Here is a 1,153,433-nt window from a genome sequence, read left to right as displayed (position 1 = left end):
CCAAAACTGCTAGAACTTGTACAGGAATTCAGTAAAGTGTCAGGATATAAAATCAATGCACAGAAATCAGTTGCATTTCTCTACACCAACAGCAAGACAGAAGAAAGAGAAATTAAGGAGTCAATCCCATTTACAATTGCACCCAAAACCATAAGATACCTAGGAATAAACCTAACCAAAGAGACACAGAATCTATACTCAGAAAACTATAAAGTACTCATGAAAGAAATTGAGGAAGACACAAAGAAATGGAAAAATGTTCCATGCTCCTGGATTGGAAGAATAAATATTGTGAAAATGTCTATGCTACCTAAAGCAATCTACACATTTAATGCAATTCCTATCAAAGTACCATCCATCTTTTTCAAAGAAATGGAACAAATAATGCTAAAATTTATATGGAACCAGAAAAGACCTCGAATAGCCAAAGGGATATTGAAAAAGAAAGCCAACGTTGGTGGCATCACAATTCCGGACTTCAAGCTCTATTACAAAGCTGTCGTCATCAAGACAGCATGGTACTGGCACAAAAACAGACACATAGATCAATGGAACAGAATAGAGAGCCCAGAAATAGACCCTCAACTCTATGGTCAACTAATCTTCGACAAAGCAGGAAAGAATGTCCAATGGCAAAAAGACAGCCTCTTCAATAAATGGTGCTGGGAAAATTGGACAGCCACATGCAGAAAAATGAAATTGGACCATTTCCTTACACCACACACAAAAATAGACTCAAAATGGATAAAGGACCTCAATGTGCGAAAGGAATCCATCAAAATCCTTGAGGAGAACACAGGCAGCAACCTCTTTGACCTCAACCGCAGCAACATCTTCCTAGGAACAACGCAAAAGGCAAGGGAAGCAAGAGCAAAAATGAACTATTGGGATTTCATCAAGATCAAAAGCTTTTGCACAGCAAAGGAAACAGTTAACAAAATCAAAAGACAACTGACAGAATGGGAGAAGATATTTGCAAATGACATATCAGATAAAGGACTAGTGTCCAGAATCTATAAAGAACTTAGCAAACTCAACACCCAAAGAACAAATAATCCAATCAAGAAATGGGCAGAGGACCTAAACAGACATTTCTGCAAAGAAGACATCCAGATGGCCAAAAGACACATGAAAAAGTGCTCCATATCACTCGGCATCAGGGAAATACAAATCAAAACCACAATGAGATATCACCTCACACCAGTCAGAATGGCTAAAATCAACAAGTCAGGAAATGACAGATGCTGGCGAGGATGCGGAGAAAGGGGAACCCTCCTACACTGTTGGTGGGAATGCAAGCTGGTGCAGCCACTCTGGAAAACAGCATGGAGGTTCCTCAAAATGTTGAAAATAGAACTGCCCTATGACCCAGCAATTGCACTATTGGGTATTTACCCTAAGGATACAAACGTAGTGATCCAAAGGGGCACATGCACCCGAATGTTTATAGCAGCAATGTCCACAATAGCCAAACTATGGAAAGAACCTAGATGTCCATCAACAGATGAATGGATCAAGAAGATGTGGTATATATACACAATGGAATACTATGCAGCTATCAAAAGAAATGAAATCTTGCCATTTGCGACAACATGGATGGAACTAGAGCGTATCATGCTTAGCGAAATAAGTCAAGCAGAGAAAGACAACTATCATATGATCTCCTTGATATGAGGAAGTGGTGATGCAACATGGGGGCTTAAGTGGGTAGGAGAAGAATAAATGAAGCAAGATGGGATTGGGAGGGAGACAAACCATAAGTGACTTTTAATCTCACAAAACAAACTGAGGGTTGCTGGGGGGAGGGGGTTTGGGAGAAGAGGGTGGGATTATGGACATTGGGGAGGGTATGTGCTTTGGTGAGTGCTGTGAAGTGTGTAAACCTGGTGATTCACAGACCTGTACCCCTGGGGATAGAGTATTATGCCTCCATCAGAAAGGATGAATACCCAACTTTTGTAGCAACATGGACGGGACTGGAAGAGATTATGCTGAGTGAAATAAGTCAAGCAGAGAGAGTCAATTATCATATGGTTTCACTTATTTGTGGAGCATAACAAATAGCATGGAGGACATGGGGACTTAGAGTGGAGAAGGGAGTTGGGGGAAATTGGAAGGGGAGGTGAACCATGAGAGACTATGGACTCTGAAAAACATTCTGAGGGTTTTGAAGGGACGGGGGGTGGGAGGTTGGGGTACCAGGTGGTGGGTATTATAGAGGGCACGGATTGCATGGAGCACGGGGTGTGGTGCAAAAATAATGAATACTGTTATGCTGGAAATAAAAAAAAAATAAAATAAAATAAAATAAAATAAAATAGATGCAACAATTCTAAACTAAATCTAATGAAGGAAAATCCAAGAATAATATATCAAACAGATATAAACAAACATGAGCAAGTGGGATTTACCCCAGGACTGCAAGATAAGCGCTACATTTAAAAAAAAAATTCAATCAATATAAGTCAAAATACTAACAAATTAATAAAAAGATAATGAATATTCTCAATAGAAGAAAAAAAAAGAATATTTGACAAAACCCAACATCCACTGATGATAAAAGTCTTAGCATACCAGGAATAAGGGATATTCCTCAACCTTAGATGTGGGACAGAGAGAACTAGAGAATAAGAACTAACAGCATACTTAATGGTGAAAGATCAAATGCTTGCCCACTTCTATCGTAAATGAGACAAGGATATATTGACTCATTTTACAGAAACAATATTATATTGGTGACTCTAACCTATACAATGAAGCAAGGAAAAAAATGCATCAAGATGGAAAGGGATTAAAAGTGTCTGTGTTCACAGATGACATGATTGTCAATGGAAAAATCTCATTGAATCTACCAAAATCCTATTAGAATTAATAACTTCAGCAAAGTTGCAGGATATAATATCACTATGAAAATCAGTTTTATTTATGTATCTTAGCAACAAGCAATTAAGCATTTACAATAAAGGGAACAGAGGAGATGGGAGTTGGGGGAAATTGGAGGGGGAGATGAGCCATGAGCGACTGTGGACTCTGAGAAATAATGAGGGTTTTGGAGAGGAGGGAGGTGGGAGTTTGGGTGAGCTGGGTGGTGGGTATTATGGAGGGCCCATAATGCATGGAGCACTGGGTATGGTGCATAAACAATGAATTCTGGAACACTGAAAAGAAATTAAAAAAATAAATAAAAATTAAAAATATATATATATATCCTTAAAAATAAATAAAATAAAACAAAGGGAACAATAGCTTTGGAATAGCATGACATAATTAGGGATATAAAATAGGGATAAAACTGATAAAAGATATATAGGACTTATATTAAAGCTGTCAAACAGTGATGAGATAATTAAAATTATATAAATAGGAAGAAAGAAATTTTGTGATTAGAAAATTAAATAATGTTAAGATTTCAATTCTTTCCAAATTAATTTATAGATTCAATCCAATACTAATAAAAATCCCAGCAGACTTTTTGTAAAATTCAACGAGCATATTCTATCAGTAGTATGGAAATGAAAATAACCCCAAATAAAATAAAGTATTCTGAAAAAAAGTAAAGTTAGAGGACTAACACCACCTAGCTCAAGGCTTAATTTAAAAATTAAAAATTTATGACATTGAAAAAAGTTATGACATTGGTATCATGATAAAAAATACAGCAACGGAACAGAATAAAGAGCATTTCATACATCCCTATGTCTATGGCTAACATGTGTATCTAAGAAAAGTTAAACAACTCAGTGGAGAAAGAGAAATTTTCCAAAAAACAAAACAAAACATCACATACACACAGACACACACACTCCACACCTATATATGTCACTGAAGCAACTGCTTATCCATATACAAAAAACACAACAAACAAAATTAATAACTAAAACTTTGATCCATATACCTAAATATAAAGTAAAAAAAAAGACTTTTTAGAAATTAAAACATAGGAGAAAATAGTTTTGACCTAGAATTAGGCAAAGATTCCTTAAATATGACAATAATGGCACATCCAAAAAAAAAAAAAATGAGAGAGAGAGAAGAGAAGAGAAAAAAATCATAAACTAGGTTCCTCAAAATTTTAAATTTCTACTTTTTGAAAGATATTTTTGTGATAATGAAGAGACAAGCCAGACTTTCATTTCCAGTCCCATATTTAAGAAGCTTGAAAATCACCATTTTATCATGACGAAAGGCAACAAGCTGAACAGTAAAAAATCAACAACTTTCCTTGGATCCATGAGAGAGGAAGACACAGGGGAAACCACTACCCCAAAGGATTGGATAGACAGACAGGAGAATAGAGGGAGTTGCCACTTCCCAGAACAGATACTCACTAGTGAAACTATCACAGGAACAAGTGCCAGGTTAAGAGACTTTCCTAGCGGACCTGGGGACTGGGGAGCTAGCCCACACAATATGTGAACTTTACTTTCAGGAGTAAATTTTACCAGATTTCCAGAGTAATGATCAGTCTGAGAAAAATATTCTCAGACTTCTGGCAGGGTCAAGGAAAAGAAAAAAAAAAAAAAAAGAAACCAATCTGAAAGACTCCAGAATACTCTGTTATTCCATAGAAAACCTGCCTTGATGTAAATAGTAAGACTCTTAACTATAGGAAATAAACTGATAGTTGCTGGAGGGGATGTCACTGGGGGTGAGGGGTAATCATATGGTGTGATGAGTAAGGATGTTATATACAACTGATAAATCATTGAACACTACGTCTGAAAATAATGATGTACTATATGTTGCCTAATTGAATTAAAAAAAGGTGGGGGGGGCTGCCCTCAGAGGAAACAGGTTAATCAGAGCCTAACCTACAAGGATATTATCAGAAACTAAGTGGCCTGGGGAAAGGAAATACCTAACTTCAGCCCAGTCTAGCCATCCTGTCCTACATAACTGAGGATAAAAATACCAAGAAGCGCTTGAAATGTTCACAGTCCAGAAACATAAGCATACTAAATGACTGACAACTAATCATAAGACTACACATTTTCTCTTTACCCACACCTCACCACTACACTACTGTAAGCCCACTTACATTACTTTCTTATACTTAGTATGTCCTGTCTGGCTATCAAGAAAAACTCACAAGTCATACCAAAAGGTGAAAACACAATTTGAAGAGACAAAGCAAGCATCAGCACCAGACATGGCTAGGATGTTGAAATTAACAGATAGGGAATTTAAACACTATGATTAATATACTAAGGGGTTTAATAGGCAAGATAGCATGCAAGAGCAGATGGATAATATAAGAAGAGCTATGAAAATCTTAGGAAAAAACTAAAAAGAAATGTTAAAGACTAAAAAACTATAATAGAATTAAAGAATTCTTTGATGGGCTTATTAGTAGACTGGATATGGTTGAGGAAAGAATATTTGAGCTAAAAGTTATATCAATAGAATCCTTGTAAAGTGAAAAGCAAAACAAAAACAAGAACAAAAAACACAACAAAACAACAGAAACCCCAAACCCCCCAAAAAACTAAAAAAACAAGGCAAAAACAAAAACAGAATACCCAAGCACTATAGGACAACTACAAAGGTGTAATATTTGCATGAGAAAACCTGAAAGGGAAGAAAGAGAAAGAAATAAGAAATACTCAAAACACATAATGACTGAGAATTGCCCCCAAATTAATGTCAGACACCAAGCCATAAACCCAGAAACATAAAATGCAAAACTTTAAAACTCCTACAAAGGTAACATAAGAGAAATTTCAGATGATCTTGGGCATGGTGATGCCTTTTTAGATATAATACCAAAGATATGATACATGAAACAAATAATCAATAAACTGGAGTTCATTAAAATTAAAAATGTATGCTTTGCACAGAATCAAGAAAATTAGACAATAAGCCACAGACTGGCAGAAAATATTTGCAAAAGACACAGGTGATAAAAGACTGTTATCCAAAATATTAAAGAGAAAAAAACAAAACAAACTCTTGGAACTCAACAATAGGAAAACAACCTGATTAAAAATGGAATAAAGACCTTAGCAGATACCTTACCAAAAAAGTTATAAAGATAGCAAATAAGGATATAAAAGAATGTTCAACATCATAAGACATCAAAGAAGTGCAAATTAAAATAACAGTAGGATACCACTATACACCAGTTAGAATGGCCAAAGCATAGAGCACTAATAACCCCAAATACTGGTGAGGATGTAGAAGAACGGGAAACCTCATACATTGCTGGAGGTAATGTAAAATGGTACAGCCAATTTGAATGACTATTTGGTGGTTTTGTTTAAAACTAAATCTACTCTTACTGTATGATCCAGAAATAGTACTCCTTGGTATTTACTACATAAATTGAAAAGATATCCACACAAAGACCTGCACATGGATGCTTATAGCAACGTTATTCATAATTGCCAGAACATGGATGTACTCAAGATGTCCTGTAGGTAAATGGATTAATAAAATGTGGTACATCCAAATAATAGAATATTATTCAATGATCAAAAGAAACAAGCTATCAAACTATGAGCAGGTATAAAGAAAACATAAATACATATTACTAAGTAAAAAAAAAAAAGCCAATCTGAAAAGGTTACAGTGTATCATCCCAGTTATATGAATTTCTGGATAAGGCAAAAGTATGGAGACAATAAAGAGATGGTGGTTTCCAGGGTTGTGGGGGAGGTGGAGTGAGTAATCAGACAACAGAGGATTTGTTGGGCAGTGAAAATAATCTTTATTATAATGATGGATACATGTTGTTACACATTTGTCCAAACCCATAGAATCAATGATGTTAAGACTGAACTTACAGTAAACTATGGACTTTAGATAATTATGATATGTCTTTAATATGAGTTATGTTGACAATGGAGGAGGCTATGGATGTTTGAAGGGAGGGTGTATATGGGAAATCTCTGTACCTTCTCCTCAATCTACTGTGAACCTGTGAAACTTTTTTGGATTTTTTGATCCAAAAAAATGAAGTCTTTATGAATGGCACAGACTAGTAAAATATATTTGCTAAACACATAAAGGACACAAATTCAGAATACATAAAGAGTTCTTAGACTCAATTAATAAACACAATAATAAAATGTGCAAAAATGTAACAAATGCTTCATTAAAAATAATATTGTGATGGTGAGTAGGCACATGAGAAGATGCTCATAATAGCATTTATTAATAATGGAAATGCAAGTTAAACTCCAATGCAATGCCACAGCACATCTATTAGAATAGAGAAAATGACAAAAGACTGGCCTTATCAATTGTTGGCAACTTATCAGGAACATCTGTAACTTTGAAAAAAAATGTAACAGCTTCTTAAAATGTTAACTAACAGTCTTCGCATTCTCAGACATTAATCCAAGAAAATGAAAACACATGTTCATTCAAAGGCTTGTATGCCAGTGTTTCTAGTGGCTTTGTATGTATTATCAAAAAAACTCCATCTCTGCCACTTTCCAAGGTCAGTCACTGGGTTGCTTCTGCGAGCTTGCAAGGCCTGAGAGCAGTTTAACCTCTGGTTCCTGGTGTTTCATAGCTGCCCAGTAGCCTCCATGCCCTTGGCTATGAATGAGCATGTGTCTGTGCATATCTGCCACCGTAGCCGGCCTGCAGAAGAGAGCCACTAGCAGACTCCTTTCACCAAGACATCACTGATGCTGCTGGGAAATAGTATTTCATCTGGGTCTTCCATGGAACATTGCCAGTCAGTCAGTGTCTGGCCTTGCATTATCTTCATTCCCATGTATCTTTTTTCCCAGAATCTATTCCTTCCTCTCCTGTCTGCTGGGACCACTCACAATTTCCACTTTACTACACTTCCAGGCTTTTAGGACACTCCAGCAGCAGGTTTATCAGTCTTCTGGGATCCTTGCCAGGTTACTAAAGCCCGTATCCCAAGGAAGTGTCCAAGTCAATGAATCCTTGCTTTTTCAGTCTTACATGCCAGCCTGCTTGGCCAAGAACCCTCAAAACACAATCCCAGGAGTTGTCCCTGGTTTCTACCAGTAAATGGTCTTCCTGTATCAGGACCTGCCTATCTCTAGAGAGATTATGCTGGAATTTATCTCATCATAGGCTTTCCTGCTTGCAGGAAATCTTAAGAATTGCACAAAATCTTAAGAATTGCAAAAAAAAAAAAAAAAAAAAAAAGATCAAGGCAAAGAATATTTAAATACAAATATTTAAAAGTAAAATTGTATGCAAAAAGCTGTATTTAACAAATTATCAAAATTTTAAATCTTTTTTTTTTTTTTTTTTTTTTTTTTTAATTTTATTTATTTCATTTGACAGAGAGAGAGACCACAAGTAGGCAGAGAGGCAGGCAGAGACAGAGGGGGAAGCAGGCTCCCTGCTGAGCAGAGAGCCCGATGCGGGGCTCGATCCCAGGACCCCGAGACCATGACCCGAGCCGAAGGCAGCAGCTCAATCCACTGAGCCACCCAGGCGCCCCAACAAATTATCAAAATTTTAAAGGAAGGAAAGAACAGTTATTGCCTTAGTCCTCGTGTCCCTGATTATTGCACTGTTAACCTACTTCACTGTCTGTCTCTCCTCAATAGCTATCCTAGTGAGGACTGACAGGTTAAGTGTGAATACTCCTCACCAAAGCTGTTCAGTGTCATGCACCACCATCTAGCTGGCCTCTTACCGCAATCAGCTGACCTAGTGAAGGGCTAGAAATTGAACTTCCAATCTTCCATTTTGCTACAGCACATAAGCACAAATTTTGTTTTGTTTTGTTTTAAATGCTACCAGTAGAATTTTCTTCCTGAAGAAAACTCATAAATTGTAACTCTGACAGGTTAAAACAGAGTAAAGGAATTTCATGTTAGCTAGAATTTCTCTCAGTCAAAATTGTTAAAACACTGACATGGTTTACACAGGAACTTTCATCATTGAAGATTATATATATATATTAAAAAGAAATAAATTTAATGTAAAGGATTAGCCACAATATAGGCTTTCCAAATATTTAACTTTCTGATCCTCAAATAAACATTTATTATTTATGATATTTTTCCTAAGAGGAATTTAATTCTCAGTATACATTTTTTGATAGAACATTTTTTAAAGACTATTAGTTGTTTTTTAAATAATGAAAGTGAGACTATTATGAAACTTGATTTTTAAAAAGTGATCATCCATTATATGGAGAGCAAATACAGATCTTAACATGGGTGCACCAAAGTAATTCTTTTTCTAAATTTCTCTTGGTCATTCCTTGAGGGCTAATAACACCCTTTGTTCATACTTCCTCACAGTTCTGTGTGTAAGTAATACAACTGAGATAATGTAGATGCTGTTTTTATTATTTATAATTTGCAGTGAATAAAGTGAGCAAAAATATAGGAGAGTATAATAAAGGTAATATCATTATATATAGTTTATTTGGCTGTAGCAACTTGTCCCTATATATAGTTTATTTGGCTGTAGCACTTGTCCCTATTTCTAGAACACAGGAGTCTCTTTTTATTCTTTTTAATTCTATTTCATCAAAAAAAAAGTCTTGGGGGAAATAATCTAACTTAGTTTTTAGCCTTTATATAAGACTACACCCATATTCAAATCTCACATGCAAATGAAATTCTTTTTTTAATAGTAAAGTTAATTTGGAAGAAAGTCCCATAGCCATATGCAAATGTTTCCTACTATTTAATCAGTTTCAAATTTAAATTTTTGTGTTCAATTTGGTTTAAATTTCACATAAATAAATCTTCATTCAGATAATTTTTATTTAGTCTTTAACCTAGTTATGATAGTCCTAGTCTGAGCCTTGGTGTTTGACTAGAGACAAAATATCAGTCAGCCTTGCTTTTCCAATATGCCTTTTCTTAAAAGGATGTGAATAGGCCTTGATCCTTTATTAAGGCATTTCAGTCCTCTTACCCAGTGAATCATATTTCCTAGAAATCTGATGAAGACAAAGCTGATTAATGTGATAGAGACATTGATGCAATAAGAATCACTTGCCCACAAATTGATAAGCGAACTGATGAACAATCAATAAGCTTGTGTTGAGTCTCTAATGAAATTTTAAAAAAGGTCCTCTTTAAAAAATATTTGTTGTCGTAGAGTATAGGCAACATGAGAATTTAGGTATAAGTTATCCACAATTGAATGTTTAAAAAGTGAAGCTTAAATATTTGAAAATACTTACTTATGATGAACTAATAAATCAGCTAATGTAGAATTTCAGTTTGGGCTTTCTTACTTCAAGTATGTAATTCTACTGTAAGTCAGTTATTTTTTATCTAGCAAAATAGTTTTGGGAAATTATGAAGTCTTTTGCCTAATGTTACATTGCATAAATTGAACATTAGAAAAACTGATTTGACTAAATATTCAAAGCAAGTTTATTCATCAAGGTGAAGAAGAAAGCCCACATTTCCCGATTTTTATATTCATTTCTTTATTCCAAACAGCCTTTTAGGTGACCTACATATAGACAATCATTCAACACAACACCTGGAGTGTTTGCAAATAGCATTTCAAAGCAGGATTTCAATCCTTTTGCAAATGCTATTTCACTGTCCACCCTATTTCAATTTTTGTCATTTTCCTTGTGTTTTGTTTATGTAGTAATTGCTCAGATTTCGTCGACAACCTGATAATCTTGTGTTTGTTAGTGATCTAAATATAACCAGCAGGAAATGTTTCACATTTGAATTTAATACCTTTTGAAAAGAAAATAAGACGTTTGTTTCTGTGTTCGTGTGGTGAGATTCACACCTACTTTTCTATAATTCCAGATCAAGAGGCATATACAATGTAATTTATCAAAATATCCTCTCTCAATCTCAAGTTATGAAAAATCCTGGATATTTTACAGTATTTGCCAACAACTGTCTGTTTTTGCAACTCTTGGTTTTTGACCATGGTTGTATTTTCAGTACAATTCAGCTTATAAAAACTCTTCACAGACAAGACTGGAAATGGTCAACTGGAATTTTCACATGAGAACCAATTTCCCAAACTAAATTACACTACAGTGGTACATGGATATTAGAAATTGTGATTTCAAATTGTCACATAGAGTAAAACAAAGTATCAATTTAAAAAATCCCAGGAATACATGTTCTGTACTCGTCAGAAGCAGCTTTTGAAGTCATATTTGGTTGAAGAAATATAATCATGGATCCAGATATTACAAATTTTAATCAGCCACATTCATTACTCAGTAAAATTAATCCCTGTTTAGTGCTTTCATCTCATTTTGAATATAAATTTTATATCTATCACCATGCTGGCTTAAATATCTATTTTTCATCCATTAGATAAAACATTCCAGAGGTTAGAGAATACTTTCATCATAACTTTATCTCCAAGACAATAAATATTTGTGGAATAAATGAATTGAAATATTTATTTAGTGTCAATAGGAAACTGATTATCAGAAGCAAATGTTCTCCATTAAATTTCTTTACTACATCATTAGAAAATTGGCAACAAAGACCGGTGGTGAGATGCTTAGGAAATTATAGCCTGTATTTCACACAGCACCAGATGTCAAAGTAAAGAAGGGAACAGGAGCTCAGAAGATGCTGGCACGACTCTGAGCTGACCAGTTGACCAAATGGTTAGAGGTCCTTGTCCCCATGTTTCTGTGTCATTTTCTATAAAATAAGGACAGTACTTATTGGTCCTACATTTCAGAGTTGCTAATGGAACTTAATGCAATTCTACATTTATTTCAACACTGTCTTGCCCTAAGTAGTTGTCTGTTGATCATGATAACATGTGTTTGAAAGTCCTTCAAAATAGTTAATGCCTTATACACCTAAAGAAAATGAATTGGAAAATTTTATCATCGAGTTTCTTCAATAGTACTTCATTAAGAACTTCATTAGAACCAAGTTGAGCATGCTGTCGTGTTTGAACAAAGCAAAGCCATGTTAGAGATTTTGGGGGCACATAAGTGAGAAAAAAGCCAAATAAGAATGTTCAGAAAGTGGTTGGATGAACGGAAATGTGCTGAATCCTTCTCCTCAGCACTTCTCACAGAGGTGTCGACAGGGTGCGGACTCTGAGACAGACAGTGGGTAAATATCTTATGAAGGGATGTTGATTATGCAATTCAGAAAGAGTCTTTAGGACAAGAGGAGACAATGTAAGAATCTAGGTTTTTATCTGATTAAATCACACTCAGCTTTATGTGTGACTGTACGTCTTTCTTCACTGTTTTCTTATTATTAGTGATTCCATTTATCTTTTATATATTTGTTTAGGATTCAGTCAGTTTGTGGGTTACTCTGCTGCATGGCAAATATGGTTTTTTAACATTTTGTTCATGTTTTATTTATGATGAGTAAAATAAACTTAATAAAGTCTCAATCTGTTTACTATGCAAACAGATTGTAATAATATAAGGTAACTTAGAGTGCTGGTTACAAGTTCAGGCTTTCAACTCAGATATACTTGGTGATGAATTCCAGTTTAGCATGAACTAGCTATGTGACCTTAGGTTAAAATTTTAGTTATCTATAACTGTATAACAACTCTTCTAAAATTTAGTGGATTAAAATAAGAAGAATTCATTTTTTTATGATTTTGTAAGTTAAGTCTTTGAACAGGGCTCTGGTGGGCAATTCTTGCGTCCCTGAGTCATTAAATGTGGTCATTTATGTGGCTACATCTAGCTAGTGATTGTGCTAGCTTGGAAAATCCAAACTGTTTTCACTTAACACTAACTTAGGTGCCGTTCTCTCTCACACACACATACGCAGTGTCTCACCCTTCAGTATGCCAGCCTGAACTAATTTAGAGCATGATGGAAGGCTTCCCTATAAAGCACAATGTAGAAGAGTTCAGAATCCTTAAGGTCTAAGACTAGAGCTGACACAGCATCACCTCTGCCAAGGTCTGTTGATCAAAGTTAGTCTAAAAGCCAATTTATAAACACCGATCCTAGAGTCACTTCTTGATATACCTATAAAGAAAGTGGAGGAAAGAATTAGTGGTTGCTATCTTTGGAGACACTCTAACATAATTACACTCAATGTTTCAAAGCATGAGCTTCTTACCTACAAATGGAGACAATGACCTCATAGAATTAGGATTAAGTGAGATGAAATTTGTAAATTATATAGTAAAGGATTTGTCAATAGGTAAAAATTCAGCATGTCAGTTGTTTCTATGTACGTAATAAATAGTAATTCCACAGTATTGTTACTCTAATTATTTCACTTAAATTCAGATAAAATTCTGAATGGTAACTACCAAAACCTCATTTTAAAATTATAGGAAAAGAGTGAAAGGTTTTAATTACATATCCCCGGAATGAAACTGAGGGATGAAGGAGAACTCCGAGAACAACATTCTGGTAGATGGAAATCAAATCCAAAAACATGCGTTCTACTGAGGCAGTGAGGAGGGAAGGCACAAACAGCAGTAGGGTGGCCGAATTCCCTGGGCAGAAGTCCAGACAGCCATTATATTTGGAATTTGGAGACCATACGTACAATAAAGGGCAGGGACAAGAAATGGGATAGAAAAGAATTTATTAAAACTTTGTACTTGGAATTCCCAGTTATACAACACACTCTCCAAAAACATATTCAAATGTGCAACAATCCAGAGCACACTATTTGGGCAAAAAAAAGAGGGAATTTCTCTGAAAACTATTGGTTGAGTTTTCTGGCAAGAACTAGGAAAGCTAACCAGGAATTTGTCTGCCTGAAAAGAAAAAAAAAATAGGATACTTTAAGGCCTTCAGCATAAGTGGCAACTTTTTATTCTATTACTCAAAAGTAAAGTGCATTATAATAAACTCTCCCGTATTTGCACATAAATATTTCTACCATGTTATCTTCTACATAAGTTGATATGAAAGGATCAGCAGGAATTCGAAGAAATTGGGAACATCAGAGAGCAAAACTCAGATAAGTATAGAAATATATAAAGGAAGAAAAAAGGAAAACAAAAGTAGTTGGTATCCAACAAACACTTTTAAGCTGATATTGTATTTAAAAATCCTACAATTACACCAAAAAAACAAAATAGCTATAAATAAATAATCAATATATTGAAAACTATATGATGTTGATGAAAGAAATCAAAGACATAAATAAATGGAAAGGTATTACATGTTCATGGATTGGAAGAATTAATAATTTTAAAATGTCTGTATCACCCAAAGCAATATACAGAGTCAATGTAATTTCTATCAAAAGTCCAATGGAGTTTTTTTATGGAAGTAGAAAAAACAATCCTAAAATTTTCATGAAACTATAGAAGATCCCAAACAAATAAAGTAATTATGGGATATGCAAATCAAAACCATAATGAGCTATCATCTCCTGCCTGTTGGAATGGCTATTATCAAAAAGATAGGAGATAGCAAGTGTTGATGAGTGTGTGAGAAAACAAACAAACAAAAACAAAATCTAGTGCACCACTGGTGGGAGTGTAAATTGGTGCAGCCACTGTGGAAAACAGTATGGAGTTTTCTCAAAAAATTAATAGTAGAACTACCATATAATCCAGCAATCCCACTTCTTGGCATATATTCAAAGGAAATGGAAACAGGATCTCAAGGAGATATCTGCACTCCTATGCTTACTACAGCATTACTCACAATAACCATGATATAGTAACATCCTGTGTTCACCAATGAATGAGTGGGTAAAAAAGATGTGATACACACACAGACACACAGACACACACAGGAATATTAGTCAGCCATAAGAAAGAAGGAAATCCTGCCATTTACAAAAACATGGATGGGCCCTGAGGACATTATAAAAATAAGTCAGACAGGGCAAGAAAAATGCATTATAGTATTATTTATATATGGAATCTTAAAAAAAAAAAGGTAAAACTCAAAACTCATAGGAACAGAGAGTAGAAAATTTGTTGTCAGGGGCTAAGAGATAGAGGAAATATGGAAAAGTTGGTAGAAGAGTTCAAATTTTCAGCTACAAGATGAATAAAGTCTGGAGATGTAAAGTAAAACATGGTGACAATAGTTGATAATATTGTATTTTATAATCAAAATATGCTGAGATTAAAACTTATATATGTTCTCACCAAAATAAATAAATAAATAAATAAATAAAGTGATTGATGTGATATTAACTAGATGGGGAGGCATTCTTTCACAGTGTGTACATACATATATAATCACTATGAAATAACTTACAATTTTTTTTTTAAGTAGACATTTTTTTTTTTTAGATTTATTTATTTATTTATTTGACAGAGAGAGATCACAAGTAGGCAGAGAGGCAGGCAGAGAGAGAGAGAGAGGGAAGCAGGCTCCCTGCTGAGCAGAGAGCCCGATGCGGGACTCGATCCCAGGACCCTGAGATCATGACCTGAGCCGAAGGCAGCGGCTTAACCCACTGAGCCACCCAGGTGCCCGAAATAACTTACAATTTTATATGTGTATTATACCTCAATAACGATAAAATATTAAAAAACCTCCTTAAAGATTAAAAAAACACTGATACCCTATAGTTGTCTAAAAAAGAAATAATCATACAATAATAAATTGTAATAATAATAAAGATAAATTATAATAAATAATAAATTTTAAGGGCTCTTTAATAAGAGCCCTTAAAAATAAAGCATAGGGTCCCTGGGTGATTCAGTAAGTTAACTATCTGTCTTCAGATCAGGTCATGACCCTGGGTCAAGTCCTACATGGGGCTCCCTGATGAGTGGGGAGTCTGCTTCTACCCTCTGCCCCTCATCCCACTTGTGCTCTCTCTCTCGTACTCTCACTCAAATTAAAAAGAAAAAAAAAAAATATATATATATATGAAATCTAAAAAAAATGTAAAAATAGTTAAGTTAATATACATCAGATGGGAGCTGGGGTGGGGATGGGCAAAATAGGTAATGGAGACTAAGTAGTGCACTTGTCATAATGAACACTGGATGACGTATGAAATTGTTTAATCACTATATTGTACCCCTGAAACTAATATTATACTGTATGTTAACTAACTGGAATTTAAATAAAAACTTTAAAAAATCAACTATAATAAAAATATATATTCATATATAACATTAATATATACAGTCAAGGGAAAAGTTAGGGGAAAAGCTGAAAATTCTAAAATAAAACAAAAGAAGAAAAGTTAAATATGTTAGATAATACAAAGGCCATAGAGTATCAAACAAGAAGTGTGACTTATGATTAGCAAATTCCCAGAAAGAGAAATCTGAGAAAAAGTTTTCCTAAATCCCTTGCTGGGATGTGGGTTATGTTAATTGGTTTACATTTGAGTCATAAGAAGTGAGCTGACACAAACAGCATAGGTTGAAAATAATGACAGGACATTTATCCAAAGGAAATGAAAAGGAAATTAGAAACAGAAGGGGGACCACTGCTCAGCTGGGCGCACTCCTGCCGGTGCCTGAAAGAACTAGGTGTGGGTGCCAGCTGGGGCTCTCTAGGACCACAGCGTTTTGAGTTCTGCATGCCCTGCATGACCCCGGGGTCTGAGCACACTCCTACCAGTGCCTGAGAGAGTTTGGTGTGGGCCCCAGCCTGCGCTCTTTAGGACCACAGACTTCTGCCACCAGTTGAGGTCTGAACCCTCCCAACCTGTGCCTAAGAGAACCTGCCTGAGAGAAGTTGGCACAATCTCTGGTCAGGATCCCAATCTCTGGTCGGGATCCTTCCTCGACCTGTGGGACCACAGGGTCTGAGTACACCCTGCATGGGTGTACTGGACCCCAGACAGCAGTCCCAGCAAAGGCCACCACCAGAAGCAGGCTCCCTTGACCAATATTACTCTCAGTTTTATTGACGCTGGGGTGCAGAAATAAAAGGGTGCCTCTGGAAACCACTAAGATAGTGACTGGGGGTCACTATTTTAATTTCATTTAATTACTTTTAATATTATTTAATTTAATCAATAAGAGAAGAGAGAAGAACCACATGGTACTGTCAATTGATGCAGAAAAAGCATTTGACAAGATACAGCAACTGTTCCTGATTAAAACAACTCAAAGTATAGGGATAGAGGGAACATTCCTCAAGTTAATAAAATCTATCTATGAAAAACCCACAGCAAATACCATCCTCAATGAGGAAAAGCTGACAGCCTTTCCTTTGAGATTAAGAACATGACAAGGATGTCCACTCTCACCACTGTTGTTCAACATAGTACTAGAGGTCCTAGCAACAGCAATCAGACAACAGAAAGAAATAAAAGGTATTCAAACTGGTAAAGAAGAAGTCAAACTCTCTCTTCACAGATGACATGATACTTTCTGTGGAAAACCCAAAAGACTCTGCCCCCAATCTACTGGAACTTATACAACAATTCAGTAAAGTGTCAGGATACAAAATCAATGTACAGAAATCAGTTGCTTTCTTATACACTAACAATGAAAATATAAAAAGGGAAATTACAGAATCAGTTCCATTCACTATAGCACCAAGCACCATAAGATACCTGGGAATAAATGTAAACAAAGAGATAAAAGTTCAGTACTTGAAGAATGGCAGAACACTCATGAAAGAAATTAAAGAAGACACAAAAAGATAGAGCATTCCATGCTCATTGGATTGAAGAATAAACACTGTTAAAATGTCTATACTGTCTGGGACGCCTGGGTGGCTCAGTGGGTTAAGCCGCTGCCTTCGGCTCAGGTCATGATCCCAGGGTCCTGGGATCGAGCCCCGCATCGGGCTCTCTGCTCAGCCGCGAGCCTGCTTCCTCCTCTCTCTCTGCCTGCTTGTGATCTCTCTCTGTCGAATAAATAAATAAAATCTTTAAAAAAAAATGTCTATACTGTCTAGAGCAGTCTGTACTTTCAATGCTATCCCAATCAAAATTCCACTAGCATTTTTCAAAGTGATAGAACAATCAGTCCTAAAATTTGTATGGAACCAGAAGAGATCCCAGATTGCTAAAAAAAGGTTGAAAAAGAAAAACAAAACTGGGGGCATTATATTGCCTGATTTCAAGCTTTTCTACAAAGCTGTGTCACCAAGACAGCATGGTACTGGCACAAAAACAGGCACATAGACCAGTGGAACAGAGTAGAGAGCCCAGATATGGACCCTCAACACTATCTTCAAATAATCTTCAACAAAGCAGGAAAAATGTCCTATGGGGGAAAACAAACAAACAAACAAACAAAAAAACAGTTTCTTCAGTAAATGGTCCTGGGAAAATTGGACAGCTATGTATAGAAAAATGAAACTCGACCATTCTCTTACAACATACACAAAGATAAACTTGAAATGGATAAAAGACCTCAATGTGAGGCAGGAATCTATCAAAGTCCTAGAGGAGAATATAGGTAGTAACCTCTTTGACATCAGCCACAGCAACTTCTTTCAAAACATGTCCCCAAAGGCAAAGGAAACAATAGTAAAAATGAACCTTTGGGACTTCATCAAGGTCAAAAGCTTCTGCACAGCAAAAGAAACAGTCAACAAAACAAAGAGGCAACCCACGGAATGGGAGAAGATATTCTCCCAATGACACTACAAAGAGCTGATATCCAAGATCTATAAAGAACTCCTCACACTCAACACACACAAAACAGATAGTCATGTCCAAAAATGGGCAGAAGACATGAGCAGACACTTCTCCGAAGAAGACATACAAATGGCTAATAGACACATGAAAAAATATTCATCATCATTAGCCACCAGGGGGATTCAAATCAAAACTACATTGAGATACTACGTTACAGCAGTCAGAATGGCCAAATTCAACAAGATAGTAAACAAGTGCTGGAGAGGATGTGGAGAAAGGGGAATCCTCTTACACTGTTGGTGGGAATGCAAGTTGGTGCAGCCACATTGGAAAACAGTGTGGAGATTCCTTAATAAATTAAAAATAGAGCTACCCTATGACCCTGCAATTGCAGTACTGGGAATTTACCCCAAAGATACAGATGTAGTGAAAAGAAGGGCCATCTGTACACCAATGTTCATTATGACCACAGTCACCAAACTGTGGAAAGAACCAAGATGCCCTCCAGACGAATGGATAAAGAAGATGTGGTCCATATATACAATGGAATATTATGCCTCCATCAGAAAAGATGAATACGCAACTTTTATATCAATATGGACGGGATTGGAAGAGATTATGCTGAGTGAAATAAGTCAAGCAGAGAAAGCCAATTATCATGTGGTTTCACTAACTTGTGGAGTCTAAGACATAACATGGAGGACATTGGGAGAAGGAGAGAAGTGAGTTGGGGGAAATTAGAGGGGGAGACAAACCATGAGACACGGTGGACTCCAAGAAACAAACTGAAGGTTTTGGAAGAGAGGGCGTGGCAGATTGGGTGAGCCTGGTCGTGGGTATTGTGGAGGGCATGTATTGCATGGAGCACTGGGTGTGGTGCATAAACAATAAATCTTGGAACACTGAAAAAATAAAATACAATTTAATAAAAAGAGGATAAGAATTTAAAATAAGCTTCATAAAAGCTTCAGAGAAGGAAGGGAGAATTTGGGAACACAATGCACAGATAAGCATTTATGAGTTAGATTGAGTTGAAGAACAGAACAATATAGCTGGAAAGTTACTTCATGAACGGGAAGACCAGATCAAGGAAGGGACCATGAACTGGAAAACAAGAGATTAAACTTAAGATATATGGAATGTAGAAATACAAATATTTTTCTAATGGAAATCCCACAATAATAATAAAAAGGACTAATGAAATATGGAGGAATTATTGTTGAGAAATTTCCAGAAATCCCAGAATGAATAAAATACATAAGATGAAATGCAAATGTGGAATTCAAGGTCACATATTTCTGTAAAATTATTTCTTCCCTGCCTACTTGTTTCATGGAATGATCTATAATTCCATGGTATATAATGGTATAAATGGTATATATAATGGTCTATAATTCCATGGTATATTATGGTATAAAATCCTCTGATAATATACCACCTCACATATAGTATACGGTTCTTGAAATGGGATATTCCTAATTCCTCCCTTCCATTGTTTGCGCCATTGTTGTCATACGTTTTATTTTTTCATATGCTATAAACATACAAGACTTTGCATTGTTTTTGCTTTAACAGTTATCTTTTAGAGCAATTAAAATAAGAAAATAAATTTTATCTGCATTTAAAAAGAAGCAGAAGGGGGAGATGTCTGGTTTCCAGTAAGACATGGAAGTAGCTTGGCAGTTGTGACTCTTTTCCTCACAATATGTTATGAAAAAAGTTGGAAAATTAATAGCATTAACTCAACTTACATGTCAGAGAATTGAGGTCACAGAGCAAACCACTGACCCCAATATTGGAGAGACAAGCAGGTGGATATAGAGATGCCCAAAGCAGAAATCTCTGGGGGAACAAGTAACAGGTATGAAAACCTAAACTCTAATTGCCAGAGTCTCAACATGGACAAATCTGATAGAGAAGAACTCTGTGGGACATGGGGCCAGGGTGCAAACTTTAGTGAGTTTTATCTCTTGTAGCTCTACCAGTTTCCTGTGGAGGGAGGAGAAAAGGAACCCTCTGCCCATGGCATTGTTTTTTTCCTACAAGACATGCCTTCAGGAGAAAAGATCTTACCAGAGTCTAACCTGCTGGAGTTTTACCACAGCTTAACCTACCTAGGAGAAAAGAAATACCCAATTCTAGCTCCCTCAGGCTTCCACAGATGTAAAAAATAAAATACCAAACTCCATCTTCATCCTGACTTTCAATTTCACCTAACCAGAAAAATCTAAGAATCATTTGCAAGGTTTGCAACAACATGGATGGATCTAGCAGGTAAGTTAGAGATAAGTGAAATAAGTCAGTCACAGAAAGAAAAACATCATGTGATTTTGCTTATGTGTGGAATTTAAGAATCAAAACAAATGAAAAAAATAAAGAAAAAAAGAGAGACAAACAGAAGAAATAGACTCTAAAATACAGAGAACAAACTGGTGGTTGCCAGAGTGGAGGTAGGTGGAGGAGAGGTGTAATAGGTAAAGGGGATTAAGAGTACAATTACCATCATGAGCACTGAGAAATGTATAGAATTGCTGAATTGTTATATTGTACATCTGAAACTAGTATAACACCAGGTTAATTATACTTCCATTAAAAAAAAAATAAAATGCGTTCAGAACACTAAGATTAGCCTATACATCACCTAACATCACCTAGCACAGATCTATTTTATAATAAAGTGTTGAAAATCTAATATTAAAAAATGCTTTTATTACTTCTACACTAGGTTTAAGCTCAATTTTAAGTGACAACTTAAATGGCTTTTAATTTAGACCAGATTGTGCTGAAGGCATTTATCTAGGCAATGAAGGAGTTCAGAACATATCACCCCAAAGTATGTCACTTTGTCATATCAATTATTTTTAAATAAAGACCTTTGAAAAATAGCAAATGGAGGAAGCATTCTCTGACCTCCCTATTTTTACACCAAAGCACATCATAAAATTTTTCAGGAGATAGGTGCCATTCCTATACCTGGAAGAGGAAAATATTCATAACACCAGAAACTGAGAGATGATGCTGAAATGGATAAATATGAGCAAATTTATTATAGTAATCCTCACATTCCTTTAGTTTCCCCCATCTATTTCCCAGTTACTGTCCCTCAATTTATGGACCCCTAGGTCAAATCACTTTGATACATCATATCCTCCAAATTTTTCCTTCTTTGTTTAAAAAGGCAATAAGCATTTGGCACTAACATTATTTTTAGGCCTCCATTTTCCTTTTGAAAACTGTGTGCTCATAAAAACCATAAATAAATTTGTATTTTTTTCCATTGATTTGTCTCATTTCAGTTTATTTCTTAGGCCAGCCACAGAAGCTCATAGTGTAGAAGGAACTTTTTTTTCATCTACAACAAAATACCCTGTTTTAACCTGTGGAAAGTATATCTGACATGTGAACTCTTTTCTCCCAGGCACTGTTTGAGAAAATGGTTCTGTTCAAATTAATTGTTTTATGGAAGGAATTTTTTGACCCCCCAGTCTTATTCTTCTCCTACAGAAAAGTAGAACCTTAAATCTTAGAAGTGCGGAGAGACAGAATTGTTTAATCACTACATTGTACACCTGCAACTAATATAACATTGTATGTTAATTAACTGGAATTAAAATATAAACAAAGGATAGTCCAAGATGGTAACGTAAAAAAATCCTAAGCAACCTCTTCCCATGAATACAACAAATATACAACCACATATAAAATTATTTTGAAAAAGACAAGAAAACTAGCTCCATAGCTTCTTAAAATCAAATGAGATAAGGGCCACATTAAGGTGAGTAAGAAAGGCTGAGATGGAATCTCACCAATAACCCTACACCAAGACTGGTGAACTATGATTAAGAGGAATTTCATTAATCTAACGCTTCTCCCTGAACAGCAATTTATTCATGCCATATATGAACAATTCATAAGACTTACACCTGAAAATTGAGAATGATTCATAAGATTTACACCTGAAAAATGAGCCCCTGAAACATCTGGTTTTGAAAAAAAATGTGTCTTGTACCCATAAGACTCAAATCACAGTAGCAACAAATAAAACAAAAAACAAAACAAACAAACAAAAAAAAAACCCTGCTCTTTTATTTAAATTAAATTTATTTCTTTTCAGCATAACAGTATTCATTATTTTTTCACCACACCCAGTGCTCCATGCAATCCGTGCCCTCCATAATACCCACCACCTGGTACCCCAACCTCCCACCCAACACTTCAAACCCCTCAGATTGTTTTTCAGAGTCCATAGTCTCCCATGATTCACCTCCTCTTCCAATTTCCCCCAACTCCTTTCTCCTCTCTAACTCCCCATGTCCTCCATGCTATTTGTTATGCTCCACAAATAAGCAAAACCATATGATAATTGACTCTCTCTGCTTGACTTATTTCACTCAGCATAATCTCTTCCAGTCGCATCCATGTTGCTACAAAAGTTGGGTATTCATCCTTTCTGATGGAGGCGTAATACTGCATAGTGTATATGGACCACATTTTCCTTATCCATTCGTCTGTTGAAGGGTATCTTGGTTCTTTCCATAATTTGGTGACCGTGGCCATTGCTGCTATAAACATTGGGGTATAGAGGGCCCTTCTTTTCACTATATCTGTATATTTGGGGTAAATACCCAGGAGTGCAATTGCAGGGTCATAGGGAAGCTCTATTTTTAATTTCTTGAGGAATCTCCACACTGTTCTCCAAAGAGGCTGCACCAACCTGCATTCCCATCAACAGTGGAAGAGGGTTCCCCTTTCTCCACATCCCCTCCAACACATGCTGTTTCCTGTCTTGTTAATTTTGGCCATTCTAACTGATGTAAGGTGATATCTCAATGTGGTTTTAACTTGAATCTCCCTGAGGGCTAGTGATGATGAAGCATTTGACAAAATCCAGCATCCGTTTCTGATTAGAATGCTTCAAAGTATAGGGATAGAGGGAACATTCCCGAATTCATCAAATCTATCTATGAAAGACCCACAGCAAATATCATCCTCAATGGGAAAAAGCTTGCAGCCTTCCCGTTGAGATCAGGAACAAGACAAGGATGCCCACTTTCACCACTCTTGTTCAACATAGTATTAGAAGTCCTAGAAACAGCAATCAGACAACAAAGAGAAATAAAAGGTATCCAAATTGGCAATGAAGAAGTCAAACTCTCTCTCTCTTCACAGATGACATGATTCTTTATATGGAAAACCCAAATGACTCCATCCCCAAACTACTAGAACTCATACAGCAATTCAGCAACATGGGAGGATACAAAGTCAATGTGCAGAAATCAGTGGCTTTCTTATAGACTAACAGTGAAAATACAGAAAGGGAAATTAGAGAATTGATTCCATTTACTATAGCACCAAGAACCATAAGATACTTGGGAATAAACCTAACCAAAGAGGTAAAGGATCTGTACTTGAGGAACTAGAGAACACTCATGAAGGAAATTGAAGACACAAAAAGATGGAAGACCATTCCATGCTCTTGGATTGGAAGAATAAACATTGTTACAATGTCTATACTGCCTAGAGCAATCTATACTTTTAATGCCATTCCAATCAAAATTCCACCAGTATTCTTCAAAGAGCTGGAGCAGATAATCCAGAAATTTGTATGGAATCAGAAGAGACCCTGAATCGCTAAGGAAATGTTGAAAAACAAAAATAAAACTGGGGGCATCACATTACCTGATTTCAAGCTTTATTACAAACTGTGGTCACTAAGACAGCATAGTACTGGCATAAAAACAGACACACAGACCAGTGGAACAGAGTAGAGAGCCTAGATATGGATCCTCAACTCTATGGTTAATTAATCTTCAACAAAACAGGAAAAAATATACAGTGGAAAAAAGTCTCTTCAATAAATGGTGCTGGGAAAACTGGACAGCTCTATGTAGAAGAATGAAACTCGACCATACTCTTACACCATACACAAAGATAAACTCAAAATGGATGAAAGACCTCAACGTGAGGCAGGAATCCATCAGAATCCTAGAGGAGAACATAGGCAGTAATCTCTTCGATATCAGCCACAGCAACTTTTTTCAAGATATGTCTCCAAAGACAAAGGAAACAAAAGCCAAAATAAACTTTTGGGACTTCATCAAAATCAAAAGCTTCTGCACAGCCAAGGAAACAGTCAAAAAAACAAAGAGGCAACCCACGGAATGGGAGAAGATATTTGCAAATGACAGTACAGACAAAAGGTTGATATCCAGGATCTATAATGAACTCCTCAAACTCAACACACACAAAACAGGCAATCATATAAAAAAATGGGCAGAAGATATGAACAGAGACTTCTCCAATTAAACAAATAGCTATCAGACACATGAAAAACCCCTGCTCTTAAAGAGCTCATGTGCAGATTCACTCATCCCTAATTCTAGGGTAGAAGCAGCAGTTTGAAAATTACCCTGATTATAATGTGAAGGAGGTTAATTTGTTAATCATAAAATATTTGCATAGAAGGTGGGCCTGTTAAGATACTTTACAGGAAAGGAGGCACTAATAGGTGCCTTTTTTGTGTTCTAACTATACCTTATTAAAACTAGGCAGGTGCCATCCCTGAACTCTCTTTCTACCTTGCTAGAACCAATAGAAGCATGCCATCCTTGAGCTCTCCCTCTGCTTCACAAAAGTTGGCAAGAACCTTCCCTGTGCATTTCTTCTGCCTTGCTGAACCTGTACATTGGGCACTGACATTATGTAATCTCTCTATCATACCCCACAGTGTCATCATCTGTCAAAGGGAAGCTTTTACATATTTTTACATATTTACATATTGCGTGTTTGGTGTCCTGATTATTTATTTATTTATTTAATGACTGGCATCCCCATTTTTACAACAGCAGCCCAGGGGATAACCTGGAGTGTCTGGCTCTGGAAACCAGGTGAATCTAGTGTTACTAGATCCCATGAGATATAACGATGGCAAGGATAGTCCTTGGTAGCTTTCTACCCCCAGGACTTTGCACAGACAAGACTGAAACACACCCCCATCTTTCTGCAAAGGAAGCCTACTTATTTCTCCTGAAGCTTCAGCTGAGGGGCAGAATTCAGATGTACCACATACTTAGAAGTTAGAGATGCTGTTAGGGAACAGAAGCTGGGAGACACCATCTTTGTTCTCTCACTCTGCCTTCCTAGACCTTACTGGTACCTCCCCAAAAGGAGTTTATGCACTCATATGGAGCTCCAATTTTTGCAACTGTTACACAGAAGACACCTCCAGATCTCTTGGTCTGCAGAACAGCAGCGTTTATAATTGTGATCACATGGAACTGTATATATTTGATACTTCAAAAGCTGCTGCCTGAGTGTCAGGTTTCCAAAGAGGCTGAAACTAGGCAATGACTGAGATTCCTCCCTTTGAAACACTGGCAGGTCCTGGCACCTCATCAAACATGGGAAACTATTAAAAATAAATCAGGCTGTTTGGATAATCACAAAGGTTCAAGAGACAACCGAGAACTAGGGCAAAGTTGTACAATTAGGTTTATGTCCTATACAAAATCACTCCTTTAAGTCTGAAAGAAATATTGATCCCATGCAACACATAGAAACAAATGCACAAAGTCAAGCAAAATGAAGAAACAGAGGAGTATGTCCCAAATGAAAGAGAAAAATGAAACTTCAGAAAAACAAAGATAATGAAACAAAAATAAGTAAATTATCTGATAAAAAGTTTACAGTATGGGATGCCTGGGTGGCTCAGTCAGTTAAATGTCTGCCTTTAGCTCAGGTCATGATCCCAGGGGCCAGGGATCAAGTCCTGTATTGGACTCCTTGCTCAGCAGGAAGCCTGCTTCTCTTCCTGCCTCTGATCTCTCTATTTCTGACAAATAAGTAAATAAAAATTTTTAAGAAAAGTTTACAGTAATAATTATAAAGATACTCAACGAGCTTGAAAGAAGAATGGATGAAAATAGAAAAAAAAAAAAGAATACCCAAAAGAAGTCACAGAGCTGAAAAATACAATAGCTGACATGAAAATATACACTAAAAAAGTTCAACAGCAAACTCAATAAAGCAAAAGAAAATATCATTAACTCAAAGACAAGACATTAAATCTTGCACAATCACAGTAGCAAAACAAAACAAAACAAAAAAATTGTAAAAAGGGAAGATAGCTAAAAAGACATATGGGACAACATCAAGCCAAGTAACATATGCATTACAAAGGCATAGAAGGATGAGAGAAGCAGAAGACTTAATTTGGAAAAAAAAGAAAAAAAAGAGAGAGAGAGAGAGACTGAAAATTTCCCTAAACTAAAAGACACAAACAACCTGATCTGAGAAGCTCAAAGAGTTCCACATATGCTGAACCTAAAGAGACACACACCAAGACATATTATAATTAAAATGTCAAAACTTAAAGAGAGAATCTTAAAAGCAATGAGAAAAAAACCAACTTGTTACATATAAGAGAAATCCCATAATGCAAGCATATATTTTAGCAGAAACTTTGCAGTCCAGGAGAGAATGGCATGATATATTTAAAGTGCTTAAAGCAAAAACAAAAAAACAAAAACCAAACAAACAAAAAACAAAACAAAACAAAAACCCCTTAAAACTAAGGATGCTCTACCTGGCCAAGACTTAGAATTGAAGGAGAGATAACGGGTTTTCCAGACAAGCAAAAGCTAAAGGAGTTCACCATTAAAGCAGCCTTGTAAGAAATGTTAAAAGAAACTCTTTAAGCTTAAAAGAAACAGCACCAATTAGTAACAAGAAAACATATGAAAGTATAAATCTCAAAAACAAGTATAAATCTCATGGTTACAAGTAAGTATATGGAAAAATAGTGGATGAAGAATTACAAAAAAAGACAGTATGGGACGCCTGGGTGGCTCAGTTGGTTGAGCAGCTGCCTTCAGCTCAGGTCATGATCCCAGTGTCCTGGGATCGAGTCCCACATCGGGCTCCTTGCTCGGCAGGGAGTCTGCTTCTCCCTCTGCGTCTGCCTGTGTTCACTCTCTCTCCCTCTCTCTCTCTGACAAATAAATAAAATCTTTAAAAAAAAAAAAAAAAGACAGTATGAAGATTAAAAAACTCACCTTCACGAGGTGGGGACTCTGGTGACCAGAGCTGAAATGATGGAAGAACTGCTGACTGATGATGGGCAGATGTCTTTATTTCTTACAATCATTTATTTTATACCTTCCACAGGATCTGATTATAAACAGGATATAGATTTATGTGCAGGGCTTGGGCTATGTGTGAGATGTGATTTATGTGCAGGCAATCAAGTGGGACAAGTGAACAGCAACGATTATCTCTTAGCATTAAATGACAATATCTCTTAGCTTTAAATGACAAGAGCAAGTTAAGGATTCTCCACACTTATCAGATATATCTAAAGAAGAACCTGAAAACACTACAGGGATCCTCCCATGTTTAATCTGGGCATCCGCTGAGGAAGCCTCTTGTCCTCCATCTCCTGGAGTTTTCTCACAGGATTTTATAGGACCCCAGTCACATTGCAAGGATCCAGGTTGAGTTCCAACAAAAAACAAAAGTAGTAAAAATAATTATAAACACAATAATTAATTAAGAGATACACAAAATTAAGTATGTAAAATGTAACATCAAAAACATAAAACATGGGGTGCTTGTCTGGCTGTCATTAAGCATCTGCCTTCAGCTCAGGTCATGATCTCAGGGTTCTGGGATTGAGTCCCACATTGGGCTACCTGCTTGGCAGGAAGCCTGCTTCTTCCTCCCCGACTCCCCCTGCCTGTGTTCCCTCTCTTACTATGTCAAATAAACACTTACTCTGTCAAATAAATAAATAAAATCTAAAAAAAAAAAAAAAAAACCATGGTGGGGAGGGGAAATGTACAATTTTAGAATGTGTCCAAACTTAAATTGTTATTAACATAAAACAGATTGTTATAAATATAGACTATTATATATAAGCCTCATGTTAACCACAAAGCAAAATTCTCTAGTAGATATACAAAAAAATTGTAAGAAATCTAAGCATAACATGAAGAAAGTCATCAAACCACAAAGAAAGAGAGCAAGAGAAGAAAGGAACAGGGGAACTACAAAACATCCAGACAATTAACAAAACCACAGTGAGCATATACCTGTCAATAATTACTTTAAATATAAATAGGCTAAATTATCCAATCAAAAAACACAGAATGCTGCATGAATTTTTTTTTTTAAGTTACATCTATATGCTGCCTATGAGACTCACTTCAGCTGTAATGACATACACAGACTGAGAGAAATAGGATGGAAAAAGATGTTCCACAGAAATAGAAACCAAAAGAAATATGGAATATCTACATTTATATCAGACAAAATAGACCTTAAAACAAAGATTGTACTAATAGACAAAGAAAGACATTGCATAATGATAAGGGGGTCAATCCAACAAAAGAAAACATTTGCAAATATTTATCATACATAGGAAGACCTAAATATATAAGGCAAATATTAATGATCTAAATAGGGAGATAGACAGCAATATAGTGATACTAGGGGAATTTAGTACCCTCACATACATCAATGAATAGATTATTCAAACAGGAAACCAATAGGGAAACTTTGGCTTTACATGTCACGTTAGACCAGATAGACTTAGTAGATATATACAGAACATCTATCCAAAATCATCAGTACAAACATTCTTCTCCATTGTCTATAGAATCTTTTCCAGGATAGAGCATATGTTAGGACACAAAACAAGTCTTAATATACTAAAGAAGGCTGAAATCATATCAATCATCGTTTCAGACCACAGTGGTATGAAACTAATAATTGATTACAAGAAAACCAGGGGCACCTGGGTGGCTCAGTCATTAAGTGTCTGCCTTCAGCTCAGGTCATGATCCCAGGGTCCTGGGATCAAGCCCCACTTTGGGCTCCCTGCTCAGTGTGGAGCCTGCTTCTTCCTCCCCCTCTTCCCCTGCTTGTGTTCCTATTCTTGCTGTCTCTCTCTCTGTCAAATACATAAATAAAATCTTTAAAAAATAAGAAGACCAAAAAAATCACAATTATGTGGAGATTAAACAACATGCTACTGAACAACCAAGAAGCCAAAGGAGAAATAAATACCTTGAGACAAATGAAAAATGAAACAACATACCAACATTCATGGGATGCAGCAAAAGTAGTTCTGAGGGAATTTCATAGTGATATAGTCCTATCTCAAGAAACAAGAAAAATCCCAAATAAACAATCTAACTTTTCACCTCAAAAAAAAAAAAATAGAAAAGGAAAAAATGAATCCCAAAGTTATCAGAAGGTTGAAATAACAAAGATAAGAATGGAAATAAGTAAAAAAATACAATTAAAAAGACAATAGAAAAGATGCATATAACTATGAACTAGTGTTTTGAAAAAGTAAATAAAACTGACAAATCTCTAGATAGTCTCACCAAGAAAAAAAAGAGTGAACTCAAATAAATAAAATTAAAAAAAAAAAAAGGAAGAGATATACTCTGGATGCCACAGAAATACAAAGCATCTTAAGGGACTATTATAAATATTTATATGCCAACAAATTTGACAACCTAAAAGAAATGGATAAATTCCTGGAAATAAGTCAAGCAGAGAGAGTCAATTATCATATGGTTTCACTTATTTGTGAAACATACAACTTTTTAAGACTGAATCATGAATAGAAATTCTGAATAGATAGATTACCGGTTAAAAAAAAAAAAAAAGAAAAAGCAGTAATCAGTAACTTCCAACAAACAAAATTCCAGGACCAGACATCTTCTCTGGTGAATTCTGCATGAAAATATAAAGAAGATGTGGCAGGCACACACACACACACACACACACACACACACACACACTGAAATACTACTCAGCCATAAAATAATGGAATTTTACCATTTGTAACAATATGGATGGGCCTTGTGGACATTATGTTAAGTGAAATAAGCCAAAGAAGACAAATGCTGTATGATTTTACTTATATGTGGAATCAAAAAAAGAAAACAACACAAACAAACAAAACCATAAAGAATGGCTTGCCAGAAGGGAGGAGTGTTAAGAGATGAGTAAAATAGGTTGAAGTCAAAACGTACAAACTCCCAGCTATAAAAAAAATCCTGGGATATAATATACAGTATAGTGACTGTAGTTAATAATACTGCATGTCATATTTGAAAGTTGTTAAGAGAGTAAATCTTAAAAGATTTTATCACAAGAATTTTTTTTTCACTATTTGTACTGGGAGATAGTAACTAGACTCATTGTGATCAATTAGTAGTTGACAAATATAGAATTATTATGTTGTATACCTGAAAATAATATACCTCAATTAAAAAAAAAAAACAGTACACAAGAGATGATGAAATCAAAGTCTTTATCTCATAGATGAAAAACTTTAGCTGCTAATGAGTAAATAGTCAAATAATAGCCCAGAAAGTTGCTGATCCCTGAGTATTGCCTCTATGGGGTTACCATTTCACGCTTGAGATCCCTATATAATGCTTTTGCAGATCCTCAGGCTAGTGACTCTTAATTCCTTCGCTTACCCACAGTCAATTTATAAGTCTCTCCCTCCCACTCCTAAGAAAGATGGCTCACCATAATCATAGGAGTAACTAATTTGAGATAGCAAACAATGGTTGTTTTTCAGGTTGGTGTCCAGAAACCCTTATCCCAAGTGCCTTCAGTTTGAGAACAATTAACTTCAAGGAGACACTTTAATGTCAATTATTAAAGGGTCAGATAAGGAAATCAATAATTACAGGTTACTTCCTTTAGACACTAAGGTGTATGCAGTGGAAACACTGAGGACAACACTGAATTTTAAGACTTTTTCTCTATCTTGTGTTATACTATCTATACTGTATTTGTTGGTAAGATTCCACGGCTGCCGAGAAGTTATGAGGGACAGAGTCATTGTGCTAATTTCTATGTGCTCATTTCCTTGAACCAACTTTTTGGAACACACATTTTTCAATAAAAGTTTGTTTACACACTCTTAAAAACTGTTTTTTAAATGTGTACATATAGGTGTATGCGTGTGTTTGTAATCTTAATTCCATGTGTAAATAAATAAAAGAAATGAATCACAAAATCTGTTTAGACTATTCCAAAGTTCATTAAAGTTGTATAAGTCCTACTGCTTTTTAAGTGTTCTGTATTTAAAAGTTTTCCAGCTTCCCAAGGTATAATTAATGATATTAATTAATTCGCAACTGTTATTATAACACTCATTTTATTGTACTATTTTATCTTGGACTTGAAATTAATCATACTTTCTAAGGGCTATTTTTCTTTAGTATAATTATGTAGAGTCAGAAATGATCTTTACCAATGTGTATTAAGTAACAGTTGTAGCAATTAGTGAGATGACAACCACAATTATTTTTAATATTTTTAGAGTAAACCTCCATAGATTTAGCTTATTGTTAGGGAAATACAAAGTTATAATGTTATTCCGTTATTGCACTCTCTATTTAGTATCACATACCCATATGCTTACACTCCTCCATCTTAAAAATGCTTTTTATAGAAAATGTATGAGTGAGATGTTTTGTTTGGCATTGTTTTCATATATTATTCTTCTTTATATAATTTTTGGTTCTATCAAATATAATATTTATTTTCCACAAGGTCTTCAGAAAAATAGGAAGTTTGTACAGAAAAAGAAAAAGCAAAAAACAGGAATACTGTTTTTTTACTAGGCTGGTCCTGGTTGAAGAAACTCAAACATGGATGAATTTTATTACTTGCAAAATGTAATTGTATAAATTACAACCTCCTAATAAATTTTGTTTTATCTATAACAGAAATTATATCCAGCCAGTATATTTGAGCTGAAATAGTTAAATTCATCTAGATTGTTTTTTCAGCATATCTTAAAAACTTGCATTAACATAACATCATCTAAATATTAATATGATCTAGTAATTGACTTTTTGAAATTTTGCACAGATTTAACATTTATCATGAGAATTAGTATTAGATTACTTACTTAAAAGTTCAACACACATATTTACACAGATATTCTATAATAATCTACATAATGATAAGCCAAGTAGTAGCAAATTGATAATGCAAAACCTGTTATAAATATTACATGTATCCTATGAGGTTTTATAAATTTAAGATCCTCTACTTATTTATTCTAATCTGAGATACTATTCCGTGTTCTTTTATGACATTTTTTATTTCTTTTTTTTAAAAGATTTTATTTATTTATTAGACAGAGAGAGAGAGACAGTGAGAGAGGGAACACAAGCAGGGGGAGTGGGAGAGGGAGAAGCGGGCTCCCTGCAAAGCAGGAGCCCTACACAGGTCCATTCCGGGACCCTGGGATCATGACCATTGATGAAGGAAGACACTTAATGATTGAACCAGGCACCCCACATTTTTTGTTTCTTGTATGACAGTATATAAATACATACAGTCTATAAATACATACAATAATTTTTTTTTTTAGAAAAAATAAGGAGATAGTAAGTTTAAAAACCTTATTTCTGTTGGGACTTGAGCTTAGAGAGGTAAAAAATAAGGATTATTACATAAAGTTAAAACATTTGCCATGCCCTGAAATATTAGATTAAAAATCCTTGCTTTAAATGACATATCAGATAAAGAGCTAGTATCCAAAACCTATAAAGAACTTATCAAACTCAACACTGAAAGAACAAATAATCCAATCAAGAAATGGGAAGAATACATAAACAAAAATTTCTGGAAAGAAGACATCCAAATGATCAATGGACTCTTAAAAAATGTTCAACAACACTAGGCATCAGGGAAATACAAATCAAAACCACAGTGAGATATCACCTCACACCAGTCAGAATGGCTAAAATTAATAAGTCAGCAAACAACAGGTATTGGTGGGGATGCAGAAAAAGGAGAACCCTCTTACACTGTTGGAGGGAGTGGAAGCTGGTGCAGCCACTCCGGAAAACAATATGGAGTTTCCTCAAAAAGTTGAAAATAGAGCTACCCTGCGACCCAGCAATTGCACTACTGGTTATTCACCCCAGATATACAAATGTAGTAATCCAAAGGGGTACCTGTACCCCAATGTTGATAGCAGCAATGTCCACAATAGCCAAACAATAGAAAGAACCCAGATGTCCATCAACAAATAAATGCCTAAAGAAGCCATCAAAAATGCAATCTTTTCATGCTATTTGTTATGCTCCACAAATAAGTGAAACCATATGATAGTTGACTCTCTCTGCTTGACTTATTTCACTCAGCATAATCTCTTCCAGTCCCGTCCATGTTGCTACAAAAGTTGGGTATTCATCCTTTCTGATGGAGGCATAATACTCTATCCCCAGGGGTACAGGTCTGTGAATCACCAGGTTTACACACTTCAGGGAGTTGGGGGAAATTGGAAGGGGAGGTGAACCATGAGAGACTATGGACTCTGAAAAACAATCTGAGGGTTTTGAAGGGACGGGGGGTGGGAGGTTGGGGTACCAGGTGGTGGGTATTATAGAGGGCACGGATTGCATGGAGCACGGGGTGTGGTGCAAAAATAATGAATACTGTTATGCTGGAAATAAAAATAAATAAATAAATTTAAAAAAAAATGAAATCTTTTCATTTACAACAACATGAATGGAACTAGAGGGTATTATGCTAAGTGAAATAAGACAATTATCATATGATCTACTACTATGTGGAATTTGACAAGGTAGAGGATCATAGAGGAAGAGAGTTAAAAATGAAACAAGATGAAACTGGAGAGGGAGACAAATCATAAAAGAATTTTAATCTCAGGAAACAAACTGAGGGTTGCTGGAGTGGATGGAGTGGCTGGGTGATGGACATCAGGGAGGGTATGTGTTATGGTGCGCACTGTGTATTGTGTAAGACTGATGAATCACAGACCTGTACTCCTGAAACAAATAATGTTTGTTATGAAACAAATAATGAAACAAATATGTAAATAATAATTTTTAAAAATCCTTGCTTTAGATTCCTTTTTATTGAATTCCTTTTGTTTATATTAGGCTCAGGAAATCAAGACGTTTTCCATTATAATGCCACAAAGAAAAAGCACTGCTGATTTAACTTTTTTTAAGATACAGGAAAAGTCTCATTCTTTGACAAAAAAGAATATACCTAAATACTCAGTTTTATTTGACTATTATCCCACCACTATGTTCTGAGAAATTATACATACAACACATGAAAACAGCATCCTTCTGTGTTCTGACTCACATTCCAGTTGGTAAGTTTCCTAATAGTGTTTAAATTGGTGAAGTTTTAAAGTCACAGCAAAGGTGCAGAATTGGATGATGGTCCAAATCTCTGGTCGGAAAGCAGTATTTCTCACACCACTGCCAATACCAACTCTAGGGGAGAAGTGACAGAGCAAGATAGGAAGAATAACAGAAGACAGCTTCAGAAATTTTGGATAATTTTGAGGAGTTAAAAAATATATAAATTCAGGGCACCTGGGTGGCTCAGTGGGTTAAGCCGCTGCCTTCAGCTCAGGTCATGATCTCAGGGTCCTGGGATCGAGTCCCGCATTGGGCTCTCTGCTCAGCAGGGAGCCTGCTTCCCTCTCTCTCTGCCTGCCTCTCCATCTACTTGTGATTTCTCTCTGTCAAATAAATAAATAAAATCTTTAAAATATATATATATATATATAAATTGTTTAATCCTTCTTTAGGATTATAAATGTTTTCTTCTTACATTTGTTACTTTAAATTACAAAGAATACTGGTTTTAATACCACTAATCAAATATATAATAAATTATTTTATTATATATTTGAAATATTTTACATTTGAAATATTTTATATGGTGCTTATCAAATAGATAAAAATTGAAAAAAAGTAAGCAAAAGCTGTAAGAGGAGAAATATAAATGTTGAAAGAAATCAAAAGGAAATTAAATAAATGGAGAGATACTCTCTATATGTGTAGAAAGATTCAATATTTTCAAGATGTCAGTTTTTCCAATTTTATTTATAGATTCAATGCAATCTAAGTTATTGTGTGGATATCAACAAAATGACTTTGAAGTTTATATAGAAAGGCCAAAAAAACAGAATAGGCAACACCATATTGAAGGAAAATAATCCGGGGGACTTATACTAGCCAACTTCAAGATTTAGTACACCTAGTAAATGTACATCTGGTACTACATCTTACTGTTTAGTAATCCAGACAGTATGGTATTGGCAAAAGCATACAGAAAGAAATGAATGGAACAGAACAAAGAGCCCAGATCCACATCAATAGATTCACATCAATATAATCATGTGATCTTGAATAAAAGAACAAAGGCCAAGACAATGGAAAAATTAGTTAGTGATTTGAGAACTTTCTGCTTTTTTAATATACGTAATAGCCATGTTTTTTTTCCTGTGAATATTCTTTAAGCCATATCTTATAAATCTGGATCTTTTAAAAAATTCATCTCAAAGTCTTTGTTATTTCATCATGTGATTTTTCTTTAATTCATTGGTTATTACAATTTTTTATTAATAAATATTTGTTAATTTCCCACTGTTTAAAAAATTTAATCCCATTCTATCAGAGGACACATGTATGATTTCAGCATTAAGATTTCTTTAATGAAGTAGAATATGGTTTAACTGGAGAATATTTTATGTGCACTCGAAATGAGTGTGTATTTTGTGGTTGTTTGTTGGGACCATCTATCGATGTGCATTAGTCAAGAGAGAAAAAGTGTTACTAAACTTTTTTTTTTTTAATTTTCCATAAACATGCTAAATTGTTTTACTTATTATTAAAGGGTGTATTAGATCTCCCCTCAGTTCTATCAGTTTTGCATCATGTATTTCAGGGTTCTATTCTTGATACATGTTTTTAACTGTTATATTTCTCATTGACTTTTATCATTATAAAACTATCTCTTATTTCTATTGTTTTGTTTCTATTTTTGCTGATACCATAAATCTATTTCAGCTTTGTGATATTTATTGTTTGCATGGTATATTATTTTCCATTCTTTCACTTTAAACCTATTTATAAATCTTTATATAAAGTTTGTCTCCTATGGATGATACATTTTTCTTTTTTTTATAATGTTGAGTTTTATTAAGAATTAATTATTCATTTTGGCCTTGCAATGGAAACTCTAATATATTGATAAGATAATGGTGTGAGCAGCATTTAACTGGTTGACACAATGTTAAGTTTTATGGATATAAAGTTAAATATCCATTTTGATTCTTCAGTTCCTTTTATTTTTTTAATTCAATCTAGTTTTGTTTTTGTTTTTGTTTTCTTCTTCCAAATTTGTATTTATTTAGCCCATCCTCCACTGACATCCCTCTATCAACTTTCAGTTTGTTCTTTATTGTTATGAGTCTCTTATGGTTTGCTTCTTTTTTTCTCACTTTTTTTCCCTTTCCCGTTTGTTCATCTCTTTTGTTTATTAAATTCCATCATGAGTGAAATAATAAGGTATTTGTCTTTCTCTGACTTATTTTGTTAAGCATAATATACTCTAGCTACATCCACATCATTGCAAATGGCAAGATTTCTATTATTTTTGATGGTTGAGTAATATTCTAGTGTGTGTGTGTGTGTGTGTGTGTGTGTGTGTGTGTGTGTATCACTTCTTTATCCATTCAGCATTAGCACTCTTTCCATAGTTTGACTGTTGTTGGTAATACTGCTGCTGTAAACGTTGGGGTGCATGTGTCCCTTCAAATCAGTATTTTTGTATTTTGGGGTAAATATCTAGTAGTGCAATTTCTGGCTCTTACGGTAGTTTGATTTTTAACTTTTTGAGGATCCTCCATGCTGTTTTCTGGAATGGTTTCACCAGTTTGCATTCCCACTGACAGTTTAAGAGAGTTACCTTTCTCTGCCTCCTCATCAACATCTGTTGTTCCTTGTGTTGTTAATTTTAGTCATTCTGACAGGTACGAGTTGAGGTGGTATCACATAGTGGTTTTGACTTTTATTTCCCTGAGGATGAGTAATGCTGAGCCTTTTTTCATGTGTTTGTTAACCATCTGGATGTCTTCTTTAGAAAAATCTATATTCATTTCTTCTCCCCATTTCTTAACTGGATTATTTATTTCTTGGGTATTGAATTTGATAAATTATTTGTAGATTTTGGATACTAACCCTTTATTAGATATTTCATTTGCAAATATCTTCTCCCATTCTGTAGTCTGCCTTTTAGTTTTGTTGATTTTTTTCCTTTGTTGTGCAGAAAGCTTTTTATCATGATGAGGTCTTGATAGTTCATTTTTACTTTTATTTCCCTTGCATCAGGAGACTTTTCTAGTAAGAAGTTGCTATGGCCGAGGTCAACAAGGTTGCTGTCCCTATGGTTTTGATGGTTTCCTGTCTAACATTTAGGTCTTTATTCCAATTTGAATTTATTTTTGTGTATGGTGTAAGGAAGTGGTCCAACTTCATTCTTATGCATATTGCTGTCCAGTTTCCTCAACAACATTTGTTGAAGACATTGTCTTTTTTTCCATTAGATATTCTCTCCTGTTTTATCAAAGATTAGTTGACCAGATTGTTCTTGGTCCATTTTGGGGTTTTCTGCTCTATTCAATTGATCTATGCATCTGTTTCTGTGCCAGTACTGTACTGTCTGATGATTATAGCTTTGAAATAGAGCTTGAATCCCATAACTGTGATGCCTCCAGTTTGCTTTTCTTTTTCAGGTTTGTGCTGGCTATTTGAGGTCTTTTGTGGTTTCATAAAAAATTTAGGATTATTTGTTATAGCTCTGTGAAAAATGCTGGTGGTATTTTGATAGAGACTGCATTAAATCTGTAGACTGTGTTGGGTGGTATAGACATTTTAAAAATACTTGTTCTTCCAGTCCATGAGCATGGGATTTTTTCCCATTTCTTTATGTCACAATTTCTTTCATAAGTATTCTATAGTTTTCATAATACAGATATTTTGCCTCTTTGGTGGGGTTTATCCCTAGGCATCTTGTAGTTTTTTCATGGAATTGTAAACGGGATCTATTCTTTGATTTCTCTTTCTGCTTCCTCATTATGGGTGTATAGAAATGCAACAGATTTCTGTATATTGATTTTATATACTGCAACTTTGCTGAATTCCTGTATTAATTCCAGTGATTTTTTGGGGGGAGGGGGCTGAGTCTTTCAGATTTTCTACGTAGAATATTATGTCATCTACAAATAGTAAAGGTTTGACTTCTGCCTTGCTGGTTTGGATGTCTTTTATTTCTTTTTGTTGTGTGATGGCTGAGGCTAAATCTTCCAGTACTATGTTAAATAATAATAGTGAAAATGGAGATCCCGGTATTTCTCCTGACCTTAGAGGAAAAGCTCTGTTTTCCCCATTGAGGATGACATTAGTTGTGGGTCTTTTGTATATGGCTTTTAAGATGTTGAGTTATGTTCCATCTATACCTTTTTGGTTGTGAGTTTTTATCAAGAATGTGTGCTCTATTTTGTAAAATGCTTTTTTTGTATCTATGGAAAAGATCATATGGTTCCTATCTTTTCTTTTGTTAATGTGGTATATCATGTTGATTGATATGTGAATATTGAACCAGACTTACAGCCCGGGAATAAATACCACTGGATCGTGGTGAATAATTCTTTTTATATACCATTGGATTTGATTCGCTAGTATCATATCAAGAAATTTTGCATCATATTCCTCAGGATATTAGCCAAAAATCTCCTTTGTATTGGGTTTTGGATTCAAGGTAATGCTGGTCATGTAGAATGAGTTTGAAAGTTTTCCTTCTATTTCTATTTTTTAGAAAAGTTTGAGAAGTATGGGTATTAAGTCTTCCTTAAATATATGGTATAATTCCCCTAGATAGCTATCTGACTCTGGAGTTTTGTTTGTTGGGAGATTTTTAATTACTGACTGAACTTCTTTGCTGGTTAGGGGGTCTGTTCAAATTTACTATTGCTTCCTGTTTCGATTTTGGTAGTTTGTTTTTTTCTAGGAATTTGTCCATTTCTCCAGATTTCCCAGTGTGTTGGCATATAATTTTGCATAATATTCTCTTCCAATTGTATTTCTTTAGTGTTGGCTGTGATGTCTCCTCTTTCATTCATACTTTATTTATTTGGGTCCTTTCTCTTTCCTTTTTGATAAGTCTGGCTAGGAGTTTGTCAATTAATTCTTTGAAAGAACCAGCTCTCAGTTTCATTGAATTCTACTGTTTTGTTTGTTTGTAAATTTTTAAAGACTTTCTGGTCTATCTTTATTATTTCTCTTCTTTTACAACTTTATTTCTGTTCCTTTTCTAGCTCCTTTAGGTGAAAGCTTAGATTGTGTATTTGAGACTTTTCTTGTTCTTAAGTTGGGCTTATAATGCTATATACTTCCCTTTTAGGACAACCTTTGCTGTATCACAAAGGTTTGAACTGATTATTTTTCATTTTCATTTGCTCCTATGTATTTTTTTAATTTCTTTTTTAATTCCTGGTTTTAACACATTCATTCTTAAATAGGATGTACTTTAACCTCCATGTATTTATGGTTTTTCCAATTTTTTTCCTTGTGGTCGACTTCAAGTTTCATAACATTGTGGTCTGAATATATGCATGGTATGATCTCAATCTTTTTATTGAGGGCTAATTTGTGAGCTCTTCTGGAGAATGTTCCAAGTGCACTTGAAAAGAATGTATATTCTGCTGTTTTAGAATGAAATGTTCTGAATGTATCTTTAAAATCCATCTGGCCCATTCAAACCTTATTGATTTTCTGCCTGAATGATCTGTCCATTGCCATGGTGGGGTGTTTAGGACCCCCACTATTATTGTATTGTTATCAATGAGTTTCTTTATGTTTGTTATTGGTTGATTTATATATTTGGGTGCTCCAAAGTTGGAAGCATAAATATTTACAGTTGTCAGATGTTCTTGATGAATATACCCTTTAATTATGATAAAATGCCCCTTTTCAACTCTCATTACAGTCTGGTTTAAAATCTAGTTTGTCTGATATAAATATGGATACTCTGGTTTTCTTTTAGCATATATTAACATGATAGATGGTTCTCCATCCCCTCTCTTTCCATCTGAAAATGTCTTTGGGTCTAAAATGTGTGAGTGTTTTGTAGGCAGCAGAGAGATAGGTGATGCCCTATATCTTTTGATTGGAGCATTTAGTCCATTTACATTTAGAGTGATTATTGATAGATATGAATTTAATCCTCTTGTGTTACCTGTAAACTTGGTGTTTCTGATAATGTTCTCTGTTCCTTTCTAAATTTTGTTGCATTTGGTCATTCTTTCCCTACTCAAAGATTCCCTTTTAATATTTCATACTGGACTAGTATAGTGTTTATGAATTCCTTTAGTTTTTGCTTGTCTAGGAAACTCTTTGTCTCTCCTATTCTGAATGACAACCTTGCTGGATAAATATCCTTAGTTTGATATTTGTCCCATTCATCCCATTGAATATATCATGCCACTTTTTTCTTACCTGCTAAGTGTCTGTGGACAGATCTGCTGCAAACTTGATCTGTCTTCTCTTGTAGGTTAAGGACTGTTTATCCCTTGCTGCTTTCAGGATTCTTTCCTTGTCTTTGTATTTTGTGAGTTCAACTATCATATGTCTTGGTGACGGCTGGTTTTTGTTAAATTTAACGGGAGTTCTCTGTGCTTTTGGATTTTAATATCTATATCCTTACCCCAATTAGGGACATTTTCAGCTATGATTTACTCAAATAAACCTTCCACTCCTTTTTCTTTCTCATCTTCTGGGATTCCCTTGGTACAAATGTCATTAAACTTTAAGAGAGTTGCTGAGTTCCCTAAGTCTACATTTGGGAGCTAATATTTTTTTTCCTTCTTTTTTCAGGTTCATTATTTTCTGTATTTTTAATCTTCTGTATTATTGATCCATTTCTCCATTTTGTCCATCCTCATTGTCATTGCATCCAGTCAGTTTTGCATCTCTGTGATAGCATTTTTTATTTTAGCCTAACTAGTTTTCAATTCTTTAATCTCTGCAGTAAAGGATTCTCTATGTGTCTATGCTTTCTTCAAGCCCAGACATTTTACTTGTATCTGTAATGATTAAATCCCTGGTCATGACTTTTTCTTTTTCTTTCTTTTGGGGTGAATTCCTCCATCTTGTCATTTTGTCTGGGACTCTCTTTAATTTTTTATTTATTTATGTTTTTGTGCATTTATGTATGTATGTATTTATTTATTTAATTTAGGAAAACCTGTGTTAGGGCATTGTGTTGGTCTTCTGGGGCTGGGGCCTGCTGTACTGATTCTCAGGTGTACTTGCCAGGTGAAGATTCACCTGCAGGGCAGGGGTAGAATGAGGGGGGTTATTGTAAGCTGCTCCAGGCTCTACTGTGTTGCTCACTGAGGTTGGACAGTGTTGATGAGATGGGGTGGTGTGCAGGTGCCTGGGAATTGCGATGCCCCACTCTCCCATTCCAAGGTTGGGAAGTTTGTAGCTATCACTTTTCAAGAAGGCTTCACAGAATAGCAATCACCCCTCTTGTGTCCCCAGCTTCCACCAGATCCCTGCCTTCACCCTGTGGGCATCAGCTATCCTCCTGCCAGGCAGCACAATACTCCTGTGTTTTATCTCAGGCAGATGGTTGGATTTCAAAACTCTAAATTTTAGAGATCCACACGGTGTGGACCCATGCTCATCCTCTGGAGGAGGATCTGGCAGCATTTTTGCAATTTGCTGGTTTGTCTCAGCAATTGGTTGTGTGACTGAACAGTGGTCAGAGTTTATGGTAAAGTGCAGCCAAAACCCTGCATCAAGGTTTGCTTCCCTCAGCTGATGTCGTTGTTCCTATGCTAGTGAACAGGGCTGTCGCCCTCGGCCCGCAAGGACGACAATGAGCCTGGTATGGTGTTAATGCTTCATTTCCGTTTATTTAATCAACTTCCTTAGCTTATATACAGCAGGGTGACCAATAAGGGGTCAAGCAATGGGGAGAGCCAATGAGAGTCCTGTTACTATGCTGATTAAATTTGATACGACAATAACTATGTCCTCCTTTAGGCGGGCTTCACCAGAAAGTTCATTGTATACTTGCAGCGTACTTTGCTAGCAGTGAGCCAAGCACCTTCTTGTAATGGCGGGGACTTTCCCGGCTGGAGGCAGTCCCCGACATCTCCCCCTTTTTTGTTTTATGGCAGAGATCGTGCCTGTCTTAGGTCGTCAGTAGCAGAAAACATCCTTACCCGTCATCAGACACAAGATATCGATGATCTCTGTCCTGTCTTAGGTTGGTATGTTTCTCTACTGATCTTACCCGTCTTTGACTACCGATCTAGCATGCTTAGCCATATCTGGGGAGATGTCCCAGCCTCTATTGACATAGGGGCTTGTGCTATAGCTCGCCTCTGCTCTCGCTGCTGTGTTCTCCATTGGTGAACGTTTCTGAATAGAAGCAGAATGCCAATAAGGAGGAGGACAAGATGACCAATTGTACCAGCCCATTGTTTGGTGAACTGGAACATATTGCTGAATGTTGGAAATAGCTCTGGAAGGGAAGCTGGTTGCACACGTATACTATTTACTCAAGTTATCTCAGCCAGAAGGATTCATGTGAAATTTTGAAAATCATCAGACCAAGTACCCTGCAAAAACTAAGAGAACTGTTGGGAGGAATTGCTGGCCTTATTAAATTGAGAGAATTTTACAGGGGTAACACAAAGCGCAGAAAAAGGAACAATAGAACCAACACTCAGTACATCAGCTAGTGAAGAATGGGGGGAAGATAAAGGAAGAATTAGTTAAAGGTAAAGGATAGGACCAAGCCTTCAGAATAGCCCATAATTCACGTGTCGCCGTCGGGGGAATTAGGAATATCAGAGTCCCCCACGACAGTAGGAGGATCACGGCTTCCTCTGTCCTCATCCTCGTTCTCAGGGGCCTTCCGGACCAATCTCTCTGGAATCCAAATCGGCACTTCTTTGTCCTGTGGGAAAACACAAACGGAGCCTCTGCTCCAGATTAATACAGGATCCGGGCCTTTCCATTGTCCTGTAAGGATATCCTCCAAAGAACTAAGGGCTTGGGGGAAGAATCCATATGGGCTGAATGTCTTTCAGCTGCTGCTTGACCGTTTTTACCGAGCGTCAAAAAATTTAAAATAAATAGAATTGTATTTAGTTTGTCTTTAGGGGACCGGAACGTGTCCCCTATTCCCCCTTTTTGTTTTAAAAGAGTTTGTTTGATGGTTAAGTGGGCACGTTCCACGATGGCCTGTCCTTGAGGATTGTAGACATGCGAGGGGCGGGCCAGTGGAGCCAAAACCCCTCTGTCCACGGGATTTTTCTGTGTTGGGGAATGGTTTATGACAGCTTGGTAACACTATAATTTGTGCTATTTTATCACCTGGACTGATAACTGTAATGCCACGAGGGGAAGACACTAATATTTTGACTATTCCTGTATAATCAGCATCAATTACTCCGGGGTGTACTATTAATCCAGCAAGGGCTGTGGAGCTACGCCCTAATAATAGGCCTACAGTATTCACAGGCAGTGGGCCCTTAAAATCCGATTCCACCACCTGGGTTCCCATCTCGGGGGTTAGTACAAGTCTGGTGGTGGCGCGGATGTCCAATCCGGCGCTTCCTTTTGTAGCCCGCCTTGGCTCGTTGGCGGGTAATGCGTGCGGGCTACCTGTTGAAGCACCCCATACATTTGAGGGCCCTGGGGTGATGGGCCCCATTTCCCGTTTTTTGAATTCCTTGGGGGTAGTGGATTACCTTGAATATCTTTTAATGAGCGACATTCATTCGCCCAGTGTTTACCCTTGCCACACCTAGGACATATGCCAGGTTGCTTTACTGTTGGGGGACCCTTGCTGTCAGGACATTCTCGCTTAAAGTGCCCCGGAGCTCCACATTTGTAGCATTCCCCAGAATTTCCTTTAGCGCCCTTACCTTGGGATAGCTGAAAGCCCTGAAGGCCTTGAGTAATGGCTGAAGCAAGTACTTGTCCTTGAATAACACTGTCATTAATATCCCTGCATACCTTAATGTATGTGCTTAAATCTTTAGCCTTCCATGGCCTAAGGGCCTCTTTACACCATTTATTGGCTTGCTCATAGGCCAGTTGTTTAATTAGAGGCATGGCTGTGTCAACATCCCCAAATACTCTCCCAGCTGTTTGCATCAATCTTGCAACAAAATCAGCATATGCTTCATTTGGTCCTTGTATCACCTTAGATAGTTGACCCTGCAAGTCCCCACTGCCCTGGAGGATTTTCCATGCTTTGGTAGCGGAAGCCGCAATCTGCATGTATACAGCAGGGTTGTATTGCAGTTGGTCATATTTACCAGTGTATGGCCCCATGCCCATAAGCATATCCAGATTCCATTGTAATGGAATGCCGCGGCATTACGCCGTGCAACATCCTGGGAATGCTCTTGCCATGCTGTCTTCCAGACCAAATATTGCCCTCCAGAGAGGGCTGCCCTTGCTAAATTCCCCCAATCTTCGGGGATTAAATTCATGCCTGCTATGGATTCCACTAGAGAAATAGTAAATGCTGCCTGAGGGCCATACTGCATGACCGCTTCCTTTAATTCTTTAACTAATTTAAATTCCAATGGCTGGTGATACCGTTGATGATTTTGGTCCTCTAGAACTGGGAAAATCGAGCTGCTATTGGCCCCCCTCCATGCGGTCTTCCAATCCTCATTAGTAGAGGGATGACATTTACATGTTATCTCCCCCGCCAGGGGATTGTAAGGAGGCGGAGCACTAGGGGTCACTGCTGAACAGGGAGGGTCTGGTTTTAATTTGAACTTCCACTCTAGCTCCTCCCCCGACATTTCTTCTTCCCCTTCGCTAGAACTACTCCTTTCCGAAGCATGAGATGAGCATTCTTCTTTAACTTCCTCGAGTGCCTCAGCGCCCTCCTGAATAACTGAATCACATTTCGGCTTATATCCTCCCAGGCACCCTCTGACTAGAGTCCATATAACTAACGTTCCCGGCAGCAATGGTTTGTTTTTAATCCCTCTTCTTAAAATCCTCACCTAACTGGTCCCATTGGGGGATATTTAGCAAGCCCTCGTCCAGAAACCAAGGCACCACTGTGTCAACTGTTTTCGTTTTTAATGGCGTGCCATTGGCCTTTAGAAGGTCCTTTAGGGAACCCTCTAACCTCGACTTTGACAGTCCAGAACCCATAATTAGAATCCCAACCTAATGGCTGTTCCGTGTATACTTGCTGCTTAATCCCGGCTCTAAGGCCGCCCCGCTTCTTATTGCGGACTTGTTAAATCCCGGCTCTAAGGCCGCCCCGCTTCTTATTGCAGACTCACTAAATCCCGGCTCTAAGGCCGCCCCGCTTCTTATTGCGGACTTGTTAAATCCCGGCTCTAAGGCCGCCCCGCTTCTTATTGCGGTCTTGTACAAGATTCCCACCACTTTGATCGTGGTCCCTTCCCCGCTTACCTGCGGACTTCTCCCTTGCAAGGTTTTTCTATTTTTCTTAATATTTCCTGGGTTTCGGCACCATTTGTCGCCCTCGGCCCGCAAGGACGACAATGAGCCTGGTATGGTGTTAATGCTTCATTTCCGTTTATTTAATCAACTTCCTTAGCTTATATACAGCAGGGTGACCAATAAGGGGTCAAGCAATGGGGAGAGCCAATGAGAGTCCTGTTACTATGCTGATTAAATTTGATACGACAATAACTATGTCCTCCTTTAGGCGGGCTTCACCAGAAAGTTCATTGTATACTTGCAGCGTACTTTGCTAGCAGTGAGCCAAGCACCTTCTTGTAATGGCGCGGACTTTCCCGGCCGGAGGCAGTCCCCGACACAGGGCAGCTCAATGGTGCCTGCCAGGTCTTCTGTCCCTAGAGGCCATGCCATCAGTCAGAATTGCACTTGGAGGTGAACTGTTTCTCCCATTGTGACCCAGGGAATCCTCAGACCACATTACCTGCTCCCAGGTCTCTATCTCTCTTCGCCACTGGAGCACTACCAAGCCGCCCAGGCAGGACCCTAACAATAGTGCAGACCTCCAAAGTTTCAGACTTCTCACTCCACTGTTTATAAAAACTTTCAGTACTCATCCCCTATCTTTTTCCCAGTCAGTGATTTTGTGGAAGAGTTTTTCTTCTGCAACCCCTGCATGTATTTTCACTCTTTATCTCTTTCTTTCTCACTTTTCTCTAATCAGGGCTCCCTCCTTTTCACAGAACCTGCAGTTCTTTTCTCCCCAAGTCAACTCTCTGTTGCTTCGACCTTCCATGGTGTGGTTCTTTTACCACTTCAAGCTATGAAGTTTTACTTTCTCAGTCTTCAGATCAATTTCTTGGTGGTTCAAAATGATTTAATATTTGTCTGTATTCAAGGAATGATGCAAGCTGAGGGTCCCCCTATTCCTCCACCACCTTAACTCCTTTTTCTTTAGCCAGTCTGTCAATCTCTGCTTTTTTGTTTGGGTTAGCTATTCATGTTTAATGATATTATTGATATAGTTGGATACACATGTGCTATCTGTTTTCCATTTATTTTCTATATGTAACTTTTTTCTCTCTTCCACTTTTCCTTTTTTAAATTCAGTCATTATTTCTGAATGTAATATTTTTATTCATATACTGATCTTTAATTATATTTTAAATTATTGGTTATTCTTAGAGGTTAAAATATGTATCTTAACCTATCAAAATTCACTTCAAATTTATATTAACCTAATTTGAATGACAGAGACTTTATTTCTATATAACTTAATTGCTTGCCCTTGTTTTTCTTCCTTTTATATTTATAGTAACCTGTATATACATAATTCATATTATGTATATACAGGTTACTATAAAATACATTGCTATAATTATTGCTTTATTTAAGCATGATATATATTTGTATTGTTGAAAAGCTGAGAGAAGAAAGAACAAATATGTATTTGCTACATAATTTTGTCAGCTATGTTTTTGTTATGTTACCGTTTACCATATTTTTTTGTTTCTATGCTTCAAATTACTCTTTATAATCATTGCTTTACTTAAATACAGCTTTGTTCCATCCCAATTATTTTGTGCTGCTTTGTCAAATATATTTATTTTCTATATATTATAAACCAACAATACAATTTTATATACATTGCATCATGCAATTGCTTTTTAATCAGTTACTAAAATAAAGGGAAAATATAATTATATTGTATTTTATAATAATATCCTACATGCTAAATTTCTGGTGATCTTTATTTTTTGTGCATATTCAAAATACTGTCTGGTGTTAAGATATATATTTTTACTTCTAAAAATAACAAATAATTTAAAATATAATTAAAGATCTGGTAATCTCTCTTTCTTGTGCATATTCAAAATACTTTTTCAACTCAAAGAATTTCCTTTGACCTGCCTTTTAAGGTGGATCTACAATAACAAATTCTGTTTTTGTTTTTTTCAATATATACACTTCACCTTTTTTTAAATTTTATTGACAGATAATTAAGGCACAGAGTTATATTAGTTTTAGGCATACAATAAAATAATTTGGTAACTCATTTTTGTAAGATTTTACTTATTTATTTGACAGAGAGAGAGAGTACAAGCAGGGGTAGCAGCAGGGAAAGGGAGAAACAGGCTCCTTCTGAGCTGAGACCCCAATGTGGGGCTTGATTCCCAATGCTGAGATCATGACCTGAACTGAAGGCAGATGCTTAATGGACTGAGCCACCTAAGCAACCCTGAGTCAATAATTCTATACATTATTCAGGGCTTGCCACAATAGGTATGATCACCATCTGTCATCAAACAACATCATTACAATATTATTGACTATATTCCCTCCACTCTACTTTCATCTTTGTGACTCTTATTTTATAGCTGAAAGTTTTTACCTCTTAATCCCCTTTCTTTCACCCATCCCCTCACCTACCTCCCCTCTGGTAACTACCAATTTGTTCTCTGTATTTAGGATCCTGTTTTGGTTTTTGTTTTGGAGTCCACATACAAAAGAAATCATATAGCATTTTTCTTTCTCTATTTCACTTATTCATTCAGCATATTTACTCAGCATAATACCTTCTAGCTCCATCCGTGTTGCTGCTAATGATGAGAGTTCTTTCTTTTTTTAATGACCAAATGATATTCCACCATATACACACACACACGTGTGTGTGATATATATATATAAATAAAATACATATACATATGTGTGTATATGTGTGTGTGTGTATATATATATAATGTGTGTGTATATATATATAATGTGTGTTGTGTGTGTATATATATATATATATATATATATGTGTGTGTGTTTATATATGTGTTTGTACACACACACACCACAAAGTCCTAGAAAAAACATAGGCAGTAATCTTTCTGACATCAGCTGTAGCCACATTTTCCAAGATATGTCTCCCTGGGCAAGGGAAACAAAAGCAAAAATAAATGGGAGTATACAAAATAAAAGGTTTTTAGACAGTGAAGGAAACAATCAACTAATGATAAGATGACCTATTGAAGGAGAGAAGATATTTGCAAGTGATATATCTGATAAGGAGTTAATATCAAAAATATACAGGGAAATTAATGCAACACCAAAAAAGCAAATAATTAACTTTAAAAAGGGGCAGAAGATTTGAATACATATTTTTTAAAAAGAATCTAAACAGATGGCCAACAGACACATAAAAAGGTTCTCAACATTATCAACATTATCAATCATCAGGGAAATGCAAATAAAAGCCATAAGGACATATCATCTTCTACCTATCATAATAGCTAGAATCAAAAAGACAAAATATAACAAATGTTGGGGAGGATGTGGAAGAAATGTAACCCTTATGTTCTGTTGGTGGCAATGCAAATTGATGCAGCCACCTTAATTTTTGAAATACAGCTTTAATACGATAGTATAGTATAATAGTACAATATAGTATAATCTTGGTTAGATTTTTCCTTCAGCACTTTAAATATATCTTTTTTGCTCCACTGTTTTTGCTGAGAAGTAAAAGTTAAATCTTACTCAGTTTCCTTTGTATGATAAATCATTTTGCTTTCGTTTCTTTCTTTTTTGTGTGTGTATTTGTTTTCTTTCTGGTCTTTGCCTTTCAACATTTTGATTATAATATATCTAAGTGTGGAAATCTGTGTTTATTTCATTTGTTATTCATTGAGTTTTGTGTGTATAATTTAAAGTTTTCGTTTTAAATTTGGAAATATTTCCAGACATTTTATCTTCGAGTATTTTTCTTCTTTCTCTTCTCTCCATTTGCTATTCCCATGTGTATTTGATGATGTAATTAATTATATCCACAATTCTGAATCTTTATTTTTTGCATTTTGTCTTTGCCATCAAATTGAGTAATATTAATTAATCCTTCACAGACAGTGCCAGTTCCAGTTCCAGTTAATTCAAATCTACAGTTGAGCTCTTGTGAATCTTTCATTTTGGTTTTTTTTTTTACTTCTTAACTCCAGATTTTCCATTTAGTACTTTTAAAAAAAGAATTTATATATCCTTATTGATAGTCTTTATTTGATGAGAAATTATCCTCCCTTCCAGGAATTCTTTAAATAAAATGCTCTTTATTATTTGAACATTTTATAATGACTGCTTTGCAATATTTGCCTCCAGTTTCTGTTGCATGTTTTTCCTTTGCCAAATGCCCCACTCCCAGTGTATGGGTCATGTCTCATTGTTCTTTCCTTTTTTTTTTTTTTTTTTTTGGCATGTTTTACAATTTTTGGTGTTGAAAATTAGACATTTTAGAAAATACAGCAAATATGAATACTGTAAATCTCCCTCATTCAACATAATCTAGGGTCTGTTGTTGCTCTTGTTTACTAATTTATTTTTTATATTTTGGCTATACTATTTCAGTATAACCTATTTTACCCAATTGTACTCCCTCTTATGACACTTTATAAAAATTTCAGCCATATTTGTTACTTTTCTTAGTTGTATTTTTTTTTTTTTACTTTCACTTTTTTGGGGGGATATGTTTTTCATTATTTTCTTGACTTCTCTGGTTTTAAATTAACAGTTTATATAATTCCATTTTTTTCTCTTTCCCTTAGTATATCAATTATATTCCTCTTTTTAATTATTTAGTGATGGCTCTTGACTATTCCAAATCTACTTTCAAATATCACTACACCACTTCACAAGTAGTCCAAATATCCCATAATAAAGTATCCCTAATCTCTCCATTGTATCCCTTACAACATGTGGTTAGTAACTTCACTTATTCACTTATTCACTTATATTTATATGACTATAATCACTATGTATTTTTTCTATTGTTATTTTGAAGAAACTTTCATCTGTGCAATGAATGAAGAATAAGAAAAAATAAAAGACTTTATTATATATTTACATATTCTTTCTCTACTGTTCTTTTTTTTTAATGCAGATCTAATTTTCTGATATATACCTTTTTTTTTTTTTTGTTTTCTGAAGAACTTTTTTTAACATTTGGGGCAAAGCAGGTATACTAGTGACAAATTCCCTCAAGGTTTGTTTGAGGAAGTTTTTATTTATTCTTCCTTTGAAGAATAATTTTACTGAATACAACATTGCAGGTCACTGGATTTTTTTTTAGTTCAACACATTTGATATTTAATTCGATTCTCTTTTTGTTTGCATGGTTTCTGAAGACTGATGAACTTCTTATACTTGTCTTCTATAAATAAAGTGTTTTGTCTGGCTTCCTTCAAGATATTTACTCTTTGTTTAAAAGTGTTAGGTTTTCTGTAGTTTAAATTTATTATGTCTAGGTGAGGAATTTTCTTATCTGTATCTTGAGTGGTGTTCTCTCAGATTCTAGACCCATGGTTTTGTTTCAATTATTAAATTTGTAAAATTCTGTTATGGCTCAAACATTTCTTCTGCAGATTTTTCTCATCTTTTTGTATTCTAATTATGCATGAGACACATTTATTAATTATCTTACATTTCTCAAATATTCTTTATTTTTATTTATTTATTTATTTATTTATTTGTTTGTTTGTTTGTTTTTACATTTCAGTCTTGGGAGTTTCTATTAATATTTGTTCATTCTTACCAATTTATTTAGTTGTGGCCAGTGTATTGATGGGCCTAAGGCATTCCTCATTTCAGATACAGTTTTTGATTTCTAGGATTTTTCATTGGTTCTTAAAATTGCCACTTACCCATCTGTCCTTGCATTTTGTCCACTTTTTCACTGGAGCTCTTAGCAAAGCAGCCATATTTATTTGAAATTCCAAGTCTGATCATCCTAACTTCCCTGTCATTTGTAAGTCTGGATTTGAGTATTGCTCCGTCACTTCAATTCGTGGGTGGGTTTTTATTTTCTTCTTTAGTGTGACTTAATAACTTTCTGTTAAAAGCCACACATGATGCTCTGAGTAAAAAGTAACTGAGATAAGTAGGAATTTAGTGTAGATTTTTATGTTTATCTAAAAATCAAGCTGTGTTTAATGTTTGCTGCAATTGTAGGTATTAAAAACTAAAATTTACTCTTGTTTTTCTTCCCTTATTTTCTTTGGGTTTCCCTGAAGTATTCTTAAATAATGTCTGAAATGTACCATACTTTCAGTGGTATTTCTCTGTTATTATTTGGAGCCCTACATGTGGTGGTAAAATATGGAGGCTGGTATTGGGGTAGCTTTCTGTAGTCTTATAATTATGTCTCAGACTTTTAATGATCCTGTGCTGTTTCCCTCCCCTCACTTAGAGGGCTAAAGTGGGATGCTGTTGGGTAGGTCATTTAGGGTCCAGTAAAATAGTTTTTCTCAGAGAAAGCCTTGCTAAGGAGAACAAAAATCCATGGGCTGATTTCACAATGGTTACTTTTCCCTTTTCTCTACCAGAAAAAGAGGATTTCCTCTGAGATTCACTGTGAGAACCTGGCAGGGCTCTTTGAGCTAAACTCATAATTTCCATAATTTTTACTTGAAGTTCAGTATATGGTCCTTTTAAAGTTAATTTTTGTATATAACATATGATCCTTTTAAAGTTAATCTTTGAATATAGTGGGAGGTAAATATCACAAATCTTTTTTTTTTTCAAATAAACATTTAGTTGTTGCAGCATGATCTATTAAAAACAAATTTTATGCCCTTTGGAATTACCCTGTTACCTTTGAAAAATATTATTTAATCATATATGTGAGTATTAATTTAGGTTTTTCTGTTCTTTTCCATTGAACAGGGGATTTACCCTTGTATCCAAGCTGTTTTTTTTTTTAAATATATTTTTATTTATTTATTCAACAGAGAGAGACACAGTGAGAGAGGGAACACAGCAGGTGGAGTGGGTGAATGAGAAGCAGGCTTCCTGTGGAGCAGAGAGCCTGATGCTGGGCTCAATCCCAGAATCCTGGGATCATGACCTGAGCCAAAGGCAGACACTTAACCACTGAGCCACCCAGGTGTCCCATATCCAAACTGCTTTGATTGCTTTACCTTTATAGTAAGTCTTGAAATCATATAGTGTTTAGTCCTCCAACAAATTTTACTCTTTCAAAAATTTTTTGGTATTCTACATCCTGCATATTCATGTAAGTTTTACACGCAGTTTGCTCATTTCTACAAAAAGCACTTTTAGTATTTTTATTTTATTGGATTTACATAGAATCTATAGGCCAATTTTCAGAGAATTTTTATCTTACCAATAGTGAATTATTAAATTATGACCATGTCATATTTTAATTTTATATATAAATTTGGATTTCTCTGTACTGTTCTGTAGTTTTTAGCTTAACATTTTTCAGTCATTTTATTAAATTCAAATATTTCATGTTTCAGACTTATATTATAAACGGTGTTTGTCAAATTGGAATTCCTGAATTTTTATAGCTCTTATTTAGAAATACAACTGATTTCTGCATAGTAATCTTATATTCTAGGATTTTGCTAAACTCATTCATTTTCTCTAGAAACATTGCTATAAAATTTCTGGGATATTCTAGGTACAGAATAACATTATCTGCAGATAACACACATTTGTTTTTTTTTTTTTCCTTCAATCTGTATAAATTTCTTTCCTTTACTGACCCTTTATAATGGCTATAGCCTCCAAAACCATTGTTAAGCAGAATTACTGTTTCATTCTTTGTCTTACCCCCTATCTTAGTGGGACAATATTCACTTTTCATCAGTAAGTATCACATTTGTTGTGCTTTATTAGATTAAGAAACTTCCATTCTATTTTTTTATTTTCCTGCAGATTGTACCATGAACAGGTGTCGAATTTTGTTATTGATTACTATATCCCATTGACACAATTTGCCTTTTTTTTCTTTTATTCTGTTAACATGGCAAAATACATTCATGATTCTTGACTTGTTAAACCGGACTTGCATTTGTAAAATAAACCTCCTTTTGTTATGGTATGTTATCTTTTTAATACATAACTAGATTTAAGTTGCCAAATTTTGGTTACAAATTTTTACACCTATATTCGTAAGAAATATTTTGAATTTAAGAAATATCTGAAATGTGTCCTTATTGCTTAAGATTTATGTGCTTTGGTGAGTGCTGTGAAGTGTGTAAACCTGGTGATTCACAGACCTGTACCCCTGGGGATAAAAACATATGTTTATAAAAATAAAAAATTTAAAAAAAAGATTATAATGTTCTTTTATTAAATAATCTAATCTATGGACATCTTTATATCTTTTCCTCAATTCCTGATATTGGTAATTTGTACAATCTAGCTACAAATTTTGCTTCTTATAGAAAAAAAATAGATATAATTGTGTTTTTTAAATTTTTTGTTTATTTTCATTTTTAATAAATTCTGGTCTTATTTTTATTATTTTCTCTAATCACTTTAGTTTGTTCTTTTAGTAGCTTTTGTTAAATAACAAAAACTCAACCAAATAAATTTTAAAGGTCTGCTTGTCTTTATTAGTCAATTCATGAATTGGGCAGCATTCTGTCCAGTAAGTAGAGGGGAGTTCCAAAGGGTTACACAAAAAGACAGTTTTTAAAAGGTAGAAAGAGAATGAAAAAAAAAGGAAATTATTAGTAAAGAATCCATTGTTTTGGTAAGGTTGTCTTCCCAAGGGGAATAGCAGGAAGTCTATTAATACATTTCCTAGTGAGACCAGGAAATTCCTATGTTTGCTAGTTAAAAGTTACATTATAGGCAGCTTGTAACTGAAGTTAGGTTAGGTACAAGCCTTGGTTTGCTGACTTGGGGCCTGGACCACCATAATGCCATTTGGGCCTGTGGTTTTCTTTTTAACAACTCTGAAGTGGAAACTAAGACCATTGATTTTGTAATTTAAGCACTTACTTTAGTTTTCCCTACAGTCACTATTTTTTGCTGTGTCCCACAAAATGTGAATGTTTTAAGTTTCATTTACATTCATTCAATATATTTTCAGATTTTGTGATTTCTTTTTTGACTCATGCATTCTATAGAAACATTTTATTAAATTCCCAGATATTTAGTGGTTTCCAAGATATCTTTTGGTTGATGCTTTATAATTTAAAACCTTTGTTTTAAGATAATGTATTTAGTATAATTTCAGTTATTTGTACTTATTTAAAATATTATTTATATTGACTTGCTTCTATTGTTATCTCTTCATTCACTGTTCTTACATTTTATGTATCTATTATATTGTCAAGGCCTACCTAATTTACTTCAACTTAGATATTGTATGTTTAATTTCTAGAAATATCCTTTTGTTTATTATTATATCATCCATTTCTCTCTTTTTTTATTTTCTTGTTTTTCTCTGAATCTTTAAGCAATGAGCACATTCATAACAGATGTTGGAAAGTCTGTCTGCTAAATCAACCTTTTTTGTAATTTCTTATTTGTTTCTATTTCCTTTTGTAATTTCTTATTTGTTCCTATTTGTTAGATTTATCTCCTTCCCAGTGTTTAGTATTTGATGGAATGTTACACATTGTCCTTTTTAAATTATTGTGAGTTTGTATTTTGTTTCCATTCTTAAAGACTTTGGCATTTTAGGGCCAGGAAGTCTGGTATGAAGTAGTCTATATTATGTGATAGTTTATTCCTACGATTGAAGTGTGACATTTTTGGGGTTTCTACTGAATGCCTTGAGTGATCAATCAATACTCCCTGCTCTGGCCTTTCATAGTTTGAACATCTAAGATATCACCTTGTGAAAGCTCTGGGAATTTTTCAATTTATGTCTCCTGGATCCTTATCAGTCTCATGGACTTTTGTTGTACACATTGCTAAGGAATCTCAAAAATAATATCTAAATAGATTTCATCACCTTCTTCACTAGTGATATAGCTCTAGTCACCAATATTCATTGTTTAGATTACTGCAAAAGCCTCCAGTCTAGCTTTTCTCTACTCAGCAGCCAGGATATCCTTTTTAAGACACAGCTCATAGCATATCACTTTCATATTAGTCTGCTTGGGCTGCTATGGCAATATGGTACAGACTATGTGACTAAAAAGCAGACCTTTATTTATCACAGATCTGAAGAGTCCAACATCAAGGTGCAAGCCTATGTAGTAACTGGTGAGAGCCCTGTTTCTCTGGCTTGCAGTCACCTTCTTTCTGTGCCCTCACATAGCAAAGAGTATAATTTTTCTCTCTTCTTATAAATCCATTAATTCTGCCATGAGGGCTTCACTCTCATATAAATTTGAGGAGTAGGAGTCACGAAAGTGGGATATAATTCAGTCCACAGCAGCTTCTCTGAACATAAACTCTCCAAAGACTTCCCAAAGACTTATTACTTTTTGGTAATAAACAATATTAATTAGAGCTCATCCTTTCTCCATTGTTCTCTCTGCTATAAACATTGTGGTTTACTGCTATTCTTTGAATAAGTCAAACTTATCCTCACTTCGGGACCTTACATTGATGTTATGCCCAAGTTTTCGTGTCTGAGAGACCACCAAGGAGCCAACACCGATGCAATTGCAATCACACGAGGGTTTATTTGATAAGCTTAAGCTTGGGCCCAAGTATACCCAACACAGCAGAGTAGGGACTTGGACCCTGAACCAGATTACAGTCAGTTTTTAAAGGCAGAGTGGGGGTGGACTTGGCAGTAAATGATTGGGCCACGATTGCTGGGTCAGCAGTAGGTGAGGACAAAGTGGATGTTCAGAAGGGCTATCAGGGTAAAAAAGACTGTCAGGATATTGGAGGCCTGGTTATTATCAAGTCAAGGCTGTTTCTCCCTCTGATGAGGCACTAACATGATGACAATTGGGAGTTTCCTGGTGGAATGTTACATTTCTCCTATCAAGCATTCTTATTAGTGAGATTTAGGTTTAACTTTGTTTCCATTTTCTTCCGCCTCAGCCTCAGCCTCCTTCAGTTTTATGGAGGGGAGGGCATGAGTACAGCCTTGTTTTTGTTGGCCTCCACATTGACTGTTACCTTTGTCTATAATCCTGTTCACATGGATCATATCATCAGTTTTCTCACTTCTCTGTGACCTTATCACAACCATAATTACCCTTCTGCTTTGTAATTAGCAATGCTCCACTTACCCAGTGGACACTCTATTTGCTTAACCTATTTATTTTTCTCCAAATGCATATCACCCTATGCTGACATCTTAATTTGTGTACTCTTTTTTAGAGGAACTAAAATATAAATTTCTTAAGGATGAGGCTTTTTTTTCCCCCTCTTTTAATCATGACTACATGTAAAACTTTTGGAAGACTATCTGGAATGAAGAACTCATTATAATAAACATTTGTTTAACTCATATACGAATAAACAGTTGTATAAAGAACATTCTTTGTACAGGGATCCTAATATCAAAGATACTAAATCAGAAATAAGCTTGACAAAGACTTTAAGTCAGAAATAAGTTCCTTAAAAGTTGAATTACTCCTTTTTAAAATAATTTAAATTTTATTTATATGAGAGAGAAGAGAGAGAGAGAGAGAGCATGCAAGTGGGGGCAAGGGCAGAAGGAGTGGGGCAGAGGGGGAGGAGGAGGGACAAGCAGATTCCACACTGAGTGCTGCCAGATATGGGGCTCAATCCCATGACCCTAAGATCATGATCTGAGCCAAAACCAAGAGTCAGACACTCAACTGACTGAGCCACCCAGGTGACTCATATTACTCAACAGTGTATTAGCAAAGGGTAGAGAAGCATGAAATATACTCATAAGTAGATCATTAAGGAACTTGGAGACCAGGATAAGAAGCCTGGATTACAGAAAATGTTGTAGACAGGAGATGAATATATATGTCACTGGTTTAGTGACTTAAACCCTATCTCCAATATGTTCATATGGATATGAATTTTGGGAGGACATAATTCAGTTCATACAGTTGTACAAAATCTCTACATATCAAATTGCAAAATGTTACTGACATAAAGAAATCTATGTAAATAAAGTGATTTTCCATGTTCATGGATTGGAAGTTTCAATATTCCAAACTTTTAATATTCCACAAATTTGTTCTAAGATAACTTCAATCCCCATCAAATCATAGGACATTCTTTTGGAGAAAATATGATTTTAAAATTTATAAAGAAAAAAAAATAGTTCAGACAGTTTTGAAGAAAAAACATAAAATTGAAGAACTCTACTGCATACAAAAATCTTATTATGTAGTTATACTTTAAGTATCATATAGCAAGAATAGTTTTGACTAAGGAAAACATAGTAATAAGATAGATATATCATATCCAATATCATATGAATATCACATCCAGTATCTATCTATCTTTCTATCTACCTACCTATCATCTATATTTGGAAACTACCCTGCACAGCACTTAGGGCAGAGCGATTTTTTCCCCTTGGAATAAAAATTATCACTATAAATTACCCTCATGTGCAAAAATCAGTTCAAGGTTGATTGTTAATATAAATGTGAAAGGGAAAACAATAAAGTTTCTAGAAGATTAAAAGAAGAAAAGATCATGATATTACGGAAGGCAAGGATTTATTAGACAAGGAAGAAATAAATGACCTTCTTTGACCTTGAGGGCAGTTTCACTTGAGTCTGTTGGTCTCTGGGTTGTGGGACATGACAGTGACATAGTTTCCCAAGCCTTGGGGCAATTTGCCCCAGTCAACAAGCTTCTCCTCCAGACAGCACACGATAGTGCCCCAGGGCATAATGCCCACCAGGAGCACATTGCCTATGTTGAGCTGGGCCTTTTGTTGCAGTACATGAAGTGGTCAGTGTGGATTCTCTCCATAATGATGAACACCACCATCTGCTTCTTAAACTGGTACGGATCCTGGAAGACAACCTTGGCGAGGGGTGCACCTGGGCTGGGTCACAGAGGACGTCCTTCACGGTGCCCTTGATTAGTCCCGCCACTTGGCAAAGTGTTGGGGCAGACATGCGCCGTCCACAACACCGAGCAAACGTCATTTCTCTTCCCACGGATGACATGACCCATGGCGGTCTACTGCGGAGTGCGGCTAGAGAAGGATTTTTTTTTTTTTTAATTTAAAAAAAAATTTTTTTTAAATAGGAAAACAAATATACAATTTAATTGGATAAAAAGCAAATAACAATAAAAGAAAATGTTTCTGGTACAAGACAGCAGTACAAAAAAATAGTGTAGGAGTACTTGAATAATACAATATTAACAATAGTGCAATAGTGCAACAACAGTTGCAACAGTTGCCATAGTGCAACTTTGAAGTATGTATTGTTGACTGTCCACAGTCCACATGGAGGACTTGATGAGGGAGGTGTTTCCAAATAAATTTTACAGTGGGTTGTGGAGGAAATCTTCAATCCAGATATGGGTACGTTCACATATGATGAATCTACAAAATTGTTTTGGTTTTAATCCATCCTCTTTTGAAACTGAAGGTCAGTTCACTCTGATTGGCATAATGCTGGGTCTGGCTATTTATAATAACCATACTGGATATACATTTTCCCTTCGTTGTGTATAGGAAGCTAATGGGGGAAAAAGGAATTTTTCTCACCCTGTCCTATATCAGAGTTTAAACGATTTATTGGAATATGAAGGGAATGTGGAAGATGACACGATGATCATTTTCCAGACATCTCAAAGAGAGACTTTGGCAATCCCATGATGTAGGATCTAAAGGAAAATGGTGATAAAATTCCAATTATGAATAAAAACAGGAAGGAATTTGTCAATCTCTATTCTGACTACATTCTCAATGAATCAGTAGAAAAACAGTTCACAGCCAAAGGTTTTCATATGGTGACCAATGAGTCTCCCTTAAAGTATTTATTCAGAGCAGAGGAAGTTTAATTGCCTATATGTGTATTTATTTAGGGCCTAGGATGTATGGAATTCAGCTGTGTGTTAGATATTGAAAATTCATAAAATAGAGGCAAAACTTTTATTTTTAATTGATTAAGATTTTATTTTATTTTATTTTTAAGGATTTTATTTTTGTGCACAAGTAAGAGAGAGAGCAAGCATGGGGGGGTGTGTTAGGGGGAGAGGGAGAAGCAGACTCCCTGCTGAGCACGGTCCCAGGATTCTGGAATCATGACCTGAGTCAAAGGCAGATGCATAACCAACTGAGCCACCCAGGCGCCCTACAGTTTTATTTTTAAGTAATATCAACACCTAACATGGGGCTCAAACTTCCTCATATCAAGAGTTGCATGACCAAACAGAAAAAAGAAAAAAGAGAGAGAAAGAGAGATTTGCATGCTCTACTGACTGAGCCAGCCAGGCATTCCACAGAAAGACAAAATTTTTAGAAGTAAGCTTAATATTTGCCTCGTATTTATAGCAATTGACATGGAAGGGATTATAAATGCCAAAACTATCTATGACACTAATGAGAAAAGCAGTGTGCCATCATGAAAACAGTAGGAATGAAAACCAATTTTACTTTGTTCCAATTCTTGTCCTCTCCACTGTCCTCTCCACTCTTCTTTTATATTTCAGTTTAAAATAACAATATTTTTAAAAAGGATTTAAAAAAAGGAAAACATCTTAACTGATTTAAATCCCCAGGTAAAACATGAAAAAAAAAATGTTTCTTGACTAGGCATTGAAGTATATGTATGTAAAATAGTGGTAACTGAAAAGAACAGGGAAAGACAACCCAGGAGAATGAACAGCAGCATCAGCTTATTCCTTTCTTGGTTGCCTCTTAAGTTCCAGCTTGCAAACTTCAGTAACATAAACTCACCTTGAAAAGCACTTGAAATCTAGTATATTTTATGGAAATTTTTAATCAGAAGAATTAAAAAGGACTGTCATATAATTCATCATCAATACATAAGAGATAACAATTGTTGATATTTGTGACTAATTATATAAAGATACTGAGATAGGTAAAAAGAGTGATGAAATTAAAAAAAACCTACATGTATCAAAAATTATAGTTTGAAAATTAATAATCATAATTTTGAGAATTAAGCCTTATATTTTTGATAAATGCCATACTGTGGGTTAAACATCCATCCTATTTAATGTAAATAGGAGTCAATTCCAGTTGCTAATATTATCTTCACTGAAATAACAATGTACTTAGTACCATGTTAGGATAATTTGGGACTGTTATTTAGAAATAAATGTAATTAGATGTTGCCCAGTGCCTTTTGACATGAAACATGCATTAAAAACAATATATGCGTGAAGATTATGCTGCACGCTGCCACGAGCTTTGAAATTTTATTATGGAAAATTTATAAAAGGCACTAAGCGAAGATGTTACAAACATAAGCCCCATATTTTATTTAGTTTGGCAAATGGTTTAAATTTATAACTGAGTGATTTATTAGCACTTTTAAATTGTAGAAACAAATCTCATGTTTGCTCTAGTTTATGCTTGCCTTCAACAAGTTTGTATTGTGTACGTACTATGCTCCAGGCCCTGTTCTAGGTGTCATGGTTACAGTCAAATCTTCTTTTTAAAAGATAAAAAATAATGATAGTCATTTGTATGGCTATGCTCCAAAGTTGTAAAGGTCGGTGTTGTGATTCACCCCTAAAGTCTATAAAAGATTCCTTGCGGGGTCTGGTCTGCCCATAGATACTTCAAAAGCCCCAGGTTACAAAGCAGCATGAACAGCCGTCAGGACGTTTACAGAGTCTTTTCCCGAGCCACATGCAAACCTACAGCCTTCTGGATTAAATTGATTGGAATAACATTCTCAAATGAGATACAAGTTGATTCTAAAATCCAAAGAGGCCCACTAAGGCTTGCAACTTTTTTTAATGAGAAGAGGGAGCAGATGCACCAACTAGACCCTCTTCTTGCAAAATATATCTTGATACATCTCGGAACACTGTGCTTTAACATTTTGCAGAGATAGAATGTCCTTCAATTTTAGTGGGATTTTTCTCCTAGCCACTAGACATATATCTCACCAAAATGTATAAGATAGTTGTTATTTTTATCACCATGATAGCACCTGTGTAATAGAATAGGGTGATGTCAGTGGAACAGAGTGGAAATCATAGTTCCAGAAGACTAGATGATGACAGAGGGTTGGAAAGGCAGTGATACCTGAGACAGCAGGTGATACCAAGACAACAATGATGTGCTACTTTCTCTGCTGCATGGGCCAAACTTGGTGCAGTGTTCGGTACTAAGAGATATGGGGAAAATTCATCAGTTCAGTAGGGCATGCAGGTGCCATTGCCTATGTTGGTTTGCTTGAGCTGCAAAACCATGTCTTGAAATAGCAGTTATATGTAGAAACCACTTGTTTAAGTTTATTTGAATCCATTTTCACTATCTGAGACCAATTATGTAAGTTGAATAGTGATGTGACATAAATCACCACACTTGTATCTTTCTGGGTATTAGTGGATAACACTTCTCTGAAATTGAATTGAATTCTCCGTATTACTTCTGGTTTATGTTTTAGTTTGAAACCCGTTCAGGGACTTGGCACTTAGCACAAGTGTAGCTTTTGCTCCACTTGTCAGGTAACCAGGGTGAGGTTCTGCTAATTACTAAATGTCACTATTTCATCTTTGCATTTCAGAATTAGGGACAACACTATTGGTTGGCTCCAAAGATATATATCTATTCTAAGATTGAACAGGTACAAAATTTCATTAATCATCTGTCCTCTAAAAGTCACTAACTATTGGATCACAACATTGCTTTGGATCTCAAGGAATTAGTGACAGTTCAATGTCAGTAATTATTGAAAGTGACAGGAATTAGTGACAGTTCAATGTCCTGTAATAATTGAAAGTGCAGTTATTTCCTTTTCCTCAGTGCAGAGTCACCATGGTAAATAACTTCAGGTCCTTTGGATGAAGGTGAGTAGCATGCTTTACAGAAAGATTGGCAAACAATGGCTCACAAGCCAAATCTGGCCCAGTGAGGTTTTTTGGTAAATAAAGTTTTGTTTCAACACAGCCATGTTCCTTCACATACATAGTCTATAGCTGCTTACATGCTCCACAATTGCTGTCTTGAGTATTTGCTATAAACCTCAAATACTCACCACCTTGGCCTGAAGAGAACAAGATCCCTGACATATGATTTACAGTATACAATTTTGGCAACATGCAGGGTTCTTGCTTCAAGTTCTGACCTCTCTTTCTTGAGGAAGTCTCAGTTTGTGAATAGGCTTGAGCCTGAGAATTGCTTGAGTGATCACGAATCACTTACGATGATTCAAATGAGACTTCCACTCTCCAGACCACAGTTCTGCTTCTCAAATCGACCTAGGCTTTCATAGACTACCCATTTATTTCAGTTCTGGAAACACCATGATAAATTAACAAATGCCAAAGAATTTCGTGGTGTAGTCTGTTTTATCACCACTTCAAAAAACAGCCACATCTCTTTTGTCTCTGATAGTTAACAGCTGACACATGACAATTGCCATCCTATCTAATGAATTCAGAGGGCCCTACAAAATAGCAAAATGTCCCACTCTCACTCTTGACCTGTGGCCATCACAGAGCTCTTTAAAAATTGAGGTAAAGCTCTACCAGTTCCATCAAGATGGATTTGCTGTATTCAAGACCTCCCACTTAAAATTAAAATGTTTTAGATAGAATACCAAAAAAAAATAGAAAAACTGAAAACTGGAATAAAGATAGCTGGCTGACTTATGACCTTGGGACTTAAGGACACAGAAATGAGTTCCTTAGATTTTCTTATTGCGTCCCATAAATCTTAGAAAAAGAGCTCCAGAAACCTTCAACCCACAACTCTAAAAGAAACCAAAAAGCTGCAAGTAAATTCCGATACCTTGGCTAAAGATAACAACTGGATGTATTTTTTTATAATATTCATACTACTTCACTTAAACACACACACACACACACACACACACACACACACACACACAGAAAAACTGCACCCCCGCAAGAATTTCAGCATAGTAGAATGGGAAGTTGATTTTCTACCAGCACCTCAGTGCACTATAGAAGCAGGGAAGGCACCCAGCTATACTGCAGGGCCAGGCAGGAGCTATCCTGAGAGAAGCAAAGCCTTCTAATTTCTGCACAAGATTGTGCTGGGGAGCCAAGTAGGGAGCTGAGCCTACAAGCCCTTGCCCAGAGAAGCAGGTAGGGGTTAATTTCAGGGGAGACTCCATCCCCACAAAACAGTGATTAGATGTAAAGGGCTATACCAGACAGGCCCTAGGATACTACCCTTAGCCCCACCTACTGCTTCCCACCTTCCTTGCTCACATCAGCAGGGCCCCTTGGAGAAGTGAGCCTCTGACCTCACCCAACATCAATGAGATAGAATAAAGCAGTGGTTCCATTTACCCCAACTCTGCCCTCTTTTAAATTAATTGGGAATATTTTATGATTATGTGTTAACTGTATCATTTTCTTAATATCTTCAAATCATTAAGGTTTATAGTGCACATTGTTAACTTATCACAATCTACCTGCAGGTAAAGGAGCACTTCACTTTATATACCATTTCCCATTATAATAGTTTACTTCCATTTCTCCTTTCTTGGCTTTGGTGCCATGGGTGTCATATATTTCACATATGTGATAAAATTCCACATAAGCAATAAACCCCTAGATATAGGGTTACTATTTTTGCTATGGATAGACAACTACCTTTTAAGGGAATTTACTAATAATAAAAGAAAAAAACTTTATTTACCCATGTAGTGACCATTTCTGATGTTCTTCATTCCTTTGTCTAGATCATTTCCATCTGGAGTTGTTTTCATTCTACCTGAAGGATGTCCTTTCTTATTTCTTATAATGCAATTCTGCTGCTGATAAATTCTGTTAGCTTTTATGTGTCAGAATGTCTTTCTTCTTTGTCTTGGAAAGATAGTTATCTCTGGGAATAGAATTCCAGGTTGTCAGTTTTAGTCTTTCAGTACATTAAAGATGTTGGTAAACTGTTTTCTGGATTCTACTGTTTCAGAGAAGAAATGGTCTCTTATATCATTGTTCTTTGTACATAATGTTTATTTTTCACTCTGGATGCTTTTAAGATAATCTTTTTGCTGCAGAATCAAAGCACATTGACTATGATGTGACTTTCTATAATTTTCTGAATGTATCCTTCCACCCTTTATTTCCTCTTCTTTGAATACTCCAATTACACATACATGAGGCTGCTTGAAGTTGTCTCACTTCTCAACAATATCCTGTTCAGATTTTAAAAATCATTTTCTGCCTTTAGGCTTCACTTTAGATAGTTCTGTTGTGATGTCTTTAAGCTAAGTAATCTTTTCTTCCAAAATGTTTAATTTTCGGTTAATTTTGTCCAGTGTAATTTCTAGATAAGAAATGATAGCTTTCATTAATATGTTTAATTTTAAAAAAATATTTTAGTTTTTTAAATATTTAACTTTACATGTTCAATTATTTCTCTTAGCATGTAGACTACATTAATAATAACTATTTTAATATTCTTATATATTAATCATGACACTTCTCATTTCTAGTACAGTTTTTTTAGACTGATTTTTTTCTTTCATTTATATTTTTCTCCTGGTTTCTTTCCTGGAAATTTTTTTTTCTTTTACTAAAATTGTGATTTAGGTTTTTTGGATGCTAAATGGTTTTGTATTTCTGTAAATATTCTTGAGCTTTGTTTATGTCACTTGGAGTAATTCCGATCATTTTGGGGCTTGCTTTTCACTTTTGTTAGACTACTCCAAAGCATCATGTGGTTTAGGGTTACTTTGGCCTTGCTGATGGATTTTATCCTTCTGAGTATTCTATTTGATGCTCCATGTATTCTAAGATTTTCTTCTCTGGCATGTGGGAACAGGATTTTTTTTTTAATTCAGTTAATTAACATGTAGTGTATTATTAGTTTCAGAGGTAGAGGTCAGTGATTCATCAATCTTATAACCAGTGCTCATTATATCACATGCTCTCCTTAATGTCCATCATACAGTTACCCCATCCCCACCACCATCCCCTCTAGCAACTCCCAGTTTGTTTCCTATGTTTAAGAGTCTCTTACAGTTTGTCTCCCTCTCTGGTTTCATCTTGTTTTATTTTTCCCTCCTTTCCCCTATGTTCCTCTGTTTCTTAATTCCGCCTATGAGTGAGATAATATGATAATTGTCTTTCTCTGATTAACTTATTTTGCTTAGCATAATACCCTCTAGTTCCATCCACATTGTGGCAAAAAAGCAAGATTTCATTTTTTTTGATGGCTGAGTTGTATTGCTTTGTGTGTGTGTGTGTGTGTGTGTGTGTGTGTGTGTAGCACATCTTCTTTATCCATTCATCTGTCAATAGACATCTGGCTTCTTTCCATAGTTTGACAGTTGTGGACATTGGACATTGCTGCTATAAACACTGGGATGCCAGTACCCTTTCGAATCACTACATTTGTATCTCCGGAGTGAGTACCCACCCTACTAGTGCAATTGCTAAGTCATTGGGTAACTATTTTTAGCATTTTGAAGAAACTCCATCTCTTTTCCAGAGTGGCTGCACCCTGTATTCCCACAAACAGTGTAGGAGGGTTCCCCTTTCTCCCATTGTTTCCTGATTTGTTAATTTTAGCCATATGACTGGTTTGAGGTGGTATCTCATTATGGTTTTTATTTGTATTTTCCTGATGTTGAGGATTTTTTTTTTTCCATAAGTCTGTTGGCCATTTGGATGTCTTCTTTGGGAAGTGTCTGTTCATTTCTTCTACCTGTATTTTCTGGATCCATACAAATTTTAGGATTATTTGTTCCAGCTCTGTGAATAAGTTGACAGAATTTTGATCAAGATTGCATTGAATGTATAGATCGCTTTAAGTAGCCTAGACATTTTAACAATATTCATTCTTCCAATCCATGAACATAGACTTTTTTCATTTCTTTGGGTCTTCCTCAATTTCTTTCATGAGTGTTCTCTAGTTTTCTGAGTATAGAGACTTTGCCTCTTTGATTAGGTTTATTCCTAGGTAACTTATTGTTTTTGAAGCAGTTGTAAATGGGATTGACTCCTTAATTTCTCTTCCTTTTGTCTTATTGTTAGTATATAGAAATGCAATGGACTTCTATGCATTTATTTTATTTTTTCAAAAGATTTTACTTATTTATTTGTCAGAAATAGAGAGAGAGAGAGAGAGAGAACGAACCAGGCTCTCCACTGAGCAGAAACCCCGACACAGGACTCAAACCCAGGTCACTGGGATTATGACTTGAGCTAAAGGCAGATGCCCAACAGAATGAGCCACACAAGTGTCCAGTGTGCATTGATTTTATATCCTGCCACTTTGCTGAATTCCTATATGAGTTCTACAATTTGAGGGTGGAGTCTTTTGGGTTTTCTATCATGTCATCTGTGAAGAGTGAGTTTGACTTCTTTTTTGCTGATCTGAATGTCTTCTATTTCTTTTTTTTGTCTGATATTACCATGTTGAACAACAATGATGAGAGTGGACTATCCTGTTGTGTTCCTGACCTTAGGAGAAAAGCTCTCAGTTTTTCCCCATTGAGAATTAAATTCTATGTGGGCTTTTCATACATGGCTTTTATGATATTGATGTATGTTCCTTCTATCCCTACACAGTGAAGAGTATTAATCAAGAGAGGATGTTGTACTTTGTCAAATGCTTTTTTCTGTATTTATTGAGAAGATCATATGGTTCTTGTCATTTTTTAAAAAATTAATGCAGAGTATCATATTGATCAATTGTGTATGTTGAACTACCCTTTCAAGCCCAGGAATAAATCCCACTTAGTTGTACTGAATAATCCTTTCAGTGTACTGTTGGATCCATAGGCTAATATCTTTATTTTTTTAATATTTTATTTATTGAGAGAGACACAGAAAGAGCACAGCTGGGGTGAGGGAGAGGCAGTGGGAAAAGCAGACTCCCCACTGGGCAGGGAGTCCCAAATGGGGCTCCATTCCAGGACCCTGGGATCATGACCTGAGCTGAAGTCAGACATTTACCTGACAGAGCCACCAGCAGTCCCTACAGGTTAATATCTTGGTGAGAATTTTTGTATCCATGTTCATCAGAGATATTGCTCTATAATTCTCCTTTTTGGTGGGGTCTTTTTTTGATTTTGGGATCAAGGTAATGCTGACCTCACAGAATGAGTTTGGAAGTTTTCCTTCCATTTCTATTTTTTGAAACAGCTTCAGAAAAACAGGTATTACTTTTTCTTTAAATTTTTAGAATTCCCCTGGGAAGCCATCAAGCCCTGGCCTCTTATTTGTTGGGAGATGTTTGATTACTGCTTCAATTTCCTTGCTAGTTATGGGTCTGTTCAGGTTTTCTATTTCCTCCTGTTTCAATTTGGTAGTTTACACATCTCTAGGAATGTATCCATTTCCTCCAGAATGTCTAATTTGTTGGCCTATAGTTGATCATAGTAACTTTTTTTTAATTTTATTTTTTCGGTGTTGGTTGTGGTCTCTCCTTTTCCATTCATGATTTTTATTTGGGTCCCCTCTTTTCTTGTTGATAAGTCTGGCCAGGGGGTTATCAATTTTATTAATTCTTTCAAAGAACCAGCTCCTAGTTTCATTGATTTGTTCTACTGTTCTTCTGGATTGCATTTCATTGATTTCTGCTCTAGTCTTTATTAATTCTCTTGTCCAGCTAGGTTTAGGCTGTCCTGCTATTCTTTCTCCAGCTCTGTTAAGTGGAATGTTAGGTTGTGTATTTGAGATCTTTCTAGTTTCTTGAGAAAGGCTTTTATTGCTATAAACATCCCTCTTAGGACCACCTTTGTTGTATCCCAAAGATTTTACAACAATTTTACAATCATGGAAACATTTGTTTCCATGATTTTTCAAATTCTTTAATTTCCTGGTTGATCCATTCATTCTTGAATAGGATGCTCTTTAAACTCCCTGTATTTGAGCTCCTTCCCACTTTTGTGTTGTGACTGGGTTCAGGTTTCAAAGCAATGTGGTCTGATAATATTCAGGGAATGATCCTAATCTTTTTGTACTGGTTGAAACCTGATTTGTGATACAGTATGTTATCTATTCTGGAGAATGTTCCATGTTCAGTCAAGAAGAATGTGTATTCTGTTGCTTTAGGATGGAATGGTCTGAATATATCTGTGAAGTCTATCAGTTCCAGTGTGTCATTCAAAGCCCTTGTTTCCTTGTTGATCTTCTGCTTAGATGATCTGCCCATTACAGTGAATGGAGTGTTAAAGTTCCTGTTGTATTATTATCAATGTATTTCTTTAATTTTGCTATTAATTGGCTTATATAATTGCTCCCATGTTAGGGACATAAATATTTGTAATTGTTAGATCTCCTTGTTGGTTGAACAGATGGAACTGGAATTATTCTAAGTCTAATCTTGTCTCTGGATTTTGAGGCTTATTTGGGGGGATTCATTTAGTAGCCTTATGTAGTTTTGTCATGTGTACTCAGCTGTACATGAACTGTACTCAGCTAAATACTCAAAGGTGTACTGAGTGACAACTGTAAAACTCTGGTGCTCTGCCTTTGGAGCTCTCTTGTCTCCATTAATTTTCCCAACATATTTGAACTGTGTTGACCTGTCCAGCTCTCTCTATTAAATTCTGGCACCCTGAGGCTCCACCTGGATCTTCTTTTTATATCACAACCTACAAAATCTCTCCAGGTAGTAGACCAAAATAACCAAAGGACTGTCTTTGTCTGATATTGATGTTTTGCACACCATTCTTTCATATATTTTGTCTAGTTCTTAGTTCAAGTGAGAAGGTAAATTCAGTCACTGTTACTCTCACCACTAAAGTAAGCAGAAATATTCTGACATACTACATTTTTTGCTTATATATTTCACTATTTCTACCTTTTGTTCACTTTTAATTCTTACTCTCTAAAACTGTTTATAACAATAAATATTTGTTGAATAAGAAATGAATGAAGTATAGTCTTACAGCATTCTTTTGAAAACAAAGATAATTTCTAACAAAATTTTCATTCTTTTGAAGTCTTCTTTCTTCTATCCCTGCTGATTTTATTACTTAAAAAATAATTACCATTTTACTAAAATTTCTTATTTGTATATTTTATTGAGCATTTCAAGTCTATATAGTAATACTTATCGTCAGATTGGAAAAGTTTTTCCATTATTTCTTCAAATTATCCCTAGTGTCAATCTCTTCCCATTTTCTCCTGGAACTTCAACTAAATATTCACCAGACATTTTCATGCTTTCTTCCAAGTCTCTTATCCTCTATCATATTGTCTCAGTTTTTCTATTTATAAGATGATTTATGAACTATTCTCTATGATTCTTTCTAGAAAATCTTCTAATTTTTTAAAATTTAGTTGTTATTCATAGCTAATCTTGCAATAAATGGTTCATTAAATTCATTTTTAATTTAATTTAATTTAATTTTTATTCAGTGTTCCAAAATGCATTGTTTATGCACCACATATAGTACTCCATGCAATACATGCCTTCCTTAATATCCATCACTAGGCTCACCCAACTCCTCCACCTCCCTCCCCTCCAAAAACTTCAGTTTGTTTCTCAGAGTCCCCAGTCTCTTATGGTTTGTTTTCCCTTCTGATTTCCCCCAACACACTTCTCCCCGTCTTCCAATGTCCTCCATGTTATTCCTTATGTTCCACAAGTAAGTGAAACCATATGATAATTGACTCTCTCTGCTTGACTTATTTCACTCAGCATAATCTCCTCCAGACCTGTTCACGTTGACTAAAAAAAAAAAAAAAAGTGGGGGGTATTCATCCTATCTGATGGAGGCATAATACTCCATTGTATAGGTGGGCCATATCTTCTTTATCCATTCATCTGTTGAAGGGCATCTTGGTACTTTCCACAGTTTGGGCACTGTGGCCATGGTTGCTATGAACATTGGGGTACAGATGGCCCTTCTTTCACTACATCTGTATCTTTGGGGTAAATTCCCAGCAGTGCAATTGCAGGATCATAAGGTAGCTCTATTTTTAATATCTTAAGGAATCTCCACACTGTTTTCCAACATGGCTGCACCAACTTGCATTCCCACCAACAGTGTAAGAGGTTCTCCTTTCCGCACCTCCTCTCCAGCACTTGTTTATGGTCTTGTTGATTTTGGCCATTTTAACTGGTGTAAGGTGATATCTCAATATGGTTTTGATTTGAATCTCCCTGATAGCTAATGATGATGAACATTTTTTCATGTGTCTGTTAGCCATTTGTATGTCTTCTTTGGAGAAGTCTTTGTTCATGTCTTATGTCTATTTTTTTGACATGATTATCTGTTTTGTGCATATTGAATTTGAGTTCTTCATAGATCTTGGATATTAGTCCTTTGTCTGTAGTGTCATTAGCAAATATCTTCTTCCATTCTATGGGCTGCCTCTTTGTTTTGTTGATTGTTTCTCTGCTGTGCAGAAGATCTTGATGAAGTCTCAAAACTTCATTTTCACTTTTGTTTCCTTTGCCTTTGGGGACATATCTTGAAAGAAGTAGCTGTAGCTGATATCGAAGAGGTTACTGCCTATGTTCTCCTCTAGGTTTTCGATAGATTCCTGCTTCACATTGAGGTCTTATCCATTTTGAGTTTATCTTTTTGTATGATATAAGAGAATGGTCAAGTTTCATTCTTCTATGCATAGCAGTCGAATTTTCCCAGCACCATTTATTGAAGAGGCTCTCTTTTATCCTTTGGATAATTTTTCCCTGCTTTATTAAAGATTATTTGAAGATAGTGTTGAGGGTCCATATATGGGCTCTCTACTCCATTCCACTGGTCTATGTGTCTGTTTTTGTGACATTACTGTGCTGTCTTGGTGATCACAGCTTTGTAGTAAAGCTTGAAATCAGGCAATATGATGCCCCCAGTTTGTTTTTCTTTTTTGACATCCCTTAGCAATTTGGGGTCTCTTCTGGTTCCATACAAATTTTAGCATTGTTTGTTCCATCACTTTGGAAAAATGCCAGGGGAATTTTGATCAGGATGGCATCAAAAGTATAGATTGCTTGAGGCAGTATAGATGTTTTTAATGTTTTTTTCTTCTGAGCCATGAGCATGGAATGCTTTTTCCATTTTTTATGTCTTCTGAAATGTCTTTCATGAGTGTTCTGTCATTCCTCTTGTACAGATCCTTTACCTCTTTGGTTAGGTTTATTCCCAGGTATCTTATGGTTCTTGGTGCTATAGTAAATGGAATTGATTCTCTAATTTCCCTTTCTATATTTTCATTGTTAGTGTATAAGAAAGCAACTCATTTCTATACATTGATTTTGCATACTGCCACATTACTGAATTGCTGTATGAGTTCTAGTAGTTTGAGGGTGGAATCTTTTGGGTTTTCATATAAAATATTATGTCATCTGTGAAGAGAGAGAGTTTTACTTCCTCTTTGCCAATTTGAATACCTTTTATTTCTTTCTGTTGGCTGATTGTTGTTGCTAGGACTTCTAGTACTATGTTGAACAACAGTGATGGGAGTGGACATGCTTGTCATGTTCCTGATCTCAGAGGGAAGACTGTCAGCTTTTCCCCATTGAGGATGATATTTGTTGTGGGTTTTTCACAGATAGATTTTATGAAATTGAGGTATGTTCCCTCTGTCCCTATACTTTGAATTTTTTAATAAGGAAAGGATGCTGTATCTTGTCAATTGTTTTTTTCTGCATCAATTGAGAGGACCATGTGGTTCTTCTCTATTCTCTTATTGATTCGTTCTGTCACATTGATTGATTTGCAAATGTCAAACCACCATTGCTTCCAATGGATGAATCCCACGTGATCATGGTGGATTATCTTTTTAATGTACTGTTGGATCCTATTAGCTAGGATCTTGTTGAGATCTTGGCATCTGTATTCATCAGCAATATTGGTCTGAAATTCTCCTTTTTGGTGGTGTCTTTGCCTGGTTTGGAGATCAGGGTAATGCTGGTTTCATAAAAAAAAAAGTCTGAAAGTTTTCTTTTTGTTTCTTTTTTTTTTTTTTTTTTTAAAAAGCTTCAGGAGAATCGGTGTTATTTCTTCTTTGAGTATTTGGTAGAATTTTATAGGAAATCTGTCAGGTACTGGGATCCTGTTTTTTGGGAGATTTTTCATCACTGCTTTATTTTGTTACTAGATATTTGTCTATTCAGGTTGTCAATTTCTTCTTGATTCCATTTTGGAAGTTTATATGTTTCCAGGAATGCATCCATTTCATCTAGGTTGCTTAACTTATTGGCATGTAACTGTTGATAGTAATTTCTGATGATTGTTTTATTTCCTTGGTGTTAGTCATGATCTCTCCCTTTTCGTTCATAATTTTATTTATTTATTTATTAAAGATTATTTATTTATTTATTTGACAGAGAGAGATCACAAGTAGGTAGAGAGGCTGGCAGAGAGAGAGAGAGAGAAGCAGGCTCCCCGCCGAGCAGAGAGCCCGATGTGGGACTCGATCCCAGGACCCTGAGATCATGACCTGAGCCGAAGGCAGCGGCTTAACCCACTGAGCCACCCAGGTGCCCCGTTCATAATTTTATTAACTTGGGTCCTCTTTCTTTTCTTTGGGGTTAGTTTGGCCAGTGGTTTTTCAATCTAATTGATTGAAAGAACCAGCTTCTTGTATCATTTATGTGTTCTACTGTATCTCTAGTTTCTATCTCATTAATCTCTGCTCTAATCTTGATTATTTCCCTTCTTGTATGTGGGGTTGGCTTAATTTGTTGTTGATTTTCCAGTTCTTTAAGGTGTAAAGAGAGCTGGTGTATTCTGGATTTTTCAGTTTTTTTGAGGAAGGCTTGGATGGCTATGTATTTTGCCCTTAGGACCACCTTAACCATTTCCCACGAGTTTTGGACCACCGTGTCTTCATTCTCATTGGGTTCCATGAATTAAGTTATTCTTTGATTTTCTGGTTGATGCAGACGTTCTTAAGCAGGGAGGTCGTTAGCTCCCAAGTGTCTGAATTCCTTCAAAAGTTTTTCTCATGTTTGAGTTCCAGTTTCAAAGCATTATGGTCTGAGAATATGCAGGGAATAATCTCAGTCTTCTGGTATCTGTTGAGCCCTGATTTGTGACCCAGAATGTGGTCTATTCTGGAAAAAGTTCCATGTGCACTTGAGAAGAATGAGTATTCTGTTGTTTTAGGGTGGAATTTTCTGTATATATCTATGAGGCCTATGTGGTCCAAAGTGTCATTCAAAGCCTTTTTTTTTTTTTTAATTTTCATCATGGATGATCCATCTGTTACTGAGAGTGGTGTGTTAAGATCTCCTACTATTAATGTATTCATATCAATATGACTCTTTATCTTGATTAACAGTTGTCCTATGTAGTTGGCTTCTCCCATATTGGGGGCATAAATATTTATGATTGTTAGATCTTCTTGGTGGATAGACTCTTTAAGAATGATGTAATGCCTTTCTTTATCTCTGATTATAGTCTTTAGTTTGAAGTCTAATCTGATATGAGAATCTCTACCCCAGGTTTCTTTTGAGGCCCATTGGCATGAAAGATGCTTCTCCATCTCTTCACTTTGTCTGGATGTATCCCTAGGTTCCAAATGGATCTCTTGTAGACAACATATTGGTGGGCCCTGTCGTTTTATCCAATCTGCAACCCTGTGCCATTTTATAGGAGCATTTAGGCCATCCAGATTGAGAGTGATTATTGAAAGATACGTTTTTATTGACATCATGTTGCCTGTGAATATTTATTGACATCATGTTGCCTGTGAACTGTGTGTGCAGGTTTTGTACACTTTTATGCATGCAATACTCAGAACCATGAGGGACTGGCTGATTCAGACATGTAGGGAAGAGTGTGAGGGCAAAAGAACTGAGGCTGCAGAATGAAGGATGGGTAAGCAAGAACAAGCCTGCAGGCATGAAGACTGTTCAAAATGTATGTAAGCCTGACCTAGGAAGCAGCATGAGTATAGAAGAAAGAGAATGAATGGAAAAGATAGTTGAAATTTAAAATAACATTGTCTTCGATCTGAGTAGACATATGGTTTTATTGGATTATGGCTATATTGACATAATCTAGATTATCACTACCATCTTCACACCATCATTTGAGGAGAGATTTCTGCATTTCAGCATTGGCATTTTGCACGTATTGTGTTGTTAATCTTCATAAGCATCTGAAGTGTTAAATATTATTGTCCACAGTATTTGACAGATGAAAACTGAGGCTTAAGTCACACAGTTAGTGGTTAAACCAGGATACAAAGGCAAGTCTGATGAACACTCCAGTCAACTATTTACCTGTTCCCTATCATTGGACTCAAGTAGCAGAGTAGCTTGTGTCATGTGCTGAAGATTGCATTACTGGGTACCACGTTTCACTCAATTTTCAAAGTGAAGCAAGCAACTTCTTCCTCTGAGATCTTCTATCCTTCAGTCACTCTATCCTTCTACCTATTTCTAGTGGATAAATGACTCTAAAAAGTCAGCCTCTGAGCTTTCCCATAAGTCATGGGCCCAAAAACACAGTGTGAGGGCCAAATCGTGTTGAACTCTCTGATTCTGTGATATTGTTTTAGGAGTCTCACTAGGAAGGGAATGGAGTGAGGAACTGGTACCTCTATGAAATGAGAACAAAATCTTTCCTATAGACAATCTATATAGGATGAGTGGATCAAGAAACATTTTCACGGGGCACCTGGGTGGCTCAGTCGTTAAGCGTCTGGCTTTGGCTCAGGTCATGATCTCAGGGTCCTGGGATCAAGCCCCACATTAGGCTCCCTGTTCAGCAGGAGGCTTGCTTCTCCCTCTCCCACTCCCCTTGCTTATGTTCCTTCTCTCACTGTCTCTCTCTCTCTCTCAAATAAGTGAATAAAATCTTTACAAAAAAAAAAAAAAGAAAGAAACATTTTCACTTCCCCCCAAAAAGCCTTAAGAGATAAATTCTAGTAAAAGACAAAAAATCAAAAGCAGGTATGTAAGAAGGAGAAGGGGAATTGCTGGAAGAAAAGGTGAAGGATTATGAACACAAATTCATAACTTATCCTTTGCAGTTTCTCAGAGCCTACTTTAAGAGTAGGCTGGCATTCTTGGTAAAGTTTTCTTGGTCTTTATTCTTGACCATATATTACCAAAAAATAATGTCAGACTAGCTTTCTGTTTATTGTTAGTAAGAAAGTGTTTTTACCCATACACAGAAGCTCCTTTTTCTTCAAATTACCCTGTATAGAGATTGTCTCTGTATATTTCTCTGTCTCTGTTCTATGTCACTCCTGGGTTCTTTCTTCTTTTATAGAACCGCCCCCCCCCCCCCCTTAGTATTTCTTATAGTGTCAGCTTGGTGGTCACATACTCTTAAACCTTTCTGGTCTTAGAACTCTTTATCTCTCCATCCATTTTGAATATCAACCTTGCTGGATAAAGTCTTCTTGGCTGCATGTTCTTGTCATTTAGTGCCCTAAATATGTCTTGCCAGCCCTTTCTGGCTTTCTAGGTTTCTGTGGACAGGTGAGACTATTCTGATGGACCTTACTCTGTACCTAAGGAATCTGTTTCTCTAGCTGCCCTCAGAAGCTCTTGTCTAAAATTATGATTCATCAGTCTCACAATTAAGTGTCTGGAGGCTTTTCTAGGTTCATTGATCTTGGTGGGTGTTCTCTTTACTTCTAGGACATAAACACTGGTTCCATTCCATAGATTGGGAAATTTTTCATCCAGAATTTGTTCAACTATATCTTCTAGTGTTCTCTCTTTCTCCACCCCCTCTAGGATCCCAATAATTCTGATGTTGGAATGTTTCATGGCATCATTTATTTCCCTAATTCTGTTTTCATGGCTTCTAAGCTGTTTGTTCCAGGCCTCCTCCTGACACTTTTTCTCTTTCAGTTTGTCCTCTAGATCACTAATTCTATCTTCTTCCTTGGTTATCCTAGCTGTAGGAGTACTATGTTAGATTAAATCTTATTGATATCATTTTTAACTACGCCCCAGGTGGTTTTCACATCTGCCCTTAGAGATTCTATGTTGTCACTAATGTTTTTCTCCAACCTAACCATTGCCTGGGTGATTGTTAACCTGAATTCCCTTTCTGACATACTGTTTATGTCCATATCCAATAGTTGTGATGGAGAAGGCAGTCTCTGAATTTTTCTTCTGTTGGGTGTTCCTACTCATCATTTTGGTGAAAGGAGGTTGAGGGGATGTGTAACTGAATATATCAACTGTAATCCAGGCAAGGTGCACCCTGGATTACTTCTGAGGAATTGGAAGTCACCACCATAAAAAAAAATAAAAAAAGAAAAAAAAAAGGAAAAAAAAAAAAAGAAAAAAAAAAGAAAGAAAGAAAAAGAAAAAGAAAAGGAGAGAGAGAGAAAGGGAGAAGACCCAGCCGGAATGGGCCCCAGAGGTTAGATTTATAAGATATTCAAACAAAAATGGACAAACAAAAAGATGAACAAAAGTAAATGACAAGAAAAAAAAAAAAAAAGAACCCAGCCAAAATGAACCAGAAGTATAGATTTATATAATACCAGAACAATAACAAATATGCTGAAACACTGACAAAAGTAAAAGATGGGAGGGTGGTTATAAATCCTTGATGTAAGTGAGGAAGGTTATTTTGGTTCTTCCTGGGTGTATCTTGATATCTTTGTTAAAGGACTCAACTTTCCAGAGATAAAGGGAGATTAAAACTGGTTTACATATAGGAGCGGTATTGATTAGAGAAAGAGGATTATCTCTCAGCTTATATCTATATGTATAGTAAAAAAATAATAAAGAAAAAGAAAAACACAGGTATATATATGAAAAAAGTTCAGGTTAAAGGGTTATTATGGAATATGTTGCAGTAAACCTTTAGTTGTAATGGTAAGTGGGTTAAAAAGATAAAAAGAACAAGATAGAATAAATTAAAAATAAAAGTTGTATCTATGAAATATAGCAGTTTTAGGATAATACAGGAGCTTAATATATTGTTTTCCCCTGATGTTCTGTTTTACAGTTTTATGGGGACCCTGAATGTTTGTCCTTCCCTTCTTTTGGCTGGCTCTCTGGGGGAGGGGCTTGCCATGTGGTTTTTCAGGCAGTCTTGCTTGGGTTGAGTCCTCCTGCCCCCAATCAAGGGGCTGGGCTCTATGGAAACTGGTTTTTCAGACTTTTGTTCTTTGAAGGGATTTTTCCTTTGGCTGCTTTTTGCGACCTTTTGGAGGTTTAGTGGAAAACAAACTGCACCCAGATCTCCATCTCAGAGAGAAGCCTCAGTCTTCTCCCCTCTGGGTGGTCCAGAACACAGAAACTACCCCTCTGCAAACTCTGCTCAGCCATGCAAACTCCCACAGGCAGTGGGAGTCATTGCCCAGCCACTTTCTCAGGGGTTGCCCAAAGCAGCTGCTTCTCTCTGCACTCCCATACCACTAAAACCGTGAATGATATTGGTCTAGGGAGATGCTTCCAGTGGCTACCTTTGCCGATGCTGCTATCTGGGGTCCAGACCTCAGGGTTGTTCAGATTGCCACTGTGGGATCCCGACCAGAGATTGCTCTAAGTTCCTTCAGGTCTGGGTTGGGAGATTCCAGACACTTGGCTTGTCCTAGAGACCACTGGCGCTCCACATGGAGCTTTCTTGGTCATGAGTGGGGAGTGGATCAGACTCCAGTTGCACAGTGCTCAGAGAGCATAAAAGTTCTAGAGAGCATGGGCTGGCGCCCTCACTAGACTCCCTCATGCAGTGGCAAGAGTGCACCCAGCCAACTGGTGGTGCAAGCCTTGCAACCCCAGAGGCTCCAGGACCACACTCTTTCCTCCATGGGTTGTGGCCAGAAGTGGGCATCCTGGTTTCATGGGATCCTGGTTTCATGGGCTTAGGCCAGTGCCCATGACCGCCTGATGCCACCAGTTGCCCCTTAAGATCTTTTGCTCCTTTTGAGTGCTTTTAACCAGACTCCAAGTTAATGCTGGTCCCCAATCACAGGGCACTTTGGTATTGGGGTATTACTTTACAATGTGTTGCTTCTGGGGGCTCCCTCCCCCTTCTGTTTATCCTCCAATATCAGTCCCAGCATTCCCACTCCACTTTACCTCTCCACTGATGTCTTCTGTTCCCACAGAGATCTAGAAGTATATAATCCTACATTTCAGGCTGATTTCATGGGTGTTCAGAGTGTTCTGATAGATAATTTGTTCACTTTAGGGCACCAGTTGAAACAAGGTCTTCTACTTTTCTGCCATCTTGCCCCCTCCTCCCTATAAGGACCTCATTAAATTCTTACTTTCAATTTGTATTTTTTTTTCTTTTTTAAAAGATTTTATTTATTTGACAGAGAGAGAGGAAGAGGGAGTGAGCAAGAGCCAAGAGGAGAGACAGAGGGAGCAGCAGAATCCCTTCTGGACAGTAAGCCTGAGGGGAACTTGATCCAGGAACCCTATGACCATGACCTGAGCAAAAGACAGATGCTTAACTGACTAAGCCAACCACGTTCCCTCAATTTGTATATTTTTCATTTCCAGAAGCTTAATTTATTTCTTCTTGAATCCACTTTTTCTTCTTTATATTCTGTTAGTAATTATGCAGGGAGGCCATTAGGCTGAGTTCCTTTGGTAGCCTACCAAGCCAGAGTCAGTTGCACTCACATCTGAAGAAATGAAATGTAAGGAGAAGCACTCACAAAGAGCACACAAGGCTTTTTCTAATAAGGCAACCACTTACGCCTAGCCACTTGGCCAATCATATAATTTTTTTGCTTTATTTATGCATCTTCTCTTTAGAAACCTCTCTCTTAGTTTCTGTCTGTGGAGCAGCTCCTAATCACTTTCAGTTTGGTGCTGCCTGATTCAAATTGATGCTTGCTCAAACAAATTTGGAATTTTTAACATGCCTTAGTTTATCTCTTAACGGTTCTCTTGCTCTATTTTGTTCCTTTATTTCACATCTTTTAAGTTGTCGAATATTTATACTTTATAATCTGTCTTAACTTACATGTAAAATATTTGTAGAACATTTTTTATTACTGTTTTTACTACTGGCTTCTGGTAGTGTTGTTGTGTCCTTGTATGTTTAATGCTTTTTGTCCATGAACTCACATTTCTTGAAATAATATGGAAATATTTTTTTAACCTGATATAAAATTGAGTTTGTTCAGACAAAGGAGGTTCATAATTACTTGTTTTATCTACTTGAAGGACCTTCCTTTTTGATTCTACTGTAAAGTAAAAATTATATTTAAAATATATGGAGAAAAAAACCATGAATTTGGATTTAAATCTATGTGAGTCATCATACTTATGAATTCATGGTTGGAGTTTCTGTGGGTAGAATTCAAAATGTGAAGTTATTTGTTCTCCGCATTTTTACACTTTTTCATTCTTTTTAGATTTCCATTGTGATTACAGGAACTCTGGTCTTACAGTTTGTTTTTTTGCAGGTAATCTGTTCTCTTTTTCTTTGCATGGCACAAAAGCTTTTATCATTATCATTGATATTTTGTTATTTTTCTCTAAGATATCTTGAAGTATAGAGGTTTTATTTTTTATTTATTCCTTTCAGAACTTTTGCTTACGTTTTAAAGCATGAGCTATCATACCTTTAATTCTGAAAATTTTTCTAGCTTTATCCCTTTATAGACTTTCATCTGGCGTTTCTTATATCTCTAGCAAACTTCTTTTAGTGATAACATGAAGGCTGTTAATTTATCTTTCTTTATCCTGTAACTAACATCTCATGTATTTCTGTCTTTGTGTATTTCTGGACCTATATTCTTGGTGAATTCCACAATAGTTTCCATTTCAACTCTTTCATGTGTAGAGTTGATGCCAGCTATTGAGAGTTTCTGTTTTAATTTAGTGACTGTTCAGTGATCATTCTTTTCTCTAAATGTCTTGAGTTTACTTATTCTTCAGTATAATTTGAAGATCATCCTTCCATTTTTATTTTGTATGTTATAAATATGCTTTCTATTTGGTGATTTTCTTTTCGGATTTTGGGGGGTCATTTGTTTGTTTTGGTGAGAATATTTGAGTTCTATACCCTCAGTAGATCCCAATTATTCAATAACAGTGTTATTAACTACAGTTACAATGTGTTAATTAGATCCTTAAACTCTATAGGTCTTTTCTACTCTATTTCTATGATTTTGACTTTTTTTTTCCCTAGATTCCACATATAAGTAATAACTATGCAACATTTCACTTTCTCTGTCTGGCTTATCTCACTTAGTATAATGCCTTCAGATTCCATTCATATTGTCACAAACAGCAAGACTTCCTTCTTTATCACAGGTGAATAATATTCCTGTGTGTGTGTGTGTGTGTGTGTGTGTGTGTGTTTGTAATCTGCACTCATCCATTAACAGACACAGGTTGTTTCTGTATCTTAACTATTGTGAATAATACTGCATATCAGCTATTTTTATTAAATGTAGCTTTCAGTATGTGTTTTAGAAATTTAGTATTCCAGTTTTATCTTGAATTAGCATTATTTTATGGCTATCTCTCTCTTCTCCCTGGCCTCTCTCTGTTCAGCAATTTTGGGATAAGATTCACCTGACTTCTTAGAATAACCAATATAGAACCAGGTGGTACTTTTGCAATTTCAAGTTCCTATATGGTTGAGTAAGTAGAAATGACATTCATAACATCTAAATATGTTGCATTTTATAACCTACTGCTCTGCAACATTCTCAGGTTTTTCACCTTGTTCCCATTCTTCACCTTATATTGGGGAACTTCTCATATTTTCTTCCTACAGATGCTGGAAATGCCTGCTGCTCCTGCTCCCTTGCAGATTTGAAAGCTATCAGGTGGTGAATTAGTCTTACTTTCAATGTTTTATTCCTGTACTATATCTGGTTATGTTTTGTTTTTAAGCTACTTAAAAATATTAATTATTGCAATGGGATTTTAAAAGCATATGAGATCATTTAAAATAAAAACTTGAATTCTTAAAACCAATCCTTTATCTCTATATTGTTAAAGTCAAACTTTGAAGGTGATCAGTGACTTCCCAATTTTTATCATTAAAGACTTGTTTGTCATTTTACTTAATTGACTTGTGGCTTTTGATAAATTCCCAGTCCTCTTTAAAATTCTGACTTCTCCAGGCATGTTTTCCACCCTGATTCCAAATCTCCTGTTTGCAAAAGTAGGGATTCATTAAAGTTGAGTTTTCAGGATACCCCTTCTATGCTCTCTTACCAGGAGATTGTGTCCCATCGCTGAACCTTATTCATTGGCTCTGAGCATATGGTACTCTATTGTTTTCACAACCCCAAAATTCTTTGCTTTTTTCTATTTTTCTCTTGGGCATTTTCACCTCTGGTAATCTAATCTTGGTATCTAAAATTGAAATTATTATGTCCTTATCCCCATGAAAGCCCCATTTCTCTTGAGATTACTGCCATTTTGTCTTCTACATTACTGGAAAATTTGCAATGTTTTAAAAAATTCTCTGTGCTGCTTTCTAAATTTTTGTTATGCCGATTATTTTATGCTAATATTTTTCTCTATCATGTTACCTACACCCACTTATTCTCCCTCCCACCATCTGTTTTAAATCTAAAGCTTAATTACAGAATATTATAAGGATTTACAGATTCCTATATTTATTTCTCAATTTTAAATCCTTATTATTCCCATTATCGAATCAATCTTCTAAATGCCACTTATACATTGCCATTCATGGATTTAATGTTTTTAAAACATGTTTGTTGGGACATTATTCCCAAACTTTAAAAAATGTATATTTTTTGTAATGTTGAATAAACATTAAATATACAAAATTAAAATATTATTTATTTTACCCAGTTTCAAAAAGGAGAAATGAGACTTGAAGAGGTTGTGTAACTTATCCACGTTTACTTACAATGTCAAATGATGGATCTGGAAATCATACCTAGATGACTTCTATCCAAAGAATATGATCTTTATCAATACCCACATTTGTGGTCCAGAACCACTTACTTTACTTAAATGGCACTTTATATATTTTAGAGCCATAAACTAATACTTTTTTACTTGATAGGCAAAGCAAATTTATAATCACCATTTATAGGACATAGAAATAATGTACAGAAATGGAATTATTTGCTAAAGGCATAGAGATAATGAGTATACCAGATATTAGAAATAAGACATGTTTATGAACTTAATGCTGAAACATCTTTTGAGTAACTTCTATTACATGGCTTTTTAAAGTAGCACACCACAGTACATGATTACATGCATCTCATAAACAGTACAAAGTCAAGAGTTAGAAAACAATTTGTGCCACTGAACTAAACATTTGATACTGTTCTTTCATGTTAAGTGGAAATAGAACCCTTAGTATTTTTGAGTATTTTAGATAAAATTCTAATAGAATATAATGTATTTGTTCACTGTATTGGGTTAATAGTAATGAGTTATAAATTATTTGATGTTTCCTCTCATATTTACTTTCTCAACATTTTATCACATTGGTTTTTTCTTTTTTGCTTTTTTTTGTTTTTACGTATTATTCTTATAGTCTGCTATCTGTGAATACTTATTCTTTGACAACTATGAAGAATTAACTATTTATACATAAATTCACCGTTAAAATTTTATTTGGGGGACGTTTGGGTGGTTCAGTTAGTTAAGCATCTGAATCTTGGTTGGGGCTCAGGTAGTGATCTCATAGGTCCTGAGATTGAGCCCTGCATGTGGCTCCACATTCAGCAAGGAGTCTGCCCCTCCCGCCACTTGCACTCATGCTATCTCTCTCTCTCTCAAATAAATAAATAAATTTTCAAAACATGTTTTTATCTGATAGAGATTAAAGTGGAAATCCTCTCTTTGGACTAAAATAGAAAAAAATAATAATGACATATTACTAGCAATAAAATCATATCTAAATTTAATGAAATGCATTTACAAATATTTCATTAAAATGGTTAAGTTAAAAAAAAATCATTTTTACCACACCCTCTCAGGGCCTAGAGCCCAGATAAATTTCTGGTATCTTGATTGCATTTATAAGTGAATGTGACAACAGGAGAAGCAGTCATAAGGCCAGAAGGTATGTCAGCAAATATTCTTTAAAACCTAGTTTCTAGTGTGTGAAAATGAAAGCAATTGAACAAATAAAACACAATTCATTTCAAGTTACATTATCTTTTAAGAGACTAAGGAGTCATTGGCCTTAGATCATTGAACCTTGCTTTTATAAAATGGAATTAGTTGATAAACTTACTGCTTTCAGCAAAAATATTGATTATGTCAAACTAAAAATACTTTGTTTTAATGAGTGCAGATTAAAAGCAGTCCATTGTACATGTATAATGCCTGGAAAAGAAAAGCATACATAAAAACATTTTATATGTCTTTCACCATTATTTGCACTTATAAATATTACTTAATGTTCATTCTCTTGGCATACAGGAAATACCCATGTACATAAATACAAAAAAAAAAAGCTGTACTTGCAGTTATTCTCATTAGAGCAAATTGTTTACATCTAGATGGTTTGCAATATAGTTCTTCTAAATTATAGTACTGGTAACTTTTTTAAAATGTGACTCTCCTAACTAAAAACTAAATTATAATCGTATTACCACCACATTTACTATATCAAGAAGATTAAACTCATATTTAGTACTTATTAAAAAATTCTACCTGAACTACACTTTAATTTTTTAAAGGTTTCTTCAAATTGCTGTAGTTTAGGACTTTGCAAAATCAGCTAATTTGGGGGGTATTTTTCTGATTTTTGACCAAGAGTCTGTTACACATTTTTTTCTCATATAAAATGCATAATTTCTGAGCTTCAAACATATATTCATTCATTGGATTTTGGCAACATAATATTATGGACATTAATAAGCATAATAGACAAATATCTTATTCAGGAACTCTAATTTAACCAAAGTTTTTGGGGATTTACATTATGAATATAATTATTTTCCTGGAAGCAGCCTATATGGAGATACATCTACATCTTTCTGTTTTTTTTTGTTTTGTTTTGTTTTGTTTTGCTATTTTCTTTCTTGTTTACCTATCATCTCTAGCACCTATCTGAACATGTTACAATTTATCTTTATTAGTTTCATTGATTTCATTTTTCCTGATTTTAGAGTTATATTTATGAGATGTCAGCAATGGCAATCTTATCAATGACAGAATGCAGGTTTAACGTCCCATTGAAAAGTACAGGGGTACTGTCCAGTATATTGCATTGTCTGAACATCACTGTCTCTTTCATCCATGATATCCCTTTTACCAAATCCAAAGAATACTTTTACTTTGCCTTTATCTCCTTTGGCTTACTGGTTAGTTAAAAAGGACTGAAAGGAAAGTATGGATTAACTGGTTATTCTGTGTCATCATTTCTTAGCATAAGTGTATGGTTAATACCTGTAATAATAATAAGAAAGCATATGATAGGGTTCCATAGAACATTCCTTGTTTTTGTGTTTTAAATGGAACAGAAAGCACAACCTCTTGGGTCATCCTAGTCATAGATGAGATATGCTTTTTCTCTGCTCACTTTATCACTGAACTCCATACAACATAAGCCAACCAGAGTTCTATGCACATTGGGCATCAAAACACCATATGTGAATGACACAGCAAGAACAGCAGACACGCATATTGTGAGTATCTCCTCTACTCACATGCTTGATATATTATTCCATTGGATTTCAATTACATAAATCAAAGTCAAAGACAAAAGAATAAAGATTTTTGAGATGACACTAGCATAGGATTAAGAGTGGGGCTTTGTGGGTGTGGGGCCAATGTAATTGCACAGGTCACAGACCAGGAAGCTGTTGCTGTTCCCATGTCGAGCAGCTTTGGGTGCTGGATATTGATCTCTGCCTCCCCTCCTGGCTGCAGCCTGACATTATAGCCAGTCAAAGAACAAGGGATTGTATGATATTCTTTGTAAACTTCCCTTCCTTTGCAGAACCCAACTCTCCAGTGTCTATTTACCTAATACCTGAAATAGGTCACGTCATTTTTTTTTTTTTTGCAGCTTTATAGTTTTTAAAGAAATACTGTGAGTCTGATATCAGGTAGTCTTATTGATGAAAGCAGAAGGTGAACTAAATTTTAATATAATTTTGTCTGTAAATTCTTCTTAGCCGTGTTTTCTCTAGAATAGATAGTAATGATTATTAAAAAATCAAAGTCAGTTGAGAATTCTAATTAAATCATAGTGAGTTATTATATTTAACGAAGAATGGCATCCTTATCCTAATCACATTTTATGCATCTCTTTCCAAGCACAGATTTTACTGAAACGTATTTTCTTAAATTACATGTAAGAATCTGTACTTGTAACCTCATGTAAGAGCAAGTGAATTGTGTATCCCATATACTATTTACACATTCATGCTGATCATAAATGTTCTATATAAGATAAACAAAAGGTGATAGAAACATAGTGTACTATGGAATAAACCATTAGACTTGAAAGCTTTATTCAGTGTAGGATATTTTAACTTATTGAACAACTGCTTTATCATCTACATAGCTTACATTTCTGGTCTATGAACTAAGGATATTTTGTGAAGTGGTTTTAATGTTTCTATTCAATTCTTATATTCTCTATGTGTGAAATATAAAAGACTATATTTTTAAAAATATGTTCTAACACAACATATTCTCACATTTTAATTAGTCTTTATCCCTCAATATTTAACTTATTCTTAATAAATCTAAATGACTCCTACCATAGTTATGCTTGTTCAAGACTGTAATAAGTTAAGAAGGTGAGTGATATCTAAGTACTTGAATTGTATGTAACTCCAATTAGGGTAATTTAAGTAGTCAGTTGGATTAAAATAACTAAGTTATATCCTGTTGCCACAATTATTAGTAACAATGTAAATTACTAATAATTGAAAATTTTTGAATGAGAAAAGGTAAGAATGAGATGTAATTAAAACAACTCTATTCCCTATAGTCTCATAACTCACATTTTATATTAAAATAAATTTAATCTGTTTTAACATTTCTTCAAAAGATCATTATATGACACATAATTTCCTCTGCCCTATATCTGTCATTACTAGAGGGTTACACAGTGAAAAAAGAAGTATTTTCTCCTCTAAATACCATTCTCTATTTTATTGTTGCTAGGCTACAACAGATTTCTCTCTCTTCAAAGTTGTTTTATGTAAAATGTATTTGTCTCAGTAGAAGACATAGGTGACAGCCTCTCAAATGGTTGCCATACCCTCGTCTTAGGAGTAGACACTTTTTACTTTAATATGCATAATGATTAATATAATTCTGTTCCTGGAAGAGAGGAAGATTGAGAATTTTGACTATAAGTGTTTCTTTTATGACTTTTTAAATTTTAACATTTTCATAAAATTACAAAAGCACATTTGTTTAATATGCTTCTTCAGAGGAAAAATATCTAAATGATTCTTTTCTATTTAGGTTCAAAGATTTACTGCCTGACTATGCTTAATAATTTAATACATTGCATAACTAAAATTACTTTATCTACTATAATATTTTTCTCAATTGAATATTCAAACTCATTTATTGTCATTCTTAGATATAAATTTCTATAAACTAATAGACTACTTTCTCATAATATTCAAATAAGTTACTAATTATTGTTCATAAATCCTTTAATTTTCGAGTGTTTTTCTTCAGGATATTTCTTTAGGATGTTTATTAAAAAGAAATATTTTCTTGGCATATAAAATTGGGTATGCTTTGTTGAAATTGTGTGTTCTCTTGGAAGATAAGTCATTTGGTTAAAAATAGATGATAGATAAAGATATAGATATATTTTCTTTTTAATGCGAAAGTGTTTACCATACATACCATACTCATGACTATAATACCTATAGCGAATATGTTAACATTATTTTTGTGTTCCATATAAGAATTATTAAACAGAAGATGTTTCTGTTGTGTGTGTGTATATGTTCTTTTATTTTTTTTTATACTCTTTTAAAAATTTTTATTCTTTTATTTTTAAAACAACAACAGTACATAGCATAAAGTAAGTATAAAATTAAGGTATTGAAGAGATACAGAATTATAAAATAAGCAACAACAAACCTATTATGTCCAATAGCTCGTTGAAATTAGGAAAAAGTAAATTACTTTTTAAAAGTAATTGTTTCTGAGCTCCTGGGTGACTGTGGGTTAAGCGTCTGCCTTTGACTCAGGTCCTGAACCCAGGGTCCTGGGATCAAGCCCTTCATTTGGCTTCCTGCTCAGTGGGGAGCCTGCTTCTCCCTCCCTCCCCACCGCTCCTGTATTCTCTCTCTCTTGCTTGCTTGCTTTCTTTCACCCTATCTCAGATAAATAAAATCTTTTTATTTAGGGGCGCCTGGGTGGCTCAGTGGGTTAAGCCTCTGCCTTCGGCTCAGGTCGTGATCTCGGAGTCCTGGGATCGAGCCCCACATCGAGCTCTCTGCTCACCCCGCTGAGCAGACAGCCTGCTTCCCTCTCTCTCTCTGCCTGCCTCCTCTGCCTACTTGTGATCTCTGTCAAATAAATAAATAACATTCTTTAAAAAAAAATTAAGAAAATAATACTTTCTAATCTTTCTCTCATTTTTACCATAGTAAATAAAGTTTTTTTTTTCTTTTCTTTTCTTTTTTTTTCATAAACAGCCAGTTGGGGGAGCTTACTTTCAGTTTTAAAATATTGTGAGATGGGAAATGGGAGAGACATGATCTGTCTGTTTTAACTGCAGTGTCTGACAGTGATGAGCTCTGGGATTCCCATCTGTAAGCAGGTTTACTGGAAATATACACTAATATTCCTTAATGTTTTTAGTGTGTTTATTTGTCTTGATAATATTTCCATGTGGATTCAGTTCACAACAGAATTTCCTTATTATTTAATGACAATTTCAAGCAGTATGTTAGTTTCTCCAACAATTAAGCAAGAAAATACAGTATTTGGAAGCTCCTTAATAACAAATGTATGTTTACATCTCCTAATGTTAGTACTCAAAATAACAGAAAAGACACAAATGTTTACATATGTCTGAGAGACAGATACCTATAATAACCAAGAGTTCCATTATATATAAATATAATATAGATAAATTATATTGCCAAAATGTTTGGCAGTCTTTCCAATGCTTCCTACTGTCAATTTCATTGCAGCCATTGTGCAGAAGGATGTTGCTATGGTAATTATTTATTACTCCCAGATACAGCTTCCTTTCTAACATCCCATGCAGATTTGTGGTAATCAAGTTAGAACCACTTATATACAATGAGTGTGTATAGATGAGAAACAGGTATTTAGAAGCCCTTAAAGATGTTTTTGGAATCCAAATGTATTCAAAGTACTGGGAAGTCCAGCTTGATTTTAGTCACTCTACTTGCAGACATAAAGCACCTTTTCACACAGGCTAAGATGAGCCAGACCATATGCTCCTTTTAAAATGAAATAGTTGTCAAGCATGCTGCTGCACAGCTGTCACCTGGCAATGACTTGTTATGAACACTGTTAGAAACAAGATATAGGATCCTGAGTAATTAGAATCTCAGTCAGTTTCAGTCTGTTAAATGGTCTTAGCATTACTTATTTTTTTTCCTTCCTTTCTTAATCAAGTAGAGGGGAGAAGAATATACAAATAAGTACAACACGAGGCAGAATATGATATGCACACCAGGAGAGGTGAGCTGTGCAGAGCCCTGAGAGACCTCTTATGTTTGGGAGGGTTTGGGAGGGTCTCCTGGAGATCATGGCCTTAGAATTAAGTCACAGTGTATGGATAGGTCTTTGCCAGAGACAGAAGGGCAGAGACAGATGGAAGGACATTTTAAGGAGAGGAAATAGAGGGAACTAGAAGTGGAAAAGAACACTGTGAGGTAGTATTTGCAGCAAAATAAATTTTCATTTGGTTAGAATAAGACACACATAGAAAAGGACTGGGAGAAAGGTCTGAAAATGTAAGGTAGTCCCTGATCTTAAAGGAACTTGACCAGATGGTTTAATAAATCTGGAAATTTTTGATGGAATAATAAAATGGAAAGTGGAAAAGACAGGACCTCCCAGGAGCAGAACCAAGAGTGGGGATACAGTGAATCAGAAGTCACCATAAGTCACTGTAAGTGCCTACACAGAGGAGTGGCAGGATCAACCTTGCTTCTAGAAGATTCATTTGGAAGTGTGTGTAGATCTCCTATTGATGTTGGGATAAAGTCTCATGTTCTTCACATGACCTATAATCCCTGTGTGATCTAGCCCCTACTGCTGCTCCAGTCTCCTCTCTTCAGAGAGTTCCTTGCTCTCCAGGGCCTCTTGGATTCTGTGGCCGGGATGAGAGGCTGGGAGGGGGATGTGGTGGTGGTGATGGTTGCGAAGTTGGTTTCCACATCTCCCATCCCCTCCATAGCCAGTTAATACCTATTTCTTCTTTTACAGTGTGGCTAAACCTTGATCAGCTCCCAATCTGCTAAATGGTCATTGATGTTGTCTTATTTTTCCTTGCTTGCTAAACATAAAATTTGAGAAAACATTTAAAACTGAACTTCAGAATATTAATTCTCAAAAACAAAAGTTATATTTCTTTTTCTTTTTTTAAAGATTTTACTTATTCATTTGACAGGTGGAGATCACAAGTAGGTAGAGAAGCAGGATGAGAGAGAGAGGGAAGGAAGCAGACTCCCTGCTGAGCAGAAAGCCTGATGCAGGGCTGGATCCCAGGGTCCTGGGATCATGACCTGAGCCAAAGGCAGAGGCTTTAACCCACTGAGCCACCCAGGCATCCCCAAATTTTTATTTCTAAAATGTAAAAATTTTATCTCTTGATAGCAGATGCTCTGCATTAGGAAAAAGGAGATTGATACTTTGCAAAATTTGCCATGGATTAGAAGAACACTCCCATGGTTTGCAAGAGATCAGCATAATATTTTATATCAAAACATGACAAAGGCATTGCAAAAAAGGCAAAGTACAACACAGTCTCATTCCTAAGCAGAGAAGCCACAATTTTAAATAAAGTATCAAACTGAAAACCGCCAATATATAAACATTATTGTATATCAGAATCAAAGTGTGATGATGCAAGAATGTACATTTATGTTAATATTTTAAATTTAGTCAATATAATTCTTATATTAAAAGGTTAAGGATACAATTTATATTTGATCTCGAGATACAATAAAATGCATGATAATATTCAATATATATTCATTATAAAATTAGACCCCTTAACAAATTAGTAATAAAATATATAATGTCTTTATTATGAAAAGGACACATAATAAAAGATCAGCAAAAAAATTGTATCTAATTTTCATTTACACATATGTTTTATTATATATGTTTTATTATATGTTTATATATATGTATATTTATAGATGTATTATATATGTTTAAAAATAAATTTATGAATAAATTATTTAAAATGAATTTAACGAGCTTACTGAATGAAGATCAATGCTCAAAAGTTATTTTTATGTGGAGGACACACATATCTCAATTTCAAAATTTACTATGATGCTACAGTAATTAAACATGCACATACACACATATCCTGGACTAAGAGAGATGATGGTATTGTTTTTTGTGTGTGAGTGTGTGTGTGTGTGTGTGTGTGTGTGTGCATGCGCACGTGTGTTTGTGTGTGCACGTGTGTGTGTGTATATATACATATATGTGTGTGTGTGTGTGTGTGTGTGTGTGTATATATATATATATCAGCTTTGATCCCAACTTTCTAAAGGTCCACAAGTTAGCTGAGAAAGTTTCTCACTGTAACATGTGATATTTTCTCCATTACCCTTTTTAGATGTAGACAAGAAGAAAATGGAAAAGACAGGACCTCCCAGGGACAGACCCAAGATTGGGGATACAGTGAATCAGAAGTCACTATGCCCCACAAATAAAATCAATATTTCAATATTCGTATTTTGTATGTGTGGGGGAGTGTTTTAAAGTCAGTAATTGATCAAAATATATTCTCTACCTACAAAGTATCAGGACTTCATAACATTTTCCAAATGATATTACAAAATTGCTATATATAAGGGACAGCTTTGTGCCTTCTACTCAGTCCCATTTAGAACTGGAATGTTGATCATTTTTCTCCTCTCCCATTACACTGGCTTGTGGGAGACATAATATATTCTGGTTATTGTATCAGTAGAAGTCAGATTTGGACATAATGTAGGTCAAGAATTTTTGGGCTTTGTGTCTGCTGCCCAAAGTACCTTAAACTACTGTGGAGGATAGATTGAGTATATTTTGTGTCTCTGAAGGAACTATATACTCATGACAAACTAGATGGAGATATTGTTTCTAATAATTCTAATGTATCTGTATGATAGAATTCTATATCTCTGCCTTTGCTGTGCCTCTAAGTAACCAGTGTATACATCTCTACCTGAAGGCTTTGAGACTTTTTTCATGGAGCTTAGTGTAGGTAAAAGTTCCTAAAAGTGTTCCTCTAAAATGCAGTAGGTGTTTCTACCCATTTCTCTTGCATTTGTTATAAGAAGATTATATCCCAGAAAGCTTTTAGTCTTTTATTTTGTGTCTTGGAATGAAAAAGAAGAGAAATAATATAAGACACTGATATCCTGGGATTCCTTCTTGTTACAGCAAGCATGATTAAGACTCCAACATTTATTTTTGCAAATGACATGATTCAATCACTAATAACTATTTTGTGGTTTGACACATTAACTGTTTTGGATGAAAATTATGATTTATTTCAGCAATAATTATAAATACCCTTTGTGTTATAGATCCACAGAATGCACAAGCAGATTTAGAATTGTATTTCAGGGCCTTAATGGAACTCCCTGATGAGCACTCAGGTCAAGAGCTACTTTAACTTTAAAAATATTCCTTGCCAGAATATGTAGATTCAGTATCAATGTGTTATGTGAATATACTTTTTACTGAAATGGAATTGAAATTCTGAGGTGTTTTCTCACCTTACATCTTTAAAATTCTGTAGATGTATTTATAGAATTTTCTGAGTTGTGATACATATATTCATGATTCTTCTTTGGCCTCTGATTATTCCAGAAATGACTAAATTTACATTATTCTAAAGTTCATGCTAAGTAATGTCCTTTATGAAAAATGGGGAGTGGCATGGTGATTCGTGTTACAATATATGCTTATATTTAAATCACTCTGTTTCAAACATAAGGAGAAAAGTCAGAAAAATAATGAGATTTTCTTCTGGAAAAACTGTCTTTGTCCTTGGTTAGTAACCTTAAATAATTTCTTCGATCAGTCTGCTTTGCATCTTTCTTCCAATCAAGAATATTTAATAATATCTGTTGTCTTGTGCATTATTTTGTGTTGAGGCCACAGTAAAGTTAGGTAGCATCTGGCTCACTCCTTTAAGAGACAAATATGCTTTCTGGACTGTTTTATGCAACTACCTTGTTTCTCTCCAAGTCCACCCCCACTGTTTTGAAAACCACATCTTGGAGGAATTTATTCATTCACAGTAATCTGCTGCCAGTTCTCTAATAGGGCTGTGAAACCAAGTGAGAGAGGTCAGTTTTATTCTACAAAGGATGTGAATTTTGAGAAGAGAATGATTAGGACAAAGGCGATTGGCAACATCTTCTCTGACAGTTGAACACTAGATGTTGCTCACCATTATAGAGCTCTGTATGTGTTTGTCATTGCTAAAGGGTGGTTTTGAAACTGTTTATTTGATTCTATGAGATACTCAAATGTCCATCCATTCAACCGTTCTTGCATTAATCAGAGTCCATTTCATTACTTGCAGCTCAAACAAAATAAAACAAAACAAAACAAAAATCTTAACATAAAATGTTGTGACAGGGGCACCTGGGTGGCTCAGTGGGTTAAAGCCTCTGCCTTCAGATCAGGTCATGATCCCAGGGTTCTGGGATTGAGCCCCACATTGGGCTCTCTGCTCAGCAAGGAGTCTGCTTCCTCCTCTCTTTTCTCTGCCTGTCTCTCTGCCTACTTGTGATCTCTGTCAAATAAATAAATAAAAATCTTTTAAAAAATTTAAAAATATTAAAATGTTGTGACAGCAGTGCCCAGCACTTTTGGCAGACTCTTCTATGGTAACAGTTGTGTGGTTATATGGGATAGTGGAAAGCACATTGAGACCAGAAATCAAAGTAGTTTCTTCATAATGACTTTAATTTCATTTCAACAACAACCTTATAAATTCAGGCCCTTATTACTAGTTATTGCAATAGTCTCCTGAAATATCCTTTTCAGCCTACCCAGCACATTATTTTCAGAGTAACATTTTAAAATCAAGACTGATAATGTAACTCTCTTTATCAAAAACTTCTAAGACCTCTCCATGATTTATTAAATAAAATTTATTATATCTTTGTACTCAAATCAGCAGTCAGTGCCCTACATAATATCATTTGAGCTTTACTTTTTAATTGCAAATTCTAAGGTCACCTGCCTTGTGTACACCGAAGTTCTAGAAAACTGAATAGTCGTTAATTCACAATTGTGCTCCCATACATTATAATCTTCATGCTATTTTCTGTACCTAGAACTTACATCTTTTCTCATTCAACTATATCTGACAAAATTCTGCCCAGATGTTAAAACTATACACAAATTAGGGGTGCCTGGGTGGCTCAGTGGTTAAAGCCTCTGCCTTCGGCTCAGGTCATGATCCCAGGGTCCTGGGATGGAGCCCCACATCAGTCTCTTTGCTCGGCGGGGAGCCTGCTTCTCCCCTCGCTACCTCCCTGCCTGCCTCTCTGCTTACTTGTGATCTCTGTCAAATAAATAAATAAAATCTTTTTAAAAAATCATACACAAATTCTGCTTCATAAAAAACTCCTGACCCCTAAGACAGCTCTTTTAGCATATATTTTTTTTTATTTAGTAATTAGTTTATACTTTTATTTACACACTAAAGTAAAATCTTAATAGAAATAATGGTATCTTGTGATTCCCTCTGTCTCCTAGACAGTGCTTTATGCCATAGGTTCTCAGCAAATATTTTCAGATTGAAGAGACTCTTGAGTTATTCATATCTATTTTGTTCCTAGTTGTGCCAGTCAATTTATTAGATAGTTCATGTTAAGCTACATGTAATAGAAAATCAAAAATGACTTAAAACATAAAAAAGATATATTAGTTTATGAAACTGATAAAGTCTAAAGGTAAGACTGTGGAGAGGCAAGGATTTATAGTGCCCTTGATCCATTTCTCAAGCAATTGTCCATTCTCTGCCTGCTCCCAGTACACTTTAGTCTCAGACTCTGACAGGCCCAGGATTGATAAATATATCTGGATATATGTAGAGCAATAAGATTTTTTTATTTTGTTAAATTATTTCTCAAAGCATAGGGGATTCCTTCCTTAGAAGATTTACAGAAGTTCCTTGAAATGTATTGACTAAAACTGGGTAAAATTCCAATGCTGATTCTGACCCCTATTGCAAATGAGTTGCTGTGTGATATGTGGTTTTGCCTGAGTCACCAAACCTGTTATAGACAAGGGGATAAATACCCTTAGATCACCAGCCACACCCTAAGGATTTATGAAAGTGGTCAACTTCCTGAGACACAGTGGATCTGCAGGAAAAACAGAAAAATGGTTTCTGAGAGAGACACACACCCTAGGTGTGTCCCAATCACGTCAGATTTCACCCTCTTCCTTGACTATACTCTAGGGGCTGGAAGGCCCTGGAAGTTACCACACTTTGTATGCATCCTCCCAAGCGTAGTTCTTTGATGAGCTATAAATGCCAATCTTTAGTGTCACCCTCCTGTTTTCCTCATTAATCCTACTTATAGAATATGTACAATAGCTTGCTCACAGCAGCCATCTTGTGACCAAGACAGAAGAGTCAAAAACATCACAGAGATATTCATCTGTTAACACTGAGGCCTTGAAACAATTCCAATGGCTGACTACCTTTGGATTCTTTATAATGTAAGAAAAATAAAATGTTTTAAGTCCATGTAATTGAGTTTTCTATTACTCTCAGGTGAAAGTATAACTAAATGATAAAGTGGAAAAACAACAATTTTCACTTCAGTAAACATCAAAAGAAGTGTGAAATCCAAAAATTGAAGTGAGTATTAGACCTGGTTTTGCTTTTGACAAGCTACAAGATGTTCAAGTGAGAATTTCACTGAACTTTAATGTTAGAATTTATAAAATAAGTTGTGTTGAAACACAGGGTATCTGATTATCTTAAACCACTTCTTGCTTGAAAATTCTAAGAATTTATAATTCTTTAGGAACATCCTATAATATAGAAGTTGAATGACTTGATTTTCAAAATCTTTAAAGGCTTTTTTTTTAATTTTTAAATATTGTTATTATCTTTAAGAAGGAAGAGTTACCATGCAATAACTGAGTAATATTTTATCCTCTCTTAAGATGTTGGTATGATTGTTACAGAGACAGCAGTGCCATTTGATCTGGGGACATGTGAAGTATCAGATCCCCGCAAGAATGTACAGCTAAGACTGAGGTTCCCTTCCACACCACCCTGTGCTGGCCCTTGAAAGCCTTGTTTATAAGTCTCTCCTCTATATGTGTTTGCAAGGAGACTACTTCCCTTCTCTTCTTGAGCTTATTGTCTTCTGTATTTCAAAATTCTCTTTGCACATGCCTCTAAAGCAATGGCTATCCAGGGAGGGATTCATAGTCCTGCAGGGTCCCTGACACCCTATCAGAAGGTCTTTAAGTGAAAAACCCATTTTCATAATAATAATAGACTATTATTTACCTTTTGCCCTGGATTAACATACACACTGATGTGGCTAAAACTGCTTGCTCCTTAGTATGAATTAAAGTATTGGCACCAAATTTTACTAGCAGGCATGATACCCTTTACAACCACATGTGTATAGAAAAGAAGTAAACAAAGGCAGTTTCACTTTTGAAAAAAAATCCTTCCCAATTGAGAAAACCTTTAGTTTCAGTAAATCTCCCCCTTTGCATACATATGTTTAGTATACAGCATGATAGGGGAAGTGCACATAAAGCCCTTGATATTTATCTTGAGGAAAAACAGTCTAGTTGTGCTAGTTATAAGATGTATCAATTGCTTTCTTCATGGAACACTGTATTTCACTGGAAAGAATGACAAACTAGCTTTTAGGCAGATTTAGATACATGGCAAACATTTTCACAAAAATGGAAAAGTCACTGACAAAATGTGTGTGTGTGTTGGCCAAATTTCAAACATTTAATTAAGTATTAACATTTTAGAAAACTTGTATCTACCAACACCTAGTCAGCTTTCTGATTTGCAAAGACATTTTGATAAGATTGGTAATAACATTATGAAAGTGATTTTTAATGTAAAAAAGTGAAGTGTGTCATTATTTGAAATATGCACATAATTCAGCAAACCAGCAGTTTCTAAATGATCAATGCATGATTGTTATATAATCATACATGATTCAATAATCTATTCAAATAGCATTAGAATGATGCATTTTTGTGTAGTAGAAAACAAAGCATTCATTAGTATGGCTTTAAAATCCTTATTGACACTAAAAAACTGCTACTTGTTGAATTTTAAGGTTGTATTAAAGAATATCGACAGCTGAAATGTCTGAAAATGCTACCAAAATACAGCATTCTCTTTCATTCTTATATCTATGTAAGTCTCATATACTTTAGCCAAAACATAGCATAAAAGTTTGAAAGCAGAATCCAACAGAATGCTCTTTATGCTATACAGTAAGAATTTATAAACTTGTGGGGCTTTAAATATTGGGCTACTAAATATTGAAACTTGGTGGCTCAGTCAGTTAAGTGTCTGACTTGGGCCCAGGTCATCATCTCAGGGTCCTGGAACTGAGTTCCACATAAGGGCTCCCTTTTCAGCAAGGGGTCTGCTTGTCTCTCTCCCTCTCTTTCTGCCCCTTTCTCTACCTTTGTTCTTTCTCTTTCTCTCTCTCTCAAATAAATAAATAATATCTTTTAAAAAGTTTGAAAAAGAATTTATAAAATTGTAAAAAATACCACCTCTCATCTTGCTTTTTTTGAAAATAGTTACAGTTCTCTAGAGATATTTCACTTACATGTTTTGTTTGTATAATATTTATATTAAATTGGAAAATTATATTATTTTAAATATTTAAATTATTTACATTATGTAGTAGGTTCAATATTGCTATTTTTTCTCTCAAGTTTTTGTTTACGTTCTAGTTAGTTAACATGTAGTGTTATATTGGTTTCAAGAGTAGAATTTAGTGATTGATCACTTACATATAACACCCAATGCTCATCATAACAGGTACCCTCCTTAATACCCAATACCCATTCAACCCATCTCCCACACACCTCCCTCCAACAACCCTTAGCTTGTTCTCTACAATATTGCTATTTTAAATAAACATATAACTATTTTTCTTTTTCTTTTTAAATTTCTACAAAAAGTAGCAATATATATAGCAAACAAAAACACTTCATCCCTTGATAATTTTTAAGAGATAATAGAATCTTGGGGTACCTGGCTCAGATGGTTAAGCTTATGCCTTAGGCTCAGGTCCTGGGATTGAGCCCCAAGTTGAACTTCCTGTTCAGTGGGGAGTTTGCTTCTCTCTTTCCCTCTGTCTCATGTTCTCTCTCTCTGTTTCTCTCTGTATCTCTCTGTCTCAAATGAATAAATAAAATCTTTATAAAAAGAGAGAGAGATAATAGAATCTCTAAGAAACAATCTTGCACAGAACATCTTTTGTTCTTTTCCTGAGTAATTTGTCCAAAACAGAGTAATAATTACATTTGGTCATAGGACAAAATATTCCCTTTAGGGTATATTAATTAACATTTGTAAAATGATTATCCCAACTAAAAGCTCATAAAAGTGAAGTTATTTAACTTAAGGCACGTGACTATTATGCTACACATATATATGTACAAATATATACATATCATTTATATATAAACATTAATTCATGTATAGGTATTTCTGTGTATTTATGTATAAATATAAATCTGTAAATGTCTATAAAGGCCAACAGATATGCATGAAACAAAAAGATATTAAGTTGCTGTAAACATGCTTAGGTTTAGTCACATTTATTCAAAAATTATCATTTGATTCACATCCAGAACTATGCAAGGTATTAACAATACAATAAACAAACAAGACACTTCTTACACAAAAGCAAGTGGCACACAGCCTAATTATTGTCAGAACTTGAAACAATACAGATACTGCTAGATGAAGCAGTAAGATTATATAATTGTACTCTTGCTTGTTAAAAAAAACATAAATTAAAAAATCTAGGGGATATATATATATATATATATATATATATAATTTCTTTTTTATTTACTACAACTAACTAAATGAACCTATGATTGTTATATAGCTTGATGAGTGTAATCCTCTACTTCTACTTCTGCCTTTACTGCTTTGTGACATGTATCCCTCTGAAACATCTGAAAAAAAAATTTAACACTAGGTTAATGAACTGTATGGCAGAGAGATACTGAGTGAGGCATAATGTTTGATGTCCAAGATTCTTCTAACCTTCAGTCTCTCATTTCTAGTTTTTATTACCATCCTAATCCAGTTTTACTGGCTACATTTTTACACCTTTTAAAAATAGAATTGGAAGAAATGTTCTAAAAGAGAACAATAAAAGTGATTTAGGAATTAGGGAAATGAGATATGAGTATATGACTTTTGTAAAACACAAGAGAGAGCTAAAATAATTAGGATTACTCAGTGAGCCTAAGAAAGTTGTCCTATGAACTATTTCTAGGTAGAAAGCATTAACATAGAGGAGACAGTGTTCATCATTCATCTATACTAAGGACAAAACAAGGGCAAATATACTATTTATATAATTAGGGATATTCAGTTTATTAGATACATGGAAATTTTCATTATGAATATATTTTTTGTCCTATAAGAATTCACAGAATGATTTAGTACAATAGAATGTGTACCCGGTTCTGCAGTATATGAAGTGAAAATTCATCCATTCATTCAGCTTTAAAATTAAATAGCAGGCATGAAAGGAAAACAAAAACAAAAATAAAAACAAAAACAAAAAAACACTAGGCTAATAGTGGCATGGGGGAGCATGATGTTCCTCAACTTCCTTTTCTGGAACATGATCCCACATTTTCTTACTCCAGTGAAAAGTCTTACTTCCTAATCCCAACTCTGGAAGTAGCTTTCCGAAACACACAGGTAAAATTAACTGATGTCAGCTCTATATGTTCCATGACATATGTTATTGTCTCTTGTTCTTTTTACATAAAATTCTGTTATCTTCTGAGGGTGAGAACTTTCATATAGTGGGTATCATGATATCTTGGAATATAAAATTGGGAGTGTAAGTGGAGTTAGGAAGAGCTGTCCTGCCTAGTGAAAGGGTGCCAGCTGGTCTTGGGGTAGAAGTATGAATTCAGTAAGGAAGAAGAATTGAGTGTTTGTTTTGTTCTATTGTTGTGTTCTGTCTCTAAATAGCAAAAGAAGGAGTTAAAAAGTTTGAGTTTGACAGCCCTTCCCCAGGCCTGCAGAAAGCAATATAAATAACAGATTAAAAAAAAAAAATCCTAGGAAATCTGCAATGGTAATAATTACTCCTCCCTTTCTTGTGGAGGATAACAAGTTTTCATCCTAAAGGAACTAAAAATGAGCCAGTTGAAATGAGTAAGGGAAGAACTACATATGAGGCATAAATGTAAAACTAACATATCTACTCTTGCTCAAGCATAATGCTGTATGAAGCTCAAAGAATAGAAGAGATCCAAAACTTGTGGATAAACAAAAAGAATTATAGAGTCATTATTCATAGAAATATGTTACTTTCCATTCATATATTAAATTAAAAAAGAAGAATCTTACATTTAACTATATCTATAGTTGAAAATTAAACCATTATGTGATAGCTAATTAAACATTTTAAGCAAGATTCTACTTTGTCTCTGGAACTGTGGGTGTAAAAATAAAAAGTCTTTTAACTTCAAACTATAATTGAATAAGATAAATGTTATACTTTTTTTCTCAAAGATTTAATGTATTAATTAATTGCAACCAGTCAAAGCAAAATATGCAGAGAATATGCAGAGAGATCAATTAGGACATTAGTAAAAGCAAGAGAGAAAATATTATTATGTCCATGAAACTTAGTATGCCTGAGAATAGTCTTTATACATATTCCAGGCAAGTCAAAAATAGAGCTAAAATAATTTTTAAAAAATGAAAATACATTCTGAATAAGATTAAAGGATGAAAATTCTGGTAAAGGCTGAGAGATCTGATCATAGCCCTAAAAAGATTAATGCCAGAAAAGAGGCGAACTTATTTCTCTTGTAAAAAGCTTGAAACTTTTATGATTTTTAACTAAAAGAATGATTGACATCAAAGATGGCTATTACCCTGAGGATAGGGGATTGGGGTTGGATTCATATAGGCAGGGTAAAAAGCCTAGTAGATCGCTAGTCAAAGCCAAGTTCAATTTTTTTGGAACAAAATCAACCTGTCACCTTTGGACATCATGGAAAAAATGAAGGAGGTAAAACACAAGTTTTTTATGCTTTACAGCCCTGTGACACATCAGAGAATGGAAAAGAAGTACCTAGTCTGGGGTATCACCCCAAGTACCCCCAAAAGGAGTACAAATTTCCTACTGTAGATAGTACTGTAGCTACTGTTAAGATTACTGATGTAGTTATATGTTTAACTAAGAACATATTGTAATGGACTGGGCTTTTGGGAAAACTGTTCATAATTTAAGCATTACAATTTGGTAGAAACAGCCTAATTAATAAAGAATATATGAACAGTTTAAATGATCTGGTCACTCTCAAACAAATGTTTTGGGTTGCCAAATATAGGTTTTTCTAAGACAGATATTATTGTTTTAGAATTACAGTAGATTATAAATGTAGACCCATAATAAACTACCCATCTTTATCTTTTAAAAAAGCACCACTCAAAAAACTGGAAGTGTTATTTCAGTAATGTACCACTGTAAAACTAATATTGAGTGAATGAAATATATATATACACAGTACAGAAGAACATCAAGAGTGGTTCCAAGTAGTTACTAGCAATGTAAATGGAGTAAAAATAATTTAAGAACTCAAATAACCAGCCTCTGATTTCTATGTGTCTATTTTCATTGTTCTTATATTATAAATGGAGATTTACTGTGAATGTGACATTCCAAATTTAAATATAAATACTACTTATATCATCATCTTTTGAATTTACATATGTCAGCTTCTCTCCTGCCACTCATTAACATATAAAATTTAGAGTGGATTGCATATATAACAGGAATGAAAAATAATGTTTGTACTAGCAAAATATAATTAACAGTTTCTTCTGGCTTTCTCTTTGGAATCAGGATTGATAATTTGTTTGAAGTCAGACTACTTACTAACTTTCCAGCTATTACTTATCAAGATCATATGCACTTTTGAGAAATTTCTGCAACTCTATTGATCTTGTGCTGTATCTTAAGTGAGAATGCAGAACTCAGAACAATAGCATTAATTTTTGTAAATAAATTTATTCATTTTAACATATTTTCATGACTCATTACTTATAATTTAGTTAATTACTGTATTTTTTTGGAAATTTAAACAAAAAGATTTTAGAGGTAATCTTTCCCTTTAAAATGCTTAAAGCAATCTGGAAATATTAAGCATTAACACAAACTATATTTTAATTGAGGGTTTCAAAACAGGTATAATTTAATAGGAAAGAACATGTAGAATTTAGTTACGGGATAATGAGCTGATTTTTTTTTAATTTCCCTGACTACTATACAATATGATCAGGGAGGATAAGATAAAGCATTGCCTTGGATTACTGTTAATATACTTTCATAACTTTGCTATTTATTCTGAAAAATGATAGGCAGTAAGAAGTTGGTTGTTCTAGTCATATTCACCTGCTAAAGAAAATGGTGAGGGTAAAACCAACCTGGCCAAATCACAAAAGATCAGATGGGATTTCCAGAAATCAAAAATGAGTGTCCACAACCCACATGTCCAGCTGATTCTCTAAGAAAGACAAGAAATAAGACATTTTGTGGTGCATTTTGTTGTTCAGACAGGGAAACCTAATCACCAAAATATATCAGACTTCTCCTCAGCTTCATCCACCAGTAGCTATAATCATGATTTTAGACTTTAAATAACTACTCTTAATAGCATCACAAGAAGAATGAGAATTTCATGATTAAAACAATTGATTTTCCTTTGTTATTGTGAATAGTAATAGTTGTTACCTTGAGCTAGCAAAATAGACATCAGGTTAATTTTCAAAAGTTTTCTTAGACTTACCAATATTATTTTATGTTCATTGCTCTTGACATAATATTTAAATTGTTAATTCTTTAATTATAAGACAAAAATGTTTGATAAATTAGTTTCAGTTATATTGAGGCAACTTTTCTCTTGATGTTTGATTTAAACTTATATGTTCACATGCAACATGTCAGTCTTAACAACCATCTCCCATTGAGCAAAAATGTCATGTAATTCCCCATTATAGCTTCCTTACATTATTACTTTCTTTACCTGTTACAAAATTCATTCTTTTTACCAAGTTCCACCCAAATTTGTTATTATACTTCAATCCTCCCCTCTGTACCATGAAACCTGCCTGTCTGTCTTTAAGCAAAATTTACAAAGCATGCTAAAAGGCAAGAGGAGAAGACAGAGTAGACAAAGGAAGAATCAGAACTAGATTCAAATATGATATGGGTTTTGAAACAGTTACACAGTGAATTAAAAAAGTATATATGAAGGGGTACCCTCTTACATTGTTGGTGTAAATGCAAGCTGGTGCTGCCATTCTAGAAAACAGTATGGAGGTTCCTCAGAAAGTTGGCCCAGTAATTACACTATCTGATATTTATGCAAAGGTACAAATGTATTAATCCAAAGGGGCACCTGCACCCCAATATTTATAGCAGTAATGTCACAATAACCAAACTATGGAAAAAGCCCTCATATCTATCAACAGATGAATGGATAAATATGATGTGGTATATGTATTCAACAGAATACTACTCAGCTATCAAAAAAGTGAAATCTTGCCATTTGCAACAAAGGGCTGGCACTAGAGGGTATTATGCTAGGCAAAATAAGTCAATCAGAGAAAGACAATTATCATATGATCTCACTCATACATGGAATTTAAGAAACAAAACAGGATCAGAGGAGAAGAGAGGAAAAAATGAAACAAGATAAAATCGGAGAGGGAGAAAAAGTACAGGAGACTCTTAATCTTAGGAAATAAACAGGGTTGCTGAAGGGGATAATGGTGGAAGGATGGTGTAACAGTGATGGACATTAAGGAGGGCACATGATGCAATAAACATGCCTATTATATAAGACTGATGAATCACTCACTTCTATTTCTGAAATGAATAATACATTATATGTTAATTAGTTGGATTTAAATTTTTAAAAAGCAAATATATATATATATATATATATATGATTAATACCCTAAGAGCTCTAATGAGGAAAAAGACAGACAATATGCAAGAACGGAGAAGTAGTGAAAGCAAAGAGATAGAAACTTTCAGAATGAATGAAAAGAAAATGTTAAAAATAAAAAGCACTCTACAGAAATTAAAATGCTTTTGATGGAATCATCGACAGAATAGAAGAATCCAAGGAAAGATTCAGTGAACTTAGAAGATATCTTAGTAGGCTTCCTTAACTGAAATGTAAACAGATAAAATAGGAATTCAGAGCTGAACATTTTTTTAAAATTTTATTCTATTTTTTCGGTGTTCCAAGTTTCCTTTTTAAAATTTTTATTCATTTTTTTAAAATTTCTTTTCAGTGTTCCAGAATTCATTGTTTATGCACCATACCCAGTGCTCCATGCAATATGTGCCCTCCATAATACCCACCACCATGCTCACCCAAGCTTCACCCCCTGCCCCTCCAAAACCCTCAGATTGTTTTTCAGTGTTCCAAGTTTCATTGTTTATGCAGCACACCCAGTTCTCCATGCAATACATGCCCTCCTTCATACCCACCACCAGGCTCACCTGTCCCCCCAACCTCCTCCCTTCCAAAACCCCGCAGAATGTTTCTCAGAGTCCACAATCTCTCATGTTTTATCTTCCTCTCCAATTTCCCTGAATTCACTTTTCCTTTCCTTCTCCTAACGTCCTCCATGTTATTCCTTATCCTCCACAAGTAAGTGAAACCATACGACAATTGACTTTCTCTGCTTGACTTATTTCACTCAGCATAATCTCCTCCAGTCCTGTCCATGTTGATATAAAAGTTAGATATTCATCCTTTCTGATGGAGGCATAATATTCCATTGTATATATGAAGCATATCTTCTTTATCCATTCATCTGCTGAAGGGCATCTTGGCTCTTTCCACAGTTTGGCAACTGTGGCCATTGCTGCTATGAAGATTGGGGTACAGATGACCCTTCTTTTAACTACATCTGTATCTTTGGGGTAAATACCCAGGAGTGCAATTGCAGGGTCATAGGGTAGTTCTAGTTTTAATTTCTTAAGGAATCTCCACACTGTTTTCCAAAGTGGCTGCACCAATTTGCATTCCCAGCAACAGTGTAAGAGGGTTCTCCTTTCTCCGCATCCTCTCCAGCACTTGTTGTTTACTGTCATGTTAATTTTGGCCGTTTTAACTGTGTAAGGTAGTATCTCAGTGTGGTTTTTTGTTTTTGTTTTTGTTTTTGTTTTCAACGTAGTTTTGATTTGAATCTCCCTGATGGCTAATGATGATGAACATTTTTTCATGTGTCTATTAGCCATTTGTATGTTTTCTTTGGAGAGTGTCTGTTGATGGCTTCTGCCCATTTTTTGACATGATTACCTCTTTTTTGGGTGTTGAGTTTGAGGAGTTCTTTATAGATCTTGGATATCAGCCCTTCATCTATAGTGACATTTGCAAATATCTTCTCCCATTCTGTGGGTTTCCTCTTTGTTTTGTTGACTATTCCTTTTCCTGTGCAGAAGCTTTTGATCTTAAATTCCCAAAACTTCATTTTCACTTTTGTTTCCTTTGCCTTTGGGGACATGTCTTGAAAAAAGTTGCTGTGCCAGATGTCAAAGAGGTTACTGCCTATGTCCTCCTCTAGGATTTTGATAGATTCCTGCCTCATGTTGAGGTCTTTTATCCATTTCGAGTTTATCTTTGTATATGGTATAAGAGAATGGTTGAGTTTCATTGTTCTATATATATGGCTGTCCAATTTTCTCAGCACCATTTATTTTCCCACTCTGGGGAATGGAACAAGTATTTGTGTGCTAGAGGCAAACCCCCAAAGGTTAACAAATCTAGAAAGACCTCCAGACACTTAACTGTGAAATTCATGAATCATAATTTTAGACAAGAGGTCCTAAGGGCAGCCAGGGGGAAGAGATTCCTTACATACAGAGGAAGGTCCATCAGAGTAATTTCAGACCTGTTCTCAGAAACCTGGAAAGCCAGAAAGGGCTGGTAAGACATGCTTAGGGCACTAAATGAGAAGAACATGCATCCAAGAATACTTTATCCAGCAAGGCTGACATTTAAAATGGATGGAGAGATAAAGAGCTTCCAAGACCAGCAAGGTTTAAGAGTATGTGGCCACCAAGCTGGCACTACAAGAAATATTAAGGAGGGAGGGTTTCTATAAAAGAAAAAAGAACCCCAGAGTGACATAGAACAGTAATTTACAAAGAGAATCTGTAGAAACAAGGACTTCTCAGGCAACATGTCAATAAAAACTTAATTTTCGATGTTAACAGCCTAAGCGCTCTCATAAAATGGCACAGGGCTGCAGACTGGATAACCTGACAGGACTCATCCATATGCTGTCTACAGGAGACCCATTGGAACCTACAGATACATCCACACTGAAAGTGAAGGGATGGAGAACCATCTTTCATGCCAATTAGCCTCAAAAGAAAGCTGGGTTAATTATTGTCTTCAAACATTTTTGAACTCAATTTAAAAAGGTATAAAATACATACAACTGGAAAGAGGAAAGTGGAATAAAGAGAGAAAGAGAAAAAAAAATTGAAATAATAAGGGTAAGAATTTGGAGTGTGGACTTAGCTTATCAAGTCATCAGATTGAAATGTAGGAAAAAAAATCAACCCAGAAGTTAATATTCAGAAAATTATCCTTCAAATGGGAAGGAGAAATGAAGGCCTAAAAAATACAATCTGAAGGCCTCCCTTGCCAGTTGACAAAAATAAACTTGAAAAGAGTTTGTATTTATGATGGAGTATTATTAATACTTTACTCAAACATCTTATAAACACAAAAAAGAAAATATTTTAGATAATCCATCTTGCTTCCTTCTGTTGGACACTTGGTTTTACTGAAAATCCTATTTTCCATATAGGCATGCATCATGATCATGTCTCAGTTATCACTGTAACAATTTTATTAAAAAATAAGAAATCTGAATTGGAATATTTCAGTGTGTTCTCAAGGTACAAAAGTCATGTTCATTTGATTCATTTGAAATCTCCAACAGTTAACACAGTTGGTGACATGTGGTAGATAAGTAGTAAATAATTGAATAAATGGATGCTTACCTGAATGTATAAATATGTATGCTTAGCTTAATGATACCTCAATTATATCTTTCATTTTAGAGATAATATCCTCTTTTATTCTTGTAATGGATTTGATACTACTACTTTTAAATCATTTCATTTGAGTTAAGTAATCTGATTTCTGAATTAGTAGAGAGGTAAAAAACTCTTCCTGAATAAATGAGGTGCATATTTTAAGAGACATTTAGAGCTATAAGGAATTTTGTATGTAATTGAGTTCAAGCTTCTCATTTTACAGCTATACAGATAATACTTTTTATAGATATCCAGAAAATACTGCCTAACTCAAAGAAGCTCAAACTGTGTAAAATACACAGCTAATATATCTCAGGTGATATTTATCTGATTAGTTTTCAAAATAGATATAATCCTTTGAAGAGTCAGTTTTGAATTCTCTGTTGAACCCATTTCTATTATCTGATTGCAGCAATATTATTTGGGAGCTTTAGATTGACTTTATATTGAGTCAATACCCTATGGATCTGACAGGAGCCACTAAATGTTTTTCTATCTTTCTGAACACATTCAATGTCATGGGGAGGGCTAAAGGTCAATGTCACAGCATGAATAGACTCTCTTACACCTCTTCAGAAGTACTTAAGGTCTACTTTTGTTTATAACTAATCAAGCCACAGAATCCATAAGGAATACCTTGACTCTTGTATGTGTGCTCATAATTGAACAAAAAATTCCTTTGAACTTTCTATTACAGGAAAACCTTTTTCCATACTTCAGAAATACTGGTTTGTTTGTTTGTTTGTTTGTTTAAATCAAACTTGGGTTCACAAAAGAAAATAATTTATAAATCTCTGAAATAAAATGAAACTACACAGAAACTTCCAAGACAGAAGATGGATAGAATGTGAATTAATGATGTAAGGCAGACAGTTTCTAGAGAGATGGGTAGGTAATAGAGCTAATAATAAATCCTTTTTAAAGAAACACATTGAAAGAGGAACCTGGGCGGCTCATTCAGTGAAGTGTCCAACTTTTGATTTTGGCTCAGGTCATGATCTCAGTGTCATGATACTGAGTTCCACATCAGGCTACATGGAATCTGCTTAAGATTCCCTCTCTTTGGGGCACCTGGGTGGCTCAGTGGGTTAAAGCCTCTGCCTCTGGTCAGGTCATGATCTCAGGGTCCTGTGATCAAGCCCAGCTTTGGGCTCTCTGCTCAACAGGGAGCCTGCTTCCCCACCCCCTCTGCTCAGCAGGGAGTCTGCTTCCCTTCTTTCTCTTTGCCTGCCTCTCTGCCTACTTGTGATTTTTGTCTGTCAAATGAATAAATAAAATCTTAAAAAAAAAAAAAGATTCTTTCTCTTCTTCCCCCTCTGCTCTTCTTCCCCCGACCTGCTAAAAGAAAAGAAAAAAAAAATTGAAAATATAAACCTTACACAAATCACACTTGAAGTGTACATTTTTATGGTGATGGCTAATGACATTTATTTTATATTTTTGAAAGCTCAGTGAACTATCTTTTACTCTGGCACACACATACCACTGAATTACGACAATTACAAAACTGGTGGGTTAAGCAGGTTAAAAAATTCTTACTCAAGGAGAATATTGACTGTTCCAGGTAGCCAGAGAATTTCTTTGTGTCTCATTTTGCTACTGGAATAACTTTGTCATTGACCACAGTCTCCAAAATCCCTCTCAAATTGCCGTACAAATCTAGTGCAATCACTGCTGCCTGTATTCTCTCTACCTGGCAATCAGGATAGTAAACTTTAAAGTTCTTAAAAGGAGAAAGAGAAGAAAAAAAAAATAAGTCTTTAAATGATTAAAAGAGATGTTTTGTTTTGTTTCAATCATAAACCTGGAGGTGGAAAAAAAAAAAGAATTTTAAAAGAGGGGTATCTGGGTGGCTAATTCAGTTAAGCAACTGACTCCTGATTTCTGCCCAGGTCTTGATCTCAAGGCCATGAGATCCATCAGAATCCATACTCAGTATAGAATCTGTTTTGGATTCTCACTCCCTCTTCCAATGCCCCTCCCACCTCTTCTCAAATAAATAGATAAAATCTTAAAAAAAAAAAAAAAAGAACTTTAAAAGAAAAATAGTGATTTCTGTTTAAAATGTTTAAAAATAATGAAAGGGAAAATACAATCAGATTAGAGAGAGAATTTCTTCTAGAACAGAACCCTACTTAACATAGGAAGATTTGGCTGCTGCGTGCCTGGGTGGCTCTGGTGCTTAATCAACTGCCTTTCGATCAGAGCCTTCTTCTCCCTCTGGCCTTTCCCTTCTCATGCTCTCTCTCGCTCTCTCTCAAATAAATAAGTAAAAATAAAATATTTCAGAAATGAAAAAAAAGAAGGAGGAGGGGGGAGAAGGAGGAGGAGGGGGTAGGGGGGAAGAGAAAGGGGAGGGGAGGAGGGGGAGGGGAGGAGGGGAGGGGGAGATGACGATGATGATTTGGCTGCAGTTACGTGATTAAAGACTTCTCAAAGTGTTGAATCCTGAAAATTATACTTCATCACAGGGGAAATGAGAACAGTAACTGGAAAGTGCAGACGATAGGAGGCAAAAACAACATCAAATGTTTTCTTTTTATTTCCCGATTCTATTCTGATTTATTATCAGTGGCAATGTAATGTTAAATGCTTTCCATTAACTGTTTCCCACTTATACTTTAAACCATTCAGATTTTTCCTTTTCCATGAGCATTTTTTCCCTCTAAATTTCCAAGCACCCACCTATGATTTAGAACCATCTAAAAAAATGTTTTCTTTTTTAAATAAGGAGTTAAAATCTTTACTGCTTCTCTGAGTAATTATAATCAAAGGCCAAATTTGTGAAGAAAAAGAGAGAAAGATGGATCCCAATATGTGGACTCTGAGGCTGTAATTACTAAAATAAGAAAAAAGCTGACTGGGTCTCTGGGGTTTGTTGTGAAGAAAAAGCAGCAAAGCAGATTTGGGCTTGAAAATTGGTCCTATGTCTTAATTACAGCACAGAGATACAAGAATCCTTGACAGTCATCTTGAGACATTTTTATGTCAGTAAAGCTTATATGTGTGCAATTTCTTTCTTTTAAAAATTTTGTATGAAAAGTAAAATCACAGAAGACAAAGCAAAAAAGAGAGAGAGAGTGAAAAAAATACAATTCTATTTTCTGTTTTGCTATATGAAGTAAGAAGTAAAATATTTCTCCACTTCTGAGCTTCCTTGTCCAACCCACTGGCAACTATATTTAAATGTTCACTTTTTATAAACAAAAAATGGAAATTAAGAAAACAACTCATGTATTATCATATTAAAAAGAACACAATCATTCAAGAATAAATTTATGCAAGACAGTATGAAACTTGCACACTGCAAACTACAAAATACTGCTGAAAGAGATTAAAGAAGATAATGGAACAATATTTTATGTTCATGGATTAGATTTAATATTATTAAGATGGTAATATTCCTCAAAGCCATTTCTGGTTTAATGTAATTCCTATGAAAATTTCAAAAGTCTTTTTTACAGAAATGGAAAATTTGATACTAAAATTTATATGGAATATCAAGCACTCTGGATAGTGAAAAGAATCTCAAAAAGAAGAAAAATGCTGGAGGACACATATTTCTATTTCATACTTTTTTACAAAAATGACAGTACTCAAGACAATGTGGTATTGATATAAGGATAGGCCTGGAGATCACTGGAATAGAATTGAGAATCCAGAAATAAACCCATGCATTTAAGGTCAATCGAATTTTGACAAAGGTGTTGAGATCATTCAATGGGAAAGAAATAATCTCATCAGGAAATGATATTGGAACAACTAGATAGTCACATGCAAAAGAATGAAGTTGAATATTTACCTCACACTTTAAAGAAAAGTTAACACAAAATTAAAGACATAAGCATAAAAACTAAAGCTTTAAAAGTCTTGTGGAAAACATGGATTAAATCTTTATTGCCTTGGATCTGAAAGTGTTTTTTCAGATATAACACTAAAAGAAAAAGTCATAATTTTGGAAAAGATAAATTAGACTTCATCAAAATTAAAAACTATTGCACATCAAAGAGAATGAAAAGACAATCTGCAAAATAAGGGAAATGTTTGCGAATTACATATCTGGTAAAGGTCTATTAGTCAGAATATATTAGGAACCCTTACAGCTTAAAAATAAAAAGGCAAACAAACAGGTAATGAGCAAAATACTTGATCAGACATTTCTCCAAAGAAGATAAGCAAATAACCAACAATGAAAATATGTTCAATGTTATTAGTCATTAATAAACCATAAATCAGAGCACAGTGAGATTCCAACTGACACCCTATGAGGTGGCTGTGTTTTTGTTTTGTTTGTTTTTTAATGGAAAATAACAAGCATTGGCAAGGCTGTGTGGAAATTGGAAACATTATATGTTGCTAATTGGAAGGTAAAGTTGTGCAGCATAGTGGAAAATACTTCTGCAATTCCTAAATAAGTTAAACATAGAGTTAACATATCAGCAATTCCACACCTAATTATATATACAAAAATAATTCAAGGCACGTCTTCAAACAAAAATTGTACAAGAATGTTGGTAAAGAAATTAATCACAGTGGCAGAGGAAAAAACAATCTAAATTGTCCATCAACTGATAGATAAATGTAATGTAGAACAACTGTACAATGAAATATTACTCAGCTATAAAAAAGGTTCTGATAAATACAAGTGGATAAACCTTGTGAACATTATGCTTAGTAAAAGGAAGCAAACACAAAAAACACATATTATATGATTATATTTATATGAAGTATCCATAATAAGCAAATTCATTTTGACAGAAATCAGATTAGTGGTTGCCAGGGACTTTGGGGAGAAAAGAAGAGAGGGAAGGAATAAGTGCATGACCACTAGAGTATGGAATTCTGGGGGCAATGTTAAAATGTTTTGGAAATGGATAATGATGATCATCATGCAACACTATGAATGTATTAAGTGCCACCAAATTATACACTGTAAAATAGTTAAAATAGTGAAGTGTATGATTTACCACAATAAAAACATGAACAGCATTTTGCTTTTTATGTGGCTGTAATTTCATCAAGATTTCTAAAGACATATCTAGTTCTATCTTTATCAATCTATATAAATGTACACATTGTTCTTTCAATTTATCTTTAGTTCCTAGAAATATCTCTAGAACATCTTTCCTGGACAGTCCATATAGGTGGATCAAGTTTATTCACTAATACTATTATTCATAGAAAATAACATTCTATTTTATGAATGCACCATATACCTTGTACCATAAGGTTTTAAGTCTCATGTTGAAGACATTGTGATAGAAAGACAGGAGGAGTTTGGTCCTTTAATGATCACCATACTGCCCTATCAGATTTGGACAACTTCTGGATTTATTTTACATGATAAAGAAATACACCATTTTGTATAAGTTCTCCTTACTTTGGTGTTCTGCCAGTTACAGTTAAATCTAATGTTTCTTTTTGTTTCATTCCTAAGCTGCAATTAGAATTTTTACAAAAACCTTTATCCATTTGTGTCATGATTTCTATAGAAAAGAATGGTAGCAGTTAGTTGGACGTCAAAATTAGATTCAACAAGTTTACACTGATTTACACTCCAGGTAATTGTACATGCACCCATTTCCCACATATTTGCTGGCACTAGATATTTTGCAATTTTAAATAATGTCTTTCAGAATAAATCAATAAAAATCTTTAAAAAAAGAAAAAAATAAATAATGTCTCTCAGTCTAATGAAAAAAGAATTATTTCTCCTTTGTAATACTTTTATATTTGGATTTCCTTAATTACTGGTGGAGCTGTATAACACCTTGGGTTTACTGTTTATTTTCATTTGGTCATACCCAATAAGAATTAGTTTTGTATAAAACAATGGTCACTCATAAGGGTGTTGTCCTCTGGAGGCTTGCCAGGGGTTGTTTGGTCTATTATGGCCTTATAGTACATGTCCAGAGGTTGGCATGATGTCAGCGAGGGGATGGCAATGGCTCTGCCCCACACCTTTCACTTGCCTAGATGAGTCTGGGATACGTTACAAATTGCTTTTGTTCCAAAAGTAGAAAAGCTAATCAGAGTAGTTGAAGAGCTGCTCTAATGCCTTCTGGAACCTGCATCATGTGACCTGTAGTCAAAGCAAGTCACAAAGCCAGACAAGATGCAAAAGTAGGGAAATAGCCTCTAGGTAATGGTAGAGAGTGTGTAAAATACTATGGCCATGTGTTCATGTCATTTATCTAGATATCAGTTGGATTGCTAATATTCTTCCTAATCTAGTCTTTGCATATTAAGAACACTAAACTCCGCATCTATTTATGACTTGCAAATATTTTCTCTTTTTCTCTTGTTTCTATTTTAAACTTTAGCTAATGCAACTTTCACTTTATAAGCACCTATAGTTATTAGTATCTGTATTTGTCTTAGTTTTACTTTATGGTTACATATATATATTTTTCCAGACAAGACTACTCATGTCCCAATATGGCAACAAAAAATATTTTCTGGTTTTTTTTTCTAATAATTTTATTGATTTTTAGAAGTTACTTTGGTCTATACATTATCATTTATAATCTCAGAAAAAGAAATTTCTGGATGAATAAAGATCATTTATAAACTGACCACCCAGATGTTTTTCATTCTGTCTTCTAGTAAACCCAAGTAGAGAGGAAAATGACTTCTGAAAGGCATTCTTCAGCTGCTGGACTCCTGGGATAGATATGCAAATATACTTGCCATAAAGTGAATATAACTGTTCCCCTGTGAGAGTGCTTGAGGGCAGCCTGGCAGACACAATAGTTCTACAGCAGCAGGCAGCTTACTGGCTCCGTTAGGGATGCATAGCCCACAAAACAGCTGTGCTCTATCAACTAGAGACATTATGTCCATATCTGTGGGATGAGGACGGAGATGATGTCAGTGACACTCATGCCCTATAACAGGTGAACAGCTGCTTCCGTGAAGTAATTAAAGTTGGGCCTGGTTTCCTCATTCTGCTCTGATACTTTAATGCATCAATCACAATCTCAGATTCACCAAAATTTGCTGCATTATTCCCTTGAATAAATCAGAGGCATATGCATTTTGCATGGCAGGAAACCAAAATTAGCAGCATTTCATCATAGCTTCATATGCTGAGCTCCCTAGATATTGATTAGCCTCTCAGAGATATGTAGTGTCTGTCTTTAAATTTTTATGGAATTCAAGAATGCTTTTAAAAACAATTATAAGGACTCAGATAATCCCATGTAATATGTTATTTTATTAAAACATGTAAGTGTATAAAAACTTTGTTCTAAATAAACATAATGTAAGGCTTCTTTATTAGCAGTTGAATTAATTTTTTAGAATTTAATTATCAGCATATTGGAAAAAATCTACATGTCCTAGGAGAAAAGTCTCCCTAGGAAAAAAAAAATGCACTTTTCATTATTAAGTTTTTATTCTTTCATATTTTGGTCTTTAATTCAGTAATGCCAAACTTTGCAAAGGTGATCTACTCTTAAGTATTGAAAATTTATAACACTAAAACTTAAAAATTGCAAAATTAGTAGATATGTGCTGATAGCAAACAAATGTCAGTAAAGTGTGCATTTAGAATAGACGACATGTTAAACTAGCAGTGTCCTCTTTCAGTTCTAGTGTTCTCTTTCAGTTGCAGAAGAGATCATTTAATAATTGGATCCATGGTAATATAGGTTCAATAAATATCTGCTCAATTGAAATTAAACATTTTATTTGCCAGAAGTATTTACTTTCTGAAATCAAATTCTTCATTTTCAGAGTCATTATGTGTTCTTAGTTCTACAAAGAAACTAAATGCTTGCAGAATGCAAATAGGTAAGGTCACTCATTATTTCCACCATTACAGTAGTTTCTCTAATTCCCTTCCCTGAGCATTACCTGTTATTCCTGGGATTGGCAAATCCAGAAGGGAAAATAGCTCAGCATAAATGGGGCAGTTCATAACTATTAAAGACATTTAAAACCAAGGGCAGATATAAAGTGGCCACTTAGCTCATTCTATACCATATAATTTTAATTCCAGCGGCTGACACCAGGCAATTAGAAATACATTTGTTTTTGTCAGCATGGATTACAGTAACGACAAGGGCACTTTGGATTGGTAAAACTAAGAAAAATAAGGTAAATCTCATGGTGACTTTCAAGAAACTTTGCAAAATTTGTGTAAAGAGATACTTTAAAGTAGTCTGTAGGAGAAGAAATTAATATGACAATTTTATAGTCTGCAAGAATATTATTAGAGGAGCTGAACATATATACTGAAAAAGGGGGCAAAGCCTATAGTGGAATATAGAAGCTATGATGGATGGGCATAGTGACTGGGTAGTAGTGGAGGTTGCCTTTCACTTCACATAATTTGATTGACAAGATATCTTCACATGGGATTCAAGTAACAGATATTCCTTTAAAGGGTTAAAATCACAAAGATAAACACAAAGTTCATCAGTAAACAGAAATAATGAAAAGAGAGTTGATATTTCTACTAAGCATATATGTTTGTACTCACAATTTAAAATTAAATACCTCTTGACAAGCACTTTGCATTAAGTGCTCATTTCCATTTTTTCTTAAATATCAACAAAATCAGGTTGTTCTTTATATAATTTTAATGCATATGCTGAAATTTAATTAACAACTAGACTAGCATATGTTAGCAGTATTAAGCATTTGTAAACACAAATTAAATATATTTTAATTTCATTGTCTCTACAACCTTAATTTGATTGAGTTAACTTCTTTTCCATTCTTAGTCTTAGAAAATAAATCACAAAGTCTTGAATAAAAATGCTATATGCTCTTGGTTTAAATCTTCATGCCAAACATTTATTATCAGAGATGACGGTTAGGAAAAAAAAAAAAAAGAAAAAAGTACATTAAAGAAGAAAAAAAGTAGCTTCAGTGGATTTCTATTTCTTTTAACCTTTTCTGAGGAAAAAATGGACAAGCACATTTTATAGACTATATTGACAAATCCTTCCAGTTTTGTTTTGTTTTATTCATCATGCTTTCAAAGTTTTTCCCATATAAATTATCTTATATAATAAATAAAATTACCTATGTGCACCAGTTTTTTTAATACTGAAATGTAAACGGAAGAATTTTTATAGCTTCTAATTTATGTCCAATTTAAATACAAGTCAGTTAGTCTGAAAATTTTCTTTTTTTCCACCTGGATGTGAATCTAGCCCATCTTGGATCCCAACAAGGCAAATATCCCAAAAAAAATCATAAAGGAAAAGATGAAAAGAATTTCATGTATTAGAGCTGCCTATCTGCTCTGGGCCATGTAACTACCTCTGAACTCTAATTACAGAAAGAAATGAACATTAGTTAAACTTTTTAAAGACACTCGGGATTTCTTTGTTTTGGCAAAATAAACTGTAACTCTGTCAGTAATCTTCCTGTCAATAAGAATAGTATTTCTATTTTTTTTTACACCTTCTTTAACAGATTAAATTTTACTTATCCTCAGGCTTCAGGGTATCTATAACTTCCTCAAGAATTCATTCCTGACTCCCCAGATTTGGGTGTTATAGGCGAACTCCAATATATGCATTTGTCAGAGACAGAAAAACAGTGCACAAGCCAGGGGAGTGGCACCAAAGGGAGAAGCAGGCTCCCCGCTGAGCTGATCCTGGAATTCCAGGATCCTGAGATCATGACCTGAGCTGAAAGCAGATGCTTAACTGGCTGAGACACTCAGGTATCGGGGTGGGGGGGGGGGATTAGTACAGTAGTAGTAGACAGATTTTCTTGTTATTCTTTTCCAGTTTTAATAGGTTATCTTTTTTAAACAAATGGAGCTTATTTATTGAATATTACCAACTATTGTTAAATACATAATCTTTAATTTATGCTCAAGTTAAAAAGTCAGAACAAAACACCAATATTTCCAATTCTTTTAACTCTTACTTGAACAATCAATCAATCAATAAATAAATGAAATGGAACAACTGTTCTAAGGGCAATGTTATAACATTTAGGCCTTTATAAGGCAAAGACTCTCAACAGAAAACTAAAAACCAGCAAAAGCAGGCATGATGATCCATACATCAGCATCAGTGAAGATAGCTGTGGCTAAGAAATCAAAAAATATCATGTCTGTTATACACTGGGGCACAAGGATAGGTCTGCTTTTGAGTAAGCAGAAAAGGCAAGACAAGATCATAGAGGTACTTCTTACTGTTATAAAGGGAATACTGGCACATACACAGGTTAACTGAAAAATATTTCTGACAAAGTTGTCAGAAATATAATTTGTGGAGCAAATTATTTTTCATTTGCTTTGATTTCAAGTTGTCAGAAATATAATTTGCTGAGCAAATTATTTTTCATTTGCTTTGATTTCAAGTGCTGAGTATAAAATCATCTATTTACTCTTTCTGTATATGCTTGGCTTTCACAATTTGGGGAGGTATTGCCCGGGTATAAAGTCAATAGTGTATAACATCACTTTAGCCCTTTATTGAAGGATCTGAGGAATGTCAGAGTTTGGAGTATGAGGTCCTTGTATGAAGTTCTGATTTCTCTTTTCTTATCTATTTAAATTTAAAAATCAGTCAACATCATAACAAATCCATAATGTATGAAGCTAAATTTTAGTTACTTTTTAGGGACAGGTCTACAGGGTATCATTGCTTACGTTGCTATGATGACTTTGGGGAAAGAAACATTTCTCAGTTCTTTTTAATGATTAGTACATATTCCTTAGTGTAACTCTAGGGTATATCTGTAAAAATGCAGAATACAATGAATGTGATGAGACAAAATAGCAACAGCACAAACCAGGTGTCTAAAGTTTCTTATTTAGTAAGACAAACATACTTAAAGGGGGAAAACATTTTCTTTCTGACACCTAAAAATTAGGTGTTTACCTTCTGAGAGATTACATAGGCTTTTTTATTTAAGGAAAGATATAAGTAATAGTTCTCAGTAGTTTTAGTGTCAGATTCCATTTTATTTAAACATAGGCGAGTTAATGTAAAGCTACTCTCCAGGAGTTATTTATCTGATAGTTCAACTGTCTTAAATATTGTTAAGAACTGAAAAACAAGTAAAAATTTTGTCACAACTCAAAGCAGAAGTCACAAAAGTAATGCCTTCTTGGGAAGCATATTTGTAGAAAATACCATCAGTTCTCTAATACAATTTGTCATGATTCTATTTACAACTCATAACATATCACCTATTTGTTTTAATCTGTTTCTTTTATTTGTTTAAGTATATTCGTTGTAGAGTAAATTAGAAAATAGGGTACCTATTAGAAATGACAGAAAGTAGTGAAAAAGGTTTTCAACACAAACATGTGGATCCAGTGTTTTTGTTTTGTTTTCTTTTTTTTTTTTTAAGATTTTATTTATTCATTTACTTGAGAGAGAGAGAGAGCGAGCAGGGGGAGGAGCAAAGGGAGAGGGACAGGGGTTCCTGGGTGGCTCAGTGAGTTAAAGCCTCTGCTTTCAGCTCAGGTCATGCCCCCAGGGTCCTGAGATAGAGCCCTGCATCAGGTTCTCTGCTCATCAGGGAGTCTGCTTCCCCCTTTCTCTGCCTGCCTTTCTGCCTACTTGTGATCTCTGTCTGCCAAATAAATAAATAAAATTTTAAAAAAAGAAAAGAAAACAAAAAGGAGAGGGACAAGCAGACTTCACCCTGAGCATGGACGTGTTGCAGGGCTTGATCCCAGAACCCTGAGATCATTACTTGAGTTGAAATCAAGAGTTGGAAACTTAATCAAATGAGACACACTGGTGCCCCTCCAGTAGTATTTTAATAAAGGGTTCCAAATACCTCAGTAGCTTCTGGGGGGTTCACCTAAGGTCACAACATAATAAAATAGATGATCTCAGAAATAAGTAAGTAAACATAGCCATGCATTTTCTTTAAGAAGGAAGAAAAAATTTTGGCTAACTCTTAAGAAAATTCTAACCATACTTTTAAAGATAACATCAAAAATAAATAATAGCTACAGCATCAGCAGAAGTATCGGAAGCTATGAAGGACAATAATCAATACAACAGAAACTTCATTTACTATGAAGGGAGGGCATTAAATAGAAACATTTTTCTGGCTACAATATAGTTTATCTGAGAAAAGAGTGTGACCTCTTGGAAGTGAGGATACAACACTCTGGGACCACATGAATGTTTCCTTGTGATGGAGGAAGAGCTACAGGCGACGTCAGGCATTGAAACATTGCTAAAAGCCCCACAGTGCTGAAGGTCAGAAGAATTTAAAAGAAGCTGTGTCTGAGGAGCTCTGGTCTTACAGGCAACATAACAGAGCAAGAGACAAGTTTTATTCTAAGGGCAAGGCAAGAATGTTGTAAAGATGGATAAGGAAGCACTTGTCAGGGATGCGCACAATCTGGCTCTGTCATATAACTTTCTTCTCTGTTATCACCATCTCTTATGATTTATTCCTATTCTTTTCAAAGTAAACTAACTTCTAGATCTTCTACTTGAGTTCGGAGAAATGATTCTAATAACATCCAAAGGGATATCTAAAGAAAATATACTCAAATACAAGGAGAGCTAACATACTAATCAGTGACTAGTCAAATAACAGGAGCCAAGAAAACAATCCACAGATGGAGTGTATGAAGATGTAACATCTGTAGTATGAAAAGGAAATGGTTATAGTCTTAATTGACAAAAGTTAAATTTTACACAAGATTTACTGTAGGACACAAAGATAAAATGTAAGCAGTATCTTTGGGTGCCTGGGTGGCTCAATTGGTTAAGTAACTGTGTTTGGCTTAGGTCATGATCCCAGAGTCACAGGATTGAGTCTCACATCGGTCTCCCAGCTCCACAGGGAGTCTGCTTCTCCCTCAGATTTTCTCCCCTCTCATGTTCTCTCTCACTGTGTCTCTCTCAAATAAGTAAGTAAATAAATAAATCTTAAAGAGTATCTTCTTTGTACTCTCAACATATCCAAGAATGTGGACACCAAGTAGTAACATGAAGAGATGAAGAGGAAGGGATTAGACAACAACTTCGGGGGAAAAAAACCAACAACAACCTACAATAACACCCTAGATTTATACCTCAAGGTAGTATAAAAGAACAGTCTAGTTCTAACTTACTAGAAGGAAGGAAAAACAACAACAAAAAAGAAATAAATGAAATAGAGAATGAAAGACAAAAGGAAAGATTAAAGTAATTAAGAGCTTTAAAAAAAGATAAACAAGAGACAAACTTTAGCCAGTCTAAGTAAGCAAAAAAAGAGAGAAGAAGGAAATAAAATCAGAAATGAAGGAAGTATCACTACAGATGGTATCTGTAGTGATATCTTCACTGTTTTATTTTACCAAGAATTAAAGAAGAACTATTACTGATACTTCTCAGATTCTTAAAAAAACAAAAACAAAAACAAACAAACAAACAAACAAACAGAAAACAAATAGAAGACAGAACACTTCAGAGAGGTGAGATCGGAGGAATAGCAGACTGAAATAACATCATGTCCCAGAAGTTCAGCTAGATAGTTATCAAACCTTTCCTAACATGTACAAACTCAACAGGAGATAAAAGAGGTGAAGAGCAGCAATTCTAGGAAAAGAAAATCAAACACTTTCTGAAAGGTAGGACCTGCAGAGAAATGAATTTAAAGCAATTGGAAGATAGACTGTGGGGGGCAGGCACTGGCTCCTGGCAAGGGGTCAAACAGTGGAGCACAAATCAGAAATTTTAGAAGTCTGCTCCACTGTGGGACATCACACCAGAGGCTAAGTGGGGTTGGAACTCTTGCGGTGATGGTGTGGTCTCAGGTCCCATTGGGTCACAGAAAGATCAGGGGTGTCTGAGTGTGACAGAGCTCCCAGATATCAGAGCAGGGAAGCTGACTACAGAGACAGAGCTAAGGAGTGAACTTTCAGATGGCGTCACCATAAACAGTGATCCAAGGCACAGTTGGGCCACTGCTTTTCGAGCAGGGACCCCACAAATAGCAGATCTGGGGAGACTCACCTTCCTCCTTTTGGAAGAACAGTGTGGCGGGAATCTGCTGGGTTTGGAGATTCCAAACAGGGCTGTGCACCAGAGATAGAAATTCTTAGTCACAGGCCAGATGAGCACAGAGCAGGGCCATACACCAGGGAGACAGGAGTGATTGATTTCTTATCATTGAGAGGGCACTAAGGAGTGGGGCCCTGAGCTCTTGGCCCCTCCAGGCCAGAGATTGGGAGGCTCCCATTTTCATTCCTGTCCTCCAGAAATCAATGGAAAGCATTCAGGGAACAAAAGATTCTGAGGGAAAACTCAAGCAGATTACTTAGCATGGCCCCTGGCAAGGGCAGTGCAATTCCTCCTCAGGCAGACATTTGAGACTCACTGCAACAGGCCCTTCCCACAGAAGATCACCAAGAACATCCAGCCAAGACCAAGCTCACGGATGAAGGAGAACAGTGGAACTTCAGAGCTAGGGGAAAGCAACGCATAGAACTCATGGCTTTTTCCCCATGATCCTTTAGTATTGCAAAGTTGTTTTTAAAATTTTTTTTCTTATTCTATTTTCTTAACTTTTCCTCCTTCCTCTACTAATGTTTTTAACTAGTTTATCTTAATATGTTTCTAAAAAAATTTTTTTTTAAAATTCATTGTATTAGTCATATTTTATCCCCTCATTTTATTTAACCTTATTTTTTGTATACATATAAGTTTTTTGTTCCCCTAAAATAATTTTGGAATACAATTTCTTTTAATAGATAAAAATATACTTAAATCTACCACATGGTTTTGATCCATTCTCCAGCCTAAGCACATTCTCTCTTTTCTTTTTGATTTTACCAACCAACCTATGAATTCCTTTTTTAGATTTTTTAAAAATTTTGATCTTTACAGTCATATTCCATCTTTTCATCATGTATACCCTTATTTTTGTGTATGTATATCTATACATATATATGTATATATACACATATATATGTATTTTATTCTCTTAGAAGTAACTGCCTAGCAAAGATATATATATTTCTTTCTTTCTTTCTTTAAAATTTTGCTAGGTAATTACTTCTAAAAGACCAAAATACACCCAAAATCAAGTGGGTGGCCTTGTTTTATATGACTTCTGTTTTCTCCCTTTCTTTTCCCCCAGTTTTGGGTCTCTTCTGATTTGTTTAGCATACATTTTTCTGGGGTCTTTGAAACCCTTTTAGTATTTTATTCTCTTGTTCATATATCCTTATCTGGATAAAGTGACAAGGAGGAAAAACTCACCACAAAAAGAAATAAGAGGCACTACTAATGGCTAGGGACCTAATCAATATGGACATTGGTAATATGTCAGAACTAGAGTACAGAATGACTGTTCTCCTCAAGACGCTAGCTGGGCTCGAAAAGGGCATGGAAGATATTAAAGAAACCCTGTCTGGAGAAATAAAAGCCTTTTCTGGAAGAATAAAAGAACTAAAATCTAACCAAGTTGAAATAAAAAAAGCTATTAATGAAGTTCAATAAAAAATGGAGACTCTTACTGCTAAGATAAATGAGGCTGAAAGGAGAATTAGTGATATAGAAAAGCAAATGATGGAGAATCAAGAAGCTGAAGAAAAGAAAAATAAACAACTACTGGACCATGAGGGGAGAATTTGAGAAATAAGTGACACCATAAGATGAAATGGTATTAGAATAATTGGGAATCCAGTAATAGAAAAAGAGAGAGGGGCAGAAGTATATTTGAGTGAACTATAGTAGAAAATTTCCCTAATATGGCAAAGGGAACAAATACCAAAATCCAGGAGGCACAGAGAACTACCCTCAAAGTCATTAAATATAGACCCACACCCCGTCATCTAATAGTAAAACTTACGAGTTTCAATGACAAAGAGAAAATCCTAAAAGTAGCTCAGGACTAGACAATACAATGGTAGAAATATTAGATTGGCAGCAGACTTATCCACAGAGACCTGGCAGGCCAGAAAGAACTGGCATGATACACTCAGAGCACTAAATGAAAAAAAAAAAAAGCAGCAAAGAATACTATATCCAGCTAGGCTATCATTGAAAGTAGAAGGAGAGATAAAAGCTTCCAGGACAAAGAAAAACTAAAAGAATTTACAAACACAGGAAATATTGAAAGGGGTCCTCTAACCTAAGAAAGAGCCTAAAAGTAGTAGACCAGAAAGGAAAAGAGACAATATACAGTAAAATTTACTCTACAGGCAATACAATGATATTAAATTCTTATTTTTCAATAGTTACCCTGAATGTAAATGGGCTAAATGCTCCAATCAGGGGCACCTGGGTGGCTCAGTGGGTTAAGCCTCTGCCTTCGGCTCTGGTCGTGATCTCAGAGTCCTGGGATTGAGCCCCAAATATGGCTCTCAGCTCCAAGGGGAGCTTGCTTTCTCCTCTCTCTCTGCTTGCCTTTCTGCCTGTTTGTGATCTCTGTCTGTCAAATAAATAAAATAAATAAATAAATAAATAAAATCTTTTTTAAAAATGCCCCAATCAAAAGACACGGGGTATATGAACGGATAAAAAGCAAAACCTATCTATATGCTGTCTACAAGAAACTCATCTTAGACCCAAAGACACCTCAAGATTTAAAGTGAGGGAGTGGAAAACAAATTACCATTCTAATGTACATCGAAAGAAAGCTGGGGTGGCAATCTTTATATCAGATAAATTAGATTTTAGGCCAAAGAGTATAATAAGAGGTGAGGAAGGACACTGTATCATACTTAAGGGTCTGTCCAACAAGAAGCTCTGAAAATTTTAAATATCTATGCCCCTAACATGGGAGCAGTCAACTAGATAAACCAGTTAATAACAAAATCAAAGAACATATATTATACATTATTACACATATTATACATTGACAATAGTGTAAAAATAGTAGGGAACTTTAACACACACACACCCCCCGAAACTGACAGACTATCCAAGCAAAAGATCAAAAAGGAAATAAAGGCTTTAGGTGACACACTGGATCAGATGGACATCAAAGATATATTCAGAGCATTCCATCCTAAAGAAAACAGAATACACATTCTTTTCTAGTGTACATGGAACATTTTCCAGAATAGATCACATCCTGGGTAACGAATCAGGTCTCATCCAGTACCAAAAGATTGGGATCATTCTCTGAATATTTTCAGACCACATTGCTCTGAAGCTAGAACTTAATCACAAGAGGAAAGTTGGAAAAAACTCAAGTGGAGTTTTTTGGAGGCCAAAGAACATCCCATTAAAGAATGAATGGGTCAAAGAGGAAATTAAAGAAGAATTGAAAAATTCATGGAAACAAATGAAAATTAAAGCAAAACTGTTCAAAATCTGGGGACACAGCAAAGACAGTCCTGAGAGGAAAGTATATAGTGATACAAGCCTTTCTCAAGAAAGAAGAAAAATCTCAAATACACAAACCCTAACCCTACACCTAAAAGAGCTGGAGAAAGAACAGCAAAGAAAAGCCTAAACCCAGCAGAAGAATATAAATAATAAAGATCAGAACAGAAATCAATAAAATAGAAACCAAAAGAACAGTAGAACAAATTAACAAAACTAGGAGCTGGTTCTTTGAAAGAATTAATAAGATTGATAAACCCCTGGCTGGACTTACCAAAAAGAAAAGGAAAAAGACCTAAGTAAGTAAAATCATGAATGAAAGAGGAGAGAGCACAGCCAACACTAAAGAAATACAAACAACTATAAGAACATATTATGAGCAACTATATGCCAATAAATTTGACAATTTGGAAGAAATGGATGAACTCCTAGAGTCATATAAACTACCACAACTGAACAAGGAAGAAATAGAAAACCTGAACAGATCCATAACCAGTAAGGAGATTGAAGTAGTTATCAAAAATCTCCCAACAAACAAGAGCCCAGGGTCAGATGGCTTCCCAGGGGAATTCTACCAAACATTTAAGAATTAATTACTATTCTCCTGAAACTGTTCCAAAAAATAGAAATGAAAGGAAAACTTCCAAACTCATTTTATGAGCTCAGCATCACCTTGATCCCAAAACCAAAGACCCCACCTAAAAGGAGAATTACAGACCAATATTCTTGATGAACACTGATGTGAAAATTCTCACCAAAATACTAGCCAGTAGGATCCAACAGTACATTAAAAGGATTATTCACGACCAAGTGGGATTTATTCCAGGGCTGAAAGGTTGGTTCAACATCTGCAAAGCAATCAATGTGATACAATACATTAATAAAAGAAAGAACAAGAACTATACGATACTCCCAATAGATGCTGAAAAAACATTTGACAATGTATAGTGTCCTTTCTTGATCAAAACCCTTCAAAGTGTAGGGATAGAGAGTACATACCTCAATATCATCAAAGCCATTTATGAAAAGTCCACAGCAAATATCATTCTCAATGGGGAAAAACTGAGAGCTTTCCCCTGAGGTCAGGAAAATGGCAGGATGTCCACTATCACCACTACTATTCAACATAGTCCTAGAAGCCCTAGCCTCAGCAATCAGACAACAAAAATAAATAAAAGGCACCTGAATCAGCAAAGAAGTAGTCAAACTCTCACTCTTTGCAGATGATACGGCACTTTATGTGGAAAACCCAAAAGACTCCACTCCAAAACTGCTAGGTCTCATAAGGCATTCAGTAAAGTGTCAGGATATAAAATCAATGCTCATAAATCAGTTGAATTCCTATACACCAAGAGCAAGACAGAAGAAACAGAAATTAAAGTGTTAATCCCATTTACAATTGCACCCCAAACTGTAAGGTACCTATGAATAAACCTAACCAAAAAGGCAAAGAATCTGTACTTAGAAAACTATAAAGTAGTCATGAAAAAAAATTGAGGAAGCAACAAAGAAATGGAAAGATGTTCCATGCTCATGGATTGGAAAAACAGATATTGTGAAAATGTCTATGTTACCTAAAACAATCCACACATTTAATGCAAACCCTATCAAAAGACCATCATTTTGGGGGGTGCTTGGGTGGCTCAGTGGGTTAAAAGCCTCTGCCTCTGGCTCAGGTCATGATCCCAGGGCCCTGGGATCTAGCCCCACATCTGGCTCTCTTCTCAGTGGGGAGCCTGCTTCCTCCTCTCTCTCTGCCTGCCTCTTTCTGCCTACTTGTGATCGCTGTCTGTCAAATGAATAAATAAAATCTTTAAAAAAAAAAAAGACCATCATCTCTTTTCAAAGAAATAGAACAAATAATCCTAAAATTTATATGGAAACAGAAAAGCCCCTAAATAGCCAGAGGAATGTTGAAAAAGAAAACTAAAGTTGGTGACATCACAATTCCAGACTTCAAGCTCTATTACAAAGCTGCCATCATCAAGACAGTATGGTACTGGCACAAAAACAGACACATAGATCAATGGAACAGAATGGAGAGCCCAGAAATAGACCCTCAACTCTATGGTCAACTAATTTTTTTACAAAGCAGGAAAAAATGTCCAGTGGAAAAAAAGATAGTCTCTTCAACAAATGGTGTTGGTAAAATTGACAGCCACAGGCAGAAAAATGAAACTGGACCATTTCCTTACACCACACACAAAAATGAACTCTAAATGAATGGATGACCTCAATGTGAGAAAGGAATCCATCAAAATCCTTGAGAACACAGGCAGCAACCTCTTTGACTTCAGCCTCAGCAACTTCTTCCTAGAAACATTGTCAAAGGCAAGGGAAGCAAGGGCAAAAATGAACTATTGGGACTTTATCAGGATCCTTTACACATCAAAGGAAACAGTCAACAAAACCAAAAGACAACTGACAGAATAGGAGAAGGTATTCGCAAATGAGATAAAGTGTTAGTATTCAAAATCTACAAAGAACTTATCAAACTCAACACCCAAAGAACAAAGAATCCAATCAAGAAATGGGCATAGGACTTGAACAGACATTTCTGCAAAGAAGACATCCAGATACCCAACAGACACATGAAAAAGTGTTCAACATCACTTGGCATCAGGGAAATACAAATTAAAACCATGATGAGATACCACCTCACACCAGACAGAATGGTTAAAATTAACAAGTCGGGAAATGACAGGAATTTGAGAGGGTGCAGAGAAAGGGGAACGCTCCCACACTGTTGGTGCAAATTATGGCTGGTGCAGCCACTCTGGAAAACAGCATGGAGGTTCCTCAGAAAGTTGAAAACAGAATTACCCTATGACCCAGCAATCACACTACTGGGTATTTACCCCCAAGATACAAATATAGGGACCTGAAGGGGTACGTACATGCACCTGAATGTTTTTATTTTTATTTATTTTTATTTTTTAAAGATTTTTATTTATTTGACAGAGAGATCACAAGTAGGCAGAGAGGCAGGCAGAGAGAGAGGGAAGCAGGCTTCCTGCTGAGCAGAGAACCTGATGTGGGGCTCGATCCCAGGACCCTGGGATCATGACCTGAGCTGAAGGCAGAGGCTTTAACCCAGTGAGCCACACAGGCGCCCCACACCTGAATGTTTTTAGCAGTGATGTCCACAATAGCCAAACTATGGAAAGAACCTAGATGTCCATCAACAGATGAATAGATAAAGAAGATGTCTCATGTGTATATATATATATATATACACACACACAATAGAATACCATACAGCTATCAAAAGAAATAAAATCTTGCCATTCTCAGCAACGTGGATGGAACTAGAGTATTTCATACTGAGCAAAATAAGTCAATCAGAGAAAGACAATTATCATATATCTCTGATATGAGGAATTTGAGAGCCAGAATGGGGGATTTGGCAGGTAAGGAAGGAAAAAATGAAACAAGATGAAATCAGGAGGAAGACAAACCATAATAGACTCTTACTCTCACATACAAACTTAGGTTTGCTGAGGGGTGGGGTGCTGTGGAGAGGGTGGTTGGATTATGGACATTGGAGAGGGTATGTGATATGGTGAGTGCTGTGAAGTGTGTAAGCCTGACAGTTCACAGACCTGTACCCTTGGGGAAAATAATACATTAGATGTTAATAAAAATAATTTTAAAAATATTAGTAAACTCAAATTCAACGGTATTTTAAAAGAATCATTCACCATTATCAAGTGGGATTCATTCTAGGGACCCAAGTATAGTTCAAAATTCACAAATAAATCAACATGATACCCACATTAAAAAACATGATAAAAATCTTGTGATCATTTCCTTATATCCAGAAAAATCATTTGACACAATGTAAATTTTGGTTTTAATAAACACAAATTTTTATAGAAGGAACATACTTAAACATAATAAAGGTCATGTATGACAAGTCCAAGCTAACATCATACTCAATTATGAAAAGCTAAGAGTTTTTCCTTTATGATCAGGATCAAGGGATGTCCACTCTTAACTCTTTTACTCAATATAATACTAGAAGTGCTAGCCATAGCAATCAGACAAGGGAAATAAATAAACTATCCAAATTTATAAGGAAGAAGTGAAACTATCACTTCATTACTGTCCATTAACAGATGAATGGATAAAGAAAATGTGATATATAATATATAGTAAAATATTATTCAGCTTTAAAAGAGGTAAATCCTGGGGTGCCTGGGTGGGTCAGCCAGTTAGGCATCTACTTTCACTCAGGTCCTGGGATACAGCCCCACATCAGGTTCCCTGCTCAGCAGGGACTCTGCTTCTCCTTCTCCCTCTTCCCCTCTCTATATAATCCTCTCCCTCTCCATCCCCTGCTAGTGAACTCTCAATCTCAAATAAATAAAAAATAACTTAAAAAAAAAAGTAAATCCTGTCAGTGTTGTACAGCATGGATGAACCTGGAAGGCATGATGCTAAATGAAATAAACCAGACAGAGAAAGATAAATATTAAATGGTAATATTTATATGTAGAATCTTTTAAGAAGTGGAACTCATAGAAATAACCAGAATGGTGGTTGTCAGGGCCTGAGGATGTGGGGAAAATTGGCAGAGACTGATAAAGGGTGCAAACTTTTACATTAAAAAAGATAAAAAGACAGAGTATCTATTGTACAGCATGGTGAACATAGTTGAGAGTACTGTATTGTATAATTAAAATTTGCTTAGCAGAACTCACCAACAAAGGAGCACCTGCATGGCTCAGTCAGTTAAGCTTCTGCCTTTGGCTCAAGTCATTATCACAGGGTGATGAATGGTGCCCCACATCAGGCTCTCTGTTCAGCAGGGAGTCTGCTTCTCCTTCTCCCTCTGACTCTCCCTCCCACTCTTGCCCTCTCTCTTTTTCTCTCAAATAAATATATAAAATCTTTTTTAAAAAATATTTTATTTATTTATTTCACAGACAGAGATCACAAGTAGGCAGAGAGGCAGGCAGAGAGGGAGAGAGGAGGAAGCAGGCTCACTGCTGCACAGAGAGCCCAATCCCAGGACCCTGAGATCATGACCCAAGCCAAAGATGAGGCTTTAACCAATTGAGCCACTCAGATGCCTCTTAATATATAAATTCTTTTTTAAAAAAGTAAATAAAGTGAGGTGATGGATGTGTTAACTTGATGTTAGAAATTCTTTCACAATATACACATATAGAAGATCATCACATTGTATACTTTAATTATATTACAATTTTATTTATCAGTTATAACTCGATAAAACTGAAAAAATAGATATTTATAAATAGTTTTTAAAGTATTCATATAATACTTAGGTCACAAGACAATTTCAATAAATGTAAAAAGTAGAAATTTAACTGGTCTTTTTCTGATGCAGCTTGATAAACTGGAGATAAGCTGTAACATCAAAATTTTAAAATAACCATAACTAATTTTGTAATAATTAAAATATGTCCTAAATATTGATTATTCAAACAGCATGATTGAAAATACTATTTATTAGACTATCAGGTATCAAACTTTAAGGGAGAAAGCCACAATGTTGCCTGTAGGAATAACCATAGGATTAAATGTTTTGATTATTTAATGTATAAAAAAAATTAAAATCAATGTAAGAAATAAAATGAAAAATAATATAAAATTAATAAGGAGGGGCACCTGGGTGGCTCAGTGGGTTAAGCCGCTGCCTTTGGCTCAGGTCATGATCTCAGGGTCTTGGGATCGAGTCCCGCATCAGGCTCTCTGCTCAGCAGGGAGCCTGCTTCCCTCTCTCTCTCTCTTCTTGCCTCTCAGTCTACTTGTGATCTCTCTCTGTCAAATAAATAAATAAAATCTTAAAAAAATTAGGAGAGAGTACTATGTAAAGTGAAAAATAAACTAAGAAAAATGAAAATGGATTTAATACCTCCAATTAAATAAACAGAGTACATAAAAAGAAGGAAGATATAAAACATACTATGTAAAAAAGGAAATTAATACACATATACACATACAGATAAATAGTTATACAGTTACTACAGTTTTCTAATACATCAAAACAATTACAAGGTAATATATTTTTAAATTACCCTAAACAAATATATATGGATGAATATAATCATAGAATAAACTTGATTTTTTTTATTTTTTTAAGATTTTATTTATTTTTTTGAAAGAGAGAGAAACATCAAGAGAGGGAACACAAGCAGGGGGGTGGGAGAAGGAGAAACAGGGCTTCCCGCTGAGCAGGGAGCCTGATGTGAGGCTTGATCCCAGGACACTGGGATCATGACCTGAGCCAAAGGCAGATGCTTAACAATTGAGTCACCCAGGCATGCCAACTTTAAAGTTTTTAAAATGTTACTGAAAATATAACTGTGCTAGGGCACAATTACGGTCAAATTCTTACAAATCTAGAATTAGATAAATTCCACACTGTACAATTTGTGCTTCAGTCAAATGAAATCAAAACATCTCCAAATACTTTTGAATATAGTAGAAAAGTCTTCATTGGGAAGAAAATTGATTTTCTTCTAAGTCAAATTAAATCCAACTCAGCCCATGACATGAAGACTGCAAAAATGTCCAGTTATACTCAATATTCGAGATCACTTATATATTTCTGAAGATAATAAAAGAAGCTTGGGATTTACACAATCTAGCAACTGTCATCTGTGGTTACCAGAAAATAGTTTTGTGCCCTTGGTTTTGGGAAAGAATTCTTAAATAGGACATAGATATTACTGAACGCTAAGGAAAATAATTGGGCAATGTTTAAATTAAGAACTTATGTTCATCAAAGCCACCTTGAAAATGGATAAAAGTAAGTCAATGACTGGGAGAGGGTTTGCAGAATACATTTATTTGGTAAAGAACTTTTATCTAATATATATAAATATATATATATATATACACATATATATATTCCTAAGTGTGATGTGCCTGATGAAGAAAATGTATGTGTTAAATAAGCTTCATTATGTTATGAGTTATAGCTCTGTTTTGTGTAAGTTCAGTATTGAAGAATAAACAATATATAGCACATTAAATAATATATTTCAAAACAGAATCATACCCAAAAGAGTTATGTACTGATCAGTTGACAAAAATGTTGTGACCAGAGTCTTGCAGGAACTTAATCTCATATTTTCCATAAGAGCACTGCTTCAGTGTTTGCTAATTCATGCTTGCAGTGACTTTATAGAACAAAACTGCCACAAATAATTAGATTCAAATGTGTGTATGTGTATATTTGAATTCTAAAAATCAATTATACAAAGGCAGATAGTTTTTTTTTTTTTAAGTGAATAAAATGTCTAAATAGAACAGGTACTTCACAAAAGACAATTAACACAGAGCAGACTGACAAGTGTTTTCAGAAAGCCAGAAATAAGTCAAGACAGTCTCTCCCATTGGCAGACCCTAACAGGAAGCTAATGGAAGTTACAGGCTGCCTCTCCTTATCCATTTTCAAGGTGACTTTGATTTTCTGTTCTCTTGTATGGAAATTTAAATTTATTTAGAACATTAACTTTACATATTGTTTAAAAATAAATAAAGCAGAATCTACTTGCAAAGATTCTAAGATATAGATTGAGTAGGCACAAAGTATGGTTTTGTCATCTTTGTATTTTAATTTTAAAAAAAGCATTATCCTTTCTAGTGTACAGTGACATTATCAACCAATAAATTAACCCTTCAAGTAAGTTGAAATTTAGCCTTTAAGGTTAACAACACTTACGTAGTGTGTAATTTGTGCCAGATACAGTTTCAAGTACTTTACATAAATCAGCATATTCAATCCTCATAAAAATTCTATGAAGAAGTGTTGTCTACTTTGTAAACATTACACTGAAGGCAAGAGAGATTACATAAGAGAGATTATAAAGAGATTATAATTCATGCTCTAGTTCATGAAGCTACTGAGTAGCATAAGGTATGAACCCAGGTGGTCTGGCTTCACAGTTGTACCTTTTAACAATTTTATTATCTCAAATATGCAATCTGGAAATGCCCAAATTATTTAAATGTTAAGTAAAAAATAACTGAATGGAATAGAAAATAAGAAAAATATTTAAGGTATTATATATAGGATTGTCAAGAGTTGTCAAAGTTCTGAGATAAAGCAAACATGTTGCAACATAAGAATTTCATGGATGTCAGTAGAAGACATGAGACTCTTAGGTAAGTGTTAAAGGTAAATTGTTAGTCACACTGCTTGCAGCAGCCAGAAGTTCATTATTTTTGCACTAGTTTCCTGACCCTCAGTTCCCAAATAGCAGTTCCCAAATAGCAGATGATATATGGTCTGGGTTGTATTACAATGGAGAAAACCAGAGTTTTATAATGAACAGTAAGTATGCCAAACAGCCCTTCAGAGGAAGCTATTATCTTTATTATATTGAGCAATAAGCATGTCTGCCCTTTGCTCCAGGGGGAGGCATTATCTCTATTTTCCAAGGCGGTAAGCAAATGTGCTATATGCTATGGAGAGAGACACTAGTTCTATCTTCTGAAGCACTTAGCTATAAAAACATCCTTGCTAATATAGTCCAGAAGAAGTGCAGTTAGAGCCTCATTTGCAAGATGTGCTTTCTCTCTCTCAAATAAATACATAAAATCTTAAAAAAGAAAAGAAGTCATCAAGAAAAAAACATTGGTATGTGTCATTAGGTAATAATTTGATACATCTGCACGTAAAATAATAGGCAAGTAGCATGTCAAATAACAGGCAAATGTTAAATTGGAAAACAACATTTATATTATAAAATAAATTGTTACTGTCATGTGTAAGTGTATAGAAAATATGCAACATAATAAACAATGAGTCAATGGACAAATTGCAAAAAAAATACTATAAGTAAAAATTAAGGGTTTAAAAAAGATCAGCAAGTATTTGAAAAGAAGCTGCAACCCTATCAGTAATTAAGTAAATAAGTCAATACCACACACATAAGTTCTTGCCCTGTGGAAACTCATAGTTGAATATATTGCTAAAAGTCATGTAAATTGATAGAGTATTTCTGTGAGAAATTCATTAAATAAATATCAAAAACTTCAAATTATTTATACCTTTAGCCTTATAATTCTGCTTTCAGGAATCTGTCCAGCTATGTTATAAGAAATCCATGTATAAGTGTATACAAAACAACATTATTTAAAGAGGTCGGTATTTAAATTGATATCCATACAGATATGAAATAATATAATTAAGTTTTGTTTTGTTTTGTTCTTTTTTTTATAATTAAGCTTTAAACTAATAGGCAAATACACTTAAAAGAAAACCACTGTCATCAAAACATATTAATAAAGGAAATAGTGAATAAGAAGGAAAAAAAAATCCTCAGTATATTTTCACATGATAAAAGTAAGTTAGAAAACACAGAGCAGGGGTGCCCGGGTAGCTCAGTAGGTTAAAGCCTCTGCCTTCTGCTCAGGTCATGATCCCAGGGTCCTGGGATAGAGCCTGCTTCCTCCTCTCTCTCTCTCCGCCTGCCTCTCTGCCTTCTGCCTACTTGTGATCTCTGTTTGACAAATAAATAAATAAAATCTTAAAAAAAAAAAAAAGAAAACACAGAGCAGTCAGCAATTTCTTTTAAAACAGAAAACTTTTGCATACATATACATGTGCATATGAAGATAATTATAAAGTTAAATACAGGTTTATGGGGAGAAAATACATGGTTTTTATCTCTGAATTTTTTTTTTCCCAAAATTTTAGGCACAACTTCACAGGAAGTTACTAAAATAGTGCAAAGAGGTCCTTTGTACTCTTATCTAGTTTCCCCCATTAATAACATTTCACACAATCACCGTGCAATGTCAAAGCCAATACTTTTATTTGTGTATCACATGTCTAGATGTGTGTACCACTACTGCAGTGAAGATGTAGAACTATTCTGTCAAAACAAATATCTGACTCATGACACAACTTTATAGTCATACTCACCCTTCTGCTCTCCATCATCCCAAACCACTGCTGAAATGACTACTTTGTGAGAGCTATATAAAGGAAATCAGTGTATGACCTTTTGAGATTGGCTTCTTTCATTTGGTATAGTGTCTTTGACCTTCATTTAAGTTCTTCCAGGTGCCAATAATTTGTTCCTTTTCATTTCTGGTAATAGGGTATGGTTGGATGTGTGCAGGTTGCTTAACATTCTCACATTAAGTAACATTTTTGTTGTTTCTAGTTTGGGATTACTATAAGTAAAGCCACTGGAAACAATACTGCATAGGTTTTTCTGTGAACATAGGCTTTAAATGATCTGGGATAAATGCCCAAAAGGACAATTGCTAGGTCAAATGGTAAGTGTATGCTTATTTTATTGTTTTATGAAACTACCAGACTATTTTCTCATGTGCCTTCAAAATTTTCCATTCCCATAAGTAATGTAAGGGAGACCCAATTTCTCCACATTCTTCTCAGAATATGGTCACTACTTTTTTGAGCTGTTATAATAAACTTGTAGTGATAGGTCATTGTTGTCTTATTTCACATTTCTTATTGGCTAATGATGTAGAATGCATTTTCATGCATTACATGCCATCTGTATATTTTCTATGCTGAAATATCTATTTATTGGTGCCCATTTTCTAATTATTTTTTTTAATGTTGAGTTTTTTATTTTTTTTTTAAAGATTATTTATTTATTTATTTGACAGAGATCACAAGTAGGCAGAGAGGCAGGCAGAGAGAGAGGAGGAAGCAGGCTCCCTGCTGAGTGGAGAGCCTGATGTGGGGTTCTATCCAAGGACCCTGGGATCATGACTTGAGCCAAAGGCAGAGGCTTTAACCCACTGAGCCACCCAGGTCCCCTGAGTTTTTTATTCTGCATATATTCTCAGTATGAGTGCTTTGTCACATATGCGGTCTACAAAAGTTTCCTCCCTTGTCTAGCTTGCATTCACCCTTCTTCTTTTTTTTTTCCCCCTAAATTTTTTATTTATCTACTTGAGACAGAGAGACAGAGCACAAGCAGGGGAGAGGGGCAGAGGAAGAAGCACGCGCTCTACTGAGCAGGGAGACCAAGGAAATCCAGGGGCTCAATTCCAGGACTCTGGGGTCATGACCTGAGCTGAAGACAGATGCTTAACTGACTGAGCCACCCAGGCTCACCCTTGCCCTTCTAATGGTATCTTTCAAGGCACCCTCTAACAGTATCTTTCAAGGCACAAAAAATGTTGTGTTGTGCTAGTGAAGACTAATTTCTTTTTATTTTCTTTCATAGATCCAGGTTTGGGGGAAGTCTTTGAATATGAAATCCTATAGAATATCTCTTTTATCTTCTATGTTTTGTAAATTTCCATTTTACATTGATGAACTTTGCATTAAATTTTGCATAAGCAGTGGTTCTTTTATTTAGCTATTGTTATTCAGTTTGTCCTGAAATATTTGTTGAAATAATCATTTCCTCATTGTATGCTGATGTTGTACTATGTGATATTGCTGAACTAACTTATTAGCATTAGATGTATTTTTGGTTTTGCTTGTTTGTTTTGAGTGATTCTTCATAATTTTCCATGTAGAGAGTTATGTATTCTTAAGACAGAGAAAATTATATTTCTTCCATCTGGATCTATTTGACTTTTATTTCTTTTGCTGCCTTTTTGCTGGCTACAACTTCCAGTACTATTATAAGTAGAAAGGGAGAGTTGACATCTTAGCCTTTATTCTGATCTTAAGGGAAAATCATTCAGTCCTGCACTAGAAGTATGATGTTTTGTGTAAAAGTTCTTTGTCAAATAGAGGATGTTCTTTTCTAGTCTTAGCTTTCTGAGCATTTTAATAATTTATGTCAAATGACTTTTCAACATTAATTCTTATAATCATAGAATTTTTCTTTTTTTAACCCATTAATCAGGTGAGTTACATTATTTGATTTTTCAATATTAAACCAGCTTTGCATTGCTAAAATGAACCCCAACTAATGATGTTATATAAACCTTTTTATATATTGGTAAATTCTACCTGTTGATATGTTGTTCAGATTTTTAAAATTTACATTATGGAGAGATGCTATGTTGTGTAGAATTGGTGTTAATTTTTTTGTTCATTTGTTTTAAATATTTAGTAGAATGCATCAGTAAAATCACCTTGGTCCAAAGATTTCTTTTTCAGAAGTTTTTTGTTTGTTTGTTTTTGGGTTTTTGTTTTTGTTTTGTTTTGTCTTTTGTTTTTAAGTTTCCATTTCCTCACAGTTTTAGGACTATTCAGATTTTTTAATTTCATATTGGGGAAATTCTCTTTGTACTTTACAAGATAATTGATCCATTTTATCTAAATGTTTAACTTTATGTATTTAAAGTTGTTTGTAGCATATCTTTATTTATAGATGTAAACAGGATCTGTTGTGATATCCCTTATTTCAACCTTGATAATTTATTCCCCTCCTTATAATGGCTTTGTGATGATTTGGCTCCTCTTTTCCCAAGTCCCTGAAGTAGAAGTTTGAATTACAGATGTGAAACTTTTCCTTGTTTCTAATATAAGCATTTAATTTACTTATTGCTTTAATTTGCCCTTCTATGTCCCATAAATTTGATATGCTGTATTTGTATTCTCATTCATTTTATTTATTCCCCTTGAGAGTTTCTCTTTGACCCATTAGGTATATATTTGGAAGTATACAGTTTAATTTTCAAATGTTTGAAGATATTTCTGTTTTCATTCTGTTATTGATTTCTAGTTTGGTTTCATTGTACTCAGAGAATATATGATTTCAACTATTAAAGCTTGTTGAACATTCTTTTATGTATGTGTATTCTATCTTTTATATAGTCTAATTTGGTACATATTCTATGGGTGCTTGAAAACAAATGTGTATTCTGTTTGGGTACAGTGCTTTGTAAATGTCAATGAACTCATATTATTTAAGGGTGCTCAGTTCTTTTATGCCCTTGCTGAATTTCTGTCTACTTGCAATAACTGTAAAGAGAGCAGTGTTGAAGGCACAACTTAAATTGTGCCTTTCTCTAATTTTCCTTTAAGTTCTATCTGTAGGACTCTGAGATGCTCTTTTTTCAGCACACAAAAAATGTTTTTTCAGTAGCTTACCGTTTCCACAGTCTCTGATGAAAAATTCACTATGATTGAAATTGTTTTTTCCCTACAGCCAATGTATTATTTCTTTCTGTCAGCTTTCAAAAGGTTTTCCTTGTCTTTAGTTTTCAAATGTGTGATAATGATGTACCTTGGAATGGATTTTTGAGGTTTTATCTCTTCTGGAATCTCCCCAGCCTCTTGTGTCACAAGGGTGATATATTTTGCCATTATGAGGAGTTTTTATCCGTTATTTCTTTGAATACATTTTCAGCTACATTTTTTTCTCTCTTTCTGGGGCTCCAAAGTTTGGTCTTTCGTTATTTCCCTCACATCCTTGAGTTTTCAGTTTTTCAAGTTAATGTTCTCACTGTTATCCAGAATACATAATTAAATCATTCTCTTTTTTGAAATTGTTCTATTTTTAACTTCACTGATGATTTCAGGTTCTCTTCTCCTTTCAGCCAATGTATTAAAGGATTTTCTATTGTATTTTTTATTAATTTTTAATTTTTTTATAAACATATAATGTATTTTTATCCCCAGGGGTATAAGTCTGTGAATCACCAGGTTTACTTACACATTTCACAGCAGTCACCATAGCACATACACTCCCCAATGTCTGTAACCCCACCACCCTCTCCCGACCCCCATCCCCCAGCATCCCTCAGTCTTTTTTTTTGAGATTGGTTCTTTTATGGTTTGTCTCTCTCCTGATCCCATCTTCTTTCATTTATTCTTTTCCTACCCCCAAGCCCCCCATGTTGCATCTCCACTTTCTCATATCAGGGAGATAATATGATAGTTGTCTTTCTCCGAATGACTTAATTCGCTAAGCATGATATCCTCTAGTTCCATCCACATCGTCACAAATGGCAAGATTTCATTTCTTTGATGGCTGCATAGTATTCCATTGTGTATATATACCACATCTTCTTGATCCATTCATCTGTTGATGGACATCTAGGTTCTTTCCATAGTTTGGCTATTGTGGACATTACTGCTAAAAATATTCGGGTGCACATGCCCCTTTGGAGCACCATGTTTGTATCTTTAGGGTATATACCCAGTAATGCAATCGCTGGGTCATAGGGAAGTTCTATTTTCAGTTTTTTTGAGGAATCTCCACACTGTTTTCCAGAGTGGTTGCACCACCTTGCATTCCTACCAACAGTGTAGGAGGGTTCCCCTTTTTCCACATCCTTGCCAGCATCTGTCATTTCCTGACTTGTTAATTTTAGCAATTCTGACTGGTGTGAGGTGATATCTCATTGTGGTTTTGATTTATATTTCCCTGATGCCGAGTGATGTGGAGCATTTTTTCATTTGTCTTTGGCCATCTGGATGTCTTTTCAGAAATGTCTGTTCATGTCTTCTGCCCATTTCTTGACTGGATTATTTGTTCTTTGGGTGTTGAGTTTGATAAGTTCTTTATAGATTTTGGACACTAGCCCTTTATCTGATATGTCGTTTGCAAATATCTTCTCCCATTCTGTCAGTTGTCTTTTGATTTTGTTAACCCTTTCCTTTGCTGTGCAAAAGCTTTTCATCTTGATGAAATCCCAATAGTTCACTTTTGCCCTTGCTTCCCTTGCCTTGGGCGATGTTCCTACGAAGACGTTGCTGTAGCTGAGATCGAAGAGGTTGCTGCTTGTGTTCTCCTCAAGGATTTTGATAGATTTCTGTCTCACATTGAGGTCCTTCATCCATTTTGAGTCTATTTTTGTGTGTGGTGTAAGGAAATGGTCCAATTTCATTTTTCTGCATGTGACTGTCCAATTTTCCCAACACCATTTATTGAAGAGACTGTCCTTTTTCCATTGGACATTCTTTCCTGCTTTGTCAAAGACTAGTTGACCATAGAGTTGAGGGTCTATTTCTGGGCTCTCTATTCTGTTCCATTGATCTATGTATCTGTTTTTGTGCAAGTACCATGCTGTCTTGATGATGACAGCTTTGTAATAGTGCTTGAAGTCTGGAATTGTGATGCCACCAACTTTGGCTTTCTTTTTCAATATTCCTTTGGCTATTCGAGGTCTTTTCTGATTCCATAGAAATTTCAGGATTATTTGTTCCATTTCTTAGAAAAAACTGGATGGGATTTTGATAAGGATTGCTTTATATGTATAGATTCCTTTAGGCAGCATAGACATTTTCACAATATTTGTTCTTCCAATCCGTGAGCATGGAACATTTTTCCATTTCTTTGAGTCTTCCTCAATTTCTTTCATGAATAATTTATAGTTTTCTGAGTATAGATTCTTTGCCTCTTTGGTTAGGTTTATTCCTAGGCATCTTATGCTTTGGGGTGCAATTGTAAATGGGATTGACTCCTTAATTTCCCTTTCTTCTGTCTTGTTGTTGGTGTAGAGAAATGCAACTGATTTCTGTGCATTGATTTTATATCCTGACACTTTACTGAATTCCTGTACAAGTTCTAGCAGTTTTGGAGTGGAGTCTTTTGGGTTTTCCACATATAGTATCATATCATCTGCGAAAAGTGATAGTTTGACTTCCTCTTTGCCAATTTGGATGCATTTAGTTTCTTTTTGTAGTCTGATTGATGAGGCTAGGACTTCTAGTACTATGTTGAATAGCAATGGTGGTAATGGACATCCCTGCTGTGTTCCTGACCTAAGCAGAAAAGCTTTCTGTTTTTCTCCATTGAGAATGGTATTTGCGGTGGGTTTTTCATAGATGGCTTTGATAATATTGTGGTATGTGCCCTTTATCCCTACACTTTGAAGTTTTAATCAGGAAGCGATGCTGCACTTTGTCAAATGCTTTTTCAGCATCTATTGAGAGTATCATATGGCTCTTGTTCTTTCTTTTATTAATGTATTGTATCACATTGATTGATTTTCGGATGTTGAACCAACCTTGCAGCCCTGGAATGAATCCCACTTGGTCATGGTGAATAATCCTTTTAATGTACTGTTGAATCCTATTGGCTAGTATTTTGGTGAGAATTTTCGCATCTGTGTTCTTCAAGGATATTGGTCTGTAGTTCTCTTTTTGATGGGATCCTTGTCTGGTTTGGGGATCAAGGTGATGCTGGCCTCATAAAATGAGTTTGGAAGTTTTCCTTCCATTTCTATTTTTTGGAACAGTTTCAGGAGAATAGGAATTAATGCTTCTTTAAGTGTTTGGTAGAATTCCCCTGGGAAGCCATCTGGCCCTGGGATTTTGTTTGTTTGGAGGTTTTTGATGACTGTTTCAATCCCCTTACTGGTTATGGGTCTTTTCAGGTTTTCTATTTCTTCCTGGTTCAGTTGTGGTAGTTTATATTTCTCTAGAAATGTACCCATTTCTTCCAGATTGTCGTATTTGTTGGCATAGAGTTGCTCATAGTATGTTCTTATAATTGTTTGTATTTCTTTGGTGTTGGTTGTGATCTTTAATTTCATGATTTTATTTATTTGGGTCCTTTCTCTTTTCTTTTTAATAAGTCTGGCCAGGGGTTTATCAATCTTATTAATTCTTTCAAAGAACCAGTTCCTAGTTTTGTTGATTTGTTCTATTGTTTTTTAGTTTCTATTTCATTGATTTCTGCTCTTATCTTTATGATTTCTACTTTCCTGCTGAGTTTAGGCTTTCTTTGTTGTTCTTTCTCCCTCTCCCTTAGGAGTAGGATTAGGTTGTGTATATGAGACCTTTCTTGTTTCTTGAGAAAGGATTGTATTGCTATATATTTTCCTCTCAGGACTGCCTTTGCTGTGTCCCACAGATTTTGAACCATTGTGTTTTCATTTCATTTGTTTCCATGAATTTTTTCAATGCTTCTTTAATTTCCTGGTTGACCCATTTAGAAGGATGTTGTTTAGTCTCCATGTCTTTGTGTTCTTCTCAAATTTCCTCTTGTGATTGAGTTCTATCTTCAGAGCATTGTGGTCTGAAAATATGCAGGGAATGATCCCAATCTTTTGATACTGGTTGAGACCTGATTTATGACCCAGGATGTGGTCTATTCTGGAGAGTGTTCCATGAGCACTAGAGAAGATATGTGTTCTGTTATTTTGGGATGGAATGTTCTGAATATATCTGTGATGTCCATTTGGTCTAGTATGTTGTTTAAGGCCTTTATTTCCTTGTTGATCTTTTGCTTGGATGATCTGTCCATTTCAGTAAAGGGAGTGTTAGAGTCCCCTACTATTATTGTATTATTGTTGATGTGTTTCTTTGATTTTGTTATTAATTGGTTTATGAAGTTTGCTGCTCCCATATTAGGGGCTTCGATATTTAAAATTGTTAGATCTTCTTGTTGGACAAACCCTTTGAGGATGATAAAGTGTCCTTCCTCATCTCTTATTATAGTCTTTGGCTTAAAATCTAATTGATATGATATAAGGATTGCCACCCCAGCTTTCTTCTGATGTCCATTAGCATGGTAAATTGTTTTCCACCCTTTCACTTTAAATCTGAAGGTGTCTTCGGGTCTAAGATGAGTTTCTGTAGGCAGCATATTGATGAGTTTTGTTTTTTTTAATCCATTCTGATACCCTGTGTCTTTTGATTGGGGGCATTTAGCCCATTTAAATTCAGGGTAACTATTGAGAGATAGTGCCATTGTATTGCCTGCAAGGTGACTGTTACTGTATATCGTCTCTGTTCCTTTCTGATCTACTACCTTTAGGCTCTCTCATTGCTTAGAGGACCCCTTTCAATATTTCCTGTAGAGCTGGTTTAGTGTTTGCAAATTCTTTCCGTTTTTGTTTGTCCTGGAAGCTTTTTATCTCTCCTTCTATTTTCAAAGAAAGCCTAGCTGGATATAATATTCTTGGCTGCATGTTTTCTTATTTAGTGCTCTGAATATATCAAGCCAGAATATATCAGGCCAGTCCTTTCTGGCCTGCCAGATCTCTGTGGATAAGTCTGCTGCCAATCTAATATTTTTACCCTTCTATTGTTACAGACTTCTTGTCCCGGACTGCTTTCAGGATTTTCTCTTTTTTGCTAAGACTTGTAAACTTTACTATCAGGTGACAGGGTGTGGATCTATTTTTATTGATTTTGAGGGGCATTCTTTGCATCTCCTGGATTTTGATATTTGTTCCCTTTGCCATATTAGGGAAATTCTCTACAATAATTCTCTTCAATATACTTTCCACTCCCCTTTCTCTTTTTTCTTCTTCTGGAATCCCAATTATTCTAATGTTGTGTCATCTTATGGTGTCACTTATCTCACGAATTCTCTCCTCGTGGTCCATTATTTGTTTGTCTCTCTTTTGCTCAGCTTCTTTATTCTCTGTCATTTGGTCTTCTATGTCACTTATTCTTTCTTCTGCCTCCTTTATCCTAGCAGTAAGAGCTTCCATTTTTTATTGAATCTCATTAATAGCTTTTTTAAAATTTCAACTTGGCTAGATTTTAGTTTTTATTTCTCCATAAAGGGCTTTTATCTCTTCAGAGAGCGTTTCTCTAATATTTTCCATGCCTTTTTTGAGCCCAGCTAGAACCTTGAGAATCGTCATTCTGAACTCTAGATCTGTCATATTACCAATGTCTATATTGATTAGGTCCCTAGCCTTCGGTATTGCCTCTTGTTTTTTTTGTGTGTGTGTGTGGTGAGCTTTTCTGCCTTGTCATTTTGTCCATATAGGAATGTATGAAGGAGCAAATAAAATGTTAAAAGGGTGGCAACGATCCTAGGAAAATGTGCTTTAACCAATTCAGAAGAGACCCCAAATCGTTGGAGGGAGAAAGGGGATTAAAAAAAATTTAGAAAAGAAAACAAGTAAAGAAAAAATATTTAAAAAAAAGAAAATATATATATATTAGACTGGCAACTAGAACAAGGTCACTCACTTAATTTTGGGAGTATTTTGGTCTCTTAGTAGGAACTACCTCCCAAAATTTTAAAGGATGAAAAACATATATAAGGGGAGGCACAATGAAGAGATGGAATAAGCCTATAAAGATGAGAAAAAAACTTTTTTTTTTTTAAATTTCTAAAGAATGAGTTGATAAAGCAAGTTGGTTGGGAGAATAAAGAAAAAGAAAGTGGAGAGAATTTGCTCGGACTGGAGACTAGAACAAGCCTGGAGCTAGATTTAGATTTGATTTGATCTATTAGGAGAAGTTGTACCGCAAATTTTTAAGAATAAAAAACCCTACGTGTATACAAAAAATATAGTTAGATACAATAGATGATAAAATATGACTATAATAATGAAGGCTAAAGAAAAGATTATTATTATTATTTGTAAGGTATTGTTAAGATATACTAGTTAAAAAATGTTAATAGAGGAAAGGGTAAGAGTTAAAAAAAATTAGCAGAAGAAAAAAGAAAAAAAAAATAACTGCAAGACTAAAGAATCATGGGGAGAAAGCCATGAATTTCTTGCTTTGCTTTCTCCTCCTCTGGAATTCCGCTGTTCTCCTTGGTAAGTGAAGTTGGTCTTGACTGGGTTTCTTGTTGATCTTCTGGGGGAGGGGCCTGATGTAGTGATTCTTAAGTGTCTTTGCCCGAGGCAGAATTGCTGAGCCTTTATCAGAGGCCAGGCTAAGTAATCCGCTCCGGTTTGCTTTCTGGAGCTTTTGTTCCCTGAAGGCTTTCCTTAGAGTTCTGGAGGATGGGAATTACAATGGCAGCCTCCCAGTCTCCAGCCTGGGGGAGCCAAGAGCCCGGGGCTCTGCTCCTCAGTGTGCCCCAGAGAAGAGCGCTCAATCGCTCCCATCTCTCTGGCCTCTGGCTGCACCTGGAGATAAGTGCTCATTCACTGGCACTTCGCACTTCGAGGAAAGCACTCAGTTGGTGTCGTCTCCCCAGCCTCCAGCCGCGTGCTTGGGGAAAAGTGTTTGGTTGCTCTGTCTCCCTGGCCTCCAGCCATGCTCTTGAAGAAAAGTTCTCAGTCACTCTGTCTCCCTGGTCTCCGGCTGCGCTCCGTGCTCACCCAGCCTGTGACCAGTTCAAGGTAACCGTGAGTTGAGAGCTCACTTCTTGGCTCTGTCTGTGTAGCTGGCTTCCCCACTCTAAATCTACTGGCTCTGCAATACTCAGACACCCCTGGTCCTTCTGTGACCCCATGGGACCTGGGGCTACACTGACCCCATGTGGGCTTCACCTCAGTTTAGCCTCTGGAGCAATGTCCCTCAGTGGAGCAGACTTTTAAAAGTCCTGATTTTGGATCCCGGGGTCCTGGGATCGAGCCCCACACTGGACACTCTGCTCAGCAGGAAGCCTGCTTCCCTCTCTCTCTCTGCCTGCTTCTCTGCCTGCTTGTGATTTCTGTCTGTCAAATAAATAAATAATCTTAAAAAAAAAAAAAGTCCTGATTTTGTGCTCCATTGCTCTGCTGCTCGCTGGGAGCCAGCCCCTCCCCCCCTTTGTCTATCTTCCCATTGCTTTGGATTCTCTTTTCCGTCAGTCCAATTTTTCAGAAAGTGATCAATTTTCTGTTTCTAGAATTGTTGTTCTTCTCTTTGATTTCCTGTTGGATTTGTAGGTGTTCTCAATGGTTAGATAAGCTATTTAGCTGATCTCCTGCTACCTGACGTGGTCTCAGCCTGCTACTTCTCTGCCATCTTGACTCCTCCCCCCTGTTATTGTATTTTTTAGAACTAAAATTTCTATTTGGATCTTTATATCTTGTCTTTCTTTTTTTTTTTTTTTTAAAGATTTTATTTATTCATTTGACACAGAGAGATCACAAGTAGGCAGAGAGGCAGGCAGAGAGAGAGAGAGGAGGAAGCAGGCTCCCCCCGGAGCAGAGAACCCGATGCGGGACTCGATCCCACGACCCTGAGATCATGACCTGAGCCGAAGGCAGCGGCTTAACCCACTGAGCCACCCAGGCGCCCTATATCTTGTCTTTCTTCCAGAATTTCCCATGCTTTGCTGGGACTTTCTATTATTATTATCACCATCATCATTATCATCATATTTATTTCTAATTTTCTATTATTTTCTCTTACTGTTATTTTGGTATTTCCTTATTGCACAATGAAACATTTTTATGAGGACTGCTTTAAAATACTTGTCAGAGGACACCTGGGTGGCTCAGTCAGTTAAGCATCTGCCTTTAGCTCAGGTTATTATCCCAGATTCCTGGGATCAAGTACCACATCTGGGTCCTTGCTCAGCAGGGAGTCTGCTTCTCCCTCTGACCCTGCCCCCTCTTATGGTCTCTCTCTCTCTCTCACACTCGCTTTTTCACAAATAAATAAATAATATCTTTAAAAATAAATACTTGTCAGGTAATTCTGATATATATTCCATCATGGTGTTAGCATATGTTGATTTTGTTTTTATTCAGTTTTATATTTTCGTGATTTTTGTTATGGCAGATGATTTTCTATTAAAACCTGCATATTTTGGATGTTATGTTACAGGATTCTGGATTTTATTTAAATCTTATATTTTAACAGGGGTCATCTAATATTTCTTCAATTGGTGAGGAAGAATGTTGCCCCCTTACTCATGGGGGTGAAAGTCTAAAATGTTCACTTGTCTCCATTGATATTCTAGAGGAGAGGAGGCTTCTTACTACTGGATGGAGATGGTAGTTCAAGCTCCTCCTTAGACCTCCATTGATAGCAAATTGCTGGAAGGAAGAAAAGAGTCTTGCTCCCCACATATCCTCCACTGACACTAGGAAGAGCTGAATTCATTACTAATGGGTTTTGGTGAGATTTCTGACTCTCCACTTGACTTACTTGATCACAATCTGAGTAAGCAGTGGGGACATGCCTTGTTACCCGTGGTTCTCCACTGAAACAGCAGGGGAGAAGTTTTATTACTACCCAGTGATGATCAAAATCCCAGCTCCACACTAAGCCTTGTCTGTTATACCAACTAGGAAGTATGTAAGATAAGGGAGGGTGTTGAGGTACCTTGTTACAAGAACACTGCTGAGGTAATACACAAACGAATATAAGTAATATTATATATGCATTTTTGTTTGTAACTTTTTTCTTTTACTAACTGACTTAATGATACCTGCATAAAAATAATTGTAAAACTATGCTGAACTTTTAACCTATCAAGATGTAACAACTGATAATAGTAGAACAAAAGAGAGGAGAAGGAAACGGTCAATACCAGACCAAAATTCTGTATACTATTGAAATTAATTTAATATTAATTGAAGCTGGATTTGTATAAGTTAAGATATTAATTTAATCCCCCTATAACTAGTAAGAACATGACATACATGTAATAAGAGAAACAAAAGAGATTAAACAAAATTTCAAAAGGAATTAAATAAAGAAAATATGATTTCTGAACCCATAGAATGAAATTAGAAATCAATACTGTAAGAAAATTGGGTAAACATATCATTATTTGGAAATTAAGCATACTTAACAAAACAATGTAAACTTAAATAATGGGTCTAGGGAGAAAAGAAATAAAGATTAGGGCAGAAAGTAATAAAATAGAAAAAAGAAAAACTGCAAAAAATCAATGAAACCAAAACTTCGTTCTTTGGAACAGTCAACATAGCTAGACTGGCCAAAAAATAAGAAAGAAAAAGAAAATTACTAACTAGAAGGCAAGGTTGGTTTCACATAAGAAAACTAATCAATTAAATATACCAGGTCAGTAGAATAAAGAACCAATAAAATGAAAATAGTATCAATTAAATACAGAAAAAGTACTTGACTAAATCAAAATATCCTTTCAAAATAAAACTAAACAAACTAAAAGTAGAAGGGAGCTCTCTGCACTGGGTAATATATATCTAAATGTACCTACAGCTAACAGCATACTTAATTCTAAAAAAAAATTTCATCTAAAATTAGGAAAAAGACAGGGATGTTTGTTCTTTCCACTTTGTTCAACATTTTAGTGAGTGATTCTGCCAGAGCAAATGGATAAGGAAAAAACAAAAATCATACAGTTGGAAAGGAAAAAGTAAAGATACCCTTAGAGATGCCATGATCTATTTATAAAAATTCCTAAGAACCCACCCCACCAAAAAAATCCTCAAACTGTTAGAACTAATAAACAACTTCAAATAAACCCAACCAAACAAAAACAGCTCAGAAAAGTTATAGTATATAAGTCCAATATAAAAATTGCTTTTATTTTTATGGAATAGTAATTAAAATATCTAAAATGAAATCAAGAAAACAATTCTAGTTACAACATCAGAATAATAAATATTTAGGAATAAACAAAAGAGTTGTAAGATTTTTATAAAGCAAACTACAAAACATTGCTTCAAGGAATTAAAGAAGACCAAAAAGTAAAAACAATTCAAATGTCAATCAAATGATAAATATATAAGCAAAATATTATACAATAGATTATTTGACAATAAAAAGGAATGAAGCACTGATGAATGCCACAACATGTATGAACCTTGGCAACATTATTCTTATTCAAAAAAGGCATTTGATTTTATTTGTCAGATTACTTTTATATAAAATGTTTAAAATAGACAAATCAACAGATATAGAAAATTGGTTACCAGTTGTCACAGACTGGGGAAATGATGAATTAGTAGTAACTATTATTGGGCCTAGAGTTTCTTTCTGTGAGGATGGAAATATTCTGAAATTTGACAGTTCTGATAGCTATAAAACTTCATGAGTGTATTAAATATCATGGTATTGTGCATTTTAGCAGGGTGAATTTTATAGTTTTTAAATTCTACCCCAATAAATCTGTTGTTAAAAAACCTTCATAGTATTTAAAAATGTTCAAGTATGTGGAATAAGCTAAGAGTTGCTTAACTAATATAAATTTACATAATTCTTAAAATACCACTTGTTTTATTGGTAATATTTATTGTTTGCCCCTAGAAAATCTGTATGTCAGTATTTATGTGCTAGAAAGTTAGGCGTTAGATTTCTGTGTATATAGATATTATATGTATATGTGTATACATATATATATTCAAAGTAATGAAATGATAAATGTATAGAATATACATATGAAATAATATATGTGTATTGACATATACATAATATACATAATATACATAATATATGACATATATAATAGAAACAATAAAAATTCATGAAAATATTCTATTTAGTTTATAGCAAAATAAAAATAAGTAATATGACTGGATATAGCTGTTAAGTTTATTGCAAACCTCATAAAATTAATTCAATACACTCATTTCTATCATTGGTTGGCATGTTTATGCTGGATTCAGTCACCTTCATACATGAATTAAATTTTCTTCAAAGCCTCAGTCTTTGGTAACAGAACGGAATACTTAAAAAATTTGATATATGTTTGAAGTATGTAATACTGACAGTTTATGTCAAAACCTTTTCTAGATCTTATGTTAGAATTATCCATGATACCTCCAAACAGATCTTTTTGTTACAGAGATGATTTTGAAAGAATTCATTTATTTTTAAACTCAAATTTAAATAACATATTTCATTTACATTGCAAAGTTAAATTGTATGGGAAACTTTAAAATTGTACTTTATATAACTTTATAAATGACTATAGAAACAGCAGTGAACGTAAAATGTAAATGTAGAATATAAAAATTTTAAGTACATGTTCATAATTTTGCTTTGTGTGAGGGAAAAATAGTCCACAACAGTAACTTCTAGCTTTTTATTGCACTTCTCTGTCACATTCAATATAATTTATTTTATTCAGGATCACCTGCATTCAGGATGTAGGCATAAAAATTGGTGCAGCTAAAATTCAACATGCAGTGTAAACTCTGTGAGTGCAGAGTTTATGTCTGCTTTTACCCTCAGTACTAGTATATCATGCATGCTCAATAAATATTTATTGACTAAATAACACAATAATATCTGAATGATGTTCACATATGTTACCGTTTTTGTTTGTTTATTTGTTTGTTTTGGCTTTTTTGTTGCAGAAGTTTTACTGTTTCCATTTGACCCATGGCTTGGAAGAGGGGTCTGCAGGCTGGTTAAAAAGCTGCCTAGTTTAGAAAAAAAAAAAAGGCAGCCTAGTGGCTATAGGGAGAGGTTCAGGCACAAGCCCTTGCACCCAGGGGATGCCAGAGGGGTCCCTCAAAGGCCACTGGCCTTTATTGGCTCCTAGCCATGCTTGAGGTTGAGCCTTTTGAAGAGATACTCACCAGGCCCTATCTAGGGGCCAGTCAGCTTAAGGAGGTTAGTTAGGTGGTTCCCATCTTCTTGAGAAATTTCACCTCCTCAACCAGGAAGTAAATCTTCAGAAAGTCTCAGTGCTTTTGGTCCCTGGGGCAGAATCTAGGGCATGCAGATCCAAAAGGAGCAGGCTCAGATTCTTCTCTAGAAGAGAAGCTTCCACAGATGCCAGATATTTGCCCAAATACAGCTTCTGCATGTCCTGGGAAAGGGCCCATGCAGGTTTTGCATATTCTAGAGACATTAAGCAAACTAGTGCTTCTCCTCTACCAACTCATGGAAGAAATGGCCCATGCCCTCCAGAGCCACATCATCACATGGTGGAAATAGAAGCCCAGAGAGACATAGGTATAAGAGGCCAGCAGATACATGTTGACCAGGCAGTTGACTGTGGCCTTCACCTCAGTAGTATAATTCTGATGAATCTGGGAGTTCATGGGTGATCTGTAATACAGACCTAAACTCAAAATAGATTGCTGGCTGGTCCTGAAGCAGAGGGTGGCTGAGAAGATGGCTCTAAAGATTGCAACTAAAAAAAAAGGCTAAAAGGTGGTTGGAGACTGATAGAAAGTGCTTCCCTGGGTTTCTTCTATCCAAACAGTGTTGAAGCATGAGACAGATTCATTGGACCACTGGGTATATGGACTGATATCTGTTATTTTTTAAAATAAATAAATAAATAAATAAATAAAAACACCCTTAAGAAAGGATTCTGTGATAATGGTAGGTAGGAAGTACCAGATATTGATCTCCCCACCTACATAACAGGTGCACTGGCAGAATGTATTTTGGACCTTTGGAATCTCTAGAAGGCCTGCACCTTCTTGGGAAAATTTGGATGACAAATTTTTTCAGTAATTTCAGTCAATTTCAGGTCTTAGCATAATAAGAGCTACCCATAACCCACCCTCCCACAGGGCACCTTGCATGCATTGCAAAAGCAACTTACACGAAGCTTGTGGGAGCCAAGGTGGTCAAAATTGTTGGTCACTGTTCTCCACATATTAGAAATCTGTCCTTTGCTGTTTTCTTGTTGCTTCTAATCTCAGAAATGTAGACAAAGAGCTGAGGGCCAATATTTCTGCACTTTTCCCACTATAGCAAACCCTTTCCCCTACAGCTGAAATGAACTCCAGAAAATTTAAAGGGCAGTGTCTTTTTTTTTTTTTTTTCCCCTCCATTCTTTTTCTCTTAACCACTCTTGGAAGCCAGAAATGAAAGACATTCAAAAGCTACTATGTAAGTGAGGAAAATTCTATCTTATTTTATTTTATTAATTATTTATTTATTTTAATGATTTTGTTTATTTACTTGTCAGACAGAGATCATAAGCAGGCAGAGAGGCAGGCAGAGAAGGAGGGGGAAGCATGCTCCCCGCCCAGCAGAGAGCCTGATGCAGGGCTCGATCCCAGGACCCTGAGATCATGACCTGAGCTGAAGGCAGAGGCTTAACCCACTGAGCCACCCAGGCACCCTGTGTGAAAAATTTTAAAGTCATGATACATGCTTAGATAAAGATAACAGGTTCCAAAAAGAACTGAAAAGAATTGAAGTTTATATCACAAGCTGATCCTTTGCACAGAGACAGCCTATAACAATAAAAAACAAACAAACTAAAAACCTCAAAAATAAATAGCAGAAGAAAACTGTGGGGAAGAGGGAAAACCTGGTTTTCAGAGTTATCACATTATTAGATACAAATGCCCAGTTTTCTACAAAAATTTATAGGGCATACAAAGATACAGGAAAGTATGAGCTGTTCAGAGGGAAATAAATAAATAAATAAATCAACAAAACTGTCCCTGAAAAGGCTTGTTGCCAGATTTTCTAGACAGAGTCTTCAAAACAATTGTCTCAAAGATGGTCAATAAACAAAAGGAGGACATGGAGAAAGTTAAGAAGACAATGTATGAGCAAAATGAATATATCAAAAAAGAGATAGAAGACCTAAAAAGAAACTAAAAAGTAATTCTGAGTTGATATATAAAAGAACTAAAATGAAAAATTAACTAGAGGGTCTCAAAGGAAGATTTTAGCAACAGAAGAATCAGTAAACTTAAAGATAGAACAGGGGAGGTTATCAAACCTGAAGAGCAAAAAGAAAAAAAAAAAAAGATTGACAAAAAACAAAGAGCCTAAGAGACACATTTGACCATAAACAGAACATAGGCACTGTGGGAGTCCCAGAAGAAGAAGAGGGCAGAGACTAAAGGGCAGAGAGAATATTTAAAGAAATAATTTCTGAAAACTTCCCAAATTTTATCAAAGACATGATTATAAACATCTAAGCATCTCAATGAATCTAAAGTAAGATGAACTTAAAGAGATGCACACTGAAACACACTATAATTATATTTTCAAAAGCCAAAGATAAAAAGAGAATCTTGAGGGGTGACTGAGTGGCTCAGTTAAGCTGCTGCCTTCTCCTCAGTTTGTAATACCAGGTTTCTGGGATCCAGCCCTACATCAGGCTCCCTGCTCAGTGGAGGGTCTGCTTCTCCTTTTCCCTCTGCCTGCTGCTCTGCCTACTTGTGCTCTCTCTCTCTGTGTCAAATAAAATCTTCAAAAAAAAAAAAAAAATAGAGAGAGAGAGAGAATCTTGAAAGCAGTATGGAAGAAACAACTCATTACATGCACGTTATCTGAATATTTCATCAGAAACTGAAGCCCAAAAAGCAGTGAGCTAATATATTTAAGTTCTCAAAAACAAACAAAGCAACAAAACAAAACAAAACCACGAAACTGGTGACCAAGAATCCTAACAAATGACTAGCAAAACTGCTTTTTAAGAGCAAGGGGAAAATTACAGCATTTTTACATACACAAAAGCTGAGGCAGTTGATTTTCTCTGGTCCTGTTCAGCAAGAAATGCTCAAGAGACTCAGGCAGAGTGAAATGTTAGGAACCTGGGCAGTAACTTGAAGCTTATAAAGAAATAAAAATCTCAATAAAGGTAAATACATAAGCATCTATAAGAGCAAGTACTATTACATTAGTGGTTTGTAACTCCACTTTTGTTTTTACTCTAAAATCTAGTTTTATTTTAACTTTGCTTTATAACTCCACATTTGTTTTATATATAATTTAACTTATATATATAATTTAACTTGTTTTATATATAATTTAACTTTATACATAACTCAAATTTGTATAAATTCAATTAAAATAGTTATAGGTTTCTGTTTGGGGCACATAATGTATGAAGATACTATCTCATGATATCAATAACTGAAAACATGAGGATGGGGCTATGAAGGAGCAGAGTTTTGTATATTATTGAGGTTGAACCTATAAATTCAAATTAGAACACTATAATTTTAGGATGCTAATTGTAATCCTCAGCCTAACCACAAAGAAAATAGTAATAGAACATACATACAAAAAAAGGACAAAAGAATTTAAATGTTTGCCAAAAATTAAACACAAAAGAAGACAGTAATAAAGAAAATGAGAGGGGAAAAAGCATATGTAAGATATGTAGGAAATAAGTAACAGAATGAAAAAATCCCCTTCTTTGATCAAGAATTACTTCAATGCAAATGAATTAAACTTTCCAATCAAATAACAAAGATTGGCAGAATTGATTCAAAAAGAAATATGATTCAACTATATTCAGTTTACAAAATCCACACCCTAGATCCAAAGACACAAATAGGTTGAAAATGAAAGGATGGAAAATAACATTCTATATAAATAATAACTATCAGAAAGTATGGTAGGCTATACTAATACATAAACAATAGATTTTTTTTCATTTTATTTTATTTCTTTTCAGTGTTCCAGAATTCGTTTATGCACCACACCCAGTGCTCCATGCAATACGTGCCCTCCTTAATACCCTCCACCAAGCTCCCCCCTCCAAAAACCCTCAGTTTGTTTCTCAGAGTCCACAGTCTCTCATAGTTTGTCTCTTCCTCTAATTTCTCCCAACTCACTTCTCCTTTCCATCTCCCAATGTCCTCCATGTTATTCCTTATGTTCCACAAGTAAGTGAGACCATATAATAATTGACTCTCTTTGCTTGATTTATTTCACTCAGCATACTCTTCCAGTCCCATCCATATTGATACAAAAGCTGGGTATTCATCCTTTCTGATGGAGGCATAATGCTCCATTGTCTATATGGACCATATCTTCTTGATCCATTCATCCATTGAAAGGCATCTTTGTTCTTTCCACAGTTGGGTGACTGTGGTCATTCTTCTAGGTACAGGTGGCCCTTTTTTTCACTACATCTGTATCTTTGGGGTAAATACCCAGTAGTGTAATTGCAGGGTCATGGGGAAAGTCTGTTTTTAATTTTTTGAGGAATCTCCACACTGTTTTCCAAAGTGGCTGCACCAACTTGCATTCTCACCAACAATATAAGATGGTTCCCTCTTCTCCACACCCTCCCCAAAATTTGTTGTTTACATTATTGTTGATTTAGCCATTCTAACTGGTGTAAGGTGGTATCTCAATGTGGTTTTTATTTGAATCTCTTTGAGGGGTAATGATGATGAACATTTTTCATGTGTCTGTTAGCCATTTGTATGTCTTCTTTGGAGAAGTGATGTTCATGTCTTCTGTCCATTTTTAGACATGATTATCTGTTTTGTATGTGTTGAGTTTGAGGAGTTCTTTATAGATCTTGGATATCAGCCCTTTGTCTGTAGTGCCATTTGTAAATATCTTCTCGAATTCTGTGGGTTGCCTCTTTGTTTTGTTGACTGTTCCCTTTGCTGTGCAAAAGGTTTTGATCTTGAGGACGTTCCAAAATAATACAAGTCAGTCTCCTTGCTCAACTGGGATCCTGCCTCTCTCTCTCTCTCTCTGCCTGCCACTCCCCTTGCTTGAGCATGCACACACACTCTCTCTCTCTCTCTAATAAATAAATAAAATCTCTAAAAAAATCAAATACAAAAGCAATCATTAGTAAATGTCATATTAACAGAATAAAGTAAAAACCACAAATGATTCTCTCAGTGGATGCAGAAAAAGCATTTTACTGACTTTAACTCTATTTCATAGCATAAACACTCAACAAACTAAGAATAGAAGGAAAAACCCCTTGATATAATAAAAGCCATACATGAAAAACTCACAGGAAACATACTTGTGAAAAACAGAAAGATTTTGCTCTAAGATTTTGAGTAATGCAAGAATGCTCACTTTGATCCCTTTATTCAGTATAATACTAAAAGTTATATCCATAACAATTATCCAAGAAAAGAAATAAAAAGAACCCAAATTAGAAAGTAAAATTATCTCTGTTTGCTGATGATGTCATTGTATATGCAGAAAATCCTAAAGATCCACAGAAAAATTTAGAACTAATAAATAAACTAATAAGGTAGCAGGACACAAAATAAACATACAAAAATGAGTTGCATTTCTATACACTAACAATAAACAATCCTAGGAGGAAATTAAGAAAGCAACTCAGTTCATGATAGTATCAAAAAGACTAAGGTTCTTGGGAATTAACTTCACTAGTACATTCCTTATCACAACCCAATTACATTTTTTTTGAAGAAATAGAAAATCCCATCCTAAAATTCATATGGAATCTCAAAGGAACCCAGACAACTAAAACAAATTTGAAAAAGAAAAACAAAGCTGGATGAACCACACTTCCTAATTTTTAAACCTATTATGAAGCTATGGTAATCAAAACAGTGTAGTACTGACGTAAAAACATATAAACCAATGTAATAGACAGATAGCACAGAAATAAATCCATACATATATGTTCAAATGATTTCTGATTAGAGTGACAAATTCATTCAATGGGAATAGACAGTCTCTTTTCTTTCTTTCTTTTTTTCTTTCTTTCTTTTTTTTTTAAGCTGCTGGGAAAACTGGATATCTGCATTTAAAAGAATGAAATGGGCCCTTAACCAAAAATCAAAACAAAAATTAACTCAAAATAGATCAAAGACCTAAATGTAGGACCTAAAAATATAAAACTCTTGTAAGTAAACATAGGACAAAATCTTTGTGACATTGAATTTGGCAGTGATTTATTGAATATGACACCAAAAGCACAGTCAACAAAAGAAAAATGGACAGGTTCTTAAAAGTTAAAAAATTTTTGCATCAAAAAACTCTATCAGGAGAATAAAAAAGAAAGCCACAGAATGGGAGAAAATATTTACAAAACATCTATCTGATAAGGGATTAATATCCAGAATAGATAGTGAATTACCAAATATTCAATAATGAAAGAATAACCTCCTTTTAATATTCACAAAGGACTTGAATAGACATTTCTCCAAAGCAGATATACAAAAGGCCTACTAGCACAAGAAAATATGTTCATCACTAATCATTAGGGGAATGTAAATCAAAGCTACATGATATCACGTTACACTCAGTAGTCTGGCTACTAGTAAAAAAAGAAGGAAAAGAAACAGAGATAATAAGTACCACAAAATGTGGAGTAATTGGAACTCCTGTACACTGTTGGTAGGAATATATAATGAGAGAGTTGCTGTGGAAAACTGTATGGTTATTCTTCAGAAAATTAAAAATAAAATTATCATAAAATCCAGCAATTACCCTTCTGGCTATGTATCCCAAAATTTGAAAGCAGGATCTTGAAGTGGTATTTGTACATCTATATTCAAAACAACAGTATTTATGATAGCTAAAATGTGGAACTCAAGTAACTATCAGCAGATAAATGGATAAGCAAATGTGTTATGTACATACAATGGAATATTATTCACTATTAAAAAATGCTGACATAGGCTAACAATATGCATAAATGTTGGTGACATTATGCTAAGTGAAATAGAGTTACAAAAGACAAATACCATATGATTCTACTTAAATGAGGTACTTAGAATAGTCAAAATCATAGAGATAAAAAGTGAAATGGCGGTTGCTAGAAGCTCAGAGTAATGACAGAATGGGGATTTATTGTTTAATGAGTATTATATGGGAGGAAAAAAATTTCCCTCTATCTTTCTGAGTCGTTAGCCAAGACCCCTGCAATAAAAAATAGATTAACAGAAGAAAAACAGAAGTTTATTAACATGTATAGCCTACAGATACATGGGAAATATCCCGGAAAAAGTGAGTAATTCTAAGGTGGCTTAGAATTCAGGATTAAATATCCTTTTACTAGGGAAAAGGAGGCGGCAGTAGTCCTCTGAAGGAAGAGTAAATGGGGAGAGGGGAAGGGAAGATGAATGAGCGCTTAAAAACACAGATGGGAGTTACTTTGTGATAAGTTTTGTCCGGGTGTGGTGTGGGTTTTCAGTCTCTTCTCCTGGGGTGACACTCATTCTGCCTGGTTGAGGACTCCTGGGAAGGGACTTCTACAACTGAGAGCCTTTCAGATTCAGATAAAGGGAGATAAAGGGAGTTCAGAGAAAGACCCTCCCTGCATTTGCTGTTTTTCAAGTACCTACAGCTAAAAGTAATCAATATGTTAGAATGGCATGTTTAAGATGTCAGGTTCTGCTACTCTTCTGTACAGAGTTGTGGCTTTAGAAGATGAAAAGAGCTCTTGAGATGGATGATGGTGATGGCCACATGTCATGAATGTATTTAATGCCACTGAGCTGTACACTTACAAATGGTTAACATGGTAAACTTTGTATTTGTGTATTTTACCATAATAAAGAATGGAAAAAAAATGTTTATAGGTATATATAACTCCTTTAGCAAAAGGAGAAAACTAGTTAGTAAATCATTTATGAAAAACCAATTAATCAATAAAGTGACCAAAAACCCCCCAATATTATTGTGCTTACTGTGTTTTAGGCATTGTCCTTTATCATTACAGTTAAATTTTAGCATTCTAATTTTACAGGTGAGAAAATTGAGGCCAAAGACATTTAACTTGTTCTATGCCCAATATGTGACAGAGCCATGGTTGTACACAAATTTATGTTGTCTTGTAGTCCTTGTCCTTAAGAGTTACAAAATCAGTTGCCTAAAGTCAAAACAGCCGTCAATTAGTGGCATTAGTACTCATGTTTACTGTATTTTAAACCTTAAATTCAAATTGACTCCACAGAAAAACTCAAAGATAATAAATATATGTTTTCTTCCCCTCCATAGAGAAGCTTTTCTTTCACTCTGGGTTAAGAAAGACAATGTGTCTCTCTGGAGGAGAGGTTTGGCAGGCTCATCAGCCTCCTATATAAAAGACTGACATCTCTTAATCTCAGGATTTCCCTCCTTGTAACTACCCCCAGGATAAGTGCAGGCAACCCCTGACCTTTATCACCTCACCTTGTGGAGACTGAAGCTTAGGGAGCCAATGCAATTTGATAACTGTGGTGATTACTATCACTGTGAATAATAAGCTAATCCTAAAAAGTCCACATATGAAGGAAAAGGCTATGTAGACAGTCATAAAGAATACAAACATGCAGCCATCAAAAGAAAAAAAAATGAAATCTTGCCATTTGCAGCGATGTGGATGGAACTAGAGGGTATTATGCTAAGTCAATCAGAGAAAGACAATTATCATATGATCTCACTAATATGCAGAATTTGAGAAACAAGACAGAGGATCAAGGAAAAGAAAGAAAAAAATGCAACAAGATGAAACCAGAGAGGGAGACAATCAAAAGAGACTCTTAATCTCAGGAAACAGACTGAGGGTTGCTGGAGGGGAAGAGGGTGGGAGGGGTAGGGTGGCTGGGTGATGGACATTGGGGAGAGTATGTGCTACGGTGAGCAGTGAGAATTGTGTAAGTCTGATGAATCACAGACCTGTACCCCTAAAACAATATATTATATATTAATTTTTAAAAGGAAAATAAATATATAATGTAGGTAATAATAAGCAAATAAAATGCAAACAACATGGGCAACTTGATCCACCAGATAGCAAGACCTATTGTAGTCATATTAATTAGACCCTTCAAATTGGTAGTGCTCTGGATTAATAAAACAATAGAGCCACACAGAAATCTACATATGGAAACTAATATGTGGCAGAGCTAGCACAAATTATCCATAAAAAATGATAGCCTGCTCAAAATTAATGGAAAGGGAACTGGCTATATTTTCATATAAAGACAAATTATTTTAATATCATGCAGGTCATAAAAATCAGTTCCATCTTCTTAAAAAATATATAACATTTTAGAAGAAAATATTTGAGATTATCTTCTTAACTATACTACAAAGAACAATTTCTTAAAATCAAAAAACATAAACCATAAAAGTAGTTACTGATAAATTTTACTACATAAAAGCACTGAACAAACAAAAATAAAGTTATAAATAAGCCACAGAGAAGGAAACCTTTGTTTCACATATATAAAACAAGCAGCAGTTGTTCAAAATCTTAAAACATTCCAATTAAATTAAAGGTTGATTACTGGAAGAAAAAAATTACAAAACACATGAAAACTGTGAAAAGATGTTTTTAAGAAGAGGAAAGTGGATGGTCAGTAGCATTAAACAAAGTGAATTAGGAAATACCAACGAAACCAAAATGAGTTCCCACAGCCATCTATCACTTTAGGGCAAGTTCACAGCCACCTGCATAGTCCATTCATACACAAGGATGTCTGCACAGGAATGTCCCTGCAGCATTTTTTAAAATAGCAAATACTTAAAGAAATCACAAATGTTCATCAATAGGAGATTAAAGGATTAAATAACTACTTTGTGGAAAATTGATAAAGTAGATTAATATAAACTTTCTGTGCCAATTTTTTTCACTTGTAAATTAGATATAATACAGATTTTATTATTTTGCTTATCTTAGAAGTTGTGATGATTAAATGAGTTAATACATCCGAAGTGTTCCAAGTTAAATCCAGCATGTGTTAATTACTCATTTATGTGTGTGTATGTTTTCACTTATTAGTATGTGAGTATAAATAAATAAGACCTGCATGAATCAGCATTGGGTAAATCTCAAATGTTTCATTTTAAACATTGGTACAATTACAAACTAAAATTGCAGTATGGCACCATTTACACAATGATTTAAAGCATGCAAAGCTATAAAATATCTTGAATAAGGATGAATGATATGTAAAAATAAATAAAGGAATTATAATAATAAGCCCAACCTCAGAAGAGTAGGTGTCCTAGATAAGTGGAATGCATATTATTGGACTGGGTATATGGAGGCTTTACCATTATATTGGTAATAATTTATATGTTGCAGCATAATGACTGTATGGGTACCTTATATAACTGTTTATTTTTATACCTTTTAATCTGAAATAATTTATAATAATTTTAGGTAAATAATTTAGGTTTAGATTCATAGATGTTACCTATTTATTCATTTGTTTGAATATTAAAGATTGTTCAAAATTATTTCTTGAGGACAGTCTTGTTTTATTCATGGCTTTTCTGTTACACATTGCAGGAAGGATGTGGTGTCCCTGTATCATGCCTAGGACTTTGTTGGCTATACAGTCTTTACATTTTTTTTAAATAAGAAGTCGTCAGCCCTTGCACAACTAAGAAACTGTTAATGTTGTACACTTAATAAGAACCATGAACATCTTCAATCCAGTGACTAGAGACAAAAAAATCTTAAAGGTATTCCCAGTTCTGGTTTGTCAAAAGCTTTGTATATCTAAATACTACATAGTGAGTATAATGATAATCTAAAGCCTACCAAGGGGTTAGTTAGACTTTAGAAATCTGTAGAGATCTATCATATTTCATTTCTGTTTCTATCCCACACCACCGATTTTTTTTTAAAGAATAAGCCATTCTGAATGAACTCATCTCTGTATCTAATAAAAAGAGTCATTTCTAGCAGTATTTTTGTTTGCTTGTTTGTTAATCACTGACTTTTCTAAGAAGAATATAATGGGAAATTTTATTCTGATCCAGTTACTGAAAACTTTCTCAGCAATTAAAAGATTTTTCTTGTAGATAGTCAGTATTAGTTCTTTCAATTAGTGCTACAAAGTTCATAACAAATCTGTGGAATAGGAGTATGAAAGTATGCACTTACACAAAATAAAGCAAAAAAAAAAACCAACAACCAAACAACAACAACAACAAAAACAAAACAAAACAAAACAAAAATAAATAACTCCTGGAAGGGTCATTTGATAGCATAACATAATTGATTAAGTGTATGATTGCAAATACAGAATATAGCAATAAAAAAGAGTAAAATAAGGGGATACATTTTTTAGAAAAAATATTAAAACGTCATTGTTGGGGAAAAAAGAAGCATAAAGAACTAAGTTTTTTCTTCACATATGGTATATATATATTTTTTTTCTTATAATAACACCAAAAAGATCAACTTAATTCTTCATGTCATCAAATTTGAAAATGGGTTTCTTCTTTGCATTAGTCATAAATTTAAGAATGAAAATAGGCTTGGCTATGTCAGGTGGAAAAAGTGAGTATTAAAGTTTAGAATCTTGGGGCCCCTGGGTGGCTCAGTGGGTTAAAGCCTCTGCCTTCAGCTCAGGTCATGATCTCAAGGTCCTGGGATCGAGCCCCACATTGGGCTCTCTGCTCAGCAGGGAGCCTGCTTCCCTCTCTGCCTGCCTCTCTGCCTACTTGTGATCTCTCTCTCTGTCAAATAAATAAATAAAATCTTAAAAAAATTAGAAATCCTAACATATTAATATTTCAGATTGGTAGAAAATTAGAAGATACTAATTATTAAACCATCTTTATCAGAAAAGACATGAACTGAATCTAAATTATGGAAACTTAGCTAAAAGAAGCAAAAATCTTTTACATACATTAAACAACTCACATCCACAGAATTAAAAGGTCATTCTCAGAATCTTTTACTTAACTGTTGCCATAATTATTTTAGGAATTCTAAAAATTTAGATTTGAACACACCATCTGCTAAAACCATTAGTATCTGAACAAGTACAGCTGTGTGCACAATTAACTAAATAATCATTAAAATGAGTCATATGTATAAAAAATGTACCCTTTTAAAAATGAAAGCTAAAGTGCTTCATTCATACACATGTTCTCTGTGGTGGATACCCCCTTCCTTAGAAAAGAGATGACTAAAAAATTGCCTGAATCCACACATAAAGATTACAGATATCACCCAAGAATTGCTTCTCCGGTTATTTTCTCAAGAATCCTTATATCCACAACATTCTGCCTAGAGCTGCATCAAGATATACTCCATCTGAATATTGATCTCCATGGAAACAAGTGAACATCTGTAAAATAAATAAGCCAGAACAAACTTCTTGCTTATATAGACTTTTAAGATGCTCTATTTTCTTATAAACCTTTAGATCTTGTAAATACCCTAGTAAACATGAAACATTTAGCATAGCTTATTAATGTCAGTTACCTTCAGCTGCTTCCTAGAGATTGGGTTGATGAGTTTGAGTACGTGAGTTTGAAATTTATTTGCATGCTTCATTCAATCAAAGCAATCTCAAAGAATGTTCACATTTGCTTGAGGTGCTACTATTTCATTAAATATTTGTTTTCCCTGATAAGAGTTAATGAATTGCCTGCAGTAGGCATTTATCAAGCTTGACATATTTTGTAAAATGTTGCTGAGCCTTTCTTATTTGTAGTTTTCATATTTAGAATTGAATTACACTTGGATAATATTTTGATAACATATCTATTCTCAATGAAATCAAGAAATTATTTTTTATTGCTCACATTTATGCAAGTTTTACAACACAAAAGATCTACAAATGGAAGCTCACCATAAGCAACTTTTATAAAATTTATGTAGGGTAGAAATTATTCATTTGAAAAGACTTACATTAGACAAAGTGATATGAAAGCTCCCACATCTTTATTTCAGCGTTTCATTTTCAATATTTAATTAGCATATAGTACTATTCTCACACAGGGGATACAATTGAGGCATATGAAAGGACCCCAGAATTTATGTAGTATTGCTCTTCTTGTGGATACTGATAAATGAACAATTTAAAATATATTCTATAATCTTCCGTGTTGCATTACACAGGTTATTATGGAAAAACAAAAGCAAGACACATTAAAGAGCTTTCAGCAGGAGCTATAGGATGGACAGAGGTCAGAAGGTCTTCCTCAATATATGCAACAGCTGAGTAAACTCTGAAGGATACAGAAGAATAATACAGGTACAGGGAAAGGCGTTCCAGGTAAAGAAGATACATGTGAAGGCCCAGTGTAAAATAGAATCTGACATATCAAGTCATAACCAATAGTTTAATATGATTAAAATATATGCTGTAAAGGGGAAGAGGTGAAAATGTCAGGAGGATCCAGGTCATACAATCTTCTCTGTGTCATATTAAATAATAGACTTTAAAATAAAAGTGGTGGAAAATTTCTGAAAAGTATCAAATAGGAGGCAATAAAATCAGATCTTTGAAAGCTTGCTATGGTTGCAGCATTGTGGGTTTTTAGAACAGGTCAAAACATTTGGCAAGAAGAATAGGGAGGAAATAAATATTCTGGGCAAGAGGTGGTAGTAGGCTGAAAATGTTAACATATAAGAATTATGAAAGTTGATGCTTCTTCCAGATCTCTTCACAATACTGTGAACATTTCCATAAGCCCATCTCTTGTTTTTTATGAACTTTAGTTTGTAGGGCTCACTCTTAAATTCTAAGGCTCACATGTACAATGGTTCTGTTCCAATGCAACAGCATGGACAGAGAACCTGGGTTTGGAACCAATGACTCACTAGTTTGGAAGTATGAATGAAGGCCCACCTCTCTTGTCTCCAGGACAAACCAGAGCTCCCCTATGGATTCACACTAAAGATGATATTTGATTATAATCACACCTTTGTTTGTCTGTTTCCCTTGGCCTGTTCTGCTTTCCTGATTGCCTTTCTGATTTCTCTAAAGAGCACTGTCTTTTTAATAATTTGCACAAGAACCTTGGTCTCAAAGTCAAATTTATAAGAATGTGTCCTAAGTATTAATATATCACTGATGCAAATTGAGTAGAAGTAAAGGAATTGATTAATTGGATTTGAGTAATAAAGTAATCATTGAAGTCAAAGAATAGACTGATTTATGGCTTGGCTGAGCTGATGATACTCTTCATTGATAGAAAATAGTAGTAGAAATGTAATCATGTAGCTCCTGCACATATTAAAAAAAATATTCTTCCTTTCTCCATGTATATCCACCTACATCCGTGCATGCAGCTTGGAAATTGAAGCACAGGCTGGATTTTTGCTAGACACCCTTGTACATGGCATTACTGACTTTCATGAAAGTTAGCATTACAAAGTGTGCCACTGCTTGTTTGAAGATACATTGTATCTAGATAGCAAACATTCCAAAAAATACCCCTAAGGTTCTTGATGAATAATGGTTGTACTCAATAAAAATATAACTTGTGTAATTATTTTTTTAAAGATATTAATCATTTATTTGACAGAGAGAGATAATGAGTAGGCAGAGAGACAGGTAGAGAGAGAGGGGAAAGCAGGCTTCCTGCTTAGCAGAGAGTCCCACGTGGGGCTCAGTCCTAGGACACTAGGATCACCACCTCCCCTGAAGGCAGAGGCTTAACCCACTGAGCCACCCAGGCACCCCTTACTTGTGTAATTACTAACTGGGATACATACTCTGAAAAAAACAGACATGAAAACACCCTTATAAAAATTCAGAGATCTATGTATTAGTTCCATTTAATTTGTTAATAATTCTTTTCAATATTTATTATATTTAATGATCATGCTTCTATTGGAGGTCAAAGTTTCTCAGACTTTTCTTGTTTTTCTCATGATGAAACTGAGTTAATTGGTTTAGGGGAGGAAGAGCACAAAAGTATAATGTCACTTTCACTTAATCATATTAAGTGTATATACTACAACATGACTTTTCAGTCATGCTTTTGATCACATGGTTGAAGTTTCTCCACTGCAAAGTTTCTTCTTTACCCCTCCTTTCCATATTATACTTTATGTTCTACCAAAGGAAGTCGCTATGCACAGCCCATACTAGTCAAGGTACTCCAGAAAACCAAAGCACTTATATAGTGGAGATTTATTATGAGAAATTAATTCACTTTATTTTGGAGGGTGGAACATTTCAAGATCTATTGTCTATAAGCTAAAGACCCAGGAAAACCAGTTGTGTACTTCAGTACCTATCCTAAAGCCTGAGACCAGAAGAATCAATGGTGTAAAATCCAGTCCAAGAGCCAGAGAAAATGAGCTAAGATGTCTCAGCTCAGCGATGCAGGGAAAAGGGTGAATCCCTCTGTCTTTAGCCTTTTGTTCTATTTGGTTCCTCATCGGATTGGATAATGCCCACCTACATTGTGAAGGAAAACCTACTTTACTGAATCCAATTCAAAAGTTAATCTCATCTAGAAACACCCTCACAGATGCCATCAGAAATAAAATTTAATTACACACCCCATGGCCAGTTAAGTTGAGATACAAAATTAGTCATTTATATATGTGAGTATGAATAGATATTTATTTATTTGTTTATTTTATACATTGAGTTATAATCTGATCCTATTTATTTTGTTGTTCAAAGATTCCAACTTTGGTCCATGAAAGATTACTCATTTGGTTTCCTTTGATATGTCCCCATTATTTGGGGTTTTATGGGTTTCTTTGTTGTTTTATTAGCACACTTACATTCTGGCACTGCAAGTACTCCAATTTCATCTTATATTTTTCCTCTCCCCTTCTCCTCTCCCATTCCTAATATCAGGCATTTCTCCAAGGATCCTGTTTTTTTTTTTAATTTTTAATTGAGGATAAAATTAAAAATTAAGATCTGTGGGGTATGTGTGCTCATTACTAGTAGAGTATTGTTTCATTCTGGCACTTTCTTACTGGCATAGAAAAGAAATAGAAGTGTGTATACTACCCAAATATGTACTATTAACTGATCTGTATGTGTAATCATCTGCATCATTACTGCATCCTACTGACGTCTTCAACTCTAACCCACCACTATATGGGTTAGTCTTATCTCTTTCCTTCCCCCTCTAACAGTAAGAAAACTGGCTCCTACTATTTGCCATCCACTTACTTGTTTCATTCTAGCATACACATATAACAGCATCTGAGTGTCAACCATTTCTCCTATGGGAAACAACTTTATCAACAAATACCCTGCTTATGTCCAGCACCTCTTTCCTTTATTCTTATAGGACCTACTCATTTCAAGTTACTTAGGTCATTGCCTTCTCTCACTTTTTCCTTTAGTGAGGATATTTAATACAGTTATCATATACTTAGATGATCTTGTCACAGTTTGCATTGTTTCCTGGGATCCTTCACCTCTGAAATGGCCTTTTTAAATTGCATGCATTAAGGTTCATTCTTTGCATTGTAAAGTTCTATGGGTTTTGAAAAATACTTAAGGTCAGGTACCAACCACTGCAGTATCATAAAAAATAGATTCCCTGCCTGCTATAGACTGAATATTCATGTCTCCTCAAAATTAATTTATTGAAATACTAACCCCCAACATGAACATATTAGGAAATGGGTCCTTTGGTTCACAATTAGGTCATGATAGCAGAGGCTTTGTCAATGGGGTTAGCACCCTTGAAAGAGTTCCCTGAGAATTCCCATGCCCCCTATGCCATGTGAGAATACAGTAAAAAGATGGCTGTTTATGGATGTATGTAAGGAAGCAGGTTTTCTTCAAACACCAAATCTGCTGATGCCTTGAGATTGGACTTCTCAGCCTCCAGAACTGTGAGGAATAATCTCTTTTCCATAGCCAGTCTGTGGTATTCTGTTTAGCAGCCTCAACAGACTAAGACAGAAACTCCTCTGTGTTTCACTTATTCAACTCTTATACCTCCTCCCTAAACCCCAGGCAACCCCTGATCTTTTTACTGTCCTTATATATATGTATTTTTCTTTTCCAGAACACCATGTAATTAGAAACCTATAGTATGTAGTCTTTTCACCCTAGCTTTCTTCACTTAGCAATATACATTTAAAGTCCTTCTACATCATCATGTGGCTTGAGAGCTCATTTCTTTTTATTGCTGATTGATGTGTAAATATATGGATGAACCACTGATTTGTTTTTTTAAATCCATTCTCCTGTTAAAGTCCATCTTGGAAGCTTCCATTTTTTGGCAGTTATAAATAAAACAGCAATAAACATGTTTATGCGGGTTTTCATATGGCATAATTTTTCAAGTCAATCAGGTAAATATCTAGACGCATAACTGCTGGATTGTACAATAAGCTTATCTTTAGATTTTAAGAAACAAACAAAGTGTCCTCCAGAGTGGCTGTACCATTTTCATTCTCACCAGTACCAAAGGAAAGATCACATTGCTTCACATCTTAGAATTTGGTACTGTGTTTTGAATTTTAGCAATTCTAGTAGATGTGTATTAAAATCTATTTTTAAAATTTTTAGTTTTCTAAAACATAATGTTAAATATATTTTCATATCCATGTCATCTTTAGATCTTCTTTTATGAGGTATCTGTTCAGACATTTCGCCCTTTTTGGATTGCCCTGTATTCTTATTGTTGAGTTTGTTTTTTTTTTTTAAGATTTTATTTATTTATTTGACACAGAGAGAGAGATCACAAGTAGGCAGAGAGGCAGGCAGAGAGAGAGGAGGAAGCAGGCTCCCCACTGAGCAGAGACCCTGATGCAGGGCTCGATCTCAGGACCCTGAGATCATGACCTGAGCTGAAGGCAGAGGCTTTAACCCACTGAGCCATCCAGGTGCCCCTTATTGTTGAGTTTTAAGAGGATTTTTTTTATAACATTCCTTTATCACATGTGTGTTTGGGAAGAATTTTTCTTAGTCTGTCTTTTCTTTTTCTTAATAATATCATTCACAAAGCACGAGTTTTTGATAAAGGTTTAATAAAGTCTAATTTATCAATTTTTTCTTTAATGGATCATGCTTTCTGTGTTGTATCTAAAAGCTCATCAACAAACAGAAAGCCACCTATATTTTCTTTTATATTTCCTCCTGGAATTTTTATAGTTTTGTATTTTATATTTAGGTCAGTGATCCATTTAAAGTTAACTTTTAAAACAATGTAAGCTTTGTTTCTAGATTGTGTGTGTATCCAAGTGATCCTACACCATTTCCTGAAAAGTCTAACCTTTCTCCAAATAATTATATTTGTTATTTAGTCAAAGATCCATTGACTATATTTATGTAGATCTATTCCTGGGTATTGCATTCTATTCCATTAATCACTGTGTCTATTATTTTTTTAAGATTTTATTTATTTATTTGACAGAGATGACAAGTAGGCAGAGAGGCAGTCGGGGAGGGGGGGAAGCAGACTCCCTGCTGAACAGAGAGCCCAATGCGGGGCTCAATCCCAGGACCTGAGATCATGACCTGAGCTGAAACAGAGGCTTGACCCACTGAGCCACCCAAGCATCCCCACTGTGTCTATTATTTTACCAATATCATGCTGCGTTGATTATTGTAACTTTAATATTTGAACTTGGATATTATGAAACATCCAACTTTGTCTTTCTCTTTCAGTAATTTGTTGGCTATTTTTTGATTCTTAATCTGTAAAAATTTGTTTGTGGATATCCATAAAAAAGCTAGTTGGAATTTTAACTGGGGACTACTTTAAATCTATAGCTTATTAGTTAAATTGACAACAATTTGAATCTTCCAAACCCTGAATGCAGAATATTATTCAAATTATTATTCATTTTTATTTATGCATTTAATGCTATTTTAAAATTATCTGTGACTTCTTAAACCCATGTATTACTGTTTATTGTTTAATATCCAAGTATTTTAGGAATTTATAGCTATTTTTCTGCAATTTGTTTCTGATTTGATGCCATTGTTTCCTGAGAACATATTTTACATATTTTCTATTTATTTTTAATTTGGTAAATTGGTTTTTATGGCCTAGAATGTGGTCTATCTTGGTGAATTTTCCATATGTGCTTGACTATAATGTGTATTCTGCTATTGGAGGGTGGATTAATCTATAAATGTCAATTAGATTTCATTAATGTTGCTATTCAGTTAAACCACTTTTCATTTTTCTGCCTGCAAAATCTATCAGTTATTGAAAGAAAGGTATTGACCTCTCCAATGTCACCAATTAACCTATTTCTTCTTGTAGCTCTACCCCGGGGCTTTCCTCCCCAACTCCTAAATTTTGATACTCTCTTTTAGGCACATCCACATTAAGGATTGTTGTGTCTTCCTGAGGAAATGACCCTTTTATCATTATATAATGCCTTTCTTTATCCCTGTCTCCTCATTCTGTTATCTGCCTTATCTCAAACTGCAATAGCTACTTCTGTTTTCTTTTTATTGGTGTGAGCATAGAATACCTTTCTCCATTCTCCTTATGTCTCTAATATTAAAATGAGTTTCTTGAAGATAACATATAGTTGGCCTTTTTTTTATACACTCTGAAAATCTTTGCATTTCATTACTATATTTATACTGCTGACATTGATGTCATTATTTATATAGCTGATTTAATATCTACCATGTATATAAGGATAGTTTTTAAAATTTATGCAGTTACTCTTTTTTTCCTTTTTATCTTGATCTCTTTTTCTGTCTAATTTGAGAAGCTTATAGAATTCTATTTTTTAATTTTTTCTTAACATATTGATTACTTTTCTTTCTTTTTTTAAAATTTTTATTTATTTATTTGACAGAGAGATCACAAGTAGACAGAGAGGCAGGCTTAGAGAAGGGAGTAGCAGGCCCCCTGCCGAGCAGAGTGGAGCCCAATGTGGGGCTTGATCCCAAGACCCTGAGATCATGACCTGAGCTGAAGGCAGAGGCTTTAACCCACTGAGCCACCCAGGCGCCCCTGATTACTTTTCTTTTTAACTTTTTTTGGATAGTTGCCCTACAGTTTGCAATATATATTTACAGCAACTTGAATTTTAGTCTTAAATAATAGTATGCTGCTTCTCAGGTATAAAAAAATACAACTGACCCTTGAACAATGCAGAGGTGCAGGGCACCAATTCCTGTGAAGTTGAAAATTTACCTAAGTCTTTTGACTCTCCACCAATTTAATTACTAATAGCCTAGTGTTGACTAGAATCCTTGCCAATAACACACAGTAGGTAACATATTTTGTATGTTTTATTTATTATATATATTATACACTATATTCTTATAATAAAGTCCACTAGCGAAAGAAAAGTTTACTAAAAAATATAAGGAAGAGAAAATACATTTACAACACTACTATATTTATTGATACCATAAGTTTATGTCATGTGTTTGCAAGATTAGTCATATGTTAGTTCCTACTTTAATATTGACTTACATGATATAAAACACTATAGATGTTTACATGTTACCAACACTAGACATCAAAAAAGAAAATATAATGTGAAAAAGAAATTCATATTTATTTACAAGTGTAATGATTCATGCAGTAATAATAAAGAGGCAGCAATATATTTGCTTTATGGTAGCCTGGTGTAATCAATTTGATTTCTTATAGTCTCCTATCCTAAATACTAGTGAATGAATTATTATAATTTTTATATAATATTATATTACAGTCTTAGTCATGATATAGCATTGGAAACATATTTAGTGTTATTAGTTTTGTTTCAACCATCATTTATAATTTAGAAAGCTCCAAATGAGAAGCTAAACTTGTTTTTAATCATGTTTGCTTTTTTCTATTCTTTCTTTTTACTTCCTAATATGCCAAGATCATGCTTTTAGTAATTTCCTTTATGCTTACAAAAGATATTTTAGCCATTCTTTTGGAGTAAGTCTATGGCTCATAATTTTCTTGGTTTTACTTAACCTGTGAATGTCTTGATTTCCCTTTAATCACTCTCTCTTTTTCTTTCTTTAGTTTTCTTTCTTAATTGGCATTCATCATTCAATATGTTTAAAACACTAATGATGGTTAGATTTACATATATTGTGAAATGATTATTGAGATAGGTTCATGTACTGTCCATCATCTCATATAGATACAATAAAAAGAGAAAGAAGAAAAGAAGCAAATTTTCTCATTTTGAGGTGAACTCATATATCATATAGTAGTGTTAAGTATAGTCATCATGTTGTAAATTGCTTCCTTAGTATTTATCTGCCTTATAACTGGAAATCTGTACCTTTTGATCACATTCTCTCCCAAACCTTTGCATTTGGTAACAACATGCAACATGTCTGATCTCTTTTTGTATGAGTTTTTTAAATCCCACATATAAGTGAGATTGTATAGTATTCATCTTTCTCTGTTGCTGGGTTTGGCCAGCAAACCCTGACTGAGGTGGTGAGTGAAAAGATTACTCCAGACACCTATATAAGAGAAAGGAGAAGGCAAGGGGCCCAGTTGCTCTAGTGGCTAAAAGCCCCGAGCCAGATTTAGTCTCCACTTTTATTGCAAGTCTTAATGATACATCAAGTAAGAGCAGAAAAATAGAAAGGAATGTTAGGCTTTAATAATCAATACATAGACATATGGAGCAATGCATGATTGAAGCAAAGGGTGTTTTTGTAACATGCGTGTCGGCTAAGGGTATGATGAATACATGGCTAAAAGGTGGAAGTGTTTCTCATCTAAGTTAAACATTTAGTCCCTAGGTAAGAGGGCTCAGCCCATTAGGATCTGGCTGTTTTCAGCTCAGAAACTTCATTTTTTTTTTTAAGATTTTATTTATTTATTTGACAGAGAGACAGAGAGAGAGCACAAGTAGGCAGAACAGCAGGCAGAGGGAGAGGGGGAAGCAGGCTTTCCGCTAAGTAGAGAGCCCAATGTGGGGCTCGATCCAGGGCTCTGGGATCATGACCTGAGTGGAAGGCAGCTGCTTAACCCAACTGAGCCACCCAGGCACCCCAAAAGCTCAGAAAATTTAAAGGAGACCCAGCATTCCGAGCACCCTCTTTTGCTTTGCACTTGGTCTCACCTTGGAAGACGTATTTCACCTAAATCTTATCTATCCAGTCACTATGAATTCCCACGCTCTGTCAAACTTATTTCAATTTGCTTAATACCTTCAGGATCTACTCATGTTGTCACAAATGGTAGGATTTCCTCATTTTTTATGACTGAATACTATTTCATTGTATAAATATGCCACAACTTTCTCCATTCATCTATCAGCGGATAATTAGGTTGATTCCATGTCTTAAGCATGGTAAATAATGCTGCTATAAATATAAAGGTACAGGTATTTTTGAGTTAATGTTTTCATCATATTTGGATATATTTAAAGAAATGGAATTGCTGGATCAATGATAGTTCCATTTGTAACTTTTTGAGGATCTTTTATCCTATTTTCTATAGTGTTTGTACTAATTTGAAATCTCAGCAACAGTGCAAAGGAATCCTTTTCCTCCATATCCATGCCAGCACTTGTTATTCTTGTCTTTTGGTGATGGCCATTCTAACAGAGATCAAACTTGAGATTAGAGAGTGTGATGCCTCCTGTTTTATTCTTCTTTCTCAGGATTTTGTTGGGTATTTGAGGTCTTTTGTTCCACATAAATTTTAGAATTTGTTTTCTATTTCTGTAATAAATGCCATTAGAGTATTAATAAGGATTGCCTTGAATGTATAAATGGTTTTGGTAATATTGACATTTTAACATTCTAACTTTTTCAATTCGTAAACATAGAATGCCTTTCTATTTATTTGTGCCTTCTTTGGTTTCTTTCATTTGTGTTGTAGTGTTCAGATGTATCTTTCCCTTCCTTGGTTAAATTAATTTCTAAGTATTATATTGGTTTTGACAATATCATAAATGGTATTAATATCTTTGTTTTTCAGAAAATTCATTGTTAGTGTATAGAAATGCTACCAATTTTTTAATCTCAATTTTTTATCCTGCAACTTAACTGAATTCATTGATTAGATCTAACAGGTTTTGGTTGGATTTTTAGGATTTTCTCTATATAAAATCATACCATGTGCAAATAAAGATAATTTTACTTCATACTTTCCAGTTGTTGTAACTTTTATTTCTTTTTCTTGCCTGATTATTCTACTTAAGTCTTCTGGTATGGTCTTGAATAGAAGTGATTAGAGGGAGCACCCTCATCTTGTTCCTGGTCTTAAAGGAAATGCTTCCAACCTTTCACTGTTGAGTACATAAGATGTTAGCTATGGGCTGATCATATATGGCCTTTATCATGCTGAGACATGTTCTTTCTATGCCTAAATTGTTAAAGGTTTTTTTTTTTTTTAAGATTTTATTTATTTATTTGACAGCGAGAGATCACAAGTAGTAATGTGAATTGGTGTTGAATTTTATCAAAATATTTTTCTGCACCTATTGAGAGGATTGTATGATGCTTTGCTTTTCTTCTATGAAGGTAATATATGACATTGATTGATTTGTGTATGTGGAACCACCCCTTTGCACCCCAGGGATAAATCCCACTTGATCATGGTGAATGATCCTTTTAATGTGCAGCTAAAGTCAATGTGCTAATATTTTATTGAAAAATTTTACATCTATATTCATTATGGATATCAGCCTGTGTTTTTATTTTCTATTAGTGTCTTTATCTGCTTTTGGTATGAGGACAGATATATTTGTAATAACACATTTTGGTTGTTATGGTTATTTTTCTTTTTCTCTTTTTTTCCCCCCACTTTTAATCTAGACTTGTAGGTGAATTATGGACCACTATAACAAAATTACAGAATCTAATTTTGACCATGTGTTTACCATTATCAGCAAGTTTAATGCTACCTTTTTAAAATAATTTTATGACTTGTATCAGTGTCTTCTTATTTCCACTTAAAGAACTCCCTTTAACATTTCTTATAAGGCACATCTCGTGTTAATGAACTCCTTCAGTTTTTGTTTCATTTGTTCGTTTTGGAACAGTCTTTGTAATTCATTTCCGAAGGAAAACTTTACTAGATATAGAATTCTTGGTTGACAGTTTTTTTCTTTCAATAATTTGAATATATCATTCATTTCTGTTAAAAATTTGCCAACAAGCATATGAATTATGGTGGTTCTCTTCTTATGTAACCTCTCTTTTCTCCTACTGCTTCAATTTTTTTCTTTGTCTTTGACTTTTGATAATTTAATTATAATGTGTCTTGGTGTAACCCTGCTGTTATAACACCTTCCACTATATTTACAACTTTTGTGTAATATAGTCTCAATTTATAAAGAGAATCCACCCCTAAAGGGATGACCTGTTACTTACTCTCATTGAAAGATTCCACTGTGAAGACACTGGTAATCTCATGAATTTGAGACATCAGGCATTGCTAACAAAGCACATTCTAAACAAAGCACATTCTAAAGTAGAACATCACCACAGAGCAATCCATAAGATCAAACACCCAATCACTGAATCTTGTTTCTCTCATGTCTGATTATAAATAAAAAACAAACAAGTAAAAAGCTTACCTACCCTTCTAATATCCCCAACTTTTAGTTAATTACTGGGACTGATATTTCACTTATGTACTTTCAAACACACACACACACACACACACACACACACACACTGAAGCATTTCTCATTTTTCCTGCTTTTGTAACTTGCTAGAGGATTTAGGGAAATCTGTTTAAACTCCATGTTCTTACCCATAAAATAGGAATAATATTAGTACTTACTTTTAAGGTTGCCATGAGGATTAAATGAGTTAGTGTATATAAACAGCTTAGAAGCAGGCTGGACACATAGTAAATTCTGTAAAAGTGTTATCTATTGTCACTAACATCCATCAGTTTGAATTCATTTTGATTTTATTCTCCATATTTCTCTTAGCTTAATTTAATTGAATTTAAGGAATATGAATTTTGATAAAATACAGATAAGAATATTTGTATTTTGGAGCATGTTAGGCAACAGTGAGCCAGGAAAGTTTAAGGAGGAGCATTAGAAAACTACATAAATTATTCACATTATGCAGAAAATACGCAACAGGGTGCAGGAGAAAACCCACTTTCAAAGACAAATTGTGCTCGTGTGAATATTTTATAGAGACAATTCTGAATCCAATAATGGACACAGATCCTACTTTGTTTCCGTTAACACCATCAGTATTGACTTTTCTGAGAGGGGGTTGGAGTGCAAATGAGCAGAATTATTCCTTTCCTTTTCTATGTTATCAGAGTAGTTGGAATTCAGCCATAAAAAGGAATGAAGAATTGTTTCACACAACATAGATGAGCCCAGAAGACATTCTGCTGAGTCAGGCATAAATGTCACATGTTGTATAATTCCATTTCTATAAAATATCCAGAGCAGATAAACCCATGAAGACAAAAAGTATATATACATTTGTGAGAGTCTGAGGGAAAATAAGAATGGGATAAAATTGCCTACTGGAATGATGGAAAAGTTCTGAAGCTAGATAGAGGTAGTGATAGCACAAGACTGTGAATATACTAAATGTCACTGACTGTTTACTTTAAAATACTTAATTTTGTGTTATATAAATTTCACAGCAATAAATTATTTTTTCAATAAATTATTTTAAGACAGTAGCTGATCATCATTCTCAACATTTTCTTTGGAAAAGAATAAAGTAAGTTATACCTAATTACAAAGCACTAGAATTTTAGAACATAACAATCATGAAACTAAAACTGTTTGGTATAAAAGAGATAAGATAGAGTGTTCCTGACAGAAGTGACCACAGCAACACAATCATTTTTTTAAAATGACATAATTTTGTTTCATATAATCATTTTTGGAAACTGTCATAAACCAGATCTGCAAATCCCATTATGCACATTCAAAGTCATGTAGAAATGTCAACATAACATATTCATGGTTATTTGACTTTGACTCTTTGGTTTCACTTACTTCTTGAACAAAATCAGTAACTCAAGAAAAAGAAAAGCTGAAGTAGTTCCTTTTCCTTTCATCCTGACTATTCTTAAGAATGCTAATTTGTTACTGCTAGGTAGCAGGGATCCTTATCGTCTCTGGATGCATATTGATTACTTTTATCTTTGTGAGAGGATTTCACAGAATTGGTAAATTGAGTTCCACTGCATAATACTATACCTATATATGTTATTTAATTTTTACTTTACAATGCCTTAATTTTGAAATTTTTATTTTATATTTGCTTTTAAAAAAACTCTCTCTAAATAATGTAACTCTTCTGTAAAGATAGGTACTACTCAGTTTAAAATTTGACAATTTTTAAAATGTATTTATGTATTACCGATATAGGTCACTCTTATAAATTACTAAAATGTAATCATGTATGTGCACATACACGTGCGCACACACACACACACACACACACCCCTATATCTATATCTATCTATATATATATATAACTACATGATGTTTTTAATAATGATAATGCAAGACAAGAAACATCAGACCTAGATAATTTAAAACATACAAAGGAATATCAACTCTTGTTTTCTTATTTTGTCAGCCATTATTTGTATGATTAACAGTTCCTTATAAGAACAAACTCTCCAACTATTTTCGTAGAAAAACAAGCAATTATGTCAATATAATCACTAAAACAGCATAATGTAGTCACTTTTATAACGCCACCCACTTTAATTCTGGACAAAAACCTCAGTTTTGGAGGTGCCTGGGTGACTCAGTGGGTTGAGCCTCTGCCTTTGGCTCAGGTCATGATCTCAGAGTCCTGATCGAGTCCCACATCAGGGTCTTTGCTCAGCAGGGAGCCCACTTCCCTACCTCCCCCCGCCTGCCTCTATGCCTACTTCTGATCTCTCTCTGTCAAATAAATAAAATTTAAAAACCTCAGTTTGGGTTGTTTTTATTAACACCCACAACAATAACACCTTTCATTAAGTACCTCTGTTTTTCAAACTTGGTGCTAGGTGGTAAATATACAAAGGTAAGTAAAATGGACATAATCTCTGCCTTCATAAAAATTAAAAGTTTAATAGGGAAAATAGTAAATTAAATCACCACGTGTTATAATTACATGGCAGAAAGAATTCAGCTTTTCGGATGAAGAAAAGGAAAAACGCTTCTCATTGTAAGGGACATTTAAGCTGTCATCTAAAGAACTGTTACATGTTGAAATGTGTTTTCCTCAAAATTAGTAGGTTAAAATCCTAACCCTCAGACATTAGAATGTGACTTTATTTGGAAATGGAGTCATTACAGATTTAGTGAGTTAAGATGAGGTCATACTAGAGTATGGCAGACCCCTAATCCAATTTGACTGATGTCCTTATTAAAAAGGACATACACCCACACAAGAGAATACTATGTGAAGGTTGCAATTATGCTGTCAAGGAACTATCAGACCCTAGGAGAGAACCCCAGAACAGATCTTTCCTTAGTGCCTTCACAGGGTGCATGGTCCCACTGACACCTGGAACTCAGATTTCTAGCCTCTAGGCCTGAAGGCTAATAGACTTCTGTTGTTTATGCCACTCAGTTTGTGATACTTTGTTGCAGCAGCTCTAACAAACAAATACAAAGATGATGAGGAATTTCAAGTTGAATCAGTTGGAAGAATAGGAGTTACTGGGCAATGAGAACTAAGACTCTTATTCTGCTTATGGTTAAATAAGGCTACCACTATTAGAATGGCCAAAATGCTGGGGAAGATATGAAGCAAAAGGTATTCACATTTATTACTGGTGAGAAAGCAAACTTGTACTTTCACTTTGGAAGAAATTTTAATGATTTCTTACAAAATTAAACATACTCTTGCCATATGACATGGAAGTTAACCTTATATTTACTCAAATAATTTAAAAACTTGTGTTCACATAAAAGTAAACTCAGGCTTGGGCAACTGGGTGGCTCGGTTGGTCAAGCATCAGACTCTTGGTTTTGGCTCAGATCATGATCTCAGTGTTGTGGAACTGAGTCCTGCATCAGGCTCAGAGCCTAGCATGAGTCTTGTTCCAGGTTCTCTCTCTCTGCCCCTTCCGCTCATGCTTGCTCTCTCTCTCTCTCTCAAATAAATAAACAAATCTTTAAAAAGAAAAGTAAATGCATGGAAACTCTTAAATTAAATATATGTTTATATAATTAAACATATATTATTTATTAAAATTTTCAATTTATAATTAAATTAAATTAATAAATTGCCATTATATTATATTTACATATTTAATATTCATATATTTAAAATATATTTCTTTTAAATATATATATATATTTTTTATATATACAACTCTTTCTATAAATATATATATATATATATATAGAGAGAGAGAGAGAGAGAGAGAGTTGTATTTTCCTTAAATGGAATTCAAATTATAAGAGTATGTTTCCTCCCTTCTCTCCCTACGTGCTCACATAAGAGGTAGTACCTGTTTCATGCCTAGAAGACTACAAAGCTGGTTACAGGTGCCTCTGACAGAAGATAGGAGTGATCCAATGGTAAAGACAATGATGGTTACAGAACCTTTGTGGACATGATGAATAGAATCAAGATTGGTATCCTGCTGAAGGAGAACATACACAAAAAGACTTTTTGTAGAGAAGTGATCGCCCAAAAGAGAGGGAGTAATCTCAAAAGATGACATACTGTGCATTTCAATTTTGAAAAGGGAAAGCTATGGGAACAGATTTTTAGAAGAACAATTAGAAGGTTAAGTTAGAAGGTTAGAAGAGGGGGTTGTCTACAAAGTGGCACTGGGGCATTTATTGGTGAGACTGAACTATGCAATATTTTTATCTTGGTAGCAGTGTGCAATCATATCCACTTATCAAAACATACAGGATTATATTCTGGAAAGTTGATAGTTTTGCATTTCAACTGCAATTAATCTTAAAAATTAAAAAAAGAATATTCTTGAGTTCATGATCCTTTTAAAATATATGCATAATTCTACTTATTGTTAATAGCTAGTTAATTTTTAAAAATCCACATTTTGCTATTATTCTTCATACATTTACCCAAAACAAAACCAAAAAACATAACCAAAACAGTTATCTGTTTTATATTGTACTTCTTGAAAGAATATATTTATAGAAGCATTTTAATCCATGCCCTTGTACATCAGTTTCTCAACTAATTATATTTCTTTTGGGCTTTATATAAAATAAAAAATATAGATAGATAGATAGATAGATATAGATACATATACATATGTATATACATATACATATGTATATGTATCTATATCTATCTATCTATAATTCTAAAATGAATTGTTTATTTTTGTGGTTGTAAGTTTTAATATAGTATCTACTTTTTAATATTTTTTAGTGGCTTAAATTACTAACGATGGGCCTATACTATTTTTTCAGCAGAGTTTTTTTTTTTTTCCAAAACAAAAATATATAAAAAATGAGAGATGTTCATTAACAACTGGAAAAATAATACAGATATCAACTGGAATAACAACTGAAATAATTGTTTTAAACTGATTCCTGTAATCACTATCTTTTATGGCACTGTAATTACCTGAAAGACAACTGTGGCCTTCTCAGTTAAAAATGGGCAGATGTCAATACCCAGTTAGACCAGTCCTCTCAATGTAGATTTGCCTCACAATGAACCACTGTGAAAATATCAAAGTTGTCATGTTTTCAAAAGTTGCAAGTCTGATTGTTTAAGTAATTTGGAAAATACATCTTTTTTTCAATCTTTAGGGTCTTTAGGGGTCAGATGTCTAATCTTCATGAATATTGATGAACCAGAACAGATCATGCCCCCAGAGACCAGCACCCCAGGCTGACAGGTCTTATCTGCCCCTGTTCATTACAGTTAAGTTCGTCAGAATCATGCTCTAAACACATGTGAAACTTATAAATCAAACCCATGAAGTAAAAATACAAATGTAGTAAAAAGTATTTGTTTTTATTTTCCAGTATGCGTCATTAAAAAAGGTACAGTTTTATTAGTGATACATTAATGAACTTAAAGAACAAAGTGACAATTTTTTTGTCACAGATATTAATTTATATTTTACAAACATCCACCAAAACAATTAAAAATGAAATAAATATATTTACATTTCATATTTCTGGTATTTTCATTGCATTTTTAATATGTATAAAATATATAACATTTATAATACTTTGTTTATCTTCAAAAGCAACTTCAAATGTGCAAATAAGTGAATTATGATTTTAAAGTGTTAAGGAATAAGAATAAATCATAAACAAGAGTTTTAGAGGTATGAATAAAGCAATTCCTTAAGAAGAGCTCATGAGTACAGCACAATTAAGAGTAGCAAAATGTTTGTTATTAATTCGGAACATGTACACTTACCTTAAAAAGTTAAGCACAAGATCATCCTTGTGCTTTTAAAGCTTCTCCACCTGCTGATTTCTAGCAGTAATTCAAATAATTGTTAGGATTATTACTTTTCCACAATAATAAATCAACCTTCTCGCAAACCCAGCATTCCATGTAAACAGAGTTTATGAACAAGTTTTGTCCTTGTAAATGAAGAAAATGTCCATCTATAAACCAATTTACCCAAAGGAAAGTTTCTCTGCTAACAGGGTTAATATGAACTTGATATTTATTTTCAAGTAATTACTTTTCTTCCTGTTTAACACCAGTTTTGTAAGCAAAGACTTTAAAACTCTAATTTGGTACCTGCCTGAAAAAAGGGCAAAAATGATTAGCTAGCTATTCTCCCTTTAAAATAGTGTTGGATGATAAATGTTGGGGTATATGTTACACTTACATTATCTTAAAGTATTTCTTAAATAAATATTTGTTGCAGTATAACAAATTAAAAATGCCCCTGCTTCAATATACTTCAGCTTTAATTAATTATTATTCTTTATCAGGCAAAATACATTATTATAGTAGTTAACAAAGACTTCAAATGATATTTGAACTTCCTTTTCTGACTTAAGTACCTATAATATAATATTCCCTTTGAGCTTGCACTATGTACACTAGAATGACTCCTTTAATGTGCATATATATGTATGTGCATATATACATATGTATATATATGTATGTATATACATACATATATATGTATAATGTGTACACACACACACACACACACACACACATACACTCATATCCCAAGGCACTGGAGGGGTTAACACATAAATAAGCATTCAGCTATTAAAATGTGCTCTAGTACAAATTAGGATTTCATGAATAAATCTCATGCACCTAAACATAAATTACATGAGAAACGGAGATTTGTCTGATTATTTTGTTCATTTTTAAGCTTTCTCATTTAAATAGTCCAAGTTATAACAAATGACAGTGGTTAATCATTCCACTGTAAAGGAAAATGTTAAATATTACTTGGTAACTGATGAACATCAGAATAATATTTTTCTAATAAGTAGGTGCTCCACTAATGTTAAATAGCAATTTAGGCCTGTTAGCTTTTTATCAATGGTATCAAAAATAAACACAGTATTGTATTATCATAAATTTTAACTCAAGTTACAATTTACAGTATAAATTTAAAGCATATTAAATATATTACTTGAAATATATTCTAATAATTCTAATATATTTTGAGGGTAGCATTTTATTATATACATATACACACATGTATATGTGTGTGTGTGTGTGTGTGTGTGTGTTGTACAAGGAGATATATACTCATACATATCTCATTGTGCACCTTTTCCTTCATCATACACATAAGCACAGACTAGAAGATTTTTATGATATAATGAAAAAGGGTATTTGATTAAATTGTTTTTTGTATATTTAAAATGGAGCTTTTACAAAAATCTGATATTTTATTTATTAAAAATGATTATATAACAGGTATTTAAGTTTAAAAACTATTTTTTTTCTTTTTGGCTAACTAGCCCACTTCATATTACTTAATAGACCAGATTATCATACTGTGGACACATAAATGTTACCCCAATGTGGGGCACACCAAGATACAACTCTAGCTCATAGCAGAGATTCTATAATGAAGTGGCTACTACTGCTTCTGACCCTAAGGTAGATGCCTCCCTCTGCTCTTCTTCCATATGCTCATCAGAGGCTTACTGAAGTCGGCTTTTGGTGGACTTCTGACTTTAGAATGACTGTTCTGTTTGGTGAATACTTAGTAAGCAATAACTCCACGGTGTCATCCCAATTATGAATATAATTAATTAATTTTATGGTCAAGATAAAATATATTTAAACTATGTAGTGTCCAACTAGCCATAGTTCTTTTAGTAAGGTGTCCTAGATCCAGCTTAACTCTTGTCAGGTACAATGATGAACCTTCGATTTTTCTTTTTAATTTAACATGCTTAAGAATTAACCAGATGCATAGTGAATAAATAATTTATGATGATTATGGAAATGGTTTAATAAATTTTAAAGCATAATGGTCATGTGTTCTTTTGCAAATAATTGTGTTTCCTTCTTGAGTACTTTTTTTTTTCTATTTAAAAAAAAAATTAAACTACCTTATTGGATAGTTCATCATCTTCACAAGGAACTATGTATGTTTGATTTAGTTGGGAACATGTGTGTTAATTAAAAATAAGTATTTTTTTCTTTTTTTTTTAATAGGTAGCTAGTTGTTTAAAAGCAGATCTCAGTACAGCTGTAGTAAAGGACAGTGTTTTCCACATTAAACCAATAATTATATAATACCAGGGTCTGAGTCAGGTGCCCATACCTCCGATACTTTCAAATTTCCAGCTTCTTCCCATTTACTAAGACAAGATAACTAAAATAACCAACATAGTCTTGCATTATATAATCACTTTTATGACATGGTAAGCTAGAAATTAAAAATTTTATTTTCATATCTCACCTTACTTTCTCGTAAAATATTTCTAAAATGGGAAAATATCATTTTCCTGAAATAAGTAAAACTGAGACTACACTCTAAGGTCATTTCAGTCCATGATTAACTAGTAGATTAGCATACAAAGAATTGTATGAGTTTCTCACACGACATTTTTTGTATTATTTTCTCTACAAAAGTTTTTGGAGTCACTGAAAATTTATGAAACTTTAATTTGATAACAAATCCCATTAGGTAAGTATAAACCTTCTTAAATGAAGGAAAGAACAAGAGGTTCATGAATGTTTTCTTGGTTCATAATTAAATTAACACATGTCAGCATATTTGGTTGACACTAGCAGCAATAAAACATTGATATCAGTGATTTAAGGAAAAATAGTACATTTTACATTGTGACTATCATAGAATTGATGTATTTATTCTTTTGAAAATCTTAGGAATAGTTGACAACAAGATAAAATTGGAATGCCAGTGTCATATTGCAGAATGAGAATGCAAGGAAAATCTACATTAGCAAATTAAAGTGCTCTCTTCTTTGACGAAATTTTTTACATGCTATTTTCTTCGCTGCCATGTGGTTTATTTGCCTCCTTTATATCACTCAAAATTCAATGATAGGGCATTAGTTCATGATCTGGCCCAACATACAAAACAATCTAAAATACAGAAATAACCATTTAAGTGGTATTTTTATTTATAGGTAGCTTACAATTTGTATATTATTTACATACTTTGAATCATTCATTCTTTCGTCTTCACTTTCGATGGTACAAATAAACTGAGAACAAGCTGTTATGGTTCATTTAAGATTATTCACAATGTCTTCCAAAATAGAAGTGCTTTTGAGATCCCTTATGACCTTGCTTTCTGTTCAAATTTCAAATTGAATTCACTGTTTACTTGGTGATATGATTGTTTCTCCAGGGTCTAAAATGATGATTATGTTTATTTTCTTTACATAGTCATAGTAAGTGACAATGCAAACCTCGGTATGTCAAGTTGTGTACTTTGTTTTGCTTGTAGTAGCAGAGCTGGCAGCAGCAGAAGCGGTAGCCTGATTGCCTAAAAAGAGAGGGTCCAAACAAGCTACTTTGGCAGCAAAAAATGAATGAATGCAGTGAAGAACAGCAAATAGATTTGAAAATTCCAGCTCCTGAAAGGGAAAAAGAAATGCTTTAAATAGGGCGCCTGGGTGGCTCAGTGGGTTAAAGAAACGTTTTAGATAAAATAAAAATCAATTTCTTTAGAAAAGTTGATAATAACTAGACAACTAGACAATGAGTTTTTTCCCAAGCTCAATAAACATGATTTGAATCAATATACATTGAATCTATCTATCTATATATATATATCTCAAATGTATAGAAACTGTAGAAATTTTTATTCAATATATAAATATCAGATGTATTACAGATTTACTTCAAAACATGACAGTCTAAGAGCTAGAAATACTAACCATTTTTATTATCTATGAAAGTCATTTCAGTATTGATGAATGCTAGATAGAAATATATTTGATCAGAATAAAATTTTATTCTTGATAAAGTACAAAACATGGGAGTAGCTTAAAATATATTTTTAATCTCTCTCCACACATTTCACATGATATATTTGGATTGAAATAATTTAAAAAATATTCTCTATTATTCCCTAGAATAAGTTGCAATTTATCATAAGTCACTGAATAAGAAACGCTGAAAGTGAAAGATTATGAATGTTTATGGCACTAGGAGCCAAATCGTTCAATTCCAAAATATCCTGTATGCATTAATCTTAAATGTAATTAATTTTAATTGTTGTATTTGGTTGTTTAAATTTGTTGTATTTGGTTGTTAAAAAAAAAAAATCAGCCAAGGCCCACTAATCATTTGGATTTTTTAAAATATGTTTTCCATTTGGATCCTTAAGGAAATTTGTGGACCACATTGGAAAAAAAAAAAAAAAAAAACAGAAAAGAGTTTTGTTTTGTTTTGATTATTTTCAAGCCAGGAATGATGTCAGACTAGCTGTAAAATCATGAGGTGATGCTCAGGATAGATTTTAAAAGCTGACATCAGCTTTGGTGATCAGGTATGGAAAACCATCAGTAGTCCCATAAAATGTTTTAATTCCAAGAGGGTTGAGAAAGGTAAATTCATTCATATGTTTAATGGAGTCTATATGATAAACATTACAAAAAGGATAACTAGAGAGTAGTAAACCATATGAAATTGCCTATAAAGTTGTTGCTATATAATTCATATTTAAAATAAAAGATGTAGAATTACAATTTATATGCACATTAGTAATAGTGTTTGCAATTTGTAGTGTGTGATGATGGAAAACAATACAAAGTATCTATTCAATAGGGAGATATCATATGTGTTATGCACCAGGAAATTATTTAAGCAAAATAATTCACCTTCAGAATAGTTTATCAGATCATGCAGTAGAAGCACAATAGAGCACAACACAAATTCACTCATATTTCTGTAAAATATATAGAAAATACCTATGCTTTCTCAGTAATTCCCTTCAAAACATCAGTATTTCATAGTTTCCTTCGGCAAATGTTGACTTACTCTAGAAAGCAGCAAAGATTTAACTATTCTAATTTCCTAAAATACTTCAATCTAAAAATTATTTTAGTTATTCCATCATAATTATTTCAGAAGCTTTATTCTTAAGAATCCACTACAGTGGCACTATGATATGTTACTTGTCAACTAGCAGCTTTTCTATTGCCTTAACTCAACTTCGAAGTCCTTCTGTTCTTTATGCAGCCAGATTATGAAGATTCTGAATTACTTTTAATATTGATCCATATTAAGGGCATCAGATATGAAAAGGGTGGTAAAATCTTAGAAAAATATGAAATGTGCCTATGTACTATTAAAAAAGAAAACAACAAAAATATGCAATTTGCTCTTGATAAAGGGGAAAATATTTTGAATATTGCAAGTAGGCAAAAATATAACAACTTTTTTCAAAAATAATTCTGCCACATCTTTATTAATTTGGAGATTATAAAAATAGATATTTAACTATATAGAAATGTTTAGAAAGGTTAATATTCTCAATTATTCATGCCTTATAAATTGTAACTTAATTATTTGATGTAGATTACCACTGTAAAATTTTTATACCTTTTTTCAGGGGAGTTAGTGGTAGAGAGGAAATAATTGGTAAAAAGAGAAAGCAGGAGGCAGAGATGCATTCAAGTTTGGTTCTTGATACCAATGTCAACTCATCTTTCCTCTGTCTCAATACTCACTTTGGGCCACTATATCCCTTCTTGGGTCTTCAATTATCTCTTCTTTCTATATATATTCTTACTCATTTCTAATATAACTCCTAGACCTACATATCCGTCTATCGGCTGAGCATCCACAATGGCATCCATCAAATTATTTATCTCCTTGTAATAAAGTTCTTCTGAACCCCATAAATCTCACTAAACTTAAGTTCTCTTCAAAATTTTTAGCGTTCATTCATCCAATGAATATTTATTGTGTGCTTAATATGCTTTTAGTCTTTTTCTGGGTGGAAATATATAAATACTGAGCAAAAGAGACCAAAAAAAGTCTTGATGGGTCTTACAATCTAGTGGCAAAAGACAATAAATAAGGGCATAAATAAATTAAATATAATATTACTGAATATGTTTATAAGTACAGTCAAGATAACAAAGCAGAAAAGAGAGAAAAAAGTGTAGGAGTTGCTGAAAGACAGCAAAACCTTCATTGGCATGTGTGCAAAATCTGAAGGGGACAAAGGAATAAACCATTTGAATGTCTGTAAAACAAACAATTCCAGACAGATGTGTAATTTCAAAAGCCCTGAGAGACATTCTAGAAGACTTTGAATTAAAGCAAGGGGCTATTGTGGGAACTGAATGAATTAAGGAGTACTTAATAGGAAATGAAGTCAAAGGAATAACACAGGTCAGAATCTGGAGTGCCATATGGACTCTTCACGAGTTTGACTCTGAGTGACATGGAAAACCATGGGAGATTTTTGAGCAGAGAGTGATAAGAATTGACATAAGTCTTAAAATTATAATTCTGAAAAAAATCATAATTCTGAGTTCTATGGAAATAAGATAGAAAAAAGGAGAAATATTACAACATTTTTAATAAGGAAAAGGTATGGGATTTCTAAGTAAAGTTGAGTCAAGGATGATTAAAAAATATTTGATTGAGCAAATGAAAGGAGAGGGTTGTCATTTACTAAAATGGAAGAATTACAAAAAAAAAAAAAACAGGTTTGGCATGAAAGACAAAGATTTTGGCTTTGGACCTGTTATATCTGAGAGCATATTAGAATGACAAGGATAATTATATATATATTAGTGTAGACTTAAGGGAAAACTCAAGGTTGACATAAAATTTAGGATGTGTTGGCATATAGATGAGATTAAGAATAAACTTGCGATCTGAGTGAGAAGTTCAAGGTGTGGAGGATATGTAGAAAAAAGGATCAAGCGTTAATCCCGGGGATCCTACAATATAAAATTAAGAAAGACAGGGAAGAACCAGCAAAGAAAAGAGAGCAGTAGTTGCCACAGGAAGAGAGATTGATAAAACTGAGAGTCTAGTAAAATGAAAACTGGAAATTAACTATTGGATTTAACATTTTTAACCTTGACAAAGTAGTTTAATGGAGAAGTGGATGCAAAAGATCCATAAGAATCAGTTCACAAATGATTAAGTGAAAAAAAAAAATAGAGCAAGTTTAGATAATAATCTTTTAGAGAAGTCTGTTTTTCTTAAATGAGCAGAGAAATGAATCAGTAAGTGAAATAAATAATATTTTTCCAATATTTAAGAAATTAGGAAACACCTAAATATATACAGCAGATATTAAAAAATCTAAAGGGATGGGGCACCTCAGCTGGTTAAGCAACTGCCTTCTGCTCAGGTTAAGATCTGCTCAGGTTAAGATCCTGGAGTTCCAGAGTCAAGTCCTGAATTCTGCTCAGCAGGGAGTCTGCCTCTCCCTCTGATCCTCCCCCATCATGCTCTCTCTCTTTCTCTCTCCATCTACCATTCTCTCTTTCTCAACTAAATAAATAAAATCTTAAAAAAATAAAAGCTCTAAAGAAAGAAATAGCAATACAATGAAAGTAGGGGGCTTTAGGGGTGCCTGGGTGGCTCAGTGGATTAAGCCGCTGCCTTCGGCTCGGGTCATGATCTCGGGGTCCTGGGATCGAGTCCCGCATCGGGCTCTCTGCTCGGCAGGGAGCCTGCTTCCCTCTATCTCCCTCTCTGCCTGCCTCTCCGTCTGTGATCTCTCTCTGTCAAATAAATAAATAAAATCTTTAAAAAAAAAAAAAAAGTAGGGGGCTTTACTACCTCACTTACATCAATGGATGGATCATCCAGACAGAAAATCAATAAAGAAACATCATCCTTAAACACCATGTTAGACCAGACATTAGTGATAACAGGATATTATATAAGAAAATTCTAGAGACTCTACCAAAAATAGATTAGAACTAATAGGCAAATTCAGTAAAATTGCAGAGCACAAAATCAATATACAGAAATATGCTACATTTCTATACATGGTAGTTCATTATTGAAAGAACTGTCAGAAAGAGAAATTAAGAAAACCGTCTCTTTTAAAACTGACTCAAAAACAATAAAATACCTAGGAATGAATATAACCATTGAGGTATATGACCTGTACATTAGACACCAAAAAACAGAAAGAAAGAAATTGAAGACATGAATAAATGGAAAGACATTCTGTGCTCATGGATTAGAAGAATTAATACGTTAAAATGTCCATGGGGCACCTGAGTGGCTCAGTCAGTTAAGTAACTGCCTTAGGCTCAGGTCTTGATCTTGGGGTCCTGAGATCAAGCCTGGCTTGTGTTCCCTGCTTGGTAGAGAGTCTGCTTCTCCCTTTCCCACTGTCCCTCCCCCTCAACTTGTGCTCTCTCTCTCTCTCTCTCAAAATAAATACAAAAAAATCTTAAAAAAAAAAAAAAAGTCCATGCTATCCAAAGCAATCTATAGACCCAATGTAATCCCCGTCAAAATTCCAATGGTATTTTTTTTTAATTTTTTATTTTTTATAAACATATATTTTTATCCCCAGGGGTACAGGTCTGTGAATCACCAGGTTTACACACTTCACAGCACTCACCATCCAATGGTATTTTTGATAAAGATAAGACAAATGAGCTTAAATTTTTATGGAACCACAAAAGACCTGAATAGCCAAAGCAATCTCTAAATCTCTAGAAAAAACAAAGCTGAAGGCATCACACTCTCTGAATTCAAACTTTTTACAAAGAAATAGTTGTCAAAATGATGTGGTATGGGCATGAAAACAGACACACACATCAATACAATAGAATTGAGAATCCAAAAATAAACTCATGCATATATATATTTAATTAATTTAAAACAAAGGAGCCAGGAATATACAATGAGGGAAGGACAATTTCTTCAATAAATGGTGTTGGGGAAACCAGATGGTATTAGAGCCAATTTAATGTTAAAACCTGTTTAACTATTAGGGCCTGCTTAACTAGAGCGACTCCATATTACCTGGGTAGCCATATTGTTGTTTACATCTACGAACTCTGTTCCGGGAGTAAACGCCCCAGCAGTTCTAAATGCCCCAGCAGTTTCTGGTATTGGTTCTGGGTATCGATTCCCAGAGTAAATGCCCTAACAATAGAAGCCACATACCCTGTGGTCTGCGGTTACACTCTATAAAACCAGCCTGTGAGATCGGGATGGGGTTGCTCTCTTTGGAGGTGTCCCTGGCCAGTGAGTCTAACTTCTAATGCTTGGCATAGAATAAAGCTTTGCATAACTTTCACTTTGTTTCAGTCTCGTTCCTTTGATAACAGACCCCAACAACAGTCATATGCAAAAGAATGAAACTAGACCACTACCTTATACTGCACATAAGATTTAACTCAAAATGTAGTTTTAAAACCTGAAAAAAAAAATGGTGTAAGTTAAAATTAATTTATTAATTAATAAAGCTTAATTACAAATCTAAAGCATTTTTCTTGAGGTCATCACCTCAAGAATTTTTTTTTAATTCATTTTTCTAATCTGCTTTTTGTGTGGAATGCTTAATATATTTACTTTAATGTAGTTATACATAAAATATAATTTATGTTTATCATTTGTTATTTGTTTACAATATATTTTATCCTTTTATTCCTCTATGCCTGCCTTTTTTTTATGTGTGTATGCATATATAATTTTAATTCACTTGTTATTTTACTGTATATTTAGTTATCTTATTTATTCTGGAGAATACAATTAACAACTTAGAACAATCTGGTACAGATCAATACCAATTTAATTCAATAGTATTTAAAAATTTGTTCCAATATACCTCTGGTGCCTCCCCTTTCCTTTATGCTATTGTCTTACATATTGTATCTTTGTAAATTGTAAACCTAGTGACAGTTTTATAATTTTTATTTTATGCAGTGATCTTTTAAATCAGTAAGAAGAACAGAAGAATTACAAACAAAATGTATTTATACTGTCAATTATATTTAATTATGGAATTAGCTTTAAAAGTATGCTTGATTTCTTCATGTTGATTCAAGTTATATTCTCTTATTTTATTCTGAAGAACATTTCCTATAGTGTAGATCTGCTAGTGACAAACTCTGTTGTTGTTGCTTAATCTAGTAAAGATTTAATTAATTTCCTCTTCATTTTTGAAGGCAAATTTGGCTATATAAAGGACTCTTGTTTGCTAATCCTTGTTTCAGGACTTAAATATGTCATTCTAGTGCCATGAGGTCTCTATCGCTTACTTTTAGAAATCAGCTGTTACCCTTATTAGTAATCCTAAGTACTGTTGGAATCATTCTTTTGCTGCTTTCAAAATTCTTTACTTGGGCTTTTCAAAGTTCAATCACGATGTTTGTTTCTTTGTGGGTTTATCACAGATTCACTGAATTGGTATTCACTGAATTTCTTGGATTTGGAGGTTAATGCTTTTCATCATATTTGAGAAGCTTTCAGCTATTTTACTTCTTTAAATAGTCATTCTTCCCCGCTTTCCTTAGATTCCCATTATGTATGTGATTGATGCTGTCACATATTTAAGTTTCTGAGGATCTGTTCATTTTTACTCATTTTCTCATTTCCTGTTCCCTAGATTGGATACTCTCAATTGATTTAGTGAGATTGACATATAATGAACTCTTCAAGTTCTCTCATTCTCTGTTCAAGTTCAAATCTTTTGTTTAATACCTCTAGGGAATTCTTTATTTGTTATTGCACTTTTATATGATAAAATTTGATTTGATTCTTTTTATTATTTCTATGTCTTTTCTGACATTTTCCATTTCATGAGACATGTCACACTTTCTTTTAATTCTTTGAGCATGGTTTCCATTAGCCCTTTGAACATGTATGCAATAGATAATTCTAAGTTTTTGTCTATTAAGTCTAATAGCTGGATTTCCTCAGGGAAAGTTCTTACTGATAGTTAACTTTCTTATATAAGTGCCACAATTTCTTGATTCTTTAAATATATCATAATTCTTGTTTAAAACTGGACATTTCAATAACGTACTTTGGAAAAAAGATTATCATCCTTCCCTGGTATCTGAGGCAGTTTGATAGTTTGTTATTGTTCATCCTTCCTTCCTTTTCATTTTTTTTGTCTGTTTTTTAGTGACCTTCCTGACATAATTCATAATTCTCTAAAGACTGTGTTTCCCATCACTGTTGCCAGTAAAGTCTTAGTGGTCCAGTGTTATAACAGTCTGACTCAGCAGGGCTGACATTAGGTCATACACACAGCTTTGCCTAACCATACGTCATTATAGTTCTCAGGAAGATAATTAGAGTTTTTCAATGCCCCTTATTCCTCAGATCTTAGTTTTAAGGTTTCCTTAGCTTTTTGTTTGCCACTACTAAAATCACCAACTCAGGTAATTATAATGGGCTTCTGATTGTTTTCAATGAATACCAATAAATTCCTTGGTGTTGGGTTTTCCCAATGAACAGGGTTTGAGTCATGTCAAGTAATGAAAAGTATTACAAATGTGCTTTTCCATCAAGCTTCCAGATAGATCAAATAAGATCAAATAATTACAACTTTCCTGGGATAGGCTTTTTGAGAAACTCCAAGCCCAGTCTGTACTCGCAGTGGCTTCGGGGGTACTGCTTTTCATAGCTGTCAAGTTTTCTAAGCTGTTTGTTTTATGTTTGCTTTGTCTGTAATGAATACTTTACAGTTATTGCAAACATATGGTTACCTTAAAGTTCTGAAAAATTTAACCCTGATAATTTTGACTGATTTTTCATTCTTTTTCCAGAGAAGTGCTTTTTTAGAAGATTTTATTTTCCCATTCTAGAAATCCAACCCACATTTATATTTGATTTTATAAGATGCCTTAAAGTACAGTGATTTGCAATTTTTAGGTGGTTTGGATTATTGATTTATTATTTATCTTGGTTTCTTGACTTTTAATTACAAGGCTTGGTGAATAAAAATAAAACCTCATTTAATTGTCAATCTATATTAATCTGCTTACTTTCAAAAACTTAAGTATTTCTAGGATCTTGATGTAGTAGAATCTTATTTAGTAATATCTTGTGTCATTCCTTAAGTTAATTAAAAGAATAAGATACTGATATATGTTATTACTATATTTATACCATTTCTCTAATATGAAGTTATTTAGTGAATAACAGTATACCAGATGATGTATTGATATTCACTGGGACCATAAATTTGAAGAAGACATGACTTATGCACTTAAGAAGCTCATATGGGACCTTTAAACAGTTGATCATAATGAAAATCTAAAAGACTGTAAATATGTACATATTATGAACAATTCTATAGCACCTGTTTTCATAATCAAATAATTTTTCAGATCAAAATTCAATTTTTCCCATTTTCAAAAGATTTCATGATTATTGTAATTTTTAATCTATTTCCTTACTAAGAGAAGACAATATGGTACCTGGTTACTATACTATATTTTAAGTTATTTTACCACCTAGGAAAATGTTTTCATGTGTATTTTTTTTTCTTTAAGATTTTATTTATTTGACAGACAGAAGGAGATCACAAGTAGGCAGAGAGAGAGGGGGAAGCAGGCTCCCAGCCGAGCAGAGAGCCTGACGTGGGACTCGATCCCAGGACCCTGAGATCATGACCTGAGTGGAAGGCAGAGGCTTAACCCACTGAGCCACCCAGACACCCCATGTGTAACTTTATTATTAAAATTTTGATTTTCAAAATGTTTTACTTACATCAATAAAATAAAAATGTAATAACTTTCCTTCTATAAGTGAATGGTGACTTTTGGCAAAAAGGAAAACAAATATATCACACCATGAACATTTCCCCTTGACAGTTTCTTATTTTAGAGGCAGTTAATGTATTTGTTTTACATTAAAGATGTCAATTTAAATTTATAGGTTAACAAGTTAAGAAGTGTTTTTGACTCCTAGCACACATGACCAAGTTCAATTTGCCTAAACAGAAAATAGAAGACTTGAAAAACAAATTATGTACAAAGAAAAAGGACTATTAATAGGAAATAAAAATGGTTTGGAATCCTCAGTGATTCCCAGGAGTTTAGAAGTTCTTTTAAAAGTAGAAGCATAATCCCAGGTATCTCCTTTGCCACATATTTCTTTTCATAATCCAATCAGTAGTTTGAAAAAACATTTCAGATAAAACAAGGGTATATAAATTGTGTACACACACACAAAGGACTTCAATTTTCCCCTGATCAATCTACTGATGCTTCAGTTTCTTTTACAGTATGAAGCACTACAAAACATGGATGGATGCAGGACCAGCACTACTAAGTAGGTATCCCTGCCCTAGCCTCATTTGTTTTCGTCCATAGTCTGAACAGCTGGTGTTGTCTATAATTTGCAGTGAAAGGAAGAGAATCATGGAATTTTATAAAATCTTTCATTCCAGATGCCAAAAAAAAGTCAGAAATTGTGAAAAGCAGGATAGGAAGATGTCCCTTAATTTCTAATGCAGAGGGAATTCCTTCATCTCAAATACCTACCCAAGTGTGCAAATATTAAACTTCCTCATCTATGAGACCTCAGTGCTAAATATAAATATGAATTCACTTAAATTGCCAGTCATTCTACAAAAAGAAAACCAGCACACCATGAATTCTTAAGTAGCATCTTTGGCAGACACTGAGCATACAAAATATTCCATCTACTGTGTTATATATAAAATCCTTAACATCAAACCACAAAATATGTTGTCCCTACAGAACTCATTTAAGACAGGAATTTTATACACAATTTATAATGAGAAAATGAAGATATATACAGATTAGCTAAAAGTGGCATTGCTGGAAGTCAATTCCTGATTTTTTGATTTAAGTTTTACTGAACCTGACACTCATGAAAAGTTCTCTTCCAGCAGCATAGAGTCTCTGAGATGGTGGAAACTGAGGGCCGGAAATGGTTTGGGGGAGAAGACTCCAATGACCAAATCAATGGAAATGAGTTTCTATACTCTGCACTGTTCCACTAAATAGAAAAGCAATTGCTTTTTTCGTTATTTTATTATACTGTGCAAAAAAAGCACCACCATGGCTTCCAGATCTCAAGTTTAGCAATTTAGGATTAATATGCTGTACAGACTAATTTATGCAATATTTTAAGTGTTTCTTTTGAGGGAAATTGTTATTAAGTTCAATGAATAAAGCCTCATTGATGTTTTTCAAAGACAACCTGTTTGGAAGTCAGAGGATTGTCTGGCCATATTATATCAAATTATAATTTTAAAAATACATCTACATAAATACAAAAACAAGATATTAGAAGTAGTAAAGGAAAATATATATGGTTAGAAAATTTAGTAGGAATGACTATAAGAATATGTCAGTAATCCTTCATATACTAGCGTCATATTTACAACAGATATAAGCCCCTTTTTAAAAGTTCCCAATAGCGATAAAATGAGATTTTTGGTAAACTGTTAAATAGCTACAATTTGCTCATGACTTCAACTGGGAACCATTTCACTGTTCTACTAGGAAAGTTCTGAGAAATTTAATGAGGCTCTGGAAAACAGATGGCAAATTTATTAAGCTTTCTGAGTAATGAAGTGAGAATTTATGAGAATTTATTTCTGTTTTCAGAGAAAAAAGTATAATGGAGTTTTGTAATATGACATTGTTCTCATATACCCAAAAAAAAAATAACAAAAGCAAAAATGTAAAAACAAAATAAATTCCCCAACTCCCAGGTAAATCTACATGACTTTTTTCCGTATTTCTGAGACCTTTTCACAACCAAAAAGTTAAATACTATGTAGAACTTTTAATTTTGTAATACTTGTGGCAACTCAATCACGTTCCCCAAACAAACCATATTACTTGTTAAATAAGCTCTGGCTATAATGTATTTGTCTTGTAACTAGGAATGTACATAGTATTATTAAGTTAAAGCATGTTTTATTAACAATTACTTATTATTTTATATGACAAGATATGCATCTACTGTCTAAACCATTTTTATCACTTTTAAACCATTTTCAAGAGAAAAGAAACACTGTAACAGCTTCCATATTTAATTATTTTTTTGACCCATAGTTTAAATGCTGGGGTAACCTTCTTTTTTATTTCTAGTAGTTTTATGATATCTTTGGCATATAAAATTATATGTATTTAAGATATGACTTGATGTTTTGATACATGTATACATTGTGAAAAGAGTGCCAAAATCAAGGTAATTAGCATATCATCACTTCTACATAACTACCATTGTGTTTGGGGGTGGGGAGAAATTTTATTTTAATTATTCAAAACAGTGTTGTCAACTATCAACAATCACATTATATAATAGATCATTATTCATCTTATATGACTGAAATTTTATACGTTTTGACTAACATCATCTCGTTTTCCTTCCCCTAAACCTTTGGCAATCAAATTCTACTTTCTGCTTCAGGATTTGACTATTGTAGATGCCACATGTGAGTTAGATCAGGCAGTATTTTTTTTTTTTTCTGTGTCTTATTTTACTTAGCATGATATCCTCCAGTTCCAGCCATATAACAAATGACAGGATGCTCTTTTTTATTAGCGTAAATAACATTTCATTATGTGTGTGTATAACATTTTCTTTATCCATTCATCTGTCAAAGGACAGTAAGGTTTATTCTGTATCTTGACTATTGTGAATAATGCTGCAATGAACATGAGAGTGCAGACATATTTTCGAGGTAATGATTTCATTTCATTTGGAAATATACCTGGGATTGGGATTGCTGGATAATATGATAATTCTATTTAATTTTTTGAGAAATGTCCATATTGTTACCCATATTTTCTGTCCCAAATTACATTGCCCCCAGCAGGGCACAAAGGTTCCCTTTTCTCCACCTTTTTGCCAACATTATTGTCTTTTTTATAATAGCAATTCTAATAGGTGTGAGGTGATATCTCACTAAGATTTTGGTTTAGGGGCGCCTGGGTGTCTCAGTGGGTTAAAGTCTCTGCCTTCAGCCCAGGTCATGTTCCCAGGGTCTTGGGATCAAGCCCTGCATTAGGCTTTCTGCTCAGCAGGGAGCCTGCTTCCTCCTCTCTCTCTGCCTGCCTCTCTGCCTACTTGTGATCTCCGTCTGCCATATAAATAAATAAAATCTTTAAAAAAAAAAAAGATTTTGGTTTATATGTCCCTAATGATTAGTGATGTTGAGCACCTTTTCATATAGTTATTGGTCATTTAAATTTCTTCTTTTGTGTCTATTAAGACTTTTGCCCATTTTTAAATATAGTTATTTGTATTTTGGGTATTGAGTTGTATTAGTTACTTCTATATTTTGGATATGAATCCACTGTTAGATACATCATTTGCAAATAATTTCCTTTTTCTGTAGATTGCATTTCATTTTCTTGATTATTTTCTTTGTTGTACAGAAACTTTCTATTTGATGTGGTCCCCTTGTCTCTTCTGGCTTTTGTTACCTATGTTTTGGATGTCCTAGCCAAAAAATTTTTGCCAAGATTAATTTCAAGAAGGTCTTTACTTATGTTTCCTTTAAGGAGTTTTATGTTTCAGGTCTTACATTTAAGTCTTTATTCCATTTTGTGTTGATTTTTACGTATGTTGTCTGTTAGTGATCCAACTTTATTGTTTTGCATACAGATACATGGTTTTCCCATCATTACTTGTTGAAGAAACTATACTTACCTTGCTGTTAAGGGAACACTTGTCAATAAGCAGTTGACTAAATATGTGGGTTTATTTCTGGAATATGTATCCAATTCATTGGTCTATATGTTTACATATGTGTGTGTGTGTGTGTGTGTATACACATGTACATATATATATTTGTGTGGTTTGGTTCCTATAGCTTTGTTTTGGTTCCTATAGGTTTGTAACATAATTTAAAGTTGGAAAATGGGATCCTACAGCTTTCTTTTTACTTAAGATTGCTTTGGCTATTTGGAGTCTTATGATTTCATATGAATTTAAGATTTTTTATCTTTCTGTAAAAAACATCACTGTGATTTGTATAAGTATCTCATTGAATCTACAGATCATTTTGGGTAATATGACTTTTTAAACAATATTAATTATTCCTTTTCATAAACATGGAAACACAGGATATCTTTCCTTTTGTGTCCTTTAGAATTTCTTTCATCAGTGTTTTAGAAATTTCAATGTATAAGTCTTTCATCTCTTTAAGTTAATTCCTAAGTAATGTATTATTTTTGTTGCTGTTGCGAATAGGATTGTTTTCCTAATTCCTCTTTCAGATAACTTCTTATTAGTATATATTTATGCCCCTGATTTTTATGTCAATTCTGTATTCAACAAATTCATTGAATTTATTAGTTTTAATGGCTTTGTGTGGAGTTTTCAGTTTTTCCCTATTCAGTAAGATGTTAGCGGTAGGTTTTACACATCTGGCCTTATTACATTGATATTGGTTCCTTTCATACCATTTTTTGGGCCAGTTTTTATAATGAAAAGAGTCTGAAGATTGTCAAAAGCTTTTCTGCATCTACTGAGATGATCATGTGATTTTTATATTTTATTCTGCTAATGCGGTATATCATAATGATTTTTATATGTTAAATCATTCATGCATCACAGTAATAAATCCAACTTATGACCGTTTTAATGTGCTGTTGATTCTGATTTCCTAGTATTTCACTGAGGATTGTTGCATCAATGTTCATTAAGGATAATTGGCCTGTAGTTTACTTTTTTTTTTTTTTTAATCTTTGTCTGGCATTGAAATCAGGGTAATTCTACCTTAATACAATCATTCTGAGAGTGTTTCCTCTTCTATCTTTTAAAAGAGTTTTAAAAATATCAGTATTAATTCTTCTTTTAATGTTTATTAATAATCCACCTATGTATCCTTTTGATTCTGGGTTTTTCATTATTGGGAAGTTTTTGATCACTAATTCAATCTCCTTGCTAGTTATCACCATAATAAGAGCCATATCTATAATTAAATTTTCATTGTCAAATTTTTGTTATATGTCTGTCATTATCTCATTGGAGTTATGAAAGGTTATTAACTAAGAAGCTGACTCATTATGACAATTATATTTCTTTAGATGTGGTATTAATAGTACTTTAAAAATATACTTCTACTTTTAGAATGATTTCCTTATTTCTCCTAAGTATAATAAAAACTCTGGAAATGACATGTAAAACAAACAAAAGGACATTTTGAAAGGAGAGGAGAAGGCAGATAAACTAGGGATCCAGTGACCTCAGGACCTGATGAATAATATGGTAAAAACTCAGTTTTTCTTTTTAAATCATATATTCCAAACAAGAAAGTAGAGACCTTGGGCCCAGAAACACCAATGATTACAGACAAAACAAATGGAAAAAACAAAAATGGTAAAAACAAAACAAAACAATAGACAACTCTATCTAGCCATATGATCTGGAAAGGGGCAGTCTACTCATTAATTACTCTACTCTGGACTAATGCTACAGAAAAACTGGCCTTACTCCCACTCCCACCAGCAAAGATCTAGATTCCCACTCTTGCCAAGTTGTAATAAGGTTGTATCTTGTGTGATAAAGAATATGTCAACTAATTAAAAAAAAAGTGAAATCATACAGAGTATGTTCTTGAGCAAGTAGATCAGACAAGAAATCAATTCTAGAAAGATAATGGGAAAATCCTAAAATACTTAGAAACTGAACATTACACTTCTAAAGAATTCCATTGATCAAGAAGAAAAACTTCAAGAAAATTAAAAATACATTGAATTTCATTAAAATAGAAATGAAATTTATCAAAATTTGTGGAATGTAGTAAATGAGGTGATAAGAAGGAAATTTTGGAATTAAATATTTGTGTTATAAATAAGGAACTGTCAAATCAGTGATCTTAAAATACGATCTTATGAAATTAGAAAAAGAAGGGCAACATAAAACTAAAGCAACCAGAAAGAAGCAAATTAATAAAGTTAAGACCAGAATTCATGTAATTGATTCTAAAATTCTAAGAGAATCATGAGAAAATAATTTCGGTTTTTTGAAATGTCTCTACCAAGACTAACAAAAAAATAGAGAAGCATGAATTACTTACAGGAATGAGAGATATCATTATAAAATTTGCAGAACTTCAAAGTGAAATACTAAAATTAGGTGAAATAAAGAAGTGAAATTCAAAGTGAAATAAAGAAATAAGGACTATGGGGCGCCTGGGTGGCTCAGTGGGTTAAAGCCTCTGCCTTCCGCTCAGGTCATAATCCCAGCGTCCTGGAATCTAGCCCCCCACTTGGCTCTCTGCTCCGCAGGAAGCCTGCTTCCTCCCCTCTCTTTGCCTGACTCTCTGCCTACTTGTGATCTCTCTCTGTCAAATAAATAAAATCTTTAAAAAAAAAAAATTCTACATGGTATCTTCCAGAAAATAGAAGAGAAGGAAACATTCCAAACTCATTTTATAAGACAAGTTTTATCCTGATACAAAAACCTGGCAAAGGTAGCATCAAAAACAAACAGACAAACAAAACCACCAAAAAACCTTATAAACCAGTATCTCTCATGAACATAAAAGCAAAAATTCTTAAAATTTTACAAACATTGTTCATCACTATATGTAAAAAATTACACATTATTATCAGGTAAGGTTTATTCTAAGAATGTAAGATTGGTTCAACATTTCAAAACCAATTACTACATCTCATCTTATTAATAAGCTAAAAAATTTACATGGTCATATTAATTAACACCCATTCATAATGAAAACTTTCAGGAAAACAGAAAAAGAGGAGAACTCAACCTGAGAAAACGTCTGTTAAAGCCCTAAGCTCACAACACAATTAATAGTGAAAGACTAAATGCTTTCCCCTAAAATAAAGAAGGAAGAGAATGTCCACAGTCACTATTGATAATGATATAGTATTTAAATATGTAGCCAAAACAATAGGTAAGAAAATGAAAGCAATGTGATACAGATCAGAAAAAAATAAATATATCTTCCCATAATTCTCATGTGTTGATGATCTATGTAGATTTCAAGGAATCTTAAAAACAGAAACAAAAAACACCTAGAAATAATAGGTGTATTTATACTGGTTTTGGATAAAATGTAAATATAAAAACATTAATTATATTTCCATTTGTAACAATATTTGAAAAACAAAATTTTAAAAAGCAATACCAATTACATTTTCTTGCAGAATGATTTTCCTAATTGTAAATCTAACAAAACATGCATGGGGTTTGTTTGGTGAAAAGTACACAATGCAGAATAATTCAATCAAAAAGATTTAAAAAAAGAGAAAAGTATCCAGTTTCCATTGCTTTAAGAAATCAACATAGCATAAGATGCAAATCCTTTTCAGATTGATTGTTTTATGACATCCTTATCAAAATACCAATGAGATTATTCATAGATACAAATAAAGTAATTATAAAATGTCTATGGAAAGACAAAGGGGCTAGAATAGCTAAAGCAATTCTGAAAAATAAGAATAAAATAGAAGAAATCACTTTTCTTCATTTAAAGTATTATTATATAATGTATTCAGAATTATATGATATTGACAAAGAGGTAAATAAAACAAGAAATAACACCACGCAAGTATGACTAACTGGTTTTTGACAAAACCGTAAAAACAGTCCAATAGTCTTTAGTCTTTACAACAAATGTTGCTGAAATAATTGGCATCTTTGGACAAAATATCTGTTTTCTTAAATCTCACAGCTTACAGGAAAAAATAAACTCAGATGTGTTATATATTTAAAGGCAAGTCTACAGAACTTTTTAAAATTTATTTTTGAGAGAGAGAGAAAGAGAATGTGTGTGCATGGGTGAGACGACAGAAACTTTAGCAGGCTTCCTGCTCAGTGTGAAGCACAGGTGGGTCTCAGCCTCATGACCCTGAGATCACCACCTGAGCCAAAACCAAGAGCCAGACCTTAACTGGATGTCCACCCAGGTTCCCCTAGCCTACACACCTTTTTGAAGATAGTGTAGGAGAAAAATCTTTGGCACCTGGGGCTTGATGAAGAATTCCCGACATGACATCAAAAGCATAATCTATAAAAGATGTAATTGATAAGTGGGGTTTGTGAAAATTTTAAAACTTTCTCTGCATGATACCTGTTAAGAAGATGAAAGATACGCTTTGGAAGAATTAGAAGAAAATATATGCAAACAACGTATCTAACAAAACCTCACGTAGAGAATATATAAAGAACTCATAGGGGCACCTGTGTGGCACCTGTGTGGCGTAGTGTGTTACGTGTCTGTCTTCAGCTCAAGTCATGATCTTAGGGTCCTGGAATCAAGCACCATGTCGGATCCTGCTCAGTGCAGAGTGTGCTTCTTTTCCCCTTTCACCTCCCTGTTCTTGCATGTGCTCTCTCTCTCCCTCAAATAAATAAATAAAATCTTTAAAAAAAAAATTCAAAAACTCAGAAACTCAAATAAAACAAACAAACAAACAAACAAACAAATAAATAAATAAATAAATAAATAGTAAATAAAATATATAATTGAAAAGTGGATAAAAATAGACATTTCACTAAAGGGAATATATAGATAGAAAACAGGCACATGAAAAGTTGTTCACCATTGCTAGCCATTAGGAAAATGAAAATTAACACTATGATAAGAACCACTAAAATAAAAAGTAGTAACTATTTGAAATGCTGATGAGGAAACTGGATTCCTCATATATTACTATTGAAAATGTAACACACTGGGGCGTCTGGGTGGCTCAGTGGGTTAAAGCCTCTGCCTTCGGCTCAGGTCATGATCCCAGGATCCTGGGATCGAGCCCCACATCAGGCTTCTCTGCTCAGCAGGGAGCCGGCTTCCTCCTCTCTCTCTGCCTGCCTCTCTGCCTACTTGTGATTTCTCTCTCTCTGTCAAATAAATAAAATCTTAAAAAAAAAAAAGAAAATGTAAAACATTAATAATCACTCTAAAAAATAATTTGGCATTTTCTTCACAACTGAACATTTTCCATACCACAGAACAACTGTGCTTCTGGGCATTTATCCCAGAGAAATGGAATCTCATATCCATGCACAGTATTGTTCATAACAGCTTTATTTGCAATAACTAAACACTGGAAACTAGCAAACGTCCCTGAACAGGTAAATGGGTCAACATATATCAAAATCATGGACTATTACTCTGCAACAAAAAAGAACAATTGATTGATATATAGAGCAATTTAGACAAATCTCAAGGCCATTATGCTGAGTGAAAAAAGTAAAGCTCAGAATGTCACACACTGCATAATTTATTTTACATAATAATCTCAAAATGACAAAATTATGGAAATGAAAAAGTAGATTAATTGTTGCTACGATTTAGAAATGGTAGAAGTGAGAGATGGGTCAACATGATGAGGAAGTCCTGTTTCTTGATCATGGAAATGGTTCCACAATGCACACATGTTAGCATTGAAATGGGACTATACACATATTGCACTGATGTCATATTCCTATTTTTTATATCATACTACAGCTACATAAGATATAACCATTGGGTGAAACAGGATGAAGAGTATACAGAATATCTCTGTATTATCTTTATAACTACTTATGAATTTATATTCCACAATAAAGGATTTTGATAATGACTACATTACTATTTATATGTGTTGTTACAGTTTTACAATAATCAGTAATAAATCTGACAGAAGAAGTCAATGCTTTATTACCTTCAGTCTAAGTATAAAGAGATGTCCGTCTAAAATGTATCACAGTGTCTGCTTACACACCCTATCACTCATCATTGTGCAAAATCAGGAAGATTCAGATAAACAGAAATGTTAATTATGAAATATATATGGCTGTGGTCTTGTTAAAAATCAATACAATTGGATTTTTGTTAAAATCACTCTATTATGAGCATTTCAAGTGCAATTTTCCATAAGCATGTTGCTTTCAATGCAAAATGTCAATATTTTTTTCCAGTTTGTGTTCTTACTTTAGAAGACACAAAACCTAAATTTGAGTAACAAAGAATCAAGAAACAATATTTTTTCCCATTTTGTGAATTGTTTATGGCTTTTTAGGGTCTCTTGATGCAAAATTTTAAGGTATTAATTAAATAGAAAAAATATATATATATATGCACACACACACATATGGATACACACATACACACAGATCATTTTTACTTCATTGCATTGCCTTGGCAGACTTTCCAAAATCGATTGATTATAAGAGAAAAGGTTGTTTTGGACTGCTGATTCTTATTGCAGTATGTCTATCCCCATGCCAGAGTTGTCAGTATACTGTCTTGTTTACCATAGCTCTGTAATAAGTTTTGAAATTAAAAAGTGTGTTTTGTTCAATTTCATTCTTTCTCAACTGTTTCGGTTGTTCTGGATACCTTGCATTGTCATAAAATTTTAAGATTAGTTGTCAATTTCCATGATAAAAAAATGTTGGCTTTTTTGAAAGGGTTTTTGTTGAATCTGTTGTTCAATTTAGGAATAACTTGTTTTTTCACAATATTGCCTTTCAAATAGTGAGTATAGGACATCTTTCCGTCTACGCAAATCTTTTAAATTTCTTATAACAATGTTATTTACTTCCAGTATACAATTTTGCACTTCTTTTGATGGTATTTTCTTATTTCATTCATTTAAATGTTATTGTAAATAGAATTATTTTCTTAATTTCTTTTGGAAATTGCTCATAGCTTATATATACAAATATAATTGATATTTGTATGTTGATTTTGTATACTGCAACATTGCTGAAATTATTTATTAGTGAAAATGGTATTCAGAGGATTCCTTATTATTCTCAATATGCAACATCAGCATGTGTGAATTGAGATAGTTTTATTTCTTTTAATTGCCTGATTGTCCTTTCTAGACCATCTGGTACGATGTTGAGTAAGAGTGATAAGGCAGACTTCCTTGTCTTGTTCTGATCTTAGCAGAAAAACATTTATTCTTATTATTAAGTATGAGGTTCACTGTGGGTTGCACACAGCTGTTCTTTATTAGATTGAAGAATCTCCCTTCTCTTCTTACACTGAGTGTTTTTATTATGAAAGGGTGATGGGGTTATGAAATTTCTGTATTCTGTATTTACTGAGACAATACATGTATTTGAAATTCTGTTAATACGGTGTACCACATTGATTATTCTGGGGTTGATAAACCAATCATGAATTCTTGTTGTAAATCTCACTTGGTCATGGTTCATAATTCTTTTAAAAGATTGATGGATTAGGGCGCCTGCGTGGCTCAGTGGGTTAAGCCGCTGCCTTCGGCTCAGGTCATGATCTCAGGGTCGTGGGATCGAGTCCTGCATCGGGCTCTCTGCTCAGCAGGAAGCCTGCTGCCATCTCTCTCTCTCTCTCTCTCTCTCTGCCTGCCTCTCCATCTACTTGTGATCTCTATCAAATAAATAAATAAAATCTTTAAAAAAAGATTGATCGATTAAATTTGTATAAGTATTAATAATATTAATACTATTAAATAATACAGTATTTTGCATAATAATATGGTTAGTATTTTTTCATTGGTGAAATCATTTTGTATTAATGACGTTCTCAAACGATTAATTCAATCTCTACTTTCAGTAGGTCTAATCAATGTACTATTTCTCCTAGAGTCATATTCGGGAGTATGTGTTTTTCTATAAATCTCATCCTTTCATCTAAGTTACCTAGTTGGGGTTGGCATAAAGTTGTTCCTTTATTTCCTTTTTATCTTTTAAAAATTTATTTCATTAGGAATTACATCCTCTCTTTCATTCATGATTTTAGCAATCTGCATCTTCTCTTTGCTTGATGAGACTTCCTAAAGGGATTTCAATTTAGTTTTCAATTTAGTTGAACTTTCAAAGAATCAACTTTTGATTTTATTCATATTATCTATTGTTTTTATCTTCTATTTTGTATTTTTCTGCTCTAATCTTTATTGCTCCCTTTGTTCTGCTTCCTTTGATTTTAATTTAGTATTCTTTATCTAGTTTCCTTATATGAAAATCTAGGATGCTGATGTGAATCTTTCTTAATATACATATTTATAGATATGAATTTACTTCAATCACTTATCAGCATTTAATAAATTTTAATAGATTGCTTTTGTTTTCATTTATCTCAAAATATTTACTAATAACTCTTGTGCTTTAACCTTAGACTCACTGATAGTTTCAACGTTTTCCTTTTCCCAGCATATACAGTCAATTCTCTTTATTTGTGGATTCTGTATTTGCAAATTTACCTACTTGCTAACATATACTTTTACTTCCAAATCACTATCCATGGTGTTCTCATGGTCATTTGTGGATATATGCAAAGCAGTGAAAATTTTAGTGACACAGCATGCACTTTGATAGTAGAGGTCAAACAAGGTAACACTTGGACTCCTTGTTTCAGTTCAGACGTGAAATGTATACAAGAAAATGTCTTTTTTGCAGTCTGTTTAGTGTCAAGATTTTCACATTTTTGTATCTGTGACTTTGCTCTTTAAAATGACCACAAAGATGGGGTACCTGGGTGGCTCAGTACTTAAGTGTCTTCCTTTGGCTCCTTATGATCCCAGGGATGGAGCCGCATATCGGGCTACCTGCTCAGCGGGAAGCCTGCTCTCCCTCTCCAACTCCCCCTGCTTGTGTTACCTCCCTCCTTGTCTCTCTCTCTGTCAAATAAATAAATAAAATTTAAAAAAAAACTTAAAAAATAAAATAAAATAAAATGACTGCAAAACATAGTGCTAAAATGTTGTTTGGTGCTCACGTGCAAGAGCTTTAGGGCGCCTGTGTGGCTCAGATGGTTAAGTCTCTGACTTTGGCTCAGGTCATGATCCCCCATGAATCCAGCCCTGCCTTGGTCTTCTGCTCAGCGAGGAGCCTGCTTCCCTTTCTCCCTCTGCCCCTCACCCCCAACTCGTGCTCTCTCTCTTGCTCACTCTGCTCTCTCTCTCTTTGAAATAAATAAATTTTTAAAATCTTTATAAAAAAAAGAACACTATAATATACTTACAGAGGAAATACAAGTGTTGGATAAGCTTTGTCTGGGTATGAGTTACAGTGCTGGTGACTATGAGTTCAATGTTAAAGACTCAACAGTAATATTAAATAAGTTGCCTTTAAACAAAAACACACATAAAACAAAAGTTATTTTTAATCAGTTGATGAAAAATGCTGTGGCCAGAGGCTTGCAGGAACTCAACTCTGTATCGCCTAGAAGCAATGTTTCAGTTTTCGCTGAATGACTGCTCATGATGACTTTATAGAACATAAATATCATGAATAAAAAGAATCAACTGCATTTATGAAGTTCCCCAATTCTTTTTTGTTTATTCTAGTTTAATCTCATACTTGATGGAAAATATATTTTATATGATTTCAATACTTTTGATGTATTGAAGCATGACATTTGTATGTCATAGCATTGGGCCTATCCTGAAAAACATTCTATAAGTACTTGAGAAAAAAATATGTATTCTGCTGTTTTTGGGTGGAATGTCCTATAGATGTCTGTTTCCTTCTGTTTTTTTCAAGTCTTCTCTTTATTCATTTACCTTCTTCCTAGTTGTTCCATCCATAATTATAAATGAGACATTGTAGTCTAATTATTATTGTTTAGTTTTCTACATCTCCCTTCAATTCTGCTTTTGCTTCATGCATTTGAACTAATATTATTAGGTGCATGTATATCTATAATTCCTATGTTTTTCTGACAAATTCACTTTTTCATCACTATAAAATGTCCTTTTTTTCTTAATTACCAATTATTGTTTGAAATCTATTTTATCTGATATTAATGTAGCCACTTTAGTTCTGTTTTATTATGCTTCTATGGTATATTATATATGTGAGATATAGATAGATTTTTTACCTTCAATCTGTTTCTAAATCTAAATTCTATCTCTTATAAACAGCATTTAATTGAACAATGATTTTAGTCATTTTCTTCAATCTCTACCTTTAACTGAGGTATTTAAGCTTTTTTTTTTTAAGATTTTATTTATTTATTTGAAAGACAGAGATCACAAGTAGGCAGAGAGGCAGGCAGAGAGAGAGAGGAGGAAGAAGGCTCCCTGCAGAGCAGACAGCCCTATGTGGGGCTCGAACCCAGGACCCTGGGATCATGACCTGAGCCGAAGGCAGAGGCTTCAACCCACTGAGCCACCCAGGTGCCCCGTTATTTAAGCTTTTTACATCTAATGCAATCACTGTAAATGGAGGATTTTCATCTGCCATTTTACTCATTTTTTTATGTTTCTTAGGTTTTTGTTCCTCTATTCTTTGATTCCTGCTTTTTTGTGTGTTGAATAGAAATTCTTTGATCATCAAATTGACTATGATAAGTCTAGATACAGTTCTTTTTTATTTTATTCTACATGGAGTGTGTATTTTGTTTTGTTTTGTTTTAATATAGCTGATTGTTGACACACAATGTGACATTAGTTTCTGGTGTACCACATAGTGATTCAACAAGTCTGCATGTGATGCATGCTCATCACAAGTGTAGCTACCATCCATTACCATACACTGTTATCATAATATCATTGACTGTATCCCCGAGACCAAACCTTTTATTCCCATGACTTATTCATTCCCTAACTGAAAGCTTGTATCTCTTACTTCCCTTCACATATTTTGTCCATTGAATTATTGAATATGTAGGTTATTTTTTATCCATTTTGAGTTTTCAACTATTATTTCTTCTAATACGTTTTCTGTCTCTTTCTATTTTTCTTCTTGGACTCTCATTATACATATACAGGTGTGTCTGATAGCATGACATGGGTTTTTGAGATGCTGGTCATTTTTCACTATTCTTTGTTATTTTTCTGTCTCTCTGATTAGATCTCTATTGTCCTATATTCAAGATTATTGATTGTTTCTTCTGCCAGCTCAACTCTTTTTGAGTCCCATTAGTTAATGTTTTATTTCAGTTAATGAATATTTCAACTACAGATACTCTATTTTTTAATGTAATGTCTCTGTTTGGTAAGACATCATTGTCATATTTTTCTTTAGTTCTTTAGACCTTGTTTTCTTTAGTAATTTAAACATATTAATTATACCTGACTTAAAGTCTTTGTCTACTGAATCCAAAGTCTGAACCCCATTTAAGACATAATCTGTTGGTTGGTATTTATCTTGCTTATGTATATACTTTTTTGCTTTTTACACATGTGATAGTTTTTTGGTGGAAATTATATATTTTAGATAATATCTTTTAACAGCTTTAGGGTCAGATTCTTCTAATTTCCCAAGGTTTAATCCCAATATTTCCCAAGGAAAATCTGCTGATTTTCTTATTGCTGTTTGTTTGACACTTTCTTGCATTAATTCTATAGAATTTGCATTCCCTGTAGTGTGTTCATACTAAGATCTCTGTTAGTTTGTGTTAGGGTTTTTTGTTTTGTTTTATATTTTATTGTTTTTGTTTTACATTTTTAAGTCTAGCTGCCCATTGGTCATATCTGGGTCAGCCAACTATCGGTCAGATAATTTCATTTCATGCATTGCCTTTAAGTCTGTTATTCTTTATCAAGGAAATCTGCATATAAAGGCACATTTCAGGACACTTACAAGACAAAGTTAACTCTAATCTTCTGCCTATATGTGGTCCCTAGTTCAGTCAAAGTGATTGGTGTCTTTTCCTTTCCAGGTCTTTCCTGGGCATGCACATTATCAACATAAATCTCCAAGAATACATCAGAGTTTTCCTAAACTCACAATCATTGTCTATTATTCTATGACTTTCTTTTCAATTCCAGACCAGAATTTTGTTTGTTCCAGTTGAAATCTCAGGCTTAGATAGTCAAAATGTTGCCAGCAGTTTGCTGTTGCTCTCTATGTCCTAGGGTAGATCCACTCTTTTCTTTTCTCCCCTCCCCTTGCTGAGCTAAGCTCTGAGTCACATAACCACCACACTAAGAATAGAGACTTCTCAGGAAGCTGCAAATTAAACCAAATTACTGACTCTGCTCTGGATGAGGTCAGACCTCTCAAATTTCTGCAATGCCACTGGCTTTTGGCTATAAAGCCACTGTCTGGGTGTTACTGACTGAGGCCAAGCAGTTTCTCTTGCAGAGACAATTTTCCATTCATTCTGTGATTTTGGTTATTTTCCATTTTCGTCAATTTGGCTAATTTCTAGAAAACTTGAAAACGGATGCTTGATTTCAGTAGCTTTGTAGGCATTTCCACTGTTTTTGAGGGAGGGCAAGTTTACTGAGGCCCTCTAGCCACTGATTCCAAAAGTCACCCCTCCTCTACATGATTTGAATTTCTGTTTTATTGTTGGATTTTGAAAGTTTTGGGGTGTGACTTATTCATTTATTTATTTATTCACTAATCAGAACTCAGTTTTTCCTTTCACTCTGAAAGTGGAAGTACACATCAATTTTTTTTAATGTAAATTTTCTATTTTTCTCTCTTTCATTTACCCTTTTCTATTCATCTTGAATGCTATTTGTTCCAGCAGTGGATTCACAGAATCGTCTTTCATCTTATGTTTTCCATATTTTATACTGCTACATTTTTAGAGAATCCCTCAGCTATATTTTCCAGCTTTTGCTGTTTCTATTCTGTTACAGAGTTTTTAATTCAAATGTGATCTTCATGTTTCATAAAATCACTAATTACTCTATTTCATAAGAGCTACTTTTTAAAAATTAGCTCCAAGTCTTTCTAAGCACTCTGAGAAGGTTACTATATATATTCTACTTTAGGGAGATTGTCTTGGGTAATTGCTGAGGATGAGATATTGTGGTTGAAGATAAGCTGGAAGTCTGATTTATGGAGTAGAGTCTTCCATCATTTCTGGAAGGCATTTCTGGGGCACTTAGAGCTTGATCCACACTCACAGCTTCAGCATGAGATAAACCCCTTATTGTCTCTACTGCAACAAAAACTCATGGGAAAGGAGGGATTGACTAGCCTATAAACTCAAAGAGAGTTTCCAAAAATTATCCTGACAACTGAACCACTACTCATTCTCACTCCTCACTCATTCATATGGAGAACTGCCCGAGTGAGAATCACTGAATTGATTCATTTTTTTAAAAATATTTTATTTATTTATTTGACAGAGAGAGAGAGAGCACATGAGTGCATAAGTAGGCAGACCAACAGGCAGAGGGAGAGGGAGAAACAGGCTTCCCCACTGAGCAGGGAGCCCAATGCCTGACTCAATACCAGGACCCCACCACTATGACTTGAGCCAAAGACAGATGCTTAACTGACTGAGCCACCCAATTCAAGTCAAATCAATTGAATCTTTTTAATGGCCTTTTATCTTTTGGGGGTTATGGGCTCTTCTGTGCATCTTTTTACTTTTATGCTGATGACAAAAACTCCTTTTCTTCTTTTTCTTTACCTATAACTTTCTGCAAATTCTAGGATATTTTTGAACACGTAACTGAAGTATGTTGGTATTCTCAAGTCTTCTGAGAAGAACACATGTGCCCTTATCCTCACAAAAAACCATGGACTATAATACTCTCCATCTTACCCTGGAGGATGCTTAGTCTGAGCTTAGATAACTCATCCTACATAACAGGCATCGTAGTTATATATGGAAAGCAGAGTTCTTTAACTACTTTTCTTGAAATTTTATTTATTTATTTGAGATAACAGATGGAATTTGAAATGATGGAACCCAGAGGGAGAGTGAGAGGAAGAAGTAGGATCCCTGCTCAGAGTCTGATACAGGGCTGATCCCAGGACTCTGGGATCATGACCTGAGCCAAAAGCAGACGCTTAACCAATTGAGCCCCCAGGTCTCCAGAGCTCTTTAACTATTAAGCTCATATTCTTACTATTACAGGGTAATGACTTGTATAAAAATTAGATAAACAATAAATGGCACATAAAGATAAATTGCATCATAAGATTTAATAAATTTTAATAACTGGTATTTGTTTAGTTTTGCTTTATCTAGTTAAGGCTAGGACAAGTGAAGTAATAAATGATTTTCTTCACATCATTATTTACCAATGTGTCCTTTATTTTTAACTTAAAAATAAAGTTTTAATAGACCCTTAATGATTATAAAAAATATTCACAAGTTGTTGTCCAAAATCACAAAAGTTTTACAATGTACTTATGGAAGTACATGGAGACTTCATGACACATAGTTTCAAAGTATTTATCAAAATACTGTGAGTAGAAATTGTCACTCTGATCTCTTTTATGTTAATCTAAGTCATAAGAAAGCTGATCTTTCTAGGTAAGATAAAATTTTCTTCAAGTAATGTGGAATTTTATGTCATTGATTATTTTTGAAAGTGTTTCTCATTTCTTCTGTCAAAAATTGTATATGTACAACTTACTTTTGTAAATGAAATTTTTAAAAAAATCTATGGACTAAAATATAATGGTTTTTAAAAATATTTTTTTATTTATTTGACACAGTAAGAGAGGAAACACAAACAGGGGAAGTGGGAGAAGGAGAAGCAGGCTTCCCACAGAGCAGGGAGTCCAATGTGGGGCTCAATGTGGGGCTCGATGTGGGGCTCGGTCCCAGGACCCTCGGATCATGACTCAAGCCAAAGGCAGCCGCTTAACAACTGAGCCACTCAGGCACCCCTAAAATATAATGCTTTATCTTGCTGGGTATTTTTGTTGTTTACTAAAATTATTTTCTGGTAGAGTTTTATTTATTCATTTATTTATTTTTGTTATTTAGATTATGTGATTTAAAGATTACAGTTGTTAACTATCAAAGACAACTATAAATTGAGGAATTGTCCAATAAAATAATGGGTGAGGAATTTTAAATTAGAGGGACAAAGACAATATTCCACAAATACATTTTGAAAACTGCTTAATATAATGCTGATGTCTGTGATTTCCTTCAAAATGTGTCAAGATTTGATGGATTAATGGACAGATAAAGGGATGGGTACATATGATGAAGGAGTCAGTGAAATGCTAATCATAGAATTTAGTGTGCAGAGGGCCTTTACTGTAAATTATTTAAAGTATGCTGTATGCTTGAAATTTTTCATAATAAAATGTTGAGAAAAGTGCTTACCATCCTCAACTGTAAAATAATGATCTAGTGTAATTCAAGAAATTATTATTTCTTGCTCCCAGGCAAGCATCAGGGCAGGCCTTAGGGATATGATGTTACAAGATATATTCTTTGTGTTTAAAAGTTCTTGATCCAGTGGAGGAAGCATGCTAGTGAACAATTTCCATCCAGGATGGTTACCAATGTTATGATATACATAAATTTAGAAGAGTTATACAATATACAGAGATGTTTCTGTCCCTGTTTCGGAGACAGGGACTCAGGGCAAATTTTCTACACTGAAATTTTAAAAATTAATAAGGTTAACAAGATACAGAAAATACCCCAGGCATTTAATAAATGATGCAAACTTGGGTTATGGTTATAAACTTGAATATTTTAAATGTGGGAAGGACACTGAGCTTATATACGTTAATCACCTTTACTAACTTCTCTCTTAATAATAAAAGCTGTTATTTTTTGATATTTCCTTAGTCATTATGCTAGGTCCTTGAATGATAAAATCATTCATCAGTGTTTTTGTTTTTGTTTTTTTTGTTTTTGTTTTTTGTTTTTGTTTTTTTTACTGTCTTCTATGTGCCAGGCCCTGAGGATATTTATTTCTATACTTTCCTTGAAGAGGAGCAATTTGTAATTTGGTGATAGATTGCTCTAGGTAGTACAGATAGAAAATGGTAAAAAGGAGATTTTTAACTCAAGGCTACTTGATTCTAATTTTCTTTCCACTGTATCATGTTGCCTATTCCCTTAATTAAAAAAAATATATTCTAACAGAGGAAATGTTGAATCCTCAAATGACATCAATTTCAATCATAAGTCACCTTATGATACATAAGTCCAATAAGTCCAATAATGTGACACATGCCAGCATTCTCCTTGATGTTCTCCTGTGATGGTACTTTTTATTATTATTAACAAGTTACAATTATAAATAACAATTGTGGTAGTTTTAATTTTTTTTTTAATTTTTTAAATTATTTATTTATTTATTTATTTGACAGAGATCACAAGTAGGCAGAGAGGCAGGCAGAGAAAGAGGAGGAAGCAGGCTCCCTGCTGAGCAGAGAGCCCGATATGGGGCTCGATTCCAGGACCCTGGGATCATGACCTGAGCTGAGGGCAGAGGCTTTAACCCACTGAGCAACCCAGGTGCCCCTAGTTTTAAATCTTAAACAATTTTTATGCAGGAGAGGTGATACATACCAGTAAGGCCAAACAATCCTATAGAGCCATTTAGTTGGTCTCATCTGTGTTAGTCTCCATATTTAACTTGGTATTTTCAATGTTACCCTTAGAGGTATTATTATCCTTCTTTCTATAGAAGGAGGTGGTGTCTTTAAAGAAGTTATAGTTATATAATTTATATATTTTATATGTATATATACATACACACACATATATACACACACACGTTATTATACACATACACACACACACACATACACACACACATACCCATTAGGGTTATATAATTCACCAATGGTCATATTTTGTTATTTTTGTCTGTCTTTTTCCTATCCAATAATTATGATCTAAAATTTTAAGAAAGCCATTCAATGAATTTTCTGAAACTAGCTCTTAATGAATGAATTTATTAAATATTGCCTAAACACTATAAGAAGAATGAGTAATATTTAGAAGCTGTGGGGTAATAAACTTAAGTAAGTATAATTAGCTGTATAAACAACATATGCTACATAGAACTAAAGTACAAACATTATAGTTAGTCATTGCTTTGAGTTTCTCTTTTTGTTTCAACTGATTTTGTTGTCAACTATGATTTATTAGCACTTAAGAAAACGAGAAGAGAAGTGATATATCAAATGTTATACTGCTATCAATAGCTAGTGGCTGAGTTTCCATATTAGCCAGAATATAGAACTGAAAATATTAACATCATTCACCATTATTAGAATATGGTGATGCATTTTTTATGGTAATACTAAGAATTGATTTAAAGAGCAGTGTGAGCGTCTGGTACAAAGGAAGTGATTGACCAATCCTAGTTGGAGGGGAAAAGAGGAGGAGCTGTAGCAAGAAATGGGAAGAAAGCAGCTCCATAGATACATCTATATTTAGGGAAGAGGCAATGATGGAAACGTAGAATTGAAAATTATGCAGTAATTTTAAATAAAGGGAGTGGTAAAATTTTGATGGTATTTGCCTAAACTGACAGGAGACAAATATAAGGCAAGTCCATGTGTAACACCAATGCTTTAGAGAAATGTAGCAGGAAAAGAGCCAGCAGAAAGGGGCTGTATCCACAGTTTCTGCTTTAAATAACCTACAGACTAGGCAGAGTGGTTAGACAACACCAAAGATAAATAAATATAAGACAGAGTTAGAGTATCCACAGAGAAATTCAAACAAAAAACCATGGAGAAAAGTTAAGGGACAAGAATGAGCAGATATATAAGGTAAGAAAGAAGTTATTGTTAAAATAAGAATGAGAGGACCTGATGTGGATATAGAGCAGTGTTACAGGAGATGTGCACTAAGATGTCAGAGAGGGTCTTTCTTTGGAGGTTTTGACTGTCAGACTGACCTCACCTGAATTTAATAGGTGCAGGAATGTAACAAAATTATGCTAATTTTAATCTATAGTTGAAAAATTATATATGGGTTTTCATTTCCATAGCATTAGTTTTTCACTTTAGTGTTTGTTATTTATTCTTTCCTCTACATTGGAATAATATATTTATAATTTGTTCTACCCCAAACATTATTATTGTGAATTTTCTGGTAGAGCAATTGAAATAATTTAAATTCTGAATATATACAAATATACGTATTAATAAAAATAAATGTAGTGAATCTTTCTGATGAGTTTAAAACATAGTTAATATATTTAAAAATACTGAAAATTTGCATCACAAAGCAAGAAATCATTCACTTATTCATTTTATTAACACATAATAACATGAGGAAAATGTGAATTAATTTTAAAAACTACTTTTCTTCAGGTATTTGTATTCATATTCAAAGAGGGAATAGATAATAGATAATCAGAATTTTTTATTTAAATTATTTAAAATGTGAAACTACAAAGAAAGTGACTATTTTGGTTCCTAGAATTACTTTAGTGTGACACAAATGCAGTTTGTAAGAAATTAAGAAAATGCAGTTAGCTCTAACTTACTTTGAGTTATGCCTTTCAGTGAAATTTTACCACTAAAATCTCAAAGTGATTTGATTCTTTTGGCCATGAGGGATGTCCCAAAATAAATAGATAATGTGGGTTTTTGCTCTTTTGGTTCTCCTAAATATTCTCCCTTGGCATCCTAATGGCATTAATATAGTCAGCTTATATGATGATGGTTTATATGATGAATCTGTATTTACCTTTGCTTCAATCTGCTTAGTATCTGGATTCTGAAACAAAAATTTGATTTTGCTCTTGCCATCATCGGAAGAACCTTTAAGCTGAGAAAATTTATATCTCCAAAGTATAGCCTAAAGGAGGAAAAAAAGAGAAACATATACAAGTCAGCACAATTAATATCTACATTCAAACCAAGAAATAGTTCTCTTTTAAGTGGTAAAGTTAATCATATTAAATTAATGCTGTATCATAGGATTAAAAAGTAAATTAAAATATATTTATCAAAGGCCATAACTTACTATTCAACATATCTTTTAGTTTCCATAAATAACTTTAGTACCCATGAAATAATTATTTCAAAAAATATGTGCAAATAAATCAATTTGAGTATCCTGCTTTATCATGAAATAAAAACAAGCTCAATTAAAAGATATGTCTATGCTACTGAAAGAGCAATAATATTTGTTATTTGTTTCTTTTTTCTACTAATAGAAGTGGTAAGGTGATTTTTGAATTGATAATTCTATAGATATTCTGTAGTACTTTCTCTTAAAGCTTAAACTAATAATCTGTAGCTTTGTCAAGATTAAAGATCAGCCTTAGCAAATAATTACAACAAAAATTTATATGACTCACAAGACTACTAAAATAAGCATTTTAGAGAACTAACCCATCAATCTATAATATTCCAGTCAATAGAATTATTTGACTAAAAGCCATCTTCCAATATCACAGAAACAAATTTAGATAGTATGAAATCTATGTAAGAACCAAACATTAGTTACCATATGACCATGAACTTACTGTTTGAGTATATAGTGACATGGAATCCCAAAGACAAGCCCAAAGATTTTTTGCAAGTGAGAAGTGTGCATTTTTTTTGTTGGAGAGAAAAAATAGGACCTGGTATAGAGAATTCTTATCACACAATTTTTTCTATTTTACTATCTCACATAATATGGTACATTGTCACAATTAATGAAACAATATTGGCACATTATTATTAACTAGTGTCCATCATTTATGCAGTTTTTCTTAGTTTCAACTTAATGACTTTTATCTAAGACTCCACCTAGGACACCACATTACATTTACTCATTTTGTTTTCAGCTCTACTTGTCTGTGACAGTTTCTCAGATCCTTGTCAGACTGTCCTTGACAATTTGAGGAGTACTGCTTCTGGCTCAAGATTTTGTAGAATGCCCTCTACTGGAATTTATCTGATATATTTCTTATAACTAGGTGGGCCAAAGATTTTTAGAAATGAGATAAGACCCTGTTATTTTTGACAATAATCTCAGTGTGTATTTCTGAGAGGTTTCCACTTAAAATATGTTATTAGAGTGGAGTGTGTTGTATGTGTTTATTAAATTTCATCAGGTGACCTTAACATGATTCAACAATTCATTGAAATATAAAGCTATTTTGGAAAAATGGCTTTATATATGAATTATATTTCTTATTATTCTATTATTAAAGTATTTAATAATATTTCTGCATGTTTTCAACCTTTTAAAATTTGTTACTACTTATTTTACATTCTCATATGTGGTCTATTCTGGAGCGTGTTCCATGTGCACTTGAAAAAAATCTATATTCTGTTCCAGTTGAGTGGAGTATTCTGTGTATGTCTGTGAGATATAGTTAGTTACATTTTTGTTCAGGTTCTGTATTTCTTTATTGGTCTTCTGTCTGGTTATTCATTCCATTATTGAAGGTGGAGTATCAAAACTTCCAACTATTATTATAGAGTTGTCTATGTCTCCTTGCATGTCCAGAGTTTAGCAAAGCCGCTGTTTTGCTGCCTCAGCATCCATTCAGTTTGACCAAGTGGCCTGTAGGACCTTAAACCCACATTAGCCCCCCCCCCCAAGTGCACACCCTAGACAGGAGTCACAGAGTCACAAACATATAAGTTCCTGATATGACTCCCCAACAGCCCTTCTGATCAATAGAATCCCTTGTCTCCCAGGGTCTGTATGCTTTATGTACAACTTAGATAAGCCCCCCATGCAGCCTACTAAAATCTTGCTCTTTGGGTATGAATTGACCAGTCCAGCTTAGCTCAATATCCCTAAGCATTCTACCCATAGACCCTTAAAAAGGCATGCACCCCAGGTCCTGTCTCACTGCCTGTACTGCTCACTGCTTTAACCACCCATGTGGCTCCTCAAGGCATGCCATGCCCTTCCTCCAGGACCCGCTAGTAATAAACTCCTCTATTTCAGTTTTGTCTTATGGTCTGTTGCAGAACTGTGGCTCACCATCTGGCACCCTGTGCTTTACTTAGCAAATTTTAATTTAACAAAGTCATAGTACTCTAATTCTCTCAATGTTTAAAATATTTTGGGGCCCTGATGTTTGCTGCCTATGTTTATATTGTTAAATTTTTTTTAATTAATCCTTTTATCAATATATAATACTCTTCTTTGTCTCCTATAACAATAACATAAAATCTTTTTTTAAAGACTTATTTGTTTGAGAGAGACAGAGACAAAGAGACAGAGTGAGTAGGGGGAGATGCGGAGGGAGAGAAGCAGACCTCCGTGAGATTGTAGCCTGATGTTGGGCTCCGTCTCAGGACCCTAACTAAGATCATGACCCCGACATCATGACCTGAGCCAAAATCAAGAGTCAGACTCAACTGACTGAGACACCCAGGTGCCCTGACAAAATCTATTCTTAAACTGGTTTCGCCACTGGCTATCTTCTAGTTACTATTTGTATGGATTACTTTCTTACATTGTTTTTATTTAACCCACTTGAGTCTTTAGATCTAAAGTTAGCCTCTTGCAGACAGCATGTTGTTACATCATGTTTTTTAAATCTATTCTGTAATGAAGAGAAAATGACAGTTACTGCTGAATGATAACAGAGTTTCTGCCTGGGATGATGACAAGTTTCAGAAACAGTGTGAATCAATTAATGCCACCAAATTGTACACTTAAAAATGGCTAAAATGAGAAAATTTATATTATTTTTAACACAATAGAAATAAAACTTAAAAAAAATCATTCTGGAAAAAATATATCTCCAAAATCTACTCAAAGCAAATGCTAATTAAAAAGCTCACACATTAGAAGGTATAATGAAATTGCAAAATCACAAATTCCTTAAAAATAAGGATGAGAAACTTATCAATAATAAGGATACATAATGCATTTATACAGAATCTTGCTGAGTCTTTATCTACTTATTCACCAAACATTTTTGAATGAGTACTATAGTAATCACTTTGATAGATTTAGATAAAAAAGACATTGTCACCATCCTAAAGACATTAATATCTGAACAAGTAAATGCTCTTGTCTTAATTTTTACTATAAGAGTATACAACTTATAAAGAAGCAATATCCGATATTATAAATTGTCTTAAATGTTTCTTTAGTTCTACTACTGTACAGAATCCTCTAAAAATAAAATCACATGGGACAATTAACTTTCTGGGGAAAAAAATGTAAGTTAAACATTTAACTCACAACTGCCTCTAAATAAAATTCCTTATGTTTTAAAAAGTGAAATAATTTTAAATGAGCCAAATTGTAAGAAAACTACATAATGTAAATGAATATTGAATAACTTTGAAAAGAGGGAGTTCTAGATACAGGAGTAACAAAAAATAATATACTCATATGTACAGTAATGTATATTTACCAAAAATGAAATGCAATAAACTTAGTGGCATATAGGATATATGGTATAGTGTAAAGAAAATTCTAAACATATAATAAAAAGGCACATAATAATATGGAAAAGCCATTAAAAATGGCAAAACATTACTTGTTTTTAATAAATATAAGAGCATGTTCAATTTCACTAGAGTGTAATATATTAAAATGACTTAGCTTTGCCAAACATTTAGTAAAGAGCACTGAAAATTTAGTAACTAAAGATAGCAAGGTTATGTTGTAACAAATATTTGCATAAAATTGCTAGCAAAAATGTGAACTCTTTAGGATAATAATTTCAATATATTTTAAGCCTTAAAACATTCATATTATTTGATCCAGAACTCCCATTTCTAAAAATTAACTAAGGAATAGGATATATGAAAAATAAAAGAAAATGTTAAATATATTATTAGTAAATATCAAAAATGGAAATTGTGAACATTTTGCTTAAAATACTATTCACCAGAATTATATATTTACATAGAAAAATACAAACATTATAATGGTGAGGAAGAACACGAAGACATGAAATTAGATGAGATTAACCATGTTAAAACTAAGGGGCTTGTAAAAGGCTGGAGAGAAAATGTCTGCTAAATATAGCAATTTATGTAGCTCAGGTACTGACATTAACTTATATATGGTTTTGAATAAGAAATTTTATTTTTATCTTGCTAAGCTAAAAAATTAAGGTTTTTACATTCTCAAATTATAATTAAAATTTTAAAATATTTCATATGTAATTATTACAATGTAAAACATAAATTTACTATTTCAACTAGATGGGTTTTCAAGGGGTAAAACAGACTTTAAAAGCTCATTATTTTAAATAAAGAACAACAAACTTACTCTGGCTAAAGAAGGCATATTATAGACATATGAAGGACATTTGGAAACTTTTGGGAATATGCAGAGTGACTACTTGGCTGTAATTGGGAAATTCCAAAGAAAAATAACATAGTTGATGAGTCTAATAATGATTGACTGAAAGATTTGTCAGTTAAGAAGCAATGACACAAAATTAATATCATAATAACTTTGGTGACAGAGGACAGCTAGATTTATCATGGTAATCACTCACTAATGTATATGAATGTTGAATCACTATGTTGTACACCTAAAAGTAATATAATATTGTATGCCAACTCCACCTCAACAACAACAAAAAAGGTAAATCAGTAGCAAAACAAAGCATGCACTTAACACACTTATCATGGTACCTGGAAAATAGTATTCAATATATGTTTGCAAGTATTAAAACAAACAAAAGTTGGGGAGGAGTCAAGATGGCGGAGAAGTAGCAGGCTGAGACTACTTCAGCTAGCAAGAGATCAGCTAGATAGCTTATCTAAAGATTGCAAACACCTGAAAATCCATCGGCAGATCGAAGAGAAGAAGAACAGCAATTCTGGAAACAGAAAAACAACCACTTTCTGAAAGGTAGGACCGGCGGAGAAGTGAATCCAAAGCGACAGGAAGATAGACCCCGGGGGGAGGGGCCGGCTCCCGGCAAGTGGCAGAACAACCGCGCACAAAATCAGGACTTTTAAAAGTCTGTTCCGCTGAGGGACATCGCTCCAGAGGCTAAACCGGGGCGAAGCCCACGCAGGGTCACCGTGGCCTCAGGTCCCGCAGGGTCACAGAAGGATCGGGGGTGTCTGAGTGTCGCAGACCTTGCGGGTATTGGAACGGGAAAGCCGGCTACAGAGACAGAGCCGACAGTAAGCTCGCAGCTCCGTGTTACCTTGAACCGGTCGCAGGCTCCGTGAACTCGGAGCGCTGCCAGAGGTCAGGCAGACGGGAGTGACTGGCACTGTTCTCTGAGGGCACACTGAGGAGTGCGGCCCTGGGCTCTCGGCTCCTCCGGACCGGAGACCAGGAGGCCGCCATTTGTATTCCCGTCCTCCGGAACTCTACGGAAAGCGCTCAGGGAACAAAAGCTCCTGAAAGCAAACCCGAGCAGATTACTCACCCTGGCCCCGGGTAAGGGCGGTGTCATTCCGCCTGGGGCAAAGACACTTGAGAATCACTACAACAGGCCCCTCCCCCAGAAGATCAACAAGAAATCCAGCCGAGACCAAGTTCACCTACCAAGGAGTGCGGTTTCAATACCAAGGAGAGCAGCAGAATTCCAGAGGAGGAGAAAGCCAAGCACGGAACTCATGGCTTTTTCCCTGTGATTTTTTTTTAGTCTTGCAGTTAATTTAATTTTTTTTTCTTTTTCAGTTTTTTTTTTTTTTTTCTCGCCTTCGGGTAAAATTTTTTTTTTAACTGTTACCTTTTTCTTTTTTTAACGATTTTTTACTAGTTTATCTAATATATATATTTTTTCTTTTTTACATTTTTCTTAGGTGTTTTCTTTTTTTTTAATTCTTTTCTTTTCTTTTTTTTTTTCTTTTTTCTTTTTTTTTTCTTTCTTCCTTTTTGAACCTCTTTTTATCCCCTTTCTCCCCCCTCACGATTTTGGATCTCTTCTAATTTGGTTAAAGCATTTTTTCCTGGGGTTGTTGCCACCCTTTTAGTATCTTACTAGCCCCTTCATATACTCTTATCTGGACAAAATGACAAGACGGAAAAATTCAACACAAAAAAAAGAACAAGAGGCAGTACCGAAGGCTAGGGACCTAATCAATACAGACATTGGTAATATGTCAGATCTAGAGTTCAGAATGACAATTCTCAAGGTTATAGCCGGGCTCGAAAAAGGCATGGAAGATATGAGAGAAACCCTCTCGAGAGATATAAAAGCCCTTTCTGGAGAAATAAAAGAACTAAAATCTAACCAAGTTGAAATAAAAAAAGCTATTAATGAAGTGCAATTAAAAATGGAGGCTCTCACTGCTAGGATAAATGAGGCAGAAGAAAGAATTAGTGATATAGAAGACCAAATGACAGAGAATAAAGAAGCTGAGCAAAAGAGGGACAAACAGCTACTGGACCACGAGGGGAGAATTCGAGAGATAAGTGACAACATAAGACAAAACAACATTAGAATAATTGGGATTCCAGAAGAAGAAAGAGAGAGGGGAGCAGAAGGTATACTGGAGAGAATTATTGGGGAGAATTTCCCCAATATGGCAAAGGGAACGAGCATCAAAATTCAGGAGGTTCAGAGAAAGCCCCTCAAAATCAATAAGAATAGGCCCACACCCCGTCACCTAATAGTAAAATTTACAAGTCTCAGTGACAAAGAGAAAATCCTGAAAGCAGCCCGGGAAAAGAAGTCTGTAACATACAATGGTAAAAATATTAGATTGGCAGCTGACTTATCCACAGAGACCTGGCAGGCCAGAAAGAGCTGGCATGATATTTTCAGAGCAATAACGAGAAAAACATGCAGCCAATAATACTATATCCAGCTAGGCTATCATTGAAAATAGAAGGAGAGATTAAAAGCTTCCAGGACAAACAAAAACTGAAAGAATTTGCAAATACCAAACCAGCTCTACAGGAAATATTGAAAGGGGTCCTCTAAGCAAAGAGAGAGCCTACAAGTGGTAGATCAGAAAGGAACAGAGACCATATACAGTAACAGTCACCTTACAGGCAATACAATGGCACTAAATTCATATCTCTCAATACTTACCCTGAATGTTAATGGGCTAAATGCCCCTGTCAAAAGACACAGGCTATCAGAATGGATAAAAAAACAAAACCCATCTATATGTTGCGTCCAAGAAACTCATTTTAAGCCCGAAGACACCTCCAGATTTAAAGTGAGGGGGTGGAAAAGAATTTACCATGCTAATGGACATCAGAAGAAAGCAGGAGTGGCAATCCTTATATCAGATCAATTAGATTTTAAGCCAAAGACTATAATAAGAGATGAGGAAGGACACTATATCATACTCAAAGGGTCTGTCCAACAAGAAGATCTAACAATTTTAAATATCTATGCCCCCAACGTGGGAGCAGCCAACTATATAAACCAATTAATAACACAATCAAAGAAACACATCAACAATAATACAATAATAGTAGGGGACTTTAACACTCCCCTCACTGAAATGGACAGATCATCCAAGCAAAAGATCAGCAAGGAAATAAAGGCCTTAAACGACACACTGGACCAGATGGACATCACAGATATATTCAGAATATTTCATCCCAAAGCAACAGAATACACATTCTTCTCTAGTGCACATGGAACATTCTCCAGAATAGATCACATCCTCGGTCCTAAATCAGGACTCAACCGGTATCAAAAGATTGGGATCATTCCCTGCATATTTTCAGACCACAATGCTCTAAAGCTAGAACTCAACCACAAAATGAAGTTTGGAAAGAACCCAAATACATGGAGACTAAACAGCATCCTTCTAAAGAATGAATGGGTCAACCGGGAAATTAAAGAAGAATTGAAAAAAATCATGGAAACAAATGATAATGAAAACACAACGGTTCAAAATCTGTGGGACACAACAAAGGCAGTCCTGAGAGGAAAATATATAGGGGTACAAGCCTTTCTCAAGAAACAAGAAAGGTCTCAGGTACACAACCTAACCCTACACCTAAAGGAGCTGGAGAAAGAACAAGAAAGAAACCCTAAGCCCAGCAGGAGAAGAGAAATCATAAAGATCAGAGCAGAAATCAATGAAATAGAAACCAAAAAAACAATAGAACAAATCAACGAAACTAGGAGCTGGTTCTTTGAAAGAATTAATAAAATTGATAAACCCCTGGCCCGACTTATCAAAAAGAAAAGAGAAAGGACCCAAATAAATAAAATCATGAATGAAAGAGGAGAGATCACAACTAACACCAAAGAAATACAAACTATTATAAGAACATACTATGAGCAACTCTACGCCAATAAATTTGACAATCTGGAAGAAATGGATGCATTCCTAGAAACATATAAACTACCACAACTGAACCAGGAAGAAATAGAAAGCCTGAACAGACCCATAACCAGTAAGGAGATTGAAACAGTCATTAAAAATCTCCAAACAAACAAAAGCCCAGGGCCAGACGGCTTCCGGGGGAATTCTACCAAACATTTAAAGAAGAACTAATTCCTATTCTCCTGAAACTGTTCCAAAAAATAGAAATGGAAGGAAAACTTCCAAACTCATTTTATGAGGCCAGCATCTTGATCCCCAAACCAGACAAGGATCCCACCAAAAAAGAGAGCTATAGACCGATATCCTTGATGAACACAGATGCAAAAATACTCAACAAAATACTAGCCAATAGGATTCAACAGTACATTAAAAAGATTATTCACCACGACCAAGTGGGATTTATTCCAGGGCTGCAAGGTTGGTTCAACATCCGCAAATCAGTCAATGTGATACAACACATCAATAAAAGAAAGAACAAGAACCATATGATACTCTCAATAGATACTGAAAAAGCATTTGACAAAGTACAGCATCCCTTCCTGATCAAAACTCTTCAAAGTGTAGGGATAGAGGGCACATACCTCAATATCATCAAAGCCATCTATGAAAAACCCACCACAAATATCATTCTCAATGGAGAAAACCTGAAAGCTTTTCCGCTAAGGTCAGGAACACGGCAGGGATGTCCATTATCACCACTGCTATTCAACATAGTACTTGAGGTCCTAGCCTCAGCAATCAGACAACAAAAGGAAATTAAAGGCATCCAAATCGTCAAAGAAGAAGTCAAATTATCACTCTTCGCAGATGATATGATACTATATGTGGAAAACCCAAAAGATTCCACTCCAAAACTGCTAGAACTTATACAGGAATTCAGTAAAGTGTCAGGATATAAAATCAATGCACAGAAATCAGTTGCATTTCTCTACACCAACAGCAAGACAGAAGAAATAGAAATTAAGGAGTCAATCCCATTTACAATTGCACCCAAAACCATAAGATACCTAGGAATAAACCTAACCAAAGAGACACAGAATCTATACTCAGAAAACTATAAAGTACTCATGAAAGAAATTGAGGAAGACACAAAGAAATGGAAAAATGTTCCATGCTCCTGGATTGGAAGAATAAATATTGTGAAAATGTCTATGCTACCTAAAGCAATCTACACATTTAATGCAATTCCTATCAAAGTACCATCCATCTTTTTCAAAGAAATGGAACAAATAATGCTAAAATTTATATGGAACCAGAAAAGACCTCGAATAGCCAAAGGGATATTGAAAAAGAAAGCCAACGTTGGTGGCATCACAATTCCGGACTTCAAGCTCTATTACAAAGCTGTCGTCATCAAGACACCATGGTACTGGCACAAAAACAGACACATAGATCAATGGAACAGAATAGAGAGCCCAGAAATAGACCCTCAACTCTATGGTCAACTAATCTTCGACAAAGCAGGAAAGAATGTCCAATGGCAAAAAGACAGCCTCTTCAATAAATGGTGCTGGGAAAATTGGACAGCCACATGCAGAAAAATGAAATTGGACCATTTCCTTACACCACACACAAAAAGAGACTCAAAATGGATGAAGGACCTCAATGTGCGAAAGGAATCCATCAAAATCCTTGAGGAGAACACAGGCAGCAACCTCTTTGACCTCTGCCGCAGCAACATCTTCCTAGGAACAACGCAAAAGGCAAGGGAAGCAAGGGCAAAAATGAACTATTGGGATTTCATCAAGATCAAAAGCTTTTGCACAGCAAAGGAAACAGTTAACAAAATCAAAAGACAACTGACAGAATGGGAGAAGATATTTGCAAACGACATATCAGATAAAGGACTAGTGTCCAGAATCTATAAAGAACTTAGCAAACTCAACACCCAAAGAACAAATAATCCAATAAAGAAATGGGCAGAGGACATGAACAGACATTTCTGCAAAGAAGACATCCAGATGGCCAACAGACACATGAAAAAGTGCTCCATATCACTCGGCATCAGGGAAATACAAATCAAAACCACAATGAGATATCACCTCACACCAGTCAGAATGGCTAAAATCAACAAGTCAGGAAATGACAGATGCTGGCGAGGATGCGGAGAAAGGGGAACCCTCCTACACTGTTGGTGGGAATGCAAGCTGGTGCAGCCACTCTGGAAAACAGCATGGAGGTTCCTCAAAATGTTGAAAATAGAACTGCCCTATGACCCAGCAATTGCACTATTGGGTATTTACCCTAAAGATACAAACGTAGTGATCCAAAGGGGCACACGCACCCGAATGTTTATAGCAGCAATGTCCACAATAGCCAAACTATGGAAAGAACCTAGATGTCCATCAACAGATGAATGGATCAAGAAGAAGTGGTATATATACACAATGGAATACTATGCAGCCATCAAAAGAAATGAAATCTTGCCATTTGCGACAACATGGATGGAACTAGAGCGTATCATGCTTAGCGAAATAAGTCAAACAGAGAAAGACAACTATCATATGATCTCCCTAATATGAGGAAGTGGTGATGCAACATGGGGGCTTAAGTGGGTAGGAGAAGAATAAATGAAACAAGATGGGATTGGGAGGGAGACAAACCATAAGTGACTCTTAATCTCACAAAACAAACTGAGGGTTGCTGGGGGGAGGGGGTTTGGGAGAAGGGGGTGGGACTATGGACATTGGGGAGGGTATGTGCTTTGGTGAGTGCTGTGAAGTGTGTAAACCTGGTGATTCACAGACCTGTACCCCTGGGGATAAAAATATATGTTTATAAAAAATAAAAAATTAATCAAAAAAAAAATACAAAAGTTAACACAATATACTAGGAAGAGTTAGAACAGGCTTGATAAGCTATGTGAATTGGTAATTCTCACAGAAATTCATTAAGGCCAATTTGGAGGATTCTGAATCTGAACATGTTACCAGTAAAAATTTCACAGGTCTAAAAAAGAACTTAGTTTAAGAACTCTTCAGCAATCCTATTTCTTATGACAATATTTTGTTTTTAAGACTCTGATAAACATGGCAACTATGTTAAGAATATTAATGATGAAAAAGATGAGTAGACACCACTATATTTTATAACATGCGGTTTATATATTGCTTTGATGAATACAATGGTAGGTTCCTAGTAGCCAGCTCTGAAGTAGACTGAGATGGGATGGTGTTGGTGAGATGTGTATGGAGAGCGGGATTGTCTGTGGTTATTTTACAGATTTCGATGTTCTTAGGAATAAGGTGCTAGTGAAGAGTGACAGAAGCAGGTGTTCTTTGCCTCAAGAGCTTTCCAATCAGGATAGAAAGTATGCCAAGATATAGTAATAAGTTCTCTATAAAATGCATGCAGAATTCTATTGGAAAAGTGAGCTTGCGTGATGCCACACTAAAACTTAAAAAATATATGAAATTTTTGCTTCCATTTTTTTTATTCTGTTATACACACACACATATATGTCACATATATATGCACACACACACACACACATATATGCATGCATACTACACACAATGGTATAATCAATAGTTGCCAACATGGAATGAGATGAGGAGGATCTTATGGATCAGAAACTCCTCTCCCTGATCACCTCTTTTTGGTGCCCTCTTCCCCATATACTGATCTAATTTCCATTACCAGTAAGAGAGCAAGATCTTTTTCCCAATTATAATGCATTTATCTCAGGAAAGGTAGTGCATTTTTGGGGGCAATGTACTGAAATAAAAATAAATCCTGATCTTAGAGCCATAAGTATTGAAATGTAACCCAAACTTAAGCCACATGATCTTGGGTAAGATTCTTAATTAATTAGAGACTAGTACATTCTTTGTAAATTAAAACTAGTAATACTTGACTATCCTAATTTAAAGTATTACTGTGAAAATGATACTAATGAAAATTGCTTATAAATAGTAAGGGTTTTTTCCCTATTAGTTAAATTTTATAGAGTTTTTTCCAGTAGAACAGTAGAATATGGCAAATTCTGAGATAAGAAGGCCCCTGAACACAAATGGCAATAATAGAGATGATTTGGGGAGAATATGGAAGTAGAGGTGACAACTTTCCAAAGACAAAGACTGCCTTCTGGATCTGTCTGTAGTCTTCTATGGGGGGTGGGGAGGGGAACAAACAAAAACAAAAACAACCTTTATATTTAGTTTTAAAATTAAAAATTTACTTGATCTTACACATAAGTCATAAAATACATCACATTTGAGAAAACATGTCCCAGTAAATGTCATAACAATTTCTCATTGCTATGAGGGCTATATTGCACAGACTCCTGGTTCTAGGTTATACCATGTCTGGAAAACCTCCTCCCTCTCCATCTGCTCCTATGACTTCTTTTCTATGACTCACTTTTAAATGACTTCTTTGTGTTTCTTCCCCCCCTTTTTTTTTTCCTGCAAGAGTTTTAGCATGTTTTGCTCCTATATTCGGAGCAAAAGGGTAGTAAGTAGTAGAAGAATAGCATAGAATTAGGAGGGGCAGGGAGAATTTTTGACTGAGTGCTTAAACCCTTTCAGAGACAAAATTATTCATTAATTTATTCATTTATATAAAACCTTTTAAATGGAAGTATTTTTTTCATGCTGCCTAATTCTTCCATCCAACCCTGACCCTCAGTATGTGATACAGCCCTCTCCACAGATCCACACTCAACAACAACAACAACAACAAAAACAAGCTTATCTTTTACACCACCCTCCACCCCAGAGTCCTGTTATATTGAAATACTGGCTGATATGGGAATGTCACACCAGAATATTTTCCTGGTCAGCACAAAGGGAACATGGAGGGTCCTTGCTGATAAAGTTAAGTGCAATTGGACAAGAAGTGCTAAAGTCAGCTGTTTCTTCAGGTGTTATGAGGTAAGGAGAGACATATTCATTATTTCCATATCCATGAGCCAGTTGGTGTACCAGAATGCATGCTACAACTTGTCTCCTGGTTTCAAAGAAGAATAGCAAATTTGTCAGAGAGGTCAGTGGGAAACAGGAAATTCTAGATTTCCTATACATAAAAGATGCACAGGAAAAATAGGATAAGTGGGAATTCTGTGGGGTTTCTAGATAGCAATCTGAATTATATTGTATGATAGAAATTGTATTGTATGATAGAAATTCTTCCCTCAACTCATTTCATAGTTGGTCCCTTTTTATTATCTATTTCTCACTAGAAATATCAATGCCTCAAAGAGCCCTTTCCCTTCAAACTATTAAAAGGCCTTTTTGAGGCAATCTGTTTGTCAATACCTTGTTCATTTCCTTCCCAGACAAAACTTCAGTCTGTGATCATCCTGTTTTCTCTTCACTGTAAAGAAAACTTCAAATCTACAAGCAGTTGGTCTGATTAGCTCATCAGTGCATCCCTTACCCTTAATAGAGTAGCTGGCATATAACTGACACAATGAACCTAACTTTTTTTAAATACATGCATCAAGAGAGAACACATATTAAAGAAGAAAAATCTTCCTTCTCCTTCCTTTTATTTTGTGGTTGTCATGTTATTAGAAAGGTGGGGAAAATAATGCTAAAATGAGAACTTCATTAAAAAAAATCTGTGAAATACTCATGGATTGGAAGAACAAATATTGTGAAAATGTCTATGCTACCTAAAGCAATCTATACATTTAATGCAATCCCTATCAAAATACCATCAATTTTTTTTGAAGGAATGGAACAAAAAATCCTAAAATTTATATGGAACCAGAGAAGATCCCAAAGAGCCAGAGGAATGTTGAAAAAGAAAGCCAAAGTTGGTGGCTTCACAATTCCAGACTTCAAGCTCTATTATAAAGCTGCCATCATCAAAGCATGGTACTGGCACAAAAACAGACACATAGATCAATGGAACAGAATAGAGAGCCCAGAAATAGACCCCAACTCTATGGTCAACTAATTTTTCACAAAGCAGGAAAGAATGTCCAATGGAAAAAAGAGAGTCTCTTCAATAAATGGTGTTGGGAAAATTGGGACAGCCACATGCTAAAGAATGAAACTGGACCATCTTCTTACACCACACACAAAAATAGACTCAAAAGGGATGAAAGACCTCAGTGTGAGACAGAAATCCATCAAAATCCTTGAGGAGAACACAGGCAGCAACCTCTTCAACCTTAGCTGCAGCAACTTCTTCCTGGAAACATTGCCAAAGGCAAGGGAAGCAAGGGCAAAATTGAACTATTGGGACTTCATTAAGATCAAAAACTTTTGCACAGCAAAGGAAACAGTCAACAAAACCAAAAGACAACTGACAGAATGGGAGAAGATATTCACAAATGACATATCAGATAAAGGGCTAGTATCCAAAATCTATAAAGAGCTTAACAAACTCAACACCCAAAGAACAAAGAATCCAGTCAAGAAATGGGCAGAGGACATGAATAGATGTTTCTGCAAAAAAGACATCCAGATGGCCAACAGACACATGAAAATGTGCTCAACATAACTTGGCATCAGGGAAATACAATTCAAAACTACAATGAGATACCACTTCACACCAGTCAGAATGGTTAAAATGAACAAGTCAGGAAACAACAGATGTTGGAGAGGATGTGAAGAAAGGAGAACCCTCCCACAGTGTTGGTGGGAATACAAGCTGGTGCAGCCACTCTAGAAACAGTATGGAGTTTCCTCAAAAACTCGAAAATAGAGCTACATTATGACCCAGCAATTGCACTACTGGGTATTTACCCTAAAGATAAAAATGTAGGGATCCAAAGAGGTATGTGCACCTGAATGTTTATAGCAGCAATGTCCACAATAGCCAAACTATGGAAAGAACCTAGATGTCCATCAACAGATGAATGGATAAAGAAGAAGTAGTATATGTATACAATGGAATACTATGCAACCATCAAAAGAAATGAAATCTTGCCACTTGCAAGGACATGGAAACTAGAGGGTATTATGCTGAGCAAAATAAGTCAATCAGAGAAAGACAATTATATGATCTCTCTGATATGAGGAATTTGAGAGGCAGGGAAGAAGGTTAGGAGGGTAGGGAAGGAAAAAATGAAACAAGATGGGATCAGCAGGGAGACAAACCATAAGAGACTCCTAATCTCACAAAACAAACTGAGGGTTGCTGGGGGGAGAGGGTAGGGAGAGGGTGGTTGGGTTATGGACATTGGGGAGGGTATGTGCTATGGTGAGTGCTGTGAAATGTGTAAGTCTGATGATTCATAGACCTGTACTCCTGGGGCAAATAATACATTATATGTTAATAAAAATAATTAATAATAAAAAAAACCTGTGAAATATCCAACTTTTGAGCAGGCAACACTCTAACAATCAACAGACAACAATATCTTTGGGTGTGGCAAATCCATAATCTCTGTATTCTCTAGATAAATTTGATGAAATGGCCATGTTTGGGGCTAGAAGTATTGGAAAATTCTTGCCACCAGTAGTAAGCTTAATTTGCTGAACTTGATGGAGATCAAATACAAAATGACTAAGAAAAAAACAAAACATCAACAACAACAACAAAAAACAAAACTACCAGTAATATGTAAAGACATTTCTGAACATTTTTAAAATGTGAAATTTGATCCCAAAGACTTCATTATAAATAATCAAAGGCTAGATTTTTCACTTGCCCAAGTCTTTCCATGGAGGACTGCTTCTACTTGTTCCTGGAGAAAAAGGAGGTTGAACATGGTCAAATACAGTTGGTGTGTGAGGTTCATTAGCACAATAATGTCTGAGGATATTTTCAGAAATGAAACTCATTTAACTTAGTTTAACCAGGTAATTTTTTCCATGGAATACATTTCAAAAAACAATAAAAATTGCACTATAAAATAAAATATTTAATGCAACAAGCTATCTTAAATACCTTGTTGATTTATTAAAACATTTGCTTGTTTTTGACAATCATAAACAGCTTTTTGATTATAAGGAATGACAAATATAAAATGTATGTGGCATTTTGAAGATGCCTTTAAATATTTTTAACTGCCTAAAGCTGCAAGTAAAGTCCTCTGTATCTAGGAGGAAAGAACAACACAATGAATCACAGCATTTTCAATACTATAGTGATAACAGTCATTAAAAATGACAAAGACTAACAGTAAGAAAATATATAGTTGAAGCTTATTAACCAGTGTTCTCTCAATTAAAGATTATGACAAAAAGTGTGCCAAAGAATCTTTTGCCTCTGACCTACTCTTTATAATTAATACATTTTATTCAAAACAACACAGGCAAACATAAATGTTCAAAACCTCTGTTTCAATGTCATTTGGGACTTAAAACTTAAGGTCTTCATTTTTAAACCAGAGTGTAATCCTTATAAATTGTGCCTACAAATGATGATTGAAGATGAAATGTTGAACTATTAACAAACAGAATATCTCATGCAAATAATGAGGCACATAGCATTGAGTCATTTGTTGGGTGAACACATGTACGGATTATATGTAATTTAAAAATACTTTGTTGGGGTGCTTGGGTGGCTCAGTGGGTTAAAGCCTCTGTCTTCTGCTCAGGTCATGATCCCAGGGTCCTGGGATCGAGTCCCGCATCAGGCTTTCTGCTCAGCGGGAAGCCTGCTTCCTCCTGTCTGCCTGCCTCTCTGCCTACTTGTCATCTCTGTCTGTCAAATAAATAAATAAAATCTTTAAAAAAAGAAAAAAAGAAAAAGAAAAAAGAAAAAAACTTTGTTAGTGCCTTGGAAGCATTCTGTGTGTCTGTTGTAGTCTTTCAATTGACATGTTTTTACCATGAACACATTGTTCTATGTAGGCCCTTTCATGCCTGCAAGAGTGATGCAGGAGACCAGAGTATTTCCATTTTCCAGATAATACAATTTAAGAAAGAGTATACACATTCATAAGATCTCACAGCTAATAAGTGGAAATCAAACCTAAGTATATCATTCTCCATGATTCATATTTCTGCTTTTATCTCAAGCTGGATCTTTGACTTGCTATAATTCTTTACCTAACTAAAAAAAAAATCACAGACACATTTACTGAGCATGATCAGTTGTAAATGCCATTTCATTTCAAATGCCTGACTCCTTTCTTAAAAGAGAGGAAAGACCCAGAGTCCCATTTAGTGTAAGACACTAAACCCAGGAAAGTAATTTACTGATTTTCCCAAACACAGTGTGTTCTGAGTCATTGTTTCTTTATAATACTTTTATATTTTAAGCTTTTCTCCCTCTCCCTCTACAAGTCAAAAGCTTTCCATAAACTATTTATTTATTTAAGACCCACTGCTAGAATTGGCTTAAAGCTTGGGAATATTAGTCATCTGGAGAACATTTTACATTTGTATAATCCCTCAAAAAATAGGATTCAAAACTGGATATAACCAAGTGACCCAGGTCAGTGAATGAATTCATGTTTGTACAGCATCCAGAATGTCTTAGATGCAGACTATTCAAAAGTGTAATTCATTAATTTCATATAAATAAAAAAATGTGTAAATGATAATGAAAAACTGGCATGCTGAACAAAAAGAGAAAGAACAATCTCAAAAGCAAACTTTTGCAGTTTTCTTCTTTCACTCTTTGCAAGGCTCAATTTTAATGCCCCACAGAAAAATTCTTCTTGAAAAAAAATGGAAATAACCTCTGCATAAGAAGGTAATGTAAACACCATGTTATCTAACTTATGAGAAATAGATATAGGATATTTTACAACACAGGGGGCAAAAACACTAGGAAGAACAATCTATATGTATTACAACTTATTGCCTAGATCGTGTTAATAATTACAACAAAAAATGCTTTGAAGCCAGGATCCATTTTCACACTTCCTGTAACACCACCAACACCTGGTACTTCACATTTAATTCTTGTTTGCCCAGCAATAACCACAAATGCATTCTTCTTTTACTTGCAAATTGCTGTGATGGATCTTCTAGTTAAGCAGTAAATCAAACTTTCGACGCAGCCTTATTTCCATTTTGCATCACCCTTCACTTTGGCAAGAAGCGCAAGCACACACATCACCTCTTGCCTTCCTTCCATATACCCTCCCACACCCTGAAATTAATTTCCCACACATTTTAGTGTTCTAGAAGTGGCTATTTTTCCTTCTCTCTTTTTTTGTAGGTGGGCTAAGGGTCATATTTGGTGGAAAGGCAGATGAAACTTTCTCTTTAAAACCACTTCTCTTTATACATCTTTATATTTCTCATTTGTTCTTCATTCCTGTAAAAGTTATCCTTATTAATGATATCTTTGGGCCTAATTTGCATTTTTACTTCATCTCTATACTAATTTTAAAATTTCGTTTGAACGGTGATGGTAGAGGGATAAAAAGAGCAATATCAAAAGATCACAGAATTAGATGAAAGCATATGGCTTTCACTTATTTCCTTAGGTGGTATCATATTCATCAATATATTCATTACTAGTCGCTGAGTTAATTTTGTGTCTTTGAACTGTGCTTGAGTCTGGATCAGAGATTAGAGTTAATATCTCCACCAGACTTAATTGTAGTACATTATGATAAGTGCTATGCTGGGGTATGCCTACAATTCTCTGCTCTCAGGGAAGGGACATCTAAATTAGATGGGTATTCAGGAGGGCACGTATTACATGGAGCACTGGGTGCGGTGCATAAACAACCAATCTTGGAACACTGAAAAAAATAAAATTAAATTAAAACCAACCAACTAGGGGCGCCTGGGTGACTCAGTGGGTTGAGGCCTCTGCCTTCGGCTCAGGTCATGATCCCAGTGTCCTGGGATCGAGCCCCGCATCGGGCTCTCTGCTCAGCAGGGAGCCTGCTTCCTCCTCTCTCTCTGCCTGCCTCTCTGCCCACTTGTAATCTCTGTCTGTCAAATAAATAAATAAAATCTTAAAAAAAAAAAAAAACAACCAACTAACTGACTAACTAACTAACTAAATAAATTAGATGGGTGAAAGAAGGCTTTACGGATGAAGATTTGCACTCAAGGCTAAAAGTAAATTGTAGGAATGTTATGCCTAAAAGTGTGGAACTTCCCTGAATCACCAAATGTCCCAGGAGATGATGCTAAACTGCAGGCAGAAATAAGAACATTAAGAGGCTTCTCTATATGATAACAAATATTGTCTTAAAGGCAGTAGGAAGCCACTCAAGTAATTTAACAAGAGAAACTGAAGACATAGTTGAATTTACATTTTAGAAGTATCATTAATCTAGTGTGAAAGATGGGCCAGAGAGGAATACAACTCTATGCCTTTATAATGCTTTGGTTTCTTGCCACAGTACCTAAGCATACCCAGTTCCAGATCTGTCTTTTTCATTAAACTGTAGACTTCTTGAAAGGAGGGATTGTGGGGCACCTGGGTGGCTCAGTAGGTTAAGCCTCTGCCTTTGGCTCAGGTCATGATCTCAGGGTCCTGGGATCAAGCCCCACATCGCATAGGGCTCTCTGCTCAGCAGGGAGCCTGCTTCCCTTCCTCTCTCTCTGCCTGCCTCTCTGCCTACTTGTGATCTCTCTCTGTCAAATAAATACATAAAATCTTAAAAAAAAAAAAAAGAAAGGAGGGATTGTATTCATTTTTGTATTCCTTGTATATTAGTGGTCATGACATAGTTAATGCATGAAAGAGTGTGTTTAATAAATAAATCAAAAAGGACTATTTGTATGGTATTGCAAAAACCCAAATGAGAACAGATTACCCAAATTAATGTGCAAACACCTTGAAGATTTATTTAGGAGGAGTTGTTGAGGAAGAGACAAGAGTATAGAGACAATTCAAAGTTCTTTTGATGACTAAGATATGCAAAGAAGTCAGACCAAAATGGACAACAAACTCAGTGTAGGACACACTGTGTTGAGATGTTTTTAACATGTAGTCTTAGAGATCAAGATGCATATCTGAGCTTTAGTTAACAGAACAGAAATTTATTATCATCAGGCCAGATGCCTAAATTAAAGACAGGCTGGAACAGCCCAATCAAGCTCAGAGTTATCTATCAGACATATTTCTTTTAAATTAATTCCCTTCAAATGGACTCTACATATAGGGATCTATGTATAAATATTTCCATTTCATATGTAGAATATTGGAAGAAGATTATACAGAATTTCACTTTAAAAATTTATTTGGAATAATAGAACAACAACAAAGAATTTTAAAAACCAGAAAAAGTGTTTTAAAACTCGGACTTTGTGAGTTATTTTGTAATAGCTTGAAGTCATCAATCTAGTAAGTTGACAGATGCAGAGTACTTATTTTAATCATATCTACATAATTTTTTTCAAAATAATAATCAAAATATATATGAGAAAGGATGTACTAACATGTTTCCAAATACTATTGGACATATTATGCTATTTGTTATTATTAACATACAGATTTCATTTTGAGAACCTTATATGTCATGTGCATAATAAGAATGGGCAAGAAAATATGGTTTAGTTGGTATAAGTTTCTCAGATTCTTAGAATTTTGCTTTTGTTTTGTTTATCATTGTCGTTGTTCTTGTTTTCTGGCAACATGACAGAATTCAGTCATACTTTTAGTTCTTATTACCAATCCACCCTACAAATGAACTCTTTTTCAGTTATTTCTTTTTAACATATGCACACATAGTTATTTGCCTGCTCAATGGATAGTAATAGTTCTAGAGAAAAAAAGAAAGGGGGTTCCTGAGATGCTATATCCAAGACAGTGTGTCTGTGCAATGTAATAAGCCTTTACTGTTTCATCTCCTGGTTGTCTGCAGGCTGTTCCACTGACAGAGATGAAGCATGCTATTAAAGAACTGCTAAATTAATGCATAAGTATCTGCATATCTTTATTTTTGAGGCAGCACCATTATTTGCATTAACTAATTTGATTTCTAAAATTTAATTATGAACGTTATTGGTATGAATCAATCATTTATTCTTTTTCTCCCTGAACATAATAAAAAAAAAATCCCAAAATTCAAAGACATTTTCATTTCTAGAAATGGATAGTTTACCTTTTTTTTTAGTAGTATTAAGTTTTTTATCTTAATTACTATAGTTTACTTTTAACTGAGTTGTAAAAGATGTCACTTGAGAAACTATTTCATTCATTAAATTAGCAACATAATGAATTACCTTAAGATGCATAATCTTTCTCTTTGCATTGAAACATTTCGATTTAGTTAAAATGGCCATACAATACTGCAAGCAGTTGAAGAGAGTCTGAATTACTCAAGGTTCGTGAGGGCATATGTAAATCTAATGCTTAAATTGATCTACATAGAATGTTATACATAGGGAATCCCAGGTAGAGCTTAAATTTTATTTACCCAAAGAATTTGTGGTAATTTCGTATCTTAGTGGATTGGTGAATGAAGACTGCCTGCCAGAAATTGGTCTGTGTTAGAGTCCAAGAAGTATCTCAAGATAGAAGTCATTCTGACATAAGTAAAAACAGTTACACAGTACTGCATGGTATACAGAAAAGCAATCAGAACTACACCTTGGCATTTTAAGTTCCCAATGTAAGTTGTCTGTTTATAGTGAGTAAGGGATAGACAGGGCTAGGTAGGGAAAGATAGGTAGGAGGGCACAGGATCAGGCTCATGAAAATCCCCAAAATGTAGAGGCGTAAGGAAACCAGAGATAAAGGAACAAACCAGAACATTCTGTCCTAGGTGTCCAGGGGGTTCTTGTTATAACAGTTACTTCTGATCAAAAAATTATCTACCCTAAAAAGAAATAAAAGCCATTAAAGGTGTTATCACTGGTCCTTACTCAACCGGTGCAATCAATAGAGATGTTAAAAGGATTTAAGCTCCCTGGCTAGCCTTCTTTGAAAGACCATCTTTAAAAGCCCCCCTGTCAGGATCCCGATCCTGTCAGGATACAGAAATTCTTTTCTGTACCCTTGCCTATTAAAAACTCTATTCACTTTACTCACTCTCCTTTGTCCATGGGATTCAGTCTTCAGCTCTGTGAGACGAAAACCTAGCTCTCCTGTTTCAATAGTATCTGAATTCCATGGTATATCACACTTCACCGGAGTGTGTTTTCCTAAGAAACTTAGAAAAGTCATTGAACTTAGAAAAGTCTGTATCATGTAAGATACAGAGCACCAAAAAAGTAACATCCTTCTCATTTTTACGCTGAACATAGTAACTACTCAGTGACTTCTCCACAGTTACTTGCATGAAAATAATTCAACAGATGTCCTCCAAATCCACTCCTTTTCCAGTGTATTTCAGTTTCCCCTCATACAGTTGCTCAGGTCAGAAACTTTGGTGTTATACTTAGCTCTACTCTCTCTCTAAGCACTCCTGACTATTATGACTTATTATGACTCAGTTCCCTGCTGCTCTTCATTCTCAAAGCCTCCTACTCTAATCTTACTCTAATAACCCTCTTCCCTTCCAACATCCACTCATCTTCCCCTCCAAAGCATTCTCCATAAAGGTGCTGCAGTCATCATGGTTTGCATCATGTTACTAAGATAAAATCTCTTAGGGGCTTTCCATGGCCCTTGGCACTAATGGCATTATGGCATTTCAGCCTAAATCCTCCCTGTACCCAAGCATATTTCAGTGTAACTCTGAGGTGCTCTCCCAGGGGACCTGTCCTTTTATTCGGTTGCAGCCTCATGCTTTGGCTGGTGGGATTTTGCAGTTGTTCCAGCAATAGATGCTAAAGAAGAATTGCTTGTTTTTGCTTGCTTTCTTCTGCATTTGCCATCTACAAAAAAAAGGACATGCCAGGACTTACCTCCTGGTTACAAGAAGAATGGGGAACAACTAGAGTAAGGTCAAATCATGACGCTTGAGGGAACCATCCAAACTGCAGACTTACAACGGAGCCCTATACAGATCAATAGTCTGATCCCATACAGTTGTGAGGAAAACAACGAAAAGACAAACATTTACTGCTGTAAGCCAGTGAACGTTGCCATTGGGTGTTCAATAGCAATTTTGTGGCCACAGCTAACTGGTGTGAGTGCCCAGTCTTTATGAAGTCTATGGGTCCTTATTTTTCGGTGCCTGACTACTTTCGGTAGGTGCAGCCCTCTCACTCTCCTGCTCCAGCCACACTGAAACTGTCAGTCATCTCATATACCAGAGTGTTCACACACGTTGCTGCATCTGCCTCCATTGTGCTCCTTGTTAGCCACTCATGACCTGTCAACTTTCAAGTGAAACGTGGTTTACTCTAAGTACCACCTATGGGCCCTTAACCTACCTTACATGCTTCCATGCTACCCTGAACTCCCTTTGCTGAGAACCATTAAACACGATTACTTGCTTAATGTCTATCTTCTCCACTGGGTGCCTTGAAGACAAAGACCTTCATGAAAGCACAGATTCACAAGAACTGGAATGTAGCAGACACATGTGTTGATTGATTGATCAAAATTCTAGAAAACACAGTGCTATTGTGACGTTTTGAGGATGGCCACATAGTAGCAAGGTATTGTTGGTTCTGGTGCCCTGTAGTGGGCAGAACTACCCAGCCATGTGGGAGAAATTTAAGTATCCACCTTTGAGGAAGGCTCATCTCGTGCCACTCACTGTAAAACACTCTCAATATACATTTTATTTAAATTTTACAATAATCCCATGAAAAAAAGTGTCATTTGCATGTCTGTTTCAGAGGTGAGGAAGGAAGGCTCAGCAGCTATGTGATTTGCAAAGGTTCTACAGGGGATAAAGGTGAAAGGCTGCTAATCAATGAATTCTGGGGAATTTGAAATAAACAGGGGAAAACATGATGAATTCCTGGGATTGGATGAAAAGATAGGATCTGTGGTTGAGACAAAACCCTCTGAAAAATAGCTTGGTCAGAAATAATGCTTAAGGACTTCAGAATCTGTATTTGACAATTTACGATGTTTTTATTTCTATCTTATTTAATTTTAGAATAATGCTGCAAGATATACACACAGCTGTTATTCTACTTGCTATGTGATATTAGCAAAAAATTTCATAAAAAACAAAACTGATGATTAAAGGAGAAAATCTAAGATACACTGAAAGAAGTTTTAAGTTTTTAATAATATCTGACTTAAATTTTTTTTTAATAATTTTTATTATTAAATTAAAAATAACATACTAGCCAAAGAATTTTTGACTCTTGCCTGCTTTTGTTCTTTATATACTTCGAATTATAAATATAGGATTCTATTATTATGTTGCATCTAGCTAATGTACTGGCATGAAAACTTGGGTTAATACCTCTCTTTTGAACTTTACTTTAGGGCTATCTTTGAAATGTTTGAGGGTTAAAAAAATTACCTGATGGATTGTTTCCCTAAATGTCTGAGTTTGTTTTGCAATAAATGCAATGTTCTTCATTCTCCTAAAAGCAAAGAAAATATAATTTATCTGAAGAAGAAAGTAAAAATTCCATGTAATAGAACTTGATGTTTTTGTCCATATTTAGGGACTGTAAGTTATACAACTGAGGAAGCAAAATGATTGAAAGATATTGTATAAAGGAAAAATGTTAAGTTTTATATGAATATTGTTGTCACTATATAATAGCATATCTACATTTAAGATTTCTACTTATGTAAAAGAAATTTCAAGAAAATATTCATTTTTAATCATTTCAACCTTTCCTTTTGGGCTTTTAGGATCTACCTTTGATATGAAATAGTTGAAATATTATAGAAAAAAATAGCATAAATGGTTTAATTCCATTTTGAGAGTTTAATTCCATTTTGAGAGTTCTGGTTTAATTCCATTTTGAGAGTTCTGACCTATGGAATTCTTGTTATAGTTATGTTATAATTACATAAGTGCTTTTCAGAAAAAGTCAAACATATAATGAAATGTGTATGTGTACCTGAAAACAATATCATATATCTTTAGGAGAAACAGTAGCTCAAAGCTCCTCAAAATTAGTGACCTTCAACTTCTCCAACATATGTCAAAGACTCTTGAAAATGAAAAGTATAAATAGAGGTCATTTCAACTTCCTTCCAAATTTTACCTTGAAACACTGTAGAAATCAGTATCTATTTAAAGATATAAATGTATTGTAGGGGTTAAGATACTTCAGGGATTAATATGTTAACAATGAATTTAATTCTGCAGCACAATTCTTTGGGAAAAGAAAGCCCTCTAATTTTATACAGAACATCTCAAAACCATGAAAGAAATTATTTCGGTTAGGGTGACATTGTCTTTTATGGCATAGAATATAAGTTCCCAAAATGCAGGTCATCATGCACAGACATGAATTTTATAACTTCCCTCCAGATAATATTTCCAAACTATAATCAATTAAAGTTAGTAATGAGTACAAGAAGGAAACATAAAATCATTATGGTAGCTTCTAAAATAGGACAGAGCTAATTCTTAAGCATGTTACTTTTTTCACTTAATAATTTATTATCTGCATAGATCTGTTAACCAATCATGATTTCAAAAATATTTTTGACATTCTCTGTGTTAGTACTGGTTCGTAGATATACTGAAGTAGAGAAGCCTTTTAAGTAATTTATCCTAAAATTTCTCAAAGTCAACTATTAAAACATTAATAAAACAAAAACCTATCAGACTAACAGTTTTAGGAAACCAATGGTTTCAGAGACTCTGTCGGGAAACTGTAATATGAATAATATTTATACTTTTCATGAAGTGTTCGGGTTAGGATTTATGGTACTCCACGCATTGCATTTGCTATTTACACAGGATAAACAGGTTTTGGGCTCCAATTATAGCAACAGAGTTGACTTTTCCCGTGGCCTGCAGCATTGGGAGTGAGGGGGAGGTCTAAGGTGTGGGATCTGATGGCTTCATCCTTATTTTAACCGTTAGAACTCAGGTGTTATTTGTTTGATACAAATAAAAGAAATTTCCCTCATTTTTAAAATTTTTACAAAATTTCATGTTTAAAAAGAAAAGTTTGAAAGTTATTCTTAATTATCAAGGGAAGACATAACTTATTTCTATTTGTGGCTCTTCATTCAGTCTTGCCTCCATCCAATCAATGCAATCTGTATACCTCCATTAGACTGACCTTTACACAGTATAAATCAGATTTAGGTCAAACATGCACTGGACCACAATCCAGGAGCCCAGTTTTTCACTCCAAGCATTTTCTACATTTCCTTCCTTATAACTTAGCTTCCATGATATCGAACATCTCTTACTTCTGTTCATACATTATTTTCACCCTCAACCTCAACTTGTAACAGTGTGTTTATTTAACCTTGTTAACCATGCATGTTTTTTTTTTTTTTTTCCTAGAACATTTCCAAGTGGTAGATGTCCAGAGGAGGGCCAAACCAGGCTTTCCCCAGGTTTTCTCCATCTTAGTCATCTACTATTCTACTGGGTTTATGCTGCCAAACACATTTCTGGTCATTTCATTCCTGAGTCTCAAACCCTTCAAAGGTTCTTCTGTTCTTAGGATCAGGTGCAATCCTTTATTAGGATCCCTTTCATAATCTGGCTCTTGGCTACCCACAAACTTGACCTTGCATCATGTCTGACCTCAAATTCAGTGTTCTCCTTACTTACAGATATTTGTCTGGATAATCTTATCCTTGGTGTCTCAATTTCCAGGAAGCCTTATATATCCCTTTTCTATCTTTCAATAGGAAACAACTATTCATTAACTATTTATTTACAAATGTAACCAAAGTCTCTGTTTGTATAAGAAATCTATTAATAGCTATAAGTAATACATATGTGAATTTTTGAAGGAATATAATGGCAACAAATCAATACTTTTAGCTATGGGAATTATATTAGTACTGCAACATCATACTTTGACATATTAATGAGAAAACCTTTTCTAACACTCAGGCAACATTTTAATAAAGATAAAGATTACAAAGAACAAGCTGAACTGTTATATGGCAATAAAATTCTATGAGGGAATCTCCCCAGCAACACTAACTGAAACAAAAGAATGGATAACCTTCTGCTACATTGCTAATGTAAACTGAAGTATGGGAAATGCAGAGTTATTTAGTGTGTCTTGTACTGTCTAGAAAGTCCAGGGAAAGAGTTTTCCCTGAGGACTCTCATGCACAAGGGACAAGTAACAAAACTAGCTTGACATTCCCGGACCTCACTGCTTCCAAACCTATAGCAGTCTAGTGTAAACTAAGGACACAATACTTTATTCCCTACCACAAGTATCTAATTTGGTCTTCTAATTTATTTTTTCATTATTGTCTATTTTATTTAAAAAATATTTTTTAAAAATGATAAATATGGAGATATATATATATGGACATATATATGGACATGCATATATCCATATATATATCTCCATATTTATCTGGAATCTATACTATATCATACGACCTTTGGTTTGCTTCCATAATCACTTCAAAGCTGGAGGGCCTGAGCAAGATGCAGAGCAGACTGACAAAATAAGAACAGTTAAAAGGTATCAATAGTATTGCTGCTTTAGCCTTCCTGAACCCAAACATTTAAAAAATCTGCTGGGCATATATTTTTAAAGATTCTTTCCACTGGCATATCAAGTAGAGAAAATAACAATATTATTTCACTGTTTTAATAAAATATTGGAACAAAACAAGCTTTAATTTATATATTATAATTAATTTTTTTCTTTTTTATATTTAAAAATAACTTTTGGGCTTTACTTACTTACTTACTTTACTTACTTACTTTGGGCTTTACTTACTTTACTCCATTCCATGGAGTAAGGCCATCATCTTGCAGTACAGGCAGGTCAGTGTTTGCCCTGACATAATTATTAACAGTTCCCTATTACTGTGCAAGTGTCAGTTTAGTGATGAATACCTTGCTCATCACAAGGAGATAGGCTCTCTCCCTCCCTCACAATTCTCAGGTGGCTTTGAAGTTAGAAACTTCCAATAAGGGAAAATGGGAAGATGGTGATTACCACTGCCAAGGCCACTGGCTTTTTCTGTGTCAAGCTTGTACTGACTAAAATCTCATTTTTGCTAAATGATATGCCCTAGATGGCATCATAACAATCTGCTTAGAGTCTCTTGGGTGCTCATTCCTTCCCTGCACACCCAGGCAGGAATACCTCAACATGTCATATAGAACATCCACATCTGGATTTTCTCCCTTACCACACAAAGGGATAAAACAGGACCTTGACATGGTTTTCGATTATACTATCCTTAAAAATAAAAACAAAAAAACAGAAACAAAACAACAACAACAAAAACTTAAGTTCAGGCATTCAGAAATGAGTTCAGATGAATTTTATTTTATTACTTTCCCTCTCATATATGAGTGATTCTTCCATCTTCATGTGGTAGAATTTGATGACAATTATAGCTATAATATTCTCTTTAAAAAATCACACTTCAATTTTTTTCTAACCATTTTAATTATTTTGAAATTAATTTATTACATTGATTTAATAATTATGAAATTGAGTAGTAAAATTAGTAAATATGTTATATTAATTTAGTACTTGTGAGGCTATCCTGAATTGAATGGATATTTTATTCCAAAGAAAGTCTTTGGTCATAGGAAAAAAAAGAGACTCTCAGTCTCATCTGAGAGTCATCAAAAGAGCCACAGCATCTGAAATTCCATATTTAGATAAATTTCTTTTGGCATTATGCAAAGGCAATGCACTGGATGGTCAAATCAATCTGACCAGCAAATGTATGCTATTTAATTCCACTAAGTGAAAAATAAATTGCCCATCTTTAAATAATTTGAGCTTTTGTGTGACAGTCTCAGTTGCTGGGTCATGAAAACTCCTAAGATCTCTAGACACCAGTTCACATCATACTTGACTGTGAGCTGCAGGACTGCACAATGGATTCCCATCTTTCCCAAGATCCAAAACCTCTTATTCTCAGGACACTGCCTTTCTCACACATTTATATCAAGCTTGTTTTACTTGTATTTGTTTTTGAAAATTCTGTACAATGCCTGATTTTTAGGTAGGATAAAAGTTTCCCAGTAAAGGGTTACTCAGTAATCTTTAAAATTAGTGGGAAGGAATATATGGGTTTATTTCTTAGGCCATAATTTGATAAAGGAAAAAGTGGAGAGGATCTGAGGAATAGATTGTGTCATGGGAGGGAAAAGAATGTCCTCCATGGGGACCTGAACCTTAAGTCAGAAAATGCAGCAGTGACTCTGGTACTGGGAGATTATCAATGGGTGAAGGATCAGTTGTGTTTAAAGATTTTTTAGACATGACTAACTTAGAGGATTCCTTTCATCCTTCAATATACACTCATCTTAGAGGAAGATCTTTTGTGGAAAAGGTATCCAATCAGATTGGACAGGACCTTTCCAAGCTACGTAAGAGTTAATAAGGATTATATTTCTTGGCTAGAATTTCTAAACCCCAAATTCCTCCATACTATGATTCTAACATATTACCTATAAAACTAAACTCTAAAAAAAAAAAAATGTTTTCCCTCTTTGGATATTGGGGATACTGATGCAGAAAAAATAAAAATAAATAAAGAAACCCTTTTTAAAAAAACTTGTATTTGCCAGTTTGGGTCTCTTTGTGTTGTGTCTCCTTCAAATGTATGACAAGTCAATCTGACGAATGAATCTCCTTGTTAGACATGTCAGGATTTCAACATCAATTTTACTGTTTAACTGATTGATGTTCTGTGAGGACATGTCAAATAAAGGAGGGAAAGGAAAAAAAAAAAAACTTGTGTTTGGAGAAAAAGAAATTTCCCTTAGCAAGATGCTAAACCTTTAGTAAAAGAGAATATATATATATATATATATATATATATATATATTCTATTTTGCATACATTATTATAATGCATACATTATAATATATTATAAATTATAATGTATATATATTATACATATATATTCATTTTATACACTTAAAATGTTTTTTGGAAACATGTTTCATTAAAAATTCAAGCTTTTGTGTTTCTATAAATAGAATAAAGCATGATTTTTCTTCTATTAAAAAATGAGGATCTTAAGTTTGATACATGATAACTAATTAAAATGTTGACAGGAATTAGAAGTTATTTCAGTCATTCTTAAATTACAGTGTCTGCAGCACATTCCTCAGAGCTGATCTGAACACATTACCTTTGTTGCAGCATCAAAGCAGATAAATCCAGTGCTAAAGTCAATTGTGAGTCCCATTAGATGACTTTCTAGCACACATGCATATGTCTTGCACTAGATAGAACAGAAAATACTGTTACTCTTCTTGTGATTGACCCAATATCAGTATTAACAGACAATATTTATCAAAAGACTGTGTGATAGGTCCTAATAAGTTGTTTATACAATAGCTAACTTAATATCAGCAATAATTGTATAAGAAACATAGTATTATTGACATCTTAATATTAATAAAGCTAGATGAATAGGTTTTCACCTGCCAAGAGGTATTCAGGACCATATATTCAATTCTGCTCCTTGTGAACTTGTCTTTATCTTGTGCTATACTGACACCCTTTGCAATGTTGCCAATAAAACTGGTATAAAAATGTTTAAGTTTAGGCAACATTATGTTCTGTTATTATATTTTATAACTAAATAACACTGCATTTAGATTAAAACAAAAGTGAACTGTTAAAGGTTAAGATATTGTTCCAATTCTTGGCATATCAATTTCATGGATATTATTAAAAGAGCACTTTAAGGCACACAAACACAGATTCAGCAACCAAGGGAAAAAATATAAGAACATCTTTACCTTGAGAGTCTCTCATATAATGCTCATCCATGTGGTACAAGCTATTTCCTAAAGACATTTATCACTTGCTTCTTATTTGTATAAACCTACTGATTCTTCAAAAATCATCAACGACTTTTCACACTGAGATAAGATTAAATTATAATTTTACTCACATAAATATTTTGGAAAGACTACTAAAATAGAAATACTAAAATTTAACAATAACAAATATGAAATAAAAACTCAGGACTTATATGCTACATGATGCATCTTTTTGTCCACAGGCCAATTTTGTTTTCAGTTAATTGCAAACTCTACTGGTATATTCAAATGAAGAAAAATGTTCATAATTCACAAGGAGGAAGAAAGAGAAGAAGAGAATGAGATAAACTGATCTCAAGCAAATTTTTAATACTAATCCTTACAGTATATTTATAATACCGTATTTAAAAGTACATTAAATGAATCACACTCTGACTATAATGATGGCTAAATGCATCAAGTTGCCTTCACCAAAAACCTATACTCGTGGCTTTAATCCCAATTTGCATAGTAAAGTTATAACCATGCCAAATTACCCCTTTGAAGACAAGTTTTCAAAAACCAGCTCAAAAAACAAACTTAATGGGCCTTTTAACTTCAGTTTTGGGTCTAATTTTACTTGTTTAATGCATGGGTATCTTCCATGCTTGTATCCACCCATTACTACCTTACTAAAACTACTGTCAATATTAAGAAATCTTCAAGGCTATCTCATGCCCACTAATTTAGACATACTTGTTTGCTATTCTTAATTACTATAATTTAAAAGAATATATCAGATGAAAACATCTTCAGTACAGAACATTAAAATTTATCTCATTAAGTTCAGAATTACAAATGGAACGAATTCATTTGTAATGAATTAGTTGTATGATGAATAATCACACATTTAGATCCTGGCTCTACAAATCCATTTACATATGGCAAGTGCATCACAACTGCTCAATTTTGCCATCAGTCTCTATCAGACAGACATCAGCCACAGAAGCAACATTTGGGAACTTTATCTATTCCATGGTCCCATGAATTGGAGAGGCTTAAGGTTCTATGAAGTTTGACCTACATTTAACTTTACATTTAAGAAATAAAGCTTAATAAATATGCAGGGCAAATGCACTGTACTTTTCAGCTGGTAAATGAATAAAACAATCCCAAGCAAGCTATAACTTAGTGTGGGGAATGACAAGCACATATTACTCCAATACAAGACAGTGTTATTTGACCTATGAAAACAGACCAAAGAAGTGCTATTGATGCTCACAAGTGGGATGAGTTTGAACAGGATAGTTGTGGCAATAGTGGTAATAATAGGCAGGAAAGACTGAAAATTGGGAAAATCTTGGTGATGATATGACCTCTGAAAAAAGTCTCAAATTACATGTATGATTTTGAAGGGTAAAGTTGAAGGGAATTATTTCTAGAAAAACCACAGTGAAAGAATGAAGCCATTCACATTAAAAGTTGGGTGGTCGTGACTGGAGAACAGGAAATTACTTTGTAAATTAATTAAAGTCATAGCATTTTCTATTTAAGATTTAAATTCTAGGGAGAAGTCATGCATTTTTAGGAGTCACAGTTCCTAAAATTTCACAGACTCTCACCTGTATCCGTTCCACCTCCAGAAAGGTTGCTGTTTGGAAGGCTCTTTCCCATTGGGCGAGGTCAGACTCTAATTCCACGGAGAAGTAGAGATCCTCCCCAGACTCAGATTGCACTGTGAAGCAGTGTTTCCGCCGGTCCAACAGGTCACTGTCCTGATGAAAACCTGGAGTTACACAGGCTCGCATACATCAATCCATATTGCTAACATGGCCATACCTTGAATCAATGTTGACTAAATTCATGGTGGAGATGCCATACTCATAAGGACTATGATACAACTAAGTCTTCATTAAAAATGGTCAGAGCAGCCTAAATTCCACATCCCAAATCCCATAACGAATGCATTTCTTTTCTGTATCAATGCTGAAGCATCCTCATGAAACAGAAGTGAAGATTTGGGCTTCTATGCTTACTAGCAATGTAGCTACCAAAAAGTACTTTACACATGAGATTCAGTTTTTACTGTGTGAATCTCCCTTTTCCCTTACAGAGCTGTCAAGATGAAGTTAAATAATACTTACTAATATGTTTTCAAATTTTGAAAAGTTTAATAAGCATGATATTTCCTATTGAGTTGATTTCTTTAAACCTTAAAGCACCATGACAGTATTCATTTATAAGAGAAATGAAAAAAAAATGAGTCTAGGTTATCTAAAAAAGTTGTTTTTAAAAGATACATATTTACCTTACTTATGTGACTGTATTTTATTGAGTCAAAAAAAAATTTCACATGGCAATTTCTTGGTCTTACTACAAGTTTTCAACTATGTTCACACATCTATGTGTATTTCAATTTCAGAGATGTTCAAAGAAAATACAGTTAAGAATTGATGAAATTTGGTAATCCCAGGCAATAATTCAGATATAGCCTTTGAATTACATGTGGATTGTACTGAAAATGACCAAAGAATAATTAGTAACTTGTGTCTCCATTTCTTATATGGAGTTACATAAAGGTATCATCATTAAGCACCCAAAATGTCAGAATTATCTATTTTGGCAAGTGTTTTCAAAATAATAACTATTTTATTAGTAAATTCAATTTTCTTTTTTTTTAAATTTGGATTCTTAAAATACTATAGGAAGATTGAATATATGGTAATAGTTCTTCTGATTGTAGAATTTAGCTTTGATAACTGCTGCTAGGAGATACTCACAAGCTTAAAGAAAGCTAGATTTTCTTTATATTTATGATTTTCCTATACTATTTCAAGGGGAAAAAATGAAAACATATTATCTTAAAAAGTATAGTACAATGGTAAACAATTATAAAATAATTTTTAATCATTTAGAGCATATAATGTGTAGAGGAGTAGCAACGACAGACATTAAATAAATTAGTACTAAGTAAATACATCAAGAACATCAGTATAAGTGCCATTATAGAGAGTAAGAACAGAAGTTTACATCAAATTATATGGACAAGTTAGGGAAATGTTCTCTAGGATGTAAATTTCGAAAATGGCTGAAAGATGAGTGGAGGATTAAAGGTTGAATGGCCAGGAAGAGAACTTTGGCGGACAGAGAGGCTGGTATTGGTAAAGGCCTGAAGCAAAAGCCTCAGGTACGTTCCAGAAATCCAGAGAACAGAGAAAAGAAGAGAGAGGTTGTGGAGAGCCAACGCTGGGAAAGGAGATGAGTCACTGGACAGATCATGAATTTTGGACTTTAACATAAGCGTAATGACAGGCCGCTATATATATACAAAAAATAGCAAATCCTCTATTTATGTTGTAAATATTTCGACTTCTCTATTACTTATTTGAATTGATAACCTTGGCACAGAAAGTGTAACTAAATACTACAGAATTTCTGGAAACCCCTCCAGTTTTATGGTTTATTCAATGGGCCTTAACTTTCCTTGTAATATAAAGTTGTAACAAAATAATCAATGTCATTAATAGCCACAAACTTTTGGTATTTTTCCTTCTCCTAAGTTACATGTTGCCATTAAATCTTAAAATAATCTTCATTTAAGATTTTCTGTTTTCTTGGCAGTAAACTCTTTGAAAACTTGAATTAGCATCTTCAATTACATTACCTAAGCACTGAAGCCCTCAGAGATAGAACCCTCTATTTAACTCTGAAAATAGAAGTTGGACATCTATGAACACATGTGGTTATTGTCTATTGCTGCTTATAGAACACTCCTCAGGCACTGACTCGAACGATAACTGCTATGGGCATCCAGGCTCTCCGTCGTTACAGTTTACTGGGGGAGACAAGTATGTAAAAATAATAAAAAGCATCATGACAGTTATATACAGCTAAAGTGCTAAGGAAACAGAATAAGGAGCAATAAATCATTCTTGAAAGTGGAAAGGAGAAAATTTTGTTCTAGGAAGAGATCGCCTTATCATCAAGGACTTAGGAACTTCTGCAAGAGCAATCGACTGCCAGACTCATGAGCTCAGGTGCTCCTGCTAAGAAATGCACATTACTGCCTGTGCCATGAAAACCCCTTGAAGCGTGTGAGGCAAGAAAGAGGCAGAGTACACTGCTTTACAGAAGGAAGATGGGAAGAGTAACATGTTGGAATCCTTTTTTGAAGTATAGTGAAGAGCAATTATAGCTCAAGCATTTGAAAGAGCTGCTTTAAAAGTAATCATCCAAAATATCCATACTCCTCTGTCTCTCCCTCATGCTGTCTACTAAAGTGCACCTGCTATAGTGATAAGAACACAGGCTGTAGCCTCAGATGCTGTCTGGATTCAAATCTCAACTTTTGCATTTATTAGGATGTGCCAAGATAATGCATATACATTTTAGCATAGTTTCTGACATCAATATCATGTTGATATTTAATAAAATAAATATATATGGCATTCCCTAATCTCTACTTCCTTAACTTGCTCTCCATACACTTTGTTTATCTTTAGTCAGAGTGTGAGTTTGGGTCCAGTAGGAACAGTAGCCTCTGTAATCTCTGCTCATTGGAAAGTACCGCTTAATTAATAGTAATAAAATAACAGCTATACACATCTTGAGCACTATTTTTGTGCATTGATCTCATTTTCCATTTCTGCTTCAGAAGTAACCTCTAGTTTTTTAGATTTATCTCAGGTCTTCTGGACACTTTCTACAGATTAATATCCAGATCTTAGGATTTGTCTCAGATTCACAAAGCAATATTACACAGAAACAACATACTACAGCTATGTTTGCTATTAATATATATGCTTTTCCAAGGTATTCAGAGGACAATAGTAAACCAAAGCATTTTTTAACTTAAATAAATAAATAAATAAATAAATAAATAAACTATGTGTTTAGAATAATTATTGAGAGCATAGACATAGCAAGCCATAAAATTTTTATTGTACTTTAAACATGTAAGATTAAATGCAGAAAATGCTGCCAAAAATCAGCAAGTTATCCCTAAGGCAAAGCTTCCACATATATTTATATGGTTTCTTCTCTCCTTGACACTGCAACTGTTTCATCCAGTATTTGCTAATCTGGCAAGTCACTTGTTTCACACTTTTCCAACCACACTTATTATTGTTCTAATAATAGATATTTTTTTCTTCAAGTTATTGACACTTGTGGGTTTGAAAAAGCAAATAAAAAAGAATGGGGAGATGAAGGATAAATATTTTTGCATTGTTATATTAAATATAAGCTACTTTATAAATTACATGACTTAACTAATGTGTTTTTGACTGTTATGTTTGCTATTGCTTCTTTTACTTGTACTTACAGTGAATAAGGAAATCATTCAATCATTAGGCATGATTGTGTAAAACAAATAAAAATTAAAAAAAAACAAACAAAAATGTATTTTTAATAAAACAAGAAGAAGAGACCCAGTAAGGGTTCTTTAGCTACAAATAATAATTTCTATTTTTTGCAAATATTTTAGTGACTAAAAATGAGAGGGAAAAACATACCATCAAAATTAAATTTTACCAATTAATTTTGAATTAGACTTTCAAGAATGAGTGAGTCTCTAAAGGGACTTATTAAATCTACATCAAGTCCTGTACAAAAAATGATATTTTTAATGGCACTATAATACTATTTTAGATGTTAGATGTTGAAAAATAAAATCAAACCAAGTGAGTGTTTTATGCAGTATGTTAATTCTCTTTTTTTGGATTTTAGTTGCCTTATCTGGGAAAAGGAATAAATCTTTAAATCTCTTTGTTCTTCTTAGGCAATTGGAATTCCTGATATAAATGGACATAATAAAAAATTTCAGAAAAAAACAGAAAGCATATCTTTCAAATATAATCTCTAAATTAATCTGTATAATAATCCATCAGAACAAGCTATCATCCTCATTTCCCTGATGAGGGAACTAGGTCTAGGACATAGTGGTCAACCCCCCCATACACACACTTTTAAAACCTCTTTGGCCCTAGGGATTAAGATTCCATCAGTTTGGAAGCCATTCAGCTTAAATATGAACATCAATTTTACCACTTCTTTTCACATCTCTTAGAATCAGCTTAGGCATTTTTAAAAAGGGGATGATAGTACCTTTCTCAAGGTTCTTAAAGATTAAATGAATTGATATGTGTATATCACTTAGGAAAGTAATAAGCACATACTAATGCTCTGTACTATCATCAACATCACATAATATCACTAATAGTCACAATATTAGCCATCACTAATACTGACTATTACTAAAAATCTGGAGTAGATCAGACTCCAAATCTTATGTACATTTTAGCACACACACACACACACACACACACCTTTCTCTGTAATATAGTGTAATAGTGGTATGGTAGAAGGTAGGCTATATAAGGGCAGTCAGGAAGGCTTCATTTTCTAACAAAATTTACAATCAGTATTCACATTGAAAGGGAAACATGTTTACTGTAACTGTTTATTATATGGGCAAACTTCACTCTTTTGCCATTCTCTAGATATTTGTGTGTGCTGTATGCATATGTGCCTATTTGGGTGTGTAAATTTGGACCCAGTTTAAAACAACTTCCTAAATGTTAATTAATCTTGAATCCTTATAGATATTCAAGTACTGTTCCTGTTAAAAAATATCTTCCCTTGACAAATATTGTATATATTATAAAATCCTTTTAGGCATCCCATTATCCACTTTATATTTGGGAACATTAAGGTTTGGAAAGGTCCAATAACCTAAACATGTATACATACCGAAAATTCAGAGGGTCTAAAACTCTATCCCACAGGGTTAATGAAGTTGAAACTACCAGAAAGTTTAAAGCTTGTTTTTCAGAGACTTGTTTCCCACTGTTCAGCTGTTGTGTGTTTTCAGATCCCACTAACAAACCCACTGGCTGTCTCTGCAGAAGCCTGGACTCTAGGTCAACTGATGTGGTTCCAGTCCATGAACAAGCAAAGCCCTGCATTCTTTAGCAGAGAATTCCTTAGTAGCCCAAGACCCCATCTGACTTATACTGTCTATGGGAGCAAACGCAGGGCCCTCTCTTTGTCCTAGACAACCTCCTGATGTTAGGGGCTGAATTTTGCCTTGCTGTTGAGTGGGAAACAAAGGCAGAAGAATGTAGATTAAATGAAATATCCTTGTAAGCAGCCCATTGACAAATACTTGAGGCAGACAGAGTATAATGTTCCTTCAGGAAGCTTCCAACTATCTTATTGTTAATGTCTTTCTAGAGGGAAAAATAAACTTGACTTGACAATAGCAACACCTCTGGTATCTTGTGAGTCTTCTTTGGCAAAGGAAACCCTTTTGAAACTTTCCTTACCTTTACTTTTCCTAACCCTAAAGTATATAAGCATGTGCTCCTCACAATCCTGGGACGGCAGTTCTTTCTGCCCATAGTCCTGTCCCCATGTTTTCATGAAACCACTTTTCTGCACCAAAGATGTTTCAGTAATTCTTTCTTGGCCGTCGGCTCCTGACCCCAACAACACTAGTCCAAAAACACATTACTCTGATGTTAAGTTTCCACCTCAAAGTGAATGGGGTATATGTTACATAAAGGTTTGTTCAATGTGCATGTTCCATCTTTCCTCGCGGATAGCCATAAGTCTCCCCACCCTTTTCACCAATATGCATGTAATCTTTTACCCTGAATTTCTCCTTAAACACCTCATTCCCACCAAGCCAGTCTTTCAAATACTGGTTTTCAAGCAGCAAGCAGCCTGATGGGACAGGTAATAATTCTAGGGAGTATAGGTTAAATATGTTTTAAAAAATATACTCAGTTTTCACAAATTTTTTCTGATTAGATTAGATATTCTAAGATTAGAATTCTTAGGTGCAAAACATATGTGAATGGGAGGGTAGCTTAAATAAAATACATGTGGGACATATTACCCCAGACCACCATGAACCTAACAGACAGGTAGTCTAAAAGGACAAGCATCCATCTTGTCACTGGAATTTACATGACTCAGATGCAAATACATTGACTGTTATCTTGGAGCAAAACCCAGGTTGTTTTTCCTGGCTCTTTTAGGTGGGAATACATTGACCCCAGCAACTTCCTGTGCTTCCAATATGACCCATAGTTTACAGTATTTGTAAGAATTCTCTTGTTTAAATCTGTACACACTGCAGAACTTAAATCTCTTTCTTTGGTTAAATATGTGTTAGATTTAGCTTCCTATAGGAAATTTAGGGAAGCAAAGCCCTATATGAAGGGAAAAAAAAAAAAAGGAGTTTCAGGAAATACAGCTAGGTCATGTGGGAAAATGCTATGCACCTTCAAAGGGAAAATACTTTTTTTATATGAAAATAATTTTACAAAGTAGATGGTACATAAAGGGCACATAATTATCAAAGGAAACTTAATCCTCATGTTTGATCTGCATTCTTGATTTCTTATTAAATATACTTGAATCACTTTTCATTATTATTTTGATTGGTATCAGCATTTTCTCTAAGACACTGTTATTGAAATTAGTAGAAATTTTACCACCATAAATTACAATTACTAGAAACAGAAAAATGAACAATAGACACAGAGAACAATGTAGTTAATTTTTTATAATATTATTAAAAGAGACTTCTTTCAAAATTACCTATTGAAATTAATGATTTCAATTAATAGTTATAAATTAATCTTCCAGATTTCAATTCAAAAATTTTGTTTCTTGGGATGATTATATCCTACTAAAAAGATCCTCAGATCTGTGCTTAGAAATCCATGCTTCCACTGGAAGAGGATATGGTTTTCTGGATAAAAAGCTTTCTGGAGGAAAGGATTATGGAAGGGGTGGAAATTATAGCTTGTTACCATAAATGTGGATATCCTAGGGTCATAAAAACTAGGAATTGTGACTGGTCATTTGTTCCTGCTTTCAAGTTACAATCGAAACAATCCCACCTTTAAATATATCCAAAGAATAAAATCCTAATTCTTGGCCTTTAATAGTTGGTATGTAAAGAACATCTTTTCAACTTCTAGTATTCCTTTTTTTTAAAGATTTTATTTATTTATTTGACAGACAGAGATCACAAGTAGGCAGAGAGGCAGGCAGAGAGAGGGGGAAGCAGGCTCCTGTGGGGCTCAATCCCAGGACCCTGGGATCATGACCTAAGCTGAAGACACAGACTTTAACCCACTGAGCCACCCAGGCACCCCTTGGTATTTCTTTTTTGAGAAATGGAATCCCTCATACTGCAGTTTGTAATACTTTTTTTCTTAATCTTTCTTCAAATGTGATTAAAAACAGGTAGTCATCACTTTTTAAAAAGTAACTTTGTATATCCTTGAGGACAATTATCAAGTCACCTCTCAGCTTTTCCTTTATAAAACCAAATGATGTAAATTCTTTTACTTTTTCTCATAACACCTAAAACATAGGTCCTATGTTTTAGGATTTAATTATCATAGTGTCTCTCAACTGCAACCTCTCTAACTTTTTCTAATCCTGCAAGTAGTAAAAGCCAACAAGTAGCCAGAATGAACTAGTGGATCTAACCAAAATGAGATATAAAGGGAACTACTTGCATCTCCTAAAATTACATTTCTGTTTATATCCCTTATTATACTGTATTAGTGCTCTGTCTGGGGACATGTAAAAAGTGCATCTTTGTGGAAAGTGCTATTTGGACTAGCAAATCTCTCATAAAATGTGTTCAATTAAACCTGCACATTCTGTCAGATGAAGGGGAAGTTTGATGCCAAACTTCTCAATTAATACTCATGAGTATAGATAATATAATCTTACTCCTGGCTTCTGAGTTGTCTTCTAAAGATCAGCTCAAAATAAAACAGACTGCTATTTACAGCCTAATACCATGAGATGTTGTCTTTTCTTAAAAGTCTATTGTCATTTCTTTTAAACAACACAAATAACTTTCAACCTTTCGAGAAGAGTTCAATATTGCATATATACACTGCTATCTCAGAACATATTTTACCCTTGTCCTATACCAATGTCCATAGATAGTCAGCTGACATTCAATCAAAAAAGGATTCCACGCCTGTTACATGCCGGGCACTGTTCTGATGTAGAGACATATCTCCGTGCAAAACAGATGACATCTCTGCCTCATGGAGATTTGTTTTGAGTAAGAAGGAAACTGACCATATAGCAAACAAAAAGATGCTTAACCATAATGTGTCAGATGCTGATAAAGCCCATTAAAAGCATGTGGCAATGTTACTTCAGGGGGCATTGCCATTTATATAAAATGATAAAAAAAAAAGGAGGGGCTCTCTAAGGACATGACATTGGAGGAGAGGCATAAAGTAAAAGAATACACTATTTAAAATATTTGGGGAGGATAGAAACAAGTTCTAAAATATCATCATAGCCCTGGAGGGTTAGGAGAAGGTAGCAAGCCACTAAAGTAGACAGTTGGATAGCTGAGCAAAGTGTGCAGGAGATCTTACAGTGTTCTGTTTTTGTCATGAAAGCCTTGGATTTTACTTTGACTCAGTTGAAAGCTAATAGGAGACAGGAAAACTGACAAAACCTGCTGAGATTAACACAGGTGAGACACGAAGGTGAGACACTGTTACAACAACAGTTTAGGGTATATTTTGCTCACCAGATAAGGGTATGGGAGAAAAAGACTTCAGGATGATACCGAGTTCTTGGAAGTAAGCAACTAGAATGCCAAAGTTAGAATGGCCATTAGCTGAGGTGGGCATATGGAGAGTGGGAGGACTTAAGTTTGAGATGCCTATTAGACATCCATCTGGAGGGATCTAAAAGGCCATAAATGGAGGAGAGAGCTCTCCATGAATTCATGCTTATTGGTATATAAATGGCATTTATAGCAATGAAACTAGCAATTGGTTGGGAACAGCTAAGAAATAGACTTTTTGGGGGTGCCTGGGTGGCTCAGTCTTGGTTAAGTGACCAACTTGGTTAAGTGATTGACTCCCAGTTTTGACTCGGGTCATAATCTCACGGGTTGTGAGATTGAGCTCTGCATCTGGCTCCACACTCAGCAGGGAGTCTTCTTGAAGATTCTCTCACTCTACCCCTCCCCCTACTTGTGTGTCTGCTCTTACTTGCTCTTAATCACTCTTTAAAAGAAATAAATACATTTTTTAAAAAGAGAGTCTTTGAAGAACCATAAGCATTGCTGGATCATTCTGAGTAGCTTTCGGTCCTCTTTCATTATTCTACATAATAGTGCAAACATCAAAACATATTTTAAGAATACATTTCCTTTTGCACATACAAAAATAACGTTATTGTCATTTTTACATATTTCTGTTGAATATAAAATAGGTTATACATAATATATGTAAGTATATATAACTGCATATTTTAAACTATAAAGTACTGCATATATATACATATATACATACATATATGTCCTAATTAAATGTTTTAATATACATAATATTGTTGAAAACATGTTATGAAAATAATTGAATGTGGTATAACTCAGCGCCATCATTTACATGTGGAATAAAACATCTCTTTCTCCCTACCATTGTAAATAATTTTTTTCTATTTCTGGCATTTAAAGGCCATATGACCTATAATGTTCATGTTATCAGTTTATGTTTCTGCATCAAAAAACTACAACAAGGGGAGGAGTCAAGATGGTGGAGAAGTAGCAGGCTGAGACTACTTCAGCTAGCAAGAGATCAGCTAGATAGCTTATCTAAATTGCAAACACCTACAAATCCATTGGCAGATCGAAGAGAAGAAGAACAGCAATTTTAGAAACAGAAAAACAACCACTTTCTGAAAGGTAGGACCTGCGGAGAAGTGAATCCAAAGCGACGGAAGATAGACCCCAGGGGGAGGGGCCGGCTCCCGGCAAGCGGCGGAGCAAAGGAGCACAAAATCAGGACTTTTAAAAGTCTGTTCCGCTGAGGGACATCGCTCCAGAGGCTAAACCGGGGTGAAGCCCACGTGGGGTCAGCGTGGCCTCAGGTCACGCAGGGTCACAGAAGGATCGGGGGTGTCTGAGTGTCGCAGAGCTTGCGGGTATTGGAACGGGAAAGCCAGCTACAGAGACAGAGCCGACAGTAAGCTCACAGCTCGGTGTTACCTTGAACTGGTCGCAGGCTCGGTGAGCTCGGAGCGCGGCCAGAGGTCAGGCAGATGGGAGTAACTGGGCGCTGTTCTCTGAAGGCGCACTGAGGAGTGGGGCCTCGGGCTCTCGGCTCCTCCGGGCTGGAGACCAGGAGGCCTCCATTTGTATTCCCATCCTCCAGAACTCTACGCAAAGCGCTCAGGGAACAAAAGCTCCTGAAAGCGAACCGGAACCCCAGCGGGTTACTCAGCTGGGCCCCTGATAAGGGAGGTGCAATTCCGCCTGGGGCAAAGACAAATGAGAATCACTACAACAGGCCCCTCCCCCAGAAGATCAACAAGAAATCCAGCCAAGACCAAATTCACCTACCAAGGAGTGCGGTTTCAATACCAAGGAGAGCAGCAGAATTCCAGAGGAGGAGAAAGCAAAGCACAGAACTCATGGCTTTCTCCCTATGATTCTTTAGTCTTGCAGTTAATTTAATTTTTTTCTTTTTCACTTTTTTCTCTTCTTCTGCTAAAATTTTTTTTACCTTTTACCCTTTTCTTTTATTAAAGTTTTTTAACTAGTTTATCTAATATATATATTTTTTCTTTATTATACTTTTGTTTTCTTTTTTTAATTCATTTCTTTCTTTTTCTCTCTCTCTCTCTCTCTTTTTTTTTTTTTTTTTTTGTTTTCCTTTCTTTCTTTCTGTACCTCTTTTTAACCCCTTTCTTCCCCCTCACAATTTGGGATCTCTTCTGATTTGGTTAAAGCATATTTTCCTGGGGTTGTTGCCACCCTTTTAGGATTTTACTTGCTCCTTCATATACTCTTATCTGGACAAAATGACAAGGCAGAAAAATTCACAACAAAAAAAAGAAAAAGAGGCAGTACCGAAGGCTAGGGACCTAATCAAAACAGACAGATGTCAGATCTAGAGTTCAGAATGACAATTCTCAAGGTTCTAGCCAGGCTTGAAAAAGGCATGGAAGATATTAGAGAAACCCTCTCGGGAGATATAAAAGCCCTTTCGGGAGAAATTTAGTTCTTGGTTAGAACTAAAATCTAACCAAGTTGAAATAAAAAAAGCTATTAATGAGGTGCAATAAAAAATGGAGGCTCATACTGCTAGGATAAATGAGACAGAAGAAAGAATTAGCAATATAGAAGACCAAATGACAGAGAATAAAGAAGCTGAGCAAAAGAGGGACAAACAGCTACTGGACCATGAGGGGAGAATTCGAGAGATAAGTGACACCATAAGACGAAACAACATTAGAATAATTGGGATTCCAGAAGAAGAAGAAAGAGAGAGGGGAGCAGAAGGTATACTAGAGAGAATTATTGAGGAGATTTCCGAAATATGGCAAAGGGAACAAGCATCAAAATTCAGGAGGTTCAGAGAATGCACCTCAAAATCAATAAGAATAGGCCCACACCCCATCACTAAATAGTAAAATTTACAAGTCTTAGAGACAAAGAAAATCCTGAAAGCAGCCCGGGGAAAAGAAGTCTGTAACAAACAATGGTAAAAATATTAGATTGGCAGCTGACTTATCCACAGAGACCTGGCAGGCCAGAAAGAGCTGGCATGATATAGTCAGAGCACTAAATGAGAAAAACATGCAGCCAAGAATACTATATCCAGCTAGGCTATCATTGAAAATAGAAGGAGAGATTAAAAGCTTCCAGGACAAACAAAAACTGGAAGAATTTGCAAACACCAAACCAGCTCTACAGGAAATATTGAAAGGGGTTCTCTAAGCAAAGAGAGAGCCTACAAGTGGTAGATCAGAAAGGAACAGAGACCATATACAGTAACAGTCACCTTACAGGCAATACAATGGCACTAAATTCATATCTCTCAATAGTTACCCTGAATTTAAATGGGCTAAATGCCACAATCAAAAGTCACAGGGTATCAGAATGGATAAAAAAACAAAACCCATCTATATGTTGCCTACAAGAAACACATTTTAAGCCCAAAGTCACCTCCAGATTTAAAGTGAGGGGGTGGAAAAGAATTTACCATGCTAATGGACATCAGAAGAAAGCAGGAGAGGCCATCCTTATATCAGATCAATTAGAATTTAAGGAAAAGAGTATAATAAGAGATGAGGAAGGACACTATATCATACTCAAAGGGTCTGTCCAACAAGAAGATATAACAATTTTAAATGTCTATGCCCCCAATGTGGGAGCAGCCAACTATATAAACCAATTAATAACAAAATCAAAGAAACACATCAACAATAATACAATAATAGTAGGGGGCTTTAACACTCCCCTCACTGAAATGGACAGATCATCCAAGCAAGAGATCAACAAGGAAATAAAGGCCTTAAACGACACACTGGACCAGATGGACATCACAGATATATTCAGAACATTTCATCCCAAAGCAACAGAATACCCAATCTTCTCTAGTGCACATGGAACATTATCCAGAATAGATCACATCCTCGGTCCTAAATCAGGACTCAATCGGTATCAAAAGATTAGGATCATTCCCTGCATATTTTCAGACCACAATGCTCTGAAGCTAGAACTCAATCACAAGAGGAAATTTGGAAAGAACCCAAATACATGGAGACTAGACAGCAACCTTCTAAAGAATGAATGGGTCAACCAGGAAATTAAAGAAGAATTGAAAAAAATCATGGAAACAAATGATAATGAAAACACAATGGTTCAAAATCTGTGGGACACAACAAAGGCAGTCCTGACAGGAAAATATATACTGGTACAAGACTTTCTCAAGAAACAAGAAAGGTCTCAGGTACACAACCTAACCCTACACCTAAAGGAGTTGGAGAAAGAATAAGAAAGAAACCCTAAACCCAGCAGGAGAAGAGAAATCATAAAGATCAGAGCAGAAATCAATGAAATAGAAACAAAAAAAAAAAACAATAGAACAAATCAACGAAACTAGGAGCTGGTTCTTTGAAAGAATTAATAAAATTGATAAACCCCTGGCCAGACTTATCAAAAAGAAAAGAGAAAGGACCCAAATAAATAAAATCATGAATGAAAGAGGAGAGATCACAACTAACACTAAAGAAATACAAACTATTATAAGAACATACTATGAGCAACTCTACGCCAACAAATTTGACAATCTGGAAGAAATGGATGCATTCCTAAAACATATAAACTACCACAACTGAACCAGGAAGAAATAGAAAGCCTGAACAGACCCATAACCAGTAAGGAGATTGAAACAGTCATTAAAAATCTCCAAACAAACAAAAGCCCAGGGCCAGATGGCTTCTTGGGGGAATTCTACCAAACATTTAAAGAAGAACTAATTCCTATTCTCCTGAAACTGTTCCAAAAAATAGAAATGGAAGAAAAACTTCCAAACTCATTTTATGAGGCCAGCATCACTTTGATCCCAAAACCAGAAGAGGATCCAATCAAAAAAAGAGAGCTATAGACCAATATCCTTGATGAACACAGATGCGAAAATTCTCACCAAAATACTAGCCAATAGGATTCAACAGTACATTAAAAGGATTATTCACCACGACCAAGTGGGATATATTCCAGGGCTGCAAGGTTGGTTCAACATCCGCAAATCAATCAATGTGATACAACACATCAATAGAAGAAAGAACAAGAACCATATGATACTCTCAATAGATGCTGAAAAAGCATTTGACAAAGTACAGCATCCCTTCCTGATCAAAACTCTTCAAAGTGTAGGGATAGAGGGCACATACCTCAATATTATCAAAGCCATTTATGAAAAACACACCGCAAATATCATTCTCAATGGAGAAAAACTGAAAGCTTTTCTGCTAAGGTCAGGAACACCGTAGGGATGTCCATTATCACCACTGCTATTCAACATAGTACTAGAAGTCCTAGACTCAGCAATAAGACATCAAAAGGAAATTAAAGGCATCCAAATCAGCAAAGAAGAAGTCAAACTATCACTCTTCGCAGATGATATGATACTATATGTGGAAAACCCAAAAGACTCCACTCCAAAACTGCTAGAACTTGTACAGGAATTCAGTAAAGTGTCAGGATATAAAATCAATGCACAGAAATCAGTTGCATTTCTCTACACCAACAACAAGACAGAAGAAAGAGAAATTAAGGAGTCAATCCCATTTACAATTGCACCCCAAACCATAAGATACGTAGGAATAAACCTAACCAAAGAGACACAGAATCTATACTCAGAAAACTATAAAGTATTTATGAAAGAAATTGAGGAAGACACAAAGAAGTGGAAAAATGTTCCATGCTCCTGGATTGGAAGAATAAATATTGTGAAAATGTCTATGCTACCTAAAGCAATCTACACATTTAATGCAATTCTTATCAAAGTACCATCCATCTTTTTCAAAGAAATGGAACAAATAATTCTAAAATTTATATGGAACCAGAAAAGACCTCGAATAGTCAAAGTAATATTGAAAAAGAAAGCCAAAGTTGGTGGCATCATAATTCTGTACTTCACGCTCTATTACAAAGCTGTCATCATCAAGACAGCATGGTACTGGCACAAAAACAGACACATAGATCAATGGGACAGAATAGGAAGTCCAGACATAGACCCTAAACTCTATGGTCAACTCATCTTCGACAAAGCAGGAAAGAATGTCCAATGGAACAAAGACAGCCTCTTCAATAAATGGTGCTGGGAAAATTGGACAGCCGCATGCAGAAAAATCAAATTGGACCATTTCCTTACACCACACACGAAAATAAACTCAAAATGGATGAAGGACCTCAATGTGCAAAAGGAATCCATCAAAATCCTTGAGGAGAACACAGGCAGCAACCTCTTCGACCTCAACTGCAGCAACATCTTCCTAGGAACATTGCCAAAGGCAAGGGAAGCAAGGGCAAAAATGAACTATTGGGATTTCATCAAGATCAAAAGCTTTTGCACAGCAAAGGAAACAGTTAACAAAACCAAAAGACAACTGACAGATTGGGAGAAGATATTTGGAAATGACACAACAGATAAAGGGCTAGTGTCCAAAATCTATAAAGAACTTAGCAAACTCAACACCCAAAGAACAAATAATCCAATCAAGAAATGGGTAGAGGTCATGAACAGACATTTCTGCAAAGAAGACATCCAGATGGCCAACAGACACATGAAAAAGTGCTCTGTATCACTCTGCATCAGGGAAATACAAATCAAAACCACAATGAGATATCGCCTCACACCAGTCAGAATGGCTAAAATTAACAAGTCAGGAAATGACAGATGCTGGCGAGGATGCAGAGAAAGGGGAACACTCCTACACTGTTGGTGGGAATGCAAGCTGGTGCAGCCACTCTGGAAAACAGCATGGAGGTTCCTCAAAATGTTGAAAATAGAACTGCCCTATGACCCAGCAATTGCACTACTGGGTATTTACCCTAAAGATACAAACGTAGTGATCCAAAGGGGCATGTGCACCCGAATGTTTATAGCAGCAATGTCCACAATAGCCAAACTGTGGAAAGAACCTAGATGTCCATCAACAGATGAATGTATCAAGAAGATGTGGTATATGTACACAATGGAATACTATGCAGCCATCAAAAGAAATGAAATCTTGCCATTTGCGCAACGTGGATGGAAATAGAGCGTATCATGCTTAGCGAAATAAGTCAAGCAGAGAAAGACAACTATCATATGATCTCCCTGATATGAGGAAGTGGTGATGCAACATGGGGGCTTAAGTGGGTAGGAGAAGAATCAATGAAACAAGATGGGATTGGGAGGGAGACAAACCACAAGTCACTCTTAATCTCACAAAACAAACTGAGGGTTGCTGGGGGGAGGGGTGTTGGGAGAAGGGAGGTGGGATTATGGACATTGGGGAGGGTATGTGCTTTGGTGAGTGCTGTGAAGTGTGCAAACTTGGCGATTCACAGACCTGTACCCCTGGGGATAAAAATATATGTTTATAAAAAATAAAAAATTTAAAAATTTAAAAAATTAAAATAAAACTACAATATAACTTTCATAACTCTAATTTTACATAAATACAAAGCATGCAAATATTTTTTGGTCCAAAATAATTTTTATTTCTGCAATTCAATTGGGAAATCTTAGTCAATGTCTACAAATGATCTATTCTGTGGCATTTATTGTATTATGTTTTAAATTATAAGAGCAATTAATAAATATATCTGGTGTTAATTTATCTTTAGATTCGGGGCACCTGGTTGGCTCAGTGTGTTAAGCCTCTGTCTTTGGCTCAGGTCATGATCTCAGGGTCCTGGGATCGAGCCCCACATTGGGCTCTCTGCTCAGAGGGGAGCCTGCTTCCCCCTCTCTCTGCCTGCCTCTGCCTACTTGTGATCTCTGTTTGTCAAATAAATTAAAAAAAAAATCTTTAGATTAGATGGTTTTGTTTATTTGCAAGCAGCTCCCCAAGAACAAGAGGAATAGGCAATTAGACAAAGCAAACAAAATTAATTCTGAATTTTTAAAAAAATTGTATTTATTTATTTGAGAGAGTGAGCACACAGAAACAGGGGAAAGGGAGAGGAAGAGATAAAGGGAGAAGTAGACTCTCCACTGAGCATGGAGCCCCATGCGGGGCCTGATCCCAGGCTCCTGGGGTTATGACCTGAGCTGAAGGCAGTCGCTTAACCAACTGAACCACCCAGACACCTCAAATTCCTAATATTTGTTAAATTCTATTTGTTATGTTTGTCCACACTATCTTCTGGTCATTCTGATGGAATGTCACTGCAGAGAGGAAGACTATCCCCTGCAGGCCACTTACTGTCCTGAGACTAAACTGAGCTGAGTGTGAGCACATACCTGCTCCATTCTCACACACAGTCTCATTTCTATGTTGCAGTCCAATGCTTCCATGTCACCAGGGACCTAGCATGCTCCAAAGTATGGTTGGAGACAGTTTTGGCTGAAATGGTGGACAGAGCGACTGCCATCTGTCTGATAACTGTACCCTCACACATTTCAATGTGTGCAAGCTTAGGCTGTCTCTAAGCAGAAAGGGAAAACAATACCTAATAAGGGCAATACTTCCTTGTCCAGTGAGAAAAACTAAATTTATTTTTAGTGCTTTAAGGATATTCACAAAAATTTCACACTCTTTGTTTTAACCAACTACTGTTTCATCAGGCTTATGTCCCTAAGTCAAGAAGTAGAAGTCCATAAAGTGGTATACCCTGGAGACATTGCAGGTTCAATTCTTGACTCTTGGGACAGAGTGAATGTCACAAGAGTCAAATGGACTTTTTTTCGTTTTCCAGGACATATAAAAGTTACATTTATACTATACCATAGTCTATCAAGTGTGAAATAGCATTAAGTCTAAAAAGATGGACAAACCTTAATTAAAAAAAAATACTGTATTGCTAAAACATGCTAACCATAATCTGAGGTTTCAGTGATTCATAATGTTTTTGCTTGTAGAGAGTCCTATCTCAATGTTGATGGTTGCTAACTGATCAGAGTCATGGTTGCTCAAGGTTGGGGTGGCTGTGGCACATTCTTAAAATAAGAGAGCAATAAAGTTTGCTGTATTGATTGACTTTTTTCTTCATGAACAATTTCTCTGTAGAATGTGATACTGTTTAATAACATTTTACCCATAATAGAACTTCTTTCAAAATGGGAACCAATCCTCTCAAATTCTGCTGCTACTTTAACTAAGTTTATATAGTATTCTAAGTCTTTTGTTGTCATCTCAACAATCTTCACAGCATCATCACCAGGAGTAGTTTCCATCTCAAGAAACCACTTTCTTTGCTCATCCATAAGAAGTAACTCCTTATCCATTAAAGTTTTATCATGAGATTGGACTAATTCAGTCACATCTTCAGACTCCATTTCTAGTTCTAATTGTCTATATTTTCACCACATTTATAGTTATTGGCTGCATTGAAGTTCTGAACCCCTCAAAGTCATCCACGATGATTGGAGTCAACTTCTTCCAAACTCCTATTAATGTTGATATTTTGGCTTCTTCCCATTAATCACAAATGTTCTTAATGGCATCCAGGATGGTGAATCCTTTCCAGGAGGTTTTCCATTTACTTTGCCCAGATCCATCAGAGGAATCACTATCTATGGCAGAGATTGCTTTACAAAATGTATTTCTTAAAAAGTAGGACTTGAAAGTTGAAATTGCTCCTTGGTCAATGGGCTGCATAATAAATGTTATGTTAGCAAGCATGAAGACAACATTGCAATATTAACATCAGAGATCATTGATCAAAGACCACTATACCAAATATAATAATGATGAAACAATTTGAAATATTGTGGGATGCCTGGGTGGCTCAGTCATTGTCTGCCTTCGGCTTGGGTCATGATCCCAGGGTCCTGGATTTGAGCCCCACATTGGGCTCCTTGCTCAGCTGGAAGCCTGCTTCTCCCTCTCCCACTCCCCCTATTTGTGTTCCATCTCTTGCTGTCTCTCTCTCTGGTAAATAAATGAATAAAATCTCTTTAAAAATAATAATAATGAACCTGGCAATTCACAGACTTGTACCCCTGGGGCTAACAATATATTCTATGTTAATAAAAAAATTTTAAAAATTAAAAAATAATAATGAAAAAATTTAAAATATTGCGAGAATTACCAAAATGTAGCACAGAGACCGGCAGTGAGAAAATGTTGGAAAAATGGCACCAAGAGACTTGCTCAATACAAGGTTGGCACACACTTTTGATTTCTAAAAGACAAAGAATTTACAAAGCTCAATATAAAGTAAAGCACAATAAAAGGAGATTTGCCATATTATACAAATATTCTTATATGAATTGCAAATGTTATATGAGAACACCAAGAGGAGGACACTATTTGATGTATACTGTTTGAATTATTATGTTAAGCAAGTCTTTAAAATAAAATTGGCTATTACATATAAAACCCTTTTTGGAGAATCTGTGTGCACTTCATGTTTGTTCTCCTCCTACTACTGGTATACAAGAAGATGGATCAATATGTTGTTGGAATCACAAATGATGGAATCATTTACCACCCTCAAAAGAATTCTTATAACTAAGGGTAGTGGAGAAAGAACATTGCCTTGGTGTTCAATTTATCAAGGTTGTATTTCCATATTTGTTAACAGGCTGTTCAAAAATTGGCACAGGGAATGGATGTCACCAAAGTACCCTATTGCACATAAAGATGTCTGTTGATGACTTCCATACAGGATACGTTGCTGATAAATTTTTTTTTCCATTGGATAAGAGCCTTATGTGTGGTCTCTAGGACATTCCTTATTTCTCTTTCTATAATGTGTATGGTTGCAATAGAACCTGGTATAACACCAGAGAAAAGTAACTGTCAAGAGTTATAAAATTAGTCTAATTCTAGTTGATCATCATGGCATACTTTTCAAGAGCAATTTAGAGACAGAAATCACTCATACATGGAACATAAGGAATAGCGTGGAGGACCACAGGGGAAGGGAGGGAACACTGAATGGGAAGAAATCAGAGAGGGAGACAAACCATGAGAGACTCTGAACTACAGGGAAAAACTGAAGGTTACAGAGGGGAAGGAGGGGAGGGATAGGGTAACCAGGTGATCGGTATTAAGGAGGGCATGTGTTATGATGAGCATTGGGTGTTATATGCACATAATGAATCATTAAACAGTACATCAAAAACTAAAGATGTACTATATGCTGCTAACTAAACATAATACAAAAATACTGAAAAAAAGAAATCACTAATATTTTTTCCAATGCTGATTAAGTGCCCTTTCTTAGCATACTTATTCATACCAATAACTTTTTAAAGTAGCTATAATTATAATTCCTGACTTAAGGGTGATGATTCTAGAATAAAGAAAATGAAGTGATTTATCAATGATATACTGCTGGGAATTATTAGGTCCAGAAGTCAAGCTTCAGTAATCTGATGCTGATTCTACTAACGAATCTGATAATCATGTTAATATGGCATATAGAAACTAGACAATAATAGTACATAATGAATGGCTGAAGGATGAATACACCTTAGAAAAGCAAAACTAAAAGTAGTGAAGTTATTTGTTGAAATAAAAGCAACCCTAACTCTCTTCCTAAGAATTAAGTTAGTTCCTATTAAGATCATTGGCTGTTTTTCAGAGAAAACATGACATAGTAAAAAAATGAATAATTGTATAGTGATGCTAAAGCAAAATGGAAATTTTTTTCATGTTTTGATAAAACAAAAATATATCAAATAGTTATTATTTCCAAAACATCATAACCAATATCTCTGGAGCACAAAATGACAAAACAACATCCCGATAAATAGTTTTTAAAAAAGTTAGAAACAAGGGTCATTTTGATAAGATCCAACTGTTGATAGATGTAAACTCTCTAATACTGTTGGTGGGAATGCAAACTAGTGCAGCGACTCTGGAAAACAGTATGGGGGTTCCTCAAAAGGCTAAAAATAAAACTACCCAGGGATGCCTGGGTGGCTCAGTTGGCTAAATGTCTGTTTCAGGTCATGATTCTTCAGTTCAGGTCATAATTCCAGGGTCCTGGAATAGAGTCATGCATTAGACTCCTTATTTAGTAGGGAGTCTGCTTCTCCCTCTGCCTGCTACTCCCCCTGATTGTGCTCTCTATCTCTGACAAATAAATAAATACAGTATTTATTTATACAATATTAAAAAAAATAGAACTGCCCTATGATCCAGAAATTTCATTACCAGTTATTTACCTAAAGGATAAAAAGTATGCTTTTGAAAAGATATATGCACCCTGATGTATAAACATTATCAACAATAGGATATTGTTATGATAATGATAGCATTATCAACAATAGGCAAACTGTGAAAAGAGTTTGTCCATCAACTGATGAATGGATAAAGATGCAGCATAGATATACAATGGAACATTGCTCACCCATCAAAAAGAATGAAACCTTATCATTTGCAATGACATGGATGGAGCTAGAGTGTGTTATGCTAGAAAAATAAATTAGAGAAAAAACACCACCATATGATTTCACTCCTATGTGGAATTTAAGAAACGTAACAGATGAACATAGGGAGGCAAAGAAAGAAAGAGGCAAACCAACTATAGGAAAGAAACTGAAGGTTGTTGGAGAGGAGATGGGTAGGAAATGGTTAAATGTGTGATCAGTATTAAGGAGAGCATTTCTTGTGATGAGCACTGGGTATTGTATGTAAGTGATGACTCACTAAAGTCTATACCTTGAAACTAATATTAGACTGTATGTTAACTAACTGGTATTAAAATAAAAACCTGAGCAACAGCAAAAAAAAAAAAAAAAAAAAAAAAAGATGTAATCTTGGGGCACCTGGTTGGCTCAGTGGGTTAAGCCTCTGCCTTCGGCTCAGGTCATGATCTCAGGGTCCTGGGATCAAGGCCCTCATCGGGCTCTCTGCTCGGTAGGAAGTCTGCTTCCCCTCACCCTCTGCCCCTTCTCCCTGCTTGTGCTCTCTCTCTCTCTCTCAAATAAATAAATACTATCTTTAAAAAAAAGAAAAGAAAAGAAAACTACATGTTAATTGAAAATACTTCAGGCATTTCAGAGCTTGGCCAAAGACTCTTTTTTCCTAATAAATGTAATATAATTTTATAGCTACTAAGCTAAAAGGGGAAGCAAACAATGAAATCTAATCACATAAGTTAAATTTAATAAATCTGGTTCATATATATCTTTAAAAAAACAAAAAACCTGACCTACTGCAAAGCCCATTTCTAACAGTATATGTCCTGACACATTTAATGTAAACATCACAGGCCAGTAGAACCATACTTTAAAGGTTTATGATCTAGTGAGGACAGAGAGCAGAATGGGTCCAGAGAGTTGGTCCTCATGTGTTCCTTCTACAGCAGTGATTGAGTAGCCATAACCTAGAGTGCCTCTAATATTCATTGTTTCTACTTTATAAAGTGGGAAGTGAGCAATGGGTACAACTTATTCAACTCTTTAAAATATGCAAAGGATAATTATGCAAAGGATAACTAACAAGATATAGATAATGTTGAGTGTGTGTTGCTGAATTTCTATGGAAAAATATTAATCATAGAAGTTGATATCATTCTAAACAATAGAAAAATAAAAATAACATTATTTTTAATAAATATATAATAGAACAAATATAATTATTGATAATAAAATGATATGATTAAAAATTGGAACTGAAAATTATCTATGACACTATATCTTAAAAAAAGAAGGACATTCTAAAACAACTTGAAGGAGATTTCAACGTTTTCCTGCAATGTTCCTTCATGAATGAAGGCCTCAGAAGGGGCTTATACCTGGTTTCTTCCAGTACTAAAACTTTATGTGCACCAGTGTAAATAGTAATATAAGGTTTTGGAAGGTCAAACAGATTTAAGATTTCATACAGTAGTAAATATTCAAGGTAGAAAATGTCTATAAACAAAAATCCAAATGTATTAAGTCTAAAGAGATTACCACAAAACCTAAAATAGACCTGAAAGAGTTTATACTGAATTGAGGAATACAAATTATTTTCTTCTTACAGGATGAATCCTTGAGATTGGCACCAAATGGATTTGGGCAATAAAGCCAATTTTCTTTCTCCTTAAAAAAGGTATGTTCTCACTAACTGCCCACCAAAATTTTCATAACCAGAAAATTAATATCGAAGATTTTTCAATTATTTTAAATACTTTTTAAAAATGCTAAACCTATTCATATTTTATGAGTATTATATAAATTTCACTTGAAATGTGTCTCATTTGGAAGATTTTCCTAACATAGCTATATTCTCATGTTTTATTAAAATTATTGGAATAAGTTATAATATTAAGATTTAGAATAGCAATGCTCCGAGTACTTGTTTACAGAATTAGCCAGGCTATGTTTCTAGTCAGACTGAAGGAAAATAGATTTCTGTAACATGAAGTTGTGATAATTCATAAACAAATTGTTCTTAAACCCACTTAAATGAGGAAGGAATGGGCCATAAATAATTAGATATTAAAAAAGACAGGGATGGGGGCGCCTGGGTGGCTCAGTGGGTTAAAGCCTGCCTTCGGCTCAGGTCATGATCCCAGAGTCCTGGGATCGAGCCCCACATCGGGCTCTCTGCTCAGCAGGGAGCCTGCTTCCTCCTCCTCTCTCTCTCTGCCTGCTTCTCTGCCTACTTGTTTGTGATCTTTGTCTGTCAAGTAAAATAAAAGAAAGAAAGAAAGAAAGAAAGAAAGACAGGGATGGGTTTTGGTTATTTGGAAAACAAGATTAGGTATCTTTTGTGTATAACATTCTCGAGGAGGGGAAAAAACTGAATCTTTTTATTCCCACATTCCATTGCTAAGAGATACTTGTCTGCTTTAAATAAGGACATTGAGTTTTTTTAGAAGCTTTATAAAAGTATTTTAAGTCTGTAAATATTATAACAAAAAAGATAAAATTTGAGGAATCATCAGATAGGTTTCATGCTAAAATATTAATAAATCCAAGACAATTCTAAAATAACGAAATAAAAAAGTCAAACGTTTATGAATGATGATCATTGTGTTTCATTAAGAAAGGAGGCTGGATTTGAATTGTGGACAGCAGTCACCCTGTCTTTGCTGTCCCGAGGCATTTCCACAGAGAGATATCAGGGTAAGAGAAACCATAGCTCTTATCCAAAGCAGTAACTAAGTAAGTATCCCTTAGTATACAGTTTGTAAAGCCTCTGTGGGTACGGGGGTGGCTCAGCCAGTTGGGTGACTGCCTTCGGCTCAGGTCATGATACTGGACTTCCAGGATCAAGTCCCACATCCATCTCTCTGCTCAGTGGGGAGTCTGCTGCTCCCTCTGACCCTCCGCTCTCTTATCCTCTCTCTCTCATTCTCTCTGTCTCTCTCAAATAAATAAAATCTTTAAAAAGAAATCACCAGTGAAATGTAGAGGGGAAAAAAGTAAAACATAGTTTAAGCCTGGATTCAGGAAGTGATTGCACATTTTAGAACAATTTAATTTTCTGGGGAAACGCTAAGAAATGAAGAACCCTAGCCATTTTTAAATGACTTAATAAAATGCAAAATGATTGACATGCTTTGAAGAATAGTTATTAATAGTTATTATCTAAAAAATGAAAACTGAAACAAATTTATCCAGAAAATGCAGACATATCTTTTTTTACTGAGATGGTTTCCCTAAGAAATAATTTTCAAAAGTGGTAACTTCAGAGTCAAATAATATCCTTCCCATTAATAATGCCATTGGCATAAAATTCTACTCAAAAGTAATTCTTTATCTAAATTACATTCTTTGAAATAATTCTTGTTTCTAACAAACCATTAGTTCTTGCCTAATAATGATATCAATATACTCTGATGCCACGTTATCTTCTACATTTTGTTTCTTGTAATATCTTCATTTATGAATATATTATATATTTGAATGTTATTGTTAATTTTTTTTATTTTTGCTTTTACTTAAATTGGATCATTAAAAAAATTTGGAGCAGCTCTTTTCTGTTTAAAACACTAGTAGTAAGGATAAAAGAAATGATAATACTAGATTTAGCTTTTTAGTTACCAATATAATAACTATGAAATACAGGAATATATTTGATATCAAAATATGAAACTCATGAAAAACATTCACTTAGTTAAATACTTCTTTCTTTAATATGGGATTAATTTAATTTTTATTATTGTTTAAATTTGATAAAATTATTTTTTCCTTTTATCTTTTTCTTTATTCTACTCATTTTAACAATGATTTTTAGTTGCTTGATTTAAGCAAAATTTTAATCAGTATTGTCTTAAAATGTTCTTTACCAGCAAGACTGCCTTTAGAGGGGCGCCTGGATGGCTCAGTGGATTAAGCCTCTGCCTTCGGCTGAGGTCATGGTCTCAGGATCCTGGGATCGAGCCCCGCATCAGGCTCTCTGCTCAGTGTGAAGCCTGTTTCTCTGCCTGCCTCTCTGTCTACTTGTGATCTCTCTCTCTGTCAAACAAATAAATAAAATCTTTTAAAAAAGGTGACTTTAGAATGATTTGCTGTATCTATTCTACATGAGACAGGGTTATTTTTCTTATATGTTTGTTTTACAATTCTATTTAGCAAATCTTTAAATGTGATATTTTTATTACAATCACATAAAGAAAATTTGCATGTGAATTACAAAGACTTATTTCTGGACCATTTGATAATTGCCAATGTGATACCTCATCACCCATCACCCCCATAATTTCCTATGTAGTTTTAACAAATAAGACCCTAGGATATTCACCCAAATCACTATAATACAACCATGAGAACAGGGAATTTGACATTGTCTATTGTTGCTCTATAGTCCTTACACTTCATTCATGATTCACCTGTTCAGAATCATCTTGGTATGGAGTTGTCATGGCTCTTAAATTGCCTTAAATGGGAAGAGTACCTGGCCTTACCCTGACTCTAATAACTTTGACACTAATACTTTGTTTTTTGTTGTTGTTGTTGTTGTTTTTGTTTATTTATTTATTTATTTATTTTTGAGAGAGAGAGAGAGAGTGAGCAGGAGGGGGGCAGAGAGAAAGGGAGACAGAATCTTAAGCAGGCTCCAGGCCCAGCACAGAGCTCCATTCGGGGCTCAATCTCAGGTCCCTGAGATCATGGCCTGAAACAAAATCAAAAGTCAGATGCTTAATTGATTCAGCCACCCACATGCCCCTAATAGTTTGACCACTATTGAAGTTTTGACACTACCAAAGACTGCAGGCCAGTTGTTTTGTGGACTGTGCCTCCAATGGGTTTTTCTGACATTTCCTTATGATTAGAATAGATTAGATCACATCACACTAGATTAAATTAAATTATGCTGGGTTTTGTCATTATTACATTAAATTAGACCAGATGTTTCTCATGGTTAGATTAGGTTTATTATACAGTTCTAGGAGGAATAAAAGAGACCTGATAATCTTTTTTTTTTTTTAAATAAGTTGCTGTTTCTATGGATAGTTTGTTGTTGTTGTTGTTTTAAATTTTATTTATTCATTTAACAGATAGAGATCACAAGTAGGCAGAGAGGCAGGCAGAGGGAGAGGAGGAGGCAGGCTCCCCCCACCAAGCAGAGAGCCCGATGCGGGGCTTGATCCCAGGACCCTAGGATCATGATCTGAGCCGAAGGCAGAGGCTTTAACCCACTGAGCCACCCAAGCGCCCCAAGACCTGATATTCTTCTACTAACTGTTATATTCTACTATCATACCATCAGGCATAATGCTTTTTATTTGTTCCATTAATAAAACGTTAATTTTGATCAACTTGTGAAGACTGTGAAGTCCCCGTGAAGTTACTCTTTTCTCTTTTGAAATGGTAGTAAGTACTGTGTAGGGAGGTACTTTGAAACTATTAAGTGTTCTGTTTCTTATTGAAGTTTCCACTTATTTACTTATTTTTGTGAAGATAGTTCATGGCTTCCTATTTTGAATATCAGTTTGTCCCAGATTTGTCAGCAGGTACCCTTAAAGCAGCTCTGTGTCTTTTGACATATCTCCATCATTCTTTAAGCACTTTCTGATTTTCTGGGACAATATAATGATTTGAACTTATCTTTTACTTTCTATGCTGCAGTCAACCCAGCAACAATTTTTCTGTAGGGTTCTGGCTCCTCGTAGTGGAGGGTGGTATTAAGAAAGTGAAAACTGGTTGCTGGATGTGCTCTTGCTGTTGGGGACTCTCTGAACCAGGTACTCTCAGGAAGCAGGGTAAGGTCTGTGCAAACGCACACACACACACACACACACACACACACACACACACACACCCCAATTGTATAGCAGTATTTCTTTCTTTTTTTTTTAATTATTTTTGTTAACATAGAATGTATTACTGACCCCAGGGGTACAGGTATATGAATCATCAGGCTTACACACTTCACAACACTCTCCATATCACATACCCTCCCCAATGTCCATAATCCAACCCCCCTTTCCTACGTATAGCAGTATTTCTAATTCTAATCCAGCCCCACGGAGTTTATTTCAGGCTGGCCTGCCACACTCGCAACTCTTATGTCTGACAGTGAGAAATCAGGCTCCCATTCCTCATCCCCATATCTACTTGGTTGAATCTCTTTCTCTCTCCATCTCCCACCAACACACATAGAAAAGCTCTCCTCACGCAGCACAGTCAGCCATAATATTGTGGCACTTTTTCCTGAAAATGATTTTGTAAGAGTATCACTGTGATTATACTAAACACTATGTATATTTTATCAAAAATTTAAACTTAAAACATATAATGTTAGTATGGAATGCAGTATTCTAAAAATTAAAAAAAAGAGAGATGGCCTTTCAAAAAGGCTTGCTCCTCCTCAGTCTAATGCTGGCTCTGAAAGGGGCAAGCTTTAATTATGTACAAACCAAGTAGACCTCCTCCTTTGTAAGGTTTGCTAGCTATGTGATATTAGGAGATTCATACAATTCAACTACATTGAACTAGGTCAGATACTCCATTCACACTTCTTGTGTTTCCTCCTGTCTGATTGGCTGACAGGATAATTACTGTGCCTTGGCTTTCACATCATGCTGATAGGCATCTGATCACTGAAATTGAATTACTAAATCCAGTTGTAGAATGAGATTCAGGTTACATGAGGAATTGTATTTAAGGATGGCACTTTGGGTATTTTCCAGCTGGGAGGTAGCACAGGTGCCCAGTTAGGTACAGACAAAACACAGGGAGTAACTTCTCTTTCCTGTGGAAGCTAGTATTTTTTCTTTTTATTATTATTTTTTAATTTTTTATTTTTTATAAACATATATTTTCATCCCCAGGGGTACAGGTCTGTGAATCACCAGGTTTACACACTTCACAGCACTCACCAAAGCACATACCCTCCCCAATGTCCATAATCTCACCCCCTTCTCCCAAACCCCCTCCGACCAGCAACCCTCAGTTTGTTTTGTGAGATTAAGAGTCACTTGTGGTTTGTCTCCCTCCCAATCCCATCTTGTTTCATTGATTCTTCTCCTACCCCCTTAAGCCCCCATGTTGCATCACCACTTCCCCATATTAGGGAGATCATATGATAGTTGTCTTTCTCTGCTTGACTTATTTTGCTAAGCATGATACGCTCTATTTCCATCCACGTTGTCGCAAATGGCAAGATTTCATTTCTTTTGATGGCTGCATAGTATTCCATTGTGTATATATACCACATCTTCTTGATCCATTCATCTGTTGATGGACATCTAGGTTTCTTCCATAGTTTGGCTATTGCGGACATTGCTGCTATAAACATTCGGGTGCACGTGCCCCTTTGGATTACTACGTTTGTATCTTTAGGGTAAATACCCAGTAGTGCAATTGCTGGGTCATAGGGTAGTTCTATTTTCAACATTTTAGGGAACCTCCATGTTGTTTTCCAGAGAGGTTTCACCAGCTTGAATTCCCACCAACAGTGTAGGAGTGTTCCCCTTTCTCTGCATCCTCACCAGCATCTGTCATTTCCTGACTTGTTAATTTTAGCCATTCTGACTGGTGTGAGGTGATATCTCATTGTGGTTTTGATTTGTATTTCCCTGATGCCGAGTGATACAGAGCACTTTTTCATGTGTCTGTTGGCCTTCTGGATGTCTTCTTTGCAGAAATGTCTGTTCATGACCTCTACCCATTTCTTGATTGGATTATTTGTTCTTTGGGTGTTGAGTTTGCTAAGTTCTTTATAGATTTTGGACACTAGCCCTTTATCTGTTGTGTCATTTCCAAATATCTTCTCCCAATCTGTCAGTTGTCTTTTGGTTTTGTTAACTGTTTCCTTTGCTGTGCAAAAGCTTTTGATCTTGATGAAATCCCAATAGTTCATTTTTGCCCTTGCTTCCCTTGCCTTTGGCGTTGTTCCTAGGAAGATGTTGCTGCGGCTGAGGTCGAAGGGGTTGCTGCCTGTGTTCTCCTCAAGGATTTTGATGGATTCCTTTCGCACATTGAGGTCCTTCATCCATTTTGAGTCTATTTTTGTGTGTGGTGTAAGGAAATGGTCCAATTCCATTTTTCTGCATGTGGCTGTCCAATTTTCCCAGCACCATTTATTGAAGAGGCTGTCTTTTTTCCACTGGACATTTTTTCCTACTTGTCGAAGATTAGTTGACTGTAGAGTTGAGGGTCTATTTCTGGGCTCTCTATTCTGTTCCATTGATCTATGTGTCTGCTTTTGTGCCAGTACCATGCTGTTTTGATGATGACAGCTTTGTAATAGAGCTTGAAGTCCGGAATTGTGATGCCACCAACGTTGGCTTTCTTTTTCAATATCCCTTTGGCTATTCGAGGTCTTTTCTGGTTCCATATAAATTTTAGCATTATTTGTTCCATTTCTTTGAAAAAGATGGATGGTACTTTGATAGGAATTGCATTAAATGTGTAGATTGCTTTAGGTAGCATAGACATTTTCACAATATTTATTCTACCAATCCAGGAGCATGGAACATTTTTCCATTTCTTTGTGTCTTCCTCAATTTCTTTCATGAGTACTTTATAGTTTTCTGAGTATAGATTCTGTGCCTCTTTGGTTAGGTTTATTCCTAGGTATCTTATGGTTTTGGGTGCAATTGTAAATGGGATCGACTCCTTAATTTCTCTTTCTTCTGTCTTGCTGTTGGTGTAGAGAAATGCAACTGATTTCTGTGCATTGATTTTATATCCTGACACTTTACTGAATTCCTGTACAAGTTCTAGAAGTTTTGGAGTGGAGTCTTTTGGGTTTTCCACATATAGTATCATATCATCTGCGAAGAGTGATAATTTGACTTCTTCTTTGCCGATTTGGATGCCTTTAATTTCCTTTTGTTGTCTGATTGCTGAGGCTAGGACCTCTAGTACTATGTTGAATAGCAGTGGTGATAATGGACATCCCTGCCATGTTCCTGACCTTAGCGGAAAAGCTTTCAGTTTTTCTCCATTGAGAATGATATTTGCGGTGGGTTTTTCATAGATGGCTTTGATGATATTGAGGTATGTGCCCTCTATCCCTACACTTTGAAGAGTTTTGATCAGGAAGGGATGCTGTACTTTGTCAAATACTTTTTCAGCATCTATTGAGAGTATCATATGGTTCTTGATCTTTCTTTTATTGATGTGTTGTATCACATTGACTGATTTGCGGATGTTGAACCAACCTTGCAGCCCTGGAATAAATCCCATTTGGTCGTGGTGAATAATCCTTTTAATGTACTGTTGAATCCTATTGGCTAGTATTTTGTTGAGTATTTTTGCATCTGTGTTCATCAAGGATATTGGTCTATAGCTCTCTTTTTTGATGGGATCCTTGTCTGGTTTTGGGATCAAGGTGATGCTGGCCTCATAAAATGAGTTTGGAAGTTTTCCTTCCATTTCTATTGTTTGGAACAGTTTCAGGAGAATAGGAATTAGTTCTTTAAATGTTTGGTAGAATTCCCCCGGGAAGCCGTCTGACCCTGGGCTTTTGTTTGTTTGGAGATTTTTAATGACTGTTTCAATCTCCTTACTGGTTATGGGTCTGTTCAGGCTTTCTACTTCTTCCTGGTTCAGTTGTGGTAGTTTATATGTTTCTAGGAATGCATCCATTTCTTCCAGATTGTCAAATTTGTTGGCGTAGAGTTGCTCATAGTATGCTCTTATAATAGTTTGTATTTCTTTGGTGTTAGTTGTGATCTCTCCTCTTTCATTCATGATTTTATTTATTTGGGTCCTTTCTCTTTTCTTTTTGATAAGTCGGGCCAGGGGTTTATCAATTTTATTAATTCTTTCAAGGAACCAGCTCCTAGTTTCGTTGATTTGCTCTATTGTCTTTTTGGTTTCTATTTCATTGATTTCTGCTCTGATCTTTATGATTTCTCTTCTCCTGCTTGGCTTAGGGTTTCTTTCTTGTTCTTTCTCCAGCTCCTTTAGGTGTAGGGTTAGGTTGTGTACCTGAGACCTTTCTTGTTTCTTGAGAAAGGCTTGTACCCCTATATATTTTCCTGTCAGGACTGCCTTTGTTGTGTCCCACAGATTTTGAACCGTTGATTTTCATTATCATTTGTTTCCATGTTTTTTTTCAATTCTTTAATTTCCCGGTTGACCCATTCATTCTTTAGAAGGATGCTGTTTAGTCTACATGTATTTGGGTTCTTTTCAAACTTCCTTTTGTGGTTGAGTTCTAGCATTAGAGCTTTGTGGTCTGAAACTATGCAGGGAATGATCCCAGTCTTTTGATACCGGTTGAGTCCTGATTTAGGACCGAGGATGTGATCTATTCTGGAGAATGTTCCATGTGCACTAGAGAAGAATGTGTATTCTGTTGCTTTGGGATGAAATGTACTGAATATATCTGTGATGTCCATCTGGTCCAGTGTGTCGTTTAAGGCCTTTATTTCCTTGCTGATCTTTTGCTTGGATGATCTGTCCATTTCAGTGAGGGGAGTGTTAAAGTCCCCTACTATTATTGTATTATTGTTGATGTGTTTCTGTGATTTTGTTATTAATTGGTTTATATAGGTGGCTGCTCCCACGTTGGAGGCATAGATATTTAAAATTTTTAAATCTTCTTGATGGACAGACCCTTTGAGTATTATATAGTGTCCTTCCTCATCTCTTATTATAATCTTTGACTTAAAATCTAATTGATCTGATATAAGGATTGCCACTCCTGCTTTCTTCTGATGTCCATTAGCATGGTAAATTCTTTTCCACCCCCTCACTTTAAATCTGGACGTGTCTTCGGGCTTAAAATGAGTTTCTTGGATGCAACATATAGATGGGTTTTGTTTTTTTATCCATTCTGATACCCTGTGTCTTTTGACAGGGGCATTTAGCCCATTAACATTCAGGGTAACTATTGAGAGATATGAATTTAGTGCCATTGTATTGCCTGTAAGGTGACTGTTACTGTATATGGTCTCTGTTCCTTTCTGATCTACCACTTGTAGGCTCTCTCTTTGCTTAGAGGACCCCTTTCAATATTTCCTGTAGAGCTGGTTTGGTGTTTGCAAATTCTTCCAGTTTTTGTTTGTCCTGGAAGCTTTTAATCTCTCCTTCTATTTTCAATGATAGCCTAGCTGGATATAGTATTCTTGGCTGCATGTTTTTCTCATTTAGTGCTCTGAAAATATCATGCCAGCTCTTTCTGGCCTGCCAGGTCTCTGTGGATAAGTCAGCTGCCAATCTAATATTTTTACCATTGTATGTTACAGACTTCTTTTCCTGGGCTCCTTTCAGGATTTTCTCTTTGTACTGAGACTTGTAAATTTCACTATGACGGGGTGTGGGCCTATTCTTATTGATTTTGAGGGGCTTTCTCTGAACCTCCTGAATTTTGATGCTTGTTCCCTTTGCCATATTGGGGAAATTCTCCCCAATAATTCTCTCCAGTATACCTTCTGCTCCCCTCTCTCTTTCTTCTTCTTCTGGAATCCCAATTATTCTAATGTTGTTTCGTCTTATGGTGTCACTTATCTCTCGAATTCTCCCCTCGTGGTCCAGTAGCTGTTTGTCCCTCTTTTGCTCAGCTTCTTTATTCTCTGTCATTTGGTCTTCTATATCACTAATTCTTTCTTCTGCCTCATTTATCCTAGCAGTGAGAGCCTCCATTTTTGATTGCACCTCATTAATAGCTTTTTTGATTTCAACTTGGTTAGATTTTAGTTCTTTTATTTCTCCAGAAAGGGCTTTTATATCTCTCGAGAGGGTTTCTCTCATATCTTCCATGCCTTTTTCGAGCCCGGCTATAACCTTGAGAATTGTCATTCTGAACTCTAGATCTGACATATTACCAATGTCTGTATTGATTAGGTCCCTAGCCTTCGGTACTGCCTCTTGTTCTTTTTTTTGTGTTGGATTTTTCCGTCTTGTCATTTTGTCCAGATAAGAGTATATGAAGGAGCAAGTAAAATCCTAAAAGGGTGGCAACAACCCCAGGACAATATGCTTTAACCAAATTAGAAGAGATCCCTAATCGTGAGGGGGTAGAAAGGGGATAAAAAGAGGTTCAAAAAGGAAGAAAGAAAAAAAAAAGAAAAAAAGAAAAAAAAAGAAAAGAAAAGAATTAAAAAAAAAGAAAACAAATAAGAAAAGTATCAAAAAGAAAAAGTATATATATTGGATAAACTAGTTAAAAAATGTTAAAAAAGAAAAAGGTAAAAGTTAAAAAAAAAATTTACCAGAAGGTGAGAAAAAAAAACAAAAAATGAAAAAGAAAAAAAATCAAATTAACTGCAAGACTAAAAAAAATCACAGGGAAAAAGCCATGAGTTCCGTGCTTTGCTTTCTCCCCCTCTGGAATTCTGCTGCTCTCCTTGGTATTGAAACCGCACTCCTTGGTAGGTGAACTTGGTCTCGGCTGGATTTCTTGTTGATCTTCTGGGGGAGGGGCCTGTTGTAGTGATTCTCAAGTGTCTTTGCCCCAGGCGGAATTGCACCGCCCTTATCAGGGGCCGGCGCGAGTAATCCGCTCGGGGTTGCTTTCAGGATCTTTTGTTCCCTGAGCGCTTTCCGTAGAGTTCTGGAGGACGGGGATGCAAATGGCGGCCTCCTGGTCTCCGGCCCGGCGGAGCCGAGAGCCCAGGGCCCCACTCCTCAGTGCGCTCTCAGAGAACAGCGCCCAGTTACTCCCGTCTGCCTGACCTCCGGCCGCGCTCCGAGCTCACCGAGCCTCGACCGGTTCAAGGTAACACCGAGCTGCGAGCTTACTGTCGGCTCTGTCTCTGTAGCCGGTTTTCCCGGTCCAATACCCGCAAGCTCTGCGACACTCAGACATCCCCGATCCTTCTGTGACCCTGCGGGACCTGAGGCCACGCTGACCCCGCGTGGGCTTCGCCCCGGTTTAGCCTCTGGAGCGATGTCCCTCAGCGGAACAGACTTTTAAAAGTCCTGATTTTGTGCACCGTTGCTCCGCAGCTTCCTGGGAGCCGGCCCCTCCCCCCGGGGTCTATCTTCCCGTTGCTTTGGATTTACTTCTACGCCGGTCCTACCTTTCAGAAAGTGGTTGTATTTCTGTTTCCAGAATTGCTGTTCTTCTTCTCTTCGATCTGCCGATGGATTTTCAGGTGTTTGCAATCTTTAGATAAGCTATCTAGTTGATCTCCGGCTAGCTGAAGTAGTCTCAGCCTGCTACTTCTCTGCCATCTTGACTCCGCCCCGGAAGCTAGTATTTTAAAGTTCTTTTTGTTGAAGAAACAATCAAAGAATATACAGCACTCCAAAGTCATAGAGGAAAAAGTACTAAAGAATTGCATTGGATAGCTGGTAAAAACTATAATTCGTTTTTACAAATTTTCTAATGTTTCTGGTGTTTCTTTTAAAAATTATTCTGTTTTGATTTTTTTCCTCATTCTAATATTCACTTTCATGCCCAATTTTATTCCTAGTTTTACTTTTTTTTTTTTTTTTTTTTTTTAATGAGGCCCCCAAATTGAATAAACGAGACGTCCCAGGACATCTGAACATACTCCTCTTGATCAACACATGAGGTACTCTAATGTCAGTGTACCCAGTGCTAAGAATCAGTAGGCTATCAGTCAATTATCTAGAGTACTGGTTTTTCCACTTTATATAAAGTATCTATTGGTCATTCCTTCTTCTCCTAGTTTCAGAAAATAAAACAGAATTCGAGTTTCTGTTTTTCCTTTTTTCTCTAATCTCCATGGTATTTCAAGTTCCTCACCAATTAACTGCCCTTCCTAAATTTGAGACATATAACATCTGAGATTTCCATAAGGCACCAGCAGTCAGGTACAATGGGGTCTGGGCAGGACATGTGCACTGGAGGTTATCAGGGCAGAAATGCCAGTTTCCCAGTAAGACCTCTTATACTGGAGGAGCTGGCCTGGCCTTAGACATGAGTGAGGACAGCAATCTCTAGAACTGGGCTGCTGGGGGATTTACAAAGCTGACAGCCTCTATAAGTAGGAAAGAGGACTATCAATTAAGATTAAGAAGGAGAAATATTTATTAACTTTGGAGGAAAGGGAGAAGGTTTAACCTAGGTTTTGGCAGATTAGACAAGAGGACAGAATTCTGTGAGACAGAATTAATGGCTTTCTTGAGGTGCAAGCTCAGAACTCAACACATGGTGAGTTTTTTCCAGCTGCATTCAGCTACACTGTGGTCTTAGAGTGAGAACTCAGGCACTCCTTTTGCCCCAAGAGTCAGATAAACCAGAGCAGTTAAGAGAGGACAGGCCTTACAGGCCTGTGTCTGTCATGAGGGTAATTACCACTGCAGGCCTCCGTGCAGTCTTCTCCTCTGCCCCTCTTCTGACCCTGCACCTTTCCAGCCCACTGCCCATGTCTTGTTGGAATGGGTCGTCTCTATCCCAGAATCTTGGTGGCAGCTTGGGAGCATCCGTCCACCCGATCCCTCCCATCCTGTTTCATGGTACAGTTAGAAGACTATTTTGAAGATGGCAAACTCAGTCACTTCTCAGGCTTGAAATTCTTAGGGGGCTCCTTTGTTCTTCAGATAAGTTTTATATTCCTTTTTATTGACTTTTAACAGCTTCCCCTCCCCACGCAAGCAGCAGCATTAGCTTCCATACCCAAATTACAGACATACGGAATGTTTCTTAGTTGTTTAAATGACACATCTTTCTTTGTACACCTGGAAAAGTTTACCCATTACTTCCTATATGCACAATGCCCACTTCTCCCACTCACCAAACTCCAACCCTAACTAAAAGACATCATCTGAACCCTTTAATAATCATTTATCTTTCAAGTTTATTTAAGGCCTCCTCCAAAATGGCCCTTCTAAATTCCTTGGTCATCTAGGCTTTTTGGGAGCTCAGCTCTCCTCTCCAGATGCAAGGGATCCCTGATACCTAGTTAGGTGCTTGGGACATAGAGAGTACTTCATGAATATTTGTAGTATGAATTAATTCATAAAAATACATTCACATATCGATTAATGAATTGCCAACCATTACAGCACCCCATGCTTTGTTAGCTCCACTGAACAGAAGAAATTGAAGGTCAAAGTGCCTACTATATTTGCAAAGGGTAATGTATTTAGTAACAGAGTTGTCATTTTTTGTCAAGAGTCTTGTTCTGAAAATTCTGTTCTCTCATCACCTGGCTGGCTTTCTCATTTTCATTTCTTTCTAATTTATCAATGCTTTTCCTGAAAGAGAAAGAGGTAATATAGTATATTTAAGAGCACAGATTTCTAAGACAGACTGAAAGATTCAGATCCTTCCTTCTGGCATTTACTAGCTATTGTGACCTTGAGCTATTTACTTAAACTCTCTTTGCCTTCATTTCCATTTATGTGAAATGGGAAAAATAATTGCTTCATAGTGGTGTTGTAAAGTTTAAGTAAATTATTATTTCAAGAAACTGAGAACAATACCTGGCACTTATGTATTAGCTATATATAAGGGGTAACTATTATTACTTCATTTTTCTAAGTACTGGTATAGCTTCTTATCAGAAGAGAGGGAGAGAGATTTCTCTATTAATGGTACCAGGGCAGATGTTCTGTTGTCCAGATCATTAAACTTGCCTTTAAATTTGCCTTATCCAAGAGATACCTTTCTGGAGACTGAAGTCTACAATCCATACATCTGCACAGGACTGTTCCCTCATGGCAGTAGATGGCTGGGTTACAGAAGACCCCCTTCAGAATTGCTTCCCAGACCCAAATCTCTGAGTCTGGATGCGCTAAACCAATCATCCTCCAGGCACTGATCCGAATGCAGGAAAAGTATCCATTTAACACTGAGTCTTATGTTCACTCCTCTATTCTTGTGCTATATCACATTTCCATTTGGGAAAAAGAATCCTCAGCAGACAATTTAGTGTGCCAAATGTAAATTCATGAAGCACAGAAAATTAGTGTTGTATTGATTAATGGTAGGAGAGCTTTCTTATTTACATACCACAAGTAAGAGTAAAGTTATTTCTATTGAGCATCTAAAAATATTTATCTCCAGGCCTCACTAACATACGTAACAAATTTTCCCAAAGCAACTAATGAGCTAATAGGAAATTATATAGGAAAAGATAAATGAGAAGTGCTCTTTGATTTTAATTTGGGCAGAGAGCAAATGCACGGGCACTTGTAGATATTTGAAATGGCGGTATAAATTGGTATGACTTTTCTAGGAAGGAATTTAGATACCTAAACCTAACATCTTGAATATGTTGAAATATTTTCCACCCAGGATTTGCTAAACTCAGAATTTAGATTAAAAGAAATAACTAGAAAGTTACATAAAAGTCTGTAGGGAAACATCAATTCTTTGCTATCGACTTTTTGTGTGTGTGCCTTCATGTTAACTTAATGTTATGTCTGCCACCCTACTGATATGTAAGCTCAGTGAAAGAAGGGAGTTTTTCTGCTTTTTGTTCCCCCAGCCATATAATAAGCACTTAGCAGATTACCTGGTGTATGTCAAATATTCAACCACTAACTATTATATAAATTAGTCATTGTTGTGATGTCTGATGGAACAAATGAGAAAGCACCTAAATGGGTAAATAAATACGGCCAAAGGATGGGATACATTACATCTACCAAAAGGTCAAGGTTTTTTTTTTTTTTTTTTAAGTATATTGACATAAAAAAAACTCCACATTTTTATAAAAGAAAAGATCACAAACCATATAATCCTAACATTGTAAAAAAAAAATAGAGAAATGAAGTAGTGAGTGGTTACATGGAGCCACACATAATTCTTATTCTCTCCTTTAAAACTGTCCTTATTTCAAGTAATACTATAAACTGAATTATTTTTAAATGCTCAATCTGCCTTTTTTTTTTTTTAATTTAAGAGAGGCTTGTAAAGACCATATAGCTACTTGGAAAATGATTAGGAAATAATTTAAATCTAAATAAGAATATAGAAATGCATCCTGGATTCTACTATGAAAAGGTTACATTAGTGTAAGACTAGGAATTGATAAAACTGACTTGTTAGAGTACTGAGTTTTGGGTTTTTTTTCCTTGATCTTTTCTTTCTCCCTTTCTTTCCTCTCTCCTCCCTCTCCCCCTCCCCCACTTCCTTTCTTCTTCCCTCTCTCTCTTTAATTCTTTCTTCTGAATTCCACCAGTTTTTTGGCTAAAAATTTAAATTAGAATCTCATTCAATTAGATTAAATTATAATTCCATTAGCTGTTTTGGTATTTATTTAAAAAACTGGAGTTGGGCCTGCTCTCCTTTTCTTCAGACACTCCTACATATTTAGGAGTTGCCGGGGCCTTCTTTACTAAAAATTGACTCAAGTATGTCAGAGTTGTCCTCCTCCATCTACCCCCAAATAGAACCAGAGCCATACACAGTAATCAGCAAACGATAACCTTTATTTTTATTTAGCTCTTGTGCTACTATGAATGTTAGCTTTAATCTAGGATTATTTTGTAGGGAAGAAAAATTATGAACATTTCTGAGGTAATAATATTTTTTTGTTTCTCAGTCTTCAGATACTTTTGATACATTTCATTTATGTTGTAAATATTCCAGCATTTTCTACTGAATCTTTAACTAGAAGAAAATAATCAACATAAAATGCAGGGAACTTAGTTCTTCTTGGCTACACAAACAAGGTCAACCTTAACAAGGATTTAATTATCATCTTCCAAGCCTATAGACCTCAGAGTAAAAACCAAATGCAGATTATTATTTAGGTTTTGTAAATTATTCCCAGTTTGCATCTTAAAAATGGCTACAGAAGCCATTTAGAATTTTACAGAATTCTCAATGACTTCCCATTCCAATTATCTCGTGTATTGCTGGAACTTTAATTGATTTATGACAATTATATATTCTTTGGTGTACTCAGAAGTACCTAACTCTGACACTTAAAAAAAAAGGGGTAACCTAACTCTGAGATTTAAAAAAAAAATGATCTTTCTTTGCACATGCCTTCATATTTTCTGCATTTTCTAATTCAAGTCTTCCCTAAGACTTTTTTCCTGTTTTACTTAAAAAAAAAGAAAAACAAACAAAACAAAACAAATATGGTAATAATTGAAGTTTAAATTAATACTATTTTCAGTTGAATTTCTCCTTCAATGAACTAAGCTTTCTGTTCCTCTAGCTAGACAGAGAGACTACAGAATCTTCTTAGTAATTACTTAAACTGATATGAGGGTGCTTATATACTTCTCTGCATTCTATTTGTTATATATATTTTTCTTTTATCTTTATCTTTTATGTCCTTGCATCATTTGTTTTCATGAACTACTTATGAGCACAGAACCATTGCTAAGGAAAAGCCATGAAAATTTTCACTACCTATTTATTGTTCATACCTTGAGAATCTTGCACATAATCTCATAAACTGAAAATGTTTTCTCTGCTCGGGTCCAGTCCCATGTTGTCACCTTTAAAAGATGAGAAACTTTTATGTCATTTGTTTTAGAAAGGTAACCCTGATTTCCCTCTTTATTTTACTTATATATTATGGTACCCAAAGAAACTTTCCCATATGTACTATATATATCAGTTGTGGAGCTATTTTTATAGAGGTCCATGTGTGGTATTTTGGTTTCCTCTCTTCTAAGTTTATCACCATTTCTCTTCCTTTGTCAGCAAGTGTTTTATGTTCTATGTAACAATCTTCATTTGCTCAATGTACTTACATATTTTAAATAATGTGTATATTATCTACATATAAATACTAAGTTTTTATATTCCACACACATAGTAATTTTGCCACCAGTTACATACAAAGTAGAATACTAGTTGTCAATGCTGGCTTTAATTTTTTAAAAAGACATCATTTATATCGGGAAGTTATTTCAGGTTGTGAAGGTCTTATAACATTGTGAAGACACCAAACACCACAGTGAAGTCATTTCACTTTTTTATGTTTAAAACATGTATTTGTCTAGTCATAAGAAATTTTTCATAGTAGGAATATAGTAAAATATATAAATATTAATGGCTTTTTTCCAGCCTTCTGGGTCCTTTGAACTTTGTGTAGACATAGTCCTACAAAATAGCAACAGGTCAGACTTGATATTTCCAAAACCCTATGTAATTTCAAACTAGTAAGTGAGTGGTCTGGCATTTGATATTTATATTCAATAAATATTTATGGAGAATCTACTACTGTGTAAGGTACATGTCTCCAGAAGAAAGACCTTAGGTCCATAGGTACCCATACATATTTAATACAAAGACCAATGACTAGAAAATAGGATATCAAAATGCTATTTTTTTTTAATTTAGATAGACCTGTATCACATAGACAAACATGTTTTGAAGGTCATAAATTCCTGGGCAGAAATGCCTTTCAGGGTTATAAAGTAAGTATTTAATGCTAGAACATATATTTTTAGGAAGATATTTTCAGAACATTTGGACTGTTTTCCATTTTTTTCTGTATTTTATTTTTAAAATATGTCAGTAATATGGTATTTACTATTATTAACTTGATGTCATTCTGTAATGATAATATGGATAAAAAAACACTGGATGAAGACACTTACTGGAGGTGCCAAAAACTTGTAAAGACATGATCCCCTCAGGGCTAGAAATGTTGGTGAGTACACACGGTCTTGCAAAGGGTCTTGCTCCCGTGCTTCACACCAGCCCATGTAGACTATCTACAAGAAAATTGAACATGATTAACAGTAAGTAAAAGAAAAGTCTCATTACAGATATATACTTTTCATACCTTGAATATTTTAATTCTCTCATAAAATTATCAAAGTAATAGATGAAAAAGTACATTAGACAGATATAAGTATAAGTGAATGTAAACCACTCCTAAGAGTTTGTTTCCATCAGCATTTATCAAGTGTTTGCTTGTCTTGTGATCCAATTTGGCATAAATTATATTTCCCACTCTCCACCAATTCTACTATAAAAATGTTTCTTTGTAATAAAATTTATTGACTTATCCTATCAGTTTCCCAATTAGTGGCATTTTACTATGAGGATGTGCTCCCAGGATAAAATATTTAAGTGGGTAAAGGAGATGAGTCAAAGACAAGTACCTTGTGTCACTACCACTGTTGTGGCATACTACACCTCCCCTCTAACTGACAGGATGAGATGATAACTTTTCTTGTTTTAATCACAAATCTAATATGAATATAGTTTATTCAAATATTATTCATATATTAAATGTCAATGACAGTAGCACTTTTGTCTCTAGACCTTAAATATTGGTGGGTCAATTTCCAAAATGAAATTATCTGAGATAAGACACTCCTCTTTCAATCATTTGATTGTCGTGAAGCTCAAATATATACATAAGCATTAATTCGATGAGTTTTATATTCCTGACAATATATTCATATGTCATTTATCTCTTACTATAACTCTATGTGATAGAAATATCTGGGAGGATTTATTTTCTACCTCAAGTAACCTACTTTGATTTTGTGGTTGCTCTTAGACTTTTGTTCTTAGACTTTTGTTCTTATTGTTGTTTGGAGATCTGTTATGACTAATGGGGTATTAATGCACATGACACAAGTAGAGCTGGGCTTAGTATCTTGTGCTTCTGCCATTACTATGAGAAAAGCATACCCAAGGTATGTGGGATCAACCAGAGCTGAACTACCTCCTGGACAAAGTTTAGTCAAGTCTAGGCTAGTGGCTAATTCAAAACAACCAGTTCACTTGCAGAGAGAAATAAAACACAGATAAATAGACTTCCCATGTTCCCGGGTTAGAAGAATTACTTTTAAAAATAATAATATCCAAATTGACCTAGGGATGCAATACCATTCCTATCAAAATCCCAATGGCATGCCTTATAGAAATAGAAAAATTATCTTAAAATTCATATGGTACCACAAAAGACCCTGAGTAGCCAAAGCAATATTGAGCAAGAAGAACAAATCTAGAAGCATTGCACTTTCTGATTTCAAAAAATATTACAAAGTAATAGTAACCAAAACATAAGATATGGGCCTTAAAGGAGATATGTAGAATGAAACAGAAGTGAGAGCCCAGAAATAAATCTGTGCATTCAAGGTTAACTGATCTTTGACAAAGATGCAAGAATGAGCAATGAGGAATGGATATTCACTTGAATAAATGGATTGGGAAAACTGGATAATCACATTCAGATAAATGAAATTGGATCCTTATCTCACCATATACAGAAATGAATTAACTCAACTCAACTCAAAATGAATTAAAAACTTAAATGTGGGCCCTAAAACCATAAACCACAAGAAATGCAATTTTAAAACATTATGCATTTCGTGTGTATATCTCCCAAACTGGTTACAATTTAAAAGACAGGAAGTGACAAACTTTCATGAGGACATGTAACAATGCAAAAGCTCATATAAAACTGGTAAGAGTTTGATTCTTCACTTCCAATATCAACTCAACACAAATGTGTATACATATGCACTGAAGCACATGTATAAGAATATTCATGTAGCAGGGTGCCTGGGTGGCTCAGTCAGTTAAGCATCTGCGTTTGGCTCAGGTGTTGATCCCAGGGTCCTAGGATCAAGCCCCATGCTGGGCTCCCTGCTCAGTGGAGTCTGCTTCTCCCTCTGTCCTTCCCTCTGCTGGTACTCGCTCTCTCTCTGTCAAATAATAAACAAAATCCTGAAAAAAAAAAAAAAAGACTACTCATATAGCATTATTCTTCCTAGTTCCTACTATGTACCAGATAGTTCAAGGTATTAAAATGAGTACCCTAAAAATATTTTATACATTAAAAATAGCAGTAAATTGTGGCATAATAAAGCAATAGTATACAGCAAGGAAAATTAGTAAATTATAGTTAAATGGAAAAACATAAATGAATCTCACAGAACATAATGCTAATTGAAAGAAGTAGATATGGAATAATAAATACACACAAACATATATAATTTGATTCAAATAAACTTGTTTTGGAATGCATATCTGGTTGGGGAAAAAACTGTTGTCATAAAGCAAGACAATTACTACCACTATTGTCAGAATAATGGTTACTTTAGAAGACAGCAAACCAGTTGTGATTGGGGAGAAGCAGCATGGGGAAAAAGTGTGAGTTACTAGCAAACTACTTTTCTTGACCTGGATTATAGCTGTGTAGGGGTGTGGCTTTTGAATAATCAAGAAGCACTTCTGTGTTTTATGAATTTTCTTTACATGCATTATGTTTTGTAAAACCCTGTTTATAATAGCATGCAATGTGTGTTTTTAATAATATTTTAATAACAATCTCATATAATAGAGCTTTGTTAGTTTTATGGGAATAAAAGTATTTTGACAAATATGGTTAAATTGCAGTCATTCTTGGGCCACTGGAAAGAAATGAAATTTTAGTTATTACAAATGATTTAGTCATTGTATCACTTCACAATTAGGTCAGAATCTTTCATTTTAACTCAATTTGATAAAACTTGTAGTTTATGTTTAAGACTCCCTTGTATTGGCAAGAGAAAAAAGAATTGAGTGGTATACATAATTATAAGAAGGAAATATTTAAGTTTCTTTAACATTGTGAAATTTCAGTTCATTGCCTCCTCCTCTATAATTTCCTGGAAGCTGAAATATTAAGAACAAAATACTATATTTTTCAAGTAATATCATTGAATACAATTTTATTATTTTGAACTGAGTGAGTAGCTTTGGGGATGCATTGATGATATAACTAATAAAAATGGGATTATCAGATCTGTTTGGGATATTTCTTCATGTTTGTTCTCCAGGCCAACGATTGCTCTTATCTTCTTTTGGTCTAAAACAAGGAAAAGAGGTTCTTCTCAATTGTGCAGAGATGTCAAAAGACACACTTTGGTATTCATCATTATCAGGACTCTTGTGAAATAATTATATGTTTGAGGAGATCAAGCCATTTTTAGTAAATTCTTCCCACGCATGTCACAGCAAATGATAATTCTTTTAAAAAAACTATCATTTAATCTTAAAAAAGTATTAAAAACCAAATGGGCCATATAGACATAAGAGTATTTCAAGTGGTATATTTTAGAAATAAGGATAATTAAAAGGAAATGGTTTCTCTTGCATATGAAATGACAAGAGGACTTCCAAAATGTATAATTTTAAGATAAATATTTCAGAAGCTTAACTATTTTTCAGCTTTATTGAAGTATAAATGGACAAATGAAATTATAAGATATTTAAAATTGTACATTTTGATGATTTAATAAACACATATATTATGAAAGGATTATATCTAGCTAACACATCCATCAACCATACCTACATATGTATGTATTTTATTTATATAGATTAAAAACATTTAAGTTCTACTCTTAGCAAATTTCAGTTATGTTATTATACCATATCCTCAGACTTTATTCATCTTATAGGTGAAAGTTTATACATTTATACGAACCTCTCATTTTCTCCAGCCCCTGGCAACCACTTTTCTACTCTCTACTTCTGAGTTTAATTTTTTTTTTTTCTATTCCACATATTGGTAACGTTACGGAATATTTGTCTTTCTCTGTTTGGCTTATTTCAATTGACATGATGCCTTCAAGATACATCCCTGTTGTCACAAACAACAGGATTTCCTCCTTTCTCAAGGATTAATATGAAAGATATCTCACTTCCCTTTTCCCTGTCTGGCTTATTTCAATTAACAGATAATTCCTTTATCCATTCATTTGTTGATGTATATCTGTTTCCATATCTTGGCTATTGTCAATAATACTACAATGAAAATGGAAGAGAAAATATATCTTTGAGGCCCAGTTTCCCTTTCCTTTGGGTATATAGTCAAGAGAGGGATTGCTAGATCATATGGTAGACCTATTACTAATTTTTTTCAGGAAGCTCCATACTGTTTTCCACAGTTGGCAGCACAAGTTAACATTCCCACTAAAAGTGGAAAATTTTTGCCTTTTCTCCACATCTCCACTCTTTTTATCTCTTATCTTTTTGATGATAGCCATTCTAACAGGTGTTAAGGTAATATCTCTCTGTGGTTTTGATTTGTATAAACTTGCTTATTTTAAATGACATGTGTAATTATCTGAAAACACAACTGATATTTAAAGCCTGCACTGCATAGCAGCATTTTATTTGTTACTTTAAATTTTATTTTAGTCTATGTTATTATTTTGCCTCTTTTAAATAAACTTCAATTTTTTAGAGCAGTTTAATGTAATTGAGTGGAAGGTAGAGATTTCCCCATAGACTTCTTGCCCCATACATATACTGCCTGTGTGTCTCTCCCACTATCAACATCCCCCTCCGCAGAGTGATACATTGTTGTAATTGATGAACTCACATTGATACATCATTATCACCCAGAGTCCATAATTTACATTATGGTTCACTCTTGGTGTTGCATATTCTATAGGTTTAACAAATGTATAATTACATGTATCCATCATTACAGTAACATACAGAATCATTTCACTGCCTTTAAAATCCTCTGTGCTCTGCTGATTCATCCCTCCCCTCCAAGCCTTAGAAACCATTGATTTTTTTTTTAACTGTCTATATAATTTTAGCTTTTCTAGAATGTTATATCTTAGGATCATAGACTATGTAGCCTTTTTGACTGATTTTCTTCATTTTTTTAATATACATTTATGGTTTTTCTATGTCCTTTCATGGTTTCATAGATTGTTTCTTTTTAGTGCTGAGTGCTACTCCATTCTTGGATATACTAATTTATTATCCATTCACTTATAGATAGCCATAATGGTTGCTTTCAAGTTTTGGCAATTATGAACAAAGTGCTAAAAATATCAGTGTGCAAGTTTTTGTCTGGGCATGCTTTAAACTCATTTAGGTATATACCAATAAGTGTGATTGTTGAAACATATGACAAAAGTATACTTAGTTTTGTAAGAAACCACAAAACTATCTTCCAAAGTGGTTATACAATTTTTCATTCTCACCAGCAAAGCATGAGAGTTTTTTCCCATGGGGCGCCTGGGTGGCTCAGTGGGTTAAGCCTCTGCCTTTGGCCCAGACCATGATCTCAGGGTCCTGAGATTGAGCCCCACATCGGGCTCTCTGGTTGGTGGGGAGCCTATTTTCCCCTCTCTCTCTGCCTGCCTCTCTGCCTACTTGTGATCTCTCTCTCTCTCAAATAAATAAGTAAAATCTTAAAAAAAAAAAAAAAGATGGTCTCTTCCTCTCCCCCTACCCCTCTCCCCACCCCCCATGCACGCACACACTCTCCTCTCATTTTCTCTTTAAAATAAATAAATCAATAAATCTTGAAAAAAAGAAAGAAAGAAAGAAAGAAAGAAACTAGCCAGAGATTATCCTCAAATTTTTTGTAAGAGGATTACCTCCTGAGATTAGATGAAAGGAATATAAGATGGGAGACCACCAATCTGACTAACTCTGGGACCATAGCTCATATTCAGAGCCTGATAGGAATTCTTTTTAGGCTTTCTCCCTTAAACAACTTGAAGATGATGTAGTTGGGTGGGCGGATTAATTTATATTGCTAATTAAGTTGCAACCTAGTTCTTTGAGGATTTGAAATCAACGGTCCTTATCTTTAAAATGTTTGGAAAACTAGAAATATAACTCTAGAAGCAGTTCGAAGTTCACCAGTTCCTTCATTTCAATCTCCAAACTTTCCCTGTTTACCTTAAAAGATTTATAACTTGCATTCTTCTCTGTGCCTGAGATATTCATGTTAAAGTACAAACTTCAGAAAGGTCATTCTTATCAGTAAAGAAACAAAAGAAAAAAAGATCACTTAAACTTATTTTAGATGTTTATAGCAGCATTGCAGCAATAGCCAAATTATGGAAATAGCCCAAACATCCATTGCTTAATAAGTGGATAAGGAAGATGTGATATGTATACACACACACACACACACACACACACACACACACACACACACACAGGGAGATATTACTCAGTCACCAAAAAGAATTAAATCTTACCATTTGTGGTGGATGGAACTAGAGTGTATTGTGCTGAGTGAAATATGTCAGACAAGAAAAGACAAATACCATATGATTTCACTCATATGAAGAATTTAAGAAACAAAACAGATGAACATGGGGTGAGGGGAAAAAAGAGAGGGAAGCACACCATAAGAGACTTTTAAAGATAGAGAATACACTGAGGGTTGATTGAGGGGAAATGAGTGGGAGATGTGCTGAGGGATGGATATTAAGGAGGACTCTTGTAATGATCATTGGGTGTTATATGTAAGTGATGAATCATTAAATTTATACTTGAAACCAATTTTAACATATATGTTAACTAACTAGAATTTAAATAAAAACCTGAAAAAAAACCCACTTAGTTTTAGCCATTGAAACAGGCAGCTTCATTTACCAGAAAAACAACCTAGAAACAACTTGTATTATAACTAGTAAAATGGAAGCTGTAAGGTCTCTGCTCATATCTGTGTGCATGTTTAATGTGTCAGTGCAGATGTGTGTTATTTTCTACCTCTGGTTCATATTATTAAAATTAATTTGTAAAAGATCTCTATTAAATTGATTTAAACAAATAAGCACTTACATGAATTAATTATTCATAAAAGTCTCAAACTTAGTAGAAACTAACCCAAATGTTTTTCAGGTTCACATGATTTGAGACAATCTTTGGCAATAGAAGCTAATTTAAATTTGTTTTAGTTAACATAAGTATGTCTTCAGAGTACCAACATTAATTAAATACACTGCAGACATGCAGTTCCACCTAGGCTTACTAATCAAATAAGGTTATGTTATTTTTTAAAAATCATTTTTATTAATATATAATGTATTAGCCCCAGGGGTACAGGTCTGTGAGTCATCAGGCTTACACATTTCACAGCACTCACCATAGCACATACCCTCGCCAATGTCCATAACCCAACCACCCTTGCCCTAGACCCCCACCTCACAGCAACCCTCAGTTTATTTTGTGAGATAAAGAGTCTCTTATGGTTTGTCTCCCTCCCAATCCCATTTTGTTTCATTTTTTTCTTTCATATTCCCCAACCCCCCTGCCCTGCCTCTCGAATTCCGCATATCAGAGAAATCATATTATAATCATCATTCTCTGACTGACTTAATTGGCTCAGTATAATACTCTCTACTTCCATTCGCATCATTGCAAATGGCAAGACTTTATTTCTTTTGATGACTGCATAGTATTTCATTATTATATTCTATATACTATATATAGTATCTTTATATAGATATAGATATAGATGTATACAGTGAAATTCAATTTTTCTTCTTTATCCATTTATCCAATTCTTCTTTATCCATTCATCTGTTGTGGACATCTAGGTTCTTTCCACAGTTTGGCTACTGTGGACATTGCTGTTGTAAACAGTCATGTGCACCTGAATGGATCCCCTTTGGATCCCTACATTTGTATCTTTAGGGTAAATACCCAGTAATGCAATTGCTGGGTCATATAGTAGCTCTATTTTCTACATTTTGAGGAACCTTCATGCTGTTTTCCTGTGTGGCTGCACCATCTTGCATTCTCACCAACCATGTAGGAGGGCTTCCATTTTTCCTCCTCCTCACCAACATCTGTCGTTTCCTGACTTTTTACTTTTAGTCATTCTGACTGGTGTGAGGTGGTATCTTACTGTGGTTTTGATTTGTATTTCCCTGATGCCAAGTGACCTGGAGCACTTTTTCATATGTCTGTTGGCCATCTGGATGTCCTCTTTGCAGAAATGTCTGTTCATATCCTCTGCCCATTTCTTAATCAGATTCTTTGTTCTTTGTGTGTTTTTACTAAATTCTTTAAAGATTTTAGATACTAGTCCTTTATCTGATATGTCATTTGAGAATATCTTCTCCTATTCTGTCAGCTATCTTTTGGTTTTGTTGACTGTTTCCTTTGCTGTGCAAAAGCTTTTGATCTTGGTAAAGTCCCAATAGTTCATTTTTGCCCTTGCTTCCCTTGCCTTTGGCAATGTTTCTAGGAAGAAGTTGCTGTGGCTGAAGTCAAAGAGATGGCTGCCTGTGTTCTGCTCAAGGATTTTGATGGATTCCTTTCTCACATTGAGGTCCTTCATCCCTTTTGAGTATATTTTTGTGTGTGGTGTAAGGAAATGGTCCAGTTTCATTCTTTGGCATGTGGCTGTTCAATTTTCCCAACACCATTTGTTGAAGAGACTGTCTTTTTTCCATTGGACGTTCTTTCCTGCTTTGTCAAAAATTAGTTGACCATAGAATTGAGGGTCGCTTTCTGGGCTCTTTATTCTGTTCCATTGATCTATGTGTCTGTTTTTGTGCCAGTACCATACTGTCTGGATGATTACAGCTTTGTACTAGAGCTTGAAGTCTGGAATTGCAATGCCACCAACTTTGGCTTTCTTTTTCAACATTCCTCTGGCTATTTGGGATCTTTTCTGGTTCCATATAAATTTTAGGATTGTTTGTTCCATTTCTTTGAAAAAAAAAAAGAATGGTATTTTGATACCATATCAAAATAGGGATTGCAAATAATGTGTAGATTTTTTTAGGTAGCGTAGACATTTTCACAATATTTGTTCTTCTAATCCATGAGCATGGAACATTTTTCCATTTCTTTGTGTCTTCCTCAATTTCTTTCATAAGTACTTTATAGTTCTCTGAGTACAGATTCTTTGCCTCTTTGGTTAGGTTTATTCCAAGTATCTTTTGGTTTTGGGAGCAATTACAAATGGGATCAACCCCTAAATTTCTCTTTCTTCTGTCTTGCTGTTGGTGTATAGAAATGCAAGTGATTTCTGTGCATTGATTTTATATCCTGACACTTTACTGAATTCCTGTATGAGTTCTAGGAGATTTGGAGTAGAGTCTCTTGGGCTGTACACATAAAGTATCATATCATCTGCAAAAAGTGAGAGTTTTACTTCTTTTTTGCCAATTCAGATGTATTTTATTTCTTTTTGTTGTCTGATTGCCAAGGCTAGGACTTGCAGTAGTATATTGAACAGCAGTGGTGATAGTGGACATCCCTGTCATGTTCCTGACCTTAGGGGGAAAGCTCTTAGTTTTTTTTTTCCCATTGAGAATCATATTTGCTGTAGGTTTTTCATAGATGGCTTTGATGATATTGAGGTATGTACCCTGTATCTCTACACTTTGAAGAGTTTTGATCAAGAAAGATTGCTATACTTTGTCAAATGCTTTTTCAACATCTATTGAGAGTATCATCTGGTTCTTGTTCTTTCTTTTATTATTGGGTTGTATCACATTGATTTGTGGATGTTGAACCAACCTTGTAGCCCAGGAATAATACCACTTGGTCATGGTGAATAATCCTTTTAATGTACTGTTGGATTCTGTTATTTCTGTCAAAATATTTGTCAACAATAAAAATACCTTGAAATAAAGGCTGACTTTTTCTAATTTCTCATAAAATTTTTGTGGGTAATCTAAACATAATTGCTAATGAAAGTAAATTAAATAGATATAAGTAGGATAAAATATTTTTAGGTGAACTTTTTAAGTAGTTACTCTTTGGGGTAACCTGAAACCTTAAAGTTTTGCTAAGTAAAGTAATAAGTTAAATTCATTGACTACTCAGATAATTTCAAATAGGATAAAATAGTGAAACATAAATTACCAAGCACAGGCCTATCCACTTTTGGTTTCCTTTTATAGAGGAACTAAGGATATTTGAGTCTATCAATAAACATGTTTTATGCTATGCTGAGAAATTTTCTATTAAAAAAGGTATATGTTTCCAGAAATCATAGAAAGCATTTATACTTTCACAGAATGCTAATGTAAAAAATAGCTCACAATTGTTTATTTCTTAGTGAAGTTTCCTAAGAGTTGAGAATTCTGATTAATTTATGTGATTAAAGCTACCATAAATAACAAGGAAAGCATCTTTACAACAAGAAAACTAGGATGTGTGCTTTTGGTAAAAGAAAGTATGAGGGATGGAAATACTTTCTTGCTGAAAGAAAAGAAAGAAATTTTGTGCTAAATTGAGGTTGGTTATTTAAAGAGGGGGAAAGTATGATAAAATATGAATGTAAAAAAAAGAAAGTTGTAGAGTGTTTGTGGAAAAGGAATCTTTGAAGAATCTTAATATGTGGTCCAACTCGCTAAAACTAAAATAAACTTATTTTAAAATGAGTTTTAGTATCAAAAGTAACCTGGTGCCAATTAACCCCAAGATGGTGGCAGAGTAAGAGGACCCTAGGCTTGTCTCATCCCATGAACACAACTAGGTAACAATTAAATCCTCTTAAATACCCTAGAAATCAGCTTGAAGGCTGACAGAATAAATTCCACAACTAAAGAGAAAGAGGAGGCCACATCAAAGAAGGTAGGAGGTGCAAAGATGAGGTTTAGGGAAAAAACCGATTGTGACTGCTACAAAGGGAAGGAAGCACAATCTCAGAAAGTGGCAAAAGAGAGAGGAACACACAGAGGAATGCACAAGGAGAATGTTTCCCAAAATCATTGGCTTAGAAAACAAAAGGGACTGAATTTCATGAGTTCTTGCATCCAGTGTGGTTTAAAGTCTATAATTTTAAAGGTCAGTGGGTTCGGCTGATACCTGAGGGCATTCCCTACTCCTGGAGAGAAGACTGACAAACAACCCAGGAAACAGACAGCATGGAAACAGTGATCTGAAGAATACCTGGGTCACACAGCAGGGTGATTATTTACTTTTCTTAGAGATAGTCCAAAGGAGGAAACATTCTCATATACACCTCTCTGGAAAAAGGGGAGCTGGCCAGGGGCATTTCCCTACCTTGCCACTCAGCATAAACACAGAGCCACCAGCAGGAGGCAGCACAGTTACAACAAGTCTGCCTAACTTGCCTACAAAAACCCCACCCCCTATGCTCTGGCTAGACTGCTCTTCTAAGTCAAGCTTGACTCTGTCCCAGCATGGTGGACCCCTCCCACAGAAGATCAGCACAAGTCTCTGCCCCCATCACATCTCTCAACCAGAGACTTCTGCAGGGCATTAATTCTCATGGTTAGGTTGTCAGGTCTCATTTCACAAGCAGACCAGAGCATGCCTAGTTAACTCACCACATTTAGTCCAGGAACCAAATACTGAGCACAGCAGGCAAGGAGAGCCTCTGCAGACAACTGGCCTGAAGGATAGAGCAGCCAAAACACAACAACAGAGCTCCACACACTGGAGACACTCACTGAAGCAATAGGTCCTGAGTACTATATGAACTCTTTTTTCATAAGGCCATTGCTTTCAGGACATAACTGGCTTTTCTAACACAGAGAAGAAGGCACAGACTTAGATAAAATGACAAGATGGAGGAATCTATCCCAAATGAAACAATAAGATAAGGCCATAGTCAGAGATCTAACTGGAATAAATATAAGTAACATGCTGGATGGAGGATTGAAAGCAACAATCATAAGGATACTCACTGGGTTTGAGAAAAGAATAGAGGACTTCAGGGAGACCCCACTATAGAGATAAATGAGTTAAAAAAGAATCAATCAGAGATGAAGAATGCAATAAATGAGATAGAAATCGGGCTTGATGGAACAAACAACAGGCTGGAAAAAGGAGAAGAATGAATTAGTGGCATCGTAGACAAAGTAATGGAAAATAATAAAGCCGGACAAAAGAGACAAAGAACAATTGTGCAACACAGGAATAGACTGAGGGAAGTCAGTGACTCCATCAAATATAACAGAATTCATATTATGGGAGTTTCAGAAAAAGGGAGAGAAAAGGGGGTAAAAACTTTATTTAAAAAAATAATAGCAGAAAATGTCCCTAATCTTGGGAAGGAAATAGAAATACATAGATCCAAGAGACACACAGAACTCTCATGGGGGGAACAAAAAAGCAGGCCAACATCATAAGACATATTGTAATTAAATTGGCAAAATAAATGGCCAATTTTTTTCTTTTAAGAAAAAAATCTTAAAAGCTGCAAGACAAAAGAAGCACTTAACTTACAAGGGAAAATCCATAGGCTAGATGGGGATTTCTCAACACAATCCTGACAAGCCAGGAGGGAGTGGAAAAAATATATTCAAGGTGAAGAATGGGAAAATTTGCCACCAACAATACTCTATCCAGCAAAGCTACCATTCTGAATAGGAGAGATAAAGAGTTTCCCAGATAAAGACTAAAGGAATTTATGACCATTAAACCAGCCCCATAAGAAATAGTAAAGGGGTATCTTTGAGTGGAAAAGAGAGACCAAAAGTGACAAAGAAGACGCAAAAAGAACAAAGAAAACTCGAGAAACAATGATGAAACCAGTAATAAAGTGGCACTAAATACATATCTATCAATAATTACTTTGAATGTAAATGGACTAAATGCTCCAATCAAAAGACATAGGGTGTCAGAATGGATTAAGAAAACAAGACCATCTATATGCTGCTTATAAGAAACTCATTTTCAACCTAAAAGATCCCTTGAGATTGAAAGTGAGGAAGTGGGGAAACATTAACTTGTGCGTTTTTAGGAATTATTTGTTTTTTTCCCCTAAGTTATCTTATCTCATTGGTTAATATATAGTTCTCCATAGTAATCTGTTATCATACTATGTGTTTCTTCTATTATCTGTCATATTGTTTTCTCTTCCACTTTTCTTTTTTTTTTTTTTTTTAAGATTTTTATTTTATTTACTTGACAGAGAGAGATCACAAGTAGAGAGGCAGAGAGAGAGAGAGGAGGAAGCAGGCTCCCTGTGAAGGAGCAGGAGGCTGGCAGAGGACAAAGCAAAAGCTGGGGCCTTGCACCGCCCCCTTTACCCGCTCCCCTCCATATGTGTGGCATTCCTCAGGCACCCCTGACTGCCATAAAATGATAAATGGTTAACTTGCTGAGATCACAATCCTGCAAGACAGGAGTCTCCCTTGGTTTGCAAATGTCCTTGAGATTTACAACAAAGAAGTTACCTTATCAATAGCCCAATTTCCAGGGACACAGAACTCAGTTCCTCAAGCACTAATGTCACCCTCCCCTCCATAAAAAACCGAAGGAGGCGGAGGTAGAAGGAAAAGTAAATAGAGTTAAATTTCTTCTAAACCTAAATCTCATTAACAAGGATGCTTGATAGCAGGAATGTAACATTCCACCAGGAGCCTCCAATTGTCTTTACTTGATAGTAACCAGGCCTTCAATATCCTGATAGTGCTTTTTTCCGCATGCCTGGGCTAACCGGCCAGTTCTGCTTCTGTAAGATTGCTTTGTCTGCTTTCGCGCGGGGGTCCCCTACCCAATTCACTGACGCCAAGTATGCCTGTTCAAACAGCTCAGCCCCACCCGAAACTTGTTTGTACCTGTCTATAAAAACCCTGCACCAACCCAGCTCTGGACCTCTCGGCGTTATCGGCAACGAGCGGCGCAGAGGTCCAGGTTCGAACCTGCAATAAACGACCCTTGCTGATTGGCTTTGACTCATGTCTCTGGTGGTCTTTTAAGGTGGGAGTAATACTCTATTGGCATTTCACCTGCTGAGCAGAGAGCCCGATGCAGGACTCGATCCCAGGACCCTGAGATCATGACCTGAGCCGAAGGCAGCGGCTTAACCCACTGAGCCACCCAGGCGCCCTCTCTTCCACTTTTCAATTTGGTTGAGTCCTCTTTCTCTCTCTCTCTCATTTTTTTTTCTTAATGTAGTTGAAACATTGCCAGTTTTGTTTTTGTTTTATTTTGAAAAACTGGTCATTAATTTCAATATTATATTATTATTTATTATGGCCTTTTTTATTTATTTCTGATTTTTCTTTGTTATTTTCTTCCTCTACTAAGTTTCAGCTAAACTTTTTCTTTTTCTAGTTCCTTGGGGTGTCATGTTAAGTTCTTTATTTGAAATATTTTTCTTAATACAAGCATTTATAACATAAACTTCACTAATGTCTGCTTCTGCTGCATCCCCTAGGTTTTGGAATATTGTGTTTTTCTTTTGTTTCAAGACATATTTTGATTCGCCATTTGATTTATTTGGTCCATTGCTTGTGCACTATGTGTTGTTTAATATTTACATATTAAATATTTAACATTTACAGTGTATATTTTCTAGCTTTGTTTAATATTGTTGATCTTTAGTTTTACACCACTGTAGTTGGAAAATGTACTTGTATGATTTCAGTCTTCTTAAATTTGTAACATTTGTTATATCTCTTTTTATGTGATTTAACCAGGGGATTCTTCTATGTGTACTTGGAGAAAATGTGTATTCTCTTTTTCTTGTATGGAATATTTATATACATATATATATATAAATTTATATAAAAATAATATTTTTATTTTACACACACACACACACACATATATCTTTTAGAACCATGTATTCTGGAGCAATACTTATTTCATGTAAAGAAATCTTATTAAAAAATAACTTTAGGGGCGCCTGGGTGGCTCAGTGGTTAAAGCCTCTGCCTTCGGCTCAGGTCATGATCTCAGGGTCCTGGGATCGAGTCCCGCATCGGGCTCTCTGCTCAGCAGGGAGCCTGCCTCCTCCTCCTGTCTCTCTCTGCCTGCCTCTCTGCCTACCTGTGATCTCTCTGTCAAATAAATAATAATAATAAAAAAAAATCTTACAAAAAAAAAGAAAAAAACTTCTTAAAAAAAAAAACTTTAACTGAGAGTACTTGTTTAAAATTAAGCATATCAGAGGGGAGGTAGGGGAATGGGTGAAATAGGTGAGCACTGAAGATGATCTATAGTATTGTTAAATCAGTATATTGTAAACCTGAGACTCATATAACATTGTATGTTAACTATACTGGAATTAAAATTTAAAAAAAAATTAATAAAAGTACACTGGCTAACCAAATTAGAATTTGGTTTTTCTCCATTTATTCTTTAAAGAATAAAGTTTTCTTAGATTATTGGTCTGCTCTCAATAAAATATTGTAAAAAATGTTTTTCTTAATCTTTAATGCAATTTCCCTAGAAAAACAAGGTCAGGTCTTTGATTATCAGTTCTTTGATTACATGCAGGGAAAAAAAAAAAAAAAAACCTGAGTCTTTTCAATACTAAAAAAGCTAAGGCTTTTTACAACTATTTAACTTTCTTTATTTGCTTGTGAAGTGTTTAATTGTCACTTTGGCTAAACAGATAACTAAGTATTGTTTCACAGTGACCTACTCCTATTGGACCAAGTATGCAAACCTTTTGCTATTTTTGACAAACTTCACCCAAATCAAATTCTCAAGTCTTTCACACCTTCAAGTAACCACCACCTCCCCCCCCCACCACCACCACCCAGAGGGTCCCTGGGCCATCTCAAAGGATTTGTTCTCTTGCCTTATAAAAAGGGAGATGCGAAACTAATTAGGCTTATTTGGTATAGTAACTTAACATGTTAAGCAAATAGGTGATTCTAAGCCTTTTTTGACTACATTTGTGTGAATATATGTTATTAATACAAGTGTCCCAGTAATTAAAAGAAATTCCTGAAGTTTGCTATGTCCTAATGTAATAAGAACTCTTGTCATTGTAGCTACTATCTTAAAATGTATTTCACAAAGATAACCAAATTTCCTTGTCAGTTGTATTGCAGTGAATTCTCATTAGATCTTTAACCACGCCACTCTCAAGTCTTTTGTCATTTATAGACAGTTACTGTTTTATTCTGATGCTTTCACAAAAAGTACTCCTGTGAAAGTATTTCATCTTTAAGAAGATTCAAGGAAATGGCTTTTGACAAATAGTATTTTCAGGTAATTTTAAAATCATAAAACTTAACTAGGTAAAAATTTCCACATCTAGTGAAAAACTGGATTTAAGTAGAAAAAGAATCAATAAGGCTGGGCTGAATTAACTGAAGAAGATGATTATAATTTTTATGACCTCATGTTTAAAGCATATTTGGTTCTTTAATTAGTTTTTTCCCAGATTTTAGGAAACTTTTTTAAAATTTTCTCTTACACTACAATTTTATTTGACATCTCTTTATGAACAAAGGTAAAACACTTCTTTTTCTCCACCTGTTCCTTCCAGAATCAGAAACTTACAGTGAGTATTCTTATTTATTAAATAGTTATTTATAAAAGTTCAATAAGAATATATTATTCTTGTAAGAGAACACAATTGAAACATTAGTCACATTGCCAAAGCTTTGGAATATCATATTTGAGAGAGATGTGGCTGTATTCAGATATGACCAGACAGTTTTAAAGATCTAAGATTGACTTTTCAGAGCAAATAAAGCCCCTTGGAGAAAAGTGACCTGGTAATTTCTTTACATGGTTCCAGAAAAGTGGTCTTAAAAAGAGCATTATTTAACATATAAAAAATCTTTTAGAAATTTCCTTTATTTCTAAGCCCCCCAAATACGTGTTGGCAACCATCCCCAAGCATATGGCTCACGTGCCTACCTCTACAAGGTCTCAGGACTAAGGTTTTATTAGATGGTAATAAATTACTTTTTCCCAATAGCTAGCCCCCTGGAGGTCCTGAAACCTTGCTTCCCAAATTTCTTAGAGACTTAGACTATCTCTGCACATGACCCCTATAACCATTCCTCAGAACACTGTACTGCTTAAAATAAAACTTATGAGGGCACCTGGGTGGCTCAGTGGGTTAAGCCGCTGCCTTCGGCTCGGGTCGTGATCTCAGGGTCCTGGGATCGAGTCCTGCATCGGGCTCTCTGCTCAGCAGGGAACCTGCTTCCTCCTCTCTCTCTCTCTGCCTGCCTCTCTGTCTACTTGTGATCTCTCTCTGTCAAATAAATAAATAAAATCTTAAAAAAAAATACAACTTATGAGAAATTATACTAGTTACCAAGCATGCTTAGATATAGCCTTAAGAAAAATATGTACTGGGGCACCTGGTGGCTCAGTGGATTAAGCCGCTGCCTTCGGCTCAGGTCATGATCTCAGTGTCCTGGGATGGAGCCAGAGGTCCTGGGATCAAGCCCCACATTGGGCTCTCTGCTCAGCAGGGAGCCTGCTTCCCCCTCTGTCTCTGCCTGCCTCTCTGCCTACTTGTGATCTCTCTCTCTGTCAAATAAAATAAATAAAATCTTTAAAAAAAAGAAAAAAGAAAAATATGTACTGACAACAAGCCTCTGGGGTAGAGGACGATGCATGTCCTTGAAGCTGAGCAGCTGGGGATGCTTGACTCGCTCAGGGCGGAGCCGCCTGCTTCATTTTTCCATTCTCTCCCCTTCCCCAGAGAGCACTAGCAGTTAGTCAGACAACCCTTTGATTTAAGCTTGCTCACTCTAGGTCATGAACCACATGACCAGACACGTTTTGCCACCTTCTTATGAATCAGTGAGACTCATGGTCAATGTGTAATCTACTCCAGCTTTTTTGTTGGTTGTTACTCATTTTCTAATAAATATGAGATGAAGGAGTTACTCGGCATGACAGTCTTTTCTACTGTTGGGCCCTATTCCCATTCTCTTATGACTGACTTGCTTGTGCCTCATTCTTCTCCCATGAGCTGTCAGGAGGCAGCAGACCCCACTGCAGCTCTTTCTGCCTATGGGTCCTGTCTCTGTGCTTTAATAAAACTATCTTTTTGCATAAAAGATGTCTCACAAATCCTTTTTTTGGTCATTGGCTTCAAACTAATGTCTTTCCTACTTTATTTAGCATTGTCCTTGGAACTATAAATGCCTAGATAGCTGGTGCATAGCCAGGCAATGTCTCTTAGTTATCTATAACCCTAACTTTCCACCAACAAAGACACTTCACTGGTTGACTTCCCTGGATTGAGATCACTAAGTTAGAAAGGAATTACCAAGAGGCTTTTGTGATTTAGGATTCACTTCCTTTGTGACTGCACTTCCTTGATTAAGAGTAAATGTAAATGAGAATATGATCAGAAATCTCTCCTTAATTCTTAAAGATATTACAGAATCTTCTAAGACAATAGCTGCCTCACAAAGATCCTTAGGCTTTCTGTCCAGAGTTTTTTAGATTATTAGATTATCTTTGATTATCTTTCAGCCAAACAATAAGGTTTCTATGTTGTGGCCAACATCACTTGCTGCACCTGAATTAACATTTCTGGAGTGGTTAAAACTCTATCTAGTTACATAAAATCTCTAAGCAAGCCACTTGGCTTCAAAAGGAATGTGACCTTTAACCAGCCAACCTGGAATTTCCAAGTCAGTGCTAGAAGGTTTGGTCATAGATGTGGGACCAAGAGAGACTGTCAACTGCTTTGGGGATAATGAGAAATACAGTCACGGTACCCATGAACCACTTTTTGAGTTAACTGTCTTTCTTACCAATTCTGAGGGCTGTGAAAATGATGACTAAAACAAAATAATATTAGCACAGGGCTTTGAGATGATCTCCAATGCATATAACCTCGACAAGATATGAATTTAAGAGGGGGAAATGCCTGAGATCCTGTCCTTCTATCTCTCCTGTTACTCAAATGTGGCTCTATGATTTCTGGTCACTACTTATATTCCCTTTTTCTGACATGGGGCATGACTCCTGGGAAAGGTTCTTCCCAGCACTGAGGACAAATATAGACAGAAATATATCAACCAAAATGGACTACTTGATGCTTTGATGTCTTCAGAAAAAAAAAAATATATATATATATCAGAAGAAAAAAAAAATATCAGAATCAAAAGGAGGAAATAAAAAAAACAATAAAAGAAACCTCATTTAAAATGGAGTTAGGAAACCATGAAAGGAGAGCTCTCATGCACATACCACTCATCTCAATCCGTATGACCAGTAAGAAGAGAGGATTTCCATGTTTCAGTAACAACCACAACCTCAAACTCTCACTCTCCTCCAAGTAACCTTATTTAACACATACCTCCCCAGTTTCCTCTGGCTCCTAATAAAAGCTATCCTTCTTTTTGTGTTAAGGGACTTGCTTATGATTTGCCATCCTTTGCTTGTCCCAAATTGTAATTTCCCTGATATTCTTGAATAAACTCAACTTTGTTTAATTAAATTGCCATTTGTACTATTTAATGTTAAAACATGTATCCCCGGGGCGCCTGGGTGGCTCAGCGGGTTAAAGCCTCTGCCTTCAGCTCAGGTCATGATCCCAGAGTCCTGAGATTGAGCCCCGCATCAGGCTCTCTGCTCTGTGGGGAGCCTAAATCCTCCTCTCCCTCTGCCTGCCTCTCTGCCTACTTGTGATCTCTCTCTGTCAAATTAAAAAAAAAAAAAATGCATCCCCAACTTTTTAGGGGGGTAAATGGAAAGGAAGGTATTTAAGAAGATATAATATAGTAGATAACAACATAGTCATTATGAATAATAACGAGGCAAATGGTATATTTTTGTAGCAAAATAATTATAGCACACTAAATCTTTTATATTCATTAACATAGGTTCCCAGATTTGCCTCCAACTTCTCAACCAAAGTGAAGATGGATTATATGCTCATCTGATCTCCCTGTGTTAGAGTGGCCCTTATTCCATCATCACCAGTATCATCTGGGAACTTGTTAGAAATGCAAATTCTCATGTCATCCCAGATCTCCTGAATCAGAAATCTTAGGGTTGGGGCCCAGCATTCTATGTGTTAACAAACTCTTTATCTGATGTGAAAGCCATCTCAACTCTGGACATATTTATCTCTGAGTCAGGGAGTAGACCCAACAGCTGGTAATTCTTTATTGAGAACAGGGCTTATTACTTATAGTAGAAGAAACCATGATGAAAGTATTCTAGTACTTGAAAGAGAGGAAAAAAAATATGGATTCTTGATTAACAGGTATTTCCAAATAGAAAGCTTGTTTAAAATCAATTCTACTTCCTGGAACCACTGGAATAAAATAAGCAAAATTTTTAAAAGGAGGATAAAAGCATTTTAGAAAATATTGCCATGTTACCATAGCACAAAGACCTAAGCAGCCCATCTTTTAGTGAAAAGGAAAACTCAGGGATGTGAGTCACCTTCAGTTGCCATTTCCCCCCGGCCTTTGTCTATTGTGAACCAACTGCTGAGGGGCCAACATACTAAGTTTCCCCAGAGTCAAAGGTTAAAGCAGCACATCTTGGATTTTGGCCTTCCAAGAAAAGAAGTCAGCAGAATACAGCAACATAAGAGTAAAAACAAATGACCATAAAGACTAGAGCCTAGTTCATAAACACTCAGTCCTGATTGAGATAAGATAAATTACATCTTTTTAATTTTATTTTGCCAGAAATAAAAGTAAATCCTCTCTAGAGGAAGATAACTTTAGGTAGAACTTCAAATGTCTATAGTGTTTACATACAATATCTGCTTTTAAACCAATATTTAGGAGCTGTAAAAGGAGACAAAAATAAATACAGTTTAGAAAACTAGGAGGTAAAATAAGCAATAGGGGAAATGCACATTAGAGATTCAGAATTTGATGGTATCAGACCCAGAACTTAAAATTGCTATGCTCAGTGTATTTGAAATTAAATCATTAGTTCAACAATTATGAGAGGTAACTGGAAATTACAAAATAATAAAATTGGTATCTGCAAATGAAAATAGAATAAATGCAATTCAATATATGGATTTGCTAGAAGTTTATATACAGCTGTATAGAGGAACACAGAATTCAGTGAATTTAACAGTCACTGATGCAAAATCAACATAACAATCAGTTGCGTTTCTACACCAAAAAGACTGTTTTTCTAACCTTGATGTGTGTGTGTCTGTGCACGTGTGTATACACATGCACACAGCTTATTAGTGGAAGTTTACATGTTACAACTAAAAGCACCTGTGAGTAACAGATGTTTTCAGAACCACAGCAATCAAAAAATGCCTACAGAAGACAAGAAAATAAGAATTTAAAAATATTTACCTAGGAATCCCGATTCGGTGGTACCCCCATCTCAGAGCATTTCTGTAGAACTTTAGAATTAATCTCATGTTCCTGAATTAGGGCAGAAGAGATTATATCTCCCAAATAGAATCATCTTTATATTCCACCCAGCCTCCTCTGCTCTCAGATAGCAATATCAACAGCACCTACTAAATCCATATGTCTGCTTTTAATTATGTTTCCAGAAGATTAAAACAAAAACAAAAACCCCACACCCACACCATGCACTACTGCAACCACTGTGCACCTCAAAGTATCCACTCCTGTTACTTCTAGGAGAAAAAACTTTCTGTGGAGCCCTGGGGTTGCACCACTATGGACTGGCTCACCCACCTACTCATATGAATGCACCCTTTATATGCTTCACATTCAGTGAGCACCACTTCTAGGAATTCAAGCATTTCAGCTCAAGTGACAAACTAGACTGTCTCATCACAGCCTTTGAAGTATTTGGCATTAAGTTCACCCTCCCTCTCATACCAGAAGGCAACTTGCTTCCAGTTCCCCAGGGTAGCAATCAAAGCTACTCCTGTTCCTTTTAGGAAATCATTCCTGGGTCCAACCCCTTTGTAAAGTCAATTATTTACTGTTGGCTAAATAGTTCACCAGGTGGCTTTATTTCTGTGGGGGCTCTTACAAGACTTTTGCTGTGTTAATGTTTATCCAAGAGAAATCTTAATAAACTGAATCTCAAAGAGAGCTTTAAACAAAAAAGAAGTCACGAAATGAACTAAATGTACCCGGAGTGCTCTGGTATAAGCAGAAAGAAGTAATCTTCACTTTTGGTAGAAGGGCACATGGTTGATCGTGAGTTTACAAATGAACCTGTTGTTATTTTTGTATTAGCTGTAAAAAACCATCTCCTTTCCCTCTTGCCAGCTGCTTCCCTGAAAACCACTGCTGAGCCAGCAATTACTGTAGCAGCACAAAGCCCCTCAAATGGGGGACTATGGCAATTACCCTGATTTGTCACTGCAAAGGGTTGGCTACAAAGGATCCTTTCAAGACACTGAAATTAAGCAGCTTGGGACTGTGCCAGGGTATTTTGGAGAGGAGCAATCAGGAAAGAAAAAAGAGACACCCGTGTCAGCACAAGAAAGCAGGTAGACCTGGCAGCAGACCCTGAATATGTTAATAGGAAACAGGATGGCCATTTTCTGACAGCAAGTCAGTGTTATCTGAAATACATTGTTCATCTTAGGCTGACTTTTCTATGACAATTAAAAAAAATTCTAGGCCCTCTTGATTTACAATTAAAAACTAAAACTCAAGATTTGTTTTGTTCTGTTTTGTGTTTTGGCTAGGATATATAATACCATCCAAGATTTCTACACATAAAGGTAATGTTTTCATATGGCTGGTAACTTGAACATTTTCCCCAACACACTAACACAATAGAGTAATTCAGCCAAGTCTGTTACAAGTCTTGGAGCTACAGCAGTGAACTAAATACACACTGCAATAATGCAACTTAAATTCCCTTTTGGAAGACTGAAAATTAAAAGATTAAAAAAATACATATGCAGTGCCTGGGTGGCTCAGTGGATTAAGCCTTGCTTTCAGCTCAGGTCATGGTCCCAGAGTCCTGGGGTCAAGCCTGGCATCAGGCTCTCTGCTCAGCAGGGAGCCTGCTTCCCCCACTCTCTCTGCCTGCTGCTCTGCCTGCTTCACTGCCTACTTGTGATCTCTGTCAAATTAAAAAGACAAACAAACAAAAAAAAACATAAAACAAAAAACATGTTATGTCAAGAAGTAAGAGGTCCTAAAGGAAACAAAGTTTAAAAAAAAAAAACACACACACACACACAAGGGAAGGAAAAATGGGAAGAAGTAGAAAGGGGCTCAGATTTTGGGTGAGATTGCCATAAAGTCTCCCAGGGGGTATCTGAGTATAGGCTTAAGTGAACTGAGAGAACTCCTCGTATGGACATCTGGGGGAATAGCATTAGGACAGAGAAACTGACAGAGGCTGGAATACAGGATTTGCCTTGGGGGTTTGTGAGGCCTTGACAGCCTGAGAGGCCTTGACAGCCTGAGAGACCAAATGGAAGATGACCCTTGGGACAACTGTGAGGACTCTGGCTTTGAGTGAAATGGTGAGTCACTGAAGGGTCCGAGGAGAGGAAAGGCAGAATCTGAATGTGTCCGAACAGTACCACTTGACAGAAAGGGAAGGGTTATAAAAGGCACGGAGGCAGGAAGGATGCTATTGCAGTGATCCTGGGAGAGAGGAAAGAAGCTGTAAAAGATTGACAACAAGGTTTTAGGAGGTTTTGGATTCTAGATGTATTTTGAAAGTCGAATTTCATCATATGGTGTGAAAGAAAAAATGAAGTTAAGGACGATATAGCTTTTTGACCTTTATGAACAGAAGATGGTGATGAACATGGTGAGATGGGAAAGCTTTTGAAAAAAAATCAGCTTTGGTGGGAAAAATCAGGAGCTCAGTTTTAGACATTTTAAGACTATGATAATTTTAGACATAAAGTGGGCATTTCGAGAGATAAATTGTAGAACCACTGTGGAGTTCAAAGGAGCGGTCAAGTCTTGAAATCTTGAATGCAAGTTTAGACTGTTATTTAATGGTTTGAAGGTGGATGGATGTGGACAGAAGAGGGAAGAGACCCAAAATAGGGTTCTGAAAGTGTCAGAGAAGAGGAGAAAACAACAAAGATGTAGGGAAAAAAAAAGCTCACGCAATTTTGATGTAATGAGAGACAAGTGAAAAGATGGTGAGCAGCCGCATCAAATCCTTCTGACAACTCAAATGCCATGAGAACTGAATTGATTATTGATCTAGCAAAACAGCCCTCTTTTGTGATGTTGGGACAGATTGCAGCTGTGTTAGACCCAAGAGAAAATGGGCAAGACTAACTAGGGACAGTGAGTATAGCAATCGCTTTCAAGGAGGTTTGCTTTCAATGACAGCAAAGAACATAGTGGTCCTAAGAAACCCTGGGTGGAGAGGGAAAGGTGAATGACAACTGCTCATGGAGAGAGAGGCTATGCAGCCATGCAGGGGACATGAGGAGCATGGGGAGAGCTCAGAGCTCAGGGTTCCCTTAGAGCGACTGCAGAGCACAGATGCAGAGAGTGGGCAGATGTGCGCAGTTCTCCACTGATTGCTTCAATTTTCTCAGTGAAGCAGGAACCAAAATTGTCTTTTGATTCTGAGGATAAGGGCAGTGGTTTGCAGTTTAAAGAGACAGCGGAGATTCATTTAAAAAAGGGATCTACAAGACTAAAAAAGGTAGAATAACTGTCATGCTGCCTTAGGAGCCTACTTGGGGTCAGTGATCAGGAATTTAATGTCAGCATGGCTGTTTGATTTTCTTTAGCTATATTTAGCTATGAGAACAGTCATAGAGTAAAAGGAGAGTTGGATTTAATCTGAATGATTTTCCCCCAGGAGAGAATAAGAAAGCAAGTGAGCTCAAGATATATGTGAAGGAATGACAATATTAAATGGCTGTGGAATTTCCCTTGTGGAAAGGGCATAAAATACAAGGATGGGATCAAGACTCCATTAGGGTTAAGTATTGTGGAATTTGGAGTGCCTGAAGGGCTGGAGTGGAAAGTATCACTTTAGAGCAGAATGTTTGGAATTTATCATCACACTGTAAGTACTCATGACAAGGTGTGGGGAACAACCAAGGTTACACAGTTTTGAGAAAGTGTGAACATCAAGGCAACTGCATAAGAGCAGGTCAAGTAACTGAAAGGTCAGGACACTCTCCTATAGCTTTCTTCCTATGGCGAAAAGCACTGAGGGACCAACAGTGGAGATGTAATGATCCAAGGACTAAAATTATCACCGGCTGGGCAGATATCTGGGGTAGTAGATAGTGATAGTGCATGGTGGAAAGAGCATGTTTATATGAGGGAGAGAGAGAGCGACAGACGGAGACAGAGATGGAGAAAAGATCAGAGGACAGTGCAGTGGGAGAGAGCAAATTGCCTTGCCTCTCCAAGTTTAGCAAAATGAAGAGGTAGGGAGAGAAGCCAGATTCCATTGGAGAACTACAGGATCGAACAATTCTCTGCAGGAGAGCCAGGTTTCAATTAGCACAGGAAGGTGAGAAAGTATAGATTAAAGAACGAAGGGAAAAGAGGAATTACAGAGGAGTGCCCTTAAATTATTTCTATAAACCCCTTCACCTCTGTTCAGAGTAAGAGAGCATAAAGAGAAGAAAACCCTGGAATATAAATAGTACGAAGCAAGAAAAGCCATTCCTCTTGACAGGTAAAGACAGGATGTGTTTTACCATGAAATCAAACGCCTTCATTCCTCCACCCCTACATGTATTTATTCACAGTTAAGGTTTCAATAAGGCAATTTGATTAATGCATATTATGCTTTCAGTATTTGCTTTTTTATTTCTAAATCAAACTTTTCAGGCAATTTGCTCAATTCATTTTGATGGTGAGCTTAAAGTGTTCCCAAACTGCAACGATAGTAATCCCAAAATTCATGATCACAGAAGACCTAGCAACCACTGAAACATGAGGATTTAACATGAATGGTCGTGAAAATATAAAATCTAGGGGTGCATGGGTGTCTGAGTAGCTTCCTCCAATTCTTGGTTTCATCTCAGGTCCTGACTTCATGGGTGGTGGGATTGAGCACCATCTTGGGCTCCCTACACAGTGGGAGTCTGCTTGAAGATTCTCTCCCTCTGCCTCTTCCCCTTCTCACTCTCTCTAAAATAAATAAATAAATCTTTTTTTTTTTTAAAGAAAAGAAAAAGCAAAATTGAGTATGTCACATAATTTAATAAACAACGGTTTCAGATGAGAGAGCTTCTGTTGATAAATGTCACGGAGAAAGGATGCTTCCATTTGAATGGTTTGTTGGAAAGATAAAAGTCTTCTATCACTATACACAAACAGATAAGATTTGTTAATAGTTACAGGTTTGAGTTTATAAATATTCAGGCCTGGCCTGGGGGTTTAATTGATATATTACTTGAATATATCTTTAAATATACATTACCACAACGGAAGTGTAACTGAATCTGAATTTTTTGCTGTCAATAATATGTATCACCCTGCAAATAGGACGCTGTAAGCATGGTTATAGAGGATTCTGCTGGGATCAGCAATATATGTCTTAGTACTGTAAGAAAATACATACTACTTGAAATCAATATAGAAGATCAATAAAATCAAATCACATATTTTACAATTTAATTTCATTGCTATGCTGACATTACAATTTTTTCTCCTACCTAATTTCAAAGAAGAAAAAGGCAATAAGTTCCACATATAAAACAAGTGTATGAAGGAACTAAAAATTTAGAGAGCTCAGTGAGGCATTGGACATAATTTCCTATTCTGATAAAGGCTACAGACTAAAGGGATGCTGTGAAAATAAATACACCATTGAAATAAGGTGATAGTTTTATTTTTGAAAAGCATTTCTGTCACTAACAGATTATTTTGTATCAGAGAATAATTAGCTTCTCTTTTCATAGAACTTTAAAGTTGCATTTCCACTTAGTGTATTTTTAGTTTCTATTTTTGCATAAATAATACATTCTTCTTAATATGTAGGTCATAGTTAAGTTCTTACACAATTGAAACAGTATTATATAGACTCCAACAATTAAATAGTTAAAAAAGAAGAAAAGCATTGAATATTTTTCAGCTTTTTGAGCGTAACAATGGTCTTTTTTTTTTTTGCTAATTTCAGTTAATTAAATCAATCATGAATCTCAATCTAGACAGAGGGATTCTCACTACAGTAAACATTTATGTTTACTATAGTGGGTAAACATTTATGACTTTGTAGACATCTGATTATATTTTTGGTACAGAAACACTGTAACTCTTATAGCATATTCTATTCTAAATTCCAATTTTAATCATCAAACGAATTCTGTATTAAGTGAAATAGTGTCTAAAGTAGAAAAACTTGACAGGGTTTTCCTCTGTTAGAAAGTATGCCTACTGCACTATGGTTATTTCCTCTTCTGGAGCAGAGAGGGCTATTCATAAAACCTCAAGATTACCAAGAATAACTGCTTTTCTTCCTCATCTGAATATCTCAGTGCTCTGTAAGGCATTTTCTACACAGACCCCTAAGGAAAGATGCTATCCTGCTCCACCTACTTTCATTGGACTACCAATGTTCTGTAAAAAAAATTCTTGAAAACATGAGGACACTTGCTTTTTCACTCAAGAAGCATAGCAGAAGGCAGATGAGGAAAATCATTATTGTCATATGAATTTTTGAATCTACACTAACTTCTGGACAATTACGGATTTGGTTCTTTATAGTGGCACCTCATTTTTAGATACCAAATCTACATTCATTTCCTGTCACAATTATTAAAATTAATACACTTAGTGGCTTAAAATAGCACAAATTCATTATATTACAGTTATGTTGGTAAAAAGTCTGAAACATGTCTTATTGGGCTCAAATCCAGTTGTTAGTAGATGTACTCTTTTCTGGGTGTCTTAGAGAAAAATCTATATCCTTGCCTTTTCCAGTTTATAGAGGCTACTTATACTCTGTATCACATGACCTCCTTTCTCCATCTTCAAAGCCAGCAACTAAGTATCTTTGCCTTTATTACATGGTCACATTATTACTTTAATATCTCTCTTTCTCTCTCATTCCCTTATCTGAGACTGAAAAGGTTCTCAACTTTTAAGGACTCATGATTTGATTGGACATATCTAGATAATTATAGGATAATGTCTCTATCTCAATGTCCTCAAGCAAAATCATACTTGAAAAATCTTATTTTCCATATAAAGTAATATATTCAGAGGTTCCAGAGATTAGGACATGGACACCTCTCTGGTGGCCATTACTCTGCCTATCATATTATTGTTAACCTATTTTTGGAAAATAACCTAGAATCAATGTATTGAGAAAATGTGCTCAAGTAATTTATCTTTAATGTCTTAGGGCAGATTAAAGGAAATATGTGCTCAAGTAATTTATCCTTAATATCTTAGTGGAGATTAAAGGAAATATTTCACAAAAATTGCACTCTTTGATTTTTAATTAACTCTTGCACCTTAAATATTTTAGACAATAGAATAATATCTAGATAGATAAATGTGAATAAATTATTTGAAAAACTAAACCAAATCAATGTTGATACGACTCATTTAAATAAATTAACAAACAATTCAAATTAATTTTGGGATTTTTTGTTACCTATCTTCCCTATGTCAAAAACATAAAGTATCCAATTTTGCATCTTGCTTAGATCAAAAATAAAATAAAAGCCAGTTAGCAACAAAGACTATACTAAATACTGTAGTGAAAACATTTAAGAAACCTGTATCCTAAGTCTAATTCTAAAATTTACTTGCTCTATAACCTTGGGGAAGTCATTTAAACAGGCTATATCTTAAGCTTCTTGAGATAAGATAACTTATTCATAATGGAGCAACAGAACTTTAAAAAAAAAAAAAGGTTATGTTATAGGGCTAACAGAAAAAACATGCTGAATTGTATTAATCTTTGGGGGCTTTCTTTCTTTAAAATGAGAAAAACAAACAAGATTTCCTAAAACTAAATCTAAATTGAAGATTTCACAATTTTAATAAACATGATTGTTTAACAAGAAACATCTTATTCACCTAAGACACTTGCACCCAAATAAGCAAGGATCAAATGCTAAGGTTTAGAGATCATTTTAGTAAATTAAATTGAAAAATACAGTGAAATATCCAGAACGGTGCATTCTCTAGGCTTCTTTTCAGGAGGGTATGACCATGTGACTAGAACTCATCAATGTGATATGAGCTGAGATGGTGAATGCCACCTGCAGGGAGCTTCTCTATACTATTCACTGATTGGAAGAGAAGAGAATAGAGAAATGCAACTGGATGCATTTTGATACCAAGACCCTAACAGATGGTGGAGCTACAAGATGATTTTCAAAATCATAGTGTGGAGGGAATTTGTCTGCCTGTTTCAACACCTGTGTTAAACTGTTAGGTGAGTAAAAACTTAAACTCACATGTTACGAGACCCTCACATGTTATGAACTACTTTGTTTTGGCAGCTCATTTACCCAATTAATATATCAATCAGAGAATTAGTATGCTTATTATTAGTTTCTTCCCCCCCCCAAAAAATGGAAACATTATTATAATTCTTTAAAAACGGTTTCATGATACAATGACATGCTGGTCTATCTCAGGAACCAAGAAGTCATATCTCTTTAAAGGTTAACATCTCACTTATACAACTGGAAGGTGATGGATTTACAGTAATTCTTCCTTTTTTAGTTGTCATCAAATCTTTATTGGCTGCCGAAACTTATCAGGCACTATACAGGATATGAGAAATGAAGAGATTAATTCAAGCAAGAAGTACTAATGGAGTCTCTACCATGAGACATTATTCTGTATGATCATGAGAAAGTTTTAAGAGAATACCTAATAATTCTTTAGAAATTCTGGAGGTCTAATAAGTCCCTTAGGGAGAATAAAAAGCATAAGTAAACAAATAAATAAATAATAGGAATGCTACCATTATGCCCAACGGCCCTTGCATGATCCCCTTTCCTTGAGTGTGCATAGGAACCTATGGATATATATGGTAGATGTCACTCCATTGGTTATATAATGTTATATGGTAAAGGTGAATAGGTATTGCATATGTAATTAAAGTCTCTAATAACTTGACTTTAATTTTTTTTGCATTTTTTTTTGCATTTTTACTATTTTTATTCTTTTTTCAAGGTTTTTTTTTTTTTTTGCAATTTAAATTTTTTATTCTTTATAAACATATATTTTTATCCCCAGGGGTACAGGTCTGTGAATCACCAGGTTTACACACTTCACAGCACTCACCAAAGCACATACCCTCCCCAATGTCCATAATCCCACCCCCTTCTCCCAACCCCCCTCCCCCCAGCAACCCTCAGTTTGTTTTGTGAGATTAAGAGTCACTTATGGTTTGTCTCCCTCCCAATCCCATCTTGTTTCATTGATTCTTCTCCTACCCACTTAAGCCCCCATGTTGCATCACCACTTCCTCATATCAGGGAGATCATATGATAGTTGTCTTTCTCTGCTTGACTTATTTCACTATATGATACGCTCTAGTTCCATCCATGTTGTCGCAAATGGCAAGACTTCATTTCTTTTTTTTTTTTTTTTTTATTTCCAGCATAACAGTATTCATTATTTTTGCACCACACCCCGTGCTCCATGCAATCCGTGCCCTCTATAATACCCACCACCTGGTACCCCAACCTCCCACCCCCCGTCCCTTCAAAACCCTCAGATTGTTTTCAGAGTCCATAGTCTCTCATGGTTCACCTCCCCTTCCAATTTCCCCCAATCCCTTCTCCACTCTAAGTCCCCATGTCCTCCATGCTATTTGTTATGCTTCACAAATAAGTGAAACCATATGATAATTGACTCTCTCTGCTTGACTTATTTCACTCAGCATACTCTCTTCCAGACCCGTCCATGTTGCTACAAAAGTTGGGTATTCATCCTTTCTGATGGAGGCATAATACTCTATCCCCAGGGGTACAGGTCTGTGAATCACCAGGTTTACACACTTCACAGCACTCACCAAAGCACATACCCTCCCCAATGTCCATAATCCCACCCCCTTCTCCCAAACCCCCTCCCCCCAGCAACCCTCAGTTTGTTTTGTGAGATTAAAAGTCACTTATGGTTTGTCTCCCTCCCAATCCCATCTTGTTTCATTGATTCTTCACCTACCCACTTAAGCCCCCATGTTGCATCACCACTTCCTCATATCAGGGAGATCATATGATAGTTGTCTTTCTCTGCTTGACTTATTTCGCTAAGCATGATACGCTCTAGTTCCATCCATGTTGTCGCAAATGGCAAGATTTCATTTCTTTTGATGGCTGCATAGTATTCCATTGTGTATATATACCACTTCTTCTTGATCCATTCATCTGTTGATGGACATCTAGGTTCTTTCCATAGTTTGGCTATTGTGGACATTGCTGCTATAAACATTCGGGTGCATGTGCCCCTTTGGATCACTACGTTTGTATCCTTAGGGTAAATACCCAATAGTGCAATTGCTGGGTCATAGGGCAGTTCTATTTTCAACATTTTGAGGAACCTCCATGCTGTTTTCCAGAGTGGCTGCACCAGCTTGCATTCCCACCAACAGTGTAGGAGGGTTCCCCTTTCTCCGCATCCTCGCCAGCATCTGTCATTTCCTGACTTGTTGATTTTAGCCATTCTGACGGGTGTGAGGTGATATCTCATTGTGGTTTTGATTTGTATTTCCCTGATGCCGAGTGATATGGAGCATTTTTTCATGTGTTTGTTGGCCATCTGGATGTCTTCTTTGCAGAAATGTCTGTTCATGTCCTCTGCCCATTTCTTGATTGGATTATTTGTTCTTTGGGTGTTGAGTTTGCTAAGTTCTTTATAGATTCTGGACACTAGTCCTTTATCTGATATGTCATTTGCAAATATCTTCTACCATTCTGTCAGTTGTCTTTTGATTTTGTTAACTGTTTCCTTTGCTGTGCAAAAGCTTTTGATCTTGATGAAATCCCAATAGTTCATTTTTGCCCTTGCTTCCCTTGCCTTTTGCGTTGTTCCTAGGAAGATGTTGCTGTGGCTGAGGTCAAAGAGGTTGCTGCCTGTGTTCTCCTCAAGGATTTTGATGGATTCCTTTCGCACATTGAGGTCCTTCATCCATTTTGAGTCTATTTTTGTGTGTGGTGTAAGGAAATGGTCCAATTTCATTTTTCTGCATGTGGCTGTCCAATTTTCCCAGCACCATTTATTGAAGAGGCTGTCTTTTTTCCATTGGGCATTCTTTCCTGCTTTGTCGAAGATTAGTTGACCATAGAGTTGAGGGTCTATTTCTGGGCTCTCTATTCTGTTCCATTGATCTATGTGTCTGTTTTTGTGCCAGTACCATGCTGTCTTGATGACGACAGCTTTGTAATAGAGCTTGAAGTCCGGAATTGTGATGCCACCAACGTTGGCTTTCTTTTTCAATATCCCTTTGGCTATTCGAGTTCTTTTCTGGTTCCATATAAATTTTAGCATTATTTGTTCCATTTCTTTGAAAAAGATGGATGGTACTTTGATAGGAATTGCATTAAATATGTAGATTGCTTTAGGTAGCATAGACATTTTCACAATATTTATTCTTCCAATCCAGGAGCATGGAACATTTTTCCATTTCTTTGTGTCTTCCTCAGTTTCTTTCATGAGTACTTCATAGTTTTCTGAGTATAGATTCTGTGCCTCTTTGGTTAGGTTTATTCCTAGGTATCTTATGGTTTTGGGTGCAATTGTAAATGGGACTGACTCCTTAATTTCTCTTTCTTCTGTCTTGCTGTTGGTGTAGAGAAATGCAACTGATTTCTGTGCATTGATTTTATATCCTGACACTTTACTGAATTCCTGTATAAGTTCTAGCAGTTTTGGAGTGGAGTCTTTTGGGTTTTCCACATATAGTATCATATCATCTGTGAAGAGTGATAATTTGACTTCTTCTTTGCCGATTTGGATGCCTTTAATTTCCTTTTGTTGTCTGATTGCTGAGGCTAGGACCTCAAGTACTATGTTGAATAGCAGTGGTGATAATGGACATCCCTGCCGTGTTCCTGACCTTAGCGGAAAAGCTTTCAGTTTTTCTCCATTGAGAATGATATTTGCGGTGGGTTTTTCATAGATGGCTTTGATGATATTGAAGTATGTGCCCTCTATCCCTACACTTTGAAGAGTTTTGATCAGGAAGGGATGCTGTACTTTGTCAAATGCTTTTTCAGCATCTATTGAGAGTATCATATGGTTCTTGTTCTTTCTTTTATTGATGTGTTGTATCACATTGACTGATTTGCGGATGTTGAACCAACCTTGCAGCCCTGGAATAAATCCCACTTGGTCGTGGTGAATAATCTTTTTAATGTACTGTTGAATCCTATTGGCTAGTATTTTGTTGAGTATTTTCGCATCTGTGTTCATCAAGGATATCGGTCTATAGCTCTCTTTTTTGGTGGGATCCTTGTCTGGTTTTGGGATCAAGGTGATGCTGGCCTCATAGAATGAGTTTGGAAGTTTTCCTTCCATTTCTATTTTTTGGAACAGTTTCAGGAGAATAGGAATTAGTTCTTCTTTAAAAGTTTGGTAGAATTCCCCCGGGAAGCCGTCTGGCCCTGGGCTTTTGTTTGTTTGGAGATTTTTAATGACTGTTTCAATCTCCTTACTGGTTATGGGTCTGTTCAGGCTTTCTATTTCTTCCTGGTTCAGTTGTGGTAGTTTATATGTTTCTAGGAATGCATCCATTTCTTCCAGATTGTCAAATTTATTGGCGTAGAGTTGCTCATAGTATGTTCTTATAATAGTTTGTATTTCTTTGGTGTTAGTTGTGATCTCTCCTCTTTCATTCATGATTTTATTTATTTGGGTCCTTTCTCTTTTCTTTTTGATAAGTCTGGCCAGGGGTTTATCAATTTTATTAATTCTTTCAAAGAACCAGCTCCTAGTTTCGTTGATTTGTTCTATTGTTTTTTTGGTTTCTATTTCATTGATTTCTGCTCTGATCTTTATGATTTCTCTCCTCCTGCTGGGCTTAGGGTTTCTCTCTTGTTCTTTCTCCAGCTCCTTTAGGTGTAGGGTTAGGTTGTGTACCTGAGACCTTTCTTGTTTCTTGAGAAAGGCTTGTACCGCTATATATTTTCCTCTCAGGACTGCCTTTGTTGTGTCCCACAGATTTTGAACCGTTGTATTTTCATTATCATTTGTTTCCATGATTTTTTTCAATTCTTCTTTAATTTCCCGGTTGACCCATTCATTCTTTAGAAGGATGCTGTTTAGTCTACATGTATTTGGGTTCTTTCCAAACTTCCTTTTGTGGTTGAGTTCTAGCTTTAGAGCATTGTGGTCTGAAAGTATGCAGGGAATGATCCCAATCTTTTGATACCGGTTGAGTCCTGATTTAGGACCGAGGATGTGATCTATTCTGGAGAATGTTCCACGTGCACTAGAGAAGAATGTGTATTCTGTTGCTTTGGGATGAAATATTCTGAATATATCTGTGATGTCCATCTGGTCCAGTGTGTCGTTTAAGGCCTTTATTTCCTTGCTGATCTTTTGCTTGGATGATCTGTCCATTTCAGTGAGGGGAGTGTTAAAGTCCCCTACTATTATTGTATTATTGTTGATGTGTTTCTTTGATTGTGTTATTAATTGGTTTATATAGTTGGCTGCTCCCACGTTGGGGGCATAGATATTTAAAATTGTTAGATCTTCTTGTTGGACAGACCCTTTGAGTATGATATAGTGTCCTTCCTCATCTCTTATTATAGTCTTTGGCTTAAAATCTAATTGATCTGATATAAGGATTGCCACTCCTGCTTTCTTCTGATGTCCATTAGCATGGTAAATTCTTTTCCACCCCCTCACTTTAAATCTGGAGGTGTCTTCGGGCTTAAAATGAGTTTCTTGGACGCAACATATAGATGGGTTTTGTTTTTTTATCCATTCTGATAGCCTGTGTCTTTTGACAGGGGCATTTAGCCCATTAACATTCAGGGTAAGTATTGAGAGATATGAATTTAGTGCCATTATATTGCCTGTAAGGTGACTGTTACTGTATATGGTCTCTGTTCCTTTCTGATCTACCACTTGTAGGCTCTCTCTTTGCTTAGAGGACCCCTTTCAATATTTCCTGTAGAGCTGGTTTGGTATTTGCAAATTCTTTCAGTTTTTGTTTGTCCTGGAAGCTTTTAATCTCTCCTTCTATTTTCAATGATAGCCTAGCTGGATATAGTATTATTGGCTGCATGTTTTTCTCGTTATTGCTCTGAAAATATCATGCCAGCTCTTTCTGGCCTGCCAGGTCTCTGTGGATAAGTCAGCTGCCAATCTAATATTTTTACCATTGTATGTTACAGACTTCTTTTCCCGGGCTGCTTTCAGGATTTTCTCTTTGTCACTGAGACTTGTAAATTTTACTATTAGGTGACGGGGTGTGGGCCTATTCTTATTGATTTTGAGGGTTGTTCTCTGAACCTCCTGAATTTTGATGCTCGTTCCCTTTGCCATATTGGGGAAATTCTCCCCAATAATTCTCTCCAGTATACCTTCTGCTCCCCTCTCTCTTTCTTCTTCTTCTGGAATCCCAATTATTCTAATGTTGTTTCGTCTTCTGGTGTCACTTATCTCTCGAATTCTCCCCTCGTGGTCCAGTAGCTGTTTGTCCCTCTTTTGCTCAGCTTCTTTATTCTCTGTCATTTGGTCTTCTATATCACTAATTCTTTCTTCTGCCTCATTTATCCTAGCAGTGAGAGCCTCCATTTTTGATTGCACCTCATTAATAGCTTTTTTGATTTCAACTTGGTTAGATTTTAGTTCTTTTATTTCTCCAGAAAGGGCTTTTATATCTCTCGAGAGGGTTTCTCTAATATCTTCCATGCCTTTTTCGAGCCCGGCTAGAACCTTGAGAATTGTCATTCTGAACTCTAGATCTGACATATTACCAATGTCTGTATTGATTAGGTCCCTAGCCTTCGGTACTGCCTCTTGTTCTTTTTTTTGTGTTGAATTTTTCCATCTTGTCATTTTGTCCAGATAAGAGTATATGAAGGGGCAAGTAAAATACTAAAAGGGTGGCAACAACCCCAGGAAAAAATGCTTTAACCAAATTAGAAGAGATCCAAAATCGTGAGGGGGGAGAAAGGGGATAAAAAGAGGTTCAAAAAGGAAGAAAGAAAAAAAAAAAAAAAAGAAAAGAAAAGAATTAAAAAAAAAAGGAGAACACCTAAGAAAAATGTAAAAAAGAAAAAATATATATATTAGATAAACTAGTAAAAAATCGTTAAAAAAGAAAAAGGTAAGAGTTAAAAAAAAAAAAATTTTACCCGAAGGCGAGGAAAAAAAACCAAAAAATGAAAAAGAAAAAAATTAAATTAACTGCAAGACTAAAAAAAAAAAAATCACAGGGAAAAAGCCATGAGTTCCGTGCTTGGCTTTCTCCTCCTCTGGAATTCTGCTGCTCTCCTTGTTATTGAAACCGCACTCCTTGGTAGGTGAACTTGGTTTCGGCTGGATTTCTTGTTGATCTTCTGGGGGAGGGGCCTGTTGTAGTGATTCTCAAGTGTCTTTGCCCCAGGCGGAATTACACCGCCCTTACCCGGGGCCGGGGTGAGTAATCCGCTCGGGTTTCCTTTCAGGAGCTTTTGTTCCCTGAGCGCTTTCGGTAGAGTTCCGGAGGACGGGAATACAAATGGCGGCCTCCTGCTCCCCGGCCCGGAGGAGCCGAGAGCCCAGGGCCGCACTCCTCAGTGCGCCCTCAGAGAACAGCGCCCAGTTACTCCCATCTGCCTGATCTCCGGCCGCGCTCCGAGCTCACCGAGCCTGCGACTGGTCAAGGTAACACCGAGCTGTGAGCTTACTGTCGGCTCTGTCTCTGTAGCCGGCTTTCCCGTTCCAATACCCGCAAGGTCTGCGACACTCAGACACCCCTGATCCTTCTGTGACCCTGCGGGACCTGAGGCCACACTGAACCCACGTGGGCTTCGCCCCGGTTTAGCCTCTGGAGCAATGTCCCTCAGCGGAACAGACTTTTAAAAGTCCTGATTTTGTGACCGTTGCTCCGCCGCTTGCTGGGAGCCGGCCCCTCCCCCCGGGGTCTATCTTCCCGTCGCTTTGGATTCACTTCTCCGCCGGTCCTACCTTTCAGAAAGTGGTTGTTTTTCTGTTTCCAGAATTGCTGTTCTTCTTCTCTTCGATCTGCCGATGGATTTTCAGGTGTTTGCAATCTTTAGATAAGCTATCTAGCTGATCTCCAGCTAGCTGAAGCAGTCTCAGCGTGCTGCTTCTCCGCCATCTTGACTCCTCCCCCTCGATTTCATTTCTTTTGATGGCTGCATAGTATTCCATTGTGTATATATACCACATCTTCTTGATCCATTCATCTGTTGATGGACATCTAGGTTCTTTCCTTAGTTTGGCTATTGTGGACATTGCTGCTATAAACATTTGGGTGCACGTGCCCCTTTGGATCACTACGTTTGTATCTTTAGGGTAAATACCCAATAGTGCAATTGCTGGGTCATAGGGCAGTTCTATTTTCAACATTTTGAGGAACCTCCATGCTGTTTTCCAGAGTGGCTGCACCAGCTTGCATTCCCACCAACAGTGTAGGAGGGTTCCCCTTTCTCCGCATCCTCGCCAGCATCTGTCATTTCCTGACTTGTTGATTTTAGCCATTCTGACTGGTGTGAGGTGATATCTCATTGTGGTTTTGATTTGTATTTCCCTGATGCCGAGTGATATGGAGCACTTTTTCATGTGTCTGTTGGCCATCTGGATGTCTTCTTTGCAGAAATGTCTGTTCATGTCCTCTGCCCATTTCTTGATTGGATTATTTGTTCTTTGGGTGTTGAGTTTGCTAAGTTCTTTATAGATTCTGGACACTAGTCCTTTATCTGATATGTCGTTTGCAAATATCTTCTCCCATTCTGTCAGTTGTCTTTTGATTTTGTTAACTGTTTCCTTTGCTGTGCAAAAGCTTTTGATCTTGATGAAATCCCAATAGTTCATTTTTGCCCTTGCTTCCCTTGCCTTTGGCATTGTTCCTAGGAAGATGTTGCTGTGGCTGAGGTCGAAGAGGTTGCTGCCTGTGTTCTCCTCAAGGATTTTGATGGATTCCTTTCACACATTGAGGTCCTTCATCCATTTTGAGTCTATTTTTGTGTGTGGTGTAAGGAAAGAATGTCCAATGGAAAAAAGACAGCCTCTTCAATAAATGGTGCTGGGAAAATTGGACAGCCACATGCAGAAAAATGAAATTGGACCATTTCCTTACACCACAGACAAAAACTTGACTTTAATTTAATCAAAAATAAAATTATCTTGGTGGAGCTTATTCAAGTAAACCACTAAAAGGAGACTGGAAACAGCAGGGACACATGACTGCTCTTGAAGAAGAAAACTGCTGTGTTGTGGAGAAGACCATGCATTAGGAAATGGCAGGCAGCCCCTCGTAGCTGGGAATCTTAGTCTCACAATCTGAATTGAACCCTTGATGAGACTTCCAAACCTTTTGTAAAATAATACCCAAGGCTAAAACCTTGACTGCAGCCCTGTAAGATCCTGAGTAGAGCACCCACCTAAACCAAACCTGGGCACTTGACCGAGAAAAACTGTGAAAGAGTAAGTGTGTTGTTTAAAGTCACTACATTTGTGGTCATTTGTTATGCCACAGCAGAAAATTAATACAGACCTCCAGGACAGAAATAGAGTACTGCTTTAATAAAACCCTAAAAGGTGGGAGCAGCTTTGGAATTGGGAAGGGAGACACAGAGGCTGGAAAAGCTCTGGGCTGGATGATAGAGCACATCACATTGCAAAAAGACTGATTATCTTGAACTATTGGAAGGAATGTGGACTTTAGGAATGCTACCTACTAGTGAGGGTTCAGAAGGGAATAAGGCCATGTTACTGCAAGCTGGAAGAAAGGAGATCTTGCTAGGTAATTTCACCAAGCTTGGCAAAATTGTCTCCTACTGTTACTGGGAATGCAAAACTTGTAAAGAATGAAACTAGTTATATTCTTTAGGATATTTTCAAGCAAAATATTGAAGGTGCTGACTGGTTTCTTCTTGTTGCAAATAGTCAAAATGTGAGAAGAGAGAAGGAAGGGGAAAAGTAGGTAAAGGACTATTTAATACAAATGAAATGGGGCTTGATGATTTTGAATGTTCTGTTTCTCAAGATGGCAATATATGTCAAGAGTTGGGTGGGTCCTGAAATGTTAGCAGAGGGGAAAGCCTAAGTATGTGGTTATACAACCTTGCCCCTAAATCCCAGAAAGATCAAGATTTCACACAGAGGATCCTTCTAAGTTAAGGATGTAATTCAGAGATCTCAATTAAACTCAAGGGTGTTATTCCCAGGTATCTCAGCAGGAGGGCAAGCTATAGGGGAGATTATCTCAGAAGATCTGTGAAGATAACTTTTATCTAATGGAGTGAATACATTTGAAACCTGTGGGTACTTCCAAATGTGAAAATCATTTCAGCAGCAATACTGCTAGCTTGAACTGCAAAACGAACCGAGAGAACGCAAAATTAAAGGAGGCTCTTGGATTCTCTAAATTCTATAGGAAGGAAACAGTTGCTAGTATGGATATTGGCCTAAGATGTAATATTCTTGGTTCAGAGACAAAACTTTATTAATCACGATACAGCAAACACCATGTGTATTAATGTATTTTTGTCAGATGCACCTGTACGTACCTTGTGTTACATTCCATGAGAGGGTTTCTGAGTTTAGGGAACTTAACGAAATCATTTATGATGGACAGTATGCATGCCTCCCCTTTGCTTTGGAGGGAGATACTATCTCTATTCTTTAAGACTGTAAACAACTCTTCCCTTTGCTTGAAGATAAACATTATTTTCTAAGACTGTTTGCTATATAAACATCCTTGAAAAAAAAAGTCTGGAAATTAGTGTTTCTTCTCGAATACATGCAGAAGTGCCTTAAAGAATTGTTTCTCAATACTAGGGCACCTTTTTGGTGATGCTCTTACTCTTCGCTTTTCCTGATCAAACAGGATCTGGAAGATCTATTTCTGTTATTCTTCAAAGGAAAAATGATATGGGCTTTATTCCATATGCTGAATATGCATTTCCTTCCTGTGTCACTCCGTCCTACTGATGCCTGACACAATGATAACTTTTCATTTGAAAATCAAACCTTTGCCTTATTAGTATAAAAGCTTTTTCCTTCACTCACTGATTTGTCCTGTCATGTACGCCCTTTACCTTGGAAGCAATCCTTCCTTATCTTCTGTAGATACAGAACTCAAATTGTACATGTACCATAGACAACTGGACTTCATAGCTTTCCTCTTTGACATCTCATTCCCCCACCAATTTACTCAACTGACATCTTGCTTCTCATACTTCAATGTTCAATTTTTACTTCACTTTTCACATTTAAGTGTTAGCAGTATTTGTCATAAATAACTAGTCCCTTCCCTAGGTATGGTATCTCAGGTAAATGCCTATCTAGTTTCAATGAGTTTGGAGTACTCCCACCTAGGGATTTTACTTGTTACAGTTGCCAGCAATCTCATTTTGGGCCTGCAAGTGCAAACAAACAGCTTCAAACTTCGTTTGCTATATAACCACAATTTATTTATTGGATATCAAAGTCTTCTCCATAGTTTTGGTTTTGCAAATATCCTACAGGTTTTATAATATCTGGCTCTCAGATATACATGACTGAGCCCTTTTCCTTGTTTATTATTTCATCATAATAGTCCACAAATATATATATAGAAATATATATTTTTTTATTTTTTCATTATATTCAGTTACCACTGCATAGTACATCATTAGTTTTCGATGTAGTGTTCAAAGATTCATGGGGTGCCTGGGTGGCTCAGTGGGTTAAAGCCTCTGCCTTTGGCTCAGGTCATGATCCCGGGGTCCTGGGATCGAGCCCCGCATAGGGCTCTCTGCTCAGCAGGAAGCCTGCTTCCTTTCCTCTCTCTCTGCCTGCCTCGCTGCCTCGCTGCCTACTTGTGATCTCTGTCTGTCAAATAAATAAATAAAACCTTAAAAAAAAAGAAAACAAAGATTCACTAGTTTCCTATAAAATATATTTTAAGCTAATAAAAGATAATAAAATGTCTATGACATAACATTTATCATTTTATAATATTATTTCTCCAACTCTCAAACTTATATCTGTCTTTTACTGGTACAAGATACTATAAATATAAACACAATTTAATAAACAGTTCTGAATTTTGAGCTATTTTTTTCCTTCAGTTAATGGCATATATCCTCCTCTGAAAAATAACCACTGTTAAAAAATGTGTTTTTTAAACTGTGCAATATTTCTGTTTCACATGAGCTTGTTTTAAAAGTATTTCTTAATGACAAATCACTTAACAGATTAGTCACGTTGTCTGAATTATACTTCAGTGCTTCAAATAGCACTAAAGACTAGTCTAGTAAAATACAGCAGACTTGAGCATTGGTTTAGTGCCTACATCATCAAAACTGGTAGAAAGGAAATGCTGGCAATAAAGAAGGTTTCTGCAGTGTATGCACTATGCAGCATAGAGTCAATCCATTAAATCCCAAATGGGATGACTTGGTCTCTTAAGCTAAACATTCTTCCTATGCTTTTCTGTGACACTAATCACTTCTATCTTCCTTCATGTGTCAAGGGAAATGGATTACATGGTTTGGCCAATTAAATCACACTTGAGGAAGTGATAAAACAGAATATAGCAGTTGTCCTACCCATGCATTATTTAAAAATATAACCCTTTCGCCTAGGGGTTGTCTTAACCTATCCTTTGTTAATTTACATACTTAGCATGTAATCATCCCCTTGAATAAACCTTTTGGTTATTGGTTCAGACCTATTCATTGTTAATTTGATGAAGTCCATGAAACATTAAAAACTATTTCAAACTATTTCAACTATTTAACTATTTCAATTAAAAACTATTTTCAGGGTGCCTGGGTGGCTCAGTGGGTTAAGCCGCTGCCTTCGGCTCAGGTCATGATCTCAGGGTCCTGGGATCGAGTTCTGCATTGGGCTCTCTGCTCAGCAGGGAGTCTGCTTCCTTCTCTCTCTGCCTGCCTCTCTGTCTACTTGTGATCTCTGTCTGTCAAATAAATAAATAAAATCTTTAAAAAAAAAAAACTATTTTCAAAAGAATGCTATGTAGGCAAGCATACAAAATATGTTCTGGTTACACTAGACTCATCATAGCCTAGTATTATAATAAAATCAAAATCATGATTGATGATTATTGAAAAACAAGGTTAAAGAAAATGTAGTGTTAAAGAAAATGGTATATTAACTTTCAAAATATCTGTGCCCACTTACCTTACTCTGAAGAAATGAAACTGGATTTCTCAGTGCTCTTACTAAAAACCCTAGCCTCCTGATGCAAAGAAATGTACAAAACAAACAAACAAGCAAAAAACAAAACAAAGCAAAACAAAACAAAACAAAAATGTTTGCCTTTACTTCTACTAGAAACATTTTTCTTTTCATATACCAGGAGGATTAAATCTGTAGCTATTTTTCTAGTTAATTGTCCTGATCTGAATTGAAAGGGTAATCAAACTTTCTTTAATCTCCTTAAGAGCGCCAAATGGTTACACTCCTAAAGTTCCCAGGCTAAGCCCCAAGGTGCAAGAAAAGTGAACTGCTCCTTCCTTAGGTGTACATTTCAAAAAGCAGAAAGTCCCTGGTCTGGCTCAGTTGGTAGAGCGTGGAACTCTTGATCTCTGGGTTGTATCTGAGTCCCATATTAGGTGTAGCAGTAATGTAAAAATAAAACCTTAATGAAAAAAGGCCCAAGCCCAGAGTTTGGAGGTATCTGTAAATACCTGGGGTGTACCTGGCCACTGGAGAGACATTTACATTCCAAGTTAGGCAGAGAGCCCAGGATCTTTTCATTCTCTTTCAAAAAAATAAGTTGTCTATCTGTCCTTTCAGGAGTGGAGGGGACAGTTGTCTGTTGCCTGTGCATCATCAAAGAAATATTGTTCTCCCTCACGTCTCTTCTAGGGGTGTGACCTGACACTCAGGTAGAATGTAATTATCAGTTCTCATTGCATTTCTGCAGGTCTAAGTGTGGTGACTGACACTGACTGACACTGACGGTGCTTTGGCTGTAGGTCTGGTTATGAGAATCAGTAAAGTACCTGTTTTCATGACCCAGTGCCTCATGTTTTGGCAGTATTAATACATATAAAGTACATAATCTTGTAATTGGGATAACATCTGAGATGTTTTGCAGTTCTTGACAAAGCTGGTGTATTCGCTATGTGACAGACATAATGTGCTATTCTATTAAATCAAATCCTAATTTTTTTAAAAGATTTTATTTATTTTTTTGACAGAGAAAGACACAACAAGAAAGGGAACACAGGGGGAGTAGGAGAAGGAGAAGCAGGCTTCCTACCCAGCAGGACGCCTGATGAGGGTCTTGATGCCAGGACCCTGGGATCATGACCCGAGCCAAAGGCAGACACTTAATGACTGAGCCACTCAGGCACCCTAAATCCTACTTTAGAACAACACATTTATAGTTAAGGCAACTAGAAGTCAGAGTTTAGGACAACTACAGAACATTCATTCAGCCAGGAAGAAGTGTAGAAACAAGTTTGGTTTACAGATCTCCAAACTTGCTTACTTACTATGATCCTTTAATCACACATGGTATTGAGAAGGATTTAGAAGCTAAAGGCAGATAATTTTATTATTATTATTATTATTGTTGTTGTTGTTGTTATTTAAAGATTTTATTTATTTATTTGACAAAGAGAGAGAGAGCATAAGCAGAGGGAACAGGAGAGGGAGAAGCAGGCTTCCCGCTGAGCAGAGAGCTGATGCAGGGCTGGATCATGACCTGAGCTGAAGACAGACACTTACTGACTGAGTCACCCAGGCACCCCAGAGCAGATAATTTCTATTTTTTGTTATCCTCTTAAAATCTAAAACTAAATCTAATTCTGTTTCTCACTTTATAGGAGATTTAAAGTAGGATGCTCTTTTATTACTCAATTATAGTAAGATACAGATACAGAAATAAATTAAGATTTCAAGCCTCATTTTGTAGTTCATTGTCTTACATATATACATATGTATATGTATAAAATTATGTAATTTAAGCCTTTCATAAATCCCTTCTTAGCTTTTGTCATCTCTGATTTCTCACCAACATGACTAATGGAAATTGAATCTTAAAAATAATTACAGGGTGCCTGGGTGGCTCAGTGGGTTAAGCCACTGCCTTCAGCTCAGATCATGATCCCAGGGTCCTGGGATTGAGTCCCGCATTGGGCTCTCTGCTCAGCAGGGAGCCTGCTTCCCTCTCTCTCTCTGCCTGCTTCTCTGTCTACTTGTGATCTCTTTCTGTCAAATAAATAAATAAAATCTTAAAAAAATTACAAAATTATTCAGAAATCAGAGAAAAATCAACTGATTTATGAAGTGAAAGAAAACAAATACTTTCCATGCATAGTCCCTGGACTAAGTGATGAGGTCATACATATTAATAATATTGGGAGAGCACTGTTACACATTTCCTTTGTCACAGTAGCTAAGTCCATCAGAAAAATACCTTCACTCAAATTTTTTATTATGATATGTGCCAGTTACAATAGCAAATTAAAAAATAGAGAAAATAAGGACTATAGTTTACACGAACATGAGATGACCCAATCAGCATGACTGTGAAATCACAAAATAAAGTGTTCTGTGTAAATCTTATAGAAGTGTAAACAATAGATGACTGCTGAAATAAATCTTCTATGAATCTTCATGTCCAAGTTTAAGGATTCGATTATTCTGTTTATAACAATGGTTCATATCAATGATGACACATTTGAATAATTTCCAGCCATGAGAAGCATGCAGGGTTAGCAGATATTATATATCTCAGGGAAAAATATTTTCAAATATTTTTATTTCATAACCAGAATTTGTATTAGTTATCTGAATATGATTAGTAAAGATTTGTTAGGTTACATCTATTATAGGAAAGTTTCTGCATGTCTGAATAGAGAGGGCTTCTCTGCTACGATTTGACCAGGAAAAATATACTTCATTGGAGAAACATGCAGAGTTGCTCTTTAAACTTAATATAACACAAGAGAAATAATGAACAGAAAATTCATTTCAAAATAAACAATATTTAAAAAGAAATATTGCAATAAATTTAAATTATGATAAAAATTTGTATAAAATTTTGAAAAAAAATTTCCTTGTATGATAAGAAAACAAAGCCATTATAAAGACTACAAGAAAGATACTAAAGCAAAAAAAGAGAAGAAACAGAGCTGGTTCATCTCAGAAGAGAAATGGAGACAAAAATTTTAAAATTCACAGAAATGAAGGTGAAATTGAAAGATACTATTAGAAAGGAGACTACTGAGAACTCAATTAATAATAGAGGAGTGAGAAAATGAGAGAAACAAAACCGAAATAGATGAAGAACATATAAAGATTCATAGACCATATCCATGGAAAAGAAGTAAAAGACACCCAATACAGACATAAAACTGATGTCTTTACTATGTGCAAGATGTAATACTGTGCTAATCATTAAAAGAAAAAATATATGAAGATACATTTAAAGAAAAAATTTACAAAATATAAGATTATTTGAACCTACATAGACACATTGTGTTCCAGGAACAATTGAACCGGAAGAGTGAATCATGAGGCCTAAACCAAGTTATTAAACTTCAAAGAAAAGGAACGGAGGTTTTGGTCAGTTAGGCCAGGTCAATACAGATATCTCCTAAGAGGGAAGAAAACCAATTTTGTTTTAGTCATTTGACTACAAAATTTAACAAAATAGTAAAATAATGTTCTGAAAGAAAGAAAATGTGAGTACTGTCTTAATATGAACATGCTATTCAAGAGTAAAGAACACAGTTTAAACACTCTGAACATGTAAAAACAAATGGAAACACCATTCTAATGGAAAAAATAAGAGGGCAAATTTTTGCCAATCAGAGAAATGAGATGAGTTGAAAATAGATAAACCAAGTTGGTACTGGACAGTAGAAACTACACTATCAGTAAAAAAGCAAGACCAAACTTGAATTCATACTTATTGTTACAAAGGAAGATTAAAATGTTGTAAATTATTGCACTGGAGAAATTAAAATAAATTAAAGTAGTTGGGGGAAGTTGCAGAAAAGAAACCAGCAGTAGCATGATTATGCTATCATCCACTGTAGCCAGTTATCAAAATATATCATTCAATGCTAAAAAAATCAAGTAATAATGAAGTAAGTATATTAAAGATATAGAAGTAATTTATTGAAGCAATGGGATATTAGAAAAGGAAAAGAAAGAATAAATGCATACATTCTCTTATTTTTCAAATTAGGGATTCTATAGCTCGAATCTAAGGAAGTGGAGAATGATTGTAAATTAGAAGATTATAAAAGGCAAACCTTATCAACTAAAAGTAAACACAAACAGGAAGTATTAAATAATACAATTTTTATTAAAACTGATTAAAATACGATTATAGAATTCAACCACACATAGCTAATATTTAACTATCATAAATGAAGTAAATTTGTATTAAAAGAAGGCTGTCATATTACTTCATGGAGAAAAACACAACTACGTAGTATTTACAGAAATCATACAAAACAAAGTGACTCAGGAAAGTTGGAAATAAAAAGATGAGCAAAGGCAGACATGCAGGCAAATGAAATAAAATGGAAGGGATAATGTTTATACCAGAAAAAATAGAACTCAGGGAAAAAGCATTAAGTGAGGCTAAGAAAGACACTTTATAATAACAAAATAGGCAATCTATAGTATCACTACACAAATAAAAAAACATTAAAATCAATAATGGAAAGTAAATGGGAATTATAATGAGAAATAAACTGACACTTTAATTTACATTTATTTTTTCATGACAGACCAAATAGATAACACGTAAGTCATGACATAGAAGATAATGTTCTTTCTAATCTAGGAATGTGTTTTACTTAATTTCTTGAACTGAATTACATAATCTAACTGCTGCCTTTGTCATTTATTTCAATGTGTAGCCAGCTAGTAATAACCTACAATTAATACTCTCAGCATACTTTTGAAATATTTTAACAGACTTTAACAAAAATACATAGTAAAGACAGGTTTTGAGCAAAGGAAACAACACACAATTTCTCATAAGTGTGGTAATGTCCCAAAATATATCTAGGAAACTTCTGAATCTAGAAGAATAATCTGAAAAAACGTATGTTCTCAGGCAAAGCTGATATCAGAAGGGACTTTGAACACCTTATGTAACAAGTCTGAAAATGTATACACAGCTGAAGGAAATGTATGTAATCCCTCTACACAGTATGTCTGGAAAGAAGAGCAGATATGAAGTGTCTGTCCTCTAAAAGAAGATCTAAAAAATAGTTCAATAAATATGTATTCCTGTCCCTGTTCTAGGTGCATGAATCATATCCAAACCTATCAGGAAACCCTGGTCATTTTTAACAATTTTATGACTAATCTGGACAAAAACAAAAGTACTTTTTTAAAAAAAATATTTTATTTATTTATTTCACAGAAATGGAGAGAGAGAGAGACAGAGAGCACAAGCTGGGGTGGGAATGGTGGGGAGGGGAATGGCAGAGGCTGAAGCAGGTTCCCTGCTGAGCAGGGAGTTGGAAGTGGGGCTCCATTCCAGGACACTGGGATCATGACTTGAGCAAAGGCAGAAGCTTAACTGACTGAGCCACCCAGGCACCCATGCAGAAAGTATTCCTGTCAGAACTGCAGTGGCACAAAGGTGGGAATATTAGCTAATCCATTGGAATGGAAGAGCAGATTCAAATACATTTCATCAGACTAAAACAAACCGACGAAATTTAAGAGGTTTAAACGTAAAAGAATTCATTTACTTTCAGAACATTAACTATGTGAGTATGAGTAAGGTAATCTAAGATGGAAATATTAAAAAAAAAAAGAAAGTAGTGGTCTGAAAGATCAATATAAGTAAATGATTTGATATAACTGCCAGATGGTGTCCTCCACAATATTCATTCAATATACTGCTTACAAAGGAAGTAATAACCCTTTGTGATCTACATGGACTGCCATATCTGGAGTAGATGCATGTAAAAGAAGTTGGGTAAGGTTGCATTTTTGGGGGCCCAGCACCTAATGTGTCAGTAACTATGTAATCTGCTCAAGCTCCTTTAACTCCATGAACAACAGAGTCCTCATCTGGAATGTGGGGGTAATAGAATTAAGTACATATATATGATGTGGGACTCAGTGGGATAATACAAGTAAAGAATTTAGAAGAGGACCATTATTATTATCATTATTCTGGGACCAAATTTTAAAAGGGCAATTGACCAATTAAAATATGTTCAAAGAAGTTCAATAAAAATGTTGAAGGTTCTGGAAGACGAGACTCAAAGAAACCAGGTAAAGAAACTGAGTATGTTTAGATCATATAAGAGAAGACAGAGAGGAATAAGAGAGTCTATGAATATCTTACATGGTAGAGAGAATAAACTTTCTTGGCTTCCTCCAAAAAACACAAGGATATTGTTGAATCAGTATTGCCAGGAACATCACTTCCTGTCATTGTAAGAAAACCTTTAAATAATAATCTCTTCATGAATAGAAAGGACTACCTTATAAATAAAAGCAATGGCTTTTGTGAAAGTGTATCCCAGAAATAAGTACTGACGGAATGATGGTGATGTTAAGAAATGGAGGGTCAAGTTAGAGAATGTATAAGATCTTCCTTGAGATTGGAATCCCATAGTTCAGCACAGGGGTATCAATACTGCTTTAAAATACTTAAGCTCAAAACTATTATGTTTTTTAAAAGCGCTGCTAACATGGTAACTTGGTCTTGACCTCATTCTCTCAGAGAATGTAGAGTATTACATTCCCTTTGTGTGTCCTCTGACTTAAAATGACTCCCTGGGCCACTTTGCTCTTCTTAGCAAAGATGACTAGAGTTGATATGTGGCCAGAGTGACCCAAACAACAAACAGAAATTCCTGATATGAGAACAGAGAAAATATTCCATTAGAGCTGCCAAATAAAGTTATCAAAACTACACGCTATTACTCATCAATTGTTTTCTGCCACAGATGAAAAAATAAATCATCATGCTAAAGGAAAGTAAATATATGAATTCTAGTGTGAGATCCTAAAATTGAAATGACACTAGAGGCCGCTCTAATGTGGCTGTACAGGGACATTTATTATAAACATTTTTGAGGGTGATTTTGTGACATGAATCTATATATATACATATTAAAACTATAGCCATGAAAATCATCTCTGACTCAGTAACTGTTAGGAGTTCTCTAAGAAAATGATCAGATATACATAGAAACAAGCATACACATGCTATTTATTGAATCAATAGTTGTGTGCCAATAGAAAAAATAAATTTATGTTAATAGATTATATCTATACACCTTGATACAACTATTGAAATTTAGATTTTAAAGGAATACAGGGGAAAGCTCACAATAAAACAAGTGAGTATAACTTTTAAGTTATAATGACAAGAAAAATAGTATCTCTAGTAAAAATTACATAATGTATGATATATTCGCAAAAATGTACTGAATTAACAACTAACCTTAAGAAAAGGAGATAAAAGTTACATATCAGTTATAATATGTTATATTATTCACATAGAAGTTGTCATAAAATTTAATTTCTTACTCTATTTTCTGTTTACTTTTATAAAAGCAAAAATTTTGAAGCATTTAATTTAATAATTTCAAGGATATTTGAATTGTAAACCTTGGGTTATAAATCTTTGTTAGAGGAAACTGTATTTGTAAAGATTTTTTAAATTTATTGTCGAAAACTGTTCACTTAAAGTTGTATTTGAGGCTTGCCATTTACTAAGTGCCTTATTAAAATTAACACATTGACTGTAACCTCACTGTCATATTTTGGAACTCAGGGGCATAAATTACATTAAAATTGCTTTTAAAACTATGAACATAGTTAAAGGAATTCCTTATGAAAATGGATCCTCTAATAAATATTAAAACTTACACTTTTCTTCAATTCCACTGCAAACAAAAATTTGTATCTTAAAAAACAAGTTAAACCTCAAATAATAAAAAGAAATGAAATGATAAAGATAAAAGCAGAAACAAGCAAACGGGAAAATGCAGAAGTAAATAGACTAAATAAAACCAAGAGTTGGTTCTTCAAGAAGATTAAAAAAATAGTAACAATTTTTGGTTAGACTGACTAAGAAAAAGGAAAAAAGACCCAAGTAAATAAAATTAAAAATAAAAAAAGAGGCCATTGCTACTAATTTTATATACATAAGAAAGATTACAAAAGAGTACCATAAATGATTGTATGCCAAGACATTGAATACCCTAGATTTAACAACAACAACAACAACAAATTTAGAAATACACAATCTACCAACACTGAATCCCAAAGAAAGAGAAAATCTGAAGATACCTATAACTAGTAAGGAGGTTGAATTAGTTATCAAAACATCCCAGCAGAGAAGATTTCAGGACTAGATGGCTTCACTGGTGAATTCCATCAAACATTTAAATTATTAAAAAAAAAAAAAAGGTTAAAAAAAAAAAACCTGAAGAAGGGAAAAACTTCCAAACTTATTCTGTGAGGGCATTATTTTAATATCAAATTTAGATAAAAATTCTACCAGAAAAGAGAACTAAAGACCAATATCCATGATGAATATAGATTCAAAAATCCTCAACCAAATGCTAGGAAATAGAACTCAATACACATTAAAAAGATTTTATACTCTCAGGATTCCTGGATGGCTCAGTTGGTTAACATGATGTCAGGTTTCTGGAACGGAGTCCTTTGTTGGACTCCCTGTTCAGGGAGGAGTCTGCTTCTCTCTCTCTTCTTCTCCTGCTCACTGCTCACTTATGTACTCTCTCAAATAAATAAATAAAATATTTTTTTAAAAAAATAGATTATATACTCTGACCACATAGTACTTATTCCTGGAATTCAAGGATGGTTCTACATATGAAAAGCAATCAATCAATCAATCAATGTAATAAACCACATTAACAGAATTAGGTAAAAGTTACATGATCATTTCAATTGATGTCCAAAAAAAGAAAGAAAGAAAAAAAGATTCAACAAATCCAATACATCTTCATGATAAAAACTCTCAACAAACTAGAAATAGAAGGAAATTTCCTCAGCAAACAAAGCCTATGGAGAGAATATAGAGAGAAGCCCACAGCTAACCTTACACTCAGTGATAAAAGACTGAAAACTTTCCCAGTAAGATCAGCAACAGGACAGGGTTGACTGTTTTTACTACTTCTATCCAAATTCTAGCTAGAGCAACTGGTCAAGAAAAAATGTTCTTCTAAATTGGAAAGAAGGAAGTAAAATAATCTGTTCACAGACAACATGATATTATGTGTAGAATACCCTAAAGATTCTACTACCAAAAAAATAAAAAAAGGTTTAGAATTAATAAGCATATTTAGCGGAATTGCAGGACATAAATTCGATCCATAAAGGCCAATTTCATTTTGGTAGTATAACAATAAGCAATTCAGAATGAAAAAAGACTTAAAGATAGAGTTTCAATAAACATGTTCATTCAAAACATTCCCCAACTAGTTTAGAAATATTTAATTTGAAGAGATATAAAATTGAAGTTCTCTGAACCCTTAATTATTCAAAATTCTTAATTTAGTATGTCCTCAGAAACTTAATTTTAGTCTACTAAAGTCTTTGAAATAACCAATGGCACAATTTTTCAATATGATTTATTTATGATAAACTTATTAACTATTTTTGTAATTGTATGTATTTTGCTCTTCAGATATATTTTTCCTTTTGCCAAAATCACAATTTTAACAGGAATATGGAAACATCATTGTCAACATGTAATTTTTAAATGTAAGTTGATCTTATGCTTAATTCATAAAGAATGAGATATCCTCATTAAATGATTAATTGAGAAAATAAAGTGTGATGGTTAGTTCTCAAGGACAATAAGGACAAATACCAGTCTCACATACACATACCCTCTTTTTTTATTCTAAGTTATCTGTAACAATTAAATCTGAGGGAAAAAAATACAGATTAATCACAAAATATGTCTTTCTAACAGGATTAACTCTACACAAGCTGAGGTGTTTGGAAGTAATGAAAATACAATTAGCAGTATATGTAATATTATGCAGTCTGTAATTCAGCAAATATTTATTGAGCTCTATTTTGGCTTTTTAACAAAGCTAATAAATGCTAACAAAGCTAATAAATGTTTCTTTACTATGTTTTTTCATATTCTAGAGGAAAAAAAAAATAGACCAGCCCATGGGATAAGGTGGTTGCAAGTAGGTTAATTAGATAAGCCAGTCAGGCTAAGGGAGAAAGGCACTAATGAGCATATTCTTGAGGCAGATAAAGAGTTGGTGTAGGGGTACTGGATGAAAGAACACGGCTGGCAGATGGCTATCAGCACAAACACCTGACAATGAGAACCTCCAATGTGTTTGTGAGATGGCCAGTATACCAGAGTGGCTGCAGCAGAAGGAAGCAAGATGGAAAGCAACTAGACATAAAATCTGAGAGCTGTAATTCATCATTTTTCTCTCATCATCCCTTTTTTACATAATTGAAATAAAATAAAATATTTGTAGATTATCACATTAAAATTTGTTTCCAAATTAACTTCTACATCAATCAGTATTGGAGATGTACACTTAATTACCTACCAATAAGTCATCAATATATACTTGTTAGGATAATTGATCAAATTAGGCTTTGCTCTTATCCTTTTCCTTTCTTAGATTGTGAAATTACAAATCAACAACTTCTTTTCAATCAACTTTCAAGTTTATATTAAGACTTGTTTATTATACTCTTTATTTTATCTGTCCTCTACTTTAAAGAGTTAGAAAACCATCCATAATATATCTTTGCTTTTTATCATTGCTGACTAATACTGGCTATAATACCTCAGTAAAATCCCTGCTTAAATTTTCTTGGCCCAAATGTTTAAAAAGAAATAAGGGACAAAAACCTCCTTCGCCCACCCTTACATCTTTTACATTTTGGAGAACCTGTGATATTACTATATGAATCCATTGCTTTGTACCTGTAACTCAGGATGGAGATAACCTGAGTTCTGTAGTGAGAATGCTATATCTTACCTCTGAATGTATGAACTGTTACCCCAAAAGGGATGTAATGTGACATAATATGATTTCTATCTCAAAGAATGCTATATTTACTTGAAAAATCTGGGAAAAATTGGAACAGCATAAACTTATGACTATCACAATGAAAGTAAAGAGCATAGAAAGTTAAATTCTCATTAAATAACCACATCTCAAAGAATGGTCTCTCTTTATACTCACAGTTCCACTTAGCCCTCTGTTTTTCCATTTCAGTTAATGAATTTCAATCCCCTTGCCCTGGATTGCAAAGCACTGACTGCCTTAATAACTGTCTGCCTTTCCAGGCTCACCTGGGACCACTTTCTTTGTCATCCATTATGGTCTAGCCAAAATTGATTCTAGGAGAAACCCAAGATCAGTTACCCCTGAACAGACTTGACTTAGAAATTTGCTTCATCCCTCTAAAGCTTTCTCAGGCATGTCTCATTTCTGGATGAGACCTTTATTCAATACACAGACTAAACTGACCCCTAATCTCCTCTATAGGGGACAACCTGATACTTTCCCTATAAATATGTATTTGTTCACTGTTTGCTTCTCTTAACCAGAATAACTATTTCCATTCTACAGATATGGAAACAGACGTCCAAAAAGGGTAAAAAACTTGCATAAGTCCCACAGTAAATAAGAGCTGTGTCCAGCTTGAAAAGCTATGTATGCTGTCTTCTCTTTCATCTCCATCAGGGTGGAAATAATTATTATCTTCCAAATATATCCATGTGAATATGCTCCTTCATGCCAAAGAGGGACTCTACAAACGTTATTAAATTTAAGGACTTTGGGATGCAGACATTATCCTGAATTAACCCCATAAATTCAATCTAATCTGATGAGTTTTTAACAGAGCAAGATGGTGGCATCACAGAAATGTGATAGAAGAGCAGAGATTAAAAGCATGAGAGGAACACAAGCACTACGCCTATTTTGAATATGGTGGAAGAAAGCCAAGTAATACAGCAATCTCTAGAATCATGTGTTGTCTCTTAGTTGACAGCTGGCAAGGAACTGGAGACTTCAGACCTATAACCACAGAAGCTCTACTCTGCCAAGAACCTTGGGAAAGTTTGAGAAAGGAAATAATTTTTTCCTTAGATCCTCCAGAAAGAATACAATGCTGCCAGCATCTTAGTTTCAGGCTGATGAAACCATGTACCTCTTCTGGCTTACAGAAATATAAGATAATAAATATGTGTTGTTTAAGTTGTTAAATTTGTGTTAATTTGTTATGGTGGCAATAGAAAACTGATACAACCATGCTGTTTTTCCCCAGACAAGTCCAGGAGGGAAGCTGAAGAGTATGAACCACTACATTCCAAGTAGAAAGCCATTAAATCAGGGGCCTATGAAAAGAAAAAGATAATGAGCATTTAGAAGAATAGGCAAGAGGCCCAAACTCACATGACTTTCTTTGAGCAATGGGTCTGGTGCTGGCTCAGAGATGAAAGCAAAGAAATCTCTCAGGTACACTGTACAGGTACTGTAAACTGGTATATCCTTTTTGCTATATCCCATTTTACTATTACTATCAAAAGAATTTCAAATATTCATCATATTTGAAACAAAAATCCATTTTTTGAATGCATCTCAAATTCATATCTGAATTTTCAAACACTTGCATGTGCCATGATATTTATCATAGTGCTATTAATGGGAGCATGACTCCTGTAATGCTCCATAGTAGAGAATCTCCGTAACAGAGAATGGAAACATGCACATAACTTAAATGTGAAGTTGTGCAAGAGAAAACATTGTTATACATGCAATATGCTAGTATAATAAAAAGTTAACAAGCACGTGAATAAGACAAACACGGGGAAAAACTGTATCTTCATATAGGTTGCCGTGGGGAAGTGAAGTAATTATTTGTTTCTTTTTATATTCACTGATTTCTAGATTTTCTGTAACAATTAGACTGTAAAAAAATGGAAGTGTGTTTATTTCAGGAGAAATCTAGATGATGTTAATGAAAATGCAAGTCCACTAAGACCTGGAAATTGTAGGATCAATAAAGGGGTGGATAAGCATGAGGACATACAGAGCTTAGTGGTTTCTTTTATATTGTTGGATGTTACCCTTGAGAGTGGCTAAAAATTGAGTTGTCATTTAAATAGGTGAATCATGAGAGACTATGGACTCTGAAAAACAATCTGAGGGGTTTGAAGTGGCGGGGGGTGGGAGGTTGGGGTACCAGGTGGTGGCTATTATAGAGGGCACGGACTGCATGTAGCACAGGGTGTGGTGAAAAAATAATGAATACTGTTATGCTGAAAATAAAGTAATTAAAAAAAAATAAATAGATAAATAGGCACACAAGGGGTGCCTGGGTGGCTCAGTGAGTTGAAAATCTGCCTTCAGCTCAGGTCATAGTCCCAGGGTCCTGGAATCATGTCCTGCATCGGGCCCCCTGACTGCAGGGAGCCTGTTTCTCCCTCTCCTCCCAGATCAATGCTCTCTCTCTCAGTCTCTCTTCTCTCTCTCTATCTCTCTCTCTCTGATAAATAAAAAAAATTAAAAAAAAAATAAGCACACCAGTTTTGAATACTTGTTATGTGTCCCCCCAAATATCCATGATCTAATTCTTGGTACTTGTGGATGTTACTTTATATGGTAACAGGGAATTTGCAAGTGTGATTAAGTTAAGCACTGTGCAATGAGTAATTTACCTGGCATTGTCTGGGTAGGCCCAAATGTATTTACAGTCATCCTTATGAGAGAGACTTAGAGAGAGAGTTGAAGGTAGAGAGAAAGGTGATGTGAAATGAAAGCAGGGAAAGATGAGGTGATGGTAGTGGGGCCATGAGGAGGACAGCCTCTAAAAGCAGGAAAAGATAAATAAATTGATTTTTCCCTAGAGCTTCTGTAAAAAGTGCACCCTGTTGACACCTTTATTTCAGCCCAGTGAAATCCATTTCTGACTTCTGGCCTCAAGAACTATAAGAGAATGTATGTTATTTTAGTCACCAAGCTTGAAGTAATTTGTCACACAGCCATAGGAATTTAATTCATCTGCCAATGAGAAAAGAACTATGAAACAGTGAAATTACGTAAGAAGTAAATAGCAAACTAAGTTTGGGTTATTTTTTGGGTGTCTGTGACTTTTTCATTTATTTTGTGGGGTTTTGTGGTGAACATATACACAAATGACTGCAAATGAATCACACAGTCATATATTTGTAAAATTTCCTACCCTGAGGGACCTGTGACTTGCTTCTACCCAACAGACTATTTGGCTAGCAAAAGTTCATCTTGCTGGCACACTCTAGTGAGAATTACCTGCCGGCCTTGAAGAGGCAAACAGCCATGTTGTGAACATGTGAACAGCCTGTGAAGGGGGCCACTTGGTAGGGGACTGCACGTAGGTTTTAGTATTTGAGATCTCCAGCTGACAAGCAGTAAGAAGCCGGGCTCTCAGTCATTGAGCTGCAAGAAACTGAATTCTGCCAATAACCTAATGAGTTTGGAAGTGGACTGTATCTTTATCAAGCTTCCAGAGGAGAACACATCCTAGCCAACAACCTGAGTGCAGCCTTAGGAGGAACTGAGCAGAGAAACAAGCTAAGTTATGGAGAACTCCTGACCTGGAGCTGATGTAATGTTAATCATTTTAAGTTGTTTACCTCTGGGCAATGTCCTATAACAGCGATGGAAAATTAAAATAAGTTTTGAGTTCATTTTTGGCAGAAATATCTTATCAGACAGAAAAATCCACTAAATGATGGGAAAATAGTATGAATATTACATGGATTTTAAAATAGCAACCATGAATATAACAGGGGAAAATGCTTAAGATATAAAATATGAAACGAACACACAAGAAGTAAAATTCTTTGGTTAACTAAAAGGAAGTGCACAGAAAATAATTCACGACAAATTGCCAGTACAGTATCACTTGATTAGTGTTGTATGCAGTGATAAGTGATAGGCAGAAAAATAAAACAACAATCTGAGGCGTTTTAAGTGGTGGGGGGGTGGGAGGTTGGGGGAACCAGGTGGTGGGTATTAGAGAGCGCACGGATTGCATGGAGCACTGGGTGTGGTACAAAAACAATGAATACTGTTATGCTGAAAATAAATTAAAAATAAATTTAAAAAAAAGAAAAAGAAAAAGAATATCTGTAATACTGATAATTCTTGTTAAATGTTATTAAAGTAAATTAAAACTGGCAAAATAAAATAAAATAAAATAAAACAAGGTGAGTGGCAAAAAGAACCACAGAGTGATTGAGTGGCTATATCAGTTAACAATATTCTAATACCTGCCACAAACTTATCTCAGGGGCATGTCAACTCCGGCTCTTTTCTGTTTTTAGTCCACAGAGAGCTTTGCTCATCTTGACATTCTCACAGTATAACATAGGTCTACTACCCTGATGGAATTTTGCTGATCGATTCTAGCAGGGGATGTAGGCTCAAGAAAGAAGTGGCAAGGCTGAAGAAGGGACTTCGGCTTTTTTGTTTGTTTGTTTTTTGTTTGTTTTGTTTTGTTCTCTACTACTTATTTACTGCTGGTGAACTGCCTGCCTGCTCATGTTTTCTGAGCTTCAGCCCAGAAATGCTTCTTCACCTGGACAGCCCCAATTACCTCCTGTAATGGCAACTGTATCCATTTTACAGTTTTTCCAACATTTTCATGACCAGATTCATTGAGCCATTCCACCCGGTCCCTTTTCTAGCTCAGGGACACTAGTGCTAGCCAAGTCATGCTCTCTTCTCCTCATACATCGGAATTTCACTTCCTCAAAACACCATCTAAGTGTTTATGTTTTAATTACTCTTACCTGTGAAGCTATTTTGTAATATGATTAACATTTACAATAAGTTAACTTTAAGTAAATCTAGTTACCCTACACAATGTGGGTCTCTCCCAATTGTTGATGCACTTCAGAGCAAAACCTGAATTCCTGAAGAAGGAATTCTGTCTCAAGACTGTAATATATGTATTTCAATAAAATATATATATAACATTGTTTCTGTTTTTCTGTTTTCTGTTTTTCACACCACAAAATATACCCTGACTGTACTGCTTTTCTTTTTTTTTTCTTTCCGCTTTAGGTGTGTGGGCTGCTTTCTGCTACCTCTGTGATAACCCCCATGTAATCTCTTTATACCTTTTCAGTTACTTATTTAGTACTTTATATCTAGTTCTTTACATTAAATGTTCTCTGTTCAGACAATTGGTGTGGTTTCTGTCTCTTGATGGGACTCTGAATGATGCTTTCTTGTAAAGACTTTGGGTCTTATTCAGTGATTGGAAGTTAGTGGAGACATATTATGAAATGATAATTTCTCCTCCCTGTACCTCTAAAAAGTAAAATAACACCCATCAAAACTGTGATGTTGGGGCGCCTGGGTGGCTCAGTGGGCTAAGCCGCTGCCTTCTGCTCAGGTCATGATCTCAGGGTCCTGGGATCGAGTCCTGCATGGGGCTCTCTGCTCAGCACGGAGCCTGCTTCCTCCTCTCTCTCTCTCTCTGCCTGCCTCTCTGCCTACTTGTGATCTCTGTCTGTCAAATAAATAAATAAAATCTTAAAAAAAATTAAAAAAAAAACAAACTGTGATGTCTACTGTCCATGCCCTTAGCATGTCCATACCTTCTCTTCAAGACTCTTTTCAAGTCCACTATGAAGATGTACCCAAAAAGCTTCTCCACACAGAAGCCCCAAGATGCTTTAATTGAACAGAATGTCAAAATAAGCTGATAGGTGTTTATCTTCGGCTTTCTTCCTCCAGCCATAATTCTATTCTGCTTCTAGATCTCCTTCCTTCTAATGTATTATCACAGACTATTTACTATTTATTGACTTCTAAATATACTATATCATTTTGTCTAGAGAAAATTCCTGTTCTTCAATGCTTCTGATTATCTTAAGATATTACATTATTATTCATTTTTAAGCTTTTTATTGTGTAATAATTAATATTTATTATATGTTAATATGCTCTGATATACATGCTGCATTTATTGTTTTGTTCATGGGACAAAAGAAACCATTATGCAGAGTATAAGAAATCCAATCAAATTTCATTATAAAAAAATTTACAGTTTCAGTCATTAAAACAAGTATTGAACATATCCACTTTAGTCATTCTCCTAAATCTGTCTGTTGTTCGAACTGTATAAAATAACTCATGCCTCGGTGGGTAAGATTATGTAATTAAAATGAAAATTTCAGTATAGGTCATTGGTTACTGAGTAACTATAAATGCTATCATAACTTTCTGTTGTATGTCAGTTTGTCAGAAGATATTTTGAGGCTTCACAAATTAATTCTTCCACGAGATTTCTAATTTCATTTTTTAAGATGAAAATAAAAATTAACAAATCAGGAAAGTTTTCATATTTGGTGAAAGAAAATTATCTCTCAATTCCTTGTTATTGTAAATGGCACGACCCTACTGCCATGATGATTATAGGTATTCTAATCTAGAAAGCATTAATCTCCTTCAAGTTTAATATTAAGTGCTCTTCTTCTGTATTTCAGAAATATGTTAGTATTTTTTCAAAATATAAATAAAGGTTAAAACTTACTTTGAAATTTAAGAATTGTTATTGTTATTATGTATAGTATCACAATTCTCTTGTCTTAATTTTTCTACTACATGTAATTTTTTCCCATTCACAATATTCTTAGAAATGATTATTATTGAACCAAATGATATGTGTGATTTACATTTTGATACACAATAAAAGCCACCTTCTAAAAACTATAACAGTTCACACTTTCACCAATAGTATGAGAATATCTGAATATTTAAATGCATTAAATCTAAAAAACAAAACCCATAGATCAGTTAACTGATGGTATCTGTGCTTCAAAAAGTCTGTATTCACCAGCTCATTAAGGTGGAGATAATATAGTTAAAATGTATTTTCTTCTATTTTCTGTCTCTGTGTATTTCACTTGACCACAATGAAATAATAAATCACTGAATTCATACTTTTTCATTTGGATTTTTGAATACATAATTGCAATTTATCACTGCCCTCTTATAAGATATAAAATCTTGGTGATAAATCCACAGGCTCAAGGAAGATATCCTTTTGTTGCAAAAGGGACTCCTTTCATTTGTTTCATATTTCAAAATCAAGATAAACTTGAACTCAGCGAAATTTTGAGCTATTGATACCACTCTACCCTTCTCATCACAACAAGCTTAACTTCACCCAACTCTTTCATATACTTCTACATTCATAAATTGTAGATTTGAAGTTAGTAGATTAACACTTTTAGACTCACCTGAAACTGCAATTTTTCCATCATTTTCATCAAACACCTACTCATGGATTCTAATTTTGCACTCAGATTTTGATTAAAAAAAACAAGATCCAACTTTATCCTTTCTAAAATAAACATTCTTTAACTTCACCAATGAAGAATAGATGGGATGTAAAAGATTAGAACAGGATTCATTAAGAAAATAAGAATAAAAGAATTAAAATAGAGCTTCCCTACCATCAGTAATTGCACTATTGGGTATTTACTCAAATAATACAAAAACATTAGGTATTCTAATTAACATATAACATATAGGTATTCTAATCTAGAAAGCATTAATCTCCTTCAAGTTTAATATTAAGTGCTCTTCTTCTGTATCTAAAATGTGCACACACACACATATGTGTGTGTGTGTGTGTGTGTGTGTGTGTATTTTAACAGTGTATGTTAACTATACTGGAATTAAAATAAAAACCTTCAAAAAATAAGAATCATCAGAGAGATGGAGCAGCAATATTAATGTCAGAAAAAATAGACTTTAGGTCAAGAAATATAGAAAAGACATCTCCATGACAAAAATGCCAATATCTTATTAATACATGCAACTATAAATGTAGAAACCTAGCATATAATGAGCAAATGACAAAACTAATTTTTAAAATAATGATAGTTGGAGAAATAGACATTATTATCATTATACTTGAAAAACAACTCATCAAAAAGTCAGTAAAAATATATAAGCCTTGAATAACACTATCAACCATTTTAACATACCTGACATTTGAAAAAAACATTTTTTACCCAGAACATCAGAGTACATGCATACATGTATAATGTATGCATATAAATACATACATATTATGTTCCAGGATAAACTGTAGCATAAACACCAACAAAATTTAAAGATTTGGAGTCAATTGAAATATGTTACCTGACTAAATCTATATTAAATTAGAAATTAAAAACAGAAAGAAATAGGGAAGATTCAAAAACACTTGGAAATTAAACACTTATCTAAACCACCATGGATAAAAGAATAAATTACAAATAAAGTGACAAAATATTGTGAGTGTATTGTAAATTAAAATACAACATATCAAACTTGAGGAGAGTCTGTTAAACACTACTCAACAGGAATTTATAACTCTTAAAATATACATTAGAAAAGAATAATAAATTTATGTTCACAGGTTAGATTAAAATAAAATGCATACATTTCTAAAAAGACCTAAATTACCAAAAGCAAGTGGTCTGAATAGTCCTATATCTCCAAAAGAATTTAAATTTTAGTTGAAAACTTACACATGAAAGAAATTCCAGGTCGAGGTAACTTAACTGGGAGAATTTTGCCAAATACTTCAAGAAAAAGTAATCCCAGTGCTACACAAACTTCTTCAGAAAATTCAAGAAAAGTGAGGATTTCCCAACTAAATCTCTACAGCTACCATTACTCTGATACTAGGGCATATAAACCCCTAAATATTTGGAAATTAAACAACACTTTTTTGCATAGTTATGGGCAAAATAAGAACTCAATATTTAGTTATAAACTACCTTCAATGAAATATGTGAAAATATAACACATCACATTTTATTTCACATAAAGGCATTAAGAGAAGAGAAAGTTACAAACCAATATCCCAGAAATATATCTGCAAAAATTCTTGACATTTTTGAAGATTGAATCCAATAACATATAAAAAATTTAAACCATTTTGATCAAGTGGGGTATATCCAAAAAATGAAAGATTGGCTTAACTCTGAAAATAAATTAATATAATACAATACAAGGTCGACTCTGAGAAACAAACTGAGGGTTTTGGAGGGGAGGGAGTAGGAGGTTGGGTGAGCTTGGTGGTGGGTATTATGGAGGGCATGTATTGCATGGAGCACTGGGTGTGGTGCATAAACAATGAATTCTGGAACACTGAAAAGAAATTTTAAAATAAATAAATAAAAAATAAAATAAAACAAGGCATTTGACAAAATCTAGCATTCATTCATGATAAAATGCTTTTCAACAAAGTCATAATAGAGAGGGATTTCTTCAACATGATGAAGGACATCTATGAAAACACACCACTAATATCATACTTAATGTTGGAATATTTAATGCTCTCTCCCGAAGACCAGAAACCAATTATGAATGTCCACTCTCACCAAATGTAGTGTGCATTATGCTGGAGAATCTTACAGTGCCATAAATCAATAAAAAATAAAGTAAAATGTACCCATGTTGGAAAGGAATAATTAAAAATATATTTATTCACAGACAAACATGATCATCTATAGTTCATAGAAATTAGTATGATTTTTCCAAGGTTAAAGAACACAAAATCAATATAAAAATCATTTGTGTCTCTATTACATTAGCAAAGAAAAACTAGAAATTGAATTTAAATGATGCTACCATTTTTATACCATCTAAAAATTATGAACTACTTATGAATAAATCTGATAAAATATATGCAACATCTATGCACTGAGCACTAAAAAACAATTTCAGAGAGAAATTAAAGAAAGCTTAAAAAATGGAGAGATATGCCAGGTGCAAGGATCTCAAAACTCAAAATTGGTAAATCTTTACTTTCCTCAAATTTAGTTACAGGTTCAAAATAACCCCTATAAAAATCCAAATACCCCTACAAATACAGTGACAATTTAATGTTTTTAATATAGAAACAGCAAGAGCCTTAAGTACCTAAAATAATTTCAGGTAAGAATTACATAGCTAAGGGACCTAAACTCTTTTTCTTTTATTGAAGGTTTTATATATTTATTTGACAGACAGAGATCACAAGTAGGCAGAGAGGCAGGCAGAGAGAGACGGGGAGAAGGAGGCTCCCCGCTGAGCAGAGAGCCCGATATGGGGCTCTGGGGCTTGATCCCAGGACTCTGGGACCATAACCTAAGCCTAAGGCAGAGGCTTTAACTCACTGAGCCACCCAGGCACCTGGAACCTAAGCTCTTGATTTCAAGACATTAAAAAGCTACAGCAACTGAGATGGTATGATATTAGTGTCAAAATATATAAAAAAGGCCAGCTCAACAGAATTGAATGTCCAGAAATTAATCTGCACATATATGATCAATTTATTTTTTGTTAAGAGCATGAAACCATTCAACTGATAAAGAATAATATTTTGAACAAACATTGGAGCAACTAGATATTATTTTAAAAATAGTGTTCATCTCTACCTCACTCTTAAAACAAGCATTAACACCAAATGGATCAAAGACATGAGAGAATATTATAAAACAAAAAAACTTAAGAATAAACATAGATGAAAATTTCTGTTTTGGATTAGTCTAAGATTTCTTTCTTTCTTTTTTTTTAGTTGTATCTATTCATTTGATAGAGAGAGCCAGAGACCATAAGCGGTTGGCATGGCAGAAGGAGAAGGAGAAGCAGGCTCTCCACTTGGATGTGGGACTGCATCCCGGGACCCTGGGATCATGACCTGAGCCGAAAGCAGACGCTTAACTAACAGAGCCATGCAAACACCCCTAGTCAAAGATTTCTTAAATTCAGTGCCAAATCATGATCCATTAAAATATGATGAATTGGACTTCATCATAACTAAACTTCTAATTTGGGGCAGCATATCTGAATAGACATTTCACAAAAGAAGATATATGGATGGTAAGTAAGCACACGAAAAAATGCTCAATATTATTAGTCATTCAAGAAATGCAAATTAAAGCCACAATGACAGATCACAATTGGTCTATTAGAATGCCTCAATCTAAAAACTGACCACATCAGGGACTCTCTTTACACAGATAGTATGACAATTTGTCAAATGGGAAAACAGTATTGCAGTTTGTTAAAAAGTTCTACATACACCTCAATAATATGCAGCTATTTCATGACTAGTATTTTATCAAAAAGAAATGAGCATATGTCAACACAAAGACTTGTCCATAAATATTTATAGAAGCTTTATCTGTAGTACACCAAAATTTACAACAGAACAAATGTACCTTACCAGGTGAATGGATGGTTATAAAAATAGTATAGCCAGCAATGGAATATTACTCAGTGATGAATGGAATGGAGAACTGATTCATAAGGTAACAAGGGCAAAACTAAAGATAATTATGTATGTGAAAGAAGCCAAACAACAAAAAAATCATACAAATGGTATGATTTCATTTATATAAAATTCTGGAAAATGTAAACTGACCTGTAGTAACAGAAAGCAGGCTGGGGATGAGGTAAGGGTGGGATTGAGGGAGGGTAAGATTCCGCACCTCTACTGGCTATGCACAAGCTATCTCGTCTCAAGCCGGATTTGTATTTCCCAAATTGGAATGTGCAAGGATCTAAATATCATTTTAAGTCCAGAAAAGTAATAGAAAGTAAATCCTGAGGAGATTTCTTTGTGAGCATTTCTTTGTGAGGCAACTCCTACCGAAGAAACATGGCTGCAAAGAAAATTTGTGGAAATTTAAGCTTTTACATTTTCATCCTTGGATATAACTACACAGATGACCCCATCCCTATCTCAGTATTCCACTGTTTCTGCATCAGTGCTTTCCCCTTAATATGAAATTCTGTGTGCACTATACCTTACCCTATCATCTTTCTATCTTTTCCCACCCACAACTCTCTTCCAAGATTTCTAAAATGTAGCTAATTTTATTATAATAATTTCATTATAACTCTATTGTAATAGCTAATTTTGTGCATAATTTGGTGTGTGCTCAACTGTAAAATACTTTTTAGTCCTCTTTTTCCTTTGAAACCTCTGCCACTATCTCTTCACACTGATTTATAAGCTAGTTGCTTTTATAAGAATTCATTTATAGGGAAATACTCATTTTGAGGAGGATTCTCCTTTAAATCATAGAATGTCATGAAATTTTATCACCGAGTATTACAAAATGGACTGAAACAGTAACAGGTTCACTATCACCAGATTATCTGACTGTTTCATTGTCAACAACTATAAGTTTTCTTTCCTATTGAAAAGAATCTGGGTTTTGAAATCCAAAATAAAACAAATTGCCAATGTCTAGTAGAATATTTTGCTTAAAAATGACACACAGGAGTTGCACAGGTGGCTCAGTCAGTTTACACATGTGTCTTCAGGTCAGGTCATGATCCTGGGGTACTGGGGTCAAGCCTTGCTTCAGGCTTCTTTCTCAGGGGGGAGTCTGCTTCTTCCTCTCTGTCTACCCCTCCTCCCACTTGTGCTCTTTCTCTCTCAAATAAATAAATAAAACCTTTAAAAAAAAGGATTAAAAATGACATTCAGGTGCACACATTTCAGTAAAGCTAAATAAGTGAAAGGAATACACAAATCTTACTTAGGCTAGCTGGTTTTAAATGATGCCTGGAGCAAGACCAGACAATGAGTAGGGCTGAGCAGACAGGGTGCGCTGGGAATGTGAGCTGCCACTTTCAGGGTCCCTGTGTTGCTGGAGAAGAGGCACACTGGGACTAGACCAAGTTTAAGTGCCACAAAACTGACTTACCAATATTCAGCTGTTTTCCTTGAATACAGGCACACCTCTTTTTATTTTGCTTTGCTTTATCATGTTTTGTTTTGCCACATTTTTTTTTTTTTAAACAAATCGAAGGTTTATAGCAACCCTATCTTGAGCAAGTCTATCAGCGCCAATTGCTCACCTGGTCTGTCAAATTTTGGTAGTGCTTGCAATATTTTAAACGTTTTCATTATTTATTATATTTGCTATGGTGATCTGTGATCAATGACATTTGATGTTCCTATGGTAATTATTTGGAGCCTCCATAGACTGTCCCCAAACAAGATGGAGAACTCAATCAATAAATCTCATTTGTGGGGATGCTGCGGTGACTCATTCAGTTAAGCATCAGCCTTTGGCTCAGGTCATGATCTTAGGGTTCAGGGATTGAGCCCCACATTGGACTCCCTGCTCAGTGAGGAGCCTGCTTCTCCCTCTCCCTCTGCTGCTCCCTCCTGCTTGTGCTCTTTCACTCTCACTTTCTCTCAAATAAATAATAAATAAATAAAACCTTTAAAAAATATATATTATTTGTGTTCTGACTACTCCAATGACCAGGGCTATTCCCCCATCTTTCTCCCTCTTCTCCAGTGTTTCTATACCCTGAAACACAGCAACATTGAAATTAGACCAATTAATAAATCTACAATGCCTCTAAGAGTTCAGGTGAAAGGAAAAATCACACAGCTCTCACTTTAAATCGAATGTCAGAAATGAGTAACCTTAGTGAGGAAGGCTTTTCAAAAGCTGATATAGGCCTCTTGTGCCAAATAGCCAACTTGTAAATGCAAAGGAACAGTTCTTGGAGGAAATTGAAAGTGCCACTCTAGTAAACACAGGAATGATAAGAAAGTGAAACAGCCTTATTGCTGTTATAGAGAAAGTTGTAATTATCTGAACAGATGATCAAACCAGCCACAACACTCCATTAAGCCAAACCTTTATCCAGAGTAAGGCCCTAATTTTCTGCAGTTCTATGGAGTGAGAAAGGTAAGAATACTGTCTGAAGCTAGCAGAGGATCCATGAAGCTTAAGAGGCCATCTCCATCATATAAAAATTCCAAGGTGAAGCAGCAAGTGCTGATGTAGAAGCTGCAACAAGTTATCTAGAACTAGCTAAGATAATTAATGAAGGTGCCTACACAAAGCAACAGATTTTCAGTGTAGGTGACACAATATTCTACTGGAAGAATTATCCATCTAGTACTTTCATAGCTAGACAGAAGTCAATGCCTTGCTTCAAAGCTTCAAAGGACAGTCTGACTCTCCTGTTAGGGGCTAATGCAGCTGGTGACTTTAAGCTGAAGCCAAAGCTTATTTACCATTTTGAAAATCCTAGGGCCCTTCATAATTACACTAACTCTGTAACGGTACCTCAGTACAATGTACTGACCAAAGAGCTTAAACATGTGCTAGCAACAGACTTTGGGGGAGAGGATGATATATGTCCTTGAAGTTGAACAGCTGGGAACCCCAGGCCAGCTCAGGGGGGAACCTGCTTCTTTTTTCTGTTATCTCTCCTTCCTCAAAGATCACATGTAGTTAATTAAATGATGCCTTTAAATGTGTTTACTCAACCACAAATCCTATACTGCTTGATCAGACATATCCTGCTTATCTACAATCTCCATCGCCTCCTTTGTTGACTGTTATCTTGTATCTAATAAATACAGGACTGAGGAGTTGTTTGGAATAACAGTCTTCTCAACTGCCTACCCCTGTCTCTTTCTCTTGTAGCTGGCTGGTTTGTGCAATTGGGAAGCAGCATAACTCTTATTTTTCAACCTGTGCTCTATTAGTGAAACAACAAAAGCTGGATGACAGCACTTCTGTTTATAACATGGTTTACTGAACAATTTACACCCACTGTTGAGAACTACTGCTCAGGAAAAAAATATTCCTTTCAAAGTATTACTGTTCATTGACAATGCATCTGGTCACTGAAGAGCTCTGAGGGAGAAGTACAATGAGATTAATGTCGTTAGTATGCCTGCTAACACAACAACCATTCTGTAGCCCTTGGGTCAATGAGTAATTTTAACTTTTCAAGTCTTATTATTTAAGAACACAATTCAAAAGGCTATAGCTGCTACAGACAGTGATTCCTTTGATGGATCTGGGCACAGTAATTGAAAACCTTCTTTAAAAAATTGACCATTCCAGATGCCATTAAAAACATTTGTGATTCATGGAAAGAGGTAAGCTATCAACATTAAGCAGAGTTTAGAAGAAGTTGATTCCAACTGTCATGGATGACTTTGAGGGGTTCCAGACTTCATGGAGGTAGTAACTACAGATGGAGTGGAAATAGCAAAAAAAATTAGAATGAGAAGTGGAGTCTGCAGGTGTGACTGAATTGCTGCAATCTTTAGACCAAACTAGAATGGATGAAGAATTGCTTCTTATGGTTGAGTAAAGAAAGTGGTTTTTTGAAATGGAATCTACTTTTGATGAGGATGCTGTGAAATTTGTTGAAAAATAAGAAAGGATTTAGAGTATTACATAAACTTAGTTGATAAAGTAGTGTGGTGGGGTGTTGTGAGGATTGACTCCAATTTTGAACAAAGTTCAACTGTGGGTGAAATCCTGTTCAGTAGCATTTCATACACATGAACATCACATAGAACAATAAATAAATTAATAAATAAATAAATAAAATCATGCATGAAAGGAAGAACCAATTGATGCATCAAACTTCACTGTTGTCTTATTTTGAGAACCTACTACAGTCACCCCAACATTTAGCAAACATCCCCTCCTGATAAGTCAGCAACCATCAAAATTGAGGCAAGACCCTCCACCAGCAAAAAGATTCTGAGTTACTGAAAACTCAGATGATAGTTCACATTTTTAGCAATATATATTTTTTTAATAGACAGGATGCTGCATGCTTAATAGATTGCAGTGGCACTTTCATATGAGCTGGGAAACAAAAAATTCATTTGACTCACTATATTGTGATATTCACTTTATACTGGTGGTCTGGAACTGGACCTGCAATATTTTCGAAGGATGCCTGTAAATACTCCCTGGATTCAGCAAGCCTTTGGTGAATTTTCAAAGTTGTGAAAAATTTATTGGGACCATTTCTGCAGTTTTTTTGGTTGCTTTTATAGAAAAGCAAAGTTTTGGAGATCATTACTCCTCTATCTTCTTTCACGCTATGCCAAAAATGGATTTTTGAAGAGTTTTTTAAATTTCTTTCCTCTCCCAACACAATTAGAGACAATTGGTCACTTTTCTCTCTGTTGTCACCAGCATTCTATAAATTCTATAGCTCTTTCTATAATAATATATCCCAATTATTATAGCTAGAAAAAATGAATCCCTCTATAAAATAAACTACCTAAGGTAATATTTTATTTTGAAACAATATAATATTTATTTATTCAAACTATTATAATTTAATGATACTATTTTGCATAGTGCCTGGTATAAAGGGAGTTCATTATATTTTTATGATGAATTAATCCTCCATAACCTGTCTCCTTAGTAATCACAGAAGACATTCATTGTAAAATGTTATTTTTATGAGAATAATGAGGTATGTTTCACAATGGAGGAGTTTTAGTTAATGATGATTAAAAATGGTAAAATACAGTAAATCATTAGATAGAGGATTTAGGTATATACGGCAGTGTGATACAGGTCTGCTCATCTAAACAATCTCTAATTTATTGGGAAAATCATTGTAACATAATTTTACACCTCGCTGAATATCACTGGCTTAACAGATACTTAACACCAAGACCTCTATCACCCTTTTCCAGGCTTTTCATTAAATATATCAATTGAAGAGGAATTTCATTGCATTTTTTAATAAATAAATCTGATCAAAATCATGATAGAGAACATAAATGGTTATGTTCTAGATGTACAGAGGAAATGAGAAAGATACTCCTAACAAAAAATGAACTGGGAGGTACATAATTTTAATTTCAAGTCTAGACAACAATTAAGATTAAACCAAATCCCAATAACCTTGGTTTAATATAATTTTTAACTTATTTGATTCCCAGACATTTTAACATTAAGAATGGTTTAGAGTTTATTGAGGTATAATGACATAAATAAATGGCACATATTTAATGGATAAAGTTTAATAAGTTTCCCCATACTTATGCACCTATAAAAACATCACTACAACCAACATAATGAACATATCCATCACCACAAAGTTCTCTCATGCTCCTTTATAATCTCTTTCTGTCACCACCCACCCCTCCCATTCCCCAGGCAACTGTTGATTTTCTTTCTGATTTCGGTACCTTAATTTGTAATCCTTAGAATATTATCACAATAGAAGCATGCAACCTATACTCTATTTTTGGAGGAAAGAGTGTCTGGTTACTTTCAGTCAGTACAATTATTTTGAGATTCATCTGTGTTGTAGCATGTTCCTTTTTGCTGGTAAGTAATATTCCATTGTATAGACATGACACTGAATGTCCATTCACTTGTTGGAATTTGAGCTGTGTCCAGTTTGGGGCTATAAACATATAAAGCTCCTATGAACATTTATCAACAAACAGGAGTGGACTAGCTGGATCACATGGTAGGCATAGATTTAACTTTTTAGTAACCACCAGACTCTTCAAAGTGTTTGTGCCATTTATTTTAAGGATTTTATTTATATATTTGACAGAGAGAGATCACAAGTAGGCAGAGAGGCAGGCAGGGGGGCAGGCGGTGCAGGCTCCCTGCTGAGCAGAGACCCTGAGACCATGACCTGAGCCGAAGGCAGAGGTTTAAACCCACTGAGCCACCCAGGCGGTCCTGTTTGTGCCATTTTATATTCCCACCAGCTGTATATAACAATTCCAATTTCTCCTTGCCAATACTTAGCAAGAACAGTTATAATTAACCATTCCAGTGTATATGTAGTGGTATTTCATTGTGTTTTTAATTTGCATTTTCTTTATGGCTTATGAGGTTGAGTATTTTTTCATGTGCTTATTTGATATTTGGGTACATCTTTGGTGAACTGTCTATTCAAATCTTGGCACATTTTATTTTTTTGAGTTGTTTCTTTTCTAACTATTCACTTCTCAGTTGTTAAAAATATATTCTGGATGTAAATCCTTTATTAGATATAAAATTCACAGATATTTTCTTCTAGTCTATACCTTGTATTTTTCTTTAAGAGTCTTTTTTGAAAAAAGGAAGCTTTAAATTTTGAGGAAGACTCAGATTTAATCTCCTTTGTTATTTAAAGACATTCCCAAAGATCTTTACCTTGAGGTCTCTACCAGAAGGATGATTGATATGTACAGCACTGTTTCAGGAGCTAAGAGTAGAACAAGAAATAATACCTTTATCTTCTGGAGTTTACAGTTGAGTTTGGGGTGGGAGGAGGAGGATGGGTTAATAGAGAATACCACAAAATGTGATAAATGCAATAAGAAAGAAATGCTTAGGGTCTTATAAAAACTTGTTGTTTAACTGTCAAAGTAAAAACTTAAATTTTCTAGACATAAACAGTGGATCGTTTTTTACTTTTTTTAACCTTTAAATTAAAAAAAAAATCTTTCTAAGTACAATAGAAATCCTATGAGCCACAAAAGTGCTTTTTGCTGGGGCACCTGGATGGCTTTGTTGGTTAAGTGTCCAACTCTTGATTTTGGCTCAGGGTATGATCTCAGGGTTGTGAGATCAAATCCCTTGTCAGGCTCTACACTTGGTGTGGAGCCTGGTTAAGATTCACTCTCTCCCTCTCTCTCTGCCCCTACATACTTTTTTTTTTTTTTTTTTTTTTTTGCTAATTTAGGCCACACAGAAATACAAGGGGTAAATGTCCTTCATGTATTGAGAGTGCAGTACTAACAAAAAAATAGGAAGAATTGAAACATATTCAAAATTTGAAGGCGGACAGTTAAAAATATAAACTGGTGTCACATAAAGATGCTCAACCTGACACATCTTAGAAATACATCTTAAATGGCAAGCACATAAATTTTCCAATTATTCCAATAGTAAAGACCAAAGCCAAAAGAAGTCAAATAAATAAGGTAGTCTGAGCTGATCTCTATATGCAGAATTAGAAAATAGAATTTGTATCAGGAACAATGGAGCTCAAGACAAAACTAAACAAAATGCAATTCCTTGTTGCAGGAACTGAATAGGGAACTTAAATCAACAAAATGAGTGGAAATTGATAAGAGAGGGTTCTCCAGGGAAAGGCATAAGACTTAAGCACAGGAACTTGGGAATGGAACCCTCTCAACGGGAAGGAGACTGGGCTGTAATACTTCACAGATTCAACACCTTTACCTGATTCTTACGTAACTCCTCAAGATTTTTTTTTTTTAATTCTGTAATAATAACATGTGTATGTATCTTTCCAACTCCTTTATTAAAACACAGTGGCTTATTCTGTTCCCTATTCATCTCTTCACTATTACCACTTAATAAACTTTCTTGGATGGCCTTCTATACTAGTACCAACAGAACTAGTTTATCTTTTTAATGGTTGCAAATTATTCCACTGATGGATATTGAGTTTGTTTCAGATCCTTTGTTGGTGTGATTTCATTTCTATTTAATCCATGTTCAGGAGTTAGTTTAGTTCTTTAATCTGAAGACTCACAGAAACTCAGCCATGTCTCTCTTAATACATTGACCTTCATACATTTTCTCCAGTCTTTCTGAAGTTTCTTTTTTTTTTCAGTTTCTCATTCTAAAATTCATATCTTACATTAACTTTTATTTTTTTTTACCCTTTTCTGTGTGTGTTGTATTCTGATTACATTCCCTTTCAGTTCATCTTCATCTATTCTATTATTCAATTGGTTAATTGATTTTAATTTTAATGCTCACTTCAGCAGCACACATACTGATTTTAATTTTAAATATGCTCTTTTGAACTACAGAACACTCATGAAAGAAATTGAAGAAGACACAAAAAGATGGAAGACCATTCCATGCTCTTGGATCGGAAGAATAAACATTGTTAAAATGTCTATACTGCCTAGAGCAATATATACTTTTAATGCTATTCTGATCAAAATTCCACCAGTATTCTTCAAATAGCTGGAGCAAATAATATTAAAATTTGTATGGAATCAGAAGAGACCCTGAATCGTTAAGGAAATGTTGGAAAACAAAAATAAAAGGGGGGGCATCACGTTACCTGATTTCAAGCTTTACTACAAAGCTGTGATCACCAAGACAGCATGGTACTGGCATATAAACAGACACATAGACCAGTGGAACAGAGTAGAGAGCCCAGATATGGACCCTCAACTCTATGGGCAAATAATCTTCGACAAAACAGCAAAAAATATACAGTGGAAAAAAGACAGTCTCTTCAATAAATGGTGCTGGGAAAACTGGGCACCTATATGTAGAAGAATGAAACTCGACCATTCTCTTACACCGTACACAAAGATAAACTCAAAATGGATAAAAGTCCTCAATGTGAGACAGGAATCCATCAGATCCTAGAGGAGAACATAGGCAGTAATCTCTTCGATATCAGCCACAGCAACTTCTTTCAAGATATGTCTCCAAAGGCAAAGGAAACAAAAGCGAAGATGAACTTTTGGGACTTCATCAAAATCAAAAGCTTCTGCACAGCCAAGGAAACAGTCAACAAAACAAAGAGGCAACCCATGGAATGGGAGAAGATATTTGCAAACGACAGTACAGACAAAAGGTTGATATCCAGGATCTATAATGAACTTCTCAAACTCAACACACACAAAACAGACAATCGTATCAAAAAATGAGCAGAAGGTATGAACAGACACTTCTCCAATAAAGACATACAAATGGCTATCACACACATGAAAAAATGTTCATCATCACTAGCCATCAGGGAGATTCAAATTAAAACTACATTGAGATACCACCTCACACCAGTTAGAATGGCCAAAATTAGCAAGACAGGAAACAACATGTGTTGGAGGGGATGTGGAGAAAGGGGAACCCTCTTGGGCTGCTGGTGGGAATGCCAGTTGGTGCAGCCTCTTTGGAGAACAGTGTGGAGATTCCTCAAGAAATTAAAAATAGAACTTCCCTATGACCCTGCAATTGCACTTCTGGGTATTTACCCCAAAGATACAGATGTCGTGAAAAGAAGGGCCATCTGTACCCCAATGTTTATAGCAGCAATGGCCATGGTCGTCAAACTGTGGAAAGAACCAAGATGCCCTTCAACGGACGAATGGATAAGGAAGATGTGGTCCATATACACTATGGAGTATGATGCCTCCATTAGAAAGGACGAATACCCAACTTTTGTAGCAACATGGACGGGACTGGAAGAGATTATGTTGAGTGAAATAAGTCAAGCAGAGAGAGTCAATTATCATATGGTTTCACTTATTTGTGGAGCATAACAAATAGCATGGAGGACATGGGGAGTTAGAGAGGAGAAGGGAGTTGGGGGAAATTGGAAGGGGAGGTGAACCATGAGAGACTATGGACTCTGAAAAACAATCTGAGGGTTTTGAAGGGGCGGGGGTGGGAGGTTGGGGTACCAGGTGGTGGGTATTATAGAGGGCACGGATTGCATGGAGCACTGGGTGTGGTACAAAAATAATGAATACTGTTATGCTGAAAATTAAAATTAAATAAAATAAATAAATAAATAAATAAATATGCTCTTTTAAAAAATTTTAACTCCTATTTGATTCTTCTGAAAATCCATATATTTTAACACCATATCCTGTTCTTGACTTATAATTTTTAATCCTTTACTTAAAGAGCACATGATAATTTAAAATAGTTTTGGATTTTTGGGGGGAAGCCTGGGTGGCTCAGTCACCTAAATGTCCAACTTTTGATTTTGGCATCGATCATGATTCAGAGTCATGAGATTAAGCCCCACATCAGTTCTGTGCTGAGCATGGAACATGTTTAAAATTTTCTCTCCCTCTGCTCTATCCCTCCATGCCTCAAAAAATAATTCTGAATTTTTTAATCTCTAAATTATGGTTTCCCCTATAGTGATCTATTTAATCAATAATTTAACATTTTGGATTTAAATCTTTCATGAGAGTAATTTACTGAAAGTCTCATGCATCCTGGTTTGTGGGAGTGTCCCTACAGAGCTAAATTCTAACACTGGCCATTTAGACAATAGTAATATCCTTCAGTCCCCTTTATGTTTTATTTTATTCTAATTTTTTCTGGTTGGGGGTAGCTGTGCCACATGATAGCACAAATTCAAAACTGAATCCCATAGGAAGCAGAAGACTTTTGTTCAAGTGGGTGGCATCTTTTATTTTATTTATTTATTTTTTTTCAGACATAGAGCATCGGGGATATGAAGGGGCTTGATTTTCATTAATAACAATTGACTATTTTGACATATTCCTAAATTATTCAGTCAAAAACATATGTATAAACATGTATATTTATAATCAAAGCTTCAGAAAACTTTACATGAAAATTAAGTTAGAAAAAATTTGATATTACAGTAACACAATGTTGTTTAGTCCAAGAGTCCTGTTTGAATGCTAAATCTGGAGAAGAAATGAGATTATATGTGTTTTCAGATGTTTATTCATTAAAGTAACTCACATTTTATTAAATAGGGAATGTACCTTGGTCTCCGAATGCATTGCTATCAAATTATGCAGGCAAGTTTTCCAATGGTGTGGAAATATGAATATTGAACTATAAACAAATCCTATATCCTGGATGTCTTCATTTCCATGATGGAAAATAGTAAGGTAAAAATCTATTAACTCTTGCTTTCAGTTGTTAAAATGCCAAAAAGAATTCATTATGATTTTTAAAAATGTGAGATGCTAAGAGATTTCAAATAAAATTTTGGTATAATAATATTAAAAAGCTAGAAAATAAAAAGCTATGGATGCTAATACTTACCTACATTTATTATATGTGTGTGGGTTGGAATAGTAAACAGTTCTTATTATTTACTCTATATTTAAGTTTTTTCAGATTCTTATTTACTTTACTATTATTCAAAACCTAGATAAATGAAGAGGTGGCAAAGAATCCTGCAGGTTATTGAAGGGAAAATGTAGGAAGTGTCAAACATAGCTGTCATCATAAATAAAGAATACTGTGGGGTTATTACAATTATCAAATATTTATAGCAACATAAATTACATTAATTATTAATACTTCTTCACATGTCGAGGTTAGAAAGGGCAAGGAAGGTTGATAACATAGATATTGGAGTCATTCTTAAAGAAAGATTCATCATTCATATTTTTGGCAAGAATTCCATAAATGAGCAGATCTACATTTTTATGTATCCGACAATAAAATGACTATGTTTACTGAAGGGCATTACAACGTTCCTCAAAGGCTGATGTTCTTTTCTATTTTAATAATTTCTCATTAATGAATTTTCCATCCACTATAGCTCTATACAATTGTTAAACTGTATTTCCTATGTAACATCCTACTAGGATCAAAAGCATCTGGAATGGAATGGGAGTCACAATGGGAGTTTCCGAAGGATCATCACAGAACTAGTGTATCAGTAGCTCTGGGATAGAGCCCTGATCTCTGCACCACAAACAAAGGCATGAGACATAACCACAGTGGAATGTGATGAGACACACAGCACATACATCTCTCTAACTTCTACATCCACCTAAGATATCAGCATGACTCAGGTGTGAGGACCTGAGGCTAGGAAATGGGGTATGCCTATGGCTGGAAAGACACAGTTCACAGCTTTGTAGACATACTGAGCTATCCGGATTTATTTTCACTAGTATTTCAGTCACCCATAACTTTGTGGGCTAGTATGGCCTAGTGGCACCATTAATAATATAATTTATGCAATAATATAAATTATGTATTCTAAAAAGAAAATTTAAAATTTTAACACATTAATGGTAATAATGGCATATATATCAAGAATTTCACATTTGTTATTTAATCTTCAAAAATAAACATGTAAGGTAGTTGCACTTTAAAAATGAAGGGACGGGGGGTGGGAGGTTGGGGTACCAGGTGGTGGGTATTATAGAGGGCACGGATTGCATGGAGCACGGGGTGTGGTGCAAAAATAATGAATACTGTTATGCTGGAAATAAATAAAAAAAAAATATTACCAATGAAGGAACTGAGGTTTAGATGATAAAAGTAACTTAGTTTTCATATGAGAGTTATTTAAAATTTTTATCATTGAAATTAATTTGTAACTGATCTACCATTTATAAATAGATAGTTTAGATGTTTAGATCTTGATCAATTTTTACACATTGAGGCTGATGTCAAGGGTAAGAAATGCATGGCTGGCCTTTGCTTCTCTATCATCACACAAACCTCACACACTGCTGACTTGAGTGAGTCCAAAACTGAGCCTATACTTACTTTCCTCATTCAAACAAATGTTTTTATAATGTTTATGAGGCAAAGTAAAAGTTAAGCTCAGCTTAATAAAATTATAAGTAGAATTATTATTTTCTATAATCAATTATTTTATTCTATAATCAATAGTCTAATAAATCAACTAGATTCTTGGCTAGATTAATCAGACATCACTTTCATTCTACACATGCATTTAGATTCATGTAAAATACCTTCATCTAATTTTGAAAATTCCTTCTTACTTTTAGATCAATTAAACATAGATCTCCTATACAAAAATAGTGATTTGAAGGAGTACATGGCCACCAATGCTCATAGCAGCAGTGTCTAAAATAGCCAAACTATGTAAAGAGCCCTAATGTCCATTAATGGGTGAATGGATAAAGAAGATATTTGCGGGGGGGTGGTTGTGTACTATGAAATATTACTCAACCATCAAAAGGAATGAAATTTTGCCATTTGCAACAATGTGGATGGAACTAGAGTGTATTATGCTAAATGAAATAAGTCAGTCAGAGAAAGATGAATACCATATGATTTCACTCAAATGTGGAATTTAAGAAACAAAACAGATGAAGATAGGAGAAGGGAAGAAAAAATAAAATGAGATAAAAATGGAGAGAGACAAACTCTTGACTATAGGGAACAAACTAAGGTTTGCTAGGTCAGGAGATGGGGTGACTGGGTGAAAGGCATTAAGGAGGACACTTGATTTAATGAGCACTGGGGGTTTTAAGCAACTGATGAATTACTAGATTCTATCCCTGAAATAAATAATACATTATATGTTAATTAACTTGAATTAAAATTAAAAAATAGGTTTCCCACCTGTTAAGATACAGTCAAACTATCTTATGGAAATAGCTCTCTTAGGTCTTTAATATTATATTTAAATAAATATATGTTTTTTGTTGAAAATAGTTTTGACTTAGTTTACTTAGATAAAATATTTTTTAAAACTGCTTTTAATATGATTAGAGAAACAGATATATCACATAATATGAAAGAAATCTAATAAAGTATGTATTTTCCTGGAGAGCAAATGATAGTGCCAATTATTACCATGTAAATATTAAGTGCAATCAAGATTATTTTCTATAATAGATACAATGAAAAAAAATGCATGATATGTCTCTCCAAGTACTTTTCCATCTTACCTGCTGGTTTACAGGAAAATTTCTGTTGATTTTTTTAATCTGCAACAATAAATAAATAATAAATGTGAGAACAATAAACATAAAGTTACACGAGAGCTACCAAATTTTAGAAGAATCTATTTTAAGTGAGTTAATATATACTGATATTCTAAATTGACATATTAAAATCACTACATGTCAAACACTAATTACAATTTTTTTGAAATTTTGATTATCAAAAGTATTCCAAATTTGACATGTAAACATTTTGAAAGATTTTCATCTAACAATTTTCTCATTTATGAGAAATGAAAAGCCTCTGCTTCCATATAATGTTAAATGACAATCTATGGAAAATATAGAGTAACTTTTTGTAGTTTATTTTTTCAGTTTGAAATATTATATTAAATGTATTTTAACACTGAAGAGAATAGAAGAAATATAATACTCCAACACTAAAAGATAAAGTATGTGTGTCAAAATATTTTCACTCAGGACCCTAAATAAAGTATAACATTTACTTTAAGATAATTTAATGATTAACATTTCAAAACAACTTAAAATAAATCTTCAGAGAAAGGATTTCCTCTTTCATATAAACAAATTTCAAAATCCAACTGAAAAATGAATATCATATTTAGACAAATGACCTTATAACACACAAAGTCTTTGTTCAACAGAATCTTTACTCATTAAATCAATTTTTATTTTTCATTGATTTTCTGGAGAACTTAAAGACTGCTAACTCTGTGCAGTATAACTATACACTACCCTAATCACAGACTGTTTCCACTTAGAAATTGTTTTATTGAATTATTTTATTTTTCCTTCTTTGTTAGTTTTGTTTCCTTTTGTCTTACTGACAAATGTGTAAATAACAGGAAATTTAATTGATATGATGCATAAAATTAGAGAATCATTAAATTGTGTGCAAGAAAATACTTTCTGGCAAACTGTGTGTCATTTAAAATATATAAAAAAAACTTTAGAAGATTTATATGATTCAGCAGGTACATGTACAAAAAACGTATATCTTTCTTATACTGCTATAGTAATTGCAAAATAGTTTTTGCTTTGATGAGGAATCAACTAAAGAAACCTCTAAAACTATTGGCATCTTAAACTAAAATCAGTATAGTCTAGAGACATGGACAGAAAAAACAGCTTCCTAAACACCTTTTCTTACTCAATAAAAAAAATTCATATTGAATACTTTGTGGAACTATGCTTCTTGCTAGTTCTTATGGATTATTATAAAAAATTGTAAAATTCTAGCAATATTTTGTATGGACCCTTGTCTTCCAGCATGAACTATCTAGCTTTGTAACTTTTATTTTTTTAATCTGAAAAAAAAAAAAGACTGAATAATTTGAGTAATCATAACAATGCTCAAGCCACAGTAATGTATGTAAATGTGCATATGCACATACATGTATAGATTTGATAAATGCAAAGAGAAATGTTGAGACTGTCATTCATTCATTTCTAAAATCCTTTTAATGATCTTCTACTGATGTGAGTCATGGTGCTCGAAGTGCTGAAACATGAAAACAAAAGTCATTCCAAGCTGAGACAATAGCATAATGAGGCTAGTTTACAGAATCTGAAGAGTCCAAGTGGCTTCAGTGTGGAATGAACTTAAGTGCAACACAGGAGCCACAATGTAGATGCATAATAACATTGTAAAGTTTTGCAGTCATAGAGACCTGCGTTTGAAATCCAGCTGTAACTGTTGTTAAATATCATTAGACAGTTATTAATTATTCTGTGTCTAATCTCCATCCTTTGTAAAATGTCCTTAACAATATTAACCACATGTATTTGTTGGAAAAACTAATGAAAAAATAAATGTCATGAAGTTAGAGCTTAATAAGTGATGACTATTATTAATATAATAAATAATAATATATAAAACTAATATAAAAGAATTTAGGATTTCCTTTGAAGACAATGATAATGTACATATGTATGTATGTATATATGTATGTATGTATTTGAGACAGAGAGAGAGGGAGGGAAAAAGAGCAAAAGCAGAGGGAGTATCAGGCAGAGGGAGATGGAGAAGCAGGCTCCATGCTGAGCAGGGAGCTCCATGTGATGTAGGACTCAATCCCAGGACCCTGAGATCATGGCCAGAGCTGAAGGCAGAAGCTTAACTGACTGAGCACCCAGGCATTCCAACAATGAGAATGCTTTAAAGAAGCTAAGCAAAGATGTCTTTTGCAAATGCCTTTCAGTTTTCTTGGCAACTTTAGGGTTTATATACGCAAGTACCAAGTGAGTGACAACCATATGTGAACCAGGCTGGGTTCCAGAATATAGGTTGCCCACCATTTACCTCCAGAGAATCACTTGCAGGCATGCCACAGTCAGAGGAATAAGGAATTAGTTGAAGTCTCCTCAGATGTGAAAGTCTTTATCAGTTGGAAACAGTATGCCTATTTAACATTTACAAGCATATTCTAGGAAACCTAAATTATAAATAAACACTCAACATAGAAAATGCTAAATGCTAGAAGTACTTTGTTTTAAATTACTCATTTAGTAGTTAAAAGAAATCATATCAATAAAATAGCTTGATAAGATAAAAGTATTGGAAACATTAATGACAATTTAACCTTATTTTTAAAAATAAAGCTATATGTTGTATGGTTGAAATAATGTTTAATTTATTAAAAGTAATAAAATATCAAACTATAATATATTCTTAAATGTACTCATAGAGCAAAGTTTTAAAAACTGTCTTCTTTTGGCAACAATATTAATTCCAAATAATGGAAATCCTAAATTCTCTGCATAATTTTAGACTGCTCTTCAAATAAGGAAAGTTAAAATTTGTTCAAAAGATGCTTTTGTTAGAAACCAATGTTAATAATGTGTTATCAGAACCAGTAATTTGTATTATGCAAAGCTGAAAAATTAATATAATATTGAACAAAAAGAGTCAGTGTCTGAACATGAAGGCTTGAAGAGACAAAAGTACATAATTACAGATACATCAAACTAGCTCTTTATGGAGTGGGATTACTTAAACTATTAATCCCAAAGCTGTAAAGGAAGCAGAGTATGATTTTGATTATGATTGCCTAACATGTCATTCTATAAGAACCTTAAGTGACATTGACAACTATCAAGTAAAGTGCATTCAAATGAAGGAAATCCATGTTAAAGATTTTATTCCAAAAGAGAAAGACAAATCTGTAAACACTGGATGTTTTAACATCATGTTGATTTAAGCTAAGAATTTGGAATATAATTAATGTCTATGTGGAAGTATAAGAGGATACAATTTGCATTGTGTATTTTTTTTTCATGACCCCCTCACATCTTGATAAAAATAGGAAGAATTCTTGAGTCAGTACTCACAAAGTAATGATAAGGAGAAAGATGGAAGGATGGAGGGAGAGAGGAAAGGAAGAAGGAAAGGAGAGAAGAATAAACAAATCTCTCCAGCAGATGACTTTTATTTATGTAGATATTCTACCTTGAAGATGAATACAGAATTAGAATTTATGTTGAAACCTTAAGGAAAGATACTTACCTCAAAGACAACAAAGTTTTTCTATAAATAATTTTTAATCACATACCTCTTTGTAAATCTGATAAAAATTATGTGGCCTCTTCTAGAAGATTCATAGATACTTTAAAACTTCATAGAGAGTTCCAGAAAAGAAGGAAAATTAATTTAATGGCTAAAGAAACAAAGTTGATTTGGCCTTCCATCAGGTAGTAAAACGTGATGGTCCTGTAGAGAAGATAACTACAACAAAATGAGCTGAGACTGAGAGTGCTATGGAAAGTGGAACAATATTGATGCCAATATTGTTGCCTCCACCTCCAAAGGTGGAGGATTTGCATGTCCAAGAAGTTTTATGCCACAGTTATTCACAAACATGTGAATTGATTTAATGACTTCTACATATTTGAAAGACGATGCCTAGATTCAGGATGGTGTGACCTACTCGAAGGAAACAAAATCTAGGTGATGATAATTTCTTATTTTATTTGAGAACATAAGTTTTATAAAAGTATGGTATGAAATTCAAATATTTAAAAATCAAATATCAACTTATTTTTGTTTTATTGTGCAATTGTATGATAAGGCCCAACTCAGTGGGTCATTTCTGGAATTAGCTTTGATTCCTAAGTTGCTGAAGTCACTTTGAGAATGGAAATTCTACCTTCTCCTATCTTCAATTCCCACAATTTGTGATTTTAGTTTTGCGAATGACATAAAATTCATGGCTGAGGTTAAACAAATGGCATTTCTTTGTGTAGTACCTACTAACAATGACATTCAATAAAAATTGTTATTCAAAATCAAACCTATGCTATCATATATACTTAAATAAGCTCTTTCAGATTTGTTCAAGAAAACAAAATATAGTACTTTAATTTCTATTTTTTCTAGAATCACACTGGAACATTTCCTTCTAAATAAAAAAAAGGCAGTACTTCAAAATAAATGGGAGAGACAGATATTTTCAGGTTTACAGCACAAACACATGCATCATTTATAGGATACAATGTTTTTACAATGCAGACAATCCATGGAGAGCTGCAAAGATTTCCTAGTTAATCTGTGTTCATATGGCCTAACTAGGGAATGTATTGAGTAATTTTAAATTGAGATAAACAAATAGGTACCTGAACAAATTTTTGCATTAAAATAGGTGAAAGGACCAAAAGAAAACAAATGAATCCTTTTAAAGTTACCATGCTATGAAAAAGAAAGTTGATATTTCTTCATAAACCTCTAGGCTTAGAAATAGCAGAATAAAGATCTAAAATAGTGCCCCATTATAAATGGCCTTCTTTAAATTTCTTTCTTTCCATATCACTTAGCATTGTGAAATACTGTTTATTTTATGTTTTGTATTATGATCTGCTTGCTCCCCCCCTTTAGAGAAATTTCAGACTTTTGTTTTATTCCATATATTACTTCTTACATGTAAAAGATTGTCTAGGTCTTAGTGGGTATTCAATCAATGTTTGCTGAACAGATGAAAAGACAGGATATCTCAAAACAAAGAATCAAATTCTCTGAGGTTAACTTAGTATTGAAAGCAAATTACTTCTAAAGAAAATAAATTTCTAGATTATTAACTTTGAATGTCTATAGGAATTCTAATGGTTTCAAAACATGGAGTTAATACTATACATGAGAGTTGGAAGGAATGCTTGATGATTAATAGCAAGTTCTCATCTCCCAGGAAGAATAATTTCCAGATTGAGACAAAAGCATGGAGAGAGAGATAAAGAGAGGAGGGGATAGGTTGGGGCATGGGAGGCCAAGTTTTGAGGAAGTAGACATAGAAAGCACAAATTAGTTTGTGACATCCCAGTGGAGAGCTTTGGACTCTCTTCTTCAATTCCATAGAATCCTGTTATTAAGCATGGCTTCAAAATGATAGAATAGCTATAGCTGGAGGAAGTGTTTTAATCTGAAGAACAGAATCCAAGATTTCTCATGAGTGCTAGGTTGATGAGAAAATAATAGCAGTGCTGGAAGACAAAAGGGAGCTTCATGACATGTGAGCTGAAGATACTGGTAGGATCACACACAACGGGAAGTGCGTCAGGGACAAAGCATGACATTCAGAGTGCATGGTACGGACTGCACAAAAGAGTTTCCAGAGACTAATGCTGAAGTGATACATTATTCCTGAAGGGAAAAGGGGAGGAAAGGGAGAAGAGGAGAGCCGGAATTTTAGTATTTACCCAAAAAAGACTGAATTATAATTTTGAAGTGGCTAAGATACTAAGAATCACCAACATTGAGTTTACTGCATCAGTAGAAATGGCATATTGAGTACCGTGAGATTTAAATAGACTTCTGTTAAAAAAGTATTTTATGACACCTGAGCACAGTGCTTAGCCAGTAAATTATTGTCGTACCTCTCAGTAGGATTTCCTATCATCTGCTTTTCTTGACTTTTAAAAGTGACCTGCATACATTTATTTATAGAGGGGATTTGGGAATTTCTTTCTCCAATTTCTCATTGTAAAAAAGGACATCACAGATGAAGGTTCACATTTCTATAATTTTATATGTTCTTGATAAAAGGGAGATTAATAAAAACAATAACCTAAAATGCTTATACCACACTTCTAAGACGCTATTTTAAAAATTCAAATCTCAAATTGGTAGAATGAAATACCATGCAAGTCCCTCCGTGATCTTGCCTCTCTTGGGGATCACCTGTATACTAGGACTCTGTCTATATGGAACTCCTGGATACAAACCTGGTGCCTTCTCTCACATACCCTCTCCCTGTCACATCACCTGCTAGCTTGTGCATGCACATTTTCTCTCCTGTCCCTTTCCCTCTATGACCCATCCTCACTCCCTCTCTTTTCTTTTCTTTTTCACCTAGCAGGATTCTAGTCGTCTGTGTGCGTGTGTGTGTGTGTGTGTGTGTGTGTGTTTACCTATGGGGCACAAAAATTAAACAACTTTTAAGTTCATCCTGAATATGGTATAGTCTAGTTCTGTCTGACACCAAAGGCTGTGGTGTTGTATTACATAATCAAGAACCATAAGCACCATAAAAATTTTTCTGAAAAATCTACTGGAATTGGCCAGTAGCTTTCTCTTTAGTATTCCCTGTGGCTCTAATTCATACATTGTTCTCATTCATTGTGCTTACTGACTTCTACATCACCATAACCCTTAATTGCACTGCCTTTATCTTCCCTTAGCTTAGCAGTGTGTCCAACTACCTAACAAGTATTACCAATCACCGTTAACTATCTTGTGGGGAATATCGCATGCTTCTGCTACCTTCTCAAGCTCATTGACAATCCTAGATCTGAATCAAAATAATGCCAGTGTTCCTTCTGTTGGTGGTACTCTGAAGCTTATCGCCAGGGCTTGCCGTGAGGCTTTCATTTGTGATGTGAAAATATGTAACTTCTTGAACTAGGTTCTGATTGAATCTTCTTTCTTAGTATAATCTTATAACTACACTTATGACAGAGACTTGTAACCTATTGAAGGAACCCCATTTTTCAACTTTGCCAATGATTTCTACATGAGTAAAATTAACAGAAAGGCTAAAAATAATGGAAATCACTATATTAATATGTATTTTGGACTAATGATAGAAGTTGGTATTAGGAACTGACTCTTGCTCTGCCAAAATATAACATTTTTTTTAACTTTATCAGAAATTCTGGAAATTTAATTTTTATGACAAATTTCAACATGTAAATTTCAATATTTACTTTAAATTTCAAAGACAGTGAGGACTACATACAAAAACCTATTTGTAAGCCAGGTATGATTTATGGAAACACATCTAAGGAATGATTATTAAAGAAGGAAAATAATTTATTCTCATAAATAGATATGCAAAATTGTTTTTTAAAATGCAATTCCAATCTTTATAAAAGAATGGTAAAGGAAATAGAATAAGTAAAATAAGAAAATAATAATCTTTTTACATTATATAGAATCATTTATTTCAAATTAACAAATATCATGATAAGAATTAAACATATGAAATTGATTTAACAAAAAATAATCCTTATCATTATTATTTAACAGTGGCATTAAAAATTATAGCCCAGATAATATGGGGAAAAACAGAATGGACAATGTGACTATTAAAAAGAGCAGAATGTGTATGTCATTATTGCATAAAAAAATTCAAGATAATTAGACAAAAATGACTTAGATTTTAAGGTGTATGAATACCATGTATGTATATCCAAATCAGTAGTCTTCTTCAGCTTGGAAAAAAATAGATACAGAAATGGAACAAAATGCTTTTGATGAACCTAAGAAGAATAAAATTCATAACAATTAACTTGATATGAAATATGTAGATTATGTAAATCCATTCCTGAGTGTCAAATCTCTTCCAAATTAAAATTTCTGGTGATATTATTTAAATACAACTGTATTTAGACTTCTATGGGTCTATCAGGAATAAATGGTCAAATATACTGGAGGGTATTTAAGGTTAATCTCCAAGGCTATTCAAATGCATTTAGAATTTTAAGAGCATGTAGAATTACAGTAATTAAAACAGGGTTTTGCCACTGCAAAATTAAATGAGCCAATGACTTTTAGCGGATAATTAATTGAATAAATAATGCTGAATAATAAATGTACTAATAAAATATAATATGTAAATAAAATATAATAATAAAAATAATTGAATCTAAAATGTGTATACTGAGTTAATGATAAAGTTGCATTTTAAGTTTTAACAGAGAGCAATAGTGGAGCAAGTGGTTAATTACTTCAAGAACAATGGATCACCCACTAGCCTATGCAGTCCATATTTAATGAGACATATTTAAGAAAGAAAGCAAAACTATTAGGCTCCTAAATAGAATGAGAAAGCATGAAGCACAACTTCCTCCCTGTTGATAACAACTAGAATGGAGCTGTGAACTGACTAAAAGCATTTGTTTGAAGGCATGTGAGAACACCTGCTGTCACAAGGGTGTGCATAGGTAAGGTCTAAGACAGATGAGCACACAGTGGTGAGCTGGCCTTCTGAAAACACTGGACTGGCACTGGAAGAGTGTGAAAAGCATAATTTTCCCAGACAGAGAAATAAGCAGAGAATGTATTTTTCTCATAGGATAATATAGGCAGCATTTTTGATGTGTAGGGCTTTGAACACAAAATTGGTTTTCACCTCAAGGTATTTGCTGAGTTCTGAATTGAGGCAGGATGAAAGGTTAAAAATATTAATCTGAAAATTATGCAAAAGAAGACAACAGTTTTAGAAATTTGCTATGCTGAGAGTTAAGCAAAGAGAATTCAGAGTCAGCTAAGGAGAGCTCCCAGGAATAGACTGTACTCTCAGCTCAAAGGCCTTATGGGCTATAGCACTGAGAAAGGGGAAAAAAAAAAAGAAAGAAGTAAACAAAGTAAACAGAATCCTACAAAATTTCAACCCAGCCTTGATCCAACTGATATGATTAAGACATATTCTTGGTTTGCAAGACTAAAAAAAGTTCATTATTATTTTATTATTTTTGTAGATACTTATATTAAGGTATAACCAGCAGTGTCTTAACTGATTAATATGTATGCCCCAAAAATCCATAGTGCACTATTATTTAATGATATATTTTAAATTATTTATATGTTAAGTAATAACATCCATTTGTTAATTATCATACATGCAAAATTAAGACCCCATTAGTCCATTAGAAGTAAGTAATCTCAAAATATAATTAGTATCATGGGAAAATGTTCATGATTAAATCTTAATTGAACAAAGAATAATATCATCTACACAAGAGAATGGTAATTTTATTTTATATATGTGAACAGAAATACACATATTTTAATGCATATATAGTAATAAGCTAATAAAAACACTAGCAATATATATGCTATTACTACAATAAATGTTCATGTTATTTTCTTCTGCACTTTAATAAAAATCTAAAATTAAAAACAAATGAGAGGACATTTTAAAATACATTTTTCTACCAACACTAATACTTCAAATGGCAAATGAGGTTTTGTATTTGATTTTCTAGAAAACAATTGGCCCAAGAAATATAAAAGTCAAGAAATATAGATACACTCTTGCAGAAAGAGGATTTTGAATAGACTTTTTTAAGGGGAAGAATAATTAAATAGCCAACATGAGAAGAATCTTCATGTTACAGATGAAATGAAACAGAAAAGAAAGTTATTTTCTAGATCTTATAATTTCTAAAAATTTTACTTGCTGCATACCATCTACATAATTTTATAGATATTAAATAATGTCAGAAAAACGATGCATTCTATTTTATCAAACGTCTTCAACATTTATTCTCTCTTCTTCTTTTATTCTATTACATTAGGGGTCGTTTTTTCCTTGTAGGAATCTTTGGTAATGATGAAGTCTTAAATTTTTAGAGAAATAAATATTTTGAAGCTCTATTACATGCAAGAATATATTCCTATAGTATTCAAAGTTTAAGTTCAGTAGTACTGAATTTAAAGATTTTCATTTCATTAAAGACTTTTCATTTTAAAAACATTTAAATTTAACTGTAAATTAAAATTAAAATGTAAATTAAAATTAAAATTGAAAATACTTTTAAATACAGTTAAATTCATAAGAACTTTGAATTTTAAGTTTGAGATTGTTTCAAAAAGCTAGGAGGACAAGTATAAGTCATCAAATGCTTACATTACAAATTTTTTCAGATGAATTTCTTATACTAAAGAAATGAAAATAATCATGGTAAATCAACTACTTTAATTTACCCAACATCAAAAATGAACATTGCTAAAATAAATATTATGAACTGTACTTTAAAGAATAATATTCACTTTGACTAAATGCTGGGGAAGATGATAAATATGTGTCTTCCTTTTTCTTTGACAACATTTCACAAATGTTAATGATGGGAACTCTCTAAAGGAAGCTTAATTATTGCAGCAGATTTGTTCAATTGAGTTAAGAGTAATAATACACAACTGGCTCTAATAAAGATAAGTTTGGAACTAATTGATTAAAAATAAACCTTGTTGTAATAGGGCTGTCCACCTTTTATCACTCTTTTTAAACATTTTATTTTATTTCATTTTTTTTTCAGTGTTCCGAAATTCATTGTTTATGCACCGCACTCAGGGTTTCATGCAATACGTGCCTTCCTTAATAGCACCAGGTTCACCCCACCCCCCACCCTACCAAAACACTCAGTTTGTTTCTCAGAATCCACAGTCTCTCATGGTTTTGCCTATTCCTCCGATTTCCCCCAACTCACTTCTCTTCTCCTTCTCCCAATGGCTTCCATATTATTTCTTATGCTCCACAAATATGTGAAATCATATGATAATTGACTCTTTCTGCTTGACTCTTTTCTCCTCAGCATAATCACTTCCAGTCCCATCCATGTGGATACAAAAATTGGGTATTCATCCTTTCTGATAGAGGCATAATACTCCATTTTATATATGGACCATATCTTCTTTATCTGTTCATCCATTGAAGGACATCTTGGTTATTTCCACAGTTTGGTGACTGTGGCCATTGTTACTATTAACACTGGTGTACAGGAGGCCCTTCTTTTCATGACATCTGTATCCTGGGGGTAAATACCTAGTAGTGCAATTGCAGGGTCATAGGGTAGCTCTATTTTTAACTTCTTAAGGAATCTCCACAGTGTTTTCCAAAGTGGCTGCACCAACTTGCATTCCTACCAACAGTGTAGGAGGGTTACCCTTTCTCCACATCCTCTCCAACACACGTTATTTCCTGTCTTGTTAATTTTGGCCATTCTAACTGGTGTAGGGTGGTATCTCAATGTGGTTTTGATTTGAATCTCCCTGATGGCTAATGATGAGAACATTTTTTCATGTGTCTGTTAGCCATTTGTATGTCTTCTTTGGAGAAGTGTCTGTTCATGTCTTCTGTCCATTTTTTGACATGATTATCTGTTTTGTGAGTGTTGAGTTTGAGGAGTTTTTTATAGATCTTGGATATCAGCCCTTTGTCTGTAGTGACATTTGCAAATATCTTCTCCCATTCTGTGGGTTGTGTCTTTGTTTTATTGACTGTTTCCTTTGCTGTGCAGAAGCTTTTGATCTTGATGAAGTCCCAAAAGTTCATTTTTGCTTTTGTTTCCTTTGCCTTTGGAGACATATCTTGAAAGAAGTTGCTGCGGCCAATGTCAAAGAGGTTAATTCCTATGTTCTCCTCTGGAATTCTCATAGATTCCTGCCTCATGTTGAGGTCTTTTCTCCATTTCGATTTTATCTTTGTGTATGGTGTAGGAGAATGGTTGAGTTTCATTCTTCTGCACATAGCTGTCCAATTTTCCCAGCACCCCATTTACTGAAGAGACTGTCTTCTTTCCACTGTATATTTTTTTCCTGCTTTGTTGAAGATTATTTGACCATAAAGTTGAAGGTTCATATTTGGGCTTTCCACTCTGTTCCACTGGTCTATGTGTCTGTTTTTGTGCCAGTACCATGCTATCTCGGTGATCACAGCTTTGTAGTAAAGCTTGAAATCAGTCAAAGTGATGCCCCCAGTTTTGTTTTTCTTTTTCAACATTTCCTTAGCAATCTGGGGTCTCTTCTAGTTCCATACAAATTTTAGCATTGTTTGTTCTAGCTCTTTGAAAAATGCCAGTAGGATTTTGATGGGCATCACACTTATTTTTTTAGTCCCTTAATTTTGTATATGAACTTTTAGCATAATCAATTTGTATCTAGAAACTAAAGTAGTAATATCCCCTTGTGACTATCTTTTGAGGCCTAAAAAGAAATACAATAGAATATTCAAATATCCCTTTTAAAATTTTCTTCCCTCCTACCTTTAATGTCTTTGGTGATAGTTTTCCCTACTCAAATGTTTGAAGATCAGTGAATATCTTATATTAAAAAACTTTATCCAAGTATTATTAATTTTTTTTTTATTTTTATACCTCAAAAACAAGTCAATTTTGGTGGCTGGAGTTGTGTGTTCTCAGAATGGATCCTCCAGGACCCTGCTAACAAAGTATATTTTCCCAGGAAAATCAATTTTGAAGATTTACCCAAGCAAATCATTCTTATGGAAGCAAGAAACAGTCCTCCAATTTCCTTAAAGATTTGTGGCCAATATTATTTAACAGATGTGTGAGGACAAAGAGAGATCTTCATTCTATAGCTATAAATCCACCTGATGACTAATGATATTAGTTTGTGGGCACATAAGGCAATATATCCATTCTGAACGTGCTGATAAAACTCTACCTTTACCATGTAGAGGGAAGAATCAAAAAATGCTTTTTGCCTCAGGAGCCCACATTTCAGCTCATATTTTTCATCCTCCCCCCCGTCCAGGATATGGATTCTATGCCATTGCTACCTTGGTTACTTCCCATCCCCGCAGATATAATTTTAAAAGTGTACCATGTTACTTTTAAAAACATATCTACTAACAGTAAATCAATGTTTCTGGATGATTCTATATTATACACAAAGGAGTATTCTTAAACTTTATTTTTCCTAGTACAAGAATTTTTTAATTCTACCTGTCATCATCTTCAAGATTAGCATATATATGATAAATACTATATACATACTTCACATGATTATCTATATCTCTGTGTGTGTGTGTGTGTGTGTGTGTGTGTGTGTATATATATATATTCTATCTAATCTTACTGTGAATTAAAAGCCTAGTAGCTGATAGTAGGTTGCAGCCATTTATACTTGCATATGTTTATTCATTCAGAGCTGACTTATTCTTTCTTCCATGAGTTCACTAAACGTCAGAAAGGACTGTATGTCAGACATCAAATGAATGCCAAGGATATAGGATTCCTACTCTCAGAAATCATCTGTTATAGCTGGCAAAACAAACATGGAACAAATAATTCTGAGTTTTGGAATGAGTGTTAGAATAGGTAGTGTAAGACACTATTAAAGTAAAAAAGAGGGAAAAACTGACTGCAGGGTAGTGTGCCTCCACCGTGTAGGAACTATGGGTTTCAGGAAGTAATGAAACCTATTTTTTAATATGTCAGTATTAATCATAGGTGAAGAAATTAGTTTTTTACCATCGCTAAGTTATTAAGCAGGACTCTTAATGAAGAAAATGCAATGTTTATACATAATAATTCAGACTCAATCCTCAGGAAATGTTTGTAGCCACCTCTGCACTCTAGTCAGCTGTCTTCAGCTTTTAAGCTCCATTGTAGAATAAGGGGTCTTTTAAGATATATTCAATTGAGCAACTGCAAACTCAAAATTATTTCTTGCATAATTTCCTAACGGCCCTTCATCTACCTACGCAGCACACTTCATTTACACTTTTCTTCCATATTGCACTGCTACTAGGCAAGAACGTATTCCCCATGGAACACTTAGTACCATATAAAGAACGTTTAGAGGGAAAATGTATTTCTTTAGTCTTGCTTCCCTAGAAATATAGACTGAGGAAGTTATATGTGTTAAACCTTCATTGAGGGAGAATGTTCAATCCCAAGGAAGCAAGAGCGAAAGGTAAAAGGAAGCAAGGCAGAACAGCAGAAGGCAAATACATGGTGGTAAGTTGCCTGAGTCACTGAGCTGGCAATAGCTTCTCCATGAACCATTGTTGGTGTTCAGTCAAGTGTGTACACCTATAGAGCTTTATGCAACTACTGCATTTCCAAATAATTCACCTATTGGAGAAAGGCAAATAATTTGTTAGCTAGTTCCTTTTGGCCCTTTGTCTCTTGTTGGATAATATATGTCCATGGGGATCAGTTTGCCTGTTCTTTCTGAATTGTCATTAGTGTGGGGGCAGCAGGTGGGCCCAGTAGGATTGGCTCCTGCCACTATGGCATGATGAAGGCCATCTTGAAGTCTAGTCCTAGGCACTGCAGGTGGCTAGAATGGTGGGTGTGTTAAGCTGAGGTCCCCTGGGAAGTTCCTGTGGCTCTAAAACTGGAGAACATTAAGATTTGGAAATGCTCTGCCCAGAAAGAAAGGCAAAAGAATGAGTCCTACTGGGTGAGGGGAAAGAAGTGAAGCTGGCAGAGCTGGCTGGATCAAGGGTGGCACATAAATTCTGTCCAGTAACACTGCCCCATTTTATAATGATTACATTATTCAGCTAACATCAAAATAGACGTTTTGGGTTGTACAAATGAAAATCAGCTAATATTGTTCAACATAAAAAATTTAGGAACTTTAAGTTTTAGCAGTTTTCCAAGAAACAAAGTAGGTTATTTTACTGAGATCTCTCCTGACCTAACATGCCAAAATAAACTCTAATTGTGTAAAAAGCAAAAATATGATGGCTAAAAATATGCATACAGTATAAGGTCCAAACTTGCCCTTGGTTTTATTCTGATTTAAATTACTGACTCTGCAGTTTGATTTCACTCTCTATAACCCATTTTTAGTTGACACCTGCATGTCTGATGTTCATATTTTTGTGCATGAGGAAAAACAATGTAGAAAACAACAACACACTAGGACTAAAAAGTACATCTAAGGACTTAGAAATGTCAGCAGCTATAAAAAGGAAGAAAAAGTCTACTTAAGTGACACCCATGCTTGTCAGAACCACACTCTGCAAACTCTGATCACAGCGCTTAGTTCATTGTCAGTAAATCTTCTTTGTGCTCGGCTTTATTTTGTCATGACTTTCAATTCACCTACAAGCTTTGTCAAGCCTTTTCAATGTGGCAGACATAATAGTTTTTCCTTTAGCTTTTCACAACCAACATCTTGAAGGAAAAAATATATTCTATTTTTTCAACCTGCAAGTGTTTGCCATCTAATATTGCAGATCTCTATGAATTAAACATATGACTCCAGAATAAATTTGTTTTCACTTCAGAAGGTAAATGTGTAAAAGACAGAAGATGAGTGAAATACCTGCTGAGTCAACTCAGAGGACTGATTTAAAGGTGTGTCTGTGTGTGAGAGAAAAAAAATCCTGAAAGACTATGATTATCTCACAAAAATCAGAGGGCATTTGTTATACACACATGTATTTTAAGATTAGTATGGTTTTAATATTAAATAATGTGGTAGATACTGTTAGTTATTTGTCTCAAAAGCTGTTCACAATCTACTTTTCTCAGTCATTTCCCACTGTAAATGCAAAAAATGGTAAAGACTAGCTACCTTCACCTCACTGCCACCACCCCCTTTAACAAACTTTTCTCTTAGCCTGATTAAAGGGGCTATCTGTACATGGTGCTACTTACCCTTCTTTCTTTTTTTCCTGTTCCAAAGATGAAAGTGATGTTTGGAACTGTTGAAGCCCTTATATGACCATGAGGTGCCAACAAGGTAAAAGTCAACACTCTAATGGTAGTGGAGGATGATAATGTGTATAGATAGCAGATGGGTTCTTGGTGGCTTCCCTGAACCACTGAAACAAAGCCAGTAAGTGCTACCATCCAGAATTCTTGTCAGTTGGGCAGAAAACCCATCTATTTACTCCATCAGTACTTAGGGTTTCTCTTACTTGTCATTGAAAGCATTCTTAATTGATGCAAACATCTGTGGAAGAGAACCTATTCTCTTTCACATAATAAAATGTGAATACGTGTGATTCTCACATGCGCAATCACATATTCTTAAACTCATATTAATTTTCAATAAAACATTGATAATAGAAACACAGAATGTCTATCATCTACCTATATATCTTCTATATATCATCTAACACATGCACATACACACAAGTAATACTTTTCCAGTTATACATTTCATTTCGATAAAAGAAATGCATGCTGAGAAAATACATATACACACATTTATATACATATACATATGAAGGAATTTTAAAAAGAGGAGGAGATATCCAAAGAATACAAAAATAAAGCTTTAAAGAGGCACATGAACCCCAATATTTATAGCAGCACTATCAACAATAGCGAAATTATGGAAAAATGTTCATCAACTGATGATTAGATAAAGAAGATATGATGTATATATACTACGGAATATTACTCAGTCATCAAAGAATGAAATATTGCCATTTACAAGGACATGGATGGAACTAAAGCATATTATGCAAAGTAAAGTAAGCCAGAGAAGAAAAATACCATATGATTTCACTCATATGTGCAATTTAAGAAACAAAACAGAGGAACATTGGGTAAGGGAAGACAAACAGAGAGGGAGGCAAACGGTTAGAGACTCTTAACTGTAGGGAACAAACTGAGGGTTGAAGAAGGGGAGGATGGTGGGAGATGGACTAAATGGGTGATGGGCATTAAGGAGGGCACTTTTTGTGATGAGCACTGAGTATTATATGCAAGTAATAAATCACTAATGCTATTCCTGAAACCAATACTACACTACATGCTAACTTGAATTTAAGTAAAATTGTGAAAGAAAAAAAAAAGATAGGGTATTCCTTTATGTTAGCAATTAACCTTGGAAATGTCAAATGAAACTCTGTTTATCAGTCAGGATTAGTTTAGTGGTATAGTAGTAGAGAGTGATTGGGAAGATTGGATTTATGAGACACTGGCTGAAAGAAAGTTACATATTTTATCTGCCTCCTCTGTTTCTTTTAAACATGAGAGAGCTTTGGTGTAGACCTTTGGCTTGCCTAAAATTGAAGCTACTTAACGGTGTAGTCACTACTAGATATTCATTTTAACTCATATCCAGTTTCATCAACATTCTGTTACCTAAACAACCATCTTTCAGAATCTCAAATGACTGTTCTACAAAACAAAGAGGTGCAACTTCACATACAATAAGCAAATTGATCCTGTCATTTATTGATGGTTTATGGATTAAATCATTTCATTTAGAATGCAGCTGGAGAGAGGGAAAACTACTAATGTCTCAGCATCACTTAAGGGCCACAATGTTTAAAGTACTCTCTTCAGTTAACCCTCACATTGATTGAAATTTAACTTAGTGCCTCTTTATGAGGAAGAATATGAAGCCCAAGCCCCAGAACTCAAAGGTAGAGAAGCTAGGACTTTATGTCAAAGCTGAGGATGCCAAACCCCACGTGTCTGTTTGGATTGTCTTTGACTGATCAAACCAGAGTGTTTTGAAGTCATACTTCTTTCTGTTTTCTGGTCTATCTATACAAATACTAATAGTTGATTGGTAAGTTCCTGACTCCCATCATTCAGTTAACAGTCTTTTCTATTACTTTAATCTTCTGTATTTGTTTTTATTACCATATCATATGTGTGCATGTGTAAATATTTTTGTAATTTAGTCAATTATTATCAAAAATGTTCTGGAGTTACATGAGATAAGCTTTAGAGAAATTTGTTTCTGTTTTTGCTTTTTTAAAAAATATTTTATTTATTTTACAAGTAGGCAGAGAGGCAGGCAGAGAGAGAGAGAGAGGAGGAAGCAGACTACCTGCTGAGCAGAAAGCCTGATGCGGGACTCGATGTTAGGACCCTGAGATCATGACCTGAGCTGAAGGCAGAGGCTTTAACCCGCTGAGCTACACAGGTACCCTAGAGAAATTTGAAGAGTGGTCTTGGGGACTTTGCAAAATCCAATCTCTTCTTAATGATTTCCATCCATCCCTGGTATTCAGTGAGCTATGGTTAATGATTTTGCAGTTTTCAGTTATTCTAGGGATGTATCTAGACCTTCATTATTTGGCAAGGCTCTATTCAAGTATGGAAATGTATTTCCTGACAAATTAAAACATTAAATAGTCTGGTGCAATGCCATAGGGTACACATTCTCTTATTTTATTAAATACACAAATCGGGGTGCCTGGGTGGCTCAGTGGGTTAAAGCCTCTGCTTTCGGCTCAGGTCATGATCTCAGGGTCCTGGGATACAGCCTCTCATTGGACTCTCTGCTCAGCAGGGAGCTTGCTTGCCCTCTCTTTCTGCCTGCCTCTCTGCCTACTTGTGATCTTTGTCAAATAAAATCTTTTAAAAAAGTCAATATCTGGTGTTAATGGACTTACAAATAATGTAAATAAATATACATATATTTGCATTATAAATACACACTGTATGTATAGTTTAAAATAAACACTTCATTTTAAAACTGTTTTAGATTTATTGTCCAACATATGTGGAATTTAAGGAAGAAAACAGAAATGAAGAAGAAAAACAGACTCATAAATTCAGAGAACAAACTGGTGCATTGCCAGAGAGGAGGTAGGTGAAGGAATGGGGAAACAGAGGGGATTAAAAGGACATTTATCTTGATGAGAATTGAGTAATATATGGTATTGTTGAATTATTATATCATATACCTAAAACTAATATAACATTGTATGTTACTTATATTAAGACAGTTTTAGATTTATGAAAAAGTTCCAAAGATAGTAATTCCCATATACCAAGCCCAGTTTTCCATATTATTAACTCTGTATTTTCCATTGCTATGAAACATTTATTATAATTAATGAACCAATACCTATACATTATCATTAACTAAAGTCCATGCTTTTTTAAGATTTCCTTAGTTTTTATATAATATCCTTTTTCTATTCCAGAATCTCATCCAGGATACCATATTATATTTAGTCATAATTACCTTAAGGACTTAGGCTACTCTTGGCTGTGACAATTTCTCAGACTTTTCCTTGTCTTTTATGACATCAGTTTTGAGGAGTAATGGTCAACTATTTTATAGGTTCTTCATCACCTGGCATTTTTTGGTGCCTTTCTCATGGTACAACAGAAGTTACAGATTTGTGGGAGGAAGACCACAGAGGTAAAGTGCCATTTTTACTACATCATATCAAGGGTTTATATTATCAATATGACTATAACTGTTAAAGTCCACTTTGATCCACTTGCTGTGCTTATAGTTTTTAATGTGTCTGCTTTATAAAGTTATACATCTTTCCCCTTTCCATTCTGTACACTGAAAGGAAGTCACTGTACATATTAAGAAACAACATTAAAAAGAAGACATATCTTTAGTACTCTTGTATTTTTATCAATTTGTAATATCTAAAACATTTTCTTGAATCTCCATTGCACAACATTCTTCTAAAAATATGGGGTAAATATTAGGCTTATATTAATATAAATATAATACTGCTCTTTAAAATTACATAGTATAGGCTATGGTACTTAGCTGAAGAAATATCTTATTTGAATCTCACTGCAACCTAGTAAGGAGAACAAGTACAATGATAGCTCATTCTTTGTTTTTTTCCTAAATGCCTTAATATAGTTGCTTGCATAACTTGGAATATTTTGTAATTGGTGCAACCAAATCAACAACCAGGTTTTCTTACTCATAAGTGTACTTAAATATAAAGCACATACTTAAACTTTGAACTTTTTTCACTACTGCTAATGTAGTATATAATATTATTTAATGAGAAAACATAAATCTTTATTAATCATCATAATGAAATGTAATGTCATTGAATGTTAATATATAATCATATGTAAATGCATACTGCAAATTCAGTAAATGCATGTCAAGATAATAATGAAACTTAATGAGAGACTGTGGACTCTGAGGAACAAACAGTGGGTTTTGGAGGGAAGGTGTGGGGAGGTGGGTGAGCCTGGTGGTGGGTATCCAGGAGGGCATATATTGCATGGAGCACTGGGTGAGGTGCATAAACAATGAATTTTGGAACACACAAAAAAAATTAAATTAAATTAAATTTTAAAAATAGTGAAACTTTAAGATATTTGAGTTCATGGTAATATCAGTAACAAAAACTTAAATAGATAATTCATAGTGTACTTATTCAGAAGAGCTTCTATGTTCAGGGACAGGGACCAGAATAGGAAAACCCGAGGAAGACACCAGTGATATTTTAATTGGGAAAACAAAACAAAACAGAAACAGAAATAGCCTGTGGCATACAATACTTGCCCTTTTATATCAGAAGAGTTGCCAAGTAAAAGAGAAAATTTAAATTATTGTTTGTCTTTCCCCAAGGCAAATGGATGAAAGCAACAGGAGAGGTTTATTCAGTATAAGGAAGCATTTCCTGATACTGAGTTGTCAAAAATTCAGTTGCTGCATTGTGAAACAGTGGCTTTAAAACATGCTCGTCTATCAGACACCTATTGGGGGGGGTAGAGATTTATGAGGGACAGGGAAATATGTCCAGAAATAAGCGGTCTAGAGGAATTATCTATGGTGGATCGCGCTGATAGGGCCTCTTCTCCACAGCTATTTTTTTTTTAATTTTTTATTTTTTATAAACATATATTTTTATCCCCAGGGGTACAGGTCTGTGAGTCACCATGTTTCCACAGCTATTTTAAATCAGATGATGCCTCCGAAGCTGTAAGAATTTACTGAGTAGTATCTAATGAGTTATAAGAATTTAATGAGACATCCTCACTGCAGTGCTTACTGTAGCTTGATTAATTTCCCCTTTCCCTCTTTTTTGCCCACTTATGCAGTAATCTTTACTTCAAACAACTACTGATTGAGTGGCTGACTCATTCATTCACTTCATATTTGTTCAACATGGACTGTGGTAAGGACCAAAATGCAAGGACATAGGACAGAGATGCTACCCTGTTTGAGCAGGGTAAGGTTGGACACACCATCTCTTTGCTCCTGGCCACTGCTGCTGTTGTTCCCCAAGTCAGGCAGAACTCTCCACATGACAATGACTCCCTTTGGCTTTAGTTCTAATCTCCGTCCGAAGGACCCGTCCAGTCCTGCATGCTCTTTGCAGTTCTCATAGGCTTCAGATGGTTTCTCCTGACTCATTTTCTGTAGTATTTGAAGGCTTTTAGCCATGCCCAGCAATGTACTGGGAAAAACAGACCCTCTTTCCAGCTCTAAAGACAACTTGGTTAGTGTGTTTTAACTCAACAATTATAATTATTTTTGTTGCAATATTACAAGTGAGCTGTTTTTAAAGGATACAGGGACTCTGGGGTGCCTGAGTGGCTCAGTCATTAAGTGTCTGCCTTTGGCTTGGGTCATGACCCCAGGGTCCTAGGATCGAGCCCCACATTGGGCACCCTGCTTGGTGGGAAGCCTGCTTCTCCCTCTCCCACTTCCCCTGCCCGTGTTCCCTCTCTCGCTGTCTTTCTCTGTCAAATAAATAAATAAAATCTTAAAAAAGAAAAAAAAAAGGATGTAGGGACTCAAATAACATCATATTCTGCTTTGCATTTGGATTAATTAGTAATATGCATATTAAGCTGTTTTTCTGATATATGCAAGTGCATTTTGTGGCTACTAGAAGGATGCTTTTCAGATTGAACCATGAGAGTTAGATTAGGTGAAAAAAAAATGCAGTGGCTTTATCTAGATGTTGAATTAGTTTTGTCTTGTTGCAATCACAAATTACCACAAATTTAGTGGCTTGAAAACAAAGCACTAACCTATTATCCTACAGTTCTACAGGTCAGAGGTCCTAGATGTGTCACACTGGCATAAAATCAACATTCTGACAAGGATGTATTCCTTTCTAGAGGCTCTGGAGGAGCAACATCCCCTTATCTTTAGCAGCTTCTACTGACCTCCTAGCTTTCTTTAAGTTCTGGTCCCTTCCTGCATCTTCAGGGCAAGCAAAGTCAGATATTGTTATTTCCATTGTTCTTTCATTTTACTTTCTTCCACTTTTTTTTAAGGTAGTCTCCATGCTCAGTGTGGAGCCCAATAGGGGGCTTGAACTCATGACCCTGAGATCAAGACCTGAACTGAGATCAAGAGTCAGATGCTCAACTGACTAAGCCACCTAGGTACACCGTACTTTCTTTCACTTTTAAAAACACTGGTGATTCCACTGGGTAATCCTGGATAATCCAACCTAATCAATTTATTTCAGGGTCAGCCAATTAACAAAATTAATTCCAACAACAATTAATTCACTCTCTTTGCTTTGTGAGATAACAAACTCACATGTTCTAGAAATTAAGATATAAATTTTTTGAGGAGGCCATTACTTTGCCCTTATTTTCTTAAAAAAAAAAAAAAAATCCCTCCAGTATTTCTTGGATTCAATGTTCTTTCTTATGAATTTTCTATACCTTTCTAATTAACTGAAAATGACTTAATTTTTCCAAGGATATTTCCAAGATATCTCAAGATAGGATAGCAATTCTTTTCTTTTAGTAACTGCCTTTTTGCTTACATTTATTTTTATTAAAACTACCGCTTCCAGTTTTAGACAAAAAGAAATAAGCCCCCTGCAGTCCATTTCTCCCTCTGACCATAACTAAATACAGTGGGCAAAATGCAAAAGGCAACTACAAGAAAAATCTTTAAAGAAAATTATAAGTAGGACACTGGGGAGAGAAGTAAAAAATTAAATAACAACTAATACGATTTCAGTGGGTTTCCCGTTTTTGTTGTGCTTTGTTTTTGCTTCCTTTATTTCCCAAAGCTTTCGTGAGATAAAGACAAATTAGATCATGAACAGCAAAACTGAGAAAAGCTCATATTTTTGACCAGAGCCCTGAGAAAGGGGTCCCTGTGAGTCATGGGTTCTGGAAAGGACAGTCATGACATTTTCTTTTTTGGCTCACAACTCTGCTCCAAGGCCAGGCTATCAAACAGCTGCTGTTACGAATGCAGTGGCACTGTGAGCATCTAGAAATCCCAAGAGAAAACCCACCTTTTAGAATAAGAAACTAGGAAGGGGGTCCCATTATTGGCGGGGGTGGGGATCCTTACTACTTTCTTTTTTCTCTTTTTCTTCACGTTGTTTTGCCTTGAAAGAGGTTTTAATCATGAGGAAATGTACACCAGTGCAGGAGGCAATAGTTTGAGAGAAGCTCTGACTTTCTGGACAGATCAAAGACAGCTATTCCCTGGGAGCCAAACAGTGTAGGGGAGATCCTAGAGACAAGCAACTGGGAGAAGGAAATACCCTAATTCCATGGATGAACTGAAAGAAATTCTAGGTCCATTCTCATGAAGTGCATAATAAAGATTTGAAAACTCTGCTGTTATTAGACACACTACCTTGGAAAATAAATCAGAACATAAAGTCTGAATCTAAGTTGTTGTTTGTTTGCCCTATTAGTTTTTGCAGTACACCAATGACTGCCCTCCCACCACTAAAAAAAAAAAAAAAAAAAGATATCCACATTAAATTTCTGGAACTTGCAAATGTTTCCTTATGGTGGGGGGGGGGGAAGAGATCTTTATAAATGCAATTAAGTTAAAGGATCTTGGGGCGAGATTATCTTGGATTATCTGAGTGGGCCCTAAATCCAAAGATGAGTGCCTTTATAAGAGACACATAAAGACACATAAAGAAGAACAGGAACACAGAGTGATGTGACCATGGAGGCAGAGATTACAGTGTTGTGGCCCTGAGCTATGGAAGCTAGAAACACTAACAGCTACCAGAAGCTGGAAGAGGAAAGGAGAGATTCTCCTCTGGAGCCTCCAGATCCAGCCCTGATGACACTTGATTTGGCACTTCTGCCTTCCAGAACAGTGAGAAAATAGTTATGTCATTTTATGCTACCAAGTTTGCAGTTATTTGTTATAGCAGCTCTAGGAAACAAATGCAGTTCCCTTTTGCTGTGTAACTAACTACAACATTTAGTGACTTACTGAAACATTTTACTATCCTATATTTTCTGTAGTCAGGAATCCAGAGGGGCTAGCTGGGTCCTCTCTCTGGGTTTCTCACCAGGTTGTGTTCAGGTCAATTGAAACCACAGTGTCTTCTGAAATTCTGACAGGGAAGCATTTGCTTCTCAATTCACTATCCAGCCTGCTCATGAAGGGGAAGGATTGCACAAACGGTGTATACTGGAAGTAGAGAAACTTGAGTCATCTTAGAAACTCACCTATTAAAGTTTGCCAGCTGACCCCTAATTACTCATATTCCTTCTACACGCAAAATACAAAATACCCTCCACAATATTTCCCAAGAGTTTCATCCCATTACAGCGTCACTATATTTTAAGATCTTCAGTTTTTTATATGATTGATCATGGAAATAAAAATTAATAACTTTCTCTAGTTATTTAATCATGGATTTGATAAAATAATAAAGAGCAAAAGAGGGAATTTAAAAGTATTAACTGTTTTTTTTTTTTTTTTTTTTTTTACAATTCATGAGTTTTACCTTTACTAATCTATTCAAGTCTACTTTACCCAAAGTAATAGCAAATGCCCACAGTGCCCTGGTTTAGCCCTGCTGGAACCCAGCCCAGGAAACTGTAGCCTCTGCCGTTCCTTCCTTTCCAATGTGTGAGTATGAGGTTTAAGTAGAATGAATGGGCTTCTGCGCAAGCATGACTTTAAGGCAAGTCCCTGAAGTATCCTCTTCTACTACATACCATTACTAAACGCTCTGTGAATATTTTGAGGTCAACTTGAATACTGCCGAACTGAAATAGTGTTTGTCAAAATATTTTTAACTATTATATTCAATGACCTTCTGGAAAAAGAATGTTTTTAAGATAACAAATACAATGGAAACTCCACATAAAATAGGTATGAAAATCTCCCTATTTAACAGAATTATTACTGTTAGAAATCAGTGATCAAAGAATTAGCAAATGGTTAACATATTACTCAAGTAATTCTAGTATAGAGTTTTTGTTTGTTTTGTTTTGTTTGCTTTCTTTTAACTTTCTATGTATATTTTCCAATTAGTCCAATTACTAAAAAACCATTCATTATTAAATAGTTTCTATAATAAAATTTTAATATCTCTTTTTTCCTTCTAATCATTAGGAGTGCATACATTTTATGTCATTTCAATAATATGATGTTTGTTTTTACTTGTTAATATAATATTTTATATGCATTTCCTAGTTGATCTCATTTTCAAATGTATGTTGATGCATGCTAATCTCAAGTGAAATTTTCTAAGTTATCCATCTCAATGTTTTCATTTTTGCACCTATTAATAGTAGTTAAACTGTTCAGAATTACACTCCCATAAGCTTATGTACCCTCAAAGTATTCGCAGATATAGAGGGGAAAAAAAAAAACTCCTATAAGCTTCTGCAAAGTATTATTTCTATCTTTTTTAGAATAAAAAAATTAAGAGAACTAGAATAATCTGCCTCTGTAAAAAAAAAAAAAAAACCATCCAGCTATTCTCAAACTGTATCATTTCTTTCACCATATGAACCAACCATATCAATTGTATCATCAGGGCAACCACTGTTCCTCAGGGAAGTCAATCTAACTTTCACATATGATTATTATGCCCAGTGACCTTTCAACGTTTATGTAGTGCTATAGGTACATGGGAATTGGTTGCAATAATAGTCCTTTTGAGTGAGAACTGATTACAAGATGAAAAGGACATGCAGTTAGAATGTAATCTCAAAGGTGTGTAAGAACAACTAGATAACTTTAATACAACAATATTATCATACTAGACCTATGGATTTCTCAGCTTTGGATAAAGAATGCTTTCCTCTCTTGTGGCAAGTACTTATCACAAGGATGAAAAACAAGCAGTAAAATCTGACTTGTTCTTCTCTATGCCTATAAAGAACAGACACATTTGCATCTTCACTTTCTTCCCATATGCTTGTCCTCTGGGTCACAGCATTCTAACTAAACACATTCCAAAGAAACAGTTTTCATGAGAACGTTCCTAGGATATGGGGTCATTGTAAATTTGGATCTGGTAAGAGAAAAATATTGGATTTAAAATCTAACACTCTTTTTTCGATTTAAATAATGTTTTATTTAACTCAAATATTTTAATATGTAATCAGTATAAAAATCATGAACAGGATATTTTACATTCTTTCTTCACAAGATTAAAAAATAATCTTTTGAATCTGGTGTATTGTTTACATAGCATATCCACCTCACACTGGTCAGAATGGCTAAAATTCACAGGTCTGAAAATGACAGATGTTGGCAAGGATGCAGAGAAAGGGGAACTCTCTAACAGTTTTGGTAGGAATGCGATCTGGAGCAGCCACTCTGGAAAACAGCATGGAGGTTCCTCAAAAAGCTGAAACTAGAGCTACCTTAAGACCCAGGAATTGCACTACTGAATATTTACCCCAAAAGATACAAATGTGGTAATCTGAAGGGGCACCTGCACCCCATTGTTTGTAGGAGCAATGTCCACAATAGCCAAACTGTGGAAAGAGCCCAGATGTCCATTAACAGATGAGTGGATAAAGATGTGGTATAAACACACACACACACACACACACACACACACACACACACACGATGGAATACTATTCAGCTATCAAAAAAATCTTGCTATTTGCAACAAAATGGATACAACTAGAGGGTGTTATGCAAAGCAAAATAAGTCAATCAAAGAATAACATTCTGTTCTTTTAAAAATACTTTTTTTCCTCATAAATATAGTTATCTTGGCTCATTGTTTAAGCACTCTAATTACTACATATAATGAAATAGAAAGTCAGTACTTTTATAGTACTTTATCCCTAGAAAATCCCTTATAAATATGTCAGGAATGAGGAAAGTCATGATCCTCAGAGAACACTGTGATTTTGGGGGGTGGGAACAGTCCTAAATTTCTTAATATCTTCATCTTCTGTAACTCCCATATGATGAAACCAAAAGATGGCAAAGACTGGATGCTGTGGGGGTCACTCCTGTGCAAGACAGATATTCTCAGGCCAGGCCTCCTTGTCGGTGATGTCCCTGGGCAAGGCTTGGTGTATTTTTACCCATTTAGACACCATAAAATAAATTTACTTCCCCTTCATTAGCACCAAAATGAGAAATAATTTCACACATACCAAATAACCAAAATTTAAAAACACACAATGTTGCTAAGCATTGAAGTTATCTATAGAAAGAGACCTGCAGCCATGGAGTGAAAAACATTTGGCATTCCGAGAAATGCTGAATACTAATGTGTCCCATCCCTGTCAGTAGCACTCCCAGGCAATCCCTTCAACATGGACTCAGAAGACACGTTCATGGCCTTGCTCTTTCCTAGATTTCAAAGCAGAATCTGTGCAAAGATTCTTGAATCTGAAGGGTCATTCACATGAAGAGAGTTTTGTATGTTCAGGAGCTTGAGAGTTACATATTTCTGCCTGACCATTTACATAATAGACCTGTGAAATTTCCTTGGGACTGAAATGTGCCAACATGGCATAAAAAGTGTTGTGTCTGAAGGGGCATATTAAGACAAAGGTATGGATGGTATCTAGTATTGTCTTTGAAATAGAATAATCTTTCATTAAGATCAAATAATTTTTAATGATTCATGTCAGCACTCAGTGAAGTGATGTTTTTTGTTTTGCATATTTTGGTGGACTATACTTCTAGAAGTAAGGAGAAAGGATTGATTATGTTATGAAAGAATAGTGATAATGAAAAGACAGAGATAATGATGAGATCAGTCAAATGGGGAAAGAAAGGTTGAAGTAGAAAAAGAGAGAAAAAGTAGAGAAGCCATTCCTGATAATACAGACATGACTCTAAGAGGCAGTGCATCTACAATGCATCTTCTGACCATCCAGTGCCAGCATTATCCCAGGTGAGGCTGTCTGTCTCCATGCTGACTCTCACCTTCCCCTTTCACTCCCCTCAAACAGTTCCAGTTGCAATTCTAAAATCACTAAAGGAAAGTCATTGAATCTTGAAATTCAGTACTGCTTGAATTGAGAATAATTTTATACTTATATGTGTGTATATCTACATATATACATATTTACTTTCACTTATTTAATTTATGCTGATGGTCTATCATGTTTGTGAATGCAAATTTAAATGTGTCAGTATTCTTAAACTGATACTCTAGGCTAAAACTCTCAAGATAAAGTGATTTTCTTTAGGTAAGTATTAGAGAATAGCTTTCATGATGGATATAAATTTACTTTTAGGTAAGCACCAACTAGTTATTATAAAGCTACATATATACTGAAGAAATTTGCCACAGCTGAGAAACTCTATGGCCAGGTATTCCTTGAGTCAGTACTTACATTGTGCTTTGTGAGGTTTGAAATATTAGTTGCTATTGCTTGTAGCCAGTCAACACAGTCTTCAGCAGAGAGGCACTGAATAATCCCACTGCAGACCCCATCCACAGCAATGACTTGAAAAGCATTCTGCCTGCAGACATGTCAGAACAAATCAGATTAAACATCATCTCATTTATCTATTTGCAAGTTGAAATAGTTATCTGTTGAAAGCTTTCACACAATACAAATACAGCTTCAAATTCACATTTGCTTATTTATTTTTATAGATACACCAAGGATGAACCCAGAAAACATGTAATTTTGAATTCCTAGAAAATATCTTAAGATTCAGATAAATTTGAAGATTTGAGTTGTAAAATATATGTTACATATATGGAAGTATGTCGAAGACATGTTAGAAGGCTTATTTTCCCCGTTTACCATAAAAATATACATAAAAGTGTATTATTACTTTCATTGACATCATTTCTTCTTTACATTTCTCTTTTCTTTTTTTTTTAAAGATTTTATTTATTTATCTGAGAGAGACAGAGAGCAACAGAGATAGGGAGAGAGAGAGAGAGAGAGCCTGAGTGGGGAGGAGAGGGCGGAGAAGGGAACCCTATGGGGGACTCAATCTGAAAACATTGAGATCATGACCTGAACCAAAGGCATCTGCTTAACCAACTGAGCCTCCCAGGGGCCCCTTTACATTTTTCAAAGCATTTTTTTAATTTACAATGGAAAGACCACAAAAAAGACACACAAACATTAAACATCATATATAAAATTACCTGATGTCATACGCTAGAGCATTTTGTTAATTGTAAACTATCTTCAACCTCAGTTTATCCCTCTTCTTAAAGATGGTTTGAACAAGAATTTCATAGCTCCTCCTCAGCTTTAAATTTTCTCTGAATTTATGTGAATGTTGTGCATTTCAATAACCAAATTTTTCTTTAAAATTGATGACGGCCAGGGGTGCCTGGATGGCTCAGTGGGTTAAAACCTCTGCCTTTGGCTCAGGTCATGATCTCAGGGTCCTGGGATGGAGCCCACAACAAGCTCTCTGCTCAGCAGGGAGCCTGCTTCCCTTCTTTTCTCTCTGCCTGTCTCTCTGCCTACTTGTAATCTCTGTCTGTCAAATAAATAAATAAAATGTTAAAAAATAAAATAAAATAAAATAAAATCCATGGCCAGTATAAATATCCTTATGGTCTTCTGTTGATTTTTTGTCATTGTTGTAGAGAAAATTAAATGATGTCATCCTAAGCTGCTTACCAAGTGTTATAGAATTCGAACTGGCTCCCTACAGCTTTAACGACTTTTTTTTTTTTTTTTTTTGGTATGGAGTTCTTGCATATTTAGATGTGAACTTAATGGACAGCATTGATAAAATTTTCAAAATGAAAGGAAGCCAGCCAAATGGTTTGAGCTTGAGAATTACTCTGTTGTATAACATGACACACTTTGGAAATACACAAACTGTATTTAAATCTCAGCCATTTATGAAGAAACTGAAACTTCTGAAGTTCAGCATTTAAAGGCTTTGTAAATTATATAAACTTATATATTTTTCTTTAATACTTTTTCTGTCTTCTGTATTTTGTAACTAGGTATATGTGGGTAGTAGGCATGATTTCACTTCCTCAAACAAAGAAAGGACATCCCACAGAGCATAGGCCTCGCTCAACTCCAGCACCTGTGTCACCTTGCCTTCCCATGACATAAATCCATATCTTATAAGTGGACACATGCTAAAGCTCTCACTTCAAAGGCACTCTGCTTCTAACTTATTGATATTTTTAGAAAACTCTGCTCTTACACCCTTCACTAACCCCTTTCAACAGATAACTGGGAAGTGTTCAAATATACTTTTTTGTTTTCTCTTAAAAATACATGAAAAGACTTTAGAAAGTACAACTATTGTCTGTCTCTTTGAAGTAGCGTTCTTTTGAATTTGTGACAAGAAAAAAATATGCATAGCATGAAAAGAATATTATAACTTCACATGCCTTTCTTAGCTTTAATTTTGATATTCAGCAGTGAGGAAGACATTTAAAACATCCAGAGAACTCAACCATCCATGGAAAATGAGAACTAATTTGAGTTTAGTAATACACATTTCTTTCTGCTCTCTGATGATCATAACCGTTTCTTCATGCCCCATAAATTAAGGCATGTCCTGAATGTATTTGTCCTCTCTGTTTTAAATAAATCATGGCAGCTTCTGATATTTTTAGCTGATTAAAGTTAATAGACTAAGATCAAATCTGCACCCTATGTAATCATGTATGTTACATGGTCTCTAGAAAGAATAATTCTGTGGGACTAATCTTTTATAAATCCAGGCTTACATGTTAACATATATCACTTTTTACATTCCTTTCAACTTTTCAGGTTGATTTAATAGAAACTCTTTCATGAATATAAGTGAAATACTTAAACAGTTCCTTTGCTTACATATGACATCTGATCATAAGGATTATAGTCTTGAATAAATGAGAGTATTGGCAAATTGTGACAGGAATTTCCTATATAGGAAAAAGAGAATAATCTACTTTACAGATTTAACAAGTATTTATGGAGTAATTTGTGAGATCTAGATAACTTTCACATATCACTGAAGCTCCATGAATAATTTTCCTGTGAATAATCTATTAATATGTAGTCTTAACTGCAATATTTGGGAATGTTTAGTGGACTTATTGCTTCATCAGGCACTTAGGAAGAACTATAGTGCTTTTGCTTTTATTTTTAGCTTTTAGAAAATGTATTTCTCTGACTAGAGATAATCAGGAAAAAAAAAACTTTTTCATTTCATCTTATTTGATGGTACACATTTTTAAATCAATAGACTACATTAACTATTTATTTGGTATTGGGAGACATTAAACTTTAACAATATTTTAGTAGTCTAGAGGATACCCAGATAGAATTATGATTTTTAATATACACACATGTGTGCATACACACACACTGAAAAAACAGTTACAATATTAGAATCAAATAACCTGAAGTTATAATTGCTCAATATTTTTATATTTTCCTGAGGATTCTTGGTCATTGCTCTGGCAATGAAAATTATTCTCAAAAGTTGCTGAATTTTAATGCAGGTTATTTTTTAAATAATTTTAATTTTTTTAATTTTTTTAAATAAAAATTTAATCTTTCTTTGTGTGAGAAATGTTCTGCTAACTATAAAAGTTCATACACAATTTCCAATATAATTTATGCATATATATAAATTTATATATATGTCTTATTAACACCATTTATAATTCATATTTTGATTCATTGCTGATTCTATACCTCATGAAGGCATATGTAGGAAGATGTTAAATTTGTGAGGAGTGAACAGGAGAAAGCAGAGAGAGACAGCACTTCAAATATGAGGAAAAAGAAGTGCAGACACTAAAATATACCAATTTGGAGGGGCTGGATTGCCACATCCATGAGGAAGAGGGTGGAATATGAGCATGGAAAAGCAGGTAGGCTTGGAGCAGAAGGGCTTTGTATGTCACTAGAGGGGCTCAAAGTCCACAGAGAGAAACCGTGGGCTTTTATATAAAAAACTACCAATGTAACTGGTAAACTATGAGATGATATGGAACTGAAATAAATACATGTTAGTCAGAGTGAAAATGAACCAATTAGCTCAAGGTCTTTATAAAGTCATTAGAAAGGGTGTGATTTAATAACAGCATTTTTAAAATGGAATTTGAGGAAGAGAATAGTGTCAAATTACTTCAAAGTTTGGGTTCTTACTGGCTAAGAGCTTAGATGACGATAAGGAAAAGCATTTGGACAGGAGATAGTTAATCAAAACCAAATTATCATGAGCATGTTGGGAGAAATGGGGGCTTTTCGAATTGGACAATGTGCATGTAGGGAGGTGGCAAGTCATGAAGTTGGTGATAAAGTAAAGCCTAATCATTAAGAGTTTTGCAAAGCATGAAAGCACGTTAGAACACTTCTACCCAATCCTTAAAGTCAGGGGGAGCCAATGGAAACATTCAAGAATTGGAATGAAAGGCTCATATTTGTATTTTAGAGAGGTTCTCTGTGGTGGTGAAGAAAATGGGAAAAAATGATAATAAAATGAAGAAGGATATAGGAGGGTATTGCAATAGTCAAGACCGACGAGATCAGAGTTTGTTTAGAGAGAGTGGATTTTTGTGTACTAGTAGAAAACATTGATTCAAGTGGTATTGAAAAAAAGCCATTTCCTTGATTTGGTTATTAGTTATTTGGGAAAGTGATAAATGAAAGGGAAAAAAAAGTAAAAGGAACTTAGTGATTTCAGCAGTTTACTCTATTTCTTGTTGAGTTCAAATCACATTCACCAAGTCAGAATCTTTTCTGCACTGGGCATCCTATCTTGGTTGAATGCTTCATTATAGCTTTTATTAGTCAGGCTCAAAACCTAAAATTTGGTGAGGTACATGGGGAGCTCTTCTGAACTATTTTGTTACCTATTTTCCAAGGTTTAAATTGCCTGTTTGTTTTGTGATTTGAAACACAGTAACTCATCATTCTCTAAATAAGTCCTGTAATTTTATGCAGTTATTTCTGCCCCTCCGTAGTATTCCTTTTGTCTGAAAAGCTCTTCTATCCCACTTCATTTATTATCTGCAAAATTATTGCAAATAATTTTATGTAACTTTCTAACTTTGAATTTTTTTGTGTGTAAAATAAAAAAAGCAACATTTGCCCCCTCACACCTTGCATTTTTAAGACTTTTTAAAAGAGCAGTTTTAGGGTCACAGCAAAATTGAGGGGAAAGTAAAGAGATTTACAATATACTCCTTGCCTCCACACATGTAGAGCTTCTCCATTATGAACATTCCCTAACTAGAGTGGTACATGTGTTACAATTGATGAATCTACATCGACACATCATTAGCACCTAAAGTCCACAGTTTACATTAGGATTCACTCTTAGTGTTCTGTATTCTGTGGGTTTTGACAAATATAGGATATCATGTATCCATCGTTATATCATTCAGAGTATTTTCATTGCCCTAAATATCCTCTCTGCCCAACTTCTTAATTTCTTCCTCTACCTTCCCTTGTATATTCCTACACCTGTAGCCACTGATCTTTTTATTGCCTCTGTTGTTTTGTCTTTTCTAGAATGTCGTATGGTTGGAATCATGCAGCAGGTAGCTATTTCAGATTGACTTTTTTTTCATTTGGTAATATGCATTTACAGTTCTCCCATGTCTATTTATGACTTGATAGCTCATTTCTGTTTAGTTCTGGATAATATTCCATTATCTGGAATATACAGTTTATTTATCCATTCAACTACTTTATTTTATTTTATTATTTTTATTAACATATAATGTATTATTGTTTTAGGGGTACAGGTCTGTGATTTATCAATCTTACATAATTCACAGCACTCACCATAGCAAATACCCTCCCCAATGTCCATCATCCAATCACCATATCTTTCCCACTCCTGTCTCCTCCAGCAACCCTCATTCTGTTTCCTGGGATTAAAAGTCTCATGGTTTGTCTCCCTCTCTGGTTTTATCTTGTTTCATTTTCCCCTCCCTTCCCCTATGATCCTGTCTTACTTCTCAAATTCCCCACATCAGTGAGATCATATGATAATTATCTTTCTCTGATTGACTTATTTCACTTAGATCCATCCACGTCATTCCAAATGACAAGATTTGGGGGTTTTGATGGCTGCATAATATTCCATTGTGTATATATACCAGATCTTCTTTATCCATTCATCTGTTGATGGACATCCAGGTTCTTTTCATGGTTTGGCTATTGTGGACATTGCTGCTATAAACATTGGGGTGTGTGTGGCCCTTCAGATCACTATATCTGTATCTTTGGGTAAAAACCCAGTAGTGCAATTGCTGGGTTTTAGGGTAGCTCTATTTTCAACTTTTTGAGGAACCTGCATGCTGTTTTCCAGAGTGGATGCAACAACTGGCATTCCCACCAACAGTGTAGGAAGGTTCCCTTTTCTCCGCATCCTCCCCAACACCTGTCCTTTCCTGATTTGTTAATTTTAGCCATTCTGACTAGTGTGAGGTGGTATCTCACTGTGGTTTCAATTTGTATTTTCCTGATGCTGAGTGATGTGGAGCACTTTTTCATGTGTCTGTTGGCCATCTGGATGTCTTCTTTGCAGAAATATCTGTTCATGTCTTCTGCCCATTTCTTAATTGGATTCTTTCTTCTTAGGGTGTTGCATTTGATAAGTGCATTATCGATTTTGGATATTAGACTTTATCTGATACGTCATTTGCAAATATCTTCTCTCATTCTATCAGTTGTCTTTTGGTTTTGTTGACTGTTTCCTTTGCTGTGTAAAAGCGTTTTGTTTTTTTGTTTTTTGTTGTTGTTGTGGTTTTAATCTTAATAAAGTCCAAGTAGTTCATTTTCATGCTTGCTTCCCTTGCCATTGGTGATGTGTCTAAAAAGAAGTTGCTATAGCCTGAGTCACAGAGATTGCTACCTGTGTTCTGCTCAAGGATTTTGATGGAGTCGTGTCTCGCATCGAGGTCATTCATCCATGCCAAGTCCATTTTGTGTGTGGTGTAAGGAAATGGTCCACTTTTATTTTTCTGCATGTGGCTGTCCAATTTTCCCAACACCACTTGTTGAAGAGACTGTATTTTTTCCATTGGACATTCTTTCCTGCTCTGTTGAAGATTAGTTGACCATAGAGTTGAGGGTCTATTTCTGGGCTTTCTTTTCTGTTCCATTGATCTATGTGTCTGTTTTTGTGCCAGTATCATACTGTCTTAATGATCACAGATTTGTAATGGAGCTTGAAGTCTAGAATTGTGATGTCACCAGCTTTGGTTTTCTTTTTTCACCATTCCTCTGGCTATTTGGGGTCTTTTCTGGTTGCACACAAATTTTAGGATTATTTGTTCCATTTCTTTGAAAAACAGTTGATGGTATTTTGATAGGGATCACATTAAATATTTAGATTGCTCTAGATAACACAGACATTTTCTCAATATTTGTTCTTCCAACCCATAAGCATGGATTTCCATTTCTTTATGTCTTTCTCAATTTCTTTGATGACTATTCCAGAGTTTTGTGGGTACAGGTTCATTTTCTCTTTAGTTGGATTTATTCCTAGGTATCTTATGGTTTTGTGTACAGTTATAAATAGGATTGACTCCTTAATTTCTCTTTTTTCTGTCATGTTGGTGTATAGAAATGCAACTGATTTCTGTGTATTGATTTTGTATCCTGACACTTTACTGAATTCCTGTATGAGTTCTAGCCATTTTGGAGTGGAGTCTTTTGGATTTTCCACATAAAGTATCATCTCATCTGCAAACACTGACAATCTGACTCCTTCTTTGTCTACTTGGATGCCTTTTATTTCTTTTTGTTGTCTGATTGCTGAGGCTAGGACTTATAGTACTGTGTTGAATAGCAGTGGTGATAGTGGACATCGCTGCCATGTTCCTGACCTTAGGGGAAAAGCTCTGTTTTTCCTCATTAAGGATGATATTTGCTGTGGATACTCATAGATGGCTTTTATGATATTGAAGTATATACCTTCTATCCCTATACTGTGAAGAGTTTTGATCAAGAAAGGATGTTTTACTTTATCAAATGCTTTTTCTCCGTATATTGAGAGTATTTTATGGTCCTTGAACTTTATTTTATTAATGTATTGTATCACACTGATTGATTTGTGGATGCTGAACGAAACTTCTAGTGCAGGAATATAACCCACTTGGTTGTGGTGAATAACCCCTTTAATGTACTGTTGAATCCTACTGGATAGTATTTTGGTGAAAATTTTTGCATCCATGTTTATCAGGGATATTGGTTTGTAATTCTCCTTTTTGATAAGGTTTTGCTGATTTGGGGATCAAGATAATGCTGGCCTCATAGAATGAGTTTAGAAGTTTTCCTTCTGTTTCTATTTTTTGGAACAGTTTCAGGAGAATTGGTATTAATTCTTCTTTAAATGTTTGGTAGAATTCCCCTGGAAAGACATCTGACCCTGGATTCATGTTTGTTGGGGGATTTTTGATGACTGTTTCACTTTTCTTACTGGTTATAGGTCTGTTCAGGTTTTCTCTTTCTTCTTGGTTCAGTTTTGGTAGTTAATACATCTCTAGGAATACATCCATTTCTTCCAGATTGTCTAATTTGCTGGCATATAGTTGTCATTCATAATATGTTCTTATAATTGTTTGTATTTCTTTGGTGTCTTCTCTTTCATTCATGATTTTATTACTTGGGTCTTTCTCCTTTTCTATAAGTCTGACCAGGGGTTTATAAATCTAATTAATTCCTTCAAAGAACAAGCTCCTAGTTTCATTGTTCTGTTGTACTGTTCTTTTGGTTTCTATTTCATTAATTTCTGCTCTGGTCTTTATTATTTCTCTTTTCCTGGGTTTAGGCTTTATTTGCTGTTCTTTCTCAAGTTGCTTTAGGTATAAGGTTAGAATGTGTATTTAAAACCTTTCTTGTTTCTTGAGAAAGGTTTGTATTTCTATATACTTTCCTTCTAGGACTGCCTTTGCTGCATCTCAAAGATTTTGAACAGTTGTGTTCTCATTTTCACTAGTTTTTTTTTTTTCATTTTCAGTAGTTTTAATGATTTTTTTTTTAATTTATTTATTTAACAAACAGAGATCACAAGTAGGCAGAGAGGTAGGCAGAGAGAGAGGAAGGGAAGCAGGCTCCCTGCTGAGCAGAGAGCCCAACTCGGGGCTCGATCCCAGAATCCTGGGATCATGACCTGAGCTGAAGGCAGAGGCTTCAACCCACTGAGCCACCCAGGCGCCCCTTTTCATGATTTTTTTTATACTCTCCTTAATTCCTGGCTGACCCATTCATTCTTTAGGAGGATGCTGTTTAGCTTCCATGTATTTGAGTTCTTTCCAACTTTCCTCTTGTGGCTGAGTTCTAGTTTCAAAGCATTTTGCTCTGAAAATATGCAGGGAATGAACCCAATCTTTTGGTACCAGTTGAGACCTGATTTGTGCCCTAGGAGGTGATCTATTCTGGAGAATGTTCCATGTGCACAAGAGAGGAATGTGTATTCTGTTGCTCTGAGATAGAATGTTCTAAATATAACCGTGATGTCCATCTGGTCCAGTGTGTCACTTAAAGCCTTTATTTCCTTGTTGATCTTTTGCTTAGATGATCTGTCCATTTCAGTGAGGTGGGTGTTAATGTCCCCTAAAATTATTATTATGGCATTATTGTTGATGCTTGTCTTTGATTTTGTTATTAGTTGGTTTCGGCACAGGGCTGCAGAGATAAGTTGAAGCTTCAAGCAAACCCTAGCCAGTGGCTGGGGATGTGCTCTGCCTGTGGGGGGGTGCAGAGTTTGGAGAGGGGGCGTCTGTGTGTTCTGGACCACACAGCAGGGAGTGGACTGAGGCTTCCCTCTGAGAGAGAAGTCTGGATGCAGTTTGCTTTCTGCTAAACCTTGAAAAGCCACAAAAAGCTGCCAAAGAAAAAAACAAACAAACAAACCACCACAGGGTCTCCATACTGTAAAACCCCAATGTCAGGGGAAAACAAGATATTCGCCTCCTGGTATTGCCCTAAAACCTGTATATTTCATAGATACAACTTTTATTTTTAAGTAATTCTCACTATTCTTTTTCTGTTTAATTTTTTAACCTATTTACTATTGCAATTAGAAGTTTAATACAACGTATTCCATAATAACCTTTTAACTTGAACTTTTTTTCATACAGATATCTGTTTTTCTTTTTCTTTTCTATTTTAGTATGCATATAGATAAAAGCTTCAAGGTAATCCTCTTCCCCTAGTCAAGACTACCCCTGTATATAAAACAGTTTTAATCTCTCTTTATCTCTGGAAAGTTGAGACCTTTAACAAAGTTATCAAGATGCACCAGGAAGAATTAAAATAACCTTCCTGCCCACACTGAGGATTTATAACCACTCTCCCATATTTTTCTTGTCAGTGTCTCTGTGTGTTTGTTTTTATTCTGGTATTATATAAATCTTACACATGGGGTTCATTTTGGCTGGTTTCTTTCTTTTTCTCGTCTTTTACTTTTGTCGGTCTTTTTGTTTGTCTGTTTTTGTTTGTATACCTTATAAATCTTACTTTGGGGGCCCATTCTGGCTAGGTTCTCTCTCTCTCTCTCCTGTCTCTCTCTTTTTCTCTCCCTTTTTTCTTTCTTTTTGGTGGTGTCTTCCAATTGCTCAGAAGTGTTCCAGGGTGCACATTGCCTGAATCACAGTTGATATATTCACTTATACATCCCCTCAACCACCTCTCACCAAAATTACTAGGAGGAGGAATGCTCCACGGACAAAAAAATTCAGAGATTGTGCCCTCTCCATCAGAGCTATTGTATATGGACAAAAACAGCATGTTGCAAAGGGAATTCAGGGAAACAATTATCTAGGCAATGGCTAGGTTAGAGAAAACCATTAATGACAACATGGAATCAATTAGGGCAGAAATGAAAGCCACCCAGGAAGAAGTTAAAAATGCTTTCAATGAGATCCAATCTAATCTAAATTCTCTAACAGCTAAGGTAACCAAGGCAGAAGATAGAATAGAGATCTACAGGACAAAATGATGGAGAACGAGGATCAGGAGGAGGCCTGGAACAAATAGCTTAGAAGCCATAAAAACAGAATTATGGAAATAAATGATGCCATGAAATGTTCCAGTGTCAGAATTCTTGGGATCCCTGAGGGAGAGGAGAAGGAAAGAAGACTGGAAGACATAGTTGAACAAATTCTCCATGAAAAATTTCCCAATCTGGGGAATGGAAGCAGTGTTCGTGTACTAGAGGCAGAAAGGCTTCCCCCCAAGATCATAGAATCTAGAAAGACCTCGAGACACCTGATTGTGAAACTCATAAGTCATAATTTCAGACAGGAGTTCTTGAGAGCAGCTAGGGGGAAGAGATTTCTTATGTACAGAGGAAGGTCCATCAGAATAACTTCAGACCTGTCCACAGAAACCTGGCAAGCCAGAAGGGGCTGGCAAGACATATTTAGGGCACTAAATGAGAAGAACATGAAGCCAAGAATACTTTATCCAGCAAGGCTGACATTCAAAATGGATGGAGAGATAAAGAGCTTCCAGTACCAGCAAGGTTTAAAAGAGTATGTGACCACTAAGCTGGCACTACAAGAAATATTAAGGGGGTGGGGGTGTCTATAAAAGAAGAAAGAATCCAAAAGTGACATAGAACAGAAATTTACAGAGAAAATCTATAAAAACTAGGACTTCACAGAAAACATGATGTCAATAGAAATGTATATTTCAATAAACACTCTCAACATGTTTATTTTTATGTTCCCATAAAACAGCACAGGGTAGCAGATTGGATAAAATGACAGGACCTGTCCATATGTTGTCTACAAGAGACCCATTTGGAAACTAAGGATACATCCATACTGAAAATGAAGTGTTGGAGAAGCATCTTTCATGCCAATGGGCCTCAAAAGAAAGCTGGGATAGTGATTCTCATATCAGATAAATTAGATTTTAAACTAAAGACTGTAGTCAGAGATATAGAAGGACACTTATCATTCTTAAAGAGTTTATCCACCAAGAAGATCTAACAATTGTAAATAGTTATGCCTCCAATATGGGAGCAGCCAACTACATAAGCCAACTGTTAATCAAGATAAAGAGTCATATTGATATGAATACATTAATATTAGGGGATCTTAACACACCACTCTCAGTAATAGACAGATCATCCAAGCAGAAAATTATAATAAAGAAACAAGAGAACTGAATGACACATTTGGCCAGATAGACCTTATTAACTGGTTTATAAAGTTGGCTGTTCTCATGTTAGGGGCATAGATATTTAAAATTGTTAGATCTTCTTATTGGACAGAGCCTTTAAGTATGACATAGTGTCCTTCCTCATCTCTTATTATAGTCCTTGGCTTAAAATCTAATTTGTCTGATATAAGGATTACCACCCCAGCTTTCTTTTGATGTCCATTAGCATGGTAAAATGTTTTCCACTCCCTCACTTTAAATCTGGAGGTGTCATTGGGTCTAAAATGAGTCATTTGCAAACGGCATATCATTGGGTCTTTTTTTTTTTTAATCCATTCTGATACCTATATCTTTTAATTGGGGCATTTAGCCCATTTACATTCAAGGTAACTAATGAAAGATATGAACTTAGTGCCATTGTATTGTCTGTAAGTTAACTGTTGCTGTATATTGTCTCCATTCCTTTCTGGTCTATGTTACTTTTAAGCTCTCTCTTTGTTTTTTGTTTTTGTTTTTGTTTTTTTGTTTTGTTTTTTAATTTATTTGACAGAGAGGGATCACAACTAAGCAGAGAGGCAGGCAGAGAGAAAGGGGGAAGCAGGATCCCTGCTGAGGAGAGAGCTCAATGTGGGGCTCGATCCCAGGACCCTGAGATCATGACCTGAGCTGAAGGCAGAGGCTTAACCCACTAAGCCACCCAGTCATCCCTCTCTCTTTGTTTAGAGTCCCCTTTCAATATTTCTTGTAGGGCAGGTTTGGTGTTTGCAAATTCTTTTAGTTTTTGTTGTCCTGGAAGCTTTTTATTTCTCCTATTTTCAAGGACAATCTAGTTGGATATAGTATTCTTGGCTGCATATTTTTCTCATTTAGTGCTCTGAGTATATCATGCTTGTCCTCCTGGCCTGCCAGATCTCTGTGGATAGGTCTGCTGCCAGTCTAATATTTCTACCATTGTAGATTATAGACCTCTTGTCCTGAAATGCTTTCAAGATTTTCTCTTTGTCTCTGTGACTTGTAAGATTTGCTATTAGATGATGGGATGTTGACCTATTTTTATTGATTTTGGGGGTGGGGGTTCTCTGTGCATCCTAGATTTTGATGTTTATTTACTTCCCCAAGTTGGGGAAACTCTTTGCTATAATTTGCTCCAATATACTTTCACGCCCTTCTCTCTCCTTCTTCTGGGATTCCAATTATTCTAACATTGTTTCATCTTATGGTATCACTTATCTCTCAAATTCTCTCCTTGTGATCCCAGTAGTTGTTCATCTCTCTTTTTCTCAGAGTCTTTATTCTCCATCATTTGGTCTTCTATATCGCTAATTTTTCTCTTCTGTTTCTTTTATCCTAGCAGTAAGAGTCTCCATTTTTTATTGTACCACATTAATAGCTTTTTTAAATCTTAACTTCGACTTGGTTAGATTTTAGCTCTTTTATTTCTCCAGAAAGGGATTCTATAGTAGCTTGTATGCTTTTTTCAAGCCCAGCTAGAATCTTTATGATCATGATTCTGAACTCTATTTCTGATATCTTACAAAAGTCCATATTGATTAGGTCCCTAGCAGTAAATACTGCCTCTTGTACTTTTTTTTTTTTTTTTTTTTTGAGGTGAGTTTTCTGGTTCATCATATTGTTCGAAAAAGAATAGATGAATGAGAGAACAAAATTCTAAAAGGGTAACAACAACCCCAGAAAAATATACATGAAACAAATCAGAAGATACCAGAAAAGAAAAGAAAGGAAAAAAAGAATGATCATGCTGGTGAATAGAACAGAGCCACACATGTGATTTTGGGTGTATTTTGGTCTAAGAAGAAACAGCTTCCTAAAATTTTAAATAAAGGAAAACTGATATATATACAAAAAATAGAGATAAATATGATGAAGTGATGGAATATGAGTGTAAGAGTGGAAATTAAAGAAGATTTTAAAAAAGGAATTGATAAGAAGTTGGTTGAAAAAAGTAAGAAAAAAGAGGAGAGAATGTCATCAAGGGGAGACTAGAACAAAACCATACACTAGATTTAGGGTATATTTTGGGATATTAGAAAAAACTATATTTCAAAATTTTAAAGAAATAAAAACATACACACACACACACACACACACACACACACACACATAGGGCTAAATAAAATGAAGGAATAGAATATGACTATAAAAATGAAAATTAAAGAATTTTGGGGGGCACCTAGTTGGCTCAGTTGGTTAAGTGGCTGCCTTTGGCTCAGGTCATGATTCCAGGGTCCTGGGATCAAGTCCTGCATTGGGCTCCCTGCTCAGCAAAGATCCTGCTTCTCTCTCTCCCTCTGCCTTCTCTCTCTCCCTCTCCTTACTGTTCTGCTTACTTGTGTTCCCTATTTCTCTGTCAAATAAATAAATAAAAATCTTTTTTAAAAAATTTAAAGGTACTGATAAGATGTTGGTTAAAATAGGAAAGAGGAAAAAATTTTTAAAAGTTGAAATAGAAAAAAAAATTTAGAAATTTAACTTTGAAAGACTAAAAATCATGGGGGAAGAAAGCCATGAATTCTACATGCTATTCCCCTAGTGTTGGAGTTTTGTGGTTCTCAATGATGAGTAAACATGGTCTTGGCTGGATGTTCTTGCTGATCTTCTGGGGGAGGGGTCTGTTGCAATGATTCTCAAGTGTCTTTGTCTAAGGTGGAATTACACCACCCTTGCCAGGGGCCAAACTAAGTAATCTGCTTGGCTTTGTTCTCTGTAACTTTTGTTCCCTGAAAGCTTCCCATACACCTTTGGGGGATGAGAATGAAAATGGTGGCCTCTCAATATCCAGCCCCAGAGGAACCAAGAGCTCAGGGCCCCTCTCTTTAGTGAGCCCTCAGAGAAAAGCCGTTAATCACTCCTATCTCCCTGGTCTCTGGCTGCACTCTGAGCTCACCCAGCCTGTGACTGATCATATCTATCTCTAGCACATGCCCTCCTTGAAGTCTCCAAACCCAGCAGATTCCTGAAGCATGCTCCTACACCACTCTTCCTGTGGAGAAAGGGGGGGGGTCTCCCCAGATCTGCCACTTGTGGGGTCCCTGCTTGAAGAGTAGTGGTCAATTGTGCCTTGGATCATGATTTATGGCAACCCTGAGCCTAGAGCCCATTCCTCGGCTACATTTTTGCAGCTGGCTTCCCCACTCCAATACCTGGGAGGTTTGTCACACTCAGGCCCCCCAGTCTTTCTGTGACCCTGAGGGTCCTGAGACCACATTGTCCCAGCAAAGATTTCACCATCCCTCCCCCCAACCCACTTACCCACTGGAGTGAGTTTTCTTTGTGGAACAGACTTCTAAAAATTGTGGTTTTTTGCTTCGTGATTCTATCACTGGCCAGTGCTAGCTGACAGAGGCTCCCTCCCTCACCTCCCCGACTGCCATTGTCTATCTTCCTGTATATTGCCTCAGATTCACTTTTCCACACTTCCTACCTTCCAGAAAGTGGTTACTTTTCTGTTCACAGAATTGCTGCTATTCTTTTCTTTGATCTCCTGTTGAGATTGTAGGTGTTCAGAATTGTTTGAAAACTATCTAGATGAATTCCTGGGACCAGAAAAAATTCATATCTCCTACTCCTCTGCCATTTTGTTCCTCCATTCAGCTATTTTTTTAAGACTTTATTTATTTATTGGTGAGAGATAGAGAATCCACAGGCAGGAGGAACAGCAAGCAAAAGGAGAAGCAGGCTCCCTGCAGAGCAAGAGCACAATGCTGGACTCGATCCCAGGACCCTGGAATCATGACCTGAACCAAAGGCAGACCCTTAACTGACTAACACACCCTGCTGTCCTTATCCATTCAACTATTGAAATAGCTTTGGTATTTATGAATAAAGCTTCTATGAACAACTGTGTACAGGTTTTTTATGGATGTAAGTTTTATCTCCTTTGGGTAAATACCAAAAAATGTGGTTACTGGATCACATGATAAGTGTTATGTTTAGTTTTTTAAGAAACTTCCAGATGACTTCCAAAGTGTCTGGAACAAGTGTCTCAATTCTCATTGCCAATAAATTAGAATTCTGAGTTTCCCATATCCTCCTAGGTATTCAGTATTCTCACTGTCCTTAGTTTTGGTCACTTAAATAGGTATGCTGGTATCCTATTGGTGTTTTAATTTGCATTTCCCTGGTAATATATGATGTGGGGCATCTTTTTATACATTTACTTCCTTGGTGAGGTGTCTATTAAGGTTTCGGACATATTTTCTTTTAAATTTTTTTTGGTTGGGTTGTTTATTTTCTTATTGTCCGGTTTTAGAGCTTCAACTCTCTTTATTTTCTTTCTTTTTTTCCTTTTGTTGGGGGGGGGCTGGAGCAGGAGATAACAGTCCTTTATCAGATGTCTTTTGCAAGTGTTTTCCCCCAATCCATAACTTATCTTCTCATTCTACTGACATTATCTTTTGTAGAACATAAATTATCAATTTTAATGGAATCTAGCTTATCAAGTTATTCTTTCATAGCTCATGCATTCAATGTTGTATCTAAAAATCATCACTACACTCAAGATTATACAAGTTCTTATCAATGTAATCTTTTTGAAATTTTATAATTCTGTGTTTTACATTTAGGTCTCTGATCTATTTGGGATTAATTTTGAGGAAGGGTGTAAGGTGTGGGTCTAGATTCATTATTTTTCATGTGGATGTCCAGTTGTTCCAGCACCATTTGCTGAAAAGACTCTTTTCTCCATTGTATTGTCTTGGCTTCTTTTTCAACTTCAGTTGACTGTATTTACGGGAGTCTATTTCTGGGCTCTCTAGTATGTCCCATTGATCTGTTTATCTATTATTTTTCAGTACCACACTGTCTTGATTATTGCAGCTTTTGCTGTCTTAAAGTCAGGTAGTATCAGTCCTCTAAATATTCTTGTTCTTGAATCTTGTGTTGGCTATTCTGCCTCTTCTACGTCTTCCAAAAAAAAAATCACAAAATAACTTGCTAGTATCTTAAAGGGTTTATGTTACTTTCTCCCTTAACCCCATAAGATGGTGTAATGGAGAGGAAATGACTGCAAATTGATCCTCAAGCTAGAATGAGGCTACTGGAGGCTCCTCACCACCTGCCCTGTCCTTAGAATATACATTTTGCTTACCATTTCCACAGTAGGAGCTTTCCTAAGGACATTAAGGTGTTGTTGAAACCATCTGGAGAGCATAAGTGACTGAACCCAATTAAGGCTTCTGTATCAACTTAAAAATTCTTTTTTTATTTTTTTAAGATTTTATTTATTTATTTGACACAGGAGGAGAGATCATAAGTAGGCAGAGAGGCAGGCAGAGAGAGTGAGTGAAGCAGGCTCCCTGCTGAACAGAGAGCCCAATACAGGGAGCCCAATATGGGTCTCCTTATCAGAACCCTGAGATCACGACCTGGGCCAAAGGCAGAGGCTTAACCCACTGAGCCACCCAGGCGCCCCTTAAAGATTCTTTTGGGTGGGTGCAGAGATCTATTCATTTTGCAGTCACCCAAGACAAACCACATAAGGAAGTTCCTTTGCTTATTAAACCTGTCACCTACCAATCTGGAGGGTTCTGCCTCTTTCTTAGATATTTCCTTGCCCTAACATGAGTGAGGGGACCAGTTTGCAAACCAACAGGTGAAGAGGTGGAATATATATGGATATTGTGCTATACAAAGCAACACATGTATGGCTTGTGGGTAGGAGAAATCAAGTAGAATCTTAATGTTATTTAGTTGAATATTTTTTTGAAAGTTATTGGTTGTTCTTGGTTTACATGAAGGAGAGTCCTTGTGGACCTGTCGACCTATCACAGAAAATGAAAAAAGTCAATCAGTTCAATCACTCTGGATCTGTATAGGACCATAAGTAACAAGTTAATGGAATAGCAAGAATAATGGAATAGCAAGAATAAACAAAGCAGGAAGCTGTTTTTCCTCTAGCTTCTCTGGCATTGACTCCTTTCCCTCAATTAGTAACCATGGCCTGACCATGATATGCCTTGAATTCCCTATCCTTCTTTCCCCCCTCATTACATTAGCATAGCTACATAGTTTCCCTTTCTTTACTGTCAATATTCTTCTTGATCTTTTTCTAAAGGTTTTGTTTACTTATTTTAGAGAGAGACAGAGAATGGGTAGGAGCAACGGGAGAAGGAGAGAGAGAATCTCAAGCAGACTCCCCACTGAGCTCAAGATAACAATCCTGAGATCATGACCTGAACTGAAATCAAGAGTTGGATGCTTACCCAACTGAACCTTCCAGGTTCCCCTGTCAATATTCTTCTTATAAACAACTGTTTTTCCATTCAGTTAACTCCAAAAATCATTCCATCCTAAGTCACTCCAAAATTAATGAGTTTCTGATCCTTTCAGTATTTCTTTTTTATAGTTGATAAAATCAACAACTTTCTTCACCTTAAAACACTATTTATAATAGATCCTGTTTTTATAGTATTATAATCAGCCTTTTCTCCCTACCTATTTACTTCTTTTCTATTTCATATTATCACCTGTTTTCCTCCCTCCTGAGATGTCTTTAACTATACATTTCTAAAAAGTCCCATCCTTCAATGAGCAACTATGAATTGAGTATTTCTGATTCTTATTTGTCCCCAGCATTAGAATTTATTTTACAAAATTCTTGCATGCTTAAATAAGCATAATTCTCTCAATCACCACCCTTGCTCTCTTCCAGTGCTAAACTTCATCCATAAGTGCCTACAAAAACAAAAACACCAACTCATATGTCTTCACCTCAGGAGAAAAAGGCTGAGCACTCTTGCAAAGACACTAGGGATTCTGCTGGCATTGGAATTTTCTAAAAGCAATAGTGCAAATCAGTAGATTTTATTGCAATACTATTGATTTTCCTACTGTTTGAAAAGCATGCAGTAGGTGATGCTCCTACTCAAAAACAAAGTGATGGAATGTGTCCTCATTAAAACTAATTTAATAAGCATTTATTGAGCGTTTGTGAGCCATGAGGCATGCTCAGTATTGAATGTATGAAGATACATACTACCTTTCTAAAATTCAAATACACACACACACACACACACACATATAACATTATATAAATTCAATATACTCTTTTCATATAGGGAAAATTAAGTTTAGCAATTTAAATGTATCCAAAGTTCCCACAATCTCTACTTCCCATTCCCATTCTAACATTCCAACACTACAATGCTCTACAATATTGACACTTCAGAATATATATCTGATATATATTTGTAAATCTAGGTCATTACCATAGATGAACATAAACTGTCTTATCACTGATAAAAAATATTGTGATATTTTAATTCATACCTAGACAATAGTATATGACAGCAACACTACTTTGTTGCAATTAAATACAAGAGGTATTTTATCACTGAAGTTAAAATTATGGACCTTGGGAAATCCAGCCAACAAATAATATCCTAGGTTTTGAACCAACATAAATAATTTCCTATGTTTATAATTCTGAGCTAGTAATTTAACCTTTTATTTATTTTTTTTCTCCTCACTGTTGCAACTGCCACTGGCCTGTAAGTTCCTTCAGAGAAAGAACCAAACACAACACCTCCTACTTACAGATATTAAATCAATATTTATTGAGTGAATGAATGAACAATAAATTAGCTCTTGGATATGAATTGCTGTGAAATCCACTCTGAATAGTGCTATGTTTATAACTGCTTATTACTGTAATATTTATTGAGTGTAATTAATTCAATTGCTAAAAGCTGTTGATGTATTGCAGCACCATAAAAATAAAAATGTAGGAAGTCATCTGGACTCAACCAATTTATTTTTCCTCATAAACTGTTTTAGCTAAAGGATTCTATATCATGTATCTGTGTGAATTTTTCTGAAGTAAAAACAAAACAAATATATGCACTTAAAAATATATATTGGTAATAGAAATATTAAGAGACTTCTTAAAGCAGAAGAAAAATAAACCCAAAAGAATGAAACAAAGAAAAACAGAAAGATTAAAGATAGGATACACGTGAAGCGTTATGTAAAAATAATAATATAATATCTTGAGGAATGTAAAATACATACGGAATTAAAAATCATATCAGAAATATGCCCAGGGATGCCTGGTGCCTCAGTCAGTTAAGTGTCTGCCTTCAGCTCAGGTAGTGATCTCAGACTCCTGAGATCCTTAGGTTTGCTGCTCACCAGGGAGGCCGCTTCTCCTTCTCCCTCTGCCCCCTACCCCTGCCTCATTCTTTCTCTCTCTCTAATAAATAAAACCTTTAAAAAAAAAAAAGAAGAAAGGAAAAAAAGTCATGTGTCCAAAGATAGGAAAGAATAAAGAGTTAAATTGTTCTAAGTTTCTAGCATTTTCTGAAAAGGCAAAATTAGTAAAGTGAATTAAATTGTATGATGTTATGGTCTGAGTGTCATGTCCCCTGCTCCCCTCACCCCAAAATTTATATGATGAAATATTAAAGACCAGTGTGATGGCATTAATAGGTGGAGTCTTTGGGAGTGGCTTAACCATAAGCCATGAGAGTGAAATTTTCATGAATGGCATTAGTGTTTTTTGTTTTTTGGTTATTTTTTTAAAGGTTGAAAGTTTTCTAAGGTGATATGTAATTAACAATACCGAATTCATTTGGGTGGTTTTTTTTTTTTAAGATTTTATTTATATATTTGACAGACAGAGACCACAAGTAGGCAGAGAGGCAGGCAGAGAGAGAGGGGGAGGCAGGCTCCCCACTGAGCAGAGAGCCCAATGTGGGGCTCGATCCAGGACCCTGGGATCATGACCTAAGCTGAAGGCAGAGGCTTAACCCACTGAGCCATCCAGGCATCCTGGTATTAGTGTTTTATAAAAGAGACTCCAAAGAAATCCCGAATTACAACAAAGGACAAAAGAAATTTCCCCAAAGAGGATTCCATGTGACAAAGGAGCACATGAAAATATGTTCGACACCTTTAAATTGCACAAATTCAGGTCACAATGACATATTGCTACATTCCTAACAGAATGCAAACTAAAAAGATGGCAATGACACCAAATGTTGGCAATGATGTAGAGAAATGAGATCACTCATACATGTTTGTGGGGATGTAGAATTGTATAGCCAGTCTAAAAAACAATGTACCTCTTTCTTACAAAACTAAATATACATACAACTCAATGATTAAGCTCTTGGGCATTTACTCAAAGAAATGAAAATGTATGTTCATATAAAAATCTATACACAAATGTTCATAGCATCTTAATTTAGAATATCCCAAAACAGAAAGACCCCAGATATCCTTCAAGGGGTGAATATTTTTAATGCATTATATCCATACCATGGAATACTATTCAAAATTAGAAATTTTTCATTTTTTTTTTAGAAATGAAAAACTGAATAATGCAACTACTTGGAAGAATTACTACAGAATTATGCTGAGTAAGAAAATTCAACCCATTAAGGTTACATAATGTGAGATTTCATTTATATATTATATATTTTATAATATTATATAATATTCTTAAAATTACATAATAATAGAGATGAAGAACAGATTAATAGATTGTTAGAGATCAGGGGCATACTGGGGAGAAGGATATTGGCATAGCTATGGAAGGGCAACAGGAAGGTTCTTATGTTCTCATGTAACTGTTCTTGTTTGTGGATAAAAGAATGTGAACATGAGAAAAATTTTATAGAACTACACACACACACTCACACATGTGAAATCTGAATGAATAGTGGATTTTGTTCATTTCCTGAATGTGGTATGGTACTATAGTTTTTCAAGAAGTTACCATTTGGGAAAATGGGTAAGGAGTAAACAGAATACCTGTATTCTTTCATACAACTACATGTGAAAGTACAATTATCTCAAGATAAAATGTTTAATTATAAAAAATAAAAACCTAAAGTGTTGAATAGAAAACAAATACTAAGACAGTAGATATAACCCCAAATACACCAGTAATTACAAGAACTAGACTAAATAATCCAATTGGAAGATTAAGATTGTTATTTTGGATTTTAAAAAAAGAAGTAAAAGAAAAATATATACAGCTCAGAAAGGACACATTTTGTAGAGTAAGACTAATGAAAGTTGAAAGAAATCGATAAAAGAATATTTAATGTAAATTTGGTGCAATTCTTGAAAGCAAGAAACAATTTCAGATATGGAATATTTCATAGTGATAAAAAGGTTATACATCAAAAAGTCATAAAGTTCTAAATCTTCTTATATCCAATAATATAAAATTAAATGTATACAGCAAATATTGACACACTAAAAAGGAGAGACACACAAAGTCACCACACAAAGACACAAAGTCACACTGAAATGCACCTTTCTCAATATGAATAAATATGACTTAGTTGAAATATGTAAAATACTGCATATGTAAAATATGTAAAATACTTTAGGGAATGACAATACAGATTATTTTAAGTGTATATGGAACATTCAGAACTATTCACACCAGATGAAATCAAGTCTCAACAAGTATTAAAGGCTTGAAATTATTCTATATAAAATTATACTAGAAAGCAATAACAAAAGAGATAATTAGAAAAATCCCAAAATATTTTGAAATTTTTGCAATACATTTTTATCTAAAAGATAATCCATGAGTTAAAGAAGTAATTATAACAATAATTAGAAAATATAATTAAATGAATACTTAAAAAAAATCTTCATGAATGGCAACACTTCCGGACTCCAATTCTGGCCAAGAGGGAGTAGCCCCATTCTTCTCAAATTCCCCCCAACACAATTAATGAATCATGGACATATTCCAACAACAGGTAGAGATGACGAATGAAAAGAAAAGGATAAGGCTAATTGCCTAGGGAACTTTTGACTTGAGGAATGACAAGGTGGTAAGTCTTGTGGGTTTTCTTACTGCCTCCCATATATCCTACACAGTGTGCTCTAGGAGTCTGCAACCCAGAATCACTAACAGCAAGACAGAAAAAGGGTTACAACAAAGTCTCTTCTCCCTAAAGGACTATGAAATGATTGGGCTAAGCACATTCAATATTTTTTGGAAACCTGCCCTAATACAGTCAAGCATCAATGGAACCACTGTCCCCTTTCCCCCAGGTTTCATCAGGGCCAAGCAGGGAGCTAGCCTTACACACATCCTCTGATTCCATCACTTAGTGGTGTTCAAGAGACCATGCAGGAAGCTGATCCTCCATCTCCCACATCAAAGAAGCAGGCAGCATTTCCATTCCCCTTGAGATAATGTCACTGGGACCTAGTGGGAAGCTTAAACCCCATCCCCACCCTGCTGTAATTAAACTCAGGAAGGTGACATGAAATGGAGTTAGTGGGTACTCTGTTTTTCCTACTGTGCTAACCACCATGGATCAGCAGGAAGACTAGCTTCCATGCCCACCTGTCATCACCAAGGTGAAGTGAGGTGGTTGGAGGTGGGACTTATTGCCCTCAGCTTTCCCTCCATCTCCTCCTCTTTGTCCGCAGGGTATTACTCTGGAGAGCTGAGCATCTACCTCATCCTGCAGCAATAAAACAATGTGGTCAATCCTGCCCTTCCACCTCCCAGGTGGCAGCAAGGTCAAGAAGGAAAATAAGTGGACACTCCAGTCAAAGGCACTGCATAATCCAGTTGGCATCTGACATTCACCAGGATTTAGTTAGAGGGACTGAGGAGTTTGACAACTTGCATTTCAGTAATTTTTAATGAGGCAGTATGAGTGGGGATTCAGGGACTTTAACATACACACCCATCCAACTCTCATATTACATGGCAACATAGGGATTACCTGTTTTAAAAGGGAGATTAAAAAAGAATCCAAAGTCTCATAATTTAATACCCCAAAAGTCCAGGATATATTTTTTTAAATCACTGGTTTTACCAAAGCCAGGAAAATTATAACCTGATTGAAAAAAGATAATCCAAACACACCAATACTGAGATGAACAAGATACTGAAATTATTTGACAAGTATTTTAAACCAGTCATAATAAATATGCTTTAATTAGTAATTGCAAGTGCTCTTAAAACAAACAAAAAATTAGAAAATTTCAGCAATAAACACACACACACCCCAAATAGACATGATAGACCTGAATATCTCATCAACAAAAAATAAATAAATAAATAAAATCATGGTGAATGGGCTCAATAGCAGAATGGAAACAAAAGAAGACAAAATCATAGAATTTGAAGACAGATGAATAGAATTTACCCAGTCTGTATAACAGAAAGAAAATTGATTGAAAAACAAAAGTATAAATTTTCATAGATCTGTGGAAGAATAATATAAGAGCTAACATTGTATTATCAAAGTGACAGAAGGAAAGAAGAGAGACTGGGACTGTCAAAGTATTTAAAGAAGTAATGATAGAAAACATCCATAATTTGCTGAAAGTCATATACATACAGATTTAAGAAGCTGAGGGAAACCAGGAGAGAATAAAACCAAAGAAATCCATCCAAAGATACATCATAATTAAACTTCTGAAAACTAAAAAAAAAAAAAAAAGAGAAAAAGAAAAAACAGAAAACCTTTGAAAACAGGAAGGAAGAAAGGGCATATTATTTATAGGGAAGCACCAATTTGAATGATCAGGGGGCCCAAAGCACTGCATGACATTTTTCAGATACAAGGCAAGAATTATCAACTTTGATTTCTATATCCATGGAAACTAATCCTAGGAGTGAAGGTAAGATAAAAATATTTTCAGACAAAGTAAATTAAGAGAATTTGATGCAAGTAAATATACCTTTAAAGAATGGCTAATAAAAAAATTAAAAAAAATAAAACCTCTAAATAGAAAGGAAATGTTAACAGAAGGCTTAGAACTTTTGAAAGAAAAAATATTGGAATGGGTAAAACTTGGGTTAAATATTAAAAAAAAACTATCCTTTTCATAAGTTTTTACAATAATTTTTGATGACTGAAGCAAAAATCACACCATCTGATATGGTGCTTGATATATGTAGAAAAAGTTAAGATAATTATGCTTACAAATTAGGGAGGATTAAGGGACCTAAAAGAAAGTAATATTTCTATACTACATTCAAAGTGATAAATCAATAGCAGGGTGTGATGAGATGAGCAACCACTCAGAAAACTATACCAAATAATACACTAAAAAGCTATGTAAGTAAATCAATATATAATCCTCAATTTCTGGGTATAGCTAGAGCAGACTTTGATGGAAATGTGCAGTTCTGACTACATATATTAGCAAAGGAAGTCTGAAAAATTAATGATCAAACAAAAATTTAGGAAACCATGACCTACAGACCAAATCTTGCCTGACACCTGTTTTTATAAATAAAGTTTTATTGGAATACAGCCATACCCATTTGTTTATATATTGTCTATGAGAATTTTCATGAAACAAAGGAAGAATTCAATAATTGTGATAGAGAAATTAGACTTACAAATCCTAGAATATTTACTATACCACTTGTTACAGAGAAGTTTCAGGACACCTAGAACATCAATCTCAAGAAACTATGAGAACAAAAAGTCAAGCCAAAGAATTTAAGTAATGAAAACAATCAAGAAAGAAGCAGAAACTCATTATTTATAAAACAAAAAATGCAGAGCTTCAGGACATTACTAATAAGTTACCTTTATTTAAAAAGACAGCATGAGATAGCACCGCTATTAAGTACATGAAAATAAAGTTTGCTACCTAAATGAACTACATAATTTCCTTGAGGAAAAAAAAAAAAAAAAAACCTTACTAAAACTAAGATAAGAAATTAAAAGAAAACAATAAAACTCTATTTATTATTAAGACATTAAATCTGTTACAGAAGTTGGTAGAGTTAGGGCCTTAACTGAATGTTTTAAGTCATTTAATTCCTAAATGTTCTACTGTGTTATACTATTTTTTTGTAGTTCTTCTTTCTACTATTAGAAATGTGGTGAAAGGAGCGCCTGGGTGGCTCAGTGGGTTAAAGCCTCTGCCTTCAGCTCAGGTCATGATCTCAGGGTCCTAGGATGGAGCCACACATCCGGCTCTCTGCTCAGCAGGGAGCCTGCTTCCTCTTCTCTCTCTGCCTGCCTCTCTGCCTACTAGTGATCTCTGTCTGTCAAATAAATAAATAAAATCTAAAAAAAAAAATGTGTTGAGAATAAAAATCACAAGCTATATTATGTTAAAAGTTTAGTTGTAGGCCTCTTTTGCAGTTAACAGAAAGTCAGAACCTACTAACTTGAACTCACCGACTCAAATCTGTCCCAGGCACATACTGAGAAAAACGTGAATGAAGCAGCGGGATCAGCCTAAGGTCACACCATCGCTTTTCCCATCTCAAACCCGGAGATGTTGGCCATGAAGAACATGATAATGTGTCCTGAAAAGAATACAAACAATCAATGTTCTTTTTTTCGCTTCTGTGTTTTGAGTTTCTATGTAACAAATACTTTTCATTTGGAGAGGATCAATTTTCCCCCCTAAATTATCAAGACACTTAAAGACTGCCTCTAAAAGGGATCCATATTCATTGCCGATAAAGCTGCATCCGTTAATTTCTTTATTAAAGGCATTCTATAGGAATGTGAGAAAGGAATCACTGAGACTAAGTGGTAGGGAAAGCATATAAAAAAAAATGAAGTGGGGATGGGGCACCTGGGTGGCTCAGTGTGTTAAGCCTCTGCCTTAGGCTCAGGTCATGATCTCATGAGTCAGGTAGGCTCCCCTATATATTTTCTATAAGGTATTAATTTCTTCAAAATTGTTTAGGGGGAAAAACTTCCATTATGTTCACTAAAGGTTGAGCGCTCTTTGGTATTATTATGCTAATTGGTACCAACTGTGCCAATAAAAATGTATTAAATCCTTCCAGTTGTTGAGAAAGCAAGGGTAAACTTGCAAAGACCATCCAGTTGAGGGGGCCCCCTACTGGTAATTGGTTTCCAAGACACCCAGCCTTTGATGCAACACCCGTGCCTTTCATGCTTATTTGCAAAGGCACAGACATAGATTTCATGTTAATCTTTCTTTTGTCCTTGATTTCACACGTTATAGATGGTCAACATTTGGAACAGTACCACAAGGTGGGGAGGGTTCAGGCTCTGACTTCTGAATCAGACCACCCAGGGTTCAACAATGCCAATTTCCCAACTGACCATTCCTTTAAACCTAAGGGCAATTTATTTAAAATATCTGTGCTTTAGTGTGTTTATCTCTAAAGATAAGGATATCACAAGGCTTCTGCTCACAAAAGAAAAACCTAAAGCATTTTTGGACTCAGTAAATTATTATGTCCCCACTTTCTGCATGAGGACCCTTGAAAAAACAATAATCTTCAGTGACACACTTGGATAAACCAAATAGGTTTCTGTGACCAGAACAGACTGTAGCAAGTGTAAGTGTCCCAGGTCCCACCAAGCTGCCCTATAACTATCAAGCACATATCAACGTATGTCTGGAATGGACTCAAAGGACCCCAGTGTGCATGGTTCTCTCCTGAGAAGTTTTACAGTAAATAAATGGCCTAGGTCAGCCCACCTGAAAATGACAGAGCCAGGCAGATTCATTCATACCCATGTCTTTATGATTGTAGGGCCATCATATCTATTATAGCATAATATTTACCATTCATAATCAGAGGTGAAACCATGCAAATAATGACTCAGATTTTTGTCTTGATTAATTTACAATTCTGTTATATGATTTTTGGCAAGTTATTTAAAGATGGTTCCTCATCTTTCTTGAAAAACACAAGTAGTTCCCTTTTCTTTTTATGTTCCAAGAACAAATGACGTAGGAAGTATAACAAGATAAAAGAGTAAAGCAATGGAATTTGAGGACAATGATAATCACTAATAGATGAATATAAGCTTTAGAAATCATGTTTCATAAGACTTCATAGTCTTATGAAGTCTCCAGGCGTCACCTGAAATATAAAATATTTCATATGTGAAAATACATATGAATTGTATGTATATGTATAAGCCACTGGGTGGCTCAGTAGGTTAAAGCCTCTGCCTACAGCTCAGGTCATGATCTCAGGGTCCTGGGATCAAGCCGGGTGTTGGGCTCTCTGCTTGGTGGGGAGCCTGCTTCCTCCTCTTTCTCTCTGCCTACTCCTGATCTCTGTAAAATAAATAAATAAAATCTTCAAAAAAAAAAAAGAAAGAAAGAAAATACATGTGATCTTTGACATGTCTTTGATGTAGCATCTCAACTTGATACTTTCAGGAAACAAAGTTGTCAAATGTCACTTTCTTTTATGTTTCTTTATAAAAAGTATGAAATAAGTCCCACTTCAGCTATTGAGTGAATCAACATTAATGTATTTCATTTTACAGATCTGTTATTTATAATGAGCTTTGATGATTGTTCATCCTTATTTAATTATGAAAATTGAATATAATTTTGCTTTCTATTTTTTCTTTAATAGTATTTATTATTATATCTTAGAGTTATTTTTAATTATACATGAATGAACTAAAATAATGTTTTTTATAAGAGCTTAATTCTTCAATGTCAAGAATGTTGTTTTCTAGAATAGTAATAATGTGAATGGGAAAAGTAATATTTACATAGTCTTTGCTTTAAAATAGATTCTTTGCCCCAAACTTAACACAACTCAAGGTATATTGCCATGCAACAATCTCAAGAACAATAATTATACCAAAATAGAATTGGCTATAGAGCAAAATGCTAATCTAGATTTTGTAAGGACTTGGCATAAAAAGTATTCAGTAAAGGTATAGGGTTAAGAAAAGTTTTTCTCAGAATCTGGTTAGCTAATTATCTGAACTTGAGTATCCTGGTGAGCACAAAATAAATTCTGCTCTTCCACATTGGCTGCAAACCAGAGGACTCTTGTATACCCTAAAATCAGTGACCTAGAACAGCTAGACTATATTTTTAGTTAAGATGGTGGAGTGATGTTAATATATTTTCCCATATTCTTAAAATGCTGTTTCAGAAAACAAAAATAGTGCCTAGTTACTCAAAATTTGCTTCAGAGAATAATTAAGCCTTAGTAATTAAAAAATGGCGTTACCTGGGTCCAGAGTAGAATTGAGGATTTAGACAGATCAGAGAATTGAATGCTTCTCTTAAGAATACTGCTTAGATTGTGCACATATTCTGTGGAAAAATGCTTCTCAGTTCATATTTCCTTCCTATTTACCCTTGTTCTTTGTTATTTAGTGAGGGATCAGAAGAAAACATGCCTTTAACTGCTCCTAATTTTAGAAATCTCTGGGTAGAAATGTCCTCCACTCTCCATACCTGCCTCCAAGCCTGTCAAGACACAGAAAAGAAACACAGGATAGCACTGGCCAGGTAAGTCAGTGTGATCTGATGGGGCCTGAAGATTCACTTTCTTAGAGGCATTAGAACAAAAATTGGGTTCATAGTCCTTCAATCTTTGTTGAGCTCAATTAAATCAGATATTCAAAGTCCCTAGTAGCCCTTTCCTCTGATTTCTAAATGTTAATATCCATTGTTCTTTTTCTGCTTCTATTATAGTTAATTTTATGCATTTGTCTATAGATCTGAATTTTAAACTATTTTGGTCAGGACACACAATTAAATTCTCCCCATGGTATCTAGAAGAGTGTTTCCACAAAGCAGATACCCAGTAAAAATTTATTTAATTGAAGCACATTATTTTTTTTAATTTTAATATACTTTATTTCAATTTACATATGTCTTGGTTCTTATTCTCTAAATGCATGGTAAGTATCATGAATTGCCCTGCACCTAAAGATCTTCAGCAATGGCAAAATAGTTTTCAATCCTAATGCTGAAAATGAAAATAAAAGTCTCTCTTGAAAATAAAAAGATATAATTCCTAAAAGGGAAATTTACAATTGTATTTTAAATTTTATATAGAGGGATTTATATGGAAGAGTTATGTTGTAGAATTAATCAATGATTTTATTGCTTAATCATACCTTTCTAAAGAGGACATGATAGCAAGCAACAACATAGAGGCATCATTCATGAAATTAAATCCATAGATGTTTTTATGTGTTAATGAGATGAGTTATTAAAAAAAAAAAGAAGAAGAAGAAGAAGAAAAAGAATGATTGTTAGCCATAGCCCTTCTATGTTGACTTCTTCACTTCTCATTATTATAAGGCATCTAGGGGTAATAGGACAAGAATTAGATTAAAAATATGACTAAACAGCTTCTGCCTATTCTGAAGTAAAAGAGCTCTTCCTTCCTGTCTGAGGAGCGGAGCTCAGATGGGGACTTTTCTTTCAATGATATGTGAAGGGGAAGTTCTCAGGATAAACCTGTAATGACAGGAAAGCAGTGGATGAGACAGGGAACAAACTTGGCAGAGATGTGGGATCCTGAAGATCTCAAACTGTTGGCTGCAACCACCTGGGAGGGAGTAGTGACTCCAGAGAAGTCAGCAGTGAATGGGGTGGGTTGGGGGCGGGAGATGTGGGGTGGAGAGTGTGATGGTGTGGTTTGGTAACCTACTCACAATGGCTGGGTATCGGTCTGCCCAGTAAAGCAGACTGGAAAATCATCAAAAACACCAAGAGCATCTAAATTTTAAGGAAAGAAGGTGAGTAGTTTCTGAAGTAAAATGTAAAGAAATCTACATAAAGAAAGACTTCAAAGGTAACACGATGTCAATAAAAACGTATCTATCAATAATCACCCTCAATGTGAATGGCCTAAATGTGCCCATAAAACGGCACAGGGTTACAGACTGGACAAAACGACAGGACCCATCCATATGTTGTCTACAACAGACCCATTTTGAACCTAAATATACACCCAGACTGAAAGTGAAGGGATGGAGAAGCATCTTTCATGCCAAGGGCCTCAAAAGAAGGCTGGGGTAGTGATTCTCATATCAGACAAATTAGATTTTAAACTAAAGACTGTAGTCAGAGATACAGAAGGACACTACATCATTCTTAAAGGAACTATCCACCAAGATGATCTAACAATTGTAAATATCTATGACCCCAATATGGGAGCAGCCAATTACATAAGAAAACTGTTAATCAAGATAAAGAGTCATATTGATATGAATACACTAGTCGTTGGAGATCTTAACACGCCTCTCTCAGAAATAGACAGATCATCGAAGCAGAAAAACAATAAAGAAATAAGAGCATTGAATGACACACTGGACCAGATGGACCTCATAGATATATACAGAACATTCCACCCTAAAACAACACATACTCATTCTTCTCAAGTGCACATGGAACTTTCTCCAGAATAGACCACATACTGGGTCACAAATCAGGACTCAACCGATACCAAAAGACTGAGATTATTCCCTGCACATTTTCAGATCACAATGCTTTGAAACTGGAGGTCAATCACAAGGAAAAGTTCAGAAGGAACTCAAACACCTGGAAGCTAAACATCACCTTGCTTAAGAATGCTTGGATCAACCAGGAGATCAAAGAAGAACTTAAACAATTCATGGAAACCAATGAGAATGAAGACACTTTGGTCCAAAATATATATGGTCAACTAATCTTCGACAAAACAGGAAAAAATATATAGTGGAAAAAAGACAGTCTCTTCAATAAATGGTGCTGGGAAAACTGGGCAGCTATATGTAGAAGAATGAAACTGGGCCATTCTCTTACACTGTACACAAAGATAAACTCAAAATGGATAAAAGACCTCAATTTGAGACAGGAATCCATCAGAATCCTAGAGGAGAACATAGGCAGTAATCTCTTCAATATCAGCCACAGCAACTTCTTTCAGGATATGTCTCCAAAGGCAAAGGAAACAAAAGTGAAAATGAACTTTTGGGACTTCATCAAAATCAAAAACTTCTGCACAGCAAAGGAAACAGTCAACAAAACAAAGAGGCAACCCATGGAATGGGAGAAGATATTTGCAAATGACAGTACAGACAAAAGGTTGATATCCAGGATATAATGAACTCCTCAAATTCAACACACACAAAACAGACAATCATATCAAAAAATGGGCAAAAGATATGGACAGACACTTCTCCAATAAAGACATACAAATGGCTATCAGACACATGAAAAAATGTTCATCATCACTAGCCATCAGGGAGATTCAAATTAAAACTACATTGAGATATCACCTTTAACCAGTTAGAATGGCCAAAATTAGCAAGACAGGAAACAACATGTGTTGGAGGGGATGTGGAGAAAGGGGAACCCTCTTGTACTGTTGTTGGGAATGCAAGTTGGTGCAGCCTCTTTGGAGAACAGTGTGGAGATTCCTCAAGAAATTAAAAATAGAACTTCCCTATGACCCTGCCATTGCACTACTGGGTATTTACCCCAAAGATACAGACGTAGTGAACAGAAGGGCCATCTGTACCCCAATGTTTATAGCAGCAATGGTCACGGTCGCCAAACTGTGGAAAGAACCAAGATGCCCTTCAACAGATGAATGGATAAGGAAGATGTGGTCCATATACACTATGGAGTATTATGCCTACATCAGAAAGGACGAATACCCAACTTTCATAGCAACATGGACGGGACTAAAAGAGATTATGCTGAGTGAAATAAGTCAAGCAGAGAGAGTCAGTTATCATATGGTTTCACTTATTTGTGGAGCATAACAAATAGCATGGAGGACATGGGGAGAAAGACGGGAGAAGGGAGTTGGGGGAAATTGGAAGGGGAGGTGAACCATGAGAGACTATGGACTCTGAAAAACAATCTCAGTGTTTTGAAGGGGAGGGAGTAGGAGGTCGGGGTACCAGATGGAGGGTATTATAGAGGGCACGGATTGCATGGAGCACTGGGTGTGGTGCAAAAACCAATGAATACTGTTATGCTGAAAATAAAAAATAAATTTAAAAAAATGTAAAGGCTTGGTTGAAGATTGTAAGAAGTCTGTAGTATTAAGAAGCATGCTAGTGGCAGCACAGAATGTATATATTCATTGATTCATTAGGAAAGCAATGTTGCTTTCCTAAGATCTTGCCGTCTTCTGAAGAGCAGTGTTTTAAATATTATCTATAATGTGATCATTATTTCTCTTGCAACAAAAATAAAAGAGAAGATCAGATGAAATAACTTGGATGTGGTTGGTTTGTGAGGATGGAGATAACCCTTGGTCTTGCCAAGGTTTAAGAACAAATAAATAATAAAATTTAAAAAGACTTGGGTACTTAAGGTACACAGTTAAGAAATGTAGTGGTGCACTGAGGTACAATGAAGGCTAAAGATGCTTAAAAGGAGTACTTTGAAGTAAAATGCCACAGTTTGGTCAAGAATGTCAAATGAAAGATGAATCTTACAAGGCAGAAGTGATATGTGCTTTCTATATATCCTAATATGTAGAATAGAAAAATAAAACTCTATTTAATATCAGCACTACTGTTATTCTTCATTTTTGTGATCTCAGGAGAAAATTGTTAGACATATATAACCTGAGACATATATAACCTCTCACATATAACCTGAGAGAACTATTTTGTCTTTAGCATGTGTAAACATTTTGAAGGGTGAAATATAAGGTGTTCCAAACATATTTATTTAAAAAAATCCAAAAAACAACAAAAACTTGTTTCCTTCATATTATAAGTGGAAAAGATAATTTAACATTTTGTTAAATATATATAAAACAAATATGCCAATTTTATCAATGATTAAGTACATCTATAGTTTAACATTTGTGACATTTTAACAAGATGTTAGACTATTCTCTCTTTGCATTAATTTCCTGGTATGCCTGCAGATTGTTAAGAAATCCTACCAAATGGAAAATTAAATAGCTACTTTCAGCTAAATTATTTCAAAAGAAAAATGATGAAAATTATGTCAAATCAGTTAGAGCATGAAATTACATACAATATGCACTGTTATAAAATGATTATGTGATGTTATGTGTGATCTCATGAAATTAAGTTTCTATAGCTTACAAAAGGCTTAATGCAGACCCAAGAGGAGAAAAATGTGTAGGCAGCCACCGACCCAGCTAGAGGCAAAGGATCAGACCAGGCCCTGACTCGTGCCTCCTGAATATCAGTTGAGTTGCGCTTGAGAAAGTGCCTGAGCTATGGACCCTAAGATTCGCTGATGTGACTGCCTGCGCGTATTAGAGGCGGCAAAACTGGGTTGCGCATTTAACTGTTACAAGATTACCCTGTACTTGCACGGATTATAAATTGCACCATTGTAAACTCGTGAATTGCTAGTTAAAGATTAGCTAAGTAGACAAAAGTTACTGGCATCAGAAGATCCGCTACCAGCGCTTGGGAAATGGGCTTGGTAAAAGCTTGAGGGGTTTCATGTGAATGTTACGTGTATATGAGCAATCAACCGAAAATAGATACTTCCTTATAATTGTTTCTGTTAGCTATATAATGCCTCACAGCCTTGAATAAAATTGGCACTGCTTGGACATCATCCACTGTGTCCCTCCTGTCCCCATCTCTTTATGTCGCATCTTCCTCTCACCATCCTCTTACCCTCTGGCCCCTGGTCATGTTGTCAAGCCCGCTATGACAAAAATGACATTAAAAAATAACTGTTGTAAAAAATAATCTTAACTCCTAACGTTTAAAGGATAAGGCCAACAAAGATTTTACTATATCAGAGCAATGAGAGTCATTAGCAGTTTTTGCAAACTGTGATTATTCATATATATATAATATATATATTATACTCACAGGTAATGTATATTTATATATAATATGTAATGTATTCATTTATATATTGTATGTTTCATGTATGTATATATATAACTCTTTTCCTTTCTTTGTGCTATCTCCTTATTTATCTGAATTATGGCTTGATCATCTTACTGTATTGTTGGGATGATAGTTGAGATGCAAGCCACTATCACAAAGAGGAGAGGAGGTGCCACTGCTCTGGTCACTGGGAGCACCTGTAGAAAAAAACATCACAACATACCACTGGTTAGAACACCAAAATATTCTAGACTGATGCATTCTACATTATATATTTCCATATACTCAGTAATGTCAAGAAAATCAGTTAGTAAAATTAATTTTAGTTTCACTTATATCAAATCTGGAGTTTTGCAAGTAGGCTAAGTGAATAAAGTGGGACCCTGAAAGAGAACCATGTATTAATCTTTGATTTCAGAAATATTGCAAGGCTTTATTAAATAAAAACATATAACCTTATAAAATTATTATTTTATTTCATTATCCAAAGTGACCTACACTTATGAACCATACTTATAACTGTTCAGAATGTGGTTTGTCTACAGAGATTCTATTTACTATCATGTCTCAATGTATAAGGAAGTCATATTTTTAGATACCATAATTTTCCACAATGCAAAAAATGTTTATATGGGCTCTTTATATACTTGATGTTAGCCAAAAGGCTAAGAAGTGATACATACAGGCTCTTTATAAATGCTCTTGGTATATGCTACAATTGGAAGTAACTTCATTCATGTTACCTAAATTGGTGCACTTGATACTAAAATATTTCATATCAGAATCTCATAAGAAATCTACTAATATCTTTCTTTCTTTAAATATAAGTATTATATGTCTTAAACTGAGATTTAACAATTCAGTATTTTTTACAGTTAGGATTAGAATACATATTTCTTGATTTTTTTTATTCTTTTTTTGGAAAACATTATATATTTTAAAGGTAATATTTTAATACATAAGCATATTACTTTAAAATGTATATCCATTTTGAGCAGAATAAAATAATATGTCAAATTATGTGACAGATCCAAAGCAGTCTTTTGAGTGAAATTCAAAGATTTAAATGTATGCATAAAAGAAAGGTACAAACTCAATGATGTCTGTTTTCATCTTAAGAAGTTAGATATGAAAAAGCAAATTAAATCAAAGTAGAAGACAGAAAATAATAAAAATAAAAGTGAAAAATAGTAAGATTGGAACAAAATAACAGAAAAATTAACCAAGACAAAAATGGGTTCTTTGGAAAGATTAATAAAGCTTATAGCAAAAATGATGTAGAAAAAGAGTGAGGAAATACAAGTTATTAATATCAGGAATGAAGAAGGCGGAATTACTGTCTCCAACAAACATTAAAAAGAATAATAGAAGGATATGATGAATAATTTCATGCAAATAAATTCATAACTCAGTTAAAATGGAAAAAAAATCTTGAAAAACATTTTACCAAAACTTATAAAAGAAGAAAAAAGTATAGAAAAAGTTCTATAAGAATTCAAGAGATTGGAGCACCTGCGTGGCTCAGTGGTTAAGCCTCTGCCTTTGGCTCAGGTCATGATCTCAGGTTCCTGGGATTGAGCCCCGAATTGGTCTCTCAGCTCAGTGGGGAGCCTGCCTCCCCTGCTCTCTTGCCTGCCTCTCTGCCTACTTGTCATCTCTGTCAAATAAATAAATAAAATCGTAAAAAAAATTCAAGAGATGAAGTCACACAAAATAAAAACTGTAATTCAAGGCTTAGGTTGCCTTTTGGTGAATTTATTAAATTATTTAAGAAAAATATACTACTACTGGTAAGCAAAATCTTTATGGAAATAAAGGAGGAGTTACATTCTACAAGTTACATGAAGACATTAAAAACCCTAGTACCAAAATAGTACTAAAACACTACAAAAGTGTATATATGGCTATCCCTCATGAACATATTTTTTTAAGTTTTTCTTATGTATTTATTTATTTGAGAGAGAGAGAGAGCATGAACAGTGGGGAGAGAGAGAGGGAGAAGCAGACTCCCTACTGAGCAGGGAGCCCAATGCAGCCACTTGATCCCAGTACCCTGTGATCATAACCTGAAAAGAAAGGACATGCTCAAATGACTGAGCCACGAAAGGGCCCCTGCACATATATATATATATATATATATATATATATATATATATTTTTTTTTTTTAAAGTCTTAATATATTAGCAAATGGAAATCAGCAATATATAAAGAAAAAATCTTAACATTTCATGATCAGTGGTGTTTATCCTAGGAATTCAAGCTTATTTTGGTATTGAAAATAAATATTTAAAAATTCACCATATAAACCTTCTCCAGAATAGACCACATACTGGATCACAAATCAAAGCTCAACCGATACCAAAAGATTGAGATTATTCCCTGCGTATTCTCAGATCACAACGCTTTGAAACTGGAGCTTGGAAAAGTTTGGAAGGAATTCAAACACCAAGAAGCTAAAGACCACCTTGCTTAAGAATGCTTGGATCAACCAAGAAATCAAAGAAGAACTTAAACAATTCATGGAAACCAATGAGAATAAAGACACATCAAAGGTGGTCCTAAGGGGGAAATACATAGCCATCCAAGTCTCCCTCAAAAAAATTGAAAAATCCAGAATACACCAACTGTCTTTACAACTTAAAGAATGGGAAAATCAACAACAAATTAAGTCAACTCCACACACAAGAAGGGAAATGATCAAGATTAGAGCAAAGATCAATGAGATAGAAATTAGAGATACAGTAGAACGCAGCAATGAAACTAGAAGCTATATTTTTGAAAGAATCAATAAGATCAATAAACCATTGGCCAAAATAATCCAAAAGAAAAGAGAAAAGACACAAATTAATAAAATTATGAATGAAAAGGGAGAGATCACAGCTAACACCAAGGAAATAGAAACAATTATCAGAAATTATTATCAACAGTTATATGCCAGTAAGTTAAGCAACCTAGATGAAATGGATGCATTCCTGGAAAACTATGAACTTCCAAAATTGAACCAGGAAGAAACTGACAACCTGAATAGAACAATATCTAGTAATGAGATTAAAGCAGTGATCAAAAACCTCCCCCCAAAAAAGAGGATTTCCTGGGGAATTCTACCAAACTTTCAAAGAAGAAATAATACCTATTCTCCTGTTGCTTTTTAAAAAAATTGAAGCAGAGGGACAACTTCCAGACTCTTTTTGTGAATCCAGCATTACTCTGATCCTCAAACTGGGCAAAGACCCTACCAAAAAGGAGAATTTCAGACCAATATCCCTGATGAATATGGATGCTAAAATTCTCAACAAGATCCTAGCTAATAGGTTCCAACAGCACATTAAAAAGATTATCCACCATGATCAGGTGGGATTCATCCCTAGGTTGCAAGGGTGGTTCAACATTTGCAAATCAATCAATGTGGTAGAATAAATCAATAAGAGGAGAAGAACCACATGGTCCTCTCAATGCAGAAAAACCATTTGACAAAATCCAGCATCCATTCCTGATTAAAATCCTTCAAAATACAGGGATAGAGGGAATATTCCTCAACTTCATAAAACCTATCTATGAAAAACCCACAACAAATATCATCCTCAATGGGGAAAAGGTCACAGCCTTCCCTTTGAGATCAGGAACATGACAAGGATGCCCACTCTCACCACTCTTGTGCAACATAGTATTAGAAGTACTAGCAACAGCAATCAGACAATGAAGAGAAATAAAAGGTATTCATATTGGCAATGAAGAAGTCAAACTCTCTCTCTTCGCAGATGACATGATACTTTATATGGAAAACACAAATGACTCCACCCCCAAACTAATAGAACTCATACAGCAATTCAGCAACGTGGCAGGATACAAAGTCAATGTACAGAAATCATTGGCTTTCTTATACACTAACAATGAAAATACAGAAAGGGAAATTAGAGAATCAATTCCATTTACTATAGCACCAAGAGTCATAAGATACCTGGGAATAAACCTAACCAAAGAGGAAAAGGATCTGTACTCGAGGAACTACAGAACACTCATGAAAGAAATTGAAGAGGACACAAAAAGATGGAAGACCATTCCATGCTCTTGGATCGGAAGAATAAACATTGTTAAAATGTCTATCCTGCCTAGAGCAATCTATACTTTTAATGCCATTCCAATCAAAATTCCACCAGTATTCTTCAAAGAGCTGGAGCAAATAATCCTAAAATTTGTATGGAATCAGAAGAGACCCCGAATCGCTAAGGAAATGTTGAAAAAGAAAAATAAAGCTGGGGGCATCACGTTACCTGATTTCAAGCTTTACTACAAAGCTGTGATCACCAAGACAGCATGGTACTGGCATAAAAACAGACAATAGACCAGTGGAACAGAGTAGAGAGCCCAGATATGGACCCTCAACTCCATGGTCAACTAATCTTCGACAAATCAGGAAAAAAATATACAGTGGAAAAAAGACAGTCTCTTCAATAAATGGTGCTGGGAAAACTGGGTAGCTATATGTAGAAAGTAAAACTTGACCATTCTCTTACACCACACACAAAGATAAACTCAAAATGGATAAAAGACCTCAATGTGAGGCAGGAATCCATCAGAATCCTAGAGGAGAACATAGGCAGTAATCTCTTCGATATCGGCCACAGCAACTACTTTCAAGGTATGTCTTCAAAGGACAAGGAAACAAAAGCAAAAATGAATTTTGGGGACTTCATTAAGATCAAAAGCTTCTCCACAGCAAAGGAAACACTCAAAACAAAGACACAACCCACAAAATGGGAAAAGATATTCGCAAATGACAAGACAAAAGACTGATATCCAGGGTCTATAAAGAACTCTTCAAACTCAACACACACAAAACAGATAATCATGTCAAAAAACAGGCAGAAAACATGAACAGACACTTCTCTATTGAAGACATACAAATGGCTAACAGACACATGAAAAAAATGTTCATTATCACTAGCCATCAGGGAGATTCAAATCAAAACCACACTGAGATACCACCTTACACCAGTTAGAATGGCCAAAATTAAAAGACAGGAAACAACATGTGTTGGAGAGGATGTGGAGAAACGGGAACCCTCTTACACTGTTGGTGGGAATGCAAGTTGGTACAGCCACTTTGAACAACAGTATGGAGATTCCTTAAGAAATTAAAAACAGAGTTTCACTATGACCCTGCAATTGCACTACTGGGCATTTACCAAAACAGATACAGACAGTGAAAAGAAGTACCATCTGTACCCCAATGTTCATAGCAGCAACGGCCACAGTGACCAAAGTGTGAAAGAACCAAGATGCTCTTCAATGGACGAATGGATAAGGAAGATGTGGTCCATATACATGATGGAGTATTATGCCTCCATCAGAAAGGATGAATACCCAACTCTTGTATAACATGGACAGGACTTGAAGAGATTATGTTGAGTGAAATAAGTCAAGCAGAGAGAGTCAATTATCATGCTTTCACTTATTTGTGGAGCATAAGGAATAACACAGAAAACATGAGGAGATGGAAAGGAGAAGGCAGTTGGGGGAAATTGGAGGGAGGATGAACCATGAGAGACTATGGACTCTGAAAAACAATCTCAGGGTTTTGGAGAGGTGGGGGGTGAGGGATTGGGTAAGCCTGGTGGTGGGTATTATGGAGGGCATGTATTGCATAGAACACTGGGTGTCGTACATAAACAATGAATTCTGGAACACTGAAAAGAAATTTAAATAATTAATTAATTAATTAAAAAAATAAAATAGGGGTGCCTGGGTGGCTCAGTGGGTTAAAGCCTCTGCCTTCATCTCGGGTCATAATCCCAGGGTCCTGGGATCGAGCCCTGAATCCGGCTCTCTGCTCAGCAGGGAGCCTGCTTCCTCCTCTCTCTCTGCCTGCTTCTTTGTCTACTTGTATCCTTGTCTGTCAAATAAATAAATAAAATCTTTAATAAATAAATAAATAAATAAAAGTAAACTAAAAATTCACCGTATAAGCAGAATTAAAAGATAGATTAAAAATATGATATTTCAATGGATGTAAAACAAATTGTAACTGTTCAACATCAAGTTATGTTTAAAAGGAAAAGAAAACTTTTCAGTAACCCAAGAATAAAAAGAACAGTTCCTCAACCTAATAAAGGACATGTGTGAGTACCTATAGCTAATATAATACTTAATGGTAAAAGACTGTAAATTTCTCCTCTAATATCTTGAGCAAGAGAAAGATACCTACTCTCAATATAGTATATAACAATTTACTGGAAGTCCTAACTATTGCAATAGCCAAGAAAAGGAAATTTTAAAAATGTGGATTAGAAAGAAAGAATTAGAATTCATTATTTACAGATAACATAAGTGAAAAGCCTTAAAGAATATATCAAAAATCCTACAGAACTAACAGAAAGTTAACCCTATGATGCAGAATATGTGCATGTATAAAAATAAACTGTATTCCTATGTGTTAGCAACAGTAACTGGAAAATAAAAGTTTTTTTCTAATACTATTTATGATAGAATAAAAAATGCTTAAAATAAGTTTAATGGAAGTTAAAATAAATTTAATGAAAAATGATATGCAAGACCTTCTCACTAAAAGCACTAAAATGTTGCTAAGAAAAATTAAAACATAAATAAATGGGAAGATATATAACATTTAAGAATTGAGAGATTTAAAGTTATTAATGTATTAATTCTCAAAATTATCTATAAATCCAGCTTATTCCCATTCACAATAATAATTGAATTTTGTAGAAATTGATGTGTTATTCCTAAAATGTATGCAGTGGGGGCACCTGGGTGGCTCAGTGGGTTAAAGCCTCTGCCTTCGGCTCAGGTCATGATCCCAGGATCCTGGGATCAAGCCTCACATCAGGCTCTCTGCTCAGCAGAGAGCAGAGAGCCCTTTCCTCTCTCTCTGCCTACCTCTCTGCCTACTTGTGATCTCTGTCAAATAAATAAATAAAAGCTTTAAAAAAAATAAAATATATGCAGTGATATAAAAGATCTTGAAAGATTGCAAAATGGGAAAATGTGATCAACACTGTAGTTACAGTGAAAGAACAAACACAAAAATTAATGGAAATAAGAAAGTCATTTTTTGATTCTAAATTCCTCACTTAAACCCAAAAAGTAATTAATCTAAGATGGATTCTAAACTTAAACGTAAAAGCCAACCTCATAAAGCTTCTAGGAAAAATGTAGGGGAATCTCTTTGCAACCATGGGGTAGGTAAATATTTCTTAGAGGAGATCTAGGAAACAATAACCATTTGCAAAAGAACAAAAATCTCACAGTTCCTTTGTGCCTCTTCCCAATAAATAACACTACTAGAAACAGCCATTAATTTAATTTCTTGGTATTAGATTTCTTTTTGCTTCTTCTAGAACTTTTTTAGAATTGAATCATACTTTATTTACTCTTTTATGTCTGGCTTATTTCATAATGAAAGTCACTTGTGTTACATAGTTCAGATGTTCATTTACATTGCTGTATAATATTCCATTTGATGAATATACTGAAGTTTGCTAATCACTCTCCTATTGATATAGAACAGAGCTGTTTCCTATAGTTGGCCACTATGAATAAAGCTATTATGAACATTCTTGCACAAGGCTTTTGAAAGTCTTCCAATTTTATGTCACTACCATAAGTACTTAGGAGTAGAATTGCCAAGTCACCAGGTAGATATATAATTAATTTGTTAACTAATTGATTTAAAAGCAAGAGATTTTTAAGCAACTCTTATAAATTTCCACATGGACTGTTACTTCCTTCAATCTCTCTAACCTCATCAGATGACTTAAGTGATAATGCTTGTTTAGCAAGCCCAGTAGTCAAATAAGAGTATATAATTCTATAAGTTAGATAAAATATATTAATCAAATATTATGAATGAGATATAATAGAGATACAAAATGTATGTAGTTGATATGACACTATTTTTATAATAAATAATGTCTCCAATTACAGATTAGCAAATAACTATAAATGTGCTAAATACATTCTGAAACAAAAATAACATCTGCTCTCTTTGCATGAGCATTCATAGAATGTTTTGTGATATAAAAATATTTGTATTCAAGCAGAAACTCCAACTTTAAAAAATTTACCAGTTACTGTTAGGAAATAATGGTTTAGAAAATAAGTATGATGATGTGAGCATTTTACCTATTCTTCATAAATGCTTACATGCACAATCTTCATTCAGTGGGAGTTTGAGGAAAGCAGGTGATCTTTTTAAAAATGACACTGTTAGGGTCACTTCTTCTCCAGCATTCCGAAGCACCTGAACCTAAAATAAAACGGAATAAAAATGATACTGTTATCAGTATGGTCACAAAGTATTTTATATGGTTACAAAACCTGGAATGATTTGTTGTCTTTTCCACCTCTCTTTTTTTCTATAGTGGTCAAAAACATTTTACTAAAGATAGAGGGAATGGATTATGTAACATTGTAGGAATATATCCATCATGTTCTTCCTCTTCCCAACATTTGGTGGTCTCCTGTTCACTCACAATGTCATCATATTCCATTCGTACTGGTAGAGGTCTCTTAGTATACGGTATATATTAGGCAATATGAGAGATTATGATGTCTACAGAAAGATGCAGTGCTCAAGCCATTGTGTCATTAATTTAATAATCTATATTAAACCTCTATTATATACCACTTGGAGATATAAAAATAAATGACCCTCCAGATGTTGATGAAAGTGCAAATTCAAATTAAACAAAATTGGCACAGTTCAGTCGAATACATTTGCAAAAAATATTAAAAGTTATTATTTTCCTATTATATTATTGCATATTTTATTTCCCTTTCCCTGAAGACTTAGAATAATGGTGGAGACTGTTATCATCAACTCTCAATGCTTTTTAAATTACAGAATTAATAGGTCTAGTTCTACCACTTTAAATATTGTCAAGTTCTTCAAAAATTGTATCCAGACAAATATAAGAAATACTAAAAGAAATACAAGAAGCTGAGGAGTTATCTATAACAAACATATCTAGAAAAGATATAGGTGTACTTATAATTTGGATATCTCACATCAACTAAGCGGAGAATTACAAATAATTAGTCGGGAGACAGTTAATAAACATGAGAACACAGTTTGTGATTAAACATCTAGAAAAAATGCTCCATCCAGTCATTAGAGAATTGACTATCAAAATGATTTAGAATGACTTCGGCTCTGGAGAAGATGGCTTGGCTTCTTCATCTTTTTAAACACTCAAAATTATTATAAACACTCAAAAACTGAAAGGCAAGTCCAACTCTGAAAGGTAGAAAGAGAAAAGAAGAACTATTAGGAATCCCAGGACTGATGGAACAGCACAGACGAGGGGTGTTTTAGAAGCTCCCACTCAACAGAGGCATTTCTTTTTTTTTTATTTTATTTTTTATTTTTTATAAACATATATTTTTATCCCCAGGGGTACAGGTCTGTGAATCACCAGGTTTACACACTTCACAGCACTCACCAAAGCACATATCCTCCCCAATGTCCATAATCCCACCCTCTTCTCCCAAACCCCCTCCCCCCAGCAACCCTCAGTTTGTTTTGTGAGATTAAGAGTCACTTATGGTTTGTCTCCCTCCCAACAGAGGGATTTCTACCCAATGGTGGATTAAAGAGTCCTTTTGCCCACTTAGTTGCACCAAGGGGCCCAGCCTGAGAAAACTTTTTCCACATTCCTCAAACTGCATCAGCAGGTAACAGTGGGAAATCAATTAGACTAAAGAATCCAAACAGTCTCTAAAAAGCACATTGCCAAAGGAACCATAGTCCACAAAATTAGACTAGGACCTGTATGGCAAATAGAGTGAATTCCTGCTAAAAAAGGGGGAAAAAAAGGAGGGGGAGAGCTTACATAAGAACCACAGGCTCAACATAATAAACAAAGTGGCTAAGATATGATAAAATAACATGTCTCACTAAGAACCAGGAGAATCACAATTCGAATGAGAAAAGATAGCTAACTCCAACTAGATAACTTACAAACTGGTATTATCTGACAAGGATTTTTAAAGCTGCCTTAATAAAAATATGTCAGCAAGAAATTACAAATCCTCTTGAACCAAGAAAAATCACAAAATCACAGCGAAAAAATACAAATTGTGAAAAAAGAACCAAATGAAAACTATAGAACTAAAAACAGCATTAACATAAAAAACAAACAAACTTATTGATTGAATCAGTAATACAGTGAAGATGACAGAAGTTAGAATCTGTAAACTTGAGGACAGAACAATAAAACTCACCCACTCAAATGCAGGAAAAATAATATATTTCATGACAAATAAAAAAAGTTTAATAAAATAAAAAAAATCATTTAATAGGTTGCAAAGAAGAATTTAATAAAATATATTTGATAAAAATTATAGAAAACTGAGTTTATAAAATAGTATCTTCATATTATAAAGAAGATATAGAAATTTCTTTAAGAAACATCACCAATGGTGATTTATTGAGATATTTCTCTCTCAGCTCAGAAATGAGACAAAAATGTCCACTAACTTGTTTCCCTTAATCTTTCTTCAGGTCTTACTGCAATAAGGCAAGAAAAGAACTAATAAAATGCACAAGAATTGAAAGAAGAAATGAAACTGTCATTTTTCAGAGATAAGGTAATTCTGAGTATAGGGAATCCTGGGGAATCTGTAGACATCTTACATGAGACATTAACAGTTGAGTTACTAAAGAAGTTCAGCATCAAATAGTATAGATACAAAGTAATATGCTATCAGAATGAAAACCATATGGGTGCCTGAGTGGCAGTAGGTTAGCCTCTGCCTTCAGCTCAGGTGGTGATCTCAGGGTCCTGGGATGGAGCCCCACAACGGGATCTCAGCAGGGAGCCTCTCTCTCTCTCTACTTGTGATCTCTCTCTGTCAAAGAAATAAATAAAATCTTTATTTAAAAAAAATGAAAACCATAGGCTGAAAATGGAGTCATGTATGTTAGGCTATCACCAAACCAGAGCTTAATACCTAATCTAATTGCAGTTTCAAACTTTTCCAGAAATGTAATCTTAAATAGTGAAGAGTTTTCTGATCAGCACCAAGGAGGTGATCTGTCACATGGTCCCTCATCATTTCCCCAAAGGAAGACTAGGTAATCCATCTACAAAGGCCCCCTGCCTTTCCTCCTCAGGAAGGTGACCTTGCCTCAAACAAAACTTTCTTCCTTTTTTCTTTTTTAAATTTCTTTGACAAATTGTCCCTTCCTATGTCTATAAAATTCTTCTGTTTTGTATAGAACCTTGGAGCTCCTTCCTACTTGCTAGATGGGATGTTGCCTTATTCATAAATGGCTTAACAAAATAAATTGATTTTTCAATTTATTTTTAAATTTTGTTTTATGTTTGTTTTATGTTTAAATTTTGCTTTTTGACAACAAAAAGGTCAACCGGTTTTGATTCAATATCTACAAATATAACATTAATTTTTAAATAACAGAAGATTATGTTATGCCATGGATAATTAGATATAATACTGTAAAGTTATCAGTTCCCTCCAACATTTCTTTTTTTTTTTTAATTAATTTTTTATTTTTTATAAACATATATTTTTATCCCCAGGGGTACAGGTCTGTGAATCACCAGGTTTACACACTTCACAGCACTCACCAAAGCACATACCCTCCCCAATGTCCATAATCCCACCCCCTTCTCCCAAACCCCCTCCCCCAGCAACCCTCAGTTTGTTTTGTGAGATTAAGAGTCACTTATGGTTTGTCTCCCTCCCAATCCCATCTTGTTTCATTGATTCTTCTCATACCCACTTAAGCCCCCATGTTGCATCACCACTTCCTCATATCAGGGAGATCATATGATAGTTGTCTTTCTCTGCTTGACTTATTTCGCTAAGCATGATACGCTCTATTTCCATCCACGTCGCAAATGGCAAGATTTCATTTCTTTTGATGGCTGCATAGTATTCCATTGTGTATATATACCACATCTTCTTGATCCATTCATCTGTTGATGGACATCTAGGTTCTTTCCATAGTTTGGCTATTGTGGACATTGCTGCTATAAACATTCGGGTGCGTGTGCCCCTTTGGATCACTACGTTTGTATCTTTAGGGTAAATACCCAATAGTGCAATTGCTGGGTCATAGGGCAGTTCTATTTTCAACATTTTGAGGAACCTCCATGCTGTTTTCCAGAGTGGCTGCACCAGCTTGCATTCCCACCAACAGTGTAGGAGGGTTCCCCTTTCTCCGCATCCTCGCCAGCATCTGTCATTTCCTGACTTGTTGATTTTAGCCATTCTGACTGGTGTGAGGTGATATCTCATTGTGGTTTTGATTTGTATTTCCCTGATGCCGAGTGATATGGAGCACTTTTTCATGTGTCTGTTGGCCATCTGGATGTCTTCTTTGCAGAAATGTCTGTTCGTGTCCTCTGCCCATTTCTTGATTGGATTATTTGTTCTTTGGGTGTTGAATTTGCTAAGTTCTTTATATTTCTGGACACTAGTCCTTTATCTGATAGGTCGTTTGCAAATATCTTCTCCCATTCTGTCAGTTGTCTTTTGATTTTGTTAACTGTTTCCTTTGCTGTGCAAAAGCTTTTGATCTTGATGAAATCCCAATAGTTCATTTTTGCCCTTGCTTCCCTTGCCTTTTGCATTGTTCCTAGGAAGATGTTGCTGCGGCAGAGGTCAAAGAGGTTGCTGCCTGTGTTCTCCTCAAGGATTTTGATGGATTCCTTTCGCACATTGAGGTCCTTCATCCATTTTGAGTCTCTTTTTGTGTGTGGTGTAAGGAAATGGTCCAATTTCATTTTTCTGCATGTGGCTGTCCAATTTTCCCAGCACCATTTATTGAAGAGGCTGTCTTTTTGCCATTGGACATTCTTTCCTGCTTTGTCGAAGATTAGTTGACCATAGAGTTGAGGGTCTATTTCTGGGCTCTCTATTCTGTTCCATTGATCTATGTGTCTGTTTTTGTGCCAGTACCATGCTGTCTTGATGACGACAGCTTTGTAATAGAGCTTGAAGTCCGGAATTGTGATGCCACCAACGCTGGCTTTCTTTTTCAATATCCCTTTGGCTATTCAAGGTCTTTTCTGGTTCCATATAAATTTTAGCATTATTTGTTCCATTTCTTTGAAAAAGATGGATGGTACTTTGATAGGAATTGCATTAAATGTGTAGATTGGTTCAGGTAGCATAGACATTTTCACTATATTTATTCTTCCAATCCAGGAGCATGGAACATTTTTCCATTTCTTTGTGTCTTCCTCAATTTCTTTCATGAGTACTTTATAGTTTTCTGAGTATAGATTCTGTGCCTCTTTGGTTAGGTTTATTCCTAGGTATCTTATGGTTTTGGGTGCGATTGTAAACGGGATTGACTCCTTAATTTCTCTTTCTTCTGTCTTGCTGTTGGTGTAGAGAAATGCAACTGATTTCTGTGCATTGATTTTATATCCTGACACTTTACTGAATTCCTGTATAAGTTCTAGCAGTTTTGGAGTGGAGTCTTTTGGGTTTTCCACATATAGTATCATATCATCTGCGAAGAGTGATAATTTGATTTCTTCTTTGCCGATTTGGATGCCTTTAATTTCCTTTTGTTGTCTGATTGCTGAGGCTAGGACCTCTAGTATTATGTTGAATAGCAGTGGTGATAATGGACATCCCTGCCGTGTTCCTGACCTTAGCGGAAAAGCTTTCAGGTTTTCTCCATTGAGAATGATATTTGCGGTGTGTTTTTCATAAATGGCTTTGATAATATTGAGGTATGTGCCCTCTATCCCTACACTTTGAAGAGTTTTGATCAGGAAGGGATGCTGTACTTCGTCAAATGCTTTTTCAGCATCTATTGAGAGTATCATATGGTTCTTGATCTTTCTTTTATTGATGTGTTGTATCACATTGACTGATTTGCGGATGTTGAACCAACCTTGCAGCCCTGGAATAAATCCCGTTGGTCGTGGTGAATAATCCTTTTAATGTACTGTTGAATCCTATTGGCTAGTATTTTGTTGAGTATTTTCGCATCTGTGTTCATCAAAGATATCGGTCTATAGCTCTCTTTTTGGTGGGATCCTTGTCTGGTTTTAGGATCAAGGTGATGCTGGCATCATAGAATGAGTTTGGAATTTTTCCTTCCATTTCTATTTTTTGGAACAGTTTCAGGAGAATAGGAATTAGTTCTTCTTTAAATGTTTGGTAGAATTCCCCCGGGAAGCCATCTGGCCCTGGGCTTTTGTTTGTTTGGAGATTTTTAATGACTGTTTCAATCTCCTTACTGGTTATGGGTCTGTTCAGGCTTTCTATTTCTTCCTGGTTCAGTTGTGGTAGTTTATATGTTTCTAGGAATGCATCCATTTCTTCCAGATTGTCAAATTTAGTGGCGTAGAGTTGCTCATAGTATGTTCTTATAATAGTTTGTATTTCTTTGGTGTTAGTTGTGATCTCTCCTCTTTCATTCATGATTTTATTAATTTGGGTCCTTTCTCTTTTCTTTTTGATAAGTCGGGCCAGGGGTTTATCAATTTTATTAATTCTTTCAAAGAACCAGCTCCTAGTTTTGTTGATTTGTTCTATTGTTTTTTTGGTTTCTATTTCATTGATTTCTGCTCTGATCTTTATGATTTCTCTTCTCCTGCTGGGCTTAGGGTTTCTTTCTTGTTCTTTCTCCAGCTCCTTTAGGTGTAGGGTCAGGTTGTGTACCTGAGACCTTTCTTGTTTCTTGAGAAAGGCTTGTACTGCTATATATTTTCCTCTCAGGACTGCCTTTGTTGTGTCCCACAGATTTTGAACCGTTGTATTTTCATTATCATTTGTTTCCATGATTTTTTTTCAATTCTTCTTTAATTTCCCGGTTGACCCATTCATTCTTTAGAAGGATGCTGTTTAGTCTCCATGTATTTGGGTTCTTTCCAAACTTCCTTTTGTGGTTGAGTTCTAGCTTTAGAGCATTGTGGTCTGAAAATATGCAGGGAATGATCCCAATCTTTGGATACCGGTTGAGTCATGATTTAGGACCGAGGATGTGATCTATTCTGGAGAATGTTCCATGTGCACTAGAGAAGAATGTGTATTCTGTTGCTTTGGGATGAAATATTCTGAATATATCTGTGATGTCCATCTGGTCCAGTGTGTCGTTTAAGGCCTTAATTTCCTTGCTGATCTTTTGCTTGGATGATCTGTCCATTTCAGTGAGGGGAGTGTTAAAGTCCCCTACTATTATTGTATTATTGTTGATGTGTTTCTTTGATTTTGTTATTAATGGGTTTATATAGTTGGCTGCTCCCACGTTGGGGGCATAGATATTTAAAATTGTTAAATCTTCTTGTTGGACAGACCCTTTGAGTATGATATAGTGTCCTTCCTCATCTCTTATTATAGTCTTTGGCTTAAAATCTAATTGATCTGATATAAGGATTGCCACTCCTGCTTTCTTCTGATGTCCATTAGCATGGTCAATTCTTTTCCACCCCCTCACTTTAAATCTGGAGGTGTCTTCGGGCTTAAAATGAGTTTCTTGGAGGCAACATATAGATGGGTTTTGTTTTTTTATCCATTCTGATACCCTGTGTCTTTTGACAGGGGCATTTAGCCCATTCACATTCAGGGTAACTATTGAGAGATATGAATTTAGTGCCATTGTATTGCCTGTAAGGTGTCTGTTACTGTATATGGTCTCTGTTCCTTTCTGATCTAACACTTGGAGGCTCTCTCTTTGCTTAGAGGACCCCTTTCAATATTTCCTGTAGAGCTGGTTTGGTGTTTTCAAATTCTTTCAGTTTTTGTTTGTCCTGGAAGCTTTTAATCTCTCCTTCTATTTCAATGATAGCCTAGCTGGATATAGTATTCTTGGCTGCATGTTTTTCTCGTTTAGTGCTCTGAAAATATCATGCCAGCTCTTTCTGGCCTGCCAGGTCTCTGTGGATAAGTCAGCTGCCAATCTAATATTTTTACCATTGTATGTTACAGACTTCTTTTCCCGGGCTGCTTTCAGGATTGTCTCTTTGTCACTGAGACTTGTAAATTTTACTATTAGGTGACTGGTTGTGGGTCTACTCTTATTGATTTTGAGGGGCGTTCTCTCAACCTCCTGAATTTTGATGCTTGTTCCCTTTGCCATATTGGGGAAATTCTCCCCAATAATTCTCTCCAGTATACCTTCTGCTCCCCTCTCTCTTTCTTCTTCTTCTGGAATCCCAATTATCTAATGTTGTTTCGTCTTATGGTGTCACTTATCTCTCGAATTCTCCCCTCGTGGTCCAGTAGCTGTTTGTCCCTCTTTTGCTCAGCTTCTTTATTCTCTGTCATTTGGTCTTCTATATCACTAATTCTTTCTTCTGCCTCATTTATCCTAGCAGTGAGAGCCTCCATTTTTGATTGCACCTCATTAATAGCTTTTTTGATTTCAACTTGGTTAGATTTTAGTTCTTTGATTTCTCCAGAAAGGGCTTTTATATCTCTCGAGAGGGTTTCTCTAATATCTTCCATGCCTTTTTCGAGCCTGGCTAGAACCTTGAGAATTGTCATTCTGAACTCTAGATCTGACATATTACCAATGTCTGTATTGATTAGGTCCCTTGCCTTCGGTACTGCCTCTTGTTTTTTTTTTTTGTGTTGAATTTTTCCGTCTTGTCATTTTGTCCCGATAAGAGTATATGAAGGGGCAAGTAAAATACTAAAAGGGTGGCAACAACCCCAGGAAAAAATGCTTTAACCAAATTAGAAGAGATCCAAAATCGTGAGGGGGGAGAAAGGGGATAAAAAGAGGTTCAAAAAGGAAGAAAGAAAAAAAAAGAAAAAAGAAAAAAGAAAAAAATTAAAAAAAAAGAAAACACCTAAGAAAAATGTAAAAAAGAAAATATATATATATATATTAGATAAACTAGTAAAAAATCGTTAAAAAAGAAAAAGGTAACAGTTAAAAAAAAAAAATTTTACCCGAAGGTGAGAAAAAAAAAAACAAAAAATGAAAAAGAAAAAAATTAAATTAACTGCAAGATTAAAAAAAAATCACATGGAAAAAGTCATGAGTTCCGTGCTTGGCTTTCTCCTCCTCTGGAATTCTGCTGCTCTCCTTGGTATTGAAACCGCACTCCTTGGTAGGTGAACTTGGTCTCAGCTGGATTTCTTGTTGATCTTCTGGGGGAGGGGCCTGTTGTAGTGATTCTCAAGTGTCTTTGCCCCAAGCGGAATTACACCGCCCTTACCCGGGGTCGGGGTGAGTAATCCGCTCGGGTTTGCTTTCAGGAGCTTTTGTTCCCTGAGCGCTTTCCATAGAGTTCCGGATGACGGGAATACAAATGGCGGCCTCCTGGTCTCCGGCCAGAGGAGCCGAGAGCCCAGGGCCCCACTCCTCAGTGCGCCCTCAGAGAACAGCGCCCAGTTACTCCCGTCTGCCTGACCTCCGGCCGCGCTCTGAGCTTACCGAGCCTGCAACCAGTTCAAGGTAACACTGAGCTGTGAGCTTACTGTCGGCTGTCTCTGTGGCCGGCTTTCCCGTTCCAATACCCGCAAGGTCTGCGACACTCAGACACCCCCGATCCTTCTGTGACCCTGTAGGACCTGAGGCCACACTGACCCCGCGTGGGCTTCGCCCCGGTTTAGCCTCTGGAGCGATGTCCCTCAGCGGAACAGACTTTTAAAAGTCCTGATTTTGTGCGCCGTTGCTCCGCCGCTTGCCGGGAGCCGGCCCCTCCCCCCCGGGGTCTATCTTCCCGTCTCTTTGGATCACTTCTCCGCCGGTCCTACCTTTCAGAAAGTGGTTGTTTTTCTGTTTCCAGAATTGCTGTTCTTCTTCTCTTCGATCTGCCAATGGATTTTCAGGTGTTTGCAATCTTTAGATAAGCTATCTAGCTGATCTCCGGCTAGCTGAAGCAGTCTCAGCCTGCTACTTCTCCGCCATCTTGACTCCTCCTCCCCCCTCCCACATTTCTATAGATGAAAGACAATCCTACTCAAGGTCCCAGTGTTTGTTTTGTTTTGTTTTGTTTTCAGTATTTGGCTTAGTATAAACTTATGAACTTGGCTTATGTTTTGCATTGACATTTAACACTGATACAATAATTATTATATAATTGTATTGAGAGGTCATGAATCAGTGAAATATATGGGATGGTGGAACACAATAGGTCAATACTTATATTCTATAGTAAATGTACAGCAAATAACTCCTACCATTAAATAATAAGGAGAATTATGATCATCTTAAGGGTAAATATGAGAATAAAGGTATATAAGTTAAAGAAGATTGCTTTACATGTGTACTTCAATTTTGAATTCACCTTTATTCAGGTGTAATTAAGAAACATAGTAAAGTAACTTTTAATTGTAAAATCTCACCCTCGGGAGATAACTTAGTTTTGTTTTTAATAAAAGATCATTTATGGTTATCTTTAAGGGCAATCACAAATTCAAGTCCTTGACACATATACATTTCTTAATAAATGCAGGAATATTCAGTTTTTCAGTGAACAGGATTGACATTATGTGTTTTTACATTTTTTTCTCAGCTTTGCTACTATGCTTTGATGCATATTTCATCAGCCTGATACTGTCAGGGTGGAAAATACAGGTTCTACATCATGAGTTATGATGGATGTCAACTTCCTGCAAAATCAGAAATCTGCACCAATAAACCCAGCTTTTTCATTTTCATTCACATCTTATGATGCAAATCAAATGTGCTCTTTGATCCGATAAAGGATTACCACAGTTATTCTATCATATTGCCTTGGGTGTGTATGTAAACAAAGGGTGAGAGACAGGTAAAGTGTGGCAATCAATAAGAAGGAACAGGGGGCAGGAATTAAAATAGATATTTATAGGTTTATTATATTAAACCATGACAAACCTAACAACTCAATTCATGAACTGAATGTTTTTGCGTCCTACTTGCTGTTAGAACGTGAAATTCATAAAATCGCTTTGTCTTCTTCACCTTTTTCTCCTTCCCCTTGTAGGATATTCTATCTAATATGAGATTGTAAAGAGGAATTTTTCTCTCTGCCACTGTTTTGGTATATGACGTCAAGAATATTCATAGCTGGGAACTGTTTTATATTTATATTTTTTTGAAGAATTTATTTTTATAGAGTAGTTTTAGGTTCACAGCAAAACTTTGGGGGAAAGCACAGAGATTTCCCATATTCTCCCTGCCTCCCCATGTGCACAGTCTCCTGGTCATCAACATCTGTCCTCCATCAGAAGGGTGCATTTATTACAAATGACGAATTGACACATCATTATCACTGAGTCCATTGTTTACCTTAGGGTTCACTCTTTGTCTTGTACATTCTCTGGATTTGGGTAAGTATGTAATGATATATATTCACATTATTGTATGATATGGAGTATTTTAACTGCCCTAAAAATCCTCTGTGGTCTGCCTATTCATCCCTGTCTCTTACTTTAACCTTGAGGATCATTTATAATCAATGAACAGAAGGATTTCTGCTTTGCCTGGACATACTATAAGCACACATATCAGGAAACACACACACACACACACACCCCACATACATATTCAGTGGCAAAAAGGGCAGTAAGAAAGTCTGTGAGGACCATAGCCACTACTAGCCAACATGATGTCAGGACAACCAAATAAGATTTAGATCTCCAGAGAGTAAGGTAAGTATTGCCGCTCACTGATGACAGTGATGGAAAAGAGTTACCTAGAATTTCACATTAACATTTGACTCATCTCTCTTGACATATTGTTAAGTGCAGTAAATCATTTTCTTAAAACCCTGACTCCTGGCTGAAAAGGAAATTAAACATGACTTTGAGGAATGTTATTTTTTTTTAAGATTTTATATATTTATTTGACAGACAGAGATCACAAGTAGGCAGAGAGGCAGGCAGAGAGAGAGTAAGGGAAGCAGGCTCCCCGCTGAGCAGAGAGCCCAATGTGGGGCTCGATCCCAGGACCCTGAGACGGTGACCTGAGCCAAAGGCAGAGGCTTAACCCACTGAGCCACCCAGGTGCCCCATGAGGAATGGTTTTAAACACGTTGCCTTACAGACAAAACAACTAGGCTAACACTAGGTAAAATCACAGGCTTTGCTGCTCACATTAACATGGTAATTACATGTCAACACATAATAAATAAATCACTTTTTATTATATATTATTATGCCATCACCTTCTGTTGATATTAACTTCTGTTTATATTAATTAATTCTGTTTATATTAATGAATGGAAAAACTTGACTTGTTACTTGTATTACAGAGTAAAATTTTGAGAGGAAACTGTATTTTAAAAGCTTTCCTAAATGCGGTTAGAGGGTCCTCTACACTGTGCACCTGTTTTCACATTCATTTCAGAGGAATCTGCAGAGTGACAGATGAAAGAGCATACTACCCTCTCTATAGTGTGAACGCCAGTGAATACATTCATACCTACTGATACACCTGGGGTCACAGTGGCTGCCAGTTTTCAGAGCAGGAGATAGAGCCTTTTTAGAGAGAATCATTTGACCAAGGGAGGAGTCTACAATAGTCTCAAGAATTGTGCTACTGGGTTGGTAGTTAATCAAGTGGAACAGCATAGATTATCCAACTGGAAAATAGGGTATAGAACTATATCTAGGAAGATCATATCACATCACCATTGGAAGTAGTGGGTGAACCAGCTGTGAGAAATCAACTGTGACTTAGAATTTGGAAGAAGCAAAGCAAAAGAGGTAAGAAATTTGGGATGGTTTAAAACTGTCATATCTTACCTTATATTACTTGACTGGGAGATACAAAACAGTGCTGGAAGACTGAGGAATGGATGGACAAGGGCCTGGAGGTCAGAATTATCATGGATAAAGTAGCTCCAGAATGGTAATGTGACATTCCTGAGGATGCATTCACTCATTTTTTCATCTTTCCTGGATTTTAATTTATGAAAAACCCTACATATATATAGAAAGGTTTAAAATAAGAGCCTTTCTACAGGTATTTCTAGTCCAAATTTTGTGTTGTTTTAGAATGAAAAGTTATAGCAAAAATGTGTATCTAGCTATATGTTCAAAAATAACTATTAACATTTTAATATTTCTGAATTCCTTAAGTTTCTACCTAAAATGGTATTGATGTATGCAGTAATTTTTGGATTTTGGTAAATATTACAATCACGAATGAAATTTGATTGAATAATAAATTTAACCTCTGATAATCAGGATGGAATAACATCAATGAATTTTAATATGGAAAAGGACCATTTACTTTAGTGAGGCAAGTACTTTGAAACACTTGAGCAAATTTTACTGGAATATTTAGAGCTATAACTAAAAATAATTCCATCACTTTCAAAGACTCCATTAGAACAAGATTTTATGTAACAAAAGTGGGTGAAAAGTCAAATGCTAGATGAATCCAACTTCAATATAACAAGCAGAATACATTGTTAGCTAGTTCCCATGGTTATAGAAATGCTATTATAGCATTTATTTTAATTCCAAGATGATTTCCTCAATAATTCAAGCAATATTTTACTTTGTCTTCTTACTATTATATAGCCAATTGCCTAGTTTATGTTCTATTAAGCAGGCTTAATTAAAATTTAAAATTCATGAAAGCTTTACTTCACAAAAGGCATCAGGAACAGTTGGGTTCAAAACTGAATTTTATCTAATTCTTAAAGAATAAATTATTCCAGCATAAAATTATTGAAGCCTCTTCAATTCATGTCACTAAATCGAACTAAAATGAAAATGAATAATAAAGTCTGACATATGAAGAAAAGAAACAAAAGGTCACTGTTAATATAAAAATAGTTGTAATAATTTGAATACACTATTCACATATAGAATCCTACAAGTGACAAATGAAATTATACTATGACCAAATAGGCTTTATTTCAAAACAGCAAGTCTGGATAAATATCAAGAAGTTATTATCAATAATTTCTTTAATTTCTTCAACAAGTTAAACATATATAACCTATCTATTAATACATATAGATAATAGATGAGAGAAAGAGAATTTTATCCTTTCCATTAGTGTCTAAAAGGACATTTGGTCAATCGAGCTGTAATTTCTAATATAAACTCTAAGAAAAATAGGAATAAAAGAATATCTCATGATATTTCTTGAGTATGTCTGGTGGCTCCCTGAGCCTAGCATGGTCTCTCCCTAAATATTTGCTAACGTCCTTACCTCCTTTACTCTTACCTCAAAAGTCATCCTAATGAGTCCTATCTTTGTCAACCTATTTAAAATTATAGCTCTCCACATACTTCTGTCCTCATTTTCCTGTTCTATCTGTCATTTTTTATACCTCTTAGCACATTCCTACCTACCCCATACTGTGCTGACATATTATGTCTAATATTCTCCTATCTCTGCACCATAAAAATGTGTGCTATGCAAGGACAATAGGGTATATCTTGTTCACAGTATATTGAAAGAGTCTGGCATAGCGCCTGTCTCATAAAAAGTCTTCATTGAATCACTTTTGGTCATTAGACTTAATAAAGTCATTTTAAAAAACAACAAAAATTATCCTAAATGTTAAAACAACAATACCATGTTAATTAAAATCAGGTACTAGATAAAAATGTCTACTGTCTCTATTATTTTTCAAAAATATTTTATGAATTCTAGCAGATACAGTAAAAATATAAAATAAAAATTTATAAATATTAAGAAGATAAAATTAACTCATTATTAAAAATATAGTTGTATACTTAAAAAAATTCCCCACTAAAACACTGATTGGAATTTTAAAAATATTGTGTTAAGGTAGTTTCATAGAAGATCACTGTAATGTAAAATATCTTCTTCATATGTTACCAATTAGCACAAGGAAAAAATACTAAAAATCTGAGGGGGGGGAATCTATAAAAATCTTAGAATTTTCAAAGCATAGATTGTTTTAAAGTACACTGTATATTTTATCGAAGGACAGAAATCAAAATATAAAGCCTCACAAGGATGTACCATATACTTGGTGAAATTTTCTATAAGAACAAATGAAGTCAAGTCTCCCAGAACATCCAAAAATACTTCAAGCTTAAAGAATAGCAGCAGGAGTCAGGAGGAATTGAGTTACCCATATCTGAATATGTTATTAACTTACTTAATCAAATCAGTACTTTATTGATATACAAATCAGTAGAAATGGATAAAAACTACAAAATAGATCTTAATGTACTTGAACTTTTAATATATGACAGACTTTTTTTAATCTAGTGTTTAAAAGACTGGTTATAATAAATGATACAAACACATCTGGCTATCCTTTAAGAAGAAAATAAGATAGGACATGATTTTAAACAATACGCTAACAAAAATCTTAATGAATTAAGGAGTTAAATGTAAATACTACTACCAAAATAATGTAAGAAATTATATGTAAAATCTAGGGATGAAAGGAACATGTTAAACTCAACTACAAACCCAGAACTCAGAGGAGACAGCTGTATTTGTAAAGCTATGTATAGATAGATAGCAATGTATACAAATGTAAATTTTGCAACAGTTTTTCCTGTTCTTTAAATTCAGCTGAATTAGTCACTTCCTTCCAATACATATGAAAACAGCTGTTTTGTTTTGTTTGTCTACTGGTCTGTTTGCTTTGGTTGCAATTTCTGTAAGTAACTTATATAAGGGCACTGTTAATTTAACCCTTGACATTCTTTTGGAAGATCTCAAAAGGAAACTTCAAAGGATTATATATTTGTTGAGACTAACAAATAGGAGAGAACAGTTTTCAAATTCATCATTTCATTCTTGTGCTGGACAAAAGCACAAAGAATAATTAGCTTGAATATTGCATCTCATTAGACACAGAAGCAAAACTAGATTCATGGGCTAAGAGCTGGCTGCGTGATAACTGGGGCACCATTCAACCTGTCTTAAACATTACTATTATTCCTTTTTTTAAAAATATTTCTTTTTTTTTAAGATTTTATTTATTTATTTGACAGAGATCACAAGTAGGCAGAGAGGCAGGCAGAGAGAGAGGAGGAAACAGGCTCCCTGCCGAGCAGAGAACCCAATGTAGGACTTGATCCCAGGACCCTGAGATCATGACCTGAGCCAAAGGCAGAGGCCTTAACCCATTGAGCCACCCAGGTGCCCCAACCATCATTATTATTCCTAATTAAATGTTATATACAACACTGATTCTTCAAACACTATACTTTCAGAGATGACAATGCAACCTAATGCAATACTGTTAAAATATCCCAGCAATAACTGAATATGACAATGTTGTTTCTACTTAGTATTGGCCCACATTATCTGACTAATAAATTATTTTGATTTGTTAATTTGTTTCTACTAAAAGTCTTTTTTTTTAAAAGACTTATTTATTTATTTATTTATTTTTAAGATTTTATTTATTTAGTTGACAGAGAGAGATCACAAGCAGGCAGAGAGGCAGGCAGAGAGAGAGAGGAGGAAGCAGGCTTCCTGCTGAGCAGAGAGCCCGATGTGGGGCTCGACCCCAGGACCCTGGGATCATGACCTGAGCCGAAGGCAGGGGCTTTAACCCACTGAGCCACCCAGGCACCCCTAAAGACTTTATTTATTTATTTGACAGACAGAGATCACAAGTAGGTAGAGAGACAGGCATAGAGAGAGGAGGAAGCAGGCTCCCTGCTGAGCAGAGAGCCTGATGTGGGCTCCATGCCAGGATCCTGGGATCATGATCTGAGCCAAAGACTGAGGCCTTAACCCACTGAGCCACCCAGGTGCCCCTGTTTCTACTAAATGTCTTAACATTCAGTTGTATGTTTAATAATCCACATGTATGTAAATGAATATCTTGTCACCAAAGATGCAAGCTACACAAGAGCCTTAGGTTTGTAAATTAAAGCCAGTGAAGTAAATAACATAGAAGTTATTGCCTTTTATTTTGCAAATGAGATTTGAAACATCTCAATGTTAAGTAACTTGCTGAAATATATCAGCTAATACATGACAGACTGACAAATAAACTACAGGTATGAGTTCTCCATTTTTTCATGGGCCTTTTTCCAGAGAGGTTAGTGGCAAAATTAAATAATTATGTAAAAAGCATATTTGACTCTCATAGTTATTTTAAGATGATAATCACAACCTCTCAGCTTTCACAGACCCCTTATATCCAGAGTCCAGTTACACTGCATCACCTCAGTGCCCTAGTTCTGAGGAGATAAATAGAAGGCACAGTTCCCTCAGGAACTAGGAGACAGGATGAAATGGAGAAAGTAGCTTCACTCTAAATTAGTAAGACTACATTTGTGTAAATTACTTACTTGTGCATATTTGGGGGGGTTAATTAGCATAGAGTTTAAATCAATGCAACATACATACATCAGGTGTCTACCATATTCAAAACACCATATTTTGTAATACAAAAACTGCAGTGTTGAAACCAGTGTCCACAATAAATTAAAATGGGAAAAATGGCTATCAAGGAAGGTTTTAAAAGTAAATACCACATGTAAATTACTCAAGCCCAAATATACTTAGTATACTTGGCATCACAAGATTTTCTTCTAGCCCCTCTGCTAATAATATGGGTATCACTGAACTTTTGCACACTGTTCTCATTCCTTGGCAAGACAAGTGAGATGACCAGTGTGATGCTTGCCCTCACAATAGAAGGTCTCAGAAGTTTTGCCACCAGTTTTGCCACTGGTCATACCTCAGGGATCACCACTAACTTCATCAAATGAGCAAAGCTTCAACTACCAATCCAAATGTAATCAACTGTTTACTGAGGACTGAAAATATTTAAATCAGGTCTTTATGTTTGAATGGCTCCCAACCTTCCTTCAATGATGGAAAGTATAATTATAAAATGCAGTCAGTGTGCACTAATAAAATCTGTTCAAATCTTGGGGGAAGGGGAAAAAAAAGACCTTTTACAGGTGAAAATATTATAACTTATTTCTTATACATGGCTATAATATATTTGAGCCAGGATGGTGAGGTACAGAGCATCTCCATATTTATTTAAGGAAGTCCAGAGTATTTAAAACAAGATCCCATGAAGATGACAATATTTTATAATTATATTAGATTACACATAGTACACATATTAGATGCACATATTTATTCTAAATTCACATTAAAGCCACAGCTACAGGAATCTTTAGTTTGTAAAACAGTGTTCCAGATTTAAGTCAAATTTGTAATCATAATGCTTTTCCTTATTTTTATAGAATTCTGCATAAAATTATCTCACACAAAATGATTGTTAAAATCTGAAACACAAAGCTAAACGTTATCACACCCACATTAGATTTGCAGCTGCAGAATACAGTTGCTAAATATTTGTTTATGTATATTATCACATGTTTGCACAACATAGAACTAAGAAGTAAATATTTTACAACTGCCTATACTCTTTCTGCCACACACTGTCATTTCAGTCTATTGCATGAGTCATTTAAATATGTTATTCTAAATTTTAAATGCCATCCCCTGTGATGCACATTAAGTACAGTATAAATGTTCTGATACCATTAGCAGCATTGTTGGGACCACCAGAGTAAGCTGTGCCTCATTTCCGTGGTAACTGAAGTTTGCACAAAGAGAAACACAGCTGTACTGCTATGGGAAACCAGTGGTCTCTTTGGGTGTTTGCTAATTTCAAATACTTGAAGATACATGTGTATGCTTCAAACATAATATATTCAATAAGGAAGGAAAAAAATAATGTGCCTCCTTCCTATGTTCCTAAAGGCATAATGAAAAAATATATCCCTCCTATTAACAATTACTTCAAATCTCAGTCTTCAGTGAACTCTATCATGCACAAAGGTGTTGGAGAGACCACAATTGTAAAAGCCGTTAAGATACCTATGAAATGGTACAGGATGGATGTACTTTATGAGATGCAGCCACTGTACTTGGGAGCCATGCATGTCACCATCTTACTTACATGGGTATTACTGAGAGAATGACCTTTAGCAAAATTATAAACTTACTGCCTCGAACTTCTCTCTAGTGTACTTTTCTACTTTGAAACCTACTTCTTTTCCAACAGGATCTCTAAGGACACTCTAACCATCTGATACCCGAATGACAAAAACAGGGAAACGACTCTGGGAAATCTCTCTGCATTCATGTCCTCTGTTCCAGGCTCACACTTTATTCCCTTCCCCATTCCTCTCCAAACCACCTGAGTCATGGCCTCAATCCCAAGGAATTGTCAGGAAAAGGTAAACACATCAATGACAATTTGTTGAACATAGTTTGGTGCTAGTATATTAGGCCCCTCACATTCCTAAAACTACATTTTGTCAGAGGCCATCCGGAATGATTGTGTGGCCTCATAGAAATGGCTTAGTAGCAAGGAATTTAAACTTTATCAGTTTATATGAACTGAAGTAATTTTTTTTAATTTTTTATTTTTTATAAACATATATTTTTATCCCCAGGGGTACAGGTCTGTGAATCACCAGGTTTACACACTTCACAGCACTCACCAAAGCACATACCCTCCCCAATGTCCATAATCCCACCCCCTTCTCCCAAGCCCCCTCCCCCCAGCAACCCTCAGTTTGTTTTGTGAGATTAAGAGTCACTTATGGAACTGAAGTAAATTAATGCCAATTTCAGAACCCCATAGGCTATTCTTTTGAGACACAAAACTGAAATAGCTTACGTTCTGTTAGAGATTTTAAGAACAATGAATGTCCATTGAGGTTATATAAGTGTATAAGTAGTACCTTCAGATGAGACAGTATTAGAGAAAACTACTGACAATAGTACCTTAGATGAGACAGTATTAGAGAAAACTACTGATTTTAATTTTCACAAATACTTCCTTTGAAAAGCAGGTGGTACGTAGGTGAGAATAGGAATAGGGAAGCTGGGCTCCCTTCCCAGCAGGAGTCTTAAATACAGTAGACCCATATGTCTTTGATATTACTTTATTCTCATTCCACCTGCTTCAGTTACATGTGCAGTCGTGAGTAGGATAAGGGTTTACATTTGTCAGTAATAAGAGGAGGTGAAAAGCTGCTTTTACTTCCATATCTATTATTGCTCTGTCTCCATAGCAACCTGGGACAGCAATACCCCCAGACAGAGTTGCTCCACAACTACAACCCAGTGAGAGGAAAGAGGAAGCATGGGAAAGACATGTTGACAGATTGATTGGGGCAACAATTTGTCAGATCACTGGACTGGGAAATCGCTACAACAACACTGCTGACTCGGTTCCTATCTTAGCTTCATAAACTGGAGACTCAATAAATGTGTCTGTAACACGTGGCAGGCAGGGCTGAAAAATTCAGGACCAGCACTGATCCTGTTCACTGGAACTGACCATCTCACTTTCATTACTGTGCAGAAAGCACAAAATGAATTAACAGTAACAAATACTGCATTGTAAAGGAAACCATTAGGAACAATAAAGTATGCCTTCTCTTTGATACTGCTTTGTGAAAGAAACTCAACAGGAATTCTTAGACATTTTTGAAACCAATCATCAAACTCTCTTTGATGTAACTAGGAGATAGAGAACCTTAATCCAATTGTTGGTTAGAAAAAAATCTCAGAAAGATACTATGATTTCTTTCATAAAATCCAGAGTAACAAAATGGAAAACAAAGTGCAGGCATCTTATCCTCTATATTAACCTCAGTGGCTTTTAACATGGAAAAAGAGTAAAGTTCTTGAATTTCATTTGACATGGTCATAATTATTTGCTACCCAGTAAGTATGATACTTCACATTTCCTGAATAAATGAAACATGAATAATTACAGGAAAAGAGTGTAAACATTTCAAAACAAAGTACATGTTATATATAAACCTTGTATTATATGTTGTATATAAAAACCTTATGTTGCCTATTTTATATAATATCATGTGTTACATGTTATATATAATTACCTTGTGTTGTATGTTACATACAATATTTTATATTGTATGTTGTATATAATACATTGTTCTGCATGTTGTATATAATACCTTATATCATATGCCTTCAAACTACCACTGCTCTGTTCTGTGGGTGCTGTCATATTAAACATAAACCATTTATAGGGAGAAACATTTTCTAGTGTGATACTTTTTATTTGAGATATTTTTATTCTATGTATATATTGGATTTCCAATACTTGTTGGTTAATAAAAATAACAGCAATTACAGTTTTGTGTCTCCCACATAATATTTGAACTGCATCACTTTTGAAACAACTGTGTATTCTCTCATTTTTACAACCTTTTGATTTTTTCAATGAAATATTTTATATTACCAAATATAGGCTGATTCATGTTGTAAAATAAAAATATTTTATGGATCTTAATTAGACCATATAAAATACTCTATAAATGATCATCAAAATTTAATTTTGCAACAAATGTACAATGTTTTTGACCAAGTCTTCAATATCAAGTCAGTGTGAAAAAACACTATTGAGAGTATAAAAGTTCTCTGGAAGCCTTATGCTGCTAACATTTTCATGTCAAACGAGCGTATCTCATCTAATTATTTTAATGCTAACTGATAGTTTGTTTCCATTTATTTTCTCATATTTTTTTGTGATGTTGTGTATCAGGAAAGTATTAATTTGCCCGAGTAGCTTTCCAGGTAAGTAGTAAATAAGTTTAAGTAAACCACACATTACAGTTCCAACTATTGAAATGGATTTAGACATATTTCTTTCCTGTATATTTCAAGATCTCTCAAGTCAGTGAACTGAAAGTAATTGTATCCATTCTGAGGGAGACTACACACACCCAACTAAGGGTTGGACAAAAAGTTAAATTTGTTCATGTTGAAAAAGATCTCAAGGAAGAAGACAGTAGTATTTTCCAAAGCTAACTTTAGCTAACTAAAGCTAAAGCTAACTTTAGCTTTAACTTTCACTATCAGAATGAGTGTGTGTGTGTGTGTGTGTGTGTGTGTGTGTGTGGTGAAGAGAGGGAGAAGAAGAACAAAGAGTGACTTAGAAAGAATGCTTTATTGAAGAGTTTGTGTTATTAAGTCTTATGACTAAAAATAAAAATATGAGTATTATACTTTAAGACATTTGACATGTAGTTCTACCCAGAAGTGTTCTTTCCTCAGTTAGATTAAGGTCTTACTATTTTTTCACCTCCATAGTTAGTAATCTATTTTTATAACTTTTCCTCATCCAATTTACTATCCTAATCAACAAACATCTATTGAACTCCCAAGATGTAAATACAACAGCATTCACTAAAACCCCAGGAAAACTTGAAATATAGATAAATATCTGCAGTTGTCAGGGTCTAGTCAATAGAAACTATTTTAGGCATTTTGAAGAGGGTAATTTAATCAAGGATTTAGGAGGAAAATATCTCAGCAGGAATGAGGCAATGTGTAGACTAGCTTTTGTAGAAATACACAGCCAGCCTGACACAGGGGACAGCTGAAGGGGGTGATGTTGTTTAGGTCCAGGAACCATAATGATGTTAGCCTCAAGATAGGGCTCTCTCTGAGAACAGAGGAGAGGTCTCTCCATGAGTTCCAATGAAGCCATGATGTACAAATCTTATGCCATGTGAAACCAAATTCTCTTCAGATGTTTACTAAATGAATCATCCGGGACATTTAGTAGGTAGAGGAAAATTGAAGGAGAAAAACAAACAAACAAACAAGCAAGCTAGAATTCAACCCCCAAGCAAGCATTAGGAAATCCATTTCAAATACTGAAGGAAAAAAAGAACTTTTTTTATTAACACAGAGAACTTCAGATCTGGAGTACTTAAAAACAGTTAGCAGTTGGCATCAGATGAGATTCATATTCAGGACAGAAAGCTGAATCAGATTTCCTTAATACTCATGCCCAATAACATTCCTGAATGAAACAAACAAAAAACCCAACAACAACAACCAAACAATTAAAAGAAACAAAACAAAACGTCCAATAACTTTAATTCCCAGGATATTTTCAAAAGAAATTACTATAATAATACTATCCTTAAACTATTTACCCTAAATGGTATATCCTTGTTAAAATTTGAGCTCTGGAGCTAGACTCTATTAGTTTGAATTCTATTTCCACAATTTGCCAACTGTATAACCTGCAATTGATTTAACTTGTCTGTGATACCTATTTCTCATCTTTGAAATGTAGTAGTCATACCTATCTAACAAATTTATAAAAATTAAGTGTTTTGGTACAAGCAAGATGCTTAGACAAGATTTTGGTACTGTAGCTACTTAATAAATGATAATTCACATTACTAGAAAATTACTTAGATTAATTGAAATAAGAGGAATTTCATATAAATGTTTTATTATAGAACTTCTATATATTTATGTTATGGGAATAATTTATTAATTTTTTTCAATAAATATAGGGGACTCCAGTAAAATACCCTTAGAAGTATATCTGACTATACACACCCATTCACTTTCTTGCCTTAAAAGCCACAAGACAAACCCCTGGAAGTCTTCAACATATGTAAGTAACATAACTGTTTGAAATAGGATGAATCCCCCCCAAAAACAAAGATAGTTTCAGCCATACAGGCACATTACCAAACTCTGAGAAAGACAAGGAAGGCAAAATTTGAAAATATACTTCCAATGGACATAATTTATATTTTAAAGAAAGAGAAAGGGGTTATCCCAGAAATCCTGAATACTGTTATGCTGGAAATTAAAAAAAAAAAAAAAAAAAAAAAAAAAAAAAAAAAAGAATGACTTAGAGTCCAAAGAATTATTCACAGGGAGGTTTTCAAAATGGTAGGTAGAGATCCAGATTGTGTTGATTCATTTGTAATCCCATGATTCATTGTAGGAAAACGAAGACATATTTTAAAGCCAGTAGTCCAGATACTGCATAAGATTCCTTTCTTAAGTTGACAAAAGAACTGTTGTGATGGACAATTGAATAAAAATCTATGAGAATTATGTGGAAAGAGTGCGAAAAAAAGAAAAACAAACTCTGAAAGAGAAGAGGAAAATTATTTCTTAGTGCAACAGCCTACTTTGAAGTAGAGATGGATCTTTCAATATTTCTTTCACTATATACTTATTGATCACCTGCGTTGTGTCAGTACACAAACATTGAATAAAAGAGAAACAATTCTCACTCCCAAGGAGTTCACATTCTCAACAAAAGAGAGAGAAAATAAAAAACAGCCAAAGAAAATAAAATAACGTGAGCTCATTTTAAGTACCATTTGATTCAGTTTTTTAAAAATAAACTTTTTATGTCAGAACAGTTTTAGGCTTACAGAAAGTTGAAAAGTAGTGCAGAACATTCCTAGATAGCCCACACCCAATTTCCCCCACTATTAACATTTTATATTAATATATTTCATTTCTCATTGCCATGTCATCTCATGATTCAAAATCATGAAACAATACTGATACATTCTTATTCACTAACTTGGGTATTTTGCCATCCCAGGGTTGCCATTCAAGTGACTACATGAGCCAGACAGGCAAATAGACAACAGGGAAAGGCTATAAACTGTGGCAAACAGAGGAAGTATGTAGGCCCAGAGCTGTGAGAGCTGCTAATCCTTTGGGAAAAGACATAAATCTGAATTTTTATGTGACATCTAGATTTTCTTTCACATTTTTAATTGTAGTAAAACACACATAGAATTTAATGTGTTAACCATTTTAAGTGTACACTTGAGTAGTATTAAACATACTTTACATTGTTGTACAACAAATTTCCAGATGGCTTTCATCTTGTAAAAGTGAAACTCCATGACCATTAAACAATACTCTATTTCTTCTCCAGCCAGTCTTCCCTGGCACACCACCATTTTACTTTCAATGCCTGGGTTTTTTGTGTGGGTTTTTTGTGTGATATTCAAGAAGTCATTACCAAGTCCTATGTAAAGCTTTTCCCTTGTTTTCTCTAGGAGTTTTATCATTTTAGGTCTTACATTAAGATATTTAATAGATTTTTAGTTAATTTATGTATATGGTGGAAGGGAAAGGTCCAACAGCATTTGTTGAAAAAACTCTCCTTACCTTATTGAATGATTGTGGTATATGTTTCGAAAATTATTTGACCATACATATGAAGACTTATTTCTGGGCTCTCTATTCTATTCCATGAGTTTATGTCTGGTTTAATGCCAGTACGACATCATTTTGTTTAATGTAGGTTTATAGTAAGTTTTGAGAGTATGAGACTTCCAATTTTGTTTTGGCTATTTCAGTCTTTTGATGAATTTTTCTATTTCTGCAAAAAAAAAAGTCATTGAGATTTTAATAGGGATTGCATTGAATTTATGGATTGCAACTGACATCTTAACAAAACTAAGTCTTTCAATTTATGATTGTGGCATGTCTTTCCACTTATTTGTTTCTTCTTTATTTTCTTTTGGCAACATTTACAGTCTTTAGTGTACAAATCTTATTGCCTCTCTTTTTAAAAATGGTCTGTTTAAAGCTTATTATGGAAAAAAAAAAGCTTATTATGGTGTATTGAGTGATTATAGATTGTTGTATTTTTCTTATGGCTATCCATTATCCAGTACTATTTTATTTAAAATAAAATAAAATAAAATAAAAATAAAAACTTTTAATGTTTTTATTTAGGTATAGTTGACACATATGTTATATTAGTTTCAGGTGTACGACAGTGATTTATTTAACTTCTCTATATATTATCCCATATTCACCACAAGTGTAGTTACCTACTAATTGTCACAGAAAATGTTATTACAGGGACACCTGAGTGGCTCAGCCAGTTAAACAATTGCCTTCAGCTCAGGTCATGATTCCAGGGTCCTGGGATTGAGTCCTGTGTCAGGCTCCTTGCTCAGTGGGGACCTTGCTTCTCCCTCTGCCTGCCACTCTCTCCTGCTTATTCTCTCTCTCTGACAAATAAGTAAATAAAATCTTTTAAAAATCTTATTACAGTATCATTGACTTTATTTCCTATGATATGCCTTTGTTTTTTCCTAAATATTTTTTCTTTTTGATGTAAATATAGATGGAATTATTTTGTTAATTTCTGTGTGTATTATTCATTTTAGTGTATAAAAATGCAACTGATATTTATGTGTTGATTTTTGTCCAGTTGCCTTGCTGTGTTTATTATTTCTAACATTTTCAAATGGAATCTTTAGGATTTTCTACATATAAAATTATGTCATCTATGAAGAGAAATAATGTGATTTTACCCTTTCCAATTTGGATGTCTTTTTTTTTTTTTTCCTGTTGCCTAATTACACTGGCTAAGACTTTCAGTGCTATGTTGAGTAAAATGGTGGAAGTAAGCTTTCTTATTTTATTCCTCAACCTAGAGAAAAAACATTTAAGTCTTTTGGTCTTTTGTTACTAAGTGTGACAATGGTGGACTTTTTTTTTTTTTTTAAAGATTTTATTTATTTATTTATTTGACAGAGGGAGAGAGATCACAAGTAGGCAGAGAGGTAGGCAGAGAGAGAAGAGGAAACAGGCTCCCTGCCAAGAAGAGAGCCCGACGTGGGGCTCGATCCCAGGACCCTGGAATCATGACCCGAACTGAAGGCAGAGGCTTAACCCACTGAGCCAATGGTGGGCTTTTTATATGAAGCCTTTGTTTTATAGAGGTAATGTACTTCTATTCTCAGTTTGCTGAGTGGGGTGTTTTTGTGTGTGTTTTTGTTTTTTGTTTTTAGTTCAGAAAAAGGTGTTGAATTCTGTCAAATGCTTTATGTACACCAGTTGAAACAATCATTACTTTTTATCACTGAAAAGTGTTCCATTTCATGGTTGCACTACGGTTTGTTTATCCATTCATTTACTGAAGGGCATGTTGATTGACTCTAGGTTTTAGTAATGATGAATAAAACTTCACTGAAAATTCCTATATATGTTTTTGTGTGAATATATGTTTTCATTTCTCTTGGGTAAATACCTATGAGGGTGGAATGCTGGATTGTGTAAGATATTTTAGCTTTGTAACAAACTAACTATATTCCATTGTGATTTCATCATTTTGCATTTTCATCTGCAGTGAATGAGACTTCCTGTTGCTTCATATCATCACCAGCATTTCATATTATTGACTTTTGAATTGTGCTATTCTAATAGGTTTATAGTGGTATCTTGATGGAATCTATTCTGTTTCACTTGTTATACATAATCGATGATAATTTTTAGACACATAGAGAATAAGCATATTGGAAGGGTATCAGTTCACAGAATTGAAGCAATGGGTAGAGAAATATGTTCTGGTAGGAAGGAACAAGGTGTCTCCACACACATACATAAAATGTGATTTTAAAATGATGGTTTGATTAAAATGTTTCTACCAGGGCTGACACTAGTGTCCTAGAGTCCTGATCATACTTTAATCACAAAATATAATCTCATAGTGATGACTTATTACATGCTTTTGGAGTTAAGATTTCTCAGTAAGAACATTAAGTTTGGTCAAAAGCAGTCCTTTGGTTTACATTCTACTTCCCAGGGAATAGAGTGAGGGAACATATATTCCCTCTATTAATTTTTTGTTATTCTAGCCACAATTCTATTTCTCAATTGTCTTGGAATATTATCCCTGTTGAGAGAATAATATTTACTAGTATAAATTTCTCTACACATATGTACATACTAATAAGCAATGATATGTAATTTAAAATAAGTAAGAATAATTAAAATCTATACTTAATTTATCTTGGATGCCAAAGAAGATCTCCATAATTAAAAGCAAAATATCCTAATTTTTATCTGTATCTTTATCAATATAAAATCTTTATCTCTTACCCTTAAATACTTCCTTTCATTAGAAGATAAATAAGTAGGTCTTTGTCATTCACAATAGAACACTTAGACCTCAAAATTGTAGTGATATTGCGGTTTTACATGAAATATAATGATCACATGGTAAAGACTTATCGCTGGAAAAAAGGAGAATATCTAAGAACTTAAAATCCCATCTCCATTAATATGACTTATCCAGTGAAGGGAATATTTAAAGTTAAGAAGTGTTTTCTAACCATTGTCGAAGCTCTTACAGTTTCCTACTGAAATCATTCTGAAGAGAATCTTTTGTTTAAAAAGCAGGGAGGGAGCTTGCTTGGTCTGCTAATTTATAGTAATCATTTCTTTTAAACATGTATTTACTGAGTGAATCTCATGCACAATTTTAGTTTTGTAGCCCACTGGCCATAAACTTTGGAAGTGGGACTGGATTTGATTTAATTCTGCCACTACTCAACTTTGACTCAAATCTGGGCCAATTACTCCTATGTATTTTAGTTTTACTTTCCTCATATGTCAAAGTGGTATAGTAATAACTTCTATATACCTGAGATTATGAAATTGCTTGATGCGTGGTTTGGTTCATACTATTATTAAATGCCTAAGTAACTTGATGTTGTAAAATAAATAATTATTTTATTATTTCTATTTGTTTTTTGCTTAAAATTTAGAAAGTAGAAAAATACCAAATTCTGAACACTTCAATTAATCTCTTTTAAACCAATATATTTTTATTTTAAAAGTTAATTTAGACATGTATATTCTTATGCAAGATGCTTTTAAAACTTTGACTATATGTGTAATATATTTTGGTTTTTTTCTTTAATTTTTTAAGTTTTTATATGAATTCCAGTAGTTAACATAGAGTGTAGTATTAGGTTCAGGTGTACAATAGTATCTTTTAAATATTTTCTCATGTGAAAGAATCTATTTATGAACAGAATTCAGTTAACCTTGAGAAAGAGAAGAAATAGTAATATATATCCAATAAAAATAAAAGCCAATAAATATACATTTCACACATATATATGGTTTATCTTATCTCTACAATATCTCTCTGAAAAAATCCCAATGAACATAATGATCATCTGAAGTTTTGTTTTCTATCCTTCTTAGTAAACATTTCAGAAGAGTAAAATGGAAAATTTTAATAAATCTATTTTTGTCAGGTTCAGGCTTAGAATCGAGGAAACTTATACTAAAGAAAAAATAACATCATTTTGTGGGATAAGCTTATAGCAAAACTAGTATATATGTATATATATATGCACACATAAAATACACATATATGAATATGTATAATATAGCATATACTAATGTATAATATATATCTCTATAGAAATATATTTATATTCATATGTATAAATAAAATATATAGACTTTATATCTATAAAGTACATATATAAAATGCATACTCATTTAAGTATGTTAAATGCATATTCATTTATATTATGTAATAGATATATAAATATATATGATATAATTACAAATATATATATAAAACATATATACTATATATATATATTGCATCAAGAGATGAAAAATTTCTCATCTTATTATAACAATTTCCTTACATTGTTTTATTTGTTATTTTCAGATCACTGAATAATCATAAGACAAATAATAGAAACATTTGTGTAACATGAACCATTTCCCTAGGATTTACTTTTTAAGTGCTTGTAAACCATCAAAAATCATGCTGGCCAAATTCCAGTAAAAAGTCTTGCCAATTAATGCTCTGTAAATTAACAGAAGATTGTACTTGGAGCATTTTTCTCATTTATTATTCTTTAATTCAGAAAACCTGCTTGTTACTTTTAAAAATAAAAAAAAAAAAGAACTGAAATAATTGGGACGTCTGGGTGGCTCAGTTGGTTGAGCAGCTGCCTTCGGCTCAGGTCATGATCCCAGCGTCCTGGGATCGAGTCCCGCATCGGGCTCCTTGCTCAGCAGGGAGCCTGCTTCTCCCTCTGCCTCTGCCTGCCATTCCGTCTGCCTGTGCTCGCTCTCTTCCTCTCTCTCTCTGACAAATAAATAAAATCTTAAAAAAAAAAAAAGAACTGAATAAAAGTTTTACATAAATGTTCATTAGCTAGAAATGACAAACATCTACTTGTTTATACTACACTGATGTGAATACTACTAGAGTTCCTGAATAGTTATTAAAATCATATAGCCATATATCAATAGTTCACTCATTTTCTGAGTATTAGAGTATGGTATGGATGTACTACATTTTAACCATCACCATCAAAAAATATCTGGGTGTTTCCAGTTTGGGGCAGTTAGTAATACATCTGTTATAAACGTTCATTTATGGTTTTTGTATGAACATAAGTCTTCATGTCCTGGATGAATCTCCAGAGATATCCACTGGGTGAAAAAAGGCAACTTCCAAAAGGTTAGACTTTATGATCCTACTTATGCAATATTCCTGAAATGGCAGAATTATAAAAACGGGAAGCAGGTTAGTTGTTGCCAGGTGTTTGGTAGAGAGTGAGGGCAGGAGGGAAGTAGGAACAGCTTGTGATGCTGCTGTACTTTACAAGATGTTTTCAAGAAGTTTTGCAAGGTGTTAACCTTAGAGGAAACTGAATAATGTGATCTCTCTTTATCTCTTATATTCTGATATAAGATATAAGATATATAATTATATTCACTCATGTGAATCTACACTTATCTCAAGTTAAAAGGTTTTATTAATATAATGTGACTAACAATGACTGAGTGGCTCAGTTGGTCGGTTAAACATCTGCCTTCAGCTCAGGTCAAGATCCCAGGATCCTGGGATAGAGTCCCACATACAGCTCCTTACTCAGCAGAGAGCCCTGCCTTCCACACTCCCTCTCCTTGTGCTGTCTCTCACTCTGTCTCTCTCTCTCTAACAAATAAAAAATAAATAAATAAAATATTTTTTAAAAAGGGAGGGGGGGTCGTCTGTGTGTCTCAGTCAGTTAAACCCACCTGCCTTCAGATCCAGTCATGTTCTCAGGGTCCTGCATTCAATCCCTGTCTTGGGCTCCCTGATTCACAGGGAGTCTACCCCTCCCTCTCGCTCATGCTCTATCTCTCTCTCCCAAATAAATAAATAGAACCTTTAAAAATATAAAATAAAATAAACTGTAACTATCACTACAGTTGTGGTATTTCCAGAACATAAGGTAGAGAGATGGCATAAATTCCTTTTGTAAAATATCTATTCCATTATCAATGAACAATAAAACAAAATTTGAGATGACGACTCCAGAGGAAGCCTGGAGATTTAAAATCTAAACTACATAGAAAGTTCTGAAAAAAAAATGGCAGAACTAAACAATATTGTGTAGGGATCTAATAAAAATCACCCAAGTAACTGATCAATGTAAGATTTAAGCTAGTGGTTTTAATGGAAGCCTATGTTTAAGACAGAGTGTACAGTGGGACTTCTGGATGGGAGACAAATTCATTCCCTAGTATAGTAATATTTAAAGGTTATTTGTTTTATAATAATTTTCTAAGCTATATATTTGTGGGGTTCTTTGTATTTGCCTTTTATTTCACTATGAAATTTATGTAAAACTAAGTTACATCAAATAAGCATTTAAATAACATTTAAACCATATTCAGGGACTTCTACAAGTGCATTTTCATTTTTATCTAATATCATTATTGATAAATTATTTATAGACCATGAAATTCACATGCTTAAAGTATCCAATTCAATCTATGTGGTTTTTAATATCCACATAGAATTGTGTAACTGTTACCACTATCTAACCTTAGAATATTTTTGTCAACCTGAAAAAAAAAAAAAAAAACCTGTATCCATTAACATTCACTTCTTATCACCCCCTCTCCCTAGGCCTAGTCAATCACTAATCTATTTTCTTATTAAGATTTTATTTATTTGACAGAGAGAGAGAGATCACAAGTAGGCAGAGCAGCAGGCAGAGAGATGGGGAAGCAGTCTCCCTGCTGAGCAGAGAGCCTGATGCGGGGGTTCAATACCAGGAACCAGAGATCATGACCCAAGAAGTCACAGGCTTAACCCCCTGAGCCACCCAGGCGCCACACTAATCTCTTTTCTATCTCCATGCATATGCCTTTCTGGATGGTTCATGTAAATGAGATAATACAATACGTGGTCCTTTGTGACTAGCTTCTTACTACATTTTCAAGATTCATCCACACTGTACCATGTATCAGTACTTTTATCCTTTTTTATTATCAAATAACATTTTGTGACTATGCCATATTTTGTTCATCCAATCATCAGTTGATGTGTTGTTTCTGTTTTCTGCATACTATGAATTATGCTGCTGTGAGCATTTGCATATAAGTATTTGGGTGGATATGTTCTTTTCCATGGGTAATTACTGTGGTAACTCAAATTGGAGAAAATCAAAGACAAAAAAGAAATCCTGAAATAAGCCACAGATTGACAGAAACATCTTACCTAGAAATAGAAACTTTAGAAACACAACAGAGAATGCTTTTCATGAGACTCTGAGCTGGGGGGAAAAAAAAAAGTTAGGTGAATTTGTTTATAGATTAAAAAATAATATGCCAGAAACTCAGATCAAGATAAGAAAAAAAAGTAATAGTAACAATGTATGGGTTTGTTGAAAGATACAGATAAGTAATATCAATGACAGCTATGTAAGAGATGAAAGGGATGAATTAGGAATATTCTGAAATAAAGTACCTAAATTATGAATGAAACAGAATAAGGCTATTTGAAGATTAAATAATGCTGATTAATTAAAAATATGTATTGGAGGAAGTAAAAATAAAATTGGAGTGTAAGGGGACAGAAACAGAGAATAAATGCTCAACAAATAGAATATATTTATAAGCATTTGGTTATTGATTTAGTTCTATCAATAGCCATTTTGTATTTGAATGGTCTAAATGCATCTATTAAAAAAGAGGTTTGCCAAGGGGATATAAGTTAACTCTAAATTCTACCCAAAAAATATAAAGATATTGATAAGTTTAAAGTAAAGGCATACAGAAAATGTACCTTGCTAACACTAATCAAAGATAGGTGGAGGAAATATATGAATTACACACAAAGCCAACTTCAGAACCAAAATAATTTCTGCAGGTTAAAAAGGGGAATTGAGGGTCGCCTGGATGGCTCAGTGGGGTAAGCCTCTATCAACAGCTCAGGTCATAGTCTCAGGGTCCTGGGATCGAGCCCTGCATGGGGCTCTCTGCTCAGCAGGGAGCCTGCTTCCCTCTTTCTCTGTGCCTGCCTCTCTGCCTACTTGTGATCTCTGTCTGTCAAATAAATAAATAAAATCTTTAAAAAGGAAAGTAATTGAATACTAATAAAGTGATAGAATCTAAGAATATACAGTAATACTAAATAATCTAACAGAAGAATATCAAAACATGTGAGGTAAGTACTTACAGAATTGAAAGAAAAATAGATATGTCCATTATGATGGTTGTATACTTCAACAGCACTCTTTCAAGAATTAATAGTTCAAGCAGGTAGCAATTCCACAATGGTTTTAGTGGTTCTAATGTATTCTATTGGTTCCATTCTAATGGTTCTAATGTATGAATTAGACATTATACAATAGAATTATACAAATTATACAATGGACTTTTCCAGAATATGCCATCCAAAAACAGTGTAATGCATATTCTTCACAAGCTTACATGGAAAATTAATAAAGACAGACTAGATTCTAGTTCAGAAAACAAAATTTAACAAGAAATCATACAAACTATATCCCCAGGCAACAAGGACATTATTTTATTTTATTTTTTAATTTATTATTTGACAGAGAGAGAGACAGCACACAAGCAGGGGGAACAACAAGCAGAGAAAGAGGAAGAAACAGCCTTCCCACTGAGCAGGGACCACCAATGTGAGGCTTGTTCCCAGGACCCTGGGATCATGACCTGAGCCTAACCAACTGATGCTTAACCAACCGAGCACCCAGGTGCCCCACAACAAGGACTTTAAAACAGAAATCACTAAGAGAAAGAAAGTTGGAAAATGCCCCAACTTTTGTTTGCAGATAAAAGAGTAACCTTCGGGGAGGAGTCAAGATGGCGGAGAAGTAGCAGGCTGTGACTACTTCAGCTAGCCGGAGATCAGCTAGATAGCTTATCTAAAGATTGCAAACACCTGAAAATCCATTGGCAGATCGAAGAGAAGAAGAACAGCAATTCTGGAAACAGAAAAACAACCACTTTCTGAAAGGTAGGACCGGCGGAGAAGTGAATCCAAAGCAACGGGAAGATAGACCCCAGGGGGAGGGGCCGGCTCCCGGCAAGCGGCGGAGCAACCGCACACAAAATCAGGACTTTTAAAAGTCTGTTCCGCTGAGGGACATCGCTCCAGAGGCTAAACCGGGGTGAAGCCCATGCGGGGTCAGCGTGGCCTCAGGTCCCGCAGGGTCACAGAAGGATTGGGGGTGTCTGAGTGTCGCAGAGCTTGCGGGTATTGGAACGGGAAAGCCGGCTACAGAGACAGAGCCGACAGTAAGCTCACAGCTCGGTGTTACCTGGAACCGGTCGCAGGCTCGATGAGCTCGGAGCGCGGCCGGAGGTCAGGCAGACGGGAGTAACTGGGTGCTGTTCTCTGAGAGCGCACTGAGGAGTGGGGCCCTGGGCTCTCGGCTCCTCCGGGCCGGAGACCAGGAGGCCGCCATTTGTATTCCCCATCCTCTGGAACTCTACAGAAAGCGCTCAGGGAACAAAAGCTCCTGAAAGCAAACCCGAGCGGATTACTCACCCGGCCTCGGGTAAGGGCAGTGTAATTCCGCCTGGGGCAAAGACACTTGAGAATCACTACAACAGGCCCCTCCCCCAGAAGATCAACAAGAAATCCAGCTGAGACCAAGTTCACCTACCAAGGAGTGCGGTTTCAACCCAAGGAGAGCAGCAGAATTCCAGAGGAGGAGAAAGCTAAGCACGGATCTCATGGCTTTTTCCCTGTGATTGTTTTTTAGTCTTGCAGTTAATTTAATTTTTTTCTTTTTCATTTTTTGTTTTTTTTCTCGCCTTCTGGTTAAAATTTTTTTTAATGTTTTTTAAATAGTTTATCTAATATATATATTTTTTCTTTTTTATATTTTTCTTATTTGTTTTCTTTTTTTTTAATTCTTTTCTTTTTTTTTTTTTTCTTTCTTCCTTTTTGAACCACTTTTTATCCCCTTTCTACCCCCTCACGATTTGGGATCTCTTCTAATTTGGTTAAAGCATATTTTCCTGGGGTTGTTGCCACCCTTTTAGTATTTTACTTGCTCCTTCATATACTCTTATCTGGACAAAATGACAAGACGGAAAAATTCAACACAAAAAAAAAGAACAAGAGGCAGTACCGAAGGCTAGGGACCTAATCAATACAGACATTGGTAATATGTCAGATCTAGAGTTCAGAATGACAATTCTCAAGGTTCTAGCCAGGCTCGAAAAAGGCATGGAAGATATTAGAGAAACCCTCTCGAGAGATATAAAAGCCCTTTCGGGAGAAATAAAAGAACTAAAATCTAACCAAGTTGAAATCGAAAAAGCTATTAATGAGGTGCAATCAAAAATGGAGGTTCTCACTGCTAGGATAAATGAGGCAGAAGAAAGAATTAGTGATATAAAAGACCAAATGACAGAGAATAAAGAAGCTGAGCAAAAGAGAGACAAACAGCTACTGGACCACGAGGGGAGAATTCGAGAGATAAGTGACACCATAAGACGAAACAATATTAGAATAATTGGGATTCCAGAAGAAGAAGAAAGAGAGAGGGGAGCAGAAGGTATACTGGAGAGAATTATTGGGGAGAATTTCCCCAATATGGCAAAGGGAAAGAGCATCAAAATTCAGGAGGTTGAGAGAACGCCCCTCAAAATCAATAAGAATAGGCCCACACCTGTCACCTAATAGTAAAATTTACAAGTCTCAGTAACAAAGAGAAAATCCTGAAAGCAGCCTGGGAAAAGAAGTCTGTAACATACAATGGTAAAAATATTAGATTGGCAGTTGACTTATCCACAGAGACCTGGCAGGCCAGAAAGAGCTGGCATGATATTTTCAGAGCACTAAACTAGAAAAACATGCAGCCAAGAAAACTATATCCAGCTAGGCTATCATTGAAAATAGAAGGAGAGATTAAAAGCTTCCAGGACAAACAAAAACTGAAAGAATTTGCAAACACCAAACCAGCTCTACAGGAAATATTGAAAGGGGTCCTCTAAGCAAAGAGAGAGCCTACAAGTGGTAGATCAGAAAGGAACAGAGACCATATACAGTAACAGACACCTTACAGGCAATACAATGGCACTAAATTCATATCTCTCAATAGTTACCCTGAATGTTAATGGGCTAAATGCCCCTGTCAAAAGACACAGGGTATCAGAATGGATAAAAAAACAAAACCCATCTATATGTTGCCTCCAAGAAACTCATTTTAAGCCCGAAGACACCTCCAGATTTAAAGTGAGGGGGTGGAAAAGAATTTACCATGCTAATGGACATCAGAAGAAAGCAGGAGTGGCAATCCTTATATCAGATCAATTAGATTTTAAGCCAAAGACTATAATAAGAGATGAGGAAGGACACTATATCATACTCAAAGGGTCTGTCCAACAAGAAGATTTAACAATTTTAAATATCTATGCCCCCAACGTGGGAGCAGCCAACTATATAAACCAATTAATAACAAAATCAAAGAAACACATAAACAATAATACAATAATAGTAGGGGACTTTAAAACTCCCCTCACTGAAATGGACAGATCATCCAAGCAAAAGATCAGCAAGGAAATTAAGGCCTTAAACGACACACTGGACCAGATGGACATCACAGATATATTCAGAACATTTCATCCCAAAGCAACAGAATACACATTCTTCTCTTGTGCACATGGAACATTCTCCAGAATAGATCACATCCTCAGTCCTAAATCAGGACTCAACCGGTATCAAAAGATTGGGATCATTCCCTGCATATTTTCAGACCACAATGCTCTAAAGCTAGAACTCAAACACAAAAGGAAGTTTGGAAAGAACCCAAATACATGGAGACTAAACAGCATCCTTCTAAAGAATAAATGGGTCAACCAGGAAATTAAAGAAGAATTGAAAAAAAATCATGGAAACAAATGATAATGAAAATACAACGGTTCAAAATCTGTGGGACACAACAAAGGCAGTCCTGAGAGGAAAATATATAGCGGTACAAGCCTTTCTCAAGAAACAAGAAAGGTCTCAGGTACACAACCTAACCCTACACCTAAAGGAGCTGGAGAAAGAACAAGAAAGAAACCCTAAGCCCAGCAGGAGAAGAGAAATCATCAAGATCAGAGCAGAAATCAATGAAATCGAAACCAAAAAAACAATAGAACAAATCAACAAAACTAGGAGCTGGTTCTTTGAAAGAATTAATAAAATTGATAAACCCGTGGCCCGAATCATCAAAAAGAAAAGAGAAAAGACCCAAATAAATAAAATCATGAATGAAAGAGGAGAGATCACAACTAACACCAAAGAAATACAAACTATTATAAGAACATACTATGAGCAACTCTACACCAATAAATTTGACAATCTGGAAGAAATGGATGCATTCCTAGAAACATATAAACTACCACAACTGAACCAGGAAGAAGTAGAAAGCCTGAACAGACCCATAACCAGTAAGGAGATTGAAACAGTCATTATAAATCTCCAAACAAACAAAAGCCCAGGGCCAGACGGCTTCCCGGGGGAATTCTACCAAACATTTAAAGAAGAACTAATACTATTCTCCTGAAACTGTTCCAAAAAATAGAAATGGAAGGAAAACTTCCAAACTCATTCTATGAGGCCATCATCACCTTGATCCCCAAACCAGACAAGGATCCCATCAAAAAAGAGAGCTATAGACCAATATCCTTGATGAACACAGATGCGAAAATACTCAACAAAATACTAGCCAATAGGATTCAACAGTACATTAAAAGGATTATTCACCATGACCAAGTGGGATTTATTCCAGGGCTGCAAGGTTGGTTCAACATTTGCAAATCAATCAATGTGATACAACACATCAATAAAAGAAAGAACAAGAACCATATGATACTCTCAATAGATGCTGAAAAAGCATTTGACAAAGTACAGCATCCCTTCCTGATCAAAACTCTTCAAAGTGTAGGGATTGAGGGCACATATCTCAATATCATCAAAGCCATCTATGAAAAACCCACCACAAATATCATTCTCAATGGAGAAAAACTGAAAGCTTTTCCGCTGTCAGGAACACAGCAGGGATGTCCATTATCACCACTGCTATTTAACATAGTACTAGAGGTCCTAGCCTCAGAAATCAGAAAACAAAAGGAAATTAAAGGCATCCAAATCGGCAAAGAAGAAGTCAAATTATCACTCTTCACAGATGATATGATACTATATGTGGAAAACCCAAAAGACTCCATTCCAAAACTGTTAGAACTTATACAGGAATTCAGTAAAGTGTCAGGATATAAAATCAATGCACAGAAATCAGTTGCATTTCTCTAAGCCAACAGCAAGACAGAAGAAAGAGAAATTAAGGAGTCAATCCCATTTACAATTGCACCCAAACCATAAGATACCTAGGAATAAACCTAACCAAAGAGGCACAGAATCTATACTCAGAAAACTATAAAGTACTCATGAAAGAAATTGAGGAAGACACAAAGAAATGGAAAAATGTTCCATGCTCCTGGATTGGAAGAATAAATATTGTGAAAATGTCTATGCTACCTAAACCAATCTACACATTTAATGCAATTCCTATCAAAGTGCCATCCATCTTTTTCAAAGAAATGGAACAAATAATTCTAAAATTTATATGGAACCAGAAAAGACCTCGAATAGCCAAAGGGATATTGAAAAAGAAAGCCAACGTTGGTGGCATCACAATTCCGGACTTCAAGCTCTATTACAAAGCTGTCATCATCAAGACAGCATGGTACTGGCACAAAAACAGACACGTAGATCAATGGAACAGAATAGAGAGCCCAGAAATAGACCTTCAACTCTACAGTCAACTAATCTTCGACAAAGCAGGAAAGAATGTCCAATGGAAAAAAGACAGTCTCTTCAATAAATGGTGCTGGGAAAATTGGACAGCCACATGCAGAAAAATGAAATTGGACCATTTCCTTACACCACACACAAAAATAGACTCAAAATGGATGAAGGACCTCAATGTGCGAAAGGAATCCATCAAAATCCTTGAGGAGAACACAGGCAGCAACCTCTTCGACCTCAGCCACAGCAACATCTTCCTAGGAACAACGCCAAAGGCAAGGGAAGCAAGGGCAAAAATGAACTATTGGGATTTCATCAAGATCAAAAGCTTTTGCACAGCAAAGGAAACAGTTAACAAAATCAAAAGACAACTGACAGAATGGGAGAAGATATTTGCAAACGACCTATCAGATAAAGGACTAGTGTCCAGAAATATAAAGAACTTAGCAAACTCAACACCCAAAGAACAAATAATCCAATCAAGAAATGGGCAGAGGACACGAACAGACATTTCTGCAAAGAAGACATCCAGATGGCCAACAGACACATGAAAAAGTACTCCATATCACTCGGCATCAGGGAAATACAAATCAAAACCACAATGAGATATCACCTCATACCAGTCAGAATGGCTAAAATCAACAAGTCAGGAAATGACAGATGCTGGCGAGGATGTGGAGAAAGGGGAACCCTCCTACACTGTTGGTGGGAATGCAAGCTGGTGCAGCCACTCTGGAAAACAGCATGGAGGTTCCTCAAAATGTTGAAAATAGAACTGCCCCATGACCCAGCAATTGCACTATTGGGTATTTACCCTAAAGATACAAACGTAGTGATCCAAAGGGGCACGTGCACCCGAATGTTTATAGCAGCAATGTCCACAATAGCCAAACTATGGAAAGAACCTAGATGTCCATCAACAGATGAATGGATCAAGAAGATGTGGTATATATACACAATGGAATACTATGCAGCCATCAAAAGAAATGAAATCTTGCCATTTGCGACAACATGGATGGAACTAGAGCGTATCATGCTTAGCGAAATAAGTCAAACAGAGAAAGACAACTATCATATGATCTCCCTGATATGAGGAAGTGGTGATGCAACATGGGGGCTTAAGTGGGTAGGAGAAGAATCAATGAAACAAGATGGGATTGGGAGGGAGACAAACCATAAGTGACTCTTAATCTCACAAAACAAACTGAGGGTTGCTGGGGGGAGGGGGTTTGGGAGAAGGGGGTGGGATTATGGACATTGGGGAGGGTATGTGTTTTGGTGAGTGCTGTGAAGTGTGTAAACCTGGCGATTCACAGACCTGTACCCCTGGGGATAAAAATATATGTTTATAAAAAATAAAAAATTAAAAAAAAAGAATAGTAACCTTCTGTATAACACATAGTCAGAGAAAATGCCTGAAGGGAAATTTAAAAATATTCTGAGCTCAATAAAAATAAAATACAATTTTTCAAAATTTGTGAAATGCAGTGAAAAGAATGCTTAGATAGAAATTTATACCATTAAATGCATATATTTATAAAGGAGATTAAAATCAGTGCTATAAGCTTCCACTATAAGAACCTACAAAAAGTAGAGCAACAGAAGCAAGCAATAAAAATTACAGAGGAAATCAATGAAATGGAAAACAAAGGCAACAGAGAAAAATCAATGAAACAAAATGCATGTTCTTTGAAACATAGACAATGATTAAATAAATCTGAACAATGATTAATAAAAATGATAAACCTATAACCAGACTAATGAAGAAATAAAGAGAGAAAATACAGATCACCAATATCAGAGAAGAAAGAAGGGTCATCTCTACTGATCCCATGGACATTAAAACAAAAGGTCAATAATGGAATACTCTGAACAACTCTGCCCACAATTTGATAACTTGGAAGATATGAATCAATTCTTTAAAGGACAAAACTACTAAAACTCACACAAGGAAAAATAGGTATTCTGAAATGGCCTCTGTCTATTAAATAAATCAAACCAATACTAATAATATGACCAAAAAATATATAAAAAATACCCAACCCAGCTTCCCTGTTGAGTTCTATCATATTTAATGAAGAAATGATAACAATTCTCCATAATGTTGTCTAGAATATAGAGAGGCATGAGATACATTTCCTAAATCATTCTTTGCTGTTAGCATTATCTTAATATCAAAAATGATGATGGGCATTGGGAGGGTATGTGCTATGGTCAGTACTGTGAATTGTGTAAGACTGATGAATTACAGACCTGTACCCCTGAAACAAATAATACATTATATGTTAATTTTAAAAATGCTCTTTAAAAATGATTTTAAAGAAACATTATAGAAAAAGAAAATGATGACCAATATATCTCATTAACACGATGATCTCCCCAAAATTATTAGCCCAACAATCCAAACATTCTATACAATGAATGATATACCACACTAAATTGGGTTTATTGCAGGTAAGCAAGGATGATTAAACATCTTTAATACAATCAGCGTCAATCAGTATCATGCACATCAAAAGGCTAACAAACAAAAATACTATGGTTGTATCAATTGATGCAGAAAAAACATTTGAAAGAACATAACATATATCTATGATTAAAACTTTCAGTAAGGGAGGAATACAAGGGAACTTCCTCAACTTGATAAAGAGTGTCTACAAAAACCCCACAACTAACATCGTATTTAATGGTAAGTAGCTGGAACCCTTCCCACTGAGACAGGCGAAGATATATCTGCTCCACAATGTCTATTCAAATCATGCTGAAAGCCCAGTCTAGTACCTTATGACAATAACCAAGAAGAAATAAAAATTACATAGATTGAAGGAAGGAAATAAAGTCACCTTTATTCACAGATATTATCTGCATAGAAAATCTCAACCAAAATCAACAATAACAACAACCACCAATTCCTGAAACAGATAAAGAAATAAAACAATGGAACAAAATGGACATTTAATATACAAAAGTGAATTTCTTTGTCAAACCTTTGTTAAATCTAACAATTTATATGTGGGATTTAGATGTGCAAAACCACAAAATCCTAAAGATAGAATAAAGACTAGATAATTCACACTCATGGGTTATGAGAGTCAATATTGTTTAGACGTTGATTTTCCTAAACTGATCAATTTAATATAATCACTATCAAAATCCTAAAAGCTATTTTGTAGATGTCCATACTCGATAGGTATATTTAGAACATACCATTCTAATAGCAGAATACACATTCTTTTCAAGTGTGCATGGCATATTTTCCAGAGTAAATCACATATTAGATCACAAAATAAGCCTCAACAAATGCAAAAAGACTTAAATCATACTGTGCAAGTTTTCTGAACTCAATGCTAGGTTCTTGAAAAGTTAAAAATAGAACTACCCTATGATCTAGCTATTACACTACTAAGTACCCATTAAATACAAAAATATTACCTCACAGGATACATGTGCCCGGTGTTTATTGAAGTATTCCCTACAATAGCTAAATTATAGACAGCTTAAGTGCCCATCAACTGATGAATGGATAAGGAAGATGTGGTACACACACACACACACACACACACACACACACACGAATATAACTCAGCCTTAAATATAATGAAATTTCGCCATTTGCAATAACATGGATGGAGCTAGGGAGTATCACGTTAAAGAAAATAATTGAGTCAGAGAAAGACAAATACCTTATGATTTCACTCACATATAGAATTTAAGAAATAAAACAAATGAGCAAAAGGAAAAAAAAAAAGAGAGAGAGAGAGAGACAGAGAGAGAGAGGCAAACCAAGAAATAGACTCTTAGCTATAGAGAACAAACTGATAGTTATCTGAGGGGAAGAGGTGTATGAAGAGGAGTTAATAGGTAATGGGGATTAACGAGTGAACTTGTGATGCGCACGGAGGGTTGTATGGAATTGCTGAGTCACTATATTGTACACCTGAAACTAATATTACACTGTAGGTTAATTCACTGGAATGTAAATAAAAACTTTAAACAAATTAAGGTAATTCTAACGTTTATATGGAAAAACAAGACTTCAAAGAGCCAATAAAATACTGAGGAGGAAAACGAAAGTTGGTGGGCATGCTCTTCCTGATTTCAAGAGTAAAACCATGAAGCTGCAATAATCAAGGCAGCATGCTGTTGGCAAAAGAACATAAATATTGATTAACAGAAAAGAACAAAAAAAAACAGAAATAGCTTCACACAAGTACAGTCAACTGATCAACAAAGGAGTAAAGGCAATACAATGGAAATTCATAGTTTTTCAACAAATGTGCTGGAACAATTAAAATCCATATGCAAAAATAGTAGCAATAATAACTTAGAAGAAACCTATCCTTTTCACAAAGGTTAATTCAAAAATATCATAAACTAAATGTAAAATTCAATATTATAAAATATTTAGAAGAAAGTAAAGGCCATTACCCAATGATCTTAGGTTTGGTGATGAGTTTTCAAATGCAACACCAAAAGCACAATTCATGAGAGAAAAAATTGATGCATTGGACTTTATTAAAATGATAAACTTCTGAAAAATATACTTTTTAGAAAACTAAAAGGAAACTCAGCCACAAGCAGGGAAAACTATTTTTAAACATGTATTTAAAAAAATCTGATTATGTATCCAACATGTACACATAGCTATCTCCAATATATACCAAGAACTTAACTCTCAACAATAAAACTCCCAACTCAATTAAAAAGTGGGCAAACTGTGAATCAGCACTCACCAAAGCACATAACCTCCCCAATGTCCATAACCCCACCCCCCCTTATCCCAACCCCCCTCCCCCCAGCAACCCTCAGTTTGTTGTGTGAGTCACTTATGGTTTGTCTCCCTCCCAATCCCATCTTGTTTCATTGATTCTTCTCCTACCCACTTAAGCCCCCATGTTGCATCACCCCGGGGATAAAAATACATGTTTATAAAAAATAAAAAATTTAAAAAAAAAGTGGGCAAACTGTACAAACAGATATATCACCAAAGAAAATAAAAATAAGGTAAATAAATCTATGAAAAAAGTGTTCAACATCATTTGTCATTAAGGAACTGTAAATTAAAATAACAATGAGATACTACTAAACAGCTGTTAACATGGTTTATAACCAAAAACCTGACAATACCAAGAGCTGGTGAGAATATCAAACAATGGTAACTCTTCTTCATTACTGATGGATGTACAAAATGGCATAACCTTTTTGAAAGACAGTTTGGCAGTTTCTTAAGAACTAAGTATCGTCTTACTACATAATCAGCAATCCTAGTCCTAGATTATTGTCAATTTGAAAATTTATGTCCACACAAGAACCTGCATGCAAATATTTATAATAGTTTTATTCATCATCACTAAGAACTGGAAACAAAGGTGATGTTCTTCAGTAGGTGCATAGATAAGCAAACTGTAGTGCAGTTTTTTTACTATTCCACTGTATGAATAATGGAATATTATTCAGTGCTCAAAAAGGAATGAACTATCAAGCCATGAAAAGACATGGATTATTCATAAATGCACATTGCTAAATGGAACAAAACAATCTGAAAAGGATACATTCTCTAGGATTACAATTACATGTGTATGCTTATTGGCATAAGCATAAGCATTCATTTAGAAATAAACTCTTAAATTTAGCATGATTCACTGTAACAAAAGTGCCAAAGCAAATGATGCTGGCATAGAAGAATACCCACATTATTTTATCTCACACCATATACAAAAACTAACTAAAATTGGTAATAGACTTAAGTGTAGCATTTAAGACCATGAAGCTCTCAGAAGAAAACAAAGCAATAAATAAATCTTCACATCCTTAGAATTATTAGATAAGACAGCAAAAGCTGTGATCAAGTGATAAAAGTTAAAATATACATAAACTGATCTTAATGAAAATCAAAAACTTTAAGCTCAAAAGATACAATTAAGAACTGAAGAGCCAAGCCAGAATTGGGAATGATATTTGCAAATTATATATTTGACTTGCAGCCAGAATGTATAAAATAAACAAACTCTTTGAAATAGGTAAGTAACCCAATTAATCAAGAATATAAAGGAATATCATAAGCACATAGAAAGATGTTCAATATTCTTAGTCTTTAGGGAAATACAAACTAAAATTATAGTATTTTGCTACTTCATAGGAAGCATAGATATGCAGATGTGCTTTCTTTATATTTTTTCTTTCTCTTTTTTGCTTGGCATTTCATTCATATTTGAAAGCATATACATCAACTCTAGATACTTTTCTTGTGACATTCCTTAGATAGAGGCCAATCTCTTTATTCCATGTATTTTCTTTCTGAAAATTCTATTGTTCTGATGTTAGAATTCTTGAATGGAATATCTCTAATATTCTTTTCTGTCTTACTGCCCACTTATTTGTTATTTTATTCCTTTTTGATCAGTTTCTCAACTTTATTTTGTAATTCTTCTACACTCTAAAGTTTTTTTTTTCAATATTGTTATCAAAGTTTTAATATTTTCTTTTGTCCTCCACATGTTCCTTTTATATGTAATGATGGCTTTTAAAAAAAATGTGTATAATAAGTCTCTGCTACCTATCTGAAAACATTATAGTGTTGAGTCCTCCCATTTCTTTTTTCTTAACTGTTGCATTATCTGTTTCCTTCAATTTTTTTTTTCTCTGTTTTAGCTGTTGTCTTGATGTGGACAATTTTCTTCAAATATTTATTATCCTTTAATATCAGTCAATATTTAAGTGTTAGACACTGAAAAGCAAGTTGACAGCTTTGGGTAGAGGACCCGTGGTTGATCCAGTACTGGTCTCTATTGTGGAATTACTGATAGAAACTCAGCCTGCAGTGGAGGAGTCCAAATGTATTATTTGTGGGTTATTTCTTTTAGATCAATTTCACTATAAATATAGTCTTCCCTCTTAGTGGCAAACAAAACAAAACAAAAACAAAAAAAGTGCCTAGATGCCAGTGTTCTGAGAGTTAAATGAGGGAAAAAGCAAAGAAACTTACTGCTCAGAATATCTATCTCACTTTATTGTAGTACAGAACCTCCCCATGCCCTCTTCTAGGCCTGGACCCAAATATTCAACTCCTATTCTTGGCTAGAATGCCCCTGTTCACTCTGATTCCTATCTGAGCTTTCTAATGTGAATGCTTGCTGGACATCGGCTTTGCTTCAGCTTTCTCCGATCTAGGACAGTACAGCTACATGAAAATCTGCTTTCCATTTTCAAAAAATTTACCTATGACTCTGTTTATTATGATAAAACAGTGTTTCAGGAGGGGGAAACAATAAAAACATTTCCTTTACCTCCAAATCTCTGCTGAAGATTGCACACACACCATGGAAGAAGGTGTTTTTGTACCAGCTGCTATAACAAAACAGCACAGACACAGCCTCCAAACACAAGAAACTTATTTCTTCCAGTCTGGAGGCTAGAAAACTAATATCAGTGTGCCAACATGGTCAGGTGAGGGCTCTTTCCAGGGATATAGACTTCTTACATTTCACATGAGGGAGGTGGGTAGCTAGCTCTGTAGGAACTCTTTAATAATGTCACGAATCACATTCCTGAGGGCTTTACAATCATGACCTAATCACCTTCTAGTGCTATCACACTGGCATTAGAATTTCAGCATATGAAATCTGGGGAGATACAGCTATTCAGACCACAGCAGATTTGTCTAGGAGTTTGTTTATATATACAACATTGGAACTATTAGGTAAAGGGCATGGTATTTTCTACGGCACAATTCCATAGCTGCTGTTTTAGGGCTTCCAGACCTTCTTCAAAGTAAACACATGCATAATAGGATATCTTTCTGCCTTAAAATTACACAAAGAGCCACTCCTTATGCAAGTGATCACAGGTGTTTGGATTTTTAACTAGATCTTGGGTTTTCCCTTTCTGATGCCCAGATCTCTGATCCAGAGAATCATGTGTACTGCCCCAATTATTTCGGTAGTAGCTTGTAGCATCCTGAGATGCCTCAGAACAACTTCAGAACATAGAACTCTAGAAGCCTCTTGGTAAGAATGACCCACTTTGAGAGTGATAGATGAATGCATAAACCTTATCTTATTTTTTTTTTTACCTCCCATTGAATTGTAGAATCTCAACCTCTGTAAAAAATTATCTATCCCCTGATTATTCTGAGTGTATCCTTGTGCTTATCAATTGGTCTTTCCATTTGTCCAGTGCTCTATCTTTCTTTCTCTCTTCTTCTCTGGTCACCTCTGTTAAATTCTCTTAGTTATGTTAGATGCTGACAGGACTTTACTGCTTCTGCTGGACACTGTGGCTGCTCTACCAGGTACCACTTCCTTCATCACATAGTGGTAGTCAGTGTTCTGAGATATTTTCTTAGAGGCAGCAAGTCATCATTCCTTGCACTCTGATACTTTAAAGGCATTCTCCCCAAAATATTTTTCTTAAGTTTTTTTCTCCCCCCTAATGAACTCTCTTCCGGGACACAGACTGAATCCCTAGGAGTTGTGGGTGGCCAAAAGAAGAAAAACTAATCTGAGTAATTACGACAGCTCTCAGTATCACGTCTTAATTTACATGACTTTTCTGTACACCTGACATAAATGCCATGATTTTGGCATATAGTTCCTTACTCAGGAAAGAAAACAGTGGAGGGTGTTGTTTTGTTTTGTTTTTTTCAATTTTCATGGACTTTACTTTTTACAATGCTTTAAAGTTTACAGAATTATGCAGAAAGTTCCTTCCCATCTTTTTTCACAGAGTATCCTTTATTATTAAGATCTTGCACCAGTGTATTAATTTGTTACAGTTGATAAGGCCTTATCAGTACATTATTATTGGCTAAGGCCCATAGTTAGATCCAACAGAGTTCACTGTTTGTGTTGTAGAGTTAGTTTTACAGTTTTAACAAAGTATGTGTTCTTTTAAAATAAAATAATTGAACATTTTAGCTGAAAAAGGTATTAAGACTGATATACTTCAAATAGTCCACCATTCAAACTCTACCTTTCAAACAACAAATATGAGAAAAGTGCCTATAACACAATTTTTTAGAAGATTTGGTTTATTTGAGCAAGAAAGAGAGCAAACAGGAGTGCTGGGGGGGAGAGGGTAGAAGGAGAGGGAGAAGCAGGCTCTCCACTAAGCAGGGAGCCCAATATGGGTTTTGATCCCAGGATCCTGGCATCATGACCTGAAACAAAGACAGATGCCTTACCGATTGAGCCACCAAGGCACCCCTGTAACACAATTTTTAATTTAGATCTTCAAACTTCCATTCCACACATTTTCTCCTTCTTGCCTTTCAGTTTAATCATTTTGAAAATAAAATTTCTGTTTTCTGAACTTGTATAATCTCTATAACACACATGTACCCTTGTCATTTTAACCTGGATAGTGAGAGTGACTAAGAGTCTTTGCAAGAGGTGAGGAAGGAATATCAACGTGTTCATTTCTACCTCAAGTCACTTTGTCCCCCGAGTATCACCTGGTCTCCTTGTGCCTGCTGCTATATATTCTCTGTGTCCATTCCTCTAGATAAAAATTTGCTGGGACCACACTAAGTAATTGGTTTATCAGGCTTGGCTTTGTCTCATTATTAAGGGAGCTGCAAAGTTGGATCATTGAACTATGTTAGACAGCAAATAAAGGAATTGATGAGAATTAGTAGCCAAGAGTGAAGACCATGCATTTAATTAAAGAGTGGCCTATGCTATCTATATTCATACCTAATGAGACAGACCTGTGGGTTTAGCAGAGAGGGAACTCCTAACAGTGTTAATAAAAAGCTAAGTTGTAGGTAAGGCAAGTTCTGGATATTTTATTTCTTAACAAAATCAGACATAGCATAAACAATATTTTGCACATTTCTGTCTTTGCATTGAACATTTCTAAAATCAGTAGGAAGTATTAAAAGTATAATCATTTCATATATGGCTTTCCTTGGTGGTAGTTAATTTAAAGAAAAGGAGTCTACTATGGTTAGAATTCTTAAGCAAAGTATTAAGCAGTAAGGCCTCAAAACCTTTTTCCAAGCTGAGAACAAATTAAGAATTATTAGCAGTTAAGTAAAACACAATTTGTAACTCTGTGATATTTTAATCTTTTTTGCCAAGAAGTAAAATGATGTGTGTTCCCAAATCAAATCCTAAATATGTTCCTTGGTAATTTATAAAACTTAAACTGTTTCAATAAATTAATGCTTTATTTTCAGATGATAGGATATAAGCCTTTTTAAGTTATTTTCTGATTAATCTAAGTTAAGAAAAGAACATATTGTTTTTATTCCAATGGAAATTTTGAATTAAGTCAAGCATATCATAATAATTAAAATGCTATTAAACAACACTTAATATTAGTTTTCTCGAAATTTGTTTTTATTGCATACATATATCATTTTAACTTACATACTTTGAGATACCCATTCTGTTCTTATAAGAATTACAGTTTTTTAGAGTTTGGTTTAAAAATAAAAATTCAGATGTGGATAGTTATTTGCAGTTCTAATTATCTAATGTTTTCTATCAACAAAACCATAGAAACAAAAGGCATCTTTTTTAAAACACAGAAATTTCAGTCATGAAACCAGAAGTATTTTAGAAGGAAACCTCTGGAATCCTCTATCCGTCCGTTCTGCTTTGCCTAATAATGAGTTATCCTATTTTGAAAGTCTTATTAGGTGGAAATTTCAATTGTACTTACAGATTTTCATTTCCAACCACCTTAATTGTAGACTCAAGATGCATTTTTTTCCTACTATAACTAGAACTTATTTCCTTTTATTCCGGCTGAGCATATATAGATCACCACTATTATACTTTGAAGACCATAAGTCAACATGCCCTTTCCTAATAAATTTTTTGTGCAACTCTTTTAATTATTAAACTCTACAGAAATGATGTCCACATAGCAATAAAGTTAGAGACAAAATTATTCTTTCTTGTCACACAAAGAACTCTATCTCAGTATGTCTCATATAGATGATACTCAGATTTTTTTTTTGATATGTGATCAATTCACTTGTTAATAAAATATAGATAGATGATAGATACAAGATAGAAAGGAAGAGAGATAGCAATCAATTTAATGTGTCTAAGGTTCAATGGCCAGGTAAAGAAAAAATAGAATCTGGTCGCCTGGGTGGCTCAGTGGGTTAAGGCCTCTGCCTTCGGCTCTGGTCATGATCCCAGGGTCCTGGAATCGAGCCCTGTATCAGTCTCTATGCTTTGCAGGGAGCCTGCTTCCTCCTCTATTTCTGCCTGTCTCTCTGCCTACTTGTGATCTCTGTCTGTCAAATAAGTAAATAAAATCTTTAAATAAAAATAGAATCAATCTTAACTTCAACAGTGACAACAGATCTGCATTTTCTTGGGGGGAAAAAAAAAAGGTACCTTAGGGTTTTTTTGTATCTTGGGAGTATAACTCATGGACTACAAAACACATTCATATAAAAAAATAAAAAGACGTCTGCTATGATGAACAAGAAACCCTCATTTACAAACAGCTCTGTCCCTCAAGATGTGGGTGTCCACTTCAATTTCTGACTGGGTGTGGTGGAAGGAGCTTGGCATGCAGACCAGCATGCATTAGGACTCTCTCTGTATGGGAAGCTCCAAGGGGACAGCATGGATTCAACAAGACACTGCCCAACACTGACACAGTAGTAACCACTGGGAGTGAATAGGGAGAAGAGTGCCAACATGTGAAGCAATATTATTCGATGGCATAAAATAATACCTAAGTGTTCTTAATTGCCAGATCTGTGCCAGGAGTTTCATATACATTACTCCCATTCAATCTTTATAAAGGTAATTATTAGTTTGCTTTTACAGATGAGTAAGAGAGGGACAGAAGCAAGTTCATTTTCCTGAAGTTACAATGTTAATAAGTGGCCCAGCTAGGACTTGTAGATAGTTGTTTGTGAGTGTGAAAGCCTTCTAACCTGAGTACCCTGCTACCTTCCCACCATGTCACACACCAAACAACTCTTAACACTTGTGCTGGTCTTTCCTATGAGGAAACTTCAGAAGCTTCTCTTCTTCAGCAATCTTCTTCTTGCTTTGCATGGTGTGGATGCAAACCCAGAACTGATGTATTTTTTGTCCACGTTAGTAACGTGGAAACACACAGACACAAATGCTTCAGTGATCTAATTGTAGGCATTTGGCTAAATAATTCCTTAATAGTCTTACTGGGTACCCATAACAGACACTGTGGGATTCACCTATCACAAAGATTAAATCTTGTAACACCAACACAAAAGTTACATCTATATTGTTGAAGGCATCCTAAGACTGAAGCTAACCAGGGACCAAATACAAAATTTCTAGCAACATCAATGACTAATGCAGATGAATAAAAGGAAAGTTATATGCACCCACAACATACTGTCACACCTACTCAATTTGTTTCTGAGTTTGGAACTCTGTGTGAATCACAGATTTGGAATACAGAATGTGGTATATCAGCATGCTATTTTAAAACCATCTACATCCTTTGAGCTTGTTGTGCCTTTTTCTGCCCATTTAAGTCCATTCTTAAACATTTAATTAATATCTCAGCCCCACTGAGGTATGTCAGTCTACTTGCTTAGGTAATTAGCAGTGAGGACAAAGGCATCTAATTATTGTTGGAAAAGGAAAGAGTGGAACTTCAGAATATTAGTGCCTATATTTCAAAGTTGATAAGGTTAAGCCTCTCAAAAAAATAAGTGTATTGTGAAGAGCTGCACATAATTTGCAATACAATCCTAAATTCCTTTTCTTTGAAACAGAATGAACAGCATTAGGAAGTGGCGTTATTAGCACATTCTAATCTTTCACGCCACACTAATCTGTCTAATCAAAGCTAGCACAGCTTGTGTGAGCATGCTGCCTGCCTCGGAAGGCCAAATTGCAAACAGGACCCCATCTAACAGCATGTGGTTTTAAAAGAGAATGCACTTGGTTTTGCTCCCTGTATAATGAGTTTAAAATCAATTTGTATTTTCGAGAGAAGACTAAAGTTAAAATATCTTTACTTACATGGCTATATTTAACATTTGCATCTGTATCGGCAGAACAGAGCACTTTTTGCTGTTTTCTCATTTGTCTCTAACTTGTTCTGAAACTCTGCTTTTTCTGAACATATCTGTAGTAAATTCAAGACTTGAAACACATATTTTACATGTGATGTTCAGCACAGAGTGGCGATACCATGGCCCCAGTAAGATTTTGGAGAAGACAAAAGACAAGTGATGAATACAAACTAGATGAATTATTCCAAGCATGCACAACGGAAAACCCTCCCGTGCATCACTGCTTGTGGGACTGTGGTTTCTCAGAAACACTTGTGGTGCTTCATTGAGGTTTGAAATACACAAACACATCAGAATGGTTTTCTTGAAATACCTTTTAACAGAGGAACAACGTATTCAAACACAAACCTTTAGCATAAACTTTTGAACATAATTTCTCCTCTATCTCTTCCATTGCGAGCTACTACAGAAATTCAGTGAAGGTTCTATGAATCTTATTTAATCAACCAGGACGAATGTTTCCCAAATGCCTAACACTGTCCTATTCTTTTTGTAACATGTTTTATGTCTTCTCACCATCACCAACAGAAGCCCTTCAACCTTCCAGCTTCTCCCAAAGTGTGGTTGGCAGGCCACCTACAATAGAACCACGTGGGCCGACTATTAAAATTCAAATTCCTGGGCCTACCTAAACTGACTGAAATAGAGTATCTGAGGCTGAGGCTTCAGATATACATAATTACCAATATCCATCCATCCATCCATACATACATACTACAGAACACAACAGCACACACACAAAGACTGATGACCATTCTGCCTAGGGCTAATTCAGTATGCTTTGAGATTAAATTCTAAATTTTGTCTCTTTCTTTTTTCTCTCTCTCTCACACACACAGCCGTTATATGCTCTTCCAGTTGACTCTGTTACTGTGTAAGATTTTACAGACAAAAATTCTATTGTTTATAAGCTTCTAAACATTTGCAAAGAGTCAGAGACATATTTTACCTAGAGATATATACTAAGTGGACATTGGCTGGCAGGGATTAATAGGAAAACTGCAAAAACACATAATAAGCAATGGTCAAGGTATTTCTTTGAATTACATTTCATCCTGGGTAGTACCACAGACCAACTTCTAATATGAAACACATACACAGACACTAATTAAGAGATCATCTGAAAATCTGATTAACACACTGGACCAATGTCACATCTACCTAATGAATAAATCGAACAGTGTTTAGCAGTGCCATAGATCCTTATTTGCACATGGGGAATATTATGATATTAGGAAAAAGTAAAGAAAACTCACCACTTCTTCATGTCTGCATTTTCTCACATTAATTCCATTTATCTGCAGTGAAAAAAATTATGGTTTCACTTGGCATACTGTGAATTGAACTTATGTATTGGTTGAACATAGAAAATAAGGGTAAAATATATACCTGTAGAATTGCATCTCCAATAAAGAGCAGCCCTGAAAGTTCCGCTGGAAAGGAAGAAGGGTAATGATTATGCACAAACTATTTTCTTCATACAGATGAAAGAGTTTTGTAATTAAGTAAAGTAAAAATTAATACAAGAAAAATATTAAATGTTTTATACAGATAGCATCTTAAAAGATCCACAAGTAATAGGAGTGCAAAAGCAATTGTATGATTCTTCCCACACACTGGAATACCTATTTCCATTTAATCCCATCATTTCAGATCTTACTGTTGCCTAAAACTGGTCACTCTTCTGGATGGATGACAAAATTTTCTCATGTACTTATAATATTAAGGTATCTATGAAAAATTTTCTACCTAAACATTCAATCCATCAGTTAAGAGATCAGCTCTAGGTTTCTTTTTGAACATTAGATTATTTTATTGATTTCAGTCATTGAAAAAACTGTTTTACATGTTTGGTGTTTTTCTAAACGAAATTTCATGATGGGCTAAGTTAAACTGCATACGAGAATTGAAAAAATATGTGTATGAGGAATTGCCTTATTTGATGGGACTTTTTATCATTAAATGTGTCTCTATGTTTGTATAATGAAATAATTGAAAAGCTGTGCAGTCCCTAATTTTTCATACAGTCGCATGTTCTTTTGTCTTTCATCCTTGCTTTCCTGTGAAAGAAATCCTTCCTTGGAGTAATAAAGTGATAGAGTTAGGAAACAGACTTGGCCACCTACTCTCTGGTCATGAGGAACCTGGAGCTAGTCAGTCACATGTTAACTTATGGTTCTTTAATATGACCTATTCTTCATTAAGGATGGCTTACAAAGGAACAGGTACTATGTAATTCTCTAAACACTTTACCTCTTTGCTCCTTGGAGATTTTTGAAATGACAACTGGAATATTGTGTTCAGCTCCCCCCTGCAAAGAAAAAAATCATATGTTGTGCTTTTTAATTGCAAAAGTAAAAATTCTGCCTTTAATTAGGAAACTATACATGCTAAGAATAATATGTTAATGGACACCAGATACAATCTAAATAATCTTGTGGAATTTCTCTACTCAGCAGATAGTGCTCCCCAAAATACTTATCTACCTATTTAGAATATACTGTGACATCTAGCAATTAATAACAGTTGACTTTGAAAGCCTGTGCTTTTCAATTAAAGATTGGAAATGCCTTGAATAGGCATTCTTTCCAATGCGTAGCATGCTGTCCATTGTAGAATTTCTTATTTTGTTTAAATGCCAGATAATTATGTATTTCCATTAACTAGCTAAGTTGCTCTATGTGACCAAGCACAGACCCCTTGGGATGTTAAGTAACTAGAGAGACCTTTACCTGCACAAAATGATATAAAAAACCAGAGTGCATATATATGCATGTTGGGAAAGGGATCATCTGCATTTCTTTAATTAATATTAGATTTCTCTATGTGTGAAAGCACATGTGGAAGAACATAATAAAATATGCTGGCAAAACACTGTGATAATTCTTCATCTAACTGACCAGATGAGATAAGAGAAAATTTAAAAAAATAATAATAATAAGTAAGTGAGACCTATATGGAAATAAATAATAAATCCTGAAATAAGTGCATAAAAATTCTGTTTAAATATTACAGAGCTGAAACCAACAGCTGAAAAATCAAATAAATTCACTAAAGAATAAAATGTTGGGGTGCCTGGGTGCCTCAGTCAGTTAAGCATCTGGCTTCACCTCAGTCATGATCCCAGGATCCTGGGATGGAGCTCCTATGGGGAAAAAAAAATATCCCTGCTCAACAGGGAGTCTGCTTGTCTCTCTGCCTCTGCCAACCCCGCATTGCTCTTGCTTTGTCTCCCTCTCTCACTCTCCCCCCCAAATAAATAAATAAAATCATAAAAAATTATAAAAAACTAATAATAGAAAATAAAACGTCATGTATTAAAGAAGTATAGCACTTTTAACACAAGACAGTTGAAAAGACAATCTAAAATCTACTGGGTTTCTCTATCTTCAGAACACATAAACTTCCTAAAGCTTTTTTTATTTAAGAACAAAAGTTATTTTAGAACCCTATTTTTTCCACAAATGTCAGTTTTTAGTACTGAATTGCCAATATACTTAAATATAAGGCGGGCAATAGTTTTTGAGAAAAGTAGTAGTAGTCAACATTTTCTTGGCAAGTATTCCTAATTTATTTCCAGAATATTAAAGAAGAAACATAATAAGTGAAATATTGAAAACTCTCTTCCTCACATTGAAATTCAAACCCAGTGCTAACTCACTTTACTCACTATTTTCTACCAACCAAATACTCACCTACCCACCAGGACTAGCTCTGTGTAAGAGACATGGCTCCTAATTCTGCTTTGCCTTTTGGTCAGTATATTCATAACAAGCCCAAATCCTGTTTAAGATGACTTCTCATTTGATCAAAAGATAGTGATTTGTGTCTGATAGTATAATTGAAATTAGTCCTTATTTAGCACACAACAAGCACTGAATACAAGGTAGTTATTATCCTAATTAGTCTATCAATTAAGATTTATGAATAAAATTACATGGCATTAGAGTGGTAAATAAACTTAACACTAATCTGTTCTAAGACCCTTAATAGTTACTAGTTACGGTTCCAAGTTCCCAATCCTCTTTTTCTGTTCTATTCTTTCTTTCCCGTTATATTTATCAGTTTCCAACCTCCTATTATCTTTATTCATTTATTATATCTATTATTCATTTTCATTCATTTTCCCCCATCCCTAAGCAAAATATAAGTTCCAAGAGGGCACTGAATCTTTCTAGTAATTTGTTTCATACATAGATGTAAACCCAGTGCATGGAATAATATCTTTCTTTTTTATCTTTGAAATGTTTATTGATGAATGAACAAATGAATAAATAAAGTCAAAAGCTTTGCCAGGCCCAAGAGCTATTGTTGTAAACATACTGAAGAATGATTTTAAGTAGGAGCTAAGAATGTACAATGAAATTAAATGCCCATGGTTACAATTAGTTTCTAGAGATACTTGGAGATTGGAAAGGATTTTAAGAATATGTCTCCATTTCTTAGAAGAAAAAACTAGTTAACAGAGACTAATCATCCACCAAAGAAGTTTTAGGTGGTATAAAAAGAAGAAATAAACTCAACCAGATATTTTGTGGTTCAGATATTAGGGGACAGAAAGTGACATTTTTTAATGTCACTTTTTTGGTCACATATTTTTATGTCACATATTTTTTTCTTGTCTGTGTGGCTGTCATCAGAGTGTTTTTCTTTAGCTTTTCTCATTTTTCTCTCCTTGCACTACTGAATCCAAAAATTCCTCAGCGCTCAGATTTCTAATGCCAAGTACCATGGCAGGACAGTGGGAAACCTCTCCCTGAGATCTATCTAGGGAAAACAAAAACAAACAAACAAAAAAACGAGATAGCAATTTCTGAGGGCAAGCTCAGTAACTCCATTCCTCCCTCAACACCAGAAAGTTAGAACTATGTTTCAATGACAGACTGAAACTAACCCGTATTTTGTCAAGTTTTTCTTCTATATGTAAAATTTCTCCTGAAATTTGAATGGTTTGAGTCCAAAAGTGGTTTTTTTAATTTCTTAATCAAATTTTTAATCAAAGTAGGAGTTCTGAAAGAATTCTTAAATCAATTGCTAAAGAACAAATTTTTAGACAAAACTCAGGAGATGAAATTGGAACTTAAAATCATAGTACCTTAATTTACTGGATGATTTGTGAGAGCAGTCCAGCTCTATTAAAATTAATAAGATTTAGCTCTCAACCTAAATGGGGAAATGTAAGGTTTTCCAGTCAAGAGTCAAACAATGTAACTCATCCTGTTTGAAACAGTTGACAGGCTTCCTACTACACTTAGAATAAAACCCCAGATCCTCAGCAGCCCTCTATCTTAAGGCCTCAACCTGCCTTATGTCTTCATCCCGGATGTTTATCACTAGAACACCAAAGGACATCATTACACACTATCCCCTCTGCCTACATGTTTGTTTGTTTGTTTTTTCTTTTACTCAACCTGGTAAACTCCCACTCAAATTCAGAATTTTAGCTAACGGATCCCATTTATCAGTGTCTCCTCACTTGAAGTAATTCACTTCTGTAACACTGAATCCAGGCTATAATTTACATTTATTTACATCACAATTTGATTAATATCTACTTTCCCACTGGATTATAAAGGGTAGGGGGTCAAGACAGAGTTTCCTTTACAGGTACTTCTCCTCAACCTACCATTAGGCCAGCCAGGGTGCAGGCTTGTGGTCAATGTTTAGAGAATAAATGAATTAATTGAGCTCTGTTGTTCCAGTGTAAAATCAAGACTAAGGAAAATGAGGCAACATTCTACAGTGCATCCCAGAAATTATTAAAATATATACCATTCAATGCATAATTAAGTTTACAACTAGCTTTATAGGAACCAGGATATTAATTCTTTTCTGAAGCATTTTAAGACTCCATAAAAGAATTTGCCAGTATAACTGAAATTCCACCAAATCAAAGCCAAGATGTTCCTAGAACATTGGAAATCTTGCCAGATAAATATTTTTAATTTGATATTTTCATTATCCCAGTTAATCAATCAATCATATTCTGGGCTCTGGGGGGAGATAGAGAGAAGTAGGCCCCACCATTATATATCTATTTAGAGCTAGGAAGATATTTGTAAGCAGATAATAACAACACAATAATTAAGGTCAAGAGCCTAATGAACAAATATGGGATAAGTACCTAAAAGAATATAATCTGAAAATATCATGGGAAAATGTCCTTACCTATTTGAGTGCCATGCCTACCTCCTAATATCACTTAGTTTGAATTTGGCACAAATTAATGGTCTCTCCCACATACTGTATAATTTCCTTCATATGAAAGTTCAAAGTAGGAAAATCTATAGAGACTGAAGGTACACTAGTAGTTGCTTAGAGATGAGTTAGGGAGATAAGGAGAGAAGGGAATGATAGCTCAAGGACATGGGGAAGACAAATTGTTCTAAAATGCACACATCTGTGAATATAATAAAAACCACTAACTTGTATACTTTCAGTGGTTAAGTTGTATGAAATGTAAATTACATCTCAATAAACTATTTAATTAAAAATGGTCTTTATAATGAAAATTGATCAGTGGTTTTAACTGACTCTTGGGGATTCATCCATAATCTTCAACCTCAGATTTATTACCTGCCTGATATCCTCCTATTTCTATGGTGTAAAGGTATGTATCCATAATATCTCTGGTGGAAATAGAAGAACTAAACTCAAGTAAAAAGAACAGAGAACAGGGTGAGGAGAGGTATATGTAAATGAGGGTGTGTTGTATCACCTACTAATAAATTAAAAGGCAGAAATTTATTTTTTTAAACTTTATTTATTTATTTGTCAGAGACAGAGAGAGAGCGTATAAGTGGGGGGAGCTACAGGCAGAGGGAGAAGCTCTTCTGAGCAAGGAGCTAATGTGAGGCTCAATCCCAGGATCCTGGGATCATTTCTGAGCCAAGGACAGTTGCTGAGCCACCCAAGTGCCCCTAAAATGCAGACATTTACTATAGCTGCTATTAAGACATATATTTTTATTTGGTAAATTTGATGCAAATAATACCAAGTCTTTGATATTAAACTGCTTGCTTGATCCTGGAAATATTGATCTATTTAGTTTAATTTTGAATAAACCAGAATGTAAATAATTTAGAGAGGAAATATTACTTCTTTTCCCAAGTAGAGAGTTTAGAGATAATTTAGTCTGGCTTCTACAGCTACAGAGCATAGTTATTAACAGTAAGGACTATGTCATTTGCTTTATGTGAGTTTAGACCCAGCTCTGCCAGGTACAAAAATGGGTAAATTACTTAACCTCTTAGTACCTAACCACATTGCCTATAGAGGGATAGCAATAGTTACCTACTTTGTTCGATACTAAAGGCCAAATGAAACTGAATACAAATTACTTAGCATCTGGCATTTAAGGAACAGTTAATAAATACTTGCAATTATTGTTTATAAATGATAACATTTTAATAATTATTACAATTTCATTCTTGATTGCTGCAAAGTTAAAGATTTCATGTAAATACCACCTTTGATTACAAACATTCCCTTAATGGACATAAATGACATAGCATTGTCTGTTGGAAAATAATTCTATGGAACCTTTTCTAATAATAATAATCAAAACACCAGGGGTGCCTGGGTGGCTCAGTGGGCCTTCAGCTTAGGTCATGATCCCAGGGTCCTGGGATGGAGCCGGCATCTGGCTCTCTGCTCAGCAGGGAGCCTGCTTCCTCCTCTCCCTCTGTCTGCTTCTCTGCCTACTTGTGATCTCTGTCTGTCAAATGAATAAATAAAATCTTTAAAAACAAAACAAAACACCCTTTCTCTAAAAAGTGATTTATTAACTGACAATGGCCAGAAGTAGGATTAAATAATATGCAAATATACGGTATTCTATTTTCAAAGATGTGGAAGATCAATAAAAGATAGTGGCTTGCTATAAGATGATTATCCATATGGTGATTCTCATAAGAATGAAGCAAAAATACAAGAACATTAGGTCTTATGTTGCAAAGCTTTGGTGTTTATTGGGAATGCAGGTGTGGGAGATCTTTAAGTTATTTTTGGAAATAGTTAAGTTTCAGGATAGTCCAGACAAAAGGGATGAGCCCTTGAGAAAAGATTTTACCAGAAGGCCAGAAGGCAGATGTGGTATGAGGGAAATGGGGGCAGGAGCTGAAGAGCCGGAAATAAAGGACAGAAAAGATCATCGGTATTTCGGAATTCTGGAAAACTAGACAAGGGCCCAGATCAGAATGTCCTGTAAGACAAACAAGTAGATATGCCAGCCAGCCTGATAAATCTGAGAGCTTCAAGGTGTGAAAATCAAAAACAAATGGAGACCAGCCTTGAAAATTCTCTGAGCAGACAAGACCACTTTAGTCAGACAAACAAAGCTTCATTTAGCTTATTTTGCAAGGCTTTCTTGTTTATGCCTCTAGAAATCATAAGTAAAACTTGAAGTACTTCCCAAGGTTGTTATGAGGTAACCACTAACCAGTTCCTTATCATTTAAGAAAATTGTAATTTTATAACCAGTCCCTGTGAAGAATATATAGTCACTGCCTTCCCACAATGTAGGTTTTTTTATAGCAATCTACCCTGAGTCTCATTCCATGGTTTGGTTTGAGTGCTCTTGCTCTGCAAACTGTCTTTTTGGTGAGTGCGCATAAACTTTCACTAATTACTATTTCAATGATTCCTTATTTTTACTTCTGTAATTTCTGAATTTTTTTTTTAATAAAAAGAAGCAGTTTCAATCTGAGAACAGAGAAAATTATGTGATTATAAGTGGAGAGTTTAGGCATCTTTTTGTTCAGTTTTTGGAGAATGGTATTTTGGAAGTTTAAAAACGTAAATAAGGGGGTGCCTGGGTGGCTCAGTGGGCTAAGGCCTCTGCCTTCGGCTCAGGTCATAATCCCAGGGTCCTGGGATCGAGCCCCACATCGGGCTCTCTGCTCAGCAGGGAGCCTGCTTCCCTTCCTCTCTCTGCCTGCCTCTCTGCCTACTTGTGATCTGTCTGTCAAATAAATAAATAAAATCTTTAAAAAAAAAAACGTAAATAAGAAGAGCTTGACATTTTACTAAGTGACAAAAACAAAAACTAATAAGGAAGAAAAAGAAAAACACACACACTGAATTCTGAACGATGTTTAAATTGAGGAAGAATGAATAATGGTGAAAGCCAGGGAGACTCCTAAAGAATTGTCAAAAAAAATCCAAAGTTATGGCAGATGCTAAAAGTGTTCTAAAAATCAACACAAAGGTAAAAATAGCTTGAATGAGCAAAGCTTTCTGGAAGACAGTGCAAGACTGAGCACAGCGCAGAAAACTCTAGCAGTGCTTCACGACTAAGTTTCTGATCAGAATGTAGGACCATAATTTCTATTTAGGTGTAGGTGCTTGTGGATGAAACGCTATTTGATGTCAACAGAGGTGTGTATATTGTACCTCCAAATTTCACCTCATTATACCTTGGTTCAGTTGCGCATTTGCTCCTACTTGATTGGCCAACTGCACTGAGAGAACAAAGTAGAAACTAGCAGGAATCCAGGGATAGGCATGCTCCCCAGGGGTTAAAAAGAATCCCTTTCTTTTTTAGGAGCTGAAGACCAAAATTTAGCTAAACCAGAGGATGGGAAGATGGATCAAGATAGTCAGCCTTGTGTGTGGCGGCTCTATTTGTCAGGATACCTGCTTTGTCACGTGGAGCATTAGCACAAGTCTGTCACATCCCCGCAGGTCCTTGGTTCTGCATTGGGGGATTTTGTTTTTGATTGTTTTGTTTTGTTTTGCCCTCCTGTAGAATTCACATAGATGCATAGGTAATTTTCATCTCTACCTTTCCATTATAAAACACACCTGTTATGGGGCACCTGGGTGGCTTAGTCAGTTAAGTGACTGATTCTTGGTTTTGGCTCAGGTCTTTATCTCATGGATCGTGAGATGGAGCCCTGGGGAGGGCTGTGCGCAGTGGGGAGTCTGCTTGAAGATTCTCTCCCTCTGCCCCTCCCCCCAATTCCTGCACACAAGAATGCCCATGTGTCCTGTCTCATAAATAAATAAATAAATATTTTAAAACACTCTTGTTATTAAAAAAAATGGGATTTTAGGATCTAAAAAATAAATTTGTCTCTGGAGATGAATCTGACTTCTACATTAAATCTCAATGTAACTGATGTCGAAGCTCTTTTTGGGTGCTGTATTCCACATTGGGAGTCTAGTAACTTTGGATATGATTTAAAATATTAATAAATGTGGATTTTCAAAGAAGAGTCTTAGATCTTGTAAGAAAGTTCTAATAATGCAAACCAAAAATTTTCTTAAGGTGAAAAAAGCAAAATTATAGTAAGAGAAGAAATAAACAAAATTTGAAAGGAAACTGGGTTACAACTTAAATATATTTTTAGAAATTTAGATCTAATATAATCTTTCATTTTTATTTATGTTTTTCTCTTATTCCTTAAGATTTTTAGGAAATTTTGAGATGGAAACTCTCCTTAACATGCACTACATCATTCTGTCCTTCAAGGGAAGATATCAAATTATAAACACCTAGAATCAGACATACTGACATATGACTACCTCAATCTCTAAGCCACCTTGGACTAAGCCACAAACTTTTATCCCTGAAGTTTTAATATCCCTAAGATATATTGTTTCAATAATAAGGTAGTGAAAATAAAAGAAGGTAAAGGCTCACTTTTATTTTATCACCGTTATAGGGGAATCTCTGCCGGGAGAATGTTGGGGAATAAGAACATTGTACATGAATAGGCAACATCAAGGCTTAAAGGGCGTTGGTAGCTTCAAGGACATCATTCTGCCCACAGTCTATAGCCACTAGGGCACGTTAATAAATAAAGCATTAGAAAGATGCTATGAAAGAAGCCTATGATGTTGACCACCAACTTTTGTAGCACTGACCACCACGTGGGAAAACTGAGGAGTTGCCACCATGCACAGTGATGACAGTGGGAGGAAAGGCCCATGAGCCAAGATTTGTCAGGAGCACAGAGCATGGCCAGTTGGCTTTGACCTGTAACAGCCCATTTTGGAGTGTTTTAGTGTTTTCTGACAGAAAGAAAGAAAGAAAAACATTTTTTTACACTTTAGTTAAGTTTTTACAATTAATTTTTTAGAAGGTAAAATTGAAATAACATCACTATATGTTCTTAGTATAGTGAAATTCAGGAGCACCTGTAGGAGTCTTCACTATATTGGTTAAAGCCTCTTTAATTGTCCAACCGGCACTCTTCCTTCTGTTATCTCCAGTTGAGATATTCCAGGTTTTAAGTCAATAATTCTCACTGCAAAATCTCCAGTGTGTGCCAGAAGTGATTACTTAACTGAAGCAAATAAGGATAAGATATATGTTTATATATTTATGTGAATAATTGTATTACTGGCTCAAATTGCTCCAGCAGTAGGTACACAAATAAATACATAAGAAAATAAATAAGGGGGAGGAGTCAAGATGGAGGAGAAGTAGCAGGCTGAGACTACTTCAGCTAGCAGATCAGCTAGAAAGCTTATCTAAAGATTGCAAACACCTACAAATCCACCGGCAGATTGAAGAGAAGAAGAACAGCAATTCTGGAAACAGAAAAACAACCACTTTCTGAAAGGTAGGACTGGCGGAGAAGTGAATCCAAAGCGACAGGAAGATAGACTCCGGGGGTAGGGGCCGGCTCCCAGGAAGTGGCGGAGCAACGGAGCACAAAATCAGGACTTATAAAAGTCTGTTCCACTGAGGGACATCGCTCCAGAAGCTAAACCGGGGTGAAGCCCATGCGGGGTCAGCGTGGCCTCAAGGTCCCGCAGGGTCACAGAAGGATCGGGGGTGTCTGAGTGTCGCAGAGCTTACAGGAATTAGAATGGGGAAGCCGGCTACAGAGACAGAGCTGACAGTGAGCTCACAGCTCGGGGTTACATTGAACCGGTCGCAGGGTTGGTGAGGTCGGAGCGCAGCCGGAGGTCGGGCAGACGGTAGTTACTGGACGCTGTTCTCTGAGGGCACACTGAGGAGTGGGGCCCCGGGCTCTCGGCTCCTCTGGGCCAGAGACCAGGAGGCTGCCATTTGTATTCCCGTCCTCCGGAACTCTACGGAAAGCGCTCAGGGAACAAAAGCTCCTGAAAGCAAACCCGAGCGGATTACTCAGCCTGGCCCCTGGTAAGGGTGGTGCAATTCACATAGGGAAAAGACACTTGAGAATCACTACACCAGGCCCCTCCCCCAGAAGATCAACAAGAAATCCAGCCAAGACCAAGTTCACCTACCAAGGAGTGCAGTTTCAATACCAAAGAGAGCAGCAGAATTCCAGAGGAGGAGAAAGCAAAGCACGGAACTCATGACTTTCTCCCTATGATTCTTTAGTCTTGCAGTTAATTTAATTTTTTTTTCTTTTTCATTTTTTTCTCTTCTTATGCTAAAATTTTTTTAACTTTTACCCTTTTCTTTTTTTAACGTTTTTTAACTAGTTTATCATATATATATATATATAATATATAAATAAAATTCCTTTTTTGTACTTTTCCTTATTTGTTTTCTTTTTTAATTCTTCTTTTCTTTTCTTTTCTTTTTTTTTTCCTTCCTTTCTTTCTATCGGATCCTCTTTTTATCCCCTTTCTCCCCCCTCACGATTTGGGATCTCTTCTGATTTGGTTAAAGGATATTTTCCTGGGGTTGTTGCCACCCTTTTAGGATTTTACTTGCTCCTTCATATACTTTTATCTGGACAAAAAAACAAGGCGGAAAAATTTACCACACAAAAAAAAAGAACAAGAGGCAGTACCGAAGGCTAGGGACCTAATCAATACAGACATTGGTAATATGTCAGATCTAGAGTTCAGAATGACAATTATCAAGGTTCTAGATGGGCTTGAAAAAGGCATGGAAGATATTAGAGAAACCCTCTCGGGAGATATAAAAACTCTTTCTGGAGAAATAAAAGAACTAAACCTAACCAAGTTGAAATTGAAAAAGCTATTGATGAGGTGCAATCAAAAATGGAGGCTCTCACTGCTAGGATAAATGAGGCAGAAGAAAGAATTAGTGATATAGAAGACCAAATGACAGAGAATAAAGAAGCTGAGAAAAAGAGGGACAAACAGCTACTGGACCACGAGGGGAGAATTTGAGAGATAAGTGACAACATAAGACAAAACAACATTAGAAAAATTGGGATTCCAGAAGAAGAAGAAAGAGAGAGGGGAGCAGAAGGTATACTGGAGAGAATTATTGGGGAGAATTTCCCCAATACGGCAAAGGGAACAAGCATCAAAATTCAGGAGGCTCAGAGAACGCCCCTCAAAATCAATAAGAATAGGCCCACACCCTGTCACCTAATAGTGAAATTTACAAGTCTTAGTGACAAAGAGAAAATCCTGAAAGCAGCCTGGGAAAAGAAGTCTGTAACATACAATGGTAAAAATATTAGATTGGCAGCTGACTTGTCCACAGGGACCTGGCAGGCCAGAAAGAGTTGGCATGATATATTCAGAGCACTAAACGAGAAAAACATGCAGCCAAGAATACTATATCCAGCTAGGCTATCATTGAAAATAGAAGGAGAGATTAAAAGCTTCCAGGACAAACAAAAACTGAAAGAATTTGCAAACACCAAACCAGCTCTACAGGAAATATTGAAAGGGGTCCTCTAAGCAAAGAGAGAGCCTACAAGTGGTAGATCAGAAAGGAACAGAGACAATATACAGTAACAGTCACCTTACAGGCAATACAATGGCACTAAATTCATATCTCTCAATAGTTACCCTGAATGTTAATGGGCTAAATGCCCCTGTCAAAAGACACAGGGTATCAGAATGGATAAAAAAAACAAAACCCATCTATATGTTGCCTCCAAGAAACTCATTTTAAGCCTGAAGACACCTCCAGATTGAAACTGAGGGGGTGGAAAAGAATTTACCATGCTAATGGACATCAGAAGAAAGCAGGAATGGCAATCCTTATATCAGATCAATTAGATTTTAAGCCAAAGACTATAATAAGAGATGAGGAAGGACACTATATCATACTCAAAGGGTCTGTCCAACAAGAAGATATAACAATTTTAAATATCTATGCCCCCAACGTGGGAGCAGCCAACTATATAAACCAATTAATAACAAAATCAAAGAAACACATCAACAATAATACAATAATAGTAGGGGACTTTAACACTCCCCTTACTGAAATGGACAGATCATCCAAGCAAAAGATCAGCAAGGAAATAAAGCCCTTAAAGGACACACTGGACCAGATGGACATCACAGATATATTCAGAACATTTCATCCCAAAGCAACAGAATACACATTCTTCTCTAGTGCATGTGGAACATTCTCCAGAATAGATCACATCCTCGGACCTAAATCAGGACTCAACCAGTATCAAAAGATTGGTATCATACCCTGCATATTTTCAGACCACAATGCTCTGAAGCTAGAACTCAACCACAAGAGGAAGTTTGGAAAGAACCCAAATACATGGAGACTAAACAGCATCCTTCTAAAGAATGAATGGGTCAACCAGGAAATTAAAGAAGAATTGAAAAAAATCATGGAAACAAATGATAATGAAAACACAATGGTTCAAAATCTGTGGGACACAACAAAGGCAGTCCTGACAGGAAAATATATAGTGGTACATGCCTTTCTCAAGAAACAAGAAAGGTCTCAGGTACACAACCTAACCCTACACCTAAAGGAGCTGGAGAAAGAACAAGAAAGAAACCCTAAACCCAGCAGGAGAAGAGAAATAATAAAGAGCAGAGCAGAAATCAATGAAATCGAAACCAAAAAAAACAATAGAACAAATCAACAAAACTAGGAGCTGGTTCTTTGAAAGAATTAATAAAATTGATAAACCCCTGGCCCGACTTATCAAAAAGAAAAGAGAAAGGACCCAAATAAATAAAATCATGAATGAAAGAGGAGAGATCACAACTAACACCAAAGAAATACAAACAATTATAAGAACATACTATGAGCAACTCTACACCAACAAATTTGACAATCTGGAATAAATGGATGCATTCCTAGAAACATATAAACTACCTCAACTGAACCAGGAAGAAATAGAAAGCCTGAACAGACCCATAACCAGTAAGGAGATTGAAACAGTCATTAAAAATCACCAAACAAACAAAAATCCTGGGCCAGACGTCTTCCGAGGGGAATTCTACCAAACATTTAAAGAACTAATTCCTATACTCCTGAAACTGTTCCAAAAAATAGAAATGGAAGGACAACTTCCAAACCCATTTTATGAGGCCAGCATCACCTTGATCCCCAAAGCAGACAAGGATCCCATCAAAAAAGAGAGCTATAGACCAATATCTTTGATGAACACAGATGCAAAAATACTAGCCAATAGGATTCAACAGTACATTAAAAGGATTATTCACCACGACCAACGGGATTTATTCCAGGGCTGCAAGGTTGATTCAACATCCACAAATCAATCAATGTGATGCAACACATTAATAAAAGAAAGAACAAGAACCATATGATACTCTCAATAGATGCTGAAAAAGCATTTGACAAAGTACAGCATCCCTTCCTGATCAAAACTCTTCAAAGTGTAGGGATAGAGGGCACATACCTCAATATTATCAAAGCCATTTATGAAAAACCCACCGTAAATATCATTCTCAATGGAGAAAAACTGAAAGCTTTTCCGCTAAGGTCAGAAACACAGCAGGGATATTTATTATCACCGCTGCTATTCAACATAGTACTAGAATCCTAGCCTCAGCAATCAGACAACAAAAGGAAATTAAAGGCATCCAAATCGGCAAAGAAGAAGCCAAACTATCACTCTTTACAGATGATATGATACTATATGTGGAAAACCCAAAAGACTCCACTCCAAAACTGTTGGAACTTATACAGGAATTCAGTAAAGTGTCAGGATATAAAATCAATGCACAGAAATCAGTTGCATTTCTCTACACCAACAACAAGACAGAAGAAAGAGAAATTAAGGAGTCCATCCCATTTACAATTGCACCCAAAACCATAAGATACCTAAGAATAAACCTAACCAAAGAGGCACAGAATCTATACTCATAAATCTATAAAGTACTCATGACAGAAATTGAGGAAGACACAAAGAAATAGAAAAATGTTCCATGCTCCTGGATTGGAAGAATAAATATTGTGAAAATGTCTATGCTACCGAAAGCAATATACACATTTAATGCAATTCCTATCAAAGTACCACCCATCTTTTTCAAAGAAATGGGACAAAAAATCCTAAAATTTATATGGAACCAGAAAAGACCTCGAATAGCCAAAGGAATATTGAAAAAGAAAGCCAAAGTTGGTGACATCACAATTCTGGACTTCAAGCTCTATTACAAAGCTGTCATCATCAAGACAGCATGGTACTGGCACAAAAACAGACACATAGATCAATGGAACAGAATAGAAAGTCCAGAAATAGATCCTCAACTCTATGGTCAACTAATCTTCGACAAAGCAGGAAAGAATGTCCAATGGAAAAAAGACAGTCTCTTCAATAAATGGTGTTGGGAAAATTGGACAGCCACATGCAGAAAAATGAAATTGGACCATTTCCTTACACCACACACAAAAATAGACTCAAAATGGATGAAGGACCTCAATGTGAGAAAGGAATCCATCAAAATCCTTGAGGAGACCACAGGCAGCAACCTCTTCAACCTCAGCCACAGCAACATCTTCCTTGGAACATCGCCAAAGGCAAGGGAAGCAAGTGCAAAATTGAACTATTGGGATTTCATCAAGATCAAAAGCTTTTGCACAGCAAAGGAACAGTTAACAAAACCAAAAGACAACTGACAGAATGGGAGAAGATATTTTCAAATGACATATCAGATAAAGGGCTAGTGTCCAAAATCTATAAAAAGCTTAGCAAACTCAACACCCAAAGAATAAATAATCCAATCAAGAAATGGGCAGAGGACATGAACAGACATTTCTGCAAAGAAGAAATCCAGATGGCCAACAGACACATGAAAAAGTGCTCCACATCACTCGGCATCAGGGAAATACAAATCAAAACCACAATGAAATACCACCTCACTCCAGTCAGAATGGCTAAAATGAACAAGTCAGGAAATGACAGATGCTGGCGAGGATGTGGAGAAAGGGGAACCCTCCTACACTGTTGGTGGCAATGCAAGCTGGTGCAACCACTCTGGAAAACAGCATGGAGGTTCCTCAAAATGTTGAAAATAGAACTGCCTTATGACCCAGCAATTGCACTACTGGGTATTTACCCTAAAGATACAATCGTAGTGATCCAAAGGGGCACGTGCACCCGAATGTTTATAGCAGCAATGTCCACAATAGCCAAACTATGGAAAGGACCTGGATGTCCATCAACAGATGAATGTATCAAGAAGATGTGGTATATATACACAATGGAATACTATGCAGCCATCAAAAGAAATGAAATCTTGCCATTTGCTACAATGTGGATGGAACTAGAGCATATCATGCTTAGTGAAATAAGTCAAGTGGAGAAAGACAACTATCATATGATCTCCCTGATATGAGGAGGTGATGATGCAACATGGGGGCTTAAGGGGGTAGGAGAAGAATAAATGAAACAAGATGGGATTGGGAGGGAGACAAACCATAAGTGACTCTTAATCTCACAAAACAAACTGAGGGTTGCTAAGGGGAGGGGGGTTGGGAGAAGGGGGGTGGGGTTATGGACATTGGGGAGGGTATGTGCTTTGGTGAGTGCTGTGAAGTGTGTAAACCTGGTGATTCACAGACCTGTACCCCTGGGGATAAAAATAAAAATATATGTTTATAAAAAATTAAAAATTAAAAATTTAAAAAATAATCTAGTGTTTATCCTAAAAATAAAGGTGTTAAAGAGAAAAAAAAGATAATAAATAAATGGTGAATATTAAAATATTAATTCTGCATTTAAGCTAAAATGATCTCTTAAATGTTCATTCTGCATATATAGTATATATATATATATATATAACATGAAATATATATATGTATATATATCTATGCACACACATTAACAGAATGAAAGATAGCTTATTATTTTAATATTTTACTTATTTGAGAGGGAGAGAGAGAACAAGAGTGAACAAACAAGAGCACAAGAGCAGGGGGAAGGAGAAGCCGATTCCCCACAGAGCAGGGAGTGGGGTTTGATCCCAGGATACTGGGATCATGACCTGAGCCAAAGGCAGGCACTTAACTGACTGAGCCACCCAGGTGCCCTGAAAGATAGTTTAAAAATAAAAAAGTAAGTGTCAGAGGTAAGTATTAAGAAAAGCAAATTGCAAAACTGATATGAGGAAGTGGTGATGCAACATGGGGGCTTAAGTGGGTAGGAGAAGAATAAATGAAACAAGATGGGATTGGGAGGGAGACAAACCATAAGTGACTCTTAATCTCACAAAACCAACTGAGGGTTGCTGGGGGGAGGGGGTTTGGGAGAAGGGGGTGGGATTATGGACATTGGGGAGGGTATGTGCTTTGGTGAGTGCTGTGAAGTGTGTAAACCTGGTGATTCACAGACCTGTACCCCTGGGGATAAAAATATATGTTTATAAAAAATAAAAAATTAAATTTAAAAAAAAAAAAAGGAAACCCCCCCAAAAAAAAAAATCTTTTCAGAATGACTGGGTACTATTATAAATAAAAATAGTAATTTTAGTATCTATGGTTAGTGTGTCATAAGTATTGTAAATGAATTGCCTTTTTTGTTAGAATTCCTAACGTATGGCACAAATCACAATTAAAATACTGCTTTTGGGGCACCTGGCTGGCTCAGTGGGTTAAGGCCTCTGCCTTCGGCTCAGGTCATGATCTCAGGGTCCTTGGATCAAGCCCGCATCAGGCTGTCTGCTCAGCAGGGAGCCTGCTTCCCCTCTCTCTCTCTGCCTGCCTCTCTGCCTGTTTGTGATCTCTGTCAAATAAATAAATAAAAATTTTAAAAAATGAAAATAAAACAAAATACTGCTTTTGTGGTCAATATTATGAATGCAAACTATACACATTTGATTTAAAAAATATTTAGTTAGGTGTAGGAGTTTCAGTTGGACTGGAATAACAAAAATGTTAAATAAATATAATTCATTTGGTGAAATTCCTGATGTTTTAAAAACTGCCTAGGTTAAAACTGTGCAATTTTAGTAAAAATAAATTACATTGTATTATTGGCTTTAAATTATAAATGGAAACAGAAAAAAAAATAGAAAAGAACATTTCCAGCCTACACAAAACTAATGTAGGTCCACCATCAGAAACAGAGTTGGAGTGGCTGCGTAGCTTAGTTGGTTATGTGTTAAACTCTTGGTTTGGGCTCATGTCATGATCTCCTGATGGTAGTAGATCAAGTCCCATATTGCACTCCCCTAGTCTGTTTCTCCTGTGCCCCCTCCCTTGTTCAAGCACATACACACACACACACACACACACACACAAACACACACTCTCAAATAAATAAATAAAAGAAAAAAAAGAAGAAAGAGTGACTCAGGCCTACTAGGCAAAAATGTTTATCTCAAATGAAACCAACTCTCACGATTGGATTTTATTCACACTTAGCATTTTTTTTCTCTTTCATGGACTTTTTACTATCTCTAGTGGCAACTTTAAATCCTTCAAGAAATCCCAATAAATATCACAGCAAAAACAAAAATAATTTCCATATTCTATTAACTTGGCCTGCAAACCTTCCTCGTTTTAGCTGATGACAGATAAAGGAAAGTTAAATAAATATTTCAAAACTAACACTTTATCTAGTGATATTCTTATCACCTGACAACACAATGCTATTCCACACAGGTACATTTTTCTAAGTCATTTCCATAATGTCAACTAGAACTGATAACCACCAAATTTAGAGTTCCACTTTCCAAGCATATATAAACTGAGCTGTGTTAAAATTTCTTGAAATATATACCTGAGATGTATGATAGTCACCCTACATAGGCAAAATACCTAACCCAATGGTCAAGATAAAGTTAGGTTTCATTTATCTATGCAGGAACGTAGATTTCTAAAGGGACTTTAAAGACATTGAGTTAACTTTTATAATATTTATGTAATTTCTCACCCTTTCAAGTTTTCTGTTTTGTTTCAGTGATAACAAATTGCAGATATGGTACATCTTTACTAGTCAACCATGTACAGGAGGAAAAGAGGCCTTTAGAATTTAATAATAAATGGAAGTGAACAGGTATGGTCATTTTTAAAATAAATGAGATGCTAAAATTCTGTCTATCTTGTATACTTGGCATTGTGATATGAGAATTCTTTAAAAGAGGAAAACTGATCAAAGAAAAAGATGAATAAAATCCAACTAAGTCTTAACTATGTATTATTAGTTTAAAACTTGTTCTTGCTCCATTCACTGAAAGGGCAGTCGTGCCTATTCTGGCTGGTTAGAGGAAGACATGCATATTATAACACAATATCTGACATGTTAAATGACACCAGAGAAAGTGAATGACCTATGTTCAATATCGGGTAAAATTCCCAAATACTTTTTCTAAGAGAATTTCTAAATCAAAAGTTGCCCAAGGTTTTGTGAGAACCTACCTATTTTACATCTCATTCCAAATATTAAACAATTTGCTATAGCCATTCTTATCTAATTATTAATCAGCAAAAAAATCAAAATACACAAAAATGCAGGCTTTACAGCATGGCCTTTGAGGATAGACTGAAAAGACAGGATACCTTTATGCTTAATCCAAATCCTCCTACAGTTTGTCTTCTAATGGTCACCGTTCTTTCCTGAAAGACAGGATTTTAAAAGAGGTTAGAATTTCACAATAATAGACTTACACACCATTTTCCTCCTCTCAATTCTGTTTTTGTTCCTTTAAAAAAGAAACATTTTGTGACACCAAACAGGCTTTAATTTTTGCAACAAATGGATCATTTTGTAATTTTTAATCAAAGGTTAATTTATTTGTCTAGATAAAAGGTACTGTATGGTTATTAAGCTTCCTTTCAATGATTCTCTGGACATATTTTGGAATTTTAACTTTTACCTTCTTACTTTCTCATTTTCACACTATGTATTCTTGTTGTCTAAGAAATGACAAGTTTGGGTTACAAAAAAATAACTCTGTGTCAATGGTAAATATTATCTTTGTCAACCAAGGTCTTATTTCCTTCAGGACCAAATCATCTTGCTGTGGAAATCTGAGAGCTGAGCTGGGAAGCTGCTGTTTCCCAACACATAAATGATCCATGTGTGTGTCTAGGACTGAAACTGTGGATAAACCAGGTTCATAATGATTGTTTATTTGGAAAAGAATGGATTTTATACCTAACTAATAATGACAATGGAATTATCAATTTTCAAAATCAAATATCTTTTTCTTTCAACAATGGTAAAGATAATTCAATCACTAGTGTTTAAAACAAAAATCACAAAAATCTACATTTGAACAAATTCTTTAATTTAAAAATAATCAGTATTACTCTGTTTTAGGGCCATTCTACATCATGCATATTCTGGAAGTGTGTTGAAATTTTATTTATTACCTTCTCAACTTACTTATAACTTTCTTATGTTTTGAACCTCCCCCTATCCATAACACTTTAAGACTTCCTCCCCTTTCTCCTGTTGTACTTGGGATAGATGTTTCTCCCTACAAATGCCCAGCTTGTTTGCTATGATCTCTTTCTTATTGATTCTTTCCTTTACTCCCTGGTTTTAGAGGGACTATGTGGAGCAGTTTATATTATTTAAAAAGAACAAAGAGAAAATCTGGAAAATGTGTGCTTCTGATGGTTCTTCCTAAATACTTTAAGGTAGTATAGTATAAAACGTCATCATGTTGGCAGTTACAAAATATTTTCATTTAGCCATGTTTTTAGATTTCATAAATAAAAGCAAAAAATGTTTAAAGAACAAGACCACTATACCAGATATTGAGGTATAATAAGTGTCATTTATTTTGAATTAAAAAATAAACATTTATGGTTGGAGATTGGAGCATAAGAAAAAGAACTATTAGTACAAATGAATAACACTTAGTTATCTCAATTTTTTGTCATGTCCTAAGTAATTCGACCTATTTTAAAACTATAGATTTCACTCTTAAAATCTGTCCTCTAATTATGTTTTCAAGTCAACATTAAAATTACTTACACAAAGTAAGTTTATAGATGTATTACAATGTATGAAAAGGAACATGAAATATAAAACACATTATTCATGTTAAATAATACCATAAACTCTACTTTTTTATTTTTAAGCCAAATATTGTATCACTCCCCATTTTTGGGATCACAGATATGGGAAGAAACAGTACTTTAGAACTTATATTGTAATATCTATGTAGATAAGCATAACTTCATGTACAAAATCAAAAAGGAAAGTGGGCACATGCATTATACACACAGAAAATCTAATTTAAAATATATTACATATTTATTGGAAATGTCCTTTTGTTAGACAAGGTAAGAGGAACCTGTTAAATTAAGTAATCATTGTTTATTTCTCACTAAAGGATTGATTAAAGCTATAAATTGAAAATAATGGAATTGAAATCAAAGACTCTATCAATGACTCAAGTATCCACAACTTACTATGTTCAGAAAATTACTTAACCCCTATGAATCTCGTTTTCCTAATCTGTAAAATGGTGATAAATAAGACAGTAACAGCTTTGTTTTGAGGAGTAGTAATTGTGAAGAACCCCAGGATAGAGTAGAAATTTAATTAATATTCTCTCTCTCTCTCTCTCTCTCTCTCTCACACACACACAGACACACACAAATACACACAATCTGTTATTCTAGACAGATATTCTTATTTAGTAGTCACTTAAATATCTGATTAATATTTGTCCACTTTGTATTCCAATAGTTACATCATAGAGTAACTCAAATACTGGAAGTCTCAGCTCAAGGATAAGCCAAGTAAATGGTTATCTTTACTCTTTTAAAACGGATAAGCAAACTGCTTTCACAAAACTGCCTATCAAACTAAAAGCTTCTTAGATAGTAGTTATTTTCTTAATTCCATGTCTATGGAACAAATTCTTGACTCCTTAAAATAAAGGTTCATCTTTATTTTCTCAAATTAAAGAAGTCAGTCTGTCAAAGAAAATCTATTTTATTAGTAAATTACTTCACCTAAATTTCCTACAATGTCTTGTACAGAAATCATTAGTCACAAGGACAACTTGATAAGTAAACTCTATTAACCAGCCAAATGTATACTGAAACACTGCTTTTCTTTGAAGGGACAACAAGCATGCCAGGGTGATCAAAGGTCTATGCAAGGTCTTTACTCCTTGTCTACAAGACTGCTTTCCAGTCTTTGGTGGAGAATATTTAGAACATGTTCCAAATCAAATACAAAATTGCTGATGCAGAAAGGAGTTTGGAGACTAGAGAGTCAGCAATAACAGCTGAAAATCTCAGAGACAGCAATTATTTTAATGTATTTTAAACACATGGGCACATGCACATATATGCAAATTCCAGCCAACACCTTTATATGCTATTGTTTCATTAGCTTATTTTTTAAGAAAGGAGAAACAAGCAAGACAAACTCGTGTTTTAAGCCAAAATATTAAGTTTATCACTGCAGGTAGTGGGAAGTATAGAATGGCAAAACAACTGTTCCCAGTGTGGCACCTTCCCGACATTCTTCCCACTGTCTCTATGTTTGTGTTAGCTATACCCTCTATCCCCTTTCCACCTCTTCACATTTGGTTCTTCCCTACTGTCCCCACCAAAATATTTTTTTAATGCAATGTAATGAATTGTTTCAGCTGCTCACCTCATAAATCAGAGAATATCTATCTGAAAACTGATCTGAAGTTGTATTTAGTTACATCTGGGGTGTCATAAAGACATTGCCTAAGTAACAAAGCCCTATCATTCAGGAAAATAATGCTTATTGGTTATTTTATTCTTTAAAACACAAAATCAAGACAAGTATCCCCATATTCTTACATATACAAAAAGCCTCTCTTTAATCTTCCTATTCCTTGTAAAATGTAAAGGATGGACTTATAAAAAGGTGCTGTAGGAGCACCTGGGTGGTTCAGTTGCCTAAGTGTCTGCCTTTGGCTCAGGTCATGATCCCAGGGTCCTGGAATAGAGAGCCTCAGGTCAGGCTCCCTGCTCAGTGGGGAGCCCGCTTCTCCCTCTCCCTCTGCTGCTCTCCCTGTTTGTGCTCTCTCACTTGTCTCTCTCTGTGTCAAATAAATAAATACAATCTTTAAGAAAAAAAAGATGGGCTGTATACCTAACTAATCAGCATAAATGTTATGAAAAAAAAACTTGTTTTGTTTTTTTAATTAATTAATTTATTTTCAGAAAAACAGTATTATTTTTTCACCACACCCAGTGCTCCATGCAATCCGTGCCCTCTATAATACCCACCACCTGGTACCCCAAACTCCCACCCCCCTGCCACTTCAAACCCCTCAGATTGTTTTTCAGAGTCCTACATTCGTTTTCTGTCTAAATCAAATTATTGTCACCACTGCCCTCTGGATTATTATATTTGAATACTCCATGTATGCTGTATGAACTATATGGGAACTATAACCAAAATATGCATGATACCAAACACAAAGTGTTGTTATGGTGTATCCCAAGTATAGAAATTTTCGAGATATGTAGTTGAAAAGAGAAGGAAGCAGTGAGAACAGTGCAGAAACTAGAGAGATTATCAAAAGGAGAATTGTTTGTACTGATTATGTGGGGTGGGAATAAAGAAGATATACAAGAAAAGAGGGAATGTCATTAGTTCTTTTGATGGTTCAAGAAGAGTACAAAATGTTGAAAAAAGAATAATAATAAAAATGGTAGCTTCTAGGTACTGAAAATAAAATATGTGAACTGACAGGTTTCACAGCACATATAATTATTAAAATACATTGTGACCTTGATTTTTTTAGTCAACTATTTTTTCTGAGAGCTGAGGCTTGTCCACAGTTGAATTCCAAGAATTTAGCATAGGGCCTATATCAAAGTTAGGCTTTCATGCATTAAGTGAAAAACCAAAAGCAAAGGTATCTTGATTCCACTATAACAACAGGATTGGGATGGGTTGGAGAATTGGGATGAAAGAAAAAAATAAACTGGAAAATCAGGGTACATTGTAATAAAAAGAGAAGGAATTGTGAGAAACTGAATGCTTTCCCTCTAAAATCAAGAAAAAGGCAAGGATCATCTGTCTCATTGATGAGGGAGCAGGAGGCTGGCTGAGGACAGAGCAAGAGCTGGCACCTTGTACCCCCTCTCCACCTGCTCCCCTCCATATGTGTAGCATTCCTCAGGCACCCCTGACTGCCATAAAACGATAAATAGTTAACTTGCAGGGATCACAATCCTGTAGAACAGGAATCTCCTTTGCTCTACAGATGTCCTAGAGATCTAAACAGGGAGGTTACCTTATCAATATCACAAATTTCCAGAGGCAAATAACTCTCAGTTCCTGAAGCCCTAATGTCTCCCTCCCCACCATAAACTGGAGAAGGATGAGGTAGAAGGGAATGTAAATGATAGCAGAATCATAACACCCCACCAAGAATCTCCCAACAATCTTGATGTTAATGCCTGACCTAAAGACGACATTGATCAAGCCATAAGGGCAAGGCCTCCCCCCGGCACCTTGTAGGCCCTCCTTAACATGTGAGAACTCTGTTGAAACCTCCCATGCCTTCTCCTCACCTTCCCCCAACCGCAAGGTATATAACCTGCCATCCCTCTCAACCTGGGGCAGCAGCTCTTCCTGCCCACGGGTCCTGTCCCCGTGCTTTAGGAACACTTGCATGTCAATTGCTCAGGCTGTAATCCTCTAGCCTGTGGCTACTCTACGGGGAGGAGAACGTCTGCCTTTTGTCTGTAAGTTAGTACCCTGGCTGGAATGGCAATAAGACCCAGAAACTTGATGGCCTGTCTTCATTCCTGTTCTTATAGAAAGTTGTCTCTTGGGGCACCTGGGTGGCTCAGTGGGTTAAAGCCTCTGCCTTCAGCTCAGGTCATGATCCCAGCGTCCTGGGATTGAGCCCCGCATAGGGCTCTCTGCTCAGTGGGGAGCCTGCTTCCCTTCCTCTCTTTCTGCCTGCCTCTCTGCCTACTTGTGATCTCTCTCTGTCAAATAAATACATAAAATTGTTAAAAAAAAAAAAAAAGAAAGTTGTCTCTCTTGGGCACGGGACAGCCACCTAAGTCACCAGGACGGCTGCCAATATTAAGACTCCCGTGTGAGGTATCCTCCTGATTGATCTAATGTGATCCCCTCCACATCCCTGGTCTAGCCACTTCTGACCGCGAGACCTCCACTGGGAGCCGGCCGAAACCAGTACCCGATTGAATTAAAATGCAACCGGGGACCGTTTCCTTAGGGAATTTGGCTGTAAGGACCACATGTGTTGGAATGTCGCATAGACCACGATGGATTTCAGTCTTTACTGTTTCTTGTCAGTGTCTTCTACAAACTGCCTAAAGCTATGAAATTGGGTAATTTCCCCTTGCCAAACTTTTCTAGTATTTCCATGGGTTAATATGGCAAAACAATATGCAGTTTACAGGACAGACAATGGCATGGCATGGCACAGTTTCCTAGTCCATTCACCAGGCACCCATCTGTATGCGATGGGGAAGTGGAGGGACGCCGGCACCCCTCCAGGGCCTTTTAAGGCAGGATGGTGATCAATAGAGTATCTTGAGGGACGCCTCTGGTCGCTTATGACACCTAAAACCTCTGACATACCCTGTGTGGGATGCCACGCAGGAGTCAGGGGATTTGGTAATGGACCTTCACTACTTTTCTGGAAGCATGGCCTCAGTAGGCTTCTTCAGTTCCCAAGGACTCTACCTTGGGGTGCCTTTTAACCCACTGGAAATAATTTGGATTGCAAAACTTAGGAAAGGACTGAGCTCCTGTAACACTGCATGGCCTCAGTGGGATCTATCAGTTAGATCTCTGCAGGAAACAGGGCAAATGGACCTAGGATACCTTCACCACTCATACCTAGGCCTTCATTACTCTGCACCAGGACCCCAAATAAGGGGCTTTTGTGGAATGTGTTTGCCCAAATGAGTCCGCTAGTAAACTTTCTCCTGACATATTGGATGGTAATTACGTAAATAAGCCTTCTTCTAATAAACCCCGGTTGCTGGGCCATCCCTAGCAAAGGGGACTCTGACCTTATTTCTGTTTCTCCTAATAGTTGTGGGGGCTTCTCCCTCACTCACTTCCCGTGTTAATGGCTATAACTGGAGCCAACTGGGGTTGGTCTAACTCGAGACAGAGACCATAAGGAATATTCCCAAGCAGCTGCTGAAACTCTCTTTGTTTCGGGGAAGTTTCCCTGTGTTCTCTGGCCCGACTTGGACTGCTTAACCCCTTCCCCACTGCTGGTGGGAAAGCATGGCGTCTGCTCCTCTGTTGGGGCTTATGAGCTCTGAAACCGGGAATCCTTTCTCTGCCTCCTGGCAGCACTTTGTTTCCTCTGTTTCCCCCTTATTGTGTTTCTGCACCAACGTGCATGGGGCCTGCATAACCAGCCTCTAGACCATCTTTGGTGCTTCCTGCACCATGGCTCCTCTCTTCACTGTCAAGGAGCAAGAAGAGCACCCCCTGGACTTAACACCCCCACTCCAGATCTTCCCACGCATGTCTCAGGTAAACATTCAAAATGGAGTGGGCCCAGGTGGAACGTAAATCACTATTGGAACTAAGTTAAGTTTGTTGGTTTAATTAAGATAAGACCTGTCTTTTAAGTTAACAGTAGTAAATGTGAAACTTCGAAGTTTACTAAAGGTCAAATAAGCTCAAGTTATTAAAATTTGTTAGCAAAGAAATGACTAAACTGATGGTTAATTGTCTGTCTCAAAGTTCTAATGGGTAATTGCTGAAGTAGCTTTCAAAGTCTTTGGTAACCTGAAGTTTTAAAGTTTTGCTTGGATGACAAATGGAATTGAATTGTGGACATCTAGGTCTTAACAGGATAAAATGCTAAGTCGTTAATTACTGGATGTAGGTTTGTGCTTTTGACTTCTTATTGCAAAGAAACTAAGAGTATTTAAATCTGCTGGTAAACTTGTTTTCCACTTAACTGATTCATAAATTGCCACCTGAAGAATTCTGTTGTAACAGTTCACAATTGGTTAATAACTAAAGGTGTTTCCAAGAATACAAAGTTCTGCTTAGTGTAAGTAAGACTGATGGAAATAAGGGAAACTCTGTATGTAGGAAAGTAGGAAATATGTAAGAAAGATTTAAGGAATGGGAATACATTTTATTGAAGGTAAGGGAAGGTAATTTTGTCCTAAATGAGATGGTTGTTTAGAAGGAAATGGCTTGGGACAAAACCTGAATGCAAAGGAAAGTTGTAGAAGGTTTGTGATAGCTATGGTCAGGACAGACTAAGATGGACTAAATGAATGGGTTTTAAAGGTACATTAGTACAAGACTGAAATTCTCTGTTCAAAGGACAAAGTTTTCTTAGATTAATTGATCTCCTATTACGAGAATGTAAATGGTTTTCTCTTTGCCAGCCCAGAAAACCCAATTTCTATGTTTTGTTTATCAGGTGTTTAACATCCCTAATTATATTTAGGCATGTGCTTTAAAACTTCTTAAGATTTTAGCAAATGTTGACAAGATTTAAATTGTAAATCTCTTTAACTCAGGCTTTTCCTTGATATGCGAAGTTGCTCATGAAGTACTACAGAACCAATGATAAACCTTGGGTTACATTTGGGAAAATACTACAACTATTCTAGAGATTCTACACACTTCCTAAAGTTTTAACGTTTTGAGAGATCACTGCTTGATATTGTAATTAGGAAATGTTATGTATCACAGAAATAACCCGACTTCCTTGCAGCTAAATTGTAAACTCCCGCGTCTCTTTAGCTCTAACCATATCCATTCTGAGTTTTTGTCATTTATAATTGTTTTAATTCTCTTGTGAAATGAGTTTTATCTTCAAGGAGATTCCTATAAAGGACTTTCAGGACAAATACAGATATTTGATATACTTGAAAATCCTAAAACTGAAATGGGTAAGAATTTCCAAAACTGACTAAAGCTGCATTCACCAGAATTAGTAACATGGGACTAAATGAACTAAAAGATTATAGTGTTGTGTCTCTTAATGTTTTGTCTTACTTTAAACATTGCTGGTTCTCTCTAATGTTTGCTCTTCCAGACTAGGGATACTCCCTCCTAATTATCTGTAACTTATAGAGATGTAAAAGTGGTCAAAGCATTCAACTTTTCTCTCTGAACCCTCTGAAACCAAAAGGTCTCAGTAAGCATTCTTCCATGGCAATCAGTCATTTGCATAAGTTCAATAAGAATCTGTTCTCCTTATAACAGGACACAATTGGAAACTGGTTATTTTACCAAGGCTTTGACTGGGATGTCATATTTGAAAAGACTCAGATATGACCAGACAGTTTAAAGGAACTAAGGTTGACTTTATGAAACCTGGAGCCATAAAGCCCCTTGGGACTGTTGGCCTGATACCTTGCTTACAGAGTTCCCAGCAGCCTCACCAGGTGAGTAAAGAATGTCACTTCTTGGTAGGTGCGGTCTCAGGAAGAGGAATTCGCCCAAAGGTATTGCAGGCATGCCTGATGGCAAGTACAGGGCTTGGCTTCTGGCCCAGAGAGGCTACTAAAAGTTCAACCTAGAGATTCCTTATACAAAGTTCCAGCAAAGCAGATTCTAAAAGATCTATTGATCACACTCACTGTTCTTGCTGAGTTTATGTAAATAATTAGGCCAAGTTTGTTAAAACTGGACTTGTTTCACAAGTGAATTAGTCCTGATTTGGCTATCTCTGTAAATGAGGGCTATTTTAGAGAGAAAAATTATGTTTTAATAACACACCTTTATGGGTATTAAATTCTAGATTTGATTGTCTTTAAATGTTTGTTTACCTAAGCTAAACAATTTGAGGTAAGCTTGAGAAAAGTTGCACAATAGCTTCTTTAGTCGATCTTATTATTTTGTAGGGATATTAGTAGAACCCCCTCACACATGATTAAACAACTAGAAAATGGGATTGATTCCCCTACAATTGTATAACTTAACTAACACCTTATGTGTGGCTGGGATAATGAAATTGCCTAAAAGCCAACCTATCGCACTCCATAGGATTAACTATGGACTTGTGGAGATAATGGATGACCCCACTTTCTTTATGATTGGATTGGATGATGCATGGGAAACTCCCCTTATCTCTTGACAAGTTTTCTCACTTGCCAGTGATCCTCTGTAATCAGGATATTGTTAAGGTTAGACCACTCAAAGGTCTTTTTATTGGTTTCATCCCTTAGTCATATTTATCCTAGAGGCCACCTCTGTTGAGGTGCAATTGCAAACAGATGCTTTAGCGAAACCTAGAACAGCCCTCCTCATAAAAAGAGCCTCAAAGCTCACTATGGGACAGTCCTTGACTGTAATGACTTCACATCAGGTCCAGATTTGTCTTAAAGCCAAAGGCCACCAATAGATGATGGAGGCCAACTTATTAAATACTGGGCTACAGTAACAGATATGCCAGAAATAATACTTAAAACTTGTCAAACCTTAAACCTAGTTACCTGTATGCCTGAACCTGACCACTGTACTTCTTTCTCTATAGAGCAAAACTGTTCAGAGTTTATTGATCTTGCTTACTCTATATGGCCAGATTTAAGATGCCCCTGTTAAAAATACAAACAACAGTTGGTTTATTGATGACAGTAGTTTTCATTAAAAAATAAGATAAGCTAGGTATGCCATAGTGCTCACTAGCACTTTGCAATTGCCAAAGCCTAAGAATTAACATTTATACTGACTCCAAATATGCCTTCCTGGTACTACATGCCCATGGAGCTATTTGGAAGGAAAGGGGATTGCTATCAAGCCATAACTCCCCAATCAAATATGGGCCTAAATTACAAAACCCTCCTTATCGCTATACTGAAGATGGCATATATCAGATCTGGGGTACATATTTGTGGTTTACACCCACAATTGGACAGCTCAATCAAAAGGGAGTTTTATTCTGGGAACAAAGAAATCATATGTATGATACTTGGGCAAATAACACATGACATCTGGGATGGCTATCATTAGAAATGTGTTCCCAAGTAATAGTACTCCAGGCTACTGACTGGTTTGCTACTGACTGGGTAAGGCGACCTGGTATTAGATGGCCAGCTCCAAACGGAACCCACTGGATATGTGGAACCAACCTGTGGCCCTGGCTTCCTCCAGGATGGATAGGTCGCTGTACTTTAGGATTTGCCTGGATTCATGGGCGCGTTACTAAAACCATTACAACTCCAGCTAATCTCCCCAATTTAAAACAAAGATGGAAGTGATCTGTTTTTAAATGGCATAATCACTTAGCATCCATTTTTGTTCCATCTGTGGGACTAGAGGATGTCATGTGACATGTAGAAGCCCTTAATAAATATACTACAAAGGCACCTAGTGATTCACTAAATAGCATCTCCCTACTTAACACCTAAGTCTCACAAATACGCAAGGCAGTCCTACAAAATAGGATGGCCTTAGATGTCCTGACAGCAGCCCAGGGTGGCACATGTGCAATTATCAAGACAGAATGTTGCATGTACATCCCAGACTATCACAAAAATGTCACAGGATTAATAAAGGATATGAATGCCCAGATTAAGGCTCTACAAGATCCTTCTTTCTCTCTTAGTGATTGGTTAAGTTCCTGGCTTGGAGGAGGGCTATGGCCAAATCTCCTTTTTGGGCTTCTCATTCTTATCGCCTTATTAACCTTAATATGTTGCTTTGTTCAGTGTTTCTCTACTTGGTGCCGAGACTCCATCACTGCAATGACTTCACCACGACAGTTGATCCTTATCCCACACGAGGACGCCTCTTCACTGTCAGTGCTGTATTCAGCTGCCTCCACCTTTCGTAACTCCCTTATACATTCCTACCCTGATCAATATTGACCCGAGCAGGTAGGGACAGCTCTACGCACCTGTTCAGCAGGAAGAAGTTACAGAAGATGAGACCTTCCACCTTCAACCACCTTAAAGATTTAAGGGTCAAAATTGTTCAGGGGGAAATGATGAGGGAGCAGGAGGCTGGCTGAGGACAGAGCAAGAGCTGGCGCCTTGCACCCCCCCTCCACCTGCCCCCCTCCATATGTGTAGCATTCCTCAGGCACCCCTGACTGCCATAAAACAATAAATGGTTAACTTGCAAGGATCACAATCCTGCAGAACAGGAATCTCCTTTGCTCTACAGATGTCCTAGAGATCTAAACAGGGAGGTTACCTTATCAATATCACAAATTTCCAGAGGCAAATAACTCTCAGTTCCTGAAGCCCTAATGTCTCCCTCCCCACCATAAACTGGAGGAGGCTGAGGTAGAATAGAATGTAAATGATAGCAAGATCATAATACCCCACCAAGAATCTCCCAACTATCTGGATGTTAGTGCCTGACCTAAAGACGACATTGATCAAGCCATAAGGGCAAGGCCTCCCCCCGGCACCTTGTAGGCCCTCCCTAACATGTGAGAACTCTGTTGAAACCTCCCATCCCTTCACCACCTCCCCCCAGCCATGGGGTATATAACATGCCTACCCTCACAACCCGGGGCAGCAGCTCTTCCTGCCCACGGGTCCTGTCCCCGTGCTTTAATAAACCACCTTTTGCACCAGCGACGTCTTAAGAATTCTTTCTTTAGTCATCGGCTCTGAACCTCACCCCACCGAACCTGACTTAGGTTCTGGGACTTCATCATCATCACTCCTCTTACATTGTGCTTGGATTCTCACTAGTGCAATAAGGCAATAATCTGAAGTAAAAGTCATTGTCTATCTGGAAAATCACAAAGAATCAATAAAATCCTCATAGAAATAATAAATAATTGTTCAAGGTCACAGGAGACAAAAATATACTAAAATCAATTGCTTTCCTATATATCACCCATGAGAAATTAAAATTTGAAATGAAAATCACAATATCATTTACAATAGCTCACAAAAAAGGAAATACTTGGTATAAATCTAACAAAATAAGTGAGAACTTATCTATGGAAAACTACAAAACTCTGGAGAAAGAAATAAAAGATGATTAAAACAGAGAATTTTATATTAATGCACTAGAAGACTCAGTATTTTTAGGATTCAACTCTTCCCAACTAGATCTACAAAATCAATGCCATCCCACTGTTTCTGAGGTTAACATGGGAAGCCAGAAGACCCATAATAGCCACCACAATATTGAAGTAGAAGAAAAAGTTGGAGGACTCATGATGCCTGATTCAGGACTTACTAAAAGCTACAGTAATTAAGACAGCATGAAATTTTTGAAGACTAAACATATAGATTATTGGAATAGAACAGAATGCCCCCAAACAAAACAAAACAAAGCAGAAGCAAACATGCAGATAAAAAATAAAAAATTATTAAAAAAAAAACATGCAGATGCAGTTAATTGATCTTTGACAAAGAAAAAATGCAAAAAGAAAAACCAAAAAAAAAAAAAAAACAAAAAAAAAAAAAAGGAAAGAAGAAAGAGGAAGGAAGGAAGGAGAAAGAAAGAAGGGAAGGAAGGAAGGGAGCAATCTCGACATTGATGCCATTCCTTTCATAAAAATAACACAAAATGGATCACAGATCTAAACATAAACACTATTATTATAAAACTTCTAAAAGAAAGCAGGAAAAAATCTCTGACTTTGGGTTTAACAATGTGCTTTTCAATACAATATCAAAAGCATGATCCATAAAAAGAAACAATTGATGTTAAAATATTTTAAAATTAAAAACATCTACTTTGTAAAAGATATGCTTAAGAGAATGAAAAGTCACAGATGTAAAGAAAATATTTGCATAATGCATTCTGGTAAAGGATTTGTTTCCAAAATATATGAAGAACTCTTAACACTTAGCAAGAAAATAAACAATCCAATTAAAATGTTGCCAAAATATTTGAGCTAGCACCTCATCAAAGAATATACAGATGGCAAGTAAGCATATGAAAAGATGCTCAACATCATTTGTTATTAAGGAATTGCAGATTAAAATAATGAAGTAACATTACACATCTACTAGGATGACTAAAATCTAAAACATTGACTATATCAAGTGGGATATATCATCATAACAATTCACCCTCCTTGCAGGTCAGAATTCAAGAGAGTTTGGTAGTTTCTCATAGAGTTCAAAGAAGTCTGAAAAGATTACATAGGAACTGCACTCCTACATATTTAATCAACTAATTTTAACATTTGTTTACCTAAAAAAGTCTGCATAAAAATATTTGTAACAGCTTTATTCATAATTGGCAAAAACTGAAAGTGACCAAGATGCACTTTATCCATAGGATGGATAAAGAAACAAACAAAACTGTGTGTGGTACATCTATGCAAGAACATATTTATTCACTAGTAGAAAGAAATAACTTTCTAGCTTCAAAAAGACATGGAGAAACCTCAAATGTATACCACTAGGTAAAAGAAGCCAGTCTTAAAAGGATATATATTCTGATTCCATTTATAAGACACTCTGAAAAGACAAAACTATAGAGACAATGAAATGATCAGTGGTTGCCAGGAATTCAGGGAGAGGGAGGAAGGGCTGAATAAATGAAGCACAGGAGATTTACAGGGTAATGAAACTATTCTTTTTGATATTACAATAATGAGTACATGACCTTAGGCTTTAGTGAAAGCACATTAAACTTTAGAGAACAAAGAATGCATCTTAATAGAGATTCATTTAGAAGAGTCATTTAAGAAGTTAGAGGATCCAGAGAGGGAATGCAGCTGTAACAAAACAATCTCATTGCATTTAAAATGTCTGTTACTATCTCCTGGAAAGGAATACCGGTAAATGTGCTGAACTAGGTAACTTTGGAAATGAACGGAATCAGTAAGACTAAAGCTAAAGACTAAAGAAAAAAGGTACTGCACATAGTATCATATTCTGGTTATTCTGGTTGAGAAAGCCCTTCCACATGAAGGTATGGTTAATAATTCTGATTATATATATATATATATATATATATATATATATATATGAATTAAATAAGTAAGTTGATAGTAGATGGGAACAACCAGTTTCTTACTGTTGGAGGGGGAATTTACAGCAAGGGAAAAAGGCTGAAACAGTCCATTGTGTAATGGAAGACAGTTAAAGATAGCAGTATGAACTCATGCTTAGTGTAATGTGGATACAGATGGTTACACACAGAAATATTTAAAGATATAGGAATATATAGAGATTATCTTTCATCCTTTTAAAAATAGTTTTACAGGAATACAATTCATATACCATAAAGCCAACTATTTAAAGTGTACAATTTAATGAATTTTAGTATATTCACAGTTATACATTCATCACCATAATCAATTTTAAAATATTGGCATTTTTCAAAATGTAACCCCATATCCTTCAATCCTTAAAGCTCATCCTAGCCTTAGGGACCTACTAATTATCTATCTACTAATTAATATAACTAATTAATCTAACTAAATCTATAGATTTGCCTATTATGGACATTTCACATAAATGGTATCACACAGCGTACAGTCCTTCATGTTGGCTTCTAACCATGATATTTTCAAAGTTCATCTATGTTGTAGCATGTATCAATATTTAATTTTTATTAATTAAATATTAATTTAAATTAATGACATTCCATCACATGGGTATGCCACATTTTATTTATCCATTCCTCCACTGATAGACATTTAGGTTGTTTACACTATTTGGTTATTATAAATAATGCTGCTATAAACTTTTGTGTGCAAATTTTGTATGTACCTATGTGCTTTTTTCCTTTGACCCTTTGCTAAAGAGTGAAATTGGGAACTGTTAGAATGTTTTCCAATGAAGCTATACCATTTTACAATTCTCACCAGTAATGTCTGAGAATTTCAACTTCTCCACATCTTCACTAACACTTGCCCTTCTCTATCTTTATTATTATAACCATCCCAGTGGCTATAAAGTATTTCATGTGGCTTTGATATATATTTCCTTTATGGCTAACAAGGTTGAGCATCTCTTCATTTGCTTATTGGTTATTTATATACCTTCTTGGGAGAAATGTCCCCTTGAACCCTTTGAATGTGTCACAATATTTTATACCTATGTTGTCTCCTAAGAGTTTCATATTTTTAGCTTTTATATTTAGATTTTTGATCCATTTTGAGTTAATTTTTATAATGGTGTAAGTTCCCAAATTCATTATTTTGCATGTGGATATCCAATTAATCTGACAGCATTGGCTGAAGAGATAATTTTTCCCCATTGGTCTTGTCACCCCTGAAAATTAATTGATTGTAAATATGAAGGTTTATTTCTGAACTCTAAATTCTATTTCAATGACTGTGTATCACTATCCATATGCCATATGTGGACATATCTCACACTCTCCAAATTACCACTTCTCTAAAACTGCTAAGTTTGTTTTTTTTTTTTAATCTGGAAGTGTGAGTGCCTCAAATTTTTCTTTTACAAAATTGTTTTAGCTATTCTAAGTCCCTTTCATTCTTATATGAATCTTAGCATTAGTTTGTCTATTCTTGCAAAGAAATAAGCTTGGATTTTAATAGAGTTTGATCTGTAAATCATGTGGAGATTACTAGTATTTTAACATATCATTACATTTTGGAGCTCATGAAAAAAGAATGCCTTTCCATGTATTTAGATCTTCTTTAATATCTTTCAATGTTTTTTTGTTGCTGTTGTTGTTGTTGTTTTTCATATTCAGAATATATATTTTGTACATTTGCAAATTTAATCCTAAGTGTTTCTTTCTTTTTTTTTTTTTAAGATTTTATTTATTTACTTGACAGATCACAAGTAGGCAGAGAGGCAGGCAGAGAGAGAGAGAGAGAGAGAGGGAAGCAGGCTCCCTGCTGAGCCAGAGAGCCCAGTGTGGGGCTCCATCCCAGGACCCTGGGATCATGACCTGAGCTGAAGGCAGAGGCTTTAACCCACTGAGCCACCCAGGCACCCAAGTGTTTCATTCTTTTTAAAAACTATTTTCAATGGGGGCACCCCAAAGCCTGTTGGCAAATGTAATTTGTAGTGAGTCCTTCCTGAATTAACAGTTAGACATGGGTATTGTTTGAAATTTAAATATTTCCTGTTTATTTTTAAAGGTACCATTGCAGAGAACGGAATAGCACCTTTCCACTTTCATATTCTCCACCACCTACGAAACTGAAATCTTATCTTTATAGTTTTGTTCTGACAAATGAGCATCTATAATGGATTCAAGCAGTAAAGAGATGTCATTTACTGTGGCCAAGTTCAGTCAGTGGTGAATCTTTTGAATTGAAACCCAGGCACTGTGAGCAACCACCCATGTGGTTGTCCCCTGATCCATTCTGTCTCCTATCTTCTAACACTTACTAAGATTATGACAGCTCTGAGAAGTCCTGTGTTAAGCATGCTATTTCTTTTTGTTTAATCTATTGCTTCCCTAACTGAAAAATTTACTCTGTGATTTCTAATTGTTTCAGACACATATATATCTAAAAGGTCATGTGGACCAAAGATTCACTCACTTTTAATCACCTAATAAGTTGTGTTTGAATATGTCATACCCATAAAACCTCTAGGCAGATTATAAAAGAACATTTGAGCAAGTTATTTGTCCTAGAATATGTTTGAATCATAATATGAAAATAATTTTGAAAATGTACATAACCACTGCTTATTTTATGTTTTCAATAGTCCAGTTTTCAAAAAGGGATTTATACATTTATAAATATTGATATTAGTAATGATTATATTTCTGTGGTATTTCATATCTTAGTGGAATTAGCTTTTAATTTTATAACACCATTAAATAATGGTTGTGATAGTTGCCTTTGTCATCATGCTAATTTAGAGGGAAATTACAGTAATATTATTAATCTTGACTTTTGCTTTTCCTGAGATCCTTGTTTTAGGTTGGTTTACACACATGCGCACACACACACACATAATCTACCTGTTCGTTTTGTTGAGAGGATCTAGAAGAAACAATACCCTGTGACATTGTTTTGGGGTTTGTTTGTTTGTTTGTTTGTTTGTTTTAATGCTAGTTTTGGCCCAGTTTGAGGCCCTGGCTTGAAGCTGGACAGTTCGCCTCTGGAATAGCAAACTAAGTCCACACCCAACCACCTCCCTGACTGGGCTCTCACTCTCAGGGTCACTACCTATCTGCCCTAATCACTCATGACCTGGCACTAGACAACTAAGAACCTAAGAGCTAAGAACTGCCTATGCCTCAAGCTTGCTGCAATTATTCAAACTAGCCAATGACTAACCTCGCTCCCTGTTATAATCTGGGGAGGGAATGACGTGAAAGAGGGTCACTGGGGTATTGCATCTCACTGTTTTCTGCCTCTTAAATTTTCAGTGAAATGCCCCACTACAGCCATATTCCCTGAGCCTCTGGTTCACCCTCTAAAAGCAAATTTCATCTTCGCTTACTGTTAGGGACAGACTGGGGAATGAGGATTTGTGATCTAAGAAAGGCAATCCAGTTCTTTAAAACTTTACACAGCAATTCAGTTTCTATCTTGAGCCCTTCCTGAACTCAGGACTTCATTGGACTCTTAGGCTTTAAATTCTTGAGTTTTTGTGCCATGTGAAGTTCAGGTTTGACTACTTCACATTGCCTATGTTAGCAGCCCCATTTCAGACACTGGGATTTTAGCTTTCTCTAAACTATTGTTAGTTGTCTCTCACCCCACCAAATTGTTGCCAGCTTCCAGCTGGAATTTCTTTTCATTCTCCTGTGCTTTATGCCTCTCTTGAAGTGATATATAGATTTGCTCTAAGTCAAGTCTTCACGCACTGAGCTTTACTTAGCCGATTTCCACACAGGATACCCTGTCTTCATACTTGAACTGGAAGTACTGCGTCTATGCATGCAATCACCATATTTCTCTGTGAGATGACACTTTTCTGCTGTGGTTTTTGGATGAAGGGAAAATGAAATAAACTTCAGTTAAAATTAAAACTTTTATGGGAATGTTAAAGGGAAATATTAAGAGAGTCAAACTTTTCGAAAGGGACAATTAAAGGATAATTATTCAGAATAGCTTAAATACAGAATTCAAAACCAAGATAGATGAGACCTTCTTATTTCCTTTTTTGAAATGGTAAATATTTCAAATAGTTGATAAATGGCTACTACATAGGAGACACTATTTTATCTGTTGTAACTACAAAAGAGAACAAAACATCAAAAATCCCTGCTGTTAGGTGTTCACATTCTAATTGGGAGACAGGTTAAGGGCAATGCACGCTTTGGAGAAAAATAATTCCAGAGACATAGAACTTCATACTAATGAAAAGGGAATAAAAATGGTCTCTTTGAGGTGATGGCACTTGAGGACAACTGGTTTTGGTGAGAAAATAATAAGTGAAAATATACCCAGATAAAGGGTATTTCAGGAGAGAAAGGCCAACAAGTCCAAAAACCGTGCAATGAAATTCACCTGATATACTCAGGAAGTATCAGGTATACCCAGAATAAAGGGGACAGATTTCTTTCTTTCTGATCTATAGGCCTTTCATTCCTGTTTTAATGCCTTACTGCTCTAGATAAAACCTCCAGTATTCCATAGGAAAGCAGTGGTGTGAGCAGACATCTTTGCCTTATTCACAAACTTAGGGGAAATGTATTTCATTTTTTAGTATTAACTATATTATTAACTATAAATTTGTGTAGATATTCTCTTCAAAATTATAGAAGTTCCTGGTTTTCTGATGGTTTTTATCATGAATTGACTTCACTGATTATTTTTGGATTTTAAATCAGTCTTATATCCCTAGAATAAACCCAACTTGATTGTGATGTATAGTTCCTTACAGTGTTGAATTCTATTTGCTAACATTCCAAGAATTTTTGTGTCTGTATTCATGAAGTATATCGATCCATAGTTTTAAGTTGTGTACTGCCTCTTGTTCTGGTATCAGAATAAGTTTAAAGAATGAAATGTTACATATTACCTCTACTCTTTTCTGGAGGGAGACTTTATAGATTTTTTTATTAATTATTCTTTGGTAGAGTTCTCCGACAAAACCACCTGAGACCTGAGATTCCTTTTTATAGAGTTCTTTCATTACAGGAAATTCCATTTCCTGAATTATAAAACAATCAGTTTCATATGGCCTGAGTTGTTTGAAGAATTAGCCAACTTTACCTAATTTGTTAAACTGAGGTGTGTAGTGTTGTTCATAATCCAGGGACACCTCATTTTATTGTGCTTCACTTCATTACACTTCACAGATAGTGTGTTTTTTTACACACTGAGGCATTGGGGGACCTGAGTATCAAGCAAATCTACAGGCACTTTGCTCACTTATGTCTCTGTGTCACATTTCAGCAATTCTCAAAATATTTCCAACTTTTTCCTTATTAATTATGTCTATTATGGTGAACTGTGATCACTGTCTTTGATGTTATGGTTGTAATTGTTTTGGGGCACCACAAACCATGCCCATATGAAACATCAAACTTCATAAATATCATGTATGTTCTGACTGTTCTCCAACTAGTTATTCCTCCTTCTCTCTCCCTCTTTTGGGGCTTTCCTATTCCCTGAGATATGGCTATATTGAAATTAAACCAATCAATAACTCTAAATAGGCGCTCAGTGTTCAAGTGAAAGGAAAAGTTGCATATGTCTCAATTTAAATCAAATATTAGAAATGAGTGAGCTTAGTGAGGAACTTACATTGAAAACCAGACAGGCTGGAGGTTGGGCCTGTTGCATCAAACTGTTAGCCAAGTTGTGAATGCAAAGGAAAAGTTCTTAAAGGAAAAAAGTCCCACTCCAATAAACACACAAATGATCATAAAATGAAACAACCTTATTGCTGATATGGAAAAAACTTTAATGGTCTAGATAGAAGATCAAACCAGTCACAATATTCCCTTAAGCCAAAGCCTAATCCATAGCAAGGCCCTAACTCTCTTCAATTCTGTGAAGACTGAGAGAGATGAAGACACTGCTGAGAAGAAGCTTGAAGCAGAGGTTGGTTCATGTGCTTTGAGAAAACTAACCACCTCCATAACTTATGAGGAAGATGAGAAAGTGCTGATGTAGAAGCTGAAGCAAGTTATCCAGAAGATCTAGTGAAGTTCATGCTTGAAGGTGGCTACACTAAACAATAGATTTTCAGTGTAGATGAAACTGCCTTACATTGGAAGAAGATGCCATCTAGAACTTTCATAGCTAGAGAGGAGGTCCCAAGGCCTGGCTCAAAGCTTCAAAAGACAGGCTGACTCTTTTGTTAAGGTCTAATGCAGTTGGTGACTTTATATTGAAACCAATGCTCATGTATCACTAAAAAAATCCTAGGGACTTTCAAAATAATGCTAAATCTACTCTATCTGTATTCTAAAATTGAAACAACAAAGTATGGATGGCGGCACATATGTTTATAAAATGGTTTATTTAATGTTTTAAGTCCCCTGTTGAGACCTATTGCTTAGAAAAAAAGATTCTTTTGGGGGCACCTGAGTGGCTCAGTTGTTAAATATCTGCCTTCTGCTTAGGTCATAATCCCAGGGTCCTGGGATTGATCCCTGTCTTGGGGGGGGGGGTCCCTGCTCAGCAGGAAGCCTGCTTCTCCCTCTCACACTACCCCTGCTTATGTCCCCTCTCTTGCTGCCTGTCAAATAAATAAATAAACATCTTTTAAAAATTATAAGAAAAAAAGATTCCTTTTAATATTTTATTATTTGCTCACAATATACTTCATCACCATAAACTCTGATGGAAAACAATGAGATTAATATTGTTTTTATGCCTTCTAACACAACATCTATTCTGTAGCCCATAGATCAAGGTGTTGTTTAGACTTTCAAGGCTTATTATATAAGAAATACATTTTGTATGGTTGTATTTGCCATAGATGGTGATTCCCTGATAGATCTGGGCAAAGTAAATTAAAAACCTTCCAGAAAGTATTAACCATTCTGGATGTCACTAGAACATTCATGATTCATGGGAAGAGGTCAAACCATCAACATTAACAGGAGTTTGAAAGACGTTAGTTCCAACTTTCATGGATGACTTTGAGCAGTTTGAGACTTCAGTGGAGGGAGTAACTGCTGATGTGCTAGAAATACCAAGAGAACTAAAATTAGAGTGGAGTCCAAAGATGTGACTGAATAGCTGCAATCTCATGTTAAAACCTGAAGAAATGAAAAGTTGCTTCTTATGGATGAGCAAAGAAAATAGTTTCTTGAAATGGAAACTACTAGTGAAGATGCTGTGATTAGTGTTGAAATAACAAAACAAGATATAGGATATTACATAAACATAGTTAGTACAGCAGTGACAGGGTTGAAAAGATGGACTCTTATTTTGGAAGAAATTCTACTCTGGGTAATATGCTATCAAATAGCATCACATGCTATTGAGAACGCATGCATGAAAGGAAGAGTCAACTGTTGCTGCAAACTTCATTGGTGTCTTAAAGAAATTGCCCCAACCACCCAACCTTGAGCAACCACCATCCTAATCAGTCAGTGGCCATCAGCATTAAGACAAGAACTTCCACAAGCAAAAAGATTATGACTTGTTGAAATTTTAAATGATAGTCTGCATTTTTAAGCAATAATGTGTTTTTAACTGTGGTATGCACATTGTTTTGGTTTTTATTTTTGGTTTTTTTGTTTGTTTGTTTGTTTTTAGGAGAGAACACTATTACATACTTAAGAGACTATAGCATATTGTAAACATAACGTCTATACACATGGAAAACCAGAAAATCCATTTGATTAACCTTACTGTGATATTCCCTTTCCTGTGGTGATCTGCAACTGAATCCATATATTCAATATCTTTTCTTCATCAGTCTTACTGAGGGCTTGTCAATTTTACTGATCTTTTCTAAAAACCTGGTTTTTGTTACATTTATTTTCTCTCCTGATTTTTCCTCAATTCATTTTTCCTTCTGTTTTTATTTCATTGATTTCTGCTCTTTATTATTTCCTTCATTCTACTTGCTTTATATTTATTTTGCTTTTGTTTTTTCCATGTGCTCTGCAAGAAAGTTTTTATTATTGACTCTAAATTTTCTTCTTTTCTAATGTATGCATCTAATGCTACTTCTCTCTCAATACAACTTTTTCTGAATCCCACACATAGTGATATGCTGCATTTGATTCAATTCAATGTATTTTTAGATTTCCCTTGAGACATTTTAATTGATTCATTGTTATTTAGAATTGCATTGATTAGTTTCCAAGTGTTTGGTAATTGCCTTCTTTCTGTTTTTGATTTCTAGTTTGATTCAATTATACATAAAGAACACACTTTGTATTTCAATTCTTTTAAATTTCCTAACATATGTTTTATGACTCACAGTGTGTTTTTTCTTGATAAATGTTCTCTGTTCTGTTTTAAACACATACATAATATGCTTTATGTTCTGTAAATGTTCATTAGATCTGCTGATTAATGAGTTCAAATATATTGCTGAATTGGCCTATCAATTTTTGAGAGAGGATGTCAAAGTCTTTAAATATAATTGTGGATTTCTCTATTTCTCCCTTCATTTCTATCACTCTTTGATTCATGTATTATGCAGTTCTTTTGTTTGTTCATACACATTTAAGATTGCTATACATTTCTGATAAGTTGACCTTTTGTTATTATGTAATATATTCCTTTGCACCTTATCATTTTTGTTTTGCCCCAAGGTCCACTCAGTCTGATATTACTATCTACTCTTTCTGAGGTCTGCTTTTCTCAATTAACAGTTTCATTAATGACATATCTTTGTAGATTTTTTCATAATTTTATTTTCAACTTATTTATATCATTTTACTTGATATAAATCTTGCAGAGAGGATAGCATGAACTTACTTTTTTTTATTCACACTTCTAATCTCTATCTTTTAATTTAAAAGTCTGCACCAATAAAGTAAAACTGAATTTAATTTAATCAAATAACTGATACGTTAATTCTGGCATTTTATTTTATTTTGTAATGTCTCTGTTCTCTCTGTTAATTTCTCCCTTCCTTTTCACTGTTTTCCTATAGATATGTGTATATTTTTTAGAATTACAGTTTGATTTATCTATCGTCCTTTTTGAGCATGTCTCTGTATAACATATTTAGTTATACAGAGACACGTTGACCAGGCAGTGGATTCGCTATAGGTAATATCACTGTCTCCCACTGCCAATATTTTACCAATGCAAAGCAGATGAAGAATACTTATCTTCATTTATGTCCTTTACCTTGTTTTATTTCTAATATAATTGCCTTTAATATGTCCTCTATGATCACTGAAAACCACATTAAACATTGCTACAATTCTTGCTGAACCTTCATCCATCATTTAGAAAACTCAATAGAAAGAACAGGTATTGTATTTCCCATATTTTTACTCTTTCAATTGTTCTTTCTTCCTTTGTGTTATTCCAATTTCTTTCCTCTTCATTTACTTTCTGCTTATAAAGTCTTTTTAGTCATTCTTCAGAATATTTCTGTTGGTAAAAATTTTTCTTAGTTTTCCTGTTTATCAGTTTCCCCTTGATTACTGAAGAATATTTTTTTAATTTATTTTTTATTTATTTTCAGCATAACAGTATTCATTGTTTTTTGCACCACACCCAGTGCTCCATGCAATCCGTGCCCTCTCTAATACCCACCACCTGGTTCCCCCAACTTCCCACCCCCCATCCCTTCAAGACCCTCAGGTTTTTTTTCAGAGTCTATAGTCTCTTCATGGTTCACCTCCCCTTCCAACTCCAACTCCCTTCTCCTAACTCCCCATGTCCACCATGCTATTTATTATGCTCCACAAATAAGTGAAACCATATGATAATTGACTCTCTCTGCTTGACTTATTTCAAATTCAGCATAATCTCTTCCAGTCCCATCCATATTGATACAGAAGTTGGGTATTCATCCTTTCTGATGGAGGCATAATACTCCATAGTATATATGGACCACATCTTCCTTATCCCTTCGTCCATTGAAGGGCATCTTGGTTCTTTCCACAGTTTGGTGACTGTGGCCATTGCTGCTATAAACATTGGGGTACAGATGGCCCTTCTTTTCACTACATCTGTATCTTTGGGGTAAATACCCAGGAGCGCAATTGCAGGGTCATAGGGAAGTTCTATTTTTAATTTCTTGAGGAATCTCCACACTGTTCTCCAAAGGGGCTGCACCAACTTGCATTCCCACCAACAGTGTAAGAAGGTTCCCCTTTCTCCACATCCCCTCCTGTCTTGCTAATTTTGGCCATTCTAACTAGTGTAAGGTGATATCTCAATGTGGTTTTAATTTTAATATCCCTGATGGCTAGTGATGATGAGCATTTTTTCATGTGTCTGATAGCCATTTGTATGTCTTCAATGGAGAAGTGTCTGTTCATATCTTCTGCCCATTTTTTATATGATTATCTGTTTTGTGTGTATTGAGATTACTGAAGAATATTTTTGACACATACAGAAATCTGGGTTGATAGTTGCTTCTTTTCAGCCTTTGGAGTACTTTGCCACTTTTAGGGGGAAACTGCTGCCATTTTCAGTAGATTGTTTCCTCCCTGTTTCTAATATGTTAACCTTTTTTCTTTCTGCTTTTAAGGTTTTTTGTTTTTTGGTTTTGTTTTTTTGTTTTTTTGTTTGTTTGTTTTTTTTTTTTTTTTCTTTAGTTTTCAGGATTTGGCTATGATGTATCTTGACATGGGTTTCTTGGTTTTATACCTTTGAGATCTGCCCTACTTCTTGAATGTGTAGAGTTATATCTTTTACAAAATTTGGGAGTTTTCAGTGAGTATTTCTTCAAGCACTCTGAGTTCTAATCTCTTTCTCTTTTCCTGGGACTCTGATGAAATAAATGTTAGATCTTTTGTTAGAGTCCCATGTGTCCCATTCTTTTTTCCCCAGTTCAGTTTCTCTCTTTTGTTCAGAAAGGTAATTTCTATGTTTCCATCTTAAAGTTAATTAATGTTTTCTCTATCTTCTCCATTCTATTGAGCCCATCCATTGAGTTTTTATTACAATTGTATTTCCAGTTCTATAATTTCCACTTTTGCTAAGACCTATTTTCTCATTTGTTTCAATCCTGTTTGTAACAAACAGGAAGCAATTTTATGATAGCTACTTTATAATACTTGTTAGATAATTGTAACATCTGTATCATTTCATGGTTGGCATCTGTTGATTGTCTTTTCTCATATAAGGTGAGAATTTCCTTGTTACTGGTCATAGGTGAAATTCCAGCTGCTTTCCAGGCCTCCACGGACAAAACCATGGCTGAAGGCACAGGAATGCCTCATTACTGCTCCCCGAGAGTTCTCAGCTGACACTATTGTGAAGAGAGGTTCAATGGGCTGTAGTGAAAATCCTGACTTTTTGTAAGGCCTCCTTGTGTACCTCTCCAGTGTGATGTGAAGGAAAAAAAAAAATGTTTCTTTAAACATCAAATTTCTCTGTCTGTGACATAAAACATAGGAAGAAGTCAGTTCTAAGTGGGAAAAATAGTAAATGAGTCATTTTAAAAAATGACCATTTTAATTAAAAAATTCACTCTTTAATTTATTATGTTAAATCATGTAGAATAGCAATTACATAAATTATATGGAACTTGTTTTCACAATATGACATTTAATTTCACCTAGTTTGTGTGATTCTTCATTTCCAAAACAATCCAAATGTTAGCCTATCAATCTTACTCAATCTCATTGAAATATTACATATTTAATTAAAATAAAATTCTATGGAAGCAATATAACCTTCATAAATCTATAATATTTAGAATATCCCTAGGCTCTTTTTTACCAATATCATATTAAGAACACTTTACTTTGGTGTCAAGTGATAATAATGGAACTCCCTTGCATTTAAAAATCATTCATTCACTCATAGAACATTTTGTTTTGAGGTGACAATTTTTGTTTTCTAATTTTATACAGAAAGGCTACTGCTTAAATTGTTAAAACTGTTCATCCAGAATAATCATTCAAAATTATAGGCAAAGTGAACTACAGAAAGGAACAAATATCCGGATCAGTAGATTGTTCATTGTTTTAGGAATCAATTATGACCTCAGATAAAGTTCTGGAACCAAGGCAAACATAACTTAATAGTTGAAAAACAGAAAGTGAGAAGAAGGGAACCAACTTTTATTTTTCACCTTAAGCAGGCTCCAAGGTAATGCAATCTCATTTAATGCTGTCATAGTGAATTATGTAAATTATATAAATTTTTCACTCATGGGAACCAAGATTCAGAGAAGATAATTAACTCACATAGTGTCACAAAGCTAGCAAGTGGTGAGGCTGATATTACAAGCCAGATCTGCTTAATTTCAAAGCCAATAGACATAAAACATACCCATGTGTGTGTGGACACACACACACACACACACACACACACACACACAAACACAAAACTATCTTAAATCTGGCATTCCTTTGAGTCAGATATGCTAAAATATTTCTCCAGGACAACATACAAAAAGATGATGGATAAACAAAAAATAATGCCAAAGCATAGCCAGGGAGATAAGAGAAGAGGAAAAAATATCTCAGTTGTCTGTCAGAATGAAAATGAAATGTCAATCAAGGGGTGGGATGGCTCTGCACAAGCAGTGGCCGTGCTTGCATTCATCCTGGGCCTGTGACTGGCAGGACCTAGGCAAGGTGAGAGGTGGCATTGTAATAGTGGGTATGCAGGAAAAATATTTCTACCACCCAAAGGGCTATAGTAGAAAACTTGTTCATTTTGAATTTTGCTCTGAATGAAAGAATTAAGAACAAATTCTCCTGAGATTTTGTAAATATTATTGCTCTGCAGGTGGGTTTGAGATGAGGTTCACACTACCTTTCTGTCCTCAAATCCCAATACAGAATTTAGTTTAAAGAGTATCTCCTTGCTAGTATCCTTGGACAAGTAAATGCAAATGCAAATTTTATATTTGTGACACATTTTATAGCTGAACCCCAAGAAATACCCAGAGTGCCAAATCCCTCGGCTCACAGTGAAAAATCACAGGAAGAAATAGAGCATGATGAATGAGTCAACACAACAACAAACCAACAAACAAGGAACAATAAACATATGATCTATAATCATATATAATAATATATAATAAACATATTATGATGGAATTCCAAGGACACCACATAGATAGGATTCTTAATATGAATAATAGAACAGAAAGAGATATTAAATGTATGACTGTGACATAAAACATTATGTAGCGAATACAAAATGGGATCGAATAGAACTTTTAGAAGCAAAAAAAAAAAAAACAAAACAAAAAATAAAACAAACAAACAAAAAAACATAATTACCAGAATCAGAATTTTAATAAATAGTTTAAACAACAGAGTGATTGTAACCTGAGAGAGAGTTAGTGAATTGAAAGAACATGAGGAGTTACTGTCAGTGCTCCAGAGAGACAAACAATAAAATATAAGAAAGTAAGAGAATGAAGAATCAGGGGAGATGATCTAACATCCACCTAAAACGTATTACCAAGGGGAAAGAACAGAGAGATTGGGAAATATGCATACTTTAAAAAAAATAAGTGTTGGTAATTCTTTAGAATTGAAAAAAATCATGAATCCTTATATTCAAGAGTCACTATGACTCCAAAGCAAAGTAAACAGAAAGAAATCTTCATATGTACATCAGAGTGAAACTGGAGATCACCAGAGACAGTGATTCCTAAACCTTCAAAGCACAGAAGAAGGGACAGAATCCCTACAAAGAAAGCATAATTAGAAACACGAGAGACTATGGACTCCATGAGACAAACTGAGGGTTTTAGAGGGATAGGGGTAGGACTATGGGTGAGCCTGGTGATGGGTAGTAAGGAGGGCATGCATTGCATGGAGCATTGGCTTTTATACACAAACAATGAATCATGGAACACTACATCAAAAACAATGATATACTGTATGGTGACTAACATAACATAATTTTTTTAAAATGGGGAAAAAAAAGAAAGCATAATTAGATCGATGGCAGATTTTCTAACTCCACACTCAACCTTGGGGGGGGGCAAAATATAACAAAATAAGGCAAAAATGTCAACCTTCTTATAAGGCGAAGAAAAACAAACATTAAAAAATTTAAAATATCTATCTACCTGTCCACCTATTTACAATTTATATACATACTATATATGATTCATATATGTGGATAAAGATTATTGATAGATTCATAGTATTTGCACATAGTAAATAAAGTTAACAGGATTATAAACACAAAATGCAAATCAGTTTTTGTATTATAAAAGCAAAATGCAAAATGCGAATGTACCAGTGAGGGAAGCACCGGGGGTATGAGTATCATACTTCCTAAGCTGATGATGGGCACATGAGTGACATATCCTTCTTGCTCTTCAAATGCAAATTATAAATTAATTTATATAAGTATGGTATATATTTTGTATATGAAAGCTTATAAATAAGAACAATATAACTGAGCAGCCAATTAAGCATCATTGTTCTAATAAGCCAATTTCAGTTTTTGTTTTTTAAAATTATAGATCTGACCTACATTCTTAGTTCAGCTTTGGAAATATTATACTATACTTTTATTCTTTAAAATGGTAGTAGAGAGTCATCTTTCCACAGTTTCCATTTTGAGAAAAAAATCAAATCTATAATACATTGCAAGAATGGCTAATATCCCCCTTTAGACTCCCCCTTTTTTTTTTAAGATTTTATGTATTTGAGATAGAGCAAGAGCTAGAAGGAGAGAGCGAGTATAAGTCTGGAAAGAGGGGAGAGGAAGAGGGAGAAGTAGACTCCCCACTGAGCAGGGATTTGGATGCAGGGCTCCATTCCAGGACCCTGGGATCATGACCTGAGCTGAAGGCAGATTCTTAACTGACTGAGCCACTCAGGCATCCCTAGACTCTAAATTTAAAATTAACAACATGTTTATATTTGCCACCTTTACAAGTACTCTCTTGTTTTCTAGATATTGATTTAGGTATTATTTTTGCTGAAGCATTTGTAAGTTCCAGACATCTTGACATTTCATCTCTAAATGTTCCTATATATTTTTTCTAAGAACAAGGACATGTTCTTTTTCTGAATGTATTTTTCCAATATCATCATCAATCCCAATTTAAGACTGCCACCATGATATTATCTAATATATGGCCCACATTTAATGTCTCCAATTGGTCTAAAGGTACTCCATATCTTCTTTTCCAATCTGATATCCAATCAATATATTGTATTGTTGCCAATCCCTTATCTCTTTTACTTTGCTCCTCCTTTGCCTCAAGTCCAGAGATAGGCTGTGCACATCATCACTGCTATGCAATTCAGAGAAGAGATGCCCACATATTAGAATGAGAAGCTGTGGCTTTGCTGCCAATCTTCCTAAACAAGTCTTTCTAATTAATGATCCTGAAAGTAATCTTTATTCCCTTCTCCCTTGTATCTTCTCATGTCTACTTCAATGGCTTCTCCTTAGTCAACTGACATGTTAAACTCTCACAGAGTGGAGAAAACAAAAAATTAAAGGAGAAAAAATTTTGTGTGTGTTTTTTTCCCTCACTCTCTGTGTTTACTTGTAATCACCATCTCTTACTTGAAGAACAAGTGTCAGTAAGTTACTTTTCATCTGTTGCTCAAACTATTCTGATCTGGTTTCAAGCTTTACCAATCTCTGAAACAGTCCTAAGGGGAAGAGACTGGGGTCAGGCTGTAATAGTTTGAACAGATTGGCTCCTCTTCTGTTCACTATCTTAAACTCATTCTTTCATTAGAACTCCTATCAAATGCTATTCAAGGTTAGTACTTTGTAAGTATGAGAATTGCTAAGATGATTAAAACGAACTCCCTGCCCTCCAGGAACTCATAGTCTTTTGGTGGCAGAAAATACGTAAATAGGGAAGTGCAATAAGTGTCATATTAGAGAAATTAAAAAGAAATATAAATAGGTCTAGTGGAAACTCCAATTATCTCCAAGTGTGTGAAATCAACGCTGGTTTTGCTTGTTTGCTTTGTACTCTATACCCATGCATCATTCTCTAAGGCTGGTCCTAGAGGAGTTTTATGAGAAATTTTTGCTGAGCATGCTTCAGATTCAACTTTTATCTTACTTTTCTCTGAAATCTGGTATTTCTTCTCATGTACCTTCCTTCATTAAAGGCAACACCACAGCAACTTTTCCTATGAGCTTGCACCTTACCTTAAATCCTGCCCTACTCCATCCCATAAGCAGTTTGTCCCATGACTCACAATCCTTGCTTCTTATATGCTCTTTCATAGCTTATTAATTTTCCACACACTTTGCCTCTGAGTAGAAGTTCTGCTTTTCATGTACGTCTTGCAACATTCTGTCCAGTACTTAAGATATATTTCCTTAATGACAGTCTTTGGGAGCAGCAGCCCCTAAGTAAGACTATTGTACTGTGTTATCATCATATCTATACACACCTACATATGTCATATTTCATGTTAATGAAAATATTATTTTTAAGACCTTACTATGTGCCAGGGACTGTATTGCCTTTGTTACATACATTAATTTATTTGATCCTCACAATTACTCATTGAAATAAATATTATCCTCATTTATATGATTTACATGTAAGGAAATGAGGCAAATCATGTTTTCCTCAGTTATAAGTAAGGAAACTGAAATAATCAAACTAGTAAGTGGAAAAATCTGGCCTAGAACTAATCCAATTCTACCATCCAAGCTTTGTCTGTTTATATGGATGAACAATTGATTTAGCAGGTGGAGCTGTAGAAGACATGGGACAGTTTATTCACACTTTAGTCCTTAATACCGATGTTTATGACAGCTGATACAAGATAACTGGCTAGAGATTAGATACCATTTTTTCTACAAATATGCATTCTCTTCTTGGGCAATCAGGTAACATATGCATATTGAACAATAATTCAAAAGACCAGCTCTATTCATGTAAATCAAGAGAATTAAGATTAATGGGGGGAAAAGATGATTTTATTATAAGTTATTTGAAAATGCTAAACACAAAAATAATAGAGTTTTAAAATACACTATCAGTAAAGGACATATCCGAAGTCCTTCGGTGATTGTAGGCTGATCCAAGTGCGGAGATCAGCTACATTGGAAACCAAGTAAATTAGCAATCTGGCTTGATAAGCAATCTGACTGATGAGCCATGGTTTTTAAGAGGGCATAATCTATGCATTATGTATATGTACAATACATGAAAAATATAATAGGATTATACTCATTCAACATATATAATGGTGATGACTTGTTATTCCATTTGTTCAAGTATTTGAATCATATATTTGAAAAATGTGTTTGTTATTCTTACATACTTATATTTCAATAATTATGCATGCCATCAATATAATATATTCTGGCATCATTTGGATGTTTCTTACAGACTCAATTGTAGTAAAGCTACAAAAGCAATATAATAAATAAATTATATTTTGGTCTTAAAGTGGAATATTAAAGACTTGCCCATACATTTGTTTTATATGTAAGAAGAAAAACATGTTAGATTGGTTTTTTTTTTTTTAAAGATTTTATTTATTTATTTGTTAGAGAGAGAGAGTGGGAGAACACAAGCAGGCAGAGGCAGGCAGAGGCAGAGAGAGAAGCAGGCTCCCCACTGAGCAAGGAGCCCGATGTGGGACTCGATCCCAGGACCCTGGGATCATGACCTGAGCCGAAGGCAGCGGCTTAACCAACTGAGCCACCCAGGCGTCCCTGTTAGATTGTTTTAATGGAGAAAACAAAAAGACTTCCAGTACACAATAGAAAAATGCTTTTAAAAATCTGCATTTAATAGAGCAAGTTATGCATAATATTCTTAATATGCTTCATATCATTAATAATGATTTCATGAGAAAAATTAACTCTCTTTATAAAGGATACTTCTGCCAGTGCTATTATTTTTCTTGTGGTAAATGTTATCGTTCATTTTCTTTTTCATTTGGAACATTCTTCATCTAACACCACCGAAATCTCCCATTGCACCTCCTCTGTCTAAACAAAGGGACTGCTAGTAATCACAAACTTCACTGCTGCTGTCGCCTACATCATTGTAGTTGTCCCTGATCAATTAGAACTGTTGATATCACCATAGGTCTAGAGAAAATGTTTTTCCTTGAACCATAATCCTATGTTCCACAGCAGCCATAGTTCCTGCAGCTTAAACCCTGGGAGATTTACAAATATCAGTGACCACGTAATGATTGTGGATTGTTTCAAAGAACAAAAACACCTCAAAAGAAAGTTCTCCAGCATGCTCACATAAATTTTACAATCTCTATAACAATAAAAGAAAAAGACGCTCTAGTTTTGAAGGTTACGCCTTTGTATGTCCTTCTGTTATAAAATTACAGCTATATACAGCACAATTGTTTATCTATAACTATTTTTTTTTAATTTTGAGTATACAGATCCCCCTTTCCTAGTCTTCCTTACAATGACTGTCTCCCCCAAAAAACACAGGTCAAAATGAGGAACAGAGATAAATACCCTCCATTATTTCATTCATACACATAAAATAAAATTTTAAAAAGGTCAGAATTACACTAATAGCTTCTATGTTAATTTTACTTATCAATGACCCCTTTTAACTGTAAAACTGACTTGGGAAAATCATATATTTACTTAGATCAAATTTTATAACATGTTCTAATAGGTAATTGTTGGCATTTGAGATGACTTTTCAGAAGTTTGAAAAATAGGGGCCCTTGAGTAGTGCAGTCAGTTAAGCCTCCAACTTTGGGTTTTAGCGCAGATCCTGAACTCAGTCCCAGATTGGGCTCTGTGCACAGCTAGCAGTCTGCTTGGGATTCTCTCTCCCTCTCCTTCTGCCCTTTTATGCTCTCTCTCTATCTCTCTCTCTAAAATAAATAGATCTCTAATAAATACATAAAAATAAAAATAGTAGAAGTTTGAAAAATATGTGTATGTTTTCTGTTTGTATGTGCATAGATTATTATCTCTATTGAATGGCTCTTTGACGTGGGGGGAAAAAAACATTATCTGAGGCTACACACACTATCTGTCCATCTGTCCTAGGTGACCTAATAAGAATTTACCACCAGTGAGCTATCTAATCTAGCTGCAATCTTTCTTCTGATCAAATTTTCCACAGGTAATGAAGATCATCCACACTGCTCTGCATCCTATCACAACCCCCTGTGGGAATCAGCACTAACTCCAAGACTAAAGGTAGCTGTTAACTTCTCTGAATGTTACCTTCAGGAAATTATGTTTCTCTAGTGGGATTACTAATTGCATGCTTCTCCTACAAGCACAAGTAAAGGAACTTTGTGTATTTTCTTGATTCCAAATTCTAATAATGCCCATTAAAACTCTGCTAAGATACTGATTACAGTAACAACCCCTCCCCAAACTCTGCCTTACCCAAGGTTTTCTTTTAAAATACACTATTTCAGTTACTCAGGGTCAAGTGCAGTGAGAAAGCAAATGCTCTTCCTTCTGATGCGCCATCAAAAAGTCAATAGCAGCCTACCACTCTATCACATGCATACATCTTTCTCCTTACTTGATCTCATCACACAGGCATTTGATCATCCAACATCACACAAGCATTTGATCATCCAACATCATCACAAAAAGAAGGTGAGTGCAGTGTGAGATATTTTGAGAAAGAAAGAAAAGAAAGAAAAAAAGGGAGAGACCACACATGCATAATTTTATTACAGGATATTGTTATAATTATTCCACTTTATTATCAATTGTTAATCTCTGTGCCCAATTTATAAATTAAACTTCATCATAAGTATACATGTATAGGAAAAAACACAATTTATATAAGGTTTGGTATTATCTATGGTTTCAGGCATCCTCTGGGGCTCTTGGACTATATCTCTTATTGATCAGGGGAGGGGAGCTACTTGATATTGATGCTATATCACTATCTGTTAGTTATACTGTATCTGGGATTTAATATCCAAGATTTTCTTGCCTTCTGCTTGCTATATGTTTGAAACTGGTATCTTTTAATGAAATATGTAGCTATCTCATGTTGATTTTAGCCTCAATGGCTTTCTAAAATTTTTTTGTCAATATTAAAACTATTATAGGCTAAATTTGATTGTCCTTCATGGCAATACTGGAGAAGGCAATATCACTAGATCAACCACAGCCATCTCTGACTTAAGAGTGGTAGATCATTCAGAGGGTGACAGGAACTGAATGATTTCTGAGCACAAGAGAAGATGATCACTTTCTCCTACATTAACTGAAGCTTCAACATATCTATCTGACAACCATTATGTATCATTCTGATCAGCAGTCACTGTCTTATCTGCATCTAAGGCCTTGAGTAATTGCTGTTGGCATTTTCCTACTGTTTCTAAATTATTACAGATGGAAAAGGACTTAACTGATATGAATTGATGCTAAAATTTCAATCATATAATGTCTGAACAAATCATAGAATATTCCAGAAAAATAACAAATACAAAGCCTGGGACAAAATAATCTAGTCTGTTTGCTGGTAGAAATCAAGGTACCTGCTTTAGATAGCTGAACTCTGTTCTTTGTTACTGATAATTGAAAATGTTTCCAAACTTTCCAAATAATCAACATTCTGCTGAATTTTATGCATATAACTAGAATAAAAATGTCATTTGTCAAGATGCTTTTCCTTTGCTCCAGTCTGTGACTCAATTCTGTTGTAAACTCCAAAGCTCTCTGAGGAGGGAGTGATGACATGGGTTTATGTCCCTCTCCGATGAGAGTGATTATTCTGACATTTTCATTACTAAGCTCATACTGATGGCATTTCAGGAGCTCAGCTCCACCATAGTTTGCTGATAAAATTCACCAGGTTGTGGTGTTTTCATCCTGTGGCCTATGCGATGTTCCCGTGCTGCCCTCCTCCCTCAAGTTCCATACCCCATTCCATGAAGTAAAGGTTCTGTGTTAGCTCACGCTGCTATAACAAAATACCATAGACTGAATGGATTGAACAACAGACATTATTTTCTCACAGTTCTGGAGGCTGGAAGTCCATGATTCGAGTGCCAGCCAGCAGGGTTGAATTCTGGTGAGGGCCTACTTCCTGTCTTACAGATGGCCACCTTCTTGCTGTATCTCCACATGGGAGGAAGAGGAAGTCATCCTCTTTTTGTAAACATGTTTATCCCATCACAGGGCTCCACCCTCATCACCTCATCTAAACCTAAGTACATCCCAAAGGACCCATCACATTCGGGGTGAGGCTTTAACCTATGAAAACTGGGGATGAACATACACTCAGTCCATAATAGACTTCCAAGGTATTCCTTCATCATCCCAATCCAATACCTTTCCTATCTTCTCACGGAGGCATCTCCTCACACAGTTACTACGAATTTTCCAATTCTAGATTCCTGTGACGAAGACCTACCTTATATCAGGGCCTTCAGAGAAAGGAGCTATGAATCTCACTTAGCATGGATGCCTGGGTTTTGGCCAGTCTGCTAATCCTTAATCTTCACAAACTAACTTTTTGCCGAACTCAAGTTCTCAAACCACTCAGCCCCGTGTCTCATCTATTCAAGTGGGCCTTTTCCCTGGGCTTATGCCCTAGTGTCTGTGCTCCCTGTTCAGTAAGCCAATTCCATGTATGCCACAGATGTTCAGGTATTGCCAGGCTTCACTGCTAACTCTCCAGTTCCACACTTATCCCATAGTGGCTCCTGAGTCATTTCCCCAGGGCTTTCTCAGAAGGTGTCAGAAGGTGACAATCCCAGGGCCAGGCCTAAACTAATGGAATGGGCTTAGGAACAGAAATTTCAGCTCCTCCTGCCCTACTGTCAGGATGTAAGAAAATTTAAACTGTGAATTTCTATACTTTCCTGGAGTTTTCTGCAGAGTGGAGCTTCATTTTCCCTCACAAGTAAACTGTCTGAGGACAACTGTCCTAGTGACAACTGTCACTATCTATCTTGATGTCCCCTCTCGTGGAGGCCCCCCTCCCATGCTTACCATGGATTTTCTCTTACTGTATTCTCCAGCAAGAGCTTCATAACATTGTCCCCAGATTTCATACTGGCATCCTTGCCTGAGTGTCCACCTAATGTCTGCTGTGCCCTGAGACTGCTTTCCCAAACCTTCCACTAACTTAAGGAGAATAAGTGTCAGCAATGTTCCAGTTCTCACAAAAAGATGTGACTTTATTCTCTCACAAATTGGATGAGTAATTTCCCCACCCTCCCAAACTCATATTAAGTGAAAAGTCAAGCTACCATTGTGGAGAAAGCACAAAAACCATACATTGTGAAGGTCACATTCAAAGAGGGTCTGGTTTCCAGTACACAGGTGTCTAAGAGCCTTTGGCAGTGGAAGGTTTCAAAAAGAAGACAAAGTTTTCCCAGAGAAAAACTGTTTAAGTCTGAGAGCATAGGGCACTACATTCTTTTTCATAGATTAGTTTCCCCCAGGTGTAAATACAGAAGGTAGAATTTCATTTGGGATGGGTCCCAGGAAATGCTCTCAAATGAAGGGGAGGGCTTGAGAGAGCAGAAGGAAATGAAGCCAATGCAAGGAGTGTTTTCAAGCAGATTGCTGTTCTGTGTAGCTGGTCCTGTCCTACTGGAATTGGTAGGTCCCTTAAAGTACCACCCAAAATTGAAGATGCTGGTGCTTAACCTTCAGTACTTGTTGGACACTGGTTGGGGAGGAAATTCCCAGCATTTTCCCTTGCCCTGTGCACATAATTACTGAACTTGCACAAACAGAGAAAGCCCTGAGCATGAGAGTGGCCAGTGCCTAGGTAAGGAACCACAATTGTGTAGGAAGCAGTGGACCACAGGAATACAGGCAAGTCCCTGTAGCACTGGCACCATCTCCTCTACCTTTTGCAAGGATCCACCAAGAGGTGGTGAACGTAGAGACCTAAAATGTTGCTGTGTCCTTGAAGACAGGGACTAATGACCCTGAAAGACCGTGACTAAGCACACTCTAGACCCTGCCTACAAAGGTGCACATAAGGAATACCTGTTTAGAGCTGCAGCTGGTTTCAGAAGGAAAGGACTGGGGCTTCATTAGTTCCTATGATTTTGTGAGAGGGAAAAATGGTTAACTAAGCAGCAGTAGCTACCAGATATTTTCCTGACCAAACTGATTTGGCCTAGTAGTGAGATATGTATTGGAAAGGAGATGGGATCTCTTTGTAACAGTGTGCTAAGGGAAGATGGTGCTTCCCTTCTAGGACTCTTCCACTAAAGTTTTTTTTTTTTCTTTTTTTAGCCTATTGATGTCATGTATTGTATTAATTGATTTTTGAATAATGAACCAGACTTGCATACCTGGGATGAATCCCATTTGGTCTTGGTGTAGAATTCTTTATATACATAGTTGGATTTGATCTTTGAATATCTTGTTGGGGATTTTATATCTATATTTATTAAAGATAGTCTATAGTTTCAGCATATTTTTCTCAGCTTATTTAATTTTAATCTGCATGTGTCTATTTTTAAGATGAGTTTAGTATAGACAGCATGTAATCAGGCCTGAACTTTTGATCCACTCTGACAATATCTGCTTTCTGACAGTATCTGTCCTTTAACTGATATATTAAACCATTGATTTTATAGTGATTACTGATATAGATGGAGTAATGGCTACCATATTTGTAATTGTTTTGATTTGTTGCCCTGTTGTTTTTTTTTCCCACTTTCAAAGGTTTTTGTTTGTTTGTTTGTTATTGACATATAATGTATTAGGCCCAGGGGTACAGGTCTGTGAATCGCCAGTTTTATACACTTCACAGCACTCACCATAGCACATACCTTCCCCAACGTCCATAACCAACCACCCTCTCCCTAGACCCCTACCCCTGGCAACCCTCAGTTTGTTTTGTGATATTAAGAGTCTCTTATGGTTTGTCTCCCTCCCGATCCCATCTATTTTCATTTATTCCTTTCCTACCCCTCCTACCCCCCACATTGTCTCTCAACTTCCTCATATCAGGGAGATCATATGATAATTGTCTGTTTCTGATTGACTTATTTCGCTAAGCATAATACCCTCTAGTTCCATCCATGTCGTCACAAATGGCAAGATTTCATTTCCTTTGATTGTTGCCTGTTTTTTTAATCCTATCTTTGTCTTCCACTCTTTGTCTGGCCTCTGTTGTTTAAATTGAATATTTTGTATGATTCTGTTTTCTCTCCTATTTTAACATGTCAGTTATACTTACTTTTTTTAGTAGTTGGCCAAAAGTTTGCAATATATAATTGCAGGTAATCCAAATCTACATTCAAATAACACTACACTGCTTCATACGTAATATGTGTACATTATAATAACCAAGTAATGCTAATTCTGCTCTCCCTTCCCTTGTCTAATTTCTGTCAGTCATTTCACTTATAATGAGAATGGATATGCGTATATATATATATATGAGTACTATATATATATATATATATATATATAAACATACATAATCAAAACCACTTTTTGTTGTTATTATTTTGAATAAACTATTATCTGTTATGCCAATTAGGGAAAAAAAAGGAAAATTTTTCATTTTTCTTTCATTTATTTATTCTTTGTTGCTGTTCCCTTCTTTATGAAGATCCATATTTTGACCTATATTATTTTCCTTCTCCCTAAAGAGCATCTTTCATTATTTCTTGAAAGGCAGATTGACTGCCAACAAATTTCTTCAGTTTTTGTTTGATAAACTCTTTGTTTCTCCTACAATTCTGAAGAATAATTTTGCAGGGTACAGAATTCTAGGTTGGATAACTTTTCCTCTCAACACTTTCTAAATATTTTACTCTACTCTCTTCCTGTTTCAGTGATTTCTGAGGGGAGAACAGTGGTAAATCTGATCTCTGTTCTATAAGCAAGGTATGCTTTTTAAATTTTATTTATTTATTTATTTATTTTTCTTTATCTTTGCTTTTCTGTAATTTACATGCTTACGTGTAGGTTTTTTAGCATTGAAGCAGCCTTCTACTGCTGTTCTCTAAGATTTCTGCACCTGTAGTTTGGTGTCTGACATTAATTTGGGGAAATTCTCAGTCATCATTCCTTCAAATATTTCTTCCTTTTTCTCTTCTCTTTCTGATATTCTCATTTTACATGTGTTACACCTTTTGTAGCTATCCTACAACAGTCCTTGTATATTGTATTCTGTTCTTTTCAGTCTTCTTTCTCTTAATTTTTCAGATTTTGACGTTTCCATTGATAAATCCTCTAGCTCAGAAATCATTTCCTCTGCTGTGTCCAGTCTATTAAAGAACCCATCAAAAGCATTCATCATTTCTGTTACCATGAATTTATCTCTAGAACTATTTTGGTTCTTTCTTAGGATTCCCAGCTCTCTGCTTATATTACCCACGTTTTTCCTCATGCTGCCTATTTTATTTTGAAGAGCCATTAGTACATTAACCATAGTCATTTTAAATTTCTGATCTGATAATTCCAGCATGTCTGACAAGTCTGGTTCTGGTGTTTGTTCTGTCTCTTCAAAATCTGTGTGTGTTTTTGTAACCTTCTTGTTAGTCCTTGTAAAATTTTCTTGGTAGCTTCCCATGTTGTATTACATAAACGGAACTACTGTCAATAGGCCTTTAATAATGTGGTGGTGCAGTGTAGGGAAGGAGAAGCATTCTATAGTCCTATGATTTGTTCTCACTCTTTTGGTAAGCCCATGATTATGGACTGTGAACCTCACAAGTTCTTCTCAGTTTTTTCCTACTCCCTTGAGTTAGACAAGATGTCCAGAATGCACTGGAGTAGGTGCTGGAGTTGGGTATTTCCCTTCCTCAGGTCAGTTAGGGTCTGAAAACACCCAAGTAGTTTAGGCTCTGATTAACTAGCTTCCTAGAGAGCAGGCTTTGGTAAGAAGAACAGAGTGATCTGGCTTATTTCAAAATGGTTCCATATCTCCCTCCACCTCAGGGAACACTTGAAGGATTTTCTCCAGCTTTTTCTTTGAGAAACTGGTCAAACTCCTGAGGTAAATTTTACACCATTGTGGCAGTCCCTATGACCGGGTCCTCCTGGAGTATTTAATTCTCAGACTGCCCACACTGAGTGGCTAGCAGTTCTTCAATTACAGTTTGGTCTTCCTACCCTGGTTCTGATTGCAACTGTCTGCCTTTAAGTCTTTGCTCTGGTTAGCAGCAACTGTCTGTATTCAACCTCCTGTCTCTCCAGTCCTGAGGGCAGAAGTTTGTCCAGTTTTCTTTTTTATGAATCCAAGGAGAATTGGTGATTTCTTTTAGTCATATATATATATATATATATATTTTTAAGATTTTATTAATTTATTTGACAGAGATTACAAGTAGGCAGAGAGGCAGGCATAGAGAGAGGAAGGGAAGCAGGCTCCTGCTGAGCAGAGAGCCCGATGCAGGGATTGATCCTAGGACCCTGGGACCATGACCTGAGCTGAAAGCAGAGGCTTTAACCCACTGAACCACCCAGGCACCCCTCAACTTTATACTTTTTGAGAAAGGGGTGGAGATTTATTTTCAAGCTCCTTAAAAGCAGAACTAGAAACCAGAATTCCCCTTGCATTTTTGACTCTCAGACTTGTCCACACTGAGCCTCCAGCAATTCAATTACAATTCTGGCTTTCCTACCCTAGCACTGTTGACCACAGTGCCTATCTTGTCTAACCTGTCTTGGGAGCAGCAGTTTGCCCTGTGTCCTCTCCTCTCTTATGGATCCTAGGAGAGCTGATGACTTTCCAGTCTGTTCAGATTCTACTTGTTATGATCAAGTGGTGACTTGCAAGCTCTTATATGTAAAACCAGAAAATAAAAATACTATATTTATTTCTTTTTTAAGAGAATAAATGAATAGAAAATCATTTTAGGATGGTATCAGAATTCATGCATCAGTCAAGAATATGTTTTAGTTCACAACTTGTATATCCTGTACAAGTCTTTTTGTGAACATTTATTTTCATTACTCTTGGGTACATCCCAAGGAGTAGGATTTTTTTTTTTTTAATTTGTGACAGTTCTTTAGATATACTAGACACAAGTCCTGTGTCAAATGGGAATATGTTCCCCTAATCTGGAGCTTGTCATTTTATTTTCTTATAAGGAATTTTAAAGTTCAATTTTTAAAAATTTCAGTGAAGTTCACATTACCATTCTTTTTTAAAAATTTTATTAGTATTGTTTCATCCTAAAAAAAAATTTGTTTAGCCTTGAACACAAAACCATTTTCCCCTGTTTTTTTTCCAGAAAATTATTTGTTTTAGTTTTATATTTCACAGTAAGAATCAATCTCAAAATATCTGTAGTTCATATAAAGTAGGAGTCAGATGTAATCTGAATTTTCCATATATTCATTGAGCATTATTTATTGAAAAGATTTTTATTCCCCTTTGATCTGGTTAGACAATTGACCAGGGGCTTTAAAGAAGATGAGGAAATAGGAAGCACCAAGAATCCTTTCCACCTACACAACTGCACTTGGTTGTCTGGTGCAATTATTTTTGAATCCTAGAGTCTATTGTAAAGACTGCAACTTTCAGGAGAAGTTTTGGATGGTAAATCACAGATAATTTAGGTCAATTTCTGCTCTCAGAACTGTGGTAACTACCCATCCCACCATCACCCCAGTGAGAGACATCTATACATAGAAGAAAGGAAATAATAATGATTAGAATGGAGATACACAAAAGAGAATAGAAAAGCACTAGAGAAAAATCAATGAAGGAAGTTTGTTCCTTGAAAATATTAACAAAATCACAATTGTTTACCTAGGTTGGCTAAGAAAAAAATATATTAAAGATGAAAGAAATGACTAAAATCAGGGGGAAAAAAGTGAAGACATTACTATCAACTTGATAGAAATTTAAAAATAACCCAAAGAAAGAATGAAGAATTAACTGGATAGGCTTGATGAAATGGACAGATTCCTAAAAGCACAAAACCTACTCACACTGAATCATGAAGAAATAGAAAATTTGAACAGATTTGTCACTAACAAAGAGTTTAAATCGGTAATCAAAAACCTTCCAACAAAGAAAGGACTTGGTTGAACCTGCTAATTTTAATAGTCAATTCTTCCAAACATTAAAAGAAGAAATTATACCACTTCTTCTCAAACTCTTACAAAAAAATGAAGAAGAGGGAAAACATCCTAACTCATCCACTGAGGGTAATTTTACCTTGATACCAAAACCAGAAAAAGAGATGTTAAGAAAAGAAACTATGAACTTACGAACTTTGATGCAAAAATCCTCAACAAAATACTAGCAAACTGAACTCAGCAGCATATTGAAAATATTATATATTATGAACAAGGGGATTTATTCCTGGAATCAAGGATAATCCAATATATGAAATTCAATCATTATAATATACCATATCAACAGAATGAAGGAAACACACACATGTGTGCACACACACACGTTTGGTCTCATTTGATGGAGAAAAAACATTTGGCATATTCAACACCCTTTTAACACTCAAAAATCTTAGAAGAAAACTACCTCAAAATAATAATAGTTACATATGAAAAACCTACAGGTAAGACTGGACTCAGAGGTGAACTCCAAGTTTTTTCTCTAAGATCAAAAGCAAGGATGCCTACTTTTACCACCTCTATTAAACATAGTAATAAAAGACTTAGAGGGGTCCCTGGGTGGCTCAGTGGGTTAAGCCCCTGCCTTCAGCTCAGGTCATGATCTCAGAGTCCTGGGATCATGCCCCATATCAGGCTCTCTGTTCAGTATGAAGCCTGCTTCCCCTCTCTCTCTGATTGCCTACTTGTGATTTCTCTCTCTCTCTGTGAAATAAAATCTTAAAAAAAAAAAAGACAGAGAAACTAAGCAAGAAAATTACAAAAAAGATATCTAAATTGGAAGGAAAAAGGTAAAATTATCTCTGATCACAGATGACATGATCTTATATGCAGAAAAACATAAAGATTACACATACTTATACATACACAGTCACTAAACAAAACAAAAAATCAGCAGCATGATAAAAAGTGAATACACAGAAATCAGTTGATCAAAGAAAAAATAAGACAACCACTCCATTTACAATAGCATATAAATAATAAGTAACTTAGGGGGATTAACTAACAAGAAGGTGCAAGACATACACTAAAAACCACAATACATTACTGAAAGAAAGATATGAATAAATGAAAAGACATCCTGTGTTCATGGCAATATCCAGAGCTAGCTATTATTTCAGTGCTATAATGTCATTTTTTATGAAAATAGAAAAATCCATCCTAAAATTTATATGGAATCCCAAGGAAACTCTATGTAGCCAAAACATTCTTGAGAAAGAACAAAGCTGGATGGTATGTTTCCTGATTTTTTTTTAAATATTTTAAACTTGCTTTTTTTTAATTTAATTTTTTTTTTCTGTGTTCCAAGATTCATTGTTTATGCACCACACCCAGTGCTCCATGCAGTATGTGCCCTCCTTAATACCCACCACCAGGCGCATCCATCCCCCCACTCCCCTCACTTCCAAAACCTTCTGTTTGTTTCTCAGAGTCCACAGTCTCTCATGCTTCATCTCCCCCTCCAATTTCCCCCAAGTCACTTTACCTTTCCTTCTCCTAATGTCCTCAATGTTATTCCTTATGCTCTACAGTAAGTGAAATCATATGGTAACTGACTTTCTCTGCTTGACTTATTTCACTCAACATAATCTCCTCCAATCTCATCCATGTTGATACAAAAGTTGGATATTCATCCTTTCTGATGGGAGTGTGATATTCCATTGTATATATAAACCATATCTTCTTCATTCATTTTTCTGTTGAAGGACATCTTGGCTCTTTGCACAGTTTTGGTGATTATAGCCATTGCTGCTATAAACACTGGGGCACATATGGCCCTTCTTTTCACTACATTTGTATCTTTGGGGTAAATACCCAGGAGTGCAGTTGCAGGGTCATAGGGTAGCTCTATTTTTAATTTTTTGAGGAATCTCCACACTGTTTTCCAAAGTGGCTACACCAACTTGCATTCCCACCAACAGTGTAACAGGGTTTCCCTTTCTCCACATCCTCTCCAACACACGTTATTTTACTGTCTTGTTAATTCTGGCCATTCTAACTGGTATAAGGTGGTATTTCATGTGGGTTTGATTTGAATCTCCCTGATGGCTAATGATGATGAACATTTTTTATGTGTCTGATAGCCATTTGTATGTCTTCTTTGGAGAAGTGTCTGTTCGTGTCTTCTGACCATTTTTTTTTATATGATTATCTGTTTTGTGTGTTGAGTTTAGGAGTTCATTAGATCCTGGATATCAGCCCATTGTCTGTAGTGTCATTTATGAATATCTTCTCCCATCCCGTGGCTTGCCTTTTTGCTTTATTGGCTGTTTCCTTTTCTGTGCAGAACTTTTTATTTTTTTAAAGATTTTATTTATTTATTTGACAGAGAGAGAGAGAGATCACAAGTAGACAAAGAGGCAGGCAGAGAGAGGAGGAAGCAGGCTCCCTGCTGAGCAGAAAGCCCAATGCAGGGCTCAGTCCCAGGACCCTGAGATCATGACCTGAGCTGAAGGCAGATGTTTAACCCACTGAGCCACCCAGCTGCCCCTGTGCAGAAGATTTTTATCTTGAAGTCCCAAAAGTTCATTTTTGTTTTTGTTTCCTTTGCCTTTGGAGACATATCTTGAAAGAAATTGCTGTGGCCAATGTCAAAGAGGTTACTGCCTATGTTCTCATCTAGGATTCTGATGGGATGTTCTCCTCCAGGATTCCTGCCTCAAGTTGAGGTGTTTTCTCCATTTTGAGTTTCTCTTTCTGTATGGTGTAAGAGAATGGTTGAGTTTCATTCTTCTAAACATAGCTGTCTAATTTTCCCAGCACCATTTATTGAAGAGACTGTCTTTTTTCCACTGTATATATTTTTTCCTGCTTTGTTGACGATTATTTGACCATAGAGTTGAGGGTCCATATCTGGGCTCTCTACTCTGTTCCACTGGTCTATGTGTCTGTTTTTGTGCCAGTACCAGGATCACAGCTTTGTAGTAAAGCTTGTAATCAGGTAAAGTGATTCCCACAGCTTTGTTTTTCTTTTTCAACATTTCCTTAATGATTCTAGATCTTTTCTGATTCCATTGAAATTTTAGGATTGTTTCTCCAGCTCTTTGAAAAATGCCAGTGGAATTTGGATCAGGATGGCACTGAAAGTATAGATTTCTCTGGGCAGTGTAGATATTTTCACAATGTTTATTCTTCTGATCCATGAGCATGGGATGCTTTTCCTTCTTTCTGTGTCTTCTTTAATTTCTTTCATGAATGTTGAATGTTCTGTAGTTCCATGAGTACAGATCCTTTACCTCTTTGGTTAGATTTATTCCTTGGTATCTTATGGTTCCTATTGATATAGTAAATGGAATCAATTACCTATTTTCCCTTTCTATTTTTTCATTGTTAGTGTATAAGAAAGCAAATGATTGCTATGCACTGATTTTGTATCCTGCCACATTATTGATTTCTGTATGAGTTCCAGTAGTTTGAGGGTGAAGTCTTTTAGATTTTCCAAATAAACTGTAATGCCATCTGTGAAGAGAGAGAGTTTGACACCTTCTTTTCCAATTTGAACACCTTTTATTTCTTTTTGTTGTCTGATTGCTATTGCTAGGACTTCTAGTACTATGTTGAACAACAGTGGCAAAAGTGGACATTTTTGCTGTGTTCTTGATCTCAATGGGAAGGCTGTCAGTTTCTCCCCATTGAGAATGATATTCACTGTGGGTTTTTCATATAGATTTTATGAAGTTGAGAAATGTTCCCTCTATCCCTATACTTTGAAACATTTTAATAAGGAACAGATGCTGTATCTTGTCAAATGCTTTTTCTGCACCAATTGAGAGGACCCTGAGGTTCTTGTCTCTTTTATTGATTTGTTCTATCACACTGATTTGAGAATGTTGAATCAACTGTGCATCCCATGGATAAATGCCACTCGGTCATGGTAGATAATCTTTTTAATGTACTGTTGGATCCTATAATCTAGGATCTTGTTGAGAATCTTGGCATCCATATTCATCAGGGATATTGGTCTGAAATTTTCCTTTTTGGTGGGGTCTTTGCCTGGTTTGGGGATCAGGGTAATGCTGGCTTCATAGAAAGAGTCTGGAGGTTTTCTTTCTGTTTCTATTTTTTGAAAAAGCTTCAGGAAAATAGGTATTATTTCTTCTTTGAATGTTTGGTAGAGTTCCCCAAGGACTCCATCAGTTCCTGGGCTCGTTTTTTGGGAGATTTTTGATCACTACTTCAATCTCATTACTAGATATTGGTCTATTCAGGTTGTCAATTTCTTCCTGATTTAGTCTTGGAAGTCTTGGAAATTTATAGGTTTCCATTTCTTCTAGGTTGCTTGCTTAACTTATTGGCATATAACTGTTGATAATAATTTCTGATGATTGTTTCTATTTCTTTGGTGTTAGTCATGATCTCTCCCCTTTCACTCATAATTTTATTAATTTGGGTCCTCTGTCTTTTCTTTTGGATTTTTTTGGCCAGAGGTTTATTGATCTTATTAATTCTTTCAAAGAACCAGCTTCTAGTTTCATTGATGTGTTCTACTGTATCTCTAGTTTCTAACTCATTGATCTCTGCTCTATTCTTAATTATTCCCCTTCTTGTGCATGAGGTAGGCTTAATTTGTTGTTGATTTTCCAGTTCTTTATGGTGTAAAGAGAGCTGGTACATTCAGGATTTTTCAATTTTTTTTAATGAGGTTTGGATGGCTATGTATGTTCCCCCTTAGGACTGCCTTTGCCACATCCCATAGGTTTTGGACTGATGAGTCTTTATTCTCATTGGTTTCCATGAATTGTTTAAGTTCTTCTTTGATTTTCTGGTTAATCCAAACATTCTTGAGCAGGATGGTCTTTAGCTTTCAAGTGTTTGAGTTCCTTCCAGAATTTTTCTTGTGATTGAGTTCCAGTTTCAAAGCATTTTAGTCTGAGAATATGCAGGGAATAATCTCATTGTTTGGTATTGGTTCAGCCCTGATTTGTGACCCAGTATGTGGACTTTTCTGGAGAAAGTTCCATGTTTGCTCAAGAAGAATGAGGATTCTGTTGTTTTATGGTGGAATGTTCTGTGAATATCTATGAGGTCCATCTAGTCCAATGTATCATTCAAAGCTTTTGTTTCTTTGTTGATTTTCTGCTTAGAAGATCTATTACTGAGAGTGGCATGTTAAGATCCCCTACTATTAATGTATTCATATCAATAAGACTATTTACTTTGATTAACCGTTGGTTTATGTAGTTGGCTGCTCCCCTATTGGGGGCAGAAATATTTACAACTGTTAGATCTTCTTGGTGGATAGACCCTTTAAGAATGATGTAGTGTCCTTCTGTATCTCTTACTATAGTCTTTAGCTTAAAATCTAATTTATCTAATATGAGAATTGTTAGTCCAGCTTTCTTTTGAGGTCCATTGGCATGAAAGATGCTTCTCCATCCCTTCACTTTCAGTCTGGATATATCTTTAGGTTCTAAATGGGTCTCTTACAGACATCATATAAATGGGTCCTGTCATTTCATCCAGTCTGCAACTGCATGCTATTTTATGGGAACATTTAGGCCATTCACATTGAGAGTGATTATTGAAATGTAAGTTTTTACTGAAATCATGTTGCCCATGAAATCCTTTTTGTATAGATCTTATGTTCACTCTTGGGTTCTTTCTTCTTTTATAGACCCTCCCCCCCAATAGTTCTTGTAGTGCCAGCTTGGTCTTCATATACTCTTTTAAACCTTGCTGGTCTTGGAAGCTCTTTATCTCTCCATGTATTTTGAGAATGTCAGCCTTCCTGGATAAAGTATTCTTGGCTGCATGTTCTTCTCATTTAGTGCCGTGAATATATCCTGCTATCCCATTCTGGATTGCCAGGTTTTGGTGGACAGGTCTGAAGTTATTCTGATGGTTCTTCCTCTGTACATAAGTAATTTATTCCCCCTAGCTTCCCTTAAGACCTCCTGTCTGAAATTATGATTCATGAATTGCACAATTAAGTGTCTGGAAGTCTTTCTAGACTCATTCACCTTGAGGGCTGCCCTTTCTGCCTCTCGAACAGGAACACTTATTCCATTCCCCAGATTAGGGAAATTTTCATCCAGGGTTTTTTCAACTGTATCTTCAAGTCTTCTCTCTTCCTCCTCCCTCCTCAGTAATCCCAATAATTCTGATGTTGGAATGTTTCATGGCATCATTTATTTCCCTAATTTTGTTTTCATAGCTTCTAAACTGTTTGCTCCAGGCTTCCTTCAGATCCTTTTTCTCTATCAGTTTGTCCTCTAGATCACTAATTCTATCTTCTGCCTTGATTACCCTAGGTACTAGAGTATTTAGATTACATTGCATCTCATTGATAGCTTTTTTAGTACTGCCAGACCATCTTTAGAGATTCTATGTTGTCACTAATGGTTTTCTACAACCTAGTCATTGCCTGGATAATTGTTATCCTGAATTCCCTTTCTGACATACTGCTTATGTCCATATCCAATAGTTCTGTGGCAGAGGGCACGATCTCTGAGTTTTTCTGCTGTTTGGTGTTCCTCCTCCTTGTCATTTTGGTGAGAGTTGGTTGAGGGGATGTGTAGCTGAATATATCAACCATGATCCAGGCAAGGTGCACCGGGGCTTAATACATTGTTTTCCTCTGATGTTGGTATTTTATAATTTTATTGAGACCCTGTGGTTGTGTCATGTTGTTCTTTTGGCTTATCTTCTGGGGGAGGGGCCTGTCGTGTTGTTTTTCAGTCACTCTTACTTTGACTCAGTCACCCTGCCCCATATCAAGGGGCTAGGCTCTATGGAAACTGGTTTTTCCAGCTTTTGTTCTTTGGAGGTTTTTGTTCTTTGGTGGCTTTTTGTGGCTTTTTGGAGGGTTAGTGCAAAGTAAACTTTCTACACCCAGTCTTCTGCCTAAGAAAGAAGCCTCAGTCTGCTTCCCCTCTTGATGGTCCAGAACACACAGTCCCCTCTTCTGCAAACTCTGATGAACACTGCAAACTCCTACAGGCATTACACATCTGCAGCCACCATCTCAGTGGTTGCCCAAGGCCCCCGCTTGTCTCTGCACTCCTATGGCACTAAAACCATGAGCAATATTGGTCCCAGGAGCCCGATTCCTGTGGCTGCCATTGACAGGACTGCTGTCTGGAGTCCAGGCCCACACCAGGTGTGCTAATATTCAGCAGCTGTGGCACAGGTCACAGAAGGCTGCAGACCCAGTGATCTCTGGTAGGAGCCTGTGCTGGGCTCTCTCAGCTGTGGGCCAGAGTGTGCCCAGCCCAAGTGGTGATGCCACAGGCTCCACCTGTGGAAAGTGGAAAGCCACAGGCTCAGGGACCACTGACTGGAACTACTACCGGCCTGTCTCAGGCATGTGTGGGTGCTGGCTGTGAATGCCCTGGCTTAGGGCCTTGCCCATGCTGCCTGATTCCACCAGTTGCCCCTTAAGACCCTTTGTTCTTTTTGAGTGCTTTTAACCAGACTCCAAGTTAATGCTGGTCCCCAAGCACAGCGTACTTTTGTGTTGGGGTATTACTTTCCACGGGGTCACCTCTGGTGGCTCCCTCCCCCTTCTGTTTATCCTTCCATATCAGTCTGAGTGCTCCCAATCTGCTTTACCCTACCACTGATATTCTTCTGCCCCCGTAGAGATCCAGAAGTGTATAACCTTACATCTCAGGCTGATTTCATGGGTGTTCAGAGTGTTCTGGTAGATATTTTGCTCACTTTAGGGGACCATTTGAAACAAGGTCTCCTACTTCTCTGCCATCCTGCCCTTCCTCCCTCCATAAGTTTACTGGTTTCAACACTTACCACAAAGTTAAGGTAATCAAAACAGTATGGTATTGACATAAAAACAGACAGATAGACCAATGCTACAGATAGAGAGCTTGGAAATAAAACCTTGTTTATATGGTCAAATGATTTCTGACAAGGGTACAAAGATGCAATGGTATCAGAAAAACTGCATACCCATCAGCAAAAGAACGAAGCTGGACATAACACCATATGCAAAAATTAATTCAAAATGAATCAGTGTACATGATGTAGATGTAAGAATTGAAACTAAGAACTCTTAGAAGAAAATAGAGGGGGAAATCTTCATGACATTGGATCTGGCAATGATTTCTTATGTATAACACAAGTATAGTCAACAAAAGAAAAGTAGACAAACTGAACTTCATAAAAATTAAAATCTCTGTGCATCAAAGGAAACAACAGGGTAACAAGGCAACCCATAAGTTGGGAGAAAATTATTTGCAAATCACACACCTGATATGAGATTAAACAAAACAAAAGCCACAGAATTACCATTTCATCCAGCAATTCTATTTCTGGTAACATACAGAAAAGAATGAAAAACAATGACTCAGACATCTGTGCTCCCATGTTCATATTAGCCTTATTCCAAAGGGCCAAAAAGAGAAAACAACCCAAATGTACACTATTGGATAGATAGGTAAGATAAACAAAATATGGTATATACATGCAGAAAGAATATTATTCAGTCTTATAAAGGAAGGAAATTCTGATACGTGCTACAAGATAGGTGAACCTTGAAGAATTACTCTAAATAAAATAAACCAGATACAAAAGGATGAATACATAGAAACAGAAAGCAGAACAGAGGTTGTCAAGGGCTGAGAGGATGGGACATCTTTGGCCTGTACTGAGTCTTTGTATTTCCATGTAAATCTTCGAATCAACTTGTCATGGTCTACAAAAACATTTTGGAGATTTTAATTGATGTTGGGTGCTTAGGAAGATTTGAAAACTTAACAATATTTAGTCTTTAATTAATGACCATGTTACATTTGTCCATTTACTGGTTTATTTTCATTTCATTTATCACAGTTCTATAGTTTTCAAGGTTAAAACTTTGTACATATTTTGTTAATTTTATTTCAGAGTGTATTATTCCTTTGATGTATTGTGGATTTCACTTTTATTTTGTTTGTTACAAATTATGGAAGCACAATTAACTTTGGACATCATCCTTATTTCCAGCAACCTTGATGAATTTTTATGTTATTCTATTTTTGCAGATTTCTTAGGGGTTTCTACATACACCATCTTGACATCTAAAATAGAGCTATTTACCTCTTTTTTTTTTTAAGATTTTATTTATTTATTTGAGAGACAGAGAGAGCATGAGAGGAGAGAGGTCAGAGGGAGAAGCCCAATACAGGACTCAATCCCAGGACTCCAGGATCATGACCTCAGGTGAAGGCAGTCGCTTAACCAACTGAGCCACCTAGGAGACCCTTACTTCTTCTTTTTCAATTGTTATGCCATTTATATCCATTTCCCAACTTACTGTATAACCAAAGCAATACTGAGTAAAAATGAAGCAAGTGATGATCCTTGACTTGCTTACAAACTCAGAAACTATAATGTTAGTGAGAAGTATTCTTTAGGGTTTATTCAATTAAGGGAGTTCCATCCTATCCAGACTTTGTTGAAAGTGTTTCTTATGAATGACTGTCAAATTTTGTCAATTTTTTTTTGCATTTGTTGACATTATCATAGGATATTTCTGTCAAGTTCTTCCCAGTGTTCTTCTTGTCTTAATTCTGTCAAGTTCTTCCTAGTGTTAATTCTGTCTTAATTCTGTCAAGTTCTTCCCAGCATTCTTTTGAAACAAGAGATTACATTTTTGTGTATTAACTATTTTTACTGCATAGTTTAAAATCAGTAACGTTATTTCAGTATTAATAGACTGAATTTTACAAATTACAACCTTACTGATGTAGAATTTGTGTAAAATATTCACGCCAGAGAGTTATATTAATCACATTGTTTCACTGAAGAGAGAGAGGAGGGGGAGAGAAGGAGGAGAAGGAGTTAAAGGAAAGGAAGGAAGGTAAAAAGGAAAAAGTGAAAGAAGTGAAGGAAGGAAGGAAGGAAGGAAGGAAGGAAGGAAAGAAAGAAAGAAAGAAAGAAAGAAAGAAAGAAAGAAAGAGGGAGGGAAGGAGAAATCAACCATTGATTGCCATTCTTTTATTAACTAAAAGGAAGAATGGGCACTCCATAAGAACAATTTAATCATCTTCGACAGCCAGACCCATGATTCAGGGTGATTTAAATCAGCTGTGACAAAAGAAGAGTTAACAGTCTGCAAAATGTCCATTATCTTTAGTTAGCAAGGGCCTATTGATTTAGGACCTGGTGTGACTCCCATAGGATGTTGGTGAGAAGTGAGGTGGAAACTCAAGTTCAGCATTACTCACCACCAACAAAATACTCCAAGGTAAGTCTGTTAATAAGCTACAAATTAAATCTTTGTGCTAAATAGCTATAGATGTCTGGGGAATCCAGGAAGCAGACTGTTTGTTACTTGCTGTAATTTCTTCTGAGATCATATTTGGCAACACTGTTAAAATAATGTCTTTAATGTTATTACATAATAAATGATGAACTCTAAAGTTGTCCTCTTTAATGCTAAAGTTGTTTGTCCAATATAATCTAATTTCACCTAAAGATGTCTTCCACAGCTGTACTTCAGTGCTCGTGAGCAGATCAATGAGTTTTGACTGATAATTTATGGCTCTTTCTGAGGCTGGATTAGCAGCAGGGTAATATGCCAACCATTTAGGGCATTAGACAGAAACTACTATGACACTTGGGCATAATTCTATCAGGGAATCATTCATGCACAATCTCCTGGGGAAAAGCATTGATATTGAGTCCAGTGATTGCCACCTAAAGTCTCACACTTCCCAAATGCAAATCACTGGGCTCCACGTTTGTGCCACCTCCAAAAGTCCAATATGATGCAAGGGAAAACTGGGGCAGGAAAAACTACTGTGCACTGTCTTCAGATAGTCCTCTGTATGAAAAGGTAGATGCACTTTCTCAAGATCAGATTATACAAGTGTCATTGCAGCCACTTAACAACTGGGAGTCAATGGGATGCTCTAATGTGTAAGGATGAGCCCTGATAGGTGGCTGTGGACCTAGGTTTGGTACTTATACAAGGACATTGCTTACTTAATAATGTCAACAAAAATTACATACAGGAGGATTGACTATGCTCTGAAAGTAAAAGAATAATATATTATGAACTTTCTGTGAATAAGCATTTTTATTAACAAAAAAAATTAAAAAAAAAAAAAAAAAGAGTTCAACAGAAGGAAAGCTACTTACACCAGAATAGAAAGGCTCACCAGACACACATATCACATCCTGTTCCTGGATCATCAAAATATCTTTGGCTAGGTGCAGCCGGACTTTGAAAGGCTCCTGATTACCATCCTGCAGCAAACAAATCCCTGTCTTTGTCTTCAGGCAAGAAAAGAACAAAACAGAGGAAAAAAAAATTTTACTTAGGTTATAGAATATAATTTTATGGGCTATTCACAGCAAAACATGATGAATAGCATTTGAGAGCTAAGGAAAATGCACTCTGATAAATTTGGAACATAATACTTAATATAGGAACAGAGACAAGGTTAACCATTTCACGTGAAGTAGACCTCAGGTAATGGAGATTTGTTAGAAAACCCACTAAGATTAGGAGAATAAGGAGTATGTTTATATACTAGATTTGAAAAATAAAGTTTTGTTTAATACATATTATCTAAATATAAAATTTTTGATAAGAGATTTATTGAGATATAATTCACATTCTATATAATTTAACCCTTTAAGATCTATAAGACAATGGTTTTTCATACAAAGTTGTGTAAGCATCATTATAATCAATTTTAGAACATTTTCAAAACTCCAAAAAAAAATCTATTGCATGCATCACCCTAGCCCTCTCCAGCCCCACACAACCACTAATCTACATTCTGCCTCTATCATAGGATTTTGAAACTGAAACCATACCTACTTAACATCATTTTTATCCTCCACAATTTCATCATTCCTATTTGCCAACACACACACACACACACACACGCACACACACACGCAGTACAGATGAGAAAATGAGGATAAAGGGGAGAAGTGAATTGCTTAAATTAGTACAATTAATTAAAAACAGAGCTTGAGGGCACCTGGGTGGCTCAGTGGGTTAAAGCCTCTGCCTTCAGCTCAGATCATGATCCCAGGGTCCTGGGATCAAGCCCCGTATCAGGCTCTCTGCTCAATGGGGAGCCTGCTTCCTCCTCTCTCTCTCTCTGCCTGCCTCTCCGCCTACTTATGATCTCTCTCTCTCTCTGTCAAATAAATAAATAAAATCTTTAAAAATAAATAAATAATACTCTATCCCCAGGGGTACAGGTCTGTGAATCACCAGGTTTACACACTTCACAGCACTCACCAAAGCACATACCCTCCCCAATGTCCATAATCCCACCCCCTTCTCCCAAACCCCCTCCCCCCAGCAACCCTCAGTTTGTTTTGTGAGATTAAAAGTTACTTATGGTTTGTCTCCCTCCCAATCCCATCTTGTTTCCTTTATTCTTCTCCTACCCACTTAAGCCCTGTACCCCTGGGGATAGAGTATTATGCCTCCATCAGAAAGGATGAATACCCAACTTTTGTAGCAACATGGATGGGACTGGAAGAGATTATGCTGAGTGAAATAAGTCAAGCAGAGAGAGTCAATTATCATATGGTTTCACTTATTTGTGGAGCATAACAAACAGCATGGAGGACATGGGGACTTAGAGTGGAGAAGGGAGTTTGGGGAAATTGGAAGGGGAGGTGAACCATGAGAGACTATGGACTCTGAAAAACAATCTGAGGGTTTTGAAGGGACGGGGGGTGGGAGGTTGGGGTACCAGGTGGTGGGTATTATAGAGGGCACGGATTGCATGGAGCACGGGGTGTGGTGCAAAAATAATGAATACTGTTATGCTGGAAATAAATAAAAATAAATAAAAAAAAATAGCAATAAGAAAAAAAAAAAAAAAACAGAGCCTGGCTTAGGACCCCAAATCTATGATTTCCAAGCCACTGTTTTGCTTCACATATTTTTTTGGAAATTATAAAAATAGCCCATGAAGACTGCTGAACTTGCACTAGATAGCCTTCCACCAGTAATCACTTCAGTAATCACTGAAGAAACCCACAAATCCCATTACTCCTGAAAATATATAATATTCACCCAGATAATTAGAAATATGCTGAAAAAACATGACAAACTGTGGACTCTGAGAAAGAAACTGAGGGTTTTGGAGGCGAGGGGAGTGGGGGGTTGGGTGAGCCTGGTGGTGGGTATTAAGGAGGGCACGTATTGCATGGAGCACTGGGTGTGGTGCATAAACAATGAATTTTGCAACAATGAAAGGAAAAAATTAAAAAAAAAAAAAAGAAATATGCCTCCTAGCAAGAGCACTTAAGGTTCTCATTTGTCAGAAATACAAAAGGAAAATTTTTTGAGACAGAAAATAATCACTGGCTGTCATTCTGCACCAGAAAGTCAATAGGAACAATGACCACTTTGGCAACTGTATTTTCATCTAATAATTATTAAGCCATTCTTAATTTGGATAAAAGGATAAGTTTATAGAAATATGTATTTATCCTTAGTATTAATGAGCGTAAAATTCTAGGCAATAATACCAGGTTTTCTCTTGGAATATAAATTTACATATGGATTGCTAGGAGTTTGTTTCTTTAAAAGAATGTTTCATAATGTAAATGGGAACATACTTAGATACTGATGCTGCTAAAGATAATTCCTCTGTAAATAGCTTTATCCCATATGCTAATACATACCATCATACACTTTATCACTATGGGCTTATATTTGTCTGTAATTATTTCCTAAGTGTTATGATATCTTTTAAGAAAAAAACAAGTCTTTTCCAAAAGCAAGGATGGTGTTCTTTCCTCCTTTACGAGACTGGCGCACAGCAGGCACTCACTAAATTGTGTCGATTAATCTATTCTAGAGCATAACTCAAGTGGATACATCTAGAGGACAAAAATATTTCAGCAAAGGCAAATGATATTTTCCTTAATATAGAATATAATTTTCTACATTTTTCACAGAGAAACGTCTTTCATGCTTACAATGTGATCTTGGCTGGGAGCCAACATCAGGACTCTCTGAGGTAGCATGGGGAAGAGGAGGGTATAAAATAGTTTCAAAGCCAAGTGAACATAATTGAGCACATTTGCTGATGTTTTAATGCACAGTATAGTCAAGCCAATTTTCTCCCAGAAGTGTAATGGAATATCTGGCAATGACAAATAATGCTCTGTCTCAAAGTGAGGATGAAAGAGGGGTTTTCCCTGAAAGCCCATAAATACATTATTGTTACACATCAAAGAAATATCAAAGATCATCCAGGGAAAGTTTGAGAGACAAAAATATAGCTATGAGACTTCTCTCATTACATCTGATGTGGTCAAAGCTCCATTCACTCAAATAATGTATAAAATGTCCCCTAATTATTAGACAGTTGTCTGCAAAACAGAATATATAGACTTTGCGCTCACATTTGGGTCCTGAAAAGACAGAATTAAAGAGAACAAACAATGAAGTAGCTTTTGTTAAAATGAATACACACACACACACATACACACATAAATAGCTGTTTGAAGAAAACAGAAAACAGCACTAATGAAGCTTGAAACAAACTTAACTTAAATTCTTTAAGTTCTTTAGGGGTTATAGATTTTATAGATTTTACATATATATTATTATAAAAATTCAGCTATGTACATGAAAACATTTAAATCCCATACATACATAAATTTTGCAAATAATTTGCAAATAATTCAGACATGAATCAGACAATCGTCTCTGACCTCAGAGCGTTCTTACTTATATAATATATATACATGCATAAGTTGCAATGTGGTATCAGATGTGGGAGCAACATAAAGAGAAGAGTTAAATATTTTTGAGGAAGGGGGGTGTTAAAGAAGGTTTTCTAGATAAAAAAAAATGTATGGTTGTCTTAATAAATTGAGGAAATAATTAGAGGAGGCAAAAGTTATTTTATTCAAGAGGGAAAATGAATAAAATTATGAAAGTATGAGACTGGGTAGCTGACATGATTCAAGAAGAGAGAGGCATGAGAATGCATCCCAGTGCTAAGTCTGCATAATCCAGCAGAGGCCAAGGGAGAAGAGGTGCCAGGTGAAGAGGAGGAAGGTCAAGGCCCTTACGTGATATTCCAGGAGTTTAAAGGTATTAGAGATGCCTTGGAGAAGTCTGAACAGTGATTTATGTTTTATAAATATATTTCTTCAAAAAGGAGATGGATAGGAATTGGGAAAGATACCACATACTTTTTGTTAACAGATATATAAGCCTTGAGCAGAAGATGTTGAGGGCTGGTAAATAACTGCATTAGAGTCAGAACTGGTACAGTAGATTAAAAAATAGGTAAAATTTTCAGATTTCTGGGAAATCTGATTCAGAGCAACATTGCTGGACTGGTATCATCACTAGTGAAATGTAGTCATATTTTTATTTGTTGTTTAATAACCACTTGCATAAAGTTTACTGTGTTTCCAGAAATATTATTTCATTTGTTCCTCCTAACAACCCAGTGCACCCGCTTTCATAGATAGGAAAGGAGCAGAGGAGCAGAGATGAATGGAAGTCAGGATCTGAACCCAGACTGCTGGCTCCTGATTCTGTGCTCTTAACCACTGCTCTGGTTGCACTCATGCACAGATGATTTGAGGGATGCTTCCGCCCAATCCCCCTATAAACAGTGATATGGCCACTGGTGTCTCTCAGCAGGAGACAGCACTTCAGTCACCAAGAATCTCCTTTGGGAGTACAAACAGTTGTGAGAAGGTCATCATCTTGAACCAACTGTTTTTTTCTGTATCAAACAATGACCACTGGGGGTAAAGTGAGTGAGACCACTCTGACCTGATGATTTTTCCATCAAAGGCAAGCTACTGAGGATGCATAAAACACTGTCTCATATGGGGAGAGGCTTAATCTGCGTAGCCTCATCCCCCATAGATTGCTTAAGGTTAAAAATGGGAACCAAGACTGTGAGAGTGGCCACTAGAATAGCATAACCTAAAAGAGTCTGGCTGCAGTCATCACATCCATGCACCCAGACTGCTGAACAATAAAAAATCACCTAAATAAGTATTGGCTGCACATTTTACTATAAACTTAGATCCTGTACCAGTCTGTTTCTTTATTAACATACGAATCATTTGTCTTCAAACTTTGTGGACTGTGTACACATTGCACATGAGTAAAGAAATGTAAGTGCTCTATGTAGACGTATACAATATATTATGCAAATTATGAAACATACATAAAACTTGAAATTTTAAAGGGATGGTTCATAAAAAATGATATAGATTCAAATGTTTTCCTGTGCCTGATATATGATACTATATTGCATGGGGATTTTACAAAATCCACATTGTTTATTTAGAGGACTATTAAAAGGCCATGCATCTTAATTATTTAACAGGCAATACTTTTTAAAAATCTAGTCATCAGCTAGCTTTCTGTAAATCAATGAAGTGTGTTTATGAATTCACATGAGTTCACTCTGTTTTAAACAAACAGAACTCACAGTTAAACTTAACAAGAATTTAGGCTTCGCTTAAACCTTGGAACTTTAAAAACTTGGCTATGATTCCTTTCATACTTAGAAGTTAAGGTTTCTTTGGGCACTTATGTGGCTCAGTCAATTAAGTGTCTTCCTTCAGCTCAGGTCATGATCCCAGGGTCCTGGGATTAGGGTCCCACCTCGGGCTCTCTGCTCCACAGGGAGTCGGCTTCTCCCTCATTCCCTCCTCCCACGCATTCTCTCAAATAAATAAAATCTTAAAAAGTTAAGGCCTCTTTAGGTTCTAGGCTTTGAAAGAACATGCGCTTTCATGAAACATTTTTTTTTAGAGATTTTATTTATTTATTACTTATTTATTTATTTAGAGTGTGTGAGCATGGGGAAGGGCAGAGAGAGGGAGAGAGAGAATCTCAGCCAGACTCTGCACTGTGCACAGAGCCCAACATCATGACCTGAGCCAAAATCAAGAGTCAGACACTCAACCTATTGAGCCATCCAGGCACCACCACTTCCATGAAACTTTAAAATCTATGTTCCTTTAATCTGGAAATATAACACTTGTAATATCAAACATAAAAAAACTACAAACTACAAGGGTGCAGAGACCATATATGTCCTGCACATAGTTTTATAGGTATCCTTGATATTTCCATATTTTGCTTGCCAAATATAGCTTAATTTGTTCTGTAACCTTATAGTTTTAAGTGTTGTGTAATTTCTTATACCCTACCATATTATTGCAATATTGCACTAAATGCCATTTGATGCCATCTGCCTCCAACTGCATTTTGTACTCCCTTCCAGGATTACTTCCAGTCATGGTCTCCTTGCCTAAATGCCAGCCATTCGTCAAGCCCTAGTACATGACTCACTTCACCCTGATGCTTTCCAAGACCACTCCATCCAAACAAGTGCTTCCTTTTCTGAACTCGGGGTTTTTATTGAATAAATATATTCACCTAACAATTAAGCAGAATTGTATTTAGGCATCACATGTAGAGACTTCAATAATATCACGGTATTTAACCTCGTCACATACGTTGCTATCACAAGAAGATCTTAATAATAAGTTAACACCATTTTTATCATTATGGACTATTAATATGTAGAACCTAGTACAATGTTTTTTGAGAGTAAGCTTTGTTTCAATATTTGTTGATTGAATCATAGTCACAAATTCTCTTATTATGTGAAGGACTAAGTTAAATTATATATGTAAATGAATTATAAATTATTAAATATATGTTATAGAAAATATGTATTTTCATGGTCAACACAGAGATGTGAATAATATTTTAAGGAATATAGATGAAAATTAATATGAGGAAAATGAAATAAAAGGAATACCTACCCTAAAGATAGCATAATTACTTCTTGAACACATTGTTCTTTTATTTTTTTAAAGATTTATATTTATCTACTTGAGAGACAGAGAGAGCACCAGAAGGAGTAGCAGGAGGAAGGGCAGTGGGAGAGAGAGAAGCAGACACCCCAATCAGCAGGGAGCCTGACGCAGAGCTCAATCCTAGGACCCTGGGATCATGAGCTGAGTCAAAGGCAGACACTTAACCAACTGAGCTACACAGCACCCCTAACACATTATTATTTTGCTAACACTTTTAAAAGTAGAGAATCAGTAATTATGCCTACCTATAACATGCACTTTTCCTTCCAAACTGTGAATTTTGTGTTGTCCCAATTATATTCTCTACCTTTATTTTTACATTTTATCAGACATCTAAATTCCAATTCCTTAAAAGTATTGCAACATTTTCTTTTTAAGGGGAGAAACTTCTTAATTAATAAACCTTTCTTTTACAAAGGATTTGTATTAGAAAATTAAGATATTTTATAGGAACTAGACATACTTCCATTTCCTTTCACTGAAGAGACTTCCTGGTATGTGTATGGTTATAATCAATTAGATCTGTCCAATGATGTGGATATCAGATTTACATTTTTAATATCTTAGCAGTCAAGAGAAAACAACTTTTATTCAACATATATTTGACTGTGTTATAACGTTATAATTGACTATATTATAATTTCCAGCAACATAATTTAGAAAGAGGATCAAACTTAAAGAGTTCCAAGCTACACATTATGGTTTTGCTTTTAACTAATTAATTAAATGGGACTTAGCATTTCATAAAACTGCTCAATTTCCATACCTGCGAAGTGAGACAGTTAAGCTAAATTATCTTTATGGTTTCTGTCCACTTAAATGTTCTAAGACTGTACATTTCAGTTGCACTCAATGACTTTGATCCATCTGCAGGGGGATTTGATCATCTTCAGAGTATCTCATAGCTCTGTACTCCTGCCAACCCAGCCAGTGTGTGGAAGACACATGGCTGCTGCTGCTGAGCAGTTCTGAGGCAGCTTAACTCCACCCTGGGGACAGTCTAAAATGGTGGAAATTATCAAAGGACTCATTGCAAGAGAACAAGAACTTCTGTCTACAGAAAGCAACAGTAAGATGATCACAGTGATATTATCACTGTAAAATAAAATAAATCTGAACCTTAAATAATACTTGATATACATATATTCCAAATCAATGAATCAAACAATTTTGTTTAAAAAAAAGTTGGAAAAATAAATCTTAAGTCAGTCTCTGGAGTCCAAGGTAAACCAAGTGTTAAAATAGTATTTGGTCACTATCCTGTCTTTGAGGATCTCATGACTCTCATAAGCTTTTCGTTTGTATTTCATTCATGCAACTATCCATGCGGATGAGTGTTTTACTACCCAAAATATAAGATAACACAGTGATGGAAATAGACTTACTACATCCAAAATTGAGAGTATGAGGTATATTTAACACTAGAAATGACACAGAATTAAAATGTAAGTTTTCAAATTTAAGTTTCTAAAGCATTAAATTACTTTTAAAAAATATGAACTGATAGGTGCTGAGTTAAAAGGATGAATAAATTATACATTGTCATTATTATATTTAGTGTAGCATGTAAGAGAGATCTGTAAATAAATAACTATAAAATAATTTGAAAAGTGTTAGCACAGAGAAAATCTTTTGGAAAACAAAAAGCTTAAGCTTAAGTATTACAAATATAAAAGCAGGGTGCCTGGGTAGCTCAGTCAGTTAAGGCAAATGACTCCTGGCTTAGGCTCAGGTTTTGACCTCATGGGTGGTGAGATCAGTCAGGTCCCAAGCTCAACCAGGTGTCAGCTTGAGATTTTCTCCCTCTGCCCCCACACCTCTGGCCTTGGGTGCACATATGCCCATGTGTGCACACTCTCTCAAATGACTAAAATGTTAATAACAAGTGTTTATTGTTAAAAATGTTAATAACAAGTGTTTATTGGTTTGTTTTTAACTGTATCATAGGTAATCTATTCATGGTTGTTTTTCTTGGGGTATCTATATATACAATAAAAACATTTTAAACCTTTTAAGCAAATATGGAACATTTTAACCTATGAGTGACTGCGTTTGGCCTGAAGAATGAAAGAATGCTTTGAATGTTGCATGTTTAGTAAAATAGTGTTTTTTCCTAAGATAGAATGGTTATATCCCTGGGGCCTAACTCCATGCACTACTGACTATACACTTGAATGGCCTTTAAAATCCTTGAAAGAGCAATGTATCACTTTAATTCACACCAAGTGTGAAGACAGCTCTACAGAGAATCTGAACTGCTATGTGTGATATACTTAAAACAATACTGAAATACTTAAATAATACTGGAATCATAAAATCATAGAATTTTAGTGCTGAAAAGGACATCAATATCTTCTAATTTATAACCATTTATGTGAAAAGAATTACTTCCAACACTTCTACTACCTGAAATCATGTAGTAAGTGCATAGTTTATGGAGAAGGGCAATTTAATCACATTAAATATGCTCCAGTATTCTTAAGGAAGAGTGAAAATCCGAGCTTCCCGGGCACTCTGGCTTTTTGAGACTTGCAAAAACAGACCGTACCTTGGATTTGAAATGGACCTGTCACCCATCTCTCCACCAAAAGCAGTGTTCCACTTATATAAAAGAGGGCTAAGTGTGTCCCATTTATAACAGGTTTCCCTTATTCAAAAAGCAGAAAGCCATGTAACATACCTCTTCACAGGCAGTCCTGAAATCCATGTGCTACGGCACCTCAAAGGATGTCGTCTGAAAAGACAGAGAAATGGTAAGCCATCAAGCGCAGCATTGAGTGTAAGAGTGGAAAACGCTAATAAAGCAAAGCATAAGCAATTTATGGAGCAGATACTCTGGGCAAACTGTTTATGGCCACCTGTAAGGGACAAGAATTCCCTGAGTACAATGAAAAGAGCAGAAGGAGAAGAAAGAAGTCTTAACCCCCGCCCTTGTGCACTGTAAATGGCTCAGTGTGACCCAGAGGGAGCACTTCTATGCACCTCTCCACTCCAGTGAGCATTCAGACAGGATCTGAGATAGGATAAACCTCTTCTCTCAAGTGTTCTGCGCATTCCCAGCTTTCGTTTTGAAACCTGAGTTTGCAACTGGGAAAGAAACTTCAAAGGAGTAATTAAAAGTTGCCTTTCAGGTGGTTATCTCTTGAAAAAAGGTTGACTAATCTTTCTCTTTTTAATTAAAAAGCTGCATGCATGAATAATTTTCTCTGAAACAAAATTTTATTCACAAACAGTATGATGTAAGGAAACAAGCTATTTATCAGAGTGAATAATATTAAGATAAATCGATGTATGAAATATTAACACAGATTCATTTTGTGGTCATTATAATATGTAAATGGTGAACATGGACTCAAATGCATATAAAGTGCATATTTTTAATGCTTTTAGATAATTTTATTTTTGTTATATGATAATAAAACCAAGAGTGGTCATAGAAATTTAACACCCTGACACTGGAAAAAACGCAGAGCCAAAATATAATATAGTTTAGGTAAATGAGACTTTTAAGTGAAATGTATGGTGAATTCCACAGTAAAAGACTGGACTCCTCAAAATTAATCCTTCTCTTAGTCTTTGGAACAGTAAATTATTTAATAACTTATTACAGTAAATTATTTTGTTCTTTTTAGTAAGTGTGGGTGAAATAGAGCAGGGAATTCACTTATGCTGTCACTGGATCATTGCTACTGACCCTGAAAGAAAAGAGACTGACCGTTTTCAACAGTCAACTGAACATACTGCATAATATATTGAGTATTTTCCCTAAATAAGTTTTAAGGGTTGTGGACCTGGAATGCACAAGCAGTCTGATTATAGTAAAGCTAGGTAGCAACAAATTATTTACAAATAAAAGGCAATTTGATGATAAACATCATAATTTGATGATGTAAGTTAATCTTTTTTCTTTTTAGATTATTGTTTTATGGTAATCTCTTTTTTCAATTATTTAAATTCTAGCTAGTTAACATACAGTGTAATATTGGTTTCAGGAGTAGAATTTAGTGATTCATCACTTCCATACAACGCCCAGTGCTCATCACAGTTACCCTCCCTCCTCCCCATCACTCATTCAGCCCTTCCCCCATGCACTTCCCCCACCAATCCTCAATTTGCTCTCTATCTTAAAGAGTCTCTTATGGTTTGTCTCCCTCTCTATTTAAATTACTTAAATTTTTGATAGCCATGAGAAATTGGTTGTTAGTTTTAACAATTACTTTTCAGAATTTCCCTTAAAACTGTTGAAAAAAAAAACTATAAATATCTGCTTATCCCCAACTTTGATGTAAAGTTATGCCTTTAGTATAAAAGTAGAATTTCAATATTTATTAATTATATAAAAACATGGTCTATCTATCTAGAACCAATTTCCTGCTACTAAAAAGCAACTAGAGAAATAAACATGGGGTTATTTAACCATCTGTCTAAACATAAGCTCATGTTTAGTTTCATATGCTGAATATTAGTTCATACATTTTAAGACATTATTAATAATATGACACATTATGCATGCACCTCTACTATTTTTTCTTTTTCTTGAATCTTCCATTACCTTTCATCAAAATATTAGGTAGTAATATCAATGTTTATTCAGAAAAATATTATTATGAGATTTGAAACAAGTAAGTTACTAAGTAAGAATAAATTGCATACTATAATAAAACTATGTTCAATGATTATAAATTTAAAATTGGAGTAAAAGCTGTTTAGTTCTTTTATTTAAAAATTTTGAGACTTTTCTGTATAAATTTTTATGTTAGAACAGCTTTAGATTTACATAAATATTGTGAAAATAGCACAAAGAGTTCCCATATACCCCACATTCCTTTTTCCCCTATTATTAACATCTTACATTTGTATGCACATTTGTTAAAGTTGATGGATCAATACTATCATATTATTATTAAATCCATACTTGATTCCATTTTTTTTTTCTCCTGTCCTCTTTCTGCTCTAGGATCCAGGACAACACATTATATTTAATCATCATGTCTCTGGCTCTTTTTGGCTATGACTGTTGCTCAGACTTTGTTTCTTTAAAATGAGTGTGACAGTTTTCAGGAGTACTAATCAGTAATTTGTAGAATGTACTTACATTGGGATTATTCTGCTGTTTTTCTCATGATTATACTAGAGCTAGAGATTTAGGGAGGATACCACAGACATTGGAATCATTTAACCACATTGTATCAGTAGTCCACCTGTCAATAAGATTTATCACTATAGAGGCTGACTATAACCACATGACTAGGATATTATTTATCAGGTTTCCCCATTGGTAAATTACTCTTTTCTCCTCTCTCCACACTTTACTCTTTGGTTAGAAGTCACTGTGAGCAGCTCATACTTAAGGAGTGGGAAGTTACACTTTTTTCCTTGAGGGTGAAGTGTCTACATGAATTATTTGAAATTACATTGGAAAGAAGATGTGCCTGTTCTTCCCCCATTTTATTTATGTATTTATTTATTTATTTACTCAACCACTTACTTAGATCCTGATAGAGCAAGGTCAGCTGAGGTCAGCAAGGAAGTATACATATATATGAAAAGCCCATTTGTAAGGATGCACCCAGTAATATTTATCCAGGAAAAATTACACTAAACTTCCACATGCCTTCCCAATGAAAGCAAAGATATAATTCTATCTGATCCTTTTAGCCTATTTCCGTTTATATTTATATAAATATAACTCTCTCTATATATATGTATTTATGTTTCTATTTTTCTGACAGCATATGGTGTCAGAAGTAAATTATTCATATTTGGGGGAAGCTTTTAGTAAATGACAAATATGTCAGTAATAATATATCTGAGTTAGTAACAAAAATAGGCTCGAAAAATAAAACACCACAGCAAAGGAGTATCTTTTAGATGAACACTACCATTTGAGTGAAGGTTATATTGATAACTTTTGATTCTCTACAGATACAATGAAAGACGTCAAGACTATAATTAACCATAAGCTAAAATATGTAAACACTTGTGAAAAATTGAATGATTGACCCAGATTTTCTATCTCTCTTGGCACCCACTTCCATGCCATAAATTTATCATGGAGGGAGTATTTTCTCCATACATTGACTTTAGACTTGACCACATGATTTACTCCTGCCAATTTTGTGTTGATTTCTTAAATGGGCTTACATGTTCCCACTGCTCTCTTGCACTTCTTGCATCTCGAGAAGCTACCATACACTTGGCCTGAACAAAGAATGACATACCTAAACCAAAATTTTTTTAAATGACCCACAGAACATAGGGTAAAGCAGAGTCACCCTCACATCCCTGGCCAAACAGACTGACCTACAACCAACCTCCAGATTCTAGAATAAAATAAAGGCTTAGTATTTGTAATGGTTAACTTTATGTGTCAGATTGACTATGCTATAGTCCCTAATTACTCAGTCAAACTCTGATCTAGGTTCAGCTTTGAAAAACCTTTGTAAATGTGGATAACACCTACAGTTGACTTACATTAATTATTGGCGATTATTCTCAATAATGTGCATTAGCCTCATCCAATCGATAAGAAGGCTTTGCTACCACAATTATATCCAATGCCTTAAAGTCTCCCTCTCTGTCTCTGTTTCTCTCTCCATACATATATGTGTGTGTTTCCATATGCATACATAAATATTTATGTTTATGTATATGTATATATGTTTATGTGCATACATGCAAAGTGATTGTTTCTTTGGAGAATCCTGCCTGATACAGATTTTGGAACCAAGAGTGGTTTTAGAGGAATAGAACCTTAAGAAGGCATTTTCTGAATTGGTTCTGGGATTTCCAGAATTTGTTCTCTAATCTGATTAAAGGCACCAGTGACTCTACCTCAACCATGAAAGAAAACACTAATCTAGCGATAGAAATATATAAAATATCAGCACTGAATACTCCTAATTGAAGTGTAACCCATGAAGAGGTATGCTACAGTGAAAAGAATTGCATATTTTCCCCAATTTATACAGACAGAATTCTGAGGAATTGTGTAGCAATAGACACTAAGGATGTGGGATTAAAAAAAAAAAAAAAAAAGAATATGGGATAATGGTGAGAGAACATGAGAACATAAAGTTGAATTAAATCAAATTTACTGACATGGCCCCATGAAGCAGATTCTGGATTTAATGTTTAACCTAGTGGGGCTAGAAGGGATCTATCAGTTTGTTTGGCTCATTGGTTAAAACATGGACCAAAACATGGCCCACAACAGGAGAGTTAGAAATGCCAGACCTGCCTTGGTTTATGCAGAGGACGAGATCCAAAGGCTTAGGGAGGTTGGGGTGTCAGAGTGAGTGTATCATGTGAAACCTACTCAGTTACAACTTTTACCATGACTGTGAGGCAAGGATTTGCTCTAGGAATCAAACACTCTGTGGTCACTTCTGTGAGTTAGAAGTTACAGTGAAAAGTGCTGCCACTGAACTGGGATCCTTAAATGCAGGGAGTAATTGGATTTTGGAGTGGCAGGGTCAAGTGGCAGCACTTAATTACCAAAGATAAAGTGGGAATGGTTACCATAATGGACATCAGAGTCTTCAAAGCAGTAATCAGAATAGTCTGACTCTCAGAAACCTACTGAAGAGGAAAATTACCCAGAGCAGACCCAGGCCAGGAGGCCCCAGAAGATGGAATGTTACTAACAAAAAGCTAGAGATAACCAGAGCCCTACTGGGAGCAAGAGATAACCATTCGCTTCTGCTTCTTTAAACAGGCTTCCCACCACAGGCTCCCTGCACTACTGTTCCCACCTAAAGCAGGCCCTACTCCCCCAGGTTAAACCCACCTACCAGCAGTCAGCATAGCCTTTGGAACCTGACTTCCTGTAGTCCTCTATAAAAGCCCTATAACCCCATTGCCTGGGGCCCAGAACTTCAAGCAGAAGCTCATCTGGGTCTGCCAGCATAAAATAAATCTGAGTTCTCCTACTTGTCTGCATATCACTTGGTCTCTCGTGGGTCTGACACAATGGCACTGGCAAGTTGATTATGTATTCCCAAAACTGAAATAGATGGGAAACCTGTTTACTGTCTAACTCACAGAATTGACCACAGAGTGTTTGATTCCTAGAGCAAATCCTTGCCTCACAGTCATGGTAAAAAAAAAAGCAGAAGAATTGTAGGTCTAGGGAATAGTCTATCCTGAATCACCGAAACAGTCATGGGCCTTCAATCAATTTCCAAATCTGAATCAGTTTATAGGTCCAGAACCCCATGGATGGGGGAAGGGTGGGCTCCCTTGGAAAAGGACCCTGTTTATGTCTCTCCGGCTTTCCTTAAAGGAAAAACAAAAGAAAACAGATGGCCTTCCACCAGGGTAACTGTCCACTGAGGAAAAGAAAATAATCAGACTTTTCAGGGACTACTGGATACTAGTCCTTAACTGACATGGCACAAATTCTAGGAGATTCAAAACATCACACTGGTCCCTCAGTTAGCACTGGGGCTTCTGAAGTTTAGATGATAAGTGAAACTTTAACTCAGACCCATCTCACAGTGAGTTCAGGGGATTCTTGAACCCATCCTATTATTATTGCCAGAGCTCCAGAATATGTAATTGAAGTAGACATACTCAGCAACTGGTAGAATTTCTACATTGTTTCTTATTCTGTGGAGTGAGGGCTATTATGAAAGAAAAGGTCTAGAAGCCCTAGAAGTAAAAGCCCCTAGAATGGTCTCTACCAGGACAAATAGTAAAACAGTACTGAATTTCTGCAGGGATTATGGATATTAGTGCCACCATCAAGAACTTCAAGAATACAGAGGTGTAATGATTCCCATTACATTCCCATCCAACCCACCTATTTGGCTAGTGCAGAAAAACAGTCTTGAGAATGACAGTGGGTTATCATAAGTCTAGGTGATTAATGGGCAGTGGTGAATGGACAGATGAACAAAGTGACATTTGTGGCAAGGATAGAGTATATTAATGGGTCAGCCACATGGACTTCTACTCCCCAAGTTTAAACTGGCTAGTCACTGCTCAATATCTAATCATCCAACAACAGAGATCAATGCTGAATCGAATGTAGCAACATTTCCTGTGATGATTAGCCAGCTACCTGATGACAATTTGGTTACAAAGGACTACTTCAATATTAGAATGGATACTGTTTTGTTCTTCCTAAGGTAAATATTTTGAATAGACTTGCCTTTCCTATATGCAATCCTTTTACCAAAATTACCATCCACAAATTTATAGAATCCCTTAACCATTGACATGGTATTCCATACAGCACTAGTTTTGATCAAGAAACTCACTTAACAGTTAATGAACCTTAGAGCTTCTCTTAGTATTACTACACCATGTGATTGAAGTCAATGGAAAACCATAAAAAAATGAAAACAAAACAAAAAGAACAATTAAAACACAACTACCCATTGGTCAGACCTTTTGTGAGGAATAGGCACAAAGTAATGGAATTTACTGGTCTTACCACGTACCTCATCAGAAACAGGTGGCTTAACAGAAGAGTGTAACAGCCTTAAGAAGACTTAATTACAGTGTCAGTTAGCAATATCTTGCAGGACTGGGATAAGGTTCTCCAGAAAGCTGTATATGCTCTGAAATGGCATCATATTTTTGGTTCTCTTTCTCCCATTGCAAGGATCGATGGATCCAAGAATCAAAAGAGGAAAGTGGCACTACCCACTATTACCCACTAGCAAAATGTTTACTTCCTATTCCTGTAAACTTGGGTTCTGCTGGTCTAGAGATCTTTGTTCCAAAGAGAGAAATACTTCCAGAAGGAGACAGGATGATTTCATTGAACTGGAAACTAAGACAGCTGCCTAGCCACTTTAGGATCCTCATGACTGAATCAATATCAAAGAGGGAGCTACTTTACCAGCTGGGGTGACTGATCCTGATCTCAAAGGGAAATTGGACTGCTACTCTACAACAAAGTAATGAGACATATGTGTGGAATATAGGAGGTACCTTAGTGCTTCTCTTAGTATTACTACACCATGTGATTGAAGTCAATGGAAAACCATTAAAAAAATGAAAACAAAACAAAAAGAACAATTAAAACACAACTACCCATTGGTCAGACCCTTTGTGAAGGAAAGTTTGGATTACCCTATGAGATGATGAATGATGACCAGCTGAGGTACTTGCTGAGGCAAAGGAATATGTAATGGATGGTGGAAGAAAATAGCTATAAATAAGGGCTACAACCATGTTGTCCTGTTACAGAAATGAGACTCCAGTTATGTATTTCTTCTTCATTTTGTTATGAATAAGTTTGTGTTTGTATATCATGGATAGTGTACTATATAATATATACTATACACTACACATTAATCTATATATTTAAATTGTATATATTATATATGCATATAAATATGTTTGTGTGTATATATGCATGAGTACATGTGTATATCAAATGTTTTTGTTTTCTTCCCTCTCTTATCCCCTTCTTATGTAACATATAATTTATTAATAATATAAACTTTTATATCACAATATTTAAGTTACAGCACACTAAGGAGAAGAGTGAATATCACTTAAGGACTCTACTACCTTGAAAGGAAATGCTTAGTGTATTCTAGATTTTATGAAGAATAGTTGCATTTTTTTTGTTTGAAGTATGACTTTGTGGTTTCTATTTGGAGGTTAAGTAGGTTAAGAAGATGTGTTTTGGTGTCAAGGTGACAAGGAGTGGACTGTTTTTGTGTGCCAACTTGGCCAGACCAGTTATTCAACCTGGTCTTCAGTTATGTAATTGAACACTAACAGAGTTGCTGTGGGGGTATTTTGCAGATATGGCAAATATCTATAATCAGTTGACTTTAAGTAAATGAAATTTTTCTAGATAATGTAGGTGAGACTCATGCAAATAAAATAATTGGCAGGCCTTAAAGGCAAACTCAGACATTTCTCAGATAAAGAACACCAGCTTCAAGTCTGCAGGACCAATTCCTACATCATTTCCAGGTTTTTAGTCTATCCTTTAGATTTCAGACTTGTCAGCTCCCATAATAGTGTGAGCCAATTCCTTAAAATTAATCTCAGTGTATGTTTCGAGATATGTAGGTATCAAACTGGTTCTGTTGTCTGGAGGATCTTGACTGACACAATAGTGAATGCCAGTGAGATTTATGGTTTTACTACGCAGAATTACTGTGACAATAACTGACTAATAAAACATGTCTCTAAGTATCTCTGAAAGTCCATTAAGCACAATTAATAAGTACAAGCAGGTTCAATATCATGGTTTTCAAAATATATTATATATCAGGTATTTCTGTTATACTATAAAAAAAGCTATGAGAAAAGAATTTCATTTTTCAGTGGTCCCTTAACAAAATAATGACATCTTAATTGGAAATTTCATTCATCATCTCAATACTACTTTTTCCTATTCACATCTGAGATTTTTAAGGCTTTCTTTGTATAATTGCTTTAAATGAATTGATTTGTATTAAGATATAATACAAAAACAAATGTATAATTTCCAAATGCTCTCATCTTCATAACCAGGGATAAGAAAAAAAAATGATTTATTGACTTTAGTATCCAGTACAGTTGCAATAGGGAAAAAAAAAATCGATTTTATGGAAATTAGTTTCTTAAAATATGGTTAGTAGAAAATCTCATCACTTAAAATATGACAAGAATAACAATGCATTAATAGCTTGGGTGAATAATGATAAAATTAAAAATGATAAAATTAAAGTTTCACAATATTTAAATGTGACCTACCTTATTCATGATCCATTTAGAATCCCCATGATCAGCTCAGTGATAAGCCACACTGCATGGAAAAGTCCTAGTCTAAGGAAACCAATTTCTACTAGTATTACGTAAGTGTCCCAACAAGTGATGAAAGCATGGTCCCTGACCAAGAAAAGAGAAGGTGAAGATGAATATTTCTTGAGCACTTACAGAGTATACTACTTAAATGGCATGGACCAATGGACTTGGCTTCTGTCCAGAGGTCTTGTCTCTTATGGTTCTAGTACTAAAAAATTAACACAAATTATTGTCTTCAACTGTGCTGAGAATAGCACCAATTCCCGTTGATTTAAGCTCATCTTTATAACCCAAACAGGGAAAGAAAATTAGACAAATACAGCCAAATTTATGCATGCTACATATAAAACTTAAAAATGTTTCATTTAGCATGAGGCTGATAAAACAAAAAGAATGTACTTCTACAACAGCACACCCTTAGAAAAATGTTGAAATGGAGAATCGAGCTGGTAGTTACATACGAAAGAATAGAAAGCATTGGTACAAAAATATTTTGGATGTAAATTACTTAGATAATTTCCAGAATGCTTTACTTAATGAGTGTAAAAAAAAAGTCTTTATAATACTCTGCTTACTATGACAGTTCAGTTTACTGAAGGGAAAAATGTTATCTATTTATAGAATTTGCCCTAGGCAAAATTATGAAATATGCAAAATTTATCTTCCATTTTTTGTGTATGCCAAATTCAAACCCAACATATACCCTCTCCAGATGCTTCCACATCTTCAGCTGGTGCCTATTTGCAAATTGATTAATTGGTCGCTCTCGAAATTGGTTAAAACAATAGAATTGAAAATGACAGCTGCAGTCAGTCACTCAGGTTTCATTTTTAGTGAACATTTAGTTCATTTAAGATCGTGTGCCTTGAGGCAAATGTTTATGTATCTTTCATCTTTTTTTAGTTGAAGTATAATTTACATAAAATATCCTATTAGTTTCAGGTGTACATCTTGGTGATTGGATATTTTTATACCTATGAAATTATCCTCACAATAAGTCAAGTTACCATCTGTCACCCTACAAAGTTATTATAGTAATATTGACTCTTTACTATGCTGTGCATCATATGTTCATGACTTACTTATTTAATAGTTTGTGTCTTTTAATCCCCTTCACCTATTTTGCACACCAACCCTATCTCCTCTGGTATCTGGCAGTTGTCTGTATTTATGAGTCTGGTTCTGTTTTGTCTTTTAGATTCCACATACAAGTAAAATCATATGATATTTGTCTCTCTCTGTCTGATTTATACCACTTAGCATAATATGCTTCGATGTATCCATGTTGTAAATGGCAAGGTTTTATTCTTGTTTATGGCTGAGTAGTATTCTACTATGTACATACATATACATGAGTATCACACACACATATGTATGTGTGCATGTATATGTATATCACATGTATCTCATCTTTTTATTGTGTCTGTGTGTATGTATATGTGTATCACATGTACATATCTCATCTTTTTATCTGTTTATCTATCAGTGTACACTTAGGTGGGTTGCTTCCATGTCTTAGCTATTATAAAAAATGCTGCTGTGGACATAGCGGTACATGTATCTTTTTATCATTAGTGCTGTTGATTTCTTTGGATAAATACCTAGAAGTGGAATTAACTGTAGATTTGTTTGATAGTTCTATTTTTAATTTTTGGAGTGACCTGCATACTGTTTTCATAGTGGCTGCACTAATTTATATTCCCACCAACGAAGTAGGAGGGTTCCCTTTTCTCCACATCCTTGATCACACTTGTTATTTATTTTACCTTTTTGATAATAGTCAATCTCATTCTGCTTTTATTTTGCAGTTCCCTGATGATTAGTGATATTGACTGTCTTTTCATGTTCCCATTGCCCATCTGCATGTCTTCTGTGGAAATACCTATTCAGGTCCTCTGTCCAGTTTTCAATTGGTTTGTTTTCTTTTTTGATATTAAGTTGTGTAAAATATTTATATATTCTGAATATTAACCCCTTATCAGACGTATGATTTGTAAATATCTTCTCCTATTCAGTAAGTTGCCGTTTGTTTTGTTGGTTCCCTTCACTGTATAAAAGATTTTTGTATTTGATGAAATCTCATTTGCTTATTTTAGCTTTTATTTCACTTGATTGAAGAGATACTGGTAAGAAAAATATTAGTAAGACTGATCTCAAAGAGCTTACTGCCTATGCTTTCTTCCAGCAGGCTTATGGTTTCATGATCTACATTCAAATCTTAGATCCATTTTGAACTTATTTTTGTATATGATATAAAATAGTGGTCTAATATCATTCTGTATGTAGCTCTTCAGTTATCCTAGCACCATTTATTTCTTCATACATTTCTTTATGCATTTATTTCACCATATACTTTCTCCATGTATATTCTTGCCTCCTTCAAACTGACCATATAATTGTAGGTTTCTTTCTTAGCTCTCTATTCTGTTATATTTTTCTATGTATCTGTTCTCAAGCCAGTTCCATACTGTTTGGATTACATAGCTTTTCAGTGGTTTGAAATCTGGGAGTGTGATACCTTCAGGTTTGTTCTTCTCTCTCAAGATGATTTTATCTATTTGGGGTCATTTGTGATTCTATCAAACTTTAGGATTTATGGTTCTGTTCAAGTTTTAGGATTCTTTGTTCTAGTTCTTTGAAAAATACCTTTGGCATTTTGATGGGTTTTGCACTATATATGTAGATTGATTTGGACATTTTAATAATATTAACTCTTCCAAACCATGAGCATGATCTTCAGTTTCTCTCAACAGTGTCTTATATTTTCAGAGTATAGGTCTTCCACTTCCTTGGTTAAATTTATTCTTATTTTTTAATTCTTATTTTATTCTTTTCGATGCAATTGTTAAGTAGGGGTGTTTTCTTAATTTCTCTTTCTGATAAATTATTGTTAGTGTATAAAGATATAATTGATTCTGTATATGGAATCTTTAGGATGTTCTATATAGAGTAACATGCCCTGTGCAAATAATGAGTTTGCCTTCTTCATTTCCAGTTTGTATGTCCTTATTACATACAATAATGTAATTATTTTCAGTAATTGCTGTAGCTAGAACTTCCAATATTGTGTTAAATAAAAGTGATGACAAGTGGCATCTTTGTATTGTTCCTGATCTCAAAGGAAATACTTTTAGCTTTTCACCACTGAGGATGAAGTTAGCTATGGGGTTATCATGCATGGCCATTATTATGTAGTTTTTTTTTTTATCATAAATTGATGTTAAATTTTGTCAAATGCTCTTTCTGCATCTATTGAGATGACCACATAATTTATGTCTTTCATCTTGTTAATGAATTATATAATACTAATTGCTTTGTGGATGTTGAACCATCCTTGCATCCATGGAATAAATACCATTTGATTGTGGTATATGATCTTTTAATGTATTGCTGCATTTGGTTTGCTAGTTTTTTGTTGAGAATTTTTGCATCTATGTTCATCAGGAATATTGTCCTGAATTTCCTTTCCTTGTGATATCTTTTTCTGGTTTTGGTACCAAGGTAATGTTGCCTCTTAAAATGAGTTTGGAAGGGGCACCTGGGTGTCTCAGTGGGTTAAAGCCTCTGCCTTCGGCTCAGGTCATGATCTCAGGGTCCTGGGATCAAGCCCCGCATCGGGCTCTCTGCTCCTCAGAGAGCCTGCTTCCTCCTCTCTCTCTGCCTGCCTCTCTGCCTACTTGTAGTCTCTGTCTGTCAAATAAATAAATAAAATCTTAAAAAAAAAGTGAGTTTGGAAGTATTCTTTTCTCCTCAAAATTTTTGGAATAATTTGAGAAGAATAGATAATAACTCTTGCTAAAATGCTCTCTAGAATTTACCTGTGAAGTTGTCTGGTCCTTGACTTTCCTTTTTGGGAAGTTTTTAAATTCCTGATTCAATTTTACTACTTGAATTGATCTATTCAGATTTTCTATTTCTTTGTGATCCAGTCTTAGAAATTTGTATATTTGTGGGGATTGAAACATTTCTTCTAGGTTTCCCAATTTGTTGGCATATAATTGTAGTAGTCCTTACAATCTTTTGTATTTCTGTGGTGGTCAGTTATAACTTCTCTTTCATTTTCTATTTTATTTATTTAGTTATTCGCTATTTATTTTTCTTTAAGAGGCAGGCTAGAGGTTTATCAATTTTGTTTATCTTTTCCAAGAAACAAGTTCAATTTTCATTGATCTTTTCTGTTGTTTTGTGGTCTCTGTTTTATTTATTTCCACTCCTTCTTACTTCCTGCTTTCTAATGTCAGGCTTTGTTCTTTCTTTTTTTACTTCCTTTAGACGTAAAATTGTATTGCTTATTTGGGATTTTCCTTGTTTCTTACGATAGGTCTGTATCACTATGAACTTTCCTCTTAAAACTGCCTTTGCTGCATTTCATTGAATTTGGAAGTTTGTTTTTCCATTATCATTTATATCAAGGTATTTTTTAAATTCCCTTTTTGATTTCTTCCTTGATCAACTGGTTACATAGGGACATGCAGTTTAATCTCCATTTGCATGTATATTTTCCAATTTTCCTCTTGTATTGATCTCTGGTTTCATACCATAGTGATCAAAAAAGATGTTTTATGTTATTTTAATATTGTTCGATCAATTGAGACTTGTTTCGTGGCCTAACATGTGATCTATCCTGAAAAATGTTCCGTGTGTACTTGAAAACAATGTGCAGACATCTTTTTTTTTTTTTTTCTTTTTTAAAGATTTTATTTATTTATTTGTCAGAGAGAGAGGAGCAGGAGTGAGTACAGGCAGACAGAGTGGCAGGTAGAGGCAGAGGGAGAAGCAGGCTCCCTGCCAAGCAAGGAGCCCGATGTGGGACTCGATCCCAGGACGCTGGGATCATGACCTGAGCTGAAGGCAGCTGCCCAACTAACTGAGCCACCCAGGCGTCCCTGTGCAGACATCTTTTAAGTCCATCTGACCTAATTGTCATATAAGGCTGATTTGCCTCCTGATTTTCTGTCTGGATGATATATCCATTGATCTAAGTGGGATGTTACTGTCCCCTACTGTTGTAATACTGTCAATTTCTCCCTTTATATCTGTTAATATTACTTTAGATACTTAGGTGCTCTTATGTTGGGTGCATAAATATTTACAAATATATCATTTCCTTGGATTGGTCATTTTATCATTATGCAATGCATTTCTTTGTCTTTTATTACAGTCTTTGTTTTAAAGTCTGTTTCATCTGATAGAAGTATTGCTACTCCAGTTTTAAAAAATCTTCTGGTAATGAAACTTGTCATTCTAATAGGTATATTTCATTATAGTACTTTTTGTTAAAGTCTGATAACCAATAATTTTCTACCTTGTTAAGACTCTTCCTGGTTAAGACTCATCCTCCATCTTTGACTACCCTTTCTTTCAGCTTTTTTTATTGGTTAGCATACTAGTTGGTTACTTAAAAAATTACCAACGTGATAATGGCTTAAACAGGATAGCAGCTTGTTTTTCCTCTCCTATAAGGTCCAAGATTAATAATCAAGAGATGATTTCAAAGCATCGGAAACTCACTCTTTCCATCTTATTTCCCTGTTGTCTTCACCATATGCAGTCTGAGGAAAATCACCTTTGGTTTCTTTGTCTCTTTATACTTCACTTAGAGGAAGAGAAGAAGTTCTGGAAATTCATCAATACCTTGCCAGACAAGCACTGCAAGGCCTAGTGAATTAGAAATACAGCAAATAATGTGTTGAAAGAAATGCATGCTTATAAGAGTTTTCCAAAAAACTGAAGAATGTCCTATTTTGCACAAAGTGTCTCCTCCTCCATGTTCTTGAATTTAGTGGAATCTTAAAAAGCCAAACACATAAAAACAGAGTGAAAAGATGGTTACCAGGTTGGTGCATGGAGGAAATAGGAGAGATATTGTTTAAGGATATAAATTTGCAAAAGTAGGTAAGTCCTAGAGATCTATTGCACAGTATAGTAAATATAGACAACAATTTTGTGTTATAATCACTAGCTAAGAGATTAGAGCCTTTATTCTTATAACAAAAAATGATTATGCAATAAGGTAGAGGTGCTAACTAATTTTACAATGGTCGTCATATTACAATGTATAAATATATCAATTGATATGTTTATACCTTAAACTTACAAAATGTTATGTCAAATATATTTCAATAAAAAATTATTTAAGATTATCTCCTACTCCAAATCCAGAAAATGGCTAAAATACATGAAATTATATACAAAGTTACAAACCATCCCATTGTGCACAGAAATAAATTAAAAAATTATAAATATATGGATATCAATATTCATATTGTTAACACACTTGATTTTTTTCTTCCTTTTTCTTCTCAAAGTTTTTATTGATGAAGATGCTGGTTTCTCAGTACCTAGGTCTAATCATTTTAAAACTTCAAACTCATTATACAAACCCTTAGTTCATTTGCTTTTTGCTTTTTTATGCCTCCCCATATACAATTCCCAAGAAGCATCTCCTGTAAATGTAGTTATTTTGTGCCTATGACTCAGAAAGCTGACATTTCATGCCACTTATCTTAGTGTGAACATGGGATTCATGGTATCTTGCCAGGACAGGGAGTCCCCCGGGCAGGTATGCTTCCCTCACAATTCATGTAATTGTTTGGCACACAGGCTGGCATTAAGATCTCTACAGATTCAATGTCTTAACACCATCTCTGACGGTGAGATTTTCAAGGTATGGACTTTTCTATTCTGGAGTTAATTATTTTCTTGCTATTTTCAAAACCTTTCCTCCACATGAACATTTCTATACAATACACTATGTGACCATCTCTATTTTCATCTTGAGCAGGTCTGGATAAAAGTTTCAGCTTTGAAGCATGAGATTTTAATCCTTTAGAAAGTAAATTCTAAATATATATGTAAAGAATACAGAAAAAATGATCAACATATATAACTTACAAAAGAAGGTGAAAATGAATAGGATTACAGAGTAAGGCAATGTTTTTATAAACCCATGGGGAAACACTAATATAGATGTGTATTGATAAAATAGATTAAAATGAAGCCCTCAGATACATGGAGGCAGGTGAAAACAAGTATCCAACTTAATGAGGATCCAGAAAGAAACAAGTGCAGTGTGGAAAACATCAAAAGGCATTCAGGAAGCTCACTATATCGACCATGGCACTTAATAAATGTACTTAAATGGTCCAATTCTCAATACTCTTTCTTTCCAATGAGGAATCCAATCCCTCTACTCAGGGATAATATAAGTTCAAATGAAATACGGTGTGTGTAAGTATTTTGAAAAACTTAGAAATTAATAGAAATAAGTCAATCAATAGCATTGTTAACTTAAAAAAATCATTATTACTGCCACAAGGAAAACTCAGGAAGATGATAAATGAAAGTATCTTACCCATGCTAAGACATGTAAACACTCAAAACTCAACCGCAAGAATGAGTCTCAACTTTTACTAACTGTGAGTTTATTTTAAATTTGAAGTGCAGGATGTATATGATCTACATAATCATAGTAACGCAAAATTCTAATTGCTCATTGTAGCGAAGGAGGATTTGGTCAGTAACCCTATCCTGGTTCCCTTTCAATGGGAATAATATCCACAAACAATTGCATGTCAGAATTGAGGTTGGCACCACTCCCTGTGATTAAACCCAAACTTCTCCCTTTCCCTGCTACTGTTCTGGACTATTTACTCTCACTTTTGGTTGATTATAACTATGATTATTTAGCATTAACTGTCATATGCTACCTTCCCTTTAGTCTATGGCTAAGTTCCTCTCATTCACTTATCTTCACTTGGCTCCTCGACAAGTTATATTTGTTTCATGCAGAAATCCTTGACTCTATAAAGTTCTGGGTTTTGTCACCTATGCTGTCCTGTGACCATCCCACTTCCCTGGCATCCGCCAGGTCAGCACAGCAGGCAGGCTCACCCAGGTCAGTCCAGTCTGCCAGCCACATGCTTGGAATGGATCTGATGACATTAAAGATACAAGGCTTTATGCCCACAGAGGTCAGCAATTAGCACAGCATTTTTTATCACCAGGATGAAATGCATTTCAGAAATGATTTCATTTTGGAACACATCATTTTGCCCTACATGTTCAAGTATCCTCTATAGGAGAGATCTCTGATAACAAACCAAGCACCAAATGTGGCCTGTAGACAGATTTTGTTTGTGTGTCAAATTTTCACTCTAGCAAGACAATTCCCTCTTCAATTAATTGATCGCAAGTTGCTTCTCTCTAGAATACATTACATCTTCACTTGTTAATTTATCTCCCAAGGCCTGAGGTATTTGAGCTTATGACCTTTGCTCTTCACAAGGAAAACACTCACTTATGTTAAAAAAAAAAAAAAGTTCCCAACTTAAAACAGTGTTCCACCTGCTAAGAGGAAGACAAAACCAACTAGGGAATTGCATTTACTTATTCAGCTATGGAATGATGCGTTCCACCTAAATGCTATGCAGAAATTCAGTATGAAAAATGCCTCAGTGTTGAACAGTTACTGCTGATATAGGCAAGAGAGTAGGCTCAAGTTCTCAGGCTTGCTTTCTTTCCCACAGAAAATTAGGCCATTTTTTTCAAACCCTGGAGCTCTGGAGGGAAAATCATGACTGTTTCCACACCTTATTAGAGTAACACCATCTGTATGAAAGTGTATCTTGCATTACAACCTAAACAAAAGATAATAGACATTTTTCCAAAGCAGACAACCAAATGGCCAATGGTACATGAAAAATCATCTCACACTTGTTAGAATGGCTATCATAAAAAAACAAGACACAATAAGGGTTGGTGAACACTGGAGAAAAGATAACCATTGTACAATATTGGTTATACACTTTTAGTAGTGAATGTAAATTGGTTCAGCCACTATGAAAAAAGCAATATGGAGCTTCTTCAAAAATGTAGATTATAAATCTACTTTATGATCCATAAATTCCACTTCTGGGTATATATCCAAATGAAATTAAAATAAGAGTTTGAGGAAATATAAATGCTTCCAGGTATTGCAGTTTTATTCACAATTGTCAAGATAAGGAAATAACCTAAGTGCTCATCAGTGAATAAATGGATAAAGAAAATGTAGCATATATACACAATATAATATAATTCAACCATGAAAGGGAAGACCACTCTACCATTTGTGACAACATAGGATGGATCTTGAGGACGTTAGGCTGAGTGAGATAAATCAGAGAATGACAATTACTGTACTATAATCATTCCAAATATGGAATCTAAAAAAGCCAATTCATTCAACCAGAGATTAAAATAGTATTTGCAGGGGTTAGGCACTAGAAGAATAAAACAAATGTGGTTTAAGGACACAAATTTGCAGTAAGTAGTAAATAAGTCCTAGATATCTATCTGGTACAGAGTACAGTGATTATAGACAGCAATACTGTATTATAATCTTCAAGCTTGTTAAGAGACTAGTACTTAATTATTCTAACCACTAAAAGAAATAGTAATTATGTAATATGAGAAAGGTACTAATTGTTGCTATACTGGGAATTATATTATAATATGTAAATGTATCAAATCAACATGCTTTCCATGTATCATATGCTTTTCAATAAAGCAACAAAAATTAAAAGATAAGTCACTTAACCACACAAAATAGTAATAATACACTGAAGAATAGGAATGAAATTAAATGAATTTGAAAGGTATAATTTTGTTATACAAAATTTAGTTACTTATTAAATCTTTCCCATGATTCCAAAAACAACTACTCTGATATTTTGACCAGTTGAATGTTCAGTTGAGGTGAAATTTTTATCACTAGGCCATTTCAAAAATATTACCAAGTTTTTCTATAGAAAGAACAATATTGTCATCAGAATGGCTTTAACATCTCAACCTCAGTTTTAACAATAATGATAAGTTCTGACAGACTTGATTTATCTTTACTCTTTACAACTATTAAAATAATTCTTGTTATGAATTTAAAGAGGGGACTACAATAATATTAATGGCTCTCATTGTAAACTCAGGGACTGACATAAATTGGAAAAAATGCCCTATCATTTTTTAGAAAGACAAAACTTCAAACAAAAATATGAAGTCTTCATTCATTTTGCGGCCTGGGGAAGTAATTGAGTTGTATTTCAAAGATGCAATTTAAAATTTATCATCCAAAGGAATCACCAAGGGATTCTGTTAACATGAAGATTTCAATCCAGTAGGTCCCTGATGGAAAGTCAGGCTCCCAGGAGATAGCAAAAGCCCTGTTGTTTCTCTTATTAGCAAGGCAACAGATTATCAAACTAGTCCAAATTAATATATGATTTCAGTAGAAAATGTAGAAGTCTCAGATACCTAAAAGGTGGTCCAAAATATGGCAGAATAGCCTTGGCAAATTCCTTTTCACAGAGTCCTTCACCATCAAAATTAATCTTCTTAGAAGTTATATATTTTAAAACAAATTGTTAGATATCATAGTTCACAGCAGAGAACACATGTATTCAGCTCAATTTTGTAAGAAAGAATATTATTATTTATTAATATTATTAAAAGATACAGGATATAATGTTTAAAATTTGGAAAAATAATTGTGTGATGGTAATAATTAAAATAAATCACTTTCAGAAACAAGATTATTAATATTTAAGCTTCTTAAATATTATCTCACTTTATGAAATCATAAAGTATCAAGTTAGATTGAAAGATAATAAAATTTTAAAAGTGAGCACAGCCTTGACAATCATTTTACTACAACTTCCTCTTTACATTATTGAGTAAAGGGAAGTCCCTTTGGAATTGTAAACTTCTGAAAATGATATACTTTTTCTAAGATCCTTCAGTTTTGTGCCCAAACTTAAAATATAATTCAATATTTTAGGTGGACTGTTCTTCCACTGTAGCATAAATATTTGCAGAAGCAGTGATTGGTTTAGTGTGAAATAGAAGACACATGTCACATTTGTAAATGGAAAGACAAAGCACAAATAATATTAGAAAGGATATATTAACTTTGTAATAAAGGAAAGCGAGGTTTGAATTCAAGCCATTCACTCACTTCCTATAAGAAACTGTCAAATATTTTAAATTCTCTAAACCTCAGTTTCTTCCACTATAATTTTCAAATTGATAATCACCCCAGCAAGGGTAAGTGGAAAGAATTCAGTTGGATAGCACGTATAAGGAGATTTCTCAAGTGCCCATACTCATAGACAGTCAACAGTGCTAATGTTTTACACAGTAACAAATATAAATAAAGGTATATCACATTTTGGATTAGATTAAGTCCCAAACAGCATAAACAAGAATATATCACTGTGTATTAGAGCTGAGAAGATTCATGGAATAAAGTCAAATACATGGACATCGAAAGTAAAAAAGTCTTAACCATTGGTCTCACCTCAGAAAATAAAGGTTGACACAGGAGTTTACAAGTCAAATGACAAAAACAAAGTGGCAGAACAGATGTTTTCTACCATCTTCTCCCCAAACATAAGTTTGACAATAACTCATGGATGAACATACCTATGTGGAAATCTGGGAGTTCGGTGGAGAAGTTCCAACAAACTATTGGAGGAAAAAAGAATCTAAGACTGGACACATCAAAGTGGGTAAGGGGAAGAGTTTTACTTTACCCACATCATACCTCCCCCAAGGTGGAACAGCTTAGTGCCAAACAGACAAACAAAAAGCCCTTCTCAACTCACAATTTCTTTCACAGAGAAAAGTGAGTGTATGAATGAGTTCCTGGCTTCCCTAACTGTGCAGAACACTGCCAAAGAAGTCCTCCTCTTCCTTGCCCTATTCAGAATACTGAGGTGAACTATATAACTGGTGGGGCAGGGGCTGGGAAGACACATCCAGGGCTCTCATGTATCCTACTAACCTCTTTGCAGACTTATGAGGATGCTCATCAATAAACCACTGAAGTCACTTCCAATGTGGGTCCCCCCAAATGGCCCACAGGCACCCCAATGCTCTGTTCAATTCACCAACACATCCTTACAGGTTATAGCTGACTCCTTGTTCATGCCTCTGAGGGGTAGTGAGTACAGACCTTTGTAGATAGCTAGTGGGTAAACAAAGAAAGCCATCTCAACTGGGGCACCTGGGTTGCTCAGTGGGTTAAAGCCTCTGCCTTCAGCTCAGGTCATGATCCCTGGATCCTGGGATCAAGCCCCAGATCAGGCTCTCTGCTCAGAAGGGACCTTGCTTCCCCCTCTCTCTGTGCCTGCCTCTCTGCCTACTTGTGATCTCTGTCTGTCAAATAAATAAATAAAATCTTAAAAAAAAATCTCAACTCCAAAACTGGGAGAAAGTACTCAAAATTGAGCTTTCAGCACTACTACATGGAAAGCAAATGGGAGGCTCATGACACCTGACCTCACTTTCAAGGATTGAGAGAAGACATACAGTCTTTTTTTTTTTTTTTTAGTTTTTATTTTTTTTTTCCAAGATTCTATTCATTTATCTGAGAGAGAGAGACAAAGACAGCATGAGCAGGGGGAGAAGGAAAAGGACAAGCAGACTTCCTGCTAAGTAAAGACCCCAAAGTGGGACTGAATCCCAGGACCCAGAGATCATGACCAAAGCCAAAGTCAGATACTTAACCAACTGAACCATGAGGTACTCCAAGAAGGCATCCAATCTTAAGAATTTCCCCACAAGAGGGAACAAGTGTGGAGCATGTGTATCCATGGAAATGGTTTAAGAAAGCCTCAGTATCCTTGGCTAGGCTGACAAAATTTTCTCTTTTAAAGTCAGTCTTCACTGATTGCTGGTCATGACTGCTTCTTCAAATGTGAAGACAAATGCAAGACTTAGAAGAACATAAAAAATCAAGGACACAAGAGACCACCAAAAGAAAATAATAATTTCTCAAAAGATATGGAGATACACAACTTACATGATAAATAATTAAAAAATAATAGTTGATTTAAGGAAACACACTGAAGTTAAAAAAAAAAAAAGGAAAACACACTCAGAAAGAATTCAATGAGATCAAGAAAACAATACATAAACAAAATAAGAAGTTAAACAGATACATAGAAATCATAAAAAGAACCAAACAGAAATTCTAGAACTGAAGAATACAATGAATGACTTGAAAAATACAATAGAGAAGACCATCAACAGTATATTTGAGAAGCAGAAGAAAAAAATCTGTGAAGTCAAAGACAAGTCATTTGCAATCATTCAGTCAAAGGAAAACAAAACAACAACAACAACAACAACAACAAGAGTTATGAATGCTTATGTGAATTACAGGATACCAATCTTAAAAAAAGAAAGAAAGAAAAAGAAAGAAAAAAAAAAACCCTCAAAAACCAAAAAAAAAAAAAAAAATCCAAAACTCCTCATTATAGGACTATAAAGAGATGAGAGAAAAAAAGGGGAGGGGCAAAAAAGTTATTTAAAGGAATAATGGGAGGAGGGGCAAGATGGCAGAGAAGTAAGAGACCCTGTTTCAACTGGTTCCCTAATGTGGGTTAATTATCCACCAGAACACTCTGACTACCTAAGAAATCAGCCTGAGATGTAGGATGAACACTTCTGGATCTCTTTGGGGGCAGAAGAAACCAGTGGAGAGGTAAAGCGTACTGGGAACACTTGGATTGATATCAGAGGATAAACAGAAGGGAAGGGAGCCACCAAAAGTGACCCATTGGAAAGTAATACTCCAATACAAAAGTGCCCTGTGATTGGAGAACATCATTAACTTGGAGTCTGGTTAAAAGCACTCAAAAAGAGTAAAAGATCTTAAGGGGCAACTGGTGGAATTGGGTGTTCATGGGCATGGACCTAAGCCCACGGACCTAGGACAGCCACCACCAGTGACCACCCATGCCAGAGAGAGGCTCCAATTCTTGGTCCCAGAGGCCCTGAGGTTGTGTGGCTTGCACCACTGCTGGGCTAGGTGTACACCCACCCCTGAATGAGGGAGTCTGGTGATAGCACCAGCCTGCATTCCCTAGAACTACAACCTTTATGCTCTGTGCACACTGCATGACTGGGTTCCAACCTGTGCCTGAGAAAGCTCCTGGCAGGCACTAGCCGGAGGTCTCTAGGACCACCGAGTATCTGGAGGCTCTCAGCCCAGGCCTGAAGGAGCTCAGCATGATCTCTTGTCCTTGGTAGCGACATGCACAACTGTGAGGTGTGAACCCCAGGCAGCAGTCCCAGCAAAGGCAACCACCAAAAGTGGGTTCCCTGGACCAATATCGCTCAAGGTTTTAGTGGCACGGGGGTGCAGAGACAAGCAGGCGTGAAGGTGGCTGGGAATGTGCACTGCCTTTGGGAAGTTGTACAGTTCACCAAAGTTTGCAGAGGGGGAGTGTGTGTGTTCTGGACCACCCAGAGGGGAGCAGACAGAGGCTTCTCTCTAAGGTTGAGGTCTGGGTGCAGTTTGCTTTCTAATAAACCTTGAAAAGCTGCAAAAAGCCACCAAAGAACAAAAACCTCCAGAGAACAAAAGCCTGAAAAAGTGGTTTCCACAGAGCCCAGTCCTTTGATAGGGGGCAGGAGGACTCAAAGAAAGTAAGACTGACTGAAAAACAGTGTGGCAGCCTCATCCCTGAGAAAGGCAGCCAAAAGAATGAGAGAACAGGGGCGCCTGGGTGGCTCAGTGGATGAAGCTGCTGCCTTCGGCTCAGGTCATGATCTCAGGGTCCTGGGATCGAGTCCCACATCCGGCTCTCTGCTCAGCAGGGGGCCTGCTTCCCTTCCTCTCTCTCTGTGATCTCTTCCCTTCCTCTCTCCTACTGTGATCTCTCTCTGTCAAATAAATAAATAAAATCTTTAAAAAAAAAAAGAATGAGAGAACAACCACCACAGGGTCCCCATAAAACTGAAAAACCCCAATATCAGGGAAAACAAGATATTCAGTTCCCAGTATTGCCCTAAAACCTGTGTATTTCATAGATGCAACTTTTATTTTTAATTCGTTCTCACTATTCTTGTTCTTTTTAATTTTTTGAACCTACTTACCATTACAACGAGAGGTTTACTACAACATATTCCATAATAACCTTTTAAATTGAACTTTTTTCATACATATAGCTGTTTTTCTTTTTCTTTTCTATTTTTTAATATACATATAGATATAAGCTTCAAGATAATCCTCATTCCCTAGCCAATATTACCCCTATATATAAATGAGTTTTAATCTCTCTTTATCTCTGGAAAGTTGAGTCCTTTAACAAAGATATCAAGATACACCCAGGAAGGATCAAGATAACCTTCCTCACCCACATCAAGGATTTATAACCACCATCCCATCTTTTTCTTCTGTCAATGTTTCTGTGTGTTTGGTTTTTGGGTTTTTTTGTTTGTTTGTTTTTTGAGTTTTTTTTTTTTTATTTCTTTTCAGTGTAACAGTATTCATTGTTTTTTGCACCACACCCAGTGCTCCGTGCAATACGTGCCCTCCCCAATACCCACCACCTGATTCCCCCAACCTCCTACCCCCAGCCTCAGGTTGTTTTTCAGTGTCCACAGTCTCTCATGTGTACTTGGTTTTGTTCTGGTGTTATATAAATCTTACCCTTCAGGTTCATTTTGGTTGGGCTTTTTTTTTTCCCCCTTGTCATTTACTTTTGTCAGTGTTTTTGTTTGAATAGCTTATAAATCTTAATTTGGGGGCTCATTCTAGCTGAGTTTTCTCTCTCTTTTTTTTCCTCTTTCTCTTTTTTTTTTTCTTTCTTTTTGGTGCTAACTTCCGATTGCTCTGAAGTGTTCCAGTGCACCTTGCCTGAATCGCAGTTGATATATTCGGCTACACATCCCCTCAACCACCTTTCACCAAAATGGCTAGGAGGAGGAACACCCAACAGAGAAAAATTTCACAGACTGTGCCCTCTCCAGCAGAACTATTGGATATGGACATAAACAGTATGTCGGAAAGAGAACTCAGGGTAACAATTATCCAGACAATGGCTAGATTGAAGGAAACCATTAGTGACAACATAGAATCTCTAAGGTCAGAAGTGAAAGCTGCCCAGGAAGAAGTTTAAAATGCTATCAATGAGATCCCATCTAATCTAAATACTCCAACAGCTAGGGTAACTGAGGCAGAAGATAGAATTAGTGATCTAGAGGACAAACTGATAGAGAAAAAGGATCAGGAGGAGGCATGGAAGAAACAATTTAGAAGCCATGTAAACAGAATTAGGGAAATAAATGATGCTATGAAACATTCCAACGTCAGAATTATTGGGATACTTGTGGGGTTGGAGAAATAGAGACGACTAGAAGATATAGTTGAACAAATTCTGGATGAAAATTTTTCCAATTGGGAGCATGGAAACAGCCTTCATGTCCTAGAGGCAGAAAGAACACCCTCCAAGATCAACAAGTCTAGAAAGACCTGCAGGCACTTGATTGTGAGACTGATGAATAATAATTTTAGACAAGAGCTTCTGAGGACAGCTGGTGGGAAGAGATTCCTTATGTACAGAGGAAGGTCCATCAGAATGAAGTCAGACATGTCCACAGAAAGCTGGCAAGCCAGAATGGGCAAGCAAGACCTATTCAGAGCACTAAATGAAAAAAAAAAAAAAAATTCAACCAAGAATACGTTATCCAGCAAGGCTGACATTAAAAATGGATGGAGAGATAAAGCGCTTCCAAGACCTGCAAGGTTTAAGAGTATGTGACCACCAAGGCAGCACTACAAGAAATATTAAAGGGGGGTTCTATAAAAGAAAAAAGAACCCAAGAGTGCCATGGAACAGAAATGTATAGAGACAATCTATAGAAATAAGGACTTCACAGGCAACATGATGTCAATAAAAACTCATTTTTCAATAATCATTCTCAAAATGAATGGCCTAAATGTTCCCAAAAAATGGCACAGGATTGCAGTTTGGATAAAACAACAAGCACCACCCATATCTGTCTACAAGAGACCCATTTGGAACCTAAAGACACATCCAGACTGAAAGTAAAAGAATGGAGAGATATTTTTCATACCAATGGGCCTCAAAAGAAAGCTGGGAGAGTGATTCTCCTATCAGATGAATTAGATTTTAAACTAAAGACTATAGTCAGAGATGCAGAAGGACACTACATCATTCTTAAAGGGTCTATACACAAAGAAGATCTAACAATTGTAAATAGTTATGCCCCCAATACGGGAGCAGCCAACTACATAAGCCAATTGTTAATCAAGATAAAGAGTCATACTGATATGAATACATTAATAGTAGGGGATCTTAACATGCCACTCTCAGTAATAGACAGATCATCCAAGCAGAAAATCAATAAAGAAACAAAAACTTTGAATGGCACATTGGACCAGATGGACTTCATTGATATGTACAGAACATTCCACCCTAAAACAAAACAAAACAAAACAAAACAACAACAACAACAACAACAACAAAAACATTCTTCTTGAGTGCACATGGAACTTTCTCCAGAACACACCACACCCTGGGTCACAAATCAGGGCTCAACTGATAAAAAATTGAAATTATTCCCTGCACATTCTCAGACCACAATGCTTTGAAACTGGAACTCAACCAAAAGAAAAGGTTTGGAAGGAGTTCACACTTGGAAGCTAAAGACCACCTTGCTTAAGAATGTTGGATCAACCAGGAAATCAAAGAAGAACTTAAGCAATTCCTGGAAACCAATGAGAATGAAGACACATCAGTCCAAAACCTAAGGGATGCAGCAAATGCCATCCTAAGGTGGAAATACATAGCCATCCAAGCTCACTCAAAAATAAAATTGAAAAATCCCAAAGATGGTGAAAAATACACCATCTTTTTTTACACCTTAAAGAACTGGAAAATCAACAACAAATTAAGCCAACCCCATGCACAAGAAGGGAAAAAATCAAGATTAGAGCAGAGATCAATGAGATAGAAACTAGAGATATAGTAGAACACATCAAGGAAAGTAGAAGCTAGTTTTTTGAAAGAATCAATAAGATTGATAAACCACTGGCCAAACTAATACAAAAAAAAAAAAGAGAGAGAGAGAGAGAGAGGACCAAAATTAATAAATTATGAATGAAAGGGGAGAGATCATGACTAACACCAAGGAAATAGAAACAATCATCAGAAATTATTATCAACAGTCATGCCAATAAGTTAAGAAACCTAGACGAAATGGATGCATTCCTGGAAAACTACAATCTTCCAAGACTGAATCAGGAAGAAATTGACAACATGAATAGACCAATATCTAGTAACGAAATTGAAGTAGCGATCAAAAATCTCCCAAAAAACAAGAGCCCAGGACCTGATGGATTCCCTGGAGAATTCTACCAAACATTCAAAGAAGAAATAATACCTATACTCCTGAAGCTGTTTCAAAAAATCGAAACAGAAAGAAAACATCCAGACACTTTCTATGAAACCAGCATTACCCTGACCCTAAATAAAGCAAAGACTCCACCAAAAAGGAAAATTTCAGACCAATATCCCTAATGAATATGGATGCCAAGATTCTCAACAAGATCCTAGCTAATAGGATCCAACAGTCCACTAAAAAGGTTATTCACCAAGACCAGGTTGGATTTATCCCTAGCATCCAAGGTTTATTCAACATTCTCAAATCAATCAATGTGATTGAACAAATCGATAAGAGACAAGAACCACATAGTCCTTTCAACTGATACAAAAGAAGCATTTGACAAGATAGAGCATCTGTTCCTGATTAAGACATTTCAAAGTATTTAGATAGAGGGAACATTCTTCAACTTCATAAAATCTATCTATGAAAAATGCACAGCAAATATCTTCTCAACATGGAAGAGCTGACAGTCTTCCCTTCAAAATCAGGAAGATAGCAAGGATGCTCACTCTCATCACTGTTGTTCAACATAGTATTATAAGTCCTAGCAACAGCAATCAGAAAACAAAAAGAAAAAAAGGTATTCAAATTGGCAAAGAAGAAGTCAAACTCTCTCTCTTCATAGATGACATGATACTTTGTATGGGAAACCCAAAAGACTCCACCCCAAAACTATAGAACTCAGACAGCAATTCAGTAATATGGCAGGATACAAAATCAATGCACAGAAATCAGTGGCTTTCTCATCCACTAACAATGAAAATATAGAAAGGGAAATTAGAGAATTGATTCCATTTACTATAGCACCAAGAACCGTAAGATACCTGGGAACAAACCTAACAAAAGAGGTAAAGATATGTACTCCAGGAACTACAGAACACTCATGAAATAAACTGAAGAAGACACAAAAAGATGGAAGAGCATTCCATGCTCATGGATCAGAAGAATAAACATTGTTAAAATGCCTATACTGCCTAGAGCAATCTATATTTTCAATGCCATCACAATCAAAATTCCACGAGCATTTTTCAATGAGCTGGAGCAAACAATCCTAAAACTTGTATGGAACCAGAAGAGATCCCGAATTGCTAAGAAAATGTTGAAAAAGAAAAACAAAACTGAGGGCATCATGTTGCCTGATTTCAAGCTTTACACAAAGCTGTGATCACCAACACAGCATGATACCGGCACAAAAACAGACACAGAGATCAGTGGAACAGAGTAGAGAGCCCAGATATGGACCCTCAATGCTCTGGTCAAATGATCTTCGACAAAGCAGGAAAAAATATCCAGTGTAAAAGAGGCAGTCTCTTCAATAAATGGTGCTGGAAAAATTGGACAGCTGTATATAAAAGAATAAAACTTGACCATTCTCTTATACCATACATAAAGATAAACTCAAAATGGAAAGAAGTCCTCAATGTGAGGCAGGAATCTATCAAAATCCTAGAGGAGAACATAGACAGTAACCTCTTTGACATCAGCAACAGCAACGTCTTTCAAGACATGTCCCCAAAGACAAAAGAAATAAAAGCGAAAATGAACTTTTGGGACTTCATCAAGATCAAGAGTTTCTTGATCTTGCAAAGAAACCAGTCAATAAAACGAAGTGGCAAACCACGGAATAAAAGAAGATATTTGCAAATGGCACTACAGACAAAGGGTTGATATCCAAGATCTATAAAGAACTCCTCAAACTCAACACACACAAAACAGATAATACACATCAAAAAATGGGCAGAAGACATGAATAGACACTTCTCCAAAGAAGATATACAAATGGCTAATAGACACATGAAAAAATGTTCGTCACCATTAGCCATTGGGGAGATTCAAATCAAAACCACATTGAGATACTACCTTACACCTTACACCTTACACCAGTTAGAATGACCAAAATCAACAACGTGCCTTGGAGATCTAATGTACAGAATGATGACCAGGGTTAAGAATAAATTAAGGGTTTCTGGAGGGGAGGGGAGTGGGAGGGTTGGGGTGACTGGGTAATGGTAATGGACATTAGGGAGGGTGTGTGCTATGGTGAGTGCTATGAATTATGTAAGAATGATGAATCACAGACTGGTACCCTTGAAACAAATAATAGGTTATATGTTAATTAAAAAAAGATTACTATGTTGAGTACTTGAAATTTTCTAAGAGAATGGACTTCATGCATTCTTATCACACAAACACATGCATAAATACACAGTAACTATGTGAGTGAGGTGTACCGCAGCCATTTTGTGAAGTATACATATTGCAAATCTTCACATGATGTGTTTTAATTATACCTCAATATACCTCAATAAAGCTGAAAAGAAGAATTTACAGGAAGAGAGTTTATTACCTAAGGTAGTCCTGGGGAGCAAAAGGGGATGGGGATGAGAGGTGGCACAGGAAAAGAAGCAGAAAGAGAAGTGGGAAGGACATATGAAGGTCCAAAATGCAAACTCACTACCCATTCCAGCTTTGCTCAGCCTGGGGACTGCTGAAGAGCTGTTATAATGCTCCTAAAATTACCGTCTTGAGGCAGGGAAGAAGCAGGATCTTATGCACATATCTACCTTATTGGGTCAAGCTGTCCAGTGGGTACTAACTCCCTTCCCCCAGGCAGATAGACAGAGACATGCAGTGCAGCTGAGGCAGTTTCAAGGGCTTCCCCTCAGGATATATTCTCTCAGTAATTGCTGGAGTAAAAGGTAAGCTAAGAGGATGTGAGGTCAGGAAGAAGATTCTGATACAAATCCTTTTACTGCTTCAACTACTACTACAACTACTACTACCAGCACCATATGACTACCACTGCTTTTATTACCAATACTACTACTACTACTAATGATTAGTCCTAGTTATATTAATAACAAATAGGGCTAAGCAGGCCTGTACTGTGCTAGACCTGTGTTGCCTACATGGAGTCTTGATTTAATTGCTTACAACAGTTTCATGAAATGGGTACTGCTCTCATCTTCATCATATGAATGAGAACGCTGAGGCAGAGAGAATTTCAGCAACGAGTCCAGGCCCACACAGCAGGAAAGATAGAGCCAGAGCTTAAGACCAAGCCCTTTGAGCCAGAGTATACAGGCCTATCCACTGCATTCCTCAACTCAGAAGAATTTAGATATATAATGGCAAGTGAATGTCCTCTGGGGAACAAATGACGTTGCTCTCAAGTATGGATAGAATGAAGGAGCTGTTGAATTCCCAAGCCAACTAAAATGGATAGAGCAGGTGTAGTGGAGACCACGTTATCAAGGCAGATAGGAGCCACATTTTGAAAATTTTAGCTTTTGATGAGGTCGGTGTCTATTAATAATGTGACAGCACTGTACAGGCTAGATCTGGAGCACTAATGAAATGACTTTTGCAAAGTCTCAGGAGTAAGGATGCCCAGGGGAGTGAGGATGCTCATGGAATCTTACAATAATAGAGAATGAGATCTGGAGTCAGCATCAACACAAGCCAGGTGATGTGACAGTCAATGTCACAATTATTACCTGCGGACTTAAGGACATCTGATTTTAAGAAAAATAATATTCAGCTGCAAGTATATTGGGCTCTTCAAATGTATTTTAAAATGCACATTTAATCATAATAAAATCACAATGTCTTGTGTGAGTTTGGAACTTCACACTTTTTTTTAAGCTTATTTTTTTTTAAGATTTTATTTGTTTATTTATTTAACAGAGAGATCACAAGTAGGTAGAAAGACAGGCAGAGAGAGAGGAGGAAGCAGGCTCCCCGCTGAGCAGGGAGCCCAACATGGGGCTTGACCCCAGGACCATGAGATCATGACCTCCTGAGATCATGACTTGAGCCAAAGGCAGAGGATTAACATACTGAGCTATTCAGGTGCCCCGGAACTTCACACTTTTTAAATGAGCTCCCATTTATTGTCTCTCTGTCATCAGAACAATCCTGGAAAATACATATTTATTCTGAATATGAAGAAACTGAGACATATTATACATTTTTAACTACTTAATAAATGTTTAAGTCTTTTATATCAATTTAACCAAACAGTAGCAGATGTAAAGATGAGATTTACACATTAATTAAACATAACTCACCATTCTTCAGCTTATAAATTTAAATAAACAACTCAAAACTTTGTGAATATGCATTTGCACTCTTTAAATAATGTTATATTGGAATTTAATAATCTCCAATCAAAGAGTATTGCAGCTCATTTATTCTCATGAAAAAAAAAATGTCTTGTTTATGTTACAAAAAGAATTCATCGTATACTTCATTGGGGTTTCTTTCAATAGAAGTACAATATATTTTAACTGCATCAGCATTTTTACTCCCTCCATTCTCTGCAGAGACAATAATAAAACTCATTTATAAAAAGAAATACACAATACTGAGGTTTTTAAAAATTCTGTAGGTAAATGTACACACACACACATACACACACACACACAAACCCACACAGAATGGATAAATGTTTACATCTAAATCTATTCCTTGGGCAGACAGAACCAGGAAATCATTTTCAATGTAACCATTATATCCTAAATCAGTTATGTTTACAATTGTATCTTGGAAACTCTTTAGTAAAAAGTCATGGATTTTTTTTGTGTGTATGATTTGTATATAAATATTGGTAGACATATATAAAATCTACCCGTCTACCTCCCAAAATTAAGCCCAGTAAGGATTTTCTTCAGATGGATTCTATAACTCTCTCAGAGAGTCAATTCCTCACAATTCACTCTATACATGTTTTCATTATTTAAATCATTATGCTAGATTTTAATGATTTTTTTCTTATTTGTTAATTCTTTACTGAATGAGGTCAGACATGTGTCCTACTTTTCTTGGAATTCCCAGACTTTCTAATGAACTTGGCACAGAGTAGATATTTAGTAAAAGTATATTAAGTTAAATTATGATAATCTCTTACTTATTTGACTTATTTGTAATAGGAAATAATAACTCTAAAAGTTTATTTGCCCATTTAAAAATAGAAGGAAAAGGAAAGCTACACCAGCAAGATGGCAGAATAGAAGTCCCAGCCCTTATTTTCCCAGAGAGACAATGATATAACGATAATATCTGATACATAAAGTAGGTGGAAGGAGATAAAAAGTAGAGACTTTTTATGTGCTAAAGCTTATCAGTTTAAATAGATTGTTATAACTATATGATATTTTTTGTAATGTGTATGGTAATCACATAGAATATACCTATAGAAGATGGAAAAAGAAAATGAAAAAGGAATCAAAGCACATCACCAAATGCATATATATATATATGTATATGTGTGTATATATGTGTATATATACATACATACATATGTATATGTATGTATATATACACATACACATTTCATTTACATATATACATATACATTTCATATAAATATATATACACATGCATTTCATATATGTGTGTGTGTGTATATATATATAGATATATATATATGAAACACAAATGAATGCAGCAAGAGAGGAAAAAGAAGGACAAAATAATTATAAGACATACAGAAAACAATAAACAAAATGACAATAATAGGTATTTCCATATCGTAATTACTTCAAATGTAAATATATTAAATCCCCCACTCAAAAGATGTATAATGGCTCAATGTATATACAACAAGATTCAACTATATGCTACTTACAAGAGCCTGGCTTTAAATATAAGGACATATATAGGCAGAAAGTGAAAGCATGGGGGGAAAAAATGGTTTAATGGCAAGCCAAAAGAGAGCAGAGGTGGCTACACACATATCAGATAAGACAGACTTTAAGTCAAATAATATCATAAAAGACAAACAAGGATACATAATTAAATGGTAAATAATGATAAAAGGGTCTTTTAGCAGGAATATATGACAATTATAAATATGCACTTAACAACAGAGAATCCAAATACATACAGTAAATATTTACATAATAGAAGGGAGAAAATACACATCAACACAAAAATTGTAGAAGTGGAAAACCAAAATATTGTAGAAATGGGAAACCAAAATATTCCAGTTTCAATAATGGATAGATCAATCAGACAGAAGATCAAAAAGGAAATAAAGGACTTAAATAAATACTATAGAATAACTGAAGTTAACAGATACATACAAGAAACTCTACTGAACAACAGCTGAATAAACATTCTTCTTAAGCACACAGAACATTCTCTTGGGTAGATCAGATGTTAGGTCACAAAAATACTGTTAACACTCTTAGGAAGATTGAAATCACACAAACTATCTTTGAGCATAATGGAATGATGCTAGAAATCAATAGTAAAAGAAAAACAGGAAAATCCATAACATTTGAAAATTAAAACACTCTTGAAAAAACAATGGATCAAAGTAGAAATCACTAGAGAAATTATAAACTATCTTGAGGAAAATGAAAATACAACATACCAAAACTTACAGGACACAGCAAGAGAATTAAGAGGGAAGTTTATAGTAGTAAATGCCTACATTAAAAAAAGAAGAAGAAGAGGAAAGACTTCAAATCAATAACATAACTTTCACCTCATAGAATTAAAAAGAGAAGAACAAGCTAAATCTAAGCTTAGCAGAAGAAACAGATGACAGCAGATAAATGAAATAGAAAAAAAATAAGAGTTGAAAAAAATTAACAAAATTGACAGACTCTTAACTGGATTAAATGTGAAAAAAGACAAAAACAGAATAAGAGAAATCAGAAATAAAAGAGGTGATACTGGGCACCTGGGTGGCTCAGGGGTTAAGCCTCTGCCTTAGGTTCAAGTCATGATCTCAGGGTCCTGGGATCGAGCCCCACATCAGACTCTCTGCTCAGCAGGGAGCCTGCTTTCCTCCTCTCTCTGCCTGCCTCTCTGCCTACTTGTGATCTCTGTCTGTCAAATAAATAAAATCTTTCAAAAAGAAAAAAGAGGTGATATTACAAAATAACGCCACAAATTTTTAAAAAAAATGCTAATGGCTTAACAAATTGGAAACCTAGAATAAATGCAATTATTTCTAGAAACATGTAAATATGAAACATAGGAAAGAAAATGAGAGTTGCTGGAGAGGGGTGGGGAAATGGGGTAACTGGTGGGAGATGGACATTAAGGAGAGAACACAATATCATAAGCACTGGATATTATATAATACTGATGAATCTCTGAACTCAACCTCTGAAATCAATAATACATTATATGTTAATTGAATTTAAATAGAAATAAAATTTTTAAAAATTGAAAAAAATTTAAAAAAAGACCTAAATATAAGATCTGTAAATATAAAACTCCTGAAAGAAAGCAAAAAGGAAAACTTCATGACATTGGACTTGGCAATGATTTCTTGGCACAGGCAGGAAAAGCAAAAATAGATAAATGGGACTACCTAAAACTTAGAAAAGAAACTTCAGCAGAAAAAAGGAAATAACATAGTAAAATGGCAGGCTAAGAAATGGGAGAAAATATTTTCAAAGCATATATCTAGTAATGGGTTAATATCTTCAATACATAAAGAATCCATACAATTCAAAAACAAAACAACCAAAATATTCAAATGAAATATTGGGAAAATATATGAATAAATATTTCTCCAAAGAAGATAGATAAATGATCAATAGGCATAGGAAAAGATGCTCAATATCTGTAGTCATAATAGCGATGCAAGTCAAAACCACAAGTACATACTATTTCATACCTCTTAGATTGTCCACTATCAAAAACAAAACAAAAAACAGTATGGAGTTTCCTTAAAAAATTGAAAATGGAACTACCCTATGATCCAATAGTCATACTACTGGGAATTCTCCCCAAAACTACAAAAACACTAATTAGAAAGATATTTGTACTTCTATATTACAGCAGCATTATTTACAATATGGAAGCAGCCCTAGTGTCTATTGATAGATGAATGGATAAGGAATATATGGTACATATAATAGAATATTACTGAGTCATAAAAAAGAATTAAATCTTACCATTTACAACTACATGGATGGAGTTAAAAGGTAGAATGCTTAGTGAAATAAGGAAGTCAGAGAAAGACAAATACCATATAATTTCACTCATATATGGGATTTAAGAAATAAAACAAACCAAAAACCAGACTGTTAATTATAGAGAATAAATAGATGGTTACCAGAGGGTAGATGGATAGGATAATGGGTGAAATAGAAGATGGGGATTAACAATACATTTATGATGAGCACTAAGTAATGGACAAAATTGCTGAACTACTATATTCTATACCTGAAACTAATATAACACTGTATTTTAATTATACTGCAGTTAAATAAAGAACTTAGTTTAAAAAAAAAACATAGAAAATAACAAGAAATGACAAAGATGTGAAGAAATTGGAATACTTGTGCACTGTTGGTGGGAATATATAATGGTGTGGGAATATATAATGGTGTGGCTGTTATGGAAAAGAGTACAGATCTTCCTCAAAAAAATTAAAAATAAAATTGCTATATGATCCAGCAACCCAACTTCTGGGTATACAGCCAAAAGAATTCCATTTATAATTAACTATCAATTATAAAACAGGATCTCAAAATGGTATTTGCACATCATATTCTTTTTTTTTTTAATTTTTTTTATTTGACAGAGAGAAATCACAAGTAGTCGGAGAGGCAGGCAGAGAGAGAGAGGGAAGCAGGCTCCCTGCTGAGCAGAAAGCCCGATGCGGGACTCGATCCCAGGACCCTGAGATCATGACCTGGGCCGAAGGCAGCGGCTTAACCCACTGAGCCACCCAGGCGCCCCAACACATCATATTCTTTAAAAATTGTTCATAATAGCCAAGAGATGGAAGTAACCCAAATATTCACTGATGGATGAATGTACAAACAAAATGTAGTATACCTGCAATGAAATATTATTCAGCCTTAAAAATGAAGGAAATCTTGTCATGTGGTACAACATGGATAACCCTTAAGGATATTACAACAAGCAAAATAAACCAATCACAAAAATACGAATACTACATGATTCTACTCACAATGAGATACCTAAAGGAATCAAAGTCTTAGAGACATAAAGGGGGATGGCAGTACCCAGTGGCTGGGGGGCTGGGGAAAAGTGGCATTGTTGTTCAACAGGATTACAAAATAAAAAAGGTACTGACAATTACAGAATAATGTATATGTACTTAAGTAGAAATGGTGAATATGGTAAAACAAAAACAACAACAGCAACAACAACAACAAAAACCAGTCATGTTAGGTCAAGTCCTGACAGTCACTAAGTCTATTGCTATGTCTCAAAGTTAGGAATGGTAGGAGTGGAAAGTTGGAGTATTGGAAGATATTTAACACAGGGCATAACTTTGGTCTTCATTTAAGAATGTCAGATATTAGGGCGCCTGGATGGCTCAGTCAGCTGAGTGTCTGAATCTTGGTTTCAGCTCAGGTCTTCACCTCAGAGTTGTGAGTTCAGCCCCATGTTTGTTTGGCTCCATGCTGGATGTGGAGCTTACTTAAAAAAATGTTTGGCTGGGGGGAGGGGGTTTGGGAGAAGGGGGTGGGATTATGGACATTGGGGAGGGTATGTGCTTTGGTGAGTGCTGTGAAGTGTGTAAACCTGGTGATTCACAGACTTGTACCCCTGGGGATAAAAATATATGTTTATAAAAAATTTAAAAATAAATAAATAAATAAATAAATGTCTGATGTTGCTATTGATGGTGATGTTATTAATCATCAAGATAATTCAATAATAAAAAAGAGAGAGAAAAGAAATGGGGAGAGGGCTATAAAGGAGTAAAAGGGAACTTTATGTTATGGTATTGACATATATCTTGATTGTGGTAGTACTTACATGAAGCCACATGTGATAAAAATGCACAGTGCTGTAGACATACACACACACACACACACACACACACACACACACAGAATGTCCTGCCTTTGATGTTGAAGATATTAACATTATAAGAAGCTAAGTAAAGAATGCAAGGGACTTCCCTGTACATTTCTTTGGAAATTTCTGTGAATCTATAATTATTTCAAAATTAAATTTATTTTTATTTAATGATTAAATTTAATAGGAAAGTTTATTTATGAAAATTATTTCAAAATTTAAGAAGCAAAACCTCATCACATACATACATATGTGTAATGAATTCATTCTCAAATATTTTTAATCAATTTCCACATTAAGATTATATAAATTTGGCAACTAGATACTTTCAAACATCTAGATTTTTTAACATTTCCTCAACAGTGACCTCTGAACAACTTATTTTATCCCTCATTTTACATTTGTATTCTTCTAAAATAGGAGAAAATAACATAATGATGTATTGGTCTTTTGAAGTATAAATTTCTACTTAATAAATATTTATTGAAAGTCTACTAGACTACCTATATCATGATAAATAACTGAAATTTTATAAGTCTAAGGTGTTTGTTATAAAGAACACATTTTCTGAGGAAGGCCGGGAAACTCAGTTTGGTTAAGGGACATAGCCAAATTCAGAAATGATAGAGCTGGGATATAAAATATGTGTGACCATGCTCTTTCCACACTTAATTTTATTTTCTCTACTGTCAAAAATGGGAGGTAGTCAAAGATACACATAAAGAGAAAAACAATAAGGAAATACACAACATGGGCATATTTATTAACTTGTTCCTGAATTATTTGCCTCACAGTGGACAGATAGTACAATGTGGGAGTTATTCTACGAGCTTGATTTAATCTCATTCAAATGAGAATAAACATAATTATAAGTATAACCAACATACAAATTTAATTTTGAAGTCTCTCTTACACAAGAACTTATTCTGTACCATTTTTACCTAAATATACTATTATGTTACATCTGTTCTAGCAGGAAATCACTGACTAACAATGTTCTAGTATGATGTCAGCATCTTTTTTTCTGTGAAGGAAAAGCATATGTACTTCATCAAAGATTATATTGCCAGAAAGCACATCTGTGGCTTCTGTTGTCTGTAATAAAGCTGAGCTGTACTTTACGTAGGTGGGTAGGTGATATATTGGTCAAGGTTCTCAAAAGAAACAGAGCCAGAAAGGATATACATACATGTATGTATGTATGTTTAAATATTATCTACATATGTATTCATACACACACATACATACATCCCCACAGATATGTATATATAAAACTATATTCCTTAATTATAAGAAATTGCCCTACATAATTATGGGGGCTGAGAAATTCTAGAGTTGCAATTAGCAAGCTGGAGATGCAAGAGAGCCAATGGTGTTGTTTCAGTTTCAGTCTACAGGCCCGAGACCCAGAACAGCCAAAGGTATGTATAGATTCTAATCTGAAAGTCAGCAAGCTCAAGAACTCAAAATATGTTTTGCTTCAAGTCAAAACTCAAGGAAAGACTGATGTTCCAACTCAAGTCAGTCAGCAGAAGGAGTTCACTCTTTTTAAATTTTTTTGTTTATTTTTTAATTTTATTTTATTTCAGGAGTTCACTCTTATTTGTGTAAGAGTCAACCATTTTTGTTTGATTCAGGCATTCTGATGGCATCAGGACAACTCACAAGGAGGGAGGGCAATCTACTTTGCTCATCTTACTGATTCAAATGTTAATCTCACCCAAAAACACCTTCCCAGACACACTCAGAATGATAATTGACTAAATATTTGGGCACTTTGTAGGCCAATCAGTCTGATATTTAAAATTAACCACGACAGGAGGTTGCTACATATTATCTGCCAATAAAGTCATGATTGAATGCTTTAATATTTTTAGCAAACTATGAGGGATAAAGATTAGAACAAATTCTGTATTAGTTAAAATACATATTCTATATTTTCAATGGAGTTCTAATCAAAAGCAGTAATTTTTTGAAAGACCATGCATGCAAACACATACTTCTGTTACTATTATAAACATAATAAAATCAATGAAGTTTGTATTTAAGTTTAGGATATAAGTGATATCTTTTTTTTTTTTTTTATAAACATATATTTTTATCCCCAGGGGTACAGGTCTGTGAATCACCAGGTTTACACACTTCACAGCACTCACCAAAGCACATACCCTCCCCAATGTCCATAATCACACCCCCTTCTCCCAAACCCCCTCCCCCCAGCAACCCTCAGTTTGTTTTGTGAGATTAAGAGTCACCTATGGTTTGTCTCCCTCCCAATCCCATCTTGTTTCATTGATTCTTCTCCTACCCACTTAAGCCCCCATGTTGCATCACCACTTCCTCATATCAGGGAGATCATATGATAGTTGTCTTTCTCTGCTTGACTTATTTCGCTAAGCATGATACGCTCTAGTTCCATCCATGTTGTCGCAAATGGCAAGATTTCATTTCTTTTGATGGCTGCATAGTATTCCATTGTGTATATATACCACATCTTCTTGATCCATTCATCTGTTGATGGACATATCTTTTAATATTGGCTATAATCAGGCATTTAGTACAGCCAGAAAAAAAATTAATGTGCTCTTAATTAAGTTTATTATAGGAGCTTTATGAATTCTACAGCTATGTACATTTTAGTACAGCTAACTAGGAAATGTCATGTGCTTCAATAGACTCACTGCTAGTCAAGTGACTAATTCTAAACTTGTAGCTTAAGAAAAATAGCTTTATAAAAAGAACAATACATTTCTAATGCATAGCTAATGCACTTGGGAAAAGAAATGATGGCATCACATAGAAAAAATGTTTTCTATTTTGCCCATCATTTGTGTTCACACTAGAACAACTACCATATGTGGAATAAACTCTCAGAACTTACATTATTGTTATTAGAGAATTTCCCCCAGTTATTTTGATGGTATTAGTATATTAATGACACTAAAAAGAAGGTGATTGCTTATAGTTATAGCTATATTTTACTCCTTAATGTTTGTATTTTATTTATATATATACATATATATATATACACATATTTAATTGATGCATATAAGCAAGGGTTACAGGTTGATTGTTATTAGTGCAGATCCTCCCAGACTTCATTTTGATTCAGTGGATTTTGGGGAAAATTCAGGAAATTATTTGGATTCAAGTGGTCACACTTTGAAAATACAGACTTAAATATAATTCCACAGTGTGGCAGAAAAATCACTGGGCTAAGATATAATTCTCTCCTGCCTCACTTTGTGATCTTGAGCATAATTGTGTAGCATCCCTTGATTTTGGTACAGTCATATCCAAGTACCAGGACTGAGCTCTACTCTTTTCTGGATTTCAGGGCCTACAAGCATGCCTTTGCAGTGTTATTGTGGTATATTGCCTTTACCATACCTCAAATTCATGAGGACATATAAAAGTGGAAACGCATTTGGGAATGATTTTATCTATTGGGTAAATGTAGCTCTCATTCTATCATTGTTCATTGGAAATTTTCAATATTGAATGATGAACGTTCCATATTACTCAAATGCTTGAATGATAAATGGTTTGCTAACATATCAATAGTTATGGCAATCAATTTAACTGTTTTATATATATCTAATTGGTGATGTATTTTAGAAAAGCAGGAAATACTCAGAAAACAGTTTCTATGTCAGGTGCCCAGATTCAAAACTATATTTTAGGCAGTTTTAGAACACTATGGAAAAGAAAGGTTTCAAAAGGATTTATGTTAACAATTAGAGACCAGTAAGGTTTTGAAATATTTTGTGCAATTTAAAATGAATAAGCAAGAACAGTTGTGCTTTACTCTCATAATTTATGTTTTTAAGAGCTCTTAATCAACAGCCATAATTATGAAGATACCATAAAGTAATCAGAAATATTGAATTAAATAAGAGCATAGTAAATTGAAGGAACTGGTCAAAGTAACTGAATTTGAATTGCTATATTCATTCTTCTAGTCTCATAGTCTATATATGACTTTAAAAAATTTCTTCATTTATTCCTGCAAGATTTTAAGAATGTATGAATTTCAGGGTGCCTGGGTGGCTCAGTGGGTTAAGCCTCTGCCTTCAGCTCAGGTCATGGTCTCAGGGTCCTAGGATCGAGCCCCACATCAGACTCTCTGCTCAGCAGGGAGCCTCCTTCCCCCTCTCTCTCTGCCTGCCTCTCTGCCTATTTGTGATCTCTCTCTGTCAAATAAGTAAACAAAATCTTAAAAAAAAAAGAATGTATGAATTCCTAAGGCCACCTCATAAATATTTTAGTTCAGATATGGCAAAGTTTCTTACTCTTTGACTAGCAACTCTCAAAGGGAGAATAAATAAATATATACATTCCATATACATATTCATTTTTCAAATATGTATATAGAATATATATTGTGTATATTTAAAGATATACAATATATATTTAACATATGTATTTAATAGATATAAATGTATGCTTAATTATAACATATATACTTATATAATATGTAATATATTAACTTCATTTAATAAATACACTTAATATGTGTAAGTTCAAGTATATATTATATTAAAAAGTATATGTAAAAGTATATTAAAAATAACTGATGGCTTCCTCCTGAATTTTGATGCTTGTTCCCTTTGACATATTAGGGAAATTCTCCCCAATAATTCTCTCCAGTATACCTTCTGCTCCCCTCTCTCTTTCTTCTTCTTCTGGAATCCCAATTATTCTAAAGTTGTTTCGTCTTATGGTTATAAAAAATAAAAAATTAAAAAAAAAACTGATATAAAAGTAAATTATTTTGCTAAAAGTATATTGAAGTATATATGCTAAAAAGTATATTAAAAATAACTGATATAAAAGTAAATTCATTAACTATCTTTGTCTCCACATTTGGATTATTTTGTCTTAGAGATATATTTAGATAATAATATCACTATGTCCTTTTGCATAGTATAATGACATCACCAAAAGTTTAAATATTCTTAGGAGAAAATCAATGCATAAAACATTTAGGTAATATACAACAGCACCTTGGTGTCATAAGATGTTACTCTTTTTTATCCTCTCTCTTTTTAACAACAGAATAGACACCCACATTTGTGGATGTTGAATAATCTAGCACTATACACCAAGGAACCCAGGAGGAGTTTCTCCCACCTGTGCATCTGGTAATAGGCAGGTAGCTCTGTAAGAGCCATACAGCCAGGAAGGTCAGCAAACCTGCCCAGAGCCTTCTCTGTGCTTTTGGGAAAAAAACCTAGAGAGTGCTGAACTGGACAAGTACCCATGCATAAGAGAAAATGCAGAAATCCTGCTTTCCTGAGACGAAATTTCAGCATGCCATTAAAGATAGAAAACAAAAAAAATGAGTTTAATCACAGAGGAGACAATGATGAGATAAGCTTTCCCAGAGTTGCACCACCCCAAAAGGAAACACCACATGGGTGATCTAACAATGGTGACTTTCCCACAAGGGCAAAGGCAGTGGTGAGTGGGTGCCCAGCTAATCCAGTTGTTTGGGACATAGCTGGAGAAATCCATTTCTCTCCAGCAATACTAAATGCTGACTGCAGCAGGAGGGATAGAGAAGACTGGGAAAAAGCAAGATAAGGGACATGGTTTCTGGTGAATTGACATAGAAGAAAGTCCACCTACCAACCTTTGGTTGGTAGATCCACAGGTACGCCCAACTCTGCTAAACCCACACCCTCCAACAAACTGCAACCATCTCTTTGTGTGCATTTCCATGGGCAGCAGCAAGAGAGAGTGCATTGAGAAAACAGACCTCAGTCTGTCAACAAGGGAGAAACCACAAACTTGAGCTATAATGCCACCTTCTTAAAAAAGAAAAAGAAGAAGAAAAGAAGGAGGGGGAGGGGGAGGAGGAGAAATGATTCTAGTAGCCATCCTGGTGCCTTGTAAGACCCAGAGAAAACATGAAAACTTAACAAATTCGGCTACCAGAAGGATCAGAAATGTAGAACAGGTGTATCAATACAAAGATAGGTAATTCCACAGATATTAACATTAACCAGAATACTTCATCTGAAGGCAACTAGAAAACATGTAAGGAAGCATCTGTTATACCAAATGTGTAAGCATCCGTGCAAAACTACAAGGAACATGAAAAAAATCAAGGAAACATGTAATCAAAAGAAAGAAAGAAAGAAAGAAAGAAAGAAAGAAAGAAAGAAAGAAAGAAAATAATAATTCTTCAATAACCATATTCAAAGACATAGAATGTTTTTTAATCTAGATTATAAAGATTTGAAGATAGCAGTTTTGTAGAAACTCGACGAGCTACAAGGAAACTCAGAAAACTGGGCTCCAGGGTGGCTCAGTTGGCTAAACATCTGCCTTTGGCTCAGGTCATGGCCCTGGGGTCCAGGAACTGAGTCCTGTATCAGGCTTCTTGCTTGGTGGGGAGGCTGCCTCCTCTTCTCCCCTGCTCCTCCCGGCCGCTCATGTTCTCTCTCTGTCAAATAAATTAGTAAAATCTTAAAAAAAAAAAAAAAAAAGGAAACCCAGAAAACCATTCAATGAATTCTCAAAAATATATGTGATCAAAATGTAATTTTTTCCAAAGTGATAGAAATCACAAAAAAGAACTGAAGAGAAATTCTGGAACTGAAGAACTCTGTGTGAAATTAAAACTTTATATATGCAGTAGTGAATATCTGCAGTGAGTAGAGTGAATGGAAGACACTGAGTTAGATGACAGGAATTTTGAAATAACCCAGTTATAGAAGATAAAAGAAAAAAGAATGAAAAAATGAAGAAAACATAGATGATTGACAGAAACTCATAAAACAAACAAATATTTGAAGAAGAATGGAGCAGAATATTTATTTAAGGAACTAATAGCTGAGAACTTCCCAAACTTGGGGAACAAATCAGACATCCAAGTTCATAAAGCTAATGGATGATCCTATTAGCTCAATGCAAAGAAATCTCCAAAACACTTTATAATGAAACTGCCAAAAATAAAGAATAAAGAAAGAAATCTAAAAGCATCCAGGAGAAAATGAAAAGCAACCAGAGAATCTCCATTAGTCTATCACCAGAATTCCCTGAAAAACCCTAGAGTCCAGGATAGAGTGGAATGATATATTCAAATTGCAGAAAGAAAAGAATTGCCAGACAAGAATACTTTACCAGCAAAGTTATTCTACAGATATGAAGAAGAAATAAAGACTTACCCAGAGAAGCAAAAGCTAAGGAGATCACTACCACTAGACCTGTTTTGCAAGAAATGCTAAAAAAATTCTCTTTAAGTTGAAATGAAAAGATATAAATCAGCTACATAAAAACATGTAACAGTATACCACACATTAATAATGGTAAAGACATATTCAGACATAATAACTCTTAATTTGTAATAGGATGGTGTATAAATCACTTAAGTACAGTATAAAGGTCAAAGAAAAAATATTAAAATAATTATAGCTGCTGTGATGTTTTAATAAGTATACAGTGTAAAAAAGGTAAACAATGGCATCAAAAATGTAAAAGGGTGAAGATTTAGTGGCAACTAAATTTAAGTTACTATCAGCTTTAAATGGACTGTTTTATCTGTAAAGGTGTTTTATGTAAGCTTAGATAAACACAAAGCAAAACCTTACAACAGGTCTACAAATGATAAAGAAATGAGAAACAGAAGATATTGTCTCAGAAAATCAATAACTTACAAAGGTAGGCAGAACAGAGGGAAAAAGAAGCAATGGAAATACAAAACAACTAGAGAAAAGTAAGATGGCATTAGTAAGTCCGTACATATCAGTACTTATTCTAAATGTAAATCAGTTGAATGCCCTAATGAAAAAGCAGAGTAGTTGGATGGATTAAAAAACAAGATCCAACTATATGGGGCATTTGGAGGACTCACTTTAAGAACACATATGGGCTCAAAGTGAAGGGACAGCAAAAGATAATTTTTTTAAATTAGGAACCAAAAGAAAGAGGAAGTAGCTATACTTACATCAGACCAAAATAGGCTATAAACCAAAAATGGTAACAAGAGATAAAGAACATTATTCCATAATGATAAAGGGGTCAATCATAAAAAAAGATACAGCAATTATATATATATATATATATATATATATATATATATATATATATACATATACATATATATCTCCAACATTGAATGACTGAAATATATTAAAAAAATACTGGGGCACCTGGTGGCTTAGTGGCTTAAGCCTCTGCCTTCAGCTCAGGTCATGATCTCAGCGTCCTGGAATCAGAGATCCCACATCAGGTTCTCCGCTCAGAAGAGACCCTGCTTCCCTGCCCCCACCCCCCTGTCTCTCTGCCTACTTGTGATCTCTGTCAAATAAATAAATAAAATCTTAAAAAAAAAATACTAACAGATATCAAGGGAGAAATAGACAACAATACAATAATAGGGTACTTTAATACCCAACTTTCAAGGAAGGGATAGATCATCTAGACATTAAATCAACAAGGATACAATGGAATTGCACCACACATTAGATCAAATGAACTTCATAGATATTTAGACAGCATTCCATCCAAAAGAAACAGAATATACATTCTTCTCAAAGTTCACAAAACATTCTCCAAGATAGATCATATGATAAGACACAAAACAAGTCTTATCAGACTTATGAAGATTGACATTATACCACATATCTTTTCAGATCATAACAGCATAAAGCAAAATCAACAAAAAGAAAGCTGAAAATCAACATACACATGGAAATTAGGCCACACACTCCTGAATAATCAATCAGCCAAAGAAGAAATCAAATGCAAAATCAAGGCTATTTCAAAACAAATCATTATGGAAACAATATACCAGAAACTGTGGGATGCTGCAAAAGTAGTTTTGGGAAGGGAAATTTATAGTAATAAGTGCAGATATTAAGAAAATATAAAGATCTTGGGACGCCTGGGTGGCTCAGTTGCTTAAGCAGCTGCCTTCAGCTCGGATCATGATCCCAGCATCCTGGGATCGAGTCCTACATCGGGCTCCTTGCTGGGCAGGAAGCCTGCTTCTCCCTCTGCCTGCCACTCTGTCTGTTTTCCTGTGCTTACTTGCTCTCTCTCTCTCTGACAAGTAAATAAATAAAATCTTAAAAAAACAAAAAGAAAATATAAAGATCTCAATGAAACAATCTAAGTTTATACTTCAGGGAACTAGTAAAAGGAGAACAAACTGAGTCTACATTTAGCAGAAGGAAGTATCAATGATGAACGCAAAATAAATAAAATTGAGACTACAAAAAAAGTAGAAAAAAAAACTGAGAGCTAGTTTTTTGATAAGCTGAACAAAACTGACAAATCTTTAACTAGATTAACTTAGAAAACATAAAGGCTGAGATAAATAAAATTAGAATGAAAAGGAGAGATTGCAACTATTTCTATAGAGAAACACAGGATCATAAGAGACCACTATGAACAATTACATGCCAATAAATTATATAACCTAGAAGAAATGGAGAGGTATAAACCTTAGAAACATTCAGCCAACAAGGCCAAATTAGGAAAAAGTGGAAAATCTAAACATACCAATAACAATTAAGGGGATTGAACGAGTAATCAAAAACCTCCCAAAGCAGAGAAGTTCAGGATCAGATGGCTTCACTAGCGCATTCTACCAGATATTTAAATAAGATATTTAAATAAGAATTAATGTTAAAAAATAGTAGAAAAATTTTATTAATTTAAATAAGAATTAATGTTAATCTTTCCCAAACTCTTCCAAAAACACTGAAATGAAGGGAATACTTCCCTACTAATTTCACAAGGCCAGCATTATCCTGAAACCAAAGCCAAATAAGGTTACTACGGAAGAGAAAACTAGAGACCTATATGACTGAAAAATATACATGCAAAAATTGTCAACAAAATATTAGCAAGCCAAATTCAATAGTCCAATAAAATGTATTATACACTATGATCATGTGGGCTGTCCCTAAGAGGTAAGAATGTCCAGCTATGCAAATCAATAAATATAATATACCACAATAACAGCATGAAAGAATAAAAAATAAATGATTATTTGAATAGATGCAGAAAAAGCATTTGACAAAATACAACATCCTTTCATGATTAAAATTCTTAACAAATTGAGTCCTGAAAAAACATACCTCAACATAATTAAGACCATTTTCAACAAACCCACAGCTATCATACTCAATGCCAAAGGCTGAAAACTTTTCCTCTAAAATCAGGACCAAAAGAAGGACACCCACTCTTATCACTTGTATTCAAAATTGTACTGAAAGTCTTAGCTAGAGCAATTAGGCAAGACTAATAAATTAAAGACATCAAAATCAGAAAGGAAAAAATAAAATTATTGTTATTTGCAGATGATATGATCTTATATACAGAAATTCTGAAGAGTCAACCAAAAATCTGTTGGAACTAACAATGAATTCAGCAAAATTGCAGGATATAAACATACAGAAGTCATTTGTGTTTTCATTGATTAGTAAAGAAACATGTGGAAATTTTCACAGAAATAGAACAAATGGGGTGCCTGGGTGGCTCAGTGGGTTAAGCCTCTGCCTTTGGCTCAGGTCATGATCTCAGGGTCCTGGGATCAAGACTTGCATCAGGCCCTCTGCTCAGCAGGGAGCCTGCTTCCCCCTCTCTCTCTGCCTTCTGCTCTACCTACTTGTGATCTCTTTGTCAAATAAACAAACAAAAAACTTAAAAATAAAAGAAATAGAACAAATAACCTTAAAATTTGTATGAAACCACAAAAGATCCCAAATAGCCAAAGCAATCACGAGACAAGAAAATACTTGAGGGTATCACTTTCTGATTTCAAAACATACTACAAAGCTATAGTAATTTAAAAAGTATGGTGTTGGCATAAAAATAGACACATAAACCAATGGAACAGAATAGAGGGACCAGAAAAAAACACCTGCATATACACCAACTAATATTTGATCAAAGAGGTAAGAATTCTCAATGGGGAAAGGACAGTTTCTTCAATAAACAGTGTGAGAGAAAACTGGGTAACCACATGTAAAAAAATGAAATTGGGCACCATTCATAAAAATTAACTCAAAAAGAATCAAACACTTAAGCATAAAACCAAATACCATAAAACTCCTAGAAGAAGACAAAGAAGAAACTCCTTGACATTAGGCTGGGCAATTTTGGAGAGTATGACGCCAAAAGTACAAGCAACAAGAGCTATAATCAACAAGTGGGACTACATCAAACTAAAAGCTAGACTAAAGAACTAAAGAAGGCATCTGCAAAACAAGGCTTCTGTTGTTTGTGGGTACAAACAACAAAATGAAAAGGGAACATAAAGAGAAACTATATGGAGAAAATATTTGTAAACCATATATCAGATAATAGGCTAATGTCCAAAATATATTTTTTTAAAAACCCATACAACTCAATAACAAAGACACAATCTGATAAAAAAGCCAGAGGACCTAAATAGACATTTTTTTTTTAAAGAAGATATCCAGTGACAAAAAGGCACATGAAAAGATGTTCAACATTGCTAAGGATCAAGGGAATGCAAATCCCAAACGCACTAGATACTACCTAACACGTAAAAACTTGATCATCAAGAAGACAAGAAATAACAAATGTAGGCGAGGGTGGAGAAGAAGGACCTATTAAACACTGTTGGTGGGAATGTAAATGTAAATTGGTACAGTTTGAAGTTCCTCAAACATTTAAAAATAGAACTATCACATGATTAAGAAACTCCACTTTGGGGTAAATATCCAAATGAAAAGAAAAGAAAACAGGAGTTTAAGGAGACCTATGCTTCTTCATGTTTATTGCAGCATTGTTCACAATAGCCAAGATATGGAAACAAGCTATATGTCTGTCAATAGATAAGTAGATAAAGAAGATAAAGAGAATATTATTCAGCCATGAGAAAAAAAGGAAATCGTGTTATTTCAAACACCATGACTGAACCTGGAGAGCATTATGCAATGTGAGATGACAGAGAAAGGCAAATACAGTATGATATCACATATATGTGGAACCAGAGAAAAAAACAAACTTGTAAAAACAGAGAGTAGATTGGTGGTTACCAGAGGCTGGGTGTGGGAGAATTGGAGACCTGTTGTTTAAAGATACAATCTGGGACCTAGTGTATAAATAAGTCCCAGAGACCTAATGCGTAGAATAGTGATTACAGTCATAACACTGTATTATAAACTTCAAAGTTGCTGAGAGACTAGATTTTAATTCTTCCAACCACAAAAAGGAAATTACAGAGATGCTTGCTAATGCTCTAGTGGTAACCATTTACAATATATAAATATATCAAATCAGCATATTGTATACAAAGTTACCTATTGTTATATGTCAATTATATTTCAACAAAAAAACTTTTAGAAATCTAATTTTAGAGATCTTTTATATTTCCAGTTTTTCCTTTTGTATTTTTCCCTAATTATTCATGTAAATGTGGCTATATTGATGGAAACTAGTGTAGTCTTACATGTAGTCTGGAAATTAGTTGACTCATATGCAGTCTGAAATTGTTGAAATCGAGCACATCAGTAATACATCTAAAGTATTCAACATAAGGCCTAGCACAAGATCAGTGCTTAATAAATAGAAATTATGATTATGGAAGGTAGTAACAATTGTAATAGTAATAGCAGTAAAAATAAAATGTTATTCAATTTGTAAAAAGCCTCAAATGATATTTTACTGCTTTAAAAAGAACCCATCACTTTAAATTGTTTTTTTCCAAAAAGACATCATTATTATTATTTAAGTTTTGTGATTTGTAAGAACTCAACAAAATTATTTAAATGCTTATTAAAATAAGAGAAAAACAAAAATGGTTTGCTGACCTGCAAATGATGAGTAAGATAGAATTGAATATAACTTATTTTAAATAGCTTCAACAAAGTTCAAGGATTATAGAAAAGCAAATGCAGGCATGGATCCTGAATACGAGTGAATTACTCATCATAACCTTTTTCACATCCAAGATAAGGAGAGGCACTGTAATTAATACAGTATTTTAAGATACTGTGTCTATGAGAAAATGCATTAATAAACATTGGGTAGATGTCGCCAAACCATACAGAAAATACACATTAGTCTAAATTGATCTTGTCTATATTTCTAGTTACTTTCAAAATACATGCAAGCCAATGTCATTAGAAAACACACATACAGGGGTGCCTGGGTGACTATTTGGCTTGGCCTCTGACTCTTCATTTTGGCTCAGGTTGGGTCTCAGGGTGGGATTGAGCCCTGCCTCAGGCTCCCAGCTGGGTGGGGAGTCTGCTTCAGATTCTCTCCCTCTTCCTATATCCCTCCCCAACTCAAGCACCCCAACTCACACACACTCTCTCTCTCCATCTCAAATAAATAAATAAATCTTGGGGGGGTGGGGAACACATGTACACACAACATTTTCAAGGAAATAAATACTGTTGAGAGTGTGGTAACTTGTTTTATTTTTTAATCAGTTTTGCACTATGGCAAGAGCTCATTCATATTGTAAGGCATGAATTTCAGAGACAGGACTGTCCTTGGGTAGATAGGTTTATAAATACCTATGGAAATTTCTCTAATAACTTGTATCCTTCAGTGGACTAAGAAAAAAATACCAATAGGAAAATTCTATACCACCCTTCCACCATTGGTTTGGCCAGTATACAAATACCTATAAGAGTTTCTCTAGATATTTCCTCCCAAAGGAATTGCATCTGAAGATGGCTGAGTTTATTTAAACCTACAAAAACACCTCATAAAATGGTTGTACACTAAACTTATAATAACACACAACTTGTAAGTTAATTTTTGAAGAAAAAATGCTCTTGTTTCAACTTGGATAAAATAGATGCAGCTTGCTTAATATTTGTGAGTAATTGAAATCGAATACACCTTATAGTTCTCTGAACTTCTCATTTCTTCACCAATCACTAACATCACACTTGAATAGCTAGAGTTATTTTACACACACACACACCACAAAGGTTTTCCCCAATCACAAGCTTCAAGGATAAAGTTCAGTTTTTAAAGGTGAACTGCTTGCTGCTAACACTAGCAGCCACATAGATTCAGCTTGAATTCTAATCCCCATGTAGCACCTTCTGCTACTGTGGTCATTGCTTGCACACTGACCACCATCTTCACCTCCCAGATGGACCACCAGCACAATCTCTACTGAAAAAGAAACAGGAGATGCCAACCCAGGTAGAGCAAAGACCACTCTTATTCATTTCAGCTCCTAAAATGAAAGCTAGCATCTAATATGTTCTTAATAACTATTTATTGAGTAAACAGTTAAAAGATTAACCAAAAGTGTTTTTAACTAAAATCTGATTATTTAGCAGTAAATTCTGATTAGAAATTCTGCTTGGCCTTGGCACTGTGTTTGGGAAAATAGACTTTCAGTTAGCCTTAAGACAAAACGCATAAAATAGGATTAAAAACATTCTGTGTCCTAATAGGTCCAAAGAAAGGAAGACTCTATTAGTTTCATTTGTCATCATTTCTATTCCCCAGTGGCTATAGTTCTGTTGGCAATCCAGTTACTAGCATTTATTAAAGGAAATAGATATTCATAGATTTTAGGGATATGGTTCATTTATGTTTTGATTGTACATTTAATTTTATTTCACACTTAGATGCGTATTTGTATCTATCTCAGCAAAGCCTTATTTAACACCAAGAGTGCAAGAATACCACCCATGACATGAACAGACATTTCTGCAAAGAAGACATCCAGATGGCCAACAGACACATGAAAAAGTGCTCCACATCACTCGGCATCAGGGAAATACAAATCAAAACCACAATGAGATATCACCTCACACCAGTCAGAATGGCTAAAATCAACAAGTCAGGAAATGACAGATGCTGGCGAGGATGCGGAGAAAGGGGAACCCTCCTACACTGTTGGTGGGAATGCAAGCTGGTGCAGCCACTCTGGAAAACAGCATGGAGGTTCCTCAAAATGTTGAAAATAGAACTGCCCTATGACCCAGCAATTGCACTACTGGGTATTTACCCTAAAGATACAAACGTAGTGATCCAAAGGGGCACGTGCACCCGAATGTTTATAGCAGCAATGTCCACAATAGCCAAACTATGGAAAGAACCTAGATGTCCATCAACAGATGAATGGATCAAGAAGATGTGGTATATATACACAATGGAATACTATGCAGCCATCAAAAGAAATGAAATCTTGCCATTTGCGACAACATGGATGGAACTAGAGCGTATCATGCTTAGCGAAATAAGTCAAGCAGAGAAAGACAACTATCATATGATCTCCCTGATATGAGGAAGTGGTGATGCAACATGGGGGCTAAGTGGGTAGAAGAAGAATCAAGGAAACAAGACGGAATTGGGAGGGAGACAAACCATAAGTGAGTCTTAATCCACAAAACAAACTGAGGGTTGCTGGGGGGAGGGGGGTTGGGTGAAGGGGGTGGGATTATGGACATTGAGGAGGGTATGTGCTTTGGTGAGTGCTGTGAAGTGTGTAAACCTGGCGATTCACAGACCTGTACCCCTGGGGATAAAAATATATGTTTATAAAAAATAAAAAATTAAAAAAAAAAAGAATACCACCCATAAAATATCCATAACAAAGCACAGTGCCTTCTGAAAATTAGACCATTTATATGATGAAAAGTTATTTATCCCCTACATATGGTGCTAAATTTTAATAAAATGTGTTTAAAAATCTCAATAAATATAAGTTGCTTCTATGTGGTAGCAATAGAATTGGGAAGAAGACACTAAATTTTATACTTTATAATGACTGTTTAATGTCTGTGTGACCTTGGCAAAGTAATTTAGAAGGCTCTTGATTTGTTCATGTGAAGACAATTAAAGTTCTGCTAAATCACTTTTATAGTTTTTGCTAAGAAAGAAAGGAAGAAAGAAAGAAAGAAAGAAAGAAAGAAAGAAAGAAAGAAAGGAAAATAAAAGAAAGAAGAAAGAAAAGAAAAGAAAGAGGGAGGGAGGGAGGGAGGAAGAAAAAATAAAACAAATTACTTTTTTTTTTTTTAATTTTTTATTTTTTATAAACATATATTTTTATCCCCAGGGGTACAGGTCTGTGAATCACCAGGTTTACACATTTCACAGCACTTACCAAAGCACATACCCTCCCCAATGTCCATAATCCCACCCCTTTCTCCCAAACCCCCTCACCCCAGCAACCCTCAGTTTGTTTTGTGAGATTAAGACTCACTTATGGTTTGTCTCCCTCCCAATCCCATCTTGTTTCATTGAATCTTCTCCTACCCACTTAAGCCCCCATGTTGCATCACCACTTCCTCATATCAGGGAGATCATATGATAGTTGTCTTTCTCTGCTTGACTTATTTCGCTAAGCATGATACGCTCTAGTTCCATCCATGTTGTCGCAAATGGCAAGATTTCATTTCTTTTGATGTCTGCATAGTATTCCATTGTGTATATATACCACATCTTCTTGATCCATTCATCTGTTGATGGACATCTAGGTTCTTTCCATAGTTTGGCTATTGTGGACATTGCTGCTATAAACATTCGGGTGCACGTGCCCCTTTGGATCACTACGTTTGTATCTTTAGGGTAAATACCCAGTAGTGCAATTGCTGGGTCATAGGGCAGTTCTATTTTCAACATTTTGAGGAACCTCCATGCTGTTTTCCAGAGTGGCTGCACCAGCTTGCATTCCCACCAACAGTGTAGGAGGGTTCCCCTTTCTCCGCATCCTCGCCAGCATCTGTCATTTCCTGACTTGTTGATTTTAGCCATTCTGACTGGTGTGAGGTGATATCTCATTGTGGTTTTGATTTGTATTTCCCTGATGCCGAGTGATGTGGAGCACTTTTTCATGTGTCTGTTGGCCATCTGGATGTCTTCTTTGCAGAAATGTCTGTTCATGTCCTCTGCCCATTTCTTGATTGGATTATTTGTTCTTTGGGTGTTGAGTTTGCTAAGTTCTTTATAGATTCTGGACACTAGTCCTTTATCTAATATGTCGTTTGCAAATATCTTCGCCCAGTCTGTCAGTTGTCTTTTGATTTTGTTAACTGTTTCCTTTGCTGTGCAAAAGCTTTTGATCTTCATGAAATCCCAATAGTTCATTTTTTCCCTTGCTTCCCTTGCCTTTTGCGTTGTTCCTAGGAAGATGTTGCTGCGGCTGAGGTCGAAGAGGTTGCTGCCTGTGCTCTCCTCAAGGATTTTGATGGATTTTTTCGCACATTGAAGTCCTTCATTCATTTTGAGTCTATTTTTGTGTGTGGTGTAAGGAAATGGTCCAATTTCATTTTTCTGCATGTGGCTGTCCAATTTTCCCTGCACCATTTATTGAAGAGGCTGTCTTTTTTCCATTGGACATTCTTTCCTGCTTTGTCGAAGATTAGTTGACTGTAGAGTTGAGGGTCTATTTCTGGGCTCTCTATTCTGTTCCATTGATCTATGTGTCTGCTTTTGTGCCAGTACCATGCTGTCTTGATGATGACAGCTTTGTAATAGAGCTGGAAGTCTGGAATTGTGATGCCACCAACGTTGGCTTTCTTTTTCAATATCCCTTTGGCTATTCGAGGTCTTTTCTGGTTCCATATAAATTTTAGAATTATTTGTTCCATTTCTTTGAAAAAGATGGATGGTACTTTGATAGGAATTGCATTAAATGTGTAGATTGCTTTAGGTAGCACAGACATTTTCACAATATTTATTCTTCCAATCCAGGAGCATGGAACATTTTTCCATTTCTTTGTGTCTTCCTCAATTTCTTTCATGAGCACTTTATAGTTTTCTGAGTATAGATTCTGTGCCTCTTTGGTTAGGTTTATTCCTAGGTATCTTATGGTTTTGGGTGCAATTGTAAATGGGATTGACTCCTTAATTTCTCTTTCTTCTGTCTTGCTGTTGGTGTAGAGAAATGCAACTGATTTCTGTGCATTGATTTTATATCCTGACACTTTACTGAATTCCTGTATAAGTTCTAGCAGTTTTGGAGTGGAGTCTTTTGGGTTTTCCATATACAGTATCATATCATCTGCGAAGAGTGATAATTTGACTTCTTCTTTGCCGATTTGGATGCCTTTAATTTCCTTTTGTTGTCTGATTGCTGAGGCTAGGGCCTCTAGTACTATGTTGAATAGCAGTGGTGATAATGGACATCCCTGCCGTGTTCCTGACCTTAGCGGAATAGTTTTCAGTTTTTCTCCATTGAGAATGATATTTGCGGTGGGTTTTGATGGCTTTGATGATATTGAGGTATGTGCCCTCTATCCCTACACTTTGAAGAGTTTTGATCAGGAAGGGATGCTGTACTTTGTCAAATGCTTTTTCAGCATCTATTGAGAGTATCATATGGTTCTTGATTTTTCTTTTATTGGTGTGTTGTATCACATTGACTGATTTGCGGATGTTGAACCAGCCGTGCAGCCCTGGAATAAATCCCACTTGGTCATGGTAAATAATCCTTTTAATGTACTGTTGAATCCTATTGGCTAGTATTTTGTTGAGTATTTTCGCATCTGTGTTCATCAAGGATATTGGTCTATAGCTCTCTTTTTTGATGGGATCCTTGTCTGGTTTTGGGATCAAGGTGATGCTGGCCTCATAAAATGAGTTTGGAAGTTTTCCTTCCATTTCTATTTTTTGGAACAGTTTCAGGAGAATAGGAATTAGTTCTTCTTTAAAAGTTTGGTAGAATTCCCCCGGGAAGCCGTCTGGCCCTGAGCTTTTGTTTGTTTGGAGATTTTTAATGACTGTTTCAATCTCCTTACTGGTTATGGGTCTGTTCAGGCTTTCTATTTCTTCCTGGTTCAGTTGTGGTAGTTTATATGTTTCTAGGAATGCACCCATTTCTTCCAGATTGTCAAATTTGTTGGCGTAGAGTTGCTCATAGTATGTTCTTATAATAGTTTGTATTTCTTTGGTGTTAGTTGTGATCTCTCCTCTTTCATTCATGATTTTATTTATTTGGGTCCTTTCTCTTTTCTTTTTGATAAGTCGGGCCAGGGGTTTATCAATTTTATTAATTCTTTCAAAGAACCAGCTCCTAGTTTCGTTGATTTGTTCTATTGTTTTTTTGGTTTCTATTTCATTGATTTCTGCTCTGATCTTTATGATGTCTCTTCTCCTGCTGGGCTTAGGGTTTCTTTCTTATTCTTTCTCCAGCTCCTTTAGGTGGAGGGTTAGGTTGTGTACCTGAGACCTTTCTTGTCTCTTGAGAAAGGCTTGTACTGCTATATATTTTCCTCTCAGGACTGCCTTTGTTGTGTCCCACAGATTTTGAACCGTTGTATTTTCATTATCATTTCTTTCCATAATTTTTTTCAATTCTTCTTTAATTTCCCGGTTGACCCATTCATTCTTTAGAAGGATGCTGTTTAGTCTCCATGTATTTGGGTTCTTTCCAAACTTCCTTTTGTGGTTGAGTTCTAGCTTCAGAGCATCGTGGTCTGAAAATATGCAGGGAATGATCCCAATCTTTGGATACCGGTTGAGTCCTGATTTAGGACCGAGGATGTGATCTATTCTGGAGAATGTTCCATGTGCACTAGAGAAGAATGTGTATTCTGTTGCTTTGGGATGAAATATTCTGAATATATCTGTGATGTCCATCTGGTCCAGTGTGTCGTTTAAGGCCTTTATTTCCTTGCTGATCTTTTGCTTGGATGATCTGTCCATTTCAGTGAGGGGAGTGTTAAAGTCCCCTACTATTATTGTATTATTGTTGATGTGTTTCTTTGATTTTGTTATTAATTGGTTTATATAGTTGGCTGCTCCCACGTTGGGGGCATAGATATTTAAAATTGTTAAATCTTCTTGTTGGACAGACCCTTTGATTATGATATAGTGTCCTTCCTCATCTCTTATTATAGTCTTTGGCTTAAAATCTAATTGATCTGATATAAGGATTGCCACTCCTGCTTTCTTCTGATGTCCATTAGCATGGTAAATTCTTTTCCACCCCCTCACTTTAAATCTGGAGGTGTCTTCGGGCTTAAAATGAGTTTCTTGGAGGCAACATATAGATGGGTTTTGTTTTTTTTATCCCTTCTGATACCCTGTGTCTTTTGACAGGGGCATTTAGCCCATTCACATTCAGGGTAACTATTGAGAGATATGAATTTAGTGCCATTGTATTGCCTGTAAGGTGACTGTTACTGTATATGGTCTCTGTTCCTTTCTGATCTACCACTTGTAGGCTCTCTCTTTGCTTAGAGGACCCCTTTCAATATTTCCTGTAGAGCTGGTTTGGTGTTTGCAAATTCTTTCAATTGTTGTTTGTCCTGGAAGCTTTTAAACTCTCCTTCTATTTTCAATGATAGCCTGGCTGGATATAGTATTCTTGGCTGCATGTTTTTCTCGTTTAGTGCTCTGAAAATATCATGCCAGCTCTTTCTGGCCTGCCAGGTCTCTGTGGATAAGTCAGCTGCCAATCTAATATTTTTACCATTGTATGTTACAGACTTCTTTTCCCGGGCTGCTTTCAGGATTTTCTCTTTGTCACTGAGACTTGTAAATTTTACTATTAGGTGACGGGGTGTGAGCCTATTCTTATTGATTTTGAGGGGCATTCTCTAAACCTCCTGAATTTTGATGCTCGTTCCCTTTGCCATATTGGGGAAATTCTCCCCAATAATTCTCTCCAGTATACCTTCTGCTCCCCTCTCTCTTTCTTCTTCTTCTGGAATCCCAATTATTCTAATGTTGTTTCGTCTTATGGTGTCACTTAGCTCTCGAATTCTCCCCTCATGGTCCAGTAGCTGTTTGTCCCTCTTTTGCTCAGCTTCTTTATTCTCTGTCATTTGGTCTTCTATATCACTAATTCTTTCTTCTGCCTCATTTATCCTAGCAGTGAGAGCCTCCATTTTTGATTGCACCTCATTAATAGCTTTTTTTATTTCAACTTGGTTAGATTTTAGCTCTTTTATTTCTCCATAAAGGGCTTTTATATCTCTCGAGAGGGTTTCTCTAATATCTTCCATGCCTTCTTCCTGCCCGGCTAGAACCTTGAGAATTGTCATTCTGAACTCTAGATCTGACATATTACCAATGTCTGTATTGATTAGGTCCCTAGCCTTCGGTACTGCCTCTTGTTCTTTTTTTTGTGTTGAATTTTTCCGTCTTGTCATTTTGTCAAGATAAGAGTATATGAAGGAAAAAGGAAAATACTAAAAGGGTGGCAACAACCCCAGGAAAATATGCTTTAACCAAATGAGAAGAGATCCCAAATCGTGAGGGGGGAGAAAGGGGATAAAAGAGGTTCAAAAAGAAGAAAGAAAAAAAAAGAAAAAAAGAAAAAAAAAGAAAAGTAAAGAATTAAAAAAATAGAAAACACATAAGAAAAATATAAAAAAGAAAAAATATATATATTAGATAAACTAGTTAAAAAAGGTTAAAAAAGAAAAAGGTAAAAGTTAAAAAAAAGTTTACCAGAAGGCGAGAAAAAAAAACAAAAAATGAAAAAGAGAAAAATTAAATTAACTGCAAGACTAAAAAAAATCACAGGGAAAAAGCCGTGAGTTCCATGCTTGGCTTTCTCCTCCTCTGGAATTCTGCTGCTCTCCTTGGTATTGAAACCGCACTCCTTGGTAGGTAAACTTGGTCTCGGCTGGATTTCTTGTTGATCTTCTGGGGGAGGGGCCTGTTGTAGTGATTCTCAAGTGTCCTTGCCCCAGGCGGAATTACACTGCCCTTACCAGGGGCCAGGATGAGTAATCCACTCAGGTTTGCTTTCAGGAGCTTTTGTTCCCTGAGCGCTTTCCGTAGAGTTCCGGAGGACGGGAATACAAATGGCGGCCTCCAGGTCTCCGGCCCGGAGGAGCCGAGAGCCCAGGGCCCCACTCCTCAGTGCGCCCCCAGAGAACAGCGCCCAGTTACTCCCGTCTGCCTGACCTCCGGCCGCGCTCCAAGCTCACCGAGCCTGCGACCGATTCAAGGTAACACCGAGCTGTGAGCTTACTGTCGGCTCTGTCTCTGTAGCCGGCTTCCCCGTTCCAATACCCGCAAGCTCTTCGACACTCAGACACCCCAGATCCTTCTGTGACCCTGTGGGACCTGAGGCCACGCTGACCCCGCGTGGGCTTCGCCCCGGGTAGCCTCTGGAGCGATGTCCCTTAGCGGAACAGACTTTTAAAAGTCCTGATTTTGTGCTCCGTTGCTCTGCCGCTTGCCGGGAGCCGGCCCCTCCCCCCAGGGTCTATCTTCCCGTCGCTTTGGATTCACGTCTCTGCCGGTCCTACCTTTCAGAAAGTGGTTGTTTTTCTGTTTCCAGAATTGCTGTTCTTCTTCTCTTCAATCTGCTGATGGATTTTCAGGTGTTTGCAATCTTTAGATAAGCTATCTAGCTGATCTCCGGCTAGCTGAAGTAGTCTCAGCCTGCTACTTCTCCGCCATCTTGACTCCTCCCCCCAAAACAAATTACTTTTAAAATGAAAAATGTTGTAAGTGTATAAGAAAAAAAAATGAGGTATGAAAGTCTACAATTTTTCCCCTTTCCCTTGTTAAAAGATTTCCAAAAACCTTCATTGACCAGATTAAGGCTACTATGTTGGCTTATTAGATATACTCAGTTTTTGTTTTGTATTGTCACCCTTATTGTGGGTACAAGAACTGAACATGTGCTGTTTGTACCTGATTATCCTCATTTTCAGGGTCTTTCTAGTTAGCCAACACCCTAGCATCAGGAAACTCAACGAGGGACAAAATGTAACAAGGTTTGCTGGAACTTTGAGGAAAATATATTTTCTCTCATCCAGGAGATCTCTTCTCCTTCTTCTATGCTTCCTAAACTTGTCAAAATTTAAGTCACCTGAGGCATTTCTTAATAATTCATTCCAGGATTACATTCCAGACGCCCTGACCTGAATCGTCATGGGAAGTTCCTGGAAATCCACATGTGTGAAAGTATTTCCAGAAGACTCAGGATGTAAAGTTGGAAAACAGTGGTCTACAATGATCCCAGCTTCCCACGATGTGGTTCCATTTGAGCTGCATCAGAAATACCAAGATCCTGTTGCGGAGGAGGACTTCCAGGACCTTCTCCTGGATTCCTGAATCTGATTCTAAATTTTAACAAGTTCTTCAAGATTCATAAGTGCATTAAAGTTTGGGAAACACATTTTACTTAGAAGAGTGATTTTCCCAAAGAGGTTCAACAGCATTAGCATCACCTTGGATCTTGTTAGAACTACATGTTTTCAGGCACTACTATAACCTATTGAATCTGAAAGTCTGGGAGGTGAGGCCTTGCAAGGTGTTGCTTAATCTTCAAGGTGATACACAATGAAGTCTGAGAATCATTGGCCCGGACAGCACATAAGCATTCAAGGTTGCAGCAGCTTTTGGTAGACCCAGGGCAAGCCCCTGAAGTTGACACATGGAACTGGAGGATTTGCAGCGCTAATGCTGAGGAATGTAGACCAGAAAGGTGCAGGAACTTGGCCCTCTCTACCTCGAGCTGCTTGCTTGATCTAAACTAGTTTTACCTCCACACTTCTCCATTCAGTGAGACAATCTGTATTTGCTTTTCTGTCACCTGCAACATAAAGAATCATGATAGATGGAGCTAGTCCTAAAAAGAACTAGCCATGGAAGACGAAGACTGGAAGGAGATGGTTTAAGATGCCTGTAAGAAATCATGAGCTCTGACATCATGTTAGACATGCACAGGGAAAACAGTGTGACACAAGCAATCCCAGCACATACCAGCATTCTGCACTGTTGTAGAAAGGTTGAGAGAAGCAGAAATGGCAATTGGAGGAGAAGCGACTTCTGTGCTATTTGTGTACAAGAAGATTTTTTTTTAAATAACAAAAGCCCTGCGTATGACAGTCAGACAGAGGGGAGGAGTTTCAGCAATGGTCAATTTGTATTATTTCTATACTTACTACAGTTATAATTAGAGAAAAGATCATGTCATTATGATAGAATTATCTTTCTTTAGGAATATAAAATAATTTAGTTTACAAGAAATAACTTGTGTGTATTTGGATAAGTTTTTAAATTTTATTTATTTATTTGACAGAGATCACAGGTAGGCAGAGAGACGGGCAGAAAGAGAGGAAGGTAAGCAGGCTCCCCGCCAAGCAGAGAGCCCTATGCGGAACTCGATCCCAGGACCCTTTAAAACTGGGACAATTATAAAGGAAGGCTTCAATATTATAATTTACCACATTTCTCTACCAAGGTGCTTGAAATTGTTTCTATCCTTAACATGTGGAGTTCTATTCATATTTTTATACCATGAGAAATCTCAGATAAAATGTTAAAATTAAATAAAAATATGTATACCCATTAAATGATTAGAGATATAACTTAAAATCTAAATCATTATTATATTAGATTTTCTTTTTTAATGATGTTTGTCTTTTGATAAGTTACCTTTATAATCTAAATTATTATAATTCACTTATAGGTGCTATAAATATATTTCAATAGAAACTCCTAATTTCTCCTGTGTATAATAAGGGGAACAGAGTAAATAATTTTCAGACTTTCTGAAATTAGAGTCAGCCACTGTATATAATTCTACATGTGTAAGTAACTGGAGTCTGAAGGTAAGAAACTAAACAGGCTCAAAAGAATTTCCCCTCTTAAGATTTTAGGATCGACCATTTTCATTTCTTGAGTACAAATGAAGAAATCAGACATCAGATTCTTCCTGAACACACCTACCTGGGAAAAAGACAGTTTTCAAAATTAAAGCTGGATCCCATACCAGAAGAGTGTCATTTAATGGATACCAGCAATAAATGCCTGGTGTCATTTGACTCCATAAGAGTATCATGCATACAGTACCCTGCTGGGAGATTTGAATTTATAATGTTATTCCACATCCTACAAGAAGGGTGAGTTCTGGCAAGACTGGCAAAAGACATAACATTTCACCTAAAGTCCTGCAGAGGTGATTGTTTTATGAAAAATAAAAACAAAGAAAAAAAAGTACATGTAATATTCTAGAAAGTGTCACATAAACTACAGCACTGAAATTAAAGTGATCTTATCAAATCTAAAATAAAAATATGAACTACCTGGGATAGTAAGAATCCATTGTCTTTTTTTCTTTCTTAAATCAAAATAATTTGGAATACACATATACATTTTGTATTTGTACATATTAATGTGTTACAGGAATGTATGTATTACCTGTATCTAGACATTTCTTGTAACTATATATATGCATAAACACATATATGCATTTACACATAAATAAATATATTTTACATATATTTTATGCAAATACATACTTACATAACTTTTTGGATAGTAATATAATCTAATAACCTTTTGAGAAAAAAAACTTAAAATGTTGTTGAAGAGTCTTTTTGCTAATAAATATGCAATTCTATCGTGTTTTTTTCCCTCTTAATTGGCTCTTTGGTATAAAAAATATGCAATTCTGTGATGTACAGATTATGTAGCAGTAAATGATCATCTCAGAGTAAAGGTTAGTATCCATGCTTTACATTTGTTAAATGGTTGTTACTGTCCCAGAACATTTTTACTATGTGCCATTGTATTCTCCAGGTAAATATAAACAGCATATATATCTTTGATATTTGTATAAAGCTGTGAGCAAAAATACACAAAAAATATGAATTCAGAAGAGGTCTCAACTATTTTTTCAGGTTGTTCAATTATAATGTATTCTGATTTTATTTGAAATTCTTGAGAGCATTTCCATAGTTCACTTTTATTCCTCTATTAAACTTAGGTTCTACATTGCTCTTCTGAGGTCAGGAAAAATGAAACTTCTGAACAAAGGCAATAGATGACCTCTAAGAAAACGATGATTCCTTGTTTTGTTCTATTGTTACAGATATTCTGCCATGCAGAAATATAAAGTGGATTTTTGTTGTTTGTTTGGTTTTGGTTTGGGTGGGATTTCTTGGTTAGCAAATTTGTATTTTCCTCAACCAATAGTTGAAAAATATCTTACCAAAATGTGAAATTCAAACTGCAGTTTCAGTCATAAATCACATGCTTTTCAAAGATTTTCTAAAATACCTTTTGTGGAAATTGAGTTAGTTTATAAAATGTATTTATAGGAAAATGCAAAAGGATTTAATATATAATACATGGCAAATAACTTTTCATTTTTAAAATTCTTTCTTCTTAAGGCACCTGGGTGGCTCAGTCATTGGGTGTCTGCCTTTGGGTTGGGTCATGATCCCAGGGTCTTGGGATCGTGCCTACTTGGCAGGAAGTCTGCTTCTCCCTCTCCCATTCCCGCTGCTTGTGTTCCTTCTCTTGCTTTTTCAGCATTTATGAAAAAAATAATTTTAATTAAAATATCTGTAATACTGAATATTTACATTTTTTAATTTTTGCCTTTTTAAAATTATGTTCAGTTAGCCACCATATAGTACATCATTAGTTTTTTGTGTAGTGTTCAATGATTCAATAGTTGTGTATAACACCCAGTGCTCATCAAAACATGTGCCCTCCCTGGGTGGCTCAGTTGGTTAAGCAATTGCCTTCGGCTCAGGTCATGATCCTGGAGTTCCAGGATCAAGTCCCACATCAGGCCCTCTGCTCATCAGGGAGACGGCTTCTCCCTCTGCCCCTCTGCCACTCGCCCCTTTCATGCTCACTCGCTCTCGCTCTCTCGCTCTCTCTCTCTCAAATAAATTTAAAAAAAAATCTTTAAAAAATGTGCCCTCCTTAATACCTATTTATTAACAGTGACTTAAATAATTATAAGATAATAATAGTTTGCCCATGACCTGGCTGTGAAGAACAGTGAAGAGTCTAAGATTTCGCAAGCTCATAACTTACTTGCAAGCTGACAATTTGGCTTGTCTCAGTTTCAAGTGTCTGACAGAAAACATGAGACTCTGGGTCAGGGATAAGAACTTCATTACACACTCACAGCATAACAAGCTTCACAAGCATCACCATGTTCTATCAGATTTCTTTGTCCCAATGTCCCATGGAGGTGGCACAGAAGGGTCCAGAAGGGTGACAGCACAAGAAGTAAGCTGCCTCACAGTAAAGCAATATTGAGCTTAGGAAACCTAAATATTTTACAACGAGCAGAAACATCTTTGCCTTCCGCTCTATAGAAAGACATTACTTTTCTTATACTGGACATTAAGCATCCTGCCCTTTGCTCTGGAGGGAGACAGTGTCCTTTTTTCTAAGGCTATTCGCTATACAAATATCCTAGAAAAGACATCTGAGATGAAATGTACTAATGCACTTCAGGATGAATAAGAAAGAAAGGTGGTGTTATTATTTAAATGTGTCAGAAAAAAATGATAATAACACATCCTTTCCAGGATACGAAACAAGTACCACGATGATAAGACTGATAAATAGTTTTCTCCAAAAGAAGAAGAAGGGGAAGGGGGAAGCATGATCTCTCTGTCCAATGTTGACAGAAAACTGGATTACCAAGTAGATGCTAAGTCCCATATATATATATACATATATATATATATGAATGTGTGTGTATGTGTGTGTACTACATTTGTGTAGTAGATATTTTGGAAATGGTGATGGATTGAAGGTTTAAATGTGGAACAAGGACTGAAAGAAGCCAATAGAAAGGGGGGGATAAAGGAAAAATACTCTTAAATAAGATTTTTAAAATCTTTAATCTTAAAGCTTTATGCCTTAAAATTGACTCCCATCATACTGAAAGATGTTTTAAGAAGAGTTTAAGATGGAGAAGTTGACAGACCACTCCAGCTTTTTTCACACATTTAATTTAACAGACATTTGTTTTCACTTGTAAGACAGCAGCATACTTTAGACAGATTCACAAAATCACTTAGAGATTAGAAAACATTACTCCTGTCATTGATGCAAGACTAGCTCAAAGGAACTTTCTTGAAAAAGATTATCACATTGGGAACAACAAGAAAAGCAGAGATGCAAAAATTAGAGATAAGCCAGGGCTGTACTATGTTATAACATCCAAGGCAAGCAAATTCAGGAGCACTTAAATGACAGTCATTTACAACGTACAGTCCCAGAAAGCAAATTGCGCAGCGCAGGGTAAGATCCAGCCCCGTCCAGATGTCAAATACATGCCTGTGAACTGGGGAATAGGCAGAGAGTAAATGTCAGAAATCCAGAGGCCCCTTTGAATAGGGGACGATTTCATGGACAAAGACTGTAAAGTCAGCTGAACATTGAGCCTAGCACAGAATAAAAGGCATGCCTATTTTGGGAAATTTTGATGTTCATGTACCCATGGAAAGAACTAGCTGACAGCTTCAGTTATGACAGCAAAGGCAAAAGGGAAAATATAAGGACATTCTGCAGCTGGAGACAGAAATGGTCACTTTCTCCGACACTGCAGGGCAGGGTGGTGATATGTCTGTGATGTTCCACAACAAAGATGTCAGAAAGACCACTCTGGTGAGTTCACAGATTACCACTATGCATAATTCTTTAAATATTTAGAGGCAAAGGAATACCCAACTCTGTGCAAATTACTTATAATAAGAAGAAATATAAATGTCAGGCACGAAAATGTTCTGTTGTCACACTTGATGGTTTGAACCTGAATAATTAATCAAGGTTTAAAAAACACTACCGTATCTGCATAGAAGGTGGTAATTTTCCATAGCACAAGATGCTAATTTATTGACTAAATTTAAAGTTTGTTAAAAAAACATAACACTAATCCCAATACTGCTAAAAGTATATTATCTTTTCAATACTTATGGTAACATTATTTGGTAATTTACAGTGATTAAAATTATCACAATAATCATACCAGAATTTTTTAAAAGAATGAAATTATGAAACACATTATTATTGAGTCAATGTTTTCTAGTGCCTAAATCATTGCAAAGCTCATCAGAAATCTTGAATTGTGAACTGGGGTTCTGGGCTACTCATCTCCAGAACCATCTATCCTTTTTTAATTCAATTCTCTCCTTCAGTGGGTCAAATGTAAACATGGAGCTGTTCCTTAGACTGTCTATCAGGGTTTCCTGAGAACACATGGAGATAAATGGTCCTAGCCTTTGCTCTTACCCTCCATTAGTTGGTAAAATTAAACACACACACACACACACACACACACACACACACACACAAGTGCTCTAACAAACACAAAGCAAATATGAGTGTTCTTCCAAACAAACTGGGAATGACCAGGAGTACAACTGGTATAGCAAAACTACTGTTTCCTTAACTTTCATTCCTATACAGTTTAAAGTGATTTTGGAAGTAGCGCATGGACTCCTAAGAGGAGGCTTGCTTCCCACTGGCTGACATAGGACCCCCAAAACCCAGGTCATGTGGGTACCTCCACATGGTGGGCACACATTAAGTATTTGAAAAAGGTCTCCTATTATGTCAAGGTAGCTGAAGAAAGCTTTTATATTGTATTAAGAAAGCTTTTATGGATAAGCTGAGGTTTGTATATTAAAAGACTAAGGGAGTACTTAAAACATCATAGAAAGAGAAAACAACTACAACTTCTACCTATATACATAGTCAGTGTGGGCACAAATTACCAACTACCTGGGTTCATGTAGGGATATAGGGGCCACTGTAATCCAACATTCATTTACAATATGCTTTGGAGTGTTCATATATATTTTTTTTCTTATTAAGCCTATTTCACCATTTTAAAAATAATACAAGATAAAATTACTTTATATTCTTGAAAATCCCAACACTAAGCCATTATTAATATACTGGAAAATTTTCTAGGTGACAGGTGAAAATCATTCTGGGAATACACATAAATATGAGTGTACTGACAAGGACAATCAAGGGATAACAGTATTAAACCTGCCTCAGCACCAAGGATAGTCAATTGTTTTTTAAGTCCAGTCTTACTCCACAGAAAATGATGTTAATACAATATAAAATCTATTCAGCTTGGTGTTGGGAGGAATAGTGATAATTCCCAAATGCCAGGAACATTTATATTGATTTTGGAATGTAATTTCAAACCTTCCTTAGAACATAAACATGTCTGATGCTCTGAGAATTCATACCACTTCAAAGGAGTAATAAAGCATGTCTCAGAAACAATATGTGTACTTAGGATTTCATTTCAATTCAATTTAACTTAGCACTTATTGATTGACTTCTACATACGTGGATAGCAGCTGACACAGGAATACAGAGAGGTAGAGAACTAAATCCCTGCCCTCTGAGTATTCTGGCTAAGGAGACCAGTGAGAGAAACTAAACTACCCAACGGTGTGGGCCATGCTGTGATGGGGCCACATTTATAGAGCCCAGTGTCCTGCTTGCCAAGGGGAACAGGTAACACCCTGGTTGCAGAGTATGGCTGGTATGGGTAACAGACATGAGGCAATCATTCCCAATGAGAAGGTGAAACCAAATCTCATAGGCAGAGCAGGTTCTCAAAATACATATGAGGGAAGGCTGTCCAGAGAGGAGACAGTACACATGCTAAAGGCCCAGTAGGGCAATTTTGGATATAACACAAACACACTGATTCACTAAGACTGGAAAAGCAGAACACAGAGATGACTCACAGGGGCCCTTAAGTTGTGCAAAAGTATTGGGATGTTTGGGGACCAGTAGACTCTGGCATTGTACAAACACCATCTTAAGTAGTTCTCATAAGAGTTATTTCTACTTATGAAGATAAAGAAACAGACACGATGAGTATAGAACATTTGCCCAAGGTAACATTACATTTATTTTTATGGTAGAACTGAACACTTCTTTTTAACTATAAATCCCTGGTTCTGTCCACAACAGCACACAGTTCCTTGTTTCTCTTTTTGAGATTCCTGAGGGCAGAGGTAAAACCAGGCTAATAGAGGCCTGCTGTGCTTCTATGGGCTGCTTTCACAACTTCCTTAGGAAGATGGATCCAGTAGTCTGGCTTAAAAAGACTTCAGGTGCTGCCTTCAATGTGGTGAACTGAGCAGGTGTTTGACTTTTTACCCTTCAGACGTCCCCTCATGTACAAGTGTAGAAAAATTAAGCCTCCCAGGTGAGGACAGCACAAAGATAGGGAGTTAGCATGGCAAGGGTTACTTCAAAAATACTGAAAGAAAAAAAAAAGAAATGGAAGAATTTTGACAGTAGAAGAATCATAGCTTAAAATAAAATATGATAAAATTGCATAGGATGTTGAGTGTGGACAATTCTTCTAGGACTGGGTGGCTCTCTGAGCTCAGAACCAGCAGTTACACCTGAAGCCTGAAATCAAGGAGCCTAAATTTTGTGATTAACTGCAGACAAATAATTAGAAGCTTTTTCAATGACCAGATTAAATTTGTTCTCATGAAAGTTAAGTCTAAAAATGAGGATATTCTTGCCCTAGAATGAAATCTCTTCATTTGTACAGTGTAGGAATCCCACAGTCTGAGGTCAATTGATTCTTCAAGTGAAGGTAAAACATCTGGGGAGTCAGACTGCTCAACAGCAGTAATGGTGCTAGAACAATGGAGTAAGCCCTGGGGCAAAATGTTTCCAAACTATCCTTCAAATATTAAAGCAGAACAAAAACCTTTTTAGAACTTAAAAGATTCACACGTTTTATCCTTCATGTGTCCTTTCTCAAGTAAAAGCAGTTGAGGATATAATGAAAGTGAGTGTATAAAGATGTATTGGAGTACCATAGAATCCAAAATAAGAATTCTCAGATTGGACAGGGATAATGGGCAGCATGAGGAAGCAATATAAATGACCTCAATTTTCTTCCTTCACTAGATAATATCTAATCATTATACATCATGAATTAGAGATGTGAGCATATTATTTGCATTAAAATTGGCAATCTAATTAATAAGAAAATCAATAAATAATTATGAGACGATCTAAGTTCTTCTGCTCTCAAAGCTTTTACTAAGTACATATTTGTCTTTTATTTTTCTGTTTCTTCATGTATAAAATGAAATCTTTAAACTAAAATTCTCTGTAAGGCAGCATGATTTCAGGGAAATGGTGTAGGTGTTGAAAGTCAACAGACTCACATTTTAATTCCTTCCATGACTTTCAGACCTGAAGTCTTCTTGTTGGAAACAATATATGCTTCTAAAGAATGCCAGGTTTTCTTTTATTAAAAGATACTTGAGTATTATATCGAAGTACATTTCTCTATATCCTTCCACTTTCAAGAGGCTTAATAGCATCAATTTTACACACTAGGCATGCATTTCTGTGTGCATTTACACATTTCTGTGTGATTTTACATTTAATTATTTTATTTATTGCCAGAAAGAGAATGGGGACCTCAGTACTCCAACTGCCAGGAGCTAAATTCTGCCAACAATCGTGTAAGCTGGAAAGAAGCCCCAAGAAAGGATGCAGCCTGACACCTTGATTGTGGTTTTGGAATATCCTGAACTAGGTATCCAGCTAAGCCATGCTTGGTCTCCTGACACATAGAAAATGTGGTAATAATGAATGCTGTTTTAAGCCACTAAGTTTGTGGTAATCTATTATACAACAATAGGAAACTAATATAGCAGAAGATATGGTTAGGCCAACCGTCAGATTGCAAAATTTGCTTACAGGTAACCAGGACAAGGTGAAACAACATATAATCACTGCTAATTCATTTTTAATCACTATATGCAAGATTCGGTAGTGATACAATGCATAGAAAATGTGCTGCTTGACCATAATGATTATTATAAGCAGGTAGCTCAGTTGGTGTACAGTGCTCAGGTTATGATCTCAGGGTCATAGGATTGAGGCCTGTTCCAGCTCCTCACTCAGCAACAGTCTAGACAGACAAGAGTCTGCTTATCCCTTTCCTTCTGCTCCTCACCTGGCTGCATTCTCTCTCTCTCTTTCTCTCAAATAAATAAATAAAATCTTTAAAAAAAAAAAAGAAGAAATATCATAAATAAAATAGGGAAGAAAGAAATTTTTATTAATATTCCATAGAGTATCAGTATTAAACAGAATATTCCAGGCCAGGTGTGAGAATGTTGCCAAGCTTTTGGATGGAAGCTTGGTCATGTTTCATTTTGCAGAGTCAATACTTCCTCTTAATAAAATGGTAGATCTGTAACTGTTTGTTCCTGCTTAAGCTGTTTAAAGAACTCTCTGTAACTTTTAAATCTTCAGAGGGGAAAAGTCAAGGCTTTCTTTAGTAAAAGCTTGTAAAGGTGGTTTGTATCAGCAGGAGTGCAGTGAAAACAGACAAGTGGAGCTTTCTGGATAAGGACAGTAGGGGACAACAGAGTTCTCTGAAATGGAAAATGCTGCTTTGGCAATCACTGAGTGCACTTCTCATTCACAGGTCTGCACTTCCAAGATAGGTCCACTCCCTGCTGAGGGCTTATGTGGCCTCCTCACTCTGAGCAGCAGATACACACTTCCAATTAGTCCTTCTACAGCACCATGGGGGTGGTCCATGGTGCTTTCTTGGGGACCAGTTAAAATACTAGACATTAAAAGCATGTGATTCACAACAGAAGTCTTTCACCCTTGCATTCCTGGAAGGTTTCTAGCCTTGATTTAACAACTCTTCACCTATTCACATTTCTATTGAAATTGTTGCTTCTGTTGTCATACTGAATATGGATTTCATGGTTGAAATTTACATTGTATGAATGAAAGGGTTGGTTCCTCACCTCAGTGCATTATCAGTGAATGATGTGTAAGAACATACTATGGATGGACACAAGTACACACATACATGCCTGGCTAAGTGTGCTTAAAATAAATGTTCATTCTGCATTTGACCTCAGGATCATGCAAACAAAACAAAACAAACAAACAAAAACAACAACAACAACAACAACAAAAAAACAATCTAAGGTGTCATATCTCATTAAAAGGGAGCTTTGGACTTGAATTATTTATCAGGGTAACTTCTTATTTTTGTGATATTGCTAAGTTCTGCTTGCTTGAAGTAATAAATGGGCTCCTGTCCACTTCTACTTTCTACTTTCAGGGAGCATGGGAATCACTTAAAGTTTTCTTTTGGGGCAGGTACTCTGAGAAGTCTACACACTATAAGTCTGGGGAAGAGGATTTCTACTGCTTTTGGAAACCTCTCTAATAGCTGTCTTAATTTATGTATTAGCTGTTTCCATAATGGAAAGAATGAAAAGCAATAACCAAGATTTAGGCCTTTTTTGTTTGTTTGTTTGTTTGTTGGGTTTTTTTGTTTTTTGTTTTTTGTTTTTTGAGTAATTGTGAGCCAGAGCTTCTCCCTTCTCCACAGGGGTCCCCTGTAGCCAGCAGAAAGAAGCAGTAAAAGTTCTCCTCAGGAGTCAATTAACATGGGGATGTATTAGAGCAACTCTGTTTTGAAAATTACTTTCCAATCTTAAGCTAATTATCTAATTGTATTTACCCTTGGCAGTTAATTTAAGTAAGTCTACCTTTCTGAGTCTTAGGCAATATCTAAGATGAGCTGGTTATAAATAAGATTACTTAAAGTCTGTCAGAGATCAAAATTCCCTAGGTTCATGATCCAATTTCACTTGTTAAGGTAGGTAAAAGAAAGTTATGGGTGTAGGTGTACTTCTTGTTTTTAAAAAAATCAGGTAAAAACAGACTCCACAGAAAGGTTTACCAAAAGTTCTAAAATCTCCTTTACTTGCTACAGCCAAAACACAGAGAAGCATACAAAATAATATAGATTAATACAATTCTTTACAAGAAAGAATTTTCAACAGGATAAATTATGTCTTAGGAAAAAAAAAATTATCTTAAATGGTTTCAACATAAAGCAAAAAGAACAACCCTTAGCAAGTTCTTAGTAAGTTCTAAGTAGACATATATAAATACCATGAGAAAAGTAGGCTTTAGGGAATTAAAAATATCATAAATTAAGCTATTGTGATGAAAGATGTGTTACAATTTCGTATTTTGGGAAGTTTAATTATTAGCTTTTTGGATAGTCAAGAAATTCTGTGGTTATAATTACTACAACCAACACTGCAAGATACAAGTCTATGTTTTGGGTGTTCTATCTGAAGCAATGTTCAGAGGTACATATGTGGTTGACCCTTAAAAAAACGGAAAATACTGCTAATTTGCAGACTTTACCACATTCAACATTTTACTAATGCTTTAATGTTCTTAAATGCTTAATGCTTCTGTTCTTAAATGCTTAATGTAGGTATTTTAAATATCTAACCAGGTTAGAAGCATTAAAACCTCTTTATGTGGGGACTCTTTCAAACGGTGCAATATCTCTTTTGATGTCATACCTATAACAATACATACTGTAAGAATGAAATTAGGTTTAAATCCTCAGGAGTGATGACTATAATCATATGCATGTATAGAAAATATACTGAAAGTCTTCCTACAAAGTCCCAGCCTAGCAATAATATCATGACTTTTTTAATGTAATTGCTTATTTTTTGTGTGTTCCAGCATTCGTTGTTTATGCACCACACCCAGCGCTCCAAGCAATACATGCCCTCCTTAATACCTACCATCAGTCTCACTCAATCCCTCACCCCCCTCTAAAACTCAATTTGTTTCTCAGAGTGCACAGCCTCTCATGATTCATCCCTCCCTCCAATTTCCCCCAATTCACTTCTCCTCTCCATCTCCCAATGTCCTCTGTGTTATTCCTTATGCTCCACAAATAAGTGAAACTCTATGATAATTGATTGACTCTCTCTGCTTGGCCAGCCTAGCAATATTATTAAAAAGCAAAACTTAAAAAAAAAAAAAAAAGCAAAACTTAATCTATACCAGGTATCCACAGGATAGGCACAATGATGGAAGTATAGAATGATTGCCTTTTGCCTTTATATTCCTCCCTTTGAGGAAAACAAAAAAAAAAAAAAAAGAAAGAAAAAAAGAAAGAAATCAATGTAAGAGCTTCATATCTTAAATCCATAGGCTGCTATTTATATTTGCCACATTCATTATAGGCTATCTACTTGTGTGGCATTTAATATTCATCTTTATTAGTTTTATTCTGATTGAGCACACAAGGTGTTCTGGATCAGACAGATGTCTGATTCATCATCTTATAATAAATATTAAGTGCACTGTCTCTCCTTGCCTCAGCCCTTACCCTTGAGGCAACATAATGAAAACCAAGCCAAGCATCCTACATGAGTAACTGGACACTCATATGCAAGTGATTAAAAACATGGATTTTCTCCATTATATACAGGAGAGAGAGACTCATTCCATCTCCCCTAAAGGAGAAAGAGTGAAGAGGGACCTTTTTGCTCCAGTGAGACTAGAGGGGAGGGACTCAATTCTTACTCTAACATCTTGGAATGTAAATGCACCTTCCAAAGGCCAGATAACCCCTCTGTCTCTGACTTCTAAGACCTAGAGATAGCTCCTAGTTCCCTGACCTCACTCCTTATTAAAATATGAATACCTAGAAAGATAAGTCTTCAGCCACGCTACCACCTTGGGAGCTAACCTAAATGCCTATCATACAATGTATCCAGTTAGCTTTTGGGGAAATGAGACAAGGTTTATTTTCCTATTGTATCACAGCAATTAAGTCCATTATTAGAGCAACAGCTGGCCACAGATCTGATCCTTATGGTATGTAAGAGGGTTTCTTGGGAGACAGAAAGTAAATATTCTCTAATTTATATTTCCATGGCTCATTAAGCTAGGGCTTTTTACAGGCTCACTGGGAAATCCACAGTCCTATTTCAAGTATATATGTATATATGATTATTTATGTCTGTTTATCTTACTTAAGGAATTCAATTGGAAACTCTTTCAGGGACCCATAACATCATACTTTCTTGCAATGAATGAAGGGAGGAATATTTATTCAACACCTAGTATAGGGTAAGCAAGGGGATACACAGATGAGCAATATGTGGTCCTTACCCTCAAGGAGCTTACAGTTTAATATGTTTTCAATTATGTGTATGTTATGTGCCAAGTACACAGCAAGTGTTCAGAATAAATCAATCAATCATTAATGGATCCCAGGTTGAAATCTAAGGAAGTACCAAAAGGCACAACTATATCTAATGCCATTTATTAAAGTTAAGCTAGAAGGAAATGCCTACTTGTCTGTGGTTAATGCATTGTAGATACCTGTTTAATATATCAGACGACTTTTGGCAACTACTTAGAATTACATTTTGCTCCACTATGTCCCCTCATCATGTCAAATAATATAATAAAACTCAATTGAATTAAATTGAATATTTATATACTACCAGTAAAGTTAACTATATCCAGTTACTGAAATTAAACACAATTATATTCGATAAAGTAAGGCAGTTAAACTAAAGCAAAGATGATTAAAATTAACTGGATGGAAAAAGATACCAGGCAAATGCAGATAAAATGAAAGAGACACTAAAAATATCAACTAAAAAAGCATACCTGAAGAAAAAACACTGGTTTTGTTTTGTTTTGTTTTAGGATTTTATTTACTTATTTGACAAAGAGAGAGATCACAAGCAGGCAGGGAGGCAGGCAGAGAGAGGAGGAAGCAGGCTTTCCACAGAGCAGAGAGCCCGATGTGGGGCTCAATCCCAGGACGTTGGGATCATGAGCCGAGCTGAAGGCAGAGGCTTTAACCCACTGAGCCACCCAGGTGCCCCAAAACATTGTTTTATATAAAGAAGTTTTAGGGGTGCCTAAGTGGCTCAGTTGGTTGAGCATCTGACTCTTGATTTTGGTTCAGGTCGTGTTCTCAGGGTCGTGAGATCAGGCCCCATGTCAGGCTCTATGCTGGGCATGGAGCCAGCTTAAGAGTTTCTCCCTCTCCCTCTGCTCCTCCCTCTGCTCCTCCCTCTGCTTGCATGCACGTATGTGCTCTCTCTCCCTCCAAAAAATAAAATAAAATAAAATAATAAACAGAATTTTTTAAAAACTAAGCTTTTTTTTTTATCAAGAGATATTTTATACACACACACATATGGATAGATGGATAAAAGTGTACCATAATACACACATGCCTTCCAAAGCCACCTTATAACTGCACTGGTGACCTGATCCTGGTTCTTTCCCTCCCTCTGTCACACTCTTTCTTGTTTATCTCAGGCCACTTACTCTCGGAATGCATTCACCATGTTGTGAGGATGCTCAGGACGCATAGAGAGGCTGCAGTGGTATAGTAGACTGATGAGTGAGTGAGCCTTTATATGAACACATGGGCCAGCCTTCAACAGGCCCCAGCTAATACAGCATGAGATAAACATTGCTGTGTTGTTTTAAATCACTAGCATATGTGTACTTTTTTAAAACAAAGCCATACTTAACTCTAACACTGAGTTTTTTGTTTTTCAAATATGGTCACATGTCAAGATTCACAGAAAAACCATAATAAATTCTGAGTATAATACTATCAACCAATAGATTCTTAAACAGCAAACTCCAAAACTAAACCTTCTCAAACAGAAAGCAAAATGTTTGACCTCGGGGTCTATGTACTATCTTTTGGAAGATTATCACTGGAGACTATGGTACTCCATCAGAAAGAAGAAAAACCTGCTGCAGGACTGAGTTAGCATCTTCTCAAGGTGCTAACACCAGCCAAGCCACCCTGATCCCTCCTTTCTATTGATTAATGTCTTCCTGAATTTGCAAGCCTGAGAAGCATCCATATTCATCTTTACTGTGATGATGTTAAGGCCCAGGGTTCAATTTTATTAAGCCTAGAACATAACCCAATTAAAAAAAAAAAGTGCACCTCTTACGTTAGTCATCGTTATTTTTTATTTAAAAAATCAACAGGGACTTTGCCTTGGTTTTCATTATCTGATAACTTCACTATGTTAAGTGGATATGGTGATCACACAAGAGTCAAAAAGAGTAAAAATGATTAAAGTCATTTTTATTCAAATACAGATAAAATACAGTAAAGAAATAATTTCTAGATTTGATCTATTTTACTATTTGTTTGCTATTTACATTTCTTCATTTACAAAAGAAGGAACATAGGCAGTTTGTTAATAATTCCCTTGGCTTTTAAGTGCCCGCCTTTAGGTCAGGTCATGATCCCAGGACCCTGGGATCGAGTCCCTGCATCTGGTTTCCTGCTCAGCAGGGAGCCTGCTTCTCCCTCTCTCTCTGCCTGCCGCTCTGTCAACTTGTCTCTCTCTATCTCTTTGTCAAGTAAATAAATAAAATCTTTAAAAAAATAATTCCCTTGGCTTTATTTTGTTTGTATTTTGCAATCTTTAAAAAATTTTTATAAAGCAAATCCATTGTTAATTTCTTTCAACCATTGTAATATTCATAAGACATTGATGGCTCTTACAGAAATATTTTACTTTACTATTCTATCCTTAAAATGTTGTTTCATAACCTTAGGTAGGCACTTTGACCTATAAATCATAGCAATGATACAAAGGTTATCCATTTAGTAGTTGATTCATAAGCTATGTTCTAACTAATGCCATGTAATCTATTTAATCATTGCTGATGGCATTCCTATCTATCCAATTTGCTATTATTGTAGGTTTGAAAGACCTTGACTCACTGGGAAGTTAAGCTTTTTCAGGTTTAACAGAGTGCAATCTGGGCTGATTGATATAAATCCACTAAAAATTAGCATTGATTAAACAACAAGGCAGGAAAATTTTCAGTGACAAAATTTTGTTTGATTGTTGTGTTTCTTGGGTTTCTAATTTTGGTTTCAACTTTGTTTCCTAGGACTAAAATCCCCATTTTCCCTATAAACACACTATAGTGTCTGACTATTGATTTCAATGGCTCAGGTCATGATCTCAAGGTACTGGGACTGAGTCCTGCAAAGGGCTCTGCACTCAGCCCAGAGTCAACTTGAGAATCTCACCCTCTCCCTGTGCCCCTCCCCCCACTTGTGGACCCTCTTTCTCTCTGTCAAATAAATAATAAATCCTTAAACATGTAAGAATGGGTTAGCATGAGAACAGCCATCTCAAAGGCCGGAAAGCCATTTTACTGAGTTGAGGGAAGAGGGACTAGGGGAAGCTTGAAAAACAAGTTTTGAACAACAAGTTTTGAACAAGTCAATCATAAGCACCAGAATGTGGGCAGCTGCGTCACAGACCAGATGCATTGCTAAAGAGCTTATCTCACTAAACCACCAGGACTGACACAAAAGTAAGCCGTCAGAGTGGGGCGCCAGATATGAATGTAGTTATGGAAAATTACTGTGTTAAGTGCTTTGAAAATGCTATATAAACCCTTGGCTTTGAATGCTCAGGGTCCTTGTTGAAGTCCTCTGCACCAGGCAGATACTTGGACCCCAGCTAGCTGGAAATAAACCTCGCTGTATGACTTGCATTATCATGAGTGTCCTCTGTCCATTTGAGGGGTAGTCGACTCTGTACCCTAACAAAACACACATCCTATCCAGCCGTAGACTGTGAAGTGTTTAAAAACAGTATTATTTTTTATTAGACTAATGGGGATTCGGCCAAAATACAAATACATCATGTATACATTGAGAAATCTATTATGTTTCTAAATGAAACGAACAAACTGAAGAGTTTTGACTGAATCTAAGATAAAGCAAAAGTTCATGGGTAATTCCAGTTCTCATAACCACCTTTCAAATATCTTTAGTGATCCCGCAAGAAGAAAATATAATACACATTGCCAATGCTAGTGTCTCTAAATACATTTGAAAAGAAGTGCAGAGAGTGGGTTTCAGAAGGAAAATGAATTTAAAGAAAATTCGGGATAAGATTGCTTCAGGCAAAAGGAAACCCACTTGCAGAGACTGAGAAGTAGACAAGCTGAATGTGTTCAAGGAACCCTGATAGGTCCATGGGGCTGGAGAAGGCTCACTGATAATTCCAGATCCCATCACTGCCCCACCATTCAGTTATGAAGAGCATTCTACCATGATGTCCATGACCTGCTAGACTATCTCAGAAAGCCTCCCAGTAGAGAAAATCGTTATGGTAATTCTACTTCCATTGTCATATACAGTCTGAAAATAAGACAAGGACAAACATGTATGTCTTTCCCAGTTTTCCTGGATTTTTGTCTGGAATAAAAATATTTTGTTTTTGTTGTTCAGTTATTTATAGGAGTAAGTAATGATTCCCAGTTTATAGCATAGGAGGATGCTTTTACCAAAAGCCTTGTGAGTCAAAAGTAGTCATTTGTTTAATAAACATTTACTAAGTACTTACTATGCATTAGACTCTGAGCTAGACATCATAGGTATAAAGATGTGAACATAGTCTCTATCCTGAAGAAGGGCTTAGTCCTGTAGAAACATATTCCCAGGCATCACTGTAAAATTTTGTTCTTTCTTGAGTAGGTTTTTTCCCCAGGGTTGCTTGTTTGTTTATTTGTTTGTTAAATTTAGGCTCTAGTTTCATTACTCAAGACAGGGAATTAGGTAGAACTGAATCACACCAAACTTATGTGTGACACTGGCATTGATGTCATATAAGCAAGCCATGATTTTCCATTCCTACCAATGAAAAAGGAAACTCAAAGCAGGGTTCACCTACTTCTGCACATTTCCTGCACTCTCTGGAGCTGCCTTTTGCGGCACTCCTTCAGGCTATCCCAGATGGATTGGTTTAGATTCCAAGGACTAGGTGATACACTAATTGAACTTAAATGTGGTCTTCCTGTTGCCTGTGTGGATCTTACTAGTTTTATCAGTTTTTATTCTGTTTTATTCAGAAATAGAAGGAAATAAAGATAGTGAAATACATATAGTGCCTCATACTTGTTTTATGTTTAATTTGTACAGAAAGTCCCCATTTGTGCAAGGCCCAGGGGTAATAATATCTCAACCTTCGTTTCCAGTTTTCTAAGAGTGTATCAGTAATGATAAATGAGAAAAACACGTTTGTTTTAACATCAATAACAAGCGATATAAGAATCCTTTTCTATAATTAATTATAGCAAGTAGAAGGTTGAGGTACATATAGCTAAGACAAGTAAGATAAGGTTAAATAAACATTACCATGAGCAATTATTTTTTTTTCTTTCGAAGTTACTTTTAACTTATTCGGACAATTGTTACTCTCCATTAATAATCATGTGGTTTCCTAGGCCTCTCTTCCAACTGATTTGGCTTCAATTTTGCTTGGGAAATATAGGTGACAGATTTAAGGCAACCTAGAATATGATGTAATTGAACCACTGGCAGATTAAATCAATGGATATAATTGCATTTTTAGAGCCAAACACCTCTTTCTAAATATATTTCTGATTTGCCTACCTTAGTAAAACATTTTTTTTTCCTATATATTGATTTGCAGGTAAAGAACTATTTTGTGTAGTGCATAGACTATATTTCGTTTCTGGTTAGTTATGAAAAATTCTTGTCTTTAAAACAATCTAGAAATACACAAGCCAATTATTGTTTTCATAAAGTATATTGATGTCTTCTTTTCTTAAATGTGTGTGTGCATTCAACAAGATAAATGCTGTGTTTTCACGGGTGTCTAGATATTTAGTTTATCTTCCAGTAGGTGGCAGTCTGTAATGTTAAAAAGGTACATGGTAATCTGAAAGCTTTTAAACTACTTCAGGAACAACTAAAATGAGCAGAAGAAAAAAAACTGCCTTTTATAGCAGCCTATTTATTCTCTGGAACAAAAACAAGTTATATATTTATTGCAATTCTGCAAGTAGTGACAAAATTGTTACTGCACAAATAGTGATTATGCCATTTTTATGGTCATCCAGACTATAAAAGTGGCTTGGAGGAAGTGAGGTTGAAAACCACAATATTTGGGATAGTACATTTAATTTGAGAATACAGAAATAGGCAGCCATGCAAAAATTATTTTGGGGAAACTGGTCAGTTACATGGCTAATTTTCTAACATCTAAGAGTGAATGAAAAAAATCACGGTATTTACCTTTTATTTTTTTTTTTGCCTTTTGTTATTCTATAAGGACAATGATCTTGCCAAGTATGTAGGAGTGGGGGTGGTTAGACTCTCGGCCTCTCAGTATCAATTACCTTTACTATGCAAAAATGACATTTGTCACTGCCAAACTGTTACCACTAATGTTTGAGTCCACCCCTGCCGATATTAGTTTTCTGGTAGTACATTAAATTCCATTCATCTGGGCAACAGAATTAAATGATTAAGTTGCTTTACTATCATGTTTTCTTTCCAATTGTTTAATTTCTTCCTTTCCTGCAATCAGAATTTATTCTCAGCCATTGAGTCTTGTTTCTCACATCAATACTCACCTAATTTCATTTTCTACATCTATTGACATTCAGTATTCAAAGGAGTAGCAAACAGTAGTTAACTCTAATAAACACTATTGAACCAATTAATACAATTGTTTGTCAAATAAATAATATGTCAGATTGGCCCAATATTTTGCACAGAAATGAAAATAACAATATTCATTAAGCTCAAAGTGTGCTTATACAGATGGAAGAGAAAAAGCCCCACTTATGAAACAGGGAAAAAATATATTAGGGACTGTTCCTCTCTTATATATTCCTTGTTTGAACTCCAGCACATTAGCTGCCTATTTTTATAGTATTGATTACTTCTCAGTATGCCATATAGAGTACTTGGTTGTATACTTGGTTATACACACACACACACAGACACACACACACACACTTGGTTATATACTTGGCTATATATATATAAAGAAAGAGGGAGAAAGAGATCAATCTCTCCAAGGAAGCCTGGTTCTACATCTCTTAACCTAGGCTACACTGCACTGAGTTGGCCCAAATGCTACTTAGCCAGAAACAAAGGAAGACAACAACAAACAGCCCAGCAATAAAAATTCAAATAACTTAAACCTCTGCTTTCTTTCCTCTGGGATTGTCCATACTTGAAGGTTTGAATTAGGTTAAGTCTCCAATCCAAGAGTAAAATGTCATTCTTTTCTGAACAAGTCCAATATTTTTTCTATATTAAAATGAAAGATTCTCTATAACCAAACTCATTCAACTAACCTAAGCACCTATTGAAGTAGGGAGTGTTTACATTTTAGACATACTGCAAAGATGAAAATAATGTCTCTGCCTTACACAGTATATTTTTAATCCGCTTGTAATCAATGGCCCAGTGGGATATGCTAACACACACACTGGTTAAACTCTTGGGAAAAAATCTGTTCTCAGTTAAGGAAGACAAACACATGCTCAAAGTTTATCAGAAACACATAGAATAATTTTAAGGTCTTCATGCATAAATACTTTTAATTATGGAATCTCGGGTTCTGAAAGGCTAATGGTGTGTTCTTGTTCTCTGAGCACAACATACCCAGTTCAAAATTATGGTAAAACAAAGGTAAATGCTGTTCAAAGTTACTTTGTTAGTCAGTCATATATTATTTCAAGAAAAATATTATTTTTTAATAATACTCCTAATAAGTATCTTATTAGTCTTCTCTTTGTATGCTAATAACCAAGCAATCCTCATCCTTAGTAGATGGCTTAGTGTCATTTCAGAAGACATATTGAATTTTTTCAAAGTAATGGTATTTGAGTAGGATGGACTGGGCTGGAACCCTGGCTCTGCCACATACAAGATGCATAAGTTAATTTAACAACTTTTAAATTAATATATTTTGTTTTGTTTTCTTCAGCAGTATTATTGATGTATAATTAACATATATGAGCTTTTTAACCTATTGATTTGACAATTCTATACATTATTCGGTTCTCACCATGATTAAGTATAGTCACCATTTGCCACCATACAGAATTATTACAGTATGTTGACTATATTCCCTATGGTGCACTTTTCATCTCTTTGACTTATTTATTTTATAATTGAAAGTTCCTCAAAAACCTAAAAATAGAAATACCATATGCTCCAGTAATTCCATTACTGGGTACTAACCAGAGAAAATGAAAACACACATTCAAAAAGATATATGCTGCTTTGTTTTTTGCAGTGTTAATTATGATAGGCCAGATATGTAAACAACCCAAATGTCCATCAGTACATGACTGAATAAAGATGTGTAGGGTGTGTGTGTGTAGAAATAATGGGATATATATGTATTTATATGTATATATATATGTGTGTGTGTGTGTATATATATATATACACACACACACACATATATATATATATATATATATATATATATATATATATATAAAATTTTTGGCAACAAGGATGGACCTAGAAAGTATTGTGCTAAGCGAAATAAGTCAGCTAGAGAAAAATAAATACCACAGGACTTCTCTTACATGTGGAATCTAAAAAACAAAACAAATGAACAAACAAATACAACCAAACTTAAATACAGAAAACAAGCTGGCGGTTGTTAGAGGGGAGGTAGGTGGGGGATGGGAAAAATAGAGACGATTAAGAGATAATAGGCTTTATTTTGCCTAGCAGTTTTAGGTTGACAGAAAACTTGAGAAAGTCTAGAGAGATTCAATATACCACTTCTTTATCATACACAGCATTTCCTATTATTAAACCTTGTATTAGTGTGGCACATTCATTACAAATGATGAGTCAGTATCAATACATTATTAACTAATGTCCTTAGCTTATATTGAGGTTAAGTTTCACTCTCCATGGTCTATGTGTCTACGGGGTTGTGACAAATGCATTGTCATATATACCCACCACTACCATGTCATACAGAACAGTTTCTCTGCTCTACAAACCCTGTGTTCCTCCTACTGATCCTTTCTTCCCTCTCCTCAAATTCTTGTAAATCACAGAACTTTATGTTTGTATAGTTTTGTATTTTACAAAAAGTCATATAGTTGGAACCATACATTATGTTCCCATTATAGACTGAATTTTCACTTAGCAATATGCATTGCAAGTGCCACCAAGTATTTTTGTGGACTGATAGTCCATGTCTTTTTATCACTGAATAATATCCTATTTATGAATGCATCACATTTTCTTTACTCATTCTCTTATTGAAAGATATTTTGTTTGCTTATAGTTTTTTGTAATTATGAACAAAGCTGCTATAACATTAGTCCATATATTTCTGCATGGAAGTAGGTTTTCAACTAAGTTGGAACATTGTAGGAGTACTATTGCTGCATAATATAGTAAGAGTACAGTTATTTTCGTAACCGTAACCAAGATATTTTGTCAAAATATCTTGGGTCTTCTTGATTTTTGCCCACTTTGATGCTCTATCTTTCAGTTGCTGTCCTTAGGTCACTCACATTTAAGGTCATAACTCACATAGTTGGATTTGTATCTATCACATTTGTAACTGTTTTCTATTTGTTGACCATTTTTTGTTTGTTTGTTTGTTTGTTTTGTTTCTGTTTTGCCTTCCCCTATTTTCCTGCCTTTTTTGGTTTCAATTAAGCATTTCACACAATTTCATTTCTTCTTGTCCCTTAGCATACCAATTTAATTTTTTCAATTATTTCAGTGTTTGCTGTAATGATTGCAATATACATTTACAACTAATCCACTTTGAAATACAATATGTGTTTTCATGGGAATACAAATAACTTATAACCAATATTTCTAATTCCGCTTTTTCATTTCACTAGTCTATAAACTATTATCAGTTATAGTGTTGCCATTAATATTTTGAACAGATATCTGTTAGATCAATTAAGTGTAAGAAAGACAAATCGTTTTATCCCACCTTCATTTATTCCTTCTTTAGCATTCTTCTTTTCTTTATACAGATTCAAGTTTCTTTCCAACCCCCAATTATTTTATTTCATGGAGCACTGGGTGTGGTGCATAAACAATGAATTTTGGAACACTTAGATCCAAGTTTCTGATCTATATAATTATCCTTCTCTCTGAAGAGCTTTTTTTTATTTGTTTGTTTTAGTTTTGGTTTTGTTTTGTTTTTTCCATATGGCTTCTTTCATGATTTTTATTGTTCTTAATTTTTTGCAATGATGGGCCTAGGTATAGATTTTATATAGAGAGATGGATAGATTTTTTTTAATGTATTTATTCTGTTTGATGTTCTCTGAACTTCCTGAATATGTGGTTTAGGTCTATCATTAACTTTGGAAAATTCCCAGTCATTTTTACTTCGAGATGTCTTCTATTCCCTTCTGTCTCTTTTGGTTTTTCCATTACACACAGGTTACTCCTTGTGAAACTGTCCAAGAGTTCTGGGATACTCTGTTTCTTTTTTATTCCCCCCAGTCTTTTTTTTTTTTTTTTTTTTTATTTCCAGCATAACAGTATTCATTATTTTTGCACCACACCCCGTGCTCCATGCAATCCGTGCCCTCTATAATACCCACCACCTGGTACCCCAACCTCCCACCCCCCGTCCCTTCAAAACCCTCAGATTGTTTTTCAGAGTCCATAGTCTCTCATGGTTCACCTCCCCTTCCAATTTCCCCCAACTCCCTTCTCCACTCTAAGTCCCCATGTCCTCCATGCTATTTGTTATGCTCCACAAATAAGTGAAACCATATGATAATTGACTCTCTCTGCTTGACTTATTTCACTCAGCATAGTCTTTTTTTGCTTTTGTTTTTATGTTTGAAAATTTCTAATGATAAATCTTTAAGCTTACTGATTAAGTTTTTGGCTCTATTCAGTCACTAGCAAGCCCACCAAAGACATTCTTTCATTTCCGTTGCAAAATTTTTCACCTCTAGCATTTATTTTTGATTTCTTATTGTAGTTTCTGTATCTATGCTTCTGATTCTGTATATTGTCCATCCTTTCCCATTAGGTTCTTTACAGTTATTTTAACTCCCACTCCGATAATTCCAAACTCTCTGCCTTATCTGATTTCCATTCTTTTATTTGCTCTTTTCAAACTGTGTTTTTTGTGTTTTGTTTTTTGTCTTTCAGTATGCCTGAAATTTTTGGTTCAAAACTAGGTAAGATATACAGGTAAAAAAGAACTTCTGTGTGAGGTTTTATGTTTACCTGGTGTTTACTATTCACTGTAGTTATAGGCATCTGAGCTTTCAATTTCCTCTAGTGTGCTTGTTTTTATCTCCTGTGCTATTTTTGAGTTTCCAGACAGACCCCTTTTTAAACAGTCTGTTCTTGGGTTCTCTCAGCTGCAATCCACTGCTCTTTTACTGGACGCTGTTGTTCCGGTGGTAAGGTGGAGAGAAAGGGAAAGAGTCCTTGATCTTTTGATAAGGTACTCTTTTTGCTCCTGGGCTGCAACCTTCACAAGTGTTTCTCAGCTTTTCTTCCTTCCCGTGCCCTTGAGTGAGATAGGAAATCTTCAGAAGTCTGGAGGCTAGTATTTACAGGTCTCCAGGTTGGTTAGGCTCTATAAAGTGTTTTTCTTGATGAAGTATCTTCGTTAATTAGAAAGAATGCTCTTGGTGTATTTCAGAATAATTACTTTTCCCTTGGTATTGCAGGAAGCAGATGGGTATTTATTTTTCTGTGATCATTACTGTGAGAACCAGGTGGGGCTATTAGAGAAAAGACACCTGAATGTTCAGTGGCCCCTTAAGGCTGGACCCCTAGGAGTATTTAACAGGAGTTAAATCTAGCCTACACTGAACTCCCCAAAATTTGTCAATTACAGTTCACCATTTCCTACCATTTGCTGAGTTCAATGGTGTTTTATGTTCTTGGTAAGTTTAGTGACACCCTACATTTGCCTGTCTTTCCAGTCTTGGGGGTGTCATTTTTCTCTTTGATCAGTTTTCTAATGGGTCTGGAAGAGTTTTGACTTACTGTTTCTTACATTTCCTTTTGTGAAAAAAGAAGTTATGACCTTTAAACTCTTTATATATAAGAGTAAGAACCAACAGTCTGAATTCTTGATTTTCTTTTTTTTTTTTTTTTAAAGATTTTATTTATTTTTCAGAGACAGAGGGAGAGAGCACGAGCGAGCACAGGCAGACAGAGAGGCAGGCAGAGGCAGAGGGAGAAGCAGGCTCCCTGCCGAGCAAGGAGCCCGATGTGGGACTCGATCCCAGGACCCTGGGATCATGACCTGAGCCGAAGGCAGCGGCTTAACCAACTGAGCCACCCAGGCGTCCCCTGAATTCTTGATTTTCTAATCTGATACAATTGGAGGATAAAAAGGGCCTAGCAATACCTCTTCTGAAAGGAAGTTGTGAAGATTAAAAAAAACTGTTAATATTCCCAAAGCAACATTTATACTGTCTGGCACATAATAAATACAAAAATAAACAGTTACTTCTTTAGTAATGTTGATATTAAGAGACATATAGTAGTAAAGAGTACAAACTCAATAGCCAGAATCGTTGGGTTCAAAGTGCATCTCTATCCGCCCCTGGGTCATGAATTTATGCAGTAATTTAACTGCACAATGGCTTAGTTTCCTTATTGTAGAATAGTTGAGAGTGCTACATAAGAAGGCTACTAGAAGAAGAAACTGTTATTAAGACACATGTAGTCAAGAAGTTTATCTGATATTTATGGGACATTCTTTTATACATCATTTCTTCATTCCAACAAACAAACATACTCTACTTATGGAATTTTGCAAAGGCTGGGTGTGCACAGATACAATCTCTGACCTGAGAAAACATCTCCCTACATTCTAAGGAGCCAGACTACAACTACAGTTCATTTGATAAGTAATATGCAAACAATTTCCTGTGCAAGGACAAGAAGCAAATGACTCAATCAGATAATCGAGGAGAACCTCACAAAGCCTCTACCAATGCCACAAAAGGAATGCCATTGATAAATGAGTGGTATCTCTCCAAGGAAGTAAATGGAGATAGAGCATTCCAGGAAGAGGGGAGAGCATGAATGCATAGAATCACTGTGGTTGGGATAACATGTTGAGGGAGAAGCTTGGAATAAATTCCAGTGTGTAGTCACCATAATGTTCCCAATAGTAACAATAAATAGTAATGCGTATTCATCAAAAAAAGAAAAAAAAAAAGGCAAAATCTGGCTTTGAAATGAAAAGATAAGCTGAAATATTATATGATGTATTTGTGATTCAGATAAAAATTGAAACCATAGAACTCTGAATAATAAGGTAAGCATATCTACAAAAGTCTGGGGAACATATAAAACACATATATTTAGAAAATATCAGTAAAAGCAAAATAAACACTAAAATAGCATTGAATGGTATTAACTGAAAAATACTAATTCATTTAATCTCTATATAGCAATGCTTTGTGGTAGGCATTTTTATTATTCCCACTTTGTAGATAATGAAACATAGGCACAGAGAGGTTCAGTGATGGTGCCTAAGAGCTTAGCTGTGAAGTGATGGGACCAGGCCCTGAGGTTATCAGTCTGACTCTAGAGCTTGTCACTTCACAGCTCCTCTATGCTTAAAATGTGCCTTGAGGGGCATCTGGGTAGCTCAGTAGGCAAAGCATCTGCCTTTGGCTCAGGTCATGATCTCAGGGTCTCATGATGGAGCTTGTGTTGGGCTCCCTGCTCAGATGGGAGTCTATTCCTCACTCTCCTTCTGCCCCTATTCCCTACCGCCCATGATCTCTCTTGCTGTTTCTCTCTCTCTCTCTCAAATAAATAAATAAAATATTTTTTAAAATGTGCTTTAGGGCACCTGGGTGGCTCAGTTGGTTAAGTGGCTGCCGTCAGCTCAGATCATGATCCCAGGGTCCTGGGATCGAGCCCCACATCGGGCTCCCAGCTCAGTGGAGAGCCTGGTTCTCTGTCTCCCACTGCCTGTTGCTCTGCCTACTTGTGCTCGCTCTTTCTCTTTCTCTGTGCCAAGTAAATAAATAAATAAATAAATAAATCTTTTAAAAAAATGTGCCTCAAAATACACAGCATTAACTGTTATTTAAAATACGTCAGATTTGATACCAAAACAAAATATTTAGCATAAGCACATGGGGAAAGTTAGTTCAGCCATTCTGCAAATTATGCATTAGGCAAATGGATGGAAGACTCCCTGGAACATTGGAATATCACATTTTTGACAAAGTAGTGGTGACTCTTATAAATGTTTTTTCTTTGTCCTGCCTTTTTTATTTGTTTTAGTTTCATTACTATTTCTGTAAGCTTAAGCTGTTATCAATACTTTCACTTACTTTAGGGGCAGTATTCATATATCTAAAGCCACATCAAATTACTGTTAGTTGACTTCAAATGTAATAGATTTTACCTAATAGTATTAGGCTACATATTGATACACATTTACAACCTGAATACATGGAAGAAACGGGTCTACTCAAATGATTACATTGGTTCAGTGAAGGAAGTAATCGTACTTCAGAAGAAAGTGACTGCTCTAACTGTGTTATTCTGTAACTGAACTCTCTCCTGGTGACACTCGTTGTTTAGCACTGAGTGTCTCAAATGCCCCTACATGAAAGCAGTGCCTTCACCCTTCCTTGTACTGAGGGGACTGGTATATAATCTGTTCTGACGATGGCGGATATGAATTGCTGGTGAAGCTTTCATTTTAATTTTAGAGACAGACGGCTGCATTAGTGGACCAGTCATGCATACACCTGTGACATACATTATTAATAGTAGATGAGATGAGATCTTGACATAATAGCTGATTCCAACAGGAGAATCCCACAATTAAGTAAATATTGTTAAACATTTCACACATGACTGTAAATTTTAACACTTATTGCCAAAACAAGCTTGATTATACCTCAGTGAAATTTATTTTACTATTAACTTAATTATGAAAAGAATCCATACCTCCCCCCAACTACCACCACTACTACAAGCCTAAGGAATCATTTCCTCCTAAGAACGTTATTCTTTTAAGCTGGTGGGCATCACGGGAGCCCTAGAGGGAACTTCAAGAGAAAGGTTATAAACCAACGTCTTGGCTTAGTTTTTAACCTTCTAAACTTGAAGTTTTCTTTTCTATGAAATGAAAATAACAACAGCCATTTAGAGAAATGGTTAGAGAACAGATTAAAAGGTATGTATGTAATAAACTTCATATGATGCTTATAATATGGTAGCTCATTAGAGTAGATGTAGTAATTAAGGGAGTTTTCCAGTGTTGTAGTTTTTCGGATTTCATAAATTTGTGTGCCTGCCTGGCTCCATTGCTTAGTGGTTAAGAACATATGTCTGGGAGTTAGAAAGCCAAGAATTAAATGGTGGATCTACAGCAATTAGCAGTGTAGCCTCAGAATTGCTTGTTCAGCTCTGATGATCCTAATTATTATTATTTTTTTTTAATTTCCCATCTGTATCTGCCCTCCTGGCTTCAGACATGACTCATTTAACTGACAGAATCTTAACTGAATACTCTTTCTACTATTTCCTCCACTTAGAATCAGGGAACTTCCATCCACCAGTTGCTCCTGCCATAGCTTTGATGTGAAGAAGTTAAGATTTTTTTTTTCCATTTTCTCGACAGAATTAATTGCCATATCCTATTAACTATGTCCCAACTATATCTTTCTCTAGCTCCCCTAGAAATTCAAGCCACAACCATCTTTCACAAGAACTACTCTTTTTTTAATGTATCCCCAATTCATTATCTGCAAGCATCCATTGTCCACAAATACTGTTAAAATATACATTTGCCTTACCATGCCTGTGCTTAAATGCCATGTGGGCCTCCTGTGAACTGAGAAAAAAAAAAATAGAAAAAAAATTCCTTCCAAGGATGGAATCATATGATTTCCAATGGAGGTGTCTCTCTCCTTGGTTGGGTTTCTTGCCCTGCTGACCTTCTTTCAATGTCTAAAAATACAAAGCTCTGTTCTCCATCAGGGCTATTTCTTCCACTCATTGAGTATCCTTTGGCCTCAAGTTAATACAACTTTTCAGCAATTCTTCTTCTGACTTCCTCAACCAAATCAGACCCCAGTAATCTTCACCTTGCCCAAAGAGAGTGCATCAACTCCACAACCATTTGCTGCTGTGACCACAACACAGCATGGTTCACAGCAGCTACTTTTAAAAAGTATGTATAAAATGTATCTAGAGAGTACTTGAGAAAGGTACTTAGTTTGTAAAATACTCTCCTGTGTAAAATGGGGCAGATAATACCTGCCTGACAAAATAGTTGAAGGATTAAATAAGTAATGTTTGTAAAGCTTTTCAAAAAGAATCAAGCATAAGCTATCTACTACATTTAAAATCTTGCCTATTACATTTAGCATGTAGTACCAACTACATTTAGAATTTTTGCCTAGAATTTCTCAGCAAATCTATCCAGTTTCAGAGGAGACTGGGGAAAAACCCTGAAATATTATGTGAATCTATTAAGTTCAAATCACTTTTTCATCATTTCTTGTAAAATCACTCAAAAGCTACATAAATATATTTATATTGACATATCTAAAATATTCACAGGTATATTTATTCTATAAAATAATAATATACATAATATATAAATAATAAAAATAAATTGTCATGTATACATGTATAAATATATGTATGCATTTATAAGTTTTTATGAAATTGATGAAAATTTTTTTCATTAGCTAAATGAATTCTTATAATGTGACAGTTTTATAATAGTGCATGTCTATAACTTGTTGCATAGGACATAGCTGTCCAATTCACCCGTTTGCTTAAATAATATGTCATTAAAGTTAATAGTGATGATGGAGATTTAATTTAATGTTGGAAGATATACTCATTATTTGATTTATATTTTTAACATATTGGCTTTAAAAGTAGAGAGAGAATATTATGAATTTTTAGTTGTATATATGATCTTAAAATAAAAGATTCTGAAGTCTTATAGATGGATGGTCATTATGAATGGATCCTTATCTTAGCCAAACACTTGAATCTATCATCTATCTATCTATCTATCTATCATCTTGGTTTCTATGTAGTTGCAAACTTTCTTTCAGATTTTTTCATCTTAAATTCATTTTCTTTTATGTATTTTACCCTTGACATTTTAACCATCTTCTTTAAAAAAAGGAGGGGGTGTAATAGACACCTTCAGAACATTAAATCACTTTAAAAGATTTCTTATTCTATTATTTCTGATTCTGTCTTCCTATTGGCTTTTCAAATAATCTTCCTACAACATAAGCCTCTGGTTTCTTCCTTAAACCTAGGAAAATATGGGCCACGTAACAGTTTAATGATCCTGTCTCTTTTGGGGGGGGGGGAATCCTACTAAACAATTATTTACTAAAATGCCCAATTGTGTAAGATAAATTTTTATTTCTATGAAACAAAGTATCATAGGAAATAATTTTCACTTTTAATACATAATCTTATTAAATTCTTTCGAACACTCCATTTTTTTGGGGTAGTGGGAGAAGACCAATGATAGGCCAATCATATGTTCACTCGGTGTTTGCTCATTAGGAATCTCACACCTTTCTTTGTTCAGTCATGGCAACTGTAACTTGCCACTGCTTTAATATGTTAATCATATTTTACTCTCCTAAAGATAGTTCTCTCTTACCAAAAATGTGACCCTTAACAGTGTTCTGCTAGGAAATAAAGGAACAGGAATATTAAACTGTTGAAGAAGGTCCAGAGATTTGTATATTAGCCAGGAATAATCCTCATATACCCACTAATGACAAAGAACTTCCCCCAAATTAATGTTGGACACCAAACCACAGATCCAGGAAGCTCAGAGAACACCAAGCAAGGTAACTGCAAACAAACAAAAGACGAACAACAACAAAAAATTACATCTAGCATATCATAGTTTAACGGCAGAAATAAAAGAAAAAGAAAATTTTGAAAGAAACTTAGGGGAAAATATCCTTATTTATAAGGAAGCAATGACAAAAATTTTATTCTACTTCTCATAAAATGAAGCAAGCAAGAAGAAAGTGGAAAGAAGACAGGTGGGGGGGTGGGCAGAAAAAAACAAAACAACAAAACAAAAACCCAAAATTCTTTACCTGAAAAAATATATATTCTTCAGTAGTGAAATATAAATAAAATCTTTCTCAGGAAAACAAAAATTGAGAAAATTTGTTGCTGGTAGGCCTATCTTATGAAAATGTAAAGATCTTAAGAGAGAAGAAAAATGATACAGATCAGAAACTAGAGAAGAAATAAGTTAAAATAAAATTTATTTTTCTTATTCTTAATTGATATAAAATATAACACTTTGTTCAAAATAGTAGCAACAATGTATTTGATAAGTATAGATCATGTATAAGTGAAATGAATAGCACCAATAACAAAAAGAATGTGATGGATGAATTAAGAAAAATTTATTCTAAGTTACTTGCACTAACTGTAAACGGAGTAGAGACATTTGAAGTAAACTTGGATTAGTGACAAATGAGTATTGTGAACTCTAGACAACACTGATAAATTTTAAAAAGAAATATAATAATATGCTAGGAATGGAGAGAAATTGGAACCATATAAATGCTTAATTAAAACCACAGAAGGCAGAAAGAGTGGAAAATAGAAACAAAGAACAACATAAATGAATAAAAACAATAACAAATATGGTGGATATTAATCCAAGTATAGCAGTAGGAATCATTACAATCTACCTACCTTAACTAAAAGACAAAGATTGTAGAGTAGATAAAAAAACAGGACCCAACTGTATGCTGTTTATAAGAAACTCACTTTAAATATCTTTATATGTATCTTTATATATAGATTAAAAAGAAAGGGATAGGGGCGCCTGGGTGGCTCAGTGGGTTAAAGCCTCTGCCTTCAGCCCAGGTCATGCTCCCAGGGTCCTCAGATCAAGCCCCACATTGGGCTCTCTGCTCAGCAGGCAGCCTGCTTTCCCCTCTCTCTCTGCCTGTCTCTCTGCCTACTTGTGATCTCTGTCGGGTAAATAAATAAAATTTAAATATAAATTAATTAATTAAATAAAAAGAAAGGGATGAAAAAAGTGTATATAATGTGAATACTGATCAAAGCTATAGTAGCTGTGTTAATTTTAGGCAGAGCAGGCATCAAACTGAGAAAAATTATTAGGGATACAGACAGACATTACATAATGGTAAGGAGGTCAAGTCTCCAGGAACACGTAATAATCTTTAATGCCTATGCATCTAACAACAGGCTATCAAAAAACATGAGGAAAAATTTGATAGAAATGCAAGAAATAAATTAAGCCACTATTATAATTAAAAACTTCAACATCCCTTTTTTGAGAAATGCATAGACCCGGCAGGCAAAAAAATCACTAAGGACATAACTGAACTCAAATGCATAATTAATGGACTGGATAAAATTAATTAATTAATATCTATAGACTACTTCATCCAACAGCCATAATACAAGTACTACTCAAGCTCACAGGAAACAAATTCCGGAATATCACATCTGGATCACAAAAAAGCATCTTAACATTGTAAAAGACTAGATACCAGGGTGCCTGGGTGGCTCAGTGGGTTAAAGCCTCTGCCTTCAGCTCAGGTCATGATCCTAGGGTCCTAGGATCGAGCCCCACATTGGGCTCTCTGCTCAGCAGGAAGCCTGCTTCCTCCTCTCTCTCTGCCTGCCTCTCTGCCTACTTGTGATCTCTGTCTGTCAAATAAATAAATAAAACCTTTTAAAAAAAAAAAAAGACTAGATACCATACAGTGTGTGCTCTATACAATAGAACTAAACAAGAAATAAATAACAGAAAGATAGCCGAAGATCTCAAAACACTTAGATATTAATCAACACACTTTCAAATAACACATTGTTCAAGGAAGAAAAATAAAGTAATATTAAAAAATTACAAAAAAGATAAAAAAATTAACAAATTAAAATGAAAAATACAACTAATCAGAAGTGTGGGATTCAGCAAAAGCAGTGCTTAGAGAAAAATCTATAAAATTGGAGGCACATACTAGAAAAGAAGAAAGATAAAAACCAATAATCTAAGCTTCTATCTTTTGAAACTTGAAAAGAAAGAGCAAATTAAATTTAAAATAAGCAAAAAAAATTATTAGAGCACAAGTCAATGAAATTAAAAATAAAAAACTCAATAGAGAAAAATCAATGAGAACAAAAATGATTAATTAAAAAGATCAATAAAATTGAAAAATTTATAGCCAGGCTAGGAAGATAAGAGAAAGAACACAATCTACTACTATCGGAAATGATAAAGTGGCTATCACCACAGATTTTGTGGATACTAAAATGATAGTAAAGGAATATTATGGAAAACCCAATGCTCACAAAATTAGTAGCCTATATGAAATGGATCAATTCCTTGAAAACATAATCTGATAAAACCCACACAAGAAGAAATAGATAATATAATTAAGTCTATACCTAATAAAGAAATTGAAGGAAAAATTAAAACCTTCCCAAATTGAAAGCAATGGAATCCAATATGGAATCCATACGGATCCCATGATGAAGTCCACTAAACATTTAAGTAAGAAATCATACTAGTTCTCTGCATGCTTTTCCGTATTTCCTAACCCATCTTATGAGGCTAGTATTAACAGTAATATCAATATCAGACAATGGCAGTACAAGGGAACTATAGACTAGTATCTCTCATAAATACAGATGCAAAGAGCCTCAGCAAAAATTAGCCAATTGAATCTAACAGTGTATTATCACATTGAAAGACTAAAGAAGAAAAATCGCATGTTCACAGGAATATGGAAAAACCCTTTGACAAAATTAAACATGTATTCAGCGTGAAAACTTCCAGTAGTAAGAACAGAACTTCTTAAATCTGATAAAGAACACCTATAAAAAATCTACAGTTAAAGTTCTACTAATGGTGAAAAACTATGAGCTGTCCTGCTAAGATCAGGAACAAGACCTGTCTTTTTGAACTGTACTGGAAGTGAAATGCATAACTATAAAACTCCTAGAAATAACATGGGAGAAAATCTAGGTGGCCTTGGGTTTGTCAACAACACCAAAGGCATGATCTATGAAAGAATAATGGATAACTTGGATTTTATCCAAATTTAAAAATAATGCTATGTGGAAGACACCCTCATACCTGAGAAGATAAACCAGATTTGGAGAAAATAACTTATAAAAAATATGTCTGATAGAAGATGTTTATCCAATTAGTCAGCTCTTAAACCTCAGCAGTAAGAAAATATCCAACCCAATTAAAAAATGGGCAAAGAGGGGTGCCTGGATGGCTCAGTTGTTGAAGGGTCTGCTTTCCACTCAGGTCCTCATCCCAGGGTCCTGGGATTAAGCTCTGCCTCTGGGTCCCTGCTCAGCAGAGTCTGCTTCTCCCTCTCGCTCTGCCTGCAGCTCCTCCTGCTTGAGCTCTTTCTCTTTCTGTCAAATAAATAAAATCTTTAAAACAAAAAATGGCCAAAAGAGCAGATCTTCCTTACAAAGTAATATATACAGAAGGCACATAAATGTATGGAAAGATGTTCCACATGCATTAGGGAATTTCAAATCAAAATGACAATGAGATATCACTACAGTTATTAAAATGGGAAAAATCCAGAAAACTGACAACATGAAATCCTGGCAAGGATGTGGAGCAAACTTTTTATTTTTTTCCTGTTTTTTTTTTTTTTTCTTTTTTTGGTGGGAAAGTAATATGGTACAGCCACTTCAGAAAACAGTTTAGGAGTTTCTTACAAAACTAAACATAGTCTTGCCATGATCCAGCAAGCTCACTCCTAAGTATTAACTGGAATGAAAATTTAGGTCCACACAAAACCCTGCACGCAAATGCTTACAGTAGCTTTGTTTTTAATTACCGAAGAAGCAACCAACACGTTTTTTAATAAGTGAAAGGATTAACTGGTACATCCAGACAATGGAATATTGTTCAGCAATAAAGAAAAAGGAGCTCTCAAGCCATTCAAGGAGAAACCTTAAATGACTATTATCGCAAGAAAGAAGCCAGTTTAGGGGCACATGGTGGCTTAGTTGGTTAAGTGTCTGCCTTTGGCTCAGGTCATGATCCTGGGGTCTTGGGATGAGTCCCACCTCAGGCTCCTTGCTCAGCAGGGAGCCTGCTTCTCCCTCTCCCTCTACCGCTCCCCCTGCTTATACTCTTTCTGCGTCAAATAAATAAATCAGAAAGAAAGAAAGAAAGAAAAGAAAAAAGCAAAGAAAGAAAAGGAGGAAGGCAGGCAGGCAGGCTTATAAAATGGCTACAACACTGTATTATCCTAACCACATGACATTCTGTAAAGGTCAGACTCTACACAGGGTGAAAAGACCAGCGGCTGCCAGTGGTTTAGAGTGAGGAGTGAAGGTACAAAAAGGTGGAGCACAGGATTTTTAGATCAAGGATCTACTCTACTCTGTATGATACTGTAAGGGTGGATAGATGACACACTTTCGTTCAATCGTAACTTGAAAACATAGAATCTAACACAAACTGTGGGTTTTAGTTAGTAGTAATATTGGTTCATCAACTGTTAACAAATGTGCCACAGTAAAGCCAGATATGAATAACAGAGGAAACCATGGGCGTGAGAGTTAAATGTGCTTCACTGCACTTTCTCCTCAGTATTTCCATAAACTTTAAACTGCTCCAGAAACTAAAGTCTTTTAATTTTAAAAGTTGTGTCTCTACAAATAGCTTCAGACAATGTAGGCAATTTTATTTTTAATTGCATAACATGCAACATATGATTTACTTCAAGGTTGAGAAATACACTTAAGATTTATTCTTTTCATAGATAAAATAGGAACAGGCTAAATAAAAGCACTGAGCCGTTGTGGTTAATTTGCCATGTGAGAAAAAATATGTTTTTAAACTGACTCTACACTAAAGATAGACTATATTCTATCTCTCCAAACTACTGCATAAATCTTCCAGGCTAAATATAAAGAAGATCCTCCAGCCCTTGTGGGCCTTAGGAACAATCTGCTTGCAGCTCCATGGATTACCTATGATTCAAAATTCAGGACAAACTTTTGCTTTTGGAGAATTTATCACAACTTAAAATATTTCCTTAAGAGTATTAAATGTGTAAAAATATGCATTTGAAATTGTAAATACCAGATTCAGGAAGCAGAAAGGGATATAGCACTTTAGAGAGTTACCTCTGAGCTTTTCTCCATTGAGAATGATATTTGCGGTGGGTTTTTCCCTGCTAGAACTTATACAGGAATTCAGTAAAGTGTCAGGATATAAAATCAATGCACAGAAATCAGTTGCATTTCTCTACACCAACAGCAAGACAGAAGAAAGAGAAATTAAGGAGTCAATCCCATTTACAATTGCACCCAAAACCATAAGATACCTAGGAATAAACCTAACCAAAGAGACACAGAATCTATACTCAGAAAACTATAAAGTACTCATGAGAGTTACCTCTGAGCATTTCTTTAGTATGGTAGTGATTAAGTGGGCCTGTGATACTGTCTCTCGTACTGTTTCTCATGCCTGACATGTTGTATAGTAACAATCAGGAAAATCTACAAATTTATAAACTACAACTTAAAAAAAAGGAAGCTGAGTTAATAAAAAAATTAAAACTGTGATTAATATACTCTAAGAAGTGAAATAGAATATCATATCCATGAAAAAAAAATCCAGTAATCATGAAAATTTTAAATATGAGCTTCACAGGAAAAAAAATAGATGTATTAAAAAAAAAAGAAGAAGGCTGGGTGCCTGGGTGGCTCAGTTATTAAGCATCTGCCTTTGGCTCAGGTCATGATCCCGGGGTCCTGAGATGTATCAAGCTCCCTACTCTGCAGGAAACCTGCTTCCGCCTCCCCTTGCTTGTGTTCCCTCTCTCACTGTCTCTCTCCCTGTCAAATATATAAAGAAAATCTTAAAACAAAACAAAACAAAACAAAAACGAAAGGGCTATGTAGCAATCTGGAATCATGGGGTCAATCAATTCAGAAAGGTCAATATACATTTGCTGCATTTGTCACTGGAATAGATAGAAATACTAAAATTCAGGAGGCTAATGAATTTACAGAAAGATAAATATAAAATATCTAGTTACATGATAGTTATGGTTCAGAGCAGGAATGGCTAAGAAAAATTACAAAACCTTCATAGAGAAAAATGATAAAAGCCGGGGCGCCTGGGTGGCTCAGTGGGTTAAGTATCTACCTTTGGCTTGGGTCATTATCCCAGGATCCTGGGGTAGAGCCCCACATCAGGCTCATTAGTGTGCTCTCTCTCTTTCTCTCTCTCTTTCTCAAATAAATGTATAAAACCAAAAAAATAAAAAAGAAAGAAAAAGGTAGACAGTACTCACAGAGAGGCAAATAATAAGATTGGCATCCGATTACATGAATAGTGCTGATAAACTAGAGAGGAAATGAGGAATATCACCAAGTATTGGGAAAATGTTGTGAATTAAGTAACATTCAAATTTTGAGGAAAAATAAAATTTGGTGCCATGACCGTGACCTTGTTTGACATGTTCTTGGGCAAAATTTTAAAGAGAATATATTATGTATTTAAGGGGTAAATAATGAAGCCTAATACAGAGCTTTATATAACTGATTCTTACTCCATAAATAAATTATAGAAAGATGAAAGTCACCCAAGGTTATTGTGTTCAATCAAATGACTTGCAAATATCATGTATATAGGTAGTTACCAGCATGAAATAAGTCAGTGAATTCTTTCTGAGCAATGTGTTTTTTGTTTTTTGGGTTTTTTTAAAAAAAGAGTTTTGTTTTAATTATTTATTCAACAGAGAGAGAGATCACAAGCAGGCAGAGAGACAGGCAGAGAGAGAGGGGGAAGTAGGCTCCCCGCCAAGCAGAAAGCCTGAGGCAGGGCTCTATCCCAGGACCCTGAGACCATGACCCGAGCCGAAGGCAGAGGCTTAACCCACTGAGCCATACCCAGGTGCCCCTGAGCAATGTGTTTCATAAAAGATTTCAGATAACAGGGTGCCTGGGTCGCTCGGTGGCTTGAAGCCTCTGCCTTCAGCTCAGGTCAGGGTTCCAGAGTCCTGGGATCCAGCCCTGCATCGGGTTCTCTGCTCAGCAGGGAGCCTGCTTCCCTTCCTCTCTCTCTGCCTGCTTGTGATCTCTGTCTGTCAAATGAATAAATAAAATCTTTAAAAACAAATTTCAGATAACAAAAACAACTAGATACACATTGTATAAGGACTAATGGCGAGCATTAAGTACATAGTTAAAAGTGTTTCTAAAGGAAAGACTTCCATAGTGACTACATATTCTGGCAGTGAAGATTCATGGCAATTATCAAAGAAGTAATGGGAACATTATCCACAGTTGCAAAAAGTGGGAAAAACCCAAATGCTTACCAACAGGATTCTTGTCATAGGAGAAGTGGTAATAAAATATGAGATTAAATACAAATCCTTAGTATTGAGTTTGAAGTCAAAATATTGTATGAATTAACACTGATATTTATGTATTAAAATACATTTTAAATTGAAATAATTTTGAAACAATGATAAGTCCAGCAGAAATAAGTGCTCCAAGATTATAAACTGACATTCCAAATGTCACTTCTTACTTACAAGATGTGCTATTTGGAAAACAGTTGATTTCAGTAAGAAACATTCAACATGTGTCTGGAATATCATATCAAACAGCAAGGAAGCAATCAAAAACTACCATGCTGGTGTAAAAAAGAGAAAGAAACTAAAAAAAAAATTACAAATAATTTTAAGTACAAAAATTAATTAAAGTTAAAAAAAAGATACAGGATCAGCTTGAATAGACCTTCATAAAAGATACTCTGAAGACCAATAAAAAAAAGTGTTGCAAGACTGAATGTGTGTGTTCATGTTATTAGCCACTGATATGAACTAAACCACAGTTTACAATTACGTTATACTCTGCATACTTTCTATCACAGAAGACTGTGGTGAACAGTTTGACAGAGGAAGCTTCCTACACTACAAAAGACTTCACAGGCTGCTCAGAATTATCTGCCTCAAGGGATAACTGCTAATCTAGCTGCTGACACCAGAGATTAATTTTATTTCCTTTTAAACTTACATAAATAAAAATATACACTATGTACTTTTTGTTTGACTTTTCTTAATTCAATATTATATTTTTGAGCTTTAACCATGCTGTTGTGCTATTGCTAATCAAGGTATCTGAAAGCTATATAATACTCCACTACATGGATACAACACAATTCATTTCACCATTCTATATATGGGCATTTGACTTATTTCCAGTTCTTAGCTATTGTGAATAAAGCTACTATGACTATTTTTAAAATTTTAATGGCTCCAGGGATGTATTTCTATGAAGAATACCAAATCATTTTCTGAAAACTCTTAAATAAATGGAAAGAAGCATTTGTCTTGCCTTTTCTATATAAGCTGTAACACCAGGTAGATAAATAGTAGAAGAGATATTTCTTTTCATATGAATATCCCAGTTTATAATGGAAGATAGAATGACAGAACAGAAAATGTGTGTAATAGCACTCTGAGAACTTCTTTTAAAAAGAAGTGCATTGCCCCGTCTCTCTCTCTCTCTGACTCTCTGCCCACTTGTGATCTCTCTCTGTCAAATAAATAAATAAAATCTTAAAAAAAAAAAAAGAAGTACATTAAAATACGAGGTTGCCGGTTGGATGGATGTGCATGTATTATTTTCTTATAATAACACTTGTGGTTCAAACACATATACAGAACATAAATTTCAGGATTTTAAAACTGATATTCATGGCTCTATAAATCTAGGTGATCACAAATGACATAATTCATGTGCTGACAAGAAAGACTGGCAGCTTCTTAAATCTACTTAAGGAAATTTACCCAGCAGTATTGGCAGCAGAACTCTTGGTCCTCTGTTAGATCCTTCTGAGATAAACTGTGCAGAGTGTTACCACAGGAGTCACACAGCGCCATTTGTATTATGGGTAATTGAGAGATTAGTTCTGTGCTGTGAAGTGATGGAGGGTAATGAATCACACATTATCTTCCTTTCTCCTGGGGAAATGAGTAAGTAAATTTAACAGATGGAGCTCCAGGGAGGTAAACAAGATCTAGACCACAAAGAGTGTATCAATATGTGTTCTCAAGTTACAGAAAGACGGATGTTCTTTATGCAGTTAAGCATGGTATCCAGTGGATTTCACAGTGGCATAATTATATAATTACCTTAAAATATTCTTTACACATATTTGTAGATTGTATTGGTACATGCTGGGAACAGTTCCAACTACAGACTAAACAAATGTGAAAAGAGACAGCTCTTTGCCCTCAAGTCCACTGAGGAAGACAAATGAGCCTGTAGTAATTACAACCCAGGTGCTAAGTAATGTGCTTTAAGCAGGGAAGTATACTGTGAAGACACAGATACAAAAGAAAAGTAAAATTATTTAAAATCTCTTTGTAAAAAGTATATTTTTAGACAAATTTGCTATATAAGATAATGACCAAGCATTAAGTTACATAAAGAAAATTTCAATACCTTTCACTTTTCTTAATTACATTTTATGGGGTTTTATTAATAGTAACATGAGGAAAAGCACTGATTTTTCTTTCTCACAAACATGCTTTACTTTTAAGTAGAAGGAAACATGAAAAATTAGTCCAAAATTGATTAAACACACATGGCCGTGGTCACAAGGTGAGTCATTAACAGAGGCTGGGTCTATGCTCCAAACTTTCAATGACCAGAATTTGCATTTTCTGCTCTTAATAAACATCTGGCATTGTTGTAGATTCTTCCACGTTTCCCAAACTCTATAGGCTAGGAGAATGTATACATGTTTACCATGAAGTGAATAGGTCAGTGGTGTATTGCAGGTGAAAAATTCCCAAAAGTAATTTATTGTTTTAAAGAAAGTACAACTGGGCTCTAGTCTAACAGATTTTAAAGATCAGCTGGCTTACCTCCATCTAACAGGTGAAGGAAGTGAGGTTCAAAGAGTATTAAAAAATGTTCGTAAAGGCACATTTATTAGGTGGAAATTACATAGAACTAGAATATAGATTTAAGTACTATTTTACTAGACTATGATATGTTTTTGAATTGATGACTTGCAATTACAAGACTAAGGGAAAAGAAGATTAAATATAACCTGAAATATAATGAAATAACATAAAGTAAGCCATAACACCTGAAATCTTTGAGAAAATGTACAATTTCAAAATTTGGTTCCTTGAAAACCAATTGAATTGTAATTTCAATAAAAAGAAACTGGGGATAGCATTTGAGTAATACTCTTTCCTTTGAAAGATTTCTTCTCATATTTATTTTCATACTATTCTAAATTCTCAGGTCATATTTTATTCAGTGAAAATTCAAAAGCTAGAAAGAAATAGGCTTGTCAGCAGTATACTTCCAGTTTACACTTGTGAATTGTTGAGCTTAATTGTGATACAGTTTTTCATGGCATAAATAGAAAGAGCAGAGCTTTAATGATTTTGCATGCTTAGTATTATTGTTCTGGAGGGGGTTTTGGTGATTTCGAGTGAAAGTTAGCTATTTTTCCTGTGAGTATTCAAGAGAAAAAAATTTCTTGGAATGATTATGTTAACATAATTTCATCTAGTCCACATTTTAATCCAATGCTACAGGTTTTCCACTTTGTTTTCTGAAGCAATCAAAAATTCCTGATTTTCCCATCCAAAATTCAATAACTTTCTGGTACCTTGTTTTCATTGCTTACAATATTAGTTTACTATATCTTAAATGCTGTTTTTATTACCCTTAAACAATTTCCTAAGGATGTTACATAAGGCAATTGATTCAGTTATTTTTTATTTGTTTTACTATTTACTATCTAACTTGTGGGGAATCTCAGTAAAATGCATATGGTGTTTGAATGATATTAAGGTATTTATGAAGTAAGAAAAAATACTATAATTATTTATCTCAACTTGTAATGTATCTCCTATTAGCTCCTGAAAATCAATGTTTTTTTGTTTGCTTGTTTGTTTTTGTTTTGTTTTGTTGCAGAACATAAGTGGGAAATGAAGTTGAATTGTATTGCACACTGTCTGTATCACATCTGTGACAGACTGAAGCTAAACTGGCAATCACCTGAGTGATCAGTGCAGCCCTATCCCTTGATCTCACATATTAAAAATAAAATAATAATGCGTATAAAAGAATACTATACTAACATTAAACTTGAATCTTTTTTAACTCACTTTTAAAAGAAGATGTGGTATATATATACACAATGGAATACTATGCAGACATCAAAAGAAATGAAATCTTGCCATTTGCGACAACATGGATGGAACTAGAGCGTATCATACTTAGCGAAATAAGTCAAGCAGAGAAAAACAACTATCATATGATCTCCCTGATATGAGGAAGTGGTGATGCAACATGGGGGCTTAAGTGGGTAGGAGAAGAATAAATGAAACAAGATGGGATTGGGAGGAAGACAAACCATAAGTGACTCTTAATCTCACAAAACAAACTGAGGGTTGCTGGGGGGAGGGAGGTTGGGAGAAGGGGGGTGGGGTTGTGGACATTGGGGAGGGTATGTGCTTTGGTGAGTGCTGTGAAGTGTGTAAACCTGGTGATTCACAGACCTGTACCCCTGGGGATAAAAACATATGTTTATAAATGAACTACACAATTCACGATCTCTAGTAAAGGATGCAAAAAATCTAATGCACAATCTATCTTTCAAAGTAATAACCATTTAGTAGAGAATAAAGTTTACAAGTACCTACAATACAGGATAAATTTAAAGTACTCAATAGACGTATAAGCCAAATGCAGAGAGGGATGCAATTATATTTAGTAAGATTATAAAAGTTTTTATTAAACAAGTGACATTTGCAATTGTCTAAATTTGACTTGGAATAAAGGGGCAGGTGACACAGATCATTCCAGACTGGTAAAACAACATAAGGCAAAGCATGATTTAGAAATTATAAGGCTCTTTCAGGAAATAGTGAAGTGTTCCAAACTCCTTCATGTGATTCAGAACTCCACCCTCACCCCTCCATTTCTTTAAATGGATACTGTTTTCTCACTTAACGTGAGACACGCCTAACAAGGGTCTCAAAATCTTCCACTGAAAATCGTCTTACTTCGAACACTCCAGTAATCCTGATATCCATTTTTTTAGTCTTCCCTTTACATCATCTTCTAAAACTGAAGGTGATCAAGTTTTATAGATTTTATTGCCCAATTATCCTTGCATTGATTCTCTCTTTTGCATAACAATTACATCATCTTAAATTAAGCTACAGTGTAATAAATATGACTGATTTACATTAAAGTTATCATATCACTGAACTAATCATAATACAAGATAAAAATTGGCTATTCACACTAATAATGAGTTAAGCTCCTGGCCAAGATGGGGTAATAGATAGGATATACCCTCCTGCAGAAAACAATAGAAAATAAAGATATGAAACAATGGTTTTCAAAATAATAAAGGAATAAAGCCAATGATACATAGTAATGGGAAAAAATGAAGTGACCCCTATGATTGCCCCAGGTGACTGCCTGAGGGAATTTCCAGGCCACAGGACAGAAATGGCATATGTATATGAATAAATTACTCAAGACCAGGAAAAAAGCACCTAAAATGATTTGGTGCAATAGTACTCCATTCTTGTATTGGCCAAGAAGAGTGCCTCGCCCCTCATCCAGACTCCATGACCACTGGGTACATTACTTGGAAGAGGCATGACTCAACAATGAGGTATAATTACCCCTAGTCTGAACAGTGTCCTAGTAAAATCTAAACAAACCTAATTCAGCCTAAGAGACCTGAAAGCAAAATCCAAAAGGATCAAACTCCTTCTAAATAATTACATTCCAGATACAGCTTAGTATTATTTATAAAAATATAGAACACAGCTAGTACACAGTAAAGTAAAATTCATATCTCACAGCAATAAAAAATTATTAGGATGCAAAGAAACAAGACAATTCGCTATATAGTAAGATAAGAAATCAATCAAAACTGCCTTAGAAATGACCAGCTGTTAGAATTAAGATTAGGATATTAGAACAATATTATAACTAGATTCTCCATATTCAAAGTGGTAAGTATAAATATTAGAGATATGAAAATAAGCTCCTAATTCAACTTCCAGATATGAAAAGTAAAATATGTAACATTAAAAAAAAACTGAATAAGATTGATAACAATTTAGACATTACGAAGAAAAGAACTGAACTTGAATGCACATGAATGAGTGAGAAAATAAACATTTTCCAAAAAATAAACAAACCATCATAATTGGCCAACTACAAATGTAATTGAAATGTCTGGAGTAGGAAAGGAAAATATTTGAAAAAACAATGTCTGGAAGTTTTTCAATTTGGTAAAAACTATATACACACAGATCCAAGAACTTCAACAAAGCTTAGGCACAAGAAACACAAGGAAAAGTACAACAAATATGCCATGGTCAAATTGGTCAAAATGAGTGATAAAAAGGAAAATGTTCAATGAAACAGAGATAAAAAGGACCAAGATGCTTATGTCATTATAAGAGAAAAAAGGTGCAAGTATAAACTCAAAAACTACTTAGGTAAAACACACTAATTGAATTTGAGTTGGAATGCTCACCTCATGTTTAATAAATAGCTTCCATAGAAGAGGCCTAAAGGTAAAGATGATCCAGTGGTCAATGAGATTCCTTAACAATGTAAAAAGCTTGTTTGGGTTAAATTGGAGAAACCAAAGTGGAAAAGATATCCTGGAGATAATAAAAAAATCTGAAAATTGGTAATTTACTAAATACCGATATAAGTTTTATCAATATTTTTAAAAATCATGATAATAGCTGATTAAGCAGAAAAAGAAAGTCTTTGTATTTTAGGTTTGCATACTGGATTATTTAAGGTAGAAATGAGAGGAAGTGCAAATTTATTTTTAAATATGTCTGAAGAAAATGATATTGAGAGGAAATGAAAGAAGATATTGATCACTATTATTTCACTATACTATTCTTTATTTGCTTTCCATAATAAAAGGCTTTTTAAAACAACTATAAAGATGTATTTTTAAAAGTTCTTTCCAAGCTTGTTCTCCATGGTTTTGACAACATAAAATAAATTCAGAATGTGCAGTTTAACAATTAAGTTTCGTTGTCCTATATGACATAATTCCTCCACCTACAGAAATACCTGGTGACCAACAAATAAAATATTTCCTGCAAGTGAAAATTTCATACAAAGCAATTAATGTAACAGTGGATGTACAGATTCAAACTAGGAAATTGCAGCTGAAGTTAAAAGGTGGGTTTTATATTTTCATATGCCTTTTCCCTCTTTATCTTGAAAATGCTGTTATTTAACATAAAATTTTTAAAGAAATGGGCAATTTCCAAACTCAAAACCAGTTGTAATCCAGTTTATCTGCTACAGGATATTTAGCAATTAAGAAACTGTACAACTTAAATACTTAAAACTAGACTACAGGCAAATAAAATTGATTTTGGCATGTGTTTTATAAATTTTGGTGAAGAACAGAAGGTTTTTCTAAGTAGCCTTTCCATCACATTCTAACTAAATAGGCTCTTACAATGACAGCCTACTAATGTAGTGGCTGGAATCCATATTGATAAACACAAATACAAAAAGCATTTATTATGGCAGTTTAGAAAATAATTTTGAAAATTGAGAGCATCATTTCTAACATTTTATTGCAGCTTAGACATCAATATATACCAAAATAAATTTGTGATTTCTGTACCATTAATCCGTCAAGAATTGGAAATGAGGATGAATAACCAAAATAACCAAACTTTGTGATGTTATAGAAGGCTGAATCTATGTAGATCCGAATCTGAACATTACACAGAATCATTCAGTCCAAAGGTGTTTCTTATTTTTATTAGTCTATGATTAACTAGGTATAGTACGATATTCAAAAAATCTCTTAAGTTTTTGTTTAGTATTTAGCTCCATTAATCAACCTAATACACACACACACACACACACAAATTAAAGTACAGAAATTATATTTTTAAGATTCAAAAGACCATAACTGAAAAAGGTCAGGGGGTCAGTGTCTGGGTGTCAGAGTGGGTTGAGCATCAGGTTCTGGTTTTCAGCTCAGGTCATGATCTCAGGGTCCTGGGATTAAGCTCTGTGTTCAACATTCCATGTGGAGTCTGCTTGTCCTGCTCCCTCACCCTCTGCTCCTCCCCCATACTCTCTAACCCTCTCTCTAAAAGTAATGGATAAATCTTCATAAAAAAAAAAAAAGAAAGAAAAAGTCAATAAATAATGACAACATGCATTGTGAAGAAAACACAATTAGTATGAACAAAGAAGTAATATAATTAATGAAACCAGAGAACAAATGAAGAAAAGGAAATAAATAAAAGATGGCAAACTGTCACATAATAAATTTCATTTTTTTTAAAGATTTTATTTATTTATTTGACAGAGAGAAATCACAAGTAGATGGAGAGACAGGCAGAGAGAGAGAGAGGGAAGCAGGCTCCTGCCTAGCAGAGAGCCCGATGCGGGACTCGATCCCAGGACCCTGAGATCATGACCTGAGCCGAAGGCAGCGGCTTAACCCACTGAGCCACCCAGGCGCCCTAAATTTCATTTTTCAATTAATGATGAAATAAAGGAATAAGTGCTTTTAAAAATACTGAAAGATCAAAAATTCAAGCTAAACATATAGATTATACTACAGAAAGGTTAAAATATATTCTGAGCAAGTAAATGAAAAGAAAAATAATGGTTCCTACTCGTGAGAAATCAGAGAAAGACAAAAAAGGAATAAATAAAATAAATAAAAAGAATAAAATAGATTTCTGGAAATCATTTATGTGGAAGATATATGATAGATGGCAGATATGGGCAGTCTTATAAATAATTTTAATATAGTCAAATCAGTGAACATGGTTAAATTTCACTGAATCAATGCAGAGTAAATAAGAAACGGTCTTAGAAATTAATGTAATAACAAATATAAAATAAATATACTAAAAAAGAAATACCTAAGTGCAAGTATTGATTTAAAATGTTTTATTTTGGGGCACCTAGGTGGCTTAGTTGGTTAAACATATGGCTTTTCTTGGTTCTAGCTCAGGTCGTGATTTCCAGTTTGTGAGGTTGAGCCCTGAGTCAGCTCTGTGCTCAGTGGGGAATCTGCTTCTCTCTCTCCCTCAACTCCCCCCTCCATTTCTGCATTTATTCTCTCTCTCCAAAATAAAAATAAATAAATCTTTAAAAAAATTAAAAAAATAAAATGTTTTATCTTTTCCTGTATCTTACTATATTTTGCATGGTTACTTTCACAAAAAAATTATCCCAAATTATTTTTGATGAAGACTTGAAAAATCCAGAAGCATATTTTGGTGTGAAAAGTATATTACTATAACCTGAAGTACCTATAGGAAATTATTTATTGGAAATATGACAAAACCTTATAAATGTCGTTGCTATTTTAACTTAATTATATAATATGTTGGTTGTCCATTTTTAGAATTTCTAGTTATCCAACTAAATGGAGTAAAAAACTCTTTATAAACATTACACTGAATTACTGCATTCCTATACATAAAATGGGAATCTTTTTACTAGTAAGTTTAGCTCATTCACATTTAATATCTTATACTATATTATATTGTTTGGTTACATTTCATATTTAGCTTTTTAAAATATTTTTAAATATTTTATTTATTTATTTGACAGACAGAGATCATAAGTAGGCAGAGAGGCAGGCGGAGAGAGAGGGGAAGCAGGCTCCCTGCTGAGCAGAGAGCCCGATGTAGGGCTCGATCCCAGGACCCTGGGATCATGACCTGAGCTGAAGGCAGAGGCTTAACCCACTGAGCCACCCAGGCACCCCTCACATTAAGCTTTTGATTTACCTGTATTTTTTCTTGTTGTTGTTGTTATTGTTCGTTCCTTCCTTTATTTTTGGTTTATTCAAGAGTTTTTTTTTTTCTTAGCTGAATTATTTTTATTTTATTGTTAATTGAATTTTTCTACTATTTTGCAATTTATACTTTATTTTAATTATTTTATTTCTGCTTATATATATATATATATATATATTCATATTAGGCAATAAATACCTCTATCTCCCTGACTTGACTGGCCATGACTTACATAATGTTTAACTGTTTCATGACATTTTATTTGCATATTATTTTCGTATGATCTAAATTTTATCACTACAGTTTGTCAACCAATTTTACACTTACTCCCAAATTTATCTAAATACCTATACATAATTCATTCTTGCATCTTGGTCCTTTATTTTAATGTTCAATATTTCTACACATTATGAACAATCTAGAAAATTCTGTAATGAAACTGTGTAAGAGGTAAATGCTTTCAAGTATGTCGTCTGAAAATTTTTTTTTATCTTGGTCTTGTTTTTTAAATAGTAGTTTACATAAGTATGAAATTATAGGTCGAGTTAATTTATCTCAAACATTTGATGTTACTATGTCATTGAGTTCTGGCTTCCAGTTGTGCCACTGAGAAATGTACCATTATTCTAATATTTGTTTTTTATTTATGCAATTTGCATTTCTTCCTTGTGTGCTTTTCAGATAATCTTTTTGCTTTGATTCTTTGTAATTTCACTCCATCATGTGTTGGTGTGGATTTTTATCAATTTACCCTGTTTAGGAGTTTTATCCTACCTTTAATCGACTTTGTGATGTTATTTGCCCTTATCTCCTATCATCTGAATTTTTAAAAATTTGAAATATCTTCAGTGTTTATAACTTTGTGTATCCCTCTATCCCTTAATCCACTTACCCTCAGAGGATGTAGAATGACTTACTTACATGACAGTAAATTTAGAGAGGTTACTTCCCCATGACTTATCATTTACTTTGTTCTTTTGGGAAATTTCTTACTATTCTTCCATTCTGCAAGTTTTACTTCACAATATTACCCAGTAAAACACTGATGTTGATGGGTCAGTATTTCCGTTCAATTCTAGAATTTCATTCATAAGTTTATTTCTTTCTCACAATAAGAAACATTATTTAATACATTCTCTATCAATAATAAAAGTGACATTTTTCTTACATTAATTATATTGTAAAATTGTTTAGGGACAGATTAAAAAAATACTGTTATTTATTGGGGAATCCCTTAAAACTCCAATTATACCCATACCTTTAAATAAATATTTTCTCTGTATTTTTTTCTTTGGAATCCTTAAATGATACATGTTAGACATATTTTTCCATAACTATATCTTAACTCCTCTGTCACATTTTCCATATTTTAAATAAGAGTATGTACCCCAACTTTCTAATTACCTCTTATATTGCAACAACTATAGTTTATGTTATTTACCAGGTATATTTACCACACATTTTAATTTCCTTGGTTATATTATACACACATATATTTATATTATATATATATTTTTTAATCTACTTACTTCCTTTAAATCTGGTATATTTCTTTAAGACTGGTATATTGTTTGACAGTAACTTATTATATATTTAAATCTTTATTTAATTTTTTTGTATATATTGATTTTAGATTCTGCTTCTGTTAAAGTTATTTTGTAAAAACTTTATGGTTACATTAATTTGCTTGCTATACTTTCTGACATTCCTTACACTAAAATTGGAAGCTTCCTTGTGTATTTTGCAATTTGGATTGTGAACTCGTGTTCTGGTGGATGACCTAAAGGACTCTTGTGTGTTCTCCAACAAGGATGGATCCTTCTGGCAATATTTTCAGTGTGCAAATGATTTTAGGTGTTAACTTTGTTTACTGCCTGTTCACAGATCATATAGAATTTGTAAATTTAAATCCCAAAGCTATCTAATGGTAGATGTATGGCTGTGAATATTAGAGAAGATGATTTTTACCCACAGACCAAATGTAATAAATACATTGCCTGGATATTCTCCCTTTGCTGCACATAGTTTTTCAAATCTACTCCTTCACTAAGGCACATTGAGAAAAGTTTTACAGATGAAATTGTATGTCATCTGTTTTTTGTTGCAAACCAAAGAAGGAATTTTGGGAGTTGAGAAGAGGTAAAGATATACCATGTTTTGTTTTGTTTTGTTTTCTTTTTTAAATTTATTTGTCAGAGAGAGGGGGGGAGAACACAAGCAGGCAGAGCAGCAGGCAGAGGCAGAGAGAGAAGCAGGCCCCCTGCTGAGCAAAGAGCCTGATCTCAGGACTCCATCCCAGGACCCCTGGATCATGACCCTAGCCGAAGGCAGCGGCCTAACCAACTGAGCCACCCAGGCGTCCCAAAGATATACCATGTTTTGTTATATAGCCGTTTGGTGATGCATATGTGCTTGTTTATTATATGATTTTCTGTATTTATACTTAAAATTTTCCATTATCATAGTATATTTTTTAAAGATTTTGTTTATTTGAGAGTAAGAGAGAGCATGAGACGGGAGAAGGTCAGAGAGAGAAGCAGACTCCCCACGGAACTGTGAGCTGGATCATGACTGAGCTAAAGGCAGTGGGCTTAACCAACTGAGCCACCCAGGCAGCTCAGTATATTTTTTAATCCAAAGCCTTGGTTGGTGAGTAGCAGACCCCTTCTGTATCCATGCTCCTCTTTCCTTGAGACCCTGGAAGCACTGGCTTTAGTTACAACTCTAATTTCTAATTTTATGGTGATCTCTTAGTTATTGTTGTTGTTGTTGTTGTTGTTGTTGTTGTTGTTTTTTAAGATTTTATTTTTTTATTTGACAGAGAGACTGTGAGAGAGGGAACACAAGCAGGGAGAGAAAGGAGAAAGGGGGGGGGGAGCAGATTCTCCGCTGAGCAAGAAACCCTATCTGGGACTCAATCCCAGGACCCTGGGATCATCACCTAATCTGAAGGCAGATGCCCCCTCACCTTACTTATTTTTGAAATCTGTTATAAACTTAAAACAATGTTATGATTTATTGCAAGTTTTAGACTTTCTGTACCAAAGTTTATATTTTTCACATTATTAAATCTGTCTTATGTTTAGAAGTAAAAGAAATAATTTAATTGGGCTTATTAGAGAAATAAGCTATCTGTGGGCTAGGGCACCTGTTTGTATATTTTAAGATGATAACTAAACATTCACTTTTTTGGAAACAGGTCTAGGGAGGATTCAAGCAGAAAATGTAAGTAGGAACTGAAAAGTGTTAGTTGTTGATTTAAGTTTTTATGATAACACTCTATTGATACATTTATTCTAATAGTTTTAGATTTATTACTTAATCAATCTTTCACACTTTGAAGATAAGAACATTGAGGACCAGAGTGAATCCCAGAGTAGAGGAATAACTTATCCATTGTCATACAGCTAGATTGCCTATTTTAAAGACGGAAAAAAAAAATAAAGACAGAAAAAATATTCTACATACACAGTTCTAAAATACATTTCCAAATCATATTCGCATTACATTCACTTAATGTTTGTTATTAAGGAGAATCTATTCTTCCAGTCTTCTCCATTTATATAGATAATACTTCACGGTGATCAGAAGAGATAATACATAAATATCAAATAATTGAACTAGATGAATCAACTACAAAGACTACTGTTTGCTTACCTTGATGACTTACTTCACATGACTCTTGGGTTAGTCAAAACTATACAAAGTGTATTTTCATGCATTTTTCTATGGAATATTTTTTTTAAGATTTTATTTATTTGACAGAGACAGATTAGAAGTAGGAAAAGAGGCAGGCAGAGAGAGGAGGAAGTAGGCTCCCCGCCGAGCACAGAGCCCAATGCGGGACTCAATTCCAGGACCCTGAGATCATGACGTGAGCTAAAGGCAGAGGCTTAAACCCACTGAGCCATCCAGGCGCCCCTCTATGGAATATTATTGAGAATAATCTTAAACTAGGCATTTTTTTAAATTCCTATCTATTTTTTAAATGTGTTATTTGTAGGGTTCAGTGTGTGTGTGTGTGTGTGTGTGTTTGGAGAGAGAGAAAATTGATCCAGTTGCAGGTGATAACAGATTAAAATTGTGAAATATATTTCTAAAATTTCAAGGTCCATGGATCAAATTATTTATATTTCCTGTCACATTACACATTTTAAAAAGATATATTTTGAGAATAAAACATTTACGTATGAAAGGTTATTTGTAATTCAGGACACACAACCTACTTTTGGTATAACTACTTCAAGCCCTCATGTTAATAGGTTAATTTTCCTTTCAATCAAAAGTCACATATAAACATAAACCACATCAAAATGTGATTATAAAAACACGTTGGATCTGTATTCACAATGGAATACATTCACAATGTATTTACCTTTAGTAAAATGGCTCACTTCAGGGGTCCTACAGTCCCTGATATAAATGCTGAGGTACATAATTACTTGGGCTGTCTACAGCCAGACCCCTTGGTACTGTTGGATGAATAAGGTGGGGGAAAATACAGAGATAGAACACAACCTTAATTACCCAGTTACAAAATTAAAGGAATACATTTCCAGAAACAAAAGCTAAAAGCAGTAATTTTGAGTTCGTATGAAAGTTCATAATATTTTTTAAAAAGCATACTTCAGTGAATAAACAATGAATCAGAAGTTAGGACATACTTTCAGTTTTGTCTTAAGAAGCTGTGAAATTGAGGAGTCAAGATGGCGGAGAAGTAGCAGGCTGAGACTACTTCAGCTAGCCGGAGATCAGCTAGATAGCTTATCTAAAGATTGCAAACACCTGAAAATCCATCGCCAGATCGAAGAGAAGAAGAAGAGCAATTCTGGAAACAGAAAAACAACCACTTTCTGAAAGGTAGGACTGGTGGAGAAGTGAATCCAAAGCGACGGGAAGATAGACCCCGGGGGGAGGGGCTGGCTCCCGGCAAGCGGCAGAGCAACGGAGCACAAAATCAGGACTTTTAAAAGTCTGTTCCGCTGAGGGTCATCGCTCCAGAGGCTAAACCGGGGCGAAGCCCACGCGGGGTCAGCATGGCCTCAGGTCCCGCAGAGTCACAGAAGGATCGGGGGTATCTGAGTGTCGCAGAGCTTGCGCGTATTGGAACAGGAAAGCCGGCTGCAGAGACAGAGCCGACAGTAAGCTCACAGCTCGGTGTTACCTTGAACCGGTCGCAGGCTCGGTGAGCTCGGAGCATGGCCGGAGGTCAGGCAGACAGAAGTAACTGGGCGCTATTCTCTGAGGGCGCACTGAGGAGTGGGGCCCCGGGCTCTCGGCTCCTCCGGGCCGGAGACCAGGAGGCCGCCATTTGTATTCCCGTCCTCCGGAACTCTACGGAAAGCGCTCAGGGAACAAAAGCTTCTGAAAGCAAACCCGAGCGGGTTACTCACCCTGGCCCCCGGTAAGGGCGGTGCAATTCCGCCAGGGGCAAAGACACTTGAGAATCACTACAACAGGCCCCTCCCCCAGAAGATCAACAAGAAATCCAGCCGAGACCAAGTTTACCTACCAAGGAGTGCGGTTTCAATACCAAGGAGAGCAGCAGAATTCCAGAGGAGGAGAAAGCAAAGCACGGAACTCATGGCTTTTCCCTGTGATTTTTTTTTAGTCTTGGAGTTAATTTAATTTTTTTCTTTTTCATTTTTTGTTTTTTTTCTAGCCTTCTGGTAAAATTTTTTTTTAACTTTGACCTTTTTCTTTTTTAACGTTTTTAAACTAGTTTATCTAATATATATATATTTTCTTATTTGTTTTCTTTTTTTTTAAATTCTTTTCTTTTCTTTTTTTTTTTCTTTATTCTTTTTTTTTCTTTCTTCCTTTTTGAAGCTCTTTTTATCCCCTTTTTCCCCCCTCACAATTTGGGATCTCTTCTAATTTGGTTAAAGCATATTTTCCTGGGGTTGTTGCCACCCTTTTAGTATTTTACTTGCTCCTTCATATACTCTTATCTGGACAAAATGACAAGACGGAAAAACTCAACACAAAAAAAAGAACAAGAGGCAGTACCGAAGGCTGGGGACCTAATCAATACAGACATTGGTAATATGTCAGATCTAGAGTTCAGAATGACAATTCTCAAGGTTCTAGCCGGGCTTGAAAAAGGCATGGAAGATATTAGAGAAACCCTCTCGAGAGATATAAAAGCCCTTTTTGGAGAAATAAAAGAACTAAAATCTAACCAAGTTGAAATCAAAAAAGCTATTAATGAGGTGCAATAAAAAATGGAGGCTCTCACTGCTAGGATAAATGAGGCAGAAGAAAGAATTAGTGATATAGAAGACCAAATGACAGAGAATAAAGAAGCTCAGCAAAAGAGGGACAAACAGCAACTGAACCACGAGGGGAGAATTCGAGAGATAAGTGACACCATAAGACGAAACAACATTAGAATAATTGGGATTCCAGAAGAAGAAGAAAGAGAGAGGGGAGCAGAAGGTGTACTGGAGAGAATTATTGGGGAGAATTTCCCCAATATGGCAAAGGGAACAAGCATCAAAATTCAGGAGGTTCAGAGAACGCCCCTCAAAATCAATAAGAATAGGCCCACACCCCGTCACCTAATAGTAAAATTCACAAGTCTTAGTGACAAAGAGAAAATCCTGAAAGCAGCCCGGGAAAAGAAGTCTGTAACATACAATGGTAAAAATATTAGATTGGCACCTGACTTATCCACAGAGACCTGGCAGACCAGAAAGAGCTGGCATGATATTTTCAGAGTACTAAATGAGAAAAACATGCAGCCAAGAATACTATATCCAGCTAGACTATCATTGAAAATAGAAGGAGAGATTAAAAGCTTCCAGGAAAAACAAAAACTGAAAGAATTTGCAAACACCAAACCAGCTCTACAGGAAATATTGAAAGGGGTCTTCTAAGCAAAGACAGAGCCTACAAGTGGTAGATCAGAAAGGAACAGAGACCATATACATTAACAATCACCTTACAGGCAACACAATGGCACTAAATTCACATCTCTCAATAGTTACCCTGAATGATAATGGGCTAAATGCCCCTGTCAAAAGACACAGGGTATCAGAATGGATAAAAAAACAAAACCCATCTATATGTTGCCTCCAAGAAACTCATTTTAAGCCCGAAGACACTTCCAGATTTAAAGTGAGGGGGTGGAAAAGAATTTACCATGCTAATGGACATCAGAAGAAAGCAGGAGTGGCAATCCTTATATCAGATCCATTAGATTTTAAGCCAAAGACTATAATAAGAGATGAGGAAGGACACTATATCATACTCAAAGGGTCTGTCCAACAAGAAGATTTAACAATTTTAAATATCTATGCCCCCAACGTGGGAGCAGCCAACTATATAAACCAATTAATAACAAAATCAAAGAAACACATCAACAATAATACAATAATAGTAGGGGACTTTAACACTCCCCTCACTGAAATGGACAGATCATCCAAGCAAAAGATCAGCAAGGAAATAAAGGCCTTAAACGACACACTGGACCAGATGGACATCACAGATATATTCAGAACATTTCATCCCAAAGCAACAGAATACACATTCTTCTCTAGTGCACATGGAACATTCTCCAGAATAGATCACATCCTCGGTCCTAAATCAGGACTCAACCGGTATCAAAAGATTGGGATCATTCCCTGCATATTTTCAGACCACAATGCTCTAAAGCTAGAACTCAACCACAAAAGGAAGTTTGAAAAGAACCCAAATACATGGAGACTAAACAGCATCCTTCTAAAGAATGAATGGGTCAACCGGGAAATTAAAGAAGAATTGAAAAAAATCATGGAAACAAACGATAATGAAAATACAACGGTTCAAAATCTGTGGGACAAAACAAAGGCAGTCCTGAGAGGAAAATATATAGCGGTACAAGCCTTTCTCAAGAAACAAGAAAGGTCTCAGGTACACAACCTAACCCTCCACCTAAAGGAGCTGGAGAAAGAACAAGAAAGAAACCCTAAGCCCAGCAGGAGAAGAGAAATCATCAAGATCAGAGCAGAAATCAATGAAATAGAAACCAAAAAAACAATAGAACAAATCAACGAAACTAGGAGCTGGTTCTTTGAACGAATTAATAAAATTGATAAACCCCTGGCCCGACTTATCAAAAAGAAAAGAGAAAGGACCCAAATAAATAAAATCATGAATGAAAGAGGAGAGATCACAACTAACACCAAAGAAATACAAACAATTATAAGAACATACTATGAGCAACTCTACGCCAACAAATTTGACAATCTGGAAGAAATGGGTGCATTCCTAGAAACATATAAACTACCACAACTGAACCAGGAAGAAATAGAAAGCCTGAACAGACCCATAACCAGTAAGGAGATTGAAACAGTCATTAAAAATCTCCAAACAAACAAAAGCCCAGGGCCAGACGGCTTCCCGGGGGAATTCTACCAAACATTTAAAGAAGAACTAATTCCTATTCTACTGAAACTGTTCCAAAAAATAGAAATGGAAGGAAAACTTCCAAACTCATTTTATGAGGCCGGCATCGCCTTGATCCCAAAACCAGACAAGAATCCCATCAAAAAATAGAGCTATAGACCTATATCGTTGATGAACACAGATGCGAAAATACTCAACAAAATACTAGCCAATAGGATTCAACAGTACATTAAAAGGATTATTCACCACGACCAAGTGGGATTTATTCCAGGGCTGCAAGGCTGGTTCAACATCCACAAATCAGTCAATGTGATACAACACATCAATAAAAGAAAGAACAAGAACCATATGATACTCTCAATAGATGCTGAAAAAGCATTTGACAAAGTACAGCATCCCTTCCTGATCAAAACTCTTCAAAGTGTAGGGATAGAGGGCACATACCTCAATATCATCAAAGCCATCTATGAAAAACCCACCGCAAATATCATTCTCAATGGAGAAAAACTGAAAGCTTTTCTGCTAAGGTCAGGAACACGGCAGGGATGTCCATTATCACCACTGCTATTCAACATAGTACTAGAGGTCCTAGCCTCAGCAATCAGACAACAAAAGGAAATTAAAGGCATCCAAATCGGCAAAGAAGAAGTCAAATTATCACTCTTCGCAGATGATATGATACTATATGTGGAAAACTCAAAAGACTCCACTCCAAAACTGCTAGAACTTGTACAGGAATTCAGTAAAGTGTCAGGATATAAAATCAATGCACAGAAATCAGTTGCATTTCTCTACACCAACAGCAAGACAGAAGAAAGAGAAATTAAGAAGTCAATCCCATTTACAATTGCACCCAAAACCATAAGATACCTAGGAATAAACCTAACCAAAGAGGCACAGAATCTATACTCAGAAAACTATAAAGTACTCATGAAAGAAATTGAGGAAGACACAAAGAAATGGAAAAATATTCCATGCTCGTGGATTGGAAGAATAAATATTGTGAAAATGTCTATGCTACCTAAAGCAATCTACACATTTAATGCAATTCCTATCAAAGTACCATCCATCTTTTTCAAAGAAATGGAACAAATAATTCTAAAATTTATATGGAACCAGAAAAGACCTCGAATAGCCAAAGGGATATTGAAAAAGAAAGCCAACGTTGGTGGCATCACAATTCCGGAATTCAAGCTCTATTACAAAGCTGTCATCATCAAGACAGCATGGTACTGGCACAAAAACAGACACATAGATCAATGGAACAGAATAGAGAGCCCAGAAATAGACCCTCAACTCTACAGTCAACTAATCTTCGACAAAGCAGGAAAGAATGTCCAATGGAAAAAAGACAGCCTCCTCAATAAATGGTGCTGGGAAAACTGGACAGCCACATGCAGAAAAATGAAATTCGACCATTTCCTTACACCACACACAAAAATAGACTCAAAATGGATGAAGGACCTCAATGTGCAAAAGGAATCCATCAAAATCCTTGAGGAGAACACAGGCAGCAACCTCTTTGACCTCAGCCACAGCAACATCTTCCTAGGAACAACGCCAAAGGCAAGGGAAGCAAGGGCAAGAATGAACTATTGGGATTTCATCAAGATCAAAAGCTTTTGCACAGCAAAGGAAACAGTTAACAAAATCAAAAGACAACTGACAGAATGGGAGAAGATATTTGCAAACGACATATCAGATAAAAGACTAGTGTCCAGAATCTATAAAGAACTTAGCAAACTCAACACCCAAAGAACAAATAATCCAATCAAGAAATGGGCAGAGGACATGAACAGACATTTCTGCAAAGAAGACATCCAGATGGCCAACAGACACATGAAAAAGTGCTCCATATCACTCGGCATCAGGGAAATACAAATCAAAACCACAATGAGATATCACGTCACACCAGTCAGAATGGCTAAAATCAAGTCAGGAAATGACAGATGCTGGCGAGGATGCGGAGAAAGGGGAACCCTCCTACACTGTTGGTGGGAATGCAAGCTGGTGCAGCCACTCTGGAAAACAGCATGGAGGTTCCTCAAAATGTTGAAAATAGAACTGCCCTATGACCCAGCAATTGCACTATTGGGTATTTACCCTAAAGATACAAACGTAGTGATCCAAAGGGGCACATGCACCCGAATGTTTATAGCAGCAATGTCCACAATAGCCAAACTATGGAAAGAACCTAGATGTCCATCAACAGATGAATGGATCAAGAAGATGTGGTATATATACACAATGGAATACTATGCAGCCATCAAAAGAAATGAAATCTTGCCATTTGCGACAACATGGGTGGAACTCGAGCGTATCATGCTTAGTGAAATAAGTCAAGCAGAGAAAGACAACTATCATATGATCTCCCTGATATGAGGAAGTGGTGATGCAACATGGGGGCTTAAGTGGGTAGGAGAAGAATAAATGAAACAAGATGGGATTGGGAGGGAGACAAACCATAAGTGACTCTTAATCTCACAAAACAAACTGAGGGTTGCTGGGGGGAGGGGGGTTGGGAGAAGGGGGTGGGATTATGGACATTGGGGAGAGTATGTGCTTTGGTGAGTGCTGTGAAGTGTGTAAACCTGGTGATTCACAGACCTGTACCCCTGGTGATAAAAATATATGTTTATAAAAAATTAAAAATTAAAAAAAAAAAAAAGAAAGAACAGTAACGTGATTTTCCCAAGTTAGAGTCTGACACTAAACCACAAATACAATAAGCTCAGAAACATGATGATGGATAAATGCCCCCTCCCTCCTAAAAATAAAGAATCAAAACCAAACAAACAAAAACTATAGCTGGGCATATCACTTCCAGAATACAAATATCAAAGATAAAGAAAAACTCCTGCAAGAAACTAGAGGGAAAAAAATTTACTTACAGAGGAGCAAGATAAGAATTATGCCTGAATCCTCCTCAGAAATTATGTAAGTAAGAAGAGAGTGAAGTGAAATATTTAAAGTGTTGAGAGAAAATATTTAAAATGTTGAGAGAGGTCTGTACCTGGAAAAAATATTTTATTCTTATCTGTGCTTATGTATAAGTGAAAGGAATGACAGCAACAATATAAAAGGAGGGAGAAATTGGGATTATGTTACTATAAGGTGCTTGCACTACCTGAGAAGCAATAGTGTTATTTATAAGTGAATGTGGATTTGTTATAAATGCATACTGTAAACTCTAGGTAAACCAATAAAGAAAGTTAAAACAAAAAGTATAAATGATATAGGAGAAAAACTATAATGGAAACAAAGGAGAGAAACTAGAATCATATAAAATGCTCAGTTAATACCACAAAAGGTAGAAAAAAGTAGAGGACAAAAATAGGAACAAAAAACAGCGGCAATGGCAACAAACAAAGTAACAAATGTGGTAGATATTAATCCAACTATATCAATTGCCATTTTTAATGTCAATGTCTAAATGTACCAATTAAAAGTTAGAGATTGTCAGAGTGGAGCAAATTATATTTTGTGCTCAATAGACTCACTTTATAAGTAAGAAACATAGAAATGAAAAGTAAATGGATGAGGAAAAATATATCAAGATAACAGTAATTGTCCAACACTAAGTTGGAGTAGCTATTATAATAATGAATGGAACAGACTTCAGAGCAAACCAAATTATAAGGGATAAAGAAGAGCATTACATAATGATTACTAGGTCAACTCTCCAAGAATTAACAATTCTCAACATGTATGTGCTTAACCACACTGTGTGAACATACATGAGCAAAACCAGATAGAACTACAAAGAGAAATAGATAACATCATTGTTATACTTCAGTACTTTAGCACCCCTTTATGAGAAATGGACAGATTCAGCAGACAGAAAATTAGTAAGAAAATAGTTCAATTCAACAGCACCATCAATCAACTGGATAAAATGAACATCTATAGACTACTTTATCCACAACAGTAGAATACGTATTTCTTCACAAGCTCCACAAAATATTCATCAAGATAGACCATATTCTGGACCATAAAAAACACCTTAAAATTTAAAAAGGATGGAAATAATAAAATCTCTGCTGTCAAATCACAATGGAATTAAACTAAGAATAAATAATGGATAGTTGGGAAATCCTCAAATTATGTGAAGATTAAAGAGTACACTTTTTTTTTTTTAAGATTTTATTTATACATTTGCCAGAGAGAGAGGGAGAACAGAAGCAGGGAGAGCAACAGGCAGAGCAGGCAGAGGGAGAAGCAGATTCCCCACTAAGCAAGAAGCCTGATTTGGGGCCCATTCCCAAGACCCTGGATCATGACCTGAGCCAAAGGCAGCTGCTTAAACAACCGAGCTATCCAGGTGTTCCTAAGCAGTGCACTTCTAAATTACATATGGGTCCAAGAAGAAATCTCAAGAGAAATTTTACAATATTTTAAACTAAGTGAAAATGAAAATGCAACATGCCAAAATTTGATTCAACAAAGGCAGTGTTTAGAAGGAAATTTGTATCATTGAATGCATATATTAGAAATAAGAAAGATCTAAAAATCAGTCATCTAAACTTAAGGAATTTTGTTAAAGTTAATAAAATCTAAATAAAACAGAAGAAAATAAATAATAAAAGTTAAAATGGCATGCCTGGGTGGCTCAGTCAGATAAGCATCTAATTCACCATCTCAGTTCAGGTCTTGATCTCAGGGTTGTGAGTTCAAGCCTCCCCTACACTGGGCTCCACAGTGGGTGTGGAGCCTATTAAAAAAAAAAAAAAAAGAAAAAGAAATGAAATTGAAAATAGGTTATCAATTCAGAAAATAAGTAAAAACAAAAGCAGTCTGTGAAAATGTCCATAAAACTGATATGCTAGAGAAGATAAAGATAAAATAAAATTGAAGACAAAATTTATTACTATCAGAAATGAAAGAGGAGAGATATTACAGATTCCATAGGCACTGGAAGAATAAAAAAGGAATATTATGATCAACTCTTTGCTCAAAAAACTGATAAAAAATAGATCAATTCCTTGAAAGACATAATCTGGCAGAATTCTCACAAGAAGATATAGGCAAACCGATTATGCTCATATCTATTAAAGAAATTGAAGCAATAATCCATAACCATTCAGCCTAATATGGGTTCACTGGTGAATTATACCAAACTTTTAAGAAAGAAATTATGCCAATTCTCTACAATCTCTTTCTAAAGATTAAAAAAGAGGGAAAATTTTCCAACTCATTTAATGGGATAAATACTACCCTAATATCAAACTCTGACAAACATTACAAGAACAGAAAAGTATAGATCATTATTTCTCATTAATATGGATGCAAAAGTCCTCAGTGAAATATTAGGAAATCAAATCTAACAATATATAAAAAGGATTATATATCATAACCAAGTATGACTTATTCCAAGTATACAAAGCTAGTTCAACATTCAAAAATCAGTTTTATGTCATCCATCAATTCAATAGCTTAAAGAAGAAAAGTCACTTAATTTTATCAATAGACTCAGAAAAGAGTATGTGACAAAATCAAACACCCCCCACATGATAAAAACTGCCAGTAAACTAGGAATAGAGGGGAACTTCCTCAACTTGTTTAAAAAAAAAAAAATCCACAAAAGGGGGGAAAAAAAAAACTACATCAAACATACTCATTGGTGAGAAACTTGAAGCTTTCTGACTAAAAACAGAAACAAGGCAAACACAAATCTCTCCACAGAATTTGTCAACATTATACAGAAGGTCAAAAAATGTCTCAATATATAGAAGGCCTACCTAGCATAGTAAAATAATGTTCTTCTTGTACTTTATAATGTTTGAGACTGATGGGATATCATTTTAATTTGACATTTAAGAGAATGTGATTGTAGACAGTCTCAGAAGTCAGAAGGATCTGATTTAGTAAACTGGTATGTTTAGAATGGGCTTGCAAAGAATTTACATCCTAAATAAGATTTGTCATTACTGCTGTAAAGCTGGCTTTGCTTTGTTTAGTGAGTGAAATGCTTGAACAATTTTGATCTATTGAATCAAATTTGTGATGTTTTAAATAGTTTAGGAGAAATTACTTAATAAAGCTTGTATGTGTTTGGGAAATATTTACAGAAGTTTAATCTGTCAAAATTATAAAAAAATTGAGTATTAATAACAAGAAGTGAAAGTAGATATTTTTAAAATTTTAAAACCAAGTATACTTAATTTGTAAACAAAGATTTATAAGTAGAGCTTAAAGGCTCTGACAAGCTTCACTGTTGATTTCAAGTTTAATACATTGAATATGAATTTTTTAAAAAAGAAAAGGAAATGAAAGTTATACAGATTAGGAATGAAAAAAAATAAAACTATCTTTGTTTACAGATGACATAATCATGTATATAGAAAACCTATAAAAGAATCAAGGAAAAAACTCCTGAAACTAATAAGTAATTATTGTAAGGTTGCAGGATACAAAAATCAATCACTCTTTTTTACACCAGCAACGAACAACTAGAATTTGAAAATAAAACCATGCTGCAATCAATTTACATTATCACCCATACATGAAACAGTTATAAATCTAAAAAAAAGTTCAAGATCTATATGAGTAATACTACAAAATTTTGATGAGAAAAAACAAAGAAATAAATAAATGGAGAGATGAGATTTTTCATGTTTAAATTAGGAAGACTCAATAATTTTAGATGTCAGTTCTTTTCAACTTGACCTTTAGATTCAATCCCAATAAGGGCTACGTGCGTGGCTTAGGTTCAGGTCATGATCTCAGGGTCCTGGGAGGGAGCCCCACATGCTCAGCAGGAAGCATGCTTCTCCCTCTCCCTCTAACTCTCCCCTTTGCTTGTGGTCTTGCTCTCTTTCGCTCTCTCTCTAGTGAATAAAAAAACCTTAAAAAAAAAAAAAAAAAGCATTCCCATTAAAGTCCAAAGAAATTATTTTGTGGATATCGGCAAACTGATTCTAAGTTTTATATGTACAAGCAAAAGATCCAGAATAGCTAACACAATAATGAAAAGAAGAACAATGTTAAGATCAACTTTATCTCCCGGGGCGCCTGGGTGGCTCAGTGGTTTGGGCTGCTGCCTTCGGCTCGGGTCATGATCTCAGGGTCCTGGGATTGAGCCCCGCATCGGGCTCCCTGCTCCGCAGGAAGCCTGCTTCCCTCTCTCTCTCTCGGTCTCTGCCTGCCTCTCTGCCTACTTGTGATCTCTGTCTGTCAAATAAATAAATAAAATCTTTAAAAAAAAAAAAAAGATCAACTTTATCTGGCTTCAAGACTTACTATAAAACTGCACTAATCAAGACACTATGATATTGGCAAAAGAATAGACAAATAGATGTATGGAACAGACTATAAAGCTCAAAGTCTCACCCACGTTAATATAGCCAACTGATCTTTGTTTTGTTTTTAAGTAGGCTCCACACCCAATGTGGGGCTTGAATTCACAACCCTAAGATTTAAGAGTTGCAATCTCTACCGAGGGAGTCACCCAGGCACCCCAATATAGCCAATTAGTCTTAGAAAAAGGAACAAAGGCAACACAATGCAACAAAGACAGTGTTTTTAATAAATAGTACTGTAACTGATTGACACCCACATCAAAAACAATGAATCTAGACATATAATTTGTACTCTTCTAAATTAATTCAAAATGGATCGCATATCTACTATAAAATTTCTAGATAGAAGTGAATAGAAGTAAATCTAGATGACTTTAGGTTCAGCAATATTTTTTTTTTAGATACAACACCACAGGCATAGTCAATGAAAGAAAGAACAACTGACAGAGTGGACCACATTAAAATTTTAAAAAGTATACTCTAGGAAAGATGCTGACAGGGTACCCAGGTGGCTCAGTCATTTGAGCAACCAACTCTTGATCTTAGCTCAGGTCTTTTTCTCAGTGTGGTGAGTTCAGCCCCCACACTAGGCTCCATGCTGAGCGTGGAGTCTACTAAAATAAATAAATAAAAAAGTAAAAATGAAAAAAAAAGTAAAAAAAGATACTGTCAAGAAAATGTAAAGAAAAGCCACAGACTCAGAGAAAATATTTACAAAATACATACCTGATAAAATAGATAAAATATATGAGAGGAACTCTTAAAACTCAGCTGACAAAATGAGCTGACAAAAATAGGAGCTGACCAAAGCTCCTAATAATCACCTCACTGAAGAAGATGTACAAGTGTATGTACAGATATGTAAAGATGCTCCTCATCATGTATCATCAGGGAAATGTAAAACTAAACAACAATAAGACATTACTACATGCCTATTAGAATGGCCAAAATTTGGAGCACTGACAATACCAAATGCTGGTTAGGGTGTGCAGGAACAGGAAGCCATGTTAATATAGCCACAACCCATGTTAATACAATTAACAGAAATTTTGCATTTGGTGAAAATGCAAAATGGTACATCTACCTCAGAAGATAGCTTAGTGGTTTCTTATAAACTAAACATATTTTTACCATAAAATCCAGTTATTGTATTCTTGTTATTTACTGAAAGGAGCTGAAAATTCATTTTCTTTTTTTTTTTTTTAAAGATTTTATTTATTTATTTATTTGACAGAGAGAGATAGAGATCACAAGTAGGCAGAGAGGCAGGCAGAGAGAGAGGGGCAAGCAGGCTCCCTGCTGAGCAGAGAGCCCGATGCGGGGCTCAATCCCAAGAACCTGAGATCATGACCCGAGCCGAAGGCAGAGGCTTAACCCACTGAGCCACCCAGGCGCCCCTGAAAATTCATTTTCACACAAAAACCTACAGATGTCTATAAATATAGACTTAGCTTTATTCCTAATAAAATAAAGCTAAACATAGCTTTATTCCTAATTTAAAAAAAAAAAAAAAGAGAGAGAGAGCAACCAGGAAGGATTTCAGTAGATAAATGGATAAACTCATGCTTATCCAGAAAATGGAATATTACTCAGTTCTAATAAAGATGAGCTATTGAGCCATAAGATGTGGAGGCACTCTAAATCCAGTTGACTAGTCAAAGAAGACTATTCACAAAGTCTACACATTACATTACACTACACATCTACACTCTACAATTCTGTAGGACATTCTGGAAAACACCAAACTACGGAAACAGTAAAAAAAAAAAAAAATCAAGCAAGCAATCAATGATTGCTAGGGGCTGGGGTGAGGACGGATGAATATGTGGAGTATGAATTTTTAGGGTAGTGAAACTATTCTGAATGATACTAACATTGTGAATGTATGTCATTATATTGTCATTATATATGGTTCAGACTCATAGAATGTACAACTCCCAGAATCATCTCTAACATAAACCATTACTTTGGTAATAATGATGCATCAGTGTAAGTATGTCCTTTGTAACCAATGTACTAGTCTGGTAGGAATGTTAATAATGGGAGCACCTATGTCTGTGTATGATAGAGGGTATATGAGATATCTTTATATCTTCCATGCATTTTTGCTGTGAATCTAAAATGGCTCTAGTAAATAATGTCTGTTAATAAAAATATCTCTTTAAGTGTGATTTATCTAAATAACACCTTTCTTCCATTGTTTTATCCTCATCCTCTCAGTTGGGTCTGTCCCTTGACCATGCTAGTGGGATCCATAAGTTTCTTCTTTATCAGATATGGAAACAATTTGGTCAATGTCAGCTATTCCACTGCAGAAAACTCAACTGACAAAATGTGTGGCATTATAGTTTATCCAAGTTGTTATTTCATTCAAAAGAAGCTGTAATGTTATGATGGAAACAGGGCCAAGCTGGGGTGCCAAAGCAGAGCACAAACACATCTGTTTCGGCATAACTATGGTGTGACTCACAATAGCCAACTGCATTTAACATCATTAGAGGAAAGCAGCTTGGACAATAAATAAGGTTCTTTTTTAAAGTAGCAAATTAGAGTAAGAACATCAAATGGATTTTTGCTTTTGAAGTCATAACTTTTGACTTTGAATTTACTCCATTTTCCATGTCCAATTCACAGAGGACTATGTCCCATGGCCTGCAATCAGACTCAATACAAATTACACAAGCTAAAATATTAAAATATTAGAATTGTTTTATGTTTTTTAAATAAAAAGAAATAAATAAATAAAATTTCAGATGACCAAACACAAACATTCTAAATGTAAGCTATTTGAAATTTTATAAACATGCATTTTCATTTCTAGTAAAATATACATTTTACATATTAATTTCTAGTAAAATATGCATTTCCATATCCTGGAGAATTTATTATGTTCTATGAGAGCATACTGTTATAAAGGTTATGTTCTTTTATATTTTTATGCATCTTATTCTTAAAAATTTTGAGGCCTAAACTTGTTTGATTTAGAATAAAGAGGTAAATATTACCTATTTAGCTAACTAATTAAAACATCTGAGAGTCCAATGTGATAAAAATAGTAATTTCACACCATGAAGACCATAGAAATACTACTAAAACATGTAAGAACTTTGGAAGTGGTAACATAAATATGTGCTTAAGTGTTCAACACTAAATTATTTTATCTTATTTTTATTTTTTTTAGGGAGAGAGAGCAAAAATGAGCAAAAATCAGCAAGGGAGGAACAAAAGGAAAAGGAGAGAAAATCTTAAACAAGTTGCACCCTCAGCATGGAGCCTGATTTGGGGCTTGATCTCAAGAACCTTAGATCATGACATGAGCCAAAAATCAAGACTGGGATGCTTAACAGACGGAGCTATGCAGGCATCACAGCACTGAATTATTTTAACATGTTAATAAAATGAGCCATCTCAAGACATTTTTGCCAAGTGGGATATTAATTAATATATTAATTATTTTATTCATCAAATATTTTTTAGTCTGGAATGTATATTTTAGTTATTCTGGAAGTGGACATTTCAGCAAATCTCTAAAAGAACAATGATAAAACTGCAAAAAAAATTGTCAAAATAAATTAGTTCTTATTCTTAAAATTGACCAAAATCATACAACTAATCACGATGCATTTATTCAAGGAAATTTGCTGAACTTCCATAAAAACATTTGGGATTTTTCATGTTTTGTCTGATCTTTTTCCTTTTTTTTTTTTTTTCAATTCCAAAAAAATTCATTTATTGAGCCCCTATAAGATGGGACATGGTTAAGAGACAGCACTCCTCTGTGTAGGTATAACTCCTGCCACTCTGTTTATCTTCAGCTAGTACATCTTATGTCTTACTAGTCCTTTACAATTAGTCAGTATACTATAGTGGAATGGAATCTTGTTCAGGATCTCCTAATCTTCTTACAAAGTTGTGGTTGGAAGAGTGATGTTCACAAATAATGGAAAATCTGCTTCATTTTTAAAAAGTACTGAGATGGACTCATTGCATCCCACAAAGGTGCCTGGCTCATCTGGTATTCTAGTCATGGGCTCTTCTGAATGAGCTTCAGTGACATCTTCCATGGCTTTAGTGATTGCTTCCTCAAATCTATGAGTGTTTGATGCCACCTCCATAGATGATCTGAAAGCTTGTATGTCTGCAAAATGCACATCCATGGTCAATTCTACATGACTAATGGAGACTACATCAGTGGGAGACTCCAGGTCAGTGGGGGACTCTGAGGGGTAGTGGACTCTGGGTCACTGGGAGGCCCGGGGGTGCCAGTGGACTTCAGGTCAGTGGTAAACTCTAGGTTGCAGTAGACTCCAAGTCAACAGGGACCTCCAGGGTGGCTGTGGACTCCAGGTCAGTAGTTGACTTCAGGTGACTAGGGGACTCCAGGTCAGTGGGGGACTCCAAGTCAGTAGGGGACTCCAGGGTGGCAGTGGACTCTGCAGTGGTGGATGACTCCAGGTGGCCAACTCGAGGTCAGCAGTGGACTCTAGTTCAGCAGTCAACTCAAGGGCATTAATCAACTCAAGTTCATTAATCAACTCAAGGTCAATGATCAAGTCTAAGTCAGTAATGAATTATTATGAGGTAAACCACAGCTAGGGAGAACAAGGCTGTGAGTACCAGGGTCTTCCTGAGCATCACGTGGACAGGGAGTACAGAGGGCTGGTGAAGATAAGGAGGGATATGGCAGACCCCGAGTGTCACTTCAAGCTTTTCTTAAGTCCCCACCCAGCTCCATGTGGCCCAATCCTACCAGAGTAGGAAAGTCATGAGTACTGGTAACCTCACTTCAGGATACAGAGGTCTTGATTCCAAGGGAAATATGGTGGGGGGGGGGGCAGGGGGAACATAACCAGAGGTGTTAGCAAAAGCTCTCATCATCCCATTGACAAACAGCAGAGAAAGCCAAGGAACAGATTAGTTGAAAAGATAAGGCAATCTGGGGATAAAACAACCATAATGGTCTTTGAGAAACTCCCAGCATCCCTGGCTGTCTAGAAGGCTGTCATCTCAGAAGAGAGAGCAGAGAGCCACAGCTAACTGAAATTCTTCAGCTGAGCAGGGCAGCTAACACATGCAGAAAATAAAAGCTAAGATATGCTATAAATTGCCTCAACATTGAATGCGTTTCCCAATATCCTACACTGATCTGATCTATCTGCAAAGTGTCACTAAATAATATATGCTTAAGCACAACCTCTGATGAATCCCTAAACAAGGCTGATTTACAGGTAACTCCTCGGAAGCTCAGAGAAAAGAAAGGAAAGGAAAGGAAAGGGAAGGGAAGGGAAGGGAAGGGAAGGAGGGGTCGAAGGGAAGAAAACAAAAGAGAGGGAGGGAGAGAGAAAAGGGAGGAAGAGAAGAAGGAAGGAAGGAAGGAAGGAAGGAAGGAAGGAAGGAAGGAAGGAAAGAAGAGAAGAGGAAAGAGGGAAGAAAGGAAGGGAGAGAGGGAGGGAGGGAGGAAGATAGATAGGGCACTGAGTGGCTCGGTTGGGTTTGCCTTCAGCTGCGGACCAGGGATCAAGCGCCCCATCAGGCTGCCTGCTCAGAGGGCAGTCTGCTTCTCCCTCTTTCTGACTCTACCTCTGCACTTGTGCATGCTCTCTCTCTCTCTGAAATAAATAAATAAATAAAATATTTAAAAAGAAATAGAATGAAAGAAAGAGAAGAGAGAGTGAGGGAAGAAGGAAAGAGAAACGAAAAATGAAAAGAAAAGAAATAGAATTTAAAATCAGGGCCTTCAGTGAATGAATGCTGCAGCAAGCCAGTTATACAGAAACAGTCCAGGCAAGTCATTCAAAAATAAAGGATGAAAAAATAGAGAAGAAGAATAGAAAAAATAGCAAAAGTTATAATAATATAAAGGACATGACAAACAAACTATAAGCAACATAAAATAGAATATAAAATTTCCAGTTTCCAGAAATAAATAAATAAAACAAAATATTCATAGAATCATAAAAGTGAGACCCAAAGAAGAAGAAGAAGAAGAAAAAGTCAATAGAAACTTCCCAGAGAACTTCCAGCTATTGAACATACTAGTAAATGACTTCAAATTAACTATTATGAATATGTCCAAAGAAAAAAAGGATATGTTTAAAGAATTAATTGAAATTATGATGGAAATGATTATTCAAAAATAAACTATCAATAAAGAGACAGATATTATTTATTTATTTATTTATTTACTTACTTACTTACTTACTTTTAAGAGTTTATTTATTTATTTGACAGGCACAGATCACAAGTAGGCAGAGAGGCAGGCGGGGTGGGGGGGAAGCAGGCTCCCTGCTGAGCAGAGAGCCCGATGTAGGGCTCCATCCCAGGACCCTGGGATCATGACCTGAGCCGAAGGCAAAGGGGCCACCCAGGCGCCCCCAGATATTATTTAAAATGAACCAAACAGATATAATAGTTGAAATGAAAATTTCAATATAGATAGGATTACAGTAAATTTGAGTTGGCCAAAAAAGAATCAGTAAACCTGAAGATAGATCAATAGAAAATATCCAATTTAAAGAACAAAAACTACAGAGAATTAAAAAAATAGAGACCCATAGGCCCATAGGACTCCATCAAGCATAAACACATATGTGCAATAGGAGTCCTAAAAATAGAGGAAAAGGGGGCAGAAAAATATTTGGAAAAGTAGCAGTTGATAATTTCTCATCTTTGATAAAAAATATTGGTCTGTGCATTCAAGTAGCTCAATGAATTCCAAAAAGATAAACACAGAACATCCACACTTAACTATATCAGAGTCAAACTATTGATAAACAAGCATCAATAAAAAATATCTTGAAAACAGCAAGAGAAAAATAACTCATCACATACAAGGAAACCACAATATTAAATATCTTACTACCCGTTAGAATGAATAAAAGCAAGAAGGCAGTAGAATGACATATTCAAACTGTTGAATGAAAATTAAAATGCCAACCAAAAATTATATATCAAACAAAACTATCTTTCCAAAATAAAGGCAAAGCAAAAATAATGCAAAACAAAGAAAAATAGATTTTATTGATAATACCTGCTTTACAAAAGGTACCAAAATAATTTTTTTTCCAAAATAATTTTTTGAGGCTAACAGGAAATGACACCAGTAACTCAAATTCATACAAAAAAAAAAAAAAAAAGTACTGATTGGGAATTTTACATCGGCATACATTAATTAGTATTCACTGTCTCCCAGATCTTACTCTAGTAATTGTTCATTATTTTTTTAGCTCTATCTAGATTCTTTAATAAGCCTTTTCCCTGTATATTTTTGCTCCACGGGAAGGGTTGTCTGAATTACCGAATCTATAACCATAAGAGAAATTTTCTAATTGTTGATATTTATTAGTATATCAATTTTTGTTTAAATCAATTTCAAGTCCCACACTGCACTCTTAGAATATATGCCTGAAAATGTGTCTTGTCTATTATGTGCATATATACTTTCAGAAATACGTGTTTGCGAATACTTTCTGATCCAATGGTCTTCTTCAACTCTCTATATTTCTGACTGCATAATAATATTTACCAGTATGGTTTAATTCACCAATATTATTGTTGAAATCAGATTTATTTCTTTACCTTTTTAGGTTTATTACTTCTTGTATTTAGAGATATTCATTATACCTTCGTCAAAAATAAAGAAAATAATTTATTCATGAATTGAGATAAGACAAAAAGTGAAATAATTTTCTTTATTAAACTCAGCTACATCAAGCAATTCTTTCATTCACATTTTCTGAGTTACTAACCAAAGGTATGCCCTAATGAAAATGAAGGAAAATACTTTTGAAGAGCTATCTGCTAAGTCAGAGAAATAAAATGCAAACACTAGATATTTATGTACCCTTTTAGGCAAAGGGAGGAACCTTTTAGGACAAAATTTCTGAAATTTCAACATGGCCAGATGTATTTGCAAATATGTCCACAACAATACCTCCCATCTCATAGATTCTTCTTGCAATGTGAAACTATCCCACTTACCACCGAGTGGTGGGGCCTAGGACCATTCCCTTTACACCTGGGGAGGATTGGGCGCCTGGGTGGCTCAGTGGGTTAAGCTGCTGCCTTCGGCTCGGGTCATGAACCCAGGGTCCTGGGATCGAGTCCCGCATTGGGCTCTCTGCTCAGCAGGGAGCCTGCTTCCTTCTCTCTCTCTCTGCCTGCCTCTCTGCCTACTTGTGATTTCTGTCAAATAAATAAATAAAATCTTTAAAAGAAAAAAAAAAAAACAACTGGGGAGGATTTTGTGACATTTGACTAATAGAGTATGGTGGGAATAACATTATTTGATTTCTGATGCTTTGTCATGAAAGGCAGTGCAGTCTCTACTTTGTTCCCTGGAATACATACCTTGGAAGACTTCATTTAACAATGTGAATGTCTGACTGGCCACCTCACTGCAAGGTACCTAAACCAAACTATGTGAAAAGACACATGAGTATGCCCTTTAATTTCATGAAAAGAAAGAGATCCACACCACTGTTTTGGTTTGTCGTTTTGGAAACAAATATAAGGAAACCAAGCAGATTCCTGGAGCTGAGCTTTCTCCTATCAAATCTTCTCAGTAACCTGTAGATATAATACAATGATTATTACTGTTTTAAGCTCCTAAGTTTTGAGATGATTTATTGTATAAGTTACTGGAACTTGTACTATATAGGGTCTATTTTATAATATATAATTTGAAAAATACAGTTAAGGAATTCTCATAGTGATGTGGTCATATTAATCTGTTTTAAAGATAAGCTGCCATACAGATGACATGAATAGACATTTTTCCAAAGAGAACATCCAGATGACCAACACACACAAGAAAACATAAAACATCATCACTCATCATCAGAGAAATGCAAATTGAAACCACAATGTGATATCACCTCATACCTGTGAGATGACTAAAATCAAAAACACAAGAAACAGCAGGTGTTGGTGAAGATGTGGAGAAAAAAGAACACTTGTACACTGTTGATAGGAATGCACACTGGCACAGCCACTATGGAAGACAGTGGAAATGGAAAGCAGAACTACCCTATAATCCAATAATCACACTACTGGGTATTTACCCAAAGAATACAAAAACACTAATTCAAAGGAATGCATGCACTGCTCTTTATTGCAGCATTATTTAAAATAGCCAAATTATGGAAGCAGCCCAAGTGTCCATCAATCAATGAGTGGAGAAAGAAGATGTGGTACATATACATAATGGAATATTGTTCAGCCATAGAAAAATGAAATCTTGCCATTTCTAATGACATAAATAGAACTAGAAGTATAATGCTAAGTGAAATAAATCAGAGAAAGACAGATAACATATGATTTCATTCATAAGTGGAATTTAAGATGGAAAACAAATGAATAAAGGGGAAAAAAGGAAAGAGAAACCAAGAGACAGACCTTAACTATAGAGAACAAACTGATGGCTACCAGAGGGGAGGTGGGTAGGGGGAAGAGTGAAATAGATGATGGGGATTAAAGAATGCACTTGTTGGGCGCCTGGGTGGCTCAGTGGGTTAAGCTGCTGCCTTCGGCTCAGGTCATGATCTCAGGGTCCTGGGATCGAGTCCTGCATCGGGCTCTCTGCTCAGCAGGGAGCCTGCTTCCTCCTCTCTCTCTCTGGCTGCCTCTCTGCCTACTTGTGATCTCTGTATGTCAAATAAATAAATAAAATCTTTAAAAAAAAAAAGAATGCACTTGTTATGATGAACACTGAGTAATGTATAGAATTGTGGAATCACTATATTGTACAACTGAAACTAATGTAGCAATGTATGTTAATTACACTGGAATTAAGATAAAAAAACTTAATAATTTTGTTTAAAAAGACAGGCTGCCAAGTTTTTATACTAATTTTTCTGACATTTTTCTTATGTTCTGTGGGCACGATTTATAAAAAGACATGAAAGTTAAATCAGCAAGTGCTTTAAGTTGCCACTATGGGTCAGGGGAGTGGGGAATAGTTCGGTCCTGTGATACTATTTCTTGCTTATACTTGTACCTTTGCATCTAGCACAGTATGGGCATAAAAGTGAAGATCACTACATGATTTAAGATGTGGGTATCTTGTTTAGAATTGAATCTAACACAATGCTCAGAGTTGGCATTCAGTAAACTTCTGTTCAGTAAAAGGATGAGTCAAAGACAACAATTATTTTGACAGAGTTCACTAGCTATGACCAGCTATGGCATCAAAGTGATAACGAATAAGTAATTAGCTTGTGAATAAGTAATAAGTAATGAATAAGTAATTAGGTAATTTTTATTGAGGACCTTCTAAGAGCTGTACTCGCAAATATTACATAGTAAAGTGACAAACCCAGGCAATGTGATTCTGGAGACAAAACTGTTACCTACTGTCTCATAATGCAAAACTCCCCACTCTGAACATCTCAGCCTCCTCAGGAGCCTTTCCTAATACCCTAGTTTGATGGAAATGCCTTTCCTCGTCACTTCTGTAAGCATGTCCATTCTTACACAAACATAATGCTCTGTCCTCTCATGTACAGACACACATACCTATATATTTATCATATGCTAAGTATAGCAGAAGTTGATCTCTGCTTTCTTATAACTTATAATTTAATAAATATATAATCAGTTTTTACTTGAATAATTAAGATTGTCAGATTGTTCTGAAAGAACAACACAGGAGGTAACAAACAGGAGGAATGAACCTGCTAAGAAGCATTAGGAGTAACAGGGCATATGCTATTTCACTTCTCATTTCTTATTAGCATAATGATCTACATCCTCAAGGAAATAACTTTTTTTTTTAAATTTTATTTATTTATTTGACACAGAGAGAGACAGTGAGAGAGGGAACAGAAGCAGAGGGAGTGGGAGAGGGAGAAGCAGGCCTTCCACTGAGCATGGAGCTAGATGCAGGCTCAATCCCGGGACCTTGGGATCACAAGCTGAGCTGAAGGCAGATGCTTAATGACTAAGCCACCCAGGTGCCCCGGAAATAACTTTTTTAATGAGAACTGAAAAAATTAGCTAACCATTGGAAAGAAGCCAGAAGGAGTGTCTTCCTGAGGAATGATTAGCAGTTGATGTGAAAAATATGTCAAGCAGAAGGAACATGTGGTTAGATGTTGAGAAGGAAAGGCATGAAAAAGGTGGCCAGTGTGTCAGGAGCACCCATTTAAGGGAGTGAAATTCAGGAGCACTGGTAAAGCCGGCCAATGAGTAGGGGAGTCTGGTCCTTGCTAGGGATGTTTTAGCTTTTGAACAGGATAATGACGTAAAGGATCTGTGTTCTTCCCTCCTCAACGCTATTCTATTACTCTGACAATAAAAGCAATATTTTACTTACATTCACTTTCTCCTCCTCTAGCAGAGTGTTCCCACATACCAGACATGTGGTTATTGATTGAATGATTGCTGTCAAAAAAGCCAGATATACCAACCAACTCTACTACCAAAGATCTATGCTCCTCCTACTGCACTACTCCTAAGCTCCATAATGAATTGCTTAAAAGTTTCCCATTCCATTTCTGTAATTAATTTAAGAAATATTTGCATCCATGCAATAGAAAACCATAAACATGCACTGGGGATTACCGTGTGTTCTGAGCTATGCCAAGCACTAATGGCATAAATGATATTGGACTCTCCTATTAAGGAACCCAGAGTCAAGTTGATGAGTAAAAAATCTTGAGATGGATTTATGGGATAAGTGGGGCACGTGTTTAGGCAGTTCTTCTTGTACTCACTATTTAAAGGAAGGATTGTTTATGTCCTCAGATATGACATGAAGTTTGGTCTCATTGCCACTTGTAACCCACCCTTTCCATTACTAGTGTCCTCTCCTTTAACTAAAATGCAAAAGATGGTGCTGTGCTTGGGTCTGGAGGAGAACAAACTCAATCCTAAATAGCTTCAGATCTTAAAATCTTCTTAAATACCTTAACACATTTTCCTGTTTCAGATCCTATTAATGAGATAAGCACATGCTTAATGCCATCATAGGATCCACATGCATTAGATGTACTTTGTAGATTGAGACTTTCTTTATTAACAATCAGGAATTGAAATCTCTAGAATGGATTTGATTCAACAGGGGTACATTTGTCTAAAGATATTAGTGTCTTTAGTGCTTTATTTTTTATGAATAGTATATGGGGATTCTTGAAGTTTCTAAATTTACTTTAAATTGACATTTGAATAGCTGTGCAAACAATGTGGCAGTTAAGAATCTCCACAGAATGAGGATAATTAACATTGTGAAAAATGATTTGCATCAGTACTCACTGGCAGTCATGTTTTCTCCCTTTAACCTACCACAAAAAAGAAGAGTCTATGATTCGATAATGCAGATGAGTCAGATCAGTGGATCTGTGGTGGCAGCTGGGAAACCACGTCTCAGTTAAAATTACAAATCCTATTAATGGCACACTGGTTTAGAATAGAACTTTGGGAGGAGTCAAGATGGCAGAGAAGTAGCAGGCTGAGACTATTTCAGGTAGCAGGAGATCAGCTAGATAGCTTATCTAAAGATTGCAAACACCTGAAAATCCATCGGCAGATCGAATAGAAGAAGAACAGCAATTCTGGAAACAGAAAAACAACCACTTTCTGAAAGGTAGGACCGGCAGAGAAGTGAATCCAAAGCCACGGGAAGATAGACTCCGGGGGGAGGGGCCGGCTCCCGGCAAGCGGCGGAGCAACGGACACAAAATCAGGACTTTTAAAGGTCTGTTCCGCTGAGTGACATGGCTCCAGAGGCTAAACCCGGGCGAAGCCCACGAGGGGTCAGCGTGGCCTCAGGTCCCGCAGGGTCACAGAAGGATGGGGGGGGTCTGAGTGTCGCAGAGCTTGCAGGTATTGGAACGGGAAAGCCGGCTACAGAGACAGAGCCGACAGTAAGCTCACAGCTCGGTGTTACCTTGAACCGGTCGCAGGCTCGGTGAGCTCAGAGCGCGGCCGGAGGTCAGGCAGACGGGAGTAACTGGGCGCTGTTTTCTGAGGGCACACTGAGGAGTGGGGCCCAGGGCTCTCGGCTCCTCCGGGCCGGAGACCAGGAGGCCGCCATTTGTATTCCCGTCCTCCGGAACTCTACGGAAAGCGCTCAGGGAACAAAAGCTCCTGAAAGCAAACCCGAGCGGATTACTCACCCCAGCCCCTGGTAAGGGCAGTACAATTCCGCCTGGGGCAAAGACACTTGAGAATCACTACAACAGGCCCCTCCCCCAGAAGATCAACAAGAAATCCAGCGGAGACCAAGTTCACCTACCAAGGAGTGTGGTTTCAATACCAAGGAGAGCAGCAGAATTCCAGAGGAGGAGAAAGCAAAGCAAGGAACTCATGGCTTTTTCCCTGTGATTTTTTTTAGTCTTGAGGTTAATTTAATTTTTTTATTTTTCATTTTTTGTTTTTTTTCTCGCCTTCTGGTAAATTTTTTTTTAACTTTTACCTTTTTCTTTTTTAACGTTTTTTAACTAGTTTATACAATATATATATTTTTTCTTCTTTATATTTTTCTTATTTGTTTTCTTATTTTTTAATTCTTTTCTTTTCTTTTTTTTCTTTTTTCTTTCTTCCTTTTTGAACCACTTTTTATCCCCTATCTCCCCCCTCACGATTTGGGATCTCTTCTAATTGGGTTAAAGCATATTTTCCTGGGGTTGTTGCCACCCTTTTAGTATTTTACTTGCTCCTTCATATACTCTTATCTGGACAAAATGACAAGAAGGAAAAATTCAACACAAAAAAAAGAACAAGAGGCAGTACCGAAGGCTAGGGACCTAATCAATACAGACATTGGTAATATGTCAGATCTAGAGTTCAGAATGACAATTCTCAAGGTTCTAGCCGGGCTCGAAAAAGGCATGGAAGATATTAGAGAAACCCTCTCGAGAGATATAAAAGCCCTTTCTGGAGAAATAAAAGAACTAAAATCTAACCAAGTTGAAATCAAAAAAGCTATTAATGAGGTGCAATAAAAAATGGAGGCTCTCACTGCTAGGATAAATGAGGCAGAAGAAAGAATTAGTGACATAGAAGACCAAATGACAGAGAATAATGAAGCTGAGCAAAAGAGGGACAAACAGCTACTGGACCACGAGGGGAGAATTCGAGACATAAGTGACACCATAAGATGAAACAACATTAGAATAATTGGGATTCCAGAAGAAGAAGAAAGAGAGAGGGGAGCAGAAGGTATACTGGAGAGAATTATTGGGGAGAATTTCCCCCAAATGGCAAAGGGAACGAGCATCAAAATTCAGGAGGTTCAGAGAACGCCCCTCAAAATCAATAAGAATAGGCCCACACCCCGTCACCTAATAGTAAAATTTACAAGTCTCAGTGACAAAGAGAAAATCTTGAAAGCAGCCAGGGAAAAGAAGTCTGTAACATACAATGGTAAAAATATTAGATTGGCAGCTGACTTATCCACAGAGACCTGGCAGGCCAGAAAGAGCTGGCATGATATTTTCAGAGCACTAAATGAGAAAAACATGCAGCCCAGAATACTATATCCAGCAAGGATATCATTGAAAATAGAAGGAGAGTTTAAAAGCTTCCAGGACAAACAACAATTGAAAGAATTTGCAAACACCAAACCAGCTCTACAGGAAATATTGAAAGGGTTCCGCTAAGCAAAGAGAGAGCCTACAAGTGGTAGATCAGAAAGGAACAGGGACCATATACAGTAACAGTCACCTTACAGGCAATACAATGGCACTAAATTCATATCTCTCAATAGTTACCCTGAATGTTAATGGGCTAAATGCCCCTGTCCAAAGACAGGGTGTCAGAATGGATAAAAAAACAAAACCCATCTATATGTTGCCTCCAAGAAACTCATTTTAAGCCCAAAGACACCTCCAGTTTTAAAGTGAGGGGGTGGAAAAGAATTCATCATGCTAATGGACATCAGAAGAAAGCAGGAGTGGCAATCCTTATATCAGATCAATTAGATTTTAAGCCAAAGACTATAATAAGAGATGAGGAAGGGTACTATATCATACTCAAAGGGTCTGTCCAACAAGAAGATCTATCAATTTTAAATATCAATGCCCCCAACGTGGGAGCAGCCAACTATATAAACCAATTAATAACAAAATCAAAGAAACACATCAACAATAATACAATAATAGTAGGGGACTTTAACACTCCCCTCACTGAAATGGACAGATCATCCAAGCAAAAGATCAGCAAGGAAATAAAGGCCTTAAACGACACACTGGACCAGATGGACATCACAGATATATTCAGAACTTTTCATCCCAAAGCAACAGAATACACATTCTTCTCTAGTGCACATGGAACATTCTCCAGAATAGATCACATCCTCGGTACTAAATCAGGACTCAACCTGTATCCAAAGATTGGAATCATTCCCTGCATATTTTCAGACCACAATGCTCTAAAGCTAGAACTCAACCACAAAAGGAAGTTTGGAAAGAACCCAAATACATGGAGACTAAACAGCATCCTTCTAAAGAATGAATGGGTCAACCGGGAAATTAAAGAAGAATTGAAAAAAATCATGGAAACAAATGATAATGAAAACACAACGGTTCAAAAATCTGTGGGACACAACAAAGGCAGTCCTGAGAGGAAAATATATAGCGGTACAAGCCTTTCTCAAGAAACAAGAAAGGTCTCAGGTACACAACCTAACCCTACACCTAAAGGAGCTGGAGAAAGAACAAGAAAAAAACCCCAAGTCCAGCAGGAGAAGAGAAATCATAAAGATCAGAGCAGAAATCAATGAAATAGAAACCAAAAAAACAATAGAACAAATCAACGAAACTAGGAGCTGGTTCTTTGAAAGAATTAATAAAATTGATAAACCCCTGGCCCAACTTATCAAAAAGAAAAGAGAAAGGACCCAAATAAATAAAATCATGAACGAAAGAGGAGAGATCACAACTAACACCAAAGAAATACAAACTATTATAAGAACATACTATGAGCAACTCTACGCCAATAAATTTGACAATCTGGAAGAAATGGATGCATTCCTAGAAACATATAAACTACCACAACTGAACCAGGAAGAAATAGAAAGCCTGAACAGACCCATAACCAGTAAGGAGATTGAAACAGTCATTAAAAATCTCCAAACAAACAAAAGCCCAGGGCCAGACAGCTTCCCGGGGGAATTCTACCAAACATTTAAAGAAGAACTAATTCCTATTCTCCTGAAACTGTTCCAAAAAATAGAAATGGAAGGAAAACTTCCAAACTCATTTTATGAGACCAGCATTACCTTGATCCCAAAACCAGACAAGGAACCCATCAAAAAAGAGAGCTATAGACCTATATCCTTGATAAACACAGATGCAAAAATACTCAACAAAATACTAGCCAATAGGATTCAACAGTACATTAAAAGGATTATTCACCACGACCAAGTGGGATTTATTCCAGGGCTGCAAGGTTGGTTCAACATCCGCAAATCAGTCGATGTGATACAACACATCAATAAAAGAAAGAACAAGAACCATATGATACTCTCAATAGATGCTGAAAAAGCATTTGACAAAGTACAGCATCCCTTCCTGATCAAAACTCTTCAATGTGTAGAGAAAGAGGGCACATACCTCAATATCATCAAAGCCATCTATGAAAAACCCACCGCAAATATCATTCTCAATGGAGAAAAACTGAAAGCTTTTCCGCTAAGGTCAGGAACACGGCAGGGATGTCCATTATCACCACTGCTATTCAACATAGTACTAGAGGTCCTAGCCTCAGCAATCAGAAAACAAAAGGAAATTAAAGGCATCCAAATCGGCAAAGAAGAAGTTAAATTATCACTCTTTGCAGATGATATGATACTATATGTGGAAAACCCAAAAGACTCCACTCCAAAACTGCTAGAACTTGTACAGGAATTCAGTAAAGTGTCAGGATATAAAATCAATGCACAGGGCGCCTGGGTGGCTCAGTGGGTTAAGTCGCTGCCTTCGGCTCAGGTCATGATCTCAGGGTCCTGGGATCGAGTCCCGCATCGGGCTCTCTGCTCGTCAGGGAGCCTGCTTCCCTCTCTCTCTCTCTCTGCCTGCCTCTCCATCTACTTGTGATTTCTCTCTGTCAAATAAATAAATAAAATCTTTAAAAAAAAAAAATCAATGCACAGAAATCAGTTGCATTTCTCTACACCAACAGCAAGGCAGAAGAAAGAGAAATTAAGGAGTCGATCCCATTTACAATTGCACCCAAAACCATAAGATACCTAGGAATAAACCTAACCAAAGAGGCACAGAATCTATACTCAGAAAACTATAAAGTACTCATGAAAGAAATTGAGGAAGACACAAAGAAATGGAAAAATATTCCATGCTCCTGGATTGGAAGAATAAATATTGTGAAAATGTCTATGCTACCTAAAGCAATCTACACATTTAATGCAATTCCTATCAAAGTACCATCCATCTTTTTCAAAGAAATGGAACAAATAATTCTAAAATTTATATGGAACCAGAAAAGACCTCGAATAGCCAAAGGGATATTGAAAAAGAAAGCCAACGTTGGTGGCATCACAATTCCGGAATTCAAGCTCTATTACAAAGCTGTCATCATCAAGACAGCATGGTACTGGCACAAAAACAGACACATAGATCAATGGAACAGAATAGAGAGCCCAGAAATAGACCCTCAACTCTACAGTCAACTAATCTTCGACAAAGCAGGAAAGAATGTCCAATGGAAAAAAGACAGCCTCCTCAATAAATGGTGCTGGGAAAACTGGACAGCCACATGCAGAAAAATGAAATTCGACCATTTCCTTACACCACACACAAAAATAGACTCAAAATGGATGAAGGACCTCAATGTGCAAAAGGAATCCATCAAAATCCTTGAGGAGAGCACAGGCAGCAACCTCTTCGACCTCAGCCGCAGCAACATCTTCGTAGAAACAACGCCAAAGGCAAGGGAAGCAAGGGCAAGAATGAACTATTGGGATTTCATCAAGATCAAAAGCTTTTGCACAGCAAAGGAAACAGTTAACAAAATCAAAAGACAACTGACAGAATGGGAGAAGATATTTGCAAACGACATATCAGATAAAAGACTAGTGTCCAGAATCTATAAAGAACTTAGCAAACTCAACACCCAAAGAACAAATAATCCAATCAAGAAATGGGCAGAGGACATGAACAGACATTTCTGCAAAGAAGACATCCAGATGGCCAACAGACACATGAAAAAGTGCTCCACATCACTCGGCATCAGGGAAATACAAATCAAAACCACAATGAGATATCACGTCACACCAGTCAGAATGGCTAAAATCATCAAGTCAGGAAATGACAGATGCTGGCGAGGATGCGGAGAAAGGGGAACCCTCCTACACTGTTGGTGGGAATGCAAGCTGGTGCAGCCACTCTGGAAAACAGCATGGAGGTTCCTCAAAATGTTGAAAATAGAACTGCCCTATGACCCAGCAATTGCACTATTGGGTATTTACCCTAAAGATACAAACGTAGTGATCCAAAGGGGCACATGCACCCGAATGTTTATAGCAGCAATGTCCACAATAGCCAAACTATGGAAAGAACCTAGATGTCCATCAACAGATGAATGGATCAAGAAGATGTGGTATATATACACAATGGAATACTATGCAGCCATCAAAAGAAATGAAATCTTGCCATTTGCGACAACATGGATGGAACTAGAGCGTATCATGCTTAGCGAAATAAGTCAAGCAGAGAAAGACAACTATCATATGATCTCCCTGATATGAGGAAGTGGTGATGCAACATGGGGGCTTAAGTGGGTGGGAGAAGAATAAATGAAACAAGATGAGATTGGGAGGGAGACAAACATAAGTGACTCTTAATCTCACAAAACAAACTGAGGATTGCTGGGGTGAGGGGGTTTGGGAGAAAGGGGTGGGATTATGGACATTGGGGAGGGTATGTGCTTTGGTGAGTGCTGTGAAGTGTGTAAACCTGGTGATTCACAGACCTGTACCCCTGGGGATAAGAATATATGTTCATAAAAAATAAAAAATTAAAAAAAAATTTTAAAAATTAAAAAAAAAGAATAGAACTTTTATTTCAAAGAAATTATTCACCAATTTTGTTAAATGCAAAAACTCTTTCAAATAAGATATTATTTATTTTATTTTTTTAAGATTTATTTATTTATTTATTTGACAGAGAGAGAGAGAACACAAGCAGGGTGAACAGGAGAGGGAGAGGGAGAAGCTGGATCCCCACTGAGCAGGAAGCCCAGTGCAGGATTCAATCCCAAAACCCCGGTATTATGACCTAAGCCAAAAGTAGACAATTAATCAACTGAGCACCCAGGCCCCCCTATTTATTTATGTTAGAGAGTTTTCAGGGAAACTGTTAATACTTTATGCACATACAGTGTATGTTCTAGCATAGTACACAAAAAATATAGTGTATGTGTATCATTATATATATGCATATATATAATGTGTATATATATGTATATATATTAGGACATAAACAAAAAATGTGTGTGTGTGTATATATATATATACACATATGTATATATACACACACATATATATATGTATGTTTTGGGTATTTTTTTAACAAACAGGGGTGTGGAAATCTTATGAGTGCTTGAAGTGGCAGTAGAAAGCACAGAGCATTTCCACAACTCAACTGCCTACCAATGTTAAAATTAGTTGTACTTCATTCTTTTATCATGAGCTGGATTATAATAAAAAATGTATATTATTATTTAGTATTTAAATCATAGCCTTTAAAAATTTACTTTATTCCTAGGCTTGATTTTATTGCCTTTGCCTTTTTGCTAACATTTCTAAATTCTTTGGAAGTAGATGTTGTCTTAAATTGTTTCTTTCTCAGAATCTAGTACATCCATGAGTATATGATCTGTACAAAATGACTTTTATAAAAAGATTTTATTTATCTGACTGCTTTCATCTCTTTAGTACCTGGCTACTGAGGGAAGAGCTGTGACATATTGGTGGAAGGAGTGATTTAGAGCCCACTGTCTAGCCCAGGGAAAAGGGGGCTCTTGGTAGGACAGTGGCCACTTGAACCGCTGACCTGTTCATCAGCCACACTGGCCTCCTCCCTGATTTATGCTTTGCTGCAAGTAAGCAGCAGTAGAGGAGAAACAGATTGCTGTAATGGTTAATTTTGTGTGTCAGCTCGTCCATGATGCTCAGATATGTGTTTCAACATTATTCTTGAAGTTTCTGTGAAAGTGTTTTGGATGAAATTAACATTTAAATTGGTGGACTTTGAGTCAAGCTGATTACCCTGTGCAATGTGGGTGTGCCTTATCCAATACTCCAACTCGCTGAAGGCCTGAGTAGAACAAAAGAACGACCTCCCTAAGCAAAAAAGGAATTCTTCCCGCAGATGGCTTTAGGAATAGAACTGCAGTTTAGGCTCTTTTCTCCAGCCTATAGGCCTTCACAGTTGAACTGCAGATTTGGGGCTCAAATTTCCATAAGCACGAGTCCATTCCTCAAAATATACCTGTCTATTATATTTACAAACATCTGACTGGTTGCTCTTCTGCAGTAGCTAAACATACTACCTGTATCAAACACTGCTCCTTGAAGTCTGTTCAGTGGCTCCTGAGCTCTTTCTGCTTCTTATATTTATTGAATCTGGGTTAGCACTACCTGAACTCTGCACAAATGCAATCATTAATGTGTTATTAGAGATGTAATCATCTAGTCTATTGATCTGACCTTTTCACTTTTTTCACTTTTTTCACTTGTTCTTAGCTTTTTTTATGCAAAAGATTTATTCTGTTCTTTTCTTTTCATTATTTTATAGATTTGGGGGTAGAAGAGAGAGTGCCGTGGGCACCTGTTCACAACTTGACCCATTCTTCCACATACCTAATAACAGATGTTAAATTAAGGTATCATAAATTATGTCATAAATTTTTCTTGATTAAACATCCTCTCCAGCAATACAGAAGTATAAATTACTTTTTCTTTAGGAATAGTAAAGTTGTAAGAAGAAGAATCAATGAAACAAGATGGGATTGGGAGGGAGACAAACCATAAGTGACTCTTAATCTTACAAAACAAACTGAGGGTTGCTGGGGGGAGGGGGTTGGGAGAAGGGGGGTGGGGTTATGGACATTGGGGAGGGTATGTGCTTTGGTGAGTGCTGTGAAGTGTGTAAACCTGGCGATTCACAGACCTGTACCCCTGGGGATAAAAATACATGTTTATAAAAAATAAAAAATTTAAATAAATAAATAAATAAATAAATAATGTGAATCTGAAAAAAAAAAGATGCTACATACAGAATGACTTTTAGACAAATTTTAAGTTTTTTTCCTTTCAAGTCATAAATCCTATAAATTTTGGATTTTATGTAATCTGACTATGATGGGATATGTTATGTTTCCCCCAAATTCATGTGTTGAAATCTTAAACCTCCCATATTGAAATAACTCAGAATATGAGTACATTTGGAGATAAAGTCTTTAAATAGGTAACTAAGTTAAAAGGGAGTTTTTAGGGTGGGCCCTAATCCAATATGACTAGCATCTTTATAAAAATATATTAGGACAATGAGGACAGAGGCAAGACACTGTGAGGACACAAAAAGAGGGCCATCCGAAGCCAAGGAAAGTGGCCCCAGAAGAAATCCTATGCTGCTCACACCTTGATCTCAGGCCTTAGCCTCAGGACATTTGAGAAAATACATTTATTTGGTGGTTAAACCAAGCCATATCTCTAGCAAACTAATACACTGACACAACATTCTGGATGTCCCAATTCCACAATCAATTCTATAAGATGCACAATAGACTCTCATACATAAGATATTCTAAGGAGCAAATTGGTAGGAGCACAATTTTGGGACCTCATGAATACTGCCTACATTCAATGCTCTGAAAACGAGGCTCTTGTATGTTGTTTTTCTTTGTTTGTTTGTCTCTGTGGTCAGAATCCACTGGGTTTTATCTCAGATCTCTGTCTGCTCCTTCTCCATCTCTTTTGTTCTCCATCTGTCTCAAATACTGTTGGACATGGCTTTTCCTCCAGTGCTTGCTTCCCCAAATTCTATGCACTCACAGAGAAAGCTCATTTACCCTTTTGGCTTTAATTGTCCACTGTATATTGTAGATGATTAAAAATCAGAATATGCATCTAGTTTTTCTCCCAAATACCAAAACACCCACCTGACAAGAGACACATCAAATTTGTGATGCTTCTTCCATGTATGAGTGGTTTCCATCTCAACAGATAATAACTTCTTCCAAGCACTCAGACTAGCAACCTGACCTGAGTCTTCTCATTTTCTTTCAGATACCTCACTTTTCTCTTTCTACAGTCACCATCAGGGCCCAAGATCAACCACCTCTCACCTGTACTTCTTGAATGCTCAGTTTATCTGCCCCTTCTCTTCACCTCTCTAAACAAGTTTTCACAATTCAATTAGATTTTATTTTTTCATTCAAGAGAGTTAGAAAGAGAGACAGAGAGAGAACAAGCAATAGGAGAAGCAGAGGGAAAGGGAGAAGCAGACTCTCTGCTGAGCTGGGAGCCCAGCACAGGACTCAATCCCAGGACCTGGGATCATGACCTGAGCCAAATGCAGATGCTTAACCATCTGAGCCACCCAGGTTCCCCCAATTAGATGGATTTTAAAGAAACAATTGAATATGTTAGTAATTGCCAGTAAAAAACCCTTCAGTCAGTCACTAATCAGCTTCATCTCAACTTAGCACCTGCTTTGTTCCTTCCTTCTGCTCATTTCATATCACACTCTCTGTTCTGCAGTTTACTCCAATTGGTTTGTCCTGTCTTCAAATGAGTCCTGTTCTCAACTACACGTGTTATATATTATATCAGCCTGGAATATTCCTTCTGCTTTCCTAATCTGGTAACCACTCAACTTCCCTCTCCCTGACCCTCTGTTCCTCTCCTGTCAGTATTACTCCCTGGATGGTATCAACCATGTCCACAGTTTTAGATTCCATCTACATCACTGGCATCTCCCACATTTGTCTGTCTAGGATCAACTTCTGCTACGAACTCCAGACTCAGGTTAACCACCTATTTCCATTACACATATAATAGCATTTCACACTGAGCACTCAAAACAACACAAAACCTCCCCCATTCTGCTTTCGACCACAAACCCTTCTCTACTCCAATAAATATCTCTATATTGGCCAGTCCAAAACACTAGGAGTCATCCTGATGCCTTCCTCTCTCTCACTTCTCAGGTCCAATCTAGCAACAAATCTTATCTTCTCTGTCTTCAAAATATATCCCAACTATCCCTTCTTTTTTTAAATTTTTTTTCAAAAGATTTTATTTACTTATTTGACAGAGAGAGAGAAACCACAAGTGGGCAGAAAGGCAGGCAGAGAGACAGGGGGAAACATGCTCTCCACTGACCAGAGAGCCTAAAGCAGGGCTCGATCCCAGGACCCTGAGACCATGACCTGAGCCAAAGGCAGAGGCTTTAACCCACTGAGCCACCCAGGCACCCCCCCAACTATCCCTTCTATTTAACTTTATTCCTAACACCCTTGTCTAGCACACAAACAACTATCACTTGATTATTCTATAATTCTCCCAACTGAAAGCTCTGATTCCATTCTTCCCTCTTCACTGTTCTCCACATAATAACCAGAGTAATTAGGCAAAACAATCTTGTCCAAAACCTGTGTTGACTCTATCACACACAATAAAAATTGCAAATCCTTAGCATAGTCTAGGAGGGCTTCGACAATCTGGCTCTGCATCCTTTCCAATGTCATTCCTACTATTTCATTTCCCATTCATTATATCCTTGATCCTCAAGCCACAAAGCAAGCTTTCTACTACATGACATAGATACAACCTTTTTCTTGTACCTGGTGAAGTTTTCTCCTAAATATTGACATAGCTTGCTCCCCACCTAATTCAGGTCTCTGCTCAAATCACTTGCCTCAGAGCTCTTCACTGACCACACTTTTAAAAATAGTACCATTCAGGGTGCCTGGGTGGCTCAGTGGGTTAAAGCCTCTGCCTTCGGCTCAGGTCATGATCCCAGGGTCCTGGGATCAAGCCCCACATTGGGCTCTCTACTCAGCAGGCAGCCTGCTTCCTTCTCTCTCTCTGCTTGCCTCTCTGCCTACTTGTGATCTCTGTCTGTCAAATAAATAAATAAAATCTTTAAAAAAAAAAATAGTACCATTCAGACTCTATCCTGTGCTCTGTTTTTACTTCATAGACCTGGTATTTTATTATACATTTACATATATGTTTATTATATATTTACATGTATCTGTCTCTCTATGTCTAGTAGTACGACACCTGATGAAATATATTTGGTCATTTTGTTCTCTGCCAAAACCTCAGAGTTTGGAGGAATGCATTATAAACACTCATTATTTATTAATTGAATGAAGTGCACACATGCAAAAATGAGTAAGAGTCAATGAATGGGTAAATTCCTAGACCCATTCTCAAGAAGAACAAAAAGAACAGACAAACATGAAGACAAATAAAGGCAATGGAGTAATATATGTGTGCTAACATGGTCATATTTAGGGTCATGGGATATACAAATTTGAAAGAACTTAACATATCTCTGAAAACTATAACCCCAAAGTTTCTGAAAAATAAAGATTGTGCAGTTAGCCAGCAACTTTTCTATAGCCCCAGTAATCCTAACAATGAAGTTTTCCTGCAGTGGTCCAATATTACATAGAAAATACACCAGTGAACATTGGTATAAGTTGTGCTGTAATTATTTTGATTACAAAGAATGAAAAAAAAAATCCTCTCTTAAGAACCATTTGGCATTCACAATGGCATTCTGAAATCTGAGTTACGGTACTTTTTTTAAAAGTCGTGATGAATAAAGAGAAATAATATAATAACTGTCAAAGCACATAAGATGGTTTGTTTATTAGAGTAATTCCAGATGCCTAAAATAAGCAGGATTTGGAGAAACCTTGGCACAGAAGGGGAACATAAGCTTGACGGAATACGTCAGAAGAGGTTCTCAGCCCACATGAGATATAAAGCTGCCCTTTCCGAGAGGTCAAAGTATACTCCAAACAGTGAGGGTTCTGCTCTCAGTGAAAGAACTAAAAAATGAAGGGACCTTAATCATACACACACTCTACAGGACTGATGTTCATGGTCATCTAAATTTTTTAGTACATTTTTGAGGAACCTCAAACTCACTAGATGTATATACCATATATTCCCTTGTTATAAAATGAAAGAAACATAGGTATCCTACAGGAAGGTGAATGCTCAACCAATTTCACCCGTTTTTTGTTTGTTTGTTTGTTTGTTTGTTTTGTTTTGTTTTGTTTTGTTTTCTGGCATCCGTCCTGACTGTAACCATGGTAAACCTATTTGGCTTCTCCTTTCGTTAATATTCATTCAGTAACTATTCATTATTCTGCCATTAGAGTCACTGAAAATACAGCAAGAACAAAACAGACGAAGTTTCCTGCCAGATATAGTTTACATTCTAGTTTCATATTTCTTTAAGTTCAAATAAGTAAATATTAAAGAACTTTAGGGGTGTCAGTGATGCAATGATGTATGGAAACTATTTAATAGTACACAACAATATTTCATCATAACTGAGGTAGAAGCAAAAGGAAACGATCTACTTTAGCCAGTGACTGCATATTTGCACTTTCTGAGGTTTTTATGTTTTATTGCTCTACAGAAGAGTCATGGGCACTGAAGCATTCATGAATTGGAGATTTGTACATGCTACTCAATGATAACTTAGGAGACAATGCTGTAAGATTCACTAAAATTGATGTATTATCTACTGAAGTTTTACCTGGATTCCCATAAACATAACAGCACATGATTAGGTTTTATGTCACTTTATTTTCCACATCCTGTAGAACAAAAGACTGAGTTATTTATATAAGAATCATCTAGCTAAGCTTATTATATGCATTCTAATTATTATAAGTCTAAAGGTTGAGCTTTACCATTTTGATACTTAAAAAAAATCTTCCAAAGCAAAATTTAGAACAGCGTCAGAATCAAATTCCTACTTTCCAGTTGGTCACATTCTGAAACTGTATGTTACATTTTTCTATTAAATAGATAGAACCTTAGAACTCAGCCCTGCTCTTCTGACAAGAAAAGGGTAAAATTGCCATGCTTAATTTAAAAAGAAGAGACACTGTAGATTAATGTTAGCAACCTTAAACATGTGATACTTGGGTGGTAATTAAAAGATAAATTATCCCTTTTGGTGTAAGACTAAAGTGTTAAGTACATTAACTTCTGAAATGACAAAAATAGTCATATATTTCAATGTCATTTCATTGTATAACAGGAAATCATTCTATTTATCCTATTCTTTATTATCCAGAGGACCTTAAACAGCATTTTATAACTTTAGAGCAAAGCTTTTCGCATAAAATCTTCGATGTTTCTGAACGCATGAGTTCCCCAGACAGTTGTATTGTCTTGAAATGAGCAGTTTAGTTCAGTGAGGACCTACTGAGTACAAATGCAAAGTGTTTGGTTCATGAGAGAAAAACCAAGGATTTTCTTTGCTCTCAAAGAAAAGCAGTATAAAGTATAGAGTTTCCCATTATAGAAAATATGTCTTTAATTATGGGGAAATAAATGGTGTACATCACTGATTTCTAATAATTTAAACCAATTAAATCAATAAATCAAGGCATACAATTTAAACCTATGGAAAATATGTTTTGTTATTTGACTGGGTTAATTATTTTTTTTTTCTAAACCAATACAAAATATGAGGTATTGTATTTAGATAATATGAATATGAATATTGTATTTAGATAATATGAAAAATCTAGGTGTGTGGAGTTTTAATTTTTTTTTAGAAACCCAAATTGTTACTCCTCATTTTTGTAAATTTTATTTATTTATTTGAGAGAGAGAGAAAGAATGAGAGAGAGAGAGAACACGAGGGGGTGGGAAGGGTCAGAGAGAGAAACAGACTCTGTGATGAGCAGGGAACCTAATATGGGACTCGATCTGGGACTCCAGGATAATGACCTGAGCTGAAGGCAGTTGCTTAACCAACTGAGCCACCCAGGCACTCCCAAATTGTTACTCTTCAATAAATGAATTCTTCTTCAGAGCTTAGAACATATATTTCATTCATTAATATCATTCCATTCTGTCTTACTGTATGACTGGCATTCATCTAACTACTAGAAAGAAAAAATTTAAATAAACAAGCACATCCTGTTCTTTTCCTAAAGAGATTTACAGTTCTTGAACATCCATAATATGAATGCCATACTTGGAGGAAGACAAAGGAGAAAGTAGATAACAGGCAGGGAGTGAGAAAAGGCATCATAGCGATGATATGCACAACGAGACTGGCAATATAATAAACAAGGGAGAGCCAGATGGACACAGATGAGTAGAAGGAACACAGCAGATATTGGGAGTGCCAGTGAGCATAACAAAATTTTCATGAAATAATTTTTGAATTTGCTGCTGAATGTGGTTAAAGGCCAGCAGCAGGCAATACGGAATAAAGGATTAATGAGGAGAACAAGAGGTTTTAAAGATTTTTCAGGGTCTGGACTCAGGTTCCAGTGGTAGAAAATTAGTTAAGTCCTTATGCAGGGAAAATAGCAAACTTGGGACTATGTGTTAAAAATATCAATCAAGCAATGTAGAAACTGGATCAGATGGTGATGACTCTGAAAGGAGGAAGACCGTTAGGTATAACATGAAGGGTTTATAAACTTGGAAAGAGGCAGAAAGCAGGCAACTGACCACGGGTTTGTAACTAGTTTCATGGTTAAAAGCCTTGGGTATTGTTTTATATGTGGAGACAGGCAACAACTAGACCATAGGCATCTTGGTTCTTGCTAAGAAAAGTGACCCAAGCCAGTCCTCTGGACTAGGTACTGTTCTGAGTCAGTGACTGGCACTATTGCGCACAAAGGTAAGAGGGAATGAGTTTATCTTTCAGACTGCCTGGTGGAGTGGTTTCATTCATGAAGACCAACAAACAAACAAAACAAAACAGGGAAAGAACAATAATAGGGGAAACAAAAAATAAGGTCCCATATGGTATCTTTCAATGGGAAGTGGACAGTAGGCTTAGATGTTGAGAAAGAGACTTTAACCTGACACATGTTTGAGACAGTAAGCATGGAAGTGATTATGCAGGGAGGGAAAGAATGAAGATGAGAGGAAAACCCATGTTTCAATAGAAGTCAGAGGAAGAAACATGCTAATAGAACTGGAAGAACTTAAGCAGATTAGAACACAGTAAGGAGAGAATGAGTTAACTGATGGGAAAGGAGAAGAGGATTTTTGTACAGAAAAATAAACTGATCTCATTAAATGCTTGAGTGAGGTGGGATAAAGTTAGCTCTGAAAACAGATGCTTGGATTTAGTAAAGAAGAAATCATTGATGGCTTCAATTGAACTGTGTTCAGTTGAGTAATGGGACAGAAGCCTAATAGTATAGCTTAAAAAATAAATTGGTCGTTCCTTATTAAAATAATGGGTTAAAATTGCATTGCAAACTTTCTTCATCAATTATGAAATTAACAAAAATGTATTAAAAACAGTAAGAAAACCTGCACCCCAACCTGTATATCAGAATTAACATAATGTAATTAACTTTAGAAATTAATAAAAAAGGATAAAAAGTAAATTGAGGGACTAAACAGACACCCAGACCAACTCAGATCTTAACACTTCCTTCACAATTTCTAAGAGATACAGGTGTATGGTAGCAATGTAAGGAATTCCCCCTAATACTCCAGATCTCAAGAAAAGAAAATTGTGGCTACTGTTTTATGGTCTTATTTTTTAATGGAAGCATAAAATAAGTTACTGGTGGAGAGAAATAGGTGAGTTAGGGATAAAAAAAAATGCCAAGAATGACTGTAGAGGTGAAGGTTCTTATAATATACACTGACATTAAGCAAACAAAGAAAACCAAAACTCGAGATTTGTCACATTGAAATAGATATAGCCTCCAAATAGGTTGGAAAAACATTAGTGAGGAGCACTTTAAAATGATAATACCAGAAGGAACGTGAAGTTCTGGTATTCTAGCAATGACAATATGCTTTTATGTGGCCACTTCCACTTGGATCCCCCCATTCTGTTGATGCTATCACCCACCCCTATCATTCCTTCAAGGTATATATGAATAAGTAGACAGAAAAGAGCACAGCATAGGCTTTAAGGTACAAGTCAGATAGAAAGAGGGAAAGGATGTCATGCATAAAGTAGGAAAAGAACTGAGAAATCTGTCATACTGTATCAGAACAAAAGAAAGTACTGAACATAAGGTGTTAACAGAGGTGAGTTAAAGAACCTGGCAAATGTGTTATGCAAACACAATACTGAAGTAGAAAACCAACAGAATGTAAGAACCGTGTTATTAATGAGACAAATGAACATAACATAATTCAAGATGCTGAGAGAAATTTCTCACACTTTTTTATGCTATTATAACTATTTCATTCAATATCAGATTAGTAAGCACTTGAATTCCATATAGGAAGAGTTTAAGAGTGGGAAAATTTAAAAAAAAATAGAATGAAATGAAACGAGAATTTGCCAATCTCAAGGAATTCATTGAGGTTCAAAATAACATTTTAAAGCAAACAAACACTATTAAAAATGAGAAGTATAATAAAAATAATTTTCATACCTAATATAAAGGAAAGATTTGCAAAAAGGGGGGAAAAGGCAAGTAAAAATATAAAATAATTAAATAAGTGAAAGTAGAAAAACTTTTAACTGAAGGATAATTATTGTGCCTAAAATACAGTACCTCCTACTTGAAGAGATGTATTAAAATGTATTTTGCAAGAAAATGTTACTGTGAGCTATCTATATAACCTTCAGATAATATTTTTATGTGTATGTGTGTATATATAGATATAAATATATGAAATTCTAGTTAAGCTATTAAGAAAAAAGGAGGATTCTGCAAAATCAAGCTAGCATCACACATGTACATAGAAAAAGTACACAAAGGCAACTGATAAGGATTTATACAATTCTGAATAAAGAACATGTGGACTCGGAAAAAAATTAGCAATTGAAATTCAACAATTTAAAGAATAGTAAAACATAACCCACACAACCAAATGAGATTTATTCCAGGTATGAATGCTCCTTCAACATTCAAAAACAAATTAATATAATTCCATCACAGCAACACATTAAAAAACAACCACCACAGGATCGTGTTAATAGATTCAGAAATAACAGTGGAAAAGGGGTGTCTGGGTGACTCAGTAGATTGGTTTCAGCTCAAGTCATGATCTCAGGGTCATGGGATCCAGCTCATCATTGGCCTCTGCACTCAGCAGGGAGACTGCTTGATTCCTTCTCCTTTTCCACTTTGTCTCTGCCTCTGTTCATGCTCTCTCTCTCTCTATCTCAAATAAATAAATAAATAAATAAAATGTTTAGAAATAATGGTGGACAAAATATAACATCCATTCATAGTAAAAATTGTCAGCAAATTAAAAGAGTATTTAAAGAGTGTATGAAAGAGTGTATGAAATACCTATAGCTAACATCATACTCAATGGTGAAAAATTACATATTTGTGTCTGAAAAACCTATGGCTAACATCATACTCAATGGTGAAAAATTACATATTTTCCCCTACGATCAGGAACAAAGCAAAATGCTTTCCCTCACCATTCCTGCTCAACACTGTAGTGAAAGACCTACTTATGCAATAAGACAGGAAAAGTAAATAAAATTGATACAGATTGTGGGGTGCCTCAGTGGGCCAGGGGCCTGGGATCGAGCCCCACGTCAGGCTCTTTCCTCTGCAGGGAGTCTGCTTCCTCCTCTCTCTCTCTGCCTGCCTCTCTGCCTACTTGTGATTTCTGTCTGTCAAATAAATAAAAAAAAAATTTTTAAAAAATTGATACAGATTAGGAAAGAAGAAATGATAATGGCTGCTTGTAATTAACATAGTTGTGTATGCAAGACAGTCCCAATTATATGACAAAAAATTCCTGAAACTAATAAATAATTACAAGTAAGTTCATTGGACATAAGGTTAATATACTCAAGTCAACTGCTTTATAATACACCAGTAATGGACAATTGTAGTTTGGCATTATAAACAAAATATCATTTAAATCAATAATGAAAAAAATGAATACTTAAGTTATAAACTTGACAAAATAAACATAAGATCTAAATCAGAAAAACTATAGAAATCTGAGTAAATAAATTTATTTAAAAAATCTGAAATGATAGTGAGATGTTCCATGCTCACAGAAAGAAAGATATAATACCATTAAGATGTTAATTCTTCCCAACATAATCTGCAGATTCAGTGCATTCATAAACAGATCCTTAAGAATGTTTGGAAATGCAAAGAATCAAAATGGCCAAAACAGGGGCGTCTGGGTGGTTCAGGTGGTTAAGCCTCTGTCTTTGCTTTGGGTCATTGACCCCTGCATTGACCCCTGCATCAGGATCTCTGCTCAGTGGGGAGCCTGCTTCTCGCTCTATCTCTGCCTGCCTTTTTGCCTACTTGTGATGTCTCTCTCTTTCTGTCAAATAAATAAATAAAACATTTTTAAATAAATAAAAATAGACAAAACAACACAAAGAAAAACAGTTGGAGAACTCAAAATACCAGACACTAAAACTTACTACAGAGCTATAGTAATCAAGAGAATGTGGTTGTGAAAAAATAGACATGTGGATCAATGGGACAGAATAGACAGCCCAGAAATAGATCCATACAATATAATCAATAGATTTTTGACAAAACAGAAGTATAATTCAATGGGGGAATAATAGTCTGTTTGACAAACTATGCTGGAACAATTGGGCATCATAAGCAAAAGCATGAATATAGACATACTTTATACCACTCATAAAAATTAGCTCAAAATGGATTATATTACCTAAATCTATAAAACCTGTAGGAGAAAACATAAGAGAAAATCCAGTGGAACTCAGATTTGGCAAAGAGTGTTTAGCACTGGGTGTTGAGCACCTGGGTGGCTCAGTAATTTAAGTGTCTGCTTTTGTCTCAGGTCAGGATCCTGATCATGGTCCTGGGAGTGAGCCCCAGGTCTGTTCTCTGCTCAGTGGGGAGTCTGCTTCTCTCTCTCCCTCTGCCCCTTTCCCTGTTTGTGCTCTCTATTTCTCTTTGTCAAATAAACAAATAAAACCTTTCTAAAAAGAGCACGATATTTGAGTAAAAAGGTGGTAAGTTGAACTTTATTAAAAAATTCTTATATGCAAAATACACTGCTAAAGTAAAACAAATATAAACCACATGGGAGGAAATACTAACCAAATGAAAGAAAATTCCAAACACATCTAAGATTTGTATCCAAAACAATCCAATTAAAACATGGACAATAGATTCAATAAGCATCTCACCAAAAGAGATGTAGAGAAGATAAATAAGTATATGCAAATATTCTAAACATAAATTTCCATTTGGCACTTACAAATTAAAACAATAATCAGACACTATCATATTCATTTTAAAATCTCCAAAATACAAAAAAGAAAAAAAAGAACACTGACAAGACAGTTTGACAGTCCTTACTAAGTATAACTTAGTCTTACCATTTGATCAAGCAATTAATCCACTTGTGTTGAAACTTATGTTTATGCAAAAAATTACATGCAAATATTTATGGCATATATGCTAGAAACAGGAAGCAACATGTCTTTTGATACATGACAAGATAAACAAAGATGGTATGTCAATACAATGTAATATTATTCAGTAATTTAAAAATTATCTATCAAGTCATGAAAAGACATGGAAGAATCTTAAATGCATATCACAAAGGGAAAATACCAGTCTGCAAAAGGTATATATTGTATGATCCTATAACATAGCATTCTGGAAAAGACAACTCTATGGAGACAATAAAAAAATCAGAGATGCCCACAGATTTCCTGAGGGGGGTAAGTTACCAATAGTGAAGCACAAGGGATATCTTAGGGCAGCAAAACTACTCTTTATGATAAGGTAATGATAGCTATATGGCTCTATGCATTCATCAAAATTCACAGAACTGTAGAGCATTTCCCCAAGTTGGAAACACTGTGCATAGCCTGCCAGGTTGCCAAGTCTACCAAAACCTTTTAACCCCAACTACAAGAAGTTAGGGTCCACGTATCAAGTTTGAGGGCACAGTTTCCACATAAGACCACTCACATTTCTGACACAAACTACATTTGGGGTTTCCAAAATTATTTTCAGTTTCAAAAACTGATAGGAAGTTGCACATATCTCACCAAAATCTATTGTATTTATGAATACACTTATTACAGAGGAAGGATGCATTAAAATCAGCCCAGGGAACAGACACATAGGGTAGAATCTAGGAGGGTTCCAAATACGAAGCTGGCATTGTCTTCAGAAAGTTTTTTCTCCCAGAACTGATAGATGACAAACAGCACAGACTATTGCCACCCTGGGCATCTCACCCATGCTTCAGTGTCCACAGCCTTCATTATCTAACCATTGATTGTCTACATGGTTGAGCCTAGAATCCAGGCTGACCTGTTACTATGTTACCCAAAGCCCACAGTAAATCACATGGTTGGGCTTTCTGGCAATTTCCATCCTAAGAACATCAAGTGTAGCCAGGCTGCCTGAATAGTCACCTTCTTAGCATAAACTACCAACTGTGCTCAAAGCGGTTTGCCATAAATAACAAAGATATTCCTATCACTCAGAATATACCAAAAGCTTTAGAGGTAACCTCCCAGAAGCCTGGACAAAGGCCAGAACCCTCTCTGAGTGAGGCCACATTCTTTACTGCCAAACACAAAGAGTAAACTTTAATGTATGAAAATGTTTTAAAAATAATTTAAGTGGTCAGGAAAAACTAGGATGAAATCCAAAATGTGACAATGATGTCACTGAAGGAAAAAGTTGCTGGTTTAAGAAACTCTGGATGTCAGGAGAGTCTTCAACTAAAAGTTTGGGGCAAAAGAACCTGCACATAAGCAGTGTGGTGTAATCATTAATGTTTTGCCCAAGGGGTAATGCTTAACAGTTCTGATACTGCTATAAATGTATACTAGAACTGAATAATTCAGAAAATGGTGGGAGACAGATCTCACTCTGGGAGAGGGGATTCACATATAACAAGGTGTCTAGAGGCTATAAAAATTCATGTAGCAACATAATAGTTGTGGAGACATCATAAGATCTCATTTAGCTCTATACAAATACAGGTATATGAATTACTGTGTATAAATACAATCCCTTTTACTGTTAGCTGGGAGAACCAAATGAAATGGCATTTAGTACCCATGACAGATTTAATGTTCAGACCTTGTTTTCTAATATCATTCTCTAGTCAAATGAATGAGGGCTCTTTAGAGAAATGGCCGATTCTAGGATTGGGAGAAGAAATACACAAGGTAAGACCAGAGCATCTTATAGTGAAGTAAAGTAAGGAAGTACTAAAACACAAATACATACACATTGATGGAGGGATGCCAAAGGGATACAGGAGTCAGCTAAAAGAGTTTCCAGTGGTCAAGACCAAGAACAATTCGAACAATAAAATAGCAAATTAGTAATATATTGTAACCCATCAATAGTGATAAGTTATGTTGATAATTATGTGTGCTTGGTTAGATGTGATGAAAAAGCACATTATCTCTGTGGTCTTCTCCACGAAAACCTACACACCCATTCTTTTCATGAGCAAAATTTCAAACCACTTCCAATAGAGAAGCATTCTACTAAATACTGACAAGTACTCCTCAAACTTCAAGGTCAACAAAGGCAAAGAAATTGTACCAACCAAGAGAAGTTTAACAGACATGATGAATGATGCTATGTGATATCCTAGATAGGATCACGGAACAGAACAGGGCATCTAAGGAAATCTAAATAACTATGGGCTCTATTTAATATTAATGTAACAATATTAGTTCATTAATTTTAACAAGTGCACCATACTAATGTGCTCTTAATAACAGGGGATGCCATGGGAACTCCATACCATATTTTAAGTTTTTCTAAGTCTGAAACTGTTTTAAAAAAAACAAGTTTATTAAAAACAAAAATATATGCAACTCAAATTATTGTACATAGACATCAAGGAAACTACAAACTTCCTCAACCAGAAAAGCACAGGAAGTACAGTACTCATGTGACCTTGAAGAAAGTGCTTAAAACTGTGGTAACAACTGAATCCATATAAACAGAGTACTACTATCAAAGGACTTTGGAAAGAGTGATGACCAAAAAAAGTGAATTTACACAAAATAAATGGAATATTCAAAACTTAAAGATTGCCTCTTTTATGATAAACTTTCAAAACAAGTACAAATATACATATGAAAAACATGAACTAAGGAGATTAAAACAGCAAACTATTCCTAGTTGTTACTTTTTTGTCTATTTATTCATTCCATTATACAGTGAGTAAGTAAAAAAGTGTTTTGGTAAAATTCATCAAGTTGATGTTTAAAAATATTAATTCAAAATTTTATAATGCTTCTCCCATTTTTTTTTTTAGAACCAAAAAGAGGAATAACATACTGAAATCACAGCATCTTCAAAGAGTTTTCTTAGTATCATCTGATTTCATTGATTTTATTTGGAGCTTTTTAGTTTGCTCTATTCACACTCTTACTAATTTTACCGAACACTCATGATTCTCAATTAGATTATAGATTATTTAGGTAAGGAACCATGCTTTTCTTCATGGTTTCTATGCACCCATTAAGTTTCCAGTAAATAGTGGTTAGGCAAGTGTGTAAAGGGCAGATATGTGAAAATATTTGAAAGTATCCTCTCATGTCCTAAACTCATACTGTATTATAAATTATTATGTAAGCCATAGTAGATTTTATAGCAATAACATGGTATGAATGATAGGAATGATCCCCAAGAGAACTTCAACAATGTTATAAATATTCCTGGAATTTCTGTAGCAGAAAATGGCAGTCTAATAACCCTAAACTGCTCTCCTGGACATTAAGAATTCGAGATAAGAGCATATTTACTTTACTTGAAACATTGTAGCTAATAGAAATGTGCCTGCTATTTATTTTCCCAGATATGTAATTATTTTGATTCAATGTACACATTTAAAGAGTTCTACATTCTTCTTTATTCATTTTTCTTTCTTATTTTTTTCTCCTTCATGCTTGAGATTATTGATTTAGAGTCCACTGATGTTTCCCCAGAAGGTTTCATATAACAGAGTTTATTTGACAAAGAAGCAACCCTTAACAGCCTCAGCATTTAGCTGTGAATCAACATTCAAAGTTTGTTTATCTTTAAGAATCCTTGTTTATGATTCACAATAAATTCAATCACAGGGAGTTCTGAGGAGATTTCCATTTCAATTAAGCAGTTCTCATTATCATACTTTTAATGAAGCAGAAAACACATCACAAGGTCAAATCAATAGGAAGAGACAAAGTGCAAAATCAATTTAAAAAAATCTTGCAATTTCAAGGAGTGAAGGGCTAGAAATGACTAAGTTGTCAGAGAAATGACATGTCTTTGGGAAGTATTATGCTCAATTGTGTATAAAATCATACTTTCAAAATTTGGAGAAAGAACAGTTCATAAAGTTAATTTTTGTTAATTAATATAGGTCCTGATTAGGTGTCTTCCATAAGCATCAACACTTAATTTTTTAAAAATGGTGAAATTTTAAAATAAAACTAATAAAACACAAGCACAATTATTTAATAAAAATTTAATTAATCTAGATCCTGAGTAGGTGTCTTCCATAACCATCAATAATACTAGAAACAGGGCATTTCACAGAAATGTTTAGTATTTCTCTGATGCATTAACTATATAATTCTGAAATAGGATATAGAAAAAGTTTGTAAAATGTCTACACCTCTGGACAAAAAATAAACAACTATTTACATCAACCTTGGACCATATGTCATAATTGTTTAATGGTGTTTTAAATTCCATTTTATGACATCTATTCATCTTACGGTTTTCCTCTCCAAACTACATATGATTCTCTTGAAACTTCTGAAAAACTTTCTATGATCAGGCACAGCCACAATAGCTTTTTGTATTAAAAGAATGTTAAGCACTAACTGAACTTATTTATTATGTTAACATAATCAATTTCTAATTTGACTATTTTATGGAAAGCCTCTTTTCATGAAAGACAGTTTCTAGTTTGTAATAATTTATACATTACAGATAATTGCAAACAAAAATTTTACTTTTGATATTGAGTAAACAGATTAGGTAGAGAGGAAGCAAAATACAGAAATGCATGGTATGCTGGTCATTCCACAACATAAATAGATAAAAATAGTATACAGAATTAAGATTTATAGGTTAAGTCATTATCTTATCCAATTAGTCCTGATACTTTTAAACTATGAAAAATGAGAGGCGGGAGAAAGCAAATGTTAGTTTCCTCTTACACTGTTAAATTCACTGTTTCCTGGGTAAGTGAAAGAAAGAAAGATGTTGATTCAGTTTTAAGATCTGTAAGAAAAAAAATAAATCAGATCAATTCTGTTTAGTTAATTAGCAAAATATCAGAACTTTGCATCTTTATTAATTAATAGTTAATGGAAGGATTCAGTGAGTCATTGCCTCACTACAATCTCTTGACACTCACTACCTTAATAGCTAAAAAATATTATTAAAAAGTATGCATAAACAATGAAATTTGGAACACTGAAAAAGGAAAATTAAAAAAATATATATGGGCTTATTGGTATACTGAACATGACTGAGGTAAGAGTCAGTGAGCTTGAAGATATGCTAATAGAAACTTCCCAAACTGAAAGGAAAGAGATGAAGGCACCCCAGGAGATCTAAGAATTTAGGGGAAGAGAGGAAAAAGTGAAACAAAAGGAAACCAGAGAGGGAGACAAACTGTAAGAGACTCTTAACCTTAGGAAACAAACTGAGGGTTACTGGAGGGGAGGGGCTAGGAGAATGGTTTAACAGGGTGATGGACACTGGGGAGGGTATGTGTTGTAATGAGCACTGGGTATTATATAAGATTGATGAATCACAGTCTTGTACCCCTTAACCAAATAATACACTAAATGTTAATTAACTGAATTTAAATTTTAAAAAAGAACTGTGAAACCAGTACAATAGTTGTCACTCATGCATAATTGAAATATCAGAAGGAAAAGAGAACATAGAAGAAATATTTGAAGTAATAATGGCTCTGAATTTTCTAATGACAGAAACCAAACCACAGATACAAGAAATTCTAAAAACACTAAGCAAGATGAACACTAAAAAATTTATGCCTGGGCATATTAAATTCAAACTTCAGAGAACAAAAACAAAGAGGATATCTTGAAAAAAGACAGAGGGGAGCAAAACATCTTACTTATAGAGAAACATGGCTAAGAATTATATTGCGTTTCTCATCAGACACCACAAAGCAAAAGGGTGATATTTCAAGTATTGAAAAAAATACCATCACAGATTATGTATCCAGTGAAATCATCTTTCAAAAGTGAAGGAAAAATATGGACTTTCTCAGACAAGTAAAAACTGAAGGGATTTTTCTCAATGGATTTACATTGCAAGAAATATTAAAAGAAGTTCATCAGACAGAAGGAAAATGATATATGTAAAACTTAGATCTACATAAAGAAAGAACATCAAAAATGATAAAGTATTTTATTTTCCATATCCAAATTGATCTAATAGGTAACTGTGCAAAGTAACAATAGCAACCATGTACTAGGTGATGATAGCACATGAATAAATGAAATGAATTATGGCAATGTCACAACAAAGAGAGTGAGGACTAATGAATCACTCTCTTATAAGGGTTATAAGGTACCTGCACTACTTGTGAAGTATTATGGTAATATGTAAAAGTGGGTTAAGGGTTCCTGGGTGGCTTAGTCAGTTAAGTGTCTGCCTTAGTCTCAGGTCATAATCCCAGGGTGCTGGGATTGAGCCCCACATCAGGCTCCTTGCTCAGTGGGGAGCCTGCTTCTCTCTCTTCCTCTGCCTGCTATTCCCCCAGCTTGTCCTCTCTCTCTGTCAAATGAATAAATAAAATTACAGGAGACAGAAAATTATAAGGACATGGCTGAACTGAAGAGGACCATTGATCAACTGGATCTAATTAACATTTATAAATCACTTCAGTGCTTTTGAAAGACTCAGAGTTGTTAGGATGACAGGTCTATTTGATCTGTAGATTCATTGCAATCCCAATCAAAATTACAAGATATTTTGTGGATACAGACATGCTGGTTCTAAAGTTTACATAAAATGACAGAAGACTCAGAATAGCCAAAACGACACTAAAGAACAAGTTGGGCAACTCACACTATATGACTTCATGATTTACTATAAAGTTGTATGCGACAGTGGTGCAGGAAAAGACACACAGATTGGGAGAACAGAACATACAGTCCTAAAATGAGGAATGCAAATTAAATGCAAAATGAGACACCACTACACATCTATTAGAACAGATAAACTTTTAAAAACACCTAATAATAAAATATTCTGGTGAGGATGTAGGTAGAGTACCAGGAACTTTCATTCATCATCAGTGGGAATATACAATGGTACAGCCACTTTGGGAGACAGCTTTGAAGTTTCTTATGAAGATAAGTATAGTGTTACCATATGATCAAGCAAGCCTATAGCACTACCCAACTGATTTGAAAACATATAACTCCACAAAGAACTGCACACAAACACTTATGGCAGCTTTACGTGTAAGCAGCACAAACTAGAAGCAACAAACGTGCCCTTCTAGGTAAGCTGGCAAATAAATCGTGGTACATCCATACAATGAAATATCATTCAGCAAAAAAAGAAATGAGACATCAATTTACATAAAAGACATGGGGAAAAAAAAAGATATGGGGAATGTTAAATGCATATTACTAAGTGAAAGAAGCCAATCTTAAGAAGCTACATTATGATTCCAACTATATGAATTTCTGGAAAAGGCAAAACCATAGAGACAATAAAAGATTAATGCTTGCCAGGAATTTTGGAGGTGGCTGGGACTGAACAGGTGAAGCACAGTTGGTTTTTAGAGTACTGAAACTATTCTACATGATGCTATAATTATATATATATATATATATATATATGATATTATGCATATGTCAAAGCCTACAGACCTGTACAACACAAAATGTTGACCTTAGTGTAAACTATGGATTTTAGTTAATAATAATATATTGGGTCGTTAATTATAACAAATGTATTCCACTAATAATAGAAGTGGCTAATAGGAAGATAAACTATGTGCAGAGGGAGTGTGTGGAACTTTTCTGTACTATTTGCTCAATCTTTATCTAAACCTAAAACTCTTTTAAAAAAATAAAGTCTATTGATTTAAATAGTTGTTCATGTCAGGACAACTCAGAGAAGTCTGGCTAAGGGAACCATGCCTTTTTCCATCCTTTTATCCCATTTGGGCTATGACTAGAATGCTTGTGGAGGACTACTTCTTGGTCTTTCATTACATTTTTTTTTGTCTTTATATAACTTGGGTATCTTTGGTTTTCCCTACATAAATTGGCACATCTCTACCTTGTTACCCATTTGGTTTTGTTTTGCAGAAAATGTCACAGTCTATGTTATTACTAGCTTATGTGTATATTACCAATCTCTTCTTATTGGTGTGTAAACTCCTAGTCACAATGTTATTCTCTGTTCCTTCACCAATATCAGCCTCTAGAGCAATGCCTAGCAATCATTAGTGGTTTAATGACTAGAAGAGCTTTTCCCTGTAAAAATGTGCATGGTTTAGGAGGAGAGAAAAAGGGAAATGATAGTGAGATATGTTTTATTGTTAATGTTTTATCATTAGGTGTTTTTAAAAGTTTATCTGTTCTAATAGATGTGTAGTGGTGTCTCATTTTGCATTTAATTTGCATTCCTCATTTTAGGACTGTCTGTTCTGTTCTCCCATATCTGATCCCATTATACATGGGTCTACTAAGAAAACATTACTATAAGACACAGGGATACCTTTCTACAATCAATGGCTATGTTCTTGAAAAGATTTGTTTAACATGAAAACACATTTGATACATCAGGGCTTATGAATTCTTTAAATAATATTTTTCAACATATAACAATTCAGTATTAATTTTTAAGTCTGGATTTTCCTAAATTTGCTTTGCTTATATGGTATATGCTACCAGTTATCACTTGCCACATTGTTCCATGGAACAACTTCATGAATTAATAACAGGTATTGTTTACCTATATTTGTCAGGGGATGCTTTGACCTGGCAACTTATAAACACTTGTCCTTAAACAAAATCTAAAAGATTTGATTTTTACCAGAGTTTAGAACCTCTCTGTATTCTGATTCTCCAACAGGCAGCTATTCAAACTCATTAGTACTCTTTGAAAAATTATATTCCGCTCCTATTAGAAACTTTACTTTGGATATCTAAAAGTATTTTTAATTTAACCTATCAAAAAATAAACCCCTGATATTACTGACAAAAATAGGTTACACTCAGAGCCTTCCTCATCTCCAGGGATAGCAACTTCCTGATTCAAAGGGCTAAAGCTATTGGGTTGTCTCTCTTAGTCAACTTCACATCTAATCCATTAAAGAATTCTGTAGACCTTACTAAAAAGAACATCCATATACTAACTTTTCCCACCACCTCCTCTGCAATCACCCTCGTCAGGAACCATCATAATGTTCACATGGCTACTGTATGCTTTTTACTGGTCTTTAGGACTTGACTTGAGCCACTCATGTCAATTTTTCCTACAGCAAGTGGGATGAATTTCTAAAAATGTTTGGTCTGACCATGTCCATATTTAATTCAAACCCAAAGATGGTTCCAACCTCACTCCACCATAAGCCCTATCTCTAGTAAAAGATCCCTAGTCATCAGATAATATTCTTCCTGGTACTTCCCCATTAAGTGTCTGACTTTCTTTCTTATCTTCTCCCTTTCTCCCATCACTCCTACCATTCAGGCTTCCTTGCCATGGCTCAGCATATCAGTCATAAACTCACTGTAGGGCCTTGGCATGGCTTTTTCCAAGATATAAAATATTCTTCATTGACGTTGTTAATCCTCTCACTTGCTTAAAGCTTTTGTTTAAATTCATCTCCAGGAGACCCACACTGACGTTCCTGTTTGAAATTGAAATGTGTGTCTAAACCCTTTTAGCCCTTCCTATCTTCATAACACTGATCAATGTTTCAATTTACTCTGTAACACTTAACTATTTAACATACTACATATCGTTTTGTTATTATAATTACAGCTGCTTTTCCCTCTCAGTTCTTATTATGTTGATCTTAATGATATGGGGGCCTTCCAGAAGTCAGGGGTCTTTGTTATAAAGCTAAGTGTACACACTTGGCCAAGAAAACAAAGATGCTAGAGGATTCAGGGGAAGATGTCAGTCACAACCCTGACCACTAATTCAGGCCAACAAGGTCAGCCAGCAGGGAAGCAAGCTATATGTGGGAGCTATACAGAAGTTTTGGCTTCACCTCTGCCCCCCAAATCTTGCAAAAGGATATTCTTTACTGCCCACCCTAACCAGCATTATACAGAGTGAGCATTCAGGGAAATGTAGTACAAACTAAACAAGTGAACATTGAGAAAACCATAACAATCAGCAATTAATTGACAAATGGGTAATACTATAGCTGAGTATGCATAGCACATACCTTAACTTAAACACAAGAAGCTCCCAAATAATCTTAACTGTAGGATTTTCAGAGAATAGATGTTTAGAAAGTAAGCTCAAGTACAAATAGCTAACTCCCTAATTAAACTCAATTGAATCATCCTGATGAAAAAAAAAAACTGAATTATACCTTAAATTTTTAGCCAGCAATTTAATTCTTGGAAAGCAAATTGCTATAAGAAATCTATGTAGGTATAAAACAAACCCCTAAAAATATAATGAGTAAAAGAAACAGCTCATCTAGAGCTGATTAAAATAATGTCCCTGCCTATTCACTACCAGAAAGCCTCCCAGAGCTTCAAACTTTAAGCGGATGCAAAAAATATTTGTTATTTTAAAAACAAGTGAAAAAAAAAACACAATGAATTTGGACATAAAAAATTTCTGAGATCCAGATAAACACGAGAAATATGGTGCATTAAAAAGGAAACTTATACTGTTTGTACTTGTTCAGTAAATGTTGCCATCATTATTCTCAGTTTGTTGGCATAATAATGCATCTTCAGAAAGGGTTAGGGATGAAATACCAAAAACGAACACATTTTTAATACTTTCCATTTCTCACACAATTCTATAATCTTACCTCAAATCATGTTTGCCAGGGATATTGTTATTCCGTTTAATCATCCAAGCTCAAAACATTCATTGTTGATTCGAATTTGGTACATAGTATCTCATGTTCTCCCTCAGAAAAAATAACCAGGTTCATCTATTTCTCTGACTCTGACTGAGTGTTTCTAAGTAGCAATAACAGAGGCAGCAAGAGCATATTTAAAGTAACTTTCACCTTATTCCAGCTATGCCCAAAGGCACTGCAAACAGCTGAGCTGTGATTGTCTCATAATTCACAGGACACATACACCAGTGCCTCAACAGATTTGCTTTTACATCTTCCCTTTCTCTTTGACACACAAAATCAATATTCACTAAGCCTAGTGATTCTATTTAATATGTGTGCATTCATAATTCACTAAAATACACACTGAGGGGTGCCTGGGTGGCTCAGTCACTAAGTGTCTGCTTTCAGCTCAGGTCATGATCCCAGGGTCCTGGGACCTAGCCGCACATTGGGTTCCCTGCTCTCCCTTCTCCCACTTCCCTTGTTTGTTTTCCCTCTCTCATTGTCAAATAAGTAGATTTAAAAAATAATAAGATAAAATAAAATACATATTGGTAGCTCAGTCAGTTAAGAAGCTGACTCTTGGGGAGCCTGAGTGGCTCAGTGGGTTAAAGCCTCTGCCTTCGGCTCAGGTCATGGCCTCAGGGTCCTGGGATCCAGGCCTGCATGGGGCTTTCTGCTCAGCAGGGAGCCAGCTTCCTCCCTCTCTCTCTGCCTGCTGCTCTGCCTACTTGTGATCTCTGTCTGTCAAATAAATAAAATCTTTAAACAAAAAACAAACAACAACAACAACAACAAAGCTGACTCTTAATTTGGGCTCAGTTCATCATCTCAGAGTCATGAGATCAAGCCTCACAACAACAGGCACTGCACTCAGTGGGGAGTCTGCTTGAGGTTCTCTCTCACCTTCTCCCTCTGCCCCTTCCCCCACCCACACTCTCTCTCAAATAAACAAATCTTTAAAAAATAATAAATAAAATAGATACTGATGTGTTGTTCCATTCCAGACACCTTGCAAAATGCTAAAAGCCCTGAACAGAGACTATGAGTCCTTCCCTCACTGACCTTATAAAACAGAAGGGCTCTTGAATCCATCTTGACTGAGAATAAAGGCAGAAGCAAAGGGTTAAAGGTTTTTAAAGACAAAAGGAATTGCTTGTATATGTTGTTTACAAAGAAATTTTGATTGGTGTTGGCAGCAGGAAACTAATCTTGGCTAAACATAATTGGTTTTTAGGGCTATCACTATGAAAAAGTCTGTTACTACAGCAAGCTGCGGGTTTTTCAGGCAGAATCCTTGAAGCATCTGTGGTTTGGCCGAGTTCAAAAGTTCATGGTTCCACCAGTGAGGATGTGCATAAAGCCCACCTCCTCGATGGTTTTCAGGCTCCATTTCAAGTTCCTTGACATAAGTGACCCTTGCATTTCATCTTTTTCAACTCAGTTCAACTCAGTTCTTTCAAAGACCATGCAAATCTCAATTCCTCTGGACTAGAATATTTGAATAGCCTAACTATAGAAGACCTTTTGTACCCTAATTATGGAAGACTTTTGGTTTTTAAATCACAAGATAACAGAGTTATTTGTTAAAATAACTATTCTTTATCATAATTCTTAATTCATTTTTTTAGAATATAATGGAAAGTTTTTATATATGCATGCTTTTTTATCAGATTTCCTCGTTTATATATGTGCAGTCTTATTGAAACATCTTAAATGACTCTAACCATGTATGGGATGAATATAAAATTCTTAATTTGGCATTCAAGACCTTCTAAAATCTGGCTCTGATTTTTTTTTTCCTGACATCATCACATTTAGTTATTGATTTGAAAGAAATCAATGTATTTTGCCATCTCATGTTTCATGCTTTTATACCCTTGTTTAAGCTGTTTCTTTCTTCCTTATTTTATCCCCACTCCTAATTTAGGTTTATAACAATTGTCTTATCCTTAAAGATTACCACAAAAGACCGGTGTTCCATGGACTTTTCCCGAAAGCATTGCTATTTCCTTTCTTAGCTTACATGGTAAATGCGAGTATGTCTTTCATGTATTTTACCATATAGAGCCCTGTACCACAGTCATTTCTATATGTCTCATTATCTTACTAGCCTGCAAAATCCTTGAAGGCAAAAACTATATATGTATGTGTTATTTTTCTTTTTGGCCTGTTTCAGATTCTGGTTTGCAACATGGAAGCTATTATACATGGTAAAATACTAAAAGTTTGCACATGCATACTATACATATTTATAGTATAATACTGTGCACATAAATATCAGCACCATATTTTAAGAACACCATGAAGGACATTTAAATATAATTTTGCCTGTACATAATGTTTTTTTCTTCTCAAAAAACTTTTTGAGTAAATTTTAGATTGACACGCACTTGTAAAGGTCAACACAGATAGATCCTATGTGCCCTTTATACACTATCCTTCAATGGTAACACCTTGGAAAACTAGTACAGTATTACAACCAATACTGTATTCATTTCTGACAAAACTTTTGACAATTTAAGAATAAATGGAAGTTAACTCATCTTGATCTACAAAAAGCATACAGCTGACTATGAAGATGTGAAGGAATTGGAATGCTCATACATTCAATGATACTTTGGCTGGTCTAGCACCAGAGACTTTGCTTTAGAATATTCTCATCTATGTCTATAAAATTGCTAGTATTTTGATGAATATCAGATTCAATCTATATGTCAGCTTGGGTGAGAACTAAACTCTCTGCTATGAGGAGTCTTTCATGATCATGGGGTCCGTGAATCCTTGAACACATTATTTCTCTCCATATATTTAAATCTTCTTTGATTCAAATCAGCAACATTTTCTGATTTCTAGCATATAGATTCTGTACATGTTTTGTTAATTTTTTGCCAAAATATATGCTTTTCTTTGTCAAGATTTTGAATGTATGTGTTTTTTAAATTTTTGTTTCCTCATGTTTATTGTTAGTATGTGGAAATGCAAATGAATATTCTGTATTGGTTTTGTATCCTATAATCTAGCTAAACTCATACATTCTTTCTAGGAGTTTTCTGCAGATTCATTTTGATTTTTTTAATCATTTCATTGGCAAATAGGTATAGTTTTATTTTTTCATTTTCACCATGTATGACATTTACCTTCTAGTATTGTGCTCAGTAAGAATGAGAGTGGATATTCTTGCTTTGTTCATAAATGGGGAAAAACATTTATTCCACTACTGTAAATATCATGTTAGCTTGTATGATTTCATAGATGTTCTCTCTCAGGGTGAGGTTTTTTTTTTCTTAAATTCTTAAATTATTGACAGTTTTGTCATGAATGAGTGTTGGATTTTGTTAAGTATGGTTTCTGCATCAATTGATAGGACTATATATTTCTTCTTTAGCCCACTAATACAGCAGATTACTCAGTTTGATTTTTGAATATTGAATGTGCCTTGCTAATTTATAAAGCAACTTAGTGTTTAACATTTTTAGGGACTGCTAAATTGTCTTCCCATGTGACTACACTATTTCACATTCCCAACAAGAATGTATGGGCATTCCAATTCCTTCCTATCTTCACATTCAGCAGTATATAGTATCTTTTTTATTACACCAGTTCTAGTGGGGGTGAACTGTATCTCCTAGTGGTTTGACTTTAATTTCCTTAATAATGTTAAATGTGTTTTCATATGCTGATTGTCCAATTGCATACCATCATTGGAGAAACATTTATTTGAATGCCTCACCCGTTTTTCAGTTGGGTTATTTGTCTTTTTATTACTGAGATGTAACACTTTTTATACATTCTAGATACAATTTTGTTATCAGACATAGTTTGGAATCTTTTTTTTTTTAATTGAGGAATTTTATTTCAATAAACATTAATTCCAGTTAGGCAATATGAAACAGGAAGTAGGGCAGCTCCATCCATAGAAGCTAGCAGGCCCAGTTTTTATAGAGAAGGTGGGAAGCAAAGCAAGGAAATTATTTATTTGGCTATAGCTGAAGCGGTTGCATTACTTGTGAAAGTATAGTTGGCTATTTGTGACTGGTTCCCTTCTTAACCTTGAGTTACTTGCAGGAATTGTCTCTGGCTTAGGTTTTGGCTTACTTATAAAGGTGACCAGGCCATTCAAGCCACCTTACTGTACACAAATGCAATGGGAAGCCAGTAAAAGATATGAAGGAGAAGAGTAGAATTTTATATGTTGAAATGATGCCACATTATTTTTTCCCTTGACCCAAGGTCTCATGTTTCCCTTCTTTTTTACATTGTTTCCAGGTTAACCAACTTGAAACATAGTTTCTATTTCACTTTATTTAGGATTATAATCAGAGCCACTGCTCTTGATGGAGAGCTGGCTGTGTGCATCTCATAGACATTATCACAGTCATCCTTTCTGGTCACGATAAAACTTTGGTGATGGAAGGGATAAGTACTTTATCTCTAAAGATGAGGAAACTCAGATCCAGGGAAATTAAATAGCTTGCCATATTTACCCTGGCTTTGCCAACTCTAAAGCTAGGTGTGAAATATTGTCTACTATTTTCCATAAACCAAGTATGGTTTTCCTAGTAGTTTCCAAGTAGTTTTCCTGTTGCTACCTCAATCACATTTGAGCTCATAAATGTGTTCTTTAAAACCTATCTGACTAAATATACCCATATAGATCTCCCTCTATTCCTATCCAAAACACTTACTTTGCTCTATTTCCTTTATCCACTCATCCTCATCTCCAACCATTCACCACATATAACATACTTATTCTACCACCTTCAATGGTAGTTTACTAGGGAGACCATTGGTAGGCAGAAAAGCTGAGATTTAATCCAGAATCTTTCACTTAGTGGACCTCACTGACCCTCCAAAAGGTATATTAAAAGTCAGAAGGGTAATCTTCAGCACACCTACCCTCTAAGAACGGAATGAAAATTAGATGAAGTGTGGGGCATGAAGATTGTCTTTTAACTCTAAAGGACTATGCATGGTTTGGAATCTTTTTTCTCATTCTGTGTGTTGTCTTTTCACTTTTCTTAGTGATACCATATGTAACACCAAAGTTATTAATTTTATTAATTTGTGTATTTTTATTTTTTACTTGAGCTTTTGTTTCCTATCATAAGACATCATTGCCTAACCAAATTTCATGAAGACTTCAGTGTTCTAAGACTTTTATAGTTTTAGATCATATATTTAGGTATATAATCCATTTTAAGCTAATTATTGTTTATGGTCTGGTAAAGTGATACTTGATTATTTTGTCTGTGTATACCCCACGGTCCCACAGCAAGTTATTGAAAAGACTACTTTTCCTACTCAATTCTTTCAGCATTTTTGTTGAAGATCCATTTGTTGCAAATGTAAAGGTTTATTTTTTGAATCTTAATTACATTCTTTTGTTTATATCTTTCCTTATGCGTTCCATCATATGTCCTGGTTACTGTAGCTTTGAAGTAAGTATTGAAATCGAGAAGTATTGAAATCTAGAAGTGTTGAAATCTAGAAATTAACTCTTTTCCTCTATTTCAAGGCTGAATTTGATAAATTCAGTCCTTAGAAATTCTACATAAATATTAGAACCAGTTGCTCATCAATTTTTGCAAGAAAGCCAATTGTGGTGTTAACAGGAATTACATGTAGTCTATAGATCAATTTATAAAGTATAATTCTTTTAATAATGTTGTCCTACAATCAGGGAACATGGAATGTCTTTCTAATTATTTAGGTCTTTAATTTCCCACAAAAATTTGTAATTTTTACTGTACCTATTTTGCTCTGCTTTTGTTAAATTTACTCTAAATAAATTTGTTTTATTATTTTCAATGCTATTGCAAAAGAATTGTTTGCTTGATTTCTTTAAAAGAACTATTGCTAGTTTTTAAAAATATAATTCATTTTATGCTGTTGTTGTAACTGAAACTCTTTTTAACTGATCTATTAGCTCTATTGTGTGTGTGTGTGTGTGTGTGTGTGTGTATTTTACAGAATCTTCTACTTAGAAGACCATGCCATTTATAAATAATTATAGTTTTATTTGTTTCTTCCAATAGGGATGCCTGTTATTCCATTTTCTTGCCTAATTGTGGTACTAGAACTTTCTATCACATAAAAGTGGCAGAACTTATCATTAAGAATGCTGCCTTCTTTGGGTTTTTTAAAGCTGCTCTTTACAGATTGAGGGAGTTGCCTTCTTTCTAGTCTGTTGAGTATTTTCATTATGCAGTGGTGTTATATTTCGCCAAAAGATTTTTTATGCATTATTAAGATAATCATATTTTTAAAAAATACTTTATTTATTTATTTCACAGAGAGAGAGAGAGAGATCACAAGTAGGCAGGGAGGTAGGCAGAGAGAAAGGGGGAAGCAGGCTCCCTGCTAAGCAGAGACCCTGATGTGGGGCTTGATCCGAGGGCCCTGAGATCATGACCTGAGCTGAAGGCAGAGGCTTTAACCCACTGAGCCACCCAGGAACCCCAATAATTACATTTAAGTTACTTTAATAACATAGGATTTTACATTAATTGATTTTTTTATGTTAAACTATGTTTTCATTCTAGTGATATGCACACAGGGTTTGGTGTATAATGCTTTTATGTGTTCCTAGGTCTAGTTTTCTAGTGTTTTTGGAAACTGTTACATAAATATACATTTTTTATATTATGGTAATATTGGTCATGGAGGATGAATTAGGAAGTTTCGACTCCTTTTTAATTTTTTAAAGTTATATATGAAAGACTGGTATTAATTCTTCCTTAAATATTTGATAGAATTTATCAGTAACGCCATCTGATCCTAGGCTTCTAATTTCTAAGAAAGATTTTGACTTAGCAATTTAATCTCATTTATATTTATTGGCTTATTATAATATTTCTTAATGAGTTAGTTTGGTATTTTGTTCCCTTCTAGGAATTTGTCCTTTTAATGTATCAATCTTAAAATATACAGTTGTCCATAGCTCCTTTTAAATTCCTTTTTATTTCTGTAAGTGCAATGCTGTTGCCTTCTTTTCTAATTCTGATTTTAGTAATTTGAGTTTTCTTATTTTGTCAGTCTAATTAATGATTTTATAATTTTGTGGATCTTTTCAAAGAATCAACTGTTTTCATTGATTTTCATTATCCTGTTTTCTATACTGTATATATTTTTTTTCTATTTTATAATTCCCTTTCTTCTGCTTTCTTTGGACTTAGTTTGTTTTCTTTTTTTAATCATTTTTAAGGTGGAAGTTATGTTATTTGAGATCTTTTTTTTTTGATATAGGTATTTATAGTTATAATTTTCTACTAAACCCAACTTTAACTGGCTTCGATAGGTTTTGGTATATTGTATTTTTAAATTTTCTCCAAGTATTTTCTAATTTCCATTGCAACTTTTTTTTTTGATGTTTTGACTATATGGGAATGTTTAATTTTCATATATTCATATTTTTTCCAGATTTCCTTTTAATCTTTTTAAAATTTCATTTCTTTGTATTCAAATTGATTGAAGTTTGTTTTGTGGCATAGCATTTGACCTATCATGTAAATGTTCCATGTGTTCCTAAACATGCATTCTGTTCCTGTAGAGTGGTTCTACATATTCCTGTTAGGTTTAGTTCATTTATAGTGTTGTTCAAGACTTCTATATCCTCATGCTCTTTCTGCCTATCCAAGCCAGTACTGAAAGTGTGGTACTGAAGGACCCCAGGTCAGAACTATAGTATAGCCTATAAGTTTTAACATTCTTTTTATAACCAGCTTATGCTAACTAAGAAACTGTGGCCAGCTGACCATAGATAAGGGAGTCAGCAAGCAGCATAACAGGATAACGAATAGCAAAAATCTGTGTTTAACCCAGCTGTTTCTGGCTTCTGTATAATAATGCTTCTAATGCTTTGCTAAGAAATGAAAAATTGCTTAAACCCTCGCTCGCTGTGTAATCAAATAAAGTTATACCCTTCCCCTGTTAAGAATTTCCCCTACTACTAAGTAAAATTGATAAGGGTTGTCTTCCGTACCAAGGCCGGAGACGTGTGGTTCAGCACGTACGCTAGCTGGAGACGTGCGGTTCAGCACATATACAGATAAAGGTTAGAAACGTGCAATTCAACACGTACCCTCTACTGTACACTACCTGAACGGTGACTGGCCAGAATGTATGGTTGGTTTTAAAGGATTGGCTACCTGTGTGTAGGCCTTGCTGTAATGCTTTGAAATTACTGGCTAGAAAAGTGAGGGCTCTGATGTAATGGACTGTAAAATCCTATATTAAGTCACTCCCGAAACAGATCGGGGCTCTCAGACACTGACCCATCCCTCGCGGATTTCATGGCCAAGTGTCCCTGGGAGTCCGAGCATGCCCGATAAAATCCTCTCGCTTATTGCATCCAGTGGTCTGTGAGTGCGTCCTTGGGTGCGGGTCCTCTAGGGTCTTTCAGTACAATGTCTCCAAATACTCTTCTGATTGTCTGTTTTTTTTTTTTTTTTCATTCTAATCTGTCAGTTTTGCTTCATATATTTCTCTTGTTATGTGCACATATTTTTTATAACTACCATTCTTCCTGAAGTATTATAAACTTATGATAAAATACCCTTTTTTGGTAGTAAAAATGTTTATCTTAAACTATTTTGCATGATATTAGTAAAACCATGCCTTAAGATTGTTGTTGATGTGATATACTTTTTTCTGTCCTTCTACTTTCAATTTACATATACCTTTGAATCTAGGATGTTTTAATCCAATTCCACTATCTCTGTCTTGATTAGATTGTTTAACCCATTTATATTTAATAATATCATTGATATGGTGGGATTTACATCTGACATTTTGCTTTTGTTTTTATATATCTCATATCTGTTTTTGTTTTCTGATTTTTCCTCCATTCCTTTACATTAAGTGTGTATTTTCTATTATTAACATTTTAATTCTTCTAGTTATCTTAATTATATTTCTTAAGCACTTTTCTCAGTGTTTACTCCACAGTTTACAACATACATCTTAACAAACTATACCACATTTATACTAATCCAATTCCAGTGAGATAAAGAAATTATACTCCTATATAACCTAGTTATTTCTGTGATATTGTGACTTATAATAAATATATATTTATTCTTTGTCCCTGTCCCTCCCCCAGAGGTTCTAAAATTCTTGGTATTTGATAAGTGATAAGAACTTTTGTTATTTATAACAAACCCCTTTCAACCACTTCTGAATTTCCACTAATAAGATAACTTTCCAAAAGTCCTTTAGGATGGGGGCTGGTTACCATATGATTAGAAGGTTGAAATTTTCAGTCCTATCCACAACCTCTGAGGACAGGAGAAAAGCTCAAGGTTCAGTTTAATCACCAACCTGGATTTGAGATTGGCATCTGAAGCAGGGGCTGATTTGTGAGATTGAACCCTTAATCTGTGGGGTCTGATACTATCTCCAGGTAATTGTCAGAATTTAGTTAAATTGTAGGTCACCCAGCTGGTATCAGAGAGTTTTTCTGTTCAGGGGAAAAACACCACACATTGTTTACATAAATGTTTGTTGTGAGTAGCAGAGAAAAGAAGAAACCTAAGATTGTTTTTCCTATTTACCATTTCTCTTTTTATTTTGTAATACATGTGATATCTCTCTATATTACAAACCAAGTAATGAATTTTAAAAATAATTACTTTGAACTAATTTATAAAGATGCTGAGGGGAAAAAAAAATGATGAGAAGACCAAGGATATATATTTGGAGATTGTAATATTAAACTTTATTTTTACCATTCTGGCTGTTCATTTTGTGAATTTTAGTGACCCTCTGATATCATTTCCTTACTGTAATTCTCCCTCATCATCATCCAAATTTTTTGTGCTATTACAAACATTTCTATTTGTTATAGGCTCAACAATGAAATTACATACATGTTGTGTTATGCAGCTTAATTTTAAATCAGTTATGATAAGAAAAGGAATAAACATCCTATTATAATACCTTTTATAATTACCTGATTACCTTTTTCTGTTCTTTTAGATTTTTTATGTGGATTTGAATCACTGTATGCTTTTATTTGCTTTTTAGCTTAAAGATCTAACTTTAAGTCAAGCAGAGAAAGACAACTATCATATGATCTCCCTGATATGAGGAAGTGGTGATGCAACATGGGGGCTTAAGTGGGTAGGAGAAGAATCAATGAAACAAGATGGGATTGGGAGGGAGACAAACCATAAGTGACTCTTAATCTCACAAAACAAACTGAGGGTTGCTGGGGGGAGGGGATTTGGGAGAAGGGGGTGGGATTATGGACATTGGGGAGGGTATGTGCTTTGGTGAGTGCTGTGAAGTGTGTAAACCTGGTGATTCACAGACCTGTACCCCTGGGGATAAAAATATATGTTTATAAAAAATAAAAAATTAAAAAAAATGTTAATAAAAAAATAAAATAAAAGACAAAAAGGTTAAAAAAATTAAAACATCTTCAAAAAAAAGAAACTTAATAGATTTTAGTTTGTAGAAAATTTTTAGATTTGCAGCAAAACTAAGCAGAAAGCACAGAGAAATTCCACATATTTCCTCCCCCAAAACATATAGCTGTCCTGCCTTTAACTTCTGCATCATTGCAGTACATTTATTACATCAGTGAAACAATATTGACAGGCCATTATCAACTAAAGTTCATCACTAACATTAGGATTTGTTTTCTATTATAACTTCTATAGAGTTTGACAAATGTATAATGACAGACATGCATGATTATTGTATCATACCGAATAGTTTCCCTGTCCTAAAAATCCTCATTACCCTATGTATCATTCTTCCTTTCCTCCCACTGATCTTGCTAGAGTTTGTCTGGGATACCACTGAATCTCTAGATCAAACTGGAAGTGATTAATATCTCAACATTTTCTTCCTATCTATGAACATGATATATTTCTCTATTATTTTGTTCTTTAAATTCACGTATTCAAGTTTTGCAGTTTTCCTCAAATACATCTTGTAAAGATTTTGTTAGATTTATATATAAATATTTTATTTTTGATGCTAATATAAATGGCATTGTATTTTCAACTTAAATTTCAATTGTACATTGCTGGTATATAGGAAAACAATGGACTTTTTCATATTAACCTTGTATTGTGCATCCTTGCTGTTATCATTAATTAGGTCCAGGAGTTTTTTTTTTACTGATGCTTTGGGACATTCTACATAGGCAATCATGTCATCTATGAACAAAGGCAGTCTTATTTCTTCATTCCCCATCTATGTACTTTTTATTCCTTTTCTTGTCTTATCATGTTATTTAGGACTTCTAGTATGACACTTGGTAGGAGTGGTGAGAACAAATATTTATGTCTTGTTCTTCATCTTACTGGAACGGATCTAGTTTCTCTTCATTGGGTATAATATCTATAGGGCTTTGTAAACGTTTTTCAGCAAGTTGAGGAGTTGACCTCTATTTCCAGTTTGCTGAGAGTTTTTATCATGTCTGAGCCTTGAATTTTATCAAATGCTTTTTCTGAATCTATTAATGTAATCACGAGATTTTTCTTCCATGTCCTGTTAATATGATGGATTATATAAGTGGGTTTTAAATACCCAAACTTTTTTTTTTAATTTTTTATTTTTTATAAACATATGTTTTTATCCCCAGGAGTACAGGTCTGTGAATCACCAGGTTTACACACGTCACAGCACTCACCAAAGCACATACCCTCCCCAATGTCCATAATCCCACGCCGTTCTCCCAAACCCCCTCCCCCCAGCAACCCTCAGTTTGTTTTGTGAGATTAAGAGTCACTTATGGTTTGTCTCCCTCCCAATTCCATCTTGCATACCGAGGAAAATTCATTGATTTCTAATTCTTTTTTTTTTTTTTTGCATTTTTTTGATTTGCTAACAATTAAAAGATTTATGCATTTATATCCATGACAAATATTGGTCTATAGTATTCTTTTTGTTATGTCTTGGTATGGTTTTAGTATTGGGATAATGCTTGTTTCAAAATGAGGGTGGAAGTATCACTTCTGCTTCTATCTTCTGGGAAAGATTTATAGAATTGGTATATATATTTTTTAAATGTTTGATAAAATTCACCAGTGAGCTCATCTGGACCCAGTATGTTCTTTTTTGGAAAGTTATTAATAATTTATTACATTTCCCTAATAAATATAGGCCTATATGTATTGTCTAGAATTTGTTATTTTTCATCTGTCATCAAATTTGTGGACTTAGAGTTGATCATAATATTAATATTACTATCCTTTTAGTAGGATCACTAATGATGGCCCCTCTTTCATTTCTGATATTAACAATGTATATCATCTCTTTCTTTTCATAGAAAGAGGCTGGATGTTTATTAATTTTATTGATATTTTCAGAAAACTAGCTCTTTGTTTTGTTTATTTTCTCTATCAGTTTCCTGTTTTATATTTCAATGATTTCTGCTACATTTTTTGTCATTTTTTTTCTTTTACTTACTTTGGACTTAATTTGCTCTTCCTTTTCTAGTTTTCTAAGTTGATACCTTATTGATTTTATATCTTTCTTCTTTTCTAATACATGCATTTAACATTATAAGGATTGTTAAATCTTCTCAGAGAATGGAACCCTTTGTGACTATGTAATATCCTTCTGTATCCTTCATCATTTCCTTGTTCTACAGTTTGCTTAATACTACTACTATAAACACTATAATTAATTCAGCTTTCTTTTGAGTAGTGTAAGAATTGTATATCATTTTTCTTCCTTTTATATGTAATCTATTGTGCCTTTATTTTTAAAGTGGGTTTTTCTTTCAGACTAGATATAGTTGAAGATTGTTTTTTGATCCAGTCCAGCAGTCTCTACATTTTACTTGGTATATTTGGAACATTGATAATTTAAGTGATTATTGATGTATTTGGATTAATATGTACTGTATTTGTTATTATTTTTTATTTTCCCTTGATCCATATTTTTGTTTTGATTATTGTTTTCTTTGTAGTTGTTGTTCATTTTTGCCTATGGTTTAAGATATGGGTCTAGTTTCATTATTTTGCATGTGGCTGTCCAGTTTTCCTAACATCTTTTATTAACGAGACTGTACTTCCCCATTTATTTTCCTCGCTCCTTCGTCACAAATTAACCAATCATGTACACAAGTGTAACTGTCCCTCAGAACAACAAACTACTTAAAATATAACCTATGAGAAATTATACTAGTTACCAAGTATGCTTAGATACAGCTTTAAGAAAAACATGTACTGGCAACAGACTTCTGGGGGAGAGGATGATAAATGTCCTTGAAGCCGAGCAGCTGGGGATGCCTGACTCGCTCAGGGCTGAATGCCGCCTGCTTCATTTTTCCATTCTCTCCCCTTCCCCAGAGAGCTTCAGCAGTTAGTCAGACAATCCTTTCATTTCGGTTTGTGCACTATAGGTCATGTACTATGTGACCAGAGATATTTTGCCTTTCTTTTTATGTATCTACAAGACTCATGGTTAATGTGTAATCTACTCTCGCTTCTTTGTTGGTTGTTACCTACTTTCTAATAAATATGAGGCTGAGGAGTTGTTTGGGGTGACAATCTTTTCTGTTGTGGCCCCCTGCTCTCATTCTCCTGCAACTGACTTGTTTGTGCCTCATTCTTCTCCAATGCGTGGGCAGGAAGCGGTAAGTGGTGCCCAAACAGGGACAAGATACAAGAGATGAGAAATGAAACAGAAGAAGCTCCAATGTGAGTTTTGCACCACTGTGCCTTTTTCCCGCTGGTGTGTTGTGGGTACTTATCACAGGGTATGGATAATATAAAGAGCACTAACAATTATCGCCCTTATGTATGTTTGTTGAGATGGCTCCTAATGAGGGAGGAGCAAAAGTGGGAGGACAAAATTTTGAAGCTTTTAAAGGTAATTAAAGAATATTGCTCCTAATTCCCTATATTAGGGACTTTAGATTTATGGACATGGGAAAAAGTATGACATAAGTTAAAACTTTTGCCTGCTAAAGGTAAACCAATTCCAATTACTGTATGGTCTACTTAGACTCTTATTTGCTCCATTCTGCAGCTTTTACAAAACCTGCTGTCTCAGGTAAAAATTGAAAATGGGGTGGGCCCAAGTGGAACATAAATCAGTATTTTAACCAAGTTAAATTTGTTGGTTTAAGTAAGATAGACATGTCTTTAAATTCATCATCACAAAATATAAAACCTTTTCTATGGAGGTTTGCTGAAGTTCAAATAAGCTCATATTATCTCTGTTGGAATCTGTTAACAAAAAGATGACTAAACTGATAGTTAATTGTCTGTCTCGAAGTTTTCTTCAGTAATTGTTAAGATAGCTTTCAAAGTTTTTGGTTGCCTAAAAGTTTTAATTGGATGATAAATGGAATAGAATTTGTTGGACACCTAGGTCTTTTCCAAATGGGATAAAGTGCTAAAGCACTGATTACTGGACATAGGTTTGTGCTTCGGACTTATTTCAGAGAAATATTTAAAACTGTTGGTAAACAGTTTTAAATAAAATGAAATAAAATCTTTGTGCTTAACTGATTCACAAATGTGCCATTTAAGAATTCTGACAAAACAGTTCACAACTGGTTACTCTTTGGTCTTCACTGGAGATTAAGTTTTCTATATGTGCTGCCGAAGCGAGCACAGGAGGTTAAGGTTTCTAAAGAGTGAAAAATTCTACTAACTGTAAGACTGATGGAAATAAGGGATGCAACTATATATATAGAAAAGTAGGAGATATATAAGAAAGATGAGGAATGGGAATACATTTTTGTTAAAGGTAAAAGAAGATAATTTTGTCCTAACTTAGTTTTTGGAAAGAAATGGCTCAGGACAGAATCTGAATGTAAAAGAAAGCTGTAGAAAGTTTATGAAGGGAAATCTTTGGAAACAAATTTTAGGTGTGGTCAGGATGGACTAAGATTGAAATGAATTAATTTTAAAGACACTGGTATAGAATAACAAGTCGGTTTCACCCAGTTCAAAAAGACAAAGGTTTCTCAATTGTTGGTCTGTTCTTGATAAGAAAATGCAAATAGCTGTTTTCTCTCTGCCTGCCTAGAAAAAAACATTTTCTATGTCTTGCCTTTATCAGGTCTTTAAAGTCCCTGATCTATTTAGGCATGTGTTTTAAAACTTCTAAGGTTTTTAACATACTTCCCAAAGACTTAAATCATGAACAAAGTCTTGTTGACTAATTAGGCTTGCTTGTTTGGTATGTAACATTCTGGTTCTGGCTATTGAAGTGTTATGTATCACAGAATAACTGAGTTTCCTTGTCTAATTGTATCCTAGTCAACTCTCCTATCAGATCATTAACAATGTCCATTTCTGAGGTTTTGTGGTTTTTTTTTTTGTCACTTATAATTGTTTTTATTCTCTTATAAAATAAGTTATATCTTTAAAGAGATTCATATAAAAGACTTTTAGTATAGATACAGGTATTCATTATATTAAAAATCCTAAAAGTGAAATGGGTAAAATCAGAACTAAGTAAAAGCTGCATTCAAACTAAACCAGAATTAGTAAGATAGGACTAAATAAACTAAAAGGTTTATAGTGTTATGACTCTTGTTTGAAACATTGCTGGTTATCTAATGTTTGCTCTTTCAGACTAAGGAGACCTTTTCTTAAGACATCTATGACTTACAGAAATGTAAAAATACTCATTTGTAAACAAATCAAAGCATTCAACTTTTCTCTCTACCTGAACCCTCAAATTCAAAAGGTCTCAATAAGTATTCTTTCTTCCATAATAATCCTAGTCATTTGCATAAATTCATAAGAATCTGTTCTCTTTGTAACAGGACACCATTGGAAACATGGGTTATCTTACCAAGGCTTTGACTGGAATGTCATATTTGAAAAAGACATGTGTAGACTCAGATATAACCAGACAGCTTTAAGGAATTGGGGTTGGTTTTATGAAACCTGGAGCCACAAAGCTCCTTGGAAATGTTGGCCTGACACCTTGCTTACAGGTTCTCAGCAGGCTCACCAGGTGAGTAAAGAATGTCACTTCCTGACAGGTACAGGAACCTCAGGATACTCTGGGGACCTCAGGAAAAGGGATTCCTCCCAAATCTATAGGTATTACAGGTATATCTGATGGCAAGTACATGGCTTGGCTTCTAGCCTGTAGACGCTACTAAGAGTTCAACCTAGAGATTCCTTATAAAGTTCCAGCAAAGCAGATTCTAAAAAATCTATATGATCACTCACTGTTCTTACTGAGCTTACGTAAATAATTAGGCTAAGTTTGCTAAAACTGGACTTATTTTTTAAATAAATTTGTCTGAATTTGGCTACCTCTGGAAATGGGGGCTATTTTAGAGAGAAAAATTGTTTAAATAACACCCACCTTTGTGGATGTTAAATTTTACATCTGATTGTCTTTAAATGTTACCTAAGATAGAAAACTTGAGGTAAAAATCAGAGAAATTACCACACACAGAGACACTTCTTTACTGTCAGCATTGGATTGAATTGCCTCTGTCTTTTTTAACTCCCCTATACACTCCCCAACTGACCAATGCTGACCCAAATAAGTAGGGACAACTCTAAGCCCCTATTCAGTAGGAAGAAGTTTCAGAAGATAAGACTTTTCACCTTCAACAACCTTAAAGATTAAAGGTTCAAAAATTGTTCAGGGGCAATGATAAGGGAACAAAAGGTAAAGCCTGTTATTATGGTCCTACCTCAAAAATATCTACTACTGGTCTCTCAACACAAAAATCAAAATTAATGACAGTTATTATTACATTATTTCAAGATGTTTCTTCCTCATTTAGTCTGTTATCTGATTCTTTATATACAGTGTATATTTTATAGCATATCAAAACTGCTACTGTTTCTACATCTAATTTATGTTTAGATTAGATGTTTCTACATCTAATCTACTATTTCTACATCTACATCTATGATGGCCCTCATCACAGTAGCCATAAGTCTTCCTGGATGCTCTGCACAAAAAGATAACTTTACTTATTGGGCTTATATACTCAATCCTCTCCTGCTCCATCCAGTAAAATGGGGAGAAGATATAATACCAATTTATTTGAATGCCTCAAAATGGGTCCCTGAAATATTGGATTACAAATTGCCATTATTTCCTCAAGAGGAAGACACAAATATTAATCTTACATTAGAATGTCAAAATAGATATGTATTGGCAATCATTCCAGTTGTCTTATCCCTGATGATCAAAGATGGTTAGTGGACTTTCCTACTAATACTAATGTAGCTAAAGTTCAGTTATGTATACTCTCCACTAAAGGATTCCTAGCCAATGAATGGTAGGGTCCTAAATATAGCACAGCAGCACCGCCTGTTCCCAAATGCAAAATGACTTTTGATCATAACATTGGAGAAATAAACTATCCCAAATTTAAGATGTTCACTTGTGTGAATGAGAATGTTTACACAGACAATTCTATTATTCTCATAGATAGAAGAAGAAGAAGCATCTGGTTACTTGTGAAACATCACCATGTTTGGGAAAGCTCCCCAGATATGCATGTACTTTTAACAGTTTTGAAGAATTTGGTCCATAAAACAAAGAGATATCTTGGGCTGTTTATAACAGCTATCCTAGGAATTATAGCCATTACTGCTACAGCTACCACTACAGGAATAGCTTTGCATCAGACTGTACAAACTACACAATTTGTAAAAAAGTGGCACCAGAATTCCAGCAAAACTTGGATCAAACAAACTCATCTTGGCATTATAGGTGAAATGATAATTCTTTTTATTGCTAAAATCTTATTATGCTTAGTCCTCAGATGTGCACAAAAATCCTTCCAACAACTGATGGATCGAGAAATCACAAAATCAACATTCCTGCTTCTGTACAAACAAAAAGCGGGAAATGTAACTGTCCCTCAGAACAATGTACTACTCAAAATAGAGCCTATGAGAAATTATACTAGTTACCAAGTATGCTTAGATATAGCTTTAAGAAAAACATGTACTGGCAACAGGCTTCTGGGGGAGAGGACAATATACATCCTTGAAGCCAAGCAGCTGGGGATGCCCGGCTTGCTCAAGGCTGAATGCCACCTGTGTCATTTTTCCATTATCTCTCCTTCCCCCAAGAGCTTCAGCAGTTAGTAAGACAATCCTTTCATTTGGGCTTGCTCACTATAGGTCATATATGACGTGACCAGACATATTTTGCCTTTCTTTTTATGTATTTACAAGACTCATGGTCAATGTGTAATCTACTCTGGCTTCTTTGTTGGTTGTTACCTACTGTCTAATAAATATGAGACTGAGCAATTGTTTGGGGCAACAGTCTTTTCTATTGTTGCCCTCTGCTCCCACTCTCCTGCAGCTGACTTGGTTGTGCCTCATTCTTCTCCTGTGCGTGGTCAGGAGGTGGCGCACAAGGGTCTATTTCTGGGCTCTGTATTCTATGTATCTGTTTCTTGCAAAACCATATTATTTTGATTATTCTAGTTTTGCAATATAGTTTGATATCAGGAAGCATAATGCTCCTAGCTTTGTTCTTTTTTCTCAGGACTATTTTGACTATTCATAGCCTTTTTTTGTTCCATTGAATTTTAAGGTTGTTCTATTTCTATGAAAGATATCATTTGAATTTTGATAGTGACTGCATTGAATCCACAAATTGCTTTTAGTTAAATGGATTCTAATAGTCTTAGTTGTTCCAGTCCCATGTTCACATAGGATATGTTTCTACTTTTTGTGTCTTCTTCAATTTCTTTTATCAATATCTTAAAATATTCCATGTATAGATCTTTCACATCCTTGGTTAAATAAATTCCTAAGTATCTTGTTCTTTATGATGTAATCATACATGGAATTATTTTTTTATATTTCTGTTTCTGATAATTTATTATTAGTGTACAGAAATGCAACTTTTGTGATTAAATTTGTATATTTTGTATAATAAATTTGTATCCTGCAATTTCTCTGAGTTCCCTCATTGGTTCCAACAGATTTTTGTATATTTTTTTGTATAAATAAAACCATGTCATCTGCACATAGAGACACTTTTACTTCTTCTTTCTGATTTTGGTATTTTTTATTTCCTTCTCTTATCTAATTCCTGTGGCTAGGACCCTTCCATCACCACTATATTGAATAGTTTTCACCACTGAATATCATGTTATCTGGGGTCCCTTTTTCTTTATTTTTATTTTTATCTTCTATGCTTTTAGTTTTCTTGGTTTTAATTGGATATTTTATATGATTCCATTTTTCCCCTTTTTAGCATAACAATTATGTTCTTTTAAAAATTATTAGTTGTCCTAGGTTGGCAATATACATTTATGTATAACCCAATTCTACTTTCAAATAACTATATTGATTTATGAGTAATAAAAGTACCTTGTAAGGAAGTATTTCTAATTCTTCACATCAATTCCTTCTATCCTTATTCTCATCATTTTACTTACCCATTAGCTATATCCACCGAATATATTGTTGCTATAATTATTTTGAATGGACTATTACTTGTTACTTCAATTAAGAATTAAAAAATAAATCTTTTCTTTTACCTTCACTTACATCTTTTCTCAGTCTTTATGGTCCTATACCACTTTCTTGTTTCTGAAGAAACAAATAAAATACAAGCAACAAATTTCTTTGATTTTTATTTCTCTGAGGAAGTCATTTATTTTTTACTTTTGAAAAATACTTTCACTGGATCCAGAATATTAGGTTTGTGGGTTTCACTTTTTTCAACACTATGTATTTCATTCCACTCTCTTCTTTCTTGTACAGTTTCTTTTTTTTTCATTTTATTTTATTTAAATTTAATTAATTAACATAGTGTATCATTAGTTTCAGAAGTAGAGTCCAGTTATTCATCAGTTGCATATAACACCCAGTGCTCATTACATCACATGCTCTCCCTGACCATCACCCAGTTATCCCAAAACCCCCCACCTCACTCCAGCAACCCTCAGTTTATTTCCTATGATTAAGTCTTTTATGGTTTGTGTCTCTCTCTTGTTCTATCTTTTGTCTCTCTTGTTCTATCTTTCCCTTCCTTCCCCTACAATCCTCTGTTTCGTTTCTTAAAATCCACATGAGTGAAATCATAATTGTCTTTCTCTGATTGATTTATTTCACTTAACATAATACCCTCTAGTTCCAGTCACATCATTGTAAATGGCAAGATTTTTTTTTTTTTAAATGGTTGGATAAGACTCCATTGTGTTTATACAGCACATCTTCTTTTTTTTTTTTAAGATTTTATTTATTTATTTGACAGAGAGAGAGGGAATACAAGCAGTGGGAGTGGGAGAGGGAGAAGCAGGCTTCCTTCTGAGCAGGGAGCCTGATGTGGGCCTTGATCCCAGAACCTTGGGTTCCTGACCTGAACCAAAGGCAGCTGCCAACAACTGAGCCAATCAGGTACCCTATACACCACATCTTCTTTATCCATTCATTTGTCGATGGGCACCTGGGCTCTTTCCATTGTTTGGCTATTCTGAACATTGTTGCTAGAACATTGGGGTACACGCAACCCTTCAGATCACAACATTTGTATCCTTTGGGTAAATAGGAGTGCTATTATTGGGTGGTAGGATAGCTCTATTTTTAACTTTTTGAGGCACCTCCATGCTGTTCTCCAGAGTGACTGTACTATCTTGCATTCCCACCAACAGTGTAAGAGGGCTCCCCCGTCTCCACATCCTCACCAACTTTTGTTGTTTCCTGACTTGTTAATTTTAGCCATTTTGACTGGTATGAGGTGGTATCTCATTGTGGTATTGATTTGTATTTCCCTAATACCAAGTGATTGAGCATTTTTTCATTTGTCTGTTGACCATTTGTATGTTTTCTTTGGAGAAGTATCTGTTCATGCGTTCTGCTCATTTCTTGACTGGATTCTTTGAGTCTGGTTAATTCTTTATAAATCTTGGATACTAGCCCCTTGTCTGATAAGACATTTGCATATATCTTTTCTCATTCTACAGGTTATCTTTTGGTTTTGTCGACTCTTTCCTTTGTCCCCAGAAATTGTGTGAGTGCGCGCACGAGTGTGTGTGTGTGTGTGTGTGTGTGTGTGTGTGTGTGTGTTTAATCTTGATGACATCCCAGTAGTCCAGTAGTTCACTTTTGCTTTTGTTTCCCTTGCCTTTGGAGACATGTATTGCAAGAAATTGCTGTGGCCAAGGTCAAAGAGGTTGCTGAATGTGTTCTTTAGTATTCTGATGGGTTCCTGTCTCACATTTTGGTCTTTCATTCATTGAGTTTATTTTTGTATATGGTATTTAAAAAAAATGGTCTAATTTCATTCTTCTACATGTGGCTGTCCAACTTTCCCAACACCATTTGTTGAAGGGACTTTTTTCCATTGGATATTCTTTCCTGCTTTATCAAAGATTAGTTGATAGAATTGAGGGTCCATTTCTGGGGCCTTTACTCTGTTCCATTGACCTATGTGTCTATTTTTGTTCCAGTACCATACGTCTTGATGATTACAGCTTTGTAATATAGCTTGAAGTCTGGAATTGTGGTGCCACCTGCTTTGGTTTTCTTTTTCAACATTCCTCTGGCTATTCAGTTCCATAGAAATTGTAGGATTACTTGTTCCACCTCTGTGAAAAATGTTGATGGTATTTTGATAGGGATTGCATTGAATGTGCAATATTTATGCTCTGGGTAGCATAAATATTTTCACAATATTTGTTCTTCCAATCCATAAGCATGGAATATTATTCCATGTTATTGTGTCCTCCTCAATTCCTTTCATAAGTGTTCTGTAGTTTTCAGGTATAAATCTTTGCACAATTTCTAAAGACAAATCTTATATGATTCTTACCCTTTGTCCTTTATATGCACTTTTACTTTTATTCTCACTTTTTTCAATACTTTAAAAATATGTATTTTTTTACTTTTTCAGTTTGACTTCAGTGTGCTTAGGTGTATATACTTAAGTATTTATCTTGCTTTTATTCTCTTGTTTTCCTAGATCTGTAGTTTTGTTTCTGACATTAATCTTGGAAAATTTTCAGTCATCATTGCTTCATATATTTCTTATCTTCCTTTCTGTATTTCTTCTGCTTCTGATATTCACACTATGCATTTTTTATAATTTTTGTAACTTCCCAGAACCTTAGGAGAATTCTTCTTAGCTGTCTTTGTATCTTGATTCTCTCTTTCAAATTTTTAGGTGGTATTTATTTCTGAATTACTGACCAAAAAATTTCCATTGTTTTCCAAAACACCCTTAGAAAATAATTCCAAAGGTGTCATCTTTAGGGAGAGATCTGACATTCTCTATTCTTATAGCCTCTGTCTCACACTTGGCAGAAAATCCACACTACTGCACCGAACATGATGATTATCCTGTTATCATCCTGCTTCTGGAAGGATATTCTACTCTGGAAGCAAGGTGCTAGATGAAGATGGTAGCTTCTGGCTTCTTGTTGTTATTGTTGTTTTGGCTTTCTCCTGGCATGGAACAAACACCCTATAAGCAGATTCAGTTGAAAACTATTGGGCCCAATATTCTTTGTCAGTCATATCTTACATAGAACTTCAGTTCTCAATCTCTACCATGCCTGCCTCAAAAAGCTCCTTCAACACAAGCTGGGGGCAAGGGTTGATGAAAGATTCTGGTTGGTTCACTCTTAATGGGATTAAACCATACTCATGATGAATCTAGGGAGAGAGTCCTATCATTACCATATTTACACACAATAGGTTTTCCATCATATGGAATTATGTGGTGGAAGGTGAGAGCAGGTGTGACTCAAATGCGATAATTCTTGCTATTCTGATTAAGATTAAGCAGTTTTTCTTGAATAAATTGTTCTCCATTTGGTGTATGCCATTAGGAGAATGTCCAGAAATCACACACATATATATACCACTATCTCCAGTTAAGCACTTACGTAGTTGTAGAGAAGGTACAAACTTTGAGCTCTTCACAATTCCATTCTGAAAGTCAAGACCAGTTTTTCAAGTACAGTAATTTCCTTTTATTTTACTTTCAATTAAAATATTTGTTCAACACATTCAATATTAGTTAAAACAATGTTGGAATTAATTTTCTCCCTTTTCTATTTTCTCATGTTTCAACTATTTCCTCAGATAATAAACTTCTTGAAGATATGTTTTATTCATGTTTACATGGTTTCCAGGACCTATTATTTAATAAATAAAAACATAAAAATATTAATAAGGTTCTAGTCTTTAAATATTTTAATATTAAAAATTAAAAAGTTTTAAATATTTTATGGTAGATCAGGTAGTTCATTTGTTAACTCACTACAATAATTAGTCTTTCATTTCTTATTATTACTGATTATCAGTCTTTTTAAGAAAACAATATATAGATATCTACCATATTTCAGACCCAATGGTGGGCCCTGTGCAAATTAGAAAGACATAAGAGGCTTGGCCCCTATCTTGTGGATGCTCACAGTTTAATAAGATAAATAGGAGTATACACCAAGAGATTATTACTAATATATGGAGCATATTTAAATATGGAAACAGTCCTGTAATTATGAAACTCCACAGGAGACTCAAGGAAGAGAATATCCAGATGATGAAAATAACCAGTAGGAAAATTAAACACAGAAGCAGTAGAATGCAGATAACATGCTTTGTCATTGGTAAACAGATCAGTATTTGAGAAGGACATTATTGTGGGCAAGCAGTAGATCATGGTATTTTTAAGTGTCAGACTGACAGATCTTGGAGGCGAGGTAGAGTTTACTTTATCCTATAGGAAAATGAAAGGACGGAGTTTTGCAGTGTCAAGTAACATGGTGTTATGAGTTAAATAAACATTCACATGTTGAAGTCTTTGTCTTTAGTACTTTCAGAATGTGATCTCTTTTGAGAATAAGGGCATTACAGATGTAATCAGGTAGGATGGGTCCTTAATCCAATACAATTGTCTCTTAATAAAAAGGGGGAATTTGTGGATAGACATGCACACAGAGAGAACACAATGTGTAGATGGATTGCAGTTATACTTCTATAAGCCAAGGAATACCAAAAGTTGCTATCAAACCACCAGAAATGAGGAGCAAGAGACGGAACATATTTTTCTTCAAAACCTCAGAAAAAATCAACAAACTCTACTGACACTTTGATCTTGGGCTTCTAGTCTTCACAACTGTGAATACATAAATTTCTGTTGCTTAAAACATCCAGTTTGTGGTACTGTATTACTGCCATCCTAGCTAATACATGTGATGACAGTGAAGGTTACAAAGTATGATGATGTCCTTTAGAATTTAGTTCAAAACAATAGAAATGTGACATATTTATAAAATGAATTAGAGAGAAAGAGGCTTTCAGAGGCAAGGAAACCAGTTAAGCGGTAAGAATAATAATCAAGGCTAAACATGATAAATACCCATGCCCCATTCTAAAAATACAAGTCTGACATTAAAATTACAAATGACCCTGGTTAGAAAGAAAACTAAGGGTTTCTAAAGACTAATTACAGATGCAAAGATAGCTTTCTGCTCTGTGATGAGCTCAGATCTAAAAGGGTCAATTAAAAAGGACAGAAGGTACACTGAATAAGCTATAGCAAATAAAGTAAAAAAAAAAAGATGAATAATATCAGAAAGGTTACAATTCAGACTGAGATTAACTTAACGAGAATTGCTAGATAACAAAAGTGTTCAAAGCAAAAGCAGTGAGAATAAAAAAGACCATCAATTCCCCAGCAGCAAAAATCTTGGCAGAATACAAACACCCATTTGTCCTTCCTCATTCACTTCTTTTTAGTATTGATATTACTGAAAGGAAACCTAAGATTCTAGTAGGAGAATAGGTGCAAGAAATTACCTAAGAGTTTCCATGATAATTACAACTCAGGCTATCTAGGGAATAATGAAGATGAGATTTCACCATTACTTTTAGTATCTTTCAGTTTCCAGAAAGACAACTGAAATGAAAGTAGGTTCTGCAAAACAACTTTATCATCTAACACAAAAATCTCTCAAAGATTATATTCTTTGCTAGACAATATTTTGTGTAATTGAGAATGTAGCCTTTGATGCTCATTGCCGTGGTTCTAATCCTGGCATCCCCGTTAATGACTTTATAAACCGAGGCAGGTTGTTTAACTACATTGTATCATAGTTCTATTTGTAAAATGAGAATAAATTTGTAAAACAATTAATGTATACGTGGCACATGGTAAAGAGCAAACAAACATGAGATCTTGCTAATAGGATGACCAGTATTACCACTATTTTCACTTCCAGCCATTCACTCTGATTCTTTGTTTTAACTGAAATTGAGTGGTTGCTGTGTTTTATGTACCTTATTTTTGTGCTGGGTTTTAGAAATATCTAGATATATATAAATAAAAAAGAGTTTTTCACTTCAAAGAGCACAGACCCATAATAAGGAGCAGGCAGCCCAGGAAGGTTCTGTAGAATTTACTGTTGTCAAGATTGGGGTGAAAGTTATAAGGAGCTTCACAGGGGAATTGACAGTCTGACTGAGTCCACTAGGATGGGGAGAAATTTATGAAGGTGTCAAGCAGAGAAAAAGCTTTTGGGAAAAAGGAAATCAACATTTGGAAATGTAGAGATAAATAAGGATGTATTTGTCCTTGGGGAAATTGTGTTTAAAAGCATGATGCAGAAAAGCTGAAAGTTGAATCTTTGAAGCATTGTGGTAAAGAGTTGTCAGTATTATTTGAAAAGCAAGAAGGCTGTATAGCTAAAAAATAAAGAGCTTTGATTTGAGGGCTGTCCTCTTCAAAATAGGGGATGTGATAGGTTGAATTATGTTACTTCCAAAATACAGATGTTGAAGTTCCAGCACCTAGTACCACAGAATGTGACCTGATTTGGAGATAGCGTCCTTATAAAGGCAAGCAGTTAAAACAAAATTCATTAGGATGAACGCTAATTCACGATAACTTGTATCCTCATAAAAAAGGAGAAATCTGGATAAAGAGCCAGACGTGCATAGAGGAAACATGACAGGACAAGACTTACGGAGAAGACGGTCATCTACAAGTCAAGGAGAGAGCCTTGGAACAGACTCTTCCCTCACAACCCCCAATGGGAACCAACTTTGTCAATACCTTGATCTTGGACTTGTAGCCTCCAGAACTGTGAGACAATAAATTTCTGTTGTGTAAGCAACCTAACTGGTGGTACTTTTTTACTGTAGCCCTAGCAAACTAATGCAGAAGATGAAGAACAAAGATGCTATGTTTCTGCGTTAATTAGGAAAGAGCAGATAATCCCTATTTATTCAGTCTAAGTAGTGTCACATTTAATACATCTAATATTGAGTGTATGTTATTTCTATGCATTAACCATTTTAATAAGAAATATTTAAGGATTTTCACTCTTTCTTAAATTACTCAATTTATAAGGACTTCAGCAAGCTATTATATCAATTCTGGTTCTTAAGACTTGCAATTGTGTAGCATTCTCCCAATTTAAAGATAAGTTCCATGAACCATTGCTGTAACAATTAATAGTTCACACAGTTTTTGTACTTTCCAAATTCATTTGTATGCATTTAGTAATGTTTCATAATAACCAAAAGAGGAGGAGGGCACTGTCATTCCTGTGGTCTCACCCTTTTGACAGATGAGAGGCTTGAGGGGAGATGGTAAGTGAAAAGCCTCAGGTTACAGTGAGCAGAGGGTTCTACACCCAGTGTTCACCTTCCAGACTGTGTTGCCCTATTTATTTAGCCATCACCCTCAGAAGAGCAACAGAGATCAGAGTCTGTGGTCTGGCATTCTGCCTCAAATCAGGCACTCGTGAGACACTGAAAACCCCAGATCACTGCTCTCAGGGGTGAGAGAGTGGCCCCAGGCAGGATTCTGAAGTCACACTCATTTTGGTGTGTTGACTTATTAGGCTCTTTGGGAGAAGGAAAACATTCGGGTTAACACAGCATATGAAACACGTTTATTGCTCCATAGGCATGCACTGAGAATATTCCTAGGCACTTTGAGAGTTATAATTGCTCTGATATAGCCAAGAAAACTTAATAAAAAACTTTGTTGAGAGAATAAAAATGGAAAAAAATTGGAAAATCTCTATTTGCTCGGATTTATCCAAACCACAACACTTTAAATGGGAGAATACGATTTTCAAAGGAAAATAAGCTCTAGGATTGTGGAATGGCTGTTTCTTTCCCTTTCCCTCTGTGAGTTAAGGTTATAGGCTTAGACACCAGAAATAGTAGTCTACCATCATCCACTCTGTGATCACTAAACATATTTGAAACTACAGGTTTTTCTTTAAAAAAAAAAAAATGCTGAGACACATATGTCTCAACATTGAACTGGCCATTATGTAATCCTCCATTGGCTAAGAGTTGGTAAATATTCATGTTTGTGGATGCCGCAGATATACAGGGGGAAGCCCATGAGAATCTCTTCTGTGTTAACACAGCTCCCAGCTTGAGAGGGGCTGGCTTTCATATTGAAATTTAAAATGTCTATAGTACTCCTAAAGGAAACACAGAAGATGCAGCATGTTTTATCTAAAATTGAGGGGACTACACTTTAGAATCAAATGGACTTGGTTCTAAAGTCCATGACTTTTCTATTTTAAGAGAAAAACATGAAACAATATTGAGTATATCAAGAGGTTACAGGGTAGCATTTCCACAGGTCTGTTGCCTTGACACTCTGAGTAGATTGTTGATAGTGGGAAGCAGAATGTGGAAAAAAGTGAATTCATCATCTCCCTACTTGCCAACAGCCTCCCCCGGCCCCGGAAACCAGCTCAGTGCCACCAAGTCAGTTCTATACTCTTCTGAGACCCCTCCACATTTATCTCAGTGAGAAAAAAGAAGCTTTGGAGAATGTATCCATTTTTCATATCCTTTATCACATGTAGATTCTGGCACTGTATATTTGTGATTCTGAAAAGATGATGAGGAAACCTGCCAGAGTTCAAGTTTCTAATCTCACCTTTTAGAGCTTGTGATCTGGATGTATGCCCTTGGCATAACACAGAAAAACAAAAAGAGATGGAGATTTTCCACTGACATCTGGCCTGAAGACAAATACCTTAACATACATGACTTTTGCTCTTAAGAGTAGTCCCAAGGAGAGCTGTGCTGAAACCGATTAGTTCACATCCTTGAAAGTGTTCAAGAATGGTTGGTCAATAATGTAACAAAAAAATGGCATATAATTGGTGAAACAACAGGTGGGCATTTGCATTCTAGAGTCCACTCAAATCCTAAGAGATTTGGTTTCTAATATTGGTACAGGAGAAGTGAAAAAGGAAATATTGATGTAGGAGGATTAAAACAGTCAAATTGATCTTGCAAGCAATGTGAACAAGGAAAAAGTACTCATAAGTAAAGCACTCAAAAATATCCACAAACTCAGAAGAACTGTACTTACATGAAACCTTAAATGAACATTAATAGTTAAAATTGCTTATGGAATCTGAAGTATCAAAGAATATTGTTACAATTTTTTTTATCAGACTATCATAACACTGAAATTAAGTACTTGTCACATGGATTTTTTTTAAATTTTATTTATTTATTTGACAGAGAGAGATCACTAGTAGGCAGAGAGGCAGGCAGAGAGAGAGAGGAGGAAGCAGGCTCCCTGCTGAGGAGAGAGCCCGATGCGGGACTCCATCCCAGGACCCTGAGATCATGACCTGAGCCGAAGGCAGCAGCTTAACCCACTGAGCCACCCAGGCACCCCTGGTTTTTTTTTTTTTTTAAATATATATGAAGATAACAGTTCAACAGTGATTTATCTGGTGCACATGTTATTAGCTGTCAATTTATTCTTAATTATTTTATAGATACATATTTTTGTTGAACTGAATGCTAATTCATACACACACACGTATATACATATATACGTTAATCATTTAACTTTCAGAAGTAGAATTTAATTTTATAGAAGTCAATGTTTACTTGAGTCCAAGACTTCAGTAGAAACAGCAGACAAGCTCACTGATCTCAACAGCGACACTCAGTAAGTCCAAGAATCAAAGTAAACTCCATGATTTCTATGCAGTACTATTCTACAAACAGACCTCATTATCTGTTTTCTATACACAATTAAATTAAAGGTTGTATACACATCGATACGTTATAAAAAAAGTTTATTGGAAACATAATGTCTACACACTGCCATGTTCACAAAGTGGAATGTGTGTGTTTCTTGGAGGTTCATGTCAATACACTAAATGGTATAAACAGACACAGAATAAATAGGGTGTGTCTTTAAGCATCAGTCTTACTCAAAGATCTAGAGAAGAGACTGCCTTACGATAAACCAAACATACATATGAATAGAGTAGAAGTGAAGGAAAAAATCATGTTAAAAAATAACCTCTGGATTTGAAAAATGTATTTCTGCCATGGGTTCTTCCAGATGCACCTTCCTTTTAGATATCACTTGAAGTTCAAACTTCTGACTTAAAGTTCCTTTGAACACCTGAAACTGCCCTGCATTCTTTGTGAAGGGTCTGCTTTAGCAGACTTGCTGCTTTAGCATCTAACTAATTCTCAAACACAATTTCACTTTGTCATTGCAAGTTTTATAAAAGGAATTCAGATGCACCAAGTAAAGAGAAATTTTTACCAGTCAGTTTAGGAAAGAATAATTTAGGCTAGAAAATCTAAGTGTCAGACCCTCATAAGGAATCTGATATTGGGACTCTTCTGGATGTGAATGCTCTCTGAGGATGTGTGAAGCAACCTATGAACATCTGTGTCATTTGTCCTTCACTAAAGAAGTCATGTATTAATTCCTTTATTTCATTTTAAAATAGGATTTTTAATTAACAACAACAACAAAAAAAGAATGTTTTTGCCAAAGAGATGGAGGCAGTTCCAGTCTTTAAAAATGATCAAGAACTAATACTAACAGTAACACCAGTTCTAGTAATTAGTAAAAACAAATGAGCGTAAGTAGAATGACTTTGGGATGTAGTAGAAAGAGCATGTTAGAAAAATGCCTGACCCTATCACACGCCATACATTTCACCTTACACAAACATCTCAACTTCTTCAAAGCTAATTCTTAAATAAAAATTTGAGGTAACAATAAATGCCTTGTTTAATTAAGTTGTAGTGATCAGATTAGTCCTCTGCTACCCTCAAATCCACATCCAAGCACACCTAACTCTTTCTGCCTTTATTTTTAACAACTGTAAGACATGTGGGTTACAGATCAGTCTAGGCCACTGGCTGTCTAAGTGTGATGTAGAAAGAGAGCCCATGTTTCTATCACTCAGTAGTAAGGTTTATATTTGTGCCAGGGACTTCAGGACCACAGGACTTTCCATGAATAATTCTCACTCAGATGACTTGAGGCTGGAATGTCAGCTTTGCCCAGTGTGAACCTTCTTGCTTCCTGGTTCTAGAAGTACCCCATGGTACTTCTGTCCTCATAACAAAGCTCATCACGCAACTGAGAAGTCTGTCATTACCCCATGGCTCAAGTCTTCCCCCTGCTCATCGGCAGTGCTCTACATTAGTTCATGTTTGTCAGTACTTTGTGGCAACTATTATTATAGCTGATTTTAGGATTGTGACAGGCACCTTGCTGTTCCTCTCTCCCCAAGATCTAAACTCTGTCTATTTAACTGAAAGCCACACTCAGGAGCTTGAAGAGACTCCTCAGATACTGCATGCCTGCCCACATGGACACTGGAACATCAGCCACCTAAATCCCTTGTCCCCTTACTCCAGCTCCTATACGTATTTACAGGATTGTCACACAGCTGCATCTTAGTCACTGCTGCAGGTCAGAAGGTAAAATTCAGTGTTATATTATGATACATCAAAAATATTGTTTCTCCTTCATTCGAGACTTTTCTGTAACCTCTTCTAATCTCATGCAGTCTGAATTTGTCTCTCCCAAATTGTAACTCTGACACCAAGCTGTTCCCTCTCATGCTCTCTGCCCTCCTTCTTGGATGTTAAGCCTTAAATATAACACGATGATTCACATGAATCTAAAGCTAGAAAGTAGAAAATGTTAAAATAAATAAGTAAATAAATAAATAAATAAATAAGGGGACACCTGGGTGGCTAGGTTGGTTAAGCATCTGCCTTGGGCTGAGGTCATGATCCTGGAATCCTGCGATGGAGCCCCAGATTGGGCTCCTTGCTCAGCAGGGAGACGGATTCTCCCTCTGCTTGCTCCTCCCCCTTCTTGTGCTTCCCTTCCTGACAAATAAATAAATCAAGTACTTAAAAAACAAAGCAACAACAAAAAATAAGTATGTCAAAACATTTTATAAAATAAAAACACGAAACAAGTGTATTGATCTAGCTTTTAAGTTTTAAATGTTTAATAACTTTTTACTTTACAATTAGTCCATATCTACACCTATGTGCCACAATTTTTTTTGTTGTTGTTGTTTTAATTCTAATTTTCTAGTAAAAGAGAAAGTTATCCTATGCCCTCATGAATTTCTGGATGACTTTTTAGTGTAGATACTTCTTGATTCTTCCAAGGAGAGTTCTTTAGAAAGCTACCTTTCTTCTCTTTACCATCCTTCATTGTCATAAAAAGTAAAACAGAAAAGTGCGTATCATTTCCTTAAGCTTAAAAAATATAAATTCAGGGGCGCCCGGGTGGCTCGGTCATTAGGAGTCTGCCTTCGGCTTGGGTCATGATCCCGGCATCCTGGGATCGATTGCCACATCAGGATCCTTGCACAGCGGGGAGCCTGCTTCTCCCTCTGCCTCTCTCCCTGTTTGTGCTCCCTCTCTCACTGTCTCTCTCTGTCAAATAAACAAACAAAATCTTTAAAAATATATATAAATTCAGAATATGAATGTCTCATGAGTGAGAGGGAGTTTATTTAAAATTGGGTAATCAAAATTATTAAGCTTAATTTTTTTGTTTGTTTAAGCACTATGTTATGAATTCTTTCACTTGTGGATAAGGGACTTAAGTATAAAGAATTTCTATTGCTAACCCATCAGTTGAAACAGTGTTGAGGATTAAATTTGATTCTATAAGCAGGTGTATCTTTATTGGTTGTTTTCAGTTTTCTCTGGTTACCACAGATGAGAACTCTCTTGGGATGAAATATCAAATGTAAAATTGTGAGGCAAATTTGTTAAGCAAAGTCACAAAACAAAAGTGGAATGAAAGATTAATGATGGTTCATAAAATTTAAATTACTTCAGACATAACTAAAGGGAACTTACTGGAATTTTAATTCTTTTAACTATGTAAATCTCATTTATTACACAAACATTAAAATGAGAAGTGTGACTTTCAGTATTTGAAAAAGCAGTTCAGGCTGTCATCACCTTCTGCTGAAATTAAAATTATAAACTCAGTATGGTAAAATTAAAATGCTTTGGCTCACTGTTAAAATAAACAATACGCAAAACTTTGTCCATGCTTCAAAAGCATGAATTTATCATTCCCTCGCACTGTTGTTTACTTGCCTTCCAGAACGGAAACACTTGGGCCTGGGCATATCTGCTTCAAAAGTCCAGCTGACATGTTTGTGGCTGCCCTCTGCAAATCTCGATAGGGCCTTCACCCTGCTTTTCCATTAACTCTGGTTGATAGCCTTAGTATTAACTATTCTTACAACTATTCCTCCAGCTCGCCACCCATTAGTAAATGCCAAAATATTATAATTACTTATAAGTTATAATGTAATTTCAAGTTGTGATAGAAGTCAAAGGCTATTCTTGTGTCTGAAGGGAGAATTGGGGCCTTTTAACCTTGAAGCTATTCTAACTATTCAAAAGATCAAATGAGTAAGATCTGGTCAAGACATTGATGGATGAACTACTTGACAGTCTTTACCCCTCTCCCAAGCCTTGACAAAAAAAATGAAACAACAGAACAAGTGGGGTAAAACAAACAAAGAAACAAATAAAACCATGGACAATGGGGCACCTGGGTGGCTCAGTGGGATAAGCCTCTGCCTTCGGCTCAGGTCATGATCTCAGGGTCCTGGGATTGAGCCCCACATTGGGCTCTCTGCTCAGCCCCACCTCTCTCTGCCTGCCTCTCTGCCTACTTGTGATCTCTCTCTCTTTCAAATAAATAGAATCTTTATTAAAAAAAAAAAAACAAACCATGGACAATATCTACAATATTGACAAAGTATCTTCACAAACCCAAAATACTTCCAACGGATCCTAACTGCATTGTGCAGCAGCCCCTGGGTAGTCTCAGCAGCTCTGCAGTCCTGGGTGGATCAGCGAAGTAGAAGCTATTCCAACTTAGCACTGTCGCTCAGTATGAAAAGATTAACAGCAGCTAAAGATGGACTTTGCAGGTTTTAGTTTATGACCAAGGGTTGATGATATAGAATATTATCTTCATTTTAAGTTCATAGAAAGCCTTGGCAAAATTTTCTGTGTCTTGTCATAAAAAAGATCTCAGTCATTTTGAAAAAATAAAAATGATGTTAACAACACAACTTCAATGTTGTTGCAATTAGTTAGAAAAAGCACAAACACAAAATAAAAATGTTTTATTCAGCAACTTTAGATTAAATAAAAATGCAAAATGAAAAGAATCATTTTAAAATAATGGCATTGAATATTTTTCTGACTGTGTGGGAAACAGCTAAAGGAATTATGAGAAGGAAGCTTATGACAGATGATCCTGATAAATTTAAAAATGAAAATAATAAATTAAGCACTACTAAAGAAAAAGTAAATAAAATAAGATACAAAAAAATGAGGAGAGGAATGGAATTAGTGAATTTAAGTCAGAAAGAAAAAAAGTTAAAAGAACAAAAGAGGGGCGCCTGGGTGGCTCAGCGGGTTGGGCCGCTGCCTTCGGCTCGGGTCATGAACTCCGAGTCCTCGGATCGAGCCCCGCATCGGGCTCTCTGCTCAGCAGGGAGCCTGGTTCCTCCTCTCTCTCTGCCTGCTTGTGATCTCTCTCAATAAAAATCTCTCTCAAATAAATAAATAAAATCTTTAAAAAAAAAAAAAAAAGAACAAAAGAATTGGATCTAATATAAAAATCCAAAAAGGGATTCATTAATTAAAACAATAAAATAGGGAAAGCTCTAGCCAATCTAATAGATAGAAAAGAGAGAGCTCAACTAAATAAAATTGGAAATTAAAAAGGGAATAACTATTTATTAAGAGAGGAAATTTCAAAAGTCTTAGATCCTTAAAAAATACATCTTAAATCTAGGTTGAGTGAAAAAAATTTTAAAGAGAATATAATCAATTGTGATAAAACTGGTATATACAGAAACTAAACAGAGGAAGTATCATAGAAGAAATAAAAAAGTTGTTGACAAGTTTCCCTACAAACAGTAAGTTCAGATAGTTTCACAATAGACTCACACTAGACCTCTGAAACAGACATTAACGCTACTAAAACTTTTCTTGAGTGTAAAAACAGAGCAAAATTTCCATTTCCATTCTATTCTACTCAATAAGATAATAGCTACAGGTCTAACAAATTGCAACAAATAACACTATAGAATTATTTAATTAAGGTAAACATTCTTATAATGCTTAAGCATATTAAATAATTCCACAAATTGACATTTGGAGTTTATGGAATTGTCATTGATTTAAAATTATAAAGTGCTTTTAATATAATCTGCCATTTTCATATATTTAAGGAAGAATTCATATTACCACATACACAAGTAGAGAGATTTACCAAGGTTCAAATGTTAACAAGGTTCAAATGTTTAATGTGATACATGTAGAGATGTATTTATCGACTTCCTTGAGCAGGAAACACTGAAAGTTTTCCTGATGAACTCAAAAGGACAATAAAGATACCCCCACCGCTTCTATTCAACATTGTCTGGGAGTAAGAACTGGAGTTTGACAAGACACAACAATTAGAGGTATACAAATATAAAGGGAAATGCATGTAACAGACCCGGAATAATGAAAAGAATCAATGGAAAAACTGATAATGAGAACAGAGTGTCAAAAGAAAAACAGGAAATTTTATACCAGTAAGAGACAAGAGGTGAGAACATCAACATGCAAAAATCAATAGCTGCATGTAAACAAACAGAAAACGTCATGAAGAAATAATGGAAAGTATTAATTCAAGGCCAAAAAACAAAACCAAAAGTGCAGAACCCATCAATAACACACACACACACACACACACACACACACACACACACATAATCCATGTGAAGAAACACTTCTGAACAACATAAAGTCAGACTTGGACAAAAAACATAGGTTCTTGGATCAGAAGATAGGAAGACAGCATTATTTTAAGTTTTTTGAAATTATTATAGGATAATCTATTCATGATCTATGTTGAAATCTCTATAGGACATTGAAATCCCTTAAGTTAATTAAGGAATTCAATGAAACACACCACAAAATGTCATTAAGTATTTTTTGTTGGCCTAGAAACTCATTTGGAAGCTGTAAGAGGCAAAAATAGACAGGAAAATTCACAAAAAGCAGAGTAATTAGGACATTATAACCAATTAAAAATTGTAAATTAAAGCAGTGTAGTTCTGATACATGAATAGGCAAAAAGACAAATGGATTCAAATAAACCACAGAAATACTCTCTACTGCTAGTTAAAGTTTGGTTGCTATAAATAAGGCAATAGTATCTCAAATAAGTGGAAAAGGTGGACTTCTAATAAATAACTCGGGCAATGGTTGCATAGGTAGATATAGAAAGTTCAAATTGGATTTATTAGCCTAAACCATACTCCAGGATAAATGACCACATATCAGATATTTATATGTAATTTTAAAAACATGAATACTATTTCAATTAATTATTCTTTGCCTTCTGAGTGAAAAAAACCTTTCCTTATTGTGACTCAAAATACAGAGATAAAAAGAAAAAACAAAAAGGTTGATTACTTGACTAAATAAGAATAATAAAATAAAATGAAACACTCTGTCCCAGCAAAAACTATTAGAATATAAATAACAAACTTGAATGTACTTTTGCATGTATTTGAAACATACCACAATTGCAATGTCACTAATATATTTTAAAAGATTTGAAATAGTTAATTAAAAAAAAACAACAGCTCTATGTCAAAATGAGCAGGTGAAATGCACAGATAGTTTAAGCAAGAGAAACAGAAATGGCCTTTCATTATGCAACTTAATACATCCATGCAACTATGAAGTACTCCTGAAGATTCTGGGGGATAAAAATGAAATTAAACACAGTATGTTATCACTTATCTCTATATGGTATAAAGACAGTATTTTCTATTTTGACATTAGAAAGCTACACTAGAAACTAAAATAAAAACCTATGTTGGAGAGAATAAAACTAAGATCCAATAATTATATAAGGGTTTTATAGCATTCTATGATTATATATTGGTTTGTACATTTGAATTTGAAAAAGTATATTTAAAAAGAAAATTCCAAAAATTGAAAGTGAAACAAATGAAACCTATTATCCAGAGCAATAAAATCTCACAGAAAGAAATTATTTCAAGTGGCTTGAGAATACAATAATTATCAAATATTATTAGAGATTATGTGGAAAGGAAATACCGGAACTACAAAATCACAGCAAAATTTTCAGTATTCTTGTTTTTTAGGAAGGTTGGTGCTATGATTCTCACATTGTACATGTTGTGGAATAAAATAAATTAGGATCTTAATGCTGTTAGGAATCAGTAGTTTTCACTGTGGGAAGGAGAAATAAATGCAAAGCCAGAGTTAAGTAATAATTCCAAAACTTTGGATTAGAAGTAGAAGTATGATCCCATGATATATCTCATCTTGGAGGGAATAAATAAATAAATAAAAAGTTGAATCTTCCTACTAAAAGACTGGGAAGCCAGGACTGTATGAGTAACAGTGAATACCCACAGTACCCAGAGTTCTGTCTCTAAATGTTTTCTTAAAGGTTTAGCTAATTCTAGAGCAGGTAATATATACACCAGAGAAATCTTGTTATAATAGATTATCAACACTACAAACACTACTAATGGTGTATTATATGGACTCAGAAAACAATTTAGGAGGTTCTTGTTGACCAAAGTTGAGATTATTTTAGCATTAATAATTAATAATATTAGTAATTTCACAGAGATGGACTAAATGTGTTTAAAATATTAAAGGATGACTAAAAATTAAATCCCTTTCACCTCTCTGTAGATTGCTTGGGAGAAAATCATTATTTCAAAAACTGGTAAGTAAAGAAAATCAATCTAGCGTGTGTCCTTTCTTTCACATATGGATTATTCCTCGTGGTAACTAAACAGTTGGTAAGAGGAAGGTTTCTGTTACAAGTATATTCTAGGTAATAAATTAAGACCACTTTCAAAGTCTAATGAAAAGACGGATCTAGTAAATGGTCACTGGTGATGGTTGACTTCATAAAAAGAGAGAAAATTGGGTATGCAGCTTCTGATAATGTACCTGACATCACTAATTAAGTATTCTTGACAAAAATAATGAAATTTGAATCTTACCAAGCCCATAGCTCTAATTTGAGATTTGCAGGAAAATATATAGGGAGCAAAGGAACATAAGTATAATAATTACTGCCTGGAAATGCCATTGGAAAAAAGAACCCAGAATGTGGGAAACACTACCAGACAAAAGTGCTAGTTCTTTTAAGAAATAAATCACAAACAAAAACAGAAAGAAAAAAAAAGAGAGAATGAAAATAAAGGAGGGAGCGGGAGAAAAGGGACTTAAGGTATGATCTTTACTTATCTTTATTTGAATAAAGTTTTTAAAATATTACAAAACAATTGGGGGAGTTCAAACACTGAATAGTTGTTTGTGTGAAAGCATTGCTTATGATAATGATGTATGGCAGTTGTGCCTCTAAAAATTATTCTTATTTTTTAGATACATACACTAAACTACTTAAAAAGGAAGTTCTATGATGTCTAGAATATTCTTCAAAATAATCAGAGAAAATAGAGGGAAGTGGGTGGAGAATATAAATGAAATAAAATTGACCATACACTGATGGTTATTGAAGCTGTATGATACCTACATTAGGGTTTGTTATGTTATTTTGTATTTGTATATATTTGACATTTGAAAGTTTTTCTAATTAAAAAATGACTGTGAACATAAAAAAAGAAGAGATTTCTCTTATAAAATATAAACAGATAAAACAGCAGTACACCTTGAGAGGAAAAATTTTAAGACCTTAGTCATTAAGCAACTAATTACAATGAATATCATGGAATGTCTCTCTACACTCAGTTATGGTCTATTTTCTAATTCCAGAAATGATTTCTTCTAAATCTGTAATTTCTGCCTTCATTGTACACGAGCAGTACAGCATATCATCACAGACAAGGGTGGCTCATCTATGTTAGGATATTAAAAAGAAATTTGTGTGATCTGGAAAAGCCATCCAGTGGGATTGGATGTCTTCTTTAAAGAGGCATGTCCTCCTCTCTACACCCCCCCAGCACCACTCAGAAATCTGTCACATTGAGAATGAGGGGCAATGCCTCTGCTGTTTTGAGATAAGTGGGCTTTAGACTCCTAAAGTTGTTTACAAATTCATCAGGAATAGATTTTTCAATGTTCTGTAATTCTCCACAGCTAAGGTATTATCTACTTTAAGTCAGAAACATATCAGGGATGCTTCAGTGGCTCAGTTCATTAAGCTTCTCCCTTCAGCTCAGGACATGATCTCATGTTCTGGGCTTCAGCCTGACATTGGCTCCCTGCCAAGTAGGGAATCTGCTTCCCCTCTCCCTCTGTTCCTCCCCTCCTTACTGCCCCCCACCTCTGTGCACACTCTATGATAAATAAAGTCTTAAAAAAAAAAAAAAAGAAAAGAAAAGTAGAAACATCTCTGGGAGGGCACCTGAGTGGCTCAGTCAGTTTAGCACTGGGTTCTCGGCTTCAGCTCAGTTCAAAATCTCAGGGTCATAAGATCTAGTCCCACATGGGGCTGTGCACTCAGTATGGAGTATAATATATATTCCTTAAAATAAAATGAAAGGTTAGAAACATTTTTTTTCTTGCATTGGAGTCATTGTGAAAACAAAAACAGCTAACATTCAACTTGAAGGAAAAATAAAAACCCAAGTGAATTCATTTTAAACACTGGGTGCTGTTGCTCTTCCACACATTTAGGAAAGGAAAATCTATGAAGCATACAGTAGGGGGAAAAAAAAAGAAAGAAAGAATACTTTCTAAGCTCTATCTACTTCTTATCTCATGAGCTTTTCCTCCTCTACAAACCCTTCCCCATAAAACAGCAGGTTTATTACAAGAAGCATAGCTGACCTTAATTGTCTGCTCAGTGTTTCCTTTCAACAAAAAAGCTTTGGTTTATTTCCAGTCACAGAACACTATACACCCTGTCAACATGCAATAGAACATTATGAATAACCAACCAAACCCTGATTCCTTCATTTTTAATTTTTTACTGAACTTTCCAAAGGTACTTGCAGCTTCCCTAATACTGCTTTCTTTTGTGTAATTCTCTGTGATTATCTTTGTCAAACCTATCTATTTTTCTACATTTACTAACAGGTTATAACAACTAGTTACTTACTTTCATTCTAACATATGATTCAGTTATTTTTTAATACCTGAAAAACTCTTTTAAAATTTTTGAATAATTGTGTGATATCATTTTTTAAAGTAACTCTGTGATATGAAGTTATCTCATTTTGGATTTTTGGTAATATTTAAGAATACATAATATTAGTAGTATTTACATTATGGTTTTAGAAATTTAGTGTATTTTTAACTTTTTTATTTTAAGAATTTTATGGACCCACAGAAATTCAAGATAATACAGAGCATTTTGTTTACCCTTCACCCAGTTTTCCCAAGTTGTTACAACCAAGATAACTATAGTAGAATAAATGCAAAAAAACTGACATTGTTACGAAGTGTGTGTAAAGTACAGTGTGATTTTGTCACACATTTGGATTCTGTTAATCAACAAAATAAAAATACGGAACCATTCCATTTCCACAGAGACCTCTGTATTGCCACCAATTTATCCTAACCCATAGTAACTAATAATATGTGCTCAATTTCATTAATATGATCACTTCAAGAATGTTCTATTAATGGAATCATACAGTATGAGAACTTTGCTTTTTGCTTGTTTGTTTTGCATGAGGCCTTTTGTGCTCGCTTCGGCAGCACATATACTAAAATTGCATGAGGCTTTTTGATACTGGCTTTTTTTTTTTTTTAACTTAGCATAATGTCCCTGAGATCTCTTTAAGTTGCTGCATGTATCAATAGTTTCTCCTTTTTGTTACTGAGTAGTATTCCATGATATGGGTATGCAAAGTTTGTTTAATCATTTACCTCTTAAGTAGCATTTGTTGTTTCCAGTCTTTAGCTATTACAAATAAAATTGCTATGAATAATTGGGTATGGGTTTTGTGTCGGCATAAGTTTCCATGTCTTTAGGATAAATGCCCAGAAGTGCAATTACAGGGTCCTATAGTAAGTTTCCATTTAGTTTCTTTTTTCTTTTTTCTAAGTTCTTATTTAAATTCCCATTAGTTAAATGCAGTGTAATAATTGTTTCAGGTGTATAGTATAGTGATTCAACACTTCCATACATCACCCTGTGCTCATCACAGCAAAGTGCTATATATATTTAAATATCACAACTTCTTTATCATTCATCAGTTGATTGATGCCTGGGCTATTTCCATAATTTGTCTGTTATAGATAATACTGCTATAAACACTGGGGTGCATTTAATGTAGTTCCTATCAAAATACCACCAGTATTTTTCACAAAGCTAGAACAAACAATCCTAAAATATGTGTGGAATCACAAAAGGTCCCAAATAGCCAAAGCAGCTTTGAAAAAGCAAAGCTAGAGGCATCACAATTCCAGAGTTCAAGTTATATTACAAAGCTGATCAAGACAGGATGGTAGTGGCACAAAAATAGACGAATAGATAATAGAACAGAATGCAAAACCAGAAATGAACCCACAACTATGTGGTCAACTAATCTTCACCAAAGCAGGAAGAAATATCCAATGGAGAAAGAACATTTTCTTCAACACATGATGTTGGGGAAACTGGACAACACCACACAAATAATGAAACTGGACCACTTACACCATAAAAATTTAATTTAAAATGGTTTAAAGACCTAAATGTGAGACGTAAAACCATACAAATTGTAGAAGAAAACACAGACAATAACCTTTTTGACATCAGCCATAGCAACTTCCTTCTAGAGATTTCCAAAAGCAAAGGAAACAAAAGCAAAAATAAACTATTGGAACTTCATCAAAATAAAAAGCTTCTGTACAGCAAAGGAAATAATCAATAAAATTAAAAGGCAATCTATGGAGTGGGAGAAGATATTTGCCGATGTCCTATCTGATAAAAGGTTAGTATCCAAAATACATAAAGAATTTATCAAACTCAACACCTGAAGAATGAATAATCCATTTAGTTTTATAAAAATCTCTCAAAGTATTTCCCACATTCCTACATCATTTTATGCTTCCACCACAATTATATGGAAGATCCACCTTCTCTGCATCCTTGTCAGCATTTGAACTTGTCTGAATTTTTATTTTAGTTAAACTGATAGGCATGCAGTGATTTTATACTGTGCAATTTATTTTCATGTCCCTAAAAGTTAGTGCAGTTGAACATACTTTCATGTATTTATTTGCCATCCTTATATCCTTTTCAGTGAATGTGCCTTCATGTTTTTTCCAGTTTTCTAATCAGAGTGCTTTTTTTTTTTAAACTATTGAGTATTGAGAAATCTTTATAACTTCAATAAATAAATAAATAAATAAATAAATAAATAAATAAATATAAGGCCCTCGTTAGATTTGTGGTTTCCAGATATTTTACTCCAACCTGTAGTTTGTCCTTCTTGATGGATAATTTCACAAATCAAGTGTTTCAATTTTGAGGAAGTCCAATCTATTGATTTTTTCCTTTAATGATCATGTTTTTGGTGTTCACATCTAAGAAGTCTTCTTAGACTTCTTAGTCTTCAACATCTATTTTGTCTTATATTTTATTCTAAAGATTTTATAGATTTACAGTTTTTATTTAAGTTTATGACTTGAGTTATTTTTTAAATAAGGAGTGAGGTTTAAATCAAGGTTCACTTTTACCTATGGATATCCAGTTACTCCAGTAACATTTTTCAAAAAGACAGTCCTTCCTACATTCAATTGCTTTTGCACCTTTGTTAAAAGTCAGTTACACATATTGGAGTGTATATAAGTCTGGGGTATCTATCCTGTTCTGTTGATCCTTGTTCCTATGCTTCTGCCAATACATCAGGGTCTGATTTCTGAAGCTCTAAAATAAATCTTGAAATCAGATATAGTTACCCACCCCACTTTATTGTTTCCTTTCAAAATTATTATTATTATTTTTAAAGATTTTATTTATTTATCAGAGAGAGAGAGCGAGCACAGGCAGACAGAGGCAGAGGGAGAAGCAGGCTCCTTGCCAAGCAAGGAGCCCGATGCGAGACTCGATCCCAGGATGCTGGGATCATGACCTGAGCCGAAGGCAGCTGCTTAACCAACTGAGCCACCCAGGCGTACCATTTCAAAATTATTTTTGCTATTTGACTTTAGATCATCATGTCTTTATCCACAAAATATCTTGCTGTAATTTTGACAAGAATTGCATTAAGGCTATACATCAATTTTCTTTGATTCATTTTATTGGAATGTTTTATTCTTTCGCTTAGAAGCCCTGTAGATGTCTACATTTATACCCCAGTATTTTGTCATTTTGAACAGTTGTAAATGGTACTATATTTTTTATTTTAGTTTCCATTTGTTGCTCCTAATGTGCAGAAATACAAAGCACTTTTGGAATATTGATATAATAATTCTCATGACCTTGTTAAACTCACTTTTAAGTTCCAAGAGGGTTTTGTTTTTGTTTTGTTTTGTTGTTGTTTGTTTTTGCGTGTTCTTTGGTATTTTCTATGTAGATAGCCATGTCACCTAGAATTAGGGATGATATTATTTCTTATTTCAGATCCATATGCATTTTGTTTTTGTCTTATTTCATTGCCCCTAACTTCCTGAATGATGTTTACTAAGGGTAAGGAGAGTAAACATTCTTCCTAAACTTAGAGGGAAAGATTCAGTCTTTCACAACTAAGTAGTATGTAAACCATTATTTTTGTGTAGATGTTCTTCATTAAGTGGAGAAAGTTCCTTGCTTTCTGCTATTAAGTTTCTGAGAGTATTTATCATAAATGTATACTGAACTTTGTCAAGTTCTTCAAGTAACTTCTCCTTTTGGTTTGAAAATATCATGGATTGTGTCGATTTCTTTTAAATTATTTAACCAGCCTTGCATCCCTGGAAAACCCACTTGGTATATGTACTGCTTAAGTCCACTTCTTGCTTTTTTTTTTTTTTTTTTAATTTTTTTAGGATTTGTTCACTTATTTGAGAGAGAGAGAGAGAGAGAGAGAGAGTACAAGTAGGAAGGGCAGAGGAAGAGGGACAGACAATCAAAGCAGACTTCTGAGCATGGAGCTCCACGTAGGGGCTTGATCTCGTGACCAGGAGATTATGAGCCAAAACTAAGAGTCAGATGCTTAACCAACTGCACCACCCATTTGCCCCTGCTATTTTTTTTTTAATACATTTGCATCTATATTAATGAGAGATAGAGCCCTGTACTTTTTTTTTTTTTACGGCTTTGCTGGTTTTGGGATTGGGTAGTACTAGCTTCATTAAAATGAAATGGTATTGGGTGTTTGGGTTATGGACATTGGGGAGGGTATGTGCTATGGTGAGTGCTGTGAAGTATGTAAGCCTGACAATGCACAGACCTGTACCCCTGGGGCCAATAATACATGATATGTTAATAAAAAAATAAAACAAAAAAGAAGAGCTGAAAAAAAATGAAATGGTATTTTCTTCTTTTCTGTTTTCTAGAAGAGATTGTGTAGAACTGGTATTAATTTTCCCTTAAATCTTTGGTAGAATTCACGAGTGAAATGATTTAATGCTATAGATTTCTTTTTTAGGAGTTTTTATGTTATAATTTCTATTTTCTTAATAGTTATAAAACTACTTAAATTTTCATTTGTTATTAGATGAGTGGTGGTACTTTGCCTTTTTAAGAAATTGTTTTATATTATCTAAATTGTTAATTCATGTGTCAGGCTATTATTTCATTAATATACCTTTGACTCCATTAATATACTTTTGTATTTCTGAAGGGTCAGTAGTGAAATGACCTTTTTCAAGTGATAATGAAAACTTATATCATTTTTTCTGTTTCTTAGCCTTTTTAGAAATTAATCAATTTTATTGCTCTTTTCTAAGAAACAGATTGGTTTTCATTGATTTTCTCTGTCACATATATATGTGTGTGTCTGTGTGTTTTACTGTTGTTTGATTTTTGATGCTATAAACTCTTTCTACATTACAACATTCCACTTTTTTGATAAATTGTATTTCCATTTTTATTTAAATAAAATATTTTAAATAACTTTTTTATTAATTTTTAATTTTTTATAAACATATAATGCATTTTTATCCCCAGGGGTATAGGTCTGTGAATTGCCAGGTTTACACATTTCACAGCACTCTTCATAGCACATACACTCTCCAATGTCCATATCCCCACCGCCCTCTCCTGACCACCCCCCCAACAACCCTCAGTCTGTTTTTTTAGATTGGGTCTTTTATGGTTTGTCTCCCTCCCGATCCCATCTTCTTTCATTTTTTCTTTTCCTACCCCCAAACCCCCCATGTTGCATCTCTGCTTCCTCCTATCAGGGAGATCATATGATAGTTGTCTTTCTCCGCTTGACTTATTTCACTAAGCATAATACCCTCTAGTTCCATCCACGATGTCGCAAATGGCAAGATTTCATTTCTTTTGATGGCTGCATGGTATTCCTTCGTGCATATATATACCACATCTTCTTTATCCATTCATCTGTTGATGGACATCTAGGTTCTTTCCATAGTTTGGCTATTGTGGACATTGCTGCTATAAACTTAAATAATTTTTAAGACTTTCAATACAAGTCTATTTAGAGGTATGTTATTTAATCATCAGATATTTGGTGGGGGATGTCCCAGTTATCCTTCTGTTATTCTACCTTTATTTCATCACATTCTGAAAACATTGTATAATTTTTATTATTTAAATGTGTTAATATGTAATTCTATTGTTTATAATTTGATCTATCTTGGTGGATGTTCCATGTGAGCATGAGAAGAATATTTGTTCTGCTATGACTGGCTAAATAATTTTTGAAATATCAATTTAGGAAAAATTGATTTATGGTGCCATTCAGATCAATTACACTGACTTTCTGCCTGTTTGATCTGTCAGTTGCTGAAAGAAGGATGATGAAGTCTCCAATCATAATCATATTTCTGTGTATTTTTCTTTCAGACCCATCAGCTTTTGCCTCACATATTTTGACATTCTCGTTAGTTTAGTTGTGTACATATTAAAAGATTTCAAGGTCTTCCTGTAAAACTATTTGTCGCTCTCGACCCGCAAGAACGACCCGTAGGCGAGGTGAGTGGCAAACTTCTTTATTCACAATCTTCAGCCGGGGACCCCCCCCAGTCTAAGACCCCCAAGTATATCTCCACCAAGTGCGAACTATATCCAATCAGAGTATACCACGACTAACAAAACTACCAATCAGAAGGACTATGTGCACGCATCGTGCTCGTGAGCACGTACGTGACTCCATAGGTTTTCTTTGTTCTACAGATCATGCGCCTTTCCCTTGACTCCTGGTATCTATCAAACGTCACCCGCGAATGCACTCACAGTCCTTGGGTTAATCTCTCACTCCTCCCACTCTTCAGGCCTCGCTTACTACGAGACTCCCTGCATCTGCTCGCATTCCTTAGGCAAACTATCTACAGCCTTGGCCTCTCATGCCTTGCTTAGTACGTGACTCCTTGCTCCTGCTGCATGGCTCTCCACAACTATTGTTCCTTTACTCTATCTTGTTTGGAAGGGTCTTTTTCTCTGACCTTTATATTGCAACTCCAACTTTCTTCTTGTTAGTGTTAATATATCTTTCTCCATACTTTTAAGTGTAACCAATCAGATTACTTCCATTTAATGTGTTTCCTGGTACACAACACAACAACATTCAGTTCTGTTTTGTTTTGTTTTGTTTCTATTCTGAAGCTCTTTTAACTGATGTATTTAGACAATTGGTATTCAAAATAATTATTAGATTAATATTTGCCATGTTTACCCATTTTCAAGTTTTGTACTTATTTTTATTTTCTTCTCTTTCTACCTTCTCTGATTTGAATTGACCTTTCTCTGATTCCATTTTTTATCTCTAAGTACATTCACTATACGTTTTAAAATCAGTAGTAGTGTTTGCAATGTATAATTCTAACTAATCTAAGTACATCTTCAGGTAACACTATATTGTTTAACTTGCTATGAATGTACCTTGTAAGAGAGTATACCCCATTCCTCCCCTACATTCATTATGGCATTGTCATTCAGCTTAACCATATGATATAATCACCTCGTGAATTGATCGATTAATACTTTAAATAGTTATGTTTTCAATTAAGAATAAGAAAAATAACTTATCTATTGTATCTTCATTTATCCCTTCTCCTGTGCTCTTCATTTTTATGAGACCTGAGTTTCTGTGTTACATCATTTTCCTTCTCCCTAAAGAACTTCTTTTAAACATTCATTCCAGGACATGTCTGCCAGTGATGAATTCCTTCAGTTTGAGTTTTTCTAAGAAAGGCTTTATTTTTCTTAACACTTTGAAGATAGTTTTACCAGATATAGAATTCTAAGTTGGTGGAAATTTTTCCTTAAATATTTTAAATATTTCATTCCTTTCTCTTCTTACTTGCATGATTTCTGATGAAAAGTTTGCTGCATTTTATATCTTCAATCCTCTATTGGTAAAGTGTTTTTTCCCCTGGCTTATTTCAATATTTTATCTTTGCTTATGGTTTCTACATAAATATAATATTATTAGGTGTAGATAATTTTGGCATTTATGATGCTTGGTGTTGCCTATTCCCCCTGGATTTATGTTTGGTATCTGTTGTTTTGGAAAGTTCTCAATTATTATTACTTTCAATATTTCCTTTACTCTGTTCTTTCTTTATTCTTCTTCAAATTCTTCAAGCATTTATATATGATATCTTTTGAAACTGTCCCATATTTTTTGAATGTTTTATTGCTTTTTTTCATTATTTTTCTTTCCCTTTTGCATTTAAGTTTGGTGACATTCTTTGGCTATGCCAGGTCTACAAATTTGAACAACAAAAATATTTGTTGTTTTCCTTAGAGTGTTTCAGATTTATTAATTTTTTAAAGATTTTATTTATTCATCTGAGAGAGCAAGAGAGAGCATGTGCATAAGTAGGGAGGAGAGGGAGAAGCACATTCCCCGCTGAGCAGGGATATCAAAGTAGGGCTTGATCCCAGAACTCTGGAATCATGACCTGAGCCAAAGGTAGACACTTAACTGACAGCCACTCAGGTGCCCCAAGTGTTTTAGATTTCTAACATTTCTTCTTAAATTCCTTTTTAGTGATTTATCTCTCTTATTTTATTATATGTGTTATTTTATGTTGTCTATTTCTTTTTGTATTAGAGACTATTAGAGACTTAACAGCATCTTTAATTCTCCCCCTGATAATTCTAAAATCAATACCATATCTGATTCTATTTCTACTGCTTGGTTTGTCTCTTGACAACTTTTGTTTTGTCTTACTGAGATTTTATTTTTTAGAGCAGTTACAGTTCACAGAAAATTTGAGAGGAAGATACAGAGATTTCCCACAGACCCCTTGGACCTGTACTGACACAGCCTCTGCCATTATCAACATCCCCACAAGAGTGGTACATTTTTCACAACTGATGAACCTATACTGACACATCATAATCACCCACTATCTAAAGCTTATCCTAAGGCTCACTCTTGCTAGTGAACATTCTGTCAGTTTGGTCCCACATTGTGTTTTGCTTTGCATAATTTTTTTTTTTAATTTTGTTTGCATTGTTATTGTTTATACTTTTTGTTGAAAACTGCACATATTTTTTTCAGTAATAAAGACTGAGGGTAAATTGGCCTTACATGTTAATATATATATTAATTTTCTAACAGTTGGGCTTTTTAAATCTGGTTTTTTCTATGATGGTCAGAGGCTTCAATTCCTAAGCTTTTCCTGTTTCACCTTTCTCTCTTGGCTTTTGCTTTCTCTATATACTCCTCCTCAGAGAGATTGTGTCTTGCAGCTCTTTCAAGTGTAATCTACTATGACTTTACTGGAGTCCTGTTTCCTTCCTTCCTAAAGTAGGAAAAATGAGAAAGAGTCTACAATCCAATAGTGACAGCTCATTCCTTTAGTGGGTCTTTGTTTCTGGGCTGTGACCTTTATAAGTTTTTCTCAAAGGTATAGTTTATTTTCACCTCATGAACAGGAAGGTTAGAGTAAGTTGGAGTGAGAGAAATACCATTCCCCAGGCACAGTAAAACTCTAGAGAGTTAGTCTTTTTCATGTAGACATAAATCAACTATTCCACAATGATTATTCTGCCCCTCCTTCTGCCAACAGGAGACCTTTCTGAGATTTTCACCATCAGTACCTAATGGTTCCTGGAGGTGAAACCATTCAAGTATAAAGACTTCCCCTAAGACTCTAGCACCTTGAGTTTGTCCCCATCATCCTAGTTCACATTTAGTCTCTGCCAATTTGATAACATTGTCAGCTAATTGTTCCTACCAGCTTATAGTTCTAGGACTTTCTGTCACACATGAGCATATCTGGGATATCATTTTCTTGATTTGATGTCTCCAAATTTTGGTGTGGTGATGTACCTTACAGTCAGTTCTCTGATGAATACAATAAAAGTCACTGATTTTCAGTTTGCTCAGTATTATCTTGTAAAAAATGGAGTGACAACTTCCAGATTCTTTGCATGTTAACCAAATTGCCCCTCAAATATGTTACTAATTGTATTTTGAAAATATTCAAAACCGTCTATTCCATTAAATGATAAAGTATTATTTTAAAATGAATGCATATAAAAATTTAATATTAAATTGCTTAAAGTGAAACTAAATATTTATCATTTTTAATAAAATAACACTATTTACAATCTTATGCTTCAGTGTTCATATATTTAAGGAGTAAATTAGTGTCATGTTTCATGCATGCATGTCTAGGCACACATATGAAAATACCTAATAGTAATACAAATTTTTTTTAATATTGTAAAATATCTTCAACTGTCAGCTGTTAACTGTTGCAAATATTATGATAACTTGTGAATATTCCAGGAACCATAAGTTAGGGCAGAAAGAAAACAAAATGATTCTTTGGCTCTACTGAGTAAGCATATTTTGTTATGCAAGAACATACTGCATTCATGCACCTAAAAACTATCTGACATGTTATTTAATTTATTTCTCTACCTAAGCACTTCACTATGAAAAAGTCTCTTTGTTTTTTATGTTGTCCAAATGACAAACATTTATGGCATTCAGAAAAAAAAGAAAAGAAAAGAAAAATTTTGTTTTATGGATTTAGAACATTAAATACTGAGAAAGCTTTCCTGGAGCCCAAGTTGTATTAATTACTAGATCCATTTTTAGGGTTTTGAGTCTTACCAGGTGAAAGCTGAGTTAAGGATCCTGCATGACAGAGAAGCCAGATGTGCTACAACAAAAGTATTTGTATTTGTGATGTGAGGAATTCTACAAATTCTGGGGTCTCTAGATGGATACATTTTGCCTAAGTCAAAGCATGATACTCTTTGAAAAACTGTGTTCACTACATAGCATTTTCCCTTGCTTTAAATATTCAAATCAATTTAAGTAGACTCAATATGCTTAAAACTATCATTTCCATTAATGCGATATTTCTCTTAACCATCTGGGTTTTCTGTAATGTATTTTATTGCTTTATGTATTTGCACATGCAAGTCTTATAAGTGTTGTTTCACTTACTATAATGCTTATTTTATAGTTTTGGCATTTTAAAGAATTTGTATTTTATTATAGTCTCAAAAGCCATGTTCCTGTTATATAGAAATATTGCACATTAACATGGATTTATCTTATACATAATAATTTTTCTAGTTTCTTGGTTTAACAATTTGAGATTGAAGGGTGTGTTTATGTAGACAAATAAATACCTCCTATGCAAATAGTAGCAGTATTTTATTCCTCATTCCTTATATGTTTATACTATTACTATTTTTATGTGGCAAGGCTATTAGTGCAATATTGAAAGAAGTACTGAAATTAAAAATGCTGTTGAATTTACATGGGTTTTTAAAAATTATTGTCCACTGAAGACAATCTTTGCTATATTTTTCAAAACTACACTTCACTTAATCAAAAATAAATTTTTAATGTTGTTTTATTTTATTGTTTTTTGTTCACATTTTCTTGCTTTTTGATGAGTGGTAGCTGCATTTCATAAAATTATTATATTTGCATTTAATTGGTTAACAGTTTTCTTAAGTTCGTTCAGGAGGTGCATTTCATTAATTGATTTTCTAATATGAAACACGTCTTTCTCTCCTATAATAAACTCAGTGATGTAATGGTTATGTTTTATACTGCATTCCATTTGTTAATTTTTATGTAATCCATTTGCATCTCTGTACTTGAGTAAAATTGACATCTTTCCCCTTCATCTCACTGTCATTTTCTAATTGTCTTATCATTATATTAGTCATATAAAATAATTAATAATACTGATTTAGGAGTTTTCTTTCTTTTCTGTTCTCTGAAAATTTTTGCATTAGATTGAAATGATCTAGGGACAGTGATGTCATCAAGATGGCAGAGCAGAAGACTCAGCCTCTGCTTCCCCATAATGAACAACTATTAGATACCTACCAACAAATGAAAATAACTCTAAGTAAGAGAGTTCAGAAGTCCAGATTAAAAAGTTTAGTAACAGAGCAGAACAAAATAACAGAATAATAACATATAAGGTTAAGGAAAAATGGATTCATTTTCTTGCATCATCCCATCCCCCAGGCTGACACTACTCAACACCAACATGTAATTCCTCTGTTTAAGAGTTCTCCTCTCATGGGGCGCCTGGGTGGCTCAGTGGGTTAGGCCGCTGCCTTCGGCTCAGGTCATGGTCTCAGGGTCCTGGGATTGAGTCCCACATCAGGCTCTCTGCTCAGCAGGGAGCCTGCTTCCTCCTCTCTCTTTGCCTGCCTCTCTGCCTACTTGTGATCTCTCTCTGTCAAGTAAATAAATAAAATCTTAAAAAAAAAAAAAAAAGAGTTCTCCTCTCCAAGAAAAGGAGAATGGGTTGAGTGACCAGCTACCCCAGCCTTTCAAGGAACTACACCATAGACCTGTGTCAGTTTACCACACCAAGAGATAGGCAAAGTTGAGACCGCTAAAGATGGTTAGGAATAAGGAAGGAGGGTTGGAGTTACCAGTATGAGCCACTCAGTCGAAGAACCTGCAATTCTCCGTGGCTTGCTCTGCAGAAGACTCCAGCAGCTTTCACAACTGAGGACTTCCACAGCTCTTGCAAATGCTTCAGATCCCCTAGGTGTCATCACTCAGGGCATTGCCTTGGACCCCAGAAGGCTATTCCACAGATGACCATATCAGCTTTTATCACTGAGAAAACCAATGGCTAGTATAGCCTTCCTGGATGCCCTCCAGATTTTGCTAATAAAGTTTTTATACATAGTTTTTGTGACCGCAGACATCAATTACCTGAGTCTCCCCCTGTTCCCTCAGCCTCCTCCCACTGCAGCCTACATCCATACCAATAGATAGCTGTGGCCTCTGTCACTGTGCTGTCCCAGGATCCCATGGCTACTGCTCACTATTGTGTATTTGTCTGAGGCTAGCCTCTGCATCTCTCTTGATAGCACCATTGAGTAAGGACTAGTGATAACACCTTCAATGGCTTACTTTCTTCTTGCATCTGGTAATTCTTATTTTATCACAAGTAGCTGTTCTAAGAAGACCTTACCTCCGACACCTAGGACAGCATGGTCTGGTTTGTTCCCTTATCTCTGGTTTCCTTTCATCTCCCATATTTTGAATTTTGTGAGCCTGATCCCATGGTCCCTTACCTATCTCTCCCTACCCAGCCCTGTCTGTCCCTTATTCACTCCTTCCCCTGGACCCCAGGGAGAGACGTTAAATAATTTAAGTTCCCTGGTTAGCTTTCCATAAAAGACCATCCCTAAAAGCCTTCAGTGGCAACCCTGTCAGGAGCCCTCTCACTTCTGATAGCTTTTTCTGTCCTTGCTTAGTAAACTTCTATTGCTTTATTCACTCTCCTTTGTCCATTAGATTCATGCTTCAATTTTGTGAGACAAGAACCTAGCTCTCCCACATCATTTACAGGTGATACCACAGAAATACAAAAGATCATAATATACTACAATGAACATACAATAAGCCAACAAATTGGAAAACCTATAAGAAATGGATGAATCCCTAGAAACATAGAACTTACCGACACTGAATTATGAAAAGATAGAAAATCTGAACAGGACAATAATAAACAAGAAGATTGAATTAGTAATCAAAAACACCCCCAAAAAGAGAAGCAAAGTACCAGATGGCTTCAAGGTAAATTCTTAAAAAAAAAATAAAAATGAAAATAAAAATAAAAATAAAATAAAAAGTAAAAAATAAAGAATAATTAATACCAAGTCTTCTCAAATTCTTCCCAATATTGAAAGGCTGAACTACTCCCAAATTTATTTAACAAGGAAGACAGCATTATACTAATACAAAAGCCAGAGAAGAACACTGTAAAAAAAGAAAGCTAATGGCTAATATCTATCATGAATATAGAAAAAAATGTCTTCAACAAAATATTAGTAAACTGAATTCAGCAACATGTAAAAAGAATCATACACCATGATCAAGCGGGATTGAGATACAAGAATGAGATACAAGCGTATTCTTGAGATACAAGAATGGTTCAACATACTGAATCAATAAATGTGATACTCTTTATTGATAAAGTGAAAATAAAGATATATTATCATCTCAATAAATGCAGAAAGAGCCTTTAACAAAATTAAATATCCTTTCATGATAAAAACTATTAACAAAGAGTGTATAGAAGAAGCATATCTCAATGTAATAAAAGCCATATACGGCAAGCCCAAAACTATCATCATAGCCAATGGTGAAAAGTTGAAACATTTTCCTATAAGATCAGAAGCAAGCCCCTCACTATTCCTATTCAACATATTATTGAAAATCCTAGGTAGAGCAATTAGGAAAAATAAAGAAAGGAAAGGCAGCTAAATTAGAAAGATGTAAAATTATCTTTTTAGATGTATCATCTCATATATAAAAAATCAAAGACTACAAGAAAAAGCTATCAAAACTATTCAATTAATTCATTAAGTTTGCAGGATACAAAATTAACATACAAAAATCAATTTCCTTTTATTTACTGGCAAAAAAACTACATACAATAGAAAAAGAAAATAATCCCTGGGATGCCTGTGGAGTGCAGTCAGCTGAGCATCTGACTCTTGGTTTCAGCTGAAGTCATGATCTCAGGGTTGTGAGACTGAGCCTTGAGTCGTGCTCTGCACTCAAAGCAGAGTATGCTTGAGTTTCCCTCTCTCCCTCTCACCCTGCCCTTCCTGCACTCTTTCTCAAATATTTATTTGTTTATTAACAAATAAATTCTCTCTCAAATACATAAATAAATTAAATATTTTAAAACAAGAAGATAACCCCACTCACAATAGCATCAAAATAAAATCATCAAAAAATATTTTGGAATAAATTTAATCAAAGTGGTGATAAATGTGTACATGGAAGATTACTACATTGATGAAATAAATTGAAGAAGATACAAACAAATGAAAAGACACCCTATGTTCACAGAGTGGGAGAGTGGGAGAAATAATATTGTTAAAATGTCCATACTACCAAAAGTCATCTGTAGATTCAATGTAATTCTTGTCAAAATTACAATAGCATTTTTCACAGAAATAGAAAAACAATCCTTAAATTTATGCAGTACCACAAAAGACCAAAGCAATTTTGCAAAATGATAAAGCTGGAGGCATTGGACTTTCTGATTTCAAACCATATTGCAAATCTATAGTTATCAAAACATAGAGTACTGGCATACAACCAATAGACCAGTGAAACAGAATACAGAGCTCAGAAATAATGCATATTAACATCAACTAAGATTTGGCAAGAAAGCTAAGAATACCAAATGAAGAGAGGATAGTTTCTTCAATAAGTGGTGTTGGGAAAGCTGGACCTCTATCTTACACCATTCACTGAAACTTGAAATGAATTAAGGATTTAAACATCAGACTTGAAACCGTAAGCTTTGTAGAAGAATACATAAGGAAAAATCTCCTTAAAATTGGACTTAGAGGCTATTTTTTCTACACCAAAAACACAGGCAATAAAAGCAAAAATATGAGTAGGTGGTGCTACATCAAACTAATGAGCTTTCCCATAGCAACAGAAGCAGTCAATAAAATAGAAAGGCCACCTGTGGAATGGGAGAAAGTATTTCCGAACTATATATTTGATAAGGGTATAAAATCCAAAATATATAAGAAACTCAGACAGCTTGATAGCAACAAAAGTAATAATATGACTGCAAAATGGGCAAAGGACCTGAATTAGATATTTTTTCAGAGAAGACATTCAAGTGGCCAACAGGTATATTAAAAAGTGTTCAACGTTATTAATCATTATGGAAATGCAAATCAAAACTGATGAGATATCATCTTACCCCTCTTAAGAATGACGATTCTTAAAATGACAGACAAATGCTGGCAAAGATGTGGAAAAAGGGAACACTTCTATACTGTTGTTTGGAATGTAAATTGGTATATCCACTATGAAAACAGTGTGGAGTTTCTTCAAAAATTGAAAACAGAATTAGTATTATGAGCCTATGATCCCATGTCTGGGTACATATCCAGAAGAAATGAAATTAATACCTCAAAAAGCTATTTGTACTCCTCATGTTCACTGCAGCATTTACAATAACTAAGACATAGAAACAACCTAAGTGTGTGTGTTTCTGTAACAGAATCTTTCAGCCATTAAAAAGGACGAAAGACTCTCTTTTGTAACAACATAGATGAACATAAAGGAAATTAATCAAATAAGTCAGACAGAAAAGACAAATGTATTACCTCACTTCTATGTGGATCTGAAAAAGTTGATCTTTTAGCAACAGAGTAGATTGGTGGTTGGCAGCGATGAGATATAGAGGAAATAAGGAGATGTGGGTCAAAAGGTACAAATTCCCAGTGTAAGATAAATAAGTTTAGGGGATGTAGTATACAACATGGTGACTACAATAATGTATATTTGAAAGTTCTTAAGGGAGTAGATCTTAAAATCTTCTGTTACCAAAAAAAAAAATAAATAAATAGTAGTTATAGTAGTTATGTGAGGTAATATATATGTTAATTGACCTCATTGTGGTAATCACTTTACATTATACACATGTATCAAATCATCATATCATAAACCTTTAACTTATACAATGTAATACTGCAACAATAAAGCTGGAAAAAAAGATTGAATAACTGGTGAAACTTACATGTTAGAAACTTACATGTTAGACTCTGACTCTGGGGAAATATTTAACATTTAACATTTCTAGTCTTTTAAGTATACAGTTCAGTGGTTTTCAATGTATTCAAAAAGTTGTTAACCTATCACTAGTATCTAATTCCAGAACATTTTTGCTATCCTCAAAATAACCTATACCACTTAGTGGGTCATTTTTTTTTTATTGCCACTCCCATTAATATCTCTTCCAATTCTTTGTTAGCTTGTTTGTTTTGTTTTGAATTAGTCCTAAAAAATTGTTTCAGGAATTTTGCAATTTTATATAAATTTTCAAATGTATTATGAATTTAAGGGACTGCTTCTGATATCCCCAATTACTGAAACCACTGTTGACTTATTTCTCAGTTTCTGTAATTTTCATTCATGTTTTCTTACCTCCTCCTCCTGTTGGTGATTAATTTCTATTGCATGCAGAACATCTGAAAGGGTATCTACAGAAATAATTGGCAGCCTAGGATGATGTTATCTGCCTTCAGAGAAGAGATACATTTGCTTCTGTCTGTACCTGAAGACACAAACACTCCAAGGACCATTTATGCTAATTTTGGCATTGAAGATCACTTGAGACTGAGCAGCGTCCCTAGTGACCAATTGTCTACTTCAGGTTTATTCTTACTCTTAACATGCTCCTTTTTAAGGTCCTAACACTCTGTAAGCACTAGTTTCAAATTGCTATCCCCATAGTGCCACAAAGCTGCCAAATTCCTCCCAAACTGGAAAATACAAAGGAAAAGTGGGCCAAGAACACAGTACATGTTGCTGGACTGCTATTCTCTATCAGACCCTTCCTTTATCAGTAGCTCTCTTTTGCCACCTTTGAATACACGTTCTTATAATTGGTTAAGTTTTTGTTGTGTGTGTGTGTGGTGGAAAGGAATAGCAGAAGTGGAAAACCTTGTATTAAGATTTCTTTGTAATTTTTGTATTCATCTTTTTTTTTTTTTTTGAGCTTTTCCATTTTGACACCTGAGCTTCATTGATCTCTATTGTATATCTGCCTTCCGTTGCAATTCTCATTTTTATGATTTCTTTCTTATTGCACTTTTCTTAATATTAAAAATAATCTTTAGTCTTGGATTTCTTCTTCAATAAATGCATTAATGGTTGTATGTTTCTCTGTGCACACATTTTTATATTTAGCCATTTCTATATTACAATTTTGTATACATATGCATGCATTTCCAGTATGATTTCTTCTTCAACTATGAGCTACTTAGGAGATTAAAATTAATCTCCAATGTTTTCATTTTCAAATATATGGAGGTTTTAATGACTTCTTTTTGTTATTATTGAATTTTTTGTGTTAATTTAATTGTGCTATAGTCAGAGAATATAGTCTATGGGATACCCACAGTTGTTTCATGGAGTTGATTTGAAAGAAGTTTTCTCCAGTCACTCAGTGCAATATTCTATGTGCAGCCTGTTGCACCACAATATGTGTTTCTGTTAAGCAAATTCACTTACATATGATACATCAGTAGGAGAATTATTCTGGAATAGCATAAAAATTGTGTTGATTCATTCATCTATAACACATCCTAGACAAAATGAGGTCAAATGATAGCAGAATTATGGTCTTTATGAGGAAATGGAAAAATGTTCAGGACTGTTGCTATATCATCTATCTTATGATGGGAAGAGTGTCCTATCCTAGACACTGGCTTCCTGGGCTCCATCCCAGAGAGGCACACTCCCTGCTCTGCCCTACTGCCTATGATCATCCTAACAGGAGCACACTGGCTCATGCTCCTTTCCATCTATCTTGTCTCAGCAACTACCAGCCATGGTCCAAATCATGTTTTGCCATCATAACTACTCTATTGTTTTAGTACATTTTTAGTAACCACTGTGACAGCATCTGTTGACATTAACATGACTGATGGGCTGTCCAAATTATCCCCTGGAGTCTTAAATCCTTTTTTTTTTTTTTTTTTTTGCTTTGTGAGTTTGGTTTTTTTTTTTTTTTTACAAAGCCACGTGGTTTTGTACTATCCTCTCCAATTCTCCCTTTCTCAGAAGCCTTGCTGTTTATTTGTGTATATTTTGATAGAACAAAAAGATTGTTAAGACATATGCTGCTTTAGAGGACAAATTACTATTTCGCCTTATAATTTATGTGGTGCAAATCTTCCATACATTTTGCTAGTAAAGTCAGTCACTCAGAGACAAATATGAGACAAATATGATTTCACTCACATGTGGAATTTAACAAAAAAAACAAGTGGGCAAGGGAAGAAAAGAGAGAGACAGCAACAAACCAAAATACAGACTCTCAATGTAAAGAATACACTGATGGTTACCAGAAGGGAGATGGGTAGGGGGATGGGTGAAATAAGTAAAAGGGATTAAGAGTACACTTATCCTAATGAGTACTACATAATGCATAGAAATGTTCAATTGCTGTATTGGACTTCTGAAACTAATATTGTATATTTACTATTCTGGAATTAAAGTGAAAAACTTAATTAAAAAAACCTTCCATATATTTACTATCAATTTTGAAGATGAATGTATTAAAATCTCTCCAAAGACTTATAGATATGTTAATTCTTTCTTGTAGTTCAATCACTTTTGGTGTTATATATTTTACATATTTTTAAGTTATGTTACTGTGTTCATGAAAGTTTAGAATTGTTATTTTCTTCTAGTAAATTTACATCCATGTCCGATCTCTAGAAAGGCTATGGTCATAAAATCCATTTTAACTCACATTATTAAAATTATACTACTGTTCTTTGTGTCATTTGCCGTTCATAATATGATTATTCCATCTGAAAAATATGCTACTTTGTTATGGGTATTTGTTGCTTCTGCTTACACTTGCTCATGATGGATGTAGCCTCAGCTTATGTGATTTTGAGGAATGTGAGATTATGGTCAATACAATTTTATCTGTGGGATCTTTTGAGGTTTTGATTTAAAATGGATTCCCTTTATTCATTCCATTATGTACCTGGAGGGGGTCACCAGTTGGGAACTTCTTAAAGTAAATGCCAGGTTTATGCCTTTTGAGGGCAACAGCAATAGAGTGGATTCTAGTCTAAAAGGTATATTATAACCAGACTGTCAACAGAAATTCTTTGCTAGAGCTGTTTTTCTCCTTCTACATAAAGCATAAAAGTTTTCCCCTCTGTCTTATCCTTTGAGCACTTTCTTCTTTGTATAACTTGCCCCTTTCTTGAAAAAATCACCTTCTGGAGTCTGTTTTTGTGAGATTCTCTTAATGATTCCCCACCTTGTGCAGGTCTGGGCATTTTCTCCTTTCTTCTTCGTGAGTCCCATTAAGATGGAAACACTTTGTCCATTGAGGATCAAGAGCTCTCACCTCTGCCTTCAGCTTTGGTGCTTTATTACTCATCCAATTTGCTGTTTCAGGCTTTGGTATTTCTCTCACTGTCTTGCCAAATCAAATGGGCACATAAAGAGGTATTTGTACCTACTTTTTTATACATGATGTGTTGCAAAACTTATTCAGGAAATTAGTCAGCTGTACATATGTTGGAATAGGAAGTCTGATTATTGTTGCTCTAGTCCATATTTTTTGCACTTCCATAACTAAAATCATATTATTATATTATCATGATATTACTATGATGATAAAGTGTTATTTTAAGCAAAATAGCATTGGTTATTTGAAACCTTCACTCTAATCCCCTATATTGTAAGAAAGTAAAAGAACAATGTAATAGTGATTGTCAAGTATTTTATAAGTTTTTATACTTCTAAAGACGAATAGCTCTTTTTATTTCTAAGAATACATAACCCAGGTACTTATGAATGTTAAACAAATCTGAATACGTAACACACACACACACACACACACACACACACACACACACACACACACAAAATGACCACACAATGAGTATTCTTACATACTGCAATCCAATACATTGAATGTGAATGAAGTCTTCTTAGTGTGTGAATTTTCAAACTTTATTTATTCATAACTACTTGGAATGGCTGAGAGTGTTGAGAAGCAAAAAAGCACTGCACACAATGCTAAACATTCTTTCATACTTTTAATCCTGCAATGTCCTTCCATCTTCCTTGAAACCTTTATATGCTATAAAGAATGTTAGTTAAGTATACTGTTCATATTGCTAAACAGAAAACATTGTTCTCATTTTATAAAACAACATTTTATTAAGAATCCAAATTTTTACTACCATGAAAAAATGAACAAAACCATATACCCAAATTTCATAGAGAATCAATTCATGTTGAATAATATTTCAACAGCTGTGAACACACATGATGCTGTCCTGTCTCAAGGTCTGATGCAATAGTGTATTTTTGTTATATTTTATGTTTATACATAGAAATACAATATATATTTTTATTTATCTGGGAAGAGCAGAAGTTGATGACAACAAAATTAAGAAAAGGAATCAAAAGCCCCCAAACTGAGCTGCTAAGCCCTTTTCCTCATGGCTCTCCATGGAATTCAGTCTCCAGTCTTTCCCTCATCTTTGAATCCACTGACTCCTCCTGATAATGACGTGGTAACAGCACAGAACAGGTCAGAGGAACTGGGCTCGAAGAGCTTTTCTATCACTCTCATGGTCATTTGAAAATCAAGTAATCATTCTTACTCTCAAGATCTGTAGAGTTGTCATGATGAGTATACTTTTATTAGATGTGAAAATAGTGTTTTGTAGAATGTAAAGGGATATTAAGTGTAATCGGCTTTTATTACCATAAGTCCTTCTAAATCCTTGAATTAAATTGTATGTAGAGTTGGCCTTGTGTGCTTCCATCTGATTTTTTAAATATTAAATCTATTGTGGGTTTATTTTCATTTTATGGAATGAGATAAGAACATTATCATATTCATCACCTTATATGAAGGTGTTGGATTACAATACAAGGGAGCAATTACCAAGGTCAGGAAATAGTATTTTAAACATTGATTTAGACATATGGCAAATGTAAAATTCTTGAGTCCTCTGGGCCATCTCCCTAGTGCCTTTAAAAAGTCTACTTCTACTCTACTTCTACTCCATAATACAACTCTCATCATAGTCTAATGTAATTTTATTAGATATTTCTTATATATGAATATGCATCAGCAATACAAAATGAGTTACAATACTTCTCAATATACCAATCATACTTAAATTAGTAACATTTAAATGTGTAAACATTCATACCATGATAAAGTTTCTTTTTATTAAATTAACATATCTGGATCATGTTGAATCACAAACTTAAAATTCAACTTCCTTTTTGGTGTTAGCACATTTATTCCATTAATGTTCAATACTAATAAGATTTAAACATTTTTTTGTCTGTGTTTACCCTTTAACTGTTTTTCCCTCCAAGCACAATAAATAAGTTTTCTATTTCTATTAAATATTAACAGAACACCTGGTGTATTGAACAATCTCTGTCCCAACAAACCTTGTAAAAATGGTTGGTATTCTAAATGTTCTCCTGGCATGTATTCTGGGGTTAAATACATCTAATATTCTCTAAAAACATTCATTAAACTATATTTTCTAATTTATTGTTGACATACAATTTTAGCAACTTTCCTGTCCTTATTAAAAGAATAATCCCAAAGGGCACCTGGGTGGCTCAGTGTGTTAAAGCCTCTGCCTGATCCCAGGCAGATGATCCCAGGGTCCTGGGATTGAGCCCTGCATCAGGCTCTCTGCTCAGCAGGGAGCCTGCTTCCATTCCTTTCTCTGCCTGTCTCTCTGCCTACTTGTGATCTCTGTCAAATAAATAAATAAAATCTTCCAAAAAAAAAAAATAGAATCCCAAGATTCCCTCTCTAACATTCAAATACCATGATTCATGATTGTACATTTTGTTCGTTTGTTTCAAAACGCAGACTGCCACACACAGGACTTCACTTAAATGTTTGGAAGTTTGACAAACCCCATTGTTCTACTAATGTCTACAGTGCAGTCAGAGAGAAACACGACACCCATCTAGCCAGGCAGATCAACCAAACCAACCCTGGCAATCAACAGGATAAATGTTGTAGGCAGATGGTCCTCATACCCATTCCTTCAATTAAAAAAAAAAAAAAATTGCAACAAACTGTTGGTTGCCAGAGGGAGGTGGGTGGGCAGATTGGCTGAAATAGTTAGAGGGGATTAAGATTACCCTTGTCCTGATGAGCACTGCAAAATGTACAGAATTATCGAATCATTATATTGAACTGAAACAAAAATAATAGTGCATGGTAATTGTACTTCAATTTAAAAGAAACTATAATTATTGCATCTGCCCTAAAATAATTATTTTAATCATAAAGGCTAGTAAACACTAGCTCAGATAAAACTGGAAACAAATTTATCAAAGTAACTTAAAATAAGTAGATGTCATAGATCAGTGGCAACTACCTCCTTCCTCAAAGGCCATCACCCTCTTGAAGGTGTGATTGATTGAATTTTCTTATTTTCCTTTCACCAGGTTCTTATAAAAACCAAATATATGATTATTGACAAAACAAGTAGCACAGATTTTCCCTCAGCGCATATTTCCTTCAGTCTTACTGGAGGGATAGGAGCTCCATATTTGAAAAGCAGTTAAAATATATATATATATATATATATATATATGTGTGTGTATATATACACATATATATATGTGTGTGTATATATATATATATATATATATATATATATATATATATGAAGTGCTGAAACACATTAAGCCACAAAAAACAAATGCTAAGAAATCTAAAATAAAAAAAAAAATGAATCTAAAATAAAAACAGGTCAATAATACCTAAAGAGGAGATTTAAAATTGTTCTTGTACCTTTACAGCTTTGGAAGTCACCTACATGAAAAGATAAGAAAGAAGGCCAGTCAATAAGCTTCCTCATCTAAAGCAACCCATGGAATGACGGATGTCCCAGACTCCTGTCAGCACCAAAGAATCAGATATTTGTCAGAAAGGAAGACACATCTGAGCCATGCTCCTGATGGAGATCAAAACTCTCTTTCTTTAAAAACGAAAACAAAACAACAGCAAAACTTTTGGTTTTAAAATTAATGTTAATCAATGGATTTGCAATATATTTTTCCATAAATAAGCTATTCTAATCAAGACTGATCACTAATTTGGGGCCCTTGGGTGGTACAGTGGTTGAGCAGTGGACTCTTGGTTTTAGCTCAGGTCCTGATCTTGAGGGCATGAGAAAGAGCCCAGGGTCAGGCTCTGTGCTCAGAGCAGAGTCTTTGTAAGACTTCTTTCCCTTTCCTTCTGCCCCTTACCCCCCACTATCTCTCTCTCTCTTTCTGTCTTGAATAAAAAAATAAATAAATCTTAAAAAAAAAATACTGATCACTGATTCAATTTTGTGACTAAACTATCTCTCATAAGAACTTCGTTGTTCTTAATTCTTATTACTCTGTGATAAACAGTATGTGAAAGGTCATCTGGGATAAATTTAATTAAACTCTTATAATCTCCTAAAAATTTTCTAGAACATTTAAATACTAAAGAGATGCATACATGCATGCTTTAAAGATACAGGGAGGAGTGCCTGAGTGGCTCAGTTGGTTAAGTATCTTCCTTCAGCTCAGGGTCCTGGAATAGAGCCCCACATCAGTCTTTCTGCTCAGTGGGGAGTCTGCTTCTCCCTCTCCTTTTGCCTCTCCCCTAGTCATGCTCACTTGCTCGCTCGCTCTCTCTTTCTCAAATAAATAAATAAATAAATAAACTTTAAAACAAAATAAAGACACAAAAGAAAGTACAGCAATGGCTCTATAACTGGGACAGGCAAAATTGTAAGTAGTTTAGAGGCATAAGAAAAGTTATTTCTAATGGAGGTTATTGGGGGAAGCATCACTGAAATGCTCACCATTGCACAGACATGCCTAAATTGTGCTGTAGCTGCATCCACACGTTCTCTGATGGAACAGTTCTGAAAAACATTCCAACCAAAACTTCCATTCAAATTGGTCAGCTTGATCTTAAAACACAGCTGCTCAAAGGAAGTGAATGGTACTTTTGAATTCCTGCCAATCACACTGCCACATGGACAAACCGTATCTGATCTGCACCATTCAATAGCACATTTGGAATTGGAATTTTTCTGCTAGTGAATATATATATAGACAGAGCCTCAGTGAATAGATCACATGACAAAATGTGAGTTAACTATCTCAAATCCCTGTGGCACCTTGCAGCAGAAAAATAAAATACCATTTTTCTTATGCTAAAATATTTAGTTTTGGGTTTTTGTTATCACTTTTGCTTTTGTTTGCTCATATGTCTTTCTGAGGACCTTTGAATTCTTGGAGAGCAAGAGTTGTGCATATTTTTATTTAGTCACACATTATTTATATGTGTAGACAATGTTTGCCTAATGGAAACCTAATAGGTAAAGAGTGATTATGTTATAGCTTCCATGCAATCCTGCATTTCAGCACTAAATTCCATCTTGTTTTATAGAGATGTATTTCTCCTACAAGTGAATTTTGTTACTCAGGTTGGACTGAATCCCTGTCATTCATTAGAGGATATAATCTGCATGTCTTTACTGATGGTTAAAATGGTTCCCTATCTGGAACCAGATGAATACAGGAAAGAAAAACGTTGCCCAGGCAACAGAGCTGCTTAGTTTGAATGACTTTCCTTATTATCACAATGGAAGTTAAAATAGACAATGTTCAAGAAATTACTGAGTTTGTATATAAGTGTGCTGATGGAGAGAATGAGAAAAACTACTGATTTTAAGAGACAAATGTGAAATTTCTAGACTTCTTTTAATGCTTTGGATTATATTTTAATACATTTTATTCTGTAAAAAGCTATTATTGAAATCCCTGAAAGAATTCAGTTTACTGGAGTGCACATATCCAGCTTGTCATTTAGTTTTTACTCATTTATTTCTCTTTTTGAACTGTGAGCATCTTGAGAGGGGAAGCCTTTTGATCCTGTTCACAGTGGTGGACTCACATACTGGGAGGCAAAGGATGACAAGAAAATAGATTCTGAAACTCAGTGTCTGACACTATCTGATGTGCAAATTCTTTCATCCCATTAAACCAAAATGATGTTATATTTGTGATTGTAGCATTTCTTATGAAAATAAAATACTTTCTATAAATACTGGATATCACTTTTTTAAAAAGTATCAGATAATTTTTTGTTGATAATTATTTCATTTCTCTTAAAATTCTCTTTTTTTCTCTTAAGGTTTTCTTAAAGGAGAAATAGTAACACATACAATTTTCTAAAATCAAATTGCTTATGTTGGAATTCCAGCTCTGTAATAGACTTGTTACTTCAAGGTGAGTGAGAGGAAAAGATTATTAACTACTTAGTGTTATTATTAAGATTAAAAAAGTCAAGACACTGAAGAATTAACACAGTGCCAGGCATGAAGTAAGGATGACATAATCATTATTTTTTACATAGTCATTATTATTAACTGAATATAATCATATAGAGAAAATGAAATATTCTCTGTTAATAAAGTTCTGATCAAAATCAATTCAAATGTCACAAATGGTTTTCTACTACTATCCTACATTTCTATTAACATTTCTATTTATAGCAATCACTTTCAAATAATCAGAGTATTCCTTTAGAGAGGAAGAGAGAGTGAGAGAGGTGGGGAGGGCTGGAGGGAGTGGGAGAGAAAGAATCTGAAGTAGGGTCCATGCCCAGCATAGAGGCCAATGCAGGGCTCAATCTCACAGTCCTGAAATCATGACTTGAGTTGAAATCAAGAGCTGGATGCTTACCCAACTGAGCCATCCAGGTGTCCCAACAAATGGCATGTATTTAAAATGCATCATTTAAACATTTCCATATTAAGTAGAACAGATTTCTTACATTCTCCTGATGGACGTGCTAAACAATAAAGCTCCAGATTTCTGTGCACTGCTATGAAATTTATCTCAATATCACTATGTGATTAAAAGATCCCTTGTTCATAGTTTTTTTTTTTTATAGTCAACATATTTAGTATGAATTGTATTATGTTACATTTCTTTGGTCTGATTTTTAACACCCTGTTTCCCCACTTGTATTTTTAAACAACAATGACTCTAAAATGTTAGTCTTGAAAAAAAACAATCATAAATTATCCATGTGTGAATTTCAGTCACTGCAGGAGTCTTACACTACAGATAATATCTGAAAAGATGCACAACTTGTCTAAGAACAAAGTTAATCAGTGACTATGTACAATTAAGACTAGCTTCTAGGGACACCTGGCTGGCTCAGTCAGCAGAGCATGTGATCTTGATCTCAGGGCTATAAGTTTGAAGCCCATGTTGGTTATGGAAATTACGTAAAAATTAGATCTTTTAAAAAAATAAAAAGTGGGCCACCTGGGTGGCTCAGTCGGTTAAGCATACAACACTTGATTTTTGGCTCAGGTTATAATTTCAGGTCCTGAGATTGAGCCCCTTGGTGGTGGTGGGGGTGGTGTCTGTGATCACTGGGTAGTCTGGTTGACAGTGTCCTCTCTCTCTCTCTCTTTCCCTCTGCCCTTCCTCTCACTCATGCTCTCTCTCAAATAAATAAATCAATCTTTAAAAAAAGACTAGCTTCTAATTGTGCTCATTTTATACTCTGCCACTTCGAAGAGTTAAATTACCATGAAACTCATCCTCTTTTATAAATTTGTTGGTATTATTACAATACTCTTTTGAGATATCTGAAGAAATATTTGAGTGTTAAAACCAAATGGTGGAAATCACTCTATTATTTAATCACTGCCTAATTCTATTTAGCAATGATGGGGCTACCATTAAAGTATTTCCATTTCATTTTAGAATTAAATTGATTTTCAAAGATTCATTTTCACATTTATGCCAATCTAATATTTATAGGAATAAAACCAATAGTTTACTTGAAGATATCTGACCAAAAATTTTATTTTCACTGGCAAGAACAAGACAGAAAAAAACTGTTAGGATAATCCACTGTGAATCCAATTCATACCCAAATAATCCAGTACTGATTTTATCCCTTTCAGTATCACATCCATTAGACACCAAGAACATACCAATACAGATGTAGGTATAGTGAAGATAAATTAAAATATTCAAAAATTAAAAGATCTTCATTTAAAAAATAAATCTCATTTGCAGATATACTTCAAAAGTTACAAGACAGACAACTAGGCTATAGCAGCCACTCTCACTTGAGGAAATCAAACATTTCTGTTCCTGTTTTAATGCGTTAGTAAATTATTGAATTTAGATTAAATTCTCTGTACACAAAATGTATTCACTACATATTTTTTTCAGGAAATAACACTATATGTTTTTCATAACCTTACAAAACTGAAAAGTCTCTAAGGCAGGACTGTCCTTTATAGATTTCATCAATAACAACAGAATTATTGGGTTTGAAAATCATATATTTGCTAAAAAATTGTTTTGATATTGCCTAGCTATTTCTAGTCATCTTACATTCGTTCCTTTTAAAACTTCTTATTTTTTAAACTAAAAGTGTTACATTATTCTTCATTATAAATATAACCAGATTTTCTTGCAAACACCTGTGCTTTTTTAAATCAACCAAATAGCAAGACAAGATAGTATAATGAGTGAACTTTTGTATTAGCCTCTCTCTCTGGTCTTTAGAATGCCCAATTAAAAAGTATACATAGATAGACCTGGAGGGTATTATGTTAAGTGAAATAAGTCATACAAATACCACATGATTTCACTTATTAGTGGAGTCTAAAAATCATAACTGAACGAACAAAGCAAAACAGACTCATAAATACAGTAAACAAACTGGTGGCTGACACAGGAGGATGATAAGGGGATGGGTGAAATACATTAAAGGGATTAAAATGTACAAACTTTCAGTTAGAAAATAAGTAAGTCACAGGAATGAAAAGTACAGCATAAGAAACATAGTCAATAAGGGGCGCCTGGGTGGCTCAGTGGGTTAAGCCGCTGCCTTCAGCTCAGGTCATGATCAGGGTCCTGGGATCAAGCCCCGCATCGGGCTCCTTGCTCAGCGGGGAGCCTGCTTCTCTCTCTGCCTCTGCCTGCCTCTTTGCCTGCTTGTGATCTCTGTCTCTCTCTCTCTCTGTCAAATAAATAAATAAAAAAAACCTTTAAAAAAAAAAAAGATACATAGTCAATAATATTGTTATTATGTTGGAGGTGATAGGCTGTGACTGCACTTACTGTGGTGAGCACTGTATAACCTATAGAATTGTTGAATCACTATGCTGTATACCTGAAACTAATACAACATTGTATATCAACTATACTTCAAATTCAGTAAGTAAAATAAATAAGTAAAAGGTATACATGTCCTACTTACTGACTGATTTTCTGCATAGAGAGTAAAACAGTGAAATAAACAGTCTGAATACTGCTATTTAAAAAATGATATACTTCTTGTTTCAGCTCTGATAAACAGAGAGCTTGGAAGCAGTCATTCTGTCTTTACAATAGGAAAAAAAAAACAGAACAAACCGAAAGTCAACAAATTTGTTGTACTCATCAGAGCTAAGGTCTGAGAGCAAACTGCCACTCTGAAACCTAGACAGACATGTGAATACAAAGAATGAGCTGAGATAAGCTTAACTCAAGGAGAGGGCTGCTGGAGCCATAAACTGGACTCTACTGGAAGAAGTAGAGAGCTTGCAGAAACAGATGTGCTATGCAAACAGAGAGAGAGAAACCGTAAGAAAGAATCAAAAGGAAATGCTTGAACCAAAATATCTGTAATGGAAATGAAGACTGCTTTGGATGGACTCATCAGAACCCTAGACACGGCTAAGGAAAGAATATGTGAGCTTGAAAACATGCAAACTTCCCAAACTGAAATACAAAGAAAAAAAAAAAAATAGAAGAACTGAATATGCAAGAACTTTGAGATAATTCTGAAGATGTATCATATGTGTAAGAAGAGAGAGATGAGGCAGAAGTATTTTAAGTAATAGTAGCTGAGAACTTGCCAAAATTATGGCATATCAAACTACAGATCCAGAATTCATATCTTCTCTTGACTAAAACCACAGAGGTAGAAAAAGAGGGAAAGAAGAGAAAAAACAAAAAATCAATGAATAGTAAATATTTGTATGCATGGTAGATTTTTTTAAAAGATTTTATTTATTGGGGTGCCTGGGTGGCTGAGTGGGTTAAAGCCTCTGCCTTCGGCTCAGGTCACGATCCCAGCATCCTGGAATCGAGCCCATCATCGGGCTCTCTGCTCAGCAGGGAGCCTGCTTCCTCCTATCTCTCTGCCTGCCTCGCTACCTACTTGTGATCTCTGTCTGTCAAGTAAATCAATCTTAAAATAAAATAAAATAAAAGATTTTATTTATTTACTTGTGATCTCTGTCAAATAAATAAATCTTAAAATAAAATAAAATAAAATATTTTATTTATTTATTTGACAGGCAGAGATCACAAGTAGGCAGAGAGGCAGGCGGAGAGATAGGAGGAAGCAGGCTCCCTGCTGAGCGGAGAGCCCCATGCGGGACTGGATCTCAGGATGCTGGGATCGTGACCTGAGCCGAAGGCAGAGGCTTTAATCCACTCAGTCACCCAGGCACCCAGGCACCCAGGCACCCCTGCATGGTAGATATTAATCCAACTATGTCAATAGTCACTTTGAATTTGAAAATGGATTATTTTAATTGGCATATTTGAATGACCTAAATCTACCAACTGAACTAAAACCAGAGATAAATCAGGGAAATATAAATTAAAACAATGAGATACTACTACTCATCTCATAGGAATGGTCAAAACCCCAAACATTGACCATACAAAATGTTCACACAATGTGGAGCAACAAGAACTTCCATTCATAGCTGATGGAAATTCAAAATGGTACAATCACTTTCAAAGGCAGTTTGGTGCTTTCTTACAAAATTAAATAACTCTTATCATAAGATCCAGCAAATCTTAATGGTATTTACTAAAAGGAGACACAAACTTAATCATACTAAATGGTAGGAATTAGACCCCCACCACTATGGGAAAAAGCAATGATGCTTTCTCCCACCTCTGCTTATTTAACCTTTTAATTAAAGTACTAGTTAATGTAGTAAGACAAGAGAAGGAAATCAAAGATATACAGATTACAAAGAAAAAAATAAAACTTTCATTTTATTTTCAGATAATATGATTATAACATTTTATTTGCATATGATATAGTAATTTGTGTTGAACAATAATTGACATAAATTGACTTTTTAAAAATCTCCTAGAGCCTGGGATTATGGACATTGGGGAGGGTATGTGCTTTGGTGAGTGCTGTGAAGTGTGTAAACCTGGTGATTCACAGACCTGTACCCCAAGGGATAAAAATATATGTTTATAAAAAATAAAAAATTAAAAAAAAATAAAAATAATAAAAAATAAAAATAAATAAAAATCTCCTAGAACCAATAAGTGAGTAATACAATGTCACCAGATACAAAGTTGATACACAAAAGCCAGTTGCTTTGTTATGTATCAGCAGTGAACAACTAAAATTTGAAATTAAAAAAATACCAGTTACAAAATCACCCCAAAATGAAATAGAAAGGCATAACTCTGACAAAAATGTACTGATCTAGTCATGAGACTCTATAAAACTCTGTGCTCAGAGATTAGAAGACTCAGTATTGCTAAGATATCCATCCTTCCATATTTATCTATAGATTCAACACAATCCTATTTAATATTTAGACACCTACTTTGTTTATAGTCACAAACTGATTATAAAATGTATATGGAAAGACAAGAGATGTTTCTATAATAAACAGCAGAATACGATAAGATAAGAGAAAAGTTGGAAGATTTACACTAATGGATGTCAAGTTTCAATATAAAGCTACAGTAATCAGGACGTGTGGTACTAGCAGATGAATAGATACATAGATCAATGGGCTAGAGCAGAGAGCCCAAAAATAAACCCACAAAAATATAGTCAGTGAATCTCTGACAAAGAAACAAAGGCAATTTTAAGAAGAAAGAATAGCTCCTAACAAATGGTGTTGCTATATTATGATATCCATGTAACAAAACAAAACAAAAAACTAGGAAGATGCCTTACATTACACAAAAATTAACTCAAAATAAAATGCATATCTAAATGTAAAACACAAATCTATATAAAATTTCTACAAGAAAATATAGAGGAAAATCTATATAATCTTGGGTTTTGTGATGAGGTTTTAGCTATAAAACTAAAAGTGAAAACATGAAATTAGATATAAAATAATGAATTGGAAATTTACATCAAATTAAAATGTCTGCCTGCAGAAAACACAGTTAAGAAAATGCAGATAGAAGCTGAAGACTGGGGTGGGAGAGAGGATCCATGTATGTGCCTTCAGATCCAAAATATAGACTTTTCTTAAAATTCTACACTTGGAAAACAAATAACGTTGTTAAATAATAAGCAAAGGACTTGAAAATATACTTTATAAAGAAGATGTGTGGGGCGCCTGGGTGGCTCAGTGGGTTAAAGCCTCTGCTTTCAGCTCAGGTCATGATCCCAGGGTCCTGGGATCGAGCCCCACATCGGGCTCTCTGCTCAGCGGGGACCCTGCTTCCTCCTCTCTCTCTGTCTGCCTCTCTGCCTGCTTGTGATCTCTGTCTGTCAAACAAATGAATAAAATCTTTAAAAAAAAAAAAAAAAGAAGATGTGTAACTGGTTAATAAGCATATGAAAAGTTACTGAACATTGTTAGTTAGTAGAGAATTGCAAATTAAACAATGAGTTACCATTACGTTACCTATTGTAATGACTTAATCCAAAACCTGAGAATAGCAATTGCTGGCAAGGATATGGAACAAAATCTCTCCTTGAGGGGCACCTGGGTGGCTCAGTGGGGTAAGCCTCTGCCTTCGGCTCAGGTCAGGATTTCAGGGTCCTGGGATGAAGCCCAGTATCCGGCTCTCTGCTCAGCAGGAAGCTTGCTTCACGCCCCCCCCCACCCCACCCTCTCTCTGCCTGCCTCTCTGCCTACTTGTGATTCTCTCCCTCTCTCTGTGAATGTCAAATAAATTAATAAATAAATCTTTGGGGAAAAAAATCTCTCCTTGATTGCTAATGGACATGAGAAATGGTACAAGCACTTTGGAAGACAGTTTGGAAGTTTCATCTGAAGCTAAATTTTGTCTCCCTAAACAATCCATCTTTGCATCACCAAGTATTTACTCATTTGATTTGAAAATTTATTTCCACAGATAATGATGAACACTGATGTCTATATCAACTCATTCGTAATTGCCAAAATGTGGGGGCAATCAAGATGTCTTTCAATAAATAAATGAATTAGAAACTGTAGTTCATATGTACAATAAAACAAAATTTACCAAAAAGAAGAAATGGACTTTCAAGCCACAAAAAGACAGTAAGGAAACAATACGTGCGAAGTAAAGAGACTAGTGTGAAAAGAATATATACTGCATGTTTCTAATTATATCACATTTGGAAAAGGCAAAGATATAGGTATGTTTTTTATTTAAGATTTTATTTAATTATTTGACAGACAAAGATCACAAGTAGGCAGAGAGAGAGGAAGAAGTAGGCTCCCTATCCCAGGACTCTGGAATCATGACCTGAGCAGAAGGCAGAGGATTTAACCCACTGAGCCACCCAGGCGCCCCAATATAGATATGATTTTTAAAAGTTTAGTAATACCAGGGGGAAGGAAACAGGGCACAAATTATTTAGGCCACTGAAACTATTCTGTGCGGTAAGTGTAATCATAGATACATGACTCTTATCCATTTAACAATAATCATAGAACTTACAAAGAGTGAAATATACTGCATGCAAAGTAAATAATAATAATAATAATAATAGTAATTTAGGAGCTTAGGGAATCCCAAGGAGGAATTCACACTAGCCAAGAGACTCTAATTCTACTATGAATATGTATTAAACAATTTTATTGATGGGCTTGTGGACAGAAGGTGCACACCTATGTAACTTTGGAAAGGACTAGAGTCTACAAGGCTAAAAGTAAAAGGAACTATACAAAAACACTATTACTTAAGTTGATAAAGGTTTTTCCCATGGGAATATAGATTAAGAATCCTGACATTGATATTCTGGAATTAAATATTTCAGGAAATGTGTATCTGATTGTGGGAGGCAAATTTTCAACATTTGGAGTGAGAATCTACAAATAATCAAGAAAGGAAGCTAAAATGGTCCATGTGGCAACAGATTAAGAGTTGGAGTAATTAGTATCCACTCATGTTTGGCTTAATAGATACAGGTATAGACTCAGATATACAGTAGATATTGATGATACAGATATAGAACAGATATAGATATATGTTTGCACCAGGTTTAGTATTCACACACATATTTCTTAGTTCTGTCAGCTGAGAGTGCCTAAAAGCAGCAATGAAGATACATAGCCCCCAGATGCTGATTCCCAATATCATTCTCCAATAAAAAGAACCAGGCTCCTTGGAGAAATGTCTGATTCCAGAATTTGGACAGGAAATATACAAGAGGATCCTAGAGTATCTTTTAGTACCAGAACATAACAAAGTTCTTCAAAAACAAACAAAAATAAAAACCTCTTCATCATGGGAGCATGTCAAAAATGCAGAAGCGAGGGGCGCCTGGGTGGCTCAGTGGGTTAAAGCCTCTGCTTTCGGCTCAGGTCATGATCCCAGAGTCCTGGGATCGAGCCCCGCATTGGGCTCTCCACTCAGCAGGGAGCCTGCTTCCTCCTCTCTCTCTGCCTGCCTCTCTGCCTACCTGCGATCTCTGTCTGTCAAATAAATAAATAAAATCTTAAAAAAAAGAAAAAAAATGCAGAAGCGAGAACTTAGCAAACTCAACACCCAAAGAACAAATAATCCAATCAAGAAATGGGCAAAGGACATGAACAGACATTTCTGCAAAGAAGACATCCAGATGGCCAACAGACACATGAAAAAGTGCTCCATATCACTCGGCATCAGGGAAATACAAATCAAAACCACAGTGAGATATCACCTCACACCAGTCAGAATGGCTAAAATCAACAAGTCAGGAAATGACAGATGCTGGCGAGGATGCGGAGAAAGGGGAACCCTCCTACACTGTTGGTGGGAATGCAAGCTGGTGCAGCCACTCTGGAAAACAGCATGGAGGTTCCTCAAAATGTTGAAAATAGAACTGCCCTATGACCCAGCAATTGCACTATTGGGTATTTACCCTAAAGATACTAACGTAGTGATCCAAAGGGGCATGTGCACCCGAATGTTTATAGCAGCAATGTCCACAATAGCCAAACTATGGAAAGAACCTAGATGTCCATCAACAGATGAATGGATCAAGAAGATGTGGTATATATACACAATGAAATACTATGCAGCCATCAAAAGAAATGAAATCTTGCCATTTGCGACAACATGGATGGAACTAGAGCGTATCATGCTTAGCGAAATAAGTCAAGCAGAGAAAGACAACTATCATATGATCTCCCTGATATGAGGAAGTGGTGATGCAACATGGGGGCTTAAGTGGGTAGGAGAAGGATCAATGAAACAAGATGGGATTGGGAGGGAGACAAACCATAAGTGACTCTTAATCTCACAAAATAAACTGAGGGTTGCTGGGGGGAGGGGGTTTGGGAGAAGGGGGGTGGGGCTATGGACATTGGGGAGGGTATGTGCTTTGGTGAGTGCTGTGAAGTGTGTAAACCTGGCGATTCACAGACCTGTACCCCTGGGGATAAAAATATATGTTTATAAAAAATAAAAAATTAAAAAAAATGCAGAAGCCACTGAAAAGATCTCCCAATGGCCAAAAGTAAAACAATTTGAGTTAAAAAATAAATAATTTAGTATTTAATTAAAATCTAGAGTATAAAATAAAAATGAATCCATACTCACATAAAGTAATGACTGAGCAAATTTATAAATGGGAAAAAGAAAGAAATTTCCTTGCTAAAGAAAAAAAAATCCAAATAAATTTTGTAGATGCTCTACTCTAAATAAAAGTGTATAACTTCTCATGCACAAAGTAAGTTCTTTCTAGAGTACAAGATGGAGAGAGGTGACAAGTGACTTTACTGTGGGGAAATTGCTTTTGCCAGATGATCAAGATCAATACCAATAGTCATAAATCATATCAATGGTTTATTCCTTTCATATAATGTGATGAAAAATGCACTTCCATTTTCCATCTTCCTTCTAATAACCCCATTTAATCAGGAGAAAAAGAATCAGAAAAATTCCAACTGAGGGGCATTCTATATATAAGATACCTGGCCAGTATTCTTCAAAGTTGTCTAGGTCATCGAAATCATGAGACGTCTAAGGAACTGTTTCAGCCAAAAGAAGCTTAAAGAGGCATGAAGACTAAAAGTAATATGATATACTTGATGAGATCCTGAATCAAAAGAAGAACACTATGTAAAAATTAAATAAATCTGAATAAGTATACTCCATTGTATAGTCCACAGAAGCAGACTTCAGTTAAAATAATGTATTAATATTGGTTCATTAGTTGTAACAAATTCATCATATTAATATAACAATAATTGGGTATGGGAATACATGAGAATGCTGTACTGTCTTCTCAATATTTCTATAAATTTAAAACCATTCTAAATATTAAATTCTATTTAAAAATCACAGCAAAAGGATAAAATGGACATCACAGATGTCCAACCCTAATCTGAATGACACTCATTTTTCTTCCTAATTCAAAAACATAAAATTAGACTAATCATTCTACATTCTATTCACAACTGCAACCCATTTATTTTCGATTCTCATGGGAAAAAGAAATTGCAGCCACCTAGTTAAAACAAAATACCACATAAATGGTACAGAAATGAAAAAACTTTAATCCTAATTATTTATTTTCTGACCTTGGGTTTATGTCCTTAAAGTACATGGTAACCATTTTAAACCCCTAGTTTCTACTTTGAGGAAGTGATATTTTATTTCCATCTATATTCCTTCCTCAAGAGTTCTAGTCACATACCTCAATGTAACACCTGGTACTAGAGAAAGTTTGAAGGCTTAGAATGAAAAGTCAAATAGATAATGAAGCTGCGTATAAATACGAGCCCTTTTTCTGACTCGGGGAAATAATAATGTGTGTACTCTGTTCACTGCAGTGAAGAATAAAGTAGATATATTTGCTTATGTCAAATGTGACACTCTTATACTTCAGTTTTCTTTGTTGTTGTTGTTTCTGTTGTTTGTTTTTTCTAGTCCCAGCGGCCTTAAATACTATCAACACGATGCATATTGAACATGGTATGGATTATTCCTCATCCTTCTTCAGAAACCCCTTTGGTCTTCAGTTCCCTTGGTTCACTCTGAAATTGTCTTTCGTCAATTGAGGTCTTCCCAAAATGCTTCCAATACTTGCTACTATTGTGCTTCTGGTAACCACAAGAGGACTAAATAGTTGAGAAAGAGGGTCCCTGGCTCAGAAGGCATATTGTTTGATAAATACCTGAATGGAACAGGCCAGATTTCAAGCCGTTCATCTTATCATACAAGAAATGTTTCAGCTTGTTATATTTTCCAAGTTTTAGCCCAAGTCTGGGGACCAAGCCTCATGCATTAATAGTGCAAATCAAGGAATCAACGTATTCTGCTATGGTTATTCACTTTCTCTACAGCCCAAGTTGTTAGGACTAGGGACTTTCTGGTATCACAACCATTAAGAGGTTCAAATATTTTAGCAGAGGATTAACTGTAGAGTGGTTAAGTAAAGGGAGTTCAAAGCTAACCTGTCTGAGTTGAAGTTCCGTTGCCGAGATTTTTCTCATTGTGAACTTGGGCAAAATATTTTCAGTTTTGGTGACCTGATTTCCTCACTGTAAAGTGGCAATACTAACAGGACTTAATTCACAAGATACTATAGGATTTAGTGAGTCAATGTATATAAAGCCTTAGTACACTGCCTATTATGCAGGAGGCACTAAGAAAAAAATGCCAATATTATGTCCTATGTACTCATCCAACACAATCATATGGAAAATGAAGGTAAGCATGTCATTCAGAGCCTCAAAAGAAAAATCAACTTACTGGGAGAGTGGTAAACCAAAAAGTATAGTTGGATTAATTGTCTATCACCCTATTACTCACTCAGTCTTTTGTTAACATCCACATAAAGCAAAATGACAGTCTCAAGATCTTGTTTCTTTATCCATGTAATTCAGTTCAGAATCAAATTCCCCATAAATGTAAGTGGACTGATAAAATTTAAATCACAAACAAGGGGTCTGGAAACTCTACATTTGGGAACTCTATATTGTGTTATAACACACACACACTATATGAGCCCTGGGATGAATGTTGGGTAGACCAGCCCCCTATTTACAACATAGACTGAAGAACATCTTATAGATAACCGTATACTACAGCAGACAGCTGGTAACCTGCCTCTATCATTTTAATGGTTTCTCAGAATCTGTAATCACAAATGGGGTTCGGATTTCTTGGGCCAACCCAGAATTGTGCTACTCAGTCAGAATTGCTGGCTTAACTCCTAATTAGTTGACTTGCTTTTTTAGGAGCACATTAGAATTTAAGTTCTAATCCACTGTGTTTCAACAGCTCTACCTAACTAACTAAATAAACAAAATTTTCTAACAGTAAAAGGAAAATACACAAATTTCTACTGAAAAGAAGTATTTCCTACATTTTCCCAGAGACAGCATTCCAAACGTAAGCATGATTAAATTCCTTTTGATCCCAACTTTCCAGGTGAGATGATCCTCACCATACTCAACAATAAATTTTTCTATTAACCATTTCATATGGAATTTTCATCAAAAATGAAAATAATTCTCCAGGGTCACATTAAACAAGTATTGGAAATAATTTAACTTGGGTAGTTATGCTTTCAATCATTTCATAAACCACTATATTATTTATTCTGTTTGAGCCTCCTCATGATTTTGATATCAGAAAATACAAGAACTTGGGCTGTAGTAAAAGTAACTGATCACAGAAGAACTTTTGTTTCCTTGATCTGCAACATTAAAAGCTGAATAGCAGTTTGTACTATCCTCTCAACCTAAAACAAAGTTCTACAAAGTTTCACATCATCAGTTTAAAAAAGAGATAGCTTATAAAAGCAGAAACGGATGCCTTACTGTACTTTGCTGATTATGTTACTATTCTGGGCTATAATTCTATCTTTTCTGTTATAAATACTTCCTTAATATCTGTCATCTGTCACAAAAGTCAACTAGGACTGCACTCAAACTTGCCTTATGAAACTATGGAAGTAAGGAGGCATGGACTTGCAGAGCCCCTGCAGATTTGACATGCAGAGTGGGCTCTGCAGCTCCTGGAGATTGTGTTGAGAATGAAGAAAATCTCTAATTCAGGTTCTGCTTGTCCCGTGTTGTCTAGTACAATCATCTCCAGAGAAATTACCAGTAGAAGCTCAGGCCAACAGTATGGCATGCTTTTCAAGATACTGAAAAGCTCTTAGGTGCAAGCAGCTACCAAAGTACATTAATTTCCCCCTTCTCACCTTCACAGCTGGCAAATTAAAAGTGGAAGACTGTCGTCCTGGTTTGCTCCTCCCCAGTACTATTTCTTTCTAACAGTCTAAAGTTGGTTTTTGAAATGAGGACTGGCCATCAAACAAGGGAGCTCACTGCAGTGCTATGGAGTGTGTGCTGCTATTGGGTGTGTGGCTCATTCCCAAAAGTAAACAAGTGTACGGATATACTACAGAACCACAAAAATAAATACAATAGTACTGGTAGGGCTGTATATACCCAAGGAACACAATTGGGAGGTTTCAAATGGACCCATTTGTAAGTGGCAACTAATTATGCAATAAAGATGCCACTAAAATCAATGGGGGAAATAGATTGTTTAGCAGATGGTTTTAGGAAATGTTCCACTATTAGGGAAAAAATTTAAACTGTATCCCCACATAATTCCATGTTCAAAGTATGAAACCAGATGTATTGAAAACATAAATGTGGAAGATAAAACAATAAAGATAATAGGAGATAATGAACTAGAATATTTTTATTCCCCACAGTGATAGTTTCATGCACCATCCTGGAGATTAATCTGGCAATACAGAATCTAATTATGTATGGGTAACCCTTAGGGCAAAGACAATGTGATCCTGGATAAAAATTGTGAAGACATTCTCATACAAGGAGTCAAAATTCTCAGAATTGAAATTTTTTTTACTTAGTATGATTTATGTTATAGGTATAGCACATATATCTTATTGAAAGTAAATATCTATGTGCCTATAAATGATGAAAACACACTGAATTTCAACTTGAAGTAAGTCAATAAGAGCATATGTGTTCGACATTTATCCCATGACATTTGAAGAGACAGAAAAATAATTTAGGAAAATGATTTGTGCTCCTCAGAAGAAAAATTCAATGACAAGTCAAACTTGAATTAGAAAAATAATACTTGCCTCACTTACTTGCCTCTCATAGTTCCACTGAATAAATTTATCTACATGCTTCTTAGAAATTTTAAAATTAGCACATCATTAAATTTTGAAGTTTATAATAGTGAAGGTATAATGAAAATGAAAAAAATGTAAATGTAAAAAATGTAAACTTACATGTATAGGAAGTGCAAGCAGATTCTTCCCTAATACTCAGAATTTACCAATAAAATATTTTAATTAAAACATTAATTTTAAGAAAGTCTTGGGATATAATATTAATATCAATAACCTGATCACAGATCTATATCCATCTATGTATATCGAGGTTATTTAACTAGAGTTAATTTCAGGAGTTCCTTTAGCTTAATAAAAAAATTACTCTTTTTTCCTAATGTCATTATCATTTCAGACTGCTGTATTTGGTGGAATTCTCCTACTAAATCACCTCTGTAAATTCTAGGAACGCCTAATCTAGGGTGACCAAAATTTACAAGAGTTTTTTTTTTTTTTTTATAAGCATGTATTTTTATCCCCAGGGGTACAGGTCTGTGAATCAGCACTCACCAGTCAGAATGGCTAAAATCAACAAGTCAGGAAATGACAGATGCTGGCGAGGATGCGGAGAAAGGGGAACCCTCCTACACTGTTGGTGGGAATGCAAGCTGGTGCAGCCACTCTGGAAAACAGCATGGAGGTTCCTCAGAATGTTGAAAATAGAACTGCCCTATGATCCAGCAATTGCACTATTGGGTATTTACCCTAAAGATACAAACGTAGTGATCCGAAGGGACACGTGCACCCGAATGTTTATAGCAGCAATGTCCACAATAGCCAAACTATGGAAAGAACCTAGATGTCCATCAACAGATGAATGGATCAAGAAGATGTGGTATATATACACAATGGAATACTATGCAGCCATCCAAAAGAAATGAAATCTTGCCATTTGCGACAACATGGATGGAACTAGAGTGTATCATGCTTAGCGAAATAAGTCAAGCAGAGAAAGACAACTATCATATGATCTCCCTGATATGAGGAAGTGGTGATGCAACATGGGGGCTTAAGTGGGTAGGAGAAGAATCAATGAAACAAGAGTTTTTTATTTAATGTCAAGGAAAGGGAACTGAAAAAGTACTCAGAAGGCTAGGACAGAAATGTGATTTGCCATCTTATAGCAAACTAAATATCTAGATGTTGAACTATACCATGTTCTTAGAATTGATAAGGATATATGAGGTCTTTATGAAGGTCTAATAAGATAATTTATAAAACCCAAATGCAAAAATGTATCATGCCTGGTAAAGGTAACAATCATCATGACTGTTCAGTTTAGAACTTTTTTTTAGAATCAGCCTTTAAGCTGTCTTTTCCTCCTATTTGAGTAACCTCTACTTCATTCCTCATTTACTCCAAGTCTGGCTCATTGAAGAAACAAAGAATTATCTGTTTGGCTAATTTGGATCAAAATATCTTCTGCTTTTTTTATTATTTATTTCATTCAGGAGAAGAATAAAGAAGTGAATAAAGAGGAAGGAGAATAGTTTTTCAGGGATATACTTGGCGAGTAGAGACGAAAATGTTTAATGGATGCATTTGTAAGTAGCAAAGAAAGAAAGAGAGAAAATCCTCTTATCTGAAAGATTCTGCTATGCTAATGTTTATTTTCTTAAAGTACAGAAATTAGCAGAAAGCTTACTTGACTTGAGCAAAAACGATCATTATATATTTATAACTACATATATGTGTGTATATATAAACACATGTATACAAATAACCATATAGATATATAGAAAATATATCTATATATCTACTGCTCAATAGTTTAAGGCAATTTTATCTACTCTTAATTGCAATTACTCATATGCAATTATGATTATATGTATACCTAAATATAGTGAAATACCTAAATATTTTAATCAAATACTAATATAATTAAAGGAGAAATAGACAAATGTACAGTAATAGAGGGGAATTTCAATACCATACTTTCAACAATGCACAGCTCATCCAGACAGAAACCAACAAGGAAACATTGGATTTGAACCTTACTTCAGGAAGACCATTTGATAAAATACAACACCTTTTCATGATAAAAACCCTCAACAAATTGGGTATAGAAGGAACATATCTCAACATAATAAGGGCCTTTTTTTTTTCCCCAAATTCAAAGCTATCATACTCAGTGGTAAAGGGCTGAAAGCTCTTCCTTCTGAGTGAAATAAGTCAAGCAGAGAGAGTAAATTAACATATGGTTTAGCTTATTTGTGGAGCATAAGGAATAACATGGAGGACATGGGGATATGGAGAAAAGTGAGTTGGGGGAAATTGGAGGGGGCAATGAACTATGAGAGACTGTGGACTCTAAGAAACAAACTGAGGGTTTTGGAGGGGATGGGGGTGGGAGGTTGGGTAAGCCTGGTGGTGGGTATTAAGGAGGGCACATACTGCATGGAGCACGGGGTGTGGTGCATAAACAATGAATTTTGGAACACTGAAAAGAAAAAAAAAAAAAGGAAAAGAAAAGGAAAGAAAAAGAAGCTCTTCCTTCAAGGTCAACAACAAAATAAGGAAGCTAACACTGCTGTTATTCAACATTGTACTAGAATTCCTAGCTAGAGCACTCAGGCAAGACGAAGAAATAAAAGGCATCCAAATCAGAATGGAAGGAAAAAAAACTGTCTTTATTAGCAGATAATAAGATGTTATATATAAGAAATTCTAAAGACGCAGAAAAGATCCCCCAAACCAGAAAACAAAACAAAACATTGGAACTAATCTACAATTTCAGTGAATTGCAGGAAATAAAATTAACATACAGAAATTAGTTGGTTTTCCATACACTACCAACAAAATATCTAAAAAAGAAATATTCATTATATTTTACAATAGTACCAAACCAATAAAATCTTCAGAAATAAACTTAACCAAGAAACTGAAAGATGTGTACAATGAAAATTACAAGACTCACAGAAAAAGATTAAAGAGGCTATAAACCAATGGAAAAATATCCCATGTTTGTGGATTGCAAAAATTGATATTGTTAAAATGTCCATGCTTGCCAAATCCATCCAGAGTCAATGCAATCCCTATGAAAATTCTAATGCCATTTTTTTCAAAGCAGTAGTAAAAATAACAATTCTAAAATTTTGTAGAACCAAAAAAGACCCCAAATAGCTAAAGGAAACCTGAAGAAGAAGAAAGCTGGAAGCATCACACTTCCTGATTTGAAATTAGGCAGCCATCAAAACAGTATGGCACTGGGATAAAAACAGACACATAAATCAATAGAACAGAATAAAAAGCTCCAGGTAAATAAAAACCACTTATCTTGTCTCCTAACAATGGAGCCAAAATATTCAATGGGAAAAGGACAGTCTCTTCAATAAGTGGTGTTGGGGAAATTGGATAACTACATGTAGAAAAGAGAAAATGGACCCTTATCTTACGTCACTCACACAAATTAACTTGAAATGGATTTAAGACTTAAATATAAGGACAGTAAACTCAAAACTCCTAAAAGAACACATTGAAAAAATGATCCTTGCTACTCGTTTTGCCAACTTTTTTTTTTTATATATGCACCAAACACAAATAACAAAAGAAAAAAATAAACAAGTGGGACTACTTTGAACAAAATCTCCTGCACAGCAAAGGAAACAATCACCAAATTGAAAAGACAACCTATTGAATGGAAGAAAATGTTAGCAAACCAGGTATTGGATAAGGGTTTAATATCCAAAATATAAGAGGATGCATATAATTCAATAGCAAACACAATCTGATTGGGGCACCTGGGTGCCTCAGTTGGTTAAGAATCTGTCTTTGAAAAAAAAAAAATAAAATAAAAAATAAAAAAAAATAAAAAAAAAAAAAAGAATCTGTCTTTGGCTCAGGTCATGAACTCAGAGTCCTGGAATCCAGGCCTACATCAGGCTCACCACTCAGCGGGAAGCCTGCTACTCCCTCTCCCACTGTCCCTCCACTCCTGCTTGTGCTTTCACTATTTCTCTTTCTCTCTCAAATAAATAAAATCTTTAAAAAATGATTAAAAATGGACAAAGAAATTGAAGAGACTTTTTTTTAAGCACATAGAAATGGCCAACAGATCCTTGAAATGGTGCTTTGAATCATTCATCATCAGAGAAATGCAAATAAAGAAGCACAATGAGATATTACCTCATCCTATTAGAATGACTATTAGCAAAAAGACAAGAGAAACCTATGTTGGCAAGGATTTGGAGAGAAAGGAATCCTTGTGTACTATTGGTGGGAATGTAAATTGGTGAAACCACTAGAGAAAACAGTATGAATTTGCTGAAGAAATTAAAAAATGGGAAAAGCAAGTGATCCAAGAATCCCACTTCTGGGTATGTATCCAAAAGAAATGTAAATAAGATAATAAGATATCCTATGTTTATTGAAGCATTATTCACAATAATGAAGATATGGAAATAATCCAAGTGTCAATGGATGAAAGGATAAAGAAGATGATTTTTTAAAATACAATGTAATATTACTCAGCAATGAGAAATAAACAAATTTTGCCATTTACAACAATGTGGATACTCCATGACGGTATTGTGTTAAGCAAGATAAATCAGAGAAAGACAAATTCTGTATTCTATCACTTATATGTGAAATCTAAAAAAAGCCAAACTCCTAGAAACTGGGAGTAGAACAGTGGTTACCAGCAGCTGGGTGTGTGGGAAAGGGAAGATACTGATAAAAGTGTACAAACCTGCAGTTAGGAGATTAATAAGTTCTGGAGATCCAATCTACAGTGTTGTGTTTATAGTTAATACTGTATCATATACTTCAAAGTTATAAGACACTAGGTCTTAAATATTCTCACAACAGAAAAAAATAATTATGTGGTGTAATGGTTGTATTAGCTTATGTTACACTGGTGATCGTACTGCAATATATAAATGTATTAAATCATCACAGTCTTCACCTTATACTTACACAGTATTATATGTCAATAAAAAAGCTTTTCTCAAGGAAAAAAAAAAATTCAACCTGAAGATTATATTGCAAACATACTACTGCATAAAAAACTGATAGCTCAGAACTGATATTCTAGAGAGTAACCTATCCAAGTTCAGAGGTTTTTTTTTTTAAATTTTTAATTTTTTATTTTTTATAAACATATAATATATTTTTATCCCCAGGGGTACAGGTCTGTGAATCGCCAGGTTTACACACTTCACAGCACTCACCAAAGCATAGACCCTCCCCAATGTCCATAACCCCACCCCCCTTCACCCAACCCCTCCCTCCCCCCCAGCAACCCTCAGTTTGTTTTGTGAGATTAAGAGTCACATATGGTTTGTCTCCCTCCCAATCCCATCCTGTTTCACAAATTCAGAGTTATTTTTTTCTTCAGAGCTTTCTTAGGGAAAAAAATAATACCTTTGAAACAAAGACATACTCAGGATGCAAGTATTTTTTCCTACTCACCTCAGAGTAACTTATATAGCAGCCAATTAAACATTTAATTAAACAAACAACATGTAAGAGCTTGTTCTCAATTAGGAGAGCTCTGTTTCTTCGAATGCAAACATAGATCAAGAATCCCTGGATGTTTTCTATTTCTATAGTCGCTGAGAACTTCATGAATATGATCTTGGAACAAAATCATGATTTAGACATCCAGCTTAGGAAAAGTTCCATTTTATATATGAAATTAGATTCTCTCTAGAACTTAAAACTATCACCAGAGGGAAACATTTTTCTTCCAATTCTATGTCTATGTTTACATAACAGAGGTGGTCTTCAAACACAGTGTTTCCTGAAAATGATAGTTTTCTTATCATTTTTCATAGTATTTATATAATATTAAGAATGGCATAATTTATTAGTATTAATTTTAATTGACATCTAATATTAATCATATTTTATATGCTTTGTTCAAATAGTTAAAATTAACACATTGTATCACCTTAGGAAAATTCAGGGAACATTACAGCAAGTTCTTTGGCAATGAAAGCATTTAACCTCTAGGATATATATTTTTTTAATTCTGATCTGCATTATTTTGTTATCCAAGAACAGCTTATCCCCACTCGCAGTCAGTATGAATCTATATAATTTATTTTTCTTCCTTTGGCCTCAAACTATTCTTTGGCCTCAAACTATAAAAGAATAGTTTATACCGATTGAAGAATAGTTTATACCGATTCTCCATCCTACAGTAAAAATATTACAATAATGATAATATAAAGTAATATTATAAAATAGGAGAAAAACATAACTAAAAGTGAGCTTTTCATAAAAACATTAAGAAAATTTTTATTGTAAAGCAGAATTTCCTATTAAAATTAATGTACAGGGCCACCTGGGTGGTTCAGTTATTAAGCGTCTACCTTCAGCTAAGGTCATGATCCCAGGACCCCGGGTTCTAGCCCTGCATTGGGCTCCCTGCTCAGCGGGAAGCCTACTTCTCCCTCTCCCACTCCCCTGCTCCTGTTCCCTCTCTCACTGTGTCTCTGTCAAACAGATAAATAAAATCGTTAAAAAAGAAATAACATATGAATCTATACATTTATTTTTTGTTCTTTTTTCCTTTTACATTCCCAGAGCTTAAGATTCTTTCAATGAACCACTTTTATTTAAATAACTTTATTTGAACAATTTAAATATTTCCTCACGGCAGCTGTACTCAACGTGTTCAAAAGAATTAATGATCAATAGTCTCTCTGCACTAAAGTTATTATCCAGAGAATCATGAAAAGGAAAGTTAAACCCTTAAAGTGAGAAATGTTAAATTATTTTTAAAATGAGGCTATTTGACTGATAATGGTTTAAATGCCTCAGTAGCTTACTTAAGCAAACTGAAGTCTAAGCTTGTAATGCCTCAAGCTTAAGAAATCGAAACCAAAGGACAACCAATCACAAACACCTAACTAGATTTTCACAAATAAGACAACTGCTTAAGTTAGAGCCAATCACATAGTTTCTTTGTCTTGCTTCTGCCTCTTCTATAAAACTCTTCCCCCAAAATAATGAATACTGTTATGCTGAAAATAAATAAAAAATAAAGTTAAAAACAAACAAACAAACAAACAAAAAACCTCTTCCCCCAGTTCCTGTTACCAACCACTTCTGGTCTGGCAGTGCCCAACCGGAATCAATGTTGGCTCACATAAACTCTTAAAATGTTTAATAAGCCTCATTTCATCTTTTAACAGTAGCAAAGTAAAACTCTTCTTTCAGTCTGTCCCATTAGTAATTTTGACTAGTGAGCTTGCACCACATTCACCGGTTACTTGTCCTACCATTCCATATAAACAAATTCAAGGACACTGATATGGACACACACACACACACACACACACTCATGCACGCACACACTCAGTAATATATGATTCATGTTAAAGGAGACTCATCCTAGACCTGAATAATGATATGACCTAGTATTACACAGAAACATTCTTCTACTTTGATACTTGTTTCAAGTCTTTTAAATGACACTGTAGGTTGCTAAAGGTCAAAGAGAAAACAGAAGTGTGAAGAAGATCATAAACAATGTTAACAGACTATTAGGTAGGAAATTTTACCGAATATCTGTAAACATTTTAAAAAATGATTAGACCATTCTCCTGACATATGGGGGGTTTGATTCTACTTTGGAATAAAGATTTTATGGAGTTAAAACTTTTTAAGGCTACAACCAAAAAATACCTGGAATAGATTGAATAGATTCTGGATGCACAAGGACAATTCAGAAGGTTAATCTAGAAGCATGCCAAATCTCAGAGAAGAAGTGCATCACTGTGGTGCTGTGGTGACTTTTAGCTGCCATCTGGACCTGCTGAATGTATGGGTGGCCATTACGTCTTTCATCTGTCCATAGTAGACCAGGGCACTACACCACCATTATGCATCCCTCTAAGTCTTTTTAAATTTTTCAAATGACTGAGTGTATTGGTCCTTAGTATTCATTCTATCACTATGAAAATTTCTTCTACCCTTCAGCTTCCAATATTACCCCCTGTTGTTTGTATTCTTTTAAATGTGGTAGACTGAGAAAAGAGAGGGAAGGCTTGGATTAAAAAATACAGTGGCATGTATTTAAAAAGGAGAACGTTTGCAACCAACAGAGTATCTCAAATTGTGCACACACACAATGGCTCTAAGAATGAGTAGCTGTAATAAGTAGAGATAATACAGACTACCCCTCAAGCCCCACAAAAGATGTTGAAATGATAACTGCGATCTTTATAGATCTGAACTCTTTAAAACTCTTCAAAAAAAAAAAAAACTGGAGAAGGGAGTCTGCGGAGGAGTCAAGATGGCGGAGAAGTAGCAGACTGAGACTGCTTCAGCTAGCCGGAGATCAGCTAGATAGCTTATCTAAAGATTGCAAACACCTGAAAATCCATCGGCAGATCGAAGAGAAGAAGAACAGCAATTCTGGAAACAGAAAAACAACCACTTTCTGAAAGGTAGGACCGGCGGAGAAGTGAATCCAAAGCGACGGGAAGATAGACCCCGGGGGGAGGGGCCGGCTCCCGGCAAGTGGCGGAGCAACGGCGCACAAAATCAGGACTTTTAAAAGTCTGTTCCGCTGAGGGACATCGCTCCAGAGGCTAAACCGGGGCGAAGCCCACGCGGGTTCAGCGTGGCCTCAGGTCCCGCAGGGTCACAGAAGGATCAGGGGTGTCTGAGTGTCGCAGACCTTGCGGGTATTGGAACGGGAAAGCCGGCTACAGAGACAGAGCCGACAGTAAGCTCACAGCTCGGTGTTACCTTGAACTGGTCGCAGGCTCGGAGAGCTCGGAGCGCGGCCGGAGGTCAGGCAGACGGGAGTAACTGGGCGCTGTTCTCTGAGGGCGCACTGAGGAGTGCGGCCCTGGGCTCTCGGCTCCTCCGGGCCGGAGACCAGGAGGCCGCCATTTGTATTCCCGTCCTCCGGAACTCTACCGAAAGCGCTCAGGGAACAAAAGCTCCTGAAAGCAAACCCGAGCGGATTACTCACCCCGGCCCCGGGTAAGGGCGGTGTAATTCCGCCTGGGGCAAAGACACTTGAGAATCACTACACCAGGCCCCTCCCCCAGAAGATCAACAAGAAATCCAGCCAAGACCAAGTTCACCTACCAAGGAGTGCGGTTTCAATACCAAGGAGAGCAGCAGAATTCCAGAGGAGGAGAAAGCCAAGCACGGAACTCATGGCTTTTTCCCTGTGATTTTTTTTTTAGTCTTGCAGTTAATTCAATTTTTTCTTTTTCATTTTTTTGTTTTTTTCTTTTCTCGCCTTCGGGTAAATTTTTTTTTTTTTAACTGTTACCTTTTTCTTTTGGAACGATTTTTTACTAGTTTATCTAGTATATATATTTTTTCATTTTTACATTTTTCTCAGGTGTTTTCCTTTTTTTTTTTAATTCTTTTCTTTTCTTTTTTCTTTTTTTTTTCTTTCTTTTTTCTTTTTTTTTCTTTCTTCCTTTTTGAACCTCTTTTTATCCCCTTTCTCCCCCCTCACGATTTTGGATCTCTTCTAATTTGGTTAAAGCATTTTTTCCTGGGGTTGTTGCCACCCTTTTAGTATTTTACTTGCCCCTTCATATACTCTTATCTGGACAAAATGACAAGACGGAAAAATTCAACACAAAAAAAAGAACAAGAGGCAGTACCGAAGGCTAGGGACCTAATCAATACAGACATTGGTAATATGTCAGATCTAGAGTTCAGAATGACAATTCTCAAGGTTCTAGCTGGGCTTGAAAAAGGCATGGAAGATATTAGAGAAACCCTCTCGAGAGATATAAAAGCCCTTTCTGGAGAAATAAAAGAACTAAAATCTAACCAAGTTGAAATCAAAAAAGCTATTAATGAAGTGCAATCAAAAATGGAGGCTCTCACTGCTAGGATAAATGAGGCAGAAGAAAGAATTAGTGATATAGAAGACCAAATGACAGAGAATAAAGAAGCTGAGCAAAAGAGGGACAAACAGCTACTGGACCACGAGGGGAGAATTCGAGAGATAAGTGACACCATAAGACGAAACAATATTAGAATAATTGGGATTCCAGAAGAAGAAGAAAGAGAGAGGGGAGCAGAAGGTATACTGGAGAGAATTATTGGGGAGAATTTCCCCAATATGGCAAAGGGAACGAGCATCAAAATTCAGGAGGTTCAGAGAACGCCCCTCAAAATCAATAGGAATAGGCCCACACCCCGTCACCTAATAGTAAAATTTACAAGTCTCAGTGACAAAGAGAAAATCCTGAAAGCAGCCTGGGAAAAGAAGTCTGTAACATACAATGGTAAAAATATTAGATTGGCAGCTGACTTATCCACAGAGACCTGGCAGGCCAGAAAGAGCTGGCATGATATTTTCAGAGCACTAAACGAGAAAAACATGCAGCCAAGAATACTATATCCAGCTAGGCTATCATTGAAAATAGAAGGAGAGATTAAAAGCTTCCAGGACAAACAAAAACTGAAAGAATTTGCAAATACCAAACCAGCTCTACAGGAAATATTGAAAGGGGTCCTCTAAGCAAAGAGAGAGCCTACAAGTGGTAGATCAGAAAGGAACAGAGACCATATACAGTAACAGTCAACTTACAGGCAATACAATGGCACTAAATTCATATCTCTCAATAGTTACCCTGAATGTTAAATGGGCTAAATGCCCCTGTCAAAAGACACAGGGTATCAGAATGGATAAAAAAACAAAACCCATCTATATGTTGCCTCCAAGAAACTCATTTTAAGCCCGAAGACACCTCCAGATTTAAAGTGAGGGGGTGGAAAAGAATTTACCATGCTAATGGACATCAGAAGAAAGCAGGAGTGGCAATCCTTATATCAGATCAATTAGATTTTAAGCCAAAGACTATAATAAGAGATGAGGAAGGACACTATATCATACTCAAAGGGTCTGTCCAACAAGAAGATTTAACAATTTTAAATATCTATGCCCCCAACGTGGGAGCAGCCAACTATATAAACCAATTAATAACAAAATCAAAGAAACACATCAACAATAATACAATAATAGTAGGGGACTTTAACACTCCCCTCACTGAAATGGACAGATCATCCAAGCAAAAGATCAGCAAGGAAATAAAGGCCTTAAACGACACACTGGACCAGATGGACATCACAGATATATTCAGAATATTTCATCCCAAAGCAACAGAATACACATTCTTCTCTAGTGCACATGGAACATTCTCCAGAATAGATCACATCCTCGGTCCTAAATCAGGACTCAACCGGTATCAAAAGATTGGGATCATTCCCTGCATATTTTCAGACCACAATGCTCTAAAGATAGAACTCAACCACAAAAGGAAGTTTGGAAAGAACCCAAATACATGGAGACTAAACAGCATCCTTCTAAAGAATGAATGGGTCAACCGGGAAATTAAAGAAGAATTGAAAAAAATCATGGAAACAAATGATAAGAAAATACAACGGTTCAAAATCTGTGGGACACAACAAAGGCAGTCCTGAGAGGAAAATATATAGCGGTACAAGCCTTTCTCAAGAAACAAGAAAGATCTCAGGTACACAACCTAACCCTACACTTAAAGGAGCTGGAGAAAGAACAAGAAAGAAACCCTAAGCCCAGCAGGAGAAGAGAAATCATAAAGATCAGAGCAGAAATCAATGAAATAGAAACCAAAAAAACAATAGAACAAATCAACGAAACTAGGAGCTGGTTCTTTGAAAGAATTAATAAAATTGATAAACCCCTGGCCCGACTCATCAAAAAGAAAAGAGAAAGGACCCAAATAAATAAAATCATGAATGAAAGAGGAGAGATCACAACTAACACCAAAGAAATACAAACTATTATAAGAACATACTATGAGCAACTCTACGCCAATAAATTTGACAATCTGGAAGAAATGGATGCATTCCTAGAAACATATAAACTACCACAACTGAACCAGGAAGAAATAGAAAGCCTGAACAGACCCATAACCAGTAAGGAGATTGAAACAGTCATTAAAAATCTCCAAACAAACAAAAGCCCAGGGCCAGACGGCTTCCCGGGGGAATTCTACCAAACATTTAAAGAAGAACTAATTCCTATTCTCCTGAAACTGTTCCAAAAAATAGAAATGGAAGGAAAACTTCCAAACTCATTTTATGAGGCCAGCATCACCTTGATCCTAAAACCAGACAAGGATCCCACCAAAAAAGAGAGCTATAGACCGATATCCTTGATGAACACAGATGCGAAAATACTCAACAAAATACTAGCCAATAGGATTCAACAGTACATTAAAAAGATTATTCACCACGACCAAGTGGGATTTATTCCAGGGCTGCAAGGTTGGTTCAACATCCGCAAATCAGTCAATGTGATACAACACATCAATAAAAGAAAGAACAAGAACCATATGATACTCTCAATAGATGCTGAAAAAGCATTTGACAAAGTACAGCATCCCTTCCTGATCAAAACTCTTCAAAGTGTAGGGATAGAGGGCACATACCTCAATATCATCAAAGCCATCTATGAAAAACCCACCGCAAATATCATTCTCAATGGAGAAAAACTGAAAGCTTTCCCGCTAAGGTCAGGAACACGGCAGGGATGTCCATTATCACCACTGCTATTCAACATAGTACTAGAGGTCCTAGCCTCAGCAATCAGACAACAAAAGGAAATTAAAGGCATCCAAATCGGCAAAGAAGAAGTCAAATTATCACTCTTCGCAGATGATATGATACTATATGTGGAAAACCCAAAAGACTCCACTCCAAAACTGCTAGAACTTATACAGGAATTCAGTAAAGTGTCAGAATATAAAATCAATGCACAGAAATCAGTTGCATTTCTCTACACCAACAGCAAGACAGAAGAAAGAGAAATTAAGGAGTCAATCCCGTTTACAATTGCACCCAAAACCATAAGATACCTAGGAATAAACCTAACCAAAGAGACACAGAATCTATACTCAGAAAACTATAAAGTACTCATGAAAGAAATTGAGGAAGACACAAAGAAATGGAAAAATGTTCCATGCTCCTGGATTGGAAGAATAAATATTGTGAAAATGTCTATGCTACCTAAAGCAATCTACACATTTAATGCAATTCCTATCAAAGTACCATCCATCTTTTTCAAAGAAATGGAACAAATAATGCTAAAATTTATATGGAACCAGAAAAGACCTCGAATAGCCAAAGGGATATTGAAAAAGAAAGCCAACGTTGGTGGCATCACAATTCCGGACTTCAAGCTCTATTACAAAGCTGTCGTCATCAAGACAGCATGGTACTGGCACAAAAACAGACACATAGATCAATGGAACAGAATAGAGAGCCCAGAAATAGACCCTCAACACTATGGTCAACTAATCTTCGACAAAGCAGGAAAGAATGTCCAATGGCAAAAAGACAGCCTCTTCAATAAATGGTGCTGGGAAAATTGGACAGCCACATGCAGAAAAATGAAATTGGACCATTTCCTTACACCACACACAAAAATAGACTCAAAATGGATGAAGGACCTCAATGTGCGAAAGGAATCCATCAAAATCCTTGAGGAGAACACGGGCAGCAACCTCTTTGACCTCAACCGCAGCAACATCTTCCTAGGAACAACGCAAAAGGCAAGGGAAGCAAGGGCAAAAATGAACTATTGGGATTTCATCAAGATCAAAAGCTTTTGCACAGCAAAGGAAACAGTTAACAAAATCAAAAGACAACTGACAGAATGGGAGAAGATATTTGCAAACGACATATCAGATAAAGGACTAGTGTCCAGAATCTATAAAGAACTTAGCAAACTCAACACCCAAAGAACAAAGAATCCAATCAAGAAATGGGCAGAGGACATGAACAGACATTTCTGCAAAGAAGACATCCAGATGGCCAACAGACACATGAAAAAGTGCTCCATATCACTCGGCATCAGGGAAATACAAATCAAAACCACAATGAGATATCACCTCACACCAGTCAGAATGGCTAAAATAAACAAGTCAGGAAATGACAGATGCTGGCGAGGATGCGGAGAAAGGGGAACCCTCCTACACTGTTGGTGGGAATGCAAGCTGGTACAGCCACTCTGGAAAACAGCATGGAGGTTCCTCAAAATGTTGAAAATAGAACTGCCCTATGACCCAGCAATTGCACTATTGGGTATTTACCCTAAGGATACAAACGTAGTGATCCAAAGGGGCACATGCACCCGAATGTTTATAGCAGCAATGTCCACAATAGCCAAACTATGGAAAGAACCTAGATGTCCATCAACAGATGAATGGATCAAGAAGATGTGGTATATATACACAATGGAATACTATGCAGCCATCAAAAGAAATGAAATCTTGCCATTTGCGACAACATGGATGGAACTAGAGCGTATCATGCTTAGCGAAATAAGTCAAGCAGAGAAAGACAACTATCATATGATCTCCCTGATATGAGGAAGTGGTGATGCAACATGGGGGCTTAAGTGGGTAGGAGAAGAATCAATGAAACAAGATGGGATTGGGAGGGAGACAAACCATAATTGACTTTTAATCACACAAAACAAACTGAGGGTTGCTGGGGGGAGGGGGTTGGGGAGAAGGGGGTGGGATTATGGACATTGGGGAGGGTATGTGCTTTGGTGAGTGCTGTGAAGTGTGTAAACCTGGTGATTCACAGACCTGTACCCCTGGGGATAGAGTATTACGCCTCCATCAGAAAGGATGAATACCCAACTTTTGTAGCATCATGGACGGGACTGGAAGAGATTATGCTGAGTGAAATAAGTCAAGCAGAGAGAGTCAACTATCATATGGTTTCACTTATTTGTGGAGCATAACAAATAGCATGGAGGACATGGGGACTTAGAGTGGAGAAGGGAGTTGGGGGAAATTGGAAGGGGAGGTGAACCATGAGAGACTATGGACTCTGAAAAACAATCTGAGGGTTTTGAAGGGACGGGGGGTGGGAGGTTGGGGTACCAGGTGGTGGGTATTATAGAGGGCACGGATTGCATGGAGCACGGGGTGTGGTGCAAAAATAATGAATACCGTTATGCTGGAAATAAAAATAAATTAAAAAAAAATAATAAAAAAAAAATAAAATAAAATAAAAGAAATTTAAAAAAAAAAAAAACTCTTAAAAAGACTGTCATTATTTGAAATCCTGGAAGAGTCTTTTAAAATAATTTTATAGGGACACCTGGGTGGCTCAGTTGGTTAGACGACTGCCTTTGGCTCAGGTCATGATCCCGGAGTCCCGGGATCGAGTCCCGCATCGGGCTCCCAGCTTCATGGGGAGTCTGCTTCTCCCTCTGACCTTCTCCTCACTCATGCTCTCTCTCACTGTCTCTCTCTTACAAATAAATAAATAAAATCTTTAAAATAAAATAAAATAAAATAATTTTATAGGAGTAGATCCTCTTGGCTGATCTGAAGGATGACAATGTTAAGGTATCATGATGCATTTAAACCATGCATTTTTTGAAGAGCCTGAAAATTAATTTACCTTCTGCTTGACTCATGGAAAATATCATCTGAACACCAAAATTATTAAAGGTAAAAGCATTTTCGAAGTTATGCAATGCAACAAATTACCCCACAGGAAACATTCCTTCATTATTTCTTACATTTTGCTGTTTGTGGTTTTCCTTAAACAGTTGCTATGTATGTAGTTCACCATAATCCTGGCACCTCTTAGTTTTCTCAAAATATTTCCAATATCAGTCATCTCCAGTGTAAAGAATTGCCTTTGTCTTTTTTCTTACTTATATACTTTTAAGTGTTTTAAATTAGTTAATCCCTTCTTAACGTATGTCTGATTGGTTCAAAGAGAGAGGTCCTGAGTGAGTAACTTAGAAACAAATGGGCTCATGAACAGTTCTGAGACCTTTAGACAAGATACTTGCCCTGAGACTAAAGCCCTGTCACAGCCCTGAGATGGAGGTCCCAACCAAGCTGTGTCAGATTTCCCACCCACTGAAACCTTGAGATAAATACTAACTATGCGCTATTTTAAGCCATTTAGTCTGTGCTAATTTATTACACGTCAATGTATAACTAAAACAGTGTCCTGAAATTATGGACAAAATTTTACAGCCATGACAGCAACAGAAACTTACTGTTATTAAGAAGGCTATATAAAATAATAAAGAAATTCAAACCAACGATTCAAATACGCATACATTTCGTGATGTCTTGGCATGCTGAATCCACTTTTTTCTGAAGTCTAAACTAAAATTTGCTTGCTTTGGTACACCATCTTTCATAGATATTTCTTGAAGGACTTATCACATTGGAATCTGACCCACACTTAAGAAATAAATACTATTTTAAAGTCAACAGCAAGATTTTCATTATTGAAATTTTTCACATTGAAAATAAATAACATTATCTTTTTAATCGCACGAAGAATAATCTATACAGCACATCTTTGGCTCATCACCTAAATTCAAGCAACAAATTTAACAGTAATAGGTATTCAATGAACGATTTTAAGGGCAAGAGACAAAGTAGATTATAATAAGGTGATTCTCCAAAAACAGACTTAAGCTAAATAGATTGTCAAGTTTTAGAGCAGCAAGTTGGTTTCTGGTACTCTTTCTTTGTGAGAGAAACCAGCATATTTGGTTTGTGGTTTGATACTTGTCCCATCTAAGTGTAAACAATGTGTATTTCTTCTAACTTGATAGAAATTAGATAGTTGTCTAACTTGTAACATATGTAATTAAGACACTTTTAACCATATTTAATTAGGAAAAAAGTGGAAAATGAAGTTTCTAGTGGTTTTAAGGTAATATGCTTTGTTATGCTTTATAATTCTCTTAAGGCTTTTCTGCATTTAATTAAACATAAAATGCATAAAAGTTCATTTGAAAACAGATCTTGGTCACTTATTAAATTGTGGTCTATTTGACAAAAGGTTATGTATGTAATCTTTCCTTAGACTTTCATTTGTGCCATCTTGTTCATCTTGAGAAGATCAAATGATATATGAAAGGCAACTGGTGGACTACATTCATAAAAGATACTCAATTATAATAATTCATATATTTTTGTTACTAAAGACATTAAGTTCTTATATTACAGATTCAACTCATAAAGACTTAAGACTTTAGGTTGTAGCTTAGAAAGAGGACGACTGCCCCTTTCTAAACTCCAATAGTACTGAAACTGGAAGAGTTGTCTTTCTAATAAATTATACTGATGAATGTTTTGATCAAGGAATTTTAATCCTTATATTACAGTAGGAAGATAGAGTACTCAAAGGCTTTAACACAGCACTTAAAATAATGTCATTGTCCTAAGAGAATCTCTATTTAAGAAAAAAAAAAAAAGCTTTCAAATAACAGAAGATAAATTGAAACCATAGTAAAGTCTCCTAATTAAAATTGATGTTTTAGTATTTTTTAAATATTAAAAATGAAGTTCTGTTTTAAAATAGATTAACAAATTCTGCATTCATTGCTTACTTTACCTGCTTAGAAATATTTGAGACAGTACAAACTTAATTCTTTTGTTAATATGGTACATAAATAAAGCAAATGAACACACTATCAGAGAAAAACATGATTAAATTTATATATTTCTCTCAGAGGTAATTCCATATTTACGCCTATAGGCAGCACACATTAATCCTTGGGCTAAGTGTAATTAGAATGTAACAATGGAATGGGGCACTTCTTTGTCTTACAGATGACATAACTAAGGCTCAAGGAAAGGAAGTAAATTTCTCAAATTGATAAAGTAGATGAATAGTTGAGCTAGACTCCCGACATCCCAAGCCAATAGAATCTGTGGTTTTGTTCTAAAACAAACAAAAACTTTTGGTTGTGCTTTTCTGCTATGCTCAGCATGACTCATGCTCTCCATGGCCTTTTTCTGGACAAATTAGGCCACACATAGCCACCTCCATGGCTTCTCTGACTCTATGTAATCTAGTAATACTGGGAGGTAAATTAAGGCAGCAACATTTGGAAATCTTGTGTTTCTTTCTTTTTTTTTTTTTTTTGTCCTGTCATAATATGCTAATTTATTGAAGGACAAACATCTCATAGTAATTCGTATCACTGTTCTCAGCTCAAGAATAATTTCTCCCTCATAATTCTACATTAAAAATACATCTTTTTCAGTATCATTTGCAGCTAATTAACCAAAGACAACAGAGTAAGTGATTTGCCAAGTTATTTCAAATTGCTCTTGTGAAAAAATTGAATAATACTGATTGATCTGGCATACTAGAACAACCCATGCCAAGAACTCACTGTTTCAAAATTAATAACAATTTGCAAAGCATTCTTTTCCCTTTGTCCTACAATGTTGATTCCAGTCAAACTAAAATGAGAATAAAAATAATTTTTAGAATAAAATCTTGGTCTTCTAACCATCACCAACCAGCTTGTCTGACATCAGAGAGACTTTTGTCCCCTGAAAAATCACAGTCTAATATGTAATACAAAACATGCTAATGTTTTTGACAAAAAAATTTCATAAAACTGTGAGGTTTCAAAGAAATGTGCATTTATGATGTATGGCAAGACAAATGAAAACAAAATACTGAAAAGGTAAAATCTGAAAATAAGAGCAATAACAGAAAAATAAGCTGCCTATCCAGAAAATACTCTAACCCAGCATGGCTTATTGGCAATGAAAAGCAAGCTGTTTGTAGTATAATTGCACCATTCCATCTAAGCCCAATTTAGTCTTATTATCTTGTCATTGCACCTTTCTCCTACAGAAATTCTAGCCACCTTGCTTCACCTACTGAAAGAGTAAACAGGTGGCTGCTTCATCACTTGGAGCCTGTCATACTGCCTTGCTAATAGCTCTTGCCTCAAATGACCAGGCATAGCACTTCTGTGATGTGTGCAGAATCTTGCTGTGTTTATCAACAGGAGACATTAAGATGGCTTACAAATCTTCTCCAAGAGTGTGCAAGAAGCTTGATTGAAATAATACACCTTTAAAAGGCACTGGTAAAAAAAGGAAAATAGAGTACTTGCTGTGACTATACCTTCCTCAGTTTTTCAAATGGAAAAGAATATCCATTTGATTTATGACCTGTTAGTTAGTTACAGCCAATTCTCTGTTCCTTTTATCAAAGAGAAACAATTTAAATCAACTGGAGCTATACATTTCAAGCTGATTGGAAATAGTCATACCCTTATTGATGTTGCCGATGCTGTTAATAGCTGACTTAAATCAGTATGCCTTTAATTTTAATTATACACATAGCTATTACCCTCTGAATTCAGTAGAGCAGGTAGGACAAGTTTGAATTTGTGACATAAAAACATATGTTTTGAAGATAACTGAAAATATTCATTTAATTTTTTATTTGACACATTGAATAAAAATTGATCTAGATTGTAATTGTAAGAGCAGAACACATAGAACATGAGTCTTACTCTTCTTTGTTCTAACTGACTTCCTCAGTCTAGGAAGGTGAAGACTGTAAAACACAGTTAACAGCTGAATTTTGCACTAGACATGTCATCTTATACAGTGAAACTTGAAATTGTTCTAGAAAGTATCAGAATTAGAATGCTGGTCTTCCTCTATAAATACTTAGTTAAAATCACTAGTTTGCAAACTCCATAAAGGCAGTGATTTTTATCTTATTCATGTTTGAACACCTGTATTTAATGGAGAACCTAGTATACCTGGTGGGTATTCAACACATACTTGTTGCATGGATGAATGAATGACAGCTACCAAATAACTGTTATGGATAATTTAATTTTCAAATACAAATTCAGAAACATCCATAACATACTCAAATCTTTCCCCATTGTTCACAAAATACCTCTGATCAAACATGCTCTAGAGGCAAATTAATTTAGATTAGAATTTAACTTAGATTAGAATTTAGGATGATGATTCCAAGAATGTCAATTCTTAGATCTGCTACCAATGTCAATTCATTCTCTTTCATTGCAAAAAGAATTAACACAAACATTCTGACATGATCTTATAGTATACCTTGTTGCTGAAGGTCATAATAGCAAGCTGAAGGACAGAAAGCAAGCACATGAGGCCTAGTTGACCTGCCCGCATGCTGGACCCAGGCTATTGGAAGTTCCTCATCCAGTCCCCTGTTATCGGAATGCACTCTACACCATTGCCACAATGGGAGTTATTTTGAGATAGCATAAAGGAGTGGGCCTGAATGCCCACGGTCCCCTCCTGCTCTCCTGCCTTCTCTCTCCCAGCCTGCATCTATGATCTTAGGAGGAGTTCCCTTTGACTAATTGGCTGAGGATGAAAAAACTCAGCCTTGGTTTAGAGGTGTAGTTCTATGATATTGCAGGTACCATCCACAGGTGAACAGAGAGGACACCACAGCTTTACTCCAGAACAGTCCTAAAGACAATCATGAAGTAAAATACAACCTGTGGACAGAATCTGGATCAGTATACCTACCTGGTTATTCACTTTGCCTGGAAGAAGAGAAGATTTATGATCTGACTGATTTGTGTGCTAAGGCTAATGACTTGGCTGAATAGTTAAGAATCTGAAGAAGCATGACAGAAATATTGGCAACAAGGAGGTCTAGGAAACTGGAATGAGGGTAGTCCAATCCAGAGTGGCAGAGAATGTGAAGATGTGTGAATGATTTCCAACAAGTGACCTTAGCAGAATATTTTATAAGGGTGAGATGACTCATTCTGTTGGTATCAGTCAGTCTCTTTTCCCAGCCAGGGGTTGCTGAACAAAATGGTCATGGTGGTAGGGATGAAAGGTATGCACAGGCTAAGTGAAAAGGACTTCCACTCCCCCAGGCTGAACTGGATACAACCAATGCTAATATGGCTTCCTTTCCTGGTGTGATCAGACAGCTGCCTAGTGGCAGATTGTTTACATTGGATCACTGCCATTTATGGAAGGGGCAGCAGTTAGTTCTTTGTGGAGTAGATACTTGCTACAGATACTAATTTACCTTCCCTGACACTTCTGTCAAATTACCATTCATGAACTTATAAAATGCCTTCTCGAACATCGTGGTATTTATTCAGCATTGCTTTTGACCATAGAACTCATTTCATAGCAAAAGAAGTGTGTTAAATGATCTAAACTTATTAATTCTGTGAAACAATTACATTCTGAACTTATACCAAAATGGCTTTATACAATTTGATATTTTTTATAAGCTATAAAATGAGCCAAAGAACATCATATCCTAACAAGGCCTATGCAAAAATTAAATAAAATGTTAAATATGGCACTTGGAAAAATTATTTATAAACTTTAAAATGAAATAAAGATTCAGCACTTAAAATTTACTTACTAATATTTGCTTATTATTTGATAGATATTATATTAAGCACTTCACATGTATCATCCATTTAATCTTTCTATGGCAATTATCTATGTGGGAACTAAGACTGAGGGTTAAGAAATTGTCAAAAGTCTCACAGCTGGTGAATGGCGGAATCAACTTTTAACCTCTGAAGTCTAAGTTTAGAGGTATAACTTTTAACACAGTGTGCAAATATTTCCTTAAGATTTTATTTATTCATTTAAGAGACGCAGAGGAAGAGAGCACAAGCAGGGGAGGGACAAAGGGAAAGAATCTCAAGCAGACTCAGCACCAAACATGGAGCCTAAGTTGGGTTCGGCTCATAACCCTGAGATCATGACCAGGGCCAAATCCAAGAGTTGGTCACTTAAACAGCTGAGCCACGTAGGCATACCAACCTGCAAATATTTTCTAAGCATACTCTAGAACTTCATCCCTTTATAAAAGGAATTCATCATCATCAGAGAAATTAATGTTACAAAATATCCAATTGAGAAAAAAAATTCAAATTGTTCTTGGTTTTGCTAAAAATGAACAATCATAATTTTAAAACACTGGTAAAAATTTAGAGCCTCATGAGAATAAATAACTGCAATGAAAAAGATGATTCATAAATTACATGAAAAGGATACTTAAAGGAATATTTTAACTTTTTTTCAAAATGTCAAATAATAAAGCAACCATAGCCATTTTCTTTTTTTACTTTGGAATTCCAATGTGTATTGTTTAATACAACTTTTAAAAGTGATATAAATGGTATTAAATTAATAGGATGTGAAGGAGGATATTTTAAATTAGAGTAACGGGCAGAAACATATTTTAGACAATCACTGGTCACCTCAAAAAGAAGGGTATCCATGGAATGGTGTTTTAGTAATGAATAAGTGAATAACAGTTTCAGGAATGACTAAGGAATGACTAAGATGTAACTATTTGGAAACAAGGAATATTCACAGCTATTTCAATAAGTCTTACATTGAGAAAAACAGAAATTTCAGACTGTGCTAGAGGGATAAGTGGAATTAAAGGAAGGATTTTATTTTTAGTTTTAATATATAGCCATGTTTGTATTCTGATGGAAATATAGAAATAGAACAGACATCAAAAAATTGGTGAAACTTGGATAGATAAGATGCAATTTCAGGAGTAAAGCCCTTAAGTGGGGTGAAGAAAGATGGAATCTAATGTAAAAGTGAAGAGATTTTGCCTAAGATAGGAGCATATACCTTCCATCCTCAGTAACAAGAGAAATATGGGTAAGAATGCAGGTAGTTTGGTAGATTTTCTCATACACAGACAAAAGTAATTTGTTTCTTATTGCTTCTATTGGAGTAAAGTAAAAGCAAGATTATTAGATATAAATGATGGATGGCGAAGTTTGCTGAAGATTTTGGAGAGAATGAAGAAATAAATAGCCAGCTAAGACAAATGATTACTAACAAGTAATTGTTATGACCTGACTGAGGTTTGGGATCAAAATTAAAAGTTGACTTATCAGCATAATTGTGTTTTCCTTAAGTCTATTCTGCTACTTGGGCAAGCAAACAGAAATATGTTTTAACCTTGGTTAAGGTTTTTCCAGGTAAGTATTAGAAAATGAAAGAAAGGCAAAAAAATGTGTGATAGAAATTATACTGACACACTATGGAATCCAAGTTATATTAAAGAATATGAAGACATAACTGGCTACAGATGGTGATTAGGTAAAACATTGATGGATTAGAAGTCCTCAATAAACAGTGATGTGGACTAACTAAAGTAAGGGAGCTATAAAGAGCCCAAAAACAGATTTTGAAGATATTTCAGTAAAAGGCAATAATGTAGTTTAAGAAATTAACAGGAATGGAATGTTGTGTAAGAAGGGAAAAACAATTGAAAGGGAAGAACTGTAAACTGAAAGCTGAGTTTTGAAACTTCTACATAAATACTGAAGCATGGAAACTCCATAAGTAGCGTAGAAAAACACCGTTAGGCAGAGGCTAATATCTCTAGGAAATGAGCAAGGGTCCATGTTTTTGTAGATGCTGCCATCCTACAGATGAGCCAAAACATCTGCTGGAATGCACTGCAGAGGAACAGCAGTTTATGAGAACAGAAAGACAAACTCCATATGCAGTAAGCAAAGAGGAGCAATGGAGAACACAGGCCCACCTCCAGGTCCAGTGGTTCTGAAGTTGTACCAGAGGCAACCACATCTGAGGAGCCTGGAGAGAAAGTATTACTCACAGGAGACCTCCAGGTTTGAATTAGAGCAAGAAGGTAAAAGGAATATTTATAGTACTTTCCAGGAAAGAGAACATAACTGAAAGGTATGAGATGCAGAAATAAGACGAGGAATTGGTGACTTGGGCCTGCATAAAGTATTTCAAATCCAGGTAGACCTGACCACTGTGGGAGTGATAAAATTGGAAAAAGTGACCCAAAGAGGTGTGTGTGGGTGTGGGTGTGGGTGTGGGTGTGTGTGTGTGAGAGAGAGAGAGAGAGATCGAGAGAGAGAATGTGAAGTCATTCTTAAGAGCTGTCTGGTACACAGACACAGAGACACACACTCTCGAAAGTTTTTTATTTTCTTGAAAAATGCTTCTTGTTATGGTTAGGGCTATTTTTGTCACTAATACATTGGGTCATCAGTAGACATAATCATAAAATAATTTGCATTTAGTAATATCTATCCATATTTTATGTATTTCTCTTCATTTCATCTTCCTTAATTATTATTATCTTACTGAGGACTCATTCCTTAGATTCTTCATACCACAAACTAATAAATTTATTTGGGCCATGTAGTGAGAAAGATATTGGATCAGTCGACTGGAATCCCAAAGAGACAATTCTTGATCTGCCATTATAACAATGTATAAATTAGGGGAAATGCAATTGGCAATAATAGAATCTACCATCCATATATCAAAAGCTGGATGCTGCACTAAAATTTGAAAAACAAAACAAAACAAAACAAAACAAAAAATGAAAGATGTGAAATACTATACAAATGACAAGTTATTATTATATATTCATTTCTCTCTGTCTCTTCAATACATAAGAATTTAGGCCACAGTTGAAAAAGCTTACAAAGGATTCTCACTTTGTAAATATCATTCTTTTTTTAAAATAAAAGGTTTGTTAGTTTTGATCTAACTTTAGAAAACAATCTTATGTTCTTAATCAGCTGTTAACCCTTTGCTCCACTGAGTTCAGGAATTATATATTGTGACACACAGGTGTAGGGTAATTTTGAAAATCTGGCTCGGTTTTTAAGTAGCATAATAATTCTTGTATTGTGTCATGACATTCATTTCAGGAGAACTGTTGTTTCTTCATCTGGCCAACTGGCCTCTTCTCAAACTGTTGGTTTTCCTCCAGTGTTATTCAAAATATAGTAAGTGGAAACATCCAAAGAGGACTTCTAAAAGACTAAAACGTAATATAATTCACAAGCATCTCATTTTTTATATATCCATCACTAAGTATTATCCATCACTAAGAAATCTTACAGATGGAATTAAGCATTTTTTCACCTTAAAGCACTTTTATATTCATACTAGCAATCACAATAGTTTAAAAGAAATTAAAAACCTGTTAACCATTATCCATTGTACTAGCGTTATTTTCTTCCTTAAATTACTCAAAATGTTAACTTGTTGAATCAATGAATGCTGTAAATACCAGTTAAACTCAATTCAGTTAAAACATAATGAGAATGTACAGTGTGCAAATAGCACCTCTTGAACTCTCCTGAGCCTCCCTCTCTGCCTATTTATGGAGGTAGAACAATGAAACTGCTAGCCAAATGGTTGTTCCTGGAGCTTTAGTTTGTGCAAAGACAAGAATGCTGGAATTACATCAAGATAATTAACAGAACCAGGGGTCACATTTATGTTGAAGTCTATTAGGAAAATCAAATACAAAGATCAAGTCCAAACAGCCAGATGCAGTATTTGAGGGGTGCAAGGTACAGAAAAATGAGTTTGGAGACTGGAAGATGTATAGGGACATGGAATCCGAGCCAGAGTTAGTTAATTGGAAATCATGCCCAGGGCAGTTTCCACCAACAGAGACTGGAAAGTCCTGGTTCTGACAGGCTGGATGAAATGAATAGGATTGAACAAGTATTAGTAATAAAGTAAATCCAATTCTTTCTCCTTGGGACTTCACAATTTGATAGGAGAAACAGGCAAAAAAAAAAAAATCTAAAATGTCTTTATGTAGATATAGGAAAAAAATAATTAATTAGGTTTGGGCCTCCTGCAAAATTTGAGTAAGGTGATGGGAACTGTTTCTGGTTCTTATATGATGAGAAGGCTTTTATTAGAATAAAGGCCATTCCTGTAAAGAATTAGTACATTCAGAGTTAACAGCACTGAAGAAAAATGAAATTTAAGAATAAAGCAAAAATAGATCAAGATAGGAAAAACAAAAATAACCATCAGAGAATGGGTCATAAGGCAGGAAGAATGGATGGTTGCAAATGTTACGAATAACTGATATTTAGGAGTAAGAAATGTCCGATTCATTATATGACTAATTTCTCAGAGGTGGAGGAAGTTGTTAGACTAAGAACTGACTTGGTGTATATACTATGATTTGATAAAGACACTTCATATTGTTTCTGTTCTTTCATGCATTAATTTGTGTTGTTTCTAATTGCCTTTTCCAAATTTGTTCATTTCAATACTTAAATATTAGCAACCCCCTAAAATAGCCTTACTGTTCTGCGCTGGGGGCTGGAGAGGGAGAGGGAGAAGGAGGAGAAAAACAGGGGAGGAGAGGGCAGGGGAAGGGAAAGAAGAAGAAATCTCCTTTGGTTTCTCCCCTAGCTACTTAGCCTTTCCTTCATAGAACTTCCAACTAATTATAGCTACTTTTTTTTTCCTGTTTGAGATACATAGATTTATTATTTTTTAGTTTCCTTTTTTAAGTTTTTATATACACTCCAGTTAGTTAACACACAATGTAATATTAGTTTTTGGTGTACGATTTAGTAATTCAACACTTGCATACAACACCCACTGCGCATCACAAGTGTGCTCCTTAATCCTATTTAACCCATCCCCCAACACACCTTCCCTCTGGTAACCCTCAAACCCTGGTTTGCTCTCTTTCATTAAGAGTCTGTCTCTTGGTTTGCCTCCACTTCTCTTTTTATTTTCCCTTTATTCATTTGCTTAACTTACACATATGCGTGAAATTACACAGTACTTCTCTTTCTCTAACTTATTTCCTTTAGCATAATTTAATACTCTCTAGCTCCAGCCGCGTCATTGCAAAGGGCAGGATTCCATTCTCTCTTATGGCTATGTGCCATTGTATGTATATATGTGTATGATTTCTTCTTTATCTATTTGTCAAAGGATGGACACTTGGGGTGTTTTCATACTTTGGCTATTAGAAATAATGCTGCTATAAGCATTGGTGTATCCCTTTGAATTAGTATTTTTGTATTCTTTGGGTAAATACCTGGTAGTACAATTGATGAGGGAGCAGGAGGCTGGCTGAGGACAAAGCAAAAGCTGGCGCCTTGCACCCCCTCTTCACCTGCTCCCCTCCATATGTGTAGCATTCCTCAGGCACCCCTGATCGCCATAAAATGATAAATAGTTAACTTGCAGGGATCGCAATCCTGCAGAACAGGAATCTCCCTTGCTCTACAGATGTCCTAGAGACCTAAACAGGGAGGTTACCTTATCAATAGCACAAATTTCCAGAGGCAAATAACTCTTGGTTCCTGAAGCCCTAATGTCTCCCTCCTACCATAAACTGGACGAGACTGAGGTAGAAGGGAATGTAAATGATAGCTGGATCATAATACCCCACCAAGAATCTCCCAATTATCTTGATGTTAGTGCCTGACCTAAAGATGACATTGATCAAGCCATAAGGGCAAAGACTCCCCCCGGCACCTTGTAGGCCCTCCCTAGCATGTGAGAACTCTGTCGAAATCTCCCATTCCTTCACCACCTCCCCCCAACCGTGGGGTATATAACATGCCCACCTTCACAACCCGGGGAGCCGCATCTCTGCCTGCCCACGGGCCCTGTCCCCATGCTCTAATAAATCACCTTTTACACCAACGACGTCTCAAGAATTCTTTCTTTAGTCGTAGGCTCCGAACCTCCTCACCCCACTGAACCTGACTTAGGTTCTGGGACTTCATCATTTTTGGCGAGCTAGCCAGGAGATTTGTGAGTCTTTACATTTGGAGTCTGAGCTTCGGTGCAAAATTGGTGAGTACTTTCTCTCCTTTTCCTTTACTCTCATTCCAGGGCTTTTTCAAGGAGTATGGTCTTATTGGAACACTTGCATGTCAATTGCTCAGGCTGTAATCCTCTAGCCCATGGCTACTCTGTGGGGAGGAGAGCATCTGCCTTTTGGCTGTAAGCTAGTACCCTGGCCGGAATGGCCATAAGACCCAGAAACTTGATGGCCTCTCTTTATTCCTGTTCTTATAGAAAGTTGTCTCTCTTGGGCACGCGACAGCCACCTAAGTCACCAGGACGGCTGCCAATCTTAAGACTCCCATGTGAGGTTTCCTCCTGATTGATCTAATGTGATCCCCTCCACATCCCTGGTCTAGCCACTTCTGGCCGCGAAACCTCCACTGGGAGCCGGCCGAAACCAGTACCCTATTGAATTAAAACACAACTGGGGGGGGGGGCGCCTGGATGGCTCAGTGGGTTAAGCCGCTGCCTTCGGCTCAGGTCATGATCTCAGGGTCCTGGGATCGAGGCCCGCATCGGGCTCTCTGCTCAGCAGGGAGCCTGCTTCCCTCTCTCTCTCTGCCTGCCTCTCTGTCTACTTGTGATCTCTCTCTGTCAAATAAATAAATAAAAATCTTTAAAACACAACTGGGGACCGTTTCCTAGGGAAGTTGGCTGCAAGGACCACATGTGTTGGAATGTCGCATAGACCATGATGAATTTCAGTCTTTACTGTTTCTTGTCAGTGTCTTCTACAAACTGCCTAAAGCTATGAAATTGGGTAATTTCCCCTTGACAAACTTTCCTAGTATTTCCATGGGTTAATATGGCAAAACAGTATGCAGTTTTCAGGACAGACAATGGCATGGCACAATTTCCTAGTCCATTCACCAGGCACCCATCTGTAGCCTAGGATGCGATGGGGAAGTGGAGGGACGCCGGCACCCCTCCAGGGCCTTTTAAGGCAGGATGGTGATCAATAGCGTATCTTGAGGGATGCCTCCGGTCGCTTTTGACACCTAAAACCTCTGACATACCCTGTGTGGGACGCCACCCAGGAGTCAGGGGATTTGGTAATGGACCTTCATTACTTTTCTGGAAGCATGGCCTCAGTAGGCTTCTTCAGTTCCCAAGGACTCTACCTTGGGGTGCCTTTTAACCCACTGGAAATGATTTGGATTGCAAAACTTAGGAAAGGACTGAACTCCTGTAACACTGCACGGCCTCAGTGGGATCTATCAGTTAGATCTCCTCTGCAGGAAGCAGGGCAAATGGACCTAGGGTGCCTGCATTGCTCATACCTAGGCCTTCATTGCTCTACACCAGGACCCCAGACTAAGGGGCTTTTGTGGAATGTGTTTGCCCAAATGAGTCAGCTAGTAAACTTTCTCCTGACATATTCGATGGTAATTATGTAAATAAGCCTTCTTCTAGTAAACCCAGGTTGTTGGGCCATCCCTAGCAAAGGGAACTCTGGCTTTATTTCTGTTTCTCCTAATAGATGTGGGGGCTTCTCCCTCACTCACTTCCCGTGTTAATGGCTATAACTGGAGCCAACTGGGGTTAGTCTAACTCAAGACAGAGACTGTAAGGAATATTCCAAAGCAGCTGCTGAAACTCTCTTTGTTTTTGGGAAGTTTCCCTGTGTTCTCTGGCCTGACTTGGACTGCCTCCCCCCTTGCTGGTGGGAAAGCATGGTGTCTGCTCCTCTGTTGGGCCTTATGAGCTCTAAAACTGGGAATCCTTTCTCTACCTCCTGGCAGCACTTTGTTTCCTCTGTTTTCCCCTTCTGTTTCTGCACCAACGTGTGTGCAGCCTGCATGACTGGCCTCTAGATCATGCACCATGGCTCCTTCTCTCTTCACTGTCAAGGAGCAAGAAGAGCAGCCCCTGGACCTAACACCCCCACTCCAGATCTTCCCACGCATATCTCAGGTAAACATTCAAAGTGGAGTGGGTCCAGGTGGAAAGTAAATCAGTATTGGAACTAAGTTAAGTTTGTTGGTTTAATTAAGATAAGACCTGTCTTTTAAGTTAACAGGAGTAAAAGTGAAACTTCAAAGTTTACTGAAGGTCAAATAAGCTTGTGTTACTTGTTAAAATTTGTTAGCAAAGAAATGACTAAACTGATGGTTAATTGTTTGTCTCAAATTCCTAATGGGTAATTGCTGAAGTAGCTTTCAAAGTCTTTGGTAACCTGAAAGTTTTAAAGTTTTGCTTGGATGACAAATGGAATTAAATTGTGGACATCTAGGTCTTAACCAAACAGGATAAAATGCTAAGTCGTTAATTACTGGATGTAGGTTTGTGCTTTTGACTTCTTACTGCAAAGAAACTAAGAGTATTTAAATCTGCTGGTAAACTTGTTTTCCACTTAACTGATTCATAAATTGCCACCTGAAGAATTCTGTTGTAGCAGTTCACAATTGGTTAATAACTAAAGGTGTTTCTAAGAATATAAAGTTCTGCTTAGTGTAACTAAGACTGATGGAAATAAAGGGAAACTCTATATGTAGGAAAGTAGGAGATATGCAAGAAAGATTTAAGGAATGGGAATACATTTTCTTGAAGGTAAGGGAAGGTAATTTTGTCCTAAATGAGATGGTTGTTTAGAAGGAAATGGCTTGGGACAAAACCTTAATGCAAAGGAAAGTTGTAGAAGGTTTGTGAAGGGAAATCTTCAGAAAAGGAGTTTTAGCTATGGTCAAGAATGGATTAAGATTGAAATGAATGGGTTTTAAAGGTACATTGGTACAAGACTGAAATTGTATCTGTTCAAAAGGACAATGTTTTCTTAGATCAATTGATCTGCTGTTAAGAAAATGTAAATGGTTTTCTCTTTGCCTGCCCAGAAAAACCAGTTTCTATGATCAGTTTTATCAGGTGTTTAACAACCCTAATTATATTTAGGCATGTGCTTCAAAACTTTCTAAGATTTTAGCAAATGTTGACAAGATTTAAATCGTAAATCTCTTTAACTCAGGCTTTTCCTTGGTATGTGAAGTTGCTCATGAAGTACTACTAAACCAATGTTAAACCTTGGGTTACATTTGGGAAAATGCTATAACTATTCTAGAGATTCTACGCACTTCCTAAAGTTTTAACGTTTTCAGAGATCATCGCTTGATACTGTAATTATGGAAATGTTATGTATCACAGAAATCACCTGATTTCCTTGCAGCTAAATTGTAAACTTCCGTGTCTCTTTAGCTCTAACCATATCCATTCTGAGTTTTTGTCATTTATAATTGTTTTAATTCTCTTATTCTTAATGAGTTTTATCTTCAAGGAGATTCTTATAAAGGACTTTCAGGACAAATACAGATATTTGATATACTTGAAAATCCTAAAACTGCAATGGGTAAGAATTTCCAAAACTGACTAAAGCCGCATTCACCAGAATTAGTAACATGGGACTAAATGAACTAAAAGATTTATAGTGTTGTGTCTCTTAATGTTTTGTCTTACTTTATACATTGCTGGTTCTCTCTAATGTTTGCTCTTACAGACTAGGGATACTCCCTCCTAGTTATCTGTAACTTACAGAGATGTAAAAGCGCTCATTTGTAAAAGTGCTCAAAGCATTCAACCTTTTCTCTCTATCTGAACCCTCTGAAACCAAAAGGTCTCAGTTAAGTATTCTTTCTTCCATGGCAATCAGTCATTTGCATAAGTTCAATAAGAATCTGTTCTCCTTTTAACAGGACACCATTGGAAACTGGTTATTTTACCAAGGCTTTGACTGGGATGTCATATTTGAAAAGACTCAGATATGACCAGACAGTTTAAAGGAACTAAGGTTGACTTTATGAAACCTGGAGCCATAAAGCCCCTTGGGACTGTTGGCCTGATACCTTGCTTACAGAGTTCCCAGCAGCCTCACCAGGTGAGTAAAGAATGTCACTCCTTGGTAGGTGCAGTCTCAGGAAGAGGAATTCGCCCAAAGGTATTGCAGGCATGCCTGATGGCAAGTACAGGGCTTGGCTTCTGGCCTGGAGAGGCTACTAAAAGTTCAACCTAGAGATTCCTTATACAAAGTTCCAGCAAAGCAGATTCTAAAAGATCTATTGATTACACTCACTGTTCTTGCTGAGCTTATGTAAATAATGAGCCAAGTTTGTTAAAACTGGACTTGTTTCACAAGTGAATTAGTCCTGATTTGGCTATCACTGGAAATGAGGGTTATTTTTAGAGAGAAAAATTCTGTTTTAGTAACACACCTTTATGGATGTTAAATTCTAGACTTAGTTGTCTTTAAACGTTTGTTTACCTAAAGTAAACAATTTGAGGTAAACTTCAGAGAAGTTGTAAAATAGCTTCTTTAGTCGATCTTATTATTTTGTGGGGATATTAGCAGACCCCACAGCGCATGATTAAACAACTGAAAAATGGCATTGATTCCCCTACAATTATATAACTTAACTAACACCTTGTGTGTGGCAGGGTTAATGAAATTGCCTGAAAGCCAGCATACCGCACTCCATAGGATTAACCATGGACTTGTGGAGACAATGGGTGACCCCACTTTCTTTATGATTGGATTGAATGATGCATGGGGAACTCCCCTTATCTCTTGACAAGTTTTCTCACTTGCCAGTGATCCTCTGTAATCAGGATATTGTTAAGGCTGGACCACTCAAAGGTCTTCTTATTGGTTTCATCCCTTAGTCATATTTATCCTAGAGGCCACCTCTGTTGAGGTGCAATTGCAAACAGATGCTTTAGCTAAGCATAGAACAGCCCTCATAAAAGGAGCCTCAAAGCTCACTATGGAACAGTCCCTGGCTGTAATGACTTCACATCAGGTCCAGATTTGTCTTAGAAGCCAAAGGCCACCAATGGATGATGGAGGCCAACTAATTAAATATTGGACTATACTTATAGATATGCCAGAAATAATACTTAAAACTTGTCAAACTTTAAACCTAGTTACCTGTATGCCTGAACCTGACCACTGTACTTCTTTCTCTATAGAGCAAAAGAGGTTATTGATCTTGCTTACTCTATATGGACAGATTTAAGATGCCCCTGTTAAAAATACGAACGACAGTTGGTTTTCTGATGACAGTAATTTTCATAGAAAGAATAAGAAAAGCTAGGTGTGCCATAGTGCTCACTAGCACTTTGCAATTGCCAAAGCCTAAGAATAAACATTAACACTGACTCCAAATATGCTTTCTTGGTACTACATGCCCATGGAGCTATTTGGAAGGAAAGGGGATTGCTGTCAAGCCATAACTCCCCAATCAAATATGGGCCTAAGTTACGAAACCCTCCTTATCACTATACTAAGGATGGTATATATCAAATCTGGGATGCACATCTGTGGCTTACACCCACGATTGGATGGCTCAGTCAAAAGGCAGTTTTATGCTGGGAACAAAAGAATCATACGAGTGGTATTTGGGCAAATAACACATGACATCTAGGATGGCTATCATTAGAAATGTGTTCCCAAATAATAGTACTCCAGACTACTGACTGGTTTGCTACTGACTGGGCAAGGCGACCTGGCATCAGATGGCCAGCTCCAAACGGAACCCACTGGATATGTGGAACCAACCTGTGGCCCTGGCTTCCTCCAGGATGGGTAGGTCGCTGTACTTTAGGATTTGCCTGGATTCATGGGCGCATTACTAAAACCATTACAACTCCAGCTAATCTCCCCAATTTAAAACAAAGATGGACACGATCTGTTTTTAAATGGTATGATCACTTAGCATCCATTTTTGTTCCATCTGTGGGACTAGAGGATGTCATGTAGCATGTAGAAGCCCTTAATAAATATACTACAAAGGCACTTAGTGATTCACTAAATAGCATCTCCCTACTTAATTCCAAAGTCTCACAAATACGCAAGGCAGTCCTACAAAATAGGATGGCCTTAGAAGTCCTGACAGCAGCCCAGGGTGGCACACATGCAATATCAAGACAGAATGTTGCATGTACATCCCAGACTATCACAAAATGTCACAGGATTAATAAAGGATATGAATGACCAGATTAAGGCTCTACAAGGTCCTTCTCTCTCTCTCAGTGAATAGATAAGTTCCTGGTTTGAAGGAGGACTATGGCCAACAATTAAAAATCTCTTTCTTGGGCTTCTCATTTTTATCGCCTTATTAATCTTAATATGTTGCTTTGTTCCATGTTTCTCTACTTGGTGCCGAGACTCCATTGCTACAATGACTACACCACGGCGGACTATCCTTGTCGCGCGCGAGGACGCCTCTTCACTGTCAGCGCTGGATTCAGCTGCCTCCACCTTCCGTAACTCCCTTGTACGTTCCTACCCTGACCAATATTGACCCGAGCAGGTAGGGACAGCTCTACGCCCCTATTCAGCAGGAAGAAGTTATAGAAGATGAGACCTTCCACCTTCAACCACCTTAAAGATTTAAGGGTCAAAATTGTTCAGGGGGGAATGATGAGGGAGCAGGAGGCTGACTGAGGACAAAGCAAAAGCTGGCGCCTTGCACCCCCTCTTCACCTGCTCCCCTCCATATGTGTAGCATTCCTCAGGCACCCCTGATCGCCATAAAACGATAAATAGTTAACTTGCAGGGATCGCAATCCTGCAGAACAGGAATCTCCCTTGCTCTACAGATGTCCTAGAGACCTAAACAGGGAGGTTACCTTATCAATAGCACAAATTTCCAGAGGCAAATAACTCTTGGTTCCTGAAGCCCTAATGTCTCCCTCCCACCATAAACTGGACGAGACTGAGGTAGAAGGGAATGTAAATGATAGCTGGATCATAATACCCCACCAAGAATCTCCCAATTATCTTGATGTTAGTGCCTGACCTAAAGATGACATTGATCAAGCCATAAGGGCAAAGACTCCCCCCGGCACCTTGTAGGCCCTCCCTAGCATGTGAGAACTCTGTCGAAATCTCCCATTCCTTCACCACCTCCCCCCAACCGTGGGGTATATAACATGCCCACCTTCACAACCCGGGGAGCCGCATCTCTGCCTGCCCAAGGGCCCTGTCCCCGTGCTCTAATAAATCACCTTTTACACCAACGACGTCTCAAGAATTCTTTCTTTAGTTGTTGGCTCCGAACCTCCTCACCCCACCGAACCTGACTTAGGTTCTGGGACTTCATCACAATTGCTGGGTGATAGAGTACTTTTATTTTCAACTTTTTGAGGACCCCCCATACTGTTTTCCAGAGTGGCTGCACCAGTTAGCATTTCCACGAACAGTGTCAGAGAGTTCCCCCTTCTTTACATCTTTGCCAACACCTATTGTTTTTTGTGCTGTTGATTTTAGCTGCTCTGACAGATATGACGAGATACCTCATTTTAATTTTGATTTGTATTTTCCTAAAGATCAGTGATGTTGAACATCATTTCATGCGTCTGTCTTCTTTGGTTTTTTGAGTGTTGAGCTTTATAAGTTCTTTATATATTTTGGATATTAACCCTTTATCAGGTATGTCATTTGCAAATATCTTCTCCCATTCCATATGTTGCCTTTTACTTTTGTTGAATGTTGCCTTCACTGTGCAAAACCTTTTTAATTTAATGAGGTCCCAATGGTTTATTTTTGCTTTTTCTTCCCTTGCCTCAAGAGACATACATTGAAAGAAGTTGCTCCAGCTAATGCCAAGAGGTTACTGCCTGTGTACTCCTCTAGGATTTTTATTGTTTCAAGTCTCACATTTAGGTCTTAAATTCATTTTGAATTTGTAAGTACTTTTTTTTGTTATTAATTCTTTAATATATATGTATCCCACCAAATACATTCATGATGTATATTTGCTGGATATTGTGTTAATAAACTTTGTTGTTTTGGGAAAAAGGTGTCTCTATTTACTATAAGAGTTTATTTTTAAATTAATACTTTGGTTCCTCATTTTTAAAAAGATACTATAAAAGTTAATTTTTTTTAAATGAAATTTTAAAACTCATAATATCATTTGCTGGGAAGGATGTGGAGCAACAGGAGCTCTCCATTGCTGGTAGGAGTTGTAAATGGTAAGAGTTTTATAAGTTTTTACAAGACTATCTGTAGTCTTACCATATGACTATGGCAGTTGCATTACTAGATATTCAGCCAACTGATTTAAGAACATGTTAAACCTTCACAGGAAGGTTTATAGAGGATTTTTTCATAATTTCCTTAAGTAGGTAAATGAATAAACAAATTGTGGGACCTCTATAGAATGACATACTATTCAGATAAAAAGAAAGTTCCACGGAAGTCACACACACACACTGACTCTTAAATGAATATTGTTAAGTGAAAGAAGCCAGGCCGAAAAGGCTACACACTGTACGATTCCTGTTACATGACATCTGGGAAAAGGCAAAATTCTGGAGATAATTTAAAACAGAACAAATCATTTCTAGGAGTTCAGAAGGAAAGGAAGAGGGCTAAGCAGGCCAAGCACAGGGAATATTGTTGGGTCTGAAACTCCTCTGTATGATACTCTAACAATAGGTACATGACTCTGTGTTTTTGAAAAATACCTACAGATCTTGAGAACTTAATGTAAATCAGATCAAAAGTAGGGCTCTTCTGTGTGCAAGGCCTTCTCTGAGAACACACTTCTCCCTCCCACAAAGTCATCCCGGATCCCGTTTCATTGATCCACGTTTGCCTAGTGAACCTAGAATCCCTTGTACTTTTGTTGGGCACAACCTGTATCTCTGAGCATCATTTTAGTTGTCAAGCTCCAGCATTCTCCAGTTCTGCTCTGTAGCTTTGATACAATGCCTAACATTTAAAGGGATAATATTTATGAGATTTCTTTAGAACTTTTGTTGTTTTCTTTATCACCAAAGTATCTGATGGTAACCTGAAGAGTTTGTGAATCTTCTTCACAGCAGACACAGACATGCAAATATACTTTGGGTCTTGAGAGGCTGCTAATAGTCTTCATCCAGCCAGAATTATCCTTGCTTCTCTTCACTGAGAATACTCCAGAATAGAAGGAGACGGAATGGAATTATCAAGATTAAAGCAACCTACATTAATCTGCCCATGATATAAAGCAATACCAAGAGCTACCAGAAATCTACACACACTGACTAGGAAATAGAAAGGAGAGAAATCAGAGGAATCAGAGTAATATATAAATGTGTATATATATATATACACATTTATATATTTATATACACACATACATATATGTATATACAATTTATATATTTATATACACACACATATATACAAATTTATACATTTATAGACACATATATACATATATATGTATTTTATATTAATTTTATATATGTAATATATTTTTAATTTAGCCATTCTTTTTTCAACTATGAGAGAATGTCTACAATGCACAGAATGCAGGGACACCTGGGTGGCTCAATCAGTCAAATGGCCAACTCCTGATTTTAGTGCAGGTCATGATCTCAGGGTCATGAGATAGAGTCCCACAGTGGGCTTTGTGCTCAACAGGGAGTCTGCTTAAGATGTTTTCTTTCTCCCCCCACTACTCCCCCCACTTGCACACACTTTCTCTCTAAAATGAATAAATTAAATGCACAGACTACAGCTCCAAAAATATTTTCATCACTCTATTACTTTTTTTGAAATATTTATTGGGACCCTATACACATTGGCATGATGGTATCACCTGGGGTCACAAAGAGTAACTATAGTTTTCTCCTCAAACTCTCATGAAAACAGACAATAAGCAAAAACTAAAACACAAGTCAGCAGGGAACAGTATTGCTCTTTGCACTGCTGTTTGTATCTGGACCAGGAGCTACAATTCCCACAGGCAACTTACTCAATCATATTACTCTAAACAAGGTAGATGGGGAGTGAAGCTCAGTCAGAAAACATTAAGAAAGTTGCCTAGAATGTTAAGCCAGTTTTGTGCTCAAGGCTAAGCTTCTTTGTGTTTGATAATTGTGTCGCTTTACCCAGGACAAACAGCCAGCAAAACCAAAGAGAGATGTTTCACCATTGAAGCCAATGACTAAACTCATAAGCACACCTGAAAGGACTGGAGATCTGAATAACAACCCTGGTGGCAAATGGGTCTACAGAAGTTGCACCCCCCCAGCAGATGCAGTGGTAACAGTAGGGGACAGACCACAGGAAGACCAATCAAAGTACAATGTCAGATGCCACAAATAACCTCAAAGCATAGAGAAGCAGTAATAGAAAAAACTCTACACATCCAAATATTAAGTATTTATATTACAGTAATCTTGTTCTGGCAATAGAAAAAGCCCAGGGAAATCCCTTTAGCCAAGTAAAGATGGCAGTCGGCAGAAAGTAGGGACAGGCGAGCAGGCCCGATGCCTGCTCACCCAGCGGACGTCTAGTTTTTTCCTGCTCATGGGGCTATTTTCCATTCGAACATGAAGCCAGTTTGACTTTAAATGTGGACAAATATAAGCACGAGTAAAACACTGAAAGCACAAGTAAAATTCTACAGGTCAGGTCAGGAACTGTAAGGGAAAGGAACCCAGTATAGTATATGCTGAGACATGTTGTTCTGACATATTTCGTATGCGCCAAGTATCAGAAAATAGGCAATGTGGGTAGGCCATGTGTCATTAGACCATGTCTAGTATTTCTCTTCTTTACTCAACCTGTCTCAAAACAGTATCAATTCAGGGGCACCTGGTGGGGCTCAGTCTGCTGGGCATTTGCCTTCAGCTCAAGTCGTGATCCTGGGGTCTTGGGATCAAGGCCTCACCTCTGGCTCCCAGCTCAGTGGGAGTGTGCTTCTCCCTCTGCTGGCAACTCCCCCCAATCATGGTAACTCTCTCTTTCTCTCTTTTTCTGTCAAATAAATTTTAAAAAATCTTCAAAAAAAAAAACATTATAAAAAAAAAAGCATTATCAATTCAGACATGTTGCTTATCAATAAAGTGTGTTAAACTAAAACAAACAAATATGGGAAGCATCTGGAGATACTTTTTAAATAAAATATTAACTATTCTTTGTGGGGCGTTTTAAGGATGAGAATAGCCATCCTCAAATGAATTTCCATTACTCTTCTTAAGACTGCCTTTCTCCCTGTTTTCATTTGTATGTACCTCTCTGGGTTTCAAACAGCATTGACAGTGTATGATACTTTGAAATCATGTAGAGTGAGCTTTGCACGATGGTGAAGTTATAGCACAGACAGCAACACCTGACACTGGGAAACCTAAGTTAGTAATGAATGATCTCTCTTGCACAGTAATCACTTTTCCATTTCTGGCTAACACAGTGTAATTCTGGAAATTCTCACTTCTATGTTTCACTCTCTATCTCTGTTTAAGTTAATGCTTCTACACCGGCTTCAAAACAAAGGACTGGGAAGCCAAAAAAATCACAGGCTTCCAGGAAACAGTAATGTCTGTCAGGTTTGCAGGGTTTAGGGGAATGAGGAATGGATTCAGAGGTTGAGAAACCAAGGATCTACAGCGCCCATTCCTGTTTCAATAATTTCTTTCTCCCCCCCTCCCTTTTGTCTTTTGGGCTTTTCTCTGATATTGTTTTGGACAGGTCCAACTATGAAAACAGTATAGTGATGAAACATCAGTGAAAAACCTTAGATACAATTTTCTGATGCACTGGGATGTGTTCCTTTTGATTCCTTGGAAATTTGCTTTAGAATTTTCTAAGTGTATTCAAATGATGAGAATGATTTATGGTTTTTTTTTAAGATTTTATTTATTTATTTGACAGACAGAGATCACAAGTAAGCAGAGACAAGGGCTGGGGGGAAGGGGAAAGCAGGCTCCCCGCCGAGCAGAGAGCCTGATGTGGGTGATCTCAGGGTCCTGGGATCATGATCTGAGTCGAAGGCAGACGCTTTTTAACCCACTGAGCTGTCCAGGCCCCCCAAGAATGATCTGTATTTTAACATGAAGACAAAAACTGCATTCAGGTGGTTAGGGATCAGGATTCAGTGAGGAAAGAAGAGTGAATCTATTAGCAATCCATCTCTATCTGAGTGCTACTAGGATTAATATAACATTACATGGGTTCCATTCTAAATATTTATTATTAAATAATTTAGATATTGAGTAACCAGAACAACTTTAGATCTAGTTGTTTATCATCCTAAGTGACTCTGAACCTTGCCATACTCCTTGAGAACCCAGTCCAGGAAATCCTCTACTAGGTTATCTGTGTGAATGCATTTAGTCCTAGAACTCTATGATTTTCATAATGCACAGGTATATACTCAAGAATTCCTGGCATTTTTAACATTACATTTAAATATAATTTAATGCAACAATATGTGCACAACACACTTTTAAATGTTAAAGTTCCTTTAAACATAATAGATGACAATGAGTTTCATGATTCTCACTAAGACCATAATATAAGTCCTTGCGTGACAGGAAATTAGAACTCAAAAATGCTGTGAAGATTTATTAGGAAAATAAAATTAGTTACTTCAGTCCTAAACTTCAGTGACCAGGTTCTGGTCTTCCAAGCAAATAGAGTGTGAATCCTTCTAAAAGTAATATTTGTCCTAGCGCCAAAGTCAGAGACCTCGTCTAATCTTCCACCTGCTTCGCCTATACTGATTCAAGCTCCCTTTCTGAAGGCAGTTTGATTGACTTTACTAATTTTCATTACCCTTTTTCACCCTTTGCTCTGACTAAACAACAGAAAATGTGATAGTTCTCTAGGCCCTAGTGCTGTGAAGCATTTTAGAACATTTAGCCAAGCCCGCCCTCCCCTGTATGGTCACATATCTTTCCTTTCTCTGAGACTGCAGAGTTCACAGAAGTATGTGACACCAGTTCTCATCCTGATCAGGAGTCATGGATCCCTCCCTTAATAAAGTAAGCTTTAGAAAACCCCATTTATATTGCTCTTTGCTCTGAATGATGCTCATGAAAGAACAACATACATTTAATATGGTTGTTTAAGTAAATGTGGTGGAAGGATATGTCCAAATGCAGTTTAACTACTGAATCTTGACTTGTGTTCAGAGTGTTGCTCCCCTTCCCACACCAGGAAATTAAAAGAAAAAAAAATGATACTGTTCTAGAGCAAAGTGGCTTCATAAACCCTAATATTGAAGAAAACAACTTATAATAGAAATGTAGAAAAATGAATTTTTTTTCATTTATTTACTCACAATGACTTTTTGAAAAGTAATGGTCTTACTTGAATTTAGGTAGAGCAATATTTTCCTTTTTCAGAGGTCACTTCTCTGGCAATCTCAACATTCTGGGGGAATAGTCTAGATGCAAAAAGCAAAAGTAAAAGTCCTATGAGCATTCAAAATAGAAGCAATAAAATCTATACACTGAAATTTATTCACTTTATCCATAAGGAAGACATGCATCCCTTTTATGTTTATATCATACACATTTTCAACACATTTCTTTGTGAATTTCTAGGAGTAACTCAAAACCTTGTGAATCACCAAGGGGAAAAATAATATGATGGTATTTCCCAAACGGCTACTGTCATAAGATTGAGTTCTGCAGAACACATTTTGGGGAAATTGGCTTATAAAAAAAAAAGTACAAAAGCATATTTGGTAATCTTCCCAAGACTTTATCTGCCAGTAGTCAGCATTTAGATATAAGCTGCCAATACCACAGCCTTTAGAATTAGATTCCAAGTTTAAATTATTAATATTATTTAAAAGCACTCCTTGTGAGGAATAGTGTATTGATTTGATGCCATTATTTTTAATGAGACATAGCTATTAACTCAGTTTTATACTGAGGGAGAGGGGGGATAGCCTCTACACATCAAGGCCTGGCAACAGATTGCAATTTCCAACGGCTCGAATGATGTTTCTCCCTTTGCACTTCATTTTTAATGATCCCATTTATGTTATTTGTCCTCCCATGAACTCAATCGTAGTTTTCAAAATGCTCTAACACTTTATTAAAATGATAGGCAGGTGAAATGTTATATTTGATAGAGCAGTGGTTATTGGGAGAAGTTCCAGAGGCATACAGCTGGCTGCATAGAAATTGTTTGCATAGCCTGTTAAAGACATATATCTCATTCAACAGATATATCCAAATCTCATTCAACAGATATATCCAAATCAGATTTATACAGAGGCCATGAATGTTAATATATGACTTTTTTTAAAAAGTCCATAGAGAAATCTGAACCTTAGCCATGTTGAGAACCCAAAACTAGAATATAAGCTTCTGGACTATGGTAGGAAGAATTCTGGACTGGATCCTAGATTCCCATGCCTTAGTATACACCCTGCATGATCCCTTCCCCATGATCTCGTGATTGTGGGTTGAGCTTGTGACTATGATATATTTCACTTCTGTGATGGGTTTCCATTAGAGGACAAATGCAAAGGGATTTTGTAGCCATAATTTCCCAAATCAGTTAATTTTGAGTCAACCAATTTGAGGGAAATTATCTTGGCATAGCCAGAGTTGGCCAAAGGAGGGGAGTCTTACAAGGGGTCAGAGACTCAAACTGGGAAAGATTTTCCTCCTTTGAAGAAGTAAGCTGTCTTGATAGGGGAACCCTAATCCTTTTGCCTATGCCTTATCCTTAGGTATATGGAAGAACATATATACCTAACACCTTCAGAAGGCTGCCTGTAGGAGGTCAGAGAAGCCACCAGCTGATGCAACATAAAAATAAGGAAATTAGTCCTACAAATACAAAAAACTGGATTCTTCCAATTACGATATGGATTTGGAAAAAGACCCTGAGCTCAGGAACATACCCCAACTGATACACGACTGCAGCCTTGGGAAACCCTGCCTATGACTGGGGTTATATTTTTTTAATTCATAAATTTGATGATTCAGAATTATATATTAAGTGAGAATAATATCAATTGCAGTACAATTCTCCACACAGTATCTCAAGGTACATACAATATAAGCCTTTATTGTTTCTTTATTTGTTTTCCATGAACTAATTACTTAACCCTATCCCATTTTCTGCATTTCTCTTTCCCTATAGATGAATCCCACGGGTTTTAGTTCAGGAATAATAAATATACATCAAATCTCTCCAATGAAAAACAAATAAAACATGTTCCACAGGTCCCTATTGAGGTTTAAGAGTAGGAACATTTCTTAGAGAAAAATATGCTGTCATCACTCAGGCAGCTCCACACCTGGTTTCTATAATTATATATGGGAACAGGTATTAGCACTACACAGCCATAAGCAACCATTCTCACATCTACAGGGGCAAGCAGTAGCAACGACTAGTGAAAAAGGGAAAAGAAACCCGATGGCTAGACATCTCAGTTTGTCATTTGTTCACATACTCACCATTTTTAATTCCACAACCACCCAATGATGTTTACTTTTAAGCAGCAGTTGGGGGCTCCACAGAGACTCTAATGTTAACATCATGAGTGAAACAAAGAAGCCAAATAAAAACTAAAAACCAAAACAATAATCAAGTAACAAAAAAACCCCTCTGAATTTGCTAATGCTAATAAGTCAATACTTAAAAGTAGAATAATTGCTTAAGAAAATCCAAGAAAAGAGGGTTTTCGGTGTTTCTGCCACCTGGGAAATAACAAGACAAAAAAGAAAATCTGGAGACCTTGTTACCATCTCCTTCCTCAGGTTCTAAGTTGACTGACTGGTCTGTCTTTCTATCTCTGCCTTCCAGGTCATAGTAAACATGTTTTACATAGGATGTCTAGGATCTTAAGCTGTACTTAAGTATAAGAAATAGATAAAACTTCCCCTCCTCCAATTTCTTCAAAATCAGAAATCCAACTCAATTTTTGTTTTAGGAATTTAATAGAAAATTTTTTAAATGAGAAATGTAAGAGAATACTTACGACTTTAAAACCATTCTTACTTCAGTTATTCAAGGTATGTCATTTAATACAGATTTAATCATATTGCCTGTATGCCCTATACTGGATTTTCATAAATTGTTATGCACTGAAAACAGTGTACCACAAATACCATTGAAGAAAACAAATTCACAAGTGTTAAAAAGTTAAAAAAAGAAAATTAAATAAATGAATTCTAAAAAATTTTGGAACATTATTCATCTATATAGACATTTTAAACAATCATTATTTAATGAGGCACAACATTATCCAAATTCTACTTGGGTTTCAACATAGGGTTTCTTCATACACTTGTAAGAGAAAGCATCATTATTAAACCGGCAAGTAAATTTTGATATGTTTTCAAAACAACTTTTTTCAATTTTATGAACAATAAGGACTTCACAAATCAGAACTTTTAAAATGGAATGTTTGTCACTATTTGAAAAATTCTATCAGCTTTGATGTTACAAAGAGAAAAAACAAAACAGAGCAAAACAGAACAAAACAAAACAAAACAAAAAATCAAATTCTGTCAGCAGAACTACTCCAGAACCCTGTTATAGCTAAGAAAAGACATTTTGTGTCCTCCAAACAGGAGTCTTTTGTTACAATATAAAGCATGTTGTAACAGAATGACAACCTCAAATTAAACTTGCCAGCAGTAGTTAAGAACATGCACAGTAATCATAAGGTTAAGGATATATGTTCAAGTTGCAGGCTAGTAGCAAGCATTCTACACTACAGAGCGTAGGAATATTATTAATGGGAATTTAGGGTTTTGCTTCAAGAATGGCAAAATAAATTTTAATTAACTATTTTCATAATATTTACAAAAACATAGTAAGTAACTCAGTGATGTTTTCTTGACTTGCATTTTAAAATACATTTTATGAGATTATTGTGCTAAGGCAATGAGCTGATTTGTCAATCCGTTTAGGATAATAGAGACAGGGAAAAATCAGTCTTTCAAAACCGTGACAGAGATTGTAAAAAGGGTCATAATTCTTAACTCTTCCCTGTACTCTGATCCTTTGCAATTGACCCACAGCATCTCCCAGTAAGAGTGACTAGTTTCTTACCACTTAAATCTATGCTGGGCTTGATCAGTAGTTTCCACAAAAGGAAACATATGCTAGTACTAGAACCAGGTCTCAAGAAGCTTTGCATATTTCCACTTTCTCTCAGAACTTTTCCAGTGGAAAGAACACCCTAGAAGAGCCTGCTGAATAATGAGAGTTCACATAGAGATACTAATTGTCCCATGTGAGGCCCTGGACATTTGAGAAGACATTCGAAAAAGCAAGGAAAAGGAGAGGATCCTGGGAAGATGGCAGAATAGTAAGTGCAGGGAATCTGTTTTCTCACCTGAACAACAATTGCGCTGTCAGAATATGTCTAATGTAATTTGGGAGTTTGGGACTATATGTGAAGGCCTGAAACTTCCAGAAGAAGACTTAGACAATAAATTGTAGTTAATTTTAGCTCTTAGTACAGTAATAGCTGCATATCTTTCATTTCCAGCCCAATGTCAGGCAGCTGTGCACATGTTCCTAGAGCAGCCTGCACTCAGATTTCTGGAGCCAGAGTGAGCAAAAAATGACCCTGTCCTCCAAGTACTGGGGATTTATGTTCTGATCACTGATTGTGTCTTATGATCACAGAGGTGCAGACAGCAGGATAAGAGGCCATTGTTGTTACATCTCCTCCCAGTGTGGTAATTCCCTTCCCCTCCAGCGGAAGTGACTTATGAGGGGATTGCATGCTCTTTACCACCGCATTCACTTTCTCTTTTTCTCTTTTGGGAGTTGGACTTCAAAGGCCAGGACATGTACAAGCAAGTGTATATACAGTGACAGAAAGCAGTTGTGTATGTCCAGGAAAAGGGCAAAGATTCAGAAAAAGCCTGAGAAGAACTTAAGTTTAAATCTGAGATGAATACTTGGCACGGCAACTGCGTATAAAAGTAAACAAAACAAAACAACAACAACAACAACAAACTAAAGCAAAAATTATTTTAAGAATTAAAAAGTCAGGGAAGGACAATATGATTTCAAGTATTATATTATTAGAATCAAATATCCAGTTTGACAACATGCACATGCACATGCAAACACACATACTCAATCACAAGGTATACAAAAAAACTGGAAAGTCTGGCCCTTTCAAAAAAAAAAATAATCATTGGAACTGTTTCTGAAAAATGATCTACGGACAGATCTACTAGATAAAGACTTTAAAATAACTGATTTGGAGATGTTCAAAGAACTAAAGAAGAAAATGAAGTCAGGAAGTTTTATGTATAAACAAAATGAAGATATTAATAATAAGAAAGCCTAAAAACAAACAAACAAAGACCTGGAAGTGAAAAATATAAATAAATTTACAAGCAGGTTTGATAAGGCAATGGAAATTACTGAATCTGAGGTTCGGAAAGGAAAACAAAAGTTGAAGAAAAGTAAACGGAGCCTAAGGGGCTTATGGGACATCACCTAGAAAACAAGCACGCACACAATAGAAGTTTCAAAAGGCAAAGACAGACAGAAAGGGATAAAGAGAACATTTGAAGAAATATTGCTGAAATGTCTTAAATTTCATGAACATTAACATACCCATCCAAAAATTTCAATGAACTCCAAACAAAATGAATTCAAAGAGACCCAAAGCAAGACACATTTTAGTCAAATTAATAAAAGTCAAAGACAGAAGATTGGCACACAATATACAATTGATTCGCAATTAGATTATCAGCAGATTTCTCAACAGAAACTTCAAAGGCCAGAAAGCAGTAGGAAATATATTCAAAGTACTAGCTGGAAAAACAAAAACAAAAAACAAAACAAAAGAGCTGTCAACCAAGATTCCTGTATCTGGCAAAACTGCCCTTCAAAAGTGTGGGGAAAATTAAAACATTCTTCTAAAATAAAAGCTGAGGGAGTTCATTACAATTAGAACTGCTCTGCAATAATGCTCAAGGGAATCCTGCTGGGTGAAACGAAAGAACGTTAAATTGTAATTTGTAGTTATAAAAACAATTCTCAAGAAAGGCAATACATTGGCAATTTTAAAAAGTTAGTATTACTGTAAGTACATTATCATGCTACATGATTTAAAAGACAAATATATTTTTTAAAAAATTATTAGTCGAAAGCTAGCATTGTTTTAAGATTGGTTTATAATTCCACATTTTGTTTTCTACCTAATATAAGAAACTAATGCATTTAAAAGAATTACTAGTTTATGTTTGGGGAGGCATAGAATGTATAAATATGTAATTTTGTGACATTAACATCCAAAAACAATACAGGTAGATGTGTAAGGGAGCAGAGTTTTTGTACGTTATTGAAGTTAGGTTAATATAAATTCAAATTAGAGTGTTATAAGTTTAGAATGTCAGATATGATCCCCATGGTAACTATGAATAAATTAGCTAGAGAATATACATAAAGGGAAATAATAATTTAAACATTTCACTACAAAGTATCAACTAAACGGAAAAGAAATAATGTAGGAAATAAAGGACAAAAACCTATAAGATATAGATAACAAATAGAAAAACGATAGAAATAAATTCCTTACTTCAAATGTAAATGTATTTAACTGTCAAATCAAAAGACAGAGATTGGCAGAATGGATAAAAACTTATAATTCAACTAAGTGTTACCTACTGGATATTCATCCTGGACCAAAGAAAAGAAACTGAAAGTATAAGAATGGAAAAAATTACTCCATGCAAATAGTAACCAAAAGAGTGCAATGGTGACTACACAATTATCAAACAAAATAGACTTTAAATAAAAAAAGTTTATGAGACAAAGGATCATATTGTATATTAATAAAAGGTATAATATATCAAGAAGATAAAATAATTATAAACATTTGTGCATCTAGTAACAATCAAAATATATAAAACAAAAACTGACAGAAGGGAGTACATAGGTCTACCATAACAGTTGGAGACTTCAGTACTCTATTATGAATAATGGATAGATAACCAGACTCAAAATGTACAGAGAGAGCCAAGTTAAACGCAGTAACTAAGTAAACCTAAGAGACATATGCAAGACACTCTACTGAAACAACGGCACGTGCATTCTCTTAAGTGCACATGGGGAATCTTCCAGGATAGGCCATATGGTGGGCCACAAAGTATGTCTCAGTAGATTTGGAAAAGATAGATATCATACAAAGTATCTTCTCTGACCAGGAAATTTAATGCTAAGGAGGAACTCAATAGATGCAAATGCTTACATGAAAAAGAAGAATGGTCTCAAATCAACAGCCTAACTTGACAAGTTAAGGAAGTGGAGGGAAAATGACAAACTAAGCCCAAAGCTAGAAGAAGTAAGGAAATAATAAGATCATACACAAAACAATCAAAATAGATATTAGATGGGTGCCTGCATTGTTCAATCGGTTAAGAGCTGACTCTTGATTTCAGCGCAGGTTCGTGATACTGAGTACTGTCTCAGGCTTCATGCTCAGTGGTGAATCCACTTGTAATTCTCTCTCTCCCTCTGCCCCTCCCACCACCTGCACACACACTCTCTCTCTAAAATAAATAAATTCTTTTGAAAAATAGATATTAGAAAAAACAGTAGAAAATCAGTGAAACCAAAATTCCTTGAAATGATTAAAATAATTGACAAAATTTTAGCCACATGGACTAGAAAAAGAAAAAGAAAAAAAAAAAGAAAGAAAGAAGACCCAAATGAATAAAATCAGAAAGTGGAGATATTATTGCCAAATCAATAAAACTAAAAAATATTTCAAGAAAGTACTATGAACAATTATATGTCAGGAAATGGAATAATTCAGATGAAATGGACAAATTCCTAGAAACAAAAACTTAAGACCAAATCACTAGGAAATACAAAACATAAAGCCATCACATTCCCTGATTTCAAATTATGCAAAGCTACAGTAATTAAAAACAGTATGGTATTGGCATAAAGAAAGATCAATGGAACAGAAGAAAAAATCCAGAAATAAATCCACATATACACAGTCAACAAATTTATGACAAAGAAGCCAAGAGTATTTAATAGGAAAGGTACAATCTCTTTGATAAATGATGTGGGAATATTGAACAGTAACATGCAAATTAATGAAATGAACCACTCTTTTATACCATGCACAAAAATTAACTCAAAAAGGATTAAAAACTTGAACATAAGACCTGGAACTATAAAAATTCTAGAGGAAAACATAATCAGTAAGCTCTTTGATACAGATATTGATGATGATGATTTTTTAATCTGACACTAAAATCAAAAACAACAACAACAAAAAATAAACAACTGGGGCCAAATTAATCCAAAAACCTTCTCCATAGCAAAGGAAATGATCAACAAAATGAAAAGGCAACCTACTGAATGGAAGAAAATTTTTGCAAATCATGTTTCTGGTAAGGGTCTAGTATCCAAAATATATAAAAAACTTACACAACTCAATAGCAAAAAAAAAAAAAAAAAAAAATTAAAATGGACAGAGGACCTTAATAGACGTTTTCCAAAGAAGACATATAGGTGGCCAAAAGGTACATGGAATGATAGTTAACCTCATTATTCATTAGGGAAATGAAATCAAAACCACAATGAGAGACCATCTCATATCTGTTACCATGCCTAGAATCAAAAAGATTCTACACCATTCTATACCATGCAGTGTTGCATGGGAGTGGGAGTGTAAATTGGTGCAGCCACTAAGGAAAATACAGAGTTTCCTCAAAAAATTAAAAATAGAACTACCAGACGCCTGGGTGGCTCAGTGGGTTAAGCCGCTGCCTTCGGCTCAGGTCATGATCTCAGGGTCCTGGGATCAAGTCCCGCATAGGGCTCTCTGCTCAGCAGGGAGTCTGCTTCCTCCTCTCTCTCTCTCTGCCTGCCTCTCTGTCTACTTGTGGTCTCTGTCAAATAAATAAATAAAATCTTAAAAAAAAAATAGAACTACCATATAATCCAGCAATATACCTTTGGGTTATTTATGCAAAGAAAATGAAAATAATAAACTGAAAAAATATGCAGCTACATTTTCATTGTAGCATTATTTATAATATCCAAGATAGGGTACAACCTAAGTATCCATTGATGGATAAATGGATAAAAAATATATGGTACATATACACAATGGAATACTCTTTGGCCATAAGGAAAGAATGATATATTGCCATTTGTGATAATATAGATGGACCTTGAAGGCGTTATGCAAAGTAAAGTTAGTTGACAAAGAAAGAGATACTTTAAGATCTCTCCTACATGGAATCTAAAATATATATGTAGCCAAGCTCACAGATACAGAGATCACAGACTATCCCAAATAGTCAAAAAATTTTGAAAAAAAGAACAAAGCTGAAAAACTCTCAAATGTCCTGGTTTCAAAACTTAACTACAAAACTTTGGCCGTCAAAAGAATCTGTGTGGTACTGGCAGAAAGGCAGATAGACCTGTAGACCAATGGAATTGAATATGAAGATCAGTTTTTTAAAAAAAAAAGAAAAAAAAAAAGCTTCACATGTATGGTCAATGATTTTTGACAAAGTGGCAAGATTATTCAATGGGGAAACAGTCTTGACAACAAATGTATTGAAAAAGCTGGATATTCACATGCCAAAAAAATGAAATTGGATCCTCTCTTAATACCATAAACAAACATCTCAAAAGAGATCAAAGACCCCAGTGTAAGACCTCAAAGTATAACAAAACATCATAGAGAAATAACAAAAGTTATTTAAAGTTAACAGAGTATAACAAAACAGAGAGAACAAAACATAAGGCAAAAGCTTTACAACTCTGGATTTTGCAATGATTTCTTGGATATGACCCCAAATGCACATTTAGCAAAGAAACAAGATGGGCAAATTAGACTTCATTAAAATTAAATATTTTGCTCACCAAAGAACAATATTAAAGAGTAAAAGGGTTATCCAGAGAACGAGAGAAAGTACTCGTAAATCATGTTTTCCAATAAGGGATTAATATCCAGTATACACAGAGAACTAAAACAACAAAGAAATGACCTGATTTAAAAATGGGCAAAAAGACTGAAAACACATTTCTTCAAAGAAGATACACAAATGAACAATAAACCCATGGAAAGATACTCAACATCACTAGGGAAAACAAAACTACAATGAGATACAACCTCACACTTGTTAGGATCACTGGTATTAAAGAAAGGATAATAAAAAATAAAACAGAAAATAACAGTTGTTGGTGAGGATGTGGAGCAATTTGAATATCTGTACATTGTTGGTATGAATGTAAAATGGTAGAGCTGCTATGGAAAACAGTATGGAGATTCTTCAAATAATTGAAGATAGAATTACCATATGACCCAACAATTCACTTCTAGGGATATACCCAAATAAATGGAAAAACATAATCTCAAAGATTTATTTGTATACCCAAGATCACAGCAGTATTATTCAGAATATCTAAAACAGGTGGAAGTCTAAGGAGCCATCAATAAATGATGGATTTTATAGAGCATTCTACCTAGCAAAATTAGGTCTTTTCATGTGTCTGTGGAACAATCCATCAAGATAGATCATATTCTGGGTTATAAAACAAACATTAACAAATTTAATGACAAGAGAAAAATCTTCAAAGATGTAGAAATTAAAAAACAAAATTATAAACATTCCATGGTTCTAAGAAAAAGTCTCAAAGGAAATAAAAAAAATACACAAAACTGAATGAAAATAAAAAATATAACATCAAAAGTTATTGCATACACACAAAACAATTCTGAGTGAAATTTATAGCACTAGATGCTTATATCAGGAAAGACTGGATATCTCAAATCAATAATCTAAGTTCTTACCTCAAGAAACTAGAAAAGGAGCAAAATAAATCTAAAGTAAGCAAAAAAAAAAAAAAAAAAAAAAAAAAAGTAAAGATTAGAATGCCAGTCAATGAAATTGAAAACAGTAACTTTAGCAAGAATTAGCAAGGTAAAATCTGATTTTTAGAAAAAAATAAACAATAATGTTAAGTCTTTAGCAAGAGTGATAAAGATAAAAACATTGAAAGCACACATCTCAAATGTATGGAATAAAATAGAGAATTAAAAAAAAAAATCCCTTGCAGTCCATTAAAAGGATCATAAGGGAATAATATGAAAAACTTTCCACTTTGAATTCACTAAGAAATGGATTAATTTCTTGAGACAACAACCAACTGAACTTTTGCAAACAACCACAAAAAGAAAAGATAAACCAAATGGTCTGATATGGTCAAATCATTTATATTTGTAATCAAAATCTTCTGAAAAGTAATCTCTATCCTGAGATGGCTACTGGACAGTTCTCCCAAATATTCAAAGAGGAATTTAAACCATTTTATATAAACTTTTCCTAAAACTACAAGAGGAAGGGAGCATTTTTCAACTCATTTTATGAATCTAGGATTAACTGATGCCCAAACCAGACAAGTACAACACATATGAAAAAAGAATACTAGAGAACACTATATCTCTTACACACTTAAAAGTAAAAAAAACAAAAACAAACAAACAAACAAAAGCCCCTCAAAAATAAATTAGAAAACCAAATCAAATAATGTATAAAAATAATTATATGACCCACCAAGTCCAAGTGAGTTTGATTCCAGGCATACAAGGTTGATTCAATATTTGAAAGTCAGTCAGTGTTATCCATCATTTCCACAGGTTAAAGAGGGAAAATCACATGGTCACATCAATAGGTGAAGAATAATTTGATAAACTTCAACAGACACTCTACAAAAACAAATAAAAAGACTCATAACAACAACAACAATAACAAAACCTGGGGCGCCTTGGTGACTCAGTCAGTTAAGTGTCTGACTTTGGCTTAGGTCATGATCCCTGGGTGCTGGGATAAAGTCCCCCCGTGAGGCTCCCTGAGCCAGAAGTCAGCTTTTCCCTCTTCTGCTCCCTGGCACACACTCTCTTATCTCAAAATAAATAAATACATAAATACATACATAAATATATACATACATACATAAAATAAAAATCTTTTTTTTTTAATAGCAAAACCCCAAAACCACAGTTAACATCAGACTTAATGAAGAAACGATGTTTCCTCTAATACTGAAAAGACAGTAACGCCTGTTGTCACAACTCCATTAAACATAGCTTGCTTGCTTGCTTTTTTCCTTCTTCTTCTTCTTCTTCTTTTTTTTTTTTTTTTTTTTTCCAGCATGGTAGTTTAAATTCTAACCAGTCTAAAGATTGGAGAGGAAGAAGTAAAACTCTATTTGCAGACTACATAATTGTCTGTGCAGGAAATCCCTAATAGTTTATCAAAAAATCTATTACTAATAATTAGTGAAGTTACAGGTCTAAGTACAAAATTAAACTGCATTTCTATATACTAAACTCAGACAAGCAAAAACCAAATTTAAAAATGCAATACCTGTCCAGCTTGTGCTGGCTTATTACCTTCCAGTCCCTAAGCCTGGACTGTCACCCATTTAATTAAGTCCTCTTTGAATGATTTTGTCAACAGTTACAGAAGTAACTCTTGCTATGCAGGTGCTGTGCATGTTTGTTACATTTACATCTAAATATTTCTTTCGCCTTGGGATGATCCTAAAGCACCAGGTATGCCTGGTGGGGCATGAAAACTGTCATATAAGTTTAATTATTTCACTTAGTTAAATTAAGCAATAATAAGTCAATTGTACACTTTCCAGTTTAAGAGACTCTATCTAGAGATGAGTATGAGGATAAGACAAAGAGAAAAACACCAGTGACACAGTCTGTCTGTATCAGACAGACTTTGGAGAGTATTTTGACTAGCATTCTTCTCTTGGTTTTCGCTTTGAATAAATGACTAGCCTACAAAATGTTTTCAATATATACATACATCAGTTTGCTAAGGTATCATTCCTATCGCTGACTGCACTGTGATGTAGAATGTTTATTTTTCCAAGTAAAGAATTTCCTAGAGCAAAATGAATGGGAATCCCTGGTTGGGAATGAAGACTAATCTTTACATTAGATTGATTTCACTTAATGAAATAGAGCAGCGTTAGGCCATTTGTACTTCTTTCAGTAAACAAAGCTATTTTTTGTGAAGTTCATCAATGCAGAATGCAACTCTCTATCCTATTCTAAAGATTAAAAACACCTGACTCAAAGTTCAAGCATTTCTTAAAAATGAGGAAAAAAATTTTTTTTTTCCTTAGGGAGTAAAAAATGCTTAGTTTCTATGGATTTTTCCTATGGTTAGGTCCTATGTTCCTAGAGTAATTCAATAGATTTCCTAAGGTTCCATAGGAACCTTAGTTCCTATGGTTATTTTCTTAATTCATGACACACATGAAATAAGCTAAAGGCAAATCTAAAAACGTGTAATATAGGAATGACTCCATCTTTTGACCAGAATGCCAGAGAAATATTCACAAGAACAAAGTTTATCCTCTCACATATAGCCATACTTTTTAAGATGGCCAAACACACTATTTCCAACTGCTGGTATGAAGTTATATATTTCATGAGACTATTTCTATTTATACATCACCAAATATTTGAGTGTCTACTAAGAATCCAGTACTGTTCTAGGGTCTGTGAACACTGCAGAGAAGAACACAGAAAATGAATTTAAAAATGAAATTTATATGGCGCCTGGGATGCTCAGTGGGTTAAAGCCTCTGCCTTTGGCTCAGGTCATGATCCCAGGGTCTTGGGATCAAGCCCCACATCGGTCTCTCTGCTCCTCTCTCTGCCTGCCTCTCTGCCTACTTGTGATCTCTGTCAAATAAATAAATAAAATCTTTAAAAAAATGAAATTTATATATATGATATATTAAATGCACTGAAAAGTATTGCAACCAAAAATCCCCTAGTGATAAAAAATGTGTCTATTTGTAGTTTACTTAAAATCCTATCTGCTTTTAAATATCTTTTGACTTTTCATAGCTAAACTACCATTTCAGAGAGAATGTCTCATAGTTATGGCTTTAATCTGACAAGTAACAGTTAATGGGTTTTGCTGTGTCATCTACTATCCATGCTTGTCATTTGAGAATTATGTATTCTCTAATAAAAAGTAATCCTTTTCAGAATTTGATACTGGAACAGAACATGTTCATGTGCAAAGTTCTTCATAATTGTTCATCATGTCATGTCAACCATGGTGAAGTATCTAAATAGCAGCAGAGTAATATTTTATTCTTCTTAACAATTTTAAGCTTATATGTGAAAAGGAGAAGGTAATTTCCTGGTAATTTTTATTTTATGATCACATTTTAAGTATATGCCTTAGTACCCGGATATGTCCCAGCTCTCTAGGTAAAACTGAGCTTTAGACTTCTGAGGACAGATACCATAGTGGAAGATAAAGTCCTATTAGCTATTGCATGGTTCTTAATAACCAGCGGACTTCATGGTCAGCTCTTGGTGCTGTCTCATTTTCCCTCTGGCTTTGTTACACTGCTTTCTCACCCAAAGGCTGTTCACAGAACTGCCCTGACAAGAGCCAGGGTGATGATTCTCTCATCTAATGTATTTCTCTCAAAAACTTCTTTTGTCCTCTTAAGTGAGTGGTAGCCAAGTCAAGCTCTTGAACTTTCTAGTCTGTAATTTCCACAACTCATTGAATTCAACAAAGTAACATTTTTTCCCTCCTTGCTACTCTTCTCCTTCATTCTGTCTCCCCCTTCCCTGAGTTCATCCTCTTTACTTCATTCTTATAAAGCAGTGGAGGCCAGAATACAGAGGATTTGAATGTCTAACTAAGGTTATATACTTTATCAATGCACAATGAAAAATGAACCGTGTTTTTGAAAAAAATATTACTTATTGATGTAATTTAGGGTTTTATCTTCTGCGCCGTACAAAGTCAGTCATATCCCCCCACCCCAGATCATTCTACACTTTTCCTCTTGGGAACTCTTTCCTCACTATAGCAGTTAGAAGTTAGCCTTCTCCCACCCCAAACACACTCATCTTTCCACAGAACCTGTCTCCATCAATGGTAGACATCTTCTAAGTCCAAAAACGAACTGATTTCTTCCTTTACTTCCATTCTCCACATTCAGTGGGCCATTAAGTTCTTTTAAAATATCCTCCTAATTTTTCTTAAACTTACACACCCTCTAAGTCTTTCCACCTCCCTTGGCTTCTACTTGGGTTTATTCTGTTATCATTCCATGCTTAGATTTCCATAAATATACTGATCACATGGTGTCCCACATAAAAACTCCTCACTTATCCTGTTCCCCTAATGCTTAAGTTATTTTTTTCTAAATTACAAACATATAATCTTTTAAAAATGCATATGTATAATCATGCAAGTCCTCAGCTTCTAGACCTTTCATGGATCTCCCTGTCTTCTGGACACAATATCATTTATAGTAATATTCACTGTCCTTAATAATATGTTTGTAAGCCTTGAATTTACAATCTCATCTTCTCCTCAGTTTTACTATTCCATAGTCATTGTCATTCTCTAAATGTGAATTCCTCTTTCTGCACCAGTGTTACTTTCCATTGGTGGTTGCATCTGCCTGGACTCTCCTTTCTCTGTGCCCTTTAGTCTCATATCCTTCTGCCAGGAAGCAAATAGGTTTGTTCCCATTTGTTTTCCAAAACCTTATAGAAAGTTCTCTCCAGTACATGATTCATGTTCAAGTTGTACACTCCAGAAGAAATACACTAGCTAGCCTGTACTTCCGTAAGAGCTTCTTGGAAGGATCATAATAGGCTAATATACATGTAAATGTGATGTCAACTTCAAAATGCATAAAATATATTACAGAGTAATTACAAATGACACCTATTTGTTACTAAGGAAAATTTCATAGACATTATTATTCAGGAAGTACAAACTACACATTTTGTTATTCAAGGAAATTTAATAACATACTGTATTATTTTGTTTACATTTCATTTACCATGAATTCACCATGAATTACTCTAGCTGATAATACAAAAATCAAAGTACAAAAGGGAAAAGCATGTCACAGCCTCTAATGATTAGTGCATATCTTCAGTAATCCCTACAACTTTAAGAAAACTGAGATGTTTTCTTCTTGGAAAGAGGTAATTCTTTGAAAGCAATAGCATTTTTCCCACTGCAGTTGTTCTTAGAAGTCAGCAAAAGGTTTCCAGTTACCATTATAATAGATATTGTTTATATCATTTCATACAAAAATTTCAGTAATAATTGAAAATCAATTTGGTGTAGCAAAATCTATGTGTCAGAAATTGAATTCAATTCCACAAGGCTCCAAGTGAGGAATATCTAGAAACAGTTGCTCCAACTCTAAGGATTAGTAAATTTTTCTCAAAAGACTTGGAGCAAACTGCATCAGAAATTAAATGCAATGCTCAAGAGCACATTTTTCTTTTATTAGAAAACCCGGCAAACACATTGTTCAATATGTCCTGAAGAAATGTCAAACATGCAGCATTTCTACATTCTTCTTCTTCTGAATTAAAATTGCTCCCAGCTGGTTTGTTGTAAGTCTTTTGGGTTAAGTGTCTATTTTAGGTAATTGGGTTTATTTTTCTGTAGTAAAGGAAGTTGCAGGTGGATTCTGAAGGACTTGGTTTAATTTCTTGTTCTATTTCTTCAGTGGCATTCTTTATCAAGCTAATTAAGACCTCTGAACTGTGGTACACTTTCATATGTGATGGAATTAGTAAAACCAGTGGGACATAATACATTTGGGGGAGAATAAGAGCATGTCTGTGAAAGTGTCCTGGAATCACAAGACACCACTAGCAAATAAAAACTGCTGATAGAGTCAAATAAACAAATGTAACCAGATGGTTTTTAATTTCATTGAGGCTTCAAAATAATTGTGAGTATTTTATTTATTTCTTTAAATTCACGTATCAAATACTGAAAACATTTTCTAGTATAGTATGCCATAACAATAGACTAAAGACATATTTTCCTTCCTTCCATCAACCAAAATACCATGGAGATTACAGTAAAGGTATTAGAAAAAAACATAAATCAAAAACTAGAAACTGCAGGAAGGGACACAACAACAAAATTTTTGAAGTTAAAAATCAGATAGTTAATGGGTACCTTGCTTGGAACACTAAAGAATGTTTAAAGCTGTCCTAAGTCAGCAGCTGGCAAGAACAGAAATTAGACAACTTATATTGCCGAATTACAGGAAAGCTAGGAAATGTAGAAATTAGATAATCTGAAAGTATTGTCACAAGTGGGACTGAAAACAAGAAGACTGATTTACAGGATATCTGAAGCATTAAGTCAAAAATACCTCAAATAATGGTGTAACAAAATACAACTGAAGAAAAGGAATAAAGTATATTAAAAAAAAAAAACTTCTCTAAAAACAATTCAAAAAAAGACAATCAGTATAAAAATGAACCTAAGACAGGAATTTTAAAGAAGAAAAAATTCAAATGGCCAGCAATCATATTAAAAGGCATTCCTGCTCATTGGTAATCAGGCAAAGATATATAATATTCATAACACAATGTCATCCGTAACCATCAAACTGGAAAGCAATAGATAATAAATGTTTATGACTAAGTGGAGCAACTGATTTTTACATTCTAGTAGGAAAATAAATTGGTAAATCAGTATAGAAAATAGTCTTGTTTTATTTATTAACTTTGCAGAACTCTATATCTGAAGTATCAGAAATTCTATTATCAGACATACATCCGTTTTAAAAAAAGGACAAAACATCTCTTGCACATGCAAATCAAAATATAGCTGAATGTTTGTTCACCAAAAGCATTTTTGTAATAGCAAAACACTTAAGAAAAACAAAGACATGTCCATGGGGGGGGGGGGAGGATAGAAGAATAAATTATGCAATATTATAATAGAAGGTTGGTTACAACAGTAATCAACTACAGCTATATGAATCAACATGGGTAACTTAGAAATGTGCTCACGTACTTAATTAACTGTGCAGTTGAAAAAATAAGAAACTTTAACTTCCTAGTCTATGTTGTGTTTTGAATTCTGTTAATTTTGTTAAACGGAAGTACTGTTCATGCTCCATAACCATGGGGACAGCATCTACTGAACATTGTTGTCAGAGAGTTTGCCCAGTGCTCCCCTCAAAACCCCTTCATACCCTTAAAAAGTATTCAGAACTTAACGAGTTATTGGGTATGTGAGTCACATCTATCAATAAATACTATATTAGAAATTAAACAGAAATTTTAAAGATATCTATCAATTTAGTTAAAAATAACAATCAGCCAGTTATATGTTAACTTAAATATCATCTTCTTATAAAAATAACTATTTTGGGGGCACCAGGGTGGCTCAGTGGGTTAAAGCCTCTGCCTTTGGCTCAGGTCATGATCCCAGAGTCCTGGGATTGAGCCCCGCATCAGGCTCTCTGCTCAGCGGGGAGCCTGCTTCCTTTCCTCTCTCTCTGCCTGCCTCTCTGCCTACTTGTGATCTCTGTCTGTCAAATGAATAAATAAAATCTTAAAAAAAAATAACTATATTCCCTTCTATAGCAAAGTAAATGACTGAAAAGAGTGTCACTGCTGTACCTTTTTTATGTGAACCTCTTTAATGTGTCTACCTTATGAAACAATAGCTAGATTGCCCTATTTGCTTCAGCATTGTAGCTGTTGTGATAATGCTGTTTTGAGTGAAGCAGATGAAATAGATATGTTTCCCCAAGTCTAATTTTCTTTTGAAAGCTTACATTTTATCATTGATAACAAATACTGTCATTTGTTTTCTTTGATATAAAAGACTCACTTCATTCATTTTTGAGAAAATGTCTGCCAAAATCCCAAGCTTGAGTAACTAACTTACATCTGTCAGTTCTTTTTGCAAGGAATAAAGGAGATCCATGAAAAAGTGTTCAGGCCACAATTAAATCTCCCAAGTGTTTTTCTTTTAGATAACCATGTACTTTGGTTTGATGCAGAAGGTTGTATGTATAGGTCCCATTTCTTCACACAGAATATTAAAAGGATGTGTACTCAAGGGTAGAGACTTAATAAAGTCATATTTTTTGTTTCATAAATGATGCTTTTAGGTATAAACTGCCATTGTTTTCTAACTGTGAATGTGCAATAGTGAAAAATACTGTGACTACTCTGTAGTTTGGTACTGTTGTCCTGGTGCTAAGGCACCAGAGGTTTTACCCACAGGTGTTTTCAGATCACTGTGCAAATATAAGCAGCACAACTGAAAATTTAAAACATAATATTCTTATACACACAGCTTTGACCTCTCAGACTCATTAACACATTCCCCCAAATTGTGCAGATACCACCTTAGCAAACAGAGCTAAAATGAACCACAGCACAAATGAGCTTATTATAATCAAGTAGAAGAGAAAAGTCTATATACTGCACACCAGAAAGTAATAAATGACATAAAAGTCAAAAGTGTCGTGGGAATTCAGAAGCAGATGAAAGGATCTTCTTCTTAGGGTCCAAGGAAAACTCTCCTTAGGGGAGTTAATGTCTTGCAAATTTGGAGATGTAAAGACTGATTCTCTACCTAAAGAAATCAGAGGAAGAAATATGTGCAAATGACAAAGTAAGTGGGATGTGAACTGAAAGGCACAGGTATCAGTGTAACTGGCATTGTGTCTGCTGGACTTCTGAGTGGGTCAGTTCAAACCCATAACTCCAGTGGCCAACTTCTAGTTTAGTTTCTTCTCTTTCCCATCTTTTTTTTTAGGGATCAAAGTTATTTTTAGAGCTGAGCTCAAAACCACTAAAGCCATCCACTTAGGAAATGGCTAGTTATGATTAGCCTTCATTTTTAAGATAATTAAAATATGGAAATCTAAACAAAAAATGTATTCAACAGTGATAGATGTGTATAACAAAGTAACAAAGTAATTAACAAAGTAATTCTTCTTTAGCTGAAGAATCTCAGTCTGGTAATCAGCTTAGTAAATGTGTTGTTTTGTCCTTAGAGGCATACTAAAAATAACAACATATGAAGAGATGAATAGACATCATGTAAATTCAGAGATTTCTATGTTTTCTACAGTTCTAGCCTAGAATATCACAGATTCACTGCAATCTGCCTCTGAGGGTAGGAAAAAGAGCAATTTACTGCTCAATAGAAGTTATCATCCTAAGTTAACACCTCTAGGAACTAGAAAAAGAAAAAAGAAACTAAGCCTGAAGTTTGCAGAGTGCTGAAAACGATAAAGATTAAAGCAGAAGTAAATGGAAATATAGAATAGAAAGACAATAGAAAAAGTTAAGGAAACTAAGAGTTGGTTTTTTTGAAAGAATAAAAAAAAATGACGAAGGAAGAAAAAAAGGATAGAATAAACAACATTATAAATGAAAGAGAAGACATTATAACTGAAATAAAAATACAAAGGAATCACAGAATCAGAAATACGAAAATTCACCAGAGGTTACTAAGCTCTTTCATGCACCAACAAATTAGAAAACCTGGAAAAAATGGATAAATTTCTTAGAAACATAAACTTAACAAGACTGAATTATGAAAAGATAGAAAATCTGAACATTCCAATAATGACTAAGGAGCTTGAAACTGTAATTAAAATCCTCCTGAAAAGCCAGGGCCAGATGGCCTCATTGGTGAATTCTATCAAACATTAACTGAATAATTAATACCAATTTTTCACAAACTCTTTTGAAATACTGAAGTAAGCACACTCTCAAATTCTTTTTACAATGCCAGCATTACTCTGATACTAAAGTCAGTTAAGGATGCTACCAGAAAAGATACTTCAGACCAATGCCCCTGATGAATACACATATAAACAGTCTAACAAATTTCTAGAAGACAAAATTCAATAGCACAAAAAAAGGATCGTACACTCTGATTAATTAATTGATTGATTGACACAAAGAGGGCTCAACATACATACTTCAATCAATGTCATATATCTCATTAATAGAAGGATAGATAAAAGTCATACAATCCTTTCAGTTGATTCAGGAAAATACATTTGATGAATTTCAACACCCTTTCATCATCATAAAATCTCTCTATAAATTGTGTATAGAAGGAACATTAACCCTACATTATAAAGGCCCCATGTGATAACCACACACCTGATATACTCAATGGGAAAGCGGAAAGTTTTTCCTTTAAGATCAGGAAAGCCGAAAAGTTTGTCCTTTAAGATTCAATAAACTATCGCAAGTCCTATTCAGAGCACTTGGGCAAGAAAAGAAATAAAAACTATCCAAAACAGAAAGGAAGAGGTAAAACTCTCTTTTTTGCAGATGACATGATCTGCTATATAAAGGACCCTAAAAGTTCTACCAAAAAAACAGAGCTAATAAATGAATTCAGCAAAGTTACAGGATACAAAATCAACAAAAATTAGTTGCATTTCTACACATGAACAACAAACTATCTGAGAGAGAAATTAAGAAAATAATCTCATTCACTATAGAACAAACAATAAAATGCTTAGGAATAAATTGAACAAAAGAAGTCAAAGATCGATACACTGAAAATTATAAGACATTGATGAAAGAAATCCAATAAGACACAAATAAATAGAAAGATATCCATGTTCATTGATGAGAAAAATTTACATTGTTAAAATGTCTGTACTGCCTAAACAAATTTACACATTCAGTGCAATCCTTATCAAAATTCTGAAAGCATTTTTCATGGAAATAGAACAGTTCTAAAATCCATATGGAACCACAAAAGACCTTGAATCTCCAAGGCAATCTTGAGAAAGAACAGAGGTGGAGACATCACATTTTCTGACTTCAAAATGCACTATAAAGCTATAGTAGTAGAAACACTGTAGTACTGGAATAAAAACAGCATAATAGACAAATGGGCCAAAACTGAAGGCTTAGAAATAAACCTATGCATATATTGCCAGTATTTGACAAGACAACCAAGACTATTCAATGGGAAAAAGGATAGACTTTTCAATAAATGGTGTTGGGAAAACTGGGTATTCACATGTCAAAGAAGGACACTGGACCCCATCTTTGACCACTGATAAAAATTAATTCAAGGGGCACCTGGGTGGCTCACTCAGTTGAGTGTCTGCCTTTGACTTAGGTCATGATCTTGGGGTATTGGGATCGAGCCCCACATCCATGTCTCCCTGCTCAGTGGTGAATCTGATTCTCCCTCTCCTCTTGCTCTCTTCCTCTCATAAATAAATAGATAATCTAAAAAAGTAACTCAAAATGGATCATAAACTTAAATGTAAACCCAAAAGCATAAAAATTTTAGAAGGAAACAGAAAAAAATACCCTATATACAGGTCTTCACAATGATTTTTTAGATATGACATCAAAAGCACAATCAACAAAAGCAAAAATAAACAAATGAGATTGCCTCTAACTAAAAAGCTTCTGCACAGCAAAAGACAATTAACAAAGTAAAGAGGCAACCTATGGGATGGGAGAAAGTATTTGTAACCATATATCAGATAAGGGGTTAATATTCAAAACATATGAAGAACTCAAAAAACTCAATACCAGAAAAGAAAATAATCTAATTAAAATGGGGCAGAATAAATGAATAGACATCATTCCTACTATATTCAAATGGTGAACAGGTACATGAAAAGGTGCTCAATGTTATTAATCATCAGGTAAATGCAAATCAAAACCACAATGAAATATCACCTCATACCTGTTAGAATGGCTGTTATCAAAAGAAATAGCAAATGTTGGTGAGGAACAGATAAAGAACCCTTGCACACTGTTGGTAAGGATGTAAAATGGCATAACCACTAATAAAAACAGGATGGAATCTTCTCGAAAAATCAAAGACAGAACTACCACAGTGATCCAGCAGTTCCACTTATTTTTATATATTGTGGATGAGATCTGACAATATTTCATAAAATATTTTGGTGTCCATGCTCATAAATGATACAGGTCAGTAATTTATACTTTTCCATTCTGCTATAGTGTTTTTCAAGTGTTGGATTCAGGGCTATGCTGGGCTAAAAACAAACAAACAAACAACAGCAACAACAAAAAAACCATATACACAAACAAAAAACGGTTGTGAATGTCCCTTCTAATATTTCCAGTATTTCTGTATTTATAGTCCTTTGAGTTTATTGAAACATTCTTTAGTCAATCATTTGCTCTATATGCTAGAACTTGAAAAAAAATTTATATTATATTATTTGTTAAAATGTTTTATTAGTAGTCTATTAGATGATTGATGTTATTTTTTTATGTGATCTACCTGTTCTATAAATTATTGAAATGCATCAAAATTTCCAAATGTGATTATAGATTTTTCCATTTTTTCCTATTTTTCTTTCAAATTTTTGCATCATATATTTGGAAGCTTTAAGTCTTATATAATCATTTTTTTAAATAAGATGACCCCTTTGTCATTAAATTGCCTAAACCTCTAGTCCTTATATCTTACAACTCCCTCTTGGCTTACTGAGTGGACATCTTTTACCTAAATACGATAAGTTTGGTCTTAACTCAAACACTTGCACTTGCTGCTCCTTATTCCTACAATATTATTTCTCTGGATGAAATATTTCTTGCTTAGAGAAACACTACTGCTTGATAACCTAACCAAGACAGTGTCTGGCCTTATATGCATCTCTATCTTGTCAATATATTTTATTTTTCTTATAGAGATTACCACTACCTTAAATTATCATCTTTATTTGTGTACTTTCCAGCTAATTGGCTTTACCCCTTACCTGCCTGGTGGAGATCCAATATCCAATGCAACCTAAATAATTTGTTAAATAAAGTAAGTTAAGTCTATAAGTAACTTTTGTGGCCATTTGAAGTTTTTAAAAATTTCAATACAATAACTTGAGATAGTATTGGGCAAAGTGATGGTTGAAGCAGGCATTTTCTAAGCTAATTTTCTTTTTTCTTTTTTTTTTTTTTTAAATTTTTTTTTTATTTCCAGCATAACAGTATTCATTATTTTTGCACCACACCCCGTGCTCCATGCAATCCGTGCCCTCTATAATACCCACCACCTGGTACCCCAACCTCCCACCCCCCGTCCCTTCAAAACCCTCAGATTGTTTTTCAGAGTCCATAGTCTCTCATGGTTCGCCTCCCCTTCCAATTTCCCCCAACTCCCTTCTCCACTCTAAGTCCCCATGTCCTCCATGCTATTTGTTATGCTCCACAAATAAGTGAAACCATATGATAATTGACTCTCTCTGCTTGACTTATTTCACTCAGCATAATCTCTTCCAGTCCCGTCCATGTTGCTACAAAAGTTGGGTATTCATCCTTTCTGATGGAGGCATAATACTCTATCCCCAGGGGTACAGGTCTGTGAATCACCAGGTTTACACACTTCACAGCACTCACCAAAGCACATACCCTCCCCAATGTCCATAATCCCACCCCCTTCTCCCAAACCCCCTCCCCCCAGCAACCCTCAGTTTGTTTTGTGAGATTAAAAGTCACTTATGGTTTGTCTCCCTCCCAATCCCATCTTGTTTCATTGATTCTTCTCCTACCCACTTAAGCCCCCATGTTGCATCACCACTTCCTCATATCAGGGAGATCATATGATAGTTGTCTTTCTCTGCTTGACTTATTTCGCTAAGCATGATTCGCTCTAGTTCCATCCATGTTGTCGCAAATGGCAAGATTTCATTTCTTTTGATGGCTGCATAGTATTCCATTGTGTATATAAGCAACTCTAAGCTAATTTTCTAAGCTAATGTTTAACATTTGTGGTTACATCCTTTTGCCAATGCTTCTGATGAAATGTGGTATCATTTGGTCCTGCTCTCCAAGGTACACTTTGAATGAAAGCTGCACAAAAGAGAATAGCAAGCTTTCTGGTGACTCAGTTATCTCATGTTAAAGAAGAATTTTCAAATACTGGTTAAGGTATATAATGTCATTGTTTATTGGCAACATAGAATAGCTGCATTCCAACTCTTTATTAGGAACTCAGTCTTGGCATTTACTCCCACTACCAATAAAGTGAAAAGTATCCTTTTTAAATTTTTTAATACTGAATTTTCAATTTATTATTATTATTATTATTATTATTACTATTTTATGTTATGTTAGTCGCCATATAGTATGTCATTAGAAAAGTTTTAATGGAAGTTTTAATGGAAGTTTAATGGAAGTTTTACTCAGGAATATGTGACATGTCCATTTTTTCACTTACACTAAAATGTACTCCCAAATTAAACCAGATCACAACTAGAGTTGTATGCCAAAACAGTGTATTGGTTCACCCGAAATTGCTTTTGCAGATTAATAGCTAAGCAAATTTTATCAAACCTTGCATCTGAGCAAATGTTATACACACATGGGCTGCCTGGGTGGCACATTCAGTTAAGCATCAGACTGTTGGTTTCAGCTCAGGTCATGATCTAAGGGTTGTGAGATTGAGCCCCTCAGGGCTCTGCACTCAGTGCAAAGTTTGCTTAAGACTCTCTTTCCCTTTGCTGGTCCCCTCTGCTCTCTCCCTCTCTCTTTAAAATAAAAATAAACACATAATTTTTAAAAAGTTATACACACATATTTAAACATAAGAGAATAACAGAAAATTTGGTGGAAAATGGCTTCTATATGACATTTTTAAAGTTCTGTCTCATATTAATATGAGTTTCTTAATACACAGAATGAGTTTCTGCTACACCAATGACTAGCTATCACCCCATCTGGAAAAAAAAAATTCTAGAATCATTCCATCCATTACTGAAATGTGATTTTACTCCTCTTTTATTCAGCATTTCAATATTAAGGGAGGAAAATGAGCAATTTCAATTTTTGTCTTCAGTATATAATTTAATAATATAAAAACTAGCAAAGCAAAACCTGAAAACTAAGCAAAATTTTTGTCTCGGACAAAAAGTGATGTTATTATAAGAGTATGAGAAGCACATAAACAAATTTCCTGTAAGAGAAGTGTTCTAGCAGATGGTGGCACATGGTAATTTAATGTCACTGTCCTATGTATAGGGATGCACCATGGACTTCACTTTTTTTTTTTTAATTTTCTTGAAATATTTTATTTGTTTATTTGAGAGAGAAAGAGAGAGAGAGAGAGAACACATAGGGGGAGCAGCAGGCAGAAGGAGAAGGGAAAGCAGGCTGCCAACTGAGCAGGGAGCCTGATGCAGGGCTTGATCCCAGGACTCTGAGATCATGACTTGAGCTGAAAGCAGACACAATCAGCTGAGCCACCCAGGCACCCCTGGACTTCACTTTTAAACTGCCTTGTTGTTGCAAAACTTCAGTGAAAACTTATAATGAGTTATACCTGCTAGTATGTATTCATACAGTATATCACACTTTCACAGAATAGAAATTTGTGCCATTAGAAAAATTTACTCCATTTACCATTAACTTAATTAGTAAAAGCATATCTCTTCCCAAATAAACCTGAGTACAATGTCACTGGCATGCATTCTTTCTGGTTACCATTTCTTATAGCTAGTCATTTAGCTATACCATGTCATATAGCTAGTCATTTAACTAGTCATTTAACTTCCCAAATAAACCTGAGTACAATGTCACTGGCATGCATTCTTTCTGGTTACCATTTCTTATAGCTAGTCATTTAGCATACCATGTCATATAGCTAGTCATTTAACTCGTTCACCCAAATATTCAAAGAAATGAGAGGTGTATTAAGAAGAGAAAGGGAAAATTACTTATAGTTGTTATGCATATCCATTGTGAATCATTCTCCAATATCTTAATCTATTTTCACAAGTTTCTTTGCTCACAACTCTGTAATAAATTTGATGACACTATATTGTAAATTATATTACATCCTTTATTTTCACTACTGTTAGGTCTGATGTAGGAAAAATTGTACAATTCATACTGTCAATGAAGTTCTGAACAATGTGCCAATAATACACAATGGGGAAATGATAGTCTCCTCAACATATGTATTGTGAATTTTATATATCTGCATGCAAAAGAATGAAATTGGACCTTTATCCTATATAATACACAATAATCAATTCAAAATTGAGCGAAAACTAAAATGTAAGACCTAAAACTATAAAATCCTCAAAGAAAACATAGGAAAAAAGATCCTTGATACTGGTTTTGGCAATGATTTTTTAAATTTTGACACCAAGGGCACAAATAACAAAGCAAAAATTAAAAAGTGAGTTGATAAACAAGAAACTCATGTAACTCCTTAGCAAAAAAATCAAATAATCCATTTTAAAGAAGGTTACAGTACTTAAGTACATTTTTTCAAAGAAAGAATACAAAAGGCGAGTAGATAGATGAAAAGGTTTTCTACTCAACCCTATACACTGTTGGTATGAATGTAAATTGGTATAGGCACTATGACAATGGAAGAGATGGATTATCTGAAAGAAATGGATTCACTTTCTCAAGAGGTGTCTACAACTCCATTCCATATTCACTGCAACATTATTTACAATAGCTAAGCCATGGAAACAATCTAAGTGTCTGTCACAGAGAAATGGATTAAAGAGTGGTATATACATATGATGGAATACTATCTAGTTATAAAAAATTAAGGGCATTCTGCCATTTGTGAAAACATCAGTGAACCTTTATGCACTGTGCTAAGTGAAATGAATCATACAAAGAAAGACAGGTACTGTATAATCACATTTATACAGAGAATCTAAAAAAAAAAAAAAAGAAAAGAAAAAGAAAAGAAAGTGAACTCATAGAAGCAGAGGGTAGACTGTAGTTGCCAGGGGCTAAAAGGGAGGGAAGAAATTACTAAAGGTGCTCAAAGGATATAAACATCCAGTTAAAAGATGAATAAACCCTCGTGATCTAATGTACAACATGATACTTGAAAGTTGCTGACTGAGTAAATCTTAAAAGTTCTCACCACACTCATAAGAATAACTATGTGAGGTGATTGCATGTGCTAACTAGCAATATGGTGGTAATCATTTTGTAATACATACACAATTCAAATCATCACATTTTTATACCTTAAAGTTACACAATGTTACATGTCAACTATATCTCAATAAAGCTAGAATAAAATAAAACAAAAAATCAATCATTAGCTATTTGAAGTCACTTGAATCTGAATTTGATTTAGTGTGCTATACTTAATACAAGTTTTTTTTTTTTTAATTACAGATATTTAAAAAGGGGAAAGAAGCATACTTCTGGAAATGTTGTGAGCACAAGGATATAGAACCAGACAACTTGAACATAATTACAAAAAAAAGATTATATGTAATGAAAGATATCCTTTAGTGATTTAAAAGAATATAGCAAAAGTCAATAAAAAGACATCAATCTATGTCCATATAATTTAGCACCTATGAATATTAATTCATTAAAACATATATCTTGAGCAAGTTTTATCCAAAACATGAATTAAAAGGAAAACTTTACAGTGAAAGAACAAATTTAAAAATAAATCAAAATTATCTTTTAAATAGAAGGCATATTTAAGAACACCGCAACCAAGTTTCTTTATACTTTAGATTAACTTTGTTATTTTTTTCAAAATTTACCATCTCCTTCATAAAACATATTATTGAATAAATAATAAGAAACTATTAAAATTATTTAAATAATTATTATTCATTATTAAATTATTTAAACACAAGAAAAGATAACAAGAAACAAAAGTGAGTCCTGAGAATTTTTAGCTGTATGTAATTCTAAAATAACCTGGATTTGGAGCTGCAAGTAACACTCTATATGTTATTTGAAAAACTTCAAGCTAATATGTTATTATAACATGCCCAGATGTACCCAACAGAGGTAAACACAAATATCTGCAAAAAATATCCATATTATATTCGGGATAGGCTAGGTTACACTGGGTATTAAAAACACCCTTCCACTAAATCTCACTACCTTAAAACAACAGTTTTATTTCTTGCTTATAAGTGCATTACAGTTAGGGCACCTGGGTGGCTCAGTGGGTTTAGCCTCTGCCTTCAGCTCAGGTCATGATCCCAGGGTCCTGGGATTGGGCTCCACATCAGGCTCCTTGCTCAGTGGGAAACCTGCTTCTCCCTCTTCCTTTGCCTGCCTACCTGCCACTCCCCTGCTTGTGTCCTGTCTCTCATTATTTCTAACACTCTGTCAAATAAATAAACAAATAAAATCTTTTAAAAAAAAATAAGTGCATTACAGTTAAGTTGAAGTTCTGGAACTCATGTTACTGATTAGCTTCTGACTGGATTGTTTCTTAGTGAAACACAGAGAAGAGAGAGCACCGTAAATGCATATTGGTTCTAAACCATCTACTCACATTTCATTGATAAAACCCAATCTTACATACATACCTAACTCTTAGTGGATGGTCAATAAGAGACAGAGATTATTGTTGAGCAATTCTAATGACTTATCAAATCAGATGCCACAAATTCCAAAGGCAAAGGTAAAAGGAAAATGAAAACACAATCAAAATCACAAACAAATGGTACAGGAAATTATTAGTGAAGACATATGTTCATAAACAAAGCAGTACAGACACTACCATTGGAAATTCTATAGAATCAAAAGTGCAAATACCACCAAAATTATAATTAGCAACTATGAAACAGAAATGTTTCATTAGGGGTACTTGGGTAGCTCAGTCCACTAAGCTGATTTTCAAAAAACCTTGTCTTCTACTCAAGTCATGATCCCAGAGTCCTGAGACCGAATCCCACATTGGGCTCCTTGCTCACCAGGAAGCCTACTTCTCCATCTTCCTCTGCTTGCTGCTCCCCCTGACAGTGCTCTTTCTCTCAAATAAATAAATAAAATCGTAAAAAAAAAAAAAAGTTTCATTAAGTATAACATGTTTAAATAATTGAAAGGCAAGTTGGAAAAGAAACTATAAGAATAAAAATATTAAAATTAATTAACTCTAAAAGAATAAAGATCTTATAAAAATGGAATACATAATAAATCAAATATTAAAAAAACAGTTAAGCAGTAGAATCAGTAAATTAGACAGATCTCAAATAAATACTGAGAACAACAAATAAAAAATGTGTATGTGGAAGCTATGAAAGGTTAAGTAAGCACTAACACACATCTGGTCCAAGTTCTGGAGTATAAAAACAGACTGGCCAAAAACAATATTCAGAAGGATGATAAGTTAAGACATTTCTAGAAACAATAAAGATGTTTAAATCACAGTTTCAAGAAGATCATCTTATCTCAAGAAGTATAACAAGGAAGAGATACTATATAGAGAAATAATGGTTAATAATTTTCCAAAATTGTTGAAATCATCAACCTTAAGGATCAAGAAAATTAAAATAAGAGAAATAATTAAAAAGGCATCAACACCTAAAATACCATAGTGAAACTCCATATTAAAAATAAATATTATTTTAATAATAAATTTTATTTTTTAATTTAAAAATCTGAATTTCCAGAAAAATTAATTTTAACAACAAAAACAAGCAATATTTTTATAGAAGCAAAAATTAAGAGGATGTATTCACAAGTGACCTTCATTAAAATTTTAATACAAACGAAATAAACTTTGGTTTTTGTTTAAGAGGTAAAAATTTACATATGCATGCACATAGGCACACACACACATTCAAGATGAATAAGAACAAGGAATCTGGCTGGGGATAAAATATCTCCTGTGGCATTGAATTAGACTTAGAATTAGAAGACTATAAACATGTATACAATTGACACACTGCAATTCTGAAAGTGAGACCCTTGTTCCACTCCAAGTAGCCTTCTTCTTGACTACAGGAGCAACTGTTGAATTAGTTATGTGAACTAGTCACTTCTTGACTTCTTCAAGTCACTTCTTGACTTATAGGGTTGCAATGAACAAAGGTTTGCCTCATAGATGTCACTAATTGATGATTTCTGATAATCCATACTGAGACCTTATACAATAATATATCATTTCAATGACATCATGCATTGTGTGACATTTTACTCTGGTCCCTATAATAATTTTTGATTGGTTTCTTTACAATATAGATCAAAACTACAAGGTTTTCTGGAAATCTTAAGACCTCAGCTTAACTTAGAAAACCAACTGATCTAAACCGAACTAAATTACTGAGCTATTTCAGGGTACTCATCACTAAAATCACTGTGAATCTTCCTGCAAACTGTCTCATCTCCTTTAAATTTCAGTGACTCATTCTTGGCTCTGATGCTTTGCAATCCTGCCAGGTATCTGGGGAATGTGCACAGTGGGCACATGAAAGATAATTAGCTGTTTCTTCAAATAGCACCATTGTGGAGTACATTAAGATAATTTTGAGTCCTACAAATGATGAGGGCTCTTCCTTCTTCTCCTTGTAGAACTCTCAAAAAGCAGCCAGTATCAAGACACATCTAGTGAATGTGCTCTTGTTTTTCAGGTCTTCACTAATGGATTCTTAAGAAAATAATTTGGAGTCATTTTAGCATATATTTGGGAATTCTAATGGAGTCAACTGTTGGCATATATGGCACAGGCATCCGGTTTTCTAGGTCAGTGACATCTTCTCATATGTTGCAGCCATTCTGGGAGGGCCATTCAACAATATATATAAAGGCTTAAACTGTTTATATCCTTTGGTTCAGTAAGTCCACATTTACTACTTAAGGAAGTAAGACATTGCAATAGAATATATGAATATCCACAACAAATTTATACTAAAAATGTTTATTACATGTCTAAATATAAATTATTGATTAAACAAATTATGGTAAATGTATTCAATATAATTTTTTGCTGCCATTTAAAACTTTTTAATAAAGAATATAAAAAAGATGTGGTATATGTGCACAATGAAATATTACTGCAAATATGCATTTGCAACAACATGGACAGACTTAGAATGTATTACGCTGAATCACTATGTTGTACACCTGAAACTAATTTAATATTGTATATCAACTATACTTACATTTTTAAAAACCTCAGGTATGAAAAACAAAGACTGGAGAATAGAGTAAAAATAAGTAAATAAAACTCTGAAAGTTTTCTGTTCACATGATTTTCCCATAGTCTTCTACGGACTAAATTATGTCCTCCCAAAATTCATATGTCAAAACTCTATTTCCAACCTGACTGTATCCGGAGAAAGGGTCTTTGGGAGGTAATTAGCTATAGATTTTATGTAAATAAATGTGTGTGACCACGTTGTACATGTGTAAAAATCTATTATATTTGTAATTTTATCAATGAAATAAATGTTTTTTTAGCTTTCACTTTACTATTAGGTTTATCTGCCATGAAAAGAAGCATAAATGTACCCACAGCCAATCCATTAACATTTATCATTAATTCATTTATTAGTTATAAAGGACCTATTAACTATCAATACTTGTTAGATTTAGCATGCAGATCTATGTTGGAAATTGTTCATGTCCCATGAACCTCACAACATGCAGACATATTTTAAAAAATAAACTAACATCATAAAATAAAAGAATGCTTTATAAATGTTTTACTGAGATACAGAGAGAACAACTCCTTACAAGAAAAGGTCACACCTCTTTTAATTCTAAATACAAGTCATTACAGTAAACACTCAAGTGTCTGTAAATGAATGAAAAAAAAATCTATATATGGCTTATAATATGGGTAGGACCGGATGAGCAATTCTGCCTGGGGGACTTGAGGGAGAATTCATAAATTAAGTGATACATACACCAGTTGTTAAGAAATTAGTAGTACTTTTCCAAGTAGAAAAGAGAAAAGAAAATTAGAGGAAAAGTCACACTGAGCAAAGTCATGTAGTACTAGATAGTCACGAAGTACTAGATATATTCAGGGGGTGGTGAGAGGTCACTCCTGCCTGGGACATAGGATGCACGTAGTAGATTATAGGGAAGAGACAGAAGAGCATGAAAAGTAGAGTCTGTGGAGGGGATGAAAAAGGCTTCTCTGAAGACCAAGCCAAAGAATTAAAACTTTATCCTCCAGGAAATGGATAGGGTTTAAAAGTTTTAAAGCAGAGGTTTGAAGTGTTCAGATTTGTGTATTCTACAATTCTTCTCAACCATTCTTTCTTGAACAAAAAATTCTTAAACCCATGAAACAGCTTTTAATGTCAATGATCCCTCCTTCACTGATAATCCAAAGACCCAATCTCGATCTCCATTTTTTCTGACCTCTGCATCTTCTGGCATGTGTGCCAGATAGACCCAGAGATGACCCTTCTATGGGTATAGGAAGACAGTCCCCATCTTTTGATATAAATGTCTTTGGGCAACACTTTTCTCTCAAGAGCAGGAGGTATCTAAGACTTCTGATGGGCAGTAGGGACCAAAGAGGAAGTCATTGCTTTGATCATGTTGTATTTATAAGACCCCACCTTAGTATTCTGAAGCCAAAGATTCTCCTTGCAGGGTTGATGGAGGGAGTGACCATGCTGGAGAAAGCTATTTCATAAGGAACTTCAGGTGGCCTTCATCTGACCGTCAGCAAATAGCTGAGACACTCAGTCATAGAGGTGTAAGAAACTGAATTTGGCTAACAACCTGAGCAAAGTTGGAAGCAGAACCTTCCCCCGCTAAGCCTCTGGATGAGAATGAATCCTGGCCAATACCTTGATTTTAGCGTCATGAGTTCCTGAAGCAGAGAACCTGGCTAACCTGTGCTCAGATTCCTGACCCACATGGACAATGTGAGGTAGTAAGTGTATTTTGTACTAAGTCACTGGAGATGTGATTATATAATATGCAGCAATAGAGAACTAATGCAGCATAGCTGATCGTTCCTTCTCTTTTTCAGAAGCAGGCTCTTCATCTGACTACCAGAACACTCTCTTCTCTTGGTTTCTTCTTTCCTCACTGCTGATAACTTTTGGTTCTTCTGTTAGATTTTAGCTCATCAGTCCATATATTTCGGAAGGTCCCGAGACTTAGTCCTCAGAGCTCCTGTTTTCTGTACAGTTGTTTCCAAGGTGACCCTGTCCAACCTGAGTATCAAATGCAATAACTGAGTTGACAATGCCTCAGGACAAAAAGCCTCCTGCCTCAGGCTTATCCAGGGATCTCTTCTCCAGGAACACTCATGGTTCACTCGCCATCACTTCAGGCTTATCCAGGGATCTCTTCTCCAGGGACACTCATGGTTCACTCGCCATCACTTCAGGCTTATCCAGGGATCTCTTCTCCAGGGACACTCATGGTTCACTCGCCATCACTTACTCCAGGTCCCTGTCAGTCATGACATTCTCCGTGAGTCTATCCCGGACCTACCATGTAAAGCAGCGTATCCTCACTCCACTTTTCTCACCCTCTTTCTTTATTCTCAGACCTTGAAGTGCTTTCCAGGAGACTATCTATTTGCATGTTTACTTAATTAGTGACTGTCCTCCCCTGCTAGAGGATAAACTCCTGAAGTACCAGTCTTTGTTTACAGTCATGTTCCCACACCTACACCAGCGCAAGCAACACTGTAATCCTCACATAAACACTTGCCGAGTGAGTGCAGAAGAAATGAATGGAAGCCGCAGGAAGCCCTTGTGGTGTGGGGACCTTCTATCAGTGAAATGGGGGCTCAGATCTTGTCATCTGCACAGGAATGAAGATGAGTGGGCTGACTGAAAACACTATCCTAAGCTATGCTGCCTTTTATTCTCTCATTATACTAATGAATGCAGGAGCCTCTCACACCTCTTCCCACTGCCCTTCGCTATGTTCCCTTCCCCACTACACTGCCTGGGAGGATTTCTAAATACAGTGCATTAATACTGTGTAGGAGGTAATGTTTCTGTTTCTTACAGTATTTTGGAGTGTCCTCCATGGCAACAATCTTGCTGAAACTAAAGTCATTCTGAAGCAGTTATTTTTTCCCCAGATGTGTGGTATTTTAGGGTGCTCTCCACATATCCTTTTCCAACAAGTACCATGGGCCCCAAATGCTTTGTGCCCTTTCTTCTTGGTGAAAAACCTATTTTCATTCGACAGTTCAAGTGAGTCCATTCTAAAGATTCTCCCAATCTCCTCCTCAATAAGGCAGTAGTGATCACAATTTCCTCACAGCCCCCACCCTGTGACTTGTGTGGACTTCTCACAGTCATTACGGGACCTGTTGGTTGGTTTATAGGACTGTTTAACATGAGCTCTTAAAGCACAGGGATAAGTCTCTTCATCTCTGTGTTCTTTGCAGCTGAAACCTAAAATAATATTCAACAAATATCAAATCAAGGCTCCAGCAAGTAAATGACCCAGCAAGAAGAAAATGAAATAGAACAAGGAAAATGAGAGAGGAGAAAGAGATTAGTTGAAATTGTGCGAAGTTTATGTAGTAATCCTCACAAAATATGTAGCTCACAAAGCAAAAGAAAGTAAAATAACTCCAAAGGGTACTGACATTAGCAGAATTAGTAAAGAAAGAGGTGTCAAATTGTGATTAAGTTAAAAAAAGAAATAAAAATTGGCCAGGATGGTGGAATCTATGGCCAAACAGATTATTTTTTTAACGAAGGATTTCAAAGAGGAAAACTAGTCCTATAGTGGAAACATCTGGAAATTAACTACTGCATTTTATACTGAAAGATAATTAGTGATTTTGAGATAGTTTTAATTTTGATGGAATGTAAATCTCTTTTCCAAGTGTTCAATGTTTTATTTAATATTTTTGTTTTGCCTAAACAGGAACATTATAAAGTAAGCCAAAAAAATTCTGAAAGACTATGTGGAATTTAACGAATCATATATCCATGAACAGACATATGAAAAACAATAAAATAGTTCTTGTTTCCCCATGATCATTTTAACATCTGTTACATAGTAATCGTAGCTATGAAAAAAATTGTTATTAAATATGCAAATAGAATATACCAATACAAATAATGACAAATGCTTAAAAAATGAAAGTAAACATAAAAGAAGGCTATAGTTTTATTCCTTTATGTGATATTTTAATTTTTGATTTATCTATTTATTTATTACCACCTGATGGAATGTTATTTAAGAACTGTCACCATTTAGATCTAAAATCGAATTTAAATATTAACACACATAAAATAAAATAAAACCAGACTTCACTCAGGAGACACTGAAGAGAGAGTCTTGGCTAAAAGGAGTGAAACAACCAGGAATTAGACTCAGTCACTTTTGATATTTTTTCCTGTTGATGGAATACTGCTTTGAAGAGCTAAACTTTTCTTGCTCTGCAGTGTGCAGCCAGGCAGCCTGAACCTTGCAGTAATGTTCATTTCCAGGCTGACTACTGGGCTGACAGCAGGGAACCTGTAAAGCTGTTTCTCACTAGGATCACAGAAAACACCCAACTCAAGATCAAATCTCTGGTACCATTTCTATTTCTTTGATCCTTCCTCATTGTAAAGAACAGGAGAGAATTGAAATTACTCCTACAATCACTGTTAGAGCACCATCAGCGCTGGATTCTTTTTTATAATAAGTTTGGGTCCTTTTAGTCTCCAATCCAAAGTGAATCCCCCCACCCACGCTCTCAGTGTTCATTCTTCCAGGAATAACACTCCATATGTTATTCAAATATCGCCTGTCTTGGCTGACTCAGTCAGAGGAGCATACAGCTCTTGATCTCAGGGTCATGAGTTTGATCCCAAGGCTGGGTGTGGAGTCTACTTTAAAGAGTAAAGTTAGAAAAAATACTAAAAAAAAAAAATGCAATTTCCTCATATTTTTAATTTGAAGTTTTCAACATTTTTTTTTCTTTTTAAATACATATATATACCTCAGTATCTCTCATTTTTTTTAAAGATCTATTTATTTATTTTAGGGAGTGAGAGAAAACAGATGTGTGACTGGGAAGAGGGGTAGAGGAAGAGAATCTTTAAGCAAACCCTGCTGAGAATGGAGTCCATGTGGGGCTCGATATCTTGACCCATGAGATCGCAACCTGAGCCAAAACCAAGAGTCTGACGCTTAACTAACTGAACTACCCAGGCATCCATCTCTCATCAAAAATAGTCACCTATCTATCACATTCTATCTTTTCTTTTCACCACAGTAAGGACACTTGAAATTGTTGTCTACACTTGTTGAGTACATTTCCATAAAATTGCACCAAAACGTCTTTTCCACAAGTCACAGAGAGTCTATTTGCCAAATCCAGTGAACACATGCATGTCCCTCCCTTGCTTAATCTCTTTGGAATACTTCATACCCAACCCATCCTCTCTAGGTTCAACATATTCTCTCTTTTTATCCCATCTGATTATTCTAACCCCATTTGAAAGTTCCCCTTCTTTTGTCCTTTCCACACATGTTGGTAATTTCCAGAATTTCATTTTCTCTTCTCTCTAGTTAGCTAAGCACATCTGATTAACCTGGGAGATTTATTTGCTTTCAGTGGTTCCCCTACAACTTATATCATAATCACTGTCAGAACAACCTCACATGTTCTCATCTATTCAAGGATACCATCTTCTCTGACATTAAACCTCCATCAGCAATGTTGAGTTTCATATGTTTTATAGAATCTACTGAATCTTGGAAAATACCTATTTTCTTTATATCGATTGGCCTTAAGAAATTCTTGTGCTAAACTATTTAAGCACCATGTCCTCTAACACCGTCTTCCTAAGCATCCCAGTTTGGAGAAGCTTTCTCTTTTCTCTGCTCTCATAACGTCCTCTGTTTATTATATTGAATTCTTTTTTTAGGGGTTGAATTATGTCCAAAAGATATGCCTAGTATCTCAGAATATGACCCTCATTGCAAACATGGACATTGCAGATGTCATTAGTAAAGGTAAAGTTGTACTAGAGTCAAGGGTCATTAATCCAAAATGATTAATATCCTTATAAGAAAAGAGATCCAGAGGGAAAATGCCCCATGACAGTGGAGGCAGAAATAGGAGTGGCACAGCTACAAGCCAGGAATGGCAAGCACAGACAGCTACCACTAGAAACTGGAAAGGAGAGATTCCTCTTTGGAGTTGCAAAAGGAGCTTGGCTCTGTTGACATTTTGATCTTGGACATGTAGCCTCCAGAACTGTGTGAGAATAAATTTCTGTTATTTGAAGCCACCCAGATTGTGGTACTTTGTTATGGCAATCCTAGGAAACTAATACAGTTTTTGGTACTGGAAATTAGAGCACTAATGTAACAAGTACTTGAAACAAATACCTAAAAATATATCTGGTTTCCATTATGACTATAAAATGTATGATCTTTATTCTCTGGCTACTAAATACATTTTTCTCTTTTCTTTTGGCATTCTGGAACCTACCATAAAACAGTCAAAACATGTATTTTTTTAATTTATCTTTCTTAATTCTTGTGATTTCTGAATCAGAAGATTTTTATCCAGTATTTTATATGTTAAACATTTTCAAATACTATTGAGTTGTTTATATTGGACAATCTTAAGCAACCTTCTGAAGTTTGTTTTTTTTTTTTTTTCCTAATAGTTAATCTGTAGATTTTCTTATTGTTGGGTGCTTATTTTGTATCAGGAATTTACATATATCTCACTTAACATTTTCAACAAGCCCTTAGGGATTGAAATTATCATCTACACAAGTAAAATATTGCCTCAGAGCAGCAATTTGACCAAAGTTACACAGTTCTTATTCACAACTATTTCTATCCACACCAAAACCTGTGTTCTTAGCTCTTTCCCAGGGCCTCTTTTGTTACTACATATTAGTCAACGTGAAGGAAAACTTTACAAAGAATTTGAATTTGATCTGCAGGGATATTGGGAGGTGAAGGAGGACTTTATGGATAAAAGGAACAGAACACACAAAGCTTCACAGGCATGAAAGAACATAATGCAGTCAAGTGCTAGAGTAGTTTTCACTTTATCTCTTGAATAATATTTTACCTCACTGGAGAAGTTTAGTTATATCTGTTTTCCCTTGCACTTTGAAGATACTATCCTATTGTTCTGGTTTCAGCTGTTGAGAAGTTTTTTAACCTAACTGTTCCTTTGTAAGTAATCTGCTTTATTCATTGGTTGCTTTTAAGATTTACTTTTTGGCGATCTGTAGTCTCCCTATGATGCATCTACGTGTGACTTTATTTGTTGGGCTGGTTCTAGATGAGGATTTTTTGTCTCATTGCTTCTGGAAATTTTCGGCCATTATCCCTTTGAATTTCAAGTCTCTCCCATTTTTTTCTTTTGTATTTTGGGACTACTGTAATGTATTTGTTGGATCTTCTCATTCTGTCTTCTAAATACTAGAGCTTACTCATTTTCTACCCATTTATCTTTTTTGGGTTGAATTGAGGGTGATTTCCCCAGATCTATCTTCTAGTAATTCCTTCTTCAACTCTGTTTCATCTGTTGTTTACCTTGTCTATTAACTTTTTAATTTTAATAAATGTATTTTTCAGTTATAGGAAAATCTTTTCATATTGACACGTCCTTCTGCTCCCCCCCGCCCGCCCCATTTGGGAGGGGGTGGTTAGTTTCTTTTGTTTTTTACTTGTCCTTCTTAAAAAAAAAAAAAAAAAAAAAAAAAGTCTTATTCTTTAGTTAACGTTTCAATTTCTTTTATGCCTGTAGTAGTAATTTTATTTTTCATTTTTATTGATTTTTAAAGATTTTATTTGTTTATTTGAGAGACAGCTTGAGAGCACAAGCACACCTGTTAGAGTAGCTAGCGTAAAGAAAAAAGATAAAAACTCTTGTTGAAGGTGAGAAGAAAAAGGAACTCATACACTGTTGGTGGAAATGTAAACTGGCACAGCCATTACAGAACCAATAGGGAGGCTCCTCTAGAAAGTAAAAATATGAACTCCCATATGATCCAGCAATCTCGCTTTTAGTTATATAGCCAAAGAAGTGAAGTCAGGCTCTGACAGATATATCTGCATGCCTATGTTCACTGCAGCATTATTCACAGTAGGCAATATATGGAAATAACCTTAGTCTCTGTTGCTGCATGACTGGATGAAGAAAATGTAGCATAAATATGCAACTGAATATTACTCAGCTAGAAAAAGGAAAGAAATTCTGCCGTTTTTAAGAATTTTGATAAATCTGGAGGACATTACACCAAGTGAAATAATCCAGAATGAGAAAGACGAGAAAGAGAGCATCATCTCATTTATATACATCATCTATAAACATCAAACACATAGAAGCAGGGAGTAGAATGGTGGTTGCCAGGGACTGTTGGGTGAAATTCTTGAAAAACAGTATTGCTTTATGTTTATGTTTTCTTCTGATATTTAATAAAAGAAGTTTGTTTCTCCTGTAATTTATAATTTATAGTTGTTGATTATGTAAAAATGTAACATAATTTTTGGTTGTTCTTTATCTTGAGAAACCTATACATGACAGTTGAGGGTGGTTTTACCATATCACATTTGGGAGAACTATCAAGCCTGAAATAATTCTCCACTAGGGATAGTATAAATTTAAACCTAAGATCCTGAGAGCAAGTCTGTGGGTAAAATTGTTTCTTTTTCTTTTCTTTTTTTTTAATGATTTTATTTATTTATTTGACAGAGATCACGAGTAGGCAAAGAGAGAGAGGGGGGAAGCAGGCTCCCTGCTGAGTAGAGAGCCTGATGCAGGGCTCGATCCCAGGACCCTGAGATCATGACCTGAGCTGAAGGCAGAAGCTTAACCCACTGAGCCACCCAGGAGCCCCCACCTTTTTTTTAAGCTTTTATTTATTTGTTTGACAGACAGAGCTCACAAGTAGGCAGAAAGGCAGGCAGAGAGTGGGTAAAATTGTTTCTAATAATATCTTGTGTGCCACTGAGAACTCAGGCCAAGACTGTCATAGCCTTGTGCTGTTAATTTTTGCAGACAGGCTGATACTTTTTCTGGACACATTTCTGGATTTTTTGAAAAATCTTGGATTTAAACTGAAGCTTCAGTTCAAATTTATTTAGACCTTTGCTGTCATGAGCTGGAGTCTGCCCACCAAAAATTCGTATGTTGAAGCCTTAACCCCAGTGTCATGGTATTTGGAGATGAGGCCCTTGGGAGGTAATTCGATTTAGATGAGTTCGTGAAGGTGGGGTCCACGTAATGGGATGAGTGCCCTTACATGAAGAGACACTGGAGAGCTTGCGCCCTCTCTCTCTTTCTCTGTGAATGCACAAAGGAAAGGTCATGGGAACACAAGTGAGATGGAGACTCCCCAGAAGCTAAGAGAAGAGCCCAGAATGAAATCTACTTTAACAGCACCTTGATCTTGGAATTCTCATCCTCTAGAATAGTGAAAAATAAACTACTGTTGAAGCCACATAGTCTATGTTATTTTGTTATAGCAGCTAGAGCAGATTAAGACACTTGCCTTCTGTCTTTTACTTGGAGAGTAAAAGCCAAGGCTTTCTTCTGCTATAAACCCTTGAGAGGCACCTGGGTGGCTCAGTTGATGGAGCATCCAACTCTTGGTTTTGGCTCAGGTCATGATCTCAGGGTCATGGGATGGAGCCCCCCTCAGGCTTTGCACTAAGGACAGAGTCTCCTTGAGATTCTTTCCCCCCTCCCCTTTCCTCCCCTCTGCTCTGCCCCCTGGTCCTCCCCATCCTGCTATGTGTGCTCTCTCTCTCTCTACGATAAACAAATACAATATTTTTTAAAAGGTGCTAGGGGCGCCTGGGTGGCTCAGTGGGTTAAGCCGCTGCCTTCAGCTCAGGTCATGATCTCAGGGTGCTAGGATGGAGTCCCGCATCGGGCTCTCTGCTCAGCGGGGAGCCTGCTTCCCTCTGTCTCTCTCTGCCTGCCTCTCCATCTACTTGTGATTTCTCTCTGTCAAATAAATAAATAAATAAAATCTTTAAAAAATAATAAAAAATAAAAAATAAAAAGATGCTAAACAAACAAAGCAAAACAAACAAACAAACAAACAAAAAACAAAACAAAACAAAAAAGTTTGAAACAAGAACTCCCGTAAATATTCTTTTACTTTCAGCACAATGTTCAGTGCTCTGTGATCAGGTTTCCTATATGTTAAATTAATCAAACAGATATAAGCAATGGTAGGGAAGAGAGATTTAACTTAGCCTATGTATTCCTGCGTTACTAATATTTATTGTAGTACAACATAAATAGTAAGCATCCAATAAATGTTAGTTGCAGGAATAATAACTTCAGTGCTATACATTAAGATATCTGCAATTTCCAAGAATAGAGCTGTCTACCATGTTCAATTTTCATGAAATGATATTTTGATTCGGTATTAGCCATGTCAGTTCTTTGTCACATTGGTTTTCTTCATAATTTCATTATCTTTTGGACTGACACAGCTATGCTTATAGTTAAGTGGATATTCAGTCACAGGTTACTGAACTGAGACATGAATACAACATGTATTTTGCAACTCATGAATATATAATGCTATAGAGTTAAAATTGTGAGTTCTTTAAAGAACAGGATGAACACATAGGTAGACCAGAGAAAACTCTATTTAAAAGTTTTTATAACAGGGGTGCCTGGGTGGCTCAGTGGTTTAAGCCACTGCCTTCGGCTCAGGTCATGATCTCAGGGTCCTGGGATCGAGTCCCGCATCGGGCTCTCTGCTCAGCAGGGAGCCTGCTCTCTCTCTCTGCCTGCCTCTTCATCTACTTGTGATTTCTCTCTGTCAAATAAATAAATAAAATCTTAAAAAAAAAAGTTTTTATAACTGTAATTAGAATTAACATTTATTGAGCACTGGCTATATATAAGTTGAGTATTGTAGTAAGAACTTGGGCACATTATTATCTCATTTACTCTTCAACACTCCATAAGGCAGGTTCAATTATTTTCTCCACTTTATTGAAGAAGAAAAAAAAATGTAATTTGTCCAACATAATATCACTCAGAAGTCATGGCACTGGAATTGAATCTAGGATAAAATATTGGAAGCAATATATATTTCATTTATTTAAATGGACATTTATTTGCACAGGTATTTTGGAAAGAATATAGGTGCTCACTATTATTGCTTTTAGGACTTGTGAATTTTAGAATCTGCTAGAGGCTTAAGTGCATGATATAAGGAAATATTCCTTTTAAATTTCTACAAGCTCTTGCTATAGGCTCAAATCTAAAGACAGAAGCTCTTGTTATGAGTGATACATTGAAACACAGCAAAGTGTTTATCCCTTAATCGCAAGCATTGTTTCCTTTACTCTGTGCTTGGTGTATGTCTTTGCCTTCATTCTCCTTCACTGTCAGTAATGGAGAAAGATAAAATTAACACATCAGCACTGATACTGAGATAAGCAAATAGTATCTCCGTGTAAATCCTTCTCCCCCCTCAATATATTTGTTGCTTTTGTGAGTTGTGATTCCTCATTAGAGGGTAATTAGAGTTCCACATTAGAAACTTAATATGCAGCGCTATCCAGTTTGAGCAATTTAAAATTTGATCCCAAGCATTTGTTTGCAGTAAAAGACATTTCTTTAGGCTCTTTCCCCAATCTAATCACCAGTTTAGCATGATAATGATGCACATAAATTTACAAGCCACCTACTGAATACAGAAGTGATATTGGAAGCTGTGTTTAGATGCACTGGTGTGTAGCCATACAGAGGCAGTCATGGTCAGACCATCACAACTGGACTTACAAAACATACTTGAAGATAATCCAATGAAAATAAATGGAGATAACATTTTCTTTACTGAAGAGAGTATGTCTTAATGGTATACTGTTGGTCAGAGAGTTCATAAGTTTAGATAACACTGGGAATATAAAGATACTAGGTTTGGGCATTTTGGTATGAAACGTTATTAGAAAACTAATCAAAATGGCATTAAAAGTGATAGAAAGCTCACTTTTTGCCTTGAATTCAACCCGTTAAGACTCAGTTTGGACCTGGCAGTCTCTCTGCTAGCCCCAGAGACAGGTCAGCTGTAAGAGGACTGAGACCTGGAAAAGCCTCTGAGACTTTTGTTCCAGACCCTCCCCCTTCTTTGTCTGAAAACCAGAAGAATTATTTTGATTAAAAAGACCTACAATGACCACCTGCTATAATCAAACCCTTGCCTGTCATTCAAGACAATTAAATCTGATATACTTTATTTTTAGGATTATTAATTAAGCCTGTAAGTTCACTATGACTTCATTTTCCCTTTGATGTTCTAAAAATGTATTTTAATATAATATTGGTACCACCTTATTACTATTACAAGTAACCATAAACTGCTGCCCAAAGTGACTCTCATATAGACCACACAACTCAAAGTCTGAAGAGGGGGAACCAGGCTCAATTTCCATGTCTGTATCAAAAGAATCTCTGCTCCACCATCTCACTAGAATTCTCTTTATTTTTTAAAGAATCTACCCTGTACTGAAAGACACTATATTCTATTATACATCAGAGTTCTCTACCTTCACCATTCCATTGTCTCTATGTACCAGAGGACTTAACGATCATCCTTGTATCTCTGACTGCACAGGTCCTAAATCCCTTTAACACCCCTGACACCGTTACTACTTTCAAAGCATTCTACCTTGGGATCTTGTATTCCAAGGCAACACTTGCACTCATCACTTGGTAGACAGGCCTTTTCGGGTCCTCATGCCTCATAGAACGTCTTTGGCTCTCATGTGCCTTTCTGCCTAACCTGGGTACTATTTTGAATGGTTTCAAATGTTTCTTCACTAATGTGTCAATTCCACACCTTCCTCCACAATAATGTCTTGTTAATCATCAACACTGGGGTCTGTGTGATATAAGGAAAACAGCTCTTAAACCCCTACCTTGTCAAGTTAACTCCATCCTTTCCTGTTCCATCAATACTAAACTTTTTGAAAGAATGTATTAATCTAATCTGTTTAGTATTCATTATTAACTTATTTTAATTGAATTTATATACAATCTAATGAACAGTTCTGGAAAAAAAAAAACTCATTTTCATTCCATTCAAATTTTCTCTCCTGTATCTATTATCATTGTAGAAACCCTCAGAAAACTACATGATGTGGCATAGCCATTTAATTTGGCTATTCTGCATCTAAGTTTAGTCACATGTCCCTTTCAGAAGTTAAAATCACTGTGTTTGTTACTGAATAATATAAATAAGCCATATCCCTGAATATTCCTGCCGAGGATTAGTACTCTTTCACTACAGCTTCCTCAGCATGTGAACATTTGTCCATGGATCTCTTGACCCAAGAATGCTGCTTCAGCACCAGCCATCAGACCCTCAGTACAACGTCATCAGGGCAACCAGAGACCATTTTTCTTATGCTCAGTGTTCTTTAACACATGTCTTTTCAGCCAGAATTGAGTCACGTGTCCTTTTCCAGGTCAATCACTACCATAGGGAATTCTGTAACTCTGTTTAGTTTGAATAGATCATCTTGTATTCCCTGAGCTCTGCTCACTCACTGACACATGAACAAAATAGGATTCCGGTTATTTAAAAAAAAAAAAAATGCATTTCAATCAGAGTGAAGGTTAATTTGGAGGTAGGCAATTAAAAAGTATCTGTTAAAATGTGACTTCAATATATACTTTCCATACCCTCGACACCTGACTAAAAAATGGCTTAATAATATCAATCATTCAATATTATTATGATAATAATTATCATCTAGATTTATTTTCCATTCCTACCTTACGCCCTTTCTCTAATATACTCCAAATGAACCCTAAAACAGAGTCAAAATATTCCATGTGTCTCCTCATGTAGTTTATTTTGCTTCTCTGCCTGGCGACTCCCCGTTATTTTTAAACATTTCTAGATGAATATCTATGGGTAATGGCTGCTTTTTATTGATCCATGAATATCTACCATAAACTAATAATAACAAATATTTACTAACACTTATTCCTATGTGTAAAGAATGTTTCTAAGCATATTTACCCGAAGGTGCTCATCTAGTTTTAGCCCGAGACTATAAACGTCGTCCTCCATTTACATATAACTCATGCGCATTGAGAATTCGCATAACTTGTCCAAGATTACAGTTAGTAGATGAAGGCCATGGATTGAAGACTAAACTCTAGAGCCATGTTTTCAAGTGTAATGGATACGGTATCTTATTTCATTCTCACAACTATATGGCTTGTGTGGTATTAGCTCATTTCACAGATCAGGCAATGGTGATTCAGACATACTACATAGTTTGACCAGTAACACAGCTACCTATATGCAGAGCCGAGATTCAACTTAGATTTGTCTGACATTCAATCCTATGCCTTTAATTCATCACAGCTAAGCATGTTACTCCCTCTCTGAAATAGTCTTTATTTTCCCCAAGGTTAGTATGTTAATATGCCTTTTACCCTCCACTGACCCCCATCCATAGCACTCCATACAAAAACACTTAGCAAGACATACAGTGGTACTTAGCACACCATGTAATGGGCATTTAGCATGTATTATAATGGTCAATTAGCAATCACATATTGCACTTAGCACGCTCTATGATTAACACTCAGCATGTCATATAATGGGCATTAAGTACAGCGTAAAAAGTCACCTAGCACACATACAATGGGTACTTTGCATACTGTAAGATGGGCACAGCATAATATATGATGGCCAATAAGCACATAGAATGGTTACCTAGGATGTCATATGATAAGCATTCTGTATGTCATCAGTGAGTATTGAGCATACCTTACCATAGGCACATAGCACATTATAAGGTGGCCACTGAGGATACAGTGCATTATAAATGATACTTTGCTACCAGACCAAACATGAGCCCCATGATAGTAAGTTTACATCTTATCTTTCTATCCACAGCACTTTCCACAGTATTATCTTAGTACAGAGAATGAATTCAATGGTAGAGTACTTAGCACAAGAGTTGTTTCAGTAAATAAAAAATCCTTTATGTTTTATGTGCTTTTTGCAGAAAAATTCATGTTCTATGTATTTAAGCTTAATAGATACTAATTAAATAGACATTTGAATGACTACTATGTGACACACACTAGTAAATAAAGAGAAAATCTGATGCCTCTGAAAGGAAACAAAAATAAAGGATAATAATACTGGACCAAATTAACCTTTCCCTCAGTTTAATTAATGCATTTTTTATAATGATAGCGAAATCATTTTGAGACTGTTTAGAGAAGGGAAAAACAAGAGATGATAATATCTATATTTAGAATTTCACATGTAATTGCTTACAAAAGGGCTTGGGTTCTTAGTCAGGATTTAATTTCACAGTTAGAGGAAATTGATGACTGAGTTCCTGACATTAAAAGCACATATGTTCCCTCACCACTCCACTTCCCATTGAAGGAGACCTCTGCAATTTACTTCTTATCCGCCTCATCTCTTTTAAGAGCTCCAAGAAAAACCAAAATATGTCTCTTAAGAATAAGCAGTTGAACTCTTACATGGTGATAGCAACAGTCTGAGCAATTTCAGGTAGGCTGTATCAGTAGGTACCTAATTGTTTTATAGTATCATTTATGAGATAATATACCATGAAAATAAAATAACTTATGTTCAGTGCAAGCAACTACATATCAGAGAACTTGTAATCCAGTTACCAATCCTTTGACAAAGCAAATACTTGGAAAATTCTAAGAAGTATTTAATCCCATCTTTAAGAATAAATCCCATTCTCATACTTTCTTCAGCCTACTACTCCAATTTTAGCAATAAGCTTCAACATGTAGGGCCAGTTTCTTTAGAAATTTGGCAACAATTTTCTCCATCACTGCCTAGCACAAATGGAAAAAAGGAAAGCCCCTTGGAAGTAATTTGGCATGTAAATGGGATAATTTTCTGCCTTATTTACTCATATTTTGAAGCTGTATCAATAATTTATAAGTAGATGATTAAAAATAAAGCTTCAATCTGTTCCATTCATGTTGTGAGGAACATATTGCTTTTCATCATCTTATGTTTAGATGTCAGTTTTACCAATATATATTTTTAGTTTTTTAAAATGATTTTTATGTTTCAGAAACATCAGAAAAATACTATTTTACACAGTCTACAAGAAATTTCTAAAAAATTATTCGTTATGCCCATACATGCCTATAGATATACTAAAAAGGTACTGGTGACTTAACTTAAACAACAGAAATCTCTCTCCTTTTTTTTTTTCTTTTTGATGTAAAAACTTTATTTTTATTTGCTTTTCCTTTTTTTTTAAATGTAGTGTTCAATGATTTGTTAGTTATGTATAACACCCAGTGCTCATCATTATTAACACATGCACTCTTTCATATCAATCACCCTGTTACTCCCTCCCCTCTGAAAGCCTCAGGTTGTTTCTGTAGTCTCACATGGCTCATCTCCCTCACTAATGTCTGCCCCTTCAGATTTCCCTCCCTTCCACTGTGGTCCTCTGTGCTATTGCTTATCTTCTGCGTATGAGCAAAACCATAAGATAATTGTCTTTTTCTGCTTGACTTACTTCACTTAGCGTAATCCCCTCCAGTTCCATCCATGTCAAGGCAAATGGCAGGTATTAATCCTTTCTGATGGCTGAATAATATTCCATTGTATGTATGGACCACATCTTCTTTATCCATTCACCTGTTGAAGGGCATTTTGGCTCAGGAAAATTGGACAGCTACATATAGAAAAATGAAACTGGACAATCCCCTTATACAACACACAAAGATAAAGTCAAAATGAATGGAAGACCTCAGCATGAGACAGGAATCCATCAAAATCCTAAAGGAAAACATAGGCAGTAACCTCTTCAACACTGGCGACAGTAACTTCTTTTAAGACACATATCCAAAGTTAAGTGAAACAAAAGCAAAACTGAACTTTTGGGACTTCACCAAGATAAAAAGCTTCTGCACAGCAAAGGAAACAGTCAACAAAACTAAGAGGCAGCCCATGGAATGGGAGAAGATATTTGCAAATGGCAATACAGATAAAGTGCTGATATCCAAGATCTATAAAGAACTTACCAAACTCAACACCCAAAAAACAAATAACCCAATCAAAAAATGGGCAGAAGACATGAACAGACACTTCTCCAAAGAAGACATATAAAAGGCCAACAGACACATGAAAAAATGTTCAGTATCACTGGTCATCAGGGAAATACAAATCAAAACCACAAGGAGATACCAACCTTATACCAGTTAGAATGACAAAAATTAACAAAACAGGAAACAACGAATGTGTTGGCAAGGATTTGGAGAAAAGGGAACCTTCTTACGTTGTTGGTGGGAATGCAAGCTGGTACAGCCACTCTGGAGAACAGTATGGAGGTTCCTCAAGATGTTAAAAATAGAACTACCCTATGGCCCCCCAATTACACTACTGGATACTTACTGCAAAGGTACAGATGTAGTGAAAAGAAGGGGAACATACAACCTAATGTTCACAGCAACAATGTCTAAACAACATAAATCTATTTCTCATAGTCCTGGAAGCTAAAAGTCTGAGATCCGGGCACTTTTGTGAGGTGGGGGTGCAGAGGAGGTTCTTTGTGGACTTTCTCTGTGACTTGCAAATGGCCATATTCTCCCTGTGTCCTCTCATAGTCTTTCTTGGGTGTCTGTGTCCAGTCCTTTCTTTTTATAAGAACACCAACCAACTGATGAAAGTCAATCCTAATGGTCTCATTTTAATTTAATTACTTTTTCAGAGAATCCATTCTGAGCTCCAGAGGTTTGGGACTTCAACACATAAATCTGGGGTGATGCAATTCAGCCCAAAATTGAAAGATACCTTTCTTATGCTAAGAAAAAGAGACTAAAAGCCCTGAATTATATTTATTCATATTCAATTGTGTTGGAAATAAAATCACTTCCAGTGATGGTTTGATCCAAGCTCTGCTACTTAGAACCTACATGGCCTTGGAAAAATCATTTAAAAAAGCAAATATGTGGTGACCTTTGAACATTTTAAACTACATACTTGTGGGCTATATAGCTCTTCTTCATGCAGGACTGCTTAAAACTTACTATCCCATAAAAAGCTGTTTCCCCAATACCCCAATTAGAAGTGCCTGGGGGAAGGGAGCAGGGAGTGTTATCAACCACAGTTTCCCAGGTACTCTTCCCAGAGGATTCTGCCTGACTGCCTCTGAGAGGGACTAGGAATTGGTGTTTAACAAATACCCTGCTGGTTCTGAACAGGAAAGACTAGAAGATCCCAACATGCTTCCCCTCTTTTCTAGACATTGCCCTTACTTAGCTTTCTGTGCCCTCATTTCATATTTCTACAAGTGTGCTGTGATAAGCGTCAGTGAACATTAAGAACAATTGTTGATGTTGTCATTGACATGACCTTGGCTTTCGCTATCATGACTATTAGTGTTCATTTTTCAGTATTTGACCTTAAAAGTGTCTCTTTCTTTGCTTTCCACGATACCACTGTTTCCTGGGAAGAAAACAAAAGTGTTTTTGGACACACCTAAAAGGTACATTTTATGTTGAAGGAAAGCTTTTATGTGAAAATTATGATAATTAATGAAGGATTATAATAGGAAATTTTTAGCAATCTGCCATTTCATCATTTTTAAAGTATGTGAGATAAAACTGCCCTTTCACTTTCTTAACATAAAGATATTCTTAAATACCTGATCTCTTTATATTTTTGGCAGTAGCAAATAAAACTGAGCTGAGTGTCTCTGTATCATATGCTCACTGCTGTAACAGTTGGTTTATCTATTTGTTATTAGGAATTCATATGAGACTCACTCAGCATCCTAGGCTAACCTTTCAGAAACACTGAAACCAGTGAACACATTTCTTTTATTAAATTACCTGTCTGACAATTAAGTCTGTATGCTCCTATATGTCAACACAACTGTGTGCAGAAGTACTGAGCGGTACAATGATTGCTGTTAGCTGGCAGTCTTTTTTACATAAACCTCTGCAGTGCCTAGATACAAACTGGCAAATTAGGTTAAGAAGAGATTCAAGACTTCTTAGAAGCATGTAGCAACCACAGCAAATGAACCTAAGGTTTTATACCCTCATGATCTAATTTTTGCTTCAGTACCTATGACTTATTTTGCCACCTGTTCCCACATAGTTCTGTAATCTTTATGACAACACTGGAAGTATGAGTTCCCGAAATCCATTCAGTATTTGTAGTTAGCACATAACAGACACTCAATAAACAGGTGTTAAATATATGTACTGCCATTCTTGTTTTATAAGCAAAGAGATCAGATTCTCTTCTCTGTTCCCTTGGTATACTTTCCTATGGGAGCTCATACAACTCAATTTCCCATGAGAAAAAGTACTGTCACTGTATTTTACCAGATAACCTCTGAAATTTCTTCTCTTTACTACTCTGTTCCCCCTTAACTGATCAACAGTGCTTTCACAGAAATCTTCTTGTCCCCCTTCCATGACCAGCTTCTGTCCAGGCCACTGTTTCCCAACCTGGAGAACACCAACAATCATCCCCCTGACCCCACCCCTTTATTACTTTTTGGGCTGAATTGCATCACCCCAAATTTTTGGCATTGTAGCCAGAATGGTTTGTTTGTTTATTTTTCAGGATGCTCTTTTTAAAATATGAATCTAAGTATCATTCCTCTGCTCAAAAGACTTTAATTCTACAAGTAACTTGAGGGTGGTATCCACACAGCTTAGCGAAGTTTAGAGGGCCTTTAGATCCAAAACCTGTGCAGGGCTCAGCCTGCTTCTCTCCCTGTCCTTACTGTGTACCTGGCTTTGTGATCTACTTTAGTTCCTGAAAGTGCCCTCACTCCCTCTTTTCTTTGCCTCTCCCATCCCCTCACTCTCCAGGCATGTGAGCACACGGGACCTTCTGCTTGGGATAAGCCTGGAAATACTAACATCTTGCTATTGGCTTTGCAAAATGAATAGAAATCAAGGGTTGGGAGGTGGGTAGGTAGGGTACACATTACCATGGATGTATATGTGTCTTGAATTTTTAAAATATTATCCAAAGAAAGCATGGATTAAAAATTGTGAAATATATAGGGCACATAGCCTACAAAGGACATGCAAGGGCCCTCAGCAAAGGTAACAAGCACTGGAAGGCAGGCACAGTGTTGAGGCTGGAGGTGAGGGGCCAGCATGCACATGCCAACTTCTCACACAGCTTCACTCAGGATTACTCCCCACCCCAGTATTTATACCACCAAGATATAGAACCATCATTCTTCATTTTCTCATCCAGAAACATAAACTTGAGATTTAGATTTAAGATAAATATGCCTGTCTTATTCTGTACCTTCCCTGGCCCCCCACTGCTCATTTAGGTTAAAGCTCAAACTGCATTATTTTCATGATTTAAAATTCAAACTTTTGGTATAGTCACAGTACCTTGGAAGTCCTGGAAAAATTCTACATCTGTGCTACTGGTTTCCCAATATCCAACTATTCTAAAATACTCTGCATAATATAACTAAAGTAAGTTTAATCATTATTTATATGATGAAATCATGTTATTTCACACATCTGCCTGACAGCCTCTGTTACCTTCCAAAGAACATAAATATTATTTCTGACAGTTTCCTTTAAGATTTTTATTTTTTATATACCATTTTGTATATGCTGATAAATAGATGAGCTTAACTTCCCTAGAATGCACTTGGGTTTCTGTGTTTTACATGTAGAACTAAGAATACCAGAACTTCAAGGGATCTTAGATACCATGGCTCAGTGGTTGTAATTTGTCTAAATTCACAAAAGTAATAAATTACAGAATCAAGTCAAAAGCCAAAATTAGTCAGGCATCCAGTACAATATATTTTGACTCTATTTGAAGATTCTATTATTATGTTCATAACCACTTACGTATGAAAAGTAATTTAAAAAATAACATAGTGAGAGACTATTTTTTTGTGTTACAAGTGTGTATTTATTAGCAATAAAATCAGAAGACACTGTAATACTCTTAAGGAAAAATAAATTCAATAAATAACAATAACTTTTCAACATCATTTAGTTTGCTGTCTTCCTAAAGTATGGGCAAAAAGAAAATGACACTATGAGAAAAGGACTTTTCAGTGTTTCTTGTTGGTCACCTTTTCCTACAGTATGTTTATGAAAGTATCTAGCAAGCTGCCATATAAATACGATCTGTTGTCTCATATAACGGTACTCATTCCAGAGCTACATGATGTGTTCCCTTAATATACTATACACCATTTCTTACCAGTTTAGTATAGGTTAGAACTTGATATGTAGTTCTTGACTACATTAAATATGAGACACATAAATTAAGTAGAAACTAAAAATTAAAATATGATTAACAGAAACAGTGGATTCTGAAGAAGAAAGCCCACCTTAATATTAATGGTGGTGTTGGTAAAGGTGGTGGTGGTAGTAGAGATGGTAATAGTTGGTAGCAGTGGTAGCAGCTATTTCTTTTTTTGTTTGTTTTGGTAGCTATTTCTTGAGTACTTACTAAGGGACAGGCATTATTCAGAGCCCTTAAAAGTGCTGGTTCGTTAATGATTTCCTTGTAATACCTTTGAAAGGTAGATATTATTACCATTAATTTTTGACAAGAAAGAGACTTAAAACACAAATTGGTGAGCAACACAGTCAAGAAACTATATTTGGTAAAAATGGCAAAGTTACACTTTTAACCCAAGCACACTGGCTCCCAAGTCCATGCTCTTAACCACCACATATCTCAAGGTATGATACTGAATTATGCACAAGACCAGTGATGAGCAATCATTAATGAAGAATGAGGGATATTTTTATAATTATGGCCATTCTAAGTCAGATTCAGAAAAGTACATGATGCATGTTCTACCTCTGAACATTGAGCTCTCCTGGAAGAGCAAGCATGCTCTGAAGATGAATGAACTTTGAATTTACATTATAAATGATTGATATTTCTTGAACATCTACATATTCTGTCTCCTAGATTTACTAAATATGAATATAGAACATCTTTTTTAAGTTTCATATGTCTTAGTTTCTCATCTGAAAGGGGGCTATTAACTGGATTTACAGAGTGAAGTATATGGACTAATTAAAGGGCTTAGATAATACATGGACAATACAGGGGGTTAGATAAAAATGATACCTAGCTAGCCTAATGCTAGCTATGACATGTTTATATATTATCCCATTTATTTATCATAACATTTTTTAGATGAATGAACCAATGTAAAAAGAGATTCACTAACTTCAGTCATCCAAGTGATTATTTAAACCAGGATTTGAATCACTATTTCTTTAACTCTTAAATCCTCTGCTCTTGCCACTGCGTCACATTATTATTTTCTTGGAGGCAAGGTCATTGTCGTGGGCTTGGTCTATTCAGATCCACTCTCATATCACTTAATCTCCACTGATGCTATGACCCAGCTTCATCCAAAAGCCTCCTATGTGCACAGCAATGCCAAGGAGGCCACCTCCTCCCACCCCCAGGAATGGCATCCTGAGTGCTTTCCTGAAATTTTTCAAATTGCACCCAAAAAAGACAATCAGTCTTCTCCCAGTTGTAGCAGTGATAAAATATAAAATTGAGTGCCTCCACTGGCTGTATTTTCCCACTATGTAGAGAAAGCTAATCAGAGAAAGAAAAAAGACTAACTGAAGAGAAAAATCAGAAAATAATAAATTTCTAAAAGGTTTTTGGGTTTTTTTTCAGGTTTGATTTTTTAAATTGTTTGTTTGTTTGTTTCAGATGTTTCTGAAGCCAGCTGTGTGCCTCCAATCCCAGCAGATTGGGGGTTTGACTCTTCTTTAATTTTCCTTAGCCAGTATAGCACCCGTATTTTCCTGAGCTAGTCAAGGGTTAGATTCTTTTATCCAACTGGAACACAATACATCTCTACTCAAGACTAATACATAGTGGTTCTAGATTTCACTATTCAGCTTCCACATCTGTTAAAGACATTAACTTTTGTTTTCAAAACGCACATAATATTATATCCATGCTTTATAATGATAAAAAAAAAGCAGATACTTTTTTTTTTCATTTGAAAATCTAACATCTATGGAGTTTAAGAATGGATGTCAACTTTTATAAACTATAAAAAGAAAGGATAAGAAAAGAATTATTCACTCTTTCTTTCAAACTTCTCCAGATTCTTTGCAGGCCATATGGAAGAAGATGAAGAATCAGGCTCTGTAGTCAGCATCCTTACATAACCCAGCTCAGCAAGTCACGCTTATCCAGCCTTGAATGCAATCCTCTTGGGGTGCCTGGGTGGCTCAGCTGGTTAAGCACCCACCTCTTGGTTTCAGCTCAGTCATAATCTCAGGATCCTAGGATTGATCCCCACATCAGGCTCCATGCTTGGTGGGGAGTCACTGGAAGATTCTCTCCCTCTGCCCCTTTCCCCACACATGTACACTCTCTCTCTCACTCTAAAATAAACAAATCTTTTTAAAAAACAAGTAAAATCCTCTTCCTTCTATTTTCTTTTACATAGAGAGAACAACTGAGTCTACCTCATAGGGACATTGTAAGGACTACATGACTCCACATTGGCAAAGCAAGGAAGCACTGAGAACATTTGACAATAAACCTTAATTCCTGTTATCATTTATTTGACATAAAATTGGAGATTATGATAAGTGTAATTTTTTAAAAAGCCTTAGGAAGTAAAATAAACTGTTGCTTGTTGGAACATTTGAATTGCTACCTCTTCCAGCCATTGAAAAATGCTTTCGACTCTTCAAGGTAGAGTCCATTGACAGTGGACCTTTAGTGGCTCAAATACCTGAAATATCTGAACAACTAGGAAATTCTAAGTTGACCAGAAAGTCAGCAAATCATGTTTTCAAGTTGCAGGTTGCAACTTAGCTTCAAAATCACATGGACCATTTTCAAACCAAGAATTTGAAAAATAGGGAAATGCATAGAGGCTTTATGGTAAATGGAACCTCAAAACATGGTGGACCAAAGTTTGTACAGTAGTCCTGGTCTCTTTCCTCCTCAAATACCAACACTCACATAGCTCTTCCCAAGTCATGGTGTATTTTTTTTTTAATTTTTTTATTTTTTATAAACATATATTTTTATCCCCAGTGGTACAGGTCTGTGAATCACCAGGTTTACACACTTCACAGCACTCACCAAAGCACATACCCTCCCCAATGTCCATAATCCCACCCCCTTTTCCCAACCCCCCTCCCCCCAGCAACCCTCAGTTTGTTTTGTGAGATTAAGAGTCACTTATGGTTTGTCTCCCTCCCAATTCCATCTTGATTCATTGATTCTTCTTCTACCCACTTAAGCCCCCATGTTGCATCACCACTTCCTCATATCAGGGAGATCATATGATAGTTGTCTTTCTCTGCTTGACTTATTTCGCTAAGCATGATACGCTCTAGTTCCATCCATGTTGTCGCAAATGGCCAGATTTCATTTCTTTTGATGGCTGCATAGTATTCCATTGTGTATATATACCACACAGGCCTCAGTTTTGCTAATTATAAATCCAACCAGTACTTATTAGACTGTGAGGAGAAACAAAAACATAACTTGGGACCTGCTCTGAAAAGAAAATAAAAATGACTGTGGGAAACATTACTTTGTTCCTAGTTCCTGAGACTTTTAAGTTACTGATAAATGCTCACTGTTAGCGTCTAGTGGCAACAGAGAGAACAACTGAGTTTAGTGACCTATGGAGAGCAAATGTCATCTCTCCCTTCATAAATTCAATGAGAGTTGTATCTGTGATGCTAAATTAAAGTATGTGGAAAAGTTATTTGTTAAAAATGAATTCCAGGATTCAGACAGGAATCTAGTGAAGAGGATTTTACTGAGAGACATGAAGGCTCACACGGTGTCTCAGTGTATCTGTAACTACTCGCCTGTTGACTCTGAGATATTGGTGCTTTCCTTTATGTGATTCACACACCTTACATCTTGTGTTTCTTATGATAAGGAAAAGAAGGTGAAATATGTCACATACTGAAGTTATGAATCAGTCTTAGATAAAGAGTAATTCTTCTTCTTTTACTTTTCCAGAATATTCTGAAACTTTGAAGAATCACATACATTTTCCAATTACAGCAAGGTTAGCCCTGTATTTTGATATGCGAAATATAATTTTGGATTCTAAAGTTAAAATAATAAATTGCACCCATTCTTAAGCTAAATTTTTTTTTATACTATAACAAGTCCAAACTGTGTTCACACTATGGAAATGGTATCTAAAAAGGTATTTGAACATTTTCACAATATGTAGAACAATGACAAACAGTGGTTCTCTTTCAGCTTAGTGATCAGAACTTTGTTAAGCAGAAAGAATAAAATATGTTGATTCCAGTACTATTAAACCATGTTTTACAGTATGAACCTAATTTAAAACATTATCAAATATAATATTTTTCATACTGTTCTGTATCTCATTCTCCACTGATAAAATGAATCCTAGCACTAAAAATACATATATAAATGTAAATATGTATGTATAAATATATATAATATATATTCAGAATCTCTGGTCCTGTGTAAGTGAAATATAATTTTTTTCCACTTAAAATCCTGAAATATTTTGTGACTCTCTCACAGTTCTACTAGAGATTATTCTGCTAATGGTATGATCAGGTAGAATCATGTGTAAATTTTCAGAATGAGAGAATAAAACTCAGGAAGTTACTGAAATATAATTCCTGTATCAACATAGAAATAAAACCAATGATCACCCTAAGCCTCATACCTAAATGCTCACAGAGGGTGAGATTAAAACAAAATAGTTTGGGCATATTAAAAAATATAACTATCAAGAGGAAGATACAGGTAGACTTGTAAAATATAAAACTTCACAAGGCATGCATCCAGTGAGCATGCCAAGTGCATACTGAGAAAGTAAATATTCAAATTTCTCATAAATGTATAGACTCACAATGATGTGGGCAATGACTGAAGACATAGAAGTGGGTAGAATTTTATTCTATCTATACAAAATGCTTTCCAACACAAAGTGTTTCTTAAATCATAAGCACAGTGAGCAAAAGGACAAGTTAAAAGTCATAGAAATGAAGGACCTAGCAGGATAGCTGGGAACAAGTCAGGACCACTGAGAAGTCAGAAGAAGGACCAATTTTATGCTAAGACAGATTTTTGGAGATATCCTGGAATCTTATCTTCTTGCTCTGCAAACAAGGAAACAGAGCCAGGCATGTCTGAGTAAATCCTACATCACAGAGTCATAGCAAGTATTAAATAGAAAAAAGTCACGTATGAAGTGTTAAATGGCCGAACATGTTAGTTATAATGGTTCCTATCATGAGGTCTAGGATTCTGCATCCAAAGTTTGACTATTTATTAGCAACTGAATGTGGCTAATGTCTATCTGTATTTTTTAATGTGGAACAGGGAGGAAAATGGAACATATCTCGTAAAAGGTTAAATAGAAACATATGAACACACTTGAAATAGTGCCATCAGCATGATGACTTAAATACTTAAGTAATACTTTATTGAAGAATGAATACTTAAATACTGCTTTTTTTATGCTGCATGATGGCATATTTTATATGACCTGAGAAGTAGGCAGGGATGATTAACACTTGATACAGCAAATCCTAATTGTGTATATCTCAATGGACAGAGCTTCAGGACTTATGTAGTAAAAACTGTTAGAGATGAAAGGAGAAATAAAGCTATCCGCAACTATGCTGGGATCTCAACACTGATCTCTCAGCAACTGATAAAACTACTGGACAAGAATTCCTCAGTGGCGCAGTCAGTTAAGTTCCTGCCTTTAGCTCAGGTCATGATCCCAGGGACAAGAGAGCCTGCTTTTTCCTTCTCCCTCTGCTTCCCCCACTGCTCGTTACTCTCTTCCTCTCCTTCTCTCTCCCTCTCTCTCTCTCTCTCAAATAAACAAAAATTTTTTTTAAGAGATTTTATTTAGTTATTTGACAGAGATCACAAGTAGGCAGAGAAGCAGGCAGAGAGAGAGGAGGAAGCAGGCTCCCTGCTGAGCAGAGAGCCCAATGCGGGGCTCGATCCCACAGGACCCTGGGATCATGACTGAGCTGAAGGCAGAGGCTTTAACCCACTGAGCCACCCAGGTGCCCAAATAAACAAAAATCTTAAAAACAAAACAAAACAAAACAAAACTACTAGACAAACTAAGGAAGGATATAGAAGAACTCAACAACACCATCAATCAACATGAGCATTATAGATTAGTGGCCTAACATCACATTATGCTTTCTCAAGCGGCCATGAAACAGTCACAAGAAAAACACATTCTAGTTCAAAAATCTAACCTTAAGAAACTAAATAATTGAATATGATCTGAAGCTTCATGATGATAATGTCCCTGAAGAACCCTTAAACAATCTTATTCTCTCCCTCACATTGTAAAACCACATTTTAGTGGAATTCAATCAACACTTCTTTCAACCGTATATCTGAACACCATAATTTTGCAGGAGAACATCAGAAAAGTAAACTGGCTTCTTTCTTTCTCTCTTTCTTTCTTTCTTTCTTTCTTTCTTTCTTTCTTTCTTTCTTTCTTTCTTTCTTTCTTTCTTCTTCTTCTCATTCTTGGGGACTCTGGGATCATGACCTGAGCCCAAGGCAGACACTTAATGACTGAGCCACCCAGATGCTCTGAATGGATTCATTTTTTTTCTTTTTCTCTTTTTCTTTCTTCTTTTCTTTCTTTTCTCCCCCTCCTTCTCCTCTTTCTTCTTCTTCTTTCTTATTCTTTTTCTTTTTTTTTTCTTTCCAGTTCAACTCCTATTATTTGATAATAGAATTGTCCACCATGTCTCATTTACCAATCATGATTTCTATATCCTAGGATTTTTGCTTGGAACTGTGGCAGAGGTCCTCCATTGGGCCTTGGCAAATGTTAACACAGTTTTACCTGTGATCCTCTTTATCTCTTTCTATTAAAAATGTTCACTAGGGAGCATGAGTATATTAGTCCACTAGGGCTGCCATAATAAAATACCATTGAGTGTGTGACTTTAACAATAGAAATTATTTTCTTACAGTTCTGGAGGCTAGAAGTTCCAGACGAAGGTACTTTCTGGATTTGCTTCTGGTGAGGACTATTCCTGGCTTGCAGATGGATGCTTTCTTACTAATTCCTCACATGGTTTTTCTTTTGTGCACGTAAGGAGAGAAAGAAAGCTCTCTGGTATCTCTACTTATATGGCAAGTAATCCTATTTACCCTTATGATGTCACTTAGCCTTAAATTACCCTTAAAGTTCCTTTCTTTAAATACAGTCACCTTGGGGGTTGAGGCTTTAACACCATTAGGGAGTTCATAATTCAGGCCCTATCAGGAGGTACAGAAGCTTATTTAGGAGGTAATCCCAGAAAAGCAAATGTGAGGGATTTCAGAGAGTAAGACAGGAAAAGAAAAAAACAAAAAAACTCCACCAAAACTGATGTGTATTTATTAACATTGCTGCTATAACCAAGAGAGATGATTTTTCTAGGAGTCTTGAGATAATACTGAATTCCTTAAAAAAAAAAAAAAATCTGTGTAAAGCAGAGATCATCAAACTAAAATCTGAAGGTAGGGTTGCCAGATAAAATATTTTAGGTGGGGTTGATTCCATGTGCTCTCATCCCCACTGTGCACTCTCAGCTTTTGGGTGCCTGCAGGAGAACTTAGAACTTAGAACTCTTGACTCTGACTCTAGTTTTGATGGTTTTTGACAACCCCTGCCAGTCTATCATAATGTGATTTTCTATAGGACATAAGAATCTATGATTTCTGAAACCTGTGAATGCATATTAATGGCATCTACTTAGCAATTCTCATTATGTTTGATAGCAAGGGCCAGTTTGCACAATTAAATCCCTGCCTACTTATGTTGTGTTAGAAAGTTGGGTGTTCTGGAATGAAAGGCAGGTGAAGCTCAAGGCGTAGATTTTTTTTTTTTCCCTGACTTCTCACAGCATGCCATGGCTTGACATCTTCTTCCTCTTCACGAGAGGAATATAGATATTCCATATTCAGGAGCAAGGAGGGGCTCTGACATCAACAGGGACAGCTGATTTCTCATAAGCTGAACCCAGGAATTAAAGGAGGATCTCCCTTTCTTAATGAGATGTCCTATGTCAATTATAATCTCCTCCCTCTGACCATGTGCACACATGGAAGGGATGCAAGGATCACTGTAGGTCATATCATCTCACACCTGCAAAATCCTCAGGTTGCTGAAAAGCCCAAAGTCTCCTGTTCCACTCCAAAAGTAGGCCACAATTGCTTTAGTGATGAGTTTCCTGAGCAGAGTATGGGCTATAACAAAAGTCAAAAACATTTGTTCAGACCACTCTATGACCAGAATACCTCACAAATAAATTAACAAAGAACCTGCTTCATAGGTTTTCAACAAAGATTTGATAAATGGAACACAAATATATAAACTATTTTTGGCTTTAATAATGTTACAAAAATAAACAAATTACCAGATCACACTTTTGTTGTTGATTTATTTAGGTATTATATCTTGGCTAGTTTTTTTTTTTTTTTTCCCCTCCTTCATAGACACTTTTTACAATATAAATCTGGGTTATTATAGAGTATCATCTTTATAACAGTGATAATCCTTGTTTCCACATTTCTTTCCTACTATTATTATTAAACATCCATCAATCCAAATTCCTTAAGAAATTATTGCTAGGGATGGCAAATGTATGTTACTCTTACCACATCAGCCTTTGACCTATCCTCTGAAATACCAGAATATAACCTGTCTTGTATTTTTGTAACATTTCTTCAGTCTTCCAAAGACCACTTGACTTTACTCAGCACATCAAGTTGAATAAATAACAGTTCCCTACTATACTTTTAAACAAACAAACAAAAAGTGCTCTATTTTGCTTCTATATCTTTTAACAAAGTTCTGTTCTGTTAGTATGTGATATTGGCCCAAGCACCTGAAGACAGAAAACTCTGCAAGGCAGGGCTTTTCTGAGCCCATGGAAGGTTACTACCTCTGAATCTAGATCCTCACCTGATGCAAATATTTAGTTCACTACATTAGGCAGTTTGGATGTCATCTATGATATGGATACTGATTCATAATTTAAAGTACCCACGTACCTATCTATGCTCCTATCCATCTGTTTCTGTTGTTGATATTCTGTATAGAAATCTATTACAGCATGGAGGGAGGAATCCTATTCTTCTTTCTCCAGTTTGATTGCCTTTTTTTTTTTTTTGGCAAATTCTGACAGTTTTTAGGGACTTCCATACAATATAAAGATCTTTAGAAAATGAAAATATTAAAGGGCATTTAAAAATTATTTTAATGGATATTAGTAATATTGTCTTTAAAGATAGTGAAAATTTGGGGCACTGGGCATCTCAGTGGGTTAAGTCTCTGCCTTTGGCTCAGGTCATGATCTCAGGGTCCTGGGATCAAGCCCTGCATCGGGCTCTCTGCTCAGCGGGAAGCCTGCTTCCCCCACTCTCTCTGCCTGCCTCTCTGCCTACTTGTGATCTCTCTCTCAAATAAATTTTTAAAAAATTAAAAAAAAATAAAGATAGTGAAAATTTAATCTCTGAAACTGTCCGGATTTAGAATGGAAGTCTTCTAATAATTGTATTGACTATTGCTATGTGCTCTATATGTATGCTGTCAACAGGTTACAGAATACCCATACACTTCCTTTCTTGCCAGTCAGAAAAATTCACATTGGTACATTGAGTCAATCAACTGTGTTTGTCCGAACCTATTGATTCTAGCATGACATGTTAGTGTGACTACTTAATATAATATTGAGAAACTCAAATTCTTGAAATATCCATGCCAAGATATAGAATTGAGGCTATGAAATCTATGAATGTTTAGACAGACATACTAAAAGTAAGTTGTTAAGCAAAATGTTATCAAAATTAAAGCAAGGCAACCTTAGAAGTTTGAAAAACTACTAAAAATATAAAGGAAAGCTCGGCATTCAAGTTGCTTATCAATAATCTAAATATCATTATACTCAAAAAATCCTTAAAATGGAAATGTAGTACAGAAAGTGCAAACCAGTTACAATTTATGCAAGGAAAAAAATGATAAGACCATAATCAACACGTTTATAATCAAAGAAAATATCATGGCCTTATTACAAAAGATTGAGAAGTAAATATTCAATTATAAGTTGATGTTAACATATTTAGGAGAATATGCCATTTTTTTAAAGTTTCCCTTTTTAACCAATGTTCTCAATTAACCATCTCTGGTTCCTACACTATAGTGTGTATGTATATGTAGCTATGTGTGTGTTTCAGTGACAGACATTATTTAAAATTTTTAAAAAATGTCCAGGTCTATTCATAAAATAAAACTAACTAAATTTTCAAAGACCAACAACAGAAATCCACTTGTAGAGTAGAGATTATCATCAGCGGTGGAGTGTGACTAGATATCTACCTGCCTCTAAATATCTTTCCCATGCAGGTAACAAAATGTCAAAAATTCTACCATTTGAGACATTTCTTTCAGCTGAGTCACCCATTTTGTATGAGACAGTTTTATATACTTTTAAAACTACAAAACTCAGTATAAAATATCAATAACTCCCCAACACCTTCTGTAACCTCTAGATATATTGTGGCCTTTTGTTTACTATGCACATGGCTCATTATATGCTCCCTAAAAAGGAAACTGGGGTGATTTGGTCACTATTTTTTATATACCTGTAATGCATATCTATCTCCTTTGCTAGAGTATGAACTGTATATGAAAATAGGCTTTTGTTTCACAGAACCTCCAAAACCTAGCACAATCCCTGAGAAATAGATAATATATCATGTTAAATTCTCCCCCAAATCACATGATGATTTTTAAACAAAAACTGAGGTTTAAAGAAATAACTTGCTCATCATCACATAAGGATCACATTATGAAAAATGGCTTGTCTAAATCCCAAATCCATGCTTTCTCCACTATATTAAGAAGCAATATTTTACTCTCTCTTGAAATGCAGTCCTTTGGAAAGAATGTATTGTTCATTAAATCCTCTAGGGTAAATTAATTTGGCAGATGTCCTCTTCTTGACCATTAAGATCGAATCAGTAGAAACATTTTGAGCTCACTAGAAAGATGCTGAATCCATGAAAATAATTTAAAAGAGTATCAGGAGACAATGAAGATTAAATCTGTCTCCTTGCCTGCAGTTAATTCTATGTTTTAATTAATCTGAAATTCTTACTCCCATAAGAAAAATAATGACAATTATCAGATTTTAGAGAAGCAAGAAGAATTCCAATAGCTCTTCAAACACCAAAAAAGAATATATTTTTCCCAAAATGTGATACCCAAATCATTCAAAATATTCATATAAAAATCAATACATAAGTTTAAGTATGCCAAGGAAAATCATCGAAACAAACACTGTAACATAAATAAGTTTGAACAAAATACAGCACATTTAAAACAAATATCTACTTTACCTAAAAGTTTCTTTTTAGTCTGGTATCTGACAAAATTCTTGATGGGCAGAAATTCTCTTAAAATTTTCCTCTCTGAATCAGGATTCAAAGAAACTTTTCTTTAAACTCTGTGATACACACACACACACACACACACACACACACACTATACAGAACTGTTCTTAAACTTCAAAACTGGCTGAGAAAAGAAGGCTATTTCTTGACACCAAGTCATAATTTATCTCTGGAACTAAGAAATGCTAAAAAGAAAAAAAAACTTTGTAATTGTATGATTTATACTTCTCTAAAAAATAGAATATGAGAAAGAGATTATTTCAACTTTAAACTTCTGATAACACCACATTCATCTAAATTATTGGGTCTTAGTAGAACTTAATTCTTCAACATGAAGCATCCCAAATTCATAACCATTTCTACAGGTAATTTTCAGTTGAATCAGCAATCCAAACAAGTTATAGTAAGAATTTGTGTTTCATGTTTTCCTTCAATGATCTCTATGCTACTTATTCTAGAAACACTACTACTATTTATTTCATCCTCATACATAAATGCTTGAGGAAATTTGTTCATATATATCATCAACAACCACTTAGACTATGACTACAGACTCTGGCACAAAAGTCAGTTGGATCCATCCTTAACTTTTGTGCACCATCCCACCAAATCTTCTCCATGTACCCTTCTAAAAATAAAATGAAACATACAAGCAGCTATTCTTTCTTAAACAAAACAAAACAAAACAAATTTTGCAATCTGTGTCTATTCAAGTTCCTAAGTATCTTATGTTTTCACATTTTGCCACCTTCTTAAGCACATTCTGTGATTTCTATTACTATTGGTAAATAGTAATATTATGAACAGACAAAAACTGTTCCTTTCACTGGAAAACTCTTAACTCTACAATTCAGTTTTCAGTATGACTACAATTGTGTTGTAAACTGAGAAAAGCCTTTATTTACTTCAAAAGCAGATCATCTGGACTTCACTGTCCTGGAAGTAAGCGTCCCAAGGTCTTCTTCATGATTAGACTCCTCTGCCCTAAAAGTTTCTACGTATTTTGCAGAAACTCAAAGATTTATAGAGTTAAACCTTGCTGGAAAAATTTAATGGAACAAACTTGAGCCACTGCAATTTAAAAATATGCTTAAATCCTCCTCAATTACATTATAATTGGTTTTTGTTGTTGTTGTTGTTGTTGTTGTTTTTCTTCTATCCCACTTAAACTATGCCAGTTAAGATGGCATCAGGTTAGGGTACATCTGACCTATAGTCTTGGGAACATCACTTATGGATGGCTTTCTCAGTGAGTTTAAAATGTATCCTTTTGTTGAAGTTAATTACGTATGATTGACTACATTTACAAATAAACTTGTTTATACAACCAATTTTTTTTTTTTCCCTCACAGTTTCGGACACTGGAACTCTGAAATCAGAGTGCCAGCATAGTCCAGTTCTGTGAGAGCTTTCTGGAGTGCAGACTGAGGACTTGTTTTGCCACAAGGAGGTAAGAGCACTAGCTGGCTCTCTGTGGCCTCTTCTTATAAATTCCCTAATCCCATAAGAAGGGCACTAATCCCATAAGAAGGGCACTAATCCCACTGATGAGGGCTCCTAAAGGTCCCTCCTCTCAATACCCTTAACATTAGGATTAGAATTCCAACATATAAATTTTGGGAAAGCACAAACATTCAGCCCCTTGCACAACATAACTAAATTATAGTTAGTGTGAATTATAATTTCCACATTTTAGTCCTTAACTTGACTGGTTTCTTCTGTCCTTAAAAAAGGCTGTCATCCAAGGAATTATTTCTTACATTTAAATAATTGTAGTGAAGAGAATCATTTACAGTGCCAAATCACTTTCCATATTTCAAAATAACTTGCACATATTATAAGCCTTGGGTTTTATTACAAATTTCTGAAAGAGACTCAGGCTTATTTTAAGGAATGAGAAAAACAAACTCCATAAAGAAAAATCGACCCACAAAGTAGGTACTCTGAAAAACAAAATATGTGATCTTAATCTTCATTCATAGTTTTCTCCACTTTATTTATTATTTAAAGGCACCCAACAGGGAAAAACACACACACACACCAAACTTCTCTCAATGTAACAGTGCTCTACACTCTTTCCTGATTGTTACAAGGAAATTAAAACTGAGCAACAGTAGTAACTGTTGTTGTTGTTTTTGTTGTTACAGTAGTAACTAGCATCACTATTGTCTTATTGTATTCTACTTTTCACACATTCAGGATAGGGACCAAACAGTGCCCAGAGCAGGCAAGAAGAGCCTCTGCAGATGACTGGTCCAAAGAAAAGAGCAGCCAAAACACAATAGCAGAGCACACTTAGCAGACACCGGAGACACCACGTGAAGGCCCTGGGCCCTACATCACCTCTTCTTCATAAGGCCATTACCTTCAGGAGCAAGACACATAACTGGCTTTTGTAATATAGAAAAGAAGGCAGAGGCTTAGACAAAATGCAAAGATGAAGGAAGTTATCCCAAATGAAGAGCAAGATAAGGCCATAGCCAATGATCTTCACAAAGCAGATCCCAGATGGAGAATTTAAAGCAACAACCATAGAGATACTCACTGGGCATCAGAAAAGAATAGACAACATCAGTGAGGCCCATACAACAGAGATAAAATAATTTAAAAAGAATAGATCAGAGATGAACAGTGCAATAAACAAGATTAGAAACATACTGGATGCAATGAACAGCAGGCTGGAAGAAGGAGAGGAATGAATTAGTGACATAAAAGACAAAGTAATTGAAAGTAATGAAGCTTAACAAAAGAGAAAAAGAATTAGGGAAGATGAGAATTGACAAGGGAATCAGTGACTCCATCAAATGAAATGATAGTCATATTAAAGGAGTTCCAGAGGAAAAGGAGAGGGAAAGGGGACAGAAAACTTGTTTTAAGAAATATTGGCAGGAAACATATAAATTGTGGAAGGAAACAGACATCCAGATCCAGGAAGCAAAAGAACTAAGAAAAGAACTAAAAAAAAAAAAAAAAAAAAAGCAGATCCACATCAAGACATATTGTAGGTTGTGGTCCAGGGTGGCATTCCTCCTGGAGTGCTCAGGAATTTTGTGATCTAAATATATGAAAAATTCACTTTTAAATATTAACCAAAAACACAAGATCACTCACTCTGAGAGAGGTCAGCTATCGCATTGTGAGGCGTGGCCTATGTGGTGAGGAATTGAAGCCCACTGTAACAGCCATATGAGTGAGTTTAGAGGTGCATTCTCCAGCCCCCAGTCAAGATGTCAGATGACTGCAGCACAACCCAAAGACCCAAAACCAACTGCTAAGCTGCTCTCAAATTCCTGATCTACAGAAACTACGAGAGTTAAAAACTGAACTAATTCCAGAAGCCTCTGGTTATGACATACATGCAGCAATCAACTGTGTCAGATCCTACCCATCTGGCCATTCAACAAAAGTAGCAAGTGTGAACCTTGCCTTGAGCGTGGTTGATATATTCATCTATACATCCCCTCAACCATCTTTCACCAAAAGGACTAGGAGGAGGAACACCCAACAGCAGAAAAACTCAGAGTTCCCTCTGCCACAGAACTATTGGATATGGGCATAAGCAGTATGTCAGAAAGGGAATTCAGGGTAATAATTATCCAGGCAATGGCTAAGTTGGAGAAGACCATTAGTGACAACATAGAATCTCTAAGGGCAGAAGTGATAGCCAATCTGGCAGAAGTTAAAAATACTATCAGTGATATGTATTTTTCATATCACTGAAATGTGATATGAATGTAATCTAAATACACTAATAGCTACAGTAACCAAAGCAGAAGATAGAATTACTAATCTAGAAGACAAACTGACAGAAAAGAAGGATCAAGAGAAGGCTTGGAATAAACAGCTTAGACCATGAAACAGAATTGGGAAATAAATAATGCCATTAAATGTTCCAAAAAAGAATTACTGGGATCCCCAATGGGGTGGAGAAAGAGAGAAGACTAGAAGATATAGCTGAACAAATTCTGGATAAAAATTTCCCTAATCTGGGAAATAGAACAAGTGTTCATGCCCTAGAGGCTGAAAAGATACCCTCCAAATCAACAACTCTAGAAAACATCCAGACACTTAATTGTGAAATTCATGAATCACAATTTCAGACAGGAGGTCTTAAGGGCAACTAAGGGGAAGAGATTCCTTACATACAGAGGAAAGACCACCAGAATAACGTCAGATGTGTCCACAGAAACCTGGCAAGCCAGAAAGGGCTGGCAAGACATATTCAGAACACTAAATGAGAAGAACATGCAGCCAAGAATATGTAATAAAGCAAGACTGACTTTAAAAATGGATGGAGAGATAAAGAGCTTCTAAGACCAGCAAGGTTTAAAAGAGTAAGTGACCACCAGGCCAGCACTATAAGAAATATTAAGGGGGGTTGAATAAAAGAAGAAAGAACCCATGAGTGACACAGATAGAAATGTACAATCTATAGAAACAAGAACTTCATAGGCAACATAATGTCAATAAAAACTTATCTTTCAATAATCACTCTCAATGTGAAATGGCCTATATGCTCCCATAAAATGGCACAGGGTTGCAGATTAGATAAAAGGGCAGGGCCAGTCCATATGCTGTCTACAAGACACACATTTGGAATCTAAAGATACTTCCAGACATAAAGAGAAGGGATGGAGAATCATCTTTCATGCCAGTGGGACTCAAAAGAAAGCTGGGGTAATGATTCACATATCAGATAAATTAGATTCTAAACTAAATCTCTGACTGTAGTCAGAGATACAGAAGAAAATACATCATTCTTAAAGGGTCTATCCACTAAAATCTAACAATTGTAAATAGTTATCCCCCAGGTATGGGAGCAGCCAACTACCTAAGCCAACTATGGATCAAGATAAAGAATCATACTGATATGAATACATTAGTAGTACTGATCTTAACACACCACTCTCAGTAACAAACAAATCATCCAAGCAGAATATCAATAAAGAAAAAGGCTTTGAATGACACATTGGACCAGATGGACTTCATAGATATGCAAAGAACATTCCACCCTAAAACAACAGAATACTAATTCTTCTTGAGTGCACATGGAACTTTCTCCAGAATAGACCATATACTGGGTCACAATTCAGGGCTCAACTGATACCGAAAGATTGAGATTGTTCCCTGAGTATTCTCAGACCACCGTGCTTTGAAACTGGAACTTAATCACAAGAAAAAAGTTTGGAAGGAATTCACACATTTGGAAGCTAAAGATCATCCTGATCAAGAATGTTTGGATCAACAAGGAAATCAAGGAATTTAAACAATTCATGAAAACCAATGAGAATGAAGACACATTGGTCCAAAACCTGTGGGATACAACAAAAGGAGTCCTAAGGGGGAAATAAATAGCTATCCAAGCATCACTCAAAAAAACTGAAAAATCCTGAATACACCAACTCTCTTTACACCTTAGAGAGCTGGAGAATCAACAACAAATTAAGCCCACCTCACACACAAGAAGGGGAATAACCAACATTAGAGCAAAGATCAATGACTTAGAAACTAGAGATATAGTACAACACATCAATGAAACTAGAAGCTTGTTCTCTGAATCAGTAAGATTGAAGAGCCATTGGCCAAACTAATCCAAAAGAAAAGAGAGAGGACCCAAATTAATAAAATTATGACTGAAAGGGGAGAGATCATGACCAACACCAAAGAAATAAAAACAATCACCAGAAATTATTATCAACAGTTATATATATGCCAATAAGTTAAGCAACCTAGAAGAAATGGATGCATTCCTGGAAACCTTTAAACTTCCAAGACTGAAACAGGAAGAAATTGACAACTTGAATAGACCAATATCTAGTAACGAGTTTAAAGCAGTGACCAAAAACCTCCCAAAAAACAAGAGCCCAGGACCTGATGGATTCCCTGGAGAATTCTACCAAACATTTAAAGAAGAAATAATACTTATTCTCCTGAAGATGTTTCAAAAAATAGAAATGGGAAGGAAACTTCCAAACTCTTTTTATGAAGCCAACAATTACTCTGGTCCCCAAACCAGACAAAGACCCCATCAAAAATGAGAATTTCAGACCAATATCCCTGATGAATTTGGATGTCAAGATTCTCAGCAAGATCCCAGCTAATGGGATCCAATAGTACATTAAAAAGATTATTCATCAGGACCAAGTGGGATTTATCCCTGGATGCAAGGGTGGTTGAACATTTGCAAATCAATTGATATGATAGAACACATCAATAAGAGAAGACAGAAGAACCACATGGTCCTCTCAATTGATGCAAAAAAGCATTTGACAAAATATAGCATCTGCTCCTGATTAAAACTCTTCAAAGTACAGGGATAGAGGGATTTTGCTCAACTTCATAAAATCCACCTATGAAAAACACACAGTGAATATCATTCTCAAAGGGGAAAAGCTGAAAGCCTTCCCTTTGGGATCAGGAACACAACAAGGATGCGTACTTTTGCTACTGTTGTACAACATAGTACTAGAAGTCCTAGCAACAGCAATCAAAAAAAAAAAAAAAAAGAAAGAAAACGTACTCAATTGGCAATGAAGGAGTCACACTCTCTCTCTTCACAGATGACATGATCCTTTATATGGAGAACCCAAAAGACTGCACTTTCAAACTACTAGAACTCATACAGCAATTCAGTAATGTGGCAGGATACAAAATCAATGTACAGAAATCAGTTTCTTCCTTTTACACTAACAATGAAAATACAGAAAGGGAAATTAGAGAATTGATTCCATTTACTATAGCACCAAGAACCATATGATACCTTGTAATAAACCTAACCAAGGAGGTAAAGGATCCATACTCAAGGAACTATACAACACTCATGAAAGAAACTGAAGAAGACACAAAGAGATGGAAAAGCATTCCATGTTCATGGATCAGAAGAATAAACATTGTTATAATGTATCTAATGCCCAGAGCAATCTATACCTTCAATGCCATTCTCATCGAAATTCCACCAGCATGTTTCTAAGTGTTGGAACAAACGATCTTAAAATTTGTATGGAACCAGAAAAGACCCTAAATTGCTAAGGAAATGTTAAAAAAGAAAAACAAAGCTGGGGGCATCACATTGCCTGGTTTCAAGCTTTACTACAAAGCTGTGATCACCAAGACAGAATGGTACTGGCACAAAAACAGGCAGATAGACCAGTGGAAGAGAGTAGAGAGTCCATATATGGACCCACAACTCTATGATCAAATAATCTTTGACAAAGCAGAAAAAAATATCCAGTGGAAAAAGACAGTCTCTTCAATAAATGGTCCTGGGAAAATTGGACCACTATGTATAGAAGAATGTAACTCAACCATTGTCTTACGCTATACACAAAGATAAATTCAAAATGGAGGAAGACCTAAATGTGAGGCAGGAATCTATCAAAATCCTAGAGAAGAACATAGGCAGCAATCTCTTTGACATTGGCCTCAGCAACTTCTTTCAAGACATGTCTCCAAAAGGCAAATGAAACAACAGTGAAAATGAACTTTTGGTACTTCATCAATATCAAAAGCTTCTGCACAGCAGAGGAAACAGCCAATAAAACAAAAAGACAACCCACGGAATGGAAGAAGAGATTCGCAAATGACAGTACAGATAAAAGGCTGATATCTAGGATCTATAAAGAACTCTTCAAACACAACACTCAAAAAACAGGTAATCACATCAAAAATGGGCAGAGACATCAACAGACACTTCTCCACCTTACACCAGTTAGAATGGACAAAATCAACAAGACAAGAAACAACAAGTGTTGGAGAAGATGTGGAGAAAGGGGAACCTCTTACACTGTTGGGAATGCAAGTTGGTGAAGCCACTTTGGAAAACAGTGTGGAGGGTCCTTAAGAAATTAAAAACAAAACTACCCTATGACCCTGCAATTGCAGTACTGGGTATTTACCCCAAAGTTACAGATGTGATGAAAAGAAGGGCCATCTGTACACCAATGTTCATAGCAGCAATGGCCATAATCACCTAACTGTGGAACGGACCAAGATGCCCTTCAACAGACGAATGGATAAAGAAGATATGGTCCATATACACAATGGAATATCACACCTCCATCAGAAATGATGAATACCCAATTTTTGTATCAACATGGATGGGACTGGAAGAGATTATGCAGAGTGAAATATATCAAGGAAAGAAAGTCAATTATCATATGGTTTCACTTACTTGTGGAGCATAAGGAATAACACGGAGGACAGGAAAAGGAAAGGAAAGTGAATTAGGGGAAATTAGAGGGGGAGACAAACCATGAGAGACTGGACTCTGAGAAAGAAACGGAGGGTTTTGGTTTGGGGGGGTGGATGGGTGAGCCTGGTGGTGGGTATTAAGGAGGGTACATATTGCATGGAGCACTGGGTGTGGTGCCTAAACAATGAATCTTAGAACACTGAAAAAAAAAAGTCACAGAAATACAAAAAAAGAAAAAAGAAAGAAAGAAAGGAAGAAAAAGACATACTGTAATTAAACTTCCAAAATATAGTAGTGAAGAAAAAATCTTAAAAGCAGCAATGAAGTCCTGAACTTAAAAGGGAAAGCCCATAAGGCTAGCTGGAGATTTCACAACACAAATTTGGCAATCCAGAAGAAGTGGCATGATATAGTCAAAGTGTTGAATGGGAAAAATCTGTAGCCAACAATATTCCATCCAGAAAGGCTATCATTCAAAACAGGAGAGATAATTTCCCAGACAAACAAAAACTATCAGAGTTCATGACCACTAAACCAGCCGTGCAAGAAATATTAAAGAGGTCTCTTTTAGTGGAAAGGAGAGACTGAAAGTGGTAAAGACAAGAAAGGATCAGAGAAAATCTCCCAGAAACAACTACAAAACAAGTAATAAAATGACAATAAATATATATCTACCATTTATTAGTTTGAATGTAAATGGACTAAATCAAAGGCACAGGGTGTCAAAATGGATTTAACCACCACCACCACCACAACAACAAAAAGACCCATCTACATACTGCCTGCAAAAGACTCATTTTAGACCTGAAGACACCTGAAGATTGAAAGTGAAGAGATGGAGAAACATTTATCTTGCAAATGTTTGTCGAAAGAAAGCCAGAGTAGCAATACTTACATCAGAGGAACCTACATCAGAGGAACCAGACACTTAAACAAAGACACTAACAAGATACAGAGAGGGACCAATACAATAATAAAAGTAACAACCCAACAAGAAATTTATAGCAATTCTCAATATTTATGCACCTAAAATGGGAGCACCCAAATTCATAAAACAATTAATAATAAGCATAAAAGGGCTCATTGATAATAATATAATATTAACATAATAATTCAATAATTGATAATAGTACAATTTAAAACCTGTGTATATTTTTCTACATAGAAAATAAACAAGGAAACAATGGCTCTGAATGACAGACACAATGACCCAGATGGAATTAAAGGTATATTCAGAACATTCCATCCTAAAGCAGCAGAATACACATTCTTCTCAAGTGCACATGAAACATTCTCCAGAATAAATTAGATATTAGGTCACAGAACAGGCCTCAACAAATACAAAAAGACTGAAGTTATACCATGCACTTTCTCTAACCACAATGCTATGAAACTAGAAATGAACCACAAGAAAAAATTGAGAAAGACCACAAATACATAGAGGTTAGATAACATGCTACTGAACAATGAATAGAGCAACCAGGAAATCAAAAAAGAAATTAAAAACTACATGGTAACAAATCAAAATGAAAACACAATGGTCCATACCTTCAGGATGCAGCAACAGCAGTCTTAATATGGAAGTGTATTATAGCAATAAAGGCATGATGCAAGAAGCAAGAAAAAATTTCAAAAGAAAACCAAACCTTACATCTAAAGAAGCTAAAAAAAGAACAATGAACAAAGCCTAAAGCCAGCAGAAGAAAGGAAATAATATGGGGAAGAAATAAATGATATAGATACCAAAAAAAGGACAGATTAATAAAACCAGGAGCTTGTTCTTTGAAAAAAATTTTAAAAATTGATAAACCTGTAGCCGGACTTATATAAAAGCAAAGATAAAGAACCCAAATAAATAAAATCACAAATAAGAGAGAAGAAATAACAACACTACAGAAATATAAACAATTATTAGAGAATATTATGAAAAAAAACTATATGCCAACAAATTGGACAACCTGGAAGAAATGGGTAAATTCCTAGAAACATACAAGCTACAAAAACTGAAACAGGAAGAAACAGAAAACTTAAACAGACCCATCACCAGTAAAGAAACTGAATTAGTATCAAAAAAATTTCCCAGCAAATAAAATGGCAAGGCCAAATGACTTCATAGATAAACTCTACTGAATATTTAAAGAAGAGTGAATACCTATTTTCTCAGACTATTAAAAAAAAAATGGAAAGAAAGGAAAATTTGCAAGTTCATTCTATGAGGCCAACATTCTATGAGGCCAATGTTGATCATGGCGACTGATTTTTTTTTTTTTTAATACATTGGTAGATTTGGTTTGCCAGTATTTTATTGAGAATTTTTGCATCTTTGTTCATTAGGAATATTGGTTCATTAGGAATATTGTTTTAGTGATGTCTTTATTATTCACCATGACCAAGTGGGCTTTATTCGTGGGTTGTAAGGGTAGTTCAATATTCACAAATCAATCAACATGATATACCATATTAACGGAAAGTGAATAAGAACCACATTATCATTTTAATAAATGCAGAAAAAGCATCCATTCTTTATTAAAAAAACATTCATTCTTTGTAAAGTCCCTTGATCATATAGGTTTAGAGGGAACATATATCAACATAATAAAGACCACATATGAAAAGCCCACAGTTTAATAGCATCCTAAATGGGGAAAAAAAACTGAGAGCTTTTCCTCTATGATCAGAAGCAAGACAGGGATATTCATTCTTACGTTTCTATTCAAATCCTAACGACAATAAACAGACAACAAAAAGAAATAAAAAGCATCCAAGTCCATCAAGAAGAAGTAAAACTTTCACTGTTTGCAGATGACGTGATGCTATATATTAAAAAAAACCCAAAAAACAAAACAAAACAAAAAACCCTAACGACTCCACCAAAAACTGCTAGAACTGATAAATGAATTCAGTGAAGTCACAGGACACAAAATCAACATACAGTTAATATGTTGTATTTCTATACACCAATGAACAAGCAGCAGAAAGAGAAATTGAGAAATGAATCTCATTTACAATTACACCAAAAATAACAAGATACCTAGAAATAAGCCTAACTAAAGGGGTGAAAGATGCTTTAAATTATAAAATTATAATTATAAAATGCTGATGAAAGAAACTTAAGATGACACAAAGTAATGGAAAAATATTCCAAGCTCATGCACTAGAAGAACAACTAGAAGAACAAAATGTCCATACTACCCAAAGCATTCTACACATTTAATGTAATCACTATCAGAATACCACCAGCATTTTTCACAAAACTTGAACAAATAATCCTAAATTTGTATGGAACCACAAAAGACCCTGATTAGCTAAACCAATCTTGAAAAAGAAAAGCAAAGCTGGAGGCATCGCAATTCTGGACTTCAAGTTATATAACAAAGCTATAGTTATCAAAACAGTATGGCACCAGCATAGAAATAGACACAGATCAATGGTACAGAATAGAAAACCCAGAAATGAACCCACAACTATATGATCAATTAATCTTCACCAAAGCAGGAAAAACTATTCAATGGAAAAAAGACAGTCTCTTCAACAAATGGTGTTGGGAAAACTGGACAGCAGGAAGCAAAAGAACAAAACTGGGCCACTTTTTTACATCACACACAAAAATAAATTTAAAATGGATGAAAGACCTAAATGTGAGACCTGAAACCATAAAAATCCTACAGAAGAACACAGGCAGTAATTTCTTTGACAATGGCCATATTTATTTCTTTCTAGATATGTCTTCTGAGGCAAGGGAAACAAAAACAAAAATAAACTTTTGGGACTCCATCAAAATAAAAGCTTCTGCCCAGTGAAGGAAACAACAAAACCAAAAGGTATCCTATGGAATGGGAGAAGATATTTCCAAATGACATAGCTGATAAAGGGTTAGTATCCAAAATATATAAAGAACTTATAAAATTCAATACCCAAAAAACAAATAATCCAATTATTAAATGGGCAGAAAACATGAATAGACATTTTTCCAAAGAAGACATACAGATGGCCAACAGACATATGAAAAGATGCTCAACTTCACTGATCATCAGGTTAATCCAAATCAAAAACTACAGTGAGGTATCACCTGAATGGATGAAGGTAATTATAAAGATAAAGATCAGTTATATTTCAGTACATATACCTAAATATATTCATGTCAAATACTATATGAGCTCACTCATATATGGAATTTAGGAAACAAAACAAATGTAGCAAAGGGGGGAAAAAAACACACACAGTTATAGGCAAACCAAGAAACAGACCCTTAACTGTAGAGAACAAACTGATGAGTACGGGGGGGGCGGGGAGTGGGAGGATAAGTTAAGCAAGTGATGGTGATTAAGGCATGCATTTGTTGTGATGAGCAAGAAGTGGTATAGAATTTCTGAATCACTGTATTACACACCTGGAACTAATATTACACTGTATGTTCACCAACTTGAATTTAAATAAAAACTTAAAAATACAAAGAAGCAGATACCTTAATTTTAAAAGGCTTTATTACTGAAATGTGGTGACCATCATCTGAACTTTTTGTGAGTCATAATCACTGTCACCATAACAAATATAGTATTAATGAAAAAGCCTAAAATATGTGAGAGTTACCAAAATGTTACACAGAGACACAAAGTAAACAAATGCTGCTGGAGAAATGCCAGTTGACTTGATGCACACTGGGTTGCCATAAACCACAGATTTGCAAAAAACCTAAAATATGCAAAGCACAATAAAGTGAAGCATAATAAAACTTTGGACACACATACACTCCTTCATAAGGCCATAATTGTCAAGAATGTTTGTTCCCCAGCTGGGATCAATGATGTGCATAATTTATCTATATACAGATGAGTGTTCATATACTTTGATATTCAGAATTCATCTTTCGTTGTATCCATTGGTACATTTCCACTAATCACATCATTTTCCTTTTGTGATAAATCCATGTAACATAAATCATTACACTTTTATTGTATTGCAATTACTCTTTCTCCCAATTTAGCAAGATTTCATTAAGCGTGCTCTCTTTTTTGTCTTTGCATTTCTCGAACTAGCATAATAACATCATACTGCACACAGGTTGTCAAATAATAAAATTATTTGTCAGTGTACCAAGATTGTATTAGTCCTGGTTCTTTGAAAAGCAAATGCTCAAATGGGATTTAATACACAATAATTTGGGGGAGGAAACGTCTGTGAAAGAAAATGCAAATGGGTCCAGGAAATCTGGCACATCAGCCCATGCATGACACAAGGCTGTTTCTGGGTAGAGGAAAGGCAAGACTAGATGGTCATCCCCTAAACTGCCTGGCAGGCTTAGAAAATTTCTGGAGACCACTGTGGAGTCTGTAGCCAAAGTCACCCACCAGAGGAATCCCTCTTGTTTCACTTATCCCTATCACAGTCAGGCAGCATCTGAGAGCATCCTATACGAAACACAGCTGTGGAGCAAACACAGAGCTAGAATTCAGACTAGAGCCCAGAGGACCCTATATCAATTATGTTCCCTAAAGTCAATAGTCTAGGAGGTACTTTCACTGTTGCCACAGTGGTTTTCACAAACCTACTACAGTTTACTTATTTAGATTGTTTCACAACTTGTTCACTGATTTCAACAAGCATCCTGGTTAGGTGTTTGTATTTCAATTCATTTGACATCATCACCTCATCACTCATGAAGTGTATTCTTTGTCTCTATTTAAGGGACAGTGAACTTAGCCAGGTGGAGAGGTCTCTGCCATCAGAGAGCTGAAGGTCATGAAACAACAAAGGTATGCAAATTGTTTATTGACTATAATTTCATTACAGGTCACAACAAGGAATAAGTGCTTTGAGATACTTTTCATACAGTAGGAAAAAGGGATAGAGTTCTGTATATAGACTGGGAATATCTATGTGACAAATTTTGTTTTGTCATTGACATTGGTCCTTGGCTGCGTTCTTGTCATACTGCATATTTCACTCAAATTGAATTTTGTCTTAATTAAAATGATGCTCAAGCTTCCAGGGACCATTAAGTAACAGATAAATTTTAAAATTAAAAAGGAACCAGTTATCTGTTATCCTCCCAGTAGATTACCTATAGCTTCATTTCCCATCAGTCAATCTTCAGGGATCCCATCAGCAAGAGTACATTAAAGAAAGACACACATATCACCTTAATTAAAACATGCATAAGAAGAAAAGATAGAATCTGTTTTTTCTTGAACTACAAATTATGAAAGAAATACCTCCTAAAAATTTTTTCTTGAAGTGTAATAGGACTTCCAATGGTTGACTGTTGGCTAATTTGGATTTAAGTTTAATGATAATATTCACACATATTTTCAAATAGGGAATATTATCAAGTTCATACTTTGTTCAAAACTACTCAGATAAGGAGAATACTTGCATAGACTAATATATGGTTTGATTATTTAAGAACATTCTTTCATATGAAAACACCTAAAATATTTTAGAATCAAAAGGGAAATGGGAGGAAAGGTAAGCAAGTAAAATCAGGATTTTTAATACTATTTTGATACCATGTAATGATGCCTGAATTTATTGAAAGAAGACATTTCTACATGTCATAGTAAAATAATAAAATATATTACTAAAAATTTCAGGTACTCTAAAACTGTGCAAACTCTCTATTTGAGAGATCAAGACTCAGGGATATTTGAGCAAGAAAGAGTCTTGTTATAATCAAAGACAAATCTGACCCTTTGAAAGGAAGGTAGAATCCCCAGGAGATCATAACAACTGAGAGATGTATTATATCAACAAAAGAAGAAGCTGAAAATGAGTCAGGCATTCCTGAGGATTTCTGAAACATGCCTTGCTCACAAAAGTTCAATAACAGAGCCCAGGTGAAAAAAAAATAGACATGACAATCTCTCACTTATTTCACAAAAACTATCTGGAACATAATGGTGTAATACCACAAGCCAAAGACACTTTTAATCCTGACAAGACCTTGAAGCGCCTTCCTGTGTGGAGCAATAAAAGAGCAATGGTCCTTCCTTCGAACTGTGGAAAGCCACAGAACATAACTACCTTCAAGAAGAGTATTCTAAAACACCGCCCATTTCCTGTCTCAGAAGACCTTTGGTCCACTACTACAGTTACTAAAAGTTACCATTTGCTTAAAACCTATATTTTAGTTCATTACCATGTTACACAATATGTAACAGGCCTTTGGATATTTTCCTTCAAATGGTGGTCACCAAACCCATATTTTCAATGTCCTCTTGCAAACAACACAGAAATCGGTGTCTATTCATGAACACACTCAGTTGACTCACAGGATTGCTACCCACTTGTATGCTGGGCATAGGTCCATGAAAAGCCTCGGAAACTTTAGATACAACCCAAGGCATTGCCTTCCAAGCCTCTTTCTCCTGTTATTTCCTATGCCTCAGAGACATAAGGAATAAGTTGTATTCTAGGCTCAGGAGTCCGTTTGCTTCATGTGATCATTCAAGAGGAAAACCGGTTGTTAACCTAAAAAACCATTCCTCACCACTCACAACACTGATTATTACATCTTGTCGATCCTCTTCCTATGTATCCCTTGAATCTGTAGCCTTATCTTCAGGTCCGTCCTTACTGAATTAATTCAGTACATGGTCCCTCCTCACCAGCTATACACTCACAGCCTCCAAATGGTCTCTCTGCCTCCACTTTCTTCCTCTGTACCCAATATTGTCTCTACACTATGTTCAGATCAAACAATTGATATTAAAAATTAGATGATGTCTGGGGCGCCTGGGTGGCTCAGTGGGTTAAAGCCTCTGCTTTCGGCTCAGGTCAGGATCCCGGGGTCCTGGGATCGAGCCCGGCATAGGGCTCTCTGGTCAGTGGGGAGCCTGCTTCCTCCTCTCTCTCCCTCTCTCTGTCTGCCTCTCTGTCTACTTGTGATCTCTGTCTGTCAAATAAATAAATAAAATATTAAAAAAAAAATTAGATGATGTCTAGCACTTGTCTTGCCAGTTATTATTCTTTGAGACTCACTTCAAACATCAGTTGAAGCTTTCTGTGGTACTCTGGCCAGCCTGACTGCCCCTCTGCCTTCTCCTCCCACAACACAGCATCCCAACTCCGTCTAAGCACTCCTGAGAAGTGTGAAAAACTTGGACATAGTTGGTTGCTACCCCAAATCAATCCTTCCTTACTAAGAGAACCCCAGTTCAAGTGGAGTGGAAACTCACATAAGACAACAGGTAAATTCTCATTGTAAGCCAGCAGCCCTAAGGCCTGCCTGAAAATGTGCATCTTTTACAAAAAAGTGACTGCCACATCCCCAGCATCAAAGATTTTGATATAAATGATCCGGAATTCTACCTGGGCTTCAGTGTGTTTTGTTTGATCGTTTTTCTCTTTACATGAGCTGCTTCAAATATCCTCAAACCTTTTCTTTTGACTTATTTGTTTTAACGTAAAATCAGGACTTCTTTGCTGTGAAATTTCACTTTTTTCCCTTGGCTCATTATTCCAGAAGCTCAAGAATTTTAGATCCCGCTTTTTCTTTTTACCCTTTGACTCCATTTACTATTTCTCCCACCTCTCCCACCTCTGAAAACCATCCATTTGTTTTATTATGAGCTACTTTTTGTTGTTTAGTAGGTTGTTTTGTTTTTGTTTCTTTTAGATTCCTCATCTCAGAGAGATCATACAGTATTTGTCTTTCTCTTATTTTACTTAGCATAATGTCCTTGAGATCCAACCATGTTATCACATGGCAATTTTTTTCTTTTTTCATGGCTAAATAATTCTACTGTGTGTGTGTGTGTGTGTGTGTGTGTGTGTGTGTGTATTATTCCTTTATCCATTCATCTATTAGTGGACAGTTAGATTCTTTCCATATATTGGCTATTGTAAGTAGTGCTACAGTGACCAGGGCATGTATATATCTTTTCAGGGTCGTGTTTTCATTTTCTTTCGATAAATACCCAGAGGTGGAATTGTTGGATCATATGTTAGTCTTATTTTGAGAATTTTTTGAAAACTTCCATATGGTTTTTCATAGTGGCTGCACCAATTTACATTCTCACCAATAGTGCACAAAGTTTCTTTTTCTCAGCATCCTTGCCAACCCTTGTTATTTCTTGTCTAATGGGAATGAGGTTATATATCATTGTGGTTTTGATTTTCAGTTCCTTAGTGATTTGATGTTGGCTGTCGTTTTATGAACTTTTTGGTCATCTGTTTGTCTTTTGGGAGAAAAATATATATTCACATTTGTCCATTTTTTAATTGGATTTTTGTTGTTGCAATTAAGTTGTATGAATTATTGGTATATTTTGGATATTATCTCCTTATCAGATACATGAATTACAAATATCTTCTCCCATTCATCACGTTGCCTTTTTAAATTTGCCAATCATTCCCTTTAATGTGCGGAAATGTTTTCTTATAACACAGTTTCATTTATTTATTTTTGCTTTTCTTGCTTTTGTTTTTGGTGTCAGATGCAAAAACTCATCACCAAGACCTATGTCAAGGAGCTTACTGACTATGTATTTTTCCGGGAGTTTTCTGATTTTAGGTCCTAGAGTCAAGTCTTTAATCTATTTTGAGTTGACTTTCTGTGTAAGGTGTAAGACAGTGGTCTAGTTTCATTTATTTTGCATGGGCTGTCCAGTTTTCCCAGTATCATTTATTGAAGAAAATGTAATTCCCCACTGTATATTCTTGGATTCGTTATCATAAGTGAATTGATCATATATGTGTTGATTTATTTCTGATCTCTTTATTCCATTCTATTGATCTATGAATCTGTTTTTATACCATTACCATATTGTTTTAATTAGTATATCTTTGTACTATAATTTGAAATGAGAGAGTTTGTTATCTCCAATTTTGTTTTTCTTTCTCAAGATTGTTTTAGCAATCTGAGTTTTGTTTTGTTTGTTTGGTTGGTTGGTTACATATAAATTTTAAGATTATTTTTGAATTTCATTGAAAATTACCTTTAGAATTTTGACAGTAATTGAATTTAATCTATAGACTGCTTTGGGCAGTGTGGACATTTTAACAGTATTTATTTTTCTATCCATGAATTTGGGGTATCTTAATTTATATGTGTCTTCTTCAATTTTTTCATTAATGTCTTATCATTTTCACTATATAAGCCTTTTACCTCCTTGGTTAAATTTACTTTAAGGTATTTTGTTCTTTTTAACTCAATTATACATGGGATTATTTTTTTTCTTTCTCATAGCTTATATTATTGTATAGAAATGTGCCAGATTTTTGTATTTCAATTTTGTCTCCTGCCACTTTGCTAAATTTATTAGTTCTAATAGTTTTTTTGATAGAGTCTTAGAGTCTTCTATATGTAATATCTTATCTGCAAATAGTGACAGTTTTACTTCCTCCTTTCCAATTTATATACCTTTCTTTTTCCTTGTTAATTTCTCTGGGTAAGGCATATGATACTATATTGAATAAAAGTGGTGAGATTGAACATCCTTGTTTTATCCTTGTTTTATTCCTGATCTTAAAGGAAAAGTTGTGTGCTTTTCACCTCTGAATATATTTGCTGTTAGCTTGTCATATATGGCCTTTATCATATTGAGGACCATTCTCTTTATACCCACTTTGTTGAGAGTTTTTATCATAAATGGCCATTGAATTTCATCAAATGCTTTTTCTGCACCTATTGAAATGATCATATGATTTTCATCTTTCATTTTATTAATGTAGTATATCATATTGATTTGTGGATATTGAACAATCCTTGTATCCTCAGAATAAATTTCACTTGATTTTGATGTATGATTTTTTAATATATTGCTAAATTAAATTGGGTAGTTTGGTATTATGTTGAGGGTTTTTGCATCCATGTTCACCAGAAATATTGGTTTATAATTTTCTTTTCTTGTGGTATCTTTGTCTGTTTGTGGTATCAAAATAATTCAGGCTTCAAAAAATGAGTTTGCTAGAGTTACCTCCTCTGTAATTTTTTGAGAAACTGTGGGAAGAATTGATATTAATTCTATTGTTCTTTGAACGTTTTGTAGAATTCAACAATGAAGCTGTCTGGTCTTGGGCTTTTGTTTGTTGGGATGTTTTTGATTACTAATTCAATCTTATTACTAGTAATTAAGTTTTTTTATTTTATCATGATTCAGTCCAGATAGGTTGTATGTTTCTAAGAATTTATCTCTCTTCTAGATTGCCCAACTTATTAGCATATAATTGTTTATGGTAGTCTCTTATGATCTTTTATATTTCTGTGGAATCAGTTATAAAGTTTTCTATGTCATTTCTGATTTTACTTATTTGAATCTTCTTTCCCCCGCCCCCTGTGGTGAGTTTTAGCTTGCCAATTTTATCTTTTCAAAAATCAGGTCTCAGTTATATCCATCTTCTCTACTGCCTTTTTAGTCTCTATGTCACTTTTTCTGCTTTAATCTTGGTTATTTCTGTTCTCCTACTAACGTTGGGTTTCATTTATCCTTCTTGTTCTAGTTCTTTGAAGTGTAAAGTTAGGCTGTTTGAGACTTTTTCTTGTTTTTTGAGGTAAGCATTTATTACTATGAACTTTCTCCTAGGACTGCTCAGTTGCATTTCACATATTTTGATACGGTATGTACCCATTTTCAATTGTTTCAAGGTATTTTTTATTTATCCTTTGATTTCTTCTTTGATCCATTAGTTGTTCAGTAGCATGTTGTTTAATCTCCACATTTTTATGAATTTTCCAGTTTTCTTTAATTTCCAACTTAATGCCATAGTAATCAGAAAAGACACAATATAATTTCTATCCTCTTAAATTTGCTAAGACTTGTTTTATGACTTAACATGATCTATTCTGAAAAATTTTCCATGTGCACTTGAGAAGAATATATGTTCTGTTACTTTTAGATGGAGTGTTAAATATATATATATAAACATAAACAGATTATATATGTATATATAATCTGTTAAGTTCATCTGATCTAATAATGTGTCATTCAAGACCAATACTTACTGATTTTGTCTGGATAATCTATCCTTTGATGCAAGTTGGGCATTAAAGTTTCCTACTATTTCTATCTATTTTCTATCTATTTTCCTACTATTTCTATCTATTTCTCCCTTTAGGTCTGTTAATATTTGTTTTGCATATTTAGGTATTCCTCTGTTGGGTCCATAAATATTGATAAGTGTTATATACCTCATCATTTTGCAATGCCCATCTTTGTTTCTAATTACTGTCTTTGTTTTAAAATCTATTTTGTGTGTTCTAAGTATAGCTACTCCAGTTTTCTTTTGCTTCCATTTGTATGGAATATCTTTTTCCATCCCTTCATTTCAGTCTGTGTATTTCCTTATTCCAAAGTGAGTGTTTTGTGGGCAACATATAGATGGGTCTTGTTTTTTGTGGTCTTGTTTTTGTGGGCAACATATAGATGGGTCTTCTTTTTTATCCATTTAGCTATTCTATGTCTTCTGATTGGACAATTTAGTCCATTTGCTTTAAAACAATTATCGATAGGTATGTGTTTATCGCCACTTTGTTAATTATTTATTGGCTGTTTTTGCAGTCCTATTTGTTCCTTTCTTCTCTTACACTCTTCCTTTGTGGTTGGATGATTTTCTTTAGTGTTATACTTATGTCCTTTGTCTCAATCTTTTGTGTATTTACTATAGCTTTTGCTTTATGGTTATCATGAGGCTTACATACAAGGACTTATAACAGTCTATTCTAAGTTGATAACAACTTAAGTTTGATCATAATCTAAAGCTCAGCAATTTTACTCTCTTCCCAATCCCCAATGTTTTGTTTTGATGTCACATTTTATATCTTGTTATATATGCATCTCTTAACTAATTATTGTAATCATAGTTTTTTTTTATGACTTTTGTCTTTTAACTTTCATACTAGCTTTGTAAGTAACTGATGTACTATCTTTACTATATATTTACCTTTCCAGGGATATTTATTCTTTCATGATTTTTTCTTGTTAAGAATTACTGCCCACTGTTTTTGTTCTTCAGAAATCTCTTTGGGGTGCCTGGGTGGCTCAGTGGGTTAAGCCTCTGCCTCTGGCTCCGGTCATGATCTCAGGGTCCTGAGATAGAGCCCCGCATCAGGATCTCTGCTCAACAGGGAGCCTGGTTCCTCCTCTCTCTGCCTGGCTCTCGGCCTACTTGTGATCTCTCTCTGTCAAATAAATAAATAAAATCCTTTAAAAAAATGTTTCTTTAACATTTCTGGTAAGCCTGGTTTAGTAGTAATGAACTGCATTAACTTCTGCTCTTCTGGAAAACTTCATCTCTCCCCCCCAAAGATTTTATTTATTTATTTATTTGACAGAAAGAGATCACAAGTAGGCAGAGAGACAGGCAGAGAGAGGGGGGAAGCAGGCTCCCTGCTGAGTAGAGAGCCCGATGCAGACTCGATCCCAGGATCCTGGGATCATGACCTGAGCAGAAGGCAGAGGCTTTAACCCACTGAGCCACCCAGGGACCCCTTCATCTCTCCTTCTACTTTGAATAAAAGCTTTAAGAAAAATGTTCTTGGTTGGAAGGGTTTTTTGTTTTTTGTTTTTTGTTTGTTTTGTTTTGTTTTGTTTTTGTTTTTTGTTTTTCATCAGTGTATCTGTGAAGATCCTTTTTGTCAGCAAAGTTTCCACTGAAAAATCTGCTGATAGCCTTATGTGGCTTCCCTTGTATATAACAAGATTTTTTTTTTTCTCTTGCTGCTTTTAATATTTTCTCCTTGTCTTTATCTTATGACATTTTAATTATAACCTGTCTTGGTGTGGGTCTCTTTGGGCTCATCTTATTTGAAATTCTTGGAGCTTCTTGGATCCAAATGTCTGTTTCCTTTCCCAGGTTAGGGAGATTTTCAGACAGAATTTCTTCAAACTTAACCTCTGCTCCTTTCTCTCTCTTCTCCTTCTGGGAACTCACAATGCAAATGTTGGCCTGCTTGATGTTGTTCCACGAGCCCCTTAAACTCTTCTCTTTTCTTCATTCTTTTTTCTTTGTGCTGCTCTAATTGGGTAAGTTCTACCACCTGATCTTCAGCTTGCCTGATCCTTTCTTCTGCTTCAGCTAGGCTATTGTATTTTTTCAGTTCAATAATTTTATGTTCAAGTCTCTGACTTCTTTCTTATGTTATCTTTCTTACATTTTCCATCTCCTTGTTGAAATTCTCATTATATCCATCCATTCACCTCCTGAATCCAGAAAACATCTTTACTTATCTCTATTTTAGTAAGAGTTTTTCCTGGGGTTTTTGTCTTTTTCTTTCATTTGGAACACATTCCTTTGTTTCTTCATTTGCTTGGTTCTCTGTGTTGGTTTCTATCAGCAAACTAAAAAAACAAACAAACAAACAAAACCCCACCACTTCAATCTTAAAAAAGTGGCCTCATGTAGGAGGAGAATCTTATTGTTCAATCCTGCCTCAGCTTTTAGTTGTCACTTAGACCTTTGTGTTTGCCCAAGCAGCCTATTATCTTTTTATAGCTCCCAGGACTTAAGGGTATGCCACGACCTGTTAGTGTCTCTAAAGGGATCATCCTGGCACACAGATTCAGACTGTTTGGAACGCAGACCTTCAGGCAGTAGCCTTTAAAAGTACATAAATATATCATATGGGATCACAAGTGTAATCCTACTGGCTAGAAAATCTAGCAGTGTCCTCTGGGCAGTAGTCACAAAATCATGGCTCCAGATAGTGTACAAGCTATTTACTGGGTGATAACTGGCAAGCTGGAGCAAGGCAGAGAAAGAGCACCAAAATGGTGTCGACAGCTACATTCCTGAGAGCAGCTCCATAGTCCACTAGAAGTATGCCAAACCTGAAGCCTGTCCCTCAGGCCAAAGGTCCAAGATATACAAAGGGCACAAAGAGGCCTTTTTAAAAGAAAGACAGCAAGGGGGTAAAAAGGGGAAGCATGTTCTGGTCTTCTATCTGTAGTGTGCTGTAGGCAAGTGCCATCTCTCTGATTACCAGTCTCGGGGGACCTAGGAATGTAAAACCCCTGGCCACCAAAGCCAGGAAATCAAGAGACATCCCCAGGGTATCAAATGCAAAAACCAGAGCAATATAAAATATAAATATAAATCAAATATAAAAAGTAGGGCATCAGCCACATATATAACTCTCCCTCAAGAGACACTAGAGCTCTGGATTGCAGCAAAGAAAGAGTGTAAAGACAGTGCCAGCCATCTGATGTCCTTCAGTAAGACCCTAGATACATGGTTAATTACAAGACTATCCCTCAGGCTGCAGCTATGGTTAATAGCTAATAGGTCTCCTTCACACAAAGGTGGAGCTCCTGGGCCTATTGCCGCTTTCTGTGCCCCGGGGAGAGCAGCTGTTTAAACACCCTTTCTTCTTTGATTAGAGTCCCAAGGAATGCATGAGCATAAGCCCAACTGGCCACCACAGCCACACAAAAATCAGAGGTATGTGCTCCTTTCTAGGTGACACCAATTATTACAGTCCTATAGGACTAGGAATGCAAGCTTCCTTGCCCTCCAGAGCCAAGCAATCAACAGGAGTCCCCTGGATAGCAGCCACAAAGATAAGAGCACCAGATATATGTAAAATCTCCCTTCTCAGAGAGACTAGTGCTCTGCAACATGGCAAAGGGAGAGTACAGATATGGTACCCAGCAGTCTCTAACCCTGGAGAGTATTCCAGCAAGCTCATAAAGGTATGTGTTAAATTAGATACCTGTCCTCAGCCTGACACTTCAGTGTAAGCAGATGAGCCTCCTTCACTTTTAAGTCTGGGCATGACTGGCTTCCTCTGAGCTGGGAACTGGGGCAGATACGTCTGATTATACGGGCCCTTTGAAAGCTATCTGTAACATCACTACAATCTTGTGATTCTCAGGACTTGAGCCTGTTGGTTTTCAAAGTTATAAGTTTTAAGGATTCATCACTCAGGTGCTGGTCTTAAAAGTTGAGGTACCCAATGTAGGGTTCAAATCCTTGACTCCTCAATGAGAAGCCCCAGGGTTTGAGTTTTCTGCCATTTGTACATTGCCTCACCAAACGTGGAGTTTATGTCAAGATTGTGTTCCAGCCCCTCCCACACTTTGATATGGTTTTCTTTTTGTTTGCCTGATGTGTAGTAGTCTCTCAGTCAGCCTTTACAATATTTTAAGAGGAAGTTTTTGCTTGTATTAAGTATAGACTCAGTGTGTCCATAGAAGAAGGCGAGCTCAGGAAGGTATGTTGACATCTTGAACCAGAACCTGCATCCATGTGTACTGTAAGTTTTTCCAAAAATCCCAAAGTACAACTTGCATGAGAACAACTTTGAAGTAAATGAACCTGAAGATTTTTACTGTCCCAGGGTTGGGTACATGACTTGATGACCTAATCAAAGAAAGTAAATAATATTCCAAGTTCAGGAACTAAGTTTTCTTTACATCCTCCTGACTTGAACAGGAGATATTTAGTACAGACTGAAGCACAGATTGTCTATGTAACGTGACAATGAAAGCAACCTAAGAATGAAGTAAGCACTAAGAGAAGTAGAGAAGAAGAATAGAAGAACCCAAGGATTTGATGATATTGAGGCGCTGATTTTATTGTGCATACAACCCTGTCTCTGGTCTTTGAATGCTTTTAGCTTTTGACTTCTCCAGAATATAATCCAAATGTGAAAAAAACTTCATTGGAATTACCAGTACTGCTTGTATAGTGCCCAGAGTAGTGCTCAGAGCCTCTGGAACTTAATAACATGTGCAAAGAAGAAGAAAAAACAGGGAGAAGGAACTTAATTTTTATGAATTGTTAAATTTCAAAAAGAGAGTCCAGACATACCTATTGAGAAATAAGCATGTTTTCAATGACTCATGGATTTTTCTATAAAGAATTAGTGCTCTAGATTGTACAATTATTGACCATGTACCTTGACTTGTATACATTTTCTGTATTTTCTTAATATTCTGAAATGTCTGTGTATAATTTTCACAATGGAAGAAAAGTTATTTTTAAAAATAAACAAAAGATTTTTTTTTTCAAATTTCCTTTACAATTACTTTATAACATGGAGAGTTGGGATTACCTGAAGAAAATGCTGCATGATGACTTCCTGCTATTGCATCATCTAATTTGAGACTATACTTTTACTGATACATATAAAAATTAAAAACATGCTCATACTTAATTGTAATTACAAACATCTTAATTTTAATCATGAATGTGTTCATCATTAGTAATTTTAATCATTAAACCATAACAGTTTACTCTCACTTCAGTAATAAAATAATTAAAGAAAAGATCCACAAATAACTTATGCAAAGTCATGTAAATTTTGGTCATCTAGATTTTGGCCAGAACAAAAATATTGTATATTAAAAGTAAATTAAAACAAATTTAAATTAAATTAAAACAAAAATATAGTATATTAAAATTTTTGTACCACTATACAATATTTAGGACAGTATTTTCTCCAAATGTGCCATCTAGTATTAGAGGGATAGGGGTTGCCTTTAAAAGGTGGGTATATTTATTCAATATGAAATGAATTTGCTTACAAAATCATGAGTTTGCACATAAAATGAGGCACTTGATGTTTAAAGAAGTCTTAAATAAAAGTTATATCAATATATTCAGGATGGCCAAAGAAGTATTAATTTATGAACTATAGATTTTTCTAGAAATTGTAGATTAAGGAAACTATGTGATATTATTTGCAGAACTAAAGATTCACAATTTTGAATAATCAGACATTGCAAAATTACTGACTGGATAGTAAGAAAGCATGATGCATTATGCAAGTGAAAAACACAAGCAAATATGGTTCCATCATTTTGGTAATTCACTTCTTCCCAATAAATAGAAATATGTCATGGCACAGATGTAGATCTGTATTAAGATGACAATGCCCCAGGTGCAAAAATAATGAATACTGTTATGCTGGAAATAAAAAAAAAAAAAATTAAAAAATTAAAAAAAAAAAAAAGATGACAATGAACTATTAACACACCAATTGAATGAATGCTTGAAGAAGTTGTTTAATCTTATAGCTTAGGTACATCATACACTATTTCTGAAGAACAGAATTCTGGTTGTGAAAAAAAAATTTACTTTAAAAAAGAATACTGGAAGTGAAAGAATGCATTGCTTTACATAAAACTCACACATTTAAGACATAAAATTGTACATTGTTAATGAAATTAGCCCAGGTTTCCAACTGTCTAATTCTTCCTCTATTATAAGCCATTTTTCTCATTGAAAAGCTTGATTATATTAGCTGTGTTTGGTTACATATAACCACCACAAGGTAATCCACAGGTATAAAACTGACTTCAACTATTGAACAGTGGATTTGAAAAGAAAAAAAGATGTCTAAGTACCTTTAGCTTTCTGTATAAGCACTTATATAAAAAATGTTGTTCTGACCTCTGGCATGAATAGACACATCTTTCTCTTAAAAATCAACTACAAAACTGGCCAAATGATAAAATAGGCTATTTCAGAGTTCTGGATTTTGGCCAAAGCCATATAACAAACAGAAGTATTTGGTCATGGAGACTACTGAACTTAAGCTAAAAGCCATGAAAAATTGTGCCCAGCGGACTGTGGCTGTTTTACCAAGACTGCCTTGGTTCTGTTGGCATAGTAGCGGAACAGGATGGGACAGGCTATGAAAACCAGTACCTTCACAATCACTTGGGAAAATCTTATTTGTTTTGAAACATTGTCAGTGAAATTGGCAATCCTGCTGGCAACTAAAGAAAGTCCTGTGACTCCATCAGCCAGAGATCTAGGTCCCAAGAGAGCATGGGGTTTAACAGGGTGCTTAAGAAGTTGAGATAGCCATTAGGGTCTAAGGGACTTTATAAACTGTCCACATATTCCTGATTGATAGGAGTCAGTGTGCATGCACAACAGAGATGGGGGTAGTAACACACTCAGACATCCCTGGCAACTTTTAAGACCCTCTGCATGTGCGCAGGTGTCATGAATGAGTCTGTCAGAAGTTAACAGCTAAGGAAGCTTTAAAATGATCTGACATTTAAAAACCCTCTTCGGAACACACAGAGATCTGACAGCAGGGATTAGAAAGTTGCCTGACTACAGGTCCCTGAGTATATCTTTTTATCAACCTTAAGATGAATCCAAAACTATTCAAACACAGCAGTTTGGAATAACAGGAATCCAGACTTAAAAATAAAACAGCACAAATCAAAGCAGAGAAATAAGCAGGGGTACGCTGCAGGGAAGAAAGGTTTTATAAATATATCCAGAAAAATTACAAAACAATCAAACAAACAAAATGACAACAGCACTTAGTGGGAAAAGTCAAAATTCAGAGTTGCTCCAATAAATGATCAAAATACCATTATGCCACAAAATAAACATAAATTAAAAAAAAAGAAAGTATGACCAATACTTAGAAGACAGAAAAAAGTCTGCATTATTTCTCCTGACTGCCCAGATGTGGGATTCAGCCAAGACATTTAGGCAGCCTTTATAAATATGTTCAAAGAACAATAGGAAGTAATATCTAAAGAGTTAAAGCAGAACAACAATATCTCAACAAAGAGTCTCAGCTAGCACAGAAATTATTTTTTAAAATCAATTGGAAATTCTGTGGTTAAAAAGGACAATGATTAAAATAAATTTCCTAGAAGAGTTTAACAGAAAATTTGAGAGGGGAGAAGAAAGAACCCATGAACTTGACGATAAAGCAAGATTTAAAGAACAAGGAGAAAGAAGATTAAATAAAACTGAACATAACTTCAGAAACCTGTGATAAAATTCATAGCAGAGCAACATACATGAAATTGACCACAAGAAGAAAGGAGAAAGAGAAAGGTAAAGAAAAATAGATGAAGAAATATTTCAAACTTTCCAAACATTATGAAAAACTTTAATCTACAGATTTAAGAGGCCAAATAAATCCCAAATAAAGACAAAGATATAACATCTAGCCACATCAATCCAACTGTTGAAAGCCAAAGACAAAGAAAAAAACTTGTTAGCAGCAAGAAATAAATGATCAAACATATACATGATTAATGTCTGACATCAGACATAATGAGCAAAAAAAATGTTTTCTTCTATTCCCAAGTGTTTTATTCTATTCTAAAAAAACCAATGTTTTATTCTGTTCAAATTGATGACAGAAAAATATTGTCAACTCAGAATGTTATAACCAGTAAAACTCATCTAAGAAACGAAAGCAAATCATATAGACATTCTCAGGAAGAAAGAATTCTAAGGAAATATGTTACCACCAGAATTGACTTACAAGAAATACTAAAATAAATCATTTACTCTGAAAGTAAACAAATGAAATAGCAATTAAAATTGACAGAAAGAAATTGTAAGATTTCTGGAATGGTAATTGTGTGGGTTTGTGCAAAAGAATCTATAAAAATATATTCTCATTTCTTCTATTAACCTATTTAAAATCACAAGATGATATGAAGTAAAAATTATCACAGACATTTTGGGGTTTATTAACATATAGATATAATATATGTTATTTATATAACAAAAGGGAAGTAGAATAAGGAAATTAGCAAATTTGTCTATTTTATCATAATGTAACTACCATGCTTCTGAAGTAGATTGTAACAAATTAATATACACAGTGTAATCCTTAGAACTTAAGAGGACAAAACTGACCCACAGATCAGAATTGGTCCACCATAGGCTTTATACTTAAATTTGTATTGAAAAATAGTCATCCTTCTTCATAAATATATTGGCTGTGCCTAACTTCACACTACAATAGAATAACTGATCAGTCATAATAAAGAACATATAGTCTACAAAGTCTGAAGTATCTATTATGTGAGACTTTACAGAAAAATGTCTGACAACCCTTACCACAGATAAACACTAAAAAATAATTTGAAATAATGTAGTAAAAATATAAACAGATAAAATAATATACTAAAAATGCTTAGCACAAAAGGAGATTTTAAAAGGGAACACAGTGCCTGGGTGGCTTAGTCCATTAAGCATCTGACTCGTGATTTTAGTTCAGGTCATGATCTCATAGGCCATGTCAGGACTGAGCCCCTCATTGGGCTCTGTGCTCAGGAGGGAGTTTGCTCAAGATTCTCTCTCTCCCTCTGCCCTTCCTGCTCTCTCTTTCTCTCTCAAATAAATAAATATTTTAAAAAGTGGGGGGACAGAAAAGCTGAAAAGACATGAGATAATTAAATTATGAGTAATAAATGGCAGACAACTAGAATATGATACTAACATTAAATATGAGTAGATTAAACATTCTATTAAAGAAGCAGATTTCTCAGTTCTGATTAAAAATCAAGATGCAAATATATTTTGTCAATAAGAAACACATCTTCAATCAAGGACATAAACAGATTGAGAATGAAAAAAACAAGTGATACAACATATAAACACATACAAACAGTAACCATCAGAAAGCTGGACTGGTTTTATTATAGTATCAGACAAAATAAATTTTAAAACAAGAAATATTGCAAGAGAAAAGAGTGATGTTCATAATGATAAATTTGTCATTATATACAAAAAATAAGAATTATATAATCATATATACCTGAGTCCCAACATATAGGAAACAAAAAAATTGACAAAATATCAAACAGAATTAAAAAGTTTAACAACAACCACTGGAGTCTTCAACTATCCTTTCTAAACAATTAATAAAACAAGATAAAAAAAAAAAGTCAGGAAATCTATAGAAAACCAGGGAACATTATCAGTGAATTTGACCTGGTAGACATTTTTAAAATACTCCATCCAACAACTGAATAATAAACATTTTTTTTAAGTACACATGGAACATTCTAATGGCAGATTTTATACAAGTCTACTAAAAGAAGACTTAATATATGTAAAAAAGATTAATGCCATGAGAAGTATATTCTATGGCAAAAAAAAGAATTGGAGATCCACCACAAAAATAAAATTGGGAAAACAAAAATACAGTTTTGATAATACATAGGTCAAAAAGAAATTACAAATTAAGCTTCTAAAAAATTTTTTCTTTGATGAAAATGAAACAGAACATACTAAATTTATGAAATGAAGCTGAACAGTATTTTGAGAAAAATTTATATTTTTAATGTTATATCAAAAAAGAGGAAAGGTAACAAGTTACTGCGTTAAGCTTTCATTTTAGGAAACTAGGAAAGAAGTCAACTAAGCCCCAATCCAAGCAAACAGAGGGAAATAATAAACTATAGAGTAGAAACTTTAAAAAGAAACCAACAAGATAATGGGGAGCCTGGGTGGCTCAGTGGGTTAAGAAACCAACAAGATAGAAAATCAGTAAAACCAAATCGTGGTTTACTAAAAGGATTAAAAAAAAAAAAAAAGACAGACAAATGTAATCTGTCCATGAAAATAGGAAAGACAAAGAAACATCACTGCTAACTTTATAATGAAAGAAAAAACTTGTCAGGTACAATTAAAACAAGTGTATGCCAGCAATTTAGACAATTTAAATGAAACAGAAAAATATCTAGAAAGACACAAATTATGCAAACTGGACAACTAAAGTAAATAAAGTCATTTATGTAGACTTATTACTTATTATGTTACTTGCTAATAAAATATATATAATTAGCAATTAAAATCTTCCCACAAAGAAAAGCCTACCCAAGTGGCTTCACTCTGAATTCCATCAAATATTAAAGAATTAATATAACTTGCTCAAAATATTTCAGAAAATAGTGTAGAACACTTCTCAACTCATTCTAGAATCCAGGACACTGTAATCCTAAATCAGACAAAAATATCATAAGAATGGGCAAATTATAGAACATCATTCCTCTTAAACATAGACATGAAAGTCTTTCTAAAATATTAACAAATCACATTTAACAACTTACACAAATTTATATATCATGGCCAAGTGGAATTCATTTCAGTAATGCAAGATTGATTTAGTATCCAAAAGTCAATTAATGTATTAATTTAAGTGATAGTGATGGAATAAATGATAAAAACACATAGTTACCTGCACAGATAACAAAGAATTTTACAAAATCCAGTTCCTGACAAAAGAATTTCAACAGAATTTTTTACAACTGATGAGGGGGGCTTCTTTGAAAAACCTATGGTTTACATTATACTTAATAGAGAAAGAGTAAATGTTTTCTCCTTAAATTTGGAGCAAGGTAAGACTATCAATTTTCACCACTTATATTCAACATTTGACTTTGCAATAATTGCATTTTACAATGCAGTAAGACCATAATAAACATACATAGTACATAACAAATAAATAAATCAATAAAGGAATCTGGATTGGAAAGAAAGGAATAAAACCATCTTTATTTGTAATTAACATGACCCTTTATATATAAAATCCTACAGAATCCACAATAAAACTAATAGAATTAATAAACAAGTTTAGCAAGGTCATAGATTAAAAGATCAACATGAGTATAAGTTGTGTTTCTATATAATAACATTAGATACTAAAAAATGAATAAAAAGTCCATTAGCAATAGCAAAAATTTTATAAAATATCTAGAAATAAGATTAACTAAACATGAACACTTATACACTGAAATCTATAAAGCATTGCTAAGAAATATTAAAGCAGATCAAAATAAACAGAGAGATACTCGTGGTCATGGGATGGAACACTGAATATTATTAAGAGGGCAATTCTCTGAAAATGTACCTATTTTTTCATTCCAATCTGTATCAAGAGCCCAGGAGGCATTTACAATATTGCAGAAATTGACAAACGAAACATAAAACTTTCATGGAAATGCAAAGGAACAAATAGTGAAAGTTCTTTTGTAAAAGAAGAACTAAGGTAGAAGATGCACCATAGCCAATTTTGAAACTTACTATACTGCTACAAAAACCAAGACAGTGTAGCGTTGTCTAAAGATTTAATGTAAGTCAGCAAAATTAATTGGGAGTACACCAATAAATCTTTACCTGTATTTTTCAACAATCTCTGACAAATTTGCAATGAGAATTCCATGAAGAAAAGAAACTTCCTCCAACAATTGGATATTCATACACACACACACACACACACACACACACACACGTATATATATAAAATATATGCACACATGCACATATATATGCATATATATATGCAACATACATATAAATACATGTGCATATATTCATATACATATGTATATATACATATATACACATATATACATATACAGGCACATATATGCATATATGTAAATAGAAATAGATAAACATGTATAAGCCCTTAAATTCACACTATAAAAAATACTAGCTCAAAATGATCTAAAGGCAAAAGCTAAAACTGTAAGATTTAACACATATGTACACACATACATTTATACACACACACACAGAAGACAATCTTTATGACATTGAATCAGGCAAAAATTACTGGACATAGATACACAAAAGGGCTGGTGTTAGGAGTAAGAATGGTCTCCAAAAGGACATGAACAGACTTTTCAAGGTGATGGAACTGATATAAAAATTTATTGAAATTATTGTTGCACAACACTATAAGTTCACTACAAATGTGTGAATTGTCCATTACAAAGGAGGCTACATAAAAATATAGCCTAAAGATATTTAAAAAACTTAAGTTTGGGGCACCTGAGTGGCTCAGTGGGTTAAGCCTCTGCCATCGGCTCAGGTCATGATCCCAGGGTCCTGGGATCGAGCCCCGCATCAGGCTCTCTGCCCAGCGGGGAGCCTGCTTCCACCTCAGTCTCTCTGCCTGCCTCTCTGCCTACTTGTGATCTCTGCCTGTCAAATAAATAAATAAAATCTTTAAAAAAACACTTAAGTTAGATAATGAAAGTTGAAGATATATATATCTCATAATATTCTATGGAATATGATTAATAATGATATATAAGAGTGTTAGAAAATTAAATTGATTTGAATTTTTCCCCTCAAAAAAGAAATAAAAAAGAGAAAAATATTCATTACTTCTCTGAACAAGTTAAGGGATAGGGCTTTTATTTTAGGACTATCTTGTAAAATAAAATAGGAAATCATGAAGCAGTAAAATGATTTAATAACCTGAGTGCCAGAAAATTTTCCTTCAGATATCCTGCCTTGGATGGTAATTGAAATTCCTGCCAATCAGATGGGGGAGGCATAAAACAAAGAAGCAAGGATGATTCTACACAGAGCTGCCAAACTGAATATAGATTAATCTGCACCTTCTTTTCTTTGTAGCCAAAATATGTGTCTGGATGTTGTACTGGCATCTGCAATCTGTCAATCAACAAAAGCCAGCAACACATCGGACAGTACGTATGGAAGGTTAAGCCAGAAGCAGAAAAGATGGTCATGCCATTTTGATAAAATTTCTGTACCTCAAAAAATGGTGTTGGGGTGCCTGTATAGCTCAGTTGGTTAACCAACTGCCTTTGGCCCGAGTCATGATCCCGGAGTCAAAAGATCAAGTCCTGAGTCAGGCTCCCAGATCAGTGGGAGTCTGCTTCTTCCCCGGACGTTCTCCCATTTCATGCTCTCTCTCTCAAATAAATAAATAAAATCTTTTAAAAAATTGTGTCAATGTTGAAATTCTAAAGTTTGTGTCACTAATACCTAAGTTGTCTACTCTATATCTTCCCCTTTAAATTGGCTTTGCCTGGTGATAATTTTAATTTAAATTTACTTATATATTTGAAGCAAAGTATGAGAGAAAGTGTGTTGCTAGGAATCTCCTGAGTCACTACTACTTTAAAATTGTAAATACAGACTACATTGTAAATAACAGAGCTATATAATTGGTAGTGATTCTCTAAAAGTTTCTTTTTCCAAGGAACTTAAAATATTATACCCAGAAATATGAGATTTGAATTACTATAATTTACAAAGGAAAACAAGGTGCCTGTAAATATAAATTTAAAATTTCAGAGAAAGACCTGAAAGTCTCAAGTTAGTTGGTGATACACCTGATAATCTTAAGATTTTTATGATATATAATAGACCATGTAGGCCTAAGTGTATGTCAACTTCTATTTCTTGACTAGTACTTACTTTTATATTTTTTTGGCTTAATAGTATTTAATATATTATTTATAAAATAAATGTATATTTATAAAATAAATTTATAATTTTAATATATTTTGAATTAATATATTTATAATATAATTTTTGAGGCCCTTTCATATCCATTCAAAGCAATTCTTCTAGGAAAGACAGAATTTTATTTCTCAATTTTCATATATTTTCAATCATGTTTTCATAGAACCTGCACTAATATTTAACATTAATAACATATTAATGTGTTATATAATGCACACAGACCAACTTTCAACTTTCAACTTAGTTTTTTAAAAAATAGGTTACTTAAGAAGTAATCATTGCCAATTATACCATTAAGAGAAAGGGCTTGACTCCAGCTAAACTGGTGTGCAGTATTTGTTGGCCCATGCTCATGGTTCCAGCTTCTTGACCTGCTAGAAAATTCCCCACATTTCATGGGATCAGTGTGTTTTGTTTTTTAAGATTTTATTTATTTATTTGAGCAAGTGGTGGGAGAGACAGAGGGAACGTGAGAGGGGGAGAGAGAAGTGGGTTCCCCACTGAGTGGGAAACCGGACCCGTGGCTCTGTACAAGGACCCGGAGATCATGACCCTAGCCAAAGACATTAACCAACTAAGTCACCCAGGTGCCCCTGTGAGATCAGTGTTTATTGAAAGTAGACAAGCTTTCAGCTAGGGATCTTTATAGTACTCAGGAATAGCATTCTTCTTCACCCGTGTGGATAAGATAGATTTGTTTCCTAAAATTCCACTCTAGATGCCTAACCAATCCCAAAATAGAATTTAAGATTGTTAGATTCTGTATCTTAGTCCTTTGGGATATGATCTGATTAGGACAGTGTTATGGGTTGAACTATGTCCATCAACAAGATATGTTTTAAGTCCTAACCTCCAGTTCATGTAAACAGGACCTTATTTGGAAATAAGGTCTGCAGTAGTAAGCTAATATGAGTTGTGCCCTAATTCAATGTGACCAGTGAGAAAAATGTCATATGAAGACAGAAACACACAGGTGAACACCAACTAATGACAGAGGCAGATCCTGGAGTGATGTACCTGCAAGGGAAGGAATGCTCTGGGCTACCAGAAGCTAGGAGGAGCAAGGAAGGATCCTCCCCTCTAGAAAATGCAGGAAGCCTGAAGTGGCTTTGAGAAATTAAAATTTCTGTTGTGTTAAGCCTCCTAGTTTGTGATAATTTGGTACAACGGCCCTGAAATTCACTATGTAATTTGATGTCAAGAAGTGGGGGCTGCTGTAAAAAACAAGGAAAAACATGAAAGTGGCCTTGAAACTGGGTAAAAAGTAGAGACTAGAAGAGTCTGGAGACATCTAACAGGAAAAAACCTAGATTGGCTTGAAAAGACTGTTGGTAGAAATTTGGATGTGATTCTGTTAAGAACCTGGGGGATTAAAAAAAGAGAGAGAGAGCGAGCTTGAAAAAAATCTTCCTGTTTTCTTAAAGAATACATGTATCAGCATGATTAGGAATACTGACAAAACTATGAACATTAAAGGCTGTGGGTGGACAATCATTTTCTAAAGAGAGTAGTTATGTTATTCTTAGATCCACACAACCATCTCATCAGAATCTAGGAATAGATATGCAATTATTTGTGGAAAGCATTCATCTGATGGCTTACCCCTGTCATGAATTGACAAGGTTTATGAGAATTTCATTTCATCAGAAACATTTCCAGCCTGGTCTGAAAAAACAAACAAACAAACAAAAACAGAGATGGGACAAAACAAAGATTAACTCTGAGGCCAAGCCACAGATGCACACAGTTGAGTCAACATGACCTCTTCTGGTCAAGAACAAAAATCACTGAAACACAGATGATTATTCTCAGGCCTTGAAATTAAAAAAATAATTTATTCCTGCTATGTTTTGGACTTGCTTAGTACCCATTACACCTTTTATGCTTCTAATTTCTTCCTTTGAGAATGTGAATGTCTATTCAATGCCCCTCCCACCATTCCATTCTGGAGCAAGTGAATTGTCTGATTATAGGTCCACTGATGCTAAGGTATACTGTCTAGGATCATTTATATCCTAGGTCTATCTCATAACTGGTTTAGATGATATAGAAAATAGTATTGGGGATTTTTTTTTTTTTAGCTGATTAATCTAGGTAAGGTTTTAGACCTAGAGCTGATGATGGATTTGGTTAATGCTTTGGGGGATGCTGAAATAGGTGAATACATTTTACACATGAGAAAGATATAAATTTCAAAGAACCAGAAGGTTGACTGTTATGGGTTGAATTCTGTCTCCTGGGATGTTAAGTTGAAGTCTTAATATGACTACCTGTGAATGTGACCTTATTTGGAAATTGGGTCAGTCTCACAGATGTAATCAAATGTAATCAAATTAGGATGTCATTAGGTGTGCCTCAATTCAATGACTTGTATCTTTATATGATGGAAAAAAAAATCGGGTGAAAACAGGAACACTCAGTGAAATGCCAAGTAATGATAGCTTTACCTACTGCAGTGATGTACTTGAAAACCAGAAGAGGGCAAGAGTCCCTGGCCACCACCAGAAGCTGGAAAAAGGCCAGGAAAAATTCTCCTTAGTCTCAGAAGGAATATGGCCCTGCTAACACCTTGATTGTGGACTTCTAGCCTCTAAAACTGTGAGAAAATAAATTCCTGTTTTTCCAGGGCACCAATTTTTGTACTTTTTTATAGCAATCTTATGAAACTATAAAAATAGTTAATTCCTAGAAAGGGAAGAGCCTCAGTTGCTATTTTCATGTTTCTTGTCAAAAAGACTGAGATTGAAGAAATTATTAACTGTGTGCACCATAGTTTAGAAGTTTATACCTTTCCTTAGTTTCTTCCCCTACAAGACCTGTAACTTGTAAAAATAATGTTATTTGTTAATTGTCTATATGTCTCATCATTATGTTAAGTAATTCACATAACACTGTCACTTAATAATCAACCATTCTTGATGATAGTTACTATTATTTCTTCTATCACAATGGAAGATCATCCATCCTATTACTTAACCAAATAATAGATCCATGTCAGTCTGAATCTCCGTCTCAAGCTCTTAACCATGATGCTAAACTGTAATTTTCTGCTTAATTTTCTGATATTTGACTTTCAAAAATACAACTACTTTCAAAAATGTACTCAAGAGTGAATTCATACAAATAAAACTAAGGAGCCTACCTTGCTATACTTCTTCATAGTTTAAGTTTCTAGGAATCATATAACTACTAGCAAGGACATAATATCATATTTAAAATTCAAGTATTTTTAATTACTAAAAATTTTTAATGAAGCATTCTCAAGATATATGGTAGATATACAATAGGTATAGTACTTATAAGTCTTTTTTGTCATTTTAATTCCAGTGTTGGTAACATACAGGGTTATATTAGTTTCAGGTGTAGAATATAGTGATTCAACAATTTTATATATTACTCAGTGTTCACTATGATAAGTGTACTTTTAATCCCCTTTACCCATTTCCCCCATCCTCCCACCCACCTCCCTTCTGGTCACCATCAGTTTGCTCTCTATAGTTAAGAGAAGTGTCCACTGATAGATGCATGGATAAAGAAGATGTGGTATATAGATATACAATAGAATATTATTCAACAATAATACCATTTTTGATGGAATAAAACAAATGGATCTGTTCTTACCATTTTTATATTTTATCATTGACATTATCTCACACGACAGAAAATAAATCAAGTGAAACTTTACCTTTTATTCTCAATAATTCCTTTTAGTTTTATTAGTGCTAGCATGTTCTCTTGAATTTAAAGTTTATTGTCTCTTAAATGAAGTTTGTGAATATATGGCAGATTAAAAAAAAAATCTACAGATTCTTCCACATTGTTCCTTTAGAAGTTAAAATAATAGTATATGCCATTTGAATCTGGGCAATCTTCGTAACCACTTTGAGCAGTAGAATACAGAGTAAGTAGTTTGTACCCATTTCTATGTCCAGGCCTTAAAACATGGGTAGTTTCCACTGCTTGTCTCTTGAAACACTCTTCCTTGGATTCCTGAGCTTTGATGTAAGAACAACAACTGCCCAGCTAAAGAAATGTATGGAAAGTCTAGTCTTCATAAAGAAGGCGAGACAAAGGTGTGGCTTCAAGCGATTCCTACCATTGTGTCAGGCATATAAGTAAAGCCTTTTTTGAGTCTTTTTTGACTCTGTAGTCCAGTACAGCCACCAAATGAACACACTGTGATCACAACTAATAACAGGCCAGGCAGAAGTATTACCAAGTCAATTTCTGCCTGAATTCTTGAATCACACTATCATTAGATATAATAAAATAATAATTATTTTATTTATTATTTCTTAAAGATTATTTATTTATTTACTAGATGGAGAGCATGAATGAGCAAGGAGTGGTAGGAGCAGAAGGAGAGAGAGAAGCAGACTCCCCACTGAGCAGGGAACGTGAAGACACTGGAAGTGGGGGGTAGCTCTGGATCACAGGCCTCTGAGATAATGACCTGAACCAAGGTCAGATGCTTAACCAGCTGAACTACCCAGGTACCCCACAGTGGTTGTTTTAAAGTACGAGATTTGAGGGGCACTTTCCTATGTAAACTGAACAGTTTACTCAAATGCAGTTTGTAGAATGGAGTTAAAGCCAGTTTCTTTCTTTCTTTCTTTCTTTTTTTTTTTTTCTTTACTTCTATCCTAAATCTCTAACATGGAGGTCATTTGGAGACAAATCTCCAAATGAGATTTGTCATTTGGCCTGACCGGCAATTTGGAGGTGCATGACTGCATATGTTATTTGACTTAATAGTTTTATTTCTAATAGGAAAAAAATACAGATTTAATTTATAGTTGCATCTGCTTACAAGAAAGTAGCATAATGCTTTTTGTTTTTGAGGCATGATAGATTTCCAACCTGGTCTCCAAAATTTAAAAACAATTGGTAAAGGAAAAGAAAAACTATTTTTTCATTTTCAAATCATGGGAGCAACAGCTATTTTTCTACATCTTGACTTCCAAAAAGAAAATGCACAAGCATTTCCATAATGGAGTTTAAGATTTTTCCCATATCCAGGTAACTTCTATATAGCTGTTTATGATATTCCTCAGTAAATGTTTTGGTTTTTAGATTTTTATAAATAGTGAATTACTTATAATACTTTATTAACTGTTGTGATGATTATACTTCTACTATCATGATATCCATTCATTCTTTATTATTTTACCACAAATTTATTGAATATTTTCTGTTTCAGATACTCTATTGGGTATGCAAATCCCACAATGACCTTGCAAATAATCACAAGAGAAGAGACTAACAAGTTAGAAACCATATGCTGCCCAACCTTATGTCCTGCAAAGGAAGAACCTCCCTAGGGGAGGGATGGGAGGGTTAAGGACAGGCAGCCTCAGACCACACCTGCTGGAGGAGCCTGACCACAACCTATCTTCAAAAGAAAAGTCTGGAGTCAGAGCAAGGGAGTGTGGGAGATAACAAGTGTTTTCCTGAACCAAACTTTCCTCGTGTTCTTCATAGACCGTGAGCCCCTTGTTTAACTAGGCCAACCCTAGGCTTCCAACCCCAGCCCTACAGAGGCTGGTTTTAGCAAGAACCCCATTAAGTCAGTGTGGAGAGAACCCTCACCCTTGAAATATGTTCATTCTGGATATCTGACTGAATTTCTCTGCCACACCATGGCCCAGGTGGATCTGGTCACTCCAGCCTGCCTTCAGTAAGAATCCCGTCAGATTTTTCCAGCAGGAAATCCTCCTTTGTCTTTAATGTTTCCTCTTAGTAATTCTCCATCCACTGGGAGTGAAGCTCCTTGACCTCCCACTTGTCCACATTGTATTCAGAATTGGGCCCACTTCTATGCTGAGGTCTCCTCTTAATGCTGGAGATCCTGAGTAAAATCTGTTTTATTAACTTTAACTACTGTCCAGCTCTGGTTGATAGTTGTGGTGCCCACAAATTGCTCAGAATCAGATCCTTCTTCAGACCCAGGACCCTCTTGCACAAGATCCCAAATGTGTACCTTTCAAAAAGCCTGCCCTCACTCTTGGCTGACTGATATGGGCTTCTTGGGGAAACTCACTCCCAAGCCAGGGTTTCAGATGGCAATCAGTTGAAACACAGTAGGACATTCTTAAAATAATGTGATCCTTAAGATTCTCAGTGTAACATAGGAGCAGCCCTGGGCCACAGATTAACAGAGGCTGGGTTAGCCCTAAACTTCTCTATTTGTGAGTGGCTCTGAGGCTAGGTTAGAGACCCCAGCTTCCCTGTTCATAAGCACCAGCATAGCATTACTTAAGAAGAGGAGTTTCCAGCTGACTGAACCCCCTTCTTGAACCTCTGCTGACTGTTTGCTCCACCAGCTTTCTGTTTCTTTTCTCACTGGCACAGTTTTACTAAGGATGATACAGAGTATAAGCAGCCTCTTTGGGAAACTCAAGATTTCCCGAAACCGACTCCTCTAAGGTCTCTCCTTCCCACACATCTGCTCCTTCTTCCTCCTTTATCCACCTCGCTCTTCCCTTCACACTTTGAACCCTTCGATAATGTCCCTCCCATATCTTTCTCCACACCGTCAGCTCCACAGCTCTGTCCAGCCACCTGAAACTGCTCCCCTCTCCCGGGGCCCGGGGACCCCTAGAAGCAACCACCCCAGGCTAAAAAGAGGGGAAAAGGCTAACTGGAACTAGACTGGATATTTTTTCCACTCAGATGAGGCCTGGAGACAACCAGACAGCTGCTTGTTGTCCCTCCATCCCTCACCTAGAAGTGCACAGTCTGCAGCTTTCATAATGTCCATAAGCCAAAGAAAATCTTAAAAGTCTCCTCTATAAATATTGGTAAAAAGTTTTAGTCCTCACATTGAAGACTTAAGTAATCTCAGTTTGTCCCATTTGCCAAAAGTTCAAATAAAATCTATAAAGTGGAGTAAATATGAGAGTATATCACTACACTTGAGCCTGGGTCCCGGCTCAAATTTTTAGAATAAAAGCTGTAAGAGCTCTATTTACATCTATTAGTATGTTTCTGGGCATCAAATATGTATGTTATGCATTCGTGATATATTCTTACCTCCAGAGGGTATTACCAAATTAATTTACAAATGAGTTAAATGGGTTCTTTTCAAGCTGGTTTAAAGATAAGTGAGCACTTCTATAAATTAAATATTCCTAAAATTCCAGAAGTATACAAACCAACCCAAATGCTTCTCAGGTTCACATAAATTTGGAAATCTTGGGTGAATCATATTGGGTTCATAGTTAATTTAATAAAAACAGCAGCATCTTCTGAGTTAGCATTAAATACAATACAACCATACATTTTAATCCTACTTGTGTTTACTAGTGAAATAAACTTATTTGTAAATCTCTACTAGATGTTTAAGACTATAAAAAGTATAAATTCAACTTATGAACAAAAAATAACAAATATAGAGTAAAAAATGAATTGTTTGATAATCCGTTACTTTATTCATATCACAGCAATAAAACAAAAACCCATGTATTTAACATCTTAGTTTTTTTGCATTTGTGATATTTCCTGACATGTTTATGCTGTAAAAGTAATTAACTGGGAACTATCTTGAGATGATGCCTAAGTCTATTAAATATTAATCTGACCAAAAAAATACACAAACAAAAATAACAAGTTTCCAAAATCTTTGTGGTAACACTCACTTTTAGACCTATGCTAAATTATGTTAATATCTGATTAAAACCTCGGTCATTTCAAAGTAAGATAAACTCCTGCAGCACTAATTATTGAACATAAATTTAAGCTTAAATAGTTCTGGCATATTATCTTTATATGATAAAGGGAAGCTAAACATATTTAGGCCTGTTAATAAACATATTCTTTTTGCTACATTGAAAACCATACTATGAGGAATAATAAACCTTTAAAAAATGTGAGATGATGTAAAATTTGCTAATATTCTACAGAATGCTGATATGTTGTAGACAATTCAGAGCTTTCTACCTTCCAATTTTCTGTGGAAAAATTTACTAATGGTTAGAAATTATGACCAAATATGGAGATAAAACTACTAAAAATAATAAGGGAAACAATTCTGCATGAAAAGTATGCATGGAAAGTAAGATGTACTTGAAGGATATATTTTCATTAAGGGTAAAAGAGTCATTTTGCCCTAAAGTTAGAGTGACTAGGTATTTCAGAATGAGACAAAGGAAAATGAAGGAAAAAATACTAACTAAACATAGAAAGTTATAGAAGGTTTGAAGAAAAAAATTATGTGTGGACAAGCTGGCTAATATCTGAATGGATTTATTCATAAGTTTGATTTTTTAACAATATTCAATATAAAATACACTGGTATAAAACTAGAACTTGGGTTTTTTTTTTCCTATTAAAATGACAGAATTATCTTGGATTATTGGTCTGCTCTTTATAGGACATTATAAAACATTTTTACCTTTTGAGTAACGTTCTTAGAACACCAACATTATGTTTTATTAATCAGAATAATTTCTTATGCTTTATGTTAACCTTTTCCATGTCCTTGATTACTTAAAAGAAGTGAGACTTCTTACTTTTACAGAGGTAAGGTATTTTACATTTTTGACAGACTTGTCTTCCCCAAATCAAATCCTAAATGAAATCATGTTCTTAAACTAACATTGACATCATCTAGAGGGTTCCTGGATAATCTCAAAGGATTTATTCTTTCACCTTGTGAAAAGAGACGTGTTAAAAATAATTTGGCTTATATGATATGTTGAATGACATGAGAGATACTGTCAAGTAAGAAAAGATGTTTTAACATTTCCTAAGTTGTATTTATATAGATAAATGTTATTAATGTCGGTATTCTAGAAATTGTGTGAAGTTCATTGAATATTGTCAGTCCCCTTGCTTGTTCATGGTATGTCTTGATATAATGTTATCAGTTATAAATCCAGTTATTATTTAAAATGTTGTATATGTCACAAAAATAATCACATTTTCTTGTCAAATGTCTCCTCATCAAATCTTTAACCATGGTCATTTTAAGCTTTTTGTCATTCATAGACGGTTGTTATTTTATTTTGATGTTTTCCTAAAAGCTCTTGCCATCAGCTATAGGACAGACTCCTTTGTGATTGAGTTGCCTGAATAACTCTAAGTATACACCACTGAACTGAGATAGAATGTCCAGAATTCTAGTGGAGAAACTGATAGGTTTATGAAACTAATAACCTAAGATCAAGCAGAACAAGAATTAATTACATAGGGACTGAATGAAGTGATAAAGGATGATTATGGTTTTGCTTGGAACACTGATGGTGCTTTAATGATCTATTCTCTGGTTTTTAAAAAACCTCCTTTCTTTTTTCTTTTCAGCTATCAATAATTTATAGCAATTTTATAGAGTATACCATTATAAACAAAAAGGAAACATTTTCTCCCTGCCTAATCCTCCAAAATTTGGAAACTTTTATTGAGTACTTTTATTTTTATGGCAATACAACTATTTGCATAAATTAAAAGAGAGTTGGTTCTCTTTGTTACAGGACATAATTTGAAACACTGGTTATATAACCCAGGCTTTGATGGGAATGTCATATTTGAGAACAACATGCATGCATAAATCAATTTTAAAGAACTAAGTTGAATTACAGAACTTTTACAAAGTCCTCTAAGAAAAATTAGATTGGTACCTGGTTTAAAGGATTCCCAGCTTATAGGCAAGTGAGCAAGGTCACTTCCTGGCAGGCCTAGGAAACTTGGGGTATTTTGGGGACCCAGAGGAGAGAAGAAGTCACTTAAATCAATAGGTACAAAAGGTGAAGTCTGGTGGTGAGTTATTGGCTTGGCTTCCTAGAGTCTAGAGACTTTTAAGAGTTTAGTATGACATTTCTTTTGAAAAGTTCCAGCAAAGCAGAGTTCCTGAAAGAAAGACCTGTGTGGTCAAGTTATCATTCTTGCTGCACTTATGTAAATAACTAGGCCAAATCTAAGGAGACCAGATTTATTTTTGTAAACAGAATCATAAGGGGGGCAACTGTAGAGGGAAATTTTATGTTTGAATGGAAAATTTATAGTGAATTGTTGTGAGTTCTCAATTCCTCTAATTTCCTCCAATATATGGCTACTATTCTCCAAATCAGTGTTTCCAATATTTCTTTCACCTTATTTACCTGGTGTCACTGAGAACTTAAAACCTGACTGCCTCAATTTTTATTTGGATTCTCTGAAGAATTCCATAAGCTGAAGCTGGACGTTTCTATGCTCTACTCCAATAAACATGACTAATACTGATACATATGTCATCACCAGAGATATTCAGACCGCAGACTAGGAAATCTGTCTACTCGTCAGCACTGTCCTCTTTCCACCATCAGAAAATACTTCCAACCCAACATAAATCTTTTCAGCTGGCTACTACTCTCTGGGCTCAGAAACTGGGTTTCCAACCACTGTTTTTTTTGTTTGATTGTTTGTTTTTCTTTTTTTCTTTCTTTCTTTCTTTCTTTCTTTCTTTTTTTTTTTTGTCTTTTTTTTTTTTAATTTTTAATTTTTTATAAACATATATTTTTATCCCCAGGGGTACAGGTCTGTGAATCACCAGGTTTACACACGTCACAGCACTCACCAAAGCACATACCCTCCCCAATGTCCATAATCCCACCCCCTTCTCCCAAACCCCCTCCCCCCAGCAACCCTCAGTTTCTTTTGTGAGATTAAGAGTCACTTATAGTTTGTCTCCCTCCCAATCCCATCTTGTTTCATTTATTCTTCTCCTACCCACTTAAGCTCCCATGTTGCATCACCACTTCCTCATATCAGGGAGATCTTTCTTTCTTTCTTTCTTTCTTTCTTTCTTTCTTTCTTTCTTTCCTTTATTTTCACAGAAATTCCCCTCATTAAATGCTTGACTGCTCACAAATATTCTCTACCACTAAGTCCCAACAGATGGTTCTTTTGGCTCTTAATAAACAAAAAGCAACTGAATGAGAAAACTGACATATTTTTCAAGTGAAAGAACATTTCTCCTTCCTTTGAACAGTAGTGACTACCAGATACTCTCCTTGACCAAATTTTATTCAGGTTCTTCTGAGCTCTCTATTCTAGTAGGTCCACAGCTGGGCTTCGGTGGTTGTCCTATAAAGCCCTGTTGTAGCAAGAATTCTGCTGAGTCAGTTTAGAGAGAATCCCCACCCTCAATATCTGATCACCCTAGATAACTGACAAATTCCTCAGCCCCTTAAGTGTGTATCTTGTCACTTATCAGCCAGAATCCTCTTAAGTCTGTAGCCAGAATACCCCTTACCCTTGAGCTTTCCTCTTAGTAATTTTCATTCACTCTGCTCCTGGACTATAAATTCCCACGTGTCCATGTTATATTCGGAATTCAGCCCACTTCTATACTAAGATCTCTTTTCCCTTCTTGCAAAATTCATGACTGTAATCTACTTTTGCCACTTTAACTACTGTCCAGCTCTGGTTTCTCTTTGACAGGGAATGTGCTCTAAGTAGAAAAAAGAGTGAGCAGTAGGAAGGAAATAAAGCACAGGAAGTCACATCAGGAATCCATTGTGACTACAGAGGAAGAAGTCAGGTAGAAGGAGAATGCATGAGAGCTTTGAAAGGAAAAGATTTTCTGATTAAACTGCATATTGTCACTGGAAAAAAATAAAAAATAAAAAATACACTCCCAATCCCACTATCCAGCGATAACCACCAATACCATATTAAAAGTTCTTATTTTCAGTAGAGTTTCATAATACAGTTTTTAGTAATGAATAATTATATATAGTATTTTTATTTTTTATTTTTTAAACTTTTTTAAAGATGTATTTACTTATTTGAGAGAAAGAGAGAGAGAGAAAGTACATAAGCAGGGGAAGAGCAGAGGAGGAGGTAGAGGGACAAAATCTCAAGCAGACTCCCAGCAGGCACAGAGCCCAACATGGGGCTACATCTTATGACTGAGATCATAACCTGAGCCAAAAACAAGAGTCAGATGCTCAACCAATGAAACCACCCAGGTGTCCCATTTTTATTTTTAATAAAGAAAATGTACTCTTTATTTTTACTACTTTCTTCCTTTTTCTTTTCTTATACAGTATTTTTAAATTATATTTTCCCATGTCAAAAAATATTCTCTAAAAAATAACTTTATAATCACTAAATTATTGTTTTTTAATTAAGAGAATTTTTTGAAAACAAAGTTCACAGCAAAACTGAAATATACAGAGAATTCACATGTACCCCATGTCCCTATACTACACAGCTTCCCTCAACAGCAACATCTCCCACTCAGGAGTCACACTTGTTATAACTAAACCAAATTGACATCATAATCACTCAAAACCCACAGTCTACATTATAGTGGACTCCTGGTTTTGTACATTCTGTGGGTTTGGGCTAAAGTTAATGACATGTTTCTATGATTATGATACCATACATAGTATTTTCATTGTTCTAAAAATGCACTGTGTTCCTTCTATACTCATTTTCTCACCAGAACAGCTTGCAACCACTGAGCTTTTAACCATCTCCATAGTTTTGACTTTTCCAGAATGTCATATAGTTGGAATTATACAATATGTATCCTTCTCAATCTGATAATCTTATCGATCTTATTTAGTCATGTGTATTTGAAGTTCCTCTAGTCTTTTCATAGCTTGATAGCTCATTTCTTTTTGGCACTGAATTATATTTCATTGTCTTGATGTGCAACAGTTTATTTATCCATTCACCTACTGAAGGATGTCTTGGTTGCTTCCAAGTTTTGGAAGTTATAAATAAAGCTCCTTGAGATACTGTGATTTATAAGAAAAAATATATATTTGGTCATTCAAATAACCAAAATATATTCCTCATATATATTAGGTCTTCATCCACATTTCCTGGCTCACACCTCCCAAAATCCTTGGAATTTCCCAAGTGTTGAGAGTGAGAAAGGTATCTTGTGTTATGTTAATGAGGTAACTTTTGAAAAGCACCTAAGGTGGGGCTCATTGCCCTTGAAATGAACTATGTGATTAAAGGGTTGGAACTTTCAGTCCCACCCCACCTCAACCTCCACTAAGGGAATAGAAACCCAAGGTTGAATCAATCCCCAATGGGCAATGATTTAATCAGTCTTGACTATGTAATGAAGTCTCTACAGAATCCCAAAAGGACTGGGTTCCTGGTTGGTGAACATGTGGAGGTTCTGGGAGAACAGTGGATCTAGAGAGGTCATGGAAGCTCTGTGCCCTTTCCCCATACCTTGCCCTAAGCATTTCTTCCATCTGGCTGAGTTATGTCCTACCATATTTTATAATTACCTGGTGATTCTGTAAGTGTAATGTGTCTCTGAATTCTGTGACCTGCTCTAGTAAATCAACTGAATCTGAGGTTGTCCAAACCTCTGATTTATAGCTAGTTAGTCAGAAGAGTAGGTAATAGCTTGAGCTTGACTGAGGTGTGAAGTCTAAAGAGGAGATCTTGAAAGCCTCTAATCAGTAGTTGGTCAGGCAGATGTACAGGTAAAAAGACCAGCTTGCAATTGGCACCTGAAGTGGGAGGTAGTCTTGTGGTACTGAGCCCTCAACCTGTGTAATCTGATGCTAGATAGTGTCTGAATCTACATGAATTATAGGATACCCTTCCAGTGTCCTAAGAATTGTTTGCTACTGGAGACCCTTCCTCCCAAACTAGAAAATGAATTACAGAACTAAAAGACTGCTATAAACATCCCTGTGCAGGTTTCTGTGTGGACATAAGTTTATAACTTCTTTGGGTAAATACCGAGGAGCATACCTACAGAATCGTATGGTAAGAATATGTTTAGTTTTCTAAGAAATCACCAAACTCTTCCAAAGTGTCTGTACCATTTTACATTCCCATCAATAATGAATGAGAGTTCTTGTTGCTGTATATCCTCAGCATCATTTACTGTTGTCAGTGCTTTGGAGTTTGGCACTCTAATGGGCTCATTTCCCTGAAGATAAATGAGGTAGAACGTTTTTTTTTTTTTTCATGTACTCACGTGTATTTGCCATCTGCATATATACTTTGATGAGGTTATGTAGCTCACTTTTTAATTGGGTTGTTTGTTTTCTTCTTGTTGAGTTTTAAGAGTGCTTTGTGTATTTTATCTTATCAGATTTGGGTCCTTTATCAGATGGGTCTTTTGACAATATTTTCTCCCATTCTGTAGCTTGTCTTCTCATTCTCTTATCTTCCATAGAAATTCTAAATTTTGATGAAGTCCAGTTTATCAGTTATTTCTTTCAGAGTGTTATATCTAAAAAGTTATTGACATACAAGGACTTCTAGTTTGTTTGTTTGTTTGTTTTTTCCTATGTTATCTTCTAGGAGTTTTATAGTTTGGGATTTTACAATTAGTCCTGTGATCCATTTTGAGTTAATTTTTGTGCAGTTGTGTAAGGTTCTGTGTCTAGACTCATTTTATTGCATGTTGATATCCAAGTTGATTTCCAGCACTATCTGTTAAAAAGACTATCGTTGCTCCATTATATTGCTCTTGGCCCTTTGTCAGAGCTCAGCTGACTATAGTTATATGGATATATTTCTCTGTTTTCTATTCTGCTGCACTGATTTCTTTGATTATTTATTTATTTATTTTTATCAACATGAAACTGTCTTGATTACTGTAACTTTCTACTAAGTCTAGAAGACACATAAGGTCAGTCCCCCAACTTTGTTCTTCTCCTCCAAAATTATGTTGACTCTTCTGGGACTCATGCCTTTCTATATAACCTTTAGAATATTGACAAAATAACTTGATGAGCTTTTTATTGAGATTGCATAGAATCTATAGATCATATTGGGAAGAACTAACACCCTGTCAATAGAGTCTTCCTACCCATGAATATAGAATATCTCTCCATTCATTTCTTCTTTGATTTCATTCATCAGTCTACTAGTCTTCCTTGTATAAACCTTATATATATTTCATTAGATTTATATGAACAGTTTTCATTGTGAGGTTACTACTGTAAATGGTATTGTGTTTTTAATTTGAATTCCTCTTGTTCACTGCTGATATATAGGAAATCAATTGACTTTTGGGTGTTAACCTTGTATCCTGCAGCCTTGCTATAATCACTTAGTTCCAGGAGTTTTTCTGTCTATTCTTTTGGATTTTCTACACAGCTGATCATGTTAACTGTGAATAAATACAGTTTATTTCTTCCTTTCCAATTTGTATACATTTATTTCCATTTCTTAGCTTACTGAATTAGCTAGAACTTCTACTACAATGTTGGAAATGAGCATTGAGTGAAGACGACTTTGCCTCATACTTCAATCTGAATGGGAAAGCTTTGAGGAGTTTCTTACTAGCAAATGTGATATTAATTATAAGTTGTAACTGTCATGTGGGTTTTTTTTTTTAAATATTCTTTATTAAATTAAGGAAGTTTCCTTGTATTCCCAGTTTACTGGGAATTTTTATCATGAATAGGTGCTGGATTTTGTCAAATGATTTTCTGTATCTATTCATACGCTCATGTGGTTTTTCTTTTTTAGCCTATTCTTATAATGGATTACATTAATTTATTTTAAAATATTGAATCAGCATTGCATACTGGGATAGATTTCATTTGGTTGCGGTGTATAATTCTTGTTATACATTGTTGAATTCTATTTGTTAATATTTAGTTACGGTTGGACATCTATGTTCATGAGAGATATTGATCTGCAGTTTTCTTGTTATATCTTTGCAGGGGTTTTAGTAATAGGATGACACTAGCCTCATAAAATGAGTTAGGAAATATTTCTTCTGTTTCTATCCACTGAAAAAAAATCATAGGGAATTAACATAATTTATTTCATAACTGTTTAGTAGAAATCACCAGTGAACTCATCTGGACCTGTGCTTTCTGTTTTGGAAAAGTATTAATTATTGGTTCAATCTTCTTAATAGATATAGGCCTGTTCATATTACCTCTTTCCTATGTCACTGAGTTACTTTTACAGGTGTGCTGGTAAATATCGAGGCAAATTTTTGACAAGTAGCACTTCAGAAAAAAAGAAACTGTGATTTGTAGCATTTGAAAGTTTTTCTTATGTAAATACCCTCACTTTGTCCAATTCTTACCTACCAACATGATTCCATTGAATATAATTTTAGAAGAAATGCACAGAATAGATTCTTGTGAGCTGGCATAAGTCAGTTCAAGTACATCATTTAGTTTATTTTAAATAGTAGAGCTAGACAAAACTTTATTTCGCCACTTTTTGGACACTTAGTTAATTCACATATATTTCCTTTTATACATAAAATATGTTACTCCAGCATCTAGTTCTGAAATGAAAAATACTAGATAATATTTTCAAGGGGTAATGACAGTTATCAACAATCTAGAGAAAACAGCCCAATTTTAAATCATTGGTACTATAGCATTTTTGCTTTTTCTTCTGTTTTGTCAAGAACTACACTGAATAGACTATACATGGTCATTTTATAAAAACTACCACTTCCACGCACTTTTTGTAAATAATGCTTTAAGTAATAGTGTCTGTGAATAGATTTAGGAAAGACACATGGGGAAATGATGGGACAAAGCAAGAGCAAGGAAAAAGAATAACTAACATCAGCTGAGCAAGAACAAAACATTCAACTAGTCATTCAACAGCAGCACACCCATTTAAGAAATCTTTATTGAGTGTGTACTACATATTAGGGATTATTTTGGGGTAGTATTGATGCAGTAGTGAGCTAACAGAAATAATTACTTATTTTTTAAGATTTAATTTATTTATTTGAGATAGTGGACTAGTGGGGTGATGGGTAGAGGGAGAAGCAGATTCCCTGCTGAGTGGGGAGCCTGATGTGGGGCTCAATCGCAGGACTCCAGGATCATGACCTGAGCTGAAGGCAGACACTTAACTGACTGAGCCACCCAGGCACCCCTAGAAAGAAATACTTACCATATATGAACATCCATTCTAGTATGGGAGATAGATAATGAATGAGATCAATTAGTAGCATATAATATGTTACAAAGTGCTCAGTATTACTGGACAAAATATAGCTAGAGAAGAAGACTAGGAATTGCTCCATCTGGCAGAGGTCTGGCTGCAGCTTTACATCAGGGAGGGAAGAGTAGCAGAATGTACCACCCCAAAATATGCCCTTTTGGTGTAAGGAGTATTTTGAGCTGATTATTTCAAGAAAAAGTAGGCTCTAGAGAACTCTAAAAACAGAGTAGAAGTTACTCTTTTAGAAGGGAAGTTTACATTAGGAACAGGAGCTGTACGAAGGAGAGACCTATTACCAGAGACAGCTGATTTGCCTGAGGGACTTATCCACAAGGCACTTATCACAGTTTCCTCTTCTCACCTTCCTAGGAATTGCTTTCCCCTTTTTGAACCCCAAATTCCTATTTGTTTCCTTAGCTCATGGTATATAAGCCTCAATTATAGGACTGCCTTTTGAGTCTTATATCTTTATGGGGACCTGGTATGTACATACATTATGGTTTTTTGGTTTTTTGTTTGTTTGTTTTTTCCTCTTCTGTTAATCTGTTTTTTATTACAGGGATGTTTTAGCCAAGAACCAAGAATGGTTCTTGGTTCTACCAAGAATGGTAGAGCGGAAATTATTTCTCCTTTCATACAGAGTTCAGGCCATGCTCACTGAGTTTAGAGCGCTTGAAATATCACTGCAAGTGTCCTTGGGCCCTGTTCAGGCCAAACACCTTGGAAACACTTAGAAGTGATTTTTTGCTCATTTTTTTTCTTCTTCAATGACTACTATAGTCTGAGTTGACAAGATTGATTTAGATAAAAAGTACAAGTCAGGTGACAAGAAATGCTACAATTAGAGGTGGTATAGCAGGTAGATAATCTGCCTGGAGATAATTGCAGATAAATTTAAAAGCAAAATTTCTAGAACCCCTCCCCAGTCACACCCACTAATCAAAAGAAAAAGAAAACAAATTACAAATTGTTAAAGGGAACACCAAAAAGTTTCACAAATTTTAACAACTGAAGGGTACTTCAAGAAAGCAATTAATTTCACACTGAGCTAAGTAAACAAGCCCGTTGAAATAAAATTCCACATCAGAAAAGGAAAGACCTGAAACAACCATATGGCCTGCAATTGTATTTCGACTAATCTTATTTTCTTAATCGCTTAAAGGTAAATTTAAAGTTAAATTAGGTTCAGAATGCAATTGGAAGTTAAATGGTGTGTAAATTAATAGTTCAATTTTTAAAGTAATAGCATGAGTTTGGATTTTGAAATAAAGTGGTGAAAAACCACATATGTGCCAAATAAGAATGTTCTCAAGTTTGTGAAACTTCATTAAAATTGCTTGTACCGGGGAGGAGTCAAGATGGTGGAGAAGTAGCAGGCTGAGACTGCTTCAGCTAGCCGGAGATCAGCTAGATAGCTTATCTAAAGATTGCAAACACCTGAAAATCCATTCGGCAGATCGAAGAGAAGAAGAACAGCAATTCTGGAAACAGAAAAACAACCACTTTCTGAAAGGTAGGACCGGCGGAGAAGTGAATCCAAAGCGACGGGAAGATAGACCCCGGGGGGAGGGGCCGGCTCCCGGCAAGCGGCGGAGCAACGGTGCACAAAATCAGGACTTTTAAAAGTCTGTTCCGCTGAGGGACATCGCTCCAGAGGCTAAACCGGGGCGAAGCCCACGCGGGTTCAGCGTGGCCTCAGGTCCCGCAGGGTCACAGAAGGATCAGGGGTGTCTGAGTGTCGCAGACCTTGCGGGTATTGGAACGGGAAAGCCGGCTACAGAGACAGAGCCGACAGTAAGCTCACAGCTCGGTGTTACCTTGAACTGGTCACAGGCTCGGAGAGCTCGGAGCGCGGCCGGAGGTCAGGCAGACGGGAGTAACTGGGCGCTGTTCTCTGAGGGCGCACTGAGGAGTGCGGCCCTGGGCTCTCGGCTCCTCCGGGCCGGAGACCAGGAGGCCGCCATTTGTATTCCCGTCCTCCGGAACTCTACGGAAAGCGCTCAGGGAACAAAAGCTCCTGAAAGCAAACCCCAGCGGATTACTCACCCCGGCCCCTGGTAAGGGCGGTCCAATTCGGCCTGGGGCAAAGACACTTGAGAATCACTACAACAGGCCCCTCCCCCAGAAGATCAACAAGAAATTCAGCCGAGACCAAGTTCACCTACCAAGGAGTGCGGTTTCAATACCAAGGAGAGCAGCAGAATTCCAGAGGAGGAGAAAGCCAAGCACGGAACTCATGGCTTTTTCCCTGTGATTTTTTTTTAATCTTGCAGTTAATTTAATTTTTTTCTTTTTCATTTTTTTTTTTTTTTCCTCGCCTTCGGGTAAAATTTTTTTTTTTTAACTGTTACCTTTTTCTTTTTTAACGATTTTTTACTAGTTTATCTAATATATATATTTTTTCTTTTTTACATTTTTCTTAGGTGTTTTCCTTTTTTTTTTTTAATTCTTTTCTTTTTTCTTTCTTTTTTTTTTTTCTTTTTACTTTTTTTTTCTTTCTTCCTTTTTGAACCTCTTTTTATCCACTTTCTCCCCCCTCACGATTTTGGATCTCTTCTAATTTGGTTAAAGCATTTTTTCCTGGGGTTGTTGCCACCCTTTTAGTATTTTACTTGCCCCTTCATATACTCTTATCTGGACAAAATGACAAGACGGAAAAATTCAACACAAAAAAAAGAATAAGAGGCAGTACCAAAGGCTAGGGACCTAATCAATACAGACATTGGTAATATGTCAGATCTAGAGTTCAGAATGACAATTCTCAAGGTTCTAGCCGGGCTCAAAAAAGGCATGGAAGATATTAGAGAAACCCTCTCGAGAGATATAAAAGCCCTTTCTGGAGAAATAAAAGAACTAAAATCTAACCAAGTTGAAATAAAAAAAGCTATTAATGAAGTGCAATCAAAAATGGAGGCTCTCACTGCTAGGATAAATGAGGCAGAAGAAAGAATTAGTGATATAGAAGACCAAATGACAGAGAATAAAGAAGCTGAGCAAAAGAGGGACAAACAGCTACTGGACCACGAGGGGAGAATTCGAGAGATAAGTGACACCATAAGACGAAACAACATTAGAATAATTGGGATTCCAGAAGAAGAAGAAAGAGAGAGGGGAGCAGAAGGTATACTGGAGAGAATTATTGGGGAGAATTTCCCCAATATGGCAAAGGGAACGAGCATCAAAATTCAGGAGGTTCAGAGAACGCCCTTCAAAATCAATAGGAATAGGCCCACACCCCGTCGCCTAATAGTAAAATTTACAAGTCTCAGTGACAAAGAGAAAATCCTGAAAGCAGCCCGGGAAAAGAAGTCTGTAACATACAATGGTAAAAATATTAGATTGGCAGCTGAATTATCCACAGAGACCTGGCAGGCCAGAAAGAGCTGGCATGATATTTTCAGAGCACTAAACGAGAAAAACATGCAGCCAAGAATACTATATCCAGCTAGGCTATCATTGAAAATAGAAGGAGAGATTAAAAGCTTCCAGGACAAACAAAAACTGAAAGAATTTGCAAATACCAAACCAGCTCTACAGGAAATATTGAAAGGGGTCCTCTAAGCAAAGAGAGAGCCTACAAGTGGTAGATCAGAAAGGAACAGAGACCATATACAGTAACAGTCAACTTACAGGCAATACAATGGCACTAATTTCATATCTCTCAATAGTTACCCTGAATGTTAATGGGCTAAATGCCCCTGTCAAAAGACACAGGGTATCAGAATGGATAAAAAAACAAAACCCATCTATATGTTGCCTCCAAGAAACTCATTTTAAGCCCGAAGACACCTCCAGATTTAAAGTGAGGGGGTGGAAAAGAATTTACCATGCTAATGGACATCAGAAGAAAGCAGGAGTGGCAATCCTTATATCAGATCAATTAGATTTTAAGCCAAAGACTATAATAAGAGATGAGGAAGGACACTATATCATACTCAAAGGGTCTGTCCAACAAGAAGATTTAACAATTTTAAATATCTATGCCCCCAACGTGGGAGCAGCCAACTATATAAACCAATTAATAAGAAAATCAAAGAAACACATCAACAATAATACAATAATAGTAGGGGACTTTAACACTCCCCTCACTGAAATGGACAGATCATCCAAGCAAAAGATCAGCAAGGAAATAAAGGCCTTAAACGACACACTGGACCAGATGGACATCACAGATATATTCAGAATATTTCATCCCAAAGCAACAGAATACACATTCTTCTCTAGTGCACATGGAACATTCTCCAGAATAGATCACATCCTCGGTCCTAAATCAGGACTCAACCGGTATCAAAAGATTGGGATCATTCCCTGCATATTTTCAGACCACAATGCTCTAAAGCTAGAACTCAACCAAAAAGGAAGTTTGGAAAGAACCCAAATACATGGAGACTAAACAGCATCCTTCTAAAGAATGAATGGGTCAACCGGGAAATTAAAGAAGAATTGAAAAAAATCATGGAAACAAATGATAATGAAAATACAACGGTTCAAAATCTGTGGGACACAACAAAGGCAGTCCTGAGAGGAAAATATATAGCGGTACAAGCCTTTCTCAAGAAACAAGAAAGGTCTCAGGTACACAACCTAACCCTACACCTAAAGGAGCTGGAGAAAGAACAAGAAAGAAACCCTAAGCCCAGCAGGAGAAGAGAAATCATAAAGATCAGAGCAGAAATCAATGAAATAGAAACCAAAAAAACAATAGAACAAATCAACGAAACTAGGAGCTGGTTCTTTGAAAGAATTAATAAAATTGATAAACCCCTGGCCCGACTTATCAAAAAGAAAAGAGAAAGGACCCAAATAAATAAAATCATGAATGAAAGAGGAGAGATCACAACTAACACCAAAGAAATACAAACTATTATAAGAACATACTATGAGCAACTCTACGCCAATAAATTTGACAATCTGGAAGAAATGGATGCATTCCTAGAAACATATAAACTACCACAACTGAACCAGGAAGAAATAGAAAGCCTGAACAGACCCATAACCAGTAAGGAGATTGAAACAGTCATTAAAAATCTCCAAACAAACAAAAGCCCAGGGCCAGACGGCTTCCCGGGGGAATTCTACCAAACATTTAAAGAAGAACTAATTCCTATTCTCCTGAAATTGTTCCAAAAAACAGAAATGGAAGGAAAACTTCCAAACTCATTTTATGAGGCCAGCATCACCTTGATCCCAAAACCAGACAAGGATCCCACCAAAAAAGAGAGCTATAGACCGATATCCTTGATGAACACAGATGCAAAAATACTCAACAAAATACTACCCAATAGGATTCAACAGTACATTAAAAAGATTATTCACCACGACCAAGTGGGATTTATTCCAGGGCTGCAAGGTTGGTTCAACATCCGCAAATCAGTCAATGTGATACAACACATCAATAAAAGAAAGAACAAGAACCATATGATACTCTCAATAGATGCTGAAAAAGCATTTGACAAAGTACAGCATCCCTTCCTGATCAAAACTCTTCAAAGTGTAGGGATAGAGGGCACATACCTCAATATCATCAAAGCCATCTATGAAAAACCCACCGCAAATATCATTCTCAACGGAGAAAACCTGAAAGCTTTTCCGCTAAGGTCAGGAACACGGCAGGGATGTCCATTATCACCACTGCTATTCAACATAGTACTAGAGGTCCTAGCCTCAGCAATCAGACAACAAAAGGAAATTAAAGGCATCCAAATCGGCAAAGAAGAAGTCAAATTATCACTCTCCGCAGATGATATGATACTATATGTGGAAAACCCAAAAGACTCCACTCCAAAACTGCTAGAACTTTTACAGGAATTCAGTAAAGTGTCAGGATATAAAATCAATGCACAGAAATCAGTTGCATTTCTCTACACCAACAGCAAGACAGAAGAAAGAGAAATTAAGGAGTCAATCCCATTTACAATTGCACCCAAAACCATAAGATACCTAGGAATAAACCTAACCAAAGAGACACAGAATCTATACTCAGAAAACTATAAAGTACTCATGAAAGAAATTGAGGAAGACACAAAGAAATGGAAAAATGTTCCATGCTCCTGGATTGGAAGAATAAATATTGTGAAAATGTCTATGCTACCTAAAGCAATCTACACATTTAATGCAATTCCTATCAAAGTACCATCCATCTTTTTCAAAGAAATGGAACAAATAATGCTAAAATTTATATGGAACCAGAAAAGACCTCGAATAGCCAAAGGGATATTGAAAAAGAAAGCCAACGTTGGTGGCATCACAATTCCGGACTTCAAGCTCTATTACAAAGCTGTCGTCATCAAGACAGCATGGTACTGGCACAAAAACAGACACATAGATCAATGGAACAGAATAGAGAGCCCAGAAATAGACCCTCAACTCTATGGTCAACTAATCTTCGACAAAGCAGGAAAGAATGTCCAATGGCAAAAAGACAGCCTCTTCAACAAATGGTGCTGGGAAAATTGGACAGCCACATGCAGAAAAATGAAATTGGACCATTTCCTTACACCACACACAAAAATAGACTCAAAATGGATGAAGGACCTCAATGTGCGAAAGGAATCCATCAAAATCCTTGAGGAGAACACAGGCAGCAACCTCTTTGACCTCAACCGCAGCAACATCTTCCTAGGAACAACGCAAAAGGCAAGGGAAGCAAGGGCAAAAATGAACTATTGGGACTTCATCAAGATCAAAAGCTTTTGCACAGCAAAGGAAACAGTTAACAAAATCAAAAGACAACTGACAGAATGGGAGAAGATATTTGCAAATGACATATCAGATAAAGGACTAGTGTCCAGAATCTATAAAGAACTTAGCAAACTCAACACCCAAAGAACAAATAATCCAATCAAGAAATGGGCAGAGGACATGAACAGACATTTCTGCAAAGAAGACATCCAGATGGCCAACAGACACATGAAAAAGTGCTCCATATCACTCGGCATCAGGGAAATACAAATCAAAACCACAATGAGATATCACCTCACACCAGTCAGAATGGCTAAAATTAACAAGTCAGGAAATGACAGATGCTGGCGAGGATGCGGAGAAAGGGGAACCCTCCTACACTGTTGGTGGGAATGCAAGCTGGTGCAGCCACTCTGGAAAACAGCATGGAGGTTCCTCAAAATGTTGAAAATAGAACTGCCCTATGACCCAGCAATTGCACTATTGGGTATTTACCCTAAGGATACAAACGTAGTGATCCAAAGGGGCACATGCACCCGAATGTTTATAGCAGCAATGTCCACAATAGCCAAACTATGAAAAGAACCTAGATGTCCATCAACAGATGAATGGATCAAGAAGATGTGGTATATATACACAATGGAATACTATGCAGCCATCAAAAGAAATGAAATCTTGCCATTTGCGACAACATGGATGGAACTAGAGCGTATCATGCTTAGCGAAATAAGTCAAGCAGAGAAAGACAACTATCATATGATCTCCCTGATATGAGGAAGTGGTGATGCAACATGGGGGCTTAAGTGGGTAGGAGAAGAATCAATGAAACAAGATGGGATTGGGAGGGAGACAAACCATAAGTGACTTTTAATCTCACAAAACAAACTGAGGGTTGCTGGGGGGAGGGGGTTTGGGAGAAGGGGGTGGGATTATGGACATTGGGGAGGGTATGTGCTTTGCTGAGTGCTGTGAAGTGTGTAAACCTGGTGATTCACAGACCTGTACCCCTGGGGATAGAGTATTATGCCTCCATCAGAAAGGATGAATACCCAACTTTTGTAGCAACATGGACGGGACTGGAAGAGATTATGCTGAGTGAAATAAGTCAAGCAGAGAGAGTCAATTATCATATGGTTTCACTTATTTGTGGAGCATAACAAATAGCATGGAGGACATGGGGACTTAGAGTGGAGAAGGGAGTTGGGGGAAATTGGAAGGGGAGGTGAACCATGAGAGACTATGGACTCTGAAAAACAATCTGAGGGTTTTGAAGGGACAGGGGGTGGGAGGTTGGGGTACCAGGTGGTGGGTATTATAGAGGGCACGGATTGCATGGAGCACGGGGTGTGGTGCAAAAATAATGAATACTGTTATGCTGGAAATAAATAAAAAATAAATAAATAAATAATACCTCACAACTTTAAAAAAAAAAAAAAAATTGCTTGTACCAAAACATAACAAGCAAACTAATGAAAGGGACTAAGCACAAAATAATGTAGCACTTTGACATCTTTCAGGAAGAGGCACATTTAAAACAAAATAAAAGATGAATGTGGTTAATGGCAGAATGGCTTTTTATGTTTTTAAAAAAAGAATGAAAAATAATTGATGAAAGAATAAGCAATGTTTAATATTTATTGTATGTATTTACTGTTATAATTCATTCTTCTGGGGTTTTTTTGCACTGCTGTTTTCTACATAAGAGTACAAAAATTTTCTTACTATGTTTATCTTTATCTATTCAAAGATCTTCCAGCAAATTTCTCCATAAGTGCTAGAAAGTACTAATGACTAGGTAGTTAGGTATAACAGAGTAAAGGCAAATATGATAGGCATTATTTGTCATGATTTACAAAGTCCTGATATTAGAGTAATTTCATGTTATCCTTTATTAAGTATTAAAGCTAAAACAACTCCTATTTATCTTTCACTACTGATTTAAAACATAAGGAAATAGAATTATGGGCTCATACATTTTCACTGTAAACCTGTGCTACTTGTGACTGAAAACATTTTCATTGCAATAGCATAGACATAAACAAACTGAAAAATATAGGGGAGAACAAAAGGAGGAATTTAATCATTATTTACAAGTTGTCATTTTATTATTATTAGAAGTATTACTACTACCTTTATTTCTAAAAAGATGTTCACTGAATTAAAAAAAAAAACCCAAGAAAGTAAAAAGTCCATATGATGTGAGGATTATTTAAAGCTGAGGAAATAATATTGAGAAACTGGATTCCATAGACCTATTCCTCTAGTCAAAGCATCCTGGAGACATCTGTACCTTGAACACATTAAGAAGAGAGTGGAGATATATATATATATATTTTTTTTTTTTTTTAATTGTCCAAATGAACTACCTCATTTAAAAGTACTTCCCAGATTGGTTAAACAGCATATTCATGCATTTCAGCTTATGTGTAATTAAACTGCCAGGGTTCATACAGAAAAATGAACATCTATTTACCCCACGGCCCAATATTCTGTGATGATTCTGAATATATCTGCATCTCCCAAGACAAACTTTTTTTTTTTAAGATTTTATTTATTTATTTGACAGACAGAGATCACAAGCAGGCAGAGAGGCAGGCAGAGAGAGAAGAAGGGAAGCAGGCTCCCCACTGAGCAGAGGGCCCGATGTGGGGCTCGATCCCAGGACTCTGGGATCATGACCCAACTGAAGGCAGAGGCTTTAACCCACTGAGCCACCCAGGCGCCCCTCAAGACAAACTTTTAAAAAGGATTTCAAAATACCCTATGAAATGCAGTTAAAAAGAAACCATGATTGAATCACGTGTTTTTCTTACAGGTTATATGTACTTAGAACCTGTAATTTTGATAAGTCATAACCACATAAAGGCCTAACAACTCCGTTTCAATAAACTGGACTTCAAATTAAGTTGCTGTTTTATTTCTTAGGCTTATTTATTCATCTTTTTAATTGTTCACTAGACTCTTTTTGTCTCTAGATTCTTTTTAATATAAAATTATAATTGCTTTTATTCTTTAAATATTTTAAACAAAAATAAGATTAGAAGTTTGATGTTTAATATCAACTTCTTGGCATTAGCGAAAGAAGATTTTTTTTAAAGAAAATAAACATCTCAAGATATTTTAATTTATCACATTTTATTAGATTTGTAACATAGTCCCATTCCTTCATTTGAAAATTACGGCTCAGTCAGCAGAGAATGCAACTCCTGATCTCAGAGTTGTAAGTTCAAGCTGTATGTTGGGTATAGAGATTACTTACCAAAAAAATCTTAAAAAAAAAAAAAAAAGCATTAAAGAAAAGAAAGAAAATTACCTGCTAATATGTGAGGTTAACTATTTTATTGGCTCATTATATTTTAATAAATATTTGAAGGGTAATAACCTAAAATTTAAATCTTTTGAAACTTTTGCAAATGTAATTACCCTCTCACTTTTTATTTCTCCTTAGATTTGTCTCTTTTTTTTTTTTTTTTTAAGATTTCATTTAATTACTTGAGAGAGAGGGAGCACAAGCTCCTCTGCTCTGTAAGGAGCAGAGGGGGCAGAGGGAGAAGATTTCCCGCTGGGCCGGGAGTCTGGAGGCTCAATTGCTGGGATAATGACCTGAGCTGAAGGCAGACTCTTAACCAACTAAGCCACCTAGGTGTCCCTAAATTTGTCTATTTTACCAATACTTACTGAAGAATTACTATGTGCTAAGCACTGTCCTAGGCACTGAAAACTGCAAAAATTTTCATATTCTAAACATTATAGTACAGGCATAATAAATAATAAGTTAATGCCCCAGACTTACTTAGGATGGCTATGCAGACAGCAGACATGCCAATATGGGCAAGCAGGTGTAAGGACAGAGCGTATTTCATTATTTTTATTTTTATTTTTTGTAAAGACTTTATTTGTCAGAAAAGAGCACAAGCAGAGGGAACGGCAGGCAGAAGGAGAAGCAGGGTCCCTGCTGAGGAAGGATGGACTGGACTCAATCCCAGAACCCTGGGTCATGATCTGAGTGGAAGGCAGATGCTTAACATACTGAGCCACCCAAGCATCGAAGGGACAGAGAGCATTTTAAATATGGTGGTCAAAATTAGCTTTGTGAGAAGGTGATAAGCGAGCTGAAATCAGAATTTGAAGGAACCCAGCATGTGAATATCTGGTCAGACTCTTGCAGGCAGAAGAGACTGAGCCAGGAATGGCTCTGAAATGAGAATGAGCTGAATGTGTTGAAGCGCCAGAGAGGTATGCACCAAGAAAAGATAGAGTGGACACAGGGAAGCACCAGGAGATGAAATCAGAGGAGTGGGCTGGCCCAAATCATGCCTGGCCATCCGGCTCTCAGGGAAAGTATGCACCGACAAACTGTGGAAGGTGAAAGCATACTGCTGGATATGAAAAGATCACTTATTCTAATGCACAGATGTTGGATTTGTAGTGTGGTAAAAGTGCGGCAACAGGAAGTGCAAGCAGAAAAGTCAGGAGAAGGATGCAGATGCCCATCAGGGAATGACAGTGGCTTGAACTAGATGGGAGACATGAGACAAGGAAATGGATTTGCTATTCATAGGTACAGAAAGCAGAAGTTCCTGAGAGAGAGAAGAAAGGGAAGAAGGGAAAGGTACATGCATTTTGATGGCTAAGCTGAGGGCCTAAGAAAATGGGTTGATGCCATTTCCAGGGATTGAGGAGAAACTAAATATGGGAATCAAGGATTCTGTATTAGGCATGTTATACTTGGTAATGTTGAGAAACCATTAAGAATAGCTAATATTTATTGAATGTTCAATTTATGCCAAGCACTATTTATGTTGCTTTATGTATTATCATATTATAATATCATATCTTCATCATAATCCTATGGTTAGGTATTTTACAAATGAGAAAAAGGAGCCAGAATGTTACCCAGAGCTGTACAGTTAGTTAAGTTGGTATACACAGAATTTGACCCAAGTAGTCTGACTAAAGTTTGTGTTCTTAATCCCTGTGAAACTATGCACAGTCTTAGTGAGGAGAGCAGGACTTAAGATCTGGGCAGTTGGAGGTCACCAGCACCCACAACAATCTTGGGATATATTTTAAACATTTTAAAACTACAATAAGGTTCATCCTAAAGACTTGAAAATGAGATAGCCTCTGTTAGCATTTTTCAAGTTTTTATTTAAATTCCAGTTAGGTCATATATAGTGTAATAGTAATTTCAGGTATAGATATAGTGATTCAATGCTTCCATACAACACCTGGTATTCATCAGTGCAAGTGCACTTCTTAACTCCTCCCTTATTTTACTCATCCCCCACCTGTCCTAATGCCAATGAGTAGTCAAAATCAAAGGGAAGGGAGCCACGATTTCCAGAAAGGGGTTATACAACTGTAATGTGATCTGGTATCAACCACTTCTACATACAAAGAATGTGTCAGCCAGGAAGGATCTGGTCAGAGATGTGGAGGGTACAGGAAAGATGCCAGTTAGCTTTGGCAGTGCTCTCCCAGGGGACATCAGTCAACATTTTTAGTTTCAGTAGCCACTGGCAAGACAGTTGAGCATCCTGATCCTACTGTTCTTTTTTTGTGGACTGGTGTTATTTAACACTTGAATCATCTCATGCATTTCCCTGTTTTCTCCTCTTCATGAATTCTCCTTATTATTATTTGTCTGATGATATAAGACACATGACAGTGAATTCTCATTGTGAGTATACAAATGTATGGCCATGCACACATGAGTATTCTGGACACTTGGGAAATTCTCAGTATTTTTATTTGCTGACTTAATTCATCCATCTACCAAGTTTGGTTACTGTGGTAACCTCTAAAAAGTTTGTCTACTTTAATTTTGTTAATAAAATTGGTTATCTGAGATTGTAGATTAGCAATTCCAACTCCATACTAGGACAGATTTACCACCACAGTGGTGCTTCACGTTGATGCCTCTTGAAAGAGAGTATTTTCCTTGGAGAAGCAAAAGGCCACCGTGATGTCACCATGTGTCTTAATATCAGTACATGTATCTGAAGCATCTTGTAAACTTACCTACTTTGACAAAAGAATTAAATCTAAGTCTATAGCCATTAGTTAATTAGTCTGTGGTTCAGATGTCTTATCTCCAGTTTCCTTACGTTCAACTGAATTCACCATACAATTAATACAATCGGGGAAATATATAACACATAATATTATATATTATACATTCAAGCTACATAAGTAATACGAGAATGTATTAAAGAAGAGAATGTATTAAAATATGCAAACTTCATTCATATTTATGATATGCGATTTATGGACTAAACCAGTATTTGTGGGCAAAACACCTTTTAGAGTTCTCAGAATTTCAAGAAAAACCAAATCCTAGTTGGGCTGAATCCTATTTTGCTGACTACAAGAGACTCACTTCAAATTCAAAGACACAGGTAGGTTAAAGTAAAAGAACAGAAAAAAGACATAACATGCAAACATTAAAAAAATAAAGCAGGTGTGTCAACACTAGTATTAGTATTCAGAACAACAACAAAAAAAACTTGCTAGAGGCATAAAAGAATATTACATAATGACAAAAGGCTCAAACCTCTAGTAAGACATAACAACTTTAAATGTGTATGCATCAAGCAACAGGTCCACAAAATGCTGGACACAAATATTGACAGAGTTGAAAGAAAAAGTAAACAAATCTGCGATTAGACTCCAAGATTCCAACACTACTCTTAGCACCTGACAAAACCACAAAACAACAAATCAGCATTACAAATACAAGCAACGTAATGAACCAACAATATAATCTAATTAACATATAGCATACTCTATCCAATAACAGCAGAATGCATTTCTTTTTCCAAAACTAAACAAACATTCACTAAGAGGCACTTTATCCAGAACCATAAAGCAAACATCAACAAATTTTAAAAAGCACTTCCTACTCATTTTATAAAGCCAATATTACCCAGTTAGCAAAACCAGACAATGAGTGAACAAAGGTAAACCCTATTTCAAATATTTCCATTGAACTTACATACAAAAGGCTTCAACCAAATATTAGCCAATTGATTCAACCAATACACACAAAAAAGTATACACTATAATTTATTGGGATTTATTCCAGGTATGAGAAATTCAACCATTGCCATTCACCAAATCAACAGGATAAAAAAGAAAAATCATATGATCATACTAATTGACATAAAAAACATCCGACATATCTCAAGACAAATCCACGGAGGGAGAGGAAAAAACTCCAAGCAATCTAGAAATAGAAGAAATACCTTAAGTAGAAAAAGAGCATTTATAAAAATTTACAGCTAACAATACACATAATGGTCAGCTAACAATATACATAATTGTTATTATGTGTTATTATGAGACCATTCCCCCTTCCCCTAAGATGAGCAAGCAAAGATGGTTCTTTTCATCATTTTTATTCAACACAGCACTGAAAGTTCTAAGTTTAAGCATCTACAATAAGGGGGCAAAGGGAAACTGGAAAAAAGAAAGACCCCCCACATTATACCATCTAAAAATGTTAACCAAACATGGATCAAAAACTTAAATGCAGGAGCTAGCATGATGAAACTTCTGGAGGAAAACATAGGTGTAAACCCTGTGAGTTTGGATAACAAGGCTATGGTTTCTTAGAACACACAAAAAGTACAAGCCACAAAAGATAAACTGGTTATCATCAAAATTAAAAATGTTTTATTTTAAAGGACACTATTAAGAAACTGAAAATATAGCCCATAGAGTGAGAACACATTTTTTGCAAACCATGTATCTGTTATGGCAATGGTACCTAAAATATACAAAGAATAATTAGTACTCAATAATAAACAAATGACCCAATTTTCTTTAAATGGGCAAATGATCTCAACAGATGTTTCTCCAAAGAATATACACAAATGGCCAGTAAGTACATGAAAATATGCTCAGCATCATTAACTGTCAGGAACATGCAAATCAAAACTGTGAGTTAATGCTTCCACTCACAAGGATGACTACAATCAACACCACGGAAAATAAAAATCATTTATGAGGATGTGTAAAAATTGAAACACTCACACACTTCTGGTGAGAATGAAGATGTTACTACTGCTTCGGGAAACAGTTCTTCAAATGGTTAAGTATTAGAGTTATGATATGATCCAATAATTCCCACTCCAAGATATACCCAAGATAAATGAAAACATATCCACACAAAAAATTGTACACAAATATTCATAGCAACATGATTCATAATAACCAAAAATGCAGATAACCCTAATGTCAACCAAATGATGAACATATAAATAAAATGTATATCCATAAAATGGAAAGTTATATGACCACTTTAAAAACCTGATACTCTTTCCAATGAATGAACCTGGAAAATATTATGCTAAGTAAAAAAAGCAAATCACAAGGGACCACATAATTCATGATTCATTTATACAGAAGTCCCAGAATAGGTATATCTATAGGAAGCAGAAAATATATTAGTAACTGCCTAATGCTAGGGAATTAGAGGGATTGGGAAGTTGGGGGAGGTGATGGCTGGAGTGCAGTGTTTCTTTTTTGAGTAATGAGAATGTCCAAAATTTGAATGTGTTGATAAATGCATAACTCCATGAATATACTAAAAGCCACAGAATTGTATGTTTCAAATGGGCAAGTTGTGTTTTTTAATTAAGTTTTTTACTTTAATTTCAGACAAATGGGTGAATTGTACAGTATGAGAATTATATCTCAATAAAGTTATTAAAATAAAAACTAAAACTAAGCTGAACTAAACAGGAAACTTCCCTACAATCCAGCAACTGCAATCTTGAAATTATCCTACTGAAAGAAAAATTTCCGTTCACACACAAAAAATTTAACTGCATATATATTGCAGCTTTATTTGTAAAAGCCAAAAGCTGGAAACAATCTAGATGTCCTTCAATGGATGAATGGTTAAACAAACTATGGTAAATGCCTACCGGGGAATATTACTCAGAAATAAAAAAGAAGAAACTACTGCTACACATAACAACTTATATGAATGTCAAGGGAACGATACTGAAAGATATCAGTCCTAAAAGACTGCACACCATATGATTTCACTTATATAACATTCTTGAAATGACAAAGTTATAAAAATGGAGAACAATATTGCCTGCCAGAGTTAGGAGCCTGTGGGAATGGGTGAGAGAAAGGTTGGTATGGTTATCAAAGCACAGCAGCAAGGATCCCCATGGTGATGAAACTCCACATCTTGACTCAGATGATATACTCAAGAATCTGTACTCGCGATACACTTGTGTGGAACCAAAGACAACACACACACATGAATATAGTAAAACTGCAGTTCTGTGTGAAAGATCATTGGCTGTATCAATGTTAGAATCCTGGTTATTTGATTTTACTATCATTTATCATTGTCATTTTTACCACTGGGGGAGACTGGGTAAAGGAGACACAGGATCATCTACATCATTTCTTTCAACGCATGACCATCTATAATTATCTCAAAATAAAAAGTTTATTTAAGAAATCTGAGGTAGGGGCTCCTGGGTGGCTCAGTGGGTTAAGGCCTCTGCCTTCCGCTCGGGGCATGGTCCCGGGGTCCTGGGATCGAGCCCCGCATCGGGCTCCCTGCTAGGCGGAGAGCCCACTTCCCTTCCTCTCTCTCTCTGCCTGTCTCTCTGCCTGCTTGTGATCTCTGTCAAATAAATGAGTAAAATCTTTAAAAAAAAAAAAAAAGAAATCTGAGGTAGCTGTAGAAAGAAAAGAGGACTGGGTGTGAAGCCATACATTTTCTAGACTCTGGCCTACCCCTAACTTAGCTATGTCACCTCAAAGAAATTCACTTTATTATTTTAGGCTTCAGTTTCCTTATAAGAAAAGGAAGGATTTAGCTACGATGTATGATTTCCAGGCCATATGATAATTATAATCACTTTACACAGCAGAACACTTCATAGGCCCTTCTCCACGATCCTTCACTACCATGATCATCACTATATTTAGCAACCACTGATAGAGATTGTCATATTTAAAAAAAAATCTATTCTGTGTGCCTCTGCTTTTATTAATTGCATAAACACCTACATACACTAGGAAAAGTATAGTGTGTCATGAAGATATTCATCTATTCCTACAGAACATGTGTACAGCCTTTAAGGGTCTTAGGACCCCTTGCTGTAGCGCCTCAGCTCTATGGGGTCCGCAACTTATGGTTGTTATGCAAATTTCAAAAGACAGAATACAAAATCTCAAAGCTCTCTTTGAGACCTAGGATTCCAAGGTACCAATTTAGATTTACACTACAAGCCACAAAGAGCTTGCATATGAATCATTTTTCCAATATGTGTAAGTACCTTATCAAATTACATGCAAATCAGTCAATAAGTTATAAAGCACAGATAGACTGTTGTCATTATGCAAAAGACATGTCATCAGTCAGAATTTTTTTGTGCATATCATTTCCTAAGTTGATCATGAATCCTGGGATCCTGAAATAGGAACCCCGGCCCTGACATGTGACATTCCCGTAACATCCAGGCCATAGAAGGGACATAGCCAAATGCCGTTGAGCAACAAACACAGGGAGGGCACAGCCTCAGCTCACAGATCCCTCACAGTTTAAAACAACGGGAGGAAGCTCGTGTTTACACCTTATCCTATATGCATAGTGCTGTAGACACCAGCATCTGCCTTATAGTGTTTAATCCTTAAAGTAACCCTGGTAAGTAGACATTATCTCCATTTTCCAGACACTGACACTGATGCTTGAGGAGTTTATATAATTCCCCCAGATAAGTACCAGACCTTACATTTGACCTTAGTTCTCTCTAATTTTAGACCCCACAGACCTTCTGCTGCACTGTGGCAGCTTACACAAAATTAAAAAGACTGGGGGGGAGGGGGGTGGATAAAAAAAAAAGTAAAGAACTAAGGCTTCAAAAGGAGAGAAAGAAAAAAATGTACAGGCTCAGCCAAGGCACACGTCCCAACAAGATGTCATCACTTTAGCGCATTTTGCTGTCACGCATCCTGGCTTCCATCTATGGGCTAAACTTATTTTTGACAACTACATTTCGGCTGACTAACGCAACAAAAGATGAATGAACACCTATGACAAAATCACCTATCTTTGGCAAAAATAACACCACATTATGAGTATACAACTCCCTACTCCCACCCCCCCCCAAAAAAAGGGAAGGGAAAGGAAGGGGAAAAATAGAGACAGATAGATGGACAGACAGAAAGAAGGACAGAGGGAGGGAAGAAGAAAAGGAAAGCCACCCAAGTAATCAATCCCTGAGTAACAATCACAGTTCTAAATAGTTCCTTTAAATTATGTCTTGCTGTGTCACCACAGACATGCACAATGAAATATAGCTGTCTATATCACGTCCTGTGACAATATATTGTTAGACATAACAATTAGGTTAAACCCCAAAATGCAGTGCAACTGACATGGTAAGCCTCTTGAACGGAGCCTGGAGGCTCCGTGACTATTTTTAAGCTTGCTTGTTTATTTCCAAATGAAATGTCCTTAATCTGAATACGTATAGTCCAATGTACTACTGTTTGGGTAATCCACAGAGCCCACTCACTCACTCATTTGTCTTACTTGACACTGTTGGAAGGAGACGTTTGATAATGATAGGTAACATCGACTGTGATCTTGTGCTGCAGAATTATTATTATTATCCCTACCTGAATAACACTGTGATGGCTTGCACAGAGAGGTTAAGAAACCTGCTTCATGTGATTTGCAAACAAATTCAAAATGCAAGCAATTAGGCTCTGGTGTCTGCAAATTTAACCAGTTGGCTATGTATTTTGAAAGCTGTTTCTCAACTCCTGACTTCACCATTTGCCATAGCTTTTCTGCTGTGTCATATGGCTGGCAACCACAAAAAAAGAAGAAAAAAAAATTAGAGATGAGTTTCCATAGTGATTGGAAGATGTAGGGATGTAACCCCAAGTAAAGGGCTGGTTCTTCTCTTTCAGAGAAAATCACCTAAGTTTTATAGTGCTAAGTCCAAAATTTCTGTGCCTACTCAGCTTTGTCCTTCATGATTGAGATCAATGTCTTATATGTAGAATACATGATCTTCCACTAATTTTCTTTCATGGGTTAGACCGGTGATGGATATTAATTAAGGACGGCACATATTGCATGGAGCACTGGGCATTATATGCAAACAATGAATCGTGGAACACTACATCAAAAATTAATGGTGTATGGTGACTAACATAACATTAAAAAAAACAAAAACAAAAACAAACAAACAAAAAAACCCTAAGGACAGAGAATCCTTAGATTAAGAAGGATGACCCAGAGAACCAAAAAGATCATGATGCTGACAGAAATCCATGTTTTATCTATTATGAAGTGAAACAATAAAAGGCTATTTTCAAATACAACCTGACAATTCAAAATGCATGTACGGGAAGGCAATGATTCATAGTTTCCTCTCTTTGGAACTGCTTTCAAGCCCTTGAAAACAGAAAGGACAGAAAAATGGGGTCAAAGAGATTGTCTGGCATGGTATAGCATCCACTGTTTCCAATAAATAGACAGCAAAATTTATTTTCTAAGGGAAAGGGAGACTACCAAATCTATTTTAAAAAAAAGGAATTTCTAAAAAGTTACAAAATATACTGATGTGTTTATCTAAGTTTAGCTTAGAAATGGTGCACCTCGACTGTGATCTTGTGCTTCTTTCTATGAGAGAATTGTAAGTTATGTCAAACCTCAGAGATATCTGTTCTCAAGTCTGAGTAAGGTTGAGAGAGGTTCTTTGAGCAAAGGTGGAAAAGAGAACGCCTACTACATTGGCATGCTTTACATACATCTCTTTTTATCCTCAGTCAGTCCTCTAAGGCATTGTCATGCCTATTACGGATGAGGAAAGTGAGAGTCAGAGATGTTAATAAGCTTCCCACACAGGAAAAAAACATCTGTTTTTCTCCCAACCCCACACTTTCCAGCATTATGGAACCCCTTGACGTGAACTTCACTAGAAGACTGAGGAGCAGAGAAATAAGAGCATTAACATGTTTTCCAAAGTTATTGAAAACCTGGAAGGTATCTTTCAGGTAATATTACATTCATTCATTCAAAAATATCTACTGGACAAGAGGTGTTTGTTTGTTTGTTTGTTTGTTTTCTTTTTACAAAGCAAGATATAATGAAATAAGAGGGACCCCTATTTTCCCAGATATAACATGGTGGAAGGAATAAAAAATTAAGCACATAATTACAGCAAAGTATTTAAAAAGTTTATTGTAAGAACACCATACCAGGATGGGGGAGGTCAGAGAGATTCCTAGAAGCAATAGCAGCTCACTCAACTCTTGACTGTTCAGTAGATATTAGCTAGTTGGAGCCATGGAAGCAGTTGACATCAATTCAGGAAAGAGAGTGGGTCACAGTGGCAAGTTTGGAATGACAAAGGTTGCACCCCATTTGAGGAATGTAAGAAAGGTCATTGTGTGTCAACCACAGGAGTGAGGGAAGTTAAAAGAACTGAAGGCTGGGAAGGTAGGCAAGGAAGAAGTTATTCAGGAAGCTCATCAAGAAACTTGGACACTGGGATGCCTGGGTAGCTCAGTGGGCTGAGGCCTCTGCCTTCAGCTCAGGTCATGATCCCAGGGTCCTGGGATCAAGCCCCACATCATACTCTCTGCTCAGCAGGGAGCCTGCTTTCCCCTCTCGCTTTCTGCCTGCCTCTCTGCCTACTTGTGATCTCTGTCTGTCAAATAAATAAAATCTTAAAAAAAAAAAAAGAAAGAAAGAAACTTGGACATTACCCTGAAAAAAAGGAAGACACTGAACAATGCTCAGATGAGAATAAACATTCTGGCAACAGCATAAAACATGATTTTATGGGAACAAAGTTGGAAACAGCTTAAGAGTTTGCTGAATACTCTAGGTATGAGAAGATGGTAGTTTGGGCAAGGATGTTTAGGAGAGAATTGGAGAGATTCACAATTTCATTAAAAACAAACAAACAAACACAGAATCTGGTGATTGACAGCATGTGTAATATGAGGAGGAAAGGAGCATTCAAAAACGACATCCAGGTGCCTGGCTTGGGCAACTGAATAAATTTGCCTATCCCAAACATTTTATATAAATGCAATCATATAATACCTGGTCTTTTGTGATTAGCATCTTTCATTTAGCTTAATGTTTTCAAGTTCATCCCATGTTCTAATATGTATCAGTCGTTCATCCTTTTGTATTGACAAATAATATTACACTACGGACAACCACATTCTGTTTATCTTTTCATCATATTTGGACTGTTTCCATTTTGTGACTTTTATGAATAACACTACTATAAATCTTCTTGTGAAAGTAGTTGTGTGTAAATGTCTTTTTTTTATTTTTAAGATTTTACGTATTAATTTGTCAGAGAGAGAGAGCACAAGTAGTGGGGAGCAGCAGGTAGAAGGAGAAGCAGACTTCCTGTTGAGCAGGGAGCTTAATGTGGGACTTGATCTAAGGACCCCAGAATCATGATCTGAGCTGAAGGAAGACCCTTAACCTGCTGAGTTACCCAGGCATCCCTCATTTATCTTGCCATATATGTAACAGTCAAATCACTAGGTTTAACCAATTAAACATATAGAGGCCAAAATGTTGTCCAAAGTGGCTATACCATTTCACATGCCTATCAGCAAAGCAGGATTATTCAAATTTCTCCACATATAGGTCAACATTTGTTGTTGTTGGATTTTGACTGTAACTATTCTGTTGGGTATAAATGGTATTTCAATGTAGTTTTGATTTGCATTTTAAAAGTAATTAATGATGTTAAGTATATATCCATGTACTTATTGGCCATGGGTATATATTCTTTTGGAGAAATATAAGTACAACTTTTTCCCTTTTAAAATGTGGATTATTTCTTATTGTGAGTTGAAATTTTGTTTATATATTCTGGATCATAAATCCATCAAAAATTAATTGGCTAATATTCTCTTTAATTTGTAGAGTTTGGTATTTTTTTATATTCTTCATAGTGTTCACTGAAGGAAAATGTGCTTTTGTAAATTTAAGAGAATACAGTTTATATATTTTTTAACTTTTTGCTCATGATTTTGGTTGCATAGCTAAGAAAATATTATATAACATAAGGCATGGATATTCTTACATTTTCTTTTAAAATTTTTAAGGTTTGCTCTTATATTTAGGTCTATAATCCATTTTGAGTTATATTATAGATAGGTAGATACGTAACAGATAAATACATATCACATATATAATATAACAGATCTTCCTTACCCATTTTTGTATCAGTGGATGCTTAGGTTGTTTCCATACCTTGGCTGTTGTCAATAATGTTGCAATAAACATAAGGGTGTACATATCTTTTCAAATTAGTGTTTTTATTTTCTTTGAATAAATACTCACTAGTGGAATTACTGGATCATATGCTATTTCCACTTTTAGTTTCTAGAGAAACCTCTACACTGCTTTCCACAGTGACTGCACCTATTTACATTCCCACCAATAATGTACAAGAGTTCTTTTTTCACCACATCTTTGTCAACACTTCTTACTGTTATCTTTTTATTTTAGCCATTCTGACAGGTGTTAAGGTGGTATCTCATTGTGGTTTTAATTTGCATTTTCCTGATAATTAATAATATTGAGAATCTTTTCATATGTCTGTTTGCCATAGGTATATATTCGTAAAAATGTCTAGTCAGGTCCTTTGCCCATTTCTTAATCAGATTGTTTGGTTTTGTGTGTGTGTGTGTGTGTGTGTACACGTGTGTGTGTTGAGTTATATAAATTTCTTATACATTTTTGGTATTAACCTCTTATCAGATATGTAATTTGTAAATGTTTTCTCACATTCCGTATGTTACCTTTTATTTTGTTGATAGTTTTCTTCACTGAAAAAATAGAACAAACTGATGGTTGCCAGAAGGAAGTGGATGGAGAGATAGGTGAATGGAAATAGGGGATGCAGATTTCCAGTAATGGAATGAATAAATCTGGGGACAAAAGGTACAGCATGGGGAACATATAGTCAATGGTACTATATTTGCATTTTATGGTGACAGATGGTGGGTACACTTGTGGTGAGAAAAGCATAATGTATAGAGATGTTGAATCACAACATTACACACCTGAAGCTATTGTAACATTGTATGTCAACTATACTCAAATTTAAAAAAAATAATAATAATAAAATAAATGGGCACCAAGTGAGCCTCAGGCTCTTGATTTCAGCTCAGGTCATGATTTTGGGGTCCTAAGATGGAGCACTGTCTTGGGCTCCACCCTCAGCCAGAGTCTGTTTCTCCCTCCACCTCTCCCCCTGTTATGCACTCTCTCTCTCATTCTGTTAAATATATAAATAAAATATTTTAAAATTTTTTTTGAAATTTAAAAGAATAATTAATTAAATAAAACAATAGAAATAGAATGCCTGTGGCACCAGGGATTAATAAAATCATACAGGTTCCTGTGATAATGACCCTTACCTGGAATCTTGATTGGTATCATGCAAAGATACAAATGTAAGAAATTAACAGCAACAAAACAAATTTAAAAATTCCACAAGCAACAGGTATTACTTAATAAATATAAACAATATTAAAAAAAAGAAAGAAAGAAAAGAAAAGCGAGGTTTAAAAGAACTGAGATAAACTGGCCTTTAGTGTGAGAGTTTATGTTTATCTGGCCTGTAGTTAAAGCTCTGCTTACTGTTAGAGCTGTTAGTGTCAGTGGCTTAAATTTCCTGTGGTGTCATCCTTGTTTTCTCTCCCCTGTAGACTCTGGATTCCCCTAAATCTTAAATAAGATCAGACATGTAGTCCTGTTGTATTCCTGTTAATTACACAGGAGCCCTATTGGTGGGGTAGAAGAAGTGTTCTTTAGACCTAATGATTTAATGTCAGTCTTTCAGAAAGCCTGTGGCCGCAGGCTGTGTGACTTGCACATTGAACCTGTTTATTCCCCAGACTCCTCAGGTAGAAAGAAAGGCTAAAGGGGTCTGAAATTGGGAATTTCCTTCTCCTCAAGCCAGCTAGTCTCTGGTAAAGTCCTAGTCTAGAGTAGAATTCTTTCCCTTGAAGACAGGCCTTAAGAACATAATTTTCTGGGCATATTTCAAAATGACTTCTTTTTTTGCTAGCAGCACAAAGACATCTTTTCTCATCTAGTAGGGATCTTCAAGGTAAAACTCACAAAAATAATTGGCTTGGGGTCTTATAAAACTGAACCCCTTTGGAATTTTTAACACCTTTGGAATTTTGGATCCACACTGATCGCCCAGTAAACCATTAATCATAATTCAAATGTTCCTACCCAGTACCTATTCCAACAGAGGTTACTGCTCCTGGTCTTCAGCTGTGGTAAGCAATGATTATCTGTATCTGCTTATCTGTCTGTCCAATTTAGAGGTCACCGTTTGGTGACCTGAATTTTCTGATAGGTCTAAAAATAGTTGTTGATTTTTAATTTATTCAATTTTTTTAATCCTGAAAATGGAAGTAATGATTTCCAAACTCCTTACTTGCTGAAGCAGAAACCAAAAGTCAGTTGTATTCATTTTCATTTATTTTTTCTTACTGTTCCTCATATAAGTAATCTTAGTTAATGCATTTTGAAATGCACTGATTGTTTCTGCTGCCAACACAAATCTGCTCTTTAACCTCAGTAGCAATTTTTTTATTTAAGTTATTCTAATTTCATCTCTAGAATACCTATTAGGTTCTTTAGAAATAATTTATATTTTTTTTATATTTTTGCATTTTTGAGACATCATTCTCACACTTTCCTTTAATGTGTCAGATATAATATCCTTTAGCTTATTAAAATATATTCATAATCACTGATTTAAAGACTTCATTCAGTAATTCTGTCTGGACTTCCTCAGAGATAGTTTCTGTTCACTGAATTTATTCCTGGTATTGGGTTATTGGGCTATTTCTTATCTGTTTCATAATTTTTGGTGAAAATCGAACATTTAAAATAATATACTATGGAAACTCTCTAAACTAACCGCCTGTATCTCCAAGATTTATTATTTTTGGGACACCTGGGTGGCTCAGTTGGTTAAGTGTCTGCCTTCAGCTCAGGTCATGTTCCAGGGTCCTGGGATTAAGTACTATGTTGGGTTTGTATGGGAGCCTACTTCTCCCTCTCCTTCTGCTTGCTGTTCCCCCTGCTTGTGCTCTCACTCTCTCTCTCATTCTGACAAATAAATAAATTAAATCTTAAAAAAAAAAAAATTGTTGTTTTTGTTTGCTGTTATTATTGCATTGTTTTTTCTCTGGAGACTCCTGGACTAATTATGTAATATCTGTATTTTTTTCTTGTACGTGGCCGCTTAATTCTCAGCTCAGTGCATGTGTTGGTGTATGCATGCATGTACACACATCTGTGTTGTGGCATACTTCCCATGTTACAGCAGTTTACAGCTCTCTCATAGCCTTCACTTTCTGCTTGTGGAGAGCCTCAAAGTCAGCCAAAGATGACAATGGGGCATTCTCAGGTCTCTCCCGGGCATATGCCCAGCCTTGAAGATTCAGATAGCATTCTAGACCTTCAGGAATATATTGGAGCTTTTCAAAGTCCTATATAGGCATCTTGTTTCCCAGATTTCCTTTTTAAGTTTTCTGATCATCCTCTTGTTTGCCTACTGGTACTGCTGGCATGGACAGTTACAATGTTAAACAAATGTCATTGACTGCTTTCAACAAACACCCTGGGAGAAAGGCTATTCACTGTGCGAATTCTGAGTCAGAGCAAATAAAACTAGACCCTGTCAAAACGGCATTTTCCAGGGAGCTATCAGACAAGTCAAGTAGTGACAGTTTTCTGTGGGTGCTTCCTTAGGAATCTGATGTCCTCCCTTCCGGTGGTAGCTATGCTGTTAATTTCACATCTACCATGGTGGGAGGCTGCTGGTCTTTTGGGAGATCATGGAAGTTAAGATAAAAAATGAAAATATGGCACGTTAACATTCAGAACGATCATGACTTTGGATGAGATTCAATCATTTTTTGAAATGTTATAAGCCACTGATTAATGTCCAGAGTTCTGTAAAAGTTAATTTGACAATTTTTGCCAGTACTTTCCTGTTCTTTTTTGAGGGGCCTTCCTTTTATGAGGACACAGATTTTAAGGGGTCCTTACTTTACCATTATAGAAATGCTTTTATATATTTTTAATTTTTTATTTATATTCTCTACATATAGATTCTCTATTTTATTTTTATTTATATTATAAATTATATTTGATATTAAATCTAATATAATTATATTATTATTGTACACATTTAATATTGATGTAAGACAAATAATATATTTTATATATTTATATTTTATGCCTATTGTATATCTATATATTCTATACCTATTTATATATATATATTTTACATATTTATACATATGTTTTTTCACATATATGCATATAAAAGAATATAACTACTTGTATAGACTAAACACATGTAAAAATTACCAGGACTGTGTAACTGTGTAACTTCTGAGAAAACTTTACTGAAATCCACAGATAAAAATTAGTTATTCCAGTTTCTGTGCCCCACTATGTTATGCAAATAGTTCTCTTTTAGGGCTTGAGCTATTTTGTATTACACATGCTTCTATCTCGTTATTTTCTCTGTCTTTAAACTGTATACTTCTTGAGAATAGGACCTGGCCTTATCTTTGTGTGTTCACTGCACACCACATAAGGAAAGAAATAGATATTCAATGAATTGTGAACACTGATAACTCTTTGGAAAATACTGTCCACCTCTAATGTATCTTCTTGAGAGCAACTTATAGTTTTTTGTACCTTCAAACTTTACAATTTCTTATAAGTCCACATTATTTTGAAACATAGGAAAGGAATTCTTAAGACTTGGGCAAAACTTTGGGAATAAAAATGTGAATCAGAAAACAGTTCTACACTCAAGAAAACTGTATGTTCCTCTAAAGGCAGTAAGGCACATTATAAATAATGGCAATTCCAGTTAGAAAGTAGCAGGGGGCAATGAAAAGTAAAATTTTAAGAACACAAAAGAAATCGACACAACACAACACAGAGAAAGACTCAGGAAAATCATTGTGCATTCATTCATTTTACAAATACTAAAGCACTGTTGATTCATGTGACAGAGCTCATGCCTTCAAGAGACTTAAATGGCACACTGTGAGAATCAGACAGCTACAATGTAAAGAATAATTAAAAATAGAAAAATAAAGAATAAGTCAATAGAAATGCAAATTAGTGCTGTGAAAGCAAAAAATTAGTTGGCAATATCACCATTTATAACAATGCTACACTAATTTTAAGTCAAGAATAAAATGTTAAAGTCAAAAAGTCAATATTGCCAGTGTTCACCTAATTCATATTGAAGAGTATGAGACATATGCTACAGAAATAAAACTAATGAATTGATTGGAAAAAAAAAAACTGGTATCATTATTTTCATATAATATTTGCTTTTAAAAAATTATTTATTTATTTTAGAAAGATACTGAGAGAGGATGAGGGGAAGTGGGGCAGAGAGACAGAGAACATCTCAAGCAGACTCACAGTTGAGCATGGAGACTGACAAGTGGCTTGATCTCACAACCCTAGGATCATGACCTAAACCAAAAGCAAGAGTTGAATGCTCAACTGACTGAGCCACTCAGGTGCACTTTTTTTTTTTTTTTTCAGGAGTTGATGCTCTTTGTGCTTTATGATAAATATAATCTTGAAAAAGTCTAAACCTAAAAAATCTATTTATGTTAATCATTTTTTAAGAGGCAAAAAGACATAAAGTTGAACATTCAAAAAAAAAAAGGCAAAAAGACAATAAATGGAATATACTACAACAAATGGGTACATTCGGCTGTGAGACACAATAAATCAGGTCCAGGCACTGCTGCACACAAAGACTGAAGATTTTCCTCATGTTCTGTGGTTCTGCACACTGCCAGTAACAGTAGACTCTAAGACAGGAAGTCAGGATCTTCATTTCATGTGTGCAACAATTTAACTCTGAATCCTATGCATTTCACCTTTTTCTTTGCTTGCTTATTTTGGTCTCCTATTGTAATTATCTTCAAGGTTTCAAATTTTCCTTTATCCAATACTTCTGGAACTATTTAAACCCTTCAGTTTAGAGTAGGATAAACTAAAAGTCAGAGAAGTTTAAAAATTTGCTTGAAACATCTTAGCTGGTTGACTAAAGGAAATTTTTCTATCTGATAAATAAAACAATGTATCTGTAATACCCTCACCCATGAACGCCAACAATAAAGCTATTTTACTTATGTTTTATTGTGATTATTAGGGTGATTTATTATTTTCAGTGTGCCAAGTTCTGAAATAAATCCATTACATGGGTTTTATCATTTAATCCTCTAGTCACTGTTTTTAAAATGGGTAATATTATTCAATTTCAAAGCAGAAGACACTAAGACGCTGATCCTTAATTCTTAAATTAAGTTAAATTAAATTCTTAAAAACCAGGATTATCAAATGTGCCTGATTTAATTTTTAAAGAGTAGTAATATCAGCCACCTGCTAAAATGCAAATTCCTTGCTTAGAATTTCTAAGACACGAGGATGTTTATTTCTACCTGTGCTTCCCAAGGTCGTTATCATAGACAAGGGCAGGAAACACTAGATAAGCTTTGATGTCACCAATTCTTTGAGGGAGAAGAGTGGGAGAAAAGTTTGTGTTTAGCTAATTAGAAAACATTAAAGAAATCACAGTTATTTGGTTAAAATCTTAGGAATAGAAGTTTTCCTAAAATGGCAATTATTTCTCCTATCAATTTACCACAAGAAACATACTCTAACTCTTCTGCTCATGTAACTATAATAGCTTTTTATGACTTCCTAATATACTTTATTTAAAAAAAAAAAAAAAAGATTTATGTGTCTTAGAGAGAGAGAGATTGAGAATGAGCAGGAGGGGCAAAGGGAGAGGGAGAGAGAATCTCAAGGAGACTTTGTTTTGAGCCCAGAACCTGACTTGGGACTCAACCCCACAACCCTGAGATCACAACTTAAGCTGAAACCCAGAGTCAGATGCTTAACCAACTGCATAACCCAGGTGCCCCTGAATTCCTAGTATCTTTTAATTTTGAATATTCCCTAGGACCTAGGTTTTCTCTCTCATATTGTACATAAAATGAATTTTTTTAACAAAGTATTTTAAGCACATCATTTTATAATGGTTCTGTGTACAGGTAAATGATGTTTACAGTTCTATGCTGAACTCAAAATTATATTTCTTTAGCCTTTTACTATGTATTCTAACAAAATCTAATACTCCTAAAAACTAGAATATGAGTAAAAAGAAGTAAATCACTTATCCTCATGAAATAAATGACACTTAAAATTTGGGAGGAGACATTTACTAGAACAAAATTAATATGAATAAAGAATCCAAAAATTATTATAGTAAAGTTAATAATTTGACTATAAAGAAACAGCAATTTCCACTAGGTAAAAGTAGAAGCTATAACACATCAGAGGGTTTAGACATATAGGAAAATTAGAAATGACACAAAAATTGAACAACCAGCATCTGTGGCAGTAAGGTATCATTTATTTTGCTTAAATGAACAAACATATACAAAACTCAAGGAAATGCTGAGATCATTTATCTTCAATCTCTATAAGGAAACAGGATTGCTTTTTTTTAGATTTATTTAATTGAATTCAGTTTAATCAGTGATTACTCTTGGCCCAGGTCTTGGAGGCTTTACAGTCATTTTAAAATGAAGTTGGCTGTGACTACAGATTTCAGAACATTTTGAAAGGAGGTGAATTAACTTTCCGTTTGATGAGTGAAGAGAAGTATGAGAGAAAGAATGTAGTATCTTTGTGACTGTCCTTCAAAAATTGTGAGCCTGCAGCTACAAGGTTATTTTCAAAAATAGTACCAGATGCATAGGCAAAAATAAGGATATAGCAGAGAAATGAGAAAACAGACTGAAGAAGGATAGCAGTCATAATAACAGAATCAAGAACTTGAGGGGGCATGGGTGGCTCCGTCAGCTAAGAGTCTGACTATTACGGCTCAGGTAATGATGTCAGTGTCGTGAAATAGAGCCCCCAGTCTGGCGCCACACTGAGTGCAGTGTCTGCTTAAAGTTCTCTCTCCTCTGCACTCCCCCCCATTTTCACTCGTGCTCTCTTTCTCTCTTAAAAACAACAACAACAACAACAACCCAATAGCTTGAGAGCATGACAACTAAAGGAAATACTCTAATTTAGGGGTCAGAAAACTCTAGCCCTGGCACTAAATCCCCTCTGCCACTTCTTTCTGCTGGTCCCCGAGTTCGGAATGATTTTTACACTACAAATATTGAAGAAAGTAAGAAAAAAATAAAGAATGCTTTATGAAAAGTGAAAATTACATGAAATTAAGATTTCAGTGTTCATAAACCCCATTTTCTACGCCCACAGGTACAGGACCATTTGTTCATGTATGGTCTATGACTGCTTCCTTGCAAAAACAGCAGGCACTTTGGGTGGTGGCAATGGTATCACATAGGCCCTCAAAGCCTACACTTTTTCCCTGTCTGGTGCTTTACTGAAAAATGTGCTAACCAGTGATCCAGTTGAACTTTTCTTCCCATAATGAAGTTTTTAGAGCTCTGGTCACCTGTCCAAGGTCCTGCAAATTGTTCACAGCAGAATGTAGAATCAGGACCCAGCATTCCTGACTGCCTGAGAGATTCTTCTACTATGTGCCACTACTCTGAATCTCTTTTGTCTTACTAGAATCACAGACCTAGAGTGACAGAAGTTCAAAAGTTGCCCCATATTTATCCTACTCTATGCAAGTCACTTATCAGGTTAAGTTATCTGTTTGAGCCTTACAACATGTAGACTTGGTGCTTCAGTCTGGCTCTCTCTCTCTCTATCTATCTATCTAATCTATCATCTGCCAACATCTTTTATGTATCTATATAGCTACCACATTTCTATATAAGCCAACAAAATTCTCTTATAGTTTAGACACTCTTCCAAGTACTTTGTAAATCACATATTCAATCCACTGAACAACTAGAAAAAACTTTTTATAACCACATAATCAATTATTAAGTCTTGTATCTAGAAGATCTTGAAATCAGTAACTTTTTCTCTCCTTGCCCAAGACAAATGTTTGCAATGCCTAATTCAATGACACAATTTATTAATCTACTTAAAAACTTTAGATACATCAATTTATAGGTATGTTTTTCATTTAGGGAATAAAAATAAACCCAAAGCCACACCCTAGATCTCTATACAAACCTATAGTTCTCAACTATGGTGCATTTCAGATTAATTTTCAGAGCTACTAAAAAGATTCTGTGGCTGCATGTCACAGAATCTCTGAATCAGAACCCTTAGGTGATGTCAGGATATGGAATGGTCAAAGCAGTGGTGACATTCATATGTACAAAAGAGAATGGTCGGTTTCTGAGCTCTTTCCATCACTAAAGGACATTAATGTCATAATTGCATATAATTTTATTATTTTTGTTTTGTTTTGTTTTCAAAATAGGTTGAATTTTGATAAACAGCAAAGAATTTAAATGACAATTAGGATTTATAACTGGCATATCTAACAAACAGCACTTATGATTCCCTCTAAAATATGTTTGGAGAAATTTCTCCTCTGCTCTTGGATAAAGACATTGTCAATTTCATGACTTTCTTAATAATTCTTGGTTAAAAACTCTATGGTCACTTTAACCTAGAAACACATTTTCAGTTTGGTGTTTAAACATGTCTGACGTTATGTTATATTAGAAGCAATGAACTTCTTTTAAATTTGTATCTTCTTTTAACCCCAGCTGGATGTTGTGTGAGCTGACTTCTCGAGTCAGAGGAGGTATGGTCCTTCTCTTCTTTCACTTGCCCCAAGGTTAAAAATTGTGATTTTTAAAAAAATATGTTCAGTGTTATTTGGGAAAAGCAGTGTGCAGGCACAGGGTAGAAGGATGGTAAAGTTCTTTTGTGACTGGTTATCACAAGATGATTTATCACTTCATAAACTAGGGAAATGTTTGATGTTTATTCATTTTCTGGTGGTTCTTCAAAGATCTTCACTAAGAATATCTGCCAAAACTTACTTTGATGTGGGTAATGTGTTTTCATCAGGATTTTCTCTAGGATGCTGGCTTTCCCCTTCAGCCCATGTTGTTATTTGTGGGGAAAGAGGGGTGGGTGTGTGTGTGTGTGTGTGTGTGTGTGTGTGACTATGTCCCCAAGTGGCAGTCTTATCCGTCTACAGGAAGCACCCCCTAACATACTAGGGGCATATTTGCATACAAGGCAATGTTAATTATCCCAAGAAAGCAAGAACAATCCATGTCTCATAGATTGTCTGGGCATGAGTCAGACACCTATCTACCATGATCCTTCAATTGCGGGGACACATAGTCAGCTCTAGAAGTGGTTTTGTTGAGACTACTCACACTAGCTTGAGGGTAAAAGAACTCACAGTTCACCCCATCAGCTCTGTCCAGAGACATCCAGTGCACAAACTATTTTGTTAGCCAGACTACTTTTATATGCTTGATATAACTAAGGTATACCATGAAATTATACATTTGTGCTTTAGTCAAACATTCTAATTTAACTTCTGCTACATAAGAAATAAGTTCAGAAGACTTTGGAGTGTCTGTAAATGGACACTATCTATTAAGATCATTCATTCAGGGGCACCTGGTTGGCTCAGACGTTAAGCCTCTGCCTTCAGCTCAGGTCATGATCCCAGGGTCCTGGGATCGAGCCCCACATCGGGTTCATTGCTTGGCAGGAAGCCTGCTTTCCCTCTCTCACTCCCCCTGTTCTTGTTCCTGCTCTCATTGCCTCTCTCATTGTCAAATAAATAAATAATTTTTTTTTTAAGATCATTCATTCATTGCACTTATAAAAATTCAGATTCCTGGCTTCACTCCAGACTTGCTAATATAGAATCTCTGCTGATAATGAAACACTTATATTTTAACAAGCTCTTCCTAAATGATTATTTTGTATATTAATATTGAGAAAGTGCAAAAAATTATGATATATTTATTATTTTAAAGTAGGAGGAAGGAAAATAAAGGGGGAGGAAAAGAAGAAGAGGAAAATAAATGAAGCTAGAGTCAGTAATCTTTAGGATATAATGATTATTTTAAAATCAAGATATTGAGTAATGAGCTATTCTTTTATGAACCAATGGTTAATATATAGATGGTCACAAATCAAAGACTACATTGATTTAATTCTAAACAGAAAATTATTGGTGTATATATTATAGTATAATAATATAATATAATAATTATATATTCAAAATATAAACATATTTTAGAGGGAGTCATAATCAAACTAATATGAAAACTTTACATGAACATACGAATTTCAAAATGTGTATTTTCAAAAATTACATAGTATCTGAAAATGAAATTATTGGTTAACTTCAAAAATAATTCAAATTGCTTAGATACCAATAAATTAAGAGTAAAATTAATAGAAACCTTAAAGATAGAGACAGTAAGACCTTTTTTTATATTAGGACTGGAGAAGGGGGATTTCAGCCTTGAATTTTAACCACAATAATAAAGGCCAGTATATTTAAAATGTAGTTATATTTAATTTGGGTGAATCTTCAAAATAAGTACATATTAACCATCATAATTTTATTTCTGTAATATTTTTGTTTAACTTATCCCTAATTATTATAATTGGGATATGTGGTAAAAAAAAAAAAAGACACATTTTTAATAGCAATGATAATAAAATTTCCATTTTCTTAATCCTGATATATTCATATCTTCAGTTCTTTTAGACTATAAAATATGGCCCCACAAAATGACAGAGAAATTAAATTATTGTTATCAATCCCATAAATATGAAGTTTTAGCATGATTTTTTTAATTCTGTAAAACCCAGTTATTAGGTGAAGTTATAGGGGTCCTCAGTTAAGTGATGAAAGGTCACATATCAGGGAAATTATATTTTGTCACAGGAATCTAAGAACTGCTACTAGGAAGGGCTGCTTTCAGATTAAAAAGTATCATCAGGTTCTAGAATTTTCATCGCTTTCTTAAAAAAATACAAAATACATCTAATTAATTCAAGCGTTGAGTCACCTACAGAACTTTTTTTCTAAGAAAGCTTCAAATAGAAGCTTTTTAATTTTGGTAAATGTGATTCTCTTACATATAGCCTTCCAACATCAATCCAAGTTCTTCAGTCCTAAAATACCTAGGGAACTGATATCTTTGACCTTCCAAAGGTCAAAATAGCTGAGTGAAAATATCCATTAATTTAATCATCATGCAAAGAACATTATGACCGATGCGGTGATAGTGAGTTGTAGCATACTATAGTAATACATATCAAAAGATCTGAATGTGTTTAGAAATGAAAGCAACTCTTCTAATGATGTATGATTTAAGCAAAGGCCTGAAGGCTAAATAAAGCAATAATGGGAAGAACTATTTAGAGCACGTACAGAGGTGCAGAGGCTAAGAACATGTCACCTTGAAAATACTGGCAGAACTGGAATAAGAAAAACAGAAGGAGAAACTGGAAAGATAATGGACCAAAACATGTAAACCACATGTACTATTAGTTTGTCAGGACTACCATAACAGAGTAGATTGGTTGACTTAAAAGAAATTAATTCTCACAGTTCTGGAAGCTAAAAGTCCAAGGTCAAGGTGTGGGCAGATTTGGTTTCTTCTGAGGCCTCTCTCAGGCTTGCAAATGGCCACTTTCTTGCTGTTTCTCCATATGGTCTTCCCTCTATGTGTGCACATGGCTGATGTTTCTGTGTCCTAATTCCTCTTCTTATGAAGATTCCACCAATATTGGATTACAGCCCACCCTAATACCTCATTTTAACCTAATCACCTCTTTAGAGGCCCTACTGCAAAGGCAGCCACATCTGAGGTAGGAGGACTTAGGGCTTGAACATATGAATTTTGTGGGGATACAACTGAGCCCATAATACCATAAGGGGGGTGTTTGCACTATCACAAATGGAAAATGGGCACCACTGACGGTTTTTAAGTCAACAGATTTATGGAGGTAGCTTATTTTTTCAAAGGTATTTCAACATGCCATATGAATAATAATTTGAAAAGAGTAGGATCTGTGACATGTTAGCATCGTCCAGGGGAAAGACATTTGGGGGAGGGGTAGTTAGAGAGGTGACCTGGGAGTGGCAAGATGGGAACAGATCCCTGAGAGAATTAGGGAGTAAATTATATTTAATTGTTGTTTGCATAATCAAAGCAAAGAAAATTGAAGATTAGAGAAATTATCTCATGTATAATTGCTGAAAACAGAAAACTAAGAGAAAAGAAAAAAACTGCAAATAAAGGACAAGCTAGACTTTCCGAAGTGTGACACTGGTAAGGCAAGATCTAGCTTCGGCTATGAAGTTGACAAGCTCCCCTGTTAGGAGCAAAGGCCGCTCCTGCTAGAAGGAATGGTGTCTGATGTTCTTCCTCCGTGCTTGGGCAAACTCAGTAGGTGGAAAAATCAACTCACATTGTCTAAATAACAAAGATTACCAAATCCTAATTCCAGGACTTAATTCTATCACAAGCAAGCATGAATCAAAAAAAGGAGGCTGTAACTTTTCAACTAGCATATAAATATGGTTCCACAGTCCCTTACTTTCCCCTACGCTGAATAAAAGAAGGTATAAATAATAAAGAAAATGTAAATGTTTTAAAATGCAATGATGATTTAAAAGGAAAAAAAAACTTCTTGACATTAAAGCTTTTACTGAACTCAATCCCTTTTAATCCCAAATCAATATCTGTTTTTCACATTGAATATAATTCTCATTACTGTCTTATCTTTCCAGCTTCACAATGACTTACTGATTTATTTAACTTCACCTAGAGAAACGTTGAGTTTTGAAGGTCACTGTTTAACATTAATCTTAAATTGTAAAATGCCTGAAAGCCTTTAGTAATATTCGTTTGTTAATGTATTATCTAGGTTTTATTATGAAAACTTTCAAAAGTTTATAGAATTAGAATAGCGTAGTGACCCTGCCTGTACACACAATTCACTTCCAACAGCCATCAATAATTGGCTACTAATTTTATCTTCCCCCCACCTTTATTTTTTGCTGAATTTTAAGGCGATTTTTGATATCATTTTATTTCAACTGTGAGTATCTCTGTTGCCATGTATAACATGTCAGACACCATTATAAATAACAAAAAATGCCACAAAAATACCTAATAAAATTAGTAAGAAATAGCATTGCTTGTCCAGCAGAATATCTAATAATCTCAGTTTCCTTGATTGCTTCCTAATAAATACTGAATAAACTCTGGATGACCTTAATCAGAAGAGCAAATCTCTCTTCTTGGATAAATATTAAATGTTATAAGTTAAAAGCATTCCAAGAGACCACAAACAAATTAAGGCTTATAGTGTAATTAAACTATACCAATCATAAATGCTTAATATGTCAGACAATGAATATGTAAGAGAAAAACGCTACAATAAGTTTCATGGAAAAAAAAATATGTGTGTGTCCCACTTATTTCTAATGATATTTGACAAATAATAAGACTTAACAAAACAAAGATGTTATATTCAATGTTTGGTGCAAAAGAGCTAGTCTATTTCTACCGGAGTTGAAAAGTGAAGCACACTGTTTCAAGCAGGGCTGAGACAGTAGTGTTCAGAGTCCACAATCCCACAAGAAGCGGAAGCAGGCTCCTGGTGCTTGTTTAGAGCTGAGATAAGCATACCTCCTGCCCTTAGCTTGCCTTTCTGCTTCACTGTTTTAAAGGTCACACAAGTCCTTGATTCAAAATGGCTCATCTTAGTTCTCATTTTGGAAACTCAAGTGTGTTTTCCAAGAATCAACATGCACTGCCCCATGGATAATCCTTGGGTACACAGACATCTGTCCTTCCCTTATACTGTGGCTCAGTCCATGGCCATGGAAATGTCTCTGCCTTGCAGGATACCATGGGCACAGGTCATCTCCACCTTCACCACTAACGTGTCAGTTAACAAAAGCAAGTCTGGTATCTTTGGAATCATGACGTATGGGTCTAGATCTTGAATTTATGGTACCCACACCACTAGAAAAAACAAAATGAATGTGATCAATTTGACATAAAAGAAGAAGAAAGAAACTAGAAAATTCACATCTATTAAAGCACTCCAGGGAATTCAACAACAAGAGGTAATAGGGAACATATTCAATAGGCCAAAATAAATAAATAAATAGTTAGAGAAATGTATGGGGAAAGATGAAGGAGATAAAATGTTCAACCATATTAGATTTAGATAAAAGGGATCAGATTTTTAAAAAGCCAATTATAGGGTCTAACTTATCCTAATACCCATTTTAGATAAGGAAATGGCCTGGTAATTAAACTGAATTTTTATTCCCAGAGTTTATCAAATATAGGAAGCTATTTGGATAAATGCAGGGAACTGTTGTGGCCATTCTAGGCAAATGGCACCCACAGCTTATTAAATTTTTCTCTATTTCCATCTCACAAAAAGCAGTGGGATGTCATGTTGTAAGCACAGTATTTCCTCAGGTCCCACTGGAACACACTGTATCATGGATGAAGAGCTCATCTGCTGTACAAAGTGAGCATCAGGCGATTTGTCAGGCAGGAGACAAACACTTGAGTAACAAAAACTGAAACTACGGAAACACACACTTTCCTACTAGGTGTTGGCCAAGGAGAGTGTCCACAGTGTCTGTGGTGTCATTTTGTCATAATGACGTCAAATGAGTGATTAGCTCTGTATTCATCACCATGTGGGTAGAGCCCACTCATATGTGGCAGCCACTTCCTCCTGGATTGTATTTAAACTCTTTAGATCCTACCCTCCCCCTCCATCTTCTTATCCTTGGGTTTTTCTTTTTCTTTTTGTTTTTTAAGATTTTATTTATTTATTTGACAGACAGAGATTACAAGGAGGCAGAGAGGCAGGCAGAGAGGAGGAAGCAGGCTCCCTGCTGAGCAGAGAGCCTGATGTGGGGCTTGATCCCAGGACACTGGGATCATGACCTGAGCTGAAGGCAGAGGCTTTAACCCACCCAGGCGCCCCTCCTCCGGTTTTTCTTAGCAGTGAGTTCTTGCCAATCAGGAGCAAGGTTTGCAACTGAGTGTCATGGCCATAAAAAGCAAAACTACCATTCACACTACCAGAACACCGAACAGAAAGATATATTAAAACTAGAGGCTACACTCATAGAGTTGACATATTTAAGCCAATATTTTTCCCTTATTGCTACATCCAATTTTAAGAGAAGAAATGGAAGGAAAGAAAATACTAGAATATATAGGTAATCATAAAAAACAACTTGAATTAATGTGCAGTCACTTCGGTCTCTCTTCTTCCAGGGCTCTGACAAAATCTGCATACTAGATGATCTTAAATTTGGTGTCTGTTTTCTTCAGGCATTTAGTAAACTTAAATAACCAAGAATCAAGAAATAGGATAGAAATGAGGAAAATCAATCAAGATTAGTTAACCTATAAATGAGATAATTTCCCATTAAATAAATATGCATCTATACTTCATCTTCCTGTTAACACTAAAATACCAGTCTGGGTAAAAGTAGCTATGAATATAATCTTTTATGGTAACCCTTTCTTTGATTCATCATAACTGCATAAAAAATTAATTCAAGGATATTCCTTAAGTATCATTGGTCATTGTATTTGTTTCTTTAAGGTTCTCCCTTTTAGAACTTTTATTTGGGACTCAAAGGAGGACTTCAATGTCAGGCTAATGTATACATTTTTTACCTTTGAAACAACATTGGAGGAATAGCAAATTCATTGAAGAGAAAATTATCCATGTGGACTGGCATGAGGCCTACCTAACAGGAGTCATGGTAAGTGGTTCTACGAGGGCCCTAATGCACAGAAGGGCTAGAAAGAAGAGTAACGGAGTCACGCATGGAAGAATGTGGGATACAGTCAGCTGCCGTTCTGGGTCCACACTGTGATGTGGCCATAGTGTTGATGTGATGAAGAGAACTACTGCAGTCAGAACAGGGAATGTGGGAGAACCCATCCTACGGCACATGCCCAGGATTAGTCCACCCCAGGAACATGGCACTCACCTCCAACAGTCTACTTTAAGATGTAAAGTGGGGACTATAGATTAACTTCAGGGGTAGATGGGAAGGAGGGTATAAACTGAAGAGTCTGTGTTTTCGTTCTGAAGAGGTAAAAGCAAGGGGGCAAGCTAGTAGTGACTATCAAACCCTGAAGGATCAGCACATGGAAGACTGATGAGGCTATTTCTATGGGAGTCCACAGGAAAGAAGGAGCCCCCCAGGCAGGAGTTCCCAAAAGACAGACTAAAGACTGAGTGTGGGGATTTCAGTGATTAAATCAATCCCAAGTGCCATGGGCTGTCATCTGGGCGAGGATGGGCATCTCATCAAATGGGATTCAAATGTCACATGAAAGTTTGAGTTAGATGATCATAAAATCCCTTTCAACCCTAAAGTTCGGTAATTCTTTTATCAGTTTATAAAGGGTTTGACTATAATAACAGTAGTTACTATTATTATAATGTCTTTATCTCATACTTATTGCTATTTTATGTGAATTTACCTATTTTTCTCAAAACAACACCCAGAAAAGGGATCTTGAGTTTAGCACCTACCCAGTGCTAGTAACTTAATAAAATAATGATTCTTCCCAAAGACCAGTCACTAAAATGGTGATCCAAAAATCAAATCCCAGAAATCTCGTTTTAAAACTCGTATCTCTAAGCTTTTTAAAAAATACACCATGGGTATTACAAGAAACAGAGTTAATGTGAAGCATTGATATTTTCACTATTCACTTATTGTATTTTTATTACCAAACTTAATATTGATTCCATTTTGAGCTTTATGAAGCTCAAGTGAAGCAGATAAGAACTTGTATTTTGAGGTTCTGGTCCATGGGTGACCTAAAAGCCATCAGAGAGAGCTAGTGAAAAATGCAGAATCTCAGGCCTTCCTCCAGATCTGCTGAATCTGAGTCTCCCTTTAACAGAATCCCAGGATGATTCATATGAAATAAAGTTGGAGAAACACTGGTTTATTATACACTCATCATAAACCTTAGAAATACCCTTCATTAAAATAACGACTTTGAAACTATCTATAGTTTACCAAAACTGTCTATTTTAAGGGTGGAAATACACACAAAGCTGATCACTTCCTAAACTTAGAAAATAAATGTGCTGGCTGTGCAGTTCAGTTGTCACATGAATTGGAAAAGGAATCCAGACCACATAATGCTGGAAAGCTAAAGAGTTATGAAACAGTTATGTATCTACTGTTTAAATGAAGAAGCTGTTAAGTATGCAGTAAACAGATGAACTTGTATCATTAAAATTTACATAGGTATTCACTTCTCAAGATTGCAGGTTATATAATGGTAATTTTTCTGTTCTTACATAACTTCCTGTATATTTCATAAGTGTCTAGTCCCAGAAGAGTCTGTGTGCTCAGGAACAACACCTATTGTTAGAGTATGATTTTAGGCAAAATAAAATATGATATAATATTTCTGAGGGAAAGAAAAGAAGTTCTTCTAAACTTATAGAGGATGTTTGCTATGGCTTAAGAAAAGGTACTTCATTTTTAGCATGTTAAATACACATAATAAATTATCAGCTGTGCCATCCATTCATTCTACAACTCTCATCCTCTGCCAGTGTAGACTAGGCACACAACTGGAATCTGAAGATTCCTTAATGCATGACATATTCCCCTGTGTACAGGGAATTCCTCATCTAAAAAAGAGATGGACAAGGAGATAGGCCATGTTGATGGAATGTATATGTGATGACAGGGGAAGTACTGCTGAGAATATCCATCCCACACTATGAAGGCATCTGGAGAAAATTAAATCTAGGAAGATGCTTAAGAATAAGCATGAACCTAATGACAGCCAAGGTGGGAAAGAGATTTTTCAGGTACAGGAAAGAGCATGCCCAGAGTTGAGAGTGACATTGGGCATGGAACACAAGAAGATCCAAATAGATTGTACAGAAATTGCACAAACATGTCAAAATTTTATTTTTTTCATCAAAAACAATCTTATTTATCTACCTTGCAGCTTTTTTTTGAATGTTCAAGAGAGAATTAATGGGAAAGTATAAAGTGTTATGCAACATGACACATTTAATTCATATTATTGCATGTTCATATATAACAAGTCTAATTTTCATTCATATTACTACACAGTTACACCTTTTTCAATCATGTTATTCTGAGTGGACTTGTTGTAAGCAGAAATCTAGGCATAAAGAGAGCAAATTTTCTAAATTTTACAATACTGATTCTTGATGACCTACCTTTTCACTTGCTTTTTTCCTCACTAGATCTCTGATATAAACCCAAAACTAGTCTCCAACTTGCCTGTGGTTTGATTGTGGCAGGTGCAGGCCATGCTTGGACATCTGTCCTAACGATTAACCCAAATCTTTTTCAAAAGGAACTCCATCTGGCCTTCCTTGCTGTCAGGTTAGCACTTGCTAGTCTAGTCACAGATGTACCCTTTATTCCACTGTGCCTTAAATGGCTTGTTTAGAACCTACTGAGACTGTCTACATAGGATAGCTATCTATAAAGGCCTGTGACACTGGGCAGAAGCCAAAAGTGATTTCCTTTGCCGGAACTTTGGAATCCCAACTGACAAATGACTCTTAAAGTTAAACTGAGCTGAATACAAGAGGACATACCAGGACTCTTCTTGGGGACACAGCACACATTTTTATAGTAAGAAGGTGAAAATTTTGACAACTCCCAAAATATTTGACTTGTACCTTTATAAGAGTTTCACACTTTTTTATTCACCTCTAGGAAAAATAGGTACAAGGAAAAAAGACTGTGTGTGTCCAAACCTACATATCCTGAAAATAGGAAAAGAATGTTCACAGATAGGAAAGTGAAGAGGCAAGCAGCCTCATATTAGATAGCAAACAACACAAAAGTTTAAGAAAAAAAATCAAGGGAGGCCACAGAAGTGGGAAATGCTAGTAGAAAATCATTCCCAGTTTTAGCAAAAGGATGAAGAAGGAGTAATGTGGTTCATTTCTTCAACATTTAACATTAACTCTGTGAGAGGAGCTGTATTTCTAAGAGGAAATGTGGAAATTCCAAATATCCTTAGAAGGGTCAATAAAGCTTCTGCTGAGGCAGGCCTCAGTAAGACTTTTGATACACGGAGTGCTAAGAAAGGAGCCAGCCAGGAGGAAATCTCAGATCAGCAAAGCAGAAAAGAATGCAGCCAGAAGGGAAGCTTGGAGAGCAGGTAGTTCTGCATAAGACAGCCCCATGATTGTTGTAAATTAAGAATTTGGGTTGAGGGACGCCTGGGTGGCTCAGTTGGTTAAGCAGCTGCCTTCGGCTCAGGTCATGATCCCAGCGTCCTGGGATCGAGTCCCACATCGGGCTCCTTGCTCAGCGGGGAGCCTGCTTCTCCCTCTGCCTCTGCCTGCCATTCTGTCTGCCTGTGCTCGCTCTCTCCCTCTCTCTCTCTGATAAATAAATAAAATCTTTAAAAAAAAAAAAAAAAGAATTTGGGTTGAGGAATGCTGGCCTGCTGGTGGGTAATCCATCCCAATCTACATGAGGCTGATCATGGTGTTACTTAAGAATATTACTGATCTCAGAAAATGACCTCAGCTTCTAAAACACCAAACTCTCCAGGATGGCATTCCATCCTAGGCTATGGGCAGAGGCTCAAATCAGATAAGAGTAAAGATTCCCCTACTCCAACTTCAACTCACTGAGTCACCTATGCTCTTACAGCTAAAGCAATTTCAGTGAAAGACTTCCCTGTGCTTTAATAATGCTGTCATTTACCTTGTATTTAGACCTCTTAAACAGAAAAACAGTCAGTATTCCTAGGAGCTTCAACAATCTTGTTTGCCTTCTAAGTGGACTAGGTAGCCAAGTTTAAGAAAAGCTTTATCCACATTGTATCACTTTTTATTTATTCTAATGAAATGAAGACAAAGGAGTATGATTTTTATCATTCTTCATGCTTCTTTGGCAGCTTCCTTCTAATGCTTTGAAAGCATTCTGTCAACAAGCTTGATGGTCCAATTGCTACATTTCTTCAGATTGAGAAGGGGAAACACTCTAATTTCTCCCACAATCCAGATCCTCATGGAAACTTGTGCCTGACGGCTCCAGATTTTTCTATTTTAACAGAAGAAAAACCTTCATCCCTGCTCTTTTTTTCTTTATGGTGGGGTGACTTTCACCAACAAAGAACGCAATTAATTAAAAATGTTTTATCACTATCAAGTAAGTGGTTGCCAAGAGTTCATTTTCCCTTCTTACTGCTCACTCTTTCCTATCCGTGACTGAACAATCAAATTCAAGAGATTATACAGCATTTTTTCTATCCCAAATAATATGAGGGATATTGGATATATATTAACCACGATTTTTAAGAAAGTTTATTACTTTTGCCTATCACTGTGCAAGACAGTTTTCAAAGAAGTTTCATCTGCAACATCTCATTTTCTTGTCTAAAACAAACCCACAACTTAAGTAGATGGAAGAGTGTGATACCATGATTTATAGTAATAAATATACATTTGGTTTTTGTCCCTGTTTCTTGCAGAGTTCCTAAAACTCTTGGAATGTCCTAAGTGAAAGAGACAAAAATGTGTCTTTTGTTATGCTAATAAGGTGAGCTTTGGGGTTGGTGAACATGTAAATGTGCTGAAAGGGTGGTGCCCTGGAGAGCACATGGAAACTGCACCCTTTCTCCATACTTTGCCCAGTGCATCTCTTCCATCTAGCCATTGTTTAGTTATATGCTGTATAATAAGCTAGTAATCATGGTTCTGGATCCTGGAATTCCGAGATCAGAGTATGAATAGGGTCAGGTGGGATACCTTTTCTGTGTTCCAGACTTCTTGTTGTATTCTCACGTGGTGGACTTGGCAAGGGAGCTCTGTGGGTCTGTGAGTCTCTTTTATAAGGTCTCTGGGGGGCTCCACCTCATGACTTAATCACCTCCCGAAGGTCCTACTACCTAACATATCACATTAGATGTTGGGATTTCAACAAGTGACTGCTGAGGGGACACAGAGATTCAGACCATACCCTGAAAGAAAAGCTATAGGAAGCTCTCAGAACAGAAAGAATATGAAGAAGAAAATGGGATAATGGGAAAGGAAAAGAAAATATGGATAGAGCAAAATTATATGTGGATAGAATCTACTTCTCTTCTCCACTTCAGCTTTCTTGATTACATCTGAGGGTTAAAACTATAAGTATGACACTATAATGTGCCTCTCAATATATGTAAAAGAAATAAAACAATTATATTATAAAAGGAGGATTTTAAAGGAATGCAAAGCGAGTAAGGTTTCTAAACTTCATGTGAACTGGTAAAATAGCAATACCAGTAGACTCTGATAAGATGTCTATGTGTGTCTGTATGAATTTTTGTTTGTGCACATGGGTAAACACACATAGATGTGTATGTATATATTTAAATACCCAGGTGTGTGTGTGTGTGCAGTAATTCATACCGCAACCACTAAAAATGCTACGCAAACCAATAACACTCAAAAACACTACAACTAAAATAGAACTCTTAATATTGCTTAAATAACAAGAGAAAGGTAGTAAAAAGTAAACAGAAATAAGAAAAAATTTAAAAAAGCTAAAATAAATGGCAGACTTAAGCATCAAGATATCAAGAATGATATTAAATGTAAATATCTAAATGCACCAATTAGAAGACAAAAATTTGCAGTGTGGATTAAAAATAATAAAGTTGCAAAACTCTATGCTGACTATGAGAAACTCAGCTTGAATATATCCAGGGAAACAATGAAAAAAGAGATATCATACAATCATGAATCAGAAGTAGTTATGTTAATATTAGATAAAACAGACTTTAGAGCAAAGAAAATTTCCAGTGACAGAGAGGGACAGTTAGTGTGTATGTAACAAATAACAAATAACAGAGTTCTACAATATGTGAAGCAAAAACTGACAGAACTGATATCCACAATTTTGTCTGGAGATCACAACATACCTCTTCACCAATTAATAGAACAAAAGACAAAAAAAAAGAACTCATCAATACCATCAAACAAAAGTATCTAATCAACATGTATAAAACATTCAACCCAGTAACATTACCTTTAAGTGCCTACGGACAAAGGTAGACTATATTTTGGACTTTTAAAAACATAACAGAGGTTTCAAAGAATTGAAATCGTATCGAGTACATTATTTGACCAGAATAGAATCAAAATATAAATCAGTAACAGAGAAATCACATGAAAATCTCTAATACGTGGAAATTAAACATATGCATCTAAATAATTTACAGGTCAAATTGGATAAAAGTGAAAATAAACAAACAGAAAAACATGAGGCACCATTAAAGAAATCCTGAGAGGCAAACTCTGGGCATGAAGTTTATAGTAGAAGAAAGGGAAAGTCTCAAATCAATTATCAATTCTTCTATCTTAAGCAATTAGCAAAAGAAGATGAAAATGAGCCATAAACAGGCAAAAAGAAATAAATAATAAAGAGAATAAAACAATGAAATTGAAAACAAAATCAATGACAGAAAAAGTGGTTCTTTGGGGAAAAATAGTAAAATTGACACATCTCTAGTGGGACTGCCTAAGAAAAAACAAAGGGAGAAGATATGAACTACTAATAATAGGAACAAGGGGCATCATAATAGACAGTGTAGATAGCAAAAAGATAAAACAGCTTCTATGAACAACTCTGCACACATAAATTAGACAAAATAGACAAATTCCTGGAAAAAAATACTCTACCAAATCCAGCAAGGATGAAATAAATGATTTCGATAACCCTATAACTATTAAAGAAATCAAATCTATAATTAAATACTTCCAAAAGAGAAATATATAGGTTCAGTGGTTTCATGGAGTTTCATATTCTTCATATATTCAAGAATGTTCATCATACATTCTCATCCAGAAAACAAGGCAACATTTCTCGACCATTCTATGAATCTAGTATTATTCTCATACCAAAGCAGTCAAAGAAAAGGCAAACAAACTACAGACCAATATCATTAGTGTATTTGATACAAAAATTCTTAATAAAATATTAACAAATAAGATTTATCAATATAGAAAAAGTATTGCACACCTTCAGTAAGTGTGATTTATTCTACAGATGCAAAGTCGATTTAGCATTTGAAAATCAATCCATATACTCCATCATTTCACAAGCTAGAGAAAAAAAATCAAATGATCGTATCAATTGATGCAGAAAAAGCATTTGTCAAAATCTAATACCCATTCATAATGAAAACTCCCAGCAAAGCAGAAATAGAAGGATAACTTTCTAAACCTGATAAAGTGTAACTAAAAAATGGAGAGCCGGATGGTCTGATAAAACATTGTTTTCCCCTTAAGATTGGGAATAAAAAACCAGAAATCTACTCTTATCACTACTATTCAACATAGTACTGAAAGTTATAGCCAGAGGCATTAAGAAAAGCAACAGAAATAAAAGACACACAAATCTAAAAGACAGATATAAAATGGTTCTTATTTGCAAATCACATCATGGTCTATGCAGAAAATGTCAAGCAATCTATTCAAAAAGGCCTAAAACTCATAAGTTCAGCAAGGTCACAGGATACAGGAGCACCATAAAAAAATCAATTATATTTCTTTAGTGATAGAAATACAAATTTTAAACACAATACCATTTATAGTCACTAAAAGAATATTTAATTATAAATCTAACAAATATTATATCAGACACAAAATTACAAAACTACTAAAGACTGTTGAAAAAAATCAAGTAAGATCTAAAAAATTAAATGCCATGCCCACAAACTGGTGGATTTGACATAGTGACAATGTTAATTTGCTACTAATTACATACAGGTTTAACACATTTTTTACCAAAATCCTACCACATTTTTTAGAAGATTTAAGCAAATTATTCTAAAATGTATATGGAGGGGCACATGGGGTGGCTCAGTCAGTTAAGCACCTGCCTTTGACTAAGGTCATGTTCCAGGAGTTTCTGAATGGAGCACTGCCTGCATAACTGGGCTTCCTGCTCAGCAGGGAGTCTGCCCTGCTCCTCCCCAACTCGTGCTTGCTCACTCTCTCTCTTAAATAAATAAATAACATCTTTTAAAAAATAAATAAAATGTATTTGAAAAGACAAGAAAAAATACTGAAATCATCTAAAAGCAGAATAAAATGAGTGAAATATTCCACCCAATTTTAAGATTTATTACATTCTAATCAATACTGTGTAATGTTGGTAGAAGGACTGACATAAAATCAATAGAGAAAGATCAATAAGAAAAAAGAGAATCTAGAAACAGACACATACATATATCGACAACTGATGTTTGACAAAAGAGCAAAAGCAATTCAATGGAGTAATTGTTGTCTATTTAATAAATGGTGCTGAGCAACTGACCATCCATGGGCAAAAAAAATATGGACATCTAACTATAAGATATAGATATATCTATAGATATATAGATATATCTTATACCTTATACCAAAAAAAAAAAAACAACTGAAAATGAATCATAGGTTAAAATGTAAAATTAGGGGTGCCTGGGTGGCTCAGTTAAGTGTCCATCTTTGGCTCAGGTCATGAACCCAGGGTCTCTCAGAGGGGAGTCTGCTTCTCCTTCTGCCCTGCTGCTCCCCCTGCCTGTGCACTCTCTCTCTGTTAAGTATATGAATAAAATCTTCAAAATAATAAAATATAAAACAAAATGAAATGCAAAAATAACAACTGTAAAACTTTAAGAATAAAGCTTAAGAAAGAATTGTTTGGATCTAAGGTAAAGAGATCTTAGACATAAAACCAAAAGCACAAACAGAAAAGAAAAATACTGATTAACCAGACTTCATCAAAATTAAAAAAAGATTTTTTTCTATAAAAGATCCTCTTAAAGGGATGAAAACACAAGTCACAAGCATAGCGAAAATATTTGCAAATCACAAATCTTGTACACTTGTAACTGCAACATAAAATATCTCTCAAAATTCAACATTAAAAAACAATTCAATCAGAAAATGGCAAATGAGATGAACAAATATATCACTAATGAAACTATATGGATGTAAAATAAACCCATATTCAACCTCTAACCATTAAGGAAATGCAAATAACACTATAATAAAATTTTGTAACATTTATTAACAAAAATTTTTAAGAAATTAATAAAAATGTAAATTCTAGCAAGGTTTTGAAGAAATTGAATCTCTCAAACATCGCTAGTAAGAAATTATAATTCTAACCATTTCTAAAAAATAAATAAATAAATATCAAACTTCCACCTGACCCAGCAATTACACTCCTGAGCATTTATCCCAGGGAAATGAATGCTTATATTCCACCCAAATTTCTGCATACAATTGATCATAACAGCTTTATTTGTAATAGTCAAGAGCTCAGTATCCCTCAAAGACTGAATGATTAAACAAATTTACTGAAGGAAACTTTATGAATTATAGCAAATTATAGTTTAAGATATATCAAATTTATAAGTGAAAGTTCATAAATTGAAAAAATCCACACCATGGAATGTTACTTAACAATAAAAATGAACTGTTAATGCACTCAATAACTTTGATGGATCTCAATATTATGTTGAAAAAGAAGGCCAATCTCTAAAGTGATGTATTACAATATGTATAATATTTTGAAAAGACAGAACTATAACAATAGAGAACATGATGGTGTCTACAGGTTAAGGGAGGGGTGTGAATATATATAATCTTCATAGTGATAGAATAATTCTGTATCTTGATTGCTCAAAGTAGCAATTACAGGAACTACATATGTCATAAAATGACATAAAACTATATATACACAATGTACCAATGTCAATTTCTTACTTTCAATATTGTACTCTAATTATGTAAGAAACAACCACTGGAGAAAACTGGGGGAAGGATAAACTGGACATCTCTGTACTATCTTTACAACTTTCTGTAAGTTTGTATTTACTCTGTAGTTTATATTTAGTCCAAAATATATTTATTCCAAAATAATCTTCCATTAGAAGATAGGATGAATTGAGAAAGTTGGGTATGGGGACAAAAATCAAAGTCTGAACAGGTGCTATGTGCAATGAATTGTGTTGGATGGTGTATTAGCTTCCTTGAGCTGCTATAACAAAGTACACAAAGTGTGTGTCTTCAAAGGACAGAAAGTTATTGTCTCACAGTCAGAGAAGCTTAAAGTCTGAGGTCAAGGTGGCAGCAGGGCCATGCTTCCATCTTTGCTTTTTCCAGCTTTTAGTGGTTGGTCTCTATCTTTGCCATCCCTTGGCTTACAGATGCATCACTCTGACCTCTGCTGCTCTTGTCACATACACTTTTCCCCCTTTATGTTTGTCTTTGTCTTCACATGTCACATGTCTTCACATTGGGCACACACTACTCCACTTGCTCTCATCTTTACTAGTCACATCTGCAAAGAATATTTCCAAACAAGGTCACATTTTAAGGTTCTGGATGGGCAGTATCTGGAGGAGGGCAAGTATCAAACCCAGTACAGTGGGCAACAAAATAACACATGAGATCTCTGGATGGGGTTGGTGCCAACCAAAGAGAAAATCATGAAGCCATAAAGGATGACAACAAAACCTTATCACAAAGAGAGGTATAGAAAGCATGTAGCCCTGAGAGATGAGGCTACCATTTGCTATATTACCTGCTTTTTCCATTCCACCTAAGCACTCTCCTTATTCCCACTTTTGCTTATTTGAAACACAGAAATATGATTAGTAGTGATCTGTAGAAAGATCAGTCTTACAGTAGTATACATGATATACTCAGGAGAGAAAGCTAAAAGTGAGTGATCAGTTAAGAGGACACAGCAATGCTGTACATGAGTAACAATGTGGTTTTAAACAATGGGGATGGAGATCTTAGGCAAAAGCCATTGTCAAACGAATTAATTCAGTGTTTGTTTATTTAACTCTGATCTATATACTTATTCTAATGTTCTTTTATCACTGACATTCCAAACACATTTCTTAATGGGGAAAAAATAGGTTTTAACAATACAAAATCTATAAATTCAAAAATCTAAAAACCCATCTCTTTGTGATATTTCATGTAGAATCTGTTCCTTTCAATGGAGGCAAGATAATTTTAGGATATATATATATGTATACACACACACACACACACACACACACACATAGATGTGTGCTATAAATGCAATTTTTTGAATGAATATATAAATATCCTGTTTGGGGTTTCTTAACTTGGGCTATTTTTCTATTTTTGGTTTTGTGTTCCTGTTCAACTGTCCTTATGCTCATAAATTTCACTCCTGTACAACATTTTCCAATTGTGATGTGGTAGTCTCCAGCACAAGAGTATGGACACTGGGTTCTCCTCCTTATGAAGACAATTGGTTAACAGGGAGTTAGAACCTTCAATCTGTATCTCATTATCAATTTCCTTTAACCAGATTAACTAGCCAGATAAGTGTCTTACATTAAAGTGGTATAAATCCATTATATTGTCATTCACAAAAACATACATACCAAGTAGTCCAAACCAAGTAGAATTCAGATAGCAAAGATTTTCCACAACAAGAGGTCTAAGATAAATATAGACTACTGTCTGTACATGCCCAAAGACATTTTTTAAAATCCTACAAATAGACCAAAATCATTATTTATAAGATATACATGGAGTGAAAAGTAACCTAAAAACTGGACTTGATAACAACATAAGACTACTTTTCTATTATATCAGAAACAGAATGTGCATTGATGGAAAATAGCACACAAGTGATCAAAGAAATTCTTTACAAATAAACATCTGAACTTTTTTGCAGTAGGGAACAATTTTAGATAATTTATGTTCTTCTGAAACTCATTTGTATTCTACTCTAAATATACAGCAGCCTAAAAGGTTGAGAAAATCTGGGCCAGAGACCTAAATACAGAGCTCTGAGGAGGATTGCTGGCTGGATACAAGCTCATTTATGTAACTACTGGTCTAGCATTTTATCAATGTGAGGAATAGAGTTATTTGCTTCACTGTAGCCAGTGGGATGCACTCTGTATACCAACATGTAACAGTGAAAGAAAAAGAATTGCAATGAATCGATTAGGAAGTTATTTCCTAAAGCAAGAGCAAAGTGAAAGAATAGTTTTAGAGTGGTTCTAACGTTTTCAGCATGCTGAGATTTCCAAACATTTTTCCAAAACAGTAAAATTTTATAAGAACATGGGATTTTCCTAAATATCTGAAATCTTGAATTGGTGTCAAAAGGCTTTAAAAAAATACCAACATTGCTTTTTCAGACTGAAGGAGTTACTAAACAAAAACCGTTTCTTTTCCCATCTCCCTTTTCATAAAGTTCTCATCTAATAGTTCTTCTCTTTGACTTATTATATGCCTCTGAGTAGCATTATAAAAAGAAAATACATTTCATATACTGTGGATATCACATCATCTCATAGAACTAGACTTCTTACCTTCCATTAATTTTTAGGACAAATTTATCACTCTAAACTAATTAATAGTTTGACAGACATGGTTGAATGCATGGTAAAGTTAGTAGAGAAAAAAAATACCTTTTTAATAACTAATTAAAATTTTAGATAAATTAGGACTCAGATTACTGATAAAATGGCCTATTATAAATGACTGAAGTTAATGAATATACCTTTTTTTTAAAATGTGAAACAGCAGCCTACTTTGTGCCAGGAAAGAACCAGAGAGAATATATTTTTATATTTCAGAAAGCTCATCAAAAAGATGTCTTTTTCTCAGTTTTCTATATTTTTCAGAGTGGTGGCTATAAAGACATATTACCAAGAATTAATGTGTAAAAGATTACATTTCAAAAAGAGACTGGCATTATTCAAGTAACATAGTACGGTATTAGTTTTTGATAGAAAACATGGTGGAGGGTAACAGAGTATGATGACTAAAAGGGAGTAAGTTATTTTCATATGTTTAAAAGTAAGCTTTCCTGACACAAATCTAACGTGTAGGATTTTGCAAATTTCCTTTAGTTAATGTCTAAGGCCATGCGGTTTTATAGTACATACTCATTTCTCTTCTTATATTTTGATTCTATCTGCCTTGAACAGTAATTCTCAAACCTTATTGTACAAGAAAATCACCTGGAGAGTTCATTAAAATACAGGTTGCTAGGCTATACTGTCAGAGTTTCTGATTCAGTAGCTCTAGGGTGGAGCCCAAATTTGAATTTCTAGCAAGTTTCTGGGTGGTGCAGACAAAGCTGGTCCAGGGATCACATACGGAGAATGCATGGGTAAAAATGAGAATACCCTCCTTTTCACCACTACAGAAACTATATCCAGACTGACAAAAGACACAACCTTAATATAGAATCAAGTTTAGAAATGAAGTGCGTTCCCTCACCATCTACATAAACACATGCCCATGGCTTAATATAACTCAGTGATGTCCTAGTTGAGCTGAAGCCTGAATGCCTGTGGACCCAAGTGAAGTTTGCACTGATGATTACAAAAGACCTTAAACATTTACTGGGGTCTCTAGTTCATCTCATTATTATCTGGGTGTCATGGAAATATATGTTTAAAATATTTTGTCGCTATTATTATAGCCACCCATTCTTTCAGTTTAGGAAAGACTAACCCACTACTATACTGGGTATTAAAGAAACTGCATTAACTTTGCTGTGAGCAGCAGGAGTCTTTAGAGAAGACATGGAAGATGTTGAAAAGCACAAGGGAAGAGGCAATGGTCAAAATACTTACAAAATCTCTAGAAGACTCTTAAAATTGCATGGATGAAATATAATTTTCTGAAACCCATAGTTGCATACACAGGTTAAGGTTTTTGCAACAAATACAAAAGGGCCTTTCATCTTTACCCTGGGAACCTTATACAAAGGACCTAAGGAGTTTTCTACTGTATCTGGAAAAGCATCATCCACAAAATAGTACCATCTTAAGTGCTACTTGACTTTAAAAAAATTATAAATGTGTCATTTGTAATGAGGATACAGAAAATAATAAGTAAGAAGCACTGACTCATTCCAATTTTTATTAACATTACCTCTGTCCTAGGATTCACTCCCTCCTGCCCATCCCATTTCTTTTTAACATATAATGTATTATTTGCTTCAGGGGTACAGGTCTGTGAATCATCAGTCTTACACAATTCACAGCACTCACCATAGCACAAACCCTCCCCAATGTCCATAACCCCACCACCCTATCCCTCCCACAACCCCCCAGTCACCCTTAGTTTGTTTCCTAGGATTAAGAGTCTCATGGTTTTGTCTCCCTCCCTAATCCCATCTTGTTTCATTTTTTTCCCTCACCGCCCCCCACAAATCCCCACCCTGCCTCCCAAATCCCTCATCTCAGAGAGATCATATGATAATTGTCTTTCTCTGATTGACTTACTTCACTTAACATAATACCCTCTAGCTTCATCCACACCATTGTAAATGGCAAGATTTTGTATTTTTGATGGATGCATAGTATTTCTGTGTGTGTGTGTGTGTGTGTGTGTGTGTGTGTACACACATCTTCTTTAATCACTCATCTATTGTGGGACATCTAGGTTCTTTCCATAGTTTGGCTATTGTGGACATCTGCCCATCCTATCTTTACTCTGTCCCTCTCCACAGGCTCCCTCTTAATGGATATCAAACAAGTTTAATTCTTCCCCAAGTCTAGAAGGATTTTCACTCTATTATCCACCTATTTTTATCCATGTTAATCTTCCATAAATGGCCAGACTTCTTAGCCTGGGGCTCCCATTCTTTTCCTACTATATATTTATAGAAAACATTGATGGAGGGTTTTTTGTTTGGTTGGTTGGTTTGGGGGTTTTTTGTTGTTGTTTTTCTCTCTCTTTTGCCACTGATCACATTCATTATCTACTTACATCCTGTTAAGACAATTCTAAATACCCTTAACCTGGAGATCCTGAAGGTCCATTTTGCTCCTCACCAATATGTGTATTGTGTGAGAATGACTTGAAAATCAGGATCCACCCTCACCCCACAACATCTCTTTGTTGCAGTTTGGATTTTGCCAGATGGGTACAAGGGTGACATGAGGTAGCCTAGAGGCAATCTAATCTACTTAATTAAATTCAGTTCCTTCCAATTTAATTCACTATATATTTAAGACATTGACTAAGTTGCGGACCTCCTTAGAGGAGATGCATCATTGCCAGAGTGGACCTGTAGCTTTCATGTGTTTGTTCGATAAGGTGACTTGATTTGGGATTTCTGTGGCTTTCCAGAATTTAATAATATTGTTTTTGCTCTACTCTGCTAGACTATTCACATACTTCCTATGACGGCACTGGCTTCTGGCTTGGCTCCCTTGGTAAGGCCTGTCCGAGAGGCCCTCCTCTCCCACATCTCAAGACATAATTGGGTATTTTACTCTCTAAAACCTCAAGCATTTTTGTACAGATTCCTACTATTGCACTTATCAGCACCATTCTCTCATTAATCTGCACAGTAGCCTCAAGAAGTTGTTATTATTCCTATCACAGGGATTCACCATCCCCATTACTGGGTCCCACAGTGGTTTTGTATCTTTTTTTTTTTTTAATTAATTTTTTATTTTTTATAAACATATATTTTTATCCCCAGGGGTACAGGTCTGTGAATCACCAGGTTTACACACTTCACAGCACTCACCAAAGCACATACCCTCCCCAATGTCCATAATCCCACCCCCTTCTCCCAACCCCCCTCCCCCCAGCAATCCTCAGTTTCTTTTGTGAGATCAAGAGTCACTTATGGTTTTGCTTATGGTTTTGTATCTTGTAAATTGTGACAGAACAAGAAAGTAGTGGAGTCAGGTTCCTTGCATGACATGACCATGCTCCCTTAACATATATGGTAAATTTTTCCATCACTGCTTTGTTCACTGGAATGAAGTATCTTTAAAGTTAACTGTGTTATACTACCTCTCTCAACTCAACACATATATAGGTAGCAACCAACATTCAGAGGGTGCTTGAACAGGCTTATTGGTTATCAAGGAGCTATGTAATTCACCAGCACTGTGGCCACAGCACTGACTCTTCAGGCCTGCTATAGCCCCCACATTAACTGTACCTATAGTAAGTGTCCTTAGTTTCACTATCAAATTAAATGTTCGCATCTAAATGGAGAAATATATGCGATGTTGGTGGGACAAATAAAGAGAAGTTGAGGATCTGGGAAGAATAACAGACTGTATCTGTTTTGATAAAGGGGCTAGCTGAAGAAGGGTAAATGAGACAGAATTCACCTAATAGCACTGAGAAACGATGACAGTGGATTCAGAATTAAAGAAACCGATAGAAGAGCATTGTAAGACTGGAAAATTTTAGATAGACTTTCCAGCTTTTCCTTAAAGATCAAATCTGAAATCAGTGGGGTTTATCACGGCCAGTTCTTCAAGGGTGGTCAGCTCTGAATAAAATCTACAGAAGGCCCTTTGTAGATCTCAGGATTTTGTGGGCAAAATCTACACCTGGAACTGTAGTTAAAATGCAGCTCCCTCTGCCCCCACCAGAGAGATTCTATTTCAGCAGATTAGGGGTGGCCCTTAACCATCTCTATGGTAAAAAGACATCTGGGGTGAATGCGAGATAGCAGGCTTTTACAACAGTTCGAGAAACCCTAGATTGTGCCTGTATCTAAGATTTTAAAACAGGATAAAGAACCTACTTATATTTGAATTTAACCCCCACCAAATAATTTAATCCCTACCAAGCAGAGATTTTCACCACCAAATTTCTTTGAATCTACAAAAGTAAATTCCTTCATGTACTACACAAAAGTCAAAATCCCAGGTGCTTATATATTACATTTATGTCCTAAGAAAGAGAAGCATTAGTGGTCTCCTCCCCATTGTAGTTTAACAGAATAAAAATCATCAATCGACCCAGGGATATGATTTGTGTATATTTTTACCATCTTCATTCCAATAAAATGTACTTTTATGAAAAGATATGTAGATTAAAAAGAAAAACTCTATACAGATTAGTAGTGTGCCTAAATAGACAATATTTACAAGAAAAATACTTTACAGATAAAGAATATTTTAAATATAATTAAAAGTTTATTTTCCCCAAACGATTACACTGTACATAGTAAAGTTATTATCCAAGGATAATAAACTTGACAGAGCTTTGTTTGCATTAAACCCAATGATTTATAAGTGAAATGAATAGCAGATTGGCAGCTGTGTAGGAAGCCTTGTGTCTGCTTTGTGCCTAGGAAGACCCTAGTGTAAATACATCAAAACCCACCCAAAGAAAGTATAGGTACTTTACTCATTCTGTATTGTGGAAAACTTTCCTTTCTCTAATAAAATGAAAAAAATAAGAAGGAGAAGACAAAAAAAGGAGGAGAATAGCTTTCCATCAAATCAAATATTTTCCTTTGGGATTTCAGATTTGTCAATGAGCAAGAGATTGCCCTGTTAAATGCTGTTTAAGAAGAGGAATCCTATATTAAATGGCAAAGTGTAGTGACATGTAGACCTGATTGCTTTCTCATCTTTTTTGTAGATTAACAGTATAAGTGATCATGCGTTCTACCGCCAAATTACCATCTGTTTTATTTCCCCAATCACATTATTTTTCATAGTTTCTCAATTTTACAGTTGGGGCAAAATAACAACCATGTTTAGAGAACACCTTTATCTCTCTTGGAATATTTGGTACCCCTGTGCATAAGGCATTACACACAATGGGATCTCAATATGGATTAAAGTCCATCAAATATCTGTGCAGTTGAATTCCAAGTTCCAATGCCTTAAAATCATTTCCTTATTATCATATTGCTATCTACTCTTAATATATCCTTGTGTATTTTGAGAGATTCTGTTATTTATGTTTTTACTGAATGCATAAAACACATCCAGAACTCTCTTCCTTTGAGCTAAGAGGTTCATAAAGTGTATTGGATGGATGCAGGGATGGAAGGATGAACAAACAGATGCATAAGCGGATGCTAAAGGGATAAATGAATGGCCCAGATAAAATTTTCCAGCTACAGAAACCAAGTTAAATTAAAATTTTGCTGAAAATAAGTAGAAAGTATAAAGGAAGGTTCTTTGGATTTCACTCAACAAATAGACTGTTCTTTCTCCATCGTAAAGCGTACAACACATTCATTACACACACCTCTGCAAACTCTCTGCATTTATTGTGTTTGTAAGCATATTCTCTATTTAACTATTCTTTCTAAAGTCTGAGAATCTTATCAAATAAGAGAACTAAATAATTTTTCTCAAATCTATCAGAGTGAAAATGGAAACTTTTTCTAAAGCTTTATTGAGATAAAAGTAACCCATTCAATGTATTCACTTGAGCCTTTTTTTATATATTCACAGGGTTCTGCAAACATTACCACAAACTAATTTTAGGGCTTTTTCAGTATCCCAAGAAGAAACTCCATACACACCAGCAGGCATTCCTCTTTTCTGTTTTCCCCTTATCCTTCCACCACACGCAACCTTACGAATTATTAATCTATTTGGTGTCTCTAAGTATTTGCCTGTTCTGGATATTAAAATAAATAAAATTATACAATATGTGCTCTTATGTGACTGCCTTCTTTCAGTTGGCATGTTCCCATGTGCCATTGATGTTGTAGCATGTATTTCATTATTTTACATCACTAAATATTATTCTATTGTATAGATAAACCATGAATGGATTTTTTAATCCATTCATCAGTTGATGAGCTTTTATGATGTGTCCACTTTGGGGATATTATGCAGAATATGGCTATGAACCGTCATGGACAAATGTCTCCATTTCTCTTGGATATATAACCAGTCTTGGAACTGCTCAATCAGATGGTGGCTCCAACTTTGCATTTGCAAGGAGGAATGCCCAGCTCTTTTCCACAGAGGGTTTCACCAGGTTACCTCTCAACAGAAATAGCCAAGGGGCCTGTTTTCTCCACATACCGGTCAATGCTTATTCTTTTCTGTCTCTTGGATTCCAGCCATCTTAGTAGGTGGGAAGTGGTATCTCAACGTCCTTTCAATTTACATTGACTAAATGACTATTGAGGTTGAGCATCTTTTTATGTGCTTATTTTATGTGTATTGTCTTTGGAGATACATATAGCAAAATCCTTTCCTATTTGAAAATTGGGTTATCTTTTTGCTCTTAAGTTATAGGAGCTCTTTATTTTCTAGGTACTAAAACATTACCAAATATATAATTTGAAAACATTCTATGCATTGTTTTTCACTTTCCTTATGGTGCCCTTTGACATAAAGTTTTTAATTTTGATTATGTCCAGTTTATCTATTTTTTTTCTTTTTTTGTTTTTGCTTCTGGTGTCATATGTAAAAACACATTCTCTTATACATAGTAACTGAAGTTTATTTGTGTATTTCCTTCTGGCTAGATTGTTTTAGCTCTTACATTTAGCTCTACAGTTCATTTTGAGTTGATTTTGGACTATGTTAAGAAGTGGGGACCCAAACTCATTCTTTGCATGTAGATATTCTGTTGTGCCAGCCCTATCTGTTAATAAGACTATTCTCTCCTCATTGAGTGATCACTGTTGTCATAAATGAATTGAGAATAAATGTGAATGTCTAGTTCTGGACTCTCAATTATGTTCCAGTGATCTAGATGTCTATCCTTTTGCCAATACTTCAATATCTTTATTACTGTAGCTTTCCAGGAGGTTTTTTGAAATCAGGAAAATGAATCTTCCAATAATATTCTTTCTTAAAGTTATTTTGACTATTCTGAGTCATTGCCACTTTATACAAATATTATAAGCAGCTTGACATATTAAAAACCCCACTAGCATTTTTTTTCTTAAAATTACAGTGACTCTTGCTCCTATCAATGCTACAGTATTTATTTTTTCCATTTTATTTTATTTTACTTCTTTCCAGTGTTCCAGAATTCATTGTTTATGCACCACACCCAGTGTTCCATGCAATACGACGTGCCCTCCATAATACCTACCACCAGTTTCACCCAACCCTGAACACCCCTCCCCTCCAAAACCCTCAGTTTGTTTCTCAGAGTCCACAGTCTCTCATATTTTGTATTTTGTCTGATATTAGTATTGTTATTCCAGCTCCACTGGTTAAAGTATAAATTGTATGTTTTATCTATCTTTTATTTTTATAACCTAGTCTCTTTCCACTAAGTCCCAAATCTGTGCTCCTGTATATATATATTTTTTTGGCTCCCTTCTTTTTGTGTGTGTGTATATGTGTGTTTTTCTTTTGCCTGTCTCATATTTTTTCTTAAGATTTTATTTATTTATTTATTTGTGTGAGAGACAGAGAGAGGTAGAGAGAGAAGCAAGCTCCCTGCCAAGCAAGGAGCCTGATGTGGGACTCGATCCCAGGACCCTGGGATCATGACCTGAGCTGAAGGCAGTGACTTAACCAACTGAGCCACCCAGGTGTTCCTCATAATTGTTTTTTGTTGAAAACTGGACCTATCATAACTTCTCTGCTGTCAGATTCTTCCACTCTGCACCTCTTTGCAAGGTATCTTGCTGCTGTTACTATTTGTTTAGTAACTCCTGGACTAATTTAATACAGAGTCTGTGTACTTCCTATACGTTATGGCCATTGATATCTCCAAAACCATTGTTTTTAAATTCTTGTTATTATTTTTAAGCTCAATTTCCTAAGAACTGTACCTTGGTCATTATGATTTAGGGATCAGTCAATGATTGGTTGGATTTCCTTAGGTGCCTTGCCTGTATTTTTCCATCCTTTGCCATGAGGATCTGTGTGTAAGAGCATACATTTCAACTTCAGACAACCTATAAGACAGCTATACCTCTCATTTCCTGTTTCTACAGGGCTTCAAGGTAATCCAACATTGAGTGACTGGTGCCTTCTTTCTCAGATCTTTCTTGTACATAGACACATACTTTCAGACACCTATCAAAGCTTCTTTGAGGTCCTTATCATTGTGTTCGTGTGATTTCTTTTTTTGTTTATTGTTGAGTTTTATTTTTTTTAATTTAAATTTAATTTATTATAATGTATTATTTGTTTCAGGGGTACAAGTCTGTGATTTATCTGTCTTATATAATACCTGGTGCTCATTACAACACATACCCTTCCCAATGTCCACCACCCGGTTACCCTATCCCCACCCCATCCCCTCCAGCAACCCTCATTTTGTTTCCTGAGATTAAGAGTCTCTTATGGTTTGTCTCACTCTCTGGTTTCATCTTGTTTCATTTTTCCCCTCCCTTCCCTTAGGATCTTCTGCCTTGTTTCTTAAATTTCACATATCAGTGAGATCATATAATAATTATCTTTCTCTGATTGACTCATTTCCCTCAGCATAATACCCTCTGGTTCCATCAAAGCTATTGCAAATGGCAAGGTTTCATTTTTTATGGCTGTGTAATAATCTATTGAATATATATATACATGCCACATCTTCTTTATCCATCCTTCTGTCGATGAACATCTGGGCTCTTTCCATAGTTTGGTTATTGTGGACATTGCTGCTATATAATTAGGGTGCACGTGCCCCTTCAGATCACTACATTTGTATCTTTGGGGTAAATATCCAGTAGTAAAATTGCTGGGTCAACAGTAGCTCTAATTTCAACTTTTTGAGGAAACTCCATACTCTTTTCCAGAGTAGCTGCACCAACTTGCATTCCCACCAACAGTGTAGGAAGGTTCTTCTTTCTCTGTATTCTCACCAATAACTTTCCTGACATGCTAATTTTAGTCATTCTGACGGGTGTGATGTGCTATCTCCTTGTGGTTTTAACTTGTATTTCCCTGATGCAAAGTAATGTTGAGCACATTTTTATCTATCTACTGGCCATCTGGATGTCTTCTTTGCAGAAATGTCTGTTCATGTCTTCTGCCCATTTCTTGGTTGAATTATTCATTCTTTGGGAATTAAGTTTAAGTTCTTTATAGATTTGGGATACTAGCCCTTTATTTGTTATGTCATTTGCAAATATCTTCTCCCATTCTATCAGCTGTCTTTTGGTTCTGTTTCCTTTTAAATTCATAACCAGACTCTTATTTGCCCCAACTGAATGGCAGCCTTAAGTATCTAGCATGTTGCCTGCAGTTTTCTGTTGTTTCTGTGTTAATATGGGGGTAGACTTTTTTATTTGCTGCCCCGACTCTGAGCTGAGCTCTGAATCAAATCAAATAGCTCCTATACTCTGAGATTTTCCAAAGAACTGAAAATTTGAACAGTATATTGACTGTGCCCTGAGATGGTGTTTTATTTTTTTTTAAGATTTTATTGATTTGTGTGTGAGAGAGAGAGCAGTAGGAGGGGGAGCAGCAAGGCAGAGGGAGAAGCACGCTCCTCCCTGAGCAAGGAACCAGAAGTGGGACTCAATCCCAGGACCCTGGGATTCGGACTTGAGTTGAAGGCAGATGCTTAACCAACTGAGCACCCAGGCATCCCAAGGGATGGTGCTTTAGTGGAGCTGTAAAAATAGTCACATCTCTCCATTGTCTGCAATGATTCTGGCTCTTGGTTACTATAGCACTGGACTGGTCTGTATGTGCAGCTGGGAGGAAGGATGGGAAGAGTCCCAAGTTAAAACATCACAGAGCCTGTTGTCACATTGTAGTTCAATATTTTCTGTCAGATAAATGATCTTTGGTTCATTTTGTAGGCTTGGTTAATTGCCCAATTTATGACATGATTGATTTTAGATGTTTTGTCATATTTTTGTCACTTTAGAGAAAGACTGAGTTAATTGAGGTCCTTACTCTGCGATTCTGGAATTCCTCCTCCAGAGTAAATTTTTCAGGATTCAGGTTTGTCCTCTCTCAGCATGGGTACCTGTGAAAACCCTGGGCCCATGTTTATTTTTTCTCTAATTTCCTCAGGGAAATAGGTTAAATGCATTTAAAGTTTTATACTATTAATCTAAACCTGTTTATCCTGCTTCACTTGTCATTTCCCACAGAAACCACAATAAAGTCTCTTGCTCAGAGTTGGACCCTCATCCTCTACTTTGTTACTGGACCTGGTACTTTCCCACACGAACTCCCATGAGGTGTTGTGTCCCTTCCTCTTGGAAACTGATCCACAAACTATCACTTCAATAGCAATATCTCCTGATGTGCCAACCTCACCATATTGGAATAATGACACAACCTACATTTTAAAGCATGGCCTTCATTCCAGTAAGTTTAATAGTATGACCTCTCAACCTCAGAGTCGCTGCAACTAGATGAGACATTAACCAATAGATAGTCTGTCTGAAATTTTAAAGTTTGTACAAAGGTAAGGAATTAATATCAAGATCCTGCACATTTCATCATTTTTGTGGTTCATCAACTTTGCAGTCCAGTACCCACAGTACTAACTCTGGATGCACACAGGATAGTGAAAGTAATTTCTATGTGTGCAGCAGGACTCCGTTTCTTTACAATACAGCCCACCCTTAAAACACAAACACTCTAACTAACAGCCTCCATTGTACTTTCCTGCATAAGGATAAGCAAACAAAAAATGGGATTCAGGCAACATACCCAGGAGAAGAACAGTATGGATGTAACATGTAAGCAGTAAAATTTTATTTAATGAAAACCCCCCTTTTAGGTAAAATTAATGTGTGTATGGAAATATTTCATCTTCTGCCAATTTCACCTAACCTTTCACCACAAGTATATTTGATGTTATTTTTATGGTGCAACAACCTGAATCCACTACATGAAAAGTCCTACTTGGGGAGGGCTTTGTGGGCCATAGCATGATCCTAACAAAGAGGCAATGAAAAAAAGCATTTCCTCTATGAATCTAGAAGCACTACATTTTATTACTACTTAAGAATTTGCCACCTTCATCAGAACACAAGGTCCAGGAGGGCTGAAGCTACTATCTCTGCTCACCTCTGTATTCTCAGCACCAGGTGCTAAGTCAGCAACCTGTCCATCTTTCAGTGTCAGAAAACAGGGTGATTTCACAAAATATATTCCTCTTCATGTGGCATTAAGGAATTGACAATCTCTGTCCAAAATTGTGCTAATATTTAATAGCACAATTCCTAAAAGAAAAATAAAAGGACCAGAAATGCTCAAAAGATCTTTTCTAGCCTTGGGGCAATAGACTGGAATCACACACACACACACACACACACACACATACACAGTAAAACCAGAAAGCACTAGGTTTAACATTTTGCTGTCAGTAAAGGAATTCTTACCAGCTTAAAAAAAAAAAAAAAAAAAAAAAAAAAAAAAAGCTTAAACTTAAATAAATCTATGAAAGCCCTCAAAATTCTGAGTTGTTACAGATCTTTGGGAAAAGTGAGAAATATTTGTACCTAAAAATATGGGAGGGTTCATGGGGTATTCCTGCATAAGACTAAGACTAAATATCATATACAAATGTCTGGCTCTTTAAAACATTGTTTTTATCTTTCAAAACTCCTTAAACGTGAGTATTTTAATCTCACTTAATAACTGTGATTAGAAAGTTTTCTTTATTTGTTAAATGTAAAAAAGTTTAAAGTGGCAGAGCAGGAATTCAAAATTATGTCTGCCAGATTATAAATCCTTTACAGTCTTTTTGGTTCTCCAGTCTGTCAATAATGTGATCAGACTGATTCAATAAGCCATATGTAAAAAGTGCACTCATTATTTAATGGGGAGCCTATCCCATTTCAAAGCGATGTCATATGCAGTCACATGGATACACCTAGTCCTGCATTTAAAAGGACAAACCAGACATATGACAGAAGTAATTTAAATTTGTCTCCATTTTATTCATATTCAGCATGTCAAGTGGCATATATATTATTGATTTAGGGAAATATTTCACTATTATTAAAATGAATGAGCTACAGTGTGACAACATGAAGAAAAAAAATATAGAGAAAATGACACTACTCTATTTCCAGGGAAGTGAGCAATGAAATTTGAAACACAGCAAAACAGGTTACCATCTTGCCCTCTGACTGCCAAAAAAATGGAATTGTTTGAAAGAGGCCTGTGCCCTAGATAAGGGCAACCAGTTAACTAGTCTCTGAGTTCACAGACACCAGCATCTTCCCTTTACTCCCCACTAGGAAACCTACAACCAAACACCATCTTATAACCAAAAATCATACCTAAAAGATGGTAGCTTGTCTATTGAAAGCTGTGGTTGATAGAATATGAGTTGAGGTTTCCTAAGCAACCAAAACATTGGGGAAGCTTTTTAGCAAGTGGGTGTGTATTTAGGAAAAAACAAAAAATATACACACACACATATATGAATATATATTTACCACTTAAGAGAGCCTCTCAGAATTTAAGATAATGCATTCATCATGTTCACCTAATAAATGTCTTATTCTTCAAAAGAAAAAAATCTTGGGGATGCCTGGGTGGCTCAGTTGGTTAAGCAGCTGCCTTAGGCTCAGGTCATGATCCCAGCGTCCTGGGATCGAGTCCCACATCGGGCCCCTTGCTCGGCAGGGAGCCTGCTTCTCCCTCTGTCTCTGCCTGCCATTCTGTCTGCCTGTGCTCGCTCGTTCTCTCTCTCTGACAAATAAATAAAATCTTAAAAAAAAAAATCTATATTGCTGATTCTCTAACATAAATGATTTTTTAATCTATATGTATTGGTAATCATATGATACATTCAGATGTTGTCTTTTGAAGTTAAGAATTTGATTGGCTTATCACTCTAAACATTAGTGAAACACATAAGGATTGGTAAAACTACTAAACCACACAAGAATACCCCTTAATAACTGTGTGATCACGATCAAGCTCCTAAAACTCTCTGTGTTTCATTTTCCTCACCTATCAAATGTGGAAAAGATTTCATGAGATTCTATGAGGATTCAATAGATCATTCTAAGTATTACACATAGAATAGTGCCTGATATAATTGAACATAATGTTTACTACATTTAAGTAGTGAGTAGACATAATTCCAAACTAGTATTGAGAGAATCAGTAACTATAAAGTTTTTACTTTTATACAAGTTAAGGAATTTCTTTTAAAATCAATAGATTAATAAAATTTACCAAGAAAGTAGGCTCCATTAAGAAATCTTTATGGAAAGGGGAAAAAAAAAAAGGAGGTTCAAGAGATAAATAATATGATAGAGTGCCAGCATTATACATAATCTTACTTGAGAAAAAGATAATTAGCACCTTGCAAGATTTTTTATAAGAGTTCAAAAGAAACTATCACTGATTTTGGAAGATTGACAACAATCAAAACAAAAATGTAAATATATTACTCCAGACAAATAAAGAGACAATGGCTGTGGCAAGATTTGTTCTCAAACAGTAGAGCATAGTAAGATAAAATGTCACCATTAAATCCAAAAGCAAAAATGCTTACGCTCCTTCTCAAATTATAGACCTCCTTCCTTTAGCATGTGTTTCTGACAAAGGGTAAGCAAACATATGCCAAAGTACATTACCATGCTTCTTAGACCAAAAGGAAATGTAGTCCAAGTATACCCAACCATTCCTTCAGCTAGAGTAGTATTCGTATTAGAATTTGTATCCCATGAACAATGAGATATTCCCAATATTAAAACTAAAATTTTAAAAAGCATGGGCATTGAAATTAAATTATACATTTTAAGTGGGAGCTACATGTTATATAAAAATCAGTTCCCAGTCAACTAGCATGCAAATCATACAGAATTAGGGTGCAGAGGAGGCCAGAAATGACAATCAGGCAGCTTACCAACTTCTCGAACAAGCACATGTAATATCCTTACAGATAATCATGGAAAATCTAAGATTTGATAGAAGCGAATTAAATTGTAACAAATCAATAATTAATTGAAGCACCAACAGAGAAGTCATGTCACCATAAGAGGAAAATTGTGAGGGTAAGAATGAAAATGAAAATTACCCCAAATTACTTGAAATAACTATTCACATGTTGTGAGGAAATACAATGATGCCTCTAACATAGTGATTATAACTTTGCAAGTACAGACAAATACCTAATTAACAGGAGCTACATAGAGCATGCATTAAGCAATGCATCTTAGCATAATCATTTGTAAATCTTATGAGGAATCTAATTCACTTATTCTAACAAATCAGCAGTATGACACAACAGGTGGTTGACAGATCATTTGATTTACTGGGATTAGCCATAGGTAGAATTAAATCATCATAGCATTCTCTAGCATTAGCCGCTATAAGTCTGATGAAAATTTTTCTTCATTTCTCCATCCATCCATTCAGGCAGCCACAAACCACATCTAGGATGACTGAAAAACAAACAAGCAAACAACAACAACAAAGAAGAAGAAAAAAAGAAAAAGAAAAAAAGAAAAAAACGGCCCACAATAATGAACCTCACATAAGAAGAGAAACTGGAAAATTGGACCTGACTGCTAAGAAAAGAAATAGTTCCCACAGGATATGTCTAATAATAGAAGAGAACAAGCATCAAGTACTTGTCTAGACATCACCTTTAAGAAATGGGCACATATTTGCTCATCTAATCCTTCAAACATCCCTTTGACACAGGTGCTATTACTAGCTCATTTTCCTATCAGAAAACTGTAGAGAGTTGGGCAACTTTCTTGGCATCACTTAGTTGTTAGGAGAAGAGTGCCTATTCTAATCCAGAAATCTGACTCTAGAGCTCGTACTCTAAAACACAAAGTATTGCATTCTACACAGAAATATTATTTTGGTATATAATCCCAGAAATTCTTCTCTGTCCCTCTAAATTTCTTATTGAGGAAATTTGGAACTGGACTCAGTAAAATTCTCCCACCCACTAGCGCACTGTGATGCTTCTCTTCTCTGAAATCCTACAGACTTATCATCATTCAGGAACCAGTCATGGTCTGCCTGATGACAGATATGAAACCAATTCATAGAACTATCAATATATATTACATAGTTATCACTTTTTCACCTTTAAAATTTTGTCTAGTCAACTCTCAGCTCCTTTGGTAGATAAATATTGCTAATTTATTTTCCTCTCCAGAGAATGCAGTGTAACCTAAAAAACTAAAACAAAACAAAAAACAAAACACGCACACACACACAATATTTCCTAGTCCAGACAAAACGGTGAAGACAATCTCTCCCGGCTCCTCCTTGCCATATAATGACCGACTCCGGGACAAATTGCAAGAAGACAACCAAAAGAGAGCTCTAAATGGTAGAAAATGAAAAGGAAGTTGATTGGGGCCCAGGACTAGAGGAGAATCTCAGAAGGGAGGTGTCATTCAGCACCCCCACTCATCAGAGGAAGGACGTTCAGGCCCAGCAATTCCTGACCCTCCATATAAAAACAAAAACAGACCAGGCAGGCTCAGAAGCTCCTCTAGCATAGAAAGGGAGTCCCACCAACACAAATATGTTGGAGAAAACTGGTGAAAATCAGAAACCATATGACAGTAAGTGGCCATTGGAGATGGCCTCCTTCCCTGGCCTGACTCTTCTCTCCCACCTAGAAGCATCATCCAGCCAGGGTCATCAGCAGAAGCATGGAGCTACAAAATGTGCCCAGCCTGGGAAGCCAGTTTGTTCCCTATGACCTGAGACTACTTCCTCCTACCCAGAGACACTACACTGTGAGAAAGACCCACAGGGGTAACCCTGCCCCAACAAGCATCCTCTTGAGGGGCGATCTTCATCCGCCCTACTTCCTCTGTAATGAGGGGATATCTTTACACAATAGGTATTAGCCTGGAAATGCTCAGAGTCACCACAAGGCAAGGGATCCCTTTCCCCATTTAGTGGCACTCAAAGGCCTAGCCTGGGCAACTTCTTCTGTCCATTCAAGCAGTACCAGAAGGGACCAGTGGATACTCAAGTGACACAGGAGAAACTACTGAAACTGAAATAGTACCACACAGGGTCAAAAAATGCAACAGCCAATGATACCAGTCAGTCAGTCTACAATATTGGGATAGAACCTGTATGCTGCTACATCTAAATAGAGTCAATGCCTACTAAAAAGAAAAACAAAACAAAACAAAACAACAAAACAAAACAAAACAAAAAACCCTTAAATAAGGTGCAGAGTTTCATAAGATGTTTAGAAAAAAGACAGGATACAATAAAAAAAATTATGTGTCATACCACGAACCAGGAAGATCACAACTGGAAAGTTAAGACTATTCTCTAACACTGACAATGAGATGAATCATACATATTGTAACCTGACAAGAATTTTAAAGCAATCATCATGGAAATGTTTCAGCAAGCAAATTCAAATTCTCTTGAAATGAATGGAAAAAAAAATTCAACAAAGAAAAAGAAGTTTAAAAAACAGAAGTGACGGAAATGAAAAATAAAATAACAAAAATAAGAACTTCTGGATGAACTCGACTTCTGAGTTGATGACAGAAGATAGAACAGTGAACTGGCGGAGAGATCGAAAGACTTCACCCAACCTAAGAAACAAGGAATATAGCCTCAGGGACCCATGGAATATTAGCAAAATATCCAACAGACACATCATCAGATCTAACTCTATCTCATACACTGTTTTATGTCAGAGTTTTAAATATTCATCATCTGTATCTTAACTAAGATATATATCCACCTTCAAAAATGATGCAATAGATACATTATTTTATATTTATACATATACCACAATCTTTGTCATATTTTCAGTTTATTTTGATAAAAAGCTACTTGAATTCTATTTTTAAAAATGTATTGTATTAATATACAATCATTCATTTTTTATAGCAAAAGCTGTAGACTATGCCATTATGTTTAAATAATCTTTATTATTTTTTCAAAGATGAAAAACATCACAGGAAATTAAAAAAAAACTATGATGCATACATTCAATTAAAGGTAATATGTAAGACACATTATCATGATAATATATAATCTCTTACTAAAGATTAATAATTTTTATCATTCTTGAAATGGTTCACTGCATTTTGCAAAATAAAGTAAGATTTTCTTTGTATTTCTTTAACAGTCATAATGATAAGGACACCATGTTCTATTATCATTTTGTTCCCCAGTTTAGATATAAATTTTTCTTTTTTGTTTTAATATGCATTCATTATCATGAGTAACAGTTTGAAGAGAGAGATTTTTGACACTTAACTAGACTAGAGTGTTCATATTAGAAATAGAAAAAATACATATGACTCTGTGGTACTTCAGTATATTTTCTGTTGCAAGAAACAAAACAAATCTAAAAAGTATAATTCTACCTGCCTATACAATAAAGCAAATTTATTGGCTCAAATAATGGAAAGCTAACGGGCAGGGACGCTTCATACATGATTTAGTTCAGCAGTGCAATAATGCCATAAAGATTCCAATTTCATTTATTTCTTCTGCTCCTTCTCATGTGATACCAGGTTTCTTCTAATGTTGGCTCCCCTTTTAGTTCTAAGTAGCTATATAGCTATTTGCTCCTTCATCTACTTCCAAGGACAACAGAGGCTTTCTTCTGGAAGGTATTTCAGGAGAAAAAGGAACTTCATTTGTTTCTCTAATAGCTCTAGACATTTCTACATAGACATTATTGAAACACAAGGGGTCATATGCCAATAGCAAACATTTCCACTGGTTAGGATGTTAGGATGGAGCAATCTGTCTTTTTGTCCAGTCAAGATTGAGTCTGCTTCACCAAGCATTAGCTGCACAGGGGAGGTGTTGGGAGCATGAAAAGGGAAGGGGAAGGAGGTAGTGGAAAGGTAAGCACAATATCCATGGCAGAATTATATTAAGAGCTCATCCTCTGGATCCTGACAAAATCCTTAATTCTTAGTAAACATGACTTACATTGTCTTTCTCTGCTGGGATGTGGGAAATCACCAGCCTTTGATATAAGTATTTAAAGTGACAAATATTTCCAAAAATTTTCCCTAATTTACTAGGAATTCCAGAATAAACAGTTCAAAGTTAGTAATTCTCAGTGTGAAGCTGGTGTAGTATAAACAAAATAAATGGGGCAGAAAAGAGGACAGAATTTAAGCAGTTGTATGATCACTATTACAACTACTTAAGTTATTATTCTAAAGCTGTGTGTACATCATCATATTTAACCCTTACAAAAAAGCATTAATAAAGACCACAAATTGAGGTTAAAGGACATTAAATAATGTTCCTGGTAGTACATGGTCCTCATGTATATGCTGTTAAACACTGCCATAATGTGTACTCTTCTGCAAATTTTGCAGATCTGACAGGAAATAAAGTTTTAGCATAATTTTGGATCCTTGGCAAAGTCTTTTAACTAGAGCAATAACCCTATATCAACCACAGTGAAATTCACCTCCCCTGGATTGTTCTGGATCAGGACCAGACTCTAGGGAACAGGATGGTGACACCTGGAAGCATAACTTAATTCTAACTGATAATGCCAAGTGAGCAAGCAATTTTCATTTGGACATTTTCCAGAAAGAAGATGGCCAAATCATTTTTATCCCCTATGGAGGCATTAGTACAGTGTTCTAATATATATAAGGGTGGCTCCACTTGCAGGGGAAAAAATGTAAAATATCAAGTAATTCCAGTAATAAAAACATCTATCTTCTATATAGAATTATTCTTTAAGAGGAGAAAATAAATTTCACATGATAATCATGCCTTTTAATTAAAGCAAGACAATAAACATTTCCATGATATTTACATTAAAATTTTGAAATGTAGTTTTATTCTTAAATTTTAAATTTCTTTTAAATTAAATAAAATGATTTTTTTTTCTTTTTAGTTCAAGTACTTAGCAAAAAAAAAAAGGTAAATGTTGCTAGATTCCATGAAGATTTTCCTAAAGCATCTATTTTTCCCATAAAGCCACTTCAGTTGTTTGGGAGATAAAAAACACCAATATTTAATCTTCAGTAGGTAACATTTATATTTTAAGTATTTAAAAGAAATAATTTAGTTGCCCTTTATTTTAAACAAATATAAAATGCACTGCATTTTTTTTTTATGTTCAGCTTTATTGAGATATAATTGGTGGATCGTTAAATTCACGTTTTACAAGTGCAATTTGGTGATTTTTAGTATATTCATGGACTTGTGCAACCATTAACACAAACTAATTTCACAGCATTTTTGTCACACCAAAAGAGAATCTCATAACTTTAAGCAGTTATTCCTCATTCTCCCATCCCACCAGACCCTGACAACCATTAATCTGAATTCTGTCTTTGTTATTTTGCCTATTCTTGTCATTTCATATACATGGAATCATATAAAATATTGTATTTTGTAACAACTTCTTTCATGCAGCATAACATTGCCAAGGTTCACCTGTGTTGTAGCATGTATCATTACCTCACTCCTTTTTTGTGGCTGTATAATGTTCCAATATGGGGGATATACCACAATTCACTTATCCATTAGTCTGTTGATGGGGATTTGGCTTGTTCCCACCTATTGATTATAAATAATATTACTAAAAACATTTTGTATAAGGTTTTGTTTAGATAGACTTTCATTTCTCTTGGGTATATACTTGGTAGTAGGTATACACTTGGTAGTGGAATTGTTGGGTCATACAGTAACTTTCATTCTAATCTATGAATAATATTCAAATTTGCCAAATTTGGAGGAGGTAATATACATAATCTCTTAAACAATTTTAAGAATTGAAATCTGGTGCTCGCTTTGGCAGCACATATACTAAAAAAAGAATTGAAATCTGAAAAAGTCTTATGGAGAACAAACAGAAGAACTGAGCAGTCCTCCCAATGGTCTTGGATTTCTTTCCACAACAAAGGAGGAAATTGTACTAAGATACTAAAATAATGATTTTTTTTTTTTACAGTTGAACTTAATGGCTGTTCATGTTACAAATACTGCATTTGTACTGAAAATAATCCAATATCCCAGAGAGAAATGTTCAATACCAAATTTTCCAAGTCATTTCTCTTTTTTTCCATCTATTTCTTTAAGAATTTGGAGTTTTTAGTGTTTCCATTTTCCTTGGGTAAATAGCAGAAGTGAAATTACTGGACCATATGTTACTTCTATTGTTAGTTTTTTTGAAAAACTTCCATATACTATTTTCTATAGTAGTTGCAACAATATACATTCCCACCAACAGTGCAGGAGAGTTCCCTTTTCTCCACATCTTCACCAACACTGGTTATTTCTTATCTTTTTGATGCCGGCCATTCTAACAAGTGTGAGGTGATAGCTCTCTGTGGTTCTGACTTGTATTTCCCTGATGATGAATGATGTTGAGTATCTTTTCATGTGTCTATTGGCCATCTGGATGTCTTCTTTGGAAGATTCAGTTTTTCTGACCATTTTTAATGGGGTTATTTGAAAACACTCATTCAAAAAAATATATGCACCCCTAAGTTTACTGCAGCATTATTTACAATATCCAAGATATGGAAGCACTCCAAGGGTCTGTCAATAGATGTCTATGTAGTACATAGACACAATAGAAATTGCTCAACCATAAAAAGGATTTAAATCTTGCCATTTGGAATAACATGGGTGGACCTAGAAGGTATTTTGCTAAGTGAAATAACTAAGAGAGAAAAAGACAACATATTATTTCACTTATGTGGATTATAAAAAACAGAACAAATTAACAAGCAAATAAACAGGAACAATAAAAGAGAAACAGACTCACAAATACAGAGAAAAAACTAGTACTTTCCAGAGGGGAGGAGGGCGAGGAATGGGTAAAATTGGTAAATGGGATTAAGAGGTACAAACTTACAGTTAGAAAATAAATAAGTCACAGGGAATGTAAGTGCAACATTGGGAACACAGTTAATAATTACTGTGATAACTGTATGGTAACAGATGGTAACTATGCTTATTGGGTAAGCATATGTAATGAATATAATTGTTAAATGGATATGTTACACAATGAAACCAGTATAAAATTATATGTCAACTATACTTCAATTTTAAACAAAGAGTTTTAGTTGGATGTACTCTTTTCATATTTACTAAAATTTCTGACCATCTTTATTATACCTCCCTACCCTCCATAAATGAATCTTCTCACTGAATGATAGTCCAAAATAACATTTATAGTTTTGTAGGGGGAAGGTTCAGAGAACCTTAAAAATGAAAATACATTTCATCATCAATAATCGATCCTGTAGTCACACTACACACCAAGTATGAACCATTAGTAATACATACAAAAAAAAGATATCACCCATATTTTCCAGAAAATCACATTATAGCTGGGGAACCAATAAAGATGAAGGAGACACAGTTGGGGGGGAAAACGCAGTAAACTATCTTGAGGGCTAAACAGTAATGACATTATGTTTCTGTATTCAGGAGAGAGAAAACATCTTTTCAAAAAATGTCTGTTTTGTGATGTTATCAATTTCCTAAATGATTTAATCTCATCATTTCAGTTCATAGCTATGCTTCTTCATTGTTTCCAGAGATATTATTGATCAACAAAACTTTTAAATATAATAAAATGTCTAGTGACACGTGAGAAGCATGATAAGAAATGAGGTGCCAAGTATTGGCAAAGCATTGGTCCTGGAGCCCCAGAACCTTAGTCCTTGGGCTGATTCAATGGCTCTATTGCCTGTGTCACCTTTGGCAAGCATTTAATTTCTCTGAGCTTAGAGTTCTTATCTACAAAACGGAGTTCAGTTCTCTGCTTTCTTCACACAAGGGTTGTATAAATCAAATAAACTGATACTTGTAAAATTACTTTTTTATAACCCATACATTTTGCTGCAAACTAGGTGTTTAACCTTGAGGGAACCACACAATTTAGCACATGGTAGCAGAGCACTGCCTGCTGACATTGAGAGGGAAGTTGTCAGTGCCCTTCAACAAACAATAATCAAGTCACACCAGTTTAGACCAGAAAGAGAACCTAACACTAGTTTTACTGCTATCCCATTTACATTCTACTTTGATTATGCAATAGGAGGCCTGTCTTAATGTGTAGAGTTCAAATTCCAGGAAACCCTGGGTTATTGAGTGCCTGGGTAGTAATGATGAACCAGAGTCATCAACTAGATTAGATGATAAGGTATCTGGAAAGAAAATGAAAGGCAAAAACAAAACAAAACATAACCAAAAAATGCACTGTGACAACTGTATCACTTAGTAACTATGCTCTGATGCTTTCAAAGGGCCAAAAGTTCAGACATAGTGAAACAGTTTCCCTCAATCTGCTAAAATAAACAAATTAGTCCGCCAGTGACACAAAGGAAAACCTCTCATCCAAATTTACAGTAGACTAGCAAGAATGGAATGAAGTACATTAAATAACTAGCAGGAAGCTGCTATTTCTGCCCATATTTATAAAGCACAGTCTCTGCTCTTTATACACTAATGTGACATTAGGGCAGGAAAGAGTAAAAGCCTGGTTTATTGGAGACAACGATAATATTTGATATTGCTAACAGTAAGTAGCACGGGGTCTGCGATACTTGCATTATGGGCTATCTCTTCTCAGGTCAGACTCACCACTGATGTTTTCTTTCTTTTCCCAAAAATGGAAAGCCCCTCCAGCTGTCACAGGAAAGATGAAAGAGGCATACACAGGGATAAAGATGTGCAGAACTAAAATCTAACAGGAGAAAAAGAGAAGTCATTCCAGGATAATGGGGAAAAACAGGCACTCCCAGAGTACACACAGCTCTTGCTGCATTTCTGTGATTTAAAAACTTGGAGGAATTGGAGTTGATAGATTTTTAGGAACAGAGTTGATGACACTTGGGCTTAAAATCTGAACTAGAAATAACGTTAGCGAGAAAAAGACTGAAAACTCTACGCTGCAGATATTAAAAGCCTGGCCCTAAGCAATCAATCATTTCTACACAGACGGCAAGAGCAGAGGCAGATCACGGAGCCTGAAACATGAAGAGGCAACACCTGGACTAGTTATTATGGTCAGCACTAAATGGAAGAACAGACTCCCTCCTGGTCTTTCTAGACCACGGTCGTACTTTTCCTGTAGTGAGGAATGATGAAATGTTAATACCAGCCACAATTACCCAACAGATTCAACAATGTTTATTAGGCCAGGAACTGATCTAGGTTCTGGGGATGCAGTAGGGAACAACATAGCTAGAATTATCCCCACGCTTCTGCGGCTTAGATTCTAGTGGGGGAATCAAACAAACTGAAGCAAATCATTTAGCGTATTTAGTGAGCCCATGGTTGACAAGTGCTATGGAGAAAAAGAAAGCAGAATGTGAAGTGGGGGCAAGATGCCAGGGTCAAGTGAGCATCTTACAGACCTAGCAGAGAAGGCATACGTGCGACAGAGACACAGGAGCGAGTGATGAAGGAACCGTAGGAGACAGGTGACAACAACTGAGGTGAGAATGCTCAAGCCTGACAAGACAGCAAGGCAAAGCCCCATGCAAAGACCTGTGGGTTTTTAGAGGTGAGTGACAGACTAGGCAGTATCTGTGTTCAAAAAGAAGGGGCCTTGAGGCCAGATTCATCACAGGCCAGGACAGGATCTTGGCTTTCAAGAGAGTGGGATGGAACGTCACTGAGTGGAATTGATCAGATCCGACTTTAATAAGATCACTCTGGTCACTGTGTCGAGAACACACTGGAGAGGGGTGGGCAAAGACAAACAAACAAACACAAACAAAAAACTGACTAATAACCAGTAAGGGGGCTATAATTACAATCCAGGCACAATACACGTTGACTTGGATGAAACAGTAATGGCAGAAGTCATGTGACTTAGGAGAATTCTGATATATTTTAAGAAAAGAGATACTGTCTTAGGGGAGTAAATATACAGTGAAAAAGAGGAAGAAAAATTGTGGATTTAAGAACTGCAAAAATGGAAACTTTTTTTTTTTTTAATGCAGAAGATAAGGTTTGAGAGGGGGGGAAAAATAAAGAATTAAGTTTAGATATAACTTTAATATGGTTTTTGGACATCCAAAGAGCTATGTTGAGGGTACCTGCATGCCTCAGTCCTTGAGCGTCTGCCTTTGGCTCGGGTCATGATCCCAGGGTCCTGCTGGGATCGAGCCTGGCATTGGGCTCCCTGCTCAGCAGGAAGTCTGATTCTCCCTCTCTTTCTGTCCCTGTCTCCCACCCCAGCTCCTCCATGTGCTCTCTCTCTCTCTAATAAGTAATTTTTTTTAAATAAAAGAGCTATGTTGAGCTGCATACATATAGAAAGATAGATAGATAGACAGATACAAATATAGATATATAAATTTAGATATATATGAGGCTGGACCTGTCTTGATTGAAGATACAAATTTCAGAATTAGCATAGGTTTTAGAGGCAGGAAACTGGATAAAATAGCAGATGTCCAACAATCAAACCCTGGGACGCTCCAAAATCTCCAGATTGGGGAGCTCCTAATCCTCCCCCTAATCTGCCCCCAATCATTCCCCAAAAAACTAAGAAAGAGTAACTAGTAGAGTGGAGAAAAACTGGGCCACTGTTCTTCTGAAGTCAAGTGATATAACATTCCCTGGGTAAGAGTATGACCCACTGTGACAAATGTACTAATAGCTAATTCACTAGCACTCACTAAAATGAGTACTAAGAATTGGTTATTGTTTTAATAACATAAATCTCAATGGTGACTAGGGAAAGTTTCAGTAATGGGGTGAGGGAGAACTATGACATGAGTGCATTCAGAATGAAACAGGAGTGGAAAGGAATGGAAGACAGGCTGTGGACAATTTCACTGAAGAGTAACAGAAAGCAGAGAGAAGTAGCAATTCATGAAAATCAAGAAATTTAAGTTTTACCTTTTTTTGATGTAAAACATAAATATAGGTCTGTATGCTTATGGGAATAATCTGCTAAGCATAGGGATTAAAAACTGCCCTAGACAGAGGGCCAAATTTCTGGAGTGATGCCGTTGAAAAGCTGGAGGGAGGGAATGAGACAGTGTGATGTCACGGAGTGAAATATGCGCATGCTCTCTTTGGCTCTAGACAGACCCACGGCTTAAGTTTAGTTTAAGCTTAATTTAAGTTTAAATTAAAATAATACATGTGGGGTTCTCATTCCACAGGGATAGTTCATACAGAGAACAGTTTTGGATTCACGTAATTGTCGAGTATGGGTAAATCCAAGTTAAATTTTATATTCTCAAGTGATAAACTAGGCCAGTAGCTCACAGAAGTCTACCATTAAAAAGGCTAATTATTTTCTAGATGTGCCATTCATTACACATACACTGTATAAAATAAATATATTAAATATTATTATGGCAGGGCTGCTGGCAATCTAAAAGGTATGTGATACTGGCTTCCACATTCAAATTTATATCAGAAAGCAAGCAACTCTCTTAGGTACCTGCTAATATCAAGGTCCTAGATATTAGAACTTCAAGGCTTATGAAAAATGGCAGTTATTAAAACTATAACCCTTCTGATAGCATTCAGTAGTGAAAAGCATTGACAGGAGATCCAGATCATTTCCAGGGAGCACATTTTAACAAACATCTTGATCATCATTAGGTCACATCATCAACTAAAACTTTTATTTATTTATTTATTTTTAAAATTAGGGTTATGGGGATAGGGTGCAACTCTCTTTATTTAATTTTTTAAGATTTATTTATTTATTTATTTGACAGAGACCACAAGTAGGCACAGAGAGGAAGGGGAGCAGGCTCCCCACCGAGCAGAGAGCCCAAAGCGGGGCTCGATCCCAGCACTCTGGGATCATGACCTGAGCAGAAGGCAGAGGCTTTAACCCATTGAGCCACCCAGGTGCCCCAATACTGTATTCTCTAATAGTTAGAATTTTAAGAAGTACCTCAGCTTATTTACTCAGAGGGACTTTATTGTTTCAGAAAGTACATTCTATATATTTTAATCTTGTCCTTATTTCCAAGTTTTATTGTGTCAAAATAACTCTCTCTGACATGCAATGTGAGGCTTTCAGATAAAATTAGAACTGAAGGAGACGAGAAGCACAGAACGGAAGAATGAAATGCTCTTTCCGTAAAGAATGTTTCCTCAAACATTGTGGAGGAAAAAATATGTATCTATATTGCTTCTGCTTTAACTTTTCACCTTGATACATTTATCCAAGAATAATGAGAAGTACAGTCCTTATTTCCAAGATCCGTAATACTGCAGGTGATTTGGCACATGCTTATTCCTTTGAAAAATCCTATCACCGTAGAATAACTAAAGCAGTGGCGAAATACTAACATCTTTTTATTTCATTTAGCTGTATGTATAAGATTGGGGAAATAGGATAAAATAAATGAAAAAAGCTAAGAGACTTGCTTTCTAAAATGGCAAATAACAAGACAAGCCAATAAATGCTAATTTAAACATTAAACTGAATAGAATATATTTCCCAGCATTCAGCTAGTCTTTTGAATTTCTAAGTCTCCTTTCTTTTGCCTTAAAATTTACAGTTGATTCATTTGACAAATAGTTATCCTCCCTGATTGTCAACGTGCATCTGTAGACTTACTGAAACTCAGAAAATATTTATGTTTAAAGAAAAAGGCATTTAGACCTAAAAAAACTTTAAAGCTTCAGGGTAGAAGAGAATCTGATTGTCAACTACTAAGAAGCTAAATAAATGGTATTCAATGAGCAGAGGAAAACGGCAATCTATTGAAAAAGTAGTAAGTCGGGGCGCCTGGGTGGCTCAGTGGGTTAAAGCCTCTGCCTTCAGCTCAGGTCATGATCTCAGAGTCCTGGGATCGAGCCCCGCATCGGGCTCTCTGCTCAGTGGGGAGCCTGCTTCCTCCTCTCTCTCCGCCTGCCTCTCTGCCTACTTGTGATCTGTCTGTCAAATAAATAAATAAAATCTTTAAAAAAAAAAAAAAAAAAAAAAAAGTAGTAAGTAATGCCTATGTGTGCAGGTCAAGCTGGTGAGCTGTGAGCACACTGCAGAGTGTTCTAGAGTCGGTTTTCATTCTTTATTGAGCCAGCCCCAATTTTGTTAGTATCGTGAGCACTTCTACTACAGTATTCTTTTACACTGACCGGGTGGAGTAGTGGTGATGGAATGTGTGCATGTACATGTGCGTATGGTGGGGGGAACCTCACCTGGACAAATGTGCTTGCCGGTCCTGCAAAACCCCTAAACTGCTGAATGCCATGGGAGAAAGGTCACACAATTTCATACACTGGTGCTGCCTTTATTATATACTAAGTTTCCAAACTCAACTGGGTTCTCAGCTACTACCCACAATTCTCCTAATGTCAGTATTTTCTCCCATTCTTCATAGCACATTATTTTCCAATGTCTCCATTCCTCTCAAAGTTACAAACCTGTGGCCACCTGATTTATTTCCAGAAAATAATCTTATTTCCAATTTTCCTTTTAAAAGGGCAATCTAAAAATAACATCCCCCAAAACTTACCCAAATCCAACAAATGTGCCAATAGACATAACTATCCTTTCTTTTTCATTTATTGTTCCACACTACATTGAGTGGCCCTCTTCAATTTTCAGTATAACTTTTTATCAGACTTGGGATTTCCTCCATTCTGGAACTTCTGAGATCTTATCAAATGATTATTTCCTTATCTCTTTTTCATTAATATCTCTCTCTCAACTGGTGTTTTTCTATCTCTGTATTCTCCCATCTTAAAGCAAAAACCAAGTTCAAATCACCTTACTGTGGGGTTTTAATATTCTGATTTAAAGTATGAGGTGTGGGACACCTGGGTGGCTCAATTGGTTAAGCAGCTGCCTTCAGGTTAGGTCATGATCCCAGCGTCCTGGGATTGAGTCTCACATTGGGCTCCTTGGTTGGCAGGGAGCCTGCTTCTCCCTCTGCCTCTGCCCGCCCCTCTGCCTGCCACTCTGCCTGTGCTCACTCTCACTCCTCTCTCCCTGACAAATAAATAAATAAAATCTATAAAAATAAATAAATAAATAAATAAATAATGAATAAAGTATGAGATGATATGACTAAGTAATTACTCCATTTTTTTCTAGCACTTCTATTAATTAAAAGGCCTATTGACTTTGAGATAATAAAGTTTCCTTTACTATATTTTAACATCTGAAATGATTCTAAATGAAATAAAGAAGTGGCCATAATTATCTTTAATACCCTATCTCTGCTGTGTCCTCTAACCCATTCAAAGTCCTTAGCTCCTGACTTTTCTACATAAACATTGTCACCTTTCATCTCATTTCTTCAGGGTATTTTCTAGGTTCAGAGAAAAAAAAAAAGAGTATTGTCATGTAAAAATTAGGGTATTATATTCGATAACTTTAACAATTCTTTTGGTTTTGAAATAATATTATTTCATTGAATTATCCCAATTCAATGCACAATTCTTTATAATGTTCCTTAGTAAGAAAAATGAACTGGAGAATTTTGACCAATATTATGTGGATGGTAGAAAATAATTTATTTTTTCACAACTCATTTATACCACCTAAGACAAAGTACTATATTGTACTTTGTACAATAATACCAAATACCAAAGTACTTTATACTTTGTACAAAGTACCAATAAATTGTTTATAGTATCATATATATATATATAGTATCATATATATATGATACTACATATCATTTATGATATGTAGTAAAAACATATTTTTAATATGTTTTAAACAAACACACAAAAACATGTTCATTACTATTAACACAACCAAAAAAGTATATAATAAAATTCACTGCTACTGAGCATATAACAGATATCCTAGGGAACTAGAATCTTATGCTGTAGTAAGTAGAGAGTAGAAAAGAATGTAAAGGAAAAGAAATGTCCCCACATGCTTAGGTGTGTAAGAATTCAAAGGTTCTTCAACAGGAATATGATGGTTCACCTTGTATTCCATACTATAATCAACATCATCCTCCTTTCAATGCAGAGCCACAGAAAAGTACTGTTCTCACCTTAGGATTAAAGACCTTCCTTAACATCCTCTTTGACCTTCTCAACAATACAATTACTTAAAATGCTTGCATATATACATGTAAGCATAAATACAATGACAAGCTTTTCCTTCACAAAGAGATTCAGGAACATGAAAACCTTAAACATGGATAATGTATTCCTGCAAAAATAATGCTCTTCTTCCAAGTTTCCAATGTCTGTATGTATTTAAAATCTAGCCAAGAAAGTAAGTTTAAAAGTACAATATAAATACTATTGGTTGCATTCACAAAATGCTGATTTTAGTATTTCTCTAGGCATTCTATTTACTATGAATAAATTTTTGGCATCATACCTAGAATTATGTCTGTAAATTAATGGTTAAAGCAATATGTAAAACCTAATTATTCTCAAGAGGTCCATTACTAGATGAAACTCACTTTTTACCCTACAGGGATAGTGAAGTATTTTAATCAGGAGAAAGGTACTACTTAGAATTCCACCTTTCTGATGATATTAGGCACTACCATAAAGAGCCAATTTAAAGTCTCTTTTAACACTACCCATTTGTCAATGCAGACATGTGGGAGTTTGTTTCCAGTTAAGTAGGTTTCTGAGGCTGTCTGTGTACTTATTACTTTTACCCACCAAGATTATCTGTACTACAAGTACCTCAAGTAATATAAAAGTTAATGTGCTTCAAATCAAATATAGTAGAAATCTGTGTCCAAATTACTATGCAATAAAATTAACAGTTTTCAAGCTATATTTAAAATGAAAAACAAATCTTTCCCAAATAAAAAACAATTACAATGTGATATTGTGATTTATGAGAACTCTATATTTGGTATTCATCCCAGTTTCTGCAAAGAGTTCCTAAAACCCTTGGAATTTCCCAAGTGATAAAAACAACAAAGATGTCTTGATATTCCTAACAAGCCCCTCTCAACCACAACTGAGTTTATGTAAATGAGATGACTTTTGGAAGACACCTAAGGATAAACTTTCAGTAGAACCAACTTTCAGTCTCATCCACCTGGTATCTGGAGAGGGAAAAGGGCTGAACGCTGAATCAATCACCAAAGGCCAGTGATTAATCAATCATGCCTATGTAACAAGGTTTCCATTAAAATCCTACTGGACGAGGTTTGGAGAACTTCAAGGTTGGTAAATGTGGAGATTCTGAGAGCATGGAAGTTCCTTGCTCCTTCCCACTTCTTGCTGTGTACATCTCTTCCATCTGGCTGTTCCTGAACTATATTCTTTTATAATGAATTGCTAACCTAAGAAGTGAACTGGTTTCCTTTGAGCGAATTAGCAAATAAATCAAACCCAAGAGGGGAATTGTAGGAACCTCCAGATTCAAGCTAGTTGGTCAGAAGCACAGGCAACTGACTGCCTGGGCTTGTGACTGGTATCTAAATTGGGGCCATCTTGTAGAACTGAACCCTTAATCTGTGAAATCTGACACTCTCCATGTAGATAGTACCAGAATTGTGTTAAATTTGTGAGACACCTTGTCAGTGTCCACTGAGAACTGGAGAATTGTTTGGTGGCATAGAAAAAACATTATAATTGGTAAAGAACGGAAATACAGCAAATTCTTACATGCAAAATTACTAAAGGTCACTATGCTATGGTTGACTTCTGAAACTCAGGGTAGCATTGTTGTATTCCTTCCTCATTTACAATTATCTTGTTTCTTTCACCCACACATCCTGATCTACACTACAATGTGGTACCATTTCTGAAAATTCCTTACTTTCTTATAATCTCAGTTTGAAAACTATTACAATAATGAAATTTGAAAGTACTCTTCCTTGACTATGTAGAAATATACATTATGCAGCTCCAAGAATATAGGCAATATACATATAATAAATTTCAAGGTTGTTAAACTCTTGTTCCTGTATAGGAATACATGTTGTAAGGGAGGCATAGAAAATTAGTATAGTATTAGAGAAATACAGCAGGAGAAAAAAATTGGGAGAATTCTCTTTACGACATTATCTTTTAATAATTTTAATGAGTTATAATCCCCAAACCATAACATTCCCCCTATTAAAAAATTATAATTCATTTGTTTATAGAGTTGTACAAACATCACCACTGTCTAATTTTATTATATTGCATAAAGCCTTAAAGAAACACAATGTTGATTAGCAATCACACCTGTTCTCCCCTCCTCCATCCCCTGGCAAGCACTCATCTACTTTCTCACTCTATGGATTTGCCTGTTCTGGACATTCTACAGAAAGGGAATAATGCTCTTCTGTTGAATGCATTATTGCACTTACTGTAATATTTTCATAGTTCATCCATGTTGTAATATATATCATTATTTCAATCTTTTTTATTGTCAGTAGTCTTCATTTTATAGAAGATAAACATTTTGTTTATCCCTTTATGAACTAATAGGTATTTGACTATTATGAATAATGTAAGCATTTGTGTACAAGTTTTTAGGTGGACATATGTTTCCATTTTTCTCCGCTATATCCCCTAAAAGTGGGATTTCTGGCTCACATAGTAACACTGTTTAACATCTGAGGTTTGTTTTCAAAAGTGACTGCACCATTTTACAATCCCACCAGCAGAACATGAAGGGTCTAATCTCTTCCATATCCTCACCAATTCTCATTTTTACCTTTCTTTTTGATCATAGCTAACCTATAGTACAGTATTATAAATGTATTTTCTCTTCCTTATTATTTTTTTAAAGATTTTATTTATTTGACAGACAGAGATCACAAGTAGGCAGAGTGGAAGGCAGAGAGAGAGAAGGAAGCAGGCTCCCTGCTGAGCAGAGAGCTCCATGTGGGGCTCAATCCCAGGACTCCAGGATCATGACCTGAGCCGAAGGCAGGGGCTTTTAACCCACTGAGCCACCCAGGCTGCCCCAACTTCCTTATTATTTTCTTAATAACATTTTCTTTTTCCTAGCTTCCTTTATTGTAAGAATACTATACATAATACATGTAACATACAAAATATGTAGTAACAGTCTTATGGTCAATAATAGGCTATTGGGGCACCTAGGTGGCTCAGTGGGTTAAAGCCTCTGACTTCAGCTCAGGTCATGATCTCAGGGTCCTGGGATCGAGCCCTGTATCAGGCTCTCTGCTCAGCAGGGAGCCTGCTTCCCCCCCTCTCTCCGCCTGCCTCTCTGCCTACTTGTGATCTCTGTCAAATAAATAAATAAAATCTTTTAAAAAAATAGGCTATTAATAGTTAAGCTCTGGGGAAGTCAAAAGTTATACATGGCTTCAACTGCAAGGGAGGTTGTGCCTCTAACCCCCACACTGGCTAAGGGTCGACTGAACATGGTCATTCTAGCAAAAAGGTTTGTCAATTTTTTTTGGTATTTTAAAAGAACCTACTTTTAAGTCCCTGATTTTTTCTACTGTTTTTTATTTTCCATTTTATTAATTTTTGTTCACATCTTTCTTATTCTTGACTTCTGTTTACTTTGCCTTTTTTCCCAGGTTGATGAGATAGACTATGTCATTCAAGATTTTTTTTAATATAAGCACTAATCTATATAATTCTCTCTAAGCACCATTATATATATATATATATATATCAGTAAGTTTTGGTATGCTGTGTCTTCAGTTACTTTCATCTCAAGTATATTCTAATTGCCATTGTGATTTATTCATTGACCAATCGGTTATTTACAAGGATTTAGCTTAATTTCCATGTATTTGTGAATTGCCCAGTTTTTCTTCTGATACTGATTTTATTTTTTTTTAAAGATTTTATTTATTTATTTGAAAGATAGGGACAGAGAGAGAGAGAGAGAGAGAGAGAGAGAACACAAGCAGCGGGAGAGGCAGAAGGAAAAGCAGGCTCCCTGCTGAGTGGGAAGCCCAACATGGGGCTCCATCCCAGTACCCTGAGATCATGACCTGAGCCCAAGGCAGATGCTTAACCCACTGGACACCCAGGAACCACCTAATACAGATTTTAATTACATGATCTAAGAACATGCTTAGCACAACTTCAATATCTTTAAATTTATTAAGGCTTATTTTATAGCTTAATATATAGTCTATCCTGGACAATTTCCCAAAGGCACTTGAGAAAAACATGTACTCTGCTGTTGCTCAATGGAATGTTCTATAGGTGTTTGTTAAATCTAGAGGGCATTGTTCAAGTTTCCTCTTCCCTTATTGATTTACTTTCTGGATGTCTTATCCATTATTAAATGTATTATCTGATAAGAAGTTAAAGTCTCCAACTATTATTTTTGATTACTTTTGAATTGTCTTTTTATTCCATCCTGGTACTTCTTGCTTCATGTCTTTACCTTTTACTATTATAAAAATATTGCTCTTAACCTCTAGCAACAGATAAAACTTTTAAAATGCATGTTGTCTGGGGCACCTGGCTTGCTGAGTCAGTTGATGTTTAAGTCTTAATCTCAGCTCAGGTCTTAATCAGGGTCAAGAGTTTGTGCCTAGTACGGATCTCATTTAAAAAATATTAAAAAATGAAATGAAATGAGATGAAATAAATAAAATAAAATAAAATACATATTCTCTGACAGTAAGATAGCCACTTCATTTGTTAAAAGATCTCTTTTATCTCCTTCCGAGGTTTTACTTTCAGTCTCTGTTTCTTTGACTCTATAGTGTGCCTCCTGTGGACAGCACAGAGTTGGATTTTTTTCTTACCGATCAGACTATATCTGCCTTTTGATTATATTTGAGTGGATTAATTCTTTCATATTTAATGTTATTATTGCTGTAGTTGGGTTTTTATTTTCCATTATACTTTGGCTTTTTTATTCATCATATATTTTTTTATACCATTCTTCTTCTCTTTCTTATTTTTCATTGAATTAATATTTTTATTATATAGTTTTGATTCTTTATGTATTTTTCACTACACTTTTGGGTCAATTTCTTTAGTTGCTCTGAGGCTAACAGTACACGTTTTGTTAACAAAATCTGTTTCAGATATACACAGACTTAATCCAGTCATATATATAAATGTGATTCCTAACTGGCTCTGTTTCCTGTGGATTCACATTATTGTCTAGTATTATATACTTAACTCTAATAAGCTTTGTTTCCACCCACATCCTAGTGGTGTTAGAGTCCAACAGTTATATTTGTACATGTTACAGTCCCAAAAATACAATGCTATACATCAGGCAACAGAGAAAAGGAGAATAAATCTACAATTAATTATACTCTCTTTTAACTGCATAATTACTTTAACATTATGCTTTAATATTTTTTGTTTAGATTAAAACTACTTTGTGGGATCACTTGTTTTCAGTCTGAGGAACTTCAACATTTTTTTGAAGGCAAGTCTAGAAGCAATACTTTCTCTCAGGTTTTGCTTTGGACATGCTTTTATTTTCTCTTAACTTTTAAATATATTTTTAGTGGATAGAAGATTCTTGTTTTACAGGTGGTGGTGGTGGTTGTTGTTTTCCTTTTGGCACCTTAGTATGTCATTTCACTAACTTCTGGACTAAATTGTTTCTGACAAGAGGTTTGCAATTAATTTTATTGGCATTCTTTTACACATGATGAGTTATTTTTCTCTTGCTGCTTTTAAGAGCGTATCTTCATCTCTGGCTTTCAGTATACACTATATTTCTATGATGTGTCCGGGTTTGAGAGTCTTTGTCTTTAGGCTAATTAGAGTATACCGGGCTTCTCCAAAATCTAGATTCACTTCATTTCATCATATTTAGGAAATTTTCCACTACTATTACTTCAAATATTTTTTCTACTTTCTTTTTCCCTACTTACTCTACTACTCCCATTATTCATGTGTTGGTTATTCCCTGAAGCTCTGTTGATTTTTCTTCATCTCTTTTTTGCTGTTCAGGTTACATAGTCTCTACTGATCTATCTTTAAGTTTACTTTCTTCTGCCAGCTCAAATCTACTGATGGACCCATCTATTGAATTTTTATTTTTTAATTACTGCTTAGTTTCATTTCAACTTACTGATCACTGATTTCAATTACTCCAAATCCAGAATTTTCATTTGGTTCTCTTTTATAATCTTATCACTGTATTTTTATTGCCTGTTTGATGACACACTATCATCATAGCTTCCTTTACTTTTGTATGTATCACTGGCATTAGTTCTTTAAACATACCAGTACTTGCTGATTTGGAAGTCTTTTTCTGTGAAATCTGACATCTGAGCCCTCTCCAAACAGTTTCTATTTTTTCATCCCATATATAGGTCATTTTGTCCTGTTTTTTTTTTTGTCCCTATTTTTTGTTGAAAAACAGACATTTTAGATAATAATGTAACAATTATGATTACTGATACTTAACCCTATTTCCCCAAATCTTATTGCAGCTTTTGCTTTCCCGTTTGTCTCATTAGTTGGCTAGAGTATTTCACTGATGTCTCTCCCCTTCCATGCGCCATCTCTGGTGTCACTTCTCAGAAGTCACTGCCTTGAGCCTGTGTGCAGTCACCCTGGAATGACAGAGGTTTTCAAGAACTCTTTTGATGGTCTCTTTCCTTGATCTCTCTGTTAAGCTGTCTACATCTGTTTATGTCACACTTAGCTATAAGTTCCCATTAATTTCAGGCTCATTGCTTTATTATATTCAAAAGTGCCCTGAGCTGAAATTGTTCCACAAAAATGATCCAGTTAAATTTAGGTCCCTTTACAGACTTAGGGGACAGAACGCATGGTTTGTTCCAGCCCCAGGAAGGTTCTTCTTAAATGTATCTGTTCTTGTTTGTCTCTAAACTTTATTTTCTCTGTTAAGGTTTTAGATAGAACAAGATTTAGCTTGTTGCTCTCAAAGAACTACCAGTATCCTCCTAATTGATTATAAACAAAATTTTCATTGTTTTCAGTAGGACTTTTAGGCTTAAAATTCCCACACCTGCTTCCAAATAAAATCATTTCCCTTTGGGAAATCCTAGGAGCACTACATCTGAAAGTCTGCCTCTCCTCTTGGGAAAACCTTCTATGTTACTGTTCCATAATTCAAGTCAAAAACTAGAAGCCCACTTCTAGAATTACAGCTGTTTTATGATCAGGAGCTGAGTAGAACAAGAAGCTCTAATCTTCTCTAATGCTTGCCTTTCCTTGCAATGAACCTCTATGTTTAAGCCAGGACTAAGGAAATTGCAATCCCAGTATTTTGGACCAGTAGCATCTTGAGAGTTTCTACCTTACAAATGGGAGATAGGTAGGTGAAGTGAGCCCCCGACCTCCCAGTTTTTCTCGCCTGGAATGGAGCTTCTGGAACATAGAGCTGAGTAAAATAAGAAAAGTTGATGACCTGCCCCTCCAGAGGAGATTATGTAGCCCCATATTGAGAACTGGATGGAAATGGTGGCCTGTACCTTGGCTGCACTTGTCAGGAAAAAGCATTTGACATACTGAGTCAAATTGGGGAGAGTTGGTTGTGACTCAGACACAGATTGTCAGTATTCTTATGGAGATTTAATAAGTTTCTTGAATAGATGTTTCTTTATTTGCTGTAGGCCACTGAATTTCCACAGACTTTAAATCATTGGTTCATTTTACAATTTTAACTATTATGACTGTTGCTCTGAGGGCTATGGAGCTCCTTAAATTAACATTCTGGAAGTCATTCTCCTAATCCATTCTTTTTTTTTTTTTTTTTTAAAGATTTTATTTATTTATTTGACAGAGAGAAATCACAAGTAGGCAGAGAGGCAGGCAGAGAGAGAGAGAGGGAAGCAGGCTCCCTGCTGAGCAGAGAGCCTGATGCAGGACTCGATCCCAGGACCCTGAGATCATAACCTGAGCCGAAGGCAGCGGCTTAACCCACTGAGCCACCCAGGCACCCTCTCCTAATCCATTCTTATTATATTTTTTCTATACATCCTCTTAAATTTCATGTCTTCCATGAAATATCTTCATCTATTTTCTTTTTATCCTATATATTCATCATCTGCATAGGAACAACTCCCAGCTTCTCTTCTGAGGTCCTATATGGCACTTCAATTCGATTAGTCCTCGTGAATACCAACATTTTATTCAAAGTCAACATTCCCCCAAATGGAACTTATCATGTTGTCCCAAACATTACCCATTTTTCCCCAATATCAGCTAAAGCCAACCCAAATCCCTTACTTCATGTAGAAATTTTGGTCTAACCTTGAATTTTAATTGGCAACAACCATTATGGAATAATTCTTCATACCCAATGTCCAGGAGTTTTTTATTTAATCTGGGCTATACTGAGTATGCACCATACTGAAAACCCTATTCTGATGAAAGCTGCTGTGCATTAAATTGTTAAGTGTTAATTATGTACAGTGACCATGATTTGATACATGTAATATATCCAGCTTATCTACAACTGGGTTAATCAAGGATCAGCCTCTTACCCACATTTAGACCAGTTATATGTTGAAGGGATCTGTTATGCTCTGAACGTGTTTTCCAAAAATTAATGTTCAAATCCTAATGCCTAATGTGATGTTATTAGAAGGTGGGACCTTTGGGAAGTGATTAGGTCATGAGGAAGAAGTCTTCATGAATGAGAATAGTGTCCTTCAAAAGAAGCCTGAGAGGGAGCCCTCACCCCTTCCACCATGTGAGGACACATTGAGAAAACAGCTGTCTGTACCCTAGAAACAAGACTTCACCAGAACCTGAACATGCTGGTATACTGATCTTAGGACTTTTAGCCTCCAGACCTATGAAGAAAAAAATTCTGTAATGTATATGCCACCCAGTCTATGACCACTGACCCCATCAAACTGTAAGTTTAAACTGCAACTTTTCCACATTTTATGAAATGGTCCTTAAGTATTTCAGCAATAATCTTGCATTATATCTGTTTTGAGAAACAAGCCAGCTCTGTATACTTCAAAACTTACAAGAGTTAAGAAATCCAATACTGTTAAGCCAGTTCATAAAATGCAAAAAAAAAAAAATAAAGTAAATTGTAGAGCTATAAAAACCAAAATCTGTTGTAAAATAATCTCATATTATTCCTTATATTATAAAAAGGTAAATGAATTATTTTCCTTGTAAAGGGAAATTTCTCATTTTGTCTAACAAAGTAAGATTGAAAACATGTTTTAAAAACCATGAGTGGAAAGATACAAATGCTCTGAAGGAATAAATGAAATACTAGAATAGGTTCACAATCCATTTGAAGAAGTACTTCCACATGGATGTAGAGGGTAAGGAATTGTTTAAGAAAATATCAGCACCTACTCTACTTACACTATCATTAAAATATTTACATAGGTTTTGTTCAGTTATAAACATTTGACCTTTTACTAGTTTTTACTTTGTATGAATACATTATTCTCCTTATGTACATATTATACTTATATTATTTATTAATGTATTTGCAAAAATATTTTTAAATAAAGTATTTTTGGAACTTAAAATTTGTTTTGTATTTTGTATTTTGTCACAGCAGCCCAAAGGACTTAGATGAGCATTTCACCTACACTCGAAAACCTCATTATTTGAAGACTAGCTAAACCAATTAGATCCTTAGAAAAATGGAAATATAATATATAAAGTGCTGACTGACATGAAAGACTCAGATTATCACAGTCTCCCTGTTGATCTGACCATCTTGTCTTTCATTCCACCTTCTATTTTTTGTAGAATACTAATGCTAGAAAATTATGTCTGTAGATCTGAAGATCAACCTTGCAACCTTTACTTAGAACATTTTGGGGATATATTATAATATAAAATAGTACTGTAGAACTGAGATCAACATATCATTCATTTCAGTAAACGTAAATGATCCTAATCAATGATTTTTTAAAAAATTAACACTTCTCTACAGAGCTCACCTCACATAGTTCTTTGTCATTACAATGAATTATTTGACTTTTTTTAATAAGTAGAATTTTATGAGACCTCTCACAAAAATTCTACTTATAAAATAGGAAGATCATAACAGATATACTAGCACAAATTTAGATCATTATCATACGGAAAAAATGTCAAATAAAATGTTTATAAAATCAAAAGTTTAAAAACTAATCAAGTGAAATTGTGACCACCTATGATAAGAAACTAACACCACCAAGAGCTAAAGAAAAGCATGCCATCTGCTGAATTACCTGAAACTGCTGATTTGATCATCAAAACTTGTATTGCCATAGACTAAATACGAGTCTTCTTTTAACCATTTTTACAGTATAGTGATTTCTATGAAATACTTTGTCATTAATTCCCTCAACTTGTTAGTCAAAGAAAAAAAAATTTTCACCTCTAAATAAAAGTCTAATCTACCCTAAGAAAATTCTATAACAAGTTACATTGATATTCTCCAGGAAGATAATAAGAAGTAGGACTTCAATATTTATCTTAATAAAATAAAAACATTATGTTTGTTTCCACTTTTATAGCCCTTGCAGTATTTTTCAGCTGTCAGTTTATACCTCTGTAACCTTGCTTCCCAAGTCCTGATACTGAAACTTCAACTTCCTTAGGAATCTAATCCTGGCTACCAGTGAAAACTGATTAACCAGGATTCAATTAAAAATGTCTTTGAGATAATTTTCCTTCTGGAAATTGATAAAGCAGAGGATAGAAAGCACACCCCAAGAGAAGAACAGATTGCTGTGTTACAGATGCTTAAGAAATTAACATTACAGAAGCAACTTACCTTTCATGACACATCTCCAGCCAAAATTTTTAATGGTATTATGTGGGAAGTTTGCCATTTCATTAATGAAATCAGCAAGGCAGAAATTCTTAAAGCTGTACAACACTTAACACGGTAATCTCTTCCTATTACAAAGTGTCAATTCTTCAATTTACTTCCCATAGAATGTAGTGATGGTTTGCGGGGGAAAATAAGCTATAGCTTTAGGTCTGAGACATTAAGAAAATTTTCATACCTCATCATTCAATTAATGCTATTGGACATAATTTACACTTGATCTCCCTCCAACCTAAGAGAAAAATACTGTTTACAAATAACAAAAACAAAAGCTGGTCACAGCACAAATTATATTTTTAAATATTTGTGCTTTATTTCAAGTTAATTTGTTTTTAAATCTACAACTTAGAAGCTACAATTGCCCTCAAAGGAAACTTGCAGTCAAGAGATGAGAAAAAATGGTACATATGGAAGAAAACAAGACAGAACTATGACTCCTCTAAATAGGCAGAATTTGTACATGCCCAAAAGTTAAATCCTAGGAGGACCTCATGGCAACAGTCTTCCCCACTCATCTGACCATGATGAAATGCTCCCTGAATACAACTAAACATGAATTTTGAAATCTACAGTATTTCATTTCTGCATACTGAAGAGAGAACACAAGGAAATGGGAGTATGCTGGCAGTGTTTTTTTCTACATCTCTCTCCTGCAAACCTTAAAAATACAGGACACAGAGATAGCATAATCCTGGTGACCTCAGTGGGCACTGCTAACTGCTTCCCTGTGAAAAGGTCAGTGTGGTGCTTTACCAGATAAGGTGGGGGCAGAAAAGCAGGAACTGCAGAAAAGCAGTTGTTGCCAACCTCAACACTACACTTACGTGTCATCTTATTTATGTTATCTCAAGTGGTTATTTAAGTTCTCATACCTCATAAACTTCTCAATAATAAAAAGCAAATGAAATTATTTATAAAATATTTAGAGATTAAAACTAGAGAATAAAGGGCTCCTTAAACATATAGTTCATATGCTTTGTATTAAGTAACTAAATCTGGTCTTTTTACTGAACTCAGAATAAATAATACTATGCATATGGAGTCACACTAAATGTACAATTTAAAGAGAGGTTATTTGAATTTTGAATTCCAAGTCACCTGACCTTTATATTTGATGTATGGGCAACTCTCTCTTCACAAAGATTAATCAGGAAAGTTTCTATGTTAAATTTTTCCCCTTGTCAGAGTTGAGTTTCCATAAAATATAATTATCCATCAAAGACCAGTTGCCAAGACTCAAAGTAATTGCATAACTGTGGAGCTATACTTGAAGTTTTATGGTCCATGAAACCACTCAGTAAAAATCCTCCTATTCCTGCATCACCTTTTTGGTTAAATATGAGAAGAACCTGTGGTTATGAAGGGTCACTAGACTTACTTCAGATAGCTTTTTAGCCTTTGAAAAAATTTCACTGAAAATATACAAAGCCCATACTATTTAATGCTTTTATAAAAGTAATAACTTTCCAACTCAACTGAATAGAATTGTATCAATTGAACGGTATTTTCTATCTCATGATTTAACACTAACTCTAATGTATTCTAACTGTCAACCAAATAATGTAGGAAACATGTGGACATTATATTACTAGGTAACAGCCATTTGATTATTTTTCTAAAAATAAAACTAGATATGATTTAAAGTAGACTGGATTAAGTCATCATTTTTTTTTTAAGGTAAATAAAAGGTAAGGTAAAATCCTTAGGCTTTTGTCAAGTGTATATAGTTCTACATTTAGAAACACACACTAATATACATATACACATATTTTTGTACTACATAAAATATCTGCATGTCCATATATTTGTAAGTTCACATTTTTCAGCTATCAGAATTTCTTACATATTTGCCTATTCATAAAACTTAAAACAGTGCCTAGCAAAAAGCAAGAATGCAAAAACATTTACCAAATGAATCAAAATCTTTTGACTCCTGTTAAAACAGAAGACAACAGGTCCAAGGTGGAGTCACTTATGCTAAACCCAACATCTGCAAACCAATACTTAATGCCTAACCTTTCAACCTCCCAGGTATGCGACCTTAATCCATCAACATGGAATTACCTGGTCAAAATAAGGAGATTATATGCCTAACAGACCCTATCCGTTCCCCTAAGAAAGGCGGCCTTGCCAAAAACAGTGCATTCTTTGCTAATAATTTCCTTTTCCTGTTCCTTTTCCTCGTTAAAAGTCTTTCCTTTTCTATAGCTTCTCCAAATTCCTTTCTATTGCTATGGGACACTGCCCAATTCATGAATCATTGGATAAAGCCAATTTGATCTTTAAATTTAAATGGATGAATTTCTGTTATTGAGCAGATTTGGTAGCAGCAGGGCTAAAGGACACTTTCAGCAGCTTTGGGGACAACAAGAAACACAAGCCTGGTACAAACCTATTACTCTGCAGTTCTAAGGTCAGTTCTAGATTCTAAGTTCTACTCTCTTTGCATGGAGCTCCTGATCTAATTAGTTTTCTACAGTTTCCCCATTTGATTGAAATCCCTCCCTAAATCCTACTAAAAACTACCTAGAATTACAATGGCTGTTATGGGGAAGTTCCAGTTAAGACAGGCTCATTCATTTAAGAAGTGCAACTCAAAGTAAGGGTTCCAAAATTACACAAACAGAAAGTGGTACCTACTTTAATTGGTATGAAGAACCTTCCAAAAGGCTTCAGGATTCCAAAATAGCCTCATTAAAGACTCTACAAAAGGCTAATGAGAAATTGAAGACACAGAGGTACCCAAAACAAAAGATGATAAAACTAAGGTGTTCCCATTCCCCTTTATCCTTCCTTACCTGAGTAACTCACATTTTACTAATTCTATCCACTCTGAAGAGAATACTAATGCCTGTCCACTCTGAAGAGAATACTGAATTAAAGCAAAGCAATCCAGTGGGACATCTTGCTGGCTCAGTCAGTAGAGCATGTAACACTTGATCTCCAGGTCGTGAATTCAAGCCCCATATTGGCCAAAAAGCTTACTTTAAAGGGGGAAAAAAAAAAAAAGCCACCCAAGGTTGCAGGATTTCCTCCCTAGATATCTTTCACTCCTTGACCAAAGACTGAACTGAAGGTCACAATTAAAGGATTTTCTAAGCCAGCAGTGATCCCTAAATGTTTTTTTTGAAGTGCTAGAGTCCTAATTGGGACTTGTAACCATGGGCTACCAGATTTTTATCAGTTTGTGCACATGGCAGTAAGACCTGGTAAAGCCCAAAACTAGATTTGGAAGCAGAATAGCACAATCCCAAGAATGATTTTCAAGATCTTTTTTTTTTTAGGATTTTATTTCTTTATTTGACCAAGAGAGAGAGAGAGACAGCAAGAGAAGGAACACAGCAGAAGGAGTGAAAGAGGGAGAAGCAGGCTCCTGCGGAGCCAGGAGCCCGATGTGGGGCTTGAACCCAGGACCCTGGGATCATGACTAGAGCCAAAGGTAGATGTTTAATGACTGAACCACCCAGGTGCCCCAAGATTCAAGATCTTGATTTCCAGCATTGTCTTCTAGTGGACAAGAAATAACTCACAATAGAACAACTCATTTTTTATTTTTTTTAAAGATTATTTATCTATTTATTTGAGAGAGAGAGAGAGAGAGTGGGGCAAGCAAGAGAGAACACAAGTTGTGGGGAGAGGTAGAGGGAGAGGGAGAAGTAGGCTCCCCACTGAGCAGGGAGCGCCATGCAGGGCTCCATGTGCGGCTCCATCCCAGGACCCTAGAATCATGACCTGAGCTGAGGGCAAACACTTAACTGAGCCATCCAGGTGTCTCACAAATGATCTTTTAATAGCCATTCCTGGAGTCTTCCCTGCCACATTGATTGGTCTATTATTCAAACACGCGAACAAAAGAAAGATGAATCTGTGACAAACTTTAAAGCCCATTTGGAAGCTCTCTTCCTACAGCATTCTGGATTTCATAAGATAAATGAGGTCACTCAACCTGCTCTAGCTGCTGTATTTGTAAATGAACTATTTCCTGAGATTAGTGGGTTAATCAAAAGGCAGAAAATAGGATGGGGGCCACCAGCCTGACAGAACTCGTGACCATAGCAAAATACTTTGAAAAGACCTTGGAGCAAGACTACAAACAAAAATCTGTCAAGCTATTAGCTTTATAGCTATAACAACGGAAAGCCTTGCCAAATTCTAGTTGATACCAGAGCTATGTTTTCTACTTTAAATCCACCCTCACAGGACAACAAATCACTCAGAGTAAAAAAGAGGTTTCTGTAGTACGTGTATCTAATAAAATTCAGAGCAAGTTTCTATCTCAACCAGTACAAATGACTCTGAGACCTTTTACTGAAAAGCATTTTTTGCTGTGTGATACCACCTCAGTCAATCTATTAGCTCAAGATCTCCTTTCTAAGTTAAAAGGGCTAGTACATTTTGCTTCCAGTGAAGACCTCACCTTAAGAGTTTTCTGGCCAACTTAAACCTGACCTTTCATGTTCTTTGCCATCTGTCCTTGATATAGAAGAGGAAGAAGTCCCCTAATTTCATTTAGATGCCTGAAATTCTGTGCGCTACTTCATATACTGACACTGGGAGAATAAAACGTGCAGATGGATGTGACTGAACATCTTGATAAATTGGCTCAATATCCGTTAAAGTCTGAGTCCACACAGGGCCTCACACCAATTAACATAAGACCTAGTCACTCCGGGGCTAATCATGCCAGTACCAGCCCCTATAACATAGGGATCTTATCACCCAGAAACCTAATGGGAAGGGATGGTAATTTGTCCAGGACTTAAAGTTATTAATAAGATAGTTATTCTCCATTTCCCAGTTGTTCCAAAGCTGAAACCTTTTGTGATTGATCAATTCCACCTGAATCAAAATAATTCACTGTTCTGGACCTTTGCTCAGCATTTTCCAAAATTCCTATTGACTATAGCCACAATATCAATTTGTATTTACTTGAAAGAATCAACAATATACCCGGACAGTCATGCCTTAAGCATTCACTGAGATCCCTTCTTCTTTCTTCCAAGTACTCCACCAAGATTCAAGCACACTCCAGATCCTGGGAAAATTAACCCTTCTGCAAAATGTAGATGACAGCTTGCTGTAGTTGTTTACCAAATAGGTGCTCATAAAAGTTTCCATAGTTGCAATTATCTCTAGATAGTATTCATGACCTAAGTCATAACCTGAATGCTAAAGGAACACTGTCTCCAAAAGGAATTAAGTTACCCCAAGGATTTTCTAGGCCCACTACTAAGTGAGAGCTTTGTGGACTTTGGGCTGACTATTACAGACCATAATTTCCTAATTTTTCTCTTTTGGCTTCTTCAATCTATGAACTTCCTAAAATTTAGTTCCTGAAATACTTCCTTGGAAAGATAAATATGAGCAGGCTTTCATACGACTAAGACTATAGAACCACACCTGCCTTAGAACTACCTAACCATTCAAAACATTTTCATTTTATTTGTGCATGAACGAGAGAGCCAGGCCCTGCGAAAGCTCACATAAGAACACGGCAATAAATATAGGCTCATTGTCCATTGTGGCATACACCTTGATTCAGTTGCTCTTGCCTACCTTAACTGCTCAAAAACTGTATGCTGTAGCTGCAAAGGAGGGGAGAAGCCTCAGCAGACTTAACCCTAGCAAATGATGTTTATGTACAAACCCTCACACTGTCCAAAGTCGTCTTAACTCTGAATTAACTCAATATTTCTCTGCAAGCGACTAACCTTCTCTGAGACCCTTCTGTTGTCACCACCTAATCTAATCTTAAATGTCCCAATGTTCTTAATCCTGCTATATTAGTACCCCTTCATGATGAAGATGAGCCCCATGAGTCCCATGGTAATAACAGCCCATTTTGTAACACCATGTCCTGATTTCTGAGACACCCTTTTAATTAATCCTGATCCAACCTTGTTTGGTGATGGGTTATACCATAAAAAGGAAAGGGAACTTCTAAGCTGGTGGTGCTATTACTACCCAATATAAACTATTCGAAAGGGAAAACCTTCCTCCCACAAACTCAACCTTCCCAACAAATAGAGCTCCACAGTCTAGCCAGATCTTGCCAGTTATCAGGAGGACAAACTGTCCTATTTACACTGGTAGCTGGTATACATTTAGAATTCTCCATAATTTGGGGATGTTATGAAAACAAAGGGGTTTTTCATAGGTTCTCTGGGATCCCAAACAAAAATGAGCAACAAGTAAATGATCTTCTTACTGCTATTTACCTTCTAAAATTGCTGTCATCAAAACTGAGGCTTACACTAAAAATACTGAACCTGAGCATCAGGGAAATGCCCCAGCTGACTGTAGATGAAGTACATTCTGTTTCTGTAAAAATAATCCCTCACTGCTAGACTTTTGCCATTCTGATGTCCTTGTAACATGGCAACAGTCTGTTCCTGATTCAGAGAAATTAAAATGAGCAAAAAATGGCTGTAAATTCAATGAACAGTTGGAGCTCTGAGAAACCCAAGAAGGCCTCTTGGTTCTTCCCAGATCCCTGGAAAACCTCCCCCCCCTTTTTTTTTTTCAATTTTTTGCATTCCTTCACCCACCATGGCATGTTTGAGATGACTCTAATTATGAATAGACATTGGTGGGGGTACTTCTATATGGCTGTGAGAACAGTCTATCAATAATGTCTGACCTGTCAGGCCCATAATCAGGAAAAATGACCTTTGTCTCCAGAGGCCTCAGAACTCCTCACTCTGGACCCACTGAATACCTATAGCTGGATTCCATTCAACTACCAGTTAGTAGCTGTTATCAATACATTCTTCTTATGGTATGTTTGTTTCCTGGGATGGTTTGAAGCTTTCTCTTGCCACAAAGCATGACCTCACAGTGCCATAGAGATTATTGGAGAACACGTTTTCCACTTGGGTTCTATCTCCCATAATCTGCAGTGATTGAGACACCCACTTCACTTGGAAAATCATACAAACCTTAATGAAAGCTTTGCAAATCTCTTGGAATTATCAGTGTGTCCCTGTCACCCTCAGTCACCAGACAAGTTTGAAAGAACTGATGAGATTCTCCAACTTAAAATCTCTATAAACTTACTGAAAATACTAGACTTCCTTGGCCTAAGATGTGACTACTTCACACCTTGCTAACTGTTCACAGTTCCCAGTTTTGGAAACAAACTGCACATTGACAGTCACCAGTAGAAAGTTGTCCATCGGTATACAACTTTCTGCTGATACCTCATTATCCCATGTTACTATGACCAGTTATTTTAAGTGCTTAATGCTTTATGCTAAAGGTTAAAGAAGCTTTCCTGGATCCCAACTGAAAGCATCCTGTTGGTCATCATCTGGAGCCTGTGGTGATTAGGTACTCTGGAAACATCAACAGAGGAAAACAATCATCAAATTCCATTGGAAAGGACCTTACCAAGCACTCCTGAACACTGACACAGCTACAAAACTGTAAAGCATTGAGATTTCTCACAGCTAAACAAGCAACCTCTTTCTGACATCTGGTCCTGTGCAGACAGTGAAGACCTCTGAATCAAATTGACAAGGAAAAGAAGTAGCTGACACCAAGGTAGATTGCTTCCACATAAGGTACCAGGATCATGACTTATACTCTAACTGAAAATAAAACTTTTTTTTTTTCCCCTTCTCTTTCTTTCCTTTACTCTGGCATTAGCCTGGAAAGGTAACACCCTCATCTGAATCTACCAGGCCATTGCTACAGGGAGGTAAACTTTCAGTGTTGGATTTGTATTCAAAGATTCCCATCTCTCTCTATTGCTAGAGCCCCCGGTCCTCCCTGTGACCAATTTCCCTTCTATTCCCAACATGACCAGAAATTACAGTTGACACGCTTAGAAGTCTCTTACCAAGTCCAATTCATACACCCAGAGCATCCAGTGCCTTGTTTTGTTTTATTTCTCTGATTTTAATTGTACTAACCTAACTAGACATGACCCACATAAATCTTAACATACTTGTACCCTCACATGCCCATGATTATCTAAATCAAATGTGTCTCTTTTCACTAAAAATTCCGACCAGCAGCACCTCTTTGCAAAATACTTAAAATGACTTTTGTGTTTCAGGCTAGGAGATTTTTTTTCCCCCTGTATGTACTGAAAACCTCACTTACTCTGCTTGAATGGGTAAACGCAGCAATCCCTGTGAATGAATCCATCAATAATACAACCTTCCTGGAAATGGTTTGTGTATGCACAGCATTTGTTTTTGTCTGTGGTGGTTATCATTTTCCTTGAGCCTATCCATGCCTAGATAGCTGGCACATAGCTGGACAATATCTCTTAAATTATCTAACTGTGCCCCCAACTTTCCACAAATGAACTAAGCCCATTATTGAATCAAAAGGACCTACCAGGAAGCATTTACAACTCAGGGTTTACCTCCTTTGGAAGGGCCATACTTTCCCAGTTGGGAGTAAATGTAATGAAAATATAATCAGAAATCTCACCTTAACTCTTAATGACATTGTAGAATCCATTGCTAGGACAACAGCTGCCCAAAAAAGATCCTTAGACTCCCTGGCCAAAATTGTTTCTGATGATAGAATAATAACTCTTGATTATCTTTTAGCTGAGCAAGGAAGTGTTTGTGCTGTGGCCAACACCATCTGTTGCACCTGGATTAATATTTCTGGGAAAACTGAAAACAAAATACTTCTGGGAAAGTTGAAACTCAATTACTTAAGATGACTAAGCTAGTTAGTAGCTTAAAGATTCTTCGGGAAGATCTTCCTTTAACTTATTTGATTCTGATTGGTTTAGGTCTTAGGGACAATTGCTCCAAAATGCACTCCAAACATTAAGAATTATCCTGTTTATAATCATCCTAGTATCTCCTAGGTGCACTGTATTCTCTCAAAAACTTTTTTTTTTTTAAAGATTTTATTTATTTATTTGACAGACAGAGATCACAAGTAGGCAGAGAGAGAGGGGGAAGCAGGCTCCCTGCTGAGCAGAGAGCAAACACGGGGCTCAATCTCAGTACCCTGAGATCATGACCTGAGCCGAAGGCAGAGACTTTAACCCACTGAGCCACCCGGGCGCCCCTCTCAAAAACTTTAAATGCATATTCGTAGCCACCAACCAGCAAGGAAATAATCTCCTAAAACTGGAACCTCAGAAAAGGAATGAAGAGCATGTCCAACTTAAAAAATTGTGAATCTGAAGTCATCATGACTGTGAACACCACAAAGATCAACAAAATCTACAAGAATTGGCTGAGTGGTGCCAATGCCTTAAATTATGATCACATGTTTTACTTAAGCTACAACTGAACAAAGGGGGAGAATTGGTAAAAAGGAGACTGCAAGCCCAAAATGGAGTCACTTGTCCTAAACTCCACATTAGCAAACCAAGGCTTAACAACTAACCTAACTGCAGTTTCAACCTCTCCCAAGAATATAAACTTTAACCAGTCAACGTGGTGTTACCTGGTCAGCACTCGTGACATAATGTGCCCCACAGACTCCTTCTGTTCCCTTTAGGAGGGCAGAAACAGTGCATTGCCTGAAACAATGCATTCTTTGCTAATAATTTTTTCCCACCCCTTTCCGTATTCAAAAACTTCTCCTTTTCTCTGCTCTGCAAAACTCCTTTCTATTGCTAGGTGGGATATTGCCAAATACATGAATTGTTGAATACAGCCAATTTGATGTTTAAATTTACAGGTCTGTATTTTTGTTATTTAATGCCTCATAAATTATTCGGAATGCTTTTTCTTTTTTTTAAGATTTTATTTATTTATTTGACAGAGAGATCACAAGTAGGCAGAGAGGCAGGCAGAGAGAGAGGGGAAAGCAGGCTCGCCCTTGAGCAGAGAGCCCGATGCAGGGCTGGATCCTAGGACCCTGAAATCATGACCTGTACTGAAGGCAGAGGTTTAACCCATTTAGCCTCCCAGATACCCAATATTCTGAATGCTTAAAGATTCAAGTGTTGACTTCTTAAGCAGTTGAACACTGAGGTACCAATTCATATTATCACTGAAAAGGCTTTACATTCTCAGGTAACCTTCCAAACACAGATACACTTTTGCTTTTATAAATGACTTCATGCAGAAATGGAAGAATCGTGTTCTTTAACTTAAAAGGGACATGAAGCTTTGTTTTTTTTTAATTAGTTAATGTATGTATTTATTTTTCAGAGACAGAGAGAGAGAGAGAGAGGGCATACAAGCAGGCAGAGTGGCAGGCAGAGGCGGAGAGAGAAGCAGGCTCCCTGCTGAGCAAGGAGCCCAATGAGGGACTCAATCCCAGGACCCTGGGATCATGACCTGAGCTGAAGGCAGTGGCCTAACTGACTGAGCCACCCAGGCGTCCCAGGACATGAAGCTTTGGACCAACTTATTTTGATAATCATACTCATTTTTTTCTCAAAGACCTTTACTTTTAAAGCTATCATTTTCTCCATAGATTAGATTTAGTTATTTTGCTTAAAAAAGACCTGTGGTAAAATATTAATAGTATCCTCCTCCCAAACATTAAAGATAAACTTAAAGCAAAGATATTTTAAAAGTAGCATTTTATTTCTTAATATTCTTATTACACTACAAAATATTTTTTGGAAGTTTATATCCTCCAAATACCCAACAATGGGAGGGATTGTTAGGTCATTTTATAAACACACACACACACACAGAGGACATATTTAATTACTTAATTAAAAGAAAAACATTTTCATAAAGCTTTAAGGATCAGGAAAACATTTCATAAAACACGTAAGTAAAAATACATAAAAATGATGAACAGGTTAAATTATTTTAGCTATTATTGATCACCTGAAAAAGATAAAGCTATTCAACTGAATTTAATAGTAGGTTGTAGTGGTTAGATGGTCATCTTCTTTTTCTAAAATTGCATTTAACATAGTTGGTGGCAGACAAATAAACAACTAACCATAATACAGGACAGACTAAAACAAATGATATCGATTCAGTTTTTGACTTATTCTAATCAATAATGTCCTTAAAAGTAATAGTGTAATATTGGAAACCTAAATGTCATAGAGTCCAGACTCTTTATCATTCCAGTCTAGCCTGCCTTCAAGACAAACAAAATAATGACGTTCATGGTCTAGCAAAGCAACAGGCAAAGTTTTTGAGCCTAAAGCCTGTGAAAAGTCAAGTGCTCCTTATTTGCATTTGTATTATTTGGTTCTTCTAATTATGAGACTTGTACAGGGATCTGGTTCCGGTGTGTTTCTCTCTTTCTTCCTTTTCTTTTCTGCTATATTGCTAAGATTACTTCAAATGCTTTTGTTTGCTCTTGTTGTCTGATACTTCTTCTTTTAACTCATATGCCTTTCCTTCTCCCCAGAATAATACTCAGGCCTGACAGGGGACTCAATTCAATGATGATCAGGAACTCAGCCTGGATAGAAGTTAGACACTTAAAAGCATCTCTTATTTAGTTCCCCAAAGACAAGCACATTGCTCTTCACTGTCTTATGCGTACACCAGCTCTAGACTGGCAGTTATAGAGATGAGGCTGCTGTGGTGGGAATCCACACCATTTTTATTAGAAATACAGGTCTTCTCTAAGGAAAAAACTACTTTTTTTTTCATACAATATTGAGAAAAACACAACAGAAACCCTACAAGTGTACAGTTAGTGAAGAAACACTTACCAAAAGTTAGATTTAATGTTTCTGTGTCTTAGGAGTACATTTTCCTAAGGACTGTTTTACAGTTAATTTAATTTTTTGGTCTAAACAACAAGACCACTTTATTAAAAATGCCTGACATTAAATTTTATTTCAACCACACCCAAGTATAATCTATAGTTTTTATAGATTTAAAAACATAGTTTTATGCCAAAAAAAAAAAAAAAAAAGGAGTCCACATTATACTTCACAAGGCAACTCTCTGGGCAACACAGATGCCTCCCAACTATGGACCAGGAGGTCAGGAGGTAAAAAGGCTCCTGTGCTGGAGAAATTAGGGCCCTGGGGCTGGATGTGGAGGAACTAGTGAAAATAGATTTGGGACAGGGCATTTTGTATGAGACCAAGCCCAGGTGTAAATCGAGGAGCAAAGGGATTAGTCTTCTCAGGGCTTAGATGTTCTTGAGAATTTCAGAGTGACTGGATCCAGAGTGTGTATATGAAAATGGTTGCTGGTCCAAACACTTAGTTCCTTTACAGTGTCAAGCAGGCCTTAATTAAAATACAAAGGTATCTACAGAATCAAATTCAAATAGGATGTAGTATAGTTGTTGCCAGGAGCTGGTTGTGGGGAGAAATGGGGTGTTGTTTAATGGGTATAGAGTTTCAGTTTTGCAAAATGAAAAGGTTCAGGAAATTGATTGCCCAACAGTATTAATATACTTAATACGAGTAAACTACTTAAGAATGGTTAAGATGGAAAACTTTGTCATATGTAATTTACCATCGCTAATTTTTTTAAAGGACTATGATTTACGATCTAATACAATGATCATACTGAAGACAGCAAAGAAAAATGAAAACTTAAGGTGATTATCCAGAAAATGTAGATACAAAATGCATCTGTCCTTTCCCTTCACTTGCTCTATCCCTACATTTCAAGAGGCTCAATGGCTCCTTATACCCTAACAGTATGAAGTATGCCTGTCAAGCAACATTCAGCAAATTTTGTGCCTTTGATCTGGGTACAATGATTGCTTCCTAACAGCAAGCTCCATTACTAGGATAGAATTTTCCCCAAAGAAATAATCTGCAGATATAAATAACCATGTGCATCTGCCTGGCTGTCTTTCTACAGACACACACACACACACACACACACTCACACAGCTATAAATAACATGCATATGCTGCTTGCACACTCATGAGATATGAGTATGGACACTGCACAGTTTTTACTGGACATTCAGCCAATGTGCATTGAGCAGCCTCTATGCCCAGGCCATCAATAAACAAAAGAAACATGGTCCCAACCCACATGGAACCTATAATCTGGAGACAGTTCCTGATGCTACAGCCATGGAGTGCCACAATAAGGTAAGAACTGGATGTCTACCCAGACCAAGCTAAAAACCCAAGAATGAATAAGTCCTAAGGACGTAGGTTTGTAGACAAATAGAGGGAGGGTCCAAAAGGAAGAGCAAAGGTTAAGTAGAAGAGTCAAAATATGAAAATGACCTGGAAAAAGAAGAATAGTATCATCAAAACCACAGAATGTTGGTTATGAACTACTTATACACAATGAGAATGAACAATAAGTTGATTTGTGTGAAGCATGATATACATATTAACATAAACGATCATCCCTCATCATTGTAACATGATCAATTATTACTTTCCGTTATGGAAATATTGAAATTAAGATTCAAGCAAGTTCACCTGTTTACCAACCTTTCAGACTGTTTTCCCAGGAAAGAAATTTAGGACCTTCTAGACTCCAAAGCAGTGTTTTAACCTCCATTGTGTCTACCTCAGCAACTATGTATGTGTTCTTGTCTTCTGATCTCAACTTTGAGTAATCTTTGGTGTGAATTCCTCCCTTTCCATGTTCTACCTCTGACATGATCAACAGTGGGAAAGCAGAACTGAAGTCAAGATTCACACTTTAAAGACTATGTGTAGGAGAGGTGGTGTTATATCCCGGGCAGGGTCTCTTTCCCACTAGTCTCAACATCCACTTATTGCAACTTTCTTCTGAGTTCACTGTAACACAGTTTCTGCCTTGGAGCGATTTGCCATCTAACAGGGAAGAAAGCTGAGCGACAAACAAGTGACTACACAGAAGAGCACAGCTAACTACATTTGCAAGGAGGCCCTGACCCTCAGCATCTGAGGATGAAAGACAGAACACTTTGGTGCTGCAGGCATGGGATCATTAGGGGACAGAAACCATAGTGATGATCAAGAAGAGAAACAGTATCTATGTTTTGTCTTCATTTGAGGAAAGGTAAGTGATCCATTGTAACATCTCCACCCTGCCCACACAAAATGTCCAGGCTGAATGGCCTGCCCCTTAACCTCCAAGTTTCTGTCTACACACCCATTATTCTTCTGCTCTGTCTTCCTGCTTCATTTTTCTCTCGAAACATTTACTTCAAGCTATTAATTGAGTATAAAAACTCTGATATAATTCGTACTGGAATAGGCAGCAGAACAATGAGGCTCTAGGCCCAACCTGTGCACGGTTGGTCCAGTGGCCTTGCATATGGTGTAAAACTTTCTGGATGTGAATATCCTCATCTGCCTAAATGAAGGGTTAGATTTTTAACAGCCTTCAAGATCCTTTCTGGCTTCAAAAGTAGGATTCTACATTCAAAGGGAGAATGAACCAAAGGTACAGTCTGTGTACTTTTTGTTTTATGAAACTTTTTTTTTTTAAATTTCTGAAGAAAATCCTCTAAAATATTTATGGGTGTAGTACGAGGAGTTGTATAAAGATATTTTATAGTTGTATGCCTGCTTTTATGCACTGAGTCTGATTAAGGATGCTGAGAGGATGTGAAACCCATTCTTACTTCATCCTCTAGAACCGTATCTCTCAGCTCTCCACTTCTCACTGACTTTCCTTTTCAGGGTGGTCTTCCTTCTCTTTGAATTGGGTAGATTGGAACGACTGTGCTTTTCCACAGCTTGTAATTAAATCATGAGCTCAGAGCCCCAAATACCTCTATTGTCCTCACCAACACGTCCTCAGTGCAAAGCATCGGCATCTATCTTTTGGGTCACTAGAACAGAGGCCACCTCCTGGTCTCTGAGATGCCTTCTTGACTCTGCAATTCTGTTCTGCACGTAATATAGACAGTGATCTCTTCAAAACAAATGGAATCATGCTATTTAATCTTGCTTAATACCTGCTTGGTGGCTTCCTCTTATACTTAGAATTAAGTTGAAACTCCTCTCCTTGGCTTTAAAATTCTCCACAGGATCAGGACCCAGGGTGCTCTTCCTCTCTGCTTTGGTTCGTCAAACAGGCACCTTGGCACCTCCCCTCCAGCTGCTTCGTGACCTCTTCCCCTGCTCTTCATATACTTAACTTTGTTCTGTTCATTATAGCTCAGTTTAAATCTTACCTCCTTAGAAAAGGCTTCCCTGGGCAAGTTTAATCCACTTTTCTTTTGTTGTGATACTGTAAAATTCTTTGCTGAACATTAACCAGTGTCATGTTTTATTTCTCCCCTCCCTATTCCTCCCAAACACACACTCTTCCATGTAAGTATCACAAACACAAGAAACAAGTCTGCTTCAGTCAGCCTCGTGATCTGAGAGAAATCAAGTAAAATGTTTGGAAATAAATACAAAAATGCAAAAATGTAGAAAATAAGTGAGTGGCTTGCTTTGTATCAATGGCACTTAAATAATGCTATATACTACCTCACTTTACAAAAACAAAAGCTTCCCATTCCTTCATTTTCCACATTAATATTTACACATGGGGCCTTCAAAGAAGGCCTTGCTTTCCCCTCAAAAAAGATATAAAATTTTATTAAATTTGCCACTGATTGAAAGGTATATCTGGATAAATCATGGTTATATAGTAAATTGGGATATGAATCTTGAAAATTAATAATAGATGTCAAAAACAGGAGTAGATCTTTCCAATTCTCTCATCATCCCAATTTATGAAATAAAATAAGAAGAATAAATGACTCAGGGAGAAAATACAGTTTCTGAAAGAAGCTGTTAATTGAAAAATAAATGAAAGTGAATTCCATGTGCCCTAATACCAACATAAACAAAAAAAAAAAAAAGAAAGAAAGAAAGAAAAGAAATGATGATAAAGCAAGTTAGCCAATTCTCAACCTTGTTAATTTGTCAGAAATAAAGAAAGCATGTATCAGCAAATGAAGATGCTGAACGTGTAAATATGTTTTTCTAAGTGTTGCAGGCACACAACAATGCTGTTGTAAAAACAGGAGAAATCTTTCCCCAAACTGAAAGCAACAGTCCCCTTCTTGTGGACCTCCTATGATTTATGTGCATGGACAACCTGTCTATTACGGTTATTGGAGAGCTATCTTGCAAGATCTGTGAAAGACCAAAACATTCAGCTCAGCTTCACAGTGTTCTTATCCTAAACACAATTAAAAACAAAAACAAACAAACAAAAAATAAAACAACAACAAAAAAACATTATCAAGAGTTGCAGAGACTGTGTGCCAACTCTACAACTCAGAATATAAGGATATAAGGATCCTGAAGGCAAATGTTGCCATATATTTTGTGGCAATTTTTTAAAATCTTAACCTTGGAAAACTTAATTGAATAGCATTGTATCATAAAGTCAAAATTAAATAGCATGAAAGTAAACTAACTCAAGAATCCTTAGTAAAAAATTCCAAGAAATTTTATAAATTCTTTCACCCAACACTACCATAAATGAAGAATGAAAATATCTCTTGAATGCTGCTGCGTAATCTCAGTTGCTGAAATCACTATGAATTAAGACATTCTAGGAGCACCTGGGTGGCTCAGTGGGTTAAGCCTCTGCTTTCAGCTCAGGTCATGATCTCAGGGTCCTGGGTTAGAGCCCCGCATCAGGCTCTCTGCTCAGCAGGGAGCCTGCTTCCCCTTCTCTCTTTGCCTGCCTCTCTGCCTACTTGTGATCTCTCTCTCTGTCAAATAAATAAATAAAATCTAAAAAAAAAAAAAAAAAAAACACACACCTTCCCAACTCATTTTCGAAGAGACAAGGTGGGGCTAGACACAATGATGATCTGCTGATTGAGAACAGGCTCTGAAGGTTTGGGCTAGGATGGGTTTCCATAGGGAGCATTCTCTGGACCATCCACCCCTCTGGAGAAGTACACCTGCAATGCACACTTCGACGTTTTCATTCTATGTGCCCTTTTGCTAGATTTACTCCATATTTAGTCTGCTAAAGTTACCCAGAAGTTCTACCATAAATAGATGTCTAATTTTGTTTTACCCTGAATTTCCCAAAACCAATTACCCATAAAACCCTTTTATGACATAATATATATTGACATATATGAAACTAATATTTTCAGAATATATTCTGGGAAACTTTCAGCAATAAAATATATTATTGTAGATGTAATTTTTTTCTGAAACATCTTACATTACTTTAAATAGAATCACCAAATTTTATAGCTGAAAGTACTTAAAATTATCTAGTTCAAAGCCCTCAATTTATAGTTAATAAAAGGAGCCACAAGGTCATGCAGCTAGTAAATCGCTGATCTGGCATGTGGGGGATGTGTTCTCCAAATTTCCAGGGCAGGGCTCTTACTGAAGCCAAAAGAAAAACAAAACAAAGAAAAAAATCCCTTATGCATCATCCTGAGAATGGCCGAAAAGAACAAGAAATTTGAAATCAAAGGCCTCAGAATAATTTTACCACTTTTTAACTGTATGTCCTTAGAATATAAATTTCCCTTGTAAAAAAGTTATTTTAATAATGATTTATCTACCTATCCCATTGAATTGTTAAGTGCAAAAAAACTAATAAAATACATAAAAGCACTCTATACAATATGGAGGACTAACCAAGTATTAGTCCTCATTAATTAATATTGTTATGGGGGTTGTTTTACTTCATCAACCTCCATTTGGAAATCTAAGGTGATTTTTTGTAATTAAAAATGATTAGTCTATGATTTTTATGACTTGCTAATGGAGTTATTGCCTATGCTTCTAGAAAGGAACAAAAAGACAGCTGGACTATTTGAAATTTTGGAAGCGACATTCATTCACTTTGGAAAACAGCATGTTTCCTAATATAACAAAATAAAAACCTGAAGTAATGGTTAATTTTAGTGTATTCAAAAAGGAAACAACCTCATAGTCTAACACTAGGAGCCTAACACAAGGAAAGCTGGGATTTCTAGTATAACATTAACATGCTTTCCCCTCCTTTAAGATGATAATGTGCATAATGCCAAGAATGCTCCCTAATTCAAATAAAAATACAGAATTTAATGCAATTGTTAGACTAATTGTAAAAATATCAGCCTGTTGAAATGAAATGCTATGTATGTTATCAAACAGGATCAGAATTATCAATGTTGGTTTCAGTTTTATTTCTCCAAATATTCTTTTCACAATCTCTGCATCTCTAATTTTTTTCTAAAGTCCTAAATTCAATTGATTTGACCTCACACTGAAATATATTTAATACTAAATACATTAAAAAATACTCTTTTTTTCCAACCTATACTTCTTCTTACACCTTTCTATCTTGCTTAAATTATTTTTTTAGTTTTTTAAAATACACAGGTGCATATTTTATGAAAGCCAGGACTCGCCAAATGAAAGCAGTGAATTTCATCTCATCTGAAACAGTCTCTTTTTACCTGAAGCCAGCTTGGACCTGAGTCCCCAGTGCATTCACAGTGCCACTAGTTTGCCCACATGCCCTACACCTTTAAGTCAACTTTACTTAGACTTGGCTTCATTCCCTAACCACAGCTGCCAACTGTTCAAGGTAAGAGAAAAAGGTCTCTAGAATTAAGGAGAGAGAGAAAAAAAAAATGCTGTTAGCCAGTCTCACTAGCTGTAGAATCTAGGACAGCAAAGTTGTCCTTCTCTAGAGACACAGTGATTAGAACCACATCAGTTATTACTTTCTCTGACCCTCAACTCAGTCAGGAATCTTACAAAATTAAAAAAAAAAAAAAAGACAGACATCTGACTATAATTTGGATGGGAATAGTAAGTACTTATTCTCTAATGAATGGATACTTTGTTATTAATTATTTTGGAAGTTCCAGAACAGAAATAATCATCTAAAACAACTGCATGTGTCCTGAGGAGACAGTGTCTGCTCTAATCTGACAAGGCCACCAAGTGCTAGAAGTTGAATAAATTAAAAACTGTATAGTAGGGCTTACATGTATTACCAGAAGAATGCAACATATTTCAACACATGTTTCTGCAGCACTACCCACAGCTGTTGAAACTGTGTGTGATCTTACCATACACACACTGAGAATTTTTGTAAAAAGGTGAGGCCTAAAGATATTATTAGTTTCGGGTCAGTGAAAAACCTTTTAATAGACATTAACCATACTAGAATTTGCATTTGTCATCCAACCCCTGCCAGTAATCCCAAGACTGATATAAATGTTCCCTTCAGTCAGTATGCATCATGGCAAGCTGACTAAAACAAATAATAAAAGCATGAGTTTGTCTTGTTAGAACTCAACAGTACACCAGGCTGGAAAAAAAAAATACAAATGATCATTTATCTCATCATCAAAAAGCTGCAAATATTGGTACATGCATCATCAACAGTATTTGGAGTGCAGCAGAGGAGAGCAGAGGAGGAAGAAACCACTATTTCTCAAGTTCTATAAACTTAGAATTTACACTGTGTTATTGTTGTCATTGCGCAGCTATCTGTGTTCTCTTATGTGCCCAATGCAAAGTGCCATATGTCACAAACGTAGTTTGAAAAATCAAGTGAATTAAAATGAAATAAATTTGCTATTAGGAATTTTTCTACATCATACAATTCTCTGTAGAGTGATATATGGATCCTGTGGTGAAAGAAATTCAAGGTTTTATTGTATTAAAGCCTCTGAGTTTTTACAGATTCATAATCAATCAAAAAAGGAAATTTAAGAAGTGAACTAAGCCTCCTAAAAAATTAGTTCAACCACCCCATTAAAAAAATAATCAGAACAGAGAGCTTTAATTGAATTAAACAGTGCTTACACAAGCCACTAATACATTAACTACCTTGATCTGGATATGCTAGCAACTAATTTTTCTCTCATTCTACCTCTTATCCATTTTACACACTTTTCTTAAATTAAAATATATGAAGCTCAGACATGTTCACTTCCCATCCCATTTGTCCAGATTTTATCCAAGTCCCTTTACTTGGTACTCAAGTCCCCCAAGTTTTAGATGCAGCCTAGTTTTTGCTCTTTCCTTTTCAACATTGACTGTTGCCTCAAGTCAATACCAAACCAATGGAAAGACCCAGTATTATTTCCAGTTGCTTCCTAAGTTCCTGAGTGGATTCCCTTTTAATTTTCTGAAACATCAGAGCGTAGTATATATAAATATATAATGTGATTGAACTTAAAAATAAATACTCTCTCATCAGCCCAGGAAAAGAAAGGTCTTCATTATTCTTCAAAATCTAGCTTAAGAATTACCTTCATCATGAAGCTTCATCTGATCTTATTATATAATGTATAATGGATTATATAATGTATTATATGCATTATACATTATATATTAATATATACTATACATTATAATAAATTAACAAAAATTGAAAACAAAAATTGATGAGTAGTGAAGATTTTATCACTTTATCAATGAAAACTTTTATTATCATATATGCACTGAGCAAATTTGTAGCCTGAAGAAGAAAATAAACCAAGTCAGAAAGGTACATAGGCTCATACTGATGAGGGAACAGAAGGTTATCTGAAGACAAAGCATAAGCTGACACCCTGCAGCCTCCCTCCCCACCCCCACTTCTGGGTGGGATATGTGTGACATCCTTCCAAGAAGGTCCCAAATATCTTAATGTTAATGCTTTGCTAGTGGGGGAAACAACCTTAACTTGACAATGGCTAGGTCTATGATATCTTGTAGGTGCTCCTTAGCATACGAAAGTGCTTTTGAAAACCTCCCTTTTTCCTTACCTCCCTCCAAACCAAAATATGTAATCAGCCACCCTTCATAACCACGGTGCAGCAGCTCTTTCTGCCCACATGCCTGTCCTTGTGCTTTAATAAAACCACCATTTTAAACCAAAAATGTCTCAAGAATTCTTTCTTGGTCATTGGCTCCAGACCTTACCCCACCGAACTTCACCTATATTCCAAAACCAAGACTCTATAGTAGATCAAATGAGATAGAACAAATGGCTATGTTGCATGGTGACAAACACCATAATGTGATAGACTGTAAGTACCCTGGTAACAGGGACTCTGCATTTTGGTGGAAATAAAGAAGAATTATTAAAGGCACAGAACCCAAAGCCAGAAAGCCCTGCTGTGCTACTTTATTAACAATGTGACTTTGGGCCAGTCATATAAACTTTCTGTGAGTCAGCTTATTCTCCTGCAAAATAGAAATCACACATCCAGCTTCTGAGTTTACTAAAAGGATTGTAATTCACTTAAGCCCTTGGATCAATGTTAGCCAATATTAAGTGTTAAGGAAGTGTTAGCTTTTAGTATTATTCATGGTATTGTCTAGCACAGTGCCCTTCAAATGATATATAGAACACAGAAACACTTGCTGATACTGTTTATAGAAAGATCAAAAAATATATTGTTGGCAAATTCATGATATGACACCAAACTTACATAAACTGTAATACAACTGTTAGCTTTGCATTATAGTCATAAAACAAATATTTATTGAGCATTTATTATGTGCTAGGCATACAGAGTAGTACATACAAAATATGGCTGTAAAATAAAATGATTTCACAAGTCATCACGTCCTTTGCTTTATCACAAATTAACTACTACTGGAATGAAAAAAGTAGAATAAAAATAAATCATTTGCAGAGGCAAAAATCTACGTTTTAGTAAAAAAAAGACTGGAATCTGTAATAGACTATTTTTAAAAAAGAAAAACAACAGTAACTAATACATCTAAAGTACTAACTGTATTTTGAGGGAAAATCTGCAATTTATAACAACCCCATGATTTCTTAGCTCCTTTTTAACAGATACATAAGCTGAGGCATGAAAGAAGCAACTTGATCAATGATTAAAACCCAAGCAGTCAGACTCCAAAGTATATTTTTTCACACCATTTTCCCAAGAGGAGCAAGAAAAATAGAAAATAAGTAAAATTCAATCAGAAATAGAAACAAAATATATTTTAGATATGAATATTTTATGGTAAAAAGACCAGGGAAAAACAGAGGAAGGTGCACAAAAATTTAAATAGTGGATGAAGGGGAAGAGTAAAAAGACCCAACATTAGAAGGTTGAAGAACAAAAAATAAATTGGCTTTAATATTGTTAAACAAAATAGAAGCTAAAACGAAAGATCTCAGGACAAAGGAAAAACTCAGTAAATAGTAAACATAACATCTAGGAAAGAAAGAGAGTGCAAATAAACTAAATTTTGTGACATAAAATTTGGTCTGAAATATCTTTGAAATTACATGAGCCAGAGTGGTACCTATTTATACTATTTTCATTAAAAAATTCTCTGTTATTTGAAAACTGAATCCTTCTGGTGGAGGTAGGGGATGGTGATTAATGGAGATGCTAACACCTGCCTTAAGGAAATATAAGTTAGGTGTCTGAATACCTAGATGTCAAATTTCTACGGAGATGACTGCTGTCTAGAGCAAGAACTCTCTTGAGTTCTCACTGATAATCTAACATATTCACTTTCTTATTTCATTCTCTGTTTGCTCAGGTGAGCAAGCATGAAAATCAGAGACGTCTTTAGGAAGAGAACAAGCCAATTAAGCAGGAAGCTGTCATACTGGCAAATACATTCAGGCCTCAATCACCACATACTCACATATTCAGCTGTTCATAAAGAAAGGAGTGTGAAAAGGGCCATTGGATTTCACCACCACCACCATCATCATCACCACCTATTAAACATCTTGCTCTCTGTAACCAGGTGTGTTATAATCTGCAATAGAAAACTACCTTCTTACAGCTAAGTATGTGTAGCCTATCACCATTTACTTAATGCAAATCCCTCACTGCTGAAGGTGTAACAAATATGCAAGTCCAATATTGCTGATGTACAATCAAATCATGCCATTTTAATACTTTTCAGGGAGAGTCAATGCCAGTATCCTTTACCTGAGGTAAAGAACACCATTAGCAATGATATAGGTATTCTTTACGTCAGGTTTTCACTTACCAGGATAACATTTAAAACACAACCATTCAACAAAGAAGACATGTGATACCAGACATCATTTAACAAAAAATAGTATCAGTGTTTCCTGTTTTAACTGAAAATAAAGGTCAGAAATTCCATGTCCTATCCTGTTCCATATGCCATTTATAATTTCTATTTGCTTCAGTGATTACTATACATAGAAACTCTAATTTATAGGAATGCCTGGGTGGCTCAGTCAGTAAGCATCCAACTCTTGATTTAGTCTCAGGTCATGATTTCAGGGTTGTAAGATGAAGCCCTGTGTTGGGCTCTGCACTGGGTGTGGAGCCTGCTTGAGATTCTCCCTCTCCCTCTTCCTGTGTCCCGCCCCTCCCACCTGTGCTCTCTTTCTCTAAAACAAACAAACAAACAACAACAACAACAAAAACCCTGTAATTTATATTAAATATTGGCACTAATATGTCTGGACAGTACTTCAGGTACCAAATGAAGGAACAACATATCCAAAATTTCAAAATTACATTGAGCATAATTCCATCTATCGTGGACATTCATAAGACATTTTTAAAATCTTCATTGTTTCATGGACATCACTAACTAATACTATCACTGAACTGGATAAATATAAAAATACTTGTTAAAAAGAGAAAAGAAAATAGGAACATAATAAAAATGAGAAAAGGAACAGTCTAATTTATTTCAACAAACATGATTGTATATCTTGCTCATGCCAGGATTTTGATAGGATGGAAGATTGCAAAGGTGAGCACAAAGGACACACAAAGGTTTGTACCAAAGGTTTGCCACCTCATGAGAAAGAAGAAATGACAAAACCCAATGTCACTAAGTGTAAGAGTCAGGGTTCATCAGAGAAACAGAGCCATTAGAGCTTGCTCTGTGTGTGTGTGCGTGTGTGTGTGTGTACACAGAGAGACAAAGAAAGAGAAAGCCTCAATTCAAGGAATCGGATCACATGACTGTGGAAAGTGGCAAGTCTAACTCTGCAGAGGAGGCTGGCACTCAGGAAAGAACTGGCATTGCAGCTCAAGTTCAAAGGCAGTCAGCTGCCAGAATTCCCTCTTGTTCAGAGAAGATCAGTTCTTCTATTAAGGCCTTCAAATGCTTGCAGGCCTACCCACATAATGGAAGGCAACCTGCTTTACTCAAGTTTGCCAATTTAAATGTTAATTTCATATACAAACACCTTTTTTTTTTTGAGTGGGGGAGGGGCAGAGGGTGAGAGAGAGACAGTCTTAAGCAGGCTCCTGAAGCCAAGGCAGGGCTCTATCTCACGACCCCGAGATCATGACCTGAGTCAAAATCAAGAGTCGGACACCCAACCAACTGCGTCACCCAGGTGCCCCTACAAACACCTTTAAAGAAACATCAAAAATAATGTTTGATCAATTACCTGGGTACTTTGATGTTGACACATTACATTAATGATCACACTAAGGACCTACTATGAACAAGAACTGTGGCAAGTGTGAAATACACATATATTCAATTTAACTTGTGTTAAGTTGAAAATAAATTGTGGGAATTTAACAGGTTTGATTCAAACGGTTTTTCTCATTTTAAGCTTTAGAATTTTTTTTTTTTTTTTTTGTCAGACATTAGTAGGGAAGCAAAGAAAAATTCTCTCTAAATTGAAAAGATTTACAAAAAAGAAAGGAAAAGATTTACAAAGACATGTTTTGTCACATCAGCTCTGGAAAACAGAGAAGAAAATGAAATCTCTTCAAGGTTCTATTTTTAACAGATTTTAGAACTCACTGAAATAAATTGGTAGCTATTCATAGCACTGCTTCATGAATTTGAGCTCGTAGTCATCCAAATGTACAATAAAAAGATCAGTAGCTTACGGTAAAGGAAACTCCAGCCTACAAGCACTAGACCTGAATTCTACCTGGCTTACAGAATTAAAAGAAGCAAAGTATACAGGCACTGCCTGCTTGGTCAGGAATGTTCCCTGTGAGGAAAAGAATAAAGATAAATGACCCTTAGTTTTTAAGATAACAGAGTAAACACTAACAAAGGCACCCTAATGCATTGAAATAATAATATAAACCAAGGTCTTACAAATGGTGATCCAAAAACAATAATAAAAATGTAAGATGGTAGTATATAAATGGACACTGCAAGCCCAAGACAAGAAACAAAACAAGATCAGACTTGCCAAGGTGAGAATTGGAAAATGTGCCAAAACTCACTTTTAAGCACTGGTCTCCAATATTCTCTTCATTTGATCCCTGGGAGAGCCTTTGCAGAAAAATGCTCAACTAGCATGTGCTGAGGGCTCATGCCTGGGGTCTCTCAGCTTCCTGGCATGAGAAAAACCAAGGAAATAACAGTGGGGCAGGTTGAAGATGGCTTCCTAACTTGGAGTTGGATTAGTTACTCAACCATTCATATTTTATTCACTCATCCATTCATTTATTCTTTTTAACTAATCTGTTCAGATTCCATCTTACACAATTGTGTTATGTGGTGCAATGAAACTGCTGGAAGTCAGAAGCTCCCTGTATGCGCTGCCCTCTTCTGGTCTGAGTACCACCACTCTGGTTCATGGAGCCCCATGTGGATCCCTGCTCCTGCCAGGACACTGCTTGCCTCACAGCTACACACAGTCCAGGATGCCTGCCATTAGAGTCCTTCACCCAGCTACTCGAGTAGCCCAGGCCCAACCCCTCACATCTCCTCATCCTGCTGACTTCAGGTGCCATCTACACTCATGTACCAGGGTACTGCTCCAGTCTGACCACTAAGACCAGCTCTGCATATCCTAAAGTCAGACCTAGTCACCAGTGCCAACCTGACCCCATGTCTCTTCTTCTGCACTCTCACCTCAGCAACACCTGCAGAAGCTAATATTTGTTTCTAAATGTCCCCTTGACTAGAACCTACTAACCAGAGCCTGTGCAAGAGCCCAAGAAACAGAAGGGCAGCTGGTATTTGCCCAGCTACCACTGGTGTACTTTGACTGCCATTCTCAGACTCCCTCAAGGCCAATTACAAGTTATTTTTGTAAAACCAGTAGAAACAATGTCATTTTTCTTACAGTTTGATGGAAAATCAAGAAGTGACCTTGGTATTAATTAACTGTGTGATTCTAACAAGTCACTGAATTCTCCGGAGTCTCAGTGTCTCCCTCCAAAAGAAGGAGATTACAGGGGATCCAGGCTCAGGAGGTAATGTGAGCCACAAGACCAGTAAAAGTATCACAATGAGGAGATGACTCAGCAAACAGTTTCCATCAATGTAAGTTATTACTATTCTCCTTTAAGTCGATCAAGTACATTCTATAACAATAATTTATGACAGAAAGTATTCCTCCAAGAAGCCCACCAGAAGAATGTCATCAGCAGTGATGTAGGTATTCTTTACCACAGAGTTTTCATTTACCAGAATAACAGTTACAAACATGGACTCTCAATGCCCCTCCCCCCCACAAAAGGGGGACAGTATTGAAAATTCTACTGCAGAAAGACATTAGGTCGGGGTACATTGGTGACAAGTATCCCTGGCAAGGATACATGTATCTTCTACACTTCAGAAAGCACCAGCCACTCTGGTTCCCACAACCAGCAGTTTCCATCCAGCATGGAATCTCAGCCTATGGATGACAGTGGAATTCAACGTCTTATTGAAGATAAGACTTTTCTTTTTATTGTAGATAATAATGGCAAATCTTAAATACAATGCTTAATGACAACAGTGTTGCAGCAAAGTGTTGTTGCCTGGCAAACAGTGAATAAAAATGTCCTTTAAAGAAGGAACAGCTTGTGGGCGGGAGGGCGGGGGGGGGGGGAAGGGGGGGCAGAAAAAAGAGCCAGCTGTGTTTCTGAAGTGGAATCTGCCAAAAACAGGACCTCTACAACCCTATATAACCGAGCTTTAGTCAAATGGTAGGGCAGTATCCTGTTTCTCCAGTTGTATTTTTCCCCAAGTCACCAGCTAACATATGGAAAATAACAGCCCTGGAAACAGAAAAAGTGTTTGTAAGATGGTCTTTTAATAAAAGTATATTTTTCTATACATGTGACCCTTTCCCCTCTTCATAGCCTTGCTCCTATTAAGTCTCCTAGCCATATCCAGGCTTGGGATTTCTTCACACTTCCCTAATTGTTGGAAGACCTTCACCATGCTACCTGAGAATGGAAGAGCCAATGTCTTGTTGCATAGCATTAAAGGGCAGGGCACATCTTTTATCTTCAATTTAGAAAGATACAGACAGAGAAGGCCACACAAGCTTTTAGCAACAGAATAGAACTGGAACAAGACCCGGCTCCTTCTAGAGCTATATCCACTTTGTGCCTTCGTCCCCTCCATTCACTTGCATCTGATATATTTGAATATCAATCCATTATACCTGCATTTGTATTCCTCAAAATAACTCATGGTACCGTTTATACCATAGCATTTTATAGCTATAAAACACTCTATACATCAACATATCCAATCCACTCAAAGATACCTTAAGTTAGGCTTAAAGATACAGATCTTTCTGTCAAAATCCTATTTCTAATTAATATAAAGATTGTCACCTAGGATGCCTGGGTGGCTCAGTCAGTTAAGCCGTTGCCTTCCACTCAAGTCATGATCCCAGGGTCCTGGGATCAAGTTCCGCATCCGGCTCCTTGCTCAGCGGGGAGCCTGCTTCTCTCTGCCTCTGCCTGCCACTCTGCCTGCTTGTGCTCTCTCTCTCTCTCTGACAAATAAATAAATAAAATCTTAAAGAAAAAAAAAGTGTCACCAAAATCTGTATTTTAAGTCATATCTGTGTATTTGCTTAAACTGACCTTAGAACATCCAACCTAACCCTCTGTTATTCACTTCCTTGTTCATTACTTGTTGTATTATTTTGACTCCTTAATATAACTGTATTTTCTCCTCAACTTCAAAATATTTAATATTAAGTCCATATTTATGTTCAACAAATACATGTTGTTGGATTAAAAACATCCAAATTCAAAGTCAAGAAAAATATAAACTTCACCAACTCTATTGAGATATAGTTGACATATACAACATTCTTTATAGGCTGTCTTACAGCAAATTGAAGAAAAACATAAATCAAAATTGTTATAAAGAATGTCATCAGATGGGGTGCCTCTGTGGCTCGGTTAGTTAAGCATCTGTCTTTGACTCTGTCATGACCTCATGGTCCTGGGATCAAGTCCCTCATCAGGCTCCCTGCTCAACGGAGGGTCTGCTACTCTCTCTCCCTCTGACCCTCCTCCCCATTTGTGCTCTCTCTCTCTGTCTCAAATAAATAAAATCTTAAAAAAAAACCAAAAAAAACATGTCTTCAGGCACGTCTGGGTGGCTCAGGTGGTTAAGCATCTGACTCCCGTTCATCCAGCCCCACATCTGGCTCCCCACTCAGCAGGAAGTCTGCTTGTCCCTCTCCCTGTACCCCTTCCCCTGTCCATGATCTCTTTTTCTCTCTCAAACAAATAAAATCTTCTAAAAAATAATGCCATCATTAAAATATTATATGCATATGAATATGCATGTTAATACCTAACATACTGCATACATATACACTCTTTGAAGCATCAGATAAAGCACCTAATGAAAGTTCAATAACATATGGACCATTTGTAAAACAAATATATTCTCTAAAAAAAAAAAAAAACTATAACAACATGAAGAATGCTAGGCTAAGTCTCCAGCAGATCTTGAGTTTCAGTGCTGACTCTTTGGAGCTGCAACACTGTGGGTAACTTCCCAACTTCATGGGCTTCCCAGTTTTCTTAGCAGCAAAGTGAAGGAGTTAAACTAGAAATCTTCATCCACTCTATCCTGAAAAGATTCTGATGCAATTTAATATTATATGTGGGTCAGCAGGTGTGCTCTGCAGACCAAGAAAAGTTACCATAAGGATTCTAGAAACTAAATGTGCATTGTAATGGGCTTCCATACAAAAACAAAGGCACAAATGTCCATAGGAACATTCTTCATAATTGCCAAAAGATGGAGACAGCCAAAATTCCCATCACCTACGAACAGATAAACAAACTGTGATTTCTCCCTACAACGGAATATACTTGGCCATTAAAAGGAATTAATTACTAATACATGCTACAACATGGATGGGTCTTGAAAACGTTATACTAAGTGAAAATGCCAGTCTCTCTCTCTCTCTCTCTCTCTCTCACACACACACACACACACACACACATTGTATGAGTCTATTTGTATGAAATATCAAGAATTAACAGATCTATGGAGACAGAAGCAGATTAGTGGTTGCTTGGGGTTGGGGGTGAGGAGAATGGGAGGAATTACTAAAGGGTCTGACCATTCTATTTGGGGCGATGAAATGTTCTACAATTACAGTGATGGTTGCACAACTCTGTGTACATACAAAACAACAATGAATTTTACACTTTAGGTGAATACTATGATACTTGAATTATATTTCAATAAAGCTACGATTATAATGCAGTGTGTTAAGAATCTCTCTACGGAAAAATAATTCAGATGTCTGACTGCTGTGAGGTCAGACACACGGAATCACATGTCCACTAAAATGTTAACTTTCTGGCAGTAAGAATTAGGGGCCCCAGGTCGATGAGGTCCTATTTCTCAATGATACTTAATACTAATAAGAAAAACCAGAAAGGTCTTTCCTCCCCTTCCTTGCTCTTTGCCACCATGCTCCATCTCGGGGGCAGCAGGATGGGGAGAGCCCTTGGCACACGTGGACTGTAGATCACTTTCTCATGAGCATGATTTCCACAAATCAGAAAATGTCTGCAGTGTTATTTAACAATTACTATTAAAAATATAAAGAATGCATCCCACTTATTTTACTAGTTAAGAAATACTGTAACAAACAAACAAAAAAAGTTCAAGAGCTAATTAGACAAATTAAATTTTCATATTGCAAGGAGAATCATATTTTCCACAGTAACTAAAAGATCAAAAAGCAAGCCACTGAATGCTTAGAAGCACATTTTCAACCATGAGATAATTTAAGCTCTGATTGAAGGTATATTTTCACTTTTATGAAGGTTGTAATCTCTGCTATGGAGACCCAAAAGGAGAAATATTTCTCTAATAAAAACTGTCATCTTTCTACTCTATGACCAGTAATGATTCACCTGTGATTATATACTTTACTGTTTCCACCTAAGAATGATCTTAATTAGGTTTCATAGTAGTAAAATCTTGGACTAGAAAGAAAACATGGACAAGCAAACCAGCTCTAGAGTTGTAGGAATGCCTCCTTCTCAGATGTCCAGCTCTATAAACGGTATCACCTCTCTCCCCTGCTGCTGGCAGGTGGGTGGCCTCCCTACAGTGGTTTGCCTTGTGTTTGGTTCCACAGTGGATTTAAAATGGGGTATGTGATCCTTTAGACAGGACACATCACCTCTCACTGGCCACGGTGTCTCATGGACCTTAGCAATTAGCTTCAGTCTCATCTACCTTCCTTCCCTGTCTTTCCCTGTGTTTAAATCTCTGATCTCTTATTAAACCCAATGGCAAATCTTTAAATGTGGAAGTGCAGCATTAGATACAGGACAGCAGAGATACTTTTTAAGGGCAAGACTTCAAATAGCACGTTCTATAGGTCATACGTCATGGCATAATTTTAAAGCCAGCACCCTTTCAGCAAGCTTTTCAAAATCCAACCAAAGGACTCCATGAAGGTAATGATTTGATTACGTAACCTTATTCAGTCTCTGCTGACATTCCAGTTTTTACTTTTATCTGGACATCAGTGGGAAAGGTTATTAAGAGAACTTTGTCTTCTGGAAAACGTTCTTCCCCAGCAGCCTGTCTTTGCCTTGCATTTTCGTCCCTGTCACCGTCTCCTGTGGGACCGACAAGTCATGACATCCCCCCCATTCCATGTGTGGCTCAGCTGATCCCATTGCTCAAAACTGTTTCATATAAATACAGCAGTAATGAACGAAAAGAACATACAAATGAAGGACACCCATAGTAATATCCACATGTTTTTAAATGAATGCATTTAATTATAATAAAAATATATACTACAGGCTGGACAGCCAGTGGCTACAATGAGCTCAGCAAAATGGCATTTTGTTGATTTTGCTGTTCTCATTCTTGGTAACAGAATACCACTCTCTCTTGGAAAGTGTGAAAATGAGACAACCCACACACCTTTCACAAGTCTACATGAAATACCAGTGAGGATTGCATTATCCTAAATAGTGGAGTTCTAGAAGTTAAAATGCTGACTGCATTGTTTTTGCTAAAGCTCTTAGAGGTCGCTGCCTTTAAAAGACTTGAATTAACCATTGCTTGTCTAAGGCTCCTACTTTATTTCTTGGGGTCCCACTTCATATATGTTAATGGAGACAAATATGAGTAACAATGTTATCAGAGCTACCCGTGTTATGCACTGCCCAGGGTTGCCCAGGGATCATAGCCACACCGGCCTTAGCACCGACATTTCTTTTAATACAAGTTAATAATATGCTAGGACCCTATTTATAAAATAGAAAAGCAAAGTCTGAGATGCACAGTTACTTAGAAAGATCAAGTCTTGTAATCTACATAATTCAATCAAAAGACAAAGTTAGGGTAGTTATGTTTTGGGTTTTGCCTTAATTGCATACATTGTCTCTGAGGGATCCTCCAACTCACTAGTTATACCATGTTTCTGCTCAAACTCCTAGATTATGTTTTTATTACTGTTTATGCCAAAAAAAAAAATTAAGTAAAATTTCTTCCGGGAAAATGTAAAATAAACCAGTTAAGAATTTTAAATCTGTATGTTCTTTATACCCATGACTCTTGTTAAATAAACAGCAACTGATACATATAATACTAAAGGATATTTCTGTGATGAGAACATCTATCCAGCTGGATCAAAGCAAAATTTGGCACAGTAAAGAAACATGTCAATCAAAAAAAGCAGAAGAAAAATGGCACTGAAAATGAGATGACATATATAGGTCCCAAAATTCTTTTGCCAAGGGCTTAGGAATCAAAGGTCTGTCAGAGTTTTCCAGCCTTGCACTAGGCAAGACCGAGAAAAGCTTATTAAGGGCATTTATCTCCATGATGAAACTGTGATGAATATGTAGCAAATCTGCTCAGCAGTCTGGATGACCAAGGCAGTTTCGCAGTGCCTAAAGATTTTGTCTTGGAGTTGGTGTATTTTAAAGTAGAGAGTTCCTTAAAATCAAAGGAAGTGCCTGGTAAAAAAGTAAACCACATTAATCCATTTCCTGTTAAAGATAAGTAAGTGACAAAAAGCTACTGGGTGTGTCTTTGCCAGCCAGATTTGTATTTGTAAGAGGTTTACTTCCTGTCTCTGCATTTCAATGGACAAAAAAGCAGCTTAAAACACTGGGGCTCACTGTACACAAAGAGCTTCACCTCACCTTAACCCTCCCGCAAAAGGCACACTGAAAATGCCTGCCACTGAACCAAGATCCAGAGGAGAGCCAGACAATGCCGAGAGTATCACTGCGTTGCATGAATACTTTCTAATGAGATTATTTTAAATTAAAAAATGATGTTATCTGACTAAAAAAGAAAACATTATTTGTCAACTCTGTACATACAACAGATTTATGAGATGACGATATACACTGAGATACATTATACAGTCTTTGGTCTTTAACAGAAATGCAGTATGCCAACTATTCTGGCTGAGATTGTTTTCCCTCATGCCATATGTGGGTTATGAATCTTTAAGAAATAAAGGTACAAAATATTCCTAATACTAAAATGATGCCAGGCATAATTATTCTTTGGATGTTCATGGAAGCACTTCAAAATTGTTCACATTTTTGGAGTCATTAATATCACTGCCAACTATAGGGATGCCAGTTGATAACACTCCGCTTAATAAAATACTAGATAAACATTTACAACATATGGATACTAAAAACTAAAAAATAATATAATGTTCTAACTTTTTTGAAGCAAACAATAAGACACACATTACTTAAAGTAATATTGCGAACTAATACATCAATGGGCTTTTTTTTTTTTTTTTTAAGAAAATAGTAAAAGCTATTAGTGGAATAACACCCTTCTTTCTGAAAAATATTCTGAACTTGTAATAAAAATAGGCTTTGCCATTTAATTTAGGCCTCAGTATTTCATGAGGGTAGGGCTACTAATTTAAGGGGTTCTATAACATAAGCTTCCAAGATAATGGCAGATTTTATTGGACCCATAAATTAAAGACAAAAAGAAAGAGAAAATACACATTCTAATTATTTCAAGTTTTGCATTTAACTCTATTTCTCATTGAAAACTTAACAGAATTAAGGAAATAAAAACTGATCACCTTTCTCCTTCTAAATAGCAGCATTTACTAATTGACTTCAACTTATGATACTTACCAGACATTACAGACCAAAATCATTTCTCTTAAGGAATATTGTTGGTGACTTTTATGTCTGATACGTAATTGCTAATCAAATGTATGAGCCATTTAGCTATTTGACATTTCTCTGAATGTGGCCTGCTATTTAATTATTACGCTTTCAGACAATAGCATTATTTTAAATTTTATTTTCTGGCTGTGTGGGATTTTCCTTCTGACTGGGTTCCTTTAAAAATTATCCAGCTAGTTTCCAATTATTAGGGAGATGAAAATCAAATGAAAAGTGTTAAATTATTACAATGATTTCTATACAAATCATTTCCATAATATTTCTAATCATACGTTCTGATGTGGGAAACAGAGGCAGGAGAAAAATTATTAAAATTTCCTTACCCACAGACAAGACCTTAAAACAGGAAGGGTGACATTCCTCTAGGGACTCAATTACCTCCACTTGGTGACTTTGATAAGTACAAAGGGCAATCCTAGCCTGAAGGACCTTTACTCCCAACCAGGATCCTGTAGGTCTACTTTAACAATTCCCTTGGAAACTTTATCTCGAATCCATCCAAGGTAGTGTTGACCATTATTCCCAACCATATCGCCCACTGATACACATCTAAAGGGTCTCACACGAAGGTTTTATTACCGTTAATGAGTAACCTTTCCCCAACAATAGCTAGCCCCTCAAGACTTTGGCTTCCTCCCACCTTGCAAGTATGTAACGGAGCACTCCTCACAAGCCCTGGGGAAGCAGCTCTTTCTGTCCACAAGTCCTGTCCCTGTGCTTTAATAAACCACCATTCTGCACCAAAGATGTCTCAAAAATTTTTTCTTGGCCATAGGCTCTGGACCCTAACCCCAATGAACCTCACTTATATTCTAAGACTTCATCAGTTCTACCCCTACATTTAGTTGTAACAGAAAACGTAACAAATGATTTTCATCCTTAACTTTCCTAACATTTACTACAGCAAAACTACATTCTGAGATCTGTATCTCTGTTTAGTTTTTAACCACACATTTTTATTACAAATATAATTGAAGTGCCTATAAAATACAGGAGGAGACAAAGGTAGCAAGTTTCAGTTGCTACATAAAATAATTTTCTAAGTTCTTATCCAGTGCTATCATCCTATTTTTTTTTTTCCAGGGATCTGATTTTCCAAGAAATGAACTGAGCCTCCACAAAATTGGATTTTTCTAACATAGACTCTGTTTTCCTTCACTCTATGGGAGACCTAGCCTTGGAAAGAACAATACTGATGACAATGTATAGTCTTACATTGTTCAGGGTGATTTCCAGTGTCTAAAGTAATTTAATTCTCATCATACCCTGAGGAGAAAACAAAAGAGATATCTTCCACATTTCCTTTTTATTCATAGACGATTAAAAGTACACAAGAAAAAAGAGAATGAGCTCCATACTCTTGATTTTAAAATACTTTGCTCTATGTGCTAGGCGTCACCTCGTCCTTCCCTTAGATCCCTCCCCTGCCTCCTCCACCTTCTTTAAGGTGCTAGGACACTGATCTACATCATTATACCAACAGCCTGTAATCTTTGGCTTCCAGGTGTATTTGGCCAGTAGGCATTATCAACAGAAGATGGGAGGGAAGGAAAAGAATGAGGAAAGAGCATTTGACCTCTGCCTCCATCCCAGTGGTCCGCTCAGATTCGGTGAGTCCCTAGAGAGTAGTTAAAATTCATACTAGCAAGTCTGCTGTCGTATGGATGAGGAGCAGTAACACATGGGTTATTAGTCCCCTTGAAAGGAAATCCTCCTAATTTGACATGCTATTTATTTGCTGTTGGGACACTGACAGACACAGTCTCATGGTGGTTACGTCCATTCTCATTGATATGAACCTCATCAATAAACTAATGTCATCTAAATGTACATATCCAATTCAGACTCCCCTGAACTCTGGTTCACTTACCCACTTAGTTATTGACATCTCTATCTGGAAGGCAATGACTTTACCAACATGACCATTCCTGATTCTCAACACTTGATTTCCATCATTCTGCCACCCAAAATGTATTCCGAACCAAATTATCTTCATCATGGTAAACTGGACAGAACCAGTTAGATAGCAAAGTAAAAAACAAAAACAAACAAACAAAAAAACTAAAAAACTAGGAGTTTCCCCTTGAGTCCTTCTTTATTATCACCTATCACATCACATCTATCAACAAGTCTTATATATTTGATTTCAGAAGCACATTTAGTATCTGCCCAAAGCTGCTTTATGATCTCAGTCCAAGCTACATAATTGTGTGGCCTACACCACTGCAGTGGTATTAATTAAAACTACCTGATTGTGTCACTCCACCCCCCCAGGTCAGGCAGCCCTTGGGACTCACTAATAAGAGCATCAACAACACAAAGGATGTCAGGCACCTGCCTACATCTCACCCTATTCTGAACCATAGTCCTTCATTCCTAAGCCATAGCACAATGACCTCTAATTTGTTGAAGAGGTCAAGATCTTTCACATTTCCAGGCCTACATGGGGGTTGTTTCTCCTGTGTGGAATGCCTCCCCCACTCGTTGTGCAAGCCTGGTTCCTTCTCTTCCATTCTCACTCGTAAAGGAAATCTCTCCCTCCACATTCTTGGCAGGCCTTTGCATCATTTAATACAACACCACCAATATTTACTTTATAGAACTCCCCATGTTTCCTCAGAAACTCTGTGAGAAGAGAGGTTAATAAGACTTTCCTGAGTACTGATTTAGTTTTCATTGCTTAGTATAGTGTATTTATTCAACATGATAGTTGAATAAAAACAAGTAACAAATAAGTTTGTTGTAAGAAAAGTCCAGTCATTGTGAAGACATTCAAATCTAAAACGGTATTTCTGGTGGAAATCTTTCTCTAGACTCTAAAACCTTCTTGAGATCAATCCAGTTCCAATTATTCTCATAACACAACAAGGAAAAGAGCAGTTCTAGGTGATATATTTACTGGCGGCTACCCTTGCCGTGCTCCCTATGTTCATAGATTCCCTCAAGGAGTTAAGTTATTAATAAAGATTTGCACTCTCCAGGAATAGCACTGCCACTATCCTGTTTATGACCAAGGCCAGGGAATATTCTCTATGCCTCAGTGATGTCCACAGGAAACTGGGATAATTATATTTGCCTTTAAGGTTTAGGAGGGGGGCACCTGAGTGGCTCAGTTGGTTAAGCGTCTGCCTCTGGCTCAGGTCATGATCCCAGGATCTTGGGATCGAGTCCTGCATAGGGCTCCTTGCTTGACAGGCAGCCTGCTTGTCCCTCTTCCTGTCGCTCTACCTGCTTGTGCTCTCTCTCTGTCTGACAAGTAAATAAATAAAATCCTTTGAAAAATTTAAATAAAGTCTAAATACAGTAAATATTGAGTCTAAAGCATTTATTATTGCTATTTTCTATTTCTTAGTATAACTGATGATTTAGTTTTCCTTTCACTGATAAAATATCACCGCTTTCACCTTCAGAGTATTCACGTTAAAACAACAGCATGATGAATCAGATGTCAGCAAACCGAATATCTATTCTTACTTTGACCATTAATTAGCTGTGTAAAATTGGAGTAAAGACATAATCTTTCTTTGTTCTAATTTCACTATCTCTAAAAATAAAAGTATTGGAACTTTTTGTCAGTTCTGCCTGACAACCCTAATGAATGACTAAAGAAAAAACAGTTTTGCTATCATCTAGACAGATCATTTTATACTGAAAAAATGTGTGGTGTGAGCTCCTCGCAATTAAGAAATGGACAGTTTCACAGTGACAATATTTTCTGGAATTCTGGAAAAAAAATCATATGTCTCAGAGCTCTGAGAAATAGAGAAAGCTTGGGGAGAATTTGCTATAACCCACATTTGGCAGATGGTGAAGGTGAAAATTGACGGAGTTTCTACATGCCAAATCAAAACCAACTGCCCAGACTGCTGCATGATCAAATTTGTCGTTTTGAGAAGGCGAAATATATCCTTTTCATGAAAAAAATACCAAGACATTAAGAAGCTGCCTTTTATTTGATTGGCAAAGAAATAGCTTTTTCCCTGAATTCCTGGTATCATTTAAAAAGAAAAAAATATAGCCTAAATATTAATACAAATAGGAACTGCTAAAGAAATAGCATATACAATGTAAATAATACTTATTCAAACCTTTACAATTATGATTAAAACTAAAAATAAATTATTTATATTATCAATCATGTGTCATAGGCCATTTGGGACAATAATAAATTTAGTTTTAATAGAAGTTAAGGAACTAACATTTAGGATTTACCCAGAGGGGGATAGTCTATAAAGATTCAGTAGGAGGCACCTGGGTGGCTCAGTCAGTTAAGGGTCTGTCTTTGGCTCAGGTCATGTTCCCAGTGTCCTGGGACAGAACACCACATGGGGCTACCTGCTCAATGGGGAGTCTGCGTCTCCCTCTGCCCTGAACCTGCTCATGTTCTCTATCTCTCATTTCTTCTCACAAATAAATAAATTAATTAAAAAAAAAAAAAAAAAAAAAGGAAGTGTTCCAGTGACACTGTCCTTTGAACTGTCCTTTAAGGTCAAAATGTTCCAATAGTAACTGAAACATGCTTGAGAATTTCAACAAAGAATAATTACATCCACAAAAACATATACAAGAAAAAATAGTTCAGCTAACTCAAAAGTGTGCATCAACAATACTCCCTCATACTTTTGAAAGTATGGCATTTTCAGGCAACATAAGCTAAGCACAGAAGTCAGATCTCTCCTTTATCACAACTGAAAAATACAAAAATCAAAAACATCCAATGAGTCCATCTAACATATAATACTCTTTCTTTTGAGAAGCTGTATGTAGTTCAGAATTGGTAAAGCTTGGGCAACCAGGGTGGCTTGGTTGGGTGCCAACTTAAGGGTGGTTAAGCAGCCAAATCTTGACTTTGGCTCAGGTCATGATCTCTGGGTCCTGATTCTGAACCCAACATTAGGTTCCATACTCAGTAGTGAGTGTGCTTAAGGATTCTCTCTCTCCCTCTCCATCTACCTTTCCCTTTGCCCACCTGCCCTCTCTCTTTAAAATACAATTTTTTAAAAGATTTCATTTATCTATTTTTCAGAGGGAGGGAGAGAGAGAGAGCACAAGCAGGGGGATCAGCAGGCAGAGAGAAAAGGAGACTCCCCACTAAGCAGGAAGCCCAATGTGGACTCAAACCCAGGACACTGGGATCGTGACCTGAGCCAAAGACAGATGCTTAAATGACTCAGCCACCAGGTGTTCCTCTAAAATAAATTTTTAAATCTTTAAAAAAAAAAAAAATTAGTAAAGCTTGTCCCAACTATTTGCACATGAATTTACACAATTTGAAATAAGTAAATAATAATGAAGATCTTGATGTAAGCTTCATGCCCATAAAAGAAAAAGAAAGTTCACTGGTCTTCTTTTATGAAGATCAGTGAACTATGTATCACATGAGCATAAGGGGTGAATAGTTCAGCACACAAGGAGTGGGCATTTATTTTTAATTTGCAAGCAAGCTGTAAATCAGTTGTATATGGAAACAGTTTAAAGGTATCTTTTTTCTCCATAATGACACTTATTCTTGATCTGTGTTCATATAAATGTGCACTACCATCTCAAATGCCTCATTAGTAAGTGGTGGACAGGATCCCAGCAGGCCTCCTCACCAATCACTAATCAATCGGCAGTATGTCCTAGGAAGAGCTTCTCGAGTCATCAGACCAGGAGACAGAATGGCTTCTAACATCAAAACTGTCTGGACCAACAAGCACAGGATTTTTTCCTACTTGGCCTCTAGAAGCTTGGAGATCAGGGGGTGAAAACCAATGAGAACGAATCAGTCCACTTACGATGTAGAGAATGTGATTCTCAGTGGCTCTGGAACCTCTAAAGGAAGAGTAACATAGATCCTGGAGGACCTAATGGACAAGATGAATAGGTAAATTGGTCTCCTCTATATTCTGACCGCAAGCCCTTTTGATTTGTAGTTAAGGCAACTGTAGAAAGAACGGCTCCTTCCTAATGCCTCAGCAGAAGACTGATAACATTCCAGCCACAGACGTTCCAACATTTTCACTGATTTTTCTTAACAGCCAGAACTGAGCTTTAGGTATCAATCATAAACAGAAAAAAAAAGAAGAAAAGAGGGGGGCATCTAGAGAGAGGAAAAAGAAACAAAAATTGATTTTTACCCAAATATAACTGCTCAAGAAGACAGAGGATGTTTTGATCTAAAAAAAATAATAAAAGTACTCGAGTAAATTCAGGTTCAACTCTCAAAAGTCCCAGAAATAAGAACATAATTTTTAAATTAAATGATTCAGTAGATGATCAAAGAATGAAATAGTAATTGTTGGGTGGCTTGGAAGTTAAAGTTGAAGAAATACATTAAATTATATAATAAAAAATGTACAGGACAGGAACCATTAAGGAAAAGTTAACATATTTGGAGGAAACACTCAGGTGTTTGTTACAACAGATCTATCAGTCTTCATGTCTGGTAGAAGACAGTTAAACATCTTTGAACTTCAAATTCCACAATCCAAAATGAGGAAAATAACCTGTGATAGTTAATGAATAATGAAATAATATACTTAACACAGGTTTTGGAGATCCAGCTTACAGTATGACCTTAACAAATGTTAGGTTTTAATGATAAACATGGTCCATGTGGATTTTTTTTTTAAGATTTTATTTATTTATTTATTTGACAGAGAGAAAGATCACAAGTAGGCAGAGAGGCAGGCAGAGAAAGAGGGGGAAGCAGGCTCCCTGCTGAGCAGAGAGCCCAATGAGAGGCTCAGTCCCAGGACCCTGAGATCATGACCTGAGCCGAAGGCAGCGGCTTAACCCACTGAGCCACCCAGGCGCCCCGATGTGGATTTTAATTTACAGAGATCTCATGAGGTTAAATAGAAGAGATTAATTAAGAGTCAGAGATGTTTATGCTGTAATCACAGAGATCAAAACCTCTTCTGAATTTTAAGGTGTCATATTTTAATGTTAATGGAGTTTTAATAAAGGCAAAATATATTTATTTGTAGAAAATTTAAAATCTTTGAGCATTTTCCGTTAAAATCCTAAGCTCCAATGACCTGGTCTCTGAAGAAGTTAGAAGATGGTCATTATGATCACATAGAATCAACTCCTGAGTTAACATTCTATGGGGATTAAAAGTCTTCTAGCAATATACATCTTGTTACCCATTCTCACAGTTTATGTCAGTTAGAAAATGCAAATATATTCATTGACACAGACAACATCTACAGGAGATTAAAATATATTTAAGTTTTAAGAAGAAACATCCTTCCTGGAAGGCACAATTTATAATATGTATGTATTTATCAGTGAATGCAGGGAGCAAACCTCTTGATTTACTTACTACCCTGATAAAGATGATGATGGTAAAAACAATGCCTTCACCAATGTGGTCACCATTTTGCTAAGGGGTTTCACATGCCTTCTTGCATCTAAAATTTACAAAGACCTTGTATGGTTAGCATCGGAAATGTCATTTTTACTTAACAGATTAAGAAATTGAGTATCCAAAGGACCAAATAGCTTATAAAATGATATATGACTAATAAATAGCACATGCGGATTTTGGAATGAAATATCTGACTTTTGGTCTAAAGCTTTTAAAAAATTATTTTTTTTTAAGATTTTATTTATTTATTAATTTATTTTGTCAGAGAGAGAGAGAGCAAGCCAGCACATGCAGGGGAGCAGCAGGCCAGAGGAATAGCAGGCAGAGAAAGAAGCAGGCTCCCCGCCAAGCAAGGAGCCTGATGCAGGACTCAATCCCCAAATCCTGGGACCATAACCTCAACTAAAGGCAAACACTTAACTGACTGAGCCACGCAGATGTCCCTCATGATATTTCTTCTATTCCCTGGTTTAATTGCTTACATATGCTTCCACTGAGGTTTTTTTGTTATTTGTTTTTGATTTTGGCTTTTTTTTTTTTTTTTTTTTTTGGTCAAATCAATGAATTAGCTTTTTTTCCAGTAATCATTTTAGGATTCTAAGAAGACTTTTTCTAACATACAAAATATTTTAAAGAGATAAAATGGATATTTGGGAAACACTTATTTTTATTTTTTTATTTGCAATTTTGAAAATGTATAATAAGATTAAATATTCCAATGCCAGTTCTTTCTGATTTGTCATATTCTATGGAATATTGTAAAAGAAAAGGTTGTGATCACTAAAATACACAGCACAAGTGTAGCTATTTTTTCATGCCAACTTATTTAAGGTATGAATCCAAGAACTCATACAGTTATATTTATACTTAGAGTGAATTTTAAAGAACTTCTTTTTTATGTAAATATCAAGAAGGTAAGGATATGCTGGGGTGCCTCGGTGTCTCAGTCAGTTAAGCGTACCAGTTTAGGTCTTGGGATTGAAACCCATGGGCTCCTAGCCTAGCAGGAGTCTGCTTCTCCCTCTTCTTCTGCCCCTCCCCCTGCTCATGTGTGCCCTCTCTCTCCCTCTCTCAAATGAATAAATAAAATCTTAAAAGTAAGATAAAATAAAATCTTTTAAAAAAAAGAATGAAGGGTGTGCTAAGAAAGATCAAGCCCTTGATAATAACTGAACATTTTAATGATTATTCCATAGCTTTTTATTTCAAAAGACATATAAGTTATGCTGCTTATAGAAAAAAAGCTAATACTTACTGACCATTCATAAGACAGATATTTGTATAGATGTTTAATTCATTAATTTATGTTATTTCTAGAAAATCTTAAAAGGTCTTCTAGAATTATATTTTTTTCCAAATAAAGAAAGTAAAATTCAATGAGAAAAGTGCCTTGTCTAGGGTCACACAGTGAGGGTGCTCTGGCAAATCCATGCCCAGGTCCTTTTCCTTACATCTTTGTAATTTTCTCTGCAACTTCACCTGTCAGAATTATCTTACCAATGAGAATAACCTGTAGCTGTTTTGAGGCCAGACATATCTTTACTCTCCTTTAATCTCTTGTAAGATTAAGGAGGACTTAGTTTTAGTAGATGGGATAAACATGAATGTTGACTATATTAATAAAAAATTGAAAATATGAATATTTATAAACATACTCATTTTAAGAAGAAATAAAATGGTATGCAATTAATATGAATTTGAATCCAACTAAAGGTTAGATCTCTTAAGATTATTTAACAGAGATAAAAGATATCCTTTTCATGGTGTAGGTCTGGTCCCAATAGAGAGGACTTGTGTCATGTAATGGTTGATTTTTGTAACACTGACCAAATTCAGATTATACCAAAAGGTCCAATTTGACTGCGTGAAAACATTGTGAGACTTAAAGTATTAAGGCAATTGCTTTCTTTTCCAAATCAGAAATACTGTCTTTTGGGGCACCTGGGTGTGTCAGTTGGTTAAGGGTCTGCCTTCTGCTCAGGTCATGATCCCAGGATCCTGGGATCGAGCCCGGCATTGGGCTCCTTGCTAAGTAGAGAGCCTGCTTCTCCTTTTCCTCTGCCTGCTGCTCCCCCTGCTTGTTCTCATTCTCTCTCTCTCTCTCTCTCTCTCTCTCTCACTATCTCTCCCTCTCTGTCAAAAGAATAGTCTTAAAAAAAAAAAGAAAAAGAAAAGACAAAAAGAAATATTGTCTTCTATTTCATAAATAAAAAGAAAGAAAAAAAATGCTGAAACCACTAAAAACACTAAAAGGAAGAAATTTACTAATACCCCTAAAAGCTACCACCACCACTTTAAAACTAGAATGTTTTAGCTTCTGCACAGTGAAGGGAACAATCAACAAAACTAAAAGGCAATCTATGGAATGAGAAAAGATATTTGCAGATGACATACCTAATAAAGGATCAGCATCCAAAATATATAAAGTACTTAAAAATATCAACACCAAAAAACCAAATAACCCAATTAAAAAATGGGCAGAAGACATGAACAATCATTTCTCTAAAGAAGACATCCAGATTAAAAAAAGAAACAAAAACAAAACATCCAGATAGCCAACAAACATATGAAAAGATTCTCACCAGCACTTGCCATCAGGGAAATTCAGATCAAAAGGAGAGATCACCTTGCACCTGTCAGAGTGGCTAAAATCAACTATATAAGAGACAACACATGTTGGCTAGGATGTGGAGAAAAAGGAACACTAGGGCACTGTTGGTAGGAATGCAAACTGGCCAGCCACTGTGGAAAACAGTATGGAGATTCCTCAAAGTTAAAACTATCATCCAGCAATTGCACTATTGGGTTTTACCCAAAGAATAGGAGAACAATAATTCAAAGGGATACATATATCCCAATGTTTATGGCAGCATTACTTAACAATGCCAAGATAGAGACACAGCCCAAGTGTCCCCTGATTGGTGAACAGATAAAGAAAAAGGGAGACACACACACACACACACACACACACACGATGGAATAGGATTCAATCAGAAGAAGAATGGCATCTTGCTATTTGCAATGACATGGATGGATCTGAAGAGTATAATGTTAAGTGAAATAAGTCCCTGAGAGAAAAATACCATGTAATTTCACTATTATGTAGATTTAAAAACAATAAAACAAATGAGCAAATGGAAGAGAGAGAGAGAGACAAATTAAGAAACAGACCATTAATAGAGAAAAAACCTGATGATCACCAGAGTGGGGAGGAGTGATGAGATGGGTTAAACAGGTTATGGGAATTAAGGAGGCATTTGTGATGAGAACCTGGTATTGTATGGAAGTGTTGAATCCCTATATTGTACACCTGAAACTAATATAACACTATGTTAACTGGAATTAAAATAAAAACTTTAAAAATAAATTTTATAATGAAATAAACAGAATCGGTACTTTTTAAATACTTAAAATTTTTAAAATTCAAGTAAAATTTACTTTTTTTAGATTTTATTTGTTTATTTGAGAGACAGCCTACATGTAAGAGACTGAGAGAGAGCATGAGGGAGGCCAAGGAGCAGAGGGAGAGGAAAAAGCAAACTCCCCACCGAGCAGGAAGCCTGGAGCAGGGATCAGGGCTCGAACTCAGGACCCCGGGATCAGATCATGACCTGAGCTGAAAGCAGAGGCTTAACCAACTGAGCCACCCAGGTGCCCCATGAATCCAAGTAAAATTTAGAAAGAACTGATGCTCTTGATAGAAGTATGCATATTTCTCCACCATACACATCTGCCAGAGTTTTCAAAATGTCATTTTTAGAATCTTACCAAAGCCTAAACTGGTCAAAACGTACACTGAATTATTATATCTTTGAAGTTATTCTCAGTATTTTGTCTAGTTGAATTAATAGAGTTTAATATGCTTGCGAGTAGAAGATAATGGTTATTATGTATGGTAGGAGCCTGAGTTCACCTGGAAAATGAAAGGATGCTGAATGTAGAATACTAAAGCTGGAAAAGAGAAATCTTAGTGAAGCATGACGCTGTCTCCCAGCATTAATGTGTGTAAATAGAGAGAAAGATACTGGACCAGGGGGAGATAGTGGGCACAATGAAAAGCACAAAGTCCAAAGAAAAGCAGCTTTGGACTCAGATCTCAATTAGCTTCCTAGCTTTTGCACTCAATGTAACCTGAGGCAAGATATTTAATCTTTCTGATTCTCAGTCACTTCATTTGCAATATGAGGGGATGCTTAGCATGACCTGCTTTCACGCAGAGATCAGATTTAAGAGGCATGATATTTTGAATTATTGTCCAGCAAATGTTCCCGCCCTCCTGCTCCCCTGTGTACAGAGTGTCCACCCTTGCTCCACTCATGCTTAGCTGGGCCATATGATATGCTTTCACAATGGACATTTGGTGAGCTGATGCAAGCAGAGATTTAAACATGCCTGCATTCTTTGGCTTGTTTGTCATGCTCCAGCCATCACGAGAACATGAGCCTGGCAGATGCTGCCCCTTCTGCCCCAGGAGGCACAGGTGAGAAACAGACCTAACCTAACCTGAGTCTGGAACAAGGCTCAGCCCAGCACAGATAGGGTGAATACGGTTCATCAGCAGGACATAAATGTAAAAATAATGGTTTGTTGTTGTAAGATAATTGCAAGTCACTGTCTCCATAGTGCAGAGCTCTTGGGGGCAATAGTTGACTAACAGATCAGTGGAAAAAGACTAAATTGATACAGACACTGGCTTTCTAACCATTTACAGCTTCCCAAATACTGGAATAGACTGCCTCTAAAAATCAAATGTTTCTACCATGAGAGGTGCTCCAACAGAGCACAGATGAAATGCTGATGGACCAGGGACAATGCACCAGAGCCTTCCACATTCAGAGGAGGAGAGTCTCTTAACCCCAGATTTTGTCAATCTATGAGTGTGTGTGTGTGTGTGTGTGTTTTAGTACCAAAGTTAACTTACCAAACTTCTAACATTGTTTTGAACATTATAAATTGAAATACTACAGATGGAAAAATGGATGTCATCCTAAGTAGGGTACTAAATACATAATTATTAGGTATCTACTCAGAATAGTCAGTTCATCACACTGCAAGAGCAAACTACATAATTAATTATTTTAATGGGGGGACTTTATGCCAAGTACAATAACAAACAGCTAATTTTCAGATTCCATAATTAAGAATATGTTCTGAAATTGACACAATGTCTTTTCTCCAAATACTTCTTCCTAACATAGTGTCTACTGATTTATAGAATAAAAGGTATAATAGTCAATACCGTATTTCTTAAAATATAATTAAAGACTCACAGTCTTCAAAGACAGCTTTGCAAAGTCAAACCTGATACATGTTTAGCCATCTTAGGAGTATTTTTTTCTCTTCCTAAAGAAACAGTTTTGAAATGTGAGTCAGAATTCAAAACTTACAAAGATCTGGCACCAGGACAGTATCATATAGAATCAAGGGATGCATAAAATAAGGACAGATTAACTAGCACTACTTTGGATAAGGACATTTAGAAAGACAATTTTTAAATTATTATATATTAAATGCCTTATACATGAAGTATTATTTACTGTGGGGCTCAGAGTGAAATTTTAAAAACATGGATTAAAGGGCCAAAGGGGCAGAAATAATAATTTTATAGATTGGACAAAATAGTAATCATTCCAAAATGCTGCAGTGTTGGCTCAGGCCTTCAGAGAGGGAGATGCTACCGTAGCTTCCAACCTAAATTGCTTCACTATAATTCCCAGCCTTAATAAGTCATCCTGTTCTTCTTTATGTATTTCAGGAAAATTAAAACAGTTTCAGAGGTCTGAAGACCTTAAAGTTATCCTAAAATGTCAGCACATGTAATTGGTGCTTAATATACATTTCATCTTCATCCTACAATACCCAGTCCTGCAATTTTTCCTTTATTGTCCAATTTCTCCACTACTTCAGAGGTTTCCTGTTGCCAAACAATGAGCAATGCCTATGAGTTGCATAATTGGGTACAGTTCTGAATGCACATCTTTCTGCAAGTCACTTAACCTCTCTGACCCAACCTTTCACTTACTGCCTAATGGATGGAACCGAATATTAAATATTTTTAAGAGAAACTTACTGAACCAAAAAATAAAGGGTGCTGCACTATAAATAAAGTATGAAATAAACATCCATGAGTCCATACTAATATAATCAGTGATTAAATAACTAAACAAGGAGGAGAAGAGAAAATCACTCATGAAGAAGAATTTCAAATAATTTTTATAGATAGTCTTCCTTCAAGGACGTGGAACCCAACTCCCTGTAGTGAATTCCTTCTAAGAGTATAAGATGGAAAGGGGCAGGTAGAAAGGTAGCTGTATGGGGAGAAACCTGACAAACACCACCTGAGCCAGGTGACCAAGGTCAACATCAACAGTAATTAGCTGCTGTTGATCTTAGGCATATTGGCATGATTTGGTGAAGATGACAGCTTACCCCCACAATCTTTTTCTTTAAAACCCATCACGCCAATTTAATCCTAGGGAGAAACATCAGACAGACCCCATTAGAGGGACATCCTATACTACACCTGACCAGTATGCCTCAAAACTGTCAAGGGCATCAAGAAACAAGAGAGTCTGAGAAATTACCACAGTCAAGAGAAACCCGAAGAAACATAATGGCTAAATGTAATATGTGTGGTATCCTGGGTAGGATCCTTTATAGAACAGCAGATGAAAGCTAAAGGAAACCCAAACAAACCGTAGACTTAAGTGAAAAATAGTGTGTTAATATCGGTTCATTAATTGTAACAAATATGCCATAATGTTAATGAAGGGGAAAACTTGGTATGAAGTATATGGGAACTCTCTGTACTCTCCCTGTACCTTTTCTGTATATTTAAAGCTATTCTAAAAAATAAAGCTTGGGCGCCTGGGTGGCTCAGTGGGTTAAGCCACTGAGTGGGTTAAGCCGAAGGCAGCGGCTCAGGTCATGATCTCAGGGTCCTGGGATCGAGTCCCGCATCAGGCTCTCTGCTCAGCAGGGAGCCTGCTTCCTCCTCCCTCTCTCTCTCTGCCTGCCTTTCCGTCTACTTGTGATTTCTCTCTGTCAAATAAATAAATAAAATCTTTAAAAAAAATAAAGCTTATTTTTAAAAAAGAAATGTATGTAAGATTTTTCTAGGCTACAAAGTGATCTGCAAGCTGAGAGCTATGATCATGATTAGTTCATTTTTTCTTTTCCCCAGTCTTGGGTAGGATCCCCTCATGCCAAATACAGCATCTATTAAGAAAAGTTCTTACCAGACTATTTGGTCAAGGTTTAGAATGTCTCCTTTACTCCTTCATATCACTGTCTAACTAGAAAGGCAGACAGATGTAGCCTAGTCTATGTTTAGTATACATATCCCCCCTTTGTCTTATTGGTCTATATTGATCTGTAATCATTTGTATCCATTCTCACATATCCCACTAGATTTTAAGCCTCTTGATGGCAAAGATAGGACTTCTGATTCTAAACATTTCTCATATCTTTTATCCTAGTATGTGCTCTCAGTAGGTTTCTCAGACTCATAAAAACTTACTACTCCAAAAATAAGTAAATAAATATAAAATGGTAAACCAAGGCAGAGTTGCATCTGGAAGAAAAGAACCACATATAATTTCAGGCATACTGAAATAGATTAGTAGGAATATCCAGCCTCTATCCCCAAAACTTCCTACACTTTCATTACAAACTTTATTATAGAGTTCATGGTATCCGCTAGCAAAGCACAGCACAGATTCCCTCCTGGGAATGCTTGCCAGGTGCATAAAGTAAATCAGTGCACAGGGCAGGGTCGGGCATTCCAAGCCCAAGGTGCTAATTTGGGCTGTCAGCTGTGCCCCTCGTTAATTTTAAGGATATGCAAAGACCTCCATGACTGACCTTAAATGCTACTTTTTATTAAAAATGTCTTCAGTGTTTTAATACAATTATTGTTTAATGAGTTTCAATGTGGAAGTCAGAATTAAGGTAAGAAGCAACATCAAGCTGTTGCTAGTAATATCAATTATAAGTAGGGTCATTATAAGCTCCATCTTATAACTTCTGGGAGGTAAAGGGGAGCTATAAAGATGACTTTCTCTGTGAAGAGAGGCCCTGTTACTGTACAAGAATGTCATTCAACCTGCTAGATGACATTAAGTTGCCTCAAAAGAAAAAGCAAGGAGCCTATGTTTTTGCACCTCTCGGATGGAAAGTGGGTGAAAGATCAAAGAATAGTGTCCTTTGACATTACCCAGGAACCTAGCTACCTTTTTATTTATTATTATTTACATTTTTCATATTTTGAATGCAAAAGGATATGGGCTTGCAGAGTTTTTCTCTTGGAATGACGGTTGTCCACTCAGATACACTCTATATAGACACATATTTTATTGGCGAATTCAGTCTATTTAATGTTCTACTTTAAATCTCCAAGGTGGTTCCAAAGTGCACTAAATATTGTACCATTAAAGTTACCTTGATTTTATCAATAAAGTTTATTAAATTTAGAATATCAGTCCAAAGATCATTTCCTCAAGGTAGTCATTCCTGACACTTTAGGCTAGGACATTCACCGTGGTAGCATCCTGGATTTCTCCCTCACATATTCATTCACAACTTACATTTTCACTTGTATGATTATGTCTAATATTTCTCTCCCTCACCAGATTATAAACTCCATGAGGGCAGGGCCATAACTGTTTTGTATCCTCTGTCCCTGGCACAATATTGGGAACATAACAGGCCCTCAATATATATTTATAATATGTCCCTTGAGGAAAGGGAATGTACAGAAATGTTGTCTGTTGTACACAGTGTCTCTCATCGAGCAAATTTAAGAAGAGCTCAAATGTTAGAAAAGTTTCCTTGGTAATTCTGGAATCAAAACCAATGATTTAGCCATATAAATTAAATATTATATATAATCAAGTGAAGAGATAAAATATGAGACCTTAAAAAAGAATGAAATCTTGCCATTTGTGACAATGTGGATGGGCCTAGAGGGTCCTATATGAAGTGAAACAAGTCAGGGAAAGATAAGTAGCAAAACTAAATAAAAAAAAAGAAAGAAGCTCATAAATACACAGAATGAACTGGTGGCTGCCAGAGGGCAGGATGTTGGGGGATAGGCAAAAATAGGTGAAGAGGATTAAAAGATGGAAAATTCCAGTTATAAAAGAAATAAGTCATGAGGATGAAAAGTACAGCATAGGGAATACTCAATAATATTGTAGTAATTTTGATGCTGACAGAGGGTAACACACTTAGCACAGTGAATATTTCCTAACATATATAACAGTCAAATCACTATGTTGTATACCTGAAACTACTATAATATTATATGCCAACTATATTTCAATTAAAAATTTATATTTTTAAAATTAAGAATATTAACAGATAAGGATAGATCTGTTATGATTAGATCAGCTATGCCTGCTTCTACTTAGAAAGTATTTTCCAGGTAAATCAACTTTTTTCCTAAATTAACCAACTGTCACCTACCCTAAGAGTGGGCACAGGCTTTCCTCAGATATACTATTATGTAACAGTCTCTGGTGTGGGATTCTCTGCCTTTTAAGACATTTTTGCTCACTCCTATTTAATGTATTTGTTGAGGACCGCTGAGCTCACTGTCTCCAGGCCCAGTTTCTGAGGTCTTTCAGAGCATTTGGTTTGTGCCCTTGCTCCTCCTCCAGCATTCAATGCAGCATTTCTCTGTAGTGAGCTGGTTCAATCCCAGCACCTCAAATTCCGGGGAATTCAGATTATACAGACCAAATCCTGAACAAGTGGAATGCCAAGAGCCTAGAGTTTACCTCATACTGCCTCACATTCAAATACCCTCTAGTGTATAATTTACTATGCTTTATAAGGCTTTCACATTTTAGCTTATTTCACTTTATAAAGTGAATTTTGTTGTTCCTCTTTTTTTCTTTTTTATAATAAAAGTTGGGGAGGAGAATTCTAGATCTTTTCAGAATCTGCTGTCTTCCCAAGAAGCCCCATGTTTAGAATTTCTTCTAACATTCAGTGCTGTCTGGGAGAACAGAGGTTCTAAAGGTGGGCCTTTCTAAAAAAAGAATCCATAAGTATAGAATGTACTAAGGAGTTAGAGAACAAGTTGTTCAGTCTGGTTACTTTAAAAGCCTTATTGACTGACGGAAGAGTCAGAGCCAACTCAAAAGACATATGGCAGGAATTCTACATACAAAAAGTAAGTACAGTACACTGCTCTATATTAAATGAGTGTTTATCTGTGTCTACTAAGTGGTCAAGAGCAAGGGGCTTTCAAAAAGCTGTAATAAAACCACATGCTTCAGTGCTCTGTCATTCATTTAAACTACTTACTGACATCTGACCATAAAAATACAATTTACAGACAGGATCGTAATGGTTGAAAATAATTTGCAAAGATTCTAACATTTACTCATATAGATAGAAATGCAAATTCAAATGTCAACATATTAATTTTCACCCAACAGAATGGCAAATTTAAAGAATGGAGTATGCCAAAAGTTATCCAGAATGTGAGAAAATGGAAATCTTCATGCACTGGTGAAGAAAGTATAAATTCAAATAGATAGTTTGGAGAACAGTCGGGCAGTACTTAATGAAATTAAAATTGTGAAAACCTTCTACTCAGAAAACTCATTAAGTCAATAAGAGACATGTGCAAGGACTTTATTATACTACCCCATGTAGTATCTTGTCCCTGAAAGCAATCTGTGGGTCCATCTCCAGGAGATAAGTAGGTAAAAAATGTTAGATCTCTAGTATGGAATACTATGTGGTACCTGGGAGTACTGAACTATATCTATATAAATACCATGGCGGTACCTTCACAAACATATTGCTGGAAGAAAAAAAGGTCATAAGCATAACAAGTCTGTAGCACAATACTGTTTGTATGAGTTTATAACATACAAAATGTGTTACCTATTTTATAGTGATATTTTTGTCTTTTAAAAATCCTTCATACATATTCTCCACTCACCTCTGTGCCACAGGAGCCTGAGCTGAGCGGATTATATCAACTGGCTTCCTTGCCTCTGACTTCTGCTTAAATGAAGTCAATAGGAGGCACCAACAGGAGACGGGAGAGTGGAGAAAGAGAGCTCGGGGTGTTTGCCCCCAAGTCAGCTGCCTATGAAGTCCCTGAGTTGGCAAAGTCCTTGAGTTGGCAAAGTCCCTCTTCAGGAAAACACAGATCCTGGCAGTCACCTCTGTCCACACACTCACCTTCTCTGAGACCAAATGAGTGCTCCCGTCCTCTGTCCCCTCTGTGCCCCTTCAGACAGCACCCAATGGTATACTGCATGCAGGCTCGTGCTGTTTCCCTGCATCCTTCCCGCACTGTGGAAATAATCCATTTATTAAGTTCCCTTCAGATTATCTACTTTCAGTGATGGATATTTCCTGCTGAGGAACTCACTGGTAGTAAATGGTATGATCAACTTAACTTCTGTCATAAAGTCCAAAAAAATAATGGAAGAAAGGAAGAGGGAGAGAACAGGCTGTGGATTTGGGGGAGGGAAGAATTCCACTCAATGTTAGGTAGGCAGTGGCAGAACAGTACAGTAGTTAAGCTGTCTTTTGACAATAATGCCATGGTTTTCATCCTGAGTATCCAATTTAATAAACATGCACCATGTCTCTTTCTCCATAAAGCAGAGATTACGATTGTTATCTACCTTCTAGGATTCTTGTACAGATTAAATTTGATATGGCAGGCAAAAAGTACTTAGTACATACTCAGCTCATACTGTCATTTGGAAAGTATCATGGGACATGACCAAACACGAGATTAGAGAGACAAGTGGGTTCAGCTTGTAAACAGCTTTGAAAATTATGACAAGGAATTACCATGTCAGCTGTCTGCAATCAGTGAGGGTAAGGATCCAGGTCATGGAAAGATTAGGATTTGTGTTTTTGAAATAAATCTGAGAGTGATATGGGTTTGAAAGGTGTTGTTAAGACCAGTTAGGAGACTGCTAGCATAGACATGGAGAGGAGAAGCCAAATTCAAAGACAAACACAGAGCAGAATTGAAGACTGATTATTGATGGGGTATGAAAAAGGAGGTAGAGACAAAGTCAATGACTATGCCAAAACTACCAGCCTGTGGATCTGGTTGGAGCAATATTTCACAAACAGAAAAGCCCTAAAACAAGAGAGGGAGGTAGTAAAAGAAAGAGGGAGAGAGAAAACACACTGTTTAAGAGAACTGAACAACTCTTTAAAGAGAAATGTAAAATCAAGCTCTAAAAAAAGTCACATTTTGCCTTTGCTCTTATTTTTCATAAGTCCCATTTTTAGCTATGATTTGTTTTGCCATATATTAGTTGAAAAGGCCTAGTCATTTGTGCTACATATTCTCCACTCTAGATATAGCTGATCGAATCCCAGCAGTGTTGAATAAAAGACTTTTTTGTTCCCTGTATTTCCCGTGAAATGGTAGTTAGGGCTAGATCATCACTTTCTGATAGAGATGTAATGTGAGCCACATAGGTCATTTTAAATTATCTAACAGCCACCTTAAAAGGTACAAAGAAATAGATTAAATGAAATTCTTTTAGCAGTGTGAGAATAACTGACATATAAAAAACTGCACATATTTAAAGTGTGCAATTTAAAACTATTACCACAATCAAGATACTCAACACTTTACTTGAACCAATTTGACAATTATATTTTAATTACCAAACATGTGAATGATACTTATACAAGTCTCCAAAACTGCTAGTTCCATAATAATTCTCAAAAGAATATTGAGATCACAATGAAATCAACTCATACTAATAAATAAATAGGGAAATCAGAGCAAAAGTGGATTTGAAATTTTAAGCACACTGAATTGTCAAGGCACATAATTATTGGAGCCACACATAAAAAATAAAAGAAAATGTTCCTTTCAGCCAAATCAATTTTTAAATTTATTTTTAAAAGGTATTAATTTAGCTGACATAATTTTGGCCAACTCTGTTAATGATTCCTACTCATGTACTAAACCTTTTAAATTATATCTATTAGTTTGCAAATGGCTTTGCATTTTGGAAACTCAACTCTTGCCAACTAAGTCCACAGGATCCATTCCATTAGGATTTTATTCAGTGGTCATAAACATTTTTTAGTTTCAACTTTAACTGGTTTTCATTGGGTTCATTTTCATATTATCGATTAGTTCCTTTAAACTGAGATGCCAAAGCACTGGTGTCCATGGCCATTGAAAGATCACAGATATTATGACAGGGAACTTAAAAACAGAAACAAAACATGACCATGTCTCATAGTCCAGTAGAGAAAGTGAAAGGAGAATTTTAAGATGCAAATAAAAATTAAAAACCAAAATGAGCACATGTGCCAGGCTCACTGATGAATTATAATTTTCGGTTTTGCAACGTCCATGGTGTCAGGATTCTAGCTTGCACCCTTTGGGTCAGAGATGCAGGCTGAGAACAAAGAATGCCGCCAAGTGTACAAAGAGAGGTCATGAGCAACAGACACACCAATCTGGGTGCTGCATACCTTGGTTCAATGCCTTGGCATCTCTCTTGAGCTGGACTGGGAAGGTGAGAACCAGCATGTGTTTAAACAGGGCCACCTTCTCTGCTTCAGGGATTCTTTCTTGTCTCAGCTCCTGTTCCTCAAATAAACCCACTTATTCCAGTGGTCCAGCATTTCCCACATGCAAAATCCTCCAGAGCATCTCTGCCTGTGAATTATGGCCTTAAGGGCCCTTAATAAGGGAAATAGTATGGGGGTGACCAATGATATGCTTCTAATTCCTCATTTCATCAGGTGTTCTACAAACATTTATTCTCAGAAGACAACATCAGAATATCCAGGAGAGCTATAATATATACACTTTTTTGCTACTCTCTCATTACAGAGTTAAGATTAAGATTTAGCAAGTCTAGAATAGGGTCTATTCATACATTTAAATCTTCCAAAAACTGCTTGGTCAGTCTTATTAACTGGTAATCTAGACAACTTTGTTTACTTTCCTCAATCTTTATGGTATTGGATGGATTGAAATTCCTTGCTTTAAATGAGTATTGGCATTGATTTCTCAGGCCTTCTCACAGAGATACATAATAATGACTTGTAAAACCATATTTAAGACTTTTTCTCCACAAGTTCAAAGAGAAACAATTTCTTTATTCCTGCATTTGTCTCCAGGCTTCTTATCTAATCCTGTCAAAGATCTATTTATAACACACATGCATAAACTTGTTTCAACTATTTGATTAGGCACTTCATACTGTAACTCATATTACCCCAGGAAATTAGACTTTAAATCAACTTATTTACCTGTTCAAAAAGGATATTCTCATACGCACATACAAACAGATTTTTTGCACCTGAAATTTTTATAAAATATCATTGAACTATAGATAACCATGGCATTGACAATTATTTTGGGGTTTATTTTGCACTCACTTTACTTTCAGGCAGAAAAAATATCATAAGATACACACCCTCCAGAGGAATATTGTCCAGTGAATAGTTTCGCCCTGAAGTCTCTCCCTCCCAAACAGTAATCTTTCCTTTCTCAATCACAGCATTTCCTCTTTGAATTACTAGTTTAATATTCAAGTGGAATGTGGTTCAGACCCCCACAAATTGTCTAGTTTGCAAATACCACTCCATCATGCTTTCCCTCAAAGAAGGTCTACATGGAAATATGAGAAAGAACATATGATACAGTTTAGGTACATATTTAATATATGTATATCTACAACATATATAATATGTACATGTATATTATATACAACATATTTTATATATAATATATGGTTGTATATATAAATATATGTGTTCTTTAACATATACATATTATATATCACATATGTATATTATATATTCATATTGTATATTACATATACACAACCCACACATAATGTTATATATAACATGCATATGTATATAACATATGCATCATATGGTGATATACACACACATATGGTATATAATGCATGTTATATTTGAATTATATACTCTAAAAGGCTAGATACTATGTTTGGAAATCATATCTATTTTCTAAAGGAAATATCAAGCAGAAATTGTCAGTAAAACTGAAGAAGTGCTGACTATTTTAAAAAACAGTAACAAGGAATAGTTTGAGATAATTAAAAATAATGTATAACAATATAACACTGAACACCGTAATGAAAGACATGAGAGACTATACTAACAAAGAATCTCTGTGAAAGATCTGCAGATGTTTATTGTACCATTCTTTCAACCTTCTTTATAGGATGGAAATTTTTCAAAATAAAAGTTTAGAAAAAAGTGAACGGAATAGCCCTGAAGTTAAACAGCGGAGCAAAAACTATATGTAATATTAATCCCCTTTAAAAAGGTAACTATTCAATCATTTAATAACAATTTTTGAGCGCTTCTGAGTAAATGTGGTAGGCAAAAAGCACCAGGAACTGGAGGGACTGGGTCTTTTCATAGCTTAGCAGCTCACTTCTTTTTAGAAATGAGTAATGTTCCACTGTATGTATCACAGTTTATCCATCTACCTATCCACCCAATACATCAATATTGCTTCCAAGTTTTGACAATTATGAATAAAGCTGCTATAGACATCCTTGCACAGGGTTTTGTGTGGACATGGGTTTTTGATTCATTAGAGTAATACCAAAAAGCACAGTTGCTGGATTGCATGGTTAGATTATGTTTAGATATGTAAGAAACTGCAAAACTGTCTTCCAAAGTGGTTGTACTATTTTTCTTTCCTTCCAACAGTAAATTAGAGTTTCTTTTGCTCCATATCCTCACCAGCATTAGGTGCATGTTGACCAATCTTTTTTTTTCATTATAAATGTTATAATTTTTATTTATTAATATTAGAACCTGTAACTGTTATAACAATCATCACTTTTAAGTACCTTAGGCCATCCTAGTCACATTCTTTTTTTTTTTTTTTCAGTGTTCCAAGATTTATTGTTTATGCACCACACCCAGTGCTCCATGCAATACGTGCCCTCCTTTATGCCCATCACAGGTTCTCCAAACCCCCCACCTCTCTCCCCTCCAAAACCCTCAGTTTGTTTCTCAGAGTCCACAGTCTCTCATGGTCCGTCTCCCCCTCTCCTTCCTAACAGCAGTGTAGTAGTATCTCATTGTTGTGTTAATATGTAATTCCTTGATTACAAATGATGTTGAACATCTTTTCATATGCTTTTTTGCCATCTGTATATCTTCTTTCATATGCTTTTTTGCCATCTGTATATCTTCTTTGTGAACCTCTGCTGAGGTTTCTCTTTAGGTCTTTTGCCCTTTTTTAACTTCTTTAATTTTTTTTTTAATTTTGTTTTATTTTTTCAGTGTTCCAAGATTCATTGTTTATGCACCACCCAGTGCTCCATGCAATACGTGTCCTCCTTAATACCCACCACCACTCACCTAACACCCCACTCGCCTCCCCTCCAAAACTCTCAGTTTGTTTCTCAGAGTCCACAGTCTCTCATGGTTTGTCTCCCCCTTGATTTCCCCCAAGTTCTTTCTTTTACTGTTGAGTTTTAAGAGTTCTTCATATATTTTGGGTAATAGTATTTTATCAAATATGTCTTTTAAAGATTTTATTTATTTATTTCACAGAGATGGAAAAAGACAGCAAAAGAGGGAATACAAGCAGGGGGAGTGGGAGAGGGAGATGCAGGCTTCCTGCTGAGCAGGGAACCCATGCAGCACTCAATCCCAGGACCCTAGAATCATGACCCAAATGGAAGGCAGCAACTTAATGACTGAGCCACCCAGATGCCCCCAAATATGTCTTTTACAAATAATTTTCTCCAAGTCCATGGTTTGTCTTCTCATTCTTGACATGATCTGTCATAGAGCTATGTTTTTAGCTTTGATGAAATCCAACTTACCAATTATTCAATTATTTCTCTAAGGAATTGTGTCTTTGTATGGTATCTAAAAAGTCATCACCATACCTAAGATCATCTAGATTTTCTCCTATGTTGTCTTTTGTTTTACAGTTTTTCATTTTACATTTAGGTCTATTTTCCATTTTGAGTTATTTCTTAAGAAGGGTGTGAGATTTGTGTCTAGATTCTTTATTTATTTATTTATTTTGGCATGTAAATTTGCTGAAAAAGCTCTAGCATTTTTAATTGAATGGTCTTGATTAAAGTCCATGCTCTTAGAATTTTAAACATTTGAAATTTGTCACAGGTTACTATGTTGCACAATATAGGATCAAGTTTTTGTAAATGTATTTTTGAACTTCTAAATAATGTAAATTGCAAATAATCTACATTTTTAAGTATTATGTGTAGATTTTTAAAATTTGCATACCTATATCCTTATTTTTTGTTATAGAATGTGGGAGAGATTATAAAATCAAATAAATATGGCATTAATGAAAATTGTTTTTAGGAAATCAGTAATTGTGTGGGAACGTTATTGAATAATTTAAACTTTTGCATTAATTCTTAGACAAATATTATTGCTTTATACCTAATACACATCAAAAATTAGTGCTCATAAAGCAAAAGTAACTGTTATAAATCCATCATCCATCAGTTTAAAATAGTATTACTTGCTCAAAATTCTTTATTTTCTCCAGTATGTTACCTGGCTTCTGAATATGTATTATTAACATATCCTAATTAAGTGTCCCATATACTTATAATGAGACATTCTGATTATCTGTTATTACATAACAAACTCCATAAACATGAGGGCTTATAACACTGTTATTCATTGTAGCCCTAGATTTAAGACAACCCAAGTGTCCTCTGACCACTAGATGGGCCAACAATCTGGTACAACTGTACCATGGAATACTATCCAGCAATTCAAAGGATAAACTTCTGACATATGCATCAAATTGATTGGATCTGAAAGGCATTATACTGAGTGGAAAAACAAAAGTCATTTTCAAAAGATTATATATTGTATGATCACACTTATATTACATTCTCAAAATGAAAAAAAATGGCAAATTCTAGAGAATGGATTAGTGGTTGCAAGTGGGAGTGGGTCACACTATTAAGGGTTAAAACAAGGAAATTCTTTTGCAGGAATGAAACAGTTCTATATCTTGATTGTTAGGGTGGCTATGTAAATCTAGTGGTATAAATTATATAAAACTACACACACACACATACACACACACACACACAAATGGGCTGAGATAAAAACTGATGAACTAAAGACGACTTGTAATTTGTTAGACAGGATTGTGGCAATATCAATTCCTGGTTTTGGTATTGTTTTCTAAGTATGTAAACTGTTACCATGCAGGGAAGCTGGGGATAGGTTTCACAAGAAACCGTCTCTGCAACATCCTTTTCTGTTTATAATTATTTAAGTTGGATAAGAAGTTGAAAAAAAGATTATCCAAATATAGCATTGCTGTCCCTAACTGCATCTATGATGGGCATTAAACAGTATTTATCTTTCTTTTACTGTTCTTGGAGTATCATCATTGATTGATTAAATCATAATTTATGGTTCCATTTCAACTCAGCTATGAACTAATTTGAACTTGTTAGCAAATATCAAAAGTTTTCTGAAGGTCAGTTTCCTAACCTGATAACCTCTGAGCACACTTCAGGTTCTACCTTGACATGATTTCATGATTCTGGATATCCATTGTTTGCCTCTTTAGACTCTAAACTTCTTTAAGTCAGAGACCAAGCTTAGTCTTTAAACGGAATTTATATCATATCGTTCTGCATACTGAAGTGGCCTACAAATATTATACAGAAACTGCTAAGTTATGGGCCAGGCTTGCTTCTATTCATCAATATTCTAACCACTTGACACTGAAATTTAGAATTTTGACAATGCCAGTAAAACAAGTGTTGAACACAGATTATTTCTAACAAATAATTTCTTTCTACAAAGTGCATTCACCCTTTATGAAACACTCAAGAATTTAAAATGGTTGAAGTATTATATTCATGTGTTCGTGTATGAATCTTATTCTATAATTCTATATATTGTAGAAATTTAAGGAATTTTCAGATTCTTCACTTAATCAGACATACAACTAAAGTTTTTACTGTCTTAGCAGAATTGTTGATGCACTAATCTCATTCATTAAACTTAAATCTGCCCTGCATTTTCCTTCAAAATATTCCAGAAAATTACAAACCAGTGGTATCACAGGAAAGTCATATATTGCTTTAACAATCTAATATACAGATCTACTGATGCTGTATAATGTCTTGATTCAGTATCATCTGTTAAACATTTTTGCTAATTCACTTTATAATGTGCTTTATTAAAAGTCATTAAAAACTGCAGCTGCATCCCGTAATCATTTCCTAAATATAAAGACTGCATTTATAAATGATCTCCTTGTTCAAAATACTGCCGTACAGCTCACAAACTCTTTGTTAGAAGCCAGAGAGCTTTTATTCTTTACAAAAAGAAATGCTAAGTAATTCATCAGTTGCCAAACTTTTTGTGTGTGGGGGGGGGCACATATTGGCCTTGTTCCAACCACTCAACTTCCATGTTCGTAAAGAATATTTATAATATAGTCTCAGATTGATGTTTACAACTTTTATCTATTTGAGTGCCATCTTGCTCCTAGGATTCAATCTCTTAATGTGTATGTGTCCTTGATAAACTTGAAAAAAAACTCAGTGGTTTGGCTCAGCTACACACACTGAAGTGAAGCTCTTATGCAAATATTCTCGGACTACACATTGAAGGAAGAGACTGTATTTCATTTGGAGTTTTGTTAATTCCATTCAGGAGAAACTAGCCTGTTGGGGGCTTTACTTGCTTATAAAAATAATGTAAATGATTTCTAAGCTTCACTTAATTGATTGTTCTATGATTTTACTGCTTTTATATATATAACAATATATTTTCTCAGAGAACTAAAGTTTGGATATGAGTTAAAGAAATTCATTTTCACAAAAATTGCATTGTTTATAATAGAATTGTTTATTTCTCAAAAACAATTTCATTTATTCATAAACATAACTGGTAAATATTTATCATTTGTCCATTTTTTATAGTATACCCTAAAATAATGTAGAACACCTATAATTTATTCAGTAGAACAGTATGTAGTATGTATGCATATATTACTTTAAATATGATCCACAGGTAGAAGGAAAAAAATTCTAAAAAATTTTTCATCTGACATGCCAGATAGAATATCAACAGCAACAGAAAATTATAATATCTAATAGACATGAATCACTACAACTATTGGTGAGTTTATGGAGAAATGTGAGAAGGATTATAACCAAAGAGTTGCATTTAGTAAGCTCATTTACATTTAAGTCATGCAAATTTATAATTGGCCAGAAATAAATTATTCCATTTCTCAAATAAGACCAGGAGAAAAAAAGCCAAAAGACAAGAGCAAAGTTTTTGTTTGCCTGAACTCTTTAGGAAATTCCAGCTATTTCAGTAGAACTGGCAATACTTCTGTGGTCTTCCAGGTCATTCAACTCAATGAGAAATAAAAAAGTACAGAGATTTAGATTGGTCTGAAGATCTCTTGTACCCATTTTCATCCTCAGAAATTTCTTTTAGATAGATATCAAAATGTTACACATCTAAAGCAGAAGAAAGTGGATATTATACATAAGAATACAAAGGAGGATTAATAACTATTAATAATTAATAATATGAGATGAATTTCATCCTTTCAAGCAAAGTCAAAACTATGTTACATATTACTAGTGGAGGAAAGTTAACTTTCCAATAACTAAAAAGAACAATTATTGACTTCTATATATTTTACATGATCACTTAAAAATAAATATTTATATAATGGGAAAAATAAAAGCTTACACAAATCTCTTCCCAAGTATTATATGTATCTCTTTTAGATTTACTCTATGATAAATGACATTTTTCTCACCAGACCTCCATTACCACAGGCAAAACTATGTAATGCAACAAAGTATTCATTTTCCCAGGAATATGATGTCACCAGATTTCAAGGGGAGGGGAAGCGGGTGCTGTGAACTGGGAGCAAAAAGGTAACTATATTGCTTCCTATCACATTCTTGGAAAGAATATGGTCTTTCCATTCACTTGTCCTTGGTTTGGTCCTTAGGACCTCACACTCTGAAGGATTATCTAAATCATTTTCCAAAAACTGTTCTCTCCAAGATGCCCAGTGATCTACTCATAGGTCAACCCAAAGGCCCCTGAATCCCTTATTCCTTTCACCTCCACGTAGCATCAACAATGTTAACTTATTTTTTTCTTGAAATTCTGTTTCCCTTACACTTTTCTAAGTATTTTTTTTATAATCCTCTCTTCTATTATTTTTCTATTCCCAAATGTAAATCTTTATGTTCATAAATAAGTGTTTTCCCTTCATTCTCTCAAAAAGTTAATATATTTTCACAGCTTCAGCAATAATCTTTATAGCAATGACTGAGTTGGGTATGTCAGGTTTTATCCTCTTTCTGAACCTAATGGCTCCTTCACCTGCCATTTGGCTGTAACACCCTTTCACTCTTCATTTGACATGTTCCAAGTCAGATGTGACATGGTTCCTCCCAAAGAACAGCAGTTTACATTTACATGCTTAGCGTTTACCTAGCATGTATTGAAAGCATTATCTCATTCGAGCTCCTCTTCTTGATTCTTCTTTTGTTTTTTAGTAGCATAACTCTCACCTAATCATCCAGTTTTAATCTGCTTATTTTTAACTTTAATCCCCTTAGGTCAAGTTCCCATCACCTCCAATCTGAATTACTGCAACAGAACCAATCCTGGTCCTTCATGACTCCCTGATGCTTCTAAAATATGACTTCATTATGTTGTCCACAAACCTCCCTATCTGTAGAAGATTTGGGTCAAGATAACATAGGAACTCTTCAAGATCCTTAAGAATCTAAACTCCTCCATAACTTACTAAAATGTCCGTAAAATACAGTTGCTGAGTTGCTTTATGTTTATCACAATCTGAAGCAAGTGAAGCATATAACAGGTGAAATATGCATACAATAGGTGGCAGTTTTTCTTCCCAAACTATCTACAGCATGTGGAAAAGTATGAAATATCAATCAAATCTTAATTTTTATTTAATATAGAAGAAGCATTTAACTTTCCCAGTTTGCAATTACCTCATTTGGAAAACAGGAATGACAATTAGCTTCACAGTCCTGCCATAAAAATCACATGAGATTCCCTAAAGTGGACTTTTTTAAAACTGTTACTATCATACAAAATGCCAAGAGAATCATAGTATGACTGGAAATTTAAAAAACTAAAGTTTCCTGGAACATATTTCTTACGTTCTGTGAAGATTCTATATAACAAAGAAATACTGTAAACTCCAACTTCAAGGGACTTTTCAGAAATTTATTGCCATAAAAAGAGAATACAAAATGGAAAACAAAAAAAAAATTGATTAGGTGGTTAATAGATAAGTCATTTAAAGGATTTATAAGTAGAGAAAATGATGAACCCAAGGAGAAAAATGAGCAGCTTATTTATGAATTTAATGAATTAGATGAACTACCCTATCTTTATTTACCTTAACTCTAAATGTGCCCTATCATACTCCTTCTTGGTCATATCATCTATGATACATGGTACAGTATTTAGGCAATTGATCTACCTTTAGGAGTGCTACTTTCTCAATATTAAAACCAGACCAGAGGAGAAAAATATATATATAATCTAGTGAAACTGGAGCAAGCTTATCATATCATAAATGAAGATATATTACTTTAAAATGCGAGGCAAAAAAAAGAAAAAAAACACCCTCCAAAGGAAAAAAAATGCTATCCAGTTGGAAGTAGTATTATCCACACTGGTCACTTTCCCTACTCCATCCACATGTCCTTTTAGTACTATACATATTTGACTAATAAAGTAAAAAGGACACCCACAAAGATTTGGTATATTAATTACATTGCAGTTCATGTTGTATACATTTCATCCTAAAGATGTTCTTTCTTAGAAAGTCAAGACAATAAACCTAGAAGCCCACTTTTGCTGAGTATTTGGTCAGCATTAGATACATTAAATGTCTTAGAGTAATACTGTGGAGGACAGTTGCTGTTCTTTTTATCCTATGGTATAGTCCCCCTTTACCTGCAGAATGCACAAAAATTTGAATCTGGGGATAGAGGAACTGCTTTGCACTTAATAGACCATAGTTCGTAATTTATTATCTTTCTTTTTCTTCACCTAACAGTTTAGTCAAAATTAACATCTGGGTTATTATTGTTGTGGCACGTATAAGAAGAGGAAAGAAAGACAGTAGTGAGAAAAGACGCTAGAATAAATATATGATGGGAGGGGCGCCTGGGTGGCTCAGTGGGTTAAAGCCTCTTCCTTTGGCTCAGGTCATGATCCCAGGGTCCTCGGATCAAGCCCCACATCCGGCTCTCTGCTCGGCGGGGAGCCTGCTTCCTCCTCTCTTTCTGCCTGCCTCTCTGCCTGCTTGTGATCTCTGTCAAATAAATAAAAATATAATCTTTAAAAAAAATAAATAAAATAAATAAATGATGGGATATTGTTGATCTATATTCATTCCTATTTATTATATGAACTATTTTTCCCACAATATTTTTGACCACCAGAGAAATGGAGTATCTACTTCATCTCAGCTACTCCTCATCATTTGAGATTTATTAGCTGTAAACTTCCAACAGGTATTAAGATAAGGGTTTTTGCTGAGTCACGGTTCATTCTCCTATTTTTAGATAAAAACAGGACTAGTAAAAGGCCCTGATTACTGGGTGCCTGGGTGGCTTAGTTCTTAGGCGGCTGCTCAGGTCATGATCCCAGGGTCATAGAATTGAGTCCCACATCAGGCTCCCTGCTGTGCGGGAAGCCTGCTTCTCCCTCTCCCACTCCCCCTCCTTGTGTTCCCTCTCTTGCTGTCTGTCCCTCTCTGTCAAATAAATAAATAAAATCTTAAATAAAATAAAATAAAATAAAGACTGACTACAAATGTCAGTTCTAACAGATGTCACTGCAAGCAGAGAAGTGTTGGTTCTGCCAGCCACAGGAACAAAGGCAGCCTATGCACTGAGTCCAATTTCTAATGCATTTGTTCTATTAAAAAAACTTTAAAAGTTAAACTAGCTGAAAATGAGATTTCACACAAAACTCTGCTTTCACTTTCCAGATTTCTCTTTATGAGACTGACGCACTACCTACTGCGCTAACGAGGCACCTCCAGATTTCTCTTTAATAGAGAAAAGCAGAGAGTCAGGAACCTCTTGGGGGGCTTACTTTCTGCAGTTTGCTGCAGGCTCTCCTGGCCAGCCACTCTCATTAGCTTACATGCCTAAACCCAGTAGGCATTTCAATCTACAATCTATGCAAAGAAGAGTAGGTTTGTATAAGTAAAGAGAAACAGAAACAGTCTAAGACAAAGCATGATGAAAAGAACTAGGTAGTGATGAGCATAGTATGCTTTGAAAGACAAAATGGGAGATTTATCTGGAGAAGTAATTAAAGAAAATTGTGGGATAGTGAGAGCCACCACATGCAGATTATCCTAACAAAGGAAGTAATAACAAACACCAGCTTGACCAAGTTTCTGCTGGGTAGAGGCAGTTCACTAACCATTCTCTATGCCCTGTTATTTTACCCATTCCCAACAAGAGATGAGGTAGAAATTTTATTTGTTTTACATATGAAAATAAAGAGACTCAGAGTTTACATCCCTTTCCCACGTTTGTACAGCTAATGAGACTCTACCAGGATTCAACTGATCCCAAATCTCATGCACTTTCCACCATAAAAGTATGGGAATGTTTTCAAGAAAAATGATCTGAGGGAAGCAGAAGAAAATTTTCAGCTCAACTAAACCTGTATGTTTTTGTGTGTTTGTTTTCAAATAGTCAATAATGATTTCCCAAGAGAATCAAGAAAATAGTTAAGCTATTAAATTAAGATAAGGTGATTTACCCAAGATCACATAATCAATTGATGAGAAAACTAATATATTTGATTCCAGACTTCATATGTACTCAAAGCATTTTTTTTAATTTTTTATTTTTTATAAACATATATTTTTATCCCCAGGGGTACAGGTCTGTGAATCACCAGGTTTACACACTTCACAGCACTCACCAAAGCATTTTTAACCATGCAAATGACACGTTTTTTCTTATCAACATTCTTAAATTTCTTAATCTCAGATACTTACTTATTTCTCAACATAGATCCATTTGAGAAGTTTTAAAGAGAATGTATTATTTTTTCAACTGCTTTATATGAGTAACATTGTTAAAATTCTGATACCATTTCTAAAAGATTCCTACTTTCTATGAATTTGGTGAATTTATCAGGTAAGCATTTATTCCTTTAAAAAATTAAGTCTTTGGCTCTTTGAAATGTTGAGTAACTGGTAATATATTTACTAAATATAAATGTAGTTATAACTACCTTACAAATTTTAGTTTTAAAATTTAAGTATGTGCATTAAATGTGATGAAGTGATAGAAAGCTAGCCACTACTCTATTGCATTGATTTGATGATTCTTTTAATTTAAGAAAATGGTATTATTTTAGTTTTGCTGATAATTTAAAGACTAAAATTATGAAAATCTAAAATGATCTTCTGACACTTTGTATAGAATGTGTTCAAAAAGCTTCACAGAGATAATTCAAAGATAAAGTTCTTGGTCACATGACAATATTTTAATGACTTTCATTTCCTACTTTTTCTCCATTTTCCTTTATTTGTAGTTTATTTCCTTTTCCCTTTTTGGTAACTGATAACAAAAAAAAAATCTTTAAGTTCTATCACTAGGTAATCTTGTAATTTTCATCACAACAATTTAGATTTCTTAAACATGTTATCACAATATTTTTAGTGATACAGATATAGAAATCTGTATCTTTACAGATACAGAAATCTAAAAAGACTACATGTTCAAAAATTACATTTAAAAAAATCACAGTCATTACATTTAAAAAATCATAGTTGTAGTTTTAAATCCAATGTAAAGAAAATAAGCAATGAGATGTTGCTTAACTTGAGATTCCTGAAGATGTCCATGAATAGAATCTAAGCTTTGGACTAATCTTCACAGCATTTCCATGACATCTCCATGGATCAGTCCATGTTGTCCACACTTCACTCTATTGTCACTTGCCCTGAATCAAACCTAAGCTTTCTACATGTGTTGTTAGATACTCAGTTTTAAAGTTCATTTGATCCCTATGAGTTTTCTTATTGGTATAACTAATAATATCATTCCTCTTTTACAGACCAGAAAATGACTACACGAAGGCAGTGACTGATCCAATTAAGGGCAAAATGAAAGTAGATAAAATGAACTCCAGTCATGCTGACCGAGGCTTGACTAAATATTTGGTGTAAGACATGGTGTCAGTTTTGAGTAATAAATATTTTTTAACTAGGTCCTACCTGCATTCTAACATTGATTTGATTAAGAGATATAAAAAGTTGATGCTGCGTTAACAGGAAAATATTATATTACTTACACTTTAGTTCTTAAATACAGGAGATATGCCCACCATATAGGAAACACCATATAGGAATTTTTCAATGAATGAAGCAATCAATCCTACTGGAGATTATTTATAATAAACCAAAGATACAGCACTCAGGTTTCCAAAATGCTCTCCAAAGCATCATATCGTGACTCTCCAACCTTTCATAGAGTAGACATTCATTCATTTGTCCCACAAATACTTAGGTTTCAACTGTACATAGAGCATTGTGCCTTAATTAGTAGGTAAGATAATCTCTTTTAGGGAAGAAAAATTAAGTTTCAGTGGGTTGAGGGACTTGCCCAAGATCTATGACAAGCAGTTCAATAATCCTGACCTTTTAACTGTCAAACAGTACTTGTTCTGCTACATCATGATGCATAACATATTTTGTACTGCAGCATGTTTGCTTCTTTCAATGCATGCCATGTACGACTCAATCTCCTAACATAAACAGAAGGAATATACTAAATAAGAATTCTTTTTCCGTTTGAATGCTATTCTATGACTCACTGTATAGGTTTCTGGGGAGGTGAAATAACTATAGAAATAATTTCTGACTTATGAAATACTTTTCTCTACCAGTGTCTTTTACCTTGTTTGTTAGAATTGGATGAATAAGTGGTTGTTTGCCTAGAATTCACATATTTTAAATTGTATAAAAATAAAAGTCAATTACTAGGGGCCTTACTAAGTTTCAATAATAAACATTTCCTATTCCTATGTGTTTTGATAAAAACATATGCAACCTGGTTCAAACTCAAGCAACAATTCTAAAGCAACTTGAAGATACTCAAATCCAGTATGATATGATTCTATCAGTGATTACATTAGAATATCAAATGAATATTTAGATGGCCTACAGAAAAAGTGGATCAAGAAGTAGTTTTATAATATTTCATAATTTAAAGATTCCGAGCAGAACTCTGTCCCACTCTCCAATATTTCTTATTAAAATTAGAAAAGCAACTGAATAGACTCCAGAGCTCACTGTTAATTATTCTCTGTCCTATATACACTTTACATTTTCCCGATTATGTAATCTTATCTTGCTTTTCTCTTTTGAGTCAAATATAAGCAACAGCTAACCACACTTATCCTATCAATAATACTTCCCCTCCCCTAACCCCCAGGAGAGGGGATGCTGAATTGCTATGTCTGGTACTGGCCAAACCACATGCTTCCTTATTCTGTAACAGACCAAAATAACTATTAAAACAGCTGACTTTAATAAGATAAGGATGTACTGGAGTAAATTATTGACTTCTCTCTAAAGACAGGTGATCCTATAAAAAAGAAAGGTTTGGTTCATTAGCCCACCAACTCCTTTTTTTTTTTTTTTTTTTTTTTGTGTGGAAGACAGTTAGATATTAGCATATAGATGGGCATTAAGCTGGTCTGCAGAAGTCTATCTCAATTTCCCCAAAGATAAGGATTGATATGAGCACCTTGCCTGAGCTTCAGTGGGTGAATGTGAGTTATTTCTTTCTACGACTAAATCTCCAGAGGAATTAGGCAAAGGTAACTTTTACTTTGTGTAGTTCAGCCACACATAGGGCAAGCCTGCCCCCTCTACCACTAAGAAGGTAATTGCGGCCCCATACCAACAGCCATGCTTCCTGGAATACATTCTCTGCTTTCTTTTTATGCTCTGCCGACCAGGGGAGTCTCTCTATGGTAATTAATTGACAACCAGAATAAAAGTTTAACAATATGCTATAATTCTCTTAAAACATGATTTATCATTACATGTGGTAATTTCACTTCCGCATCTCTAAAATTAGAAAAAAAATCAGGTTGTGTTAGGAGCACATTGTAAGTCTCCTGGGAAGGAATCCAAATCAATGGTACATTTTCTTTTCCTCAGATTATCATTTCTGACCTATATAGGGCAAAATAGCCCCCAAGGAGCTCAATGACATAGATGCCTCTGCTCCCTTTCTGCTAAGCAAGCAGGTTCATGGAAAGTGGTAAGTGACAGTTAAGAATGATATTTCCTCAGAGTTTAACTGCCACTCTGAGCCAATGCAAAATAAGGGGCCCATCAACTCACCAACAATACCATCTTAACTGCCTCAGATGATTTTCATATTGAAAGTGAGGAGTACGTATGGATATGTATTAGAAACATTCTATATCACTTTTATATATGAACTATGAAATTAAAAGAGAACCATAAAGAACTATAATTTTTCAAAGGGACAAACTGCTTCCACAGTGTTGGTTATGCAGATAGCATCACATGTATTTACATGATTGTAGAGGTCCTTACTTGCAAGTCAACACTCTGCTGAACTGAATGTTCTTATTGGAATTGATCAAGCTCTAACGGAAATGTCAGGCATATGCTATAAATTTGTGTAACTGCCTTTACTCAGTGAACCCTTTTTATTAAAGCAGAATGTTTATCAAGGTCACTGTGAAAGATTGTACTTTTAAACCTCCAGGAGAAGACTCCAGAGATAAGAATCAACAGAAAACAGATTTAATTAACACTTTAAAGTTTATGGTTTGTCAAGACCCTATTGGCCTACTGCTTTTTGGATTTCAGTGACAAATGTATTTTGTAGAATGAAGAAGTCCGAATGGTATCAAAAGCCAACTCTCCTAAAAAGAGACACTAAAGCTTCTCATTTTCTCCCTTCTGGCAGATCTGGTTTGAGCAAGCCGTGTTAAGATTTAAAAGGCTGGAAAGACTATGCTAAGCAAAAAAAATGTGTGTATTTCTTAGATAAGATTCTACAGGTGTAAGTATACTTGGGGGTTTGGGTAGAGAGAGGGATCAGGTGTGTATGTATACATGTGTTTGTTCTTATATCTGGTTTGACAAATTATAATCATATAAAATATAATAGAAGAGGTTGCTAAACCATCTCTCTTGTAACTTTGAGTCCTGAATACTATATAACACAGAGAAGATTACTTTAAACCGCATGCATAGGATTAAAAAAAAAGCCTTTTACAAAATGCCAGATTATATTAGTTTTGAAAAAAAAAAAACTAAATACACAAATTCAAAAAGATCAGCACTAAGAAAAATACTCAACCAGGAGTTTACTCTAATCATATAAGGCAATACATATTATTTTTAATATTCTTGTCACATAAGAGGCTTCAGAGAAGTAAAATATCCTACTGTTTTATGAGGCAAGAGGTTTCCTAAGATCACGCTGCAGGAACAATCATTGAAAAAATAAAATTATCTACTCCTTAACCCACAAGGCAAGACCATAGTGTTTATAATCTTTCTGTCAAAACCTTTATTAAAAAGTCATTAGAGTTGTAAATAAGTAGAAGTAATAATATTATCACTTACCAGCCGAGTAAAGGAATTAGAAGTCTCAGTCTCTAAGGTAGGGATGAGAGTAGATCTGGAACTCTTCTCACAAAGCTATTTCCAAAATAGTTGCAACTCTCCGGTGAGCATTCTGTTTATTTCATAAAGTGTGGGCCTTTGAGCATTTCAACCCCTTCTGCAGAGCCCATGGTTTTTCAGAGCCTCTAAGAACTTCAACTTCACTCTCCTGCTTGCATTTCCTCCCAGCCCCCTGCGGAGAAATATTCTTGAAGTTGTTGCTCAGAGTTTAATCTGTGGAACAATAGGACTCCTCAGAGCCCTGTATGGTAGTTGTAGCAGGTGGATAAGAAGGGTTACTTTCCGTCTATCAAGGAAAGGGAGGGGGAACCAAGGGGTATCTGGAGGCACCGCCTTTTAGCTGCGAGGAGCAGGGAGCCCAGATGCCCGTGGCGACGACAGTGGCAGCAAGGGCAGCGCCGTTTTGTCCCTGTGGCGGTAGCCCAGTCCAGAGACGCTGTCCATCCCCTCCGGTGCTGAAGTATAAGGACTGGAACCCCAGCCCGTCCCCAGATCGCACTTTGCTCCACCAGCGAATGCAAAGGGCTTCCTTGTCTTCCAGTCTCACCTCTTTTCCTCTGGCGCTTTATATTTTGGTAGGGGTTAACTGTTTCTCCAAAATAATACTCTCATACTTATTTGGTGACAACGTTTCCGGGCATTATCTAACATTAGAGGAAAGAATCCGTGGGAGATCAGATTTGAGCCTCTCCCGACTTTTCAGTGGCCCTGAACGAGTTTCCTAATGCTAGAAATGAAAGGAAACGCACAAGCGCGCGCATACACGCGCACGAGGAAGCGGGAGGGGGAGGGGAGGGAGGAAGAGAGGGAATATGAATAAATATAGATTATGTACCGTGGAAAATCCAGAGTTTCTTTGGGTCTCTAATTACAGAAAATGTAAAGGATTATTTTGGAAGACTCCGCAATCTTGATTATCAATTGAGGGGGGCCATACTTAATTTCTGAAAAACCCCGTTTGAAATCCCTGGGTTAGACACAGTAAAGAGGTCGTGGGTTCTTCTTGGACCCTCCAGGCATAAATGACAGGTTAGTTTAAGAAAAAAAAACAAAGACAGAGAACGAAAAAAGAAAAAGGAAAGAAAAGGCATCTATCTCGGCTTTGCTACCTTTTAAAACGCGGCTGAATTGGTTCGGAATCCTTGCGGAGCAGCTAAGAGGATCCAGCCGGACGCGGTTCATGTGAGTGTCAGTGCTCCGGGAGCCTCGTGAAACAGTGTGTCGAGTCGGGAGCCTCGGGAGGTTGCTTTCCCAGGGCAGTGCTCGAGAGCCGCCCACGGCCCAGGATCCTCGGAGGGGTGTGGGAAGACTGTGATTTCACAAAGAATCGAATAAGAAATGCATAAAGTCAGCGGGAGGGCTCGACCATCCCCGCCCTTTAAAAGCCATAACAATGCCCAACCCACCCGGCCCTTTGCCTGGCTTTTCAGTGCATTTCCCGTTCGTCTCCCTCGCCGCCCCCTAGCCTCTCTGGTCCAGAGTCTCCCCGGGCCTTGCAGGCACTTCGCTCCTGCCCGGTACAGTTCCCCCACTTCTGCCCATTCTATCTGCTCTTAGCCGGCTGATACCAAAGCATAAGAAAGGGTTTGTGTGGATGGTCTCCCGGGCGGTCACCGAGGGCTTCGCCACCCACACTCTGCAACGGGTGCAGACACAAGTGCTGTGAGCAGGGGAATTGAAATACACAACGTTGAAACTGTTGGAAAACAGATCCAAATCACATCCACTGGGACCCTCGAAGCTATGTTTAATGAAGAGGAAAAATGTAGTGTAACAGCCCATCCCTCAAGCTCTCAACTTATGCAGTGTAGATTTCTGTGCTAGAAGACTGTTGGTAGACTTGCGAGGAAATTTGGAAAAGAATTACTATGGAAGCCGGGAGGCGGGGGGCGGGGAAGGCGGAGCGAAACACTAATTCCTCTAGGGTGCTAGGAGAAGAGCTGTCGCCTGTCCCTAGCCTCCCTTCCTTGACAATTTCTCAGAATCCTCGTCCTCGGATTCTGGCAGCACAGAGGAAGTCATAAACGCAACGCTTTCCTCCCACGCTTCCATTACGGATTAGCGCGCGGGTCTGGAACCGTCCATGCCGGTGGGTCGGTCTAAGCCTCCCCGAGCTAAATGCGCTCTCCAAGGCAATGTCTAAGCGAGGGACGTAGGAGACGCCAGCGCCCGCAAAATGCTAGCTGGTTCTCTTGAGCTGAAACATTTGAACTGGGATCACTTGGGAACGAAAATCAAGCTGTCGGGTTATTTATCCACACGAAAAGTGCATGTTTTCGTTGGATTTTGAGCTATTTCGCTGCTCAGCGCTACCTTCATTTCCCCGGGGTGAGCACCAGGCGCCCTGCCCGCTCCCCGCTCTGGCTGCAAGAGACGGCGCCCAGTTTTGGGCTCATTGCAGGCCGCGGACGCTGTGTGGAGCTACACACGCAGGAAATGTTTGCAGTGGAAAGAAGCCCATTATCAACTTACTCTAACAGGCCTTTTGAGCAGAGGAACGTGTAAAAGGTGTGAATCTCTGGAACCGTGCCTGATGAAGCATTTTGGTCTCACTAACATACACAAACTTCCTTGGAGTATTTGTTACTTGAGGCTAATTTGGAAGGGTGTGTTTTGCTTTAGGGTCCATGTGAAAATAGATGGATTTCTCAGGATTGTGGTAAATGAAATTTCCCTTTTCCTTAAATGTATTGGAACACATGCTTCTTGTATCTGCACAAACAAGTATGTGTCATCTGTACAAGGAAGTTTCAGAAAGTGCTGGGTTTTTGTCAAGAGACAAAAATCAGCCTTGTTGTGTGAGAGGCCACTTTCTCCCTATCAGTCAAGAGGCATCTCTCCGCAGTATTTAATTTTGTGCTTATTCTAGTTGATTTGATTGTTTGAATTGTTTTCTCCAGACATAGAAAAACAAGAATAATTGCAGAAATTTAATGCACCAAATAAAAGAAGAGCACTTAAATGAGGCACAGGGTACAAAGACGTTACTAATTAAAAACATATGCACTTGATTATTCAGACCTAGAGGAACAGATTCTCTTTCTAAGCACTGATTGACATTAATGCGGAACCTCTCTCTCTTTCAATCTTTCTCCCCCTCCCTATCTCTCTGCCAGGAAGAGAAAAAAGAAGTGGTTGATTAATTTGAACTGTCAATCCCAGTAAGTATGTTAGTTTGATGTTGTTTTTTTTTTTTAAGAAGCAAAATCCACTCCATATTTTTCCTCATCAAATTGTATAACCAGTTGTGGAAATTAAGATGGAAATTAAATATGGTCAAACATCTGATGCTACAAATGAATAAAATGCAACAAGACCAGGTGACAGATATACTGAGGTCAATCAAAGAAATGTTTTAAGAAATGTCACCCTTGGAACAGATTTTTAAAAAAATTAAATGTACTTTTTATTATTTTAAGTTATTAGTTTAAAAATGTAAACATGGGAAGCCTGGGTGGTTGTCGGTTCAAGGTCTGCCTTCTGCTCAGGTCATGATCCCAGGGTCCTAGGATTGAGAACTGCCTTGGGATTGATTCCCTGCTTCTGATACCTTCTTGGGGTTCTCCTTCTGCCCCTCCCCCAGTTCATGCTCTCTTGTGCTCTCTCTCAAATAAATAAAATCTTTAAATAATTTTTTTTAATTTTTAAAAATGTAAACATAGTATAATGTGAATGTAAACATCAACACCATGCGGTATATGAAGAATTACATTCACAAGAAAATCCAATACTCTAGAATGGTTACTGTGAATCCTAAACCAGGTCATTTAATTTCTTTGTTTACAAAACTAGGATACAATCCCACCCAGCCCATTCTTCACGGTATAGGAATCTTAGAAAACATGTTTGTGAAACATTTTGGAAATAATTTGAAGTCCTTGAAGGGGGGAGTTTGAAATGTAAAGCAAAATATCCATACAATATAAAATTCTGACCTTCTATATAACTTATATAAGCCTCCTATTTTGAGCTACCTTGACACCATATATAAAATGGTGGTAATATAATTCCTGTGAAACTGATTGAATTGTCATATACCAAAAAAAAAAAGCATTGCATATAAAATCTTAATACCTTTGTATATATCTATAAAAAATAGGTAATGTTATTGATGGAGTATCCCTTGGTCACTATTTCTACACCTCAATTTCAAGACAGAATAGATAACTTGGGGGTTCTGTTCTTTTTTTTTTTTTAATAGAATATTTTAAATTTATTTATTTGTCAGAGAGAGAGAGCACAATCAGGCAGAGCAGCAGGTAGAGGCAGAGGGAGAAGCAGGCTCCCTGCTGAACAGGGGCCCTCCTCCCCGGATGTGGGACTCAATCCCAGGACCCTGGGATCATGACCCAAGTGGAAGGCAGCTGCTTAACTGCTTAACCGACTGAGCCATCCAAGTGTGCGGGGGTTCTGGTTTTTATTAACATATTTTTCTCATTATTTCTGTATTTTCCTTATGTTTCCTTTTAGAGATAACTCAATACCCACATCTGACTCTTTCAATCAATGGTTTCAATATCTCTAGCATCATTTTGGGTTGGTATTTTCTTGTGTTCAAGTACCAGTAGGTATTATCTGTCTATTACCAATTATTTCCAAATTGGATCTTATTTATTTTTTTTCTTTTGTATGTTTCCTAATGAAATGTTGAGTTTGTGGGGGGAAAAAAGTCCCAAATGGGAAAGCATTCCTAAGAGAATCATTCAAAATGGGATCAGAAGGAAGGATATTGAGGAAGCAGGGCTATGCAGGTCTTCTATTTCAATTCTTGGAATACCATGAACTTTTGGTTTTGGTCAGTTGCAACTGGACCGCCTCCAGCTAACATGTTCTAATTTGCTGATTTATCACCAGGTAAATCTAGAGGAATTTGTGTTTGCTTTTGTATTAGTTGAGTTCAATTGACTTCAGTTATAGGAAAAGGTAGATGAGATTTCAGAAGTCTACTGTTTCAAAGCAGCTGAAGTACAAAAATCCATCAGTTACATTTGTTTGATTGTTCTGTTGGGGAAAGTAGTGGAGGTGAGAGGAACTTAGTGTAGTTGGGCAGTGTAAACCACAGTTGCCCATTTGTAAGATTTAATTTTAGACAATGACTGAACACTTTCTTATTTATTTTTCTTTAGAAAAAAAAATGAGTATGACTTGCTTTAAAAAAAAAAGTGTGCTTTTGTCACTTGGATAAGTTACTTAATATTTTGAGCCTATATCCTCATTTTTAAACCGAAATAAGGCAACCTACTTAGTAAAGTTAACTAACACACAGTACCTGGCTCAGGATCTTATTCATAAAATGCTCAACATACAGCAAGCTAGTCTACTTCTAGGACACCTCTTCATGCCTCTTTGACAGAGACAGTGTCTTGGAAAGTATTTTGTTTGTTTGTTTTTTGTTTTTGTTCACTAACTTCAAGCAGGGAATATTGCTTTATTCAGACACATCAATGTGAATAGAGTTTATATACAAATATGTGGAAATTCCACTTCACGTTTTCAGTGCTATAGAAATCCTTTCACAGCTCATCAAGTCCTGCATGGTAGCAGGTTGCTAACCAATGACAAAAAATGAAACTATCCTTAAAAGATATACTGCCAATTTAGCCTATATGTCAACATTTTTTTTTCTAGACCCATCTAATTGGGCTTTTCTATCAAAGTAACCAATGAGTTTTCTATTTCTGAATCCAGTAGTCATTATTCTTTCCTTACATTTGTGAAAAATAGTAAAGGGAGACCTCATCAAAGTAAAGTCTGAAAACAAGAATGGGGAGTGGTACCGCTCACTGTCAGTTATAGGAAGAAGTGTCAGTTACATGACTAAAGAAAAAAAAAAAAAAAAAAGGACACTACATCTCCTACAAGAAATTGACTACCCGTACTATAACTCAGCCAATGAGAAATTGTCATCACCCTGAACTCCTGCTTTTCTCCAACTGACTTACATTCAAAACAATGCTTCCCAAGTTCCTCCTTTTTCTTCATAAAACAACTCCTCTCCTTTGTTTATTGGACTCACCTATAGCTTTGTCATAGCTTGCACAACCCAAACTGCAATTCTCTTTTTATTCTCAAATAAACCCATTTTTGTGATAAAAAAACTTTTTTTTAAGATTTTATTTATTTATTTGATAGAGATTACAAGTAGTCGGAGAGGCGGGCAGAGAGACAGGAAGAAGCAGGCTACCCACTGAGCAGAGAGCCCGATGCAGGGCTGGATCCCAGGATACTGGGATCATGACCTGAGCGGAATGCAGAGGCTTTAACCCACTGAGCCACCCAGGCACCCCAAAATAACTTTTCTTTTTGAAGTTAACATTAGATTCAACATCTTACCTGACTCCAGAGAAGTCCTTGACCCATTTGATGCCTGCTTCCTTGTTGTGAAGTTATTCACTTAAATCGCTATTTTTTCCTCAGTTTTCAGTGCTGATACCTTATCTGCTCAAACCCCTTAATGTTTGAATTCCCAGGATTTTGTTCTCGGAAATCTACTCTTCTTTTTCTGCATTACCTGCATAAGTGATCTCATCCAATCCCAAATCCCATTGCTTTGAAATATCATTTATATGACACTGACACTTCAATCTGAGAAAGACTCCATTGTGTCCCAGATATATGTAGATGCAAGTTGTGTCATTGACATAGCTACTTGAACACTTACTAGACATCTCAACTTGATCATCACCCCCACTGAATCTGTTCCTCTGAAAATAGTCTTCATCAAGTAAATACACCACTGCCCTTCCAGTTAAAGCTCAAAACCAAGGAGCCATGTAAATATTTATCTACACTAACACACCATATTCAAAGAATCAGCAAAGAAAAACTCTTGTTTTTGTTCCTAAAATATTTCCCAAATCCTACCACTTCTTCCAGGATAAGTTTTCACTCTAGTGCAATTGATATATCCATAACATACCAATAATTAATCTCATTCCAGTGAGTTTTTCCATTGGAATCTTTGCACAGCAGTAGGAATGGATTTTTGACAACACAAATCATTCCATATCTTGCCTGTGCTTAAAACGTCCCAGGGTTTCCTAATCCATTGAGCATAAACACTGTTTTGCCAGTGTGATATTTGTTTCATCACTCTTTCCTCCTTGACCACCTACATTTCAAATCTTCATACTCACCAAACTTAGTCCTGCTGTAGAAACTTTGCAAATGCCATTCCCCAAAACTGAAGTACTACTCTCACCGCCCAGATCTTTTACATGTTTGGTCCCACTTCTCCTTCGTATCTCAGCTTGTAAGTCTCATTATCAATGAGGCCTCCCCTGACCTGCCAATTTAAACAATCTTCATTGTCTTTCTGTGTATCAATCAATGTGTTTTAATGTCTTTATAACAAGTGTCACCTTGGGAAATTATTAACTTTCCGTATTGACTCCTCTCTCCCTCTGTAATCCAGGCTGTAAGAAAACAGTAACCCGCTTGCTTATGAATCCCCTTCTTTAGAACAGTGTGCAGCACACTGGTGTGCACACAGTGAGTGCGCAGTCAATGGTTGGAAATTGAATGATCAGACTACTGAAGCACTGTGATAATTTCCAAGAATACAAAATTAAACGAAATACTGTCTTTGTTTTTCAAACTTGGAAAAATTTGTTATTTACAGGCATAAGAAAGAGCTTTAATACTGTGGTTACTTCCTAAGACAATTGTTTTTTAAAATTACACTCAGTCATTTTGAAACCATCAAAGGTGTATTTTTGATAGTGTAATAAGCATATATTTGTAGAAAGTTTCACCTTGTATGTTTCTATAATTATAATATTTTAGTATAATCAACTAGATGATATTCATGTTTAAAATTATTAATGTTATTCATAGTTTAGCAAAAACAGAAGGGCATAAGCACAGATTTGGTTCTATACCCTTCCCTTCGTTCTCTTTGATCTATATTCTTTACACTTTCATTATTTTCACTTCCATAAGAGAATTAAGTACGTGATTGCTTTTATCTATAGATGCATCTTCTGTTATAAAACCCAATACAATTAACTGTGGAAAAATTGGAAAAGCATGAAGATAATTGTCTGCCACATCCTTATCAATTACTTCACAACTTTAGTGTATTTTCTCCTAAAATCTTTTTCAGTATATTGCCCGATCTCTCATTAATTATCACAGTATATTTATAATTTTTATTAACACTTTCAATTGAACACAATATGTAAAACTTTTATTTTATGTAATCTTTAAAGTCACTTTTTTTTCTTTTTTTTTTTTAGATTTTATTTATTTATTTGACAGAGAGATATCACAAGCAGATGGAGAGGCAGGCAGAGAGAGAGAGAGAGAGAGGGAAGCAGGCTCCCTGCTGAGCAGAGAGCCCGATTTTAAAGTCACTTTTAAAATCACTTTTCAAGACTGTATGTAATTATTATGTGGAGGTAATATAACTGGTCATATCTTTATTTTATAGCATAGTCTATTTTCTACTTTTGATATTATTTGTATGAATAGTTTCATGGAAATATCATTTCTATTGTTTGCATTATTTTGGGGTAAGAGTCAAAGAAATGGAAAAGCAGATATAAAGCCAATGACTTCTAATGTATGGTTTGTGTATGTGTGAGATAGGCGTACAGAAAGAGAGGAAATTGCCTGGCCTACCCTGCCTTACTAGGGAGAATCTTTAACCATTAGCCATACATGCATGATAAATGAGTTCTGTCATGGTGTTATTCTCTCCAGGACCTACTCTATAGAGTTTCCCAAGTGAAAGGCAGCCTGACTTCAAATTAATATGTGTAACTTTCCCTGTGACTCTCTTTGTGGACGTATATCTGCAACTACTGTTTGTTTCCCTTTTTCACATCTTAATATGTGTGTGTCAGTATTGCATAATTCTTGTAATATTAAATTTTCAGACATTCAAGAGGATAACTATCTGCCTTTTAGAGGTATATCATCCAATTTCCCAAGTTTAAATTCTGTAAATGCCACAAAAACTTGTGTTTTTGTCCAAGTGCCTCAAAAGTGCCATTCAAGTGTGGTGAAAATACATTCTCATCCAAGCTTCTCTGGGAGATAACCATTTAAAATCTTTGAATTTCTCTCCAGGGTCCTCCCCTGTAGATTTCAGATTGCATATCTTCTTTAAGTAAGAATATCCCAAACATAAACTCATTCAGATTTTTATAACAGAATTTTTTTTTTAAGGACAAACATAGGGGCGCCTGGGTGGCTCAGTGGGTTAAAGCCTCTGCCTTCGGCTCAGGTCATGATCCCAGGATCCTGGGATTGAGCCCCACATCAAGCTCTGTACTGGGCAGGGAGCCTGCTTCCTCCTCTCTCTCTCTGCTTGCTTTTCTGCCTAGTTGTTTTTTTGTGTGTGTGTTTTTTAAATATTTTATTTATTTATATTTGTCAGAGAGAGTGAGCACAGGCAGACAGAGTGGCAGCCAGAGGCAGAGAAAGAAGCAGGCTCCCTGCTGAGCAAGGAGCCCAACGTGGGACTTGATCCCAGGATGCTGGGATCATGACCTGAGCCTCAGGCAGCTGCTTAACCAACTGAGCCACCTAGGTGTCCCTTCTCTGCCTAATTGTGATCTCTGTCTGTCAAATAAATAAATAAAATCTTTAAAAATAAATAAATATAAAAAGGAGAAATATAAACTTTTTATTTCTTTGCTTTTTTAATACATACATATTTTTTCAAAAAGATTAGAGCCAAACACAGTGCCAAAGATAATGTATAAAAGTATAAATTTATGATGGATTCTGATTAACTGTGGATATAACGTAAATGTTGCTTTCTTTTTACACTGATTCATTACCTTGTCATAAACTCCTGAGATAAAAGAAAAACAAAACAAAACAAACAAACAAACAAAACTCTCTGGCAAGGATGCAACTATATAGTATGTTACAGTTTATCTACACACTAGATCATATAATGGTTTTTTGGTTTGGATAAATACATGTGTGTAAAGTCCATCTATCTATCTATCTATTATCTATCTATCATCTTTCTATCTATCATCTATCTATATTCTCTCTTTCCTAGTGAATTGATTGGATTAACAAGTTTAATCAATGGCTTCTTTGCACCCATACTTTGCAATATACTTCACAGTTTTTGTAAAGAATTGGAATCTATTTCTCCCTTGAATCTGGGTAGTTTTGAAATTTGTTCTTGCTAGTAGAAGGAACCAGAAGTAATGGTATTTTAATCCTAGATTTGAACTTCAAGAGCTTTTGAGCTTTCTGGTTCCCTTCTAGAACTTTCCCCTGGAAAAGCCAGCCAGAGAATGATATGGAGCAGAACTGAATCCACTCAGTAGACATTATTCTAGCCCAACCGTTTCCAAGCCTTCCCCCAGTTCACCACAGATATCTGCAAACCCACCTGAAATTAGATGACCTTGACTCATGACACTAACTTTGGGGGTAGTTAGTTTATAAATAACCAACTATATCTTTTTCTGAGCCCAACTGTTGCATTTTCCATGAATCCTTTTCCAAACAAGCCAGTTGAGTTGGTCACATCCTCCTCTTGCTTCTGAAAACTTCATTTTTTCTTTTTAGTTTTTCTTCTTCTGTATTGAAATCAGTTGGGAGCAAGAAAATGTAAAAGCCCAGTACATCATTCTATAGCACTTTTCACATTGAATCATAGTTCCTTTGGTTGTTGTTTTGGAGACATTTTTAAAGGAAAATTGGGGAATATATTGACTCTCCCAGTGAGAAGCCCAGAAAAGATCACGCACATTTTATTCTACAGCTTAAACCTTTAGGGCAGGTGTTGCCACTCCTCTTACTCTTTCTCTCAGTTGCCCAAGCATTCCAAACATTTAATGGAAATATTGGACACAGATAGTTCCAGATTCCTGTTATCTAGCAAGCTCATTGGGGAAAACATCACTTACGTATCTGAGACACTAGGGAATGAACAATAGAAGGACATGTTTAGACTCTCAAGTCATGAGTACATGGATTGGTGGCCCAACAAAGGTATATGAAATTTATGCACTTGGCTGCATTTCAACCCCTTTGAAAAATTCCCATGGAAGTTAACTGTCTATTACCTCAACTAAATCACAAAAATAATTGACTTCCAGCTTGGAATTCTCTGCCCAACACCTGCCCTTCAGCTTGTACATGTGAAAACAGTACAATCAACACCAAATAAATCTCTCATTCTAGGAGAAAATCAAGTGATTCTCTCAAAGAGCAATTTCCTGCATTGCAGAACCTCATAAATGAAACCTAAACTTGTGTTTTAATCTTGGAATAAAATTTATTTAACACTGTGTGTATATGATATAAATATTATAGTATCTATATATAAACTATACACAAACACATATGATACATGTATATGGGATCACAGAAATATTTTCATGGAAATAATTACAGTTTTTACAAATTTTTATATTTCTATATTTTATTAACAATCTTAGTTGGAAATTTTGTATTTCTTTTTTTCTGGGTATCATAGTCAAAAGGAAACCTGAATTTCCAATGTTGTCTAAAACTCTGACAATGTTTCTTTACAATTTATAGTATCAACGGTTTATTCATTCATTTTACTCAGATTTTTTTCTTTTCTCCTTTATTTCTGCTTCTGTTGCCTTCTACTCTCTTTCCTTTGTATTTCTGTTGCTTTTTATTCCTTCTTCCTGTTCATCTTACTCTTCTTCTCTTTTTCTAGTTTATCTTCCATATAGAAAAATACAGAATTAAACAACACAGATTTCATAACCAATGAAAATATGTATGTGCAAAATAAAATTGTTGTGTCTTCTGATGTTCTTCTGATGTGGTAAAAACATGCTTTCAGTTCTCAGAATTTCAAAGATCTTAATAATCAAGCTTTGTCTATATAAGGAGTATTCTTTTTGTGTCTAAGTAACCTCAACGTCTTTCAAAATTCTAATTGTCTAGAACAATTACTTATAATATTCACTTATTGTGTGTCTTCATGCCTTTATTCAATAATCTGTTAGTAAATGTTTTGGGGTACCTGCTATTTGCAGAGCACCTTACTATATGCATTGCTAGAAACCCCAACAGACCATGAAGAAGAATCTATCCCAAGTTCAGTGAATGTACAATATAGTGATAACTGGGTGCAGAGGAAATCTGGGGGCTCCTGAGCAGCTAATATGGCTTAGGTGCCCAAAAATGATCACACTATAATAAGTCCATGTTGGTTTCAGTTGACTTGATATATATACAGGAGGATGAGAGTGGAAATGAATTTATGGATAAATAGAGAAATAAGAATTGTTTCAGCTACAACAAAAAAACAAGTCTGTGATGTTGTATTTCATTTTTATGAGGGTTCCTCCCAATAAAAGATGTGGAAAGTGCAAATAACTTAGAAAAGTAGAATGAAACTGATCTGCTTCCACTTGCAGGATGTGGAGGATTCATTGCAGGTACCAGGACTCTCACTTGCCTGAAGGTGGACAAGCAAGGACTGAGAGACAGCAGATCACTCTTGTGCCCCACAGTAAAGCACCAAGACCTCGTGCAAGAGGAGTGCTGTCTGCACAGCATACAGTTCTGGTATTCCCCTTTCTAGAGCAAGTCCTTGAAATCTTGATCTCAACACAGAAGCTGAAACTGAAAGGTCAAGATTACCAAATCTGGGGTCAAAATATCTTTATACTGAGCTGTAAGACCCTTCTCACTACTGTAAGAGGTGCAGATCTCAGCCCAAGAGAGCCATTTCTTAACACTCTGAAAAGAAGTCAGCCTTGGCAGTCAATGAAGCAAAGCTAAGGACACAGGTGGAATCTGAAATAAAGACTCACATGTTTGGCACCTAAGGCCACTCAGATTCCTTCAACCATTTGTAAGAAATGGAAAAGTGAAGCCCATACAGCCCTCACTAGCAAGACAGACCTATCCCTGAAGAGATAACTGCACCTATCCTCCTGAAAATAGCAAAATGGGTTAGGCAGTTGGACATAGAGGACACTTTTAGACAACAGGCTTGAGCAATGGAAACTCGATCAAGGCAAAAGGGCCCACAGCTACCACCTGGCTGAATACAGACACACCCATGAAGGCAGCCCACCTCAAATATCAATAACCCTAAGTAACAAATGAGCTAATTAAAGCCAGATAAAGTTACCAAAACAAGGGAAATTTCACACATCACCATACCGCCTCATGGCCCCCCTTTAAATACACCCTCCACCCACTGCCTTGTGGCAGTTACTTCTTTGCTATCCTGCCTGCTACTTCGTTGTGGTGTATTCAATCAACTTCTATCTCCTTTGTTCTGCCTTGGGTGAGTCCTTTCACCACCCATGCTACTGGCTTCCACCCCATCATCACCCCACTTTTGGGGGCTCCCATCCAATCCAGAAAGGCACCACATTGAAGAATAAGCTTATAGCATGACAAGCAGTTTGACATAAAAAGATTATATCTAGGACTTCTTATTTCTAGTAATAAGCAATTTGACCCTCAAATTACATTTAAAAAGTAAACAAACCAAGAAAACTTTAAATTTTTGACAGAGAGAGAGATAACACAGCAGGGAGAGGGAGTAGCAGACATAGGGAGATGCAGGCAGAAGGAAAAGCAGACTCCCCACTGAGCAGGGAGCCCAAACACAGGGTTTGATCCCAGGGCCTTGGGATCATGTCCTGAGGCTGAAGGCAGATGCTTAACCAACTGAGCCACCCAGATGCCCCTAGAGTTTTGAACTTAGAGTCAACTTACATTCTTAATGTTTTTTTAATTTTAATTTTACTTTATTTTTTCAGTGTTCCAAGATTCATCTTAAATGTTTTTGAAAGAATCTCTGCCCAAAATAAGAATTAGGGTGGAGATATTTCTCAATGTCTGGGAAATACAATAAGTTAATTGTATGTTATCAAAATCCATCAAAATATAATGTCTGACATAGCTTTCTGTCTCCAATCATAATGCTATCAAATTTTTAGAGAATATTTTGGGGCAATTTAGTGGTATAATAATGAAATTTTTAGGACTTTAAAAAAAATCTACTTTTAATGAACATGACATGGATCAGCTAACGTCTTAAACCTGGTGATTCACAGACCTGTACCCCTGGGGATAAAAATATATGTTTATAAAAAATAAAAAATTAATTAAAAAAAAAGAAAGTTTAGTTATATATAAAAGTGTATAAAGAGAATGAAGAACAAAAATAAATAAATAAAATAAAATAAAATAAAGTTAAAATGCAAAAAAAAGAAAAAAAAAAAAACAAATAAAACCAAAACATTTTACAAGGATGCTGTATTAGTGCTGAGGATTTTAACTTTATATATATTTCTAAAATTTTAAATCCTTTAATATTTTACATAAGTTAAAGAAAATTTTGTTCAATATACTAAATATTTACTGTTTTGCCTACATATATTCTACTTAGAGAAATTTTTAAAATAAATTTTATTTATTTATCTGACAGAGAGAGAGAGAGATCACACGAAGGCAGAACAGCAGGCAGAGAGAGGGGGGAAGCAGGTTTCCTGCTGAGCAGAGAGCTAAATGTGGGGCTCTATCCCAGGACCCCTCAAGATCATGACCTGAGCTGAAGACAGAGGCTCAACCCACTGAGCCACCCAGGCGCCCCTAGAAAAAAAAAATTCATAAAGAAATCTTATTGGTGGGATGTCTGGGTGGCTCAGTAAGATAAACATCTGAATCTTGGTTTTGGCTCAGGTCATGATCTTGGGGTCACAACTGTGTGTTGTGTTGTTACACAACAAGTGTAACAGTGACACCAAGGAGAATTAAAATAACGTGACTTTTATGAATTGACTAGATTAATGGATCTGGGTTGATAATATTGGCATATTTATCCACATATATTTAACTAAGATAAACTTATTCTGCCTGTGTTAAAAGGAAGAAAAGATGTATCTAGTCATCTTAGCATTCTGCCTTTTGCAAAAATATTTATATCATGTTTATATACTTCAAAGGGATTCAGAACAAGTCACCCCAAAATGTGTCACTTTAGCACATGGACTATTTTGAGTTGAAGGCAATTGAGACCCTGCAGGCCCAGGAGACAATTTTCCACTCCCTTAACTACCTAGAAAAATATAAATTGAGGTTCTTTCCCAGAATGAGTTTTTGCCAGAGATCATTTTTTTTCCAAGTGTTCCATCTATCTGGTAAAGCGAATACATTACTACCAAATATCTGCCCTTCACTTATTTCCCTGTGAATTGTCCTCCTTCCCTCTAAAGTCTCAGCCTCCTATTCCATTCTTTAGCTCAGGATGGCATACGTCCTTCATTTTAATTTTCTGCCTTTAAAACTCTCATATATTTGGGGTCCCGATACATTAAAAAAATTAATCTTTCTCCTGTCAATTTATTTTTCGGATTAGCTAGAAGAGTCCCTAAATGATAAAGGAAAAATTTTCCTCCCTAACAATTTATAGCAAAACTTTTTCGATAACATGTATATTCCTCTTCTGATTGTATCTTGCAGTTATTTAAATAAAATTTTAAAAATAATTAATAATTAATTTTACAAATAAACCTGAGTATTTTCTCTCAAAATATGGAATTATATTATATAAATCAGAGTGCACATTTTACTTTGAAGTGCAATGTATAAAGAAACATACTATTTTAAATGGATAAACACAAGAGGTAGTAAGGTAAGCCTCAATGTAACCAGAGCCAACAATGCAACTGAACATAATTCTAATGTATACTTAGGTATACATCTCATTCTCTTAAATATAAGTGACCAGTAATGTGATAATAACTAAACATGGTCTTTTGCCTTATTGCTCTGGTTTCATTTGTTTCCATTCCTCTGCAAGGTTGGCATGGATTTGAAACATATTGGGTATTTTTTTTTCCAAATTGATCACTTATCCCTCCTAGTTGTTACCCTTGGAAAGGCCTTTAACTTTGCCTGCATGACTGTTGGTAGCAGCCTCCTGTGTGGCTGCATGTTTCTCGCTTTGCTTTTGTCCACAATTGCCACCGAATCTCTTTTGTACGAGATGGTTAAAATACAGAAAGCAGATAGAAAAGCAGATAGAAAATTTCCATTAAAGCATCCTAGCAATGGCTTAACTGAGAAACAATGAGAAATACATGAATAATGCTGAGGAGAAGACTATCATAGTCTCTGTGAAACTTGAAAATTCTCCATGAAGAATTGGGGAATCCTACATTCCATGCAACAGTGTAGAACCAATTTTGCTGTAATTATTTTTTTTTCATTTTTAATGGCAGTTAGCTAGGTATAACTTATATTTTCCATTCCCCTTTTAACATAAAAGTCCCATTCCATTCTATTCAATATGGTCTTCATGAAAATAGGGCATCCTGTTATCAGTCCTAAAATCATCTTATGCAGGAAAATGTCTTCATAAAATGATGTAATAAAAGCTTATTTTCTGGGGTGCCTGTGTGGCTCAGTCAGTTAAATATCTGATTCTTGATTTTGGCTCAAATCATGATCTCAAGGTTGTAAGATTAAGCCCCAAATCAGGTTCAGTGCTCAGAAGGGAGTTGTCTTCTCTCTCTCCCTCTCACTCTGCCCCTCCCCCTTTTCTTGCATTCTCTCTCCCTCTAAAATAAATGAATGAAAAACAAACACCTCCCCCAACCGTATTTATTATATGAGGTACCTGGAATAGACACATTCCTAGGAGCATGGTTGTGGGAGGAGGAGTGTTAGGAGTTATCGTCTAATGGGTACAGAGTTACAGTGGAAAGAAGAAAAAGAACTGAAGGTGGTGATGCTGATGGTTGTGCAACGTGAGTGGGGCTCATGCCACTGAATTATTCATTTAAAAATGGTTAAAATGGTAAAATGTCTTGTTACCACAATAGAATAAGCAAAAACAAAGCAAAACAACTTTAGTTCCTAAAAAAAAAAAAAAGATAACCCCCTTTTCTCTATTTGACTTTCTTCTATAAAATGCTGCCTAATTTTCAAAAACATTTACATTTTCTGTCTGCACCAAACTTATAATGCATTTATTCTATTGTGCCTTTATATAAACTAGGAGAGAAAGAAAAACTACTTCTATCGCTTTGTTTTTCATTTTCATGAATTCCAGCCCAAGTTATCTTTTTTTACTCAAAATAAATGATCATATCCGTATATTTATTTAAAAAGCTTTTTCTTTCTTTTTTTAATTAATTATTTTTTTAGAGTGGGATGGGAGAGAGAGAGAATCTCCAGGAGACTCTCCACTGAACATGGGGCAGGATGCGGGGCTAGATTTCACCACTCTGAGATTATGACCTGAGTCAAGGTCAACAGTTGGACCCTTAACCAAGTAAGCCTCCCTTTTTTTAATTATCCAGGTGTCCCCCCTTTTTCAATTGTCTTACACCAACAACTTTAGCCAGAATTACAACTTTTTTTTTTAAGATTTTATTTATTTATTTGACAGAGATCACAGGAGGCAGAGAGGCAGGCAGAGAGTGAAGAAGGGAAGCAGGCTCCTTGCGGAGCCAAGAGCCCGATGTGGGGCTCGATCCCAGGATGCTGGGATCATGACCTGAGCCAAAGGCAGAGGCTTTAACCCACTGAGCCACCCCGGCACCCCCAGAATTACAGCTTTTATAACTGTGATTTTTTTTTAAGGAGAAAGACACAAAGAGAAAGAATTGTAAAATAAGGAATACAGACAGAAAGAAGGGAGACATGTAGAATTGTAATTGTCTGATATTTTTAAGGGGGCTATATCTAGCAGCTGCAGAGGAGAAAAAGCTTTTGCAAAGACTAAAGAAAGAGAGGTTTTGGCATTTAAGTGTGGTAAATATAGGGGGGAACTAATGAAAGATAAGCCTTATTTAGTAAGGTTTGTTTATGGAAACAAGTCATCACTTTTGATCAACAGTTATCTTCCAGTACTGGAGAGTCCCCTTTACAAACATAAATGTGTGCCCTGCTTTCATGCAGAAAGGGGGAGGGCAGAAAGGAGGACAGTTCTTCCTAGTCTGCTACTTCTCAATTGCCTTCAGCTCAAAATAATCACTATGCCAAAATGGCATATTTGGGGGTGATATATTCTGATCCCTTTCATTACTAAGATGCAGTATGAAATTTATCCGTGTAAAAGCTCAGAATATGCTTATAAGGTTTAATCTGACAGTGATCACCATCAATTATCTGATTTTGACATCAAGCAAAACAAGGCATCAAAAGCTGATTATTTAGCACCCTGAAGTCATTCTTTAACCTACCCTTTCTATTCTATTTGGTAATTGCCTTTTCTTATTTATTTATTTTTATTTATTTATTTGACAGAGATCACAGGAGGCAGAGAGGCAGGCAGAGAGTGAAGAAGGGAAGCAGGCTCCCTGCTGAGCAGAGAGCCCGATGCGGGGCTTGATGCCAGGACTCTGGGATCATGATCTGAGCCAAAGGCAGAGGCTTTAACCCACTGAGCCACCCAGGCACCTGGTAATTTCCTTTAATGTACAGACTGCTGCTACAGAAGTGTCAACGTTATTCCTAATTTGGTCAGCTTTTATTACAATTAAGTTTAGGCATATTCATACCATATGGTGCTATTCATGATATACAGGCTATGCACAAACTCATATGCCAGGTAAGTGAAGTATTTGAAAGGTTTAGACCACATACATTGATTGCTGAATTGTTGGAGGGGGTGAACTATATCTATATCTATATATATATATAGATATAGATATAGATATATGTGTATGTATATATACCACACACACACACGTATATACATACATATATACATATACATACATACACACACACACACACATTGTTCTGAATAAAAGTATAGTTCTTATCAGCATCTCTAAATTATCCATGCCCATTAAAGATATTAAAAGAAGCTTGAGGGAGGGTGCCTGGGTGGCTCAGTGGGTTAAGCCGCTGCCTTCGGCTCAGGTCATGATCTCAGGGTCCTGGGATCGAGTCCCACATCGGGCTCTCTGCTCGGCAGGGAGTCTGCTTCCTCCTCTCTCTCTCTCTGCCTGCCTCTCTGCCTACTTGTGATCTCTCTCTGTCAAATAAATAAATAAAATCTTTAAAAATAAATAAATAAAAATAAAAGAAGCTTGAGGGAAAAGAAAGCCTATGCTCAAAAGAGAGGCCATAAAATATGCCCAGTAATTTATTTAGTATGGGAAGTAGACAACTTTTCTAGGTATAAATAGGCAGAAATAGAATATGAACAGATCATTTCTCCATCTTTTTCTTTTTGGTCATTTTTAGACCAATAATTTCTAGAGAAAAAAAAGAAAAAGAACCATTATGGTCTTCCCCAAAACTGAAGGTCTTTTCTAATAGCTTTCTAGGAAATGTAGGCTTTTGTCTTTCACGTTGTTTTCATTGTCTGTATAAAAACCTCCATTAAAAGAGGCATTATTCCTGGGAATAATGGTGAAGCACTTAAAAGGCTGAACAGCCTTGATACCGTTCTTTAAAAATGCTTCACAGAGCTCCAGTAACAGCATGTCAGAGCAGTATCTTGTGATCCCCAGCAGCATTCTGTGGAAGGAAGCTCCCTAGTCTTGGGGGTTATACATGGACTTGATAACCTCATAGCACTGTGGTACCACCTGTTCACT

General features: G+C 35.5%; 1 protein-coding gene, 2 long non-coding RNA genes and 2 pseudogenes across 4 annotated transcripts; 2 read left to right on the top strand and 3 right to left on the bottom strand.

Moving 5' to 3' along the window:
* The first annotated feature begins 42,236 nt into the window (after positions 1 to 42,236).
* On the top strand, positions 42,237 to 56,438 carry LOC116575293. The gene is made up of 3 exons (XR_004279686.1): positions 42,237 to 42,250; positions 56,291 to 56,297; positions 56,344 to 56,438. It is a non-coding gene; the product is annotated as an uncharacterized LOC116575293 (long non-coding RNA).
* Positions 56,439 to 149,215: 92,777 nt separating this feature from the next.
* LOC116575501 lies at positions 149,216 to 149,724 on the bottom strand (annotated as a pseudogene).
* Positions 149,725 to 180,798: 31,074 nt separating this feature from the next.
* SNTG1 (syntrophin gamma 1) lies at positions 180,799 to 1,135,417 on the bottom strand. Of its 2 annotated transcripts, XM_032316414.1 has the most exons (20): positions 1,135,005 to 1,135,417; positions 1,133,836 to 1,134,067; positions 571,511 to 571,564; positions 562,117 to 562,251; positions 508,751 to 508,807; positions 490,357 to 490,414; positions 489,493 to 489,536; positions 489,360 to 489,401; positions 488,620 to 488,679; positions 436,651 to 436,753; positions 428,604 to 428,686; positions 420,078 to 420,208; positions 394,204 to 394,333; positions 365,965 to 366,003; positions 287,974 to 288,090; positions 286,792 to 286,863; positions 247,261 to 247,413; positions 245,020 to 245,112; positions 214,571 to 214,681; positions 180,799 to 182,939 (listed from the first exon to the last, which is right to left on the bottom strand). In XM_032316414.1, the coding sequence occupies exons 3-20, from the start codon at positions 571,535 to 571,537 to the stop codon at positions 182,781 to 182,783; spliced, it is 1,614 nt and encodes a 537-aa protein (XP_032172305.1). In that variant the 5' UTR covers positions 571,538 to 571,564; positions 1,133,836 to 1,134,067; positions 1,135,005 to 1,135,417; the 3' UTR covers positions 180,799 to 182,780. The 2 variants fall into 2 exon arrangements, with proteins under 2 accessions (XP_032172305.1, XP_032172306.1); XM_032316415.1 differs by lacking the exons at positions 488,620 to 488,679; positions 1,135,005 to 1,135,417 and having other exon boundaries at positions 1,133,836 to 1,134,491.
* LOC116575500 lies at positions 699,440 to 700,172 on the bottom strand (annotated as a pseudogene).
* On the top strand, positions 1,134,999 to 1,147,397 carry LOC116575176. Its single transcript, XR_004279632.1, has 4 exons — positions 1,134,999 to 1,135,077; positions 1,137,012 to 1,137,056; positions 1,138,366 to 1,138,459; positions 1,146,270 to 1,147,397. It is a non-coding gene; the product is annotated as an uncharacterized LOC116575176 (long non-coding RNA).
* The last annotated feature ends 6,036 nt before the right edge of the window (positions 1,147,398 to 1,153,433 follow it).

This window comes from Mustela erminea, chromosome 16 (assembly GCF_009829155.1).
Source record: "Mustela erminea isolate mMusErm1 chromosome 16, mMusErm1.Pri, whole genome shotgun sequence".
Classification (NCBI taxonomy): Eukaryota; Metazoa; Chordata; class Mammalia; order Carnivora; family Mustelidae; genus Mustela; species Mustela erminea.
Note: the sequence above shows the minus strand (reverse complement) of the source record. Positions and strands in the feature narration are given on the sequence as shown.

Excerpts from the sequence above, each read along its gene's own strand:
- SNTG1 (XM_032316414.1), bottom strand. The coding sequence starts at position 571,537 with ATGGATTTCAGGACTGCCTGTGAAGAG. Across the intron at positions 562,252-571,510 it reads TCAGGACTGCCTGTGAAGAG|ACAAAGACAGGGATTTGTTT; the intron begins GTATGTTACATG and ends TCTTGCCTGAAG. Across the intron at positions 428,687-436,650 it reads ACTGAATGAAGATTGTGCAT|GTGCTCCCAGTGACCAGAGC; the intron begins GTAAGCATTTAT and ends TTTTTTCTACAG.